Below are 900,000 nucleotides of genomic sequence, written 5' to 3' on the forward strand. Positions count from 1 at the left end.
TCCCACATGCATATGTGAACGCTGATTACACCGCACATGTGAGGTATCTCGATTGTGACACACAGAGAGCAATAATTCTAGCGTCAGACCTCCTGTGTAACTCTAAACTGGTAACCTGTAAAGGCTTTTAAAGGGTCACCTTTTTAGGGTTACTAAACTCACAACAGTAAAATCAGTCTGTACATACTCACTGTGGAATCTAAGGGGTTAATCATCTGCATTGTGTAAAATGGCTTTTTAATCCTGTCTTCTCTGATCCTCCCCTTCTTCCACTGTCCCCAATACATTTCCTCATAATACAGAGCCAGGGAACAAGCTGCGCATGCTCAGTTTGCTTTGCTAGGGAGTTGTTTTTTTTTTCTTGGGAGAGTGCATGTGATCAGCACAAGGCCAATCAGCACTGTCCAGACAGAGGGTCAGGGGTCCTGCTTTCTAATAGGACAGTCAGTGCAGAATGAAAACTCCTCCTACAAGCTTTAACCAGGTACTGATAGAAGTCACAAGACTGCTATATACTGCTGATGAGAAAAGGTATTTAGCAGTTTGAATTTACTAAAATAACTGCATTTCCATGTTCTGTGGGAGATCAGATATAGTGAATGCAGGTTCTGGGTTTAGTAACCCCTTAAGTACCGTAGTGTGCTAACATTCCACGGGCGTACGCAATTTTAAAGCATGACATGTTAGGTATCCATTTACTTGGCATGTGTTTTTGTGCATTAAAATGTATAAAGTGTATAGTTCTCCAAAACAATTGCGCTTGAAAAACCGTTGTGCAAATATCATGCAACATTTTTTTAAAAATGAATTTTTTTTTCTCCCAAGCCTCTGCTTTCAGAAAATATTCCATGTTGTTTGGGGGTACAAAGTAAACATCTAGTGAAAAAACAAAAATGCAGATTTTTACATGTATGTGAGAAGTGTGGAAATTGGGCAGCTGGTGGTAATTAGTTCTTCCTGTGAACAATTTATAAAAGCGGTACACACCGATTCATTATTGTTATCACACAGGGGCAGTGCACCGGATTCCAACACATTTACTCCATGTGCACCAAAATGTTGTTATATTTATTACAGTATTACCCCACTCTGGTAATGGTAAAGATTTTAAAACCGTTTTTAAATTAGAAAAATGTCGCAAGTGCTTCAATCTTTTGGCTCACCTGATTGGACACTTATAAAAACTGTCACATAGCACTTTTACCATGATTTGGGGCGACTTGTGTAAAACCAAGTAACAAAGCAATACCATTGGTAATCTGGCCTTTATGGAAGAGTGGCAAGAAGAAAGTCATTGTTGAAAGAAAGCCATAAAAAATCCCATTTGCAGTTTGAGAAGCCATGTGGGGGACACAGCAAACATGGAAGAAGGTGCTCTGTCTGGTCAGATGGGACCAAAACTGAACTTTTTGACCTAAAAGCAAAACGCAATGTGTGGCGGAAAGCTAACAGTGCACATCACCCTGAACACACCATCCCCACCGTGAAACATGGTGGTGGCAGCATCATGTTGTGGGGATGCTTTTCTTCAGCAGGGACAGGGAAGCTGGTCAGAGTTGATGGGAAGATGGATGGAGCCAAATACAGGGCAATCTTAGAAGAAAACCTGTTAGAGTCTGCAAAAGACTTGAGACTGGGGCAGAGGTTCACCTTCCAGCAGGACAACACTAAACATACAGCCAGAGCTACAATGGAATGGTTTAGATCAAAGCATATTCATGTGTTAGAATGGCCCAGTCAAAGTCCAGACCTAAATCCAGTTGAGAATCTGTGGCAAGACTTGAAAATCACTGTTTACTGCTTACAGACGCTCTCCATCCAATCTAACAGGGCTTGAGCTATTTTGCAAAGAAGAATGGGCAGAAATTTCACTCTCTAGATGTGCAAAGCTGGTGGAGACATCCCCAAAAAGACTTGCAGCTGTAATTGCAGTGAAAGGTGGTTCTACAAAGTATTGACTCGGGGGGGGGGGGGGGGCGAATACAAGTACACACCACACTTTTTCACATATATATTTGTAAAAAAATCGAGAAAACCATTTATCATTTTTCCTTCCACTTTTTGTGCACAATTATGTGCCACTTTGTGTTGGTCTATCACATACAATCCCAATAAAATACATTTATGTTTTTGGTTGTAACATGACAAAATGTGGAACATTTCAAGGGGTGTGAATACTTTTTCAAGGCAATGTATATGTGGTGGCTGCATTCGTTTTTTTTTTTTAGGCTTTTTCCTCTGTTTTCATCTGGTGATTTGGCCAGTAACACACCTCCTGTATTAGAGTGCCTCCACTCTGGATGAAGGAGCAACAGACACACCTTTGGACAGCAGCACTGTTCATCTGGGGGAGGGGAGTGTTAGATGTACTAGCAGATTTAGATACACTTACGCATTGCAGCCAAAATCCAGCTCATACTTTTTAAGCAGTAGCACAACATTTTTTTTTCCTTTTGGGTTAAAGGTTTTACATAAAAAAAAAATTGACCATTGTAAGCCCCCTGTCAGTGGTAAATGGTTTGTCTCCTTGGCCTTCTAACTGCTACATCTGTAGGACAGCTTGTTCTGTTGAAAAAAAAAAAAAACAGACTTTGAAAACTTGTGGAGCCCTTGGTCTGACTGGTACTCTAAGCACAAGACAGCTCCTTAACCACTTGCCGACTACCGCATGACTATTTACGGCGACAGTCAGCCCCTCACAGGCAAAGTGACGTAGGGGTACGTCACTAGCCTGTGAGGCTCTAGGGGGCGAGCGCGCGCCGCTGGAGGCACGCTCCCGCCCCCTCTCGTTCGCGGACCGCCCGCGCGTGTGACCGGCGGACCCGATGTCGCCGGCCACTCGCGATCCTCCGCTGTGAAGGGAGAAAGGCAGGCGGCTTATGTAAACAAAGCCGCCTGCCATTTTCCCCTGTGTAACAGCAGAGATCATATGGACCTGCTATGTAGGATAGTATTTCTCTGCTGTTACACAAACAGCCACATCCAATCACAGTTAGAAGCACGCCCCTAGGGACACACTTAACCCCTCCTTCTCCAAAAAAAGTTAACCCCTTCCCTGCCAGTGTAATTTTTACAGTAACAGTGCATATTTTTAGCACTGATTACTGTCGTAATGTCACTAGTAACACCAAAAGTGTCAAAAATGTCAGTTAAGGGGCCGATCTGTCCACCGCAATGTCGCAGTCCCGCAAAAAAAAAAAAAAAAAAATTGCAGATCGCCGCCATTACTCATTAAAAAAATAAAAATGACAAAAATCTTTCCCGTAGTTAGTAAACGCAATAACTTTTGCGCAAACCAATCAAAATATGCTTATTACGATTTTTTTTACCAAACATATGTAGCAGAAAACAAATTGGCCTAAAATGTTAAAAAAAATTTGATTTTTACATTTTTTTGGGGAATATCATATAAAAAAATGTGGAAAAAATGGATTTTTGTAAAATCTTACCGTAAAATCCTTTTCTCTTAAGCTCATTGACAGACGTAGTCCTCGTTGATTCAACACCCTCGGGTTATGCTGCCCTCTACAGGAGTAGGACTAGACAGGAAAGAAAACGTTCTGGCCACACCCTAGGGGCAGTCCCAGAGGGTATATCCTCTCACTTCCTGCTCTGGCAAATCAGTTATGTCACAAAACAGTGTTTAGAGAATTTAACCCAACCCAACTCAAAAACAGAGGGGCGGGTACTACGTCTGTCAATGAGCTAAGAGAAAAGGATTTTACGGTAAGATTTTACAAAAATCCATTTTTCTCTGTCGCTCATTGACAGACGTAGTCCTCGTTGATTCAACACACTCGGGACGTCCCAAAGCAGTACCACAAATGAGGGGTGGGAAAATGGAAAACAAATCCAATCTAGAAGGCCCAACCGGTGCCAACTAGAAGTTTCCAATGCTCATCAATTAAAGATGAGATTCAACAGAAAATTCCAACAGAAAACAACCCTCGATACAGACCACCGGTCTCCTCAAATTGCGGCCTGCAAACCTTGCGGCCAAATGAGGCATCCACCGATGCCATCACCTAAATCTTATAAAATTTTGTAAAGGTATGTACCGACGACCAGGTGGCCGCCTTACATACCTGGACCACTGATGCCTGATGGCGGAAAGCCCAGGAGTACTGAGCGCTCGAGTGAAGTGCGCCCTAACAGGGAACGGAGGATTCCGACCCTTACTAGAATAAGCCTGTACCACCGTCTGTCTAATCCATTTGGCAATGGTCGCGGCAGATGCAGGCAACCCCTTTCTGGGGCCATCCGTGATCACAAAAAGTGAATCCGTCTTACGGAATGATTCCGTAGCCTTCAGGTATACCCCGATTGCCCGAACCACATCCAAGGAATGCAACGCATGTTCCTGATGATGATTGGGCTGAGGACACAAGGAAGGTAGTACAATATCTTCATTCAGATGAAGCCTGAAACCACCTTTGGAAGAAAGGATGGCTTAGGATGAAGTACTACCTTATCCCTATGAATCACTAAATATGGGGACTGGCATGACAATGCAGCCAGTTCTGACACCCTGCGTGCAGAAGTAATAGCCACCAAGAAGGCCACCTTCTGGAATAAAGTAAACAAGGGAATCTCCCTGATGCTTTCAAAAGGAGGTTTCTTCAGAACCGACAACCAAATTAAAATCCCAGGGCGATAAGGGCGTATGGACTGGTGGAGCCAGGTGCCGCACCCCCTGGATGAAATTCCACACCAAGGACTTAATAGCCAAAGGCTTCTGAAAGAAGATTGCTAATGCTGAAACCTGACCCTTGATGGTGCTCAAGGCTAGTTTCTGCTCAACCCCCTTTCGCAGAAAGGCCAATATTCGGGTCACCGAATAGGTACGTGGAGGAATTTCTAAAGATTCGCACCACGCGATATACATCTTCCATGTGCGATAATAGACCTTGCTGGAAGTCGCTTTCCCTGCTTTAATTAGCGTAGGAATAACTGAAGCTGACAACCCTCTGTCCTTCAGTACCTGGGTCTCAATGGCCAGGCCATTAAACCCAGCGATTGTAAAGCACAATGGAAGATCGGTCCTCGAGACCGCAGACACTCCCTGAGAAGAAGTTCCCAAGGAACGTTCGCGACTAGCATGTCCAAGTCGGCCGGACCGGCTTGACGAGGCTAGCCTAGAATTTCCAGGACAACTGGAGTTCCCTCCATCTCCATCCTGCGGAGAAATCTCAGCAGCAATCTGAGATGAGGGAATCCCTTTAATAGCTGACACTGCCTTTACAGGCCGTTCAGCGCGTCTGCTGCGTCCACTGGAGCATCGTGGGCGCGCGTTACCAATCTCCGCGCCTTCGGGATGCTGTGAAGAATGCACAGATGGTGAAATCCTTGGCGAATGACTTACGTCATCACCCTGATATTGCCTGACTGGATCCGAACCAGGCTGCCCTAGAGCTATCTGGCCCTGGCAATCCGACAAAGTCTGATCGTTCTCTGTTCCCACACATTCTTTAGACACCTGATTCCTATCACGAGTGGTGATTTCTCCTGGTTAAACATTAGAGACCGAAGTCACCCGGCTAGAGGCTCCTTGGTCTGTCCGTTCAACCGGATCCGATTCTTGTGGGGAACTGATGCTAATCTTTGGAAAAGGTAAAGAAAATGATCTGTTCAGGGAACGGTAACTACCGCTCCCTGTAGTACTTACGCTGACCCAGCATTTTAACAAGAGCACACGTCTGAGGATTACCGCTGACCTAGATGCATGCCCTAATAGGGGGGTAGCATCCAAGGCTGCGTCACAGACAACCTGTAGTCCTTATATAATCTGTTCCATCAAAACAGATGTTGCCTGGGGGATACCTTTCCCCTTCAGGTCCTGGCGCAGCAATCTCGCCCATTCCGCAAATGTCTGAGAACTAGATCAAATGACAATAACTGGTCTAAAGGCTGATCCTATCAGGGAAAGATAGTGCGGGACTCCACTTCTACCTTCCGATCCACCGAATTCTTAAAGGACGAAGCGTCCTCCACTGAAAAAACTTTATTCAGTCTGGAAATAGGTGGATCCACCACTGGTGATACCGTCCATTTCTTAATGAGGGATTCCTCAAACGGATAGCGTCTAGTAATGCGCTTGGAACTAGTAAAGGTACGCTTAGAATGATCCCATACCTCTTTAATCTTTTTACCCAAACACTTGGGTAAAGAAAAAACCTTCACCGTCCTGGTGGGTCTGCTAGTACCAAAGGGAAATTCCTTTTTATTTGCCTCTGCCGGAAAAACCTCAAGTCTTAAGGTTTCCCGAACCGCACAACTAGTGCGTCCACCAATGCTTCTTCCTGAATTATGGCGGAAGCATGAACGTTCTCCTCACTGTCTGAGGGAACCTTACCTGAGATAACAGCCCCTGCAGAGGGGCCTGCAGCTGCAATGACCATCTCAGCATCTGAATCTGAAGTCTCAGACGATATAGGGGTAGGCGGGGGTCGCTTTCTTAACCCCCGTTCCTGACAGGCCATCTCCACCCGAGCCACCAAAGACTTCAAAACTGCTGTGAATGCATCCATACTCTGTGCACTGGCGGGTCCCGCGGCCCCCCCGAGGGAAACCGGTGGGGGTACCTGTGTGGCAGGGTCCATGATAATTCCAGATACTGCCCGGAAAAATCAATTTGCCAAAAAGAAATAAAACTTTTTTTTTCTTTTTTTTTTTTTCAGACCCCCAGCGCCACAAAGCCCCTCAGTGTTGCCTGCTTAGGGACCCCTATAGAGCGAGAGAGAGAGAGATAGACCCCAAAGCTCACCACTTACTGCTCAGAGTTTCAAAATGCAACTTGTTTCAGCATTGTCTAGAACAGACAGGAAGTCTTTTGGCTGGCTTCCCGGGAAGAAAGGAGGCGGCTCCGCCCCTCTGCACGCCTTCCGGCGCCTCCCCTAGCTCCACGAGGTGTTTGAGTCACCTCAAACATGGCCGCCCCCATGCTGGAGACACGAGGCTACGCCAAAATGGCGGCCTCGTGCGAACTACCAGACAATGGCGGCGGCCTGCACAGAATAGCGGCATGTCTGCAGAAGGATCTCGGCCTCACAACCCTTCACCCTCATGGTGGTCAGCCTGGTCGGCGGTACCGGACCCTGGCGGGCCGTATGTGGTCCGTGGCCGTCGGGAGGCATCTGCTTAGCTGGAGGAATGATCTGGAATGCAGTATACATATCTAGACATCGCCCTGTGGCTTCTGACAGGTAGGATACTTTATACTATCACAGTAAAGTTCTAGTACTGCCACTGACTTCATCATTTTAACATCTTTGCAATTAGATTGTCAGCTCCCAAACCAAGCCTCCTGGCTTTTTGTTCACAAAAATCACACTCAAACAGGGGGATCTGTGACATGTTATAGGATAGAGGGAAGACCCATCCTTACCATTACAGCGAGGGGCCCGCGTTCACCACAAGACCCGTCAGGGGGAAAGGGGGAACCTACTACTCACCATACCGGAACCAGGCGGGCGCCAACTCCTGACAGTACCCCTCTCCACCGAGGTGGGAAGGCTGTCGACCAGTCCGGACGCCGTGACTCATGGTCTTAGGCGTTTCGGCGAGACGTTTAACTCGCAGGGTCAGTCCCCGTCCAGTGGGACTATGTCGCGGCCAACCCAGCGTGGAGCTATGGCCTGCACGCGCTCGTAGGCTGAACTGGGGTGACCACTGGATCTCAACATCCAGCCCGTCGCCCAGTTCAGCTTTCTTGCTTGAAGATCTCACAGGAACACTGGAGAAAAAAAAAGCTGTCTAAAATATCTTTTCTAAGAAAAAAATCCTGCCAGGACCGAAGATCCCAGCAAGGTATCTAGGTCCTTACTCCTAACTAGACAGAAAAAAACTGATTTGCTAGAGCAGGAAGTGAGAGGATATACCCTCTGGGACTGCCCCGAGGGTGTGGCCAGAATGTTTTCTTTCCTGTCTAGTCCTACGCCTGTAGAGGGCAGCATAACCCGAGTGTGTTGAATCAACGAGGACTACGTCTGTCAATGAGCGACAGAGAAATATTATTTTTGCAAAATTGTCGCTCTTTTTTTGTTTATAGCGCGTGATCAGAAAAAAAAAAAAAAAAAACACACAGGTGATCAAATACCACCAAAAGAAAGCTCTGTTTGTGGGAAAAAAAAGACGTCAATTTCATTTGGGTACAGCGTCGCACGACCGCACAACTGTCCGTTAAAGACACACAGTGCCGAATCGCAAAATAGGCCCTGGTCAGGAAGGGGGTAAAATCTTCCGGGGCTTAAGTGGTTAAGATCTACACTTCTAGGCCCACTAATGCATGGCTGGTTATATCGCAATAACTCTCATATAGAACTTTTGTTTTTTTACCGCTAGTCTGTATTTTCTTGTTATACACAATCTAACTAACACGTTATAGACACCAAATCTATACAGGCGTTGCAACCCCCCCCGAGAGGCAGTTTTGACCCCATTGGGGCTTTTGGGGATGGGGGTCGGCGCTTCAAATTTCTATGCAAATGTGTTATCATATCCCCGGTTGGGATACCAGTGTCTATATCTGTCATTACGTTTCTCGTTATTATCTTTTGTAATGACTCATTATTGATGACTGTTTTGTTGCTGTTTCATTCATGCCTGTAAAAATCTTTTTTTATGGAAAACCCTAATAAAAACGATTGAAATTAAAAAACAACAGACTTACTGGCAGGATCACTTGGAGAAAATGAAAGACAGCCTAAAAAAAGAATACTAAAGCAGTCGTCACATTTAAGAATTGTAAGTTGCAATACAATAAAAATTTGCTATTGGGTCTAATATTGCTTTAATTGCCCACTATGTGTTTAGAAGCCCTTGTTCATACCGGCCATGAAGTTTATAGAAAGCTAATTGTAGAGCCAGCTGCACGAAGGTGTCCGGATGGAGCTTCTGCTTCTTCACTAGCGACTTCCCAAAGGAAGTAAAGGCATAGTTGGCAACCTGGAGATCTGAGGCCTTAGGACAGAAGAGACATTGTTAGCGCTGGTGAATGTATCGTGTGATGTACTAATAATGGAGGACATATCAATATACAATTTAGGATGTGGATCAGCACCAATCCACTTACTTTTAGGCCCCCTTCACACTAGTGCGACTTGTAATGCAATTTGGGACTGCAAAATCGCATGACAAGTCGTTCATTATTTCCAATGAGCCCCATTCATATCTGTGCGACTTGAAGTCGCACCGACTTCAAAGTAGTCCCTGCACTACTTTTGGCATGATTTTGATGCGTTTTGAGGAAAAGACATTATAAGCCCAGTCAAACTCGCGTCAAAATCGCAGCAGAAAGTCGCGTCAAAATCGCTGTGAAGTCGCACAAGTGTGAAAGGGGCCTTAATCAGTAATCTGGGAACACCTTTTGCTTACCGGTGTATAATACAAGAGAGGAATTCATAAACACGCCCCATACAGGAACCCAGATGGCTCTCACATACAGCGGCACAGTTGCCTTGCAGTTCTGGGTTTAAATCCCAACCACAACACTACCTGCATGGAGTTTGCATGTTCTCCCTGTGCCTGCGTGGGTCTCCTTTGGGTACTCCAGGTTCCTCCCACACTCCTAAAACATGCTGGCCGGTTAATTGGCTCCTTTCTAAATTGGCCCTAAGAATGTGTATGCATGTATTTGAGAAAGCGACCTTAGACTGCAAGCTCCTTGAGGGAACTGTATAAATTGGCAGCGCTATATAAATACTTATAATAATAATAATAATAATAATAATAATTGTATTACATCCACAAATCAGATTTAACCCTGCCTTGGAAAATTCATCTGATTGGCTTCTGAAAGCGGGACAGCCCATCCCACGAGGAGCTTTCTGGAATTTTTAGTGGACAGCTAAGTACAACAATAGCATATTATGATAGGATAGGAGAGATATATAGAGATATATACAGTAAACCCCCGTTATATCGCGGTTCAGTTTTTGCGGTCCCGGTATATTGCGTTTTTTTCTGTAATGCTATTTTACTAATTAAATCATTGTTAATTAAATATTTTTGTGTTTTGTCCACAGCTCTTGCTATGTCTCTCAGTATCATTTAGGTGTTTAAATGTGTTTCTATTGTTTTAAAAGTGTGTTTAAAAACCTTAAAATGCTTTGAAAAGTACAGTGACAGTTATAAAAACATGCCTAGAGTATATTTTAATAGGGTATTTCTATTTCGTGGATTTTCACTTTTCGCGGTGGGTCCGTAACGTAACCCCCGCTATGGAGGGAGGTTTACTGTAGTTTCAGATTTCGTTTATTCGTGTCTGTGACCCCATTGTGAAGATTTTCTCAAGTTTTTTTCCCTGTGACACCAGGAAAACAAATAGAGGACCCAGGTGTCACCAGGACAGGAAGTCACAGCCAAAAAGGAATAGCAATAGTTCTAGTAGGTCCTGTTAGATCGTCTTTCCTTGTGTTAAAAAGGTAATAAGGAAAAAACCTCCCCAATAGAGAGTCAGGTGGCAATAAAAATGTGGATGAGGCTCCAATCCTTTCCCTGTCTATCCAAACTTTAACTGGTTGTAAACCTCAGACATGAAATGTGAATAAAGCATATCCCTCTATAGTGTGTACTGGTCTCAATCCAGAGCACTAAGTGTCACGTCTGTCTGCTGCTGTTCCTCTGCACAAGTCATTTCTGACAAGTTTTCCTGACACCAAGAGGTAAAAAAAAAATGACAGGGGAGGGAGCTCCAGCAGATTGACAGCCACATCTCTGTGTTTGTGTGCTATGTGAGGGGGGAGAGGGGGGGGGTGTCCCCAATCAGCTCTCCTCACTGAGCTCTGCAAAGTGTAACTTCAGTTCCACATCCCCTACTTTCTTAAAGCTCAGATAAGCTGTATAAAATTCTGCACATTGAACAGCTGTAGAGAAGACAGCAGATAAAAAGGTACAACTTATGTAGGAGGATTTGTTTAATCTCTGGGTATCACCTGAGGTCAGTCACTTCACTGGGTATATGTAAGAGTTTACAACCACTTTAAGGGTGCAGTCACACCAGATGTGCTGGCATGCAATGACCAATGCAAGGTAGAGTATATACATTGTAAGAGCAATATGTAAAAGCTGATCTGCACGAGCCTAAGCTGAAAATAAAAGTAGAACTGGCCGCTACCGTTTTTTAGCACAACGTGGTGCAACACATGCAAGTGCACTGCTTCACAAATAAACATACGAGTCAAAAAAGTCAATTGAAGTTTCCTTTATAATTACAGTGCAACGCGGCGCACGTTTAACCACTTAAGCCCCAGAAGATTTTACCCCCTTCCTGACCAGGGGGTATTTTGCGATTCGGCACTGCGTGCTTTTAACGGACAATTACGCAGTCGTGCGACGCTGTACCTAAACGAATTCGACATCCTTTTTTTTCCCACAAACGGAGCTTTCTTTTGGTGGTATTTGATCACCTGTGCGATTTTTTGATCATGCGCTATAAACAAAAAAGAGCGTCAATTTTGCAAAAATAGCAATATTTTTCAAATTTTTTTTATATGAAATTCCCAAAAAAAAATATGTAAAAATCTAAATTTTTTAACATTTTCGGCCAATTTGTTTTATGCTACATATGTTTGGTTAAAAAAAAAAAAAAAAAAAAAAAAAAAAAAAAAATCGCAAAAAGCGTATTTTGTTTGGTTTGCGCAAAAGTTATCGCGTTTACTAACAAAGGGAAAGATTTCTGTCATTTTTGTTGTTTTTTTTTTTTTTTAACGCGTAATGGCGGCGATCTGTGATTTTTTTTTGCGGGACTGCGACATTGCGGCAGACAGATCGGACCCTTGACTGACATTTTTGACACTTTTGGGGTTACCAGTGACATTACTACAGTAATCAGTGCTATACATATGCACTGTTACTGTAAAATGACACTGGCAGTGAAGGGGTTAACTTTTTTTGAGAGGGAGGGGCTGTGTGTGTCCCTAGGGGCGTGATTCTAACTGTGATTGGCTGTGGCTTGGGCAGTAGGAACAATGATCAACGATCCTACATAGTAGAACCGTGTGATCACTGTTTCTACACAGGGGAGAATGACAGGCGGCTTGTTTACACTTGCCGCCTGAATTTCTCCCTCTGCAGTGGCGATCGAAGAGTGACTGGTGGACATCGGGTCCGCCGATCACACACGCGGGGGGGGGGGTCCGTGACCACGCGGGAACGGGCCTCCGGGGGCACGCGCTCGCTCCCTAGACCCTCACAGGCTAGCGACGTAGATCTACGTCACTTTGCCTTTGAGGGGCTGACTGCCGACGTAAATCGTCGTTAGGCAGTTGGCAAGTGGTTAATGCCAATGCACATGTGTTTACATGCACTCAGCACACACATTTTGGTGTGAATGGATTAAACTAAAGGTTTTGGGCTGGAGTTGGGCTTTAAGTACTTGTAATGTATGCTGCATGGTGCTTGTATGGATGGTCATGCTTATTCTCTATTTTGACTGCTTAGGAAGGCTCAAACTTGGAGCAGTTTTACAAGTTGGGAGTTTACTGACTCCAGAGTCTCCTCTCTGATTTATCCCAAAGGTGTTCGATCGGGTTGAGGTCAGGACTCTGTGCAGGCCAGTCAAGTTCCTCCACCCCAAGCTTGCTCATCCATGTCTTTATGGACCTTGCTTTGTGCACTGGTGCGCAGTCATGTTGGAACAGGAAGGGGCCATCCCCAAACTGTTCCCACAAAGTTCAGAGCATTAAATTGTCCAAAATATCTTGGTATGCTGATGCCTTAGGAGTTCCCTTCACTGGAACTAAGGGGCCAAGCCGAATCCCTGAAAAACAACCCCACACCATAATCCCCCTCCACCAAATGATTTAGACCAGTGCACAAAGCAAGGTTCATAAAGACATGGATGGGCAAGTTTGGGGTGGAGGAACTTGACTGGCCTGCACAGAGTCCTGACCTCAACCCGATAGAAAACTTCTGGGATGAATTAGAGCGCAGACTGCGAGCCAAACCTTCTCATCCAACATCAGTGCCTGATCTCAGAAATGCAGTTCTGGAAGAATGGTCAAACAATCCCATATACACACACATAAACGTTGTGGACAGCCTTCCCAGAAGAGTTCAAGCTGTTATAGCTGCAAAGGATGAGCCAACTCAATATTGAATGCTTCAGACTAAGACTGGGATGCCAGGCAGGCATCCCAATACTTTTGGTAATATAGTGCATATGGTACTAAATAAAATGTACCTGAGTATGATACTGTGCTTTGGCAAGAGCGATGTCATTTAGGATTTTCTGATCCACGGTGAAAACCAGTTCTGCGGGGTGCGCCAAGTCCCTGACCGACATAGGACCCTGCCAGGAAAAAGTGCGTGATAATACAAATATTAAAGTGGAACTTCATTCTCTCACTCAACAATAACTTTTTATTCCTTATGCTGCTAGCCTTAGTAAATAGATGGGAGGATATATTATAGATCAGGGGTCTTCAAACTATGGTCCTCCAGTTGTTCAGGAACTACAATACCCATCATACCTAGTCATGTCAGAGTTTTACAATGCTTCATGGGATGTGTAGTTCCACAACAGCTGGAGGGCCATAGTTTGAGGATCCCTGTAATAGATCCTTGTTTTAAACTTTTTTTTTTAATTTCTTCAGTTATTTTGTTTCTGGAGTCTTCATGGGCTTTTTTTTTTTTTCTTCTTTCACCTGGAGGAGGGGCTTTTTTCAGCTAAGCACAACCTCCTGCCTGTGTTCTGCCGAAAACTCCAACCACGTCACTTCCGGTGACTGTACTGCAGGAATACCTGGAGATTTAGACGAGTTGCTGTTTTCACAGACCACCGACAGCCAATACAGTACGGTACACACTATAATGACTGCACATGGTTTGTAACACCCGCTACTAACTAACATGGCAACCTCCAAGGCGGCGACCAATTTTTTTTCCTTAATAGGTGTTCTGTGTAAAGAGGCAACTGGTCGTGTACCGTACTGTATAGGCTGCCGGTGTTCCGTGAAACAGCAGCTCATCAAAATCTCCAATTACTGCTGTACAGTCACCAGAAGTGATGTGGTTGGAAATTTTGGCGAGTTGGTGTTTTCAGCAGTACACCTGCATGTCTGAGCTAAGGGCAGACAGATTCCAGGAAGTAAACTCTACATGAATCATCTGCCCTTACTTAAGATGGCTGTGGCTAGAAATGCTAGGGAGTGATGTCTCAACAAAAAGCATGATAACATGGATGGGGGGGGGGGGGGCGTTTCTTTGAATATAAAAAATGCATGGCATTGCATTTCAATCTGTAGTGCTCAGATACAGTTAAGTTCTGCTTAGGTATACCTAAATCAAATAGCAACACTTTTTACGATTTATCCTGACTCATGTGATGTGACCTACCTGCTCAGTGCATTTAAAGTGGAACTCCAGAAAAACCTTTACAGTGCAGACCCACTTTCTCTGGAGTTCTGCTATATTCTCCATCATTGTATTTATGGTATCTCACAAAAGTGAGTACACCCCTCATATTTTTGTAAATATTTTATTATATCTTTTCAAGTGACATCACTGAAGAAATGACACTTTGCTACAATGTAAAGTAGTGAGTGTACAGTTTGTATAACAATGTATATTTGTTGTCCCCTCAAAATAACTCAACACACAGCCAATAATATCTAAACTGCTGGCAACAAAAGTGAGTACACCCCTAAGTCAAAATGTCCAAATTGGGCCCAAAGTGTCAATATTTTGTGTGGCCACCATTATTTTCCAGCACTGCCTTAACCCTCTTGGGCATGGAGTTCACCAGAGCTTCACAGGAGTCCTCTTCCACTCCTCCATGACGACATCACGGAGCTGGTGGATGTTAGAGACCTTGCACTCCTCCACCACCACAGGATGCCCCACAGATGGTTAATAGGGTTTAGGTCTGGAGACATGCTTGGCTAGTCCATCACCTTTACCCTCAGCTTCTTTAGCAAAGCAGTGGTCATCTTTGAGGTGTGTTTTGGGTCATTATTATGTTGGAATACTGCAGTCTCCGAAGGGAGGGGATCATGCTCTGCTTCAGTATGTCACAGTACATGTTGGCATTCATGGTTCCCTCAATGAACTGTAGCTTCCCAGTGCCGGCAGCACTCATACAGCCCCAGACCAGGACACTCCCACCGCCATGCTTGACTGTAGGTAAGACACACTTTTCTTTGTACTCCTCACCTGGTTTGCAGCCACACGCTTGACACCATCTGAACCAAATAAGTTTATCTTGGTCTCATCAGACCACAGGACATGGTTCCAGTAATCCATGTCCTTAGTCTGCTTGTCTTCAGCAAACTGCTTGCGGGCTTTCTTGTGCAACATCTTTAGAAGAACCTTCCTTCTGGGATGACAGTCATGCAGACCAATTTGATGCAGTGTGCGGCGTATGGTCTTAGCACTGACAGGCTGACCCCCCACCCCTTCAACATCTGCAGCAATGCTGGCAGCACTCATACATCTATTTCCCAAAGACAACCTCTGGATATGACGCTGAGCACGTGCACTCAACTTCTTTGGTCGACCATGGTGAGGCCTGTTCTGAGTGGAACTTGTCCTGTTAAACCACTGTATGGTCTTGGCTGCAGCTTCGTTTCAGGGTTTTGGCAATCTTCTTTTAGCCTAGGCCATCCTTATGTAGAGCAACAATTCTTTTTTTCAGATCCTCAGAGTTCTTTACCATGAGGTGCCATGTTGAACTTCCAGCGACCAGTATGAGAGAGTGAGAGCGATAACACCAAATTTAACTAACCTGCTCCCCATTCACACCTGAGACCTTGTAACACTAACGAGTCACATGACACCGGGGAGGGAAATGGCTAATTGGGTGCAATTTGGACATTTTCACTTAGAGGTGTACACACTTTTGCTGCCAGCAGATTAGACATTAATGGCTGTGTGTTGAGTTATTTTGAGGGGGACCGCAATCTTACACTGTTATACAAGCTGTACACTCACTACTTTACATTGTAGCAAAGTGTCATACTAGTGGAATACGGTAGATTGTGCAGTTGATTGCTCACCTAGCCAAATTCCCAGAGCTGCCAATTTTAGCCTCATGCAGGAGTAGGAAAAGAAAGCTGATGAACACATTATCTATATTATTGCTTGGAAACAGTATTAAAAGCCCATTGTAAAATTCAGATTAAAACCAGATATTCGGCAAAGACACAAACACAGACAATAGATACTTATACATAAACTGTTTTACCAGCCAATTCTGACATGGGAAGGCCTCATGCACACAGGGCATCGGTTTAGCCCTCTGAACAGCTTTTCTCCTGGCAGTGCTAAAAAAGTGCATTTTGCACACAAATGTAGGTGCATCAAGCATTTGATTGTTAATGGTTTCCATTAGCCATAATATATTAACGTTCAAACACTAGGTGTCTAGAGTTTAAATGCGTTTACACGTGTTTAGGCATATCTAGCATTTGTTCTGCTCTTTAGCTCTTCTTCAGAATCTGCCTTTGTGAAGTTTTTTTTTCAGCCTTTAAAAGATCACCTTTTAATACGCCCGTAAACAGCTGTGTGCGCATGGACACATTTGCTTACATAGGAGGTGCTTTTACAGGCAGAAAAAAAAAAGCCAAATGCCTTTAAAAAAAAAAAAAAAAAAATAGATTTTTGACTTTTGACCCCTACAGGAGTAGGACACTAGGCAGAAAAAAAGTCTCGCTACAACAATGGGCAGTCCCAGGGGGTATACTCCCTCTCTCTGCTATAGGCAACTCAGTTTAGTTACAAGCAGTCAGAAGAATTACAACTCCACAGAGGGTGGGTGCTGGGTCCATCAAAGAACATCAGAGAAATGGATTTTACGGTAAGTCAAAAACACCATTTTCTCTTCCGTTCATCGACGGACACAGCTTCAGATCTTCATAACCGTTGGGACGTCCCAAATGAGGGGTGGGAACACCAAAACAATTCCCAAGGCTAAACAGTAGCCTACCATGCAACAGGAGCTCAGCCAAAACAGCTGGAGCCCACCTGAAGGAAAAAAACAATACACCCTCAAAGAAGATCAGGTCCTCTAAACAGCAGTCTGCAAAACCTTGCGGCCAAAAGAAGCATCCGCACATGCAAACACATCCACTTTATAAAACTTTGTGAAAGTGTGCACGACCGCCTTGCAAACCTGCATCACTGATGCCTGATGACGGAAGGCCCAGGAGGCACTCAGAGCCCTAGTGGAGTGCGACTTAACAGGGAAAGAAGGAACTTGACCCATGATGGAATAGGCCTGAATCACAGTCTGTTTGATCCATCTGGAAATGGTCACAGAGGAAGCGGACAACCCTTTACGAGGCACATTCGTGAGCACAAATAGTAAGTCTGACTTCCTGAAAGACTCCGCAGCTGCCAGGTACATTCTAATTGCCCGGACCACATCCAAGGCATGCAAGGCAATTTCCTTCGGATGTTTAGGTCTGAGACACAGGGAAGGAAACACAAGGTCTTCATTCAAATGAAAATCAGCGATAACCTTTTGAAGGAACTGCGGACAGGGGCAAAGCACCACCTTATCTCTCTGAATCACCAGGTGAGGTGAACGACAGGATAAAGCTGCCAGTTCCGACACCCTGTGCATAGAGGTGATAGCTACCAAAAAGGCCACCTTCTTGTACAACGTAAGCAGGGGTATCTCCAGAAGATTCTCAAAGGGAGGCTTCTGGAGGTCCGAAAGCACCAAATTGAGGTCCCAAGGTGGTAACGGAGACCGCATTGAAGGAACCAAATGTCAGAAACCCTGAAGAAAGGTACGCACCAGGGAGTGTGTGGCCAAAGGTCATTGGGAGAAGTAGGGATGCACCGATCCGGCTTTTTTGGAGCCGATACCGATATCTGGCGAGGTGAAATCGCCGATACCGATACGGAACCGATCCAGAGCTACACACAAAGCAAGCGGCTGCAAAGCCACTGCTTCATGTGTGTGGCTCCTCCATTCACAGGCGGAGTGCATCTGATATCACTCCGCCTGTGAGCCGGACCTATACAGGAAGTAGCGGCTCCCATCCCATACTAGTACTGCACCTAGTAAAGGGATGGCTGAGCCGTTACTCAGCAAAAACCGGATCGGCCCGTGGGACGGCTGAACTTTACCAATCTCCAATCCAGCTATTTTGTCTGGATCGGGGCCGATTTCCGATCCGAATATCGGATCGGTGCATCCCTAGGGAGAAGACCACCAAAGCCGACACCTGGCCCTTGATGGTACTCAAGGCTAATTTCTTTTCAACCCCCCCCCCCCCATTGAAGGAAGGCCAAAATCCGAGCCACCGAGAAAGAACGAGGATGAACCCTAAGAGACTCACACTACGCAATGTACGTCTTCCATGTACAATAGTAGATCTTTCTATAAGTAGAATTCCAAGCTTTTGACAGTGTAGGAAACCTCTATCCTTCAGCACCTGGCGTTCAACAGCCAAGCCACCAAAGCCAGCGACTGTAAAGCAAGATGGAAACTCAGTCCTTGGGACAGCAGATGCTCCCTAAGAGGAAGCTTCCAAGGAACGTCAGCGACCAGCCGCACCAGATCAGCGTACCAAGCCCGGAGAGGCCAGTCCGGAGTCACTAAGACCGGAATCCCTTCTGCCTCGATCCTGCGTAGAAATCTTGGCAGAAGCTTGAGAGGAGGGAAGGGGTAAATCAGGCGATACTGACCCCACGGGGCCACCAGCGTGTCTTTGGCGTCTGCCAGAGGATCCCTTGACTGAGCCACAAACCTCTGCACCTTTCTGTTGAGCCGAGAGGCCAACAGATCCACCTTGGGGGTGCCCCACCAGAGTCACAACTGATGAAACACCTCCGGATGAAGAGACCACTACCCTTGGTCCAACGCCTGCCAGACTAAGGTAATCCGTCTGCCAATTTTCCACCCTGGGAATGTGTACGGCGGAGGGGCCTGGTATGAACCATCAGGCCCAGCACCCGCATGCAAGTCCGGAGGGATGACCATCTGTTGGACAGCAAGAGACAAATTGCAGCCTGCAATTTTCGGAGTTTGTCCACCGGAAGGAGCACTCTGGCTAAGGTAAGGACTAGATAGTCCAGCTTTGTGGACAGAACCAGGGCAGACCTCTAAATATTCAGAATCCAGCTTAACTCCCGCAGAGTTCATATTGTAAGTTCCAGGTTTTCCACCAGAGCAGAAAGACTCAGCTCACAGAAGGAGATCGTCCAAGTAAACCAGTACCATGATCCCCCGTTGGCGTAGCAAAGCTAGCACCGGAGCTAACACTTTTGTGAAGCCCCAAGTAGAAGAGGCAAGCCCAAAGGGTAACGCCACAAACTGATAATGCTCCTCTCTCACAGCAAAGCGGAGGAAGCGCTGGTGACTGGCACATATTGGAATGTGAAGGTAAGCATCCTTTATGTCGATAGAAGCGAGGAAATCCCCCTGATGCAGGGATGCCACCACCGTGCGAGTGGACTCCATTCTGAACATCTGCACCCGCACAAAGCAGTTCAGCGCCTTGAGGTCCAGGATTGGAAGCACTTTGCCATCCTTCTTGGGAACTGTAAACAAGTTTGAGTGAAAACCCTGAAAATGTTCCGAACTCGGAACCACCCCTTGATGTAACAGGTCTTGGACCTCCCCAAACAGACCCTGTAAGTGGTCCGGGGGACAGGCGAAGGTTGAAAGGAAAGAACCTTGCTGGGGGACAAGAGCGAAACTGGATCCTGTAGTCAGACTGAATGACTTTGCGAACCCATTTGTCTTGCACCAGGGAAGTCTACAGGTCCAGAAACCAGTGAAGATGTCCCCCCACCCCCGTTACGGGTGAGGGCGCACCTTTATACTGATGGCGAAGCCCGTTCTTGGCTTGCCAGACCAGGTTCGTTTGGATCCTCCAGAGGAGGCCCTGAAAGGCTTCGAGCCCTTGTCAGTCAACCCTGAGGGACGAAAAAACTTCTTATGAGCCGAAAAGGAAGGCCAATGTATATGACGAGGTTCCTTGACCTCAGTAGTCTGCGGAAGAAAGGTACTCTTCCCTCCTGTGAGCCCTTTTATGATGTCATCTAGGGTAGCTACAAACAGGCGATCTCCTTGAAAGGGAAGATCAGTCAAGGCCTATTTAGAAGTCTGGTCTGCAGACCAGCATTTGAGCCAAAAGACACGCCGAAGGACGACTGCCAAAACAGAAAGCTGAGCCACTAGGGAAGCCGCATCCAAAGAGGCATCACAGATAAACTGCAGCCCCCAGATCAGCTGGTCCACCAGCTCAGCAAAGGCAGAGGGGAGCCTGTTCTCCATCCAGGTCACGGCGTAAAAGCTTAGCCCACTCAGTCAGAGTTTGCAACACCATGGCAATGATGAATACCGGCCTCAGTGTCGAACCAGCCAAAGTGTACATATTGCGGGCCATGGCCTCCGTCTTCCTGTCACATGGATCCTTAAAGGCTGGGAAATCTTCAACCGGAACCATGGTTGCCTTGTTCAATCTGGAAACCAGAGGGTCCACCACCGGTGGAACAGTCCACTTCTTAAGAAGGGACTACTCACAGGGTTAACGCCTAGTAAATCGCTTAGGGACCCCACGGGGACGCTTTCGTCGTCCCCACTCTTTAGTGACAATTCTGTCAAAATAGGCGGGAAAAGGAAACACCTTTGCCGCTCTGGATGACTTGTGAGTGGCAAAAGGGAACTTGCGCCTCCGTCGCAGCTGAATCCTCCATCTTCAATGTCTCACGCACAGATACAACTAGTGCTTCCACCAGCGCCTTTTTGTGCGCAGTTGCAATCATCCTATCAGAGGATTACAGGTGTACGGTTGCAGACCCAGCAGGGTGACCCACGTCCACAGCGGCAGAATCAAATTCAGGATTTGATGAGACAGATGAGGCAGGGAAAGGCAGGGGGGAGCTTTTTGCTAGCCCGTCGCCCGAAGACCACCTCCACCGGGACACAAAGTATTCCAGGACCGCCGTCAGTGTATCGATGGATGGTTGGGACCCGGAGGGGAGACGTGCTCCAAAGATTCCATGAGTCACCAGGGGGACCCAACAAAAAGTGTAAAACACTGCAAGGGACAACCCCCACCATGCTGGCAGCACCACCCAGTTGCCAGACACAAGCACCAAGCGATCCTCAGCAGAAAGGGAGAGAACCCCACCAGACTCACCACCCAGCAGAAACAGGCACCTGCAGTCACAAGGATAATCTGTACTCCAAGCGCAGTGATCAGCAAGTGAAAGGATCCAGGAGTCAGCACCAGGGGATGAGGAGGGGCTCCCACCGCCGAAATCGCTGCCCACAGGGCTCCACTGTCATGGCCGCCGCTATCTTCAATGGCACACCACCGCAAAATGGCCGCTAGACTAAACAAACATGGCCACCGTGTATAGAAACTCACAGGCTACAACAAAATGGCGTGGCACCACAAGGCTTACAGGGACCCAGGAGGGAACCCAGGGCACAAGGACAGACCCAGGCATGATGGGGGAGCCCTGGCAGGAGCCCCTACCAGGTACAACCCTCTCTCCCCCCACGCACAGTCGATCGTCCGGTCGCTGGCGGCGCACCCCCACCCTGGCCCCCATCACCAGCATAGCTCCCTGCCCCCACCCTAGGACGTGGATCAAACCACCCAAACAGCCCCAACATCCCAACATATGTAAGGGGGGGGGGGGGTAGGATAGGGGACAGATGACAAGGGGGGTAGGGGGGGTGCCTGACAGGAAGGAGGGGAACCCAGGGGTCCGAACATCCCAAGAATGGGCCCACGTCCACCTCAAAACTCTCCAGTGGGAGAGGGGGGACAGCTATTCATCATACCAGGAACCAGGCGGGCGCCGCTCCAGACAGAAGACCTCTCCATAAAAATGGAGGGCTGTCGGCCAGGAGGAACGCTGCGACTCGGGCCGAGACCTGGTCCTATGATATAGGGTCTGGGATTAAAAGTGCCATTTCTGTCTTTACAGATGACACCAAGCTTTGCAGAGCAGTGTTGGGGTAGTTACTCAAAAAATGTAACTAGTTACTTCTGTAAATTGTAATGAGATTACTTTACTAGTTACTGCATTTGAAAAGTAACTTCACTACTTATTACTTTACTTTCCTCTTTCATAATTGACCGTGTAGAAGAAGATACATGACACTCTTTCTGCATAGAGTTTATTGTATAAACACAGGCTTTGGGAAACATGAGAACAAAACCTGAAAAAACAGAATAAAACAAAGTGCAACAAAAAGTCATAAACTTCATCCCTCTCTATTCTTCGAAATAACGATTGTATCGCACGGCTTGGGTAACGCAGGAAAGCGCGTTCCTATAGCCTAGTAAAGTAGTGTAGTTACTTCTTATAGCCTAGTAAAGTAGTGTAGTTACCAATATTAGTATTGTAACTAGTTACTTTACTTAGTTACCAAAAAAAGTAATTTAGTTACTGTAATTAGTTACTTTGTAACTAGTTACCCCCAACACTGTTGCAGAGGAATATTTTCCTTACAGGATGTCTCCGACTTACAAGCTGACCTCAATGTTTCATTGGGCAACTATGTGGCAAATGAGGTTTAATGTCGATAAATGTAAAGTTATGCACTTGGGGGCTAAGAATATGCATGCATCATACATACTAGGCGGAGTAAACCTGGGGGAATCCATAGCGGAGAAGGATCTGGGTGTTCTAGTAGATCCTAAGCTTAAAAACAGCATGCAATGCCAAGCTGCAGTTTCCAAAGCAAGCAAAGTCCTTTCTTGGATTAACAGAGGCATGGACTCCAGAGAGAGAGATATCATTTTACCCCCATTTTACAAATCATTGGCAAGACCTTATCTGGAATATGCAGTTCAGTTTTGGGCACCAGTTCACAAAAAGAATATCGGGGAACTGGAGAAAGTGCAGAGAAGGCCAACCAAACTGATAAGAGGCATGGAGGAGCTCAGTTATGAGGAAAGATTAGAGGAACTGAATTTATTCTCTCTTGAGAAGAGGGGATTAAGGGGGGATATGATCAACGTGTATAAATACATAAGGGGTCCATATAGCGAACTTGGTGTTAAGTTATTCACTTTAAGGACATTTCAGAGGACAAGGGGGCACTCTTTATGTCTAGAGGAAAACAGATTTTGTCTCCAAATATGGAAAGGTTTCTTCACCGTAAGGGCTGTGAAAATGTGGAATAGACTCCCTCCAAAGGTGGTTCTGGCAGCTCACTAAATTGCTTTAAAAAAGGCCTGCATTCTTTCTTAGGCGTACATAATATAAATGGCTACTAATATTTATAGGTAAAGTTGATCCAGGGAATATCCGATTGCCTCTCGGGGGATCAGGAAGGAATTATTTTCCCTTGCTGTAGCAAATTGGCCAATGCTTTGCTGGGGGTTTTTTCACCTTCCTCTGGATCAACTGCGTGTATAGGATTGTGTATATGGGATTGTATGGTTGGGTTTTCTTTACGGTTTTTTGTTTTTTATTGGTTGAGCCAGATGGACTTGTGTCTTTTAAACCTGACTAACTATGTATGCGACCTTGCGAGACGTTTAACGACGTTTAACTCGCAGGCCAGCCCCCGTCCAGTGGGGCTATGTCAAGGCCGACCTAGCGCGGAGCTGAGGTCTGCGTGCGCTCGCTGGCCAGACTGGGATGACCACTGGATAGAGATTATCCAGCCAGTCGTCCAGTCCAGCAGTTAATTGTAGATTTTACAGGAAAAAAAACAGGAGAAAAAATTATATCTAAAAAGAAAAAATTGCCAGGACCAAAGATCCCAGCAAGGAACTAGGTCCTTACTCCTGACTAGGCAGAAGAAAACGGAGTGCCTATAGCAGAGAGAGGGAGTATACCCCCTGGGACTGCCCATGGGCTTAGCCAGACCTTTTTTCTGCCTACTGTCCTACTCTTGTAAGGGGCAGTATAACCCAATGGTTATAAAGATCTGAAGCGGTTTCCGTCAATGAACGAAAGAGAAAGTGGGATTTTTGAGCTACCGTAAAATCCAGTTCATTGATGGACACAGCTCTCCAGTATTCTAACCCATAGGGTTATATTGACCCCTACAGGAGGAGGACACTGGGCAGAAAAAAGACTTTGCTACACCTCTGTGCAGTCCTAGGTGGTATACTCCCCCCCTCTCTGCTATAGGCCTGCAGTTTAGTAGCAAGCAGTGCCAGAAGTATTGCAACTCCATAGAGAGGTGGGTGCTGTGTCCGTCAATGAACTCAGAGAACTGGATTTTTACGGCAAGTACAAAAATCCCATTTTCTTTTTCATTCATTGACGGACACATCACTCCATTATTCCGAACCATAGGGACGTCCCCAAGCAGTGCCAAACATGAGGGATGGGACAACAAAAAAATCCCCAAGGTTAGCCAACCTTAGCCAACCAGGTTAACAGGAGCTCAACAAAAAAAAAAAACTGGAGCCCAACCTGAACAATACACCCCAAAGAGGGAATGAGCCCTCTAAACAGCAGCCTGCAAAACTTTGCGGCCAAAGGAAGCATTTGCAGATGCCAACACATCCACTTTGTAAAATTCAGTGAAAGTGAGCACCGACGCGTAAGTGGCCATCTTGCAAACCTGTGTCACGGATGCCTGATGACGGAAAGCCCAAGAAACATTAAGAGCCAGAGTAAAAAGCGCTGTTACAGGGAAAGAAGGAACCTGACCCCTGATTGAATAGGCCGTTGCCTTCTGTCTGATCCATCTGGAAATGGTCGCAGAAGAAGCAGACAGCCCTTTTTCCTGGCCCATCCGTGATCACAGTGAGTCTGACCTCCGAAAAGACTAAGTGACTGCTAAATACACCCACCCAAACCACATCCAAGGCATGCAAAGCAAATTCCTTAGGATGTTTGGGCCCTGGAAATCAGACCACCTAAGGAAGGAACAACAGACATGGGCAAAGAACCATCTTATTTTTGTGGACCACCAAATAGGGGTTACAACAAGATAACGCCACCAGCTGACACCCTGCGAGCAGAGGCGATAGCCACCAAAAAGGCCACCTTCTGGGACAGCATAAGCAGGGGAATCTCCCAAATATTTTCAAAGGGATGCTTTTGGAGAACTGAAAGCACCAAGTTTAAATCCCAAGGTGGCAGAGGAGACCGCACCGGCGGAGTCAGATGTCAAACCCCTTGAATAAAAGTTTGCACTAGGGAGTGCGTGGCCAGGAGTTGCTGAAAGAAGACCGCCAAGGCCGACACCTGGCTCTTAATAGTACTCAAGGCAAGTTATTATTTACTATTTTTTCTATCTTGTTTCTACAGCTACTTCTTCTCTGCCAGCTGGCTGCCTGTCCACATTTGTGACATCTCTAGTGTTATATGGACATTTCTAATAATATATGGACTTTTTAACCTTGAGTGCCCCTTCTCTTCCTTAACTCCCCTCATTATTGCCCATGTGGTGTACACACCACCCCTCTTGTACCCAGACCCTGGCTCGTTATCTGTCTGCACTGTGTTCACCGAGCGCTCACCCTATCTCCATTGTTTAGCAGAGAAGAGGAGTATACCGCCTGGGACTGCCCAAAGGCGTAGTCAAGTCTTTTTTCTGTCTAGTGTCTTATTCCTGTAGGGGGGCAATATAACCCTATGGTTCAGAATACTGGAGAGCTGTGTCAGTCAATGAACACAAGAGAAAGGTGTTTTTTAAGTCCAGTGTTCATGAGGCCTTAAAGTGGCAAAAAGATAACCACACTAGTCTGCTGATTCGTCTTTCACTGTCCAGTGACAGGTTGGGGAGAGACAAGACCTGTAAATGCTACTTAAAGTGGTTCTAAAGGCTGAAGATTTTAGCATGAAGGTAAAAAACCTTCTCTGTGCAGCATCCCCTTCATACTCACCTGAGCACGATCCTGATTCAGCAATGTGCACATGAGCAGAATCTCTCCTGGGTCTCTGTCTCCACATTGGCTGAGACACAGCAGCGGGAGCCATTGGCTCAAACTGCTGCCAATTACTGTCACTGATAAGGGAGCGGGGGCAGGGCCAAGCCATGCTGTGCGTCTCTCATAGACACACAGAGGCTGCTCGGGAGCGAGCCCACAAGTGCCACTTTAACAAGCAGCTTGCTTTGAGGAGCCAGCAGTGCTGGCGGGGAACCCAAGGGGAGGAGGATCGAGCTGCTCCTGCTCTGTGCAAAACAAACTGCACAGAGCAGGTATGACATGTCTATTTTTTTTTTATTTTTTTTATTAAGCTGAACCCATATAAACCCTTTAAAGTGATATTAAATGTACAAAAAATAAAAATGAATAACAAACATGTTATACTTACCTGCTCTGTGCAATGGTTTTGCACAGAGCAGCCCCAATTCCCCTATTCTCAGGTCCACCCACTACATAAGACACACAGAATGTGGCTCGGCTCCACCTCCCAATGGCTCCTGCTGTAGTCTCTGAGCCAATGACGAGGCAGAAAGCTGGGAGAACAGCTGCTCTCATACACATTGCTGGATCAAGATCAGGCTTGGGTAAGTATTGGGGGCGGAGCTGCATAGTGAAGGTTTTTTACCTTCATGCATACCGTAGAATGCAAAAAGATATAAAAAAAAAACCTTCAGCCTCTATAAACACTTTAACTGCCCTTTCAGGGCTGTGCTGTGTGTCAGAGATGGTTAAATCTCAGAATAGGCAGAGATACAAATCATTTTCAAGATAAAATAGTGCCCATAGATGTATTTCATTATTTTGCCTGGATCCCAGCTTTAACGTGTTTGAATAAAAAAAAAAAACATGAAGAAAAAGAAAGTCCCTCCTGGGCAATGCACAGTGCATGTACCTTCCAACGTCCCTCGGAGGCCTTTAGGCTCTGATCGATAAAGTCACACATAGCCACCAACACCATAGCATCGTACGGAGCATGCTAGAACACAGAGAGAGAGACACGTCATAAGATCGCAGCACAGCCAGGAGACACAAATCACATCTCATTCTGCTGCAGAATAAATCTGACTTTTAATTGCTGAAGTTATACAAAGCAGCAACAACTTTAACCAAACAGTCAATACTGCTAAAATCGTCACACATTCAGCAACACTTTTACAGTTTGTACAAATATGGTTATCCTGTGTCTGGATTCGCTAAAGCTGGCCAAACCACTGAAGACTAAATGAAAAAAAAAAAAAAAATCATGATTAATGATCAAATTTGGGCTTAATTTATATTAGTACCATAAGCACTATTTACACAGATTGCATGGTATTAAAGAGGACGTAAACTCCTATGCATAATTGGTACCTATAGGTAAGCCTATAATAAGGCTTGCCTATAGGTACTGTAAATATCTCCTACGTACACCGTTCAGGAGATGTTTACATTATATGCAGCCGATGAAATCATTGGAGCATGCACTCTGTAGGAACGACCACCAGTGCCGTTCCTTCAGATGTACCATGAATGATGGCTCCCACGCGCAAGCGCAGGAGTGACGTCATCGTGGCTTTGGCCTGTCACACAGCCAGAGTCCGCAGACCCAGAAGGAAGACCGAGCGAAGATGGATGCTGCCTCCAGTGATTACATCGCATCACTCGAGGGCTTCGTTTTCAGGTAAACTTCACATAATGTGTTAGTATGTGATGCATACTAGCACATTATGCATTTACCTTGCAGGTTGTAAAAAAAAAAGAAAAAGAAAAAAAAACAACCAGCGGTTTACAACCTTCTTAATTATAGATGGTAATTTGGCGCCACCTTGTGTTCAATTTTAAGTACTACAAAGCGCCATTAAGGACACTTATAAGGGAAAACTGGGTTCTTTATAGTGAGGAAATATATTTGTGGAGAGTGTAATTTTGTTTTTTTATTATAGGAATTTTTTCATATTTGAGGTTCATATTGGTAAGATACATTTTAGTAATCCAAGTTATTGGGTAGCACATTTTTTGCTGTACGGTTTATATTTCTTTTGGGTCCATATAGCACAGGACATACTATTTATTTGAACTAAAAAATTGTTTCCTCCATTGATGCGAACAGCGTGGATGGAAAAATCCCCCCAATCCAGCTGTTGTATTTTGACAGCCAGCAGCGACAGCTGTTAAAATCCCCAAACAGAAGCTTTATCTGAATGGATGCAGCCACTGTTTGAACAACACTTTCCCAAAAAATTTTTAAGTGAAGGATTTGGACGGAAGGGGGCTGAGAGGGCCACCCACAAAGCAAATTTTGTCTGATCCTTCAGGAACGGGACAAAATCTGCACAATGTATACCAAGCTTTAAGCTTTGTTCAGACTTTTTTTTTCTAAAGGGTAATTTTTATTACATTTCAGAAACATACAACTGTATCACGACATAAAAAAAGAGAATTGCAGTCTCAGAGGTTCACAAATAATTGGATGTGTTTTAGACTACCGCTGGCCATGTTCCCTCAGCTCTCGGGTTGGACATCATATCTCTCAGCCACTTGATACCCTTATTACCATTCCAACTCTGAGCATATTTACCCTTGTCCTGCATCTACTCCCGAGGAAGTGCGTTTAACGCATGAAACACGTTGAGTGTCCATGATTCAGCTCTACCAATACCACATGATGTACTTTGTTGTTATTAATTATATGGTGCCATTTTTGGAATGATGTATTTATTCATCTGCTGTCATGTATTTATATACAACTGGCTTATATTTTTCCAACATGTACATTTTTTTGCTGTAAATGTTATGGTCTTCTTGTTTTTATCAGATCATCAAATAAACACTACTCTTATACTTTTTATCAGCTGCATACCATTGCCTCATTTAAAGTCCCAACCCCGTTTTCTCTTGGTCATCTGACTTCCAGGGATGGAGATACTTTATGGCTTAGACCAGGTATCTCATTTAAAGTCCCAAATCCCCCCCTTCTTCCTTTGAGATAATAGGTCTTTGGATGCAGTATACTGCTCTGTTCTAAATACCAAGGTCCTTTTATACACAGCGCGGATATCTCTCTCCTAACCTCCACGTGATAGCACTGAGTCTGAGCTCCGTTGGCAATCACCAATGGTGTTATGTTGGAGGAAGAGGATGGAGTTTTATCCCATAACCAGAAGTACTGGAGATCATTCACCACCCATGATGGTTGATCAGACAGATATGGGAGAAGAGGGAAGTGATACGAAGAAAACCTAATGCTTTATCCTGTGTGGACACCTCACCTGTATTCTATACTTACATCGCAGTTGGAGCCGAATACTCCATTACGCCACATGAGGAAGTTGTAAGATTTATCCCCCCAGCGCACAGTTGGGTCTCCAGCCAGAGCTTTACATGTAATCTATATCATAGGGAATAAAGCACACTGTCAGTAGGGATAAATACTTGCACCGCTCTTCTAAACGTTATAAAACACTGAGCAGAAGCTGCTCCTAAATAATTAAAGCGGAACTTCACCCAAAAGGAAAGTTCTGCTTGTTTGCATCCTCCTCCCCTCCACTGCCATATTTGGCACTTTTTTGAGGGGGGGGGGGAGCAGTTACCTGGTTTTGACAGCTACCCGCTCCCACTTCTAGTCAGATCCACCATTGCAATCTGAGCTAAAAGTCCGGCCTCCCTCCTTCCCCGGCAGCCTTCTGAGACACATCACAGGTCCCAGAAGACTGCAGGACCATTCACAAAGCACAGCACGACTTCCGCATGCGCAGTAGAAAAACGCCTGTGAAGCCGCAAGGCTTCACTGCTGGTTTCCCTTACTTAAGATGCCATCTCCTGCACCCGATTGAAGAGTCGGCTTGGGTGAGGACATTGCTGGATCCCAGGACAGGTAAGTGTCTTTATATATTATTTGTAGCTGCTGACAATTTTTTGGGGGGAGCCTAGAGATCCTCTTTAAAGCGGTTGTCTAGTCAATTGTTAAAAAATGTAAAGTCATCAGCTACAGTTTTTGTAGCTGCTGACTTTTTGTTTTTCTTTTAATGATAGGGTTTAATAATAACCTGTCCCAGGATCCAGTGATGTTCTCACCCGGCCGGTTTCTTCACCGGGCTTCACAGTGCTGGCGGACTGTGGGCAGCTGGCTGTGACTGCTTGCAGCTTCACAGCTGGCTGCTCACTGTGCATGCTTGAGCCGCTCTACGCTTTTTGATTGGTCCCGCAGCTTTCAGGGACCCGTGACATGTTCCAGAAAGCTGCAGGAGAAGGAGGGGGGGGGGGGGATTTCCACTGTGATTTGACCAGAAGTTGGGGGTTAATTAGGAGCGGTCAGTTTCCTGTTCTGCTGTGACAGACACAGCACAGAGAACAGGAGAGCTGGAGTTGCATGATTTTATGAAATAAATGTTAAAATGAAGAATGAATGAAGATAACAGGATTGTAACACTTATCTTATCAAAAGTTAACAAGAATGCAGGTGTGTACCATGTATGAACAAAGTCCACAGGGTATCTTACTTGGCTTTAATCAACCAATAAGGTTTATAAGACATTTAAGGTGAACCTAGGGCTGCACGATTCTGGATAAAATGAGAATCATGGATTTTTTTTGCTTAGAATAAAGATCATGATTCTCGGCGTAACATCTCTCACATTATACAAAAAAATTGGGCTAACTTTACTGTTTCGTTTTTTTTTTTTTTTTTAATTCATTAAAGTTTATTTTTTCCCAAAAAATTGCATTTGAAAGACCACTGTGCAAATACAGCGTGACATAAAATATTGCAATGACCGCCCTTTTATTCTCTAGGGTCTCTGCTAAAAAAATATATAAAATGTTTGGGGGTGCCAAGTAATTTTCTAGCAAAAAATGACTAACTTGTAAGCAACAAATGTCAGAAAAAGGCTTAGGCTTCATGTACACGGGACGTTGTAAATGGCCGTTTAGGAGCAGTTGGGCGTTTTTTTTTTAGAAGCCCCTGAACCCATCTACATTTTATCTTATCTGTCCATGTACACAGGATCGTTTACAGTCATTTGCAGGCAGTTGAGTTGAGGGACGTTTTTTGGAATGCAATTATTTGCGTTCGAACGTGTGTTTCCCGGCGTTTGAAACGCAGAAACGCGGCCGAACATGACCAAACGTGACTGAAGGTGATGAACATACCTTCAGCCATGTTATACGTTTTTTCTGCCTCCATTCAAAATCAATGGTTCCCTATGGGAGCCTATTGATTTGAATGGAAGTCACACCGCAAGTCGGATCAGGATGATCCGACTTGTGGCGTGACTTACGCTGTGAGAATCTTAGGGGGGAACTCCACGCCAAAAATGGGAAAAAAAACGGCATGGGGGTCCCCCCCAGGTTCCAAACCAGGCCCTTACGCTGTGAGAATCTTAGGGGGGAACTCCACGCCAAGAATGGGAAAAAAAACGGCATGGGGTCCCCCCCAAAAATCCATACCAGACCCTTATCCGACTGGACCATACCAGGCCACATGCCCTCAACATGTAGGAGGTGTTGATGCTTTGGGGCAGAGGGAGCTCTGCACCCCCCACCTCAAAGCACCTTGCCCCCATGTTGATGAGGACAAGGGCCTCATCCCCACAACCCTGGGCGGTGGTTGTGGGGGTCTGCGGGCAGGGGGCTCATCGGAATCTGGAAGCCCCCTTTAACAAGGGGCCCCCCAGATCCCGGATCCCCTCCCTATGTAAATTGGTATGGGGTACACTGTACCCCTACCCATTCACCCCATAAAAGGCAGTGTATGTAAATAACAACAGGAGACGTTTTGGAAAGTTTATTAAAAATCTTCATCCGGTCTTTTCCCTCTCCGGTCTTCTGGTCTTCTGCTCTTTTGCTGTTCGCTCTTCTGCTGTCCAATCTTCTGCTCTTTTGCCTCCTCTGGTCTTCTTCTTCTTCCTCCGGTCCTCCTCCGACGATGTCTCTGGTGATTATGCCAGTCTCCGGTCTCTGCAGCTTGTTATATAGCCATTGTGGGCGTGGCCTCCAGGTGACGTCACCAGGAGGCCCCGCCCCCTTATGTCACAGATGACGACATCTTGTGGCGCGACTTGCGTTGTGAGAATCTTAGGGGGTAACTCCATGCCAAAAATGGGAAAAAAATGGAGTTACCCCCTAAGATTCTCACAGCGCAAGTCGCGCCACAAGTCGGATCATCCTGATCCGACTAACGGTGCGACTTCCATTCAAATCAATAGGCTCCCATAGGGAACCATTGATTTTGAATGGAGGCAGAAAAAACGCTGCTAAAAGCAACGTGGCCAAACGTGCAATAACGCCAATGGAAAAAGCTACTGAAAGCATGTTTAACAGCTGCTTTTTCCCGGCGTCAGAACTGGCTTTGCAGCACGTTTTTTCTAACGTCCCGTGTACATGGAGCCTAAGTCTTTAAAGGAGTTGTAAAGTCAGGAAGGTTTTTTCTATGCATTAGGATCAAAAGCCTTCTGTGTGTAGCAGCCCCCCTAATACTTACCTGAGCCCCCTCTCTGTCCAGCGATGTCCACGAGTCCCTCGGCCATCCTGGGACTCTCCCTCCTGATTGGCTGAGATACAGTCACGGTGCCATTGGCTCCTGCTGCTGTCAATCAAAGTCAGTTAGCCAATCAGGAGAGAGATGGGACAGGGCTGAATGGACACACGGAGCTGCAGCTCGGCTCAGGTGCCCCCATAGCAAGCTGCTTGCTGTGGGGGCACTCGATAGGAGGGAGGGGCCAGGAGCAGGAATGAGGGACCCAAGAAGAGGAGGATCCGGGCTGCTCTGTGCAAAACCAACTACACAGAGGAGGTAAGTATAACATGTATGTTTTTTTTTTTTTTTAAACTAAGCTTTACAATCACTTAGGTCCCTTTTACACACGCGGACCGTTCAGATCCGCCTGTTCGTTTTTCAGGCAGATCTGAACAGATGCCCCATGCATCTCTATGGGGCATGGGATGTCAGCGGAGACATGTTCGCTGACATCCGATCCATCAAATCCGGACGAATGGGAACCCTATTGTCCATCCGTCTGGCGGATCGGATGAGAACGGATAGACGGTCCATTCTCATCCAATTCCCCCATAGAGAAGAGCGGGGACCTGACAGCTCTGTTTCCGCACACAGCGCAGGGACAGAGCTGCCATCTGCCTGCTCAGCGGATCGATCACCCGCTGAGAAAAACAGAGTCTGCTGATGGACTCCTATGTGTGAAAGGGGCCTTAAGGTGGTTAAACTGACCTCATTTACAGACCGAAGTTCATTCCTTTGATCGAAAAGAACCAAATGATACTTTGTTTATAGTCATCTCCCAGCAGTTGATTAACATTTGCCGGAGGGTCTTTTTTTTTTTTGACAGCTGTGAGTAAGCAGAGAATGGCTCTACACTGTATGAATCCTGGAAATGCTGCATTAAGATCGTGAGGGAGGTTGAATTGAGATTTTTTAACGATTAATTGTGCAGTTCTAGGTGGACCTGAACTCAAAAAGTGAATACTTGTTCTCTTGCAGAGAACATCTAAAGATATTAAAGGACAAGAGTGGGGTACTCAAAACAAAAAACAAAAAAAAAAAGAGCATTCTATGGCTGCAGCATGAGTCAGTTGCTGTAGCTGACTGTCCCCCGCTGCCTCTATACCCCAGAACTTATGGCACTTTTCCACTGCAAGTACCGGCTAGTACCGGCTCGGCTCTACTCGGCCCTGCTTGGCCTGGTTTGCTTTTCCACTGCTGGTACCGCATGGTATAGGGTCGGAACGGTTCGGTACGGTACGGTATAGGTTTGCTTTTCCACTAAAGCAGTACTAAAGTTAAGTGGGTGGGATAACAACGGGGTGGGTGGGATTCTCTGACCAATCAGTGGCTAGTAGTGACTGCATGCAAAGGATTGTGGGATATAGTACCAGTTTGGTACCTGTTGGAACCACAATCGAGTAGGTACTGTTTTTCAGGGCCGTACCGTACCGTACCGTTCGGTTCCATGCAGTGGAAAAGCAAACCTATACCGTACCGTACCGAACCGTTCCGACCCTATACCATGCGGTACCGCAGTGGAAAAGCACAAAAGGGTGCCGAACCGGTACGGTTCCATGCAGTGGAAAAGCGCCATTAGTGACCACTGATTTCTCAGTTCTTGGGTCGTTGCTGAACTCAATCACTGCTCCCTGCTCTCCCCGTCCAGCACTCACTGGAGTGCCAGGCAGGAGAGCGGGGGGTAGAAAGTGGCTGGGCTCAGGCACCCAGCAGCGTGGTGAGATGCTGAGCCAGCTGCCAGTCAGGAATCTGGGTGGATCCTGACAGAGTCTGGAGCAGCTTTGTGACGTCAGCTGACAGCGGACTTTTTCCCTCTGTCAGTTGATTTTGGGTCACAGAAGTGCACAATGAGAAGTACGACCAAACAAGCTTTGGCCATACTTTTCTTTTAATTGTACCTAAGCAGTAACCCAAAAATTAGCAGTACATTTTCTGTGTCTAGGTACCCATGTGCCTCTGCCTGAAATTCTCATTAGATCTGGAATGTCTATTCTGTGCTACTCACTGTTCTCCTTGCTGGAGAGGAAGCTGCACCTGAGGACCTGCAGTGCAAGAGTCTCCCTGCTACAGCTTCATTTATTCTGTAGAACAGTGCTTCCTCCACCTCGCCTGCTGCTTCTCCACCAGTCATCAGGGACAAAAGAGTGCAGAACAAGGCAATGTAGTAATGGGGAGAAGATCAGCTGGTAGAGGCAGGAGGTGGATGCAGCCAAAAGAAACCCAAAGAAGTGAACAGCAGTACAATTACAGGGGGTTCTTAAACAGTATAAAAACAGTGGTATTTACTGGAGTTTACGAAAAGGAGACAATACTTTCTTACCAGGGTGTAATCTTCAGGTGTTCCAAGTGGGCTGTCTTCATCAATAGACACAATGAACATGCTGCTTTGGATCCGCTCAAGATGAGAAAGATTCTTAGGGTCTAGACTAATGAGATGCTCACGAGACTAGAAAGAAATCACAGCGTTGGAGAAATGGTAAAACACCTACGCCTAGCAAAGTAACATGTAAGACATGCATTGTATGTTTACCAACCAGAGCCCAGCGGGTCCTCTCCTCTGTGGTCAGAGCGGAAAGCCCAATCCCATCACGCTGACTTTGGCATATGTTCTGAACATAAGAGAGCTGCCTAAAAAAGAACAACATGTGTGGGGCACAATGGAAGAAATTGGAGTGTATTTTATTCATAGCAACCAATTAGTACCCAGTTAAACATGTTTCACTGAAAATAGACATGTGTGTTATTACTTTGAGTAGGTACTACTGTATCTCTATGGCTATGTGTTCCACTCACTTACAAGTAAGTTCTACTCCAACTTACAAGCCGGCCTTCATGCATGGTTTAATTGGGCAGCTGTGTGGCAAATGAGGGGAACTGTTATGTTATGCATTTGGGGGCTAAGAATATGCATGCATCATACATACTAGGTGGAGTAGAACTGGGGGAATCCATAGCAGAAAATGATCTGGGTGTTCTGGTAGATCATAAGCTCAATAAGAACATGCAATATCAAGCTGCGTTTTCCAAAGTGAGCAAAGTCCTTTCTTCTATTAAGTATAGACTCCAGAGAGAGAGATATGATTTTCCCCTGTACAGTTCATTAGTAAGACCTCATCTGGAATATGGAGTTCAGTTTTGGGCACCAGTTCACAAAAAAGATATCGGGGAACTGGAGAAAGTGCAGAGAAGGGCAACCAAACTGATAAGAGGCATGGAGGAGTTCAGCTATGAGAAAAGATTAGAGGAACTGAATTTATTCTATCTTGTGAAGAGGAGATTAAGGGGGGATATGATCAACATGTATAAATACATAAGGGGTTCATATAGTGAACTTGGTGAAGAGGTATTCACTTTAATGTCATTACAGAGGAAAAGGGGGCACTCTTTATGTCTGGAGGAAAATCGATTTATTCTCCAAATATGTAAAGGTTTCTTCACAGTAAGAGCTGTGAAAATGTGGAATAGAGACCTTCAAGAGCTGGTTCTAGCCAATTCAGAAGATTGTTTTAAGAAAGGCCCTGGATTCTTTCCTAAATGTACATAATTTTACTGGATACTAATATGTATATTGTATTGTTTCATTATAGATATTCTGATTGTCTGTTTACACATAATGTGTGGATCCTGAGGAAGCTATTGTAGCGAAACGCGTCGATCAATGAGCGTTTTTATGTGATATACTTCAGACATATATTGTTTTATGGATATGATTGTTGAAGAAAATATACATGTATACATAATGCATTTGTAATTCTTAATAAATAAATTATATTTCTTTTTATTTCTTCTCTCATTCTGGGTTCTATTTTGTGAAATATAGGCACAATTAAATCCCAATTTCCAGGGTTGGTAGAATTATTCCCCTCTCATTCCCTCCCCCTCCCTCCCCTTCCCTAATAGTCGCCTACCAACCTGGACACATTTGCTTTCTTATATTTATTAGGTAAACTTGATCCAGGGAATATCCAAATGTCTCTTGGGGGATCAGGAAAGAATTTTTTCCCCCACTGGAGAAAATTGGAACATGCTTTAATGGGTTTTTTTGCCTTCTTCTGGAGCAACTGTGGGCATTGGATAGCGTATATGAAGGTTTTATATGTGAGTGTGTTGGTAGAACTGGATGGACTTGTTTCTTTTTTTTTTTAACCTGATTAACTATGTAACTAAAGTGTAATTCTGCAGCATTGGGAACATGTAGAAAAGTATCAGAATAGGACTGATACTTTTAACACCTAATGCTTACATTTAGTGCCGGTTCACACTAGGGCGACCTGTGTCGCCTCACAGGTCGCCTCCCATAGGGAAGCTGCGGACCAGTTCTAATAGTAGCGACACAAGTCGCTCCGACCTAGAAAAAGGGTCCGGAGCTTCTTTGGGGCGACCCGGAGGCGACCGCCATAGACTTCAATGTTATGAAGTCCGTGGCGGCCGCTCAGAGGTCGCGGCGCGCTGCTTGCACCGCGACCTCGGAGGTCGCGGTGCGAAGTAGCGTCGCTGCAATGTGAACCGGCGCTTAAGTAGAGTTACATTTCTATTATGAATTTAACTAGTTCATTTAGGCCAAGCTGGCCAAAACAAACAACAAACAATCTCTATTACACATTGATGCAACCGCTATGTGCACTGTACTATTTTGTAGTAGCATTAGCTACATACAGTAAGTGGTACAGTGTTGTGCAACAGTATGGGTACCTTCCTGTCTGCTGCTGGACCTAAACTGAGTTAGCCTGAAGGCTTCTCAGCCATTCAGAAAAAGCTTTGTATTTTTATCAATGAACATAATGCTTCCTCTTATTGGCCGAGGTGGTGAGGCAGGTGGGTGATGTCACGATTTCCACCTCGGCCAATCAGTGGAAGCCTTATGTTCATTGATAAAAATACAAAGCTTTTTCTGAATGGCTGAGAAGCCTTCATGCTGACTCAATTTAGCCAGGGTGGAAATTTAACCAATTGGCTGTAGTGGAAATTGAGAATCACCCACCTGCCTCTCCACCTCGACCAATCAGAGGAAGCTTTGTATTCACTGTCTAAAATTACAAGGCTTCATCCGAATGGCTGAGTAGCATCCAGGCTGACTTGACTTTCAGCAGCAGACAGGAAATGGCCCATACTGCGGGGGGAGGGGGGGGGTACACAGTAATGCTTATTGTAAGTAGCTAAGGCTATTGCCCTCTATTTCAGCTGCCTGCCTCAGGTATTAAAGTACAGCTCGTTTGGCTCGTTTTGCACTCCTGTGACCCATTTTCAGCAGACAGCGGGCTAAAACCCGCTGTCGACTGATGTCACAGAGCCGGTCCAGGTGCGAGAAAAATCACGACCAAATAGTTAGAATACGCCCACATGATTGGACAAGCACCCGGCTCAGCCCCATACTTCTCTTTTAATGGGAATCACAGCACTAAAACCTGGCCTGGACAGGAGGAGGGTGTAAGATGCTGATCCAAAAGTGGTAATGCTCAACTCCTGTCCATTTTCTTTTCAGTTTTGGATAGAGTGTGGGGAAGGGCTGGTTTTAAATGCGGTCTGTGTACCTGTTGAGATTTACCCTTAGGTAGGCCATACATTATGCAATTTTCTTTCCTTCCAACATGGGTTAAAGAAAAGAAAATAGCTCAATTCCCACATCACAGTCAGTGTTGATGAGGGAATCCCTCCCGCAGAGCTATTTTGTTCAGTCAGTGTTGATGAGGGAATCCCTCCCGCAGAACTATTTTGTTCAGTCAGTGTTGGTGAGGGAATCCCTCCCGCAGAGCTATTTTGTTCAGTCAGTGTTGGTGAGGCAATCCCTCCCGCAGAGCTATTTTGTTCAGTCAGTGTTGATGAGGGAATCCCTCCCGCAGAACTATTTTGTTCAGTCAGTGTTGTGAGGGAATCCCTCCCGTAGAGCTATTTTGTTCAGTCAGTGTTGATGAGGGAATCCCTCCCGCAGAACTATTTTGTTCAGTCAGTGTTGATGAGGGAATCGCTCCCGCAGAGCTATTTTGTTCAGTCAGTGTTGGTGAGGGAATCCCTCCACAGAGCTATTTTGTTCAGTCAGTGTTGATGAGGGAATCCCTCCCGCAGAGCTATTTTGTTCAGTCAGTGTTGATGAGGGAATCCCTCCCGCAGAACTATTTTGTTCAGTCAGTGTTGATGAGGGAATCCCTCCCGCAGAGCTATTTTGTTCATTAAGTGTTGATGAGGGAATCCCTCCCGCAGAACTATTTTGTTCAGTCAGTGTTGATGAGGGAATCCCTCCCGCAGAGCTATTTTGTTCAGTCAATGTTGTGATGGAATCCCTCCCGCAGAGCTATTTTGTTCAGTCAATGTTGTGATGGAATCCCTCCTGCAGAGCTATTTTGTTCAGTCAGTGTTGGTGAGGGAATCCCTCCCGCAGAGCTATTTTGTTCAGTCAGTGTTGGTGAGGGAATCCCTCCCGCAGAGCTATTTTGTTCAGGTGTGGGAAGCCTTTCCCACCGGCAGAATATAATGATCCTGGCTAACGACTATAGCTGCCGGCAGTGGTGGGGCGAAAAAAACATGACAGGCTGGTTGTACTAAAGTTGGTCAATGGATTGACTTCAGTACAACCAGCCTGCCCATAGATGGATCAAAATTCTGCTGGTACCGGCTGAATTTGGATCAGTCTATGGCTGGTATTACTTCTTGACCTGTGTGACTGTCAAACTTTTGTCCATATAATGCATATCCTCCAACTAAACTGTCCACTAGGCTGCAGTTGGGACTTGGATAGTGTTGGGAGTATGTCTGGAAAAAACAGGTAAAAAAAAAAAAATACCTTAAAATCTCTGGTGGGGAGAGAATCTGGCCGTCAATAACAGCTTCAAAGCTGAAGATTCGCCCACGGCACATGACAACCAGGTGGGTGGGGCAACCGCCTTCGCTCTCTGGAATAAAGCACAAATTCCAATATTTATATATGTCAGTAATGGAAGGCTAACAGCCAGGTGTATCAAAAGACTGGCTTCCCATAGCTCAAAAACCTAAAGTGATATTAAAGGTTCTTTTTTTTTTTTTTTACTTAAATAAAATAATAAACGTCATAATTCCCTGCTCTGTGTAATATAATGGACCCTGAACCTCTTCTTCTCGGGTCGCACACCAGTGCTCCTGGCTCCTCCTCTTCAGCGAGTGCCCCCATAGGAAGCTCCTGAGCTGCTTGTCTGCGTCCATTGACAAAGACAAGGAGGCACGGCTCCACCCTGTCACAGTATTTGATTGACAGCAGCAGGATCCATTGGCCCAGAGAGGAGGGACAGAGCCAGGAGAGCCTCGGCTCTCATGCACAGCGCTGAATCCTAAATGGGCTCAGGGGCGGGAGGTTACGGTTATACAGAAGGTTGTTTACCTTAACCACTTCAGCCCTGGAAGGTTTTACCTCCTTAATGGCAAGGCCATTGTTTGGAATTCGGCACTGGGTTACTTTAACGAAAATTTGCACGGTCGTGCGACGCTGTACCCAAATACAATTGATGTCCTTTTTTCCCACACATAGAGCTTTCTTTTGGTGGTATTTCATCACCTCTGGGGTTTTCAGATTTTGCGCTATAAACAAAAAAAGAGCAACAATTTTGAAAAAAAACGCCACTGGAAGAACACTGGTCACCACTGGGGCACATAGAAAACAACTGTTTACTACGCATGCTATTCTCACTGCAACGCAGCCCGGAGGTGTGGTGCAGTGAGCTGCAATAAAATGCGAGGCAGACATGCTGCCATTATATGGATTTGTAGCTGCTGACTTTTAATTTTTCTTTTTTTTTTTTTTTTTTTTACAGTGGACTTCATCTTCAGGGCACCTTTCACACTTGTGTGACTTGTCCTGCGACTTGGGACTGCAAAGTCGCATGACAAGTCATACTCCATAATTTCCAAGGAGTAGCGTTCATATATGTGCGACTTCAAGTTACGACGACTTCAAAGTAGTCCCTGCACTACTTTGGTCTGACTTTGATGCGTTTTGAGGTCCATAGACCTCAAGATAAAAACACAGGCATTGCTTCAAGTCCAGTGAAAATCACAGCAAATAATTGCGCAACTTTTAGGTCGCACAAGTGTGAAAGGGGCCTTACTTTGTATGGACACCCGCAGCAGACCACAAACACACTACGATTGCAATGCGGTGCAGGAAACGTGCAGGGATTGCTGCGCTTCTCACAATCACATATTTGTGAGCTTAAGGTAAACCAAGGTTGTAGCTGAAGCAGTACATAGGCTAGCTAGTTTCTTATCAAGGTCTTAGGAATGTGAGTACATGGCAAATGAATAAGACCCCTTTCACACGGGCTTTCCGATCAGGTCCCTGTCAGTTTTTCAGGCGGATCTGATCGGATCCTCCATGCACCCCTATGGGGCAGCGGATGTCAGCGGAGCACTGACACCTGCTGCTATCCGATCCGATCCTGTCTGTGAAATCCAGATGGATCGAAACCCTATTTTCTATCCGTCTGAAGGATCGGTTTTGATAAGATCGGATGAAAACAGACAGTAAGCCAATCAGAAGGGGGGGGGGGGGGCAAACCTCTGAATAGACACAATGGACACACAGAGCTGCAGCTCGGGAGCCCCCATAGCAAGCTGCTTTTTGTGGGGGCACTCAACAGGAGGGAGGGGCCAGGAGAAGCGAAAAGGGACCCGAGAAAAGGAGGTTCAGGGCTGCTCAGTGCAAAACAATTTCACAGATGAGGCGAGTAGAACATGTTTGGTATTTTAAAGGAAAAATAAGACTTTAGTATCACTTTAATTCTTAGTGGCATAGATTCAACAAGGTGTAGGAAACATTCCTCAGAGATTTTGGTCCATAGTGACATGATATCATCACACAGTTGCTGCAGATTTGTCAGCTGCACATCCATGATGTGAATCTCCCGTTCCACCACATCCCAAAGGTGCTCTATTAGATTGAGATCTGGTGACTGTGGAGGCCATTGGAGTACAGTGACCTCATTGTCATGTTGAAGAAACCAGTGGTGAGATGATTTGAGCTTTGTGACATGGTGCATTATCCTGCTGGAAGGATCCATCAGAAGATGGGGACACTGTAGTCATAAAGGGATGGACTTGGTCGGCTACCTCAGGTAGGCTGTGGTGTTTTAACAATGCTCAATTGGTACTAAGGGCCCAAAGTGTGCAAAGAAAATTTCCCTTTCACCCTTACACTACCAGCCTAAAAAGTTGATATAAGACAGGATGGATCCATGCTTTCATGTTGTTTACACTGACCCTATCATCTGAATGTCGCAGCTGAAATCGAGACTCATCAGACCAGGCAATGTTTTTGTAATGGTTAGCCTGTGAGAATTGTAGCCTCAGTTTCGTGTTCATAGCTGACAGGAGTGGCACCCAGTGTGGTCTTCTGCTGCCGTAGCCCATCTGCTTCAAGGTTTGATGTGTTGTGCATTCAGAGATGGTATTCTGCATACCTTGGGTGTAATGAGTGAGTATTTGAATTACTATCATCTGCAACCAGTCTGCCTATTCTCCTCTGACATTAACAAGGCATTTTCCTCCACACAACTGCCGCTCACTGGATATTTTCTCTTTTTTCAGACCATTCTCTGTAAACCCGAGAGATGGTTGTGTGTGAAAATCCCAGCAGATCGGCAGTTTTTGAAATACTCGGACCAGCCATCTGGCACCAACATCCATGTCACATTCAAAGTCACTTAAATCCCCTTTCTTCCCCATTCTGATGCTCGATTTGAACTTCAGCAAGTTGTCTTCACCAAGTCTAGATGCCTAAATGCCTTGAGTTGCTGCCATGTGATTGGAGTGTTAGCAATTTGTGTTACTAAGCAATTGAACTGGTGTACCTAATAAAGTGGCCGGTGTATATAATATGAGGTCAGACCTAAACACTTTCAATTTGTATGCAATCAGGCAGGGCCCTGGCACTACATAATTGAAGGTAAAGCTGAAGGAAATTGAATATTAAAAATTGTATAATGTATGGCCAGCTTTAGTATAATGCAAAGGTCATTGGCTGCGGCCGACAAAGCATACAAAATTAAATGCATGTATATATAAGGTTTAAAATTGTTCAAGGTGAAAATTTAGTGCCATAAAAACAATGACTATTATTATAAAACAAATAAGTGTACAAAAAGTCTCTTTCAACTACAACTGTACAGTATTTCCTTCTTGACAATAACATGTGCAACAAATGAAGATCCATAAAACTTGGATCACCCATCAAAGTGAAAACTCACCAGAATCAATGGCAGCTTAAACTACCCGCCGCAGCCTGTGTCCAGCTCCTCCACAATTTGGGCTCTGCCAAAGGTGCGTCAGATTGCTGCACAGACAAAGTTCACATACCAAAGCAACAAAAAGGGGGTCTATAGCGTAGTATGTCAATCAATAGTGAATACACTAATTACACACACTGCTAACCTAAGAAAATGTGGGTGTGACCAGAGGCGTACCTAGGGTCTCTAGCGCCCTTGGCAAGGAGCTGTATCGGTGCCCCCCCCCCCCCCCCCCCGGAAGAAAGAAAGGGGGGGTTTACAGAGAGAGGGCTTTGACAGAAAGAGAGGGGGGTGACGGAGAAACAGAGAGAGAGGGGGGGGGACAGAGAGAGGGGGGGTGACAGAGAGAGAGAGGTGACAGAAAGAGAGAGAGAGAGGTGACAGAAAGAGAGAGAGGGAGAGAGAGAGGGGGTGACAGAGAGAGAGAGGGGGGTTTTACAGAGAGAGAGAAAGAAAGAGAAAGGGGGTGACAAAGAGAGAAAGAGGGGTGAGAGAGAGAGGGGTGAGAGAGAGAGAGAGGGGGGGTGACAGAAAGAGAGGGGGGGTGACAGAAAGAGAGGGGGGGGTGACAGAAAGAGAGGGGGGGGTGACAGAAAGAGAGGGGGGGGTGACAGAAAGAGAGGGGGGGGTGACAGAAAGAGAGGGGGGGTGACAGAAAGAGAGGGGGGGTGACAGAAAGAGAGGGGGGGTGACAGAAAGAGAGGGGGGTGACAGAGAGAGGGTGACAGCGAGAGAGGGGGTGACAGAGAGAGAGAGGGGGTGACAGAGAGAGAGAGAGGGGGGGTGACAGAGAGAGAGAGAGGGGGGGTGACAGAGAGAGAGAGAGGGGGGGTGACAGAGAGAGAGAGAGAGGGGGGGTGACAGAGAGAGAGAGAGAGGGGGGGTGACAGAGAGAGAGAGAGAGGGGGGGTGACAGAGAGAGAGAGAGAGGGGGGGTGACAGAGAGAGAGAGAGAGGGGGGGTGACAGAGAGATGGGGTGACAGCGAGAGAGGGGGTGGCAGAGAGAAAAAGAGGGGGGTGACAGAGAGAGAGAGAGAGAGAGGGGGGGTGACAGAGAGAGAGAGAGGGGGGGTGACAGAGAGAGAGAGAGAGGGGGGGGTGACAGAGAGAGAGAGGGGGGGGTGACAGAGAGATGGGGTGACAGCGAGAGAGAGGGGGTGACAGGGAGGGAGAGGGAGAGAGAGGGGGGTGACAAAAAGAGAGAGAGGGGGGTGACAGAAAGAGAGGGGGATCCCCCAGTCAGCTTTGCCTGGGAGTGGAGAGGAGGTTGAAGGAGTCTCACCGTGCTGAGTGGCGGTATGGACTCCTCTGACAGCCCCAGTGCAGTCCCCATCCCCAGCCTGCCGCCGAGCTGGAGCCGATTGATGATGTCACGGTCATGTGACTGCTGACAGACCGCATGTGGTGGCGGACAGAGCTCCGGAGAGCCCGCACTGCCACCTGGAGTGGACACAGGGCTCCAGAATTGGAGCCGCACGCTGCCTTGGGGCGCCGGGGGTGCAGGCACCAATCTGGCCAACCCCTTGGTACGCCCCTGGGTGTGACCACAACCAAGACATATATCCATGAGCTCTTCCACCGTGATCAAAAGATATCCAGCCCAAAACTTTGTTCCACCAAGCACGAGACAGAACACCAGACAGGATACAAACTCACCAGAGATATTGCCGCCCAGTAATAAGCAACATATCATACCAGTTGAAAATATGTGATGTCCCATTTAAGGCAACTCCGGCTTCCTCACCTCCCCCGCCAGGGCCAAAATGGTGTCAGATAGCTGTACAAAATAAAGCTCACACAACAGAGCAATACAAAGGGACCATATAGTGAAAAAAGTTATTCCTTAAATAAATATTCTCCTCAGGGGTTAAAATTGTACTTACCAGTCTTAAAGTAGTTGACAATCGAGTCTCTGGTGACACCTGGGATCTTACAAGTGTTGAAGAGATTTCTAAATTGGTGCATATCCAACGGTCTATTACCAACCTTGTGCACTCCCAGCCTCTCCCTAGAAGAGACACAGACCTGTACATTAGTGTCAAATAACCCTCTGCACAAAAACTGCATTCTAAAGAGTTTAATGATGGTGACTGCAGCGCCCCCTAAAGTAGAACTATACGTAAAACTTTTTTTTTCCATTTTGGATAGAGCAAGGAAGGGTTATAACCCCGTCAGATTATTTTTCGCCATCTGTGTCCCATTGTGGAGATTTCCCTTCATTTCCTGTCCCATAGCCAAACAGGAAGTGAGAGGAAATTCCTGCAAATTAAGGGAATTTTTTGGGGACCCCCAGGTCACCAGAACTAGTGTCTCCATTGGCACTAACAATAAAAAGTGATGGGTTCTAATTGCGCTCTACTCCATCCAAAGCTAAAAAATTATGCTTTGCCGTTGGTTGTAATCTTATCCGACAAATATCAATGACCACATTTTTATTATTGGACAGGGCTACACAATCTGCAGTCCTCTTCAGTTTAAAAAAAAAAAACAAAAAAAAAAAAAAACAAAACAGACTACAAGACCCTGAAACCCCTAGCTCTGGGGTTTCTAAACAAAGGGCCAGTTTACGGTCACTTCAGACTTTAGGGGGGTCAACGAGAGGAATAGGGCCCCATCATTGGTGTACGTGGCAGATATTATGTCCCATTGTTGGCATCAGTGGCAGCAATTATTCCCCATTGTTTGTGTTAGTGGGAGGAACAGTGTCCTATTGCTGGAGTCAGTGGAAGGAAGAGTCTCCCATCATTGGCATTAGTGGGGGGAATAGTGCCCCATCATTGGTGTCAGTGGTAGAAATAATGTCCTGTTGTTGGTGTCAGTGGCAGGAATTATTCCCCATTGTTGGTGGCAGGAATTATTCCCCATTGTTGGCGTCGGTGGGAGGAATTATTCCTTATTGTTGGTGTCAGTGGCAGGAATTAATCCCCATTGTTGGTGTCGGTGGAGGGAATTATTCCACATTGTTAGTGTCGGTGGAGGGAATTATTCCACATTGTTAGTGTCGGTGGAGGGAATTATTCCACATTGTTAGTGTCGGTGGAGGGAATTATTCCACATTGTTAGTGTCGGTGGAGAGAATTATTCTACATTGTTAGTGTCGGTGGCAGGAATTATTCCCCATTGTTGGTGTTGGTGGCAAGAATTATTCCACATTGTTGGTGTCGGTGGCAGGAATTATTCCCCATTGTTGGTGTCGGTGGAAGGAATTATTCCCCATCATTGGTGTCGGTGGCAGGAATTATTCCACATTGTTGGTGTCGGTGGCAGGAATTATTCCACATTGTTGGTGTCGGCGGCAGGAATTATTCCCCATTGTTGGTGTCGGTGGCAGGAATTATTCCCCATCGTTGGTGTCGGCGGCAGGAATTATTCCCCATTGTTGGTGTCGGTGGCAGGAATTATTCCCCATCGTTGGTGGCGGTGGTAGGAATTATTCCACATTGTTGGTGTCGGTGGCAGGAATTATTCCTTATTGTTGGTGTCGGTGGCAGGAATTATTCCACATTGTTGGTGTCGGTGGCAGGAATTATTCCACATTGTTGGTGTCGGTGGCAGGAATTATTCCCCATTGTTGGTGTCGGTGGAAGGAATTATTCCCCATTGTTGGTGTCGGTGGCAGGAATTATTCCACATTGTTGGTGTAGGCGGCAGGAATTATTCCCCATTGTTGGTGTCGGTGGCAGGAATTATTCCCCATTGTTGGTGTCGGTGGAAGGAATTATTCCCCATTGTTGGTGTCGGTGGCAGGAATTATTCCACATTGTTGGTGTCGGTGGCAGGAATTATTCCCCATTGTTGGTGTCGGTGGCAGGAATTATTCCCCATTGTTGGTGTCGGTGGAAGGAATTGTTGGCGTTAGCAGGAGGAACATTTAGCATTTTAGTGGCTGCTTTACTACTGCATCATATAGTATACTACACTATGATACCCTGTTTTCTCTTTCTTACTGGGATCATGTTTTGGTGTAAGTGGCTGAGTGTCCCCAAAACCACCTGACTGTGAGGCCTGGAGTAAGAGGATATTGGAGGCATTGTTTGGATCCATCCACCCATCCCTGTTTAGCATAGTGGGCTTTATATTGCTTGGTGTCATACTCCTCTGGTGAGTTTACATTGCATGTGGGGAAGGCGAAGTGACGCACAGACAGATCTAATATTGTTTGCCAACATCATTCGTGACTCTCCTGACTATCCTATTTGAATATTTTCATCTATTTACGACACTATGATGTGCCGGATGTGGCAACGCTAAACACCATTAATGGATCCATATGAAGAATTGTATTTGCATTTTCTTGCAATGAGCATGTGGGCTGCACTCTTAGTTGAGACGGTATTTGTGTCTGGTCAATGGTCATTTCTTTAATTTCTATATATCTAAAGGAGCATTGTACTTTCACAAACTATCATTGTGGACTATATTGATATACCAGTTGGTCTCTCTTAGATTTACGGTTGTTCAACGAAGGACTATTGAACCTTTGTATTCTTGACTTTCTAGTCTGTAATATGGACTTTTTGTTTTAAGTATCCTAAAGCGCCACAATTTGTTTTAATGCCACAGTGGAGACCACTGCCGGTCATCCAAGATGTAGCTCTGCACTCTCGGGGCAAAGGTTTGTGTACACCTGACCATAACCTGACCATCACATCTTGCAAAACATACTGTATCTGCACATCCCTCCACATTACCGATTTCAGGTCTTTACAGTAAGAAGTGTTGTCAATTCTACAGCACACTATATAGGGATAATAGTGATCCTTACTGATATACATCATAGTATACATTAACCACTTGCCGACCGTTCACTGTGCTGGACTCCCTTGAGTCCAGCGACGTTGACCTACGTCGCTGGACTCCTAGCTGTATCAGCGGCACGCGCATGCCACCGGAGGCTCGCTCCCGCTGTGTTTAGACGCAGCAGGAGTCGGGCCGGAGGAGGAGAGGCGGTGATCACCGCCTCTCTTCCCTGATCGTTGGGGAAAGTGTGAGAAGATCCGCCCGCTTGTGTAAACAAAGCAGGCAGATCTTCTCTGTGACAGACAGGAGGAGATCACAGGATTCAGCACAGCTGAACCTGCGATCTCTGTCTGTGTCACAGAACCCCCTCCCCCCCCCCACACTCGTCAGTAAGCAGGAGGCATACATTTAACCCCTTGATCACCAACAGTGTTAACCCCTTCCCTGCCAGTGTCATTATTACAGTAACAGTGCATATTTATAGCACTGATTACATTTGGAAGGATTGGGAAACAGGGATTTCGGGCACAAGAGTTTTTTTTTTTTTTTTTTTTTAAAAAAGATTTCTTTTATTCAACACAAAAAAATATTTGTGTTGAATAAAAGAAATCTTTTTAAAAAAAAAAAAAAAAAAAAAAAAAAAAAAAAAAAACTCTTGTGCCCGAAATCCCTGTTTCCCAATCCTTCCAAATGTAATTAGTTAATTGAGGATAGGGGCACACCCTAAGTTGGATACGTCATGGCCAAGATGGCTGCTATCTGTGGACACATGACTTGTAAAATAGCACTGATTACTGTAGTAATGTCACTGGTCCCCCGAAAAGTGTAAAAAATGTAAGTTAGGGGTCCGATCTGTCCGCCGCAATATCACAGTCCCGCAAAAAATCGCAGATCGCCACCATTACTAGTAAAAAAAAAAAAAAAAAAAAGACATAAATCTTTCCCTTAGTAAACGCAATAACTTTTGCGCAAACCAATCAAAATACGCTTATTGCAATTTTTTTTGCCAAAAATATGTAGCAGAAAATGAATTGGCCTAAAATGTTAAAAAATTTAGATTTTTTAATTTTTTTTGGGAATGTTATATATCATAATGTGAAAAATATTGTTTTTTTTTTTTCAAAATTGTCGCTCTTTTTTCCAAAAATTAAAAAATCGCACAGGTGATCCCACCAAATGCCACCAAAAGAAAGCTCTATTTGTGGGGAAAAAAAGTATGTAAATTTCGTTTCGGTACAGCATTGCATGACTGCGCAATTGTCAGTTAAAGTCACGCAGTGCCAAGTTGAAAAAAAATGGCCTGGTTATTGAACAGCAAAATCTTCCGGGGCTAAAGTGGTTAATTAGGAATAAGATTAATATCAAATATGGTGTGTTCTCTCCATTTTGTTTAAACTATGTGAACAGGGCCGTTTCAGTTATGTGATAAACAACTCCTCTGACTTAACAACTTAGATGGGGGATTTTCCTTGCAGTTTGGGCACCCCAGTGTGTCATTTCTTGTTGTGTCATAAGAAACCATATATAAAAGAGGAAGGCTCTGAGCAATCTGTTATGCGTGTGCTTTCTCCATGATATATTGCGTAATAAAAAATATATAATTTGGAACTTTATCTCGTCTGTAACGACTTATACAGGTTTCCTGCAAATTAAGGAACTTGTGGTAACAATTTCCATTCAATACAAAGACATTTTAGAGAATTGTGAGCTTACAAACTTGTAACGGCTTGGGGAAGGCATTTCCCTGTTCCAGCATGACTACACCCCTGTGTACAAAGCCAACTCCACAAAGACATGGTATACAAAGGCCCTTTTCCACTGCAAGTACCGGCTCGGCTCTACTCGGCCCTGCTTGCTTTTCGACTGCTGGTACCACATGGTACGGTGTTGGAACGGTTCGGTACGGTACGGTATGGTTTGCTTTTCCACTAAAGTAGTACTAAAGTTAAGTGGGTGGGATAACAACGGGGTGGGTGTGATTCTCTGACCAATCAGTGGCTAGTAGTGACTGCATGCAAAAGATTGTGGGATATGGTACCGGGTATGGTACCTCTTGGAACCACAATCGAGTAGGTACGGTTTTTGAGAGCCGTACCATTCGGTTCCATGCAGTGGAAAAGCGCAGCCGTACCGTACCGAACCGTTCCTACACCGTACCATGCGGTACCAGCAGTGGAAAAGCACAAAAGCGAGCCGAACCGTTCTGTTCCATGCAGTAGAAAAGCGCCATAATACTGAGCCAAGCAGGGCTGAGTGGAGCCGAGCCGGTACTTGAAGTGGAAAAGTGCCAAAAGTCTGGTGTGGAGGAAAATGAGAAGACCTCAACCCTATTGTATAACTTTGGGATGAATTGGAATGCCAGTTACTAGCCAGGTCTTCCTGTCAAACAACAGTACCTGACATCACAAATGCCAGAGGCATTGGCTAGGACTGAAAAACACCAGGGGCATCCTTGGTTACCCAAGCAGAGTAGTGATGTAGTGGATGTATCGTGCCACAGTGAACAGTGGATGTGGCCTAAATAGTTAACAGTTGGCCTAAATTGGCATAGTCAACTTAAACACGATCTTTCTTGTACTCAGAAAATATACTTTGATTGCTGTGCCACAAGCAAGAGTATGGGTGAAACTTTTTACAGAAAGCAGAGGAAACAGAACAAGGGACAAATACTAATTGTTATATATATCTATATACACACACACACACACACACAATGAGAATATCGGACGAATGATCATCCATTTTTTTTCTGCATGCTGGTCTCCTATCCTAAGAGATTACTAAAGTTACAAAAATACTCGTACGACAGAATAGAGCTTTGGAAGTGTTGTAATATGTTGATTGTAATGTACGCTAGGGCTGCATGATATTGGAAAAAAAGTACATTGCGATATTTTTTTTTCCAACAATATATATTGCGATATTGAGAGAGCCATCAATCCAGGCTAAAATCAACAATTCCATCGGGAAGTAGTGCAGCAGCCTTCTTCTGATTGTACTACAGGGCCAGCCAGGGTTAATGTTACTGTAGTAGGATTTGGGAAGTAGTGCAGCAGCAGCCTTCTTCTGATTGTCATTGCAGTTGCACCATACAGGGCAGGCCAGGGTTAATGGTAATGTAGGGAACTGCAGGTTAATAAGACACTGACAGTGTGACTGTGCCATGGAAGGCAGAGCCTCATAGGACCCCTTTGCCCATCATAGTTGTCACAGTTGTCTCAGCCAGCTGAATGGTAGGGAGGTGGAGGAGAGGCAGGAACGTCCATTACCAAAGTCACTACTGTGCCAGTAGTGATTTCTTGCATATAATTCGTTATATGGTGATTCACCCAGGTTAATCGTGACTATTAGGGACTCACAGTGGTGGTAGAAGAATACAGCCCGACATCCGTCCCGCATGTTAAGTCTGCCCTGCAGCTCTCTTGACCGAGCGGTGACAGCAAACCAATCACGTCATGAGTAGCGGCACAGCGAACCAATCACGTCATGAGTAGCGGCACAGCAAACCAATCACGTCATGAGTAGCGGCACAGCGAATCAATCAGGTGTGCAGGCATGCGTGATTGGTTCCCTGTGCCGCTGCTCATAGCGCGCTGCTCACCGCTCAGTCAGGAGAGCGGCAGGGCAGACTTAACATGTGGGACGGATGTGGGGCTGTATTCTTCTACCTTCACTGTGAGTCCCCAATATCGCATGATCCGGCGATGCGACTATCGCCCACGCCAGCAGCACGATATTCGATGTTACATTGAATATCGTTCAGCCCTAATGTACGCTTTTGTTTCTGAGCATGCATATTCTTGCTCTTCCAATTTTTCCCTGGACCAATACTGTACTAATTAAAACGGAAATTGTACAGTCTGGTATCGTGTGAGAAAAATTTTCATGTTTGTCCCTTCAGAAAATTTCAGATGAACTGTTGTGATTGGCTCTCCAAAGCTGTGTACTAACATTCAGATTATCATAAGATAGATTAGAAAGCGGTATTTATCACACCACTTTTTGATCATGTGTACTAGGTTTAAAGCGGACTTCCACTTATACGCTTCCTCCCCCCCCCAACAGTGCCACATTTGGCACCTTTCGGGGGAGGGGGGGCAGGTACTTGTTTTTAACAGGTACCCTTCCCCACCTCCCAGAAGACAGCACCGCAGCACTGTCCCTCGGACGTTTGGCCCCCCTCCTCCTTCCTCCGCCGCCAGACCAATTGGAAAGCGCAGCTCGCTTCGCGCATGCGCAGTAGGGAACTTGCTGTGAAGCTGAAAGGCTTCACTGCCAGTTTGCCTTACCTTGCATGGCGGCGGCAGCACCTGAGAGCCAATCGTAAAATTGGCTTCAGGTGCCGAAATCTTGGGAACCCTGGACAGGTAAGTGTCCTAATATTAAAAGTCAGCAGCTACAGTATTTGTAGCTGCTGACTTATTTTTTTCATGGGGAGCGGAACTTCTCTTTAACAACTTTACAACCAGCCATGTAGACCTACGTCGCCTGACTTTGCGTGGTTATACCGGGGTGATGCCTCTAGCTAGAGGCATCATCCCGGTACTGTTTTTTAGAGCCAGCGGTCGGCTTTCCAGTGGTAACGACCGGTGCGGCTGGATGGAGTCCCGATCAAAGCTGAAAGCGGCTTCGATCGGGTCTCCGATGACCTAACCCGGAGGCGGCGTCCATGAAGTCACGTCCGGGTTACTCGGCTGCTAAAGGCGGCAGTTTCAAAAAGTGAATGTGTTCAAAAATGCCGTTTTCGGCATTTTGACTACAGGGAAGTGTAGTGGAGGGGTCTTTTAGACCCTCGATCCCTCCATAAAGAGTACCTGTCACTGCATATTGCTGTCACAAGGGATGTTTATATCGCTTGTGACAGCAATAAAAGTGATCAGATTTTTTTTTTTTTTTTTTTTTTTAAAACCGGTTAAAATTTTAAAGAAATAAATAAATAAATAGGAAAAAAAAAAAAATGTAGCCGCCTCCGTCAGCTCGCGCATGAAAAAAAAACGTATACTGAAGTCGTGCCTCAAATTAAATCGCTGTTCAAACCACACATGTGAGGTATCACCGCGATCGCCAGAGCATGAGCAATAATTTAAAAAAAAAAAAAAAAAGCTACACTCCAACTCTAAACTGGTAACCATTAAAAAATTTTAAAGCGTCGCCTATGGAGATTTTTATTGACCGAAGTTTGTCGCCATTCTGCGGGTGTGCGCAATTTTAAACCGTAACATGTTGGGTATCTATTTACTCGGCATGACATCATCTTTCACAATATACAAAAAAAAATGGGCTAACTTTACGGTTTATTTTTTTTTAAATGTAGTGAAATGTGATTTTTCGTAAATTTCCCAAAAAAATGGCGTTTGAAAGACCGCTGCACAAATACCGCGTGACAAAAAATATTGCAATGACCGCCATTTTATTCTCCAAAGTCTTTGCTAAAGAAATATATATATATAATGTTTGGGGGTTTTAAGTAGTTTTCTAGCAAAAAATACTGATTTTAACTTGTAAACAAAAAGTGTCAAAAATAGTCTTGGGGCCTAAGTGGTTAAGTATCTCCATTTTCAAAAGGGTGACAGTTATTTTCAGTTAAGTCCCAATGACTCGTGTTGACAGGCTTTAGTTTGCTTCAAGACGACAAGAAAAATCCCCCCTGTGCAAAAGTGTGATATTCCGGTAAAAGGTATTGAGAATGACTCCGCGACACCGAGATACAGCCTCAGGCCTTGCTGCTCTCTTGGACTCGGGATGTCCTGAAACCACTACAATGTACAAACAAAAGGGGGCGCAACAGCCTAGTGCATTATCCTACGTTGTGTTAACCACTTCAGCTCCAGAAGATTTACCCCCATTCATGACCAGGCCATTTTGTGTGATATGGCACTGCGTTATTTTAACTGACAATTGCGCGGTCATGCGACACTGTACCCAAATAAAATGTATGTCCTTTTTTTTCCCAGAAAAAGCGCTTTCTTTTGGTGGTATTTGATCACCTGTGCAATTTTTATTTTTTGCACTATAAACAAAAATGCCAACAAGCTTTTTTGTCCTGCTATATCCAATAAAAATAAAAAAAAATGTAAAAAATTCTATATTTTCTTCATCAATTTAAGCCAATATGTAATCTGCTAAATATTTTTGGTAAAAAAAAAAGAAAAATCCCAATAAGCGTATATTGATTGGTTTGTGCAAAAGTTATAGCGTCTACAAAACTATGGGATATATACTGTCATTTTTTTTTGCTGGTAATTGTAGCAATCAGCAACTTATAGCGGGACTGGGATATTGCGGCGGACAAATCGAGCACTAACTGACACTTCTGACACTTTATGGGAACCAGTGACACGAATACAGTGATCAGTGCTAAAATATGCACACTGTCTGTACTAATGACACTGGCTGCAAAGGGGTTAACATCAGTGGCAATCAAAGGGTTACATGTATGCCTAGCCAGTGTTTGTGCACTTTGTGAGAGTAGCTTTTACTAGGGGAAGACATAGATCCTTGGACACACAGGATCCATGCCTTCCCTACTAACAGAGTGGCAATTTGCCTTGTTTACATAGGAAGACAGCCGTTCTACCTCTGTACTGAGCGATCGGTGGGTGCTGGCTAACAGAGCAGGAGCGAGCCGCCAGCAGTGCGCATTGGCGTCTGCTACCCAGGAAGTGCAGGATCACATAGATATACACATGATCCTGCGCACAGCGGCTGCCCTGTAGCAATAAAACTGATATAGGGCAGTTGTGAAGTGATTAAGAAAGTCATCATAGATTATACTCACAAAACATATGAATTAAAATTGCTCATCGAGCTACTCATCTGTAGTCCTGAAGTTCCAGAAACTGCAAGGCCGCAGGCTTTGGAGAAGAAGGCGCTTCCTTCGAAACTCATAAGCTAGTGAGGTGCCCCTGTTTTCTGGAGTATGCTATTTCAGGAACCATAGGGCTAAGGATGAGCGATTTTAATTCATATGTTTGTGAATAAAATCTATGATGACTTTCTTATTAAAACAATGTGGGATAATGCACTAGGCTGGTGTGCCCTCCTTTGTTTGTTCTTTTTTTAGTTTGATTCAAGCAAGTTTTGCATTCTGATACAAGTCTATGGGAATGTGAAACCTGCTTGAAGCAGGCCAGAAGGAGGTCAACTGCAGGCCAGAAGGAGGTCAACTGCAGGCCAGAAGGAGCTCAACTGCAGGCCAGAAGGAGCTCAACTGCAGGCCAGAAGGAGCTCAACTGCAGGCCAGAAGGAGCTCAACTGCAGGCCAGAAGGAGGTCAACTGCAGGTCAGAAGGAGGTCAACTGCAGGCCAGAAGGAGCTCAACTGCAGGCCAGAAGGAGCTCAACTGCAGGCCAGAAGGAGGTCAACTGCAGGTCAGAAGGAGGTCAACTGCAGGCCAGAAGGAGCTCAACTGCAGGTCAGAAGGAGGTCAACTGCAGGCCAGAAGGAGGTAAACTGCAGGTCAGAAGGAGGTAAACTGCAGGTCAGAAGGAGGTAAACTGCAGGTCAAATGAACAAGTGAATTCTAAATGGTCACAGAAGCGTCTTCTTTGGATTTCAAACAAATGAAATTGAAAAAAACCCAAAGTTCGAAGAAACAGGTCCTTAGGCTGATGTTGAAGCTTTTAAACTTGGTTCTGTGTTCTAAATAAAAGAAAATACGCCTTGGCACGATTGGAATGCTCACCTTCTAATGAGGTCCCAGTATTTAAGTGTGTACCAAACAGCAATGCAGCCTCTCTCCAGTTGGGTGCCAGGCTTGGCAGGCCAGTAATGTTCTAGGTAAGGAGCGGGACCCCCAAAATTGACATTGAGTTGGGAAGGCATCCGAACATCGAGGTATGCAGCATTCAACCACCATTCTTCTAACTGTAAGAGAAAGCAAATATGTCTGCTATATTACCAAAAGTATTGGGACGCCTGCTTTTATACAAACATGAACTTTAATGACATCCCAGTCTTAGTCCATAGAGTTCAATATTAGGTTGGCCCACCCTTTGCAGTTATAACAGCTTCAACTCTTCTGGGAAGGCTGTCCTCAAGGTTTAGGAGTGTCTCATCGCTCATCCATGACTTTATGGACCTTGCTCTGTGCACTGGTCCAAATCATTTGGTGGAGGGGGGATTATGGTGAGGGGTTGTTTTTCAGGGATTCGGCTTGGCCCCTTAGTTCCAGTGAAGGGAACTTCTAAGGCGTCAGCATACCAAGACATTTTGGACAATTTCATGCTCCCAACTTTGTGGGAACAGTTTGGGGATGGCCCCTTCCTGTTCCATTATGACTGCGCACCAGTGCACAAAGCAAGGTCCATAAAGACATGGATGAGAGATCCATCTAAACTCAAAAACAAAAATGTATATATTGCAGCTTACCAATCCTTAGATGTGATGGCTGCATTAAAGAGGTTGTAAACCCCCAAAACATTTTTTTTTTTTTTTTTGAAACCTGCAAGAGAAACACATAATGAGCTAGTATGCGATGCATACTAGCTCATTATGAAATACTCACCTTAGAACGAGCCCCCGCCGTGCCGCTCACTCACCTGTATGGCGGGCGACATCTCCAGTCGCCCGTCTTCCGGGATCGCGGCATCCGGACATCTGATTGGCCGGAGCCGCGGTGACGTCACTCCCGCGCGGGAGCCGACAGTCACGGCACGGGTCTCTGAAGGAACGGCACGATCTGCCGTTCCTTCAGAGCGCATGCGCCAGTGACGTCACTGGCTGCATGTAAGGTAAATATCTCCTAAACGGTACATGTTTAGGAGATATTTATAGTACCTATAGGTAAGCCTTATCATAGGCTTACCTATAGGTAAAAGTGTCAGAGGAGGGTTTACTTCCTCTTTAAAGAGGAACCTCACTCTCTCAATCAAGATTTACTATTTCTGATCCTTATGCTGCTAGCATTAGTAAACAGATAGTAAGGTATATTATATTTACTTAAACTAGAAAAAAAAAAAAAATACAAAACTTTTTTTCATTTACTTCCCGATTTCCAGTTCTAAGCCATAATGTCATACATTTCTGGAGTTTAAAAGTGGGGAGGAGGGGTTTTCTCAGCTAAGAACACTCTCCTGTCTGCATGCCTGATCTAAGGGCAGATGGATTCCAGGAAGTAAATGTTATATTAATCATCTGCCCTTACTCAAGACAGAATTAGCTAGAAATGCTAGGGGATGTTATTCAATGGGATTTTTTAACAAAAAGCATGTAGACATTGATGAATGGGTGAGTTTGCTTTGAATATTAAAATAATTAAATAGTATTTTGGTTGCTCAGATGCAGTATAGTTCTGATTTAATTTTCTTTTTTCAGGGTATCTTTTCTTTATTTTTATCTGTTGATCCTGGCAGTACCGTATTTTCTGCTCCTTTGTACCTACGCTTTTTTATTTTCTTGTATCTAGGAGAGCAGCCATGGTTGTCACACAGGCTAGCCTTCACACGTCTGCCTTTGTTCATTTCCATTACATGGTGGATTGATGGGACTAGTAGTTAATGCAATAAAATTCTCTTTGTTTCTTTTTTTTTATTTTTTATTAGGCTTGCTAAAAGTGATAAGGGGACTACATTTTGGCAGGACCAACAAGTATTTTCTGTACTGGCTGAAAATGCTCTAAGCATGAAAAGTGAAAACAAATGGAACCGCCACATCTAGGGGCTGGTAATATATTCCATTTTTGTTTTGGTGTTTAGATATTTTAATTCAGGGACAGAGTCACTTTAAGAACAGGCTTACTTTAAGCAAAATAGAGCTCAACGGTTATAAATTCTTGAACCGATGCCTAAATAAATCCTATTATAAATAATATAAATAGGCAGCACAGCCAGTCTTTTGTTGTGTACATTCGATTTCAGGCTCCTGCCTTTCCATAGTAAGTAAATCTGCCTGTAAACCGGTTTAATACGTATAACCCTGTGTAAGCTGACACTGATCCCGGGACATGTTACTCATCTATATAAAGTCTGCATCAACACTGTATACATCCATTTACTAAAGTGGGGTACACACTATAAGAAAATCGGGCGAACAATTGTTTCACAGCAAAATCGGAACCGATGAACGAAAATTCTTAAGAAAATTTGTACGAAAATTCTCGTACGACAAAGGCTTTTATTTGTTGTTTACAAAAATCGTACGAAAACGGTACACACTATACGAAAATCGTACGAAAACGGTACACACTATACGAAAATCGTACGAAAACGGTACACACTATACGAAAATCGTACGAAAACGGTACACACTATACGAAAATCGTACGAAAATGTTCACCCGATTTTCTTATAGTGTGTACGAGCCTTGAAGTTGTGACTAAAGCTGGTCACACACTAGCCGAAATATCGGGCAAACTCATTTTCGAAAAATCGGCCGTGAGAGCAGACGATCGTGCCATCATGTAATGACCGAATTTCGAACGAAAAATCGTTCAATGGACCTAAATTAATCCCTTTTTCCTTCAGTTTGTCCCATATGCCTAGCGCAAACAGGTCGGCCGAGAAACACATTAACCTTTAAATTTATCGTTTGTTTATCGTTCGGGCTGCGGATTTTCAAAAAACTGTTCCTTCGATTTTTCGGCTCTAAAAAGTTAAAAACGATTTTCAATTTGTGCCTTTTAACTGGACGAAAAACGAACAATCGGCCCAAATGACAGATTTTCGAATGATCTTTCGGCTAATGTAAGGCCAGCATTACAGCTAACCTGCCTATATGACATAAGAGACATTTCTTAGCATGTTTCAAATCCTAAATCTAAACTGTAAATTAAAAGTTAAAAACACTAATAAGTGCAACTCTGTAATCATTACTACACCATCACATGATTTTTTAAATACAAGCAATGTGTGCATCTAAATTTGACCTGGTATGCCTTTTGCAATCCCCATACAGCAGGGCTGGAGGGTGAGAGAAAGAAGCAGTACAAGAAGCCAATTGGTAATGTGCTGACAAGAAGCATGCCGACAGGAGGGGAAAGCAGATGACACCGTTCTGCTTCTCCTTTCACAGACTTGGGGCAAGTCCAAGACAATCTGCACTCAGGGGAAAGTGTTTTTTTTTTTAGAGACATTGGTGCTTTATTGGACCTCTCATGCAGGCGCAAGTACAAACCAGAGGCGTATGGTGCAATACCTCAGCCCCCTCCCACTCCCCTTCTTCCTCTTGACCCCTATTCCAGGCTGAAGCTCTGCTCCAGGCACTCTCTTACTCACTGGCCGAATCCGGGTTCCCGACCTGGCCAGCAGGGGGAAGTTGGGGGAGCTGGGACAGCTCGGTTAGGGCTGCCTGGGGAAGGGGAGTCTCCAGTAGGGCATGGAAACAGCCTCTGCTCAGACACAATTTACACCATCCATGCTGGGGGGGTGGGGAGGCCTGCGCTCTGTCCTTGTCTTCATCCCGCACTCAGTAGGTCACTAGAGGGGACTTTTTACTTCTCTTCACCAGGAATTCTTTAGGCATGTCTGTGGCAGAACCGGTGAAGCCTTTTTGTAGGGCATCAGAGCGGCCTGGGGGGCAATTGCCCCCCTGCCCCCTAGCCCAGTCCTCCCCTGCTCTCATGTCACCTATGGACCCCACTAAAGCGGATTAGGCACAGAACGTGCTTGATCGGCTTCTTACCCTGCCACAGTAGCTATTAAATGACAGCTCTGAACCCAGAAGTGACATAATACACAATACTTACAGGTTCATTCACCATAAGGGAGATCAAGGTGTCCACTCTACCCGCTGACACCTGCTTTACTGGTCCTGAGCCCGCCTGCAGGAGGGACACCAGAGCCCAGGATATATCATAAAGTCAGGCAGGAGACAGTAGCTTCACAGCGGGGGTGACGATTGGATGAGATTTTGTGGCTTTACAGCTTGTTTTTATACACAAATGGCTTTTAGGCCTTTGCTACCAGTCACTGTTTCTGAAGGGCACTGTTATTCTAGCTACACACCAGTTGAGAAATTGTTTGAACACGTATTCTCCAAACAACTACACGGTTGTGAGAGCAAACGATCTTGCCATCATGTAAAGATTACATTTCAAACGGTAAATGCTGGTCCACATTGGTGCGATGCGGAAACCCTGCAAATCCACTGCAGGTTCCCGCATTGCACTAGACTCGCAGGCAGTTCACACTTCCATATGCGAATCGCTGGGAGTGTCAATACAAAGTTAACGAGACCCCCAGATTAGCTCGCATATCGCAGTGTGAACTGTCAGTTCGGACAGGATTCGGATCACATAGATGTGAACACCCATGCGATCCGATTCTGGTGCGGACCAAAAAAAGGGTCCTGTGTGACTTTGGTCTGAATGCGATGCAAATTCAGCCATGCAATCATTGCTCAGACATTGCATGTGATTTGCACAGCAGTGCGGTGCGAATCACATGCTATGTCTGACATTGCATATGTGTGAACTGCCACTTAAATCTTTCAATAGACATAAATTAATCCGTTTTTGGTTTGTTTTTTGCGTCTGGGGTCACATATGTGCAGTACCAACAGATAAACTTTTAACGAGTGAGAAACACATTAGCCTTTCAATTTATCATCTATTCAGCATTTTTCCAAACTTTTCCTTTAATTTTCTGGCTCAAAACGTCACTACTGATTATTGATTTGTGCCCAAAAACTGGAAGAAAAAGGAAAAAAAAAAAACTGTCCAAATGACAGATTTTGGAACGATTTTTTTGTCTTGTGCATGGACACCATTGGGCTTGCCAAATATTATACAACTTCTACTATGTAGTGCAATGGACTGCCTGACTGCATACAAATTGGAAGTGTTTAGGTTTGACCTCATATTATATGAAATATTATACGGTTTTGGTAAAATCTAAAGGAAAATTGTATAATGTATGGCAAGCCTTATGGTGCCCATACATTCGACGAAAAATTGTTCCAAAATCTTTGTTTTTCGTCCAATTAATGGGCACAAATCGAAAAAAACGGTTGAGCCAAAAAAATCAAAAGGGAAAACTTCTGCCAAATGAACCGTACATTGAAAGGTTATTGTGTTTCTCGCCTGTTAAAAATTGGATTGTTGGTACTGCGCATTTGTGACCAAGAAGCAAAAAACGGATTCATTTATGTCCATTGAACGATTTGTTGTTTGGAATTCGGTCATTACATGATGGCATTATGTTTTGCTCTCATGACTGTGTTCATTTTTCAAAAACGTGCTCAAAACGACTTTTCGGCTGGTGCATGGCTAACATTAGATAAGTGGTAAACCTACAAGGTAGCATGTGCTCATTGATATTACAACAAAAGTACTCACCCAGTTCTTCCTTGTTTTAGCCCTTTCTAATAATTTTTGGTGGAGTTCTTGGCCAATTCCCGTTTCAAATTTTTTTACAATTTTACAAGTCTTCTCATATTCTTCTTCATTTAAAAAAGGTTTAACTGCATGGAGAAAGGAGAGAATAATAATGAAACGGGAGCTGAGAACTGCGACTGTAAGCAGATTTTATAAAGGAAAATACTGTAGCATAATTAAAGTGGAACTTCAAGTGGTTGTAAAGGAAAACGTTTTTTTATCCTAATGCATGAAGAAAAAAAGCCTTCCGTTTGCAGCAGCCCCCCCCCGCCCAGCCCCCCCTCATACTTACCTGAGCCCCATCTAGATCCAGCGATGTGCACGAGAGACTCGGCTGTCCGGGACTCCCCTCCTCATTAGCTGAAACAGCAGCGAAGCACCATTGGCTGCTACTGCTGTCAGTCAAAGTCAGTGATCAAATGAAGAGATTAAGGGGGCAGGGCCGGGTCATGGCTCAGTGTCTGAATGGACACAGGGAGCTGTGACTTGGCTTGCATGCCCCCATAGCAAGCTGCTTGCTGTGGGGGCACTCTACAGGGACCATTTTGGTTCGAATGCGATGCTATTTCAATTCGCATCGCACAGACATCACATGTGATGTGCGCAGCAATGAGATGCGAATCAAATATTATATCTGGCATCGCATTAGTGTCAACCCAGCTTGAAACCCAAAATCAAAAATGTTATAGATTTTAGCTTACCAATCATTGGATGTGGTGGCTGTATTTGTTTTCTTATTTTAGACTTTTTTTCCCCCCTCCGTTTTCACCTGGTGATCTGACCAGTAACACACCTCCTGTATTAGACTGCCCCCACTTTGGTTGAAGGAGCACAGGAGGCACAGCAGAGCAGCATTGTCAGTCTGGGTGTAGGGGAATGTTACATGTACTAACAGTATTTAATACACTAACAAAATTGAGGCCAAACTCCAGCTAATACTTTGTAAGCAGTTACAGAAAACAGCTTTTTTTTTCCCTTTTAGGATAAAGGGCAATCATAAATAAAAGCTGATCATTGTAAGCTCCCCTGCTAGTGCTAAATGGTTTGTGTCATCGCTGTAACTGATACATTCTGCAGAAGAGCTTGTTCTGTTGAAATAGTGAAAAACAACAGACTTACTGGCCAAATCACTGAAAAAGCTGTGCTTTCAAAAAACAACAGACTTTCTGGCTGGATCACCAGATAAAAATAGAAGAAAGAATGACTAAAAAAAGAAAACTAATGCAGCCATCACACCTAAGAATTGGTAAGCTGCAATATAATAAAATGTTTACTTTTGGGTTTAATATTGCTTTAATATATAGTAAATTCTTTAGGACATACCCAGAAACAAGGAGTGCTTACCTGACTCACAATACTTGAACAAGGATTCTTGCAGAGAAGGAACAGGGAGGGGAGGCAGGGACTCCTGGTACTGGAAGGTTCTCTCCTCCACAGACTCAAACACATGATTCTCCATCATTAGACAGACCCAAACATCTATAGACAAAATTAGAGACAAAGAAAATGGTGAATCCTGTCCAGTACTGAACATTTATTATTGGAGGACTTCTGTTGGCCACTCCAGGGCTGGGATTAGTTAAATGCTGCTTCCTTGGTTCTTCCCATTGCAGGGAAACTACAGTTATTATTCGTGAGTATGTTTATTATTTTTAATGTTTATCCCAAAGAACAACCATTGAAAAAGAAGGGAGTTCAGCAACTCAGCACCACAATCCTGCTGTTGTACTGTGTGATCTGCATGGGGCGCTGTCCACCGCCATCAGTGTTACTTCTATAACTGGCTCTGTCCGCAAGCTGCTGGAAAGTTAGTGAGATCTCCCCCAGCCTGGCCACGATAGACGTGGCATTGACTGGTGGTGGTTGCATTCACTGCAGTTTCCTTAGGGAAATGGTAACCATCAATCACTGTACTTGGTAGAGGAGGAACTTCCATTAAAGTCCATTGTGATGCCATAACTCAACTTAGGCCAGAAGAGTAAAAGTTGTATTTACCACTTGTGGGGCCAATCACAGGGAATATAAAACATGGAAGCTTGTATTTGCCATGTATCCGACCCTACATGAATGAAGCATGCGAGCCAGTCCAAAGAAGACTTCCTCAATGTGTCTACAACTTGTACATGTCCTGAACTTCATTTTTGAAGAGCCATAAGGGTGGATGTAGACGTTATGACTAGGCTCGGTTCACACTAGTGGACTCCAAAGTTGCATGATTTTCAGTGCAACTTTGGAGTCTGACATTGATGTGTGACTGTGTGAGTAAGAGCCGGTTCACACTACTGCGACCAGAAAGTCGCCCCATGAAGGAGCGACTTTTTAGCTTGACTTTGAAGAGACTAATAAGAGACTTGTGAGAGACTTGTGAGAGACTTGTGAGAGACTTGAATGATAGGCGACTTTGTCTGTGGGGAATGCCTGGCTAATCTTTTTCTTCTTCTTGGAAAGTCTGATCACAGTCGCTTGAAAATAGATAAGGATCCGACTTCGAGGCGACTCCCATTGAAGTCTATGTGCACAAGTCATTTTTTATTTTTTGTTCTTTCACTGGTTCGGTTTGGTTTATATTCCCACCTTGGTATCTATTCATGTTAGCACATTATGCCACTAATTACACGGCTCTCAACAGAAGCCGTGTCAGCTGTGTTTGGGGTGGAGCTGTTCTCCTTATAGGCACCATTTCTTTCCATTCCAGTCCATACGGCTACAGGATACCTTGCTGTTTGGATTGCCAGGTAATCACCTACATTGGCTGTCATTATTCATTCTACCACAACTATCTAGCATTTTCCCTATGCTATTATGATTATCACTAGTTATTTATCGCACTGGTGTTTCTCATCTTTCTCACTCCCCTTGTCTGCACACTGTTATTTAGTTTATTTTATTTATTTCTTTTCTATTTTATTATTTATTTTTTAATTTAATTTTTATTTTTTATTTTTTTATTTTTTTTTTTTTTATTTTATTTTTTTTTTTTTTGATTTTTCACTGGTTCGGTTTGGTTCACATTCTCACCTTGGTATCTATTCACGCCAGCACATTATGCCATAAATTTATGGCGGTGTTGGTTGTCACTTGCATTTCCTTCATCTCCACTATTAATTTTCCCTCACTCTTTCTTCAAGTTGTAGATTCCCTACAACCACCATTTTCTCACCTTTCTCACTTCTAAATCACTCAACATAGCTCATCACACTTATGGTATATACATGTGTATGTACAGGTGTATTTTTATATATATACACATATGGTGTTCACTATGGTTCCCCATATTATCTTCCACATTATTTAGGTTCTTCCCTCACACTTTGGGTGTCACTCCTTGTTTATTTTTAATTAACATCCACCTTATATGGTAACCTTTGTTTTTCTTACACCCGATTAGGGATATTGGATTATATATCTTTGATTCCCCCCCCCTCCTACTTACCAGCATAGGCTCTTCCATTAGCCACCCCGTAGCCTTCTCATCTGGATGGATTATGGGATGTATACATACATACCTTTCGGTAAGATTGTTTCCCATACATACCCCCCTTTTTCTTTACCCACACTTATAATCTTCCATATACTTTGAGGATCAATATGAATATTCTATATATTCAATTTCTTCCTTATCCTACCTTGTTTTATAGTGAACAATAACGCCACCATCGTGACCCTTACTACCTAGCCTTGTTTAGGTTTGGACTGCTCCCATGTCCGCCTGGGGGGACATCTACCCTAATTGCGCTCCCTGGTCTGTCCTCTGGGTTTCAGGATTGGTCTGGTTGCAGGTGGGTGTTAAGGCCTCATGTGAGCCTCTCCTTTTGACCCCTACATCTCAAATGAATACTCATGTACTGCATGTATTATGTTTTGTGTGATATTTTGTTCCACTCATCATGTTCTTTTTCATTCTTCTGGTAGCATCTGTGATGTCCCTTTATCTGTGTATATGCCCCTGAAGAAGCGGTCACCCGCGAAACATGTTGGGCCAGTGTATGGGCATCAACGTTCATCACTACATCAAACCTATGTTACCCCTTGGGTTTCTGTGCATGCTACCTACAATATTTGCAATACAGTATCTATGTTTTTTAATACAGCAATCTCTTCTATATATGATGATGGTTTCTTCCAATAAAGATTGTTTTTTTACCCCATATGTACTTTGATTATTGGTCTAATGACGGTATCCCCTTTAAAAGTCCCCCTGCCCCTCCTTGTTCCTATTTTTTAATGAATTTTGGGACGTGGATACCTTTACTTCAATATCCATCTAGGATATATATTTCTGTTTTGGAGCTTGTCTGTCTTTTATTATATGTTTGGGTGGATAACACACCCGGGGCCTTTTCCATTTTTGACAGCTCTAGCAAACCTGCATAATAATAATCATTTATACATATATATATCAATTTATGTTTGATTACTTTATTTTTTGTGCAATTATGGATCTGCTGGGTTGAGTCTGGTAGACTCCATGGCCCATATTCTATTCCTCCCTCCCTCCCTTGTCCATCCTTCCATGCCCCCATCCCCTTCCCCCTTTCCCCTTTGATCCATTATTCACCTCAATTGGCTAGATCAAGACCCTTACCAGGGTAGTCTATCTAGCTATAGAATTTGGGACTTAATGTCCCAAATATACATCTATATAGTCATTATGATTTATTGGATGTCCTTTATTTATATAACCACCTAATATATATATATTTTCCATTTATTATTTATTTATTTTATATTTTATATTCTAGTGCAATGTCATATGTATATTTGTTATTTTGTAAATGTTTGTGGTCACTAGGGGGAGCCCCTTGGCAAACCCATTCCCCACCATGTCCATCCCAACCCCTATAGGACATGACCTTTTCCATCATGAACCTCCAATTGATTGGAGGTGGCAGGATCGTATTGGGTGCTCCCCATTGGCGGGCATGTGACGCCCCTCTGGGACTGCTTCCCCACAAGGGTTGTGTGTCCCTGAGTTGGATACCAACTCATCTCCCTCTGTTCGTGGACACATATGGCCGCAATCGGCCCTTTGCCCGCCCATTGGCTGACAATGTGTTGCTACCAACTATGCGCCTGCGCTTCTTTCCCGGCGCATGAGACATGCGTTGGGTACCACGCATGCGCATTCGGTGCGTCGGCCCCGGACACAGCACAATTACACGGCTCTCAATAGAAGCCGTGTCAGCTGTGTTTGGGGTGGAGCTGTTCTCCTTATAGGCACTATTTCTCTCATTCCAGTCCATATGGCCACGGGATACCTTGCTGCTTGGATTGCCAGGTATTCACCTACATTGGTCATCAATATTTATTCTACCACAACCATCTAGCATTTTCCCCATGCTATTATGATTATCCCTAATATTTATCGCACTGATGTTTATATACCTCTCTCACTCCCTCTGTCTGCACACTGTCATTTATTATTTTTTGTTCTTTCACTGGTTCGGTTTGGTTTATATTCCCACCTTGGTATCTATTCATGTTAGCACATTATGCCACTAATTACACGGCTCTCAACAGAAGCCGTGTCAGCTGTGTTTGGGGTGGAGCTGTTCTCCTTATAGGCACCATTTCTTTCCATTCCAGTCCATACGGCTACAGGATACCTTGCTGTTTGGATTGCCAGGTAATCACCTACATTGGCTGTCATTATTCATTCTACCACAACTATCTAGCATTTTCCCTATGCTATTATGATTATCACTAGTTATTTATCGCACTGGTGTTTCTCATCTTTCTCACTCCCCTTGTCTGCACACTGTTATTTAGTTTATTTTATTTATTTCTTTTCTATTTTATTATTTATTTTTTAATTTAATTTTTATTTTTTATTTTTTTTTTTTTTTTTTTTTTTATTTTATTTTTTTTTTTTTTTTTTTTTTTTTTGATTTTTCACTGGTTCGGTTTGGTTCACATTCTCACCTTGGTATCTATTCACGCCAGCACATTATGCCATAAATTTATGGCGGTGTTGGTTGTCACTTGCATTTCCTTCATCTCCACTATTAATTTTCCCTCACTCTTTCTTCAAGTTGTAGATTCCCTACAACCACCATTTTCTCACCTTTCTCACTTCTAAATCACTCAACATAGCTCATCACACTTATGGTATATACATGTGTATGTACAGGTGTATTTTTATATATATACACATATGGTGTTCACTATGGTTCCCCATATTATCTTCCACATTATTTAGGTTCTTCCCTCACACTTTGGGTGTCACTCCTTGTTTATTTTTAATTAACATCCACCTTATATGGTAACCTTTGTTTTTCTTACACCCGATTAGGGATATTGGATTATATATCTTTGATTCCCCCCCCCTCCTACTTACCAGCATAGGCTCTTCCATTAGCCACCCCGTAGCCTTCTCATCTGGATGGATTATGGGATGTATACATACATACCTTTCGGTAAGATTGTTTCCCATACATACCCCCCTTTTTCTTTACCCACACTTATAATCTTCCATATACTTTGAGGATCAATATGAATATTCTATATATTCAATTTCTTCCTTATCCTACCTTGTTTTATAGTGAACAATAACGCCACCATCGTGACCCTTACTACCTAGCCTTGTTTAGGTTTGGACTGCTCCCATGTCCGCCTGGGGGGACATCTACCCTAATTGCGCTCCCTGGTCTGTCCTCTGGGTTTCAGGATTGGTCTGGTTGCAGGTGGGTGTTAAGGCCTCATGTGAGCCTCTCCTTTTGACCCCTACATCTCAAATGAATACTCATGTACTGCATGTATTATGTTTTGTGTGATATTTTGTTCCACTCATCATGTTCTTTTTCATTCTTCTGGTAGCATCTGTGATGTCCCTTTATCTGTGTATATGCCCCTGAAGAAGCGGTCACCCGCGAAACATGTTGGGCCAGTGTATGGGCATCAACGTTCATCACTACATCAAACCTATGTTACCCCTTGGGTTTCTGTGCATGCTACCTACAATATTTGCAATACAGTATCTATGTTTTTTAATACAGCAATCTCTTCTATATATGATGATGGTTTCTTCCAATAAAGATTGTTTTTTTACCCCATATGTACTTTGATTATTGGTCTAATGACGGTATCCCCTTTAAAAGTCCCCCTGCCCCTCCTTGTTCCTATTTTTTAATGAATTTTGGGACGTGGATACCTTTACTTCAATATCCATCTAGGATATATATTTCTGTTTTGGAGCTTGTCTGTCTTTTATTATATGTGCACAAGTCGGATAGAAGTCGCCTTGAAGTAGTACAGGAACCTTTTCTGAAGTCGGAGCGACTTCAGTAGTGCATATTAAGACGGCTCTCATTCATTTACATTGAATTTGTAATGACAAGAGACTTGGGGCGACTTGAGGGCACACAAGTCGTGTCCCAAGTCGGAGTAGTGCGAACCGGCTCTAAACCTCCACATTTTTGTAAATATTTTATTATATCTTTTCATGTGACAACACTGAAGAAATGACACTTTGCTACAATGTAAAGTAGTGAGTGTACAGCTTGTATAACAGTGTAAATGTGCTGTCCCCTCAAAATAACTCAACACACAGCCATTAATGTCTAAACCGCTGGCAACAAAAGTGAGTACACCCCTAAGTGAAAATGTCCAAATTGGGCCCAATTAGCCATTTACCCTCCCCGATGTCATGTGATTCGTTAGTGTTACAAGGTCTCACATGTGAAAGGGGAGCAGATGTGTTACATTTGATGTTATCGCTCTCACTCTCTTCTACTGATCACTGGAGGTTCAACATGGCACCTCATGGCAAAGAACTCTCGGAGGATCTGAAAAAAAAAATGTGTTGCTCTACATGAAGATGGCCTAGGCTATAAGAAGATTGCCAAGACCCTGACACTGAGCTGCAGCACGGTGGCCAAGACCATACAGCAGTTTAAAAGGACAGGTCCCAGGTTCCACTCAGAACAGGCCTCGCCATGGTCGACCAAAGAAGTTGAGTGCACGTGGTCAGCGCCATATCCAGAGGTTGTCTTTGGGAAATAGACATATAAGTGCTGCCAGCATTGATGCAGAGGTTGAAGGGGTGGGGGGTCAGCCTGTCAGTGCTCAGACCATACACCGCACACTGCATCAAATTGGTCTGCATGCTTGTTTTCCCCGAAGGAAGCCTCTTCTAAAGATGTTGCACAAGAAAGCAAGCAAACAGTTTGCTGAAGACAAGCAGACTAAGGGCTCTTTCACGTGTCATCCGCTCCGTATGTGCGCATATCATCCCATCCGTTTGCGGATGATATACGGACATAATGTAAGTCTATGGGCATTGCGGATGTCAGCGGATGACACCGCTGACATCCGATTTTGCTTCCTTTCAGTTTTTTGAACGGAGGAAAAATAGGGTTCTGTTCCGTTCCAAAAAACGGAACAGAACTGAAAGGAAGAAAATCGGATGTCAGCGGATGGTATTCCGCTGAAATCCGCAAAGCCATTGACTTACATTATGTCCGTAAATCATCCGCAAAAAAATAGGATGATTTGCGGACATACGGAGCGCCCGTGTGAATATTCACACTTTGGGCCCAATTTGGACATTTTCACTTTGGGGTGTACTCACTTTTGTTGCCAGCGGTTTATACATTAATAGCTGTGTGTTGACTGCTGAGTTATTTTGAGGGGACAGCAAATGTACACTGTTATACAAGCTGTACACTCACTACTTTACATTGTAGCAAAGTGTAATTTTTTCAGTGTTGTCACATGAAAAGGTATAATAAAATATTTACAAAAATGTGAGGGGTGCACTCACTTTTGTGAGATACTGTAGATGGTGCAGCCTCCCCAGCCTCATCAATGGACAGACAGATGGCTGATTTAGAAGAAATATCATTAAGCCAAAGCACCTCCACACCACCCCGCCAATACAGTCAGTACCATATTCTGGGGACACTGTTAAATGCGAAATTCTCCACTTTCCTGCAACAGAAACTTTCTAAAGCAAGTGCCATCATAACCACTGACTTAAAAGGAGATTGGATTCTATTGAATCTAAAGTTGACAGTACTGTGAAGCGAGTGAACCAGAACTACAATCTGATCACTACATTACAGGATCAATCGGAACAAGCTCAGGCAAAGAGAGGATCTAGAGAATAGATCCCGCCATTATAACTTTAGGGTTCGAGGCTTGAAGCCAACACTACATGCCTTTATGAAGGATCTGATACCTGACATATCTCCCCATCCCTTGAAACTAGCCCGTTTTTATTGGGGCTTGACAGCTCCAAGATCGGATGGCCTGCCCCGAGAGATCATTGTTAAACCCCATTTTTACAGGATCAAAGAGAAGATTATGATGGTAGCTTGATCTAGACAGGACATCTCCCTATTGGGACACCCAATCCAAATATTCTCTGAGATCACCCAATTAACCATCCAAAAGCGGCAATCGCTGAAACCACCACTGACGCATTTGACGAATCGCCATATCAAATACTGATGGTCATTTCCAGTCCGGCTTTCCTTTACATATAAGGGAAAGACGCATTCCTTTACAAGTTTCCATGATGGAGAAGAAGTGCTGCTTGGTCTAGGTGTAATTTCCAGGGACTGTCCACCAACCAGAGGATTAGTGACACCTCCCAGACCGCTGTGGTCACAACCAATCTCCCACTGTTAACTGGGCCACACATAAGGCAATGATTCGGGGCAAACTAATTCAAATAGCTTCCAGAGCAAAACGGGAGAGGGAAATAGTCATCAATGATCATCAGTGATCTACTAAGGGAACAGAAGAAAAATCCCAATGTTGACAGTCATAAGATAGATGCAGCAAGGACAGCACTTAATCTTATGCCTCGTACACACGCACCGATTATCGGCCGACCGATCGTCTGACTTTTGTCCAAGTTGTGTTTTGTTGGTTGGAATGTGCCTAGACTGCACACAAATTTTCTCGGCCAACAAAATTCTACTTCAGAAGTGATGTCATGTGCTGGTTTGTTTTCTTTTTGTTTTTTCTTCTCTGAGCATACCCAGACTTGCTCATTAGATTTTTCCCTGTCGAAATCTGTACTGACTGCACGAAAATCGGCCGTTGTGTTGACGGCCAACAAAAATTTTATAGTCTGCACACCAGATTTTTTTCGGCCGAAAAGTCGGAGTTGGTTGTCGGAAGCATCATACGAACAAGCCGAAAATCGGCAGATCGGATGTTGGCCGAAAATTCCCTGCCAATTTTCGACGCGTGTGTACGGGGCTTTAGTCTAACCACAAAGGCTGAAAAAATGCATCTGATGGTCCAGGAACCGTTTGTCCCTAGGGGACATACTACACACTTTGTTAGCGCAAAAACTCTCCCCGCAACTTTATTTTCCAGCCCTCCCGAAGCTGCGGTTAAGTAACGGACATCAGTCGCAGAACCCCCAGTTGCTAGTGAGGGAGTTCTTCAACTTTTACTCTAAGCTATATGCTCAGCCTAACCCGCTACAAAAACCCCTGATCAACAGATTTTTCCAAAGTCTTCCCCTTCCTCGGGTTACAGAGGAACATGAAGATATTGGAGCAGGAATTCATGGAAGCAGAACTGACGGCAGCCATTAAAAGCCTTAATCCATCAAAGGCACCAGGTCCGGATGGCTTTTCCAGCCACTATTACATAAAGTTTTGAGAAATCCTGTCACCTCATCTATGTTCCTTTTTAAATGGCATCAGAAGGGGTACTCCACTGCCTAGATACGAAAATAATGCCTTCATTCATGTCATACCCAAACTAGGCAAAGATCACAGGGATTGTACAAACTACCGCCTGATATCGCTCATTAATGTTGATCTCAAAATTATGACTAAAATACTGGAAAACTAGGATGGATACATTCATCTGGATCAAGTGGGGTTAGTCCTGCACAGGCAGGCGCCTGATCAAAGTAGGCAACAGGTGGACATTCTCTCGTCACTCAAACCAAATTGGGATGGGACGGGCAAGAGGAAAGGCATACTACTATCCTTGGACCTACATAAAGCTTTCGATTCCCTGTCCTGGGAATATCTGTTCTATACATTGGAACGCTGTGGATTTGGTGAGAGCTTTCTCACAATCATTCACACATTATACAACGAACCCTTAGCTAGACTGTCGGTCAAGGGATACAGTTCGGATTACCTCACTATACATAGAGGTACCCGGTAGGGTTGCCTCCTGTGCGCCATCCTATTTATTTTAGAATTAGAACCCCAAGCCATGAAAATTCGTCACACAACACAGATATTCAGGGGATACCTTGCGGAGACTAGGTGCACAGATGCGCCCTGTTCGCCGATGACATCCTAATACTTATTTCGTCCCCGACTACCTCCATTCCTAATCTGTACCGGAAGTTAAAGCTATTTGCTATGATCTCTGGACTGAGAACAATACTAAGTCTCAACTTAGCTTTAGACAACAGTACAGTAAACTCTCTCCAACAAACTTTACCCTTCAAATGGCAGATGACTGCACTTCCTTACTTGGGCATACATCTCACCTCCTCTATAGATTCCTTATGCCATAAAAACTATCCCCCCTATTTGAGAAACCACAAGACGACCTCACCAGATGGATGTCTAACCCCCCCCCCCCTCGAGGTTTGGTAGGCTGAGCTCTGTAAAGATGAAAATTCTACCTAAAATTCTATACCTATTCCATACCTTACCAATAACGATTAATATGTCTGATTTGCGCATTTTTCAGCAGAAGGTTCTGAAATTCATTTGGGGGGACAAGAGACCAAGAGTGAACAGGTGCACGCTATTTACCCAGAAACTAAGGGGAGGTCTGGGGGTCCCTGGGGGGTGGCTAAATATTATTATGCGGCGCAATTGATCCGCTTCTATTCCAAGCAGGTTAACCCGTTATGGATAGAGTTGGAATCCTTCCACCTCCACTCCAATTAGTCACTTGATGTGACTGAAAGCCAGAGAGAGCCTGGGTATACTATGCCCGACCCTGTCTTTTTCCTTGGGACTATGGGACAGAATGGCCACTTTGTTGGGCAATCCAATGTTCCCTCCGGGTCTTAGCCCCTCCACGTTTGAGTGGTGGACGAACAAAGGTTTTCTCTGACTCGCCGATTAATGCGACCATAGAGGAATGCTATCTAGAAGCACATTACAGGAAAAATACCTCCTCCCCACAGGGGAACTATTTACTGTAGATATTCTCAAATTACGCATTTTCTGAACACTCTCAAATGCAAAAGCAACTTAACTTCCTCAACCCCAATGGAATATTTGTGTGGCACAGTGGATAAACACACTGGCCACATATCTATGATATACAATATACTATATGAAGGGTCCACTAAACTGCCTTACATGCTACGATGGAAACAGGACTTGGGGGATTAGATTTAGAATTGGGGAAATGGCCCAATCCAATTCCAAACCTTATATTAATACCTCCCTGATTGAGGCGAACTATAATGTTTTCTATAGATGGCATCTAGTTCCAGTCAGGTTGGCATCCGCTGTCCAGGGGACCTCCTCCAGGTGATTTTGTGGTAGCAGCCAGGAGGGAACGGTCCTCCATACCTGGGGGACGTGCAGCAAAGTAAGGCGGTTATGGATCTGCACATACAATTTTATCTATTTCCTCACTCAGGGGAATCTAACAAAATCTCCACAGCAGGCTCTCTTGTGGAGGCCGGTGGAGGGAATTCCTGGGATATGCGAGATGCCTAATTGCATTTATTTTCACGGCAGCTAGGACATCCATCCCCCAATCCTGGAGGTCACCCATGGTCCCTTTTGATCTCCTAAAGGCAAAATTTACATGGATCATGATTAATAAACATATGGTGGTTATCCTTCGGGACAAGCTGGCCTACTTTGAGAAAATATGGAATCCCTGGATGAAATACTTGTCAGAATCCACCTGATCCGGATGGAGAGACACCGTCCCCCTGTGTAGGAGAGCCACAGTATAAAGAACAAAAAGAGGGTGCACCGACCTTGTGCATTACCCAAATGGAGTTTATTAAAAAGGAATGAGAAGAAATATACTCACAAACATTGATATTGTTAAAAGCATATTGATCCGCAATATCCCTAAAGCAACCAGGTCATCAGGACAGTGTCTAGCACCCCGGAGAACCTTCCAATTGGCTGACGCGTGTCGAGAAGGGATTCCCTCTTCTTCAGGGCCAGTCTCAATTCTTTTTCCAATGCGTGTTTTAGTTTGTAAAATAAAAACACAGTTTCATCCTCACGGCAGTGCAAGTTAGAACTACTCGAAGTTCCATTGATTTACATGGCTCTTTGTTGTTCAAAATTATCAATGCTATTAGTAAAACCTTTCGCCAGAGACTCCCTCCTGAGTTGTCTCTACTCAATAGACAGAACTATGGAGAGGAACCATCCCACACTCTCTCCCAGCTGCTGGAGCCCCGCAAGAAACAAATGTGAACAAATAAACAAATTCTCCTGCACTCAACAGAGATGTGGCGGCGGTGGGTATCTAAGGCTCCGGGTAAAAGCATAGATTTTGCTGCCCTCCTGGGGTCAGGGGAAACCTGATAGGAACACTGTATAAAGAACAAAAAGAGGGTGCACCGACCTTGTGCATTACCCAAATGGAGTTTATTAAAAAGGAATGAGAAGAAATATACTCACAAACATAAAAATTGTTAAAAGCATATTGATCCGCAATGGACCAAAAGCAATCAGGTCTCCAGCACGCTGGAGAACCTTCCAATTGGTTGACGCGTTTCGAGGGGGGAATCCCCTCTTCTTCAGAGCAAGCCTGGTACTTAGACACTAATACTTTCTTCTTGTCTTTTCTCATCTCATTTTTTTTCTCCCTTTTTTTCTACCCCCCCCCCCCCCAGGCTGATTAACGTTAATTTTGCCTTTTTTTTTTTTTTATTGTCTGGTATGTACCTAGTTCTTTGTAGTACGATGGACCAAAGAATGGTTTCTTTACTGTACTACACTTTTATGTTGTTGAAAATTTAAAAAAAAAAAATTGGAAAGAAATATAATACATATGTTTTTCGGCCCATACAGGACTTTTTTGCACTTTAATACTTTATTTTTTTGTGACATTATACTGCACTTTAGAATTGATGTTCTTTAGATTTATGTTTATTTTTGCACTTTTTATAGATATGCGACTAATATGGTTGCGCGGATACGGGTATCGCGACTATACTAAGCATTTGTACTCGTGCAAATGCTCTGATAACTGAAATCAATACCTTTGCAGTGCAATTTGAGCAGCTTACCAATCAAATGTGGTGGCTGCATTAGTTTTCTTTTCTTTGGCTTCTCTCACTTGGTGATCTGACCAGTAACATACCTCCTGTATTCGTGAGACACAACTCTGGAGGAATGAGCACAGGAGTCACAGCAGACAGCAGCATTATAGGTCTGGGGGAAGATTACAAGTACTGGCAGTTTTAGATTCACTTAACCACTTAAGCCCCAGAAGATTTTACCCCCTTCCTGCCCAGGGGGTATTTTGCGATTCGGCACTGCGTGACTTTAACGGACAATTGCGCGGTCGTGCGACGCTGTACCTAAACGAATTTGACGTCCTTTTTTTCCCATAAACAGAGCTTTCTTTTGGTGGTATTTGATCACCTGTGCGATTTTTTGATCACGCGCTATAAACAAAAAAAGAGCGTCAATTTTGCAAAAATAACAATATTTTTTTTACATTTTTTTTATATGAAATTCCCCAAAAAAAAAAAAGTAAAAATCAAAATTTTTTAACATTTTCGGCCAATTTGTTTTATGCTACATATGTTTGGTAAAAAAAAAAAAAAAATATGCAAAAAGCGTATTTTGATTGGTTTGCGCAAAAGTTATTGCGTTTACTAACAAAGGGAAAGATTTTTGTCATTTTTGTTGTTTTTTTTTTAACGCGTAATGGCGGCGATCTGCGATTTTTTTTTGCAGTACTGCGACATTGCGGCGGACAGATCGGACCCTTGACTGATATTTTTGACACTTTTGGGGTTACCAGTGACATTTCTACAGTAATCAGTGCTATATATATATATATGCACTGTTACTGTAAAATTACACTGGCAGTGAAGGGGTTAACTTTATTTGAGAGGGAGGGGCTGTTTGTGTCCCTAGGGGCGTGATTCTAACTGTGATTGGCTGTGGCTTGAGGTGTAGTTACACTGATCAACGGTTCTACATAGTAGATCCGTATGATCACAGTGTCTCTACACTGGGAGAACTGACAGGCAGCTTGTTTACACAAGCTGCCTGCCTTTCTCCCTCTCCCCCGACGCGCGGGGGGGGGGCGCGTGACCACGCGGGAGCGCGGCGCCGGCGGCGCGCGCTCGCTCCCCAGACCCTCCCAGGCTAGTGACGTACCGATACCCAGACCCTCCCAGGCTAGTGACGTACCGATACGTCACTCTGCCTGTGAGGGGCTGACCGCCGCAGTATATAGTCGTGCGGCGGTCGGCAAGTGGTTAAGCTGGATACACACTATACAATTTTCTTTGGATTTTTTTCCTTTAGATTTACCAAAACCATATAATATGAAGTCAGACCTAAACACTTTTAATAAGTATGCAATCAGGCAGGCTTTGCAATATATAGCTGAAGGTAAATGTAAAGGAAATCGAACAAAACGTTGTATAGTGCGTATCCAGCTTAAAGCTGGCCATACATTATACCATTTTCTTGTATAATTTTCCTTTAGATATACCAAAACCAAATAATATGAGGTCAAACCTAAACATTTTCAATTAGTATGCAATCAGGCAGGCCCTTGCACTACATAGTTGAAGGTAAAACTAAAGGAAATTGAATAAGAAAATTATATAATGTATGACCAGCTTAACAAATTGAAGTCAAATCACATTTTAAAAGCATTTTATAAACAGCAAACCATGTTTCTTTTTGGGCTAAACCGCAGAGGTCTTCAAACTATGGCCCTCCAGTTGTTCAGGAACTACAATTCCCATCATGCCTAGTCATGTCTGTGAATGTCAGAGATTTACAATGCCTCATGGGATGTGTAGTTCTGCAACAGCTGGAGGGCCATAGTTTGAGAATCCCTGGGCTAAAGGTTTGGCATGAATAAATAAAAGCTGATCATTCTAAGTACCCCTGCCACTGTAAAGTGGTTTGTCTCATCCATGTAAACTCATACATACATTCTGCTGCAGAGCTTGTGTGTTTGAAAAACAACAGACTTGCTAACTGGATCACCAGATGAAAACAGAAGAAAGTCTAAAAAAAGAAAACAAATGCAGTCACCACATTTAAGGATTGGGAAGCTGCAATATAATAAATGTTTGTAATATTTATTGCTGCTTTAATAAAAAACGTGGATTGGAATGTGGAAAGAGCGGGGACAGAGGCTGCTGTGCTGCGGACGTTGCCTTGTGACCTAGATAGAACTCTTAATGAAACATTTACAGATTTCCAAGTTCTCTGGATCTAAGATTACCGTCAGCTGAACCCTGACACAGATAGTGGGAACAATGTTTATAGTATAGTTGGCACATCATACGCACTTCTGGGAGGGTTCAGAGGCTACAAAACAAAGTGAATGAAGACAGTTCTATCAGTGATGAAAAGCCGCCGATCGCATACAGAGGGCTCTGTACACATCCAACAATTGTCTGTAATAACTGGGCCATGGAGGGGTGAACTTCAAGTTAGGGATGCACCAATACTGATATCGGTGCGGATAGCGAGTTTTCACGAGTACTTGTGAAAATGCTTCCAACACCCAAAACTGATACTTTGCGGAGCGAATTGCATCCATACACAATGAATGGGCACAAATCGCACTGCAAATAATTGCATGCAATTTGAAGAAGATTCAGTGTGATTTCTGTCCAAATAACATGCGGTTTCCCGCACCGCTCTAGTGTGAATCCAGGTTTGCCATAGTGATTTAGAGTCGGAGTTCTCACAGGAGGGGTGCAGGAAACCTCCCTGCATGACGGGTTTCTCCGGCTCCCGATCAGACTGTGGACATTTGTGGTTGTGCCTTGGGCTCCTCCTGCCTCTCCCATGGCTTTATTCCCCACATTGCCAGCGGTTCTGTCACTCCAGCCATTCGAACCATCCACTGGACCCCTCCCCCCGTCCCATTGTACCAGATTGCCACAATCCCCGCTGTCAGACGCCAGAAGCAGCTTCACTGGTCCTGGGATTTGAAATCCCCGTGGCCCTCTCTCCTCTCCTTGCAGTGCTGATGGGCTAAACAGCGTCGGATTGGTCAGTGCCATCCATGTGACGGTGCTGACTAGCGCTGCACGATTCTGGATAAAATGAGAATCACAATTTTTTTTTTCGCTTAGAATAAAGATCCCAATTCTCGGCGTAACATCAACTTTTACATTATACAAAAAAAAAATTGAGATAACTTTACTGTTTCGTTTTTTTTAATTCATTAAAGTGCATTTGAAAGACTTTGACGAAAATACAGTGTGACATAAAAGATTGCAACGATCGCCATTTTATTCTCTAGGGTCTCTGCTAAAAAAAAATTATATATATATATATATATATATATACATATACACACACACACACACACACTGTATAATGTTTAGGGGTTCTAAGTAATTTTCTAGCAAAAAATATCGAGTTTGCAATTTTTTTTAACGATTAATCGTGCAGTTCTAGTGCTGACCAATTAGAATCCCTGTAGTCCTTCTGTCAGCACTGTGATAAGAGAGAGAGCCGCTGGGATATCAATTCCCTGATGTCCAGGCACCAGTATCTCTAATAAGGGAAACAGTCGGTTTCCTACTGCGCTGCACTTTGTGAATGGTCCCAAAGTCCTCTGGGATCTGTGTTACACATGAAGCCAAAATCCAGCTAACATCGGTTATTGCAACTTTTTTCCTTTTGGGATAAAGGTTTTACGTAAATAAATAAAAGATGATCATTGTAAGCACCACTGTCAGTTGTAAGTGGTTTGTCTCAAACCTATAACTGCTACATCTGCAGGGCAGCTTGTTCTGTTGAAAAATAACAGACTTAGGCCCTGTTCACATAGCAGCGACGCTACTTCGCACTGCGACCTCCGAGGTCGCGGTGCGAGCAGCGCGCCGCGACCTCGGAGCGGCCGCCACGGACTTCATAACATTGAAGTCTATGGCGGTCGCCTCCTGGTCGCCCCAAAGAAGCTCCGGACCCTTTTTCTAAGTCGGAGCGACTTGTGTCGCTCCTATTAGAACGGGTCCGCAGCTTCCCTATCGGAGGCGACCTACGGCGACCTGTGAGGCGACCAGGTAGCCTCACAGGTCGCCTTAGTGTGAACAGGGACTTACTAGCCAGCTCACCAGGTGATGGTAAAAAGGCACAAAAGAAAACCAACGCAGCCATCACATCTAAAAATTGGAAAGCTGCAACAAATAATAAGTCTTTATTTTTGGGTTTAATATCACTCCAAGCTGGAAAATGCCTGGACCCGCAGACCACTGCCCGCACCCCCTGACCACTGCCTGGACTCTGCCTGCACCCGCTGACCACTGCCTGGACTCTGCCTGCACCCGCTGACCACTGCCCGGACTCTGCCTGCACCCGCTGACCACTGCCCGGACTCTGCCTGCACCCGCTGACCACTGCCCGGACTCTGCCTGCACCCGCTGACCACTGCCCGCACCCCCTGACCACTGCCTGGACTCTGCCTGCACCCGCTGACCACTGCCTGGACTCTGCCTGCACCCGCTGACCACTGCCCGGACTCTGCCTGCACCCGCTGACCACTGCCCGGACTCTGCCTGCACCCGCTGACCACTGCCTGCACCCGCTGACCACTGCCCGGACTCTGCCTGCACCCGCTGGTCACTGCCCGGACTCTGCCTGCACCCGCTGGTCACTGCCCGGACTCTGCCTGCACCCGCTGGTCACTGCCCGGACTCTGCCTGCACCCGCTGGTCACTGCCCGGACTCTGCCTGCACCCGCTGGTCACAGCCCGGACTCTGCCTGCACCCGCTGGTCACAGCCCGGACTCTGCCTGCACCCGCTGGTCACTGCCCGGACTCTGCCTGCACCCGCTGGTCACTGCCCGGACTCTGCCTGCACCCGCTGGTCACTGCCCGGACTCTGCCTGCACCCGATGATCACTGCCCGGACTCTGCCTGCACCCGATGATCACTGCCCGGACTCTGCCTGCACCCGATGATCACTGCCCGGACTCTGCCTGCACCCGATGATCACTGCCCGGACTCTGCCTGCACCCGATGATCACTGCCCGGACTCTTCCTGCACCCGATGATCCCTGCCCGGACTCTGCCTGCACCCGATGATCCCTGCCCGGACTCTGCCTGCACCCGATGATCCCTGCCCGGACTCTGCCTGCACCCGATGATCCCTGCCCGGACTCTGCCTGCACCCGATGATCCCTGCCCGGACTCTGCCTGCACCCGATGATCCCTGCCCGGACTCTGCCTGCACCCGATGATCCCTGCCCGGACTCTGCCTGCACCCGATGATCCCTGCCCGGACTCTGCCTGCACCCGATGATCCCTGCCCGGACTCTGCCTGCACCCACTGATCCCTGCCTGCACTCTTCCTGCACCCACTGATCCCTGCCTGCACTCTTCCTGCACCCACTGATCCCTGCCTGCACCCACTGATCCCTGCCTGCACCCACTGATCCCTGCCTGCACCCACTGATCCCTGCCTGCACTCTTCCTGCACCCACTGATCCCTGCCTGCACTCTTCCTGCACCCACTGATCCCTGCCTGCACTCTTCCTGCACCCACTGATCCCTGCCTGCACTCTTCCTGCACCCACTGATCCCTGCCTGCACTCTTCCTGCACCCACTGATCCCTGCCTGCACCCACTGATCCCTGCCTGCACTCTTCCTGCACCCACTGATCCCTGCCTGCACTCTTCCTGCACCCACTGATCCCTGCCTGCACTCTTCCTGCACCCACTGATCCCTGCCTGCACTCTTCCTGCACCCACTGATCCCTGCCTGCACTCTTCCTGCACCCACTGATCCCTGCCTGCACTCTTCCTGCACCCACTGATCCCTGCCTGCACCCTTCCTGCACCCACTGATCCCTGCCTGCACTCTTCCTGCACCCACTGATCCCTGCCTGCACTCTTCCTGCACCCACTGATCCCTGCCTGCACTCTTCCTGCACCCACTGATCCCTGCCTGCACTCTTCCTGCACCCACTGATCCCTGCCTGCACTCTTCCTGCACCCACTGATCACTGCCTGCACTCTTCCTGCACCCACTGATCACTGCCTGCACCCTTCCTGCACCCACTGATCCCTGCCAGCACTCTTCCTGCACCCACTGATCCCTGCCAGCACTCTTCCTGCACCCACTGATCACTGGCTGGACTCTGCCTGCACCCACTGATCACTGCCTGCACTCTTCCTGCACCCACTGATCCCTGCCTGCACTCTTCCTGCACCCACTGATCCCTGCCAGCACTCTTCCTGCACCCACTGATCCCTGCCTGCACTCTTCCTGCACCCACTGATCACTGGTTGGACTCTTCCTGCACCCACTGATCACTGCCTGCACTCTCCCTGCACCCACTGATCCCTGCCTGCACCCTTCCTGCACCCACTGATTACTGCCTGCACCCACTGATCCCTGCCTGCACCCTTCCTGCACCCACTGATCACTGGCTGGACTCTTACTGCACCCACTGATCCCTGCCTGCACTCTTACTGCACCCACTGATCCCTGCCTGCACTCTTCCTGCACCCACTGATCCCAGCCTGCACTCTTCCTGCACCCACTGATCCCAGCCTGCACTCTTCCTGCACCCACTGATCCCAGCCTGCACTCTTCCTGCACCCACTGATTCCTGCCTGCACTCTTCCTGCACCCACTGATTCCTGTCTGCACTCTTCCTGCACCCACTGATCCCTGCCTGCACTATTCCTGCACCCACTGATCCCTGCCTGCACTATTCCTGCACCCACTGATCCCTGCCTGCACTATTCCTGCACCCACTGATCCCTGCCTGCACTCTTCCTGCACCCACTGATCCCTGCCTGCACTCTTCCTGCACCCACTTATCACTGCCTGCACTCTTCCTGCACCCACTGATCCCTGCCTGCACTCTTCCTGCACCCACTGATCCCTGCCTGCACCCACTGATCCCTGCCTGCACTCTTCCTGCACCCACTGATCCCTGCCTGCACTCTTCCTGCACCCACTGATCCCTGCCTGCACTATTCCTGCACCCACTGATCACTGCCTGCACTATTCCTGCACCCACTGATCCCTGCCTGCACTATTCCTGCACCCACTGATCCCTGCCTGCACTCTTCCTGCACCCACTGATCCCTGCCTGCACCCTTCCTGCACCCACTGATCCCTGCCTGCCCCCTTCCTGCACCCACTGATCCCTGCCTGCACCCTTCCTGCACCCACTGATCCCTGCCTGCACTCTTCCTGCACCCACTGATCCCTGCCTGCACTCTTCCTGCACCCACTGATCCCTGCCTGCACTCTTCCTGCACCCACTGATCACTGCCTGCACTCTTCCTGCACCCACTGATCCCTGCCTGCACTCTTCCTGCACCCACTGATCACTGCCTGCACTCTTCCTGCACCCACTGATCACTGCCTGCACCCTTCCTGCACCCACTGATCCCTGCCAGCACTCTTCCTGCACCCACTGATCCCTGCCAGCACTCTTCCTGCACCCACTGATCACTGGCTGGACTCTGCCTGCACCCACTGATCCCTGCCTGCACTCTTCCTGCACCCACTGATCCCTGCCAGCACTCTTCCTGCACCCACTGATCCCTGCCTGCACTCTTCCTGCACCCACTGATCACTGGCTGGACTCTGCCTGCACCCACTGATCACTGCCTGCACTCTTCCTGCACCCACTGATCCCTGCCTGCACTCTTCCTGCACCCACTGATCCCTGCCTGCACTCTTCCTGCACCCACTGATCCCTGCCAGCACTCTTCCTGCACCCACTGATCCCTGCCTGCACTCTTCCTGCACCCACTGATCACTGGTTGGACTCTTCCTGCACCCACTGATCCCAGCCTGCACCCATTGATCACTGCCTGCACTCTCCCTGCACCCACTGATCCCTGCCTGCACCCTTCCTGCACCCACTGATTACTGCCTGCACCCTTCCTGCACCCACTGATCCCTGCCTGCACTATTCCTGCACCCACTGATCCCTGCCTGCACCCACTGATCCCTGCCTGCACCCTTCCTGCACCCACTGATCCCTGCCTGCACCCTTCCTGCACCCACTGATCCCTGCCTGCACTCTTCCTGCACCCACTGATCCCTGCCTGCACTCTTCCTGCACCCACTGATCCCTGCCTGCACTCTTCCTGCACCCACTGATCCCTGCCTGCACTCTTCCTGCACCCACTGATCCCTGCCTGCACTTTTCCTGCACCCACTGATCCCTGCCTGCACTCTTCCTGCACCCACTGATCACTGCCTGCACTCTTCCTGCACCCACTGATCCCTGCCTGCACTCTTCCTGCACCCACTGATCACTGCCTGTACTCTTCCTGCACCCACTGATCACTGCCTGCACCCTTCCTGCACCCACTGATCCCTGCCAGCACTCTTCCTGCACCCACTGATCCCTGCCTGCACTCTTCCTGCACCCACTGATCCCTGCCAGCACTCTTCCTGCACCCACTGATCACTGGCTGGACTCTGCCTGCACCCACTGATCCCTGCCTGCACTCTTCCTGCACCCACTGATCCCTGCCAGCACTCTTCCTGCACCCACTGATCCCTGCCAGCACTCTTCCTGCACCCACTGATCCCTGGCTGGACTCTGCCTGCACCCACTGATCACTGCCTGCACTCTGCCTGCACCCACTGATCACTGCCTGCACTCTTCCTGCACCCACTGATCCCTGCCTGCACTCTTCCTGCACCCACTTATCACTGCCTGCACTCTTCCTGCACCCACTTATCACTGCCTGCACTCTTCCTGCACCCACTGATCCCTGCCTGCACTCTTCCTGCACCCACTGATTCCTGCCTGCACCCACTGATCCCTGCCTGCACCCTTCCTGCACCCACTGATCCCTGCCTGCACTCTTCCTGCACCCACTGATCCCTGCCTGCACTCTTCCTGCACCCACTGATCCCTGCCTGCACCCTTCCTGCACCCACTGATCCCTGCCTGCACCCTTCCTGCACCCACTGATCCCTGCCTGCACTCTTCCTGCACCCACTGATCCCTGCCTGCACTCTTCCTGCACCCACTGATCCCTGCCTGCACTCTTCCTGCACCCACTGATCACTGCCTGCACTCTTCCTGCACCCACTGATCCCTGCCTGCACTCTTCCTGCACCCACTGATCCCTGCCAGCACTCTTCCTGTACCCACTGATCCCTGCCTGCACTCTTCCTGCACCCACTGATCCCTGCCTGCACTCTTCCTGTACCCACTGATCCCTGCCTGCACTCTTCCTGCACCCACTGATCCCTGCCTGCACTCTTCCTGCACCCACTGATCCCTGCCTGCACCCTTCCTGCACCCACTGATCCCTGCCTGCACTCTTCCTGCACCCACTGATCCCTGCCTGCACTCTTCCTGCACCCACTGATCCCTGCCTGCACTCTTCCTGCACCCACTGATCCCTGCCTGCACTCTTCCTGCACCCACTGATCCCTGCCTGCACTCTTCCTGCACCCACTGATCCCTGCCTGCACTCTTCCTGTACCCACTGATCCCTGCCTGCACTCTTCCTGCACCCACTGATCCCTGCCTGCACTCTTCCTGCACCCACTGATCCCTGCCTGCACTCTTCCTGCACCCACTGATCCCTGCCAGCACTCTTCCTGTACCCACTGATCCCTGCCTGCACTCTTCCTGCACCCACTGATCCCTGCCTGCACTCTTCCTGCACCCACTGATCCCTGCCTGCACTCTTCCTGTACCCACTGATCCCTGCCTGCACTCTTCCTGCACCCACTGATCCCTGGCTGGACTCTGCCTGCACCCACTGATCACTGCCTGCACTCTGCCTGCACCCACTGATCACTGCCTGCACTCTTCCTGCACCCACTGATCCCTGCCTGCACTCTTCCTGCACCCACTGATCACTGCCTGTACTCTTCCTGCACCCACTGATCCCTGCCTGCACCCTTCCTGCACCCACTGATCACTGGCTGGACTCTTACTGCACCCACTGATCCCTGCCTGCACTCTTACTGCACCCACTGATCCCTGCCTGCACTCTTCCTGCACCCACTGATCCCAGCCTGCACTCTTCCTGCACCCACTGATCCCAGCCTGCACTCTTCCTGCACCCACTGATCCCAGCCTGCACTCTTCCTGCACCCACTGATTCCTGCCTGCACTCTTCCTGCACCCACTGATTCCTGTCTGCACTCTTCCTGCACCCACTGATCCCTGCCTGCACTATTCCTGCACCCACTGATCCCTGCCTGCACTATTCCTGCACCCACTGATCCCTGCCTGCACTATTCCTGCACCCACTGATCCCTGCCTGCACTATTCCTGCACCCACTGATCCCTGCCTGCACTCTTCCTGCACCCACTGATCCCTGCCTGCACTCTTCCTGCACCCACTGATCCCTGCCTGCACTCTTCCTGCACCCACTGATCCCTGCCTGCACCCACTGATCCCTGCCTGCACTCTTCCTGCACCCACTGATCCCTGCCTGCACTCTTCCTGCACCCACTGATCCCTGCCTGCACTATTCCTGCACCCACTGATCACTGCCTGCACTATTCCTGCACCCACTGATCCCTGCCTGCACTATTCCTGCACCCACTGATCCCTGCCTGCACTCTTCCTGCACCCACTGATCCCTGCCTGCACCCTTCCTGCACCCACTGATCCCTGCCTGCCCCCTTCCTGCACCCACTGATCCCTGCCTGCACCCTTCCTGCACCCACTGATCCCTGCCTGCACTCTTCCTGCACCCACTGATCCCTGCCTGCACTCTTCCTGCACCCACTGATCCCTGCCTGCACTCTTCCTGCACCCACTGATCACTGCCTGCACTCTTCCTGCACCCACTGATCCCTGCCTGCACTCTTCCTGCACCCACTGATCACTGCCTGCACTCTTCCTGCACCCACTGATCACTGCCTGCACCCTTCCTGCACCCACTGATCCCTGCCAGCACTCTTCCTGCACCCACTGATCCCTGCCAGCACTCTTCCTGCACCCACTGATCACTGGCTGGACTCTGCCTGCACCCACTGATCCCTGCCTGCACTCTTCCTGCACCCACTGATCCCTGCCAGCACTCTTCCTGCACCCACTGATCCCTGCCTGCACTCTTCCTGCACCCACTGATCACTGGCTGGACTCTGCCTGCACCCACTGATCACTGCCTGCACTCTTCCTGCACCCACTGATCCCTGCCTGCACTCTTCCTGCACCCACTGATCCCTGCCTGCACTCTTCCTGCACCCACTGATCCCTGCCAGCACTCTTCCTGCACCCACTGATCCCTGCCTGCACTCTTCCTGCACCCACTGATCACTGGTTGGACTCTTCCTGCACCCACTGATCCCAGCCTGCACCCATTGATCACTGCCTGCACTCTCCCTGCACCCACTGATCCCTGCCTGCACCCTTCCTGCACCCACTGATTACTGCCTGCACCCTTCCTGCACCCACTGATCCCTGCCTGCACTATTCCTGCACCCACTGATCCCTGCCTGCACCCACTGATCCCTGCCTGCACCCTTCCTGCACCCACTGATCCCTGCCTGCACCCTTCCTGCACCCACTGATCCCTGCCTGCACTCTTCCTGCACCCACTGATCCCTGCCTGCACTCTTCCTGCACCCACTGATCCCTGCCTGCACTCTTCCTGCACCCACTGATCCCTGCCTGCACTCTTCCTGCACCCACTGATCCCTGCCTGCACTTTTCCTGCACCCACTGATCCCTGCCTGCACTCTTCCTGCACCCACTGATCACTGCCTGCACTCTTCCTGCACCCACTGATCCCTGCCTGCACTCTTCCTGCACCCACTGATCACTGCCTGTACTCTTCCTGCACCCACTGATCACTGCCTGCACCCTTCCTGCACCCACTGATCCCTGCCAGCACTCTTCCTGCACCCACTGATCCCTGCCTGCACTCTTCCTGCACCCACTGATCCCTGCCAGCACTCTTCCTGCACCCACTGATCACTGGCTGGACTCTGCCTGCACCCACTGATCCCTGCCTGCACTCTTCCTGCACCCACTGATCCCTGCCAGCACTCTTCCTGCACCCACTGATCCCTGCCAGCACTCTTCCTGCACCCACTGATCCCTGGCTGGACTCTGCCTGCACCCACTGATCACTGCCTGCACTCTTCCTGCACCCACTGATCCCTGCCTGCACTCTTCCTGCACCCACTGATCCCTGCCTGCACTCTTCCTGCACCCACTTATCACTGCCTGCACTCTTCCTGCACCCACTTATCACTGCCTGCACTCTTCCTGCACCCACTGATCCCTGCCTGCACTCTTCCTGCACCCACTGATTCCTGCCTGCACCCACTGATCCCTGCCTGCACCCTTCCTGCACCCACTGATCCCTGCCTGCACTCTTCCTGCATCCACTGATCCCTGCCTGCACTCTTCCTGCACCCACTGATCCCTGCCTGCACCCTTCCTGCACCCACTGATCCCTGCCTGCACCCTTCCTGCACCCACTGATCCCTGCCTGCACTCTTCCTGCACCCACTGATCCCTGCCTGCACTCTTCCTGCACCCACTGATCCCTGCCTGCACTCTTCCTGCACCCACTGATCACTGCCTGCACTCTTCCTGCACCCACTGATCCCTGCCTGCACTCTTCCTGCACCCACTGATCCCTGCCAGCACTCTTCCTGTACCCACTGATCCCTGCCTGCACTCTTCCTGCACCCACTGATCCCTGCCTGCACTCTTCCTGTACCCACTGATCCCTGCCTGCACTCTTCCTGCACCCACTGATCCCTGCCTGCACTCTTCCTGCACCCACTGATCCCTGCCTGCACCCTTCCTGCACCCACTGATCCCTGCCTGCACTCTTCCTGCACCCACTGATCCCTGCCTGCACTCTTCCTGCACCCACTGATCCCTGCCTGCACTCTTCCTGCACCCACTGATCCCTGCCTGCACTCTTCCTGCACCCACTGATCCCTGCCTGCACTCTTCCTGCACCCACTGATCCCTGCCTGCACTCTTCCTGTACCCACTGATCCCTGCCTGCACTCTTCCTGCACCCACTGATCCCTGCCTGCACTCTTCCTGCACCCACTGATCCCTGCCTGCACTCTTCCTGCACCCACTGATCCCTGCCAGCACTCTTCCTGTACCCACTGATCCCTGCCTGCACTCTTCCTGCACCCACTGATCCCTGTCTGCACTCTTCCTGTACCCACTGATCCCTGCCTGCACTCTTCCTGCACCCACTGATCCCTGTCTGCACTCTTCCTGTACCCACTGATCCCTGCCTGCACTCTTCCTGCACCCACTGATCCCTGCCAGCACTCTTCCTGCACCCACTGATCCCTGCCTGCACTCTTCCTGCACCCACTGATCACTGGTTGGACTCTTCCTGCACCCACTGATCACTGGTTGGACTCTTCCTGCACCCACTGATCCCAGCCTGCACTCTCCCTGCACCCACTGATCACTGGCTGGACTCTGCCTGCACCCTCGGATGCACTGTAGAGATCACGTTGCATCTATCGCTGACACAGCCGGACTCACCCGCAGCCGTCCTCTCTCGGTGAGTACAGTATGTATACAGCGGTCACCTCTGCCCTACATTCTCCTATCACACTACAGCGGGCCGGAGGGACAAACTTCCTGCAAAACAAAGCCGCGTGTGGGCAACAACCTGTAACGAAGCGCCCCGCCTTCTGGGCGTATCCCTGCTCAGCTGTAGACCAACTCTTCCGCCCATCTGACTTTTCCTCAAACCAGGAAGGGTCCGTAGGCGGCCATGTTTGATGTGGGCAAGTTGCCATACAAGAATCAGTGCAGGCGACAGGCGTAGAGCACTATAAGAGGCCGATGTTCACCGGCCTGTCAGAGGAAATGAGACGGGTGTGAGAACGGGGAGAGGTGGGTAAAATTACTAAGCTGTCTTTATCCCTCTGCCATTATTCTAGTGGGGGGGTCTTACCCCCCCCTTCTGCTAACACCACGTGATCACAGTGTCCTGTCTATTGACAACTGATGGCTTCTGCACCATGTCTGTCACTTCTATAGATTACCATGTGGGAGTGTCATGCATGTACATGTATAGTGATCACTGATTGGGCAGAATTCTGCATACTCCGCATAGTGACATAGCTGTACGGTTTCTTGCACACGGGGTCCAAGAACGCAATGATTAAAGTGGTTGTACACTCACTCTTCTAACTTTTACCTATAGGTCAGCCTTTAATAAGGTACCTATAGATACTGTAATATCACTTGCACTGTTTAGGAGATATTTACTGTGCATGCAGCCAATTACCTCATCCGCGCATGCGCTCTGAAGGAACGGCTGTTTCTTCAGAGCCCTGTGCCATGACCGGCGGCTCCTGCGCGCATGCGCGGGAGTGACGTCACACGGCTCCGGCCAGTAACACAGCCAGCATCCGCAGACCCTGAAGGAAGACGGGTGAAGATGAATGTGGCCGCCAGTGGGGACAACGCGGGCTTCTTTTGCAGGTAAGTGTCACATATTGTGCTAGTATGCATTAACTTTGCAGGGAAGAAAAAAACAAAAAATGTCACAAAAGCAAACATTTACTGCTGCAGTTTACCAGTTCTTAGATGTGATGGCTGCATTCGTTTTCTATTTAGGCTTTCTTTTTCCTATTTTCATCTGGTGGTCCGGCCAGCAGGGCTGCTGATAGTCTGTATGGGGCCCCGCAATTTCTATCTGACAGAGACCCCCCCCCCCCCCCCCCACAAAGAAAATATTAAAGCTAAATTTTGATAAAAATACAATTAGAGTCGGTTCACTACTCCGACTTGGGACACGACTTGTGTGCCCTCAAGTTGCCCCAAGTCTCTTGTCATCACAAATTCAATGTAAATGAATGAGAGCTGTCTTAACCACTTGCCGACTGCCGCACGACTATTTACGTCAGCAGGTCTAGGGAGCGAGCGCGCGCCCCCGGAGGCACGCTCCAGCGCGGTCACGGACCCCCCCCCCCGCGCGTGTGACCGGCGGACCCAATGTCTGCCAGTCACTCGCCGATCATTGGTGGAGAGGGAGAAAGGCAGGCGGCTGATGTAAACAAGCCGCCTGTCATTCTCCCCTGTGTAGGAACAGTGATCATACGGTTCTACTATGTAGGACCGTTGATCACTGTTCCTACACCTCAAGCCACAGCCAATCACAGTTAGAATCACGCCCCTAGGGACACACATAACCCCTCCCTCTCAAAATAAAGTTAACCCCTTCACTGCCAGTGTAATTTTACAGTAACAGTGCATATGTATAGCACTGATTACTGTAGAAATGTCACTGGTAACCCCAAAAGCGTCAAAAATGTCAGTCAAGGGTCCGATCTGTCCGTCGCAAGGTCGCAGTACCGCAAAAAAAATCGCAGATCACCGCCATTACTCGTTAAAAAAAAAAACAACAAAAATCTTTCCCTTTGTTAGTAAACGCGATAACTTTTGCGCAAACCAATCACAATACACTTTTTGCGATTTTTTTTTTTTTTACCAAACATATGTAGCAGAAAACAAATTGGCCGAAAATGTTAAAAAATTTTGATTTTTACATTTTTTTTGGGGGGGAATTTCATATAAAAAAATTTGAAAAATATTGTTATTTTTTCAAAATTGACGCTCTTTTTTTTGTTTATAGCGCATGATCAAAAAATCGCACAGGTGATCAAATACCACCAAAAGAAAGCTCTGTTTGTGGAAAAAAAAAAGGACATCAATTTCATTTAGGTACAATGTCGCATGACCGCGCAATTGTCCGTTAAAGTCACGCAGTGCCAAATCGCTAAATAGGCCCTGATCAGGAAGGGGGTAAAATCTTCCGGGGCTTAAGTGGTTAAGTGAAAGATCAAAAAATGTTTTTGGATTTTTTTGTTTTTAAAGGTAAAAAAGAGATTTTGGGTCTTTTTGAACCCATATCTCTCCATAAAGAGGACTTGTCATCCTTATTTGTATTACAAGTAATGTTCACCATTTTATTAACTAGGATCTCTGCTAAAAAAAAATAATGTATTATGTTTGGGGGTTATAAGCAATTTTCTCGTAAAAAATACAGATTTAATCTTGTAAACAAAGAGTGCCAGAAAATGCCTGGTCGGCAAGTGGTTAAAGGCAGACTATTATACTAGGGGCATAACATTACAGTAAACATGGTCCCATTCTGCACCCCCCACCACCTCTCAATCCAACCTGCCACCCACTTACCGGGATCATGGGGTCCTGTTTTTTTTTTTTTTTTTTTGCAGTGCAGCTCAGGGCGTCATCACATTCTTGTTTTGTAATGACCGATATTCAGGTGTTCAGGGGAAGGTTGTGCTGGGACACATCATGTATGTTTTGCACACAGAGCACTGAGGTAATATTGATCATTAAATGTCAACAGATAAAATGTTTACTCATTCTTCCAACTAAATCCACCTTCAATTCCGTCTGCTGTCTGTCCTCTGGCAGTCTGTGAGAATGCACGTTCCGTCTGACAACGGGACTGAGGACTTTACACGCTGCTGGAAGGTAGGGATTCCGCAATAATGGTCTGAAAATTAGGAGTAAAAGTATACCTAAAGGCAAAACTTTCTCCTTTTTTTTTTTCTTTAGTTTTGGATAGTGTGGAGAGGGATTAGAGCCCCTGTCAGGTTTTACCCACTTTAACCCAGGCTTTTTCTGACATTTGTTGTTTTACAAGTAAAAATCAGTATTTTCTCTATCGTTCATTGACGGACGCAGTCCTCAGATTCCTATCAGTAGGGTAATACCGCCCCCTACAGGAGTAGGACACTAGGCGGAAAGAATTTCTGGCTACGCCTACGGGCAGTCCCGGAGGGTACACCCTCTCTCTTCCTGCATTGGATGTCAGTTTTAATCTGCCTAGTCAGGAGTAAGGACTTAGTTCCTTGCTGGGATCTCTGGTCCTGGCAGAGAAATATTTTTTTATGTCGATTTTTTTTTTTTAGCTAGTCTTTCTTCTTCCGGAACGTTATTCCTGTGAGATCTTCAAGCAATTATGCCAGGCTGGGCGACGGGCTGGATCCCTATATCCAGTGGTCACCCCAGTCTGGCCAGCGAGTGCATGCAGGCCTTAGCTCTGCACTGGGTGGGCGGCAACATAGTCCCACTGGACGGGGACTGGCCCCATGAGTTAAACGTCTCGCCAGGATGCACACGACAGGTTCTAGGCTTATGTCGCAGCGTTCCTATTTGGCCAACAGCCCCTCCACTCCGGTGGCGTGGGGTCCTGTCAGGAGATGGCACCCGCCTGTGTTCCCGGTATGGTGAGTTAATGTTCCTCCCCCCACTTCCCTGGCGGATTTTGGAGTGGACACGGGCCCTCTCCCTGGGATGGTCAGACCCTCACATTCCTGGGTTTCGCTCTGTCCTGTTGTGACCTCTCCCCCCCTCCCACATGGGGGACTGTTTAGTGTGCCGGCCGCATGGGGGGGACGCCGTTCGCGGCGCTCAGTCGATAGTGCGGGGGGGGGCCTCGGTCGGGTCCTCCAGGGCTGGATGGTGTAGCAGGGCTGGCGGGGGGGTCTCCCTGTGGGGTCCTATTGCCGCACTGGCCGCGTGGGGCCACCATTTTGTTGTAGCCTTGTCTGTATCTATGATGGTGGCCACCTTGGTACACCCGTTTTCGGACATTTTGCGGTGGATTTCTTGCAGGGAAGGCCAGTGAGTGTGCCTGGAGGCATTTTTTCTTGGGAAGGGCCCCTCTCTTCAGCCTGGGAAGTTTCCTGGCTCACTTTCTTTTCCCGAGCCGCCGCTGACACGTGCAGACTTCCCTGATCAGATTGCTGCATTCTAAGGACAGTGAGTCACAGGGGGCTTATTCTCTCTCTGCGGGGGTCCTTAGCGTGGGTCTGACCTCCGGGGGGGCGCTGTGGGGACGTTCCTTTTTCATACAAAAAAAAAACCCAAAAATGTTTTTTCTGTCATTTTTCTCAAAGTTTGCTGACGGGTTCTATTAGTGCAACATGGACCCCTCAGACCATGTGTCCCCACCTGACCCCCTCACGGAGGCCGCAGGGCCCTCCGGATCTCAACTGTCCGCCAATGCGATTACAGCAGTCCTGGAGGCATTTGTGTTCCGGGTGGAGGTGACCTTTAGGGGGCGGGGTGCACAGAAACGACCCCCACCTACCCCTTCCTCCTCTGATGTCTCAGACTCTGAGTCTGAACCAGCCACCGCAGACGTGGGTAACCCAACTGGGTCTGGTACCCCGCACCATGCCTCCTCTGATAGTGAGGATGAGCTCTCTGCCTCTTCTGCTGCGCAGGATAAGGCGCGGGTGGACGCACTGGTTGTTTCGGTGCGTGAAACTCTAAAATTGGAGGATGCGGCTGTCCTCACTCCTGGGGCGCAGGTTGCCTTCGGCATCCATAAGCCTTCAAGTGTGGAAACGTTTTTTCCCTTCCCCACTTATTTTGCTGGCCTACTTGCTAAAGAATGGGAGCAGCAGACACGTTCTCCCGGGGTGTTTAGGCGGTTTACTAGACGCTACCCATTTTGAAGAGTCTCTGATGAAGAAGTGGTCAGTGCCACCTAAGATGGAACCCCCCCCCGTCTCCAGACTTAACAAGGCTACCATTATTCCGGTAGAAGATTCCCCATCCTTTAAGGACCCAGAGGATAGAAGGGCAGAGGCTGTGTCCCGCGACATGTACGCTATGGTGGGTACTGCACTACGGCCTGCTTTTGCTGCGGCCCTTGTCACCCAAACGGTGACTGAATGGCCGAAGCTGCTACGCCGTGATGTGGAGGGCAAGCCTGTCCCTTCTGAATTTGGGGAACTGTTGGACCGGATGGTGCAGGGGCTGCAATTTGCTTGCGATGTTGTGCTGGACATTGCTTCCCTGTTGGGTCACCTGTCATTTTCGGCGGTGGTCTTGAGGCGTATGCTCTGGCTGAAGTGTTGGTTTGCAGATTAGGCTTCTAAGAAGGCCTTGTCGGAACTCCCCTTTCGGGGGGACCGTCTGTTTGGGGCTACCCTGGACGACATTATTAAAGGTGTTATGGATGGGTAAGAGTACCTTTCTCCCGCAGGTTTCCAAGGGTAGGGACTCTCGCCGTAGGCGTCCCTGGTTCCAAGCGTCCCTGGTCTGGAAAACAAAAGTCCGGTTCCGCCAGACCTGTGGACAAGGCCCCGTCAGTCTGACGATGCGCCCTCACCCGTGACTGTGGCTAGCCCAGATCCCAGACAAATGGGTCTGGGAGGTTGTGCAGTCCGGATACAAGATCGAATTTCGATCCGCTCCTCCAGTCAGGTTTTTCCCTTCCAATGTCCGCCTATCTCCGGATCGCTTGCGAGCACTCTATGGGCAGTGCAGGACTTGCTACAGCAAGGAGTGATAGTGTCTGTTCCGCAGGCGGAGCGCTTTTACAGGTTTTATTCCATCCTGTTCACAGTTCCCAAGAAGGAGAGCAAGGTGCGTCCGATCCTGGATCTAAAGGCACTGAATGTGTTCGTGCGCGACTGCACGCTCAAAAGTTCAAGATGGAAACTATTCGCACTATGGTGGCCTCCCTACATCAGGGGGACATCCTGGCCTCAATAGACATCAAGGATGCCTACCTTCACATTCCAATCTGTGCTGCTCACCTATGGTTTCTCTGTTTTTCCAAGTGAGAGGATCACTATCAGTTTGTGGCGTTACCCTTTGGTTTCGCCCCTGCTCCTCAGGTCTTTACAAAGGTGTTGGCCCCGGTCCTGGCGCTGTTACGACAGCGAAGGATATCAGTCCTGGGTTACCTGGACAATCTGATTCTCTGTGCGGAGTCCCCCAAGTTGCTGACGGAAAACTTGGGGGTCACCATGAGCACTCTGGAGGAGTTTGGTTGGACCGTGAACCTTCAAAAGTTGTCTCTGACCCCTTCCATGTGACTGGTCTATCTGGGCCTGACTTTAGACTCGTCCTCTGCCAGAGTGTTTCTTCCTCCAGAAAAACTCCAGAAGCTCCAGTCAGAGGTTCATTTGTTGATGTCCAAAGACCAGCCGTCGCTTCGGACCTGTATGAGAGTACTGGGACTGATGGTGTCCTCCTTGGAGGCGGTCACATTCGCTCAGTTCCACACGAGGGTTCTTCAAAGGGAAATTCTTCTCAAGCGGAACAAACACCCGAATTCTCTGGAGTCTCGGATTCGGTTAAGCCACAGGACCAGAGAGTCCCTGGTCTTGTGGCTTCGGTCCCCGTTGCTTCAGTCTGGGAAATCCTTTCTCCCTATATACTGGACAATTGTCACCACGGATGCGAGTCTGTCCGGGTGGGGGGGGGGGGGGGGGGAGTCCTCAATCAGGGAGTCTGGTCCCTGGAGGAATCTCGGTTGCTGATCAATGTCCTGGAGCTGAGAGCGATCCGGCTTTGCCTAACGCACTGGACCGACCGTCTGGAGGGTTGTCCAGTGCGCATTCAATCGGACAATGCCACGGCCGTGGCTTACGTCAATCACCAAGGGGGCACCAAGAGTGTCCTTGCGGCCCTGGAAGTGGCAGAAATTCTATATTGGGTGGAGCGCCATGTTCCAGCTCTCTCCGCGGTCCACATTCGGGGAGTGGAAAATTGGCAGACGGATTACCTCAGCCGCCAGGCCTTGGATGCAGGGGGGTGGTCCCTGCATCCGGAGGTGTTTCAGCAGTTGTGCCTTCGCTGGGGCACTCCGGACGTGGATCTGTTGGCTTCTCGAATCAACAGGAAGGTACAGAGGTTTGTGGCCCGCTCTTGGGACCCTCTGGCAGATGCCGCAGATGCACTGGTGGCCCCCTGGGGCTTGTACCGGCTAATGTATGCCTTTCCTCCTCTCAAGTTGCTGCCAAGACTTCTTCGCAGGATAGAGGCGGAAGGAATTGAGGTTAATCTTGTGCTTCCGGACTGGCCTCGTCACGCTTGGTACGCCGACCTGGTCAGGCTTGTCACAGATGCCTCGTCGAAACTTCCTCTCAGGGAGGATCTACTGTCTCAGGGGCCAATCTTCCATCCTGTTTAACAGTCACTGGCTTTGATGGCTTGGCTGTTGAAAGCCAGGTGCTTAAGGACAGGGGTTTGTCTGCTTCAGTGATTCCCTCTCTGCTTAAAGCGAGAAAGGCGACTTCCAGGAAGATTTATCATCGTAAGTGGAAGTCATATATTGCGTGGTGTGAGTCCGTTAGGACCCACCCTCGCTCCTATTTGGTAGCTCGGATCTTGGCTTTCCTTCAACAGGGAGTTGATCAGAAGTTGGCCTTGAATACTATCAAGGGTCAGGTCTCGGCCTTGGCTATTTTCTTCCAGAGGCCATTGGCCGCACATTCCCTGGTGCGTAGCCTTATCCAGGGGGTGTGACACTTGGTACCTCCGGTGCGACCAGAGGCCTCCCTTTGAGAATATTCGGGAGGTTCCTCTGCTTACCTTGTCTCAGAAGGTGGCTTTCTTGATGGCTATCACTTCTGCGCACAGGGTGTTGGAACTGGCGGCGCTGTCCTGTCGTTCTCCCTATCTGGTGGTTCAGAAGGACAAGGTGGTACTTTGGCCGGATCCATCGTTCCTGCCGAAGGTGGTTTCCAGTTTTCACTTGAATGAGGACATCGTGTTACCTTCTTTGTGCTCTAAGCCTAAACATCCTAAGGAATTTGCTCTGCATACCCTGGATGTTGTTCAGGCAATCAGGGTGTATTTTGCGTCTACCGAGTCTTTTAGCAAGTCTCTTTGTGCCCACACAGGCACATGGAGGACATGCAAACTCCAGGTAGGTAGTGCCGTGATTAGGATTAGAACCAACGACTCTAATGCTGCTAGAAGGACGTGCTAACCACTTAGCCACTGTGCTTTATATGGGCCCCTTGGTTTTCTAAAGCACAATGTATCAAAAACTATTTCCATGTTTATTCCCTAAAAGGATTCTTGTTTTCACCCCTTTTTTCTACCTTGTTACGTTTATAGTGCTACTGATCTCCTGCAGCCTCTTTGAAACCACTTCATGTCTATATGCACTTAGAGATGGCTGCATGGCATTTCACAAAGAGAACACAGAAGAGCGCCTCTAAGTGTAGCAATTGATTATACATAAAAAAGGCAATCCGCCAAGTAAAAACTCACACAATGTCAAAGGTAAAAAGTCTCATAAAATGAGGTGACAATTCAGCAACGAGATGGTATAGGCGTCCAAGACCAGAGTGTGCAGCCGTCATATGAGCCAGGATCCTGGCGGCGAGGAGGGTGCAATTACAGGTACAGGCTTGATGGAGAGCAGCGTGGACCGCAGCACCAGCTGGCGTGTGACGTCACCGAAGAGTTGTTCTCCCGTCACACGCCAGCTGGTGCTGCGGTCCATGCTGCTCTCCATCAAGCCTGTATCCGGAATTGCACCCTCCTCACCGGTGGGATTCCGGCTCAGACGACGGCTGCACCCTCTGGTCTGGGACGCCTATACCATCTCGCTGCTGGATTGTGACCTCATTTTACAAGCCTTTTTACCTTTGACATCATGTGAGTTTTTACTTGGCTGATTGCCTTTTTTTATGTATAATAAATTACTACACTTAGAGGCGCTCTTCTGTGTTCTCTTTTTGCCTTATCCAGAGTCGTCTTCACTCTTATATAGCTTTGCCCTAGTGTCTGACCAACCATCATCCATCTCAGCCTGTTTCATGGACATTATTATAGACTCTTTTTGCTTCTAAGGCCATATCTGTGGACACTGTGAGCGCTGGCATTTTACACTTGTTTTGCATGGCATTTCTCAGGGTGGGGTTTCTGATGGTGACAACAGGGGACGATGCCTGTGAAATTATTGTAGAAATGGCCACTAGGCCAGAAGCCCATATGACAATGAAGGGGCACAATTGGGGGCCCGGGACAGTTGTCACTCAAGGACCTTCATGACACCCCCTACTGAGGAAGTCGTGATACGAAAGCATAAGACGCCATGCGTATAGGGGACGGAGACCTGGACGGACGAGCGGCGACCCACCAGCTACTGTTTTTGGCGTGTACGGTCCGCACAAGCCTATTGTGCTGATTCATATGAGTGCAATTCTACTTTGAATGTGAATCAATTAAAGGATAATAGCAGTGTACACTTAGATGCCTCATTATCTTTATTCACATATCATGTCCATGGGATGGTGAGAGATCGATCCAGGAAGTGGCATTTTTATTGAGAATACAATGCTGGTTTAATGCTTCAGTGAGGTGAGAGGCCATCTGGTGGCTAAACGGTGGTGGTGTCACTTGCACTTTTATATGGAAACATCTATCAAGCACTTTATTGAATTTTAAACCACGGTTATATTTATATTTTAGTGGACTATTATGCACTTTACTTTGAATGCACTTTATGGACATTATATATTGCACCTAAGAGGAATATATATTGCACTGTAAGCGAGTTTATTGATTTATATGATGCACATTGTCACTTTATTTGATTTTATATAGCGCTGTATACATATTTGTCTATAGTTCATTTCTCCCGTTAGTGAAGGAGGTTCTATATAGCTGCTGTATTTTCTTTATGTGTCCCAAATTATTGGGTCTTAACACTATACCACTTTATATTTAATTGCGCTGATTTACCTTTTTGCACAATTTCTCAGGGTGGGGTTTCTGATGGTGACAACAGGGGTTGATGCCTGTGAAATTATTGTAGAAATGGCCACTAGGCCAGAAGCCCATAAGACAATGAAGGGGCACAATTGGGGGCCCGGGACAGTTGTCACCCAAGGACCTTCATGGCAGGTGACTTTTAAAATCACATTAACATAATAAATAATATGTAAACCCAACATTTCATACTCCTTATTTGTCTGCTGCACCATGTACTTGTATGAGAACGTATCCTGTTCTCTTTTTATTGCTTTCTTTATGTGAAATCCCTGGTGTTCCTGCCAGTTTCTCTGCATTCCTATTAAAAACTGACCACACTAGGCATGAGAGCACAGTATAGTTAGTTCTTTAGCTTTGCTGAGAACTCGGCCTGCTCTCATCCAATAATCAGACTTGTCCTAACCCCCCCTTACAGTCATTCACTGCTGTTTCTCCTACACCAGCTCCCTATGCTCCTTTATGCAGCTGAGATCAGAGGGAATGTGATCACTTAAAAAAACTGAAAAAAAATGTTATTTATAAAAAAAATTGTATATATACACAAATGGTTTGCCTTTCATTTCTATTTTAATGTATTTTAATTTGAATTGGTTGTTTTACACAGTAAAGGTTCACATATACTTTAAAGCTAATATGAGATTTTAGTGAATATGCCTACATATACGTATTTCTGAGGTAGGTTTTTAGCGATATAATTTAGAAAAAACAAAAGTATTTGCCATCATCCCTATTTGAATACAAGAAAATTGATTGGTTCCTCAAGTCAAAGAAAGGTGGGATTGTGTAGGCAAGTTTTAAAATAAAACACAAATTTATTGATGAAAATTAATAAGGTAAAACAAAAGCATATGCAATAGATAAGCAATTGGTAACATAGGTGCTATGCATAAATAGTACAGTCTATGTTGTATGCTGTTTTACTTATAAATTGGAGTCTTTATATGTGAAAAAGTGAAAAATTGCATAAATTAGTGACAATTGTGCTGAAATATTGATATAACATTCAACATGGTAATAACATCGTATTTTTCTGGTTGTGTACCTATGGTGCACCTCAAGTGTTTCCACATCGGGAGTCACTCACCACTATAATTTATAAGTAAAACAGCATACAACATAGACTGTACTATTTATGCATAGCACCTATGTTACCAATTGCTTATCTATTGCATATCCTTTTGTTTTACCTTATTATTTTCATCAATAAATTTGTGTTTTATTTTAAAACTTGCCTACACAATCCCACCTTTCCTTGACTTGAGAAACCAATCAATTTTCTTGTATACATATACGTATTTGAGGATGGATCATTGGTGGCTCCCAATCCATACATTTTTAAATAAGGACAAAAAAATTTTATCCATGAACTAAATAGTCCTGCTTTTATATTGCCATGTCGTGTGTGTAATATTGTCTTCCTTTTATTTTTTTAAAGAATGGACAAGCTTGTAAACTGCTTCCACAGACGGCCAGACGCCATCACCAGATTAATTTGTTTCCCCTGGGCTGGAGGAGGCTCATTGTTTAATGCTCAATGGGGTCGGCTGTTTGATGACACTGTGGAAGGTTTGTGTAGTTCTCGACTTATTGAATTAAATATTTTTCTGTACTTGAATGTGGATCCTAATGAGATAATTACAGGAAAGGGTTCATGATAAATAGAAGCCTTGGGGCTGTTTGTTAGTGGTGTAAAAAGGAATGTAGGGTGACTTTATATATGTTTTTAATTTATTATGGTCAGGATTAAAAATATAAAAATGGAAAAATGTTTTTATTTTTTAAGGTAATTTCACCCTCCCCAGCATCTCTGTAACTGACTTTTCTCTTTCGTTCATCGATGGACACAGCACCCACCCCTCTATGGAGTTCTGATACTTCTAATACTGCTTGCTACTAAACTGATTACTTAGAGCAGAGAGGGGGGTTATATACCAGCTGAGGACGGCCAATGGGCGTAGCCAGGTGTTTTTTGTTCTGCCTAGTCCTGCTCCTGGAGGAGGCAATATAACCCAGTAGTTATGATTTATTGAGTGCTGTCTCCGTCGATGAATTCAGAGTAATGGATTTTACGGTAAGTACAAAAATCCCATTTTCCTGTCTGTCACAGTGGTCATATGATCGGTAGCCAGTCCCGCTGGTACCAGTACAGAGCGAGAGCTGTCTCTGTGCTGGAAGTGCAGAGTAAACGCGCTCTCAGCACAGAGACCTCTGCCGCCCAATAATACACATGTGCAGTGTGTAGACATTAAATCTAACCTTTATCATGACACACATATGCGTTACATATGCGGCAAGAGGTTCAAGTATTCCTAAACCCATAACAGTAAAATCAGTCTGTATATGCAGTAAAGCATGCTTGTTATAGTCCCTGTGGAACCTAAGGTAATCCTCTACATTGTGTAAAAAGGCTGTTTGATCCTGTCTTCTCTGATTCTCCTCTTCCACTGACTCCAGAACATGTCCGGATAAGACAGAGTCTTTGGAGTCAGGCTGCACATGTTCAGTTTGTTGTGTATTGCTAGAGAGTTTTTTTTCTTGGGAGAGTGCATGTGACCAATCAGCACTGTCCAGACAGAGAGCCAGGGGTCCTGCAGCCTCATAGGACAGCCAGTGCAGTATGAAAGCTCCTCCTACAAGCTTAACCAGGAAATAATTGCATTTCCATGTTCTATTTACGGTGGGAGACCAGATAAAGTGAATACAAGCTCCTGGGTTTAGCAACACTCTACGTAAATGTTTAAAAGTACATAAATAGGCGGTATTCTCCTTTTCAGCCACAAGATTGAGCTCTCGGGTACTTTTCATGTGTTTGGTGGGACTATTTTGTTAAAGTGGTTGTAAATCTCAGACATGAAATGTGAGCAAAGCATATCCCTCTTTAGTGTGTACTGGTCTCAATCTAGAGCACAAAGTGTAATTTCTTTCTGCTGCTTCGTTCCTCTGCTATCTGCATGAATCACTTCTAACAAGTTTTCCTGACACCAAGAGAAAAAAGGTGACAGAAGAGGAATCTCCAGCTGATTGACAGCTTCAGCTCTCTTCCTGTGTGCTGTGTGAAGGGGGGTGTGTCTCTTCCTTCCAATCAGCTCTCAGAGCTCTCCTCGCTGAGTAACTTCAGCTCCCCACCCCCTGCTTTTTAGAGCTAAGAGATCCTGTGTAAATTCTGCACTTTGGATGAAGGTAGGGGAAAGACAGCTATAGATAAACAGGTACAACTTATGTATTAGGATTTGTTTCACCTCTGTGTATCACCTGAGGCCAGTCACTTCACTGGGTGTGTAAGGGCTGACAAGAGCTCAGTAGCTTAAAGCAAACCCTGAAGTCTGAGCAAGGTAAGTCCACATACAGTATTTAGCTTGCCATTCTTCCTCTTGCTAAAACACCACATTAGATTGTAAAATACAAAAACTCGGTTAGGGGAATGGGGTGGGGGAAGAGTTAGTCACTATATTTACCTTTTCCCCAGTTTCCTTGCTGCAGGGGGTGACATCACCATAATGCAGATAAGATCCTAAGATATGCTGAGTACCCCAAATCTTGCAAGAAGATGACACAGCACCAGTGGCGGCTGGTGCTCGGTAATTTGTGGGTGGGGGGCCCTAAACCAACGCCCCCCCCCCCCCCTCTTCTCCTGATGGATAGAAGGACAGCCGGCAGGCAAAACAACACACCATATTCCCCGCCCCCCCCCCCCCGAACAACCTTCCTCCTTACTCCCTTCTTCCTCCTGTCCGAGCCGGGGAGTGCTGGATGGCTGAGCCACTGTGCTTCTCCTCCAGCCGTGTGTCCCCTCCCTCTTCCTGGCCAGTGGCCAGTAAGATCGCTTCTGCTGTTGGCCAATTGGGAAAGGCGTCTCACAACCCTCTTCCTGACTGGCTGGGAGGAGAATCAGTGTGACAATCGCGAATATTTATTCGCTATTGCCATAGAACTGGTTGGGCTAAGGACACAGTTCTCTGTGCCCTGAGCCCACCCTTTTTTGAAGCCTATTAGAGCCTCTGGCTCTAATCACGTGCTTAAAAAAAAAAAAAAATCCCCTATTGGAATCCATGCATCCGGTGCCCTTTATGTAGATTAGGGGGGCGGATGCATTAATGGGGGGGCGGCGCCCCTGTGCCCCTAATGGACGGGCCGCCACTGCACAGCACAGTGCAAGATCCTCTTCCTGACACATTTGAACTACTCAACATTGCCCAGGAGCTCCTTTATATAGGATGACATCACTCTCATTTTGATGATGCAGGTGGAAGCCGGGGGAATGGTAGATATACTGTTTAACTTTTTTCCCCCACAAGTTATTTTGTGCAGTTTAATCCAGCTCCGGTCACTGATTTATTTCTCCGTTCACTGATTTATTGTTTTAATCATAAAAATTTTTTATTGTGCCAATATTCATCCAAAACACTGTACAATAGACAAGATATTTAAAAAGCCTAAGACATACATCAAATAGACATCTATGAGCAATTTAAACTAGTTGTATAAAAAAAAAAAAAAAAATGCAAGACACAGGCATAATGTGCCACTGGTGCGGTGTCATCTTCTTGCAAAATTTTGGGTACTCAGCATATCTCAGGATCTTACAGTATCTGCATTATGGTGATGTCACTCCCTGCAGCAAGAAAGCTGGGGAAAAGGGAATTATAGTGACTGATTCACCCCCACCCCACTCCCCCTCCCCCAACAGAGTTTTTGTATTTTACAGTTTAACGCAGTATTTTATCAAGAGGAAGAATGACAAACTAAATACTGTATGTGGACTTACCTTGCTCAGACTTCAGGGTCTGCTTTAAGCTACTGAGCTCTTGTTAGCCCAATTTTTCAGTTTTTTATTTGTTCAAAAAGTTTGAAATATCCAATAAATTTCGTTCCACTTCATGATTGTGTCCCACTTGTTGATTCTTCACAAAAAATTACAGTTTTATATCTTTATGTTTGAAGCCTGAAATGTGGCAAAAGGTCGCTAAGTTCAAGGGGGCCGAATACTTTCGCAAGGCACTGTAACGCAATGTGCAAAAAAAAAGCATGCAAATCATGTTATTGTCCATGCATTTTCAGTGTGTTGTAGTGCATTTGTATGTACAGTATAGCTTAAAAGGATCCATAAGGCCTCATGAAACTTTAACCACTTCAGCTCTGGAAGATTTTACCCCCTTCATGACCAGGAAATTTTTTGCTATACAGCACTGCGCTACTTTAACTGGCAATTACGCGGTCATGCAACGCTATATTTAACCACTTGCCGACTGCTCGCAGTAATCCTACTGCGGCAGTGCAGCTACCCTGGGTCCAGTGACGTAGACCTAGTGATTTTGGCGGCGCGCGCGCATCTCCGGAGGCGCGCTCCCGCTGTGTTTAGATACAGCAGGAGTCGGGCCGGGGGAGGAGAGGTGACGGTTGACGCCTCCCTTCCGCGATCATCGGGGAAACTATGAGAAGACCCGCCTGCTTATGTAAACAAAGCAGGCGGATCTTCTCAGTGACAGACAGGAGGAGATCACAGAATTCAGCATAGCTGAACATGCGATCTCTGTCTGTGTCACAGAACGCCCCCCCCCCCCCCACACACACACACACACGTCAGTAAGCATAAGGCATACATTTAACCCATTTATCACCCATGGGGTTAACCCCTTCCCTGCCAGTGTCATTATTACAGTAACAGTGCATATTTTTAGCACTGATTACTGTAGTAATGTCACTTGTACCCCCAACAGTGTAAAAAATGTCAGTTAGGGGTCCGATCTGTCTGGCGCAATGTCGCAGTCCCGCAAAAAATCGCAGATCGCCGACATTACTAGTAAAAAAAAATAATAAAAATGACATAAATCTTTCCCGTAGATAGTAGACGCGATAACTTTTGCGCAAATCAATCAAAATACGCTTATTGCGATTTTTTTTTTTACCAAAAATATGTAGCAGAAAACAAATTGGCCTAAAATGTTAAAACATTTTGATTTTTAATTTTTTTGGGGGGGAATGTTATATAGCAGAATATGAAAAATACTGTTTTTTTTTTTTTTAAATTGTCGCTTTTTTGTTTATAGCGCAAAAATTAAAAATTGCACAGGTGATCAAATACCACCAAAAGAAAGCTCTAGTTGTGGGAAAAAAAAGGATGTAAATTTTGTTTGGGTACAGCGTCACTTGACCCTTCAATTGTCCATTAAATAACGCAGTGCCGAATCGCAAAATAGGGCCTGGTCAGGAAGGGAGTAAAATCTTCTGGGGCTGAGGTGGTTAAACAAAATTTGTATAATTTTTTTTTTTTTTTGGTGGTATTTTTTGCTATATAAGTGAAAAAAGACCACATATTTTGGAAAAAAAAACGGATTTCTTAATAAATATTGGCGAATAGGTTTTCTGCTACGTGTTTAAGATAGAATAAAATCCCAATAAGTGTAGTGATTGGTTTTGCGTGAAAGTTATAGCACCTCCAAACTATGGTATGCATACTGGAATTTTATATATTTTTTTTTTATAGACTACTAATGGCGGCGAAGTAGGCAGCGATGTATGGGTACATCACTTTGGCTACTGCGGCCGCCCATCTGCAGTACATGGCAGGCGGGAAGCGGTTAAGGAGCATTTGACGGTTCCTTTTTTGCGTCTCAATGTCGGCCTGTGTGTCCATGTACACATAGGCATTTACAGGCATTTATAGGAATAAAAAAAACTCTCCACTGCCAGTGCTTTCAGGAATAAAAGCGTTTGGCAGAAAAAACACTTAAAAGTCCCTAAACGCGTCTAAAAACACGTTAAGGTTGGGCGCATTTAGTGCTTAAAGAGTATCTCCGCTTTTGTTGAGAAAAAAACACTTCCCTCTGGGTGATCAATGTACATTGCAAGGATTTTGAAAAAACTTTGTTGCAGATTCCTACCTTTTCTTATGCTGAAGAAATTCCTGTGTGTTTGTGTCCATGTGGGAAAGTTAATCTAATGGGAGTGATTTCATAATTATCAATCAGCTGCTGCACTTGCAGGGCTCTAATGAGGTAAGCTGCTGGGCCTGCATTCCTTTAGACGTTATTTCCTCCTATCGCAGCTTTGAATGGCAGCAAGGATGGGAAATGTCGTTCTAATGGGGGACTTCAATTATCCAGATATAGACTGGGCAGAAGGAACCGCGCATTCATCTAAGGCTCGCCATTTACTAAATGTTTTGCAGGACAATTTCATGGGTCAGATGGTGAACGCACCAACGAGAAACAATGCGTTACTAGACCTACTGATAACAAATAATACAGACCTGATTGCGGATGTAGAAATATGTGGAAACTTAGGAAACAGTGACCACAGGTTAATTCGTTTCAGTATATATCATAGACCTAGGAAACACGAGGGTAATATAAGGACACTGAATTTCAAAAGAGCCAACTTCCCTAAACTGTGCTCTATGCTAGACGCTATTAAATGGGATAAAATCCTAGGAACAAAGAACATGGAGCAAAAATGGGAGTGCTTTAAGAACATACTAAATAAAGGTATTGGCCAGTGCATTCCAACGGGGAATACGTTTAAAAGTGATAAAATAAAACCTAGGTGGCTAAACTCCAACGTAAAAATGCATATAAAAACTAAAGAAAAGGCCTTCAAAAAATACAAGGCTGAGGGGTCATTGGCAGCATTACAAAATTACAAAGAATGTAATAAGAAATGTAGGAGTAAAATAAAACACGAAAGGCACAAAGGGGAAGAGAGAAAAAAAACCCCAATAAATTCTTTAAGTATATAAATATTAAGAAAGTGAGGCCAGAACACATTGGCCCTATAAAGGACGGTGAAGGGAATCTGGCTACATAGGACAGAGCGCAGGCGAAGGTGCTAAATACATTTTTCTCCTTAGTCTTCACAAAAGAATTGGGGGGGCTACATTAACCCAGCTTGTAAAGTTAATAACATGTCACAGGGATGTAAGGTTCTGGCACTCTCAGTGCCTCCTATCACATTTATTCCGGGTGATTTCCATCTACCTAGACAGAAGAAACACATATAGGTGTGTTTCCCTTTAAGGCTGAAGCTGTCATCACCCAGCGCCGGACTAGATGGCTATTTAGGGCGTCGGTTCTCACTCACATGTGTTCGTTCAAACACCAGTACCTGGATACTAATCTTGCTTGAAGCTTCCATGCTTGCAAGCTCTCCTCGCTGACGAACCTCGCTGCGCTGATCCCTGCATCCTGCTACTGGATCATCCGCATCTCCTGCGTGATCCTTTGGCTATCGCTATTAGTGCTAAGTACCCCACAGGGGAAATCTCTATAGACTTGTACTAGGCTTACACTATTTAGCTCTGCATAGCAAGGACTGTCTTTTACATCTGCATAACTAGATTGCTAGCTCTTGAGGCTACTGCTACTATTTCCTGCACTGGGTTGATCTCTCCTGTATGCACCTGCTACTCTGTCATCTGTTATCATACATGATCGCTAACCCTTCCTGCATCCATCTGCACTGTCTCACCTCAAGTGTCTGTCACCTACCACTTCCACTCAAACCTATCCCTAAGACCTTTATCATTGTCTTACCACATGTATATAAAGTCACACTAGGAACCAGCTTAATTACTGTGTGTATTTACTGGCTGAAATAAGACCTTCCATACATGATGAGTCATTGAGGTTGGGATTGGTATCTCAGCATATCTCCTACATGACTACTGACGTGGAACTACTTCTGCAGCTGAAAATCCACACCTTATAAGAAACGCAAGGAACATTACAGATTGAACGAACCCAAAAAATGGATTCAGCAGAAGTAGCCACTCAGGTGACACAATTAAAACAGCAGGTATCTGCGTTAATACACGCACTTGCTGAATTGAAAAACGACAATCAGGCTCTGTTGCAGCAGGTAATTAGACTGACACAACTTACCTCTGCACAGTCTCCTGAACCCAAGATAAATCCCCCTTTGGTATTTACAGGCGATCGAAAAAAATTTCGCGAATTTAAAAACGCATGTGAGTTACTTTTTTTGCTAAAACCTCGTACCTACCTTACTGATCACATTAAGGTTTGTACTATTATTTCTTACCTATCAGGCGATCCTCGAGCCTGGGCAGATTCTCTTTTTGAAAAAAACGACCAGCTTCTCAACTCCTATGCCTTGTTCCTGGCAGAGCTCACTAGCCTATATGATGACCCCAATAGGCAGAGTACTGCCGATCTTCAGTTAAGATCCTTGAAACAAGGAAAAAGGCCTGTAGAAGACTTTGTCGCAGAATTCAAGAGATGGACCCTTGATTCAGGATGGAATGATGCATCTCTGAAAACCCAATTTAGGCTTGGCCTATCAGAAGCCGTCAAGGACGAGCTCGCCCGAGCAGAGATGCCAAAAACCCTGGATACATTGATACAACTCAGTCTTCCCTGAAAAACAGCCTGGAAATTATCAAGGCTGTTGCCAGCCCTGTCCCCGTTCTATATCAGAGAAGGACACCCAGAAATTAACAAATATTGGAATAGATATTCCTTCAACTCCAGTGAACTTTATACCACGTTCAAAAAACCCTCCTGTACCACCTCCTGAGGATACTCCTATTTTTGCAAGCACATTTCTGGCTTCCGATGAAAATACAGAGATTCTTGCACCTGACTGCGTACGTGCTTCTAATGGCACGGTGGTATGTAGGAAGGATCTGAGGATGTTTGAAGAAGCATTGGTTGCTAGGTCTACTAGGATTACTTCGGATGGTTATGCGTCCGATTCTAGTGAGGGGTCCATGTAGCAGACACCCTAACAACAAGTGATCCGATTCTCATCGGTTACCAACCTGATCCGATTTTCATATCGGCAACAAGGGATCCGATTCTCATCGGCTACCAACCTGATCCGATTTTCATATCGGCAACAAGGGATCCGATTCTCAGATCGGTTACCAACCTGATCCGATTCTCATATCGGCAACCATTTTTTTTTTTTCCGATTTTCATATCAGAGACAAGTCTTATCCGATTCTCGTATCGGCAACCAGTATTATCCGATTCTCATATCGGCAACCAGTCTTATCCGATTCTCGCATCGGAGACCAGTCTCATTCCGATTCTCATATCGGCGACAAAAAAAAAAAAAAAAGAGAAAATTTTTTTTTTTTCCTTCCGATTTTCGCATCGGCAACCAGTCTCATGTGATTCTTATATCAACAACCAGCCTTAGAGGCCTTCCGGAGCCGGCCTTACGGGGGGGGTAATGTAAGGTTCTGGCACTCTCAGTGCCTCCTATCACATTTATTCCGGGTGATTTCCATCTACCTAGACAGAAGAAACACATATAGGTGTGTTTCCCTTTAAGGCTGAAGCTGTCATCACCCAGCGCCGGACTAGATGGCTATTTAGGGCGTCGGTTCTCACTCACATGTATTCGTTCAAACACCAGTACCTGGATACTAATCTTGCTTGAAGCTTCCATGCTTGCAAGCTCTCCTCGCTGACGGAACCTCGCTGCGCTGATCCCTGCATCCTGCTACTGGATCATCCGCATTTCCTGAGCGATCCTTCGGCTATCGCTATTAGTGCTAAGTACCCCACAGGGGAAATCTCTATAGACTTGTACTAGGCTTACACTATTTAGCTCTGCATAGCAAGGACTGTCTTTTACATCTGCATAACTAGATTGCTAGCTCTTGAGGCTACTGCTACTATTTCCTGCACTGGGTTGATCTCTCCTGTATGCACCTGCTACTCTGTCATCTGTTATCATACATGATCGCTAACCCTTCCTGCATCCATCTGCACTGTCTCACCTCAAGTGTCTGTCACCTACCACTTCCACTCAAACCTATCCCTAAGACCTTTATCATTGTCTTACCACATGTATAGAAATTCACACTAGGAACCAGCTTATTTACTGTGTGTATTTACTGGCTGAAATAAGACCTTCCATACATGATGAGTCATTGAGGTTGGGATTGGTATCTCAGCATATCTCCTACATGACTACTGACGTGGAACTACTTCTGCAGCTGAAAATCCACACCTTCTAAGAAACGCAAGGAACATTACAAGGGAGCACCCTCATGGTTAACAGAAGACAGACTCAGAACTAGAGTTGAAAAACGTAACATAAATAAGTCACCGGGACCAGGTGGCTTACACCCGAGGGTCCTTAAAGAACTCAGCCAGGTGATAGCCAGACCGTTGTTCCTAATTTTTATGGACAGTCTATTGACGGGAATGGTACCAACTGATTGGAAAAAACCCAACGTGGTACTTAAAAAAGGGCCGAGATATATCCTGGGGAACTACAGGCCGGTTAGCCTAACATCAATAGTCTGTAAAATATTGGAGGCGATGATAAGGGATTATATACAAGGCTTTAGTAATGAAAACTGTATCATTAGTAGAAATCAGCATGGATTCATGGAAAATCGCTCTTGCCAGACCAATCTATTAGCCTTCTATGAAGAAGTGAGCTGCCATCTAGATAAAGGAAGGCCTGTGGATTTGGTGTATCTGGATTTTGCAAAGGCATTTGATACAGTTCCCTACAAATGCTTACTGTACAAACTAAGGTACGTAGGTATGGACCATAGCATGAGTACCTGGATTAAAAGCTGGCTGCAGGGGCGAGTCCAAAGGGTGGTGATTAATGGGGAGTATTTCGAACGGTCTGGTGTAAAAAGTGGGGTCCCCCAAGGATGTGTCCTTGGACCAATCCTGTTGAATTTATTCATAAACGACCTAGAGGATGGGATAAACAGCTCAATCTCCGTATTGGCGGACTATACTAAATTAAGCAGGGCAATAACTTCTACGAAGGATATGAAAATCTTACAAGATGACCTGAACAAAGTAATGGCATGGGACATCTACATAGCAAATGAGGTTTAATGTTGAAAAATGTAAGGTAATGCATTTGGGTGCCAGAAATACGAATGCAAGTTACTCCCTAGGGGGAGAGCCTTTAGGGAATTCTAAGATGGAAAAGGACCTGGGGGTCCTAGTAGACAACAAGCTCAGCAAAGGAATGCAATGTCAAGCTGCTGCAAGCAAAGCCAACAAAATATTGACATGTATTAAAAAGGGGATTCACTCCAGAGATAAAACAGTAATTCTTCCACTCTACAAGACTCTGGTCCGGCCGCATCTGGAGTATGCCGTCCAGTTCTGGGCACCGGTCCTCAGGAAGGATGTGCTGGAATTGGAGAGAGTCCAGAGAAGGGCAACAAAGCTAATAAAGGGACTGGAGGATCCAGGGGCTGACTGGCAACCTTCGGCCCAGGGGGCATCGCTCTCACTATCCCTCTTCCCAGCCTCCTCCTGACCCCCATTCCAGGCTGAAGCTCTGCTCCAGGTACTCTCTACTGACTGGGTTCCTGACCTGTCCAACAGGGGGCAGTTAGGAGGAGCTGGGAGCGCTCAATCAGAGTCTCCAGTGGGCCATGGAACTGGCCTCTGCTCAGACACAGTTTACACCATCCATGATGGGGAGGGGGGGAGGCCTGCGCTCTGTCCTGGTCTTTATCCCGCACCCAGTAGGTCAACTGTGGAGACTTTTTACTTTCCTTCACCAGGAATCCTTTAGGCATGTCTGTGGCAGAAGCGGTGCAGCCTTTTATAGGGCATCAGAGCAGCCCAGGGGGCAATTGCCCTCCTGCCCCCTGGCCCAGTCCTCTCCTGGGAGGATCTCAGCTATGAGGAAAGACTACAAGCATTGAACGTATTATTCTCTCTGGAGAAGAGAAGCTTGAGAAAGGATATGATATCAATGTACAAATACTGTACTGGTGACCCTAGCATAGGGAACAAACTATTCAGTGAAAGGGAATATAAAAGGACTCGTGGCCTTTCGCTAAAATTAGAAGAGAAGCGGTTTAACCTTAAAGCGGCTAGTGCATTTAAGCAATGATAGCCTCTGAACTGTCCCCTGTTTAGATTACCTGTAAGAAGAAATACTTACCTTGAAAATGTCTTGTCCAGCGCTGCCATCTCAGGTGTGGGCAGCTAAAGCCGGAGCGTCCCTCTTCGTGTCCTCTTCCGTGATGTCTGTATCCCAGAATGCCCTGCTCTTCACTTCCGGTGCAGGCATGTCATCCCACAGCGGGTTCTACGCATGCCCAGAAGCTGTTCTAATCCATCGGCAGAGAATGACGCTTCTGCACCGGAAGTGACAAGGGACACCGGTGCAGGCGCATTGACTCCTGGGATTGATGACACTCATCTCCCAGGAGTCAATGCAAAGGGAGAAGTGACGTCGTGGGCTGCGGCCACAGAGGGAGGAAGTGGAAGGAAGCTAAGTTAATTTTCAGAAAAAATCAGGTAAGTGAAAAAAATCAGGTAAGTGAAAAAAAAAAAAAATTCTAACTATCAAATTTTCTATCTTTTTCAGAATTGTTTAATCTAACAAAAGGCGCAAAGTGAAAAAATAGGGTGGAACTCCTCTTTAAACTCCGTAAAGGGTTCTTTACTGTCAGAGCGGTAAGGATGTGGAACTCTCTTCTAAAAGCAGTGGTATCAGCAGGGAGCATTGATTAGTTTCAAGAAAGTGTTATTTGTGCACCTAAATGACCACAACATACAGGGGTATTCGAGGTACTATTTACATAAACACACACACACATCATATGGACTGGTGTCTTTTTTTTTTTTCAACCTCACTATCTATGTAACTATGATTTCCTATTGGGAGTCTCGCCAAAAAATGCCTGAAATCTGACTTAAATCTTAGTGCAGACATTTGGGAAAATAAGTGAGCTAATCACACAAGCAAGGCATTCCATATATAGGGGGCATTCTGCGTACACAACACCAGGTTGCCATATTGCATTTTACAGAAAATGACAAAGTTGCAAATTGAAAAGGAAAGGTCATTTTTAATAACATTCAATTACGATATGACTTGTGACTTGTGTGGCAATTGTATACGCTGTATTATTTTTTCTTTATTTGCTATTTTCTTTTCCTACGAAAGTGGAGTTACCCTTTAAGCATTAATTCATTTTGAAATTAATTAACGCTGCTTTAGGGAAGTTTTTGAAGTTTTTTTTTCTCCTGCCAGGAGAAAGGTGTTCAGGAGAGCTTGACAAATGCCCAGTGTGCATTAGGCCTCATGGTTATGTTTAAAACAAACACATAAATTGACCTTTCATCATTTCGGTTTCTCTTCAAAACAGTAGATCATTGTGGTTCTCAGCATTTAGACACCTGCTAATCTGTAAATGGGTCAGGCGGACATATGAACAGGTTTTGCATGTAAAAATATTGACAGAGCAGTTTTGGCATTACCACTATGCAAACTGATATGCAACATGAGAAAAGACTAGCGGTATTCAAAACAGATGTAAAGGGCCCAATAACAACGGGATTTTGTTCTTTCTTAGTGAAGAGATAATAGAACATTAAAATTAAAGGGGTTGTAAAGCTTTAAAGCGGTTGTATACTCATGAAAAAAAAACCCTGCAGGGCAAAGACATCGCACACTAGCTCATTATGAAATACTTACCTTAGAACGAAGCCCTGACACGGTTGTCTGGACAACGCTGAGAGCGCTGACATGCTCACTCGGCGTCTCTTCCTGGTTCGGCCGGAGCCGCGATGACGTCACTCCCGCGCATGCGCGCGGAAGTTTCACTTTCCGGCAAAACCCGGCAAGGAGCTCTGAAGGTCCGCCGTACCTTCAGAGCGCATGCGCCACTGACATCAGCAGATGCATGCAGGTTTAATATCTCCTAAACCGTGCAGGTTTAGGAGAGATATTAATTGTACCTACTTATTATAGGCTTACCTGTAGGTAAAAGTCAAATAGCGGAGTATACTACCGCTTTAAGGTTTTTCACCTTAATGCATTCTATGCATTAAGGTAAAAAAAACTTCTGTGCTGCAGCTCCCCCCCAGACCCCCCCAGACCCCCCCTTTTTTTTATCCAAGCCCGATCCAATGCAGCGATGTGCACTAACGCAGCGGCTCCAGCCACTGCTGCTTTCCTCGTTGGTCAGATTGATAGCAGCACGAGCCATTGGCTCCCGCTGTTGTCAATCAAAAGCTGTGACACGGGATAGGGCGGGGGGCGAGTCCCACTGTCTGTGTCAATGGACGCAGCAGCGGGACTCAGGAGCAAGCCTGCACAGGTGCCCCCATGGAAAGCTGCTTTCTGTCTGAGCAGTCTCTAGTAAAGTTTCTTGTGGATGATACTAGCTTTGTATGACCTTTTATTTTCAACATTTGTCTCCCTTTTCAGACTTGCATCATCTGCTACAGGATTGTGAATGGCCTCCATGCCAGTCTGCACCTGCCCTTTACAGCTTAAGTCTTACATTATTACTAAAACCAGTAATATTCAAATGCAGCAGCACATTTTTATATGATCAAGAGTAGATACATGTGTATATAGTCCTACAAATACCACTGGCCCTTTGAGGGCAACCATAATGCTAATGAGGTTCGCAATTAAATTGAGCTTGACACCCCTTCTCTATAGTATTCCCCTTTACTTCTCCCCAGCAGCTAAGGAGGTGAAGGGCAGGGGAGCTGGTCCAGGACATGCAGCAGATACTCCAGGATGAGAATAGGATTTATACAGTAAGTGGCAGAAGGAGGTTGCAATGCTGGGTATTGACTCTTCCTGGAATAGTGAAATTCCTCACCAAGTTTGAAGGCACATTTATAACACTTGATTTTTTTTAGTGCTTTTACCTGCAATTTTGACAGGGTTTCTTTACCTCTCCAGGCTCCATTTAGAGCAGGGGTCTCCAAACTTTGTAAACAAAAGGGCATTTTACTGTTCTTCAGACTTTAGGGGGACCAGACTGCTGCCAGCGGGAGTAGAAAATGTCCTAGTGACACTGAAAGTAAAAAAATGTCTCCTCTTTGGTATTAAAGGGAGGAATAGTGCTCCATAGTTGGTGTCACTGGGAGGTGTGAAGGAACCGTCCAGCACCTAGCTTGGCTGCTTCCATGAAGATATAGCTTCCTCCAATCTGGAACTAGGAATCAGGTATTATAGCATCATATTGATCCCAAGATACTAGAGTCGGCACTAGCTTAGGTACAAACTAGAACTCTCTTTATTGAAAACTTACACAGAATTTATATACCACACAACTTCAGGTAGGGCCTGATCACATTACCCTAACAATACAAACTCTAAACAGGAATATAATTAACATAGCTAAGGAACAGCCAACATACACATAATGCTAATTCACCTCTAGCAACTAATAGCTGACAGTAATTTCATTACATGAGCTAATTAACTAGTCACTTAAACAAACCTAGGTGCCCAGAGCGTTCTTTGATTACTCAGGGATCCCACCTCTTCTCAGACTTTCCAACACCAGTCTACGAGACAAACCCATACAATGTTCTAAGAGTCTGAAAAGGCAAAGGTGAAATTAATTTATCTTTAATAATCCCTTGAGGGATATTGTTGATAAATATTTCTGTCCCAAGTGAAGAAGCCTCTCAAACCCAGTTTGCAGGAGGGCCACCATATTCCCTCTGACCGTTAATCGTTACAAGATTAATATTACACCTTTCCATCCACTCCAGAAGGGAAGCTTCATGGTCTTTAAGGAAAAAGGTTTGGGACATTAAATGAGGTGCGTGAGAACAACCGGCCCTTAGTAAAATATACTCGCCGATCAGTCTGCTTACAAACCAAATTGACCTGTCTAACAATATACGTTAAAAAAATGGGTTTAGTTAACACACATTTGCAAATGCATGTGTAAGCTGCAAGGCCCCTTCACGGCAACCTGTATTACTTGCAGTCCTAACACTACAAATTGTTAAGTGACTCCACAGTGGGAGCACATGCAAGCTAATGGATAGATGAGAGACAGGTGGGCCTGGAGGTAGCCCAAACCTCCGCTAAGTGGCCCCTGTCCCCATCTATAACTGGCCTTCAATGTATATTACAACATCACCTATAATTACAATCTAATAACTATGTAATAGCCATAGGGTCAAAACTAAAATGACCGACTGAGGAGCACTCACCTCCATCCCTAATTGTATGTGGAATAAGGGCAGTTTTGGGACTTTAAATGAGGCACAAGCCGGATAAGGCTCAGCGTCTCCATCCCTGTATATGGTTAATAAGGAAAAAGGTTTGGGGCTTTAAATGAGGTGCGTGAGAACAACCGGCCCTTAGTAAAATATACTCAACGACCAGTCTGCTTACAATACAGTCTGCTTCATAGTCCTTATTCAGAGAAATAATCCAAGCCTCACTCTAAGCGTCTATTAAATGGTTGTCCATCATTAGAGAATTACCTGCTCTCTCCATGGGCCATAATCAGTAGGTAGGAGGCTTGCCCCTAGTCCTCTCCAAAAGCCCCTGTCCCGGTTGGGGCTGTCACAGGAGGAATAGTGCCCCATCATTGGTATCAGTGGGAGGATTAGTGCCCCATTACTGGTGTCAGTGGGAGGAATATTGGTTCAATGTTGTGTCATTGGGAGGAATAGTGCCCCATCAGTGGCATCAGAGGGAGGAATAGTGCCTCATCATTGGCGTCAGTGGAAGGAGCAGTGCCCCATCATTGGCGTCAGTGGAAGGAACAGTGCCCCATCATTGGCGCCAGTGGGAGGAACAGTGCCCCATCATTGGCGCCAGTGGGAGGAACAGTGCCCCATCATTGGTGCCTGTGGGAGGAACAGTGCCCCATCATTGGTGCCAGTGGGAGGAACAGTGCCCCATCATTGGTGCCAGTGGGAGGAACAGTGCCCCATTATTGATGTCAGTGGGAGGAATAGTGTCCTGTTGTCTGTGTCAATGACAGGAACTATGCCCCACTGTTGCTGACAGTGGGGGGAATATTGCCCTAAGGGCTGGATAAAAGCAAGCAAAGGGCTGCATCCAGCTTCCGAGCCGCAGTTTGGAGACCACTGATCTAGAGGAACCTGCACATACCTTTTAAATGGCTTCCAGACCACCAACAGATCCCTAAAATCTGGGTGCTCTAAATTAAAAATATCAACTCCAGTTTGTGACATCGAGGTTGGGCATGTCCTTGCCTGCTTCCTGCACCTCACTATTGACCAGTAGTGCTTCCCATCGTAGTGATGGACTGTCCGATAATGTGGGACTAAGGAGCTGATTTCAACTTCACCAACTAAAGATGTAATTCTCATAGCAGAGTTGTCTGAGATTTGGGTTTTTCTTGGAGCTGTGGAAACCACCAAAACGTTTATGAAAGGCTCCCCACATTTATATCCTTCTGAATATTGGTACAGGTACACTTTATAGAAGGGCATAAACGTAATAGTTAAAAAACAGTCCACATAAAATATTTGGACAGGGGACAAAGGATTTTATCTCCTTGGTGAGGTCATTGTCCTACTGACTTTATATTAAGATCCAAACCTGACAAGTGTCCACAGAAAGTATTTGTGGGGGCTGAAAGGCTGGCGACACATTTCACAGCGCCTGCTGGTAGAAGAACAGGACGGCTCGAGCTCCAAGTCCCAACATTAGCATAGGGAACAATGGCAGAGCGTGGACCCAGCATTCTCAGATCCGCATTGAACTTCTGGTCACATCGCATATTTCTCCAGTAGAGAAGAAGGCCTCTGTTTCCCAGTGAAAGGCATCCACAATATATCCTGCTGCTTGTCACAATGCCTGCCTCTGTTGTGTTGCCATTTGCAGCTAATGGCAACAGGTTAAGGTATCCTGTGTATTCACAGTGAGGCAGAGTATGGGTCAGAAGACTTAAAGGCCAGCACTGACTCTATTTACTGCTGGTAAGTGAGAGCTTTCCACATCTCTAGAGGCTGTTCATTCCTGCAATTGATCAAATCAGACAGTTCTACATACGAGAAGTTAAAGCTGAACTCCAGGGAAGCAACTATATATGCATATAGGTGAACTACCTTACCTTCTTAAGGCTTTCAGCCAGTCTTGTGATCTAGGCACCCCTGCCAAACAGCACAGCTAGATGCAAGACATAACTTACAATTCAGGGAAATGGAAAGGAACTATGTTGCCTTGCACTGTAAAGGTTAAATTCTCCTTTATGTCTTGGGGACAGAGAACAGCAGTTTTACTTACGTGATCCTCCGTTCTCCTAGCAGGTGGCGCTCTCCATTAAATGTGGGGGCAGCCCCACTGCAAAGGAGGATTTTTCTATTTCCTGGAGTTTCTTCCGCTTTCGGTCTGGTCCAGGATCCACAATACAGGCATTCCAAATGGGGGCAGCTTCTCTGTACCTATTACATTTCTTCTCAATGTCAGTCGAAAAAAACTTGCCTAGAGCCCCATTCTTCCTGTTTCATCTCTGCACCTGGCCCCTGGTGTTTGAACATTGTTGGGCTTCTAAACTGGTCTAGTTCAAGTGGTTGTATACCCTTACATATACCCACTAAGGCAGGGGTCTTCAAACTATGACCCTCCAGTTGTTCAGAAACTACAATTCCCATCATGCCTAGTCATGTCTGTGAATGTCAGAGTTTTACAATGCTTAATGGGACGTGTAGTTCCGCAACAGCTGGAGGGCTGTAGTTTGAACATCCGTGCACTTAGGTAACTGGCCTCAGGTGATACACAGAGATAAAGCAAATCATCCTACATACGTTGTACCTGTTTATCTACAACCGTCTTTCCCCTACAGCCATTCAAAGTGCAGAATTTACACAGGATCTCTCAGCTCTGAAAATAAGGGGGCGGGGAACTGAAGTTACACCAGTGAGAAGAGCTCTGAAAGCTGATTGGAAGGGACACACCCCCTTCACACAGGAACAGAGCTGTGGCTGTCAATCAGCTGGAGCTCCCTCCCCTGTCACCATTTTTCTCTTGGTGTCAGGAAAACTTGATAGAAGTGACTCATGCTGATATCAGAGGAAGGAAGCAGCAGATATAAATTACACTTAGTGCTCTGGATTGAGACAAGTACACACTATAGAGGGATATGCTTTGGTCATATTTCATATCTGAGATTTACAACCACTTTAAGCAGCAGAAAAGGGGAAATTTGTCAAGTTTGGTGTGGACTGTCACTGTATGTGATGGGCATTTATCATGTAAAAGTAAATTAGTTTTGTTTGGATATTCTACTTAAGCTAGGACCATCCTGGCCTTCTTTCCTCCTTTCTTGGTGTGAGTAGAAAAAGACAATGGAAATGTGAAGGAAGAACCTCCGAGCCATCTCAGGTACAGTCTGTAATAATATTATCTTCACTTTTTATCCTCTAGTGTACTCCCTCAGACTTCCCGGAAGAGAGTCTCGTTGCCGAGAGCCATTTCCTCACAGCTTAGACCAGTTGGTGGATGAGATCACGGATGTGTTGTTGCCATTGCTGCGTGAGAAGCGGTTTGCATTTTTTGGCCACAGGTAAACTTGTGTTTGAGACAGTTTCGCTATCTAAGGCATTCATTCTCAACCAGGGTTCCATGGAACCCTATGGTTCCTCCAAAGATAGCTAGGGGTTCTCTGGACTGTGGCTAATTGACCTTCCATCTGATGGTGCTGGCATAGTATTGAGTCCAGCACCACTCCAGCGGCATAATATTGATGATCTTTCTGGCTGTCTGTAAGGATGACATTCTGATCACCACTGTAATGGGAGCATTCTACCCATCGACCACTAATGAAATAAAGCGTTTGTTACCCCAACACTTCATGTTCCTGATATGTGCCTGCTGTACCATGTACTTGTTTGAGGAAGTATCCTGTTCTCTTTGTATTGCTTCCTTTATGTGAAATCCCTTGTGATCCTGTCAGTCCCTCTCCTTTCTTAATAAAAACTGACCACACTAAGCAGGAGAGCACATCGTGGTCAGTTCTCTAGCTATGCTGGGAACTCGGTGTACTCTCCTCCAATGATCAGACTTGTCCTGACATGCCCCCGCTGCACAGCCATTTCCTGGTATGCTGCTGGTTCTCCTTCTCCAGCTCTTATGCAGCTGAGAACAAAGGAAATATGAAAAAAGGTATTTATAATGGTTTTTTTTATATTTATACAAAAATGTTTTGCTTTTCATTTCTATTTTAAACTGAATGGGTTGTTTTACAAGATAATAGTTTACAATCACTTTAATTTTAGTAGGGGTTCCCTAAAAATATTTTTTTAACGGGTTCGCCTAGGATAAAATGGTTGAGAAAGGCTGATCTGCCTCCCTCCATGAACAAAAAATGGATTTTTGTAAGAACTTACCGTAAAATCCTTTTCTCTTAAGCTCATTGACAGACGTAGTCTTCTTGATTCTCAAGAGCTGGGTTATGTTGTCTCCGCAGGAGTAGGACTAGGCAGAATGACAAAACGTTCTGGCTCCACCTTAGGGGCAGTCCCTGAGGGTATATCCTCCCTCTCTCTGCTACAGGGAATCAGTTCTGTTTAAAGCAGTACAGAGAATTTAACCCAACCCAACTCAATGATAGAGGGGCGGGTACTACGTCTGTCAATGAGCTTAAGAGAAAAGGATTTTACGGTAAGTTCTTACAAAAATCCATTTTTCTCTATCGCTCATTGACAGACGTAGTCTTCTTGATTCTCAAGAGCTGGGACATCCAGAAGCAGTGCCACAAATGAGGGGTGGGATTGACAAAATCAAATCCAATCTAGAAGGCCCAACCGGTGCCAAACTAGAAGTTTTAAAGGCTCATTATGAACAAAGAATGAGACTAAAGAAAAATTTTCCAACGGAAAAAAACCCTCGAGGTAGACCACTGGTCTCCTCAAATTGCGGCCTGCAAGACCTTGCGGCCAAATGAGGCATCAGACGATGCCATTACATCAACTTTATAATGTTTAGAAAAGGTATGCACCGACGACCAGGTAGCCGCCTTGCACACCTGGACCACTGACGCCTGATGGCGAAAGGCCCAAGACGCACTAAGTGCCCGAGTGGAGTGCGCCTTAACAGGGAACGGGGGCTCCCGACCCTTAATAGAATAAGCCTGCACTACCGTCTGTCTGATCCATCTGGAAATGGTCGCGGCAGATGCAGGCAACCCCTTTTTGGGTCCATCTGGGATCACAAAAAGTGAATCCGTCTTGCGAAACGAGTCTGTCGTTTTCAAGTATACCCTGATCGCCCGGACCACATCCAAGGAGTGTAAAGCAAACTCCCGAGGATGACTGGGCTTAGGACACAGGGAAGGTAATACAATTTCTTCATTCAGATGAAATTCTGAAACCACCTTTTGGTAGGAAGGATGGATTCGGACGAAGAACCACCTTATCTCTATGAACCACCAGATATGGTGAACGACAAGATAATGCGGCCAGTTCTGACACCCTGCGTGCAGAAGTAATAGCCACCAAGAAGGCCACCTTCTGGGACAACGTGGGTAGAGGAATCTCCCTAATATCTTCAAAGGGAGGTTTCTGAAGAACCGACAACACTAAATTAAGATCCCAGGGGGGTAACGGCGCGTGCACTGGCGGAGCCAGATGTCGCACCCCCTGGATGGAATTCCGCACCAAGGAATGAGTAGCCAAAGGCTTCTGAAAGAAGATGGCTAATGCTGAGACCTGACCCTTGATAGTACTCAAGGCCAGTTTCTGCTCAACCCCTTGTTGCAGAAAAGCCAATATTCGACTAATCGAATAAGACCGAGGACGGAACCCCAAAGGTTCACACCATGCAATGTAGGACTTCCATGTGCGATGATAAATCTTTCTGGAAGTCGCTTTCCTTGCTTCAACTAGAGTAGGAATAACTGAAGCTGACAAACCTTTGTCCTTCAGCACCTGGGTCTCAATAGCCAGGCCGTTAAAGCCAGCGATCGTAAAGCAGGATGGAAGATCGGTCCCTGAGACAGTAGATCCTCCCTGAGAGGAAGTCTCCACGGGACGTCCGCCACCAGTCTGACCATGTCGGCGTACCAAGCTCGACGAGGCCAGTCCGGAGCTACCAGGATTACTGGGATTCCTTCCTCCTCTATTCTGCGAAGAAGTCTTGGCAGTAACGCGAGAGGAGGGAAGGCATATATTAGCTGGTATTGCCCCCACGGGGCGATCAGTGCGTCTGCGGTTTCTGCTAGAGGATCGCGGGAGCGAGCCACGAATCTCTGAACTTTCCTGTTGAATCGTGATGCCAACAGATCCACATCCGGGGTGCCCCACCGTAGGCACAACTGGTGGAAAACGTCTGGATGGAGGGACCATTCCCCCTGATCCAGGGTCTGACGGCTGAGATAATCTGCCTGCCAATTCTCCACCCCCGGAATGAACACCGCAGAGATTGCTGGAACAAATCGTTCCGCCCAGCGAAGAATGCAAGCCACTTCTTTGGCCGCTCGGACACTCTTGGTGCCCCCCTGGTGATTGACATAAGCCACGGCCGTGGCATTGTCCGACTGGATCCGAACCGAGCTGCCCTGGAGCTGCTCGGTCCAGTGAATCAGACAAAGTCTGATCGCTCTCAGTTCCAATACATTTATCGGTAACCTGGATTCTTCCGGGGACCAAAGTCCCTGGACAGATAACTGACCGAGAATTCCTCCCCATCCGGATAGACTGGCATCCGTGGTCACTGTCGTCCAATATATTGGCAGAAATGACTTTCCCTGGCTGAGCATCGGAGACCGAAGCCACCATACCAGAGACTCTCTGGTCTGTTTGCTCAATCGGATCTGATTGTCCAGGGATTCCGGATTCCGATTCCATCTGAGAAGAATCTCTTGCTGAAGAATTCGGGTATGGGACTGGGCAAATGGGACTGCTTCGAACGAAGCCACCATCAACCCCAGAACCCTCATGCAAGTCCGAAGGGAAGACCAGCTGTTGGACAGTAACAACTGGACTGCAGATAGAATCTTTCGGAGTTTCCCTACCGGAAGAAAAACTCTTGTCCTGACTGTGTCTAGAATTAGACCCAGATATTCGAGCCTCTGGGTGGGAACCAGAAATGACTTTTGCTGGTTCACCAGCCACCCGAATTCCTGTAAAGAAATCATAGTAATTTCTATGTTTTGTAGCAAGGTCTGAGGAGACTCTGCATGAAGCAGAAGATCGTCTAGGTAACCTAGAATCGATATACCTCTTTGGCGCAGAAGTGCCAACATTGGGGCCAACACCTTTGTGAAGACCCGCGGAGCCGTGGCGAGACCGAAAGGTAACGCCACAAACTGATAGTGGTTCTCCTCTATGGAAAAGCGTAGAAAACGCTGATGTCCTGCGAAAATGGGAATGTGAAGATAGGCGTCCTTGATGTCTATGGACGCTAGGACATCCCCTGGATGCAGGCAGGCTGCTACCGTGCGAATGGACTCCATTCTGAATCTTCTTATGTTGACGAAAGAATTGAGTGCTCTTAAGTCCAGAATTGGACGCACTTTGCCCTCTTTCCTGGGTATTGTAAATTGTGACTTCGCAAACCCATTTGTCCGGGATTCTGGAAAGCCATGGATCCGGGAACCGGCGAAGACGTCCCCCCACCCCAGTTATGGGTGGGGGCGCACCTTCAGGCTTTGGATGGTTTATCTTCAGGTCTGGAGGGGGCGGGCTTTTGCTTGCCCGACCAACGACCCCTGACTCCTCCTGCAGGAGCTTTGGAGGACTTAGTTTTTTCACCCGCTGGACGAAAAAACCTCTTGTGAGCAGAAAAAGAAGGCCCTCGTCTTTGACGAGTTCCTCTACCTTTAAAATTTTGCGGTAAAAAGGTGCTTTTTCCACCGGTGAGATCCTTAATGATCTCATCTAAGTTGGCTCCAAATAGACGCTCTCCTGAAAAGGGGATATTAGCCAATGCTTCTTTGGAACCTTGGTCGGCTAACCAACCTTTTAGCCACAGTGTACGCCTGAGAACCACTGCTGAGACTGATGCTCGCGCCATTAATGGAGTGGCGTCTAACGCCGCATCACATACAAACTGTAACCCCTGTATCATTTGTTCCAACAAATCTGATACCGCCTGAGGGACTTCTTCTAAGTCCCGGCGTAACCACTTGGTCCATTCAGTTACAGCCTGCGAAACCAGACCAATAGCAATTATTGGTCTGAAAGCTGATCCAATCAAGGAAAACATGGTGCGAGACATAGCTTCTATCTTGCGATCCACTGGATCTTTAAAAGACGGAGCGTCTTCTAAAGGAATAACCGTGGCTTTATTCAATCTAGCAATAGGTGAATCCACCACAGGTGGTTCTGTCCATTTCTTAATAAGGGTTTCCTCAAACGGATAACGCCTGTCAATGCGTTTAGAAATATTAAAAGTGCGTTTTGGCAGACGCCATTCTTCTTCGATTGGATTGCCAAAACATTTGGGCAATGGAAAAACCTTCGCCACTTTGATGCGCTTTTTAGTCCCAAAGGGGATCTCAGTTTCAGCTATTTCTGATGGAATACCCTGTAACCTTAAAGTCTCTTGAACAGATATAATGAGTGCGTTTACCAACGCTTCCTCTCGGGCTATGGCGGATGCCGAAACATCCTCCTTACTGTCTGAAGAGACAGGACCCGAGACACCAATACCAGATGAAGTACCTGCAACTGCAGAAATAGGCTCAGAGTCTGAATCCGAGGTTTCAGATAATAAGGGGTTAGGCGGGGGTCGCTTTCTTGCGCCCTGTCCCTGACAAGCCACTTCCACCCGGGACACAAAAGTTTCCATAATAGCTGACAAAGATTCAATTGTCAATGGGGTGCTGGAGGATCCCGCAAACCCCTCGAGGGGATCCGGAGGAGATACATGAGTGGCAGGGTCCATGTTAATACAGGACACCTTTGCCAGCAAAACAAAAAAACTTTTTTTTTTTTTTTTTTTTTTTGTGTGTCTCCCCCTAGCGCAATAGCGCCCCTCAGAGTACCTGCTTCTCGATCCCAGAGAGAGAGAGAGGGACCCCCAAGGCTCACCAACCGATGCAGTGCAGTTTCCAACAAACTGCAGTCAGCGTCTGTCTTACACAGACTGGAAGGAGCTGTTTGCTTTTTCCCGGGCAGAAGGCGTGGCTCCGCCCCCTGTGTACGCCTTCCGGCGTTCCCAGCCCTCCACGAGGTAGCTGGGCTCACAAAACATGGCCGCCCCCATAGAAGAGACATAAGGCTCCAAAAACATGGCGGCCGGCGTGACCTGAGGACATACATGCATTCGGTCTACGGCAAAATGGCGGCGGACCGCCTATATCGTCTTCCCAGCACATCCACCTGCACTCTGCTAAGAGGTGACATATGGATCTACAGAGATACACTGCACATAAGGTAGGATTATACCTCCTATGTCTGCTGTAATGTTACAGTCTGCTGGGTAGAGTGTTAGCTCTTGAACCAAGTCCACTTCCCACAAACACATGCTGTATTACAAGGGGGACTTGTAAGTATCAGATATATACTGACCATATATGGAGGGGCCCATAATATATACTGCCTCATAATGAGGAAAAAAGGGAACGTTTACTCACCATACCGAACCGACAGGCACCCTCTCTTCACAATACCCTCTCCACCGGGGTGGGGGTTTGTGGACGCCTCGACTCTCTGGTACCTGGCGTCCAAGCGAGACTTTTAACTCGCAAAGTCAGTCCCTTTACTGGGACTCCGTCGCGGCCGACCCAGCGCACTGGTCTGCACGCGCTCGTAGGCAGAAACCGGGGTGACCACTGGATCTCAACATCCAGCCCGTCGCCCGGCCCCGCATACTTACTTGAATATGTCGCGGCCGACCAAGCGCAATGCCATGGTCTGCGCGCGCTCGTAGGCCGGCTGGGGTGACCACAAGTGTCGCCCAGTCCGGCATTTTTGCTTGAAGATCTCACAGGAAAAAAACACTGGAGAAAACTACCTAAAAAATGTCTTTTTCTTAAAGAAAAAAAGTCTTGCCAGGACCAAAAGATCCCAGCAAGGAACTTAGGTCCTTACTCCTGACTAGACAGAAAAAAACTGATTCCCTGTAGCAGAGAGAGGGAGGATATACCCTCAGGGACTGCCCCTAAGGTGGAGCCAGAACGTTTTGTCATTCTGCCTAGTCCTACTCCTGCGGAGACAACATAACCCAGCTCTTGAGAATCAAGAAGACTACGTCTGTCAATGAGCGATAGAGAAACATTGATTCACTGTAAACAGGTGTGGCTCTCAGTTTGTGCATTAAATCTATTCCAAACATGTAAAACACTTTAGGAGCCTATCTTGTGTGGACTTTGAAAGGCAATGAGCTGCTATCTTGGATGTGATGTCAATGCCACCAGCTGACTCAGAGCTGTCACTCAAGTCAAGTGATACAATAGTATAGTATTCCTCTTTGCTTTTCCCCTTGTAGCTACATAAAAATGTATACAGGTAAGGGAGGGGTGGTGGAGCTGGGCTAGCACAGAGGGTTATGAGACACTTCTAGAAGAGGAGTGCAAGATGGGAATTAAACATTGCAAGTGAATAATTAAAAAAATGTATGGAAAATAAATCGCTGCAGGTAAGTGAATTCCAGGCTAAATCTAACTATACTTAACCACTTAAGGACCGCCTGCCACAGATTTACTGTGGCAGGCTGGCCCTCCTGCGGGAACCGACATAGCTCTACGTCGGTCGCGCGCCTGCAGCTAGGGGGCAAGCGCGCCGCCGGCAGCACACTCCCACCCCCACTCAGCAGCAGAGACTCCGATGCACGGGGCCAAGAGCTCCGATTGCCGCCTGACACCCCCGATCATTCCCCACTGAGAGAGAAGGAAGGTCGGCTGTTGTAAACATAGCTGACTGTTCTTTTCTCTGGAATGATCACAGAGTGCCTGTGATCCTTCTATATAGGATCACAGGTCTCTATGGTCATTTCACAAGCCCCCCCCCCCCCCCCCAGTTAGAATTACTCCCCTAGGCTTACATTTAACCGGTTGATCAAACACTGTGTTAACCCCTTCCCTGCTAGTGTCATTTTCTCTATCGCTCATTGACAGACGTAGTCCTCGGTGATACAGCACCTTCGGGTTATGTTGCCTCCACAGGAGTAGGACTAGACAGGAAATGAAAAATGCTCTGGCCACACCCTAGGGGCAGTCCCAGAGGGTATATCCTCTCTCTCTCTCTGCCTCAGCAAATCAGTTTTTTTCTGTCTAGTTAGGAGTAAGGACCTAGATACCTTGCTGGGATCTTCGGTCCTGGCAGGATTTTTTTCTTAGAAAAGAATTTTTTAAGACAGCTTTTTTTCTCCAGTGTTCCTATGAGATCTTCAAGCAAGAAAGCTGAACTGGGCGACGGGCGGGATGTTGAGATCCAGTGGTCACCCCAGTTCAGCCTACGAGCGCGTGCAGGCCATAGCTCCGCGCTGGGTCGGCCGCGACATAGTCCCACTGGACGGGGACTGACCCTGCGAGTTAAACGTCTCGCTGAAACGCCAAAGACCATGAGTCACGGCGCCCGTATTGGTCGACAGCCCTCCTACCTCGGTGGAGAGGGGTACTGTCAGGAGTTGGCGCCCGCCTGGTTCCGGTATGGTGAGTAGTATGTTCCCCCTTTCCCCCTGACGGGTCTTGTGGTGAACGCGGGCCCCTCTCTGTAATGGTAAGGATGAGTTCCCCTCTATCCTATAACATGTCACAGATCCCCCTAATTGAGTGTGATTTTTGTGTACAAGAAGCCAGGAGGCTTGGTTTGGGAGCTGACAATCTAATTGTAAAAATGTGAAAATGATTGTAGTCAGTGGCAGTACTAGAACTTTACTGTGATAGTATAAGGTATCCTACCTGTCAGTAGCCACAGGGCGATGTCTATACATGTATACTGCATTCCAGATCATTCCTCCAGCTAAGCAGATGCCTCCCGACGGCCACGGACCGCATACGGCCCGCTAGGGTCCGGTACCTCCGACCACGCTGACCACCATGAGGGTGAAGGGTTGTGAGGCCGAGATCCTTCTGCAGACATGCCGCTATTCTGTGCAGGCCGCCGCCATTGTCTGGTAGATCACACGAGGCCGCCATTTTGGTGTAGCCTCGTGTCTCCAGCATGGGGGCGGCCATGTTTGAGGTGACTCAAACACCTCATGGAGCCAGGGGGAGGAGCCGGCAGGCGTGTTAAGGGGCGGAGCCGCCTCTTTTACCCAGGAAATAGGGCCAAAGACTTCCTGTCTGTAACAAGACAAGCACTGAGCAAGCTGATGAAAACTTCTGTGCATCAGGGATGAGCCTTGGGGTCTGTCTCTCTCTCTGTGGGGTCCAAAAAGGCAGGTAACACTGAGGGGCGCTGTTGCGACTGGGGGACACAAAAAAAAAAGTTTTTTACTTTGTCATTTTTTGTCGCTGGCAAGTGTCTTGTATAATCATTGACCCTGCCGCATAGGTATCCCCACCTGATCCCCTCAAGGTGGCCGCAGGACCCTCCAGTACCCCACTTGGTTTTAATGCATTATCGGCAGTTTTGGAGTCTTTGGTATCCCGGGTGGAGGTGGCCTGTCAGGGACGGGGGTCATAGTACCCCTATTGTTTATCAGATACTTCAGATACGGATTCGGAGCTGGTCAATGCAGTTGCAGGTCCCTCTTATGGGGCTGTTGTCTCAGGTAATGTCTCCTCAGCAGTGAGGAGAACGTTTCTGCCTCCGCCATAGCACAAGAGTGGTGGATGCACTAGTTGTGTCCGTCCGGGAAACCTTTAGTCTTGAGGTTACACCGGCAGAGGTAGCTGAGACTGAGATTCCTTTTTGGTACTTGTTAGCCTACCAAAAGGGCGAAGGATTTTCCTTTACCCAAATGGGGTCGTTTTGAAACGAACCCCTGTTATTTCCAAACGCATGGCTAGGTGCTATCCGTTTGAGGAATTCCTCTTTATAGGATAGACGGTACCACCTGCTGTCTTGCCACAGACTGTTAGGATAAAAAGACCTCGTAACTAACGAGGACCTTCCTTTTCTGCTCATATAGAGGAGTTCGTTCCGCGAGGGCGGGCGATAAGGCGATACCCTCCAAAGCCCCTTTAGAGGGGTTTCAAAGGGCGCTGGTCGGGTAAACAAAGAGTCCGGCTCAGCCAAGCCTGAAGAATATAGCCTGATGCACCCCTACCCATCTCTGGGGTGGGGGGGGGGGGATGTCTTCACCGGTTTCTGGAGGACACAGGATCGAGTTTCGATCACTTCCACCGGTGCGATTCTTCCCTTCTAACATTGAACGGTTTCAGGGGTTCTATTCGAACCTATTCACAATGCCCAGGAAAGAGGGCAAGGTGCGTCCAAATCTGGACTTGGGAAGAAATAGAGTCCATCCGTACAGTGGTGGCCTCCCTGCATCAAAGAGATTTCCTGGCGTCCATAGACATTTAGGATGCCTATATTTATATCCCCATCATCGCAGGACATCAGCGTTTTTTCGCTTTCCCAAAGATCATCCCTGGTTCCCACCAGGAGACTGAACTATCTGGGCCTAAGGTTGGATACATCCTGGGCAAGAGAGTTTCTCCTTGCTGGGAAACTCCAGAAGGTTCAGTCAACGATTCGGAAGTTTCTGTCCGTCAATTGGCTGGGACTGATGGTGGCCTTCTTAGAGGCAGTACCGTATACCCAGTCTCATACCCGAAATGAAGGAGATTCTTTTTTAATGGAATCAGAATTCCGATTCCCTGGACAATCGGATCCGGTTGAGCGAGCGGACCAGGAAGTCTCCGATGCTCAACCAGGGGAAGTCATTTCTTCCGATAGTATCCAGATTACCAATAAGGGTATCGGAACTGAGAGCGATCAGATTTTGTCTGATTTACTGGATCGAGCAGCTCTAGAGCAGCCCGATTCGGATCCAATCGCATATGGCCTCTTCATCCAGAGGTTTTTCCCTAGCTGTCCCTTCATTGGGACATCCCGGATGTGGATCTGTTGGCACCTTGGCCTAACAGGAAGGTGCGGAGGTTTGTAGCTCGCGCCACGATCCTCTAGCGGACGCAGCAGAAACGCTGATCGCCCCGTGGGGGCAGTATCAGCTACGGCATGCCTTCCATCCTCTCAAGTTGCTGCGGGAACTTCTTCGCAGGATAGAGGTGGAGGGAATTCCAGTTATTCTGGAAATTCCGGATTGACCTCGTCGAGCCTGGTAAGCCGACTTGGCGAGGCTAGTCGCGGACGCTCCTTGGAGACTTCCTCTCAGGGAGGATTTGCGGTCTCAGGGACCGATCTTCCATCTTGCTTTACAGTCGCTGGCTTAATGGCCTGGCCATTGAGACCCAGGTACTGAAGGACAAGGGAGTGTCAGCTTTAGTTATTCCTACCTCCCAGTTAAAGCAAGGAAAGCGACTTCCAGCACATGGAAGTCTTATATTGCATGGTGTGAATCTATTGGATTTCCCCCACATACCTATTCGGTGACCCGAATTTTGGTCTGTCTGCAACAAGGGGTTGAGCAGAAACTATCCTTGAGCACGATCAAAGGTCAGGTTTTCGGCGTTAGCAATCTTCTTTCAAGAAACCTTTGGCTAATCATTCCTTGGTGCGGAATTTCATCCAGGGGGTGCGACATCTGGCTCCGCCAGTGCGCGCACCCTTACCGCCTGGTATCTTAATTTAGTGTGGTCGGTTCTTCAGAAACTTCATTTTGAAGATATTAGGGAGATTCCCTTGCTTACATTCCCAGAAGGTGGCCTTCTTGGTGGCCATTACTTCTCTACGCAGGGTGTCAGAACTGGCCGCATTATCCTGTCGTTCCCCAGATCTGGTGGTTCATAGGGATAAGGTGGTTCTTCTTCCGAATCCATCCTTCCTTCCTAAAGTGGTTTTCGTAAGACGGACTCACTTTTTGTGATCACGGATAGCCCTTGAAGGGGGTTGCCTGTGTCTGCCGCGACCATATCTACATGGATCAGTCAGACGGTGGTACAGGCTGATTCTATTAAGGGTCGGAATCCTCCGTTCCCTGTTAGGGCGCACTTCACTCGAGCGCTCAGTACTTCCTGGGCCTTTCGCCATCAGGCGTCAGTGGTCCAGGTATGTAAAGCGGCCACCTGGTCGTCGGTACATACCTTTACAAAATTTTATAAAATTGATGTGATGGCATCGGCGGATGCCTCATTTGGCCGCAAGGTTTTGCAGGCCGCAATTTGAGGAGACCGGTGGTCTACCTCGAGGGTTTTTTTCTGTTTGAAAATTTCTTTTTGTTGAGTCTCATCATTAAGGATGAGCATTGTAAACTTCTAGTTGGCACCGGTTGGGCCTTCTAGATTTGGATTTGATTTCCATTTTCCCACCCCTCATTTGTGATACTGCTCTGGGACTTCCCGAAGGTGCTGTATCACCAAGGACTACGTCTGTCAATGAGCGATAGAGAAAAATGGATTTTTGTAAAATCTTACCGTAAAATCCTTTTCTCTTAGCTCATTGACAGACGTAGTACCCGCCCCTCTGTTTTTTTGAGTTGGGTTGGGTTAAATTCTCTAAAGACTGCTTTTATGACATAACTGATTTGCTGAGGCAGAGAGAGAGAGGATATACCCTCTGGGACTGCCCGTAGGGTGTGACCAGAGCATTTTTCATTTCCTGTCTAGTCCTACTCCTGTGGAGGCAACATAACCCGAAGGTGCTGTATCACCGAGGACTACGTCTGTCAATGAGCTAAGAGAAAAGGATTTTACGGTAAGATTTTACAAAAATCCATTTATTACAGCAACGGCGCATATTTAGCACTAATTACTGTAGTAATGTCACTGGTCCCCCCCCAAAATTGTCAAAAATGTCAGTTAGGGGTCCGATCTGTCCCCCGCAATGTCGCAGTCCCGCTAAAAATCGCAGATTGCCGCCATTACTAGTAAAAAAAAAACAATAAAAATGACATACATTTTTCCCGTAGTTAGTAGACGCGATAACTTTTGCGCAAACCAATCAAAATACAGTTATTGTGGTTTTTTTTTTGGTTTTTTTTTGTTTTTTTTATTGCGATTTGTTTTTTTTACCAAAAATATGTAGCAGGAAACAAATTGGCCTTAAATGTTCAAAAATGTTGATGTTTTCATTTTTTTTGGAGAATGTTATATAGCAGAATGTGAAAAATATTGTCTGTTTTTTTTCAGAATTGTCGCTCTTTTTTTGTTTATAGCACAAAAAAATAAAATCGCACAGGTGATCAAATACCACCAAAAGAAAGCTCTACTTGTGGGAAAAAAAGGACATCAATTTTTTTTGGGTACAGCGTCGCATGACCGCACAATTGTCCATTAAAATAATTGCAAAAAATGGCCTGGTCATTAAGGGGGCAAATCCTTCCCGTCTAGAAGTGGTTAAAACGACTTCTTCTCCATCCTAATTACTATTCTAACTACCCTACAGAAGGAAGCTGTATATGCTTACCTATTATTAGGGCACTCCAGTCCAGTCACGTGATTGGCTCCCAGCACCAGCTTCAGGGGAGAGATGGGACAGCCGACAACAGATTCCCCATAGTAAGCCTATGGATGACAATACCACCCAGGCATTCCAGCCATTGTCGGCGCTCCTCTCCTCTCCCTTAAAGATAGCTGCTGAACTGATCACATGACCAGACCAGAGCGCCCTGAGAATACTTAAGTATAAGCATCTTCCTTCTACAGGTTAGTTAAGTATAAGTTAGGCCCCTTTCACACTTGAGCAATCTAAAAGTCCTCTGATTTTTTGCCGCGATTTGGACTTGAAGCAATGCCTGTATAATTTTGAGGTCTCTGACCAAAGTCATACCAAAGTAGTGCAGGGACTACTTTAAAGTTGTTGCGACTTGAAGTCGCACAGATATGAATGGTACTCATTGGAAATCATGGAGTACGACTTGTCATGCGACTTTACAAGTCGCACAAGTGTTAAAGGGGCCTTAGCCATTCTAAGCTTAGTTATATCTAGCCTGAAATTTAATTTTAAAATACTTGATTTTTTTTGCGCTTTTACCTGCATTTTTTCAAGTTACTGACAGGGTCTCTTTAGCACAAACTGTAATTTGTTTGTACTGTGCAAAAAAATAGCTTTGCTGGACTGCAGGCACCTGAACATGCATTTTATTACTTTCCTTAGGCTTCCTTACACCCCAGTATGCCTTCTAATCATCCAGAATTCCCTGTAAAGATTGACTTTCTGTAGGAACCTGTACTGGACTCACCAAGTTCCCTCCTGCACCCATGTAATAACCTTCTGACATGGTGATTAGCTTCTCAAGCAATCAGCACAGTGGTATGGGCAGGCAGAAGGAGTATCCCTTAATTACTGAAACTTATAAGTATTGTTTTTTTTTTTCCAGGGTGGTGGTTTAGTATGGGAAAGGTAAGCACAGAGAGTTTTTATTGCTTCTTATAGAGGAAGTAAAGCGCCGCTTTTTTTTTTTTCTGACCTGCAAAAGTAAAGGCATAATGTGCTAGTATGCATTGCATACTGGCACATTACGTGAAACTTACCTTTTAAACAAACGAACTCTAGCTGTGCGCATGCGCGTGGGAGCCACCAGTCACGGCGCGAGTGGCCATTCCTTTAGACGCATGCACCAATGACGTCATCAGCTGCATATACAGTAAATATTTGCTAAGCATTGCACGTTTAGGAGATATTTTCAGTACCTTATTATAGGCTTACCTATAGGTACAAACAATAGATGGAAGTTTAATTCCACTTTAAAGCGGTTGTTCAGTCTGGGGAAAAAATACATTAAAAATCAGCAGCTACAAATACTGTTGCTGCTGACTTTTATTAAAAGGACACTTACCTGTCCAGGGATCTAGCGCCATCCTCACCCAGTCTAGTTCTTCACTAGCCTTCAGCTTCCCGCATCCTAACTGTGGGGAGGCTGGCTATGCTGTTTTCGGCTTCACAGCCGGCTGCCCACTGTGAAAGATTCCACAGTCTTCTGGGACCTGTGACATGTCCCAGAAGACTGTGGGGAAGGAGGAGAACTTCCACTAAGATCCCCTAGGCGATCCGAGCAGAAGTGTAATCAGGTACCTGTCAAAACCAGGTAACCACTGACCAACCCCCCCCCCCCCCCCCTTAAAAAAAAAAATGTGCCAAATGTTAGAGGAGCGAGGGAGGAGGCCCTAAAGTGGAACTTCCGCTTTTGGAGGGAGTTCCGCTTTAAAAAGTTAACCTGTCACTTTTCCAAGTATCACTGTTTGCGTCAGAAAAAGGTCAACTGCACCCATCAACAAATTCTGAATGATCTCAGAATGGCCTTAAACGAATGTCAAACTGATGCCATTGATGCAATCCCAAACAATACCTGGGAACATAGGCTGGTGTAAGCTCTTCACTGCTCCTTCTTTTATGTCACAGTTCCATAGCAATCGCTATGCAGCAGATGTGTGTGAAAAGGGACTTTATCATCAGAAGAGCTTACAACATCCTCCATGCACTGGTATTGTTAGATAGGGTAGAAGGAATGGTGTGTTTAACTTAAAAGGCAATTTCCAGCAACAAATAAATCCAGTCTGGGATCTGGTAATGCTTTCTGGGAAACTGAAAGAATGATCACTCCCATAGATCCAAACAATTATAGCAACCTAACTTGTATAACCGGTAACAAACTTAACATTGTCATATAGATGGGGAGTGAAAATTTACCGCAGGGAAATAGATAGCAATGAAAAGCTGATGGGGGTTCTAGTCTTCTACAACTCAGATTGTTTTTTTTTTTTTTTACACTGTCTGTGGCTGTCTTGGAGATTTACCATATTGTCCTCTGTGACAGAGTCTGCTTAAAAGAGATGTTTTTCAAGAATCATACTTACCTAGGTGGATGCAACATCGGTCCGATTCTGCATCTGCCCCCCGCCGGCTTAAACAAAGCGGATTGCTCGGTCTCAGAGCTCCCTGAGCAGAGAGATGGTTACTGTCAGTCACCGCTGTCTACTGTGCCATGCCTCTCACTGGAGCACTGGACTGTGGAGAGGATGGGAGCGGCTGGCTCAGGCTCTCAGCGACTCGCTGAGAGGCTGAGCCAGGTGCCGGTCCAGGGTTGTAGCAATATTTCCCCAGCCTGGACCACCTCTTTGACGTCAGCCGACAGCGGTCACAGGAATGAACTGCACTCCTGTGATCCACAGGAGAGGTACAGCTAAACGAGCTTTGGCTGTGCATCTCCTTTAGGCCCCTTTCACACATGCGGACCGTTCAGATCTGCCTGTCCATTTTTCAGGCAGATCTGAACAGATGCCTCATGCATCTCTATGGGGCAGCAGATGTTAGCGGAGACATGTCCGCTGACATCCAATCCGATTCTGTCCATCAAATCCGGACTGATGGGAACCTTATTTTCCATCCGTCTGGCAGATCGCATTGGATGAGAACGGACAGGCAGTCTCATCCAATTCCCCCATAGAGGACAGTGGGAATCTGACACCTCCGTCTCCTTACACAGAGCGGAGACAGAGCTGTCATCCGCCTGCTCAGCGGGGATCAATCCCCCGCTGAGCAGAAAATGGAACGGACATGCCATAGGCAGGTTTTTTTTTTTTTTTTTTTTCAGCCAGTGGGATGAATGAAAAACAGGAAGAGATTCCTTCATCCACACAAAGTAGATGGAAGAATCCCCCATACCAGGACATTGCATTCTCTTTTTTAAATTATTTTTTATTGCTTTCAAGTACACTGTTTTCTGACAGTGGAACCCACCACTCAGAATATACTGATCATTAGCTGCAGCTGCTGATCGACAACAGTTTTCCAACATGCCCCTTCGACAGAAGTCGATCAAACAATTGAATCAGTTTGAGACTCTTCTAGGATCATTCAGAATTCATTAACAGATGTATTTGGCCAACGGTTGATCTCTTTCTGATCATCTACATTTGACCGTTTCAGGTGGGTTTTGCCATACCATAGACCTAATCTTATCAATAATCTCTGCACACTGGAGGAAAAATTACTACTTAGTGACGCCAAATGAATTCATTGGCTCACTACTGCCATCTTAAGGAATCCCTTTGAGAAAGTAGCAAGGACGAAACGCATTGGAGCACATTTGCACGGCAACTGGAAATGACGCCAGACTTCAATCCTAAAGTGACACGCTGAAAGTGACGAAGCCAGGGGACCTGGGTGTTACGCTGATTACTTAGCTTGCATGTTCAATGTAGCAGGTCTGGCAGGAGAGCTTCCTTTATTGTGATTGGGAACTTTGATGAGCCTGTTTTTTTATTGATGCTCGTGAGTAGCATTTTGTAGCTGGATTTTAAAAAATGTATTTTTACGGTAATGCACTTTCAGAGTTTTCTTTATCTTCCATTATTTAATGCCTTTAAAGGTGAAGAAGTGGTGGAAGTAGGAGACCTGAGGGAATATGAGCACACGCCCCTATGAAAAGCCTTCTATGCCGATCATTACTATGGGAAGCATAGGAATATGGTGACCTTATCTAAACAAAGGGGAGCACTATATCAGGGATCAAGTGGTGATGCTATGAATACTATTGCCACAAATTTGGTGCTTTGATGATTGACAATGAAAATTGTGGGAATTGTGGGACACTGGGATCACTTTTTCTTTTATGAACACTGGGATCACTTTACTTTTGAGAACTTTATATTATGAAAGGTATTTATATGTGTGAACACATATGGTTTATGTAAACAGTTTTTGAATGAATGCAGATCATGGTACCACCTCAAATTTTGAATTGAATTTGAATTTAGCATATCATAGACCTATGTCTGACACAAACAAAAGCCCAACAACACAGGCCCTTAGACGGGTAAGCAGGAGGAATGCCATAGGCCACTTTAATCCAACTTCGGTAAAGTACTTTATGTTCCAGTAAAACATGTTTTATTTTATCCTTAGTTTTGGGGCATTGAGCAGTTTTGCCACAGCAGTGAGACTGAAGGAGAATTATGGACTGGAGCCCATCCATCTATTTGTGTCCGGAGCCTCTGCCCCTCACGTGAGTCAGCTATATAATATCCTGGAGGCTTCTATGGAAAAATATAGAGGTGCCCAACACAACCAGTCAGGTCACAGTTGTCATTTCTCTGGTGCAGCTTAGAAAATAAAGGCAGCTATCTAACTGCAATGAAATTGTACAGAGTAATTTCTTGGCGTACTCCCAGAATGTTTGAATTATAATGGCCTCAAAGGGGTCCAAATTTAGAGAATGACGATTCATTTGTGAATCTTCAATAGAAAATTTAGGTCTTGTAGTATAAGGGGGTATTTTTATATAGTGGGAAATGATCAGGTGGCTGATAAATTCCAGATTATTTGCCTTTCAGGCCTTGTCGGATCTGTCACCATATTTATAAAACATAGTGGGGTTGATTTACTAAAACTGGAGAAGGCAAAATCTAGTGCAACTCTGCATAGAAACAAATCAGCTTCCAGGTTTTATTGCTAAGGCTTAATTGAACAAGCTGAAGTTAAGCCCCGTACAAACGATCAGATTATCGAACGATCTGTCGCCCGTTTTTTGTTGCATGCTAGTCTCATGTCGAAAATGAAGAGGTTATTTTCATACGAAAATTCCCGTACGACAGAATTCAACTGCAGAAGTGATGTCATGTGTTGAATTGTTTTGTATGTGTTCTTTCATTTCTGAGCATGCCTAGTCTTGCTCTTAAGATTTTTTTCAGACGAAAACTGTACTAATTAAATGAAAATTGGATGTTGTGTTCACGTACGATAAAAATTTTAGAGCCTGCACATCCAGTTTTTGTCCACCGAAAATCCGTAATCGGCTGTTGAAAGCACTATACTAACAATCCAAAAATCGGCAGATCGTTCGTCGGACGAAATTTCCCTTCCAATTTTCGTATCGTGTGTACGGGCCTTTAGAAACTGATTGGCTACCATGCACAGCTGTACCAGATTCTGATCAGTTTTAGTAAATCAACCCCAGTGAGCCAGACAAACAGTTGTCAGTATAATAAATATTGGGTGCATGGAATCTTGCTTTTTTGGATGCTCCAAATCATAGTTCAGTTTGAAATGAAAAATGCAACTAGTGCTGTACCTGTAAAAAAAAAAAAAAAAATCCAAGTTCGACTTCTCCCAAAGAAAGTCTCACAATCTGTACCAAATGAATAATGGTACAAAAAATAACGTTGTCATCATTTTGCACAACAGAGGAGATGTAGTAGCAGGCTAATGGGATGATGAAACAAGATTTACATTCAGTTATGTGCCAATAGGATAATGAAACAGGACCGTTACACATTCTATTATGTGCTAAATATGTGCCACAATATAATAGTTTATTTGACATGCAATGTGCCAAAAAAAAGGCAAATGAAAAAAAACAGTGTAGCGCTTCTTAAAATTTTTGCATTTATCAACCAACACTAAATAAAACTGCCCAGATACAACACAATCTCCCTACAAATACTGAACTTTCTGGATCGGTATACAGTAATGTGCAAGGATGTCCTCCAAAGCCCCACCCTGACACATTATGTCACAGGGACATGTGACTTTAGGGGGATCCCTGAAGACTCCGATCCAGGAAGTGTGGCATTTGTATTGCTGGCAGAGATGTCAGTACATCTAATTTAACGCTGTTATATGTGGGTGCAATTTAAATGCACTGTTTAATTTAAAGAAAGCGTTATGTGAGCCAACACTATGGAGCATTTTTCTTCTCTTTGAGCCACATTGGTGAGGAGTGGAGGATAACAAGATGCCCAGAGAGCAGAAAGATCCTTCTTAAAGGGTCTGCACGTCACTTTTTGGAGCAGTGAAGGAGAGAGAGGCGTAGGAGGATAAAGAATCCCAGTTAAAGGGGCATACACTATTTAAGACTTTACATTATATGGGGGTCATAAACGTAAGGTGAGAGCACAACTGGTGTTTGTAGAGGAGTGAAATGAACACATTTGAATGCAAAAAGGAAAATCACGAAGGAAGACATGTATGTTGTGTTGAATCGTGAAATTTGAAAAAATTGAAATTTTATTTGGTGTTTTGGTTGATACATGGAAAGATTTGATTTACATTGACACTTTATATGCACGTAAGAAGCATTGTAGGATGTGAGCATCTGCGATTATTTATGTATAATTTTTTCCTAATTTTTTTATATTGGTTTATTTTTTGGTGCCAATATAAGGTGTTCTCTTTTCCCAACAAACACCATTGGTATATCTGGTCTGGTGTAATTACTGGTCCCAGTCATGTCTGTCAATTTTCTACACTTTAGCGAAAAAAACAGGCCTTATTAGGTTTCTGTATTTGTAATACTGTTTGTGCAATAGTTGCAGATTGGTCATTTTATTACGATCCATTATTGATTCATGCAGAGGTCCAGCCACCCCTGTGCCCATTTACCCAACACAGCACATATTTGCTGCACATTTAACACCCTACAAACTAAAGTCTTGCAAAAAGACAAAGGGCAGTGAATACAGTAGGGCAAATATGACTCGATTAACTGTGGTTGGATAGTGAAGGAGAAGCAGGCTGATCAGCTAATCTTTCTATAACTTTGCTCTTTTCTGCCTTCAGCATGTCCCTTGTTAACACATGAGCACTGCAGCACACCGGATTGGCTGCCTCCTGTATAGAGGATTGGAAGAGGTTGATTCCCAGTCAAATTCAGCTGACTTGCATGCTTTTAAAAATACACTTGATGAACTGTGACTTCCTCTTCTGCTGTACCGATGCCCAACCCTATGCAATGGTAACAAAGGCAACAGGCCCTATCCTTAAATTGATCTATCCCCTCGATACCAGACATCCTTGCAAACCCAACCAACCGTCTTTGAATCCCTGACTCTGCATAAAGATCCCCCAATCTACGTGACCGCTCAGTTATACTCTATTCTCATGGCTGCCGCACACCCAGTCGGAATGGCAAAAGTGCTTTTCCTTGACTCACATATTGTCTCTAGTCACAAAAACTCATGAAAAAGGCTTTAAACTTATAACTAGATAATATAGATGTCCCTTGATTCTCCCTCATTTTAACTACATGGTACCTGATGCCTGCTGGAGATACCACGCCTTGAAGGGCACCATGCTCCACGTCTGGCTGTTCTGGAAACAACTTTTTGACCTATATTGCAAACTTATGGCAACTTCAGTCCAGTCATCGCCCAGGATAACCCTCCTAGCTATGATCCCTTTTCAGACAAATGGAAATCGACCTCTGTACCCTCCCTTGAGTAATGGCCAACAGAATTAGACTCCATAAGGGACCTGGAACACTTGTTGGTGCAGGAAAAAGGAAAGGCGGAATTATTTTCTCACACCTGGACCACGTGGTCCATGTTCCGTTACTTCTCTGAATTCCTGGCCTAGGCTAAGAGAGACTGCCTCATTGCCTCTTCTCGACCATACTGGAGTGTCCCCGCCATCCTCCTTGCTTCTACCCTGGTTTCTACTCTTTATACCTGTAAATCAGCCTTCTCTTTCTTTCCTAGATGTTCTTCTATTGCTGATTTCTACTCTCTTCTCTGTGATAGTACATATTTGATACCCAAAGCGCAGATGTGTTTCCTAATGCTTTTATTGAATACATTATTGTTCGAAATATATTATCTCCCCTAACGCCTCTTGTTATTGGTATACTTATTAGCATATAAGCCTGAGGCTGTGTATTTAATATCGACTTATATTGAATATTGTACCTCAGGTCTACACAAATGTTTTTACACAGAGTTTCTCTGTTATTTAAACTTACAGTTCTTGCTATGTGTACCGACAATACTTTAAAACTTTATTAAAATAAGATTGTACAAAAAATAAATTTTTTCTTTTTTTTTAATATGCTAAGTTAAATTTTAATAAAGTCTTTTTTCACACTTCATTGTAGTCGCCTCTTCGTTACTCTCCTCAGAAGAGATCAGAGCTAAGTGATGAGGAGTTCTTGAAATGGATGGCTTCAACGCAGGGAACGCCCCCTGAGCTTCTGCAGAACAAGGAGGCCATGCAGCTCTTCTTGCCACCATTGAAAGCAGATCTGAAACTTGCGGAGAACTTTGTGTAAGTCTAAAGTTTTCTACGACCCCACACAAACCACAAAACCAGATCCTACAAAATGCACATCATCATTGTGGGATATCATGAAAGCTTTATTAAAGGTTACAATGAACCTGGAGAGGGGCTTACTTCTCTAAACTTGCACTGTCACAGAGGTCACCTCTAGGTGCAAAAGGTCTTTTTCCAGTGTAAGCACCATGCTTTTTAGAAAGCACAAATGCATCGAAATACATTTAATGGGTTGGGAACTTGTCTCTGCTCCTTTCCATCACCTAATAATTGCTACTGGCCAGTGAGGCTGTCTATCATAGTAATAGGCTAGTCATGAGGCTGGCAAGGTGTGGGCCATGCCTCTGATCCATTAGCCTAGGAACTAAATGTATTTTGGAGCACTTGGGCCTCCTGAACTGTGGGGGTACTTTTATAGAGGAAGCCCCTCGGAAAGGATTTTCTGTTATGGTTAATACCGTGTAACATCCATAATAAGATCTTTTGCTACAAAATCTTTTAAAAAAAGACACTTTGCCTAGGTTCACACTGAGGCCGGTTTAAAATCCTGCGAGTTCAGCTGAACGCACACTAATTCAAACTAGCTTTTTCAGTCCGACTTCTGGGGCGATTTCACAGACATCTGAGCGGGTTCCTGCATAGATGTCTATTGAAATCGCCCCCTGAAGTCACCAAAAGTTGTACAGAAACTACTTTTGGGAATTGGACAGTGCCATTGCCAGCAACTGGCTCCGGTTTGACATGTCAAATCGCATGTCAAATTAGACCAAATGTGAGCATGGGCTTAAGGGAAGATTTACTAAAACTGGAGAGTGCAAAATCTGGTGCAGCTCTGCACCAATCAGCTTCCAGCTTCAAAGCTTAATTGAACAAGCTAAAGTTAGAAGCTGATTGGCTACCATGCAGAGCTGCACCAGATTTTGCACTCTCCAGTTTTAGTAAATCAACCCCTTATTGTCATTGTAAAAGGACTCCGTTTTTTGTATATAACCCAGTTAAAATAAGTGTTTTTTTTTCTCCTTAGCTATGAGAAGCCACCTGCTCCTGTCCTTTCCTGTGGCCTGACATGTTTTGATGGAACCGAAGATGTTCCTCATGATTTAGCTGGTAAGCTTTGGGCTATTCCTATTAAATTATCACAATCAAAGCGCTTCACAACTATAAAATTATACTTGTTGTCATTCCCTCCAGCTGGGATACAGGGACTGCCATTTCTGGTCTCTAAAAAAATGCCTGTTGCTTGGTTGTGTTTGGCACAAATTTCTTTGAGTTACTGAAATGGAGCTAAAATGAACACCGTAAATAGAAGTGAGAAAAGTGTCTGACTTCTTGATCTCTATTCTTGTTTCAGGTCATTGACTCAAAGCATTCAAGGGTGCAGCCAGGCAACAAGAATTTCCATAAGGAATAGGCAGCAGTGTCAGAATCATGATAAAAAAACGATATATAATCAGCGCGCAATTAAAGAAATTCTGTGCAAAACATACTGTGCAAACTCATTATCAGCGGCCTTAAATAAAGGGCCATACACACTATAAGATTTTCTGAAGACTTTTTCCTTCAGATTTACCTTTTCTATGTAGTGCAAGGGCCTGCCAGATTGCATACAAATTGAAAGTGTTTAGGTTTGACCTCATATTATATGGTTTTGGTGAGTCTAAAGGAAAAAGTCTTCAGAAAATCTTAATAGTGTGTATAGCCCATAAGGCTGGTTGTGATTGCTGCCAACACCTATCAGAGTGTGTCCACATAAAACTCTTCAACGTAAATAAATCATAACATAACCAGTCTAGCGCAACCAATATAAAAGGCAATCAATAATATAATAAAAATAACAAGTCCCAATTTTGTGTAGAAATTCCACTGTTGTGAAACTCTAGGTGATCATTTCAAAATGATATATCAAAAACGTGAAGTTCATATAATCCAGGGACTTCAGTGACCACCACCTCCTAGTTGGAATACCTGCTCACCTCCAAATAATCACCCCACTACAGAGTCTTGATCGCCTGCTGAAGAAGCCCAACAGAGAGCGTAACGCGTACAGGTGGGAGGAGCTACTATTCAGGATGCTTTCATAGATGTTTCAGCCTGGAGAGATGATGACATGTTTTTGTATCACATAGTTATGCGACTATTTTTCATCCCTGGGTGTAGTTTTACAATAAATATTTTTAGCAGAGAGCACTATGGTTTCCTCTTACTATTTTATGACCACATACGTTTGATCTGAGATCCCAAGAGCATGGTAGTGTGGTCCAGGGACGTCCTGTGGAGAATATCCTCGTGGCTTCCTGAGAGACATACAGACGGGCATTCCAGCTAGAGGTGGTGGTCCCTGAAGTCAATGGATTACATGAACTTTTTGAAATTATCACCTAGAGTTGCACAACAGTGGAATTTCTACACAAAATTGGGACTTTTTATTTTGATTCTATTATTGATTGCATCTTATATTGGTTGCGCAACACTGGTTATGTTATATTAGCTCTCTTTAATTGTAACCTTTAACCTTTCTTACCTTTTTCCACAGCTTGGAAGGATCTGACAAGTGGCGATTTCAGTACTCACATGTTGCCCGGTGGCCATTTCTACCTGAAGGACTCTACAAATGAGAAGTCCCTTGTAAAATACATTTCCAGATATATGGAAGCAGCTGAGATTGACTATTTCTAAAGTATTTTTTCTCTGTTGGTATTCAGGTTCAGCTTCTCCATGGACAGTGCTCTTCTACCACTGATCGGGGAACAGCCATGTATATCAGTTAGCTGGCCGCTGTCTATAATCTGTATGACTCTACAAACTGTGAAGTTTTTCCTTCAGTCTCTAGGGCTAGGTTCACATCCATGCAGGTTGCGGTTGATTCGTTTTTCCGCTGTGTTCTGTGGTTCATTTTTGAACGCGCGGTTTTGAGTTTTGTGGGGGGGGGGGGGGTTTTGCCTAATAGGAAAGTGTGACAGTTCTGTTTATGGAATGCGACTCTGATGCAACTTTACATTCTCTCTGGCACTCAAGTAGAATCAAAGTCGAATTAAAGTAGTACAGGAACCTTTATGCGTCCTAAGCCACATGCTAGGGTTAGAATTAAGGGCTAGAGTTTGATGTAGGGCTAGCAATAATTGTTATGGTTAGCATTCTAACAATTGCCTCTGACCCTAAGATTTACCCCAGCCCTTAACCCTAACCCCAGCCCTTAACCATAACTCTTAACCCTAACCCCAGCCCTTAACCATAACTCTTAACCCTATCCCCAGCCCTTAACCATAACCCTTAACCCTAACTCTTAACCCTAACCTCAGCCCATAATCCTAACTCTTAACCTTAACCCCTAACCCCAGCCCAGAACCCCAACTCTTAACCCTAACCCTTTACCCTAACATGCCACTTTTGACACATAAAAGGTACTTGCAGTACTTTGATGTGCCTTTGATGCTACTTGAGTGCCAGAGAGTGTAAAGTCGCACTCCATGAACAGAACTTTCATATTTAAAGCAGAACTTCACCCAAAAGAAGAATTTCTGCTTGTTTGCATCCCCATCCCCCCTCCACTGCCACATTTGGCACTTTTTGGGGGCGGGGGGGGGGGGAGTGGGTACATGGTTTTTACAATTTACAAGGATCTTTTGAAAATAGAATGCATTTAGATAAAAAAAACCTTCCTGACTTTATAACTCCTTTAACCACTTAAGCCCCGGAAGATTTTACCCCCTTCCTGACCAGGGGGTATTTTGCGATTCGGCACTGCGTGACTTTAACGGACAATTGCGCGGTCGTGCGACACTGTACCTAAACGAATTTGACATCCTTTTTTTCCCACAAACAGAGCTTTCTTTTGGTGGTATTTGATCACCTGTGCGATTTTTTTGATCATGCGCTATAAACAAAAAAAGAGCGTCAATTTTGCAAACATAACAATAGTTTTCACATTTTTTCATAGTTTTCCCCCCAAAAAAAATGTAAAAATCAAAATGTTTTAACATTTTCGGCCAATTTGTTTTATGCTACATATGTTTGGTAAAAAAAAATCGCAAAAAGCGTATTTTGATTGGTTTGCGTAAAAGTTATCGCGTTTACTAACAAAGGGAAGAAGATTTTTGTCATTTTTGTTGTTTTATTTTTAAACGCCTAATGGCGGCGATCTGCAATTTTTTTTTTTGCGGTACTGCGACATTGCGGGGGACAGATCGGACCCTTGACTGACATTTTTGACACTTTTGGGGTTACCAGTGACATTATTGCTATACATATGCACTGTTACTGTAAAAATACACTGGTAGTGAAGGGGTTAACTTTATTTGAGAGGGAGGGGCTGTGTGTGTCCCTAGGGGCGTGATTCTAACTGTGATTGGCTGTGGCTTGAGCTGTAGGAACAATGATCAACGGTCCTACATAGTAGAACTGTATGATCAGTGTTTCTACACAGGGGAGAATGACAGGCAGCTTGTTTACACAAGCCGCCTGACTTTCTCCCTCTGCAGCGACGATCGCAGAGTGACCGGCGGACATCGGGTCCGCCGGTCACACGCGCGGGGGGGTCCGTGACCGTACGGGAGCGCGCCCGCTCACCCAGAGCCTCACAGGCTAGTGACGTTTATATACGTCACTTTACCTGTGAGGGCCTGACCGCCGCAGTATATCTACTTGCGGCGGTCGGCAAGTGGTTAAAGTGGTTGTAAGGCAGAAGGTTTTTTATCCTAATGCTTTCTATGCATTAAGATTAAAAGCCTTCTGTGTGCAGCAGCCCCCCCTCCCTAATATTTGCCTGAGCACTCTCTCAATCGAGCGATGTTGCATGAGAGACTCGGCTGCCTGGGACTCTCCCTCCCCATTGCGCCATTGACTCCCACTGCTGTCAAAGTCAGTGAGCCAATCAGGAGAGAGAGGGGCCAGGCCATGGCTCAGTGTCTGAATGGACACAAGGAGCTGCAGCCCAGCTCAGGTGCCCCCATAGCAAGCTGCTTGCTGTGGGGCACTCAACAGGTGGGAGGGGCCAGGAGAGCCGAAGCGGGACCCGAGAATAGGAGGATTTGGACTCCTGTGCAAATCCAACTGCACAGAGGAAGTAAGTATAATAGTTTTTTTTTTAACAAAAAAAAAAACAGACTTTAGCATCACTTTAAGAATGCCAATCTAAACAAAATATATAATTGTACTTCTAACAGCAGAGCCGTTTAGATTTCTAAATCACATATCCTACTTAAAAGATATGATGGGAATGGCTGCAGCTGGAGGGTGCATAAAATAAATTGGTTGTTGCTGGTGTGTAAGGCCTGGTTCACACCTATGCGTTTTGAGTTTTCCAGAACTTTAGCAACCTATTTTCAATATAAGATTAGCATGCAAAAAAAAAAAAAAAAAAAACGGACTAAAATTCGTCGGATATTCTCATCGTGTGTATTAGGCTTAATTAGCTTTCGTTTGGTAAAATCCATTCATCCTAAAAGCAAAACAATTTTTTTTTTTTTTTTTTTATGTTCTGAGAATTTTCATATAATTTTTCCAGACTTTTCCTAATTTTTGATTTGAAATTCTATGGCCAGCATTAGCTACAAAAGAAGAAGGGTGTGCTTTTTCTTCATAGCTCCAAGTATCAGAATGGAAAAATTAGTGCACGAAGTGTTCCAAGGTACTAAAGTTGAAAAAAAATCCTCTGCTGAGTTCTAAAAAGCTCAAGAGTGAGACCATTTTTAAAAAATTAGAGTATTGTCATTGACCCCTGAAGGTGTATCATGGCACACCATTGTGTTCAGAATGTAAATGTACTTGGAACACATTGGATTATTTGGCAGGTCAACAGGGATTTTAAGTACTTTGTTTAAAGTGGACTTCAAGTGTAACTATTAAAAGTGTTCATCCAAATTGTTTAGTCTATTCTCTGGTTATTCCATCATTTTTCAATAAGTCTAAAGCACTTTATGTAGCAAACTGTCATACACCTCCTTGGAGCAATCTTTATCACTTTATTTGGTGCAAGAAAAACATTCCTTACCTTGCAGTACCCATACCTAAACCCACATAATCTCAGTACCCATACCTAAACCCACATAATCTCAGTACCCATACCTAAACCCCCCATAATCTCAGTACCCATACCTAAACCCCCCATAATCTCAGTATCCATACCTAAACCCCCATAATCTTAGTACCCATACCTAAACCACCCATAATCTCAGTATCCATACCTAAACCCCCCATAATCTCAGTATCCATACCTAAACCACCCATAATCTCAGTATCCATACCTAAACCACCCATAATCTCAGTATCCATACCTAAACCCCCCATAATCTCAGTATGCATACCTAAACCCCCCATAATCTCAGTATGCATACCTAAACCACCCATAATCTCAGTATCCATACCTAAACCACCCATAATCTCAGTATCCATACCTAAACCACCCATAATCTCAGTACCCATACCTAAACCCCCATAATCTCAGTATCCATACCTAAACCCCCCATAATCTCAGTACCCATACCTAAACCCCCCATAATCTCAGTATGCATACCTAAACCACCCATAATCTCAGTATCCATACCTAAACCCCCCATAATCTCAGTACCCATACCTAAACCCCCCCATAATCTCAGTACCCATACCTAAACCCCCCATAATCTCAGTATGCATACCTAAACCACCCATAATCTCAGTATCCATACCTAAACCACCCATAATCTCAGTACCCATACCTAACCCCCCCATAATCTCAGTACCCATACCTAAACCCCCCCATAATCTCAGTTCCCATACCTAAACCCCCCTATAATCTCAGTACCCACACCTAAACCCCCCATAATCTATGGTTAACATTCCCCTACTTCTATGCTTCATAAAAATGTCTCTTACAAACATTTTAATAATCTCTTATAAGGGTGGAATATACCTAATAAAAATGGTAGGCTTTCCTAAATTTCTCTTTTTCTTACACCATGCAGGTTATGCCTCTCTTCCTTAACCACTTCATAAATACGCCAATTCTGGCATTTCTCACATTCAGTGTTCAAATCAGCATTTTTTTTTGCTAGAAAATTACTTTAACCACTTGCTGACTGCCAGCAGTACATATACTGCGGCAGGTCGGCTCTGTCCTACAAAACAACGTACTTGTATGTCACTTCGCAAAACCGCCAGCGGGGGGCCCGCACCCATTCGCCCCAGGGGCAGCCAATTCACTAGTCCGGTGGCCCCAATTGCCGTGGGGCACCTGCGATCGTTCTCTGTGGAGACAGAATTGCGGTCTGCCATTGTAAACATGGCAGACCGCTGTTCTGTCAGTTAAGAACACAGGGGTCTTGTGTTCTTCTTATATAGGACCACAGGTCTGTGTGTTCATGCAGCAAGCCCATCTCCCCCCCCCCCACAGTTAGAAAGCACCCACTAGGGACACATTTAACCCTTTGATTGCCCCTGGTGTTAACCCCATTCCCTGACAGTGTCATTATTACAGTAACAGTGCAGATTGTTAGCACTGATTACTGTAGTAATGTCACTGGTCCCCCCAAAAATCAGTTAGGTGTCCAATCTGTCTGCCGCAATGTTCCAGTCCCACCAAAAAAAAAAAAATCGCTGATATCACAAAAAATGGCCTGGTAATTAAGGGGGCAAATCTTTCCAGTCCAGAAGTGGTTAAACCCACAGACATTATAGATGTTTTGAAAGCAGAGACCCTGGAGAATAAAATGGTGGTGGTTGCAATTTTGTATGGCCCAGGATATATGCACAGCCATTTTTTTTTAAATTCTAATTTTAAGGAGAAAATATACTTTAAATTATTTTCCTGCATACAAACAATAAAATACCAAGTATAAAAGGATGATGTTATGCTGAGTAAACAGATATAGGGCCTTTAAAAAGTATTCATACCCTTTAGAATTTTCCACATTTTGTCATGTTACAACCAAACTGTAAACGGGACTTCTTATGGCTTTCTTTCAACAATGGCTTTCTTCTTGCTACTATAGCAGGTTTTCCAGGCCTGTGTCCTGATGTGGGTCTGCCATTGTTACCGGTTACCTCTCCAGCCCATGTGAGCTGCGACCCTGGGTGTGAGCACTGAGACATCGACAACTCCGGCATCTTTGTTTGTTGTTTTAGTTGATTTAAAGGGGATGGGAGAAGGGATTTGAGTGGGATACTCCTTTAGGCTTTAACTAGATACACATGGGACTTTCTTCAGAAAAATGTCTGTTAACGCTGTCCTGACGCTAGCCGATGCCATCCAACGCTCACTGACTCTCGGAACACACACCGTAACTGAATAGAAGTGCTGAATCCCCGACTTGGGTCCAAAAGATCCAGGACTGAATATTCTAGATTTACTGACACTGCTGCACTGCAAAGTCACAGAATGCTCTCTGAGGCCTTGCACTGGCTTGAGGTAGTATTGTGTAGATTCCTGTATGACTGCAACCCTCAACTGAACACACTGTACAATTCAGGGCCCAAACTGCAGGCGCCCCCTTTAACCTTGAACTCTTCAGGGTCCACTGACTATGTACCCCCTCTGTCACTTCAGGGTCCTCAACCTAGGTACCCCCTTTCAGCTAGCTGACACTGGATCCCAGAACCTCTTCCCGAGTGGTCCCTCTGACTCAGGCAGACCCCCAGGGGCAATCCGCAGTACTCACGACCTGTGTAGGCTTTCCTGGAACTGAACCCCTCTCTGCTCCGCAGGCTCTTTGCACACCGGATCCCCTCAGCTCAGCACTCTCTGGATTCTCAGGCGACACCCCGAGACATCCACTCCCTCTGACAAGAGAAGTGACAGCCGTACTCTTCCTCCTGGGACTCTGCTCCCGCCAAAGACGCTGAGTCATGCACTTCCCTCAGACTTATACCCACTCCCAGAATCCTTTGCGGCAGAATCTGCCTTCTGGGGTAGCTACAAGCCTGAATGTGTCCCTGATTGGGTTTCCTTCACTGCCCAATGAGAAGCCTCTCACATGACCAGTGAGGAGACTCCCCTCTCAGCAGACACACTTGGTAGGCATGACAAAAGAAAAGATGGTTCTGCTGTTAGGCAGACAAAGCCAGTGTTGGGGTAGTTACTCAAAAAATGTAACTAGTTACTTCTGTAAATTGTTACGAGTTTACTTTACTAGTTACTGCATTTGAAAAGTAACTTCACTACTTATTACTTTACTTTCCTCTTTCTTAATTGACCGTGTAGAAGAAGATACATGACACTCTTTCTGCATAGAGTTTATTGTATAAACACAGGCTTTGTGAAACATGAGAACAAAACCTGAAAAAACAGAATAAAACATAAAGTGCAACAAAAAGTCATAAACTTCATCCCTCTCTATTCTTCGAAATAACGATTGTATCGCACGGCTTGGGTAACGCAGGAAAGCGCGTTCCTATAGCCTAGTAAAGTAGTGTAGTTTCCTCCTATAGCCTAGTAAAGTAGTGTAGTTACCTCCTATAGCCTAGTAAAGTAGTGTAGTTACCAATATTAGTATTGTAACTAGTTACGTTACTTTGTTACCAAAAAAAGTAATGTAGTTACTGTAATCAGTTACTTTGTAACTAGTTACCCCCAACACTGGACAAAGCCCATTATATTTTACCTAGAAGCACCACAATTCCATAAAGGCCAGATTTGTGGAGTGCACGACTAATAGTTGTCCTGTGGACTGATTCTCCCACTTGAGCTGTGGATCTCTGCAGCTCCTCCAGAGTTACCATGTGCTGCTTCTCTGATTAATGCTCTCCTTGCTCAGCCTGTCAGTTTAGGTGGACAGCCATCTCTTGGTAGGTTTGCAGTTATGCCATGATGGAACGAACAGTGCTCCGTGAGATGCTTAAAGCTTGGAATTTATTTATTTATTTTTTTATATATAACCTAACCCTGCCTAAAACTTCTCCACAACTTTATCCCTGACCTGTCTGGTGTGTTTCTTGGCCTTCATGATGCTGTTTGTTCTCTAAAGTTCTCTAACAAACCTCCTGTGGGCTCCACAGAACAGCTGTATTTACACTGAGATTAAATGACACTATAATGGACTCTATTTACTAATTGGGTGACTTCTAAAGGCAGTTGGTTCCACTAGAATTTAGTTAGGGGTATCAGAATAAAAGGGGGCTGAATACAAATGCGTGCCACACTTTTCAGATATTTATTTGTAAAAAAATTTGAAAAACATTTATCGTTTTCCTTCTTCTTCACAATAATGTGCCACTTTGTGTTAGTTTATCAAATAAAATCCCAATAAAATACATTTACGTTTTGTGTTTGTAACAAAATGTGGTAAATTTCCAAGACATATAAATACTTTAAGGCGCTGTACCAAACTTGCTATGCCTTAAAATCATGCACACCCATGGAATGGCGATAAACTAGGGTACCTAAAAATCTCCATAGCTTTTACAGGTTACCAGTTTAGAATTAACAAGAAGTCTGGTGCTAAAATATTTGCTCCCCCCTCAGACATTCATTGTGATACTTCACATGTGTGGTGCAATCACTTTTTACATATGTATGTGCTTTTGCACAGGGGTACTTTTACTTTTTCTTTTTAATCATCTTTATTGCCATCACAAGGGATGAACAACATCCTTTATGACAGCATGGGCAGAGACAGGTACACTTTACTGAGAGATCTGGGGTCTATTAGACCTCAGATCTCTCCTCTGCCCTCAAAAGCATCTGATCACACTGAGATCTGTTTGTTTAGATGCTTTACAGATCCGTAATGGCTTGCGAATATCAAACCGAAAACGGAATTGACAAAATCCTTGTTGCTTCCATTTTCTTCTGTCGCAGAGGGGAGGTAGGTACAGATGTACCTTCCTCCCCTGTGTTCTCCAGGCCTCACAATGGTGGTGGCTCCCTTCCACACCCTGTAGAAGAGATCAGCAGCTGTAGAGCCGTTTGGATCTCTTCTACAGTAAAGCCCATTGCTGGCTGGAATATTTGGTACCAGGATTATAACTGCAGTCATTATCTCAGTACAACCACTTCAAATTGAGGACATACAGGTACATCCATAGGGCGTGAAGTGGTTAAACACTCTGACCTTAAGTAGGTCTACAAACTGTTCTGCGAAATCACCTGGGGCAGCAGGAGAGCAGCCATAGGCCTCTGTACTTTACAACAGCCTAACAGCAATGGAACCCTTAAAGCATAACTAAAGGCTACATTTTTTTTTAAATGAAAATGTTACACTTACCTGAAGCTCCGAACCTCCTCGTCTGAGGGCTGGCAGTGGCACTGTCCGCTCCTCCTGTGTCTGCCCACATAGCGAGCGCTTGCTATGGGGTCAGACATGTGGGCTTGCTCCCCAGCTTGGCTGTATGTGTGTCTATAGACACACATAGCGCAGTTGGAACCCACTCCCTCCTCACTGGATTTGATTGACAGCAGTAGTCAATTACTGCCGCTGCCAGTGATGAGAGAGAGAGCAGCAATGCTGCTTTTGGGTACAACGCTAGATTGAAATTGCGCTCAAGTATTTTAAGGGTAACTCCACTTTCGTAATGAAAAAAATAGCAAATAAATAAAAAATAAAGGGTATACAAATTGCGACACAAGTCATATTGTAATTGAAATGTATTAAAAATGACCTTTTCTTTTCAATCTGCAGCCGCTGTAATTTTCTGAAAATGCAATGCAATGCAATATGGCTACCTGGAGGTGTTCTGTACACAGAATGTATACTGACCACACCCCAGAAACATCATTTTCTGCTTGTGTGATTGGCTCACCTATTTTCCCAGAAATCTGCACTAAGATACAAGTCAGATTTCAGGCATCCATCCCCCTCTTGCTGACCTTTGCCCCCTGTGAGGCGGGACAGTACAGGAGTGGGTGGAGCAAACTCACCATTTAGCCCCCTACCAGCACTTTTTGGCTCTGAGGAAGAGGGTTCACCCTCGAAACGCGTCAGCCGCAGCAGATCCGTGCAGACATCTGCACACTATCCAGCACCGTGCAGTGCCTTGGCTACCTTGGAGATCTTTCATTTGATTATTATATGTGTGCTATCTACAATTGTTTTGTGAGTATAAATGTATATCATTTTAAAATTTTAATAAACCTTTTTAGTGGTAATGCACTAGGTCGGTGCGCCCTTCTTATTGTTTAGTATGGTTTGGATACCCTTGATCCTGAGGGGGGCAGCAAAACCACAAGTGAAACCAACAAAAGACCATTGAACATCTACTTTCCCCTCATCACACACACCACTTGAGCACAGGGTATTTTGTTTTTACTTTGGAGATTTCAGACATCCCCTGCAACAAAAATTAAATTTTTGGTGAGAAACTCCCAATAGGAACACGTCTAAGAGGATGCAGGCCCACTAGATTTCCTCAGAGCTCTGCAGGTGCCACAGCTGATAGATAAATATGAAACCACTCCCATTAGACCCACTCAGCCCAGAGGAACTAGCAGTGATTTTTTAAAATAACATCGGTAGGAATCTGCAACAAAGGTTGGTTTAATCCTTGTAATGTACATAGATCATCCAGAGGGGGATGTTTTATTCTCAACAAAAGTGGAGTTACGCTTTAAGGGGACTGTGGGGTGGGGAGGAACGAATCTTGGAAGGTTTTTATTGACCCATATTATTCCCTATGGAACTGGAACCTCAGAGTCCTCAGGACTACCTACTCTTAAGCAGTGGCAGTATGGAGGTCTTCACTATAGAACGCTTTGACAGATGTTGTCAAGCAACCATTTCCTTCCAATACAGCGCTAGAGAAATTTTATTTTTCAATCGTTTTTTTTTTATTGGTTTTTCCAACAGAAAGCGGTCAAAGAATTACAAAATAGAAAACCAACTATAGTATCAGTGTTGACATCCAGCACATTCTGAAATATTGTTAGAAGAACAGATATACCGTAAGTGAGGATATTCATCCAAAAAAAAAAAAAAAAAAGGGTACAGGCATAAAGCCATTCAAAATATAGTGAGACATTTTTATAACAGTTCATCTCTAGACCCAGCACTGTTTGTTAGTACAGTTTAAAGCGATTTTAAAGTCTTATTTTTTTCCCTATAAAAATAACCAACATGTTCTACTTACCTGCTCTGTTGCAGTGAATTTGCACAGAACAGCCCGGATCCTCCTCTTCTCAGGTCCCTCTTCTGTGATCCTGGCCCCTCCCTTCTGTTCAGTACCCCCACAGCAAGCAGATTGTTGTGGGGGCACCGGAGTCGAGTTACAGCTCCGTGTGTCCATTCAGACACGGAGCTTCGACCCGGCCCCACCCCCTCTCCTGATTGGATAGCTGACTGTGATGGACAGCAGTGGCAGCCAATGGCGCCACTGCTCTGTCTAAGCCAGTCAGGCGGGAGAATCTCAGACAGCTGAGACACTCGTGGACATCGCTGGACCAAAGTGTTGGGGGGGGGGGGGGGTGCTGCACATAGAAGGCTTTCTATTCTAATGCAAAGAATACATTAAAATAATAAAAAAAAAAAAAAAAAAAATTCTGCCTTTACAACTTCTTTTAACCACTACTGGGCACTTTTACCCCCTTCCTGCCCAGGCCAATTTTGAGCACTGTCACACTTTGAATGACACTTGTGCAGTCATGCAACACTGTACCCATATGACATTTTTATACATTTTTTTTTCCACACAAATAGAGCTTTCTTTTGGTGGTATTTAATCACCACTGGGTTTTTTATTTTTTGCCAAACAAAAAAAAAAAAAAATTCTCATATTCATGGTTACAGGTAATTTTTCTCCTTCACTGATTGGCACTGACAGGCTGCACTGGTGAGCACTGATGAGGCAGCACTGATGTCCCTTAAACCACTTTAAGACTGGGCCCATTTTTGACACTTGGTGTTTACAAACTAAAATCCTTCTTTGCTAAGAAAACTACTTAGAACCCCCAAACATTATATATCATTTTTTTTTTTTTAGCAGAGACCCTAGAGAATAAAATAGAGATTGTTGCAATATTTGTTATCACACCGTACTTACGCAGCGGTCTTCCAAACACAATTTTTTTGGAAAAAATTCACTTTTTTTAATTAAAAAAAAAAAAAAAAAAAATATAAGAAACCAGTAAAGTTAGCCTAATTTTTGTCCATAATGTGAAAGATAATGTTAGGCCGAGTAAATAGATACCCAACACTAAAAAAAGAGAACAAAAAAAAAGAAGAAGATCGGCCCTTTAAACTGATTGCTAGGCCATCTTGCCCTCACTCGACTTCCTGTCTCAGAGGATTAACTTCACTGTAAACGACCGACTTAAATATAGTCATCAGGCAGTCGGTAAGTGGTTAACAGAAGCCAGTTATCGGCTTTCTCCTCTCATCGGCTTTTGTTTACATCCTGTGATCAGCTGTCATTGGCTGACAGCTGATCATAATGGAAAGGATTGCTGTGATTGGAGTAATGGGCCAATCTGTGATCAGCTGAGTCCGAAGGACTCAATGATAATGGAGTGTGGCACATAGGCAACGCGATCACGGGAGGATGTCCATGTACACCCTCCCGGCAGAGTAAGCCTGTGCTGAAGAAATTAAACTGTACTGAACAAATGTTGCAGTCATCCTTATTATTAACCACATTCACCTCAGGCTTTTCCCCAGAGGACAGCTCACAGTGGAATTGTATGGTTATATTTACTTGATTTCTAATAAGGTATCCAGGAAACGGTTTTACCAACGGAGACCTGTGCCTGATAATTACAGCTCTGCTCGAGCAAAAAAACGAGAGATTTCTTTTTAAGATGCCAAAGTGACAACTAAGCAAAGTAAAAAAGTCCAAAATTCAGCAATAAATAGGGTGAAAAATAGCTACTTACCTACATTTGGATATGCCTTTTTTGCAGAAAAGCTTACAATTTTTATTAGATTCTGCCCTACTGTAAAAGAGGACCACAACAGTCATTGCAGAGTAGGCAAATGCACCTGAATTTAGTGAGGACTAACAAACTGCTAGGCGCTCAAGGTGACAGGTTTTAACCTTTGGGCCCATTCACACCACCACTATGTGGTAATGGGAGTTTGTAAGTTTTCGCTGTGCCTGCATGGGTTTCCTCTGGGCACTCCAAAGAAATGCTGGTAGGTTAATTGTTTTTTGTCTAAATTGGCCCTAGTATGGGTAATTATGAATAAGAGTTAGTAGCTTTAGATTGTAAGCTCCTTGTGGCAGGCACAGATGTGAATGTATAAGGATGTCAAATACAGCATATATGTAAAGCACTGCGTAAATTGACAGCTCTACAAGTTTCGATAATAAATACTACAATACTGAATTGCTGTACCATTTATTTTGAATGGCACCCCAGTGCACTAAGGCAACGCACAGTAACACGTTACTAAGAAAAGTAGGCTGGATGCATTGGCAAGCCCATTGTTTCAATAGAATATAAATGTGCATTCAAGATGAATAAATTAATTTTGAGGCGCTGTGTAATGGTGTAGTGATATGTGAATCACAAAGTGCTGGATGAAAATACTACAAATGGGTACAATGGTGCACAAAAATTAAAAAAAAACAAAAAAAAACTCATCAATAAAAAGTGTAAAATCAAATAAAAGTCCATATAAATATCCAAAATCACCAAACAAGTGCCAAGTGCTCAGTAATCTTCTTAAAATGCTTGGTTCTCCTCCACCCATTGATAAAATTGGCAACTCAACGGCTAAGGGCCTCCAGGACCCAACTCACTCATCTATATATTCAGTTGAGATATCCTTTGCAATGCCACCAGATCACTGGATTGCCCCCTTGGGCTGGTAATGGGAGGGTAAAGTACTTGTTCCACAACTGGTAGTATAGATGACAATAGTCCCCAATTGCGCAACGCCGTTTATTAGGTTTAAAATAAATAAAACTAAATGTACTCACATATACATGTGCCAACAAGCGGCGCCCACTAAAACAGCTGTGTGAATCCGGAACGCCGCTCAGTTCCGGCGTGCATTCCACCAAAAGCAGAAGTTGTGCCACTGAACTGACCTCAATGCATTTTAAAAATAGCCACAGCACTAACACACCTTTTCATTTGTTCCCACTGGTACAGACTTAGGCTGGGTTCCCACTTATGAATTGGATGTGGGTTTCACGGCATCCAATTTGCATGGCAGGAGACTGACCGGCTCTCAATGGAGCGGATCACACATCTCCGGAGCAGCAGCAAAGCACACTGCAGAATGCAGAAGGGTCCTGTGTGTCTTTGGCTCCATTTGAGGTCCGAATTCAGGCAAAAATTTGGACCTGAAACGGTGAACAGACACAAACCAGACCCCAGTGCTGCAAGCCGCTCCACAAATAGTGTGAACCCAGCCTCAAATGGAGTCTACATTCTGGATGATTGCTTTCAGGATTGCCTGGTCTTTCATATCTGTATTCTGTAACAAAGGCTTATGGGAAAAAATTGTTATATGGGAATGCCTTTCACTGGTATTGAACCTTTTTGGGTCAGACCAAGACTGATAACATGAATAAGAGTATATAACTAATGTACTCAGCATTACTGTGGAAACTATCAGGATTATCCAAGTGTGGGCTAGCGCCTCTGTGTGGATACTTGGAATCCGCAATTACATTTCTTATGTAACATTTGTATTTGCTGTGCTTTAATTCTTAATAAAAATCCATTGAAAGTAAGAGTATATAACTAAAATGAAAAAAATACAAGAGGATTTGCTGTGTGCTTGTTACAATTGTCTGTTGTATGGAATTTGCTTATCACATTCAAAGAGTTTCAAAAGGACTCGCCCATCATATTCATCACATTTAGGCCTCTTTTACACGGGCGGCAAACAAGTAGTTGAGCCGTGGTTCTACCGCCCCCTTCCCTGACCACCTATCTAAAAGGTAACACAGCCAGACATATTGACAGTTGGACATATACCATGGCAGTGATGTTTTTGTGTTGCAGCAAGTTTAATGTGGCCTGTCAACTTTGCTTATTCAAGTCGATAGGGTCACACTGCAGCTGCAAATCAATTTTGAATGTTAAGTGCTGCAGCGGCAAGCTAAACATTTGGCCCCGTGTTGCAGCATGTTAGGTTTTTCAAAATCACCATTGAGCAAAAGGAAGAAAAAAAAAAAAAGGCACTATGGATTGCTTTTCACAGTGTGCACATAGCCCTTCCAAAATTTACCCATCAGCAGAGCCAAACAAAATAGCGAGATTTGAATAAGATGAAAAGAATTTTGGTGGCCCAATAAGACCAGGCTATCAGACACCACATTACACATAGGTGAATCCTCTCCGAATCAGAAGTGGGTTTAATCTGGTTTACTGGAATCTCTTCATTTCCATGGATGGGTGAATCTTCTTTGAAAATGAGGAATAGAGTGAATTTCCTATAAAAATGGTGGTGATGAACCCTCTGATATTAACCAGTTCTGGACCAGATAGTTTACCCCCTTAATGACCAGGCCATTTTTTTTGATGTGTTACTTTAATGGACAATTTCACAGTCGTGCGACAATGTACCCAAATAAAATTGTCATTTCTTTTTGCCCACAAATAGAGCTTTTTGGTGGTATTTGATCACCTGTGCATTTTTTAAATTTTTTGCGCTATAAACAAAAGAGCGACAATTCTGAAGAAAAAAAAAATAAAAAATTATATGTATTTTTTTTCCCACATTCTGCTATTTAACATTCACCGAAAAAAAAAAAAAAAAAAAAAAGTTACCAAATTTTTTTTATCCTTTTAGGCCAGTTTGTATTCTGCTACATTTTTTTTTTTTTGTGAAAAAAAAAAAACCCTCAATAAATGGGTTTTGATTGGTTTGCGCAAACGTTATCGCGTCTACAAACTAGGGAAAAGATTTATGTAATTATTTTTATTCATTTATTTTTTACTAGTAATGGCAGCAATCTGCGATTTTTAGCGGGACTGCGACATTGCAGCATACAGATCAGACCCCTGACTGACATTTGACACTTTTGGGGGGGGGGGGGGGGACCAGTGACATTACTCCAATAATCAGTGCTAAATATGCACTGTTACAGTTATGACATAGGCAGGGAAGGTGTTAACCTAGTTGGTAATCAAGGGGTTAAATGCAAGCCTAGGGGCATGCTGGACTTGTGAAATGATCATAGAGACCTGTGATCCTATATAGAAGGATCACAGGAGCTCTGTGATCATTTCAGAGAGAAGAACGGTCACAAAAGCTGACCTTTGTTCTCTCTCAGCAGGGAGTGATTGCGGGTGGCCGGTGGCAATTGCGGCTGCCGGCCCCGTGCATCGGCATCCCCGATGTTGAGTGGGGGCTTTCTGTATTACTTCCTTTGTGTGAAATCCCTGGTGTTCCTGCCAGTTCCTCTGCTTTCCCATTAAAAAATGGCCACACTAGGCAGGAGAGCCAACTGTAGTCCGTTCTCTGGCTATGCTGGGAACTCGGTGTGCTCTCCTCCAATGATCAGATTTGTCCTGCTATGCCCCTGCTGCACAGCCATTCACTGGGAAGCTTAGTGTGCTGCTGCTTCTCCTCCCCTCCCCCAGTTCTTATACAGCTGAGAACAGAGAGAATGCGATTTAAAAAAAACAAAAAATTATAAATACCTTTTTTACATCTATACACACACACACACACACACACACACGTTTTGTATTTAATTTCCATTTTAAACTGAATAGTTTTGTTTTACAAGGTGATCGTTTACAATCACTTTAAGCTCCAGAAATTAATAATAAATATGCAAATAGGCAGAGCTGAGTTACATAAGCTTCTAAAAATGCAAGCACACCTGGAATTTTGTAAAAGAGTTTTAATAAGTCAGTGCAGAAAGAGTACAGACCAAAAGCAAGGTTTATCTGTGACTGGAGGATCCTAGGTTGTTAATTATACCTGAAACATCACGTGAGCCAAGAGCTGGTATAGAGTGTTATTTTAGTTTTCTCTCCGTATGTTACCGCTGTGTGGAGGCGCTAGGAGATCATGCGACCTTGTTACAGGCCATATTTTTCTATCAGCTCATGGGCTTTAGAAACATAAGCGCTCATCGCATCTTCCTTAGACAAGCCTGAAAAACAAAGGCAGAGAGTTGTCTACATAGGTAGAAGCTTTTGTTAAAATTAAATAATGGTCATTTTGTATCAATGTCTACACCCAATGGAGTTCCAACCTTCCCTCATTTTGCATTTCCATTGGAAATCCTTCACATAGGAAATTCCCATGTGAGGGACACACATGGTAATAGAAGTGTAAATGTTCCAACTCTTTTCAGCTCCACTTAAAGCAGGAGCTTTGGTTGGAGTTCCAATATAAAATTATGCAATTACTCCAGGGTATTGCAAAGTGACTTCCTCTGGTTACCAAAGAAACCTTTGGGTGTTTCAGGATCTGACCAGCTATTTTGTCACCATTAAGGCCAAGTTCACCTGAGCTCAAAAGAAAAAGAGAGACAATTTTTTATATATTTTTTTTGGTGAACAAAGGTGCATTTTGAATTTTTATCTGATGACCCTGCAGTGTATTGCACCCACAATCAGTGGATCGATCGTGGGTGCAATGTCAGGCTCCTGTAGATACCAGCTTTCCTGCCTATGCCTCCATACGGGCAGACAGTTACAAAGCTTAGAATAAACTAGAGGGTGCCCAGTGCCCTTGCAGTTCATTGAGAACCACAAGGCATTGGCCACAGTGGAAGATGGGATTTGTAGTTCATTCATTCACAGACATCTGTGAATGAATGGTGTGGATGTGTGGGTGGGGCAAAGCTGCACAGTTTTTGAAAACAAAGTGACAATGCGTGCAGGGATAAGATCCTAGGGGAGGGGGGTTAGACCTGGAGCATGTTATAGCCTATATGGGTGTAACACGCTCCAAAAAGTAAACCTTTCCTTTAAGAAAAATAAATAAAAAACCACCACACATGAGAATGTATTCACTTGACACATTACTGCTCTCCCAAGTATCATATTTGAATGCAGACATGTCGTCTCAAATTGTATGAATCCCATCTCTGCAGTTAATAGTGGGCCCACCCCCAAGGAGCTAAAAACAGAGAACTGCTTCAGTAGCTCCCATTTCCACACTTTATCATCCTTGACTATCTCTTTCCATGGAAAACTAACAGATGTTAAGGGAAAGGTATTAAGCACATAAGGCAAAAAAGCAAGAGCCATTGCATTTTTTAAATGTTGCAATCTCAATGATGTGCAACAGTGTCCTATATAAGAGACAAATGCCACAAATGAGAGCTTATGCATTAGCATGTTCCTACTATGAACTCAAAAATTTCCCCACAACCACCATTCATACTTGAAGGGCAGGTCTGATGTAGATTGGTGTCTGAGAAGCAACTCCAGTTCCTAAAACATGGATATTAGGCCCAAATACACAACACATTTCAAATCTTTATGGATTTTAGAGAAACCCTGCCTGGTTAGACGTTATTGCCCATAGGCAACCACCAAAAATGTTTGCAGGTGGCCAAAGAATATCAGCACTGGACAGATGAAGATTTCTACCAAAAGCAGAATCAGGACAAGGACAAAAAAAAAAAAAAAACAAACAAACACACACACACACACACGCCACCTGTAAGTTATGTCCCTTGTGCCGATTCCTCAGTTTTTAGCTTTAGCTAAACATCGGTTATTACATGAGGTCATTACAGAGTCTGTGCAATTAAGGCAGATCATGGCTAGAGGTAAGGACCGTCATGGTGCTGTACATAGCTTCCTGAAAAACATCCCAACACCCTGGCACAGTAATCCCCTCAAATGCTCTCAGCCCTGAAGCAAGCAGTGGAACATTTTTAGGCCATTTTTTAAAATATCTTGAAGGGTAGGTGTGAGTTTGGAGGAGAGAGCATTCCTAGACAGACTGCCCTATACAACTTCTGCATTATTAATATAATTCATATCCAATGAATGGAGGCCAAGGAGAGCCAGACCTGGGAGGGAACCGCTAAATCAGGGACATGACTAGGCATGGTGGGAATTGTAGCTCCTGAACAACTGGAGGGCCATAGTTTGGAGACCCTGCGCTAAATGATGCTGGATGTCCTCCAGCCTGGGATACTTCAGGAAATATTTCAAGCCCTTCCTTTGGGATATCATGTAAGCTGTAATGGTACTATAAAGATGAAGTACCGTTGTGTTGTTGGTATGCAGTTCTGGCTGAGTGTATACTGTGCAGGTGCAGGTGGTCATAGAATAGTAAGGAGTGGGAGATTAGTGAAAAGTCTTACCTTTCTTTAGGTTCCATGCATCCCACTTGGCCTTGCCCTTCAGATCTAGCATGCCAGGACACTCTATAAAAAAAAGACAGATGTTTTCACCTACAGTACACTATATAGGTACAATATATATCTGCAAAGCAGTTACCGTGGAACTTGTGTAGTATAGTGGTGTAGCACCCTCCTAGTGTAGGATGCTAGAGGTTTTGTCTCCTTCTGTAGTCAAATGAGCAGTAATTGTTTGCTTTGGTCCATTCAGGGTTTCACAGGTTGAGAGTTTTGAATGCTTACCTTCGATGATTCTGGAAGAAAATTCCGGAATAGGTGGCTGAGAGAGTCAATGATATGCCTGAATATTTATTATGCCACAGCTAATCCCTGGAGGGCAGGTCCAGAAGGTGGCTGGGGAGGGGATAAACAGTCTGGAGCTATTGTTCTTCCTCGGGAGAGAGTTCTGAAGCCTCTGGGGCTGCTGGCCCCTGGAGGCAGCCTGTGTAGCTTTAGCCTTTGGTCTTCACGAGACATTGGACTCATCATGGACGTTGCTCTATGAAATGGATATGCTGGAATATGTTGTATGTTTGGGAGTAGTTTACTTTTATCACTTTTTCAATAAAAGCCCACTGAGGATAATGCGCTAGGCTGGTGCGCCCTTTTCTTGGTTTACATTTTGCAGTGGCAGAGCTAGGAACTTCGCCTTAAGGGATGTGGTCAGGAAAAGGATGGTCTCCCTTACTAGACTGTCTGGAGGAACCGCGAAGGTGTGCAGCTGTCCTGGAGACTTACAAGTACTGACTGGTAATTGGGGATCCTTGGTGACTCTGCTTTTTAGATGCAAGTTCCAGCAGTAGCTAATGGACAGATGACTCTCACAGGGTCTCAGGGTACTGGCCATTCCCCAAAAGAGCCTGCGCTTGTGAGCCTAAATAAGAGTGTTCTCTGACTGCTGCTACGGTGCAAGTGTTTTGGGGCGGGGGCGTAACTACAGGGGTTGCAATTGCAACTGGGCCCCATGCTCCAGGGGGCCTGTGCGGCTCCCCAGTACACATGGATAGGAGGGGCGGTGGGGGCAGCATGTAGAGAAATCACTGTCCTCCTTTTTCCTCCTGTAGCTGCAGGAGGAAAATGGAGGAGATTGGTTCCTCTGTATGCTGCCCCCGTTACTCCTCCTATCCAGTTCACTTGTGTTTTGCTATCTCTGGGCCCCTGAGTGCTCCCCTGGTCCCCCCCCCCCACACTGTGCTGCTCCCTCCCCTCTCCTGCTGGCTGCTGTAGGGGGATGTGTCACAATAGAGAACCAGGAAGGGGGTCGGTAAATATGTCATTTACCAACTCCTTCCTTTTCTGATTGGACAGAGTCATAGTCAGTAACATTGCAAAAAATTTAAATAAAAAGGATAAAAAATACTACAATTAAAATACCAAAAAATAAAAACTACTGACACCAGTGGGTGAACTTCCAGGATCACAAAGGTCACACTTTCAACCAGGCCCTGGCATTCCACCACTGTGGGGAAGCCCTAAGATGGCAGGAAGAGGGCCCACTGCAGAACTTGTGAAAGGGTCCCACTGCGGGACCGTAATAAAGGGCCCCGCAATGAGAGTAAAGGACCCCAGGATCAGTGGGAAGAGCCCCAGGCTTGAAGGGAAGGGCCCCAGCCAGGGGTCCTGAGGGGCCCTTCATGGTTTCTTGCACCGGGGCCATAAAGCTTCTAGTTACGCCTCTGTTTTGGGGAGCATTGTACAGTGCAAGTGTTTTGGAGAGCATTGCATTCCATAACCCATCACCTGTTAAAAGTTCTTCAAGCAATAAATGTCAAAAGACATCTCCAAGACTGAGCTATTGACTAGGATGGATTGGTGCTCATGGTGGGGGGCAGCCTCTGTACTCTTCAGTAGGGGCGGAACTACTAGTCTTGTAAAGGTTGCACTTGCGGCAGGCCCCAGCGTTCCGCCACAGTCAGGAGGGCCCCAGCAACGTTGCTGGCCACAGGGACCTGAGCTGAGAGAGTCTCTCTCATACAGCCCAGACTGCAGTGACAGTTCCCCCTCACTCGCACAGATGGAAGAGGAGAGAACCGATCTGCTCCATCTCCTCCTGTGTGCACTGCGGGAAGTGTGAAGCAAAGCAGCTGAATGATCAAATGGTAGTTCCATTTCCCTTAATCAGGGTGATCTTTTCCACTCAGAATAAGTGCAGGTACTCCCCCTCTTCCAAGTCACCCCTAAGCACTGTCCCTTGGTTCCACCCCCTACCTCCCAGTACCACCCTATTCAGAGAATACAGAATCAAGTATAATTTTTTGGTGCCAAGTAATTTTTGTGCTTGGTAATGATAAAAAGAAAAGCAGTAAAATATATCCCCTCCAGCCTGCAACAATAGCCCCTCACAGCAAAATTCCCCCCCAGCAACAAGAGACCCCTGCCAGCAAAAACAGATCTCCCAGCATCAATAGAAACTCCAGCGCCCCTTGCCATTGCATTCGGGGCTGGAGGTGCCAGGAATGCATTCGCCCTGAAAAAAAGCCCTTATCTTTAAATATTTTAACTCACATTGATGAAGTAGTTCAGGAATTAAGAACCAACTGAGATATTTTGGATGGGATTTTTTTTAAGGTGCAAACTGTTCCTTTAGCACCTAAAAGATCCCACCCAAAATATCTGTTGGTTCTCTTTAAGGGGATGATGGTGCCATTCAACTTTTCTCTTCCCATCTCCAATACAGTCATTAAACTATAGTTAACTGGTTGCCGACCGCCGCACGACTATGTACTGCGGCGGTCAGCCCCGGCCAGGCAGAGTGACGTATCGATACGTCACTCGCCTGTCACTGACTTGCGAGCCTATTGCGGGCGGGCGCGCGCCCGCCCGCCACAGCTCGTTCACAGACAAGTCAGTGCGTGTGACCGGCGGACTCGATGTCCGCCAGTCACACTACGATCGCTCCTGTGAAGGGAGAAAGACAGAGCGGCTTGTGTAAACAAGCTGCCTGTCAGTTCTCCCTGTGTAAAAGTGAAGATCTGACCGTTCTACTATGTAGAACTGTTGATCTTTGCTTTTACACCAATAGCAATGTCCCTGCACAGTTAGAATCACGCCCCTAGGACACACTTAACCCCTCCCTGTCCAATAAAGTTAACCCCTTCCCTGCCAGTGTCATTTTTGCAGTAACAGTGCATATATATAGCACTGATTACTGCAGTAATGTCACTGGTACCCCCCAAAAGTGTAAAAAATGTCAGTCAAGGGTCCGATCTGTCCGCCGCAATACCGAAAAAAAAAAAAAAAAAAAAAAAAAAAAAAAAAAAAAAAAAAAAAAATCGCAAAAAAACCCCTGGTCCTTTAGCAGCCAAATCCTCCGGGGCTTAAGTGGTTAAGGAAGGGGTAAATTATAGTACTGTATATATAATAGGGGTGTGGCAATCAAGGTACCCAAACAGATGTTAAACAGTACCTATATTTATGTCCCCAACAGTGGACTGCTTGTAGAGTCCGTACAGTTCCTTCAGCTCATCGTCAGTTGGTTTTGTTTTCAATTTCTTTACATCCCCTGCTGCTTTGTCAAAATCTGCCTGTAGGAAATAGGAGACAGAAAAGCAATTGAAAAGAATATATTAATTGATCTAGGCCTTCATAGTCTGCTGCCTAAGGCCGGGTTCACATATGTGTGAATTGTATGAGATTTTCACCACATCCAATAAGCATGACGTATGCGTGTGTGATTGACTGTCAATGGTGATGGTTTTTACAAGGGTCCAAGGTGGCCGCGGTACAGATTCCAAAAGGGTCCTGTGCGCTTTTGGATCCAGTTTTTTTAGCTGCGAATTCAGTCAATTCAGCGCTGAATCGCATATGAACCGGTAAACAGAAATGCAATGGACCCCAGGCACGAACCTGCAGCTGCACATATGTGAACCCGGCCTGAAGAAAATTAAATTCCATTATAGTGGATCCAAACTTAAAATCTCATAAGTGTTACATTTAAGATTCAGTTTCAAAATTTTATTTATTTATTTATTTTTTTTTTTTTTTTTACAAAAAGGCTTCAGCTTTCATTAAGCGCCAGTTCACACTGCAGCGACGCTACTTCGCACCGCGACCTCCGAGATCGCGGTGCGAGCAGCGCGCCGCGACCTTGGAGCAGCCTCCACGGACTTCATAACATTGAAGTCTATGGCAGTCGCCTCCTGGTCGCCCCAAAGAAGCTCCGGACCCTTTTTCTAGGTCGGAGCGACTTGTGTCGCTCCTATTAGAACGGGTCCGCAGCTTCCCTATGGGAGGCGACCTGTGAGGCGACCAGGTCGCCTCACAGGTCGCCCTAGTGTGAACCGGCACTTAACCCCTGCTTGTAATTCAAGAAAAAAAAATAAATAAATAAAAATGGATGCTAATAAATTCAGGGTACATCAAAACAGAACATTTATTTTTTTTACTAATATTTTTGTTTTCAAAGACACTTGCAGAAGAAAAGCCCATCCATGGGGATTACTGCCAAGGCTGGCCATACACACAAGGGATGCCAACAAAAGAAAAAAAATAATAGAACAGATTCCATCCACGCTATACAGAATTGATGGAAAAATCTACTGTTGCAGTTGTTGGAATACCAAACAGCAGCTGGATCTGACAATTTAAGCACAAAAGAGGTTGGATGGGAGAGTCGGGGCCAACAGGGCCACCGCCTGAAGTGACTTTTGCCCAGCTGTTCATTTAGTGAAATTAAATCAGTGTATGGTCAGTTTAGTGGGTGCTGTGTGAGTAGTAGTCTCTGTACAGCTGTATATTACATCCCCTTCCTAGAGTGCTGCAATGCCCACACTCCTGTAGATTGCAGGAGGTGTTGGACTGCTGTAGAGATTGCAGCAGCCTTTAGCTGCTTTTGGATGGGCTTTGAAGATTATCAGATTAGGACAGATTAGATAAGATTAGATAGATAAGGCGTTGATAAAATAAGCGGCAAGCAACAGAATTTTCGAAGAAAACAACCAAAACAAACCAGCACTGCAAATGACAGAGGAGTGGCTATCACAATCTAATCCATGGAGCTCTGTTGTCATTTTGGCACTGGTGTGCTGTACTCCGTATCAGAGCAGTGTCAGCACTCCTGACAGATGACATCAGTTACAGATCTATGGTATTTACATTGAACAGCCACACTGTGCTCTACAGCGCTGGGCTGTTTGACAGCTCAGATCTTCTCAGCACCAGAGATGGCTGCATTGGCTCCTACACACTGCACAGTGCCCAAAGCAGGTGGACACTGTCTGGAAGAGAACACAAGCACCTACTTAGTGTAGCTTTGTAGAACTTTAATAAAAGTAAAAAATGGGGAATGTTACTCACAAAAAGGTAATAAAATACCAGGCACATGGATAATGTCACTGCATTGCTGATCCCCTGCGTCATCTGGGGATAGGGGAACACATCTCTAGATACAGGTGCACCGAACCAGGCTCGCAATGGTCTGTTAAAGCCGGTGGTTTCCGACACTCCTCATGATCCCTTGGAGCGCACAGCGGGCTAGTATGATTTCACCTCCTGGATATGATGCTCGGTTTTCTGGCGACGCGTTTTCTTCTTCAGGCCGGTGCATCTGCATCTATGGACATGTGTTCTACCATCCCCAGATGATGCCGAGAATTAGCAGTTCAGCGACATTACCCATGTGCCTGTTATTTTATTACCTTTGTGAGTAACTTTGCCCCTTTTTACTAATTAAGTTCTACAACAGTACACTTAGTAGGCACTTGTGTTCTCCAGAGCGGTCTTCTTGCTCCCACATATAGCCGCCGGGTTTGTGTGCTCCATATGGAACTTTATGGACTTTTAACAGACTTATTAAAAATGGACTAGTTGTCAAGTTTCCTTTACATTCATGATTGTTTACCCCCACCCTTCATCCCAGGACCCACACCCAGTGCCTACATTTGCACCAATCCAGTTTTCTCTCCTGCCTCAGCCCAGACCTGCTAGCTTCTACAACTAACATCTTATCGTCAAGGTCAGTCAACACTTGCTGCATCCACCAAAAGAGCTCCGCTGCCAAAGCTGTGTGTGCAGGTGAGCAAAACACACGGTTGCTGTGCCACATTGCCGACTCTTCAGCCAGGATTTCTGGACTGTCAGCTGGTACTTCTGGATATTCCCAGGCAAAGGGAGCCCAGCCCTGGTGCTTAGCAGAGTCTAGCAGCCGTCTGTAGGCAATCTCCAGCTCCCATTCCTATTGGCCAGAAACTCCATATCTTTCAGTGCACTTCCGAGATGTTCAGCATCTCTTCTCTATAAACCATAATTTCCTCCAACCACCACTCCAGATCGCTCCCAAAGTTAGGGTCCCCTGACAGCTTCCTGTACAACAGTCCCAGGCCACCGTAGCCAAAGCCTTTTATTGGGCTGTCACCCGCTATCCAAGGGCATGCTTGGGATACATGCCATCGGAGGGCTCTATAGCCCTCTTCAAACTGCATATCTGCCCAGACCAGCCTGCTTAACTCAGCTGTCTGCACCTTGTGGGGTTTTTCTCCCAAAAACAGCACCCGCAATCTATACTGCGACCAGTACCTTTCCTGGATGAAGGGGAGAATTTTTCTCTGATGTTGCTGCTCATGGGCTAGCGTTTCCTTTCATAGTTCCACAGTACATATATGGACAACTACCTAACGGTTACTGAGAATATGGTTTGGATTACTTAAAATGGGATAGTGGTATTTGTCAACAATGTCCTTCAAGAAATAAATGAAGATTTAATCTCACTTTACAATGTGAGACCTATTGCCTGTTGTAGACCATTGCCATGAAGTCTGTGACTCTTAAATAATCAAAGCATTGCTTAGATGTGGATTCCATGTACGTCAAAGTAAGAGACGGACAGTCTGCTACTGGGGTCTCCCGCTATTGTCTGTTTAATAAGGTGTTCTGGGTTTCTACGTAGGATAATGTACTTTGTTTTAGCCTTGTTGCAGTGCTGAGTTAATTAGCATGCTAATGTTAACATTGTCTAGGTCTGGATTCCAATTCACCTATTGTTTCCAGATGGCTAGTTAGTTAGCTCAGGTAATTCTGTTTCTGTATACAATTTCATCTGCATATGATAACATAATCAGGCTCACCTGACCTGGTGGGGTATGTATTAGACAAGCTATTCTCAGCTAGACTTGTATGTTGGTGGCCATAATATCTAATATCGATGTTCAAGACTGGAGGAAGTACACATGCAGATTGTGGGTCGGTTCCATTACATCAGGCTTCCTGTTCTGCCCTCCCTCCCACTATGCTATCCATTTTTTTTTATTTCCAATTGTTACGGTCACATTTTAAAATACCATGAAATATAAATAGTTCCTTACAGTAGACTTTTGTTCATCCTGCCTGTCATGTTCCTAGAATCATTACTTTTTACCTTTGGGTGCCCAAGAGTAGTGATGTAGGGACCAATGTACAAAACCACAAGGCACAACAGGAAATAGTGCATCCAACGTGTTGAATTAAAGCTTCTTCAGGCTGCCATAGCTCTTCCTGAGAGTAACGATCACAGAACGGGCAGCAGGATAGGGGAGTGTGACAGTGCTCACCATCACTGGGAGTGAAAGACAGATACTTAATTGTTTGGTTTGCTTCAAATGGGTTCTGTGTTTACTTATGATAATGTGTATTGAACTTCAATGTCAGAGACAGGCTCTCCCTATTGTTTGTGTATTAAGGCGAGACGTGTATTATGTGAAGCCTGTCTGTTCAATTGTTAAATGTTAATGAACTCACATATTGTTCTGTTCAGATAATTAGTTCAGGTTAATTCTATTTCTGTATACATTTGCATCTATATATGATAATGTAATCAGGCAACCCCTGACCCGTGTCGGGTAATCTGATCAGGAGGGGTATGTGCTCATGTGTGTAAAACTGTTCAATAAAAAGGAGAAGATTCCAGTACAAGCCAAGTTGTCAGCTAGCTTTGTATGGGGGTGGCTGTAAAATCTGATTTCTATGTTCACGACTGAGAGGAAGCCTTATACTGATGGAAGTCCACAAGTAGAGTGTGGGTTGCGGTTCCGTTACAGGGAGTATAAACAATGCTTTACTGTAGGAAACCTTTTTTTTTTTTTTTTTTTTTTTAAATAAAAAGAAGAGTCATTTTAACATAGATCTTACATTAAAATCCTTGTTTAACTTCCAATGCCTCTGGGAATCATGAGTGAGGTCCCCGCTGCCTCCCAGAAAAATCTGCACTCTGGCCCACTGCAAGACTTTCCTGGGTGATAGTGGTAGTGAGGAATGGCGATGTTACATGCGCCTCCTGAAAGTGCCGGAAGCTGGGCCATTTTTTTTTTTTTTACTTTGGTAAGTGGGGGGGGGGGGGGGTCAAAACTGTTACCTGGTCTAGGGCCCCATTTTGCCCAAATATCACTGTGTGTAAGAAGCTTTGCATCAAGGCAATGTATGTGCATCAATGTGCCCAGCAACATATCAGTAAAATGCATGGCTTGCTCTTTTACATCTGTATGCACTTATTTTGCACTGCTGTTCATTGAAGTGCTTTACAGCCCATCAAAACGCAACATGACCTGTTTTTTTCAGCATACAACAGTTGGTGATAACTAGACCACTAGGACAGAAGGCAACTTACCTTGTTCTTGCATTGGGACCAAGTTGGGAAACGCTACCTAATGCAACTGTTGTAAATAAACTCAAGACTTAAATTAAGACCCTGTATTATGCTAAAAAGTTTGGAGCCGTCACCAACTTAAACATCTTATAGGACAACAATCTTTCTTGGTCATGTAAAACCACTTGTAGGAATAGTTCTATCTTTAAAAAGCAAAGATTTGACAGGAAAGGGATAGAATATTTAAGGCTTGGTTCACACTACTGCAACATAAAAGTCGTGCAACTTTGCCAGGCAACATGAGTACTTTTTTGACAGCGACTTTTGGGAATGCCTGGGTAATCTTCCTGTAAAGTTGGATCCATATCCATGTAGTGCTGTAGCCCTTTAAGGAATTTTAGAAGGCTTTTAGCACAAGGGCCCAGAACCTTTAATTGAGGAACAAAGGCATTATTGTGCACTGTCCCCACTGCCAGTTCTCACCCAGCCTTCCTAAACCCTCACACAATACTGTTACAGAATGGTCCGTTACTGGAGCTGGTGGAAAGAGAATACGTTAATGAACCCATTCATTACAGAAGAAAATGGAAGAAGCTGAGGCACTCTACCTATTCATTTTAACTATTAGTGTCCCATCATCGCTTGTCCAAGCCATTATTGAAGGGGAAAAAAAAAAAAAAAAAAAAGTGGGTGGGGGGGGGCTCCATTTCCTTGAGAATAAAGTTTAGTTAATTTTTTCTCCCCTGGAGTATCGGTTCAGAAATATTGCTTATGATAAAGGAAATGTATCTCATGTCCTGCTGATTGCTCCATAAAGAGGTTGTAAACTCATTACATTTTTTTTTTCCAACCTGAAAAAAGAAACATAATGAGCTAGTATGCATCGCATACTAGCTCATTATGAAATACTTACCTTAGACTGAGCCCCCGCCGTGCCGCCCACTTACCTGTATGATGGGCGACATGTTCAGTCTTCCGGGATCGCAGCATCCGGCCATCTGATTGGCCAGCCTCGCGATTAAGTCACTTAATGCGCACGGGAGTCGACGGTCACGGCACGGGGCTCTGAAGGAACGGCACCAGTGGCCTTTACTTCAGAGCACATGCGCCAGTGATGTCACTGGCTGCATTTAAGGTAAATATCTCCTAAACGGTGCATGTTTAGGAGATATTTACAGTACCTATAGGTAAGCCTCATCATAGGTTTACCTATAGGTAAAAGTTGCAGATAAGAGTTTACTTCCTCTTTAATGTAAAAGTGGTCCTTGCAGCAATGACCAGTCTTCACATCTCTGAACTTCTGGGCTGTGGAAGGTTAACCTCCTCTGCTCCAATGGCTTGTTTACACTTGCAGTTCCCTCTGAAGTGCAATCTGTGGTGGAACACTTTTCAGAGAGGGTGTTTGATAGACAGTGAGGAGGCAATAAGTCACCTCCTCCACCACCCGTATTAATTTCTATAAAGTTGCACCATCACATGCTTGCGGCGTAGTCCCATTCAGTTGAATTTGGCATTTGAATTTAGTGCCTGGTGAAAGTGATTTAGCAGTGGGGGGAAAATTTTGCTGCAAAGCATTGTGGCCACAGCATGTGAATACTATCTGCTACCTCTGCAGCTTAAATTTGGATGTAAACCCTCACATATACCAAGTGAAGTGAACAGCTTCAGATGATACACAAAGATTAAAGAAATCTCCCTACATAAGATTTACATGTGTATCTGTCTTCAGATTGCTATATTCTTTAGAAAGTGAACATTGTGTTAGAATTTGTTCTTCCGGTTTCAGCTGTGGGAGTGGAGTCCTGGCATACACTGCGTGTTAGTTGATTGAAGGAAAAGGTATACCCCCCCTCCCCCTTCCACATAGAAAGGATGAAGATACTTGCAGAGCTGTACTGTGAATAGACCAGCTCTCTTCTAATCTATTTAGAGCACCCACCCCGACAAATTTTCAGCTGCTTTTTTCTCCAGTGTTGGAGAACTTGTCAGAAGTCGTCATGCTAATAACAGAAGAACAGAGCGGCAGAAAATCATGGGACTTAGTGCTTTGGAGAGAGATAAGAAAACACTACAGATATGTGCCCCCGTCAAATTTCATGAATTGGGTTTACATCCACTTTAGGGGGGGGGGGGGGGGGTTGTGCGCTCAACCATTTCTTTTACCAGCCCCCAGGAAGTCCCGGCAATCGCCCACCCCTTTCTGTCCTCTCCTCTATTCATAATAGTTCCTGTATTGTTTTCAAAGAAAGCAAAATTCTGTGAATGGGGGAGAGGTGGATGAATAAAAGGATCCCCTCTTCCACTCATAGAAAATGTTGCATTCCGTGAAGACAATGCAAAGACTTTTCAGAATGAAGGCGAGGACAGAAAGTGGTGGGTAGCCATCAGGGCTTCTGCAATGTCCTGCAATTTTAGAGCCAAGGAAGTTAATGCATGAAATGCTGGAAGTTCAGCGCTGTGAAAGGAGCACCCATTACTGAACATTTCTACACCAAGGAGCAATCAGAAGGACAGGAGATATTAGGAGCAGGGCTGGGACAAGGGTGGGTCGGAGGGGAAAACTGCCCTGGGCGCAATGGTTTACTGTAGGCACCTTTTTTGTTGCAAGGCTGACAGGAGTTTTGGCAGTGGCAATAATTTTGACAAACCAGTGACTGCTGGGTGTAGGATACCCTAAGCCTGCACATCATGAGCAGGGTAGAGTGGGCACACTTTCCCCTGGCACTGGATGACCTTGTCCCCGCACTGATTAATAGATAAGTAATGCTACTAAACTTATATCCCAGAAAAAATAAAATAAAAAACCCACACAAACTAAAAATTTCTGCTATAGTAAGAGCATAAAGATCAAAATTCCATTAGCAGAACATGGGAATTTTTGTGGTATACAAACTAGACAGTAACATATTAAAGCTTTTTTTCCATACAACAGGCTTTATGACGACATTTAGAGATTGGTTTGTTTAAAACCATGAAAGATGTATTAGAACACCATACCTCACAAAATCTTGCATGGGTCGATTTTCATCTAGCACATGTCTTAGACAGTCCACATTTTTTAGGCTAAGTTCACATGTGGGCGTAGCGGATCATGGGCAGAATCACCGCGATTCTGCCCGCGATCCGGAAATCATTGCAAATCGCGGACGCCTGTGCGATGCCCGTGATTTGCAATGGCACCCCAAACGCTGTGCGATGTTGCCGCGATTTCCGCCTGCCGAATCACGGTAACATCGCGCAAACAATCGTCGGACGCATGACGCACAAAAGAAGCTCTTGTACCTTTTTTGGGCATAATGCGTCCCGCGATTCTGTTTGCGCGATGTTCCCGCATGCGAGCGTAGCCTAAAGGAAACAAGTGCAGTTCAAATTAAAAATCTATCAGATTTTTTTTTTTTGGGCAGAAAAGGCCTCTCTCTAAAATGACATCCAAGCAATCAAGCAATTACCAAAATCAGGCACAAAGTTCTCAAATTCAAGTATTACTTTGCTGGAAACTTGTGCCAGATTTTGACATCGGTAAGTGTTTAAATACCATTCAGATGCATGCCCTATACATGGTCTTAAAAAAAAAAAAAAAATTATGAGGCCGATTTATTTATATTATACATTGCCTTTGTTGAGTTGGTAATTTGGGCATCCTATATAGCAGTAGTAATTGAGATGAAGGTTCACTTTGGTTATTCTATGCAATCACATGCAAGTAACAAAACCTACAGCATTTTTTGCTTGCACCTAATTGGATGGAAATCAGCATGGAAAAGCACACAGTTTATTTACCACCTCTATGCCTCCTTGGAGATACCATTCGAACGGTGCAGTCGTCAGCAACAGGCTCCGATTTGATCGCATGCCAAATCGGAGTCTATTGCTGGCAATGTCCGAATTGGCACGACGCCGACTTTGCTGTGCTACACCGATTCCCAAAAGTAGTTCCTACACTACTTTTGGTGACTTTGGGGCGATTTCAATAGACATCTGTGCATGAACGTGCACAGATGTCTCTCAAATCACCCTTGAATTTGGACTGAAATGCCGGTTTGAAATCGTGCGAGTTCAGCTGTACTTGCACAGTTTCAAACCCACCTTTAGGTGTCGGTTCACAGTGATCCGACTCAAAGTCACCCCCACTTCGGGTGACTAATGAAGTTGCCCGTGCAGCGCGACTTGCAACGACTTCTCATAATGCAAGTCAATGCAGGTCGCTCCAACTTTGCAAAAAAATAGTGCATGCAGGAACCTTTTTCTAAGTCGGAGCGACTTGAGTCACTCTGATTAGAACGGTTCCAATACACAGCATTGGAAGCTACTTGTCAGGCGACCAAGTTGCCTGACAAGTCGGATCAGTGTGAACCGGCACTTAAGGCCCGTACACACGTACCGATCGTCAGCGAACGATCGGCCGTCTTTTGTCCCTGGGCTGTCGGTGTCTGTTGAAAAGTGCAAAGACAGCACAAGAATTTTGTCCGCCGACTACAGCCGACTGCAGAAGTGATGTCATGTGATGGTTAACTTTCCCTGTGTTTTTTCTTTTCTGAGCATGCCCAGTCTTGCAAATCTGCAGTCTGTCGTCCGAATTCTGTACTGACTGGCGAACAATCGGCCGCTCTGGTGTCGGCATACAAAAATTTTAATGCTTGCAAGACAGACTCTTACTAACAAGCGTACAATCGGCAGAGCTTTCGTCCGCCGACGTTTGTATGCCGACGATCGGTACGTGTGTACGGGCCTTTAGTGTGAACGTGGGCTCAAGGTATAAGGACAGTGGGGTTGATTTACTGAAACTGGAGTGCAAAATCTGGTGCAGCTGTGCATGGTAGCCAATCAGCTTATAACTTCAGCTTGTTCAATTAAAAGTGGTTGTAAACCCTCTTCTATACCCAGTGAAGTGAACAGCCTCAGATGATACACAGAGATGAAACAAATCTTACTACATAAGCTTTACTTGTACATCTGCTGTCTTCCCCTTTCTACACTCTTTGAAAAGTGCAACTCGTGTTAGAAATCTTTCTTCCTCTTCTTTAAGCAGCACATAGGGTGTGGATACTGGATTTATACTGTGTGAGAGCACCCCCTCTCCACATAGGCAGAGGAACGAAGGAACATGCAGAGCTATATTCTGAATAGACAAGCTCTCTGCCTCTTAAGCTCCCTCCCGACAAATTTTCAGCTCATGTTATCTCATGTGGTGGAGAATTGTCAAAAGTGACTCATGCTGATAACAGGAACGGAGCACCAGAGAGAAACAAACAGAGCTTTGGAGAAATACAAGTAAACACTACAGATATACTGCATGTGCTTAGTTCATCTTTCATGAGTGGGGGTTTACAACCACTAAGCTTTGACAAAAAACCCTGGAAGCTGATTGGTTCCTTTGAATAGCCGCACCAGATTTTGCACTTTTTTGTTTCAGTAAATCATAGTTTCTGAAATGGTCTCATTTGTTGAAGCTTGCCCAATCTTAAAAGCTGAATTCCAGGCATGTATAAAAAAAAAAAAAAAAAAAAAAAATACAGGCGGTTCTTGATGATCTGGCCAAAACTCGTTTTGTGGGTGGCCCTGTTGGCCCCCATCCTGCCCAAAATCTTTTGATAATTTGATAACAAAAAAATTTAAATTGTCTGCCAAACAGTGGCTGCATCTAAAAATTTGCAACTGCCGTTTTGATAGCCACTGACAGCTGCTGTCGGAATACCAAAGTACAAATAGCCCAACGGGGGGGTATTCATCCACCCACGCAGTTAGGCCCCATTCACACTTGGGAATGGGGAAGTGTGCGATTACATGCAAGAACCCCAGTAATCAGCTGGCAGCCCAATTGAAAGCAATAAAAGGCTGACAGCTCCCACAGCTAGCTGCGGCTACTTGCATGCAATCACTCATGAAGCGATTACGTGCGCGTAATCTCTTGGACAATAGGGATAGGGCTGATATCCTAGGTTCCCATTCTCAGATAGCGAATGATCACCCATCTAATTTTTCACCCAAGTTCTTTTTAACTTCATATTCTATCCAACACTATGTGGTTAAAAATATATACTTAGGAAACATTGGGACTTCCCTTAAGAACGATAGGGCCTTGGGCCCAGCCCTGCCTGCAGCACCAGCTGTTGTATTTAGGGGAGTCCCCCCCCCCCCTTGGAGGCCTCTTGATTGCCCTCAATGTAACTGATCCCCCTAAAAAAAAAAAAAAAAAAAAACAACACACACACACAACAATGAAAGGGTTTATCCCTGTAGGAGGTATGCGGTCTGTCAGACTAGCTGCAAGACAGAAGGTACACCTCCTTTTAGTCCAATGCTACTTCCAAATCATATGAGATTAATTCTACTTTTAACATGTTAATCAAAAGATGTGGTGTATATGATTACCTGTCCGTGTGGATTACAATATGTTGGCTGTACTATTCTTTCTTTCGCACCTGGAAAGTGCGAACATGTTGCCATCATAAAAAAAGGCTTTCCTAAACATAGCCTATCAAAACATTTTGATTCTCACCATAATGGAAACCCTAAGGGTATTTCCTTTATGGCTATAGATCAATATCATCCCCATTGGAGAGGCAGCCATACTAGGAGGGAAATCGTCAAGCTGGAAACTGAATGGATTTTCTTGCTGAGATCGTATAGACCCCCATGGTTTAAATATCAAGTGGGACATCAATGCTTTTATAAAATTCTAATCAATTATCCTTGTATGTACTGGGGATAGGTTGAGTTTTTCATTATATTTTATTTTGATTACGGTAACTTTGTAGTTTTTGAAATATTTACATTTACATTTTATTAAACCCTTTTTGAATTAGGATATTGCATAGGTTTATGATGCTTGATATTGTACTTTAATGGCAATATATTTATATTAATTGCCATATGCGTTTAGTTAAAATTGTTTCCAAACATTAGAGGGCCTTACTAATGTTCCCCATTGATTGGTTTATGGCGACATCACATGATTTTTATTTCTGTTTATTTAATCGCTAGCTAGTTGGTCTTAAATACTAGCCAGCTTATTCTTTTATTTATATCACTTTATTTACTAATTGGACTTGATGTGAGATTCACCATTATTTTTCTTGACGATATGTAGCGGTTTGCCGGATGTGGTTAATATTTTCTTTATCCGGAACGCATCTGCGTCATATGGGTTAAGTGATGTGTCATGTCCTTCTGGAACACAGCCGCATTACTTCGGGTATACTCCTGTTGGTATTTTTCTTGTCCGGAATGCATCTTTGTCATTTCCGGTTAGGCGATGTGTCATGTCCGCCTTCCAGAATGCGGCTGCATCACCTCCAGTATACTCCTGTTGGTCTCCAATGGCGTTTGTTTGTTTCCATTTCCGGCCCCTACTATATAAATTAAGGGATATGCTCATGCGTGACCACGCCCCTGATGACGTCTGTGTATGACAAAACGAGTCGGTAGGAATCCGGTCACGTGATGTCGTCATGCTGGGTAGTCGGCCATACTTTTGGTTGGAAACATTACCAATACTCTGAGGATTTACATGCGGTTTTAATGCTTCTGTTTGTAAGTACTTTGGCTCTTTTTTAAATAAACTTTTCTTGAGTATTACTGCGCAATTTCCCTCCGAATTGTCCTTTTTGGTTGGATGTACAGAGATCAATGAAAACATAGCATTCAACTATTAAAAAACGCCTTCTTATTCTGCACTAAACCTTCATCCGAACTCAGAATTATCTGGTTTACCATTTTGAGCAGATGTCTACATCCAGGGTAGATCATTGGTGGGTAATTACTGTTTGAGTGATTACATGTGAACAGCCATAAAATAGCTGAGGGAGGGGGTCAAGCTCCCATTGTTTTCAATGGGATTTCTGCCCACATCTAATCACTAATGGCCCCAAGTGTCAATGGGCCCCAAATAAAAGAAATAGTGGGGGGAAAAAAAAAAAAAAATATGGACATGGATATATACAAATGAACTATTCTATATGGTCTGCATAAATGGGGGTCTGGCTGTGGTGTGTCCATCACCTCAAAACATTGTGCTAGAAGGTATTCCCCTTTCTCATTTTAGAAAGATAGGTGGTATGCATAGGAGTGATATTTTCAAGGCCAGGTTCACAACACATGTGGTGGGACTGCGTTAGGAGGCTATTCCACCACATGGACAAGGCAGGATTCCTTGTCTCCTATGTACCCGGTTCACACAACTGTTGTGATGGTGTGTGGGCAGGGTAGATTGCGGAAAAAATAAAATACATGCAGTTCTATTTTCAATGCAGGGCAATCTGCAGCCTCGCACCTTGTGGCTGGCAATTTAACTTTATGAGATGCATGTGTGACATCCCAAACAGTCACTGTGCTGACTTGTGCCCCAACGCACTGCACACCAATGTAGTGGATGGTGTGAACAAGACGTAAATGAATGGTAACGCACATCATCTTGTGCATTGGCTTTGTTAAACTACTCTTGCGTTTGCTGTGAAGCCGCACGACAATGGAAATTACATTATGGTCTATAGTGGCCAGACAAAAATGCAGCACAGCTGCAGGGTGTTTCTTGAAAAGGGGCAGGAGCTTCGTTTGATGCAGTGCAGCGTGTTTTTTGCCCCACAGACTTCAGTGGAAGTGCATGGAAACTGCATGCATATGCATTTTTTCCACCTTTTTATCCAGAGTTCTGTATAAAATCTAGCCTATCTCTTCAAAAAAATAAGTGTATGATACATATTACATGAGGTTTAACGTGGAGAAAAATGTAAGGTTTTACACTTGGGGACTAGAAACATAAAAGCACAATACACGTTAGGGGGGGAACCCTTGGGAGAATCAAAAATGGAGAAGGATCTGGGAGTCTTGGTTGATGATAGACTAGGCAACAGCATGCAATGTCAAGCGGCAGCTGCCAAGGCTAGCAGAATATTAGCATGCATAAAGAAAGGGATGTATTCCAGAGATAAGACTATAATCCTTCCACTTTATAAAACTCTGGTCCGACCTCATCTGGAGTATTCGGTCCAGTTCTGGTCACCAGTCCTCAGAAGGGATGTGTTGGAGCTGGAGAGAGTCCAGAGAAGGGCAACTAAACTAATTAGGGGATTGGAGGACCTTGATTATGAGGAGCGTCTGCAATCGCTTGATTTATTCTCCCTGGAGAAGAGACGCCTGAGGGGGGACATGATAGCAATTTTTAAATATCTAAATGGGGATCTAGGCTTAGAAAAAAAGCTGTTCAGTCGAAGGGATTGCATGAGAACTCGGGGACATACAATGCGATTAGAGGAGAAGCGTTTTAACCTCAGGCAACGTGGGGGGTTCTTTACTGTTAGGGCAACAAGATTGTGGAATTCTCTACCACAAGAGGTGGTTTCTGCGGGTAGTATGGTGGCTTTCAAAAGACTCTTAGATGTACATCTCAAGGATCAGAACATTCAGGGGTATGCAAGATGATTACAGCCACACACACCTACACAGGTTGAACTGGATGGACTTTTGTCTTTATTCAACCTCACCTACTATGTAACTATGTAACATTAATATGCGTGTAAAAACCCACGCAAAGTCACATTACAAAAAACGCACTGAATAAGGCATCCACATGCAGCAGCAGTGTACCTGGGCTTAATTGAGAAGTACTTCTGTGGATCACAGGAGTGCAGTTTGTTTTGCACTCCTGTGACCGGATTTCAGCTGGCTTCACAGAGGCGGTCCAGGCTTGGGCAAGATCGCAACAGTGAAGTCCTGGACCGCCAACCTGCTCAGCCTCTCAGCGAGTCGCTGAGAACCTTAACCGGTCGCTCCCACCCCCTAATGAGTGCTGGGGGGGGTTGGGCAGAGCAGAGAGCGGTGACTGACAAGTCACCGCTCTCTGCTCAGAGCACTGAGAACTGAGCGATAGGCGGTGCTGCATCAACCTAGTAAGTATGATTCTTTAAGAAAAAAAAAAAAAAAAAACACAACACCCATACTTCTCTTAAGCATTGCATTAAGTTACCACAACTCACTGAATGTTAACGAGCCATAAATTCCTCCACCCAGTGTCAGGACAAGGTCATCCAGCGCAAAGATGCCTAACTGTGCCCCTTCTGCTAGGGTTAGGGTCAGGGCACCCCATTCCCTGCAATAAACCATTGTGACCAGGGCAGCTTCCCCTCCTGCCCACCCCTTGTCCAGAGATGTATAGTAACTAAGTAGAACTACTTCACTACTGTAATTAAGTACCGAAAGGCGGTATCTGTACTTTCCTAGAGTAGAATTTTTTTCTCCTACTTCCACTTTTACTTTTGAATTTTTTCAATACTTCTACTCCGATATTTTTTTTTGTGCTGCATAGTTACTCGTTACTATTATAAAAATTACCACTGTCAGAACAGCAGATGGCAGGTTTCATGAAGCTCAAAACATGTGTATTATCAGCGCATACGAAAATAAAAGCTACTGCATGCATAAATAAAAGCTGCGTTTGAAATAATAAACCATATGATGTTCAAACTTTTGACTTCTTCCTTTAATAACTACATAAGACAGTACTTGTACTTTTACTTTCAGTACTTGAGTAGCAATTTTTTTTTTCAAAACTACTAGTACTTTTACTTTCAGTACTTGAGTAGCAAAATTTTTAAAAAACTACTTGCAATACTTAAGTACAAAAAATGTTGAATACTTTAGTACTTCTACTCAGTCACTTTTTGATTGAGCACTTCCACCTCTACTCAAGTCACTTTTTGATCGAGCACTTGTACTTTTACTCAAGTATGGGTTTCGAGTACTTTATACAACTCTGCCCTTGTCCCAACCCTGCCTCCACCTGCAAACATATTTCATTTTTGTTCTCCCATCTTCCAACTAGGGATGCACCGATCCGATATCGGCGCTGATATGGCCATTTTAGATGGATCGGGGGATTGGTAACATTGACCGATCCACTGGCCGATCCGGTTTTTGCTTGGTAATGGCTCAGCCATTCCTTACTAGGTGCAGTAGTAGTATGGGATGGGAGCCGCTACTTCCTATATAGGTCCGGCTCACAGGCAGAGTGATATCAGATGCACTCCGCCTGTGAATGGAGGAGCCGTACACATGAAGCAGCGGCTTTGCTCTGTACTGCAGCCGCTTGCCTTGTGTGTAGGGCCGGATCGGTTCCAGTATCCGCGATTTCACAACGCCAGATATCGGTATCGGGTCCAAAAAAAGTCGGATCGGTGCATCCCTACTTCCAACAACCTCATTTTCTTCCCCATTCTAAAATAACATTTTATTTTTGGGTACCAACTGGCCCCTTGACACAAGAACATGAAAATAAATGGGACACAGCCTTTAGGAAAACAATTATATTCAGAAAACTGAAGGTACCATCGACAGAAAAAAAAAAAAACACATCAATAAACTGGACCAGCTGTAGGCTGATTGGTTGCAATCATCCACGCCATCACTGTACTCTGTATAAATGAGTGTCTTGTGTGCTACAAAGATTCCCATAGGAACTCATTAATATTTCTTAACAGATGCAGATGGTAAAGGTGCTAAGTAAAATGTTGACACAAAAATAACTAAAATATAACATATTAGAACACAAACAAATTAAGTTTACTACCTAAATTCATTAAAGTACAAAATCCCAAATGTACAGTTGGGGCTCATTCGCACCACAAGGCATCGAATAATGCAATTGAGTTGCGTTTTTCATAATGTGCTTGCATGCATTTTACACGCGTTTGTTTTTGTTGCCTTGCAGTCCGTTGCATATAGGTGTGCATCTAAAACGTATTGCATTGAAAAAAAAAAAAAAAAAAAAAGTAATGAATGCCTTATTTTTTTTCCTTCAACGCTGGGCAAATGCCACACATTGGTGTCAATTACCTTCTTAAAGAACCATTACTTTTTAGTTGCCATGCATTTGGAATGCCCTCACAAAAGCACCCCGGTGCATCTGGTGTAAATCTAGAACCTAAATCATGGAGCAGAGGACCCCCACCCTTAGAGGTTAGGAAATTAGATATAGTGCATATCCATCAGAAGGTGCAATGGGATGACATTAGATATACAGAAAATTAAATGAAGTCCCCAATTAAAGGGATAGTCCACCCAATGAAATGTATCAGATATGCATACTTTGTACAAAGCCCACCAGAGCCTCCTGCTCCCCCTCAATCATCCATGCACTGGAGTTTCTCCATAAAGGAAATTACATAGCAGGGACAGACTGACAGCTGTATAATGGCTACAGCTGATGTGCTGGACCTAGAAAGCCCAATGCTGCACTGAGAGATGCAGGGAATCAAACATCTACTCATAGACAAGCCATAGGTCTTTCCAGGATACATCCTCATGGCACTCTGTATCATGTATTTGCATTTACCTGGGGTGACATGGTTGATGCAGCTCTCACAGGTCAGCAAAGGCAACAGCAGTTCTCTTACTATAATCTGCAGCTCAGCATGCTGTTATTTATATGGGTCAGCCTCCAAGGCCTGCGATTGGTCGCTTTTGTCTTGTGCAATGACATCATTCATTGTAGCTGAATGCAAAGGCTGGGATGGGGAGATCTTGCAGCTGTAACCCTTCCCTGCCTGCCAGGATCCCCTGCACTGTTCATCAATACCCCACAGAGGTGCAAATCTGCAATACAAGGAGAAAAAAGCATAATGGCATTTGATTTGTGGAAACTGAGAAATGTACAAATATAGAGAATCTATTCAGTTCAACAAGAATATAATTCTTCTTCAGTGCATACTGTCCCTAATCCACAGAGGGGTGCAGGCTGTCCCTAATCCACAGAGGGGTGCAGGCTGTCCCTAATCCACAGAGGGGTGCAGGCTGTCCCTAATCCACAGAAGGGTGCAGGCTGTCCCTAATCTACAGAGGGGTGCAGGCTGTCCCTTATCCACAGAGGGGTGCAGGCTGTCCCTTATCCACAGAGGGGTGCAGGCTGTCCCTAATCCACAGAGCGGAGCAGGCTGTCCCTAATCCACAGAGGGGTGCAGGCTGTCCCTAATCCACAGAGGGGTGCAGGCTGTCCCTAATCCACAGAAGGGTGCAGGCTGTCCCTAATCTACAGAGGGGTGCAGGCTGTCCCTTATCCACAGAGGGGTGCAGGCTGTCCCTTATCCACAGAGGGGTGCAGGCTGTCCCTTATCCACAGAGGGGTGCAGGCTGTTCCTAATCCACAGAGGGGTGCAGGCTGTCCCTAATCCACAGAGGGGTAGAGGCTGTCCCTAATCCACAGAGGGGTAGAGGCTGTCCCTAATCCACAGAGGGGTGCAGGCTGTCCCTAATCCACAGAGGGGTAGAGGCTGTCCCTAATCCACAGAGAGGTGCAGGCTGCCCCTAATCCACAGAGAGGTGCAGGCTGTCCCTAATCCACAGAGGGGTGCAGGCCGTCCCTAATCCACAGAGCGGAGCAGGCTGTCCCTAATCCACAGAAGGGTGCAGGCTGTCCCTAATCCACAGAGAGGTGCAGGCTGTCCCTAATCCACAGAGGGGTGCAGGCTGTCCCTAATCCCCAGAGGGGTGCAGGCTGTCCCTATTCCACAGAGGGGTGCAGGCTGTCCCTATTTCACTGAGGGGTGCAGGCTGTCCCTATTCCACAGAGGGGTGCAGGCTGTCCCTAATCCACAGAGGGGTGCAGGCTGTCCCTAATCCCCAGAGGGGTGCAGGCTGTCCCTAATCCCCAGAGGGGTGCAGGCTGTCCCTATTCCACAGAGGGGTGCAGGCTGTCCCTATTCCACAGAGGGGTGCAGGCTGTCCCTAATCCACAGAGGGGTGCAGGTTGTCCCTAATCCACAGAAGGGTGCAGGCTGTCCCTAATCCACAGATCGGTGCAGGCTGTCCCTAATCCACAGAGGGGTGCAGGCTGTCCCTATTTCACAGAGGGGTGCAGGGTGTCCCTAATCCACAGAGGGGTGCAGGCTGTCCCTAATCCACAGAGGGGTGCAGGCTGTCCCTAATCCACAGAGGGATGCAGGCTGTCCCTAATCCACAGAAGGGTGCAGTCTGTCCCTAATCCACAGAAGAGTGCAGGCTGTCCCTAATCCACAGAGGGGTGCAGGCTGTCCCTAATCCAAAGAGGAGTGCAGGCTGTCCCTAATCCACAGAGTGGGGCAGGCTGTCCCTAATCCACAGAGGGGTGCAAGCTGTCCCTAATCCACAGAAGGGTGCAGGCTGTCCCTAATCCACAGAAGGGTGCAGGCTGTCCCTAATCCACAGAAGGGTGCAGGCTGTCCCTAATCCCCAGAGGGATGCAGGCTGTCCCTAATCCACAGAAGGGTGCAGTCTGTCCCTAATCCACAGAGGAGTGCAGGCTGTCCCTAATCCACAGAGGGGTGCAGGCTGTCCCTAATCCAAAGAGGAGTGCAGGCTGTCCCTAATCCACAGAGTGGGGCAGGCTGTCCCTAATCCACAGAGGGGTGCAAGCTGTCCCTAATCCACAGAAGGGTGCAGCCTGTCCCTAATCCATAGAGCGGAGAAGGCTGTCCGTAATCCACAGAAGGGTGCAGTCTGTCCCTAATCCACAGAGAGGTGCAGGCTGTCCCTAATCCACAGAGGGGTGCAGGCTGTCCCTAATCCACAGAGGGGTGCAGGCTGTCCCTAATCTACAGAGGGGTGCAGGCTGTCCCTAATCCACAGAAGGGTGCAGGCTGTCCCTAATCCACAGAGGGGTGCAGGCTGTCCCTAATCCACAGAGGGGTGCAGGCTGTCCCTAATCCACAGAAGCAGGGGCGTAACTACAGGGGTTGCAATTGCAACCGGGCCCCATGCTCCAGGGGTCCTGTGGGGCTCCCCTGTACAGCTAGATAGGAGGGGCGGCAGGGGCAGCATGTAGAGAAATCACTGTTCCTCTGTATGCTGCCCCCGCCACTCCGCCTATCCAGTTCACTTGTGTTCTGCTGCCTCTGGGCCCCTGTGTGCTCCCCTGCCCCCCCCCCCCCCCCACTGTGCTCCCTCCCCTCTCCCACCGGCTGCTGCAGGTGATGTGTCACAATAGAGAACCAGGAAGGGGTCAGTAAATATGTAATTTACCAGCTCCTTCCTTTTTAAAGGGCCCCGCAAAGAGAGTAAAGGGCCCCAGGATCAGTTGGAAGAGCCCCAGGCTTGAAGGGAAAGTCCCCTTCATGGTTTCTTGCACTGGGGCCCTGGAGGTTCTAGTTAAGCCTCTGCACAGAAGGGTGCAGGCTGTAAAGCCCCGTACACACGTGCAGATTGTCGGCCGAAAAGATTCGGCCGACGACCGATCGGCCGATTTTCGGCTTGTTAGTATGATGCTTCCGACAGCCGACATCGCACTTTCGGCCGCACAGAATCTGTCGTGCAAGCATTAAAATTTTTGTATGCCGACACCAGAACGGACGATTGTTCGCCAGTCAGTACAGATTTCGGCCGACAGACAGCAGATTTGCAAGACTGGGCATGCTCAGAAAAGAAAAAATACAGGGAAAGTTAACCATCACATGACATCACTTCTGCAGTCGGCTGTTGTTGGCCGAGAAAATTCGTGTGCAGTCTTTTGTGCAGTCTTTTGCACTTTTCACGGCGGACACGGGACAAAAGACGGCCGATCGTTCGGCCGACGATTGGTACGTGTGTACAGGGCTTTACTAATCCACAGAGAGGTGCAGACTGTCCCTAATCCACAGAAGGCTACACAATGTTTACGGAGATGGCACTATTGACAGGAGTCACCAACAATAACACATTTCTCTTGTCAATGCTTTTTAGTGTTGCCAACCTACCAGATTGAAATTTACTGACATGGCAACCAAAATTTACTGGCACTCCCAAGTTTTTACTGGCATTTCCAAAAGTTACAAAATTACAGTTTTAAGTGCAAATTTCAGTATTTAGGCTACAAACGTACAATATGCAAGTAGCAATGTGATTTAAGGTAGATGTTAGGCAAAAAAACATATTTCTTATTGTATTTTCAATATAGTATGTAAGTAGCTCAGAGACAGGACTCCAGAGGGCAAGAAATTAGAATTGGCGGCGCACACACACATGAAATAACTATCACAGTGATACTGAAAGCAGTATGCAGCAGCACAGATCACCGACACGACACGTCCCCTCCTGAGTCACAGTCCCTCTCCATGCCAGGTGGTCCCTCCCATCCACTCCAGTCCAAATAGCACTCACAGTCTCGCTCCCGGCTTGCCTTGCACCAGTCCGGCAGACCCGCCCACGAGGCTCCAGCTGCTCCGCTTGGCTACCGTGCACCATGACATCACACGACACACTCAGACCCGCCCCATGCTGGCGCCGCCTGAACAGATTGTAGCAGGCACTCGGATGGTTTAGTCGGCTCCCGACCGGAACTGTATGTGCAGTTTCAAGCCGAGCGTCACAGCCATATTTTTTACTGGCAACCTTTTCCTGTGACTGGCATTTACTGGCAGGAGAAAATTGCCCCTTTTTTTACTGGCTGCCAGTAAAATTACTAACGGTTGGCAACACTGATGCTGTTATCTCCGTAAGGCAGGGGTCTCAAACTGGTGGCCCTCCAGCTGGTACAGAACTACAATTCCTATGAGGCATTGCAACACTGACAGTTACAAGCATGACTTCCATAGGAAGAAGCATGATGGGACTTGTAGTTCCGCAACAGCTGGAGGGCCGCCAATTTCAGACCCCTGCTGGTATCTGCCCACAAGACTGGATCAGCACCCGGCTTAGTCTCTCAGCGAGCGGCTAAGAGTCTGTGACGGCTGATCCCCCCCCCCCCCCCCCCACAGCCCAGTGCTCCAGTAAGTGCCGGGGGACAGAGCAGAGAGTGGTGACTGACAGTCGCCGCTCTGCTCAGGGAGCACTAAGAACTGAGCGATCCGCGGTGCTGCATCCACCTAGGTAAATATGATGCAATTGTATAATACAAGGAGAAAAAAAGCAAAATGGCATTTGCTTTGTGGAAACTGAGAAATGAACAAAGATTGAGAATCTAATCAGCTCAACGTGAATATAACTCTTCTTCTTTTTCATTGCAGGCAACTAATGGATTCCAAGCAGAAGCAACATGCTGTCACTGAGTTCTGGATGAAGGAAGGGTGCAGGCTGTCCCTAATCCACAGAAGACTACGGAATGTTTACAGAGATAATACCATTGACAGGAGTCACCAATGATAAAACATTTATCTTGTCAACCACTCCATTAGGGTGTCAGTGGACAGAAGGTCAGCGCACACAAATAGTGAGAAAGTGGGTGCCAGGTTAGATCCTGAAGAGGAACCTAAACGAGAGTACATATTCTTTATCTTCACTTAAGTGGCAAGGTGAAGCAGCGGCCTTGCCGCATTCTGCAGTCAGTTGTCTTCAGAGATTGTGCATAGTTCAAGTTGAAGTATCCCACTCATCCCTTCTCCCATCCAAGTTCCAATAAAAACACAAAAAAAAAAAACAAATCCCCTGGACTGTTCATTGTATGAGCCAAGAAGTTTTAATGCCGTGTATCTACTGTCTGTCAGTTGCTAATGGTAACCCAGGGAAACCCAAGAAGTGTAATTCTCAGCAGCTCCCTATATATATATATATATATATATAATATATATATATATATATATATATATATATATATATATATATATATGGACCTGATCGGACAGCCCGTGTGAAAGGGGCCTAAGAGTGATGTATGCATCCCGATATCACAATAGTTAAAACATATATATATAGATATTTATAAATAATAAAATATAAAAAATAGTGTGTGTATATACGCACACACTCTTGTTATACTGTATGTATAATATATACAGGCGGAGATTTACTAAAAGTGGTGCACACAGAATCTGGTGCAGCTGGGCATGGTAGCATGCCAAAATGCAGCCTATTGCCGGTAACGGCACTGTCCCAATCGGTGCGACGCCTACTTTGCGGCGCCACACCGATTTTTAAAAGTAGTTTCTGCACTACTTTTGGCGACTTCGGGGGGGGGGGGTCAATTTCAGTAGATATCTGTGCATGAACCCGCACAGATGTCTTTCAATTCGCCCCCGAACTCGCACTGACATGAGAGTTTGAAATCAATGTGAATGAGGGCTTATTGTCAATGCTTAATTGAGCAAGCTGAAGTTAGAAGCTGATTGGTTACTATGCACAGCTGCAGCAGATTCTGAGTGCTCCAGTGTCACTAAATCTCCCTTATGCCTCGTACACACGATCAGATAGTTGGACGACTTATCATTTGCATTTTGTTGCATGATACTAGTATCGAATTCAACAATGCGTACTATACATATGAATTTTTTTCGTACGATTCTGGAAAAACTTCCTGTGCAATAGCTACGTATCGGATAGTGCAAAACAAAAACAATGGCAGCCAGGCTTTTTCTGGATTATTTTCCTGTTCCTGATCATGCGTGGTCTTTGGCTATAGATTTTTAGCGGATGCATACTGTACTGATTAAACGATTGTTGTTCGCTAGGCTATCGTACAACAAAAGCTTTGGTGTTTGTCTCGGATTTTGTTGGACGAAATGTCGTGATTGGCTCTCGAAAGATCAGATCATATATATAATTTTTTTTCTTAAAGAGGAAGCAAAGTCTTCCGTTTTTTTTTTTTTTTCCCTGCAAAGTAAATGCATAATGTGCTAGTATGCATCGCATACCACTTTAACCACCTCCATACTGATGAGCGTCATATGACGTCCTGGGCTTTCAGTGGAGATATCTGCAGGCATCATTCAGATCTTTTTATTCTGCCGGCAATTCCCTGCACAGTAAAAACAATCATAGCGGCTGATCAGCTGCTTGACTGTTTTTACAGGTGGGGGGAGGGGTTGTTCCCCCTCCCACCATCCTCTGGTGTTTCTACCAGCTGGCCCGTGCGATCGGTGAGAAAAGGAATCCGCCGATGGTGGAAGAGCTGACCGAGGACCAGATGTTTCCTGGTCATCTGTATAACTCTTGGAGGCTGGGCGCTACATTATGACGTCAAGTCCGGCCCCTGCAGTTGTAAACACTGCTGTGTGTTCAGGCGGAAAGCCTGAAATCTTTTTTTTTTTTGTTTATCTCATGCTTTTCAGCCTAGAGGTGAGATCTGGGTACTTATAGACCCCGCATCTCTCCATAAAGAGGACCTGTCATTCCCTATTCCTATTACAACGGATGTTTACATTCCTTGTAATAGGAATAAAAGTGATCAAATAAAAAATAATTTAAAGGGACAGTGTAAAAAAAAAAAAAATACAGCGCCCCCATCCCCTAATGGAGAGCTCCTGCAAGCGGAAGCGAAGGCATATGTAGGTTGCTTCCGCCTATGAAAACTTCGTTCAAACCACACATGTGAGGTATCACCGCGAATGTTAGAGCGAGAGCAATAATTATAAGACAAGACCTCCTCTGTAACTCTAAACAGGTAACCTGTCAAAAAAAAGCAGATTTAGATATACAGTAATCCCCCGCTCCATCGCCCTTCAGTTTTTGTGGTCCCGGTAATTCGCGTTTTTTTTTGTAATGTTATTTTACTATATAAATCATTAAAAATTAAATATTTTTGTGTTTTCCATAGCTCTTGCTATGTCTCTTAGTATCTTTTATGTGTTTAAATGAGTTTCTATTGTTTTAAAAGTGTGTTTAAAGACCTTAAAATGCTTCTACACGTACAGTGACAGTAAAATAAACATGCCTACAATGCATTTTAATAGGGTTTTTCTATTTCGCGGAATTTCACTTTTCGCGGCTGGTTCCGGAACGTAACCCCCGCAATGGAGGGGGGTTTACTGTATAGAGATTTTTAAATACCAAAGTTTGGCGAAATTGGCGCCATTCCATGAGTGTGAAAAATTTTAAAGTGTGATATTTTAGGTATCTACTTACTCGACGTAACAATATCTTTCACAATAAAAAAAAATTGAGCTAACTTTACTGTTTTTTTTTTTTTTAATTCATTAAGGTTTTTTTTCCCATAAAAATTGTGTTTGAAAACTTTCTGTGCAAATACTGTGTGACATAAAAAATTGCAAAGACTGCTATTTTATTCCCTAGGGTCTCTTAAATAAATATATATATATACATATATATATATATATATATATATATATATATATATATATATATATATATATATATATATATATATATATATATATATCTATATAGAGATATATATATATATATATATAGATATATAGATATATATATATATAGATAGATATATATAATGTTTGGGGGTTCTGAGTAATGATTATTACATGCAGAAGAATGCCGGAATCCGCCTGGTATGGAAGCGTTTAATAATATTATTGGGATATGTGAATGCATACATCAGAATACATCTGAGTTGTGGCCATAATCACCAATAAGATTTTTTAGTTCTTTTCATTTCTATAAGATCTAACAACTTCTTTGCTCGCTCGGATCTGTGTCGCGCAGTGTCTCCTGGGAGTTGCAGTCTCAGCAGGCACCAACACACTGCATCTCCCACAATCCCCTGTAGCCTCCAACCGCTGTTCTATCTGTAATCTGATAGGACGCCGCTTTAGCTCTACAAAGTGAATGGGAACTGAGAGCTGCGATATTACCCAATCCGATGTCGTTGCGGGGCGTGCGTTCCACGCTGGCTCCAAGGGCTGATTGAGCGAAAGAGCTGGTCTCTGATTGGTTGGGAGTTTCGCGCGGACTTTCTTCGTGTATTTAGCTGAGAGTGGTGAGTAGGTGGTGGATCGGTGAGGAATTAAGGGGTGCGTTGACGCCCCCATAGAGTAGAAGACCAGAAATTGGGGGGGGGGGGTCACAAGAGATATAAAGCGAGCTGGTAGCCGGATTGTGTATAGTTAGAAGTGTGTGAATCCCCCCCCTTCGCCAGACCACCTCATACGTCGTGTGCCAGTGGGGCCTTCCTGACTCCTATTCTGGGGCAGTTGTTCCGTGAGAATTACCTACCCGTGAGAAAAACCTACCCCTCGTCACTTCCGGTTCACGGCACTGTATGGAATGCAGCGGTTACATTAAAACAGCGGGGCTGCAATACGAATCATCTCCGCTCCTGTGCCTGTCACTTCCCTGCTCTCGGCAAGTAAATATAAAAGCGGCGGCGGGTGTATGTAAACATAAATCACAGAGACGCCAGCCGCTTTTATATTTACTTGCCGTGAGCAGGGAAGTGACAGGCACAGGAGCGGAGATGATTCGTATTGCAGCCCCGCTGTTTTATTTAACCGGCGCGTGGGTAGGTTTTTTCCACGGTACACCGTGCTATTTGCATACTAGTGCGCATGCGCACTAGTCTGCTCCTCTGTTGTCCCTTTAGGTATCCGGCCCTGTGAGCATGCGCACTGCTGCGCTGCTCAGCTGTTCCTGGCCGGAAGTGACGAGGGGTAGGTAAAACTCACGGGGTAGGTAATTCTCACGGAACACAGGAAGTGAGGTGAGGGAACATCCATACTTTACCTTGCAGGAAATAATATAATCATAATGTATCACCTACTGACATCCAATAGAACTGATTACTAATACAGCAACATGAAGTGATGACACAAATTTTATACATTTATCACATATTCATGAAAGCGCTTGTAATGGTAATTTAAAAAAAAAAAATCATGTCTATACTTACCTGCTGTATGCAATGGGATTGGACATAGCAGCTGCGAACCTCCCCCTCCGTCCCCCATCGCTGATCCTGGCCCCTCCCCTCCGTGCCCCCATGGGAAGCCGCCGTTCTGTCAGAATACCGCTACTCATCAGAAAATGTGTCAAAGTATAACCGCGCTGATAACCAAAATAAAGCTGCAGCTTATAGTGGGATAACACCTAAAACCAAATAAATAAAAAAGAAGCTGCGCTGTATGTGACCAAATACAAATAAATGTATCATAAAACATGAAAGTATTCCGATGAAGAGGTGGTCTGTCCGGAGCGGTGCCCACCCTGTTTCCATGGTATGGTAAGTAGCTGTCCCCCATCTTCCCCTGGAGGTTTTCGGGGTGGACGTGGGACCCCTGGGTTCCCCTCCCAGCCCCTCTAAATTTCAGTGGTCACTGTGGGTCTGCTGCCCCCCCTGGGTAAGGTTATGAGCTGGCTTTTGCCAAATGCTCTCAGGGGGGGCTTGCTGGGGTTGCAACGGGGGTTTAAACAGGGTTGCCCGCCACCCTGGGGTGACTAGGGCAGGGATGTCTTCTGGGCTCCCTGCTGCAGTTGTTGGGATGGGGGAGTGGATGGTTTTGCGTCTGCACCAGGGGCGTAACTACAGGGGCTGCAATTGCAACCGGGCCCCATGCTCCAGGGGGCCTGTGCGGCTCCCCTGTACACCTGGATAGGAGGGGCGGTGGGGGGCAGCATGTAGAGAAATCACTGTCCTCCTTTTTCCTCCTGTAGCTGCAGGAGGAAAATGGAGGAGATTGGTTCCTCTGTATGCTGCCCCCGCCACTCCTCCTATCCAGTTAACTTGTGTACTGCTGTCTCTGGTGCCACGTGTGCTCCCCTGGTCCCCAAACCCCCCCTCCCCCACTGTGCTCCCTTCCCTCTCCTGCCGGCTGCTGCATGGGATGTGTCATAGAGAACCAGGAAGGGGTCGGTAAATATGTAATTTACCAGCTCCTTCCTTTTCTGAATGGACAGAGTCATAGTCAATGACATTGTAATAAAATAAAATGATAAAAAATAATACAATTGAAATACCAAAAAATAAAAACTACTGACACCAGTGGGTGAACTTCCAGGATCGCAAAGGTCACACTTGTAACCGGGCCCTGGCATTCCACCACCGTGGGGAGGCCCCAAGATGGCAGGAAGGGGGCCCACTGAAGAACTTGTGAAAGGGTCCCACTACGGGACCGTAATAAAGGGCCCCACAACCAGAGTAAAGGGCCCCAGGCTTGAAGGGAAGGGCCCGGCCAAGTGTCCGGGGGGGGCCCTTCATGGTTTCTTGCATCGGGGCCCTGAAGGTTCTAGTTACGCCTCTGGTCTGCACCTCACGCGACGGTTTGTGGCTTTTGCAGCCTATTGGTCGGGAGCTATGTGGGGCGGCCCCAGTGATGGTAAGGTGTCCCTTGGCAGTGTCTTTACACATATCTGTGGGTCCCCCTGGTGGATAGTAGTGGAGAATACTCAGTGCGGATGATTGCTGCACGTCTGCAACAGTGCAGGAAAAGGCACTGGTGGACGCACTGATTGTATTTGTGCGTGAGCCTCTAAAGATGGGGGATGCAGCTGCGAAAGGAGCACAGGTTTCCTTTGGCACTCACAAACCACCTAGAGTGGCAAAAGGTGTTCCCCTTTTTTCCGCCTAATTTGACAAATTGCTCCTTTGAAGAGTCCCTTTTCAAAAAGTGGTCTGTTCTACTGGTGGTGGACCCTCTGGTTTCCAGGTTAAACAAAGCAACCATGATTCCGGTTGAAGAGCCTCCAGCCTTTAAGGACCCGGCTGATGTGGCCCACAATATGTTCACCCTGACTGGCTCGGCATTGAGGCCGGTGTTCACCATTGCCCTGGTGTCGCAAACTCTGACTGAGTGGGCTAAGCTTTTACACCGTGACCTGGAAGGAGAACAACTCCCACTTGCCTTTGCTGAGCTGGCGGTCCAGGGGCTGCAGTTTATTTGTGCTGCGTCTTTGGATGCAGCTCACCTAGTGGCTCAGCTCTCTGTTTCAACAGTTATTCTTTGGCGTGTCCTTTGGCTAAAATTCTGGTCTGTGGACCAGACTTCTAACAGAAAAAAAAAAAAAAGCCCTCACTGTTTTTCCTTTTCAAGGAGACCGCCTGTTTGGAGCTACCCTGGATGACATCATTAAGGGTCTCACTGGGGAGGAGAGTACCTTTCGTCCACAGGCTACTAAGGGCAAAGACCCAAGGCCTCCTCTGATGGATCAAGGTGAACTTGGTCTGGCAAGTTGAGGGCGGGCTTCCCCAGACTCGCAGAAGGCGAAGGTGTGCCCTCGCCTGTATATAGGGGGGGGGGTGTCTTTGCTGGTTTCCGGACCCATGGACGTCCCTGGTACAAGACAAGTGGGTCCACAATGTCATAAGATCCGGATACAAGATCGGGTTTCGTGCTCGCCCTTTGGAAAGGTTCTTTCCTTCCAACGTGCGACTATCCCCAGTCCACTTACAGGCCCTGTTTGGGGCGGAGCAAGATCTCTTGCTTCAAGAGTGATTGTCCCGGTTCCGATTGCGGAATGATTTCAGGGGATTTACTAAATCTGTTTACAGCCCCCAGGAAGGAGGGCAAGGTGCGTCAAATCCTGGATCTCAGGGCGCTGAACTGCTTTGTGCAGGTGCAGAAGTTCAGGATGGAGTCCATTCGCACAGTGGTGGCTTCCCTCAATCAGGGATTTTCTTACCTCCAGAGACAGCAAAGATGCCTACCTTCACATTTCAATATGTGTTGGTCACCAACACTTCCCCCGCATTGCAGTGGGAGAGGAACATTATCAGTTTGAGGCGTTACATTTGGTCTCGCCTCCGCTCCCCAGGTCTTCACTAAAGTCTTGGCCCCCGGTACTGGCATTGTTACGCCAGCAGGGGATCGCGGTGTTGGGGCATTTATACGATCTCCTCTGCGAGTCTTCTGCTGGGCTGGCGTAAAACCTGGAAAACACCATACGAACTCTGAAGGAGTTCAGCTGGATTCTGAATCTTCGGAAGTCAGCCTTGATCCCTTCTATGAACCTAGACTATCTTGGGCTGACTCTGGACTCGGCCTTAGCCAGAGTATTTCTTCCTCAGGACAAACTTCAGACACTGCAGGTTGAAGTTTGTCTTCTGCTGACCAGCAGAAGGTTGTCCTTCCAGACTTGTATGTGGGTGCTGGGCCTGATGGTGTCAACCTTTTGAGGTGGTTCAGTTTGCGCAGTTCCATATGGGGTACCTGCAATGGGAGATTCTCATTATATTGGGACAAGACTCCACAGTCTCTGGACAACCAAATCCAGCTGAGCCGGGGTACGGGAGAGTCCCTGATTTGGTGGCTTCATTCTCGGGCAGGGCAAAACCCTTCCTACCCTTGTATTGGACAGTGGTCACCACGGATGCCAGCATGTCCGGGTGGGGAGGCGCCCTCGGCAGAAGTACTGCTCAGGGGGTCTGGACCTTGGAAGAATCCAGACTACCGATCAATGTCCTGAGTTACGAGCAATTAGGCTGTGCCTCGAACATTGGATGTATTGTCTACAAGGCTGTCCAGTGCGCATTCAATCTGACAATGCCACTGCCGTAGCTTATGTCGTGACGGCTCTGGAGGTAGCTGGCATTCTCAGGTGGGCAGAACGTTCCGTTCCAGCCCTCTCCGCCGTTCACCTACCCAGAGTGGAACATTGGCAGTCGGATTACCTCATTCGGCAGGCGTTAGACCAGGGGGAATGGTCTCTTTATCCGGATGTGTTTCATTAGTCTCCGGTGGGGCACCCCCAAGGTGGATCTGTTGGTGTCTCGACTCATCAGAAAGGTACATAGGTTCGTTGCTCTGTCACGAGATCCCTTGGCGGACGCCACAGATGCGCTGGTGGCCCCGTGGGGACAGTATTCTCTGAATTACGCTTTCCCTCCTCTCAAGCTTCTGCCAGGATTGAGGCAGAAGGGATTCCAGTCATTTTAATGGCCCCGGACTGGCCTCGCCGGGTCTGGTACGCTAACTTGGTACGGCTGGTTGCCGATGTTTCCTTGGAGGCTTCCCCTCAGGGAGGATCTGCTGTCCCAAGGGCCAATCTTACAGGCTGCTTTTATAATCGTTGGTTTTGAAGGCTTGGCTGTTGAAAGCCAGGTGCTGAAGGATAGGGGATTGTCTGAATCAGTGATTCCTTACGCTGTTAAAAGCTAGGAAATCTACATATTGGAAGATCTACCATCGTACATGAAAGATGTACCTTGCGTGGTGTAAATCCATTGGGATCCTCCATTTGTGCTCATGGTTGGACCTCGTAAAGGGTTGTCCGCTTCCTCTGCGACCATTTCTAGATGGATGGATGGTTCCTCCTCTACCTGTCAAGGCGCACCCTACCAGGGCACTAGGGCCTCCTGGGCCTTCTGTCATCAGGCGTCAGTAACGTAGGTTTGCAAGGCGGCCACCTGGTCGTCGGTGCACTTTTTTTTTTACAAAGTTCTATAAAGTGGATGTGTTGGCATCTGTGGATGCTTCCTTTTGGCCGCAAGGTTTTGCAGGCTGCTGTTTAAGAGGACCTGATCCTCTTTGAGGGTGTATAGTTTTTTTCAGGTGGGCTCCAGTTGTTTGGTTGAGCCCCTGTTGCCTGGTTGACTGTTTAGCCTTGGGGATTTTATTGCTGTTTCCCACCCCTCATGTTTAACACTGCTTTGGGAAGTCCCAATGTTTAAGAATACCAGAAGCTGTGTTGGTCAATGAACAAACAAGAAAATGGGATTTTTGACTTACCGTAAAATCGAATTTTCTGATGATCATTGACGGACACATCACCCACCCCTCTGTGGAGTTATACTTCTGACAAAACTGAGTCGAGGGAGAGGAGTATACCCCCTGGGACTGCCCATGGGTGTAACCAGAATTTTTTTCTGCCTAGTGTCCTACTCCTGTAAGGGGCAGTATAACCCAATGGCTAAGAATACCAGAAGCTGTGTCCGTCAATGAAAATCAGAGAAATGGATTTTACGGTAAGTCAAAAATCCAATTTTTTAATTTTCTGCTATAAAATATATATAAAAAAAAAATTAACAAATCAACTAATTTCTTGATGAATTTAGGCCAATATGTATTCAGCTACATGGTTTTGGCAAAAAAAAAATCATATTAAGCATATATTGGTTTGCACAAAAGTTATAGCGTCTACAAACTATGGGATAAATACTGGAATTTTTTGTTTATATTTTTTTTACTAGTAATGGCAGTGATCAGCAACTTCTAGCGGGACTGCGATATTACGGGGGACCTTCGAATACCTAAGACACTTTGTGAGAACCAGTGAGACTAATACAGTGATCAGTGCTAAAAATATGCACTGCCAATGTACAAAGGACACTGGCTGGGATAGGGTTGAACGTTGTGCGATCAAAGGGTTAAATGTGTGCCTAACCAGTGTTTTGGTGTACTATGTGAGGTTATTTTACTAAGGCAAGTAATGGATTTTATTCCCTGCTTTGCGGGGAAAGAAAATCAATTACTTCCCTGCTGACAGGACAGGGCTCTGCCTTGTTTACATAGGCAGGGCTCTGTCCTGTGTAAATTGCGGTCCATTGGCGTGTGCTGACAGTAATCTACTGTCCCACAACCACTGATCGACATCTGCTCTGTTTAATCACAGCACGGCCGGGTCACCAGCGGTGCGTGTGCACCCCCTACCCATAAGTGCCATATCACGTACCTAATAAGTGATCTGACACTGCAGAGGCACCTTGCTGCCATATATCTATGTTATATGGTCGGCAAGTGGTTAAAGCCCAACTGCCGGCAAAAAAAGAAAATTAAATTTCCCCATAAACTGGGGCTGTGCCAGCACTGCTAGGGTAAAATTTTATATATTTTTTTTTGTCTAGGGGACTGGAGAAGATAGATATATTTACTGAATCCTCCCAGCACAAAATCAGTCCCTGCATCTCCTCCCACCTGCAATTTTGCGCAGTGGACTGTTCCTGGTGTGATCAGGCCCATAGACTTGCTCAGGAACAGGCCACCGCTGGACCATTAGGGAGTTTCATTTGACATTTGAGCGAAGGATCTCTGGATAAAACCAACAGTTAACCCATGCAGTTTTTTCTGTGACCCGGAGTTAGACTTTAAGCAGATAATCACTCCCACTGTGCAGTATAGGATTAGAGTTATGCACTTTCATTGGACAGTGCACTACAGAGAAAACACAAAAAAAAAAAAAATATATATATATATATATATATATATATATATATATATACACATACAGTATCTCACAAAACTAAGTACACCCCTCACATTCCCACTCATACATCTATTTCCCAAAGACAACCTCTGGATATGACACTGAGCACGTGTACTCAACTTCTTTGGTCGACCATGTTGGGCATCCTCAAACAGTAGGCGGAGGAGTGCAAGGTCTCCAACATCCACCAGCTCCATGATGTCATCATGAAGGAGTGGAAGAGGACTCCAGTGGCAACCTGTGAAGCTCTGGTGAATTCCATGCCCAAGAGGGTTTAGGCAGTGCTGGAAAATAATGGTGGCCACACAAAGTATTACCACTTTGGGCCCAGTTTGGACATTTTCACTTAGGGGTGTACTCACTTTTGTTGCCATCGGTTTAGACATTAAAGTGGAGTTCCGCCCATTTTAATAAGTTCAGATGTATGTAATCCCCATAAAAAATACTTTTACCAATGGAAACTATTTTATTTTTTTTCTGCAAGGAAATACCTTTTTATCTTCTTTATTGATCCTCACTTCCGGGTCCGGCCGCTTATAGGCGATTACGTCATTCGGCGATTCGCAAGGGCTGCTGGCACTATTACACAGGTATTGCATTGAGTCCGTGCTCCGCCCCGCTTCCTCTCAGTGAGCTCTAGGGGATGTATTGCTTTGAGTCCGCGCCGCCTCCACCCTGCCTCCTCTCAGTGAGCGCGAACTGAAAGCATTACATCCCGTAGAGCTCACTGAGAGGAGGCGGGGCGGAGCATGGACTCAATGCAATACATCCGAGTACAGCTGGTGCCGGTGTAATAATGCGAGATTTCGTCACTAGGCGATTCGCAAGGGCTGCTGGGATGCAGCCCTTGCGAATCGCCGAATGACGTAATTGCCTATAGGCGGCCGGACCCGGAAGTGAGGATCAATAAAGAAGATAAAAAGGTATTTCCTTGCAGAAAAAAAATAAAATATTTTCCATTGGTAAAAGTATTTTTTATGGGGATTTCATACATCTGAACTTATTAAAATGGGTGAAACTCCACTTTAATGGCTGCGTGTTGAGTTATTTTGAGGAGACAGCACATTTACACTGTTATACACGCCGTACACTCACTACTTTACATTGTAGCAAAGTGTCATTTCTTCAGTGTTGTCACATGAAAAGATATAGTAAAATATTTAAAACAAATGTGAGGGGTGTACTGTGTGTGTGTGTGTGTGTGTGTGTGTGTATATATGTATATATATATATATATATATATATATATATATATATATATATATATATATAATGAAATATGCAGTTGTGCTCACATGTTTACATACCCTGGCAGATTTTATGATTTCCTGGACATTTTTCAGAAAATATGAATGATAACATAAAAACGTATCTTTCACTCATGGTCAGTGTTTGGCTGAAGCCATTTATTATCATGACTCCGAATCCAGAAACGTCACTGCAACACTGGATGAAAGATGCAAGGGTCTGTCAGAAATCCAGAAACTCATTGACCTTTTATACTCACAAATTACAAGCAAACAGATCACGGGTGAGGATGGTTACCTTTTATTAGCCATTCAAACCCCTTTGTGTCAACTTGTGTGCATGTTATCAGGCCAAAATCACCAGGGTATGTAAACTTTTGATCAGGGTCATTTGGGTGGTTCTCTTGTTGTTATGATTTAAAAAAAGTAAACACAGTTGATTGATAATAAATGGCTTCAGCCAAACACTATCCATGAGTGAAAGAAAATTTTTTGTTATTCATATTCTCCGAAAAATGGCCAAGAAATCATAAATTCTTCCAGGGGATGTAATCTTATGAGCACAACTGTATGTGTGTGTGTGTGTGTATGTACCGGTGTGTGTATGTGTGTGTATATATATATATATATATATATATATAATATAAATTATACACAAACTGGGTTCTTCAAAAAGTTTACGCACTTTGTTTCGCAGCCATCTTCACAGCGTGACAAACCTTATACTAAACTGCAAGGTCAGTCTGACAGTCTAGTCACATGACACTGTGATTTGATAAATAACCGTATTTATCGGCGTATAACACACACTTTAATTTAGGAGGGAAATTTTAGGAAAAAAAGGTTAAATTTGAAATAAACCGCATTGAACTCAGAATTTTTTTTTTTAATCAAATGCAGTCTTACTAGTGCCCGTGAATGCAGCCTCATCAGGGCGGGGTTCATGCAGCCTCATCAGCGCAGTGTTCATGCAGCCTCGCCAGCGCAGTGTTCATGCAGCCTCGCCAGCGCAGTGTTCATGCAGCCTCGCCAGCGCAGTGTTCATGCAGCCTCGCCAGCGCAGTGTTCATGCAGCCTCACCAGCGCAGTGTTCATGCAGTCTCGCCAGCGCAGTGTTCATGCAGCCTCGCCAGCGCAGTGTTCACCAATGCAAGGCAACAGCAACAGTAGCCTCGCCAGCGCCATTGCACAGAGCAGCGATATACCGGTATTTAAAAAAACAGGCTGAGAGGCGGGGGGGGGGGGGGACTAGACTGAGGAGAAGTGAGGAAGAGCAACGATATATATATACTGTATATTAAAAAAAAAAACAGGCTGGGAGGAGGGGGGCGGATCGGAGCGAGGAAGAGCCGCGATATACCGGTATTTAAAAAATAAACAGGCTGAGAGGCAGAGGGGGGCGGACCGGACCAAGGAGAAGCAAGGAAGAGCAGCCGCTGTATTCAGAAGTCCCAGCGCCTATGATAGACGTCACAGGTCCCGCGTCCCGCCATTGGACCACTGTGCTGTCTATCATAGGAGGCGGGACTTCCTATGACAGCAACCGCTCGTCCTTCCTTCTACTCGGCCCGGCCCGCCCCCCTTCCTCTGCCCTGTCAGCGCTGCCTAGACTGTTTTTTTTTAAATACATCGGCGTATAACACGCACTGGTGTTTTGCCCTCCATTTTTAGGAGAAAAAAGTGCGCGTTATATGCCGATAAATACGGTACTACTTCTGCCCTCAACGAAAATATAAAAGTGCGGTAACTTTTTGAAGACTGTTGTATATATGGTTCAGTATCCAAAATGCACGCTGCTCTGGTGCTATTAGTCCTGCTTGTGATGTCACTGGCTCTGCCCTATGTACCACAGCTCCTCACAGAGGTAAAGGGACAATCACAGCAGCCCATTATGTGATCGCTGTGTCCAATTACAGTGGATCGCTGGTGCTGGCTGTTACCGATTCTCCTTCCTCATTCAGACTGCGTGTGATAGGAGGGATAGTGATCTGTACCAGGATCTGTGAGTTTAGTAATTCTACTGTTATGTACTGCAATCTTTACTGTGACAACACACTGTTACATAGAGCCACATGTCATTGCTCTGATTTCAGCCAGTGTACCTGTCACACCAGTGCAGCCGTCATCAGTGCCGTGATCAGCCAGTCCACCTGTCAAACCTGTGCAGCTGTCATCAGTCCTGCGATCAGCAGTCTAGCTGTCATACCTGTGCAGCCATCATCAGTGCTGTGATCAGCCACACCAGTGCAGCCATTCACTGTGTCCCTAATTGCAGCCACACTTGTTCCAGTCTCACCAGAGCCAGCGCACACAATGTCCAAACAAATGTACACCAGCGAGGAGGCCTTCCAGGTACTGACAATAACAGATGAGAGCAGCGGGGAGCTTTCACCATCCGATTTTGATTCTGAGTATGAACCCGTAGAAAGCAGTGGGTCAGTAAGTGACTCGGAGGAGGAAAGGATTCCTAGAAAAAGGATGAGGAGTTCTGAAGAGGAAGCAACCACCAGCACCATTATTCATCATGCTAGTGAAAAGGCGATCACCAGCAGCACAATACCCCTGAAAGAAAAGCCCTATAATAGTAGTGGGATGTCACTTCAGCCACCAAGAATTAAGACCCATACAAGTTTCCCAGAAACACTTGCAAATCCGCAATGGCTTCCCTCCGACTCTGGATCAGCTAGTATCCCCCCTTTTACCGCACAGCCAGGCATTCAGGCCAACACCGAAAATTTTACACCGATTGATTTTTTTAATTTATTTTTCACCGACGATTTATTCCATTTATTTGTGGACCAGAGCAATCTTTTTGCCCAGCAATACATAATGAATAACCCAAATTTAAATTATGCCCCTACATTGGAATGGACTCCTGTTACAGTGGAAGAATTCAAAAAATTTTTGGGCCTCACTCTTAACATGGGACTTACACAAATGGAAAAAGTACAATCTTACTGGTCAACAGACCCCATTTATCACTATCCGCTGTATCCATCTGTGATGTCAAGAACACGCTATGAAATGATCATGCGGTTCCTCCATTTTTGTGACCAAACACTGTGCCCTCCCAGAAATCACCCTGGATATGATCAACTTTACAAAATTCGCCCGCTTATTAATTTTTTTTCCCAGAAATTTGCTCAGTTGTATATCCCTGAGAAGCATATTTGCATTAAAGAGTCTCTCATCCATTTTACCAGAAGGTTGGGACGCAAACAGTTCTTTCCCAATAAAAGGGATAGATATGGGGTGAAGCTTTACAAACTCTGTGAGAGGGCCACAGGGTATACCTATGCCTTCCGTGTTTATGAAGGGAAAGATAGTCCGCTGGAGCTCCCCAACTGCCCATCTTATATGGGGAATAGTGGAAAAATTGTTTTGGACCTTGCATTGCCACTATTTCAAAAGGGGTACCACCTCTACGTTGACAAATTTTACACAAGCCTTCCCCTTTTCCACCACCTTTACCACCAGAAAATTTTAGCCTGCGGTACAGTGCAAAAAAATCAGAAGGGCTTCCCACAAAGACTGGTGACCACAAGACTACAAAGGGGGGAGTCAATTAGTTTGAGGAATGATGAAGTTTTGGCCCTGAAATGGAGGGATAAGCGAGATGTGTATGTGCTGTCCTCCATCCACAACAACACCTCAGTGGAAGTCCACGGAAGGCATGGTCCAGTCCAAATGCCTGAGTGCATACATGATTATGATATATTCGTGAGAGGTGTGGATTTTAATGACAAAATGCTACAGCCCTTTATAGCAACCCAAATGTCCCGCCACTGGTACAAAAAAGTTTCCATTTACCTCTTCCAATTGGCTGTTTATAATTCCTATGTCATCTATCGCAAGTCTGTGGAAAGACCCGCCACCTTTCACAAATTTCAAGAGGATATAATCACAGCCCTTATCTACCAGGGTGGCCCTCCACCTGATATTCGAACTGATGCAGTAATCAGGCTGTATGAGAGACATTTTCCAGAGGATATCCCACCCACAGAAACAGGCCAAAAACGCCCAAAAAAATGTCAAGTATGCAGCGAGAATGGAGTAAGTTGTGACACCCCTGTTCACTGTCCCCAGTGTCCCTCCCAACCGGGCCTATGCATAGGAAGCTGCTTCAGACGTTACCACACTTTACTAAAATATTAGTGAAGGTATGGTGAACATCTTTCTGACTGCAATTTTCCCCATGTCCAATTTCCTTTGTGCTAACAATTTATTGCTGCTTTCATATTGACCATGCCTTTGCCTGCTGCCTAAACTGACCCTGGCCTGTTTATCTACCACTTTTCTGCTTTTCACTTGAACTAATCTCACCCTGTCAGTTGAAGAACATTGGGTTGGAAACAAGCCTTTACCCCTGTGTCCGGGTATTACAAGACTGAGGTCCTAAGCCTAATGTTACCGAATGCTGCCTGGATCCTTTGGCTATTAGCTGCCATGGCGCTGCCTGAACTGACACTTGCCGGTTTATTGACCATGTTCCTTCCTGCTACCTTGACCAATCTATTGACTGTGCAGACCATTGGCTGTTGCTGGCCATGTCTCTGCCTGGCACCAGTACTGACTCATCTGCATGTCCCACTGGCTATGTTTCTGTGAGACACCCCAGCCCTCCTCTGTGGACTACTACAATACTAAAACAACAGGTACTTTTTTGTTTACCTTTTTGTTCAGCATCCATTACTTCCTGGCCAGTGAACATAGATTTGTGCTATGAGGGCAATCATATACCAGTAAGTTATGTAATGGATGGGGAGGCATCACCTGAGTGTAGTATTAATGTAGGATTTTCTTGAGCATAGGATTAAAAACACTTACAAGAAGATAATAAATGTACTCATCATGAATTTCTTAGCCCTGAGATGTCCCGCCTTCCTGCAGGCTCCCCCTGTTGTAGTCCTTGTTCGCTGGAAGGAGTGGAATACAGGCACAAAATGCCACTGTGAGTCCCGAAAGTCTCACGCTGACCAGCGTGGAGCGCACTGGCAAAAATGACATCACTTGAAGGGGAGCAAGTCAGACTGCGGGACTTCTCAGGGCTGAGTACTTCAGTACTTTACATGTATTTTAGAGTTGGACTTGTTTTGATTAAATTTATTTTTGGGCATACACCCTCTGTGCGCCACATTCCTCCTATCTCACTTATACCAGTAAGTTAGGCCTGCTTGGCTTTTAGGAACAGGGACTGCTGTAGGTGAAGCTATACTATGCTATATTCACTGACCACTCGTACCGAGGTGACCATTATAGTGCATTGTTTTCTATATAGTGTTTGTTGATTTTGTGATACACAGGTTGCAATGTTGGGTACATAATCAGTCCAGACATGGAAAAGGTCCTACACATGTGGTATCCCCATACTCGGGAGGATTAGTAGAATGTATTTTGCAGTGTAATTCTAAAGATGTCTATGCTGTGTGTTAGAAAAATCTTTTAAATTGACAACTTTGTGTAAAAAAAAAAAAAAAAAAATACGCGTGCCAAAAAAATTACATGTTCAAAAGAATCAGTCTGTCTCTTAGAAAAAAAATTGTTGTGTTTGCTTTCCAAATGTGGTCATTTTGTGGTTTCCATTGTCCTGTTGCAACCAGGCCTTTGAAAATGTGATAGGTAGTTAGGAAATTAAATTATTACAGGTTCTTGTAAAGCACTGTCAATTTACAGCCGTGGTCTAAAGTTTTGAGAATGACACAAATAATCATTTTCACAAAGTCTGCTGCCTCAGTTTTTATGATGCAATTTGCATATACTCCAGAATGTTATGAAGAGTGATCGGATGAATTGCAATTAATTGCAATGTCCCTCTTTGGCATGAAAATGAACTTAATCCCATAAAAAACATTTCTACTGTATTTGTGAAGAAGGCTTTAGGGCGGCCAAGAAAGTACAGCAAGTGCCAGGATTGTCTCCTACAGTTTATTCAGCTGTGGGATCAGGGCACCACCAGTGCAGAGCTTGCTCAGGAATGGCAGCAGACAGGTGTGAGTTCACCTGCATGAACAGTGAGTGAAAGACTTTGAGGATGGCCTGGTGTCAAGGTCAGCAAAGAAGCCACTTCTCTCCAGGAAAAATATCAGGGACAGACTGATATTCTGCAAAAAGTACAGGGATTGGACCTCTGAGGACTGGGGTAAAGTCATTTTCTCAGATTAATCCCATCGGAGAAGAAAAGGTGAGTGCTACCATCAGTCTTGTGTCATGCCAACAATAAAGCATTCTGAGATAATTTGTGTGGGGTTGCTTCTCAGCCAGGGGAGTGGGCTCACTCACAATATTTGCCTAGGAACACAGCCATGAATAAAGAATGGTACAAAAACTTCCTCCAAGAGTAACTTCTCCCAACCATCCAAGAACAGTTTGACGAACAATGTCTTTTTCAGCATGATGGCGCACCTTGCCAAAAGGCAAAAAAAAAATAAGTGGCTTGGGGAATAAAACATGAAAATTTTGGGTCCATGGCCAGGAAACTCCCCAGACCTTAATCCCATTAAGAACTTGTGGTCAATACTCGAGGATGATGAACAAAAAACCCCCACAAATTCTGACAAACTCCAAGCATTAATTATGCTGGAATGGGCTGCCATCAGTCAGGATGTGGCCCAGAAGTTGACTGACAGCATGCCAGGGCAAATGGCAGAGGTCTTGAAAAAGAAGGATCAACACTGCAAATATTGACTCTTTGCATAAACTTAGTAAGTAGTTGTCAATAAAAGCCTTTGACACTTATGAAATGCTTGTAATTATACTTCAGTATATCAAAGTAACATTGGATTTTTGTCTAACCGTAAAATCCTTTTCTCTAAAGTTAATTGATGGACACAGCTCCAGAATCTTCTTAACCATTGGGTTATGCTGCCCCCTACAGGGGTAGGACATTAGGCAGGAAAAAGTTTTACCACGCCTATGGGGCAGTCAGGGGATATACTCCCACACTCTGCTCTAGGCATTCAGTTTTGGTGCAAGCAGTGTCAGAAGAAAACCCAACTCAATCCAGGGGTTGGTGCTGTGTCCATCAATTAACATCAGAGGAAAGATTTTTACGGTAAGACAAAAAAATCAAATTTTCTCTTTCGTTCATTGATGGACACAGATCCAGAATCTTCTTAATCATTGGGTCGTCCCAAAGCAGTGGTATACATGAGGGGTGGGAAAAACACAGAAGAAAATATTCTCAAAAGGCTAAACCTAGCCAACCAGGTAACATGGAGTTCAACCAGGAACAACTGGAGCTCACCTGAAAACAATACACCCTCAAAGAGGACCAGGTCCTCTCTAACAGCGGCCTGCAAAACCTTACGACCAAAAGCAGCATTTGCAGATGCCAGTACACCCACTTTATAAAATTTTGTGAGTGTGCACGGACGACCAGGTGTCCACCTTGCAAACCTGTATCACTGATGCCTAATGGTGGAAAGCCCAAGAGGCACTAATTGCCCACGTAGATAGCGCCTAAACAGGGAACGAAGGAACCTGACCCATGATGGAATAGGTTTGCACCACTGTCTGTCTTTTCCATCTGGATATGGTCGGGGCAGACGCGACCAACCCTTTTCGAGGTCCATCCATAAAGGCAAACAGGCTGATTTCCTAAATGACTCGGTTGCCGCAAGGTACACCCTGAGCTCCCGATCCACATCCAGAAAGTGCTAGGCAATCTCCCTAGGATGTTTAGACTTAGGACACAGGGAAGGCAACACAATGTGTTAATTCAGATGGAAACCAGAAACAACCTTAGGAAGGAAAGACTGACCAGGGCGAAGCACCACTTTATCTCTGTGAGCCACCAGGTAAGGTGAACGTAAAGAGAACTCCACCAACTCTGACAACCCACGTGCAGAAGTAATAGCCACCAAGAAGGCTACCTTCTGGGACAATGTAAGCAGAATATTTTTGAAAGGCGGTTACTGGAGAACCGACCGCACCAAATTTGAGACCCCATGGAGAACATACTGGGGGAGCCAAGTGGCGAACCCACTGAATAAAGGTGCAAACCAAAGAATGCATAGCCAAAGGATGGTAAAAGAATGCCAAGGCCAAAAACCTGGCCCTTGATGGTACCCAAGGCCACGCGCTGCTCAACACCTCATTGGAGGATTGACAAAATCCGAGCCACGAAAAGGGGATGACCCCCCAAGAGACTCACACCACCCAATGTACGTCTTCCAGGCGCGATGATAAATCTTCCTAGAGGTAGATTTTATAGCCTTTAACAGCATAGTAATCACCGATTCAGACAACCCCCTATCCTTCAGCACAAAGCCAAGCCGTTAAAGCCAGCGACTGTAAAGCAGGATGGAAGAGTGGCCCTTGGGTCAAAAGATCTTCTCTGAAAGGAAGTCTCCAAGGGGCATCGGCAACCGGCCGTACCAGATCGGCGTACGAAGACCGGCGAGGTCAGTCTGGAGCCACTAGGATGACCTGATCCCTTCTGCCTCGATCCTTCGCCAAAGACTCGGCAAAAGTTTTAGCAGTGGAAAAGAGTATATCTGATAACACTGGCCCCAAGGAGCCACCAGTGCGTCTGTGGCAATGGCCAGAGGATCCCGAGACCTTGCCTCAATTCTATGTACCTGTTGAGATGAGAGGCCAACAGGCCCACCTAGGAAGTTCCCCACTGGAGACACCGCTGAACCTTAGAATGCCGGCTACCTCTCAACCCGCCAGGACACTTCTTGTGCTCCCTTGGTGATTGACCTATAACAAAGATAAAAAAAATGGTCTGGTGCTACAAGTGATGCACCTCCATCCCGAATAGTCATACAAATAAAAATGAAAATTTGCCCCTGGGACTTTAAGTGCCGGTTCACACTAGGTTGCTCCGACTAAGGGGGCCCTGAAGTAGTACAGGACCCTTTTTCTAAGTCGGAGCGACTTGTGTCGCTCCTATTAGAACGGCTCCTGTACTACACAATGGGAGTGTGATGGACCGCGACTTGTCAGGCTGACAAGTCTCGGTCCAAGTCGTAGCAGTGTGAATGGCCTCTAAAGGTGTACCACTGAATACAAAATAAACATAATTGATACATTTATTGAAAGGTAGATACAATAGTCGTAATATTTTACATCCAATACAAATACAATTTCAAACCAATATAAAAGTTTCAGATATAAATACATAAAAATAGTGAACATATATGTGCATAAAATGCAAAATATATATAATGAACTCAGTCCATAAAAAAACTGCAAAAAAGTCCATATAAAATAATCAGTGCCAGTGTGAAAATGATCAATCCTCCTCGGAATTCAGAGATTAATACTCTTTATTTTTCAGGCTATGTCCCCCCCTGTTTTTTGATGGAAATTTGTTTGTGGTTTTTCATTTTGTGTCCCCGCTCAGCGGTGCATATATATTTTTGTCTTTAGTGTCATCGGAAATGATGTTCCGGCCGCCGCTTAGACTGTAGTAATACAAGGAAATGTAGATGGCGATGAAACTGGAAGTGACGTTCCGGCAGCCTCTCTATGATCCTCTTTTACATCTCTATATCCTCAAACAGGATATGACGTCATCCAAAATGGCGCCGGAACCGTGAATGACGCTTCAACGTTTGTTTCCAGCGTCCCCAATTGAGGAAAACACTGAAACAGGTGAGGATGCCATATAAAAGACACTCTGACATGTATGATAACTGCTCCCGATGAATCGTCTTCACGCAAAACGGCCGTAGAGCAGTATTGCATGCCAGAGGTCCTAGCCACCAGCTCTATTGTGGGTTCTGATGGCTTTTCATGTAAGTGATGTTCTGAAGCTTGGACCAATGTTTTTGGCTTTTTTCTTGATTTTAAGTTGCTTGCTAATTAATACTACACTATGGAAAGCATTTTCTCTCTTTTATACCTATTGATATAATTTCCTGCTGGTTGGAGCATTTGAAGGAATTACCTCCGGTGTATATCCTCTGTTCTGATTTGCTTTTGGAGACCTGACGTTACACTATAAAACGCATTAGCTGTCCTAATAAGACAGCAACATGGTCTAGTGAGTGCGCATTTCTGTTTTTGGGTGAAAGACCACTGGTGGAGGATTGATCATTTTCACACTGGCACTGATTATTTTATATGGACTTTTTTGCAGTTTTTTTTTATGGACTGAGTTCATTATATATATTTTGCATTTTATGCACATATATGTTCACAATTTTTATGTTTAAGCGCTGCAACCTACATTTTTCATATGTTTTTTATGTTTGTATATTCACATTGTTTGCAAGCTGCTAATTGAGTTATTTTAAGGCGCTGACTTCACTTTTATGTTTAGATATAAATACATGATTGAAAGAAAGGCATCCTTTAACCACTTAAGCCTCGGAAGATTTTACCCCCTTCCTGACCAGGGGGTATTTTGCGATTCGGCACTGCGTGACTTTAACGGACAATTGCGCGGTCATGCGACGCTGTACCTAAACGAATTTGACGTCCTTTTTTTCCCACAAACAGAGCTTTCTTTTGGTGGTATTTGATCACCTGTGCGATTTTTTGATCACGCGCTATAAACAAAAAAAGAGCGTCAATTTTGCAAAAATAACAATATTTTTCACATTTTTTTATATGAAATTCCCCCCAAAAAAAAAGTAAAACTCAAAATTTTTTAAAATTTTCGGCCAATTTGTTTTATGCTACATATGTTTGGTAAAAAAAATCGCAAAAAGCGTATTTTGATTGGTTTGTGCAAAAGTTATCGCGTTTACTAACAAAGGGAAAGATTTTTGTCATTTTTGTTGTTTTTTTTTTAACGCGTAATGGCGGCGATCTGCGATTTTTTTTTGCGGTACTGCGACATTGCGGCGGACAGATCGGACCCTTGACTGACATTTGTGACACTTTTGGGGTTACCAGTGACATTTCTACAGTAATCAGTGCTATACATATGCACTGTTACTGTAAAAATACACTGGTAGTGAAGGGGTTAACTTTATTTGGGAGGGAGGGGCTGTGTGTATCCCTAGGGGCGTGCTTTCTACTGTGATTGGCTGTGGCTTGAGCTGTAAGGACACTGATCAACGGATCTACATACTAGATCTGTGTGATCAGTGTCTTTACAGCAAGGAGAATGACAGGTGGCTTGTTTACACAAGCTGCCTGACATTCTCCCTCTCCCCCGCCGATCGCCGAGTGACCGGCGGACATCGGGTACGCTGGTCACACGCGCGGGGGGGGTCCGTGACCACGCGGGAGCGCTCCTCCGGGGGCGCGCGCTCGCTCCCTAGACCCTCACAAGCTAGTGACGTAGCCCTACGTCACTTTGCCTGTGAGGGGCTGACTGCCGATGTAGATCGGCGTTAGGCAGTCGGCAAGTGGTTAAACTCGCTGAGTTTCGTGAGCAACTTCTCACTTCCTCAGGAGTGGATGCACATTAAAACAGATCTATAAAATAGAAACCTCAGTTTGAGTCTATACCATATTAAAAATGGATATCTTTTTGATCAAAGGGGACACTATTTTAAGGGACCCCATACTTACAATCGGCTAGATTTTGATTGCCATGACAACATTCCTAGCTGTGGCGGTCGGGCATGTTTGGCCCGGGAGCTGTAGGAGCGGGACCTGGGTGAACCCCAAGGGGAAACAGATGGAAGGTAAGTGCAGCGTGTGTAAACTAGAAATTTGTCCATCCATAAATGTCATCCGAAATGATTGCCATAAAAAAATATGTAAAAGAAAGTAGAGCGCTATATGTGTTTAATTATTTGTTATGGCAAAGTACCGGGGTGACATAATATAGGAAGTGGAAAAAAAAAAAGTGTAGGGAATGCAAGAAATAACTGTGACTAGATTTGGAAGAGTTGAATAGAAGGATCCGTCTCCAAAAAGTGGTGAAAGAGAAAAAATATATAAGTGTGTCTCCATAATATAAGGGAAACGTGAACACAGTTTGAAAATGGGTAAAGGTGTATGCGTATAAGTGTGGATACCCACTATAATGTGTTGGAACTGACAAGCGAAATAGCGAATCCTTCATGTGAGATCAAAAAACAAGGAATGGGCACTCTCCCCCCTGCTATCCCTCCCATCTATACCCCAAAGGGGCGTAGCCAGTCAAACCCCTAACGCCATGAAGAGCCAGCCATAAAATAAGAGGCGCACGGCGGACCGGCAAATGCCACCTTGTGGGCGAATTGGCACCGAATCGCGGAAATCACTAGGCTGCTGGAAAGTGACCCAGAGCGCACCAAAGTGATGACACCGTGCACGTGCTGACGTCAAACAGATGTATTGACATGGTGCCAATGTTTAGCTGGCCCCGCCTATCATAGACAGGCGGGGACAGCAAGAGAGAAAAACCTCCCATTAACATCGCAGCTCCCGGGACAAAAAAGTTCCAACACAACCCGCCAACAAGGAATGCCATAGAGATGAATATATATTAACTAGACCAAAAACTATAGCATTGGTGTCTGGAGTGTCAATGTAATTGGAGTAGAACTTTGAGGTAGCAACAGACCATGGTGGGCAACAGGTGTCAAAATTGCATGTAATAAAGAAACAAAAATGGTCTGGTGCTAGCATTGATGCACCTCCATCCCTAATAGTCAAACAGAAATTAAAATTTGCCCCTGGGACTTTAATTGAGGTGTACCACTGAATACAAAATAAACATAATTGATATATTTGTTGAAAGGTAGAAAGAAACAATAGTCATCATATTACCGTATTTAAATCTAATGCAAATACAAAAATTCCAAGCCGATATAAGTTTCAGATATAAATACATGATTGAAAGCGAGGCATCCTTTAAACTTGATGCCTTTTGTGAGCATAATTATATTATTTGTCATGGCAAAATATCAAGGTGACATATGAAAAGTGGGGGGGGGGGGGAATTAAAAACCAGATTGAGTGTAGGGGAATGCAAGATCTGAAAGATATCAATTTTTACTATGGTATATACTCTAAAATGTTTCTATTTTATAGATATGTTTTAATGTGCATCCACTCCTGAGGAAGTGAGCAGTTCCTCACGAAACACGTTGATTTTAAAGGATGCCTTTCTTTCAATCATGTATTTATATCTGAAACTTTTATATCGGCTTGGAATTATTGTATTTGCATTGGATGTAGAATAATATGACTATTGTATCTGCCTTTCAACAAATGTATCAATTATGTTTATTTTGTATTCAGTGGTACACCTCTTTTAAAGTCTCGGGGGCAAATTTTCATTTTTAGTGGGTGATTGACCTACGCCCCAGCCATGGCATTCTCCAGTTGAATTCTTAATGAGCACCCCTAAAGGTAATGATACCTAATGAGACAGACCAATCTTATCGCCCAAAGTTCCAGTATATTGATCGGTAATCTTGACTCCACCACTCCACTCAGACCCCTTGAGCACATCCATGCCCAAAACGCCTCCCCACCCGGACAGGCTGCAAACGTGGAGACCACTGTCGAGTACAAGGGAAGGAAGGGTTTGCCCTATCGAAGCGCCGTAGAGCGAAGCCACCATATCAGGGACCCTCTCTTATCCCGGCTCAATAGGATCAGATTGTCTTGAGACTGTTTTCTTGTCCCACTTGGCAAGAATCTCTTTGCAGAGGTCTCGAGTGGAACTGTGCAAACGAAACCGCCTCGAAGGTAGACACCATCAGGCACAGCACCCGCATGCAAGTCCTGAAAGATGATCGACTGTTGGACAACAGGACCCAAATAGTAGCCTGCAGCTTTTGGAGTTTTTTTTCCCCTGGAAGAAACACCCTGGCTTAAGCCGAGTCCAGAGTCATACCCAGATAGTCCAACTTGGTGGACATAACCAGAGCAGATTTTTGTAAGTTCAATTTCCAACCGAACTCCTGCAGAGTCCATACAGTAATTTCCAAGTTGTCCTTTAGAGCAGTGGGAGACTCTGCTTGCAGAAGTAGAGCATCCAGGTACCCAGTACCGCAACCCCCGCTGCCGCTACAATGTCAACACCGGGGCCAACACTTTTGTGAATACCCGAGGAGCTGAGGCAAGACCAAAGGGTAATGCTATGAATTGATAATGCTCCTCGCTCAGGGAAAAGCAGAGGAAACGCTGATGCCCGACATATATATTGTAATATGAAGGTAAGCATCCTTTGTGGGGATGCCACTACCGCACGAACGTTCTGATTTTAGAACCGGAACTATCACCCCTTATAGTAGAAAGTCTTGCACCGCCCCGAAGAGACACCCCGCAGGCGGTCTGGGGACAAACGCAGGTTGGAAGGAAAGAACCTCACTGGAAGATAAGACCGAAACTCAATCTTGTAGCTGGACCAAATCAGCTCGTGGACACCCCTGTCTTGAATCAGAGATGTCCATGGGTCTGGAAAGAAGTGAAGGCGCCCCCCCCACCTCCGACACAGATGAGGGCGCCCCTTCAGGTAGAAGAGGGCTTGTCTGCAGGTCTGGAAGAACCCGCTCTTGCCTTACCAGACCAGGGCAGACTTAGATTCTCTCTCTTGAGATCCTGAGAGACAAAAATGCCGCATATGGGGGGAAAAAAAGGACCCATGTCTGCGACGAGACTCCTTGCCTCTGGCAGCCTGTGGCGGAGAGTACTCCCCCCCCCCCCCCCCCCCCCTGTGGGACCCTTAACGATATCCATATCATGCGCCGAAGGACCACTGCTGTCACGGAACAGCCCAGAAACTAAGGGAGCTGCATCACAGACAAACTGCAACCCCTGAACCAACTTTCTCACCAGCTCCGCTAGGGCAGGGGGAAGCTGCCCCCCCCCACCAGATCCTGGCGCTAAAGCTGTGCCCACTCCGTAGAAGTCGGGGATACAGTGCATTGCGAAAGTATTCGGCCCCCTTGAACTTTTCGACCTTTTGCCACATTTCAGGCTTCAAACATAAAGATATAAAACTGAAATTTTTAGTCAAGAATCAACAACAAGTGGGACACAATCATGAAGTGCAACGTAATTTATTGGATATTTAAAACTTTGTTAACAAATAAAAAACTGAAAAATTGGGCATGCAAAATTATTCGGCCCCTTTACTTTCAGTGCAGCAAACTCTCTCCAGAAGTTCAGTGAGGATCTCTGAATGATCCAATGTTGATCTAAATGACTAATGATAAATAGAATCCACCTGTGTGTAATCAAGTCTCCGTATAAATGCACCTGCACTGTTATAGTCTCAGAGGTCCGTTTCAAGCGCAGAGAGCATCATGAAGAACAAGGAACACACCAGGCAGGTCCGAGATACTGTTGTGGAGAATTTTAAAGCCGGATTTGGATACAAAAAGATGTAGACCAAGTAGGGTCGCTACATACTAAGCCTGCCCCCGAAACATAACAACCAGGTGAGACCGCCTACTGGGAACCCGCAAGGGGATGCTGGCCAAGGGTCCACAAATGGACCATCTATGAGACCCCACAAAAGACAGGGGGGTCACTTTAAGAGCCCACCATGGAGGACATAATAGAATATAACCCCCCTTAAAGAGGTTGTAAACCTCCGAATTTAAAAAAAAAAAAAAAAAAACACATAAAAGACAAACACATAATGAGCTAGTATGCATCACATACTAGCTCATTAAGAAATACTTACCTTAAAACGAAGCCCGAAGTGCTGACCGCTCACCTCTCTCATGGGTGACATGTTCTGTCGCCCTTCTTCCAGGTTTGCGGCATCCGGCCATCTGGCTGGAGCCGCAGGATTACATCACTCCCGCGCATGTGCGCGCGGGAGCCGATGGTCACGGCACCGGGCTCTGAAGGAACAACACCAGCGGCCGTTCCTTCAGAGCGCATGCGCCAGTGATGTCACTGGCTGCATTTAAGGTAAATATCTCCTAAACGGTACATGTTTAGAAGATATTTACAGTACCTATAGGTAAGTCTTATCATAGGCTTACCTATAGGTACAACTTGCAGAGGAGGGTTTACTTTCTCTTTAACCAATTGCCGACCGCTCACATGGATACTACCGCGGCAGTGCAGGTCTCCTGGGTCCAGCGATGTAGACCTATGTCGCTGGATTCCTTCCCCTCAGCGGCGCGCTCCCGCTGTATTCGGACACATCGGGCGTCGGGCCAGGGGAGGAGAGGCGTTGATCACCGCCGCTCTTCCCCGATCATCGGGGACAGAGTGAGGAAATCCACCCGCTTGTGTAAACAAAGCGGGCGGATCTCCTCTGTGACAGGCAATGACAGATTACAGGATTCAGCAGAGCTGAACCTGCGATCTGTGTCACACAATCCCCTCCCCCCACACACGTCAGTAAGCATGAGGCACACATTTAACCCCTTGATCACCAACAGTGTTAACCCCTTCCCTGCCAGTGTCATTATTACAGTAACTGCATATTTATAGCACTGATTTCTGTAGTAATGTCACTGATCCCCCCCCCCCCCCAAAAGTGTCAAAAATGTCAGGGGACCGATCTGTCCGCCGCAATGTCGCAGTCCCGCAAAAAAAAAATCGCAGATCGCCGCCATTACTAGTAAAAAAAATTAAACAATAAAAATGACAAATCTTTCCCTTAGTTAATAAACGCAATAACTTTTGCGCAAACCAATCAAAATACGCTTATTGTGATTTGTTTTTTACCAAAAATATGTAGCAGAAAACAAATTGGCCTAAAATGTTAAAAAATGTTGATTTATAAACTTTTTTTGGGGAATGTTATATATAAGAATGTGAAAAGTATTCTGTTTTTTTTTTTAAATTGTCGCTCTTTTTTTCAAATATTAAAAATCGCACAGGTGATCAAATACCACCAAAAGAAAGCTCTATTTGTGGGGGTAAAAAAGGACATAAATTTAATTTGGGTACAGTGTTGCACAACCGCGCAATTGTCCGTTAAAGTAACGCAGTGCCAAATCGCAAAATATAGCCTGGTCAGGAAAGGGGTAAAATCTTCCGGTCTTAAAGTGGTTTGAGAATTTTTTTGTCAAAGACATGTAGCTAAATACATTTTGGCCTAAATATATGACAAAAATTTAATATATTGGATATTTTTTAACTGTCAAACTAGAAAATGTGAATTTTTTCGCAAAATTTTCGCAGTTTTTTTATTAATATCGTAAAAAATGAAAAGTGCAGAGGTGATCAAATACCACCAAAAGAAAGCTCTGTTTGTGGGGTAAAAAAGGGCGTAAATTTAGTTTGGGTACGGCGTTGCATGACCGCGCAATTGTCAGTTAAATTTGCGCAGTTACAAGTTGCAAAAGGTGGCCTGGACGTTAAGCAGGAAAATCCTCTGGTCCTAAAGTGGTTAAAGATGGGCCACCCACCGTGACACGGACACGCAGGCAGGGTACCCCTGCTCACATAATAATGGCGGCAAGACTGTCACTAAAAATGAAGCGCCACTCGGTTCAAGGGAGATGCCAAGCTGACCATATGGCCCAGCAGGCTTCAAGCCACGACCTAAATTTTTGTGGGGGCCCAGCTGAAAATTGCGGATCCTCAGTCTGGCAGATGTCCAAGGGGGGAGTTGGGGGCTTTACCTTAGCTAGACCCACTTAGGCTGCCCCCGAACGGTGGCGGCCTGCTAGGCCATAGGCTGCGGCCTAAATTTTGTGGGCGCCAGGACTCGAGCCCCAGCGGATCCGACCACCCAGGGCAGCGGAGGGGAAGGTGGATGCCTACACAGGAGTCAGTGGCTTCAGCCATCTTTACAGGGGCCGCCTCACATAGGTTCTGCCTAGTAGGCCGCAAAGCTATAGCCTAACTTTTAGGGCAGATGTGGCCATGTGAGGCGCCCACCCCTGGATGGTAAAACATCCGTTCCCCCCAGCCCAACAACCGCCGCAGGGAGCCCCGAGGAACTAGGTGCTTACTCCTGATTAAGAAACTGAATGCCTAGAGCAGAATGTATAAGTATATCTCCTGGGACTGCCCCATAGACGTGGTAGAGCTTTTTTCTGCCTAGTGTCCTACTCCTGTAGGGGGGCAGCATAGCTCACTGGTTAAGAAGATTCTGGAGTTGTGTCAATCAATGAACAAAAGCAAAATTAATATTTGTGTAATTCTCAAAACTTTTGGCCACGGCTGTACACAGCGCTTTACATATTGTACATTCACATCAGTCCCTGCCCTAGAGCTTATAATCAAAGGTCCTTAACTCACATTCATACATACTAGGGCCAATTTTAGACCGAAGCAATTTAACCTGCCAACACATCTGGCTTGTTGGAGGAAACCAGAGTACTGGGAGTAAATCCACACAGGCACAGGGAGAACATGCAAGCTAAATGCGGGTAGTGCTGTGGTTGGGATTCAAACTGATGACTCTAGTGCTACTAGGCGGACGTGCTTCCCACTGTGCTGCCCTAATTAGCTCCATAATTTATGCTCCTTAAAAGGCCAAAGGTGCTTCTTGTGGTATCCCCATACTCAGGAAGTGTAGCAGAATGTGTTTTGTGGTGTTATTGCAAGTATGCCAATACCATGTGTGAGAAATAGCTTGTGGGGGGGGGGGGGGGGGGGAGAAATGTGCTAATTTTCCAGAGAATTGTGTGAAAAATGTACAACTTCAGAAAATTCACAATGCCCCTTACTAAATCCCTTGGAATGTCTACTTTCCAAAAAGGGTCATTTTTGGGTTTTTTTGTACTGTCCTCTGGCGTTCTAGGGTCTCAAGAAATGAGATCGTCATTACATCACACTTTCACACAGACTAAATTTACACTGGTTTAGGTTATTTCCCCAAAGAAATGTAGCAGAAAGACTACTTATTTGCAAACATTTAAACAGAAAAAGAAGAAAAACATGTTTTTGGAGTTTTTTTTTTCTCAACATTTTCAGTCTTTTTTCATTTGTATAGCAAAAAATAATATACCCAGTGGTGAATAAATACCACCAAAAGCTCTCAAAAAAAACAAAACAAAAAAATAAAATAAAGATAAAAATGTTATTTGGGTTCCAGTGATACATGACTGAATAATTGTCCATAAAGTGTGAAAGTGCTGAAATCTGAAAATTGACTTGGGCAGGGAAGGGGTGAAAGTGTGTGGTGGCATTGAGGTGGTTAAACTGCAAGTTCACCTTTTCACACAAAAGGTGAACTAACATCCTGCCCACCCTCTTGGTTTCTGCTGCACATACCTCCAAAGTTGATTAGCTTTCCTTGCCCATGCAGCCAGTGCAGGGGAGTCTATGGAATTGAAAGCTGTGGTCTTCTTCCGGGATGGAATCAGAATTGCTGCAGAGCAAATCCCCTGAATGGTCGTACTGATAAGCCCTCTCTGCAAAGCCATTCACGGTAAAGACCAGTGTGCTGCTGTTTCTTTCCCCCCCCCATCTGTTTGCAGTTGAAAACAGGGGAAATGTGATCCCTTAACCACTTGCCTACAGTGCACTTTCACCCCCTTCCTGCCCAGACTGATTTTCAGCTTTCAGCGCTCTCACACTTTGAATGACAATTACTCAGTCATGCAACACTGTACCCATAAAAAATTTGTGTCCTTTTTTTCACACAAATAGAGCTTTCTTTTGATGGTATTTAATCACTACTGGGTTTTTTATTTTTTGTGCTACAAATAAAAAAAGACTGAAAATATTGTGAAAAAACGCATTTTTCTTTGTTTCTGTCATAAAATTTAGCAAATGAGTAATTTTTCTTCACAAATTTTGGCCAAAATTTATACTGCTACTTATCTTTGGTAAAAATAACCCAAATAAGTGTATATTATTTGGTCTTTGTGAAAGTTATAGAGTCCACAAGTTATGGTGCCAATCATTGAAAATTGATCACACTTGACCACACCTGATGTACTGAAGGCCTATCTCATTTCTTGAGACACTAAAAAGTCAGGAAAGTACAAATACCCCCCAAATGACCCCTTTTTGGAAAGTAGACATTCTAAGGTATTTAATAAGGAGCATTGGTGAGTTTTTTGAAGTTGTCATTTTTTTTTCCCACAACTCTTTGCAAAATGAAGATTTTTTTTTTTTTTTTACAAATTGACGTATTAACAGGTTATTTCTCTCACACAGCATATGTATACTTGCAACTACAGCCCAAAACACATTCTACTACTCCTCCTGAGTATGGCGATACCACATGTGTGAGACTTTTTCACAGCCTGGCCACATACAGAGGCCTAACATCCAAGTAGCACCGTCCGGCATTCTAGGAGCACAAATTACACATATAATTTCCTGACAACCTATCGCACTTTTGAAGGCCCTGGAGCACCAGGACAATGGAAACCCCCATAAAATGACCCCATTTTGGAAAGCAAACAGCCCAACGTATAATTTTTGGGGCATAATGAGTCTTTTGAATATGTCATTTTTTTCCACAAGTTTTTGGAAAATGTGGAAAGAAAATGAAAACACATTTTTTTTACACAAAGCTGTCCATTTATGCAATATTTCTAACACATAGCATGTACATAGCAAAAATTGCACCCCAAAATACATTCTGTTATTCCTCCTGAGTATGGCGATACCACATGTGTAACACTTTTTCACAGCCTGGCCACATACATAGGCCTAACATCCAAGTAGCACTTTTCACAAAGTTGTCCATTTATCCACTTTAAGACTGGGCCTATTTTTGACACTTGGTGTTTACAAGCTAAAATCTTTTTTTTTGCTAGAAAACTACTTAGAACCCCCAAACATTATATATTTTTTTTTAGCAGAGACCCTAGAGAATAAAATGGAGATCGTTGCAATATTTTTTATCACACCATATTTGCGCAGCAGTCTTCCAAATGCAATTTTTTTGAAACAAAAACACTTTTTTGAAGTAAAAAATAATTTAGCCCAATTTTTTTCCATAATGTGAAAGATAATGTTACGCCGAGTAATTAGATACCCAACATGTCATGCTTCAAAATTGCGCATGCTCACAGAATGGTGCCAAACATTGGTACTTAAAAATCCCCATAGGCAACATTTTAAAAATTTCTGCAGGTTACCAGCTTAGAGTTACAGAGGAGATCTAGGGCTCAAATTATTGCTCTCGCTCTAACGATCGTGGAGATACCTCACATGTATGGTTTGAACACCGTTTACATATGTGGGCGGGACTTGCGTATGCGTTTGCTTCTGCGCGCGAGCTAACGGGGACAGGGCGCTTAAATTTTTTATTTTTTTTCCTATTTATTTTATTTATTATTTTTTTATTTTTACACAGTTTAAAAAAAAATGTTTTGATCATTTTTATTCCTATTACAATTGAAAAAAAAAAGCGGCCCTTTAAACCGGTTGCTAGGCAACATCTTTTGACGTAGCTCCGGTCCTCCAAGACCATAGAGTCGAGTGAGGGCCATCTTGCCCTCCCTCGACTTCCTGTCTCTGAGGATCCGGGACCGGATAGTTTTCCCCGCTGCCGGCGGGTCCGGTAAGCTACGAAAACGTCTGGGACGCGGCAGGAGGGGGGGGCACCTCCTCCCCTGCACCATAAGGGTAATTCCGCGGCGAATCCGCCACTGGGACCACCCTTATCTGAAAGCCGACCGCCTGCCGTTTCAAAAAATACCGGGGTTATGGCAGCTATGCTGCCATAACCCCAGTATTTAGCTTTTAATGGCCGACGCATATAGTCGTTAGGCGGTCGGTAAGTGATTGCATGTATATGGCAAACAGGTGACGATGACTGATGGGGTGACAGGTGACGATGACTGATGGGGTGACAGGTGACAATGACTGATGGGGTGACAGGTGACGATGATTGATGAGGTGACAGGTGACGATGATTGATGGGGTGACAGATGACAATCACTGACGGGGTGACAAGTGACGATGATTGATGGGGTGACAAGTGACAATCACTGATGGAGTGACAAGTGACGATGATTGATAGGGTGACCGATGACGATGACTGATGGGGTGACAGGTGACGGGCGATGCTCACTGATGGGTGACAGGTGACGGGCGATGGTGTATTAAAAATGGTGATGGTGCACGGCGGTACTGATGGCAGTCTCTGGTGACCGGTGAACTTTAGGCTATGTCGACATGTGAGCGTAGCGATCATTGGCAGAATCACCGCGATTCTGCCCGCGATCCAGAAATCATTGCAAATCGCGGGACGCCTGTGCGTTGCCCGTGATTTGCAATACCACCCCAAACGCTGTGCGATGTTGCTGCGATTTCCGCCTGCCCAATCGAGGTAACATCACGCAAACAACGCATGATGCCACAAAGAAGCTCTTGTACCTTTTTTGGGCGTCATGCGTTGTTTGCGCGATGTTACCGCGATTCGGCAGGTGGAAATCGCGGCAACATCGCACAGCGTTTGGGGTGCTATTGCAAATCACGGGCAACGCACAGGCGTCCCGCAATTTGCAATGATTTCCGGATTGCGGGCAGAATCGCGGTGATTCTGCCCGCGATCGCTACGCTCACATGTGAACGTAGCCTTATGGGTGTCGATTTCTGGGCACTGATGAGGTGACTTTTGGGTGGCAGGTGCAATTGGGGGGGGGCTGAGGAATGTGTGGGGACCTTTATTGCTGTGATTTTACATTTGACAAGGTGTACAGAGCAGTAACTCACTGTTTCTGGCTCTGCTCTCCTCACACTGAAAACTGTGTGAGGGGAGAAGAGCTAGTAACAGTGAGTTACTGCTCTTTGTTTACATTTTGTGATCGGCTGTGAATGGATTCACAGCCGATCACTTAGTAAACAGTCACTGTCAGTGACTTTTTACTACTGCCGGTGACAGCTGTGTTCCTACGGAACACAGCGCCACCGACATGACCGCGCTGCGCGCTCCCGATCGCGCATGCGCAGTCACCTTCCGGGCTCCTGTATTGTGATCGGCTGTATCATTGGAACACAGCCGATCACGTGGGAAACAGCCATGCCCATTGGCTGTTTCCCCCCTGCCGGTGACGGGGGTGTCCCGGGGATACACCGGCAGTGCAGGGCGGCGCGCACACGATCGCGCGCCTGCCCTGCTTTTCTGGGATCACGTCATATGACGTCTTCCCAGAACAATGGTCGCACCGCTCCGCCGTCAATTGACGGCGGGCGGGCGGCAAGTGGTTAAGAAAAGGTATTTGTTTTTTTTTTTAAACCATATACACAAATGTTTTATCTTCAAATAAATCAAAATGGTACTCAGTAGTTTGTATGCCCCCCACGTGCTTGTATGCATGCCTGACAATGTCGGGGCATGCTCCTAATTAGACGACAGATGGTGTCCTGGGGTGATGCCTCTCAAATCTGGACCTGGGTATCACTGAGCTCCTGAAAAGACTAAGGTACGAACTGGCAGCATCTGATGGACCGACACATAATGTTCCAGAGGTATTCTATTGGATTAAGGTCAAGCTAGAGTGGGGGCCATTCAATGGTATAAATTCCTTCATTCTCCAGCAACTGACTGCATACTCTCGCCACATGAGGCCCGGCTCGTACATCAGAAGGAACCCAGGACCCACTGCACCAGCGTAAGGTCTGACAATGGGTCCAAGGATTTTTATCCTGATACCTAATAGCAGTCAGGGTGCCATTGTCTAGCCTGTAGAGGTCTGTGCATCCCTCCATGGATATGCCTCCCCAGGCCATCACTGACCCACCACCAAACGGGTCATGCTGAACGATGTTACAGGCAGCATAATGTTCTCCACAGCTTCTCCATTCTCTTTCACGTCTTTCACATATGTTCAGGGCGAACCTGCTCTCGTGTGAAAAGCACAGGGCACCAGTGGTGGACCTGCCAATTCTGGTGTTCAATGGCATATGCCAATTGAGCTCAGCGGTGCCTGGCAGTGAGCACAGGGTAAAACAATATGTGTCAGCGCTGCTTTTGTGATGGAATCTTACCAATAAATATCACTATGAATATTGGTATACAACTTAAGTGCTACAGTGCCATACAGTGCAAAAAAAAAAGTGACTAAGTGCAATAATATTGATAAACAATATACATATTCAATGAATAGTGCACTTCTATAAAGTTCATAAAGTGCTCTTAGTGCTCCAATAATTCGATCCAGTCCAAAAGTGCTTCAAATGTGCTCATCAGTGGTGCTCCCCTTTTGTGTTCCCACTCACCGGAAGGCCTTTCAATTGAAGCCTGTATCTTTGTGCTATTGCTCCAATGTCCGTCCGGGTGCTGGATGGACACACTTTGGTATGTATTGAGCATTAATTCTCTGTGACCCACATAAAAAGAGGATTTTCCATAGTGAAGTACGTATACAGAAAAATCTTTATCGTAAAATTTCCACTTACATTAAAAACACGACTTTACTCTAATGCGCGGCTCAGTGGTTTCGGTTAGGTCCGGCGTGCGTTCCACCGGCTGGAACTGATGTACGTTCTGTATCATGTTAGACGCGTTTCACCCTCCCACAAGGCGTTGTCAACTCAGAGGACGTCCACTAGAGGACTTCAGACCCTCAGTCCACCCTCATGAAGTCTGTTTCAGATTGGTCAGAGACATTCACACAAGTGGCCTGCTTGGAGGTAATTTTGTAGGGCTCTGGCAGTGCTCATCCTGTTCCTCCTTGCACAAAAGAGCAGATACCGGCCCTGCTGATGGGTTAAGGGCCTTCTACGGCCCTGTCCAGCTCTCCTAGAGTAACTGCCTGTCTCCTGGAATCTCCTCCATGCTCTTGAGACATTGCTGGGAGACACAGCAAACCTTCTGGCATTGGCACCTATTGATGTGCCATCCTGGAGGAGTTGGACTACCTGTGTAACCTTTACAGGGTCCAGGTATTGCCTCATGCTACCAGTAGTGAAACTGACCCTAGCCAAATGCAAAACTACTGAAAAACAGTCAGAAAAAATGAGAGAAAAAAAATGACAGTGGCCTCCACTTGTGAAACCATTCCTGATTTGGAGGTCATCTCATTGTTGCCCATCTAGTGCACCTGTTTTTACTTTCATTAACACCAAAGCATCTGAAACTGATTAACAACCCCCTCTGCTACTTAACTGAGATCAATGTCCCAGGAGTTTAATTGACTTGATGCTATACTCTGATTAAAAAGTGTTCAATTTTTTTGAGCAGTGTACTTTAAGGATAAACATTTGCCTTAAGGCTCCGTTCACATCTAGGCGTTTTGGGGCGTTTTTGGGGCGTTTTTCTGCTCTAGGATCAGCTCTCAAAACGCCCAACAAGACAAATCCTATTCATTTCAATGGCCCCTGTTCACATCTGAGCGTTTTGACGCTGTATACAAAACGCCCAACGCTCAAAAAAGTACATGAGCTTCTTTTTGGGCAGATTACAGGCGTTTTCCATTGATCTCTATTCAATCTAAAAACGCCTGCACAAAAATCGCGGTAAAAAACGCCGCAAAAATTGCGGTAAAAAACGCGCGAAAAACGCTACGCTCAGGTGTGAATGTAGCCTTAATTAGCTTGATTGAGTTGCAGCCCGTTCAGTATTCCTTCACCATTGAATAATGGGCCTTCTCTGCAGGAGCAGGCTAGGTAGTGAAAAGGTTAACAAGCAAAGCTTTACAAGACACACCTCTTGGGGGCTGTCCCTCAGAGATTACCCATGAGCCACTTGGTGCTGCTCACCAGTTTCTTGCTGCCTAGCTCAGGAGTAGGACTAGGGTACCCTGCTGGGACGCCTTGTCTCAGTTTTTTTATTTTCTTTAAAAATGTTTTTATTTTATTTTTTTCACTGACTATCGCTAGTTAGTCAAGGGGATCCTCTGGAGAACTACAAGCGACAGCAGAGCTGGGCCTGGCACTGGATAATCTAGATCCTTATTGTGTCCCAGCCTGCCAGCTAGCGTGCGCAGGTTATTGGTACGCCCAGGCCTTGCCACGACGGTGCCCCTGTGGATGGGGACGAGCCTGTGGAGAGCTTCTCTTCGCCGGGGATGTCTCAACTCCGGAATGGCCTGTTTTGCAAGCGTCCCTTCTTGGCTGACGGCACCCCCACTCAGGGGGTATATGTGCATTCTATGCATTAAGGTAAAAATCCTTCTGGACGCAGCTTCCTCCCCAGTCCCCACTTATACTTACCTAAGCCTCATCTCGATCCAGTGATGTGCATGAAAGCAGCAGATCTTCAAGTTCTAGCTCTCTCTCGTTGGTTCACACAGCAGCTGAGCCATTAGCTCCTGCTGCTGTCAATCCCAGCCAATGAAAAGAGAGCCAGGGGTGGGGTCGAGCTATGGTCCATGTGTGAATGGACACGCACAGCTCAGGAGCTGCCCCCATTGCAAGATGCTTGCTAATGGGGGGCACTTGGAGGGGGGGGGAGCCAGGACCACCAGCAGGGGACCCAAAAAGAAGAGGATCAGAGCAGGTAAGTAAGCTATGTATGTATGTTTGTTTTTTTTTAGAATCCCTTTAATTAGTGCCTAGACCTACATAGAAATAACAGGTCTCACCACAAAACAATGTAAACCAAATAGAATATGAATATGACACCAACTTGTGGGAGGCTGCTTACTGACCATATTTTTCCCTTCTTTTTCTTTTCAGTGTCTTTTGGTAATTTTTTTTTTTTTAACATCTGATGGTATCGTCATGGCTGCTAAAGTTGCCAAGGGTTCCATACGCAAATCCAAACCAATTGTGGCTAAGACGTCTCTGAACAGCCCGTATGAGAAGGAGTGGACGCCTGTTGTTGGGGAGGACATGCAGTTCATATTAAAGACCTTAACTGAAAAGTTCACCCAGGTTGGACTGAAGAAAGTTGAAATCCATAAGAAATTTATTAAAAAGAATAAAAGATCAATAAAAGAAAACTCTGATGGAACAAACAATAATCCTGATTTAGGAGAGAGGTCTGAAAGGGAGAATGCTGAAGAGTCTGTAAAGTCAGGTTGGACATTAGGCGACGTCCGCAAACATCTTGCAATAGGCATCAATGAGGTAACTCGTGCTCTAGAGAAAAACGAAGTGCACCTGGTGATAGTCTGTAAATCTGCTAAGCCGAAAATGATCACCCAACACATATCTGAACTGAGTGCCAGTCGTGGAGTCACAGCTTGCCAGCTACCACGACTTAGCGAGAATCTGGCACCGTTGCTTGGCTTGAAGTCTTTACTAGCGTTGGGCTTCAAGAAAACCTCGGATATGTTTTTAGAGGAAGTGGGTGCTATCGTCCCACGGGTGCCACCCCTTAAAGTATCCTGGTTGACCGGAAAGTCTGGGAGAACCGAAGAGAATGCAGTGGATGACAAAGGCACTGGGATAAAAAATGAGAACAGTCCGACCTCCAGAAAGCGCAAAAGCCCAAAGGCTGAGGAGGATAGTAGAGAGGTTCAGTTACAGAGCCTGAAGGTTAAAAAGATTGTTCCCAACCCAAACAAAAAACGAAAAATTAAAGTAAAAAAGAATGCTAATAAAAAGCGACCATAGTCAGTTCTGTTATGTAACTTTTTTTAAAGAACTTTGTTCACAGTTGTCTAAACCTCATTTCCTGGGCAGTAGCAGGCAAGATATTAAAGTGAAATCTACCTAAAACTATTCTGTATGGAGCACGGAAGAGTGAACTGGTTTATTCTAACCAAATAAGGTCCGAGAGTGAGAACTAAGACATGGCAGGCTGGCCAGGAAACAGCCACATTTTTCTTTTCTAATTTTCACAATTCACCCATTAAAGCTATGTTTCAGTCCAAAAACAAAAAGGTAACCTGTTTTATTTCAATGAGCATATAAGACTTAATGTACTATTTACTATAAAGCTGAACTCCATCGAAACAAAACCTTTACCTTTTGCAGCGTACCACCGTCCCCACTTCAAGGGTTAACAGTTTGTTTTGCCTAGGCCCTAGGGGTTGATGAGTCAGATAAAATACTTGCTTTAATCCTTGCTTTCCCAGGCTTCCTCTTCCTTGTATGTATGATCCTATGCAGCCTCTTCCCTTCTCTGCTGGCTGTTTGCAGCTCTCTGACATAATCCTGTACAATGCAGAGCCAGCAGTGTGCATTGTACTGAAGCGCTCTCATGTTCCAGACCAGAGGACAGTGGGGGAGAGTACTGGCTCCCTTAGCAAATAAAACGGTTAACCCTTGCAGTGGGGAGGATGACACACTAAAAGGGTAAAGATTTTTATACTCCCAAGAGTTTAGTGTGGATGTGTACTCATGAGAGGAGAAGAAAGGCTAAAAGATTTAAACACTTTCCTGTGATTGCTGTGTTTGGTCTCTTATGACAAATCACAGTGACCCAAAGGTATGGAGCTGCTCAGATCGAACAGCTTGGTTCACAGGCATTAAAGGGAGGGAGGGGTGGTGTCTGCCTGCAGAGATCTGATCTCCGGAGTAAAGCCACACATAGCATCCTGTAGCTCTTAACCAGTTGCCGACCAGCTCCTGTATATTTACTGCGGCAGGCTGGCTCTTACTGCGGCAGGTTGGCTCGTACAGGCAAAACGACGTAGATCTAGGAGGAGCTAGGGGGCGAGCGAACACCGCCGATGGCGCGCTCCCGCCCCCAATTGTTAGCGGGAAAGCCGGTGTGTGTCAGGCGGCTCCGATTGCCGCCCGACACCTGCGATCGCTCCCCGTAGAGAGAGGACGGTAGGCTGTTGATAACACAGCCGAACGTCCTTATCCCTGAAATGATCACAGAGCTCATGTGATCCTGCTATATAGGATCACGTCTCTCATCTCAGAAGCCACCCCCCACCCCCCCCCCCCACAGTGAGAATCACTCCCCTAGGGTCACATTTAACACCTTGATCACCTTTACTGTTAACCCCTTCCCTGCCAGTGTCAATATTACAGTAACAGTGCATATCTATTTTTAGATTTTAGATAGTATTGTCAAGTGTCAAAAATGTCAGTTAGGGGTCCGATCTGTCTGCCGCAATGTCGCAGTCCCGCAAAAAATCGCAGATCGCCGCCATTACTAGTAATAAAAAAAAAACATTAAAAATGACATGTCTTCCTTAGTTAGTAGACGCGATAACTTTTGCGCAAACCAATCAAAATACGCTTATTGTGATTTTTTTTTTTTTACCAAAAATATGTAGCAGAAAACAAATTGGCCTAAAATGTAAAAAAATTTAGATTTTTAAACTTTTTTTTGAGGATGTCATATAGCAGAATGTGAAAAATATTGTTTTTTTTTTTTTCTTTCAAAATTGTCACTCTTTTTTTGTTTATAGCGCAAAAAATAAAAATTGCACAGGGGATCAAATACCACCTAAAGAAAGCTCTATTTGTGGGGAAAACAAGAATGTCAATTTTATTTGGGTACAGCGTCGCACGACCGCGCAACTGTCCGTTAAAGTAACGCAGCGCCGAATCGCAAAATAGGGCCTGGTCATTAAGGGGGCAAAACCTTCCGGTCTTAAAGTGGTTAAACAAAAGGCGGGGTAGCACAGACACATACTGTGCATAGACATGGCATCCTGTAGCTTCCATCTAGAAGGGTAGAGACCCACACTTGGACAAACCTGCTTCTGTGGTTAGAAGGATTAGAAGGAAATGGGGTTAAGGGGATGAGCAGGATCACCAGATTTGTAAACCTATTTTAATGATTTGGAAGACCTGGTCTCTAGCTGTGTATATAGTAAGAAACAAATCCCCAACTATGTAATTTAAGGGTCACGTACACTTTAGGCTACATTCACACTGGCGATTAAGATCGGTGCGAATTGTAACGGCAGGAATCCGATTCCTGCTGCGGCCGATCACCACGAAGGGTCCGATCAGGTCCGCCTGTCAGTTATTTGTGGTAGACCTGATCAGGTGGTCCATTCACCCCTATGGTCTGGCAGGTGTAAACAGACTTGGTCTGATCCAGCCTGCCTCCATCTAGGCGTGTCGCATCTGAAGGCAGATGGGTGTGAACGGACAGCACAGTTAATTTAGACTGCCCATAGAGCAGAGCGAGGTCTGTCCGTGTCTGCTCCGCATAAACTGAGCAGACAAGGATGGCTTATCTGCCTGCTCGGCTCTGATCAGCAGGGGATCGTAGAGACATACCCAAAAAGAATTGCAGCTGTAATTGGAGCGAAAGGTGGTTTTACAAAGTGTAGACTCAGGGGCTAAATACAAATACACGCCACACTTTTCACATGTTGATTTGTAAAAAATGTTGAAAACCGTTTATCATTTTTCTTTTACTTCACAATTATGTGCTACTTTGTGTTGGGTAGAATCCCAATAAAACACATTTACGTTTTTGGTTGTAACATGACAAAATGTTGAAAATTTCAAAGGGTATGAATACTTTTTCAAAGTAAATGGGAGTGCACAGGGCAGAGAACTGGTCTGGGGAGGCTGTTATGTTACACGATATTTTACCTGTGATTGCCACACCAATATACTGCAATCGCATACATTGCACACGGTTGTGGGTATTTGCGGCGCTTCCCTATTCACTTGAATGGGATGTGCTTGACGAGCAGTATGTCTGCCTTTGCAGTTAATGGGGGGTTTGCTTCAAACGTACGTTGCGGCATGTTTGATGCCCCCCAATCACTAGTCTAAACAAGCCCTTAGAGCAATCAGGTGAAGCCTGCTGGGGACATGCTGTAGTTTGCCTTACAGCCTCTACAAGAGCCATGTGGACCCCTGATATCAGCACTTTCCACTATCCAGTTTGTTCTCTATCACCATGGCAGTTGGATAAGTACAATACAATTCAGCTTACAACTATGACATACTGAACGTTGCCTATTGCTCTACATACATTCTCATGGGACAAGTGTTATATTGCTTGCCTAATATCTCTTTATCATTTCCAAGATTTATTTATTGAATGGGTTTATGCAAATTTTCACTGTCTACAGCAGTGGTTGTGACCAGATTTTATGTTCTAATCGCCTTAGATTGGATTACGCAAACTACAGCTGTGGATTCTGGCCATTTTCCCTGCAAAGGGATATTTGGTTCTTTTGCTCATTTTGTTGCCATTGTGAACTATCATTTATGCATTTTATCAGTACAAATACACATTAGGGATTGAGAACATAAACTCTACTTTATTGAATCCTTTTGTGTATAAATCCACCATAGGACCAGTCTACTTATCCACAGAAGGTCATTCAATGATTATTTGCACTGTATGAAGTGATGGTGGGATGCTCATATACTAAAGTGACAAACAATCATTGCTAGATACATGAATATCCTTTAGCATCAGATGCCCAAGTAGTGCAAGTGAGAATCTAATCAACAGTAGAGGATGCACATATTGAAAGTGTTAAAGTATTTGTACATTGTAAAGCGCTGCGTAAACTGTTGGCGTTATATAAATCCTACATAATAGAAACTTGTAAACGCAAGTACAAATATATATTGCAGCTTACTTAGCCCTTGGTGTGGTGGCTAAATTCGTTTTCTTTCATCAAGCTTATTTCTCTATCGCTAATCAACGGACACCGCTGATTTTCTTAACCATTGGGTTATACTGCCCCCTACAGGAGTAGGACATTAGGCAGAAATAAAGCTTGACTATGCCTATGGGCAGTCCCAGGGGGTATACTCCCACTATCAGCTATAGGCACTCAGTTTTTTTTTCTGCCTAGTCATAATTAAGGACCTAGTTCCTTGCTGAGATCTTTGGTCCTGATAATTTTTTCCTTTTTAATGGATTTTTCTATTTTTTCCTGTGAGAATGAATCTACAATCAACTGCTAGACTGGGCGACAGGCCGCATATTTTTTTAAATCCAGTGGTCACCCCAGTCTGGCCAGTGACTGCGCGCAGGCCTCAGCTCCGGGCTAGTTCGGCCGCCACATAGCCCCACTGGACAGGGGCTCCCCTGTGCGAGGTAAACATCTTGCAAGGTCGCATACGACCGGGCCTCGGCCTGACTAGCAGCGTTCCTCCTGGCCGACAGCCCCGGGGGTGGAAAATTGGCAGACAGATTACCTCAGTCGACAGGCGTTGGACCAGGGGGAATGGTCACTTCATCCGGAGGTGTTTCATCAGTTTTGTCTCCAGGTGGGATACTCCTGAGGTGGACCTGTTGGCCTCTTGTCTCAACAGGAAGGTGCAGAGGTTTGTGGCATGGTTTTAGGACCCTCTGGCTGACGCCACAGACGCGCAGGTGGCACCGTGGGGTCAGTATCGTTTTGATTTACGTCTTTCTCCCTCTCAAGCTTCTGCAAGACTTCTGCGCAGGATAGAGGCAGAAGAGATTGTGGTCATATTAGTGGCTCCAGACCGGCCTCGCTGATATGCCGATCTGGTGCGGCTGGTCGCTGATGTTCCTTGGAGCCTTCCTCTCAGGCAAGATCTGGTGTCCCAAGGGCCAATCTTCCATCCTGCCTTAGGCTCCCTGGCTTTACCTGCTTGGTTGTTGAAAGCCAGGTGCTGAAAGATAGAGGTTTGTCTGATTCAGTGATTCCTATACTGTTAAAAGCTAGAAAATCTACCTTTAGGAAGATCTGCTATCGTACATGGAAGTCGTACATTGCGTGGTGTGAGTCTCTTGGGGATCATTCTCGCTCCTTTTCTGTGGCTCGGATTTTGACCTACCTTCAACAGGGTGTTGAACAGCTCCTGGACTTGAGAACTATCAAGGGCCAGGTCTCAGCCTTGGCAGTCTTCTTTCAATGACCATTGGCCACACTTTCCTCTGTTCGTACTTTTATCCAGGGAGTTCGACTGTTGGCTCCTCCAGTGCGGTCTCCATTGCCGCCTTGAGACGTTAATTTGGTGCTTTCAGTCCTCCAGAAACCTAATTTTGAAAATTTTAGGGAGGTTCCCCTGCTTACATTATCCCAGAAGGTGGCCTTTTTGGTGGCAGTCACTTCTGCGCGCAGGGGTGTTTGGGCTGGCGGCGTCTTGTCGTTCACCTTACCTGGTGGTTCACAGAAGTTTTCTTTACCCCTGTCCGTCGTTCCTTCCAAAGGTTGTCTCTGATATTCATTTGAATAAAGACATTGTGCTGCCTTCCCTGTGTGCCAGGCCAAAACATCTTAAGGAAATTGCCTTGCATTCCTTGGGTGTGGTTTGGGCAATTAGGGTGTACCTGGCAGCTACAGTTTTTCAGGAAGTCATACTCGCTATTTGTGCTCACGAACGGAGCTTGGAAGGGGTTGTCCGCTTCTGCTGCGACCATTTCCAGATGGATCACACAGACGGAGTTTCAAGCCTATTTAAGTTAAGGGTACGGGTTCCTCCTTTCCTTGTTACTGGGCACTCTACTAGGGCACTTAGTGCCTCCTGGGCCTTCCGTCATCAGGCGTCAGTGATGCAGATTTGCAAGGCGGCTACCTGGTCTTCTTTGTACACCATTAAAAAGGGGATGTGTTGGCATCTGGAGATGCTTCCTTTGGCCTCATGGTTTTGCATGCTGCTGTTTAGAGGACCTTGTCCTCTTTGAGGGTGTATTCCTTTTTTTCAGGTGAGCTCCAGTTGTTCTTGGTTGAGCTCCATGTTACCTAGTTGGCTATGGTTTAGCCTTGGTGAATTTTTTTTCTGCTGTTCCCACCCCTCATGTTTAACACTGCTTTGGGATATCCCAATGGTTAAGAAGATCAGGAGCTGTGTCCATCAATGAACGATAGAGATAATGGGATTTTTGTCTTACCGTAAAATCCTTTTCTCTGATGTTCATTGACGGACACAGCATCCACCCCTCTGTGGCGTTGGATTTCTTCTGACACTGCTTGTAACAAAACTGAGTGCCTATAGCGGAGAATGGGAGTATACCCCCTGGGACTGCCCTTAGGTGTAGTCAAGCTTTTTTTCTGCCTAGTGTCCTACTCCTGTTGGGGACAGTATAACCCAATGGTTAAGAAGATCAGGAGCTGTGTCCAGTGTCAATGAAAATCAGAGAAATGGATTTTACGGTAAGATAAAAATCCCATTTCTCTTTCGTTCATTGATGGACACAGCTCCATATCTTCTTGACCCTTGGGTTTATGCTGCCCCTACAGGAGTAGGATACTAGGTGGAGAAAAGTTTGACTACGCCTATTGGGCAGTCCCATGGGGTATACACCCACTTCCTGCTATAGGCCTTCAGTTTTTTTCTCGTTCATTGACAGACGCAGTTCCATATCTTCGACCATTGGGCTTATGCTAATCCCATCAGGAATAGGACACTAGGCAGGAAAAAGCTTTACCATGTGTAGCAGAGTGTCCCAGAGAGAGCCAGGAAAAGTCCTGTTCGGGGTTTATACATCACCCAGGCATCTCTCGTATACCTTTAGGGATCTCTGAGCCATGATCCAGTTCGGATCTTGGCCCTATTCACCAGGCCAATTTAATCTCACCTGAGACAAACAGCAGTGCTCTCTCAGCCTGGGAATTTAGACAACGTTTGTCTAGGAGAGCAGAAGGTTGGTAACACTGTCAGTGTGTGTCTTTGGAAGCTGGCAAGCTGTAGGCTTGCTCAGTCTGTCTTAGTTAGGGACTGCATTGTGTGTAGTAAGCGCCGGGACACGGCTAGGTTTTTGGTTTATTATTATTATTCCTGCTTGTTTTCCTTAAAGCACTGTACAGCACCTGTTTATAAACTTGTATATAGCACCAATAAACACGCACTGTTTGTCACTATCTCAGTGGATTTGGTATCTGTGCCTGAAAGACAGCTCATCCCAGGGAGCTTTGCACCTGCTACCTGTTCCCCAGTTTACATATGGTGGATGCCTGCGGGCAGTGGTAGTAAGTTACTACTTAAAGGGCCAGTACCTGGAGTGACTAAACATGGAGGAAATCCTCAAACAGTTGGTGTTATCCAATGCTGCACAGCAGCAAGCAAACTCTTTGTTTAAACAACAGATTGGTGCTGTACAAGAACAAACGCAGCAAACAAACGCTTTGATTCAACAACAGATTGGTGCTGTACAAAATCAAACCCAGTTGATGTTTGAAAAACTGACAAGTGCTGCAGAAGCAGACAGAAAGTTGCAGGTTGAGGTGGTGCAGACACTTGCACAGGAGTCGGCTGTGAAAACAGAACCAGTTAGAGACCGCTCCTCAGCCATCCATGTTGGTCGCTTCCTGTCCAAGATGACTGCTGATGATGACCCAGAGGCCTTTCTGGTTACGTTTGAGAGAACCGCTGGCCCAAAACCCAGTGGGCGGATTGATCGCTCCCTTACTGACTGGGGAATCGCAGAAGGCCTATTATGATTTGGAGTCCGTGGATGCAGGAGAGTATGAAAAGGTCAAGCAGGAAATCCTGGCACGTCTCGGTGTCAACTTGGCCGTTCGAGCCCAGTGGGTCAACAGCTGGTCCTTCCGAGATGAGAGGCCCCCAAGATCACAGATGTTTGACCTAATCCACCTGGCGCGAAAATGGCTACAGCCGGAGTCCTTGTCTGGGCCATAAATAGTGGAGCGTGTAGTCATGGATCGGTTCCTGAGGTCATTACCAACTCCTTTGCAGAAGTGGGTGAGTCAAGGAGACCCCAAGTCGGCGGACAACCTTGTGGAGCTCGTTGAGAGGTACTATGCTGCAGAGAACCTGGTCACCACCCCTACAGCCGCACGGACTTTCCACCCAAACACACGGTCTCCCCAGACAACCGGTAAGACTGTTCCAGGGGAAGTGGGTGGTCAGCATGGCAAGGAGACAGGGGGGAGGATTTTTGGTGCCAGAGCTGAAGTTTGGCGTCCCAAACAAGGGAAGCCACTGCCTGTCAACAAACCTAACTGGGGTAACATCAGGTGTTTCCGTTGCCAGGAACTGGGACATGTTGCAGCAAACGGTCCATTGACAGATGAACCCATGCAGTGTGACGTGTCTCTTAGAAGGCAGTCTATGTTTGCTGCTGTTTCATGCGATGCTGCGCCAGGTGTAGGAAAACACATATGCCAAATGACTGTTAATAATAAGCCTGTTGCAGCCTTGCTGGACTCGGGAAGTCTAGTGACTTTGGTTAAAGCAGAAATGGTTGAAAATGTGAATTTAAATGCAAAAAAAGTTGCTGTGATCTGTGTACATGGTGATACTCGGGAGTATCCTATAGCGACTGTTCGCTTTGAAACTGATTTAGGTACTGTGACCCATCCGGTTGGACTTGTGCCCCACTTAGTGCATGAGGCCATCATTGGTAGAGACTTCCCTAAGTTTTGGGAACTGTGGGACGCTCCCGACTCGGTCACCGTAACTGACTCAGTGGTGGAGCCAGAACCCCTGGCTATCACCGACAATGTGGGTTTAAGGGATCCCTCTCATGGTTCCCCGGATTTTCCTTTCTCTGTTTTGGCAGGAGAACTGGAGGAGCCTGAGGAAGTCCCCACAGCCAGTCAAGGTGGACAACCTTCTGCTGACCCTGAGGGTACATTGGAGTTTGCTGATCTTAATGTGCACAAGGAAAACTTTGGTACCGAGCAGAAAAAAGACCCTACCCTTGCCAGGGCCTGGGAGAATGTAGCAATGTTTAATGATGTACCTGCTGAACCAGGGGACAGGCCCTGTTTTCCTTTTTTCAGCAGCAATGAAGATTTATTGTATCGGGTATATAAAAAGAACAATGAAATTGTTGAACAATTGGTGGTCCCTAAGCCTTACAGACGGGTGGTGCTGGAATTGGCTCATGGACACTTACTGGGAGGTCATTTAGGGGTTGAAAAAACCACTGAAAGGGTGTTAAGCAGGTTTTACTGGCCTGGGATACAGAAAGATATTGACAATGATTGTCAATCCTGTCCTGTGTGTCAGATGTCAGCCCCACTACCCCACTTCCGAAGTCCTTCAGTGCCCTTACCCATTATTGAAGTGCCCTTTGAGAGGATCGCCATGGACCTTGTAGGTCCACTCCCCAAGTCTGCCCGGGGTCATCAACACATTCTTGTAATCATGGATTATGCTACCCGTTACCCCGAGGCAGTTCCCTTACGCACTGCATCCGCTAAGAACATTGCTAAAGAGTTGTTCATGGTGTTCAGTCGCGTTGGGATCCCTAAGGAGGTCCTTCCGGACCAGGGCACTCCATTTATGTCACGAATAACTAAAGAGTTGTGCAAGTTATTTAAGGTGACCCAGTTGAGAACCTCCGTTTACCACCCTCAAACTGATGGCCTTGTAGAACGCTTCAATAAAACATTAAAGAGTATGTTAAAAAAGGTTGTGGACAAGGATGGAAAAAACTGGGACTTCTTGATTCCGTACTTGATGTTCACCATCAGGGAAGTACCCCAGTCCTCTACGGGATACTCTCCTTTTGAATTGCTTTATGGGAGACACCCTCGGGGACTCTTAGACTTAGCCAAGGAAACCTGGGAGGGGGAGCAGACACCCCACAAAAGTGTCATTGAGCACATCGCTCAAATGCAGGACAGGATTGCAGCAATCATGCCTATGGTCAAGGAACACTTACTGCAGGCCCAGGCAGCCCAACAGAGAATATACAACAGGGGAGCCCGACTCCGTGTCTTCTCACCTGGTGACAGGGTCCTGGTGTTAGTTCCCACTGTCGAGAGCAAGTTCCTAGCTAAGTGGCAGGGTCCCTTTAAAGTATTGGAAAGCGTTGGGGAGGTCAATTATAAAGTGCATCAACCAGGGAAAAGGAAGCCAGAGCAGATTTACCATATTAATCTGTTAAAGCCCTGGAAGGATAGGCTGACCTTAACTGCGAGGTCCGTCCCTGTAACATCTAGGGGTACTGAGTCCCCTCTGGTGCCTGAGGTCACGATTCCAGACACCCTGTCTTATTCCCAACAACAAGAAGCTAGAGAGTTCCTGATAAGGAATAGAGAGAAGTTTTCAGAGTTACCTCGTACGACTTCCACGGTTCAGCATGATATGGGTTACTGAACCTGGGGTCCGTGTCAAGCTAAAACCATACCGAATTCCCGAAGCTAGGAGAAAGGACATTAGTGATGAAGTAAAAAGGATGCTGGAGCTAGATGTCATTGAGGAATCCAATAGTGACTGGTCAAGCCCCATCGTTTTAGTCCCAAAACCGGATGGTACTTGGAGTTTCTGTAACGACTCCAGAAAACTCAATGCAGTGACAAAGTTTGACACATACCCAATGCCCAGAGTGGACGAACTTATAGACAGACTTGGCAAAGCCCGCTATCTAACTACTTTAGACTTGACCAAAGGATATTGTCAAATACCCCTGACTGGTAGCGCCAAAGAAAAGACTGCGTTTGTGACCCCAGAGGGTTCATTTCAGTATAAAAAAATGCCTTTTGGGTTGCAAAATGCCCCTGCGACATTTCAGAGGGCCATGGACAGGACCCTAAGACCTCACTGACAGTATGCAGCTGCCTATCTGGACGATATAGTGGTACATAGCACTGACTGGGACTCTCACTTGCCCCGTGTACAGGCAGTTCTGGATTCCCTCTTCAAGGAAGGTTTTACAGCAAACCCAAAAAAATGTGCCATTGGTTTAGAGCATGGGTGTCCAACCTTTTGGCTTCTCTGGGCCACATTTAGTGTAGAGAAATTTTCTCGGGCCGCATATAAAATATATACTAGAGTTAAGGTATATAATTAATAAAATGCCGCCGCGCACCCCCCGCACTAATTTAACACAACTAGAGGATGATCAAATTAAATGGAATCAGTATACGGAGGTTTACTTCTTCTGAGAGATATTAAAGGAACACTCTAACCACCATGACTACTTCAGTGATTTGAAGTGGTCATGGTGGTAGGAGTCAGAAACACTGCACATGCTCACATCCCCCTCCCATCCAAGGCAGCCTCTGCCTACGTTAGCTGGAAGCCGATGTGGCCATTCCCCTCAAACCGACTTCCTTCCTTTACAGCAAGAAAAAAATTGTCAGGGGGCAATGGGCCGCATTGCCTGGGGTTCCGGGCCGCATGTGGCCCCTGGGCCGCAGGTTGGACATGCCTGGTTTAGAAGAAGCCAGGTATTTGGGCTACACTATTGGTCGTGGAGTCATTAAACCTCAGTTAAACAAAGTAGAAGCCATCCAAGAATGGCCACGTCCTGCAAACAAGAAGCAGGTCAGAGCCTTTCTTGGAATTGCAGGGTACTATAGGAGGTTTATCCCGAATTTTGCAACTCTAGCTGCCCCACTGACCGACCTTACGAAAGGGAAAGAATCAGTAATGGTGAAATGGTCCCCAATAGCAGAGGAGTCTTTCCAAGTCTTAAAGAAGGCTCTTTGTGCACAGCCAGTGTTGTACTCCCCTGATTTCTCCAAGGATTTCTTGGTTCAGACGGATGCGTTTGATGTAGGTATTTTGGCCGTATTGTCACAGGTACACAATGGGGAAGAACACCCTGTGGTGTACCTGAGCAGAAAGCTTAATGAGCACGAGAGAAAGTATGCAGTCATTGAAAAGGAATGTTTAGCCATAAAGTGGGCCTTGGACGCACTAAGGTACTATCTATTAGGGCGCCAGTTTGATTTGATAACTGACCATGCTCCTCTGAAATGGATGGCCCAAAAGAAGGAGACTAAAGGCCCGTACACACACGCAGATCGTCGTCATACAAACGTCGGCGGACGAAAGATCTGCCGATTGTATGCGTGTTAGTATGGTGCCTCCGACAGATGTCTGCACACAATCTGCAGACAAGAGTCTTTCTTGCAAACATGAAAATTTTTGTCTGCAGACACCAGAACGGACAATTGTTTGCCTGTCAGTACAGAAATCAGCCGACAGACCGCAGATTTGCAAGACTGGGCATGCTCAGAAAATAAAAAACACAGGGAAAGTTAACCATTACATGACATCACTTCTGCAGTCAGCTGAAGTCTGCGGACAAAATTCTTGTGCTGTCTTTGCACTTTTCAACAGACACCGACATCCCGGGGAGAAAAGACGAACATTTGTATGATGACGATCTGCGTGTGTGTATGGGGCTTTATAGACGGGTGAACCGGTGGTTTTTGGCTCTACAAGATTACTCCTTCACTGTAAAACACAGGCCAGGTGTTCAGATGGGGAATGTAGATGCCCTGTCCCGTGTTCACTCCTGTTTGGCCACAGATGTTCCAACCCTGGGGTTGAAACAAGGGGGGAGATATGTAGCAGAGTGTCCCAGAGAGAGCCAGGAAAAGTCCTGTTCGGGGCTTGTACATCACCCAGGCATCTCTCGTATACCTTTAGGGATCTCTGAGCCACGATCCAGTTCGGATCTTGGCCCTATTCACCAGGCCAATTTAATCTCACCTGAGACAAACAGCAGTGCTCTCTCAGCCTGGGAATTTAGACAACGTTTGTCTAGGAGAGCAGAAGGTTGGTAACACTGTCAGTGTGTGTCTTTGGAAGCTGGCAAGCTGTAGGCTTGCTCAGTCTGTCTTAGTTAGGGACTGCATTGTGTGTAGTAAGCGCCGGGACACGGCTAGGTTTTTGGTTTATTATTATTATTCTTGCTTGTTTTCCTTAAAGCACTGTACAGCACCTGTTTATAAACTTGTATATAGCACCAATAAACACCGCACTGTTTGTCACTATCTCAGTGGATTTGGTATCTGTGCCTGAAAGACAGCTCATCCCAGGGAGCTTTGCACCTGCTACCTGTTCCCCACCTTACACATGTCTATGGGGCTGTCCCTGCAGGCATAACCCCACACACTCTGTCTGTACACACTTTTACAAAATTCTACAAAATTGATTTGATGGCATCCTTGGGTGCCTCCTTTGGCCGCAAAGTTTTGCAGGCTGCTGTTTGACAAAGAGACATGGTTTTCTCTTTTGGGGTGAATTTTTGTCTTGGGGTAAGCTCCTGTTGGTGTTAGTTGAACTTTTGTTGCCCTGTTGGCCACATTTTTAGCCTTGGAAATTCGTTAACATTTTTTGGTTGCGTTCTCCCCACTCCTCATGCCTACACTGCTTTGGGACGTCCCATTAGTGAAGAAGCATTGAGAGCTGCGTCTGTCAGAGGACATAAGAGAAAATTGGATTTCTATTACGTCCTCCGACAGTCGCCGCCCACTCATACAGTCTTCACCAATGGGTATTGACTTCCTCTCCACAGGCGTAGCTAGGCATAAGACTTGGTAAAAACAAAAGCATTTAACTGGTCAATACCCCCCTGCAGTAAGCCATCCCAACTCAGTTTGTCTTCTGCCTAGCGTTAGGAGTAGATAGGCTTCCCTGTGCTGGGGCTACAGTCTCAGCCTTCTAATCCTTTTTTTTTATAATTTTTATTTGCAAGAATGTCATTTTTTCTTTGCTTTACTAGCTGTTTATTTTTTCAGCTTTAGTTTAGTCAGATCTTCAGACGAAGATGGATTTTGCCCTGGCATTACAAACGACCCGTCCCTGTTCACAGGGATGCAGCCTGTGAGGTGGCTACCTCACTGGACACATCTGCGGTTTGTATCGTATGCTACAGTGTCCTGCGTTTTGGCTGATGGTATTCCCTGCCATCTGAGGGCAGCGGCTTTCCGTTTGATGAGAGGCACCCCACGCCATCCGGTACAGGTAAGTACTCTCTGTGTGGGGCCTCTGTCTGGGGCTGGCAGTCCTGTGTGCTGTGGTATCCCCTCATGTCTATGCGTTTGTGGGGCTCCCTGATGCGATCCCTGCGGGGGTCTTTTTTAATTGCACTGCTGGCGCTGTGTGTGTTTGGGGGCCCCTCTCCTGTGTCACTTCGGTGTTTGAAGGTGCAGACTGTGTGTGCGGAGGCCGCTGCAGGGTAAAGACCGTGCGGTCCGCCATTTTAAGTGTGGGCAGCATGTCTGGCTTCACTATGGGCTTTTTACACAGCTTCTATGTAGGGATTTTGGCGCCCTTCGGCGCTATCTTGTGGGTGGCATCAGATCGTTCTGTGCACATGTCAGCGGCCATCTTGCCGAAGCCTCCCATTACTTCCTATGGGCAGCCATTTTCCCTTAGCCTGCAGCATATAGTTCAGTCTCTGGCGACCTCACTTCCTTTTCCTCTGGAGCAGCGATCTGTGTGGTAACACTCTGTGGGGCTCTGCAAACTGTCCTTTCCATTTTCCTCTGTTTTATCTTTTCTGGCTCAGTTTTGTCCCTGCGGGGGGTCTGTGTACACAGTCTATTTAGAGGTGTCCTGCCTGGTCCGCGGCGCTCTTAAAGGGCCAGTACCTTGGAAAAATAGTTTTTCTGCAATGGAATCTCAGGACAGCAAATTCCCCCCAGCCTTGGTGGGGGCCCCCAGTTCTGCTGAACCCCCCCCCCCCTGACTAATTTGGCTTCTGTGGTGGCAACTTTAGTGTCCAACATGGAGGTGCTGATGACTGAACGGGCTGCTAGGAAAAGGCCTAGGATCTCTTTCTCTTCTGATTCAGAAGGTGATGTGGCTGCTGTGTGTGGCATGCCCCTTTCAGGGTCTCGCTCTTCTCAGGACCAGCTAGGGTCTGAGGGGGAGGCGGAGGTAGAGGGGGTAGATGATTCTCCCCCTGGGTCGCCTGAAGAACGCGCAGCTATGGATGCGTTAATTTCTTCTGTAAAAGAAACACTACATTTGGAGGATGAGCCCAATCCTCCGGCATTGTGTCCTCTTTTGGTACACATAGGACCCGCAAGTCGGGGGAGGTTTTTCCCTGCCCCGCTGAGTTTCATCACACGGTTAATGAACAATGGCGCAGCTTGAAACGCCCCTTCACGGTGCCAAAACGGTTTCAACTGCTTTACCCCTTTGCGTCTTCTACGGATTCGCGCTGGTGTGTGGCTCCCCAGGTGCATCACACTGTGGCCGTGTTAAACAAGGCTACCCTGGTTCCCACTGAAGATACCCCGGTGTTCCGGGATCCTACGGATAGGAGGTTGGAGTCTCTTGCCCGCCATGCTTACATGGTGGCAGGGTCCATGCTAAAACCTATTTTTGCCTCTGTCATGGTGGCTCAGGCGGTGGCGGATTGGACTAAGGTGCTTAGACGCACTCTCGTGACTGATTCTGCCCCCCCTGCTACGCTGGAGATGGTGGACCAAATTCATCAAGGGGTCATGTATTTGTGCGATGCGGCCTTAAATGAGGCCCCTTTAGCTGCGCGCCTGTCTAGTGTCGCGGTACTTAACCGTCGACTGATCTGGTTGAAGAGCTGGTCGGCTGACCAGACATCACGGAAAACGGTGGCTGATTTTCCTTATGCGGGGTCTCGCCTTTTGGTGAGGCCCTGGATACTTGGGTTAAAGGAGTCACTGGGGGCAAGAGCACTTTGTTGCCCCAGAATCCAAAGCGGTAAGCGGGGTCCCGCCTTTAAACCCAATCAGGGGTCCTTTCGAGCCTTCAAGGCACAGAACAAGGGAGAACTTTCAAGGGCCAAGGTGGCCAGAGAAAGAGCCCCTGGGCGGGCAAACAAAAGTCCGGCCACGCCCGTGCGGCGACTCAGTCCGCCTCTGCCTGAAGGGGCGCCCTCACCAGTTTCAGGGGTGGGGGGATGTTTGCGCGGTTTTCTCCAACCTTGGCTGCTCCGCATTCCGGACAGGTGGGTTCAGGAAATCATTCGATCAGGATACAAGATCGAATTCTTTTTGCGGCCGGCGGACAGATTCTTTCCCTCAACTCTTCATTTGACCCCAGAGCGTTTGCGAGACCTGCATCGGGCGGTTCAGGACCTCCTTGCCCAGGGGGTGGTTGTCCCGGTGCCTCATCGGGACAGATTTCGGGGGTTCTACTTGAGTGGTGCGTTCGATTCTGGACTTGAAGGCTCTGAATCGCTTTGTGCGAGTTCGAAAGTTCCGCATGGAATCTCTCCGCTCGGTGGTGGCCTCCCTGAGTCCAGGGGAATTCCTGGCCTCTATCGACCTGAAGGATGCATACCTGCACATCCCCATTTTCGAGGGTCATCAGAGGTACCTCCGATTCGCCATAGCGGAGGACCACTATCAGTTCGTAGCGTGACCTTTTGGTCTCGCTTCGGCTCCAAGGGTCTTTACCAAAGTGCTGGCGCCTGTTCTGGGCCTGTTGCAGGCACAGGGCATTGCGGTCTTGGGATATCTGGACGATCTCCTGTTAAGATCGAGTGCCAGTCAGAGCCTGTTGCGCCATCTCTCAACTACGGTACAAACGCTCCAGGAGTTCGGTTGGACCATCAACGTTCAGAAGTCGACTTTGTCTCCTTCGGTTCTTCTTCCCTATTTGGGAATGGTTCTAGACTCTGCTCAAGTGAAAGTGTTTCTGCCGGAGGACAAGTTCTCGTCAATCAGGACCTGCATGCGGTCCCTGGGGTTAATGGTGTCGGCCTTCGAGGCGATACCATTTGCTCAGTTTCACACGCGATCTCTACAAGCAGGGATCCTGGCCAGGTGGGACGGACTGCCTCAGTCCTTGGATCTGAGTGTCTCGTTGAGTCGCCAGACCAGAATGAATCTTCTGTGGTGGCTTCAGTCCCCGGCTGCGTCGGAAGGAAAATCCTTCCGGCCGTTTCTGTGGACAGTGATTACCACGGATGCCAGCTTGTCGGGCTGGGGTGGCGTCACCAAGGGGGCACCAGGAGTGCCCGGGCGGCCCGGGAGGTAACCAGCATTCTGTCTTGGGCCGAGTCTCATGTCCCGGCAATTTTGGCAGTTCACATTCCGGGTGTGGAGAATTGGCAGGCCGATTATCTGAGCCGCCAGTCCCTGGACAGGGGGAATGGTCCCTACACCCGGAGGTCTTCCAAATGTTGTGTGTGAAGTGGGGATCCCCGGATGTGGATCTGTTCACGTCTCGGCTAAACAACAATGTGGAAAGGTTCGTGGCAAGAACGCATGATCCTCTGGCTGACGCCTCGGATGCGCCGGTGGCCCCTTGGCATCAGTATCGTCTGATGTATGCCTTTCCTCCGATTCAGTTGTTATCCAGGTTCCTTCGCAGATTGGCTTCGGAACCGACGGTGATTCTGGTGGCGCCGGACTGGCCACGCCGATCCTGGTACGCGGACATCGTTCACCTAGCTGTCGAGCCCCCCTGGCGGCTCCCAATGCGGGAAGATCTTCTGTCTCAGGGACCGATCTTCCATCCTGCTTTACAGTCGCTGGCTTTAACGGCATGGCTGTTGAAAGTCAGGTCCTGAGAGACAGGGGTCTCTCTTCAGAGGTCATTCCTACTTTAATCAAGGCTAGGAAAGCCTTGTCTGGTAAGATTTATTACCGTACATGGAAAGCTTATTTTGCCTGGTGTGAGTCCAGGGGCTTCTCTCCTCGTTCCTACTCGGTGGCGAGAGTGTTGGCTTTCCTCCAGTCTGGTGTGGACCAGCGCCTTGCGCTGGCCACGATTAAGGGCCAGGTGTCGGCACTGGCGGTCCTTTTTCAATGCCCTGTGGCATCTCATTCCTTAATTCACACTTTCATTCAAGGTGTGCGTCACTTGGCGCCTCCCCGGAGGGCGCCTTTACCTCCATGGGACTTGAACTTGGTTCTGTCCGTGTTGCAGCGTCCTCCCTTTGAGAACATTAGGGAGATATCGTTGCCTCTGCTGTCAAAGAAGGTTGCCTTTCTGGTGGTGATCACTTTGGCTCGCAGAGTGTCGGAGTTGGCGGCCTTGTCTTGCTGCTCTCCTTACCTGGTGGTTCACAAGGATAAGGTGGTCTTGCGACCTAACCCGTCCTTTCTTCCTAAGGTGGTTTCTGATTTTCACCTTAATGAGGACATTGTTTTGCCTTCGCTCTGTGCGAAGCCTAAGCATCCTAAGGAGGTTGCGTTGCATTCCTTGGATGTTGTCAGGGCGATCAGGGTTTACCTGTCGTCCACTGAACCCTTTGGAAGATCGGATTCTCTCTCTTTGTCCTTCCTGAGGGACCTCGGAAGGGTATGGCTGTGTCTGCAGCGACCATTGCCAAATGGATCAGACAGACAATTGTTCAGGCCTATGCTTTGAAGGAACGGGTTCCACCCTTCCCTGTTAAGGCGCACTCTACCAGATCGAGGAGTACGTTCTGGGCTTACCGGCATCAGGCTTCGGTGGCCCAGGTGTGCAAGGCTGCGACTTGGTCGTCGGTGCACACCTTTTCCAAATTCTATAAGATTGATGTTCTGGCATCAGCTGATGCGTCCTTTGGCCGCAAGTTCTCTGTGCGGCAGTGCCATAGGGGACCTTGGTTTTTTTGTGGGTCCCTGGCTGTTGGGGTTGTTTATCCCCTAGGTTATTTGCTTTCCTGGGTTGTTGCTCCTGTTGAGCCTATTCTGTTGCCCAGAAGGTTCTCTTACTGTTCGTGTAAGGTTCCTTTCTCTGATGTGGGTACTGCGTTGCCTTTTATACGGTTGAGTCTCCCACCCCTCATGTCTACATTGCTTTGGGACATCCCATTGGTGAAGACTGTATGAGTGGGCGGCGACTGTCAGAGGACGTAAGAGAAAACTAAATTTTTGTAAAATCTTACCGTAAAATAACTTTCTCTGAGTCCTCCGACAGTCGCCGCCCCCGCCCCTCTTTTGGGGTTCTTGTACACTTACTGCTATGCTACCAAACTGAGTTGGGATGGCTTACTGCAGGGGGGTTATGACCAGTGGGACAGCCCCCATGGGTGTGTCTATGTTAAATGCTTTTGTTTTTAACAAGTCTTATGCCTAGCTACTCCTGTGGAGAGGAAGTCAACACCCACTGGTGAAGACTGTATGAGTGGGCGGCGACTGTCGGAGGACTCAGAGAAAGGAATTTTACGGTAAGATTTTACAAAAATTCAGTTTTTTGTAAGAACTTAATGTGAAATCCTTTTCTCTGAGTCCTCTGACAGACGCAGCTCCCGCTCCTCTATTTTGGGTTGGTTGTGTCTTTTTTCACTGCTTGCTACGAAACTGATTTTAGAGCACAGTGTGTCTGGGGTTATGTGTGAAGGATAGTCCCTATACGCGTGTCAAGTGAAAGCTTTTCACTGCCTAGTCTACTCCTGTAGATGTTGCATAAGCTGTTAGTGAAGAAGCATTGAGAGCTGCGTCTGTCAGAGGACTCAGAGAAAAGGATTTTACGGTAAGTTCTTACAAAAATCCAATTTTATTTCAGTAATTCAATTCAAAAAGTGAAGCCCATATATTGTATAGACTCATTGCACCCTGAGTGATATATTTCAAAAATTTGTTTTATCCAATTTTGATGATTATCGTTTATAGCTAGTGAAAACCCCCCCCAAAAAAAAAAAAAAAAAGGAATTTTAATATAGAAATGTTGGCTTACTGAAAAAAGTATATCTATGTGCAGAATAGTATGCACACAATACTTGGTTGGGGCTTTTTTTTTTTTGCTTGAATTACTGCATCAATTAGCCTGTGGCACTGCTGAGGTGTTATGGAAGCCCAGGTTGCTTTGATAGCAGCCTTCAGCTCATCTGTATTGTTGGGTCTGGTGTCTCTCATCTTACTCTTTTACAATACCTCACAGATTCTTTATGGGGTCGGGTGAGTTTGCTGGCCAGTCAAGCACAGTGACGCCATGATCATTAAACGAGGTATTGGTACTTTTGGCAGTGTGGGAAGGTGCCAAGTCCTGCTGGAAAATGAAATCAGCATTTCCATAAAGCTGGTCAGCAGAGGGAAGCATGAAGTGCTCCAGATTTTCCTGGTAGAGGGTTGAGCTGACTTTGGACTTGATAAACCACAGTGGACCAACACCAGAAGATGACATGGCTCCCCAAATTATCACTGACTGGAAACTTCACACTGTGCCAGTGCCATATCGCAAAATATGGCCTGGTTATGAAGGGGGATAAATCTTCCCGGAAGTCAAGTGGTTAAAGTAGTACTGTGGGACAGGATGAGATTTGCATAGATCCGGTGCGCCCTTTGTGTTTTACAAGATTTAGATGACTCCTATGTTCTCTAAGTTTGTGGGCAGTGTATTTTATCCTCTCTCTTTTCTTACAGGTTCTTGGACATTCTTCATTATCAGACTGATTTTCTGTGTTGCTGTGTTTGGTCACTAGATGGTGGTGTTGTACCACTGAAATCTACTGGTGGTGTCAAAGACTGTGAGAATTACTTTTGATTTCTGCCTTCACCCTTGCCGTACTCATTGATGTTACATAATCTTAAGTCAAGCATGTAACTATTCCTGTCACATAACTTTCTGCCAATGGCTTTACATCCTCAACACCTATACCAGTGCATCATGCCCCATTGCTCAGTTCAGGTTTGTATACCTTGTCAGTTGCTTTCAGTTTTTTTGAGCCGTTTACACTGGTTACTACATTTGGTAACCCTTGTGACAGTTCTCTCAAATATCCTATTCGATTAGTCAAAATGCATGATGGTATCTGCAGTCATACCCTCCTCTACATAATTTTCTTAGGGCCGTTCACACTGGAACACGTGTTCCCATGCAATCCTGTGCGGTGCGGTTTTGACAGCCCCTTAATTGAACCTTACCTTAGACTACTTTTTCATAACACGCCGCACCAAAGCACATGGTGATTCAGTACCATACAATTTGGTGGCCACAACCGTACTTACACGTTTGTGAGATGTGTTTGGAGTGCCATTAACGATTCATTGGCACGCGCATGCCTCCCACAAGGGGGTAGCACAATCGCCTGCACTGTGGGAAATGTGCACATTACGCACTTTTCCTGCACGGCATTTGGTGTGAACAGGACATCAAAGTTACATTCATTACATCAAATCCTAACTCCAGCTTTGCTGTCACTTTAAATGAGGGATCCTCAAACATTACGGCCCTCCAGCTGTTGCGGAACTACACATCCCATGATGAATTGTAAAACTCTGACATTCACAGACATGACTAGGCATGATGGGAATTGTAGTTCCTGAACAACTGGAGGGCCATAGTTTGAAGACCCCTGCTTTAAATAGTTTACAGATAAAACAAATGTGCGGCAAAAATAGTACCATACAATATAAAGTAAATATACTGTATATCAAAGATACGTGTTATGATCAAATACATCAATAAAGTTCATGTACCAAAATTGTGTCTTCCACCATAGTGTCAGATCTGTATCCAATTTACATGTGTATGTCTATATTACACCCTTAATTGAATACTCGCTCCCCAGAAAGATTTGCTGCAAGATCTGCAGCACAAAATGCTTAGGTAATCATAACCAGGATACAGATAAAAGAACTGTGCTGTGCATTAGTGCAATATAATGAAGCAATAATCAAAGTAAATATCTATTAAACATAAATGTGATGATTAAATAAATCAATTAAGTTCATGTGTTAAAATTGTGTCTTCCATTACCATGTCAGGTCGGTATCAAAGTTAAATTCATTACATCAAAATCCTAACTCCAGCTTTGCTATCATTTTAAATAATTTGCAGATAAAATAAATGTGTGGCAAAAATAATACAATATAATCAGACAATATAAAGTAAATATATATCAAACATAGGTGTAATGATCAAATAAATCAAAGTTTTTTTTTTTTTGTTTTTTTTTTTCTTTCTTCATGTATGTCCACAAAACACGGTGAAGTGAATGCTCACTCACAAGAAAAATGTGCTGCAAAATCTACAGCACAAAACACTCAGGTAAATCACATCCAGGATATCTGGTCATCCACAGGTGTGCTGTGACCAAGGCTCATCACCGAAACACGTTAGCCACCTTGTCTATTTTACTTTGAGGTGTGACAAAGAATTGGAAGATTTAGAGTTGACGGCTGTCCTTTTGCTTGACATTGTATTCCATGGTGTTTGGAGAGATCACCGCAGCCTGAGCACCTGATGGACCTTTCCATTTACCTGATGGTTCCATTGTTCAGAGTGATGTGGTTTTATCTGATGTCATCCACAGGCCCTGTCACTGATTACCACCCTGGTCCAGAGTAATTATTGGAGGCTTATGCATCGTACACACGCATCGATTATTGGCCGGGAATTTTCGGCCAACGTCCGATCGGCCGATTTTCGGCTTGTTAGTATGATGCTTTCGACAACCAACTCCGACTTTTCGGCCGAATAAAATCTGGTGTGCAGGCTATAAAATTTTTGTTGGCCGTCCACACAACGGCCGATTTTCCGTCAGTCAGTACAGATTTTGGCAGACAAAAATCTGATGAGCAAGACTGGGCATGCTCAGAGAAGAAATAACACACGGAAAGTAAACCAGCACATGAGTAGATTTTTGTTGGCCGAGAAAATTTGTGTGCAGTCTAGGCACATTCCAACCAACAAAACACAACTCTGGACAAAAGTCGGACGATCGGTCGGCCGATAATCGTTGCGTGTGTACGAGGCATAAGTCCTGATTCACGCTGAAGCCGTGCGGGATTCGCACCAATACCTGTGCATTTCCTGCACCTTATCACAGTTGCACTCCATGCGAATCACTGTGGGTGTCAATGTTAAGTTAATGACACCCCAAAAACAGTTCTCAAAACAGTGAGATTGGCTGAATTCGATTGCATTGGTTTTCACATCCATGCGATCTGATTCCAGTGCAGCAAAAAAAAAAAAGTGCATGTACCTTTTTTGTGCGTGTGCGGTGCGATTTGAACCATATACAATCAATAGTCTCAAATTGCACTGCCAAGAATTGCATGTGATTTAACCTGCTGGCGCCTGTGCTATAGCCGATAGACGGCTACAGCGCGGACCTAAATTGCCAAAAGGGGTTACATTGACATCCTCCCGTGCACGAGCGGCCTGCGCACTCCCTGCGGAGCGTGCCCGGCTCACTCTGTGATCAGCGAGTCCATGAGACTCGCCTGATCACAGGTAAGAGTAATGGGGGATCCCGCCCCCTTACCACGTGATCAGCTGTCAGCCAATGAGAGCTGATCATGTGAAGTAAACAGCAGCCGGCAATCAGCTGTTTGTGTGAGGAGAAAAAAAAAAAAACGATCGCTGGCTGCTGTCAGAGTGACATTGGTCCCGAAGATGAGAGAGCAAATTGTGCCCACCAGTGCCATCTGCCAGTGCCCACTACTGCCACCTACCAGTCTCCACCAGCACCACCTATCAGTGCTCACCAGTGCCACCCATCAGTGCCCCATCCTAAGTGTCACCTACCAGTGTCACCCATCAGTCCAACCTATTAGTGCCCATGAGTGCTGCCTATTAGTGCCCTTCAGCACCTCCTACCAGTGCCCATCAGTGCTGCCTTATCAATGCTCACCAGTGCAGCCTATCAGGGTCCATCAGTGCCACCTCATTAGCGCACATCAATGAAGGAGAAAAATCACCTGTTTGCAAAATGTTATAACAAACCCCAGTAGTGATTATATACCACCAAAACAAAGCTCTATTTGAAAAAAAAATGTCATTTGGGTACAGTTTTGCATGACCGCGCAATTGTCATTCAAAGTGCGACAGCGCTGAAATCTGAAAATTGGCTTGGGCAGGAGGGGGGTTTAAGTGCCCAGTAGGTAAGTGGTTAAACAGGTATTGGGGTGCTATTCCTGTCTGAATCACATGTGGTTCCCTGCACCGCATCAGTGTGAACTCGGACTTAAAGGCATATTATCCTTGGTGGTAATCGGTGAAGGTGGCGATTGCAGTGGATAACCAGATTTCCTGGATATGATTACCTGAGCATTTTGTGCTTTAGAGATCTTGCAGAAAATCTTTCTGGTGAGTGAGTATTCACTGAAGGGTGTGATGTAGACTAGTGATTCTCAACCTTTTTTCAGTCAAGATGCCCTTTAAAATTATGGACAATCTCATGGCACCCTCCAAAATTATTGTCTGCAGGCTAGACAATGGCACCCTGACTGCCAATAGTTATCAGGATGAAATCCTTGGACCCATTGTCAGACCCTACGCCAATGCAGTAGGTCCTGGGTTCCTTCTGGTGCACGACAATGCCCAGCCTCATGTGGCGAGAGTATGCAGCCTGTTCCTGGAGGATGAAGGAATTTATACCATTGAATGGCCCCCACGATCACCTGACCTAAATCCAATAGAATACCTCTGGGACAATATGTTTCAGTCCATCAGCCGCCACCTCAGTCTGTTCAGGAGCTCAGTGATGCCCTGGTCCAGATCTGTCAGGAAATACCCCAGGACACCATCCGTCGTCTCTTTATGTCAGGCATGCATACGAGCGCGTGGGGGCCATACAAACTACTGAGTACCATTCTGAGCTACCGCAATGAAATTTCAGCAAAATGGACTTGCCTGCTGAATAATTTTTTCACTTTGATTTTTTGGGGTGTCTGAATTTAGCCCTCTGTAGGTTGAGAATTTTCATTTCCATTAAACGATGTGGCATCCTTTTGTTCCTAACACATTACCCAGTCCATATCAATGTAGATATCCAGCTATTTTTCCCCATTGAGATCTGATGTGTTTTCAAAGTGTTCCTTTCATTTTAAAAAATATTGAAAATGTCAAGGGGTATGAATACTTTTTCAAGGCAGTGAATATATGCTAAATAGTAAATATTATTTTAACCAGTACAAGGACCTTAATGTTATTAAAGATCTAAAACACATCAGCCACATCCTATTCATGCTTGATAAAAAAAATTAAAAATGACGTAAAATCCCACTAAATGAAAACTAAAAAAGAAAACTGGTGGAAAAAATGAGGGGGGGGGGGAGGGGAGTTCAGGACTGCTGGTTTGCCTGGACAAGTTGTAGAAATGTAGGGTCTGCTCAGGAAAGCAAAGGAACATGTAAGCTGGAGGATACCGAGAGTGACCCCAACATGTGATGTTGCCAGGAGGTCAAAATGCTGTTGAATCGGTCTTGAGTGCCTTTATACGTAGCGATCCACTCTTCTGCCTCCATAATCCCAGTCACTTTCCTGGTCCACTCCCCACAACTAGGAACTATCGGGCTCCTCCAGTGTATAGGTATATGCAGTATTGGGGAGGTAAAGAAGGGCTTTATTGATTCATTTGATCATTACACTTACGTTTGATATACATTTACCTTAAATTGGCTGATTGTGTTGTACTATTTTTAGTCCTACATATTTGTTTTATCTATATTGCATGTTAGGTTTGGTGTATCACCCTATTTGGTTTCTAACTGCCTGGCCCCCATAAGCGCTGACTTTATTTTATTTTTTATTTTACTTTAGTTTGTTTGGGCCAAGACTATTTATTTTAATAATTGCTAGAGCCAATGTCAGCGCTGTATAATCTGTATGTAGCATCCGGCAGCGGTACAAGGACTTTCTATCTGAAGCCAGAACAAAATGGAATGCAATGCTTTTCCGGAATGGATGAATTGGAGATCGTGTCATTATCCACCTGCCCCTCCACCACAGCTATTCAGAGGAAGCCCAGTATTCATTGATAAAATACAAAGCCTCGGGTGAATGGCAGCACTCAATGATCAGCCTTTATTTATTTACAGTGCATCCTGAAAATATTCACAGCGCTTCACTTTTTCCTCATCTTGTTATATTATGCCTTTTCTCTATCGTTAATCGACAGACGCAGCTTCTCCATATTCATGACTACTAGGGTTATGCTCCTCCAATCAGGAATAGGCACTAGGCAGGAAAAAAAAGTAACCATGTCTATGGGTCTGTCTCTTGTGGGAATAACCCCTCGCACTGTGCTATTATCCTTAGTTTGTTCTGCCTAGTGTTAGGAATAGGACCTAACTCCCTGCTGAGACTTCGGTCTTCGCTGTAACAGGGAAAGTTTTTTTTTTGTGCTTTTTTTTTTTTTTTTTAACTAGTTAGTTCCTGAGGACTAGGATCCAGAGCAACTACAAGCAACAACTGGCTGCGGTATTCGCACTGGATAATCTAGATCCTTAAGGTCTCCCAGCCTGGCCATCAAGCGTGAGCAGGTTATAGTCCAGAACTAGGCCTCACACGACAGTGTCTCGAAGGATGGGGACGAGACTGCGAGTGACCGCCTTGCTGGGATGCAATGACCTGGAACGCCCTGAGTTGCAGCTTCCCTCTGGCTGACAGCAACCCCATCCCGGGTGGGAGGTGATCTGTTTCGGAGTGGCGCCCACCTTGTACCATGGTATGGTGAGTAAAATGTTCCCCCCAAACACCCTTGGAGGTCGTGGGCCCCTCCCTGGGATGGTTGGACCTTAGGGGCTCCCTCGGTTCCCTGGCACCTCGGAGGACAACCCTGGTGCACCCCTTGGCTGTTCCCTTCCGCTAGCAGGTTTTACCTTGGGGGGGTAATAATGCAGCCGTTCCGGCGCTTGAGGGGGTTGGACTGTCCTGGGTGGGTCCCTGTTCAGGAACCTTTAGATGCCTCTAGTTCTGGGACCCCTTTTGGGGGTCCTGGAGACCGCATGGCGCGCCATGGGGGCCGCCATTTAGCTGTGGTTTATGATGCTGTATTCCCATTATTTTGCATTGGCAGTCATTTTCTAGAATTCCCCATTGAGAATGTGTGGTCGACCATTTTCTTGAGGTCCGTGGGCTGGACAGGCATGTGGCATGGTGTTTCTGCAGATAGAGGCAAAGCTCTCTTCCTCTTCCTGCGTAACCTGTGATAGTTTTGTTTTTACACTGACAGTGCTGGCGGCTTTCTCCTTGTCTGGTAATGTTTTTTGTTTTTTTTTCCTGAGGGTCCCCTGGGTGTTTTCTTCCTTCACTCTTATTACTTAATAATCAGGTTATAAATCTGCAGTAATAGCAGTGGGACCACGTTTTTCGTGGTCTTAAGGGACAGTAACCAAAAAAAAATAAAAACATTTTTTTTTGTTTGTGCAATGGAGTCCCAGGATGAGATTTCACCTGCAGACCCTCTGGGAGGGACTACGGGCCCCTCCTGCTCACAGTCTCAGCCAGAATTAGCATTTCTTCTACAAAGCCTGATGTCAAAAGTGAATTTTGTGCTTTCTGGTGCTGCCAGCCGCAAACGCCCTCCGCCGTCTCTTTTATCAGCAGGGTCTTCGGATTCTGAGCCAGATATGGCCGCCGGAGACCACCCTGAGGGGTCGGTGTCTTCACATTCTGACAGTGAAGAGAACCTGTCCTCATCAGCTGCCGCACGGTAACGCGCTTTTGGTGGAAGCCCTGATAGTTTCAGTACGGGAAACCCTTAAATTGGCTGATGAACCCAAAGCGTCAGGGACGCAGATGTCTTTTAGCTCCCGCAAATCCCAAAAATCGAGCAAGGTGTCCCTTGTCCCGAATTCTTTCACTCTATTGTGGATGAACAATGGCGATGCATTAAGCACATGATGGTGCTTAAGCGTTTTGCACGCCGTTATCCTTTTGCAGGGACGGTGTTCACTAGGTGGACTTTTCTTCCGAAAATGGATTCTCCGGTGGCCAGGTTGAATAAAGCGACTCTGGTACCGGTGGAAGAGTCGCCAACTTTTCCGGATTCCATGGATAGACGGGTGGAATCCTTGTCCCGCCATTTACACGTGGTAGCAGGCCATGCGTTAAAATCTATATTTGTGAATGTTCTAGTAGCGCAGACTGCTACTGATTGGGTGAAGTTACTTAAAAGTAACTTGGAAACGGAATAGCTTCCCCTTGCGGTACTGGAACTACTTGACCAGTTGGCTCAAGCCTTGGTGTTCATGTGTGATACATCCCTGAGTGCTGTTGGTGTCCAGAACATCGGCAGTAGGGATTGCTGTTAGCCATGGTGTGGTTGAAGTGCTGGTCAGCTGACCAGGCTTCTAAAAAGGCCGTGACTGATCTTCCTTTTACAGGAGAGAGGTTTTTTGGTCCTTCTCTTGATGAGTTGATCAAGGGTATCACGGGGGGCAAGAGTACTAATCTACCTCAAACCTCTAAGGGCAAGGTGCCACGTCCTAGGCGGGGTCCTTCCTTTACTGCTCACAAACGTCTTTTTCGTGCCTCCGGGTCGCAAGAAAAAGGTAAACTTTTCAGGTCTTCTGGAGGTTCCAAGAAGCCATGGTCGGGAAAACCTAAGACCGGCCAATCTAGACCTGCAGACAAGTTCTCGTCTTCATGAATTGGCACCCTCACCCGAGTCTGGGGTGGGGGGAAAGCTGCGATTCTTTCAGGAACCTTGGACCTCTTTGATTCAGGACGAATGGGTTCACAAACTGATCCGTTCGGGGTACAAGATTGAATTCCGGTCTAGCCGTCGGACAAGTTCTTCCCATCCAATCTGCAACTATCCCTAGTCCGGTTAAAGGATGCAAGAGGCAGAATGTTTTCAAGGTTTTTATTCAAACCTATTCACAGTGCGCAGAAAGGAAGGCAAGGTGTGTTCCATCCTGGATCTCAAGGCTCTGAACCACTTTGTATGGGTTCAGAGGTTTCGGATGGAATCCATGCAAATGGTAGTGGCGTCTCTACATCAGGGAGAGTTTTTAGCCTCCATAGATATCAAGGACGCATATCTACACATCCCTATTTACCCTGGACACCAGCGGTTCCTCCGCTTTACGGTAGCAGAGGAGCATTATCAATTTGTGGTGTTACACTTTGGTCTCGCTTCTGCTCCCAGAGTGTTTACCAGGGTACTAGCACCAGTGACATACAAATAAAGGAGGTGTGGAGTCAAAGGAACCACAGTGGAGAGTTTCCAGAGGGGACCTAATTACATCTAAGGCTTTGTAATATAAATAGAAGAAAAATTTCCGCGCTAGATGTGACAGAAAACCAAATGATTAAGAACAATAGTGAGCAGCTGGCACAAAATCAACTAACAGTGATTCAAAAAATACAATAAAAACCAAAAAGTGCAGCGCTGAAATCAGTATACAATTATATAGCTGAAAAGCTCATATAAAGAAAACAAAAAAGGAGAGGGGATAATGTCCAAATGAATAGTCCCAATATTAAGTGCAGAGATGTGAATCCACGTGCAAAATAACTTTCTTCCAGTGACACCAGGGAAAAGTGTAGGAAGGGGACACCCTTGTGCTCAGGTATAACAAGCAGCTTACCGAAATTCCGTGGCTGCTCAATTTAAGCCCCAGAAGAAGTCTTTCTTATGACGAAACGTTGGCGATCCCAGACATAAACGTCCACACGCCCCCCAACGAAGCCGGCTGTTTATCCATATGCTGATCTGGAGACTTGCGGGACGCCGCGGTTAGATCCATGACCGGCACATACTACATGCCTGTTTTTGTCTTTTAAATTGTAAGTAGTTTTTTTAATAAATTTACCTATTGGTTTACGGGATTACGCTATGGGCCTCTGTTTCTTTCTACATATGGCTTTACGTTCAATGGAGTATATGAGAAGTTCCAAGTGTGCCACATATTAATGTGATCGGTTTAACAACACACCGGAAACGGCTTTCGGCTTTTGGAGTCTTTCGAAGCACCTGAGCTTGATATTGGTTGACCTACTGGTTTACTACTAGCTGGGAGAGGCTGTCTCATTAAATTGAGCAGCCACGGAATTTCGGTAAGCTGCTTGTTATACCTGAGCACAAGGGTGTCCCCTTCCTACACTTTTCCCTGGTGTCACTGGAAGAAAGTTATTTTGCACGTGGATTCACATCTCTACATCTAAGGCTTTGCAAACAATCTCCTGTTAGCCTTATGAAGTCAGAGAGCCACCGCAACCATGGAGCAAGTTTGGCAAAAATGGTAAAAAAGGAAACAGACAGGCGTAACCTTGGAGGTTTGCAAAAGAGGGATGTTCAAAACTGATTGATCTAAAAGTAAAAAACTTTATTATGAAAGTTTATCAAAATGACATCTGGTACACTATCCACCAAGATATGGGTAGTGATACCACCGAAAAGCCAGACATGGAAGACTCAAGACAAAGACAGCATAAAACCAAAACAAAGACACATGTGCCTCATTTCCCACCAGTCACACGGGGACCAAATTAACATGAAATTCAGTGTGGGGCAGTGTTCAGTCCAAACAGACCATATTCACTGCTTTGCTCACTGAATACATGTTGACATGCCTAGGTATGTCTGAATGACCATAGGTACCATACTTAAGAATGATGGAACATGGTTCCAAATATATTGAAGGTCATACTAATACTCTCAATGATAGTGATGCCATGATATAAATGTTTTGAAAATTGCCAGGTGTATAGTTCCTTTAAGTGATAAGCAGGTGCATAAAGGAAGTCTATAAATAGATTATGGGACACAAATGGTCACTGTAACACGTGGATACAGAAACTGCTTGTCACTTGGGCTTCAACACTTTAAACTTGGCAGTATTGGACCCATATAGGTAGGCTGATGGCAGGACATAGGAAGCTACCTGCTAATCCTGAGGGCCACAGGGACTGATCAGAGTGGAAGTGAAAGTTCTCCTATGAGGTCAAGCATGGTGCTTGATAGTCCACAGTAAGCGGTGGGGGAGGGGAGACCCAGCAGTGTAGGGACCTCTAAGGTAAGCTGCGTCTGAGAGTCCAGTACACTGCTATTGGGGAGAGACATTAGGCATCATCGGCAGGAACTCACAGTGAATGGACTCCTAAGATAAGTGTCCAGACTTCGGCCAGACAGTGGTGGTAAGTGTATCCTGACAGGTGAGTAAGTAACTCTCTTACCACTTTCTGCTGAGTTCAACCACTCAGACACCTCAATCCATAGCTTGTTCTCCATCCCCTGCAGGAAAACAAGACTTCTTCTCGCCGTAGCTTAATATTCCTTGGTCCGATATCAGGTGGTAGTTGGTCCGTTCCCGCGGTCTCTGGTTAGCTCCCCGTGGGTACCGGAAATCCGGTTCGTCACTTCCGCTAGAGGTGTTCAGTCACTGCGGCAGCCTAGGCATGACAGTCACTCCTTGCGAGAGGCGGGTAGAGGCGCGTAACGTCAACGAGTTTCGCATGCGTGACGCACGCTTCTTCAGGACGTCATTGCATACGCTGGGTTCCCTCTTTATAGATCATCAAGATTGGTAATCATTCACAGGAGGGACTGAAGTACAGATATCCCAGCAGACTTCTAACGGCGCGCCATCTTGTGGTTGTTTTATAGTATTAAAAGCAAAACAATATTGGTTACATCTAATACAGAGAAGCAACCAGGATTTACACACATATAGGTACTTGTAAAGTACTCTAAAGAATTTTATAAAATTTACTTCCCATAGCAGTTGGACATACATATATTGGCACTATGTTCAAGGACATAATAAATAAATTCTCTGATAGACAGATAATCATGTACATTTTAACGATGAGGAATCTACACACAGAGAGACAACTTGGTCTAAGGAGGAGGACAACTAGAGAAACAGAGCGAAGTAGAGCCCATCTCATTTATACTGGCTGTTATAGGTGGGGGATGAGTATTATCCAGCTTGGAAACAAGTGGAAGAGTATTTTTTATATTATTATTATTTTTAAATAGATTTTCCACAGGTGTATAGAATGAATTGTAAATAATAGATACCTATTTGATCCAATGGGTTTAGGGTCACATTCTAGAACCAGCTATGTTGACAGAAGTAAACAGTACTATAAAGATCATCTGTAAATACAGAGGACCCCACCAGCACTGGATCACTGTCTACTCATTAAAAGGGGGTATACTTGATATTATTCTTGATACCAGTCTTGTTGTATATGTAAACAAAAGGAGTGGCTATATGGATTGGAACCATTTGTCCAATGATTTCTGAAGACCACAGTATTACTCTGTATTAGTCATATCTGGATTATCAATGCTGTCACACAGAAACAGCATGACCATTCAATAATAATGACCCAACAGTGGGCCTCTATCATAAAGCTCCCCGATACATAGACTGACCCCCACGAATAACGAGCCGCCTGTTCATAAACCTAGACAAAGGACCTATGAAGTTGTGAGAGTTATATGGGGTTTCTTTTTAAACATAGTCACAGATCTCATCATTATTAGATGTTGCAGGAAACCAGGGGGTGAGCACTAATCATATGTGGGTCAGGGTTCAAGGAACACCTCAGCCAGGTCAAAGCGTGGCTGAGGTACATAGACGAAGTGTACACCGTCTCTTTCTCCCAGAAGCCCAGATGTAGGCACGCATAAGAGGGTGCCCACGGGGCTCCCATCACTGTACCCCTTACCTGTTGATAATAACTTCCCAAGAAATGGAAAAAATTATTATGGAGTGCGAGTTCAACGATCTCAATGAGAAACTCAACGGGAATTTTTTATCCTGGAAGTGGTACACCGCCAGGATGCCCCATTCGTGGGATATAGAGGTATAGAGCGACTCAACGTCTATACCGACAAGTAAAACTTTGTGTTGAAATTCCAAATCTTTTATCTTGTTTAAGATGTCCCCCGTATCTCTCACATATGAGGGAAGGTCCAAAACAAGATCTTTGATTAGTGAATCGAGGTATTTTCCTACCCTATCCAGGGGTCCACCGACGGCTGAGACTATGGGTCTCCCTGGTGGATCAACCTGGTTCTTATGGATCTTGGGGATAATGTAAAACGTGGGAACGTTATACTCTTTTACCTGCAGATATTTCCTTTCTTTTGCCGAGATGAGAGAGGCTTCATAGGCGAAACCAAGTTTTTCATTGGTTTTGGCGATGAGGTCCGGAAAAGGGTTCTCGTTAAGTTTTTTATATGTTTTCGTGTCGGAGAGGAGGCGGATAGCCTCATTCTCGTAATTATCATCTGACATTAAAACTACATTGCCCCCCTTATCGCTTTTCTTTATCACTATGCCTTCAGCTTTTTGTAGTTCTCAAAGTGCTTTTCTTTCCTTTCGTGAGAGATTATCAGAGGATGGGGAGCTCCAGTTAATTTGTTTCAAGTCTTCTTCAACTAAGGTAAGAAACATGTTAAGTCATTTGTAGGTACGAAATGTCAGCATTGCTGTAGACCGTATATTGATGGGACATTTTTCAATGGCATCTGTTCCATATGGGAGCTCCTCGTCCTCTGAGATCTCTCCAGCTTCTTCTAGGAGGGAGTTAAGGATGTCAAGGGTTCCCTGGTCTTCATCTGTTAGATGGTCAAGATGAGATGGTTTCATCTTTTCAGCATGTAGAAGTCTGTAGTAGACCTTCCTTAAATAGAGGCAGAGGTCCTTGTAGACCTCGAAGTGGTTCATGCCTTTCGTAGGGGAGAACGAAAGGCCCTTTTGAAGCAGTTTAGTGTGGTTTACATCAAGAGGAAATTTAGAAAGGTTAATGACCTTTTGGTCGTTCGACTCAGTCCTTCTAGAGGGTAGGTCCGGGATATTGGAGGTGGGGTTTAATTCATCACTATTCTTTTGAGAATCTCCTATTGACGACTTCTCGTTCTTGTCCTTTGTTCCCATGCACCCCCCTGTGACTTTTCTTTTTCTCTTTCTTTTCCTCTTCCCTTTCCCCTTTTGGGGTTTTCTTTAAGATACTTTTCGGTGTTGAGGGCGGGGTAGCATCCCCCGCAGAGTCTTCCCCTAAAAAAGTGACGGATCTATCCTCCTCGTCCCTTCCTGAGGGGATGGAGTCATTTCCTGAATGACTCCTATAGCTGCCGCCTCTCCTTCGTGACCTGCTTCTCCTGTTCCTGGATGTCAGGTCGAATATTTCACCCCTCGACCAGTCATCCAGGTCCCTTTGAAATTTATTGAAATGTTGAAAAAATGAGGTGCGCTGATAGGGGTAAAGCTGCTACCTGAACTTAAACCAAGTGAAATGAATGTTAAAAAATATAGGTGCGCTAAACAAGGTGTTAAAATGAATGACCAAAATAACACATATAAGTCACAATAAAATAATCGTGCAATCACATCAAGGTGCATATATTCAGTGAACCAAAAGTGAACGTGGTCCAGTGCAAAAATTTAATAAAATCAAACTCCTCGCTCACTCCTGCAAGTCAGTAAGCGCAGCAGACTTGCAGGAGTGAGCGAGGAGGATCCAGTTCCTTTGCCATCGGAGCCCTCATATACCACCTCGGGGAGTACCAAACCAGCAGGACACACATAGTTTGCGGAGGAGACCACGGATATCCGACCCAGGAGAGGGGAGATTCATTCAGGAGCATTTTCTCTGCGCTTTGATACACACCATCTGGTAAGAGGCACATTTGTGTCATCGCACAGAGTGGTCTTGCAGTGGAAGTTTTCCTCCTCCCCATTGGGCTAATAAATCTGGTTCTGCACCCACCTAATTTACTTTTGGTAAGGAGGAAATCATGTTGGTGGTGGGAATCACTATTTACATCACAGATACATCACTGGAAGTTGATTTTTAATATTTATACTACACAGTATGGTGAAGATTATACAATTTGGACTTTGTGGACTATTATTGGTTTTTGCACTTGTTTGATTTTATTCAATTTTTACACTGGACCACGTTCACTTTTGGTTCACTGAATATATGCACCTTTATGTGATTGCACGATTATTTTATTGTGACTTATATGTGTTATTTTGGTCATTCATTTTAACACCTTGTTTAGCGCACCTATATTTTTTAACCCTTTGAAATTTAGACTGCTTTGTGCTTTTGAGTCCCTTTTGTGTCCTTTCTATCTCCCTTTTCAGAAGTTCATTTTGTTTTTCAAATTCCTCAAGGTCTTTAAGGGGTTCTAGTTTCTCTATCATGAGTTTGGTCTCTTCCTGTAGTTCTTCTAGCTGAATCCTTTCTTCCTCAACTATAAGCCTCATAATTTCAATCCCATGTCCTATGCATGCCGCTTTCCATTTCTCAAGGAATCGCTCTGTATGTAGATACATGGCCGGGACCACACGTTCCCATAGGCCCCTAGAAATGATCCCCTGAGAGATGTAGGATTCCAACGACAGGACATCCCATTTACGGTTTAGGGACCTAATAAGTATACGTTTGTGTTCCTATACTATAAAACAACCACAAGATGGCGCGCCGTTAGAAGTCCGCTGGGATATCTGTACTTCAGTCCCTCCTTTGAATCATTACCAATCTTGATGATCTATAAAGAGGGAACCCAGCGTACGCAATGACGTCCTGAAGAAACGTGCGTCACGCACGCGAAACGCGTTGACGTCACGCGCCTCTACCCGCCTCTCGCCAGGAGTGACTCTCATGCCTAGGCTGCCGTAGTGACTGAACACCTCTAGCGGAAGTGACGAACCGGATTTCAGGTACCCACGGGGAGCTAACCAGAGAACACGGGAACGGACCAACTACCACCCGATATCGGACCAAGGAATATTAAGCTGCGGGGAGAAGAAGTCTCGTTTTCCTGCAGGGGATGGAGAACAAGCTGTGGATTGAGGTGTCTTTGAGCGGTTGAACTCAGCAGAAAGGGGTAAGAGAGTTACTCGCCTGTCAGGATACACTTACCACCACTGTCTGGCCGAAGTCTGAACACTTTTCTTAGGGGTCCATCCACTGTGAGTTCCCCCCGATGATGCCTAACGTCTCTCCCCAATTGCAGTGTACTGGACTCTCAGACGCAGCTTACCTTAGAGGTCCCAACACCGCTGGGTCTCCTCTCCCCCACCGCTTACTGTGGACTATCAAGCACCATGCTTGACCTCATAGGAGAACTTTCACTTCCAATCTGATCACTCCCTGTGGCCCTCAGGATCAGCAGGTAGCTTCCTATGTCCTGCCATCAGCCTACCTATATGGGTCCAATACCGCCAAGTTTAAAGTGTTGAAGCCCTAGTGACAAGCAGCTTCTGTATCCACGTGTTACAGTGACCATTTGTGTCCCATAATCTATTTATAGACTTCCTTTATGCACCTGCTTATCACTTAAAGGAACTATACACCTGGCAATTTTCAAAACATTTATATCATGGTATCACTAACATTGAGAGTATTAGTATGACCTTCAATATATTTGGAACCATGTTCCATCATTCTTAAGTATGGTACCTATGGTCATTCAGACATACCTAGGCATGTCAACATGTATTCAGTGAGCAAAGCAGTGAATATTGTCTATTTGGACTGAACCCTGCCCCACACTGAATTTCATGTTTGTTTGGTCCCCGTGTGACTGGTGGGAAATGAGGTGCGTGTGTCTTTGTTTTCGTTTTGGTTTTATGCTGTCTTTGTCTTGAGTCTTCCATGTCTGGCTTTTCGGTGGTATCACTACACATATCTTGGTGGATAGTGTACCAGATGTCATTTTGATACGCTTTCATAATAACGTTTTTTACTTTTAGATCAATCTGTTTTGAGCATCCCTCTTTTGCAACCCTCCAAGGTTACGCCTGTCTGTTTCCTTTTTTACTATTTTTGCCATACTAGCACCAGTGCTGGCACTGCTACGCCAGCGGGGGATTGCGGTACTGGGGTACCTGGACAATCTCCTGTTGAGAGCAGACTCTCATTCAGCCTTGTTGGGGGATCTCACGATCGCTGTCAGAACTCTGCAGGAGTTTGGTTGGACCATCAATTTCAAGAAATCCGCGCTAACTCCGGTTCTGAGACTGGATTACCTGGGCCTGACTCTGGATTCAGTCTTGACAAGGATTTTTCTTCCCCCGGACAAGCTGCACAAGCTGCATGGGGCGATTCAATTGTTGTTGGACAACAATCCGTCCTCTCTGAGTTTGACTGCGGGCCTTGGGTCTGATGGTGTCGACCTTTGAGGCGGTTCAGTTTGCCCAGTTCCATACAAGACCTTTGCATAGGGAGATTCTGGTGAAATGGAACAAGGACCTGAAGTCCTTGGATTTTCTGATCCGGTTGAGCCACAACACGAAGGTTGCTTTGTTGTGGTGGCTTCAGTCTACAGCACTGTGCCAGGGCAAATCTTTCCTTCCGTTGATTTGGACGGTGGTAACCACGGACACCAGCCTGTCCGGTTGGGGCGGGGTGCTGGGGAAGGTCTGTGCCCATGGTACCTGGATGCTGGAAGAGTTGAGACTTTCAATAAATATTTTGGAGCTCAGAGCAATAAAGCTTTGCCTGAGCCATTGGAAGACTCGTCTACAGGGTTGTCCAGTTTGGATTCAATCAGACAATGCCACGGCGGTGGCTTACATCAATCACCAGGGGGGCACCAAGAGTCTTGGCGGCAAGGGAGGTTGCCGAGGTTTTGGCCTGGGTGGAACAGTCTGTTCTGGCCCCCTCTGCTGTACACAACCACGTGTGGAGAATTGGCAGGCGGATTACTTGAGTCGTCAGGTGTTGGATCAAGGGGAGTGGTCCCTACACCTGGAGGTGTTCCATCTCCTGTGTGCTCGGTGGGGGAATCCCGAGGTCGATCTGTTTGCCTCTTGCTTCAACAAGAAGGTTCAGTGATTTGTAGCCAGGTCTCAAGACCTTCTGGCCGACGCCACAGACGCACTGGTGGCTCCGTGGGGTCAGTAGTATCGGCTGATCTATGTGTTCCCTCTGCTGAAACTCCTGCCGAGGCTTCTGCACAGGATAGAGGTGGAAAGCAATCCGGTCATTCTGGTGGCCCCAGACTGGCCTCGCCGGTCTTGGTATGCAGACCTAATAAGATTGGTCAACGATACTCCTTGGTGACTTCCTCTCAGGGAAGATCTGCTGTCTCAAGGCCCGATCTTCCATCCTGCTTTACAGTTGCTGGCTTTAATGGCATGGCTGTCGAAAGCCAGGTGTTGAGAGACAGAGGTCTTTCTGACTCTGTGATTCCTACGCTTTTAAAGGGTAGGAAGTCAACTTCCAGGAAGATCTACCAGAGTATGTGGAAATCGTACATTTCATGGTGCGGATTGCAGAAAGTGTACCCTGCTTATTTTCTATCGCTAGGGTTTTGGCCTTTCTGCAGAAAGGAGTTGTACAGCGGTTGGCTTTGGGTACTATCAAAGGCCAGGTTTCGGCTTTGTCTATATATTTTCAACACCCTTTAGCTAAGCATGTCCTAGTTCGGACTTTCATCCAGGGAGTGCACCATATGGCTCCTCCGAGGCGATCCCCGTTACCTCCCTGGGATCTAAATCTGGTGCTATCTGTTCTTCAAAAACCTTCTTTTGAAAGAATTCGGGAAATTTCTCTACTTTCATTGTCTCAGAAGGTTGCCTTCCTGGTGGCTATCACTTCTGCCAGCAGAGTAGCTGAATTGGCGGCGTTGTCTTGCCGTTCGCCTTATCTGGTGGTAGGTTCGACCTAATCAGTTTTTCCTTCCTTAGGTGGTTTCTGATTTTCATCTGAATGATTACATTGTGTTGCCTTCACTTTGCCCTAAACCTCGGCATCCTAAGGAGTATGCATTGCATTCCTTGGATGTGGTTCGGGCAATCAGGGTTTATTTGGGGACCACTGAGTCTTTTAGGAAATTTGACGCTCTTTTCGCCCTTACTGATGGACCTCGTAAGGGGTTGGCTGCGTCTGCTGCGGCCATTTCTAGGTGGATGAGGCAGACGGTGGTACAGGCCTATTCATTGTGGGGTCAGGTTCCTCCTTTCCCAATGAAGGCTCATTCTATGAGAGCGCTGAGTGCCTCTTGGGCTTTTCGCTATCAGGCGTCGGTGTTAGAAGTTGCTAGGCGGCAACTTGGTCGTCTGTGCATAAGTTCACAAAATTCTACAAGGTAGATGTCTTGGCATCCGCGGATGCTTCTTTTGGCTGCATGGTTTTGCAGGCTGCTGTTTAACCACTTCCGCACCAGCCGCCGCAGTTGTACAGCGGCAGGCTGGCGGTCCCAGGCGAGCGCCGTACATGTATGACGCTTTGCTAGGAGTGGAGCTAGGGGGCGATGGCACGCAGCCGGAGGCTCGCTCCCGCCCCCGCTCCTCAGCTAGGGAGCCAGCGCGTGTGCCCGGCGGCTCCGATGGCCGCCGGCCACTCGCAATCTCCCGCAGCTGAGGGAGAAAGACAGACGGCTGATGTAAACACAGCCGTCTGTAATTCTCACTGAAGTGATCATAGAGGCTATGTGATGCTGCTATATAGGATCGCATGTCTCTGTGATTACTTCACAAGCCACGCCGCCTGACAGTTATAATCACGCCCCTAGGGACACACTTAACCCACTGATCACCAGTTAACCCCTTCCCTGCCAGTGTAATTTTTACAGTAACAGTGCATATTTATAGCACTGATTACTGTAGTAATATCACTGGTACCCCCAAAAGTGTCAAAAATGTCAGTTAGGGGTCCGATCCGTCCTCCACAATGTCGCAGTCCCGCAAAATAAATCACAGATCGCCGCCATTGCTAGTAAAGAAAATCAATAAAAATGTCATAAATCTTTCCCGTAGTTAGTAAATGCAATAACTTTTTTTTTTTTTTTCCATTAAAGTTTTTATTTTCGTGAAAATTGAACAGTACAAGTTAAGCGTAATATAACACAATAAAAGAGAATTTTACAAAAAAAGAAAAATTCGGCAGTACAGGTTAACAAGAAACAGAAGAGAAATTGGGCACACCTGAAGTGTTATCACCAACTGTCACATCCCTGGAAGGTGGTAAGGAGACCAGAGCAAAAATTAAAGGAGGGCCAGACATAACAGAGGGCACATCAGGGTATCAGTTGTTGGGCCCAAGGATCCAATTCTAAATCAATCTTTTGCTTACATAGAGGAATAAACTGTTGGTCAAACTTAGTGCAAAAGTAGCTGAATCGTGGATACCATAAGTAGCAAAGTAAGGTATCAATATAGAGTAAAACATATCATAATATAGTCAACAGTTACAAAGCTTTCAGACAAGTGATGAGATTTGGCCAGTTTAGTTTGGATGGGGCAAGTTATGTGAATCAAAATGCAGAATATTGTTGGGATCCATCCTTTACAGGGACTCCTTCATTCAGACAAGGGAAGGGATTCAGGTGTGACAGCGGGAGCAGCATATGTAGGGAAAAAGAGAGAAAAGAAAGAGAGAAAGTAAGGGGGGTGATGGGGGGGGAAAAGCAGGGACCTCCCTCCCCCCGGGGTACAGCATCAGTAAAGATCCAGAAGAACGATTTGAATTTTTAAGTTACATCTTTTAGGAGGAGGACATAACCGAGTTATAGGACAGAGACTTTTTGAAGTTAGACCAGGCCTGCCATTTTGTGGCGAAACATGAGAAGGAGTCGTGAGCGACGCTAATCAATTCCTCCATTTGCTCAATATGATTCAGTCTATGAAACCATTCCTTGATGGAAGGAATCGTGGTCGATCTCCAGTGACATGGGACACACAACTTAGCTGCTGTAATCATATACATGGCCAGTGATTTCCTATAGTTGTGTCTATGTGAAGGTGTCCAATGCAGCAGATATTGCATTGGAGAGAAGTCCAAGTCAGACGAGGTAGCTTCTTTGATCAAGTCGTGGACTTTCGTCCAAAAGGGTCTGAGAGCTGAGCAGTCCCACCAGATATGTAGCATGGTTCCCTGTTCTTTATTGCATCTCCAGCAGACATTTGGGACAGTAGGACAGAACTTGTGAAGTCTATCCGGGGTTTGGTACCATCTGGTTAGGATTTTATATCCATTTTCTTGGATAGTAACGCTAATTGAGGCTTTTTGAATAGTCTGGCAAACAGCGGACCAGTCCATTTCTGTGAGAGCGAGATCCAGGTCTCTGGACCAAGCCTGGACGAAAGATGAGGAAGAGATTGGCGGAGGGGATAGTAAGATGCGATACAGGGCCGAGATTGTGTGTCTCCGTGGGCCAGGTTTCTCACAGAGGGCCTCAATCCCGGTCAGAGGCCTCGTCCAGTCAGATAGAGCTCGCCGGTGGGTCAGGAAATGGCGAATTTGGAAAAATATCCATAGCGGGATTGAGTGAGGTTGAATATTTTGATTGATCTCCTCCCAGGACAGGGGAGATCCCTTATGAAAGAAAAGTCTAGCTGGAATTCTTACGCTTGGCCAGATATCTTGGAGGAAAGAATCAGACATTCCCGATGGGAAAGCAGGGTTCCAGCGAAGGGATGTTAAGGGGCCAGCTGCCAGATTTATTTTCTTGGCCTTGCGCCACACGCTGTGCAACTTTAATGGGGGGGCTATGAGAGGATGGCCCCTCAGGTCCTCCTCTAGGACCGAAAATGGGAGCCAGGACAGAACCCGTAGAGGAACAGTCGAGAATGCATTTTCCAGCTTAATGACTGCTTTAGTGGATGAATGAACATTCCAATCTACCAGTCTAGTTAATATACAGGCCTTATAGTATGTTTGAAGGTCCGGAAGACCTAGGCCACCACTTTCTTTGGGAGACGTCAGTTGGACATATCTGATCCGAGGTCTTTTGTCGCCCCAGACAAATTTCTGGGAGCATGACTTGAAAGACGTAAAGAAAGAGTTTGGGAGTTGGATTGGGACTGTTTGGAATAGGTATAGGAATTTCGGTAATATTGACATTTTGAGAAGGGAGGCCCGTCCGAACCAGGATACCTGTATAGCCTTCCATGACTTAAGTGTGTCATTAGCAGAGTTGAGGATTGGTAGGTAGTTCAGTCTGTAAAGATCCGACAGATTTCTGGGAATCAAGATCCCGAGATATGGAATGGATTCAGCAACCCATTTGAATGGAAAATTTGAGGAGCATCGCGTGACTTCCGATTGGGGAAGGGATATATTTAGGGCAAAAGACTTGGTATAGTTGATTTGTAAATAGGAAAGAGATTTGAAGAATTCCAGATCGTGGAGCAGGTTTGGGAGCGAAGTATGGGGTTGAGATAGGAAGAGTAACATGTCGTCTGCAAACGCAGCGATTTTATGAGAAGAGCCCGCAATGTCAATACCCTTTATATTCGGATTGGCGCGTATCATATTCAGAAAGGGTTCAACTGAAAGGATAAACAAAATAGGTGAGAGGGGGCACCCCTGGCGGGTTCCATTGGATAGGTTGAAGGCGTCCGATAGGTGGCCATTGACCCTGACCCTGGCTGTCTGATTCGCATAAAGGGCTCGAATGTAGGAAAGCATCCGAGGCAAAATGCCAACAGACTCCAGGGTAGTCAGTAGATAATCCCAGGCCACTCTATCGAACGCCTTTTCGGCGTCCAGGGAGAGGAAGAACCCTGGAACACCACGAGTAGTAAGCCAGTGGTGTATGTTTAGGGCTCTCGTGGTATTGTCCCTAGCCTCCCTCCCGGGGACAAAACCCGCCTGATCAAGAGAAACCAGCGAAGGAATGTACGGCAGGAGGCGATTCGCGAGTATCTTGGCGAAAATCTTGATGTCGACATTCAAGAGAGAGATTGGGCGGTAGTTCCCAACCACTGCAGAGTCTTTGCCCTCCTTGGGAATCACCGTAATGTGGGCTTCCAGCAGAGTGGAGGAGTGGTGAGAGGTGTCAGCCAAGGTTCGGAACGCTCTAAGGAATTGTGTTTTAAGAAGATCTGAGAACATACGATAGTAAGATAGTGAGAATCCGTCCGGCCCAGGACATTTACCAGGTTTCATCTCTTTAATTGCCCTATCGAACTCCTCCTCTGTCAGGGGTGATTCCAAGACAGAGGCATCCGAGCGTGAAAGGGGGGGAGGGCAATGTTTCTCTAAGAAGGATTTCATCTTCTGTAGGCGGGTGGAGGGGGACAAAGGGCGATGAAGTGAGGGTTGTAGATTGTAAAGAGAGTGGTAAAAGGATTCAAACTGTTTAGCAATGGCTTCGTTTGAACAGTGAGTCATGCCCACGTTATCCTTTATGAGGTGAATGTTGGTCGTCGTTTTCTGTACCTGGACTGCTCTAGCCAGCAATCTACCACTTTTGTTACCTTGTTCGAAAAAAATCCTCCTACTCAACGCGAGTCTACGGTGACTCTGTATGTTGAGGATGTCTCTAATCTCTTGTCGGGTTTTTGTGAGCTCAGATAAGGTATCTTGGGCTAGAGAAAGTTTATGAGTTCTTTCAAGCGCACCCAGTTTGGTAAAGAGAGACTCTAGAGTGGCTTGCCTGACTCTCTTTTGGGCGGCTGCTAGTGAGAGAAGTTTCCCCCTGAGCACACATTTATGAGCCTCCCATTGGCCAATTGGGGATGAGTCAGGTGTATCGTTTTCTGTAAAAAATGTGGATATTGCTTCTTGAACTTCATCCTTTATCTTAGGGTCCCTCAAAAGGGAGGGGTTCAGACGCCAGGATTTACGCCTAGTGTCCGTGCTTGGGAATCGGATCGTCATTGATATGGGATTGTGGTCAGAGAGAACCCTGGGTTCGATAGAGGTGGAAGCTAGGAGGGGAATATCTGGTTGGGAAATGAAAAAATAATCAATTCTAGAGAATTTGTCATGGGGGGCGGAGTAAAAGGTGTAATCTCTACTGTCTGAGTTTAGAATTCTCCAGGAGTCATGGAGCCTGAGTTTTTGCAGTTGCAGAGTTATTTGACATAAAGCCCGGAAAGGGAGTACAGAGGAGCCAGTAGACGAGTCCAAATGGGGGTTCAGGGGGGCATTGAAGTCCCCTCCTAATATCAACATCCCCGAGGCAAAGTCTAGTAGCTCTTGACTCATTGAGCGGAAAAAGGGAACCTGTTTGGAGTTGGGGGCATAAATGTTCGCAATGGTTATCGGTCTTGAGTTCATTGTCCCCTTAACAAAGAGGAACCTGCCCTCAAGATCGCGTTTAACGTCAGTAACCTGGAAGTCTACCTGTCTTGAGAATAGTATGGAAACTCCTCTAGTTTTAGAGCCGACTGTAGGAGCGTGGAAAGAAGTCGGAAAATTTTTGTTCGTTAACTTGGGGACTTCACCTTCTTTAAAGTGTGTTTCCTGAATCATGAGTATATGGGCACGCATTCTGTGAGCCTCAGCTAATAGTTGTGACCTCTTCTCCGGTATATTCAGCCCTTGGGCATTGATTGAAATAAATTTGCATGATTGACCCCGGGGGGAAGGAGGAATGTTCTGCATGATTAAAGGAAAAAGGGGGGAGATTAAGAAGGGTTGAGGGGGATGGATAGAGTGATAGGGTGGGGGGAAAGGAAAGTAGAGGGGGCGGGTTGAAGTGGAGAGAGCTCAGCAGGGGCAAAAGTGAGCCAAATGTGTTAAACACTTATGCCTCGGGCCTCTCACAATAAGGGGGGGTTAGGCAGAAAATAGGGCTCAGGAAAAGCTGCGAAAAGGGGAGAGAGATAAGTGAAAAAATGGATACTAGGGTCAAGTGTAGGCAAGAGAGAGAGAGTATTTATAGGGTTGGAAAAGGAAACAAGTGGACCCCGCAGAGAAGGCAGGTTACAAGTGGTCCGCCTGAGATCTGTGCGGGGTAGAAACAATACAAATTGTATTACGGGTCAACAGTAACTGGGAGTCACCGTTGTGTTGGAGAGTGTGTATGACAGTCGGTCACTGACCAGACAGAGAACTGTGCATGAGGTGGGGGAGTGCTAAAGAAGCAAATTTTTGGTGTACAATGGAACAACAAACTGGCCAAAACTCACCATGTTCACACCGACGTGATCAGTTCGGCAATCTTCCAAAAGGATCTACTATAAAGGACAAGAAGACAAAGTGCGGTTGTCAATTATATATAAAGAAAAAAGGCAAAATTTCAATGATAACAGAGGGATTATAACGCTCCCCAGCGAGTGACTCCACCTGATTAACTATAAAAGTGAAAGAAATTTCGAAGTGTCAATATGGATAGGAAAAAGGAACAACCTCGAGACTTTAAGGAGAACTGGGTACCAGCTAATCTACCCACTGCTCGCCTCACCCATACCTGGTATCTATATTAGTCTGAACGTGGCAGGATGTTAAGCAAGTCCCCCCCCGGACAGAGCCCCCCAGCACCCCGCGGACCCATGAGGGATGGCGGGGTGCAGTACTAGAGAATATGTAATTCTGTACAGGTTGGGATTGGTGAGAATGTTGACAACAGGCAACAAGCCGGGTTTAGGTAAATGATGGGGTTAAATACGGAATATCAACATGGTTAGACACGCTGCTCGGAGGTACGACAGAGAGACCACTTGCACGGCTTGTGCATGTTACCGTTATGTAAGGTTATCACTTTCCGAGACCCCATCATCGTTATAGAAGCTAGAGTGTACAAGCAGTGCACCATCTATGCAGTGTCATTGCCGTGATTGTCATACAAGCGTGTCGGTTAGACTATATGGGTTCCCAAGTTTTTGCGCCCATCGCAAGAATCAAGTGTAATGAATAAGGCAAAAATCAATAGAAAATAAAACAAACGGTGTGGGGTCAATGCTCTGTACTTTTATAACCTTATGTCTATGTTACCGTGCCAATTATAAATTTCCTGAATGTGCCTGAGCACATGCCTGTGTACAACACATTCATTCTGCCCTGAACCACTCAAAGGAATCAAACAGGCACATTGAGCATCTCATGTTACTCATTTAACCAACGAGCAGACTGTATCAATTCACGCATGAGCCCATAGCCCATCTCACACATGCAAGTAAGGACTCCTGGCACTTAATCCCTACCCACATATATCAATTGGAGAATAGCATTAGTATAGTAAATGGGGTAACAATGCCTACTATCCCACCCCCTGACCACCCCCACGGAATCTGAAGGCGTAAACAAAAGAGAAAAAGATAAAGTAAAAAAGATAAAGTAAAAAAAAAAAAAAAGATGATCGTCTATATCCACCATTGTCCATGCAGGAGAACCAGGAGGGGGGGGGGCAGCGGGAAGAGGGGGATTCAATGGGCACGTCTCATCGGATCCCCAGATTCATTACAGTGTCCGGTTTGAGTGGACAGATGGGGAGGATGCAGGGAACGGGATGAAGTTCCAGGACTGGGCAGGATCAGTACATAATGCGTTTAGCAACCAGTTCTCAGTGTGTAGAGGTTCGGGTCCCCAGGGGGCAAGGAAGGGCTCAAGGGAGGGGGAAGGGGAAAGCAGGAAGGGAGCAACACTCCTTGTACTTACAGAGTTGGGTGGCAAAACATAAGGGAGCAGGTGGGAATCTCACGGGGGATGAACTGAGTCATTTACAGAGTAAGAGGGCATCAAATTTCCGGGTGGTCTCCTCTTTCATTCGGAGAGCGGCGCGGGGTGCCAGCCTTGTCCCCTCTGGGTCTGGGCGAATTGGTGCTGGATCGGTGGCGAGTGCGTCTATTCTTGCGGCTCTGCCTCTGGGATTTCGGTGTTCCGGTTGTGGATACCTGGACCCAGGGATCCGGAGGAAAAAAAGAGCAATACCACTCCGGGAGGTCCATTTCAGGAATATCAAAAGCTGCGCAGAAAGCGGTGAGGTCGTCCGGGGTGCGTAACGAAGCATTCCTGTTGCCGGAGGAAGCAAACAGACAGAAGGGGAAGCGCCATCTATACGTGATTCCCCGGGTTCGAAGAACTTCCAGCAGGGGGCGCAGCGCCCTTCTGTTTTGCAAAGTAATGGCTGACAGGTCCTGAAATAGTTTCACCTCCGAGCCATTAAAGCGGATTGAGTCCCTAGATCTGGCTTTCCTCAATATGGCTTCCTTGAGCGGGAAACTGACCAGGCAGGCTATAACGTCTCTTGGGGGGTCTAAGTCACCACCTCTGGGTCGAAGAGCCCTATGCACTCTCTCAAACTCAATTGGAGAGTCTTGCGGACGATCCATCAGGTCATTAAAAATGTTGGTAAGGGCCGATTCCAGATCCTGAGGCTCGACTCTTTCAGGGAGGCCACGGAGGCGAATATTGTGCCTTCTTCCCCGATTGTCGAGGTCCTCAATCTGGCGGTTGACTTCGATCATGTGAGCGATGTGTCCGTCTGAGGAGCGCTGCAGTTGCCGGATGGCGGAGCCCTGTGTGGCGGTAGCCTTCTCTGTGTCGTTCAGTCGAGCAGTGACCGATCTTAGTTCCGCTGTGAGCTCAGTTATGGCTGCCCCAAGTGTTTGCTTGATGTCCGAGGCGACATTATGCAAATCCAGAAGGCTAGGAAGCGGGGTCGCCATTGAAGATGTAGAGGCTGACTGGGGCTGCATGGTAGCCTGAAGGCCTAAGGCGGGAGCCGGGGAGGCCGCGCGCTGCTCCAGAGTCTGTGATCGGAGCACTAATGGGGTACTCCCAAAGCCCGTCGATGGATCCGATGACACCCGGTTGGCTGAGGTGCTTCGGCCGGATCGAAGCATGGCAATTGACCGCTGGGAAATATGCGATAAAGCCGGTTTTTGTCCCCCTATGCACAGAGCTGCTCTATCAAGCGGCCATCGAGGTCCGGTGCCAAACCACGCCCCCCAAATGCAATAACTTTTGCGCAAACCAATCAAAATATGCTTATTGTGATTTTTTTTTTTTACCAAAAATATGTAGTATTTTTTTTTTTGAGAATTTTATATAAAAAAATTTGAAAAATATTGTTATTTTTTCAAAATTGTCGCTCTTTGTTTATAGCCCAAAAAATAAAAATCGCACAGGTGATCAAATACCACCAAAAGAAAGCTCTGTTTGTGGGGAAAAAAAAGGACGTCAATTTCGTTTTGTACAGCGTCGCACGACCGCGCAATTGTCCATTAAAGTCACGCAGTGCCAAATCACGAAATAGGGCCTGGTCTTTGAGCAGCCAAATCCTCCGGTCTGAAAGTGGTTAAAAGAGAACTGTTTTTAATTTTCTTTTTGAGGGTGTAATCTTTTCTGGGTGAGCTCCAGTTGTTCCTGGTTGAGTTCTTTTGTTACCTGGTTGGCTATGTTTAGCCTTTGGGACTTGCATTAGTTTTTTTTTTGCATTATTTTCCCACCCCTCATGTGTATACTGCTTGGGGACATCCCTAGTAGTCATGAATATGGAAAAGCTGCGTCCGTCGATGAACAATAGAGAAAACTGGATTTTTGTAAGAACTTACCGTAAAATCCTTTTCTCTGAAGTTCATCGACAGACGCAGCACCCGCCCCTCTACTTTTGAATGTGTGGGGTTTTTTTTTGTATTCTAACACTGCTTGCAACCAAACTTAGGATAATAGCACAGTGTTATCACGCTCATGTTTTATCTCCTTAATGTGAGTACCTTTCTGTTGTAATACATTTTATTATGAAGCAATACTTCACTATGTGAGTAGTCTTTTTCCTACATATGGTCTGGAACTCCCCACATTTTTATTACCTGATGTCTTATTGATCGAATTGAGTATTACCCTGCCTTCTTGAGTGAGGATCCAACTGGATGACCAGAGCCGCTGGAACCAGTGCCCTTTATTTGATGGGATCTTACCCCTGATTTATACCACGCTCTTTACCCCTGTACAGGTAACTAGCTCCGGTGAGTGTGGGCATTATTGAGAGGGGAGCACTATTGTTTCCTCACCTGCACGGCCACTTTTGGATCACCTCAAGATTCCCCATTCCTTGGGATTTCATTGAATTATTCACCTGATGGACTACTAATAATCAAATATCTGTTCACCTCTGCACTAGTCACTTTGTTAATTATTTATGATATTTATCCAAGTCACTTTACTATTTACCATACTATAATTTGTCTGTTCTAATTTTTAAGATTAGAACTAAACTGTTTACATATATTTGGCTACATTTGCACTAGTCACCTTATTAATATTTTTATTTTTTTTACTACCTCACAATCTATCACTTTATTGCTCATTCACAGCAGATTGTAAATACTAACATTGTTCACAATATATTTTTCTTGAGTTTTTTGGGTAGTATACATTGCACTTTACACTCACCTTGCACTATTGGCACTTATTTTATATTCATGTATATATATTTATTTGTATGAGCTGCGATTATTTATTGATATATAACACCTTTTGATACATTTGAACGTTTTGAAATTATTTTATACCATTTACATTATCTTGTGGACATATTGAGATAGGCAGCGCCATTTACCTCACATCCCCCCATTATGAATATGGAGAAGCTGCATCTGTTGATGAACTTCAGAGAAAAGGATTTTACGGTAAGTTCTTACAAAAATCTAGTTATTCCAAAATGGATTATATTCATTATTTTCCTCAAAATTCTATAAACAATCCCCCGTAATGACAACATTAATGAGGTTTGTTTGAAATCTTTGCAAAATTTATTAAAAATAAAAAACTAAAAAAAAATCACATGTACATAAGTATTCACAGCCTTTGCAGTGACACTCAAGATTGAGCTCAGTTGCATCCTGTTTCCACGGATCATCCTTGAGATGTTTCTACATGATTTGAGTCCACCTGTGGTAAATTCAGTTGATTGGACATGATTTGGAAAGGCCCACACCTGTCTATTTAAGATCCCACAGTTAATAGTGCATGTATAAAAACAAGAGATGAGGGCCCAAGGGACTTTAACGAGACATACAAAAATTGTAAAATTATATTCATTTATTCTATAAAAATAGTAAGAAAAATACATAATATTACACAAGACAAAGATGATCATCAACAACAAATATTCCCATTACATACATATACTTGTTTGTCTGTTTGAACATCAACAATATCAATAGTCTGTGCTAGATGAATCTCGACGCATTTCGCGAAGACACTATTTCGATTCATCAGGAGAAAAGCACAGAAATCTATAAGCAAAAACATCATACATGAAGCAAAGACCAAAACAACAAAAAAGGAGGGGAGCGGAGAGGGGGAGGGAAAAAGGGGGGGAGAAAGAGTATACCTTCTCATGTAGCAGCATCCTGTAAATTCAAAAGTACTCAAGGTCCACTTGTATGTACCCTACTATTTTCCCATGTCCAGACTAGTAAGCAAGTAAAAGTGCATCAAAGCGGTAAAAAACGCTATACTCCTCACACAGGAGTTTGAGCTCTTCAGTCCCTCTGGGAGTTGGGGGGAGAGGGATACCGGGCCAGTGAGACACATAGAACAGGCAGCCCTCCAGATGGCAAGGCCAGAAGATGGAAAAGGCCTTAACCTGCAACAATATGTATATATACTTCTGTTGGAAATTTGACCTCACAACAGTGTTGCCAACCGCCCGTAGATTTACGGACAGCCCGTAAAATCAGGGCACTTTTCTCCTGCCCGTAAATGCCCGTAGCAGGAGAAAAGTGCCAGTAAATCTACGGCAGCGGCGGCAAGGTTGGAACTGCGCATGCGCGGCGTGCAGTTCCGGACTCGGAGATCCCCGAAGCGAGCCGAGTTCTCTTCTCTCGCAGAGACCGTGTGACGTCGGCCCCAGCTTCCCCCCTCCCTCTCTCGCACACCCAGCGCTGCGCGTCTCGGCCAATCACAGCCTCCCCTGACTCTCCGCACCTGACACATGCCCAATGGACGGAGCTGTGTCAGATGATCGTTGGACAAGAGACTAGTGCCACAGCCCGCCTGCGCCCGCCCCTGCCGTCATTTAAGTTTTCCCGCCGGGCCGGCCGCCAGGCGCCGGCTAGGGACAGTGTGGTGGAGTGCAGTGGAGTCTGATGAACTGTGCCTGGCCCTGTGGATACTAGATGCAGCTGGAGTCTGGACAGATGGTGGAGTGGACAGAGCAACAGACTGACAGCAGAGGCAGCCACCCACAGAGCACACAGAAGAGAAGAGGACTGGTGAGTGGGGCTCTGAGCCTCCGACAGCTAGCAGACAGAGCAGATTGGAGTAGAGAGATGAGTCAGGGGGCAGAGGACATCAGTGTCCTGCTCCTGTGCCCCCTTCACCTCTCCACAGGCAGTGTCACAGCTTCACTCTGCAGTAATGTCACTGATATGGCTATGGAGAGGTGAAAGGGACTTAGGAGGAGGACACTGATGTGCTAATATGAAGGGGGACGTAGGAAGAAACTACTGTGAGGGGTGAGGAGGGCACTTCCATGTCCGCAGTCTCTGACCACCTCCTGTTCCATGTCCGCAGTCTCTGACCACCCTCCTGTACCATGTCCGCAATCTCTGACCACCTCCTGTACCATGTCCGCAATCTCTGACCACCTCCTGTACCATGTCCGCAGTCTCTGACCACCTCCTGTTTCATGTCTGCAGTCTCTGACCACCCCCATGTACCATGTCCGCAATCTCTGACCACCTCCTGTACCATGTCCGCAGTCTCTGACCACCTCCTGTTCCATGTCCGCAGTCTCTGACCACCCCCCTGTACCATGTCTGCAATCTCTGACCACCTCCTGTACCATGTCCGCAGTCTCTGACCACCCCCCTGTACCATGTCCGCAATCTCTGACCACCTCCTGTACCATGTCCGCAGTCTCTGACCACCTACTGTTCCATGTCCGCAGTCTCTGACCACCCCCCTGTACCATGTCCGCAATCTCTGACCACCTCCTGTACCATGTCCGCAGTCTCTGACAACCTCCTGTACCATGTCCGCGATCTCTGACCACCTCCTGTACCATGTCCGCAGTCTCTGACCACCTCCTGTTCAATGTCCGCAGTCTCTGACCACCTCCTGTTCAATGTCCGCAGTCTCTAACCAGCTCTTTTCTTTTATCGTGTCTGCAGTCGAGTCTGGAGAGGAGTCAAGAGTGAGAGGCCGCCGGGATGGTGGTCACGGGAGAAGTTAGATGTGTGGGGCCCCGGCCTGCGGAGTGGAGACCAGAGCCGTTTGGCTGAGCCCTGCACAGTGCACCTGAGGGGAGGTCAGTGACAGCGCCGCCAGACCAGTCTGATGGGGGGGGGGGGGGGTCACTGATGTAAGGGGGAGAGAATACAATAATGTAAGTGGGCACTGACTTTTGTTTAACTTAAACTCATTGCTAATAGCACTATCTACATGTTTATAGTTTAATTATTCATATTTGCACGGTTTAGCACTGAAAACGGCTATTTTATGTACATTTTTGCAGTGCCAGTAAAAAATTGGTGCCATCCGTAAATTTTGGACGTTCTGCCAGTAAATTTCACTCCGGGGGGTTGGCAACACTGCCTCACAAAAATGGTAAAATCATGAAAAAATACAGGGTTGATATGTGCCAGGTGACCAGAATAAAGTCCCAGACCACCTTAGATGTGAAAAACATAAATGGAGGTAGAGTATCAGAGGGGACTGAATGCAGGTGAATAAACAAGTGTGACAAAATTAGTTTTTTGAGAAGTAGTGCAAAGAAAGAAAAATTCAAGTACAAATGAACCAAACCACCTTATACTGTGATAAAAAATAGTATAATCAGGATAAAAAGTGTAAAACAAAACGTGAACTGATGATGAGAAAAAAACAAGTGTTAAAATACATGGACCAGGAAAAAATAAGCACTGGGACATGAATAACAAAGGAAGCATTGCCAGTGTATATGGATGAATAAGAAGTGTCAGAGAAGGAATCAAGACCAAGATAGTAAATACAAACCCGATCCAAAAAAGTTGGGACACTGTACAAATTGTGAATAAAAACAGAAAGCAATGATGTGGAAGTTTCAAATTTCCATATTTTATTCAGAATACAACATAGATGACATATTAAATGTTTAAACTGAGAAAATGTATCATTTTAAAGGAAAAATAAGTTGATTTTAAATGTCAGGCCATGTTTACCACTGTGTGGCCTCCCCTCTTTTTATAACAGTCTGCAAACGTCTGGGGACTGAGGAGACAAGTGTCTCAAGTTTAGGAATAGGAATGTTGTCCCATTCTTGTCTAATACAGGCTTCTAGTTAGTCAACTGTCTTAGGTCTTCTTTGTTGTATCTTCCTCTTTATGATGGGCCAAATGTTTTCTATGGGTGAAAGATCTGGACTGCAGGCTGGCCATTTCAGTACCCGGATCCTTCTTCTACGCAGCCATGATGTTGTAATTGATGCAGTATGTGATCTGGCATTGTCATTTTGGAAAATGCTAGGTCTTTCCTGAAAGAGACGACGTCTGGATGGGAGCATATGTTGTTCTAGAACTTGGATATACCTTTCAGCATTGATGGTGCCTTTCCAGATGTGTAAGCTGCCCATGCCACACGCACTCATGCAACCCCATACCATCAGAGATGCAGGCTTCTGAACTGAGCGCTGATAACAACTTGGATTGTCCTTGTCCTCTTTAGTCCGGATGACATGGCGTCCCAGTTTTCCAAAAAAGAACTTCAAATTTTGATTCGTCTGACCACAGAACAGTTTTCCACTTTGCCACAGTCCATTTTAAATGAGCCTTGGCCCAGAGAGTACGCCTGCACTTCTGGATCATGTTTAGATATGGCTTCTTTTTTGGCCTATAGAGTTTTAGTCGGCAACGGCAAAAGGCACGGTGGATTGTGTTCACCGATAATGTTTTCTGGAAGTATTCCTGAGCCCATGTTGTGATTTCCATTACAGTAGCATTTCTGTATGTGATGCAGTGCCGTCTAAGGGCCCGAAGATAACGAGCATCCAGTATGGTTTTCTGGCCTTGACCCTTACGCACAGAGATTGTTCCAGATTCTCTGAATCTTTGGATGATATTATGCACTGTAGATGATGATAACTTCAAACTCTTTGCAATTTTTCTCTCCTTTCTGATATTGCTCCACTATATTTTGCCGCAGCAGTGGGGGAATTGGTGATCCTCTGCCCATCTTGACTTCTGAGAGACACTGCCACTCTGAGAGGCTCTTTTTATACCCAATCATGTTTCCAATTGAAAAAAAATTAATAAAATATCAACAGCATAAAATTGCATAATAATTACAGTAGTGCAAGGATGGTGGTAACCTCTCACCATCAGTCAATATGTAATAATGATTGCTCATAAAACAGACACAACTTGTCAATCAATGCAATCTAAATAGAGTCCATAAAATTCCACCAAGACAGCAGAAGTTGTTACAAAAGTCCACAGTTGCTACACACTCCTGGGATGATAGCTACATGTGCAGATGGAGTATTGGATCACCATAAGCGCCACCACCGTGCTCAAAAGGGGAGAGAGAATGCAAACTCACCAACTCAACTGGCCCAGCCACTCGTGACTAAGCAAACAAGCCCAATGTTAAACACATCCACTTAGGGATCAGGAATATCCACAGTTGCTTAGTCACGAGAGTGGCTGGGCCAGTTGAGTTGGTGAGTTTGCAATACTACATATTGACTGATGGTGAGAGGTTACCACCATCCTTGCGCTACTGGAATTATTATGCAATTTTATGCTGTTGATATTTTATTCAGTTTTTTCATGTTATTTGTTTAAGTAGCAGCACTTCACATTTATATTTATATTTCTAATATTATTCTCATTTAGCGCTTGGGGTTGCTTGCTTGGGGTGTCGCGTTTTTTGTAAGCACCATTCTTTATATGTTTCCAATCGACCTAATAAGTTGCAAATTGGTCCTCCAGCTGTTCCTTATACTGTATGTACATTTAACTTTTTCGGCCTCTTTTTGCTACCTGTCCCAACTATTTTGGAATGTGTAGCTCTCATGAAATCCAAAATGAGCCAATATTTGGCATGACATTTCAAAATGTCTCACTTTCAACATTTGATATGTTATCTATATTATATTGGGAATAAAATATAATGTTTATGAGATTTGTAAATTAGTCCATTCCTTTTTTATTCACAATTTGTACAGTGTCCCAACTTTTTTGGAATTGGGTTTGTACATACCTTCTCCTGTCTGGCAGCATCTGTGTCAGGCACCTGAGTTGTAGAAGGTCAGGGCAGACTAAGGAGAGCAGCCTGATATGCGGTGTCCCTCTCCCCCCAATTCCCAGAGAGACGGAATAGCAAAATCTTCGGTGTGAGGAGTTAAGCATTTTTTTTCCACTTTGATGCACTTTTACTTGATAGTCTGGACATGGGAAAACAGTAGGGTCCATACAAGTGGACCTTGAGTACTTTTGAATTTACAGGATGCTGCTACATTAGAAGGTATACTCCTCCCTCCCCCCCCCCTTTTTTTTGTTGTTGTTTGGGTCTTTGCTTCATGTATGATGTTTTTGCTTATAGATATCTGTGCTTTTCTCCTGATGAAGCAAAATAGTGTCTTCGCGAAACGCGTCGAGATTCATCTAGCACAGACTATTGATATTGTTGATGTTCAAACAGACTAACAAGTATATGTATGTAATGGGAATACTTTTTGTTGATGATCATCTTTGTCTTGTGTAATATTATGTATTTTTCTTACTATTTTTATATAATAAACTAATGTAATTTTACAATTTTTGTATGTCTCGTTAAAGTCCCTTGGGCCCTCATCTCTTGTTTTTATGCAATACATTTGGGACTGAGACACGCATCGTTTCCATAAATGTCAGCCCAGCTCCTTTCTTAATAGTGCATGTCAGAGCACAAACCAAGCCATAAAGTCCAAGGATACATCTGTAGTTCTCCAAGACAGAATTGTATCGAGGCACAGATCTAGGGAATGGCACAGAAACATTTCTTCAGCATTGAAGGTCCCAATGAGCACAGTGGCCTCCATCACCAGTAAATGGAAGAAGTTTGGAACCACCAGGACTCTTCCTAGAGCGGGCCACCTGGCCAAACTGAGTAATGGGAGGAGAAGGGCCCTAGTCAGAGAGGTGACCAAGAACCCCGATGGTCACTCTGACAGAGCTCCAGCGTTTCTCTGTGGAGAGAGTAGAACTTGCCAGAACAATCATCTCTGCAGCACTCCACCAGTCAGGCCTGTATTGTAGAGGGGCCAGTGTAACGCTCCTGCGTTTTTGTAGTAGGCTGGATTTGCAGCTGCAGAATCTCCACTCAGTAGTCATGTAGAGATGTGTTGAATAACCAGATCCAACTCTCCAGACTCATCACTGTGGGCCTGTCAGCTTCAGCATACAGATATACACACTCAATAAGATGTTCCTGGAGTGATAGGATGTATATGATAGTATGAAGATGATGTGCTGAAGGGACAGGTGTGAACAGTGACAGAGATGGTAAGCACTTGATAGAAATGTTCAGGAGAGTATTAGATGGTATTAGGTAGAATGCAGATAGGTTAGTAATCAAGTATGGTAACAGGTGGTAAGGACAGCAGATGACAAATACAGGATAGACTAACCCAGTGCAAGGATAGATGGTAGTAGACTCAAGAGCTAGCAATCTATGTAACAGTGCAGATGATAGAATTAGTATGCATAGATAGTAACAGTCCTTATGTGCAGAGGTAGATAGTGTAAGTAAGGTTATGGAGGATTCCCCTGTGGGGCACTTATCACTAGTAAGTTAGTAGTAGAAGGGTCCAGTAGTAAGGGAGTGATCCAGTAGCGAGATACAGGGATCGGTAGCGAGGTTGCGGTCTGTTCCAAGTAAAAGAAAGAAAGTAGCTGGAGGTTCCGGCAGCAAGACAAGCTTGTAAGCATGTGGACACACAGGCAGGTTGAACGAACAATGTGAGAGAGAATGCCGGCGGTTGAAATAGCCGCTCTGCGGCGCTCGGCGCTGACGTCATCCGTCTTAAAGGTGTATGCGTACCACCTAATTAGAAAGGTGGGACGCATATTTGAAAAGAAAATAGAAAATAAGGGTACAGAGGTACCAGAATCTTACAGTACCCCCCCCTTAAGGCCGGCTCCGGAAGGCCTATAGCACTGGTTTCTCCGGGTATTTCGAGTGAAATCTTCGTATAAGTCTAGGTGCGTGAACATCAGTGGTATCCAACCAGGTGTCGTCTTGGGGTCCATAGTTCTTCCATCTTATGAGATACTGGAGTCTTCCTCTGTGGATACGAGAATCCAAAATCTCCTTAATCTCATATTCTTCTCCGCCTTCAACTTGTACTGGAGGTGGAGGCAAGATGGTAGGCCTTATTCCTTGATTAGGAACATGGGGCTTCAGTAGCGACACATGGAAGATGGGATGGATCTTGAGATCTGCTGGTAAGGTGAGCTGTACTGCAGCTTTTCCAATAAGTTTCTTAATTGGGAAGGGTCCCAGAAATAAAGGTCCAAGCTTTTTGCTAGGGATCTTTAATCTTAAATTTCTTGTCGATAGCCAAACGAGGTCCCCAATAGCATACTGAGGAGAAGGTCTTCTACGTAGGTCGTAGTACCTTTTTTGTTGGCTGTGGGCGTGTGAGATAGTGGTATTAAGTAAACCCAGAGAGTCCTTTATTTGGGTAAGATAGTCTGAGGCTACTGGGTTACTTGATGGTAGGATGCGTGGTGGAAGAAGTGTGGGATGAAACCCATAGTTCAAGTAGAACGGACTTTGCTTAGTAGTACTGTGGGTTGCGTTGTTATAAGCAAATTCCGCCAGAGGGAGAAGGTCCACCCAATCATCCTGTAGGTATGATGTGTAGCAATGCAGATATTGTTCTATACACTGGTTGACTCTTTCAGTCTGTCCGTTGGTCTGAGGGTGGTAGGGAGAAGTGAGCTTTCGCTCAATCCGTAATATTTGACAAAGAGCTTGCCAAAATTTGGAGATGAACTGTGAACCACGGTCGGATAAAAGAGTCTTTGGTATTCCGTGTAACTTGAACACATGTTTCATCAGTAGTTCCGCTGTTTGTTTGGATGAAGGTAGTCTACGGATAGCGATGAAATGTGCCATCTTTGTCAGGTGGTCCACTGACACTAGAATGGTATTAAATCCTTTAGAAGGTGGTAGTTCTACTATAAAGTCTAAGGATACAACCTCCCATGGAACCTGGGGTATTGGTAGACTGCAGAGTAGGCCAGATGGTTTTGTAGTGTCAATTTTGGACCTTGCACAGATGTCACATGAAGATACAAATTTTTGTACAGACGTCTTCATATCAGGCCACCAAAACTGCCTAGTAAGCAAATTAAGGGTTTTCGTCATACCCATATGTCCTGCCATGGGCACATGATGTGATAACTCCAAGATCTTGGTGCACATAGTAGGGGGTATGTAAAGTTTGTCGTTGTAGTAGAGGAAGCCTTCTGCATCAGTACTTAGTTGTGGTGGAGGTGAATCCAATCCTATACTGTGCAAATTCTCTTCCTTCAGGGAACGAACAACCCCAATAATACCTTCATAGGGTATTATAGGAATAGAAGGGATTTCAGCGCAGTTATCTTCGGTTAATCGTGATAGCGCATCCGCTTTTTTTATTTTTGTCTGCAGGCGTGTAGGTCACTAAGAAGTTGAATCTTAGGAAGAATAATGACCATCGTACCTGCCGGTGGGAGAGAGTTTTGTTAGTCTGGAGGTATTGAAGGTTTTTATGATCTGTATATATGAGTATTGGTAACCGGGTACCCTCAAGTAGATGTCGCCAATTCTCCAGTGCCAGTTTTATGGCAAGCAACTCCTTTTCACCCACTGGGTAATTCACCTCTGGGCTGCTTAATGATTTTGAAAAGAAAGCAACTGGGTGGAGTGGTGAAGTATTTGTTGGTCGTTGGGAGAGAACTGCTCCTACTGCCATATTTGACGCATCTACCTCCAGAATATATTGGAGGGATGGGTCTGGATGGCGTAGTATGGGAGCAGAAGTAAAGCTTGATTTTAACAAGCAGAAAGCTCGATTTGTTTCTTCTGACCATTTGAATGGTTTCTTTATACTTGTCAGTTGTGTGAGAGGTCTCACAATGGCAGAAAAGTTCTTGATGAACTTCCTATAGAAGTTTGAAAATCCAAGGAATCGCTGTAATGCCTTACGAGTTGTTGGTATAGGCCAGTCCAGAATACAGGATATCTTGCTCATATCCATCTTAATTCCGGTTTTGGATATGATGAATCCTAGAAATAATATTTTTCTTTATGAAATAGGCATTTTTTTAATTTCACGTATAGAGTGTGTGCAAGTAATCTGGATAACACAAGTCTTACATGTTTTATATGTTCAGAGAGAGATCGTTAATAGATAAGTATATCGTCCAGATATACTACAACACAGACATCAAGTAAGTCTCTAAAGATGTCGTTTACGAACCTTTGGAAAGCTGCGGGAGCATTACACAACCCGAATGGCATCACAAGATATTAGAATAATCCGTATCTGGTTCTGAATGCTGTTTTCCACTCATCTCGCATCGGCGTCATGCGGTTTTGCCTTGTCCCGCGGCCACTATGTGGACCGCTGGACTGACTGGATATTCGTCATCTACGCCGCTGGGAGGGGTTAATGACCGGTTTCCGGCAATCTGCCGGATATAAGTCCGCCCCTTCCTCTGGCGCTTGTATGACGCTGGCGGAGACCCGCCGCGGTCCTCTGGGCTATGAACTCGACGAGCTGCTCCACACTCCTCCTATGGTTTTTGTTTGTACACCTCCTAATCCATATGCAGTGGTTACCTTTTCTATAATCACGGTAAGTCTTCCCTTTGTAGTGGGGTTTCTGCTTTCTCTCTTCACTGAGTTTACTTTTCTGATATTTTAAAATCCCCTGTACGGTACAGCTCTCCTACTCACCTTTTTTACATACTATATTGGTTGATATAATCACCTGTGGACATATCACTTTTACAACTTTTTCCCCCCCTATAATTGGCTTTATTGCACGTGTTTATTAATTATGACATTCATTCATTTATATAATATATATGTGTGTATATATATATATATATATATATATATTGTACTTGGTGAACAATTATAATACACAATATATTACCATATTATTTGAATTTATATTATTTAATCTAATTAATTCAATTATTCAATTAATTATTCTATTATATATATTGATTAATTTCTATTAACTAAACACGTGCCAAAATAAGGGCTCTAATCACTTATTCACTGATGATTTTTTCTTGACCAGCTCGTGTCTTCTTCTCCCTCTGGACTATGTGGCGGTTACCCGCCTCAGCCCCGGATCAGACATATACCCATTTGGTGCATCTTCACAGCGGACAATTCTCCGTGCCAAAATAATATATCCCAGAGTTTTCTTAGTAATCCTCTGGTTGATATTTATAATAATCCTTTTATTAGCTATGTAAGTACCTGACCTCATAATTGCCGCTAATATGTTTTAGGATAGTATCGGTACTAGTGCCAACTCTATGTGGGATTTATGACTAATTAGTCTCCATTCTTAGTTTATTTTATAAAGCTCCTGAAGAGTGGATGCGATTTCCACGAAACGCGTTGAGCTATGCAGTATTCATGTGGACCAGGACATGGATCAGGAACTATGTATTACGTGTATGATATGTAACTTATGTTATTGCAATGTATGTATTTATTGTTAATATATTATTATGAATTGTATCTATACATGAATCGCTATATATTTTGTCCTTCTGACCCATGTCTGCATCTATTTGATCTGGTTTTATCATGTAGCATAATAAACCCTTGTAGTTATATACCTCCTTCGTTATCCAATATGTGCAGCATCGACCTCACTCAAAGTCCCGCTTTCCTTTCCCTTTCTTTTTTTTGTGTCAATATAGTTACAGGGATGGAGGTCCTTGCTGCGATGCCACAGATCAACTTTTTATTTGTTTATTGTTCAATACAATTTTGGGTGGAAGACACCCGTTCCCCTCATGTCGATCTGTGTGCATCAATGTTTTCTGGCCCATGCACCGCTATGCTTCACAGGCAGTGACTTTTCTCTTTCTTTGATGTTTTGGTATTGTATCGCTGCCCCTATGTGGGATGGATGCACCGCTGGGCTTCTTGTTCCGGGGTTGCGATGTTGGATCTGCCACCCAACCCACTGCCCTCTGAGGGCGGTGGGCGGGGCTGTCACGTCCGGCATCGGCGTCATGCGGTTTTGCCTTGTCCCGCGGCCACTATGTGGACCGCTGGACTGACTGGATATTCGTCATCTACGCCGCTGGGAGGGGTTAATGACCGGTTTCCGGCAATCTGCCGGATATAAGTCCGCCCCTTCCTCTGGCGCTTGTATGACGCTGGCGGTGACCCGCCGCGGTCCTCTGGGCTATGAACTCGACGAGCTGCTCCACACTCCTCCTATGGTTTTTGTTTGTACACCTCCTAATCCATATGCAGTGGTTACCTTTTCTATAATCACGGTAAGTCTTCCCTTTGTAGTGGGGTTTCTGCTTTCTCTCTTCACTGAGTTTACTTTTCTGATATTTTAAAATCCCCTGTACGGTACAGCTCTCCTACTCACCTTTTTTACATACTATATTGGTTGATATAATCACCTGTGGACATATCACTTTTACAACTTTTTCCCCCCCTATAATTGGCTTTATTGCACGTGTTTATTAATTATGACATTCATTAATTTATATAATATATATGTGTGTATATATATATATATATATATATATATATATATATATATATATATATTGTACTTGGTGAACAATTATAATACACAATATATTACCATATTATTTGAATTTATATTATTTAATCTAATTAATTCAATTATTCAATTAATTATTCTATTATATATATTGATTAATTTCTATTAACTAAACACGTGCCAAAATAAGGGCTCTAATCACTTATTCACTGATGATTTTTTTCTTGACCAGCTCGTGTCTTCTTCTCCCTCTGGACTATGTGGCGGTTACCCGCCTCAGCCCCGGATCAGACATATACCCATTTGGTGCATCTTCACAGCGGACAATTCTCCGTGCCAAAATAATATATCCCAGAGTTTTCTTAGTAATCCTCTGGTTGATATTTATAATAATCCTTTTATTAGCTATGTAAGTACCTGACCTCATAATTGCCGCTAATATGTTTTAGGATAGTATCGGTACTAGTGCCAACTCTATGTGAGATTTATGACTAATTAGTCTCCATTCTTAGTTTATTTTATAAAGCTCCTGAAGAGTGGATGCGATTTCCACGAAACGCGTTGAGCTATGCAGTATTCATGTGGACCAGGACATGGATCAGGAACTATGTATTACGTGTATGATATGTAACTTATGTTATTGCAATGTATGTATTTATTGTTAATATATTATTATGAATTGTATCTATACATGAATCGCTATATATTTTGTCCTTCTGACCCATGTCTGCATCTATTTGATCTGGTTTTATCATGTAGCATAATAAACCCTTGTAGTTATATACCTCCTTCGTTATCCAATATGTGCAGCATCGACCTCACTCAAAGTCCCGCTTTCCTTTCCCTTTCTTTTTTTTTTTGTGTCAATATAGTTACAGGGATGGAGGTCCTTGCTGCGATGCCACAGATCAACTTTTTATTTGTTTATTGTTCCACTCATCTCCGTCACGGATTCGGATTAGGTTGTATGCCCCTTTCAGGTCTAATTTAGAGAAGTAAGTATCCCCACGCACTTGTTCAATGAGTTCAGGGATGAGCGGTAAAGGATAGCGATCCTTTATTGTAATCGTATTTAATTGCCTATAATCGATAATAGGCCTAAGACTTGAATCCTTATTGCGGACAAAGAAAAGTCCGGCAGCTGTGGAAGAAGTAGAGGGTCTGATGAAACCTTTTGTCAAATTCTCATCCAAGTATTCCTTGAGATGAGAAAGTTCATCCTGTGAAAGAGGATAAACATGACCGAAAGGCAATTTGCTGTTAGGGAGTAGATCGATAGTGCAATCATAATCCCTATGGGGAGGCAACACTTGAGCATTTTTTTCAAGGAAAACTTCGGACAGGTCCTGATAGCATAGTGGTGCAATCTCATCTGACACCACAGACAGGATCTTTCCAAAAGATGGGAGGTTACACGTAATCTCGCAATAGTGAGAAGGGAAAGACAAAGTCCGTCTTTTCCAATCTATGATTGGTTGATGTGTGTGTAACCAGGGGAGTCCCAAAATAATAGAAAAATGGGGTGAAGATAGTATATCAAAAGTGGTGGTCTCCATATGAGACTCGTTAGTAGTGACAAGGAGTGCTTGTGTCTGGTTGGTGATTGGACCAGAAGATAGTGGAATACCGTTAATGAAACTAACAGAAACAGGTTTAGGTTTTGAAATAATAGGTATTTTATTTAAGGTAACAAAACATGTATCAATATAGTTTCCACAAGATCCGGTGTCGATCATAGCCTTGGTAGTAATCCTAGTCTGGTCCCACTGCAATGTCAAATGAACAAAAAGATAGGGGTTAGAAAAGGAAGTCGTTAATCCAACTAGCAAGACATGTGAACACTCACCCTCTTTTTTGCGGACAAGGGGACAGACGCTTATCAAATGATCCGGGGATGCGCAGTACATGCAGAGGTTTCTGGATCTTCTTCTGGCTCGTTCAGTAGTTGATAAAGGTGGGCGTATGGTTTCTACCTCCATGGGAGTAGGGTCAACGGCCGAAATCCGAGAAGGGCTAGACAATGGCATTCCCATTTTTTCAGCCCTTCTTTCACGCAGTCGCCTGTCGATGTTGATACTGAGTTGTATTAAGGCATCCAAGGTGCCAGGTAAATCCGCTTGGGCGAGCTCGTCTTTAACAGCTTCTGACAACCCGAGTCTGAATTGAGTTCGCAGAGATGTGTCATTCCACCCTGAATCAAGGGTCCATCTTTTGAACTCAGCTACAAAGTCACAAAGTCTTCTACAGGTCTCCTTCCTTGTTTTAAAGCCCTCAATTGAATATCAGCAGTACTCTGCCTGTTGGAGTCATCATATAAATTAGCGAGTTCCGCTAGGAATAAAGAATAGGAGTTGAGAAGCTGATCATTTTTCTCAAAGAGAGACTCTGCCCAGGCCCGTGGATCACCCGTTAAGTATGAGATAACGGTACAGACTTTAATTTGATCAGTAGGGTATGTACGAGGTTTTAACAAAAAAAGCAATTGACATGCGTTTTTGAATTCACGAAATTTTTTCCGATCACCTGTAAACACTAGAGGAGGGTTTATTTTAGGTTCAGGGGGTTGAGCAGCAGTGAGCCGTGAAAGACGGGTTACCTGCTGTATCAGAGTCTGATTTTCTTCTTTTACTTCAGTAAGAGCAAGCATTAATGCATTTACTTGTTGTTTTAATTGTGTCACTTGAGTGGGTAATTCTGCTGAATCCATTTTTTAGGTTCGTTCAATCTGTAACGCTCCTGCGTTTTTGTAGTAGGCTGGATTTGCAGCTGCAGAATCTCCACTCAGTAGTCATGTAGAGATGTGTTGAATAACCAGATCCAACTCTCCAGACTCATCACTGTGGGCCTGTCAGCTTCAGCATACAGATATACACACTCAATAAGATGTTCCTGGAGTGACAGAGATGGTAAGCACTTGATAGAAATGTTCAGGAGAGTATTAGATGGTATTAGGTAGAATGCAGATAGGTTAGTAATCGAGTATGGTAACAGGTGGTAAGGACAGCAGATGACAAATACAGGATAGACTAACCCAGTGCAAGGATAGATGGTAGTAGACTCAAGAGCTAGCAATCTATGTAACAGTGCAGATGATAGAATTAGTATGCATAGATAGTAACAGTCCTTATGTGCAGAGGTAGATAGTGTAAGTAAGGTTATGGAGGATTCCCCTGTGGGGTACTTATCACTAGTAAGTTAGTAGTAGAAGGGTCCAGTAGTAAGGGAGTGATCCAGTAGCGAGATACAGGGATTGGTAGCAAGGTTCCGGTCTGTTCCAAGTAAAAGAAAGTAGCTGGAGGTTCCGTCAGCAAGACAAGCTTGTAAGCATGTGGACACACAGGCAGGTTGAACGAACAATGTGAGAGAGAACGCCGGCGGTTGAAATAGCCGCTCTGCGGCGCTTGGCGATGACATCATCCGTCTTAAAGGTGTATGCGTACCACCTAATTAGAAAGGTGGGGCGCATATTTGAAAAGAAAATAGAAAATAAGGGTACCAGAGGTACCAGAATCTTACAGCCAGACAGAAGCCACTCCTCAGTAAAAGGCACATGACAGCCTGCCTGGAGTTTGCCAAAAGGCACCTGAAGGACTCTCAGACCATGAGAAACAAATTTCTCTGCTCTGATGAAACAAAGATTGAACTCTTTGGCCTGAATAGCAAGCGTCAGGTCTGGAGGAAACCAGGCACTGCTCACCACTTGGCAAATACCATCCCTACAATGAAGCATGGTGGGGGCAGCATCATGCTATGGGGATGTTTTTCAACGGCAGAACTGGGAAACTAGTCAGGATTAAGGGAAAGATCAATGCAGCAATGTACAGAGACATCCTTGATAAAAACCTCCTCAAGAGCGCTCTGGACCTCAGACTGGGGGCTAAGGTTCATTTTCCAATAGGACAACAACCCTAAGCACACAGCCAAGATAACGAAGGAGTGGCTATTGGACAACTGGCTGTGCACCGAAGCTCCCCATCCAACCTGATGAAGCTGCCCAAAAATAGGTGTGCCAAGCTTGTAGCATCATACTAAAAAAGACTTGAGGGTGTAATTGGTGCCAAAGGTGCTTCAACAAAGTACTGAGCAAATGCTGTGAATACTTATGTACATGTAATTTTTTTTGTCTTTTATTTCTAATAAATTTGCAAAGATTTCAAACAAACGTCTTTCGTGTTGTCATTATGGGGTATTGTTTGTAGAATTTTGAGGAAAATAATTAATTTAATCCATTTTGTAATAAGGCTGTAACATAACAAAATGTGGAAAAAGTGAGGGGCTGTGAATACTTCCCGGATGCACTGTATTTATGGAAAACCTTTATCCCAAAAGGAAAAAAAAAATGTTTACTGTAACTGTTTAGAATTTACAGTATTAGCTGGAGTTCAGCTTCAATTTATTCATGTATTTATATCTGCTGGTACATCTATTACTCCCCTCCCCAAAACTGACAATGCTGCTGTCCAAATGCTCATTCATCCAGATTAGGGGCACAGGAGGTGTTACTGGCCAGTTCACCAGGTGAAAACAGAGGGGAAAAAAGCCTAAAAAAAGAAAACTAATACAAGTACGTACCATCTAATGATTGGTAACTTGCAGTATATTTTATTTTCGGTTTTAGATTTAATACTGCTTTAAGGAAATAGTTTGTTTGGAACAGCTTAGCCAAAACAAACTATTTAAATTTGCAGCGAATCTAGAGTTAAGCTTTAAATATTAATCAAGACAATTGATCATTGGCTCAAAATGCTGTAATAGCATTGTTGAAATATTTTGTCTTACTTTAAAAGTGTGTGCATATCCTTGTCCAGCCCTGTAGCTGCAGCGGCAGCTGCTGTTATATTTTAGTATCCCTCCTCTTATTAACAGCCAGTAGGAGGGGTGATAAATCAGCTTCCTGTTGATGGCAAAACTACATGTCCCATGATTCCTTGCAGTAATTCTAGTCACAATACTGCTGCTCAGTCTTAACAAAAGTGAAAAAACACATTCCTGGGCACCTTTTTAAATGTGCATGTTCTGATTGCTCCTTGTTTTTCTACCATTTATATTGGTTCGCTGTACAAGGTTGTTGTCCTTTACTCTATGTACTGTATCAAACAAAAATATTTTGTTAATTATCCTGCTTGATGAGTATTACACCACATTTAGCATCAGGTTGCACTTCAGCTACACTATGGGTATCATCTCGTCAATAACTTTGTATGTGAATGTTCTCTTTTTCTGTGATATATCTGATGACTCAAGCCTCGTACACACGCAACGATTGTTGGCCGTGAATTTTCGGCCAACGTCCGATCGGCCGATTGTCGGCTTGTTAGTATGATGATTCCGACAACCGACTGCGACTTTTCGGCCGAAAAAAATCTGGTGTGCATGCTATAAAATTTGTGTTGGCCGTCACCACAACGGCCGATTTTTCGTCAGTCAGTACAGATTTTTACTTTATGGATATGCAGTTGGAAAATGTCCGTTTTAACATCTGAAAATATTTGTATATTATCCCCTCATTTTTGGGGAGGTCTGGAGTTATAAAATGTTTATTTACCTTCTATTTTGAAAAATCAGTTAACATATTGAAATGTAAAATGTGCATGTCCTATGGAGGAAGCTGACCACTGAATTGTGTAGACTTTAGCAATGCTGTCTGCCAATCAGTAACTTGATGATGTTCCATCAGAACTGTTTCTGTAAACAGTAATGAAGCACCTAATCAGCACAGCAGAGCTAAAGTCTGCACCATCCCATGGCAAGCAGGGAGGAAAAGGCTTGTCAGGATATGTTCTTTCACTTGAGCTCAGCACTTGTTATCACTTACACGTGTAGACTCTGCTCTCAGTGCATCTAAATGAGTGGCTGCAAAGGGAAATATTGAGAGAGCAAAATTAATCGTAGACAAAGGCATAAAGAAAATGAATGCAGATGGGGATCTTTGGAATAATTTGAAGATATTCTTGGACAATAAATGTACAAAGAGTTTTAAAGAAACAGGACAAAACAATTGCACTTTAGTTACACTTTAATATGTATGATGACATCTGACCTACAATATGGGCATTTCTCCTGGAATGTCAGAGATCTAGGTACCCCTCTGAAAACAATGCACGTTTTCTCACAAATACACAATATTAGGGCTAAACGTATTTGTGCTACAATAGATGCATCTAGCGAAAGGAACTGTTAATATCTTGGTACATCTTGGCTGGCCATTCTCACCATACCACAGACTCAGGAGGGGTTTCTCTGCTGATGCCTAAATCAGTTACATGGGACTTAATAAGATCCAAAAGTGACCCTGAAAATATGTACATGTTTGTGTATGCAACTGTGCATTCAATACCATTCATTATTATGGATATAGATAATCAGCCTTTATGGCTCTGTATCCAGAGGCACATATTTCATGGGTGATATAGTTTAACATACAACATTATAAACTGAAAAAGGCCTCATGCCCTGATGGTATGTTACTGAAAGTATATAGGAGTGTAGCACCACCCCCGCAGGAGCTGCTGATTAGATTATTGGGTCTACGTCCTGCCTTCCAACCCCTGAAATTGGCTCGAACCCTCCCCAGGCACAACTGACACGAAATGGGACTATAATACCAAATGGCTACAGGAGAACACAGTTCAGGATATATCACCCCAATAAGTAATAATAACTTGTTACCTTTCTCCAGCCGCAGTCCCTCTGGGTGACACAAGGTGCAACACACAGACTTTTGCTTAACCAAAGTAGCTTTACTGAGAGTTAAAGTACAAGTTGACTTCAAAAGACATCACAAGAGTCAACTAAGAAAGATAAAGTTATTGACACAATAATAAACAATATAATTAAGATAGCTATTTTTGTATACTTATGCGACTAAAAGATAACTCATAGGCTTTCTTTTACCCAATTCAGGCTATACTTTACACACGTCTAGTCTCTTGTATCAGGTAGGCAGAACCTTTTTGAATCCCATACACAGTTCCTTCCTTTTGGTTTGGAATCTTCGCTAGCAATCGTTGGTGCACAAGCTATTTGTAATCCAAAAGTAAGGATATATAGTCAAAAGGGGTGAGAAAAAAAAGGTTACAATCACCCGCAATGTTACTGCGTAATTGGGCGTATTAATCTTCTTAGTGGTGCATATATAGGCCCCTGACACCTTATGTACTTGTGTTTAAATGCTTAGTCTCCTGGAAGGTGCACTAGGCCGCTGAGTGTACTGCGTACTATCTAAAGTGTAGTTAGCACCGGCTAAAGTTACTTTCTTCCAAGCGAGAAACAGATTTGGGCATGTGCCCTGCTCACCAAACGGCCTCTTTCTTCCCGAGCTCTCCACCTCCGATTTCTGTCACCAGCCGCGCTTGTGGTTAGATGTGGGCAACACCAGTCTCTGCAGAGCATCAATGGGTTCTCTGGGAAGGCTCCTTTACTGAAGATGAAATGCTTCCACTCCGTCACTTCAGGCTCAGGCTTCAGGCCTAGTCCGCAGCATCAGCCCACAGCACTTGCTTCCTTCTAGCTGTTGTGTCAGGAGACAAGAGAGAGAGCCTGGCTCCTCCCTTCCTTTATAAAGCTTCCCCCAAAAGGCTGTGCGGTGAAGCAATGCACCCTGGTGTTCCCACTGAATTGTGGGTATCGTAGTATCTGATGAACATCACCAAGCTGCAGTGTGGCAGTTTGGCCACTAGAAACTTCTGATGAAAACCACCAAGCTGCAGTGTGGCAGTTTGGCCACTAGATGGAGCCGAGTTCCTTCAAAATGTTATACAGTCTACTAATGAACAATTGTAAATGGGAGGATGCCCGCTACACACTCCCCCCACTTTAGAAACTTTGGTCCCCAAAGATAACGACAGCATGTATCCTGTCACATACGTTGGAAAAAAAACAATTAACTCATGCACAACGGTAAACCAGGTCCCTTATCAGAAGCAGAGTTCAAACCCAACAACTGCACATTAAAACACAGGGCCGACAGCGGAACCTCCCACCAATTGTTGGGGGAGAGAAGGTGGTTCTGTTCACAAACCCCCGACACTTGAGTGGCTTGTACAGATGTGCCTGGGGGTGAGCTAGGGTTGTCCTCCACTAAATCTGCAGTGGAAGAACTAGGCTGATCAAGAGTTCTCTTAGAAGTAAGGACAGCTTCTTCCGAGCATTTCCCCAATTGGTCGTAAGTTAGTCTTTTGGGTGGGTGAATGACTCTTCTTTCCCTCTGTTCTTTGGGAGTCACAATCTTAGAAGTGCTGGAACCAGCCGCTCTTGGGGATTCTTCAAGAGCTTCCTCCTCTAGTCCCAACGCATTGGACTCTGGGGTTTCAGAAGCAGTTAATTCTTCTTCAGAGAAAGGTGCAACCTCCTCCTCAGGATCTTCACCATCAGCTACTTCTTCTGTAAGCATGTGGAAAGGCACAAATTCAGGAGCTTCTGCCCGAAGGGTTCCTCTTTCAACCAGTTCGGATGAAGACAGGTACGCAGTCGTGGGTTCTGGTAACTGAGATGACCACATCCAATCAGGTACCTCCTCTTCATCTTCCAGATCTTCAATTGGAGAATCTCCATCCCTCACATCTGGAAATGCTGTTTGAGATCTGGTAACTGGCCTGTGCCCTTGAGACGTTGAAGGGACTTCATGTGAGACTAGGTCAGGAGGTAGGCAAACTGCTTCTGAGAGAGGTAATAGGTGGTTCCTATGCCAAGTCTTCAGTGGGCCCACTCTCCCTTCCGGCCTAATCTGATACACAGGAAGGTTTGGCAGCTGCTTACAGATGACATAGGGCTGGGATTTCCAACGGTCAGCCAACTTGTGTTTCCCAGGGATACCCAAGTTCCTCAACAACACTTTATCCCCTGGCTGCAAATCCTGGATCCTAACTTTCAGGTCAAAGTTTCTTTTATTTCTCAGCCCCCGTTGATCAGATGAGACTTGGGCTTTTTCGTAGGCCGTTTTTAGGCTCTTCCTCAACCGGTCCACATACCCCTTGTGAGATGCTGCTGAGGTGTGATCAGGTGATATGCCGAAAGCCAAGTCCACTGGCAGCCGAGCCTCCCGCCCGAACATTAATCGGTATGGGGAGTATCCTGTAACATCACTGACAGTACTATTGTAGGCATGTACGATGGCAGCTACATGTTTACTCCAGTGCTGTTTCTTTTCTGAGCTCAGGGTCCCCAACATGTTCAAAAGAGTCCGGTTAAACCGTTCAGGCTGAGCATCCCCTTGTGGGTGGTAGGGAGTAGTCCTAGTCTTTTGGATGCCTAACAAGTCTAGCAACTTCTTAATCAGCCGGCTTTCAAAGTCTCTTCCCTGATCTGAATGGAGGCGTTGCGGTAAACCATAGTGCACAAAGAACTTTTCCACTAATACTTTGGCCACTGTTGTGGCTTTCTGGTCTTTTGTTGGAAACGCCTGGGCGTATCTGGTGAAATGATCTGTTACCACAAGGACATTCCCTTGACCACTCAAGTCAGGCTCCAGGCAAAGGAAATCAATGCACACCAGTTCCATAGGCCCCTGACTTTGCAGATGGCCCATTGGGGCTGCTTAAAGTGGCAAAGTTTTCCTCTGGATGCAGCGAGCACAAGAACGACAGTATCCTTCAACTTCACCCCGCATACAGGGCCAGTAAAACCTGTCTCTCACAAGTTGGAAAGTCCTTTCAGGCCCCAGATGACCATGATTGTCATGGAGAGCAGCCAAGACTCCTTCCCTGAATTTAGCTGGTAGGAACAGTTGCCACTTCTCTTCCAGATCATCAGAGGGGCCCCTTCGGTAGACCACCCCTTGGCGTATCTGTAGCCGGTCCCATTCTTTATGCAACAATCGGGCTTCCCGAGGGGAGTCTGTTAGAAGCAGCTCAGGGCGCTGAGTCTCTATGGCCTTCAGCAAAAGTTTCCCCAAAGGGTCTTTTAACTGCTCCTTCCTCAAGTCCCCTTTCGATAGCCTAGGCAAACCTTCTTCTTCAACCTGGGTCACCCTGCAATAACACCTGGGTACTCCAGCAGCTGAGACCCCAATCTCTTCGGCTCTTGCTCCTCCACTGGATCGAAATTCCGTTCCCTGACATAGGGCGCGCACTCCCTCTGAGGTCAAGTGGGCCCATTCTTCAGTAGGATCGTTGGGGGCATGAGACCTTCTGGAGAGGGCGTCTGCATCCCTATTCCCAACACCTGGTCGGTATTTTAAACTGAACATAAAGCTAGAGAGAGCGGCTAACCACCTATGTCCTGTAGCGTCCAGTTTGGCAGTGGTCAGCAGGTAGGTAAGTGGATTATTATCCGTTTTGACTATGAATTCTGCTCCATATAAGTAATCTTTCAGTTTGTCTACTACAGCCCACTTCAAGGCCAGGAATTACAGCTTGTGTGTGGGGTAATTCCTCTCGGAAGGTATCAGACTTCTGCTCACATAAGCAACGGGCCGCAGGTGACCGTCATGCTCCTGGTACAACACCCCACCTAGCCCATCTCTGCTGGCATCGACATGTAGTTCGTAGGGTTTTGAGGGGTCTGCGTAGGCCAACACAGGGGCAGTGGTCAGGCTCTTCTTCAACTGAATGAAGGCTTCCTCACATTTCGAGGTCCACTGATCCTGAATAGATTCCTTGGGCTTTCTAGGCCCCATGGCGGGTTTCACTGGTTTGACTAGTTCTGGAACATCATCTTCCCCTTCGGTTCTGAGTAATTCATTGAGGGGTCGGGCAATTTTGGCAAACCCTTCCACAAATCTCCTGTAATAGGAGCAGAAACCCAGGAATGATCGGAGCTCAGTCACATTTGTGGGCCTCGGCCAGGAAGTAACAGCATCCAGCTTCTCTGGGTCGGTGGACACTCCTTCTGCAGACACAATGTGACCCAGGTAATGGACCGAGGACTGGTAAAACTGGCACTTCTCCGGAGAAAGTTTCAGGCCTTCTTCATATAACCTCTTTAGGACCTTTTCCAACCTCTCTTCATGCTCTTCTAGGGTTCTGCCGAACACAATAATATCATCCAAGTATACCAGTACCTCTATCAGGTTCATATCTCCAACAGTTCTCTCCATCAGTCTTTGGAAGGTGGCTGGGGCTCCTGACAACCCTTGAGGCATGCGGTTAAACTCAAAGAACCCCACGGGGGTGATGAAGGCTGTCTTCTCCCTATCCTCAGGGTTCATGGGGATCTGGTAGTATCCGCTCTTCAAGTCCATCACACTGAACCACTTGGCCCCTGACAAACTTTGTAAAGCGTCTTCAATCCGGGGGGTGGTATACTGGTCTGGAATAGTCCTTCTGTTCAGTGTTCGGTAGTCGATACAGAGCCTCAGGGACCCAGTTTTCTTCCGGACTACCACTATTGGAGAAGCGTACGGGCTCCTGGATTCTCGAATAATCCCTGTTCTCTTGAGTTCCCCCAACTGCTCCCGTAGATCTTCTAAGTCACCCAAGGGAACCCGTCGGACTCTCTCCCGAAAGGGTTTATCTTCATGTAGACGGATATTATGGGTGGCACTCTTTGCACACCCCACATCGAATTCATCTCTAGAGAATATTTCTTTCCATCGAATCAGTTGGGCCCTGGCTCTCTTCTTCCATTCCGGTGGGAGGGCCGTATTTCCAGAGCAGAGCTCCTCTATGGTGATTTCGCCCCCGTCTTCCCTCTTCAAATCTGATGGGGCAACTGGGGTGGCCGGGTTCACCTGGCCCAACAGCACCCTGGCCGGCACCTTCACCGGAGTAGTAGCAGTATTTCTGACACTCACCAAAACCTTCCCATGACTTTTCTGTAATGCCTTCAATGGGATCACTTCGGGGATCACTTCTATCCCTTTCTGTGCCTCCGATGGGCCTGATTCAAGAACCATGAAAGGGCCTGGCTGCTTCCAAGTGAGCTTGACAGGAAATTCTTTTGGAGTAGCCCTTCTGCCGGGCTCAGCTACCTGCACCCGTACTCCTTTCCTTTTTGAGTTTCTACCGGGCCTCATCTCCTCCTGGGCCTGGTGTGCATTGATTTCCCGCCTCTTATCGGCCCAAGTCGTGGAATGAGAGGCATTTAAAGAGGGCCTTACTCCCTGACTGTGGCTCTTAAATTTAAGGGATCTCTTGGAGTCCATTAAAACTGTTGGGCGCCCGGTTGACTCCTTCACCGGAGCCCTCTGAAGTTTTCCGCCGGCTTGCGGTGTTTGAAGGCAGCCTCCTCTGGACTGGGACATACTCCTCTGACATGCCCTACCCCTCCACAATTGAAACAGGTTATCGGCCTCCTAGGTTTCTGTTCTGTGTTTCTATTAGATAGAGCAGATGCTTGACTGTTCAGGATGGATACCATTTCTATTAGCTGTGACACCTGAGTCTTTAAGAGCTCAACTTGTGAGTCGCCTTCTTCCGCACTTATCACTCTAACTCGGGCGGTTGTTTCCCGTTCTTGGCTCTTCCTTTTGTTATCCAACATGACCTCTTCTTCCCGGACCATCCTGATCAGATCAGGGTACTCCAGGATGCCACCGTCCTGGCGAGTTCGCAACAGTATAGCAATAGGGTCCAGAGGTTGAGCTCCCCTCAGCACCTGTTGTGCTCAAGTCTCATCCACCTTCCGGGGATCCAACCCTTTTTTTAACAGAATCTCATGTATGATCCTATCCAGACGCCCGATGAATTCAGACAGTTTTTCTCCTTCCTTCTGGTAACAGTGCTCCAGTTGGTAAAGAAGTTCAGTAACCTTTTCTGTCCGGCCAAACACATCTTGTAGAATATCCAGATAGTCTTGTGCAGTACAATCCTTCTTGCTTAGCTTGAGGTTGCGTACGGCCTCCAATGCAGGCCCCTTCAAACTCTCTGTGATTCGCTGCTTCTTATGCTGTTCTGGTATCTCCCACTCCTCCAAGGCCTGAGTAGCGTTATCTAGCCACTCCTCGAATCCATCTTCCACTGAGGGTACAGGTTGCTTCCCAGAAAAAGTCCTGAGCTTCCTGTATCCAGCCATGAGATAGTTTGGAGGATCCTTGTTACATTTGGCTACTATTTCCCCCAGGACAGCGCATAGTTCTGAGCTAAGGGTAGTCAAAGGTGGTGCACTGAATCCCTCCTTTTTGGCACTTTGTTCTGTGCTCAGTCCCCCTGTAGTGGTGGGTATAGGGTCTTCCTCTTCACCTTCTGGATGTATCAGGAATAACTCTACTTGATCTATAGTTTTTATGCTGGTGCCCTTGAAGTGATCTGGGACCCCCTTCTTCCATTCACACAATGCGTAGGTGTGTTGATTGGTGGTATCTGTCCTCATGTCCATCACCCAAAGTTTCCTGTCCTTGGAATATGTTCTCAGAACTGAGAGTAGTTGTTCCTCTGTCCAGTTCTCTCCCTTGATTCCAATCACCAGACCATGGCCGATAAGGACATTTTCTTCTCTGCACCACCGGGCTGCAGCGGCAGGGTCCATTTCTGTGCGAACAGCGATTTTGTCACTGAGAGGGAACTGTTGCAGGACCGTAGATATCCCGGACGAGCCCCCACGTGTAGCACCACCCCCGCAGGAGCTGCTGATTAGATTATTGGGTCTACGTCCTGCCTTCCAACCCCTGAAATTGGCTCGAACCCTCCCCAGGCACAACTGACACGAAATGGGACTATAATACCAAATGGCTACAGGAGAACACAGTTCAGGATATATCACCCCAATAAGTAATAATAACTTGTTACCTTTCTCCAGCCGCAGTCCCTCTGGGTGACACAAGGTGCAACACACAGACTTTTGCTTAACCAAAGTAGCTTTACTGAGAGTTGAAGAAAGAGGTTTGGTGCCTCAAGTCAAGGTTTGTGGGACTTTAAAGGGGCTAATATACACAAAAGTATTCTAAGTATAAATATAATATTTATTTCAAAATAACATAAAAGAAATTATCATACATTTCTGGTTTAGCAGAACATATGTTACATGTGATGTATGGGCTAAGAACCCATAGGTGAGAGTGAAGGAGAATAGTATGAAAAAAGTGACATGGTGGAAATGTGACATTAGTCTCTCTCTTGTGGTCCGAACGTCTATGGTTGGCGTTGGATCTTTGTTGAGAGAGTATTTAGATTCCTACGCGTTTCGGCGGGGGGCCTTTATCAAGGAAAAATGTCAACCATCTCTGCAAGATATGTGAAATGGTAGTAAGGGTATTTAGTTTTTGGACCATCCTGAGACATTTGTTTCATGGTAGGTCATGTGATACATACTTAGATAAAGAAATGCCTGGGCCTGCTTGTGGTCCTCCGGTCCTCATATGAATCAACAGGATATAGCTACTGGGATATATAAGGTGGCGGTATTAGTATACGTTTGTATATTTATAGTACATGTGCCAGTGGTATTGGTTATGTACTTACTGGTTAAGTATATTCTCTAGACCAGTTGAGGGAAGAAGGTATTGGATCAACCCGTATTAGGTCAGGTCTGTATATGGAAGGGAGTATTTGGTTAAATATTTAAGAACAATATTTACTTTTATATGTTCCATATTGTTTTAGTACTTACTTTGCGACATAGAATTATATAAGCAATATTGGTTCCAGCATTTGTCCACTAGGTGGCGTGTTGTCCCAACTGGTCTTGTAATGCTATACAGTTCCAGTGGTCTCCACTGTGGGGTGCTGGTCCAACTGTTCCTGTTCTAAATATAGTGAACAGGAAAAGTCTTGTCAAGAGTGTATTCCAGTATAAAGATACCATCAGTGCATCTTTTGCACTATGGTATACTTACAGTTTTGTCCTTTGGTTAAGGGGGAAGAAGGGTGGAAGGTCCGAGTAGCGTGGTCCGAGCGTCCTCACCGTCCCTCAGCTCGAGGGAAGTGACGCCCTGTTTGAGATTCCCGGCCTTTTATATCGTTCGCGCATGCGCAATAGGCGCATGCTTATGTAACAGAAGATCCTTGCCGGATGACGCGTCGCGGGTGCGCGCGCATCCTGTCTTCAATCTGAACGGTACATTCAATGCGGCCGCCGACACAGGAGGCGGAGTTTGGGTCCCAATTCAGGGTCCTATTGGCAGAGGATGATAGAAGGTCTGCTTAACTCCTTGTTCCCCGGTCTTGATCACCGGGGTTACCTGTGCCGGATGAGGTTTATTTGGGGGAAAGAACAAGCAGGCTTTTAAATTTTCAGGCGATATATAACAAGTGAATTGATTTATTCTAAATAACGTGCCATTTGGAAGCCAGTTTTAGGCTTTTTTGAAAACATCCAAACGGGGGAGCGCCATTTAGGTTATGTATAATATAATAAAGATAAATATAAATAAAAATAAAAAATAGGTTATTTATTTTATTTGTTTTGAGCAGCAATTAGTATAGAGCTGTTCATGTGTGATATGGATGAAACATGAAGTTCTTGATTTTGGTCAGGGAATGTTCGATCCCAGCAGGGTGTTTTTAGATGTAATATCGGAAAGTTCCGAAAGGGGATAGTGTTTTTCAAGGTAGGTTGTCCTCCATGTGTGGAGGGGGTTTTTTTTGAAAAATAAATGTCTGACGTTAGGTCTTTTGTTACTGTGCCTCAATCTGTTTTCCCAGATACAAAGCCCTCCAAAAAGGGGCGGTAGCTGACATTTTCATTCAGGCCCGGTGGGTGGGCTGCATTTAGTTTCTTTATCCAGCGAAGTTCCATCTGGAGGAGCACTTTATTCCAATCCCCCCCTCTGGGGGGGATATGAATCCTGTCCAGTATGGAGAATTGGACTTTGGGCATATGGTTTTTGTGGTGATTGGCCACATGGCGGCCTAATGGTAAATAAAAGTTGCTTATGGACATACTATGTAAGTGCTGGTTAACTCTTATGCCGAACTCCTGTCGCGTTTTCCCTACGTAGAAGCTGCCACATTCGCACTCCATAAGGTAGACCACCCCTTTGGTCTTGCAGTTTGCAAAATGTTTTGGGGTGAACTGGTCTCCGTTTGGTAGTGTCTTATATGTGGATTTTTTGATAACTGAACATTGTGCGCATGATCCGCATGGGAAAGTGCCTTTAGTCTGGCAAGGATCCTTTTTGGTTTTAAACTCGCTGTGGACCAGTGTTTCTTGTAGTGAGGTTGTTTTCCGGTAGGTAACAAGGTTGATTTTACGATTTTCCAATGAACATAAACAATTAAAAAAAATACTACAAAAAAATTGGTCTATATTGACCGAAGACCCCAATATAAAAGAATTGGTAACAGAAAAACCACTTGTTACCTACCGGAAAACAACCTCACTACAAGAAACACTGGTCCACAGCGAGTTTAACCTAAATGGCGCTCCCCCGTTTGGATGTTTTCAAAAAAGCTGGCTTCCAAATGGCACGTTATTTAGAATAAATCAATTCACTTGTTATATATCGCCTGAAAATTTAAAAGCCTGCTTGTTCTTTCCCCCAAATAAACCTCATCCGGCACAGGTAACCCCGGTGATCAAGACCGGGGAACAAGGAGTTAAGCAGACCTTCTATCATCCTCTGCCAATAGGACCCTGAATTGGGACCCAAACTCCGCCTCCTGTGTCGGCGGCCGCATTGAATGTACCGTTCAGATTGAAGACAGGATGCGCGCGCACCCGCGACGCGTCATCCGGCAAGGATCTTCTGTTACATAAGCATGCGCCTATTGCGCATGCGCGAACGATATAAAAGGCCGGGAATCTCAAACAGGGCGTCACTTCCCTCGAGCTGAGGGACGGTGAGGACGCTCGGACCACGCTACTCGGACCTTCCACCCTTCTTCCCCCTTAACCAAAGGACAAAACTGTAAGTATACCATAGTGCAAAAGATGCACTGATGGTATCTTTATACTGGAATACACTCTTGACAAGACTTTTCCTGTTCACTATATTTAGAACAGGAACAGTTGGACCAGCACCCCACAGTGGAGACCACTGGAACTGTATAGCATTACAAGACCAGTTGGGACAACACGCCACCTAGTGGACAAATGCTGGAACCAATATTGCTTATATAATTCTATGTCGCAAAGTAAGTACTAAAACAATATGGAACATATAAAAGTAAATATTGTTCTTAAATATTTAACCAAATACTCCCTTCCATATACAGACCTGACCTAATACGGGTTGATCCAATACCTTCTTCCCTCAACTGGTCTAGAGAATATACTTAACCAGTAAGTACATAACCAATACCACTGGCACATGTACTATAAATATACAAACGTATACTAATACCGCCACCTTATATATCCCAGTAGCTATATCCTGTTGATTCATATGAGGACCGGAGGACCACAAGCAGGCCCAGGCATTTCTTTATCTAAGTATGTATCACATGACCTACCATGAAACAAATGTCTCAGGATGGTCCAAAAACTAAATACCCTTACTACCATTTCACATATCTTGCAGAGATGGTTGACATTTTTCCTTGATAAAGGCCCCCCGCCGAAACGCGTAGGAATCTAAATACTCTCTCAACAAAGATCCAACGCCAACCATAGACGTTCGGACCACAAGAGAGAGACTAATGTCACATTTCCACCATGTCACTTTTTTCATACTATTCTCCTTCACTCTCACCTATGGGTTCTTAGCCCATACATCACATGTAACATATGTTCTGCTAAACCAGAAATGTATGATAATTTCTTTTATGTTATTTTGAAATAAATATTATATTTATACTTAGAATACTTTTGTGTATATTAGCCCCTTTAAAGTCCCACAAACCTTGACTTGAGGCACCAAACCTCTTTCTTCAAAGATATTTAGGGATTATGGCTAAAACTGAACTATAAACTCCTTAAGGAATCGCATACCCAAAAATTCTGTCCCGGGTGGAAAACACACCCACTGCCTCACAGATTCCCCAAAGGAGAAAAAAAACGACTTTCTCCCCCCCTATGCTGACCAGCAAGGCATAGGAAAAACTAATATATTAAAGGGTACAAATAAAAACCCTTCCTCCAGTTCGGCATATAACTGTAACAGGAGTGACGAAGGGATTTGAACCCCAAATAATAACTACTATACAGGCCAAAAAATATTGACCTGGTAAGTACCTGTGCATGTGTGATGGAGACAAACATGGAGGAACTGATGGGCACGGAATGGGACTCCCTAATGCAGGGGATTCAGGATAAATTTCAAGAGAAAGAACAAATGGACTCAGACGTACTAGCATTATTTTCAAACCTCAGGAAACACCTGGTAAGAAAATCTGCACTATATTGGCATATCCAAAGCTTTAACAGATACATAAAGGAAAAAATAAACCCGGCTGGACTACGCATCCAAATTTTCCCAACTATGGACCACATAACTGAACAGATGAAGAAAGAATGGGAAAATACTTTAAATGAATGCTCCAAAAACCTCATGATATTACTACAGGAGGAATACCGGAGACAAATTAAAAACCTAGATGAGGAAATAAAATCAGTATATGAATTACTTACCCCCCTTAAAAACGCACCACTATATAGCGAACAGGAAACCAAACTTAAGACACACCTAGAGGAATATGGAAAAGAAATACTACAAAAAAAGGAAAGAAAATACTGGCGAGACAAAAACGCATTTACCCAAGGAAGAGCATATAGATGGTCAAATACATCAAGAGCAAACAGAAACAGGAACAAAACAACAAAAAACCCCAACTACTCTACAGATTCATCATCCTACAACTCTGGGACCGATACCAACAGAGGCAGAGGTAGGAACCAAACAACAAAAAATTATCAACAAAACCCGCAAAGGAATTATGATAGAAGAGAATGGGGAACACATAACGAACCAGGGGAATTTGATACCCAAGAACAAGAAATTATTGAAGTACCCACAACCAGCAGACCTACCAACTACCAGATCTTCACAAGATCCCAGAAAAACAGGGATGAAAATCCAAAACAACCCCAAAAGGGGCCTTTTTTAGCCCGAGAAAAAACCAAAACCAAAACCAAACCACCATTAACACAGGTACAACAGGAGCAACAACCAGAGGAACCGAGGGACTGAACGTGATCAACCTCTCCTCCTACAACCTAACACCGGAACAGAAAGAGGTACTATCACTAGGACTGTCTTTTTGCCCCAATAAAACTATGGATACTTTTGAGGCTATAAAGGATATTAACTTATTCGCACGAAATCTATTATTGAAATTCTTGCACCAGAAAAAACCAATAACTCAGGAACAACCCACACCACTGACGGCCGCGGAATTTCGAGCCATCCGAGACCTAAACTTGTTACTGGAAGAAGGAGGCCTGAGTGACTCTGAAGAAAATGATGAACCCACAGATAGTGAGGATGAAATAGAGGAAGCCGCAACAACTGACATTTTCCGGAAAAAGTCACACAAATTCCCACCACTAAGTACAAACCCTACCATCGCGCTATTTGTCAGGCAAATGTCAAAAGACGTCGAAAAAATACAAAAAAACACCCGAACAACCAACTTAAATCGCGCACAAAAGAGAGCATTACAAGAATTAAAAGAGATTGAAAATATCACTATCAAACCCTCAGACAAGGGAGGAAACGTCGTCGTGATGGACAACGACCACTATGAATATATGTGTATGCAAATATTGGAAAACAAAAAATGCTATAAAGCCATCTCACCTCTCATGATAGGGAACTACAAGGAGGAATTTTACCAACTAGTAGACAGCGCGTATAATGACAAGGCTATATCTCAACCCCTCTGGGAATTCATTAGAACAAAACATCCGAGAACCCCAACCTTCTACTCACTGCCAAAAATCCATAAGAATCCAACAGACCCACCCGGCAGACCCATAATCTCGGGGAACGGGAATATTACGGAGAAGGCAAGTCAAGTCATAGACAACTACCTAAGACCGCATGTGACCCAACTGACATCATACACAAAGGATACGGTACACCTGCTACAGATCCTGGAAGGCCTCACAGTTCCAAAAGACGCATTACTGGTTACCATAGATGTAGAGGCTTTATATAATAATATTCCTCACTCACACGGCTTAAAAACCGTAGAAAAAACTCTTAACCAACAGAGCAACCGCGACAGGAAGTTTAACCAATTTATCTTGAACATGCTAAAGTTTATATTGAACCACAACACATTCTCTTTCGGTGGAAACTATTACCTTCAGGTCTGCGGAGTTGCCATGGGCACAAGTTGTGCACCTGCCTATGCCAACATATACCTCGGTGACTGGGAAAACGAATTTTTGACAGCAGAAGAAAACTCAGAATACACAGAAAACATCCTCTTGTGGCAAAGATACCTGGATGACATCCTAGTAATCTGGAATGGACCTGAAGATCTCATGAAAAAATGCCTTGAAAAAATGAACAAAAACAACCATAACATGTTTTTTACCATGTCTTTTCATAAAACCAAAATTCCATTTTTAGACACATACATCTATAAGGACAACCAAGGGAACGTGATGTCAACACTTTATAGAAAAGAAACGGCAGGAAACACAATATTACATGCCACCAGTTTTCATCCGGAATCTCTAAAAAAATCAATCCCCTATAGTCAGTTCCTGAGACTAAAAAGGAACTGCACAAAAGAAATGGACTACAAAAAGGAAGCATATGACTTAAATTTGAGACTACAGGAACGAGGATATACTAAAACGTGCCTCAGAAAGGCATTTACCAAAGTCCAGGAAAAAAACAGACAGGACATCCTCTTCAAGAAACATGCCCCTAAGGCGAAAACGGAACAACCAACAAGGTTGATTTTACGATTTTCCAATGAACATAAACAATTAAAAAAAATACTACAAAAAAATTGGTCTATATTGACCGAAGACCCCAATATAAAAGAATTGGTAACAGAAAAACCACTTGTTACCTACCGGAAAACAACCTCACTACAAGAAACACTGGTCCACAGCGAGTTTAAAACCAAAAAGGATCCTTGCCAGACTAAAGGCACTTTCCCATGCGGATCATGCGCACAATGTTCAGTTATCAAAAAATCCACATATAAGACACTACCAAACGGAGACCAGTTCACCCCAAAACATTTTGCAAACTGCAAGACCAAAGGGGTGGTCTACCTTATGGAGTGCGAATGTGGCAGCTTCTACGTAGGGAAAACGCGACAGGAGTTCGGCATAAGAGTTAACCAGCACTTACAAAGTATGTCCATAAGCAACTTTTATTTACCATTAGGCCGCCATGTGGCCAATCACCACAAAAACCATATGCCCAAAGTCCAATTCTCCATACTGGACAGGATTCATATCCCCCCCAGAGGGGGGGATTGGAATAAAGTGCTCCTCCAGATGGAACTTCGCTGGATAAAGAAACTAAATGCAGCCCACCCACCGGGCCTGAATGAAAATGTCAGCTACCGCCCCTTTTTGGAGGGCTTTGTATCTGGGAAAACAGATTGAGGCACAGTAACAAAAGACCTAACGTCAGACATTTATTTTTCAAAAAAAACCCCCTCCACACATGGAGGACAACCTACCTTGAAAAACACTATCCCCTTTCGGAACTTTCCGATATTACATCTAAAAACACCCTGCTGGGATCGAACATTCCCTGACCAAAATCAAGAACTTCATGTTTCATCCATATCACACATGAACAGCTCTATACTAATTGCTGCTCAAAACAAATAAAATAAATAACCTATTTTTTATTTTTATTTATATTTATCTTTATTATATTATACATAACCTAAATGGCGCTCCCCCGTTTGGATGTTTTCAAAAAAGCCTAAAACTGGCTTCCAAATGGCACGTTATTTAGAATAAATCAATTCACTTGTTATATATCGCCTGAAAATTTAAAAGCCTGCTTGTTCTTTCCCCCAAATAAACCTCATCCGGCACAGGTAACCCCGGTGATCAAGACCGGGGAACAAGGAGTTAAGCAGACCTTCTATCATCCTCTGCCAATAGGACCCTGAATTGGGACCCAAACTCCGCCTCCTGTGTCGGCGGCCGCATTGAATGTACCGTTCAGATTGAAGACAGGATGCGCGCGCACCCGCGACGCGTCATCCGGCAAGGATCTTCTGTTACATAAGCATGCGCCTATTGCGCATGCGCGAACGATATAAAAGGCCGGGAATCTCAAACAGGGCGTCACTTCCCTCGAGCTGAGGGACGGTGAGGACGCTCGGACCACGCTACTCGGACCTTCCACCCTTCTTCCCCCTTAACCAAAGGACAAAACTGTAAGTATACCATAGTGCAAAAGATGCACTGATGGTATCTTTATACTGGAATACACTCTTGACAAGACTTTTCCTGTTCACTATATTTAGAACAGGAACAGTTGGACCAGCACCCCACAGTGGAGACCACTGGAACTGTATAGCATTACAAGACCAGTTGGGACAACACGCCACCTAGTGGACAAATGCTGGAACCAATATTGCTTATATAATTCTATGTCGCAAAGTAAGTACTAAAACAATATGGAACATATAAAAGTAAATATTGTTCTTAAATATTTAACCAAATACTCCCTTCCATATACAGACCTGACCTAATACGGGTTGATCCAATACCTTCTTCCCTCAACTGGTCTAGAGAATATACTTAACCAGTAAGTACATAACCAATACCACTGGCACATGTACTATAAATATACAAACGTATACTAATACCGCCACCTTATATATCCCAGTAGCTATATCCTGTTGATTCATATGAGGACCGGAGGACCACAAGCAGGCCCAGGCATTTCTTTATCTAAGTATGTATCACATGACCTACCATGAAACAAATGTCTCAGGATGGTCCAAAAACTAAATACCCTTACTACCATTTCACATATCTTGCAGAGATGGTTGACATTTTTCCTTGATAAAGGCCCCCCGCCGAAACGCGTAGGAATCTAAATACTCTCTCAACAAAGATCCAACGCCAACCATAGACGTTCGGACCACAAGAGAGAGACTAATGTCACATTTCCACCATGTCACTTTTTTCATACTATTCTCCTTCACTCTCACCTATGGGTTCTTAGCCCATACATCACATGTAACATATGTTCTGCTAAACCAGAAATGTATGATAATTTCTTTTATGTTATTTTGAAATAAATATTATATTTATACTTAGAATACTTTTGTGTATATTAGCCCCTTTAAAGTCCCACAAACCTTGACTTGAGGCACCAAACCTCTTTCTTCAAAGATATTTAGGGATTATGGCTAAAACTGAACTATAAACTCCTTAAGGAATCGCATACCCAAAAAAGCTTTACTGAGAGTTAAAGTACAAGTTGACTTCAAAAGACATCACAAGAGTCAACTAAGAAAGATAAAGTTATTGACACAATAATAAACAATATAATTAAGATAGCTATTTTTGTATACTTATGCGACTAAAAGATAACTCATAGGCTTTCTTTTACCCAATTCAGGCTATACTTTACACACGTCTAGTCTCTTGTATCAGGTAGGCAGAACCTATTTGAATCCCATACACAGTTCCTTCCTTTTGGTTTGGAATCTTCGCTAGCAATCGTTGGTGCACAAGCTATTTGTAATCCAAAAGTAAGGATATATAGTCAAAAGGGGTGAGAAAAAAAAGGTTACAATCACCCGCAATGTTACTGCGTAATTGGGCGTATTAATCTTCTTAGTGGTGCATATATAGGCCCCTGACACCTTATGTACTTGTGTTTAAATGCTTAGTCTCCTGGAAGGTGCACTAGGCCGCTGAGTGTACTGCGTACTATCTAAAGTGTAGTTAGCACCGGCTAAAGTTACTTTCTTCCAAGCGAGAAACAGATTTGGGCATGTGCCCTGCTCACCAAACGGCCTCTTTCTTCCCGAGCTCTCCACCTCCGATTTCTGTCACCAGCCGCGCTTGTGGTTAGATGTGGGCAACACCAGTCTCTGCAGAGCATCAATGGGTTCTCTGGGAAGGCTCCTTTACTGAAGATGAAATGCTTCCACTCCGTCACTTCAGGCTCAGGCTTCAGGCCTAGTCCGCAGCATCAGCCCACAGCACTTGCTTCCTTCTAGCTGTTGTGTCAGGAGACAAGAGAGAGAGCCTGGCTCCTCCCTTCCTTTATAAAGCTTCCCCCAAAAGGCTGTGCGGTGAAGCAATGCACCCTGGTGTTCCCACTGAATTGTGGGTATCGTAGTATCTGATGAACATCACCAAGCTGCAGTGTGGCAGTTTGGCCACTAGAAACTTCTGATGAAAACCACCAAGCTGCAGTGTGGCAGTTTGGCCACTAGATGGAGCCGAGTTCCTTCAAAATGTTATACAGTCTACTAATGAACAATTGTAAATGGGAGGATGCCCGCTACAGGAGATATCTTGACATGATTGGCTCAGTCTTGGTCAGTGTACAGGGAGGCCTTAACAGGGGGTTTAGTGCTGGAGTCTATATACGGTGCCGCTATTACTTTTATTAAACCCGACAAGGACCTAGTTGAAAATACATTTTTTTAGGCCTATATCTCTTTAAATCTAAAAAATTATTGAAAAAAATTGGTCCTTTGGTCAATCATTGCATGATGACCAAGAAGGCTTCATACCTTGAACGTCAACTATAATAAATATCTTTTTAGATACAGCCAAGGCATTTGGTTGGACAAGACAAGACAATGTGAATGGCCATTTTTATAATAATAATTCTAGATATGAATGCTTTTATATAGTTACATTGGTCCAACTTGGACCAAAGTAACTGGTCATTTACCATTGGGATACCTCTAGAAACTGTAAATCACTGAAGCAGACACTGCTACTCAAGTGATCTCCACTAGCTCCCAGGTCTCTCCACAAGAGGTTGGCCACTGGTCACAAGCACTATTCAGACGATGCTTTTCATTTTCTCAATGCAAAACATTCTCTGCTTGGACAAGGTGGAGAGCGTGATGTCACTGCCCTGCCTCGTCACCTAGTCCAGCCAGAGAATGCTTTGCATTAATTGAGAAAATGCAAAGTGAGCTCTGGACAGCACCCGTGCCGTGTGGCCGAACTCCTGTGTTCAGAATGCAGCAGGACAGCCACTCGGCACGAAACCCAGAAGCTAGTGGAGATCACTGTAGTAGCAGTGTTTACTACAGTGATTTCCAGCTTCTAGAACACGTGTCAAACACAAAGCCCACGGGCCGAATGCGGTTCCCCCAGCTCATTTCATGTGGCCCTCGCACCCAGGGCTTTTTTTCAGCTGGAATGTGCCAGAACTCCATTCTGCCACCTCCAACTCTCGCCCTCCGCTCCACACTGTCACTTGTAAGCACCGAAGCCTTCTGTGTTTACAAGGACAGCTTTCATCCCTACGACTCTCACAGATCCCTGCCTAACCTGCGCTCATGGCGGGGACAAGGGAGATGCAGATGAAAGTGCAGTGTGGGATGGGGCATTACATGGTAAGCTACACTGTGATCCCCATCTGTGCCTGGGTGCACAGATGCCAACCAGTGATCTCCCAGCAAGAGAGAGGGGCAGAGCCGCCTACACTGCTGTAAGGTACTGGAGCTGGGCTGGGTAGGTAAAAAGCGAGGTAACTTTTTTTTTTTGGGGGGGGGGGGTGGTAAGATGAGGGCTGTGGAGGGGGATTGTGTGCAGAGGTGGTGGATGGGGGAAAATGGTGCAGAGGTCAAAGTGGAGTGGAGGGGTGGAAGCGAGATGAGGACAGTCTGTGAAAGAGAGCTAAACCCTGCACACTGCATAGCACACCCCTAAACCCTGCACTCTGTATGTAGCGCTCTCCTCAAAAAGAAGACGCCCAGTGGGAGGGGCGAAACCCGTAAATCGGGGGACCAATTGCTGATGTTGTATCTGGTGTTTGGAACGCACGCCGCCGCGGCATCCATCACGAGCATTCATTGCCTGTCTTTGCTTTTAAATCTGCAAGTGTATTTGATTTTATGTTTTAAATAAATACAAGTTTTATGCTATGAGAATTATTTTCTCATTTCCACTAAACATGCTGCTAAGAGCCTAATAATGGAGGAAAGAGGGAGTGTTACCCTAATCGATTACCATATTATGCGAAACTGCATCATTTTCTTTACTGCACAATTGATCACAGGAACGAAAAGGAGAAGAAGGATTATCTCCACCATCTGCAGTGCTTATATTGCACTATATGCTGATTTTTATCATACTGTTGGTGAGTAGGGACTCAAGAGGGGAGCAAGGAGTGATTCACCTATATATATGTACCAAGCACTGGCACTTTTGAAAGCATGGAAAGGATTATTTATTCATGGATTTAAACACTGTCACTTTATAAGCACAAAGGACAATTTACACTTTGCACTTTATTTTTGATGAATTGATTGTAGATTTTTATGTATTGCACTTTAGGATATATTATTTAAGTATTGGTTTATTGAGATTTTCTCTAGAATAAGCAGCGCTGATACCGAATACCAAATCAACTATTTTGCGAGGCCCATACCTCTGTAATCAGCAGCAGCTATCTTAAATATCCACCTGTGTATTAATACTTATATTGAGAAGTTATACCTAAGTGCGGGTACACACATATTGTTCTCTCCTCAACCCTGCATTCTGTACACAGCGCAGCTCTGAAACCACTCAATACACAGGGCACCTCTGAACTCTGCGCTCTTTACATAGCACATCCCTGAGCTTTACACATAACACACTCTGGTATTCATCGGCCCTTTAAGATCCTCCCACTGTTGTGCAATTTGGCCACACCCACATTTTGATGCGCTTCAGAAGGGGGGGGGGGGGCATGGATGAGTTCCTGCACCTATTCTTTGAGAAAAATAAGCCCTGGATAAATTTATATAGTATTACAGATACAATTGGCCATTTTAGGGCAGCCATATTGCTCATTCGGACTGCAATGAAATTGAGTTTGATACCCTCTGTTCTAGAGGGACCAGTGTCACTATGTAAAAAATATCCATACATGCAATTCTTTAAAATGCTTTAGCATTGGCCAATAATTTTTTAAGTAGATCACTATTTAACCACTTACCGCCCGCCCGCCGTCATATGACGGCGGGACGGTGCGGCTATTATCCTGGGCGGACGTCATATGACGTGACCCAGGAAATGCACGGCAGGCGCGCGATCGCGGGCGCGCCGCCGTGCACTGCCGGTGTCGGGGTGTCCCCGGGACACCCCCCGTCACCGGCAGGGGGGAAACAGCCACTGGGCGTGGCTGTTTCCCACGTGATCGGCTGTGTTCCAATGACACAGCCGATCACAATGGAGGCGGCCGGGAGATGACCGCGCATGCGCGATCGGGAGCGCGCAGCGCGGTCATGTCGGTGGCACTGTGTTCCGTAGGAACACAGCTGTCACCGGCAGTAGTAAATAGTCACTGATAGTGACTGTTTACTATGTGATCGGCTGTGAATCCATTCACAGCCGATCAGAAAATGTAAACAAAGAGCAGTAACTCAGTGTTACTAGCTCTTCTCTCCTCATACAGTTTCCAGTATGAGGGGAGAAGAACTAGAAACAGTGAGTTACTGCTCTGTGTACCTGCAAAAGTAAAATCACACTAATAAAGGTCCCTACACAGTCCTCAGCCCCCCCCCAATGTCACCTGTCACCCAACAGTCACCTCATCAGTGCCCAGAAATTGATACCCATAACGTTCACATGTGAGCGCAGCGATCGCGGGCAGAATCACCGCGATTCTGCCCGCAATCCAGAAATCATTGCAAATTGCGGGACGCCTGTGCGTTGCCCGTGATTTGCAATAGCACCCCAAACACTGTGCAATGTTGCCGCCATTTCCGCCTGCCGAATCGCGGTAACATCGCGCAAACATCGCATGACGCCCAAAAAAGGTACAAGAGCTTCTTTGGGGCGTCATGCGTTGTTTGCGCGATGTTACCGCGATTCGGCAGGCGGAAATCGCAGCAACATCGCACAGCGTTTGGGGTGCTATTGCAAATCACGGGCAACGCACAGGCGTCCCGCAATTTGCAATGATTTCTGGATCACGGGCAGAATCGCAGTGATTCTGCCCGTGATCGCTACGCTCACATGTGAACGTAGCCTAAAGTTCACCGGTCACCAGAGACTGCCATCAGTACCGCCGTGCACCATCGCCCGTCACCTGTCACCCATCAGTGACCATCGCCTGTCACCTGTCACCCCATCAATCACCGTCACCTGTCACCCCATCAGTCATTGTCACCTGTCACCCCATCAGTCATCGTCATCTGTCACCCTATCAATCATCGTCACTTGACACCCCATCAGTGATCGTCACTTGTCACCCCATCAATCATCGTCACCTGTCACCCCGTCAGTGATTGTCATCTGTCACCCCATCAATCATCGTCACTTGTCACCTCATCAATCATCGTCACCTGTCACCTCATCAGTCATCATCACCTGTCACCCCATCAGTCATCGTCACCTGTCACCCCATCAGTCATCGTCACCTGTCACCCCATAAGTCATTGTCACCTGTCACCCCATCAGTCATTGTCACCTGTCACCCCATCAGTCATCGTCACCTGTCACCCCATCAGTCATCGTCACCTGTTTGCCATATGCATGCAATCACTTACTGACTGCCTAACGACTATATGCGTCGGCCATTAAAAGCTAAATACTGGGGTTATGGCAGCAGATAGCCCCCATAACCCCGGTATTTTTTGAAACGGCGGGCGGTCGGCTTTCAGATAAGGGTGGTCCCAGTGGCGGATTCGCCGCGGAATTACCCTTACGGTGCAGGGGAAGAGGTGCCCCCCCCCCTCCTGCCGCGTCCCAGACGTTTTCCCAGCTTACCGGACCCGCCGGCAGCGGGGAAAACTATCCGGTCCCGGATCCTCAGAGACAGGAAGTCGAGTGAGGGCAAGATGGCCCTCACTCAACTCTATGGTCTTGGAGGACCGGAGCTACGTCAAAAGACGTTGCCTAGCAACCGGTTTAAAGGGCCGCTTTTTTTTTTTCTTTTTTTTTTTTCCTCTTTCAACAATTTTTTTTTTTCTTTTCTTTTTTAGTGTAGTTGTGAGGTGTGAGGTCTTTTTGACCCCAGATCTCACAATAAAGAGGACCTGTCATGCCTATTTCTATTACAAGGGATGTTTACATTCCTTGTAATAGGAATAAAAATGATCAAAACATTTTTTTTTTTTAAACTGTGTAAAAATAAAAAAATAATAAAATAAATAGGAAAAAAAAAAAAATTAAAGCGCCCTGTCCCCGTTAGCTCGCGCGCAGAAGCAAACGCATACGCAAGTCCCGCCCACATATGTAAACGGTGTTCAAACCATACATGTGAGGTATCGCCGCGATCGTTAGAGCGAGAGCAATAATTTGAGCCCTAGACCTCCTCTGTAACTCTAAGCTAGTAACCTGCAGAAATTTTTAAAATGTTGCCTATGGGGATTTTTAATTACCAATGTTTGGCGCCATTCTGTGAGCATGCGCAATTTTGAAGCATGACATGTTGGGTATCTAATTACTCGGCGTAACATTATCTTTCACATTATGGAAAAAAATTGTGCTAAATTTACTGTTTTCTTATTTTTTAGTTCAAAAAAGTGAATTTTTTTCAAAAAAATCGCATCTGGAAGACTGCTGCGCAAATATGGTGTGATAAAAAATATTGCAACGATCTCCATTTTATTCTCTAGGGTCTCTGCTAAAAAAAAATATATAATGTTTGGGGGTTCCAAGTAATTTTCTAGCAAAAAAAATGATTTTAGCTTGTAAACACCAAGTGTCAAAAATAGGCCCAGTCTTAAAGTGGATAAATGGACAACTTTGTGTAAAGCGCTACTTGGATGTGAGGCCTATGTATGTGGCCAGGCTGTGAAAAAGTGTTACACATGTGGTATCGCCATACTCAGGAGGAATAGCAGAATGTATTTTGGGGTGCAAGTTTTGCTATGTACATGCTATGTGTTAGAAATATTGCATAAATGGACAGCTTTGTGTAAAAAAAAATGTGTTTTCATTTTCTTTCCACATTTTCCAAAAACTTGTGGAAAAAAATGACATATTCAAAAGACTCATTATGCCTCAAAAATTATACGTTGGGCTGTTTGCTTTCCAAAATGGGGTCATTTTATGGGGGTTTCCATTGTCCTGGTGCTCCAGGGCCTTCAAAAGTGCGATAGGTTGTCAGGAAATTATATGTGTAATTTGTGCTCCTAGAATGCCGGACGGGGCTACTTGAATGTTAGGCCTCTGTATGTGGCCAGGCTGTGAAAAAGTCTCACACATGTGGTATCGCCATACTCAGGAGGAATAGTAGAATGTGTTTTGGGGTGTAGTTGCAAGTATACATGTGCTGTGTGAGAGAAATAACCTGTTAATATGGCAATTTGTAAAAAAAAAAAAAATAAAATAAAAAAAAAATCTTCATTTTGCAAAGAGTTGTGGGAAAAAATGACAACTTCAAAAAACTCACCATGCCCCTTATTAAATACCTTGGAATGTCTTCTTTCCAAAAAGGGGTCATTTGGGGGGTATTTGTACTTTCCTGACTTTTTAGTGTCTCAAGAAATGAGATAGGCCTTCAGTACATCAGGTGTGATCAAGTGTGATCAATTTTCAATGATTCGCACCATAGCTTGTGGACTCTATAACTTTCACAAAGACCAAATAATATACACTTACTTAGGTTATTTTTACCAAAGATAAGTAGCAGTATAAATTTTGGCCAAAATTTGTGAAGAAAAAGGACTAATTTGCAAAATTTTATGACAGAAAAAAAGAAAAATGCGTTTTTTCACGATATTTTTAGTCTTTTTTTATTTATAGCACAAAAAATAAAAAACCCAGTATTGATCAAATACCATCAAAAGAAAGCTCTATTTGTGTGAAAAAAAGGACACAATTTTTGTATGGGTACAGTGTTGCATGACTGAGTAATTCTCAGTCAAAGTGTGAGAGCGCTGAAAGCTGAAAATCGGTCTGGGCAGGAAGGGGGTGAAAGTGCACTGTAGGCAAGTGGTTAATATGCACATCTACAATCCAACATAACTTGCATATTTACCAAATAACTATTCTTGGGGACACAGGACTGATCCTGTGGTCTTTATGCAGATGACCTCATCATTATATCTCCACAATATGTACCCATCCTATCCCTAAATTTGGATCTCAGGATTAAAAATTACTGGCAAAAACAGTTTTGGTAACTTTAGATTCCCAGCCAGTATTTGCAAAGCAATCTCCATAGTCCTTTTTAAATATCTGGGGATAGTATTTACAAGGGACCCTCAATGTGCCATCTCTGAAAACATGGACTAATTATTACAATGTATTAACCTCCTTAGCGGTATTCCTGAGTGTAGCTCGGGGTGGAATTTCAGTGCCATTAGCGGTAACCCCGAGCCACACTAGGGGTACCGCCAGGGAGCATCGCTGGATCCTGGTAGAGGGTTACTCACCTTGTCCCCGGGATCCCGCGATGTGTCACTGCAGCATATGGCGGCCTGATCTTCCGTCTGATGCTGTGAGCCCCCCACTTCCGTCTCCTGTAATGTGACGCTCGCAGGGGAGTGGAACCGGCGGCAAATTTGAAAAGTAAAACACACCAAACACACTGATATATTGTTGTAATCCTATTGGATTACATTACTAAATAAAATAAATTGACATTAGTTTGCCCCCCCAGTGCCCTATCCTGCAGTTTTACTGTACTTTATATATATATATATATATATATATATATATATATATATATATAATATGTATACGTGTGTGTGTATATACAGTGGGGATCGAAAGTTTGGGCACCCCAGGTAAAAATTTGTATTAATGTGCATAAAGAAGCCAAGGAAAGATGGAAAAATCTCCAAAAGGCATCAATTTACAGATTAGACATTCTTATAATAAGTCAACAAAAGTTAGATTTTATTTCCATCACTGACATTTCAAAATTACAGAAAACAAAAAATGGCATCTGCAAAAGTTTGGGCACCCTGCAGAATTTATAGCATGCACTGTCCCCTTTGCAAGGCTGAGACCTGCCAGTGTCATGGATTGTTCTCAATCATCGTCTGGAAAGACCAGGTGATGTCAATCTCAAAGGTTTTAAATGCCCAGACTCATCTGACCTTGCCCCAACAATCAGCACCATGGGATCTTCTAAGCAGTTGTCTACAAAACTGAAACTGAAAATAGTTGACGCTCACAAAGCTGGAGAAGGCTATAAGAAGATAGCAAAGCATTTTCAGATGTCAATATCCTCTGTTCGGAATGTAATTAAGAAATGGCAGTCATCAGGAACAGTGGAAGTTAAAGCAAGATCTGGAAGACCAAGAAAAATATCAGACAGAACAGCTCGTAGGATTGTGAGAAAAACAATTCAAAACCCACGTTTGACTGCATGATCCCTCCAGAAAGATCTGGCAGACACTGGAGTTGTAGTACACTATTCCATTATAAAGAGATACTTGTACAAATATGGTCTTCATGGAAGAGTCATCAGAAGAAAACCTCTTCTACGTCCTCACCACAATAATCAGCGTTTGAACTTTGCAAATGAACATATAGACAAGCCTGATGCATTTTGGAAACAAGTTCTGTGGACCGATGAGGTTAAAATTGAACTTTTTGGCCGGAATGAGCAAAGGTACGTTTGGAGAAGAAGGGGCACAGAATTTAATGAAAAGAACCTCTGTCCAACTGTTAAGCATGGGGGTGGATCAATCATGCTTTGGGGTTGTATTGCAGCCAGTGGCACAGGGAACATCTCATGAGTAGAAGGAAAAATGGATTCAATAAAATTTCAGCAAATTTTGGATGGTAACTTGATGCCATCTGTGAAAAAGCTGAAGTTAAAGAGAGGATGGCTTCTACAAATGGATAATGATCCTATACACACCTCGAAATCCATGGGGGATTACATCAAGAGGCGTAAACTGAAGGTTTTGCCATGGCCTTCACAATCTCCTGACCTCAACATAATTGAAAATCTATGGATAGACCCTAAAAGAGCAGTGCGTGACAGACAGCCCAGAAATCTCAAAGAACTGGAAGACTTTTGTAAGGAAGAATGGGCAAAGATACCTCAAACAAGAATTGAAAGACTCTTGGCTGGCTACAAAAAGCGTTTACAAGCTGTAATACTTGCCAAAGGGGGCAGTACAACATATTAACTCTGCAGGGTGCCCAAACTTTTGCAGACACCAATTTTTTTGTTTTCTGTTATTTTGAAAGTGTAAATGATGGAAATAAAATCTAACTTTTGTTGACATATTATAAGAATGTCTAATCTGTAATTTGATGCCTTTTGGAGATTTTTCCATCTTTCCTTGGCTTCTTTATGCACCTTAATACACATTTTTACCGGGGGTGCCCAAACTTTCGATCCCCACTGTATATGTATATATATATATATATATATATACATACATGTGTGTGTACATATATATGTGTGTGTATATATATATATATTATATATATATATATATATATATATATATATATATATACACTTTAACTTATTTATAGTTATTTATTATATTATAATTTTTGATTTTGTGTTTCAAACTTTATCATACCCGAGATGTTATAAAGAAGAACGCACAGTAAAAAAAAAAAATCATATGTAAATAGTTGGTTTGGGCTGCTCGTCCTTAAGAATTACTGGCAAAATAATTGTACCGCTTTCAGCACCTAAAATCTGAAACAATCATACCGCCAGGGAGGTTAAAGACACATTGCTTGTGTGGGCTAAATTACCTCTATTTGTCAAAAGCAGAATCAGTGTAATTAAAATTAAATTTGGCATATCCTCCTACATATAAGGCAGCTATTGAAATATCTAGAAGCCCACAAACGTTTCCTATCTAAACTCCAACTACCAATACTGAAACTAGTCATGTTTTGAGGTTGGAGGTGAAAAAAATGATCCTCCTACAATGACCTCCCAAACAAAAAGTCGATATAGGACAACCCTATCTCAGAACAACTTAAAGTGGCTCTTCAGTAATTTTCTTCAGTAAATCTATTAAATTCTCTGCCCTTGTTGTTTTAACTTTGGGTAGTAAAACATTTTTTTTCTGCCAGTAAATACCTTATACAGCCCACTTCCTCTTTCTTGTCTGGTAATAAGCCTAGGCTAATGACATCATGCACAGCTCTCTCTCTCTCACTCTTGTGAGAGTTTGCCAGCAAGGGAGGAGGGATGAGTCATAGGAGAGCCAATGAGAGCTACAGAGCTGGAGGGGCTGGATGAGGGTAGAGACAACAGGACACCGCAGAGATCAATGAGTATTCATCAAGAGAGGAGAAATGTGTAGATATATGTGTATATATACAGTATGTGTATATATATATATATATATATATATATATGTGTATGTGTCTGTGTAAATCCAGGACGTTAACAGTCAGCAGCTTCAGCTGCCCACAGAATAGCTGCAGCCAGACTTAGTGGAGGGAGATTTCTGCAGCATATTTGGCAAGTACAGAATCACAGTACATATAAAATAATATGTAAAGTGGTTGGAGGGAAGCTTCAGAATGGCAAAGATGATTTTATTACAAATGCTGTGAGCAAACTGCAGTTCCTCTTTAACTTTTTAAAATATCTTTCAGGAGGAAACAACTCATTTGCAGAACTCTAAAATATAAACTGCCATGCAATTTCTTCTAAACATATTTGCAATTATGTCTTGGGGTTCAATTTAGAGACGATGAGAGGTGTGTTTCTAATTACCCTTTGATAGGAATAATAAAATCGCAGGGATCCAAAGGGCTGATTTGCGCAGTTTATTCATCTCTGCCTACACTAAAATGGGCAAGGTTCCATCAAAGTGGCAGGTTTTTATGCCAAGACTGTAAGCTCCACGAGCAGGGCCTTCCTATTCCTACTGTATTGAACTGTATTGTAATTGTACTGTTCCCCTCTACATTGTAAAGCGCTGCTAAAACTGTCGGCGCTATATAAATCCAGTATGTTAATAATACTATGTCTCTAGAGCAGCATTTCTCAATCGGGGGTGCTGTGGCACCTGGGTGTACCACTGGGAGTTGTTAGGGGTGCCGTGCTGTATCCATGATTTTTGCAAAGCTTCATGTGTCTCCATGCTGCAAGCACTAGGTAAACGTAGGACCTTAATCCTGGGCAGATGCATTCAGGACAGCCCCAGCATTCAGAAAGGGACAGAAGTCCACCTCTATTCAGACCTACTCTGATTCCTGCCCAGACTGCCATGCTGCAGCAGCCTTGCTGTGGTGAAGATGGGAAGGTAGGACTCTTTTGTGAAGGGAATGGGGGGGGGGGGGGCAACTGAAGACTTTGATGTAAAAGGGGGGGTGGACTTTGATGTGAGAAGATGAGGGGTACTGGGGTCTCTCAAGGGGTATTGGCTGAAGTCTCTGATGTTGGAACAGGGGGAGGGGACTGAGGACCCTGATGTGAAAATATGAGAGGGGAACTGAGGACTCTGATGTGAAGGGGAGGAGGAAAGTGAGGTGGGGTTTCTGATGTAAAGGGAGAGGGGTAAGTGGGGTGAGGACTCAGACTTGAAAGGGGGAGGGGGACCAGAGGATACAGTATGAATGGGTGAGATTGAGGACTCTGATCTGACGGGACCCTATTTTAGACTAGGGTTTCTCATGAGTTTGCATACTTTCAAAAGGTGCTATGACTAAAAAAAGGTTGAGAAACACTGCACTTTCACCATCTGTTAATAACTGACTTATTCAGTTGTATATACAGTAAAACCCCCTCCATTGCGGGGGTTACGTTCCGGACCCAGCCGCGAAAAGTGAAATTCAGTGAAATAGAAAAACCCTATTAAAATGCATTGTAGGCATGATTTTTTTACTGTCACTGTACGTGTAAAAGCATTTTAAGGTCTTTAAACACACTTTTAAAACAATAGAAACTCATTTAAACACATAAAAGATACTAAGAGACATAGCAAGAGCTATGAAAAACACAAAAATATTTCATTTTTAATGATTTATATAGAAAAATAACATTACAAAAAAAAACGCGAATTACCGGGACCGCAAAAACTGAACCGCGATGGAGCGGGGGATGACTGTAATGCACAAAACCTATTTGCCCATTGTACATCTACACAATGGCTAGCAGATTTGAGTACACTAAACAATTTAAAGCCAAACTACAGCTCACACTTTATAAGCAGTTACAGCAACAATTTTGTTCCTTTTGGGATAAAGATTTTACATAAATATATGTAGCACCCTCCTAGGTAGGTGCTAGTTAAAAGCATCCTATGCTCCTTCTGCTTATCAGAGGAGCCTGATTTATTAGGGTGCCTGTTTCCAGGTGTGATTCACTGGGTCTGAGGGAGTGTCCCCACTGTACCCAATAAGGGAGCTTGTTGGACAGTGGAGGAAACCCAGCCAGCGACACATTGGCTTTTGTGGGAGTCTCAGTGGGTGGGCACTCTTGCAGTGCATCCTGGGATTACTCATAAAAGCCAGGGGGACATGTGACAGGGTGTCTTTGGCGGGAAGCAGAATCCCAGGAGGAGGTGGAAGGCTGTCTCTCCTGCTGCTGAATGAGGAAAGTGGTCATAGGCGGTCGGCCTAGTGAACCAGGTGTGGAGCTGAGCTGCAGAGGATCCAGTGTAGCTGACAGTGGAGCTGCTGCCAGAGTCTTCTGGGAAAAACAGTGTCCGTGAGTACTAGGGGACTTGCCAAAGGGTCTGCCCAGGAAGAGGGGCTACTCCAGTGAAGTCAGAGGATCAAGGGTCAGCTCATACAGAGTGTCAGAGTAAAGGGGATGCCGTGTAGAACCCTGAGGAATAAGGACAAAGGGGATGCCAAGTAGGACCCTGAAGAGTGATTCACAATACAGTGCAGTTCATTTAAATCTTCTTCACTATAGTGGCAAGGTGAAGCAGCGGCAGGGCCGGACTGGCCTACCTGGATACCGGGAAATATTCCCGGTGGGCCGCCGGCCCTGGGGCCGCTTTAAGATGGGGCCGCCCGTTACCGCTGCTTTAAGATGGGGTCGCCCGCTACCGCCGCTTTAAGATGGGGCCACCCGCTAGCGCCGCTTTAAGATGGGGCCGCTTGATACTGCCCGCTGCAGCCCACGGCCCCCGCTGTGCTCCGGCTCCAGCGATGGATCTTCTACTATGCCAGCCGACGTGAGCGTCATCACGTCACATCCGGCGGTCGGCGGCGGATCATCATCATCTGCTGCATCTCTGCGTGACGGCGCAGATCCCTCCCCCAGCAGCATCATCGCAACAGGAGGACAGGTCACAGTGAGAGGCTGAGCGGAGCAGAGCAGAGCAGAACCTGAGCTGCCACATGTATACAGCCAGGTAAGAGTAAAGCCTGGGGGGGGGGGGAATCAGCATATTAGGGCCCCTAATACAATGCTGATCTGCCACCCCCCCCCCCCCCCAAATTTAGGGGGAGGGGGAAACAGCATTGTATTAGGGGGAGGGGGGAACAGCATTGTATTAGGGGGAGGGGGGAAATCAGCATTGTATTAGGGGGAGGGGGCTTTGGGGGGGTGGTCAGCATTTTATTAGAGGGAGGGGGGCGGCCAGCATTTTATTAAGGGGAGGGGGGAAATCAGCATTGTATTGGGGGGAGGGGGCCTTGGGGGGGGGGTGGTCAGCATTTTAGTAGAGGGAGGGGGGCAGCATTGTATTAGGGGGTAGATCAGCATTGTATTAGGGGGATGGGGCCGGGGGATCAGCAGTGTATTAGATAGTGGGGAGGGGGGTCTGCAATGTATTAGATAGTGGGGAGGGGGGTCAGCAGTGTATTAGATAGCGTTGAGGGGGGTCAGCAGTGTATTAGATAGTGGGGAAGGGGGTCAACAGTGTATTAGATAGTGGGGAAGGGGGTCAACAGTGTATTATGGCACTTTTCCACTGCAAGTACCGGCTAGTACCGGCTCGGCTCTACTCGGCCCTGCTTGGCCCGGTTTGCTTTTCCACTGCGGTAACGCATGGTATAGTGTCGGAACGGTTCGGTACGGAACGGTATAGGTTTGCTTTTCCACTAAAGTAGTACTAAAGTTAAGTGGGTGGGATAACAACGGGGTGGGTGTGATTCTCTGACCAATCAGTGGCTAGTAGTGACTGCATGCAAAGGATTGTGGGATATGGTACCAGTTTGGTACCTGTTGGAACCACAATCGAGTAGGTACTGTTTTTTCAGAGCCGTACCGTACCGTTCGGTTCCATGCAGTGGAAAAGCAAACCTATACCGTACCGTACCGAACCGTTCCGACCCTATACCATGCGGTACCGCAGTGGAAAAGCACAAAAGCGTGCCGAACCGGTACGGTTCCATGCAGTGGAAAAGCGCCATTTGATAGTGGGGAAGGGGGTCAGCAGTGTATTAGATAGTGGGGAAGGGGGGTAAGCAGTGTATTAGATAGTGGGGAAGGGGGTCAGCAGTGTATTAGATAGTGGGGAAGGGGGTCAGCAGTGTATTAGATAGTGGGGAAGGGGGTTAGCAGTGTATTAGATAGTGGGGAAGGGGTCAGCAGTGTATTAGATAGTGGGGAAGGGGGTTAGCAGTGTATTAGATAGTGGGGAAGGGGGTCAGCAGTGTATTAGATAGTAGGGAAGGGGGTCAGCAGTGTATTAGATAGTGGGGAAGGGGGTCAGCAGTGTATTAGATAGTGGGGAAGGGGGTTAGCAGTGTATTAGATAGTGGGGAAGGGGTCAGCAGTGTATTAGATAGTGAGGAAGGGGGTTAGCAGTGTATTAGATAGTGGGGAAGGGGGTCAGCAGTGTATTAGATAGTGGGGAAGGGGGTCAGCAGTGTATTAGATAGTGGGGAAGGGGGGTAAGCAGTGTACTAGATAGTGGGGAAGGGGGTCAGCAGTGTATTAGATAGTGGGGAAGGGGGTTAGCAGTGTATTAGATAGTGGGGAAGGGGGTCAGCAGTGTATTAGATAGTGGGGAAGGGGGTCAGCAGTGTATTAGATAGTGGGGAAGGGGGTTAGCAGTGTATTAGATAGTGGGGAAGGGGTCAGCAGTGTATTAGATAGTGGGGAAGGGGGTTAGCAGTGTATTAGATAGTGGGGAAGGGGGTCAGCAGTGTATTAGATAGTGGGGAAGGGGGTCAGCCGTGTATTAGATAGTGGGGAAGGGGGTCAGGACTCAGCAGTGTATTAGATAGTGGGGAAGGGGGTAAGCAGTGTATTAGATAGTGGGGAAGGGGGCCAGCAGTGTATTAGATAGTGGGGAAGGGGGTCAGCAGTGTATTAGATAGTGGGGAAGGGGGTCAGCAGTGTATTAGATAGTGGGTAGGGGGACCATCAGCAGTGTATTAGATAGTGGGGAAGGGGCTGTTCCTAGAGCCTGTGGCCTCCCAGCTGGGCTGTCCTTAATTCTGTATGAGTGGTAGGGAGCCAGAGAGCACTAAATGTCCGTTGGTTAGGGGCACAAATTACTTGCTTTGCCTTGGGTGCTGACAGCCCATGCTACGTCACTGGGGCTGGTATAATAATGTTATGGGCCTGGTATGAAATTATTTCCAGGGCTGGTTTTTATTCCCAGTCCGGCCCTGCCGCATTCAGCTAATCAGAAAGTCCAGCAATTGTGCATAGGTATTCAGTTGGAGTATCCCACTCATCCCTTCTCCTATCCCAGTTCTCAAATAAAACAACAAAAAAATAAAACCCTGGACTGAGCCAAGCACTTGGAATATGCTATATTGTCAAGTTATTGCTATAGGTAACCCAGGGGAACCCGTAACCAGCAGCTCCCACAGGAGTAGTGCTACATATATAAAAAGCTGACCATTGTAGGCACTAACTGCTACATTTGCAGAAGAACTTGTTCTTTTGAAAAACAGACTTATTGGCAGGATCACCAGGTGAAAATAAAAGAAAGAAAGTCTAAACAAGAAGAAGAATGCAGCCATCCCATCTGAGAACTGGTAAGCTGCGGTATAATAAAAGTTTTTCTTTTGGGTTTATTGCCGCTTTAATCTGTGGAACGTATTAAAAATGCCCTCTTTTAGAAATATCAGCATAGTTTGGAACTAAAACTTCTAACATGGCACAAGCATAATTGCTAGATAAAAATGTTAACAGATTAAGCAGATTCTTTAGTAATGTAGTATTGCTAACAAAAGGAAATTTCATCCTGCAAACACTAAAGGAAAATTGTAAAACAAAGAGAAAAATTTGTCAGACTTGATGAGAATAAACATTAGACAGTAAAAAAAGTCTGCTGGCTTCCTGCACATTACATTGATTAAGTACCTAATGCAGCCCTCAATCAATGGCAAGGTAAGCTTAGCCATGCATCTTTCCAGCAGAGCTCCTACTTACTCAGCAACTCTGGGCCAAGCTGCACCATTTATGGATTGCATTTTGCATTTGTAAGTGGCCACAATCTGTGCTCAGGACTCCCCCGAGGCTTTGCTGCTAAAGGCTTTGACTCCAAGGTCCCAACACAACTCAGGAAATGTTTACATAGATGATATGTGATGCATATTAGACTCTGCTTACAAGCAAAGCTCATATTTAATATAATTCTAATACATACCAGTATTTATTTAAAAGTGAATTCCAGGTTTGCTTTCACTGTACATAGTTTTGTTTGGGTCAAGGTGGCCCAAATAAAATATTTCCATGCCAGAACGGTCTGGCCACTGGGTGTGCGGTAACAGACTGTAGTAGTATTCGCTGCATACAGTAAGTGGCACCATGTTCTGGCAGCAGTACAAGAGTGTGCCCGTCTGTTGCCGGATAGAAAGAGAGTTGGTCTTAGCACATCTCCACTAATTCAGGCGAAGCCTTGTATTTTTTTTTTTTTTTCAAATTCTTTATTTAAGAAACATCATACAGACAACAAGGCAACAGCCAACAGTAGAAACGCAATAACCAAATGCACGAAGAGTATAAAGCAGAATCAGTCATGTTGCTTAAGATACCCAATAAAACATAGTGAGTAAACATTAGCTGAAGTCTGAGTTCACATTTTAAAGGCAAAGGTTCTGGATCCCGTGTAAATAACGGGAGGCGGATCAACTGGTAGCAAGGGGAGGGGGGAGAATGGTGAATAGGGACACATTGTGGGGGGGGGGGAGGAGTAAAGGGGGGAAGGAGAAGCAAAAAGAAGAGGGAGATTAAAGAGAACAGAGAAGAAAAAAAAGGGGGGGTGAAAGGCATACCCAGGTATGGTATACCCCGGTCAGCCAGGGATCAGTCCGTTTATTCGCCTATTAAGGCTTTGCCCTCATCGGAGTATATAAAACATATCCCAAAATGCCCAGGTTTTCGTGTATTGTTCCCGTCTATTTTGGGAAGTTAGTACCAGGTCTTCCAGGGTATTGATCGATCTCACCTTCTTGAGCCACATGGCAATGGTGGGCAGGTTAGGGCTTTTCCAGCATAGGGAAATACAGGACTTTGCCAAGTTCAGCAAGTGACATAGAATGGATTTTTTTGTATTTCCTAAGAGACATTGGCGTACAAAGCCTTGTATTTTTATCAGTAAATGCAAGGCTTCCTCTATATTTTCCAACATGAAAAGTGTGAGACCATCCACTTGCCTCTATACTTCTGCTAATTAGAGAATGCCTTGTATCTTTAAAAAAAGAAAAGAAAAAAAGAGCTTAGTAACTCTTTATTTAGTGCACAGAGGGAAAGTAACTTGAGTACAATGTCCATAATACAAAAATGTGGCACTGCAACCCTTAGACCCAGTATGAAATGTAGGACTATAGAAAATGGAAAGAAAGAAGGCGCACCAGCCTAGTGTATTAAAGTACTCACAAGCATTAGAATATAAAATCGTTAAGCGAGCCACCTGTCCAAAGCTCAAAAGTCCTGGACCTGACTGACATTCTCTAGACGGGGGGGGGGGGGGGGGGCTCCACTAGGGACCCTGCTGGCTGACACGTTTTAAAGGATTATCCTCAGAGCCTCAAGCAAAAAAGTTGCATTTGAAAAACTGTTGTGCAAATATTATATAAGAATTGCAACAACCAACATTTTTATCTAGTAAAAAAAAAAACACTGATTTTTTTATGTATATGAGAAATGTCTGAATATGCTTGGGAGGCAAGTGGTCAAGCTTCTCTGAAAATCTCTAATAAACTCAGTAAAGGTATCCTTTGCTTGATAGAGAAAGAAAAGCCCAAGTTCATGCCACATTGTCAAACAGGGGACAACATAGACAAATCTTATACTTGGTTTGCTTGGCTAAAACAAGAAAATTACCGGCCTTTTTGTTATACTTGGACATAAAAAAGCCTTTGAAAGCCTTCCTTGACCTTACCTAATGTCCCCTTTGTACAAATGTGGGTTTGGTCCCCACTTTTCGAAACGGGCTCTGTGATGATCCAAGAGCCATCATACACTATATTGTCAAAAGTATTGTGACACTTTGCTTTGTGCACTGGTCCAAATCATTTGATGGAGGGAGGATTATGATGTAGGGCTGTTTTTCATGGGTTGGGCTTGGCTCCTTAGTTCCAGTAAAGGGCATTTTTAGGCATCAGCATACCAAGACATTTTGGACAATTTTATGCTCCAAACTTTGTGGGAACAGTTTGGGGATGGCCCCTTCCTGTTCCAAAATGAAAGCAAGGTCCATCAAGTGATTTCTCCACCTTATAAATCATGGAGACACGGTTGTATAGGTAAATATGCTTTGAATATTAAAAATGAATTATTTTTCCAGTTTGTGGTGCTCAGATACAGTTAAAGTGTAACTCCAATTTCATGGGAAAAATAACAAATAAAAAAATAATAATATAATCTATACAGCTTCACAAGTCATATTGTATTTAAATGTTTTTACAAATTGCCTTTCCTTTTAAATCTGCAGTGCTGTACTTTTCTGTAAAATTCAATGCAATATGGCATCCTGGAGGCATCTTGTATACCATTGGTGTATGAAACACCCCTAGAAATGTAATTTTCAGCTTGGATGATTGCGTTTTAGGCATCCTCCCTCTGCAACAAAAATGTAATTTCTCTTACGTCCTCTGACAGTCGCCGCCTCTTCATATTCGTCACATATGGGGTATTAGACTTTGCTCCGAAGGAGTAGCTAGGCAACAGAATATGTTAACATTAAAGCTTTTAACATATCCCACCCTCAAGGGGTGGTCCCCTCAGTCAATACCCTCCTACTTCCTGCAACCATATCTCAGTTTCAGTGGAATAGCAGTAGAGTATATAACCAAAACCCCAAAAGAGGGGCGGGGGCGGCGACTGTCGGAGGACTCAGAGAAAGGAATTTTACAGGTAAGATTTTACAAAAATTCCGTTTTCTCTTACGTCCTCCGACAGTCGCCGCCTCTTCATATTTGTCAAAAATGTCAGTTAGGGGTCCGATCTGTCCGCTGCAATGTCGCAGTCCCATAAAAAACAATAAAAATTACATAAATCTTTCCCGTAGTTAGTAAACGCAATAACTTTTGCACAAACCAATCAAAATTGTCGCTCTTTTTTTGTTTATAGTGAAAAAAATAAAAAACGCATTGGTGATTAAATACCACCAAAAGAAAGCTCTGTTTGTGGGAAAAAAGGACGTCAATTTCATTTGGGTACAGCGTCGCACGACCGTGCAATTGTCCGTTAAAGTCACGCAGTGCCGAATCGCAAAATAGGACCTGGTCATTGAGTAGCCAAATCCTCCGGTCTGAAAGTGGTTAAAGAGCACCTTCCTTCCCGTCCTTACACTATAAACCTGTATGCCTTATTAGGTGGAAATAAGCAATCATACCCATTTCCTGTGACTTTTTCTTCACATTTACCTTTTTTTGTTTTGCCTCTGTGCTGCCTGGGTTACCGTTCCTACGCCGCCATTTTAAAAAGTGTGTGCTACTGTGAATGTGCAAGATGACGTTATGTTCTTCATCTTGTGCATGTGCCAAAGGACACTACAGGCATCTGTTGGGGAAGAAAAACTATTGTGAGGTCTCAGGGAGAAGCTTTTTTCCCCAGCAAATGACTGTAATTTTGTACAGCGCATGCATGAAATGGAGCACATGACGTCATGAGCTTCATCTCGCGCATGCGCTGTATGACAATACTGCAAGATCTTGCAGTTTAGGTATAGAATTTCCCTGAAGGCAATGGTGACTTTGCCTTCCCAGGGGGGGCATCTGTGCAAACAGGGCTACCTCACCACTGCCCTCAGAAAAAATAGGAAAGGGAAGAGAAAAAAAGGTAATGCAGAAAAAAACATGCTGAGATGCATGCTGATGTAAAATTTAAGGAAAGGGAAAGGTTCACTTTAAATTATTTACACCAAAATTACTGCACCTATCAGCAGCCAAGATATTATGCTAAGGTTGCAAAAGCGTGAGTGAGCAATTATGTAAAGAGGAATTAATGGAATTATTGAGATTGGTTGTGATATTAGCAGACAATATTAGAAAAGGAGGTTTAGGCCAAGTTTGCTCCAGAGCTGGTACAACGCTGGTTTAGGGATGCTATATGATGAATCGTGGTAAAGAAGGAAGATCAAAAAAACCTAATTAGGTTTTAAATACATTAATATCATCAGTTTTTTTTAGACCCTGAACATCTAAAATTGAGGAAAATGAAGTAATATTCACATGAATTGCAAACCTGTTCAAGTGAGGATAAACAGAATTCTTACAGTTGCAAATGTGATTATTCCAGAAATAAAAACACCCCCGCGCTCAATAAAGATCAAAGAGGGAAGGAATCGTTTGGATTTAATATGCAGAACGGAAAAATATATGCTCCAAAATTGATTATGAACATAGAAAAGAAATGGTGGATCTTAAAAAGTGTTTTCTATGATTTAACAAACTTGATCTACAGATGAACCTTCTTTAGTAGTGTGAACTGGACATTTATCATCAGATATAAACGCTAAATGCATTCATGCTATGTGATGTGTAGCCTCCCACCTTATGACTTGTTCAAAGTTACAATGCTGTAGTCGATTCTGAATAGACTGAGGAAAACTCAGAAGCAGTATGCTGTATACCAGGGGTACCAGGGGTCTCCAAACATTCTAGTGAAAGGGCCAATATACCAGAGGTGGGGGACTCAAGTTACATGACTTGACTTTTTTTTGGTAATGTTGAAAATAAAACAAAACCTTTCCTGACCGCTGACTTCTAACTGATTTAAAGGTGAAAATTGGGGTAGATCAGTATTTTGACTTTTTTTGTGACTTGACCAAAATAAATGACTTGACTTGACTTGCTTGACTTCTAGCAGGGACTCGACTTGACTTGCTTGCTTTTCGCCACAGTAACTTGGGACTTGCTTGAGACTTGAAGGTTAAGACTTGAGACTTGCTTGTGACTTGCACATGTGTGACTTACTCCCATGTCTGCAATATACTGTTCTTCAGACTTTAGGGTGGGTGGACTGTGCCCAGTGGGAGTAAACAATGCCAAATCTTTGGTTTTGGGGGAGAAATAGTCAGTGTCACTGGGAGGGATAGTGCCCCATTTTTGTTGTTAGTGAAAGGAATTTTGCCCCATAGTTGGTGTCAGTGGCAGGAATAATGCCTCAAGTGCCAGATAAAGGCAAGCAAAGGGCCACATCTGGCCCCAGGGCCTTTTTTTAGACCACTGCTGTATACTATTATATAAAATATAAAGAAGCCTGTACTGTGTACACAGCTTTCTCAGTTTATTCTAAAATCGACAAAGACTCTTGTACAGCTAAGAGATAAGGTTAGATCGTGTGTCAATGGCCTGTAACAATACAGTTCTATGCCTAGCAAGGTCACAGCTTGTTATGCGCCTATAAATAATGCAAAGAAAACTTTAAGGGAGTTTCCTACGTTTATAATAAATAAAAAGATGGAGTCTCTGAGTCTAAAGCATAACTTTAAGCGAGTCTCACTTGCTCAGTACTCACTTATTTCCTCTATATTTTGAGGAGGTGACATAATTTGCATAAAAAATTTAGCTTTTACATAAACACTCAACAATATGTTGCAAATATGCATATTGTCCAAGCTTTGTTGTGCTGTCTATTATAGGATTGTCTATAGGATTTTCATTTTGAGGACACCTGGTGGTTGCCTGTTGCAATTGCAGTTCAGTTCCTCACAGGAAGAAACAGAAAGGATTGCCTTTGTTAATAAAGTTTCTTTTTGAACAACATAAAGTTTTCACCTTGGTTACGACATAACGATTTTACCTCAGATACAGAAGCCATTTCAGTTCTGATGCAGACAAGTGAAGATCTCCACATTTGCCCCTAGATACACAAATGCCTGTAAGTCTATTTATTATTTCCCAAAGTTCATTTTACACTTGGACTGCACTGTTGTGTGTTTGATATATCATTTTAATATAAGCTTTCTGCATTGTAATGTTTAACTGCTTGCCTACTAGGCCTATTTTTGACATTTGGTGTTTACAAGCTAAAATCTGTTGTTTTTGCTGGAAAACTGCTTAGAACCCCCAAACATTATATATTATTTTTTTTTGCAGAGACCCTAGAGAATAAAATGGAGATTATTGCAATATTTTTTATCACACCGTATTTGCGCAGCGGTCTTCCAAACGCAATTTTTTTGGAAAAAAATCACTTTTTTAAATTAAAAAATAAGAATCCAGTAAAGTTAGCCCAATTTTTTTCCATAATGTGAAAGATAATGTTACGCCGAGTAAATAGATACCCAACATGTCATGCTTCAAAATTGCGCACGCTCACAGAATGGCGACAAACTTTGGTACTTAAAAATCCCCATAGGCGACAATTTAAAAATTTATACAGGTTGCCATCTTAGAGTAACAGAGGAGGTCTAGGGCTCAAATTATTGCTCTCGCTCTAACGATCGCGGCGATACCTCACATGTGTGGTTTGAACACCTTCTACCTATGTGGGCGGGGTTTCCGTATGCGTTCGCTTCTGCGTGCGAGCTAACGGGGACAGGGCGCTTTCATTTTATTTTTTTTTAACTATTTATTTTATTTATTATTTTTTATTTTTACATCGTTTTTTCAAAAAAAAAAAAAATGTATCATTTTTATTTCTATTACAAGGAATGTAAACATTCCTTGTAATAGAAATAGGCACGACAGGACCTCTTTTTTGTGAGATCTGGGGTCAAAAAGTCCTCAGATCTCACAAGTACACTAATAAAGATAGAAAAAAAAAAAAGGGACCTTTAAGCCGGTTGCTAGGCAACAACGTTTGCCGTTGCTCCGGTCCTCCAAGACCATAGAGTCGAGTGAGGGCAAGCTTGACCGCAATTGGTTAAAAGAAATAAAAGACAAGATTTTTTCTCATGAAAGTAAGGGTGACACAGTTAAGAAGTCAGGGCTCTGTGCAGGCTACCTGAGATCCTCCACGCCAAACTCATCAAACCATGTCTTTATGTAGATGCCTTTGTACACAGGGGTACAGTCATTCTGGAACAGAAAAGGGCCTTCCCCCAACTGTTGCCACTAGGTTGGAAGTGTATTTTTCTGCTGCAACTTAAATGTTGCTCTTCAGTGGAAATACCCAAACTTAAAGGAAAACATACATATTCACTTCTATGCCACAGCATTGGTCTGATGATGTAGCTGTACCCCGCCAGCTTCAAGCCAGAGAACCAAGCAACTGCATGACCACTGAATGCTCGGCTTTTGATTTTCTCAGAGCTAAGAGTAATGACGGACTGGAGAGGGGCTTCCGCTCACTAAGAGCCAGAGCGAGCTGTCAATTGGGCAGCTGGGTGGATCCCAACAATATGGTCTGGATCCATCCAGAACATGGAGCAACTCTGTGACATCAGCCAACAGCAGGCTTTTGCCAGCTGTCAGGCGATCGTGGGTCACAAATGTGCAAAAGTTAGTGCCCTTCTGTAACCCAGAGGTGAAGTATGACCATAAAAAAGCTTTGGCCATACTTTTCTTTAAATATATATATGGGTAACAAGAAAATCCACCAAACTTTCTTATTTCCGTTCTATTCAAAATTTGTTAACAAAACTGATAGGTACAATTTGATGTACCAAATTTGTTATGTGATACTGTATTTTGACCTTGTATGACCTACAGTATCTCACAAAAGTGAGTACACCCCTCACATTTTTGTAAATATTTTATTACATCTTTTCATGTGACAACACTGAAGAAATGACACTTTGCTACAATGTAAAGTAGTGAGTGTACAGCTTGTATAAGTGCAGGTTCACACTGTTCCGACTTGACAGGCGACTTGGTCGCCTGACAAGTAGCGGACCGCACTGTGCAATTGGAACCGTTCTAATAGGAGCGACTCAAGTCGCTCCGACTTAGAAAAGCTTCCTGCACTACTTCAGGGTGACATCGGAGCGACTTGCATTGACTTCCATTATGTGAAGTCGTTGCAAGCCGCGCCGAAGTCGTGGTGCACGGGCGACGGCATAACTCACCCGAAGTCGTGTAGCCCTAATGTAAACCGACACTTACAGTGTAAATTTGCTGTGCCCTCAAAATAACTCAACACACAGCCATTATTGTCTAAACCGCTGGCAACAAAAGTGAGTATACCTCTAAAGCCCCGTACACACGCACAGATTGTTGGCCGTAAATTGTTGGCCAACGTCCGATCTGACGATTGTCGGCTTGTTAGTATGATGCTTCCGACAACCAACTGCGAATTTTCGGCCGAAAAAAATCTGGTGTGCATGCTATAAAATTTTTGTTGGCCAACAAGAAACGGCCGATTGTTCCTCAGTCAGTACAGATTTCGGCAGACAAAAATCAGATGAGCAAGACTGGGCATGCTCAGAGAAGAAAAAACACAGGGAAAGTCAACCATCACATGACATCACTTCTGAAGTTGGTTTTTGTTGGCCAACAAAAGTCCAGTGCAAGTCTAGAGCACATTTCAACCAACAAACAACACTGGACAAAAGTTGGCCGATCAGTTGGCCAACAATCTGTGCGTGTGTACGGGGCTTAAGTGAAACTGTCCAAATTGGGCCCAATTAGCCATTTTCCTCCCCGGTGTCATGTGTTTCTTTAGTGTTACAAGGTCTCAGTTTTGAATGGGGCGCAGGTGTGTTAAATTTGGTGTTATCGCTCTCACTCTCTCATACTTGTCACTGGAAGTTCAACATGGCACCTCATACCAAAAAACTCTGAGGACCTGATAAAAAGAATTGTTGCTCTACATAAAGATGACCTAGGCTATAAGAAGACTTCCAAGACCCTGAAACTGAGCTGCAGCACGGTGGTCAAGACCATACAGCGGTTTAACAGGATAGGTTCCACTCAGAATAGGCCTCGCCATGGTCGACCATAGAAGTTGAGTGCACGTGCTCAGCGTCATATCCAGAGGTTGTCTTTGGGAAATAGATGTATGAGTGCTGCCAGTATTGCTGCAGAGGTTGAAGGCGTGGGAGGTCAGCCTGTCAGTGCTCAGACCATACACTGCACACTGCATCAAATTGGTCTGCATGGCTGTCGTCCCAGAAGGAAGCCTTTTCTAAAGATGATGCACAGGAAAGCCTGCAAACAGTTTGCTGAAGACAAGCAGACTAAAGACATGGATTACTGGAACCATGTCCTGTGGTCTTATGAGACCGAGATAAATTTGGTCCATATGGTGTCAAGCGTGTGTAGCGGCAATCAGATGAGAAATACAAAGTCAAGTATGTCTTGCCTACAGTCAAGTATGGTTGTGAGGGTGTCATAGTCTAGTGCAGCATGAGTGCTGCGGACACTGGGGAGCTACAGTTCTTTGAGGGAACCATGAATGCCAACATGTACTGTTACATACTATAGCAGAGCATGATCCCCTCCCTTTGGAGACTGGGCCGCAGGGCAGTATTCCAACATAATAACGACCCCAAACACACCTCCAAGACGACCACTGCCTTGCTAAAGAAGCTCAGGGTAAAGGTGATTAACTGGCCAAGCATGTCTCCAGACCTAAACCCTATTGAGCATCTGTGGGGCATCCTCAAACGACTATTGGAGGAGCGTAAGGTCTTTAACATCAACCAGCTCCGAGATGTCGTCATGGAGGAGTGGAAGAGGACTCCAGTGGCAAACTGAGAAGCTCTGGTAAACTCCATGCCCAAGAGGAAAAAGGCAGTGCTGAAAAATAATGGTGGCCACACAAAATATTGACACTTTGGGCCAAATATGGACACTTAGAGCCGGTTCACATAGCAGCGACCCGACTTGCCGGGGCGACCTGTGAAGTCGCGGTGCGCAGCTAGCACCGCGACCTCGGAGCGGCTGGCACGGACTTCATATCATTGAAGACAATGCAGGTCGCTCCAGGTCGCCCCAAAGAAGCTCAGGACCCTTTTTCTAAGTCGGAGCGACTTGTGTCGCTCCTATTAGAACGGGTCCTGTGCTAATCTATGGCAAGCGACCCGCGGCGCCCAGTGTGAACCGGCTCTTAAACTTAGGGATGTACTCACTTTTGTTGCCAGCGGTTTAGACATTAATGGCTGTGTGTTGAGTTATTTTGAGGGGACAGCAAATTTACACTGCTATACAAGCTGTACACTCACTACTTTACATTGTAGCAAAGTGTCATTTCTTCAGTGTTGTCACATGAAAAGATATAATAAAATATTTACAAAAATGTGAGGGGTGTACTCACTTTTGTGAGATACTGTATATACTGTAAAGTTGTTAAAAGTAGAGGGGTGTTCACATACCTTTGGACATACTGTATGGTGTATGTAACGGTCAGGTGTCCACAAACTATTGGCTATATATTGTAATTTTCTAGGAATTTCCAGGGAAACTTTGTTGCTGAGAACGATAATCTAAGCCTTTCACACAAAAAATGTCTTAGAGGATCATAGCATAATGCACTTCCGTGAAGCGTTGATTACATTGGATTACAACAATCTTTTCTGCTTAATAAGTACCATGCTCCAATAAACAGTATCTAAAAATACCAGAAAACATCAATAGATAATAAGAGCTTACTCTAATGTGCAGAAAAAGAGAGATTTCTTGTTGAAAACCAAGGACAATCCAAACTGTAAAATAAAATCAGAGAAGTTTTGTTGTTAAAATGATTTACTTTGGTTTCTCAAACACTATATTGTCCCAGAATATCAAAACTTACTTTTTATCCAAGTCCTTAATGATAGCTAACATTTTAATTATTATTTTTTATGAATTTGTTATTTCCATATAAGACAAGGATGTAATTTTACAAACCTGGTAAGTACAGTTACATTTGTGGTAACAAGTAGGGATGATCGAACTTTTGAAAAGTTCGGTTCGACCAGAACACCCGAACTTCACGAAAGTTCGGTTCAGATTTCAGAACCCCATTGAAATCAATGGGACCCGAACTTCTGTAATCAAAAAACACCATTTTTAAGCCCTAAAACCCAATAAATGCCCCTAAAAAGTGCCTAGGGTTCTGGGTCATGCCCCAGGGACTATTAATCACACAAAAAAAAGTTCTTAAAAATTGTCGTTTTTGATAGATAGCCAATTATTGAAAAAATAAAAAAAAAAAAAAAAAAAGAGATTTCTTTGGATTTAGTGTCTGGGGGGTCTAAAAGTTGTACCTGTGAAGTTTCAGCTCTGTAGCATGTCCAGAACCAGAATTACAGCATACCAAACCTTCAAAAATGACTTTTTTGCTTAACCGCACCTTTCTTTTGCTCCTAATCAACGGCTCAGCCAATGTGTATGATGGGGACATAATGCAGTGCACTGGGAACAAGATTAGAGGTTTTTTTGGAAAAAGGTGCTGTCTCTTTAAATGTGCATATAATTAACGGGTGTATTTCCACAATGGGGCTTTTATTACCAAATGTTTCAAGAAGTCCAAAGATGTATGTAATTGCACTTTATTTCATGTAAAATGGTGTTTGGTGCACTTTAACTTGAAATCTCACAAGAAACAGACATATATGCACGGATACATTGAGGGTTAGGGGTAGGGGCCACAATGTAGTGCAGAGTGAACAAGATTAGAGATGTTTTGGATGAATACTGTTGTCTCTTGACTTTGAATAGAAGTAAAGGATGCTTAAAAATTGGGCATTTGGTGGTGCGGACGATGCCTTGACACCATATCCCTATGAAAGTGCTGGTAATGAAAGCAATAATTGCCTTTGTAAGGAAAAAAATTACAATGATATGCATCTGTGTGACAGGTGCGCAAAAATTGTTGTTTGGGTGTTGGCGGAGCCATACCACTGTAAGCCCAAAGAGCTGGTGTTGAAGAAGGCGTAAAAATTATGAAGGTGTGCACCTGTGGAACAGGTGCGCAAACATGGTAGTTTTGGTGTTGGCGGAGCCTCCCCACCATAACCCCAAAGAGCTGGCTTTGAAGGAGGCCCAAAAATTGTAAAGGTGTGCACCTGTGGAACAGGTTCGCAAACATGGTAGTTTTTGTTTAGCATAGCCTCCCCACCTTAACCCCAAAGAGCTGGTGTTGAAGGAGGCCCAAAAATTGTAAAGGTGTGCACCTGTGGAACAGGTTCGCAAACATGGTAGTTTTTGTTTAGCATAGCCTCCCCACCTTAACCCCAAAGAGCTGGTGTTGAAGGAGGCCCAAAAATTGTAAAGGTGTGCACCTGTGGAACAGGTGCGCAAACATTGTCGTTTTTGTTTTAGCATAGCCTCCCCACCTTAACCCCAAAGAGCTGGTGTTGAAGGAGGCCCAAAAATTGTAAAGGTGTGCACCTGTGGAACAGGTTCGCAAACATGGTAGTTTTTGTTTTAGCATAGCCTCCCCACCTTAACCCCAAAGAGCTGGTGTTGAAGGAGGCCCAAAAATTGTAAAGGTGTGCACCTGTGGAACAGGTTCGCAAACATGGTAGTTTTTGTTTAGCATAGCCTCCCCACCTTAACCCCAAAGAGCTGGTGTTGAAGGAGGCCCAAAAATTGTAAAGGTGTGCACCTGTGGAACAGGTTCGCAAACATGGTAGTTTTTGTTTAGCATAGCCTCCCCACCTTAACCCCAAAGAGCTGGTGTTGAAGGAGGCCCAAAAATTGTAAAGGTGTGCACCTGTGGAACAGGTTCGCAAACATGGTAGTTTTTGTTTAGCATAGCCTCCCCACCTTAACCCCAAAGAGCTGGTGTTGAAGGAGGCCCAAAAATTGTAAAGGTGTGCACCTGTGGAACAGGTTCGCAAACATGGTAGTTTTTGTTTAGCATAGCCTCCCCACCTTAACCCCAAAGAGCTGGTGTTGAAGGAGGCCCAAAAATTGTAAAGGTGTGCACCTGTGGAACAGGTGCGCAAACATTGTCGTTTTTGTTTTAGCATAGCCTCCCCACCTTAACCCCAAAGAGCTGGTGTTGAAGGAGGCCCAAAAATTGTAAAGGTGTGCACCTGTGGAACAGGTTCGCAAACATGGTAGTTTTTGTTTTAGCATAGCCTCCCCACCTTAACCCCAAAGAGCTGGTGTTGAAGGAGGCCCAAAAATTGTAAAGGTGTGCACCTGTGGAACAGGTTCACAAACATGGTAGTTTTTGTTTAGCATAGCCTCCCCACCTTAACCCCAAAGAGCTGGTGTTGAAGGAGGCCCAAAAATTGTAAAGGTGTGCACCTGTGGAACAGGTGCGCAAACATTGTCGTTTTTGTTTAGCATAGCCTCCCCACCTTAACCCCAAAGAGCTGGTGTTGAAGGAGGCCCAAAAATTGTAAAGGTGTGCACCTGTGGAACAGGTGCGCAAACATTGTCGTTTTTGTTTTAGCATAGCCTCCCCACCTTAACCCCAAAGAGCTGGCGTTGAAGGAGGCCCAAAAATTGTAAAGGTGTGCACCTGTGGAACAGGTGCGCAAACATTGTCGTTTTTGTTTTAGCATAGCCTCCCCACCTTAACCCCAAAGAGCTGGCGTTGAAGGAGGCCCAAAAATTGTAAAGGTGTGCACCTGTGGAACAGGTGCGCAAACATTGTCGTTTTTGTTTTACCATAGCCTCCCCACCTTAACCCCAAAGAGCTGGTGTTGAAGGAGGCCCAAAAATTGTAAAGGTGTGCACCTGTGGAACAGGTGCGCAAACATTGTCGTTTTTGTTTTAGCATAGCCTCCCCACCTTAACCCCAAAGAGCTGGTGTTGAAGGAGGCCCAAAAATTGTAAAGGTGTGCACCTGTGGAACAGGTGCGCAAACATTGTCGTTTTTGTTTTAGCATAGCCTCCCCACCTTAACCCCAAAGAGCTGGCGTTGAAGGAGGCCCAAAAATTGTAAAGGTGTGCACCTGTGGAACAGGTGCGCAAACATTGTCGTTTTTGTTTTAGCATAGCCTCCCCACCTTAACCCCAAAGAGCTGGCGTTGAAGGAGGCCCAAAAATTGTAAAGGTGTGCACCTGTGGAACAGGTGCGCAAACATTGTCGTTTTTGTTTTAGCATAGCCTCCCCACCTTAACCCCAAAGAGCTGGTGTTGAAGGAGGCCCAAAAATTGTAAAGGTGTGCACCTGTGGAACAGGTGCGCAAACATTGTCGTTTTTGTTTTAGCATAGCCTCCCCACCTTAACCCCAAAGAGCTGGTGTTGAAGGAGGCCCAAAAATTGTAAAGGTGTGCACCTGTGGAACAGGTGCGCAAACATTGTCGTTTTTGTTTTAGCATAGCCTCCCCACCTTAACCCCAAAGAGCTGGTGTTGAAGGAGGCCCAAAAATTGTAAAGGTGTGCACCTGTGGAACAGGTGCGCAAACATTGTCGTTTTTGTCATAACCAAAATGAGGTTCTGTGAACGTAAAGAGAATGAGAGGAGGGTTTGAGGGTGGCACCATGGTCCAGGCTTAAACTGAGGCTCAACTGCCACATCACAACGATAGCCTAGTCTACAAGGTCTGCATCAGGTGCATCAAAGCTTGATATCCACGACTGATTCATCTTAATGAATGTCAAACGGTCGACTGAGTCGGTGGAGAGTCTAGTTCGATGGTCTGTGACGAATCCTCCTGCTGCGCTGAATGCCCGTTCCGATAGGACACTGGAAGCAGGGCAGGCCAACAACTCCATGGCATACTGGGCCAGTTCTGGCCAGTGGTCTAATCTTAAGACCCAGTATGCCAGTGGATCGGATTCGTCACATGAAAAGCCCTCTGTGTCACTTTGTGCCCTCACGTAATCGTCCACCATGTGATGCAGACGCTGTCGATGCGATGTGGCAGCTGAGAGGCCTGGGCGGTGAGGACTAAAAAAAGACCGAAAGGCATCCGTCAACCGCACGCCTTCTCCAACGCTCCTCTCGTGACCACCAGTAGAATCCATGGTAGGTTGTCCCCGCCCCTGCACCCTACGGGAGTCGGGGAACATGTTCACCAGATTCCTCTTGAGACTGTCCTCAAGGGATTTGATCCTGTGGACTCTATGGGTGGATGGGAAAAGCTCCGAGACTTTACACTTGTACCGGGGGTCAAGTAGGGTGGCCAACCAATAGTGGTTAGTCTCTTTAATGGCCTTGATTCTGGGGTCCTTTCGCAGGCTCTGGAGCATGATGTTTCCCATGCGTCGCAAATTAGCGAAGGCCTGAGAAGCTGACTCCTCGGGGTCACTCATAACGACATTATCTTCAACGGGCTCCTCCTCCTCCCAGCCACGTACTACTCCAAAGTGTCCTGAGGGAGTCAAACTAGGCCTTGCAGATTGCCGCATGTCTTCCTCCTCCTCCTCCTCAAACCCTGCAAAAGTTCCCGCAGAATCGTCCTCCTCCTCCTCTTCCACCCCTGGATCCTGCTCGGGCCTCTGGGAGCTAGGCATAATGGGGTCAGGATTCTCAGGATAAAGGGGGCCTTGAGAGGCAAGGAAGTCCTCCTCTTCCTCCTGCTGCTCTGCCTCCAGTGCCCTGTCCATAATGCTACGCAGAGTGTGCTCCAACAAAAACAGTACCGGTAGGGTGTCACTGATGCATGCGCTGTCCCGGCTGACCATCCTTGTGGCCTCCTCAAATGGCGAGAGGACAGCGCATGCATCCTTAATCAAAAGCCACTGCCGTGGTGAAAAGAAGCCCAGGCGCGCAGAGCCAGTGCTGGTGCCGTACTCGCATAGGTATTCATTGAGGGCCCTCTGCTGCGTGTACAGGCGCTGCAGCATAGCCAAGGTGGAGTTCCAGCGGGTGGGCATGTCACAGATGAGGCGGTGTACCGGCAGGTGAAACTCGCGCTGCACTTCGGCCAAACGTGCAGTGGCACTGTACGACCGCCTGAAGTGACTGCACACCCTTCTTGCCATCCTTAGCACATCCTGCATTCCCGGGTACGAGTTCAAAAACCGCTGTACCACGAGATTCAGGACATGCGCCAGGCATGGCACATGGGTTAACTTTCCCTGACGAAGGGCGGCCAGGAGGTTTGACCCATTATCAGTAACCACCATCCCTGGCTGCAGCTGGCGTGGTGTCAACCACCTCTGGGCCTGTGCCTGCAGAGCCCCAAGAATCTGAGGGGCAGTGTGCTGCCTGTCCCCTAGACACACAAGCTGCAGCACTGCGTGACACCTTTTGGCCTGAGACATAGAATAGCCCTTTGAACGTTTACGTGGTATCTCATCATATTCAAAGGACCATTCTGCAGAGGAGGGCATGGAGGAGGTAGAGGAGGAGGAGCAGGAGGGGGTAGAAGTGATCGATCTACCCGGATCAGCGACACCACCAGCTGTTTGCAGACGTGGGGGCAACACTGGCTGCAGCACCGAGCCCTGGCTACAATCCCTTCCACTGGCAAGCAGTGTCACCCAGTGAGCAGTGACAGAAATGTACCGTCCCTGCCCATGTTTGCTTGACCAAGTGTCAGCCGTCAAGTGTATCTTACGGCTGACTGACTTGGCCAGGGATGACACTACATTGCCTTCCACATGTTGGTATAGGGATGGCAGGGCCTTACGGGAAAAGTAATGCCGACTTGGCACCTGCCACTGTGGAACTGCACATTTTGCGAAGTCACGGAAGGGAGCAGACTCTACCAGGTTAAATGGTAATAGTTGCAGAGCCAGTAGTTTAGCCAAACTACTGTTTAGACGCTGGGCATGTGGGTGGCGGGGAGTATACATTTTTTTTCGTTCCAGCATGTGTGGAATCGAAATTTGGCGTCTAGATGATACAGCTGGTGGTGTGCTGGAGGTAGATGCGACACTGCCTGCTATATCATCATCCCTGCCAGTGGAGGCTGCCAACAGGTGACGAGTGACTATAGCAGGGCCAGGAACAGACTGATGTGCAGGTGGAGCAGGTGGAGCAGATGGAGCATGAGGAGGAGCGCGAGGAGAACTAGGAGGCCGACTGACCAATCTTTGGCCCTTTTGTGGGTTCTTTAAATGCTCCTGCCAACGGGCCGAGTGGTGGGTTGTCAAATGCCTGTTTAGGCAGCTTGTACCCAGGTGGTTGACATTTTTGCCACGTTTTATACCCTTCTTACAAATCTTGCAGATCGCAACTGTTTTATCTGCATGGGATGTCTCAAAAAAGGCCCAGCAAGATGAGGTGTGTATAGTGGCCCGGGAGACAACAGGTGCGGCCTTAGATGGAGTAGGCCGTCTGCTCTCCCCTCTTGCTTGCTCTGCCTCCTCCTCAACCTCAGACCCAACATCTGACTCCATCAAAGACTGAGCATCAGGCCTGGCCTGGGAGACAACAGGTGCGGCCTTAGATGGAGCGGGCCGTCTGCTCTCCCCTCTTGTTTGCTCTGCCTCCTCCTCAACCTCAGACCCAACATCTGATTCTATCAAAGACTGAGCATCAGGCCTGGCCTGGGAGACAACAGGTGCGGCCTTAGATGGAGCGGGCCGTCTGCTCTCCCCTCTTGTTTGCTCTGCCTCCTCCTCAAACTCAGACCCAACATCAGACTCCATAAAGGACTGAGCATCAGGCTGGAGTAGATGGCCGACACTGTGGTCAAACAGCTCAGCTGACTCCTCTGCCATGTCTGAAATTGGGTCTAAGGGAGGACATGAGGTGGACATGGACTCATCTGTATTTGTTCTGACAACTGCAGAAGACTGACCACTTTTCTCTGCCTGGGTCACTGTAGTTGCAGATGATGCCGATGATGAGGGTTTGTTCATATAGTCCACCACCTCCTGTACATACTGTGGACGTATAGCTTGGCCACTGCCGGAGAACAATCCAAATGGTGGCCTGGCTGAGGACTGACCACCACGTCCACCCCTGCCTCTAGACACCCTAGAAGCTGTGCCCCTTTCCGCAGCAGGGCCACGTATGCCTTTTCTTGGTCTACCAGGCATATTTGTCACTGATGCGTTGGCAACTGTGTGCGGTGAAAAACGCACACTGCTATGCGACCCACAGTTGTCGCTGGATACAGCACAGCAGTTGCGGTTCACGCACAGTAGCAAAGCCTTTTGCACAGTGGACCTAACGCTTTGAACAACAGGCGTTAGGTTGTCACTGATGCGTTGGCAACTGTGTGCGGTGAAAAACGCACACTGCTATGCGACCCACAGTTGTCGCTGGATACAGCACAGCAGTTGCGTGTCACGCACAGTTGCAAAGGCTTTTGTACAGTGCACCTAACGCTTTGAACAACAGGCGTTAAGTTGTCACTGATGCGTTGGCAACTGTGTGCGGTGAAAAACGCACACTGCTATGCGACCCACAGTTGTCGCTGGATACAGCACAGCAGTTGCGGTTCACGCACAGTAGCAAAGCCTTTTGCACAGTGGACCTAACGCTTTGAACAACAGGCGTTAGGTTGTCACTGATGCGTTGGCAACTGTGTGCGGTGAAAAACGCACACTGCTATGCGACCCACAGTTGTCGCTGGATACAGCACAGCAGTTGCGTGTCACGCACAGTTGCAAAGGCTTTTGTACAGTGCACCTAACGCTTTGAACAACAGGCGTTAAGTTGTCACTGTATTTTGCTGCCTAGCAAGCACGTATACCTGCTGTGATACAGCAGCACTGTGCCACGTGCTCACTAAACAGAACCCTCACACTTTCCCTACAGAAACTAAATTTTCAAATCTAACTAATGTAGTACAAAGTTCCCTAACTACACTAGATATCCCTTTCCACTAAATAGAAAGCTCCATACAGCAGAAGACTGACACTGTCCCTTAAGTTTTTTTTTTTTTTTTTTTTTTTTTTTTTTTAACTCTAAGAACCAGCACAATCGCTGTATCTAACTACACTGGCTGTAAGCTAAATACAATTCTGCTATATGGAGCTTTAGAACCACTCGATATGTAGGAAATGTAGTGTAGCAAGCAGGAGTCAGACAGAACTGCTTCAACTCTCTTCAACAGGCTCTGGATAACTGTGCTAGGGGTTAGGCGGGGCCATCTTATATAGTGTGGGGCGTATTCACTCCTGATTGGCCTCTGGTCCCCGTAGTCACTCCAATCACGTTCCTAGGAGACTCCTGCCCCCTCATTGGCTTTTGCAGACGTTTCTGGGCCAATCACGGGCTTTTAAAGCCCAGTTCCTGTCCCAGTGCATTTTGGGCGGTTCTGGTGGCCGAATACCGAACTTTTGCCGCAAAAAGTTCGGTATTCGGCCGAATATCGAACATCCAATGTTCGGGTCGAACCGATGGTCGACCCGAACCGTTCGATCATCCCTAGTAACAAGCACAAATGTTTAGATCACATGAGATAAAAATGCTACCTTATTCTGTTGTATATATTTGTCTATTTCTGTTTATTGACATCTTCAAAACTTGTAGATATTTAAAAATTAGGGGATAAAGTCGCTAGGTGGGCATGTGAAGTTGGGGAGGATCAATAATTAAGATCCAAAGGGGGTGGATGAGGGGATGAAGCAGAAGATATGAGTTTGGGAGAAAAATTGAGAAGAAAAATTGGAGACTGTTGAAATGAGACAAGAAGGTAGTTGGAGGAAGAACAAAGAAAAAGTAAAGGGTGGAGAGATAGAGAGAAAAAAAATGGGATCAAGGCTAGGTAGATGGGAAAGAGGGGGAGGCTAAGAAGAATTGGGGACATGCTTCTTGAATGGCTCCTATAGAAGTAGAGTACATTGCTCTATCCCGTCCTCTGTATGTGGCCAAGGTCAGTGGGCAGCTAATTTCTATTTAGAATGCCTGGGGATACCCAAAATACCCAGCACTGTATTTTTTATTTATTAACTACCTTGACCTTTTTAGTCAATACCTAGACTACATCTCACAGACAAGATGGGAAGCTTCATTGGCTAATGGGAATATGCAGGAAAGGTGGGACTATTATCAACCAGGAAGCTGTGTTGATCATAATTTGCCCAATAAGACTGACTAATGTGTAATTGTAATACTCATATAGACATTTGTTACCTCTAAAATATATACCCCTGTACCTCACATGACAATGACTATTATGTCTTCCCAGAGGGCTGGGGCCATAGCAAGTATAAAAATTGATCCCACTCCCACAGATTGGTTCCTTTGCTATCTCTTATACCGTATTTATCGGCGTATAACACGCACCGGCGTATAACACGCACCTCAAATTTAGGAGGGAAATTTTAGGAAAAAAGTTTAAATTTGAAATAAACAGCATTGAACTCAGAACTTTTTTTTTAAATCAAATGCAGCCTTACCAGTGCCCGTGAATGCAGCCTCATCAGCGCAGTGTGCACCAATGCAGCCTCATCAGCGCAGTATCCACCAATGCAGCCTCGTCAGCGCAGTGTCCACCAATGCAGACTCACCAGCGCAGTGTCCCCAAAGCAGCCTTGTCAGCGCAGTATCCACCAATGCAGCCTCGCCAGCGCAGTGTCCATCAATGCAGCCTCGCCAGCGCAGTGTCCATCAATGCAGCCTCGCCAGCGCAGTGTCCACCAATGCAGCCTCGCCAGCGCCATTGCACAGAGCAGCGATATATTTTTTTAAAAAAAGGCCAGGCAGCGCTGAGAGGCAGAGGGGGCGAGCCTGGCCGAGGAGAAGGGAGGACGAGTGGCCGCTGTCATCTGAAGTCCCTGCGCCTATGATAGACGCCACAGGTCCCGCGTCCCGGCATTGGGCCACTGTGCTGTCTATCATAGGAGGCGGGACTTCCTATGACAGCAACTGCTCGTCCTTCCTTCTGCTCGGCCCGGCCTGCCTCCCTCTGCCTCTCAGCGCCGCCTGGCCTTTTTTTTTTTTTTTTTTTTTATATCGTATAACATGCACTGGTGTTTTGCCCTCCATTTTTAGGAGGAAAAAGTGTGTGTGATATGCCGATAAATACGGTCATTCTGTGACTTGCCAGTGTTAAAACCCATCACTGATAGTAACTGTGATCTCCAAAGCTCCCTAAAAGTCCCAAGCTATCCCTTTCATTGAACCTCTCTTTAACACTTAACCCTTTATTGTCTAAAGACTTAACCTCCCTTCAACCCTTAACACATAACCTATAACCTAAAATGCTAACACTGGACCTTACCTTAACACATAACTTTCACCCAAACACTTAACCTAACACTCCTATAGGGATGCCCTAACACTCATTCCCTAACACTTAAGCCCCCTAGTTCTTGACCCTTACCCAAGACAACCCTTGAAAAACACAAAACATACTCCTTAAAACATCTAACCCCCCCCCCCCCAAAAAAAAAAAAAAATGTTTTTATGGTAGCTTACACAGGGGTGGATTTACTAAAGGCAAGTAGACTGTGAACTTTGCAAAAGCTGTTGTACTCTGCAAGGGCATTTGCTCCAGAGCTTAGTAAATGAGGTAAAGCTTCACTTTGCAAAGAATACCCAATAACATGCAAGGAAAAAAAAAAACAACATCTTTGCTTGCATAAGATTGGATAATGGATGTCAGCAGAGCTTACCATCATTTACTAAGCTCTGGAACAGCCTTTTTCAACCAGGGAGCCAAGACGCCCTGGGGTGCCTTGAGGTTTCTTCAGGTGTGCATTGGCAAAATGCCTGCATAGCATCCTTGTTTGACCCTCCCTTGCTCGTTGCCATCAGTGTTGGGGTCACATTAGCTGAATGATGGAGAAAAACTGAGGGAGAAGAGAAACATTGTAATACTAGTCGGTACCAGTTTTTAAAAGTGTATTTGCTTTGGAAGAATAAATCACCTCTAATATGTGTGGATGTTGCTACATTATGTTATACTATTAGAATAATTTTTACATTTTAGAATGGGGTGCCTTGATACTGTCCAAAGTTTTTAAAGGATGCCTCAAGACTTTCCATAATGTTTAAAGGGTGCCTTGACTGTAAAAAGGCTAAAAAACACTGCTCTGGAGGACATTCACTTGGAAAGTCTGTACAGTCTTTTTGCCTTTAGTAAATCAACCCCTACCAGTCCTTAGATGTGGTGGCTGCATTTTTTTTTTTTATGAACATTTTTCAGCGAGTTCAAAACCTACTTGTCAGAAATGCAGTAATCTTGTCACTTTTTGTAAAATTAAATGACAGCAAAAAAATTGTTATCTTTTTTCTTTCATAAACTACCCATCAACTATCATGTAATGAAGATGAACAAAGGCAGACATATTTCAAGTCCAGCCTGTGTTACAACCATGGCTGCCCCCATAGATACAGTCGAGAAATCAGTGTAGCCATGAAAGGGGAGGAAATGTGTAAGTCAGATCACCAGGTGAAAGTAAAGGGGGGAAAAAAAAGATAAATAATGCAGCCATCAAGGACGGGTAAGCTGCAATATATTACATTTTTTATTTTTAGGTGTAGATACACGTAAAGTATACTAATTTCTACCTGCAGTTAGATAACTATACTAATCCACCATGGATCTTTTTTCAGAGCATTGGCTAGTGTGGCCACAGAGCTCCTAACTCTTCACTTATCTATCTTAAACAGGAGAAAAAGGCTGGAGTTCCTCTTTAAAACATGTTTGTTTTGTATGGCAGCAACCAAGTTTCTATAAGAAATAGGTGGAAGAAGAGACTTTCTTACTAAGGCACAGGTGTCAAACACAAGGCCCGGGGGCCGAATGCGGCCCCCCAGGCCATTTCATGTGGCCCTCGCACCTCTCCTGCAGCTGCAGAACCCCCTTGTCTGTGCACTCACCTTGTCCCAGTAGTCGGCAGCAGAGAGGACAGAACTCCTTTGCCAGATACTGTCCTTCTCTGTGCTGCTGCAGAAAGGCTCGTCTTTGCCCAACCCCCCCCCCCCTTTTTAGCAGTCTGCAGCAGAGAGGAGGGCAGAACTCCTCCTACAGATCCTGCACCTCTCTGTGCAGCCACAACATCACCTTGTCTCTGCCTCCCCTGGTCTCAGCATTCAGCAGACTCTGTCAGCTGACTCCAGCCCTCCTCTGGTCATACTCCAGACCTTGCAATTTCTTCTTCCCTGATCCACCGCATCTTCTTCCTGGCAGTAGCACAAGGTAAGGGGGTGCATTGTGATGTAAGGAAGGGTGGGGGGACTCTTGACTTCTGATGGTGGGGGGTCTTGACACCTCATGTAAGGGTGTAAGGGGGCGTGGGGTGCTCTGGACATCTAATCTTACAGATATAACCGGCCCTTTGAGGGAAACCATAATGCTGATGCAGCCCACGATGAAATTGAGTTTGACACCCCTGTACTAAGGGGTATGTTTTTTTAAAGCAGTGAATCTGACTTTCACCAAACATTCACTGCAGGTGAATCTTCCTGGTACATGTGTTTTAGGTCCCTTTCACACAGGCGGACCGTTCAGATCCGCCTGTCCGTTTTTTTGGCGGATCTGAACGGTCCCCCCCATGCATCTCTATGGGGCATCGGATGTCAGCTGAGACATGTCCGCTGACATCCGATCCGATCAGTCAATTCTGGACGGATGGAAACCCTATTTTCCATCCGTCCAGCGGATCGGATGAGAACGGACCGACGGTCCGTTCCCATCCGATTTCCCCCATAGAGATGCATGGGGAACTGACAGCTGTGTCTCCACACATAGCGCGGAGACACAGCTGTCCTCCTGCTGCTCAGTGGGGGATCAGCAGCTCGATCCCCCGCTGAGAAAAACGGAATCCGCCCGACAGACGGATAGTGTGAACAGGGGCCTTCAATAGCAGTGATTTATTCACCACCAGGGAATGTTTTGTAAAAGTCAAATTCACCTGTAGGCAGTGAACATTCTAATACATTTAAATTAAGTAGGATAAAAGTCCTGGATAATGGATTCATGAGAAACTGGCTTGCATACTTAAAGGGTAACCCCAAAATATATACAAAGCCTTGCGAACAACTATAAATATTAAATCTAGTGACAGCTGCTGACATCTAACACATTCCCATATTTATATATATATATATATATATATATATATATATGTGTGTGTTCAACACAATATTTCGATTTTTTTTTAACCACTTGACCTCCAGAAGATTAACCCCCCTTCCTGACCAGGCCATTTTTTGCGATACGGCACTGCATTACTTTAACTGACAATTGCGCGTTCATGCAACGCTGTATCCAAACATAATTTATGTCCCATTTTTCCCACAAAAACAGCTTTTTTTTTGTGGTATTTGATTTATTTTTTGCGCTAGAAACATGAAAAGGCCCACGATTCTGAAAAAATTATATTTTTTACTTTCTGCTATAAAACGTATCCAATGAAAACATTTAGTTTAGGGGTCAATATGTATTCTGATACATATTTTTTGGGGGAAAAAATCCCAATAAGCATATATTGATTGCACAAATGTTATAGCATCTACTGTACAAACTATAGGATATTTTTATTTTATTTTTTTTACTAGTAACTTACAGCAACTTATAGCGGGACTACGATACTACGGCGGACATTCTGACACTAACTGACACTTTTGACACTTTTTGGGGACCAGTGACACAAATACAGTGATCAGTGCTAAAAAATCTGCACTGTTACTGCACTAATGACACTTGCTGGGAAGGGGTTAACATCAGGGGCGATCAAAGGTTTAACTGTGTTCCTATCTGGTGTTTCTGAGTACTTTGGGAGATGCTTTTACTAGGGGAAGACATGGATCCATTTCACTGCTTTGCAGGAACACAGATCCATGCCTTCCCTTCTAACAGAATGGCAATTTGCCTTGTTTACATAGGCAGACTGCTGTTCTGCCTGTGTAACAAACTGCGGGAGCGAGGCGCCGGCAGCGCACATGTGCGACCCCTACCCGGAAAAGCTGGATCACGCATATATACGTTATCCAGCACACAGCTGCTGCCCTGTAGCAGTAAAACTGCTATGCTGTGGACAGCAAGTGGTTAAAGGGTAACTATACTTTTGTGGGAAAAAATATTGCAAATAAAAAGACATAATATTGTTTTTATAAAAGCCCACTACTACGATGCTCAGTAAAGTAATACTGTGTAAGGTACAGTAGATTGTTGGAAAATGAATAAACTCATAAAATAGTAAATCTAAAGAACAAAACTATTCCATCTCCATATTTTTCCACTTTCAGGCACTTTATGCACAAATATGTGTAGGAGAGTGATATAAGGCTGGAAATGGAATGTCTTCAAATGGAAGTTTTAACAAGAAGTGTAGGAGGATGAAATAAAAGGATGGAAATGGAAAGTCTTCAAATGGAATTGTGTCACAAGATGTGTAGGAGGATGATAAGAAAAGGAAGTGGAACGTCTTCACATGAAAGTGTGCTGCAGGACATGGAAGAGAATGATGAAAAACCGGAATTGGAATGTTTTTACTTAAAGAGGAAGTAAACCCTCCTCTGACACTTTTACCTATAGGTAAGCCTATGATAAGGCTTACCTATAGGTACTGTATAATATTATATATAATAATATAATATTTCCTAAGCATGTACCGTTTAGGAGATATTTACCTTACATGCAGCCAGTGACGTCACTGGCGCATGCGCTCTGAAGGAATGGCCGCTGGTGCCGTTCCTTCAAAGCCCCGTGCTGTGACCGTCGGCTCCCGCGCGCGGGAGTGACGTCACCGCGGCTCCGGCCAATCAGATGGCCGGATGCCGCGAACCCGGAAGACGGGCGACTGGACATGTCGCCCGTCATACAGGTAAGCGGGCGGCACGGCGGGGGGCTCGTTCTAAGGTAAGTATTTCCTAATGAGCTAGTATACGATGCATACTAGCTCATTATGTCTTTCTCTTTCAGCTTGTAAAAAAAAAAAAATGTAACTGAGTTTACAACCTCTTTAAATGTGTTTAAAGCGTAACTCCGCTATTGTTGAGAAAAAACATTCCCCTCTGGGAGATCTATGTACATTACTAGGATTGTAACAAACTTTGTTGCAGAGTCCTACTTTTTGTTAATCAGGAGAAATAGATATTTGTTTCTGTATCCATGTGCTGACTGAGTTTGTATGGGAGTCTGTGCTGTATCTTGGCCTAGGCCAACAAGGCCCAGGCCTAGGGCGGCACTTTGCAGGGGGGGGGCAGCAAAAAAGCTGCACCCTGCACAAAAAAAACAGCCTCCTCCCGGTTCACGCACGAAAAGGGTCTCCCCCGGCTTGCGCTACACTTTTAATATAGTGCCAGTCTTATGGGGTGAATTGGGCCAGAGGGCAGAGTCCAGGAGGCAAATCGGTCTGGCACCCCCATAAAGCGGTCAGTGATGAGGCTGCACTGATGGGCAGTAATGAGGCGGCACTGATAAGGCTGCACAGATGGGCACTGATGAGGCTGAACGTGTGGGAACTGATGAGGCTACGCTGATGGGCACTGATAGACTTGTGGTCTGTGGTTCACAGATGACAGGGCGGGTCGTAAACAGTAAAGGGCGTGGCCTTTACAGGAAGGGGTGGGTCATATGTAAATTAGGGGTGCACAAGTTTAGTCAGGCCTAGGGCAGCACAAAACCTAAATACACCACTGATGGGAGTGGTTTTGTAATTATCAGTCTGCTGCTGCACCTGCAGGACTTTAATGAGGAAACTTGCAGGGTCTGCATCCCTCTAGACGTGATTTCCTTTGGGAGTATCTCACTAAAAATGCCATTTTTGTTGCAGGGGATGCACAAAATCAAGTTTGTATCTTAGTGCAGACTTCTGGGAAAATCAGTGAGCCAATCACACAAGCAGGAAATTACGTATTTGAGGGGGGGGGGGCTCTGTACACCATCTGTGGACAGAACACCTCCAGGTAGCCATATTGCATTGTATTTTACAGAAAATTACAGAGCTGCAGATTAAAATTGAAAGGTAATTTTTAAATACATTCAATCACATTATGACTTGTGTTGCAATTGTATATGCTATATTGTTTTTTTTGTTTTTATTTGCTAATTTTTTCCCCACAAAAGTGGAGTTACCCTTTAACAAAATGCACACAAAATGTATTAACTGCTATAGATCATATAAATAAATTGTACTAAAACATCATTAGTCTAGCTACTAAGATTGACCTGCTATAAAACGAATGGCACACTGTCCAATGATGTTTTAACTTTTTGACTTCTAAGAATGCATTGTGCCAATTTAAAGAATGTCTATAAACACAACACACACAGAACTCACAAATACGTCCCATAGGGGGAGATTTACTAAAACTGGAGAGCACAGAATCTGGTGCAGCTCTGCATAGAAAACTAATCAGCTTCCAGGTTTTACTTCCAAAAATTAAAGTGTAACTCCACTTTTGTTGAGAAAAAACATTCCCCTCTGGGTGATCTCTGTACATTACAAGGATTTTAACAAACTTTGTTGCAGATTCCTATCTTTTGTTATTCTGAAGAAATCATTGTTTGTTCCTCTGTGCTGAGTGGGTCAAATGGGAGTGGTTTCATAATTATCTATCAGCTATGGAAGCTGCAGGGCTCTAATGAGAAAAGCTGCTGGACCTGCATCCCTTTAGACCTGTTCCTATTGGGAGTATCTCACAAAAAATGAAATTTTTGTTGCGGGGGATGCCAGAAATCTGACTTGTATTTTAGGCAGACTTCTGGGAAAATTGGTGAGCCAATCACACAAGCAGGAAATGGTGTTTCTGGGGTGTGGTCAGTATACATTCTGTGTACAGAACACCTCCAGGTAGCCATATTGCATTGCATTTTCAGAAAATTACAGCGGCTGCAGATTGAAAAGGAAAGGTCATTTTTAATAACATTCAATTACAATATGATTTGTGTCCCAATTGTATACGCTATATTGTTTTTTCTTTATTTGCTATTTTTTCCCCCATGAAAGTGCAGATACCCTTTAAATGAACAAGCTGAAGTTAGAAGCTGATTGGCTATCACAAATGCACCAGATTTGTGCTTTCATTTTAGTAAATCCCCCCATTTTACAAACTACGACCATTAAAGTTGGCCATACACTGTTATTTTTTTCAACCAGCTAGCAGGCCTCCTCCACCCACACAAACAAGGTGGACGGGGGAATCTCAACTTTTCCCAATCCCAGTGGGACATTGTATTTTGACAGCTGCACCCACCGTAGATCAATGACTGACACCCCCCCCCCCCCCCCTTGGCAATAGAGGAATTACACACGACGGCTGTCTCATTCCCAACCTGCAAGGCCCCTGGTGATGATGGCATGCCCATGGAGGTTTATACCAGCTATGGGGAGGCCATCCTCTCTAACCTGCTTCAGGTATTTAATACAGCATTTGATGCTAAATGTAGTGTATATAGCCACAAGGAGAGGGGCAACCTATAGCGCTTGCTATGATTGAGCAATAATAATGGTGCTAATTAAAGTGCTACCAGTGCATCAAAATATAACTGTAAATGCAGAAAGAAATGGTATCAAGTGGTATAGGTAAACCTGGAATGTTAGATTAGGAATTCTGAAAGTGCAATCAGTGATTGATGAACACACCTAAAGTGCTTACTGTGCTAACAGTGTATCAAAATAAATTGCAGAGAAAGAAGGTGTCAAATGGGATGGTTACACCTGAAATTGCTGGATATGAATTCTAAAAGTGCTAATAATGCATAAACAATAAATGATAAATACAAAAATGATGAACACACCTATGGTGCTTACTGAGGTATATAGGAATTTTATACTTGATAAAGGTGCTGATATGACATAAAAAAACAAATAAATACAGTAAAATGATACTAGATTATATACCAGTGCACTAATAATTGATAATTATAATGTCCAATATGTGCTCAAAGTTCATAAAAATCCTCATAGAAAATCAAAAACAAGGTTCATTGGTGACTTGTAGTGCGAATCATTCAAGTAATTCCTGGGTGCAATAAAGTGCAGGTGCTCTGTGCTCAGCTTCCAAACGGTCAAGTGATGGTACGTGTTTCCACCGTGGGAATAGTAGAAAAACACACTCACCAGAAAGAATGGGTCTTATTTACCGTATAGTATTTAGACCGGGCAGCGCATGTTTGTAATGTTCCGGTACCTTTGGTACCCTAAATTACACTTTCCACAAGTGTATGCGCCCTACCATTTACTTTTGGAAAGGTGCGCATACACCTTTAAGACTGGAGCTGTCATCACTCAGCGCCGGACTAGATGGCTATTTAAGGCGTCGGTTCTCACTCACATGTGTTCGTTCAAACACCCTTACTTGGATGCTAACCTTGCTTGAAGCTTCCATGCTTGCAAGCTTACTTCGCTGACGGAACCTCGCTGCGCTGATCCCTTTATCCCGCTACTGGATCATCCGCCTCTCCTGAACCACCCTTCGGCTGTATCGCTAATAGTGCTAAGTACCCCGCAGGGGAATTCTCTATAAACTTATACTAAGCTTACACTATCTAGCTCTGCATAGTAAAGACTGTTTATTACATCTGCATAAACTAGATTGCTAGCTCTTGAGACTACTGCTACTTTTCTGCACTGGGTTGATCTCTTTTGTATGTCCACCTGCTATTCTATCATCTGCTATCATACAACATTGCTAAACCTTCCTGCATCCATCTGCTACTGTCTCACCTTCAATTGTCTATCACCTATCACCTCCACTCAACCTATCCCTCAAACCTTCATCATTGTGTTACCACATACATAAAGTCATTCTAGGAACCAGCTTGCTAATTGTGTGTATTTACTGGCTGAAATATGACCTTCCACACATGATGAGTCATTGAGGTTGGGAATGGTATCTCAGCATATCTCTTACATGACTACTGACGTGGATCTATTTCTGCAGCTGAAAATCCACACCATATAAGAAACGCAGGAGAGTTACAATGTTTGGCCACCTGGGCCAGGATAGGTCCCGCTGGGGGATTTTATGCCTTAATCCTCAGGACTGTCAGCTCCTAATTCACCTCCATCCACGTGTCTGGGCAGGTTATGGAATGAAAAAAAAAAAGGGCTCCAAATGGTGTAGTAACGTTTTTAAAAGTCTTTATTTGATTTCCACAATATAAAATGAGGAAAGAAAACAGTAAAAAACGCCAGCAGAGTGGAGCCCAGGAGTGGAGAGCGATAATCACCATGCTGCATTCCACCCGGCTCCCGTGACGTATGCAGCGTGCGTTCCACCTTACACGCATTTCGTCATAATGTTGATGTCTTAAGAGTAAACTGCTACATCATGCCCCCAGGGCGGCCATTGAATGCGTAGACAGGACTTCACAAAATTTGCTCTGGGATGTGGAACGAGGCAGGGGGGTCCCCCATGCCCATTGCTGTTCGCAATAGCCCATGATCCGTATTAATCCAGAGATCACTGGGTTCCGGTATGGAGACTTGCACAAAAAGATCATGCTGTATGTAGATGACATGCTACGATTTCTAGGGGATACTACTCTATCCTTGGAAGCTGTCATCCATGTGATCTCCACATTTGGGCATTTCTTCAGCCTTACAATCAATTGGACGAAATCTGCAATACTATTGTTGGATAATAGATCTAGGCAACCAGTATCAATAGCCTGTCCTAAACCCACTGGTAATTCCTTTAAATATCCGGGAATCCATTTCATCCCTAATGTATTGAAATACTGCTGCCTTAACATTCACGCCCTGTTGGTGCGGTTGAGAGAAAAAAGTCAATACATGGAGTAAACTGAAACTGTCAGGGGTCAGGTAGGATTAAAATTAATTAAAAGGATTCTTATGTACCAATTATTATACCCTTTCCATAATTCCCCAGTAGTTATCCCCCTTAAAATAAATAACAAATAGTTCAGTCTATTTTTATGTCTCTTATCTGAAACAATCGCCCGCCTTGAATTAAATTGGAGCAGCTACAAAAACCCAAAGATGCCCATGATTATATTATATTGCAGTTCAGCTGTAACATCTTGCTGGGACATTCCATTCTACCTCAAGCACACCTGCTTGTTCCCCATCATCAGCCACTATTATTATGCTACGATTTACTAGAGCGAACTCTGTCCCACAGGGATTGGAGGCAGGGATTTGTGCTAAACCCCATAAACATTGGGTGGTTGTGGCCGGCATGTGAGACAGATTGGTCGCATGTTGCTTGAGCTCCGATCCTGGCAATACTCTTTCAGCCCTTTCCGCTTACTCTACCTATTTCCAGAGATTGGGTGTGTTGTGCTCCTTGCCCAAGGAGTCAGCTGCTCCCTTTAAAGGCTTTCATGGCCCCGTCAAAGCCTTGTTCTTGTCAGTGCCAGCCCGTCACTCCCCACCCTCCTTCTTCAGTGGCGGCCATATTGGCCACGAGCTCACCAGCCCGCATGATGTCTGCCAGCACACAGTCTCCTGCTGTGGATGGCGCTGCCTCATTTCCATCCACAGCGGATCTCATGACCACGATTACAGCATGAAGGGTACTTTGACTACAAAAAGACTTCCTGGCCAGGAATGTCAGCCTAATCCACCATGACTTAGACAAATTCCGCTCCAGGGTGTCAGAGGTGGAAGGCAAGGTCTCTGGGCCTGAAGATTCAGTGCAATCCGATCCTAGGGATCTCAGTGTTTTACTGCTGCAGGTCAAGGCCCTTCAAGAGAAAGCCATCGATACTGAAAACAAGCTCTGCAGAAATAACATCCACATTCTCGACCTCCCCGAAAAGGCAGAGGGGTACAGGCCAGCCGAATCTGCAGAGCAGCTGCTCATTAAGGTTTTCAACTTAGAGGATATGTCACCTACCTTCGTGGTTTAACAGGCCCATAACCTGACCCTGTCATTGCCAGGAGCACCTCCGCGTCCATTTCTTCTGTGGCTCCTTAATTACCACGCTTTCTAACAGAGGCTCACACTAAAAAGAAGATCCTGTATTAAAACAACAAACTTCTTTTTTCCCCCCACTATTCTCCTGAAGTTCAACAACGTCACAGATCCTACACTGAAGTTAGGAAACGTCTTCATGAAAAAGGCATCCGATTCAGTCTCCTCTATCCAAGCGGGCTCTGAGTTGTGGATGGTGACTGCATCCAGTTCCTTGACTCTTCTGAAGCAGTGTCGGACTGGCTGGACTCTCGCTGATCACCACTTGTCATCAGGCCTTTCAATGACCCACCATCTGTTTACAGCAAGTATAACAGCATTTTGATCAAACAATTCTTTTCATGCTTACCTAACAATATTTTGTTAGTTTGCTTTTTTTACTATCTTTTTACTAGAAACGATGTTCCCTTGTTTTCCTTTGGGCCCATGTTTAGGGACTCCAGTACCGCCCTTTTTATGCTACTTGCTACTACCCCTACTTCTGGCATTGCCGCAGCCAAGGCCCCCCTACAGTTGTGCTGCGTGGCACATTCACTTAACGGTGGATTTATCACTGGACTTTGTGTGATCTCCCTCCCACCACGCGTGAGGCAATGTTTCTACTCCCACTGGACATAGCTTTTAGACTATCGCCAGTTCTCGGTTTCAGTTTTTGAGTATAGGCCCTAGCCAGTTCTCCCTCTGTGTTTTTGTTTTTTTTATGAGGGCCTGGCTTTGGCAGGGTCTGCACCAAGGTGCAAGGGACTTGTTTTTCTTCTTTTTTAGGTTCCTTATTGTTGTCATGTTTCTTATATATGCTCATGTACTCGTGTGTATGGTGTTGGTTGTCCATTGCTTTGCTGCTCCTGAGATGGTCTCGTCCCACAGTTTTCCATCCTGCAGGTATCTTCTCCAACTAACTTTCCTATGGTGCCCTCTCCTCTGGAATTTTTAAAATAATCTCCTGGAATGTCAGTGGCCTTAATTCCAAATTTAAGCATGCCTTGCTCTTTTAATATTTGAAGCTCCACAACCCTCAGATATTATTTTTACAGGAATCCCATCTCACGGGCAGCAAACTTTTATCATTCAAAAAGCCCTGGATTCAAAAGGCTTGCCATGCGTCTTATTCCTCTTTTGCCCAGGAGGTCTCTATACTTATCGGGAAGTCGCTTGCTTGTGTTGTTGATGTGATCCATACAGACCCCCAGGGAAAATTTGTCATGGTAGTTCTTACACTTTGGGGCCTACGTTATGTTATTGTTGCAGTGTATGTTCCCCCACCTTTTTCTCCCGAGGTACTTGGTATTATTCTGGAGAGGATTGGCACTTACTGCCCAGCCAAATTACTAATCATGGGCGATTTTAATGCCATCCTGTCGCCAGACCTGGATAGACCAACACAGCCCAAACACAGCTCCGGTGACTATCAGGCTTGGGCCAGAGGTCTGGCGGTGGAAACACCCTACCTCCTGCTCATACTCTACGACCTTTAAAACCTCTTCACGACAATCCCTCTCTGTTGTCAGATCTAAAAGAGGCCACGTATTTACCTAGTGGGTTATCTGATCATGCACCCTTGGAGCTGCTCATACGCACCTCTGCCTCTTGCACCGCGTCCCTTTGGCGCTTGGCTCCATATTGGATCTCCCATCCAGAGAAAGACAATATGCCCCCAAAATTCTCTGAACACTGGGAGATCAATCAGGGGTCTTCCACTCCAGTAACCACATGGGATGACTTTAAGGCTTTCACTAGAGGCCAATATTTACCTTCTATCTCTGCAATCCATAGGGATCCTAAGGCAACCATGCAATCCCTTCACAAATCGGTGGCAGATCAGTTGGAAGTCTACAATGACTATCAAGATTCTGACAATTTTCATCCATCTACAAGCAGCCCTGAGAGAGCTGAATTTGCCCTTAGCCGAACTGACCCGCCTAGAGCAGTACAGGAACAAACAATCCTTTTTTGAACAGGTCGCTAAGAATGGTCGCCTGCTAGCCCTACTGGCTCAACATGACAAGTCCCTTACCTCTATTTTCGAGATCCAACTTCCTTGAGGGAACAGGGTCTCTTCACGTGAGGACAACTTAGAGGCCTATGCCCACTATTACAATACCCTATATACCTCTACCCTCCTGCAGGATTTCACCTCCCAGTCAACAGCTCCTTTGTTAGACCAGGTTGCCCTGGGGTGGCTGTCTGATGAGGAAAGGGAGGCTCTAGTATGCCCCATTACCCCAGATGAGATAGCTGTGACCATCCAGTCATTCCCTGCAGGGTCCTGATGGGCTCCCTATAGATTTTTTCAAGACCCACTGCGATTTTTTTGCCCCTATTTAAGCTGAACTATTTACCCATTGCTTGGCCAAAGGGGCTCTTCCTCCCCCTATGAGCCATGCGCATGTAATCCTCATACATAAACTACCTAAAGACCCTAGCTTATGTGCCTCCTACAGGCCAATTACTTTGTTAAATAACGATTTTAAAATCTTAACCACACTCTTGACCTTGAGGCTCTAAACGATGTTAACTACAGTAATACACCCAGAGCAAACAGGTTTCATGGCTCATAAAGCCACGGACATTACTCTTCGTAGGTTGCATACCAACATACACGCACAGCATTTAAATGGTGGCCTCCTTGGACATTGAGAAGGCCTTTGATACTATCGATTCGCCTTTCCTATGAGAAATACTTTGGCGTATGGACTTTCTGTTATTCTTTATACAATGGCTCTAAATCTTTTATAATAGTCCTACAACCTCAGTCAAGATGAGTGGGGGGTTGTCAGTCACTTTCTGGCTCCATAGGGGTACCCGCCAGGGGTGCCTTCTTTCTCCAGCCCCTTTGGCCATAACAATAGAACCAAAGGCAGAGGTGCTTTCCACCTCCTCTGCTATTAAAGGGTTACAAATTAACTGGCTACAGAAGAGGGTTGCCCTATTGGGGGATGACCTTCTATTACTCCTCAACGATTCCGGCCCTTCCCGCCAGGGTGCACTACAACTTTTGAATACCTACTCTGAAGTCACCGGTCTCAGAGTCAATTGGACTGTCCCTACTGTTTCTGGTTGACTCCGGGGCCTGCAGTTTGGCCCCTTCCGAATCTACCACTCCAAAGGATAGAAAAATTAAAATATTTGGGGGTTCAGATTTCCCGTAATGCCTCAGGTTACCTCTCCTTTAAATGAAACAAACAAAGATAAAATTCCCAGTTCAATTTGCCAACCAGTCTGCTTACCAACCAAATTGGCCTGTCTAACAGTTTGCGTCAATACAGGGGTTTAGTTAGCACACATTTGCAAACGCATGTGAAAGCTGCAGGGCCACGTCAAGGCTCCCTGTTACCTGCAGTCCTAACTCTAATGAATTTTAAAGAGTCTCCACAGTGGGAGCACATGCAAGCTAATGGATAGATAGGGGGCAGGTGAGCCTGGAGGTGGCCCATCCCTCCTGAAAGGTAATTGGGGGCATAATGGAAGCCCAGCTGATAGTATTACAGCAAAGGCACCCAGTATGTCCACTCACCTCTCCTTTAACCTCACCCCAGTATTACAGGAAACCAAACGAAGGCTAAAGGCCTGGGAGTCACTGCTGTGGTCGCTTTTGGGCCGTATAAACCTAATCAAAATTAAAATTCTCCCCAAATTCATATATCTATTCCGCCACTTACCCTCTTGGATCTCGAAGTCTTTTTTAAAATCGAATCAATCAGATTTTTTCCTCCTTTCTTTGGAGTTCTAGTTCTCCACATTTCAAACTGTCCACCTTGACGCGCCCAACAAACCAAGAAGGCTTGACCTTCCCAGATTGCCATAAATATTTTCTGGCCACCCAGCTGGTGACGGTAGCTTGGTGGTTCTCCCCTGACTGTTCTATATCTATATCTCCACTATATCTATATCTCCGCTATGCTGGAGGCTGCAGTGGTCTCTTCCCTCGAGGCATTGCAGCTTCTTCTATTTAGAGGCCCTAAAGCTCCGTATCCACTTGCCCCCTCGATGCTCACTACCATCAGAGCCTGGAAATCGTGCTCAACCGATCCATCCTTCATTTCTATGGGTTACCCGATCCGTGTGCCTGGGCCAAAATTACTAATGTCATTACCCTGGTCAAAATTATTGTTGGATTTCAATCTTCCTCCTCAATATTTGTTTTGTTATCTACAGCTCTCCCATGCCTTTTCCATTAAATTTCCACATGCCTACCTAGTTTTGGCTCAACCAGCCCTTGAGCAAGTGCTTCAGTTAGATTGTACAGAGAAACCCACATCTCACCTATATGCCCACCTACTTTGGTTATCTCTTCCCACCCTGTCTGGCCTTAGAGCTAAATGGCAGCATGATATCCAGCACCTGGACGATGACGATTGGGACACCATCAACCCTTCTCTAGCACCCCTGCGTGGGTAGTGCACGTTTCTCTTTTTTTTGGGTTTTGTTTAGTTTTTGAGGGTTTTTTTCTGTAAAGCAAAAGCTTCAATAAATATATTTTTAAGAAAAAAAAAAAACATAAACATTATCCCATTTACAAGCTACAACAAAAAATTTGGAATAAAACACGACAGCTGCAGAAAGTAGAGGGGTTTACATTGTACAGCCCAATATGGGGCAACCAGACATAGGATCAATGATTGGCTGCATCTGCTGATCAAGACAATATTTTCAAAATGTCCTTTCAACAGAAGTTGATCAAACAGTTGACTTGTTGAGCAGTGACAGCCACATACTGATCAATATTTGGTTGGTCCCTGCTGAACTAGCTACATTTTGATCAGTGTATGGCCAGCTTAAAGGGTAACTCAACTTTTGAAAAATGAGAAATATAGCAAATAAAAAAAAGTAATAATATAGAATATACAATTCCTACACAAGCTATATTGTAGAAAAGGGGGGGAGGGGAATAGAAAAAGGGATAAAATGGATAGTATCAGCTGGCAAATATAATATATAGGTACGGTCATACAGATCCAAATGTAATATCGCTATAGCCAGTTGAAAATTATAGATACAGGGTAACATAAGATAAAGAGGGGGAAATATGGGACTTTGAATGAGGTGTGTGAACATGGTAGGTGGTTTAGCAAGATAATAGAGGCGGGTCTCACATGATATAAAAGATGATTTAATACAAATTATAGTACACAGTTACATATAAAAGTATGGAATGACATCGTGGCAAGTTGGTAAATGGTACATCAAATACATACTAAAGGAGCATAAATAGATAAAACATCAAAAGCAAAAGCTAATAGGGGAGTCCCCAATTAGACATTCACAAGACCAACAAAATATAATATCAACAAAATAATAGGGTAATAAATTGTAATCAATATAATCAAGCTATATTGTAGTTTAATCCCTTCCGCCCGCACTGTAGCACTTACTTTGCCGGGAGAACATCGCGGTGGGCAGGCGGCAAGCTCTGTGATCGCTGAGTCCTTCAGACTCAGCTGATCACAGATCAGGGTAAAGGGTCAATCACAGTGGCCATTTACAACGTGAGCAGCTGTGTCTAATTGACATCAGATCATGGATGTCAACACAAGCTGGTTATTGGCTTTTCTTTCCTCCTGCTGACAGCTGATAACCGGCTTAACCGGTGTTAAAGGGACATCGACAGTTAAAATCAGGGCACTGATTACCAGTGTCCTGATTATCAGTGCATTCCCAACAGTGCCCACCAATGCGGCCAATCAGTACTTATCAGTGCTGCCCATCAATGCTTCCTCATCAGTGTCACCTATCAGTGCTGCCTATCAGTGCCTTTCAGTGCTGTCTACCAGTGCCTATCAGTGCCCATGAGTGCCACCTTTTAGAGCCCATCAGTGCCTCCTCATCAGTGGCCACCAGTGCCGGCTTATCAGTGCCCATCAGTGCAGCCTATCAGTACCAATCAGTGCACATCAGTGAAGGAGAAAAATTACCTGTTTGCAAAATTTTATAACAAACTATGAAAATTTTTTTTTTTCTTTTTCTTTTTTAAGTCAGTCTTTTTTTGTTTATTTAGCAAAAAAATAAAAAACCCCAGTGGTGATTAAATACCACCAAAAGAAAGTTCTATTTGTGTGAAAGAAATGATAAACATTTCATTTGGGTACAGTGTTTGGGCAGCAAGGTGGTGAAAGTGCCCAGTAGGCAAGTGGTCAATATTACCAAAAATGACCTTTCTTTTTTAAACTGTTTTTGTGAAGAACTAAAAAAGCCAACAAAAAAACAAGATATATCTGTGTTCAACTCCCAATAGCTTGTACATGTATATAATCTATCAGGTGCTAAATGGGAGTGACCACATATTAACACTAGAAATTCTGAATAAGCCCTCTGCACACTGCCTACAGGGTTTTTAACTTCTAAAGGGATGCAGACGCTGCAGCTTTTCTCATCAGAACCCTGAAAGTGCATCAGCTGATTAAAATGAATTAGTCACTCCCATTCCAAATCAATATCCAAAGACATAAAGTGAACAAACAGCATTATCTTCAGAGCAGAAACAGGTAAAAAAATGTTGTTAAAATTCCTGCAATGTACATTGATCACCCAGAGGAGATTGTTTATTTCTCTACAAAAGTGGAGTTAGAGGTTGAATGCTAAATTTAGGAGCATCATTTTAGTATACTATTTAATAAAATAAGTAATATAGGTTTGCATAGAGAAGTGCCACTGGCTGGTACTTTAGTGATGTTCGGTTATTCAATCAAATTGCACACAATTTGTATTTCATATGCAAAAATAATGACTTTTAATTATTTAATAATTAGGATATCAACCATAACCCCGGTATTGTTTTAGCCGGTGGGTGGCTTTCTCTTAAAAGTGTTCCACTTCAATGCTTTCAGAAGGCACCACCACCCCCCCCCCCCCCCCCTCCTGCCGCTGATCAGTGTTTCTCAGGCTTACCGTTTCTGCCGGCTCGTCAACAGATCCGACCGTGCTGCCAGATGGTCACAAAGGCGATCAAAGCGTGGATCTGCTTTAATCGCTTCTATGGCCTTGGAGAACTGGAAAGACGTAATGATGTCACTTTCAAACCAGGGTGGAAGTAAACAAGTTTTTTTTTCGTTTTTTTTTTTAAGCAAGAGTTAAATTTTTCTTTTTTTTTTTTATCCTTTGCTTTTAAAGGTAAAGAGGTTTAGGGACTGTTTGACCCTAGATATTTTCATAAAGAGGACCTGACATTACTATTACAATTACAAGGGATGCTTACATTCCCTGTAATAGAAATAAAGGTGATTGCAAAAAAAAAAAAAAAATTAAAGAGACAGTGTAAAAATAATAAAAAAATGTAAAGTGCCCCATACTTCTCTGCTCGTGCGCAGAACCGAATGCATGCATAAGTCGCGCACGCATATGTAAACAGTGTTCGCACCACACATGCAAGGTATCACCGCGAACGTTAGAGCGAGAGCAATAATTCTAGTGCTAGAACTCCCCCATAAAGGCATTTAAAACGTCGCCAACAGAGATTTTTAAGTACTGTAGTTTGTCACCATTCCATAAGCGTGTCCAAAGCATGTTCAAAGCATGACATGTTAGGTATCTATTTACTCAGCTTTAAGCGGAGTTCCGGGCACAAAATCGATCTTTTTTTTTTGTGCCCGTCCGCTTGTTCTCCTTTACCTGAAACAGAATTGGGTAGTTAGGTTTTTTTTTTTTGTACTCACCTTGTAATTGTAGATCAAATATACTCACCTATTCTTCACTTCCTCCCTCTGCGCCACGGCTCTGCCGTCACTTCCTGGCTTGCACTGATTCCTGGGAGCTGAACGTCATCGTTCCCAGAAATCAATGCGACGGCACCGGCCCCGCTCGTCACTTCCGGGGTGACGCCGCATTCCCTGCTAAACAGCTTCTGGGCATGCCCAGAAGCTGTGGAGGAATGCGGAGCCGCACCGGAAGTGACGAGAGGGGCCGGTGCAGGCGCATTCTGGGAGAAGAAGACACGGAAGAGGATCGCGCCGGCTTCAGCTGCCCACAAGAGAGATGGCAACGCTGTGGAAGAAATTTTATAAGTGAGTATTTCTTCTTGCAGGTAAGTGCGAACCGGGACTGATCAGAGGCTAGCCATTGTGGAATGTACTAGCCCTGACTGTCCCGGGGGTATGTTTACTGAAAAATGTTTTCTGTGCCTGGAACTCCGCTTTAACATCATATTTCATATCATACAAATAAATGGGGGCATATATTGTGTTTTTGTTTAATTCATTAAAGTGTATTTTTTCCAAACAAATAGTGTTTTAAAAACCACTACACAAATACTATATGACATCAAGAATTGCAACGATCGCTATTTTATTTCCAAGGGTCTCTGCTAAAAAAATGTAAATGTTTGTGGGCAATAAGTAATTTTCTAGAAAAAAAATACTGATTTAAACTTTTAAACAAAAAGTGCCAGAAAAAGCCTGCTGTAGGGAGACCGGAGCAACCACTCACCTTCTGCTTCCCACCATTGAGGCTTTCAGGGGAGAAACCAAGGGATCTCCTCCCTACTGAGAGAGGTCACTGCAGCATCACGAGGAATGGTCAGAGGGCTATTCTCCCATTGCCGATACTGCTAGCAGGGACTGAGCCACTGAGAACAGGTCACCAAGTGTACCCAAATTTATACTGCACCCTATACTGCTCTTATTCCAACTCCCCTCGCTGTCACCATAATCTACTTTGTGGTGTGGGGTCTTCGCTTGTCTTCCACCTATTCACAGCTCACTGTACACTGTTAAGTCAATTGCAGGGAAGCAGGTAAGAAGACTTTATTACTGAAGAGACACGGGGGTTGATTTACTAAAGGAAAATAGACTGTGCTCTTTGCAAAGTGCAGTAGCTCCAGAGCTTGGTAAATGAGGTAAAGCTTGCAAAGAATATCCAATCACATGCCAGGAAAATAAAAATGACTGCATTTTTGCTCACACGTGATTGGATGATGAAAGTCTGCAGAGCTTCTGCTCTTTTACTAAGCACCAGAGCAACTGCTAATGCAGAATGCAACTGCACTTTTCAAAGTGCACAGTCTGTTTCCCTTTAGTAAAGTAACACCAGTATATCTCTTCTGTAATAAAAAACAACTTTACAGCTTTCAATTTTTTTTTTTGTCTTAAAGTCACAGTACCACTGTAAAGTATATGTAAGCTTAGTCACTAAAATCTTATATTGGCTTAAACATGATATTGTCACTTTAAAACATTTTTTCAATATTTTTAAATTTGAATGTTTTCAATAAACGTATACCTTGTGATTCTGCCATTATCGTCCTTATTCAGGTTCTTTCTGTTATAGGGTGACAATCTTCTGCCCCTGTCTACCAATTGTGCTCCTGTATTGTTATTCTTCTTTCCTGTGGAGACTACATCCACTGTTGTCACCATCAGAAAAAACATCTTATGGAATGCCATGCAGCAATCACTGGAGGCAGCGGTTAATTAATTTTACTTGGGTCCATGGTATGTTTTCAGTTCATGGGATCATTTATAAAATTAGTGTAAATAGGCATTTGTTGTTTGACTCTGACATGCATTTCTGAAGGAATGCAATGTTTGAATTTTACTGGGGGGGCTTGCAATTTTTTGATATATGTTGGACAATTGGGGAAGACGTGTTCTTTTTATTATCTCATTGTATTTTCTTTGTTATTGTGAAATACTTTAACCTCCCTGGCAGTATGATTATTTCAGATTTTAGGTGCTGAAAGCGGCACAATTATTTTATTATTTAATTTTTATTTCAGGTACTTATATAGTGCTGTCAATTTACGCAGCGCTTTACATATATATTGTACATTCACATCAGTCCCTGCCCTCAAGGAGCGCACAATCTAAGGTCCCTAACTCACATACATACACAGTAGGGCCAATTTTTTTTTTTATACAGGATCCAATTAACCTACCAGCATGTCTTTGGAGTGTGGCAGGAAAACGGAGTCCCCGGAGGAAACCCACGCAGGCACAGGGAGAGCATGCAAACTCCAGGCAGATAGTGTCATGGTTGGGATTCGAACCAGCGACCCTTTTGCTGCTAGGTGAAAGTGCTAGCCACTACACCACTGTGCCGCCCATTATTTTGCATGTAATTCATAAGAACGAGCAGCCCAAACCAACTATTTACATATGATTTTTTTTTCTGTGAGTTCTTCTTTATAAAACATCTCGGGTATGATAAAGTTTGAAACACAAAATCATAAATTACAATATAATAAATAACTATAAATAAGTTAAAGTGTATATATATATATATATATATCTATATATATATAAAGTACAGTAAAACTGCAGGCAAGGGCACTGGAGAAAGCACTGGGGAGCAAACTAAGGTCAATTTATTTTATTTGGTAATGTAATCCCATAGGATTACAATGTATCAGTGTGTTTGTGTGTTTTACTTTTTGAATTTGCCAGTGGTTCCACCCCCTGTGACGCGACGCTTGCAGGAAACGGAAGCTGGGACACACAGCATCAGGCGGAGGATCCGGCCGCCATACACTGCCGGAATACATCACGGGATCCCGGGGACAAGGTAAGTAACCTCTTCCAGGATCCAGCGATTCTCCCTGGCGGTACCCCAAGTATGGCTCGGGGTTACCGCTAATGGTACTGAAATTCCACCCTGAGCCACACTTGGGAATACTGCCAGGGAGGTTAATAAAAACACTGAAACAGAAGTAAACTCTTGAAATGATCCTTTTAGGTACAGAAGGTATACATGTATACCGTGCATGATTGTCTCAACCACCACAATACAAGCATGTTACACCTCCTTCTTGTCCAGGCCATTTTTCAGTTTTCAGAACTGTGATAATTTGACTGACAATAACTGCCTTATTCAACAATGTACCCAAATTAATTTTACATCATTTCTTTGGTTAAAAAAAAAAAAAAAGAAAACAGAATAAGAGCATATTATTTAGTTTATTGAAAGGTATAGAGTATACATACTATGGTATATGGATTTGAAATTTTTGAACCCTGATGTTCTGACTGCCTTCTGCATTTCTTGAGGATTTAAATTGTCAGGACAGTACAAACACTCCAAAAATGACCATGCTTTTTGCCAAGCAGACACCTCAAGGTATCTATTGATTGAATGATGATTATTTTATTTCAAATGCAATTTTTTATTAAAAAGTTTTCAATGGGTACAATACAGTAAGGCTTTTGTACTACAGTCTTTATTATTGAGAATAGGCAAGCAAAGGGTCAGATATTCAACAATCTCAATAAAAATCAAGTAGTCACCCTAGATAAAGCCAAAAGTAACAAGACTGACAGTGGGTAAGGAAAAGAATAGTTACCTGGCAACCAGGTAACTATTTGGTTAACTATTCATTTGAAGAAGTCATCTCTGAAATCTCCAGTTAGGGTATAATAAAAACATGTAGCTACATATATATAGCTTACTGGACAAAAGCCTATAATTCTACTCTCCCATTGCCTCATACACATGATCAGATAATCGGGAGAAAAAAATAGTTTTTGAATTGATCGCATGATAATCTGATCGCTAGTACACAGCTTTCGACAGCCGATCATGACAATTCATCCAACAATATCCGAAGGAACAAACATGAAAACTTTTCTCTAACGATAGCCTAGCGAATGACAACCGTTTAATCAGTACAGTATGCGTTCGCTAAAAATTGATAGACAAAGACCACGCATGATGCGAATGCTTTGTACACATGATCAGATAATCACACGTATAAGACATCACATCCGATACGTAGCTATACAAACAGGAAGCTTTTCCAGAATCGTACAAAAAAAAAATCACACGTTTAGTACGCATTGTTGAATTCAATATTAGTATCATGCAACAAAATGTGATTATCTGATCGCGTGTACGAGGCATAACCGGTTCCAAGTTGTATAATAGTTCAATGCAAACAAAAGATGAGATAAGATTAAAAGAAGGAGTAGAAAAAAGGAGGGGAAAAAGGAGAAGAGGGGGTGTGGTCTGGGTAAGAGAAGAAAGGGGGAAATAATGAAGTAGGGGACATGGAAAGGAACAGGACAATGGTCATGAGATATCTTAAATTGGAGCCTCAAGGCCTGTCCAGGGGTCAAATTTATGCCACTTTTTTTTAAAACAAAAGTGTCCTTATAATAATATATCTCTCATAAACAGCAATGGGCATACTTAGAATTACTTAGAATTACACCTCAAAACACATTCTGCTAAACTTCTAGACCAGTGGTCTCCAAACTGTGGTCTGGGGGCTGGATGTGGCACTGTTTTATTTATTGACATCAATGAAGGGCACAATTGCTCCCAATGACACCAATAATGGGGCACAATTCCCCCCAATGACACCAATAATAAGGCACAATTCCTCCCAATGATACCAACAATGGGGTCTAATGGCACCAATGATGGGGCACAATTCCTCACAATAACACTAATAATGGGGCACATATCCTCACAATGACACCAATAATGGGGCACATATCCTCCCAATGACACCAATAATGGGGCACAATCCCTCCCACTGACACCAATAATGGGGCACAATCCCTCCCATGACACCAATGAAGGGCATAATTCCTCCCAATGACACCAACAATGGGGCACAATTCCTCCAAATGACGCCGATTATGAGGCACAATTCCTCCCAATGACACCAATGATTAGGGATAGTTTACTGCCACTGATGCTAGGACATTTTGTACCCCCAATTGCCACAGTCCGGCCCCCCTAAAGTCTGAAGGACAGTAGACTGGCTTTTTCATTTACAAAGTTTGGAAACCCGTGTTCTAGACTATGGGGATACCACATATGTGAGGCTATTTTGCTGCCTAACTATATAGATAAGCCCAAAATCTAAGAAGTACCTTCAGGATTTTAAGGAGCATAAATGGCACATCTGATTTCCTGACTACATATTACATTTTTGGACACCCTGAAGTGCCAGGACAGTAGAAACACCCACTAAATGACAACATGACAATGGTACAGAGATCAGTCCAACTGGTGCAGGAGGAAGGCTTCTGACTCTGCTTGTGCAAGGTAATCACTGCAGATTTCTGTTATGTTAGTCATGTTGCTAGCAAGTGGAGAGGCTTTAACATGGGGTGACTTCAACATGTCTGACATTAACTGGAATTTTCAAACTGCTTACAAGCATGAGCAGAGATATAATGGAGACACTGAATAGTGTTTCTTAGTAACAGTTAGTAAAAAGCCCAACCCAAGTAGATCATATTCTGGACCTAGTGCTGACAATGAGGATTGATGTTGAGGTGGGAGAAAAGTTGGGTTCTAGTGATCACCAATTTCTTTAGTTTGATAATAGGAACTGAAAAATCATATACAAAAACAAAAGTTCCCTTATTTTAAATGGACACATTTTGTTGAAATGGGTGAATTTCTAAAAAAAAACAGGGTATGTAATCAGTTGGCATTATTGAAGCCTACGATCCTGGAGGCAACTAGATTATATGCTAGGCAAATTAGTAAGAGTAAACAGAACAAACAAAAATGAGCGACTCATTCAGTTTCCAGGCCCTTTCTCTGGATGCTGCTGTTAATAAATCTAACTGGGCCATCACTGGGGCATGATCAGAGAGTGCGTGTAATAGGCTTAATGGTTGCTTCCTCGAGGGAAGTTAACAGTTGATGCTCTAAAAAATATACATTCAATCCTTGGGTAGGATCCATGTACTGAGAAATAACAAGTATAATCTCTTAGTTTTAGGTGTCTGACCCTCCAAGCATCAACCAGCTGACATTCCCCCAGTAAACTTTTAATTTCCTTTTGCTGTTGTAGTGGGAGACAAGAAAGCTCTTTCGATGAGTCCACACATGGGTCCAACCCCATGTTGAAGTCTCCCAATACAATGAGCCTCCCTTCTTTAAATATCATCAACCTTTTCAAAAGTACACTCCATATCAAATATCCCCTTAATAAACAGAAACCTCCCCTCAGGATCTGCCAGCTGCTCCTTTAGTGTGAATATGGTGCTTCTATCAAATCTAATCGCCACTCCTCGTGAGTGACACGAAACCGAGGCACCATAAAACCACATAGGAAAAAGACGAGATGATAATTTAATCCCTGAGGCTTGTGTAATATGTGTTTCTTGTAAGCAGGCCACTCCCGCCCCATAATGATGCAGTTCTTTAGTTACCTTATGCCTTTTACTAGGTGTATTCAAGCCCCTAAAATTATATTCCAGAGAGAGGTCCTGTATGGAGAAGAAGAGAGAGAAAGGAAGAAGAGAAAAAAAATTCTCCCAGATCTTCTGGGAATCTCAAAACCACTGTGTGGCCATCTTTTTTCACTTTGAGGCAGGCGGGAAAACCCCAACAATAGGAGATATTAGAAGCCCGCAGCAGATCTATCAGGGGTTTAAGAAGTCTCCTTCTTGCCAAAGTCTCGGCCGGCAGATCGGCATATAGCTGTAGGTTCTCTCCTTCAAGAGTAATCCCATAAGAATTCCGGGCATTTTCCATAACTCTTGTCTTTTCTTCTACATAGGGAAACCTCACAATCATATCTCTTGGGGCGCCCCCACCCTGTGCACTCTGTTGATTTCTAAGGTTTCTGGGGGGCTCCTTTCCCAGCATAGGGTTGAAGAGACCCCGCACTACTGTTATCAGGTCTTCCTCCCCCTGTTTCTCTGGTAAGCCCTTAATTCGCGCATTTTTCCAATGTCCAATGTCTGCCCGGACTGCTGCTATATCCGATTTCAAGGATGTTTCCACTTTAGCCAGTAGTCCCGCTAATGCTTCCTTAATAAGAGGTAGGCTTGCTTGGGGGTCCTCTAGGCCGCCATTTCCTTCTGCTAAGACTGAACTCTCCCCTTTAGGGCCTCCACTTTGTGCCTTAGGTCCCCCTTGAGTGGCCCCTCCAGTACTTTTTGGTCTAGTTGCTCCTAGGCCACGGATCCTCCCTGCTGAAAGCTCTTCCGTTATAGTTCTTTGCTTTCCCATCCCAATCCGCCCTAGGGCCCCTTGTCTAGGGCTATCAAGCCCTTCTTCCACCATACTGGTCTCTGCTGACATATATCGCTGGAGGTCTCCTGGGCCTGGGGCGGGCTGGATTACATTGGTGGCTTTTGATTTGCCTTTCATCCTTGGTCCCAAATGGTCTTGACTGTAAAATTAGGAGAGGGAACAAGAAAAAATAAAAGGATGTCTAGGCAGCAAAGAAAATAATTACCACCAGAAAAAAAGTTGTAAAGCAGGGATAATGGACAGTTTAATATCCACAGCCTGCAGAGGTCAAATAAATTCAGTCCCTTTAAGTCAAGAAGTAGAGCTTCCACTAAGCACATAGGTGAAATTCTTATAGAGTATACAGCAGCCAGTCAGAGTATGCAGTAGCCAATTAGAGTATACAGCAACAGGGGGTCCTCTGCTAATTGTCATAATTGTAAGAGTATATCTCTCTCTGGAGCAGTCCTTTCCCCTCAGCTGGTTCAGGAGTCTTCGCCCCGGCATCTCCCCTCAAAATGTTCTCTCATATAGCTTTACATGTATCCCCCTTAGAGCAGGCCTACCACTTCCAATCCTGCATTTTAAGGCAGCCAGGTCTCCACTTCATCTATATCTTCCAGCAGTGGGGGGGGGGGGGGGGGGGTCCAGTAACCCATGCAATTGTGAGGAAGTCAGGCAGGCCAGGGCCCTTTGGCAACAGTGGCGGCAGAGGAGGACCATAGACTCGGTATCCATCAGCATTCCAGGTGCCATCTCGCTCCGGCGTGGACCATGGAGTGCATCGGGCAGTGGGTGGTGGCGGGGTTCGGTAATTGGCTTGTTTACTCCGATGCAGGCATGCGCGTCATCATGCCAGAGCTCCTCCCCCTACTCCACACCTGAGACCTTTGTCTATAAGCTTTTTCAATGTGGCGTGCAACAGTTGCCAGTTTCCTGCGGATGTTGTCAATAAAAAGGAGCCAGAGCTGTCAGTATGTCTATCTGGAAAAGTAGTTCTCAATGTGGAATACAGAGAAAGCCTTGACAACTTGAATATTGGTCTGGCGGTCTGTGCACAGCCCTTTGAGGTTCTCTGATATTGGGGGTGACTTACCTGGTGACAAATTTGGGTGACATCTGTCTTAAAGTTGTATTGTAGTATATATAGTGATATCATATCCCCGAGGAAGATAATAAATAGTGTTGGATACCATTTGGCTGAAAAAACCCTACAGTCAGAGTAACATGATTGTGGGGGTTTGGAAATCATCAACTGAGAATACCACTATCATGTTACTCTGACTGCAGGTTTTTTTCAAACAAAGGGTATCCAACACTTTTAATTTTCTTCCTCAGGGATATGATATCACTGACGGTGTGGTTGCCATCATTCCTATTTATACATAATACACACATTTATACCTTTGGGGTGGGACTTTTAAGGCAATCATATAAATGAATGAAAGGTTTAAAATATAACTTTTTTTTTCTTCTTTTTAAAAAAGTTCAAAAAGATTTCTTTAGATAAAAGGGTATCCGGATATAATCCAAGACATACAAAAACAATAAAAGCAATGTACATAAGTGAGTTTACACAATTACATAATAGTGAATATCCATTGAACATAGTGGTATTCCCAGTTACTGATTTTATTGGTCTAAAAAAAAATTAGAAAAATGTAATTTGGGTACAGTATTGCATGACCGCGCAATTGCCTTTCAAAGTAGGACAGCGCTAAAAATTGGCTTGGGTGGGAAGGGGGTGAATATAACCAAGAGGCAAAAAAGTAAAAAAAAAAAACTGGCTCCTAACTTTTTTAGTTGGCTCCTAGATTCAAATTTGTCAAGCCCTGGTCTTGGATTATATCCTGATACCATTTTATCTAAAGAAATCTTTTTGAACTTTTTTTTTAAAAAGAAGAAATAATAAAGTTGTATTTGAAACCTTTAACCACTTGCCGACCAGTCACGTTGACTGTACTGCGGCAAAGTGGCTCGTTCCCGTCCAGCGACGTAGCCCAATGTCGCTGGACTCCTCCCCTTGTGGGCGGCGCGCGCGCGCCGCCGGAGGCTCGCTCCCGCTGTATTCAGTCACAGCGGGAGTCGGGCCAGGGGAGGAGCGGCGGTGATCACCGCCGCACTTCCCCGATCGTCGGGGGAATCGAGTCTGGAGATCCGCCCGCTTGTGTAAACAAAGCGGGCGGATCTCCTAAGTGACAGACAGGGTCAGATTGCAGGGTTCAGCATAGCTGAACCTGCGATCTGTCCCTGTGTCACTCAGTCACCTCCCCCCACACACGTTAGTAAGCACCAGGCATACATTATTAACCCCTCCCTCTCCAATAAAATTAACCCCTTCCCTGCCAGTGTCATTTTTACAGTAACAGTGCATATGTATAGCACTGATTGCTGTAGTAATGTCACTGGTACCCCCAAAAGTGTCAAAAATGTCAGTCAAGGGTCCGATCTGTCTGCCGCAATGTCGCAGTCCCGCAAAAAAAAAAACGCAGATCGCCGCCATTACTCGTTAAAAAAAAACACACCAAAAATGACAGAAATCTTTCCCTTAGTTAGTAAACGCAATAACTTTTGCGCAAACCAATCAAAATACGCTTATTGTGATTTTTTTTACCAAACATAGGTAGCAGAAAACAAATTTGCCAAAAATGTGAAAAAATTTTGATTTTTACATTTTGGGGGGGGGGGGGGGGAATTTCATATAAAAAATTTGAAAAATATTGTTATTTTTTCAAAATTTATACAATTTTTTAGTTTATAGCGCAAAAAGTAAAAATCGCACAGGTGATCAAATACCACCAAAAGAAAGCTCTGTTTGTGGGGAAAAAAAAAAGGTTGTAAATTTAGTTTGGGTACCGCGTTGCATGACCGCGCAATTGTCAGGTAAATTTGCACAGTGCAGAATCGCAAAAAGTGGCCCGGACGTAAGACAGCAAAATCCTCCGGTGGTAAAGTGGTTAAATCATTTATATGGTCGCTTTGAAAGTCCCACCCCAGAGGTATAAATTTGTGTATTATGTATAATTAGGGATGATGGCAACCACGCCCTCAGTCACACAGACTTCTACCAAGAACACGAGGACATGTCCGCAGATTGGCAGGAGGAAAATTCATAAATCTTAGAAAGATTAGACTCCCACCAGAGGTAGTGAGTCACTCGATGGTAAGTGGATTCAAACATGTTTGGGACAAACATAGATCTATACTAAGACAAAAAAAAAAACAAAATTTTTTAAAAAAAATCTAAAAAGCATAAAAAAATGGAGCTGATTGGAAGGACCACTTGGTCTTTGTTGGCTGTCATTCTTCTATGTTTCTATATCCGACCTAGTGGGGATCTGTGGCAGTTTTGTATATTAAAAACTGCTGCAATCCCTTTGTTGGGTGCAGATCCTGGTGCTGGTGGTCTATAAGCTTTATTAATGTGGCGTACAACACTTGTTCCAATTTACTGCACCACTATAATGTTGCAGCAAATTTAGTTAATTTCCCAGATTTTACCTATACCAGTGAATGCCCAGAGCAACATTGGAGTCTCTGTTCCCATGTATCACTGCATTATAATTGTATACATATAAAAAGGTGGGGAGCGCTGTGCTATAAAAGGAGATTGCACCTCATACATTAGGGAAGGTGTCAGTACAATAAATCTATATATAAACATAAAGAAGGAAAACTATAGAAAAGGACACCACTATCTGTATATCTCCAACAGTAAGCTTTATTACAAAAATGTACTGATTACATACATATACATCTACACCCACCCCTATACAATGGATAGCGTTGTCAGGAAAATCATACCAGTGTTAACCCCTCCTATCACCTGCTCAATCTAAGCAGCTAATACAGTGAACCAATATAAAGTAAATCAGTTCAAACAAAATATGCATATCCAACAATGCACACAACAGAGGGAAACATTTTTATTTAACCTCTTCTGGACCGCCCCACGCATACATACTGTGGCAGGGCGGCCCTCCTGTGCGAAATCACGTACCTTTACATAATTATGCGCAATGGGTCTGGGGTGCTCGTGCAGCCGGTGACCCGCTACTGCTGTGATTGGACACAGCAAGAGCCAGTCAACGGATCCAGCAGACCCAATATTAGCTGACACCTCATGATTGTTTGGGAGAGAGGCAGAACGGCAGTCTGCCCTGGTTACATAGCTCTGTGTAATAATAGTTCTGTTGTAATAAAGCTTACTGATGGAGATCTTGTGTTTCTGCTAAGCAGGAACATGGATTCCTGTCTTCCCCCAGTCAAAGCATCCCACCCCCCCACAGTTAGCAAGCACTCCCAGGGAACAAATTTAACCCTTTGATCGCCCCTGAACTTAACCCCATCACTGCCATTTTTTAATTTATTTTTTTATCCAATGTTTTTATTGACATTTTTGAAAAAACATACAGAAAATAGACAAACGTCATTAAAGTGGAGTGAATATCAAAAAAAAAATCCATACAGCATAGGTAGTAACGGTATGAGAGATTATCAAACTGAAAACAATAATGAGAACATCAATGAGAACGTTGGCCTGGAAAAAAAAATGCTACCCTTGTGGGACAGTGAGGAGGCGGGGGGACCAACTCCCATCCCGGGCACCCCAACTGGGATCTATGTGTGCCAGAAAAGGTGACAGCCCCGCCCATCCCCACTTCCCTGCCAATTTCATTAGTATAGTGACAGGCAAAAAATTTGGGGGAGCATACCCATGTATTTCCAAAGCTGCTGCAGCTATGAACCAAAAGACATGTATATTAAAAAAGAATAGCGCGCAAATGCAAAAGAAATTACTACCAAATCTGAAGAGAGTCCATAAATAAAAATGGGGGTTTGGTCCCACCATATGGCCATATCGTGCTCAAGCCCACTACTGCGTCAAAGTACCCCATTATCAGTGGGTCCTACACTATCCATGAAAAAGAGATGAATCCAGCCTTTCTAACCCTTGGAGATAACACTCCTTGCTGGGAGAGATGTGCAAATGCACTACAGGGGACTCCTCCTATATCCACTTGATGGTGGACACTGATTGAGTACAGGTGTGTGTGGGGGGTGGGGAGGGCTGCTCAACCTCGATAGTCTGGTCAGACCGAATACATAATAAACAGGCAAAAAATTTGGGGGAGCATACCCATGTATTTCTAAAGCTGCTACAGCTAGTGGACAGTAGTGGGCTTGAGCACGATATGGCCATATGGTGGGACCAAACCCCCATTTTTATTTATGGACTCTCTTCAGATTTGGTAGTAATTTCTTTTGCATTTGCGCGCTATTCTTTTTTAATATACATGTCTTTTGGTTCATAGCTGCAGCAGCTTTGGAAATATATGGGTATGCTCCCCCAAATTTTTTGCCTGTTTATTATGTATTCGGTCTGACCAGACTATCGAGGTTGAGCAGCCCTCCCCACCCCCCACACACACCTGTACTCAATCAGTGTCCACCATCAAGTGGATATAGGAGGAGTCCCCTGTAGTGCATTTGCACATCTCTCCCAGCAAGGAGTGTTATCTCCAAGGGTTAGAAAGGCTGGATTCATCTCTTTTTCATGGATAGTGTAGGACCCACTGATAATGGGGTACTTTGACGCAGTAGTGGGCTTGAGCACGATATGGCCATATGGTGGGACCAAACCCCCATTTTTATTTATGGACTCTCTTAAGATTTGGTAGTAATTTCTTTTGCATTTGCGCGCTATTCTTTTTTAAAGTATAGTGACAGTGCATTTTTTTTTAGCACTGATCACTGTATTGGTGTCACTGGTCCCCAAAAAAAGTGTCAAATTAGTGTCTGATTTGTCCGCCGCAATGTCGCAGTCCCCACTAAAAATTGCTGATCGAAGCCATTACTAGTAAAAAATAAATAAATAGATGAAAATTCCCTACAAATATCCCATAGTTTGTAGAGGCTATAATCAATTAATATACGCTTACAGGGATTTTTTTTTTTTTTTTACTAAAAATATATAGCAGAATAAATATTGGCCTAACTTAGTGAAGAAATTAGATTTTTTAAATTTTTTTTATTGGGTATGTTTTATAGTATATTGTAAAAAATTGTCTAAACAGTGCACAATTAGGAGATATTTACTGTACCTACAGGTGAGCCTTATTATAGGCTTGCCTGGTGGTATAAATGAAAAAGACGCCTTTACTACCACTTTAAGTGCAGATTCACACCAGAACAAGGTGCAAGAAAACTGTGTTCCGTGTGCTTTTCCTGCACTGTGTTTAAAACACACAGATGCGATCTGCAACAGGGGTCAATATTAATCACTTCTGGACCGGAAGGTTTTCCCCCTTAATGACCAGGCCATATTTTATGATTCGGCACTGCGTTACTTTACGGACAATTGCACGATTTTTCCCCACAAATAGAGCTTTCTTTTGGTGGTATTTGATCACCTGTGTGATTTTTATTTTTTGCGCTATAAACAAAAAAAGAGCGACAATTCTGAAAAAGAAAACCAATATTTTTCACATTCTGCTACATAACATTCCCAAAAAAAGGTTAAAAATCAAAATTTTTAACATTTTAGGCCAATTTTGTTTTCTGCTACATATTTTTGGTAAAAAAAACCCGCAATAAGCGTATTTTGATTGGTTTGCGCAAAAGTTATCGTGTCTACTAACTTCGGGAAAGATTTATGTCATTTTTATTGTTTTTTTTACTAGTAATGGCGGTGATCTGCGTTTTTTTGCGGTACTGCGACATTGCGGCGGACAGATCGGACCCCTGACTGACATTTTTGACACTTTTGGGGGCACCAGTGACATTACTACAGTAATCAGTGCTAAAAATATGCACTGTTACTGTAATAATGACATTGGCAGGGAAGGGGTTAACAATGTGGGTGATCAAGAAGTTAAATGTAAGCCTAGGGGAGTGTTTCTAACTGTGGGGGGCGTGGCTTGTGAAATGACCATAGAGACATGTGTTCCTATATAGAAGGATCACAGGCACTCCGTGATCATTCCAGGGAGAAGAACGGTCGGCTGTGTTTACAACAGCTGACAATTCTTCTCTCTCAGCGGGGAACGATCGCGGGTGTCAGGCGGCAATCGGAGCCACCGGCCCCGCGCATCAGCTTCCCCACTGACGAGCGGGGGTGGAAAAACCCCTACGTCGGTTTGCATTGGAGAGCCACACTGTCGCAGTGTGTGGTCGGCAACCGGTTAAGTTAATGACACCCCAAATGCAGGTTACAAACACAAAGTGTTTGCCCGTAACCAGATCGTATGGTACAAAAGTACCATGCAATGTGGTTGCAGTGAGTTTCCATGCATTATGTCAGAACTGCATGTGCATGTGAATCGCACAGCGCATTTTTGTGTAATTCCATTGTAAACTGGCCCGAAAGGCATCTCAAACATGTTAAAATAGGGGATTTCTGTTGCAAAATCACAATGTCCAAAAACGCACCAATATCGGCTCCAAAAAAAAAAATGGTACAGGAGCTACTTTGGCACGTTTTTGGAGTGGAAGGCAGCCCTTTCAGGTGGATGGTGTCGCTCCAAAAACACACCATAAAAAGCCTGAAAAATGCAGGATGTGAATGCAGGCTAAGGGTATGTTCACACCTGTGCCACGTGGGAATGCATGAAAAATTGTGCTCTTTCCCGCAACGCACAAAAGCAAGTGGCCTTTGCAGATGTGAGCCAGTGCTGTTAATTCTTAATAGCAACTCCATGCATCTTGCTATAGTGCACTTCAAAAACGCATGGCAACAAAGTACCATGCGCTTTAGTGCAGCGCAATTTTAAAAAGGGTCAGGCACTTCTTTTGTGTATTTCTGCCCTAAATGTGACATGCAGGAACATACAAAAGCACATACATGCTCCGTTGCACCTGCATTGCTTAAAAGTGTTGCTAAATCCACAAAAGTAAAATCATTCTGTGCAGTATATGCAATAAAGCATGCTTGTTATACTCACTGTGGAACCTAAGGCGCATTGTGTAAAAGGCTGGGTGATCCTGTCTTCTGTGATCCTCCCCTTCTTCCACTGTCCCCAATCTATCTTGTAATAAGACAGAGCATTTGGAGTCACTCTGCACATGATCAGTTTGGTGTGTATTCCTAGAGAGTTTTCTTTTTCTTGGAAGGGTGCATGTGATCAGCACAGGGCCAATCAGCACTGACCAGACAGAGGGTCAGGGGCCCTGCTGCCTCATAGTACAGTCAGAGGAGAATGAAAATTTCTACAAGCTTTAACCAGACACTGTAAGTCACATAACTGCTATATACTCCTGATAAGAAAAGGTATTTAACTGTTTATATTTACTAAAATGATTGCATTTCCATGTTCTGCGGGAGAGCAGATATAGTGAATGCAGGCTCCTGGGTTTAGTAGTAGAACTAGTGAGGTGGATTCTTTCATATTTGCATTTGAACATCCTTGGAATTGCTCTCCCTAAAGCCCCATTCACATCTGCACGTTCCGGGAAAATGCACAGAAACGCGTAAAAAGTGCAAGAAAAACACGTCACATTTGCGGTGACATTAATTTTTAATGACATCTCAGAAGCGGTTAGCAAAAGTGCAACAAAAAATGTATAGATGCTGGAGCTTCTTTTGGTGCGTTTGTTGCAGCCCATTCATTCATTCATTTGTTGCAGCCCATTCATTCCCCTTCGCTGCTGCATGAAAATGTGCAAAAAAACGAGCAAACAACAGCTTTTATTTGCACGATTGTGAAACGTGAAGTGTGAATGGTGTCTTAGGCTCCATTCACATCTAAAAACCGAGTGTTCCACTTGCAGTGGCACCCAAAAGACGACCAGAAGACATCCGTATTGGTGAGTGACAAACACGTCAAAATATGTGCTAAAAAAAGCATGAAGCTCAATGCCCAAAAAGGTACAGGAGCGTTATTGACGCATTTGTTGTGCGTCTATTCAATTGAATGAGCTGCCCTATGCGTGTTGGACAAAAAAAGAGTAAAAAAATCTGCAATCACACTACGCCTACCTTGGCGTTTCCCTCAACGCGCAAAATACACGTGACATTAATTGGTAATGGCACCCAAAACGCGGCAAACAGAGGTACTCTTCAAGCGCAGTTTGTTGCGTGTATGGCAGTCCATTGAGAGGAATAGACGACCGTTTACCTGCAGCAACACAGAGCAAAACAGAGAAAGAAATGCGCATTTATGAAACCTTAGAGATAGAATTGTGCTCGCAATTTCTCCACCTCCCAGTTTCAGGAGGAGCACTGGCTTTGTGGGCATTTAACATCTGCATTGTCATTACTTTATTAGTCCTTTCTGGGGAAGCAAATATCTACTGTATGCTGCAGGGTTTACATTAAAGTGTTCCTAAACCCAGGAACCTGCATTCTCTATATCTGGTCTCCCACAGGACACAGAACATGGAGGTGCAATTATTTTAGTAAATATAAACTGCTAAATATCTTTTATCATCAGCAGTATATAGCAGTCTTGTGACTTCTATCAGTGTCTGGATAAAGCTTGTAGGTGCAATTTTCATTCTCCTCTGACTATCCTATGAGGCTTCAGGAGCCCTTACACTCTGTCTGGACAGTGCTGATTGGCCCTGTGCTGATCACATGCACTCTCCCAAGAAAATAAATAAAAAAAAAACCTCTCTACCAATACACACCAAACTGAGCATGTGCAGAGTGACTCCAAGGCTCTGTTCTATCAGGAGATGGATTGGGGACAGTGGAAGAAGGGGAGGATCAGAGAAGACTGGATCAAAAAACCTTTTTACACAATGCAGAGGATTAACCCCTTTGGTTCCATAGTGAGTATAACAAGCATGCTTTATTGCATATACAGACTGATTTTAGTGTTGTGGGTTTAGTAACACATTAAGAGTGGAGCATTATAACTTTTCTACACTCAGGTGAAAGGGGGAGTATTGTAAATACATCAAGGGGGTGAATAAGGATCAGGAGGGCAGTTTTTTCAATTTGAAGCCAAAATTAGGAACACGAGGACATGACCTCAAACTAACTGGAAGAAAGTTCAAAACAAATTCTAGAAAGTATTATTTTACTGAAAGGGTAGTTGATGCTTGGAATACACTTCCAGCAGAGGTAGTGAGACAGTCAACAGTAAATGGCTTCAAACTTTAGTGCTGGTTCACATGTTTGCGATGCGGTAATCCTGCGAATCCACTGCGGGTTCCCGCATCGCATTCAAATCACAGGCAGTTCACACTGCCATATGCAAATTTCTGGGGGTGTCAATACAAAGTTAAGGACACCCCCAGATCAGTTTGCATATCGCAGTGCGAACTGTCAGTTCGGACATGAATCGGATCGCATTGGTGTGAACCACCATGCGATTCGGTTCTGACGCGGACCTAAAAAAGGGTCCTGTGTGAGTTGTGTCTCAATGCGATGTGAATTCAGCCATACAATCTGTATGGCTGAATTTGCATCGCACAGACATCGCATGTGATTTCAGAGCAGTGCACTCCGAATCACATGTGATGTCTGTTATCGCACACAGGGCCGGACTGGCCTACCGGGATACCAGGAAGTTTCCCGGCAGGCCGCCGACCCTGGGGCCGCTTTCAGATAACGGACACGGATACTGGTGTCTGTGACCGTGAGAGGTCCTTGCAGGGTCCGCCGCGGCAGCGCAGTTACAGGAAACATCCACTGATTCACCGCCCCCGCCGCTGCCCGCTGGTTGGTAGGACCGCTGGCCGGGCGTCCTATCAACCAATCAAGTGCTCACTGCTTGTGTTGCCCCACCCCCAGGCCCTGACCATCAGAGGAGGAGAACAGAGCTTCCTGCTGTAACCTGCCAGTGACTGCCAGTGTCAGTGTGCAGCATGCCCCGGGCCCCAGCTTCTTTGTTGCTGTGAGTGGTGTCTGTCAGTCTGTGTCCTATTTCTAAGCTCCACGCTACTAAGAATCGGATCATAACGGATCTATGGGGCCCCTGCTGGCCTGCTCTAAAAAGGGATCTATGGGGACCCTGCTCTAAAGGGGGATCTTTGCCATAGATCCCCCTTTAGAGCAGGGTCCCCATAGATCCTCCTTTAGAGCAGGATCCCTATATATTCCCCTTTAGAGCAGGCCAGGGTCCCCATAGATCCCCCTTTATAGCAGGGTTCCTCATAGATCCCCCTTTAGAGCAGGCCAGGGTGCCCATGGATCCTCCTTTAGAGCAGGGTCCCAATCGATCCCCATATAATCTATGGGGACCCTCCTCTAAAGGGGGATCTATGGGGACCCTGGCCTGCTCTAAAGGGGGATGTATGGGTACCCTGTGCTAAAGGGGTCTTTGGGGGACCCTGCTCTAAAGGGGGTTCTATGGGGGGACCCTGCTCTAAAGGGGGATCTATGGGGACCATGGCCTGCTCTAAACGGGGGATCTATGGGGGACCCTGCTCTAAAGGGGATCTATGGGGGGACCCTGCTCTAAAGGGGGATCTATGGGGACCCTGCTCTAAAGGGGGAACCTATGGGGGACCCTGCTCTAAAGGGGGATCAATGGGGACCCTGGTCTGCTCTAAAGGGGATCTATAGGTGAACCTGCTCTAAAGGGGGATCTATGGGGACTTTAGAGTAGGGTCCTCATAGATCCCCCATTAGAGCAAGCAGGGGCCCCATGGATCCCTCTTTAAGGCAGGGTACCCATAGATCTTCCTTCAGATAAGGGTCCCCATAGATCCCCCCTTAGAGAAGAGCCTTAACCCTAGTAGAGAGTGTTTTTTGATGTTTTGTATTTTGAAATGTACCTTGGTGTCCTTCACTAAGGTCTGTACTTTGAAAAATGTCTGCCACAGTCTTGGTCCGTGCTTATCCCTGGGCCAGGGGAAACAGCATTGTGTTAGGGGGAGGGGGCCGGGGGGGGAACAGCATTGTATTAGGGGGAGGGGCCCGGGGGGGGGGGGGACAGCACTGTGTTAGGAGGAGGGGGCCGGGGAGGGGGGTCAGCAGTGTATTAGATAGCGGGGAGGGGGGTCAGTAGTGTATTAGATAGCGGGGAGGGGGGTCAGTAGTGTATTAGATAGCGGGGAGGGGGGTCAGCAGTGTATTCGATAGTGGGGAGGGGGGTCAGTAGTGTATTCGATAGTGGGGAGGGGGGTCAGTAGTGTATTAGATAGCGGGGAGGGGGGTCTGCAGTGTATTAGATAGCGGGGAGGGGGGTCAGTAGTGTATTAGATAGCGGGGAGGGGGGTCAGCAGTGTATTCGATAGCGGGGAGGGGGGTCAGCAGTGTATTCGATAGTGGGGAGGGGGGTCAGCAGTGTATTCGATAGTGGGGAGAGGGGTCAGTAGTGTATTAGATAGCGGGGAGGGGGGTCAGCAGTGTATTCGATAGCGGGGAGGGGGGTCAGTAGTGTATTAGATAGCGGGGAGGGGGGTCTGCAGTGTATTAGATAGCGGGGAGGGGGGTCAGTAGTGTATTAGATAGCGGGGAGGGGGGGTCAGCAGTGTATTAGATAGCGGGAAGGGGGGTCAGTAGTGTATTAGATAGCGGGGAGGGGGGGTCAGTAGTGTATTAGATAGCGGGGAGGGGGGTCAGTAGTGTATTAGATAGCGGGGAGGGGGGTCAGTAGTGTATTAGATAGCGGGGAGGGGGGTCAGCAGTGTATTCGATAGTGGGGAGGGGGTCAGTAGTGTATTAGATAGCGGGGAGGGGGGTCAGTAGTGTATTAGATAGCGGGGAGGGGGGTCTGCAGTGTATTCGATAGTGGGGAGGGGGGTCAGTAGTGTATTAGATAGCGGGGACGGGGGTCAGCAGTGTATTCGATAGTGGGGAGGGGGGTCAGTAGTGTATTAGATAGCGGGGAGGGGGGTCAGCAGTGTATTCGATAGTGGGGAGGGGGGTCAGTAGTGTATTAGATAGTGGGGAGGGGGGTCAGTAGTGTATTCGATAGTGGGGAGGGGGGTCAGTAGTGTATTAGATAGCGGGGAGGGGGGTCTGCAGTGTATTAGATAGCGGGGAGGGGGGGTCAGTAGTGTATTAGATAGCAGGGAGGGGGGTCTGCAGTGTATTAAAAAGCGAGGAGGGGGTCAGCAGTGTATTAGATAGCGGGGAGGGGGGTCAGTAGTGTATTAGATAGCGGGGAGGGGGGGTCAGCAGTGTATTAGATAGCGGGAAGGGGGGTCAGTAGTGTATTAGATAGCGGGGAGGGGGGGTCAGTAGTGTATTAGATAGCGGGGAGGGGGGGGGCAGTAGTGTATTAGATAGCGGGGAGGGGGGTCAGCTATGCCACTGGGGCTGGTATGAAATTATTTCCAGGGCTGGTTTTTATTCCCATACCGGCCCTGATCGCACATATGTGAACCGGCGCTCAATGGCTTCAAACTTCAAGATTGAGACAAATATAGATCTCTACTCACACAAAAAAGAAAACGAAAAACAAAAAACAAAACAAAACAAAAAAAAAAATACAAAGCGAAAAACAAAAACAAAAAATAAAAACAAAAAAAAAAAAAAACAAAGCAAAAAAGAAAAACAAAACAAAATAAAACCGGGCAGACTCAATGGACTACTCTTTTTTCTGCTGTCACTTTTCTATGTTTCTATTGCATTGTCATTATTCAACCCCTGAATTCCAATATCTATGCAATTTTTTCAGTTAAGATTGGAGCTCTTTGGTCTGTTCTGAACATTGAAGTTATTGCACTGTTAGCAGTCTAGTATTCACCCTTGACCCTTGACCTTCTGAGCTGGCAAACATCTATGTGCTTTGAAAGAAATCGTTTCCCTGCATTGGTGGATTTGTATGTTTTGTTTGCACTGATTCATTCCTTATTGGTTGAATTATTAGCTGCCTAGCTTGAGTGGCTGATAGGAGGAGTGGATTGTTTCAACAAGGTTGTAATTGAAACATTGTATATAGTAAAGATTACAATTTGGAGATATGCAGATGGTGATGTCCTTGTTTTATGGTCCATCTCCTTTCCATCAGTACAATAAACCTGGCCATTCTATAGAGCAGCCCTGTGAGTTGCCATGGGTGGATGGATGGATGGATGTGTGGATGGATGGATGGTGGTGTGACAACCTGAGCTGCAGAAAGGCCAGCAGCATCAGTAAGAATAGACTACATTTCCCAGGGTGCTGTGAGCTCCCTGGAAGGAGGCAGGCTATGCAGGGCTTCTTCTGATGTATCTTAGGATGTGGCTGTGCATGTGGATGAGGAGACCTGGGAGGTGCTAGAGCACTCACATCCCCATCTAACCACCCAATGCAGTAAAAGCACAAGCACACACACTAATGGAAGCCAGGAGAACACAATGCAGCACTCTGTGTGACTGGCAGCAGGGGGACCCCAGCAGCACCATGAGGACTTCGCTCTGATTGCTGCCAGACACATGCCCAGATAACAGGCAACCATGCAGTCTGCAGCCTGCTGGGCTCCATGGATCTGCTGTGTGATTGGATGCGTCTATGTGGTCCATGCCAGCATCCAGCCAGGTAAGCCGACAGTGCCTGCTAGAAGCCTTTGCGGCTGGATGCGCCATCTCATCCCATGTAAGGGGGATAGCTGCCTTCTCCTCCTCTCATTTCCCTGCAGAGATAGATACTGCTATCAAACGGCATCTCATCACTGACCTGCAGGCAGTATCCTTGTCATTGCAGATAGTCAGAAGGATGATCAGAGGCATAGATAGACAGGGGGTGATCGGAGGTGTAAATGGTTACAGGGATGGCCAAAGGTGTAGATGGTCCGGGGGATCTTCAGAGATGTACATGGTCAGGGGGATGATTAGGGGTATAGATGGTCAGGGGGATGATTAGGGGTATAGATGGTCAGGGGGATGATTAGGGGTGTAGATGGTCAGGGGGATGATTAGGGGTGTAGATGGTCAAGGGGATGATAATAGATGTAAAATGGTCAGGGAGATAACCAGAGTTGTAGATGATTAGAGGGATAATAAAAGGTGTAGATGGTCAGGGAGATCTTTGGAGCTGTAGATGGTCAGGGAGATGTCCAGAGGTGTAGATTGTCATGGGGATGATCATAGCTGCAGATGCTCAGGGAGATGATCAGAGGTGTAGATGGTAAGGAGGGTTATTATAGGTGTAGATGATCAGGGAGATGGTCAGAGGGGTGATCAGAGGTGTAGATGGTCAGGGGGTGATCAGAGGTGTAGATGGTCAGAGGGGGATCAGAGGTGTAGATGGTCATGGTCATGACTAGAGGTGTAGATGGTCAGGGGGGGGGGTGATCAGAGGTGTAGATGGTCAGGGGCTGATCAGAGATCTAGATGGTCAGGGGGTGATCAGGGGTGTAGATGGTCAGGGGGTGATCAGAGGTGTAGATGGTCAGGGGCTGATCAGATATGTAGATGGTCAGGGGGGTGATCAGAGATGTAGATGGTCAGGTGGGTGATCAGAGATGTAGATGGTCAGGTGGGTGATCAGAGGTGTAGATGGTCAGGGGGTGATCAGGGGTGTAGATGGTCAGGGGGTGATCAGAGGTGTAGATGGTCAGGGGCTGATCAGAGATCTAGATGGTCAGGGGGTGATCAGGGGTGTAGATGGTCAGGGGGTGATCAGAGGTGTAGATGGTCAGGGGGTGATCATATATGTAGATGGTCAGGGGGGTGATCAGAGGTGAAGATGGTCAGGGGTGTGATCAGAGGTGCAGTTCAAGGGACCCACTTTTTTCAAGCTCTCTCCCCCCCCCCCCCCCAATCAAAGCCAGGACTGGGGTATCTCTGGCTAGGGTCATCATGCAGCACCCTATCACAAGGCTGGTGCCCAGCTGCTGCCTACATGAACAGTGTGTTTAAATGATCCATTAACCCTTTCAGTACTGGGGGATAGAGATGAGAAAAAAATTAGCTACTGAATTACCTAAAGGGTTGCATTTTTTTAGTAGTTTGTGATAATTAACAAATGCATGATATAGCAAACACATGTAAAAGTAAGTGTAAACCCTATTGGATGACATTTAGCCATTGCATATCACAAATGATTGCCTATTTTAAAATCAATATACTGTACTTGTTTTCACCTATTCATCCTTTTCTGTTTCTGATTTCCCTGGACTCTTCACAAACAATTTTTCTTTTCTTTTCTTCTTTTTTTTAATCATAATACTTGTTTTCGCCTATTTTTACCCAATTCTGCTTCTGATCTCCATAGCCTCTTCAGAGCTACTTTCTGATTGCACACTCTCCAGACAGCATGGTATTTCATAGGGCGGGTTTCCTAATGGTGACAACAGCGGATTATGCGTAATGTGTGTAGAAATGACCATGTGACAGGGTGAAAATGCAGGAGCACGGTTGGGAGACAGGAACAGAGTGTTGTCACCTTATAACAGGAAGTGCCTGAACAAGGTCCATTACGGAGGGATCACTAGGTGTTATTTTGATGAAAGCTGCTGATTTACAAATGATTGTACATTACTTTTTGAAATGACATAAAATGTTAATAGCCAACTCCCAAGAAAAATAAAAGTCCTTCCTTGTGGTGGGACTGCACCTGCACTGCAAGGGTTAACAGCTTGGGAACAGGAAAAGCCTTTTTTCTAAAGCCCCGTACACACGTACCGATGGTCGGCTTACAAATGTTCCTCTTTTCTCCCCGGGATGTCGGTGTCTGCTGAAAAGTGCAAAGACAGCACAAGGACAGCACAAGAATTTTGTCCGCCGACTGCAGAAGTGATGTCATGTAATGGTTAACTTTCCCTGTGTTTTCTATTTTCTGAGCATGCCCAGTCTTGCAAATCTGCGGTCTGTCGGCCGAATTGTGTACTGACAGGTCGAACAATCGTCCGTTCTGGTGTCGGCATACAAAAATTTTCATGTTTGCAAGAAAGACTTTTGTCCGCGGATTGTGCGCAGACATCTGTCGGAGGCACCATACTAACACGCGTACAATCGGCAGATCCTTCGTCCACCGACGTTTGTATGCCGACGATCGGTACGTGTGTACGGGCCTTTACTCTATCCCCCATTACAGCTCTTCCCCAGGTTCTGGCTCTCAGCGTCCTCACATCCAGTGCAGGGCAATGGGCTCTGCATCAATCTTGATGATGTCAGAGGACCTTAGACCACCAGGACATAGGGAAGAAGAAGCTGTGGGGGCCAGTCTTGTAGCTCTGTGGAAGCAGAGGATTGGGCAAGAGTGCTGTTCAAATTCCAGACGGAAATTAACATTTAACCCTTGCAGTGCGGCTGCAACCCAGCTGGAGCATTTTTACTTTTCCTGGAATTCAGCTTTAGGCTCCTTTCACACATGCGGACCATTCAGATCCACTTGTCAGTTTTTCAGACAGATCTGAACGGATGCCCCATGCTATGGGGCAGCGGATGTCAGCGGAGACATGTCCGCTGACACCCGCTGCCATCCGATCCGATCCTGTTCGTCAAATCCGGACGGATGGAAACCCTTTTTTCCATCTGTCCAGTGGATGGGATCGGATGAGAATGGACAGGCGGTCCATTCTCATCCGATTCCCCCATAGAGGAGAGCTGGGATCTGACACCTCCGTCTCTGCACACAGAGTGGAGACAGAGTTGTCATCCGCCTGCTCAGCGGGGATCGGCGGATCGATCCCCGCTGAGCAGCACGGCTCCGTCGACGGAACGGAGCCGTGTGAAAGGGGCCTTAAAGATTATGTAAGCAATGTCGTTTATATCTGCTTTAAAGTGGTAGTAAACTCTCTAGGGTTATTTTTACCTACAGGTAACCTCAATTAAAGCTTACCTGTAAGTAAAATCAAAATCTCCTAAACATGCACCGTTCACGACATATTCTAATGAGTAGCAGCCGGTGACGTTACCGGCACATGTGCTCTGAAGGAACGTCATACCCATGCCGTTCTTTAAAAGCTCTGTGCCGTGGCATAACTCCTGCATGCGAGTGAGTGACATCATTGTGCCTCGGCCACTCAAGCGGTCACAGCAGCAAACCTGGAAGGAAGACCGGGTGAAGATGGAAGCCTTTGCAGCAGTTAAAGCAGGCTGCTGGAGGGCTTCCTTTTAAGGTAAGTCTTTAACCACTTGCCGACCGCCCGCTGTTTTACTGCGGCAGGCTGGCTCGGCTGCGCGAAAGGACGTAGCCCTACGTCGGTCGCGCGCGTAGTGCTGAGGGGCGAGCATGCGTCGTCGGCGGCATGCTCCCGCCCCCCACTAGGCAGCCAGGAATGCCGCCGGGTACCCGCAATCGCCCCCCGCTGAGAGAGAAGGACGGTCAGCTGTTGGAAACACAGCTACTTACCGTTCTTCTCTCTGGAATAATCACAGAGCACCTGTGATCCTTCTATATAGGATCACATGTCTCTGTGGTCATTTCACAAGCCCATCATCCCACAGTTAGAAAACACTCCCCACGCTTAACCTTTTGATCACCACTGAGTTAACCCCTCCCCTGCCAATGTCATTATTACAGTAATAGTGCATATTTTTAGCACTGATTACTGTAGTAATGTCACTGGTCCCACCAAAAGTGTCAAAAATGTCAGTTAGGGGTCCAATCTATCCGCTGCAATGTCGCGGTCCTGCTAAAAATCGCTGATCCCCACCATTACTAGTAAAAAAATTAAATAAAAATGACATAAATCTTTCCCCTAGTTTGTAGACGCAATAACTTTTGCGCAAACCAATCAAAATACACTTTTTGCATTTTTTTTTTACCAAAAATATGTAGCAGAATACAAGTTGGCCTAAAATGTTGAAAAAATTAGATTTAACTTTTTTTTTTTGGGGGGGGGATTTTTTTAAAGCACAATGTAAAAAATATTGATTTTTTTTTCAGAATTGTCACTCTTTTTTTGTTTATAGCGCGAAAAATAAAAGTCAGAGGTGATCAAATACCACCAAAAGAAAGCTCTATTTGTGGGAAATAAAGGAAATCAATTTATTCCGGTACAGCGTTGCACGACCGCACAATTTTCTGTTAAAATAACGCAGTGCCGAATCGCAAAAACGGCCTGGTCATTACGGGGGCAAATCCTTCCGTTCCAGAACTGGTTAATAATGTGCTCCTGTGCGATGCATGCTAGCACATTATGCCTTTACCTTGCAGGGAGAGTTTTTTTTTTTGCCATTATTTAAAACAAAAGCATATCCTATAGTAAGCAATGTATGAAAAGGCATGTGTGTTACTCAAAACGCATCAGATGCAGATGATGATCTTTGTCCAACACATTCTCCATACAATTCACTTACAAGTGTTTACAAAGAGAAAAAAAAACCTTAGGCTCCCAGCATGCAGTTTGATTTCCCACAAGGCATTTGTTAAAGGCATCACAGGCCAATTTGCTTTTATTTTGGACACATTTGGAATGCGGTTCCATGGCGTTTTCTTAGGAACGGTATCATGTGCAACGACCACATAAGAATTACCGTTAAAAGAAACAACTAAATAAAATATTTCCTGCCACAGGAATTTGCTGCTGGCTGTAATCACAGCTGTTCAGTATATGTGGCCGTACAAAAACTTCAAAAAATAGAAGGACTGAAAAATGTACCTTTCATGGAGAAAATGCTGCTCCATGCTCCCTCCAGCACTGCTCAAATACCTAGACACTTACCTCCAATATATGATCTATGTTGTAGCAGGTGATCAGAACACAGGTATCTTTTACCTTGAGCAGGGGGTCATACGACAAAGTACTAAGGGTTTTGGTCATGTGACCATGACAGGAAGGAAGCCTTTTATTAAAAAAATGAGCTATATGTAAAGTCCCATGCATGGGCGTCCGCAAGGGGGAAGGGGGGGCAGTGCCCCCCCCTCCCTGGAAATTTCCTGGCCTGCTCTAAGAGGGGAATCTATGGGGACCCTGGCCTGGCCTGCTCTAAAGGGGGATCTATGGGGACCCTGCTTTAAAGGGGATCTATGGGGGACCCTGGCCTGACCTGCTCTAAAGAGGGATCTATGGGGGACATTTTGCAGACAGCAACTTAACCCGTTGCTTACCATACTACAGGGACCCTGGCCTAACCTGCTCTAAAGGGGGATCTATGAGGACCCTGGCCTGCTCTAAAGGGGATTATTGGGGACCCTGGCCTGCTCTAAAGGGGATCTATGGAGATCCTGGCCTGCTCTAAAGGGGGGTTATATTGGCTAAATACGGTATATAAAAAAATCTTTGCAGGGAGTGCCTGGAGTACCTGGTGGTGCAGGAAAACCTGATAGCACGGGGAGTATAGGTGAAAAGGTAGGACTAAAGAGGGATCTATGGGGACCGTGGCCTGCTCTAAAGGGGGATCTATGGGAGACCCTGGCCTGCTCTAAAGGGGGATCTATGGGGACCCTGCTCTAAAGGGGATCTATGGGGGACCCTGGCCTGACTTACTCTAAAGGGGGATCTATCGGGACCTTGGCCTGCTCTAAAGGGGATCTATGGGGACCGTGGCCTGCTCTAAAGGGGGATCTATGGGGGACATTGACCTGGCCTGCTCTAAAGGGGGATCTATGGGGACCCTGCTCTAAAGGGGATCTATGGGGGACCCTGGCCTGACCTGCTCTAAAGGGGGATCTATGGGGATACAAAGCAAAGAAAAGGGCGCACCAGCCTAGCGCATTATCCTCAGCGAGTTTATTAAATGAAAAATTAAAATCAGCTACTCACAAACAATCGTGAAATTCAGGCACATCAATTCCATAAATCTGCCTCATGCCAGAGGATCAACGTCTTTACTGGAAGCAGAGGGCTGACGCGTTTCGAGGCTGTGCCTCTTCCTCAGAGCCTCCAGGCTCTGAGGAAGAGGCACAGCCTCGAAACGCGTCAGCCCTCTGCTTCCAGTAAAGACGTTGATCCTCTGGCATGAGGCAGATTTATGGAATTGATGTGCCTGAATTTCACGATTGTTTGTGAGTAGCTGATTTTAATTTTTCATTTAAAAAACTCGCTGAGGATAATGCGCTAGGCTGGTGCGCCCTTTTCTTTGCTTTGTATTTTCAGTGTTTGGTCGACCGCCCTGGTCGTAAGGGGCAGCAAAGCCTAGCCATCATGGATGCCTATTATCAGCACGAGTCCCGGGATTGAGGCAGCCTGAGGACCAGGTTCCGAGCGCAGGAAAGGGGGTGCTGTATAGCACTTATCTTTTTTGGATCTATGGGGACCCTGGCCTGCTCTAAAGGGGATCTATGGGGATCCTGGCCTGCTCTAAAGGGGGTTTTATTGGCTAAATATATATACATTTTTTGCAGGGAGTGCTTGGAGTACCTGGTGGTGCAGGAAAACCTGATAGCACGGGGAATATAAGTGAAAAGGCAGGACTAAAGAGGGATTTATGGGGACCCTGGCCTGCTCTAAAGGGGGATCTATGGGGACCCTGGCCTGGCCTGCTCTAAAGGGGATCTATGGGGATCCTGCTCTAAAGGGGATCTATGGGGATCCTGCTCTAAAGGGGATCTATGGGGGCAAAAAGGGGCGGAGCATGTGTGACCTTAAAATTATGCCCCCCCCCCTGAAAAAAGTTCTGCGGACACCCATGGTCCCATGTATGATTCTTACCTATAGATAAGCCTATAATAAGACTTACGTACAGGTACTGTAAATATCTCCTAAATGTGCACCAATTTAGGAGATATTTACTTTAGATGCAGCGGGTGATGCCACCAGCGCATGCAGTTTGAAGGAATGGCATACCTGTATTGTTTCTTTAGAGCCGCGCCGTAAACAGCGATTCCTGGGTGTATGTGTGGGAGTGACATCATCACCGGCTCGGTCAATATTAAAGCGGATCATATGAATTCTACCTCTCTAATCTCCAGAAACGTCTTCTAGAGGCAGGGGGAAGCAATCAACCTCCCAGCTTGTGAAGGCCTGAACAGGTCAGACCAAACATATATTTCTCCCCTGATTAACCACTTCTGGACCAGAAGGATTTGCCCCCTTAATGACCAGGCCATTTTTTGCAATTCAGCACTGCGTTATTATAATGGAAAATTGCGCGGTCGTGCGACACTGTACCAAAATGAAATTGATGTCCTTTTTTCCCCACAAATAGAGCTTTCTTTTGGTGGTATTTGATCACCTCTGCAATTTTTATTTTTTTTGAGCTATAAATAAAATTCGGAAACAAAAAAAAAAAAAATATTTTTCACATTCTGCTATATAACATTCCCAAAAAAAAATGTAAAAATCAAAAATGTTCATCCTTTTAGGCCAATTTGTTTTCTGCTACATAATTTTGTTAAAAGAAAATCGCAATAAGCGTATTTTGATTGGTTTGTGCAAAAGTTATTGTGTCTACAAACTAGGGGAAAGATTTTTGTCATTTGTATTTATTTATTTTTTTCTAGTAATGGCGGCGATCTGCAATTTTTAGCGGGACTGCGACATTGGGGCGGACAGATCAGACCCCCAACTGACACTTTTGGGGGGGACCAGGGACATTACTACAGTAATCAGTGCTAAAAATATGCCCTGTTACTGTAATAATGACACTGGCAGGGAAGGGGTTAACCTAGGGGTGATCAAAGGGTTAATTGTGAGCCTAGGGGAGTGTTTTCTAACTGTGGGGGAGGGACTTGTGAAATGACCATAGAGACTGTGATCCTATATAGAAGGATCACTGGCGCTCTGTGATTATTCCAGGGGAGAAGAACGGTCAGCTGTGTTTACAACAGCTTGCCTGGCAGCCGATCCTGTGCATCAGCATCCTCGCTGCCTAGTGGGTGCAGGAGTGCGCCGGCGGCAGTGCATGCTCACCCCCCCCCCCCCCCCCCAGCACCACTCACAGGACCGACGTAGGACTACATTGTTTCGCGCAGCCAAGCCAGCCTGCCGCAGTTGTGGTATATATACAGTATATTTAAATATATTTATATATATAAATGAAGATGATAGCTGCAGCCAGAAAAAATTATGAAATTAGAACTTGAGCTAAACATATGACTATCTGATTGAAAAGTGTAGATGAGAGTCGTTTTAGGGTCCATTCACACTAGCGCGACTTGGTCGCCTGACAAGTCGCGGTCGCTCTCTCGCCATTGAATAGTACAGGACCCATTCTAATAGGAGCGACACAAGTCGATCCGACTTAGAAAAAGGGTCCTGTACTACTTTGGGGCGACCTGGAGGTGACTTGCATTGACTTCAATTATATGAAGTCCCTGCAAGTCGCGCCGAGGTCGCGGTGCACGCTGTGCACTGCGACTTCACAGTTCGCCCCAGCAAGTCGTGTCGGGCCAGTCTGAATGGCCGCTTACCCTGCCTGTATGCAGTGATACTTTTTTGGTATGCTGTTTACTTTTCAAACTTTACTTTCAGGTTTTTAATGTTTCTAACTCTAGAACAGCCCCCTCTGTTCTCTCTGCTCTCTCCCTTCCCATTGGCTCAGAAACAGCAGCGCAAGCCATTGGCATTGTTAGCCACAGCCAGTAAACAGACAGTGGGGGGTGGGGCCGAGCCATGCTGCGTGTGCAAATGGCTTGCTATGGGCCATTCAGCAGGGGGGAGGAGTCCAGAGGGTCAGCGGGGGACCTCAGAAGCAGAGGATCAGCGCTGCTCTGCAAAACCATTGCACAGTGCAGGTAAGTATAATTATTAAAAAAAAAAATAAGATTACTTTTAAAGCAGAATGTTTGCAAGTGCGTATAGAAGAATATACATTTCTTTTTTTTGTGTCTGTCTTTGCATAGCAATGCCAAAATTATTATACACTCCATACAGCACCCCTTTATCTGGTCAGTTTTGTTTGTGCTGATGTAATAATAAGAATTAATAACCGGTTACACACAAATCTGCAATTAAAACCAATTGGTAAAGGCTTCCCTAAAGTGGTCCTTCACCCCCAAAAAACAAATTATTTGCATCTGGCTCCAGCCCCCTCCCTCTCACACAATTGGATTTTTTTTTAAGTGGTTCTGACTTTTTTGCACTGCGGGGCAGCGCTTGTTTCTTTCTTGCCTAGGTGGAAATGACCTGCGGTTGATTACACGCATGCGCAGATGGCTTTCAGGACCCAGCAGAGTCCCTTGGCACATCTACGCATGCATGGTTTTCCCAAATCCCCTCTTTATCTGTCTTGGTAATTATTCTGACCAGACAGAAAATCACAGTAAATTTTACAGCTATCACCAGAACAGGAATAGAGGGACACCAGTTCCGGTGACAACAGTCTAAGTAGGGATTTTCTCCTTTTTTGGAGAGATTCCCTACCACTTCCTAACGTGTCTCCAGGAAAGGCCTTTCCAGCAAAAACATCTCTGCCGGGTCTTTGAAGACTGCAGCTTACTCAAAGAATGAATGGGGCCACAACACACATGCACATTAAGAAGACAGGGCCACATATTGAAGATTGTTGGATCAACGAGGAAGGTAACTATTTGACCAGGAGGGCAGATTTTAGGGCAGGGCCATCTTACCGAATGGGCACGCTGGGCAGTTTCCCGGGGGCCCCACTTGCCCAGGGGGCCCCACCTGCCCAGCCACCCAGGCCCAGCCAATTATTAGTCCCGATTTCCGCGTGCATACCGCCGCTGAACTTAGCAGGTGGCCCATCTGTCATTAGCCTGGCACTGCTGTACCAAATAATATCGCCTTATCGATAATTTGCATTTTTGTTCTTGTGGGTGATTGTGTAGGCAGGACCCCAGTGCACTTCATTGCCTGGGGTCCTTTACTGCTCTTAAGATAGCACTGTTTTAGTGGTCTGGGGGAAAATGACTTAAGGACAATTGTGCTAAATCCTTAAGGCTCGGAGCACACTAGTGCGACCCGTGCGTTCCGGTTGCGGTAATCGCATCGACTCCCGAACCCCCAATCACCCACAGCCAAATCGCACTGCTCTTGCGAGATGGACAGGGCTGCCATTTATTTTGAATGGCACTCCCAATCATATCAGCCCGCAGCGCAATCACAGGTGCGGAAACCACAGGGAAACCACATGATAAAAAATACCCTGTGGCCGTGTTTTTAAAAAGGTGCATGCACCTTTTATGTGTGTTTTACACAGCACAACAGCCTGTTCAGATGAATAGGCAGCCATGCCTGAGCAAATGCAGGACGCATGACCCGCACGAGTGTGATCCGAGCCTTAGGCCTGGTTCACACATATGCGTTTATTCTGCTTTATGCAGAATCGCACTACAGTCCATTTAACATGCTTTCCTATGGGACACGTTCACATCTATGCTTTTTTCAGCCGCTGCGTTTTTTGGTTCAATAGACTTTAATGGAGATGCTGCAGAAACGCATGTTGTGCATTTTTTACACGTTTTTGATGCATTTTTGACATGTTTTGCATTTTCTAATCTGCCCAACAACAAAGTGGACCCCAAAAAAAAGCATAAAAAAAAAGCAAAATGCATTAAAAACATGTGTGTAAAAACGCTAACTATACGCCAAAAAGCACTGCAGAACTAGCACTATCAAAAGCAAACTGCATAGGTGTGAACCAGGCCTATCGAAAATTGCATGTCAAAACATTAGTAGATCCAGAGATACAGACAGCTGAACTTTCATACAACTTTGACTTTTCCAACCCCCCCCTCAATTCTGCCTCCCAGACCCCCTGCTGAGGCTTCCTATAAAATTAAAAAAACAATACACAGGGCTTTATTTCTGCGGGAGCACAGTCCTGGCACCTCCAGCACTAAATGGTGGGCTGGGATGTTCTGGAGGGTCTATTCATGCTTGGTGCAGGGGGATCTACTGTGGGTGGGGAGATCTATTGTTGCTGGGAGGTCTATTGCTGTTGGGGGATTTCTTAGGTCTTTTCTTAGGGGCTCGATTGTTGCTGGAAAGGATCTACTGTTGAGGGAGGAGTCTATTGCTGCTGGGGGTCTATTGTTCCCGGAGAGATCTGTTGTTGCTGGGGGGGGGGGGGTCTATTGTTGCTGGCTGCAGGGGATTCTGCTCATTGGTGGGTAAGGGGAAGAGACAAGGGGTGATTCAAAGTGTGTGTGGGGGGGACCTGCACCTATTCTCTGAGAAAAAAAAAACCCTGCCAATACACATACTTAAGCTGGCCTTACCCCTGTAAATTGTCGTTTTCAGAATGTTTGACTTTCTAAGAGTTGAAGGGGGGGATTCAACAATCGGTTTCAAAGAAAGTTTTATGCGCATGTCCTTGCCAAAGTTAATCCGAAATTAGAGCTTCGGTTCTACCAAAATCGAGACATTGACATGGTAGTCGAATGAAAAGGTCAAAATTAGTTGAGTCCATGAAGGCACCATAGAATGGTCAGTCGAGCGAATTTTATACTTTCTTGTCCAAAGTCAGATGAAATTCTACAGGTGTAAGATTAGTCATAGGTTTGGTGGGCCGAACCCAACTTTCACAAGAGGTCCTAGAGGACTAAGAAAATGAAAACATGAACATGACAGTTGTGCGGTGCAACAGTTTAAAATCACATGACAAGTCGCACCTTATTGTCCGCATTGGAAGCGGTCAAAATCGGTGGGACTCCGACTCAGTTTGAGTCGCACCGATTTTGATTGTAGTTCCTGCACTACTTTTTATAAGTTCAGGTGCAACTTGCTTAGACATCTGTGCATGAAATCAGATGTCTTCAAAAGTTGCACCTGAAGTAACACTAAAATGCTACTTTGAAATCTTGCTACTTCAAGTGAAGTAGCACGATTTCAATGTCATGATTGGTGTGGCCGGGATGTCAACCACCTCCTTTTCCCCTTATTGTAAAAAAAAACAGCATATGGGTGGACCTCTCCTTCCGGCCTGCTGTTTATAAATATAAATTCAGAAATATCCTTCAGTGGCCGTGAATCGACACAGACACAATGTACAGAGCTGATATGAGTGGCTCTATACCGTGTGATTGCTGGGATGGCTAACCACAGCAATCTCAAAATATAAACAGTTCAACTGTTTACATCTAAGGGCCCGCCCCTTTCTCTTACAATAGGGGAAGGAGGAGGAACTAATGAATGAAATTTCAATCCTTAGTCTCACAGCACCAGAAGCAGCGGATTAAGGGTAGGAGGGGGGGGAGGGGGTGCTTGTTGAAGTGTTTTTAACCCTTTCACCTTCCCCTCCACCCCTGTACATTTGATCGCCATCCTGTCTCTAGTGACCTTTATATTAAACCTTATCCTGCACTTCTTAACATTTACCCCTTCATCTCCATCTTCCCACTGTATATAACCTGTACATTAACCCCTTCACCTCCTCCTCTTACCTCTGTGTATAACCTATAATGCTTCTGTATCTAGAGCAGTGATGGCGAACATTGGCACCCTAGATTGATGCTCAACTACACTGCAGAGTGCATGAGAATCATGGGAAACAGTTCCAAAACATCTGGGGTGCCAAGGTTCACCATCACTGCTATAGAGTATCATTACCCAGCTGCATGTTTTAACTGCTTCAATCCAAAGTTTTCAGTATGAAAGCAACACTGTATATTTTACAAAATTCACAGGCCGAAACAATCATTTTTATAAATTAACAAATAAAATGTAAATTAACGAATATGTTCTACTTTGAGTTCTTTAGAAGAAGGGAAAAATTTCAGTAAAGCAAAGTAAAGACATTTAACCTCCCTGGCGGTATGATTGTTTCTGATTCTAGGTGCTGAAAGCGGTACAATTATTTTGCATGTAATTCTTAAGGACGAGCAGCCCAAACCAACTATTTACATATGATTTTTTTTTACTGTGCGTTCTTCTTTATAACATCTCGGGTATGATAAAGTTTGAAACACAAAATCACAAATTATATTATAATAGATAACTATAAATAAGTTAAAGTATATATATATATGTGTGTGTGTGTGTGTATACATATACGTGTATGTATATATATATATATATATAGATATACTGTGTATATATATATAAATATATATACCGTATTTTCCGGCGTATAAGACGACTGGGCGTATAAGACGACCCCCCTAATATTCATCTACCGGTAATACTTATACTTAGGTTACCTTGGAGATATTATACTCGGCGTATAAGACGACCCCCCCATTTTTGGGGGATTTTTTTGAGGTTCAAAAGTAGTCTTATACACCAGAAAATACAGTATATATATAGATATCTATATATATATAAAGTACAGCAAAACTGCAGGAAAGGGCACTGTGGGACGAACTAATGTCAATTTATTTTATTTTGTAATGTAATCCAATAGGATTTCAATATATCAGTGTGTTTGGTGTGTTTTACTTTTCAAATTTGCCGCCGGTTCCACCCCCCTGCGAGCGTCACGTCGCAGGAGACAGAAACCGGGGCTCACAGCATCGGGCGAAAGATCCGGCCGCCCTATGCTGCAGGGACACATCGCTGGATCCCGGGGACAAGGTAAGTATCCTCTACCAGGATCCAGCGATGCTCCCTGGCGGTACCCCGAGTGTGGCTCGGGGTTACCGCTAATGGCACTGAAATCCCACCCCGAGCCACACTCTGGAATACCGCCAAGGAGGTTAAAATAACCTTGAGCCCATTAGAGTCCCCCATCACATCAGGGTCCCAATCAGAGTCCCCTCTTACATCAGAGTCCCCATTAAAATCTTCCCTACATTAGAGTCCTCCTTACATCAGCCCTCCCCCCCTCCCCCTTTACGTGAGATTCCCCACATACATCAGAGTTACCATGAGATCCCCTTTATATCAGAGTCCCCATCAAAGTCCTTCTTGCATTAGCGTTCCCTCTTGAATGAGAGTCCCTATCAGAGTCTCTCTTACATGAGAGTCCACACTTACATCACAGTCCCTGTCAGAGTCCCTCTTACATCAGAGGACTGGATAGGATCTTGCAGCAGGCCAGATTTTGAGACCCCTGCTTTGAATAGTAAAAAATAACCCTGTGGTTATTAAATACCACCATAGGACAGCTCCATCTGTCTCAAAAAAATATATAAAATTAATTTGGGTACAGATATGCATGACTGAGTAATTGTAAGTCAAACAAAAAACAGACAGGCTAAAAAATAAAAGGCTAGAACCATTTTCTACTCTATCCAAAACTTAAAAAAAAAAAGTTTTGGCTTTGATTTAAGTGCTTTGTCCTCCACTAGTTAGGCCACATAAAGCTAAAACTAGAGTAGTTCTTGTGGAATTGCTGATAATGAATTGAACCTTTTTATATGAAAAAAAGAATTAGAGCCAATAAAATCTCATAACATATTTATGTCATTGTCAATCTGATTTGCTGTTATGGGGACAGAGGATGCTGCTACTGTATCTAAGTGCTTTTCTATCAGTTCATTGAATTTGACCAGGTGGAATGCTTCAGGCCTTCCAGAGCTCTTCTAACGTTTCCGACATTAGGAAATCAGACTTTTGTGTGAATATGCTTTATCTGATATTATTGTTCTTTCTTTTATTATTTTATGGCAGATACCTGGGTGACGGAGATGCACAGGAAGAAAGAAAACAGATTCTCGGGGAGGGAAGACATTGTCCCCCTGCGTCTGATCTTCAACAGTGAGCAGGACAACCAGACCGGGCAGAGTGCGCTCAGCACCCGGGTGAGGACGGACGGCTCCCAGGACAAGGTATGTATGAGCTCGGCCGTTGCACAACTGTTGTTACCTTGGAGATTTGCATTAGTTTAAGATGGATGTGCTGTATACAATGAAAATAGAATCAGGGCCAGGGTATGTAGGCTGCATTAATAAGCTATGTCCCTGTTTCCAGGCATCAACACGTCTCATATATCAAATATGTCTGAAGGTAAAACTGTCTGTGTTGCCTCACTCAGATAGGCTAAGTTTAGATGTACAGCAGATTTTGCTCCCTTTTAAAAAGCAATCCACGAGGATTGGTTTCGAAGACGTCTGACACATATGTTGCCTTCTCACTGCCTGTTTTAACCACTGTATATTCCGCACTACAGCGCTGCAACCAGGGGTGTAACTACAGGGAATGCAATTGCAACCGGGCCCCATGCTCCAGGGGGCCTGTGTGGCTCCCCTGTACATCTGGATAGGAGGGGTGGCGGGGGCAGCATGTAGAGAAATCACTGTCCTCCTTTTTCCCCCTGTAGCTGCAGGAGGAAAATGGAGGAGATTGTTTCCTCTGTATGCTGCCCCCGCCACTCCTCCTTTCCAGTTCACTTGTGTTCTGCTGTCTCTGGGCCCCTGTGAGCACCCCTGGTGCCCCCCCCCCCCACTTTGCTTCCGGCTTCCTCCCTCCCCTCTCCTGCTGGCTGCTGCAGGGGATGTGTCACAATAGAGAACCAGGAAGGGGTCGGTAAATATGTAATTTACCAGCTCCTTCCTTTTCTGAATGGACAGAGTCATAGTCAGTGAGATTGTCAAAAAAAGGCCCCAAGATGGCAGGCAGGGGGCCCACTGCAGAACTTGTGAAAGGGTCCCGCTGCAGGACTGTAATAAAGGGCCACGCAATGAGAGTAAAGGGCCCCAGGATTAGTGGGAAGAGCCCCAGGCTTGAAGGGAAGGGCCCCGGCCAGGGGTCGAGGGGGCCCTTCATGGTTTCTTGCACTGGGGCCTTGAAGGTTCTAGTTACGTCTCTGGTTGCAACCATGTGCATTACATGTGGTTGCAGGGTGGTGCAGCACAGCCCCATTCAGTTTAATGAGCCATGTTCGGCAGTGGTACTGCCCGCTGTGCCTGACGGGATACATTTCTTCCGTGGCATGTGTTTACCCCTGGCCGCCTGTGTTTGCAAGCATAAACAAGCCCATGTTCTCTCTTTTAAAGCAATAAACGCTACACTCCAGGCAAGCAGGTGAATACACAATTGAAGTACAACTCTCCTACATGGCAAAAGATTTGTAATTCTGTTCAGATTGTTATCCAGGTACCTCTGACAGATACCATAGTCAGTTTGTGGACCTTCAGTGCAGTTAAAGCAGAACTGAAGTTTGCAAAACTTACCTAGGCCTAAATGGTCTGACAATTGCAAGGTCCCTCATCAGGGTCATCACCTTCTCCTCGGCTTTTCTTGGGTCCTGGGCTTTGGGCCATCTTGATTGGCCTGTGTTGGATAACGTAACACCTTTGCATGTGCGGGAGTTGATTTATTCCAGCACACAGGAACCATGGTGGGAATGTAAATTGAGTTTCCCATGCACAGCAATGTGTTCATGCTACAAAAGTCTGTGAGCAGGCATGTAAGTTTTTTTTATTGCAGAACAGACATTGCATGCAATAAAGAGCCTGTCTGCTCATACATTTTGTTTTTGTTGGCTTTTGCTTTAAGCTGTACAGTTTGTTCAAGTACCCTCATCAACCTGCTGATTGGATAATGAAGGAGCAGAAGCACAATGATGAGGACATACCTATACTCTGCACTTGTGCAGACATGGATCAGACTGACAGCATTGTTCAAAGCAATAAAGTCTTCATTAATGTGGTTCTAAAGCCTAAACCTTTTTTTACCTTAACCACTTAAGCCCTGGAAGATTTTACCCCCTTCCTGACCAGGGGGTATTTTGCGATTCGGCACTGCGTGACTTTAACGGACAATTGAGCGGTCCTGCGACGCTGTACCTAAACAAATTTGACGTCCTTTTTTCCCCACAAACAGAGCTTTCTTTTGGTTGTATTTGATCACCTGTGCAATTTTTTGATCATGCGCTATAAACAAAAAAAGAGCGTCAATTTTGCAAAAATAACAATATTTTTCACATTTTTTTATATGAAATTCCCCAAAAAAAATGTAAAAATCAAAATTTTTTAACATTTTCGGCCGATTTGTTTTATGCTACATATGTTTTGTAAAAAAAATTGCAAAAAGCGTATTTTGATTGGTTTGCGCAAAAGTTATCGCGTTTACTAACAAAGGGAAAGATTTTTGTTATTTTTGTTGTTTTTTTTATTAACGAGGAATGGCTGCGATCTGCGATTTTTTTTGCGGGACTGCGACATTGCGGCGGACAGATCGGACCCTTGACTGACATTTTTGACACTTTTGGGGTTACCAGTGACATTACTACAGTAATCAGTGCTATACATATGCACTGTTACTGTAAAATGACACTGGTAGTGAAGGGGTTAACTTTATTTGAGAGGGAGGGGCTATGTGTGTCCCTAGGGGCGTGATTCTTACTGTGATTGGCTGTGGCTTGAAGTGTAGGAACAGTGATCAATGGTCCTACTTAGTAGAACCGTATGATCACTGTTCATACACAGGGGAAAATGACAGGCGGCTTGTTTACATCAGCCGCCTGCCTTTCTCCCGCTGTCATGGACGATCGCGAGTGCCCGTCGGACATCGGGTCCGCCGGGCACACGCGGGGGGGGTCGCTCCCCAGAGCCTCACAAGCTAGTGACGTCCCCATACGTCACTTTGCTTGTGAGGGGCTGACCGCCGCAAAATATGTACTTGCGGCGGTTGGCAAGTGGTTAAAGGGTAACTCCACTTTCATGAGGAAAAAAAATCAGAAAATAGAGAAAAAACAATATAGCATATACAATTGCGACACAAATCATATTGCAATTGAATGTTATTAAAAATGACCTTTCCTTTTTAATCTGCAGCTGTTGTAATATTCTGAAAATGCAATGCAATATGGCTACCTGGAGCTGTTCTGTACACAGAATGTATACTGACCACACCCCAAAAACATAATTTCCTGCTTGTATGATTGACTCACCAATTTTACCAGAAGTCTGCACTAAGATACAAGTCAGATTTCTGGCATCTTCTGCAACAAAAATTTCATTTTTGGTGAGATACTCCCAATAGGAACACATCTAAAGGGTAGCAGGCCAAGCAGATTTCCTAATTAAAGCTTTGCAGGTGCACAGCGGTTTGATAATTATGAAACCACTCCCATTAGACCCACTCAGCACAGGGGCACAGAGGAACAAACAATGATTTCTTCAGAATACCAAAAGGTAGAAATCTGCAACAAAGTTTGTTAAAATCCTTGTAATGTACAGAGATCACCCCGAGGGGAATTTTTTTTTCTCAAAAAAAGTGGAGTTGCGCTTTAATGCATTGCTTGCATTAAGGTAAAGAAATGTTTAGGCATCAGCATCCCCCCTTTTACTTACCTGAGCCCTCATTCAATCCAACGCTGTACATGTCTGCAGCTCTTCTCTCCCCTCACTTCTGTGTCTCGCTGCCTTTGCTGGGGCACTGAGAGTCATTGGCTCCCAGTGCTGTCAATCAAAGCCAGCGATGAGAGAGGGGGGCCAAGTCCCTCTGTTTGTTTCAATGGATGCAGAAGCGGGGCTCAGGAGCGAGCACACACGAATGCCCCCATGGGAAGTGGCTTCCTATGGGGGTACTGAACAGAGGGGAGGGGCCAGAAAACCCGAGAAGAGGCAGCTGTTCTGTGCATTTCCATTGCACATAACAGGTAAGTATTTTTCCTAATTTACCTTTACAATCGCTTTAGGTTTGCTGGCCCGCCTTGACTTGGGATTTACAGAAACGAATACAGAAAACAGAATTTAGATACCGCCTTGAGGCCAGAAGTCATGGCTGCCTTGATGCTCACACCAATATTAGCAGCATCAGTATGTGTTAATTCATTTGACAATAACTATGGCTAATACGCTTAATTACTAAAAACGTTCCGATTTTTTTGTTCATGACATATAGCTTTTATCTGATACATGGCTGTAATAAATACCCATGTAAAGGGTATTAATATAAGTGCATTTAATTGTGTCTATTATATTTGCCTGAAGTTCAGCTGTAATATGCAAGGCCAGCTGTGGCCATGTATATAAACTGGTGCAGGGCTGTCGCAACTAATCAGGAGCCCTAAAGCGATATGAGATGCAGGAGTGTGAATGTGATGTTTATTGCTCTGTATGTTACCAGCGTCTGGTCTCAGTCAAAAGAATAACGCCAGCTCCTCATCTTTTATGATGCTAACCTCTTTTGCTGAGATGACATAGTGACAGCTTTGGTTCAGGGATGACTCTGATATCAGTAAATACATAACAGCAGCCTCTGGTGTCTATAAATGTACAATGGCAAATCATTCCAAAAACATACCGCCACCAATTATTAAATGTATATCCATAGAGCCTGGAAAAATTTGATACATATCTCTAATAATAATGTGTTTTTTTTTTTTTTGTGGCCTTGCTTGTTTTGAGGCCCAAGGCTGCTGTCAGACAGCAGATTCTACCACTAGAGACAAATTACCAGTCGCAGAATCACAAAGAGGCGGCCTGTCTGTCCCTATGGAATCAGTCCCTCTGTAGCCAAACGCAATGCAGTGTTGCACTGTTGCTGGCCCAAACGATACTGAATCTCCTTCGCTAGTGATGGGAGTGTCAGCTTGCTGCCTCAGCTACATCGGGAGCCATTCCATAGCCATTCCATTAGGACAAACAGGCAGCCTCTTGGCGATCCTGGCACTGACGATTCTAGTGCCAGGATTGCTAGCGCAGAGTTGCCTATCTGACATCAGCCTAAGTTTATCACTTTAAAGTAGACCGTTCAGCAACTTTACATGTCTGCATGAATTTGTTACTGACATGTCACAATATACAGGCAAAGTTCAACTAGCGATCGACCGATATCGTTTTTTTATTGCCGATACCGATATTTTGGTCATCGCATATCGATATTGGCCGATATTTTCGTACATTAAAAAAAATGTATTTTATTTTTTTTAAAGGTACTTTTGTGGAGGGATCTGGGGGTCTAAAAGACCCCAAACCCCTCCTCTGTACTTAAAAGCAATTAAAACGCAAAGTTTGGCTGTTTTGAATGCTGCCATGTTTTTTAAATTTGGCGCGAGTACCCGGAAGTGATGTCATGACATCACTTCCAGGTTTTTACATGGAGACCCGATCAGAGCCAGATGCGGCTTTGATCGGGTCTTCTCTTTGGCGGCCGTGCAGGATGGTTGCCCAGGTCTCCCGGTGGGACTGGAGACCCGAGCGAGCCGTGGAAGGTGGCGGGAGGGGGGGCGTCCCCTCCCGCTCCTTGTAATGACAGCTGAGCAGCTTCTCAGCCTCATTGGTTGTCATTACAAGACAGCTGACCGTCGGCTTTGGACAACGGCATCACTCCGGTACATGCACTTTCCAGAAATATTGGCAATATCGGCAACCCCAGGGGCCGATTCCAATATATCGGGAAAAGTGCATATCGGCCCTTGATATATCGGCTTTGCCGATAATCGGTCGATCCCTAGTCTCAATCTTTTATCATTAAAAAGTAGTTTTTGAACTGCAGCCAAATGACTTTGCCTAGGTTGTGATGATGTCATCAGTCTGCTGCAGACAAGAGGAAGTGTTTTCTCAGTCTCTTCTTCCCCAGTGATCAGACTGCACTATTGTAACTTTGTAGTAAGCTAATCCACTGTTCCCTGGACAGGCTTGGTCAGAGAATGTTGGTCAGGACCATGGACAAGCCTACAAACTTATTCTAAAATCTGTACACATCCTAACAGTTTGTTTATGCTTCTGGTGGCATTTACTGCCCAGGGTCGGGACAAGGGGTAGGAAGGAGGAGTGGCTGCCCTGGGTGTAATGATTTATAACAGGGATGTGGGCACCCTGACCCTGAGGCAGGGGGGGGGGGCACAGTTTGGCATCTTTGCCCTGGGCCTGGATAACCTTGTCCCGGTACTGTTACTGCCTCTCTGAATATCGATCCGTAGTGGATTACTTTTCAGAGGCATTTGACTGACAGATCAGAGGCAAAATGTTGCCTTCTCCGTGCCCCTGTTAAACATTATAGGGTTAAAGCACTATTCTACAACTGCTTGCATTTAAAGCGGTGGCAGAGCAGTTGCAAATCCTCCCATGCATTTAAATGGGTCATGTTTGGCGGCCATTCATCTTCAAATACAAAAGGTGGTATAATTTTTACACAATTGTGGTAATACTAGCATGGCCATTGGCTCGGCAGTCGGAGGGCTGTACAAATCAACCGCCTGTTTTTACCACCCCTAGGCCGCCTGTGTACATGAGACCCTAGTTTCATAAAGTTATGTAGAGAGAGCAGATCATAAAGTGATCAGGAGGGAACCTGTGAGTGTGGTAAATGGTCAACAAGTGTGGCTTAATCATAAGAGACATAATGGTAAATTATATTTAAAAGAATAACAAAGGTTTCTGTGTTTACAAGTGGCAGTGGTGAGTGAGGAGCAAAGGGCTAGAGCCAGAGGTTGCAGTGGAGGTGATGGAGTTCCACCACATTCCGGCTGAAAAAATCCCTGAGCGTCAGGCCCATATAAAATGGCCTGGAGGGCCAGATTTGACCCTCCAACGCATGTGACCTAGTACATTACAAATTTCCCAATAATTACAAACTAAGCCACAAATTGTGGGATGCTTTCAAAGCTGAACTCCAGATATGGGTTTTATATTAGATCAGAGAATCACTGTAGTAATCACTGCTGACTTCCAGGTCCTGTGCTGAGCGCACATGTGGTCGCTTGTGTAGCAACCTCTTAGGTAGGCTGCTAGGTGGTAGGTAAATTTAGTTTTCCACTTTTGGTCTCACTTTAATGGGGGGAGGAATATTTATTGAGCTTCAGCTAATCCCTGGGAGAGGGTGGCCCAGTAGGTGGCTGGAGTAGTTGATTGTGTGTGAACTCCAGAATAGCAGGGGGATTCCATCAGTCTTGGAGTCAGGAATACTAGGAGCAGGCATCCAGCAACAGGGATGGCCAGATGTAGCTACACGTAGGAAACTGAGACCAGACTATACTATATATGATTTAAACAAATGTATTAACAGTGAAACCAAACACCAGCAAACAGGATACACAGCAAACATTAAGATACAAGTGAACCATAACCAAATGACATAATATCTAACAAGCAATCTAAGTAACAGAAAGCCTAACTTGCAAGCTAACTATATACAATACATCCAAAATGGGAAACGCAGAAAAACAGGGTAATACTGAAGATGCGAAGAACATCCAAACCAGGACTGTGATCAGGAACAAGGGGAACAGATACAAGGTAGCAGAGCACAGGATGCAAGGCAAGAGCAAGATCAGGAGCAGGGTCAGGCTAAATTAGCAGTCAGTATCTAGCTAGCAGGGCAAAACACTGAAGCACAAGGGAAATGTAGAGGAAGTAGGAAATACCCTCCCAGCAGCCAGCATCAGAAAGAGACTGGTTGCTGGGATCTAATGGTTGCCAGGAAACAACCTTTCTGATCCAGGAACTATAGTGTCTCCAGCATGTGATCCAGTTCCTGACACTTGGGGTGGCTATCTCCCTCCCTTGTTATGAGATACTGCTGAGACAAGTTGCAGCTTGTCAAGGTCCCTGCTGTTGCAGAGCATGGGGGCCTACTCTTAAAGTTGTCTGCAACACCATGAGATTTCACCTGATGGATCTAGTCTGCATGCCTCACTAGAAGCCATCTCGAGGAAGCTAAATGTGTGCAGCTGTTCCCTGGCCTCGTGAGTACTGACTTTTCTACAAGATCCTGGTGACCGAGTACTAATGGAATACCTGAGCTAAGTAGTTCTTCTTTTATGGGGTCCCTACCTCTGGCCTTCCTATAATCCAGAGGTCTTCAAACTATGGCCCTTCAGTTGTTCAGGAACTAAAATTCCCATCATGCCTAGTCTTGTCTGTAAATATCAGAGTTTTACAATGCTTCATGGAATGTGTAATTCTGCAGCAGCTGGAGGGCCGTAGTTTGAGGATCCCTGCCTTAATCTCTTGCGGGGAACTGTATTCCAAAGTTTAACAGAAAAATTGTATCTCCGAGGAGTGTAGTACAGAAGAGAGAGAGTCCTCTAATTGGATTACACAGTTCCCATACCCTGCACCCTACCCAACTGTTCAAATTGGAGGAATAAATCATAAATAGTAATTCCCCTAGACTGCTTTTTTGTGTCAGTGTGCTTTGGTGGGCTGGCAGCATCTGTACGAGTAGGGGATAACTCAGGTCACTATATATCCAGTAGGCCCTTTCTGGGTGTTCCGCTACATGTGGGGGCTTGGTCCGAGATCCCCTCTGGTGTATAATGCCTGAATTGTGGCCACTGACTAAATAATTGGGGAGTAGGGTGCTTGTGGACTGTCCAGTTGTGTACATCAGGAGAGAGACAATATGGTGCTGCTGTGGAGGAGTGCTGGGTATGGGGGAGTTAATGTTGGGAGCTGGACTCTGCAGGCCAAAGAGAGAGTTTGCTGCAGTGGTTGCCGAACGGAGGAGGTGTTTGTTCACCAGGAGAGTGCCAGAAGTGGAGCATTTCCAACTGGGCAATGAGGGGTTAAAGTGGTGCAAGGAAAGCAAGGTTGCCGGCTGTGCACAGAGCCATTGGAAGAGAGACGTAGTTGCCACAGAAGCGATAAGCAATCGGGAAAAAAAAAGGTGGAGTCGTTATATCATTTCCGGGTCCAGCAGTATGAGGCGTACATGCAAAGAGTACTAAGACGGCGGCAGGTCGCAGGCCAGTGAATCAGGGAGGCCTAGCACCAAGAGCCACTCAGTTAAAACGACGGAGCTTTGTAATGGAGACGCAAGAATCATTGACAGATATTGGGGTGAGATTGCTGCATCCCCCACTGTCGGGGGAGCAGAACACTTGTGTGCTGTTTTTGGAAATTGCTGGAGGCCAATCGCGGTTTTAAAGGCCTGGCACACCTGTGGACATTGTGGTGAAATTTTGTTTGAACTGTTACCAAATATCAACCCCACCAAAAAGTATTGGGTGAATTGGGGCACAAGACTATGCACAGAGATAGTCATCATGACCAACCTGTTTTCTTAATGGTAGGGTACGTGTGCTCTAGAATGGCTAAGCATGACCCAAAGTCGTCTCATGTGTTGAATCAGTTGAATTAGCCCTTGATCATGCCCAAGGAAAAGTTAAGTGGATGTAAACCCCATTCATGAAATCTGACCTGGGCACATATATCTGTAGTGTTTACTTATCTCTCTCCAAAACCCTTAAGTCCCGTGTCTTTCTGCTGCTCCGTTACTCTACTATCAGCATTATAACTTACTTCTGACAAGTTCTCTGACACAGGAGATAAAAGCAGCTGGAAATTTGTGTCGGGGAGGTAGCTTAGAGACAGATAAGCAGAGAGATTGTCTTTTCACAGCACAGCTCTGCAAGTTTCTTTGTTCCTCTGCCTATGTGGAGGGGGGGGGGGAGCCTTTCCTACAATCAGCTCACACACAGTCTATGCCCAGACCCCCCCCCCCCCCCCACTGCTGAAACAGGAAGAAAAATTTCTAACACGATGTGCACTTTTTAAAGACTATAGAAAGCTGAAGGCAGCAGATATACAAGTAAAACCTAAGTAGGGAGATTTGTTTCATCTCTGTGTATCATCTGAGGCTGCTCACTTCACTGGGTATATGTGAGGGTTTACATCCACTTTAAGACCTCAAATGTCTGTATCAGCTACTGCACATATGTCAAACACAAAGCCCATGGGCCAAATCTGGCCCTCCAGGCCATTTCATGTGGTCCTCGCACCTCTCTTGCAGCTGCAGCAATTCTCTTATATCTGCCCCACCTTGTCTCAGCCATTGACGGCAGAACTCCTCCTCCAGATCCTGCGCTTCTTTGTGCAGGTGCGTAGAAGCTTGTCTCTGCCCCCCTCCCCATCTTAGCAGTCGGCAGCAGAGAGGAGGACAAAACTCTTGCTATAGATCCTCCATCTCTCAGTACAGCTGCAGTACCCCCTTGATCTCCATCTTCCCTGGTCTTAGCATTCAGATACCAGCAGCTAACTCTAGTCACTGTGGTCCTCCTCCAGACCCTGTAATTAATGCTTCCTAGCTCCAACCCTAGCTTCTTCCTGACAGCAGTACAAGATAAGGGGGGTGCACTGTGATGTAAGGGAGGGTGGGGGACTCTTGACTTCTGATGTAATGGGAAGGGTGGGGGGGTGCTCTTGACATCTATTTTTACAGATACAACGGGCCTTTGAGGGCAATCATAATGCTGATGCGGCCCGCAATGAAATTGACTTTGACACCCCTGAGCTACTGCTTCAGAATCGCTGACAGGCATCACACCTATCAGTTAATAGAGAGAGGGGGTCTTGACCTCTGAATTGGGGAGGAATTAACCTCCTGGGAGGTGGAAGATGTGGACACCAACCTAGGGTCACCTTTATTCTGAGAGGAGAGCATCACCGGTGATACTGAAGGTGATGAGTGGGGTGACGAAGAGGCATCTTCATTTGAGTGGTCTTGGGGAGACCAAGGGAGAGGATCAGATGCCGAGGATTGGGAAAAGGGTAGCCCGGGAGCGCCAGGAAAGCAACCAGAGAAACAGGCCCTAAAGAGCATCGGAGAGCTGATGTGGGAGTTGCTTGTCCGAGAGTATAGACTGGAGTATCCATACCTTACCAAATAAATCCTAGAGGAGGTAGAGAACAGAAGACAAGGCTGGCATGAAGAAGAGATCTGGGAGTAATCTGGTGGAAGTCTAGCTGTCCTCCCATACTGGAAAAAATTCAGCCAGAAAACTTGAGTTTGGGGTGCTTCATCCTAAAAGAAAGAGTAGTCATAAAAAGTTATCAACAAACAGAGGCGCCTCTAAGTGTAGACTTTATGCAACATGTTTAATGAATAAAATTATACACTCACGTTAGTAAGCATATATTCATGCCCATAAAACAAGGTTCCAGTGTGGAGAAGTGTACATCATCCGGTCATGGATATCCGTCCTGCTGGAGCCGAAATCCTTTCGCCATGGCCGGCTTGTACGGCAAGGTTAGAACCAGGAAGTAGGCTCGGTGTATTTGCTTGACAGCGAGGCTTGGTGGATAGTCGAACCTGGATGATGTCATCTGCATGCGACGCGTTTCCGAGTGTGCTTGCTGCCTGGGGGATACTTGCCCTGAAGAAGGAGCGCGGCTGCCCTCCCCCAGGCAGCAAGCACGCTCTGAAACGCGTCGCATGCAGGTGATACCTACAAAGCAGGGAAATAATTTCCATCTCCTCCCCTAGTAAAAGCGCCTCACACAGTATACACTGGCTAGGCACACAGTTAACCCTTTGATCGCCCCTGATGTTAACCCCTTCCCAGCCAGTGTCATTAGTACAGTAACAGTGCATATTTAATAGCACTGATCACTGTATTAGTGTCCCTGGTCCCCAAAAAGTGTCAGTTAGTGTCAAAATGTCTGCCGCAATATCACAGTCCCACTATAAGTCGCGGATGGCCACCATTGCTAGAAAAAATAAAAAAATAAAAATATCCCACAGTTTGCAGACGCTATAAGTTTTGTGCAAACCAATCAGTATACGCTTATTGGGATTTGTTTTACCAAAAAGATGTAGCAGAATACATATTGGCCTACATTTTTGAAGACATTCGATTTTTTCAATTTTTTTATTGGATATGTTTTATAGCAGAAACAGTGGTGATCAAACACCACCAAAAGAAAGCTCTATTTGTGGGAAAAAGGGACATACATTTAAAGAGTAACTCCACTTTTGTTGAGAAAAAAACATTCCCCTCCCAGTGATCTCTGTACATTACAAGGATTTTAACAAATTTTGTTGCAGATTCCTACCTTTTGTTATTCTGAAGAAATCATTGTTTGTTCCTCTGTACTGAGTGGGTCAAATGGGAGTGGTTTCATAATTATCTGTCAGCTGTGGCAGTTGCAGAGGAAAGCTGGTGGGCCTGCATCCCTTTAGACGTTTTCCTATTTTCCTTTCCCCTTATATTTATATTTATATGACCAGGGATGGAGGCATCTAGCCCCATGGGCAGAGCCTTATATAAAGTTCCACCTTCTGAACTTTTTGTTCAACCTTTTAGTTTTCCTATTGGATTCCTAATGGGAGTATCTCACCAAAAATGAAATTTTTGTTGCAGGGGATGCCAGAAATCTGACTTGTATCTTAGGCAGACTTCTGGGAATATTGGTGGGCCAATCACACAAGCAGGAAATTAAGTTTCTGGGGGTGTGGTCAGTATACATTCTGTGTACAGAACAGCTCCAGGCGGCCATATTGCATTGCATTTTCAGGAAATAAAACAGCTGCAGGTTGAAAAGGAAAGGTGATTTTTAATAACCTTCAATTACAATATGATTTGTGTCACGATTGTATACGCTATATTGTTTTTTCTTCATTTGCTATTTTTTTTCCCCCACGAAAGTGGAGTTACCCTTTCATTTGGGTGCATCGTTACACAACTGCGCAATTGTAAGTTAAAGTAACGCAGTGCCATATTGCAAAAAATGGCCTGGCCATGAATTGGGGTAAATTTTCTGGAGATCAAGTGGTTAAGCACTAAAGCTCATTGCTTTGGATTGATATTGCTTTGGGGTGATATGTTTGGCAACTTTTTTTGTATTATTTTGATGTTTAGCCCTGTATTGAATAAGGGTTAACCTTCTGCATATTAGTATTAGGGGTTTTGTATTACACCTGCTATTTTTTAGTATAGATATTGTATAGATTTTACTAGCTTGAGGTTTCACCATTAAGCATGCAGTGGGGATATACTTGAGTACAGTATATTACTATGGACAGTTCCTTTAACTCCCTCCTATGAGAACAAATCCTTATGTAATGTAATAGTAGCAGATCCCAGAATTGTCAGATTGCTCATAACTTTGACTCTTATGTAGAAATAATCCTTATTTGCCGTTAATGTAGCAGATCCCAGTAACATTATGTTGCTCACAGTCATAGCTAACGACTGGAAATCCGGGGTGATCTGATATCATTTACAGGCGGCAGCAGCCAATGAGTAGGAAATTTGGCCCAGTATTCCTTCAAGGTTAAGACTTGACTGAGCATTCTCCCATCATGCATTTCATGGGAGCGTGCTGCATAATGGAAGGAACATGGTATAAATATTGATTAAAATCACATCACTATGACAAAGACTCCTTGTTCTCCTCTTCTGTCTCCATCCCCCCTTTCCTTTCCTATTTTTTCTCCTTTTTGTATACAGTAGCATTGCTCTGGCTTTCACCTGGATTTAGGTAATTTCTCCAAAATATCTATGACAGTGAAAACATTCTTTTTTTTTTTTTTTATTGTAAAAAAACATACAAGGTTACAAAACATATAAAGTTACAAAATCAGTAAAGTTTAACAAAATCACAAAGTAAAGTAATTGAGTAAACGCAAGAGTCTAAGCCCCCGTTCACACTGGGGCGACCTGTCAGGCGACCTGGTCGCCTGACAGGTCGCCGTAGGTCATCTTCCATAGAGAAGCTGTGGACCCGTTCTAATAGGAGTGACACAAGTCACTCCTATTTATTCCTGCATTTATTCAATAGTATTATAAGTGTCAGATAATCTTGTATTTAGGTCCTGTGTTAAATGTCTTTATTTAGTTAGGACATAACCGACAAAATCTCATCACTGATAGCCCAAAAAAAAAAAAACCTGACAGCGGTTTTAACCCTTCCTCACGCTATCAAAAACTTAAAAAAAAAATACTTTTGGTTGTACATAAACTTTTAGGCTTCATGCACATGGGTGTAGAGGGGCCATTCAGCGTGCAGAGCCTATTGACATTTCCTGGACGCCCCGTGTACAGCTGCCCATTGAAATTCATTAGATGAAACGGCTGTACGTGGTTGGTTGAAAAGGGTTGCGTAAAGCACCCGCATGTGTTCTGACCTTTACACCGAAAGTATTCATTCAGAGCATATGCCAGTGTGCATATGGGTGCCTAATTCATACAGCCACCTGTTCTAATGTATCTCAATGAGCAGCTGTACATGGTGGAAGCGGGTGCCAGGAATGCCAATAAGCAGCCTCTGCATGCTGTAGAGCCCTTGTGTGGCTGTGTGCATGAAGCCTATATAGGGATCCTGTCATTAAAGTTTTAAATACAGTAAACACAGTACTTTAACCACTTTAGCCCCGGAAGGATTTGCCCCCTTAATGACCAGGCCCTATTTTGTGATACTGCACTGCGATACTTTAATGGACAATTGCACGGTCGTGCAACGCTGTACCCAAACAAAATTGATGTCCTTTTTTCCCCCCAAATAGAGCTTTCTTTTGGTGGCATTTGATCACCTGTGTGATTTTTATTTTTTGCGCTATAAACAAAAAAAGAGCGACAATTGTGAAAAAAAAAAACAATATTTTTCACATTCTGCTATAGGACATTCCCAAAAAAAAAATTAAAAATCAAAATTTTTTTAACATTTTAGGCCAATTTGTCTTCTGCTACATATTTTTGGTAAAAAAAATTGCAATAAGTGTATTTTGATTGGTTTGCGCAAAAGTTATCGCATCTACTAACTACGGAAATGATTTATGTCATTTTTATTGTTTTTTTTTTACTAGTAATGGCCGCGATCTGCGATTTTTAGCGGGACTGCGACATTGCGGCAGACAGATTGGAATCCTAACTGACATTTATGACACTTTTGGAGGTACCAGTGACATTACTACAGTAATCAGTGATAAAAATATGCACTGTTACTGTAATAATGCCATTGGCAGGGAAGGGGGTTAACCCTAGGGGTGATCAAAGGGGTAATGTATGCCTGTATGCTTACTAACTGTGTATGGGGGGGGGGGGGGGGGGGGGGTTCTCTGACAGGCACAGACAGATTGCAGTTTCAGCTTAGCTGAAACTTCAGATCTGTCCCTGACTGTCTCACAGAAGATCCGCCTGCTTTGTTTACATAAGCAGCCGGGTCTTCTCTCGGTAATGTATGCCTGTATGCTTACTAACTGTGTATGGGGGGGGGGGTTCTCTGACAGGTACAGACAGATTGCAGTTTCAGCTTAGCTGAAACTTCAGATCTGTCCCTGACTGTCTCACAGAAGATCCGCCTGCTTTGTTTACATAAGCAGCCGGGTCTTCTCTCGGTTTACCGGACGATCGGGAGAGGAAGGCGGCAATCACCGCCTCTTCTCCCGTGTCTAAACACAATGGGAGCGCGCCTCCATGGGCGCGCATGCGCTGCCGAAACCCCTTTCCCCTCCATCCAGTCAAGTCAGTCTTTACACAGGAAAAGGAGGGGTACACTGACCACGACTATATGGCTAGTAGTAATACACAGGTCTAGCCGCTATGGCTAACAGAGGGTGAAATCAGGGAAAGGCTGGATAAAATTAACACAAACAAATCACCAGGCCCGGTTGGCATACATCCGAGAGTACTCAAAGAACTCAGTAAGATTATATCTAGACCACTGTTCCTGATCTTTGCTGACAGTATTATGACAGGAAATGTACCAGGGGATTGGAGGAAAGCTAATAATTAGAGGCCGGTCAGTCTGACATCGATAGTATGTAAACTTCTGGAGGGGATGATAAGGGACTATATCGTAGAGTTTTCTAAAGACAACAACATCATCAGCAGTAATCAGCACGGGTTTACAAATGGGCATTCTTGTCAAACCAATCTCTTAACATTCTACGAGGAGGTGAGCTGTGAGCTAGATAGGGGCAGACCAGTGGATGTGGTGTACCTGGATTTCGCTAAGGCATTTGATACAGTTCCCCACAAGCGCTTCATTTATAAAATAAGGTCTGCAGGTATCGACCGCAGGGTTTGCTCTTGGATACGGAACTGGCTATAAGGACTTGTGACTGTCCAAAGGGTGGTAATAAACCTCGCATACTCAGACTGGTCTGAGGTGGTAAGCGGGGTCCCATAAGGCTCAGGCCTGGGATCAACCTTGTTCAATTTATTCATAAACAGCATTGAGGACGGGATCATTAGTTCTATATCAGTTTTTGCAGATGACACAAAATTGGGCAGGGCAATAACTGCACAGCATGAAGCAGATATCCTACAGAATGACCTGGACAAAATAACAGAGTGGGCAACGACATGGCAAATGAGGTTTAATGTGGAGAAGTGTAAGGTTTTGCACTTAGGGACTAAAAACATAAAAGCACAATACACGTTAGGGGGGGAACCCTTGGGGGAATCAAAAATGGAGAAAGATCTGGGAGTCTTGGTAGATGATAGACTAGGCAATAGCATGCAGTGTAAAGCGGGAGTTGCCAAAGCCAGCAGAATATTAGCATGCATAAAGAAAGGGATGTATTCCAGAGATAAGACTATAATCCTTCCACTTTATAAAACTCTGGTCCGACCACATCTGGAGTATTCTGTCCAGTGCTAGTCGCCAGTCCTCAGGAGGGATGTGTTGGAGCTGGAGAGAGTCCAGAGAAGGGCAACTAAACTAATTAGGGGATTGGAGGACCTTAATTATGAAGAGTGTCTGCAATCGCTTGATTTATTCTCCTTGGAGAAGAGACGCCTGAGAGGGGACATGATAGCAATTTATAAATATCTCAATGGTGATCTCAGCATAGAAAAACAGCTGTTCATTCGAAGGGATTGCATGAGGACTCGAGGGCATACAATGCGATTAGAGGAGAAACATTTTAACCTCAGTCAACATGGGGCGTTCTTTACTGTTAGGGCTACAAGATTGTGGAATTCTCTACCACAAGAGGTGGTTTCTGCGGGAAGTATGGTGGCTTTCAAAAGACTCTTAGATGTACATCTCAAGGATCAGAACATTCAGGGGTATGTGAGATGATTACGGCCACACACACCTACACAGGTTGAACTGGATGGACTATTGTCTTTATTCAACCTCACCTACTATGTAACTATGTAAGTAGTACAACGTGACTGGACCCAGGGGAGCCGCACTGCCGCAGTAATATTACTGTGGGCGGTCGGCAAGCGGTTAAAGAGGTTGTAAACCTCCCCAAAAAAATGAAAAAAAAAATGTGTAAGACAAAGGCACAATGAGCTAGTATGCTAGTCTGTATAATAGCTGGGAAGTGTATGCCATTACACACAGCTGGGAAGTACATTCCCTGGCTGTGCGTGCTGTAGGTTTAACAGCCAGGCTTCTGCTGGGAGCTGCTGCCAAACAACACAGCAGAGCTGGGTGGGTAATATAGCTGCAAACCTGACTATGGGAAATATCCTGTAACTCCTAGAGGCGATCCCAGGGATGCTAACTGAGCACATCAGCACAGATCTGCATTCATGCTTGGCATGGTCAGTTTAAAACAGGAACCCGGAGGAACTGACAGAACTGGCACTTTTTTAGCAGCAACATACAAAGAAAAACATTACATTACAAGAAATATATGGATAACTGAACTTATAAAGGGAATCCTAATTTTTTAGGTACCTTGCACTTTAAGGTCTCACTCCAAGAGGTATTGAAAATATGCGTTTGGGTTGTATTTTTACAGTTTTCTGATCGCCTTTTATCTCCACCCACACCAGGGAGCAGATGGAGGTGTACACAATGCAGCATCATGTTGCATTCTGGCAAGTTAAACATACCATTACCTGCAGAGTATTTTGGCCAATGCATATCGGTATCAGCCGATATTGGCTGATATTTTTGTACATTTAGAGCCGGTTCACACTGGGGCGACTTGTCAGGCGACTTGGTCACCTGACAAGTCGTCGTGGGTCGCCTGCCATAGATTAGCACAGGACCCATTCTAATAGGAGCGACACAAGTCGCTCCGACTTAGAAAAAGGGTCCTGTACTACTTTGGGGCGACCTGGAGCGACCTGCATTGACTTCAATGATATGAAGTCCGTGCATGTCGCTCCGAGGTCGCGGTGCGCGCTGTGCACCGCGACTTCACAGGTCGCCCCGGCAAGTCGGGTCGCCTGTATGTGAACCGGCTATTAAAAATTTATTTATTTATTTTATTTATTTATTTATTTATTTTTTTTGACAGGTACTTTTGTGGAGGGATCTGGGGGGTCTAAAAGACCCCAAACCCCTCCTCTGGACTTAAAAGCATTCAAAACGCCAACTTTGGCTGCTTTGAATGCTGTCAGTTTTTTTAATCTGGCGCCAGACAGTCCACGGAAGTGATGTCACTCATGACATCACTTCCGGGTTTTTGCATGGAGACCCGATCAGAGCCGAATGCGGCTTTCATCGGGTCTTCGGCAGCCGTGCAGGATGGTTGCCCGGGTCTCCTGGTGGGATGAGAGACCCGGGCGAGCTGTGGAAGGCGCCGGGGGGGGGGGGGGGCACGTCCCCTAACGCTCCTTGTAATGACAGCCGAGCGGCTTCTCAGCTGCATTGGTTGTCATTACAAGACAGCCGACTGTCGGCTATGGATGCCGGTACCGGGTTGATGCCTCTAGCTGCAGGCATCACTCTGGTACAGCACTTTCCCGAAATATCGGCAATATCGGTAACCTCAGGGGCCGATTCCGATATATTGGGGAAAGTGCATATCGGGCCTTGATATATAGGCTTTGCCAATAATCGGTCGATCCCTAATTTATACAAATATTAAAACATAGCTCCCAACTGTTCCTGATTTCGAGGGACTGTCCCTGATTTGGCACAAAGTCCCTCTGTCCCTCTTTCCTCCTCATTGTCTCTCATTTTGGTCTGGTCTATATAGTTGTATATAAAATGCATTTTATAGCTTTTCAAATTGTATTTCCCAGTGCTAAACCTTTCATCCAATTTCTAAATTTGCTGCATTTGTAAATGTCAAAAGCCAATATAAAGGAATAGTAGTGGCAAAAAAACACTTGTGGATTTACCTAACCATTTTTTTGCATAATTCTCCTTTAACCACTTGCCCACCGGCCACTGTGCTGCTACTGCGGCACAGTGGCTCGTTCCCGTCCAGCGACGTAGACCTACTTCGCTGGACTCCTCCCCCTGTAGGCGGCGCTCGCGCGCCGCCGGAGGCGCGCTCCTGCTGTTTTCATTCACAGCGGGAGTCGGGCCAGGGGAGGAGCAGCGGCGATCTTCGCCCGACGACCGATCTGCCGATTTTCGGCTTGTTAGTACGATGCTTCCGACAACCGACTCCGACTTTTCGGCCGAAAAAAATCCTGATGTGCAGGCTATAAAATTTTTGTCCTCCGTCAAAACACGTCCGATTTTCGTGCAGTCATTACAGATTTCGACAGGGAAAAATCTTATGAGCAAGACTGGGAATTCTCAGAGAAGAAAGAACACAAAGAAAGCAAACCAGCACATGACATCACTTCTAAAGTAGAATTTTGTCGGGCGGGAAAATTTGTGTGCAGTCTAGGCACATTCCAACCAACAAAACACCACTCTGGACAAAAGATGGACGACCGGTCGGCGGAAATTCGTTGCATGTGTACTAGGCAGAGATGTATAGTAACTAAGTAGAACTACTTCACTACTGTACTTAAGTACCGAAAGGCGGTATCTGTACTTTCCTAGAGTAGAAGTTTTTTCTCCTACTTCCACTTTTACTTCACTACATTTTTTCGATGATTTCAATACTTCTATTCCAATATTTTTTTTTTTGTGCTGCATAGTTACTCGTTACAATTATAAAAATTACCACTGCCAGAACAGTAGATGGCAGGTTTCATGAAGCTCAAAACGTGTGTATTATCAGCGTATACGAAAATAAATGCTACTGTATGTATAAATAAAAGCTGCATTTGAAATAATAAAAAACAATATGATGTTCAAACTTTTGACTTCTTTCTTTAATAACTACATAACACAGTACTTGTACTTTTACTTTCAGTACTTGAGTAGCAAAATTTTTAAAAAAAAACTACTTGCAATACTTAAAGCGGAGTTCCACCCATTTTAAATAGGTTGGAATACATAGCTGTATGTAATCCCCTTTAAAACGGCTTTTACCAATGGAAACTTTTTTTTTTCTTTTTGCTAGTAAGTACCTTAATTTCGGCATTATTGCTCCTCTCCTCACTTCCTGGTCCGATCGGCGATGACGTCATTCGGCGATCCGCAGTGTCTGCTGGGATGTATTCAATTCCAGAAATCTCGGAGTAGCTGTATCTGTACTGAGCCGTGCCTTCCCCGCCTTCGCCCCGCCTCCGCCCCGCCTCCTCTCATTGAGTTGCATTGTATGAATGTATTAAGGCCGTTCTCTGCCCCGCCTCCGCCCCGCCTCCTCTTACAAATCAATGAGAGGAGGCGGGGCAGAGGCGGGGCAGAGAACAGCCTTAATACATTCATACAATGCAATTCAATGAGAGGAGGCGGGGCGGAGGCGGGGCAGAGAACAGCCTTAATACATTCATACAATGAAACTCAATTAGAGGAGGCGGGGCGGAGGCGGGGCGGAGGCGGGGCAGGCACGGCTCAGTACAGATACAGCTACTGCGAGATTTCTGGAATAGAATACATCCCAGCAGACACTGCGGATCGCCGAATGACGTCATCGCCGATCGCACCAGGAAGTGAGGAGAGGAGGAATAAAGCCGAAATTAAGGTATTTACTAGCAAAAAAAAAAAGTTTCCATTGGTAAAAGCCATTTTAAAGGGGATTACATAGATCTAAAGTTCCGAAAATGGGTGGAACTCCACTTTAAGTACAAAAAATGTTGAATACTTTAGTACTTCTACTCAAGTCACTTTTTGATCGAGCACTTCCACTTCTACTCAAGTCACTTTTTGTTCGAGCACTTCCACTTCTACTCAAGTCACTTTTTGATCGAGCACTTGTACTTTTACTCAAGTATGGGTTTCGAGTACTTTATACAACTCTGGTACTAGGCTTAAGTAACACCCATATGCATTCCGCCCAACTTTTTGAGATGGGAATGAGGGACACCTATTAGCAAAAGTATGAAGGCATAGGACACACACCCTGCCACGCCCCCTTAAGGAGACTTAAACAAAAAACAAAAAAGATTAGTTAAAGAGGTTGTAAAAAAAAACACCTGAAAGACAAACACATAATGAGGGACAAAGAAACTTTCTTCCAAATCAGGGACAGTCCCTTGAAATCTGGGACAGTGGGGAGCTATGCCATATGTGATGCTAAACCTCTATGGTTTAAAAAACTGACATCCAGTGAATGAAAGTGGTGGGCTGAGGACAGTTACACTAGGGAGGAAAGAGCTAGATGATGTTGGACATCCTCCAGCCAGAAAATGAGGTGTGCTCTGTCTGACTTACAGCAGCTTCTGATGCACGCTATGAGAAGCGCACAGTGTGGAGTGAAATCAGAGTAAACATTTTCAGTACAGGAGAGGAGTCTGCACAACTGTGCAAGAATGCTGGAATTCAGCTTTAAGATTATGGCTGGAATGACCATCTGCATTGTGACTCCGCCGCTGTTTTCCTGTCTTTTTTCATTTCCTATGTTTTCTGTTTCTCCAACTTCTGGCATTTCTCATCTCTCATTATTGATTCCCATATGTGTTTATAGAGCATCACCTGGTTCATATTTTGTACATAAAGAACTGCAAAGACCAACATCTAAGTATTGAGGTCATCTTGGTTGTCTTCATACTTTACTACCCCCCTTCTTGTACTGTGGTCCATTCATCTGTATATCTAAAATTTGGAATAAAATATTTTGTACAAGAAAATAAAGATAGAAAAAGGTTCTTTGCCTATAGGAACGTGTTAAAAAGTGGGAAATTTAAAAGCAGATGGGAAGCTCAACTAGCATAGGGGCTCTAACACATGAGTTGGCTGAGCCCATTTGGCGTATCTGCCAATGTATTTCCTCTGCCCGGGCATTTTATATATTTTTTTGATAAACCCCTATTGACGATAGCAACAACGAGTACATCAGTGAACAGCCATTCATGTCAATGACAGGCCGTACTCTACACCCGCGCTGCCGGGGCATAGGAAATATGCCAATGGTCATACTGAATGGGCTCAGCTGGCCTGTGTGCAAGAGCCCTAAGAAAGCAACATTCAGCAGCCCTAACCTCTGTTAGACTCGGTTCACACTGCCACAACTTGGGATCCGACTTGTAAGACCCCAAGTCGCATGACATGTGAAATCCCATTTTATTTATTGTAGCTGGCTTAACCACTTTAAGACCGGAGGATTTTGCTGCTCAATGACCAGGCCCTATTTTGCGATTTGGCACTGCGTTACTTTAACGGACCATTGCGCGGTCGTGCCACGCTGTACCCAAACTAAATTGATGTCCTTTTTTTTCCCCCACAAATAGAGCTTTTGGTGGTATTTGATCACCTCTGCGATTTTTATTTTGTGCACTATAAACAAAAAAAGAGGGACAATTTTGAAAAAAAATTATATTTTTCACATTCTTTTATATGAAATTCTCAAAAAAAATGTAAAAATCAAAATTTTTTAACATTTTAGGCTAATTTATTTTCTGCTATATATATTTTTGGTAAAAAAAATCGCAATAAGCATATTTTGATTGGTTTGCACAAAAGTTTTTGCGTTTACTAACTACTACTAACTCTTGTTTTTTTTCTTTTACTAGTAATGGTGGCGATCTGCATTGTTTTGCGGGACTGCGACATTGTGGCGGACAGATCGGACCCCTAACTCACATTTTTGACACTTTTGGGGGGACCAGTGACATTACTACAGTAATCAGTGTTAAAAATATGCACTGTTAGGCACCTTGCACACGATACTCCTGTTAGAGCATCTACGTTTTCTGGCATAATTGTAATGCTCGCATTTTCGCGCATTTTTGCGCTTACGCGCTCGCGCGAATTCGCGTATATGCACGCAATTGCGCATACATTTATTCTAGCGTTCTGGATATTCAATTGACATTTTAGGCCTCTTACACACGATACTCCTGTTTGAGCATCTACTTTTTCCAGACCTTTTTTCTTGTATGTATTTGCGAGTATTTGCGTGTATTCGCGTGTATTCGCGAGTATTGAGGCTTAAATTACTGACCAAAAATGCAGATTTTTCTATTTTGTTCTTACTGAAGAATACACAGCGCTTGTTTACGCGCCTGTGTGCATAGGCACATTACAATTAATGGGCTGTATTTTAGCTCAAAAAGCTGTACTGAGCATTTTTAAGCCGCAAGATGCCCAAACAGGAGTATCGTGTGCAAGAGGCCTTAGGGTCATTTGCGCGCATTCGCACGTATTTGCGCGTATTTGCGCGTTTTTGCACACTTCAGGCGTAAATTACTGACCAAAAATGCAGATTTTTCTATTTTGTTCTTACTGAAGAATAAGCGGCGCTCAATTACGCGGCTGTGTGCATAGGCACATAAGAATGAATGGGCTCTATTTTGGCACAGAAAAAAAAAAATGCTGTACTGAGCATTTTTAAGCTGCAGTGTGCAAGAGGCCTTACTGTAATAATGACACTGGCAGGGAAGGGGTTAACTGTACTGGTGATCAAGGGGTTAAAGGTGTCCCTAGGGGCGTGATTCTAACTGTAGAGGGGTGTGGCTTGTGAGATCATCAGAAACATACGATCCTACATAGCAGGGTCACATGGCCTCTGTGATCATCTAAGGGATAATGACATTCAGCTGTGTTTTAATCAGCCGTTTGTACTTCTCTGTCAGTGGGGGAAGATCACGGGTGGCTGGCGGCCATCGGAGCTGCCGGTTACACGCACTGGCTCCCCAGCTGACGAGCGGGTGCGCCCCCCTAGAGTCTCCTGTGCTTTGCCCAGGAGCGGCTGCCTGCTGCAGTAAAACTTCGGTGGGCGGTCGCTAAGTGGTTAATTAGCACTACTGAAGTCGCTCAGACTTTAGAAAAGGTTCCTGTACTACTTCAAGGCGACTTCTATCCAACTTGTGCCCATAGAATTTAATGGAAACAGCCTCCAAGTGGGATCCTCATCCTAATGGATGTGATTTGGATCGGATATTACAGGAAGATTACCCAGACATACCCTGAAGTTGCTTCAAAGTCGCTTCAAGTTACATTAAGTCACACTGGATTTGCCTGGCAAAGTAGCATTGTAAGTCGTGCGACTTTCAGGTCGGGGCAGTGTGAACCGAGCCTAAAGGGTAATGAGACTCGATCAGATTTATTTCAAATGGGAGGCGCCAGGGGTGCCCACTCTCCCCACTATTCTTTATCTTAATGCAGCACTACTCCCTGGGGAGCTGCTTGAAGTGGGTTCCCTCGGGTTACCCATAGCAACAACTTATCAATTCTTAGTACTTTAAGTATTTGGTTCAGTCAGGAAACAGTCCAGAGGATTTGGTTTTTGTTGTTTTTGTTTTAGAACTTGGGATGGGAGAAGGGATGAGTGGGATACTCCAACTGGATGAACTATGCACAACTTGAGGTCTTCTAGCTATGTTGAGTGCGGCAAGGCCGCTGCTTAACCTTGCCACTGAAGTGAAGTATTTGATAGGCGAACTATGTAGTGAATTACTCTTCAGGGCCCCTGCTTGGCAGCCCCTTTACCCTTACTCTTCAGGGTTATACTTGGCACCCACTTTACTCTTGCTAACTGTGTGAGCTGACTATCTGTCCTCTGACCTAACTGGAGTGGTCCCCCTTCCTGGGCAGACCCCCTGGTACTCACGGACACTGTTTTTCCCAGGTGACCCTGCCAGCAGCTCCACCGTTAGCCTTCCAGGACCCTTCAGGCTCAGCTCCACACCTGGCTCACTAGGCCGACTGCCTGTGACCACCTTCCTCAGACTGCAGAAGGAGAGACAGCCATCTCCCTCCTCCTGGGACTGGCTTTTATGGTCAATCCCAGGATGCACTGCAGTGGTGCCTCCCACTGGGACTGCCACAAAAGCCTGTGTGTCACTGGCCAGGTTTCCTCCACTGTCCAACAGGCTCCCCTATTGGATACAGTGGGGACACTCCCTCAGACCAAGTGACTCACACCTGGACACATGTAACAGGCATAACTATTGATCAGGCTCCCCTGATAAGCAGATGGAGCATAACACTTCTTTTAACCTAGCACCTATCTAGAAGGGTGCTACATTAACATTAGAACCTTTTTTTATGTACAATTCTTGCAAACCATAACGTAGCTGGATACAGCAAGCCCTCTGGTATATATAAGGTTGCGGCATTCGCTGAGGATTTGATCTTATTCTCATTGACCCACTTACCTCCTTACTAAATCTATTGCAGGCTCTCCACAATTACGGTATCCTGTTGTACTTTAACCACTTGCCGACCAGCTGCCGGCAGGTCGGCTCTGTCCCGCGAAACAACGTACCTGTAAGTCACTTTGCGGTACCGCTAGCAGGGACGTGCGTGCACATGCCCATTCACCACAGGGGAAGCTAATCAGCAGGTCCGGTCACCTGCGATCGCTCCCCGTGGAGAGAGAACTGCGGTCTGCCATTATAAACCTGGCAGACTGCTGTTCTGTCTGTAATCAACACAGGATTCCTGTGTTCCTACTATTTAGGAACACAGGTCCCCGTGTTCATGCAGCAAGCCCATCCCCCCCCCCCCCCTCGCAGTGTTAACCCCTTCCCTGCCAGTGTCATTAGTACAGTAACAGTGCATATTTTTAGCACTAATCGCTGTTGTAATGTCACTGGTCCCCCCCAAAAGTGTCAAAAATGTCAGTTAGGTGTCCGATCTGTCTGCCGCAATGTTGCAGTCCCGTTAAAAGTCGTTGATCACCGCCATTACTAGTTAAAAATAAATAAATAAATAAATAAATATGACATAAATCTTTTCCCTAGTTTGTAGATGCGATAACTTTTGCGCAAACCATTTAATATACACTTATCGTGGATTTTTTTTACCAAAAATATGTAGCAGAATATAAATTGGTCTAAAATGATGAAAAGTTTTTATTTTTTATTGGGAATATTATATTATATAGCAGAAAGTAAAAAATATTGTTTTTTTTTTTTGTTTTTTTTCAGAATTGTCACTCTTTTTTGTTTATAGCGCAAAAAATAAAAATCGCACATGTGATCAAATACCACCAAATGAAAACTGTATTTGTGGGAAAAAAAGGATATCAATTTTATTAGAGTACAGTGTCGCAAGACCGCGCAATTGTCAGTTAAAGTGATGTAGTGCCATTTTACAAAAAAAATGGCCTGGTCATTAAGGGGTAAATCCTTCCGGTCGAGAAGTTGTTAAAGAGTAAAGGCCCGTGCACATGTGCAGATTTTCGGCCGAAAAGATTCGGCCGACGACCGATCGGCCGATTTTCGGCTTGTTAGTATGATGCTTCCGACAGCCGACAGCGCACTTTCGGCCGAACAGAATCTGTCGTGCAAGCATTAAAATTTTTGTATGCCGACACCAGAACGGCCGATTGTTCGCCAATCAGTACAGAATTCGGCCGACAGACAGCAGATTTGCAAGACTGGGCATGCTCAGAAAAGAAAAAACACAGGGAAAGTTAACCATCACATGACATCACTTCTGCAGTCGGCGGACAAAATTCGTGTGCAGTCTTTTGCACTTTTCAGCGGACACGACAGCCTGGGGACAAAAGACGGCCGATCGGTCGGCCGACGATCAGTACGTGTGTACGGGGCTTTGCTCCACTTTTTGTTGAGAAAAAAAAACACTCCCCTCTGGGTGATCAATGTACATTACAAGACATTTAACAAACTTTGTTGCAGATTTCTACCTTTTGTTATTCTGAAGAAAACACTATGTGGTTGTCTGTGTCTGTGTGGAATGTGAATCTCTTTGGGAGTGGTTTTATAATTATCAATCAGCTGCTGCACTTGCAGGGCTCTGAGGAAAAAATTGCACGGTCTGCATCCCTTTAGACGTGATTTCCTGTTGGGAGTATCTCACCAAAAAATTACATTTTTGTTGCAGGCGATGCCTGGAATCTGACTTGCATCTTAGTGCAGACTTCTGGGAAAATTATTGAACTAATCCCACAAGCAGGAAATTATATTTCTGGTGGGGGACACTCTGTATACATTCTGTGTACAGAACAGCTCCAGGTAGCCATATTGCATTGCATTTTACAGATTACAGAGCTGCACATTGAAAAGGAAAGGTAATTTTTAATAACATTCAATTACCATATGAATTGAGTTGCAATTGTATATGCTATATTATTATTATTTTGTATTTGCTTTTTTTTACCTCTTGAATGTGGAGTTACCCTTTAAAATCAATCTAGCAAAATGTTTGGCTTTAAATGTCTCTTCCGACTCTAGTGTAATTCGATGTCTTCACCACTTCTTCCCCTTCAGATGGGCACTTTAGTCAATTCTGTATCTGGGTACAAACATCACATCAGATCATTCGCAAAATTTGCACGGTTGTTTCTCAAAATTAAGGCCGATCTGCTTTACTGGCATGGATTCATGCTAACGTTGTTCGGATGCTGTAATGTTTTAAAAACTACGGTCCTTCTCCGAATTCCTTATCTACTACATATTAAATGCCTATGCATCTCTTCAAGAGAGTCAGCGCCATGTTCCTTTGGTCCTACAGAAAGCCTCACCAGGCCTTGCATGTTCTGTTTCTACCTAAGATCCTTGGTGGGGGGGGCTGCCGGATATCCACTCCTATTATCAAGCTGCCCACCTTACACGTTTGACTGGCAATGTCACAGTGAGGCGAAACACTGGGTTGCTATGGAAATGGAAGATTTAGGGCATGGACTTGAGCTGGCCCTGGCTAGTCCACCCTTTGCCCCGAGATCTTGGTGCAAACCCCACTCATGGAAGTACCTTAGAAACCGTTCGGGAACCTTTTTACAGCACATTCATTTTACCCGCCCCTTCACCTTTGGTTCCTATTTTGGGCAACTGCAACTTTGCCCGGGACTTCACAACCAGCGATTCCTCCACCTAAAAACTAGTGGGTTATCTGACGGACTTCCTGTCTTCTGATGAGGCTCTGTTCACTACTGATGGTTGGCGGACCCCCCCCCCCCCTGGACTTCTAGGGAGGCTTTCAGCTTTACCTTAGCTCACTCTTGCGCTCGTCAGGCAATACTCGCCCGTTGACCACCCTTGAAGCCCTATTCCAGTTCGCCAGTCTCTCTACAATCTATTCATCTTTTATCCATCCAGAAGTGGATTTTTCCCCCCCTTTCCTTTCCAAATGTGAGTCTGAATTAGGGGTATCCTTTTCAGCCCCACAGAAGTTGAAAATCACTTCACCTAAAAATCTTCCAGGGCCACCAGGGTCCAAGAGACCATTTATAAATTGCTCCCCCGCTGGAATCAGGTCCCTCCTAAGCTCCACCACATCTCGCCCCAGCTTTCTGATGTTTGTTGGTGCTGTGACGTTGATAGTGGCACCTTTCTTCACATTTTCTGGTAGTGCCCAAAGCTCCAATCATACTGGTGAGGAGTAACTGGCATCAGTAAACAACTCACTGCCGAGGACTTGCATAACGACCCTGCGGCCTGCCTGTTGCACTTGTGAGGAAGTGAATGCAGGCGATTAAGGCTTGCATCTCACTCCGCTGGAAGGAAGTTAACCTCCACTCTTTCTTTCTGGTTTTTCAAAGTAAACAAGCTTAGGGACATGGAGGACATCACAGCCACTTTGCGCAACAAAGAAGAGACCTTCCATGACACTTGGCGTCCATGGCAACATTTTGGCTTTACAGATTATTTGACTGAACTCACTCCCCCTCAAGTGAGGTTTACTGTTTTTGGCACTTTTTATGCTCCCGGGAGAGGATGCATGATTTTTTGCTTATTATTCTGCTCACTACCCTATTCTTCCTTTAGTTTGTCCTTTTTTACCTATTCCCCTGCCCCCCTCCCCCATTAAAAGAAAGCAACATTCAAGCAGTATTAAACCCAAAAGCAAACATTTATTATATTGCATCTTACCAATTCTTAGATGTGATGGCTTTTAGACTTTCTCTCCTCAATTTTCATCTGGTGATCTGGCCGGTAAGTCTGTTGTTTATTAAAAGAACAAGCTCTCCAACAAACCTATCAGTTAGGAGGGTTGAGACAAACCATTTACCACTGACAGAGGTGCTTGCAATGATCAACATTTACAGTGCCTTGCGAAAGTATTCAGCCCCCTTGAACTTTGCGACCTTTTGCCACATTTCAGGCTTCAAACATAAAGATATAAAACTGTAATTTTTTGTGAAGAATGAACAACAAGTGGAACACAATCATGAAGTGGAATGAAATTTATTGGATATTTCAAACTTTGTTAACAAATAAAAAACTGAAAAATTGGGCGTGCAAAATTATTCAGCCCCTTTACTTTCAGTGCAGCAAACTCTCTCCAGAAGTTCAGTGAGGATCTCTGAATGATCCAATGTTGACCTAAATGACTAATGATGATAAATAGAATCCAGTCCACCTGTGTGTAATCAAGTCTCCGTATAAATGCACCTGCACTGTGATAGTCTCAGAGGTCCGTTTAAAGCGCAGAGAGCATCATGAAGAACAAGGAACACACCAGACAGGTCCGAGATACTGTTGTGGAGAAGTTTAAAGCTGGATTTGGATACAAAAAGATTTCCCAAGCTTTAAACATCCCAAGGAGCACTGTGCAAGCGATAATATTGAAATGGAAGGAGTATCAGACCACTGCAAATCTACGAAGACCTGGCCGTCCCTCTAAACTTTCAGCTCATACAAGGAGAAGACTGATCAGAGATGCAGCCAAGAGGCCCATGATCACTCTGGATGAACTGCAGAGATCTACAGCTGAGGTGGGAGACTCTGTCCATAGGACAACAATCAGTCGTATACTGCACAAATCTGGCCTTTATGGAAGAGTGGCGAGAAGAAAGACATTTCTTAAAGATATCCATAAAAAGTGTTGTTTAAAGTTTGCCACAAGCCACCTGGGAGACACACCAAACATGTGGAAGAAGGTGCTCTGGTCAGATGAAACCAAAAACAAACTTTTTGGCAACAATGCAAAACGTTATGTTTGGCATAAAAGCAACACAGCTCATCACCCTGGACACACCACCCCCACCGTCAAACATGGTGGTGGCAGCATCATGGTTTGGGCCTGCTTTTCTTCAGCAGGGACAGGGAAGATGGTTAAAATTGATGGGAAATTGGATGGAGCCAAATACAGGACCAATCTGGAAGAAAGCCTGATGGAGTCTGCAAAAGACCTGAGACTGGGACAGAGATTTGTCTTCCAACAAGACAATGATCCAAAACATAAAGCAAAATCTACAATGGAATGGTTCACAAATAAACATATCCAGGTGTTAGAATGGCCAAGACAAAGTCCAGACCTGAATCCAATCGAGAATCTGTGGAAAGAACTGAAAACTGCTGTTCACAAACGCTCTCCATCCAACCTCACTGAGCTCGAGCTGTTTTGCAAGGAGGAATGGGCAAAAATTTCAGTCTCTCGATGTGCAAAACTGATAGAGACATACCCCAAGCGACTTACAGCTGTAATCACAGCAAAAGGTGGCGCTACAAAGTATTAACTTAAGGGGGCTGAATAATTTTGCACTCCCAATTTTTCAGTTTTTTATTTGTTAAAAAAAGTTTGAAATATCCAATAAATTTCATTCCACTTCATGATTGTGTCCCACTTGTTGTTGATTCTTCACAAAAAAATACAGTTTTATATCTTTATGTTTGAAGCCTGAAATGTGGCAAAAGGTCGCAAAGTTCAAGGGGGCCGAATACTTTCGCAAGGCACTGTATTTATTTATCTAAAACCTTTATCCCAAAGGGAAAAAAACTGTTGCTATAACTGCTTATAAAGTGTAATCTGGAGTTTGGCTACAATTTGTTTTGTGTATCCAAATCTTCTAGTGCATCTAACACTCCCCTCCCCCAACAATACCTCCCAACCGTCCCTGATTCACCGGGACCATGCAGGAATGTAATCCATGTCCCAGAGTCCTGGCGAATCAGGGCTGGGGGGGGGAGATTTGTGCTTGAGGGGGGAGCGAATTTTTGTTGGGAGAAGAAAATATGGAGGGATTTGTTGTGCTGGGAAGGGGGATGGGGGGAGGGAGATTTGTGCTGTGAGGGTGAACTGAGGGGTGTGGGGATAAGTGCGAGAATAGGGAAGAAGGGGGAATTGTGCGTGGGCTGGGTATTTGGGGAGTGTGGAGGAGGGAAGATTTGCATGGAAGGATTTGTTCTGGGAGGGGGAGAGAGGATTTGTGCTGAGGGGGTTAGTGTGCAAATTAGTACTTTTTTTTTTTTTTTGATGGGAGGGAGTATGATTTTTATGCTAAAATGGTAAAATGGGAGGAGCATTGCTTAAAGGTGGAATTTTGCCCTTTCCTTACACCATAGACTGTGTGCTACACGCCCCTGATTCCTGCACCCTTTATTTTGTACTCCTGACTCTTACTAAGCATTACATACTTCTGTCCCCTGCACATTACACACTCCTGTCCCCTGCACATTACACACTCCTGTCCCTGGCACTCTGCGTTATGTATCCTAAACCCTACACTGACTGCAGCACTCCCCCCACCCCTGTGCTCTGCTTCACACACTCTTGCACTATATACACAATACTGTACATTATATACTTCTCACCAAAGTCCTCATTGTCTCAACAGTTGCTGATTGCTATGCAGTCCCTGACTATTTTAATGAAATTCTTCTTGGGGTAGGCTCAGACAAAGCAATTAAAGCATATTCTATACGTCCAAGGAGGCCTGGGTTTTGTTTAACCATATTTCTTAAGCCCCCCCCCCCTCCCACTGCTGCCTGCTTGGCCACACCCACATTTTACAACACACCGCAGGTCCCTCCATCAGTGTCCCTCATTCTGAAGTTCAAAAGTTGGGAGGTATGCCCCAAACTGACAATGCTATGGTCCTAATCTGCCCCCTGTTCTCCTTCATCCAGAGTGGGGGCACTCTAATACAGGAAGTGTGTTACTGGTCAGATCACCAGGTGAAAATAGAGGGGAAAAACCTTAAAAAAAGGAAAAGTATTGCAGCAACCACATCAAATAATTTGTAAGCAGGCCCAAACTCAGTGATCCCTCCCTGTTGCATTCTCTGCACCAATGGGACTCAAATATAGTGGCAACCTTCTCTCCCCCCACTTGCCCCTTTTGGGCTTTCTGGATACCCCTCACTTTTCCCAAGCCTACGATAACCATGGGGCTTTCCCTTGGTGGCGTGTGAGAGGGACCAGATACAACTGTGATCTCCTGGCCCTTGACAGTGTTAAGTCCTTCCAATACTTCCAGCAACATTGGCAATAACCGGCTGACGAGCCTTTTTGGCACACTCAAATAAGTCACCATATTTGTGGCCTCCTCCGGTGCGTCACTTTGCCTACCAAACGCCTTACGGCATTCGAAAACTGATGTTGAAGGGATCTACATCTGAAGGTATTTGTTTCAGACCTTTACTCTTCCCTTCTTAAATTCACTACTCTTTGCAAACTTCCTTATGTAGAGAAATGGGGAAAGGATCTTACTGCCCCACCAGACCAAGGTGCTTGGAACAACATTTTTCTCTCTACTTCCAAATGCAGTATTCTAGCCCAAGAAAACGGCTTTAAAAAACCCAATTGTGTTTCTAAATGGGTCCCTGCCATCTCCTCAATGTGCTTTCAGGGCTGTAGGGAACATGGCACCCTTCTCCATATCTGTTTGTCATGTCCTAGGGCCTAAAATGACCCGATTCTGGACGTGTGTATGCACGATGATCAGGTCGGTTCTGAACATCTACCTCGCCCGAAACCCCAAAACCCCTGACTTGCTGAACTACATAAACCAATCCCGACCTTGACTAACAATCAGGGGAAGCTGGTGGGGATTGTGTTCCTGGCAGTCTGGCAGACGTTGGCCAAAGCCTAAGGTTCAGCAAAGGCTCATGGGGACCATGGTCCACGAGAAGCTCACTTTTATACTCAGACTCTACCGCCAAATTCCAAATGGTCTGAGATTCTTAGATAACCTACAACGCCCACCTGAATATCGATTGCTCCCTTGGTATGACACCATTTACAGAAGATCAATTGTATGCTTGGCTGCTGGCCCACCCAGGAAAACCCCCCCTATCCTCCCAATTCTCTCCCCCTCCCCCCTCCCCCCAGGCAAGCGCCCCTCTCCCATCTTTTTACTTAAATCTGGTCCTTTTTGTTCTCCTTCTCTGTAGTCTATGCTTCTCTATGATCTTCCTTCTTGTCTTAGGCTCCGTCCACATATTGGCATCTCGGATCATGGACCGAATCGCTGCGATTCTGCCCGAATCATTGCAATTCGTGGGACACCCGTGCAATTCCCATAACTTGCAATGGCACCCCAAATTCAGTGCGGTCTTACCACGATTTTTGCCCAACGAATCGCAGTAAAATCACGCAAACAGAATCGCGGGATGCCGGTCACCCAAAATGATTTCTTGTGCAGAGATTCGGGATCGTGGGTGATTCTGCCCACGATCCGAGACACCAATATGTGAATGGAGGTTTAGTGATTTCTGGACAGGTGACTGGCGCTCCTCCTTTCCCTGGCCTTTTTCGTAACTGGTGTTGTGTATACACACACACATATATATATATATATATATATATATATACTGTATATCAGCCTTCCTGGCTATATTCTGTTAACTACATAGCCTCTCCTCCCTATTTTAAGTAAATGAAAAGGAGGTGTTCTTAAGTTCTCATTTCCTGTCCTAGGGTGACAACGCTGCTTCCTCATTGATACAATACAATTAATAGGCGTTGTCAAACCAGGACTGGTGGTGTTGCTTGCAGGATCACAAGATAAAAATAAGGGAAAAAAACCCTGAAAAAAAAAAAGAAAACTAATAGAGACACCACATCTATGGACTGGTAAGCTGCAATAAATAAAAAAATTAGTTTTTTGGGTTTAGATATATTTGCATTTTGTAATTACCTTTAAAATACAGATGAGTGCGTATTTTCATTTTTACATCATTTGTAATGCATCAACCAGAAGTGAGACAGAACTAGAATGAATAAATAATACATCAGCATCACAGTATTAATAATTAATTTTGGTTTGTGGTCATTTGTAAACATAATTTATTTGAATTCATTTTTTTTTTTTTTTTTACATAAAATTGGACAAAAAGTTGACTATGTTATACACTGTAATATTATTTGTAATATTTTAAAATGAATGATGAAGCAGAGGAAAAAGACATGATATAAGAATTACATATTATTAATGACCAATGTATAGAAAAGCATATGAAGAAATAATACTACACTCTAGAACAGTCTTTCTGAACCTTTTTAAAAGATACGTTCGCTTTTAAAAAAAAATTAAATTAAATAAATGCACTTTTTGCAGGTAAAAAAAATGGGCATTTATTTTATAATTTTTTTTTTTTTTTTTTGGAGCCTGTAGAGCATCACACTCACGATCAGCAGATTGCAGGGGCAGTGCCAGGCTCAGTGTAGCTATTTGCCTGTACCTCGTACGAACAGGCAGTTTCTGAATTGCAGGAAGAATCAATGAACTACTATAGAGCTCACCGACACCCTCATAGTTCATTAAGAATTACGAGCCGTCAGGCACAATGGTTGACAGTAGTTGTAGTTCAATCATTCACAGAACTCTGTTTTTAAATTGTGACAGCGGTCATGGGGGGAGAGGTTCCCCGCCTGTTGTCACAACGGGGCTCGGGGCTGATTTAGTAGCATGTTACACCCTGCACACGAGTACAACATTTAACATGTAATGAAAAGTAAACTTTTCTTTTAGTGTCGGTTCACGCTAGTGCGACACGACTATCCCGTCGCCCGTGCACCGCGACTTCGGCGTGGCTTGCAACGACTTCACATAATGGAAGTCAATGCAAGTCGCTCCGATGTCGCCCCGAAGTAGTGCAGGAACCTTTTTCTAAGTCGGAGTAACTTGAGTCGCTCCTATTAGAACGGGTCCAATTGCACAGCACGGCCCGCTACTTGTCAGGCGACCAAGTCGCCTGACAAGTCGGAACAGTTTGAACCGCCACTTAACGGAGAGAAGCTCTTGAGATACATTTTACGTCTCAGGGAACTGCAGCTAAAAATTACTTTATTTACAGCTCTGCCCGTGATTCAGAATCATGGTAAAACGTGCAACACATTTGCAATGCCATTATTTCTCAATGGCACCCTAAACCGTGTGATTTTGTGCTCCATTGCTGCATTCACAACTGCGTGTTTTGAATCGGGGGCGAAATTGGTGTGATTCTGCCCGTGATTCAGAATTGTGGCAAAATGCGCAACGCATCTGTGATGCCATTATTTCCCAATGGCACCCTAAAAGTGGTTTGATTTTGCTGCGATTTTTGCAAAACAAATCGTGCCAAAATCACGCAAACAAAATCGCGGGACACGTGTCTTATTTTACTCACTGAACTGCAACTCAATTTATAACATTTGTATCATTTGTTTTGTCTGGATTTTTGGTTGATATTCTGTCTCTATCATTTAAAATACACCTATGATAAAAATTATAGACCCTTCATTTCTTTGTAAGTGGGCAGACTTACAAAATCCGCAGGGGATCAAATAATGTTTTTTCCCCAGTGTAAGCAGAGGGTTATTCATAAAACAGTTTTTTTTTTTTTGCCCCTGAATATTTGTAACATATACAATGTGCCTCTTATATTGAAAAGTTTGGAAACTGCTTTAGCTGACATAAGTCTTTATCTGCAGATGAAATTAAAAAACAATATGGATCCCCTTATTTGTGAAAATAGTTTCATATTTTCACATTGTAAGAATTGGCAAGGCTCTGTAGCCAGAAGCTGGATGCTTAGCCTGCAGCAAGGGCAGATCATCCGTTCTGGAGCTGGAGATGGGCTGCCATCTGAACAAAGCTGAGCTTGGAGCTGACATTCTGCAGCTGCTGATTTCTGGATGGTGTATGTTGTAGTATGTATATAATGTCATGTGTTCAGCTTCTACAGCCAAGTTCCAGTTTCTTGTTTATAATGTGGATTTGGCTCTTCTCCTGCTTTGTATGAGTGATCTCTCGTAGCTGCCAGCTCTGGAAAATATCTTTGACAGGTTTATAGAAAAGTTGACTGCAGGCATTTTACTGAGACATAATTTTTGCATTATCAACATACATAAAGGGATCACTGCAGACACCTAAAGGACAGGGTAACTTAAGGGAAGGTTTTGCGGTCATGTACCATATGTAGACTGTGAAGTCTGACACCAACAAAAGGATTCTGGGAGCGGAAACAAAAAGCACCCTAGTCCACTGATTGGCATATTAATCTGTTTTAGGACAAACATGTTTGAAAATTGGATTGGTTTAATTTGAGGGCCTTCATTGCCAAAAATTTGGTCTCATGTTTTTTTTACTGCTTCTATCCTTTTTATTAAACACTTATCACAGTCACACAAATAATGTAAAATGCCTGAAAAATATATATATATTTTTTTTTTATCCCTCAACCTCAGACTGACCCTAAACTTAACTGTTAGCCCTTAACGTAACCAGTAAATATAACACTTAAAGCGGAATTATACTTGAAGTTTAAATTTTCAGTACTTGTGATGTGAACTAGATCTTCAGATTGGTCAGAGCAGAAGATGTTGATTGAACTTGAAGAATAGACCTTGACTTCTCTGCCCCAACAGAAAAAGGGGTGTGGGGGGGCTCTCAAGGAATGGCCATCTCCCAAAGTGAGAAATCCAAATTAAATCAAGAAAACAAAGTGTCAGGTGGTCTTCCTAAGTGTTCGTATTCATTTTTTGCGGGTTAAAACGTGACAACAGAATGATAACCCCCAAAAAAACTTTGACTACCTTTTATGTTTCTGTTGTCCATTTTAACTGGCAGTAAATGAATATGGACTTCTAAAACGACCACTTACCCCAGTGTTATGGGTGTATGACATTCCACCACGTGGACTGGCTTGTGGTATCCTTTTCCCTCACCAATCACCACCACCCCACTGCAAACTTGGGCAGCTGAACTGAGGAATACATTAGAAGCATTACAGTTCACAGTAAGCCCATTCTGTATAGGTGCATTTGTTGGGAATGATTCTGGACATATCAACCAAGGAGCAGAGAAATATGCTGGGACTTATTTCATCCATTTCATCAATGCTAGGTGTGCTTCAGCTTATTAAGATATCTACCTTGTTGTTACAAACCTGTAAGCAGAGCCTGAGATGACAAGGGAAGCCTTTTGCACAGTTCCTATCCGAACACCCCTGAATGTTGAGATATGGACTTCAGGGGTAAAGGAAAGGTACACGTGCCAAGGTGTGGACACTTTGAGCAGGAACTGCTGGTAATGGGCTTTGAAGAAGCCAAATCCAGTTGATGGTGGAGTCAGGCCCTACACCTGGTTAAGTGAAAGTCAAGTGTATGGACACGAGGACAACAAGGTACAGACTCACTAGGCAGAAGCCTGGTCAGTAGTCCAGGCAGGGGTCAGTAGCAGAGGCTGACAGCAAACATGAGCAGGCAGGGGGTAATCTGGGAGCAAGGTCAGAGAGGAGGCCAGGTCAGTAACAGAATCAAGGATGCGTATCAGGAACTGGAATACAAGAACAAGACTGAGGACCATACAGCAAGGAGCTAGTGCAGAGTTCAGGTTTAAATAAACCGCTTGGCGGAAGTGGAGTGTCCTCAATGTTGAGAATTACAGGAAGATACGAATCCATCATGCTATACCGTCAGAGAGGCGTGTGATTTGTCCCAAATGTATTCTGCAGCAGGACAATGGCCCAAAACATACGTACAATAGCATTAAAAACTATCCTAAGCATAAAGAAAAACAGTCCTGGAAGTGATGGTTTAGCCTCCACAGAGTCCTGATCTCAACATCATGGAGTCTGTCTGGGATTACATGAAGAGACAGAAGGATTTGAGGCAGCCTTGATCCACAGAAGATCTGTGGTTAGTTCTCTAAGATGTTTGGAACAACCTACCTGCCGAGTTCCTTCAAAAACTGTGTGTAAGTGTACCTAGAAGAATTGATGCTGTTTTGAAGGCAAAGGGTGTTCACACCAAATATTGATTTGATTTGGATTTCTCTTCTGTTCATTTACTTTCCATTTTGTTCATTGTTAAAAATAAACTAAGAAAAAGAACAAGGGCGCCAAGTCATAAAGGTAGATGAACAGCTATAAAATTTAATGTAGTAACTTACATGTTAAAAACAGGTATTCCAATAAGACAGCATGCATCGTGCAAAAGGACAGTCCCCACAGTGAATCCGATGGAAAATGCAAGATGAAGGATAATCGCATCTGGGTCCTGTATAATGGTGAAGGCAGTCCTGGATACCGGCAATACCGGGTGATGCCTGATGAAGGAGGAGGTCCTCCGAAACGACGTTGCAGCCCGCCCTCCACTCTTGATTCAGTGTTCGTTCCTGTCGGCTTCCGTGGAGGAACCGACAGACTTGTCCTTTCTACTTCCGCTTTCCGGGTCATTACCTCCCTGCTGCACGGCGGATTGTGGTGAGGCTGCCCAGCCAGGGAGCCCACGCCATTTGCGGCATCACCCGGTATTGCCGGTATCCAGGACTGCCTTCACCATTATACAGGACCCAGATGCGATTATCCTTCATCTTGCATCTTCCATCGGATCCACTGTGGGGACTGTCCTTTTGCACCATGCATGCTGTCTTATTGGAATACCTGTTTTTAACATGTAAGTTACTACATTAAATTTTATAGCTGTTCATCTACCTTTATGACTTGGCGCCCTTGTTCTTTTTCTTTGTTACATATTTGGAGGGTATCCTTACCTCTTGAGGAGCTGCCTGTCTAATCTTCACCCCAGTACTCTGATTTGGACTTTTTGTACTCTTTCATCAGCAAGGATCCATCCACTCGGGATCATCGCATGATTGAATAGGACTTCTATACATTTGAGGTTCTGGTATCTTGTTTGCCCTGTAATATTTCCATTGTCACTTAATTCAATTTATATATATATTTTTTATTTTTTTATTTATTTTTTTTATTTATTTAAATTTATTCATTTATCCATTTAATGTTATTTACATTTATTTGTGATTTCATCTGTGGCACCACTGGTCATGTGGTCCCCTCCAGAGTGGTCCAGTGAGCGCTGATTCACTGACTTAGGTCAGTGTGTGTCTTTTTATTCGTTAAAAATAAACTATTAACACTTATATCTCTGCAACGTAACCCTTGCAATGTGGGAGGGAGGGGGAATGAAATAGCAATTTTTTTCCCTTTCTTGATTGGGGCTTTAACTGCATTGTATAAAAGTGAGGTCAGGTACAGTGCTTTGCGAAAGTATTCGGCCCCCTTGAACTTTGCGACCTTTTGCCACATTTTAGGCTTCAAACATAAAGATATAAAACTGTATTTTTTTGTGAAGAATAAACAACAAGTGGGACACAATCATGAAGTGGAACGAAATTTATTGGATATTTCAAACTTTTTTAACAAATAAAAAACTGAAAAATTGGGCGTACAAAATTATTCAGCCCCCTTAAGTTAATACTTTGTAGCGCCACCTTTTGCTGCGATTACAGCTGTAAGTCGCTTGGGGTATTTCTCTATCAGTTTTGCACATCGAGAGACTGAAATTTTTGCCCATTCATCCTTGCAAAACAGCTCGAGCTCAATGAGGTTGGATGGAGAGCGTTTGTGAACAGCAGTTTTCAGTTCTTTCCACAGATTCTCGATTGGATTCAGGTCTGGACTTTGACTTGGCCATTCTAACACCTGGATATGTTTATTTGTGAACCATTCCATTGTAGATTTTGCTTTATGTTTTGGATCATTGTCTTGTTGGAAGACAAATCTCCGTCCCAGTCTCAGGTCTTTTGCAGACTCCATCAGGTTTTCTTCCAGAATGGTCCTGTATTTGTCTCCATCCATCTTCCCATCAATTTTAACCATCTTCCCTGTCCCTGCTGAAGAAAAGCAGGTCCAAACCATGATGCTGCCACCACCATGTTTGACAGTGGGGATGGTGTGTTCAGGGTGATGAGCTGTGTTGCTTTTACGCCAAACATAAAGTTTTGCATTGTTGCCAAAAAGTTTGATTTTGGTTTCATCTGACCAGAGCACATTCTTCCACATGTTTGCTGTGTCTCCCAGGTGGCTTGTGGCAAACTTTAACCACTTGCCGTCTGAGTACCGTAGTACTACTGCGGCAAAGTGGCTCGTTATCGTCTGACGACATAGACCTACGTCGTCAGACACTCCCCTTCCTCAGCGCCGCCGGAGACTCACTCCCGCTGTATTCAGTCACAGCGGGAGTCGGGCCAGGGGAGGAGCAGCGGCGATCGCCGCCGCTCTTCCCCGATCGTCGGGGATCTAGTGTGGAGATCCGCCTGCTTGTGTAAACACAAGCGGGCGGATTTCCCAAGTGACAGGCAGGGTCAGATTGCAGGGTTCAGCATAGCTGAACCCTGCATCTGTCCTTGTGTCACTCAGTCACCTCCCCCCACACACGTTAGTAAGCACCAGGCATACATTAACCCCTCCCTCTCCAATAAAATTAACCCCTTCCCTGCCAGTGTCATTTTTACAGTAACAGTGCATATATATAGCACTGATTACTGCAGTAATGTCACTGGTACCCCCAAAAGTGTCAAAAATGTCAGTCAAGGGTCCGATCTGTCCACCGCAATGTCGCAGTCCCGCAAAAAAAATCGCAGATCGCCGCCATTACGCGTTAAAAAAAAACACCAAAAATGACAGAAATCTTTCCCTTTGTTAGTAAACGCAATAACTTTTGCGCAAACCATTCAAAATACGCTTATTGTGAGTTTTTTTTACCAAACATAGGTAGCAGAAAACAAATTGGCCAAAAATTTAAAAAAATTTTGATTTTTACATTTTTTGGGGGGGAATTTCATATAAAAAAATGTGAAAAATATTGTTGTTTTTTCAAAATAAACGCTCTTTTTTTGTTTATAGCGCAAAAAATAAAAATCGCACAGGTGATCAAATACCACCAAAAGAAAGCTCTGTTTGTGAGAAAAAAAGGACATAAATATCGTTTGGGTATGGCGTCGCACGACCGCGCAATTGTCAGTTAAAGTCGCACAGCGCCGAATCGCAAAAAGTGGCCCAGACGTAAGACAGCAAAATACTCTAGTGGTAAAGTGGTTAAACGACACTTTTTATGGATATCTTTAAGAAACGGCTTTCTTCTTGCCACTCTTCCATAATGGCCAGATTTGTGCAGTATACGACTGATTGCTGTCCTATGGACAGAGTCTCCCACCTCAGCTGTAGATCTCTGCAGTTCATCTAGAGTGATCATGGGCCTCTTGGCTGCATCTCTGATCAGTCTTCTCCTTGTATGAGCTGAAAGTTTAGAGGGACGGCCAGGTCTTCGTAGATTTGCAGTGGTCTGATACTCCTTCCATTTCAATATTATCGCTTGCACAGTGCTCCTTGGGATGTTTAAAGCTTGGGAAATATTTTTGTATCCAAATCCGGCTTTAAACTTCTCCACAACAGTATCTCGGACCTGTCTGGTGTGTTCCTTGTTCTTCATGATGTTCTCTGCGCTTTAAACGGACCTCTGAGACTATCACAGTGCAGGTGCATTTATACGGAGACTTGATTACACACAGGTGGATTCTATTTATCATCATTAGTGTAGCACCACCCCCGCAGGAGCTGCTGATTATATTATTGGGTCTACACCCTGCCTAACAACCCAATCAAATTGGCTCGATCCCTCCTCAGGCACAACTGACCCAGAATAGGACTGGACTATCAAATAGATACACAGGTTGGAATACAATACTTCACTATGCAACAATACCTTGTTACCTTCTTGAATAGTAGTCCTTCTGGGTGACACAATGGAACAACGCACAAGATTGTAATTAACCAAACTTAGTTTACTATATATCAAATTGAATAGGGGAGATACAATACAATACAATACAAGTCCATAAAAGGTTATTTAAAACAGCTTTAAAAAGGTAAAAGAATACCCCCACACTCCTCCTGCATTAAGGCTAGACACAGTACCAGGTAGGTGGGCCTATCTGAGTCCCTCCCCCAGAGTTCTCTTCTTTCTTGTTGATCTTCGCTAGCAAGGTTATTGAATAGAGCTCATTTGTAATCCAGATTAGGAATAAAGATCAAGAGAGAGAAAACAACGAGCTGTTAGTTGTCACCGCAGGGTGTCTGCGTAACTAAGCAATAACTTCTGCGAGAGAGATAAGCCTCTGGCGACTCCTTTACAGACCGTATTGTTTGTCTATGAGTCTCCTGAGAGAGTATGGTGATAAACCCCGGGGTTTTATCACCTCCTGCTGCGCTACCGCTATCTGTAGATAAAACTGTCTCTTCAGCAGATAAAGTCAGTTATTGGGCATGTGCCCTCTCACCAACAGAAGTTTCTCCTTCGCGCGCTTCCACTGCGGTCTCAGTCCTTTGGCTATATGCCAGCCGCGCGGGGTCCTTCTGGCGGATGACTTCCGGTCTCGGCAAACAGCAGTATGACCTCCAGGAATGTGCCTCGTGCTTGAGATGGGACGGTTCCACGTCGTCCCTCCAGGCTAAAAGGCTCTGGCCCAATATCCAGTGTCAGTCCTTCACTCTTGCTCGCTGGTTCCTCAGAGTCCAGCGCAGAAAGGCCCCCCCCCTTCGCGCGCTTCTCTCTCCTTTAAATAACCTCCCCCATAGTGCCGTGCGGTGCAGCCGTGCACCCTGGATCTTGCAAAGCAGCCTGGGAGATGTAGTTTCTTCATCTTGTGAAAAGGAAGTCACAGCCCGGGAAATTCCATGCAGCTACCACTAGAGGGAGCCTAGTTCCTGGATCTTGCAAAGCAGCCTGGGAGATGTAGTTTCTTCATCTTGTGAAAAGGAAGTCACAGCCCGGGAAATTCCATGCAGCTACCACTAGAGGGAGCCTAGTTCCTGCCCACATATCAAACAGTGTCTTTAGGCATGTTTAACCCCGCTACACACTCCCCCCACTTGAGAAACTTTGGTCCCCAAAGAGGTCAACAGTATGTACCCTAGTGCATAGGTTGGCATTATACAACAAAAACATTAATATTTTGCTGAAATAAGTCAATCTGAATACATCCAATTTGGTATTCTAATAGCAGTGCAACAGTAAAACAATAAAGTGCAATTAATAAGCAAATAAGTGATTTCTACAGTGTTAATATAGTGCTGATTTCTAGTGCTTTTATATAGTGCTCCTTTAAAAAGCACATGTGCCTTTGCAATTTCTTAAACACTTACATCTTAAAGTTTGTGTTGAAAAAAAAACATCAAAAGGTGAGAAAGAGAAAAAAACATATAGTGAGGTCAGAGCAACAAAATGTGCGCAAACATTAACTCACAAAGTAAACCAAATTGTGAACATCAAAAACTGTGCTTATTATAATGGCCAAACCCAATATCCTTATGTACAAACTTAAATGCAAACGTTTTCTACTTCAATACTTTGTTCTCATGATCTCTCACAGACCCCCCAAAACTTGGGGGGCTTGTACAGTTGTGCCTGGGGGTGAGCTAGGGTTGTCCCCCACCAAATCTACAGTGGAGGAACTAGGCTGGTCAGGAGATCTTTTGGAGGTAAAAACAGCTTCTTCCGAACATTCACCCAATTGATCATAGGTCAGTCTCTTAGGTGGGTGAATGACTCTCCTTTCCCTCTGTTCCCGTGGAGGCATGCTCTCAGAGGTGCTAGGATCAGGCACTTCTGAGGATTCTTCAATGTCCCCCTCCTCATGTTCCAACACAGAGGAACCTGATGGTTCAAGAGAGGTCAGTTCTTCTTCAGAGAAGGGTGCAACCTCCTCCTCAGGATCTTCATCCTCAGCTGCTTCTTCTGGAAGCATATGAAAGGGTATGAATTCAGGGGCTTCTGCCCGAAGGGCTCCTCTATCAGCCAAGTCAGATGAAGACAGGGAGGCAGGTGTGGGTTCTGGCAACTGAGATGACCACAACCAGTCGGGTACCTCCTCTTCATCTTCCAAATCTTCAGATGGAGAACTTCCCTCTCCCTCATCTGGGAGCGTCGTCTGAGATCTGGTAACTGGTCTGGACCGGCGAGAAGTCGAAGGGGCCTCTGACAAGTCTTCCACAGGGGGCATACGAACCGCTTCAGAGAGAGGCAGCAAATGGTTCCGATGCCAAGCCTTCAATGGACCCACACTTCCTTCAGGCCGAATTTGGTACACAGGAAGGTTTGGCAGTTGCTTGCAGATAACATAAGGTTGGGACTTCCAGCGGTCTGCCAACTTGTGTTTTCCCGGGACACCCAAGTTTCTCAACAAAACCCTGTCCCCTGGTTGCAGGTCATGGATCCGAACTTTTAGGTCGAAATTTTTTTTATTCCGCAGTCCACGTTGATCAGATGTGGCCTGAGCCTTGTCATAGGCCGCTTTCAGACTCTTCCGCAGTCGGTCCACATATCCTCTATGCGATGCTGAAGAGGTATGATCAGGCGAAATGCCAAAGGCCAAATCCACTGGCAACCGAGCCTCCCTTCCAAACATCAGCCGATAAGGGGAATATCCAGTAGCATCACTGACAGTGCTGTTGTAGGCATGCACAATGGCAGCTACGTGCTTGCCCCAATGCTGTTTCTTCTCTGAGCTCAAAGTCCCCAACATATCCAAAAGAGTCCTGTTAAATCGTTCAGGCTGGGCATCCCCCTGTGGATGGTAGGGAGTGGTTCTAGTCTTTTGAATGCCTAACATATCTAACAGTCTCTTGATCAGTCTGCTTTCAAAGTCCCTTCCCTGATCAGAATGGAGGCATTGTGGTAACCCATAATGTACAAAGAACTTCTCTACAAGAACTTTGGCTACCGTTGAGGCCTTCTGATCCCTTGTTGGGAATGCTTGAGCATATCTGGTAAAATGGTCTGTTACCACAAGGACATTCCCCTGGCCACTCAGATCAGGCTCTAAGCAAAGGAAATCAATGCACACCAGCTCCATGGGTCCCTGACTTTGTAGATGGCCCATTGGGGCTGCTTGACGTGGCAGAGTCTTCCTCTGTATACACCGGACACAAGAATGACAGTATCCTTCAACTTCGGCCCTCATACAAGGCCAGTAGAACCTGTCCCTGACAAGCTGAAAGGTTCTTTCGGGCCCCAGATGGCCATGATTATCATGAAGAGCGGCCAGAACTCCCTCTCTGTATTTAGCTGGTAAGAACAGTTGCCACTTCTCCTCCAGATCTTCAGATGGACCTCTCCGGTAGGCCACTCCTTCTCTGATCTGTAACCGGGTCCACTCTCTATGCAACAGACGGGCCCCCTGAGGGGAGTCAGTTAGAAGCAACTCAGGGCTCTGGATCTCCAGAGCTTCCAAGAGAAGTTTTCCCAAAGGGTCTTCCAACTGCTCCTTCCGCAAGTCCCTTTTGGACAGCCGGGGCAAACCCTCCCCTTCAACTTGGGTCACCTGGCAGTAGCATTTGGGTACTCCGATAGCCGAAACCCCAATCTCTTCTGCTCTTGACCCTCCTCGGGATCGAAATTCAGTTCCCTGATATAGGGCACGCACCCCTTCTGGAGCCAAATGAGTCCATTCTTCCGCAGGTTCCTGTGGAACATGCAACCTTCTGGATAGGGCATCTGCATCCCTATTTCCGATTCCTGGCCGATACTTCAGGCTAAAATTGAAGCTAGAGAGGGCAGCCAACCATCGATGTCCTGTTGCATCCAGCTTGGCCGTAGTCAACAGATAGGTGAGGGGATTATTATCTGTCTTGACAATGAATTCAGCTCCGTACAGGTAGTCTTTCAATTTGTCAACCACTGCCCACTTCAAGGCCAAGAATTCAAGTTTGTGAGTAGGATAATTCCTTTCAGCAGGCAGTAGGCTTCTGCTCACATAGGCAACAGGTCGCAGATGACCCTCATGCTCCTGATAAAGTACCCCCCCCAGCCCATCTCGGCTGGCATCAACATGCAGTTCATATGGTTTTGTGGGGTCCGCATAGGCCAACACAGGGGCAGTGGTTAGGGTTTCCTTCAGCTGGACAAAGGCCCCTTCGCATTCCGGGGTCCACTGATCCTGGATGGATTCCTTAGCCTTCCGGGGGCCTATGGTGGACTTCGCCGGCTTTACCAACTCAGGGACATCATCTTCTTCATTCTTCAGGAGCTCATTTAGGGGTCGGGCAATCTGGGCGAACCCCTCCACAAACCTCCTGTAATAGGAGCAAAAACCCAAGAATGACCGGAGTTCGGTCACATTTGTGGGTCTCGGCCAGGAAGCAACAGCATCCAGCTTGTCCGGGTCAGTGGCCACCCCTTCTTCAGACACGATATGGCCCAGGTAATGGACCGAGGACTGATAGAATTGGCACTTCTCAGGAGAAAGTTTCAGACCTTCTTCATGTAGCCTCTTCAAGACCTTTTCCAACCTCTCCTCATGTTCTTCTAAAGTTCTGCCAAACACGATAACATCATCCAAGTATACCAGTACCTCTATCAAATTCATATCTCCAACGGTCCTCTCCATCAGCCTTTGGAAGGTAGCAGGGGCCCCGGACAACCCCTGAGGCATGCGATTGAACTCAAAGAACCCCACAGGGGTGATGAAGGCTGTTTTCTCCCGATCTTCAGGGTGCATGGGGATCTGATAATACCCACTCTTTAAGTCCATCACACTGAACCACTTCGCCCCTGACAGACTCTGTAGGGCATCTTCGATTCGAGGAGTGGTATACTGGTCTGGGATGGTTCTTCTGTTCAGCGTTCGGTAGTCGATACAAAGCCTCAAAGATCCATTTTTCTTCCGGACTACCACTATCGGGGAAGCATACGGGCTCCTGGATTCTCGGATAATCCCGATCTTTTTGAGCTCTGCCAGCTGTTGACGTAGATCTTCTAAGTCACCTAAGGGGACTCGCCGGACTCTCTCCCTGAAAGGCTTGTCCTCACTCAGGCGGATCTTATGAGTAGCGCTCCTGGCACATCCCACGTCAAACTCGTCCTTAGAGAATATTTCCCTACATCGAGCAAGTTGTGCCTTGGCCCTCTTCACCCATTCCGGCGGGAGGGCAGCGTTTCCAGAGCAAAGCTCCTCTATAACCGCTTCACCCTGTTCCTTTTCTTTGAAATCAATGGGGGCAACTGGGGTAGCCGGGTTGACTTGGCCCAGGAGCACTCTGGCCGGTACCTTCACTGGTGTAATAGAGGTGTTTCTGACACTCACTAAAACCCTTCCACGGTTTTCCTGTAACACCTTCAAAGGGATCACCTCAGGGATCACTTCTATCCCTCTCTGTCTCTCCTTTTGACCTGATTCAAAGATAATGAAGGGACCCGGCTGTTGCCATGTGAGTTTAACAGAAGCCTTAAAACAGGCCACCTCTCCTGGCTGTAAGACCTTTTCTGCTCTATCCAGCTTCCAGAGTCGTCCAACTCCTTCTGCGGGGGTCTCTTGCTCCAACACTAATCGTTGGTAGGCCTGCCGTAGCATGGGATGGATCCTTGGCGCCTGAGCATCTTGTCCCTGGACCAGTTGTATCAGAAGGCGCCTTACCAGGTCAGTGTTTGTTCCTACGATGAGAGAGCTTTTGTTGGCCCCTGGTGGACGAGGACAGACCACCGCTAAGGTGTCAAAGGTTTCCGCTTCACCAGCCACTGATGGATCAAAGGTCAACTTGATTGGCAGATACCCGTCATAGGGAAAACTTTGGGTCCCAATACCCCATATCTCCAGATCTTCCAACTTCTGCAAAGGTAGATGGGTAAGATATTTATCATAGAAGTCTCTATACAAAAGAGTCACCTGGGCCCCTGTGTCAAGGAGGGCTCTTGTGTAAATTCCTTCCACCTGAACCGAGACCACTGGGGAGGGCCCGACCAAGTTAGTTGGGAATTCTCTTGATGTAGCCTGGTTGTCTGATTCAGTTCTCTGTACCCTGGCCCTCTTCTCCTTTTTCTTCCTTGATCTGGGCCCCCGCTGAACCCGGTGTGCATTGACTTTCCTTCCCTCAGTAACCCGGAGTCTAGAACTGGGGGTATTATATTTGGGTCTGACCCCCTGACTCAGTTTCCCTGATCCTGCACCACTTCTGGAGTCCCTTAAGACTGGCGGACACCCGGTTGACTCCTTCACCGGTGTCCTCTGAAGTTTCCCGCTGGCTCGCGAGGTTTCGCGGCAGCATTTCCTGAGCTGGGACATACCCTTCTAACATGCCCAACTCCCCCGCAGTTGAAACAAGTTAACAATCTTGCAGGCCGTGGCTCTGGATCTGTGCTGAGACTAACAGGTTCATCTGGCCTCTCCGATATACTCCCCTTGGGTAGAGTGGATACCTGACCAGTCAGGATGGACACCATTTCTATCAACTGAGACACTTGGGTCTTTAGGAGTTCAACTTGAGAGTCACCCTCTTCCACACTTATCACTCCAACCCGGGCAGTTGAGTCAAACTGCCGACTTTTCTTCTTGTTGTCCAACATAACCTCTTCCTCTCTGACCATTCGAATCAGATCGGGATATTCTAGAATGCCGCCATCTCGACGAGTTCGTAACAGTATGGCAATGGGATCTAAAGGTTGAGCCCCTTTCAGAACCTGTCGTGCACGAGTCTCATCTATTTTCCGGTGGTCTATTCCTTTCTTTAACAGAATCTGGTGGATAATCCTATCCAGACGTTTAATGAATTCGGACAACTTCTCCCCCTCTTCTTGATAACAGTGGTCCAACTGGTAGAGAAGTTCAGCCGCGTTCTCCGTCCGACCAAACACATCTTGCAGAATGTCCAAATAATCCTGTGCAGTGCAGTTCTTCTTGCTAAGCTTTAGATTACGTACAGCCTCTAATGCAGGTCCCCTTAAACTCTCTGTGATTCTCTGCTTCTTGTGCTGTTCTGGTACCTCCCATTCCTCCAAAGCCTGAGTGGCGGTATCTAACCACTCTTCGAACCCATCTTCTGCTGAAGGCACAGGCTGTTTCCCAGAGAATGTCCGGAGCTTCCTATATCCAGTCATCAAATAGCTCGAGGAGTCCCTACTACATTTTGCCACAATCTCCCCAAGAACAGCACACAGTTCTGAGCTAAAAGTCGACAAAGGTGATGACTCAGGATGCCCTTCTTGGACACCTTTTTCTTGGCTGGATACCCCAGGGGTGGTGGATGAGGGACCCGCAATAGGAACTCCTGGATGTATCAGGAAAAGTTCTGTTTGGTCAGTAGTTTTTACACTGTTTCCATTGAAATAATCAGGGACCCCTTTCCTCCACTCACACAGTGCATACGTGTGTGGGGCAGTGGTGTCAGTTTTTATGTCAATCACCCAGAATTTCCTGTCTGTGGATAGTGCCCTTAAAACAGGGAGGAGCTTTTCTTCAGTCCAGGCTTCTCCCTTGATTTCAACCACCAGGCCATTTTCCACTATGACATTCTCTTCCTTGCACCACTCAGCAGCAGCGACAGGATCCATTTCTGCGTGGGAGGGGATTCTGGGGCTGAGAGGGTTGTGTTGCAGGACTGTAGAAATCCCGGACGAGCCCCCACGTGTAGCACCACCCCCGCAGGAGCTGCTGATTATATTATTGGGTCTACACCCTGCCTAACAACCCAATCAAATTGGCTCGATCCCTCCTCAGGCACAACTGACCCAGAATAGGACTGGACTATCAAATAGATACACAGGTTGGAATACAATACTTCACTATGCAACAATACCTTGTTACCTTCTTGAATAGTAGTCCTTCTGGGTGACACAATGGAACAACGCACAAGATTGTAATTAACCAAACTTAGTTTACTATATATCAAATTGAATAGGGGAGATACAATACAATACAATACAAGTCCATAAAAGGTTATTTAAAACAGCTTTAAAAAGGTAAAAGAATACCCCCACACTCCTCCTGCATTAAGGCTAGACACAGTACCAGGTAGGTGGGCCTATCTGAGTCCCTCCCCCAGAGTTCTCTTCTTTCTTGTTGATCTTCGCTAGCAAGGTTATTGAATAGAGCTCATTTGTAATCCAGATTAGGAATAAAGATCAAGAGAGAGAAAACAACGAGCTGTTAGTTGTCACCGCAGGGTGTCTGCGTAACTAAGCAATAACTTCTGCGAGAGAGATAAGCCTCTGGCGACTCCTTTACAGACCGTATTGTTTGTCTATGAGTCTCCTGAGAGAGTATGGTGATAAACCCCGGGGTTTTATCACCTCCTGCTGCGCTACCGCTATCTGTAGATAAAACTGTCTCTTCAGCAGATAAAGTCAGTTATTGGGCATGTGCCCTCTCACCAACAGAAGTTTCTCCTTCGCGCGCTTCCACTGCGGTCTCAGTCCTTTGGCTATATGCCAGCCGCGCGGGGTCCTTCTGGCGGATGACTTCCGGTCTCGGCAAACAGCAGTATGACCTCCAGGAATGTGCCTCGTGCTTGAGATGGGACGGTTCCACGTCGTCCCTCCAGGCTAAAAGGCTCTGGCCCAATATCCAGTGTCAGTCCTTCACTCTTGCTCGCTGGTTCCTCAGAGTCCAGCGCAGAAAGGCCCCCCCCCTTCGCGCGCTTCTCTCTCCTTTAAATAACCTCCCCCATAGTGCCGTGCGGTGCAGCCGTGCACCCTGGATCTTGCAAAGCAGCCTGGGAGATGTAGTTTCTTCATCTTGTGAAAAGGAAGTCACAGCCCGGGAAATTCCATGCAGCTACCACTAGAGGGAGCCTAGTTCCTGGATCTTGCAAAGCAGCCTGGGAGATGTAGTTTCTTCATCTTGTGAAAAGGAAGTCACAGCCCGGGAAATTCCATGCAGCTACCACTAGAGGGAGCCTAGTTCCTGCCCACATATCAAACAGTGTCTTTAGGCATGTTTAACCCCGCTACATTAGTCATTTAGGTCAACATTGGATCATTCAGAGATCCTCACTGAACTTCTGGAGAGAGTTTGCTGCACTGAAAGTAAAGGGGCTGAATAATTTTGCACGCCCAATTTTTCAGTTTTTTATTTGTTAACAAAGTTTGAAATATCCAATAAATTTCGTTCCACTTCATGAGTGTGTCCCACTTGTTGTTGATTCTTCATAAAAAATTACAGTTTTATATTGTTATGTTTGAAGCCTGAAATGTGGCAAAAGGTAGCAAAGTTCAAGGGGGTCGAATACTTTCGCAAGGCACTGTATGTGACTATTTTGTGTGTTTAAATGAATCGTAAGAGTGATTGAGCATAATTACAAATCCTTTAGCAGGTAAAGCAGATCACAAATACACTATATTTCCAAAAGTATTGGGACGCCTGCCTTTACACGCACATGAACTTTAATGGCATCCCAGTCTTAGTCTGTAGGGTTCAATGTTGCGTTGGCTCACCCTTTGCAGCTATAACAGCTTCAACTCTTCTGGGAAGGCTGTCCATGAGGTTTAGGAGTGTGTCTATGAGAATTTTTGACCATTCTTCAAGAAGTGCATTTGTGATGTCAGGCACTGATGTTGGACAAGAAGGCCTGGCTCACAATCTCTGCTCTAATTCATCCCAAAGGTGTTCTATTGAGTTGTGGCCAGTCAAGTCCTTCCACTCCAAATGCACTTATTCATGTCTTTATGGACCTTGCTTTGTGCACTGGTGCGCAGTCAGGTTGGAACAGGAAAGGGCCATCCCCAAACTGTTCCCACAAAGTTGGGAGCATGAAAGTGTCCAAAATGTCTTTCTATGCTGACGCTTCAAGAGTTTCCTTCAAGAGTTTCCTTCACTGGAACTAAGGGGCCAAGCCCGGTGACATACCTAGAGCATTTGGCATCCGGGGCGGATCCTATATCTGGCACACCCCCTCACCAACTTTATAAAGTAAAAACACCCGCAAAAATGTGTAATGTTTCCAAGAATATTTCTTGCAGAAATTTCACAGCCCCCCTATCACAGTGCCCTTTGCAGTCTGCCCCTTTTGCACTCTTTGCCTCCCCTGCAAAGTCCTACCTTTGGCATAAACAGATAGCTAATACTATTATCAATGTGTTTAAGTTTAAGGAAGAGATTGGCGACATGCTAAAGGAGATGATCAGAGACTGTGGACATGGTACAGGAGATAGTCAGAGACTGAGGACATGATACAAGAGATGGTCAGAGACTGAGGACATGATACAAGAGATGGTCAGAGACTACGGACCTAATACAAGAGAAATCAGAGACTGAGGACATGATACAAGAGATGGTCAGAGACTACGGACGGGATACTAGAGATGGTCAGAGACTGCAGACAACATACAGGAGATGGTCAGAGACTGAGGACATGATACAGGAGATGGTCAGAGACTGAGGGCATGGTACAGGAGATGGTCAGAGACTGAGGACATGATACAAGAGAAGGTCAGAGACTGCAGACATGATACAGTAGATGGTCAGACACTGCAGACGTGATACAAGAGATGATCAGAGACTGCGGACATGATGCAGTAGATGGTCAGACACTGCATACGTGATACAAGAGATGGTCAGAGACTGCAGACGTGATACAAGAGATGGTCAGAGACTGCGGACATGATACAAGAGATGATCCGAGACTGAGGACATGATACAAGGGATGGTAAGAGACTATGGACCTAATACAAGAGAAATCAGAGACTGAGGACATGATATAAGAGATGGTCAGAGACTATGGACGTGATACTTGAGATGGTCAGAGACTGCAGACAAGATACAGGAGATGGTCAGAGACTGAGGACATGATCCAAGAGATGGTCAGAGACTGAGGGCATGATACAAAAGAAAGTCAGAGACTGCAGACATGATAGAAGAGCACTAGGGGAGCCGGAAAGCACAGGGCAAGCAGAGAGCACTGGAGGAGCTGAAGGGCGTGGGGGGGGGGGATTAAGAGGGGTTTGAAAAGCATTGCAGGGGGGTTGAAAGGCACGGGGGGGTGGAGAGCACTGGGGGGTACAGGGAAAACCAGGGGGATGGAGAGCACGGGGGAGGGGGGAACTGGAAATCACTGAGGGGGGAGCAAGGGAGCACAAGGGGGTGGAGAGCACTGGGGGAGCCAGACAGCATGTGGGGAGATGAAAAGCACTGTGGGGAGTTGAAGAGCACCGGGGTGGGCTAAAGAACACAGGGGGGAGGGGCTAAAGAGCACTGGGGGGCTAAAGAGCAAAGGGGGCTAAAAAGCACTGGGGGGGGGGGTTAAGAGCAGGGGGGTGTTAAGAGCACTGGGGGGTGTTAAGAGCACTGGGGGGGGGGCTGGAGAGCACTTGGAGGCCAGCAAAAGAAGTTGTATAGAAGAAGGGGTGGGACAGCTGCATATAGATGAATTGATCTTTCAATATTCCTCCTGCTGCCGCTGAATGCCTGCAGGAGGGAGAGGAGAATCAGCCATTTAGCGGCTGCAGGAGGAATACGGAAAGATGAATTCCTCTATATGCAGCTGTCCCATCCCCTCTCCTATCCAGTCACACACACGAGGCTGCTCACCTTCTTCCCGCCGGCCGCCGCCCCCCCCCCCCCCCCTGAGCAGCACGGACTGAAGGAGCTGCCACTGCAGCTGCCTTCACACTGAGATGCGGGCCGCCCCCCGTTGGTACGCCACTGGCCAAGCCCAACCCCTGAAAAACAACCCCACACCATAATCCCCCCTCTACCAAATGATTTGGACCAGTGCACAAGCAAGGTGCATAAGGAAATAGATGAGCGAGTTTGGGGTGGAGGAACCTGACTGGCTTGCACCTCAACCCAACAGGTTACTTTTCTTATTTCCCCTTTTTTCTGTTTAATTTTTCCATCACTGGTGGTTTCACACTTCCACTACTTATGCTTTTCTATATTTTCCCTTGTGATGGTTTCACACACCCATTCTGCACACTTTTTCCATTTTTCCTGACTCACTGTCACATCCATTTGCCCTATTCACTCCTTCTATTTATACCCATGTCAGTATCATTATGAATTCCTAATAAGTATACATATACTCATTCCACAATTTTATTTTTCCACTGGGGCTTTACATACCTATCCCTTATTGTTTTCATTCTACTCTGATTTACTGCCATTCTTACTTCACCTTTCCAATCCTCCTATTTATACCCATGCTAGTACTATTATGTACCTTACTAAATATATACATACTCATTATACAATTATTTTATCTATTATAGATACTCTTTCATGTTGCTACTAGTTTTACGCATTCTTACCCACGCTCCTTCCTGTGTGTGGCGCAACCTACCTAGTCCGCCTGCCTTGTGCGCCCTCAGCTCCCGTGGGAGACACCCAGGGTCGGGCTTTGCCTCCAGTGCCAGTTGCAGCCAAAGCTGACATGTATGTTGGGAATTTGGGGTCTATGCCTCCCCTTCCCTTCCCCCCCCCCTCCAGTTTCGTTTAACCATCATTGTCGCTATTTTTTATACTTATATATTTTTTATAGACCCATGTCATACATACTATATACTCCTGAGGAAGTGGCAATATTAGTCCACAAAAAGTGTCGAGTCTGATGTCATGATTCTACTCAATCAACTCTTTACTGTGTTATACTTCACCATGTTGGTTTTATATGAACCTGGACCTGGAGACCTCTTACGAGCTTTGTTACTACATCGATTTTTACATTATTTATTTATATGATATGTCTCAATACTTTATGTATCAATAAATGTGATATTATTGTCCTGCCAGTTGTGTCATGTCTCTCATCTAAAGTTCCAACCTTCCTTTTATTTCTACTCGAATAGGAATGGAGGTACACGACACTCCCATCGTGCGCCTCATTCAAAGTCCCACACCTCCCCCCATTTGCAACAGGTCACTTTTGGGATGAATTTGAGCGTAGACTGTGAGCCAGGCCTTCTCCTCCACATCAGTGCCTGACCTCACAAATGCGCTTCTGGAAAAATGGTCAAACATTCCCATAGACACACTCCTAAACCTTGTGGACAACCTTCCCAGAAGAGTTGAAGCTGGTATAGCTGCAATGGGTGGGCCGACTCAATATTGACTAAGGCTGGGATGCCATTAAAGTTCATGTGCGTGTAAAGGCAGGTGTCCCAATACTTTTGGTAATATAGTGTATGTGTTTATGCTGCCTGTCTATAATTCTGCTGTAATGATCATAAGGGGAATTCACATTTCTGTTATAGTACTATGATGTGCTGATGAAAGATGCTGTTTATTGGTCTGAGGAGTGGATATATTACTGCCGCTAAATACTAATTTATCTTTGACTAATGTCCTTGACTTGGAGCGCTGATTTATACCTAGCGGAGGTGAGCGCCAGGACAGTGCACACCCCCAACACTAACCTTATATTGAAGAAAAAAAATAATAAGCAATCCAATTCTGTTGTTGCACCTTCACCCCAAAAATATTGATGCATTTGCTGTATTTCTTTTTGGATTGCTCTATCGTTTCACCATAGAGTGACTTTCAGAATAATCATTGAGTGTGAGTATTGATTGTAGAGCGGTTGCCTTACTATGGGGAATTTTCTCGTTCAGCGCCATCTGTGACCGTGTTCACATTTGACTTTTGCTTGACCCTTTCCTTCTCTGCTTCTCCAGACATACTGTATGTGATTTGCTGGGTGGCCTCTCCTGGGTTTTGCCGGTTGTCACCGTTCCCTCCTGTTTGGTTTAGCTGTGTTTGATTATTTGTATCTTTATTGTCTCTTCTGGAGCTCCATATTCCTCTTCTCCTTTTCTTAGTCATCATTTGTTTAGTAAATGTTAACTTTCGGTATTGTTGTTTTATTTGCTGTAGAAGGCAATGAAAAGGTCATTAGTAACGTGTATTATCTCTTTTGTCAGCTTTGTGCTGTGGAATCATATAGAAGGTTTTGTGTACATTAAGGGGTTGTGGCAATGTACACTTTATAGTGTTATTTTTTATAACAATGAATGTTTGTATAATCCTAGAACTGAATAGAGGGCACACCGGAGAGAAGCAGATTTTTTTTTTTTTTTTACTGTTTTTTTCATGTGCTGCAGATTGCTGGGAAGAATGGGAGAGAACAAAGAGCTTGTGTGGATGGGCAAACACAGTGTGCGTTCAGGTGGATTTACCACTTGCCTACTGGGCACTTTCACCCCCTCCCTGCCCAGGCCAATTTTCGCATTTCAGAGCTGTTACACTTTGAATGACAATTGCGCAGTCATGCAACACTGTACCCAAATAAAATCTTTTTTTTTTTTTCTTTTTTCACACAAATAGAGCTTTCTTTTGGTGGCATTTAACCTCCTAGGCGGTAATCCCGAGCGTGACTCGGGGTTGAATTTTCATATCAAGAAGTCACGCTCGGGGTAGAGTTGCAGAGTGCCAGCGGAGCCTCCCTTGGCTCCCAGAAGCATTCCACTTACCTTGTCCCGGCGATCCAGCGATGTCCTTCGCTCCGATCGCCGGGTGACCGGCATCTGACTTCCTGGTTCCGTTCCCTGCGAGCAGAGGCGGCGCACGGGAGCGGAACTGGGCGGGAATTTTGAAAAGTGAAACTAAATAAAAGAGGTGATACACTGTAATCTGATAGGATTACACTGTATCACCACAGATCACCTCAGATCTGATATTACAGTGCCCCTCTCTTCAGTAAACGTGATTTGTGCCCAAAAAAAAAAAAATATATTATGGCATCAAAAAAGCGCCAGTCTAAACCGCTTTTGGACCAGCTGAGTGACAGCGGCAGCGACAGCGACCCAGAGGTGCTCGCGGAAGTGAGCGATAGCGAGTCATGCGGTGATTTGTCGTCCGACACTGACACTGACACGGATCTGGCAAGTGAGAACGGCGATGACCCTGACCTCAGCGATGTGCGCACTTGGTGCGCTATTGATTGCGATGCGGACCAGGTAGCGCCCCCAAGATTCCCCTTCACCGGATCACCTGGGATGAAGGTAGATGTCGAGCGTGACAATCCTCTGGCCTACCTTCAATTATTTCTCACTGAGGAGGTAATTGAATTAATTGTCGCCGAGACGAATCGCTACCAACAGCAGCAATCCGCAACGCTGCATGCCAGGCTTTCCCGAAGCAGAAGGTGGGAACCGGTAACGAAAGAGGACATGTGGCTGTTTATGGGACTCCTCTTTCTTCAGGGGTTGGTGGGGAAACCGTTCCAAAAATGGTACTGGACCACCAACAGGTTACTGGCCACACCGTTCTTTGGGACCGTGATGTCTGAGTATCGCTTCTCCCTGATTATGAAGTATTTGCACTTCACAAACAATGAGGAATTTGTTGAGGCCACGCATCCTGCGCCCAAACTGAAAAAGATCTGGGAGGTATGGCAACTTATTGTGGGAAATTTCCAGCGGACCTACGTGCCAGAAAGGGACATCAGCGCGGATGAGAGTTTGATGGCCTACAAAGGTCGCCTATGTTGGATTCAGTACATCGCATCAAAAAGAGCACGGTTTGGCATCAAATCATATATGCTCTGCGAGTCATCCACGGGGTACATATGGAATTCCGTAATTTACACCTGCAAAGGCACTAAATTCAACCCGAGGTACAGCGACTATGGGATTGCCACATCATCCGTCCTGACACTTCTTGACCCCTTGCTGAACCAGGGATATTGTTTGACGACGGACAACTTCTATACCTCCCCGGAACTATATGATGTTTTGCTACAAAATAGAACCGACTCATATGGTACCGTTCGGCCTAACCGTCGAGACATGCCATCTTTTTTTGCCAAAAAAAAACTAAAAACCGGAGAAATGGTTGCCTGGCAGAAGGGAAAGGTGATGGCAATGAGATGGAGAGACAAGAAGGATGTGTGTCTTATGAGCACTGTTCACACTACCTCCACTGCCACGGTCCATACAAAACGTGGGACTGATGTGCTGAAACCACAGGTCGTAATTGACTATAACAAAACAATGGGAGGTGTGGACAGAGCCGATCAGGCCATGACCTTCTATCCCGCTGTACGAAAACAGCAAAAAAAATATTATAAAAAAATATTTAGACATCTTCTGGAACAATGTCTATGGAACGCTTACATCCTGCACAAAGCCAACAGTGAAAACCCTCTTGCTCATTCCGAGTTTGTCTGGAAGGTGGCTGAGCAGATTTTTGCAAAGTACCAGACACCATCAGGAGTTGAAAATAGACCTGGATGTCGCGCTGTTGACGTGGTCAACCCAGAGCGTCTGACCGGCCGTCACTTTGGAGACTATATTCCGCCAACTGCAAAAAAGGCAGCACCAACCAGGATGTGTGTTGTCTGCTGCTCGAAACGCGATAGAAATGGAAAGAAAGTCCGAAAGGAAACTAGGTTCCTATGTCCTGACTGTGACGTTGGACTTTCTGTAGTTCCTTGTTTCAAGATTTATCACACGCAGCATTTGTATTGAATTTTCTTTCTTTGACAAATTTCCTTATTTACTGCATTATTGAATAAAATTACATTATTTATGAGATTATAATTCATGCGTTTGTGTTTCAAAATTTATCACATCTGGGATGTCTACTAGAGTCTTGTTTTGCTCAGGTTTAAGTCAGTAATTACTAAGAATTGTAGGCCTATAATACATAACGCCAAATTTCCATGAAAATAATTGTACCGCTTTTGGTATGAACTTCCAGACATAATCATACCGCCAGGGAGGTTAATTACTCCTGAGTTTTTAATTTTTTACTAAACAAACAAAAAAAAGGCCGAACATTTTGAAAAAACTAAACAAAACATTTTTCATAGTTTGTTGTAATATTTTGCAAACAGGTAATTTTTCTCCTTTACTGATGTGCGCTGAATAGGCTGCACTGATGAGGTGGCATTGATAGGCACTGATGAGGTGGCACTGATAGGTGGTACTCTTGGGTGGCACTGATGGGCTCTGATAGACGGCACTGATCAGTTGCACTGATAGTCAGCACTGATGGGCGGCACTGATAGGCACTGGGTAGGCAGTACTGATAGCTGACACTGATTGGCAGCACTGATGGGCACTGATAGGCCGCACTGGTGGGCACTGATTGGCAGCCCTGGTGGGCACTGATTGGCAGCCCTGGTGGGCACTGATTGGCAGACTTGGTGGGCACTTATTAGCAGCCTTGGTGGGCACTGATTTGCAGCACTGGTGGGCATTGTTGGGACTGATAACAGAAACCAGTTATTAGCTTTCTTCTCTCCTCACGGACAGCGCACTGATGAGCACTGATAGGTGACACCGATAAGGAGGCACTGATTGGCAGCACTGATGGGCACTGCTTGGGAGCACTGGTGGGCATTAATTGGCAGCACTGGTGGGCACACATTGATAGAACTGGTGGGCACACATTGGCAGCACTGGAGGGCACACATTGATAGAACTGGTGGGCACCCATTGGCAGCACTGGTGGGCACGTTTGGACTGAACTGATGATCAGGCTTCTATTTACATCCGTGATCAGCTATGATTGGACACAGATGATCATATGGTATAGAGAGGTTGATTGGCTCTTTACCTCATTCTGTGATCAGCAGTGTCCTCTGGGCACTGTGTTTACAGAGCGCGCTGCCCTCGCTTTACATCGGGAGCGCGGCAGGCGCGATCACGGGAGTGCGTTATATGACTGCCTCCCAGAACTAGCTGTCTGTGCTGTAGCTGTTATTTAGCTACAGCTTGGTCGGCAAGTGGATAAAGTACAACTAAAGGCTCCTGTACAATGGTCTAAAAAAGTACCAAGTCCATGTATGTTCGCTATAAACATAAATAAACTTAAATCACAAAAATAAAACAATGATTAAATGTCTAAAATCTTTCCTTAACGAACAACATATTAATAGTGGTCAGTATTAGAGTGCGTGATTTTGCATGCAGTGCTACTTCATTATAACCAAACAAAAAACTTTTGTAACAAAGCGCCTTGAGTCGTTGTGTAATGTAGACCTCCTCTTCCATGACTGCATCACCAACATTGCTGTCATACTGCAGCAACCGTATATAGAGAAGCTGTCAGACTGACTCCAGCTGGTCCACTGACATAAGGAAAGGTGTTCATGCAAAGCTGATCAGTCCTCCAGGTGGAGGACTCTGACATCTTATTGCACGTATTTGCTGTGCTGCCGGTGAGCGCGCACTGCACTAAGGCCCCTTTCACACTTGTGCAACTTGTCATGCAACTTTGGACATCAGAGCTGCACGACATGTTGTTGCCCATGTTTTCCAATGATACCCATTCATATATGTGCAACTTAAAGTTGCAGCAACTTCAAAGTAGTTCATGCACTGCTTTGATCCAACTTTCATGCAACTTCAGGGCCATAGACTTCAATGTTAACCCTCAGAAGTTGCATGAAAGTCATACCAGAATGTTTTACAATGCAACTTGTGTGCAACAGTGGTCCATTAAAACTGGTCAAAGTCGTATCCAAGTTGCACCCATCCAAAGTTGCACCAAAGTTGCATTTTAAAGTTGGCGCAACTTTGAAGTTGTACAAGTGTGAAAGGGGCCTTAAGGTGGAAGTGTTTGGCACAACAGCACCTTATCTGTATAAGAAAAGAAGAGGTGCTTTGTTACAACGTTGATTCGCACAGCTGAGCCAGCCTGTCGAAGTATATATGCGACGGCGGTCAGCAGGTGGTTAATATTTGTTCGTTAAGGAAAGATTTTAGACATTTGATCATTGTTTTGGTATTTTTGTGATTAAAGTTTATTTATGTTTATAGCGAACACACATGAATAGCGCACACCCTCCATTCACATACTGCTGATCATTTCAAGTTTTTGAGTACTTGAACGCGGTGGGATCAGCAATTCACGTCAACTAATTATCAATTTTGTTGTTCTACCACAGCAGCACACCTTTGTCATTCATTCACAAGCACCAAATCCAGTTACAATGAATAGAGTTCACCCCTGCAGTGACTGCTGATTTTGCCCCAGGTTCTTCTCCCAGATATGTGCAACAGCAGCCAGGCACACAACGACATCCACTGTTTTGGCTCAATAAATAGTCAAGGGTTTGTTCATTTAAAGTTTATTGCTGGATAAGTTGGATAGGGCGTGCGATGACGTTCAGCTCCCAGGAGTCAACGCAAACAGGAAGAGACGGCGGCTGCAGAGGGAGGAAGTAGAAGGAAGGTGAGTATATTTTCTTAAAAAACAAGGTAAGTAAAGAAAAAAAAAATTTGGGAGCATCCATTTGTTTTTCAGGGCATTCACAGCAAGAGGATGGGCCAAAGTTGTTTTTGAGCCCGAAACTCCGCTTTAAGGCCAAAGTAGCAGAGTTGGAATAATTCTCCCATTCAGCTGCACTACTTCTGCCTAAAGTTTAAAATTCTCATCACAATTCCCTGCAATTCTAAAGTGTGAAATGTGCTCAGGTGTGACCATACGAAAAATGTAATATGTAAATATAAATAAAGTGCAAGCTGTAAATAAGTACGATAAAACCTAATTATACTATCTGGTATAATTCAATTTTATCGTACTTATTTACAGCTTGCACTTTATTTATATTTACATTTTTTGTATGGTCACACCTGAGCACATTTCACACTTTATTCACATGTCATGTTACCGGATATTTTGGCACATAAGATTGTGGCTTTCATCCTACCTACCTTCATGTCTGTGAATGTGTCCTCACTCTCCAGGGGTCCTTCTCTCCTGTGGCGGCCGGCACCGGTGAGGCGCTGCTGAGAACGAGTGCCTTTGATTTAAAAATGACACCAGGCAGCACCATCACATAACTGCGCATGCGCCCACCTTGCCGAGCGAGTACAAGATTTCCCAAGCCTGGCAGGCTTCGGAACGGCGCATGCGCCGTTACGATGTTGGCCCGCAACCATTTTTTTACGGGCACCGGCTGCCCGTAACAGCCATTTACAGGCAGCCCAATTAATGGGCGCTTGCCGGGACAATGTAAATTACCCGGGACAGGCTTCTATTTGCCAGGACTGTCCCGACAAAAACGGGACAGTTGGCAAGTATGCTCTTCTCTCTGCAGCTACTTCATAGAACAGCCCCTTCAGCCATAGCTTAGGTTATGGACAGCACTGGGACACCATAAATAGTGTTCTAGGCCAGGAAAGCCTTAAGCCTCGTACACACGATCAGATTATCGAACGATCTGTTGTCCATTTTTTGTTGCATGCTAGTCTCATATGGAAAGTGAAGAGGTTACTTTCATATGAAAATTCCCGTACGACAGAATTCAACTTCAGAAGTGATGTCATGTGTTGAATTGTTTTGTATGTGTTCTTTCGTTTCTGAGCATGCCTAGTCTTGCTCTTACGATGTTCTTCGGACGAAAACTGTACTAATTAAACGAAAATCGGACGTTGTGTTGACGTACGATAAAAGTTTTATAGCCTGCACATCCAGTTTTTGTCGTCCGAAAATTTGTAACCGGCCGTGGAAAGCACTACACTAACAATCCGAAAATCGGCAGATCGTTAGTCGGATAAAATTTTACTTCCGATTTTCATATCGTGTGTACGGGCCGTTAGTAAAGGCAAAACTTTTTTTACTTTTGGATAAAGTGTAGGAGGTTTAGACCCCCTGTCAGTTTTTATTGCTGTCCGTACCCCCGTTAAGGAGATTCACTCTCTCTATTTGTCCCGTTTACCATTATCATTGAAAGTAAAATAAAATGTTAAATTTTGGGTTGTCCCCAGAAAAGTAATGGAGGGGAAATCTTCCAATGGGGACACTAGTTCTGATGAGCTGGGAGTCCCCAAGGGATTCCCTTAATTTGCAGAGATTTCCTTTCACTTCCTGTTTGGCTATGGGACGGGAAGTAAATGGAAATCTTGGAAATGGGACACAGATTGTGAACAAAATCTGACAGGGGTTACAATCCTCCCTTACACTTTTCAAAATGAAAAAAAAAAAAAAGTTTTGCCTATAGTTCTACATTAAAAGCAGCAACAGTCACCCAGATCCTGCACTTAGGTCTGTAGTAACAAGTTCTTGGGTAATGCCTCCCTCAGAGTCAGGTAGACATTTCCTTAGTGGACTCTCCAGACTGGATCCTAGGTGAAATCCCCCCTTTTCGTTTGCTTCAAAGTCTTTCAGCAAGTAGGCCCCCCAGTTTAAGCATAGCTGGAACCTCAATGAGCTCCTGGTAAGTATCAGCTGGACTGCCTGGGAGGGCAGTAGTGGTGTCACTATGGGGGTGAAGGGAGTGCGGACTGTACCCAGGTGACACTCACAAGGGGGATGACACCATCAAGTAGGAAGGGGGGGATGGGTGACATCATTTTTCACTGCGGAGGGTGCGTGACACCATTTTTTACCCTGGATGGGGGGTGACACCAGGTGACACCTACCCTAGTAATGCCACTGGGGGGCAGCAGCGCTCTGGGATTGGAACTTCTTCTCCTGAACAAGAACAGGGCTGCCTCTGACCGCAGACCATTTATGCACTCTCCAGCCCCCCATTGTCCTCTGACTGTCCTATGAGGCTGCATAAACCTTGATCCTCTGTCTTGACAGTGCTGATTGGCCCTGTGCTGATCACGTGCACCCTCCCAAAAAAAAAAAAAAAAAAAAAAACTCTCTAGCAAAACACACCAAACTGAGCATTTCAGAGTGCCCCCAGGGCTCTTTACTATCAGCAGATGGATTGGGGACAGTAAAATAGGGGGAAGGATCAGAGAAGACAGGATCAAACAGCCTTTTTATACAATGCACAGAGGATTAACTCCCTTAGGTTCCACAGTGACTATAACAAGCATGGTTTACTGCAAATACAGACTGATTTTACTGTTGTGGGTTTAGTAACACTTTAGGTAAAACAAAATATAATTATTGGTCTGTAATGTGTCCTCAATAGTGTGTCTGTTCTGAAGCCATTGCCTTCATGGTGAGATGATTTTTGCACCATTTTAGTTCAGTGTTTCCTTTTCTTGAAAGCCATAATATGAAGTCATCCAAGCCCGTACATACAACGGTACGCATCACACGGCTCTTGATATATGTCAGGAGTGTGCCAGGATTTGATGTAACAGCATCCTGACTTTGTGTTCAAAGGAGAGACAAGGAGAGCCGCGGCTGCTTGTGCTGCTGTAAGCTGAACGGATTCGGCGATGGACTTTTTGCATTATTCATAGAGGGAGAAAGGTGGATCAAGGACGTGGAAGTGCAAACTATCTGTCTCAATAAAAAGTCACAATGCAAAGCCACAGTTCGCTATTTGGTGAAAACTCCAGTAATGGCGATTAAATCCCTGTAGAATAAACACTGGATTCCAAAATATTCACCAAATATGCGATAAATTATACAAATATTTTCCTGCGCAATCAAACTCTATATCTCAGTCTATATCTCTATATTTGTATATTTATTGATTTGTTTTTTTCCACACAGTTCATTGCAGCAATCATGGAGGTATTTGGAATTAAAAAAAAAACAGAGAAATGAATTTAGATGCGTTCAGCAAACATAATAAATGCACCAAATGTGCGATGATTTCATTTTGGAGCAGAGATTTCAGTACAGCTTGTTTGGAATTGACATTTCAAATTTTTTTAAATATATGAATAAATTATTAATTAATGATTAGATTTGGTGGATGGGTTCAGGTTAAGGGTCACAACTAGTTGTGTGCATTGTGGTTCACTGTGCTCCATCAGGTGCTGAGATGCATTAAAGTGACCTTAAACCCTCACCATGTACAATACCCTATTTAGTTTAAAATATAAATAAAAGCAAAACGTTTGTGTATAGATATAAAAAAAATTATAAATACCTTTTTTCACCTTTTTTTTTTTTTTTTTTATAAATGATCACATATCCTCTGTTGTCAGCTGCATAAGAGCTGGGGGAGAAGAAACAGCACTACACTGATCTTCCACGTGAAAGGCTTTGCAGGAGGGGGCGTGTCAGGAAAAATCTGATCATTGGAGGACAGCAGGCTGAGTTTGAAACACAGCTAGAGAACTGACTACAGTGTGTTCTCCTGCTTAGTATGGTCAGTTTTTAACAGGAAAGCAGAGGGACTGGCAGGAACACCAGTGATTTCACACAAAGGAAGCAATACAAAGAGAACAGGATATGTTTTTATACAAGTACATGGTATAGCAGTCACATATGTGGATGTGGTGTATCTGGACTTTGCAAAGGCCTTTGACACCGTTCCCCACAAACGCTTACTGTACAAACTAAGGAAGGTAGGTATGGACCATAAGGTGAGTACCTGGATAGAGAACTGGCTTCAGGGGAGAGTCCAGAGGGTGATGATTAATGGGGAGTACTCGGATTGGGCGGGTGTGGAAAGTGGGGTCCCCCAGGGTTCTGTCCTGGGACCAATCCTGTTTAATTTATTCATAAATGATCTAGAGGAGGGGATATCTAGTACAATCTCAGTATTTGCAGATGATACTAAACTAAGCATGCCAATATCTTCTATGCAGGATGTGGAAACCTTACAAGTGGTCCTGAACAAAATAACGGGGTGGGCAACTACATGGCAGATGAGGTTTAATGTTGAAAAATGTAAAGTAATGCACCTGGGTGCCAGAAACCAGAAAGCAAGCTACTCACTAGGGGGGGGGGGGGAACCTCTGGGTGAGTCTAAGATGGAAAAAGACTTGGGGGTACTGGTAGACAACAGGCTTGGCAGTGGCATGCAATACCAAGCCGCTGCAAGCAAAGCCAACAGAATACTGGGATGTATAAAAAAGGGGATTCACTCCAGAAATAAAGAGATTATTTTCCCGCTCTACAAGACTCTGGTCCGGCCACATCTGGAGTATGCTGTCCAGTTCTGGGCACCGGTCCTCAGGAAGGATGTGCTGGAATTGGAAAGAGTCCAGAGAAGGGCAACAAAAATAATTAGGGGAATGGAGGGCATCGGCTATGAGGAAAGACTACAAGCATTGAACTTATTCTCTCTGGAGAAGAGACGATTGAGGGGGGATATGATATCAATGTACAAATACTGTACTGGTGACCCGAGCATAAGGAACAAACTATTCTGAGAAAGGAGATACAATAAGACACGTGGCCACTCACTAAAACTAGAGGAAAGGCGGTTTAACCTTAAAATGCGTAAGGGGTTCTTCACTGTAAGAGCGGTAAGGATGTGGAATCCTCTTCCACAAGCAGTCGTATCAGCAGGGAGCATTGATAGTTTCAAAAAACTATTAGATGGGCACCTTAGAGACCACAACATACAGGGGTATACAATGTACGGTTAAAAGCAAACACACACTCACATCAAAGGTTGAACTGGATGGACTGATGTCTTTTTTCAACCTCACTAACTATGTAACTATGTAACTATATGAGGAATATGAAATGCTGCGTTTACATATTCAGAACATTTTGTTTGCGGATATTCTGGTACCAAGCATCGTAGGCTAAATGCAACCAAGTCCGTTGTCAAAAATCTAAAGATTGTACTGCTTGAAGCAGGACTAAACCACTGAATGAATGCCTCTCCCCATCCATCTTCAGCGCTGCCATCGTTAAAACTCCAGAGCATGCGCATATGCACCACCCGTATCTAGGACCAGGTGGAGACCGGCAGCACATATGTACATGCGCCCAGGAATTTCTGTGTAACACCCTCCTACATAGGCTGCAAATTTCGTTTGGGCTTCCGCTGTAGCTACAGAAGCTGGGATTATTTAGTTTGATCTGCTCGAGGCTCCGCAGACTGGAAGTTTGATTGCCTCTCCGTGACTCTAGGAGAAACTTCTGGAAATTAGGGTGAAAGGATTCAAATACTTGGCCTGAATATTTAGTAAGGCCTTTCCATTCCCTGGGGAGGTGTTCCCACATTGTTGAGTTCCTGTTAACCACTTCAGCTCCGGAAGGTTTTACCCCCTTAATGACCAGGCCATTTTTTGCGATTCGGCACTGTGTTACTTTAACTAACAATTGCGTGGTCGTACGACGCTGTACCCAAATAGAATTGATGTCCTTTTTTTCCCCACAAATAGAGCTTTTGGTGGTATTTGATCACCTCTGCGGTTTTTAGATTTTGTGCTATTAACAAAAAAAATAGCGACAATTTTGAAGAAAACAATATTTTTTACATTCTGCTATAAAACATTCCCAATAAAAAAAAAATGAAAAAATCTATTTTTTTTTATAAGTTTAGGCTAATTTGTATTTTGCTACATATTTTTGGTGAAAAAATTATTGTTTTTTTATTATTATATTAAAAGTTATAGCTTTGACAAACTATGGGATAGATTTTTGGACTTTTAATTTTTTTTATTAGTAATGGCGGCTATTAGCAATTTTTAGCAGGACTGCGACATTGCAGTGGACAGATCGGACCCCTAACTGACATTTTTTACACTTTTGGGGATACCAGTGACATTACTACAGTAATCAGTGCTAAATAATATGCACTGTTACTGTATAAATGACAATAGCAGGGAAGGGGTTATTACTGGGGGTGATCAAGTGGTTAAATGTATGCCTGAATGTGCTTGCTAAATGTGAAGGGGGGGGGGGAGGGCTCTGTGACAGGCACACAGAGATCGGTGTTTCAGCTTAGCTGAGACACACGATCTCTGTGTGCCTGTCTGACAGAAGAACCACCTGCTTTGTTTACATAGACAGGCGGCTCGCCTGTCAGTTTTTCTGAAGATTGCGTGAGGCCGGCGGCGATCGAGCCCGCTCCTCCCACACTCTGGCTCCCACTGTGCCTAATTAGAGACCGCGTGCATATAATCATGCGCAGCCGAGCCTCCCTGCTGCAGTAAATTTGCATGGGGCAGTCGGCAAGTGGTTAAATAGGCTGGAGCCCAGAGGAGAGGGGCTTCTCCTGAATGGGCATAGATCTGTGAGTTCCAGGGGTTGTTTGTCCTGGGGCTTTCCTGGACTGAATGCTGGACTACTTTTTTGGGGCCGCATCCATGGACTGTGGACATTCCAGGACCACATGAGTAGAGCATTTACACTTGCACTGAAGCTTCATGGTCCCCAGCCATGAAGCATGGACTACTTCAGTTTCCTATTACCTGCTCTACACTTTGCTGCATGGTCCCAAGCTTTGCGCAGATAGTCTGCCCTGGCTTGCTACTACTACTTATGTAACTTCTACTACTGTTGCTAAGATAGAAGTGTTCTCCATTAGCAACCTGTTTCATTTGGAATATCCCGCATCACTCCCTGAACCCCCCAAAAGTTCTACTAGCAATGAAGTTACATTGAAAAGGGCACCTCAAGACTGTTTATTGAAATTGAATGGATGAAATGTTTCTGAGTGCCTGGCTGCCCTGCACTGATCAGAGAGAACCTGTGTACTTCTACAGCGGGTCCTACAGGTGTAATGCTACATCTATGCGCACAAGCACTGCCAGCATACCATCCAGTGGCGTTTGTGCATGTGGGCAGAAATCTATCATGCATGTGCACTAACCCCACACAGTTGCGTCTTGGTTAAATGCCGCCTCCTGGGATAGCTGTGACGTAGCTATCCCAGGAGGCAGCAGGGTCTGGCCTAGCCTGGAAACCCAGAAATGCTTCTCTGCTGCACAAAAAGATATGAAAAGGTAGAAACAGATGTAGCAGTGTCCCACGTAGGGCTTGCTGTATGATGACTTGTTGGGCCTCCTCTGATTACCAGCACACAGTCACTAAGACCGCATTCACACTGGTACGACTTGGACCGGGACTTGTCAGCCTGACAAGTCACGGTCCTCACGCTCCCATTGTGTAGTACAGGAGCCGTTCTAATAGGAGCGACACAAGTCGCTCCGACTTAGAAAAAGGGTCCTGTACTACTTTGGGGCGACCTGGAGGCGACTTGCATTGACTTCCATTATGTGAAGTCTGTGCAAGTCGCGCCGAAGTCGCGCTGCACGCGACTTCACAGGTCGCCCCCTAAGTCGGAGTGACCTAATGTGAAAGGAGGCTTAGGGTACAGTTCACACATCCCTCCTTACTCCTGATGGCTCGTCACACAAAAAACAGTCCAGGGGTATTGGTTTTTAGTGTTTATTTTGGAACTTGGATGGGAGAAGGGAATAGTGGGACACTCCAACTGTAACTATTTACAATGGACAAGGACATCTCTCACTTGGCCTCACCAGGTTGCCTGTGGAAGCAGCTGCACTGCTTAATCCATACTGCAGCATGTATGGAAAGGGTTAAGTCTCCTTGCTCTTTTCTCTCCAGCAATAAGCTTGGTGAACTACATTTTCAGGACACTCAGTAGCATCCCCTTTAGTGACACCTGTCCACTGACTCTTCTAGCTGCAGGGGTGCCCCCCCCCCCCTCAGGTCAGGCCCCTTGACACAGATCTGTACTCTCTGTACTGCAGAATCATATCCTTCCAGTGTCTCCCCTTTCAGTCAGCTTCACAGGAACTCTGGGTTCAGTTCCTCTCTATCTCTCTCTAGGCCCTCAGGTCGATTACCTGAGGCCGCATGGCACCTCTACAGAGGAGGAGGCAGCCGCTATCCAGCTGAAAGCCCCCGAGCACATGTGCTCCTGGCATTTATATAGCATCCCAGCATGCAACAAGGCACTTTCCTCTGCCAAATCACCAGGGCTGTATCAAAAACCTTTGCACTCATTTGTCAGGTTTCCTCCCACTGTCCAACATGCCTCCCTATTGGACCAGTGTAAAACACTCTGCAGACTGACTGAGTTGCACCCGAGTACAATGAGCAGCCCTCACTAGCAGATCTTACTCTCTGGTGGGCAGAAAACAATATAGATTCACCTTCAATCCCTCTGGTAAGAAGACAGGATTCAAAACTATACTCACTCTCTACCACCTACCTAGGAGGGTGCTACATAGAATACATTGTCTTCGCATTACTGTAATGAGAGGAAATCCCTCCAAAGTGAGGCAATCCCTGGTTGTCCCCAGAGTCATCAGTAGTGGCTCTTTCACTTTCACTCTTGGTGATAACCATAAAGAGGACAATAAGAGATTTATACTTTAATGCCAGCTTGTGTATGTTCTAGATGTAGTAAGAATGCAAATAATTTCGCTAATGCCTGGTCACATTTGCTAATTGCTCAAACAACGAGGAAAACTGTCTTGTGTTAAAATTTTAAATTAATGGAACTTGCAAAGTTGTAATTGTCATTTACAAACCACAAAATAGCAAGTTTATTATAATTGAATCCAATGATGAAAAAGTGAAATTCTTAAGGGAGCATTGCTTTGATTTTAATTCAGACAATTATTTCTGGGTGTCAGTGGCCTGCCTCCTAAATATACTGTAACAAAGACTGAACTGTCAATGCTGCCAAACTCACCCCCCCCCCCCTTTCCTAGTGTCTCTAGTGCCTAAAGCTCACCATAGATGGGTTGTTTTTTATCATTCAGCCAGCAGTGGTGGATGGAGGACAAAGGAAGTGGATGGAGAAAATGCCTCTCCCCTTCCTTTTCCCTGCCAGGACATTGTATTCTGACAACAGGACTTGCTGCTGGTGGGCTGCAGCTGCTGATCGACAAAAGTTTTCCAGTATGTCCCTTTAACAGAGGTTGATTAACCACTTCCCGCCTACCCACCGTCAAATGATGGCGGAGCGGTGTGGCTATTGTTCTGGGTTGCCGTCATATGACGGTGCACCAGAACAGTCTCTCTCGTGCACCCACGGGGGAGCGCAGTGCGGCGACCGTGGCCGCACCGCGTTGCTAGGAAACAGTGCGACCCCAATCTTGGTAAAGAGCCAATGACTTGGCTCTTTACCCATGTGACCGGCTGTGTCCAATCACAGCCGGTCACATGTAAATGAGGAAGTGCTGTTTATCGACTCTCCTCGCCTCACACTGTCAGAGTGTGTGGCGAGGAGAGCCGATCAGTGGCTCCTCCTCAAAGGGGAACATAGAAAAGGTAATCAGGGCACTGATTACATAAAACCTCAAACAGTGCCCACAATCAGTGCCCACAATCAGTGCCCATAGTGTTGCCAGTCAGTGCTTGCTCATCTGTGCTGCCCATCAGTGTCCATCAGTGCTGCCTGTCAGTGCCACCTGTCAGTGCCCACAATCATTGCCCATAGTGTTGCCAGTCAGTGCTTGCTCATCTGTGCTGCCCATCAGTGTCCATCAGTGCTGCCTGTCAGTGCTCATCAGTGCCCATCAGTGCCAACTCTCAGTGCCGCCTATCAGTGCCCATCAGTGCGGCATATTAGTACCTCCTCATCAGTGCCACCTCATCAGTTCCCTTAAGTGCCACCTCATCAGTGCAGCCTATCAGTGCCCATCAGTGCCGCCTCATCAGTGCACATCAGTGAAGGAGAAAAATTACTTATTTTAAAAATTTACTGACAGAAAATAAGAAAAACTTTTTTTTTCCAAATTTTCTGTCTTTTTTCTTTTTTTTTTGTAGCAAGAAATAAAAAACCCAGCAGTGATTAAATATCACCAAAAGAAAGCTCTATTTGTGTGAAAAAAACGATAAATATTTCATTTGGGTACAGTGTAGCATGACCGCGCAATTGTCATTTAAAGTATGACAGTGCTGAAAGCTGAAAATTGGCCTGGGCAGGAAGGGGGTGAAAGTGCCCTGTATTGAAGTAGTTAAACAGTTGACTTCTGTTGAACAGCGATGGTCCCACATGGATCAAAATTTGGCTGGTCCCTGCTGAACCCATCTATCTATGGCCAGCTTAAAGCGGACCTTTACTCCAAAACAGTGCTTTAAGTGGCCCAAAAGAGGTGTCGGTACTCTATTATAGCCTATAAATTCCCCCCCACCCCACATCAGGGTCCCCACAGAGCACCCCCCCTGGCCTGGGCTGGGACTCTGGAGCAGGGGGACTCACTGGTGGTGACTGGTCTGGCTCTGGAGTGGGAAATATTATTGGGGGGGCAATTGAGGGCGCAGATGTCCAAAATGAGTGTACTGGTACGCTAAGGCGCACGGAGAGGTGGCGGTATGCTCAAGAGCCATATTTGGAAGTGGCGGTACTGGGTACCAGTGCATACCGGCCCACTTAAAGCACTGCTCCAAAAGACAAAATGACTGTACCTTGCTCCAGCCCTTTCCCTCTACCACAATTGATTTTTTTTTTTTTTTATGTGCTTTCCTATTAGGCGAGAATGACATTGCATACACATCTGCAGATGTGCTGATGGTCTCTGCCAGGCTTTGGGAGACCTTCTACACTGCGCACAGATGGACGGCGCAGTGAAGGAGTCCTGGGACCTCTTTTCCTGCACAGATGTGCACCAAGTCCTGAAGCCCTTGACTATTTAAAAAATGTCAGACCCACAAAACTCACTGGCAGGTGCATCTATGTGTAAATATAGCCACTGTAGCCAATCAGACAGCTCATACACACCAATTAATTTATGATATATGTAACTTTTACTACCTGTTCAAAATGTAAAATCTATTGTGGAAGTACTTCTAGACATCATAAATAAATAAAACCTTCCACGCTAATCAGCCACAATAACACCCCTGATACACACACCACAAATATATATATATATATTAAATACAAGTAAATTAAACAGAAGCTGCCAACATCAGAAATGCACTCACCAATCTGTGCTAAATGCAATATAAATATATAAACCAAACATGATGTAGTGCTACCCAATAATACAGTAAATAATTCCATTCAGTGAAATTGTGAATCTAAATACATAAACTAAAAATTATGCTATAATGTTCATAATTAATGGTACAAACGCATACAGTATCTCACAAAAGTGAGTACACCCCTCACATTTTTGTAAATATTTTATTATATCTTTTCATGTGACAACACTGAAGAAATTACACTTTGCTACAATGTAAAGTAGCGAGTGTACAGCTTGTATAAGAGACGGTTCACACTACTCCGACTTGTCAGGCGACTTGATCGCCTGACAAGTAGCTCCCAATGCTGTGCAATGGAACCGTTCTAATCAGAGCGACTCAAGTCGCTCTGACTTAGAAAAAGGTTCCTGCACTATTTTTTGGCAAAGTCGGAAAGACTTGCATTGACCTCTATTAGTCGTTTGCAAGCCGCGATGAAGTCGCGCTTCATGGGCGACTTCAAAGTCGCCCAAAGTCGGGGCGACTTTGAGTTGGATTAGTGTGAACCGGCTCTAACAGTGTAAATTTGCTGTCCCCTCAAAATAACTCAACACAGCCATTAATTTCTAAACTGCTGGCAACAAAAGTGAGTACACCCCTAAGTGGGGGTGTCCAAATTGGGCCCAAAGTGTCAATATTTTGCGTGTGGTCACCATTATTTTCCAGCACTGCCTTAACCCTCTTAGAGATGAAGTTCACCAGAGCTTCACAAGTTACCACTGTAGTCCTCTTCTACTTCTCCATGACAACATAACAGAGCTGGTGGATGTTAGTGACCTTGCGCTTCTCTGGCTTCCATTTGAGGATGCCCTACAGATGCTCGATAGGGTTTAGGTCTGGAGACATGCCTGGCCAGTCCATCACCTTTACCCTCAGGTTCTATAGCAAGGCAATGGTCATCTTGGAGGTGTGTTTGGAGTCATGGTGTTATATACGTCTCTCATATTTTCAACAGTGGCTCTCTGTTATCATTCCCGGAGCTTCGTGCTCAATTTTCCCTACCTTTGAATGCACATTATCAATACCTTCAGCTGCACCATGCAATCAAATCTCAGGGAGTTATGTGTGAATGGAGGATGTCCCCCACTCCTGTCTTTAATTTTATGCGATCGTGTAACACTTCCAAAGGATTTATATCCCGGTGTTTCTCTATGCTGATATCGTCCTATCTGGAGGGGTTCCCTTCTGGTGCATTGGGGAAGTGGGAAAATAATGTTGGTACCCTGTCAGGGAATGAGTGGGACACCGCACTCCAAACCATTCCACTGGTCTTATTTAACCACCCACAATGACTGACGCAATTGTATATATTGTTATAGGCACATTATACACCATCTAGGCTCCTTAAAATGGGTATTCTCTCAGAACCCACAGGTAGAAAGTACCAAAGGGAACAAAGGGATCTCATACATCTCTGCACTGCGCCCTGAGCCCACCCAGTTGTGTGACAATAGCGAATGAATATTCGCTATTGTCACACTGATCTTCCTCCTGGCCAATCAGGAAGCGGGTCCTGAGACCCGTTTCCCGATTGGCTGGAAGGAGAAGCCATGCCATTGGCCAAGGAGGAGGAGGGAGAAGACGCAGGAGACTGAGGGGGAAGCTGCCGCCACTGCTGCTGCTGCCTGCCCTCCACATGTCCAGGGTGAGTGAGCTGGCGACCGGGGGGGGGGGGGGTGTATGGCGTGCGGGCTTGTGTGGTCCGGGGGAGGGGCGTTTGGTGTGGTCCGTCTGCCGCCCCTGGTTCCATATTCTGAAGCACTGCCACTGGTTCCATATTCTGTACAAAAATGTGGCTATAGCTATACTTTAGTGTTTGCAAATGTGTTTTACAATACCGGTGCATTCTATATGTTTGCTGTTTTTAAGAATTCTAGTAGCAAATTCTAATAAGGAGACCTGAGATGATCTGCCTTAATTGGCTGTTTTGATTTGTTTAATGCCAAGATTGGGAAATGCTACAAAAAGAGAAAACAGGAAGCTTTCTTAATTTGGTATATATTAATTGAGCCCTGCTTGTCCTCAGTGGGCGAATTGTAGAAATTGCTGACTTTCAACATTTGCTAAGTATTTATTAGTCAGTGGAAGCAGCTGCTGAGTGCTGTGCATGTTGCGAAGTGGGTGACTAGCATGGGATAATTATACCATGACCATATGGTCTGTGTAGTCATTACATTGCATGGTGCACGTACACAAGGCCCAATTTAGGGCATACTGTAAAGTGAAGCTCCAAAACCACCACTCATTTTATAATCAATCTACAAAAATAAATAAAATGGACCAAAACCACAATGGTTTCATAGTCTTTTTAGAGTGTGTAAGAGCTAAAATTTTTCTCAGGTTCTGTACTTCTCCATGTCATGTTCTGTTATAAATTCATCCAGCACCAGACCCATGTTTCCTTCTTTAAGTGGAACTTCACTCTCTCAATCAGCATGGGCTATTTCTAATCTTTATGCTGCTAGCATTAGTAAATTGATAGGAAAGTATATCATATTTACTTGTTTTACACTTTTTTTTGCATTTCTTAAGTTACTTCCTGGTTCCCATGCCTAGGCAAAATGATGTCATATATCCCAGGAGTCTTGAGGAGGGGAGGGTTCTTGGCTCAGCCAATGCCTGAGACGGATTCCAGGAAGTAAATGATACATGAATCGTCTGCCCTTACCCAAGATGGCCATGGCCAGAAATGCCAGGGAGCATTTTATAAAATTATTTCTCAGAAAAATAAAGCATGGAGGCATGGATGGATGGGGGAATTTGTTTTAAATACTAAAAATGAATGAAATAGTGTTTTTGATTTGTGTTGCCCAGATGCAGTGCAGTTCCTCTTTACTTGAGAGTGCATGGCCCATAGTGACAACCATTTGATAAGATGCCAGCACTTAGCCAATACATCTCGCAGCTGTCTCTGTCACCTTGAGATAGAGGTCCTTCCAGGCCCTAAAACATCATTATTGACTTTGCTTTTTTATATATGACCTCTGAAACTTAAAGTGATTGTAAACAATCACCGTACTAAAAGCAAAACATTTTTGCATAGATATAAAAAAAAATTATAAATACCTTTTTTCCCTGATCACATTCCCTCTGTTCTCAGCTGCAAAAGAGCTGGGGAGAGAAGCAGCAGCACACTGAGCTCCCCAGTAAATGGCTGTGCAGAGATGGGGTGTGTCAGAACAAGTCTTATCATTGGAGGAGAGCAGGCTGAGTTCCCAGCACAGCTAGAGAACTGACCACGGTGTGCTCAATGTGGTCAGTTTTTAATAGGAAAGTAAGGGAACTAGCAGGAACACCAGGGATTTCACATAAAGGAAGCAATACAAAGAGAACAGGAGGCATTCTCATAAAAGTACATGGTAAAGCAGGCACATATTAGGATTATGAAGTGTTGGGGTAACAAATGTTTTAACTTCTAAAGTTAAAATTGTGCAGTGTATTGGCCGAGTGTCTTTATCAAAAGGTTCTTACTTTTGTCTTTGACTCCACTGAGGAGATTTTTACTCTTTCTTGTCCCTTTGACACCTGTACCAAAAAGTGGAGGTGAGGTCGTGTCAGGGAAGAACTTGATAAAGAATGGCAAAGATGCCAATTTCCAAAATGGCCGCACGGGACTGTCAGGGAATGGCAGATATGCCAATTTCCAAAATGGCCGCACAGGACTGTCAGGAAATGACATATATGCTAATTTCCAAAATGGCCATGTGGGACGTCCTAATTAGTGCCAATTATCAACACCCACTTCCTATATAAACTCAGTACTGGCTGCCATTCATTGCTGGATTATCTTCAGCTAGTACCTGATTTCCTTGTGCCTTGAAACTCCTGCTTGATTGTTTACCCGTTACCGAACCAGCTATCCTTGACCTGCTCTGGCTTTCTCCTGCTCTGAACCCGGCTTGCCTTACAGACTTCTCCCTGCTTGCTCCTGGTTGACTACCCGTGTTTGACCCCTTGATTTGCACTAACCTGCCTGCACTTCCAGTGATCCAAGTGACTGTCTTTCCTACTGCGGATCCGATTCCTGACACAGCTAAACCTGCAGGCAACCCGTGCACCTTTGGGCACAGCACCCTGTGTCACCATCTCCAGGGGTGCTCTGCACTCAGCGGCAAGGGGATCCCTCTCGTCACCTCAGCCTCCAACCAGGTTTGTGACAGGTCGTCAGCAGTAAAAACAGTTCTTACTCATCCTCATTATACTAAAAATGTGTTCTAATCCTGAGCGTTTCCCTAAGTCCTCAATCTGTACCAAACCTCAAGAGAAAAATTTTCAAATTTTAACCAGAACAGTACAGGGCCACCATCATCCTCCATATATTTTATCCTAATGTCATTGAGCGTTGTTTGCATTACTTTACGGATTAGGGTACCATTCTCCACATGTTCTGGTCTTGTCCAAAACATAAAATCTTCTAACAGGGCATCAATCTCAGAAAAGTTCACAGATCCCCTGATCCCGGAGGACCCCTCTTTTTCCTTTTCTACACAATTCTAGCATCCCTGCGAAGGCCTGTCATAGATCTACCCTCCAACACCTCCTCAGTGCCTCTAAAGTGTGTATATCCGTGAAGTGGAAGACCCCCTCTCCCTCTTCAATAGCTGTATGGTTGCATATGGTGGAGAAGATTAGGGTGATGGAAGATCGTATGTTCTCCTCTCAAAACATCACAAAACGTGTCTTTACTGGATCAACTTCACTTTCTCAAATGAGGGTAAGGATTCCCCCCTCAGGCCCTTTCGTTCCTTTTCCTATGCTTGCCCTTCTTCCCTCTGGTGCTGCCTTTATTTCCCTTACTTCCCTTCCCTTCCCCTTTTTTCCCTACTATCCCTCCAGACCCTGTTTACCTCGACCCCTGTCCCTCCCTCTGACCCCTCTACCCCATATGTCTGACCTGACGTTCTCCAACAACCCCACCCCTAATCCTACTCGGAGTTAATGTAGTCTTAAAGTCGAGCTAAAGGCAAAATATTTTTCCCAGTTTCATTTAATTTGAAGTAAGGGAGAGTTATAAAACCTGTCAGTTTTTTTTTTGCTTGCCATCTGTGTCCCACTTAGGTGTTCCTTAATGTGGAAATTTAGTCATAACATTAGGTCCTGTAAAACATTAAAAATAAGTGTCTATACTGTTAAACATCCAGTAATACACGGTCTCACCCTGCTCTGCACATGCTTAGTTCCTCTCCATTTTTAGGCACTGCTGAGCTTTTAGAGGCCAATCTGCTGACAGCCTTAAAGCGGCATTAAACCTTCCTATCCTTTACAGCGAAGGAAGCTACTTCTGTTTGATCTGCAACTGCCATGGTACGCAAAGGAAGCTACTTCTGTTTGATCTGCAACTGCCATGGTACTGCACATGTCAACAGTTAGGACACCAGTCATTTGATGGTTTGACGGTTTGGTTGAGGACACAAACAAATCAAACAGTTTTTTTTAAACTGGTAAATCAATGGATTTAGTTCCCCTTTATGATTTACAGTTGGGGCTCTGGGCTTCAGCAAAATGGCAGCCTCTAGCAAGAAGAAACAGGAGCAATACTAGAGGCAATTTACAGTACACACTCATTTGGGTAGCATTAATAATAATGCAGAATATATGTTCCTTGCTAAAGAACATTATTTTTTATCAAGTTGTTGTGGGTAAAGTTCCGCTTTAAGGCGTTTGTAAACCTTATTTTCTTAATTAAAATAATAAGAATGTTATACTTACCTGCTCTGTGCAATGGTATTGCACAGAGCAGTCCCTCACCTCCTCTTCTGATATCCCATCCTCCTTTTCTCTGAGTGCCCCTGCAGCAAGCCATGTGTTATGGGGGCACCTGTGCAGGGGTACTCCTGAGCCAGGCAGTGTGCATCCATAGATACACACAGCGTGGGTCAGCCACCACCTCTGCTACCTCCTCACATGATTTGACTGACAGCAACAGGAGTCTATAGCCTATGGCCTAGGAGCTGCTCTCATTGTGTCCTGTGAGAAGAGGAAGATAGAGCACATGGGACAGCGTTGGGTCGAGTGAGGACTCAGGTAAGTGTTTAGGGATGGGGATGAAGGTAAATAGGCTTCAGAAGGTTTTTTACCATAATGTTAAAAAAAAAAAAACTTTTTGCGTTTAGACCCACTTTAACGTCCTGTCCTATAGCCAAAACAGGAAATGAGAGGGAGTCCCTGGTTGTCACCAGAATTAGTGTCCCCATTGGAATATTTCCCCTCTATTCCTGATCTGGTGACAACCCAAAATTTGGGATTTTCTTTTACTTTCACTTTTGATGATAACAATAAACAGAACAAATTGAAATTGTACAAACAGCAATAACAAGCTGACAGGTGTTGGGTCCCTCTCAACTCTATCCAAAACCTAAAATAAAAGTTTTGCCATTTGTTATGGTTTAAGCTTTAACCTTCCCACCATACAGATAAATCCTCATGGCTTCTTTTTTTGTTATGCATCTCTTACCTGGACCTTTCTTTCAGAATACCAGTGGTGACATAACCCATGAGACAACTAAAGATTCAGAATAATATTCCATTATATATTATTTACTTTATTGGACTGTTACATGTATGCCAGTTTTTTATAGCTTAACCGCTTCCCATCCGCGCTACAGCCTATATACGGCTGCAGCGCGGACTTGAATTTTCGGGAGGCCGTTTTTAAACGGCCTCCCAGAAAGACTCTCCCCGTGCGCTCCCGCGAGCGCGCATCGGGGAGAATCTGTGTCGCCCGTGTCCCTTGGACACGGCCGATCACAGATCGTGGTGAATGGCCAATCACAGCGGCCATTCACCACGTGATCAAGCCGTCCAATGAGAGATGATCTCATATGTAAACATATGAGATCATCTCTCATCGCCGGCGCTCCTTCCTCACACAGACACTGCAGTGTGAGGAAGGAGGGGGAGCCGACAGCCGCTGGGGACACAGAGAAATGTAATCAGGGCACTGATCACCAGTGCCCTGATTACTAAAGGTAAAAAAACCACACACATTGCCCCCCCATCAGTGCCCACAGTGCCCGCCATCAGTGCCCCCATCAATGCCCACAATCAGTGCCCATAGTGCTGCCAGTCAGTGCCCATCAGTGCCTGCTCATCTAGGCACTGATGAGCACTGACTGGCAGCACTATGGGCACTGAGTGTGGGCACTGATGGTGCTGCCCATCAGTGCTCATCAGTGCCGCCCGTCAGTGTCCATCAGTGCCACCCGTCAGTGTCCATCAGTGCCATCCGCCAGTGCCCATCAGTGCCGCCTATCAGTGCCCATCAGTGCCGCCCATCAGTGCCGCCTCTCAGTGCCCAGCAGTGCCACCTCTCAATGCCCAGCAGTGCCGCCTATCAGTGCTCATCAGTGCCGCCTATCAGTGCCGCCTATCAATGCCGCCTATCAGTGCTCATCATATTAGTGCCACCTCATCAGTGCCCATAAGTGCCACCTCATCAGTGCCCATCAGTGCAGCCTATCAGTGCCCATCAGTGCCGCCTCATCAGCGCACATCAGTGAGGGAGAAAATTTTATTTTCAAAATTTACTCGCAGAAAATAAGAAAAACTTTTTTTTTTTTCAAAAATTTCTGTCTTTTTTCTTTTTTTTTTGTAAAAAATAAAAAACCCAGAGGTGATTACATACCACCAAAAGAAAGCTCTATTTGTGTGAAAAAAATGATAAAAAATTTCATATGGGTACAGTGTAGCATGACCGCGCAATTGTCATTCAAAGTGTGCGAGCGCTGAAAGCTGAAAATTGGCCTGGATGGGAAGGGTGTTTAAGTGCACAGTAGGCAAGTGGTTAACCTGGTGATCTATGACAGGAGTCTCCAAACTGCAGCTTGGGGGCCACATCTGGCCCACTACAAGATTTTCTCCTGCCCACAGCTAGGGTCAGTGCCGTATCCTTAATGTGTACAGATTGAGGAACAGCAGAGGCTACCTATGGTCTCCAATTCAACCCCCTTCTTTGATATACGGGGAACTGATGGACCTCAAAATAACCCTAATGTTAGGGGGGCTCTGATGTTAGGGGGGGACACCAATGTAGGGGTACTCTGATGGGGTCCTTGATGTAAGGAAGAATATGATGGGGACCCTGTTTTAGCGGAGGACTCTGATGAGGATGTTTTTTCGGCCCGCAATTTTTAAAATCTACAATAGGGCACTCTTGCTGAAAAGCTTGGAGAGCCCTGGTCTATGACCTCACCATGCGTTTTATGCACTACTTGGCTCTGGGTTTGCATAAAGAAAAATGTTTTTTTGGTTTTGTCTGTCGCCACACTGGGGAGATTTTTCAGATGTTTGAGAATTTCTCTCCTGCTTTAAAAGAAAGGGTTTTCAGATTACCAACCAAAGGAACTAGGGTGAAATGGTTAAGTGGCTGGTAAAAAAAAATGGAGGTTTCCATTTAAATTTTGTCGAAATTGTACCTTCATAGTGGTTGAGTCTGTATATCTTGTCTCAGTGCAAGGCTAGTTAGTAAGCAATTCATTGGAAGTAGAAAGATATATGGAAAATAATCTGTTTATCTGATTATCTGAATGGGTTTAAATCTAAATTATTTCATCACAGCACTCATTCATCAAGGATGCTGAATGCGTTGTCTGGCTTGTGAACTTGAGAAAAGGCAGGGATGCCTGAAACAATTGTTCAATGTTTTGTAAAAATGAAAAAGAGCATATTTGTGGCATCTTGTCTCAGCTTCTGAAATAAATTGTACAAGTGGGGTTGGGAAGTCCGCTGGAAAATTGTGCACACAATTCAAAGAAGGAAGAAGACGTGCCGCTCACGAATAGCTTATATATACACTCAGTACAGTGACCTCATTGTCATGTTCAAGAAACCAGTGGTGAGATGATTTGAGCTTTGTGACATGGTGCATTATCTTTTTGGAAGGAGCCAGCAGAAGATGGGTACACTGTCATCATAAAGGGATGGACATGGTCAGCAACAATACTCAGGTAGGCTGTGGCGTTTCAACGATGCTCAATCGGTACTAAGGGGCCCAAAGTGTGTGAAGAAAATATCCCCCACACCATTACGCTACCAGCGTGAACTGTTGATACAAGGCAGGATGGATCCATGCTTTCATGTTGTTTACGCCAATTTCTGACCCTACCATCTGAATTTCGCAGCTAAAATTGAGACTCATCAGACCAGGCAACGTTTATGCAATCTTCTGTTGTCCAATTTTGGTGAGCCTGTGCAAACTGTAGCCTTAGTTTCCTGTTTTTAGCTGACAGGAGTGTCAGGTTTGATGTGTTGTGCATTCAGAGATGGTATTCTGTATACCTTGGTTGTAACGAGTGGTTATTTGAGTTACTGTTGCCTTTCTATCATCTCAAACCAGTCTGCCCATTCTCCTCTGACCTCTGACATCAACAAGGCATTTTTGTCCGCACAACTGCCGCACGCTAGATATTTTCTCTTTTTTGGACCATTCTCTGTAAACCCAAGAGATGGTTGTGAATGAAAACGCCAGTAGATCAGCAGTTTTTAAAATACCCAGATCAGCCAGTGTATATATTCAGGCAGAATTCAGAAGCCAAACTGTCCTTATTTTGAGGACAGCCCATCTTTACATTTTGGACCCAAATTTCTTTCACTCTCCTTCCTTCCTATGGTGGCACCAAAAATAGGAAATGGTTAGAACCTGTCAGGTTATTATTACTGTCCAATTTGAATGGGCTGCCATCACACTTACTTTGTGGCAAAACCGACAATTGACAACTTTTTCGGGAACGCATTGTGCTCAGTGGCGCACTACAGCACAGGTTACATTAATGCATTCATTCAAAATGTATGAAGCACTGACAAACATTACATGTTATCCCATCCTATGTCCCAGCACCAGATGCTGGAATGCTTATTCTAGCAAGGGGCGCTTGTAAAGAGCCAAATGTCCGGGCAGCATAGTGTGCTTTTCTTCACCCTCCTTGGGTGGGCATGGCCAGGCTCCAACTGCCAGCGGCTAGAGGCAGGCTGTACCACTTCCTCTTCACAGAGGTTATTTGTGTCAGTTTTGGTGGCCGGTCTGCTTCCACCACGACTGCCAGGTATAGGTCAGCCGCAGACCTATGACTTGACATTATCTGCAGCTGGATAAGGCTGGGCTTACACCTTGTATGTGTTGGGAATGATCACAAAATCACTTACTTTTCTGACACACACAGAAACATGTTACCCTAGCAGATGTGAAGTGGTGCGATTAATTGTTAATGGCTTCTCAATGCATCTGCTAACATGCCGAAATGCACCATGTGGATCAGTGTGGCACATTTTGTCAAAGGGCCAGGGACTTCTTTTCTGCATTACTCATGTGTAGGGACAGGGCCGGCCTTTGGGGTGTGGGAGCTGTGTGGCCACACAGGGCTCCATGGGCAACAGCAACGCACTGCGGCTATCACAGCTCGCAATCAGTTACTCACAGGACAAGACTCATCCAACGGGTCACAGCAGGCGCTTCCAGATCAAGTACCCCTGCCCTGGGGCTGGCTAAAGATCTACACAGCATCGCGGCACCAACACCTGAAAAAAATGGCCGCGGCCAGCCCAACAGGTACACTGCGCATGCGCCGCCGCCGCTCAGGAAAGCCTGTACACGCTCGGCTATTCTCGGGCAGACGGCGCATGCGTGGTGATGTGTTGGCCCCGGGCGGCGCTATTTTTAAATGCAAAGCCAAGGCGCCTCACCAAATGGTAAGTGAGACCCCTCCACAGCCCCTGCATCTCCTCAGGAGATGCAGTGCTGCGGAATCTCCTGTACCATGCCCGCAGCACTGCATCTCCTGTACTATGCCCATTAAAATAAATGTATGGTAGGGAAATATAAAGTAGGGAAGCCCATTAAAATAAATGGACTGCTGAGAAAGCGCGCTCACTCCCTTGCATTATGGTGTGAACCTAATGAAAAAAACACAGAGGAAGGTGCAAACGCCTAGTACATTACCACCATTAAATCTTATTGAATAAAAATATAATATATTAGTGTATTCACAAAAGTTGTAAGGAACAAGAACATCATAAGTAGTGTTGAGCGAACACGGACTGTATTATTCGTGTTCGTACCGAATAATTGGATTTTTTGTACCCGAACACGGACACGGACACTTTACTGTATGTTCGGGTAAAAATCCGTGTTCGGTCGTTTTATTTCCGGGTTTTGCATGCTTTGGCGCTCTTTTCATGGCGGGCTTTCAACAGCCAATCAACAATCGTTTAACTGGTGTGCCTTAAGCCATCCCAGCCATGCCTGCAAATGTCTCAGTAGCTGTGATTGGCCGTCTGAAGCATGTGACCAAGTCTTTATAAGTTCGAGGCAGCCGCAGCGGCGTCATTATGCTGCTTAGATTCAGGGACAGAGCACACATCAACGTGCTGGCTGCTGATTAGGGAAAGATAGGCAGGAAAAAACCATTTGTGTCCGGATAGAATTGAGGGACAGGTCGGAGTGTTTAGGCAGGGCGAGTTGTAGGCATTTTAGGGATAGAGTCTGCTGAATTATATAGGGTCAGTGTCTTCTACAAACTACAATCGATATTGCTGTGTGGGGGGTGGGGTGAATCTGCACTCAATCCTGATCTACGATCTCTTCTCAATCCTGTTAGGGACAGAGTCTGCTGAATTTTAGGGAAACTGTGTTCTACAAACTACAATCGATATTGCTGTGTGGGGGGTGGGGTGAATCTGCACTCAATCCTGATCTACGATCTCTTCTCAATCCTGTTAGGGACAGAGTCTGCTGAATTTTAGGGAAACTGTGTTCTACAAACTACAATCAATATTGCTGTGTGGTGTGGGATTGGAGATAGGCAGGTGTCAGTGATCCACATCCATTTTTCTGTGTGTGAGCTGCAGTGAACACAATCTTTTTGGGCTGCAGTGAACACAATCTTTTTGGGCTGCAGTGAACACAATCTTTTTGGGCTGCAGTGAACACAATCTTTTTGGGGTGCAGTGAACAAAATCTTTTTGGGGTGCAGTGAACACAATCCTTTTTGGTGTGCAGTGAACACAATCTTTGTGGGGTGCAGTGAACAAAATCCTTTGTGGGGTGCAGTGAACACAATCTTTTTGGGGTGCAGTGAACAAAATCCTTTTTGGGGTGCAGTGAACAACATCCTTTTTGGGGTGCAGTGAACACAATCTTTTTGGGGTGCAGTGAACAAAATCCTTTGTGGGGTGCAGTGAACACAATCTTTTTGGGGTGCAGTGAACACAATCTTTTTGGGGTGGAGTGAACAACATCCTTTTTGGGGTGCAGTGAACAAAATCCTTTTTGGGGTGCAGTGAACAAAATCATTTTTGGGGTGCAGTGAACACAATCTTTTTGGGGTGCAGTGAACACAATCTTTGTGGGGTGCAGTGAACACAATCTTTTTGGGGTGGAGTGAACAACATCCTTTTTGGGGTGCAGTGAACAAAATCCTTTTTGGGGTGCAGTGAACAACATCCTTTTTGGGGTGCAGTGAACACAATCTTTTTGGGGTGCAGTGAACACAATCTTTGTGGGGTACAGTGAACAGAATCTTTGTGGGGTGCAGTGAACACAATCTTTGGGGGGTACAGTGAACACAATCTTTGTGAGGTGCAGTGAACACAATCTTTGTGGGGTGCAGTGAACACAATCATTGTGGGGTGCAGTGAACTCAATCTTTGTGGGGTACAGTGAACACAATCTCATACTGAAGGTTTGAGGGTGCTGCCTGTTCCATACTCCCCCTACTCCTCATCTAGCCTTTTAGGGGTACAAACAATAGTAATTGGGGCCTAGTGTGGTTGTGTACGTGTGATATACATACACTTTTTTGGGATCATATTTTCTATTCCGCTATTTAATCAAAAACCTTTGGGGATCAGTTAAATTGGGGGATAGTCTGTGTTGGTACGTGTGAGAGAGATCCACCTTTCCAAGTTGTTGGGGTTCATCTCATACTTCTGAAGGTTTGAGGGTGCTGCCTGTTCCATACTCCCCCCTACTCCTAGCCTTTTAGGGGTACAAACAATAGTAATTGGGGCCTAGTGTGGTTGTGTACGTGTGATATACATACACTTTTTTGGGATCATATTTTCTATTCCGCTATTTAATCAAAAACCTCTGGGGATCAGTTAAATTGGGGGATAGTCTGTGTTGGTACGTGTGAGAGAGATCCACCTTTCCAAGTTGTTGGGGTTCATCTCATACTTCTGAAGGTTTGAGGGTGCTGCCTGTTCCATACTCCCCCTACTCCTAGCCTTTTAGGGGTACAAACAATAGTAATTGGGGCCTAGTGTGGTTGTGTACGTGTGATATACATACACTTTTTTGGGATCATATTTTCTATTCCGCTATTTAATCAAAAACCTCTGGGGATCAGTTAAATTGGGGGATAGTCTGTGTTGGTACGTGTGAGAGAGATCCACCTTTCCAAGTTGTTGGGGTTCATCTCATACTTCTGAAGGTTTGAGGGTGCTGCCTGTTCCATACTCCCCCCTACTCCTAGCCTTTTAGGGGTACAAACAATAGTAATTGGGGCCTAGTGTGGTTGTGTACGTGTGATATACATACACTTTTTTGGGATCATATTTTCTATTCCGCTATTTAATCAAAAACCTCTGGGGATCAGTTAAATTGGGGGATAGTCTGTGTTGGTACGTGTGAGAGAGATCCACCTTTCCAAGTTGTTGGGGTTCATCTCATACTTCTGAAGGTTTGAGGGTGCTGCCTGTTCCATACTCCCCCCTACTCCTAGCCTTTTAGGGGTACAAACAATAGTAATTGGGGCCTAGTGTGGTTGTGTACGTGTGATATACATACACTTTTTTGGGATCATATTTTCTATTCCGCTATTTAATCAAAAACCTCTGGGGATCAGTTAAATTGGGGGATAGTCTGTGTTGGTACGTGTGAGAGAGATCCACCTTTCCAAGTTGTTGGGGTTCATCTCATACTTCTGAAGGTTTGAGGGTGCTGCCTGTTCCATACTCCCCCTACTCCTAGCCTTTTAGGGGTACAAACAATAGTAATTGGGGCCTAGTGTGGTTGTGTACGTGTGATATACATACACTTTTTTGGGATCATATTTTCTATTCCGCTATTTAATCAAAAACCTCTGGGGATCAGTTAAATTGGGGGATAGTCTGTGTTGGTACGTGTGAGAGAGATCCACCTTTCCAAGTTGTTGGGGTTCATCTCATACTTCTGAAGGTTTGAGGGTGCTGCCTGTTCCATACTCCCCCTACTCCTAGCCTTTTAGGGGTACAAACAATAGTAATTGGGGCCTAGTGTGGTTGTGTACGTGTGATATACATACACTTTTTTGGGATCATATTTTCTATTCCGCTATTTAATCAAAAACCTTTGGGGATCAGTTAAATTGGGGGATAGTCTGTGTTGGTACGTGTGAGAGAGATCCACCTTTCCAAGTTGTTGGGGTTCATCTCATACTTCTGAAGGTTTGAGGGTGCTGCCTGTTCCATACTCCCCCTACTCCTAGCCTTTTAGGGGTACAAACAATAGTAATTGGGGCCTAGTGTGGTTGTGTACGTGTGATATACATACACTTTTTTGGGATCATATTTTCTATTCCGCTATTTAATCAAAAACCTTTGGGGATCAGTTAAATTGGGGGATAGTCTGTGTTGGTACGTGTGAGAGAGATCCACCTTTCCAAGTTGTTGGGGTTCATCTCATACTTCTGAAGGTTTGAGGGTGCTGCCTGTTCCATACTCCCCCTACTCCTAGCCTTTTAGGGGTACAAACAATAGTAATTGGGGCCTAGTGTGGTTGTGTACGTGTGATATACATACACTTTTTTGGGATCATATTTTCTATTCCGCTATTTAATCAAAAACCTTTGGGGATCAGTTAAATTGGGGGATAGTCTGTGTTGGTACGTGTGAGAGAGATCCACCTTTCCAAGTTGTTGGGGTTCATCTCATACTTCTGAAGGTTTGAGGGTGCTGCCTGTTCCATACTCCCCCTACTCCTAGCCTTTTAGGGGTACAAACAATAGTAATTGGGGCCTAGTGTGGTTGTGTACGTGTGATATACATACACTTTTTTGGGATCATATTTTCTATTCCGCTATTTAATCAAAAACCTCTGGGGATCAGTTAAATTGGGGGATAGTCTGTGTTGGTACGTGTGAGAGAGATCCACCTTTCCAAGTTGTTGGGGTTCATCTCATACTTCTGAAGGTTTGAGGGTGCTGCCTGTTCCATACTCCCCCCTACTCCTAGCCTTTTAGGGGTACAAACAATAGTAATTGGGGCCTAGTGTGGTTGTGTACGTGTGATATACATACACTTTTTTGGGATCATATTTTCTATTCCGCTATTTAATCAAAAACCTCTGGGGATCAGTTAAATTGGGGGATAGTCTGTGTTGGTACGTGTGAGAGAGATCCACCTTTCCAAGTTGTTGGGGTTCATCTCATACTTCTGAAGGTTTGAGGGTGCTGCCTGTTCCATACTCCCCCCTACTCCTAGCCTTTTAGGGGTACAAACAATAGTAATTGGGGCCTAGTGTGGTTGTGTACGTGTGATATACATACACTTTTTTGGGATCATATTTTCTATTCCGCTATTTAATCAAAAACCTCTGGGGATCAGTTAAATTGGGGGATAGTCTGTGTTGGTACGTGTGAGAGAGATCCACCTTTCCAAGTTTTTGGGGTTCATCTCATACTTCTGAAGGTTTGAGGGTGCTGCCTGTTCCATACTCCCCCCTACTCCTAGCCTTTTAGGGGTACAAACAATAGTAATTGGGGCCTAGTGTGGTTGTGTACGTGTGATATACATACACTTTTTTGGGATCATATTTTCTATTCCGCTATTTAATCAAAAACCTCTGGGGATCAGTTAAATTGGGGGATAGTCTGTGTTGGTACGTGTGAGAGAGATCCACCTTTCCAAGTTGTTGGGGTTCATCTCATACTTCTGAAGGTTTGAGGGTGCTGCCTGTTCCATACTCCCCCCTACTCCTAGCCTTTTAGGGGTACAAACAATAGTAATTGGGGCCTAGTGTGGTTGTGTACGTGTGATATACATACACTTTTTTGGGATCATATTTTCTATTCCGCTATTTAATCAAAAACCTCTGGGGATCAGTTAAATTGGGGGATAGTCTGTGTTGGTACGTGTGAGAGAGATCCACCTTTCCAAGTTGTTGGGGTTCATCTCATACTTCTGAAGGTTTGAGGGTGCTGCCTGTTCCATACTCCCCCTACTCCTAGCCTTTTAGGGGTACAAACAATAGTAATTGGGGCCTAGTGTGGTTGTGTACGTGTGATATACATACACTTTTTTGGGATCATATTTTCTATTCCGCTATTTAATCAAAAACCTCTGGGGATCAGTTAAATTGGGGGATAGTCTGTGTTGGTACGTGTGAGAGAGATCCACCTTTCCAAGTTGTTGGGGTTCATCTCATACTTCTGAAGGTTTGAGGGTGCTGCCTGTTCCATACTCCCCCTACTCCTAGCCTTTTAGGGGTACAAACAATAGTAATTGGGGCCTAGTGTGGTTGTGTACGTGTGATATACATACACTTTTTTGGGATCATATTTTCTATTCCGCTATTTAATCAAAAACCTCTGGGGATCAGTTAAATTGGGGGATAGTCTGTGTTGGTACGTGTGAGAGAGATCCACCTTTCCAAGTTGTTGGGGTTCATCTCATACTTCTGAAGGTTTGAGGGTGCTGCCTGTTCCATACTCCCCCTACTCCTAGCCTTTTAGGGGTACAAACAATAGTAATTGGGGCCTAGTGTGGTTGTGTACGTGTGATATACATACACTTTTTTGGGATCATATTTTCTATTCCGCTATTTAATCAAAAACCTCTGGGGATCAGTTAAATTGGGGGATAGTCTGTGTTGGTACGTGTGAGAGAGATCCACCTTTCCAAGTTGTTGGGGTTCATCTCATACTTCTGAAGGTTTGAGGGTGCTGCCTGTTCCATACTCCCCCTACTCCTAGCCTTTTAGGGGTACAAACAATAGTAATTGGGGCCTAGTGTGGTTGTGTACGTGTGATATACATACACTTTTTTGGGATCATATTTTCTATTCCGCTATTTAATCAAAAACCTTTGGGGATCAGTTAAATTGGGGGATAGTCTGTGTTGGTACGTGTGAGAGAGATCCACCTTTCCAAGTTGTTGGGGTTCATCTCATACTTCTGAAGGTTTGAGGGTGCTGCCTGTTCCATACTCCCCCTACTCCTAGCCTTTTAGGGGTACAAACAATAGTAATTGGGGCCTAGTGTGGTTGTGTACGTGTGATATACATACACTTTTTTGGGATCATATTTTCTATTCCGCTATTTAATCAAAAACCTCTGGGGATCAGTTAAATTGGGGGATAGTCTGTGTTGGTACGTGTGAGAGAGATCCACCTTTCCAAGTTGTTGGGGTTCATCTCATACTTCTGAAGGTTTGAGGGTGCTGCCTGTTCCATACCCCCCCTACTCCTCATCTAGCCTTTTAGGGGTACAAACAATAGTAATTGGGGCCTAGTGTGGTTGTGTACGTGCGAGATACATACACTTTTTTTGATCATATTTCCTATTCCGCTATTCAATAAAAACCTTTGAGGATCAATTGAATTGCGGGATAGTCTGTGTCGGTACGTGTGAGAGAGATCCACCTTTCCAAGTTGTTGGGGTTCATCTCATACTTCTGAAGGTTTGAGGGTGCTGCCTGTTCCATACCCCCCCTACTCCTCATCTAGCCTTTTAGGGGTACAAACAATAGTAATTGGGGCCTAGTGTGGTTGTGTACGTGCGAGATACATACACTTTTTTTGATCATATTTCCTATTCCGCTATTCAATAAAAACCTTTGGGGATCAATTAAATTGCGGGATAGTCTGTGTCGGTACGTGTGAGATCCACCTTTCCAAGTTTTTGGGGTTCATCTCATACTTCTGAAGCTTTGAGGGTGCTGCCTGTTCCATACTCCTCCTCCTCCTCATCCATCCTTTTAGGTGTACAAACAATAGTAATTGGGGCCTAGTGTGCTTCTGTACGTGTGAGATACATACACATTTTTTGATCATATTTCCTATTCCGCTATTCAATAAAAACCTTTGGGGATCAATTAAATTGCGGGATAGTCTGTGTCGGTACGTGTGAGATCCACCTTTCCAAGTTTTTGGGGTTCATCTCATACTTCTGAAGCTTTGAGGGTGCTGCCTGTTCCATACTCCTCCTCCTCCTCATCCATCCTTTTAGGTGTACAAACAATAGTAATTGGGGCCTAGTGTGCTTCTGTACGTGTGAGATACATACACATTTTTTGATCATATTTCCTATTCCGCTATTCAATAAAAACCTTTGGGGATCAATTAAATTGCGGAATAGTCTGTGTCGGTACGTGTGAGATCCACCTTTCCAAGTTTTTGGGGTTCATCTCATACTTCTGAAGCTTTGAGGGTGCTGCCTGTTCCATACTCCTCCTCCTCCTCATCCATCCTTTTAGGTGTACAAACAATAGTAATTGGGGCCTAGTGTGTTTCTGTACGTGTGAGATACATACACTTTTTTTGATCATATTTCCTATTCCGCTATTCAATAAAAACCTTTGGGGATCAATTAAATTGCGGGATAGTCTGTGTCGGTACGTGTGAGATCCACCTTTCCAAGTTTTTGGGGTTCATCTCATACTTCTGAAGCTTTGAGGGTGCTGCCTGTTCCATACTCCTCCTCCTCCTCATCCATCCTTTTAGGTGTACAAACAATAGTAATTGGGGCCTAGTGTGCTTCTGTACGTGTGAGATACATACACATTTTTTGATCATATTTCCTATTCCGCTATTCAATAAAAACCTTTGGGGATCAATTAAATTGCGGGATAGTCTGTGTCGGTACGTGTGAGATCCACCTTTCCAAGTTTTTGGGGTTCATCTCATACTTCTGAAGCTTTGAGGGTGCTGCCTGTTCCATACTCCTCCTCCTCCTCATCCATCCTTTTAGGTGTACAAACAATAGTAATTGGGGCCTAGTGTGGTTGTGTACGTGCGAGATACATACACTTTTTTTGATCATATTTCCTATTCCGCTATTCAATAAAAACCTTTGAGGATCAATTGAATTGCGGGATAGTCTGTGTCGGTACGTGTGAGAGAGATCCACCTTTCCAAGTTGTTGGGGTTCATCTCATACTTCTGAAGGTTTGAGGGTGCTGCCTGTTCCATACTCCCCCTACTCCTCATCTAGCCTTTTAGGGGTACAAACAATAGTAATTGGGGCCTAGTGTGGTTGTGTACGTGTGATATACATACACTTTTTTTGGATCATATTTTCTATTCCGCTATTTAATCAAAAACCTTTGGGGATCAGTTAAATTGGGGGATAGTCTGTGTTGGTACGTGTGAGAGAGATCCACCTTTCCAAGTTGTTGGGGTTCATCTCATACTTCTGAAGGTTTGAGGGTGCTGCCTGTTCCATACTCCCCCTACTCCTCATCTAGCCTTTTAGGGGTACAAACAATAGTAATTGGGGCCCAGTGTGGTTGTGTACGTGTGATATACATACACTTTTTTTGGATCATATTTTCTATTCCGCTATTTAATTTAACTGGGCCTCCATGCGAGACCTGTGTGCCTTGTTGCGCTGTTTTGAGTACTCCACCAACATGGCCAGTGGCAATGACGCCGTTCTCAGCTTAACTATCCCACTTCTATGCCTCCTTGAAAAAACAATTCGGGCGATGATGGAAGAGGATGTGGCACAGGATGAGGAGGAGGAGGAGGATGAAGAGGTAACATTTCCAAGGCTTTCAGGGCAGTCATTCGCAAGGGGCTCCGAGGGTGGGTTCCTGCACACGCAAACGCCAGGGACGCAATTGTCCAGCAGGGGCACAGTTCTGGAGGATGAGGAGGATGAGGAGGAGGAGGAGCTGGAGGAGGAGATGGAACCATGTTCACAGCAGGGTGGCACCCAGGCCAGCTCATGGCCATCACTGGTGCGTGGCTGGGGGGATACAGAGGACACGGACCATACACCTCCCACAGAGGACAGCCTTTCGTCGCCTCTGGGCAGCCTGGCACACATGAGCGATTACATGCTGCAGTGTCTCCACAACGACCGCCGAGTTGCCCACATTCTAACTTGTGCTGATTACTGGGTGGCCACGCTGCTGGATCCCCGTTACAAGGACAACGTACCGTCCTTAATTCACTCACTGGAGCGCGATCGCAAGATGCGCGAGTACAAGCGCACGCTGGTAGACGCCATGCTGCTGGCATTCCCATCTGACAGCGGGGCCACAGTGGAAGCACAAGGCAGAGGAGGAGGAGGAGGAGGTCGCCAACGCAACCAGGGCACCGCCAGCACCTCAGAAGGCAGGGTTAGCATGGCCGAAATGTGGAAAAGCTTTGTCAGCACGCCACAACAAACAGCAGCACCAGCAGCTCAGATGGAACGTCTTAGCAGGAGGCAGCATTTTACCAACATGGTGGAGCAGTATGTGTGCACACGCCTACATGTAGTGAATGACGGGTCTGCCCCCTTCAACTTCTGGGTCTCCAAATTGGGCACATGGCCTGAGCTTGCCCTTTACGCCTTGGAGGTGCTGGCGTGCCCTGCAGCCAGTGTATTATCTGAACGGGTATTTAGCACGGCTGGGGGCGTTATAACAGACAAGCGCAGCCGCCTGTCCAGAGACAATGTGGACAAGCTCACGTTCATTAAAATGAACCAGGCATGGATCCCACGGGACTTTTCCGTACCTTATGCAGAATAGCAATGGATACCGACCTTACCCACCCATTGTTCCATTTTTGCTCTTTCTCACTCTTTTGGGGTGTACCCTCATTTAAAATTTGTGAAAAGAAGCAGTGTTGGCTACCTCGTCCTCCTCCTCAGGGCCAGATTAATGTAGGGTCTATTGGAGCTGCAGCTCCAGGCCCCTACCTTTTATATAGGCCCCGGGTTGGCCATATTCACTGTTACCGCTCTTCTGTCACTTGTAAACACAGAAGTCTGGCTTCTATGCTCGCTTCCCCAGGCAGCACCCTCAGAACCTCCCCACACAGCGTGAAGGCCGGACAAGGAGGGACAGTTGGCGATGCATGGATGTGTTTATGGGCTTCAGAGACAGCATCCCATGTTGAATTAGGCATGCATGGCTGCACCCTTCCTCCTCTGGGTGCATGGCAAGGCACGGCCCTAAGGCCCTTCAAAATCCTCAGCACCAAGCCCATGATGCTGTTAATCCGGCCCTGGTCCTCCTCCACCGCCGCTTCCACCTACACCGCCCATAGGTGTGCGCAGCCTATTGCATTAAGGTGTGCACCCCAAAGTTGAAATACACATGCATGTGTTTGCCAGCAGGGAGAGTAATGTATCGGGGCCATGTACCTGTAGGCAAGGAGAAATAGAGCAGAGCAGGTCCCAGGGAGATCTTTCCCATCTCCTCACTGGCAATGCTATGTGCCCTAGGTGATTAGGGTGTGCCCAGGCACACCCAGCACACCCTGTGCGCACGCCTATGTCACCGCCACATCCACCACCACCTCAACCTCCCTCCTACTCCATATGGGCCTCGTCCTTCAGAGATGAAGAAGAACATTGTTTTATTTTTCTGTTTTTTTTTGTTGTTTTAAGTTATTTCCCTATCCACATTTGTTTGCAGAGCACTTGCCATGCTCTTAATTACGTTTTGCTGCCATTTGCAGCACTCTAGCCCTTTCCTTTGGTGTTTTAGAGCCATTTTAGTGCCTTAAAGTTCGGGTCCCCATTGACTTCAATGGGGTTCGGTGTCCGGGAAAAGTTCGGTAAAAGTCCGGGACACGGACCCGGACTTTTTTTTAAAGTTCGGCCGAACCCGTCGAACACGGACATCTAGGTGTCCGCTCAACCCTAATCATAAGACATCTCCAGCCACAAGGCACAAGTGCCTATCCAAACATGGCACAGTTGAAAAGCGAATGCGCTTCGGGGGTCGTAACCCCTTCCTCAGAGCTAATAATGATTTGAACCTCGTCTTAAAATTGCTTGTGATAAAAGAACTATACAAGCTTAATCATACTCTAAGCTCAGAGGCAATGCTTCCCTAGGAGGGAGGAATATGTCACGGGTGGACAGGATTTTAACTTTTTTCTGAGCAGAAATTGGACAGAATAGCTGCAAGTGAGATGGCAAAATACAGTATCAGGTAATTACAAAGCTGCAACAGGAGATAAGCTTCAGCATACATGATAGTATGATAGCTCTGTTCAGTTATTACATTGTATATCCCATGGGGCTCCTAAGAGCCTGGGGCATGCTGCTCCTCTTGTGTCCCAGGATTTTGTCCAACTTCTGTTAGTAGCTTTATTACTTGTCCCAAATTTCTAGGGGAAATATAGCACACCACAATGCTTTTGTTTTTAAAATTAATATTTTTTTTTCATTGATACTTGCCCTTTGGACTTATAACTTTTAGTAAACATGAAGTCAGCTTTATGTAGAAAATGTCTTGGCAGGACCAGAATCGTGCGCTATAAACAAAAAAAGAGCGACAATTTTGCAAAAATAACAATATTTTTCACATTTTTTTATATGAAATTCCCCCCAAAAAAAAATGTAAAAATCAAAATTTTTTAACATTTTAGGCCAATTTGTTTTATGCTACCTATGTTTGGTAAAAAGAATCGCAAAAAGCGTATTTTGATTTGTTTGCGTAAAAGTTATTGCGTTTACTAACTAAGGGAAAGATTTTTGTCATTTTTGTTGTTTTTTTTTTAACGAGTAATAGCGGCGATCTGCGATTTTTTTGCGGGACTGCGACATTGCGGCAGACAGATCGGACCCTTGACTGACATTTTTGACACTTTTGGGGTTACCAGTGACATTACTGCAGTAATCAGTGCTATACATATGCACTGTTACTGTAAAAATGACACTGGCAGTGAAGGAGTTAACTTTATTGGAGAGGGAGGGGTTAAGTGTGTCCCTAGGGGCGTTTTTCTAGCTGTGATTGGCTGTGGCTACTAGTGTAAGAACAGAGATCAACGGTCCTACATAGCAGAACCGTTTGATCTCCATTCTTACACAGGGAAGAATGACAGGTGGCTTTGTTTATATAAGCCACCTGCCTTTCTTCCGGTGTAATGGAAGATCGCGAGTGTCCGCCGGTCACACGCGCGGGGGGGGGGGGGGTCCGTGACCGCGCGGGAGCGCGCCTCAGGCGGCGCGCGCTCGCTCCCTAGAGCCTCACATGCTAGCGATTTAGACCTACGTCGCTTTGCCTGTGAGGGGCTGACTGCCGACGTAAATCGTTGTGCGGCGGTCAGCAAGCTGTTAATAACCCTAAAGCAGTCCTTCACTAAAAAGAGAAGTATGGGTTTGCAAAAAAAAAAAAAACCTAGGTGGATGCAGCATTAATCCAATGCTACATCTGTCCCCTGCTGCCTCTGCACTGAAAACTGAGCTATCAAACACTGCTGATTATTCAGTTCTCCCATCTGCTCTTAACAGAGAGCACTGTCAGTCACTGGCTCTCTGCTCTACTCCTCCAGCGCTGGCTGGAGCGCCAGCCTAGGAAGGGAGGGAGCCTCTGGCTGGCTCAGTCTCCTAGCGGCACAGCTGAGAGGCTGAGCCAGCTCCTGGTCCAGACATCTGGGTGGATCCTGGCTGTAATGGTAAGATCTTTCCTGAGCCATGACTGGCTGGTTGATGTCAGCTCACAATGGGTGCAGAACGTACTGAATTCCTGTGACAACCAGGAGAAGTATAGGCAAAAAAGCTTTGGCCCTTTTTCTCTTTTAAAAATGAAAGTTCAACTTATCCTCCTTCTCCCTCCTAGTGTAACAAATTGGGTGTTTCTTTTTCTCTGGGAATGGGTACCTTTTCTGACAGGTTCCCCTTTCCCCTTCCACAGTTCTCACCAAGGCAAAAAATACATAAGTTTGGCTCGCTCCCTGCCCCCCACAATGTCCTGAGACACATCAAGCCCCAGGAGGCTGCGGGACCAGTCTAAAAGTGCTGTGCGATCTCACGCATGCGCAGTAGACATCAGAAAGTCATACCTGGCTTCCACATCCAAGATGGCAGTGCACATGTACATCAAAAATGAAGAAGCATATTTCTTTTGGTACTGGCACCACCAAACATGTCCTATTTAGGTCTATGGGACGGCCCTGCAAATCTGCGTGCAATGCATTTTTTTTTTCTAATTCAATAGTTTTTATTTGTTTTGCATATAAGCATGAAAGTACACAAGTTGTGGATGCAGCCGCTAAATACAATGCAAAATGTATGAAGTAAGATCTCTTTTGAACAATTAAACACATAGATAGAAAGAGAGAAAGATGTATTTAGGCAACTATAGTATACATATGACATGTTGCAAGGTACTTATTAAGGTAACAACAACAACAACCTCAGCAGTATTATGGCTACTAAAACAAAGAGGTAAGAAGAGAGGAAAACCTAGACCATGGATACCCTGGGTCCTAAAATGGATACCAGGAGGCCCACGGTTCCCAAATAATGTTGTTGGGTAACGTTCACAACCTCTCGATTAGGAGCCAAGTTTTCCTTCCAGTGTCTCGTGGGGATTAGTTTGGCTGAAAGTAGTATATTGGCGATTACACTCTGGAATTGAGATGGAAATTGGTCAATGCCAATATTAAGTTGGGCTATGGCAGAGTTTGCGAGAGTAAAAATGACAGTAACTTCCGAGATCAATTGAAATGTTTTCCGCCGGAAGCTGCAAATGTTTTTACAATGGTAACTAGGTTACCTGGAGTACCACAGCCATGCCAGCATAATGGAGAACACGTTTTATATATATTTGCCGGTCTATAGGGGGAAAGATACCACCAGTGGAAGATTTGAAGCGCTAGCTCCCAGTGATTCACACAGTGTGTGTTAGGGTATATGTGTTTTTTTTTTTTTTTTACTCTTGTCCACTGGTTGTTAGAGAAGGAAGAGTTTAATTCGGTCTCCAATTTTGTCATTGATTTGGTCTTGTGGAAAGTCAGCTTGTCCTGCAGTAATTTGTATTTAAGGGAAGTACCTCTTACGGATTTGAGAATGTTCCCATAGTATTGCCATAGTTTGGGATGCACTGTAATTGGTGGTGGAGGAAATGATGATAGGAAACTGTATATGCAGCATAGAAAGAAGTATGAGAAGTTAGATAATTTAAATTTAGCAGTGGCATTATCCGGCAGAGTAGGAGCTTCCTTTGTTTGTAGGTCGGCTATCAAGTGTAGAACAATTTGGTCCTAACCTCTTATATCCAAGTCCAGGATAAGGTGTGTAAGGGTGGTAATTGGTATGTCTACTTTGTGGTGTTGGGAGGATTGTGGTGCGTTCTGTACTACCATTCTCCAAGCTAGTAGGGATGTTTTAGCGGAGGGTGGAAAAAGGGTTAGGTTTAGCGGTTTCCACATGTCAGCATAGAGTACAGAGCAAAGATTGGAGGTATTGTTAAAACCTTTCTCAATGTTCAGTCAAAGTGGTTTGGCTATTGGGGTAAACCAATGTTTTAGGTGATCCGCATGGACCGCTGTGTGGTAGTCCTGTAGGTCTACCATAACAATGCCTCCAACTGATCTGTGTTTTGTTAAGAATGAGTGGGAGCAGCAGGCCCTCTTCCCCTGCCAGATGAAGGTTCTCATTAGTGAAGTTAAAACTTTCAAGTATGTTTGTTTCAAGGGGACGTGTAAATTTTAAAATAAAGCATTTGGGGGAGTATAAGCATCTTGTATGCAGCCAGTCTACCCACCCAGGATATCTCAAATTTGGCTAAGTTTTTATAATTTCCTTATCTAGTTTGCCTAATATTGGTTTGTAGTTTGCATCTGCTAGTGATGCACTAGATGGTGTTATTATAATACCAAGGTAGGTTATGCTTTTTTCGGCCAAGTGTACGGTAACCTGTCCTTTAAGCTTGATACACATTGACTAGAGATGCCCAAATCCAAAATAATGATTTAGAGTGGTTGACCTTATAATACAACAATTGACTAAATTCTGATAGAATTTAGTGAGCCCTAGGGAGAGGGATGTGAGGGTTCATTAACATCAGAATGATATAATCCGCAAATTTATGACATGAGGTTTGTCTCAAAATAGGAACCCGGAGAGCTCTGGATCAGAGCGGATTTTTTCTGCTAAAGGTTCAATCACTAGCTTAAATATTGTTGACAAAAGTGGACATCCCTGCCTTGTACCATGTGATATATTGAACGGCTTAGACAACATGTTCTCCGTAAAAACCTGGGCCGATGGGGAAGAATACAATGGTAATATTGCTGAGAATATAGAATTTTGAAAGCCAAATTTGTGAAGAACTTTTGACATGTAGTTCCAGTGTACTTGATTGAACGCCTTCTCTGCATCAATGGAAAGTAGCAAAGAAGGCATTCTTCATCGCTGAGCAGAGTACACGCCTAGTAGCATCTGATGTCTGCCTACCAGGTACAAATCCCATTTGGTCTGGTTGTATTAATTTGAGGATTACCTCTTTCAGCCTTTGTGCTGAAGGCTTAGAAGTTTGGTGTATATCTTAACATCTACGTATGCCTAGAGATTTCCCACTAGGCATAGTTTGGATAATTCTGAGTATCTCAGGTTTAGAGAAGGGACGATTTAGTTTGTCAAGGTTCGAGGGAGTCACCGAGGGTAGTTTTAATTTGTCCAGGAATGAAGAACTCAAGTCAGCCGTAGCTTGTGGAGTAGCTAAATCATCCTTCAGGTTGTAGAGTGATCCATAATAATCCACAAAGGCGTCAGCTGTTTGTTTGAGATTGGTCAATTTTTGTTTGGTGTGTGGATGGTACAGGAAGGGGATTTTGTCTTTAACTCTCCTGGCTTTAAGCCTGGATGCTAGGAATTTCCCAGCTCTGTTTTGTGGGAAGCATAGCATTTCACTTTAAGCTGTCTAAGCATACAATCATGATTTTCCAGGAGCAGGGAACAGAGGTCCATGCGTAGCATAGTCAGTTTAGAGGCTTTTAAAGGGTCTGATTTGTCCTTTTTTTGACGTTCTAGATCACTAAGTTCTGACATTACCCTTTGTAGTTTAGCAGAGTGGATATGTTTAGCACGTGCACCCAACTGTATCAGAATCCCTGTAATATATGCTTTATGAGCATTCCACATTGTAAATATGTTAATGTCAGGTTTGTCATTGGAAGTAAAGTACTCGTCAAGGTGGCAGTTAAGCAGATCCCTAGTGGTGGGATTGTCTAATAATTTATGGTAACAATGCCACAACAGGGTGGGACCGCAGGAGGCCTGCTCCGATATCGTAATGGAGATAGCCGCATGGTCAGACCACGTGATGTCAGTTATGTCCTAGTGGGATACCTGCTGTAGCAGCCACTTATCCACCAAAAAAGGTAAATTCTAGAGTATGAATTAAATCTAGATGAGTAATACCCAGATGAGCATCTCCGTACATCTTAAATATCTTCTCTTAGCAAGAGATTGGCTAAGGAGAATGATTCAGGTCTCCTATTGGAGGTGGCATCTAATTTGGGATCAACAACTGAATTCATATCTCCACAGATAATCAGGTTACCTTGTTTGTGCTTGGCAATGCATTTAAATAATTTGCTGAAAAACAAACCACGTCTTCAATTGGAAACACACACCCCCAGAATTGTGTACAATTTCTCATTCATGTTGCATACCCACACGACAAATCAACCTTCTGAGTCAATAACAGAGGAGTATAACTTAAAGACTCAGCTCTTGATGGCTTTGAGAACTCCCCTTTTTTTTGTTTAGAGTTCTGCTGAAAAGATGAATGGGAAGTCTTTGTGCTGATAGTGATGCAACACATTTTAATGGGCCCGTAAGTACAGCTTTGAAAGTGTTAAATCAGGCGGCGAGGAGGCAGCATACAGTATTGCCTCCTTACCACCTGTCAAACAGCTCTGAAAAGTGATTTGGGCACGGATCACTCTTCAGAGGGGGGGGGGGGGGAGACCTTGTTGTATGTCTGAAAGAGTAAGGCAGCTCCAAAGCACATGCGTTGCCATGCACCACCACCATGCATTGTGGTGCACTGCCACAAATTGTGCATGTCCATGTTTTCGGGGGCTTTGGTGCTTTGCCAGTCTGTTCATTTTGATGGGCTACCTTAACATAATGCATGCTAACACACAAAAAACTTCATCACACTGGGAACACGTGACCCAGCTTAAGGTTTTCTTTTGAGGAAAGTGGAAAGATAGCGCTGGACCCGTAGGTTTATTTTACTGGTATTTTTATCTTAAGGTATGAATGCTTTTGTAAATGATCTGGTTCCTGGGCAGGCGGCTTCTGTACCCCAGAGGATCTCCACAGTCTCCTTGGCTTGTAGTATAATGTAAGAAGGGTTGATATTAAAGTGCCACACCACTGCTAAGAGGTCCAGCTGCAACTTTATTCTATTGAAGGTCAGGGGTACAATTCAAGAAATAGCCAAAGTGTTTTGAGGGTCTAAGTGCCCCCTTCATCAGGGCTTGACTGGCAACAAAGTGAACAAACCAGCAGTGAACTTGACCTGAAATGTTTTTTTATTCCAGGGTGAGTTGAAAGCACAGGCCTAATTAGCAGCTTGTTTGGCAGCAAGTTTTCTTTTGTCCAGGGTAAACAGTGCATGGCTCAGCTCTGTTCAGAGAGCCAAAAGGTAAATAGCTTATTAGTGCTCTGGGAATCCTATATCAAGGGTGTGCTCTGAACAAAATGGGATTTTGTATAATAGGAACAAAAAATGAAACTAGTAGTTAGAAACATGTGAACCAAATTTGATCCCAAACCATTCTAGGTTCTCTTTAAGATATAATTCTATATTAATCGCAGTCTTCTCTTGTCTCTGCAGTCCACCCATGTCGCACAGGCCAGCTTTCAAATTGATGCCTTTGGAACGTCCTTCATCTTGGATGTTGAACTGAACCAGTAAGTACAACATTCTAACCAGAGAAATGATAATACTGTGCGTTGATCACCGCCACCCCCCCCTTTTTTTTTTGTGAGAACTTTACTGAAATGTCACAAAGTGCATTGTACCATGCTGCACTGAAAAAAAAGTACTACATGCCATAACCTTTTCTCACCTCAGCATGGCAGTGTGAACTGGCAGGATAAGGAGTAAGGCTGTGTGCATTGTCTTTCAATAGACTATGAAAATAGTCCTTACACAGTTACTTCTGTCATTTAAAAAACTGCCTCTCAGCATTCATTTGAAACAGACTTTAACTCTGCTTTAAGTGATGGATCCAATTAAATTCAGTTAACAGAAGGGTGAGCTTATTATTTTACAGCAGCACCAAAGTGATATTGTGTTCCAGGAAACCAATATGTATAGTTCTATGCTGTGTAATGTTCATATCCAAATGAGAAATTTGAAAATAAGCAGGGAGTCCTTTGAGACCTGAAATTTGTATGTGGTCGAACAGGAATTATATAATTAATATTTTACAAATGTTTGCTAGCTTGAATAATGCTTTCGACTTTGGTTGCTCATAGTAATTAGTGCCTTCATAGCTAACTGCCATGCAATTATCACCATAGGGGTTGATTTACTAAAGGCAAACTGTGCACTTGGCAAAGTGCAGTTGCTCCAGAGCTTAGTAAATGAGGAGGAATCTGACTACGATCACCCAATCACGTGCAAGCAAAAATGCTTTTTTTTTTAAATTTCCCTTGCATGTGATTAGGTATTCTTTGCAAAGTTTAGCTTTACCTCATTTACTAAGCTCTGGAGCAACTGCACTTTGCAAAGTGCAGTCTATTAGCCTTTAGTAAACCAACTCCTAAGTGTCTGTTCCTCATCCTCATGTAACATCAATATACTGAATAGTACGCATTATCATTAATGTATTTCCTTCCAAATATGCCCTAACCATCAATGATTTATAGATAGAAAAGGTAAGTAAAACGCACATATTCTTTTAGTAGATGTGAACCCAATACCATAATCTAAAAAAAAGCTAAACACAGAGGCGTAACTAGAACCTTCAGGGCCCCGGTGCAAGAAACCATGAAGGGCCCCTGGACCCCTGGCCGCCCCTCCTATCCAGGTGTACAGGGGAGCCGCACAGGCCCTCTGGAGCATGGGGCCCGGTTGCAATTGCAACCCCTGCAACGCCTGTAGTTATGCCCCTGGCTAAACATAAAAAAGTAATTTTAATCTTTCTGCAGCTTTGATTAAAATAATGACTGGTGATCCTGCCATGAGGATCCTTGTTCAGACACCTCCTGTAAAATTGTGACATTGTTCTTTCCCTGTCTTCCAGTTGTGCTCCTGCATTGTCACCCTGTCACACTGGCTTCTGATAAAGACTACATGTGGTTTCAGTGCACATTTCCTATGCATGGTCCACTGTTGTCACCATCAGGAAACCTTCTCTGAGTAATTCCTTGCAGCTATCACTATAGTGCGTGTAGACAGGAAGTGGCTTCAAAGAAGCCGCAGAAAACAAGCAGCACTAATAGGTAACAAAGGATGAAAAAAAGGGGGGAAATAGCTATGGTTTATGATACACAGTGCTTTAACAAACTAATTTAGGGTTAGGATTTACATATACTTGGATGGAGATCCTCTGGCCAGGCTCCTGTAAAGGATGGGGGTGGGTCGAGATCATCCAGCCAGACCCCTGGAGAGGATGGGGGTGGGTGGAGATCCTCCAGCCAGGCCTCTGAAAAAGATGGGCGTAGGTGGAGATCCACCAGCCAGGCTCCTGTAAAGGATGGGGGTGGGTGGAGATCATCCAGCCAGACCCCTGGAGAGGATGGGGGTGGGTGGAGATCCTCCAGCCAGGCCTCTGAAAAAGATGGGCGTAGGTGGAGATCCACCAGCCAGGCTCCTGGAAAGGATGGGAGTGGGTGGAGATCCTTCAGCCAGACTCCTGGAAAAGATGGAGGTGGGTGGAGATCTTTCAACCAGGCTCCTGGAGAGGATGGGGGTGGGTGGAGATCCTCCAGTCAGGCTCCTGGAAATGATGGGGTTGGGTGGAGATCCTCCAGCTAGGCTCATGGAAAAGATGTGGGTGGGTTGGGATCCTCCAGCCAGGCTCCTGTAAGGATGGGGGTGGGTGGAGATCCTTCTGCCAGGCTCTTGGAAAAGATGGGGGGGGGGGGTAGGTAGAGATGCTTCAGCCAGGCTCCTGGAAAGGATGAGGGTGGGTGGAGATTCTCCAGCCAGGCTCCTGGAAAAGAATGGGGGTGGGTGGAGATCCTTCAGCCAGGCTCCTTGAAAGGTTTATGGTGGTCAAGATCCCCCAGCCAGGCTCCTGGAAAGGATGGGGGTGGGTTGATATCCTTTAGCCATGCTCCTGGAAAAGATGGGGGTGGGTGGACATCCTTCAGCCAGGCTCCTGGACAGGATGGGGGTGAAAGGAGATCGTCCAACCAGGGCCATGGACAGAATGGGGGAAGGAGAAAATCCCTCAGTCAAGGTCATGGATAGCATGGGAGCTGGTGCAACATCCCCAAGCCAGGTTCATGGAGAAAATGGAAATGTTAGGAGATCCCCTAGCCAGGCTCTTGAATAGGATGTTGGTGGAGATCCCAAAGCAGGATTACAGATAGGATTGGGGGTGGGAGAAGATCCCAGAATAATTGATAGGATAGGGGGTTCATGGACATATAACAGTCAGGTTCATGGACAGGATGAGCATGGGAGGAAATCCCCACCCAGGGTAATGGACAGGGTTGGAGTGGGAGGAAATTTCTCAACCAGGTTAATGAACAGGAAGGGGATAAAGGGACATATAGCAGCCAAGCTTACAGACAAGATGGTGTTGAAAGGAGATCCCCAGCCATGCTCACGAACAGAAGAAAGTTAATGGATGGAATGGGGATAAAAGGACATATAGCAGCCACACTCATGGGCAGAAGAATGCGGTGAGGGACAAAATCACTTCTCACTCTATCAAAAACTTGAAATGAAATTGAATAGAGCATTGCTGTGAACGGCATGCATTGCTTCAGTGCAGGCTCTGGGTATCCCAGCCATTTATGACTGTTAACCTTCCTATAAGCACTGCATTAAGGTTGTATCTTACATATTGAAAGAGATAATTACTGATAAGTGTCCATCCATTATTAATGTGCTGCTGCCGAAGTGCCAGTGCAGATAGATGCTTTTTGTTGATTCTACACACACCAAGGGGAAATGCAACTTGGAACTGGCATCTCTTTTCTGGCAAAACTTAAATGACCTTCTGGCTTTAATAAAGATTTGGCACAGATAAACTCTAATACTACATTCCTCATTTTGCATTGCAACATTGCAAAAACTCTGTATGATTTCAGACAAAACTACATTCTTTCATAGATTATCAGGAAAAGCCTGGTAGATGTAGACCAGGGGACTTCAAAAAACGATTACAGCAGATTCCAAACTAACAGGATTTTTAGATTATTTTAGAAGTCCCTTTCGGCACACTTAACACAGAGGGGTTGATTTACCAAAGGGAAAAAGACTGTGCACTCTGCAAGTGCAGTTACTCCAGAACCTAGTAATTGAGGAGAAACTCTGCTGACTCCCATCATCCAATCATGTGCAAGCAAAAATGTACTTTTTTTTTATTTTCCTTGATTGGGTATTCTTTGCAAAGTGAAGCCTTACCTCACTTACTAAGCTCTGGAGCAACTGCACTTGTAGAGGGCAACTGCACTTTGTAAAGTGCACACTCTATTTGCCTTTAGTAAATCAACCCCAGAGTGTAAAATTTACGTAACCACTTGCTGACTGCGCACAGTATATTTACTGCGGCAGTCAGCCCCAGCGAGGCAGAGTGACGTAGGTCTACGTCGCTCGCCTGTCACCGGGTTTTGAGCCAATAGCGGGCGAGCGCGCGCCCGCTGAGGCGCGCGCCCGCTGAGGCGCGCGCCCGCCTCGGCTCATTCACAGAGGAGTGCGGGCGTGTGACCGGCGGACCTGATGTCCGCCGGTCACACTATGATCGCAGGTACAGTGGGAGAAAGGCGGGCGGCTTATGTAAACAAGCTGCCTGTCATTCTCCCCTGTGTAAAAATGGAGATCAGACGGTTCTACTATGTAGAACCGTTGATCTCTGTTTTTACAATAGTAGACCTGTCCCACTACAGTTAGAAACACGCCCCTAGGACACACTTAACCCCTCCCTCTCCAATATAGTTAACCCATTCCCTGCCAGTGTCATTTTTGCAGTAACAGTGCATATGTATAGCACTGATTACTGCAGTAATGTCACTGGTACCCCCAAAAGTGTCAAAAATGTCAGTCAAGGGTCCGATCTGTCCACCGCAATGTCGCAGTACCGCAAAAAAAAAACGCAGATCGCCGCCATTACTCGTTAAAAAAAAACCACCAAAAATGACAAAAATCTTTCCCTTTGTTAGTAAACGCGATAACTTTTGCGCAAACCAATCAAAATACGCTTTTTGCGATTTTTTTTTACCAAACATATGTAGCATAAAACAAATTGGCTGAAAATGTTAAAAAATTTTGATTTTTACATTTTTTTGGGGGGGAATTTCATATAAAAAAAGTAAAAAATATTGTTATTTTTGCAAAATTTATGCTCTTTTTTGTTTATAGCGCATGATCAAAAAATCGCACAGGTGATCAAATACCACCAAAAGAAAGCTCTGTTTATGGGAAAAAAGGACATGAAATTCGTTTAGGTACAGCGTCGCACGACCGCGCAATTTTCCGTTAAAGTCACGCAGTAAAAAATCGCAAAAAAAACCCTGGTCAGGAAGGGGGTAAAATCTTCCGGGGCTTAAGTGGTTAAGGAGTAGAGTATGTTCACTCTGAAAATTTTTGAATGTAGTAAAACAAAATACTTTACAAAGAATACCCAATCACGTGCAAGAAAAAAAAAAAAAAACAGGATTATTAGTTGTGTCTGATTGGATAATAGAAGTCAATACAGCTTCACTTTAATCACTAAGCTTAGTAAAAATTCAAGATAAACATGCTCTATCTCTATCTAAATCATGTGCAAGAAAAAATGCTAAATCTCTACTGCTTCACCTGTCTATTTTTCTGTATGCTACAAAATCCAATCTTTTCTCTTTTCATTCTAATATTTGTTTAAAAAATATTTGTATGGAAAAAAAAAAAAAAACGCATCTAGTGTTTTTACAGACAAAACTTTTTGTTTTAGTTTTAGGTTAAGTTTTGAATTGTTTGCACTTGACATGAGAAATGTAGACGTGTGATTGGTTGGGTTTACAAAATGTTCATATACAGATCTCTGAAACGCAATACTAACGAAAATTTCAACAAACCTTAAATACATTATAATGAAACAATGAAATGAATTTGTTTCATTCGTGCCATTTGGATGTTTAAAGCATCCAAAATAACATATCGACATAACGAATTATCTGAATTGACTCGGATCAAGTTTGTTTTCATTTGCAATAACATTTTTTATTGTTATAAAAAATGCACTACATACAGTATGAAATGGAAACATATTGCAATAAATACAGTAAGGTATAAAAGTGAAATAAGTTGATGATTTCTACCTATTGTGTTTGGGTTGGATGGAGGTGGTGTGGCAGATCCATCCCTGAATCATAACATTACTTGATTAATCCAAATGAATCCAAATTAATCTTAATTGAAAAAATAACTTGTGTTCCATTCACACTTTCAGATTTATTTTTTTTTATTTTGCATATACATTTTTAATTATTATAAAAAATACACTACTAATGAAATGGAAACATGTTGCAATAAATACAGTAAGGTATTAAAATGAAATAAGATGATAAAGACTACATTGTATTTGGGTTGATCATAGAGGTGGATCCATCAAGATTCTCAGAATTATAACATAATAAATGAATCCGAAATTAACTTTATTCTATTCATTCTTTCGGATCTATTTACTTTTTATTTTGCATTAACATTTTTCATTATTATAATCAGCTCATTCCATTTCTCTTTGTGGGTTGGACTAACAGGGATGTCTGCATAAGTAATCTCCTGAAATAACAAATGAACATATTAAAACTATAATAGCCAATCTCCTGAAATATACTAAACAAATCCGAATATACAAAATGGATCTAAATATGCAAAACGAATTCCGAAAATGAATCATTCTAACATAATGAATATGACGAAACGAAATGATGAATGTAACGAAACGAAACAAATTTTTCCATGGTGCACATGACAACTCTAGTGACATGTCAATATCACAGGACATCAAGAGAAAATCTCCAAATCTCTGTTGGGCATTTTCCCTTTTCCTCTTGTCTGAATGACAACATTGTCAGGTGGATAGGAAATAAGGGGAAAATTTGCTTGACCAAGGCCCGAATTAAAGGGGAGCGCCAGTCTCACTCCAAAAAAATGAAGTCAGCAGCTACAAATACTACCCTATGGACCCTTTCGCTACCAGGTCCGTACATTGTTTGCCCCTGACAGTAGGGGTTTCACACACAATTCGGTGCAGCCACCGGAATTGTGTGTAAAACTGACAGGCAGGTTCCTGCCTGTCAGGTGGATGCATTTGGGCGGCTGCCGCCCAATTTCCTTCACACACCCCGGTACCAGCACCCCTGCCATGTATTCTGGGCTATGCTTGCCCACCTTCAGGCTCAGGACCGACATTGGGGGTGGAGGGGAAGTAGAAGAGCAGACACACGCTGTGACCTGGAAGGCGACGTGTATGATGTCAGTTCCGAGTCAGGCTCCCAGTGTCCCTGGCTAACGTTGCAGTCTGCATTGCAATGCATTCAGTTGACCCCAGAGAAGACATGCAAGGTCTAAAAGTCCTGTTAAAGAGAACCTGTCACCTAAAAATCATCAAATAGGGTAAAAACTTTGATTGAAATACACTTGTTGGATTTTCCTGCGCGCGCCTGAGTGAGAGCAATAATTCTACCACAAGACCTCCTCCATAACACTAAACAGATGACCTATATGGCACTTTTGAAGTGTTGGCTAAAGAAAATATAGGGTACTGAAGTTTGTCGCCATTTCACGGACGCACACAAATTTAAGGTTTGACATGTTGGGTATCTATTTACTCTGTGCAACCTAATCTTTTATATTTCACAAAAAAGTTAGGTAGGTTATTGTGTTTTTTTACCCCTATAATTCACTTTAGTGCGTTTTTTACAAAAATTTTGAGTTTCCTAGAATTTTGCAGTAATATCAAGCTACATAAAAAATCTTTAGCCGTCTTTGGGTCCAGGCGCTGGCATTTTAACATGGGGAAACTTGTGGCTTCACTGCTGGTTTTCCACTGCGCATACATGAGCCACGCAATCTTCTGGGACCTGTGATGTGTCCTATAAGGCTGCGGGGGAAAGAGGGGGGGCCAAAGTGGGAGTGGGTACCTGTCAAAACCAGGTACCGGAGGGGGGAGGATGCAACCTTTTGGGTGAAGTTCCACTTTAACTACTGAGAGAGGCTTTTCCTTCCCTACTCTCTAGAACAGGGATTCCCAAACTACGACCCTCCAGTTGTTCAGGAACTACAATTCCCATCATGCCTAGTCATGTATGTGAATGAGTTTTACAATGCCCCATGGGATGTGTAGTTCTGTAGCAGCTGCAGGGCCATAGTTTGGGAATCCCTGTTCTAGAACAAAAACATTGTTGGCTGGGTAACACTGAAGTGTAAATACATATAAAATAATTAGGGTATATACTTGTTACATTTTTTAAATACAGGTAATATAAGTACACAACATATTTCTTTGTATTAGCTTTCTAGAGTCCTCTACACAGCAGAAATCAGACTGGCGGGGTGGGGGGGATACCAATGTAAGGTATTGATTTACGCTGTGCTTTCAGTTTAACTCTACCATGCTTACAAGGGGGAGCAGACACAGACTAGTTCATCATCAGATTCCCATTGCTTTTCCATTTTCCATCCAGAAGAGTGGAGGTTAGGGAAGTGACCTTGATGTATTCCGTCATTTGAAAAGTAAAATGTATACATTGCATAGATTTTAGCAAATAGTATTTTAGATTTTTTTTTCTCTGGGAAGATATGTGTGTAATGTATGTAAAACTTGCTCTGTTTTTTCTCAATCTGATTGCTAAGTGGGAGGTCCTGTCATTTTTTAACCACTTCCTTACCGCTGGACGTCAAATGACATCCTGGGCTTTGGGTGGGGATATCTGAATGATGGCAGCAGCTACAGACATCATTCAGATATATATATTTTTTTAGCTGGCGATTCCCTGCACCGTAAGAACAATCATTGCGGCTGTTCAGCCGCTTGATCATTCTTACAGGTGGCGGGAGGGGAGGGGACCCCCCTGTCCTCCCGCTGCCCTCCCGTGCTTCTACCTGCTCGCCCGTGCGATCAGCGATCCGGAGAAGGAATCCGCCGGCAGCGGAAGTACACTATAGAGACTGCCGAGGACCAGATGGTCCCTGTGACTTTTTCTATGACTCTCGGAGGCCTGGGAGTGACGTTGTGACGTCACACCCGGCCTGGCAGTTGTCAATACTGTTGTGATCTCAGCTGGATAGCCGAGATCTTCTTTTTTTTTTTTTTTTTTTATTTTAGGCTGTTCAGCCCATAGGAAAGATCTGAGGTCTTATTGACCCCAGATCTCTCCAAAAAGAGGACCTATCATGCCATATTCCTATTACAAGAGATGTTTACATTCCTTGTAATAGGAATAAAAGTAATTAAAAAAATTAAAAGGAAAGAGTAAAAATAAAAAATAAAGATAAAATAAACAATAATTAAAAAAAAATGTTTAAACTGTCCTCATCCCCGCGTGCTCGCATGCAGAAGCGAACACATACTTACCTCGCAGCAACATATGTAAACGGCGTTCAATCCATGCATGTGTAGTATTGCTACGAATGTTAGAGAGCGAGCAACAATTCTAGTCCAGGAACTCCTCTGTAACTCTAAATTGGTAACCTGTAAAAAATTTTAAAGCATTGCCTATGAAGATTTTTAAGTACCGAAGTTTGGCGTCATTCCACGAGTGTGGGTAATTTTAAAGCGTGACATGCTAGGTATCTATTTACTCAGGGTACCATCATCTTTCACATTATGCAAAAAAAATGGGCTAACTTAAGTGTTTTGTTTTTTTTTAATTCATAAAACAGTTTTTTTCAAAAAAAAAAACACGTTTGAAAAATTGCTGCGCAAATACCATGTGACATAAAAAGTTGCAATAACCACCATTCTATTCCCTAGGGTCTCTGCTAAAACAAATATATAATATTTGGGGGTTTAGAGCAATCTTCTAGCAAAAAAATGATCATTTTTACATGTAGGAGCGGAGTGCCAGAAATGGCTTGGTATGGAAGTGGTTAATAGCATATAAGCGGTCTCCTGGTTGTAATTAGAAAAGCAGAAGAAGTCATCCAACCATACTAAGAGAAAATAAGATTTCCAAACAGTGTACAAAATAAAACCCAGGTCTCTGTACTGCACTTGAGTTTTTAATTCATTTTTAAATTTTTACTTTTAAAGGACGAGGGCGCCTATCTTTTTTGTCCACCTTTTCTGACCTAATCTATTCCACATTACCATTCCCCAGATGAATCTACCATCCTTGACATGAGTTGCAGCCTCCAGTGCCTATTTTGAAAGTTATTTTGTGCTGACTGTTGTTCCTGTGCACTGTTTCCCATAGAATTCTACAAGGATATCTTCTCTGTCCTCAGGACAACATGGGTGGGCTAATTTAAAGATTGGCAAACACGGCTAAAACTTTGCCCAATTTATCCTGAATCAGCCAAAATTCGAGCTGTGGCGTCTCCCTTCTGCACCACCCGGCCTAAAAAATGAGACTTTGTCAAAGGAGCCAGGTGGAAGAGTGGCGGTCAAACAGTGCATGCATCCAATCAGGATTGATTTTGATGGCCACTATTGCTGTCTGTAAAAATACAATAGCAGACGGGAGATTCCTCCATCCATGCTGTTTAGTGAAGTGTGGAATCTATCAGATTTCTTTTGTTCAGTCCACACATCTGTATTCATATGACTATACACTTGTAGAATTTTGGTAAAAGTTTAGAAGGAATTTTGAAAAATTGATCGTCAGAGCGTTTAAACAAACAAAGAAGATTCTAGCTGTGGATGTGTTTTTCGTTCAAAGGGGAAGTCCACCCTTACACTAAAATCTCTACATCTACAGGCATCCACAATCTAAGACTATCTATCCTGTAAAGAAATAAAAGCTATAAATACCTCTTCTGAAGCCGCTCCGGTCTGTTCTCCAGCGGCAGCAGCTCTGCAGAGGAGACAGCCGGCTGGGAAATGAATGGGAAGTGACGTCACCCATAGACTTACTATAGGGCTTCTTTTGTTGGCTGCCTCCACAGCAAAGCGGCCATTGACAGCTCAGCGTGGGACCGGACCGAATCGGCTTCAGAAAAGGTATGTATAGTGGTTTCTTCTTTACAGGATAGATAGTCTTAAGATAACATGTAGGTGGGTTCAGGGGCTTCTGAAAAAAACGCCCAACTGCTCCTAAACGGCCATTTACAACGTCCCCTGTACATGGAGCCTTAGATTTGCGGATGCCTGTAGATGTAGAGATTTTAGTGTAATGATAGATTTCCCCCCTGAACGAAAAACACATCCACAGCTAGAATCTTGTTTGTTTGTTTGAGAAAACATTTTTACCCCGCTCCTTCAAATTTTTATCACCCCACTAACCAATGGAAAAATCGAAGGAACGTTCTGAAAAGTAAAATTTTCTAACAAAATTCTAATAGTGTATTGCCAGCTTAAAGCTTTACCGCTCCAGCAACTGTCCATTCCCAGCTGTGAAAGGAGGCAGGGTGGTGCACAATTCAGCGCATCACATTGTTCCCCTTTTTTTCTGTTTGTACAAAGTTAAAGTGGAGCTCCACCCAAAAGGGAAGCTCTGCTTGTTCGTGCCCTCCACTTCTCCACTGCCACATTTGGCAATTTTTGGTCAAAACCAGATACCCGCTCCCACTTCCGAGTAAGATCGCCACAGCGATCTATGAGCATTTCCGGCCCCTCCCCTCCCCACCCCCGCTGCCTTCTGGGACACACAAACGTCCCAGCAGACGATGGGACCATTCAGAAAGTGCAGAACGACTTGCATGTCGGTTTCCCTAACTTACAATTTTTGGGGCGAGCAGGTACCCAGAAGTTCACTCCCTTCTCCCGCAGCCAGCCCATTCACAAAGCGCAGAAACCTTTGCGCATGTGCAATAGGAAACTGGCTGTGAAGCCGCAAATTCTTCACTGCTGGTTTCCCTTAGTCAAGATAGCAGTGCCAGCACTCGAAGCTGATTGGCGAATCAGCTCGGAGTGCTGACATCACAGGATCCCTGGACAGGGATCCTGTGATTATATTAAAAGTCAGCAGCTAAAGTATTTGTGGATAAAGTAATCAGTGGATAGGTGATTACCTATAGCGCTTGCTACAAATTAATAAACCATCTAATAAAAATTCATGATATGACAATATGAGTAATCTAATAAAGAGTATATATATATATATATATATACATGGTGACAATAGAAGTGCTTAATAAATAGAAAATATATAATATGCAAAAAAATTAAAAAATAAATATATTCACTCTCAGAAAAAAATCTTAAAGTTCATGTGCACAAACAATTGTAAGTGAACAGTCCATTAGATGATGCAAGAAAACAATAGTGACTTCTTGATGAAAAAATGTCCAAAAAATATATGTATTTAAAGTGCGGGTGCTTTCACTCTTGCCCTGGTATCCCTTCACCGTGAGAGATAAATAAATGTCACACTCACCAGAACTCGTGGGTCCTATATGCCTTATGACACTAGGACCAATCGTGCTTAAATGACCCTCTCCAGGTCGGGGTGCGTTCCGTCCTGGCGAAACTATCCCTCTGCAGTACCACTCTTACTGCTGATAGCCTCCAAATCGGGTGCCTTTCCTCCAAACAGACCTGCTCCTTCTTGCAGTAGCAATCCTCCTGTTAATCACCTCCAATCAAGGGGGGTGTATAGAAGAAAAAAATCCAGATAGTGCAGTACCGTTTAAGTGGTTTATTTAATGCACACAGCCCTGGTCAATCCAAAAAATACATTTCCAATGGGGTGATAAGAACAGGTGTAAAAACAGAAAAGTTCAATTAAATCCAGTAAAATCCAATAAATTCGGTGAGAAAACAGTGAGAAACAATGTAAAAAACCGAAAGAACGCCGTCATACATGTGAGCTGCGAGTGGAGAGCGGTAGTTCCAGCTTGCGTTCCACTAAGCTCGTATGATGTCACGACGTGCGTTCCACCTAACGCGTTTCGTCATTGGCTAGACGTCTTCAGAGCTACAGTATTTGTGGCTGCTGACTTTCATTTTTCTTTTTTTTCCAGACTGGAGCTGCTCTTTAAGAATGATATGTTTTGGGGTTTTCTTTTTTTTTTTGGTGGGGGGTATATTGATTGGAAGGAAAATGTGGAAAATGCAGAAATCTGTCAATGGGGGGCACTAGTTTTGGTGATACTAATGACAACAAGGGATTCCCTCACTTTGGAGGGATTGCCTCACATTTTTCTGGGACACAGATGGCAAAAGAAAAAAAAAACTGACAGGGTTTATAAACCCCCTTTACTCCAAAATGAAAAAAAATAAAGTGTTGCCTATAGTTCTACTTTAAACTTTTAGTTTACTCTTTGGCTTTCATATTGTTTTTCAATGGTTTTTATTGAGAATTGTCAGTAGAAAAAGTAAAACTCAACAGGTACATAGACTGCAAATAAGGTAAATTAGTTGTGCATGAAAATACAAAAAGATTTTTAACATAAAAAAAGAACATCATATGGTCAATACTGTATGTATTACACTATGCAGAGAAATTATGAAGGTCCGGCCTGGTACACAATGATAATGTACTCTCTCCTGCCTAATCGTAGTTAATCTCTCCCCCCAACAGCTTATTGCAGGGGGGAAGAGATGGGGATGATGCTTTGATGTACTGACAAATAATCAGCCCCTCTACTAGGGCCCTACAAATGGGGGACCAGTGGGGATGAACATCGTTCCTGTCATCCTCATCCCGCAGCATATCCCCAGTGTACAGAAATGGGCACATAGTGTATCGTGTAAACAAAGACAGGAGTGCACTCAAGCCATCAGTAATGTAAACATCTTGATTTCATATTGAATAGCATTGGTTATAATTTAGTGAACTGAGCTGCATATTCTTCAGCAGTTGTAGAATTTGATACACAATCTTTCATAGAGAGATTAAAAAGTTTCTTCGTTACAATCTAAACATAAAATATCATTTAAATTGGTGTACCTTTTTTTAGTTCATTTTATAAATGTAAGAATCTAGGTAAACCATAATAGTTCATTATTAGTACAAATTAAAAGTAACTTGAAATTAACACAGAATTCCAATATCAATTTGGGTGTCTTTGTTCTTGCTTTGTTTTACTGCTTGTTAGACAGGTTCCTAACTTCATAAATAATAGACTTTGAAAATGCAATAATGAGCATGTCACATCATTCTAAGAAGAAAAATCACAAGAGAAAATTAATAATTAAAATGGCTTTAAATTATGTGCAAATCCTAAGAACCCGTCTCTAGCAAATCAACGTGAAAGCCTTTGTTTGCACTGGAGAAGTGACCATGTTGAGAAACAAGCCAGGATATGTGTGAGAAGGCATCTTGTTGCAGTACAAGGAGCTTGTTAACACCACTGGGGGCTTATGTATGAGCCTTCGAGGGAAAGAGAAGTCAAAGTGTTTACTGTCCAGAGGATTACTTCATTTTAATCTGCTGTCGAAACATAGAAGCTGATTTCTTGACATGAACACACCCCCCCAACCATCCCAGACTCTGCAAAACTGTCCAGGGATCTTAGCATGATCCCAATATCCCACAAATCCATCCTGTGTGTGCTATAGCCAAGCCTTCGAACATTCATTCCAGCCCCTGACTTCATCTCCTTGCATAGCTTTATGGCAGAGCGATCCCCTGCCGACACATAGGTGCATAGTCCCTGTAGTAGGAGGACCCGGATCAGCAGAGTGAGGCACTCACTACAGTGCAGAGTAAGTGCTTTACCCACTGACCATTAATGTCTTCCTTCCCACCCACATTCAGCAGGAATCAGCCCTAATTTGAGGTGTGGGTGCCCCTTTAGACATGTGCATGATTGAAAAATTAGTTTTGTTTCATTTATATTCGTTAATCTAGGTATTTTATTTCCTTAAATTTGGTTGATTCCTTTTCGGAATTCATATTCGGAACTTGTTTTAAGTCTTTTTCAAATTTTCTTTGGTGTTACCAATTTTTTCGACCAATCGGTAAAATCGAAAATGTTAAATTTATATTCCATTTCGAATGCGGCAAAGTGAACAAACAAAAGAAAAATCTTAATCAAATGATTACAATGACTCTTTAAATCATCTTTGGCTTAACAAAAGCAGCATTATCTACAAATAGTACTCTAATAACACGTCATTGATTTCAGAAATATGTTTTACAGCTCGAATTGGAATTTAATTTAAAATTCAATTTGAATTTTGGAAATTCAGACGAATTTCCTTTCGTTATTCGGAGCATTTGGTAAACTTTGTTTATACTGTAATTCGGGTATTCAGGCATATCTGAATCTTCGAATAATGAAAAATTTGTCTGAATATTTATTTGGAAGGAGACGAACTGCATATGTCTAGTGCCCCTGTTATCACCACTGGACTTGACAAAAGTTGGTTAAACAATTGACTTTTGTCAAAGGAGCTTAATGGAAAATTGTTGGCTTAACAGCATCTGGATCCAGGTACTGTTCAGGTATTCTGACAGCTGCTGGAGCTGGCTGTCACAGTAAAACAGTTTGCAGAGGAGATATGCCCTTCCTCGCTGTATAGCGTGCAGTGGGGGAATCTGTTAGATTTATTTTATTCAGCTTTACTTGGACATCCTATTGCAAAGCCATGAGCATTACTTACCTGGCTTCTCTTTTGATCCAGCGCTGTGCCTGAGATCAGCATTGCTGCTCTCTCTCTCCTAACAGGCACAGAGGCAGCAGCGGGAGCCATTGGCTTCTGCTGCTGTCAATCAAATATTGTGGATTGGGAGTGGGAGGCTGGTGTCCAGCCTGGCTGTGTGTGTCTATGGAAGCACAAAACTATTACCAAAAAGTTCTGGCGCTACTCCAAGATGATGAAGTCCTGGAATGTCCCTTCACAGAGAATACACAAAAACCTGTAAAGTTCATGTGTTGAAGATGTATGGGAATAGCAACACTGTTCGCCCAATTCCTGATGTAAGACAGCATAGAACATGTAATGGAAATTAGATATAGGAGATGGCGCTCAGTGTGCATATAGTAACAAACCCCAATATGGACTTGGATGGATAGTCTCATAAACACTTTATTATGATGATCCAAGGGTAAAGTATATTGTGAATAAAACAAGGTCAGTCCTACCGCCCCTTGTAGCCTCTGGACATTCACACCGATGGTAATGGAATCCTGTAGGAGACCGGTGGATAATGTTAAGAGCCGGTTGTCAGATGGGGTCGCAGGCAGGAGAGCTCAGTTGGTCTGATGTGCGGCCGCTTCCTCAGACCGGAGCTTCTGTGTCACACTCCCTCGGCACCCGACAAGAGCCTCGGGAGTCGCGCTTTGATGACGTCACTGCACGGGACCGAAGATCCACAGCCAGCCGGCTTAGAGGAATACTAGGATGTCAGCACGGATGGGGGACTGGTTGAATTTGCTTCTGAAGAGCCTCCCGATCGCCACAACGACATGTTTCGCTACAATAGTAGCTTTATCAAGTTGTGGCAAGAGGCGATCGGGGGCTCTATAAAGCCAAAAAATGGGCGGGGTTAGGCACAATGGCCAATAAACTGACCCCAAACAGCTGAATCAGAAAAAGCATTAAGAGATCAATGAATAAATAAAAAAATGGAAAAAGGGGGGAATAAAGGTGTAAAAAAATCGGGAAAAAGGTGAAAAAATTGAAAAAATAAATAATAATTAAAAAACAATGAGCATGTAATAAATAAAAAGTATATATATAAAAGAACATATATAACGGTATATTGAAGGTCCAGAATGCTACAGGGGGCTAACAAGAATTAGTATATCACAACTAAATGTATACGGTTATAATACCTTTGTTGATATACATGGAACGATCTAAAAATTGATAAGATAATAAATATGTGTAAATCAATAAAAATATATATCTATATATATATCTATATGATATTTATATATATATCTATATGATATTTATCTATAAAAAATATATATATATATATATATATATATTAAAATTAACCCGTAAGCACCTGAATCTCCATAGGTCGGCAGGCTTAAAATTAGGACATCATTATACCAGAATAAATATTACTTTAAAACATTTAAATTCTAAAATGCATCAGATAAGGTGATTTAATTCTAATTCCTCGTTGAGGCCTTGAGGCGCTAGACAATTAAATTTATAAATCCAGTATGTTTCTCTCTTGCATAGCAGAGAGAAACGTTCGTTCTCCGTCAGTGTTCCTTTCGGGATGCTTTCTATCGCCATAACTTCAAGTTTCTTGAAGTCTTTATTGTGATATTTTGAAAAGTGACGTGGGACGCTGTGCTTGTCACATCCCTTATGGATGAACCGGCGGTGTTCCCCTATTCTTTTTCGTAATGTCCGCATGGTGCGTCCCACATAGATCAACTTGCATGGACATCTAAGCACATATATGACGAATTCAGTCGAACATGTGATAAATTGTTTTATGTGGATCTTCGGTCCCGTGCAGTGACGTCATCAAAGCGCGACTCCCGAGGCTCTTGTCGGGTGCCGAGGGAGTGTGACACAGAAGCTCCGGTCTGAGGAAGCGGCCGCACATCAGACCAACTGAGCTCTCCTGCCTGCGACCCCATCTGACAACCGGCTCTTAACATTATCCACCGGTCTCCTACAGGATTCCATTACCATCGGTGTGAATGTCCAGAGGCTACAAGGGGCGGTAGGACTGACCTTGTTTTATTCACAATATACTTTACCCTTGGATCATCATAATAAAGTGTTTATGAGACTATCCATCCAAGTCCATATTGGGGTTTGTTACTATATGCACACTGAGCGCCATCTCCTATATCTAATTTCTATGGAAGCACAAAGCCTGCCTTAGGAGTGAGCCCATGCTTGCAAGGGCTTGCTATGGGGACAGACACAGAAGAGGAGGAACCGAGATTCCTGGTCGGGGACCCCAGAAGAGGAGGTTATGCTCTGTGCAATACCATTGCAAAGAGCAGGTGAGTATAACGTTTATTATATTAATTTAAAAAAATGCCTTTATTAATGCTTTACCCTTCACCGGAAACACCTGTACTCAGTAATTTTGAGAGTTTTCCACAAATATCTAGTATTTAAATACCCGTTAGTATTGGAAAAAAGATTATAAAATAGAGATTGTTAACCACTTAAGCCCCGGAAGATTTTACCCCCTTCCTGACCAGGGGGTATTTTGCGATTCGGCACTGCGTGACTTTAACGGACAATTGCGCAGTCGTGCGACGCTGTATCTAAACGGATTTGGCGTCCTTTTTTTCCCACAAACAGAGCTTTCTTTTGGTGGTATTTGATCACCTGTGCGATTTTTTGATCACGCGCTATAAACAAAAAAAGAGCGTCAATTTTTCAAAAATGGCAATATTTTTCACATTTTTTATATGAAATTCCCCCCAAAAAAAATGTAAAAATCAAAATTTTTTAACATTTTCGGCCAATTTGTTTTATGCTACCTATGTTTGGTAAAAAAAAATCGCAAAAAGCGTATTTTGATTGGTTTGCGCAAAAGTTATCGCGTTTACTAACTAAGGGAAACATTTTTGTCATTTTTGTTGTTTTTTTTTTTAACGCGTAATGGCGGCGATCTGCGATTTTTTTTGCGGTACTGCGACATTGCGGCGGACAGATCGGACCCTTGACTGTCATTTTTGACACTTTTGGGGTTACCAGTGACATTACTACAGTAATCAGTGCTATACATATGCACTGTTACTGTAAAAATACACTGGTAGTGAAGGGGTTAACTTTATTTGAGAGAAAGGGGCTGTGTGTGTCCCTAGGGGCGTGCTTTCTACTGTGATTGGCTGTGGCTTCAGATGTATGAAGAGTGATCAACGGTTCTACATAGTAGAACTGTATGATCATCCTTCATACACCGGGGAGAATGGCAGGCAGCTTGTTTACACAAGAGCCTGACTTTCTCCCTCTCCCCCGACGATTGCATAGTGACCGGCGGACATCGGGTCCGCCGGTCACAGGCGCGGGGGGGTGCGTGACCACGCGGGAGCGTGCCTCCAGGGGCGCGCGCTCGCTCCCTAGACCCTCACAAGCTAGCGACGTAGACCTACGTCGATTTGCCTGTGAGGGGCTGACTGCCGACGTAGATCTGCGTTAGGCAGTCGGCAAGTGGTTAATACAATGTGTATCTGTCTGCATATCTACAATAAGTGAATAAAAAACAAAAGTGAAAACCGAGCTATTGTGAATGTACAAAAAAAGCAGCTAGCACTACAGATGACAACCTGTATGTATAATAGAAATATATAAAGTGCAGCGCTAAAACATGATCAAAAATAAAGTGCATATATAGTGCAAAAATGAAAGTTATCTATGTGGCAATTGATACAAAACACACATATAATAAAGTCAAAGGTTAATAGTGGCTAATTGTAACAAACAGATAAAGAAAAGTCCAGAGTGAATCCAAAATGTGAAGTTAAAAACAAAAATCTTCAAACATTATTCCACGTGAAAGATTCAAACTCGTGCAAAGGAACCACCAACATCAGAGGGGGCTTACCGGATGAAATGGACTCATATAAGCTTACGCCTAGTCGGTCTAAATCATGGGCGATGGGCAGACACCCCAGATGATGTCTATTCAGATGAAACGCGTCGGATCTGCTGCCATGTCACCACTGCATCTCATCTGATCCTAGGATGTTTTATGTTAAAGCACTTTTATTTATCTAATATTGTAAGTGTTCTGGGTTTTAATAAATTAGTTGCTTTTTGTATGGTTTTACACTGTGTGGAGTTTTCTATTCCATTGAGTCTGTGTGGAGAAGAGATTGGGACTCTTGTTCTATCTGGACTTTCTGTTGTGGGAGTTGTCTGTATCCAAGTGATTGATCGGTTGATGCTGCTATTACGATTGAAGTCCACCTGGATGACTTTTGGTTCTATCCATCTATATATGCTAATTTAGACAAATATAACAAAAAACTATCAGCGCAAAACCAAATATGTGATATAACACTCAAAATAGGTAAAAACACTTTGCGTGAATAATGTACTGAAAAAGTGCTTGAATATCACTGTGCATAAAACATATATAGCCGGCAGCATACACCAATCGTGTTCACATCCCACAATAAATCAAAATAAATACAAAAACTGTGCTGCGCCAGACGTGCACCAATAAACATAAATGATGTTAATATAATCAATATCTGAAGTCCATACAAGCTGTGATTGTGCTCAAAATCCAATAAATGTGCATTAGTGTCCAAGTGTCCAAATCAGAAATGCAATCTGGTGAAAAGTGCACACCAATCTGTGAAATCCCTCCACCTGCTAGATTGGCCTCTCACCTCCAAAAAGGACCCAGACGGGCCAGCAAAAGCATATACTGAGGATATCAGACTCCTGGAAAGACACTCCAGCCTCTCACCTCCGGAGGTCTCAAGACACGGGACATGCGATGCAAAATATAAAAGGGAAAATATAGTGCTCTCCGTTTCAACAATCAGGCTTTATTGAGGAAAATAGAAGTTTACTCACATGTACAGGGCACTTCACCGTGCCTGCTGTTATGGCAATAATAGCGTGTGTCACTCGAGAGATGTTCGGCGTTGGTCACGCAAGCTCCGCCCCCCTATACGCGTTACGACGAGCGTATGGCTCCAACGTCTTCCTCGGTAGGGGTTTAGACCCACTAGGCGTAAGCTTATGTGAGTCCATTTCATCCGGTAAGCCCCCTCTGATGTTGGTGGTTCCTGTGCACGAGTTTGAATCTTTCACGTGGAATAAGGTTTGAAGTTTTTTGTTTTTAACTTCACATTTTGAACTCACTCTGGACTTTTCTTTATCTGTTTGTTACAATTAGCCACTATTATCATTGTATCATTTGGCTTTATTATATGTGTGTTTTGTATCAATTGCCACATAGATAGCTTTCATTTTTGCACTATATATGCACTTTATTTTTGATCATATTTTAGTGCTGCACTTTACACATATCTACAATAAGGCCATAAGTACTTGGCTGAGATGTAGAGCCCCATTGGCACTCTGGATAGTAGGGATGCAAGCATTAGAAAAAAGTTATCCACTCTGATATTGGACTGTTCTGTATATATTTTTCTTTTTTTATTTCTCTTTGTATCTCTCTGGATGACCTGTTACATGCCTTTATGTTCCACTCAATAAAAGAATTTATAAAAAAGAAAAAAGTTATCCAGTAAACAATTAACATTTAACCGTGAAACTGCCGCTCACCATAGCCAGTCCTAGTGTGGATGGGAAAGCCTCAGTCAATGTCACTCCTTAGGCCATGCCGCCTGACATGTTTTGCCCCACCCACCAGGACTTAATCTTAGGGGTCTCCATATCTATTTCTGCAAATCAGGCAGGCATGTCAATCTAATCGTTTTCTTGGAACATCCAGCAGGCTCATGACTAGCCTCAGATGCGCAGTAGAGAGGGTGGGATAGATGGCATGTTTTTGGTCTGTTATTTTTGTTTGTATATTCTTGCTTTGCATTGTAGGTAATACTGTATATTCTTAGAAATATAGAGATATCTTAGAACAAATAAGTAGATGCAAGCTTGTTTTGAAGCTGCAGCTCTGCTGCCTTCTGTGACATTTTCAGGTTGATGTCAGCAGTAGGTAATCCTCTCTTATGCCCTTACTTATGACCTTCTACTTGTATTTTGATGGATGAGCCTTTTAAATAAACAGCCATATTTCTTAGATATCTTCTAAAATCTAGATGAAGTGACAACATTTTAATTGAATAAAAGGTGGAAGTTCTCTCCACAGATGTCTCTTCACAGTTTCTCTGTAGGCCGTGTTTGTGAGTGATTTAGGGAAAAAGAATTTTGCTGCAAAGTTACCAATTTTGAGGTCGGCCAAAGTGGAAATTCAATTTCACGAATTTACCTATTTAAATGAAATTTGCTTGGGAAATAAAATCTTTTGATGCTTTTTGTGTAGTTGATTGTTATTTGTGTACTGTTACTTTATTTAGTTTACTTCTTTTTCACCTTTTGTCTATTTTCCTTTCTGTAGCAAAAAAAAAAAAGAAAATAACAAAGCTAATGAAAAGTGCATTGTTGACACAAGAAAAGGTACAGGATAGGTAAAAGGATTTCCTGTAACCTTCAGGAGCCAATTAAAGCACACGAACCCCTAAAACACACCAAACACACTTTAAAAGAGAAGTGCGGGAATACAAAAAAAAATAAAAATAATAATAATACTCACCTAGATGATTACAGCACCAATCCCAGCTGCAGCTGTCCCCCGCCAGCTCTACCCGAGAACTGAGTGATCAAACACTGGTTAACGCTCAGTTCTCCCTCTCCGCTCAGATCAGAGAGCCACAACTGTCAGTCAGCCCCTCTGCCCCTCCAGCACTCACTGGAGTGCTGGGCCGTGGAAGGGCTGAAGCTGCTGGCTCAGGCTCTCATCGGTATGCTGAGATGCTAAGCCAGCTGCTGGTCCAGGCATCTGGGTGGCATCTGGGTGAATCATGGATTTAGCCCACTTTCGGCTGAAAGCGGGTCACAGCAGTGCAGAATGAACTTGCACTCCTGTGATCCATAGAAAAAGTAAAGCCAAAACAGCTTTAACTATACTTCTTTTTTAATTTCACCATCCCCGTTAACTTTAATTAATTTTGCCAAAATAGCAAACTTTCATAAACATTTTCCTAAAAGTTTTGAGAAACTGCAATTATTCTCTGTGACATTTTTCCAACTCTTAAATTTACTCATCTTTACAGAGCAATCTCCAGTTTGTGCATTGTTTCTACTTTTTAAAGCCCCTATACTGGTGTCATTTCGGCTAAGTGGGTGTGGTGTGCTCATACAGACTGAGGGAAAAGGTGTGTGTGTATATGTACACAAATTCTAAAGAAAAAAAAAAAACAACTTTAAAAACGGAATGACATTTAGATCAAAAACCATTAGTGGGGGAAATCTCCTCTTAGAGAGTGGTCAACAGAACAGGTGTCTACTCTTCACTAGAAGATTTTCTCTCACCTCCTCTTCTGGCAACAACTGTAAAAATTTGTGTTTCCCTTTGCTTTCTGTCCTGGTGTCACTAAAGTATACATCTTCACAGTGGGGAGCAAGACAAACCTGACAGAAGTTTTAACCCTTTAAAAAAAAATGGGGCCATAAATACACTTCCAACTGCCCTGAATCAACTCCAGCTTGGACACCATATTGATCTCCTGCATAGATATACAGTCTACAGATATACAGTGTCACCCTAAATGTTAGCGAGTTGTTTAATAAAAGTTCCTCCACCCTCATGACTGGCAGCTATCAACTAAAATACTTACCAATAGCTTCCCTCCCAGATTCTTCATTGGATGACCCTTTCTGGTGCCAAATAGCCTTTTCATATAGAAGTCCATGCCATGTCCAGCTTATATTGCCCATGTGCACCCCTCACACCATTCATTCTTATGGCTGGAGCCATACACCTCTGGATAGCTTGAGGCTGCCATGAGTATGGACCTCAACTATATACCCTATATACCATGAGCTGGAGTTTTTCTTCAGTCCTCATGCACACTTTACAGGTGTTTGACTTTTTTTTTTTTCTTTCTGGTTCTAAATGCCCCTCTATTAGTCTATGGGGTCGATTTACTAAAGGCAAATACTCTGTGCACATTGCAAAGTGCAGTTGCACTCTGCAAGAGCAGTTGCTCCAGAGCTTAGTAAATGAGCAGAAGCTCTGCTGACTTCTATCATCCAATCATTTGCAAGAAAAAATGCAGTTTTTTTTTCCTTGCATGTGATTGGGTACTTTTTGCAAAGTGAAACTTTACCTCATTTACTAAGCTCTGGAGCAACTGCACTTTGCAAAGTACACAGTCCATTTCCCTTTAGTAAATCAACCCCTGTGTGTCCATGCACACATAGATGTTTCTCAAGAGCTCTCCTCAAGAGAGGAGGGTTTTGGCTGAAAAAAATACCAAAACGCGCTTAAACAGGTGTAATGCGTATAAACATGCCTAAGTGCTTGAATCATTTATCGCTTGAACGTTTATTCATTTCAGTGACCACAATAAATGAATATTCTGGCCAATGAAATGAATGAATGCCCAAGCACTTGACGCGCCTAAACGTGTTTGCAAAAATGTGGCCTCGGCGCGTTTTTGAAGCTTCTTTTCTTATGCCAGGAGAAAAGCATTTAGGAGAGCCTCAGTGTGCATGGGGGCCTAAAGTGAACATGTGCTTTGCCCATACAGGGAGTGCTGTAAACAATCCCAGTTTATGTAATTTCACTACTGGTTTAGGTGCAGACAGTGAAGACGGGGGGGGGGGGGGATGTAGCAGGAAGAGAGCGACATTTCATTTATGCATGGGAAGACAAATGCTGCCGTAGGAGAGCCCACATGTAGTGCGCTAGGATATGTCATTCACATGTCTGTGAGGGGAGGAGCCTGGAGTAAATAAAGAGCGTAATGGAAGGTCCAACACTTTCATTGATGAGACTAAGAATGAAATGTCAGCCCAATCTATGGAGCAGAGAAGCATTTAACCATCTTAGATGCTGAGGTATCACTTTCTTTTCACTCTGATTGTCCTTTTTACTCCACCGGGCTTAGCACTCTGTCTTATCGATTTGCTGGAGCTGAATATATTTCTTGGGAATCTAATAAAACCTTCTTCACGTAAACTGAACCGCTGGCTACGTGTGATAGTGGCTTTCACTGCCGATAAAAATAACATTGACCCGGAGTGATCCTTCCAATAAATCAAGATTGGAGTACCAGTGAAGAAACTGTGTGGCACAGAGACATCCCAGCAGGGGCGTGCTGGGATTTTTGCTTCCCTACTGCAACTAGTGTTTTCAGAAGGAAAGCCTATCCGTGGCAGCCCACATATTTCTCCCAGCACTGATGCATTAATACAGTTTTTCTTTAAATAATACATGTGTTTTTAACGCTCCCACATATTGATGCTACCTGTCAGCATATTTGGGGGTTTAATTTCACTTTAAAACCGTGCTATACAGCAACGACTTAGGAATCACATTTGATCAGTGAGACATAATGGCATTATTTGCATGGCTCTGTCCGAAAATGAAGAATTCAGTTCTTGCTTTTATAGATTTGGGAGAGATGTGACCAGTGGCAGAGCTGCTTTCCAAGGTGCCCCGGGCAATCTTTTTATCTTACTGGTCATTTTCCTTTCCCAAAAGAGTGCTAAAGTCTTTTCAAGTAAAGTATTACCATGCTTACAAGGATAAAGTGACAGGTTCCCTTGAAAGGTCACCCAGTGATGTTCACTCGGTTTACCTGCAGGAGTGCTGGGTTTAACAACTTGCTGTCCAGGGCAATTTTAAATGTTTCACACGCATATTAAAATCAGCATTATTTTTTTCTAGAAGATTTTTCTAGAAGATTACATAGAACCCACAAACATTATATATTTTCAGAATTTGGAGAATAAAATGGTGGTTGTTGGATTTATTTTTTATGTCGCATGATATTTGTATAGCCGTGTATCAAATGCAAATTTTCATGAAAAAATACACTTAAATTAATATAAGTACACTCAAACACCATATAATACCCACGTTTTGGGTAAAATATAAAAGATGATGTTATATTGAGTGAATAGATATCAAATCTGTCAAGATTTCACAGGTGCACACCTGTGAAATGGTGACAAACTACAGTAACTAAAATTATCCACAGGTGATGTTTGAATTAGTAATCAAATATGCTTACATCAAAGGACTACGACATTAACAGCACTAGTGGTTACAATTCAAAAATGACCCAACAGAATTCAAACTCTATTAAAAAAAATAACATGTGTAAGGCCCATAAAAAGTCCACAACACTAGGTGAGAAAATAATAATTAGCCAATGGGAAGGTAGATATGGCTCAAAGACTTGCAAGAAGACCGTCACCACACCTCGTGGAATCCCACTCCCTTTGGTAGAAAACTCACTGCAAATCAGAAAGAATGGGCGATAAAATCAAATGTCCATTCACTGTTGTGGAATTGCAATCATCCGACCATTAACTAGACTCCTCGCTCCGAATCTCATTCACATATATGCAGTGGAGCCTTTTGGCTTCAAACCAGCATCCTGCAAACTTACACCTGCACATAGTCAGGGATTTTGTAGTGCCTTAAAATGATTGCTCTCACTCTGACATTCGTGGCGATACCTCATGTGTGTGGTGCCATCACTGTTTACATTTGCATGCTGGACCTATGTGCGCGTTTACATTTGTACATGAGCATGGGGGTTAGGAGTGCTTTTATTTATTTCTTACATTTACTTTTTTATACTTAAAAAAAATTAATTAATTAATGTAACTTTATTGCTATCATAAGGGGATAATCAAGCCCCCTTGTGATAGCTTTGGGTAGTGATGGGTACTCTTTATGGAGGCATCAGGGGTCTATTTGACTCCTGATGTCTCCTCGGCCTTCCAAGGCAGCTGCTCAAACACAGACCGTGCTAGATCAGCTGCTTCCCTGGCTGTAACAGCCAGGGAATGACAACACTCACTCCAGAACTGACAAAATCCTCATTGCTTCCAGCTGCATTTGTCACAGAAATGGGGGAACAGATCTCCTCTGAGGGCAGCTGGTCTAAACACTTACTGCGGGAGATTATGGGAGGGGGGAAACCCTACCCAGCGCTGTAAAGTGACCTGGCAGCTCTAAAGCCACTCAGATAGAGGGGGTGTGACCAAGATGGCAACCATGCCGGATGTCTAGTTAAGGAGCTCTGCAGCCACTGAGGGGGGAATCTTCCTGTTTTACTGCCCTTTTTGCACCTTGCCCTAACTGTGGACCCTCCTGACACTCTTCTGCCGGGGATGACACAGGGCCAACAGCAATCCAAATCTCTATGCCACAGGGGAAACTCATAATAGCTCTGGAGGAGCGGGAGCCCCTGTGGCAGAGGCAGCCAATTTGGCGATGCAGGCAGAGGGCTTCGAACTGGCTCTTACAGAACAGGCACATTTTTGGCCCTGAAGCAAGCAATCACAGGTTCTCAAACTGCCCTCAATACCAAGATCGATTCCCTGCAGGAAACGTCAATTTCAGCTTCCTTCCTGGATGTACTTCAGGTTTCTACAGCTTAGGCATGTCATTCGCAGTTTTCGGGTTCCCATAACCTTTACGTCTCACGCGGTTGAAAAACCCTAATGTAGATAGAACTTTATTGTCCACTTATCTTTAACTTACCTGTACAGGCGCTCATAACACAAGGACATTCCAAGCTTGGCAGCGCGATGTGTCAAATCTAACTGATAAAGATTTGAGTGAAAGTCTCCAACAGTACATCCCACTTATGATTTCAGCTAGGGACTGTTTTGTTTAATTGAAATTTCTTCATAGGGTATATTTCATGCCCCAGAGACTGTCGGCCATCTATCATACTAATGTCGATATCTGTCCTAAGTGTCGTGGTAGAGGTAGGGAAATGTATCCATATGATTTGGTCCTGTCCGCAGATTCAAAACTTTTTACGGGCGATGGTTGCTGACATCAATGTGATTAGCAGAGTCACTATTACTGCGGATCTCCTGATTCTTTTACTAGGTATAAACGATAACCTACCTACACTCACACTAAATTGTTTATTTTTTATTCTGCCTACTATGCAAGAAAAACTATTTGGAGGACACCAGACCCCCCCCCCCCCCACAGTCTCCACATGGAAATTTATAACTAATACCACCCTACCCCTATATAAGTTGACCTCCATGGGGCCCAATTTCCCCAAGAAATTCCATAAAATATGGTCCTCTTGGGTAGAAGCTAGGAACCTTACGATCTAATACTGTGGATATAGATAATTTATCTGTTGTTGACTTTTTCCTTCCCTTTCTGCACCACCCCTCTGAGAGGTGTGTAGCAGCTGGTCCCTCTTTACCTGTTTCATGTGCTTTGTTTTCTGTGCCTCACTTTTGTCTCTCTCACTCACAAGAAACCAGATCACTGGCTCCAAAACCACTTGCTGTCCAGGACGTTTATATATTTACACTAGGCAGCAGGTGGTTAAACCCTGTAAATGCTCCATGGCGGTTCGTATTGGAGCTTACACAGGTTTTTGAGCTTCTCCATTACTCCACAAGAGATCTTTGAGCCTAGCTATTGGCTGCAGGCATGAGCACTGCATCCTAAAAGGAACAGAAGAGGATGTTATACTTCCCCATGCCAACAAATGCCAGGTATTTCTCGCAGGGAAGATAGCAGGCTGGCACAGAACCCTTTTAAAATATTGCAGATCACATGACCAAGAGGTGTCGGGAAATGTCCCCATGCTCTGGGCCAGTCATGTTACTTCCACGTGCTACTCTGCAGGATCACCTGGCAGTGAATGCTGCAATCCCTGTTCCTTCAGCAGAGCACGTAATGACCTTCTGTTATAGGAAGACAATACTCTACCGATCAAAACACATTAGAGGATGCAGTGTTTATATTTATTTTCATTTGTCTTACAAGGTTGCCTTTTGCAAATTGTTCATGTATTTGTGGATGCAATGCTGATGTCCGGTTTGGCTCAGTCTACATGAATGCAATGACTTGTCCAAGGTCAGGAGCAGCAGAGCTGTATCTCAGTCTTGTTTTGTAGACATGCGGCTAAACCAGCTTCTCCTATGAATTTCTTTTAAAGGTGATGTTTATTTCATTTTAAAGGTGACCCTCATTTATATAACGGGATAAGACATAGAAACAGTTAGAATTTTATTTTACTGAATACTTTACTACTACTTTAACTAATTAAAAGCTGGAAGGGAATGGTTGCTGTGGACAAAAAAAGAAACAACATTTTAAAGTGAACATATATATATACTGTATATACAGGTGTTGGACAAAAATATGGAAACACCAGGTAAAAGAATGAAATTGTTACCTAATATGGCTTTGGTATCCAAGACGGCTTGAATTCTCCTGTGAATTGACAAATATAAGTGTTGGATGGTGGACAATGGAATCTGATACCACTCTTCATTCAAAAATCGATCCAGTTCTCGTGGAGATGCTGGAAGCAGAAAACGAGTCCGCACCTTGTTCTCCAAATTGACCATAGTGGCTCTATGATATTGATGTCCACCGACTGCGGCGACCAGGAATGGTGCATGACTTCATCTGCATGCTCGTCAAACCACAATTTGACAACACCAGCTGTGTAAATCAGAGCATTATCATCTTGGAAAATGGGGCTGTCTTAGGGAATTAATGTCTGCACCATGAGGTGCACATGGTCAGCCAAAATGTGTAGTACATAGTCGCTGGCAGTGACTCTACCTTTCAAGGTGATGATGGGGCCTGCAGAATACAAAGATATGGCTGCCCAAACCGTAATTGCGCCACCACCATGCTTTACTGTTAGCACACGACAGTCCTGGTTGTAAGCTTGAGACGGTGTTCACCACACGTAAGCATATCCGGTGGTTAGGAACAGTGCGAAGCTCGATTCATCAGACCATATTACAATCTTCCATTGATTGATAGTCCATGACTTTGTCCAACCCCTGTATAAACAGTATATATAATCATTATATGCAATATTTGAATGTCTATGGACACAAGTTTTTTTTTATACTATTAGCATAACTTTTTGTTTTCATTTCTATTACATTTTCTGATTTGTGTCTGTTTTGATGAAGAGGGAGCTTTGTTGCCCCTGAAATTCATTGGCTTTTTTTATGTGACGGTAATATGAACAATTAAAGACACTTTTGGACTCCATCACTATGTGGTTTGCTGCCAATTTGCATAGTTTGAGACAATTTTTCAAGGATGCCCATATATAGGTAGATTAGGTACCTGTGGCCTCCAAAGAACTATATAGCCAAAATGATGTGGACAGCCCTCAAAACCAGGGCTGCTGTTAGAAATCACAGGGGCTCCATACAGCCTACCTGAAAGCCCCCCCCCCCCCCTTTACTATAAAATACACTTATATCATTATTAGCAGACACAAACATAACATAACTTACAAAATTCCTACTAAATCGAATTACATATTTCTGACTCCTGCACTCTGTAGCTAGTGCCAAGTTTGAACCCCCTCCCACTGTTAGCACAATTTTGCCACACTATTCAACAGCCCGGCCCACCACTCCATCCCCTTATTGGTCCTTGTTCTAACGAGCTTTTGAATTTGAAAATATCAGGTCTGTTAATGCATAAAGGGTATATTGGTATATTGGTATATACAGGCTGTGATTGAAGTGGTTACCCGCTTGCTGACCAGCCACCATAGTTTTTCTGCGGCAGGTCGGCTCTGTTCCGCGAAACGACGTACTGCCCACGCCCAATTGCCACAGGGGAAGCTAATTTAGCGGGTCCAGCAGCCGCGATTGCCACGGGGCACCCGCAATCACTCCCTGTGGGGATAGAACGGGGTTCTCCACGGTGTAAACACAGCAGGCTGTTCTATCAGTTATGAACAACGGGATCATGTGTTCCTTTTTTTTTTTAGGTCTCTGTGTTCATGCAGCAAGCCCCCCCCCCCCACAGTTAGGAAGCACCCTCTAAGGACAAATTTACTCCTTTGATCTCTCATGCTGTTAACCCCTTCCCTGTCCTTAGTACAGTAACAGTGCATATTTTTAGCACTAATTACTGTAGTAATGTCACTGGTCCCCCCAAAAGTGTCAAAAATGTCAGTTAGGTGTCCAATCTGTCCACCACAATGTTGCAGTCCCGCTAAAAATCGCTGATTGCCAGCATTACTAGTAAAAAAATAAAATAAATAAAAATTACATAATTTTTTCCCCTAGTTTGTAGACACAATAACTTTTGCAAAAAACAATCAATAAACATTTATTGAGATTTTTTTTTACCAAGAATATGTAGCAGAATACAAATTGGCCTAAAATGATGAAAAAAAAAATGTTTTTTTTTTTTTATTGGGAATATTATATATACAGAAAGTAAAAAAATATTGTTTTTTTTTCTTTTTTCAAAATTTGTCGCTCTTTTTTTGTTTATAGCGCAAAAAATTTATTAGGGTACAGCGATGAACAACCGCGCAATTGTGTATGTAATGCAGTGCCGTATCGCTAAAAATGGCCTGGTCATTATCCTTCCTGTCCAGAAGAGGGGCAATTCTTCCAAATCCCAGCTGTCCTCTAGGCCCCCCCTGTATCCTCCTGTCCTGACCTCTATCCCTTTTAACTACCTAGAAGGTAGAGCAGAGTCATGATCCTGCCACACACAGAGAGTCAGAGACAGGAGAGCTCTATATTGTGCAGAAATAAAGTTCGGAATTCAGCAAAAGAGAAATGGTGTGTGGAAAAGTTCTAAATACTTACAAGTGGGGAGGTTATGCTAAACCATGTGAATAGTATGCAAACCAGAGATGAGGCTGTAGAAGATATGCTTGTCTTACCATGCACTTTTGTCCTGGTGTCGATGGTCGCACACACAGAGAGCCAAACCTTTGTCCATCTAGGTGGTTGGTTTTTGGAATGGCTGCACATATTATAAAGGTGTGTGCAAAAATCCCAAACAGCTTATGCAGCAGAGGTGACCAAAAAAAGTGTATTTCACAGAGAGCTGGAAAAAAGTTTTGGGGTACCTCTGTTCAAAAAGCAAAAGTTTATTTACTGAGAAAAATGTTAAGACACCAAAATAATACATTTTGTGGCAAATGACCAGTTCCATTGGGTGTCACAAACACTGAGCTCAACTGAAGCTACAGGCTGTCTTTGGCATTGGATTTTCAAAGAATTATGGATTTTACAAAGCGCACAGCAGATGCTGTTTGCCTTCAGACTTTCTTTGTCTTTCACTTTGATCAGAGCAGCCAGGGGGAGGAAAGAGTTAATCCTTTCAGGTGTGTGTGTGTGTGTGTGTGTGGGTGTGTGTGTGGGTGTGTGTATTGGAACTTCAGCTATTGAACTTTGTTAACTAAAGGCTTTTTGTAAGCAGAGCAGCTAAGAATAGACTGATAAAAATGTCAAAAGATGCTACGAGCACCCGCTGTCTTAAATATATATAAACAACAATTCATATAAAAGTATTGTTTAATGGTGTTTTTAGCACTGACCATGATTTAAAAAAAAAGGGAAGGAAGTCAACTGCAGGTCAAATGTACCTATTAATGAATTCCTAATGAGCCCAGCAGCGTCCCAAATTGATGTCAACCTGAAGCCATAGACACAAGCCCAAAGCTCAAGGTCCTTAGGATTTCATTTTCTTTTTTTTTTTTTATAAGGCAGTACACATAACATTGGGGATGTACAAAGTGCAGTAAACCTTAGCAACCAATCAGATCCGAGCATGTATGAAGGATTAGTTTGAGGTAGATTCTGATGGCTATGAATTACTGCACTTTACACACTTTTTTGCTATTTTTATTTCTGTAGTGAGGTTGCCAGTATATTGTGAACCTTTCGCTGTTCCTGTACAGAATGACAGGTACCCGTATCATCCCTTTCCCGTACATTCATTGATTTGTCTGTTCTTCAGAACATGTCTATCTTTGCCTTCTAAAGAATCAACATGACTCAAATAATCTAATGATCTGCTGACAGCTGTCATTACAAGGAAATGCTTCTACGGTATACTATATCCAAGAGGCGCCGGCATCACTCATATTCATCGTAATTCAGACTTTTTCAACCACAGACGTATTGTCTGAAAGTCCACTTAGGTCCAGAAATTCCACTGCCATCCAGAGAGTGTATATTTCCAGATTCTGTCCAGTACACAAAATTAAAGGGTACACTGCAGTCAAGAATGATAATGTAAAATTTAAAAAGAAGCATGTGCTAACCGTGTAATGCCCTGAATTCTAACCCTGGTTTTAAACCCCCTCCTTGGTTTGCTGTTAACCCAGATTTCCGTTTTTTTTTTAATCTTTATTTATTGGTATGCGTCCAATTAACACAACATAAGACAATATGAATGGGTACAAATAGGCCTTGAACAGTCATCAACAAAACAAAGAAACAAGAGTGTACAGAAGGCTGCACCGCAATAAAAATTAGTCACTAGCACACTTAAAGCGGAGATCCGGCCTCAAAAACAACTTTGGCCCATCCGCTTGCTGAAAATCACCTAAAAAAGAATTGGATAATCCCGTTTTTTTTTTTTTTTTTCATTTACATACCTTGATTTTGAAGAAAATATACTTACCTTCCTTTCACTTCCTGCCTCTGTGGCCATGCCCCGCGCCGTCTCTTCCTGCTTGACATAGTCAATGCGCCTGCACTGGCCCCGCTCGTCACTTCCGGTGCAGGCGCGTCATTCCCTGCTAAACAGCTTCTGGGCATGCCCCGGAAGTGACGAGCGGGGCCGGTGCAGGGCATTCTGGGACTGAAGAGGACACCGAAACGGAGGCCCTGGCTTCAGCTGCCCACACCTGAGATGGCAGCGCTGGACAAGAAATTTTCAAGATAAGTATTTCTTCTAAAAGGTAAGTGAAACCTGGGACAGTTCAGAGGCTATCATTGCTGCAATGCACTAGCCCTGACTGTCCCGGGGGTATTTTTATCTAAAAAAATGTTTGAGGCCGGAACTCCACTTTAACCTAAACTACCATTAAGATGAAAAGTGCTAGACCTCATTAAATCCCATATACATACACCTCAATATAGTGGCTAGTAAAAAGAGTTCAGGTGGAGTACAAGATTCAGAACCTGTACACATGGTCTCCGAGCAGTCAAACCCATGGTATCAATGCACACCAGAAAACATTTTGAAAAATTTTTAATGGGAAGAGTGACACCCTAGGGTGTCTGAGGGGGGGGGGGGTGAGATGTTAAAAAGAGAGGAGAGAGATGAAAAAAAGGAGGGGTAGAGGAGGAAGCAGAATAAGTGGGCGATTGGAAGGGGCAGCAATTCATGACTGGGGCAATGGATCCTCAAATGGAATCCAATCCAGAAAATGTTTGCAGGTTAGGTAAGCAATAAGTAGTCATCTGAATAGTAAAGTCGCAGTAAAGCCATCGCGTGTTGTGTTCCTCTATTTTGTCTCTAAGGGCAGCATTCAAAAGCTGTGTTGGATGTCCTTCACCCTGGTGAACCATTTTAGATGGTAGATGAAAATAGTTTTTTCCACATACTAGGGATACAGGCCCTGGCAGCATTTAGTGCATGCTTTAGTAGTGACTTACCGCATCTCTTACTGGACATAGGGGTTTCGTTAAGTGGAACTCCTTTTTTGAAAGTGTTAGAGCCTAACTGGATGACATTCATTTGCTAAAGCGCTTGGTCACTTGATAAGGCGCAGGCACGCAAAACATTTCTTCATGGTGACAGGACCTTTCTGGAATTGGCTTGCCTTCCACCGACTGACTCACTCTTGAGACTTAAGGGCCGTACACACTTGACGAAAATCGGACAAAATATTCTCAGATTTTTCTCTGTCTTCTCAGCGTTCATTACCGTTTTTGGTTGTCAGTGCATAAATGTTCACAAAATTTTTCGTCCGATTTTTCTTTTTTTTGGCACATTTGCTCCTAGACTTCCGGGTTGTCAGCAACTTCAGATCATGCGCGGCCTTTCGTATCCGGTTTTGCACGGACGTACTGCATACACATTAAACGAAAATCGGTCGTCTGGGGACGGATGAAAAAAATTTTGGTGTTTGTCCCTCCGTTTGTTTTAGTTGAAAATGTCGGCATCGGCTGCTGAAAGTTGTGTACACACTAGGCGAAAATCGGACGATTTTACCTCGGATGGGAATTTTCGGCAGATTTTCTACTAGTGTGTACCCCACTTTAGGCCTGTCTTCTGGGCGTGGTGAGTGACGTCATCACTGGTCACCTCCACACAGTCAGGTTGTCATCTATTGCCTCTGGACGCCATGACTTCTCTCCCACCAGCCTTTTCATCTGCGGGTTTGATACCTGCATTCCCAGGGAGTTCCAGCTGCTTGTTGTACAGAGCCATTGCTCTACCAGTGGCCTGATTACCTCCCCTTGGAAACCTTTATCTGTCGGGCAAGTAAACAGGTGCAGCCCTTGTTGCTGTCTTTCCATCCAGTTGTTGTGACAGGTTATAAGCCCTGTTTTAAAGTTTTCATTGGTTTTATATGTCTATTCGTGGCTAATAAAAGACTTCATTTTTTTACCAAATATTTGGTGTGAAGTGTACCAGTCTCATATTGATCCTTGGGACATTGATCTTCCAATTTTATCCTTCGCAAGCCTGACCCTAAGCTCTCTCTGTTCTTGATGCTGACTTTGGTGGTTCTCCGCCCCAGGAGATTTGTATGAGCAGCTATGGATTTCAGGGCCTAATATTCCACTAGTCCCTCTCAACCAGGCGCCTGATCATTTTTGTGGATTATCTTATTCTCTGGATTCTTGTCTATACTGCTTAGTATGAAGGTAGTATGAAGCTTTTTAGTGAAGATGACTGCTAGTCATAGAGTGACACCCATGGAGTCAATCTGTCCAGCTATCTTCTACTCTGGCTGCTGCCTTCAGGCGATCCCTGAAAACTCATATCTTCAGGGAAGCCTATCATGTCTCAAATTAATCTTTTATCACTTCCATCAGCTCATTCCCCAAAGTTACAACCTTTTGTACCATTTGCCCCACCCTGTTAGATTGTAAGGTATTTTGAGGGGCACTGTATTAACCCTCTTGTATTTTATTGTATTGTAACTGTACTGTCCCCCTTTATATTGTAAAGCGCTGCTTAAACTGTTGGTGCTATATAAATCCTGTATAATAATAATGGAGTCCAGTGTGGTGTCAAGAAGGACAAACGTGTTTGAGTCAGGAGACTGGCCTATACTGGTAGGGAGGAGAAGGGTGATAGAGGATCACCCATGAGATCCTTGGGACTGGGGAGGCTAAGCAGATTCCTGCACTGAAGGTCTAAAAGACTATTTTACCGCACTCTGGTGGACCTATGCACTGTAAATAAAGGAGGAGGGTAGAGCAGAGTGAACATGATTGTACCCCAAGTAGTTGAAGTCGCCCCTCTATAGTATTACCACACAGTATGCCAAGTGGAGTGGTGCCAGCAGCACACTTTAAAGCAAAGCTGCAAAGTAAATGCTTCTCTTTGCAACTACCTGCAATTCCAGCTCTTTTCCTATGAAGTACACTATATGACCAAACATTTGTGGACACCTGACCATCAGACCTATATGAGCTTGTCGAAAAACCCATTGCAAAACCATGGACATTAGCTCCTTCATGACAAAGGTAAAATAAATCTTAACACCTGAAGACAGTTTTGCAACTTTGACATGTGTTAGGCTCCATTCACACTTGTATGACTCTTGGAGTGCAACTTTGATACGACTTTGGATGGGTGCAACATGGATACAACTTTGGATTTGGCCAGAGATAATTGACAACTGTTGCACAACTGTCGCATTGTATAACATTTAAGTATGACTTTCATGCAACTTTTGAGGGTTAACGTTGAAGTCTATGGCCTGCAAGTTGCATGCAAAGTCGGGCCAAAGTAGTGCATGAACAACTTTAATTCGCACATATATGAATGGTTAACATTGGAAAACATGGGGAACGACTTGTCATGTGACTTTGATGTCCAAAGTTGCATGGCAAGTCACAGAAGTGTGGATGGAGCCTTAGTAAAACTCATCACAATTACTGTACCTAGTGTATCCAGGTAAATTATACCTTTTTTTAGGATTGGGTTTTTTTATTTCGTGGTAAATAGTAATAGAAATGGAAAGCTCCTAATTATTGTTTTCAATATTGAAGAAATACTAGTCAAAAAATAGTTTATTTTTTTAATTTAGCTGTATTTTTAATGCTACCACCATAACCTACCTCCAAAGAACAACACAAAATAAATAATTTTCCTCCTGACAATTGCAGCAATGCCACATACAGGTACTATATGTGTATGTTATTTTTTATATCCGTAGTACAGCCCAGAAACAATGGTGCACATTTTGCTTTTTTTTATCCTACTTAAGGGTCCTTTCACACGAACGATCCGATCAGATCCGCCTGACAGTTTTTTAGGCAGACCTGATCGGATCCTCCATGCAACCCTATGGGGCAGTGGATGTCAGCTGAGACATCTCCGCTGACACCCGCTGCTTTCCGATTCCGATCCTGTCCGTGAAATCCGGACGGATGGAAACCCTATTTTCCATCTGTCCAGCGGATCGGATCGGATAAGAACGGACAGGCGGTCCATTCTCATCCGATTCCCCCATAGGGGACAGCGGGGATCTGACAACTCCCTCTCCACACACAGAGCTGAGACGGAGCTGTCATCCACCTGCACAGCGTGGATCGGCGGATCGATCCCCCGCTAAGCAGCAAGGAGTCCGCTGGTGGAGGAAGGGAAGGGAGCCTAAAGCACACTGGCAGTAACTGACACTAATTTAAAAAATGTTTTTTTCAAATCCTACCTAAAATATATTAACTCTAAAGCTGCCACTAACCTAGATCAAACCTTGATATAGCCTTCCTAACCTTCCTTCCTCACACATTTTTGTTTATTTACATTTTTCTCCTCTGGCAAGGAGAGAAAGATACCATGAATATTTTGCTCCATTCAGAGAAGAAAACACACAAAGGGGCGGGCTTTACAGTAATTAATCATTGTGATAGCCAATCAGAAGCAATCACAGCGATCAGGTGATCAGAGACCATGCTTCCCAAACATTAGTACAGGACCTGGGGCTGTCAATGAGAGCCTGGTCCCTGTGCTTAGAGTGCGTTGTGCAGCACGTTACCAGCACAAACACAGGTACACATATGTGCAGGCTCATGGAAGAAGGCTCCCTTCAGTGAGGCTGCATGTATGCATACACTCAATGGCGTCAAGGGGTTAGAGTGGAATTGGAAGAAGTATCGGCCACACTTCCCCTTTGCAGCTATAACAGCCTCCACTCTTTCGGGAAGGCTTTCTACAAGATCATGGACAGTGTTTGTGGAAATTTGTGCCCAAAGATAATTTGTAAGGTCCGGTACTGATGGAGAACGCCCAGCTCACAATCTACATTCCAATTAATTCCATAGGTGTTTCATAGGGTTGAGGTCAGAGCTCTGTGCAGACCACTTGAGTTCCTCCACACCAAACTCATCAAACCATCTCTTTATGGAGCTTGCTTTGTACACAGGAGCACAGCCATGCTGGGACAGAAAAGTTTTCCCTAAACTGTTACTGCAAGGATAGAAGCACTCTATTGTCTAAAATGGCTTTGTATGCCATAGTATTAACAGTTTATTTTGGCCACATCACTGTGTATTTTCATAGCATGTTTAGTGTATTTATTCTTTATTTTTATGTTTTTGTTACGCTTTAACCTCCTTTCAATTACAGATTTAGGTGGAATATTTTATCTCAAGCCCCTTCCACGCTTGTACGACCTGAAAGTCACGTGACTTTGCCGTGACTTTTATGCCACTTCGACGAGACTTAAGGCTCGGTTCACACTATTGCGATGCGGGAAGGCTGCGAATTCGCAGCCTGTTCCCGCATCGCACACGCACCCCCGGCAGTTCACACTGCCATATGCGATACGCTGGGGGTGTCAATGTAATCTTAACGACACCCCCAGTTTGATCGCATATCGCAGTGCGATCGTGCAGTTCGCACAGGATCGGATCGCACAAGTGTGAACCGCTGTGCGATCCGATCCTGATGCGGCAGCAAAAATGCCTCCTGTGCGTCTTTGCTGCGGGTGCGATGCGAATTTAGCCATACAAACTGTATGGCTAAACTCGCACCGCACAGCTGATCGCATGTAATGTCGGAGCAGTGCGCTCCGACATGACATGCGAACCCGGCACACGCAGAAGTGTGAACCGGCTCTCAAGCAATGCCTGTGTAATCTTGAGGTCTACATACCTCAAGTCGCATCAAAGTCAGAATAAAGAGTAGTGCAGGGTCTACTTTGAAGTCGCACATATATTAACTGTACTCATCGGAAATCATGGGGTACAACTTGTCATGCGACTTTGCAGTCCCAAGTCGCAGGACAAGTCGCAAAAGTGTGAAAGGGGCCTTAGTCACACGAGCCCTTTATGTTCTCATTCCCATCTATAATTTGAGAGTTATTCTGAATACAGGTTGTCCCCGGGTTACAAACAACTTACTTACAAACGACTCCTACTTTGAAATGGAGAGAGACAACAGGAAGTGAGAGGAAATCTACATCTAGGAAGGGAAATTCACTCCAGTAAGAGTTATCATGGGAAAAAGGTGTCTCCACTGAAGCTTTATCACCAATCCATGTCCCCACAACAACCCAAAATTTTCAACAACGATTTATCACAGGGACAGAAAGTGAGGTGAAATCTTCTAAACAGGGGTACAGACAGCAAAACAAATGTTACAGGGTGTTAACCCTTCCCTATGCTATCCAAAAAACGTAAAAATTATTTTTTGGGCTGGAGCTACACTTAAAAAATATACCTGTTCCAACTCACCAAAAATTTGGACTTAAGAACAAACCTACAGTCCTGATCTTGTTTGTAACCCGGGGACCGCCTGGTATTGTTCTATTGCTTTGTTCAACTTCCTCATTGACAAAATCGTGGGACAACGGCTTATATATTTATATGTAAACCCTTTTTTGGATTCTTCTCACAATCTATCGATCTACAATCTATTACATGTGCATTGAATGCTCTTGGTAAAAGTTTAACCACTTCACTACAGTGCACTTTCACCCCCTCCTGCCCAGGCCAATTTTCAGCTGTCAGTGCTGTCACATTTTGAATGACAATTGCACGGTCATGCTACACTGTACCCATATGAAATTTCTATCATTTCTTTCACACAAATAGAGCTTTTTTTTGGTGGTATTTAATCACCGCTGTTTTTTTTATTTCCTACTAAAAAAAAAAGAAAAAAATAGAAAGTTTTGAAAAAAAAAGTTATTCTTATTTTCTGTCAGTAAATTTTGAAAATAAGTAATTTTTCTCCTTCACTGATGTGCGCTGATGAGGCTGCACTGATGGGCACTGATAGGCTGCACTGATGGGCACTGATAGGCTGCACTGATGGGCACTGATGAGGTGCCACTTATGGGCACTGATGAGGTGGCACTTATGAGGAGGTACTAATATGCCACACTGATGGGCACTGATAGACGGCACTGATGAGCACTGATAGGCGGCACTGATGGGCACTGAAAGGTGGCACAGATGGGCACTAATAGGTGGCACTGATGAGCACTGATAGGCGGCACTGATGGGCACTGAGAGGTGGCACTGATGGGCACTGAGAGGCAGCACTGGCTCGCACTGACAGGAGGCACTGACGGCAGCACTGATGGGCACTGACAGGCAACACTGATGGGCACTGACGGCCAGGACTGATGGACACTGATGGGCAGCACAGATGAGCAGGCACTGATGGGCACTGACTGGCAGCACTATAGGCACTGATTGTGAGCACTGTGGGCACTGATTGTGGGCGCTGATGGGCACAGTTTTTTTTACATTACTGTAATCAGGGCACTGGTGATGAGTGCCCTGATTACCTGTCCTAGACTCTCCTTTGAGGAGGAGCCACTGATCGGCTCTCCTCGCCACACACTCTGACAGTGTGAGGCAAAGGTAGCCGATAAACGGCACTTCCTCATTTACATGTGACTGGCTGTGATTGGACACAGCCGATCACATGGATAAAGAGCCAAGTTATTGGCTCTTTACCAAGATCGGGGTCGCGCTGTGTCCTAGGAACACGGCGCAGCCACGATCGCCGCACTGTGTGTCCCCGCGGGCGCGCAAGAGCGGGCGTTCTGGGGCTCCGTCATATGACGTAGTCCCAGAATGAGAGTCGCACCACTCTGCCATCATTTGACTGTGGGTGGACGGCAAGTGGTAAAGTGATTGTAAAGGCTAAAGGTTTTTTTTACTGTCATGCATTGAATGCATTATATGCTCGATAATACTACTGAGTTCTGTAGTGACGTAGTTGTAGGTGGAAGGAAGCACAAAGTGCAAGGCAAACCATACACCTGGCACACCCTGAAATGTTGGATGCTGGATTCTTTAGAGCAGGGATCTTCAAACTGCGGCCCTCCAGCTGTTGCGGAACTAAACGTCCCATGAGACATTGTAAAACTCTGACATTTAGAGACATGAATATGGCATGATGGGAATTGTAATTCCTGAACAACTGGAGGGCCATAGTTTGGAGACCCCTGCTTTAGGCAGTAGTATCTTTTGAACGCAGAGGAGAACAGTGGCATGGGCTGCAGCATATGTAAATGGTAAAAATGCTTTTTCCTATGTAGCTTTTTAGCAATTGTTAGGAGAAGAAAGGTTCTCTTTAAAGGCAACCTGTCAGAATCATATCATTGGGACTTGCTGGACAATTTGTAAAAATAAAGTTCATTTGTGAGAGGGACCCTTTAATATCCTGATCTGTGCCTTGTATCTGCATTTCTTTAACATCAGTTTAACTAATTTTATAGAAAAACAATTAAGCATGATTTCATTTCTCATCTCCTAAATCAGAGGCAGGTACTTTCATTGCTGTTAAGTCAAGGGGCACAACATTGTCTTCAAATTACTATTCTAATGTAACCTCTTCCCGTAATTTCCTGTTTCTTGTATAAATTATATTTCCATCTTTCTCCGAATCCTCTTGTTGTAGAGATTTGAGTTCAAAGATGGGATTGTTCTTAAAATTAAATTCTGGTAATCCTATCTGAAAGATATCCCATAAATTGCTGGTGTTAGATGTTTCCACAATAATGTTGGCAGAATGTGAGCGAGCTGGGAGAAAAACGAATCAGACAATATAAAGCGCACTGTACGGTATCGCTGTGCTCCCCTTTGCAGTGATCTCATTCCATTTACCTTTCCAAATACTGCAGAAAGATATTTAAAGGGAAATTATAGTTTATATTTTATATTTGTGTGTCTGCAGAAGTAGACTGTCCAGACTTGCCTCTCTAGTTCGGATGCAGAGTGTCAAGGAACATCCTCACATCCTACACTTCTTCTAAAACAGGCATGTCCAACCTGCGGCCCGCGGGCGGCATGGGGCCCTGAACCGCAGGCAATGCGGGCCAACGGCCGCGGAACTCCAGACAGTCTCCCCCCTTTGGCCGGTGGCTCACGGACACCTGCAAGTGCCGTGCGATCTCTCAGCTGTCGCGAGAGACTTAGGATGTTTGCAGTCAGTGACAGAGCCGCTGCTTCCTGTATAGTTCTGAAATGCACTCCGCCTGTGACAGGAGCCATACAGGAAGCAGCGGCTCTGCTCTCTACTGCAGCCGCTGCTTCCTCCAGCAGTACCCGACATCATGACTAGCAGTACCCGCATGACCAGCATTACCCGTCAGCAGTGCCCACCAGCATTACCCACCAGCAGTAACCGCCAGCATTACCCACCAGCATTACCCACCAGCAGTAACCGCCAGCAGTGACTGCCAGCATTACCCACCAGCAGTAACCACCAGCAGTAACTGCCAGCAGTACCCACCAGCACTACCTGCCAGCAGTACCCACCAGCACTACCTGACAGCATTATCCTCCTGCAGTAACTGCCAGCAGTAATCGCCAGCATTACCCACTAGCAGTAACCGCCAGCAGTAACCGCACCAGCAGTAACCATCAGCAGTCTGCAAAATAAGTAGAAAAGGTATGTGCATTAGCGTGTGTAAATTGTTTCAATATGTTTTTTACCCACTTCAATACAGGGCAGTTACACCCCCTTCCTGCCCAGGCCAATTTTCAGCTTTTAGCGCTGTTGCATTTTGAATGACAATTGCGCGGTCATGCAACACTGTACCTAAACCAAATTTATGTCATTTTTTTCCCCACAAATAGATCTTTCTTTTGGTGGTATTTGATCACCGCAAGGTTTTTTCTTTTTTGCTACACAAATAAAAAAAGACCGAAAAGTTTGAAAAAAAAATATTTTTTTGTTTGTTATAAAATTTTGTAAATAGATACGTTTTTTCCTGCACTGATGAGGCCGCACTGACAGGCACTGGTGAGGAGGCACTGATGGTGTGGCACTAATATGCGGCACTGATGGGCGGCACTGATATACAGCACTGATGGGCACTGATATGTGGCAATGATAGGTAGCACTGATAGGCGGCACTGATAGGTGGCACTGATGGGCACTGATAGGAGGCACTGATGGGCACTGATAGGTGGCACTGATGGGCACTGATAGGCGGCACTGATGGGCACTGATAGGCGGTACTGGTGGGCAGTAATGGGCACTGTTGGGCAGCACTGATAGATGGCAATGATGGGCACTGGTGGGCAGCACTGATAAGTGGCAATGGTGGGCAGTACTGATGGAGAGGGCACCACTGGCAGACTCCCTGAGTCCTGATTGCCATCCCTGGTTGCCATGGTGGGCATACCTGGAGGTCATGGGTGGGCATCCCTGGTGGCCATGGGTGGGCATCCCTGGTGGCTCTAGTGGCACCCCCCCAAGGGTCTGCACTGGTAATCAATGCTCTGATTACAATGCCATTACACACTCTTGATCCTTGCACTCGGTAGGTTACATACTCCTGACCACTGCACTCAGTATGTTACATACTCCTGACCACTGCACTCGGTAGGTTACATACTCCTCACCCCTGCACTCAGTATGTTACATACTCCTGACCAATGCATTCAGTATGTTACATACTCCTGACCACTACACTCAGTATGTTACATACTCCTGACCACTGCACTCAGTATGTTACATACTCCTGACCCCTGCACTCAGTATGTTACATACTCCTGACCACTGCACTCAGTATGTTACATATTCCTGACCACTGCACTCAGTATGTTACATACTCCTGACCACTGCACTCAGTATGTTACATACTTTTGACCCCTGCACTCAGTATGTTACATACTCCTGACCACTGCACTCAGTATGTTACATATTCCTGACCCCTGCACTCAGTATGTTACATACTCCTGACCACTGCACGCGGTAAGTTACATACTCCTGACTACTGCACTCAGTATGTTACATACTTCTGACCCCTGCGCTCAGTATGTTACATACTCCTGACCACTGCACTCAGTATGTTACATATTCCTGACCACTGCACTCAATATGTTACATACTTCTGACCACTGCACTCAGTATGTTACATACTCCTGACAACTGCACTCAGTAAGTTACATACTCCTGACTACTGCACTCAGTATGTTACATACTCCTGACCACTGCATTTAGTATTGTACATACTCCTGACCACTGCACTCACTACGTTACATACTCCTGAGCACTGCACTCAGTATGTTACATACTCCTGACCCCTGCACTCAGTATGTTACATACTCCTGACCCCTGCACTCAGTATGTTACATACTGAGTTACAACAGGGAGTCACTGGAAAGTGGGGGTTTTTAACATGCCCAAAAGTCAAACACTATGTATCATGACAAAAACCAATATCTTTTTATTGTTACATACAACATTTAAAATAGCAAAACAATGTGTTTTACATAAAAATATATCATGTTATGCATATCACCATACAGTACAGGGTTCTAAGTATTGGATAATCCCATAAAGGTTCTGATCGACATGTTTCGCCTGACGTATGGGCTTCTTCAGTATACGGTTTTTAATATGTGTAAACATTTATCATCCACAAAAAAAATGTGTACAATAAGATGTAATATCCACATGTATCCTAGAGGATATGGAAGTTCCGGATCTAAGATCAAACATCAGTCTATGGTATTGAATCTGAATATTGAGATTGAAGATGAAGTGGTCATCAAAAAAGAAGATATCAAGTCAAAAAAGTGCACACCATGACAATAAGTTGAAAGAAGTCTCACAATCAGACCCTAAAGGAGCATCCAGAGTCAGACATATAGACCAAAGACATTTATCCGTAGTGATACACATCAGCCATATTCCAGAAGTGCAAAGAAACACCCTTATTCCAGGACGAACAAGATTCCAATCCCTACTCTGTACATTATACACTCCTGATCCTTGCACTCGGTAGGTTACATACTCCTGACCACTGCACTCAGTATGTTACATACTCCTGACCACTGCACTCAGTAGGTTACATACTCCTCACCCCTGCACTCAGTATGTTACATACTCCTGACCACTGCACTCATTATGTTACATACTCATGACCACTGCACTCAGTATGTTACATACTCCTGACCACTGCACTCAGTATGTTACATACTCCTGACCACTGCACTCAGTATGTTACATACTCATGACCACTGCACTCAGTATGTTACATATTCCTGACCACTGTACTCAGCACGCTGCAATATCGCAGTGCTGCAATAAGTCGCTTATCGTTGCCATTACTAGTATAAAATAAATGCCAGTATATATCCCATTGTTTGTAGACGCTATAACCTTTGCCCAAACCAATCAATATACACTTATTGGGATTTTGTTTACCAAAAATATTTAGCAGAACACATATTGGCCTAAATTTACGAAGAAACGTGATTTTTAAAAAGTATATACATTTTATTTATGTACAGCGAAGCATGACCGCGCAATTGTCAGTTAGCGCAGTACTGTACTGCAAGAAATGGCCTGATCATGAAGGGGTAAAACCTTCACGGAGGTCAAGTGGATAAATAGATCTTTATTGCTGTCTGTGTGCCCCCAGGAAGATTCACCCTCTCTATTGTGTCTGCAGTACAGGATATTGTAAATGGAAATTTCACAGTTGTTGAACAGATGCTAGATAATAAAAACCTGACAGGGGTTTTAACTTTTCCCTATTAACTCCAAAATGAAAAGTTTTGGCTTTAGATATACCATAACATTTGATGTAGCAGACGTACAGTTCTAGATCAGCTCTTACTGGCAGACTGCCCCCTACATGTTTATGACACTTATCTCAGAAACCTTCCTATTATTATTATACCTAAAACATGAATTTATTATTGAAATCAGTCATGGGAAAAATGTAAAGGCAATTTATACCTTTTGTAAAAATTCGATAACACGCTCACATTTTTTTAGCATTTTTTAAGCAACTAAAAGCTATTATTAGCATTTTTTTTTTTTGCTCCTAAGGGCTCTTTCAGACGGCCGCTCCGCTGCTTTAGTCCACTGCGGGACTTTTTTTTTTTTTTTTCACGGAGAGGATGACATTTGTGTCATCCGCTTCGTATGCCCACATATCATCCCATCCGTTTGCGGATGATATGTGGACATAATGTAAGTCTATGGCATTGCGGATGTCAGCGGATGTCCGCTGACATCCGATTTTCCTTCCTTTTCGTTTTTTGAACGGATGAAAAAATAGGGTTCTGTTCCGTTCCAAAAAACGGAACAGAACTGAAAGGAAGAAAATCGGATGTCAGCGGATGGTATTCCGCTGACATCCGCAGTGCCATTCACTTACATTATGTCCACAAATCATCCGCAAAAAAATAGGATGATTTGCGGACAAGCGGAGCGCCCGTGTGAAAGAGCCCTAAAAGCTAAATCATGTTATCCTTCGTGTCCATGCACATTACTTTAGGCTATTAGCGCTTTTTGAGCTTCAGCTTCGAGGAGCAGAAAAAAAATAGTTTTTGTAGATTTTCTGTGGAGCATTTTTCCCTTAAAAAATGCTTCTAAACGCTGCTAGACGCTCCTAAACACTACTAATATTGTTGTTGAGCTTTTTTTCCCCCTTTTTTTATTATAATAGAACTGCAAAAATGCATTTAGCGAACACTCCTAAACTCTCTTAAACGCTCTTAAAGCGCTGCTACAAAAATCTATTAACATCGTTTTTTTATTCAGCATTTTTCCAGCGTTTTTTAAGTTAAAAAAATGGCTAGTGTGCATGGAGCCCAATAAAAAAAATTGTTAGATTTTTGCATTGGTGCCTGCAGAACATTTCCACTGCTATCCCTGGATTGTGGGTCTCATACACAGGCTGCTGCAGACTATTCCTCCAGTTCCAGGTGTGTTAGTGTCCTGAGGCATGGACCTTCAGTTATGGGGCTGGAGGAAGTAGCTGTGTACTATAGGTGTGGTTGCTGCGGTGGCAGATGTGATTTGTAATCTTCCATTCGCAGATCTCTGTGATTGGATGATGCAGCTTTGTGTCTGAGACGCACCCTGTGAGCCACATAAATTAGGGGGGGCTTGGAAATGTTTCATGCTTCATGTTACATGGGTATAATATGAAGCAAGGTCTCAAAGTTGGAATTTTCCTTTAAAGGGTAATTCCACTTTCCTAGGGAAAAATATAGCAAATAAAAAAAATAAAATAATATACAATTATGGCACAAGTCAAATTGTAATTGAATGTTATCAAAAATGACCTTTTCTTTTCAAGCTGCAGCCGCTGTAATTTTCTGTAAAATCCAATATGGCTACCTCTAGGCATTCTATTATACACAGATGGTGTACCCCCACCCCGGAAATTACATTTCCTGCTTTTGTGATTTTCCCAGAAGTCTGCACTGAGATACAAGTCAGATTTTTGGCATCCCTTGCAACAAAAATGTCATTTTTGGTGAAATACTCCCAAAAGGAAATGACGTCTGATGGGATGCAGACCCTGCCACAATCCTCATTAGAGCCCTGCAGATTCAGCAGCTGATTGATAATTATAAAATCACTCCCCTACAGATTCACTCAGAACATGGACATAGACTAACAATTATTAATTCAGAATAATAAAAGGTAGGATTCTGCAACAAAGTTTGCTAAAATCCATGCAATGTACAGAGAATACACAGAGGGGAAAGTTTTTTCTCAACAAAAGTAGAGTTAGGGTCCTTTCACTCAGGCTTTCCGCCCGGCGGACTCCGTTTTGCTCAGCGGGGATTGATCCACTGATTCCCTGCTGAGCAGGCAGATGACAGGTCCCTCCCTGCTTACTTTGCGAAGACAGACCTGTCAGATCCCAGCTCTCCTCTATGGGAGATCGGATGAAAACGGACCGCCTGTCCATTTTGATCCGATCCGATCCTCCAGGTGGATGGAAAATAGGGTTTCCACCCGTCTGGATTTCACGGATCACATCGGATCGGATAACAGCGGGTGTCAGTGGACATACAGTATCACCGCTCACATCCACCTCTCCGTAGAGGTACACGGAGAGTCCGATCAGGTCCGCCTGAAAAACTGACAGGCGAATTGGAAAGCCCGTGTGAAAGGGGCCTAAAGGCCCGTACACACGATAAGAAAATCTGACGGGAAATTTCGTCCGACGACCAATCTGTCGATTTTCAGATTGTTAGTATGGTGCTTTCGACAGGCGACTCCGACTTTTCGGCTGACAAAATCCTGATGTGCAGGCTATAAAATTTTTGTTGCCCGTAATACAACATCCGATTTTCGTCTCATTAGTACAGATTTTGACGAAAAAAAAATCTTAAGAGCAAGACTAGGCATGCTCAGAGACGAAAGAACACATGCAAAGCAATCCAACACATGACATCACTTCTAAAGTAGAATTCTGTCCTACGGGAAAATTCGTATGAAAAAAACCTCTTCACTTTCCACATCAGACTAGCATGCCGCAAATAACGGATGACAGATCTTTTGATAATCTTATCGTGTGTACGGGGCTTAACTCTTCAAATAAAAATGCTGGTGACAAGTTTTTATAGCGCTATAACCCAATCAAAGAACTTCATCTTGTAGCAGGATTAGATGTGTTTTGGAAGATTTTTCAGATCTTTTAGAGCTAGAAGATATATATGATGTGTTTTAGTTGTTGATTTAAATTACACTGCTCAAAAAAAATGAAAGGAACACTTTTTAATCAAAGTATAGCATCAAGTCAATTCAACTCCTGGGATATTGATCTGGTAAGTTAAAGGGGAACTCCAGACAAAAATGAAATTTTTCCTATTATTAGTATGTTAAATATATTTATATTTGATATTATTCATTTTCTGCCTAGCTGCTTGTGTAGCTTAGAAAGTCTTATCTAAACTAGACAATCAGCTTCTTCCTGTTCTTCACCGACAACGCTATTTCCTGTTATCTGAATTTGCTAATCTGCATTTCACATCCTGAAAAGGTTGTCGGTCTGCTTAGACCTGCCCAGCCCCGCCACACCCATGCCTGCCCCCATCCCGCCCCCATCCCGCCCCCATCCCGCCCCCATTCCTCCTATCCTTCACAGAACATGATCTACATCTACACAGCCTTCATAGATCTACATAGTCTTCATAGCCTCGTGTAGGCTAGCAGCTTTTCCTGAGAGAGAGGGGGGGTCACATGACCGGCACAATCTATGAAAGAAATAAGGTACAAAGGAACATTTTTGAAAGTTTAGAAGGATACAGATCCATTTCTATTGCTCATTACATGTGGGGAATGAGTTTTAGGTTCCATTTCCACTAATGCAACTTGTCATGCGACTTTGGACACATAAAGTCGCATGACAAGTCACAGCCCATTGATTTCAATGGCACCAGTTCCCATCTATGCCACTTTGAAAATCAGCGACTTTGAAAAGGTGCCTGCACTACTTTTATGCGACTTTGATACAGAGAGCGTAAAGTTGGATCAAAGTTGCTCTCAAAGTTGCACTCTAAATCGCCCAACTTAAGATTTGCACTAGAGGAAACATAGCCACTAGGCTAGAATGCAACTTTGGAGTGCGAATTTGAGTGATCAAACTTTACACTCTCTGGATCAAAGTCACATCAAAAGTTGCATCAAAGTAGTGCAGGTACCTTTTCAAAGTTGCTGATTTTCAAAGTCGCATAGATGGGAACGGGTGCCATTGAAATAAATAGGCCGTGACTTGCCATGCGACTTTGTGTGTCCAAAATTGCATGACAGATCACACTAGTGGAAACAGAGCATTATTATACGTTTCCACCATTGCGATTTAGAGTGCGACTTCGATGCAACTTTGATCCAACTTTACACTCTTTGGCTCAAAGTCGCATCAAAAGTTGCATTGAAATAGTGCAGGTACCTTTTCAAAGTCGTCTATTTTCAAAGTTGCATTGATGGGAACAGGTGCCATTGAAATCAATCGGCTGTGACTTGTCATGCCACTTTGTATGTCCAAAGTCACATGACAAGTTGCACTAGTGGAAACGGAGCTTTAATCTACGTTTCCATTATTGCGATTTAGAGTGCAACTTTGATGGGACTTTGATCCATCTTTACACTCTCCGGATCAAAGTTGCATCAAAGTAGTGCAGGTACCTTTTCAAAGTCACATAGATGGGAACGGGTGCCATTGAAATCAATGAGCTGTGACTTATCATGCAACTTTATGTGTCCAAAGTCACATGACAAGTTGCACTAGTGGAAACTGAGCTTTAGTCTACGATTTATTGTGCGACTTTGATCCAACTTTACACTCTCTGAATCAAGGTCGCATCAAAAGTTGTATCAAAGTAGTGCAGATACCTTTTCAAAGTCACTGATTCTCAAAGTCGCATAGATTGCAACGGGTGCCATTGAAATCAATGGGCTGTGACTTGTCATGCGACTTTGTAGACTTAGTGTGGTTGCCTGTACTATGATCATTGTAGACTGTGAGCTGAGACCCCCGAGTGCATCCTTACTGATGAGAGAACACTGGGTGGGAACCTATGATCAGCTCCTCCCATTCTGTATACGCCCACTGGCTACACAGGAACAGTGCCCCTCCCTGGAAGTGATGTCGCTGGCTTTCAGTAACCACACCCCCTTCCTGCTCTTGGACTCAGCAGGAAGAGGAATTGAAGTCATGTGACAGCACTGAATACTACAGAATAAAGGGAGAAAACTGGGATTTTTTTCATTTTGACACATAAGGCTGAACTCCGCTCACATTAATGATTGCAGGGGAGAATTTTAGGTATTAGGTTGTACTTCTGCTTTAAGTAGCAGAGGGAGTTGTTAATCAGTTTCAGCTGCTTCAGTGTTAATGAAATTAACAGGTGCACTAGATGGGCAACAATGAGATGACCTCCAAAACAGGGATTGTTTTACAGGTGGAGGCCACTAAAATATTTTTCCCCTACTCATCTTTTCTGACTGTTTTTCACTAGTTTTGCATTTGGCTAGGCTCAGTATCACTACTGATAGCATGAGGCGATACCTGGACCCTATAGAGGTTACACAAGCAGTCCAACTCCTCCAGGAGGGCACATCAATATGTTACATAGTTACATACATAGTAGGTGAGGTTGAATAAAGACAATAGTCCATCTAGTTCAACCTGTGTAGGTATGTGTGGCTGTAATCATCTCCCATACCCCTGAATGTTCTGATCCTTGAGATGTAAGTCTAAGAGTCTTTTGAAAGCCACCATACTACCCGCAGAAACCACCTCTTGTGGTAGAGAATTCCACAATCTTGTTGCCCTAACAGTAAAGAACCCCCCGCGTTGCCTGAGGTTAAAACGCTTCTCCTCTAATCGCATTGTATGCCCTCGAGTCCTCATGCAATCCCTTCGAATGAACAGCTTTTTTTCTAAGCTGGGATCCCCATTAAGATATTTATAAATTGCTATCATGTCCCCCCTCAGACGTCTCTTCTCCAGGGAGAATAAATCGAGCGATTGTAGACGCTCTTCATAGTCAAGGTCCTCCAATCCCCTAATTAGTTTAGTTGCCCTTCTCTGGACTCTCTCCAGCTCCAACACATCCCTCCTGAGGACTGGCGACCAGAACTGGACGGAATACTCCAGATGCGGTCGGACCAGAGTTTTATAAAGTGGAAGGATTATGTGCCATTGCAAGAGGGTTTCTGCGTCTCCCAGCACAGTCTCGAGCATGGAGGAGATTCCAGGAGACAGGCAATTACTCTAGGAGAGTTGGACAGGGCTGTAGAAGGTTCTTAATCCATCAGCAGGAGTGGTATTTGTTCCTTTGTGCATGGAGGAACAGGATGAGCACTGCCAGAGCCCTACAAAATGACCTCCAGCAGGCCACTGGTGTGAATGTCTGTGACCAAACAATCAGAAACAGACTTCATGAGGGTGGCCTCAGGACCCCACGCCCTCTAGTGGGTCCTATGTTCACTGCCCGGCATGGTGGAGCTTGATTGGCATTTTCTATTTAACACCAGAATTGGCAGGTTCACCCTGAGCACATGCGACAAGCGTGAAAGGATATGGAGAAGTCGTGGAGAACGTTAGGCTGCCTGTAATATTGTTCTGTATGACCGGTTTGGTGGTGGGTCAGTGATGGTCTGGGGAGGCAAATCCATGGAGGGATGCACAGCCCTCTACAGGATAGACAACAGCATCCTGACTGCCATTAGGCATCGGGTTCCATGAGGCTAAAGGAATTGCTACCATTGAATGCCCCCACGCTCATCTGACCTAAATCCAATAGAACACCTCTGGTACATTATGTTTCGGTCCATCCGATGCCGCCCGGTTGCACCTCAGTCTGTTCAGGAGCTCAGTGATGCCCTAGTCCAGATCTGGGAGGAAATTTCCCAGGACACCATCCATTGTCAGGCATGCATACAAGAACGTGGGGGGGCCATACAAACTGCTGAGGACCATTTTGAGTTGCTGCAATGAACTTTCAGCAAAATGGACTAGCCTGCTGCATCATTTTTTTTTCACTTTTTTTTAGGGAGTGTCTTTGAATTCAGCCCTCTGTAGGGTGATCATTTTAATTTCCATGATGATGTGGCATTCTTTCATTACTAACACATTACCCAGTCCATATCAGTATAGATATCCAGCATGAGATTTTTCCCCATTGAGATTTGATGTGTTTTTAAAGTGTTTCTTTAGTATTTTGAGCAGTGTACATCCTAACCATCAACTCCTCCTATGTGATTCCTTTTGGTCTGTTAAATATACTAATACAAATGCAATAAAATACTTGATCCTGCCAGAAATCTAGTGACCTGACAACTTTCTGTGCACCTGTGCTGCACTCTAATAGTTTATTTTGTTATTAATATAGTTGAGTCGCTTAGCTTTGTTTCCACATCCTATGGCTGTAAAACGTAGGAAGTGGGGTGCAGAAAAATGGCACTAATGAGTCAAAATGTGAAATATTTGGCTATAGCAGGAGGCAGTTTGTTGGTGAAGGGCTGGAGAGTGGTATAATATTGAGTGTCTTCAGGCAACATTGAAGCATGGTGGAGGTTCCTTGAAGGTTTGGGGCTGCATTTCTGTAAAAGGTGTTGGAGATTTGGTCAGGATAAATGGTGTCCCCGATGCTGAGAAATACAGGCAGATATTTATCCATCATGCCATACCATCCGAGAGGAGTGTGATTGGCCCCAAATTTACTCTGCAGCAGGACAACAACCCCAAACATACAGCCAATGTTATTAAGAACTATCTTTAGTGTAAAGAAGAAGGAGTCCTGGAAGTGATGGTTTGGCCCCCACAAAGCTCTGATCTCAACATCATGGAGTCTGTCAAGGATTTGAGGAGACAGAAGGATTTGAGGCAGCCTACACAGAAGATCTGTGGTTAGTTCTCCAACATGTTTGGAACAACCTACCTGCCAAGTTCCTTTAAAAACTGTGTGCAAGTGTACCTAGAAGAATTGATGCTGTTTTGAAGGCAAAGGGTGGTCACTCCAAATATTGATTTGATTTGGATTTCTCTTCTGTACATTTATTTTCCATTTTTTAGTTAATAAAAAATAAACTATTGACACTTCTATTTCTGAAAGCATTCTTAATCGCTTGCCAACCACCCTATAGCAGCTGCACTGTGCATAATTGCATATATACAGCTGCAAGAAAAAGTATGTGAACCCCTAGACTAATGACATCTCCAAGAGCTAATTGGAGTGAGATGTCAGCCAACTGGAGTCCAATAAATGAGATGAGATTGGAGGTGTTGGTTACAGCAGCCCTGCCCTATAAAAAACACACACCAGTTCTGGGTTTGCTTTTCACAAGAAGCATTGCCTGATGTGAATGATACCTCGCACAAAAGAGCTCTCAGAAGACCTAGGATTAAGAATTGTTGACTTTCATAAAGCTGGAAAGGGTTATAAAAGTATCTCCAAAAGCCTTGCTGTTCATCAGTCCATGGTAAAACAAATAGTCTATGAATGGAGAAAGTTCAGCACTGCTGCTACTCTCCCTAGGAGTGGCCATCCTGTAAAGATGACTGCAAGAGCACAGTGCAGACTGTTCAATGAGGTGAAGAAGAATCCTAGAGTGTCAGCTAAAGACTTACAGATGTCACTGGCAAATGCTAACATCCCTGTTAGCGATTCTACAATACGTAAAACACTAAACAAGAATGGATTTCATGGGAGGATACCACAGTGGAAGCCACTGCTGTCCAAACAAAACATTGCTGCATGATTACAGTTTGCACAAGAGCACCTGGATGTTCCACAGCAGTACTGGCAAAATATTCTGTGGACAGATGAAACAAAAGTTGAGTTGTTTGGAAGAAACACACAACACTATGTGTGGCGAAAAAGAGGCACATCACACCAACATCAAAACCTCATCCCAACTGTGAAGTATGGTGGTGGGGGCATTATGGTTTGGGGCTGCTTTGCTGCGTCAGGGCCTGGACGGATTGCTATCATCAAAAGAAAAATGAATTGCCAAGTTTATCAAGACATTTTGTAGGAGAACTTAAGGCCATCTGTCTACCAGCTTAAGCTCAACAGAAGATGGGTGTTGCAACAGGACAATGACCCAAAGCATAGAAGTAAATCAACAACAGAATGGCTTAAACAGAAGAAAATATGCCTTCTGAAGTGGCCTGACCTTAACCCGATTGAGATGCTGTGGCATGACCTCAAGAAAGCGATTCACACCAGACATCCCAAGAATATTGCTGAACTGAAACAGATCTGTAAAGAGGAATGATCAAGAATTACTCCTGACCGTTGTGCATGTCTGATCTGCAACTACAGGAAACGTTTGGTTGAAGTTATTGCTTGCCAAAGGAGGTTCAACCAGTTATTAAATCCAAGGGTTCACATACTTTTTCCACCTGCATTGTGAATGTTTACATGGTGTGTTCAATAAAAACATGGCAACATTTCATTCTTTGTGTGTTATTAATTTAAGCAGACTGTGATTGTCTATTGTTGTGACTTAGATGATGATCAGATTACATTTTATGACCAATTTGTGCAGAAATCCATATCATTCTAAAGGGTTCACATACTTTTTCTTGCAGCTGTATATACCTGATTCTGCACTTCCGGGAAGTTGTCACAGCGAGTGTCATTAGTACAGTGAGAGTGCATTTAGCATTGATTCCCACAAAGTGTCAGTTAGTGTCCGATTTTCTGCCGCAATATCGCAGTCCCGCTATAAGTCGCTGATCCCTGCCATTACTAGTATAAAGAAAAAATGAATAAAAATTCCAGCACATATCCCATAGTTTATAAGCGCTATAACTTTTGTGCAAACCAATCAATATACACTTATTGGGATTTTTTTTTAACAAAAATATGTAGCAGAATACAAATTGGTCTAAATTTATGAAGACATTTCATTTTTTTTCCGTTGGATATGTTTTTTTTAGCAGAAAGTAATTTAGCAGAAAGTAACAAATATTGTTTTTTTTTTTTTTTTTCCCACAATTGTTGGTCTTTTTTTGTTTATAGAGCAAAAAATAAAAAAAACAGAGGTGATCAAATACCAGCAAAAGAAAGCTTTATTTTTGAGGAAAAAAGGACAATTTTAGTTATGTACAGCATTGCATGAGTGTGCAATTGTCAATTAAAGTAACGCAGTGCCGTATTGTAAAAAATCGCCTGGTCATGAAGGGGGGGGGGGGGTAAATCTTCCAGAAGTGGTTAAATTACAGCATTTTTTCACACCTGTGTAAAACCTTTGTGTGTGTGTGTGTGTGTGTAATACAGTCATTGCTTATTAATCATATTGTGTATTTATGTACTGCGTATTTATTTAGACATATTACACAGTGCTCCTCAGCCATTCCATTCTTCATATAGATCCCCATACTTCATTATTCTTGTGTACTGTCCTCATAAACCTTCTTTACTGGCATCCGCTGTGCATTATCTCATCATTAAATATGCAAGACCTGCATCATGAGTATCTGAGCCATTTGTGATGCACAGCGAGCTTTCAGAAATCAGCATTTTTCTTTATGGTCGAAGACAGAACGTGTAATCGTGAGACCTAACCAATCTTTTTTTTTTTTTTTATATATAAATTTTTTAAAGGGGTTTTCAGGTTTTAACCACTTCTGGACCGGAAGTTTTTACCCCCTTAATGACCAGGCCATTTTTTGTGATTCGCCACTGCGTTACTTTAACAATTGTGCGGTCGTGTGACGCGGTACCCAAATAAAATTGATGTAATTTTTTTCCCACAAATAGCGCTTTCTTTTGGTTGGTATTTGATCACCTCTGCGATTTTTATTTTCTGCACTATAAACAAAAAAAGAGTGACAATTCTGAAAAAAAACACAATATTTTTTGCATTCTGCTATATAACATTCCCAATAAAAAAAATTAAAAAAATCGAATTTCTTCATCATTTTAGGCCAATTTGTATTCTGCTGCATATTTCTGGTAAAAAAAAAATCCCAATAAGCGTATTTTGATTGGTTTGCGCAAAAGTTATCGCATCTACGAACTAGGGGAAAGATTTATGTAATTTTTATTTATTTATTTATTTTTACTAGTAATGGCGGTGATCTGCGATTTTTAGTGGGGCTGTGACATTGCGGCAGACAGATCGGACCCCTAATTGACATTTTTGACACTTTTGGGGGGACCAGTGACATTACTACAGTAATCAGTGCTAAAACTATGCCCTGTTACTGTACTAATGACACTGACAGGGAAGGGGTTAACTCAGGGGCGATCGAAGGGTTAAATGTGAGTCTATGGGGTATTTACTAACTGTGCGGTGGGGTGGGCTTGTTGAATCAACACAGAGATCTGTGTTCCTAAATTGGAGGATCACAGGCGCTGTGCGTTCATTCCAGAGAGAACAATGGTCTGCTGTGTTTACAACAGAAGACCGTCGTTCTCTCTCCACCGGGAGCGATCGCGGGTGCCCGGTGGCAATCGCAGCCACTGGCTCCGTGGATCGGCTTCCCCGCTTCCTAATGGGGGCGCGCCCGCACCTCCGGCGAGGCGCACACGCCCCCAGGTGCGCTTCCGTAAACCGATTTACCGATACATCAGTTTGCGCAGCCAAGCAGCGGCGGGCGGTCGGCAAGTGGGTAAGTGATATGTCTCCTCTGAAGTCTCTTGATAGTTAGATATAAGACCCTTTCCCATGTTGCAGGATATAGCTTTTCATTACCATACTGTACTTCAGAACTTTTGTAATTATGCAGCACTTTCTGAGATTTGGGGAACAATGCTGAATTAGAGGCATGGCAAAAATATGGGGATGTTTAGGGGAACGGATTAATAGTGACAGGTCTGCCAGGAAGGGGATGGCAGGGGGTGTGTCTTTTGATAAAACAATGTTGGCTCCTAAAAGGTTCTTTCACACAGGTGTTGAAAATAGGCAGCTGGGTCGCATTTTTAATATATGAATACCTATTAATGCCAATTGTTAAGGTAGGGGGTGGATGGAGATGTACACGCTGCAGCGCTAGTGTTGTCCTGCATCGCAGCCACTTTGCACACATTGCAACTGCCTACATTATCCATCCGATTGAAATGCACCCCAAGTGCAACGCCAACACACATGTGGCGTTAACAGTGCGTTTAACCACTTGCAGACCGCCCGCCCGCCCACAATGTAATGTGGATGGGCAGCTCGCACAGGCAAAGTGATGTATCCGTACATTCCTGGAAGCTTCCCTGTTTCGGGCGCGCACATGCACGCCTCCCACCAACACCCACTGTAGGAGCTAGAGCTGCACGATTAATCGTTAAAAATTAAGGATTCACCCCCCCATGATCTTAATTCAGCATTTCCTCAATTCATACAGAGCAGAGCTGTTCTCTGCTCACTCACCGATGTAAAAAAAAAAAAAAAGAGCCCAATGTTTATCAACATTGCTAAGCGCTGGGAGATAACTATTAACACATTTTACAATGTATCATTTGGTTCTTTTAGAGCAGGTTCACGCTACCACGACCAGAAAGTCGCCCCGTGACTTGAAGAGACTTGTTTAGAGACTTGGAAGAGACTTGGAAGAGACTTGTGCACTACTTTGAAGAGACTTAAATGATAGGCGACTTTGTCTGTGGGGAATGCCTGGCTAATCTTTTTCTTCTTCCTGGAAAGTCTGATAACAAGTCGCTTCAATTAAGATAAGGAGGCAACTCCCATTGAAGTATATGGGACAGTCGGATCACAGGTCGCCTCAAAGTAGTACAGGACCCTTTTCTGAAGTCGGAGCAACTTCAGTAGTGCCAATTAAGACGGCACTGATTGATTAACATTGCTTTTGTTATGTCAAGCTACCTGGGGCTACACAAGTCGCCTCACAAGTCGTGCTAGTGTGAATGGGCTCTTAGATGAAAGGAATGAACTTCGGTCTGTAAATAAAGACAGTTTAATCACTTAGAGCCCATTCACACTAGCACGACTTGTGAGGCGACTTGTGTAGCCCCAGGTCGCTTGACATAACAAAAGCAATGTTAATCAATCAGTGCCATCTTAATTGGCACTACTGAAGTCGCTCCGACTTCAGAAAAGGGTCCTGTACTACTTTGAGGCGACCTGTGATCCGACTGTCCCATATACTTCAATGGGAGTCGCCTCCTTATCTTAATTGACACGACTTGTTATCAGACTTTCCAGGAAGAAGAAAGAGATTAGCCAGGCATTCCCCACAGACAAAGTCGCCTGTCTCTTCAAAGTAGTGCACAAGTCTCTTCCAAGTCTCTAAACAAGTCTCTAAACAAGTCTCTTCAAGTCACGGGGCGACTTTCTGGGTCGTGGTAGTGTGAACCGGCTCTAATGCCCCGTACACACGTGCAGATTATCTGCAGACTTTTGTCTGCAGACTTACCTTTTCTATGTAGTGCAAGGGCCTGCCGGATTGCATACAAATTGAAAGTGTTTAGGTTTGACCTCAAATTATATGGTTTTGGTAAAGGCCCGTACACACGTACCGATCGTCGGCATACAAACGTCGGTGGACGAAGGATCTGCCGATTGTACGCGTGTTAGTATGGTGCCTCCGACAGATGTCTGCGCACAATCCGCGGACAAAAGTCTTTCTTGCAAACATGAAAATTTTTGTATGCCGACACCAGAACGGACGATTGTTCGCCTGTCAGTACACAATTCGGCCGACAGACCGCAGATTTGCAAGACTGGGCATGCTCAGAAAATTAAAAACACAGGGAAAGTTAACCATCACATGACATCACTTCTGCAGTCAGCTGAAGTCTGCAGACAAAATTCTTGTGCTGTCCTTTTGCTGTCTTTGCACTTTTCAACAGACACCGACATCCCGGGGAGAAAAGAGGAACATTTGTATGCCGACCATCGGTACGTGTGTACGGGGCTTTAGTCTGCAGACAAAAGTCTTCAGATAATCTGCACGTGTGTATGGGGCATAAAGGCCCGTACACACGTACCGATCGTCGGCATACAAACGTCGGTGGACGAAGGATCTGCCGATTGTACGCGTGTTAGTATGGTGCCTCCGACAGATGTCTGCGCACAATCCGCGGACAAAAGTCTTTTGTGCAAACATGAAAATATTTGTATGCCGACACCAGAACGGACGATTGTTCGCCTGTCAGTACACAATTCGGCCGACAGACCGCAGATTTGCAAGACTGGGCATGCTCAGAAAATAGAAAACACAGGGAAAGTTAACCATTACATGACATCACTTCTGCAGTCGGCGGACAAAATTCTTGTGCTGTCCTTGTGCTGTCTTTGCACTTTTCAGCAGACACCGACATCCCGGGGAGAAAAGAGGAACATTTGTAAGCCGACCATCGGTACGTGTGTACGGGGCTTAAGTCTACATGTACACTGGACATTTGCAAACCTCCTTTGAACGCTGGAACTTAACAGCTATGTAAACGACGTTTAAAACATCCGTTGTGTTGCGTTTGCATGCCGCTTTAGCAGCGTTAGCGCTCAGATCCGTTTTTAGAGGTAAAAAATCCTTCCCCCTTTAAACAGTAAAAAACGCAAGCGCTAAACGTGGGTAGCCGTGTTTAGCCGTGCTTGGCATTCGAAACACCAGTAAACACACATTCTTAACATCCTGAACACAAATAATTGCTTTCCAAAAAACGACACTAAACTCAACTGCTTCTAAATGACTGTAATCGACTAAGTGTACATGGACAGATAAGATAACATAGAGGAGGGTTCAGGGGCAACGTCAAACTGCTCCTAAACATCCATTTACAAGTAGCAGTGTACATGAGGCCTTAAAGTGGAACTTTACTCTCCCAATCAACATTGATTATTTTTAATCCTCACACTGCTAGCATTAGTAAATAGATAGGAAATTATTTTATATTTACTTGTTTTAAACTTTTTTTTTTTTTTACATTTCTTCAGTTACTTCCTGGTTTCCATGCCTAGGCAAATGATGTCATACATCCCAGGAGTCTTCAGGAGGGGAGGAGAGGAGGAAGGAATTTCTCAGCTAAGCACACTCTCCAGCATGCATACTTAAATGAAGGGCAGAAAGTAAATGCTACATGATGAATCATTTGCCCTTACTTAAGATGGCCACGGCCAGAAATCCTAGGGGTAGTTTTTCAAAGAGATTACTCACCAAAGTAAAGCATTGAGACATAGATGGATGGGGGAGTTTGCTTTGAATATTAAAAATTAATTAAATAGCTTTTTTGGTTTGTGGTGCTCAGATGCAGTTAAGATCTGCTTTAAAGACTAAGCCTTTTTCTGACATTTGTTGCTTACAAGTTAAAATCAGAATTTTTTGCTATAAAATTACTTAGAACCCCCAGACATTATATATATATATTTTTTAGCAGAGACTCTAGAGAATAAAATGGCGGTGGTTGCAATATTTTATGTCACACTGTATTTGCGCAACTGTCTTTCAAAAGCAATTTTTGGAAAATAAATACACTTTAATGAATTAAAAGAGAAAAAAACTAAACCGTAAAGTTAGCCCAATTTTTTAATGGGAAAGATGATGTTACTCCAAGAATCATGATCTTTATTCTAAGCAAAAAAAAAATCATTATTCTCATTTTATCCAAATGGTGCGGCTCTAGTGGGAGCCTGTCAGCAGATCCCAGCCAGGACATTTAATAGCAGCACAGAGCTCTGTGTTGACAATCAGCACAGAGCTCTGTACAGAGTGAATAATATCTCTGTTTCTCAGGGATGAGAAACTTAGAGATCTATTAGTAAAAGCAGCACACTTTACACACATTACACATAGTTAGGCACACATTTAACCCCTTTATCACCCTGGATGTTAAACCCTTCCCAGCCAGTGTCATTAGTACAGTGACAGTGTATATAGACCCTAATTACTATATATCCATTTACAACGAGCCCCTATACCTTGTTAGTGATGTATAGGGTCTTGAGGTACTTTTTTCTCCAATCCATCATGCACAATTTTCTTCTTTTGTCCCCCCCCCCCCCTCTTTTTTTAGTTTCAATAGAACCCACCATAGATGTTGCACATATGGTTCTATAAATATATACGGGTGTGTATATATATTATTTTTGATATACGCCTATGCCTGGGGCCTCAGGGGTATGATCAATTCTGATATTCTTTTTAAAGGTTCACAAAAAAAATTCAATTTTATATAATATAATGCTATTAAGATTGATTTTATATGTTTTATGGCTTGTGTTTTTATATATATATATATATATATATATATATACATATATATATGCACGTATCTCCATAGACACATATATAGGTTGTCTAGCATATATATATATATATATATATATATATATACACACACACACACACACATGTTCCTAATATTCTTTTCCTTTTGTGGTATTCCAGCTGGACCATTAGATATAATGTAATTGTTGATATGACTGTTCAATATGTTCCAGCAGGAATAGAAGGTTCCCCTAGGTGCGGGACTTTTTAGGCAAAGGACCATCAAGATAGTAATAAGAGTATGTGCAAAATTTGTAAAAAATGAATAGTATAAATGTATTCAAGTATAAAGAAAAAATTATGTTAAATAACATACAGTGTGAGTAAAAAACAATACAATATACATGCGGTGATGCTACATCATATCGAAAAACTGAAGAGCGAAGGCGTGAAAGATCTCCCAAGATGAGACCTTGACGCATTTCAGGTAGCAGCCCTTTGTCTGAAAGGTCAGTTGGGGTACATTTCACATGTCAGGGTTCCAGGAGTTCGTAACCGCATATGTATAGGGATGCTGCGGTTTAAAGAAGCCGCAGCACTAAAAAGGAGCGCGCCAGTAAGGGGAGGGGCTAGAGCAAAAAAGTCCCCACGTCCTTATAATGGGGAAGGGGAAAGATGTAATCGGCAATAGTAAATCCAAGTCGAAATTAGAATGCTTGATTGGATAGTATTGTGTTGAAGCCCTCCGTGACCTATCCCGCAAGGTTCCCACAGGGCAGGTGGCCAAAAAATGCACAGGTATCTGGGATTCGCATAATATTCTTTTTTGTAGTATTGAAGATATAGGGAAAAATAATAATGGAAGAGATTCTCCGTCCACGAACTATGCGAACCTGAAATAAATCAATGGCCACAGAAGGTAGAAGAAGGCTGTCTCGCGGTAAAGTACTGTGCAGACTTCCCCCGGCGCGGAATATGTTCCAGCACGGTACCAGTGTGTCCTCACTGTGTGGAGTCTGCACTGTGTCCGCAACACAACTGATTGCCAAAACTTCCAATTATTCACATAATCCTGCCCCTTTGGGTGTATTTCTTGAAACTCTCCTCCCAATGGCAATACATAAAGAAGTTTGGTCCGTCCCGTCGCTTAGCTTGACAAGGCGCAGGAGCGCGAAACATGTTGCTATTGCGACTGGACCAACCTCAGACACTCTCCTCCCCTCCACCTTCTCCTCTTGTGCTTCCGAGATCCGGCGCGGTGAGTGACGTCATCACCCGGTCCCGCATCTGCCTCGCAGTGACCGGAGCATTCCACAGCCGACACTTGGCTCACTGGCCGGATCGTTTCTCTCCTACTGAGCTGACGCCCCAGACAGAGAACGGAGCGAAGTTTCAATTTTAAGGTATCTACCTTTCCTGTATACAGCATCATTTTTTTATTGCAATGTGCATCTGACTTGGCATTGGTTTACATTTTTATCCTTTAATAAACTTGGTTGTTTTTTATATAAGAAGTTTCTTCAAGTCTTTTCTGGCCAGGATCCCTAGTGGATGACTGTATTCGTTTAGCCTGTTCCTGTCAGTGCTTGAATTCATCTTTCTGTGGATTTTTACAAAAAACCTGCGCCTCATGTTATGAAGCTCAGGAAGAGGCTGTCCTAATACACTTTTTGCCATAGTTGCCAACATTTGAAAACAATTTCCAGGGACACTTTGCAGCACGGCTGTCAATTACTTACTTGAAAATGTACCAAACCCACTTCCCTGAAGCTCAGCCCACTCTGCATAATTATTCTCTGCTTACTTATCATCAGATTATAGGGTCTACCAGGGGTCAAGTCCTGGGAAAAAAAGTGTGGGAACTCACCCAAGAGTACCACCCCCCCCCCACCTCAAAAATTAAAAAAAAGCGTGTGTCCGTCTATACATATACTGTAAGGTTACGTATACTTTGAGTTGCAAATTTCCCTTTCTATTTCTCCTCTGTCTCTTGCCCCTCTCTATTCTTTCTTTCTTCTCTCACTTGTTCTTTTCTCCCCCCCCCCCCATCCCTCTCTCTCATTCCATCTATCTCTTTATATCGCTCTATTTCCATCTCTCTCTCATTATATATATATATATATATATATATATATATATATATTCTCATCTCTTCCTCTCTTCCTACCTCTCTTTCCTTCCTCTTTCTCTCTCTTTCTCATCTCTCTCCTTCTACCCAGGGACAGACTGGCAACTTTTAGCCCAGGGGGCAAGTGCAACTCAGAGGCCCATGGTGCAGCGAATTGGCCCCCCTCCCACTCTCCCTATTCCGTACCTCCTCCTGACCCCCATCCCAGGCTAAAGCTCAGCTCCAGGTACTCTCTGTTCACTGGCTGTGTCGGGCTGGACATAGCCTGCTGCACTGACTCTGAGGTCCCAAACTAGCCAGCAGGGGCTGCCAGGGGAAGTCGGGGTGGCTATGTAGGGGCTGGGCTGTGCTCTGTCCTTGTCCTCATCCCACACTTGATAGGACGCTGGTGGGGACTTTTTACTCAGCTTCACCAGGAAGCCTTTAGTTTAGGCATGCCTGCGGTGCAGCCAAGGCTGGATTAAGAGCATCATGGGCCTGGTGCTGGTGGCAGTGGAGCAGATTTGGGAGTGGCAGGGATATGACGATATGACGTAGGTAAGGTCATATCCCAGCCTTCCTACTTACTGGACACCCTCCTGCATTTCCAAGAGCCTGTGTTGTGTGCGTCCAAACTTAAAATGGCGCAATGGACAGGATGCCTGGCATTTGATTTTTCAGGCTTCTGTAAGGGCTGCGGGTCGACAAGTGCCCTGAGGTGAAAGGGTACAGCCACAAAGTCTCAATACTTCACAAGCTTGAGGCCTCCCGTAGGAGCCCTGCACCAGAGTTCGCAGCGTGCCCTGGGGTGAGGTGGAAGGGCGCAGAGCAGCCGTGCATGCCTAACTCTACAAAAGCAAACTACTGGGCTTCCATTAGGAATGCCCGCCCAACACCCATTATTAATCCCACCACCCAGCCCATGTGTAAAGTTACCACCTTTTTTTCAAGCCAAACTCTAACACTTTAGTGGCTTATGGGAACTTGTTTTGTAGTAAGCACTATGAGAACAGTAGGTGTGGCCAAATTGTGTTAACAGTGGGAGGGGCTTAAGGGTGTGTGGTTAAATAAAACAAAAGCATTATTGTTTCCATAAAATATGCTTAGACTAAAGGAGTGTTGGGGGTATGACAGTGAGCACTACGTACAAAAGATGAGTGCGGAGGGTATGACAGTGGGCAATACATACAGAAGGTGAGTGCGGAGGGTATGACAGTGGGCACTACATACAGAAAATGAGTGTGGAGGGTATGACAGTGGGCACTACATACAGAAGATGAGTGCGGAGGGTATGACAGTGGGCACTACATACAGAAGATGAGTGCGGAGGGTATGACAGTGGGCACTACATACAGAAGATGAGTGCGGAGGGTATGACAGTGGGCACTACATACAGAAGATGAGTGTGGAGGGTATGACAGTGGGCACTACGTAGAGAATATGAGTGTGGAGGGTATGACAGTGGGTACTACATACAGAAGATGAGTTTTGAGGGTATGACAGTGGGCACTACATACAGAAGATGAGTGCGGAGGGTATGACAGTGGGCACTACATACAGAAGATGAGTGTGGAGGGTATGACAGTGGGCACTACGTAGAGAATATGAGTGTGGAGGGTATGACAGTGGGCACTACATACAGAAGATGAGTTTGGAGGGTATGACAGTGGGCACTACATACAGAAGATGAGTGTGGAGGGTATGACAGTGGGCACTACATACAGAAGATGAGTGCGGAGGGTATGACAGTGGGCACCACATACAGAAGATGAGTGCGGAGGGTATGACAGTGGGCACTACATACAGAAGATGAGTGCGGAGGGTATGACAGTGGGCACTACATACAGAAGATGAGTGTGGAGGGTATGACAGTGGGCACTACATACAGAAGATGAGTGTGGAGGGTATGACAGTGGGCACTACATACAGAAGATGAGTGCGGAGGGTATGACAGTGGGCACTACATACAGAAGATGAGTGTGGAGGGTATGACAGTGGGCACTACATACAGAAGATGAGTGTGGAGGGTATGACAGTGGGCACTACATACAGGAGTTTGAAGGATATTATAGTGGGCACTGCAGTATGTACGGGACAGGAGTGTGAAGGGTATACCGGTAATTGAGGGGAAGTGAAACCCTGTAGCTGAGCTGCACTTTTACCACCCCCAACCCCTCCCCCTTTAGCTGCAGAGGCAGTGGCTGGGTGTGTATACATATCGCAGCCGCAAAGGTCTGCTTTGCTTTCAGGTGAATAGGGACACTCTGTAACTGTGCTAGTGTGGGGTTAAATCAGGCAATGAGAAGACAATAAAGTGCTTCCTCACAGTCTTTTAAATGCTTTCAAAAACAGATCACTTTTCAGAGAGCACTGCTAGTGTGAAAGCGCCTCAGAGGGTAATAAGCACTGCCATCTGTATTAAAGGACTCATTCACACTAATGCTGGTGTCTGAAGGGCAATCTGTGTTTGGATCTCTCTTTCTAGGGCATTTTATTGCCTCTACACTGCCTGCTTTATCCCCTTGATCCCTATGGTTGCAGGGCAGCATTCATTTGAACAGCTCAGATTTGTCAGGCGCTAAACCTGCTAAAAAGTTGCAGGGGCTATAATTCTTACCATGCGGTGACAGCAAGCGTACACCCTTGGATGTTCCCTCTGAAAAAGTGGTTGGAGGCAGGGTTGGTAAATTTTTAATCAAACATAAAGTTTTACTGCCCCCCTCCCCCAACCACTAGTGTAAATGAGCCCCAATTCACTGCAGGGGCCACTGGACAGTGACATGCACAGAGCAACTGCATCAGCACTAGTTTAACAGCCACCTGTATATTATCCCCTCACAAAAATGAATCCTGCTCTCAATTCCCCACCAGAGTCTGAGCCACAATAACACCCCATGTTGAGTCCCTGGCACACACACAAATAACAACTTACCATGATACAATGCTGTTCCTTGCACAGATCAACACAGAAGCCGGTAACATGGAGCTCCTGCCCCCATCTCCATGTCCCTCATGCAGCCAATAAGGACAACAGCAAGATGAAGGCTCCGCCTCCATGTCCCTTCTGCACCCAGTCAGAGCTGTCTGCAATATGGAGGCGGAGCCTTCATGTCCTGTCTGAAGCACACAAGACTGATACACAGTGCTGAGGTGAGATAGGGAAGGGAGAACCATGTAGCATAATTCAAGCAGCCATGCAGTGATTATCAGGAGGAAAGACACTGTACATTGTAGCTGTCACTGTGGCCCCGATCACGGCCGTGGTGAGACAGCGTAGGCACAGTGATCCACTGCACAGACTGAATATTGTGTCGGCACCAGGTGCTGAGATTAGTGTCGGGGGGGGACGCGGCTGCTAATGGGAACGGCGTTCCTGCTGTAGAAATAGTACAGGAACGTAGTTCCCATGCGTTCCCGCAGGACTCGAGCCCTGGGGTCTACTCAATAAAGAGAGAATTACAGAAAATTGAAAAGGGAATTTCAAACTTAAGACCAAAGTAGCAGAGTTGGAATAATTCTCCCATTCAGCTGCACTACTTCTGCCTAAAGTTTAAAATTCTCATCGCAATTCCCTGCAATTCTCTCTTTATTGAGTAGGCCTTTATAACACCAAGTTCCCACCAACAGTACCATCATAAAACGTGTGTGTAAAGGCACTAAATAATAATTCAAAATTAAAAAAATCATACTATTTTGTATTATCTATTTGAGCCAACAGGTGTAGCTTTAGGCTCCTTTTCACATTCAAAGGCTTTCAGTTTGTTTTGTTGATGAAAGAAACCCATTGTTCACATAGCTCAGTTAACGCGTTTCTTTTGGGATAGTTAAGTCTGAAGTTTCATTCAAGGAACATGTATCTCAAAGCGAGCAGCTCTGCTGTACTGTCTCCATAATCAACCCGAAGTTCAGGCAAAGCAAGATGTTCTTTTTTAACCCATCAATCCCCAGCCACTTCCTTCAGCTGCCCTGAGGAGAAGAAGCCCCCTTGCAAATAACTTAAATATAGTAGGCGGAGGAATGTCCATGTGCGGCACATTGTAACAAATCCATAGTAAAAGCATGAATGGCAGCCTCAGTGTGGGCTCTGGCGGGGCCTGGCTGGAGCTCAGGCTGAGGCTGCCATTCATCCTCTTACTATGGGTTTGTTACAATGTGCGGCACATGGACATCCTCCTGCTATATTGAAGCTTACAGCCGATACGAGCTCCGTTCCTGGCCAGCACTCACAGTGGTCAGCTATTGATTCCTACCTCTAGCCTGACTGAAACCCACACTTTTACAGTTGGGAACTGCAACAAAACTTAGCTTACACAGAGCCATGGACACTCCTGTAGCGCCCTCCTATGTAGGTGCTAGGAAAAAGCATCTATTACTCCTTCTGCTTATCAGGGGAGCCTGATCTGTTAGGTTGTCTGTTGCATGTCTCCAGGTGTAATTCACTGGATCTGAGGGAGTGTCCCCACTGCATCCAATGAGGGAACTTATTGGACAGTGGAGGAAACCTAGCCAGTGACACATCATGTTTTATGGCAGTCCCAGTGGGAGGGCATTCCTGCAATGCATACTGGGATTGCCCATAAATACGGAGGGGACATGTGACAGGGCGTCTTTGGGCGGGAAGCCAAATCCCAGGAGGAGGTAGATGGCTGTCTCTCCTCCTGCAGGTGTAAGGAAAGTGGTTCAGGCGGTCGGCCTAGTTAACCAGGTGTGGAGCTGAGCTACAGAGGATCCAGAGTGCTGATAGTGGAGTTGCTGGCGGAGTCTCTCTGGAAAAACGGTGTCCGTGAGTACCAGGAGATCTGCCTAAGGGTCTGCCCAGAAAGGGGGGCCACTCCAATGAAGTCAGGGGATCAAGGAGCTAGCTCACACAGGGAGTGATACATTAAAGGGGGTGCTGTGTAGTTAACCCTGAAAAAATAGGAACAAAGGGGGTGCCAGGAAGGGCCCTGAAAAGTGTTCTGCAGTACAGTCAAGTTTACCTCAATAGTTCATTAACTACTTCTTCACCACTACTGACAAGGTGGAGCAGCGGCCTTGCCACACTCAGCAATATTCAGTCATTCTAGCAGATTGTGCATAGTTATATAAGTTGGAGTATCCCACTCATTCCCTTCTCCTACCCAAGTTCTCAAAAAAAAACACAAAAACCAAAGCTACTGGACTGTTTTCTGACTGAGCTAAAACACTTGGGAAAATGTTGGACTGTCATGCTGTTGCTAATGGTAACCCAGGGGAACCCGTAACCAGCAGCTCCCAAGGAAGTAGTGCTACACTCCTTATGTGACAGAGCTGGTGCTGGGTGAGTGGTCTATTCCAGACGCTATTGTACTGGGTATTGTTTTTCTCCCAGTATCGGGAGGAGCATTGGAGGAGAATGTTGAGTGTGTGCTGTGCGGAGAAAAAAAAGGCGTGTAGCACCCTCCTTGGTAGGTGCTAGGTTAAAGCATTGTTTGCTTCATCCGATTATCAGGGGAGCCTGATCAGTAGTTTTGCCTGTTGCATGTGTCTAGGGTGTGATTCATCTGGGCTGAAGGAGTGTCCCCACTGTATCCAATGGGAGAGCCTGTTGGACAGTGGAGGAAACCCAGTCAGTGACATACTGGCTTTTGTGACTGTCTTAGTGGGTGGGCACAACAGTGGTGCATTCTGGGATAGGTAATAAAAGCCGGGGGCACATGTGACTGGGCATCTTTGGGTGGGAAGCCAGGTCCCAGCAGGAGGGTGACAGATGTCTCTCCTCCTGTCAGCAAGGAAGGTGGTCACAGCCGGCCTGGTGAGCCAAAGTGTGGTGCTGAGCCAGGAGGTCCAGAGGAGACTGACGGTGGAGCAAGTGGCAGAGCAACCTGAGGTAAAACAGTGTCCGTGAGTACCAGGGAACTTGCCAGGGGTCTGCCCAGGAAGGGGACCACTCCAGTGAGAGTCAGTGGATAGGGGCTAGCACACACAGCAGCTGAGAAAGGGGGTTCCAAATTGAGACCCCGAAGAGTAACTTTTAAAGGAGCATATTCAGCTATCTTCACTTCTGTGGCAAGGTAAAGCAGCGGCCTTGCCGCATACACTACAGCTAGTTGTCCTCAATATTGTGCATGGTTCAAGTTGGAGTATCCCACTCATCCCTTCTCCCATCCAAGTTCTAAAATAAAACACAAAAAAAACAATCCCCTGGACTGTTCATTGTCTGAGCGAAGTCTTAAAGTGATAGGTGTTACAGACTGTTGCAATCTGCAACCCAGGGGAATCAAATCTCAGCAGCTCCCTAGGGGTCAGTGCTACAGGGGGAAATTAAAGCAAACCTATTTCTTTAAGTTAACCAAACACAACTCAAATGTCCCTGCTGACAGGCCCAGGCTTAACAAACCTAAATTGAGAAAGCAAAGGAGGCGAGCTAAAAAAAAGTCAGCCAAGGAGTGACTGCAGCCAATCTGCTGCAGTCACTGTTTGGGTATTCTGACAGCCACCAGTGACAACTGTCAGAACACAATAGCGAGCAGTGGGAGATGCATCCACTCACACTTAGCAATGATGGGGGAATTTATGCATTTTTCTCATTCAGCTCGGTGTGTATGCATGGCCAGCCTTACTATACAAAGAAACAATTCAGTTTTTATGATAACCACAGATCTGGCTGAATCAATTCAGTGACTTACAGCTATAGCAGCCAATTATTTACATGAAATTGCTGGATGATAACTGATATTGTGTAGGTAGTTATACAGGGATGAGACGTTTCACTTAACTATTTAAAATTCCATAAAAAAAAAAAAAAAAAAAATTCCATCAAGTTAAACCTGTGATTATCCATCTGAAGAAAATGAAAGCAGGTAGCATGAGAAATTCCTTGCTACACACCAAACCAAGCATGGAACATGTACAGACCTGCAGTGTCCAATAAGGACAAGGAGGATTCACATACAAAAAATCTTCTTAAAAAAAACTATTTCTATCAGTGCTCCTTTTTTTCATTTTTCACCTTGGTCACGGTCTTTGCTCGGTACTAAGAAATTGTTTGAAATGAATATCTGAACAGACTAAACAAGGCAAATGGAATGTGCAGAGCTGAAAAAAAAAATGAATTGGTGCAGCACCTCCAACCCAGCTCTGTACCCCGCCCCCCAACACACAAAAAGTTAATCAGAGCACCCCATGGCCACTGACCTGCAACTGTGGTGCTGGCAGCATCATGATCTCCCCCTGTACCTTGCTGTCAGCTCATAATTGAGAGGGGGGCAGGTGGCAGCTCTGTGGTGCCCACGTGGGATCTCCCTCGGCATCATAGACACCCTTAGGCAAAAACATAGCTGCCAACACTCCAGTTTTTCCCAGGACAGTCCCGGTTTTCAGACCCTTGTCCTGGTCTGTCCGTGTCGCGGCGCTTCGTCCCGGTGTTCTCTGGCCAGGCAACCTATCAGGTCACCGATAGCCAAAGTTTCTGGCTATGAAAACATAGCCGTGGGATCTCCCTCCGGCTAACAGGTCACTTCCTTGTGTGCAGTGGAGAGGGGAGGGCCCTCCGGCCCGGGCAGCTAATCGGCTCTGGCTAGCAGGTCAATTCCTTGTGTACAGTGGAGGGGCCTCTGACCCAGGCAGCTAATCGGCTCCGGCTAGCAGGTCACTTTCTTGTGTACGGTGGAGAGGGGAGGGGCCTCTGACCTGGGCAGCTAATCGGCTCCGGCTAGCAGGTCACTTCCTTGTGTACAGTGGAGAGGGGAGGGGCCTCTGACCTGGGCAGCTAATTGGCTCCAGTGTACAAGTGAATTGCTTTGCTTGTACACTGAAGAGAAAAGCTGATTAGCTGCTCAGGTCGGAGGCCCCTCCCCTCTCCACTGCACACAAGGAAGTGACCTGCTAGCCGGAGGGAGATCCCACGGCTATGTTTTCATAGCCAGAAACTTTGGCTATCGGTGATCTGATAGGTTGCCCGGCCAGAGAACACCGGGACGAAGCCCCGGGACACGGACAGACCAGGACAAGGGTCTGAAAACCGGGACTGTCCTGGGAAAAACTGGACTGTTGGCAGCTATGTTTTTGCCTAAGGGTGTCTATGATGCTTTTCCGTACATACAGTACAATGAATGAGCTTTGTTACCCTAGGACAGGAAGTATGTTACTGGCAGAATCAACAGATTAAAACAAAGGAAAAAAGAAAACTAATACAGCCACCATATCTTAGGGCTGGTAAACTACAATATATTATATTTTTATATACATTTTTACTTCCGCCTTCTTCAGGCATGCATACTCACTTTCCTTTCACGCTCCTGCCACTCCATTAAAACCCAAATGATACTTTTGTTTAAATTTGCTAAATACTGTATGTTCTAGGGCAGTGGTTCTTAACCTGGGTTCGATCGAACCCCATGGGTTCAGTGAGTCACTCTCCGTGGTTCGGCGGGGGGGACAAAGGGGAAATTGCTCCCCCCGAGAAAATATTACTGATTGTGAGGCCGAGCGCACCCCGGGAAATCAGAGCTGCAGTCGGGACAACTCACAGCCATTACACATAGACACTTGACACTCCGCCCCCTGTACCTCCCCCAGCAGGTTTCCAGCCTATCTCCTGCAGGCTGCTTGCTGCGTGAGTGGGCGGGATGGGGATGTACCTGACCACGGAGATCGCGCCCGCCTGGAAGAGGGAAGTGTGAGCAGATGAGCAGAGGGAGCCGAGTGAATGTTCCTGGAGGTAGGCTCAACTAGCTGTACATGGTGGATTCGTTTACAAGGACCTCTATGCTACGTCTGCTGAGTTACTGCAGCTTAGCATAGAGGTGCTGTTAGCTGACAGATGGAAATGCATGTCCTTTTCATTTAGCTCAATAAAGCATTGTGAATACCCCCTGGTGTGTGCCCTCCTGATACCCCATGGAATGCTCTCCCAACACCTCCCCCCAATGTGTGCCCTCCTAACACCCCATGGTATGCCCTCCAAACACCTCCCCAAAGTGTGTTCCCTCTTGACACCCCATGCTATGTCCTCCCAACCCCCCCAGTGTGTGCCCTCCTGATACCCCATGGTATGTCCTCCTGATACCCCATGGAATGCCCTCCCAACACCACCCCCCAGTGTGTTCCCTCCTGACACCCCATGGTATGTCTTCCCAGCCCCCCCCAGTGTGTGCCCTCCTGATACCCCATGGTATGCCCTCCCAACCCCCCACCCCAGTGTGTGCCCTCCTGACACCCCATGTTTTAATGGTTTTGTTCTTTGTTCTTAATGGTTTTGTTTTTTGAGATACAGTCGCCAACACTTGCAGGGAGGCCCCAGCGAGATTTGAACTCGCGACCCCTGGTTTACAAGACCAGTGCTCTAACCCCTGAGCTATGGAGCCTTTTTTTTTTTTTTTTTTTTTTTATGGTTTTGTTTTTTAATGGTTTTGTTCATTTTGTGCACCTATGTATAAATATATACCTAAATATATTCCTATGTTTTGAATTTGAAAAAATCATATTTTATTTTTTCAATTAAGAAGGGTTCGGTGAATGCGCATATGAAACTGGTGGGGTTCAGTACCTCCAACAAGGTTAAGAACCACTGTTCTAGGGGCATCATTACAAAAAGGCGTTCAGTGTATTGCAGTTTGAAAAACAGCCACAGCCTGTCAGCTGTGGGGCCCTTGCTTTCTGCATGGAAGCAATGATCTCTCTGCAGAGGTCCAACATGCCCCCTGCTGAGTCTGAGCTATAACACAGCAATCAAAACAGCTCATGCTCTCTGCTATTGCTTTAGCTCTGACTCTTCAGGTAACAAGCTGGACCTCTGCACAGAGACCGCAGCTTCACCATGTAGGGCAAGGGACCTTTCCTGCAGCATGCTGGCAGGGCACAGGCTTTTCTAGTCAGGCTGTGGCTGATGTTTAAAGATACCAACCTGTCTGGCTTTACACACCCTTTGTTTTTATGCCTCTGGTTCGTACTGAGCTGATTTAAAATTAAAGTTTGCTGTGGCTTTAGGGTCAGGGGTCAAAGTGAGCCTGTGGTATGCCTATAGAGAGCAATTAAATCTGTCAGCAGATAAGAAATATACTCATTTGTGTAGTAGAGATTGATCGCTAAACAGAAGAATAATATGTAATGCTACAGCTGTCCATTTGGTTGTTCAGAACAGACAAAAAAATCTGACAAGCACAATGGCAGTGCGTTGATGTGCGCTGTGGTGCACTGCAATGCATATGTTTTGGAAGTGCGCTGGGTCAATGTGCTGAGGTACAATTGACAATGAATAGCACTGCAACACACTAATGCATGTAACATGTGATAACATATATTGCAGTAACGCACAATAGTGTGATTCAGTGCTTAAGCATGGCAGTTCACAGAACAATACAATACATAGAATTCATCAGAACACTTATCAGCCAGTCAGCAAAACAAAAAAACAAAAACAAATCTAAATTATTTCAACAGTTTGTGTTTGGGTTACGTTGGATACATTTGCAAATATACGTGAAGCCGCACTGCCACGTCAAGGCCCCTCTGCAAAGTGCGGTCCCTAACTGTACTCTAACATTGTTTCTAAATAGAGACATACAAAGCAAGAAATACATTGAAAGTCTAAACTAGTTTAACAAATTCATTAAAAAAACAGAGGTTTTGGTTGCATATATTTGCAATCATAAGTGAAATCACCTTTTATTATAGCAAAAAAAGGTCCCAAAACATGCTTGAAAAAAACTGCTGGCATTCTCCTTAATCTGGACCTGAAAATTGTCATCAAAATCCTTTACCAACCAGCTTTAACCACACATCACAAATATCATACACCTGGACCAAGTAGGATTTCACCCACTAGGGAGGCCAGGGACAATGTCATCAAAGTCCTCCACCTCATCCTCTTTGCCTCCTCCACAAAGACTCCATGCCTCTTTCTATCAACCGATGCTGAAAAGGCTTTGGATCGGGTAATATGGCAATTCATCATATGCCGCATTAAGACATATAAGCCTAGGCTCCTGTTTCCTCCAATGGACCTGCACAATTTATTCTACCCCCTCTGCAGGGGTCACTGGTATTCTGTTTTACCCATTCCCTATCACAAATGGGACTAGATAGGGTTTCCCTTTGTCTCCACTTCTCTAATCTTGGACTTGGATCTCTATGGAGACCTCACATCCTTTAAAATGAATGTACAAATATCTGTGACTGTAGCCATGGCCCTTACTCATTTGCGGGCCATCCAAACAAGCCTTAAGTTAAACTGGGCAACTAAAGCTCTGAAATATAAGTAAAGGTGAACCTGTGCGCTACCAAATAGAGAGAAGGAGACGGATAAACAAGAGGTGATGCTATTAGAAAAATGGAGCACCAGAGACCTACAGCTAATTATGTAGTGTCACCACATACAACAGATGCAAGAGTAAAAAAGTAAAAATCAGCGCAGGCACTCTATACTTAGTGAACCATACATATCTAAAAGTAAGATAATCACTCAATAATGTTTAAAAACATCAATATTCAACATCCATAAAGTGTTTGAAGTGCCAAAGTGAAAATGAGTAAATATATAAAAATCAAGGTAAAAAACAACGTGAAATATTCTCAAATTCATAAACCCAAGATCGTGGGTAATAAGAGATAGAAAAATACAGTGATATATTTAGAAATGCTGGATGATAAAAATATTAAAATTATCAAATAATGATAATAATGTGTGGAAAATGTAGATATCCCAAAGAAAAGGTACTCAGGTGATCTAGAAGGTGATCAACAAATAGCTGGTGATCAACATTTTTACTAAAGCTCTGAAATACCTTGGTACCCCCATTCCAGTGGATCTAAAACACACTTTTGAGCTCAACTTCCCTCCTCTCCTTTACAGGATCTACAAAAATGGAACAATGGCCCCTTTTCCTGGTTTAGGTTTATGACCCTCCCAATCTGCATCCCTCCCTCCTTAAATCAGTGAACTCTCTTTTTTCTAAATTCATGTGGGCCCAGAAATACCCCAAATCTAAATCAAGCACCCTGGCCCTCCTCAAAGCTATGGAGGCCTGGCTTTCCCTGACCTCTACAAATATCAAGCCACAGCATGCTTTACATGACTATTGGAATGGCACAAACACAGAGACCTGAAAGAGTGGGTCTCTCTGGAACAATCCACAACTAGTTCACTTCTGAGCTGCCTACCCTGGTGCTTCCCTCATATTCTTCCTCCCTCGCATCCTTGAAAGCCCATCCTCTAGCCCCACAATCTATTGTTCTGCCAGGGACCTCCAGAAATGCAAACTCTCCCTGCCCTGGTCCCATCCCCTCTGTACCGAACTTTAGGTAACCAATTTTTTTCCCCAGGTACAAACCTTCAGGCCTGGATTTTTTTCAGACCTCCTAATTTCTGGAAGCCCTCTTCTTACAGACTGAACCCTAATTAAACTTTTGAAGTGCTTCACAGATCCATTATTTTCTTCTCATGCTCCCTGCCTCATCAGACAGTCCCTCACCCAGTTCAAACACTCCTTGGCCTCCTACTGGCCTCCAACCTCCCCTTATAGCTGGTCTAACACCTGCCTGAGAAAAAGAACCGGCCTCCATCCTCCCCTTATAATCAGTCCAACACACGCCTGCACAAAAAGGCTTCTGGCCTCTACCCTCCTCTTACAGCCAGTCCAACACACGCCTGCAGAAAAGAGAAAAGTCTACCAGCCTCCAACCTCCCCTCACAGCCAGTCCACGCGCCTGCAGAAAAAAGAAACGTCTACTGGCCTCCAACCTCCCCTTACAGGCAGTCCAGCATACGCCTGCAGAAAAAAGAAAAGTCTACTGGCCTCCAACCTCCCCTCACAGCCAGTCCAGCACATGCCTGCAGAAATAAGAAAAGTCTTCTGGCCTCCAGCCTCCCCTCACAGCCAGTCCAGCACGCGCCTAAAGAAAAAAGAAAAGTCTACTGGCCTTCAACCTTCCTTCACAGCCAGTCCAACACATGCCTGCATAAAAATGAAAATTCTACTGGTGCAACACACACCTACAGGAAAGAAAAAAGTCAACCAGCCTTCAACCTTCCTTACAGCCAGTTCAATGCACATCTGTAAGAAAAGTCTACCGGCCTCCAATCTCCCCTAATTACTGGCCCAACACATGCCTGCAAAAAGGACTACTGGCCTCCAACCTCCCCTCCCAGCCAGTCCAGCACGCACCTGCAGAAAAAAGAAAAGTCTACTGGCCCCCATCTTCCCTTACAGCCAGTCCAACACATGCCTGCAGAAAAAAGAAAAGTCTACTGGCCTCCAACCTCCCCTCACAGCCAGTCCAGCACATGCCTGCAGAAAAAAGAAAAGTCTACTGGCCTCCAACCTCCCCTTACAGCCAGTCCAGCACGCGCCTGCAGAAAAAAAGAAAAGTCTACTGGCCTCCAACCTCCCCTCACAGCCAGTCCAGCACACGCCTGCAGAAAAAAGAAAAGTCTACTGGCCTCCAACCTCCCCTCAAGCCAGTCCAGCACACGCCTGCAGAAAAAAGAAAAGTCTACTGGCCTCCAACCTCCCCTTACAGCCAGTCCAGCACGCGCCTGCAGAAAAAAAGAAAAGTCTACTGGCCTCCAACCTCCCCTGACAGCCAGTCCAGCACACGCCTGCAGAAAAAAGAAAAGTCTACTGGCCTCCAACCTCCCCTCACAGCCAGTCCAGCACACGCCTGCAGAAAAAAGAAAAGTCTACTGGCCTTCAACCTCCCCTCACAGCCAGTCCAGCATGCACCTGCAGAAAAAAGAAAAGTCTACTGGCCTCCAACCTCCCCTCACAGCCAGTCCAGCACGCGCCTTCAGAAAAAAGGAAAGTCTACTGGCCTCCAACCTCCTTTCACAGCCGGTCCAACATGGCTGGAGAATAAAGAAAAGTCTACTGGCCTCCAACCTCCCCTTACAGCTGGTCCAAAGCATACTTGCAAAAAAGTGTGAGGATTCTCCTGACTCCTGTGGTCACCATTAAGAGTGCTATTTCTTGTTGATGAAGAGAGCTGGTGGCATTGCTCTCTTGGAGACATGTACCCACCCGAGCTATCTTTTATTATTTTTTCTATTGTTTTTTGTTGTTCTGTTTCTTTTGTCTGGTTTTGTGGTGACTGAGGGTTCTTCTACAGGGGGGTCTGGACTCTTAGTACGACCACGACATTTCCGTGGCGTCTTAGTGTCAACGGCACTTTCTGGAGGAAGCATAAAGCGAACACGACGTTTTGGCTTAATATGAACATCACTTTCTGCTGGGTTCTCAATGTGAAGGTCTGCAGGGGGGTCTGGAATCCTAGAACGGCGAAGACGACGACATTTTCGTGGCGTGTTAGTGTCATCGTCACCTCCTGGAAGAAGCATAAAGCGAACATGACGTTTTGGCTTAATGTGAACATCACTTTTTGCCGGGTTCTCAATGTGAAGGTCTGCAGGGGGGTCTGGAATCTTAGAACGACCACGACATTTTCGTGGCGTCTTAGTGTCAACGTCCCTTCCTGGAGAAAGCATAAAGCGAACACAACGTTTTGGCTTAATGTGAACATCACTTTTTGCCGGGTTCTCAATGTGAAGGTCACATTCTGGTGGGGTGTCAATATGAAGGTAACACTCTGGTGAAGTCTCAATTTGATGGTCACAATCTGGTGGGGTCCCCATGTGAAGGTCACACTCTTGCAGGGTCTCAATGTGAACAACACTTTCTGGTGGAGCCTGAATGGGAAGTTCACAAACTGGTGGAGTCTCCATGTGAAGGTCACACTCTGCTGGAGTCTTCTTGTGAAGGCCACTCTCTGCTGGAGGCTCCATGTGAAGGTCACACTCTGGTGGAATCTTAATGTCAATGTCACACTCTGATGGAGTCTCCTTGTGAAGGTCACACTCTGGTGGGGTCTCCTTGTTAAAGTCACATTCTGGTGGGGTCTCAATGTTAATGTCACTTTCTAGTGAAGCCTGAAAGTGAAGGCCGCAATCTGGTAGAATCTCAATGTGAAGGTCACACTCAGGTGGAGCATTGCACACTGATGGAGTCTCCATTTGAAGGCCACACTCTGGTGGAGTCTCCATGTGAACATCACACTCTGGTGCAGTCTCAATGTTAATGTCACTTTCTGGTGAAGCCTGAGTGTGAAAGCTGCAATCTGGTAGAATCTCAATGTGAAGGTCACACTCTAGTGGAGCCTTAAACTCAACATTTCTTCTTTTAGGACGCACACCGCGTTTGCGATGTTTTCGTGGATTGTTACAACGTTTTGGTGGAGTGTCTATGTGACCGTCTCTTTCTGTGGGAGTTTCAATGTGAATGTCACTTTCTGGTAGAACCTGAAAATGAAGGTCCCGCTTTGGTAGAGTCTCCATGTGAAGGTTACACTCTGTTGGTGTCTCAATGTCACACTCTGGTGGAGTCTCTGTGTGGAGGTCACACTCTGCTGGAGTCTCCATGTGAACGTCACACTCTGCTGGAGTCTCCGTGTGAACATCACACTCTGGTGAAATCTTAATGTCAATGTCACACTCTGATGGAGTCTCCTTGTGAAGGTCACACTCTGGTGGGGTCTCCTTGTGAAGGTCATACTCTGGTGGGGTCTCCTTGTGAAGGTCACATTCTGGTGGGGTCTCCTTGTGAAGTCCACACTCTGGTGGGGTCTCCTTGTGAAGGTCACACTCTGGTGGAGTCTCCATGTGAAGGTCACACTCTGGTAGAGTCTCTTTGTGAAGGTCACACTCTGGTAGAGTCTCCATGTGAAGATCATATTCTTGTGGAGTCTCGATGTCAATGTCACACTCTGGTTGGGTCTCCTTGTGAAGGTCACACTCTGGTGGTATCTCCATGTAAAGGTCACATTCTTGTGGAGTCTTAATGTAAATGTCACACTCTGGTGGAGCAACGCACTCTGGTGAAGTCTCCATGTGAAGTTCACACTCTGGTGGTGTCACCATTTGAACGTCACTTTTTGGCGGCATCTCAATGTGAAGGGCACATTTTGCCGGAATCTCAATGTGAATGTCACATTCAGTCTCGCTCACTGGGGCAGGCCTGCCGTGTGAGCCTTGTCTGCAGTAAATATCACGTAAGTCTGCAAAAAGAAAAGAGAGGAAAATAGATTTAGCACCATTTACCTACATTTCATATATTTTTCTTTTAAATTATAGAGAGAAATTATAATTAAATTCAATTAAATAATTAAAATCAAATTTTAGAGAGAAAAGTTCAAAACTGCTATGCCAGGGACAAAAAATAAAATTAACATGACAGGGACATGTTTATGACTATTATTGGCCTTCAAATAAAAATGCTGGTTGCTTGCCACTCATCCCGACCCACTGGCTGTCAATAATCGCATGAAAATTGCAAAAGACTGCTTGTACCCAAGTTGATGGATCGATCAACTTGGGTGCAATCAGCCTGCCCATACACGGTTAGATTCAAACCGCCTATTGTTGGCTTTAATCTCAAAGTTTAGGAATACAGACACTTTAAATGACAGGACTTTAGTTTAAATGGATATCAAAATGCTCATGGATAACGAATTAGCGCTGTTTTATTTAAATTCATTTTGTCTGTCTGTATGGCCTTGTTTACAAGGGTGATGACGCCCATATAGCATGAATGGGCCATTTTTGTAGCACTTGTGACTTTTAGGTGCTGTATGCAGGCAGTCTGATTAGAACGCACAGCTGCATGGATGCAGCCACTCCTCCTAATATGACGGTGTACTTGTGAGCAGCCCTGAATGTGCACTGTCAAATTCAGGGCCATTAGCGCACACCCAGGGACACTGTTAGAAATCATGGGGCCCCCATACAGCTTACATGACTGGTCCCCCTCCACCTAAAGGAGCCAGGGCTTGAGCCTTCCCCCCAGCTCACAGCCAGCCGGCAGAGAAAGGAGGTGGTGTGCACTGTGATAAAATTAGGGTGTGGCAACATTTTCATTGTTTTCTTCGGGGCACTGCTAAGTAATCTGGTTTTCAGCAAATACAAAAAACTTCCGCAGACCCTCTTTGCTCAGCTGGGGCCGGGGACGGAATCAGACTATTTGTTTTTTTTTTGGGCACAGGCAGCATAATCCTTTAGTGCCGGTTCACATTTGTGTGATCACAGAGATCGCATGTAATTCGGAGCGCACTGCTCCTAAAATTACATGCGATCTCTGTGCGGTGCAAATTCAGCCATACAGTTTGTATGGCTAAATTCGCACCGCAATTGCACCTAACTTTTTTGGTCTGCAGCAGAATCTAATCTCATGGTGGTTCACACTAGTGAGATCCGATTCTGTGTGAACTTGCAGATCGCACTGTGATATGCGATCTGATCTGGGGGTGTCATTAACTTTTAACTGACACCCCCAGCGTATCGCATATGGCAGTGTGAACTGCCAGGGGTGCAGATGCGATGCAGGAACACGCTGCATATTCGCAGCGTTCCCACATCTCACAAATGTGAACCGGCACGTAACCACTTCAGCCCCGAAAGGTTTCACCCCCTTCCTGATCAGAGCATTTTTGCAATTTGGCAATGTGCTACTTTAACTGGTAATTGCACATTCATGCAACACTGCAACCAAACAAAATTTATGTCCATTTTTTACCCACAAATAGAGATTTTTTTTTTTTTTGGTGGTATTTAATCACCTCTGCGGTTTTTATTTTTTGCGCTATAAACAAAGAGCAACTGACAATTTTTAAAAATAAACAATATTTTTTACCTTTTGCTATAAAACATATCCAATAAAAAAAATGTAAAAAATCAAATTTCTTCATCAATTTATGCTAAAATGTATTCTGCTACATGTTTTTGGTAAAAAAAAATTAATCCCAATAAGTGTATATTGTTTGGTTTGCCCAAAAGATATCACATCCACAAACTATAGGATATTTTATGGCATTTTTTTTTTTTACTAGTAATGGTGGCAATCAGCAACTTATAGCAGGACTGCGACATTGCGGCAGCCAAACGGACACTAACTGGCACTTTTGACGTTTTTTTTGGGGACCAGTGACAGTGATCAGTGCTAAAAAGTATGTACTGTCATTGTACTAATGACACTGGCAGGGAAGGAGTTAACATCAGGGGCAATCAAAGGGTTAAATGTGTTCCCTGGGAGTACTTTCTAACTGTGTGGGGGATGCTTTGACTGAGGGAAGACAGATATCTGTGTTCCTGTCTAGCAGGAACACAATATCTCCATCTTCCCCTCTGACAGAATGGTGGTCTGCCTCTCTCTGGAGAGATCGCCGGGTGTTGGTGAACATCAGGTCCACTGAACCCACTGATTGGCTCCTGCTGTGTCCCATCACAGTAGGAGCTTGTGGTTGGAGGCACGCGTGTGTGCCCCGGACCCAGAAAAAGCCGTGACGTTCCTGTATGTGATTTAGCACAGTAAAAGTACGTGGGAAGGTCCAGAAGTGGTTAAATGATTAATTTAAATTAAATTTAAATTACATTCAAATTTAAATTGTTAAGTTAACCACTTTAAGACCGGAAGAATTTGCCCCCTTAATGACCAGGCCTTATTTTGCGATTCGGCACTGCGTTACTTTAACGGACAATTGCGCGGTCGTGCGACGCTGTACAAAAATAAAATTGACGTCCTTTTTTTCCCACAAATAGAGCTTTCTTTTGGTGGATAATTTTGAAAACGAAAACAATATTTTTCACATTCTGCTATATGACACTCTCAAAAAAAAAAAAAAAATGTAACAATCAAAATTTTTTAACATTTTAGGCCAATTTGTATTCTGCTACATGTTATTGGTAAAAAAAAAAACGCAATAGGCGTATTTTGATTGGTTTGCGCAAAAGTTATCGCATCTACTAACTACGGTAAAGATTTATGTAATTTTTAATGTTTTGTTTTGTTTTTTTTTACTAGTAATGGCGGCGATCTGCAATTTTTCACGGGACTGCGAATCAGATCATACTCCTGACTGACATTTTTGACACTTTTGGGGATACCAGTGACATTACTACAGTAATCAGTGCTATAAATATGCACTGTAACTGTAATAATGCCATTGGTAGGGAAGGGGTTAACAGTATAGGTGATCAAGGGGTTAAATGTGACCCTAGCAGTGGCGCCGGACGCATGGAGCTTAATAGGGTTTTTTTTTTTTACATCACCTGATTAGAGCCAGAGGCTCTAATAGGGCGATTCAAAGGGTGGGCACGGGGCGCAGAGCAGTGCGTCCCAAGCCCACCCATTGTGGGACAATAGCGAATGAAAATTCGCTATTGCCACACCGATCCTCCTCCTGGCCAATCATGAAGCCCGTCCGATACGCGCTTCCTGATTGGCTTCAAGGCAAACCCGATGCCATTGGCCGAGGAGGAGGCGGGAGCGGGAGGACTACAGGAGACGCGCCAGGGGACAGAGTGAGGAGAAGCCGCCAGGACTGAATAGAACTTGAAGCCGCCGCCAGGTAAGTGCATTGGTCTCGGGGGGGGGGGGGGGGAGCCCACACTGCATTGAAGGGGGCACGCACGCTGGTCTCTGCATTGATGGGGGCATGCTGTGGCGCTCTGCATTGATGGGGGCATGCTGTGGCACTCTGCATTGATGGGGGCATGCTGTGGCACTCTGCATTGATTGGGGGGCATACTCTGACACTCTGCATTGATTGGGGGCATGCTGTGGCACTCTGCATTGATTGGGGGCATGCTGTGGCACTCTGCATTGATTGGGGGCAATGCTGTGGCACTCTGCATTGATAGAGGGGCAATGCTGTGGCACTCTGCATTGATTGGGGGGCATGCTGTGGCACTCTGCATTGATTGGGGGCATGCTGTGGCACTCTGCATTGATGGGGGCATGCTGTGGCACTCTGCATTGATTGGGGGGCATGCTGTGACACTCTGCATTGATTGGGAGCACGCTGTGGCACCCTGCATTGATTGGGGGCACGCTGTGGCACTCTGCATTGATTGGGGGGCACGCTGTGGCACTCTGCATTGATTGGGGGCATGCTGTGGCACTCTGCATTGATTGGGGGGCACGCTGGGGCACTCTGCATTGATTGGGGGCACGCTGTGGCATTCTGCATTGATTGGGGGGCACGCTGTGGCACTCTGCATTGATTAGGGGCACGCTGGTCACTCATTTTTCTGTTTGCGCCCCCCCAAAAATTTTGAGCACCAGCCGCCACTGGACCCTAGGGGAGTGATTATAACTGTATAGAGGGGTAGGACTTGTGAAATGATCACAGAGACATGCGATCATATATAGCAGGATCACATGAGCTCTGTGATCATTGCAGGGAGAAGGACGGTCGGCCATGTTTACAACAGCCGACCGTCCTTCTCTCTCAGCGGGGAGCGATCGCAGGTGTCAGGCAGAAATCGTAGCGGCCTGACACACGCATAGGCTTTCCCGCTGACGATCGGGAGCGGGAGCACGCCGTCGGCAGCGCGCGCTTGCCCCCTAGCTCCTTTCAGACGAGTGACGTATCCCTACGTTGCTTTGCCTGTACGAGCCAGCTTGCCACCATAAATATAACGTAAGCGGTCGGCAACTGGTTAAAAACAGGTTTTTTTTGCTATAAAATTACTTAGAACCCCCAAACATTATATATATATATATATATATATATATATATTTTTTTTAGCAGAGAGAATGACCCTAGAGAATATAATTGAGTTTGTTGCAATATTTTTTATCACACCATATTTGCGCAGCGGTCTCACAAACGTAATTTTTTTGGGAAAAAAATTCACTTTCTTGAATTAAAAAATAAGAAAACAGTAAAGTTAGCCCAATTTTTTTCTCTAATGTGAAAGATAATGTTACGCTGAGTAAACAGATACCCAACATGTCATGCTTCAAATTTGCGCACGCTCGCGTAATGGCGACAAACATTGGTACCTAAAAAACCCCATAGGCGACACTTTAAAATTCCACAGGTTACCAGTTTAGAGTTACAGAGAAGGTCTAGGGCTCAAACTATTGCACTTGATCTAACGATCGTGCAAATACCTCACATGTGTGGTTTGAACAGCGTTTACATATGTGGGCGTAACTTGCGTATGCGTTCACTTCTGCGCGCGAGCTAACAGGGACGGGGCGCTTTAATTTTTTTTCCTATTTATTTTATCATTTATCTATTATTTTTATACTGTTTTTTTTTTTTTTTTTAATTTTGAGCACTTTCATTCCTATTACAAGGAATGTAAACATCCCTTGTAATAGAAATAAGCATGACAGGACCTCTTTAATGTGAGATCTGGGGTCAAAAAGACCTCACATCCCACATATACACTAAAAAAAGTTTTTTTCATCTTCCGCCGCCCATAAGGACCACCCTTATTTTAAAGCGGACTGCCCGCAGTTTCAAGAAATACCGGGGTTATGTTAGCTATCTGCTGCCATATCCCCGATATTTAATGTCAAAGTACCCATGTAAAACTGCAGCCTGAAGTGGTTAAATGTATTTGAATAATTTAAATTAACCACTTAAGCCCCGGAAGATTTTACCCCCTTCCTGACCAGGGGTTTTTTTTGCGATTTTTTACTGCGTGACTTTAACGGACAATTGCGCGGTTGTGCGACGCTGTACCTAAACGAATTAGACATCCTTTTTTTCCCACAAACAGAGCCTTCTTTTGGTGGTATTTGATCACCTGTGCGATTTTTTGATCATGCGCTATAAACAAAAAAAGCGTAAATTTTGCAAAAATAACAATATTTTTCACATTTTTATATATGAAATTCCCCCCAAAAAAATGTAAAAATCAAATTTTTTTAACATTTTCGGCCAATTTGTTTTCTGCTACATATGTTTGGTAAAAAAAATCGCAAAAAGCATATTTTGATTGGTTTGCGCAAAAGTTATCGCGTCTACTAACAAAGGGAAAGATTTTTGTCATTTTTGTTGTTTTTTTTTTTAACGAGTAATGGCGGCAATCTGCGATTTTTTTTCTGGTACTGCGACATTGCGGCGGACAGATCGGACCCTTGACTGACATTTTTGACACTTTTGGGGTTACCAGTGACATTACTGCAGTAATCAGTGCTATACATATGCACTGTTACTGTAAAAATGACACTGGCAGGGAAGGGGTTAACTGGATTGGAGAGGGAGGGGTTAAGTGTGTCCTAGGGGTGTGCTTCTAACTGTGATGGGACATGGCTACTACTGTAAAAACAGAGATCAACGGTCCTACATAGTAGAATCGGCTGATCTCCATTTTTACACAGGGGAGAATGACAGGCGGCTTGTTTACATTAGCCGCCTGCCTTTCTCCCTCTCTACCGACGATCGCAGTGTGACCAGCGGACATTGGGTCCACCGGTCACACGCACGGACTTGTCAGAATATTTAATAATAAATATCTTGCGCTCGTACTTATATCAGAATATTTATACTGCTCTGAATATAGCAGTGTATTTATTTATGGTTAATAAGCAAAGATCTGTGAAAAAGGAGAGTCTTCACCTATTGCCATAAATCAATGTCGTGAATTCTTTTTAATTGATTAATTTCTTTTTAAAAGCATATACCAATCTTAGTGAGTACAGTCTACAGTGTGGAATATATATAAAAATATTTATTCTCAAGACATGCAAACACAATATATGATCAAACAAGAAGTGACACAAAAAGATAACTCTACAACAAAAATACTAACTTCAAATAATCAATGCAATGTGATGTTTAGCTCAATAATGAAAGTGAAAGTAAAACAAAGTGAAACTAAAACCAAAACAAAATGAAAGCAAGATTACCATTTCTTCCCAGGTATAGTATAAGCCATAAATTAATGTTCTATATAAACAGACTACAATGGTCTGCGAATCACAGGGCCCAAAGTCATTCCACTGCAGAAGGAATGAGAATAAGCCGTGCAAAACGGAAGACTTAAAATTGCAAATAATGCACTTAATCTGATATTAATAAAAATGTATAAAAACAAAAATCAGCTTTTTAGAGAAAAATATACCATGGTTTATACGGCTGGGATTGTAATCTCATTATCCTTAACTATGCAATATAAAACATATAAGGAAAGAATAAACAATTGTTGAATAAAATCAAATAACATAGCAAGGCATAATTACCACACTTAAGCTTCAGATGGTCATAACCAGAGTCCTAAGATGGATGCCAATGAGGGAGGAGTTTCCTCCAAGTTTCAGATGAATGATGTGGATCAGGGAGTATGTCTGGATGAGTCTATTGAAAAATGTAATAACGTGTGTGGTGTAAGTGTGAGGTGTGTTGTCAGTAGTGTAATGTAATGTGTCCTCTCTCATCTGGGTTGGTCTTTTATATGGTAAGAACAAAGAGCTATAAAAATTACCATAAGTAAAACCCAGAGGGATGAAACATTATCCCAATTGGTTGGGATATTCTATACCTAAACTGGTGAGATCATAGACACCTCTTTTGATAATTAACCCCATACTTGGATAATAAAGTTAAATGATGATTTCTCTATATGTAAGATTAATCATAAAACACAACATAAAACTTTATCCAGATTCCCAGTACATACATAAATGTCCACCTGTATTTCCATTATTCATCTTGGCAAGTAATGCCATTTCAATAATTATATTATTTAACACAATATAATATTTTTATATTGGAATATCTCAAATTATCCCAAGACTGCACCTGGTATTTTGTCTCCAGAGGGCAGTGTCGTACCGTTCATTAGATTTTGTATTTAACACTTTTACCACCATGTCCTTATCTGATGACCTCTCTGACCTCTGGCTAGTGAATAGCCATTACTTATTTGGATTCTGACATAACTGTCAGGCATCTAGTCTAGGTTTGGAATATTTAAGACACAAACTTCTCTGAAATGAGGTAATTAGTGGCGAGATACATCTGTCCTACACTTAAACATAATGTATTCTAAGAAAGATTACTATTGTAAGAATATAAACCCAAAATGTGATATAACATTCCTAAATATATATGTATATGCCTTACATAATATAATGACATAATTATGGCTAATATCTTCTCACATATGATAATGTATCTATAAAAACTTATATGGTTCATCTTTAAATGTCTGCTAGAATATACTGGGGTATTGTCCATTGTTATATACTTATAGACAGACTGACACTACCATCCCCTTAACATCTGTTATCTGATAGAGATGTCAATGTATAAGCTTATTTATGACAAAAGAAAATATAAATGTCTGCTGAAAGTAAAGGACCCTATTGTAAGCCTGTAAGAGACATTTTGTTTAACAAGTATATATATGAACTTTGTTTCACCTTAAAAACAAGATGGACGCCATCCTGTTCAGAATCTCTTATGCATAATATGAATACATGGCTTTTAAAATCACTTTTCTTTTTACCTATTATTATTTTAATCAACCCCCAATAACCCCGACAGACTCCTTAATGAACGAGCCGGGGCGGGCGCGCGCTTCAGTGGGCGCGCGCTCGCCCGCTATTGGCTCACAAGCCGGTGACAGGCTAGTGACGTATATATACGTCACTTTGCCTGGCCGGGGCTGACCGCCGCAGTATATGTACTTGCGGCGGTCGGCAAGCGGTTAATACATTATTATGATTCAATCTATTATATTTTTTTTATCTTATGTGTCATGTTTCTGGCAGCTGGTTGGCGCTGCCATCTTATTGGTTGGCACTAAGGTCATCAGTCCAGCTTGTAATAAGGGGAAGGCAAAGCTTGTTGAAAAAAAAAAGTCGGTTGGCAGTTGGAGAGAGAGAAATGGATCTGTGAGAGATCAGACTGCAGTGTTGTGTTTTATAAGATTTCCTATTTGCTTCTCCCCCCTGCCAGTCATGTATGGACATCCCTATACATATGTACCTATGGCAACGTGACCCATCATTAATGGGAAAATAGGATCAAATGAAAGGGTTTCAGTTATCTTGTATCTATCAATATAATACTTACCATTCAGGTATTCTGTCTTCCCGTGTTGGCCATTGACTTTAGAGCCAAAGAATCCAACAACGGCTCTGAAGCAGCCGCTTACAAAAGTCAGAGTACTCTCCATTCTTCTGGTATCTGCAGGATGGTCACTGATACCTCCTTCCATAGGTGGTCTTCCAATGGTGGGTTTCTCTTTGGTGTTATTTTGAGAAACAATCTTTCTAAGGTTAAATCTGTTCATTATGAAGGATAATGAAACACGCTTTAAATAAGTGAGAATTAAATTGCAATGAAATCCAATGAAATCGGATGAAATTACAAGAAAAAACTCGCCAGGCAAAGAAGCAATGTTAACCGTTCAGAGTCAACACAGCAACTGCCAAAGAGCCTGCTGGGAGCTCTTTATATAGGGGCAGCTGATGACATCATAGGTCATGTGACCTTTTTTTTTTTTTTTTTTAACTGACAAATTTTCTTAAAGGAGCCTCCTTCTTCTGTTTTTGAAATTCAGGCAGTAGGCTTAGTATACAAATCTAATAAACAAGGATGTGGGTCATTTTAAAAAACATGTTTTTATTGAAGTGCCATTATTTTGGTTGAGATTTAACTCTTACAGTCCCATGGCTTGAATAAAGATCTGTATTCCTATGATAACACTGGAAATTCAGCTTTATCACTGCATATAAAATGTTCCTGCAGATGAAATATTTCCATTTCTTTTTTCTTATCTTTGTTTTCATCATTATTTCCTAAAATAATAAAAAAAATTCTGTTCCTTCCAGTATTGGTCATGTGACTTTTTTGCTTTCAAATCTCCTTGTTTTGAAATTCAGCCAGTAGGTTTAGTATACGGTTCAAATACACCAGGATATGGATCCTTTATAAAAAATGTGCCATTATCTTGATTGAGAATTAACCCTTACAGTCCCATGGCTTACATAAAGATCTGTATTCCTATGATAACACTGGGAATTCAGCTTTATCACTTCATATAAAATGTTCCTGCAGATTAAATATTTTCATTTCTGTCTCACTTTTATTTTTTAAAATATCATTTATTTAACCATTATTACCCAAAATAATCAACTTTTTTATATTTTTTTCTGATCCTTCCAGTATTTGGGAACTGAGCTTTATTACTTCATATAAAATGTTCCTGCAGATTAAATATTTTCATTTCTGCATTCTTATCTTTTTCTTCATCATTATTACCCAAAATAATCAACTTTTAAAAAAAAATGTTTTAATGATCCTTCCAGTATTTGTTTAACCACTTGCCGACCACCGCACGACTATTTACGTCGGCGGTCAGCCCCTCACAGGCAGAGTGACGTAGGGCTACGTCGCTAGCCTGTGAGGGTCTAGGGAGGGAGCGCGCGCCGCCTGAGGCGCGCTCCCGCGTGGTCACGGACCCCCCCCCCCATGTCCGCCGGTCACTCGCGATCGTCGGGTGGAGAGGGAGAAAGGCAGGCGGCTAATGTAAACAAGCCGCCTGTCATTCTTCCCTGTGTAGGAATGGTGATCATACGGTTCTACTATGTAGGACCGTTGATCACTGTTCCTACACCTCAAGCCACAGCCAATCACAGTTAGAATCACGCCCCTAGGGACACACATAACCCCTCCCTCTAAAAAAGGTTAACCCCTTCACTGCCAGTGTAATTTTACAGTAACAGTGCATATGTATAGCACTGATTACTGTAGAAATGTCACTGGTAACCCCAAAAGTGTCAAAAATGTCAGTCAAGGGTCCGATCTGTCCGCCGCAATGTCGCAGTCCCCCAAGAAAAATCGCAGATCACTGCCATTACGCCATTACCAAAAAAAAACAACAAAAATGACAAAAATCGTTCCCTTTGTTAGTAAACCCAATAACTTTTGCGCAAACCAAACAAAATACGCTTTTTGCGATTTTTTTTTACCAAACATATAGTAAAAAATAAAATTGGCCCAAAATGTTAAAAAATTTAGATTTTTACTTTTTTTTGGGGGGGAATTTCATATGAAAAAATTTGAAAAATATTGTTATTTTTATTATCTCTCTCATAAATGGGAAGAAGAGGATCCAGAAATAGTGTAATACGTTCTTTTATTTTGGGTTTAACCACTTTACCCCCACTCACTGTGCCTCTACTGCAGCACGGTGGCTCGTTCCCGTCCAGCGACGTGGACCTACGTCGCTGGTCTCCTCCCCTTGTGGTGGGAGACTCTGTCCATAGGACAACAATCAGTCGTATACTGCACAAATCTGGCCTTTATAGAAGAGTGGCAAGAAGAAAGCCATTTCTTAAAGATATCCATAAAAAGTGTTGTTTAAAGTTTGCTACAAGCCACCTGGGAGACACACCAAACATGTGGAAGAAGGTGCTCTGGTCAGATGAAACCAAAATCAAACTTTTTGGCAACAATGCAAAACATTATGTTTGGCGTAAAAGCAACACAGCTCATCACCCTGAACACACCATCCCCACTGTCAAACATGGTGGTGGCAGCATCATGGTTTGGGCCTGCTTTTCTTCAGCAGGGACAGGGAAGATGGTTAAAATTGATGGGAAGATGGATGGAGCCAAATACAGGACCATTCTGGAAGAAAACCTGATGGAGTCTGCAAAAGACCTGAGACTGGGACGGAGATTTGTCTTTCAACAAGACAATGATCCAAAACATAAAGCAAAATCTACAATGGAATGGTTCACAAATAAACATATCCAGGTGTTAGAATGGCCAAGTCAACGTCCAGACCTGAATCCAATCGAGAATCTGTGGAAAGAACTGAAAACTGCTGTTCACAAAAGCTCTCCATCCAACCTCACTGAGCTTGAGCTGTTTTGCAAGGAGGAATGGGCAAAAATTTCAGTCTCTTGATGTGCAAAACTGATAGAGACATACCCCAAGCGACTTACAGCTGTAATCGCAGCAAAAGGTGGCGCTACAAAGTATTAACTTAAGGGGTCTGAATAATTTTGCACGCCCAATTTTTCAGTTTTTTATTTGTTAAAAAGGTTTGAAATATCCAATAAATTTCGTTCCACTTCATGATTGTGTCCCACTTTTTGTTGATTCTTCACAAAAAATTACAGTTTTATATCTTTATGTTTGAAGCCTGAAATGTGCCAAAAGATCGCAAAGTTCAAGGGGGCTGAATACTTTCGCAAGGCACTGTAAAGGTCCATAAAGACATGGATAAGCGAGTTTGGGGTGGAGGAAATTGACTCGCCTGCACAGAGTCCTGACCTCAACTCGAAAGAACACCTTTGGGATGAATTAGAGCAGAGACTGCATTCCAGGCCTTCACATCCAACATCAGTGCCTGACCTCACAAATGCACTTATGGAAGAATCGTCAAACATTCCCATAGACACACTCCTAAACCTTGTGGACAGCCTTCCCAGAAGAGTTGAAGCTGTTATAGCTGCAAAGGATGAGCCAACTCAATATTAAACAGTATGGACTAAGACTGGGATGCCATTAAAGTTCATGTGTGTATAGTATTAGCACTGATCACTATATAAACAACTTCAGCCCCGGAAGGATTTACCCCCCTAATACCAGGCCATTTTTTGCGATACGGCACTGCATTATTTTAACTGACAATTGCGCAGTCGTGCGGTGCTGTACCCAAAAAAAATGTATGTCCTCCCCCCCCCCCCCCCACAAATAGAGCTTTCTTTTGGTGGTATTTGATCACCACTGCAGTTTTTATTTTTTGTGCTATAAACAAAATAATAGCGACACATATAAAAAACAAAACAATACTTTTTAGCCCCCGTTCACACTAAGGCGACCTGTGAGGCGACCTGGTCGCCTCACAGGTCGCCTCCCATAGGGAAGCTGCGGACCCGTTCTAATAGGAGCGACACAAGTCGCTCCGACTTAGAAAAAGGGTCCGGCGCTTCTTTGGGGCGACCAGGAGGCGACCGCCATAGACTTCAATGTTATGAAGTCCGTGGCGGCCGCTCCGAGGTCGCGGCGCGCTGCTCGCACCACGATCTCGGAGGTCGCCCCGGGAAGTAGCGTCGCGGTAGTGTGAACCGGCGCTTACTTTCTGCTATAAAACACATCCAATAAAAACATTTAATCTATTATGTAGTATTCTGCTACATATTTTAGGTAAAAAAAAATCCCAATAAGTGTATATTGATTGGTTTGCGCAAAAGTTATCATGTCTACAACCAATGGGATATTTTTATGGCATTTTTATTTATTTATGTGTTTATCTTTTTTACTAGTAATGGTGGCGATCAGCGATTTTCAGCGGGACTGCGACCTTGTGCCAGACAAATCTGACACCTGACACTTTTTACACTTTTTTGGGGGACCAATGACATTATTACAGTGATCAGTGATAAAAAATATGCACTGTCACTGCAATAATGACACTGGCAGGGAAGAGGTTAACATCAGGGGCGATTAAAGTGTTAAATGTGTCCCTAAGGGGTGCTTGCTAAGTGGGTGGGGGATGGTCTAACTGGGGAAGACCTATTTGGCATGAACACAAGATCTCTATCTTCTCCCCTGACAGAACGGCGATCTGCCTTGTTTACATAGGAAGATTGCTGTTCTGCCTCTCTCAGAAAAGATCGGCGGGTCCTGGCGGACATCGCGTCCGCCGGACCCGCTGATTGGCTCTCGCTGTGTCCAATCACAGCGGGAGCAGGGCGCTGGTGGGGCACGAACACGCTTTAGACCAGGAAGAAGATGTGACATCAGGTACGTCGTTTCGCGCAGCCGAGCCGCCCTGTCGCAGTAAATGTGTGGTGGGCGATCTGGAAGCAGTTAATGTCACTGGTAATGTCTGTGGCAGTTAGTCAGTTCCCCCAAGCATCAGTCTCAGATTGCCTGCTGCACTATCACAGTCTCATTTTAAGTCACTGATGACCCCCTTTAAAATAATCACATTTTGTTACTTTGCAGCCTATAATCAAGACAGACACAGTTTTTGTTTTATCCAGCTATACTTTACTAGTGCAATTTATAATATCTAAGTTGCAATATTTGCCCACTCTTTTTTGCAGAACTGCTCAAGTTCAGTTAAATTTGATGGTGACCAATTGTGGACTGCAGTCTTCAAGTCATTCCACAGATTTTCAATGGGGTTTAATGCTCCGTACACACGCATCGATAGTTGGCCGTGAATTTTCGGCCAACGTCCGATTGGCCAATTGTCGGCTTGTTAGTATGATGCTTCCGACAACCGACTCCGACTTTTTGGCCGAAAAAAATCTGGTGTGCATGCTATAAAATTTTTGTTGGCCGTCAACAGAACGGCCGATTTTCCGTCAGTCAGTACAGATTTCGGCAGACAAAAATCTGATGAGCAAGACTGGGCATACTCAGAGAAGAAAAAACACACGGAAAGTAAACCATCACATGACATCACTTCTGAAGTTGATTTTTGTTGGCCGAGAAAATTAGTGTGCAGTCTAGAGCACATTCCAACCAACAAAACAACACTGGACAAAAGACGGCCGATCGGTCGGCCAATAATCGTTGCGTGTGTACGAGGCTTAAGTCTGGGCTCTTGCTAGGCCATGCAAGGACATTCACCTTCAACCACTGTGTGCTCATTTTTGCTGTGTGCTTTGGGTCCTTGCCATGTTGGAAGGTAAACCTTCTTCCCATTGACAACTTTCTGGCAGAAGGAGGCAGATTTTCCTCAAGAATTTGATGGTATTTTACCCCATTCAATTTCGATCTCTACCGACAAGTGCTTCAGTCCATGCTGCAGAGAAACACCCCCATACCAGGATATTACCACCTCCATGTTTTACTGTAGGAATGGTGTAATTTGGATGGTGAGCTGTATTGGATTTCCGCCAGACATATAGTTTGGTGTTGAGGCCAAATAATTCAATTGTAGTTTGATCTGACCGCCTTGAATGCACCTTGAAGATTCTCAGGCTGCATGGAAAAAGGTGTTATGGTCAGATGAGACTACAATTGAGACTTTTGAGACTATTGTTTCTTCGTTGCCTGAAAAAAAGTTGTGTCTTTTTTCAACCAGACTAATGCTGGCCATACACTATACGAAAAATCGTCCGAAATTCGGTCATTTGGACAGTTCTTTCGTTTTTCGGCCAGGTAATGGACATGTATTGGTAATTGGTTGTGACATTTGTTGGTTGTGAAGTTTGGAAATTTTCCGCCGAACGAACGATAATTTGAACGGTTAATGTGATTCTCGTCCAAACTGTTTGCACTCGGTGTATGTGAACAAACGAACAAAAAACATAAATTTATGTCCATTGAACGATTTATCGGTCATTACATGATGGCACGATTGTTTGCTCTCACGGCCATGTGTTCGTTTTTCGAAAATTATAGTGTATGGCCAACATAACTATATAACTATGTCTGATGTGGTAACCTAGTTGTATTACTAAATAATACTGGTTATATTTTGCCTTACCTTGTTTCCGCATTCACCAGCATGCTAAAATAAAAATGTTTAAATAAAATCTTTCTGTTTTCATTCCTACTCTTTTTTAAGACCCATTGACATTATCACTGGATCCCTTTGCATTACTATGAATTGCAGGCAGATTATGACTGGTGGGAGGGGCAACCAGGGTGCTCTACATATCTTGCTGAAAACATCTCGGCACCCTGCCTCCATACACCTATCAGGAGCCCTCAATCCATGATGTATGCAGTGGGCTGACTCTTGGGAGGAGTTAAGGAAACATCAAAATGGTAATGGGTGGATGTCCGTGTGGACACTCCTATGCAGACTATATTTGCATGCAGACCACCCTAGGTAACACCCACATGTGATGCTGAACCTCCATGATTGGACCTGAAATCCAATTTATTCAAGGGACTTTCTCTTTGTAGGTATTCCTCTTTTCCATCACCTGTAATTCTAATGCGCACCTCTGTATACAACACAGGTGTCAAACACAAGGCCCGTGGGCTGAATGCAGCCCCCCAGGCCATTTCATGTGGCCCTCGCACCTCTCCTGCAGCTGCGGCACCCCCCTTGTCTCTGCCCCCACCTTGTCCTAGTAGTCAGCAGCAGAGAGGACAGAACTCCTTTGCCAGATCCTGAACTCCTCTGTGCAGCTTCAGAAAGGCTTGTCTTTTCCCCCCTCCTTCCCAGCAGTCCACAGCAGAGTGGAGGGCAGAACTCCTCCTACAGATCCTGCACCTCTCTGTGCAGCTGCAACACCACCTTGCCTCTCCCTCCCCTGGTCTCAGCATTCAGCAGACTCTGAAAGCTGACTCCAGCCCTCCTCTGGTTCTCCTCCAGACCCTACATTTTCTTCTTCCCAGATCCACCCGCATCTTCTTCCTGGCAGCAGCACAAGGTAAGGGGCTGCATTGTGATGTAAGGAAGGGTGGGTGACTCTTGACTTCTGATGGTGGGGGGGGGGGCTCTTGTAAGGGTGTAAGGGGGTGTGCGGTGCTCTGGACATTTAATCTTACAGCTATAATCATTATGTAAAGCGCTGCGCAAACTGCTGGCGCTATATAAATCCTGTATAATAATAACCGGCCCTTTGAGGGCAACCATAATGCTGATGTGGGCCCATGATGAAATTGAGTTTGACACCCATGGTATACAGCATGCACCAAGTCTATGAAGGCTTCATCAGTGAGCAGTATGTTGCTGCGGGGGGAGTTTTATGACGGGAGACTTTGCACTTTATTTTAGCCGGCGGTTTGCTGTTCACTTACACAGTGGAGAACACAGAGCTGCAATCAGAGTATAATCCTTGAAATGCATTAATGTTAATGGACCGGCAATCGACTGCATATTATAAATGCTTAATAAGTATATTGAGCTTCAGGAATGAATTATTTTACATACCGACAAATTAGGAGACATCAACACTGAATGCACTTTGATTTTCCTGCAGATTAGCTATCACAGTGCTTGTAACATTAAGGAGGCTAATCGAGTAATACAATGTTTCAATATACAGGGAGTAATAAATGATATATGAACTGGCTTAATTCAATCTGAATGGTTGAGATATATATAAAAACTGCAGCTATAAAGTTTCCCAAAGGAACCAGATTCCTTGACTTGTTCTTACATTGAACAAAGTAGCACCACTGTCAAATATGTTCCATTTTGCTGTATTCATTCATATGGAATTGTTGTATACACTATGTTTGCTATTCAATAAAAACTTTTGTAAAAAAAAAAAAAAGTTGCACCACTGTCTGTACAGCCAGTCAAATTGAAATTTTCACGGGAAAAAGACATCTTTGAAAGACGCGACCCTTGCCCTCTGAATGGAAGCAGTGGTCTCCCTAAAGAGGTCCAACCGTCGCCCCCCCCCCCCAGTCCTGTTTAGACATGGGAAGTCCTGTAAGAAAGGAAAAATAGTGAAAAAAACTTTTTTTTCATTTTTTTAACCACTTCTGGACCGGAAGGATTTGCTCCTTTAATGACCAGCACTGCCTTACTTTAACAGACAATTGCGACGCTGTACCCAAATAGAAAAAATTTCCCACAAATAGAGCTTTCTTTTGGTGGTATTTGTTCATCTCTGCAATTTTTTTTGTGCTATAAACAAAAAAAGAGTGACAATTCTCAAAAAAAAAAACAATATTTTTCACATTCTGCACTGTTGCTGTACTAATGACACTGGCAGGGAAGGGGTTAACTAAGGGGCAATCAAAGAGTTAAGAGTGAGCCTAGGGGAGTGTTTTCTAACTGTATGGGGGAGGGACTTGAGGAACCTGTGATCCTAAATAGGAGGATCACAGGCACTCTGTGATCATTTCAGAGAGAACAACGGTCTGCTGTGTTTACAATAGAAGACCGTCGTTCTCTCTTAGCAGGGAGCGATCGCGAGTGTCCGGCGGCAATCGCGGCCGCCGGCCCCGTGGATCAGCTTCCCTGCTGCCTAATAGGGGTGGGCACGCGCCTCAGAGTGCGCTCCCCCGAACCGCCGTATCTGCGGAGGGCGGTCAGGAAGTGGGTAAAGAATTTTTTTCCCGGAATAATAGAAAAGTGTTGAATATGTTCTTTTACAAAGAAAAACAGTATATCTATGACACAGTATTCAAACTATATAACATGAAGACCTTTTTGAAAGACTCCTGAAACTTTATTAAGGCTCAAATTATTGTAAATTCTCTCAGCTAAAGACAAGCAAATCCTGGAATGCAGTTTAATACTTTACTTCTCAATGCAGTCTTTAAAGTGAATTTAAACCCTCACATATATCCAGTGAAGTGAACAGCCTCAGATGGTACACAGAGATGAAACAAATCTTCAGCTTGCTACATTCTTTAGAAAATGCACATCGTGTTAAAGATTTTTTCTTCCTGTTCAGCACTGGGTGTGGATTCTTGGCAAACACTGTGTGACAGCTGATTGGAGGAAAGGCACACCCCCTCCATATAGGCGAAGGAAGGAATGTGCAGAGATGTGCTGTGAATAGACCAGCTCTCTGCTAATGTATTTGTAGCACCCACCCCAACACAAAATTTTAGGCTGGTTTTATCTCGGTTGTCAGAGAACTTGTCAGAAGTTATCATGCTGATAACAAAAGAACGGAGCAGCAGAAAGACATGGGACTTAAGGCTTTGGAGAGAGATAAGAAAACACTACCGATATCTGTGCTTAGGTCAAATTTCATGACTCAGGTTTACATCCACTTTAAATAGGAAAATATCAATTTCTGCCACTAGGGGGCACTACAAGAGAAAGGCTCCAGTTTAGTTTGCCTACAGTTGGGCAAACTGTACCTCCAACAGTCGGGGGATTGTTGGGATATAGTAGATGATTTCTGTCTGCTCAGGTCCTAATTGACAGATAAGGATACAGGTGTCTTTATAACCTTCAAATGATTGCTATTGGTGTTCTCCGCCATAATGTTTACCTTCACAGTAGTCTGCTCAGTAATTTCACTTTTCTTTTCCTCCTTTCAGTAAAATGATGAGACCAACATCTAGATTTTGGAAATATTTCCACAGTTCAATTTCTGCTGAGAGCAAAGCTGCAATTTGCAAATGTGAGAAGAAATATTCTTTTCCAAATGCTACAAGGATGACAAAACACATCCTGGCATGCCAGAGGTGCCCTAAAGACATTAACAAATACTTTATGGAATGAAATGATGAGGACCAAATAAAAGTGCGAGGAGCTTTTCCCTCCAGAGTTCTCATTCCAGAAACACTCTTTCTGCTGCTTCTGGATCATCACAAAGTGTTTCTTCACCAGCAGCATCTTCAAGTAAGGAAATGTTACAAACCACAGCCTGCAGACAGTCCCATTGATGCCAATTGGAATGCAGTGGCTGCACAGACAGATGCTGCTCCCAAATTGAAATCTGTGCGGGTGCAGATGCACGGCCCTAAACACAGATATTGTGCATTCAGGTCCGTGCACATGCACAGATTTCAAATGGGGAGCAGTGGCTGTGTCAGGGCAGCTGCTTCTTCCCAATTGACATCAATGGGACTGCCTGCACGGGGATGCACGTAACATCCTTGTGTGGGTAAACACAGCCCCCGCGCTGGTGTACGCTGTAGTACGCCCTGTGTAAACTAGGCCATTGAATTTCAATAATGGGGACATATATACCATAACAATTAAAACCTGACAAAGGGTCTACCCTTCAACTCTCTATTAATAAAAAAATGGCTTTAGATACACATTTACTGTTCACAGTCCTATAAATGCAATGGAATGTTAATGTAGAAATGTTTTGTTTGTTACAGTGACTTGCTGTCTTCAAGCTACGTGGAAAGACACATAACAAATGAGGGGGACACAGTAGAAGTCAAAGTAAGTATTTTTTTCACTTTTGACTAATTATGTATATGAAAAATCTCATCATTCATACTGAAGAATCAAAATGTTGGTTTTTGCCGCTTACCCTGTATGAATGCCATTCACTAAGAAGTTGTTTTCCTTTTAAAAAGAGTCTTATTTGCAGACATCTTCCAAGGAACACTGCTTATAATTTAAAGCAGCACTCCAGAACTCCAAAAAGAATAAAAAAATACATAGCCTAATAACCACTTCAGCCCCAGCAAGGTTCAAACCCCCCCCCCCCTTCATGACCAGGCCATTTTTTGCGATACGGCACTGCGTTATTTTAGCTGACAATTGCACGGTCGTGCGACGCTGTACACAAATAAAGTTGATGTCCTTTTTTCCCCCCACAAATAGAACTTTTTTTTTGTGGTATTTGATCACCTGTGCGATTTTTATTTTTTGCTCTATAAACATAAAAAGACCGACCGTTTTGAAAAAATAAACCATTTTTTTTACTTTCTGCTATAAAACTTATCCAATAAAAAAATAATTTATTCATCAATTTAGCCCAGTATGTATTCTGCTACATATTTTTGGTAAAAAAAAAAAATCCAATAGGCGTATATATATTGGTTTGCCCAAACATTATAGGGGATATTTTCATGGAATTTTTATTTACTTTTTTTTTACTAGTAATGGCGGTAATCAGCAACCTATAGCGGCACTGCGACATTGCAGGGAACATTCTGACATTCTATAGTGACACACAACAAAAATGATGAATGAAGTATAAGGACAGACCTTGTCCCAATAGGTTGATCCACCTATTGGGACAAGGTCTGTCCTTATACTTCATTCATCATTTTTGTTGTGTGTCACTATATGATTACATATTTGACAACATTATTTGATAGTTTAGCGCACCTGATACACATTTCCCTACATTATTATTTTTCTAAGGTTGCAGCTTTTCTATTTTCCAGTGCACTTTTTTTACATATAACATTCTGACATTAACTGACACTTTTTGGGGACCAGTGACACTGATACAGCGATCAGTGCTAAAAAATATGCACTATTACTGTACTAATTAAACTGTTAACATCAGAGGCAATTAAAGGGTTAAATGTGTCCCTAGGGAGTGCTTGCTAACTGTGTGGGAGGTGCTTAACCTGTGGGATGACAGAGATACGTGTTCCTGCTTAACAGAAACACAGGATCTCAGTCTACCTTTGTTACAGAATGGCGATCTGCCTTGTTTACATAGGCAGATTGCCGTTCTGCCTCTCTTGGAAACGGCAGGTCCCGGTTGACATGGAGTCCGCTGGACCCACTGACTGGACACAGTGGGAGTTGATCGCTGGCGGCGTGCATGCGCACCACAGACCTGGAAGAGCAAAAAGGAGAGCCACCATCCCCGCAGCATATGTACGTAGGGCGGTCAGCAAGTGGTTAATAGTGTAGCCCTATCTCCGAATGGGCCGCTGCAAATTCGCAGGTTCTTTCCCAGCGCAATGAAAAAAAAGAGGGGAAGAAAAGAAAGAATGGAAGGATTTGTTCCCTTTCCCCCCCCCCATATCCCCTCAAAAAATGGGCCTTGAAATGGTAACCCCCAAATGGTATATAAGACCAATACAACAATATTGATTAAAAGGTACAAACATATATATTTTAGCCCCCCGTTCACACTTAGGCGACCTGTGAGGCGACCTGGTCGCCTCACAGGTCGCCGCAGGTCGCCTTCCATAGAGAAGCTGTGGACCCGTTCTAATAGGAGCGACACAAGTCGCTCCGACTTAGAAAAAGGGTCCGGAGCTTCTTTGGGGCGACCAGGAGGCGACCGCCATAGACTTCAATGTTATGAAGTCCGTGGCGGCCGCTCCGAGGTCGTGGCGCGCTGCTCGCACCGCGACCTTGGAGGTCGCCCCTGGAAGTAGCGTCGCCTGCATGTGAACGGGGACTTAATCATCATACAAAAGCATATACATGACCTAATCCAAAGCAGAGTCACACTTTCCTAACACAGTGCAGAGGCAGCCAGGCACCGAGGCACCCAGGCACACAGCAACAGCCCATATACTCTGGCTCATTAAACAGTCTAGGGCAGGGGTATTAAAATTATTAACAGTCTAGGGCATTAGGTATTCATTCATTAGGTATTCATTAGGTATTAGGTATTAATCTAGGTATTAACGGCAGGGGTAGTAAAATTCATGGAGGTCCGATCAGTAAAATTTTCCTCCAACCGAGTTCTGAATTGCATGTTTGTGTGATCAGATCCTTCACATCACAGCCCCCTTCCTCTTAAATCACAATCCCATTCTTTAATCAGATCTTCTGTCCCCCCCGGCTTATCACAATTCCCCTTTCACATCATAGTTGCCCATTCCATTCACAGCAGTGTCCTCAGCCCCCACAATACTAACCCTCAATCCAGAGTTGTCCCCGTAGTACTACTTTTTTGGTCACATGAAGTCCTCGATCTTCCTGGTTGAATGACAGCTGCCATCATTGAACCCGCCCCTTTTCTGTAACTAGCTAAAGAGGGAGAAGCAACACAATGATAGTACCAAGTCTCATTCACGTGCTTCTTTTTCTTGCATTAAAAAATACAATTAATGACGTATTAATGAATACAGAACTGTATTAAATTGTACAGTGGTGGCTGGTGCTCAAAATTTCTTGGGGGGGGGGGGGGGAGGTGTAAACAGAAAAATGTAATAGGCATTGCTTTGCGGCAAAAAACGCTGTAAATAATTGCGTGACTTTGAGGTCATAAAAGTGTGAAAGGGGCCTTCAGTAATCAAGGTTTATTGTGCCCCCTTTCAATGCAGAGAGACCAGCGTGCCCCCCTTTTAATGCAGAGAGACCAGCGTGCCCCTCTTTCAATGCAGAGAGACCAGCGTGCCCCCTTTCAATGCAGAGAGACCAGCGTGCCCCCTTTCAATGCAGAGTGACCAGCGTGCCCCCATTCAATGCAGAGTGACCAGCGTGCCCCTCTTTCAATGCAGAGTGACCAGCGTGCCCCCATTCAATGCAGAAAGACCAGCGTGCCCCCATTCAATGCAGAGTGACCAGCGTGCCCCCATACAATGCAGAGTGACCAGCGTGCCCCCTTTCAATGCAGAGTGACCAGCGTGCCCCCATTCAATGCAGAGAGATCAGTGTGCCCAATTGTATCTTTTATAGCTGCGTTGAGTTCAGCTTTAATTCTTTTTTGATCAAATACTGTTTTTTACTGTACATTGCGCCAAGACTCGAAATGAAAATGACAGTTGGCATATGTGTAACAATGCCCTAGTTTTATTCTTCAAAGCATGACCCAGTTTTCTACTATTAGATTTCTGTTTTGCATATAATGTATTACTTATTTTGGACCACTTACCAGTCTTGTGATGTGAGCTAAAATTACCAGGGAGAAAAGTCTTGCTGTTGTAATTCTATTCTGTTACATAATTTAGCATTGCTAGAGAAAAAAAGGATTTTTCTTGAAATCTGCACTGAAACATAAAAATGTATTTTAGACTCTTTGGATTGCTCATACAGTAAGTGATCCTTAACAGTTTAAACATACCTGGTGAGAGGCAGCCCCTGATGAGGCTGGATAGGTGTCTATAAGGTTTGATATAATGAGTTCTGAGGATGATTATTATCACACACAGATAATGTCCAATGTGTTGGAAATATTCATGTGACAAGGGCGCCCTTCACTCCAATTACAATGTAGTCACGTCCCAATGCTCACTGTCTGCCTCTCATCTTGCCATCTGCCTGTCTGACGCTGTCGTTGACCCTTTTGTTGCCAGAGCCGTTTTTCTTTTTTTTGCATACATGTTTAAAAAAATCATTTGGGCCTGAAGATAAGTTAAAACCCCCACGCACTATGTATTTTGTGAAAGCAGTATCGAAAATGTGAACTGCACTGTGCCAAAAAGAATAATTTTAGATGAAAAAAGCAAAGCTGCAAACACACCTTGAGTTACTAACATATTCATACAAGAAGAAAAAAAAAACATGCTGCGTTATTTCCAATACTGATAACCAATATGATTTAGTTAAAATCAAATGAACCCACACAAATATGCCTGATTTTCATATACAAATTAACCACTTGCCTACTGGGCACTTTCACCCCCTTCCTGCTCAGGCCAATTTTCAGCTTTCAGCGCTCTCACACTTTGAATGACAATTGCGCGGTCATGCTACACTGTACCCATATGAAAGTTTTATAATTTTTTTTACACAAATAGAGCTTTCTTTTGGTGGTATTTAATCACCTCTGGGTTTTTTATTTCTTACAAAAAAAAAAAGAAAAAAGACAGAATTTTTTTTTTCTGTGAGTAAATTTTGAAAATAAAAAATGTTTCTCCTTCACTGATGTGCGCTGATGAGGCGGCACTGATGGGCACTGATAGGCGGCACTGATGAGGTGGCACTGATGAAGAGGTACTAATATGCCGCACTGATAGTTGCCACTGATGAGCACTGATAGACGGCACTGATGGGCACTAAGAGGTGGCACTGATGGGCACTGAGAGGTGGCACTGATGGGCACTGACGGGCGGCACTGATGGGCACTGTCAGGTGGCACTGATGGACACTGACAGGTGGCACTGATGGGCACTGACAAGTTGCACTGATGAGCACTCATGTACACTGATGGGAAGCACCATCAGTGCCCACAATAGGTGCCCATAGTGCTGCCAGTCAGTGCCCATCAGTGCCTAGATGAGCAGGCACTGACTGTCAGCACTATGGGCACTGATTGTGGGCACTGATGGCAGGCACTGTGGGCACTGATGGTGGGCAGTAATTGGCACTTTATTTACATTTTGTATAATCAGGGCACTGATGATCAGTGTCCTGATTACTTGTACTTGTCTCCCCTATGAGGAAGAGCCGCTGATCGGCTCTCCTCGCCTCACACTCTTCCTCATTTACATGTGACTGGCTGTGATTGGACACTGCCAATCACACGGGTAAAGAAGAGGAAGATGATCCGCACACCTATAGTTGCTCTTAAAAAATCGTCATCTTTATTCAGGAACCACCACAGAACACAACTGCTGATAAGATCAGTTGACGTGTTTCAGCCTAAAAAGGCCTTCGTTATGGTTCCTGAACAAAGATGAAGATTTTTTAGGAACAACTATCGGTGTGCGGATCATCTTTCTACATATGTACTCAGTTAAACGGCTGTGGATCGGGCACCCGGGAGCTCGTTTGTTGGTGAGCTGTATGGGTAGTAGCACTGTTCCTTCTGTTTGCAATTTCACAATCATTCATCCATCCATGTGTTTGCATGCCAAAGATATAAGAAGAAAACTCGACATAGCGTATACCAGTAAAAAAAATCTCTTTATTGTAAGTAGAAAATAAACTCACATTTAAAAGATGCTAAAAGTGCTTGTAAACAGTCTCCAGTTGATAAACAAAATGGCTTCCCGCGGACTTCCGGTTGCACGATGATGTCACAGCAGACTCCACCCTATGTGTTTCGTCACACCTGAGGTCTACCCGGGAACAGACAGGAACCTTTGGTTTTGTGAAAGCAGACACCCTTGAGAATAAAATGGTTGTATTTCAATTTTTTTATGTCACGCAATATTTGCGCAACAGTTTAAAAAGTTCACATTTTCAGTAAACTAATTTCAGGGCACACAAACGCAATATTTTTACCCAATTTTATGGGTATATATAAAAGATCATGTTGCGTGTGTAAATAGATTTCCAAAATGCTTTAAATTGCAAACACCATAAAACAATCATGATGTACCTTTTATCTCCATTGACTTTAACCACTTCTGGACCAGAAGGATTTACCCCCTTAATGACCAGGCCATTTTTTGCGATTCGGCACTGTGACTTTTTAACGAACAATTGTATAACGCTGTACCCAAAAAAATAAATTGATGTTCTTTTTTTTCCCCCCACAAATAGAGCTTACATTTAGTGGTATTTGATCAACGGTGCGATTTTATTTTTTGCACTATAAACAAAAAAATAGTGACATTTCTGAAAAAAAAAAAAACAATATTTTTCACTTTCTGCTTGATAACATTCCCAGTAAAAATCTAATTTTTTCATCATTTTAGGCCAATTTGTATTTCTGATACAAAAAATCCCAACAAGCGTTTTGATTGGTTTGCGCAAAAGTTATCGTGTCTACAAACTAGGGGAAAGATTTATGTCATTTTTATTTATTTATTTTTTACTAGTAATGGCGGCATTCTGCGATTTTTAGCAGCACTGCGACATTGCGGCAGACAGATTGGACCCCTAACTGACATTTTTGGGGGTACCAGTGACGATACTACAGTAATCAGTGCTAAAAAATATGCACTATTACTATATTAATGACACTGGCAGGAAAGGGGGTTAAATGTATGCCTAGGGGGTGTTTTCCAACTGTGAGGGGGATGGGCTTGGGGAATCAACACAGAGACCTGTGATCCTAAATATGAGGAACACAGGAGCTCTGTAATGATTCCAGAGAGAACCACGGTCTGCTGTATTTACAACAGCAGACCGCCGTTCTCTCTCCACGGGGATCGATCGCGGGTGCCCGGCGGAAATCACGGCCGCTGGCCCCGTGAATCAGTTTCCCCGCTGGCGAGTGGGGGCACGCGCACACTTCCAGAATCGCTCCCGTGGATCACCATACAGTTATGGTGATTTGCGCAGCCAAGCCAGCCTACCGCAGCATATGTGCAGAGGGTGGTCAACAAGCGGTAAAAGCCCCTACAGGTCATCACTTCAGAGTTAGCTGTGAATATTGGAGCTAGAACTATTGCTCTTTCTGCCCCTGACTGGTGTGCTTTCAGTCAGATGTGTATGTACATAGGGGCTGGGCGGGTGCAATTTTTTTTTTTTCTTAGGTGGTTGGGTGTAACCTTGAGTTTTTGAAACTTTTTTTCTTCACTATAAAGGGTCACTTTAAAGGTTTAGTTCACCTTTACTAAAATCTGCCTCTGCAGGTTAGGGGTATCTGTGGATAAAAACAAATTGTGCAACTTTGGCTAAAGTTGAATAATGCCTTTGTTATAGGTGTAGGCCATTTACTTACCTCCTAAAGCCTGACCAAATGAGATGGCATAATCCCATCCTGCCACGTTGCTAGAACGTTACTAAGATACTCCCAACCATTACTGCTACCCACACAACCTCAGAAGTGAGCTCTCAAACCCTTGTGGTCCACTGTCTCCTTCATCACAGTATTTCTGAGCTCAGAGCTACTGGTGTCAGGGGCAGTGCTGTATTTTGGCCTTGGCCAACAAGGCCCAGGCCTAGGGCAGCACTTTGCAGGGGGGCAGCAAAATAGCAGCTTCCACCTCCATCTGAGACTCTATTGGCCACTGGTTGCTAGAGCCGCCTGACCTCTAGCAACCAGTGGCATCACGGCCATGACTGTCTGTCCCTGCCCATAATTCAAAGTGGAGGAGGATTTAACTTCCTCTTCCTCAGCGCCCATAGCTCCCCCCACCCCCCCTCCCTCTCTCCCTTCTTCCTCTCTCTCCTACTCCCTTCTTCCTCTCTCCCCCACCTCCACCCTCTCTCTCTCTCTCCCCCACCCTCTCTTGCACTCTCTCTCTCCTACTCTCCCTCTCTCCATTCCCCCCCTCTCTCTCTCTTAATTCCCCCCCTCTCTCTCTCCAACCATGCGCTCTCTCTCTCTCTCCCATCACCCCCCTCTCTCATCTCCCACTCACCCTCCCTTACCACCCCCCTCTCTCTCTCTCCCATCCCCTCTACCCCCCCCCCTCATGAGATCTCAGGGGTCCTTGCTGGGACTTGGAGTCCTTCAATTTTGGAGGGAGTCACATCCGTTAAACAGGAAGGGGTGGGTCAAATTTACATAGGAGGAGGGGGGCGCCCAATTTTAGTCTTGCCTAGGGCAGCACAAAACCAAAATACACCACTGGTTAGGGGAGGGAGAGCACATGCAATGGAATTAGCTGGGAGTGTCTTAGCAACATCCTAGCAACAAGGCAGGATGGATTGATGCCATCTCTGGGTTTTTGGCCAGGCTTTGGGAGGTATGTAAATGGCTACACCTATAGCAAGGACATTATTTTTTAGGTTTTCTGTATTTTTTTAGGTTTTTTGTTTGCATAATTCAGAAATAAAAAAACATTGGAAAGATCAACCAAAGTTGATCTTAGCACACCAGGCAGTATCAATTGTTCAGTGAAATACAGTACAGCAAGCATGCAGACATTATTTAAGTCAAAGTGGCAGAGTTTGTTTTTATCTACAGACGCCTCTTACCCGCTTAGGTAGTTTTTTGGTAAAGGCGAAGTAACCCTTTATGGCAGTCCTCTCATTTATCCAATAAATTAAACAAAAAGTGCCCTGCATAAGAACACACCGCCTGGCAGAAAGGTAAGTATTGAGTTTCCTCTTTTACAGGTGTACTTTCTGTTTTATTTTGTCAGGTTAGCAACAAGGTTGTTTTATACCCAGTCACTATAAACCTCGTACAGGTTTGCTCCAGTCAGCATTATTTCAGCTTTGTTTAAATGCTTATGGGTAAAATCACTCACTGTCTTTTGCTCAGACATTTCCACCATGAGACCCATCCATTCATCAAAGCAATACTGGGACAGGTTTGACAAGCCTCCAGGTCATTGATGTGAAACTGTGCCCCCTACCTCACTGCTAATGCATGACATAGATTGGGTGTACCACCCTGTGCCCATTCACTGCCCCCTTTTCTCTGGCTGCCTATGGTTGACATGGGTAATCAACCTGTGGCCCTCCAGCTGTTGCGAAACTACAATCCCATGAGGCATTGCAAGGTTGTCAGTTAAAGCGGATTTCCGCCACCCCCTCCAAAAATTAAAACATACTGTAGCTGCTGACTTTTAATATTAGGACACTTACCTGTCCTGGAGTCCAGCGATGTCGGCACCGCAGCCGATGTTTCCATCGGCTGTCGGGTGCTGCCGCTGCCATTGCCGGTAAGGGAACCCGGCAGTGAAGCCTTACGGCATCACTGGTGGGTCCATACTGCGCATGTGCGAAGCGAGCTGTGCATTCCTATTGGCTTGGCATCGGAGGAAGGAGGAGGGGGCCAAACTTCCAAGGGATGGCGCCGCGGAAGTGGGGAAGGGTACCTGTCAAAAACAGGTACCCATTCCCTCCTCCCCCCTGAAAGGTGCCAAATGGGGCACCAGAGGGGGGGAGGAAGCAAAAAAGCGGAAGTTCCACTTTTGGGTGGAACTCTGCTTTAAACAAGCATTAATCCAAAAAATCAGAGGCATAAGGAGGCTTTTATTTCAGCAACAGCTGGAGGGCCACAGGTTGAGCACCCATGACACAGTATGCACTGCACATGAGTGGCCCATTTTTGCTTTCTAACAGTTAGAAGGTAGTTGCGCATGTGCGGTGTGTTTTTTGTGTCGGCTGTGGGTGAAGGAGGTGAAGAGTGGGCTTGTTGGAGCTCGGTGTGACCGCAGATTTGAAGCATGTGGTGAGGGGGGCACCCCCCTCTACTACTACACCCTGGGCAGCTGCCCTCTTGCCCTCCACTTGTCCCGGCCCTGCATCAGAGTCTTCAGCTCTTACTGCCTCCTGCTGCCATCGGGAAGAAGTTTCACTCTGCACATGAAGAGGGGTGAGACTCCATTATGTTGGGGTATGGTGGGCAGAGATAGGAAGACTTTAATTCTGGTGTTATCAAAACCTTATAGAAGCCAGGAGGTGACTGAACCCGCCACTGTCCACTCATACCTGAAAGGTCACTTTTAGGCCTTAGGCAGCACAATTTATTGAGGTGACCTGCCATACAGCTCTTATTCTGATTATCTCATACACCCCCTGCCAATGCATCTATTTAGATTTAAATGACTGTTATTAATATCACCGTGAGAGCTGAGGACGTCTCATGTTTGCAATCCTATTTCTAAAGCGGTGTAAAGGCTCAGGCCTAATCTCTGGCTCTTGCCTATTCATGCCAATGAGAAGCTGCCAGTCTAATCTGTGTAGAATCCTATTAATTCTCTGGAATTCCTCTTCCACTGGGCAGAGGGGACGTGAGCTGACTGGTAGTGAATCTCTCATTGAAGGCCGGGGAACAAACAGACCTAGCAGGAAGGCCTGAGACTGGAGGAATGAATAGGTGACCAGGCACTCTACCACCGGGAACACTGATGTCATTCTGGCCTGGGAAACAAAAGCCATTCATTAAGCAATTTATGTCGGCATGATGCTAAGATAAAAATAACTTTAATTAAATTAACATAACAATTATTTAAAGGGATACTCCAGTCAAACCCTTAAATTGCGTAAGTCCACATAAAGAAAACCATCATTCTACTTCACATAGTAAAATGATGTCTCCCCTGCTAACCTGTCTTTCCTAGCTGCCATGTAAGAGAACTATTACCTTCTACTAATTTCAGCAGCATGCTCTTCCTGGATTGCTGTGAATACTTCTAGCTATTTTGTTGTCATGACATCCCATGCGCTCCCTCAGTGTGCCTTAGCAACGTCCTAGCAACAAGGCAGGATGGGATGATGCCATCTCTGGGAGTTTTCTTTACATGCTTCAGGAGGTACTGTACGTAAATGACCAACACCTATAGCCGGGGCTGCTGTTAGAAATCACAGCACAGCCTACAGTCTAAAAATACACTAAAATTATTATTACCAGGTACAAATGCAACATAACTTGTATTTGACTTAAAGGGCCCCTTCACATGGGGCAGAATCCTCCAAGCGTATCCGCCTACTCAGCGGGGAGGGGGGGGATCTCTCTGCTGATGACAGGTCCGTGTCCGCTGGACTATGCAGAGCCGACACAGACACAGCCAGCTGTTCTCTATGGGGTGGTCAGATGGTAAAGGACTGTATGTCCTTTTTCATCCGATTGTCATCCAATCTGCCCCATCCGTCTGTTTTTAGCTGATCATATCAGATCGGATCCCTGTGGGTGTCAACAGACATGTCTGCTGACATCCGCCGCTCCTTAGAGAACAATGGGTGTCCACCTTAAAAACAGGGGGAGGACCCTATCGGTCCGCTGGTGTGAAAGGTGCCAAACTGTTACTAAAGTCCAATTTATTTATTTTTTATTAAAATCGAAAAAACATGTTATACTCACCTGCTCTCTGCAGTGGTATTGCACAGAGTGGTCCCGATCCTCCTCTTCTTGGGTCCCCCGACAGTGATTCTGGCTCCTTCTCTTCTTTGTGTGTCCCCATAGCAAGCCGCTTGCTATAGAGGCATGCAGGGTCTGCTTGCTCCCGAGCTTTGTGTCTATGGAGCCGTGCTCCATAGACTTACACAGCCGGACTTACCTCCCCCCTCCCCAACTTCCTCCTCACTGCATTTGATTGACAGCAGCAGGAGCCAATGGCTTCTGCTGCTGCTCGAGTGCTGTGTAAAGAGGAAGAGAGAGGGGAGAATAGATGCAGCTGCGCACAGCACTGGATCTATTCTCCCCACTCTTCCCCTTCACAGGGGAAAGGGGAGGGGGGGGGCAGAGAAATAGAAAACTTTTTTACCTTAATGAAAGGAATACATTAAGGTAAAAACAGTTTTTAGCTTTAGTATCATTTTAATAACTAAAGCTCTGCGTGTGAATGAGGCTTTGGGGCTTATTCACTTTGGCGCTGTGGTCTTAACAGTGTGAAAATGTTTTTGTTTTTTTTGTGGATAGAGTTTTGTGCAGGCAGCCTTTGCTAAACTATGGAGATGCAATGGCTGTACGAACACAGCCACAAGTCCTAATTTGACAGGCTTATTGGTAAATTTGTACGCCCCCGAACACAGAGCATGTGCATTCAGCCCCCGTTCACATTGTCACATGCCAAATCGCAGCCTATTGCTGGCAACAGCACTGTCCCAATCTGTGCCCTGCTGACTTTGCGGCGCCGCACAAATTACCAAAAGAAGTTCCTACACTACTTTTGGCGACTTTGGGAGCAAATTTAATAAGACATCTGTGCATGAACCCACACAGATGTCATTTAGCTGAACTTGCACAATTTCAAACCTGTGTTTAGTGTGAACGTACCCCCAGGGCCACTCACCTGCACCTCAACACATGTCGAATTAGCAGCAGCAGCTGTGTTCGCACACAGAGTAAAAGGCAGCTCCAGCTGCACAAACTGCTCATTCACACTGTATGGGCCAGAGAACCCGCATGAATAAGCCCTTCATTTTTTAAAAATTATTTTTTACAATATTTTTTTTTTTTTTTAATTCTTTTATTTGTTTTTTTTTTAAAAGAACATACAGGTGGTGTAATCTCAAAAGGTTACAAAGCCAACAGTACAAGAATAACTTGTACATAGCTTTCTAGTACACCCCATGACATCATCAACTCCAATCATATTGTCGTGATAAACCTGATGGCGTACCGAGAGAAGTTCAGCTATAGAATATGTTAGATGGAAGACAAAAAAGGAACAGATTACCATAAAGCACTCATTTAGAAGACCCGCGAAATTAAAGGAGACCACCCCTAATGTAATAAGGAAAATCTTGGGAGGAGTTTTTCCCAAAACGGGCTATCCCCAACAGAAACAAAAATGCAGGGGAGGGTTAAAAAAAAAAAAAAAAAGAAAATACAACAACAAAATAGGAAGAAAGAAGAGATACACAGGGAGAGAGGATAGCAAGAGACAACATAGAAGAAAGAAATTAACTGTGTGATATCTGAGCGACCGTGTGGTAGAGATCTAATCTTGAATGCACTCAGTGGACCAGTGGGTTAAGTTAAAGCAGAAGGGACAGGGGGCTTAGGAGCCCACAAGGTCTCTATACTCGGAGGAACACGTAAACTCCATCCAGTAGAACCATGTTTTTTTGCAGCATACTTTCCTATTAGTGGCTGAGGCCATCAGAATCTCCATTTGGTGAGTCTCGTTAACCCTGGTGAACCACAAACGAATTGGCGGAGCCGTGGGCTGCTTCCAACACAAAGGGATGCAAGCCTTCACTGAATTTAACAAATGCAATAACAGGGAGTGTTGTTAGCGCTTCAGGGACTTTGGGGTTAGATGAAATAGGAACGCTGTTACTTCCATTGGAATCTGGACGTCCGCTAATTTAAAAATACAGTGGTGAACCTTGGCCCAAAAGGTTGAAAATCTGGGGCAGGATCAGAAGGTATGAACTTGAAGTATGGTGCCCCCTCTTCCTGACATTGCCAGCACAGTGGTGAAGTCTGTGGGAACAACCTGTGTAAGGTTTATGGGACACAATACCATCTAGTGAGGATTTTATAACCCATCTCTTGAGTTTTGCAGGAGATTGAGGCTTTGTGTGTCATCTGAATAATTCTTTCTCATTGCTGGTCGGTAAAAGTTGTGTCTACATCCTGTTCCCACCTAGCCATGTAGGATGGAGGCGGGAGGCAGAGACTTTCAAAATATGTAGGAGTGGCAAGGGATCTCACCTTACCCTAGTTATGAGTTAAAAAATGTCTCACCTGTGTTGTTTTCCACAAGGGGAGTGGAGGATCAAACTTGCTTTGGATGGCCGAAAGAGACTGCCAGTGGCTTCCTAACCAAAAGCGGTGTGCCCAGAATTGCTTCTCTCTAAGGGATGTAAGAAAAGACTTAATTCCTGGATCGAATGACAGGTGGGATATGATTGGAGTAATATGTGACGGACTTAAGAACATCAAGATTGAGCCAGCAAGGGACTTAGTGGCCCCGATTGTTGGATGGGAGAAGAAAGCAAGAGGAATATCAGGAAATGCCCATGGCAAACCTCCTAGTACACATGTCAAAAAAATTGTTTGAGTGTGATCCATCTTTTACCTGAGTCAGGTTGGCACTGATTTATTATATGTGCCAAATGAGTGCCCTGAAAAATTTGCTGCCATCTGGCAATCCAATGTGGCCTAATGCGTTAGGCCTTCTCAGTAATTATTGGGTAAGTAAATGGATTTTCCCAGCCCACAAGAATTTTCCAAATTCACTTCTAAGTTGCTTAAGGAATGTCTCAAGGACACGGATCGGGGAAGTCTGGAATAGGTAAAGTAGACGGGGGAGTACTGTCATTTTTAGGGCACTACACCGTCCAAACCAAGACTGCAGCTTGGAGGACAAGTTAGCAAGGTTGAATCTGACACGGGAAAGGAAAGGCAGAACGTTTTCAGGGCTTGAAAAAGACACCCAAGTATTTATGGCAGCGTGTAGCTCATTTAAATAGCAACTGTTAACCTAAAAGGTCAACAGTTGACCTGGGTAGGGTGACATTTAAAGCCTCTGACTTTAAAAAATGTACTTACTCTTACCTATTTTACTATTAAAGACATTATTATTTTTTACAGTTTTTTATCTCACAATTCTGTTGGGGGGAGGGGCTTTTGTGAACTATCAGGGGCCTATGCCCTGCAGCAGCCAGCTGAAGGGAGAGTGGGGGAAGCTGGCAGTGCTGCGGGGGGGAAGAAGGGCAACAATGGGGGTCCCTGCAGGAGAAGGAGGGGGATCCTGGAAAGGAGGGAGTAATCGTGCAGGGGGGGGGGGAATTAGTGGAACAGGTCCCCTGTAGTTCCCCCCTGCAGCAACTGAAAGCTGTCTTTCAGCTGCTACAGGGGGGAACTACAGGGAATCAGTTCTAGTAAATCCAACCCCCCTCCTGCTGTACCAATTACCCCCTCCTGTCCAGGATCCCTTTCCCTCTGTTGCCCAGGACCCCCTGTTGAAATGATAGCGCCCAGGCCCTGTACAGGAGGGCTGCGGCACCCCCTTCTTAGCTGCCCTGCCTATAGCAATGACTGTACTTATCTTTGGTCAAAGCTGCACAGTTTATTTTTATTTATCGGCAGCCCTCACCTGTATAGGTGGTTTTTTCATAATGGTGAACTAACCCTTTTTTTCTTTTTCTTTTTTTTTTTTATTAGAATGTTAGCAACATTAAATTGTAACAGAGTGTTTCATATCTTGTTGATTCCATCCAAAAAAATGCAAATATACTCTATAAAAAGATGAGAAATTTTAACTTATTTAACTTACAAAAATGGTGATCTCTAAAAACATCAACAAATTTTGCTGCAGCTGAGTCTCCCTCTCTTTCTCTTTATTTCCATTTTACAACTGTTTGTTTCTACATGTTTGTTTAAAGCCCTGAAACCACCGTGACCAGATTACTCTGGCCTGATAAAGCACATTATATTAATGAGGCTTGGAAGACATTACTTCTGTATTCAAGTGCACTCTGCGGCTGGCTGTAAAAACAGACAAGTCAGTAGAATACAACTGACAGATTTTGTTGTATACCAGGAATGAGTCACAGTTCTACCTAAATGGGTAAGAGTGCTTTCTTGGCTTACTCATATCAGAATATAATGGATCTGGCTTTTTTTCCCTTTCGTCGGACAATCTTTAATACCCCCTTTACCAGATTGTGGAAATCCTCATCATAATCAGCTCTATTAGGGTACCAGTATAACTTCAAAAGATGTCAATAACTTGGTTTTACTTTACATGTGCTTAGATAGGAACAAAACAACTTAAAAAAATGATGTTATATTTATCACAAACACACACGTTAGCTACAAACAGTAAGATTTTTGCCATCGTTTTTGTGAAATCAAGGAATTACTGAAAATGTTACTTGCATGTCATTTGGCATATCAAGTCTATTTCTCCATTTTGATTTCAAGAGTAATAATGTTGAGAATTTCATTATCTTTAGTTGTGGAAAAGGCACTCACTTGTCACAAAAGCAAAGGTTTATATAAGGGCAGGATGGAGGGAGGAATCTATCTCAGACCACTCCAGTATATCTGGTAGAAGACTACCATTTTGAGCAATCTGTTTATAGATCTATTATGGCATTGCCCCTGAATACATATTGACGACAGTGATAGGGAATAATCTAATTATTAGGGTATTTGATATTTTGATTTTATTCTACAAACATTTATTTTTGGATTGTGCAGTGATCCAGCCTTGTAAGCCCCAAATTTGGTTCCAATACCACCAAGGAGTAGGCATATACTAGCTAAAACCCCTGGCGTGAAATAGGGTAACTGTTGCCCTGGTGCTCTTTGCAACATCAACATGATTGTATCTGTAGTGTACTAGCTGGATCCTTGGTGCAATATGGCTCCAGTATGGGTCCTCATTTTATTCTGGTTTTGGTGGAACCCTAAGGACTCGGGTGATCTTACTAAGGAGAGACAGCACAACCTGCTTGTTATTACCCCTCTTGTCCAGAAAGAAAGATCTCACAGTCTGAGATTACTTTCAGGTCGGTATTGGTGACTCTACTTCTTGACTTGGGGCCTAAACTCTAACCACCCACTGGCTCTCTGTCCAATGAGAATATGTTTTGAACAACCGTGGCTGGCAGGTGAGTGGGCTTATTGCCATGACTAAGTGGAGCTTAAGCCTGGTACATACTAACATTTTTTTTTTTTTGTTCAACCCAACGGGCTGAATGGAAAAAAAACTGAAGAGCCCAGGAAGAGCCACTGTACTAAATATCCAATTTTAATATAGTGATCTCCTCTGCTGAGCTATTGTGTTCTGACAGGGGGATGGACCCCCACCAAAACACACAAGTCAGCACTCTTAGCCATTGGCTGAGAGCGCTGACCGGGTGCTGATCGGCAGACCTTTTTTGGTCATGCCCCTTCGGCCGATTTCTGTCGGACCAGCTGCTGAACACATAGGCCAAATGTCGGCTGGTTTCTATTGAACTGGCTGATGCTGCTGAACATTCGGCCCGTGTGTGTGGCCCTTTAGGTGGATTGATGTGTCTACTCTTGGGCAGCACTTTTAATTTCGGAGTAGAAGAATTACTTTTAATGTGCCACCTTTTTACTTCTGATACCACTCTCTACTCTTCTTATTCTGGCATTACCACTATTTTCACTACTTTGGATTTAGAGTCCATTCACACTGACAACTAGCCCATCCTGTGAATTCCAGTGGCAAGAATATGCAGATTCCTACATTTCTTGAGGAATCCATAGATGTTTGCAACTGTAATTAGCAGGGTGTGATAACTGCCCATGTGAAAGGCCAATAAATTCAAAGTAGTGAGAAAATAGTCCCTAAGATCTACAGAACATAGAAATATTGTTGGACATATAAATATCAGAACATCTTTTTTGTCTTGCTAAAGAAGCTGAGGGTAAAGGTGATGGGCTGACCAAGCATATCTCCAGACCTAAACCCTTTTGAGCATCTGTGGGGCATCCTTCTTAAAACGGAAGGTGGAGGAGCGCAAGGTCTCTAACATCCACCAGCTTCAGTAGTCATGGAGGAGGGGAAGAGGACTCCAGTGGCAACCTGTAAAGCTCTGTTAAACTCCATACCCAAGAAGGTTAAGGCAGTGCTGGAAAATAATGGTGGCCACACAAAATATGGACAATTTGGGCCCAATTTGGACATTTTAACTTAGGGGTGTACTCACCGTTGTTGCCAGGTTTAGATATTAATGGCTGTGTGTTGAGTTATATTGAGGGGACAGCAAATTTACACTGTTATACAAGCTGTACACTCACTACTTTACATTGTAGCAAAGTGTAATTTCTTCAGTGTTGTCACATGAAAAGATAAAATATTTACAAAAATGTGAGGGGTGTACTCACTTTTGGGAGATACTGTATATGTTCTGACATGTTCTGTAAACCATACCATGCATTACATTTTTGGGAATCCTTTCTTTCATGATCATAGTGGATCTCTGGGCCAACTAAAGGAAAGCCTCTCAAAATACAAAGTTAATTTTGACATCAAATTTCAATTTAGTTTTAGTTATAGTCTTTTGACTAAAATGCCATTTTAGTTTTAGTCGTATTTTAGTCATCTGAATTGTTTTGTTTTAGTCGTATTTTAGTTGATCTCCTAAATTTTAGTCAACTAAAATCATTTTAGCAAACTAAAATCGAATGGGTTGAGTTAAATTGTAATGGATTATTTAAAGCGGAGTTCCGGCCACAAAATCTTTACTTCAGATTTTATGGCATCCGCTTCCTTATTGTCCCCCGAGATTTTGCGCTGGATTCACCGGCCTCCTCCCACCAGAAGCAGGAAGCAGGGCAGACATTTCCCCACTGCGGACTCGTGTAAACCGGACAAAGATGGCGGCGCTCTGCAAAAATTATATAAAGTAAGATTTTAGGATTGCCTAACTGTTATTTAACGGTATAAACCAGGATTAGCTGATATATAAAGGTCGGTGGGTCACTGTTTGGGAGGTATTAAAAAAAAAAACGATTCTGTGGCTCGAACTCCGCTTTAAGCATTTCTCTAGAATTCCCAAACTCCTGGAGTAAACACCTAATAGCATATTATTATTGATGGTTTTAAACTTTTGGTACAATTACTACAGACACAGATTCAGCTTTTGTGATATATAACGTCTTTATAAATAAAACCAAGTTTGGTTACAAGAATATTCCTTTTTTTGACATGTTTACACACGTTTAAAAAATCATATTAGGCCTAAAGATTAGGTAAAAACCAGAACACTATACACTTTTTGAAGCAGAGACCTCAGAACATAAAATAGTGGTAGTTTCATCTTTTTATGAAACACAATAATTGCACATTGGTTTATCAAACACAACATTTCAGTAACAAATACATAAAAGCCATTGTCTGAGGCCCGCTGCCAGTAGGGGGACCCATGAGAGATTCATTGCAGGATCTAGGGGGGTGCTGCAGATCTCAGTTGCTACCCCACAAAAGCCATCTCTTACCCCGCTCTCTCTCTCTCTCTCTTATCCTTCTCTTTCTCTCTCACCCCCCCCCCTCACCCCCCACCCCCTCTCTAACCCCCCCTCCCTCTCTTACCCCCCTCTCTCTCCCTCACCGACACCATGTTTTACCGCACCAGGTGACACCAACCCTAGTGATGCCACTGTTTTCACTAAAACTTTATTCATATCACATAGGGGACCAGTGTGTTGGGGGTGCATGGCAGCAATTGGGCAGCTGTACAGTCGCCCAAACACTTTTACCTGACAGCCAACAGTTTTCTTGTCAGATTTACTCACTGACAGCAGCCAGGGTTGTGTGTAAAAACCCCCTGCTGCAGCCAATGTATGACATATATCAATGGCAGTGAAAGGGTTGAGCCAAGTTGCTGTAACACTTTAACCACTTTACGACCACCCACTGCACATATACTGCGGCAGGGTGGCCGCTCTTCCCCCGGATGGATCACTTACCTAGTATGTGATCTGTGCGCGGGGTAGAGAGTGCCCCCGCCACCCCGGCTGTGCTGCGATTGGCTGCAGCACCAACCAATCAGCAGGTGCTGACCACTGATTGGTCCCCGGCACCCGAAAATTGGCTCCGGACATTACTAAGGAGAGAGCCCTGTGTAGGTAAACAAACACAGGGCTCTCTTCTGACAGCAGCAATGCAAAGCAGGAAGTAAAAAACAGCACATTGCTTTGTAAAAACAGCACACAGTACACGGTAATACATGTTGGCCACACATTTAACCCCTTGATCACCCTAGATGTTAACCCCTTTCCTGCTAGTGTCATTAGTACAGTGACAGTGCATATTTGTAGCACTGATCACTGTATTGGTGTCACTGGTTTCCAAAAAAGTGCCAAAAGTGTCAGTTAGGTGCCCGATTTGTCCGCCGCAATATCGCAGTCCCACTAGAAGTCGCTGATCACTGCTATTACTAGTAAAAAATAAATACAAATTCCTTAAATATATCCCATAGTTTGTAGACGCTATAACTTTTGCGCAATATATGCTTATTGGGATTTTTTTTACCAAAAATATGTAGCAGAATACATTTTGGCCTAAATTGATGAAGAAATTAGATTTTTATTTTTTTAATTTTTATATTTTTATTAAGGTATCATATATATTCTCACGTCTCATTTTTCACAAAAATCTATTAATATAGACATTCAGGTCAAACAATATACACAGAAAATATCCTCTCCCTTTCTTCTCAGATAAACATTACAGTATATTGAAATGATACTAAGAAATTTGTTTTTTTACATTTTTTTAATGGATGTGTTTTAACCACTTCCCGACCGCCCGCCGCAGTTATAATGAGGTAGGTATACATCGGTTGTGCGCCTGCAGCTAAGGGGCGAGCGCGCCCCGCCGGCGGCGCGCTCCCGCCCTCGCTCGTCAGTGGTGAATCCGATGCATGGGGCAGGCGGCTCCGATTGCCGCCTGACACCCGCGATCGCTCCCCGCTGAGAGAGAAGAACGGTCAACTGTTGTAAACACAGCTGACTTTTCTTCTTCCTAGAATGATCACAGAGCGCCTGTGATCCTTCTATATAGGATCACAGGTCTTTGTGATCATTTCACAAGCTCCGCCCCCATACAGTTAGAAACACGCCCCTAGGTACACATTTAACCCCTCGATCACCCACAGTGTTAGCCCCTTCCCTGCCAGTGTCATTATTACAGTAATAGTGCATATTTTTTAGCACTGATTACTGTAGTAATGTCACTGGTCCCCCCAAAAGTGTCAAAAATGTCAGTCAGGGGTCCGATCTGTCCGCCGCAAGTTCGCAATCCCGCAAAAAATTGCAGATCACTGCCATTACTACTAAAAAAATGACATAAATCTTTCCCGTAGTTAGTAGACGCGTTAACTTTTGCGCAAACCAATCAAAATATGCTTATTGCAATTTCTTTTTACCAAAAATATGTAGCAGAAAACAAATTGGCCTAAAATGTAAAAAATTTAGATTTTAATTCTTTTTTATGGGAATGTTATATAGCAGAATGTGAAAAATATTTTTTTCTGTTTTCAGAATTGTCGCTATTTTTATGTTTATAGCGCAAAAAATAAAAATCCCACAGGTGATCAAATACCACCAAAAGAAAGCTCTATTTGTGGGGAAAAAAAGGACAACATTGTTATTTAGGTACAGCGTCGCACGACCGCGCAATTGTCAGTTAAAATAACGCAGTGCCGAATTGCAAAATATGGCCTGGTCATTAAGAGGGCAAATTCTTAAATTCTTTATCCAGAAGTGGTTAAAGCAGAAAGTAAAAAATATTGTTTTTTTTTTTTTTTAGTGCAAAAAATAAAAAACGCAGAGGTGATCAAATTCCACCAAAAGAAAGCTCTATTTGTGGAAAAAAAGGACATATATTTTATTTGGGTACACTTGTCACAGGACCACGCAGTTGCCAGATAAAGTAACGCAGTGCCACATCGCAAAAAATGGTCTTGTCATAAGTAAATCTTTCGGAGCTGAAGTGGTTAAGGAGAAAAAATGTCTTCATTTCTAAATGTATTTTGCTTATTGTGCCATTTTAATGTGTGCACCTGGAACTTTAGACTGAATTTTCTTTGTTTCTTTTCTTGCTGGTAGCTTTTGAATGCCATCAAATTTGTACACTACAGGCCTGTGCATGCAATGAAAACAGAGAAGCTTCTTTCATAATTATCATTATAGTTTCTCTTCAACATAAAACAGAACATGTCTCTCTTCTGTCCTGGTCTTTTGTCATTCTCTTGCCCAGTATTGGCAAACCAGCTACATGGCTAATCCAAACACCTATAAAGCAAACAGCTGCTAAGGTATTTGCAAGAACCAAAGTCATGACAAAAGCAGGGCAAAACCTTTCTCTGGTTTTAATATTTACATCATAAATGAAATATCTGCATACTGGGAGAATGTGGTCTCCAAAAAGTTTATTTACAAAATCTGAAGACTGTACATCAGAACAAACTGTGAATGCTTTATGCACAAAATCTCTCACTACAATGTTGGTTTCTGATCCAGATTTTGCAAGTTTGGAGTTGTAGTTTTGGTGTGTGCGGCAAGTGGTTATTGCAAAGATAAGCTGTAGTGGTGCACTGAAATTTCGTCAACCGAAATTTGCAGCCGAAAATGGGCCTATCCCATTTCGGCCGAAAATGGGTCAAAGGTGACGAAATGAATGGCCGCCACGAGGAGGGGGGGGGGGGGGGGGCGCAGCGCAGGTTTCAAAAATTCCGCCTCTGGCCGGCGGCCCGCCTCTCATTGATGTCACTACTATGACTACGTGTATGAACTAACACACCGGGCGGGCGAGTGGCCGCTAATAGCTATAACTAAGTGAGCCCTTCAATTCCCTTTCTGCCAGTACATCGCTGCCTGTTTCAGGCGTATGCCCCTGTTCTACCTATTTTAAAATCATTTGGGGGAAAACAGTCATTTTCGGTTTTCGGCCAAGGGCATCCTGAATTTTCAGTTTCGGCTCAGAATTTTAATTTCGGTGCATCCCTAATCAGCTGTCATGTACCTGCATGAGGAGCTCAAGATGATGAGGGTGGCCTCTTGTACAGTTCCCGTCCAAGCCCACTAAAAGCTGAGACAGGGACTGCTGGGACAATGCAAGGGCGGAGGTGCCAGGAAGCTGGAACTGCAGACATGAACTTGGGAGCACTGGTGTCAGCAGTGCCGGTGCAAGGATTTTTGCCGCCCTAGGCAAAATAAAAATTGCCACCACACTAGAAAACATATTAGTTTTCCTGGCACAGCAGGACCCTGTAATGCCCCTCTCCCTCCCACCCCCCATCCCAAGTTGCTGAAGGGGTTAAAACCCCTTAAGTGACTTACCTCGGTGCTGGGTCAGGCTCTGCCTACTCTCCTCCCTCGCCAACGTCAGACTATGGGGAGACCTAATGGGCAGCAATGGCCACGGGCACGCATTAGACCTCCCTAATGGAAAGCATTATTCAATGCTTTCCTATGGGGATTTTGGCGACACTGGAGGTCCTCATCCTGATTCCGGGTGCAGGATGCCGGCGCCCCCTGCTAAATTGCACCCTAGGCGGCTGACTAGGTCGCCTTACAGGTAGCGCCGGCCCTGGGTGTCAGGTAAGCAGCAGCACAGTAACGGGGACACCCTGATTTCACCCAGACCAGTAGAGAGCCAGATGAAAAACTAAGTTCAGTAACAGACGAGCAGGTAGGTACCAATCACAAGCAGGATCAAGGTCATAGATGAGCAGAGGTTGGCAATGTGTAAATAACGAGGTACAAAATCGATACGTATTAGTCAAAAGTCCAGGTTGAGGTTGGTAACATAGGTACAACTCTAATTCCAAAAAAGTCTGTGTAAAATCTACATAAAAACAGAAAGCAGTGATTTTCAAAGGACGCAACAAATTGAAAATATTTGACCCATCATGAAACGAAAAATACGACAAAGAAGACCCAGGACTGATGAGCCATTATCAGGCAAGAATGGGACAATATTCCTCTGGCAAAACTCCAGCTGTTTACAGAGTGTTGTTAAAAGAAGAGGATGCTATACCGTTTATTCTGTTTTTATTGTAGATTTTTCACAGCATGCCAGCTTTTTTGGAATTGGGTTGTAGACAGCAGGCATAAACAGGCAGGGGTAATCCAGAGGCAGGTTGGATGAAAGCTTGGTCAGTAACAGAGTCAAGTGGATTCAGGATCAAGGATAATAGAAGTACAAGCTGAAAGATCATCCAGCCATGGTCCCATGCAGAGCCCAAGTTTAAATAGGCCACTAGTTGCCAGTATCTGTGGTAGATATGCCCGTGTGTCTACATGGACAACGTTGTATGTGCATTCCCATGTCCAAAAACGTGTGCACATTTACAGTATATGCATGAACATGGGCACGTGCCTTACAGCTGGCACAATCTCTCTGACGGCTTGCATGATGTTCCTGACATCAGCCGTGATTCTTCATCAACTCCCAGTCATTACTCAGCACTACAGCTCGGGTCTCTGCAGCGCACACCTGCTCAAATGAAGAAAACTTAAATAAACTGCTAGACAATTAGCCTGTGTCTAATCACTAGGTTCATTGGTCTGCTCATACCCTAGGTAGAGGTCGGTCTGACTCCGATTTCTGTCTGGTGGTTTATGACCTGGATTGTTGACCCCTAGTCACAATGTGGCCCAAGATCTATGACAGTTGCTAATTACTTATTCCTTTTTAAAGGAAATTATTTCATTTTACAAGACACTGTTGATGGTTGTTTTTTTTTTTTTTTTTTCTTTATGTATGATTGGCTGTATGGGGCTTGTTTAGTAAAGGCAAAAGATAGTAAGCTGTAGCAACCAATCAAAATTCTCAATCTAGTTAAGCTGACTCCATTAAACTGACATTTGATTGGTTGCTATGGTTTATGGCATATCATCACTGCTTTTGTGCCGTATTATAATATATAGTCAAAATATGTGTTTAAACCCATTAATAACAAAACATTTAATTACAAAGCAGTATAACGGTAAAACGGAGGTAAGCAGAAAATAAAATGTGTTGCTGAAACAAATGGCAAATGGCTTTTATTTTGGGCAAATCAATTATGCACTTACTGTAAATGCAGTGGAAACATATCATTGACACCAGCTGTTTTATTTCTGTGAGTTGCACTTTATAAAGGGACTGCCGGCTTATAACATGATATTTATAGGCATTAGTGCATAGCTTGTTAACCAAAATGAAGCTGTAAGGAGATAGAAGAGGAGTTACACACCAGAGACCCAATTGTTATTATCTGTAGCCTTGAAGCTATCTGCTTCCAACCCTCGGCATGCGATATTCTAAAGTTGTGACTATCATCTTGTAAACAGTATTATCCTAAAGCTGATATTTATGAAATAATATCATGACCAGTAAAAGATTTGTGCTGAATAAAAGGAACCTGCATTTCCTAAAGCTGGATACACATAATCAGGAACTGAGGAGCTCGCTGAGCTATTGTGTTCTGACAGGAGGACGCCCCCCCCCCCTGCCAAAGCACACCGGTCAGCGCTCTCAGCCATGGGCTAAGAGTGCTGATCGGCGTATGTTTTTCGGTTATGCCCCTTCGACAGAAGCCATATGTGCGGCCGACTTCTCTCAAACAGGCTGCCGTATGCGCGGGTTAAATGTAGGTCGGTTCAACAGAATATTCGGCCCGTGTGTACGGGGCTTAAGAGCAGGGCCCTCTTTAGTATTGATTGGACCCTGGGCAAATATTTTCTTGTGCCCTACCAAATGCACTTATCAACTATTTGTGGGCAGTGCAGGCTCAAGGGGCAGCTGCTCTGGGCCCCACAACAATGGCTGGGCCCAGGGCTGCTGCCCCTTTTGCCCTGTGTTAAAGACAGCCCTGCTTAAGAGTGGACACCACTGGATGCTGCTGCTATTTTATTACCCAGAAAACCTTCTGGCCTCTCTAATTTAGTTGCTTTTTGTTACTGGGACCTGCCTACCTGATGTTTATGGCTAAACCGTGTCAATTGCCATTTTTACAATAAGTCTGCCAGTTAGCCCACTATCATTAATAAGTTGGATGCCAGTTAATGGAGTTTAACCATTAAGGCTGGCCATACATTATACAATTCTCTTGTACAGCTTTTCTTTAGATTTACCAAAATCATATAATATGAAGTCAAACTTAAACACGTTCAATTTGTATGCAATCATGCAACTATGTAGATTTACCTACATAGTTGCAGGTAAATCTAAAGAAAATTGAATAAGAAAATTGTATAATGTATGGGCAAGTCAAGAAAAGTCAGTTCACTTTAACGCTTTGGGGAAAATACAAAAGCTTTGTTGCGGTAAATGAGCTGTCTGTCTGATAACATGCAGGAAGACTGTAATTACTGAGGGGATTTTCATATGGCCATTTTATGTTCTAATAGGCTCTAAAGAGGGTTAGTATAGCTAAAGTAAAAATTCCCTTTAAATTAAATTGTATGTCAAGCCAAAAACATTTTTTCTAGTTTTGAATGCAGTGGGGAAGGGTTAGAGCCCCTGTCAGGTTTTACTGCTTTCTGGGACTTTGTTGGAGAGACTAAAGGCCCGTACACACGTGCAGATTGTTGGCCGTAAGTTTTCGGCCAACGTCCGATCGGCCGATTATCGGCTTGTTAGTATGATGCTTCCGACAACTGACTGCGACTTTTCGGCCGAACAAAATCTGGTGTGCAGGCTATAAAATTTTTGTTGGCCAACAACAGAACGGCCGATTGTTGGTCAGTCAGTACAGATTTCGGCCGACAAAAATGTGATGATCAAGACTGGGCATGCTCAATGAAGAAAAAACACACGGAAAGTTAACCAGCACATGACATCACTTCTGCAGTTGGTTGTTGTTGGCCGACAAAATTCGTGTGCAGTCTAGAGCACATTTCAACCAACACAACAACACTGGACAAAAGACGGCCGATCGGTCGGCCAACAATCGGTGCGTGTGTATGGGGCTTTACCCTCACTTCCCGTCCTGCTAATAATGGTTTAAGATAGGAAGTGGAGGAAAATCTGCAGCAGGGACACAGGCAAAAATAAAAACCTGAGAGGGGTTCTAGCCATCCCTTAACCTACTGACAAAAGCAATGTTATTTCTCTATAAAAACCCGACAAGGGTTCAATTCTTTATTTCTTCTTTATACAAACAAGTGCAGCACAATCTATTCTACTGTGCATAAAAATCAATTCTTAGTGACGCTTAATTGGTGCTTACATAAAACATAACTCCATGAATAAAACTGATAATATTTAATCGTCCTTATACTTGTAGCACACCCCCTAAGGAGCCGCAAGTAAACTGGGATCCCCCACCCTGTACAGCCGGGCACACTGAATCTTCACAGGAACACTTAAGTCAGAGAATAGTCTGTGACTTTATTTTATTTTTTTTTATTGAGGGTTATAACTTGGATAGGGATGGGAGGTTATGGGATGCCCACTTGACTTTAGCAACAACTTCAGGGACAAGTCTCTATATACAGCTCCTCTTCTTCACTCCAGCACATGCTTGCAGCTGGAACACTGAAAGTACCTTGCAGTCAGGTGAAGCAATGGCCCTTTACAGGCAGGAACCCAAGGCCCCTTAGTTGTGTAGCAGAATTTCAGTGTCCAGCTTGCATCACTCCTGTGACTACTGATCCCAGCACCATCTTTTCTGCAAACCCACCTGGCTGCAGCTGTCCCTTTCATTAGCTTCACTACTAGAAGAGGAATTAGGGTATATATGATGTAGTCATTGTGGTGTAAAATAAATTCTGTGCACTATTTTAAATTGGATCAGCCGGTCTTTAGTCTATATTAGTGCTTGAAATGGGCTGTCCCAGAGATCTTCCCAGTCTTCATTGTCCAAGTCCTGCTCCTCTAAATGCTACGCAGTTATCAGGGCATCTAGTCCCACATGAACGGAGGGAAGTAGTGAGTTGTAGATCACAGAAAGTGTTTTTTTGAGAGCCTCATCCTGGAGGAGAACCTCCAAATTGTCCTGCTCCTAACTAAACAAGGAGGACCTAAATTGCGCTGTATAGGCGTGTCGAAGTTGCAGGAATCGGAAGAACGCATTAGGCAGTGTAAATTTATCTTTCAACCTATCAAACGTAAATAGTCCACTCCCATCACAAATATCTGAAAGGTATCGGATTCCTTTGTGCACTCCCATCACAAATATCTGAAAGGTATCGGATTTCTTTAGCAGCCCAAACACTGGGGTCTGAAATTCTGTTAGCATGGGATTGAACCAAAGCAAGGTTGATGGGAACCTTTTACCCCTCACTGTATTGGGTTTAGTAATGAAAGCATACCAGGCCTTAATAACTGCCCTCATAGCGGCTGTAAGGGGCCGATGAGAGACTCTCAGACCCCTTTAGAGGAGATTACTGAGGATCTCATAGGATCCTGAATTCGCAGCTTCTAATACTACTGAGGCATTTGTGTCATCAGAGATAAGCCAGTTATGAGCGTGGGCAAGCATGGTCGCCAAATAGTAGGTATGAAAGTCTGGGGAAGCCAAGCCCCTTTGCATCCAAGGTCTGCATAAAACTTTCCTGCTAAATCTAGATGGTCGGGATTGCCATAAGAAGGAGCCTATAAGTGAATCTAATTGCTTAAAAAAGGATTTCGGTAGCCACTCTGGGGCGTGCCTAAGGCTGTATAATAGAACTGGAAGGATTTTCATTTTAATTAAAATAATTCTCCTGCTAAGGGATAAAGGAGATGTGACCAGGCTTTCAATCTCTGTTTACATCACTGAAGAGCTGGGGACAAATTAAGATGTCTAAAATCCTTAGTGTTGGGAGAAATATTGATCCCTAAATAGTTAATAGCCTTTGCCCATTGTAAAGGAGAATTGGGCTCAGCCATACTTTTAGCCCCTTGATCAATCGGATTTACCCCAATTTGTATGTAGACCCAAAAGGGCCGCAAAGCGGTCCAGGATCCGTAGTGTTTCTGAAAGTGAAGGGTCAGGGTTCCCGTAGAAAGAGAATTAAATCATCTGCATAGAATGCTACCATGTCTACAACATAGTGGGCTTTTAAGTACAGCTTATTTTTCTTTGTTGAGAAACGCTCTAGGTGTTCTATGGGATCCTCTTCTGTTTCTCCCTTTTATTAACCTTAGAATTAAAATTTAAGGTGCCAGGTAAAAGTGTACAAGCAACAGTCCATGTAGCCAAATTACCATACACTCGCCGGCAACTTTATTAGGTACACCTTGCTAGTATCTGATTAGACCCCCTTTTGCCTTTAGAACTGCCTTAAAGCGGAGTTCCGGGCACAAAATCTATATTTTTCTTTTGTGCCCGTCCGCTTCTTCACCTTCACCTGAAAAGGAATTGGATAGTTAGGTTTTTTTTTTTTTTTTAAAACTCACCTTGTAATTGAAGATCGAAAATACTCACCTCAATGTACTTCCTCCCTCTGTGCCGCGGCTCCTCCGTCACTTCCTCCTTCGCGATGATTCCTGGGAGCTAAACGTCATCGCTCCCAGGAATCAATGCGACGGCACCGGCCCCGCTCGTCACTTCCGGGGCGCCGCCGCATTCCCTGCTAAACAGCTTCTGGGCATGCCCAGAAGCTGTGGAGGAATGCAGCGCCGCGCCGGAAGTGACGAGAGGGGCCGGTGCAAGCACATTCTGGGAGGACGCGGAAGAAGACGCGGAAGAGGATCGCGCCGGCTTCAGCTGCCCACAAGAGAGATGGAAACGCTGTGGAAGAAATTTTATAAGTGAGTATTTCTTCTTGCAGGTAAGTGCGAACCGGGACAGATCAGAGGCTAGCCATTGTGGAATGTGCTAGCCCTGACTGTCCCGGTGGTATGTTTATTGAAAAATGCTTTCTGTGCCCGGAACTCTGCTTTAATTCTTCCTGGCATAGATTCAACAAGGTGTTGGGAACATTCCTCAGAGCTTTTGGTAAATATTGACATGATAACATCACCTCATCCAAAAGGTGCTCTATTAGATTGAGATGTGCTGACTGTGAAAGCCATTGGAGTTTAGGGACCTCATTGTCATGTTGAAGAAACCAGTGGTGAGATGATTTGAGCTTTGTGACATGGTGCATTATCCTGCTGGAAGGAACCATCAGAAGATGGGTACACTGTAGTCATAAAGGGATGGACATGGTCAGCAACAATACTCAGGTAGGCCGTGGCGTTTAAACGATGCTCAGTTGGTACTAAGGGGCCCAAAGTGTGCCAAGAAAATATCCCCCACACCATTACACCACCGGCCTGAACCGTTAATAAAAGGCAGGATGGATCCATGCTTTTGTGTTGTTACGCCAAATTCTGACCCTACCATCTGAATGTCGCAGCTGAAGTCAAGGCTCATCAGACCAGGCAATGTTTTTCCAATCTTCTAATGTCCAATTTCGGTGAGCCTGTGCGAATTATAGTCTCTGTTTCCTGTTCTTAGCTGACAGGAGTGGCACCCGGTGTGGTCTTCTACTGCTGTGGGCTTCAAGGTTCAATATGTTGTTTGTTCAGATATGGTATTCTGCATATCTTGGTTGTAACAAGTGGTTATTTGAGTTACTGTTGCCTTTTTACCATCTCAAACCAGTCTGCTCATTCTCCTCTGACATCAACAAGGCATTTTCATCCACACAACTGCCACTCACTGGATATTTTCTCTTTTTATGACCATTCTGTTTAAACCCTAGAGATGGTTGTGCGTGAAAATCCCAGTAGATCAGCAGTTTTTGAAATACTCAGACCAACCAGTCTGGCACCAACGACCATGCCACGTTCAAAGTCACTTAAATTCTCTTTCTTCCCCATTCTGATGCTCGGTTTTAACTTCAGCAAGTCGTCTTCACCACGTCTAGATGCCTAAATGCACTGAGTTGCTGCCATGTGATTGGCTGATTAGCAATTTGTGTTACCAAGCCATTGAACAGGTGTAACTAATAAAGTGGCTGGTGAGTGTAGATATATTGAAGAGTCAAATGCAGATTACAGAGTGTGAATCCTCTGATATGTGGCTGTAGTCTTTCAGTTTACAGTCCCATGTGATGAGCAGCGGGCTGTGGCTGAGATTGTGATCCATAGCAGTGGTTCTCAACTCCGGTCCTCGGGACCCACCAACAGGCCAGGTTTGCAAGATAACTAAATTACATCACAGGTGATCTCATTTGCTGCTCAGTGATTGCAGTATTCTAGTCTGCATCCCCCAAGGTAATACTTAAAATCTGGCCTGTTAGTGGGTCCCGAGGACCGGAATTGAGAACCACTGATCCATAGGACAGGATTTCCGCTTCAGACAAAAGCCGCACACATTATAGCAGGCTGGACTTACCAACACAGTTAACCAGTCAGCGGATGAGGACTAGGGCATACTATCTTTGACTCGTTTAACAGAAACAACCCAAATAGTGTCCCCTTTATGTCAAAATTGATTGAAAGGATGCAGAGACAAACAATCTCCTGAGCGATCGTTTGGACAGAAAGGTAACTAAGGTTAGTCTGGGCGTTTTTTTGAACCTGTCCGTGTGCTGGCTCTGCTTCCTATTCTGTTGCTTCGGAGATATGAAAGTAGACAGAAGAAGGCTTTTATGGATTGTGGTCTACAGGAAGTGCATCCTTCTGCTGCACCCTGGGAAGAAAGCCAAAAGTCAGCTTAGCCTTCTACAAACCTGAAAAAAAAAAAAAAAAAATCGATTGTACCTCTCCAGCTCTCAAAGTCGATCTAAAATATCTCATTTATTTTATTAGAACCTGCCATGGAGGAAAATCTATACTCTCTGCAGGAAGACGTCCTTTCTTGTTATATGTATCTCAGAGGTTTAAAGTGCGCCTCTCACTTCCACAAAGCTTTGGTTATCCAATGGCACTCATGATGACCTATTCAAATCTGTGCTTATAGTGACACTATTAACAATATCCTTATTTTGCAAAAATAATCCATAGGCCTCCACTGCTTAATAACCCTGTAAACATATTTTCATGAAATAATTTCTTGTGTTTTTCTACCTTCTTGTAACATCCTCCGTGAGCTCCTAAACCTCTACTTTTCTCCCCTCACTTCTGTTTGTTTGGAATGAACAGTGCATATTAGTTGTGGTCATGTGCACAGCTCTTTGCACACTACAAATCCGATAATTCATAGACCACCTCGTATGTAGCACTGCCCCCTTGAGGACTGCTGAAATGTGAAATGTGTACCTCTGGATCCCCCTGGGTTACCGTTAACAACTGCAGAATGCACAATTCAACTCTTTTCTTCCTGGCTCAGTCAATAAACAGTCTAGGGGATGTAGTTGTTTTTGTGTTTTTATTTTAAATAGGGATAGGAGAAGGGAAGAGTGGGATACTCTAGAATTGAGCTATTCACAAAAGATGAGGACTCCTGTCTGTAGATGCAGCCAGGCTGCTAATACACCTTGCCATTAGATGAACTTTAGGATTAAGTCTCTGAGTAGATGACTTGATTGAGTAACTATCTTCAGGGTACTTGCTTAGCACCCCCTTTCACTCAACCAGCTGACACCCATCCTCTGACTATTCTATTTCGGGGTGGCCCTCCTCAGGTCAGGCCCTTGGACACGATCTCCTGTACTCACAATACTGTTTTTCCAGGGTCTCCAGTGCCTCAACCCCTCCAGTCAGCTCTCCTGGACCTCTGGGTTTAGCTCCTTCCTTCTGGTCCACCAGGCCGACTGCCTGCGACCACACACCAACTGCTGCAGAGGAGGAGGCAGCCATCACCCTCCCTCTGGGACTCTGCTCACCAGCCAAAGACCCCGAGCACATGTGCTCCTGGCTTTTATACCACACCCCAGAATGCACCGAGACAACAAGTCTGTGCCAATTACTTAGGCCCTATCAAAACCTGTGTACCCATTGGCCTGGTTTCCTCCACTGTCCAATATGCCTCCCTATTGGACCAGTGTGAAACACTCCCTAGACCAGATGAATCACACACTGAGCACCATGAGCAGACCTAACTCACAAATCCTGCTCTCTGTTAAGCAGAGAGCAATATAGAATTTACCTGCTGCTCCTCTGATAGGCAGACAGAGCCAAACTATACTCACTCTCTAGCACCTACCTAGGAGGGTGTTACACTTACATACAGTGGGAGCATAGAGAAGGAATATAGCCAACCTCTACAGTTACATCACAGCAACAAAAAAAAAAAAAGCAATTTGGAGACTTGGAGGAAATCGGCTTTGAAATCGCAGGACTGCAACGCGATTTTAAAGTTGTAGATCACATCAATTTGGATCTCCGATTTTATTAAACAGAAGTCAATGCAAGCCGCAATGATATCGCAGAAAAGTAGTGCAAGGGATCTTTTTCAAAGTTGCTGCGATTTAAGTCGCCACAATTTGAACAGTTCCATTGCCAAAAATAGGGTGCAACTTGTACTAGTAATGGTGGCGATTATTGACTTCTGGTGGGACTGTGATATTGAGGTGGACAAATCATATACCCAAATGAATAAATATTAATACATTTGTTAACAAAGGTGTTGTAGAATATTTGATCAGAAAAAACAAACTATAACACTAGCAGCGCTAAATAAGAGGTCCATTGAATAAACAAGTGTCCTTAATGACTCATACAAAATATATATATATAGTACAGTCCATGCAGTAAGCACAATTCACCAGGATAGGGGAGTGAAGGGTCTTGACTGTTCCTCCAAAAATGACACCACACTCTAGTGCTCCCCCCCTTTAGATGAAACACTCACCAGAAACTGGTGAATATAGAGCCTTAAATCCACCAATCAACGGGTGTGCTAATCACTGCTGGGCTGCTCCAAAATCCTCCTTCCTCCAGAGTTCTTCCACTCAAGGTTCATGCAATTGAACAAAGTGGGGGCGACAATAGTGTAATTCTGCAAACTTTTATTAAAACTACACACAGTAAAACCCCTCTCCCCTCAAGATATCTACTCACAGGAGGGTAATGGAGTGAAGGCATAAAGGATCAAAATATGCACACTGGATGACCGATTCGAAACTCTCATGCAATCCCATAGGAATCACGAATGGTGTCCTGTGCGAAATGTTCAGCGACCGCGCACATCAGCTCTGACGTTTCGTCCTCACGACTTCATCTGAGAGCCCATGTGCGCGGCGCGGTCGAAATGCTTAAATAATGACGCCAGCGCATGCGCGCCTGCGTCCACCTGAGACGTCACCCGGAAGTACACCTCTTATTAGCTACACAGCTAACATCGGTGCTCTGATATACTGCCATGTCATTCCGGCCATGCGTGATGACGCACTTCCGCCGGCGACCTCCAGCCCAATAGCTGATGACAACATCCGGTTATGACACCGGATGTGCGTCACCGTCGGGATGTTCCGATACCTCTTCTGCGGACACCCCATTGCGTAGAGACATGGAACCACATACAATCCGAAGAGCGCCATCTACGTAAATGGGGTGTCCGCAGAAGAGGTATCGGAACATCCCGACGGTGACGCACATCCGGTGTCATAACCGGATGTTGTCATCAGCTATTGGGCTGGAGGTCGCCGGCGGAAGTGCGTCATCACGCATGGCCGGAATGACATGGCAGTATATCAGAGCACCGATGTTAGCTGTGTAGCTAATAAGAGGTGTACTTCCGGGTGACGTCTCAGGTGGACGCAGGCGCGCATGCGCTGGCGTCATTATTTAAGCATTTCGACCGCGCCGCGCACATGGGCTCTCAGATGAAGTCGTGAGGACGAAACGTCAGAGCTGATGTGCGCGGTCGCTGAACATTTCGCACAGGACACCATTCGTGATTCCTATGGGATTGCATGAGAGTTTCGAATCGGTCATCCAGTGTGCATATTTTGATCCTTTATGCCTTCACTCCATTACCCTCCTGTGAGTAGATATCTTGAGGGGAGAGGGGTTTTACTGTGTGTAGTTTTAATAAAAGTTTGCAGAATTACACTATTGTCGCCCCCACTTTGTTCAATTGCATGAACCTTGAGTGGAAGAACTCTGGAGGAAGGAGGATTTTGGAGCAGCCCAGCAGTGATTAGCACACCCGTTGATTGGTGGATTTAAGGCTCTATATTCACCAGTTTCTGGTGAGTGTTTCATCTAAAGGGGGGGAGCACTAGAGTGTGGTGTCATTTTTGGAGGAACAGTCAAGACCCTTCACTCCCCTATCCTGGTGAATTGTGCTTACTGCATGGACTGTACTATATATATATATTTTGTATGAGTCATTAAGGACACTTGTTTATTCAATGGACCTCTTATTTAGCGCTGCTAGTGTTATAGTTTGTTTTTTCTGATCAAATATTCTACAACACCTTTGTTAACAGTTCTTTTTGTATAGTAGCTGCTTTGAGACTTTACGTCTTCATAATTCCGTGTTGTTATCTACTGTGTTCTTTTGTGCGCGGGGTGAGCCACTTTATGAGACCTGTTTTTGGTCACCCATATTTTGACTCCTTTGTCTGCATTAATACATTTGTGCCCAGCCTGTGCTTGCTCACTGTGTCGGAGGTGGTTTGACTAGGGGAAAGCAAAGATCTGTGTTCCTGCTTTGCAGAAACACAGGATCCATGCCTTCCCTTCTGGCAGAGCGGTGATCTGCCTTGTTTACATAGGGAGATTGTCCTTCTGCCTGTGTACTGTGTAATCAGCAGGTGCCAGTTGACATCTAGTCTGCGGTACCCGGCGCTGGGTTCCCGCTGTGTGTGTGATTACACACACAGCAGAAGCAGGTTGCCGGGGGCACGCGCCCCAGACCTGGAAGTGTCAGATCACGTACTAGGTACGGCCGCCCTGCCACAGTAAATGTATGGTGGGTGGTCCGCAAGTGATTAATTACAAGTATAGCCGGTGTTTTATGCATTCTTTAGAAACTGATTACTAATTAGTCAATAAGGAATAAGAAGGACAGCAAAGTATCCAGTAGTCTGGCAAACATTCAATTTATGATGAGTTTACAAATGGCATTTGTTTCACCAAGCAGACCCTGTGAAGACAATAGGAAAATGTAGATTGTACACTCACTGTATACAGTATACACTCCAAACACCTGCCTTAAAGTGGAAGTAAACTTCCATTGATTTTTTGTACGTATAGATAACAGGGCCAGCCCTACTATGGGTCCTGCTGGGTCCATTGGCAGCACTTTGAGAGGGGTGGCAGAGGCAGCTCTTCAATTAGGCAAATTACGTGGTTGCTCTAGGCCTCACGCTCACAGGAGCCTCCCGGCTGCCTAATTTGCCTAATTGAAGAGCCCCCTATGGGCACCAGAGGTTGACCACCTCACTCACCAACCCGGCCAGCACCTCTCCCTCCTCCCAGCCAGGCGAGGGATCACTGCCTGCACAGGCCGGCTACAGACAGGCTCCAAGGAGGGCAGACGAGGGAAGGAGGCGGAGCCACAACAGCACCGTGACCAGAACTTAGCCATTACCTCACCCGCCACCCACTGGGCACACTGCTGGAGTGGACAGACAACAGGGACACCCGTGCCGCTACCATGTTATAAGAGCCAGCCAACCCGGCCCGACTGTCTGCAGGTCACAGGTGAGTCCTGGGCCGGACACCCCGTCCTCTCCTCCTTCCCGGGGGGATACTGCATGTGGCCATGGAGATCGCTGGCCTGTATGGGGGATTGATTGTAAATTGTAAAGTCGACTGGCCCTTAACCCAGATTCACACTTCTGCGTTTAGTGCAAAATCTGACTTCCTGATAAATTTAACTTTAGTTTTATTTATCATGATATAAAATAATAGATGTGGGGGCCTTGTGGTGGGCGTGATTTTGGGGGGGGGGGGGCAGCATTTCATTCTTGGACCCAGGCAGCACAATGTCTTAGGCCAGCCCTGATAGGTAAGCCTATGCGTGCACTGTTTAGGAAATATTTACTGTATATGCAGCCGATGACGTCATCTGCGCATGCACTCTAAAGGAACGGCCACCTGTGCTGTTTGTTCAGAGCCCTGTGCCGGGACCAGTGGCTACCGCGCATACGCGTCACGCGGCTCTGGCCAGTCACACAGCCAGAGTCTCCAGATCTGGAAGGAAGACGAGTGAAGATGGATTTGGCCTCCAGTGGTGAGATTGAGGGCTTCGTTTGCAGGTAAGTTTCACATAATGTGCTAGTATGCGATGTATACTAGTACATTACGCCTTTACTTTTGCAGGTCAGAAAAAAAGCGCTTTACTTCCTCTTTAAGGCCCGTGCACACCATGATAATATTGGACGAATTATCATGCATTTTTTTTTTTTTTTGCATGCTAGTCTCATATTGAAAATAAGGAGGTTACTCAATTTACGAAAATTCTCGTACGACAGAATACGACTTTGGAAGCGATGTAATGTGTTGTACTGTATCATATTGTATAGTAATGTATTCTTTTGTTTCTTCAGATTTTCTTTTTTTTTTGACAAAAACTGTACTGAAATAACGAAAATTGTACTTTCTGATTTCGAACAAGAAAATTTTTCATGTTTGTCCCTTCGGATAATTTTGGACAAGCTGTTGTGATCGGCTCTCGAAACCTGTGTACCATCGATCAGATTATCGTACAATCGCTTAGAAAGCGTTTTTTTTCGTCCGATTTTCTGATTGTGTGTACTAGGCTTAAAGCTGCCCATAGATGGGTAAAATTTCAAACATTTAAAAGAAAAGTCTTAGGAAAATTTGTTTGAAAATTTTCAGAAAATTTCTTTTGTTGTTTTGTTTACTTTGAACATTTGATTTTGGAATGAATGGACTTTACTGATTGAAAACCACATACACTTAGAAATTTGGTAATTGAAGAAACATTTTCAGTCTTGCTCCTTCTAATTTTCTCATCACTGCAGTTGAATACGAACATCGATTTGACCCACTAATGATTAGAAAAACAAACAAACTTTCTTAGAAACCCCTTTTCCAAAGAAATTTTGTTCAAAATTCTACCCATCTATGGACAGCTTAACCAGTTCAGGTCCACCCTATAGTTTTACTGCTATAGGGCGTCACCCGTGCGCCAGATCACGTATGTATACTTGCGAGCAGGTAGCGCGAATGCGCGCCGCCGGCAGCTGGCTCCCACTGTGTGTAATCACTGCTGATCAGCGGGTACCACGGACTCGATGTCTGCCAGCACCCACCAATTGGGCTGCAGAGAGACAGAACTGCGATCTGCCTATGTAAACAAGGAGATCACCCCGTTCTGACAAAGGGAAGGGATGGGGTTTGTGTCCCTGCAAAGCAAGAAATAAATTCAATTTTTCATATTTTTAGCACTGATCACTGTATTAGTGTCACTGGTTCCCAAAAAGTGTCAGTCAGTGTCAGAATGTCCCCCCCCCTCCAATACCGCAGTCCCGCTATAAGTCACTGATCACTTCCATTACTAGTAAAAAAAAAAAAAAAAGTAAAGTAAATAAAAATATCTCATAGTTTGTAGACACTATAACTTTTACCAATATACACCAATATACTACCAATATACATTTCTTGGGATTTTGGTTTACCAAAAATATGTAGCAGAATACATATTGGCCTAAATTTTCTGAAGAAATTAGATTTTTTTCCCCATTTTTATTGGATATGTTTTATAGCAGAAAGTAAAAAAATTGTTTTTCATTTTTTTTTTTTTTTTCAAAATTGTTGGTCTTTTTTTGTTTATAGAGCAAAAAATAAAAAAATGCAGAGGTGATTAAATACCACCAGAAGAAAGCTCTATTTGTGGGAAAAAAACAACATTAATTTTGTTTTGGGTGCAATGTCGCACGACCACGCAGTTGTCAGTTAAAATAATGCAGTGACGTATCGCAAAAAATGGCCTGGTCATAAAGGGAGGTAAATCTTCCGGAGGTCAAGTGGTTAAGACAAACACATAGCTTCGCTTTTTCCTAATATTTTAACCACTTAAGCCCCAGAGGATTTGGCTGCTCAAAGACCAGGGCCTATTTTGCGATTCGGCACTGCGTGACTTTGACAGACAATTGCGCGGTCGTGCGATGCTGTACTCAAATGAAATTGATGTCCTTTTTTTCCCACAAACAGAGCTTTCTTTTGGTGGTATTTGATCACCTGTGCGATTTTTACTTTTTGTGCTATAAACAAAAAAAGAGCGACAATTTTGAAAAAATAACAATATTTTTCACATATTTTTATATGAAATTCCCCCCAAAAAAATGTAAAAATCTAAATTTTTTAACATTTTAGGCCAATTTGTTTTCTGCTACATATTTTTGGTAAAAAAATCGCAATAAGCGTATTTTGATTGGTTTGCGCAAAAGTTATTGCGTTTACTAACTACGGGAAAGATTTATGTCATTTTTTTTTTTTTGTCTTTTAACGAGTAATGGTGGCGATCTGCAATTTTTTTTTTGCGGGACTGCGACATTGCGGCGGACAGATCGGACACCTGACTGAAATTTTTGACACTTTTAGGGGTACCAGTGACATTACTACAGTAATCAGTGTTATAAATATGCACTGTTACTGTAAAAATTACACTGGCAGGGAAGGGGTTAACTTTATTAGAGAGCAAGGGGATAAATGTATCCCTAGGGGCGTGGCTTGTGATGTAACCACAGAGACATACGATCCTACATAGCAGGATCATATAGTCTCTGCTGTTACACCAGGGAGAATGACAGACGGCTGTGTTTACATCAGCCGCCTGCCTTTCTCCCTCTCCAGCGGGATCGCGAGTGGCCAGCGGACATCGGAGCCACCGGTCACTAGCGCGGGGATGTCAGGGAACGAGCGGGGGCGGGAGTACGCCTCCGGCGGCAAGCGCTCGCCCCCTAGAGACTCGTGGGCGAGTGACGTACCGGTATGTCACTTTGCACGACTATATACTGCGGCGGTCGGCAAGTGGTTAAAGAAAATATTAAATCTGCCTGAATTTTGATCCATGTATTGGCACCCTGGTTGTACAGAAGTCAATCTATCAATTGACTTCTGTACAACCACCCTGTTGGGTTTTTCCCCAACAATCGGTGTCGCTGGCTACAGCCAACAACACTGATCATTGTGTTGTCACAGCAGAGATGGCTCTCCAGCGTGAGAACACAATAGCACAGCAGGAGTGATTCCACCATTCACCTCGAATGTATGGATGGGGGAATCGGCATGTTTTTTTTTTTCTCAACAAAAAAGTATAATGTATGGCCTTCCTTATTCATTCTTTTTGTTATAGTGAAAGTTTCCTCTAGTGAGGTCTAAAGAAAATGGGTGGCAGTGGCAGTCAGAGTCACAACACAGCCCCTGTGCTCATTTTGGGCCCTGGTATCCAAATACAGCCCAAGTCAACCACTTAAGGACCACCCACCGCAGTTATATAGTTTGCGCAGCCCCTCCTGCACAAAACGACATAGGTATACGTCGGTTGCGCGCCTGCAGCTAGGGGGCGGCACGCTCCCGGACCCACTCGGCAGTGGGGACTCCGATGCACGGGGCAGGCGGCTCCGATTTCCGCCTGATGCCCGCGATCGTTCCCCGCTGAGAGAGGAGGACGGTCGGCTGTTGTAAACACAGCTGACTGTTCTTCTCTCTGAAGTGATCACAGAGTGCCTGTGATCCTTCTATATAGGAACACAGGTCTCTGTGATCATTTCATAAGCCCCTCCCCCATACAGTTAGAATCACACCCCTAGGCTCACATTTAACCTCTTGATCACCCTCAGTGTTAACCCCTTCCCTGCCAGTGTCATTATTACAGTAACAGTGCATATTTTTAGCATTGATTACTGTAGTAATGTCACTGGTACCCCCAAAAGTGTCAAAAATTACAGTTAGGGGTCCGATCTGTGCAATGTCACAATCCTACAAAAAATCACAAAAAAAAACCAATAGAAAATGGCATAAATATTTCCCGTAGTTATTAGACACGATAACGTTTGCGCAAACCAATCAAAATACGCTTATTGCGAAAATAAAAATTGTACAGGTGATCAAATACCACCAAAAGAAAGCTCCATTTGTGGGAAAAAAGGACGTCAATTTTATTTAGGTACAGTGTCGCACGACCACGCAATTGTCCATTAAATTAACGCAGTGCCGAATAGCAAAAAATGGCCTGGACATTAAGGGGGCAAATCCTTCCGGTCCAGAAGTGGTTACAGCACCTTTTTCCTGTGTATCGATTGACAGCTGAAAAGAAGTGGGTTTAGTTCTGTGTGACAGTGAGAATGGTATCAGCACCACTTTGACCCCGTCTTTTATAAATGAGCCCCACGGTCCGGTCACATGACTCGCGGGTGACGTCAGAGGGAGAGCTCGGCTCCTCCTGCTGTAGCCCTGGATTGTAGTATCACAGCGGCCTGGAGTCACGTGACAGACCTAAAGACACTTCTCAAAAAGGTATTTAGAGGCATCGTTTTTTACAAGCAGTTATACAATGCAGGATAGGAGCTTAACAGAGAGGGGCTGGCAGGGACATTTGACTGGTTATTATTATCGGGGGGGGGGGGGACAGAGACACAGACATACGGTGCTGACAGGCAGGGAGGGGGGAGAGCAGAGAGGAGAGCTACAGGTGACAGAGGCACGCAGGCTGACCACGGTGGTCAGGGCTCATTAGCCATGATTATCGTGGTCAGCACAGAGAGGGGGACACAGGAGGTGGCAGGATCAGCCAGGTTTTTTTTACAGTTTCCAGAGGAGCAGGTTAGATAGCACAAGCTGTTTAACCTATTTTAAAGAAACACAACCTCTATTTTTTTTTTAGGGTAACAAACACTTTAAGCTGGCCATACACTAGTAGAAAATCATGCATATTTTTTTGATTTTAGAACCGTTAGTGAGGCAAACACAATGTTAATTTTTTGAAGAGAGAGGAAAGATCCGGATAGAAATTTTTTCTCAAACAAATGAGCCTGTGTGGTTTATGTTTGGGAAAGTCCAATTAGTGCCGGTTCACATTTGTGCAATCACAGAGATCGCATGTAATTCGGAGCGCACTGCTCCTAAAATTACATGCGATCTCTGTGTGGTGTAAATTCATCCATACAGTTTGCATGGCTGAATTCGCACCGCAATCGCACCCAACTCGCACAGGACCCTTTTTTTTGGTCCGCAGCAGAATCGGATCGCATGGTGGTTTACACTAGTGCGATCCGATTCTGTGCGAACTTGCAGATCGCACTGCGATATGCGATCTGATCTGGGTGTGTCGTTAACTTTTAATTGACACCCCCAGCGTATCGCATATGACAGTGTGACCTGCCAGGGGTGTAGATGTGATGCGGGAAAACGCCGTATATTTGCAGCGTTCCCGCATCGCACAAATGTGAACCGGCACTTACAGGCGGTCCACAAACAAGAAAGGATCTTGTGCAATGCGGGAACGCTGCGAATATACAGCGTGTTCCCGCATCGCATCTGCACCCCTTCCAGTTCACACTGCCATATGCGATATGCTGGGGGTGTCAATTAAAAGTTAATGACACCCCCAGATCAGATCGTATATCGCAGTGCGATCTGCAAGTGCGCACAGAATCGGATCGCACTAGTGTGAACCACCATGCGATCCAATTCTGCTGCGGACCAAAAAAAAGGGTCCTGTGCGTCTTTTAGTGCGATTGCGGTGCGAATTCAGCCATACAAACTGTATGGCTAAATTTGCACCGCACAGAGATCGCATGTAATTTTAGGAGCAGTGCACTTTGAATTACATGCAATCTCTTTGATCGCACAAATGTGAACCGGCACTAAGTCGAATTTGTTTGTAAATCGGAACAGGTACATGATTTAGGTGTAGTTCCAGTCAAATGAAAACATTTTACATTTTTTGGATAGCATAGGGAAGGGTTAAAACCCCTGTACCATTTGTTTTGCTGTCTGTACCCCTGTTCAGAAGATTTCACCTCACTTTTTGTCCCTGTGACAACTGGATTTTGAAAATGTTGTGGAAACAAGGATTGGTGATAAAGCTCAAGTGGAGACACCTTTTCCCATGATAACACTTCCAGGAGAGAATGTCCCTTCCTAGGGGGAGATTTCCTCTCACTTCCTGTTCTCTCCCTCCATTTGTAAGTAGGAGTCATGTGTAAATCGGATGTTTGTAACCTGGGGACCGCCTGTATTCCAAAATCAAATGTTAAAAGCAAATTCAATTTTGAGGTACTTTCAAACAACATTGAAGGCACTGAGAATGTTCGTACCAACATTCGTCTGAAGATTTACAGGTGTCTGGCCAGCCTAAGGCCTACTGTGAGGTATGACAAAGGACTTATAGGTAACCAAGATTACCCAGAAGTCCTTGCTTTAGTTTTAGCGCATTATTTTTATGCCATCCCTAGAGAATGCCGCTTGGAAAGCTCCTTAATTGTCCTTCTTTAACGAGGCAGTAAATATTGAATGCATCTTGTTGTTTTAGCATTTATAGATAGGAATCTATTTAAATTCTTGTTATCACAGGTATTACAGCGCGTCCATCCGCTGCTGCTAATTGCCAGTCAGCACATTCCGGATAATAAGAAGGAACTGCTTTTAGTCAGGCTCAGCCTAGGCTGCATTTCCTGGCCAGATGGCACAGCAAGCTGCCATACACGATATGCCGTTTTAATAACCGTACATCAGTCTTTCTTCTGTGCGCATTCCTTATACACATACACCTCTTCACTTGTAGACAGATTGCAGTCATTCTGTAGTAAACACCACGCTAAACAGGGCCTGTGGCGGAGGCCATTTTGTTTACTAAAGTGCGAGGCTTGGCGGATAAAACTGTATGGAAATGGAGACATTGCCTGTATCAGTCCCTCAGCGACTTTCTCTTATTTCTTTCTTTCTAATATGACGGAAAAGCACAGGTGACAGTCACTGATTGTAATCTTTGTTTTCTCTCTCAGGGCGGGGAGCATTGCTACTACCAGGGACACGTCCGAGGAAAACCCAGGTCATTTGTGGCCCTGTCAACATGTCACGGACTTCAGTAAGTTAAATCCTACCCCTGTTTTTATTTAGAAAAGTGCAGTAACCAATCACAGTAGAGTGGAATGCCATCCTAGCATGTTACACCTCTCAGGGACCAGGCCAGGGGGTCACAGATCCCCCATTCTGTCCACTGGCCATGGAGTTTACACAGGTATATTATGGTATCTCTATCTCCCGATAGATCCTCCAAATTTTAGAATAAGCTAATTCATTACTAAGTCCAGCTGCCAAACACTGACACCTTCATCCTATCCATATGAGTGGCTGATGGAGACACAGGCTGTAAATCACTCCACTATATAGACCAGTGTTGGTGAACCTTGGCACCCCAGATGTTTTGGAACTACATTTCCCATGATGCTCATGAACTCTACAGTGTAGTAGAGCATCATGGGAAATGTAGTTCCAAAACATCTGGGATACCAAGGTTCACCATCACTGAAATAAACAGTGGGTAGGCTGGCGCTCAGGATGGTTACTGGAGATCAGTGTGACCAGCATATGGTAAATTGTCATAGCTCTAGATGATAGTGGTGCAACTATGTATAAAACATACTGTGAGAATATGGGAGTCCATTGAGGAAGAAGAGGCAGTCCGCAGCAGAGGGCAAGCTTCGCAACACAGGAAAAGTCTGGGCTCTGTAAAAGGGATGAGAGAAAAGAAACACGGAGCGCCTCTAAGTGCAGTCTGCTTTAATCAACGATTACACATACAATGTAACAACTCACATGAGGTACAGGTGTTATAGGCTCAAACAATGGTGGAGGCAGATGGTAGTAAGTCCAGTGTCCGAAGGTGGAATACGGGTGGAAGCCAAGGGATACAGCGGAGAGACAGACTGAGCCGGCTGTTGTCATCCGGGATCCAGTACTTTCCGCGTGCCGGGCTGGAACGCAGCGCAGAGCCGCGTGACGTCACCAAAGTCAATAGGAAGAACACAACGCGTTTCAGAGCATGCGCCAAGCTCACAACGTGTCACTATCGTATCACTATTGTGTCACTATATTCACACTTGAAAAAAGAGCGCGCATGCTCGCTGTGAGCTTGGCGCATGCTCTGAAATGTGTAATTGTTGATTAAAGCAGACTGCACTTAGAGGCGCTCCGTGCTTCTTTTCTCTCACCATCACTGAAATAGACTAAGAAACCCCAATACAGGGCTGCTGTTAGAAACTACGGGGCCCCATATAGCCAATGCCTCAGGTATGAATGAACACAGTGAGTGATCATTACCAATCACTCACTGTGTTCATTCAGGAAAGGAAGGAGCTGGTAAATATGACATATTTACCGGACCCTTCCCCAACACTCCAACTTGAAGGATCCTGTTGTGTGCTTGTAGCTACCGGTGGGAAGGAGAGTACGTAAGCCTGGCAGCACTGTGGGGGTAGGGGGGCAGCAGGGGGAAATGTATGGTGCACAGGGAGGGTGATCAGTGTGGCAGGGGAGCAGTTACTGGAATTGATCCTGCGTCTGCAATCGCTTGATTTATTCTCCCTGGAGAAGAGACGCCTGAGGGGGACATGATAGCAATTTTTAAATATCTCAATGGGGATCTCAGCTTAGAAAAAAAGCTGTTCAGTCGAAGGGATTGCATGAGGACTCGGAGGCATACAATGCGATTAGAGGAGAAGCGTTTTAACCTCAGGCAACGTGGGGGGTTCTTTACTGTTAGGGCTACAAGATTGTGGAATTCTCTACCACAAGAGGTGGTTTCTGCGGGTAGTATGGTGGCTTTCAAAAGACTATTGGACGTGCATCTCAAGGATCAGAACATTCAGGGGTATGAGAGATGATTACAGCCACACACACCTACACAGGTTGAACTGGATGGACTTTTGTCTTTATTCAACCTCACCTACTATGTAACTATATGGCTCTCTCTGCTACAGCTGAAAGCCAACGGGAGGGAGAGGAGAAGAATCCAGCTTTTAGCTGCTACAGAGAGAGCCATACAGGGGATTGGTTCCAGTAATTGCCTACCCCCCCCCCCCCCGTCACGACAGTCACCCACCATACCCCTGCAGTGCATTATCACATGTACTTGTGCCATACAATAAAATGTGTTGCGTTAAAGCAGTCCATTCATTTGACTGTAGATACATATTCGCCAGCACACCAAGGATCTTGCAAAAGCAGTCCAAAAACGTTATTCCAGATAAGATCACATCAGAAAAAAATAGTGCAACGTTTCGGAGCCGCACAGGACCCCTTCGTCAGGCATGTGATCCAGTTGCCAACTGGTGATCGCTTCAGCACCCAGCACACACGAGCCTACAAACCAGGAAGGTGTGCGATAGGAATTTGAACTATACCATTCATTTGACTGGGCTGCCAAATGCACCACAAGACACCAAAGCAGGTGCAGGTACCCGTTTTGACAGTGCTCTGGAAGGCACACAATTTAGCTGCAATGCATGTTCATCTGCAAGGTGCATCGGGTGCTTTTCAGAATGAATGACACCACATCACACCAACGCATGGTCATACAATGCGTGTTGCAGTAACGCTCAAATTATTGTAAATTGGCTTTTAAAGGGCATCTAACAATTTTTTTCTACTTGTAGCTGCTGAGAGCCAAATTTCTGATTAGATGCCATAGTAAATGTATCAAATACCAAGAACCACAAAAGGGTTCAGCTGATTGTGTAATATAACAATTCCAAACTGTCATGATGTGTAACAATTCTATACAGTTCACTAAACCACTGCTTCTTTGTTATGCTAATACTGCCATCTAGTGGTGATTAATGTTTGGTGCAGCCAAAACCAATATTTGGGTAAGATGCTGGAAAGTAGAATCCCCCTGACCTATATGTTGGAGGCTATAGAGCCCCAGGGCTCAGCCTGGGGCTCTTTATGGCTCTTTTTCCTTTAATGCGCAGCCCTCAGGCCTCTTGCTCAAGCCAGTGATAGAAAATATTCTTTAGTTTAGACTGTTAGTAAATGGTTTGGTTTATTTCTCTCAAACAGTCTTATGTTTTTCTGTGCTGTCCATCTCTTTTCTTGTTTTATGTTTTACTCTTTATTTCTCTTCTGATCGTTTATAATAGATTTTGAAGCGAGAAATATCAAATGTGTGTGTCACAAGGCATTTTTAAAAGCGGTCGTAGGAAGCACAAATGTGGTAGCACTGATTTGGGAAATGAGGTGAAATAGGATTCACTTAGACCTTATATAATATAATGTGAAATTAAGTAACCATAGACCTTAATTGTGAAGTGATTGGAGATAAGCCTAGGCCTTATTAACTACACATAGTTTACACTTTTGGAAGTATGTAATGAACAATATGGTGCAGGAGTCAATAATGCAGAGGGTTCAGTGGTCAGGGGTCAGGGGTGTGCACTGACTGCCAGGTTTAGAAGTAAATGATGCACAGAGATGTGTAAAGCACCATGTGCAAGGTTCTGTAGTTTATATTGCAACATGTGCAGGGGTCAGTAGTGTTTAGTGTGGGAGTTCAAGAGTCAGGTATGTGTCACGCACAGAGTGCAGAAGTTATGAGGGAAAAATGTAAAAACATGGGGTCAAAGAATGCACAGAGTACAGGAATGTTCAGGGGTCTGAAGTATGTAATGCACAAAGTGCAGGGGTAAGGAGTACGTAACACATTGAATGCAGGGGGCAGGAGAATGTAATGCATAGAGTGTAGCCATCAGGAGTATGTAATGCATAGAGTTCAGGGGGCAGGCGTATGTAATGCATAGAGTTCAGGGGGCAGGAGTATGTAATGCAAAGAGTACAGGGGGCAGGAGAATGTAATGCACAGAGTGCAGGTGTCAGGAGTATGTAATACATAGAGTTCAGGGGTAAGGAGTATGTAATGCATAGAGTGCAGGGGTAAGGAGTGTGTAATGCACAGAGTGCAGGTGTCAGGAGTATGTAATGCATAGAGTACAGGGGTCAGAAGAATGTCATGCATAGAGTGCAGGGGTCAGGAGTATGTAATGCAAAGACTGTAGGGGTAAAGGGTCTGTAATGCCCAGACCAATTTTCAGCTTTCAGCACTCTCACACTTTGAATGACAATTGCTCAGTCATGCTACACTGTAACCAAACAAAATTTTTATCATTTTTTTCACACAAATAAAGCTTTCTTTTGGTGGTATTTGATCACAACTGGGGTTTTTTTTTTTTCGTGATATAAGCAAAAAAAGAGCAAACATTTTGCAAAAAAAAACACTTTTTTTTAGTTTCTATTATAAAATTTTGCAAAAAATTAATTTTTCTTCATACATTTGGGCCAAAATTTATACTGCTACATATCTCTGGTAAAATTAACCCAAATTAGTGTATATTATTTAGTTATGTGTAAGTTATTGAGTCTAGAAGCTATGGTACAAATTACTGAAAATTGATCACACCAGATGTACTGATGGCCTATCTCCTTTCTTGAGGCCCTGAAATGTCAGGACAGTACAAATACCCCCCAAATGACCCCTTTTTGTAAAGTAGACAGTCCAAGGTATTTAGTAAGAGGCATGGTGAGTTTTTTGAAGTTATAATTTTTTCTTTTTTTTCCCAAAACATTGTAAATTTATAAGCTATTTCTAACACATAGCATGTACACAGCAAAAATGACACCCCAAAATTCATTCTGCTACTCCTTCTGATTATGGTGATACCACATGTGTGAGACTTTTACACAGCCTGGCCACAAAAAGAGACTCCACGTCCAAGTAGCACCATAAGGCATTTTAGGAGCATAAATACACATAAAACTTTCTTACTACCTATCACACTTTTCAAGGCCCTAGAGCACCAATACAATGGAAAAGTCCACAAAATGACCCCATTTTGGAAAGCAAACACTCCAACGTATATTCTATGAGGCATTATGGGTCCTTTGAACATGTCATTTTTTTCCACAAGTTTTTGGAAAATGTGGGAAAAAAATAAAAACTTTTTTTTTTTTACACAAAGTTGTCAATTTATAGGATATTCCTAACACATAGCATGTACATAGCAAAAATGACACCCCAAAATACATTCTGCCACTCCTCCTGAGTATGGCAATACCACATGTGTGAGACTTTTTCACAGCCTAGCCATATAGAGGGGCCCAACATCCAAGGAGCATCATCATTCATCCTAGCCACTTGCCTAGGCCTATTTTTGACATTTGGTGTTTACAAGCTAAAATCAGTTGTTTTTGCTAGAAAACTACTTAGAACCCCAAAACATTATATATTTTTTTTTAGCAGAGACCCTAGAGAATAAAATGGAGATTATTGCAATATTTTTTATCACACCGTATTTGCGCAGCGGTCTTCCAAACGCAATTTTTTGGGAAAAAATTCACTTTTTTGAATTAAAAAATATGAAACCAGTAAAGTTAGCCCAATTGTTTTCCATAATGTGAAAGATAATGTTACGCCGAGTAAATAGATACCCAACATGTCATGCTTCAAAATTGCGCACGCTCACAGAATGGTGACAAACTTTGGTACTTAAAAATCCCCATAGACGACACTTTAAAAATTTCTACAGGTTGCTATCTTAGAGTTACAGAGGAGGTCTAGGGCTCAAATTATTGCTCTTGCTCTAACGATCGCGACGATACCTCACATGTGTAGTTTGAACACTGTTTACATATGTGGGCGGGGTTTCCGTATGCGTTCGCTTCTGTGCGCGAGCTCGCGGGGACAGGGCGCTTCAATTTTTTTTTTTTTTACTATTTATTTTATTTATTATTTTTTATTTTTACACTGTTTTTTTAAAAAAAAAAAAATTGATCATTTTTATTTCTATTACAAGAAATGTAAACATTACTTGTAATAGAAAAAGACACGACAGGACCTCTTTTTTGTGAGATCTGGGGTCAAAAAGTCCTCAGATCTAACAAGTACACTAAAAGATAGAAAAAAAAAAAAATAAATAAATAAATTAAATAAAATGAAAAAAAAAAAGGGACCTTTAAACTGGTTGCTAGGCAACGACGTTTTCCGTAGCTCCGGTCCTCCAAGACCATAAAGTCGAGTGAGGGCAAGCTTGCCCTCACTCGACATCCTGTCTGTGAGGATCTGGGACCGGATCGTTTTCCCCGCTGCCGGCGGGTCCGGTAAGCGGGGAAAAGGACCAGAATGCGGCGGGAGGGGGGGGGGCACCTCTTCCTCCGCCACCCCGGAAGGGTGATCCCGCAGCGAATACAGGTACTCGGGTACTTTTCTGGGCAGGTGACAGGTACTCTGGTACTGATGAGCAAGTGGCAGGTACTCGAGTACTCCGATAGGCAGGTGACAGGTACTCGGGTACTCTTATGGGCAGGTGACAGGCAGGTGATAGGTACTGATGAGTAGTACTGATACTGATAGGTGATACTGATACTGTACTGATGGGTACGGATGATCAGTACTGATGGTGATAGGTACTGATGGGTACTGATGAGTACTGATGAGTAGTGATGGGTACTGATGAGCAGGTGGCAAGTACTCGGGTACTTCAGGTGTCAGGTACTCTGATGAGCAGGTGGAAGGTACTCGGGTACTCTGATGGGTAGGTGACAGGTACTCAGGTACTCCGATGACGGGTACTCAAAGTACCCGAGTACCTGTCATCAGAGTACCCGAGTACCTGTCTTCAGAGTACCCGAGTACCTGTCTTCAGAGTACCCGAGTACCTGTCATCAGAGTACCTGAGTACCCGTCATCAGAGTACCCGAGTACCCGTCATCAGAGGACCCGAGTACCCGAGTACCTGTCATCAGAGTACCCGAGTACCCGTCATCAGAGGACCCGAGTACCCGAGTACCTGTCATTAGAGTACCCGAGTACCTGTCATCAGAGTACCCAAGTACCTGTCATCAGAGTACCCGAGTACCTGTCATCAGAGTACCTGAGTACCCATCATCAGAGTACCCGAGTACCTGTCACCAGCCCATCAGAGTACCTGTCATCAGCCCATCAGAGTACCCGAGTACCTGTCATCAGAGTACCTGATGGGCTGGTGACAGGTACTCGGGTACTTTGATGGGCTAGTGACAGGTGCTTTTTATTGGGGGGGGGCAATCAGTGTGGTTGGGGTGCACTGTACTTGGTAACTAGCTGTTACCACACTCTCTTCCTCACACAGGATTAGTGTGTGAGGAGGAGAACACGGTGACAGCTAGTTACCGTGTTCTCTGATGACATTTGTGACCGGCTGTGATTGGACACAGCCGGTCACGTGGTAAAGAGCCAATTTCATTGGCTCTTTACCTAGATCGGGGATGGGCTCTGTCCGAGGGACGAGCGTCGTCCCCGATCGGCGCGCATTAAGAAAGGAACGAGCGGCTCGCGCTGGAGCCGCTCATGTGATCGGCTGTGATTGACACAGCCGATCACGTGGTAAACAGCCAATTTCATTGGCTGTTTACCTTGATCGGGGTTGGGCTCAGTCCGAGGGACGAGCCTCACCCCCGATCGCCGCGCTGCGCGCCCCCGGGGGCGCGCAGTAGCGGGGAGATCCGGGCGCCGTCATATGACGTCCGCCCGGATCGCTAAAGCCATGTTGCCGACGTCATTTTATAATGACTCGGTATTGAAGTGGTTAAGCAGTGCTGAAGCCTGCTAGCAGCTTGTTTAAAGTTACAGCTAGAACTCCCATTAACATCTGTGTTCAACATTTGCAAACTGGAGCTGTATGGTACTTTAAAAGCTTGCGGAAAGCTCTGTAAATGCTTTGTAAAAGCTTGCCATTCACACTGCTCTTATACAAGCTGAAACCCGTGTGAAGCAGGACTTGCCTTGCTGTGGGATGAGAACATACAGTACAAAACTTTTTGTGGTTGTAAAGCCCCTACCTATCATCAGCCAAAACATTTTTTTTTTAAAAGGAGTGGTAAAGCGTTTGTTTTTTATAGCTGTCTTTGTTCCCTCTGCAGAGATTTCCGCTCACTTCTTGAACTGATGGCAGGGTGTCATAAGGACAGGAAATGATGGGAAGTCTCTCCAATGGGTACACAATGAGGATTAGGACCTCTGTGGAGGTTTTATTGCAATCTGTGTCTTCCTGTCCTGGTGATACCTCTACCCCTTCATTCTCTATCCTAGTGTCACCGGAACAGGAAGTAAGGAATATTTTCTTGTGGTCACTTCCTCTGACCCAGATCCCAGCCTCCAGATGCTCTTTTTATTGTTTAATAGAGACAATAAACAAATGGTAAAAAGGTGACTCAATAGGTCACGTGACCGCGCCTAGGAAAACAGTGCAAGTAAATAAATAAAATTATACTTATTTATGAACTGCTAGTCCAAAAACAACATGTGTTTAGTGGATATTAAACAGAAAAAGGGGGACAGCGCTCAAATATTAATAACCAATAATCAAAATTCTGTGAATATAAGGATATCAAATAATTTTAAAATTCAGATAAAGTGACAGTGCACAGTGCAAATTGCAATACAAACAAAATGACAATGCATGAATTCTGTGTATATCACATTCAAATAAAGTGACAGTGCACAGTGCAAAAACGCAATGCAAACAAGTGACAATGCATTGATTCTGTATAAAATAAAGTAATTTGTAGACAAAAATAACAGTCCTTATGTGCAAAAATTTTTTATCTGAATTTGATATTATTTGATATCCTTATATTCACAGAGTTTTGATTATTGGTTATTAATATTTGAGCGCTGTCCCCCTTTTTCTGTTTAATAATAAACAAATGGTGAAATACAAGAGGTAAGAAGGGTTGGGTGAGTTCTAGTGACCATGGAAGTTGGTCTACGTCAGTGTAGCACCCTCCTACCGGTAGGTAGGTGCTAGAGAGAGAGTATAGTTTTTGACTCTGTCTGCCTATCAGAGGAGCAGCAGGCAAATCTATATTGCTTTCTGTCTAGCAGAGAGCAGGATCTGTGAGTTAGGTCTGCTCAGTGTGTGATTCATTGGGTCTAGAGAGTGTTTCACACTGGTCCAATAGGGAGGCATGTTGGACAGTGGGAGGAAACCTGACCAATGGATACATAGGCTTTAATACAGTCCTTGTGATTGGTAGAGACAGGCTGTCTCGTGCATTCTGGAATACTGTATAAAAGCCAGTAACACATGTGCTGCGGGGTCTTTGGCTAGTGAGTCCTGGAGGGAGGGTGGCGGCTGCCTCCTCCTCTGTAGCAGTGGCATGTGGTATCAGGAGGTCGTCCTGAGGGCCAGAGGAATGCAGGGGTAAGGAGTGTGGAGTGTGAGCTGAACCCAGAGGTCCAGGAAAACTGACTGAGGGAGAGACACTGGAGACCCTGGAAAAAACAGTATCGTGAGTACAGGGGATCATGTCAAGGGGCCTGACCTGATGGGGGCCACCCCAGAGTAGGATATTGAGTGGACAGGTGTCAGTGGTCAAGAAAGAGGATACTAGGAGAGTGTCCTGAAGATAACAGTAGTTCATCAAGTCACCTGGAAAGAGACTAAACCCTAAATCCCTAAAGTGGCAAGGTGGATCTACAGATAGATGTCCTCCAAATGTTGTGCATAGTTAATAAGGAGTATCCCACTATTCCCTTCTCCCATCCCTAATTCTTAAAATAAAACACAAAACAACTACATACCCCTGAACTAATTATTGACTGAGCCAAGAAGTAAAGTAATAGACTGTGAATGTCAAAGTTGCTAACCGTAACCCAGGGGAACCTGAAAGTGTGAAAATCCAGGAGTCCTTAAGGGGGCAGTGCTACATCAGCATGGGTTTCTGAAGTAGATCCAGACCTAGATCAGACACCTAGAGGATCCTAATTGAAGTGTTAAAGAGGTTGTAAACCCATGAAACTTTTTTTTTTGGAACCTGAAAGACCAACACATAATGAGCTAGTATGCATCGCATACTAGCTCATTATGAAATACTTACCTTAGAACGAGCCCCCGCCGTGTCGCCCGCTTACCTGTATGACGGGCGACATGTCCAGTCGCCCGTCTTCCGGGATAGCGGCATCCGGCCATCTGGTTGGCCAGAGCCGCGGTGACGTCACTCCCGCGCACGCGCACAGGAGCCGACGGTCACGGCACGGGACTCTGAAGAAACGGCACCAGCGGCCGTTCCTTCAGAGCGCATGCACCAGTGACGTCACTGGCTGCATGTAAGGTAAATATCTCCTAAACGGTACATGTTTAGGAGATATTTACAGTACCTATAGGTAAGCCTTAATATAGGCTTACCTATAGGTACAAGTTGTAGAGGAGGGTTTACTTCCTCTTTAAACAGATTTGCTTCAATATGGGAAAAATGCACATTTTTATTTCATTGCTACAGCAAATAACTGGGGACACAATTATACTGTACCAGGCCCTGCACATTAATAGGTGATGCAATGCTGCCCTCTGCTGGTGCTTTATTTGAATGCAATTGTAATCTTAGAAACATAAAGAGTGATATATGAACACACTTGTGCTCCATTTCTTAAAAAGTCGCACCATGCGAATGTCTGAAAATCATTTAGGTGGCTGGGTGTTTACCAATGCCAGGCCACTTCTTGTTTTGAAATATCTGCGAATGTCTGCCCATTTGCACACATTTGTCGAAAGTGTTATGAACTAGATTGCTGCAGAATTCATGCAACAATCTATTGCTTGAATAGAAAGTGACGTGGACCATTTTTTAAACAAGCATAATTATCTGAAAATTACTTCCTAAATGCTTTTCTGAGAGCTGTTTTTTTTTTTTTTTTTTGTCAAATTGTGACTAATTGGCAAATCTGCCTTTTGCATAATACGACAGGTTGGCAAATCTTCCACACTTTCCGATCTGGGAAAACAAAGAGTGCAAAGTGATTTGACACATTCATCACATGAAGTGCAACATTAGGATAAATCTGCTTCATTTGTGCGACAGATTAGCAAACTACAGCATAATAACTGAAGCAAGAGCTATGATTTAATTGATGTCCCCCATAGTTTTTACTGCCAGTTTCGAATGCCAAAAAAAGGTGAACAAGGAGAAAAAAAATTAAAAAGGGGAAAATACCAATGGATCAAATGTGGTAGAGAGACTTTAAGGGCCCAAACTAAGTAGCATTATTACCTGTATAGGCCCCAGGAGGTACTGTATTTGCTATAATGTGCAAGTACGCTCAGCATCATTGCACATTACGGCATGCTTACATAGCAAAGCCAGGGGCGTAACTACAGGGGTTGCAATTGCAACTGGGCCCCATGCTCCAGGGGGCCTGTGCAGCTCCCCTGTACACCTGGATAGGAAGGACGTTGGGGGCAGCAAGTAGAGAAATCACTCACCTCCTTTTTCCTCCTGTAGCTGCAGGAGAAAAATGGAGGAGATTGGTTCCTCTGTATGCTGCTCCCCCCACTCCTCCTATCCAGTTCACTTGTGTTCTGCTGTCTCTGGGCCCCTGTGTGCTCCCCTGGTTCCCCCCCCCTTACTGTGCTGCCCCCCCCCTCTCCCCCCACTGTGCTCCCTCCCCTCTCCTTCCAGCTGCTGCAGGGGATGTGTCACAATAGAGAACCGGGAAGGGGTCTGTAAATATGTAATTTACCAGCTCCTTCCTTTTCTGAATGGACAGAGTCATAGTCATTGACATTGTAAAAAAATTAAATAAAATGATAAAAAATAATACAATTAAAATGCCAAAAAAAAACTACTGACACCAGTGGGTGAACTTCCAGGATCGCAAAGGTCACACTTGGGACCGGGCCCTGGCATTCCACCACCGTGGGGAGGCCCCAAGATGGCATGAAGGGTCCCACTGCAGGACCGTAATAAAGGGCCCCGCAACGAGAGTAAAGGGCCCCAGGATCAGTGGGAAGAGCCCCAGGTTTGAAGGGGAGGGTCCCGGCCAGGGATCCAGGGGGCCCTTTATGGTTTCTTGCAGAGGGGCCCTGAAGGTTCTAGTTATGCCTCTGAGCAAAGCAGTCCCCCCAAGAGCTGCAGACCCTTAAAATGATACAAAATGGCACCAGATAGGAAGAACCCAAACAGATGCTACTGCAGTATATAGTGCATTATCAACAATTGTAACATAGGAAATTAAAATGAAATAAAAGTCTAAAATGTCATTACATGATCTTAATAAACTCTATAGTCATCCAGAAACACTAGAGGCAGCTCCCCAATGAGATTGTAGTGATCTCTTTGAAATTTATAGAGGAACAACAGGGGGCGCCAACTAATTGCAGTGTGTACAATATCTCCTATTTAAAAAATACAAATGGCAACTCACTTGTATAAAACTAATATAAAGCACATCTCTCCAACATGTCGTTTGGTTGTGAATCCCGTGGTGTGTACATTTGGGATGGGCTGCTTGTGCAGCCTCCGGCCTGGTAGATAGATGTTGGAACAAAGAACCCCGAATTTCCAAAACCACCTTGGAGTGCATGGAGAGACAGGCCTGGAAGTGAGGTGACACCTGGGAGGAACAGCAGCGGAGGGGTGTGGCTACACTTTTTGGAGCATTCCAGCTTCTTTCTTAAGCCCCTTCAGAGCTGTGATGTCAGCGCTCCCCTCCATCACCAGTGGACATGTGCAGAATGAAAATATTTGTTTCTATTCGTTATTTAAATAATTTTGTTAAGTTAAATTTATTTTTGGAATTCATTTCATATGAATTTTCCAAATTTGGTTGAATTGAATTCAATTCGACCCAATTCAGGAAAATTAGACTCGGCATTCAAATTTATTATACTAGAAATTTGAATTTTGGAAGACAGTTATATTCTATTCTATTGTTTTTATTTTATTCTGTTCTATTCTATTCGAATGAATTCTATTCAGAATTCTAATTTTAGGATTTGATTATATTCTTTATTCTGTTCTATTGTTTTTTTCTATTATATTCTTTTATATTCTATGCAAATTCTATTCAAAATTCAAATTTCTGAAGATGGTTATATTCTATTTTATTCGTTGCTATTGTTTTTTCTATTTTATTATTTTCTACTCTAATTTATTCTATTCAAATGTATTCCATTAGAAATTGGAATTTTGGAAGACGGTTATATTTTTTCCATTTTATTCTATTCTATACTTTTCTAGTCTATTCTTTGATTTTCTATTCTGTTCTATTCTTTAATTTTCTATTCAGTTCTATTTTACTCTATTCTAATCTTTTCTATTCTTTTTTTCAAATTTGATTTTAAATTTTAAATTTGATTTTAGTTTTCAAATTCGATTTGAATTTTGTTTCTTTATTCCAGATTCATTTAAATTCATTACTATTTTAATTTTGAAATTTGGATACATCTGAATTTCCGAATAACAAAAAATTTGTCTGAATTTCGGTTCAGAACGCAACAAACCAGAAACACACGTCAAGTCACATGTGCTTCTATCTACTCCTGGTCTTCATCCAGGTTCAGGTTCCCTAACCTCTTGATTGGCCCGGCCTGGATGACGTAAATCCTGCACATGTGCACAAGAGTTACTTCCTCCGGGCACAGAATTGTACTGAGAGTCTGTACATCTATAGATAAAAAGAGAATTACGCAGGGTTCTGTTTTAGAGGCCGCTTTATGCATTGACATATCTTCTTATACTCAGTCTGTCCAGACAGTATGCTCACCTGCTGACTTGGCACCATCCACAGGCAGCCTAACCCTTCAATAGGACACAGAATCTGAATGCAATTTTACTTCAGCTAGTTGCAGAGGATGTTTTTCCAGTCTTTTGAAGTGTAAGACAATTACTTTTCTTGGTCTCTGTGAATAACTAACACTGACTGACAGTGGCGGCCCCTACATTAGGGGCGCAGCTCCCCCATATTCATGCGTCCAGCCGCCTAATCTACATGCAGGGTGCCGGATGCATGGATTCCAATGAGGGTTTTTTTTTCTGAAGCACGTGGTTAGAGCCAGAGGCTCTAATAGGCTTCAAAAAAGGGTGGGCTCAGGGCACAGAGCACTATGGCCTGGGCCCACCCAGTTGTGTGACAATAGCGAATTAATATTTGCTATTGCCACACTGATTCTCCTTCCGGCCAATCAGGAAGCGGGTCCTGAGACCTATTTGCCAATTGGCCAAAGGAGAAGGCATCCTATTGGCGGAGGAGGAAGGAGGAGACGGCCATTAAGAGAGGACATGGAGGAGACTGAGGGGGAAGCCGTCGCCGCCTGTCAGCCCGGAGGAACAAGGTAAGTGAACTGGCACCCGGGGGGGGGATATGGTGTGGACTGGACCCTGGAGTGACTGGGAGGGGGGTCCGTGGCCAGGTCCGTCTGCTCCCCCCCCCCCCCCCCCAACCGATGGAGCACTGCTGACTGAGGGAACATGGAAGATTTGGGGAGGGTCTGACTAGGACTAAATTATATAGCACTAAACAGGAGTTTCTGTTTCACAAAATCACCACTAGATGTCAGCCTACTACAATAAAACTATAACCTTATGCCGTTCAATACAATACATGGAAATGGAGCAGAACACACAGTCTCTCCTGCCATACAGAAATAAATACTTTCCAGCTTTTGCAAAAAAAATAAATAAATTAACCCATATTGAATAATAAAAAAAATATGTGCATTTGTTATTTTTTGTATCATGGCAAAGCTTTAAAGGAGCAGTCCAGCCTAACACTTAAATGGCTACATCTATAGACATCCACAATCTAACACTAACCTATCTAACCCTGTAAAGAAGAAATTAGTATACATACCTCTTCTGAAGCCGATTTGACCCAATTCCATGCTGAACTGTCAGCCGCGGCTTCTCTGTGGAGGCTGATGCAGAGGACACTGCCGACAGCGGAAGCCCCATAGTAACTCTATGGGTGATGTCACTTCCCATTCATTTCACAGCCGTTACCGGCCGTGTCCTCTACAGAGCTTCCGCCGCTGGAGACCAGACCGGACCGGCTTCAAAAAAGGTATGTATACTGATTTCTACTTTACAGGTTTAGATAGGTTAGTGTTAGATTGTGGATGTCTATAGATGTAGCCATTTAAGTGTTAGGCTGGACTTCTCCTTTAACTTTGCTCAGTGGATCACAGGCACAATCAGCTCCGGTTCCTGCATACTACTCCTTTAGCCACAGATCTGTAACAAAGTACAGACCTTATGTTATGGGGCTGGGCTAGAGGAAGGAGCTATATCAGTGAAGTCTGATAGAACTACTTGGTGGCAGATAAAGAAAAAATGGCAGGAGCCAGCAGGAGGATCATCCGGATTCTTGGAGGGGCGTGGTTTGAGGGTGGTGGGTTGCGCACTGTGACCGCGTTTTCCTGGCTCCTCCTCCCTGCCGAGTGCCTCCAATAGCAACCCTTTTGCTATGGGGGCATTCAAGCAGGCTTGCTCCTGAGCCACGCTCTGTGTGTCCATTCACACACGCTCTCTCCTCATTGGCTCAATGGCTGTAATTGACAGCAGCCGATGGCTTCCACTGCTGTGTGAGCCAATGAGGAGAGCCACTACTCTCGTGTACATTGCTGGATCGAGATGAGGATTCAGGTAAGTATAAGGGGCAGCTGCACCCAGAAGTTTTTTTTTATTTTAATGTAACTATGTAAGGTAAAAAAACATTGAGCCTTAAGAACCACTTTAACCACTTCCGGACTGCCCGCCGCAGTTTTATGTTAGTACTTTGGCAGATAGCTGACATAACACCGGTATTTTCTTACAGGGCGTGCGGTCATCTTTCACATAAAAGTGGTCCCAGTGGCAGATTCGCTGCGGGCTCACTTTTATGTGTGGTGGGAGAGGTGCCCCCTCCCTCCTGCCACTTCCCGGACGTTTTCCCCGCTTACCGGAGCCGTCGGTAGTAGGGAAAACAATCCGGTCTGTCCATGTCCCAGGCAGGAAGTTGAGTGAGGGCAAGATGGTTCCCACTCTACTCTATGGCCTTGGAGGACCGGAGTGACGTCATACGTCGCTTCCTCCCAATGGCCTTAAAGGGCCCACTTTGTTGTTTTTCTTTTAAGGGTAGATGTGAGATCTGAGGTCTTTTTAAAGCGGAGTTCCACCCAAAATTGGAACTTCCGCTTTAGGGAGTCCTGACCCCCTGACATGCCACATTTGGTATGTCATTTTTTTGGGGGGGGAGCGGGTACCTAGTTTTGACAGGTACCCGCTCCCACTTCCGCTCGGAGCGCCGCGGCGCCCTGAACGGAAGTTCTCCTCTCCCCATCCCTCACTGCAATCTTCTGGGACACGTCAGAGGTCCCAGAAGATTGCCGGCCAATCAAGACGCGCAGCGCGACTCGCGCATGCGCAGTGGGTACCCGGCTGTGAAGCCGCAAACTGTCACAGCCGGGTGCCCACAGCAGTGATGCCGGTGCCGAGGGAGAGGATCGAGGCTTCGGGCGGCCGAATCGCTGGACCGTTGGACAGGTGAGTGAATGGCTGGAACACCGCTTTAACCCCAGATCTCACATTACAGAGGGCCTGTCCTGCTTATTCCTATTACAAGGGATGTTTACATTACTTGTAATAGGAATAAAAGTGATCAATTTTTTTTTTTTTTAAAGGGACAGTGTAAAAATAAAAAAATAAAAGGTAAAATAAATAAGAAAAAAAAATGTAAACAATTGGGCTAACTTTACTGTTTTCTTATTTTTTAATTAAAAAAGTATATTTTTTCCCAAAAAATTGCGTTTGTAAGACCGCTGCGCAAATACAGTGTGACAAAGTATTGCAACAATCTCTATTTTTTTCTCTAGGGTCTCTGCTAAAAAATAAAAAATTATGTCATTTGTGGTTCTATGTAATTTTCTAGCAAAAAATACAGATTTTTAACTTGTAAACAACAAGTGTCAATAAATAGGAAATAGGCCTGGTACTTAAGTGGTTAAGGATAGCATGTATGATTTGAAGAAAAATTTAAGTTATTGTAAAGTCTCTTTTTTTTTTTTTTAAATAACAAACATGTTATACTCACCTCCTCTATACAGTTGGTTTTGCACAGGGCCGCCTGGATCCTCCTCTTCTTGGGTCCCTCTTCTGTGCTCCTAGCCCCTCCCTCCTGTTTGGTGCCCCCACAGCAAGCAGCTTGCTATGGGGGCACCTGAGTCGAGCTGCAGCTCTGTGTGTCTATTCAGACACTGAGCTGCGGTTCTTCCCCACCCTCTCTTACTCCTGATTGGCTGATGTTAATTGACAGCCGCGGGAGCCAATGGCGCCCTGGCTGTGTCTCAGCCATTCAGAAAGCAGAGTCCCGGATGGCCGAGGGACTCGTGGGTAAGGTAAGTATTAGGGGGTGCTAGGGAGGCTGCTACACAAAGGTTTTTATCTTAATGCATAGAAAGCTTTTAGATAAAAAACCTTCTGGCTTTACAACTCCTTTAAAGGCTGTATCGCACAGCCGCTGGCATGAGTAAACAGTGCTGATGCCCAATCAGTACAAATAGCCATAAAAATTTGACAGTCCAACCCCTACCCATGCCATCCAAAACTGAAAAAAAAGTTTTGTCTATGTAGCACTACTCCCTTGGGAGCTGCTGGTTACAGGTTCCCCTGGGTTCCCCATAGCAACATTACGAAAGTTTAGCATCTTTAAAGTGCTTTGCTCAGTCAAGAAACAGTCTAGGTGTTTTGTTTTTTTTTGTGTTTTATTTGAAAACTTGGATAGGAGAAGGGATGAGTGGGATACTCTAACTTGAATGAACTATGCACAGTTGGCTGGGACGTCTAGATATTGGTGAGTGCGGCAAGACCACTGCTTCACCTTGTCACTATCAGTGAAGAAGAATTTCATGAACTTGTATTATAATATAAAATATTGTATACCCGCGCTCTATAAACAACTGTGTAAATAAATAAAATGTAAATATAAATGAGTATATGGTGCAGCTGCTGTGGCACTAGGTAAAAACCTAGACAATGTATATAACCTAAATATTAAACAGCGCTAGCGTAAAACAAATATACACTGACAATAAATATTATAAAAAATAATGTGCAATGTGATAGAAAATTAATAACCACATCAATTTAAAATAAATACAATAAATGTGATAAAATAAATCCAATCATAAAATTATCCAATAAAGTGCAAAGTGCTCCAGTGCAGACGTAGACATTAACTGCTTGCCGACCGCCGCAAGTAGATTTACTGCGGCGGTCAGCCCCTGCCAGGCAGAGTGACGTTAATTAACGTCACTAGCCTGGGAGGGTCTGGGGAGCGAGCGCGCGCCCGCGGAGGCGCGCTCCCGCTCCCGCGCGGTCACGCACCCCCCCGCGCGTGTGACCAGCGGACCCGATGTCCGCCGGCCACTCGGCGATCGTCGGGGGAAGAGGGAGAATGTCAGGCAGCTTGTGTAAACAAGCCACCTGTCATTCTCCTCGCTGTAAAGACACTGATTACATGGATCTAGTATGTAGATCCGTTGATCAGTGTCCTTACAGCTAGAGCCACAGCCAATCACAGTAAGAATCACGCCCCTAGGGACACACACAGCCCCTCCCTCCCAAATAAAGTTAACCCCTTCACTGCCAGTGTATTTTTACAGTAACAGTGCATATGTATAGCACTGATTACTGTAGTAATGTCACTGGTAACCCCAAAAGTGTCAAAAATGTCAGTCAAGGGTCCGATCTGTCCGCCGCAATGTCGCAGTACCGCAAAAAAAATCGCAGATCGCCGCCATTACGCGTTAAAAAAAAAAACAACAAAAATGACAAAAATCTTTCCCTTTGTTAGTAAACGCGATAACTTTTGCGCAAACCAATCAAAATACGCTTTTTGCGATTTTTTTTTACCAAACATAGGTAGGATAAAACAAATTGGCCAAAAATGTTTAAAAATTTTGATTTTTACATTTTTGGGGGAATTTCATATAAAAAAATGTGAAAAATATTGTTATTTTTGCAAAATTGTCGCTCTTTTTTTGTTTATAGCGCGTGATCAAAAAATCGCACAGGTGATCAAATACCACCAAAAGAAAGCTCTGTTTGTGGGAAAAAAAGGACGTCAAATTCGTTTAGGTACAGCGTCGCATGACCGCGCAATTGTCCGTTAAAGTCACGCAGTGCCGAATCGCAAAATACCCCCTGGTCTTTTAGCAGGAAAATCCTCCGGGGCTTAAGTGGTTAAGGTGCTCCAAGTGATGTGTGACCCCTCCAGGTTCCCCACTCACCAGAAAAACGGATCAATAAAGTCTGTAACTACTGGGATAGGACACTGCACTAGGACTTCTGAGTATTGCCAGATTAATCCAAATATTCTTGCTCAAATGTGATCAATGGTTAATCAGTGGGGCCAATAACGGAGATAAAAGACCATATATAGTGAAGTACGTTTTTGCAAAGTTTATTTCTTCAATTAATTTTTTATCACATTGCACATTATTTTTTATAATATTTATTGTCAGTGTATATTTGTTTTACATGAACTTGTATTGCTCTGTGAAACACTCTTCAGGGCCCAACTAGGCACCCCCTTTGTCCCTCATCTTCAGGGTTCTACACGGCACCCCCTTTACTGTAGCACTCTTTGCGTGAGCTAGCTCCTTGATCCTCTGACTTCACTGGAGTGGTCCCCCTTCTTGGGCCGACCCTTTGGCAAGTCCCTTAGTACTCTGTTTTTCCAGAGAGACTCTGCCAGCAGCTCCACTGTCAGCTACACAGGATCCTCTGCAGCTCAGCTCCACACCTGGTTCACTAGGGCGACTGCCTAAGACCCCTTTCCTCACACACTGCAGGAGGAGAGACAGCCATCAGCCTCCTCCTGGGACTCTGCTTCCCGCCAAAGACGCCCTGTCACATATCCCCTCCGTATTTATGAGCAATCCCAGGATGCATTGCAAGAATGCCCTCCCACTGGGACTCCCATAAAAGCTAATGTGTCACTGGCTGGATTTCCTCCACTGTCCAACAAGCTCCCCCATTGGATGCAGTGGGGACACTCCCTCAGACCCAGTGAATTACACCTGGAAGCATGTAACAAGCAACCTAATAGATCAGGCTCCCCTGATAAGCAGAAGGAGCAATCAATGCATTTACCTAGCACCTACCTTCCTAGGAGGGTGCAACATCTAGAAATGCCATTTACAGGATAACTATACTTACTATACAACCTAAGTCTAAGGTTTGAGGACCTTAAAAATAGCATACCATCAGCCATTACTCATGCACTCATACTACTTCTTGAAATCGCCATTGCCACAGTGAGCTTCCAAGGTTTGCCACCTCTCTCTTCCATCTGGTGGTATGCCAAGCCACTGACACAAGTTGCGCTCAGGGGATGCATTGCTCAACGAAAACTGGTACTGAGAAAATTCATAGACTGTCATTGTTGAACGCTGAGAAGGCTAAGTTGTCTGGCTGCCACATTGCTGCAGTCGTTCAAGTATTTTTTCAATCGTTGATATGCAACAAAATGAGAAAAGTCAGGAATTCCTATCTGTTTACTTGTTTTAGGTCAGTGCTCAAGACAGTAATGAAGCCAAAGATACAGTAGATAAATATCCACACATATGAGGGCCAATTATTCCACCAGCAAATTATCCAAGGTTGAGGGCTGCTCTCCAAGGTCTGTAAGGGAATATTGGCTTTGATGAACACAGAACAGAAATGGGAATTCTTCAAAAAGATGGTATGTGAACTCACTGCAAAATATACAGGTCCCTCTCAAAAAATTAGCATATTGTGATAAAGTTCATTATTTTCTGTAATGTACTGATAAACATTAGACTTTCATATATTTTAGATTCATTACACACAACTGAAGTAGTGCAAGCCTTTTATTGTTTTAATATTGACGATTTTGACATACAGCTCACGAAAAACCAAAATTCCTATCTCAAAAAATTAGCATATCATGAAAAGGTTCTCTAAACGAGCTATTAACCTAATCATCTGAATCAACTAATTAACTCTAAACACCTGCAAAAGATTCCTGAGGCTTTTAAAAACTCCCAGCCTGGTTCATTACTCAAAACCGCAATCATGGGTAAGGCTGGCCATACACTATACAATTTTCTTATTCAATTTCCTTTAGATTTACCTTAAACTATGTAGTGCAAGGGCCTGCCTGACTGCATACAAATTGAAAGTGTTTAGGTTTGACCCTATATTACAGGGTTTTGGTAAATCCAAAGGAAAGTTGAACAAGAAAATTGTATAGTGTATGGCCAGCCTAAGACTGCCGACCTGACTGCTGTCCAGAAGGCCATCATTGACACCCTCAAGCAAGAGGGTAAGACACAGAAAGAAATTTCTGAACGAATAGGCTGTTCCCAGAGTGCTGTATCAAGGCACCTCAGTGGGAAGTCTGTGGGAAGGAAAAAGTGTGGCAGAAAACGCTGCACAACGAGAAGAGGTGACCGGACCCTGAGGAAGACTGGGGAGAGGGAAATGCCAAAATGCCTGAAGTACAGAGTCAAGTACCCACAGTCAGTGATGGTCTGGGGTGCCATGTCAGCTGCTGGTGTTGGTCCACTGTGTTTTATCAAGGGCAGGAACAATGCAGCTAGCTATCAGGAGATTTTGGAGCACTTCATGCTTCCATCTGCTGAAAAGCTTTATGGAGAAGATTTCATTTTTCAGCACGACCTGGCACCTGCTCTCAGTGCCAAAACCACTGGTAAATGGTTTACTGACCATGGTATCACTGTGCTCAATTGGACTGCCAACTCTCCTGACCTGAACCCCATAGAGAATCTGTGGGATGTTGTGAAGAGAAAGTTGAGAGACGCAAGACCCAACACTCTGGATGAGCTCAAGGCCGCTATCGAAGCATCCTGGGCCTCCATAACACCTCAGCAGTGCCACAGGCTGATCGCCTCCATGCCACGCCGCATTGAAGCAGTCATTTCTGCAAAAGGATTCCCGACCAAGTATTGAGTGCATAACTGAACATAATTATTTGAAGGTTGACTTTTTTTGTATTAAAAACACTTTTCTTTTATTGGTCGGATGAAATATGCTAATTTTTTTAGATAGGAATTTTGGTTTTTCATGAGCTGTATGCCAAAATCATCCATATTAAAACAATAAACGGCTTGCACTACTTCAGTTGTGTGTAATGAATCTAAAATATATGAAAGTCTAATGTTTATCAGTACATTAAAGAAAATAATGAACTTTATCACAATATACAAATTTTTTGAGAGGGACCTGTATTTCCATGGGCAAGAAGTTTAACCACTTGCTGACCACCCTACGCAGATTTACTGCGGCAGGGCGGCTCGGCTGTGCATAATCACGTAGATCTACGTGATTATGTGCGTGCGGACTCTGCGGCGTGCGCACGCCACTGAGACTGCGCTCTTGCTGTGATTGAACACAGTGGGAGTCAGACCGCGGGAGGAGCAGCGGCGAACGCCACTGGCCTCTTGCAATCGTCAAAGAAACTGACAGAAGACCCGCCTGCTTATGTAAACAGAGCAGGCGAGTCTTCTGTCACACAGGCAGGGAGAGATCAGGAGTTTCAGCTAAGCTGAAACCTCTATCTCTCTGTGCCTGTCACAGAACCCCCCCCCCACACACACACACACACAGTGAATAAGTATTATTAAGCATACATTAACCTCTTTGATCACCACCAGTGTTAACCCCTTCCCTGCCAGCGTCATTTATACAGCAACAGTGCATAATATTTAGCACTGATTACTGTATTAATGCCACTGGTCCCCAAAAAGGGTAAAAAATGTCAGTTAGGGGTCCGATCTGTCCGCCGCAATGTCGCAGTCCTGCTAAAAATCCCTGATCGCCGCCATTACTAATAAAAGAAAAGTCCAAAAATCTATCACGTAGTTTGTAAACGCTATAACTTTTGCACAAACCAATTAAAATACGCTTTTTGTGATTTTTTTGTTTTACCATAATAAATATGTAGCAGAATACAAATTGGACCAAACTGATAAAAAAATTTGTTTTGTTACATTTTTTTATTGGGAATGTTTTATAGCAGAAAGCAAAATCTAAAAACCGCAGAGGTGATCAAATACCACCAAAAGAAAGCTCTATTTGTGGGGAAAAAAGGACATCAATTGAATTAGGTTACAGCGTCGCACGACTGGGCAATTTTTTGTTAAAGTAACGCAGTGCCGAATCGCATAAAATGGCCTGGTCATTAGGGGGTAAAACCTTCCAGAGCTGAAGTGGTTAAAAGGCTAAAAATAAAACCTATGTGGCTCAAGGGAAAAGTTAAAAAAGCTATAAATGATAAGAAAAGAGCATTTAAAAAAATATAAAAATGAAGGAACACGATCATTTAAATGTTACAAAGAATATAACAAAATATAAGGAAATCAAGGCCGCAAAATATCAAAACTAACAACAGATTGCAAAAGATAGTAGGAAAAACCCAAATAAATTCTTCAAATATATTAACCGGTTGCCGACCGCCGCAAGTACATATACTGCGGCGGTCAGCCCCGGCCAGGCAAAGTGACGTATAGGTACGTCACTCGCCTGTCACTTGCATGTGAGCCAATAGCGGGCAAGCGCGCACCCGCCCCTGCTCGTTCGTGGGGAAGTCCGGGGATGTCCGCCGGTCACTCGCGATCGTCCGCCGTGAAGGGAGAAAGGCAGGCGGCTAATGTAAACAAGCCGCCTGTCATTCTTCCCTGTGTAGGAATGGTGATCATACGGTTCTGCTATGTAGGACCGTTGATCACTGTTCCTACACCAGTAGCCATGTCCAATCACAGTTAGAAGCACGCCCTAGGGACACACTTAACCCCTCCTTCCCCAATAAAGTTAACCCCTTCCCTGCCAGTGTCATTTTGCAGTAACAGTGCATATATATAGCACTGATTACTGTAGTAATGTCACTGGTAACCCCAAAAGTGTCAAAAATGTCAGTCAAGGGTCCGATCTGTCCGCTGCAATGTTGCAGTACCGCAAAAAAATAAAAAACGCAGATCACCGCCATTACGCGTTAAAAAAAAACACCAAAAATGACAGAAATCTTTCCCTTAGTTAGTAAACGCAATAACTTTTGCGCAAACCAATCAAAATACGCTTTTTTTAATTTTTTTTACCAAACATATGTAGCATAAAACAAATTGGCCTAAAATGTTAAAAAATTTTGATTTTTACATTTTTTTTGAGGAATTTCATATAAAAAAATTTGAAAAATATTGTTATTTTTGCAAAATTGACGCTCTTTTTTTGTTTATAGCGCAAAAAGTAAAAATCGCACAGGTGATCAAATACCACCAAAAGAAAGCTCTTTTTGTGAGGAAAAAAGGACGTCAAATTCGTTTAGGTACAGCGTTGCACGACTGCGCAATTGTCCATTAAAATCACGCAGTGCCGAATCGCAAAAAAAACCCTGGTCGGAATGGGGGTAAAATCTTCCGGGGCTTAAGTGGTTAATAGTAAAAATGTCATGCTTGAGCATGTTGGCCCTTTACAAAATAATCTGGAGTGGGTGACTGAGGACAAAGTTAAGGCAAATTTAATAAATACTTTCTTTAGCTCTGTTTATACAAAGGAACATGGGGGAGCTCATGTCCATAATGAGGATGGCATTGACACAGCCCCAAATGATCCTCAATGAAGTGATTTTAAAGTCTCGATTTTTGTTTTTTTAAAAATAACAAACATGTTATACTTACCTCCTCTGTGCAGTTGGTTTCGCACAGAGCAGCCCGTATCCTCTTCTCGGGTCCCTCGTTCCTGCTCCTGGCCCCTCTCTTCTGTTGAGTACCCCCACAGCAAGCAGCTTGTTATGGGGGCACCCGAGCCGAGACACAGCTCCGTGTGTCCATTCAGACACAGAGCTGCCGTTCCGCCCCACCCCCTCTCTCTCCTGACTGGCTAAACTGACTTTGATTGACAGCCGCGGGAGCCAATGGTGCCGTGGCTGTGTCCCAGCCAATCAGTAAGGAGAGTCCCAGACAGCTGAGAGACTCGTGGACATCGCTGGACAAAGAAGGACCTTGGGTAATTGTATTAGGGGGTGCTAGGGAGGCTACTACACCCAAAAGGTTTATTATTTTAATGCAAAGAATGCATTAAGATAAAAAAAACCTTCTGACTTTACAACTCCTTAAAAAATTATATGATCCAGAAATATTTAGACAGAATAAAGGTGAATAAAGCACCTGGACCAGATGGCATACACCCATGGATCCTAAAAGTATTGATCTCTGGGATACAGTCCCCCACAGGGGACTATGTTACGGACCCAAAGGGCATCCTAAGGGAATTCCATTAATTCTACAATATGCTGTTTTAAGATTCCCCTCTGGACCCAAATAGGTCGCTGCTGGATTTCCTGGTAGACGTAGGATTGCCGCTTTTGTCTGCTGAGGATAGGGAGGTACTTGACAAACCCCTCTCACTCTTGGAAATTGAGACTGCTATCCAATCCTTCCCCAATCATAAATCCCCAGGGCCAGATGGTCTGCCGGGAGAGTGGTACAAAGCCCATATGGCCCTATTTTTTTTTTTTTCAACCAGATCAGGTTATGTAACTTTGTCTTTGGATGGTATACCAATAAACATTCTGTTTTTTGTTTTTTTTTTCCCCACAGCGGGATGTTCTGTGATGGGAATCACACGTATCTCATCGAGCCTGGAGAGAACTACAACCCAAACGTAAGTCCTAAGAAACTTCTTTTTTTACATATAGATGGGCTTCACACTTCATTACTGGTTAAATCCACACCGTTCAGCTCTAAGGTTGCTTCAGGCGGGAGGAAAGCCTTTCTTCCCAGTATGCCTTTTAGCGCCATCACTGTGAACCACATAAAAGCAGAAATAAACTGCCCTGGTATGTTGGGGTCGCCAGGAGCTTTTGCCATAATGTGCAAGGACGATGAGCTTTTTCTTATGGCACACTTGCCTTGTGAATTCCCTCCTCCAGCAATGTAACAGCCATGGACCCCCTGGTCACCGGGGCTGTCATCTTCTTCTGGCAATCTTCAGGGTTCAGAGTCTTTGACCTCCTGATTGGCTTGGATGATGTAACTCCTGTACACATACATGGCAGTTACTTTATTCTGGCACAGAATTGTGCTGAGCATGCATGGCTCACTGTATGTACACTCAGGAAAAAAATTAAAATGACAGGTGAAAAGCAAGGCTTTGCATTTGTTCTCCAATAGTGTTGCAGTGCACCACGAGGTCAGGGTATTTGTTTTTGGCCATGTATATGTTTGGTTTGCTTTTGAAAGTTAAGGTAATGTGGACTCAAAAAAGATGGACCTGACCAGTGTGGTGATCTTCATAGTACATTGAGCAGGTGAGGGAGTGACACAGCATAGGAGCGTCATCCTGTATTTAACTGTATCTTTGGCATTTGGCTTTAAATTGAAAGTATGACATGGTGCACACATATTGTATATTATTATGGCATGGTTTACCTTAAGACAATTTTTTGTGTCATTTTTACATTGCTGCGCTTTCATTTTTGTTTTGTATTAAATACAGAAATGTGTAGATTATCCACTAGATGGAGTGCTTTGTTTTCAGTGAGCTGGCTATCTTTGGGCTCTTCACGCCACACAACGTGTGTTTAAAAGCAGTGTATTGACGGATTGATGCATGCTGCATCATATTTTCTGTGCACAGAGCTACAAAAAAAAAAAAAAATGCAGGATGTCTTTTTCCCAGCACACACACAATGCTTTGCTGTGAACTGGGCACATAAATAGTGATAGCAGATAGAACAAAGCCCCGACACGGTCCCCTGGACACCGCTGCGGGAGCTGACATGATCCCTCGGCGTCTCTTCCGGGTTCGGCGGCTCCGGCGCTGTGATTGGCCGGAGCCGCGATGACGTCACTCCCGGAGATATTAATTGTACCTACAGGTAAGCCTTATTGTAGGCTTACCTGTAGTTAAAAGTGGAAAAAAGCGGTATACTACCGCTTTAATGGCTAACAATCTATATGGGCTCTACTTCACTGACCCCCCCAAGGTAAGGGGGCACTTCACTGAACACTAGGGGTGGGCGAATAGTTCAGCCCGAGCATGATTTCGGGTTGGCTGTTCGCCGAACACAGTGCATTCTGTGCCCTGATTGGGCTAAGCTTTGCCTAATCAGGGCGCATTGTAAGCTGGTTTTTGAGGAACGGGGCCAGGAAGCTGGCCATGGCATCCTTATCAAATGACCCATCAACTGTAAGTGGGGTTCCCCACTGACAGTGGAACCAAAAAAAAGAAACAGCGCAGGGTCCCTTCCCAGTCCATACCAGGGCCTTCCCGACGTGGAGGACAAGCGAGAGCCCACCCCCCCTTCTGAACCATATCCAGGCCACATGCCCTCAACAAGTACCTTGTCCCCATGTTGATGGGGACAAGGGCCTCTTCCCAACAACCCAGGGCTGTGGTTGTCTGGGTCTGCGGGTGGGGAGGCTTATCAGAATCTGGAAGCCCCCTTTAACAAGGGGGCCCCCAGATCCTGCCAACCCCCCCCCAATGTGAATGGGTATCCGGTACATAGTACATGACATCACAAGGGGCAGTGCCACTGTGTAATGTAGGCAGGTGGCTCTGCCCTTTGTTTATTTAAGAAATGTCAAAGCGCAGAGCGGGCACACAGCGGGAAGCCTCCCATGAGGGGGGGGGAGTGTTTTTTTATTTATTTTTTTACTAAATTTATGAAGAAATTTGATTTTTTAACATTTTTTTATTGGATGTTTTAAGGCAGCAAGAAAAAATAGTTTTTTGTTTTTTTTTCCAAAATTGGCGGTTTTTTGTTCATAGCACAAAAAATAAAAACCGCAGAGGTGATCAAATAGCACCAAAAGAAAGCTCTATTTCCAGACAGACTCCATGGCAGCATACGTATCAGGTTTAGTCCCGCCTCCAACCTAACCTATAGGACATCCACTCCCATAAATATTTGCACCTTTTCAGCACACGTGTTCCTTTTTTGTCCTCCTACGGATTACCTGTATCCTACTTGGTGGATTCCAGGAGATGGATGACTCTGCCAACCTGGTATTGAGTGTTTCTCCAAAAAGCCCTAGCTGTTGCGGGGTATGGAGTGGGGCTAATTCTCTATGTGTGCAGCCTTTGGCCGGAGAACCCAGCTGCTGCGGGTGGCCTATTCCCCAATACAAAGTCCAGTGTATGTATCCCATCCATCCCTGGTGGCTAATGGCTCGTTGGGGTCAGTGAGTACTCTTTTATATTACAAACCCGATTCCAAAAAAGTTGGGACACTGTACAAATTGTGAATAAAAACAGAATGCAATGATGTGGAAGTTTCAAATTTCAATATTTTATTCAGAATGCAACATAGATGACATATTAAATGTTTAAACTGAGAAAATGTATAATTTTAAAAGGGAAAAATAAATTGATTTTAAATTTTATGGCATCAACGCATCTCAAAAAAGTTGGGACAAGGCCATGTTTACCACTGTGTGGCATCCCCTCTTCAATTATAACAGTCTGCAAACGTCTGGGGACTGAGGAGACAAGTTGCCCAAGTTTAGGAATAGGAATGTTGTCCCATTCTTGTCTAATACAGGTTTTTAGTTGCTCAACTGTCTTAGGTCTTCTTTGTTGCATCTTCCTCTTTATGATGCGCCAAATTTTTCTATGGGTGAAAGATCTGGACTGCAGCCTGGCCATTTCAGTACCCGGATCCTTCTTCTACACAGCCATGATGTTGTAATTGATGCAGTATGTGGTCTGGCATTGTCAAGTTGGAAAATGCAAGGTCTTCCCTGAAAGAGACAACATCTGGATGGGAGCATATGTTATTCTATAACTTGGATATACCTTTCAGCATTGATGGTGCCTTTCCAGATGTGTAAGCTGCCCATGCCACACGCACTCATGCAACCCCATACCATCAGAGATGCAGGCTTCTAAACTGAGCGCTGAGAACAACTTGGGTTGTCCTTGTCCTCTTTAGTCCGGATGACATGGCGTCCCAGTTTTCCAAAAAGAACTTCATATTTTGATTCGTCTGACCACAGAACAGTTTTCCACTTTGCCACAGTCCATTTTAAATGAGCCTTGGCCCAGAAAAAACGCCTGTGCTTCTGGATCATGTTTAGATATGGCTTCTTTTTTGGCCTATAGCGTTTTAGCCGGCAACGGCGAATGGAACGGTGGATTGTGTTCACCGACAATGTTTTCTGGAAGTATTCCTGAGCCCCTGTTGTGATTTCCATTACAGTAGCATTCCTGTATGTGATGCAGTGCCATCTAAGGGACCGAAGATCACGGGCATCCAGTATGGTTTTCTGGCCTTGACCCTTACGCACAGAGATTGTCCCAGATACTCTGAATCTTTGGATGATATTATGCACTGTAGATGATGATAACTTCAAACTCTTTGCAAATTTTCTCTGAGAAACTTGTTTCTGATATTGCTCCACTATTTTTCGCCATAGCATTGGAGGAATTGGTGATCCTCTGCCCATCTTGACTTCTGAGAGACACTGCCACTCTGAGAGGCTCTTTTTATACCCAATCATGTTGCCAATAAGTTGCAAATTGGTCCTCAAGCTCTTCCTTATACGTACATTTAACTTTTCCGGCCTCTTATTACTACCCGTCCCAACTTTTTTGAAATGTGTAGCTCTTATGAAACAAAACGTGCCAATATTTGGCATGACATTTCAAAATGTCTCACTTTCAACATTTGATATGTTATCTATATTATATTGTGACTAAAATATAAGTTTATGAGATTTGTAAATTAGTCCATTCCTTTTTTACTCACAATTTGTACAGTGTCCCAACTTTTTTAGAATTGGGTTTGTATTCACTCCATGGCAGCTATTTGTATATTTCAGGGCCTGTTTTTATGCATTTTACCTTTTTTCCTCTTCATCCCTTCCAAGTGCTCACTTCCTGACCGGCCGCCGGTCTCTGGCTTGGCTTCGCGCATGCGCGGTAGCAGTACGGCGCATGCGCAGTGGGGGTTTTCGACGCCGCTGAGTGACGGCAGCAGGCACCATATTCAAAAGGGAGCTGAATGTCAGCTGAGTGTGTAGGAAACACACTCTGCTGCAGGAAGACATTTTTCAGCGTAGTCTGCATTTCTGATCATCCAGAGGTCTGGTCTCCTGCCCCTACTGTCGTTCTGCACTATATTCAGGTTTTCGGTGAGTACACTGGGCCCCAGGGTTATGGGAGTCCCCCCCCCCTCTCTTCTTCCTCTTTCTGATCCAGTTGTCTGGCTCATCCCTGCAGGTCAGTGCCAGAATGGAAGCCTCTCCGCCCTCCTGTGATCACCCTGCCCTTAGCAGGTACTCAGGGCTTAGGGGGTTGGGGTGCTTAGAGAGGGGGGGATTGGGGCGTTAGTTATGTCCCTGGCTCCCTGTCTGTGTCTGCTTTGTTCCTACATCACCGGCACTCTTCCACAAGATCTGCTCGGAGATCTCCGTCAGGCTCCCAGGATCATGGGAAGGCGCCTGCGTCGGCCGGCCCCTCGCGACACCCAGACAGAGCGGGTTGTTGGGGTTGTGGCACCCGAGTCCCTGAAGGCAAGTCAATGTGTGACAAATGTTTCTCCCAGGCTGCGGGAGAGAGGGACAGCTCCCACCACTGATTGGAGGCTCTAGTGAAAAGGGTCATCAAGGTCTCCCTGGCAGAATTAGGAGTCGGTCAGACTCAGAGCCCAGAGGTGATCCCTCCAAGTCCTCCCCCTGGAAGAGTACAGACTCGGGAAGAATTTGAATCCTCTCAACCCAGTCACCCGTCAGCATTCCTTTCGGACAGTGACTCAGAGGTGGAGGACCCCTGCTTGGGATTTGAGTTTGCCCTCATCCCTTCCCTTGTGAAAGCAGTGAGAGAGACTCTGAATTGGGAAGATCCGGCTGTATCTCCTCCAAAACAGAAAACGTTTTTCAAGCAGCTCAGCAAGGAGCATCTCAACTTCCCCTTTCTGGGTGAATTGGGGGGAGATAATTACAGATGAATGGAGTAAGGTGGAAAGGAAGAACTCAATGCTTTCCAAAATGTCCAGGCTGTATCCTTACAAGGAAGAGGAAGTGAAACACCTAGAATCTCCTCCCTTGGTTGACGCTGCGGTGATGAGGTTGGTCAAACATGTGACCCTCCCGCTAGAGGACACAGTCTCCTTTAAGCATCCTCTGGCTAGAAGGATGGACTCTGACCTTAAGAGGATCTACCTGACAGCAGGAATGGCTTGCAAGCCGGCCCTGGCCGCAATGTCCAAGGCCATGGAACCATGGTCCGACTCAGATGATGAGTCCTTTCCGAGTGTGTCTGAGGAGGTTGCCAGAAGTTCCCAGATTCAGGAACTTAGGATGGCCTCATCTTTTCTGGGGGAGGCTTCTATTGACCTTATCCATCTTCTGGCCAGGGTTATGTTGTCCTTAGTGAGAGCCAAACAGGTCTGGTGCCGTATTCCCTTTGAGGGCTCCTCCCTCTTCGGGAATAAGCTGGATGATGCTATAACCCAGGCTATGGGCAGCAAGCCTGGTTTTCCCCCTCAGGATCGACGCCTTCTCAATCCGAAGAAGGGGCAGCCCAGGAGGTATGTTTCAGATCGTGTCAGAGTAGCGCTCACCTACAGGCCTGGCAGAGAGTTTGGCTGCAAGTAGAGGTCAAGACAATCCTCCTCTCGAAAGCCATTGAAGAGTGTCCCTTCTGGAGACTGTGAAGCTACCAAGTCCTTTTCAGATTGGGCCCGCTCAGGCATGTCAGGTGAGGGCTCGGTTGCTACATTTCCGACATGTCTGGGCGGCCTCAATCCGGGACCCCTGGACTGTAAGGACAGTTTCATCCGGGCACAAGTGTGCTTTCGACGAAGCACCAAGATTCCTTCCTACCTCCCTGCCACCCTTAGGAGAGAAGCGCCAGGTATTACTTTCCTAGGTAGAGTCTCTGGTGTCTCAAGGGGCTGTCCTTTTCCTTGCCAGAGCCCAAGCGCGGCCAGGGAATTTACTCCCCTCTTTTTCTGGTCCAGAAGAAAAACGGCTCATGGAGACCTGTCATCGATCTGACCTTTCTAAATCAATATATCAGAAGGGAAAGATTCAAGATGGAGACACTTCTATCTATTCAACAGGCAGTCCAACCAGCAGACTGGATGGTGTCCATAGATCTAAAGGACGCATATTTTCATGTCCCTGTTGCAGAGGATTTTCAGAAATATCTCCGATTTGCCGTCAGTCACTTGCACCTGCAATTCACTTGTCTCCCCTTCAGCTTTCCACATCTCCACAGACCTTTTCAAAAGTCTTGTTGGCTGTGGTAGCTCTGTTGAGGACAAGAGGCATCCGTCTTCATCATTATTTAGACGCCCTTCTCCTCTTATCTCAGGACAGAGATCAGTTGTTGGAGCACCAGGATCAAGTTGTATCCACCCTTCAGAAATTCGGATGGCTGTTGAATTTGGAGAAGAGCCATTTAATTCCCACCAAGTCCCTCATCTATCTCGGGGCCTTGTTCAATACAGCAAGAGCGACAGTATCTCTTCCGGAAGAGAAAGATTCAGTGATCCTGAATTCTCCATGCCCTCTCTCCGTTTCTCACCTCCGAGATAGTAAATGCCTGAGGATTATTGGGACCATGGTCACTGTGGCTCCCATGGTGAAGTGGGCATTATGGAGAATGAGACCCTTCCAGAAGGGCTTCCTTCAACAATGGGACACTTGGCATCTGGATCAGTCCATCTCCTTGACCCCGGCCATGAAGGCGAGTCTTCCATGGTGGCTGCATCGGGAACATCTTCTGAGATGCCAATCTCTCGTGCCAACCTCATGGATTTTGGTGACCTCAAATGCCAGCAGCACAGGATGGGGTGCTCATTGCCTCTCGGAGGTGGCTCAGGGCAGGTGGAACTTTTCCTCTCGGGGAATAGTTTCCAACGTTCTGGAGCTACGGGCAGCTCTTCAAGCTTTGCAAGCATTCCACCACTTGACAGAAGGGCTTCCGGTGATGCTCAGGCTGGACAACACCTCGGCGGTCACTTACATAAGGAAGCAAGGAGGAACACGCAGTTGGTCCTTGCTGCGAGAGGTGGAACCGATCATGGCCTGGGCACAGAAGAACTTGTCTGACCTGTTAGCAGTATATGTTCCAGGAGTCCAAAATGTCCAAGCCGATTTTCTATTCCCGTGTGCAGTTGGACAACGAGTGGTCTCTCCACGGAGAAGTCTTCAGGTGGATCCTGAGAGTCTCCCCAGAGGTTAACCTCTTTGCCTCCCCTTGCAACCGCAAGTTGCAGAGGTACTATGCGAGGTTCAAGGACCCCCAGGCTCTCGGGGTGGACGCCCTCACGGATCAATGGAGATTCCGCAGAGCCTATGCCTTCTCTCCAGTCCCGATAATCCTGCAGTTTCTCCGGAGACTCAGAACAGAGGCAGTGGAAGTAGTGGCGGTGATATTATTCTGGCCCAACAGACCTTGGTTCCCTCTCTTAACGCTCCTCAGTGTTCAGGATCCGATCCCGCTGCCCCTCAGGCCAGATCTGTTGTCTCAAGGCTCCATACTTCATCCTTGTCCAGCTCGGCTACATCTGAAGGCTTGGTTATTGAGAGGGGAAGGTTACAGGTCTTAGGGTGCCCTGAAGAAGCTATTTCTACACTTCTGAGTGCCAGGCAGAGTTCAACCAACAGGGTGTATGAAAGGATCTGGTCAAGATTTTCCTCACATCTGGCTGCTAGGTCCAATCCTTGTTCTTCCATCAAAATTTAAGATGTGTTGAGTTTTCTGCAGTCTGGTCTAGACCCTCCGCTCTCAGATAGTTTGCTTAGTGTCCAGGTATCGGCTATTTCAGCCTTTACTGGCATCTCTTGGGCTAACCATACCATGGTACGACAGTTCTTCAAAGGAGCAGTAAGACTTAGGCCCCAGAAAAAGCCAAGATTCCCCAAATGGGATCTCCCTTTAGTCCTGGAGTTTGTCACAACGCATCCGTGATACAGCTGAGTTGACGTTGGTGACCGCTTTCCTGGTGGCCATTACCTCTGCAAAGAGAGTCTCTGAGATCGGGGCCTTAGGGCCACAAGAGCCCTTCCTAACATTCCTTCCGTATAGGGTAGTCTTAATCCCTATGTTGGAAGCAAGACCAAAAGGTTACCTCTGTCTTTCACGAGAACTCGGAAATAGTTTTGCCTACCTTTAGCCAGGATGAGGGCTCATCTATCCATCCGTTGGATGTGGGAAATTGCCTCAAACAATATCTAGAAGCTACGGTTCCCTTCCGGCAGTCAGAATAGCTGTTCATCACCTTCAGTGGGAAGAACAAGGGATTACCGGCTTCCTCAAGGTCTATTTCTTAATGGATCATGCAGGCTATTCAATGGGCTTACAGGGCTAAGGGCTTGACTCCTCCAGTGGTAGTTACGGCTCACTCGACTCAAAGTGTTTCCACTCCCTGTGCAGTCTCCAGCCATGTCGCTCCTGAAGGGAATTGTAGAGCAGCATCCTGGTCTTCCATAAATACCTTTTTGTCTCATTATTGTGTTGAGCCGGCGGCTCTTCTGTTAATTTTGGTTTACAAGTCCTGTCGGTTGACAGAGTTAATTAAACTTTTGTTTAGCACCTGCCCACCCTGTTTGTGTACGGCGAGTTATTTCCCCATACGTATGCTGCCATGGAGTCTGTCAGGAAAACGGAAAATTGATATCAAATAAATACTTACCATAATTTTCCTTTCCTGAAGGACTTCGAAGCAGCAAGAGTTCCCTCCCAGTTTCTAAGGAGGCTAGTTACAGAACACGTGTGCTGAACAGGTGCAAAGATTTATGGGAGTGAATGTCCTATAGGGTAGGTTGGAGGCGGGACTAAACCCGATACGTATTGCTACCATGGAGTCCATCAGGAAAATTACGGTACGTATTCAATATCAATTTTCCGTTTTATGGGGGGGGGGGGTGGGGGAGGGACATACATTTTACTTGGGTGCTGTGTCACACAATCGCCAGTTAAAAACACCACAATAAAATGGTCTGGTCATGAAAGTGGAGGGGGGGGGGGGGGGATACATCTTCCAGACGTCAATTGGTAACCTGGTTTCCTATGGGAAACGTTCACATATATGCATGCTTGGAAAGAGTCAGGGACTTTTTTTTTTCCCGCAGCAAGTGTGACGTTTTTGCATTTTTTTTCCTAGCAAACAGTGAATAACCAGTTAAGGAGCAGACAGCTGCCACGTCTAACATTATCGGGTGGTCCCGTTCCTTAGCTATTTAGGAACTGTCGAGACGGTGGGAGCTTGCATCGAGTGCAGGCCTCTTTTTTCTGAAAGGGGGCAGAGGGGGTGTGTGGCCTTCGTAACTGACGCTGGATTTACTTCAAGGGACATTATTAAAGAAAACTGAAAGCAAAGGAATTGTCAAAAAACTGTTATTTAAGTTCGTTCAGGAGAAAAAAAAATGCAAAACGCATCGAACACATGTTCAAAAACGCAAAATGCGGCAGAAAACCACATCAACCACATAGATGTTAACCTAGTCTTAATTCACTTTCAACTAATGCACAAGGGCTAACAATTGCTTTATTTGGTGCGGTTTCATCTCTGTGCAATGTGTTGATGCACAGTCTTTGTTTCGATGCATCAGTGCACATTATAAGGCCCGTTAATGGCAATGGAAGCACATAAAAATGCATGATTGTAGGTAACCAGTAAAAACGCATTAAAACATGCAAAACACTGCAAGCAGTTCACATAAATGTTCAATCATGATTAATAATAATAAAAAAGGAGAGTCTCAGGTCAGTTCAAAATTTTTTATTTTTTTTATTTCACCTATTCATAAAAATACATCAAAACTCCACATGACCGGCATGTAAACATCAACAGAAAGTACCAAAATTAAGCGCACTAATAGTGAGAATACCAAACCATCACTTAGAAAATAATATTCAGTAAATATATCTATAGGAGGCATTGAAAGTTCAAGGAGAAGATTTTTCTTTTTTTCCTCAAATCCAAGCGCTTTTAGGAAAATATGATGTGCTTTAATGTATCTACAATATTTTATACCTTTTAGGCCCAATTTTCAAATAGAACCCACTGGATAAAGATCCTTAAAAAAAAAAAAAAAGTTGACTTTTTAAATTACACATTGCTAAAACAAAGATACTTACTCTTGTGTCAAAGCTTTCTGAACTGAGCCCTATTAGGTTTTCAGTACATATATTAAAGAAATAGTCCAACTTATTCACACTTAAAGCAGAACTTCACCCTAAAGTGGAATTTCTGCTTTGTATCCTTCACCCCCCCTTTTTTTTTGGAAGGGACGGGGCCCCAGGTAACCTCTCCCATTTCCAGTCGGAACACCTAGGTGATTCCACCAGAAGTTTGGCACCCCCCTCCCCCCACAGCCTTCTAGGAAACGCCACTGGTCCCAGAAAGCTGTGGACCACTCATGCAGCATGGCTCATGCATGTGCAGTGGGAAGCTGGCTAGGACACCTTGCGGCTTCACAGCCCACACTAAACATGCTGCCCCCCCTAGATCCGAAGACTGGTGAAGAACCAGCCTGGGTGACTACAGTGCTATTCATTGTAAATTGTATTCTAACGCATTGTACAGTTGAGTACAACAGCTTGTCACAACTCTTATACTATGCATTGTGTTGCACTGCATTTTGGAACAAGTAGGGTGGTGAGCACTGGCAGCCCATTCAGTAATAAAAAGTATGGGATTTTTTTTTCAGAATTGTACTTGCCAAGGTGGATGCAGCATTGGTCCGATGCTGCATCTGTGCCCCGCCAGGTCTAAGACTAAGAACCAAGCGATCAAACACCGCTGATCGCTCGGTTCTCAGTGTCTCCAGAGCAGAGAATCGTTGACTTTCAGTCACCGCTGTCTGCTCTGCTCCCCGCACTCACTAGTCCGCTAGTCTGTGGAGGGGAGGGGGCGGGGGCGACCAGCTCAGGCTCTCTGCGGCTCGCTGAGAGGCTAACTCGGGTGCCGGTCCAGCCATTGGGGTGGATCCTGACTCCATTGCGATCTTGCCAGAGCCTGGACCGGCTCTGTGATGTCAGCAGACAGCGGGCTTCAGCCTGCTGTCTTGTGAAAATGGGTCACAGGAGTGTAGAATGAACTACACTCCCGTAATCCCCAGAAGTACAGCTAAATGAACTTTGGCTGTACTTCTCCTTTAAAGAGGTTGTAAACTCGGTAAAAATTTTTTTTTTTTTTTACAACCTGAAAGAGAAATACATAATGAGCTAGTATGCATCGCATACTAGCTCATTATGAAATACTTACCTTAGAACGAGCCCCCGCCGTGCCGTCCGCTCACCTCTATGAAGGGCGACATGTCTAATCGGCCGTCTTCCGGGATCGCGGCATCCGGCCATCTGATTGGCCCGGAGCCGCGGTGACGTCACTCCCGCGCACGCACGCACGCGAGAGCCGACAGTCACGGCACGGGGCTCTGAAGGAACGGCACGAGCGGCCGTTCCTTCATAGCGCATGCGCCAGTGACGTCACTGGATGCATGTAAGGTAAATATCTCCTAAACGGTACAAGTTTAGGAGATATTTACAGTACCTATAGGTAAGCCTTATCATAGACTTACCTATAGGTACAACTTGCAGAGGAGGGTTTACTTCCTCTTTAATGTTCTCATCTGTTATAATGCATAGGTGTGAATTGGCCCATAATCCAAATCCCTGAAATGTTGAGGCAGAGGATGTGCAACCCCCAAATTACTTATTTCACGGAGCATACAAAGAAAACATTTCAAATCAATTCATTTGTAGTAGTCAATTTTAATGACGCTTGGCGCTTTCCTTTGAATTTTTGTGTCAATGGGGGCGCTTCTTTAGGCACATATTAAAAATACTCCTATCTGTGCTGGATCCTTCTGCTAGGATCTGGCAAAGAAAACCAGCGTACAAATGCTCCTTGTGGTGCAAAATTACTCTCATTTACAGACGTATGGCTCTTAGAAGCGTATGCAGGTAAACTCACCATTGGCTAGAATATTCATTTATTCTGGCCACTGGATTAGTTTACACACACACAAACATGTATGTGAATAAATTATGCCAATAAGCATTTCTCTGAACACAGGTTTGGGGCAATTTTTTTTTTTTATAATGCCTCTGAACACTGCTCTAAAATTTGAGCCCAGTTCAGAGGCATAAGAAAGAAAATAATGCCTCTAAAAGCGTCATTGCTTTCGACCTGTGTGCATGAGACTTAAAAAGGATACGTTCACTTTAAAACAAAGTGCACTTATCCCTCCCCCCCCCCCCTTTACCCTGACTTAGCCCACCCTTCTCCTCCACAGATGTGCACTTACCTCTGACAGCAGTGGCCTGCAGTGATTGTTTTACATCCTGGCTGCACTTGCACATAACTGCCCAACAGACCTCTCTACAGGGCCATCTCCTACCTCCAAACTTTCTATACTCGGACTTAAGTGGGCCGGATGTTCACTATTGGGAGTAGAAAAGGTCCCTTGGTGTCAGTGGGAGGAATTGTGCCCCATCCTTGGTGTCAGTGGGAGGATTTGTGCCCCATCCTTGGTGTCAGTCGGAGGAATTTTCCCCCATCCTTGGTTCATTTGGGAGGAATTGAGCTCCATTCTTGGTGTCAGTGGGAGGATTTGTGCCCCATCCTTGGTGTCAGTGGGAGGAATTGTGCTCCATCCTTGGTGTCAGTGGGAGGAATTGTGCCCCACCCTTGGTGTCAGTGTGAGGAATTTTCCCCCATCCTTGGTTCATTTGGGAGGAATTGAGCTCCATTCTTGGTGTCAGTGGGAGGAAAAGTTCCCCCATTCATTGGGCTCATTTGTTGGTGTCATTGGGAGGAATTGTGCCCCAACCTTGGTGTCATTGAAAGGAAAAGTTCCTCCATCATTGATGTCATTTGGAGGAATTGTGCCCCATCGTTGGGGGTCATTGGGCCCAACTATGCCCTACTGTTGGTTTTATTGAATGAAATAGTGCCCCAAGGGCCAGATAAAGCAAAGCAAGCAAAGACGACATCTGGCCCCCCCAGCCATAGTTTGGAGACCACTGTCCTACCATCTCCAGCCACATATAGAAGTCATTGAAGCTGTAATGTGCAGGTGCGGCCAGGATAGAAGAAAGAAAAAACAAATACCAGAGGCCGTGCCTGTCAGACTAAGGCATGTACACATTTGTGGAGGAAGAGGGGGTGGGTTAGGTTAGCTCAGGGTAAAGGAAGCAAAAAAGAAAAAATGCACTTAGTGTTAAAAGCGTGCTTATCTAACGACATACACTTTTTATACTTTATTTTGTATGTAATTTACAATATGCTAAACGCTCAGGATAAGTAACACTTGCAATCCTGATGCTGGCAAGAGCACTAAATGGTGCAGTAAAATCTCACCTGCTTGTATGCATCGCTCTCCCACTGGTTTGAGGAGCGAAGCATCGCTGCGGAAACACTGCGGAATGTAAGTCACCGGAGAGAACGAGCGACGCTTTTCCAGCCAGCGAGGGAGTGACGCATGTAAATAGGTGGGAGTAATGACCCGTACACAGTATAAGAAAATTGCATGAAAATTTCCGTACGAGGACCGATCGGCTGATTATCTGTTCGTTAGTATAGTGCTTTGACAGCCGATTACGATCATTCGGACAAAAAAGAAAAAAAAAGGTGCAAGCTAGAAATTGTTTTTATCGTAAGCGAACAGACCGTCTGATTTTTCATTCAACGTGTACAGCAATCCTACGGAAATAATCAAGTAGAAAATACTGTGCATGATCAGAAGCAAAGAACGATCTGGAAGGCGCTAGTATGTAGTTGTGTTTGCCTACATTTCATTTGTCATCCGAGAATTTTCGTGCAAGACAATATCATTTTCGGTTACATCAAGATACGCACATTGTGGAAAATCAGACAATCATTCGGCGGATTTTCTCATAGTGTGTACTAGGCTTTACATTTCCCCGCATAGCAATTCTGCTGAGGAGGAGATTTCTCCCGCAACAGGACACCTAGTCTGACAAGTCTTAGGCCCCTTTCACACAGGCAATCGGATCTAGTCCATCTGTCCATTTTATTTACATCCATGCATTCCTATGGACAGGCAGGTATAAACAGACTTGTGTCCGTTTACACCAACCTACCTCTGGGTCCATTAAAAAAAAAAAAAAAAAAAAACACCTGGAAGGGGATCCATCCTCTTCTGTTTAGGTGGATCAGATTGGAGGGTAGTCGGATGTTATACAGGCAGTAGAGTCCGCTTACTCCCAGCTGACAATTGAGTAGAATGTGCTCTGTCCAGGTCTGCTCTGCAGAAACTGAGCAGACACGGATGTGTCATGCGCCCACTCTGCAAGGGATTTGTGTGCTGGTCGGAATGGAATCCTCCCCGTGTGAAAGGGGCCTTATGATTAATTTAGAAGGGACCCTCTGATAAGTGTACACATCACTCTGAGCCAATCACAACTTAACTCTACTGAAAGCATGCTTACAGGAGGGGAGAGCAGAGGAACGAGGGCTTGTTCACACCAGCCTGCACGCTAAAGTGCCACTAGCTTGTGTTCATTACGAAAGGGCTGTGTGATGCATTGATACAATGCAACTTTTTTTTTTACATTTCTGACACTTCAAGTTTTTTTTTTTTTTTCACCACAATGTGATGCTGCAAGTTGCACTGCAGCACACAGCCCCTATCTGCAGCATTGTGGTGTGAATGGGCTGCATAGAAAACAATAGATGTTTATGTATCCGAACGCTGAGCCCGTGTTGACCTGTGCAGATCAACAAAGGTGGTGTGAACGGGCCCTGACCTTATAAATCGGCTTCTGTATCTACACTGTCCAGTCGGCAAGTAGAGAGAAGGAGATGGTTTTTTTGACCATGCTAACCCAATAGATGGGTAGCTTTAATTTAGGGAGGGTGGGCTAAAGGGTTTTATACTCTGTACAGGTTGGTTATTAGCATTTTTAAGCATAAAAGGTAAGTGGTAAATATAAGTGAGATTATTGCTTTTTCTTGGGAGTTCTTCTATAAAGATGAATTCCAGGTACGGATATTTTTTTTTTATTTTTTGTTCTAAGTACATTGGTCCAGCTTGGAGCAATGTAACCTATGAATACACCTTACCTGGCTGATGACCCTGGAAGCTGGAAATCACAGAAGTAGACACCCCTACTCCAATGATCTCCACTTGCCTCTGTGCCCTGTGCTGAGCGGCTGCATTCTGAACACAGCGCCATTCACAGAATGCATCTCCAGAATGAATGCAAAGCATTCTCAGATTGGAAAAGGTAGAAAGCATGACGTCACTGCCCACCTCTCCACCTCATCCAATCAGAGAACAATTTGCATTCATTTAGATTGGTGCCCAAGCTGAGCGGCTGACTGCCTGCATTCAGTAGGCAGAAGTGAAGCCACCCAGCATGGGACCTGGGGGCAAATAGGGATCACTGGAGTAATGGTGCCACCGACAGTGATTTCCGGCTTCCAGGGGCATCAGCCAGGTATGGCATATACATATTTACATTGGTCCAAGCTGGAGCAATGTAACTTTGCATGAAATATCCATCCTAGTTTTCACAAACACATACTCCCTGATTTTCTGCTGCATTCTAAATTGCTTGTAATGGATTTAAATGAGGTCACAGTCTAATTTACTGTCACTCATGTTTTAGGGATATGTTGACATATCGCACAACGCAGATCCCATTTAGTGTTTTATTTTATATTTTCTTCACATTGTCGGAATCATATGATGTACAGCAACATTTATGTTGTATATGCTCTTCAACATTTCTTAGAAGGGATTGCAGTAGCATATATATAAATCTATATTTCTATGTATGTCAAAATCACTGGCCGCTAAAGAGATACTGATATACAGTAAACAGCAGGGAACCCAGGACTTGAAATTCCCTCAGCAGTTCTGGTCTAGTCATGTCTGATATACTTCTAGTTTAGGGGTAGGCAAACTTTATCCCTCTAGCTGTTGGGAAACTACAAGTCCCATCATGCCTATGGAAGTCATACTAGAAGCGGTCTTGCATCTTGGGACTTGTAGTTCTGCAACAGCTGGAGGATTAAAGTTTGCCTACCCTTGCTCTAGATTGTATTCAACAAGGCACAGAGCAATAACCAGAGTTCAATAACTTATAGAAACCAGATTTCATCAATCACTGATTACAGTAAAATCTTTTGGAATGGCCTAACTGCGGCAGTTTTTTTTCAAAAGGATTGTTAAAGCGATCAATTCATTACATGTATGGCCACCACTAAGCCTAGAAAAGTGCAGCTCCAAGGCTACATCAGCCCAGAGCATGGCCACTTGTGGTAGGATGCAGCTCTGGTCATGTCTTTCAAATCAACAGTAGATTCTCACTAATCAAAGGGGGAAAAAAAAACTTTAATGAGGTATTAAAAGTATATTTATAGCCAAAGCTTTTTTTCCCCTCCATTTATTTTCAGTTGTGAAGAGATTAGGAGAGATTTCCCTTGTATTTCCTGTCTTGGAGACACACCAGGAAGTGGGAGAAAATCCTTTCTTAGACAGCTGTCCCCAGCTGAAGTGCTTCTTGTCGATTCCTGTTCTAATGACAAACTGTAAAATGTTAGCCATATTTTTTTTCAGTCTTGGTCACAATGATAACCTTGACCGGGGGGGGGGGGGGGGGGGGGGGTCTCCAAACTTTCTAAACAAAGGGCCAGTTTAATGTCCCATAGACTTTAGGTGGGCTGGACTGTTGCCAGTAGTAGAAAATGCCCACTTGCCAATGGGAGTAAACAATGCCTCAGGCTTGGTGGTCAGGGAGAAAATTCCATCATGCCTGAGGTCAGTAGGATGAGGTGTAGCACTCCATCGTTGACATTAGTATGAGGAATTATGCCCCATTGTTGGCGTCAGTGGAAGGAATGGTGCCTCACGGGTGGCGTCAGTGGAAGGAATGGTGCCTCACGGTTGGCGTCAGTGGAAGGAATGGGGCCTCACTGTTGGCGTCAGTGGAAGGAATGGTGCCTCATTGTTGGCGTCAGTGGAAGGAATGGTGCCTCATTGTTGGCGTCAGTGGAAGGAATGGTGCCTCATTGTTGGCGTCAGTGGAAGGAATGGTGCCTCATGGTTGGCGTCAGTGGAAGGAATGGTGCCTCATGGTTGGCGTCAGTGGAAGGAATGGTGCCTCATGGTTGGCGTCAGTGGAAGGAATGGTGCCTCATGGTTGGCGTCAGTGGAAGGAATGGTGCCTCATGGTTGGCGTCAGTGGAAGGAATGGTGCCTCATGGTTGGCGTCAGTGGAAGGAATGGTGCCTCATGGTTGGCGTCCGTGGAAGGAATGGTGCCTCATGGTTGGCGTCCGTGGAAGGAATGGTGCCTCATGGTTGGCGTCCGTGGAAGGAATGGTGCCTCATGGTTGGCATTGGTGGGAAAAAAATAAAAAATAGTGCCCCAAGGGTCAAATAAAGTCAAGCAAAGGGCCGCAGTTTGGAGACTACTGACCTGGACAAATAATGAAGCTCCCTAGCAGGGACAAAGCAATAAAAAAAAAAAAAAAAAAAAAAAAAAAAAAAAAAAACACTTTCTAACCTCTCTGTTCTATCCAAAACCAAAAAAAGTTTGAGCTTTAGATTAACACATAAATAAAAACAATGGAAGTGATTGTTTTAGAAAACATTTAAAAGGCAACACAAATACCCAATACAAAAAAGTACAATGCCAAAAATATACTTCCTAATCACGATTATAGATATTAGTTAAAAAGAACAAAATGTATCAGTTATTTCAGCTTTAGGCTGGTACCAGGATGACCTATAATCTGTTTATTTTTCTCTCTCGGGAACTCCAGTGGTGGGACAGACCATCTACTCTCTGATTTAATGTAACTTAAAAAAACAAAAACACATACCACACAGAGAACCTGAGACCTCCTCAGAATGGCATTGGAACAGACCAGGGAACGTGAGGGCTCATATCTCACTACAAGAGATCCCAAGAGATGAGGAGATTGTGAACAATTCAACAAATTTAACGAAAACCAGAAATATTGTTTCGGGTTGGATAACCCTTTAAATCACCACTGTACAACTACTTAGATGGGAGATAAAAGTTCAGAATTAAAATAGCACATCCAATCTATGTAGTGTGAGTAACCACAGGAATGTCTATCTCTATGGCTGACATACGGGACCGTGCCGAGTACGATGGCTGAACGTAGCTGTGCATGCTGGGTACATGGGAATACAGCGGCTGCCAAAATGGCGATGGCAAGGACTTGCAGGCACAATACCACAAAAACAGTAACAGGGCAGTGATGAACATCCCACCAGAGCTGCCTATGGCAACAAACACTGCAATGTCATAGGTGAATAGAGACCCGTATTTCCGGTTTAATACGTTGGTGTAAAATATGGACCAGATGGATGGAGTCAGGCTAATAACACCAGCTAGGACATACAGCAAGCCTGCCACAAGGTGGCAACCAGCGCTGTTGATGAGACACTTGACAATTTTTAGGTTCGGCACGGTGGAGGTAAAGGTGGTGTTGCATATTCCGGTTAGGCACAGGATGAGGGCAGAGCCAGCTGTCAGGATGCTAAAGGGAAGAGCAAACTGTAGAACGCGGATGTCCAGCTGATCCACACTGGCGTACCACTCGGTGTCATACATCATGCATTCCCTGCTCCACTCCTGTCGTGTGCACTTCACCCAGAGTCCGATGCTGACTGTCAAGTTCTTCTCATTGCGATTATAAGTGTACAGTCTCATCTGCCGCCACTGGGGTAGCAGGGTGGCAGCGAACAGGCCTGAGATGGAGGCCGTGCCACAGACAAAGGCCAGCAGGGTCACGGCATGCACTTCCTGGCAGCCCATTATGTTCTTTCGTGGAACCTGGTAGAAAATATAATACAGAACAAGGTTAACATGAGAGCAAAAGTATGTGTAGCCAAAGCTTTTTTGTTTTTAGTTTTAATTTCAGCATGTGAAAGGGTTAGAACCCCTATAAAAAAATGTTGAAGTCCATTTCTCCTCTGGGAAGATTCAACCCCTTTATTTGTCCTGGTAAAACTAAGTGATGGGACACCCAAAATGTTTGAGCTGGGGAAATCTTCCAAATAGGTACACTTGTTTTTGCAAGAACTGTCTAAGAAGGAATGTCCCCTTGTAAAGAACTCCATTAAAAACCAAACAGGGGTCCCAACCATTTCCTTCTTCTTTCAGAACATAGAAAGCCAAAACTTTTTTTGTATATTTAAAACAGACAGACATCCATTATTAGGGTTTAAGTACAGTTAAAGCCCAATTGTCAGCAAGATATAGGGAAGGAACCTTGCTCTGTATGGAAGCAATGGACTTTTTGTAAAAGTCCAACACACCCCCTGCAGAGTCAAAGCTAGGGCTCCCCAATCAGCAAAGGCCTTACTCCTTATTTATTAGAGAGCTCCAGCTCTGATTCAGCATGGGCGTCAAACTTCAGAGAGACTACAGAGTCCATACAGAGAGAATGACTCCTTCTCTACAGCATGCTGGCAGGGGACAGACCTTTCTACTCAGATGTGGCAGCTTCTGAAGAAAACAAATTTATAAGGCTGGGGTCACGCATGCTGCGGCTGCGCTTCACAGCAGGGGGTCCGGTGCATCTCTGTTCACAGATTCAGCATGAATTTTTGCTTGAATTTGCACCTGAATCAGAACCAAAAACACACAGGACCCTTTCTAATTGCGGACCGCAGCCGTCCCGGAGATGTGTGAACCCTGTGTCACACTCTGTCATTCGACTTGGATGTGAGGAAACCCACATCTAATTCACAGAAGTGTGATCCCAGCCTAAGACTTTATACACCTTTTGTCTTGATGTTCTCTGAATGGATTTAGCAAATTTGAACTAAAAAGTTCAGTTGCGCTTTGAGTATTTAGTCATACAGTAAAATCAATTAGAAAAAAAAAAAAAAACTTGTATTATTCTCTAGATGTCACATAACTGAGCAAACTGGTACTTCACACTTCCAAAAACAGGTCAGCCATTTTCCATGACAAAATAATTGTAATTCAGTCCAGCAGGTATCGCGCTTCTCTGATCCCAAAAACCCTGCACGGCCAGGAAGGTAAAACCTTGATTTTCTGCCCATTTCACCTCCCTCGCTGACATTCCGAGTGTATATATCACAAGAATGTTCTGATTACAAACCAGGTGCATATCAGTCCATGGAGTTAAACACCATCTTCCCACAGCCGTATCTTACTGCTGGCAGGTGCCTGGTGCTGCCGTCTTGGATTTGGGAGCTGGCTGTGATTTTCGGAGAAGTCACAGCCAGCTCCCTGCTTGCACAAGATTGCACTGTGCAGGGAGACCTGTCCTGCAGCCTCCTTGGACGTGTGATGTCATTCTTGCCTAGGCAAGAATTGAGGAAGCGGGAGGAGGTACTTACTGACAAAAAAAAAAAAAAAAGGACACCAGGACAAAATTTAAGTAGAACTATAGGCAAACCCCCCCCCCCCCATTTTGGACAGAACAAGGGGGAAGGTAAAAAATTTTTTTACCATCTGTATCCCATTACGGAGATATTCCCTTTAGGCCCCTTTTACACTGTCCGTCCGTTGGACGGACTCTTTATCTCAGTGGGGGATCGATCCGCCAATCCCCCGCTGAGCAGGAGGATGACAGCTGTTCGCACACAGTGCATGCAGAGGAGGCACAGCGGTCAGTTTCCCATACATTTCTATGGGGGAATCGGATGGGAACGGACAGTCAGTCCGTTCTCATCCGATTCCATCCGCTAGATTTGTCCGGTTTATCATTACCAGTAAAAGTAAAAATCCCAAATTTTGGGTTGTCCCCAGAAAAGTATTAAAGGGGAAATCTTCCAATGGGGACACTAGTTCTAGTGACCAGGGGGTCCCCAAAGAATTCCCTTGATTTGCAGATATTTCACCTCCCTTCCTGATTGGTTATTGGGAAAGTAAGGGCTCTTTCACACAGGCGGACCGTTCAGATCCGCCTGTCCGTTTTTTTGGCGGATCTGGACGGTCCCCCCATACATCCCTATGGGGCATCGGATTTCAGCGTAGACATGTCTGCTGACATCCGATCCGTCAAATCTGGACGGATGGAAACCCTATTTTCCATCCGTCGAGAGGGTAAATCTCCTTACTGGGGGCAAAGACAGCAATAAACACCGACAGGTGTTCTAATCCTTCTCCACTCCATCCAAAACTACAATTAAAGTTTTACTTTAATGTATAGACAGAACACAGAAAGCAATACAACTTGGAGGTTCCACTCCTTCCTGGCTCGAAAAAAAAAAGTTTTGGCTACACATACACAGTAACCAAATGACGAATCTCTTAGTAGGTGAAACATTACTTGTATAATTATCCCAATTGTGCATTTTGTCAGGCCAGAGATTTTTATATCACTAGCAGATAGTCTAGCACTACATTTTGTGCCAGACTAACGCTCTGCAGCTGTCGGTGTATTGGGAAAGCCTGAGCTGCGGGTGTGATCGCATAGTCGCACCTTGTTCTCACCCACACATTTCTTCTCATGTAAGGTTTTATATTGGATTTTTACGGTGTGCTAAAGTCACAAAAAAGGTCAACGTAAAATATAAATTCAATTATAGGCAGAAAACCTTAGTCATAGCATCCAGAAGAAAAAAAATAATTTAAAAATCTAATTTAAAAAATTATATTAAAATGTTTTTACAGCTATGAAAATACCGTATCAGAGCCCATTCACAGTTTGGCATTTCATGTAAATATGTAAATCTACCTATAGACACAATTCCATTGCCAGATCATACACAGACTGTCTGCCCGTCAATCTACTGGGGAGAGATTGTCTCATAAAACAAACACAATTGGAGTATGTCGGACGTAGGTTTGGGTCTATGAATAGGGGACAAGGATGGCTTAGCAAACATCTCCGTCCCCTCTACTGACCCGCCTCCGTCCCCTCTACTGACCCGCCTCCGTCCCCTCTACTGACCCGCCTCCGTCCCCTCTACTGACCCGCCTCCGTCCCCTCTACTGACCCACCTCCGTCCCCTCTACTGACCCACCTCCGTCCCCTCTACTGACCCACCTCCGTCCCCTCTACTGACCCACCTCCGTCCCCTCTACTGACCCACCTCCGTCCCCTCTACTGACCCACCTCCGTCCCCTCTACTGACCCACCTCCGTCCCCTCTACTGACCCACCTCCGTCCCCTCTACTGACCCACCTCCGTCCCCTCTACTGACCCACCTCCGTCCCCTCTACTGACCCACCTCCGTCCTCTCTACTGACCCACCTCCGTCCTCTCTACTGACCCACCTCCGTCCCTCTCACTGACCCACCTCCGTCCCTCTACTGACCCACCTCCGTCCCCTCTACTGACCCACCTCCGTCCCCTCTACTGACCCACCTCCGTCCCCTCTACTGACCCACCTCCGTCCCCTCTACTGACCCACCTCCGTCCCCTCTACTGACCCACCTCCGTCCCTCTACTGACCCACCTCCGTCCCCTCTACTGACCCACCTCCGTCCCCTCTACTGACCCAACCTCCGTCCCCTCTACTGACCCACCTCCGTCCCCTCTACTGACCCACCTCCGTCCCCTCTACTGACCCACCTCGTCCCCTCTACTGACCCACCTCGTCCCTCTACTGACCCACCTCGTCCCCTCTACTGACCCACCTCCGTCCCCTCTACTGACCACCTCCGTCCCCACTACTGACCCACCTCCGTCCCCTCTACTGACCCACCTCCGTCCCTCTCTACTGACCCACCTCCGTCCTCCTCTACTGACCCACCTCCGCCTCTCTACTGACCCACCTCCGTCCTCTCTACTGACCCACCTCCGTCCCTCTCTACTGACCCACCTCCGTCCTCTCTACTGACCACCTCCGTCCTCTCTACTGACCAACCTCCGTCCTCCTCTCGACCAACCTCCGTCCTCTCTACTGACCACCTCCGTCCCCTCTACTGACCCACCTCCGTCCCTCTACTGACCCACCTCCGTCCTCTCCTACTGACCCACCTCCGTCCTCTCTACTGACCCACCTCCGTCCTCTCTACTGACCACCTCCGTCCTCTCTACTGACCACCTCCGTCCTCTCTACTGACAGGGCCGCAATGTCCTAGATAGGAAGGTTCTCTAAAGTCAATCCAACACTAAAATTTGTTTTAATCATTTGATTTGGAACAGGGAATTATTAAAACCCATCGCTTTTTTTTTTTTTACCATGTCTTCCCAAATAGAAAGGCACTCCATGATTTTGTTGGGGGGGGGGGGGGTTTAGGTATTTTTCAGAGAGCAGTTTCACAATTCATGCCTAGTAGAGAATGACCCCCCCATCCCCCTGGAAGCCTGAGCCTAGGAAGCTCTGGATCAAGTTGTGCTGCACTGGGAAGGCATCTCAAGGCAGGGAGGCAGCTCAAAGAACCCATCCCCCCCCCCACAAAATAAGGGTGGGGGGACTGCAGGCCTCCTGATGGACATCAGAAGAGAAGATGCTGGTGTGGGACCCGGAGTGACACTTCAAACTAAACAATGCTAGATTTATACTTAAAAACAAACAAAAAAAAAAAAAAAACAATGCTGGGCTGGTGAGTACGCTTTTTAGTGCCGGTTCACACTAGGGCGACCTGTGAGGCGACCTGGTCGCCTCACAGGTCGCCTCCCATAGGGAAGCTGCGGACCCGTTCTAATAGGAGCGACACAAGTCGCTCCGACCTAAAAAAAGGGTCCGGAGCTTCTTTGGGGCGACCCGGAGGCGACCGCCATAGACTTCAATGTTATGAAGTCCGTGGCGGCCGCTCCGAGGTAGTGGCGCGCTGCTCGCACCGCGACCTCTGAGGTCGCGGTGCGAGGTAGCGTCGCTGCAATGTGAACCGGCGCTTAAGGGCAACTCAGGTGTAAAAGGAGCAAAAAATAAATAAAAAATAATAATAATTATAAATACCATTTGTTTCAAAGCCTTTAAATCTAAAATAATTGCAGACTCCTAGACGAAAAAGTATATATTTTTTTTTTTTCTTGCAACAAAAAGAAAAACGGGAACATGTTTATTAGGATAGTCTTTTTTTTTTTTTTTTTTTACCATCACTTGCCAACCAGCCGCCATACTTTTACTGCGGCAGGTCGGTTCGGTCCCATGAAATGACGTACCTGTACGTCGCTTCCTGAAACAGCTAGTGGGGGTGTGTGCCGATTGGCAACAGGGGGAGCTCAGCACCCATGATGGCTCCCCATGGAGACAGAATGGCGGTCTGCCGCTGTAAACACTGCAGACCGCTGTTTGTCAGTAATGAACACAGGAATCCTGTGTTCCTTATATTTAGGAACACAGATCTTATTTATCAGGATTTACGAAAGATTTAAATTATTGCAGAATATACAGCCTCATGCTACATAACTAAGCTCCATTTCGTGCTGAATAAACTATTTAAATTAATAATGTATCATCTTAAATATTCTATCTTTAGATAGATTTTTACTCCAAAAGCATTTTATTAAAATGTGATAAAAAAAAAAAAAAAAATCGATTTTGATCCACTCTGGTTCTGTGCAGAAAAAAATACAACACGTTCTACTTTTTTTTTCTGCTCCGGAAACTGACTCCACTAGTGTGAACTAGGCTTATTGGAATACATGGAAAACATGCATTTTTGATGCATAAAATAAATAAAAAATGCACAGCACTGCATCTGGTGTGAACTAGCCCCAAGTTTGGCTTCACACGGCCCTGCTGCACTTTGGGTAAAGCTTAGCTAAAGGTTAGCTGCACTTTCCCATAGACTTCTATGATCCACAGTTTTGTTGCACTTCCAGAGAAAAGTACCAAAACGGTGGGACATAATTGAAGTCTATGGGAAAGCGCAGCTAATGCAAATACTGTGGGTTAGCTACGCCTTGCCCAAAGACAATAGCCATGTCACCAGGACAAAGAGAGAATTTTACCAGTGGGGAAACTGACAGCTAAAAACAAAAAGCAGGCAGATCTTCTGAACCAGCAGTTGTCAACTTTCGTGATATAAAGAGCCTTCAAGCACTATTATACCCAAAAGCACACATTCATTATATTGCAGCTTACCAGTGCTCATATGTGATGGCTGTACTAGTTTTCCTTTTTTAGGATTTTTTTTTCCATTTTCCAACTGGTGATCTGGCCAGTAATTTTTTTTTTTCTCTTTTCAAAAGAACAAGCTATTTTTCAGATGTATTATTGAGAGGGATCAGATGAACCATTTACCACTGGCAGGGGTAGTTACAAATTTAAATGTAAAATCTTTTATCGCAAAAGGAAAAAAAAGAAAAAGGTTTGCTGTAACCAATTATAAAGGGCCCTTTCACATGGGCTGTCCAATCAGGTCCATCTGTCAGTTTTTCAGACGGATGATCGGACCTTAAAGTCTGCCCTATGGAGCAACGGATGTCAGCGCTGCCATCTGATCTTGCCCACAAAAACCAGATGGATTGTGTTCCTATTTTCTGTCTGACAGATTGGATGATAAACGGACAGGCAGTCCATTTCCATCTGATTACCCCATAGGAGAGCGGGGCTGTGTCCGTGTCCGTTCTACACAGCGGAGCAGACACGACCTGTCATCCGCCTGCTTAGTGGAGATCAGAGGAGCGATCATTCACTGAGCAAGTAGACTCCATAAAGCAGAGGCACCCGTGTTAAAGTGTTAACTGAAGTTTGGCTTCAATTTGTTAGTGTATTTAAATCTGCTAGTACATCCAACACTCCCCTCCCCGAGACGGACAATGCTGCTGTCCAAAGGTTCCCCTGTGCTCCTTCATCCAGAGAGGTGCCTTACTAATACAGATGGTACTGGCCAGATCACCTGGTGAAAACAGAGGGGGAAAATAAAAAAGCCTAAAAAAAGAAAACAAATGCAGTCACCACAGCAAATGATTGGTAAGCTGCAATAGATTAAATTTTTGGTTTTGGGTTCAACACCGCTTAAAATGCAGCCCCCGAGATCACCAATGGGTGAAATAAAATCTGCATTAAATCAGGGCTTGACAAATTTACTTGGAATCTAGGAGCCAGCTGAAAAAGTTTAGGAGCCAGTTTTCTTTTCCAGCATGCCGAATGGCTCGGCTTCTGTCGGACCGTCTGCCATTAACACGGGCCGACTGATGGACAGTTTTTATTGGACCGGCTGAAGTTGCCCAGCATTCGGCCCGTGTGTACTTGGCTTAATGGTGTGATGGCCAGTGGCTCACTAGGGAAGGACAGTGCAGCAAGGTGGAGGAGATAAGTGATCCAGTAACTCATGCCACCTTAGGGCCCTTTCACACGGGCACCTCTACCAAGCGGAATCTTCTTGCTCAGCGGGGATTTCTCTGCAGGCAGATGACAGGTCCTGTCTGCTCCACTATGCAGAGCGAACACTAACAGTCCCGCTCTCCTCTATGGGGCAAATGGATGAAAACGGACCGCCTGCCCATTTCCATTCAATGCCCTGAACAGATGGAAAATAGGATCACCATCCATCTCTTTCGGCGGACAGGTTCGGATAACGGCGGGTGTCCAAATGTCTGCTGATATCCGCCGCTCCATAGAGGAGACTGGGGGGTCCGATCAGGTCCGCCAACACCTTCAACCTCTTCTCTTCTTAGGAAGGAGATGGGCAGGCAGTGAGAACAGGCAGGGGAAACTCTGTGTAGTCAGTGACTGCTTGTCACAGCCCTGGCCACCACAAGAGGGCAGCAGATTCCCGACGCAAGCATCTAGCTCCAGCAGGCTGCAAAGCCGCAGCATCCTAGTCGGCGCACTCGCGGGCCCCATGGGGACAAGACACCCGCTGCAATGTAGCCCAGGCCGCTAATTCCAGTCGCCAATGTGACCTGGTGCCTGGGTTTTGTCAAGCCCTGCATTATACATAATGCAAGTATCTAGCTCCAGCAGGCTGAAAAGCCGCGGCATCCTAGTCCGCACACCCGCTGGCCGCATAGGGACAAGACACCAGCTGCGATGTAGCCCAGGCGCCAGGCTGCTAATTCCACTCACCAGGCATCTAATTCCAGTCACCAATGCAACCTGGCACCTGGGGTTTGCCAAGCCCTGCATTATATGTAATGCAAGCATCTAGCTTCAGCAGGCTGCAAAGCCGTAGCATCTTAGTCTGCGCACCCACTGGCCCCATGGGGACAAGACACCTGCTGCAATGTAGCCCAGGCGCCAGGCTGCTAATTCCAGTCGCCAATGCAACCTTGATTTTGTCGAGCCCTGCATATATAATGCAACAGAAGACTGTTGTAGACTCCCTATAAAAAAAGGTCAGAGACTGAAGCATGATGTAGGAGACAGTCAGAGGCTGGGGACAGGTTATGAGACTGCTGGAGATCACCTACAGACCTTACCAAAGATTCCACACTACTGACTGGTGGGGCCCTCGGGCTGCGCTGCCAACACCAAACTTCCCCTTGTAGCCCACAAGCTGTGGGATGGGCACCACCAGGCTTCTATACCTGATGCATTCTATCTAAACTAAAAAATAAAATTCCATCTGGAGTTGGGCTTTAAAAATCGGCGTTCTGCCAAGCCTGTGGGGTCATGTCTGGCTGGTTTGCTCCTTCCCCCTCATCATTTTCTCATTGTGATGAATGAATAGAGCTGTGATCGGTACAGTATACCCGACGGATCAGCGGGGGGACCTGGCATTCTGCAAGGTGAAAACATTCACCAATTACACGGCACTTACATCCAGCGAGAACACTGTGTGGGTGGCTTGTGCCGCTATTGTGCTATTTTCGAGCCTTGACAGACAATACAGTCCTCCACAATTTGCTTTTCTGCCGGAAACACTGAAGGCAAGCAGACCTTTTAGAATGAATTTATTTTTAAACTGATTTAGATTCTAGACCGCTCCAACAACGTACAACTATTCCCTTTGAAGTAAACCTGTCCCTGGATTCAAGGCTCATTCACACTGCATTACAAATGCAGCCACCATGCACCTGAACTACATGCGGTGCCATTCATTGTATAGCAGAGCCCAACATACCGCAACATCCATTCAATGCGATGTGGGGGGGGGGAGGGGGTACGTGTTTTTTTTTTTTTTTTTTCACCTGTTGTGGTGCAATCATAATGATTGAGCTGCTTTAATGCAACGCGCATTAACCACTTCAGCTCCGGAAGGTTTTTACCCCCTTAATGACCAGGCTATTTTTTGCAATTTAGCACTGCGTTGCTTTAACTGACAATTGCGCAGACGTGCGACGCTGTACCCAAATGCAATTGATGTCCTTTTTTTCCCACAAATAGAGCTTTCTTTTGGTGCTATTTGATCACCTCTGCGGTTTTTAGATTTTACGCTATAAACAAAAAAGAGCAACAATTTTGGAACAAAAACACAATATTTTTTACTTTCTGCTATAAAACATTCCCAATAAAAACATTTTTTTAAAAATATATATTTTTTTTTATCATTTTAAGCCAATTTGTATTCTGCTACATATTTTTGGTGAAAAAAAAAAAAAGTGTATATTAAAATTGGTTTGTGCAAAAGTTATAGCGTTTACAAACTACGGGATAGATTTATGGACTTTTTTTTTTATTAGCAATGGCGGCAATAAGCGATTTTTATCGGGACTGCGACATTACGGACACCTGACATTTTTTGGGGGTACCAGTGACATTAATACAGTAATCAGTGCTAAAATATGCACTGTTACTGTAAAAATGACACTGGCAGGGAAGGGGTTAACACTGGGGGTGATCAAGGGGTTAAATGTGTTCCCTTTAGTGCTTACTGAGTGGGGGGATGGGTTGGACAGAGGCAGAGAGAGATCGGTGATTCAGCTTAGCTGAATCACATGACCTTTCCCTGCCTCTGACAGGAGAGCCGCCTGCTTTGTTTACATAGGCAGGCAGCTCTTCTGTCATTCTAGCTGTAGAATCGCCGCCGGCCTCCTGCAATCGAGCCCGCTCCTCCCGCAGTCTGACTCCCGCTGTGTTTAATCACAGCTGAAGCGTGGCTCCGGCAGCGTGTGCGGGCCGCCGATTCCACGTGCACATAACCATGTAGATCTACGTGATTATGCGCAGCCGAGCCGCCCTGACGCAGTAAATCTGCGTGGGGCGGTCGGCAAGTGGTTAACACGTGCCATAATACACTACAATGCTGTGTGAATGGAGTCTAAAGCAAACCTGGTTGGCTGTTGGTAATGTCTTCTGAATAGGTAAGATACCTGGCTTCACAGACTTCAATACTTTTTGGCTGGAGCTAGGCTTGAAAGAGTTACTAAACCCACAACAGTAAAATCAGTCTGTATGTGCAGTAAAGCATGCTCGTTATACTTACTATGGAACCTAAGGGGTTAATCCTCTACATACGATCCTCCCCTTCTTCCAGGGTTCATAATTAATCTCCGGATAGTAGACGGTAGGGGACAAGCTGCACATGCTCAGTTTGGTGTGTATGGCTAGTTTTTTTTTTTTTTTTTACTGGGAGAGTGCATGTGATCAGCACAGGGCCAATCAGCACTGTCCAGACAGAGGGTCAGGGGTCCGGCATCCTCATAGGACAGCCATGTATAAAAACCCCTCCTACAAGCTTTAACCAGACACTGATAGAAGTCACAAGACTTTTATATACTACAATTGAGGTAGGGCCCATTTCACACGGTCTCACCGATCAGGCCCGCCTGTCAGTTTTTCAGGTGGACCTGATCGGACCCTCCAAAAAAAAAAACATTAGAGATATGGATGGATATGGGGGGGGGGGGGTAAGTTTGCTTTGAATATTAAAATTTAATTAATTAAAAATAGTGTTTTTGGTGCTCCGATCCACTTTAAAAGACCCTACTTCTGAGCCAATATTAAAGAGGAGCGTCAGCCTCCCCCCCCCCCCCCCCCAAAGAAATAAATAAAAGTCCGTAGCTACAAATACTGTAGATCCTGACTTTTAATATTAGGACACTTACCTGTCCAGGGATCGCGCCATGTCCTCACCTGAGCCGATTCTTCATTTGTTTTCAGGTAAAGGCCCCAGCATCAAGTAAGTGGGGCAGACAGTGGAGCCATGCGGCTTCACAGCCGGCTTCCTACTGCACATGTGCAAGCCGCACTACACTTTGTGAATGGTCTTGTAGTCTTCTAGGACCTGTGAGGTGTCTCAGAAGGTTGTGGGGTGGGGGGATGGGAGCAAACTTCTGGCTCAGATCGGACAGGAATTGGGAGCGGGTACCTATCCATACCAGGTACACCCCTGCCCAATTTTGCCAAATGTGGCGGGGGGGGGGGTGGTTGAAGCAAACAAGAGCAGCTTCCCCTTTTAGGTGAAGTTCCGCTTTAAGCGCCACCATAAATACTTGACTGTACGGAGAGAGGGCGAATGTGCGCTTCAAAGGCAGTTTCTCACGGTAATCTTGGCGTGTTAATTAGAATTTTACATGGCATGGTGTAATGAGAGCTCGGTTCTATCTGGCAGCAGGTCAATCAATCAGCATCATACGTTGGCGGTAATAAGACTGAGTCAAAGATGAATACATCACATCAGTATTACTGCCACATGCTGGATCCTGCACTGAAATAATTAATATGGAGTGTTAAAGGCAGGGTGGCATTTCCCCAGAAATCTCTAGAAAGGCCATAATAAATGGGAGGCCGTTTAAAAAAAATTATATCTTCGCTATAGAACACATCTAAAACCAAAGTGGGTGACATTTATCTTGCAAATACATGCATCGTGCATCCTAAACGATTGTCATTTTTTTTTTTTTTTAAATAAAATACCGTTTCCTCTTTGTTGTATCTCATTGCTGCCGATCTCCTCCAGCCTCCTTCACCCATTTGTTTTACATGCAGTCGCTCAGCGTCAGCTCTGGTCCGGCTTCCTAATGCCCTGTTCACACCTGAGCGTATATCAGCTTGGAAAACGCTCATATCTGAAATCTCAAAACGCCCAACAAGCAAACTCCCATTCATTTCAATGGCCCCTGTTCACATATGAGCGTTTGGTTGCCTGAAGCTCAAAAAAGTACACGAGCTTCTTTTTTGGCAGATTACCAGTGTTTTTGTTAGATGTCAAGACCTGGCTCCAAACACCTGCAAAAAAAGCCCAAGACAAAATGCCTAAAAAAAAAAAAAAAACGCATGAAAATGATACGCTCAGATGTGAATGGAGCCTAAGGCCCTGTTCACACCTGAGCGTATTTCAGCTCATAAAATGCTCATTTCCAAACGCCTGAAAAAAAACCCAATAAATGCCTGAAACCCCCCCCCCCCCCAAAAAAAAAAAAAAAACACCTGAAAAAAAGCCCAAAAAAAACCCCAAAAAGCTAAAAAAAAAAAAACACCTGGAAAAAAAGCTAAAAAACGCCTGAAAAAAAGCCCCAAAAACACTGGAAAAGGAAACGCTCAGGTGTGAATGCAGCCTTATAGTGACAACAGCAGACCATGCCTGAGCAATGTGTGTCAGAACAGCTACTTGTGGTCTCCACTAGGGGACAATGCAGGGGCACAACAGTTGTCACCCCTCTAACTGTCTGAACAAGACCTTCATGGCAGGATAGTATTGTAATGAAAGCTGCAGATTTTAAAAGACTGCAATGTTTTAGAACTATGTAACAGCAATAAAGCCGATGAGATTTTATTCATTTGGTTTACACCTATATTTTCCATGACTTCATACCCTCCTGGTAGCTGAGGGCACATTTGGTTTACCTTCATCTTTTATACCCTGCAGAAGAATGAGAGACCAAAGGGTCAGTAGGAGAGCACCTGAACCCGGCATTATGCAACATCTGAGTATATTCCATCATCAGCAGATGTGTTCCAGGATCACCAGTCTACAGACAAGAGAGGAATGGTCTAGCACAGAGCAGCAATGTCTGAACATTTAGGGCCCTTTCACACCGAACACAGTTGGCTACGTTTTGAACTGGACTCTAACTGCATAGACAGACCAAAATCCAGGTAATCCTATGGGCACAGTTCACATCATTGCAGTGCAGTTAATAAAAAGTGGAGCATGCTGAATTTTTCTGCTCCACAAATTCAGGGAACACGCTTCAAACACAACGCACCCCTTTAAGCCAAGAAAGCCAAGCCCAAAAACGTATAGAAAAATGCACTGCATAAGCAGTGCAAAACGCGTTTAAGCGTGTTAACATGTAGTCACAGAAGTTATGTGCAGTTTCTGGTGTGAATGGCCCTTAGGCTGTAATCACATTGATCACATCCATGCTTTGTGGTTCGCTGAATCCCATGTGTGTTGAGCTGCACTGGCATGGTGCACCGGGGTCTCGCTCACTAAATCCCACGTGTGCTGAGCTGCACTGGCATGGTGCACCTGGGTCTCTCGCTCACTAAATCCCATGTGTGTTGAGCTGAACTGGCATGGTGCACCGGGGTCTCGCTCACTGAAACCCATGTGTGCTGAGCTGCACTGGCATGGTGCACTGGGGTCTCGCTCACTGAAACCCATGTGTGTTGAGCTGCACTAGCATGGTGCACCGGGGTCTCTCTCACTGAAACCCATGTGTGTTGAGCTGCACTGGCATGGTGCACCGGGGTCTCTCTCACTGAAACCCATGTGTGTTGAGCTGAACTGGCATGGTGCACCGGGGTCTCGCTCACTGAAACCCATGTGTGCTGAGCTGCACTGGCATGGTGCACTGGGGTCTCGCTCACTGAAACCCATGTGTGTTGAGCTGCACTAGCATGGTGCACCGGGGTCTCTCTCACTGAAACCCATGTGTGTTGAGCTGCACTGGCATGGTGCACCGGGGTCTCTCTCACTGAAACCCATGTGTGTTGAGCTGCACTGGCATGGTGCACTGGGGTCTCTCTCTCACTGAATCCCATGTGTGCTGAGCTGTACTGGCATGGTGCACCGGGGTCTCTCTCACTGAAACCCATGTGTGTTGAGCTGCACCGGGGTCTCTCTCACTGAAACCCATGTGTGTTGAGCTGCACCGGGGTCTCGCTCACTGAAACCCATGTGTGTTGAGCTGCACTGGCATGGTGCACCGGGGTCTCTCTCACTGAAACCCATGTGTGTTGAGATGCACTGGCATGGTGCACCGGGGTGTCTCACTCGCTATCAGCAGCGACTAGCTGAAAACGCACTGGAATTGTGTTCACTTAGGACAGATCAGCGTTTTAGATGCAGTTTCCATTCAACTCTATGCACCTTAAAATCCACTACAATGCACAAAACTTACACAGGACCCTTTTTCAAATCAGAACGAATTCACACATGTGAATGACCTCTACTGAAAGTCATGTTAGATCACCAGTCATGGGAGTTCATACGTCTGAAACGCATCAGTGTGAACCAGGGCTAAATGTTGATGGAATTCTTTCTGCAGATCTCTGCACTGTATAGAGTTATATTGGAACATGTCATGCTGGTATTGAAGAAGCGAGCGGCTCGTTCTCTGGCAGCGGGGGCTTTCTTTCTTGCCTAGGAAGCTGTCAGAGCGGAAATCTGGAAGTGGCAGCTCAGTGCGCTCAGTCCTGGCACAGTATGTGACAGATCTTCATCTGTGCACACTGACAATCCTGCCACTTATTCAGTGAAGTAGAAGAGGCCTGTGTAGTGTGTACCCGTTTTATCAAATCTACAGAAAAAAAATAAAATCACGTCTAAATAAAGGGAACCTGTGGCTACCTATAGGAGTCTTGGATAAAGCGTCGGAGGCTGCTGGTATCCAATCCACAAGACCGGCACTGGTCCTGGTGTATTGGGCTACCATGCCACACACTGATCAATGGTGCTGGACACCCTCGTAAACTACATGTATGCACTGCCCCTTTTACTGTACTGACATCACTGGTTATTTATAATATACCGTATACAGTCTTCTGCAGTCTGCTCAACTACAATGTGCAGATCAGGAGACATGGCAACATACAGCAGCTTCCTAGCAGTTAGAGACAAGGTAACATCTAAAACCAAATTAAAGTAGAACTAAGGCCCAGTTCACACTGGATGTGGTTTGGGAACCGCATGCGATCTGAACAGGAATCACACTGCATTTCTGTTCACATTACATGCGATTCAGCAGCAGCACGATTTGAGCCCTTCATTCTATATAGCTCAAATCTCACCGCATCTACACCAAAATCGTGCAGGACCCTTATCTTGGCCACACCAGAATTAGATGTGAATACCCAGCAATCCAATTCTGCAAATCGCACTGCATTAAGTGGACAGATTTTGGGGTGCCGTTAACATACACACCTGCCGTGGTTCGCATGAGCGGGGTGCGATTTTAATGCGGTAAGGAACCCGCACAGATTTTGCTGCAAATTCTGCACCGCATCAGCATGAACCAGGCCTTAGTGCCGGTTGACATACATGCGATGTCAGACATTGTATGCGATTGGGAGCGCACTGCTCTGCAAATCACATGCAATGTCTGTGCGTTGCGAATTCAGCCATACAGGACCCTTTTTTTGGTCCACACCAGAATTGATTGCATGGATGTTCACACATATGCGATCCGATTCATGTCCAAATTGACAGTTTGCACTGCGATATGCAAACTGAGCGGGGGATGTTGTTAACTTTGTATTGACACCCCCAGAATTTCGCATATGGCAGTGTGAACTGCCTGCGAGTCGAGTATGATGCAGAAAACCGCAGTGGATTCGCAGGGTTCCCGCCCCACATCGCATGTGTGAACCGGCACCTAAAGTGATTGTAAAGTCTAGTTTTTTAGTTAACAAATAACAAACATGTTATACTACCCTCCTCTGTGCAGTTGGTTTTGCACAGAGCAGCCCGGATCCTCCTCTTCTCGGGTCCCTCTTTGACGCTCCTGGCTCCTCCCTCCTTTTGAGTGCCAGCAAGCAGCTTGCTATGGGGGCACACTGAGCCGAACCACAGCTTCTTGTGTCCATTCAGACATGGAGCCGCGGCCCCGGCACCTTTCTCTGCTCATTGGCTGACTGACCGCAATGGGAGCCAATGGCCCCATGCTGCTGTCTGAGCCAATGTGGAGGGGAGTCCTGGGCAGCCGAGACACTCCTATAACATCGCTGGATCTAGATGGGGCTCAGGTAAGTATTAGGGGGGCTGCTACACAGAGGCTCTTTTGATCTTAATGTATAGAATGCATTAGGATAAAAAAAAAAAAAAAAAAAAGAAAACACCTTCTGCCTTTACAATCTTTTCTAAGTCAGACCCCCCCTCCCCTCCTTTTAGGGTAGAGTAAGGGAGAGTTATAACCTCTGTCAGTTTCTTTTAGGGCCATTTGTGTCGCACTGGGGCGGCTGTTCTGGCAACAACCCAAAATTTGGAATTTTCTTTTACTTTAATAAATAATGGTAAATAGGACAAATAGAGAGGACGCATTTCTCTAACTGTTCTAATTCCTCTCAACGCAGTCCTAAAAAAAAAAAAAAATGTTTTGCCTTTAGTTATACTAAAGGAACCAATTCGAACCTTTGTTTCTTTTTTTTCAGTAAATGAAAGATGAAACTTGATTGGTTGTTGTGGGCAAACATGCCACTCTTCTCCAGGTTTCAGTTTGTATACATCAGACCTATAGCACTTTATTAAAGGCATAGGCCACCTTTCAGGCAATGTTTCAGCCATATTTAGGGTAGAAAATAAAAAAAGTTGCATCCCCAAACCCCCCCCACTCAAACTGCCCTCCACCTTACCAAAATCGCAGATCGCTTCTCCATGCAACATCCTACAATTTTCTTTTAATTTAACGTAGCTGTGCCCGAAATCCATTCACAGATCCTGTAAATGGGAAGACTACAAGTCCCATTGGTTACAGAAGCAGAGGGATTTGTGTCGGCACAGTGCAGTGATGTCACTGAACTTACAGTCCATTATTTACTTCCTCTAGCCCCATATTAGTACCACTATAAGGACCTGCCCGGGGTGGGGCTAAGGGGCGGGGCTGAGTCCCGCTGTCTGTCAATGGACTTGGGAGTGTGCCCGCACAGGCCCATGGAAATCAACTCTCCGTGGGGGCACCTGATAAAGGGGAGGAGCCATTCACACTTTGTGTAGCGATTTTGTGCAGGCAATTTTCATGTGATTCCACGTGTCACGGATAGGGGAGCCCATTCATTTCAGTGGGCTTCTATATGTGCGTTTGTCGCCCAAAAAAAGCTCTTGCTCCTTTTTGGGCGACAAGCTTCAGGTGATTTTTTTTTTTTTTTTTTTTTTTTCAAGGTGCATTTTGCTGCAATAGGATTTTGTCAAGCGGCAAAATTGCAGTGTTTGGGGTAAGTTCAAAATGAAAAGGCACCCAAATGTGAGTTGTGCGGGGACTGCCACACACAATTTGGCATCTCAGGCTGAACCGTGCCAATTCTGCCTGTGATTCCAAATCCCAAGTGTGAATGGGGCCTAAAGGTTTTTCCTCTGAAAGGGTTGTAAATTTCCATCCTATTGATTGGTCTGTCATACGGCAGTTACAGATCGCGTTTCTATAAAGGGTCACCTCAACCAAAAGTGAGATTTCAGCTTTAGGTGAAGAACGTCAGGCTGCATCATTATGGAGACAGAACTAGGAATTCCAGAGGGGAGATATTGTCCTGAGAAAATGGTCAGGCGGTGGTTGACGGTCTATACAGGGGGTTTAGAACATGAGGGGTTAGAGCCCTGACAGTTTTTAAATGCCTGGTGTTCCTCTTAGGGGAGGGGGGAAATTCATTCTATTTGTCCTTGCAACCACAGAAAGTGAGGGAAAATCCAAAATGTTGTCAACATAGCAGTAATAAAAGCGATGGGGACACTGGTTGTGGTGGCATTAATTACTCTTAATTTCCTGACATTGGAGAGATTTCCTCTATAGTACAGGGAAATCTCCCCAAAGATGAGCGAGATGACAGGAGCTTGAGCAATTCCATACTATTTTCAAAATTAGTCCCCATTCACACTAGCGCGACTTGTCAGGCGACTTGGTCGCCTGACAAGTCATGGTGGGTCGCCTGCCATTGATTAGCACAGGACCTGTTCTAACAGGAGCGACACAAGTCGCTCTGACTTAGAAAAAGGGTCCTGTACTACTTTGGGGCGACCTGGAGGCGACTTGCATTGACTTCAATGATATGAAGTCCGTGCATGTCGCGCCGAGGTCGCGCTGCACCGCGACTTCACAGGTCGCCCCGGCAAGTCGTGTCGCCCCTGTGTGAATGGGCTCTTAAAGTGATTGTAAAGTCTTTATTTAAAAAAAAAAAAAAAAAAAAAAACATAATATATTACACTTACCACCTCTGTGCAGTTGGTTTTTCACAGGGCAGTCCTGATCCTCCCCTTCTCAGGTCCCCCCTTCCTATCCAGTGTCCCCGACAGCAAGTAGTTTGCTATGGGGACACCCAAGCCGAGCTGCATCTCTGTGTGTCCATTCAGACACGGAGCTGCCGTTCGGCCCCACCCCCTCTCTCTCCTGATAGGCCGATCAATCAAAGTCAGTGAGCCAATCAGGAGGGAGAGTCCAAGCCTGGCTCCTGCTGGACAGAGGGGGCTCAGGTAGGTATTAGGGGGTGCTGCTACACCCAGAAGGCTTTTAATCTTAATTCAAAGAATAGAGAAACCTTCCTAACTTTACAACTCCTTTAAAGAGGTTTGGATTTTTACTGAAATGCCCGTTTTGGATGAACTGATGATTTAAAACTGGAACAGAAATGAAAAGTAGACCAGCCTAAAAACATGCCTTGTAGGTTCCCCATCAGATTGTCAGCTCTGCAGCCTATGCAAGGCTGAGAAGAACCTTCCATCTCCCAGCAGCTGATGGTTGTAGACTGGCCGGTAGGAATCCCTGCTTGGAGAGAACATAATGCGATTCTCCCACGCAGGCCACAATCTAACCGAATCAACTGATGGTGAGGGAACAGTCCTTACATTCTGAGGCATTCTAATGAGGCGCCAAAAAGGACATTTTTAGTGTGACAGGATTATCACTGATACTAATCCTGAGATAACATATTACTGTGATACTGGAAATCTCAGGGGAAATTTATACTCAATATTAGGTCTAAGGTAAAGAGACCCTTTCACCAAAAAAAAAAAAAAGTCAGTAAAAGCGTAGACAAATGAAAAATGTACACGGGTATTTTCTGTGTTTTTCTTTTTATTCACTTGCAATATATGTGAACTTTCTAGGGAATATGACTCCAGGAGGCATCAATTTCCTAGCCCTACCCCCTCTCTGCTTTCATTTCATAGCGCTCTCCTCTTCTGGGAGTTCCTAATTACTGTGTGTGCTGGCCCAGCTCCTCCACCTGCCTACATAACTTTATGTAGTTGCTAGGGAAGGAGCAAAAGGAAATACTATTGTGCGTGACTTGAGTGACAGCTCCAGGGCTACTGACATTACATCCAAGATGGTGGCACCCAACTGCAGTCTCGGGGCTTTTGGATGTCTTCACCACCTTTTTTTTTTTTTTTTTTTACGATCGCAAAAATATGTACAACCTTAGGGCACCCCCATTCTAAAAACATAAGAACTTACATTTTACTTATCAATGGGAAACCTAAGCCTGAGACAATGCAAACAACCACCTTGATTAAATTAAAGTGGTTGTAAAGGCTCAAGGTTTTTTACTTTCATGCATGTGTGTGGGAGCCTCCCCCAGCCCTCCTAATACTTACCTGAGCCCCATTGTGATGCAGAGATGTGCACAAGAGCCTCGGCTCCCTGGGGACTCTCCCTCTGCATTGTCTGAGTCAATCAAAGCTAGTGAGCCAATGCTTAAAGGGGGTGGAGCTGAGCCGCAGCTTTATGAGTGGACACACAGAGCAGCCGCTCGGGAGCGAGCCAGCTTGGGTGCCCCTATAGCAGGCTGCTTGCTCTGCAGGTACTTGGTAGGAAGGAGGGCCCAGGAGCACCTGCGGGGATCCGAGAAGAGGAGGATTGGGGCTGCTCTGTGCAAAACCATTACACAGAACAGCCAAGTATGACATGTTTGTTATAAAAACAAAAAAAAATAAATAAAAACACAAACTCACATCTTGCCTTTAGTATCACTAAGGCTCCTTTCCCATTAGCAGACCGATTGAGTCTGCCTGTCCGTTTTTCAGACGGACCTGATTAGACCCTCTATTGTGCTCTATGAAGCCCCGGCTGACACCTGCCGGCTTCCGATCCATTTCAGTCCGCTAAAAACCAAATGGAACCTATACCGTACCGTACCGAACCGTTCCGACACTATACCATGCGGTACCAGCAGTGGAAAAGCAAACCAGGCCAAGCAGGGCCGAGTAGAGCCGAGCTGGTACAAGCCGGTACTTGCAGTGGAAAAGTGCCATTACTCTCCCAACTGGTGCCACCAAATATCCTTATAGGCACACATTGCAGTAAGGCCCTTTTTGTTTTTTAATAGTAGACAAAAAGAGGAATCCCAATGTAAGCTCCAAATCAGGTCATGGGAGGGAGTCCCATGCTCCCCATACCCAGAAGTATCAGGTATTTCTATTCATTATTGGGGCGGGGGAGGGGAGGAGAGTGTGGATATTGGGAAGGCGGTAGTTGAGCAGTCCCTGTTGCTTTCCTCTGCATGAGTAGAACACAGACTCACAATATGCACAGCCTTAAATCCAAGTTTTAATATTTATTCTTTAAGAAAAGAACGCAATAAAAACCCAACAGAATATCTTCTAATAAATAACACGGCATTTTCTTCTGCATTCTATTCCCTGTGCACCTTTTTACATCTAGAATATTGAAGCTCTACATCCGCCTCTATTTTATTAAAACAAATGAATAACCAAACAGATGGAGCTACGGAACACTACAAAGGTTTATTGGAATAGGAAAAGTGATGTGCAGTCTGGCTTCTACTCTAAAGAATGCCGTTTTCCTTTTTTATATCATTTTCTGTTGAATTGTTCTGTAGTCATCATTGCACACTTCTAATAATGAAAGCACAATATACATCTCATAGTTCTAATGCAACTTACTAAATCTGGAGCAGATGTGTATGGCAACCAATCAGCTCCTAGCTTCAGCTTGTTCAGTTAAGCTTTGGAAATGAATGCTAGAAGATGATTGGTTGCCATGCACTGCTGCTCAAGTATTTGTCATTCTATAAAACATTAGTGGGGTAATTGGGAAAGTAAAAACATTTCAATGTCTAGTCCATTTATTAACCTGCTTTGCTCAATCAAAACCTTGTGCTAGAGTTCCAGATAGGAAAATAGCAAAAAAATGACAAGTCAATGGAAGGGGTGATGGGCACCAGGATCTGACATAGTGAAGATGTTAAATATTAACATTTTGTTTGGAGGAAATCTGTCTGAAGTCTATAGGACATAGAGAACAACTGGAAATAAATAGGGATTGTGTAAAAGTCCCCAATCAGTCTCTTTCATCATCAGATTTTAATGGCCTGAGGTTGCCTTTTGTTTGTGCATATATTTCCCTATTGTACAGCATTATGGCAGATGTTGGTGCTATACAATAATATTTTTATTAGGAAGGAGAATAGCAAGAAGACAGATCCTACACATCCATTAGAAAGACAGAACACATCTGGAGAATATACCCAGAGCAGTGGCTGTGAACTTGCAAGATGTAGGGGCTCCCAATTGCAGCCCCTGACAGCTCCAAAAGAGCTACATGTTTATATTCAGGATAAGAAGACTATCAGACTGCAGGGCGCAACAGAGGAGGGAGGCAGCCCACAGACTGCAGGGCGCGACGGAGGCAGCCAGAGACTGCAGGGCGCGACGGAGGCAGCCAGAGACTGCAGGGCGCGACGGAGGCAGCCAGAGACTGCAGGGCGCGACGGAGGCAGCCAGAGACTGCAGGGCGCGACGGAGGCAGCCAGAGACTGCAGGGCGCGACGGAGGCAGCCAGAGACTGCAGGGCGCGACGGAGGCAGCCAGAGACTGCAGGGCGCGACGGAGGCAGCCAGAGACTGCAGGGCGCGACGGAGGCAGCCAGAGACTGCAGGGCACGACGGAGGCAGCCAGAGACTGCAGGGCACGACGGAGGCAGCCAGAGACTGCAGGGCACGACGGAGGCAGCCAGAGACTGCAGGGCGCGACGGAGGCAGCCAGAGACTGCAGGGCGCGACGGAGGCAGCCAGAGACTGCAGGGCGCGACGGAGGCAGCCAGAGACTGCAGGGCACGACGGAGGCAGCCAGAGACTGCAGGGCGCGACGGAGGCAGCCAGAGACTGCAGGGCGCGACGGAGGCAGCCAGAGACTGCAGGGCGCGACGGAGGCAGCCAGAGACTGCAGGGCGCGACGGAGGCAGCCAGAGACTGCAGGGCACGATGGAGGCAGCCAGAGACTGCAGGGCACGACGGAGGCAGCAGGGCACGACGAAGGAGGAGGCAGCCAGAGACTGCAGGGCGCGACGGGAGGAGGAGGCAGCCCACAGACAGCAGGGCACGACGGAGGAGGAGGCAGCCAGAGACAGCAGGGCACGACGGAGGAGGAGGCAGCCAGAGACAGCAGGGCACGACGGAGGAGGAGGCAGCCAGAGACTGCAGGGCACGACGGAGGCAGCCAGAGACTGCAGGGCACGACGGAGGCAGCCAGAGACTGCAGGGCACGACGGAGGCAGCCAGAGACTGCAGGGCACGACGGAGGCAGCCAGAGACTGCAGGGCACGATGGAGGCAGCCAGAGACTGCAGGGCACGACGGAGGCAGCAGGGCACGACGAAGGAGGAGGCAGCCAGAGACTGCAGGGCGCGACGGGAGGAGGAGGCAGCCCACAGACAGCAGGGCACGACGGAGGAGGAGGCAGCCAGAGACTGCAGGGCACGACGGAGGAGGAGGCAGCCAGAGACTGCAGGGCACGACGGAGGCAGCCAGAGACTGCAGGGCACGATGGAGGCAGCCAGAGACTGCAGGGCACGATGGAGGCAGCCAGAGACTGCAGGGCACGACGGAGGCAGCAGGGCACGACGAAGGAGGAGGCAGCCAGAGACTGCAGGGCGCGACGGGAGGAGGAGGCAGCCCACAGACAGCAGGGCACGACGGAGGAGGAGGCAGCCAGAGACTGCAGGGCACGACGGAGGAGGAGGCAGCCAGAGACTGCAGGGCACGACGGAGGCAGCCAGAGACTGCAGGGCACGACGGAGGCAGCCAGAGACTGCAGGGCACGACGGAGGCAGCCAGAGACTGCAGGGCACGACGGAGGCAGCCAGAGACTGCAGGGCACGATGGAGGCAGCCAGAGACTGCAGGGCACGATGGAGGCAGCCAGAGACTGCAGGGCACGACGGAGGCAGCAGGGCACGACGAAGGAGGAGGCAGCCAGAGACTGCAGGGCGCGACGGGAGGAGGAGGCAGCCCACAGACAGCAGGGCACGACGGAGGAGGAGGCAGCCAGAGACTGCAGGGCACGACGGAGGAGGAGGCAGCCAGAGACTGCAGGGCACGACAGGGATGGTTGGAGACTGAGGACACAATGTAGGAGATAGAGGCTTTGGATATGTCACATAAGATTGCTAGAAATCACTTTCATTAGAATATCCTTATTTTAGTAAATGCTTCCACTACTGATTGCTAGGGTCTGCAAAGGATCACCCAGCAAGCACCAAAGGGCATCATGTGGCCGAGGACCACAGGTTGGGCACCAGGGTTCTAGAGAGTCAGAGATTCTTCACCCCATCTGGCCAGTAACATTTGTTTATCTGTAGGCACTTACCATGGCAGACTTCCCCTGACCATTGGCTGGTCGCTTTCACTTACCCCTGGGAGCTGCTAAACACCCCCCCTCTCCCTTGTGACCAGTATTGGTAATCCTCCAGTAACGTGTATTGACACTAAACTGGTCAGGATTCTCTTTTTACGTTTCTTATACTGGAGAAGTAAAACTACATATAAAGGGCTGGTCTCCAGTGGCAGAAAATGGTGCAGTTGGGGTTTGGAGTGTTTATTTTCCTTGAAACACCCAAAAACCATTTTGTACAACTGCGATAATGCTGTCGAGTAACACAGAACAGACAGCAGTGTTGCGGCACTTAAAAAAAAAAAAAAAAAAAAGGGAAAAAAAGCAAACCTAAGGATGATCACACACACAAGTGTAAAATGCATTTTCAAAGCATCTGCAAGCGTTTAATACGTGCCAGCACTGGTTACAAGCCCTTAAAATGGCCATAACTGGGACCATTGTCTTTTATAGAAATCCACTAGTTGCTTATGCGATCCCCTAACTGATGGGAGAAAATCCGGGTGCTATCATTTACCCCCCTCACTCACCACTCAGGAGGATCCCAGTCCAGTCCTTGGGTGATTTAGATGATCATAGTCTGTGTGTATCTTAAGAACTACAAGTGCCAGCAAGCATTAGTAAAACTGGTGTTCCCTATTCACACCTATAGCTGATCAATAATCATCCAATGATACTTACTACAGGACATTTCTCCCTATGGTCTATGTGATCAATAACTGTCTGATGATCCATACCATAGGACTTTCCTCCCTACAATCTATAAGGTGATCAGTACTATAGGCCATTTCTCACTATTAACTTTACAAGTAATTGTCAAATTATTAATATGATAGAACATTCCCCTCTATGATCTATATACGTGATCAATACCATAGGACATTTCTCCCTATTCTCTATATAGGTAATCAATCTATCTACATTATAGGACATTCCTGCCTATGATCTCTTTAGGTGATCAATACTATAAGTCCTAGATTGTAAGCTCCAACGAGCAGTGCCCCCAGATTCCGCCTGTATTGTAACTGTAATGTCTGCCCTCATGTTCTAAAGCTCTACACAAAATGTTGGCACTACAGTATATAAATCCTGTATACTAGGCCATTTCACCCTATCCTTAAATATATAAAGGATCCATAATTGTCAAATGATTGATTCTATAGGACATTCCTCTCGAAGATCTAAATAATCAATCAATACCAGAGGACATTCCTCACTATGACCTATACAGATGATAAATAATCAATACTATAGGACTTTTCTTCCTATGATCTATATAGATTAGTAGCATAGGACATTCCTCCCTATGATCTATATAGGTGATCAATAATTGATTAAAACTATAGGACATTTCTCCCTATGATCTGTTCAGGTGATCAATAAACATTCCTTCCTATGATCTATATAGGTAATCAATACTATTGGACATTTCTCCCTAAGATCTATATAGATGATTAATAATAATCATTCAATAGTATTGTACATTCCTCCATATGATCTGTTTAGGTGATCAATACACATTCCTCCCTATGATCTATAAAGGTGATCAATAATTGATTAACAGGATAAGACATTCTACCCTATGATCTTTTTAGGTGATCTATAAACATTCCTTCCTTTGATCTATATAGGTGATCAATAATCAATCAATAATATAGGACCTTCCTCCCTATGATCTATATAGGTGATCAATAATCAATACTATAGGACCTTCCTCCCCATGGTCTATATAGGTGATCAATACTCAATACTATAGGACCTTCCTCCCTATGATCTCTTTAGGTGATCTATAAACATTCCTTCCTTTATTCTACATAGGTGATCAATACTATAGGACATCACTCCCTATGTATGATCTATATAGGTGATCAATAATAGATCAGTACTATAGGATATTCCCCCCCAATGACAGTATGATGGTCAGTGGAGGGGGGGGGTCTATCATAATATACAGAACATTCAGTGATCTCTGTATATATATACACACACATATACACACACAGGGAGTGCAGAGATCTCTCTATACACATGGAGTGGATCTCTCTCTATATACACATGGAGTGGATCTCTCTCTATATACACATGGAGTGGATCTCTCTCTATACACACATGGAGTGGATCTCTCTCTATACACACATGGAGTGGATCTCTCTCTATACACACATGGAGTGGATCTCTCTCTATACACACATGGAGTGGATCTCTCTCTATATACACATGGAGTGGATCTCTCTCTATATACACATGGAGTGGATCTCTCTCTATATACACATGGAGTGGATCTCTCTCTATATACACATGGAGTGGATCTCTCTCTCTATACACATGGAGTGGATCTCTCTCTATATACACATGGAGTGGATCTCTCTCTATATACACATGGAGTGGATCTCTCTTTATATACACATGGAGTGGATCTCTCTCTATACACACATGGAGTGGATCTCTCTATATAGTATACATGGAGTAGATCTCTCTATATAGTATACATGGAGTAGATCTCTGTATATAGTATACATGGAGTGGATCTCTCTCTACACATGGAGTGGATCTCTCTCTATACACATGGAGTGGATCTCTCTCTATACACATGGAGTGGATCTCTCTCTATATACATGGAGTGGATCTCTCTCTATATACATGGAGTGGATCTCTCTCTACACATGGAGTGGATCTCTCTATATACATGGAGTAGATCTCTGTATATAGTATACATGGAGTAGATCTCTGTATATAGTATACATGGAGTAGATCTCTGTATATAGTATACATGGAGTAGATCTCTCTATATAGTATACATGGAGTAGATCTCTCTATATAGTATACATGGAGTAGATCTCTGTATATAGTATACATGGAGTAGATCTCTGTATATAGTATACATGGAGTAGATCTCTGTATATAGTATACATGGAGTAGATCTCTGTATATAGTATACATGGAGTAGATCTCTGTATATAGTATACATGGAGTAGATCTCTGTATATAGTATACATGGAGTAGATCTCTGTATATAGTATACATGGAGTAGATCTCTGTATATAGTATACATGGAGTAGATCTCTCTATATAGTATACATGGAGTAGATCTCTGTATATAGTATACATGGAGTAGATCTCTGTATATAGTATACATGGAGTAGATCTCTCTATATAGTATACATGGAGTAGATCTCTGTATATAGTATACATGGAGTAGATCTCTGTATATAGTATACATGGAGTAGATCTCTGTATATAGTATACATGGAGTAGATCTCTGTATATAGTATACATGGAGTAGATCTCTGTATATAGTATACATGGAGTAGATCTCTGTATATAGTATACATGGAGTAGATCTCTGTATATAGTATACATGGAGTAGATCTCTGTATATAGTATACATGGAGTGGATCTCTGTATATAGTATACATGGAGTAGATCTCTCTATATAGTATACATGGAGTAGATCTCTCTATATAGTATACATGGAGTAGATCTCTCTATATAGTATACATGGAGTAGATCTCTGTATATAGTATACATGGAGTGGATCTCTGTATATAGTATACATGGAGTAGATCTCTGTATATAGTATACATGGAGTAGATCTCTCTATATAGTATACATGGAGTAGATCTCTCTATATAGTATACATGGAGTAGATCTCTCTATATAGTATACATGGAGTAGATCTCTGTATATAGTATACATGGAGTAGATCTCTGTATATAGTATACATGGAGTAGATCTCTCTATATAGTATACATGGAATAGATCTCTGTATATAGTATACATGGAATAGATCTCTGTATATAGTATACATGGAGTAGATCTCTCTATATAGTATACATGGAGTAGATCTCTGTATATAGTATACATGGAGTAGATCTCTGTATATAGTATACATGGAGTAGATCTCTCTATATAGTATACATGGAATAGATCTCTGTATATAGTATACATGGAGTAGATCTCTGTATATAGTATACATGGAGTAGATCTCTGTATATAGTATACATGGAGTAGATCTCTGTATATAGTATACATGGAGTAGATCTCTGTATATAGTATACATGGAGTAGATCTCTGTATATAGTATACATGGAGTAGATCTCTCTATATAGTATACATGGAGTAGATCTCTCTATATAGTATACATGGAGTAGATCTCTCTCTCTATATAATACATATAATATACATACATACAGGGATTGCGGCAGAGAGGTCTCCCCTCCCCCGGCACTCATACACCCCCCCCCCCCCCTCTAAGCGATCATGAGTCACCTCTGCTGTCTGATCAGACCGGAGAACACACACAGCCCGATCTTCTATCACAACCTGTAGCTCCTCCAGCCAATCATGGATCCGCTCTCCCAGCACAGCAGAGATCAGGACAGGCGGGAAGTTCCTCCCCCGGTGGAGGTGAGGCGGTAGAACGCGGACACAGAATGTAAGAATGATCGGAGGAGAAACATTCCATACAGACCTTCCAGCCGTACGAGCTCCGGATCACAGCAGCGCTGGGAACTGGACTCCCACACACCGCACCGAGCATGCGCAGTACTGCCGGCGGGGGGGCTTCGGGGACTGTAGTCCGCAGGAGCGCCATGCGGCTTACTGTCTATGTATAGATGGACTACATTTCCCACAATCCTCCGGGGGAGGGGTGCTGCAGGCGAGGTAGAAGTTTGTGTTGTTGTCGGTGTGAGTGCAGGTGGTGGGGACAGGGAGGATTTCCTCCTCCGTGGGATAGTAACACCTTGTGGAGAGGAGAGGAGAGGAGAGGAGCTGCTCACTGAGTTCAGGGCTGTGCTGTGACTGCACACAATGATAGAAGACTCTTCCATCCTTCATATTTTATTATAACATTTATTAGTATAACATATGAGAGTGCGGAGTAAGGAAGGTGAACTTCTTAACCACTTAAGCCCCGGAAGATTTTACCCCCTTCCTGACCAGGGGGTATTTTGTGATTCGGCACTGCATGACTTTAACGGACAATTGCGCGGTCGTGCGACGCTGTAACTAAACAAATTTGACGTCCTTTTTTCCCCACAAACAGAGCTTTCTTTTGGTGGTATTTGATCACCTGTGCGATTTTTTTTGATCATGCGCTATAAACAAAAAAAGAGCGTCAATTTTGAAAAAATAACAATATTTTTCACATTTTTTTTATGAAATTCCCCAAAAAAAAATGTAAAAATCAAAATTTTTTAACATTTTAGGCCAATTTGTTTTCTGCTACATATGTTTGGTAAAAAAAATCGCAAAAAGCGTATTTTGATTGGCTTGCACAAAAGTTATTGCGTTTACTAACAAAGGGAAAGATTTTTGTCATTTTTATTGTTTTTTTTTTTAAACGAGTAATGGCGGCGATCTGCGATTTTTTTTTTTTTTTTTTTTTTTTTTTGCGGGACTGCGACATTGCGGCGGACAGATCGGACCCTTGACTGACATTTTTGACACTTTTGGGGTTACCAGTGACATTTCTACAGTAATCAGTGCTATATATATATGCACTGTTACTGTAAAAATGACACTGGCAGGGAAGGGGTTAACTTTATTTGAGAGGGAGGGGTTAAAGAGGAAGTAAACCCTCCTCTACAACTTGTACCTATAGGTAAGCCTATGATAAGGCTTACCTATAGGTACTGTAAATATCTCCTAAACATGTACCGTTTAGGAGATATTTACCTTACATGTCGCCAGTGACGTCACTGGCGCATGCGCTCTGAAGGAACGGCCGATCGTGCCATTCCTTCAGAGCCCCGTGCCGTGACTGTCGGCTCCCGCGCGCGTGCGCGGGAGTGACGTCACCGCGGCTCCGGCCAATCAGATGGCCGGATGCCGCGATCCCGGAAGACGGGCGACTAGACATGTCACCCGTCATAGAGGTGAGTGAGCGGCACGGCGGGGGCTCGTTCTGAGGTAAGTATTGCATAATGAGCTAGTATGCGATGCATACTAGCTCATTATGTCTTTCTTTTGCATGGTGTAAAAAAAAAAAAAAAAATTTATACGAGTTTACAACTTCTTTAAGTGTGTCCCTAGGGGCGTGATTCTAACTGTGATTGGATGTGGCTTTACATGTAACAGCAGAGATCTACGGTCCTACATAGCAGGACCGTATGATCTGTGCTGTTACACAGGGGAGAATGACAGGCGGCTTTGTTTACATTAGCCGCCTGCCTTTTTCCCGCTGTATCCGACGATCGCGAGTGACCGGCGGACATTGGGTCCGCCGGTCACTCACGCAAGGGGGTCCGTGAGCGAGCGGGAGCACGCCTCCAGCGGCGCACGCTCGCTCCCTAGACTGTCACAGGCTAGCGATGTAGACCTACGTCACTTTGCCTGTGAGGGGCTGACCGCCGACGTAAATTGTCGTTAGGCAGTCGGCAAGTGGTTATTAAAGTGAAATTAACCGCTTATCTACCTGGGTCATTTTTACATTTTTCCGCACTCATGCCTAAGTGGCGGTTCACACATATACAATGTCAGACATCACATGTGATTCGCACCGCACGCAAAGTTCTGCAAATCACATGCAATGTCTGTGCAATGCGAATTCTGCATGGCTGAATTTGCATCGTATTCAGACCAAAGTCGCGCAGGACCCTTTTTTTGGTCTGCACCAGAATCTGATCGCATGGGCGTTCACACTTATGCGTTCCGATTCATGTCCGAAACTGACAGTTCGAACTGCGATATGCAAACTGATCTGGGGGTGTCGTTAACTTTGTATTGACACCCCCAGCGATTCGCATATGGCAGTGTGAACTGCCTGCGATGCGGGAACCCGCAGTGCATCACACCAATGTGAACCGGCACTAAATCAGATTTTTTTTTTTTTTTTGCTTGAAAATTACTATAAACGCCCAAACGAGTATATTATTATCTGAAGGAAGAGAGCCTGGAGAATAAAATAGTGGCAGTTGCATTTATTTATTTATTTTTTTGCATATTTGCACAATTATTTATTAAACACAAATCAATTGTTAACAAACACAACACATCAACCAATTGTGGTGAAGTATAAGGCTGGGTTCACGCTTGATTCCCAGCAGGGGTGCATCCCTGTTCTCTGTCTCAGGGACCAATCAGGCGCAAATGTTTGCCTGAATTCAGACCTCAAACTGAGCCAACGACACACAATTCACTTCGCAGGTTGCCCCAGAGATGTGTGAACCAACTTCATTAGGAGCCGGTCACACTCTCCAATTGTCATAAGTGTGAACCTGGCCTAAAAGATGGGGTGGAGTAAACAGATAGGAAATTGTAGAACATCCAGATATGCAAGTGAGGCAAAGGAAAAAGGGAGACTGGAAGATTAGGGAAACAAGCATATCTGGACAAAAGGGGATTTAATTGTGCCATATAAACATTAAGAGTCCATTCAGACTAGCAAGACTTGTCAGGCGACTTGGTCCCGTTCTAATAGGAGTGACACAAGCCGCTCCGACTTAGAAAAAGGGTCCTGTGCTACTTTGGGGCGACCTGGAGGCGACTTGCATTGACTTCAATTATATGAAGTCCGTGCAAGTCGCGCCGAGGTCGCGGTGCACGCTGTGCACCGCGACTTCACAGGTCGCCCCGCAAAGTCGTGTCGCGCCAGTCTGAATGGGCTGTAAATGAGTCAACAAATATATAAAAAAAGTATCAAAATGTATTTAAACATTTGAATTGTAACATTTGATTCTAAAAACTGGGATAATCATTCTAGTTATACATATTCTGATACATATCTCCAGATAGGAGGTGTGTACAAAGGTTCACTGATGGATCGACGCGTTTCACTGTAGTAGCTTCATCAGGATCCAGCAAATATACTTCAGAATGGCAAACATAGCATAAAGTTTATCTAAGACAAATAACAATACATATATTAGGAAAAACAGCAATACACTAGACTAGAGTGCTTATACAAAACATTGAGATATTTTTAACAAATATGGAGCATATCCAGCTAAACTTAACGAAATTGAGAAAAATCTCCAGAATGGACTGTTTCATAAACATATGAAATTCATAAGTACAGATAAGGGGCAGGAGAGGAAAGAGAGAAAAAAAAGGGGGGGATGGGGGGGGGGGAGGTGAGATTGTCGAAGTGCAGTGAACCAAAGGGGGGGAGGACTTCAAACCAAGTTGAAGAGTGGGAGAAGAGGGAGGAGAAGAGGGGAACCCGGCAAAAATTCTAAATAACACAGAGATTATAAAGGCGCCAGAGTTCCCCTTCATATAAAAGCAAGCCAGACAGTCTTATGGTGTCAGATCATCCTATGAGTCTGTTAGGCTGGGTCATTTATCCAGAAGTCTGACACCTGTATGTTAGATAGTCGTGGAAAAAGGGACTTGAGAGATGTTGTGTAGGGAATAACAAAAATTAGGATAAAAATGAAGGGGGAGTGGCAAAATACAATGTGGGATACGTAAAACCTGTGAATCTGAGAAAAATGCATTAAAAGATACCAAAATCGTGAGGGTATTCTAAAAAGGTGCTTAGTTGATAAAGGGTGTGTAGAGATCCCCAGAATAGAATAAACAGGGGAAATGAGAGGGGCAAAATATTTTGGGGAAAATTCCTTGGTTCCACCCCCTATCCACCAAGTATTGCTCATCTTAGAGAATACAAAACTAAAGCCCCGTACACACGTACTGATCGTCGGCCGAACGATCGGCCGTCTTTTGTCCAGGGCTGTCGTGTCTGTTGAAAACTGCAAAAGACTGCACATGAATTTTGTCGGCCAACAACAGCCGACTGCAGAAGTGATGTCATGTGATGGTTAACTTTCCTTGTCTTTTTTATTTTCTGAGCATGCCCAGTCTTGCAAATCTGCTGTCTGTCGGCCGAATTCTGTACTGACTGGCGAACAATCGGCCGTTCTGGTGACGGCCAAAAAATATTTTAAAGTCTGCACGACAGATTCTGTTTGGCCAAAAATGTGCTGTTGGCTGTCGGAAGCATCATACTTAACAAGCCTACAATCGGCCGATCGGTCGGCGGCCGAATATTTACGGCCGACAATCGGTATGTGTGTACGGGGCTTAATGCCTCGTACACACACAACAATTGTTGGCCGTGAATTTTCGGCCAACGTCCGATCGGCCGATTGTCGGCTTGTTAGTATGATGCTTCCGACAACCGACTCCGACTTTTCGGCCGAACAAAATCTGGTGTGCATGCTATAAAATTTTTGTTGGCCGTCAACAGAACGGCCGATTGTTCGTCAGTCAGTACAGATTTCGGCAGACAAAAATCAGATGAGCAAGACTGGGCATGCTCAGAGAAGAAAAAACACACGGAATGTAAACCAGCACATGACATCACTTCTGAAGTTTGTTTTTGTTGGCCGAGAAAATTCGTGTGCAGTCTAGAGCACATTTCAACCAACACAACAACACTGGACAAAAGTCGGCCGATCGGTTGGCCGATAATCGTTGCGAGTGTACGAGGCTTAAGTATCATTGTCATATTTGTCTGCAGCACAATGGCTAAGTGGTTAGCACTTCCACCTGGTAGCACTGGGGTCGTCGGTTTGAATCCGAACCACAGCACTACATGCCTGGAGTTTGCAGGTTCCCTCCCACACTCCAAAGACATGCTGGTAGGCAAATTGACTTCTGTCTAAATTGTACCTACTAAGTACCTGTAATAAAAATAGAATGAATACATTTGTGGTGCTAAGTAATTTGTGAATGATAAAAATCCATAAATTAGATCACTTGCAGCCAGCAACAATAGACCTCCCCTAGCAATAATACACCCCTGGCAACAATAGATCTCCTAATAGCCAGCATCAATTGATCCTTCCCTCAAAAGTAGATTCCCTCAGCAACAATAGACCCTGCCAGCAACATTAGATCTCCTAGCAGCCAGCATCAATAGACCCTTCCTTCAACAATAAATCCCCCACCAGCAACAATAGACCTCAACAATGGATCTGCCCCTGCAACAGAAGACCCCCAGCACCCCCCCCCCCCCCCAACATACATTCAATGCTGGAGGTACCAGAACTGATTTCCCCTGCGTTCCAGCTGAAAAAATACGTCTATGTATATAAATATACACACAGTATGTATATATCTTTTATTCTCAGTTGTCAGGATTGTCATATGTTAATGCTTTTATTTATTGGGTACGTCTTGATTTCCCCAGATGGGCCTGTAATCTGTCGATGTTGTGCTATAATGTATTCTCCCTTTGATGCAAAGTATATTTGCAATTATGGGCTCAGTTCCAGAAAGCACAAAGCTACTTTCATGTGTACCCGAAGAGAATAAAAATGAATGGAGGGAAGAGCACAAAGCTTCATTGCCCATCACTGGTGCCTGCGTCACTACAAGAACAAAGACAACTAAATTTGTTCACCCAAATAAAAGAAACATACTGAGAAAAAAATGGAGGCTGTCTGTGTCCCATTGGGAGGTTCCCCTTCACTTCCTACCCTAGAGACACAACAGGAAGTGAGAGGAAATTGTTACAATATGAAGGGAATTCTCCTCTTAAGCCAGTCTAGATTCGAACTATGAATGGGCGTGCTGAATGTACCTTATGGCTCGTTTCCACTGAGCTTTCTGGTACGGTACGGTACGGTACGCTATTTATGCCATTTCCATTGTGAATGGTACCCTAATTCCAAACCGTACCGTACCACTTTTTGGGACCCTTTCGTTGGGGTACCAAGCACATTAGTACCGTACTAACAGGGTGGAGCTACACTCTGCAGAACTTTGATTGGTTGACAGAGAATCGTCTATCACAGCTTTCCTGCTACACCACGCCTATCATGAAAGGGTACTATTGGCAGTGGAAACGCAATGTGTACCGTTCCGAACTGTACCATACTGAAAAGAACCGTACCGTACCACTCAGTGGAAACGAGGCACAAGTTGACTGACTGCCAGATTCCCTTGTGATTATCACTAGTGACCGTTATAGTTTATAAGTTATATATTACAGTGCAGCCCAATTCCTTCATTTAATATAATTCATAATTATCAAAGCACAAGTGAAAAAACGAATATTAACCGCTTGCCGCCGCCCGCCGTCATATGACGGCGGAGCGGTGTGACCATTATCCTGGGCCGCCGTCATATGACGGCGGCACTTTAAGCAGGGCAGGCGCGCGATCGCGTGCGCGCCACCCTGCACTGCCGGTGTCGGGGTGTCCCCGGGACACCCCCCGTCACCGGCAGGGGGGAAACAGCCAATGGGCGTGGCTGTTTCCCACGTGATCGGCTGTGTTCCAATGACACAGCCGATCACATTGAAGGCGCCCACAAGATGACTGCGCATGCGCGATCGGGAGCGCGCAGCGCGGTCATGTCGGTGGCACTGTGTTCCGTAGGAACACAGCTGTCACCGGCGGTAGTAAACAGTCACTGACAGTGACTGTTTACTATGTGATCGGCTGTGAATCCATTCACAGCCGATCACAAAATGTAAACAAAGAACAGTAACTCAGTGTTACTAGCTCTTCTCTCCTCATACAGTTTCCAGTATGAGGGGAGAAGAGCTAGAAATAGTGAGTTACTGCTCTGTACACATGTTACAAAGTAAAAATCACACTAATAAAGGTCCCCACACAGTCCTCAGCCCCCCCAATGTCACCTGTCACCCAACAGTCACCTCATCAGTGCCCAGAAATTGACACCCATAACGTTCACATGTGAGCGTAGCGATCGCAGGCAGAATCACTGCGATTCTGCCCGCGATCCGGAAATCATTGCAAATCGCGGGACGCCTGTGCGTTGCCCCTGATTTGCAATAGCACCCCAAACGCTGTGCGATGTTGCCGCCATTTCCGCCTGCCGAATCGCGGTAACATCGCGCAAACATCGCATGACGCCCAAAAAAGGTACAAGAGTTTCTTTGGATCGTCATGCGTTGTTTGCGCGATGTTACCGCGATTCGGCAGGCGGAAATCGCAGCAACATCGCACAGCGTTTGGGGTGCTATTGCAAATCACGGGCAACGCACAGGCGCCCCGCAATTTGCAATGATTTCTGGATCACGGGCAGAATCGCAGTGATTCTGCCCGTGATCGCTACGCTCACATGTGAACATAGCCTAAAGTTCACCGGTCACCAGAGACTGCCATCAGTACCGCCGTGCACCATCGCCCGTCACCTGTCACCCATCAGTGACCATCGCCCGTCACCTGTCACCCCATCAATCACTGTCACCCCATCAGTCATCGTCACCTGTCACCCCATCAGTCATCGTCACTTGACACCCCATCAGTGATCGTCACTTGTCACCCCATCAATCATCGTCACATGTCACCCCATCAGTGATTGTCATCTGTCACCCCATCAATTATCGTCACCTGTCACCCCATCAATCATCGTCACCTGTCACCTCATCAATCATCGTCACCTGTCACCTCATCAATCATCGTCACCTGTCACCCCATCAGTCATCGTCACCTGTCACCCCATCAGTCATCGTCACCTGTCACCCCATCAGTCATCGTCACCTGTCACCCCGTCAGTCATCGTCACCTGTTTGCCATATACATGCAATCACTTACTGACCGCCTAACGACTATATGCGTCGGCCATTAAAAGCTAAATACTGGGGTTATGGCAGCAGATAGCCCCCCTAACCCCGGTATTTTTTGAAACGGCGGGCGGTCGGCTTTCAGATAAGGGTGGTCCCAGTGGCGGATTCGCCGCGGAATTACCCTTACGGTGCAGGGGAAGATGTGCCCCCCCCCCCTCCTGCCGCGTCCCAGATGTTTTCCCAGCTTACCGGACCAGCCGGCAGCGGGGAAAACTATCCGATCCCGGATCCTCAGAGACAGGAAGTCGAGTGAGGGCAAGATGGCCCTCATTCAACTCTATGGTCTTGGAAGACCGGAGCTACGTCAAAAGACGTTGCCTAGCAACCGGTTTAAAGGGCCGCTTTTTTTTTTTGCTTTTTTTTTTTGCTTTTTTTTTTTTCCTCTTTCAACAATTTTTTTTTTTTTTTCTTTTTTAGTGTAGTTGTGAGGTGTGAGGTCTTTTTGACCCCAGATCTCACAATAAAGAGGACCTGTCATGCCTATTTCTATTACAAGGGATGTTTATATTCCTTGTAATAGGAATAAAAATGATCAAAACATTTTTTTTTTTTAACTGTGTAAAAATAAAAAATAATAAATAAAATAAATAGGAAAAAAAAAAAAAAAAATTAAAGCGCCCTGTCCCCGTTAGCTCGCGCGCAGAAGCAAACGCATACGCAAGTCCCGCCCACATATGTAAACGGTGTTCAAACCATACATGTGAGGTATCGCCGCGATCGTTAGAGCGAGTGCAATAATTTGAGCCCTAGACCTCCTCTGTAACTCTAAGCTAGTAACCTGCAGAAATTTTGAAAATGTTGCCTATGGGGATTTTTAAGTACCAATGTTTGGCGCCATTCTGTGAGCATGCGCAATTTTGAAGCATGACATGTTGGGTATCTAATTACTCGGCGTAACATTATCTTTCACATTATGGAAAAAAATTGGGCTAAATTTACTGTTTTCTTATTTTTTAGTTCAAAAAAGTGAATTTTTTTCAAAAAAATCGCATTTGGAAGACTGCTGCGCAAATATGGTGTGATAAAAAATATTGCAACGATCTCCATTTTATTCTCTAGGGTCTCTGCTAAAAAAAAATATATAATGTTTGGGGGTTCAAAGTAGTTTTCTAGCAAAAAAAATGATTTTAGCTTGTAAACACCAAGTGTCAAAAATAGTCTTAAAGTGGATAAATGGACAACTTTGTGTAAAGCGCTACTTGGATGTGAGGCCTATGTATGTGGCCAGGCTGTGAAAAAGTGTTACACATGTGGTATCGCCATACTCAGGAGGAATAGCAGAATGTATTTTGGGGTGCAAGTTTTGCTATGTACATGCGATGTGTTAGAAATATTGCATAAATGGACAGCTTTGTGTAAAAAAAAATGTGTTTCCATTTTCTTTCCACATTTTCCAAAAACTTGTGGAAAAAAATGACATATTCAAAAGACTCATTATGCCTCAAAAATTATACGTTGGGCTGTTTGCTTTCCAAAATGGGGTCATTTTATGGGGGTTTCCATTGTCCTGGTGCTCCAGGGCCTTCAAAAGTGCGATAGGTTGTCAGGAAATGATATGTGTAATTTGTGCTCCTAGAATGCCGGACGGGGCTACTTGAATGTTAGGCCTCTGTATGTGGCCAGGCTGTGAAAAAGTCTCACACATGTGGTATCGCCATACTCAGGAGGAGTAGTAGAATGTGTTTTGGGGTGTAGTTGCAAGTATACATGTGCTGTGTGAGAGAAATAACCTGTTAATATGGCAATTTGTAAAAAAAAAAAAATAAAAATAAAAAAATCTTCATTTTGCAAAGCATTGTGGGAAAAAATTACAACTTCAAAAAACTCATCATGCCCCTTATTAAATACCTTGGAATGTCTACTTTCCAAAAAGGGGTAATTTGGGGGGTATTTGTACTTTCCTGACCTTTTAGTGTCTCAAGAAATGAGATAGGCCTTCAGTACATCAGGTGTGATCAAGTGTGATCAATTTTCAATGATTCGCACCATAACTTGTGGACTCTATAACTTTCACAAAGACTAAATAATATACACTTATTTGGGTTTTTTTTACCAAAGATAAGTAGCAGTATAAATTTTGGCCAAAATTTGTGAAGAAAAATGACTAATTTGCAAAATTTTATGACCGAAACAAAGAAAAATGCGTTTTTTCACGATATTTTCAGTCTTTTTTTATTTATAGCACAAAAAATAAAAAACCCAGTAGTGATTAAATACCATCAAAAGAAAGCTCTATTTGTGTGAAAAAAAGGACACAATTTTTGTATGGGTACAGTGTTGCATGACTGAGTAATTCTCAGTCAAAGTGTGAGAGCGCTGAAAGCTGAAAATCGGTCTGGGCAGGAAGGGGGTGAAAGTGCACTGTAGGCAAGTGGTTAAACAAATAGAAAAAATAACTAAAATGTCTCTAACAGTCTCCCTGTATGTGCATAGGATATCTTCCCAACTCACACCACTGTGTTCAAAAAACGTGACAAAATAGTCTTCACAAATGTGTCCTGTGAAGCACCACCTCTATACAAAGTGCCCGCTCACCTCCAGAATCACACCCCACTACAGAGTCTCATTCGCCTTTTACACTCCTCCTCTGAGTATCCCTGTATTATGGTATGGAACCGCCCCTCCAATGTGGCTCAACACTCGCCCTCAAAATATTTCCACTCGACGAATGCGAGCAGCGGAGTGGAAATTTTGAGGACTGATTGTATTATATTTGACTTCTCAATTAACATCATGAATTTAGCCACTTAACGCCCACCTGCCGGCCACAGTTTTAGTGCGGCAGGCTGGCTCGGCTGCACAAACCGATGTAGTACTACATCGGTTGCACACATGGTGCTGGGGGGGCGAGGGCACGCCGCCGATGTAGTACTACATCGATTGCGCACGTGGTGCTGGGGGGGCGAGGGCACGCCTCCGCCGGCACGCTACCACCCCCACTAGGCAGCAGGGAAGCCACCGGGCACCCATGATGGCTCCCCACTGAGAGAGAGGAACGGTCAGTTGTTGTAAACACAGCCGACCGTTCTTCTCTCTGAAATGATCACAGAGTGCCTGTGATCCTTCTATATAGGATCACAGATCTCTATGGTTATTTCACAAGCCCCTCCCCCCACAGTTAGAGAATACTCCCCTAGGCTTACAGTTAACCCTTGGATCAACCCTAGGTTAACCCCTTCCTTCCCTGCCAATGTCATTATTACAGTAACTGTGCATATTTTTTAGCACTGATTACTGTAGTAATGTCACTGGTCCCCCCAAAAGTGTCAAAAAGGTCAGTTAGGGGTCCGATCTGTCCGCCGCAATGTCGCAGTCCCGCTAAAAATCGCAGATCGCCTCCATTACTAGTAAAAATAAATAAATAAAAATGACATAAATCTTTCCCGTAGTTAGTAGACATGATAACTTTTGCGCAAAATACGCTTATTGCGATTTTTTTTTTACCAAAGATATGTAGCAAAATACAAATTGGCCTAAAAGGATGAAAAAATTTGATTTTTAATTTTTTTTTTTTTGATAATGTTATATAGCAGAAAGTGAAAAATATTGTTGTCGCTCTTTTTTTGTTTATAGCGCAAAAAAAAAAAAAAAAAATCGCACAGGTGATCAAATACCACCAAAAGAAAGCTCTATTTGTTGGAAAAAAAAGGACATCAATTTTATTAGGGTACAGCGTCGCCCAACCGCAAAATTTTCCATTAAAATAACGCAGTGCCGAATCGCAAAATATGGCCTAGTCATTAAGGGGGCAAATCATTCCAGTCCAGAACTGGTTAAATGAATATAAATTTATTGTTGGCCATTATCGGCACCTTTAGCGCAAGAAAAACTGAAGAAAAATGTATCCCCTAAAATTCTATGTATGTCTTCCCACTGGTTCGTTGCACTTCTGTTGTGGTGTTAAAAATCCTGGAAAAGCAAAAATTTTCAGCGCTATTTTTGCTTTTCCATTGTCTTCATAAATTGTCATTCGTTGTTGCTGGCTGCTGTATATTTAGGGATGGCGCAGTAAACAGTACAACCGTGTTAACCTTCTTAGCGGTATTCCCGAGTGTGGCTCCGGGCTACATTTCACTGTCGAAAGCGGTAACCCCGAGCCACACTCGGGGTACCGCCAGAAGCATCGCTGGATCCTTGTAGAGGGGTTACTTACCTTGTCACCGGGATCCAGCGATGTATGCGGGCGGTGTGCGGGAACGGATCTTCCGCCCAATGCTCTCCGTGCCCCAGCTTCCGTCTCCTGCGACGTGGCATTCGCAGGGGGGTGGAACCGGCGGCAAATTCAAATGTAAAACACACCAAACACACTGATACATAGCAAAATAAAATAAATTCACATTAGATTGCCCCCCAGTGCCCTTTCCTGCAGTTTTACTGTACTTTTTATGTATATATATAAATATATATATATATATATATATATATATATATACAGTATATAAATATATATAAATATATATACGTATATATATATGTATATATATATATATATATATATATATATATATACAGTATATAAATATATATAAATATATATACGTATATATATATATATATGTATATATACATATATATATACATATATATATATATATATATATATATATATATATATATAATATATGTATATATATATATATATATATATATATATATATATAATATATGTATACATTATGTATATATATATATATATATATATATATATATATATATATATATATACAGTGGGTACGGAAAGTATTCAGACCCCCTTAAATTTTTCAATCTTTGTTATATTGCAGCCATTTGCTAAAATCATTTAGGTTCATTCTTCTTCCTCATGAATGTACACATAGCACCCCATACTGACAGAAAAACACAGAATTGTTGACATTGTTGCAGATTTATTAAAAAAGAAAAACTGAAATATCACATGGTCCTAAGTATTCAGACCCTTTGCTCAGTATTTAGTAGAAGCCCCCTTTTGATCTAATACAGCCAGGAGTCTTTTTGGGAAAGATGCAACAAGTCTTTCACACCTGGATTTGGGGATCCTCTGCCATTCCACCTTGCAGATCCTCTCCAGTTCTGTCAGGTTGGATGGTAAACGTTGGTGGACAGCCATTTTTAGGTCTCTCCAGAGATGCTCAATTGGGTTTAAGTCAGGGCTCTGGCTGGGCCATTCAAGAACAGTCACGGAGTTGTTGTGAAGCCACTCCTTCGTTATTTTAGCTGTGTGCTTAGGGTCATTGTCTTGTTGGAAGGTAAACCTTCGGCCCAGTCTGAGGTCCAGAGCACTCTGGAGAAGGTTTTTGTCCAGGATATCCCTGTACTTGGCCGCATTCATCTTTCCCTCGATTGCAACCAGTCGTCCTGTCCCTGCAGCTGAAAAACACCCCCACAGCATGATGCTGCCACCACCATGCTTCACTGTTGGGACTGTATTGGACAGGTGATGAGCAGTGCCTGGTTTTCTCCACACATACCGCTTAGAATTAAGGCCAAAAAGTTCTATTTTGGTCTCATCAGACCAGAGAATCTTATTTCTCACCATCTTGGAGTCCTTCAGGTGTTTTTTAGCAAACTCCATGCAGGCTTTCATGTGTCTTACACTGAGGAGAGGCTTCCGTCGGGCCACTCTGCCATAAAGCCCCGACTGGTGGAGGGCTGCAGTGATGGTTGACTTTCTACAACTTTCTCCCATCTCCTGACTGCATCTCTGGAGCTCAGCCACAGTGATCTTTGGGTTCTTCTTTACCTCTCTCACCAAGGCTCTTCTCCCCCGATAGTTCAGTTTGGCCGGACGGCCAGCTCTAGGAAGGGTTCTGGTCGTCCCAAACGTCTTCCATTTGAGGATTATGGAGGCCACTGTGCTCTTAGGAACCTTAAGTGCAGCAGAAATCTTTTTGTAACCTTGGCCAAATCTGTGCCTTGCCACAATTCTGTCTCTGAGCTCTTCAGGCAGTTCCTTTGACCTCATGATTCTCATTTGCTCTGACATGCATTGTGATCTGGAAGGTCTTATATAGACAGGTGTGTGGCTTTCCTAATCAAGTCCAATCAGTATAATCAAACACAGCTGGACTCAAATGAAGGTGTAGAACCATCTCAAGGATGATCCGAAGAAATGGAAAGCACCTGAGTTAAATATATGAGTGTCACAGTAAAGGGTCTGAATACTTAGGACCATGTGATATTTCAGTTTTTCTTTTTTAATAAATCTGCAACAATGTCAACAATTCTGTGTTTTTCTGTCAGTATGGGGTGCTATGTGTACATTCATGAGGAAGAAGAATGAACTTAAATGATTTTAGCAAATGGCTGCAATATAACAAAGAGTGAAAAATTTAAAGGGGTCTGAATACTTTCCGTACCCACTGTATATATATATATATATATATATATATATATATATGACATACATACATACTTTAACTTATTTATAAAGTCATTTATTATATTATAATTTTTAATTTTGTGTTTCAAACTTTATCATACCCGAGATGTTATAAAGAAGAACGCACAGTAAAAAAAAAAATCATATGTAAATAGTTGGTTTGGGCTGCTCATTCTTAAGAATTACATGCAAAATAATGGTACCGCTTTCAGCACCTAAAATCGGAAAGAATCATACCGCCAGGGAGGTTAAAAATCCTGCTTGCTGCATTTTGGGTAAGTTAAAAAAAACGCACCAAAAACGCACCTCCCTGTTGAAATGCATTGAGAACGCAGCAAGAGCGGATCAATACCGCACCTGTGTTACGTTCTTGATGTGGTTTTTGAGCCAGATGACCTATGAAAAACACACCATAAGCACAGTAAAATTGCTGCAAAATCATGTGTGTTTTCGGCATCGTTATCCGCTCCTATTTCATTTATCGGCAAAATGCCAGTAGCACCATTTTTGGCCAATATGTTTCCACCACCGAAATTCCAGTGCATCTCCACTGGGGACAACTCTAAGGCTGGGTTCACGTATTTGCGGTTGTGTTTTGCAGTCCGGTGTCCTGTGTGTTTCGGTTCACTTATTCAGGTGCACATTTTTTCCTGAAATCTGACCCAAAAATGCACAGGACCCTTTCCTAAACCGCTAAGCAGCCCCCCCCCCGGACATGTGTGAAGCAGCTCCATTGAAAGCCGGTCACACTCACATGTTATGTGAATAAGATGCGGTTACAAACGCATTCAATCTGTATATACAGTATGTGAACTGAGCCTAAAATGTAGGATTTCCCATCAGTGACAATAGCCACCTGGACAAATAAAGAGGGTGAATCTTCCAGGAAGGGGCACAAATGGCAATAAAAACTTGACAAGGGTTCTAACCCATTTCTACTCTTTTCAAAACTAAAAATAAATAAATAAATAGCGTCTCTACATACATTTTAGTTACTGATTGATGTATAAATAAAGATTATAATATAATAAAATATAATAATATATATATTATATAAATATATATATATATATATATATATATATAATATATTATATAATATATATAATATATATATAATATATATATATATATATATATATATATATATATATAAAAAAAATATATATATATATATATAATATATATTTATATAATATATAATATATATATATAAAATATAATATAATAAAATATCATTAAAATAATGATGTATAAAATAAAGATTTTATGGAAGAAAACATTTCCTTTCTTTTTTATTTCAGGAGGAATACCATTTACACTCTGTTTACAAATCAAAAATACTTGAATTTCCCCTTGATGAACTTCCTTCAGGTAAGTTTTGCTTGGGAATACAGTCTAGACAGATACGGCCTGACCTAAAAACACATTTCTGTGTGCTCTCTCCTGGGACATAGAATGAGAGATGGAACACAGAAAAGAACTTATATTTTATTTATTTCCTCTGTTCCAGGATCTCATTCTGTTATAGCCTTCAATCGGCTTTGTTTTCTCTGTCCTAACTTCACTCTAAAGATTTTTGTCGACATAAAATGATCATTCTTGACTATATTTTGGCTACATCAGACATCATTATGTCTAAAATCACAAACTACATCAGACATCATTATATCTGACATCATAAACTACATCATTAAATAAAATACACCTATTGGGATTTGTTTTTTACCAAAGACATGTAACAGAATAAATTTTGGCCAACATTTATATAAAAAAATTATTTTTATTGGATATGTTTTATAACAAAATGTAGAAAATATTGTTTTTTTTTTTTTTTTTTTTTTGTATTTTTTCATTTATATCGCTAGAAAAAAAAAAAAAACAGATGCATTTCTTAAAGTTGATCCATCTAATAGGAAAATAATTTGATTGTATTACATTTTCTGGGCTAAAGGCAGTTATTAATAAATACAATGCAGCGCCACTCAATAAATATTCATATAAAATTATAAGGTGCAAACAGTGAATAAGTGCATAAAAAATACTCTGTAATCAATAGAATGTATCAATTAAAATTATATATATATATATATATATATATATATATAAATTAATCCAATTTTCAGTGCTAAATAAAGTGCTAGTGCAGGTGACCATTCCACATTCCAAAAAATGAAACCAGTAATTTTTTGGAATGTGGAATGGTCACCTGCACTAGCACTTTATTTAGCACTGAAAATTGGATTAATTTATTTTTATATATAATTTTGATTGATACATTCTATTGATTACAGAGTATTTTTGATGCACTTATTCACTGTTTGCACCTTATAATTTTATATGAATATTTGTTGAGTGGCGCTGCATTGTATTTTATTAGTATTATTTTGGTGTAGTGGAAGCACTTAATGTAAGCAGCCTTCAGTTATTACTATTAGTATTTAATTTGGGATTGCGCTGATTATTTCCTGGTTTTCTATATTCTGATAGCAGTTATTTCCTCAAGAATAAGTCATGTCACGTCTGCATTCGCCCCATATATAAATCTTCGTCCTTAGACGATAGCAGCGTGCATGTACATATGATTCTGCCTAAACAATCAGGCTACGTTCACATGTAGGCGTAGCGGATCGCGGGCAGAATCACAGAGATTCTGCCCGCGATCCGGAAATCATTGCAAATCGCGGGACGCCTGTGCGATGCCCGTGATTTGCAATGGCACCCCAAACGCTGTGCGATGTTGCCGCGATTTCCGGCTGCCGAATCGTGGTAACATCGCGCAAACAGAATCGCGGGACGCATGACGCCCAAAAAAGGTACAAGAGCTTCTTTTGTGCGTCATGCGTCCCGTGATTCTGTTTGCGCGATGTTAGCGCGATTCGGCAGCATATAAATATAATATACAGTATATTTTATATATATACTATAAATATATATACAGTATATCTATAGTGTTTACTTGTCTCTGACCAAAGCTCTAAGTGTGGTTTCTCTCTGGTGCTTCGATACTCTGTTATCAGCATGAGTCACTTCTGAGATGTTTTTCCGGCATATGAGATAAAATCTGGGATGGGGGAGGGAGCTCAGCATACAGCTGGTCTATTCAGAATACAGCATTGCATGTTCCTTTGCTCCTCTGCAGTGTGTGGAGGGGGTGTCCCTTTCCTCCAATCAGCTCTCACACAGTGTACAAGAGAGCTGTAACTGCAGCTCTCTGACCCCTCCTCTCTGCTCCTGACAGATGCAGAAGGATTTTTATCACAATTGTGCACTTTATGGCTGCAGATAAACAAGTACAACTTATAGAGGAGGATTTATTTAATCTCTGTGTATCACCTGAGGCTATTCACTTCACTGGGTATATGAGAGGGTTTACAACCACCTTAACGGAATGACATTTTGTTTGCTAAAACACTATGAGGGATATTTACTAAAACTGGAGCACACAGAATCTGGTGCAGTTTTGCACAGTAACCAATCAGCTTTTAAATTCAGCTTGTCCATTTAAAGTGTTATTCAATCCTAAAGCAAACATTTATTTTATTGCAGATTACCAGTTCTTAGATGTGGTGGCAGCATTTGTTTTCTTTTTTAGACTTTCTTTCCTTTATTTTTACCTGGTGATCTGGCCAGTAAGTCTGTTGTTTTTAAACAGAACAAGCTCTCCTGCAAATGTAGCAGTTAGAGTTTTGAGACAAACCATTTACCACTGATAGGGGTGTTTACAAAAATCAGCTGTTGATTTAAAATTTGCGTTAAATAATAGGGTTTTTTTTTAGCACACATTTACAAATACATGCGTAAGCTGCGGCGGCCATGGCAAGGCACCCCATTTTTATCCACAGTCCTAGCTCTATACATTTTTGAGAGCCTCCATATTAGAAGCACATGCATTATAATGGATAGGCAGAGGACAGGTGAGCCTGGAGGGAGCCCACCCCTCCTTAAAGGCACAGGGGCGCACTGGACACCCAGCACATGGAAGAGCAATGCGTGTAAAACCAAAGAAAATTCCCAGCTCAACTCACCAGACAGCCTGCTATTGTTAGACAGGGTAATTCGGTTGGTAGCAGGCTGGCTGGTGATGTTGAGCTGGGAATTTTGTTGTGATGTGTGTTGCCCTTCCATGTGCTCCTCGCTGTGAAGGCCAGTTATAGGTGGAGGTAGTTGCCATTTGTACGGTTGGAATATTGGTGAGGGAATGCACTGGACACCTTTGCTGCCATAGTGCTATGTGCTGGGTCTCCAGTGCGCCTCTGTGTCTTTAAGGAGGGGTGGGCTCCCTCCAGACTCACCTGCGCTCTGCCTATCCATTATAATGCATGTGCCTCTACTATGGAGGCTCTCAAAAATGTGAAGAGTTAGGACCGCGGATTTTACTGGGGTGCCGTGTCACGGCCTCTGCAGCTTACGCATGTATTTGTAAATGGGTACTAACTAAACCCCTGTTTTTACGGAAATTATTAGACTGGTTAATTTGGTTGGTAACAGGCTGGCTGGTGAGTTGAGCTGGGAATTTCCTTTGGTTTTGTTTTATCTAAATCTGCTAGTACATCTAACACCCCACTCTCCCCAGACTGACAATGCTGCTTTCCAAAGGTGCCCCCTGTGCTCCTTCATCCAGAGTGGCTCTATTACAGGAGGTGTGTTATTGGCGAGATCACCAGGGGGGAAAAGCTTAAAAAGAAAACAAATGCAGCCACCACATCTAATGAGTGGTAAGCTGCAATATATTAAATTTTTTTTTTTATTAATTATTACCGCTTTAAGCTTTGCCAATAAAACCTGGAAGCTGGCTGGTTACTATGCACAGCTGCACCAGACTCTGTGTTCACCAGTTTTAGTAAACCTCCCCCTATGTATCATTAACCATTGTCCTGTTTTTTTTTTAGTTTATAATAAAATGTTTGCTTGTTTTTTTTCATCCTTTATTCCATCTCAGTGCTTCTGTTTCATTGCAGTATTTTTGCAGCTGCTTCCTGTCTGCATGCAGTCCTGTAATAGCTGCATGTCATTTCCCAGGCCAGGTTTCCTAATGGTGACAACAGTGGACTATACCTGTGTAATGTGTGTTGAAATGACCACTTGTAGTCAGCAATGGAAGCCCGTATGACAGGGTGGCTTATGCAGGAGTGCAACTAAAAAACAGGAAGTGCCTGATCAAGGACTGTCATGGCAGGTCTGTCAGGTATTATTTAAGTTAACCACTTGCCGACCACTCGCCGCATATATACTGCGGCAGGCTGGCTCGGCTGCACGAATTGCCGTACCTATGCAGCGATCCGCAAGAGCGATCGGGGCTGGCGGCATGCTCCTGCCCCCCAATAGGCAGCGGGGATGCCGATCCATAGGACCAGTGGCACCGATTGCCGCTGGGCACCCGCGATCGCATCCCACTGAGAGAGAAGGACGGTCAGCTGTTGTTAACACAGCTGACCGTTCTTCTCTCTGAAATGATCACAGAGTGCCTGTGATCCTTCTATATAGGATCACAGGTATCTATGGTTATTTCACAAGTCCTTCCCCCATACAGTTAGGAAACACTCCCCTAGGTTCACACTTAACCCTTTGATCACCCCTAGGTTAACCCCTTCCCTGCCAGTGTCATTATTATAGTAACAGTGCATATTTTTTAGCACTGATTACTGTAGTAATGTCACTGGTCCCCCCAAAAGTGTCAAAAATGTCAGTTAGGGGTCCGATCTGTCCGCCGCAATGTTGCAGTCCCGCTAAAAAACGTTGATCGCCGCCATTACTAGTAAAAAAAAAAAAAAATATATATATATATATATATATATATATATATATATATATATATATATATACAGTCAGGTCCATAAATATTGGGACATCGACACAATTCTAATCTTTTTGGCTCTATACACCACCACAATGGATTTGAATTGAAACAAACAAGATGTGCTTTAACTGCAGACTTTCAGCTTTAATTTGAGGGTATTTACATCCAAATCAGGTGAAAACATATATATTCTTTTCATAATTGTCGTTCTTTTTTTTGTTTATAGCGCAAAAAGAATAAAATTCGCAGAGGTGATCAAATACCCCCAAAATAAAGCTCTATTTGTGGGAAAGGAAGGACATCGATTTTATTTAGGTCCAGCATCACACGACCACGCAATTGTCTGTTAAAGTAACCCTGTGCCGAATCATAAAAAATGGCCTGCTCATTAACGGGGAAAATCCTTCCGGTCCAGAAGTGATTAGAGAGGAGATCCAGCCTCCTTCGAAAAAATTTAAAGTCAGGAGCTACAAATACTGTCTCTGCAAACACCATTCTCTGACCCCCTTTTACTCATCTAAGGGAGCTGCATGGGATCACAGGTTGGGTGAGTATAAGGGGGTCAGGGAATGCCCTTTGCAGGGACACTGACACTTTTCCTTGGGCAAGGTGACAGTGTCTCAGTAGCCCTTTAGGACCTCCCCATAGCAAAATGACTGCTACAGGGTGACCCTCCTGTGCAGAATTACATATACTGTATATACGTGATTCTGCATGTCCAACTAGGGGGCACACGTGCGCCGCCGGCAGGTTGCTTCTGCTGTGATTGCTCACCGCCGGCACCCGACGATCATCAGGCAGAGACATAGAATGGACCTCTGCCTATGTAAGCCAGGCAGAGCTCCATTCTAACAGGGGGGAAGTGATGGATTTTGTGTTCCTGCAAAGCAGGGAATAAAATCCATCTTTTCCCTTAGTAAAAGCAGCACACAGTTTACACAAAAACACTGGCTAGGCACACATTTAACCCTTTGATTGCCATAGATCTTTAATCCCTTCCCAGCCAGTGTGTGCTGGTGACGCTCAGCGGCTTATTGCCGAACTATGACAATTCGGACACTAACTGACACTTTTTTGTGGGACCCAGTGACACTAATACAGTGATCGGTGCTAAATATATCACTGTAATATATTTTTAGCACTGATCACTGTATTAGTGTCACTGGGTCCCACAAAAAAGTGTCAGTTAGTGTCCAATTGTCATAGTTCCGCTATAAGCCGCTGATCGTCACCATTACTAGTATAAAAAAAAAGAAATTCCAGTATACACCATATGTTGTAGAAGCTATCAATTTTGCACAAACCAATCAATATACACTTATTGGAATCTTTTTTCCAAAAATATGTAGCATAATACATCTTGGCCTAAATTTATGAAGAAATTTGATTTTTTAATTTATTTTTTATTGGATATGATTTATAACAAAAAGTAGAATTTTTTTTTTTCAAAATTGTAGTATTTTTTTGTTTATAGCACAAAAAATAACAAGCAGAGGTGATCAAATACCACCCAAAAAAAGCTCTGTTTGTGGGAAAAAAAGTGACAACTTTTATTTGGGTAGAGAGTTCCACAACCGTGCAATTGCCAGTTAAAGTAACGCAGTACCATATCGCAAAAAATAGCCTGATCACGAAGGAGGGTAAATATTCCGGAGGGCAAGTGTTTAAAAGTATTGAAAACTACTTATGAAGTATTCTTTACAGCCAAGGAAGCTGCCATCTTATCCTCTGTTTGGTTATCATTTGCCATGCACATTAATCAGTTATGACCCCAGACATTTTTAATGGTTTGATTGAAGGCACAAGAAACTGTGACAGTTAGCATTCACAGCATACCAATCAACAAAAAAAGTGATGCGTGCTACAACCCAACTATCATTAAGCATGTGAAAGAGCCACACGTGTTGTCAGACTTCAGTCTTTCCAACTGACATCCAAACAAGAAAGTCGGCATCACAGTGTGTGAGCCTTAAAATCTTCTTTATTGTGATCCACAGGAGATGTAAGATCCACACACAAAGAGTGTTGTTGTATTTCAGCCCGGGTGGGCCTTAGTCATAACTAAATGACGGTTATGACTAATGCCCACCTGGGCTGAAACCCGTCAACACTCACAGTAAGGAAGATTTTAGAGCTCATACACGGTGATGCTGACATTCTTATTTGGAGCAATCACAGCATGCATTAAATGTTAAGTGCGAAACCATTAAATTGATGGGTTTAGCTCCGCTTTAACTTGCATTTTCATTGTGCTTGCATTGTAGAACTTTTAACTAATTTTAAGTACTTTTTAATTAAAGTAAATAATATTGGTGGACAGGCAGGGTTTTGAATGCAGAAGAGGCATGCTTTGTCTCTTCTGCATTAGAGCTACTTACCTGCCTGTCTGCCCCTGTACAGTGAGTCACGCACGCGCAGCCAGGGCCTCTGATGGGGGGGGGGGGCACCAGTCCTTCTGTAGGGGCCCGGGCACACAGGGGGGCCCCAACAGTACGGGGAATCGGTGCAGTTGGGCAGGGGGGCAATTACAGAAGGTAGCTCTGTGTGCCTCTCTGCAACAGCTGAAAGCCAGTTTCTCCCCCTCCTGCCAGCTTTCAGCTGCTGCGGGGAGATACACAGACACAAGGCATCATTCCTGTTATTGCCCCCCCCCCCCCACACACACAGAGCTGCAGGCTTCCCTGTCCCGTAAAAAAATAACAAATTGTAAAAATATAATAATTAAACATTGTTATTAAAAATGTAAAAGAAATTGTAAAATAAAATAATTGTAAATATTTTTAACATTTAAAAAAAAATTATAATCTTTTTTCTTTTAAATGTAAAAAAATAAAAATGGCTAATTCACGCGGGTTCTCTGTTATGTTTGTGTCCGCTAATAATGATTTTAGTGTATTTTTAGTGATAATATTGTCTTAATATATTCGGGGGGGGGGGGGGGGGTTGGGGGCCGTGCCAGGTAGGCTGTACTGGGCCCCGTGATTTCTAACAGCAGCTCTGTGCACAGCTCACTGTACAAATTCAGCAATCGCCAATCTGACTGAAATCCCATCCCTGCCTGGCCAATGACAGCGGCCGGCTATCGAGACCCGGAAGCCGGCCGCCAGAAGATGTCAGCGGCCGGGCGAGGAGCTCAGGGGAGCCACATTGCTGGAGCTGAGGTGAGAATTTTTCTGCTTTAAAAGAAAATACATTTTCATATGTGGGCAGCATAAAGCTGACCAAATAGTTTGATTGAATAATCTACCAATAATTATGTCGTGCAATGGCCTGCCTACTTGGATACAGATTGAATAGATTGTAAATGTAATTCCTTACAAATCTTAAGAGATTGCACAAGGAGATTGTATTGTGTATGGACATGTTACCCACTTGCTTTAAAATGCTTGTTTGTGTGTAGCAGGTGGAAAAAGCAGTTTTACTTACCCGATCCTCTGCTCTCCTGGCAGACAGTGCTCCTTATGCCCTGCCAGTGGACTATTCCTCAGCATCCTCACTTCCAGTGCAAGTCTACGGGCCCTGCATCAGTCTTGATGATGTCACAGGGCATTTGACCACCAATGTACAGTGCAGAAGAGGCTGTGGGGGAGCATTCTTGCAGTGCAGAAGTGAAGAACCGGAAAAGTAACACTGCTTTTTCCGGTCCCCTTGACATAAAGGAGGATTTAACCCTTCAGTATGGCAGTAGTTAAAATGTTACTAAACCCAGGACCCTGCATTCACTATATCTGGTCTCCCACAGTACACAGAACATGGAAATTAGGGATCAACCGATTATCGGCAAAGCCGATATATAGGGGGCCGATATGCACTTTCCCCGATATATTGGAGTCGCCCCTGAGGTTACCGATATTACCGATATTTCGGGAAGTGCTTGTATAGGAGTGATTCCTGCAGCTAGAGGCATCAGCCCGGTACCGGCGTCCATAGCCGACAGTCGGCTGTCTTGTAATGACAACCGATGCGGCTGAGAAGCCACTCGGCTGTCATTACAAGGAGCGGGAGGGAACGCCCCCCCCCCCCGTCCTGCCGCCTTCCGCGGCTCGCCCGGGTCTCCCGTCCCACCGGGAGACCTGAACCGGTTTCCCCAGGCACTCAAATAAAGTAGTGTAGTCTTTTATAAACATACCATAGATTACACAGAGCGGAGGGAGCATGGCAGGAGCTGGAGTGCAGAAGGCCGGAGGGGCGGAATTCAGTTCAGCTGGTGAGGCAGAGCTGGGTGGAGCTGGATTGCAGACGGCTAGAGACTGAGGCGGAGTTCCAATCAGAGCCGAGTGCCTGGTTTCGGCACAACACCGGACAACCAGCCCTCACAGCCGCTGTCCTCGGCAGGACACCGCCGAAGACCCGATCAAAGCTGCATTCGGCTCTGATCGGGTCTCCATGTAAAAACCCGGAAGTGATGTCATGACATCACTTCCAGGTACTGTCTGGAGCCAGATTTAAAAAAATGACAGCATGAAAAACAGCCAAACTAGGGCTGTTTTAAATGCTTTTAAGTGCAGGGGAGGGGTTTGGGGTCTTTTAGACCCCCAGATCCCTCCACAACAGTACTTGTCAAGTGCTAAAAATAAAGAAAATTAGAATTTTTAAATGTACGAAAATATCGGCCTATACCAATATTCAATGGCCAAAATATCGGTATCGGCAACGAAAATTTGATATCGGTCAACCACTAATGGAAATGCAGTTATTTTAGTAAATATAAACTGCTAATTACCTTTTCACTTCAGCAGTATATAGCAGTCTTGTGACTTCTATCAGTGTCTGGTAAAGCTTGTAGGGGGAGTTTTCATTCTCTCCTGACTGTACTATGAGGCTGCATGACCCCTGACCCTCTGTCTGGACAGTGCAGTTTGGCCCTGTGCTGATCACATGCACTCTCCCAAGAAAAAAAGAAAATCGCTCTAGCAATACACACCAATCTGAGCATGAACCTTTCCTTAAGCCTCGGTTCTGTCAGTAGATGGATTGGGGACTGTGGAAGAAGGGAAGGATCAGAGAAGACAGCCCTTTTACACAATGCGCATGATTCTCCCCTTAGGTTCCACAGTGAGTATAACAAGCAGGCTTTACTGCATATACAGACTGATATTACTGTTGTGGGTTTAGTAACACTTTAAGTAGAAGTATCATCCTATTCCATCATTTGTCTTCTGACCATGTTGTAGAAGAACACTTCCCAAAACTTGCTGTAAAGTACAGATTGCTGATCAGTGCATAGCTGTGGCAGAGGATGCAGTGAGGTTTTCAATCACGACTATGAAAAGCTTTTTTCTTATATAGAATTCTGGTCTTTGAATGAGACAATTGTAAAGCTTCCACAGACAAGAAGATCTCGCAGGAAGAAGAGACAAGTGAGTACAACACTTTCTGCTTTCAGAGTGGAATTACTGTTTAAAATTACCATTAAATTATACAGTGAATATGAAAAAAATATTGCTGCTGTATATACAGTGATAGCTGAATGCCATGCGAACACCTAAATGCACCGATTGAAAACGTAAATGGGAGCAGGTTGACCTGCCAAAGGATTTTATTTCTGTCTATCCAGTCCTGAGATTTACACAGTCCTATCACAAAGCATAGCCAGGTGAATGACACCGCATTCATTGTTACAGTTAGACAGTGGTTTTCTTTCTCCCCCCTCCGTCCCAGTTCACATATATGCGATGCGGGAACCCTGCGAAACCACTGCGGATTCCCATATCACATTCAACTCGAAGGCAGTTCACACTGCCATATGCAAATCACTGGGGGTGTCAATACAAAGTTAACGACACCCCCAGATCAATTTGCATATCGCTGTGCGAACTGTCATGAATTGGATCACATAGGTGTGAACCACCATGCAATCCGATTCTGCTGCGGACCCAAATATAGGGTCCTGTGCGAGTTGTGTCAGAATGCGATGCGAATTCAACCATAAAATCTGCATGGCTGAATTTGCATTGCACAGACATCGTATGTGATTTGCAGAGCAGTGCGCTCCGAATCACATGCAACGTCTGTCATCGCAGATATGTGAACCGGCACTCAACCTGCTGACTGGGCAGTGAAGGATCTGTGGCAGACTGATGAGATTGTCTTTCTGCTCACTCTACTCTCACCTCCTATCAGCTTTCTCCTTATCAGTACCTTCCCATCCAACTCAACTGTTTGGCTCTCAGTGTGCACTCAACCCCCCCCGTCCCCGTTTCGGCCAGCAGTACAGTGTATAACTAGAGAGTAATACCAAGTCAAATTTTAGTCTTTGCAATAGCTGCAATGAAGCATACACCTAAAGACTTAAGAAAAAAAAAAATCAGCAGAAGGGTTGTACCTTACAGTCAGTAGGATGTGTCCCTTGTGCTTATTCCTCTTATGTTACTGAAAATCTTCCACTGTCCTGCCCCCCCCCCCCCCCCACCACTGTAGTCTTCTGGTGCAGCAGGGCTTAATTCAACCAATGGGCTGTCAAAAGTAATACAGCTTCTGTAGCAGCCGGGTGGAAAGGGTGGGTAATAGTCGGGTCTCTTGATGATAGCCTGTGTGACAGTAGAGAAGAGGAATCAGCATAAGGGAAGCAGTACCGGGACAAGGCCATCCAGCGCCCAGGGCAAGGATGCCAAACTGCGCCCCCCCGCCCTTCCCTTAGGGTTAGGGTCAAGGCGCCCCCCCCCATCCCTGCAATAAACCATTGTGCCCAGGGAAACCATCTCTCCTGCCCACCCCTTGTCCTGGCCCTGAAGGGAAGCATTCTACTGGCTGTAAGTTATAGCCTTTGTGCAGATTTTTCTGTCTGAAAATTTGACTGCTCTTAGTCTTTACTAATTTATTCAATAATACAGCGTTGAATGCATTTGTGTCTTTTACATCCTAGCAGCAGAGCCTTAGGGGGATCTTGTAGCTGGAAAAATGTAAGCAACGCAGCAGGGTTTTTATCATTTTTTAGGCCAGAGAGAGGCTTGGGAGAGGGGGAATACCTGACCTAATATGTGTAAGGGTTAATGAAGGTCAGCTTTAAATTGGCCCTTAAAAGTAAAAGGTTCTATGCCAGTAGCATACATCCACTAGATCCTTGGTCCTCAACCCTGGTCCTCAGGGCACACTAACAGGCCAGGTTTGCAAGATAACTGAAATCCATCCCAGGTGATATAATTTGCTGCTCAGTGATTGCAGTACTCTAGTCTGCATCTCCCCAAGGTAATACCTAAAATATGGCCTGTTAGTGGGCCCTGAGGACCGGAGTTGAGGACCACTGCACTAGATGACCACTCTTGGTGAAGAGATTAAATGGACAGGTTTCCCCAAACATAACCAATGATGGGCACTGTCTACCAGTTTCTCCTTCCCCTCCTATTGGATAAATTAGGCTCTAAGTATTTAGGTGATTGCCACCTAATAACATGCCTGGGGGGTCAGATTGCAGCATTAAGATGTACCGCCATGACATGACATGTGGCCAGGCTTTACCAGTGTTTACTTTTGCTCGTTCTATTTCCTCTGATCCTTATAAAAACAGATCTATTTTTCTGTTATGGCGAATAGTCCTTTACATTCTGCAATATGGAACCTTTACAACCTGAGGAATATATTTCTGACTGCATTGTCACCAATCATTTTTACTTTTAGATTGAACAGTTATCTGGCAGTATCATGGATGAGACAAAATACGTTGAGCTGATGATTGTTAATGATCATCTGATGGTATGATATATTCCGTTATTAATAAAGAATATATGGAAATGGAGTAAAATAATTGTATTTACATCTATCTATCTATCTATCTATCTATCTATCTATCTATCTATCTATCTATCTATCTATCTATCTATCTATCTATCTATCTATCTATCTATCTATCTATCTATCTATCTATCTATCTATCTATCTATCTATCTATCTATCTATCTATCTATCTATCTATCTATCTTTCCATCTTTCCATCTTTCCATATTTCCATATTTCTATCCATTAGTGGTGCACCAAAATAAAAATTCTGGTACCGAAACTGAAAATTCAGGACGCACTTGGCCGAAACCGAAATTGACGGTTTTTAAAAATAATATATATTTTTATTAATAATTGTATCATATTTAACTTTTTAATTAAATTAAATAAACATAAATAAAAAACACCCAGTGCTGATCTGTGTGTTAAAAGTTTGTGAAAGCTATAGATCAGGGATATGCAAACTGTGGCCCTCCAGCTGTTGCAAAACTACAAGTCCCATCATGCCTCTGGCTCTGAGTGTCATGCTTGTGGCTGTCAGAGTCTTGTTAAGTCTCATGGGACTTGTAGTTGTGCAACAGCTGGAGGGCCACAGTTTGCATATCCCTGCTATAGATGTTTGTATTTGTGTGCTTTCCGTCCTTGCTCCAAGTCTCCACTTCACGTGTAGTAGTTGATCCCGCTCCCAATAGAAGGCACACTGACCAACTATTGTTGTCTTCCATTCTCATCATCGGCAGACCCGCTTGTATATAAAACAACTCCAGGGCAGATAACTCAGCCATTGCTCACCACATCATAATAGATCAATTGTCATGTGAGAAAACAAAAGAGGAAACTTTCAATGGTACAATAATCTACCAGGAGCAAATAAAAGGGCTGCTCACATTCTTAAAATAAACATAAGCATTTCACAAGGTTACTTCGAAAACGTGTCCTTATCTCACCACCATTTGATGCCAGCTGCACCTCCTTAGGTCGCCATGTAACCACGCCCCAACACGTTTCGTCACTTCCGACTTTGTGACGAGTGGTGCGGGAGGGTCCATCCATTATCTATCTATCTATCTATCTATCTATCTATCTATCTATCTATCTATCTATCTATCTATCTATCTATCTATCTATCTATCTATCTATCTATCTATCTATCTATCTATCTATCTATCTATCTATCTATCTATCTATCTACGTATTTCACAAATCCTTTACTCTTCTTGCAGTATAAAAAGCACCGTTTATCTGTTGGCCAGACAAACAATTACGCAAAGTCTGTTGTGAATTTTGCAGATATGGTAAGTGCCATCAAAAAAAGCCTTGAATTTATTTAAAACCTGTTTGCAGAAGACTTCTTTTTGTTGTGTCATAGACCAGTTTATGCTTCTGTTGGGCTACCTGTGGATGTGATCTCTGATCTGACCAATCGCCGTCCAGTCATAAAACCGCTGTATGTCAGTGGGGATTACTGGCTCAGTAATCTTAGAGTAAAGAAATCCATAGTCCAAAATTAGTTTCTCATTCAGCGGCTTTAGTTCCTCGGAAGATAAAGGCCAGTGCCAGCGGTTTCTGATTGATGCAAGCGCACTCACTCAGCAGACACAGCCATGGGTGTTTGTGCCGCAGTCATTCGAAAAGAAAAACCCCATGGTGTTGGATTTTCTAATCTTACATCTATAACAAGCCCTGCATTGATTTGCTGTGTTTGCTTTGATTTGATTTAAACTGATTTGCTTTGATGTTTTCTTTTTAAAATCTCCAAAATAAGCGATGGAAAATTCTGCAATTAGAGGGTGGAAAAGGGTATGGGAGAAAACTTAGGATTTTTTAGCCTGATGTGTAATCTTTAATAAAGCAAGAACAACCAAAACTCCTGTTGGACTGGCTGGCTTACACACGGGCCGAATATCAGCCAGTTTTTATTGAACCGTCTGATGTAGACGGGCATTTGGCTTTAGGCAGAACAGGAGAGTTAAGTATTTACAGTCTTCTTTACAGGAACTTCTATATAAGTGACAGTTACTTTACCTGTTCCAACATTTTAGGTTCAAAATAAAGGTTTCATATAGCTAAGGTCAGTTATTCCTCAGGATGGATTGGTATGTTTACAGTGTGCTCTTAGCGTGAAGGATTGCTTATACTTTCTTATACTATGCAGAGTTGTATAAAGTACTCAACCCATACTTGAGTAAAAGTACAAGTGCTCGATCAAAAAGTGACTTGAGTAGAATTGGAAGTGCTCGATCAAAAAGTGACTTGAGTAGAAGTGGAAGCGCTCGATCAAAAAGTGACTTGAGTAGAAGTACTAAAGTATTCAACATTTTGTACTTAAGTATTGCAAGTAGTTTTTTTTTTTTAAATTTTGCTACTCAAGTACTGAAAGTAAAAGTACCAGTAGTTTTAAAAAAAAATTGCTACTCAAGTACTGAAAGTAAAAGTACAAGTACTGTGTTATGTAGTTCTTAAAGAAAGAAGTCAAAAGTTTATTAAAGTTAAAGTTATTAAAGTTAAAGTTATTAAAGAAAGAAGTCAAAAGAAGTCAAAAGTACACATGACATTATACACATTTTTTTGAGCTTCATGAAACCTGCCATCTACTGTTCTGGCAGTGGTAATTTTTATAATTGTAACGAGTAACTATGCAGCACAAAAAAAAAAAATATCATAGTAGAAGTAATGAAATCATCGAAAAAATGTAGTGAAGTAAAAGTGGAAGTAGGAGAAAAAAATTCTACTCCAGGAAAGTACAGATACCGACTTTCGGTACTTAAGTACAGTAGTGAAGTAGTTCTACTTCGTTACTATACATCTCTGATACTATGGTTTGTTTATTAGTCGTATATTTGTTATTCCTCACCACAATAATGGTTATTAAAAGTAAGAATTGATTCCTCGACATTAATTATTCGCCTGATAGTAAAGATATTTTTGTAGTAAGGTAGGGAAGGGTTAGAACCTCTGTTTTTCTTTTATAGATGTCTGTGTCCCATTTGGAAAATTACAATTTTCCTTTTTTTTCCTCGTGACAATTGGTTACCAGGACAGGAACTGAGAGGAAATTACCACATTGAGTTCTGCCAATTCTTCCATTCTTCCTATTCTTCCTGTTGTGTCAAACGGGAAAAAAAAAAAAAAAGTTTTGGCAGGAATTTTATTTTAGTGAAGTTTAGTTATGGGTTTAGAGGTTATCGATTTAGGTTAAGATTAGAGTCATATGCTCGTTTAGATAAGAGGTTACATTTTTAGGACTTGGTTAAAGTTACATCAAGGAGAAGGTTTTACCTGGGCCCCAATAAATTTGTGAATGGAACAGTTAGCAATTGCATGTGGGGGTTCCTGGTGATTAGCTGTGGAAGGCAACCCCATATAAAGCAATAGGAGGCTGACAGCTTCAACAGCTAATTGTGGCTGCTCCATGTAATTCCTCATGAAACAATCCAGGGCTAATCGTACGCAGGCAATCCCTTCATGTGTGATTACACACCAGTGCCCGCATTTAGCTGCAGGAGCTGTTAGCCTCCCATTGCTTTTAAAGGGGCTGCCGCTCCTTGAAGCTCCGGTCTGTGGGTGGCCCCTCTGTGTCATCATATACAATGCAGGGCCAATAACCCTGTATTGTACGTGGAGGAGAGCATGCGTCTGCGGATGAGAGCCACTTAGGCTGCATTCACATGTCAGCGTATGATCGCGGGCAGAACCGCCGCGGTTCCGCCCGCGATTCGGAGATTAATTGCAAATCGCGGGACGCCTAGCGTTGCCCGTTGATTTGCAATAGCCCCCCCAAACGCCGAGCGATGTTGCCGCGATTTACGCCCGCCGAATCGCGGCAACATCGCGCAAACAAAATCGCGGGACGCAATACGCTCCAAAGAAGCTCTTGTACTTTTTTGGAGCGTATTGCGTCCCGCGATTTTGTTTGCGCGATGTTGCCGCGATTCGGCGGGCGTAAATCGCGGCAACATCGCTCGGCGTTTGGGGGGCTATTGCAAATCAACGGGCAACGCTAGGCGTCCCGCGATTTGCAATTAATCTCCGAATCGCGGGCGGAACCGCGGCGGTTCTGCCCGCGATCATACGCTGACATGTGAATGCAGCCTTAGAGAGGAGACTGGAGAGACCAGTCAAATTGTTGGAGTGAAAAAAAGGGTATTAATACAGTCTCTTCTGCAACCTTTTGGACTTAACAAGTATTTAACTCTTGCAGTCTTGGAGGGGCCCACTCCAAGGGTATATTTTGTTGAGACCACTTAGGGACCGCCCTATAGCAGATATCCTGTGCAGAATCATGTATATATAGGTGATTCTGCACCTTTGCCTAGGGGGCCCAGGCGCCGCTTCTGTTGTGATTACTCACAGCAGAAGCCGATCTATGGGTGCTAGGCAATGGATTTCCACTGGCACCCGCTGATCGTTGGGCAGAGACACAGAACGGAGCTATGCCAATGTAAACAAGGCCAAGCTGATGGGTGAAGTGATGGATTTTGAATTTGAATAAAATCTATCACTTCCCTTAGTAAAAGCAGCACACAGCTTACACAAAAACACTGGCTAGGCACACATTTAACCGTTTGATCGCCATAGATGTTTAACCCCTTCCCAGCCAGTGTCATCAGTACAGTAACCGTGCATATTTTTAGCACTGATCACTGTATTAGTGTCACTGGTTCCCACAAAGCGTCAAAAGTGTCAGTTAGTGTCTGATTCTCCACTGCAATATTCCAGTCCCGTTTTAAGTCGCTGATTGTCCCCATTACTAGTATAGAAAATCAATAAATAAATAAATGAAAATTCCAGTATATATCCCATAGTTTGTAGACGCTATAACTTTTGAGCACACCAATCAATATACACTTATTGGGTTTTTGTTTTTTTACCAAAAATATGTAGCAGAATACACATTGGCCTACATTTATAAAGAAATTCGATTTTTAAATTATTTATTATTGAATATATTTTTTTAGTAGAAATTAAAAAATATTGTTTTTTTTTTGTTTTCAAAATTGTTGGTCTTTTTTTTGTTTATAGCACAAAAAATAAAATAAACCCACTAGCGATCAAATACCTCCAAAAGAAAGCTCTATTTGTGGGAAAATGTACATAAATTTTATATGGGTACAGCATTGCATGACCGCACCACAGTTAAAGTAACACAGTGCTGTATCACAAAATATGGCATAAAGTGGGGTAAATCTTCCGGAGGGCAAGTGGTTAAGCTATTCCCTTCAAATTTCTTTAAAATATCTATAATTATATGCAAACAGTGATATTGTCACAGTTGATGAAGTGACCCTATGAGATATGAGAGCAGCAATTTAAAGCGCCAGGCTCTGATGACTCTCTTCTTGACTTCTGTAACTAGTGAGTCATTGATCTGAAACAAGCATGCACCCAGTAAAGTCTATACGTTTGAACTCTTGTTCTGCATGCTTGCTCCAGGTTACTAGATATAGCCATGGCCAAAATGACAGCCCCAAAGCCGGCATCTTTATAAAACAAGCCAATAATGGCAGCCCCCCCCCCATGCTGCTCTCCTCGCAGGTTCACTTTAAGCAACTGAGCAGTCTCGTGTTCTCTGCGCAGTAATTTGGATTTGTACTGAAGTGACGTCTTTTGCAGCAGCCCTGACAAAGCGCTCTTTCTCTCTCTCTCTCTCCCGTTTATGTACTAGCTATATAAGGAGCAGCTAAACACGCGGATTGTGCTGGTCGCCATGGAAACCTGGGCTGATAACAGTAGAATTAGCATTGATGGAAATCCTCTCAAGACGCTGAAAGAGTTTATGAAATACAGAAGGGATTTTATCAAAGACAAAAGTGATGCTATACATCTCTTCTCGTACGTAATGTTTATTCTGTGCCTTTTATGCTTACTTTTCCTTACTATATTGATTATGAATAAAGTTCGGCCCGGGCATTGCCTGTTCGGCAAACACACAAATTTGCGGGGCACTTGGTGGGCTAGCATCCGGCGGCCTGCCAGGCTGCATGCTTGGATAAGGGTCTTGTATAGATTTTGTGGGGGACAACACCATTTTTTTTGGCGCGGGGTTCCCCTTAAAATCCATACCAAACCCAAAGGGCCTGGAATGGATTGGGGTATTTTAACATTTGTTCTATTACCAGCAATGGTACTGTATTGCAATTTTGAATTTAAATGTACTTTTTTTTTTTTTTTCTTTATAAATTTCAATTTTGCTGCAGCAGGTTCTATACATGGTACAGATGTGCCACTTTGCAGGCAGACTAAGGGGACACCCCAGGCACTATATTAAAAATAATTTTTCATTTTATTTGTTTCACCTAAAGCATCAAATAAATCACTGCTCCTTTCAAAACAATCTTTTTTAACCACTTCCATACTGGGCCAATTCAGGCACTCCTCTCCTATATGTAAAAATCATAATTTTTTGCTAGAAAATTACTCAGAACCCCCAAATATTATACATGTTTTTTTTTAGCAGTGACCCTAGGGAATAAAATGGCGGTTATTGCAACTTTTTATGTCACATGGTATTTGGAGCAGAAATTTTTTAAACGCATTTTTTTTTGGGAAAAAAAAACTGTTTAATGAATTAAAAAAAAAACAAAAAAACACTGAAGTTAGCCCAAATTTTTTCTATAATGTAAAAGAGTTTGTTACGCTGAGTAAGCGCCGGTCCACATACACGCGACGCTACTTCCCGGGGCGACCTCCGAGATCGCGGTGCGAGCAGCGCGCCGCGACCTCGGAGCGGCCGCCACGGACTTCATAACATTGAAATCTATGGCGGTCGCCTCCTGGTCGCCCCAAAGAAGCTCCAGGCCCTTTTTCGAAGTCGGAGCGACTTGTGTCGCTCCTATTAGAACGGGTCCGCATCTTCCCTATGGAAGGCGACCTGCGGCGACCTGTGAGGCGACCAGGTCGCCTCACACGTCGCCTCTATGTGAACGGGGGCTAACAAGATACCTGACATGTCACGCTTTAAAATTGTGCACATTTGTGGAATGGCATCAAACTTTGGTACTTGAAAATCTCCATAGACAATGCTATAAAATGTTTACAGGTTACCTGTTTAGAGTTACAGAGAAGGTCTTGGGCTAAAATTGTTGTTCTCCCTCTAAAGTTTGCAGCGATACCTCACATGTGTGGTTTGAATGGCGTTTACATATGTGGGCGTGAGACACTTATGCTTTTGCTTCTGCGTGCAAACACGTGGGGACGGGGCCCCTTAAACTACTTTCCGCCCGCCCACCATCAAATGACGGCGGAGCTGTGTGGCTCTCATTCTGGGGTGCCGTCATATGACAGCGCACCAGAACAGCCTCTCTCTCATTAACCCGCTATGGCCATCAGTGTTGCTAGGACACAGCGTGACCCCCCCGATCTTGGTAAAGAGCCAATGACATGGCTCTTTACCCATGTGACCGGCTGTGTCCAATCCCAGCCTGTCACATGTAAATGATGAAGTGCCATTTATCGGCTCTCCTCGCCTCACACTGTCAGAGTGAGTGGTGAGGAGAGCCGATCAGCGGCTAGGGGAGCCTAGGAAAGATAATCAGGGCACTGATCATCAGTGCCCTGATTACTGTAAAGTAAAAAAACAGTGCTCATAAGTCCCCCCAAGCAATGCCCATCAGTTCTCACGATGCCCACCATCAGTGCCCATAGTGTTGCCAGTCAGTGCCTGTTTATCTGTGCTGTCCATCAGTGTCGCCTATCAGTGCCCATCAGTGCCCCCTCTTAGTGCACATCAGTGAAGGAGAAAAATTACTTATTTTTAAAATTTACTGACAGAAAATAAGAAACTTTTTTTTTCAGAATTTTCTGTCTTTTATTTTTTTGTAAGAAATAAAAAACCCAGTGGTGATTACATACCACCAAAAGAAATTTTATTTGTGTGAAAAAAAAAAAATGATAAAAATGTCATATGGGTGCAGTGTAGCATTACTGCGCAATTGTCATTCAAAGTGTGAGAGCGCTGAAAGCTGAAAATTGGCCTGGGCAGGAAGGGGGTGAAAGTGCCCTGTACTGAAGTGGTTAAGCTTTTTTTTTTTTTTTTTTTTTAATGTTTATTTTTATTTTTACACTTTCCCTTAAATTTTTTTTTTCAAAAAACATCCCTTGTAATAGGAATCGGCATGACAGGTCCTCTTTACAGAAAGATGTGGGGTCTATAACATGTCATAACGTCCCGCCCAGCCCCTGAAGGTCATAGAGACTGCCGCTATTATTGTTTTTGCAGTTCAGGAAATCCTGGGCAGAAAAAAAGATATCTGAATGATGCCTACAGCTGCAGGCATCATTTGGATATCCCAACTCAAAGTCCAGGACATCATATGATGTCCAGCGGGTGGGAAGTGGTTAAAAAATGTTTTTGATTGGTACATGTCCCCCAGGGCAGTACGCGGGCCCCTATACCCTTTTTATGGTCAATACCTTGCATATAAGCTTTTAAAATAGAGACTTTTTATTTTTTATGTTCGTTTCCCATAGACTTTACCCTCTTCAGGACCTCCCCACTAACATTTACTGTGGCAGGGCGGTCCTTAAGCGCAAAATCAGGTACGTGATTTTGTTGAAGGCCTCTAGGGGGCACATTGTTTAGACACATTGGAAGCCAATCAGCGGGTCTGGCGGCCGTGATGGACCTTGGCCATCCACGATTGTTCAGGAGAATGACAGACCGCCGTTCTGTCAGACAGGAAGAGAGAGATCGTGTGTTCCTAATAATCAGGAACACGGATCTCTCTCTTCCTGCAGTCAGTCCATCCCCTACACAGTTAGAAAGCACTCCCTAGGAGCACACTTAATCCCTTGATCGCCTCTGATGTTAACCCCTTCCCTGCCAGAGTCATTTATACAGTAACAGTGCATATTATTTAGCACTAAACACTGTATTGATGTTAATAAAATATATATAAACTTAGACACCCAATGTCAAGAGGAATATATCTTTGCGCTTGAGGAGGAGTCAATATCTTGACTGTTATAATGAACAAATAATGCTGCTACTTGAACAAATAATGGAAAATATTTGCGAATAAGTAAATGGAACAAGAGTAGCGCACGAGATCACTTTTATATGACTCAAGAAGATGTAAGCAAGCTATCAAAGATACTGCTGGACAAACATTTCAGAAAAAATAATATTCAGGAAAGAAATAATGTCCCTTCAGTCCATGAAATCCAAGGGTAAGTGAGATGAATTACTGGATCACCGTCCACCACCAGGTGTCACACCAAGAAACAGTAGGATTGGTAACTCACCAGAACTCAATGCTCAGGTGTTCTCACACAAGAGCAAACTGCGCAGAAATGCTAGGCGGATATGGAACCAGAGCCTGTTCAACACTGCTTCAAAACAAATCCTTGCACACACTCCCTCGATATACCGATATCATGAAGAGAAAGAATGGCCCCACATAGTGAAATACCGTAACCACAATTGCTTTATTTAAAAGTAAAATGTTGCACTCACATGTACAAGCTCATCAATAGGCATATAATGTTTGGTAGAAGGAAACCTAGCTCGTCCAGTCCCCGGGCTCACTCCACGCCAGCCCTTTACCTTCCGGGTAGGTCCCCCACCGTCACGTGATGTCGGATGTGTTGTCTGGTCACGCCCCGACCGGTTTCGTCATGTCCGACTTCAACTGGAGGCGTGACCAGAACAACAACATCCGGCATCTAAGTAGCCCTGCTGGAACGCTCTACGTCCAATCGGCAACGAGGCGAAAGCCGGAAGTTAACCAGCTCACCACGCCGCGGAACTTCCAACATCAACATAAACAAACACAAACTAAAAAGTCGTCCCTTGCAGGAATCCAGTTTAATTTGGCACTATAACTAATGCAAAACATTAAACAATAATGATATTGATCTTAACCAAATAATATGGGCCAAAAATAAAGAGAGATAAAAAGGAATGGCTATAATGCAATGCCGCTCCTTGCCGATATGAACCTGTAGAGCATCGCCAGTAACAATCTGCATATACACTGGGAAATCTGCACATATCGTAAAAAATGCAATACACTATTGGTGTCACAATGCATAGTGAAATACATATAAAATGCATATCTGAACAAGCTAAAATGTCATAAAATAATAAAAATCATTATTAAAAAGTTGCAATTGATAAAAATGCAATAATTCATAAAACCTCATAGCAGAAAGCAAATAATCAAGCCTCATCGGATAGATTGCAATGATAGCAAGGAAGGGAAAGTTAAGAATCGCTGATATAGCAATTTAAGTCCAGTTCAATGTTTAACCCCGTCGGTGCGAGGGCCTGGGTGAGGAAGATCCATTTGGTCTCACATTTGGATAATTCCCTCACCCAATTCGACCCCCGCCACGACGGGGTAACACGCTCGATCCCCCAGAAGTGAAGACTCTTAGGGTCCCTCTGGTGGAACTGGCGAAAATGTGCGGGCACGTTGTGTTCGCGCTTTCCCTTTAAGATGTTGGTGATATGCTCACCCACTCTTACTTTTAAGGCCCATTTAGTGCGGCCAATATAAACTAAATTACAGGGACACATTAGTCTGTAGACCACATGTGTGGTGTCACACGTAATTAAGTTTTTGATTTTGAAAGTTTTGTTTATAGCCCGAACTGTGAAGGAGTCCCTCCTCCTGAAATTGGTAGGCGTAAACGAACAGGCTCTACACCTACCACAGGTGAAGGACCCCCCATGTCCGGGAAGAAGGAGACATTAGGGGGATCCAGTACTTTTTGACGATTTGGTCGCCAAAGTTAGGAGCTCGTCTATAGATAAATGATGGCTTAGCAGGTAGAACTGAGCCTAACGTTTTGTCCATTTGTAATATAGACCAATGTTGTCTGAAAATTTCCTCAACCTTTTTATAATCGTTGGAAAAGTCTGACAGAAAACTCCATTGTTTGGGGTCATCATCACTCCTAACCGGTTTAACTGCAGGTCTCAATGGTCTAGGAGCATTTCTAATGTTGGCAATTTCTCTATTCAGATTACTCTCATCATAACCTTTGGCGGCAAACCTATCCCTCAACACTGCTGCTTGCTCAGTGTAGTCATCCTCAGAGGTACAGTTCCGTCTCACGCGGATAAACTGACCCCTGGGGATATTCCTGAGCCAGTTAGGGTGGTGCCCACTTTGTATCGCCAAATAACTATTCCTGTCTGTCATTTTAAAGAATACTTTCGTAGTCAGTCTATTGTTTGCTCTTTTAATAGTGACATCCAGGAAATTAATTTCCTCAGGGCTATGATGGAACTCAAGCTTTATATTGTTGTTGTTAGTATTAAGGTGTTCCATGTAGGCTACCAGATCTTCTTCTGCCCCTTGCCAGATGAAGATAATGTCATCAATGAAGCGTTTGTACAGTCTAAGTTCATGTCGTACCTGGTTGAAGACAAACTTGTCTTCCCACTCCGACATCCGCAAATTTGTTCATGCCGGAGTGGGAAGACAAGTTTGTCTTCAACCAGGTACGACATGAACTTAGACTGTACAAACGCTTCATTGATGACATTATCTTCATCTGGCAAGGGGCAGAAGAAGATCTGGTAGCCTTCATGGAACACCTTAATACTAACAACAACAATATAAAGCTTGAGTTCCATCATAGCCCTGAGGAAATTAATTTCCTGGATGTCACTATTAAAAGAGCAAACAATAGACTGACTACGAAAGTATTCTTTAAAATGACAGACAGGAATAGTTATTTGGCGATACAAAGTGGGCACCACCCTAACTGGCTCAGGAATATCCCCAGGGGTCAGTTTATCCGCGTTAGACGGAACTGTACCTCTGAGGATGACTACACTGAGCAAGCAGCAGTGTTGAGGGATAGGTTTGCCGCCAAAGGTTATGATGAGAGTAATCTGAATAGAGAAATTGCCAACATTAGAAATGCTCCTAGACCATTGAGACCTGCAGTTAAACCGGTTAGGAGAGATGATGACCCCAAACAATGGAGTTTTCTGTCAGACTTTTCCAACGATTATAAAAAGGTTGAGGAAATTTTCAGACAACATTGGTCTATATTACAAATGGACAAAACGTTAGGCTCAGTTCTACCTGCTAAGCCATCATTTATCTATAGACGAGCTCCTAACTTTGGCGACCAAATCGTCAAAAAAGTACTGGATCCCCCTAATGTCTCCTTCTTCCCGGACATGAGGGGGTCCTTGGGGGTAGGTGTAGAGCCTGTTCGTTTACGCCTACCAATTTCAGGAGGAGGGACTCCTTCACAGTTCGGGCTATAAACAAAACTTTCAAAATCAAAAACTTAATTACATGTGACACCACACATGTGGTCTACGGACTAATGTGTCCCTGTAATTTAGTTTATATTGGCCGCACTAAACTGGCCTTAAAAGTAAGAGTGGGTGAGCATATCACCAACATCTTAAAGGGAAAGCGCGAACACAACGTGCCCGCACATTTTCGCCAGTTCCACCAGAGGGACCCTAGGAGTCTTCACTTCTGGGGGATCGAGCGTGTTACCCCGTCGTGGCGGGGGTCGAATTGGGTGAGGGAATTATCCAAATGTGAGACCAAATGGATCTTCCTCACCCAGGCCCTCGCACCGACGGGGTTAAACATTGAACTGGACTTAAATTGCTATATCAGCGATTCTTAACTTTCCCTTCCTTGCTATCATTGCAGCAGTTTGTTTTGAAGCAGTGTTGAACAGGCTCTGGTTCCATATCCGCCTAACATTTCTGCGCAGTTTGCTCTTGTGTGCAGTGTTAATTTCGTCGACTAAAACTGACTAAAACGTTTTCGTCGACTAACACAATTCAGATGACTAAAATACGACTAAAACTAAAATGGCATTTTAGTCTTAAGACTAAAATATGACTAAAACTAAAATGGCATTTTAGTCAAAAGACTATAACTAAAACTAAATCGAAATTTGCTGCCAAAAATTAACACTGGTGCATGCTCAAAGCATAAATAATAACATATTAGATTTTTCACTCCAGGACCAGCAGTAGTATATAATGAGTTTGGAAATTGTAGAGAAATGCTTAAATAATGCATTACAAATTACAATTGAACTACACCCATTTGATTATAGATGACTAAAATGAGTTTTAGTCGACTAAAATGTAGGGCGTTTTAGTTGACTAAAATATACTGGAGTTTTAGTCGACTAAATACGACTAAAACTAAAACACTTGCAGAAGACTAAAATGGGACTAAAACTAAAATGCCATTTTAGTCCTAAGACTAAGACTAAAACTAAATTGAAATTTGCTGCCAAAATTGACACTGCTTGTGTGAGAACACCTGAGCATTGAGTTCTGGTGAGTTACCAATCCTACTGTTTCTTGGTGTGACACCTGGTGGTGGACGGTGATCCAGTAATTCATCTCACTTACCCTTGGATTTCATGGACTGAAGGGACATTATTTCTTTCCTGAATATTATTTTTTCTGAAATGTTTGTCTAGCAGTATCTTTGATAGCTTGCTTACATCTTCTTGAGTCATATAAAAGTGATCTCGTGCGCTACTCTTGTTCCATTTACTGCATTGGTGTTGCTGGTGCCCAAAAAGTGTCACTTGATGTCAGATTTGTCTGCCGCAATGTCACAGTCCCGCTAAAAATGGCTGATCACCACAATTAATAAAAAAAAAAAAAAAATTATAAATAAAAAGTCCATAAATCTATCCCATAGTTTGTAAACACTATAACTTTTGCGCAAACTAATTAATATATGCTTTTTGAGATTTTTTTACCCAAAATATGGAGCAGAATACATATTGGCCTAAATTGATAAAGAAATTCAGTTTTTACATTTTTTTTTTATTGGGAATGTTTTATAGCAGGAAGTAAAAAAAAATGTTTTTTTTTTTCAAAATTGTCGGTCGGTTTTTTTGTTTATAGCGTAAAAAAAAATAACGCAGAGGTGATCAAATACCACCAAAAGAAAGCTCTATTTGTGGGGAAAAAAGGACATCAATTTTATTTGAGTACAGTGTCGCACGACCGCGCAATTGTCTGTTAAAATAACGCAGTGCCGAATCACAAAAAAATATCCTGGTCATTAGGGTGGTAAAACCTTCCGGGGGTGAAGTGGTTAATAGGGTTTGTGATTCGGGTCTGAACATTTGTAGTGTTTGAGAATTCTGGCATGAACCGAACCGGGAGGTAGTTCAGCCCAACTCTAGCTTAGAAGAAAGTGAGCACAACCCGTGAAATGGGACCATCAGCAGCGTCCAAGAATCTAATTTTGTTTTTGTTTTTTTAGATATTGCTCACTTTCTATCAGGATTTATTAGAATTCCAGAACCAATAAAGTATATGCCTGGGCAAAATGAATGAATAAATACATTCAAAAATAAAAACATTTTTAGCACCTCTTCACAATACATGCGCAGTTCCTTGTGTTTTATCCCTTTAAGAAACCGCAAGTGTGCTTCAAACTTCCTGTTTTTTTCAACATGTTTTAATTATTTTGTTCAAGTAAATGCGATGCTACTATTTAAACCTAAATGTGTATACTCAATACTGTGTTTCTAATAAATGCTAAACAAAAATCAATTCATAAAATGCCTAATATCTGTAACAACCCATGTAATTCATATATCAAAGTCCATGAATGCAAAGGTGTTCTGTGCTTATCAATAAATCAATTACAACACAAATATCTCAAGAGTGTTGTATGGTAAAGTCCATAAACATAAAAAGTCTGTGATGTATTAAAGCAGAGCTTCACCCAAAAGGGGAAGCTCATCTTGTTTGCACCCTCTCCTCCCTCCACTGCCACATTCGGCACTTTTTGAGGGGGAGGGGGAAGCTGGTACCTAATTTTGACAGGTACACAATTTTCCTGGTAAAATTGCTGCACTACTATCTATGTCATGTCTGGCCCCTCCTCCTTTCCCCACTGCCTTCTGGGACACAAAGCGGTCCCAGAAGACGGCGGGACCATTCAGAAAGCACATGCGCAGTAGGAAACAGGCTGCACTTCCTCTTTCCCTTATTACAGATGCTGGCGCCTGCACCCAAAGCCGATTGACGAATCAGCTTGGGGTGCTGTTCTGGCAGGATCCCTGGACAGGTAAGTGTCTTTATATTCAAAGTTAGCAGCTACAGTATTTGTAGCTGCTGACTTTGATTTTTTTTTTTTCTTACAGACTGGAACTCCGCTTTAAAGGTTTTTTTTTTAAAGTGCTCAGTGCTTCAAATTTCATAATATTCAGTGATCTGTGTGAAAACAATCCGAGCTCCCCTCCTATATTTCAACACTCACCAGAACATGATACAAGCGTTTGTATGCAAAACCAGTGATCTTTCTTGTACTGTCCCCACTGTCATCTTTTGGAATGAATGGGATGGATCCTCCTCTCTGTTACTCCATCATGCTTGTATGTAGCAGTCCTCCATAGCGTGATACCATTTATTTAAAATATGTTAAAATCATAAAAAACGACATTATAAAAGCAGCGATTGCATACAATGGTGTCTCCAGCATATGGCAATCATCTGCGTTCCATTGACAGGAAGTACATAAGCGGAAGTGACTCCAACAAACTCCTCCCAACGTGTTTTGTCACAACTACGTCATCAGGAGCGGCCTCTTGTTGTAATTGATTTATTGATAAGCACAGAGCACTTTTGCATTCATGGACATTGATATATGAATTTCATGGGTTGTCACAGATCTTAAGCACTTTTATTGTGAATTGATTTTTTGTTTAGCATGTATAAAACAGTATTGAGTATACACATTTAGGTTTAAATAGAAGCATCACCTTTACTTGAAGGTGATTTAGGTTACCCCCACAGGGGTTAACCTTTTTTGCAGGCAGCTACACGTGCAAAACATTCTCTAAACATTAGTGGAGTTTACACTGTATTTTACCTATTAATTGTAAGGGGAAGTTCACTACAACATACAGGGTACATAAGGCATAAAGCAGAGACAATAGAAGTTTAAAATAGTGATCGACCGTTTATCGGCAAAGCCGATATATCGAGGGCCGATAAGCACTTTGCCCGATATATCGGAATCGGCCTTTTGATTTACCGATATTTTGGGAAAGTGCTTGTACCGGGGCGATGCCTGCAGCTAGAGGCATCACCCCGATACCGGTGTCCATAGCCGACGGTCGGCTGTCTTGTAATGACAACTGATGCGGCTGAGAAGCCGCTCGGCTGTCATTCCAAGGAGCGGGAGGGGACGTCCCCCCCTCCCGCCGCCTTCCGCGGCTCGCCTGGGTCTCCTATCCCCCCGCCGCCGTCTGACCAGGTCTCCATCTGCACCACTGCCGTCTGACCAGGACTCCATTTCTTTTAATTCGGCGCCTCCGAGTACTGACATCACTTCCGGGTACTGACGGCGCCGAATTCAAAAAACGTACAGCATTCAAAACAGACAAACTTTTGAATGTTTTTAAGTGCAGAGGAGGGGGTTGGGGTCTTTTAGACCCCCAGATCCCTCCACCACAGTACCTGTAGACATAAAAAAAAAATAGTAATTTTTTTTAATGCCTGAAAATATCGGCCAATACCGGCCGATACCGATATCCGATGACCAAAATATCGGTATCAGCGGTAAAAAAACGATAGAAGTCGATCAATAGTTTAAAAGCATTCAATTTCAACGAAATGCGTACGTAAGCAATTTACATGTATACGAATATGGGTCACATGTACAGTGTGGCAACAACAGCATGTAAGCCCCTGTAGGGATAGAGAATAGTCAGTAATACGTTTCCCGGTAACTCCTCCTAAGTTTATTGAACCTCTTGCTGCCCAGCTACATTACATTTACTGCCGCAGGGTGGCACGGGCAGGTTGGATCACATACAAAGATCAGCGATCTCACTGTTTCTTCTCCCTGCAAAATAGGGAGAAAAAAACAGGCAGATCTGTTGGCAAATGCAGGACATATAACATACATTACATTTTTTAGGCACAGAAATAACCCCTTGATTGCCCCTAGATGTTAACCCCTTCCCAGCCAGTGTCATTAGTACAGTGTCAGTGTACAGTATTATATCTGATCACTGTGTTAGGGCCGGTTCACATTCCTGCGAGTGCGCCGATCGCATGTAATTCCGAGCGCACTGCTCCTTCATTACATGCGATCGGAGGTGCGGATGCAAATTCAGCCATACACTTTGTATGGCTGAATTCGCAATGTATCCACACCAAACACACACGACCCTTTTTTCCAGCCGCATCAGGATCGGATCACACAGTGGTTCACACTTGTGCGATCCGATCCTGTGCGAACTGTCAGATCGCACTGCGATATGCGATCAAACTGGGGGGGTCGTTAACATTTCATTGACACCCCCAGCGTATCGCATATGGCAGTGTGAACTGCCATGGGTGCGTTTGCGATGCGGGAACAGGCTGCGAATTCGCAGCCTTCCCGCTTTGCACAAGTGTGAACCGGGACTTAAGCCTGGTACACAATATGTGTTTTATTTCATGGGTTGAACAAAAAAAAAAACGTCAGCTCTGTTTATCAGCAGCAGTGTACATGAGGCCTAAATGTGAGTTGTTTTGAAGTGCATATAATAACTAACAATGAACTTTGCTCATTGATTCTTTTTTGGTGAGCTAAAGAGGAGTCCATCTCCCCCCCCAAAAAATAAATAAAAGTCAGCAGCTACAAACATTGTCGCTGGTGACTTTACTATTAGGGTACTTGCCTGTCCAGGCATCCAGCGGTGTTCTCACCCAAGTTGATTCTTGAATCGGCTCTCGGGTGCTAGCGCCGCCATCTTGGCTAAGGGAAACTTCTACTGTGCGAATCGGGGGGGGGGGGGGAGGAAGGGGGGGGTGAACTTCCAGCTCAATACCAGGTACCCGCTCCCTCCCCGCCCCCGAAAGGTGCCTAAGGTGCCAAATACCCTTTTGGGTGCAGCTTCGCTTTAAATATACCATTGAGATAAATCTGTGCAATAACGGTAAACAAAATACGTGTTGATCTTGCCAGATATTCAGAGCTGTCCCCTGTCCTGTTCCTGCGTTATCTCAAGGAGCCTGTTTTGCTCTCCTACTTAAGATCAGATCCATTAGTGTCTATGGTGCGTAAATGAAAATTAGGACCCTTTCGCACGGGCGGTTGTTGTGCCGTTTGTAAAAGCATGTTTTGTTATTTTGAAACTCCAACACTCCTGACAAAAAGGTTATTCACATTTGTACGTTGCGATTATGCGCGATTATGTGCGTTTGCATGCGGCTGCGTTTAGCTGCGGTAGTAAATTCTTGCCTTTTGTATAGCGACTGTTTACTTAGTTTTCTTTGTACTGTGATTACCTGCGTTTATATACAGATAGCTGCGGTACTTCGCTCCTGGACGCCATCAACTTTATTTTTCCTAAATGCACAAAACCGTATGTTATGAAAACGTTGCTAAACGCAGTGTGTGAACGGGGCCATAGGGATGCATTGTCTGCATTTAGCTGCGGTAAATAAGTTCCTCTTTCCGCAGCTAAAAGCTGAAATCTAACCGTTCGTATGAAAGGGGCCTAAGGGTGTAAATCAGTAGTTTAGCAGAAAAAAAACTGGGCAGTCCACATACATGGTGTGTGTTGTCAGCCCACAGCAGGAATTGGGAGCTGAGTGCATATCTGACAGATCAATGGGTATTTCTCTGTACTTGCATGGTCTTTATAGTGATAAAACAAAGGAAAAGGTTTGAGTATTGTAGAGATGTTCAGCATATGTGTTTCTTTATTTTGTCTTCACATATGCATTACGTTTTGAGGAAGGAGTAGGGAATGGATAGAACTTTTTTTAGGCCTTTAAAGTTGCGGTCTGTGGAAGTTTTCCCCTCTATTAAACGTAGCAAAATCTTTGGTACAGAAACAGACATTTACCATCATAAGATAATCTATATGTTAGTAAATCATGGTGAAAGTGTCAGCAAATAATGAAGCGCCTAAAACTTGTGAATGATGCTTTTGGAAATGTATGATAAATTTTGGGTGAATCTGACTTTCTACTCCTTATAAATAAACCTTCAGCTGATAGACTGATGTGTTTGATAAGTGTAACCTAACATATTGATTAATCATTGGACGAAGCTGTAGGGCTAGCGTGTTTTGCAATTACATTACAAACCACCCTGACCATCATACATGCAAATGGCAGGAGAACACACCTTACATTCTCCATGCATTGGCAATGTGCATTGTTTTTTTTTTTTCTTTTTTAAACTAACTTTACCAAGGAAAGTTTTGCACCATGCATGGCTATCCACCTGTGTGCTCCACGTTTTGTTATGAGCATGCCCTTCATAGCAATGGACCTGGAGGCTGTGCAATAAGCTTGACACATGCCAGCATATAGCCAACCAGTAGTCTGCGCATCCCAGGGTGACAACGCTGCATCTGCAGAAGAAGGGGCTCTGTCAAAGTTTTCATCCTAGGTCAGTGTGTGTCAGGATCATCTAGTCAAATTATAACTTCTGTTTAAAGGAGAAGTATGGCCAGAGCTCTTTTGACCATACTTCTACTGTGGGTTACAAGAGTACACTTAGTTCTTTACTCCTGTGACCCAGATTCAGCTGACAGCAGGCTAAAGTACGCTGCCTGCTGATGTTACAGAGCCAGCCCAGGCTCTGCAGGGATCCTAACAAATTGTTGGGATCTGCTCAGATGCTTGACCAGCAGTTGGTCTCTCGGCACACGGCTGGAAGCCTGAGTCAGTCGCTCCTGCCTCCTCCACAGTGTGGCACTCCAGTGAGCACTGGAGGGGCAGAGCAGAGAGCCGAATAACAGTGGATAAGCTACAAGATATTATTTTTTTTTTAATTCCCATCCACTTTTTTCAGGGGGAGTCAATTTGAAAGCAGCAGAAGTGGAGCAGCATATATTGGTGGAGTATGTTCACTTCTAAAAGGAGGCGGTGTGAACGAGGTAAGAGGTACAGCGGCAAACATTACTGCTTTGGTATAGTTTCCATTACTCTGTACTGTACTGAAAAATATTAAAGTGGTTCTAAAGTCAATAATTTTTTTTTCACTTTAATGCATTCTATGCATTAGGGTAAAAAAAAAATTTAGTTGCTGTTCATCCCCCTTCCCCCTTCCCTAAAAGCCTACCTATTTAAATCCAGTTTCAGTCTTTTTTAAATCTAGCGTTCTGCCGATCTGCAGGCCTTCTCTCCCTGTCTTTCTGGTCTCTCAGGCTTGGCCGGGAGCAGCGGGAGCCATTGGCTGCTGCTGTCAATCAAACCCTGTAAGGAGGGGGGGGGGCGGCACCAAGCCACGCTATGTGTGTCTATAGATGCACAAAGCCCGGCTTGGGAACAAGCTCGCACGTGTGCCACCAGGAAGCGGCTCCCTATTATGGCACAGGAAGAAGAGGAGAAGCCTAGCGCACCTGGGGAGGACCCCAGAACAAAGCTAGTTCGGGGCCACAATATGTAATACCAATGCACAGAGCAGGTAAGCACATGTTTATTAAGTTATTTAAAAATTTATTTTTCACTTTTTTTTTTTCACTTTTTTTTTTTTTTTTGTCAAATTGTCAGCTTAACTGATGCATGCAGAATGTGCTATATTTGGTCTGGGCATCTAGGCTTCAATAAAATCTGAACATAAAGAGTTAACATTCCATAAGGAAAAATAAAAGATGGCATCAGCCTTCCTGTTTTATGCTGTATCCCTGAAATGTGTTTATCGCATCAGTAATATTCCTCTCTATTTTGCTTCTTGTTTCAGTTTGGAAGAGTGGATGTCCTGGCAATCACAATGGTACAATCCCTGGCTCATAATTTGGGCATTTTTTCTGATAAGGAGAAGATGAAGAGAGGTATGTAACTGATTTGTTTCATGATGTACAGCATTGTATCCTCTGATTGGGATAAAATATAGTAGTTGGTTTTTTCTTTTAATATTTACTATATTACTAAAACTTTTTAGCAGTATTTTGCAGAGAACACTGACATCAATCCCTGTGCTTTTAGAATTTTTTCTATATGTTACCAAACCTATCTGTAGAATCAGGCACAGTCCTCAAGTAGTACTGAATTTTGATATTGATAGTTATTTTTATACAGTAAAGAAAATAAGACTTCATTATACATGTGTTGTGACCTTAGATCAGTGGGGTCTCCAGACTGTGGCCAACGGGCTGGATGTGGCTCTTTACTTGCCTTTATCTGGCCCTCAAGGCACTAATCCTCACTCTGATACAAGGCACTATTCTGACTACTGACACCAGTGATGGAACACAAATTCTTCCACTTACACCAGCAGTGGGACACTATTCCTCCTACTTACACCAATTATGGGACGCCATTCCTTCCACTGACACCAACAGTGGGACACTATTCCTCCCACTTACACCAATTATGGGACGCCATTACTTCCACTGACACCAACAGTGGGATACTATTCCTCCTACTTACACCAATTATGGGACGCCATTCCTTCCACTGACACCAACAGTAGGATACTATTCCACCTACTTACACCAATTATGGGACACCATTGCTTCCACTGATACCAACAGTAGGATACTATTCCTCCTACTTACACCAATTATGGGACACCATTCCTTCCACTGATACCAACAGTAGGATACTATTCCTCCTACTTACACCAATTATGGGACACCATTCCTTCCACTGATACCAACAGTAGGATACTATTCCTCCTACTTACACCAATTATGGGACACCATTCCTTCCACTGATACCAACAGTGGGACACTATTGCTCCCACTGACACTAACCCAAAGATGGGGCACTATTCCTCCTCCTACTGACCATAGTTGCTATGTAATTTATTTACCCCTGCTAAAACCTTGTCTACTCCCACTGATGCTGGGGTATTAACTACTCCCAGTGGTCACAATCTGGCCCACCTAAAGTCTGAAGGACAGTAAACTGGCCCTTTGCTTAGAAAGATTAGAGACCCCTGCTTTAGTTGAATAAAGCAGCAGGTCTAATGTCTCAGCAATATGCATGCCTCTCCATAACCTTTGCTTTTGGTCAGATATCTGCCTGTGTATGTTTACTCTAAAGCAAACTATACATGTTACAATCTAACTGTACAATCTCCTTTAGCATTGCCTTTTTTTTTTTTTTTTTTTTTTTTACTTTTGGAGGCTTAGGCTTTGTGAAAAAAAAAAAAAACAGCGAGATCTATTATCCAACGATTATACAATCAGAATATAATGTGTGGTCACCTTGAGTCATATAGTGTAAATATTTATTGTCAGTTTTACAATTTGGTTTTTCTGTTAATGTATCTGGATTGTATTTTCAGGGGAATGTACCTGTGAAGACAGGTGGCATGGATGTATCATGGAAGACATTGGGTAAGACCTAAAGCAATCTATTTTGCTGTAAACCGATCTTCTCCTTGCTGGATGATAAACAGTCACAGTGTGGGCAATAAATGTTGAGCCTTATGTCGGAAATAAGTTAATTCTGTTACTCACAAGAACCAACAGGCGTCTCCATTTCATGTTTCTTAACACTGGTTCACACTGACATCTGCAAAACTGCTGGGGGTGTCAATTTAAAGGTAATGACATCCCCATATTAGTTCGCAGATCTCAGTGCGAACTGTCAAATGGTGCAGGAATCGGATTGCATAGGTGTGAACACTCATGCGACCCGATTCCAGTGTGGACCGAAAAAAGGGTCCTGCACCATTTTGATGCGAATGCGAAGGGGATTTTAGCCAAATAGTTTGTATGGCTAAATTCACATCGGAAAGACATTGCATGTAAATTGCACAACAATGCAGTGTGAATGACGTGCAATGTCTCTGATCGCACAAGTGTGAACCCAGCCTTAATCTGAAACAGACTATAAAGTTAAGTCATCCATAGACGGTGCGAATCTCGGCGGTTCAGCATGGATCGGCCGAGATTCGAACCATGTATAGGCAGGCTGATTGTACCCAAGTTGATCGATCAATCAACTTGGGTACAACCAGTCTGTCAGATTTTTATTTGCGATTATTTTTAGCGGCTGTAGCGGCTAGCAATAATCACTGTGACAGTGTTGATGAGGGAATCAAGCTATTTTGTTTCGGGTTGCAGGAAAGAAAATCGCACCATCTATGGCCGGCTTTAGGTCCACGTTAATAGATTATCCAGACAATAAGGAGTCAGTTTAGGACAGTAAAGTCATCAAGCATTTTAAACTCAGGACATAAATAATAATTGCCCCTCACCAAGCTGATTTGGAGTGTAATGTTTGTTTTACTCGAAGATAATCTAAAACAGAGGAATGCTTATTGCTTACCTCTAATCCACGGTCCCACAGTCTTCCTCATCACAATTGCTGGTTGTGACAGCTGGTTCCCCAAAACCAGTGTTCTTGCTGGTCTCCAAATGGTCTTGTCTCCACCCTACTGTCCATGTTTTTATGTGTTGAGAAGTGCTACGTTAAGGCAGCCAGTTTATTTTGCACGGGATCTCAACAAGCCTCAGGGCCCAAAAAAACAACCTGCACTATTTTTGTATATTTGTATGAATATTCACATCTGTGCATTGTTCTGCAGTTCCTTGCAGAGAACTCAGATCCTTCCATCAGTCCCTGCCTTTCATAGGAGCTCATGTTCGAATGTCCATAGCATATTCATACATGTATGTTTTGGGATTTTGGGTCAGTTTAAAGTTAAGTGTGATACAATTTATTGGAGTACTGATTCTAATGCATGCTCGAAGAAGACACCAGAGAGCATTGAAAGCTTCTACTAGAACCTTCTTAGTTACCCAATAAATGGAATCACCCTAAATCCAAACTTCTACTTTTGCCAATGGTTACAATGGCACGGAACTGCAGCTACTACCATGGATTTTGGAGTTAATTCGGAAGTCTGGGAATTAAAAAAAAAAAAAAAACAGAGCATGCCAGTTTCATGCAAGTCAAACCCAAGCCCTAGTGCTGCCCAGCAAATACTAAGCCCCTATATTACTTCTCCTCCACGTGGGGCAGGTATCCGACAACCCTAAAAGTGTCAGTTATCAGCTCTGGCCATAACTCAAAAGAAATCAAAGATGTACCACGCTGCACAAATTGAAAGGTAAGTATTTATCTTGCTAGTTTACAGTAGGATGGAAAATTAGCGACAAGGTTGAGGTAATCAGTGGAGTAATTTCCTTGCTCTGCTACAGTACTGCTATGTTTCTTAGCACACACTTGAAGCCTGCACCATTTATAATTATACTCATGATTACTAACTGTTTTGAAATGCTGAGTGATCTTCCAGTGTACTCTACACAGTCATTATACTCATAGTAATGGATATGTGGCTGCTTCGCACCTCAATGAGTGCTCATTGATGAAATATTCAGAGAAGCTCTGTTCATCATGATTGGGGATTGTGAGGATGTTCCAAGCAGGAAAGAGGTTTATATTATGTCCCAGGCTGGGTTTTTACTGTTTATACTGTTATATGGTCTTTCAGTTTCAGGTCATGTTCAGAGGATGGTGATATGTTTTTGCAAAGTGTAGGCAGTAAGGAAGCTTTTGTATCATCTTTAGGTTTGCTTTACAACAGGGGTGCTCAACCCTCCCTGTCCCATTCTGTTTTACACTTGAACAGGAGGGGCAGCAGGGGTGGCTGGATATACAGAAACTGATCTTTTCCATTTTTTCTGCTGCAACCGCTTAAATAGACTTAGGGTCCTTTCACACAGGCTGCCCAGCAGGAGATCGATCCACTGATTTCCGCTGAACAGGCGGATGACTGGTCCGTGGGAGATCGTATGAAAACACACCGCCTGTCCTTTTTCATCCAATCCCATCCTCCAGACAGAATAGGCTTACCATCCGTCTGGATTTCACGGACAGATCGGATAGCAGTGGGTGTCACCGCTGAAATCTGCTACCCCATAGGGGTGCATGGAGCATCCAATCAGGACCGCCTGAAAAACTGACAGGCGAACCGGATCGGAAAGCCCGTGGGAAATGGGCAATAGGGGTTGATTTACTAAAACTGGAGAGTTAAAACCTGGTGCAGCTGTGCAAGATAACCAATCAGCTTCTAACTTTAAGTTGTTTGGTTTCTAAGCAGAGCTGCTCCAGATTTTGCACTCTCCAGTTTAAAGCTAAATACACATTTTAAAACTTCTGTTGTTCAGTTTCCTTTAGATGTACCTTCAACTATGTAGTGCAAAAGCCTGCCTGATTGTATACAAATTGAAAGTGTTTAGGTTTGACCTTATATTATATGGTTTTGGTAAATCTAAAGGAAGGTTGTACAAGAAAACTGTATAAAAGTTGTATAGCGTTTAGCCAGCTTTAGTAAACCAACCCCATAGTGTCCTTGTAAATGTAAACAGTCAGTGTTCACGCTGGTGTCAGTCACTTTTTCTGATTGTGATTAAACAGTGGGTAAACATCCAATGGGAATTGGCCCCACAGAAAAATGATGATGATGATTGTTGTATAAAATCTTCATTATGTTATTCAAAATAAAAAAAAAAAATTTTTTAAACCATTTCATTGTGACTCGTGACCGGTTGCCAAATAACTTAAGTGGCTCTTGCTTTTCAAAAAGTTGAGAAACCCTGCTCCACAGATTTATGTCCACACACCTGTCTGAGATTTTAGATTGCTGATCTATATTTTTAGGTTCCCACATGGTACCATAACAGCCATCGTGCCCTGTATGGAGCAGCAATGTTGCTTGGGTTCTAAGAGATATAGGGCACACCTGAGCACCTAAAATAAAATGCTGTGGTGCTTGTAGCAAGCCATGATGGGTTGATTTACTAAAACTGGAGAGTGAAAAAAATCTGGTGCAGGTCTGCATATAAACCAATCAGCTTCCAGTTTTTTTTTTGTCAAAGCCTAATTGAACAAGCTGAAGTTAGAAGCTGATTGGCTACCATGCACAGCTGCACCAGATTTTTCACTCTCCAGTTTTAGTAAATCAACCCCAAAGTGTCTGTATCTCTTTCTCTCTATCATCCTTTTCTCTTTTTTTACATTTCTGTTCTCATTCTGTTTGATTTCTTCACCCCTTTTCCTGCTGTACTATTTTAGGACTGAACATTAGTGCTCTGGCTCTTTACAGACAGGGGTTACAAACCAGAATAGAAGAGTATTTTGAAAGGACACCCACAGTATTTACAATGTAATACCTTTCACAACACCTTATATCGTGGTTCCAAATAGTATTAAAATGGTTATAAAGGCAAAAGGGTTTTTTACCTTAAAGTGGATGTAAACCCTCTCCTATACCCAGTGAAGTGAACAGCCTCAGATGATACACAGAGATGAAACAAATCTCCCTATATAAGTTTAATATGTATATATGCTGTCTTCAGCTTTATATATTGTTTAGAATGTATACATTGTATTCAATGTTTTTTCTTCCTGTTTCAGCTGTGGGAGTGTAATCTTGGCATACACTGTGTGACAGCTGATTGGAGGAAAGGCACACATCCCCACTCCACATAGGCAGAGGAAGGAAGGAATGTTTAGAGCTGTGCTTTGAATAGACCAGCTCTCTGCTAATCTATTTATAGCACCCTCCCGACATATATTTCCAGCTGCTTTTATCTCCCATCTCTGAGAATTTGTCGGAAGTTATCATGCTGATAAAAGAATAATGGAGCAGAAAATAGACACGGAACTTAGGGCTTTGAAGAGAGATAAGTAAACACTACAGATATATTTGCCCAGGTCAAATTTCATGAATCAGGTTTACATCCACTTTAATGCAGTCTCTGCATTACGGTAAAAAAAACCTTTTAAAGCTGCTCCCCCCAGCCCCTCCTTAAACACTTAACTGAGCCCGATCTCTATTCAGCGCTGTGCCTATCTGCATCTCCTCCTCTCTCTTTCTCTTCTTATATAGTCACCTGGCCTCTACCTCACTAACACTTACATTTTGAGAAAGTCATGTGTTAGTGACGCAACGCGTCAGTAGGAGCCAGGGCACGTCCTTCCGGTTATGGCCAAAACTGGAAGTACGGATTTAACAGCGTCCAGCTGATGTGTGACCCCTTGGTCATAACCACTACTCGCTAAGCAACTATTTTATCTGTAAGTCCGCACATTGTTTTTAATAAATGCATCTTAATACTACACTATGAGGAACTATTTTCCTTATTTCATGTGCGATGATCTGTGACGGAATACACCATATGGAGATCGCTCCAGCAGTTTGATACTTATTATCTTTGGACTGGAGGTGAGCGGCCATTGCACATGGTGGTGTAGTGTATCGGTGTCTCTGGATCTAGCACTGGATTGTGATCGCTGACACTGGGATTTCTTTTGTAAAGTACTTATTATCCCACTAATGGCAAATGGGTCACTGTTACCAAAAATGGGACACTGCTGCCACTGACGCCAGGGCAATTTCTACTCCCAGTGGCTACAGTCTGGCCCCCCTAAAGTCTGAAGGATAGTAAACTAAAGTAAAGATATTTTGAAGACCCCTGGTATATACTAAACCATGCAAAACATTTTAGATACTTTTGCACTTTTTGCAACAGTGGCAACAACTTTTGGAAGGCCCTTTTCTATTCCAGCATGACTGTGCCCCTATGCACAGAACCACCTCCATAAAGACATGGTTTGATGAGTTTAGTGTGGAGGAACCTTGAGTGGTCAGCGCAGAGCTCTGACCTTAACTCTACAGAACAACCTTTGGGATGACTTGGATTTCAGGTTTCCTCATTCAACATCAGTACTTGGGCTCACAAAATGCTCTTTTAGTTAATTATTCACACTCCAAAATCTTGTGAAAAGCCTTCCCAAAAAAATGGAGCTGCAAAAGGGGTGGGTAGAAACTCCATATTAATGCGATTGGCTTTGGAATGGGATGTCCAGCAAGCTCATATGTGTACTGAAGAAAGGAAAACGCTGCTCCAGGGAACACTTGTAGAAAAAGAAATAGCCGCACATCCAGGGATTCCAATAAGTTTCAAATACCTTTAATTCCAAAATGTTGCAAGTGATGACACCAAAGACAACAACATGAAGTCTCGTAGACGCGTTTCACACATTACGCATTTCACTCATTACACTCATTTCACTCATTACGATTAAGCACAAGATGTATGTGTGAAACGCGTCTACGAGACTTCATGTTGGTGTCTTTGGTGTCATCACTTGCAACATTTTGGAATTAAAGGTATTTGAAACTTATTGGAATCCCTGGATGTGTGGCTATTTCTTTATCTACAAGCTCATATGTGTGATGGTCCGGTATGCACAAACTTTTAGACCTGAAGTGAATCTCCTTATTTCGTTGTTGACCGAACAACAAATAACTATCTTTTATGATAGCAATTTACTGTTTTTTCCCCCCAAAGCAATTATTTTTTTATAAAGGCTGAATCATTCTCTGTCCTAACCCCAATGTCCTCCATCACTCAGATTCCTCTCCTTGATGTCTAATGAAGTGCCCTGTTCCACATTACTTATCAAAGCAGTTTTTTTTTTCTTGCTTTTAACATTGCATCCTTCTACTGAGCTGCCACTTCTATTGATCACACTAATTCTGCAAGCAAATGTTTGTTCAGCGCTAACATAGCAGACATAAATTGAACAAAATGATGAAAGACCTGAAGAAGAATAGCCTGATTCATCAGCATCTAATAATGTCTTTAGCTAATGAGGGAATATTAGTTTGTTGCCATTTCCAATTGTTTTCTTTGTTCTTTAAACGTTACACGTGTTCAGTGAAACTTCATCATGTTGTACACTTGCAGATAATGAAGGCAGTAATTGTGGTTTATTACTACTAGCTAATTGTGTGTCCTTCTCTTTTATTAACAAATACCTGATTCATGATCATACATTGTTGTCATAGTATTTTGGGCTTTAAAAGCATATATATATACTGTTTTTTAAAATGTCGTTTACTGGTACAGTTAATAGGGAGTGAGTGGCCTGGTTAAATAGGAAATAAAGCTTCTTAAAGCTGAACTTTTAAAGCTAAACTCCAGACAAAACATCTAGAATGAAGTTATTTGTTAAAAGTAATTTAACCTCTCCCCTAATGCATATGTGTGACTGCAGGGCAGGTAGGCTTTAAAGGCCCGTACACACGCAGCGATTGTCGGCTGTGAATATTCGGCCGCCGAACGATCGGCCGATTGTCGGCTTGTTAGTATGATGCTTCCGACAACCGACTGCGACTTTTCGGCCGAACAGAATCTGGTGTGCAGCCTTTAAAATTTTTGTTGGCCAACACCAGAACGGCCGATTGTTCCTCAGTCAGTACAGAATTCGGCCAACAAACAGCAGATGAGCAAGACTGGGCATGCTCAGAGAAGAAAAAACACACGGAAAGTTAAGCATCACATGACATCACTTCTGCCGTTGGCTGTTGTTGGCCGACAAAATTCGTGTGCAGTCTTTAGCACTTTTCAACCGACAGGACAGCAACGGACAAAAGACGGCCGATCGTTCGGCCGACAATCAGTGCATGTGTACGGGGCTTTACATACCACAATACAACAATACTGACTAAGCTGTCACCTGCAGCTCCCAGCACCCTACATGTTTGGGAAGAGGTACCCCTTAGCACCAACAGAATGCAAATATGCGGCTTTGGCTTCAGGGGGTTGTACCGGGGTGATGCCTGCAGCTAGAGGCACTTGTAAAGACAACTGATGCAGCTGAGCAGCCGCACAGCTGTTGTTACAAGGAGCGGGAGGGGACTCTCCCCCCCCCCCCCCCCTGCAGCTCGCCCGGGTCTCCCGTCCCACAGAACCACCCACAAAGCTGATTTTGGCTCTGATCGGGTCTCCGATGTAAAAACCCCGAAGTGATGTCTTAACATCGCTTCCAGGTACTGAAGTCTTAAAAGCATCAGATTTAAAAAAAAAAATGACAGCATTCATAACAGCCAAACCCCAGATCCCTCCATAGAGATCACCTGTCACTGCCTATTACTGTCACAAGGGATGTTTACATTCCTTGTGACAGCAATAAAAGTGATCAAATTTTTTTTTTTTTTAATGAATAGTGTAAAATAAAAAAAATAAAATAATTAAGAAAAAAAAATTAACGCGCCCTGTCCCTCTGTGCTTGCGCGCAGAAGCGATCGCATATTCAGGTCGCGCCTGCATATGTAAACAGTGTTCAAACCACACATGTGAGGTATCGCTGCAATCCTTAGAGTGAGAGCAATAATTCCAGACCCCCTCTGTAACTCTAAACTGGTAACAGTTAACATTTTTTAAAGCGTCACTTATGGAGATTTTTAAGTACCGTAGTTTGTCGCCATTCCACCAGTATGTGCAATTTTAAATCATAACATATTAGGTATCTATTTACTCAGCGTAGCATCATCTTTCACATTATACAAAAAAATTGGGCTAACTTTACTTTTTTTGTTATGTTTTTTAATTCATGAAAGTATATTTCTTCCCAAAAATTTACATTTAAAAAACCACTACGCAAACACCGTGTAACAGTATTGCAACCAATGCCTTTTTGTTCTCTAGGGTCTCTGTAAAAAATATTTATATAATGTTTGGGGGTTCTAAGTAAATATCTAGCAAAAAATACTGATTTTAACTTGTAAGCAACATATGTCAGAAAAAGGCTTAGGCTCCAAGGGGTAAAGAAGGCAGTGAGAAGGCAATACATACCTCCTCACCACCTGTCAAATGCTCTCTGAAGAGCAATCCAAACGCAGACCACTCTTCAGAGAGTGAAGTTATTGTGACCGATCCCATAATTACGTTTTTTTTTTTTTTTTTCATTTAATTGCTGTATTTTTTACAATTTTATTTTATTTATTTTTTACATCTTTGTACCAGCCCTGTTTCGGGGCTTTGGTGAAAAATCAGTGGTCCCAAGAGACCTCTAATGTCTCACTTTTGAGACTGAGAAAGTGATTAAGGATAACGAGTACTCAATCCCTTTATCTGCAGCCTCAGCTGCACTGCAGATGAATGAACAGAAAGTGCTCTGTATAGAGACTTCCTGTATATTCACAAACTGAAGCATAATAAGCACAGTTTACTATGCTTCAGTTAAAAATAAACACAGGAGTGATTAGTACCAATCACTCACTCTGTTCGCCACTCTGATGCTGAACTGATAGAGCCCTGTACTCCGTACAGGAGATCATTTTGTTAACATTTTCGATAAAGAATATATATATATTCTTAAATAAAGCAATTCATATTATACAATATAATCCCTTTTCACAGATACTATCTTCCCAGCAAGTTTTCCAACTGTGACATAGAGGAATACAATCAGTTTCTGAATAGCGGTGGAGGAGCCTGCTTGTTTAATAAGCCCTCAAAGGTGTGTACTTCCTTTTTATTGTACTTTTCATCTTCTATTAATTGAAGGGGGAAAAATACAGTAAACCCCAGCTCCATCGCGGTTCAGTTTTTGTGGTCCTGGTATATTGGGTTTTTTTTTTTGTAATGTTATTTTACTATATAAATCATTAAAAATGAAATATTTTTGTGTTTTCCATAGCTCTTGCTATGTCTCTCAGTATCTTTTATGTGTTTAAATGAGTTTCTTTTGTTTTAAAAGTGTGTTTAATGACCTTAAAATGCTTCTACACGTACAGTGACAGTAAAAAAAACATGCCTACAATGCATTTTTATAGGGTTTTTCTATTTCGTTGATTTTCACTTTTCGCGGCTGGTTCCAGAACGTAACCCCCGCAATGGAGGGGGGTTTACTGTATAGCAAATTTAAAAAAAAGTATAACTAAGGGCAAAACCTTTCTTTGTTTTTTTTTTCATTTTAGATAGGGTAAGGGAGAGAGAGGAGGGTTATAACCAACTGTCAGGTTTTATTCTGATCTGTATCTCATTGGGGAGATTTCTCATCACTTCTGGTTATAGCCAAGATTTGGGATTTTCTGTTACTTTCACTTTTGATGATAATGGTAAACAGGACAAATAGAGAGGGCGAGACTCCAGAACAGGGGCACAGACAGCACTGAAAACCTATGTGTAAGAAAGTGGGCCAGGATTCACAGATAAAATGCCCGATCCAGTCCCCAAATATGCTAGTCAAAAGACAAAAGGAATATGCCCATGAGACTTTTAAAGGATCTAGCCAGACACAATACCAGACAATTGTATAAAAATATAGAACAACTTTATTATTCACAAACAAATATATAAAAACCAAACATAGTGAAGACATGTTTTTAAAAAATGCATCAACATATATTACAGTACAGAATCAGAAAGCCCATGTGAAATGGGTCTAAGGGCAAAACTTTTTTTTTTAGTGTTGGATATAGTGGAGTGAGATTAGAACACCTGCCAGGTTTCTATTGCTAGTCAAAACACAAAAGGAAAATGTCCTTTTAACTGACTTTTAAAGGATCTAGCCAGACACAATACCAGACAAGTGTATAAAAATATAGAACTTTATTATTCATATACAAATATATAAAAAGCCCACATAGTGAAGACGTGTTTTAAAAAAAAAAATGCATCAACATCTATTACAGTACATAGCACTAAAAAGTGCTGTGATCAAGACGTCTAGCCGAAACACGTGGGCCTCTGTGTATTTTACTCACTATCATGCTACAATAAAGTTTTTGTAAGGATTATCTGGAGTTTCCGTCTTCCCAGTGTTAGTTCATTGATGTTTGAGAGAACATCTGAGCCTGAGCACCCATCAGTGGACTCCACCACAAATCTGCACTGTGGGTCCTGTACGCTGCACCTGTTTATTTCCACTAAAAAGAGACTGCCAACGAACCTATATGGAATGCAGATAAAATTGCTTCTAAATGCTTTTCGTGAGACAAAGTTCACTTCATCAGGAGATAAATACATTTTTCGGTTAATAACCCAAATCTGCAAACAGACCATGTCATTAGAGCACAAAAAAATAAAAAAAAAGGTGAAGAAGAAGGGAAGGGGGAGGGGGAAGACAGGATAAAAAATAAATTTTTCGGTTAATAACCCAAATCTGCAAACAGACCATGTCATTAAGAGCACAAAAAAAAAAAAAGGTGAAGAAGGGGGGGGGGGGAGAGAGAATAAAAATAAGGGTAATAAAATAGTCATACTTATACGACAGAAGTGATGTATAATGACTTCTGTCGTATAAGTATGACTATTTTATTACCCTTATTTTTACTCTCTCTTCCCCCTTCTTCACTTTTTTTTTTTTTTTTGTGCTCTTAATGACATGGTCTGTTTGCAGATTTGGGTTATTAACCGAAAAATTGATTTGTGTATTGTGTCTGCCTAGATCCTTTAAAAGTCAGTTAAAAGGGCATTTTCCTTTTGTGTTTTGACTAGCAATAGAAACCTGGCAGGTGTTCTAATCTCACTCCACTATATCCAACACTAAAAAAAAAGTTTTGCCCTTAGGCTCCTTTCACACAGGCTTTCCGATTTGATCCGCCTGTCAGTATTTCAGACGGACCTGATCAGATGCTCCGTGCACCTCTATGGGCCAGCGGATGTCAGCGGAGACATGTCCACTGACACCCGCTGCTATCCCATCCGATCCTGTCCGTGAAATCCGGACGTCTAGAAACCCTATTTTCCATCCCTCTGGAGGATCGGATCGAAGGGATTGGATGAAAACGGACAGGCGGTCCGTTTTCATTCGATCTCCCTAAGAAGAGAGCAGGGATCTGACAGCTCTCTCTCTGCAAAGTAAGCGGAGACGGAGCTGTCATCCGCCTGCTTAACGGGGATCGGCGGATCGATCACCCCACTGAGAAAAATGGAGTCCGTCGAGTGCACCGCTCGTGTGAAAGGACCCTTAGTTATACCTTAATATAACATATACAATCACTACACAAGCTATATTGTAATCTAAAGCTATTAAAAAATTCTGTATTTTCTGTAAAAATTCAATGCCATATGGCAACCTGAAGGTATGTTGGAGAAAAGATCGCCCCCAAGAAATGCTATTTCCCACTTGTGTGATTGGCTCACTGATTTCACCACTAAGATACCAGTCAGATTTTAGGCATCCTCTGCAATGTTATTTTTTTGTGAGATGCTCACCAAAGGTTAATCACTTCTACAAGGATGCCAACACTGCAACTATTCTCATCGGAACCCTGAACACATACCAGCTGAATAAAATGAATTAGCCACTTCCATTCAGAATCAGTATCCAAAGACACAAAGTGGAACAAACATCTTTTTCTTCAGAGCAGAAATAGGAAGTAGCCAGCAAAAAAGTTTGTTAAAATCCCTGCAATGTGCATAGATCACCCAGAGGGGATTGTTTGTCTTCTTCACAATAACAGAGTTACTCTAATCCATTTACAAAGCTCATCAATGTTAGGAATATTTTAAAGCAGCTGCCAATATCAGCATTGCATACATTTTGACAAATTATAAATTTGGAGTATATAGATAGCAATGAACAAATATCAAATATAACTAGTAGTCATGCATCTCTCATGTCCCATCCCAGTGTACCTTTCAGGGAGTCTGTGCTGCAATAACATAATAAAACCAGAGATTGCAAGGGAGATGGGAGTCATGTAAGTGAACCAACATGACTAATAACATGCTGTTTGCATGTACAACCCCCACCCCTTCTATAAATCAAGGACCAATGTCAACCGGTGTCCACAAGGTCTCAAATACAGGGTGCTTACCAGCTGGCCAGTAAGTGAAAGTACGGCAAGAAGTAAGACCCCCACCCCTTCTATAAATCAAGGACCAATGTCAATCTGTGTCTACAAGGTCCCAAATACAGGGTGCTCACCAGCTGGCCAGAAAGTGAAAGTATGGCAAGAAGTAAGACCCCCACCAGGCAGGTGAGCTTTGTGCTGTTGTTTAAAAGGTTTATGATGGATGTGTTGCCAGCCAATTTATTATAATTGTGTTTTACTGATGCAGCTTTTGGATCCTCCGGAGTGTGGTAACAGCGTTGTTGAATCTGGTGAAGAATGTGACTGTGGAACTGTTGAGGTATATGAATGATCCCCAAGTGTTCTAAGTCTTGAAATAGATCCATCATTAATATATGTAACTGGTTGTATTATTATGATTTATTCTTACTTGTTCATTTTAATTTGGTAGGAATGTGCGAAAGAGGGGGAAGAATGCTGCAAGCACTGTAAGTTAACAGAAGGCTCAGAGTGCAGCGATGGCCTGTGTTGTACCAAGTGCAAGGTAACACAAACTTTATTTAATATATAAAGCATGCGAGGCAGGATGGCATAGAACTGCAGCATAAATCCATCACCAATATACAAATTAAAGGATAAGTGGCTTTTTAAAATGCATTAAAAGAGGTATTAAACCCAAAGACAATAGAAGATTAAAACATTGCAGCTCATCAGTGGTTGCTGCATTCGTTCCCTTTTTTAAAGCTATTTCCTTTATTTTTACCTGGTGTTCCAGCAAGTAACACGCTTGCAGTGTTAGGGCTCTTTCACACAGCCCATCCGTCAGACGGACTCCATTTATCTCAGCGGGGGGATCGATCCGCCATTCCCCCGCTGAGCAGGAGGATGACAGCTTTTCTCCGTACTGTGCGGAGAACAGCTGTCAGTTCCCCATACATCTCTATGGGGGAATCAGATGGGAACGGATCGTCGGTTCATTCTCATCCGATCCCATCCGATCCGATTCGCTGGACGGATGGAATATAGGGTTTCCATCCATCCAGATTTGACTGATCGGATCGGATGTCAGCTAACATGTCTCCGCTGACATCCGATGCCCCATAGGGATGCATGGGGGGACCGTTCAGATCCGCCCAAAAAAACGGACAGGCGGATCTGAACAGTCCGCCTGTGAAAGGGGCCCTAGGGTGTTTCCATTGTGGATGGAGGAGCAAAGACACCCTTGGGCAGCAGCATTGTTAATCTGGGGAGAGGATAGTGTGAGATGGACTAGCAGATTTAGTTGGAATTGACTAACAAATTAAAGCTGAACTCCAGCTCACACTTTTTTTTAGCAGTTACAGCAACAGTTTTTTCCTTTTGAGATAAAGATTTTACATAAATATATGAAAGTTGACCCTTGTAAGCACCTATGTCAGTATTAAATGGTTTTTCTCATCTCACTAACTGACACATTTGCTGGACAGCTTGATATCTTGAGAAAAATTGTAAAAAAAAAAACTGGCAGGATTGTAAAAAACACTGTCTTACTGGCAGGATTGCCAGGTGAAAAATAAAGGTAATAAAAGCCTAAAAATTAAAACCTTCACATTTAATAATTGAATTAAAAGCCACCACGTAATTCAATAAATTGAATTAAAAGCCACCACATTTAGTAATTGGTAAGCTGCAATATAATACATTTTAATACTTCTTAAAGTCTCCCTTTTTATACTTAGATAAGGTTTCCAAATTTGATATTTTCTGTTAATTTTCCTCTCGTATGCAAGTTCTCATTAGAACAGCTAGTTCAGATCTCCAAATAAACATTTTTTTTTTTTTTAAAGAAACAGGATATATCTGTACAGAATTATTTTAAACAAGACAGTACAGAATGCCTTTAAATGTACATTGTTATTGCATGATGCTAAAAACGAACCCACTAAGTTGCCTGGACAATGTCACATGGATTTAAAAATTAACCAAAAGCAACATTTTATTATTATAACAAAGGTGCATTTATCATTTAAAAAGATAATGGGGGGGGATTCAATAAAGCTGCTGGCATTAATTCCCTCATGTTAATGTATTGCTCCGAATTTATAAAGCATTTGTGACACTTTTGGTTCTGACAGCGACTTGTGCATCGAATTCAGATAGTTCTAAAATGCACCTCTTTACATTGTGATTCATTAAATGCACCAAAGTGGAGCTAATAAAGACAAACTCTCATTTGGCATACAGAGAGAAAAACTAGCTCAGACAGATTTTGCCAAAGTGTCTCATATGCATTCTAAAAGTGGTGCAGCATGAGCCAAATTCATAAACAAGTTCTAGACGGGTACATGAATTTGGCGCATTTTTCAGCACTTTTAGAATTCATGAGAGACACTTTCGCAAAATCTGCCTGCGCCAGACTTAATGAATTCCAGGGAATGTCTTAATATGGTGGTCAGTGATGGGTCCTATTATTACTATCACTCAGTATTTATATGTCACCAACAGTTTGGACAACCCTTTATAAAGTAAAGGGAGATGGTCCAGTTACAATACATATCAATACATGAGGGTTAGGGGCCCTTCTCATGAGAGGGGCAAGTGAAGCAAAAAGCAGTAACTGTGAGGGGTGAGCTAATGTAGAAAAAAGAGGTAGAGTATTAGGTGGAGGCAGGACAAGCTTTCCTAAAAAGAATACATTTTATGGATCATGTAAAAGCGGACAGAGAAGGAGATAGCTGGACACATTAATGTGGAGAGTTCCAGATCATGGGAGAGGCTCCGGGGAAGTCCTAGAGGCAAACATGGGAGGAGGTGATGAGGGGGCTAGACAGCATGAAGTCTTGATAGGAAAGTGGATGGTTTGGGTGATATTTTCAGATGAAGTCGGTGATGTAACTACGGGTAAATTTGCTGATGGCTGTTTCCTCAGACCTGTCTTTTACAGTATATGCTTAGTATTTGTCAGAGAGTTTCGAGCCTTTGCTGCCAACTGACTGCCATCAGGCAGGTGTGGACGGGCTTTAGAAGTAAGTCAAGAATAACATTCTTTCAGGGAACAATAGTTTGAATTTTGAGATACGTCTGAGTTGCTTCTGGGTTGCTAATTTGCATTTACTTGGTAAATCCAGCTTTTGGTGAAAGGGATTGTATAGGGAACGGGTTCTTCCCCAGGGGTATCCATATCCCTTTGGGGTATGAGAACTGAATGGTTTGGCTATGGGACCCGATCTCAAATGTATTTTTTTTTTTTTTAAAAGGGTTTTCTAAATCTGAAATCAAAGTGCACAAATTGACTTGATATATCAGATGACATGCTAGTAATATAATCGGTAACTGGGCCTCCAATCCATGTTTTAAAAACACAAATCAGCAGGTTGTAGCTAGCTTATGCATCAATACATTCTAACTTCCTATCATCAGCATTTTTACTTGTTTCCTAGAGTTGCTGCTTAGCATTTCAATACTGCGTTGAGGGTGGGGAGGGCGCTGGCAATAGAGATGTGCTTGTTTTAAGAGCTTCGTCAGTAGAAGTCTAGAAAGAAGGGGATGGGGGGGACGTGACTCAGCTCACTCAATTGTACTTTATTTCTTATGAAAGATTACCTGTCATGCCTAGTTTAATGTCTAGAATTATATTTTAGGAATCACTGCCAATTTAATCACTAGCACTATATTTAGGCATGGTATATTTGCCGGTATTTGCTGCTAGTAAATTATCGGGCCAAATATTAATTTCATCTTTGCAGTGGCAACTTTCATTTGTATTAGTGACTGAAACAATTTAATGAGCCATGTTTTTCTTGTACCTTTTTATTATCTAACCCAATTTCTCTTGAAGCTCAATCCTAAAGGAATGTTATGCCGGGAAGCAGTGAATGACTGCGATATCCCAGAAATGTGTACAGGAAATTCCAGCCAGGTAAAAAGAATAGTTTGGCTTTCTTTAAAATAAATATGTTTAGCTTTATTTCCAGCACACTTGGGTTAGTAAATAATTTCTCCTGCTCTTGGATAACAACACTATATAAACCAAATATTTGTGGCATCTATCCATCACACCTACGCTATATGGCTAAAAGTATGTGGATACCCCTCCAAATTATTATGCTGAGGTGTTTCTGTATTATTAGTGTGACAATATACAAAGTCATATTAGAAAATTAAGCGTTACCAACTTTGTTTCCAACAGTTTTAGGAAAGTCTGCTCCATATAGACATGGTTTAATGCAGGGATCTTCAAACTATGGCCCTCTAGCTGTTGTAGAACTACATGTCCCATGAGGCATTGTAAAACTCTGACATTCATAGACCTAACTAGGCATGATGGGAATTGTAGTTCCTGAACAACTGGAGGGCCATAGTTTGGAGACCCAGTGGTATTTTAATGAGTTTGGTGTAGTTTAACTTAAATGGCCTGCACAAAGCCCTGGCCTCAACCCTAATGAATAGCTTTGGGATAAATTGGAGTGCTGATTGCGGGCCAGGCCTTCTGGCCCAGTGCCTCAGCACCTGACATCACAAATGGTATTTTGACTAAGGCTGGCCATACACTATACAATTTTCTTGTTCAACTTTCCTTTAGATTTACCAAAACCATGTAATATAAGGTCAAGCCCTAATACTTTCAATTTGTATGCAATCAGGCAGGCCCTTGCACTACATAGTTTAAGGTAAATCTAAAGGAAATTGAATAAGAAAATTGTATAGTGTATGGCCAGCCTAAATGGAAACAAATTCTTAGAGACACGCTCCAAAATGTTATGGAAAGCTTTTTTGGAAGAGTAGAGGCAGTTCTATCTGAAAGGGGGTCAAAGCCAAATGAATGCCCATGGTTTTGGAATTGGATGTCCACCAAGCCTACAGTATATAAGTGTGACGTTCAGGTGTCTAAAACCTTTTCCCATTATATATTGTGTAGGCTTACCCTTTCATTCTAAAAATGCCACTGGATCAGTTGTCATGCTAATTTAGTGGCTTCAGTACATGGAGTCACTGACTTGGAATATTTATGTAGATCCGTATTTCGCATATCACTTTGTTGCATAGTAGTAGTAGTGACTTAAAAAAAGAAAATATTGAATCCAGAGATCTAAGCAGCTAGCAATTTCAAACTGGGGCCAACTATGGCAGCCACTCCACTGCAATATCTTTCAGCACAAGTAAAATGTTAAATGATATGAATAATGAACCTCTCTTATTTGCTCCGCTTTGATCGGTTAACTATACAATTGAAAAAGTCGTGTTATTTCTGTTCCATAAGTGAAAACAAATACCTGTTCAACCTGTTCGAAATCCAGTCCACCCTGCACTGGTATCTTAAATATTATCATTACTGCTTTAGTTTTCCTGTACAGAACACCCACCCCTCCTATGTTATGGGCATATGGAGAGGAGCATGTGTTCTGTTATGGGGATATGGAGAGGAGCATGTGTTCTGTTATGGGGATATGGAGAGGAACATGTGTTCTGTTATGGGGATATGGAGAGGAGCATGTGTTCTGTTATGGGGATATGGAGAGGAGCATGTGTTCTGTTATGGGGATATGGAGAGGAGCATGTGTTCTGTTATGGGGATATGGAGAGGAGCATGCGTTCTGTTATGGGGATATGGAGAGGAACATGTGTTCTGTTATGGGGATATGGAAAGGAGTATGTGTTCTGTAGTCTTAACACACATATCTCGTCTTAGGGTGACAATGCTGCTTCTCTATACACACAGTACATGAGTGAGTGGTATCACCCTAGGACAGGAAGTATGTTATTGGCAGGATCATTAGGTGAAAATAAAGAAGAAAGAGTCTGTAAAAAAAAAAACAAATGCAGCCATCACATCTGAAGACTGATGAGATCCAATACATTACATGTTTTTTCCTTAGGTTTAGATGCAGTTTAAGGTTACTTGCACACAGTACTGATGTTTGAACATCAGTATTCCTGGCCAAAATTTGTTGCATTTATTTTGTTCTTTTTTGCAACATTTTTGTATATTTGCATGCATTTTTGCATGTACATGAGTAAAATAAAATCTAGTTCCCAAAATGTAGTTTTACCCTCTTCAAATTAACATTTTACACAAGCATGCGTGTATTTGCACTCATATGCACATAAGGCTACGTTCACATCTTGGCGTTGCTATTTACAGGTGTTTTTTAGGCGTTTTTTCAGGCGTTTTTATGGGCGTTTTTTCCAGGCGTTTTACAGGCTTTTTTACAGGCGTTTTTAGGTTGACAAGTGACAAATGGGAAAAAATAAAAACACCTGTAATCTGCCCAAAAAGAAGCTCATGTACTTTTTTGAGCGTTGGGCGTTTTGCTTAAAACATCAAAGCGCTCAGATGTGAACAGGGGCCATTGAAATGAATAGGATTTGTCTTGTTGGGCGTTTTTGAGCTAATCCCAGAGCAGAAAAACTCCCCAAAACACCTACATGTGAACGGAGCCTTAGTGTAAAGAATACTAACTAGAAACTCAGATTTCTGTATTTATTTATTTTTACTCCTCTATACACAGTGCATGTTTACACACCTATGTGTACAGACACATTAAGAACAATGGGCTGCATTTAGATCCGGTTAAAAAAAATGTCTGTATGCCTAAAAATGCTGAGTTTTTAGGCAGCAGTACAAGAGGACTTAGACCCGGTTCACACTTCTGCGTGTGCCGGGTTCGCATGTCATGTCGGAGCGCACTGCTCCGACATGACATGCGATCAGCTGTGCGGTGCGAGTTTAGCCATACAGTTTGTATGGCTAAATTCGAACCGCACCCGCAGCAAAGACGCACAGGAGGCATTTTTGCTGCCGCATCAGGATCGGATCGCACAGCGGTTCACACTTGTGCGATCCGATCCTGTGGGAACTGCACGATCGCACTGCGATATGCGATCAAACTGGGGGTGTCGTTAAGATTACATTGACACCCCCAGCGGATCGCATATGGCAGTGTGAACTGCCGGGGGTGCGTGTGCGATGCGGGAACAGGCTGCGAATTCGCAGCCTTCCCGCATCGCAATAGTGTGAACCGAGCCTAAAAAAAAAATTCTTGTTTTTTTTTTCCTAAACATTGTTATGTATAATTGCTAAACAAGTGTCAGTCTGAAGCAAGCTAGAGTTTAATGTAAAAAGAAAACTTACATTTATCTGCATTGCAGCTATGACAACAGTCTCCTGGTTATAGACAGGATTTCCCAGGACACCTCTGCCTTGCACTTGGCTTGCTGCATGTTCCAGAAGCCTGTACAGAGCTTGAGGTCAAATTACAAGCAACATGTAGAAAGGAATATGGTAATGCCCTTTAGGATTTTAGGGATGCCAGGGGTGCAGCGTTTCTTAATACACCTCCAAGACTGACCGTGTGATTATGACAGAGCCTTCTGCTTATTTTAAAAGGTTTCGACAAGTGCATTGAAATGCCATAGGCAAATTTCTTAATATGGGGAATGTACTTTGCTTCTGGCACTGTTCACTGAATAAGACCCACGGTGGGCCTCAGTTACACGTCTTCTGATAGAACAATATGTATTGCCCACAGCAAATAATGGCTTCCTTTTTATATTTCTAGTTGGAAAACAAAATTGTATGGGCAATACAGGCCATCCTTCTTTATAGTTGAATTGAATATGAATTCCATTGTCTAGCTATAGAGACTACGTTATTGATAAAGGCTTGTTTTATATTTCTTTTAGTGTCCTCCAAATATACATAAACTGGATGGGTATCCATGTGAAGATAAGGAGGTAATGTATACATGAAAAAACACTTTACAACACATCTGTTAGCTTGATGTTTAATAAAGCTATGTCTCTCCTCTTCCCATCCTTCTTCTTCCTCTTTCTCATCTCTCCTCTACTATGTCTTCTTCATCTTCTTTCCCTCGTACTTTCCTCTATCCTCCTTTCTCTTTCCCTTTTCGCTCCCTCTTCCATCCTTCCCTTCTCTCTTCATCTGTCCTATTCTTTCCTCTCCCACCCTCTTCTCTTCTTTCTGCTCCCTTCCCTTCACCACTCTCCCCTTTATTCTTTCTGCTCCTTTCCCCCTTCTTCCCTTTACCACTGCCCCCCTCTTTTTTCTCTTTCCTTCCCCCTCCCTTCCTTCAGCACTGCCCACGTCTCCTTTCTCCTCCCTTCCCCCTCCTTCCCTTCACCACTCTCCCCCTCTTGTTTCTGCTTCCTTCCCCCTCCTTCCCTTCACCACTCTCCCCCCTCTTCTTTCTGCTCCCTTCCCCCTCCTTTCTTTCACTACTGCCCCCCTCTTTTTTCTTTTTCCTTCCCCCTCCCTTCCTTCACCACTGCCCACGTCTCCTTTCTGTTTCCTTCCCCCTCCTTTCCTTCATCCCTCTCCCCCTCTTCTTTCTGCTCCCTTCCCCCTCCTTCCCTTCACCACTCTCCCCCTCTTCTTTCTGCTCCCTTCCCCCTCCTTCCCTTCACCACTCTCCCCCTCTTCTTTCTGTTTCCTTCCCCCTCCTTTCCTTCATCCCTCTCCCCTTCTTCTTTCTGCTTCCTTCCCCCTCCTTCCCTTCACCACTCTCCCCCCCTTCTTTCTGCTCCCTTCCCCCTCCTTTCCTTCACCACTCTCCCCCTCTACTTTCTGCTCCATTCCCTCTCATTCCCTTCACCACTGTCCCTCTCTTTTTTCTGCTCCCTTCCCCCTCCTTTCCTTCACCACTCTCCCCCTCTACTTTCTGCTACCTTCCCCCTCCTTTCCTTCACCACTCTCCCCCTCTACTTTCTGCTCCCTTCCCCCTCCTTTCCTTCACCAGTGTCTCCCTCCTTTTTTCTGCTCCCTTTCCCCTCCTTCCCTTCACCACTCCCCCCTCTTTTTTCTGCTGCCTTCCCCCTCCTTCCCTTCATCACTCCTCCCCCCCCCTCTTCTTTTCTTCTCTCACTTCCCATTCCTTCTGCACTCCTCTCCTCTTTCTCTCCTCCCTCTTTTGTCTGCCCTCTTCTTTCCTTTCTTACCTCCTCTTTCCTACCTATTCCCCTGTTTCCTTCTTTTTTTTGCTCTGCGTTTCCCCTCCCCTACTTTGTATTTTCATTTCCCCCCTGTTCCATTTCCATTACCTACCCTTTGCTTCTGTGTGCTTTCTCTGTCTTTTACCTGATCTTACTAACTTACTCTCTGCCCCCCGCTCTCATCTCTTACCATTCTAGGGCCTTTGCTTTGGAGGAAGGTGTAAAACTAGAGACAGACAGTGCAAGTATATCTGGGGTGACAGTAAGTATATAGAAAAATGTTGTTAGTCATTAACCACTTAGCAAGCGCCATATAGCAGCTTTATTGCTACAGGGTGGCAGCTGTGTGCCAGATCAGGTGTATATATATATATGTGATTCCGGGCTTCCGTCTGCAGGGGGCGCACATTCGCCACCAGTGGGCCGCTTATGCTGTGAAAATTCACCGCAAAAACCGATCTGCGGGTCCCGGGGACTCTACTCTGGCACCCGCCGATCCTGTGTTAAAAACCCAGAACCGGGATCTGCCTATGTAAACAAGGCAGATCCCGGTTCTGACTGGAGGGGATGGCATGGCTCCTGTGTCTCTGCAAAGCAGGGACTAGAATCCATGTCTTCCCTTAGTAAAAGCAGCACACATAGTAAACACAAACACTGGTTAGGCACACATTAACCCTTTGATTCCCCCTAGATGTTAAAAATAAATATCCCATAGTTTGTAGACGCTCTAACATTCATGTAAACCAATCAATAGACGCTTTTGGGGATTTTATTTACCAAAAATATGTAGCAGAATACAGTACCTATTGGCCAAAATTTATGAAGAAATTTAATTTTATAATTTTTTTATTGGATATGTTTTATAACAGAAAGAAAAACATTTTTTTTTTAATTTGTCAGTCTTTTTTTGTTTATAGCACAAAAAATGAAAACACAGAGGTGATCAAATACCACCAAAAGAGAGCTCTATTTGTGCAAAAAAAAAAAAAAAATGACATACATTTTTTTGAGTACAGTGTCGCACAACCATGTTTCAGTTAAAGTAACGCAGTGCCGTATCATAAAAAATGGCCCGGTCATTAACCACTTTAAGACCGGAAGGATTTGCCCCCTTTCTGACCAGGCCCTATTTTGCAATTCGGCACTGCGTTATTTTAATGGACAATTGCGCGGTCATGCGACACTGTTCCCAAATAAAATTGATGTCCTTTTTTCTCACAAATAGAGTTTCTTTTGGTGGTATTTGATCACCTGTGCGATTTTTATTTTTCGCGCTATAAACAAAAAAAGAGAGACAATTTTGAAAAAAAGAACAATATTTTTCACATTCTGCTATATGACATTCTCAAAAAAAAATGTAAAAATCAAAATTTTTTAACATTTTAGGCCAATTTGTTTTCTGCTACATATTTTTGGTAAAAAAAAAAAAAATCGCAATAAGCGTAGTTTGATTGGTTTGCGCAAAAGTTATTGCGTCTACTAACTACGGGAAAGATTTATGTCATTTTTATTGTTTTTCTTTTTTTTTTTTACTAGATAATGGCGGCGATTAGCGATTTTTTTGCGGGACTGCGACATTGCAGCGGACAGATCAGACCCCTAACTGACATTTTTGACACTTTTGGGGGGATCAGTGATATTACTACAGTAATCAGTGCTAAAAATATGAACTGTTACTATAATAATGCCAATGGCAGGGAAGGGGTTAACCCTGTGGGTGATCAAGGGGTTAAATGTGAGCCTAGGGGAGTGATTCTAACTATGGGGGGGGGGGCGTGGCTTCTGAAATCACCATAGAGACATGTGATCCTATATAGAAGGATCACATGGGCTCTATGATCATTTCAGGGAGAATAACAGTCGGCTGTGTTTACAACAGCTGCCAGTCCTTCTCTCTCAGTGAAGAACGATCGCGGGTGTCAGGCAGTATTCGGAGTTGCCTGACACGTGCATCAGCTTGCCCCCGGCGGCGTGCGTCACCCCCTAGCTTCCCACACGCGACGTAGGTCTGCGTTGGCTTGCGCAGGAGAGCCACCCTGCCAAAGTAAAAAGGCAGCGGGTGGTCGGGAAGTGCTTAAGGGGGGGGGGTAAATCTTCAGGAGGTCAAATGGTTAAATATTACTCTTGACGACATAATAGTAATAATGAAATAAGTAGATTAGAGATTTAACTTAATGTGGATGTAAACCCTCACATATACCCAGTGAAGTGAACAGCTTCAGATGATACACAGAGATGAAACAAATCTCCCTATATAAGTTTTATTTGCATGTCTGCTGTCTTCAGCTTTATATGCTGTTTAGAAAGTATACATCGTGTTTGATTTTTTTCTTCCTGTTTCAGCTGTGGGAGTGGCGTCTTGGCATACACTGTGTGACAGCTGATTGGAGGAAAGGCACACACTCTCCCTCCACATAGGCAGAGCAAGGAAGGAATGTGCAGAGCTGTGCTGTGAATAGACCAGCTCTCTGTTAATCTATTTATAGCACCCTCCCCGACACAAATTTACAGCTGCTTTTATTTCCTGTCTCGGCGAACTTGTCAGAAGTTTTCATGCTGATAACAGAGCAACGGAGCAGCATATAAACACTGGACTTAGGGCTTTGGAGAGAGGTCAAATTTAATGAATCGGGTTTACATCCACTTTAAAGCCTCATGCACACTGGTTTATTGTAAAACGCTGTTTCTCCTGCCAGGAGAAAATCAGCATTAGAAACTCACCATGCTGTGTTTTTTTCAAACCAGGTTAGGTTAGTTTAGCAGTGTTTGGCGTTTGGGCATTTATTAATTTCATTGGCCAGAATTTTAATTAATTCTAGCCATTGAAATAATTAAAAGCTCAATTGCTAAACATTACTAGCGCTTTGGCGCGTTTAGCATTTTTTATGCCCAACGGCTCCTCTCCTGAATGTTATTTGCGGTCAGGAGAAGGAGCTTTGCCTCTAAACTCTGCAGCTCCTAAACTCCTCTAAAAGCCTTACTGTGCATGAGCTTTTTATGAGGCATGTTCAGGGGCTTAGGCAAAACAAGCCAAAAGCCCCAAAAACATCAGTTTAGGAGCAGCAATGTGCATGAGGCCTTAGGGCTCTTTCACGCGGACGTTCCGTATGTCCGTAAATCACCCCATCCGTTTGCGGGTGATATACGGACATAATGCTTGTCTATGGGATTGTGGATGTCAGTGGATGACCATCCGCTGACATCCAATTTGTGTCTTTTCAGTTCTGTTCCATTTTTTGAAACGGAACAGAACCCTATTTTTCTTCCGTTTAAAAAAACGGAACTGATGCAAAATCGGATGTCAGCGGTGTCATCCGCTGACATCCGCAATCCCCATAGACATACATTATGTCTGTATATCATCCGCAAACGGATGGGATGATATGTGGACATATTGAGCGGATGACACAAGTGTCACCCGTGTCCGTGAAAAAAAAAAGTGCCGCAGCGGAGATAAAAAACTGAGCGGCCGTGTGAAAGAGCCCTTAGGAGAATCTTTATTTTCCCTTATTTATACTTTTGTCCTTTGTATCAAAAAAGTGAAACATACCTGTAAATATAATTTGTAGCTTCCTTTACATATTATTTAGTTTCTACTTTTTCTTTATCTTCTTTGCATTAAAATGTTCTTGACTGCTGATAAAAATAAAAGATTAATCCTGTCTTGTTACTATAGGTAGCAGCTCTACAGTATTCTTTGCACTAGTTTTTAAAACCTGTCTCTAGTTCTTGTTTAATTTGTGTATAAGATACATCACTTTACTGTATCTAGTAGCTGTTGGCAGCCATTTGTTTCTATTATATCTTCCAGAAGTGGCAGCTGCAGACAGGTATTGCTATGAGAAACTGAACATCGAAGGCACTGAAAAAGGCAATTGTGGGAAAAATAAAGAAACCTACATACAGTGCAGCAAACAGTAAGTAGGGTTTCCTGTGACTTTGCTCTACTTTAATTAATCTTATGTGACCGAGTGTCAAGAGTCAGCAGCAAAGATGACCAGATCTGGGTGGCTACACTCAGGACCAGACTATAAATGGCTTAACACTTTTTATCCGGGCCAATTCTGACACTTCACTCCTACATGTAAAAATCTACTCTTTTTTGTGCTAGAAAATTACTTTGAACCCCCCAAACGCTTTTCATATATATATATATATATATATATATATATATATATATATATATATATAATTTTTTTTTAGCAGAGACCCTAGAGAATAAAATAGTGATTGTTGCAGTGTATGTCTGTATTTGCACAGCGGTTTTTTAAAAGCTATTTTTTTTGGAAAAAATACACGTACATTAATTTTAAAAAAATTAACCACAAAAGTAAACCCAATTGTTTTGTATAATGTGAAAGATGATGTTACGCTGAGTAAATAGATACCTAACGTGTCTTGCTTTAAAATTGCATCTGCCCTTGGAATGGTGGAAAACGGTGCTTAAAATTCTCCATAGGCATGGTTTTAATCGCCTTTACAGGTTACCAGTTTAGAGGTATGCAGGAGTTCTGGTGCTAGAATTGTTGCTCTTGCTCTAATGTTTGTGACGATACACCGTTGCAATCACCGTTTACATACATGTGCGGGAGTAATGTTTGCGTTCGAATTTGAGCATAAGCACGGGGGGATGGGGGTGCTTTATTTTTTATATTATTATTATTATTATTATTAATAATTTTATACAAAACTATTTTTTATACTTTTTTTGGGAATAACTTTATTACTATCACAAGGGATGAACAACATCCCTTGTGACAGCATTGGCCGTGACAGGTCCTCTTTATGGAGAGATCTGGGGGTCTATCAGGCCCCAGATCTCTCCTCTGGTCTCCTTTGCAGCTGATCAAACACAGATTGGTCTGATCGGCCAGGTAAACAAAGAGGCGGAACGGGAAGTGGCAACATACTCATCGCTTTCTGTTTCCGGGGTCACAGAGAGAGAAGAGAGAGAAAAATAACATCTGTTCCGCTCTTTTTGTTCCATGCAGCAGATGCCACTGGTCGCATCGCTCATGACCTCTGCGATCGGACGGTAGAGCCTGGGAGTGGCAGCGGCGAGAGGGAGGTGGGACCCCCTTTCTCCACCCGCAGAAGTGATCGAGTTGCTATTCCACTCTAATTATTTCTGTTACAAAGGGTATCGCTGGCTAAAAAATTCAATATCAAATACCTAACTATAATACAATATATACAAAATGAGGAACACAGAAAGGCAGGGAAAACTGAAGGTGCATGGAGCAAATGGGATAGAGGAACCGAAACTGAGGTCAGACACAAGGGGACCAGGAAATAGGTAACAGGGTACAGGATTCAGGACAGGATCAGATCTATGGCAAACAGAGTCAGGCAGCAGCAAATCACTAGAGCAAGAGACACCAATATGGGGAGGACCTAAATACCCTCCCAACAGCCAGCATCAGGTGGAAACTGATTACTGGGGTCTGCTGGCTGCTGGGATACACCCACTGGTGAACACCAGAACTACAACTCTCTGTCCAGGGTACCAAAGTGCCACCAGCAGGTGATCCAGGTTCTGACACAGTGGGGGAGATTTACTAAAACTGGTGCACACAGAATCTGGTGCATCTGTGCATTATAGCAAATCAGCTTCTAACTTCAGCTTGTTCAATTAAGCTTTGACAATAAAACCTGGAAGCTGATTGGCTACTATGCACAGCTACACCAGTTTTAGTAAATCTCCCCATGTGTTTAAGCTTAAAGTGAGTCTATACTGACAAGTTACCTTCAACTATGATTTTTGTTTAGTTTTTAGATACAGTGTGTAAGGGTTATCAGGTTTTTATCGTTGTCTGTTGGGTAGATACTGTCTCACTTTCCTTTTGACTGACTGCTCAGAAAATGATAAGAAATTCCTCATGAAACACAGAGCGACACATCACTGTGCCGTACATAGCCTGTGCAGAAAATATTCCAGTATAATATAAATTTTAGACACTATAACTTTCACACAAATTAAATAATATACACTTACTGGGATTTTTGTTTTTACCATAGACACTTAGCAGAATACATTTTGGCGAAAATTTATTAGGAGATTTGATTTTTTTAACTTTTTATGGGAAATGTTTTGTAGCAGAAAGCAAAAAAAAATTGGATTTTTGACTTACCGTAAAATCCATTTCTCTGATGTTCATTGATGGAAACAGCTCCTGATATTCTTAACCATTGGGTTATACTGCCCCCTACAGGAGTAGGACACTTGGCAGAAAAAATGTCTGGCTATGCCTATGGGCAGTCCCATGGGATATACTCCCTCTCTCTTCTATTGGTACTTAGTTTTGTTACAAGCAGTGTCAGAGAAAATACAACTCCACAGAGGGGTGGGTGCTGTGTCTGTCAATGAACATCAGAGAAATGGATTTTACAGTAAGTCAAAAATCCCATTTTCTCTTTCAGTCATTGACGGACACAGCTCCTGATCTTCTTGACCCTTGGGTTTATGCTGCCCCCTACAGGAGTAGGATACTAGGCAGAAAAAAGTCTGACTACGCCTATAGGGCAGTCCCAGGGGGTATACTCCCTCTCTCTGCTATAGGTATTCAGTTTTTTTCTGCCTAGTCAGGAGTAAGGACCTAGTTCCCTGCTGGGATCTCTGATCCTAGCATTTTTTCCTCTGCTTACTTTGTCACAGAAGGTAGCTTTCTTGGTGGCTATTACTTCTGTGCGCAGAGTGTCAGAGTTGGCTGCATTGTTTTGTCATTCACCTTACCTGGTGGTTCAAAGAGATGAAGTGGTGCTTCGTCCCTGCCAGTCGTTCCTTCATAAGGTCATGAATGGTTTCCATTTACATAAAGACATTGTGTTGCCTTCTTTGTATCCTAAGCCTAAGCAAAATTGTCAGTCTTTTTTTATTTATTTAATAATAAAAAAATAAAAATGAGATCATCAAATACCACCAAAAGAAAGCTCTATTTGTGTGGAATAAATTTTGTTTGGGTACAGTATTGCATGACTGCGCAATTGTCAGTTAAAGTAGCACAGTGCTGCGTAGCAAAAAATGGCATGGTCATGAAGGGGTTAAAACCTTCCAGAGCTGAAGTAGTTAAACTTATTTAAGTGGTGTGGCACCTGTGAACTACTGTGGTAAATGCTAAAATGACACTACTCTTGTTTTTACTATAGGCCCATAGTAAAAAATTAGTGATCGACCGATATCGTTTTTTTAATGCCGATACCGATATTTTGGTAATCGGATATTGGTATCGCCCAATATCGGCGATATTTTCGGGCATGTAAAATAATAATAATTTTTTTTTTTTTTCATGCAGGTACTCTTGAGGAGGGATCCGGGGGTCTAAAAGACCTTTAAACCCCTCCACGGCACTGAAAAGCATTCAAAACGCCAAGTTTGACTGTTTTGAATGCTGTCAGTTTTTTTAATATGGCGCCAAGTACCCGAAAGTGATGTCATGACATCACTTCCGGGTTGTTTGCATGGAGACCCGATCAGAACCAAATGTGGCTTTGATCGGTTCTTCGGCGGCCGTGCAGGTAGGATGCCCGGGTGAGCCGCGGAATCCGGCGGGAGGGGAGGGCGTCCCCTCCCGCTCCTTGTAATGACAGCCGAGCGGCTTCTCAGCCGCATCGGTTGTCATTACAAGACAGCCGACCGTCGGCTATGGACATCACTCCGGTAAAAAGCACTTTCCGAAATATCGGCAATATCGGTAACCTCAGGGGCCAATTCCGATATATCGGGGAAAGTGCATATCGGCCCCCGATATATCGGTGGTGCCGATAATCGGTCGATCCCTTGTAAAAATACATCATTACTTTGCCATTAAATACTGGTGTTATGGCTGCCAGTATCATTTTTTACTATGGGCAATTCTGCATCGGATAACAGTGATCCCGCAGGCGAATTCACAGCAGAATCACTTTTAGAGGTGGAGGGAGAGGTGCCCCCCCCCCTCCCGCCACTTTGCTTCCCGGTTGTTTCCAGGCTTACCAGAGCCACTGGTAAAGCTCAGAAACGATCTGATGCGGCCGTTTGCTGGGCAGGAAGTCGAATAAGGACAAGATGGCCCCCACTCGGCACTATGCCCTTGGAGGAACGGAGAGAACTCTGACAACACTTCCAGTTCTCTGGCCAATACAAATCAATTTTTTTTTTTTTTTTTAAAGTCAGAATGCCAAAAAGTGTTTTTTTTTTTTTTTTTGCTTTTGCTTTTAAAGGTAAATGAAAGATCTGGGGTATATGACCCCAAATCTCTAAATAAAGAGGACTTTTCATGCTTATTTCTATTACAGGGGATGTTTACATTCCTTGTAATAGAAATTAAGTGATCGAAAAAAAAAATTAAGGGAACGTGTAAAAATAAAAAGTACATTAAATAAGAAATAATGAAAATGTTAAGCGCTCCATCCCTCTTTGCTCGCATGCAGAAGCGAAACTCATACATAAGTCGCACCCGCATATGTAAACGGTGTTCAAATCACACATGGGTGATATCACCACGATTGTTAGTGTGAGAGCAATAATTCCAGCACAAGTAACCTTTAAAATTTTTGAAGTGTCGCTTATGGAGATTTTTAAGTACCATCGTTTTTTGCTGTTCCACGAGTGGGCGCAATTTTAACCGCCCGCCGCATATATACTGGGAGCGATCCCGGAGTTCGTAAACACAGAAGACCGTTGACTTTTCTCTCGAATCAATACAGAGCGCCTGTAATCCTTCTATTTAGGAATACAGGTCTCTGTGTTGATTCCACAAGCCCATCCCCCTCACAGTTAGAAAACACCCCCTAGGCATACATTTAACCCTTTGATCGCCCCTGGGTTAACCCCCTTCCCTGCCAGTGTCATTGTTACAGTAACAGTGCATATTGTTAGCACTGATTACGTTAGTAATGTCACTGGTCCCCCCAAAAATGTCAGTTAGGGGTCTGATCTGTCCGCCGCAATCTTGCAGTCCCGCTAAAAATCGCTGATCACCACCAATACTAGTAAAAAATAAATAAATAAATAAAACTTGCATAAATCTTTCCCCTAGTTTGTAGACGCGATAACTTTTGCGCAAACTAATAAAAATACGCCGCTTATTTGGAGTTTTATTTTACCAAAAATATGTAGCAGAATACAAATTGACCTAAAATGATGAAAAAATTTGATTTTTAAATTTTTTTATTGGGAATGTTATATAGCAGAAAGTAAAAAATATTGTTTTATTTTTTTTTCAGAATTGTCGCTCTTTTTTTGTTTATAGCGCAAAAACAAAAAATTGCACAGGTGATCAAATACCACCAAAAGAAGCTCTATTTAAAGGAAAATAAGGACATACATCTTATTTGGGTACAGCATCGCACGCCCGCGCAATTGTCTGTTAAAATAACGCAGTGCCGATTAGCAAAAAATGGCCTGATCATTAAGGGGGAAAATCTTCCGGTCCAGAAGTGGTTAAAGCATGACATGTTAGGTGTCTATTTACTCTGTGTAACATCATCTTTTACATTATATAAAAAATTGGGGTGATTATTGTGTTTTCTTTTTTTTTTTAATTCATTAAAGTTTATTTTTTCCAAAAAAAAAATTGTGTTTGAAAGACCGCTGCGCAAATACAGTCTAACATAAAATATTGCAAAGATCGCCATTTTATTCTCTAGGGTCTTTGCTAAAAAATATTTAGGGGTTATAAGTCATTTTCTAGCAAAAAATACTAATTTAAACTTGTAAACAAAAAGCTTCAGAAAAGGCCTGGTCAGGTTAAATACAGTTCGTTTATTACAAATACCCACCTAATAATGCAGGCTACTCTAACCTTTCTATTGTATTTCATAGCTGCATGCATAAAGGCAGCCTGGAAATGATACTGACTTATGAGCAAAGGGCAAGCAATCAGTCCTCATTATGCAAGTGTCTGTTTTTGAACCTTGCATTTGAACTGTGATTTTACAATCTTCATTATGGATGTTGGGTTTATTATGGATGCGGAAACCTTACGAGCGGACCTGAACAAAATAATGGGGTGGGCAACTACATGGCAGATGAGGTTTAATGTTGAAAAATGTAAAGTAATGCACTTGGGCGTCAGAAAAACGAAAGCAAGCTACTCACTATGGGGGGAACCTCTGGGTGAGTCTAGGATGGAAAAGGACCTGGGGGTCCTAGTGGACAACAGGCTTGGCAGTGGCATGCAATGCCAAGCTGCTGCAAGCAAAGCGAACAGAATACTGGGATGTATAAGAAAGGGGATTCACTCCAGAAATAAAGAGATTATTCTCCCAATCTACAAGACTCTGGTCCGGCCACATCTGGAGTATGCTGTCCAGTTCTGGGCACCGGTCCTCAGGAAGGATGTGCTGGAATTGGAAAGAGTCCAGAGAAGGGCAACAAAAATAATTAGGGGAATGGAGGACATCAGCTATGAGGAAAGACTACAAGCATTGAAATTATTCTCTCTGGAGAAGAGACGTTCGAGAGGGGATATGATATCAATGTACAAATACTGTACTGGTGATGACCCTAGCATAGGGAACAAACTATTCAGAGAAAGGGAATACAGTAAGACACGGGGCCACTTACTAAAACTAGAGGAAAAAAGGTTTAACCTTAAAATACGTAAGGGGTTCTTTACTGTCAGAGCAGTAAGGATGTGGAATTCTCTTCCACAAGCAGTCGTATCAGCAGGGAGCATCGATAGTTTCAAAAAACTATTAGATGGGCACCTTAAAGACCACAACATACAGGGGTATACAATGTACGGTTAACAGCAAACACACACATCATAGGTTGAACTGGATGGACTGATGTCTTTTTTCAACCTCACAAACTATGTAACTATGTAATAAAGTGAATACCATAATCTATCTCTAACCTCTATACATGTCTTTACAGGGATGTCCTATGTGGTTATCTGTTATGTACTGACACTTCGAATGTGCCAAGGCTGGGTGAGCTGGAATCTCTTACATCAGCCTCTCTCTTGCATCAAGGAAGACTTTTAAACTGCAGGTGAATGGTCGTTATATTTTGTGTCACCCCACATTCTCTAACCTGGCCATACTCAGAGCAAATTTCAGCTGGTTCCTAATGAGTTGGCTGAAATTCATGTCATGGGTTGCCCTGTTGTCACCTCCCAACATTCTATGATCTGAAAATTGAAAGAACTGGCCAGAAAATTGTTGTCCAAATAGTGGTTTCATCCAGTCAGATGCAGGCACTGTTTGGGTGTTCTGACAGCAATGGGTGCTGACTGTTAGAATACAGTAGTAGGTAGGAAAGATGTCTAAATCCAAGCTGTATAGTGTGCATGTGGATATTGTAAAGTGTCATAGGTGTGCACAGCCTATTGCATTAGGGTGTGCACCTCAAAGCTCAAACACATATGTGTGTGTCCATGTGTTTATATACTGACATTGTCAGTAGAGCTGTGGACGATGTCAGTAGGGCAGAGTTTGGTGTCAGTAAGGCAGTGGATGGTGCCAGTAGTTTTTATCTTTATTATTTTGCTTTTTTTGATACTTTTACAATTTCATTTTTTGAAATTATTTTTAACAAATTGTTTAGGAGCCCCGTTAGGGGGCTTTGGTGAAATATCAGAGGTTTAAACAGGGGAAATCTGCGCCCAGGCACACCTGGCACACCCTGTGCGCACACCTATGTAAAGTGTATGCCCATCAAATAATAAAATGCACTCGCAAAATATAGACACCGCTTATCTGTGGCCCCCGACACTCCTCCTTGCGAAGTCCAGAAGCCTCTGGTTTTGGCCAGTGACAGGGGTTAGCACCTTGTGCACCGTAAGAGGTTCCCAGACTTCACACAGAGGACAGCTTCTTGGCCACAGATACCTGAAGTCCAGGAACCTTCTACTGTACTTGAGATGCTAACTCCTGCCACTGTCCACGGCTGGAGGTTCCTGGACTTCACACAGAGGATTTTCTGATTCTGGGTCACAGACGTAGGGTTTCCACCTCATCCCTTTAACTCCCTGGCGGTATGATTCTTTCGGATTTTAGGTGCTGAAAGCGGTACCATTATTTTGCATGTAATTCTTGAGAATGAGCAGCCCAAACCAACTATTTACATTTTTTTTTTACTGTGCGTCCTTCTTTATAACATCTTGGGTATGATAAAGTTTGAAACACAAAATCATAAATTTTAATATAATAAAAAACTATAAATAAGTTAAGTATGTATGTATGTATATATATTTATATATATATATATATATATATATACATAAAAAGTACAGTAAAACTGCAGGAAAGGGCACTGGGGGGCAATGTAATGTGAATTTATTTTATTTTGAATGGTATCAGTGTGTTTGGTGTGTTTTACATTTGAATTTGCCGCCGGTTCCACCCCCCTGCGAATGTCACGTTGCAGGAGACGGAAGCCGGGGCACGGAGAGGATCAGGAGGAAGATCCGCCGCCGCATACCGCTCGCATACATCGCTGGATCCCGGTGACAAGGTAAGTAACCTCTTTTACAGGATCCAGCGATGCTTCTGGCAGTACCCCGAGTGTGGCTCGGGGTTACCGCTTTTGGCTCTGAAATGTAACACCGAGCCACGCTCGGGAATACCGCTAAGGGGGTTAAACCAGGACACACATTAAGTACACAGGTTCTGTGGCTGATTAAGGTGGTAATTAAACTCACTTAGTGCCTTATGTGCATTATATCAGCCTCAGAACCGGTGTAATTATTATGTGTCCTGGTTTAAAGGGATGAGGTGGCAACCAGACAAGCGATCTCTGTGTTTTGCTTTTGTTAGTGTATATGCGATGAAGGGTCTTAGGGCTGGGCAATAAAGTAAACCTTTCCAGAATTGCTGGTTTTACTAACCTTGGGGTTATATCTGTATGCTATATGAGTTATTTCAACTGTCATAATTATTTATCTAATGATAATCTCTTTTACACACAAAATACACAACATTATAGCATGCATGAAGTAAATTCAACTGATTCACATGGTAAAACCTTAAGGGCCGGGTCACACTAGTGGGATGGCAGACATCGCATGTGACTCGCACTTCAGTGCTGTTCAGATCACATGCGATGTCTGTGCGATTTGAATTCAGACATATAAACTGTATGGCTGAATTTGCATCGCATTTGGACCCATTTTTTTGTCCGCACCAGAATCAGATCGCATGGCTGTTCACACCCATGTGACCTGATTCTGCAAATTGCGCTGCGTTTTGCAAACTAATTGCGAGGTGTCATTAACTTAACATACACTTCGCAATTAGTTTGCATGAACAGGTTGCAATTTTGATGCAGTGCGAATTTGCAGCAAATTCGCTGTGAATTTGCACCGCATCTAGTGTGAACCAGGCCTCAGGGAATTGCAAACAAAATTAGAAACAATAAGAGTATATAACGGGACTTTAAATATGTACCTCAGGTTTTGTTGCTTTTAGGTAAGAATGTGTGGGCACATGACTTTCTGGATGTGGTGGTTCTTTTTTTTTTCCTCTCCTCTCTTCTATCACTTGGCTGTGGTGAACAGTCAGATTGATCAATATGTTCTCTGTTTAATGCGTAACTTGTATATAGATATACAGAAAACCCCCTCCATTGCGGGGGTTACGTTCCAGACCCAGCCGCGAAAAGTGAAAATCCGCAAAATAGAAAAACCCTATTAAAATGCATTGTAGGCATGTTTTTTTTACTGTCACTGTACGTGTAAAAGCATTTAACGTCTTTAAACACACTTTTAAAACAATAGAAACTCATTTAAACACATAAAAGATACTGAGAGACATAGCAAGAGCTATGGAAAACACAAAAATATTTCATTTTTAATGATTTATATAGTAAAATAACATTAAAGACGGCCCTGGTTATATGAGAATAAGTCTCAGGCCTTCAGCAGGCAAATAAGATAGTGGTGGGGTGGGGAAGTCGCAGAGAATGTAAATATAATTCGGAAGGAAAAGTGGGCTAGCAAAAGAACCAGTTAATTTTCTATGAATAGTCGAAGTGTTGAATTCACTTTAGGAAGCCTTAACAGAATGAAACAAGAGCTGTAATAAAGGCAATTTACTGATTTTAAATATTGGTTTATTGTGCATTATCTTTTCAGTGGTGGCTATGTGAAATTGGATGAGGAAACTGATCTGGGATACGTGGAAGATGGCACTCCATGTGGAGAGGGAATGATGTGTCTGGATCACAGATGTCTTCCTATTGATCCTTTCAATTTCAGCTCATGCATGGGCAGCACAAACAAGATTTGTTCTGGAAATGGGGTAGGTGAAGTTCATGTCTCTTGTACTGCCGCTAAGCATAGACCCATGTCACACGCCCAGTAAAAATACACAGAGTCTGTGGTAAAACCTTGAGCAATAAACAGTTTTCTAAGAGTCATAAACCTTTAACCATTAATTGCACAGACAGCAAAGTCACCAGGTAGTCGTACAAAGCCCAATCCGTACTAGGGATAAATCTAAACTATTTTGTCTGGTAGAAAATTAGGCAGTGTAGAGATGAACAGCAGAGTAATGATGTTCTTCTTGTTTAGGTATACCTGCACCACGCTGGCAGAAAAATGAACAAAATATAATAAATCCTAATCAACAATCCAAAATGTGTATATGATGGAATGATAAGGTGCGCTAATGGTGAAAAAAGCTGCTACCAAAGATCCAATTAGTCAATTGGAAAAATGAATGTGTATAAATGATCTTGTGCACTAATTAAAAACAAATAAATGTGTGTTCATAAAAATAAACACAATGAGACCCCGTTCACACTGGGGCGACCTGTCAGGCGACCTGGTCGCCTGACAGGTCGCTGTAGGTCGCTTGCCATAGAGAAGCTGTGGACCCGTTCTAATAGGAGCGACACAAGTCGCTCCGACTTAGAAAAAGGGTCCGGAGCTTCTTTGGGGCGACCTGGAGCGACCTGCATTGACTTCAATGGTATGAAGTCCGTGCCGGCCGCTCCGAGGTCGCGGTGTGACACACTATGGCGACAGGACTTGGGGGCGACTTAATGAAGTCGCCGTGCACCGCGACTTCGGCACGGCTTGCACAGACTTCACATAATAGAAGTCAATGCAAGTCGCTCCGACTTCGTCCAAAAGTAGTGCAGGAACCTTTTTCTAAGTCGGAGCGACTTGAGTCGCTCCTATTAGAACGGTTCCAATTGCACAGAATGGAGCACGACTTGTCAGAAGACCAAGTCGCCTGACAAGTCGGAACAGTGTGAACCGGCACTGAAAGAATTCATGAAAAACTCCCAAAGTCCATGAAAAACACATTTTCAAATCAACGGTGAATCTTGTGTTTCAAAAACAAACGGTGAAAGTTCATAAATCCAGATGATAGTGTATAAATTCCTCCACCTTACAAGCTGTTCTCTTACCAGACGGAGATGGTAAGAGTGCAAAACAAAACTTTTCCCAATTCACTCCTGTGCAATATAAGTAGGTGCTCCAATATCCACTGTGTGCACACCCAGTAAATAAAGCCTCTTACCAGACAGCAACAGTAATGGGCATGGAGCATCAGCTTGCAGAGAGCCGCGGCCCCCTGCAGAGCGGACCGCGGACATAATGTGTGGCGGCACGGCGCCTCCTCTATGACGCGTTTCCTTCAAAAGAACTTCAACAGAAACAGGAGGCTCTCTACAAGCTGATGCAGACTGCTTTGAATTATTATCTGGACTGTAAGTGCATTTCTTTTTATTAATAAAGTTTATCTGAGGTAATGCACTATTGTTTGCTCATTTTATTTTTCATGGGTATTATTCTGAGGATGCTGTCCCAAGGGAGTGTATGAGGTAGCAGGACTCCCCTTTGAGTTCACCTGAATTTACCTTATTTACGCTGAGAGAGGGACACCCTCCAGGAGACGTATCCATGCCCATTACTGTTGCTGTCTGGTATGAGGCTTTATTTACTGGGTATGCACACGGTGGATATTGGAGCACCTACTTATATTGCACAGAAGTGAATTGGGAAAAGTTTTGATTTGCACTCTTACCATCTCCGTGGAGGAGGGATTTATACACTATCATCTGGATTTATGAACGTTCACCGTTTGTTTTTGAAACACAAGATTCACTGTTGATTTGAAAATGTGTTTTTCATGGACTTTGGGAGTTTTTCATGAATTCTTTTAGTCACATATGTTATTGTGTTATTATAATTTATCACTCCATCACCTAATGTGTTTATTTTTATGAACACACATTTATTTGTTTTTAGTTTTTAATTAGCGCACCAGATCATTTATACAAATCCAAAATGTGTGTTCAGGTTGCTGCTGTGCGAATGGTTATAAAACCTGCAATACTAATCAGGGAAATTACAGCGCTGCCACTAAACACCTGTTCTGTGCATACAAAACCTCCTGTCTGATCATAACATGTATAAATTCTTCAACCTTTAGGATAACACATAAACATGGTTGTGCATAAAAAACATGCTTGTGCATAAAAATTAATACATCAAAAAAAGATTAAAAAAATAAAAATAAATAAAAAAATAAATAAAAATAAATGGTGTTATTTGCAATTCATAGTGCATGAAAAATGTTTAAATACAAAAAAAATATAAATATATACAAATATAAATAAATAAAGTGCACCGTGCAATATAAATGATAGTTCTTAATTCAGTGATAAATCTTAGTGGCGTGCTCCCCTCCTACGGTCCCCGCACTCACCGACAGCAAGAGTCAAACAAGCATGACAAGTTTGTAAATCTGTGTTCTCTCCTGCACTCCACTCTCTCACTATAATCTCCAGGCAACAATAGATGACTCGCTGAGTCAGAGAAACATGGCAGGTGTGTGGATTGATGGTCTCTCTTATATTCCTTCTCCTTTCTCTCAGTATATCTCTTGGCTCAATGCAGCATTTCCATGACATAGGAAAGGATGATAGAGATCCCCATAGTGTAGTATTGTTAAACTTCATTGAAAAAGTTTAAAAAGCAATTGCACGTACATTAACAATGATCATAAAAGCATTGGTAAACATCAGATTGCTGCCTCAGCGTGTGGATCAGCTGAAATTCACTCATCACTGACTATCCTCGCTTAACCGTTTCGCACCTCGCCACAGAGCCGAGGAGGAGTTTCAGGTCGGTGCTACACAGATCTGAAACGCGGCAGTCGGGGATAGAAGTTGCCTCTCGAATCCCCCATTATAAATCCCCCTCATAAATTTTTTTTTCAATTTTAACAAGTAGCTAACATGCTATTGTTAAACCCACACAGGGGTCTATCATTGACAGTGGTAACAAAAGATGGCCTACAAAGGTAGACAAAATGAAGCAGTATGAAAACGAGAACTGATATAACAGCAGGAGATAGGCCTTTTCATAAAGTCATGAGGGTCAAGGGGTCCTGGGGAGGCTCCATATTCCCTGGGTCCACCAATTTCCATGTAATGGTGATATTTACAGCCTATACAGATTAAAAAAAAAAAAAAAAAAAAAAAAAAAAAAACATGAGGAAGGTAGGCAGAAAGGTGGCACTAAAGAAAGCGAGAATGTGCACCTGACGAGTGCTAGAAGCTGGAGAAGAAGGGGAGCCAGGGGATTAGAAACCAAGAGGGGAGGAGAGGCAGGGGCTCAGGAGCATTTAGGCCATCCATCATAGGCAGCCCAAGCTGGCTGGGGGAAGAGTAGGAAAGGCATGTGACAGTTATGGAACTTAAGAGCATAAGAGTTCTTATGGATGTTAGACATCTGTTCATTAAGCATCAGTGTGGTCATGCGATCTCTCACCCCCTGGAAGGGGATAGATGTTTTTTTCCAAGGATAATTGTTTTTTACAAAAATAGATAGGAAACGAGCTTCCGCTGATAGGCGAACAGGGCTGGAATTGGGCAATTTAATAGGGAAAACTTGGCTTCCTAATGTATGGGGAGGTGGAATAAAGTGAAAAGGAGGCCAAAAACACGTGACCAGAAACAAATTAGTCTAGGGCACGTCCACTATGTGTGAACCACATCACCTCGACAGCCCCGGGTAAAGTGGTCACTGTAGCATGGATTGGCATTGGCAATGTGGGCAGGGACACAATACCACCGAGGTGGCTGTATTCAATGAGCATTTGGCCACAGAAGACCAGGCTCCGGTCCGTTGGTCATGTTTTTCATTCCTCATCCATGTCGCTTCCCCAGTTCTAAGAAGAATTTTCAGGAACATAACCTAGCATTTATAGCCACACTGGTAACAGTCACCTTATTACCTTAGATTTGAGTTTTAATTGAGTTGCTTGGCTTTAACTCAAATAACTTGTGACTTGCTGTCAATTTGCAAGGTAAAAAATTTGAAAAAGGCATCATATGCGGGTGACAGGTGGTGTGTAAAAAAATACTTCAGACACTTTCATGGTCTGTTTGTTGTTTTATTTATTCAATGTGTAATGATAGGTGTTGTTAAAGTGTACCACTAGCCACAACCGGAACAGAAAGTGATGGGAAATCCAAAATGTTGCACTTGTCTGTGCAGCAGAAATATGGCTCGTTTCCACTGAGCTTTCTGGTATGGTTCGGTTCGGTATGGTACGCTATTTATGCCATTTCCATTATGAATGGTATCCTAATTCCGAACCGTACTGTACCACTTTTTGGTACCCTTTCGTTGGCGTACCAAGCACATTAGTACCGTACCAACAGGGGGGAGCTACACACTGCAGAACTTTGATTGGTTGACAGAGAATCGTCTATCACAGCTTTCCTGCTACACCACGCCTATCATGAAAGAGTACTATTGACAGTGGAAATGCAATGTGTACCGTTTCGAACCGTACCGTACTGAACCGAACTGTATCACAGCATTAGAGAGGATATCTTCTAACAAACAGCTCTATCTTTGGAAAATGCCACTTCCTCTTGTGTCGGTACAGCAGGAAGTGAAGGGAAATCTCCACAAAGATACAGCAAAACCGAAAACTAATTGGGGTTTTAACCATTTCTTACTTCATCCATACAAAAAAAAAATAAAAGTTTTAGCTAGATATACGCTTTAATTAAGATATTTTTTAGACCTGATAATTTGCATTGTGACGTGACGAATGTAGTTTTCCTGCAGGTCATACATTTTTAGCTGCATTTTGCACATGAACACAATTGCAACACGTTGATATTAAAAACACTTCTGTTGTCATTTGCAGATCTGTACCAGTGAAGTGAAGTGTGTCTGTGACAAGTACTATATTGGGGAGGACTGCAGCACATTTTTCCCATATAAAAGCACATCCAAGCCAGATGTAATTGATGATGGTCAGTATGCCCATTCCAAGCCTCTGCTGCTGGGTACATCTCTGTTTCCTAGTTGAACCTTGCAAGCATTTAATTTTACAGTATCCTTTTCATTATTTCTTTGTTTCCCTTTTGTAATTGTTGCTTTTTAATTCTATTTATAAATAATACTATACTATATAACTTTTAATATACTGAATATTGTAGCACCCTCTAATGTGCTATCAGTGTCAGAGTAGATAAAACATATTCTAACTCATGTCTAAACTCTGCGAGTCTTAATCTGGGTCAGGGTTATTAGAGTTCAGGGCAGAAGGACTCATACAGACAGCTCTCTGATGCCTCCTCCTGGTTCTAGAAAGTTAGAGAACCTTCTGGAAACTACTGGGCATAGGCTAAGAGGGTTGTTTTGCATATTTAAGGGTGCTTAGCTAATCCCCAGGAGGTGGGCCTGGCAGGGGACTAAGTGAGCCCTTAAATAGGAATGAGTCATACTGGGAAGGGAGTCGGTAAAAGATGGAGATGCTGAGGAGGCTGTCGATGGCCCTTGAGGTGAACCTCCTAGTCTGGGGATAGGGGGGTGCTCTGCCTCAGGCCAGGGGTCTGGTGCTAGCCTGGAAGGATTCTGACAACAGGAGGAGCTTGAAGGCAGTCTTTTCTGAGAGGCAGCGGGTGCAAGAAGGGACAGTGTGAGTACTACATCACGGTGGAGGGACTTACCCTCCTTACTTACCCTTATTGCCACATGTAGCAGGTCTCTCTTAAACACAGCGGTGTGCTTAAGTCTTTGGTAATCTTGCCGTGGGAGATCTCCAGAGAGTCAGTCAGTTAGACTGGTGAAGAGAAGCAGCCTGGTGGGCTAGCATTTGCTGCAGTGGTAGAGCTGAGATCAGTGTCTTCAGGGGAGTCTACATAATGCGATTGACAACACATTGTGCTACTTTTCAAAGGGACTAAGAGTTCCTAGCCTGTAAGGGGCTATTGCTGATCTAACAGAAACTGTTAGCTACTAAAAGAGGGATACAGAAGATCAAGTGGAGTTGTACAGGACGATCAAGTGGAGCTGTATATAGGTAGGAAGTTGTCCCTGGTTTTGTTACTGTCAAGTTGGGCATCCCATAATTCCTATCCCCATCCAAGTTATTACCCCCTTATAAAACACAAAAACAAAGCTCAAGAACTCTTCGCTGTGTACATGAACGCTGAGACTGTGATGTGCCTGGCTGTTCAGCAGTGGGGAACCCTGTCATTTGCAGCCCCTACGGGAGTATTGCTACAATATTTTAAAACATTAGTCTAAAAAGGGAAAGATTCTGTGGAGTGGATGAGGTCATCAATCCAGTAGCAGTTGTAAAATGTATAATAATAATGCCATAGGGGAGATTTTTCACAATTGGAGCACTCAATATCTGTTGCAGCTGTGCATGGTAGGCAATCAGCTTCTTACTTCATCTTGTTCAATTAAGCTTTGACAATAAAACCTGGAAGCTGGCTTGGTTTTTATGCAGAGCTGCACCAGATTTTTCACTCTCCAGTAAATCTTCTCCTCATATGTTATCTTTCAACCTTTAGCTCACATAAAGTGAACCTGTGCTTTGTCCATGCCCATGCACTTCCTTTGGGTTACCCAGATACTCCATTCAGCTGCCTGGTGTATACCTAATGCTCAGTACTTCCAGACGGCATGTTCCCTTACCTCCAAAGATGCAACTCTGAGTGTTTGAGCAGCCAATCACCAGTCTGCAGCAATTTCAATGAAAACTGGGAGAGATTCTTTAGCTGTGTCTATGCTTTGACCAAAACAACCAGGCAAGCAAATTGGTTGGGTTGCAAAAGGAAGATGAATATAAGTAGCTGAGAAGTTGGAATTTAGGTGAATGTCTGTTGCAGAATAAAATAATTATACTACATATAGATTAACGTTTTATTGTACCTAAAAATTGTGTCCAATGTAATCGAAAATTTTCAGTCAGTCAGTGTAGCAAATGCCTTACCTGTTTGTATCCCTAATTGCTGTCTTGGTTGGAGGTTGGATAGTTCTCCTGGCACTTAAGATGCAGTCAGAGTTTCTAGCCTGGAAACAAGCACTTTTTTCACCAGACATGAAATTGGTTTCAGAGCAGCATAGAAACAACCCCCCCCCCCCCCAAAAAAAAATTAGGTTTATCTGTAGCCAAAACATGGATTTTTGGTTTCAGATAGAGTCGGGAACTGCAAGAACCCCTGTCAAGTTTTTATTTTGGTGTCTGTGTCTCTGCTAAGGAAGTTCACCTTCTCTGTTTGGCCTGAAGACTACTGTCACTGAGATAGACAGTTTTGGGAAATCTAAAACATTAGCATTGTCACCAGAACGAAAGGTGAGGGTAAATCATTCAATGAAGACCAGTGACAACTGTCTATGATGAATTCATATTACTTTGGAGAGCTTTCTTGCAGTTTCTCTTGCGTCTTCAGGACAAATAAAGGGAAATCTCTCCTAAAGGACACAGACAGCAAAAATAAACCAAGTTTATGTGTTTATAATTGCTGATTTAATCACTTTCTATTTGATTTTAGGAGTATTTCTCATCTAAAATTTGTAAATTCAATGGAAGCATTTTTAGAAGGAAAACAAAGAATTAAAGACAATTCACTTAGCTACTGAGGAATTGATTGCAGTCTGTTGAGATGCAAAATAATTAGCTTTAATGTAAAAAAAAGTAAAAGTTTGTTGCTAGCCTTGTTAAAAGGTTTCATGCGGTAAAATGCCAAGTGAGCAGCAACATGGTGGGGGATGGTGGATAGATTTCCCTGCCTCAAAGTGGAAAACATCATGTAATCTTCTTATACTGTATTGTGTTATTACCAACCCTGTATGCATGTAAGATAACACTAATAATGACTAACTGACTTGTATGCTTTTTTCAGGTGTGGTTAGCACAAACATAATCATAGGCGCAATTGCTGGTACCATGCTAGTGTTGGTGTTGGTTTTAGGAATTACAGCTTGGGGTTACAAGTAAGTGACAACACAGCATGTATTCTGATTTCAACTCTTTCATTATATCCATGTAGTTAGTGGAGACTAATAGCCCCATGAGCGCATAGATTGATGAGATGCAGGGAAAATTGCTTTCCTAGACAGATACATAAAGTGCAGTAATCTATCATAAAACAATACAATTACCTATTTTGCTCATTTATGACTAGTGCCAACAAGATTTCCTTATTAAAGAACTCAATCCCATCAGTTCACGATTCAAGGTGCTTGGTGTCCAATGTACACACAAGCAGGATGTAGGGACAATTTAGGTGAATTTAAACCTTAAGTGTGTTTTAGGAGAGAAACCCACTAAACATGTGTAGAGCATACAATCTTCAGGCAGAAGCAAACCAGTGGTTTGACATTTTTTTTCACAAAGTGACTTAAAGCAGACCTATATTCTAAAATGTATGTACCCAAAAAAGACAAGCAGAGAGCAAAGGACTAGCCACCAGTATTGCCCATAGGCTTCCTTCAGCTGATCATTTCCTCAGTACATAATTACTGTGCGCCTTGTTCCACAACTGTGTCTCTGTGGGGAGATGGCCATCTAAGGCTCCTTTCACACAGGCGGTGCGCACGACGGAGTCTGTTCTGCTCAGCAGGGGATCGATCCCCGATCCCAGCTGAGCAGGCGGATGACAGCTCCGTCTACGCTCTGTGTGCGGAGACGGAGCTGTCAGATCCCCACTCTCCTCTATGGGGAGATTGTATGAGAATGGACCGCATGCCTGTTCTCATCCAATCCCATCCGATCCGATCCTCCAGACGGATGGAATATAGGGTTTCCACCTGTCAGGATTTCACGGACAGGATCAGATGGGATAGCAGCGGGTGTCAACGGAGATGTCTCCACTGACATCCGCCGCTCCATAGGGCTGCATGGAGCACCCGATCTGGTCCGTCTGAAGAACTGACAGGCGGACTGGATCGGAAAGCCCTTGTGAAAGGGGCCATAGTGGAAGAGAAAGCTTTGCTTTGCCATGTCAGATCTGCCTCCCTGCTGATTGGTGATCTGATGATTGATTGGGGATTTTTAAGAAGCAACAGGAGCAGTGGAGGATGCACAGAATTAAAGTGATTGTAAAGCTTTGATTTTATTTTGTCTTACTTACCTGCATTATGCAATGGTTTTCCACATAGCAGCCCCAAACCTCCTTTTCTGGGGTCCCCCTCCAGCGCTCCTGGCTCCTCCTGCTTTCCAAGAACCCCCATAGCAAGCTGCTCGCTATGAGGACACTTCTGTGGGCTTGATCCAGAGCCAGCCACACTGTGTGTGCATCCGTTGCCACACACAGTGCTGCCTGGCCCCGCTCACCCACAGGATTTGATTGACAGCATCGCTGCTGCATCCTGAGTCCTGTGAAGAGGGAGAGAGAGAGAGCAGCTCTGTTCTCAGGGACAGTGCTATATTAAGATTGGGCTCAGGTAAGTATTTATGGGGGGGGGGGGGGGGACGGTTCTGATAGAAGAAGGTTTTTTTTACCTTTATTCAGAGAACACATTAAGGTAAAATAATCTTCTGCCTTTACAACCACTTTAATGAAGCAGAAGCAGGGCAAAAAACTCTCCAGCAATGAGAACAGTGAGTAGCACTGTAGTGATATTGCTGAATCCTACTCCAGCTTCTGAGACTAGCATTCATGGGCAGCAGTGCCTTAAATGATCTCAATGCAGTTATGACAAACTGGAAGTGCACTGCTATTTTCAGAAGGACTTCAAGACAAAAGATAACCTTACAGAGTACAATTTCCATTTCTTTATGTTCCCTTTAACATAATATCTTCGCTTTGTTTCCAGTCCATTTTAAATAGAAAGTTCTGTTTGTTTGCTATGGCTTATTGCTCTTTGCATTTGCATTTTCACCTTTAATGTTGCACTAAGCTTTGAAAAACTTTTGCATTGAAGGGGAATTCAGTTAAAGAATGGATAAAATCTTATGATATTACCACAATATTTTTTTATAAGTGGAATTTTTTATTGTTTGTCCTGAAATATTTCTACCAAACTATTTTTTATTCTGGTACCCTGCTTTTTACATTAAAACTTGAAGGGACAAAATGACACCTCCAAGCAGTTTCTAAAGTAACATTTATTTAGTGATCCTATGATTCTCTATTACCATTAGACTTGGATCACAGGAGTGCAGAACTAAGTGCAGTCCTGTGACCCACAGCTTTAGCCATACTTCTACTTCACATCACAGTTTATGCCAAGTTAATTGCAATGAGATTAATTCAAATATTACCTACACTAATTTAATCTAAAAATGTAGGCTTCAGGGGCTTAAAATAAGCCAGTGCAGTTGCTGGGAAAATAATATGTTCAACCCTTTATTTCTTTCAGAAGAAATCAGGCTTTTATCACCAATTTATTCTAAAAATATACTCTTGTTAATTCAGCAAGGATGATTTAATAATCGAGTGAGTATGTTCACTTTGCAAAGTGAATAAGCTGAGGCTTACACTAAAATTTCAGGCAGCTTTGGATAGATTTTTGAAATACACAAATATGCACATTATTCGGAGACATTCCACACTGTCCTTCATTGAGGTATAATTTAAAACACTAAAACAATATTTTTCAGTATCTTCATATAAATCGTTAAAGGGTTTTATTTTTCACTTTGCAGTTTTATTGGTGATTTTATTCTAGCAGTCTAAAATATGGTTATTTGATAGAATTACCAACCTTATATCTTAATAAGAATTGCTTTAGGGTGCTCTTGCACATCTAAGATTTTTAAGCCTGTTCTCTTGTTCTGACTTTGAGGGTCATCAGTGGCTGTTTGCTGTCCTATCTTCATCACAGCGAAAAACAGAGGTCACCATAGGGAATGATTCATCCCAGTGCCGGTCTACATGCAAGCAGAGCAAAATGACCTTATTGTAATGAAACTACATTCATTTACACTATTGACCAAACGGTTCTGGACACCTAACTGTCTCATCCACACTATATGGCCAAAAGTTTGTGAAGTTCAGGTGTTTACTGTGAAGAGTACTGTTAATGCTACAACATCCAAATACATTTTGGAGAATTGCGCACTTTTAACGTTGAGACAACAGTTTGGGGAATGCCTGTTTCTGTTCTAGCATGACTATGCTATGCGGTATGGGAGAACTCAAGTGACCTGCACAGAGCTCTGACCTCAACCCTACTGAACACATTTGGGATCAGGTTATTTGCAAGCCAGATCTTCTCACCCAACATCCTTATCTAACCTTACACTCTTTTTGCTAAATGAGCACACATTCCAACACAAACACTTTAAAGCATTGACAGTGCAGTATAAATGTCTATGGTTTTGAAATGGGGTGTCAAACAAACTCATATAGGTGTTATGGTCAGGTGTCCTCAAATGTTTGGCCATATAGTGTACAATATATTATTGTTCTCTTTTATTTAAATTCTTGACAATTTTGTTCTACTAAAATTCTTATTAAATTATACCTGTTAAAAAAAATCACAAAACATAAATAAAAAAAAAATAAGAAATTATATTTTAGTAATTTTTATTTGTTCTCTTCTTTAACATGAAAAGAAACTATCGGAGAGAGAGGTAAGTACCTTTTCATTTAGCTGCATTTCATCACTTTCATGTGTGGTTACCTGTCTTTCATAGTTTACATTTGTATGTTCCATGCTGTTTTCACTGCTGGGTAGTCCTGATGTTAGCTCTGCTTTAGAGAAAATAAAAATGTCATGAAAAATATGTGGGCTGATAATAAGTTTATTTAAGATTTGAAGTGTAATTTACATTATGCTGTGCTGTACTGAATAGGAAAAGTGAGGTATGTAATGGTAAATTGTAGACTATTATTTTACAATACCAGTTCGGGCTTTTATGTCGCCCAAGCAGCATGCTACCCTCACACATATATCCTTGTCAGATAACAATGCAAGGCCATATTTTCTGCCATGTCATCATGTTCAGGTTCATCCTTCGTGGTTTAATCTCATAACAACTGAGCAGGATTAAAACACAGTCTAATTTTATTTGTTTTAATGTTTGTCTGCAGGATTTAAAATATATTGTCATAGAAAATGTTAGAAGTTGTCTCTGTGCTTTGTGTCCTAACATGGGTAAAAAACAAAAGATAAACATAACTATACTGTAGTATCACTTTACTTTGGTCCTACTGAAGGAAAATTGTCAACAAGGTACAATTGTTATTTTATGTATTTCCATTTATTTAATTTTCTTTAATATGTTGTATAATATAATAAATACAATACATGCCATACTGGATTTTTAGTGACTGCATGTTTTTCTTATTGTAACATCTATGCCATTTTTTTTTCAAGTTTTTACATGCTTGATCTACCATATTTCCATTACTTCTCTTCATATGCAATTTGTAGATTCAGATTGTCTTTTTACATGTAAAGGGCTTAAGCTAGTACATGACCTTTTTTAACAGTTAAAAAAGTTAGACAAATCATGCTTGTCCCATAACCTTTTTAAACAGTTATAAAAGTTAGACAAAGCATGCTTGTCCTGGGTTATTATTGGAAGACCATTGTTCTTAGTGGACTGTAGAGGTTGCTCAAAAAAAGCAAAATTGTGGTTGTTTCAAGCATCCTTATTAACACTTAGGCCAAGTCACAGGGTAGCACACGCATCCTTTCTAGAAGACATAAATGAAACTGACCATAGACATGCAAGGAGTAGCTGTTTTTGATCTCTTGTCTATAGGGGGCAGGTATCCAGCCTACTGGCCAAACACGTTGAAAATCATAAATTGGGCAGGCTAGAAAACCTCAGAATATGGGGAACCTGGTGCACTCCATACAGTGTGTAGTTCTTTAAAAATGTAGTGTCTTCCTATTGAATGATGCAGTTGTCAACATATCTAAAAAGAAGCAAGTGCACCATATTGCTCAGTGAGATCTTTTATTGTTACAGGAACACATGCATTTCTGTGATTAATAAAACGACTACAGAACAGTTTGGTATGCTGGTGACACTTAGCCTCCCACTGAAAATAAAAAACACTTTCGGTTTTCTCTTAGTCCCCCTGCAAAGACCTGTTGACCCTGCCAGTGAATTTCACCTAATTCAGCTTCCTGTGATGGTGTGGGGATGATGCTGCATGGCTCCTAAGTTCAGAGCAGAGTTGCAACTCTTGTGAAGTCTGTCTCTTCTTGCACTACATTGGAATGCGCAGATTTTGCAAGGGGTGTGGCTATCAGCTTTGCATTACTGCTTGTCATTCAACACCGGGCCACACCTAGTCCTGCCCACTGCTGTCTGGAGATAGCTGCAGTGTCTGGGACTGGGAGTGCGTGAGACACAAATAAAGAAGGATTTGGCTCTGTCAGGGAAGGCAAAGGAAGTATCCTAATTGTACAGTACAGAACTAAGGGCTGGTATTTATGGACGATGAGTTACATGCTGCCTTCAGCTGATTAGACACTAACAATAGCTTTATAACCCCACCCACTCCAGTTGTTTTTGCTAATGTCCTTATGCGATGAGCCTGTTCTCCTCTAAAGAAGTCTTTTTATCTTTTTAAGCACTGAAGTTTTTTCATCTGAATCTTCCACAGTTTCCACATGATTTACCCTCAGTATGTACCTCAGGGACCATACCTGGACCATGCTGCATAGGTCCAGCCTGTAATATTTGCTTCAAGCACTGGATCCTGCATTAGGCGCTCACTTTGGCACAAAGTGCAATATGTGACATTAGCTGCAGAGTTCTTTACAGGTCCAGCACTGTGGTCTATTTCTATGGTTTCCAGATCCTGAAGACCCTTCAAGTGTATGCCTACCATGATGATACAGAAGTGCATAAAAGCATGTATTCTGCAGACAGCCTACACGTTTGCTTTTTACCATTCATTCTGCCAGCTTCAGACCAAAGAAAGACAGATTTGATAACTGCCTTGCACCATCTTCAGGTACAAGTAGTAGCTGTACAATTTTCTTCAGAAAAACAGTTTCAGGGTTATACTTAATCCTATTCACACCCCCAAAACCAAATGGGGGCATCCGCCCAATACTGGACTTCAAATTTTTAAACATATTAATTTGTGTACAAAAATTATTGATGTAATTTACAAGATTTTTCATTGCTTTCCTTTCAAAAATTTCTCGCATCAGTAGATACCTATATCAATATTTTCCATTCTTCCATCACACCAATGTTTCCTACATTTTGCTGTGGGAGACCCGCACTTTCAGCTTGTGGCACTGCTATTTGGATTCTCTTCTGCACTGTGAGTGTTCACAAAAGTGCTTGCCCCATGTCTGACTTTTATGTGAACCCAGGGAACTCATATCACAGGTTACTTAGATGACCTCCTACTTCCAAGACTCCTCAGCCAATTGCCTTCCAATGCCCAAAGTAATATCCAGTTTCTTCAAACATTTTGCTGGATAATCAACTTTCCAACATCTGTCCCCCAGCCCTCACACCATCTGGAGTACTTGGATCTAATCTTGGACACAGCTTAAGTAAGAGTCATCCTTCCTCAGTAGAGGATTTCCTCTGTAAGTGCCAGCTCTCAGACCCTGAGGTCACCATGTCACCCAGTAATTCACTTCTGCATGAGGGTTCTGAGCCTCATAGTGGCCTTCTTCAAGACAGTCTCATTGCCCACTTTCACTCCAGACCCCTTCAGTCCAACCTTCTTAAGACATGGAACAAGCAGACCCACTCCTTGGATTACCCAATGCTCCTGTCAAGTCAAGCAAAGATCTCCCTGACATGGTGGATCCTCAATCCTGCCATGGATCTAGAAAAGTAATTCCTTCACACGTCTTGAAACGTGACAATGACAGAGACTGTAGGTGAAGTACAGTCATCAGCATTCTGGAACTGATAGCCAAAAAACTTTCTCTACATTATTGGCACTCCTTTCTATTGGGTCACCCAGTCAGGGTACAGTGGGCCAGTGCCACAGTAGTGGCCGATATAAGTCATTACGGGGCACCAAAAACCTAGCAGCTCTGAAAGAAACAAGTCTAATACTCTCATGGGCTAACATTTACATTCCAGCTCTCTTGGTTGTCCACATTCTGGGAGTAGACATTGGCAGGTGTCATTTCTAAGCTGTCAATGCCTAGACCAAGAGGAGTGGTCTCTACACCCAGAGATCTTTCAAAATCACTGTAAAAGTTGGGAAGACCAGATGTGGACATCTTGGTCTTCCCTGTTCAACATCAAGCTAAAAAAAATTGTGGCCAAGGCCAAGGACTCTACAGCCTTCACAATTAATGCTCAGGTGATCTTTTGACTCAAGCCCAACTGGTTTACGCCTTCCCTCTGATGAAGATCATCCCTTGAATGCTGTGCAAGGTAGAAGAGGAAAGTGCCCCGGTGATTCTTATTCCACCAAATTGGCTCAGAAGAAAGTGGTACACAGACATATTCAGACTTCTGGTGAACAAGCCCTGACCTTTTTCAAACAGACCATACTTACTGGTTTAAGGCTTCCTGTTCCATCCTGCTCCTCAGTCGCTGCCTGAGAATAAGGGCTTCACTGATTTGATTATTCCCATCCTACGCTGAGCAAGGACATCCAGCTCCTGCAATATATACTATTACAGAATACATAACCCCAGGGAATATTCTATAACTCTTATTTTTGCCTTTTTCCAGTCTGGTCTTAATAAGTGTCTGGTACAGGACAAGAGTACTGTCAATGGAGAGATTTCTGCTTTATACATCCTTTTCCAGAAACCCCTTGCCTTGCAATGCTTTATTGAGACATCTCTACAGGGAGATTGTCATACCATTAACCTATTTTAACCTCTTATGTCACCTAGGGATCTCAAACAGGTGCTCTCTTTTCTTCAGACACCTCAACCCCCCCCCCCCCCCCCACTGAACCAATTAGAGACATTCAACTTTTAAGGTTATTCTCTTGGTTGCCATCACGTCTCTTAGGTGTGTTTCTGAGTTAGCAGCTCTCTCTTTTGTAAAGAACCTTTTCTTGCTTTGCACAAGGACAAGATGGTTTTCAGACCAAAACCTTCCTTTTTAACTAAGATGGTCTCCTCTTTCCACCCCAATAAGGAAATTGTCTTCCCTTCCCTCTGTCCCAACCCAAAACATGACAAGGAAAATGCTGAAAGTAGTTAGGGTCTACTTGTATGCTACAGCCTCAATTCACGGGGCCCTCATAAAGCACACAATTTTTTCCTGTTCCACCATTGCCGGGTGGATTAGACAACTAACTTCCAACACCTTTAAGGAAAAAGTTCCTCCTTTTTCCATCAGAGTTCGTGTCACCACAAAAGTTGGTGTCTCCTGAGCTTTTCGACATCAAGCATCTGTATCCCAGATTTGCAGACACCTAGCCTCTGTTTACATATTTTCCAAATTCTACCAGGTGGAAGTTCAAATCTCATCTGATGTGAGCTTGTCTTCAAGCTGTTATCTGAGTATTTAGTTCTGGTTCCTTAAACCTTTCTGTTTCTAGTCGCCTTTTGGCAGTTCTAAGTTGCTATGTTATTGCCCAACTTTAATGCTTGAATATGTCCCATGGTCTATGAATACCAGTCCTGTAGTGTACAATTAAGAAAATAGGAATTTTAAGGTAACCAGTAAATTCCTTATCTTGGAGTACAGTACAGGACACAGGTCCCTCCCCTCTGTTTCATAATAATTCTTTATTGCTTGATAAAAACTAGTGCCTCACAGAGTGGGTAGGGCTTTGTAGATACACACTAGAGGCAATCCTAGGAAAAGTTATTACCAATGTACAATCACCTGAAAGTAGCAGCATATAACCTATTGTCTATACCAGTTCCATGTCCTGTTCTGTTCTCCAAGAGAAGAAATTTACAGGTAAGTTAAACAATCCTATTTTCTGTTTACTTTATGGGGATTGTGCATTACATAGTAACTGGATTTGATACTTGTAATAACTGTCATAAAGAAGCCTTTATAAATTGTACATTGATGACAATTTTCCTTAAACAAAGTTATGCTATTAGAATCATAAACAAAATTAACTTTTTTTCCAATATGCTTTTGCTGTGGGAAAAAACATTTTCTGTGCAAATTAAATTAAATATTTTGTACCTAGCATTAGCACTCAATGTGTGTTGCTGATCTCTTTAACCTGCCATAAAAGCATTTATCTGCGTAACATTGGCTATAGGTGAATTACAAGGTTCATGTAATTTTGACCCATTTAAAGAAAAAAAAAATAATACATCAGGACTTTTAAAACAGACCTATTCTTAAATTGTTTGGTATATTTGTTGCATTTAAATAAGATTGTCAATCCAACAAGAAACAAAGCAATGGAAGTGTTTTACACACAATAATTCTTTTGGGATTTTTTTAAATTATTATTATTATACAGGATTTATTTAGTGCCAACAGTTTACGCAGCACTTTACAATATTTATAAAGGGGGACAGTACAACTGCAATACTGTTCAATACAGAAGGAATAGGAGAACCCAGCTAATGGAGCTTACAATCTAAAGGGAGGGGGAGGTGGTACAAAAGGTTATGGCTGCAGGGGATGATCTGATGGAGGTGACTCAAGTATAGTTCTTAGGTGGAGGTGGGGTAGGCTTCCCTGAATAAATGGGTTTTTAAGAATTGCCTCAAGACGAACAGCTCAGCTCGACCGGACATACTGGGGCAGGGATTTCCAAAGAATGAGAGAGGCTCTGGAGAAGTACTGGAGGCAAGCGTCGGAGGAGGTAAGAAGATAGCTAGAGAGCAGAAGGTCCTTGGAGGAGCAGAGAAGAGGATTTGGGCAATATCTGGTGATGAGGTTGGTGATGTAGCTGGGAGCGGTGTTGTGGTTAGTATTTTGAATTTTATAGGATAGGTTAGGGGGAGCCAGTAAAGAGATTGGCAGAAAGAGGCAGCAGTCACAAATTAGATAGCAAGGTGTATTGGTTTTCATGTAAACATAGCCTTTTATGACCGCCCACAGTAGGCAAACACAGCACAATCGTGCCACAATTTTGCCACGTTTTGCGGCTGGTGGTCGAAACGAGAGAGGCTGAGGGAGGTTAAACTTCCCCTAATCGCAGCAGCTCCTAAACGATCCTAAAAGCCTATATGTACATGGACACATAGGCTTTTATGATGTTGAGTTTAGGAGCTTTGGCAAGAAAATGCCAAAAGCTCCTAAACTCAACTAACATATTATACAATTTTTGTTGTATAATTTCCTTTAGATTTACCTTCACCTATGTAGTGCATGGGCCTGCCTGTTTGCATACAATTTGAAAGTGCTTAGGTTTGACCTCATATTATATGGTTTTGGTAAATCTAAAGAAAAGTTGTACAAGAACATTGAATAGTGTGTAGCCAGCTTTAGTCCAGCAGCAGCATTCATAATAGACTGAAGGGGGGGTAGCCTATGTAAAGGTAGGCTAGTGAGGATGGAGTTGCAGTAGTCAAGGCGGGAAATAACCAAGGAGTGAATAGGTTGTTTTGTGGCGTCGTTAGTCAGGAAAGGCTGAATTCTGGAAATGTTGCAGAGGTTAAGGCGGCAAGATTTATCCAGTGATTGGATTTGGGGGTTGAAGGAGAGGTCAGAGTCTAGGATTACACAGAGCACCCTGGCATGTGTGGAGGAAACAGTGGTTGTGCTATTGATCTCAATGTTAACGTCAAGGGGGGGGGGGGGATATTACAAGCTCAGTTTTCGAAAGATTGAGTTTAAGGAAGTGGTGTGACATCCATACCGATATGTCGCTCAGTAAATGTGTGATATGTGAGGAGATTGAGGGAGTGAGTTCAGGAGTCGAGAGATAGATCTGGGTGTTGTCAGCAAAGAGGTGGTATTGAAGGCCATGGGAGGTTATAAACTGGCCCAGGGAAGAGGTATAAAAGGAGAATAGGAGGGGTCCAAGGGCAGAGCCTTGGGGTACCTCAACAGAAAGAGGAAGAGGAGCTGAAGAGATGGTGTTGTATGTGACACTGAAAGTGGGCTAAGATAGGTAGGAGGAGAACCAGGAAAGAGCAAAGTCGCGGAGGCCAAAGGAGTGGAGTTTATTGAGGAGGAACATGTGGTCAACTGTGTCAAAGACAGCGAAAAGATCTAACAGTATGAGTATGGAGTACTGGCCATTGGCTTTAGCATTTAGTAGGTCATTGGGGAGTTTTAGTAGGACAGTTTCAGTGGAATGTTGTGGGCGGAAGCCAGAATGTAGGGTATCGAGAAGGTTGTTGTCAGTGAGGTAGCAGCTCATACGGTTGTGGACAAGGCGTTCAAGATGCTTGGAGGAAAACGGGAGCAGGGAGATAGGTCTTAAGTTATTCAAACAGGTTGGGTCCTGTAAAGGTTTTTTCAGTACGGGGGTAACCAGTGCATGTTTGAGCGGGGAGGGAAAGGTGCCAGAGAAAAGGGAGAGGTTGAAAATGTGGGTTAGAAAGTTTAGGATAGAGCAAGAAGGAGGCCGTAGTAATTGTGAGGGGACAGGGGACAGGTGGTGAGGTGGGCCACGGGAAGGAGTTTGGCAACTTTCTCAGTTTTAACAGGGTTTGGTGCAGAATATATGTAAAATTACTCAGTGACCCTAAATGTCCCTGATGTGAACCTCTGCTTGTTAACCTAACCTTAATACTTAACCACCTTGCTTTCTGAACCCTAATAATTAACCCTGTTTTAATTAAGGCCCTGTTCACATATCACATAACAGGAACACAGGTTCCTGTTGCGATTTTAAAAGCACTATTCATATGCGTTTTTGCATGCCATGCATAGGGCAGCACATTCACTTGACTGAGCTACCCTATGGGCATTTGTCACACCAAAAAATTCAGGAACCAAATTATAGCCCTGAGCCAGACGCAGTTATACATGCACTTTTTGCATCTGGGGTACCATTCAGAACATACATCATGCGTTTGCCCAATTGTGAACAGGGCCTAACAGTTCTAACACTTCTCCTGTTCTCAAATTGATCAAACCTGATTTTAGTGCACACTGTGAGTTTCTTAAAGTGTACATTAGGCCCCTTTCACACTTGTATGACTTGAAAAACGTGCAACTTTGGTGCCACTTTGCCTTGCGACTTTGCCTCAATTTTGACACAACTTGAAGGACACCTGTGTAATATTGTGGTCTATAGACCTCTAGTCACATCAAAGTCAGACCAAAGTATTGCAGGGCTCCACTGAAGTCGCTGCGACTTGAAGTTTCACAGATATGAATGGTACTCATTGGAAATCATGGGGTACGACTTGTCATGCGATTTTGTAGTCCCAAGTCACAGGACAAGTCGCACAAGTGTGAAAGGGGCCTTAGAAGCTGCAACAAGTCAGATAGAGCCCTCCTCATTTCATGGTTGTAGGACGATTAACATCATCTAGCCCTTTTATCCCCAGCCATACTGTCCCTGGCCTGCCTCTTTCATTAATTTTATTTTAGTTCTAGCTCACCTTAAAAGATTACTGAGGCAGGTGCTGTAATATTTTTAGGTAGCTATATACAGTATTTCACAAAAGTGAGTACACCCCTCACATTTTTGTAAACATTTTATTATCTTTTCATGTGACAACACTGAAGGAATGCCACTTTGCTACAATGTAAAGTAGTAAGTGTACATTTGGTGTAAATTTGGTGCCCCCTCAAAATAACTCAACACACAGCCATTAATGTCTAAACCGCTGGCAACAAAAGTGAGTACACCCCTAAGTGAAAATGTCCAAATTGGGCCCAATTAGCCATGTTCCCTCCCCTGTGTCATGTGACTCATTAGTTTTACAAGGTCTCAGGTGTGAATGGGAGCAGGTGGGTTAAATTTGGTGTTATCGCTCTCACTCTCTCATACTGGTCACTGGAAGTTCAACCATGGCACCTCATGGCAAAGAACTCTGAGGATCTGAAAAAAAGAATTGTTGCTCTACATAAAGATGGCCTAGGCTACAAGAAGATTGCCAAGACCCTGAAACTGAGCACAGTGGCCAAGCCCATACAGCGGTCTAACAGGACAGGTTCCACTCAGAACAGGCCTTGCCATGGTCGAGCAAAGAAATTGAGTTTGAGTGCTCAGCGTCATATCTAGAGGATGTCTTTGGGAAATAGATGTATGAGTGCTGCCAGCATTGCTGCAGAGGTTGAAGGGGTGGGGGTCAGCCTGTCAGTGCTTAGACCATATGCCGCACACTGCATCAAATTGGCCTGTATGGCTGTCATCCCAGAAGGAAGCCTCTTCTAAAAAATGATGCACAAGAAAGCCCGCAAACAGTTTGCTGAAGACAAGCAGACTAAGAACATGGATTACTGGAACTATGTCCTGTGGTCTGATGAGACCGAGATAAACTTATTTGGTTCAGATGGTGTCAAGCGTGTGTGGCGGCAACCAGGTGAGGAGTAAAAAGACAAGCGTGTCTTGCCTACAGTCAAGCATGGGGGTGGGCATGTTATGATCTGGGGCTGCATGAGTGTTGCCGGCACTGGGGAGCTACAGTTCATTGAGGGAATAATGAATGCCAACATGTACTGTGATATACTGAAGTAGAGCATGATCCCCTCCCTGGGCCGCAGGGCAGTATTTTAAAATGATTCTGACCCCAAACACACCTCCAAGACATTCTCTTCCTTGCTAAAGAATCTGAGAGTAAAGGTGATGGACTGGCCAATGATTGTCTCCAGACCTAAACCCTACTGAGCATCTGTGGGGCATCCTCAAATGGAAGGTGGAGGAGTGCAAGGTCTCTAACATCCACCAGCTCCGTGATGTCATCATGGAGGAGTGGAAGAGGACTCGAGTGGCAACCTGTGAAGCTCTGGTGAACTCCATGCCCAAGAGGGTTAAGGCAGTGCTGGAAAAAATGGCGGCCACACAAAATATTGACACTTTGGGCCGAATTTGGATATTTTCACTTAGAGATGTACTCACATTTGTTGCCAGCAGTTTAGACAATAATGGCTGTATGTTGAGTTATTTTGAGGGGACAGCAAATTTACACTGTTATACAAGCTGTACACTCACTACTTTACATTGTAGCAAAGTGTAATTTCTTCAGTGTTGTCACATGAAAAGATATAATAAAATATTTACAAAAATGTGAGAGGTGTACTCACTTTTGTGAGATACTGTATAGCATCCTCATGCATTGCATAGAGACCCAGTAATGACGAGGAAAGCAAAATATAAGCAGATTAAATACTTAACTATTTAAACTGAAACATAACACCCCTTGTCTTGAACATTAAACGTATACACTAACATTTGACCTTAGCATTATTTTAACCCTTAACCCAATGCCTAAAACGAAATTAACCTCCACAGGGGCATGCTTAACTGATTTTTTGACACTGACTGTAATAGTCCTACTTGGAGATCTACAAATTGTACATACATACGCATATGCCAATAAGCATTTTGGTGTATAGTTGATGTCGTACCATAAAAGGCAATGGGGTTGATTTACTGAAACTGGAGAGTGCATAATCGGGTACAGCTGTGCATGGTAGCCAATCAGCTTCTAATCTCCGCTTGTTCAATTGAGGTTCGACAATAAAACATGGAAGTTGATTGGTTTCTATTCAGAGCTGCACCAGATTTTGCACTCTCCAGTTTTAGTAAATCAAACCAAACATGTACATAGTGGTCGGGACATTGGAAGTAATAAAGTGTTACTAAACCTAGAACCTGCATTCACTATATACGGTCTCCCACAGTAGACAGAACATGGAAATGCAATTATTTTAGTAAATATAAACTGCTAAATACCTTTTCTTATCACCAGTATATAACAGCCTTGTGACTTGTATCAGTTCCTATTAAAGCTTGTAGGAGTTTTCATTCTCCCCTGATCCTCTGTCTGGACATGTCTGGACAGAACCGATTGGCCTTGTGCTGATCGCATGCACTCCCCCCAAGGAAAACAAAAAACTCTCTAGCAATATACACCAAACTGAGCATGTGAAGCCCGTCCCCTGGCTCTGTAAATATCAAGTTATTTTCTTGGAGACAGTGAAAGAAGAGGAGGACCAGGGAGACAGGATCAAACAGCCTTTATACACAATGCAAAGGATTAACCCCTTAGGTTCCACAGTGAATATACCAAGCATGCTTTACTGCATATACACACAGATTTTACTGTTGTGGGTTTAGTAACACTTTACCTTCTGGTGTGCTGTCCATCATCCACATTTCTACCCGTTCTGGATCTCAGTTTCAAAAAATGACTAATCTTTCAAAACTTACCTTGTATGAAGAACTTGATGGGGAAAAATAGACCGAAAATTTACCCACAATGGGTACGTTTTTAACATTTTCCTTAGTCCTTTGATTGATGGATTGATAATCTTGATTAAAACTCTGTCATAGTCATATATTATCAATAGGTCTGCTTTATTAAAGCACAATTTCAGATTTAAATAACAAGTAAAGTAACAAAAGGGACATTTGTAATGCCCAGGAAAAGCAGAAAGCCCTGTGTTGTCACTGGTGCATGGTGTAAAGTTAGCCAAGGCAGCTGCCTGGGGGCTAAGAGGACAGTAGTGTAAATCCATCACTGATTGTACCGATAATCAATTTAATCAAGTACAATTTAATTACTAAAACAGACAATCTCCTTTATTAACTAATGAACAACATTCCATAAAAAATCTAATGATATTTAATATCACAATATACTTGGTTATATCTGCCAAAGGGGAATCAGCATAAGGCTTAATCAGTAGGGGTATAAGTAGGGTATAAAGTGTTAAAATAGACTTCTACTTAAAAGTTTACAAACTTGTGATTTACCCAAGATTCACCAATGGGATCTTAAAGAGAAATACTAATACCATAATTATAAAGCATTTAATTGTTTTTTTAACATTCGCCCCTCTAAATTGTGCAAATCTAAGCATATGCTAAGGACTACCTTCAGGGAGACCCACCACTTGTTTGTCTCAGTCTACATGATTTATACCAGTGTTTCTCAACCTTTTTTCAGTCAAGGCACCCTTTAAGATTATGGACAGTCTCAAGGCACCCCATTCTAAAATGTAAAAAACTATTCTAATAATTTTACTTAATGCAAAAGCATCAACACACATAGGACACCCAATGTTAAAGGTGTTTTATTCTTTGAAAGCAAATACACTTTTGCACACTAGTACTGACTAGTATTCCAGTGTTTCTCCTCTCCCTCGATTTCTCTCCCTCAGTTGGTTAATGTGACCCCAGTGTTGAATGAGAGGAGCCGGGGGTCAAACAAGGAAGCTGTGCAGGCGATCAACACCCTTCTTATCAACACTGATGAAATCCCTGGTTGTTAGGAGGCCGGTAGCTGGAAGGTTATAATAGTGCACAATTAAAACCTGTGGCTTTGTGTAACTAAGAGGCAGGCTTGATCCACCTGCTGGCTTGTATACATTTTTAGGCAATTTTTAGGTATTTTGCCAAGGCACCCCTGAAGAAACCTTAAGACACGCCAGTGTGCCTGGGCACCCTGGTTAGAAAAGGCTGATCTATACAATTGACACACATTCACCTGTACAGTCCCGGGAAGATTTTTTTGTTTGCATTCTGTGCAACATTTGCTGGGCTGGTAGCCTATATAAATCCAACAAATGTTGTGTACACCCCCCCCCCCCCCTTCAGGGTTAGTGTACCAATGCAAGCTGCCTAAGCATGGAATCTTATGTCAACAGAGACCATGTGATTAGTGTCTTTGCATTGGTCAAGTGACTGGTGGCTGAAAGGAGCCCCCTCCTTCCTATGATGTTGTAGCCCTCTCCTCTTTTGTGAATGTCTAATTACTCTCTGTTCTGGCTCTGCTCTTCCACCCCTCCCCATACCTTTCTACATAACCTTTTATGTAGCAGCCAGGGAAGTCTTTCACATCCTCATTGCTCTTTCCTCTTCTGTGACTGTCTAATTACTCTCTGTGCTGGCCAAGCACCTCTGCCCCTCACCTCCCTACATAACCTTTGTTTAGTAGTCAAGGGGAATAATATTGAGTGTCACTGGATTGACAGCTCTGAGTCTACTGGGGCTGCTAACATTACAACCAAGATGGCGGCACCCAGGGCACGGCAGTATCAGGGCTTTTTAGATTTCTTTGCATGAGGGGCTTTTACAGGTAAAGAACATGTATAAAATACAATAAATTCACACATAATCTAATAAGAAGATTTTTGTTGAACTTAATGGTCTGGCGACAGGGTCTCTTCATTGTCAGAGTTCTTTCCTGAGCTTTATTAATGTCCCCCAATTCATTACAACTGAAACATTGACTAGGATGATTATACAGAATGCTGGTGGGAATCCACAAATTGTCAACTTGTGTTCTACAAAGTGAACGCTACATGTACCATCTTCCCTCTCTGTCTTTTCCCTCTGAACTAATATTGCCTTTTTGTCTGTGTCGTTTTCTGTGTGTGTTTGTCTTGTTTTCTGACTTTACGATATCTATTGTGCTTTAGACAAATACCCCAGGGAGATTATGTAAAAAAGGCTGGAGATGTCGACTCTTTTTATAGCGACTTGCCTCCTGGAGTCAGCTCCAACTCAGCATCTAGTTCTAAGAAGAGGTCTGCTATTCTGTCGCATTTTCAGATATCTGCCTGTTCCATCCCACATTATTCCATTAGTCAGAACATTTCATTGTTTTGCCGAAGGTTTGATAACTTTTTTTATTTCCTACTTTGTGGAGTATTGAATAAGGGACTTTCCCTAAATCTTTGACTAGAAAGTGGCAATATCTAGGGTACCTTATATGTATTAAAAGCACCATTGTTGCTTTGTAGTCAACAGTACACTACAATTTTAAAATAGAATTAAACAATGCCCCATCATTGGTATCAGTGGTAAAATCGTGTATTGAGGTTTGAGTGCCTCACACTGAGATCAAAAAACCCCCCTTTCATATCAGTGGTAAAATTGTGCCCCGTAGTTCATTTCTGTGGGAGAAATAGTGCCCCTTGGTTAGTAGCAATGGGAGGAAAAGTGCCATATTGTTGGCATCAGTAGGAGGAATAGTTCCCCATTGTTGGTGTCAGTGGGAGGATGAGTATCCCATAATTGGTGTCAGTATGAGCAATAGTGCCTTGTGTGTCAGTATAAGCAATAGAACAGTTGGAGATTTTGTGCTCCAAGGGCCCGGATAAAGGCAAGCTAAGGGCCGCCTGTGGGGTGCAGTTTGGAGACCACTGCTCTAGACTATATGAGCTCCCAACCTGGGACCGTTACTGTATACTGTATACAGCAATAAATACATTAATAGCAGGTATGTTTTTGACAATATGTCTAGACTTGTGCATGGCAGCTAAAGACCTCCATTGTGTGCCTGTACTAAATCCAAGGCAATCCATAGAACAACAAAACAAGCCTAATTTGTCCTGTTATGCCCAGCTTATGCAGCCTACTATGCTAGCATTGGCATAAAAGGCCTACCAAATGGAATAGTCTTGGGCTTTTACATGATGCTAAGTGCACTTGTAAATGCTCCCTCCGCATTTCCAAACTACACTGAAATGTTCATCATTGGATGAATTGAGCACAGAATCTACCTCTACTACCCTAGTTCCTTCAGTGTTATGATGGCTACAAAATGACTGGGTGCGCTTGTGTTGCATGCACACAGTGTTGGCAGCTATTTTTTTACACTGATATTTTGCCACAGTCACTAGAAGCTTGGGATGTGTCTCTAGCTTCTCTTAGGTTGATGCACTGCATTGTCTAAAGCAATAAACTAGCTGGCCAAAGGTGTGCTACTGCTGTGTATATGTGACAATGTTTAAAGAAATTTTAAATGGTCATTTAAAGTATTTATTCATTTTCCAAAACATTAAGTCATCCATTGGAGTATTTGCAATTGTAAATCTGTTGTAAATTGTATGTTGTTATTGGACAGACAGGACACACCACTGCTGATTTCCGGATGCTGGTTATATAGCTTATGTCATTTATTTTATTTATTATCAAACTGCTACTTTATAGTCAAAGAGAAAATTGATGTCATACTATGCAATAACTCTGATAATGTTTATAGTGGCTGTTGCATTAGAAAATAGTGATTTAGCCAAAAAAATTCAGTACAGTACTGAGATCTAGAACAGTTTTACGTTAATTTAGACCGTTAAAGTAAATCCAAAGTCGTTTTTTTTTTAATTTGGAAAGGAATGGTTAAAACCCCTGTTTCTTTCTCTTTTTTTTGTTTGGTTTTTTTTTTTGTTATTATTTTAGTCTTTGTCCCATATGGGGATTTCCATTCACTTCTTGTCCATTGGGCAAAACAGGAAGTGTGAGGAAATCACTCCAAAGTGAAGGAAATTTCCTCTCAGACAGTTTTCACTTCAATAAGGGTCCCCTTTGGAATGTTTAACCTGTATTCTTGCTCCATTGGCAACAAAACATTTTTATTTTCCCTCATTTTTAGTCCTGTAACAATGGTCATCAGGACAAACAGAAAGGGCGAATCTTCTCAGTAGGGGTGCAGACAGCCATAACATATTTGCATGCTGGGCACCATTATGTTTCACATCAGACAAGCATGCTTTTAGGTTCTCTAAGCTATCAATTACTGTTCATTGAACTAATAAGGCTTTATTGTAAAATCTTTGGGCCAGACCAGAAGGATAGTCATTCTATAGAATAGGATAATCTATTGTGTCTTTGAGGTTACGAATGATGCCACTTGGTCTCTGTGTTATGTGTACACTTAGAAAATCAAAGCTAGTCTTGTTATCCTTCAATAAATCATCAAGGTAGATTATCTGTGAGTGAACAAGTGCTGCATTTAACAAAGGGGGACTTTTTAAGTACTTTAGATCATAATATAGATAATAAGTGTATCCACTATATGCCCACTGTGCAAGCAATCATGATATAGAACGAGAGTTTAACATGGAACTAGTGACAAATAGTGAATTTAATAAGACAGTATCCATACATAGGGAAAAGAGCATTCATTAAAGCTGGACTCCGAGCAAACAGCTAAATATACAGGTAAAATATAAACCCCCTGGTCAAAGCATAATCTGGAGTTGGGTAAATCTTTGACTTATTCTGCCGTAAAAGCGACATATGCGACAAAGAAAGTCTAAAACCTTTTTGGACTTTGAGCGACGTGTGTTTTTTCAGCTTTTGCGTTTTGGTGCATTTGCTAACTACATTTGGGGTGCCATTAACAATTAATGGCATTGCAAGCACGATATGTATTTGCGTCGTGTTTTTTCATGTGTTTCTAAAATGACATGTTTTTTCATGCGTTGTCTCATGTTCAGGAAATGCCAAGCATGAATGCAACTTAAATCATGGAAAGAAATTATCTTTCCTTTCAATTATTTTTATAGAGTTTTTGACAAAAAGAATGAAACAATACACGTTTTGATAACATAAATTTCCATGGGTCCATGGCAATACAAATGTCGTATTACAGGTGGGGTATTCCTCTGTCATCCATACTATGTCACTATAACTGAGAAATTATCTTGAAAAACTATACTTTCCCACCATATGCAAAGGTAAAAGAAGACACTTTTGGATGAGCTTTACTTCAGAGCTAAACAATAGTCTGTATACAGCTGCTGCCCTAATGCAAAGCATCAGTGTCTTAAGGCCCGTACACACGTACCGATTGTCGGCCAAAAATGTTCGGCCGCCGAACGATCGGCCGATTTTCGGCTTGTTAGTATGATGCTTCCGACAGCCGACAGCGCACTTTCGGCCGAAAAGAATCTGTCTTGCAAGCATGAAAATTTTTGTATGCCGACACCAGAACGGCCGATTGTTCGCCAGTCAGTACAGAATTCGGCCGACAGACAGCAGATTTGCAAGACTGGGCATGCTCAGAAAAGAAAAAACACAGGGAAAGTTAACCATTACATGACATCACTTCTGCAGTCGGCTGTAGTCGGCGGACAAAATTCTTGTGCAGTCTTTTGCACTTTTCAACAGACACCGACAGCCCTGGACAAAAGACGGCCGATCGTTCGGCCGACGATCGGTACGTGTGTACGGGGCTTTAGGTTCTTGCCTTTACTTTTGGACTTCAGCACTCTGGGAGCCCCTTATCCCAGGGTGTTTCAATATGCAAATTTCAAGCTTTTCTGAGAAAGTTGAGAATGTCTCACACTCCTTCATGAACTCCTTATTGGACAATGAGGAACAGTAAATCGTGATTTGCAGGAAGGGGTAGATAAGATCTCTGCTTCCTCAACAAAAAATTAGATTTGCACATTTAAACTTCCTTAAGGTGCTACCAAGGAGCTGAAGATGTTGGACAATGGTACATGCATATATCAGTGGGCATCTGCATTCCATTCAGGCAAATACTGTATAGTGTTTGGACAGAGGACATTTTTGCTTTAGGCCAGTTTGCTGAAGTTAAAGATGTCACTTTAACCCACCCAAAACTATTTTTTTTCAGTGAGCTGTCTTTCTTTTAAGACTTCTCAGAGACTCAAATAGTGAGATACCCTCAGGACTTACCCAGTTGTGTCCTTCCTACCCTCCCCACCCCACCCCACATACACACCAATTTATACACCTCATGTTGCATTCCTATAACATGCAATTAATAAAAACCCAACAAGTAGACAAGATCCTCCTCATATTGGAATTAGGGAATTGTTAGAATTGGGAATTTCAGAACATAGATCTTAAAAAAAGAGTCCCTGAAACATAGGAAGCCTCTTAGGGTGCATTCACACTAAGCATGGTCTGACTGAACTATATCCAAGTTCCACTGTCCTCCTCCACACTTCCACACTGGTCTGCACACACTGGGTTATAAGCAAGTATTCCTAAGCACACTTACATCATATCTTTTGCCAACCAGACCACAGTGTTCCCTGCTTCTGTGTTCAGTCATCAATTTGCACCCACACTGAAGCAAATCATATTGTTTTGTCATGGTCACATGATAGTTAACGTTTTTGGGGTTGTATGTGCAAAGAGAGATCACACAAATACTTATAAGTATAGGATTTAATAAAAGTAATGACAGATACAGATCATGTTTTATTTTCTAATATTAATACTTCACTAAAGATGTTGTTTTGCCATGCAGTCCTGCCCACTTTTCATACGGCGTGATTACAGGTGATCACAGACGCATGCATAATTGCAAGCTGAGACTGACTGTTCCAAGTTTTAACTCTAGTATTTAAGATTTGTGTGTAAGGAATGGCCAACACCAGCCAACTCCCATTAGAGTAAGATGACCTTTTAACCGCTTAAGCCCCGGAAGATTTTACCCCCTTCCTGACCAGGGCCTATTTTGCGATTCGGCACTGCGTGACTTTAACGGACAATTGCGCGGTCGTGCGACGCTGTACCTAAACTAATTTGATGTCCTTTTTTTTCCCACAAACAGAGCTTTCTTTTGGTGGTATTTGATCACCTGTGCGATTTTTACTTTTTGCGCTATTAACAAAAAAAGAGCGTCAATTTGTTTATATGAAATTCCCCAAAAAAATGTAAAAATCTAAATTTTTTAACATTTTAGGCCAATTTGTTTTATGCTACATATGTTTGGTAAAAAAAAAAAAAAATTTCAAAAAGCGTATTTTGATTGGTTTGCGCAAAAGTTATTGCGTTTACTAACTAATGAAAGATTTCTGTAATTTTTGGTGTTTTTTTTTAACGCGTAATGGCGGCGATCTGCGATTTATTTTGCGGTACTGCGACATTGCGGTGGACAGATCGGACCCTTGACCGACATTTTTGACACTTTTGGGGTTACCAGTGACATTACTACAGTAATCAGTGCTATATATATATGCACTGTTACTGCAAAATGACACTGGCAGGGAAGGGGTTAACTTTATTGGGGAAGGAGGGGTTAAGTGTGACCCTAGGACATGGCTACTGGTGTAGGAACAGTGATCAACGGTCCTACATAGTAGAACCGTATGATCACTATTCATACACAGGGGAGAATGACAGGCGGATTGTTTACATTAGCCGCCTGCATTCTCCCTTCACGGCGGACGATCGCGAGTGACCGGCGGACATCGGGTCCGCCGGTCACACGCACGGACTTCCCAGGGAACGAGCCGGGGTGGGCGCGCGCCTCCGCGGGCGCCCGCCTGCCCGCTATTGGCTCACAAGCAAGTGACAGGCTAGTGACGTACCCATACGTCACTTTGCCTGGCCGGGGCTGACCGCCGTAGTATATGTACTTGCGGCGGTCGGCAACCGGTTAAGGATCTGGTCAGTTTACAGTGACATTCCTTTGGTATGAATCAGCTACAGTAACCAGACTTTGCCCTGTATGGCCCCTTAACCAAGTTTTGGAGGCTTAGAATCCATTAGTGAGCCACAATATTAATAAGGAAATATGTAATATGCATTTTCTCTATCAACCACAAGTGAACTGTGCATGGGATCATCTCTTCCAAGTGGTCCCAGGCTTGGGAAACATAACCATTCCTGGGGATGGATCTGAGCACTCACACTATACAAACAAAGTGTGTCGAGGCAGTGACCAGTACAGTTTGCTTCAGTGTGAGTCCAAACCGTGCCTGAGCACAGAAATCTCTATAGATGACTAAGCACAGAAGCAGGAATCACTGTGGTCTGGGTGGCAGAGGTGATGACATAAGTGTGCCTGGAAACATTTGCTTATGGCCCAGCGTGAGTTCAGACCAGTGGGGGAGTGGGAAGGGGGGATAACTTTGGCATGGTTCAGTTCAACAGTGCCCAGTGTGAGTATACAGTTAGGGACTCAATTGACCTACATCATATATGAGTTTTAGCTTAATTCTGTGACATTACTAGCATTTAGATGTATAGTATTAAGCCCAAACAGACATTAGTTTGCCTGATAAGGGAGATTAACAAGGCTGACATTACTAAGAATGATTTCCTTGATTGCTTGAGAATTAATTGGCCATATTTTGGTAATATTTTAAAAGGAAACGGAATAGCTACCGTTCCTACTTACATAGTGGTTGTCTGGTCAGTAAGAGAACAAATGTTAGATAATAGATAGCAGATGTCTATGTAATCTTGTCTAGTTTTTTTTTTTAATTGTTTTTTAATATGTTCTTGTTACCATGTGTTGTTTTTGTTATGGTTTTTTAGTGTAATAATCACAGGCATCGTTGTGATCACCGCATATGGAAGGATTCAGTGGTATCTGTTCTCTTTTCAGATCAAATGGTCTGTCTCATTCATGGAGCGAGAGGATACCCGACACCAAACATGTCTCTGATGTCTGTGAAAATGGACGACCGAGAAGCAATTCCTGGCAAGGTGAATTCTAAGACTTCAAATTGGGATACAAATCACATTTTATAGATTTTTTTAAAAAGAGAAGATGGGAAAAATTCTTACACTGATCTAAACTGAGACATTCTTTGACCAAGAAATAAATTCACCTACTTGGCCTATGAATAGGGTGACACCAATTTTTGAAGTACCACGACTATACTAGCCAGTATATCAGCAGTTAGGCAAAATTAAAGTGTAGGTCTTTGCAAAAAACATCATATGCAGTTTACCTCTGCAATACATGCACATTTATCCATGGTCTGTCTAGGTGTCCCTTTTGTCTCTGTAATCCAGGAGAAAGGGAACTCAGACAAGGCTGATGCTGCTGCTTGGGATTTCAGTGCAGCAGAGGCAGCGTTGTCAGTACTACAGGTGCAAGTTAGAAGCTCATTGGTTTTCCAGCAAGATCAGCAGGTATGTTTTATTCCCTTGCAGCATTTTTAAAGAGACAAAGCAAGGGGAAATGTGATCGTATTGCAGAAAAGCACTGAATATGTTTTTTTTCCCTAGATATACACATGAAAAGGTATGGTTGTCTCTGAGGGGCACAAAGTCTCAGGATAATATAACTGACCTTATACATTGAATCAGCCTATAAGGAGATCAATTAGTTGTCAGGATATACAAAACAAAAACATATATACAGTAGTTCTCAAATCTAAGACAGATGTAAAACATGGGGGCCTCTGGAATTTTTGTTACACTGTATTTTGCCAGGTTCAGGTATCAGTGAAATTAATTATACCCAGGTGTTGTTTCGGTAGGCATATAATAGCAAGCTTTGATACTTGAGACCATAAATGGTGAGCCTCTGACATTAGTAAGAGTCAGGGCTGTCTTTAACACAGGATAAAAGGGGCAGCTGCCCCGGGCCCAGTCGTTATTGTGAGGCCCAAAGCAGCTGCCCCTAGAGCACACACTGCCCGCAAATAGTTAATAAGTGGATTTGGGAGGATCCAAAAAATGTTTTGCCCATGGTCCAATCAATATTAAAGACGGCCCTGGTAAGAGTGTAATACTAAAAAGTGTGAGGGGATTAGCTCAGTGGCGGGTGTGGATGACCCCTTGGGGGGGGTTCGTTACACAGGGAGATAGCCGAGAAGTGGTTGTAAACAACAGTTTGGTTTATTCTTCCAATTTTCTTCACACAAGTGCAAGCATCAAAAACCATCAAAAATAAAATAAAAGACAAAATAAATCCTTGCCACTGTGGGCGGCTACCTTCTCACACACAGGAACCTACCTAAGGAGTCTGTTCACAACCTACTGTTGGGCAGACTTTGCTGATACTACAGCAGACCATCAATAGTCCATTTATTTTCTCTTCACACAGCAAATGTTCATTGGATTTTCCTTTCACATAGAAAACATCCATCCGTTTTTCTCTTCACATAGAAAACAATTTATTTTCTCTTCACACAACAAATGTTCATTGGATTTTCCCTTCACATAGAAAACATCCAGTGGTTTTTCTATTCACATAGAAAACAATCCAAGACCTCACCTTGAGAAGTCTTCACTCTTTTTACCCTCCTCAGCGCACATCGCTTCAGGAGGCATTCCTTCTCCCATGCTCACACAGCTTCAGGAGGCACACATCTGACTGTCCTCCTCTACCCACACAGCGTCAGGAGGCAGCAATCAATAGACTTCCTCTGGACAAATTATAGAGGCCTTAATTTCCTCATTCTGAATAGCTGAAGGTTTTTCAACTTCCTGCACCTTCCTGCTGGCTACCTTTGCAGCCGACACCCTATAGTAATTGGTGAATTGTCTAAACCAAGCAGAAGTGTATCTCCCATCTGTGACACCACTCACAGATTTACCTGACTTCCTGTCACACAAGGTATTAATTTTGGAGCCAATAGTAAATTAAACACATTTAGAGCAAATTGGCAACGTTTAAAAGAATCCAAACAGCTTATTCCCTTTATGTTATAAAACAAAAAGAAATACACTGGTTCTAAACTTCACTTCAAAAACGAAATGGTAATTCCACATTAGTAAAATATAATTAGGTGTCTGGCAGCCTGCCCAGTATAAGTTTATTACCCATAATAAAAATTTGTTCAGAATATTCTTTCTTCAGAAAGGATTCAGTCCCATAATCTAATTTATTAGATAAAATGTAGACATCTTTTAACAGTCTACATCTAACTGAGCAGTGAAAATAGAAAATCTCAGCAAAATGATACCACTGTGCCAATAAAAGAGTACATCTAGCAAGCATCCATGGAGAAGTTATCCAGATAAAACAACCTGTACCTGAACTTCATCAATTGCAAACAGGCAATCAGTTGGAAGGATCCCCACTTCCCTATTGAAAAGTTGATTGTTGAAATGCAGCCATATGGAATGCTGTAGCTGTATCAACTTAAAAAAACATGCATAGAATGTCTTCATCCTGTAATGCCAACTAAGCATGCGCCAAAGGAAGTCAGGCAACCAATGCATATTGAGAGACCTGACTCTCTTTTTTGAGATTACACCATGCTAACATAGAGAGGCATTTATATTTTTCCTTGCGCTTTTTGATGTGAGCACTAAAACCAGTTTATTTTTCCAACACCAGTATGCGGTATTAGCATAACTTGCCAGCCTACAAAACATTGCTGTAACGCCCGATGTTAAAGCACCTTTGTCAGTAAACATTGACCAGGGGCATTGCTAGGCCCAGGCACTCTTTCCAAGTCTCCAACCAAATTCCTAATGGGCTCATTCCTACTGTTACAACCTCTCACTCAGGACAGAGTGCTAACTGCTTGGGTCTAGTGGGGCCTGAATGTAAAAAGAAAAACTGTTATTCACAGACTTCCTTTTATGCTCTTTCTTCTCTAGTGTTGGACAGAAAGTATTTCTGAAGCTTTCTCTCAGGTACTATAGGTCAAACAGTAGGTCTATCTACCTAGAGACTAGCCATGGTCAAGGGATGGGGAAAGGAGAAGAGATAGGGAGCATAATAAGGGCTCATGTTGATGGACATTGTTGTCCTGCATTTGACATGCAAATCAGGTCAAACACAGTCTTTTTTTTAACGCAGTTGTATATGTTCAAATGGAAAATGAAGCATTTGACTAGAACGCTTGTGGATATAAACCCTAAAAAACATGAGGGACTCAGTTCACAGAGGCATAACCAAATATTTCCCCATAAATAGGGTGCTTGGGGTCCTAGATGCTAGAAACACCATTGGCAGGGATTTCTTGGCTTTCCAATCTTAAACTGAACCTGTTATGAGAGAAGTGCAGGAGCTATGTCTACTAGCATGGTTGTTTTTAACAGATCCAGAGTCACAGATCCAAAACAACATGGTGCTTGATACATACTACAAGAGAGAGTAAGAAGTGTTTTCTGAATTCTACATCTCTGTACTTGTTTCAGGTCAGCTATTCGGACCTGGAGCCGAACCATCAGGTGGGCAACCAGACAACCAGCATTCTCAAAAGGAGTGGTCAACAATGACCATCTCCAATATTCTTTTATGATACATTTCCTTTAATCTTCTTACGCTAAAAGCAAACTAGTATTCAATAGTAGTGGTGGGTAGTAGTTAAATGGGTGCTTTGAAGGAGGACAGAAGTTCTTACATCAGACACTTTGAGAAATTAGAATCATTACATTTTCGGCTGTATACGGCAGGTCTCAAACCAAGTTTGTTCATTTTGTCATGTCTTCCAGGAAACATAAGCAGCAGCAGGAAAAAGCTTCGAGGAAAGCGATTCAGACCCCGCTCCAACTCCACTGAGTAAGAACCTACATTCTGAATAAGTCATGCTATGTATAACCCAGCAGGCTAGCCTTTGTTTCAAATGTAGGCTATTCGTGGCTTGCTAATTGTTGTAGAACTACAAATCCCAGCAAGACCAGAAAACTTGCTAGAACTTGTAGCTGTGCATCATCTAGTGCTGCAGGATGCCTAATTGTCATTTGAATTAAAGCTTGCTTTATGCACACACAGCTTAAGACAAATGGTCACAATATGTTCCATCTGTCATCTACTTCAGCGCATGCAGTTCACGCTAACCAGTTCTATTTATTGACATTCAGTCTGAGATAGGTTATAGGTCTTTTTCTTCATGTATGTTAAGGTTCTGCATAGGTAAGTCCTGTCACTCAGTGACTTTGTGACAGGTTAGGACCAGTAAACCGAAAACAGTGACTGACGTTTTGTGGAAGAGAAAAGATGTGATAAAAGTTAATAATAAAAAAAAAAAAAAAAAGGTAATTAAGAACAAAACTGGAAAGCTACAACATAACTGGCAAACTACACCATTAGCAAAGTAGAGCAAAATCAGCAAAGTAAACATTATCAGCAAACGAGCAAAATGAACTGCATCATAGCTGATGAATAAGGACAAACCTGGCACATTTCTTTACAATTGTTGAATAGGGAAAAAAACAAACTACAATATAACTGGCGAACCAGAACAAAACAAGAAACAAAACAAGATAACAGAACAAAATCAGCAAAATACACAGTAACTAGAAAACTTGAAAAAAACCAACAAACTACAATATAATTGGTGAATCAGAACAAAACAGGCAAACTATAATATGAGTGTTGAAGATGGAAACAATTGGCAGATAACAACAAACAAGGAAAAATCCAACAAACTACAAAATGACTAGTAAAATAGAAAGAACCTAGCAAACTACACCATGGGGTTGATTTACTAAAAGTGGAGAGTGCAATATTTGGTGCAGCTGTGCATGGTAGCCAATCAGCTTCTAACTTCAGCTTGTTCAATTAAAGGAGTTGTAAAGTCAGAAGTTTTTTTTTTTATCCTAATGTATTCTTTGCATTAGGATAAAAAGCATTCTGTGTATAGCAGCCTCTGTAGCACTCTCAATACTTACCTGAAGTCCCTCTCTCTTCAGTGATGTCCATGAGTCCCTTGGCCGTTCGGGACTCCTGCAGCGCCATCGGCTCCCACAGCTGTCAATCAAAGTCAGTTAGCAAGTCAGGAGTGAGAGGGGGCGGGGCCGAATGGCAGCTCCCTGTCTGAATGGATACATGGAGCTGCAGCTCAGCTCGTGTGCCCCCATAGCAAGCTGCTTGTATTGGGGGTACTCGACAGAATGGAGGGGCCAGGAGCAGCAACGAGAGACCCGAGAAGAGGAGGATCCGGGCTGCTCTGTGCAAAACCAACTGCACAGAGGAGGTAAGTATAATATGTTTGTTATTTAAAGCAAAGTTCCACTGATTTTGTGTTTATTAAAAGTCAGCAGCTACAAAAAGTGTAGCTGTTGATTTTTAATAAACACATACGCACCTGTCTCACGGTCCAGCGATGCGGCCGGCAGGAGCCCCAGTTCTCTCCCCGCAGTGCCAGGATCACTACTGTGGGAACCCGGCTGTGATAGCTTGCAGCTTCACAGCCGAGTGTGCACTGCGCATGCGTGAGTCACGCTGCTTGTCCTGAGTGAACGGGCAGTCTTCTGGAATCTCTGACGTGTCCCAGAAGATTGCAGGGAGGGAGTGGGAGAGGAGAACTTCCGCTCAAGCCATCTAGGTGGCCCGAGCAGAAGTTGGAGCGGTTACCTGTCAAATCCAGGTACCCGCTCCCCCCCCACCAAAAAAATGGCATGCCAAATGTGGCATGTCAGGGGGTCAGGAGGCCTTAAAGCAGAAGTTCCACTTTTGAGTGGAACTCCGCTTGAAAAAAAATAAGAATAAGACCTTACAATCACTTTAAGCTGTGACAAAAAACCTGGAAGCCAATTGGTTTCTATGCAGAGCTGCACCAGATTTTACACTCTCCAATTCTAGTAAATCCCCATACCTGCCATACTAGAAAAAAACAACAAACTACAATATAACTGGTGATGGAGAAGAAAACAAGGAAACCAAACCATAACTAGCGATCTAGAACAAAACCAGCAAACCTCACCGTGAGTAGCAGACTTGAATAACAAAAACAAAGTACAATATAACTGTGAACCAGATCAAAATAGGCAAACTAGAACATAGCTATTAAACTAATTAAACAAAACTTACAAACTACACCATCACTACTGAACTAGAGTAACACAGGCAAACTACATAAGAACTAGATAGTATTCGAAATGGCACCACCTATGGTTGCATATCGTAATACAGCTGCCTTCAATTTCGGTGAAACCAAAAATGAATATATAAGTTGTTTTTTGATTTTTGATTTTTTGAGTTGTTTTTATATACATAAGAACTAGCAAACTATCTTAAAGCTAATTATCACAGTAGAATTTTGTGAGGTACAATAACGTTTGTGAGGTAGAGCAAGACTATCAAACAATTACAAAGATGGCGAACCTGGACAAGAGCACTAAAACATAACCGAAGAAGGGAGAAACTTTGACTGGAATCATAGAATATGATATAGGAATGATGTGCTCAGATGTTTAGTATGAATAGTGCAATGAAAAAAAATAACTATTTCGTATCTAAGTAAACATCCCCGCACCTGTACAGAACACGCACTATTTGACATTTATATGTTCTGTTATGCTGCCTATTCTATGTTAGGTGCCATTTTAGGCTACAGTAGACTCAAGGTGATGGTTGGTATTTTTTAGGGTGGGGGTCAGCAACCCATAGATCGCAATCTACCCAGTAGATCGCAACCAGGTGACTGGTAGATCGCGGTCTGGGCTTGCTGACCCGCCATACCACAGCTCAAACAGAGTGCAATGCAGAGGGACTACTTGTGATTTTGGAGCTGTAGTAGGAACAAGAGCCGCATAAGCTGATGCCTATTCTTTAGTGCTGGCTCCTGTCCCGTGAGGAGTGATACCAACTGCACTCCACCTCATATCCCAGATAGCAGTCTCTGGAGTGGTGCCAGCAGCAGGAAAGAAGAGATCTTTAGGTCAGTGTGAAGCAATACACTGGGCATAATAATATAAGGCTGCTTTCACACTGATGTGCTGCGGTTTACCCACACCTCAGGTGCAGTGCAATATACCTGCGGGTTTGCTGCGCTTAGCCATAGACTTCTATACTCCTGAATGCAGAATTTTGATGCGCTTTCAGAAAGTGCATCACACTTACAGAATGTAATAGAAGTTTATGGCAAAGCGCAGCCAACCCAGCAAAGTCGCAAATTCACTGTGCTGCACCCGCTGTACAGGTAAACCGCAGCACATTAGTGTGAAAGCAGCCTTAAAGGGGGCTCAGAACAGTAAAGGTTAATTTACATTTGCAGTTTTAGGGGTGGTAAAACACCATAATTAAGAAGTGTATAACCCCTACCCCAACTGCACCCCCTTTAGCTGCATTGGCCAGAGGTGTACACATGTCACAGCCACTGAGCCACAGCAGGAGTTAAATGCCCTGTCATGGATGGTGGGTGTAGCACCTACCAAGCATTACCCATTCAAGTGAATGAGGCTGCTCTGCAAGTGACCTGCAATCTTGTGCAGTACAGCAAACAAGGGGTTAAAGCAGGCAGCTTTCTGTTGCTTTTTCACTACCTGCTTTAACCCATTGGACCCCACAGAAGCATGCAGTTGCGGGGCACTTGCAGAGTGGCCCTATTTACTTGAATGGATCACGATTGACAAGCAGTAGCACCCACCAAAAGTTGTGACATGTATACATCTTTTGGCTGCTGCCTCAGCAGTAAAAGGGGGGTAAGGATTGGTAGCAGTAAAACTGCAACTCAACCACAGGGTTTTACCACCCCCAACCTTTACCCCCAAGTAAGGGTGCAGCTGCCAAATGCAACTAAGGGCTCATTCACAAGTGCAGCAGGCACTGCTGCTCCTCTGAAAAGCAATCCAAGTGTGTTTGACAGGTGGTGAGGAGGTGATCTGTTGCCTCCTCACCACCTGATTTAAACCCATGATTGCCATGCAATGGATGCATCCATAAATAAGCTGCATTCAGATAACCCTTCAACACCATCTTCTTTTGAAATAGATTTTATACTAGTGTCTATGCTGGTTCCCATTTATCCTTGTCATGATATAGCTAGCTGTAATTAGTCACATTCAACTGGACTTGCTCAGTAATGTTAAGCCCCGTACACACGTACCGAATGTCGGCCGAACGATCGGCCGTCTTTTGTCCGGTGCTGTCCTGTCGGTTGAAAAGTGCTAAAGACTGCACACGAATTTTGTCGGCCAACAACAACCGACTGCAGAAGTGATGTCATGTGATGGTTAACTTTCCGTGTGTTTTTTCTTCTCTGAGCATGCCCAGTCTTGCTCATCTGCTGTTTGTCGGCCGAATTCTGTACTGACTGAGGAACAATCGGCCGTTCTGGTGTTGGCCAACAAAAATTTTAAAGCCTGCACACCCGATTCTGTTCGGCCGAAAAGTCGCAGTCGGTTGTCGGAAACATCATACTAACAAGCCGACAATCGGCCGATCGGTCAGTGGCCGAATATTTACGGCCGACAATCGCTACATGTGTACGGGCCTTTAAGGCGTTTTTCTATCCACATGGGTTACCCAATCACCTTAATCCAAACAGCATGGAGTGTGCCGAAAATATCCACAAGCAAAGTAACATGATATATAAATTGAAGTTTAGTGAGGAATGCAAAGATCTGTACAATAGGGAGACAAATTAACCTCTCAAAAAAAATGGATGGCCTAAAATACAAGGGGGAAATCTGCACCATTTAGCCAATAAAGTACATATTGACTTAAATAAATAAATCAGCCTCCTCAGTGTGGTATGACCCATTCTACTCTCTGAGACTAGCAGGTGTTAGCAGCCAAAATGAGATTTTTACTATCTAGACAGCAAAGGAGAACACAATCATCGCAGGAGGTAAGTATTGACTATAGTGGGGGAAATATACTGCTGTGTGTAATGAGGGGGCTAAGGAGGGGGCGAGGGAATATGTTGTTTTTTAAAACCTAATAAATACAGTGATATTACTAAGGTATTACATCTACACCCAATACATACTACTTTATTTTTAATTCATTAAAAAATGCCCAAACATTTCTAGACCTCCTGACCACCATGCCTATATGAGCTTTTTGAACATCCCATTCCAAAGCCATGGGCATTAACATGGAATTTCTTCCATCATTTGTGGCTAAAACAGCCTCCACTTTTTGGGAAGCCTTCCCACAAAATGTTGGAGTGTGTTTGCGGGAATTTCCACCCATCAGCCATAAACACATTTTGAGGTCAGGTGCTGATGTGGGATGAGAAGACCTGGCTTGCTAATGGCACTTCAGTCCCAAAGGTTTTCAGTAGGGTTGAGGTCGAGATCATGTTGAGGCATTTGTCTCTGGGTCAGCACAGGGTGACAGTTTTATTCACTTATGCCTAATAACTAAAATTGACATTTTTAGTACCTATTATATAGTCTGAGTTTATAACAAGTATAACAACCCTACCCAATCAAATTGAATCTTTTTATAACTTTTGATATTTATTTTACATAAAACTGAGAATCCGTTTAATTTCACAAGCACAGTATGGGTTTGAATTTGTGACCATCCAATATATAGAGTTATTATTCCCACAAAATCTGGAGAGCCACACCTTGTCTATTGGTGTCAATTTATTTTTTGATTGCTTATGTATCCTAGCATGCGTTTGCATTTTCTTTGATCCATCTCCGGGCAAGAAAAAGTTTTCCCACGCACTGCACGGTTTATCGTTTTTGCCTAGGGAAAAGGAAAAAGGAGATTTAATTAACTCATGCTCAATTCCTCCCAGCACAAGGCTAGTCATGCACCCCCACATTCCAACGGTCTTGAGTTGTGGACTGTTCCTGACATCATCAAGCAGGCTCCATAGACCAGGAACAGTCCACCGCTGGATTGTGGGGGAGCGCTGTTTTCAGATGGAAAGAAGGACCGGGTGAGTATAAGCTTTTGCCTCACCCCTAGATAAAACAAGCAGTCACAGCCCTACTGCATGTGAAAACCTTTTTTCTGCCTGGAGTTGGGCTTTAAGGTATTATTTTTTTATCGTCAGTCAGATGTAGGCTACTATTGCATCTAGCATTTCTCCTTGTCAGCTACAATTTATTTCATCATCCAAATTCCAAAACTGCTCTCTTTAGTCTTCTTTAGTTTGTTGTTACAAACAGGAGGTCTAAAGCTGAATTCAGAAATGTGAAAAAATACCCCTGCAGTGGGACAACCTCCCCTCCCCCCCCCCCTTTCACTTTGAGAGGTAAGTGGTAATGTTTGCAATAGGGTACCAGTAAAACCCTCTTTTACTTACCATATCCCTTGCTTCTATGGCAGTCAGCACTCTTCTCTTTTCTCAGATGCTCAGAGTAATGGGTGGGCCTTTGCCATCCTCATTTAAAATGCAGGACTCATGGCACTATGGCATCATGGCTGTGACCAGTGTTAAGAGGCTTCAAAGGACCAGCTTCATGGAAGCAGGAGCCTGTGGGAGCAAGAGATAAGATAATTATGCTTTCTACTAGTACTCTAGGCAAAAACAAGCATGTAACCAGTGCAGTGTGTGGGAGCCCCATTGCAAAGATAGTTTTTTCATACTTTCAGAGTTTCATCTTTAAAAAACAACAACCACAAAAGAGTAGACAGCCAAAGCCATGAGATGATTATTGTTCTGGTTAGAAAACTTTATTCCAACTTATTACATAGCTATTATTTACCCTATGAAAACCTGGCGCCTGAGGCATTTGCATGCTTCTTCTTACTCCCCGCTGATGACCTGAGCACCTTTGTTTATGCCTGAAGCTGAACTGAAAGACTTCTTCAGATAGTTCAATCGTTCCTGCATGCTTGACCACTCTATGATGTCTATACCAGCTCAAAGCGAAAATTGTATATTCAGGACAAAGTGACAGTGCCTGCTGATAGGCAACTCCTCTGTCCAGCAAGGTATACTCACCAACCCATTATCTCTTACCACCTACCTGCTGCAGGAGCACACCCTTGGTAAGATGTATTAACATATTTCAGGCCTGATAATTGGCAGCTCAGGCCTAAATTCTGTTACATTGGAAGGGGCATTGGGGAGGCCACATGCCTATGCATACCCAAAAGCTCTGCTCCTGTAGAGCAATAGAGCAAGGGTTACGACTGCGCAGAGAGGCAGCAAAGTGCAAATTGGTGAGTTTAAATTGCAAGGGGAAATAGGCTATCATCCATTATTTTTTAATATACTGTAGAGTAGGAAAGGGATAGAGCCCCTCTCATGTTTTCCAATGCCGTCTGTGTCTGTCTCTGGGGACATTCAACCTCTCTGTTTGTCCTGTTGACCACTGTCACTGTGATTAAAAGTGAGGGAAAAATCCAAAATACTGCTTTTTCATTTGAACAGTAGAGGGAAATCTTCAATTGGGTGCAATTGTTCTTCTGACAGATGTCTAAGAGGGCATATACTTTATTTTTGAGACATTTTGTTTCACTTGCTGTTGTGTCTCAGAGACACAAAAAAGGGAAAGGAATAGCTTTCAAGATGTTTCAAGAACGGAATAGCCAACCAAATCGTACAGTGCCACATTCCAGAACAACTATCCAAGACACATTCAGGAACCAAGTGGTGGACGGATTCCACCCATAGGACACTTTAAAGGCTCCATACTAAAGGCTGTATTATCACAATTAAGAAGTATAAAATACAAATTTTATTAATTACAATCTATTAATAAAATAACAACTAGTTGTATAGGTATGCTGCTGCAATTTTTGCAAATATCACAAAAAATAATGCAACATTCCTCGCTAAAACTACTTATACACAATCCATATATTGATTTTTTTTTTTTGCGCATTCTTCAAATTCCAATTCCAAATGCGACAATATCATATTTCAGCATGCATTATTATCATTCTACTTTATGTATTAAGCTGGTTGCAAAAATTGCGGAAGCATATCAATACAACTCCAAAAGTAATACAAATACGTGAGCACCTGTAGGTCACAGCAGCTAGCATGCAGCGTGACTCCACAAACCCTGTATATATCTAACAATCAATTAAAGTGCAGCGCTTCTAGTAAAAACAGTCAATATGTTATATGTATCAAAACATAATGTCCATAAAATTCAGTCCAATCCACCAGTAGGGCTTCTCCTCAGGAGAGCTAATTGGATCACTGTTGAAATACACCCTTATGTGATATAGGTGAATGAAAGCATGTAAATAAATGTAGATATCCACCACATGAAGACAAATGACTACTCCACCACCATCTATGCACTCACCAGAGGTACATGATGATCATGTCCATCTTTATTCTCCCAGAATGGTTTGGTTTCTCAGGTCACCACACCATCTATTCCAATGTGTCACAGTACCGTTTAAAACACTGCAATAAATAAGCTCACCACATGGAGCCAAAGGAGCCATATATAGTGTAGTATTTATTATATCCACAAAGATAATTTACATTAAAAAAAGCTTCCCAGGCAGAACCCCTGAGGATGTGCTTGCACACGAAACGCGTTGGGTGGGGCCTATGTGCTGACGTCTTGCTGCTGTTTCCAGGTCTTGGTTCAACGGCCGCTTTAGTAAGTTTTGGCTATTGTTTTGTTCATATGTATGCTGCAACTTTTTAATGTAAATTATCTGCATGGTTGTAATAAATACTATACTATATATGGCTCCTATTGGCTCCGTGTGGTGAGCTGGTTTATTGCATTGCTTTAAATGGTACATTGACACATTGGAATGGATAGTGTGGAGACCTGGGAAACCAAACCATTCTGGGAGAATTAAGCTGGACATGATCATCATGTACCTCTGGTGAGTGCTTAGATGGTGGCGGAGTCACAGGAATAGTCATTTGTCTTCATGTGGTGGATATCCACACTTATTGTATTTTCTGGTGTATAAGACTACTTTTGAACCTCAAAAAAATCCCCCAAAAATGGGGGGTCGTCTTATACGCCGAGTATAATATCTCCAAGGTAACCTAAGTATAAGTATTACCGTTAGATGTAATTTCTCAAGACGCTGGCTATGTGGGAATCCTGTACCGGTATACCGTATGTACCGTAGCTTCAGCTACATACAGTGTACCGCGCTGAGCCAATCAGGGAGAGCGATGTATTCTATTATTGAATGCAAAGCCTGCTTGGATTGGCGGAGTAACATCAGCCCGCCTCTCTGACTCTGCCAATCCGAGCAGGCTTTGCATTCAATAATAGAATACATCGCTCACTGTGATTGGCTTAGCGCGGTATACTGTATGTAGCTGAAGCTACGGTACATACGGTATAGAGGTACAGGATTTCCGCACAGCCAGCGTCTTGAGATTACATCTACTGGTAATACTTAGGGTACCTTGGAGATAGTATAAGAGATTACATGTATTACAGTACTTGGGTAACTTGGAGATCTATGAGAAATCTGATGTTTTTCAATGGTGTTGCCTTGCTTCGGAAGGGGGGTAGTCTTATACGGCGAGTATAGCCCAAAACCTATGTTTTAACTTGAAAATTAGGAGGTCGTCTTATACGCCCAGTCGTCTTATACCCCGGAAAATACGGTAAATCACAGAAGGGTGTACTTCAACCATAATCTAATTATCTCTCCTGAGGAGAATTACTGGTGGATTGGACTGAATTTTATGGACATTATGCTTTGATATATATAATGTATATTTTTTTTTACTGTTTTCACTAGAAGCCCTGCACTTTTTTTATTGTTAGATATATACCAATACAACTAGTTGTTATTTCAATAACAGATTTTAATGAATAAAATATTTTCACTTCCTAATTGTGCTAATGCTGCCTCTAGTACAGAGCCTTCAGGCTGGGTTCACACTGCCGCATGGGACGCTCACAGCAGGGGTCCAGTGCATCCCTGTTCACCGTTTCAGGTCTGATTTCAGTCCGAATTGTTGGCTGAATTCGGACCTGAAACGGACCAGAAGATGCACAGGACTCCTGTGCAATTCACACCTGAGCCACTCCGGAGATATGTGAACCGACTCCTTAGAGAGCCATTTACAATCTCCTGACATGCGAATTGGAAACCTGCATCCAATTCGCAATAGTGTGAACCCAGCCTTAAAGTCCTTGGCAAGCCTTAAAGTCCTTTATGAGAGGAATCAGTTTATTCCTGAATGCCTCTTTCAAGATGTTTATAATTAAAAACTTGACAGGGCTTTTAACCATTATCTACTCTGTCCAAAAACGAAAAAGTCTTGGCTTTAGATATACTTGAAAGGAAAACAGGAGCTTCATTTCATAGTTGCATCATAAGTTGGGTGCCAAGGGAGAACCTACACTTCTTTCCAGAGACAACTTAGTTGGAAACTAGATATATATACAGCTGCAGCAGAGCCCCTTTAGTCACCTGTACAACGTTTCCTAATATTGATCCACCGTACATTACCCAACACTCTTCTCTCCTGAATGCTGCTTTGCTTGCTTGTTTTATTTTTATTGTGTTCATTCTCTCTTTATAACCATTTTCATTTCCCTTTCTTTCTGATCCAAGCCTGTGTTGTATTATTAGACTGTATACCCTGCTTTCTCTGTTCTTCTGTCCCTCCTGTCGCTTTCTGCAGGTATTTTAACCCCTCCTACAAAAGAGAAAAGTATGTAGCTATATGGGTAGAAGATGTGAATAAAAACACAGATGGACCATACATTAGGTATTATGTAATGTGACGCTTGAGACATGTCGCCATAAAGTGTTATGGTGGAGCTTGAGATATATACATGACAAGGTGGATATATACAAATAGTCTACGTGTATATATCCTAGGTTCTGTGTTAATGTATATATCTGTTAGTGTGAGAGTGTCAACTTTATCTTAAAGGAGAAACTAATCCCCAAAAATGTGTATTTTTAATATTATCTAATACATTTTTAGTTTTAGAATGCAGCCAGGAAATGCCACTAACATTAGGTGTATATAAACCCAAGCTGGCTGTATTAGTTTTCTTTTTTTTCAGTTTTTTTGCCTTTATTTTCACCTGGTAAACCTGCCATTAACACATGCCCTGTCTTAGGGTGACAACTCTTACTGACTAGACAGTATCTATGGAAGAGCAAACATGTCAACCCAGGGTGCTCACTTCTGAATTGGGTTACAGAACACCTTCCCCCTCTCCCCACTTGTCTCATGTGACAGAGGAGAACCATGAAATGTAAATAACACTGCTTGACATTTCAGTGCAGCAGAGGCAGGGTGGCCAGTAAGGTTATGAACTCACTGTATTTGTGGGTAGCTATTTTATCACATATAACATTCACTATATTGTCAAAAATATTGGGATGCCTGCCTTTACATGCACATGGCATCCCATAGTCCTAGTCCGTAGGGTTCAATATTGCGTTGGCCCACCCTTTGAAGCTATAACAGCTTCAACTCTTCTAGGAAGGCTGTCCACAAGGTTTAGAAGGGTGTCTATGGAAATGTTTGACCATTCTTCCAGAAGCAGATTTGTGAGGTCAGGCATTGATGTTGTAGGGAAGGCTTGGCTCGCAGTCTCTGCTCTAATTCATTCCAAAGGTATTCTATCAGGCTGAGGTCAGTACTCTGGGTAGGCCTCACAAAATCGCTCTACCATGCATGTCTTTATGGACCTTGTTTGGGCAATAGTGTGCAGTCATGTTGGAACAGGAAGGGGCCATTCCCAAAACGTTCCCACAAAGTTGGGAACATGAAATTGTCCAAAATGTCTTGGTGTGCTGATGCCTTAAAAGTGACCTTAAGAGTTCCCTTCACTGGAACTAAGGGGCCAAGCCCAACACCTGAAAAGCAACCCCACACCATAATCCCCCCTCCACCAAATGATTTGGACCAGTGCACAAAGAAAGGTTCATAAAGACATTGATGAGCACATTTGGGGTGGAAGAACTTGACTTTCCAGCTATTATAGCTGCAAAGGGTGGGCCAACTCAGTATTGAACCCTTCACACTGAAACTGGGATGCCATTACAGTTCATGTGCGTGTAAAGGCAGGTATCCCAATACTTTTGACAATATAGTGTATATAACAAAATGCTTTCAGTTGTATATTTAGCAACTCAAAAGTGGGGAATAATAAATTTATTGTTGGGCCTCAATCATATGGGCATACTACAGTGTACACCCATGCGAGAGCCATGTTTGCCCTCATGGAGATACACTCGTGTTCCGTGCATCCCTGTACTGGCAGTCCTATTCATGACAGTTGGGATACCATGGCTGCATGGCCACAGCCGCTGTTCCCAATTTGACAGCCATGCAGGTGTGTGGCCTGAACACATGATGTCTGCCTTCAGGGCCATGTACCTGAATGGTTGTCAAATTGGGAGCAGCAGTTGTGTCTGTGCAGCCACAGTGTCCCAATGGACATGAATAGGACTGTTTGCATGGGGATACACAGGATACCTGTGTATACCTGTGCGGGCAAACACGGCCTTCACAAGGTTGTATGCTGTAGTGCACCCATATAAACACACACTTTTATATGAGTTTTTTTTTTCTAATAGCAGTATCTGTGCTTAAAAGTCACAATCCAGTACTCTAAAGGTGTCTAGAATGGACATTGGGCAGGGGCTGCTGATGTAACTGCATTGTCTGTAATGGCTAGTTTGTTGTCAGCTACACAAAGATATACAATAGGATGTAGTCACACAGGAATATTTTGCTACAGAGATAAAAAATGGAAATTCCTACTTTTCTACTAACCTGGAATCTTTCTGTGAAATAGATTGATCCTCACAGTATCCTAGTGAGGAACAGATTTAAAACTGTCTTTTGGGGATACATTTTTCTTTTGATAGATAGCATTCTTTTTGGACTTTTCTTGCTTCTTGTGGTTTGGGTTCCTATGTAAACATAGTTATGATGCTGTTACAGTGGAACTCCAGCCAAAAGTTATTGTAGTTTAGATACAGTGGGGAAGGAGTAAAACCTCTGTCCCTGGGGAGATTACTCCTCACTTCCTGTGCCAGTGACTGTTGTCTTTTGCACAGGAAGTATGAGGAAATCTCCCCAAAGGGGATAAACACAGCAGTATAATATGAGAGAGGTTTTAGGCCTTCCTTATTTAAAGAGTGTCGCTTTAAATTGGGGTGTCTGCATGCTGCCTCTCACTACTGATAGCTGCCATTGTCTGTGCATACATACTACCCATTGCATGCCTTCTCTAAAAACACATTATTTATATAGTCACCATCCATCTGCAATGTTTACTTCACTCATGCAGACGCATGGGCATGAGTTGTCTGGTCTACAAACCATATGTAAGCTTAAATTCCCAAATTATACAGCACAATGATTCTCAATCTCCCCTAAGATTGGTCAGGCATGACCAATAACATCACTGAGAGTGGACCCCTCCTCATGCCATCACTTCTGGCGACCATCATGGGTTTTAGTGCATAATGTCAACCAGCAAGGATGTCACCAGAAGACTTCCCTTGCATTCCATAAGACTTATTGAAATACAGATGGTGGGCAAAATGATGTAACCCAGGGAAATCATGCAGCTTTTACACTGGCCATATTGGCTATAAAATTAGTAGTTTTGTTGCTATCAGCATTTAACCCTGAATTCTCCCAGTTTCAAAGGACTGAATGATAACAATTGTAGACGAAATCAATAAAAAATATATTTCTCTGTCGCTCATTGACAGACGCATGACTCATATCTTGATATCAGTAGGGTTTTACTGCTCCCTACAGGAGTAGGACACTAGGCAGAAAAAAGATTCTGGCTACACCTATGGGCAGTCCCAGGGGGTATACCCTCTCTCTTCCTGCTATAGGATGTCAGTTTTTCTCTGCCTAGTCAGGAGGAAGGACCTAAGTTCCTTGCTGGGATCTCTGGTCCTGGCAAGCTTTTTAGATAATTCTTTTTTTTTTTAGCTAGCTTTTTTCTCTGGATTGTTCCTGTGAGATCTACAAGCAATTATGCCGGATCTGGACGACGGGCTGGATGTTGAGATCCAGTGGTCACCCCAGCCGGCCTACGAGCACATGCAGGCCCTAGCTCCGCGCTGGGTCGGCCGTGACATAGTCCCACTGGACGGGGACTGGCCTGCAAGTCAAACGTCTCGCCAGGTCGCATACGACCGGTCTGCGGCCGAGTCGCAGCGTTCCTATTGGCCGACATCCCCCCCACGACGGCGGCAAGGGGTTCTGTCAGGAGTTGGCGCCCGCCTGTTCCGGTATGGTGAGTAAATGTTCCCCCTTTTCCTCCTGTCGGGTTCTGGGGTGGACGTGGGCCCCCCCCAGGGCCGGTCGGACCCTCACTTCCTGGGTTCCCCTCTGTTCCATTGTGCACCCCCACCTATTTGCCCTGCCCCCCCTCCCCCCTCCTGGGGGGTCTCTGTCTCCATGTGCTCTGCATGGTGGCGGCCATCTTGGTACACCCGCCTCGTTTCTTTCTTCAGAGCTGGAACACTGTGGGAGTTCCTGAAGGCTTGTAAGGGAGTGGAGCTCCTCCCTAGACCCGGGCACACCGCTCTGCAGGCCTTCCTTTTGAGAGGACGATCACTGCAGAGAAGACATCCTGAGCTTTCTGGTGCATCTGTGGGTGGTGAGCCTTGGGGGCGCTCTCTCTTCTCTCTGCGGGGGGTCTCTAGGCACGCTGCCTGGCCACTGGGAGGCGCTGTAGCACTGGGAGACATTTTCTAGCAAAAAAAAAAATTCAGATTTGTCAAATTTTGCTCACAGGTTCCTCTGGTGTACCATGGACCCTGCTGAACATGTGTCCCCACCTGATCCCCTCGAGGTGACCGCAGGGCCCTCTGGTTCCGCTCACTGTAGATGCAGTTTCGGCAGTCATGGAGTCGTTTCTGTCCCGGGAGGAGGTGGCTTTTCAGGGGCGGGGTGCTAGAAAATGCCCGCCTGCCTCGTCTGATGCCTCATATTCGGAATCTGAACCAGTCCCTGCTGACACAGGTCTCCCCTCCGGGTCTACTGCCTCGCGCCCTGTCTCCTCTGATAGTGAGGAGGACCTTTCTGCCTCTGCTGTCACGCAAGACAAGGCACTGGTTGGCGCACTGATTGTGTCTGTCCGTGAAACCCTAAAGCTGGAGGACGCAGCTACGGCTGCGACTGATACGCAGGTTGCCTTCGGCACTCGCAAGCCCTCCGGGGTGACAAGGGTTTTTCCTTTTTCCGCATGCTTTGACAATCTCATTAAGAAAGAATGGGACCGCCTGAAACGCCCCCCTCGGATGCCTAAGCGGATTGCTAGGCGCTACCTGTTTGAGGAGTCCCTCGTTAAAAAGTGGACGGTGGCACCTACTGTGGATCCACCGGTCTCCAGGCTGAATAAGGCTACTGTGATCCCGGTGGAGGATTCCCCGTCCTTTAGGGATCCGGTTGATCGTAGGGCGGAGTCTGTGTCCCGCACTATGTTTTCCCTGGCAGGGTCTGCCTTAAGACCAGTGTTTACTATTGCCCTGGTTTCGCAAACATTGACGGAATGGACTAAGTTACTATGCCGTGACCTAGAGGGGAGAAACCTCCCCCCTGCCGTGTCAGAGTTGCTGGACCAGATGGTGCAGGGACTGCAATTTGTTTGCGACGCCGCACTGGATACTGCTCCAATGCTGGGGCGTTTGTCATTTTCGGCGGTGGTCCTCCGGCGCATGCTGTGGCTGAAGTGTTGGTCCGCGGATCAGGATTCTAAGAAAGCCTTGACTGATCTCCCTTTTCAGGGGGATCACCTGTTTGGTGCTACCTTGGATGATATTATCAAAGGTCTCACTGGGGGCAAGAGCACCTTTCTCCCACAGGCTGCCAAGGGTAAGGACCCTCGTCGCAGACGGGGACCCTCATTTTCAGCAAACAAGAAGTTTTTTCGTCCCTCTGGATCAGTCGACAAGGTGAAGCCCTTCAAGTCCCCCTCCGGGGGTTCCAAGCGGCCCTGGTCTGGTAAACAGAAATCGGGTTCCTCCAGACCTGAGGACAAGGCCGCTTCGGCCTGAAGGTTTGCCCCCACCCATGTCAGGGGTGGGGGGATGTCTTTGCAAGTTCCCGGATCCGTGGCTCTCCAGGATTCAAGACAAATGGGTTCACGAGGTCATACGGTCGGGGTACAAGATCGAGTTTCGATCAGTTCCACCGGTAAGGTTCTTCCCTTCCAATGTGAGGCTGTCCCCAGATCGCTTAAGGGCTCTGTTGGGGGGCAGTACAGGACTTGGTACAACAGGGAGTAATAGTTCCGGTTCCGTGTGGGGAACGTTTTTGGGACTTTTACTCAAATCTGTTCACAGTGCACAGAAAGGAGGGCAAGGTGCATCCAATCCTAGACTTAAAGGCGCTGAATTGTTTTGTCCGGGTGCAAAAATTCAAGATGGAGTCCATTCGCACGGTGGTGGCCTCCCTGCATCAGGGAGACTTTTTGGCCTCCATAGACATCAAAGATGTCTACCTTCACATTCCCATTTACGCAGGACACCAACATTTTCTGCACTTTGCAGTGGGAGAGGACCATTATCAGTTTGTGGTGATACCCTTTGGTCTCGCCTCTGCTCCCCGGGTCTTCACAAAGGTTTTGGTTCCGTTTCTGGCGCTGTTGCGGCAATGGGGGATATCGGTCCTGAGCTACCTTGATGACCTCCTCCTCCGTGCAGAGTCTCCGCAGGCTCTGATGGCGAATTTGGAGATCACCATGACCTCTCTGGAAGAGTTCGGGTGGCTTGTGAACCTGCAGAAGTTGTCCCTGGTCCCCTCCAGGAGACTGGACTATCTGGGCCTGACTTTGGATGCGTCCTTGGCCAAGGAGTTTCTCCCTGCGGACAAACTTCAGAAAATCCAAACAGCGACTCAGCTGTTGCTGTCCACCAAATGGTCATCCCTTTGGATCTGCATGAGAGTTCTGGGACTGATGGTGGCGTCTTTCGAGGCGGTACCTTCTGCTCAATTTCATACGAGGACCCTCCAAAAGGAGATCCTTCTCAAATGGAACAGGAATCCCGATTCTCTGGACAATCAGATCCGGCTGAGCGAGCGGACCAGGGAGTCCCTGGTATGGTGGCTTCGGTCTCCGATGCTCAGTCAAGGAAGATCCTTTCTTCCCATCTATTGGACGATTGTCACCACGGATGCCAGTCTATACGGGGGGGAGGGGTTCTCGGCAGGTTTTCTGCTCAGGGAATCTGGCCCCTGGAAGAATCCACTTTGCCGATAAATGTATTGGAACTGAGAGCGATCAGGCTTTGCCTGGTTCACTGGACCAAGCATCTTCTGGGCTGTCCAGTGCGGATTCAGTCGGACAATGCCACGGCCGTGGCTTTTGTCAATCACCAAGGGGGCACCAAGAGTGTCCTTGCGGCCTTGGAAGTGACCGGCATCCTCCGTTGGGTGGAACACTTTGTTCCAGCTCTCTCCGCTGTTCACATTCCAGGCGTGGAAAATTGGCAGGCGGATTTTCTCAGCCGACAGACCTTAGATCAAGGGGAATGGTCTCTTCATCCGGAGGTGTTTTCACCAGTTGTGCCTTAGTTGGGGCACCCAGAATGTGGATCTGTTGGCGTCCCGGATCAACAGGAAACTGCAGAGGTTTGTAGCCCGATCCCGAGATCCTCTGGCAGATGCCACAGACGCGCTGGTGGCCCCCCTGGGGGCAGTATCAGCTGCTGTATGCCTTTCCTCTCAAGTTGCTGCCGAGATTTCTTCGCAGGATAGAAGCGGAAGGGATTCCGGTCATTCTTGTGGCTCCGGACTGGCCTCGTCGCGCCTGGTATGCCGACTTGGTCAGGCTGGTCGCAGACACTCCATGGAGGCTTCCTCTCAGGGAGGATCTGCTGTCTCAGGGGCCAATCTTCCATCCCGCTTTACGGTCGCTGGCTTTGACAGCTTGGCTGCTGAGAGCCAGGTTCTGAAGGACAAGGGATTGTCTGCTTCAGTTATTCCTACTCTGCTTAAAGTGAGGAAAGCGACTTCTATGAAAATTTATCATTGGGCGTGTAAGTCTTATATTGCGTGGTTTGAGCCCCTCTGGGTTTCTCCACGTTCTTACTCGGTGGCTCGAGTCTTGGCCTTCCTTCAACAGGGGGGTTGAGCACAAGCTGGCTTTGAGTACTATTAAGGGTCAGGTCTCGGCCTTGGCAATTTTCTTCCAGAGGCCACTGGCCACTCATTCCCTGGTTACGAAAGTTCATCCAGGGGTTGCGGCACCTGGTTCCTACGGTGGGTTCTCCATTACCATCCTGGGACCTTCATTTGGTGCTGTCGGTTCTCCAGAAACTTCCCTTTGAACATATTCGGGAGATTCCCCTGCTTACCTTATCCCAGAAGGTGGCCTTTTTGGTGGCTATTACTTCTGCGCGCAGGGTGTCAGAACTAGCTGCGTTGTCCTGTCGTTCCCCCTATCTGGTGGTTCATAGGGATAAAGTGGTTCTTCATCCGGATCCGTCCTTCCTTTCTAAGGTGGTCTCCAGTTTTCACTTAAATGAAGATATTGTGTTGCCTTCCTTGTGTCCTAAGCTGAGTCATGCTAAGGAATTTGCACTGCACACTTTAGATGTGGTTCGGGCAATCAGAGTGTACCTGGCAAATACTGACTCCTTTCGTAAGTCATATTCGCTCTTTGTGATCACGGATGGCCCTAGAAAAGGGTTGCCTGCATCTGCTGCGACTATTTTGAGATGGATCAGGCAGACGGTGGTGCAGGCTTATTTGATTAAGGGTCAGGTTCCTCCTTTCCCTGTTAAGGGGCACTCTACACGGGCACTTAATGCTTCCTGGGCTTTTCGCCATCAGGCGTCTGTACTTCAGGTTTGCAAGGCGGCTACCTGGTCGTTTGTTCATACCTTTACAAAGTTTTAAAAGGTTGATGTGCTGGCATCTGCGGATGCCTTTTTTGGCCTCAAGGTTTTGCAGGCTGCTGTTTGAGGGGACCCTTGGTCTACCTTGGGGGTTCTGTTTGGTTTGCAGGTGGGTCTCATCTTCTTGTTCCGATGAGTCCTATGTTTCCTTGTTGGCTATGTTTTTGGCCTTGTGGAATATTTTCTTCTGCTATCCCACCCCTCAATTATGGCACTGCTTTGGGACGTCCCTACTGATATCAAGATATGAGTCCTGCGTCTGTCAATGAGTGACAGAGAAAACTGGATTTGTGACTTACCGTAAAATCCTTTTCTCTAATGCTCATTGACAGACGCAGCACTATATTGGAGTTGGGTTGGTGTGGTTTCTCTGACTCTGCTTTGTTACCTAACTGACATCCTATAGCAGGAAGAGAGAGGGTATACCCCCTGGGACTGCCCATAGGTGTAGCCAGAATCTTTTCTCTGCCTAGTGTCCTCCTGTAGGGGGCAGTAATACCCTACTGATATCAAGATATGAGTCCTGCGTCTGTCAATGAGCATAAGAGAAAAGGATTTTACGGTAAGTCAAACATCCAGTTTTTTGAGTGACATTCAGGTGGTTTTTGATCTTCTTCCATTCCATTTTTGTTAATTTAATCCTTCCTTTCTCAACCTTTTCAATGTGTAGGAACACTTAAAATAATTTTCCAGGGTCAGGGTAAATTAATGTCATGATCACTGGGAGAATGTTCCTTATAGTGGTGGTCATTGGAACGAGTCCCACCCAAACACAGAGCTAAAAGATTATTGGTGTCAGTGGTCGTTCTTCAGAAGTTGTTCATTGCTCAAGGAACCCCTAGCAACCTTTGGAGGAACCATAGGGTACAATGGAATCCTTGTTGAGAAAGGCTAATTTAGTCAATGTAAACATAGAAACAAATATAGTTTACAGTTTTTTGAAAGTCAGCCACCAAACTGCAATGAATCGACCTGGTGTATGGGGTGAACACATTGATCAAATGAAAGATTTATGCAACACGTCTTCGCTTGCTTCATATTTGTAAGCATATCAAATATAATCTCTTTACTCTTGCTATCCATTGAGAACCTTGCTGGGACCACCAAGGATCCTTGCTTGAAGAAGCCAAAGTTCAAAATTAATTTTTTTAATGATTAAAGTGTCTGCAGACATAGGGCTCTCTGCATTTAGGGATATTGAAAAGGTATCTTTGGAATCCCTATGCTTCACACGTATGGCTAGATGGAATGATCAGGGTGTCTCTAAAGTGATTCTAGGGGTATCTACTTTCATGTGATACTAGAAATAATTTCCCGGTTCATTTATCCTCCCCGTACCGTCAGCACATTTCCTTTAGTATTTGATTCTAGACACTCCAAAATACAGCATGTTCTGCCTAGAAATGATGATTAGGTCTTCCGGCATTGGATTACTTCCTATGAGGAACAACAGAACAGGTAATTTGTATTCTTAGTATAAATATTGCACTTATTAAGAAATATAATTGCATTGGTTGCTGAGTTACTGCACTAGGCACATTATTCATAATCTTTGCATTCTCCTTTGAACAGACCTACTTTGTGCTTTAAAGTGGTGTTAAGACCAAAAACAAGAATGTAATATATTGCAGATTACCAAACCATAAGTGTGGCAGCTGCATTTGTTTTAATATTTTTGGGCATTTTTTCCCTTTATTTTCATCTGGTGATCTGGTCATTAACACACGTCCTATCCTAGGTTGTCTCCACTCACGATAGAGGAGTAATGGAGATACTGTATTGGACTATTAAGTTATTTTTTTAAATAAGCCTCCTTTGTCACAATAAGGACGTTACATAGTGCTACTAATGTGTGTCTTTCCAATTGTTATTTTGATTGTAATTGAGTAAGATAAAACTTGGGATTTTGGTAGATACCTTTTAAAAGCAGCATTGGCAACCTGGGAAGAGAATATTGTTAAATGCACAAGCGGTTTTAGATGGACTTGACTAACACATTATAGCTGAACTCCAGATAACACTCTGTAAGCAGTTACAGCAGCCGCTTTTTTTTTTCCCCTTTTGGGATAAGTATTTTATACAAATTAATAAGTGCTGACCATTGTAAGCTCCCCTGTCAGTGTTATATGATTTGTCTCAACCCTCTAACTGGCGCTTTTGCTGGTCAGCTTGGTCTTTTAAAGAAAGCTGAAAAAGAACAGACTTACTGGCAGATCACCAGGTGAAAATAAGAGAAAAAAAAAGCTGCAGTATAATAAATTTTTGCTTTTGGGTGAATACCACTTTTGGGTTTCCACAGTGTGTTCCCAGCACAGTCAACAAAAGTAGAGCATTTTTATTGTATGGAACACATACAGAAAGTGGCAAAATGCATCAAAAACACACCGGAACACCCATGCCCTGACTTGGGATGAAGAAAAAAAGAGGGGGAAAAAAACACGGCAACAAACAAAGGCGCGCATGCAGAAATTGTGATGTGAACCGGCCCTTAACCGCTTTACGACCGCCTGACGCAGTTATACTGTGGCAGGCAGCTGCTCCTGGGCAAACCGTTGTAGATATATGTCGGTCACAAGCGGAAAGGCTAGGGGGCGAGCGAGCACCGCCAGCGGCGCACTCCCGCCCCCGCTCGTCAGTGGTGAAGCCGATGCAGCGGGCAGGCAGCTCTGATTGCCGCCTGACACCCGCAATCGATCCCCACTGAGAGAGAAGGACGGTCAGCTGTTGTAAACACAGCTGACCGTTCTTCTCCTTGGAATGATCATAGAGCCCATGTGATCCTTCTTTATAGGATCACATGCCTCTATGGTCATTTCAGAAGCCCCCCCCCCACAGTTCGAATCACTCCCCTAGGCTCACATTTAACCCCTTGGTCATCCACAGGGTAACCCCTTCCCTACCAATGGCATTATTACAGTAACAGTGCATATTTTTAGCACTGATCACTGTAGTAATGTCACTGGTACCCCCAAAAGGGTCATAAATGTCAGTTAGGGGTCCAATCTGTCCTCCGCAATGTCGCAGTCCTGCAAAAAATCACTGATCGCCACCATTACTAGTAAAAAAATATATATAAACAATAAAAATGACATAAATCTTTCCCGTAGTTAGTAGACGCAATAACTTTTGTGAAAACCAATCAAAATATGCTTATTGCGATTTTTTTTACCAAAAATATGTAGCAGAAAACAAATTGGCCTAAAATGTTAAAAACTTTTGATTTTTAAATTATTTTTCTTGGGAAAGTTATATAGCAGAATGTGAAAAATATTGTTTGTTTGTTTTTTTCAAAATTGTCGCTCTTTTTTTGTTTATAGTGCAAAAAATAAAAATCGCACAGGTGATCAAATACCACCAAAAGAAAGCTCTATTTGTGGGAAATAAAGGTCGTCAATTTTATTTAGGTACACTTCGCACAACCGCGCAATTGTCCATTAAAGTAACGCAGTGCCGAATCACAAAATATGACCTGGTCATTAAGGGGGAAAATCCTTCCGGTCTTAAAGTGGTTAAAGTGTATTTCTACCTTTGCAGGCAAATTACTTTATTTGCATGTGTTCCCTTTCACACAGCATAGCTTTAAAACAGTGGTTCTTAACCTTGTTGGAGGTACTGAACCCCACCAGTTTTATATGCGCATTCACCGAACCCTTCTTAATTGGAAAAATAAAATATGATTTTTTCAAATTCAAAACATAGGTATATATTATTTTAGGTATATATATTTATACATAGGTGCACAAAATGAACAAAACCATTAAGAACAAAGAACAAAACCATTAAAACATGATTTTCACACAAAAACAAAAACATAATAATGAATATTTACTGCAAATTAGTGTGACTTCTGCTGTTGTCTTTCAGAGACCAGTTCAGAAATGCGCGGCTTTATCTTGGCAAGTGCCACTCTCATGTCATTATCATGTCTTATGTCACCTCACCCTGGCCTGCTGTAAGGGGGGATCTATATGGGGGAATGGGACCTCACCTCACCTTGGCCTGCTGTAAGGGGGGAGATCTATATGGGGGACGGGACCTCACCTCACCCTGGCCTGCTGTAAGGGGGGATCCATATGGGGGACCTTACAGCAGGCCAGGGTGAGGCCCCCCATAAAGATCCCAGGCCAGGTTCCCCATAAAAAAGATCCCCTTGACATAGTCTTCTCAGTGTTCTCACACAGACAGTCAATCAGTTACTAGACTAGTACAGCCAGTACTACTCCAGTCCTACCTTTTTTTCACCTGTGTCCCGACTCCCGATCACAGGCTAGGTTTTCCTCCTGCAGGCTGCAGCACCACTGTCACCACTGGCTCTCTGGCCTCTCACCTGCCGGCTTCTTCTGCTGCTGCGGCTCTCTCCAGGCCAGGCAACCCGTGACCGCCCAGCGCAGCACGGGTTAGTCCCTCCCCCAGACAGTCCCTCTCCGCAACGCACGCCTGGCCTGTCTCCGTCCCCCCCCCCCCCCCACCACCACTCCACAGTGGGCGACGCCGGCTCCGGCTGGATCGGATTCGGCCGGGAGCCGAGCTGCACAGCCCGCAGTAAGAGTGAGCCAGGGGCAGAGAGAGCTGCGAGTGCGAGCAGACTCAGCGGGCGGCGGTGAGCCTATCATGACAGAGTGAGTGACATGACACTGCGGAGCGGATGCGCCCCCCCAGATGTTGCAGCCGGCCCCCCCTGCACCCCCCACGCTATGCCACTGGATGTTATGTATTTCCATGATGACGGAGCGGGAGCGGAAGGACATACCCGAAACTGGAGAAATAGTCCCTGACAGCGAAGTGGTACTAGAGGAGGGTGTGCCGAACCCTCGAGACTGACCCACCGAACCCCTGGGGTTCGATCGAACCAAGGTTAAGAACCACTGCTTTAAAATATATGTAAAAAATGCTGCTCTTTTCTGAAAACTCCAAACCCTGAGGAGTGTGTATAATTCTGCTCCCAGGAAACAACTAGAAAAGTAAGAAATGATTTTTAGGCATGCTGTGAGAATGGGTACACATAACAAACTCATAGTGGTGGTCTTTCAAAATTGACTGCAAAAGTGGAAATCATATTTAAAGCAGAACTAAACTCTCCTATCCTTTCACAGTTGAAGTCAGGACCATCTTAACCCCTATTTAGATCTCCAATTGCCTTAAGCCCCGTACACATGCGTCGAAAATTGGCAGGGAATTTTCGTCCGACTACCGATCTGCCGATTTTAGGCTTGTTAGTATGATGCGTCCGACAACCGACTTCGACTTTTTCGGCCGAAAAAAATCTGGTGTGCAGACTATAAAATTTTTGTTGGCGTCAACACAACGGCCCATTTTCGTGTAGTCAGTACAGATTTCGACAGGGAAAAATCTGATGAGCAAGTCTGGGCATGCTCAGAGAAGAAAGAACACAAAGAAAGCAAACCAACCCATGACATCACTTCTGAAGTAGAATTTTGTTGGGCGAGAAAATTCATGTGCAGTCTAGGCACATTCCAACCAACAAAACACAACTCTGGACAAAAGACGGACGATCGGTCGGCCGATAATCGCTGCGTGTGTACGGGGCTTTAAGCTGGATACACACTATCCAACTTTTGTGGTTAGATTTCCTTCAGATTTACCTTTTCTATGTAGTGCAGGGGCCTGCCAGATTGCATACAAATTGAAAGTGTTTAGGTTTGACCTCATATTATATGGTTTTGGTAAGTCTAAAGTCCCGTACACACGCAATGATTATCGGCCGACCGATCGTCCGACTTTTGTCCAAGTTGTGTTTTGTTGGTTGGAATGTGCCTAGACTGCACACGAATTTTCTCGGCCAACAAAATTCTACTTCAGAAGTGATGTCATGTGTTGGTTTGTTTTCTTTGTGTTTTTTCTTCACTGAGCATGCCCAGACTTGCTCAGCAGATTTTTCCCTGTCGAAATCTGTACTGACTGCACGAAAATTGGCCGTTATGTTGACGGCCAACAAAAATTTTATAGTCTGCACATCAGATTTTTTTTGGCCGAAAAGTTGGAGTTGGTTGTCGGAAACATCATACTAACAAGCCGAAAATCGGTAGATCGGTAGATCGGACGTTGGCCGAAAATTCCCTGCCAATTTTCGACGCGTGTGTACGGGGCTTAAAGGAAAAAGTCTTCAGAAAATCTTATAGTGTGTATGGCCCATTAGTGTTGCACATGTGATGAGCTATTACACCAATCAAGTGAATGCTAATTAATGACCAGCCCTCAGTGTTTTACTGTGCAGGTTGATGTCCATTGTGTACAAGTGTGGTGAGTGGGTGCATCACACTGTTTCATTGTGCTGCTTTTAGTAAATCTCCCCCAGATTGTCTCCTGTGGATACCTTTTATTTATTTCAGCATATCTGGGACAATTATATTTTTATTTAATTGCAAAATCTGGAGTTGAACTTTAATGCAACTGACATTTCTAGCTTTAGAGGTTCTCAGTAAGTTGTCTGGCGCAGCTCTAATCAGGTCAGCTGCCCAAGCTGCGGCTAAGAATAACTAATGGTTGCTGATGTGTAAATAATTTTGCATCTTTTTTATGCTTACTTTAGTACACAAGATCTACGCACATCGGCCACTTTATTAGGTACACCTTGCTAGTACCAGGTTGGACTCCCTTTTGCCTTCATAACTGCCTTAATTCTTTGTCGCATAGATTCAACAAGGTGTTGGAAACATTCCTCAGTTTACATGATAGCATCATGCAGTTTCTGTAGATTTGTTGGCTGCACATCCATGTGAATCTCCCATTCCAAAACATCCCAAAGGGGCTCCATTGGATTTAGATCCGGTGACTGTGGAGGCCATTGGAGTGCAGTGATCTCATTGTCATGTTCAAGAAACCAGTGGTGAGATTATTTGAGCTTTGTGACATGGTGCTTTATCCTACTGGAAGGAGCCATAAGGAGATGGGTACACTGTAGTCATAAAGGGATGGACATGGTTAGCAACAATACTCAGGTAGGCCGTGGTGTTTAAATGATGCTCAGTTGGTAGTAAGGGGCCCAAAGTGTGCCAAGAAAATATCCCCACACCATTACAGCACCACCACCAGCTTGGACTGTTGATACAAGGCATGATGGATCCATGTTTTCATCTTGTTTATGCTAAATTTTGACCCTACCATCTGAACGTTGCAGCCTGAATTCAAGACTCTTTAGACCAGACAACGTTTTTCCAATCTTCTATTGTCCAGTTTTTGTGAGCCTGTGCAAATTGTAATCTCAGGTTCTTGTTCTTAGCTGACAGTAGTGGCACCCGGCGTGGTCTTCTGCTGCTGTAGCCCCTCTTGTTCAAGGTTCCATGTGTTTTGCGTTCAGAGATGGTAATCTGCATACCTTGGTTGTAACGTGTGCTTGCCTTTCTATCATCTTGAACCAGTCTGCCCATTCTCCTCTGATATCAACAAAGCATTTTCATCCACACAACTGCCGCTCACTGGATATTTTCTCTTTTTCGGACCATTCTCTGTAAACCCTAGAGATGGTTGTGTGTGAAAACCCCAGTAGATCAGCAGTTTTTTAAATATCTGGCTCCAACAACCATACCACATTCAAAGCCACTTAAATGCCCTTTCTTCCCCATTCTGAATTTGAACTTCAGAAAGTCGTTCTTCACCACTTCTACATGCCTAGATGCATTGAGTTGCAGCCATGCGATTGGCTGATTAGCAATTTGTGTTACCAAGCAATTGAACAGGTGTGCCTAATAAAGTGGCCGGAGTGTATATAACAATGTGATAGTTTTGACTCATTTCTGTTTTTTAAAAACAACATAGTATAAGCTGATACTGTAGACCAGTAGTGTCAGCCATTTTTTACTCCAAGCTCTTCTGTGACTGGAAATAACTAGCTTGTTTTTATTGTAAACATACACAAATGAACGCCAAACCATAAAGTGAAAGAGTCCAACAAGATTTTCATATATCACAATTTGACCATAAAAGATAACGCATTTCAGAAGCAACAACACTCCCCTTCATCGGGGCTAAAAAATAGATATAAAACATGAAAAAAAGATAAGCTCTTCTGTCCTTATGTACATATAAAATGTAAAAATAAATAAAAAACATATTATGAAAATAAAATAAAAGTGAAAATAAATAAAAAACATATTATGAAAATAAAAGTAAAAATAAATTAAAAAACATATTATGAAATTATTATTATAATGAACAATAAAAGACAACAATGAATTAACAAACAAAATTGTAAGATAAAATGAAATTCCATAACTTAGATCATGAAACTACTCCTATTTAATGCCATCATGAGCAAACCTGTATTTATATCACGGCCTTGCGAATAATTTTGTTTAAATTTAACACCAACATAATAGTAACATAACGTAGCTTGCTTATATGTCATGTTTCTGATGAAAGGGTGCAAAATATTCCATCAAAGTTTACTTTTTAAACAAAGCTGCCATGGACAGTCAGGGTAAGATGTTTTCGTTTTGAAGAGGATGCTGCCTTTTTTTTTCTTTAATTAGAGAAACGAGACAGTTAGTGTCAGCACACACTTTGCACAGTTTATTTTTTAGGATTCTGTTAGGTTTTGGTGTGTTCTTCGCTTACCCACAGTTAAGGCAGTCTATTTGTGTGCTGGATCCAAACTTAACTTGTCCGTTTGCTAGAACTGGTGACATCACAAAGGCACAGAGACTGCCAAAACACAGCAAATCAGGAAACAACGTGCTCCATCCTTTTCCTCTAGTCTGGATGGTCCAGCAAGAAAGGGTCGTGTTGTCCATAGCAGCCAATCAGATCCTGACTACTCTTTCAGCAATGGCAACTTGGGAGAACAATTTATAAGGTGATAAACCATTAAAGCGGTGTGAGGTACATGGAATGAAGATGTTGAGCAGATGTTGGAAGTTGTAAAGCGCATATAGCCAATAAAAACAGATGGCAAGATTCGCTTCTAGGACATGAGAAGTGGTATAATTCACTAGGCATGCAGACATAGTAACCATACCTGAGAACTTTAAGAAGTGGCTGGGCCCGGTATTACCAGGGAGGGGAAGGGAGTCAAACACTGTGGCCATATACTATGTCTACAACCTTAGTGACACTTTGTTTGGGTTTACATCCCCCTGGCCTGGGTGTAATTCTCAGTAATTTGTTATTATCATACTTTGAATCTTGCTGGATTTGGCAAGGCAAAGCAAGATTTTTATGTAAATGTTGTAAACCTTTTTTAGGAACATTAACTTAAACTACATTTTACAGATATTTATTTAATACAGGTACTTAAAAATAGCACCGTAAATTTATGCAGGGCTTTACACATACACTATATTGTCAAAAGTATTGTGACGCCTGCCTTTACATGCACATTCAATATTGAGTTCTTTGCAGCTATAACAGCTTCAACTCTTCTGGGAAATCTCTCCACAAGGTTTAGGAGTGTGACTATAGAAATGTTTGACCATTCTTCCAGAAGCGCATTTGTGATATTGGATGAGAAGACCTGGCTCGCAGTCTTTGCTCTAATTCATCCCAAATGTGTTCTATCGGGTTAAGGTAGGGATTCTGTGCAGGCCAGACAAGTATCTCCACCCCAAACTCGCTGATCCATGACTTTATGGACCTTGCTTTGTGCACTGGTATAAATCATTTGATGGTGGGGGGAGGGGGGATTATGGTGTGGGGTTGTTTTTCAGGGGTTGGGTTTGGCCCCTTAGTTCCAGTGAAGGGAACTCTTAAGGTGTCAGCATACAAAGACATTTTGGACAATTTAATGCTTCCAACGTTGTGGGAACAGTTTGGGGATGACCCTTTCTGTTCCAACATGACTGCAGACTAGTGCACAAAGCAAGGTCCATAAAGACATGGATGAGGGAGTTTGGGGTGAAGGAACTTGACTGGCCTGTACAGAGTCCTGACCTCAACCCAATAGAACACCTTGGGGATGATTTAGAGCAGACACTGCAAGCAAAGCCCTCTCGTCCAATATCACAAATGTGCTTCTGGGGGAATGGTCAAACAGTCCCATAGACACACTCCTAAACCTTGTGGACAGCCTTCCCAGGAGAGTTGAAGCTGTTATAGCTACAAAGGGTGGGCCAAATAAATATTAAATCCTACAGACTAAGACTGGGATGCCATTAAAGTTCATGTGCATGTAAAGGCAAGCATCCCAATACTTTTGACAAAATAGTGTATATAGTATGCTTTCACATCTGTCCCTGCCCTCAAGGATCTTACAGTCTAAGGTTCCTAATTCACATTTACATACTAGTGTCAATTTAATTACCTGCATGTCTTTGGAGTATGGGAGGAAACCAACACAGGCACAGGGAGTACATGCAAATTTCAGGCAGGTAGTGCCATGGTTTGGATTTGAACTGTGACTCTGGTGTTGTTAGTTAGAAATGCTAACCATTTAGCCACTGTGCTGCCCATATATTATTTAACTAGACTAGTTGCCTAGAGCAGTGGTCTCCAAACTGTGGCCCACGGGCCAGATGTGTCCCTTTTCTTGCTTTTATTTGGCCCTTAGGGCACTGTTCCTCCCACTGGTGCGAGGCTCTATTCCTTCCACTGTTACCAATGACGGGGCAATATTCCTACTACTGACACCATCAATGGGGCCCTATTCCTTCTACTGACACCAACAATGGGTGACTACTCCTTCCATTGACACCAACAATGGGGCAGTATATCTTCCACTGACACCAATAACTGAGCTGCACTTGCAAGTATGTGCCAGGATGATTGACTCCTGCGCATATGCAGGAGTGATGTCATCTCGCGCTGGCCAATGAATATGACTGAAGACTGCCATCCAGGAGATGTCAGTGAGGGATGGGGATCATTGAAGGAAAAGTAAGTTTAGCTCTGATGTAAGTAGAGCAAGTTAGCAGTTAGAAGGTTTTATTTCTGTCTGTGTCTCCATTGAGAAAATTTCCACTACCGTGTCTGGTTGACAATGATGTCATTTGGACAGGAAGTGAGGGGAAGAAACGAGCAATAAACACCTAGTGGAGGGTCTAGCTTTACCTCACTGTGTTAAAATACAATTTTTTTTTTCCTGGTTCGAATTAGCTGCACCTTTTAGATTTTCCTGGAGACAGTGTCCCCAGCAGGGCTGCAGACATTGGGGGGAAGTGTTTCCCTACTTTATCCAAAGTACATGATTGGTTGCTACAGACATTACTTCCCTTTCCAATCCGAGTGATGTCAGAAGTTATTAGTGAACTGATGAGCCTGTAATTGTGAGAACTGGATTAGCCTCAAAATGCTTAACTGTGCCGAAGCGACAGGTGCACTTTAAACACATAATGTATATGTGGAATGCCAGCAATTGGAATATCATTTTGCATTTTCTGCACGTTCTCTCACATAGAAATGCACTGTGTTGCTCTGATGGCAGCCAAGAAGCATGGGTGAAATGCATCACACATGTTCTGCTTATTGCTCTGCTTTGATTATTTGCAATGTATACACTTTTCAAGGATAAGTCCACCTTTGCAGCCCTTTAAAGTAAATATCAGGGACCAAGAATGTACAAAATACATTGATTGAATAAATTCACTGAATTTAGAGTTTATGTTATTAGTCCTGATCCTGTTACTCAATTCTGTCCACGTGTCTGAAGGAAGGCAGTCTGTATTGCTTCATAACATCCAGTCATATTCAAACACTCCACCTGGGTCATGTCCTGTACAGAACAAATCAAGGAAGGATTAAAAGCCCCAGTCTGGGCACCAGAACAAAAAATACCCCTGAACTGGAGCCAACCTACAAACACTGAAAGGATTAAATGCTTGTTAGGTCTAGTGATAAAGAAATAAACTGTACTCACCTTATTCCCCGCTCTGGCAAGCTTCTGTGTGACTGGTCCCCTGAAGCCTCTTGTCTTTGAAGCTCCAACCAGCAGTTGGAGTGCAGGACCAATAGTTATGATGACATTCTGGAGCATCAGAAGCCTTTCAGAAAGAGAAATAAGGAAGGTATTACAGTGTAATCCTCTACCCCTAGACCTAACCAACATATAAACCCTTGCAGTGCAGGATAGGGGCACATCAAGAATATTCTGTGGGAATGCAAAACCCAATTAAAGCCTTGTACAATCTACTAATTTCTTTTTTTCTTTTTTCGTTCAGCCCATCTGCCATACACACAGGCCGAATGTCGGCCAGTTTCTGTTGAACGGGCCACTGCCGCCCGACATTCGGCCTGTATGTACTAGGCTTAAAACAGTTCAAATACAGGCCATAAGGAGGTCGAATGCATTGATTACCGGAATTCTGAATTATCTCAGAAGGTTCTCAACCTGGTGTAAAACTGATGTCATCCACACAAGGCCAAAGCTTTTTGACACAGGCCCGGAAAAAAGACTCCATGTTTTACATTGATAAATAAGGCTAAACTTTGGGTCTGAGATCAGTGGTAAGAACTGTGTGTATTTCCTCACAGCCACCAATCACATCCAAGTATTTTCAAGAGAATGAACTTTGAATCTGGTCGGTGGAGGTGGAACCCTACAGGCTGCTGTCAGTCAGTTCACTAATGTCTTCTCTGTCATTTCAGACTAAGGACATTATTCGGCAGGCACAAAGGAGGACTTATGCTTTAAAAATATTCACAACTACAATGAATGTGCTTCACATTGTCTGCAAACAAAAATGCATGATGAAATGATACGAAATTCAGGATTACACTGTTAATAAATTGCCCCCTACAGTTCATCATTTTATATAGTGAGGGTCATACAGGAATTTGTTTCAGCTGGGATTTAATGCTGAAGTCCTGTCAAGAGCTTTTAAAATGGTTTCATTACCTCCTATTATTTCCTTTCTGGTACATCTTCATGGCTTATGTGTGTGTTGCCCTGGAGGAACCAGTAAACTTATTTTATTTCCTGTCCCACTGTCACCAGAACAGGAAGGAAGGGTAAATCTTCCCAGAAGGTGATTGGACCAGAACAATTCATCACATTTATAGCTTCTGTTCTGTTATTTCCAGCTGGACATAAAACATGGAAAGCAAGTGTTCTCGACAGACAATGTTTCAAGACCATTGTAATGTGATGACATCTGCCCAAGTTGGAAATGGCACCATCTATGGTTCGGACAACCATGCCATGTTCCTGTCCACCATCGTTTATAACCAACCCTGGGAGGATTGTATTTTTTTACCACCTACTATGTCATGTTTTTTTGTGTGTTTGTTATTACAGAACGTTGTCTCCTGCCAAGTCTCCGTCATCATCTACTGGTTCCATTGCTTCAAGCCGGAAATACCCGTATCCCATGCCACCACTTCCTGACGAGGAGAAAAAGCCCAGCAAACAGAGCGCACGGGTAGGGACTGTGGGAAGTTGACAAAGGGCTGTATTAGACATTTATTTATGAAATATCTTAGATCATATAATCTTACCTGTCGATACTAAAACAGCGGTAAGAAATACTTTAGCTGCAAAATAGTCCATATCACTTACCTGGATCAAGCATCCTACAAGTTAGGTCAGAGCTAAGTCAGAAAGCCTGATTTGCATTACTGTACTGGGTCAGTAACTCTCAAAGCCTTTGGATTACTAAGACAGCTAGCATCCTCATACAAAGGCAGCAATGACAGTCTCCAGATTCTGCCAGTACAGGTTTCCTGTATCTCTGTATTGCTTGACAATAAAATATTGAATGTTCTGTGCAGTATGTGCGGTACCCTGGGAGTTTACATGCCTGTGATATGCAGGCAAAGTGTATCTAAACCAAAGATAAAATGTAATATAGTGCAGAATACCAGCCTTGTGATGTGGTGACTGCATTCGTTTATTTTTTTCAGGCTTTTTTCCCTTTATTTTTTTATAGTGATCCAGCCAGTAACACACTTTCTGTCTTAGAGTGACAATGCTCATTTGTTATACTATATTTGAGAAGAAGCAACACTGTCTTCCTAGGACAGAAAGTGCATTAGGAATACAGAAGGCCTCTACTTCCTCCACTAGAGGAAGTTATTAGCTTACTGGATTTCTAGAAGATATTTCTTAAATTAATTAAATAGATATAGTTGTGCTCAAAAGTTTGCATACCCTGGCAGAAATCATGAAATTCTGGCTTTGATATTGAAAACACGGCTGATCATGCCAAAAAACTGTCTCATATTTAAGGATAGTGATCATATGAAGCTACAAACATTATTACATTGTTGTTTTGGCTCCTTTATACATCATAATAACAGAAATCACTCAAATGGCCCTAATCAAAAGTTTACATACCCTGGAATGTTTGGCCTTGGTACAGCTACACAAGGTAACACACACACACACACAGGTAAAATGGCAATTAAAGGTTATTTTGCCACATCTGTGGCTTTTTAAACTGTGATTAGTGTCTGTGTATAAATAGTCAGTGAGTTTTTTTAGCTCTTGTGTGGATACACTGAACAGGCTAGATAAAGAGCCATGGGGAGCAGAAAAGAACTGTCAAAAAAACCTGTGTAAAAAGGTAATGGAACTGTAAAAAAATGGAAAAAGATAACCTTGAATATGCTGTTCAATCACTTATTAACCACTTCCATACAGAGCAGTTAGACACCCTTCCTGCCCAGACCAATTTTCAGCTTTCAGCACTCTCACACTTTGAATGACAATTGCTCAGTCATGCTACACTGTAACCAAACAAAATTTTTATCATTTTTTTCACACAAATAGAGCTTTCTTTTGGTGGTATTTGATCACAACTGGGTTTTTTTTTTTTCGTGATATATGCAAAAAAAGAGCAAAAATTTTGAAAAAAAAACACTTTTTTTAGTTTCAATTATAAAATTTTGCAAAAAATTAATTTTTCTTCATACATGTGGGCCAAAATGTATACTGCTACATGTCTCTGGTAAAATTAACCCAAATTAGTGTATATTATTTAGTCTGTGTGAAAGTTATTGAGTCTAGAAGCTATGGTACCAATTACTGAAAATTGATCACACCAGATGTACTGACGGCCTATCTCCATTCTTGAGGCCCTGAAATGTCATGACAGTACAAATACCGCCCAAATGACCCCTTTTTGTAAAGTAGACAGTCCAAGGTATTTAGTAAGAGGCATGGTGGGTTTTTTGAAGTTGTAATTTTTTCCCACAATTCTTGGGAAAATTAAGAAAAAAAAATTTTTTTCTTTTTCTTCCCACAAAGTTGTCAATTTATAAGCTATTTCTAACACATAGCATGTACACAGCAAAAATTACACCCAAAAATACATTCTGCTACTCCTTCCGAGTATGGCGATACCACATGTGTGAGACTTTTACACAGCCTGGCCACAAAAAGAGACTCCACGTCCAAGAAGCACCTTCAGGCGTTCTAGGAGCATAAATACACATAAAACTTTCTTACTACCTATCACACTTTTCAAGGCCCTAGAGCACCAATACAATGGAAAAGTCCACAAAATGACCCCATTTTGGAAAGAAAACACTCCAACGTATATTCTATGAGGCATTATGGGTCGTTTGAACATATCATTTTTTTCCACAGGTTTTTGGAAAATGTGGGAAAAAAATGAAAACTTTTTTTTTTTACACAAAGTTGTCAATTTATAGGATATTCCTAACACATAGCATGTACACAGCAAAAATTACACCCCAAAATACATTCTGCCACTCCTCCTGAGTATGGCAATACCACATGTGTGAGACTTTTTCACAGCCTAGCCATATAGAGGGGCCTAACATCCAAGGCGCACCATCATGCATCCTAGCCACTTGCCTAGGCCTATTTTTGACATTTGGTGTTTACAAGCTAAAATCAGTTGTTTTGCTAGAAAACTGCTTAGAACCCCCAAACATTATATATTTTTTTTTAGCAGAGACCCTAGAGAATAAAATGGAGATTATTGCAATATTTTTTATCACACCGTATTTGCGCAGCGGTCTTCCAAACGCAATTTTTTTGGAAAAAATTCACTTTTTTTAATTTAAAAATAAGAAACCAGTAAAGTTAGCCCAATTTTTTTCCATAATGTGAAAGATAATGTTACGCCGAGTAAATAGATACCCAACATGTCATGTTTCAAAATTGCGCACGCTCACGGAATGGCGACAAACTTTGGTACTTAAAAATCCCCATAGGCGACAATTTAAACATTTCTACAGGTTGCCATCTTTGAGTTACAGAGGAGGTCTAGGGCTCAAATTATTCCCCTTGCTCTAACAATCGCGGCGATACCTCACATGTGTGGTTTGAACACCGTTTACATATGTGGGCGGGGTTTCTGTATGTGTTCGCTTCTGCGCGCGAGCTCACGGGGACAGGGCACTTTAATTTTTTTTTTTTTTTTTTTTTTTACTATTTATTTTATTTATTATTTTTTATTTTTACACCGTTTAAAAAAAAAAAAAAATTGATCATTTTTATTTCTATTAAAAGGAATGTAAACATTCCTCGTAATAGAAATAGGCATGACAGGACCTCTTTTTTGTGAGATCTGGGGTCAAAAAGTCCTCAGATCTCACAAGTACACTAAAAGATAGAAAAAAAAAAAAAAATTATTATATAAAATGAAAAAAAAAAAAAGGACCTTTAAACCGGTTGCTAGGCAACAACATTTTCCGTAGCTCCGGTCCTCCAAGACCATAGAGTCAAGTGAGGGCAAGCTTGCCCTCACTCGACATCCTGTCTGTGAGGATCTGGGACCGGACCGTTTTCCCCGCTGCCGGCGGGTCCGGTAAGCGGGGAAAAGGACCGGAACGTGGCGGGAGGGGGGGGGCGCCTCTTCCGCCATCCCGAATCCGCCGCTGGGACCACCCTTATCGGAAAGCCAACTGTCCACCGTTTAAAAAAATACCAGGGTTATGGCAGCTATCTGCTGCCATAACACCGGTATTTAGGTTTAAACGGAGGACGTATATAAACCTTTTTGGACTTGGACATGGTGGCTGTATGAAGGGTGATAGGTACTCGGGTACTTTGTTGGGCAGGTGACAGGTACTCTGGTACTGATAAGCAAGTGGCAGGTACTCGAGTACTCCGATAGGCAGGTGACAGGTACTCGGGTACTCTGATGGGCAGGTGACAGGCAGGTGATAAGTACTGATGAGTAGTACTGATACTGATAGGTGATACTGTACTGATGGGTACTGATGATCAGTACTGATACGTGATAGGTACTGATGAGTACTGATGAGTAGTGATGGGTACTGATGAGCAGGTGGCAAGTACTCGGGTACTTCAGGCATCAGGTACTCTGATGAGCAGGTGGAAGGTACTCGGGAACTCTGATGGGTAGGTGACAGGTACTCAGGTACTCTGATGACGGGTACTCCATTGACAGGTACTCAAAGTACCCGAGTACCTGTCATCAGAGTACCCGAGTACCTGTCAGAGTACCCGAGTACCCGTCATCAGAGTACCCGAGTACCTGTCATCAGAGTACCCGAGTACCCGTCATCAGAGTACCCGAGTACCTGTCATCAGAGTACCCGAGTACCTGTCATCAGAGTACCCGAGTACCCGTCATCAGAGTACCGAAGTACCTGTCATCAGAGTACCCGAGTACCTGTCATCAGAGTACCCGAGTACCCGTCATCAGAGTACCCGAGTACCCGTCATCAGAGTACCCGAGTACCCGTCATCAGAGTACCCGAGTACCCGTCATCAGAGTACCCGAGTACCCGTCATGTTTTCGGGGTGTGTGATCTCTAAAGGCATGGGGAATCTTGTGAAAATGGATGGCAAGTTGAATGCAGCATGTTATCAGAAAATACTGGCAGACAATTTGCATTCTTCTGCACAAAAGCTGCACATGGGATGCTCTTGGACTTTCCAGCACAACAATGACCCTAAGCATAAAGGCCAATTTGACCCTCCAGTGGTTACAGCAGAAGAAAAGGTGAAGATTCAGGAGTGGCCATCACAGTCTCCTGACCCTAATATTATCAAGCCACTCTGGGGAGATCTGAAATATCTGGTTCATTCAAGACGACCAAAGACTTTGAATGACCTGGAGGCATTTTGCTAAGACAAATGTACAGCTATAACACCTGCAAGAATTCATGGCCTCTAAGGCAGTGGTTCTCAACTCCAGTCCTCAGGAACCACTCACAGGCCAGATTTTAAGTATTACCTTGGGGAGATGCAGACTAGAGTACTGCAATCACTGAGCAGCAAATTATATTATATATTTCAGTTATCTTGCAAACCTGGCCTGTTAGTGGGTCCTGAGGACCGGAGTTGAGAACCACTGCTCTAAGGCAACTGTTACAAACACTGCACACTGTCATTGATGCTAAAGGGGGCAATACACAGTATTAGGAACTAAGGGTATGCAGACTTTTGAACGGGGATTATTTCATTTGTTTACTTGTTGCCATGTTTTGTTTTATGATTGTGCTATTCTGTTATGGCCTACAGTTACAGAATATGAATCCCAAAAGAAATAAAAGAAATATGTTTTGTGTGCTCACTTAATAACCAAAGGGGGGAATATTAAAATATTTGTTAGGCATCATTCACACAGGGTGTACTACAGTGTACGCCTGTGCAGGGCCATGTTTACCTGCATAGGGATGCACAGGTGTTCTGTGCTTCCCAGTGCAGGCAGACCTATTGATGTCCCATTGTAGACATGAATTAGTCTACAATCAGTCCTTTTGAAGACTGTAACTAACCAGCCCTTACTCTTACCAATGGGTGTAGGGGCGGACAAACCTGTGAAGCTGCATAAGGGCTCTCTTGGACCAAGGACTGGATGTGGGTTAGGTGGGTGCTGGGACTCTCCTTTGCTGTCACGTAGACGCTGCACTCTACTGGGGCAAATGAGAAGCAGGAGGCATTCCCCATTATACCCTAACCATGCTCCTGTTTTGCACTGAGACAGGCTGAATGCTTCTTCCTTACCCCTTGAAACCATTGTGAATAGGGGCCATTGATTTGATTTCAGGTGCAAATTATTAAACCTGTGAGTTTTTATAGTATTACAACAAGGCTACCTACCTATCTCTACACAGTGAATAGGTGCTTTTGAATGGGGGGGGGGGGGGTAAATACTACCCAGAGCTTCTTTGGTGGCTCTGTCTTCAACTGATTTGGTGGCCAGATGCCTAAACAGTCTCTGCTCATCTAGTGCAAAAAAACACATTCTTTTACCAGCCCTCCCCCATCCTTTACCATGCTCCACTGTTGTTCCATCAATCTGCTATTGCCCTGGGCCTAATCTCTGTATAAGCTGTTTAATGATCTGTGTCTGAGCTTACACAGGCTTAATGACCTCCCCCCAATCCAAAGTGACAAGTGTTTGAAACTGGCGATTGGACACCCAGGCCTGACCATTACATCTGCCATACCCAGAAGTACTAAGTATTTCCAAGGCCTCCATCAGATAAATGGAGCAGCAGGGGAGTGAGGTTTTAATGGGTGGTGGAGTGAGTATCAATGGGTGGGGGGTTGGTTTAGCAAAAGAATCTGTCACTTTGCCTTTGTCTTTAACTCTCTTTCTTTTTGTTTTCAACATATTTATATCGCATTTGAATAAACTGTGACCTCACTTTTTTTATTTGACAGCTCTGGGAAACCTCAATCTAGGTAAAGCATCAATCTTCATCATGGGAAATCGGCTTCAGATTGCTGGACTGAGAGTCAATGTTCACCCATCATCCAGTAATAAAGGACCAGGAATCATTGCTGTTTACAGAGACCTCCGCCTTTACAAAGAGGCTCCTGACACTTATTTACATTTACACCCCTTCCCGAGGACTAAAGGAAGCCCCAAAATTTTAAGTTTGTAAAAATCAACCTCAACGGACTCTGCAAAGAGAGAAGTCTTATGCATGACCGAATTTTTAACGTCAGGTATAAAATCACTTACTCTGTAGACTGGAAGTCTAAATTTATGACATTAAGCAGCTGTTGTATAGCAGGAGGTCCAGGAGGCCATGTTGTTTTCCATGCACAAGGCCACTGAGGTCAGTTGTGTTGGATGCATGCACATAAATCACCACTTGCGAATAGATACATTGTATTGTAACGAAGCATGGAACCATATTTTATTTTCTAAAAAGCCAAATTTCAAAATCTATTATTTTGCCTAAATTAGATCCTTTAAAGAGGTACACACATATTTTGTACATATGTACATTTTAAACTGTAAAAAGAAATATAAGTATAGTACATTATTTTGTCAAATGCTTAATGAAACGTGAGCACACTGTAAGTTTTACACCTGATTGGCCTAGAGAAGTATAATGCAATTAAAGAGACAGAGCACCAGTAATGTAGAGAAGGCTCAGGCAACCTATAGACCTAGCACAGGACAGCGGTCCCTAACAAGTTGTTTGGAAGCCACATGTAGTTTTCACTTACCTATGATGGTGGGGGCTTAGTATTGTATGTGTTCAGTATGCTTGAAAGAAGAGAATGCCTCAATTATATAAACTCCACTTTTGTTGAAAAAAAATGCAGAGCCCCACAAATGAAATATCTATCAATTCTTCAAGGATTTTAGCAAAGTTTAATGTAGATTCTTACATGTCTTTTTTTTTTTTTAAATGAAAACAAGCACTTTCTAAAACTAAATGCTATGTACAGTATGATCACGCTCAGTATAGTAGTAAGAAAGGTCACACTCACCGAAAAATGGAGTTTCCCTTTATTATTTGTTTTGAGAGTATGTAAATGGACTTTAGGGTACATTCACATGTGGGTTCCTGCAATTAGCTGCTAGAGGCAGCCCATTTGCAACCTAAAGGAGGCTGCCAGCTAATTGCACCCACGTCTGCATCCAGAACTGATCACTCACATACAATCACTGCATGAGAGATTACATGCAAGTGCGCACGATTAGCTGCAATAGCCGATAGCCTTCCATTGCGTTCAATGGGGCTGCCTTTTTCTGCTAATTGCAGGATCTCATGCTGGGGTTCTCGCATTTAATTAGAGACAGGGTGCATTCCCAGGTGTGAATGAACCCTAAATGTTAAAGCAGCTGAATACAAGACAACACAATATTGCACAGAAGCATGTACTGCTCCAGCTCTAGAGTGCTTTGGTCAGACATGAGATCCCTTTGTATTGCTTTAGTTCAGACATGCCTGAAAAGCTTGTAGTACTTAAAAGCTAAAGCAGGTGTGTGTTTTTGTCTTTGCATTGCTGTGCACTGCTTGGAGCTTCTTTAGCATTTGAAGGCTGTGCACAATACCTGCTATCTGTACCATTAACTGCTAAATGCACTTCCATTTTGGCATCCCTCCTACCTTGCTGCATGCTTTGTTGTATACAACCAAGAAACCAGCAGGGAAAGCCACCTTCCTTCATAGTGCCTGAAGCATGTGGGTGAAGCGGAGAACTCAAGTCTAGAGTTTCACAGAGGTATGGACAATATTTGGATGGAATGACCCTTTAAAATGCTAGAACTTCTTATTTGTGTGGCTCTCTGTCACTTGTCTATTGGCTCACAAGCTAACTGATGTTGGAGACCCATGGTCTAGCTGTTTCTCCATGATAGGACGGCTAGTTCCTGCTACACTTCATGATAATAAATGCGGTTATGCGGCCATTACTCAATGCATTCCCTATAAAGTGATCAGCAAGCAGCACTCAATATTTTTAAACAAAAAGGCAGTATGTCACCATATATTAGTATACTTTATGGATCTTCTGCCAATTTGGATAGCTCTGTCTACTTAGAGATCTGAGATAGCAGTAAGTAAATACTAATAGAGTATAATCATTCAACTGAGAAATGTGAAACATGCACAATTGCTTTGGCTGAACATGTTTATGTGATACCCATTTAGTCCCTAGAACCTTATTGTAGTGGTCATCTCAAACAAAATCCACTTTGGGTGGCTGATTTCGTCCTTCCAAGACCAGGGCAGGAGACACATAGACATATGATCATTTCCTCATCCAACTGTTACTGACCATATCATCATATCATGTTTGTGGGAAACCACTGACCGGCCAGTATCAAATGCAGGTCAGACAAAGGGCCTGGGGCAAAATAATAAATATACCTGAGGTCTGTTAGAAGACTTCCGGTAGAGCAAGCAGGAGCCTGTAAGCCCAGATGGAACTGATTTAACTTGAATCCAATAGATCAGGGCATCAGACATTAACCAGGTCTAGTTAGTATCCTGGTCTTCCTTCCGGGTTCGCGGGCAGCCACCATTTGACTGGCCGAGCTGCGATGGCATCACTCCCACGCATGCATGTGGGAGACACGACTTTACTGCCAAAGCGGTAAGGGTTCTTTACTGCCAAAGCGGTAAGGATGTGGAACTCTTTTTCACAGTTGGTGGTGTCAGCGGGGAGTTGCATCAAATCAAAAATGGTAGTGACATAAACACTTACACAGGTTGAACTGGATGGACTGGTGTCTTTATTGAACCTTACAAACTATGTAACTACAATGGGCATCAGTTGTATATAAAAGAAGACATTTATGGGCCTGTGCCCAGACCAGCAGGTAAGAGTGGGTCACACCAAGCCTCTAATGTACTAATTGTGGTTTTCATATTTTAACTATTTTAAACATAAGAACTGTAGAGGGAATTGATTGCAGGGGATGATTACAGGAGTCAGAAGACTCCTTATTGTTCAAGAAACATGAATCCATCTGTCCTTTCTCATGTTTTCGTGGCCTTTAGAGCTAAAAAATAGCTGTGTATATTAAGCAGAAGGGGTGCTGCCCTCAGTAGCAGATTCTATTATTAACCCCTTGGCTCTGACCGCACACATATATGCGGCCTCACGGAAGTGGGTTTTTTTCCGTGGGGCCGCATATATGTGGGCACAGCGCTCTTCCAGTACAGGGGCAGGGACGGTGCTCTAACATACACATATGTGGTATCTTTGCAATCATCAGAAGCAGGAGAATTTAATTTGGGGTTTTCTTTGGTGTTAAATTATGACAATAGCAAGAAATATACAGCTAAACTAAAAAAAAAAAGGATTTTTTTTTTTCCTATTTTGCGCCAGTTTTCCTTTAATAGTAAAAAAAAAAAATCAGAAGATATCATAACAATAACCACAAAAAAAATACCCAATTTGTCCTGAAAAAAACAACGTATAATCCCCCTGGATACACTAAGTAGTTTTGACAATATGTACAGTTTTACTAACACGCGTCAAAGTTGCAAATTTGTGCTTAGGTATTTAGATTTGTTTTACCCTTAGCTGTAAAGGGGTTAATGTTCCAAAATTAATCTCACAACAGGACAAAGCGTGTTCAAATTTGTAGTTCCACTCCTGATGGAACACTGCACAGTACCACCTAGTGCCAATTTCTGATGGTTGAGAACCAGACCTGAGAAGAGGGTAGAGGTCAACTTCTATCACTGCCTGCCAATGTTTAGCACCAAAGGGTTTCAGGCCTGCAAGAGTACATGTGACCAGGTCAGCTACTGTCAGTCCACAGTAGCCAGCACAGGGCCCATTATTTCTGTATTTAGTGAACTTCTGATGGCCTCCCATTGAGTTAGGGGTGTTCAGTAGGCTCTTGATCTGCATAAGCCACAGCAGGGGCACGCTATGAACATGCATCTGGTTGTGACCATATAACCGCACTGCTACAGGAACACATGCAGCTCACGGAGCACAATCATGATGTACAAAGCACTGTAAACCAACAGCAAACAATCAGATTTTATTTTACCCTCGCCTGATTAATGAAATATAAAATCTGACTGGTTAACTATTGCCCTTGACCTTTTTTTATAAGCCCAAGATAAGCTAGAGATCTATAGGTTTGCCTGCCTGTGCTGTAGGAGAATATACAAAACACAGAATGATTATGTAGATTTTGAAATGTAGATATAATAGAGTTTTCTTATGTAAGTGAAGAGAATGGCATCAAATCTTGAATGCTCTTGCCATATATATTTTGCAGGAAAAAAACAGTAAATTCTAAATAGAGAAAATGCAAGTATAGTTCTGCAAGATTTTAATCTCTTTCCAGAGTATCACGGGAATGTATGATCTTACATGGAACTTACAATAGTTTTGTAGACTTTATGGGGATTTTTGGCATCCATGTAGAACAGAGCAAGAGATGAAACCACAAGAATGACTGTCAGTATCATACCCTCCATTAGATGCAGAATGACACATTGTTGACTCACTGATTAATTTTTTTGTATCTGTCGTTATATACAATGAAGGATGTCCAGTTTTGGTCCTCCAGGGGTGACCGCGACAAGCGGGGAGCCAGTGATGGACATCCATACTTCAACCTATGCTGTGCCTTTCTGATGCATTGATTCTAATAAAGCCTGAGATGAGCACTGTGGGACTTATTTAACTCAGACCTGTACCCAAACTTCAACTCTGCCTAGCCTGACAATCTTACTTTTATCTATATAAAAATTGTTCAAGAGGTTATTCTCCTTCCTGCAAAGTTCCTGCACTCGGCTCCCTACGGTAGCCCATCACATGGTCTAACACCTTGGTTCCCAGGGGAGTTATGTTCAGCAGTTCTGCATGAAAAATTATTCCCTGTTATGCAATTAATCCAGGGGATTGTGGAGTGATTTTGCCGTCTGCTAGATTTTATTGAAGCAGAAACTCTCAATTATTTAGAGGGTGTTTTTGAAAGGTATATTTAGAATAGTTTAGTTTAATTCATTCGTGCTTTTCATATTTCTGTTTTTTTATCTTTATGTTATGTATTTTATCCACTTCCCGCTGGCCATATGTATATATGCGGCCTCTCGGCGGGTGGGCTTTAACACTGTGCGGCCGCATATATGCAGCCTTGTGTAAACAAGTTATCATGCTGAGAGCGAACTCCCAGCACAGTAACCATTGGGTACTGGAAAATTCCCGATGCATACTTGCAATTGGGAGTTTTCCAATCATGTGACCCCTGTAACAGCCAATCACAGTGGTCACATGAACCAAATGTCTGCCTCCGCCACCTGGCACTTTGAGACTCTTAAAGGGCTGGGAAGCGGTGGCAGGAAGGCATTAACATTATTTATTTCTGTGACTTTACACTTTTTAGTTTACCTTTTTGTGTTTGTTTTCCTGTGAAATAGCATAGGGGGCCATATTTGTGGTGGAACAGGTCCAGGATAGTTGAAAGGAGTTCTGTAATCCTCAGGACCTGTTTAAAACTATTGACACCCTTCAAAACCAACATAATCCACCTTGAAGTGTTTTTTAGAGTTTTGTAAAGAGTGAGGAAGGGTCTGAGTCTATATTTGGTTTTTATGGCTGTTTGTGTCCCCATTATGGAGATTCACTCCTCTATTTTTTATGTGGAGTCCTTTATCATCAAGACAGAAAGTAGTGGGAAATCTAAAATTTTAGAGTTGTCACCACAGCCAGTGAGAGTAAGGGTCTATCATTCAATGGGTACAAATATTTGGGGTACATCTGTCTAAAGCTGGCTATATTTTAGTAGAATTAAAATTCTTTTTTTTAAGAAAATTTAATTTGATTTTTTAATCATTATTCTGGTCAAATTAGCATTTCAACCACATTAATGAGAAAACTTGAGGGAGCTCAGAATTCTTCTCAAACTAATGATATTCTAACAGCGTATGTGGTTTTTGTTCTGGAAATTACATTCATTCCAAAATTCAATGTTAAAAGCAAATACAAATTTGAAGCACTGTTGAACAACATTTGTCCAGTCAATGAATATACAAAGAATAAGTGTACAATTATATAAAAACTTTTGTATGAAAATTTGCTAATGTATAACCAGCTTAAAGAGGAAGTAAACCCTCCTCAGGAAGTTGTACCTATAGGTAAGCCTATGTTAAGGCTTACCTATAGGTACTGTAAATATCTCCTAAACATGTACCGTTTAGGAGATATTTACATTTGATGCAGCCAGTGACGTCACTGGCGCATGCACTCTGAAGGAACGGCAGATCGTGCCGTTCCTTCAGAGCCCTGTGCCGTGACCGTTGGCTCCCGCGCGCGTGCGCGGGAGTGACGTCACCGCGGCTCCGGCCAATCAGATGGCCGGATGCCGCGATCCCGGAAGACGGGCGACTGTACATGTCGCCCGTCATAGAGGTAAGAGAGCGGCGCGGCGAGGGCTCGTTCTAAGGTAAGTATTTGATAATGAGCTAGTATGCGATGCATACTAGCTCATTATGTCTTTATCTTTCAGGATGTAAAGAAAAGAAAAAAAAAATTATCGGTTTACAACCTCTTTAAGATGTAATTTCCTCACACTATGGGAACATTTCCTCTTATTTCCTGTTGCTTTTCTATGAGAGGAAGGATCATCCCCAGTGGGACACAATCAGTAAAATCACCAAATATGTGTTTTAACCCTTCCTTAGTCTATCCACAATTAAAAAAAAAAAAAAAAAAGTCTTGTACATACGCTTCAATTTTGCTTGGTCAATGGCTCCAGTACATTTTGCAGAAATTTGGAAATTTTGCCAAAATCCCGTGTTTTTCACTAAAAGTTTTGAGAAATAAAAATTCTCACTTTCACTCACCCTAATAATTACCTCACTTTCACTCACCCTAATAATTACATGATGAATAGCTTGGCAGTGGTCACATGACTATCCACCAAGAGCATTGGTTTCTGCTGGTGGGTCATTTCACAGCCTCTGAATGCCCACTGGCTTTTAAAGGAGCAGGATTGTCAGGAAAGTTGGGGGTTGGCACTTGTGTATAGGTCCACTTAAAAGCCCAACATCGTCTTTCCTAAAATTTGATATTGGAACACAGAAGAGTTAATTTGTAAATTGTAATTAACACCCATGTGGTCCTCTTATGTGTACACATAAACATGAAGCAACAAAGACAAACTTTTTTACGTTGTTGCTGTAAGTGAATTTTATCAGCATTTCTGAAAACTAGAACCAAAATAAAGCCGCCACCTAGAGCAACCAATCAGCTTTCAGGTTTAATAAATTTGGTAAATAAAATTCGGATTCAGCTCTGTTTTCACTCCTGTTTTCATAATCTAGGTAAGGTCTATGAGAAGATAAGCTGATAGCTCTGGTTGATAGTACACACCCATTTAGATGCCTTCCTTAGAAGAACATTTCCTGTAGACATGCTGTGTCTACAGCGCCTTGGTTTAGAGTTTTTCAACGGGGCCACAACTGATAACAATGAAAATGATTTACAAAATTAATGACATATCACATTTCTAGGGAAATAGGATGTTGGGATTTTTGTACAAAATGAAAGCAGTCATTTTGTTGTGTTCTAATAGCCTCATTGACTATGTGATGGCCATTTAATTGCAAAATGACTGGCTTCTCCTTTGATGGTAATGAACACTATATCAGTATGTGAACCAACAGCCGCCAATTGACTTCAGGTTTCAGTAGTTCTGGACAACAGTGAGCTGCTGAATCCTGATATCTGATTGGGTCAGGCTAAGGCTCCCCCAGCTGTTGAGGGAAATACAAGTCTAAAAGTCAAGTTACCCCAAAAATGATATGCTGGGACTTATAGTCCCCCCAGCAGCTGGGTGTGCCATCTGCTATGAGATGTATTTGTTTTGCAAAGGAATTTTTTCTGTATCTCTTAAGAAGTCCAGCATTAAATCTTTCTATATGGCAGACAATGTGGAATGTAACAATTTTTCTTTTTGTAAAGCTTTCTTTTCAGCTGTGTTGTAACTTTTTAGCGTGACGGTGTTGTGTATGCCTTTTAGTGGTTGGTTTCCAAAAACAAAAGAAAAACCTTACCATTATTCTGTAACTAGTGAACTTCTAGATTTTACGGAAAAAATAAATAATGACTTTTATGCATATGGTCAGATGTGGAGTTTAACAGAACACAGTGAAGATGGAAAACCAACATTTACTTCCATGATACAGGAGTTGTATTTAAAAATGGACCTGTCAGAATATTTATACTGCTCTGAATATAACAGTGTCTCCATTTATGTAAATAAGCAAAGATCTGTAAGGTAGGAGAATCTCAACTTATTTCCACAAATCAATATGTAACAAATTCTTTTTAATCGATTAATTTCTTTTTAAACGCATATACCAATCTTACAGTCTACAGTAGGGAATATATAAGAATATTTATCCACAAGACATGTATTCACAATAAATGATTAGACTTGAGGTGACACAAATAGATAACTCTGACATAAAATACAAACTTAAAACGATAAGTGCAATGTGATATGTAGCTCAATGATGAAAGTAAAAATAAAGCAAGATTACGTTTTTCCCAGGTATCGTATAAACCATATATAAGTGTTCTATATAATCAGACCACAATTGTCTGCGAATTGTGCAGCCAACAGTCACTCCGCTGCAGTTGAAGTGAGAATAGGCTATGCAAAACGGGAGACTAATCGCTAATATTGCGCTAAATCTGATATTAATAAAAACATATAAAAACAAAAAAATCAGTTTTAAAGAAAAATCTACTATGGTTCACTCGGCTGGGACTGTAATCTCGTTACCCTTTAAAGTGGAGTTCCACCCTGTTTCACAACTTTGCAGTTTTAGTTCGGGCTGTGCATTCTCAAGATCAATTGGGCATTTTTTTTTTTTTTTTTTTAGTTTCCTACCTTATTTTTACTTCATTATAAAGTTCACTTCCTCCTTCTTCTTGCTTCCTCCCCCCCTCCTCGGCCGCGGCCGATGTCGTCATTTCCTGATTCGCATTGCTTCATGGGAGCTGTGTGTAATAACTCCCAGAAGGCAATCTGCCTCTCCTCATCTCGCGTTTTTTAAAACAGGAAATGACGCCTCGAGGGCCGTTGTCATGGCAGTGGGTTGATGCTGTTCCTAGTCTGCCTTCACTCACAGCAGCCCCACTCTTTTTTATTTATTATAGTACCGCAGCGGCACAGCCCCACATCTCACGGGGTGTCAGAGACCAGTGACCCGACCTGAACTCGGCTCAGCTTATCCCGGCGGTGTTTGCAGCATGGGAGGTGGAGGGGGCACTGTAAGGAGTGTTTCTGTGACACTGATTACACTGACAGGAGAGAGCGGGATGTGCTCCCTCTCTCTCTTCTTGCCAGGCTTCACACTCCTATCACTGTAGCGGCGTCCTTCGGCTTCTCCTTACCTTATGTCAGAGCGGAGGAGGAGCAGTGGAGGAGAAGCCGATTCCTAAAGCTTTGCACAGACAGCTGCCGAGGGAGAGATACGGCTGCAGAAGCAGAAGGGGAGAAGATTGCGGCTCAGGAATGACACTGGATGTCAGATCGGGACTATACAGAGTTTGTTACCCGCCCCCTTTCCACATTGTTTGCTGGGAGGAGAGGGGATAACAAACTCTGTATAGTCCCAAAGATCTGACATCCAGTGTCATTCCTGAGCTGCAATCTTCTCCCCTTCTGCAGCCCTATCTCTCCCTCGGCAGCTGTCTGTGCAAAGCCAAAAGTTCAGTAATCGGCTTCTCTCTTAGGTTCCTCCTCTGCTCCTCCTCCGCTCTGACATATGAAGAGGAGAATGACAGAGGGATGTGCCGCGCTGTATCTGAGGTCTGCCTGCGATGCTTGAAGAAAGGGAGAACTGCACTCGGGGGCACAAATCTTATCCTGTCACGAATCCCACCATGAAGTAATCATCTTCTCCCCACCCTGCTAGTACAAATTCTCTTATTCCCCCCCCCCAGGACAATCCGACATGGGGGGGGGGGGTGCTGGGATGGGGAATTTGAGAGGTGACAGGATAAGATTTCTTCTAGCAGGGGAATTGGGGGGGGGGGGTACTAGGAGGGTGATTTGGGGGGTTGTGCTGGGGGACCCAGTGCTGACCCCATAACAGCGTGCCATGCATCCATCCGTCCATGCATGCAAAGTGCTGACCCATAACAGCGTGCCATGCATCCATCCGTCCATCCATCCATGCATGCAAAGTGCTGACCCCATAACAGCGTGCCATGCATCCATCCGTCCATGCATGCAAAGTGCTGACCCATAACAGCGTGCCATGCATCCATCCGTCCATCCATCCATGCATGCAAAGTGCTGACCCCATAACAGCGTGCCATGCATCCATCCGTCCATGCATGCAAAGTGCTGACCCCATAACAGCGTGCCATGCATCCATCGGTCCATCCGTGCAAAGTGCTGACCCCATAACAGCGTGCCATGCATCCATCGGTCCATCCGTGCAAAGTGCTGACCCCATAACAGCGTGCCATGCATCCATCGGTCCATCCGTGCAAAGTGCTGATCCCATAACAGCGTGCCATTTTCGTCAAACTGGCGGCCCTCCAGCTGTTGCAGAACTATAAGTCCCATGAGGCATTGCAAGGCTGACAGTTACAAGCATGACTCCTACAGGCAGAGGCATAATGGGACTTGTAGTTCTGCAACAGCTGGAGGGTAAAGTTCCCCATCAGCCAGACAAGAGTTTTCTAGGTACTAGTTGGCAGTATGTTTCTCTCTGTCTCTCTCTCTCTCTCTCTCTCTCATGTGTCTTCCTGGAGGCGGGGAAGGGATATAGAGGGTGGCAACTTCCTCCTGAGCCAACGTTTCTATAGCAACCTGTACTATGCCTAAAGCATAGTACTGCCCATGTGCGGGATTTCCTGCTGCATTCTGGGTAGCCAGAATGAACAGCAATCAGGAAGAAGGTCAGGAAGTCTTACACTGCTGTTTCAGACGCCCTTAGTAAAGATGACAATGCACAGGCAGCAGGTTTAAAAGTAAGATTTTCACTAAACAAATACACTGTTCAACTCATAAATATGCAAATAGCGGTTTTGTGAAGCGAGATGTATTAATATTAATGTGCTATTTTTGTTAAAAAAATTATTCTGAGGGTGGAACTCCGCTTTAACATGAAATATCAAACATATAAGAAAGGAAATAAACAATATCAAATAAGAATCAAATAAACAGCAAGGTATATTTACCACACTTAAGATGGCTGCTAGCTTAAAATGGACGTTACCAGAGTCCTTAAAAGGGCTGCCTTCCCAAAATGGTGGCCAGTTAGGGAGGAGTGTCGTTTGGCATCCTTCAAAGTTTCAGATAAATGATGGAGCAAAATGGAGTATGTATAGATGAGTATATGTATGGATGTGAGTAGCGTGTGTGTTGTAAGTGTAGTGAATGTTGTCGTAATGTGTGTCTCTCTCACATCTGGGGTTCCCTTTTTATATTGTGTTAAACAAAAGGCCAGTAAAATTACCATAAGCTGAACCCAGAAGGAGGAACTTTATCCCCATTGGTTGGGATTACTTATCCATTAACTGGTGAGGTCATTGGGCAACACCTCTAGTCATCCAGTATATTGGCTATTAGAATTATATGATGATTTCTCCATTTAAGAATATCATAAAAACAACATAAAAATCTATCCATACTCTCATCTAATATATACATGTCCATCTAATATCTCCATCATGTATCTAGGTAAGGATTGAATCTGGTAACACCATTTTAATAAGGATATATTATTAATATACAAAAAAAACACAATATACCGGGACCACAAAAACTGAACCGCGATGGAGCGGGGGTTTACTGTATATATATTGGAAATTACTTTTTAACAAAAGACTTCACTTAGTATCAGTCCCCAAAGGGGGCAGTATTGTATTGCTCTTAGATTCAGTATATAGCAATATAACAGTATTATTTACCTATAAATAAACTTCAAACCTCATGTTGATAAAAAGCTTATAATCCCAGACCTTCTAGACTATTTGGCAAGGCCAGAAAAGTTTTATGACCACTTTACCACTTACAAAGGTTTACTGAAGTCTTTCTTGACATGAAGTGATGAGTCATCAAAACTAGAATTTAGCAAGCACATGAAACAAAAATGAGTATAGAAAGTGTTCCTAAATATCTATGTATGTTATTCATATATATATATATATATATATATATATATATATATATATACACACTTCTTGTTAATATTCTCTTACATAGGATTATAATGTATCTGTAAATCTTATTTTAAAATGGGTCTAAACACAGAAAATACTAAACTATTGTTTATGGTCACCCACACAGATAAGATTATCTTGGTACAGCATCAGCTAGACTTTATCTAAAGAAAGTCAATAGACTATTTATTTATTACTTTAGGTCAACACCAGCATGCTTGTTGAAACTTTTTAAAATCTCCTGAATAGACATATTGCTTAGAAGGAGATCTGAACTTTCAGTAACCTTTTAACAAAAATGGATGCCACTGCTCAAAATCTCTATATAAAACATAACATGACATATTTCTATTTTTCTTTTATTTCATCTCCCCAATAATCCTAACAGACCTGTTGGCATTCACAGTCTTGTGTGCTGTATTGTTCATAGGGTATTACAGCAGAACAAATTGTTTACCTGTAGAATGCTGAACACAAACCACTAGAGGTTCGCTATCTGTAGATAAACTGTCCCAGGCATGGGTCCTGTGTCCACATTAGACAGCATGCTTCTAGCAGATCAACTGCAATTTTACTGACAGTTACAATCCCAACTAATGATCAGGAACCAATCAGCATGTTTGTTTAAAGTGGTTGTGAACTGCATATCCCTCTATAGCAGTGTTTCTTAATCTTTTTACTTGGAGGAACCCTTGGCAAAAAGTTTAAGATCTCGGGAAACCCCTGTAAAAAAATTTCATGGAACATTGGATCTGATCACTGAGGTGTAGATCTAACAACTAACAAACAAATGCAGAGCAGCACAGGGAAGCTGTTGTTGTAACATGCCTTTTCCCCTTGATCCTCACTAGCTCTCCTCTCGTCCATCCCAGGTGATATCACATATAAGAGCTTGGGACAGACAGAAGAGGAGGACCTGTAGGGAACAGTGCAGTAAATAACAGTATGCTTCCCTGCATCATTCTGCATTCCATAACACAGGGTTCCTCAAATGGGTTTCCACCAAAAATTAATATTCTGGCAGATGTATATATGCCCAATGTTGATTTCATAATGCACTGACAGTGTGTATATAATACCCAATGCCTCCTCTGTAGTTGTGGTTCCTGTGAACTCAGAGGGCGGCATTGTCACATACCTGGTCGGAGGCAGAAGTGCTGAGAGCTTCCCTTGTGGCTAAGTGCAGAGCTCCCCTTAAGGTGGTAACATGATGGAGTGCTATGCTCAGAGAAGCAGGGGTTGCCAGCTGTGACAGGCTGAGCTGATGCAGAGATGACCACTGGATTGCGGCTGACAAGCAGGATGCACTGCTGGGCAGGAGTTCCTCAGGAGTACCGGGTAAACTTGGCAGCAGGGAGAGCCAGGAGCAAAGTCAGGAGCCAGGCCAGAAGTCATGTGTGGAAGGTCAGCCAGGAATAAGCAGCAAGCAGGGTCAGGAGTCAGCCAGGGTTAAACACTGGTAATCAGGCAGTAGCAGAGTCAGAAGAGCAAGCTAGGGGTCAAGCACGGAGCAGCAGGCAGAAGCAGGGTCACTGGAACAAGCCAAGGGTCAAAGCCCGGAATGGAGACAAGACAGGTCAAAGGCAAGCCGGATCGATAACAGGAAATCCAATAATATCAAGCACAGGAACACACAGGGGGGGAGCTGAAGATTATCCAGCTACTAGTGGCTCAAGCTGCTGGCTTTAAATAGGCCACTGGGCACCAGCATCTGTCACACATTGCGTGCGCTTTGCATAGATCTTCGCGGCCATTCTTGCCCGTGCTAGCATTTCTAAGTGCCAATCTTCAGTTTTGCTGGGCATTTGCAGATGAGCCAATCTTTCTACACACCATTCTCTGACAGGCATCGAGAGGAGTGCAGAGAGTGGGAACACGTGGCTGGATCAGGAAGTGCTATTTTGGGTATGGCAGTGGTGAATTCAGACTGTGGAGGGGGGAAGCAGAGAGTGGGAGCGCGTGGATGAATGTAGCAGGGGGTCACATCAAGTGCATAAAAACAAATACATGAAAGCGCTCAGGTATATCAAACAAAAAATCTCTAGGTATATAAAAAAATTAAAAATGTATCAGTTCAAAATTAAAAAAATAATAAGCTAGGAAGTCTGTGTAATTTAAAGTCCAGTGATGTGATGGGCAATATCACCTACACAGAGCAGCTCTTCTCAGAAGTGAGGAAAACTCTGGAAAGAATACAAAAAAACAGAAAAGCGCTCTAAGTGTAGACTGATTTTAATGAAGCAATTTGGAGTAATAGTAATAACTCACAAAAGCCAATGATAATCAAGCTTTATACAAGGCTCAAAACTATACTCCTTCTGGTGATGCGGTCCGTCCACTCAAGGTATGCGACCGAGGATGCTACAGTCTGTCACGGAGAAAAGAAGTCGGCTATCTCCTGTGAACTCCTGGGCAAGACAGTGATGAAAGGTGGAGTGATGCGTGTGGCGTCTCCGTGGAGCTTGTTACAACACTACGCGTTTCTGAGCATGCGCGAAGTCCCGAATGGTTATGCGCGCTCTTTTATCAAGTGTATGTAAGTGATGATACTTCAGAGTCTTATGTAGAGATGGTTGTTACTATGTAAAAAAGAAGGGGAGGAGATACATTTTTTTTTTTTAAGTTTTGGATAGAGTGGAGAGGAATTCGAATGCTTGTCTCTTTCTATTGCTGTCTGTGCCCCCGTTAGGGAGATTCATCCTCTCTATTTGTCTCTATTTAAAGTTAAAGAAAAACCCAAATTTTGGGTTGTCCCTAGAAAAGTAGTAGAGGGAAAATCTTCCTCCAATGAGGACACTAGTTCTGGTGACCTGGGGGTCCCCAAGGAATTCCCTTAATTTGCAGGGATTTCCTCTCACTTCCTGTTTGGCTATGGGACAGGAAGTAAAGGGAAATCTCTGCAATGGGAGACAAATGGCGGGGAAAAAAAACCCCTGACAGGGGTTATAATACTCCCTTAATCTATCCAAAATCGAGAAAAATAAATAAATGTTTGCTTATAGTTCTACTTTAACTAGTAATGTGGTGCTTTTCAGTCACTAATTTCCTAGTTATTCCAAACACAGAAAGCCTCAATGTAACCATTCAATTAATATTTTGCACTATCTACTTAATAATGTTCTTGTACTGCAGCTAACTATTAAAGTGAAACAGCAGTTCTTTATCTTATATCATACAGTGCCTTGCAAAAGTATTTAGCCCCCTTGACCTTTTGCCACATTTCAGGCTTCAAACATAAAGATATAAAACTGTAATTTTTTGTGAAGAATTAACAAGTGGGACACAATCATGAAGTGGAACGAAAATTATTGGATATTTCAAACTTTTTTAACAAATAAAAAACTGAAAAATTGGGCGTGCAAAATTATTCAGCCCCCTTAAGTTACTACTTTGTAGCGCCACCTTTTGCTGCAATTACAGCTGTAAGTCGCTTGGGGTAGGTCTCTATCAGTTTTGCACATCGAGAGACTGAAATGTTTGCCTATTCCTCCTTGCAAAACAGCTTGAGCTCAGTGAGGTTGGATGGAGAGCGTTTGTGAACAGCAGTTTTTAGTTCTTTCCACAGATTCTCGATTGGATTCAGGTCTGGACTTTGAATTGGCCATTCTAACACCTGGATATCTTTATTTGTGAACCATTAAATTGTAGATTTTGCTTTATGTTTTGGATCATTGTCTTTTTGGAAGACAAATCTCCGTCCCAGTCTCAGGTGTTTTGCAGACTCCATCAGGTTTTCTTCCAGAATGGTCCTGTATTTGGCTCCATCCATCTTCCCTGTCCCTGCTGAAGAAAAGCAGGCCCAAACCATGATGCTGCCACCACGATGTTTGAGAGTGGGGATGGTGTGTTCAGGGTGATGAGCTGTGTTGCTTTTACGCCAAACCTAACGTTTTGCATTGTTGCCAAAAAGTTTGATTTTGGTTTCATCTGACCAGAGCACCTTCTACCACATGTTTGGTGTGTCTCCCAGGTGGCTTGTGGCAAACTTTAAAGGACACTTTAATGGATATCTTTAAGAAATGGCTTTCTTCTTGCCACTCTTCCATTAAGGTCAGATTTGTGCAGTATACGACTGATTGTTGTTCTATGGACAGAGTCTCTCACCTCAGCTGTAGATCTCTGCAGTTCATCCAGAGTGATCATGGGCCTCTTGGCTGCATCTCTGATCAGTCTTCTCCTTGTGTGAGCTGAAAGTTTAGAGGGACGGCCAGGTCTTCGTAGATTTGCAGTGGTCTGATACTCCTTCCATTTCAATATTATCGCTTGCACAGTGCTCCTTGGGATGTTTAAAGCTTGGGAAATCTTTTTGTATCCAAATCCGGCTTTAAACTTCTCCACAACAGTATCTCGAACCTGCCTGGTGTGTTCCTTGTTCTTCATGATGCTCTCTGCGCTTTAAACGGACCTCTAAGACTATCACAGTGCAGGTGCATTTATACGGAGACTTGATTACACACAGGTGGATTCCATTTATTATCAGTCATTTAGGTCAACATTGGATCATTCAGAGATCCTCTTCTGGAGAGAGTTTGCTGCACTGAAAGTAAAGGGGCTGAATAATTTTGCACGCCCAATTTTTCAAATTTTTATTTGTTAACAACGTTTGAAATATCCAATAAATTTCGTTCCACTTCATGATTGTGTCCCACTTGTTGTTGATTCCTCACAAAAAATTACAGTTTTATATCTTTATATCTCACAAAAGGGAGTACACCCCCCACATTGTAGTAAATATTTTATTATATCTTTTCATGTGACAACACTGAAGAAATTACACTTTGCTACAATGTAAAGTAGTGAGTGTACAGCTTGTATAACAGTGTAAATTTGCTGTCCCCTCAAAATAACTCAACACACAGCCATTAATGTCTAAATCGTACACCCCTAAGACAAAAATGTCCAAATTGGGCCCAATTAACCCTTTTCCCTCCCTGGTGTCATGTGACTCAGCAGTGTTACAAGGTCTCAGGTGTGAATGGGGAGCAGGTGAGTTAAATTTGGTGTTATCGCTCTCACTCTCTCATACTGGTCACTGAAAGTTCAACATGGCACCTTATGGCAAAGAACTCTCTGAGGATCTGAAAAAAATAATTATTGCTCTACATAAAGATGGCCTAGGCTATAAGAAGCTTGCCAAGACCCTGAAACTGAGCTGCAGCACGGTGGCCAAGACCATACAGCGGTTTAACAGGACAGGTTCCCCCGGGGAGGGAAAATGGCTAATTGGCCCATTTTGGACAATGTCGCTTGGGGGTGTACTCACTTTTGTTGCCAGCGGTTTAGACATTAATGGCTGTGTGTTGAGTTGTTTTGAGGGGACAGCAAATTTACACTGTTATACAAGCTGTACACTCACTACTTTACATTGTAGCAAAGTAATTTCTTCAGTGTTGTCACATGAAAGGATATAATAAAATATTTACAAAAATGTGGGGGGTGTACTCACTTTTGAGATACTGTATATATAAAATAGTTTATATGAAGCAGAAAGAGTAACTTGCGCCGCATGGGCTTCAGGAAGCAGGAGGCATGTGAAGAAAAGTATGAAATCTGCCACAGACTGCAAAGAAGTCATAGTAATGGCTGAGTGGACCTGGATCCTGGGACCAGGCTGTACATTGGGCCCGAGTTTAAGATTAAGCACCTAATCTTCTGTCCTTTGATCATGTTAAGCACCACCACCAGTGTAATATGGTTTGTTCCAGCCCCTTCAACTTCCACTCTTGCAGGACAGCTTGTCTGTCATGGACCTTTCACACCAGCATATTGTGCTATTGTGGTAAATGATGTGTTCTTATGCAATGTGCCATGCATGCACTGAGGTGTTGTGGTGCGATTAATTTTAAATTGCACCCACAATGTAATGTAACATTATCGTGAGTGGTGATGCACTTTGTTACCACAAATGTTTCAGGTGTAATTTACAGTATATTGCTGTGTGTTGGCACCCCTTTTGAACAAATTGGTTACCTTAAATCACAAAATATCAAGTGAGTGTTAAACGCACTACATTGAACCTGATAGGAGCAAGCAGTAATAGGCTATGTTACAGGGGAGACTAAAAGAAAAGAAAAAAAAAAAAACACTGTATTAGAGCTTATCTAAACCCATAAATGTAATATTATGCAGCTTACCATTCCTTAGATGTGGTGGCTGAGCTAGTTTTCTTTTTTCAGGCTAAGAACAGTTTCAGCAAATACAGTGGGGAAAATAATTATTTGATCCCCTGCAGATTTTATAAGTTTGCCCACTTACAAAGAAATGAAGGTCTATAATTTTTATCATAGGTGTATTTTAAATGATTGAGACAAAATATCAACTCAAAAAATCATTATTACATTAGCGTAAGAGGGGCAAAACTGGCTCCCTTGGCGCACTGCGAAGGGAGCCAGTTTTGCTCCCTCTTACACTAATGTAATAATAGGTTTTTGTGAGGATCGTTCTATCTGGAGCCACAACCCCTTTGCTACGTACATTGTATTTTTGATTTGAAGATAGAACTGATCTTGGAACACAAAATAGTTCAAGCAAAACTTGATGGCATCTATCAAGAACTGCGCTTGTCTGTGGTTTATGTTGGCATCTGTAAAAAAAAAAGTGCTGGAAGCCCAACCACATGCTGGATGGAGGTATACAAGGAACAAACATCCAAAGAAGCCCACTTGTAATCATCCCCCCATCTGTAGTGCTTTAAAATGTCAATGACATGGCCAGAGTCCTTGATAAAAGAAGGTAGTTGTGTGACTTTGGGGTTGATTTACTAAAGGCAAATCCACTGTGGACTACAAGTGCACTTGGAAGAACAGTCACTGTAGATCTGAGGGGAAGATCTGATGATTTCTATCATTCAATCATGTGCAAGCAAAATTGCTGTTTTTTTTATTTTTCCTTGCATGTCCCCCTCAGATCTACAGCGACTGCACTTCCAAGTGCACTTGCAGTGCACAGCGGATTTGCCTTTAGAAAATAAACCCCAATGGGTTCTAAGAAAAAGTCCACATAGACAGAATGACTTGATGTGAAGCAGTCAGCACTGGTCACAATGGGTCTCCTTGGGGGATTATCGACCGATTTATGGATCTATAGTAAGTGGTAGAAGTATGGGGTGCTACACACTGATAGTCATAAAAATCATTTTTCTTTTTTGTCTAGCACCCCATCTGAAAAAGCTTCTTCCACCAAAAATGTTAGTAAGGACTGGTGAGTAAGGGATCATTTGCAATGGTTTTGTATGTATTAACAGACAATAATTGGTGGGCCTCATTCAGATAATCAACCCTGTTTTGAATGACTAAAGCGCCCCTCTTGTCCGCTTGTTTTACTACTATTCTTTTGTTGCAAGTCGTTTAATGCTGACCTCTCTGTACTGGTTAAATTGTTAGTGTATTTATGTTGGCATTGCATAATGCTAAAGATTCGGGTAGGTAGCTTGGCAATAGGTCCCCTCATATGGGCCTTTGGAGGAAGTGGGAAAGAAGGTAGATTTAGGTTGGAAACCTGTATGAACTATATCAGGGATGGAAAAATTTTCACTGGGAGTGCTCATGGGCTCTCCATTGTACCCTAATTCCATAAGAATGGACATGGCATAATCTTACGAAGAAGGGCTGTTCAAGGGGATCCGGGACACTAGACTCGGGGCTGCCTGCCTCTTCTACAGGCTCACTGTTGGCATCCTTGGCATAAAATCTCCTGTTAGGTTGGGGGTAAACCTGTTGAGATTTTTTTATGATTATTATTGTTTGCCTTGTTGTTAGATGGTAGTTTGTACAAAAGATATGGTGCTTGGTGCTACAGGAGCCAAAGGGATGTTCTGTGTCTCAAAGACCTAATTCCCATGCCCCTGTGACTCCTATTAAACGTTCCAGGGTGTCTAAGTCACATGATTTGATAAAAGGCCATGGCCAAAATGTGATGTCATGACTACAGCCTTCCATCTGCTTTACCACAGCATCTACATTCCATCCCAAGCCTCGTTGTGGCGAGTCGGTGACATCAAATCCAGTGCACTGCCCGACTACACCAGCTGGACCATCCAGCGGTTTGGAGTCCTCCGCCCGGTCCCATTGGGGGCCTCTCCACATTACTGACCCTTATAGGTTCAACCAGTGGTCTGTCATGCCTTCCATTGGGTGGATGCCCATGTGATATCTGGCGCCTACACATCTTTTGGCCATCTTTCACACCGGTCCTAATATGCCTTTGTCAGAGAATCTGTGGGGTATTGTCAAGAGGAAGATGAGAGACACCAGACCCAACAATGCAGACGAGCTGAAGGCCGCTATCAAAGAAACCTGGGCTTCCAGAACACCTCAGCATAGCCACAGGCTGATCACCTCCATGCCACGCCGCATTGATGCAGCAATTCTTGCAAAAGGAGCCCCAACTAATTATTGAGTGCTTACTATACTGTACATGGACATAGTTTTCAGCAAGTCAACATTTCTGTATTAAAAAAATGGATTTTTGTAAAATCTTACCGTAAAATCCTTTTCTCTTAAGCTCATTGACAGACGTAGTCCTCGTTGATTAATAACAACTCGGGTTATACTGCCCTCTACAGGAGTAGGACTAGACAGGAAAGAAAACGTTCTGGCCACACCCTAGGGGCAGTCCCAGAGGGTATATCCTCTCACTTCCTGCTACAGCAAATCAGTTATGTCACAAAGCAGTGTTTAGAGAATTTAACCCAACCCAACTCAAAAACAGAGGGGCGGGTACTACGTCTGTCAATGAGCTTAAGAGAAAAGGATTTTACGGTAAGATTTTACAAAAACCCATTTTTCTCTGTCGCTCATTGACAGACGTAGTCCTCGTTGATTAATAACAACTCGGGACGTCCCAAAGCAGTACCACAAATGAGGGGTGGGATAGCAGAAATCAAAATCCAGAAGGCCCAACCGGAGCCAACCAGAAGCATCAAGGACTCATCGAGCAAAAACATGAGACCTAAGTGAAAAAACCCAACAAACCCTTGAGGTAGACCAACAGTCTCCTCAGATTGCGGCCTGCAGAACCTTGCAGCCAAAAGAGGCATCCGACGATGCCATCACATCAACTTTATAAAATGATGTAAAGGTATGAACCGACGATCAATTCATCGCCTTGAAAACCTGGATCGCTGACGCCTGATGGCGGAAGACCCAGGAAACACTAGGCGCCCGAGTAGAGTGCGCCTTAACAGGGAACGGAGGATTCTGACCCTTAATAGAATAAGCCTGTACCAACGTCTGACTGGTCCATCTAGATATGGTCGCGGCAGACACAGGCAACCCCCTTCTAGGGCTATCCGTGATCACAAAAAGTGAGTCCGTCTTACGAAACAAGTTCGTAGTAGTCAAGTGTACCCTGATTGTCTGAACCCCATCCAAGGAGTGTAATGCAAACTCCCAAGGATGGCTAGTCTTAGGACACGGGGAAGGTAACACAATATTTTTATTCAGATGAAAACTCTGAAAACCACTTTAGGAAGGAAGGATGGATTCGGAAGAAGAACCACCTTATTCCTATGAACCACCAGATATGGGGAACGACAAGATAATGCGGCCAGTTCTGACACCCTGCGTGCAGAAGTAATGGCCACCAAGAAGGCCACCTTCTGGGATAATGTAAGCAAGGGAATCTCCCTAATATCTTCAAAGAGAAGTTTCTGAAGAACCGACCACACTAAATTAAGATCCCAGGCGGTAAGGGTGCACGCACTGGCGGAGCCAAATGTCGCACCCCCTGGATGAAATTCCGCACCAAGGAATGATTAGCCAAAAGGTTTCTGAAATAAGATTGCCAACGCTGAAACCTGACCCTTGATCGTGCTCAAGG

General features: G+C 44.1%; 7 protein-coding genes across 13 annotated transcripts in view; 4 read left to right on the plus strand and 3 right to left on the minus strand.

The window, feature by feature from the left end:
- CROT (carnitine O-octanoyltransferase) overlaps window positions 1–62,079 on the minus strand; it is an 80,391-nt gene extending 18,312 nt beyond the window's left edge. Inside the window, exons 1-11 of the mRNA XM_082257974.1 lie at window positions 61,949–62,079; window positions 60,566–60,690; window positions 54,977–55,158; window positions 44,436–44,560; window positions 39,083–39,191; window positions 34,839–34,932; window positions 34,625–34,750; window positions 29,077–29,178; window positions 26,704–26,787; window positions 13,181–13,288; window positions 8,828–8,958 (exon numbers count right to left, since the gene is read on the minus strand). Coding sequence (XP_082114100.1) covers window positions 8,828–8,958; window positions 13,181–13,288; window positions 26,704–26,787; window positions 29,077–29,178; window positions 34,625–34,750; window positions 34,839–34,932; window positions 39,083–39,191; window positions 44,436–44,560; window positions 54,977–55,158; window positions 60,566–60,690; window positions 61,949–62,066 — 1,304 coding nt within the window. The 5' untranslated portion in view covers window positions 62,067–62,079. The remainder of the gene's footprint in view (window positions 1–8,827; window positions 8,959–13,180; window positions 13,289–26,703; window positions 26,788–29,076; window positions 29,179–34,624; window positions 34,751–34,838; window positions 34,933–39,082; window positions 39,192–44,435; window positions 44,561–54,976; window positions 55,159–60,565; window positions 60,691–61,948) is intronic.
- Window positions 62,080–91,108: 29,029 nt separating this feature from the next.
- Window positions 91,109–142,841, plus strand: OLAH (oleoyl-ACP hydrolase). The gene is made up of 7 exons (XM_082259095.1): window positions 91,109–91,200; window positions 99,698–99,828; window positions 118,393–118,531; window positions 135,825–135,924; window positions 139,786–139,955; window positions 140,986–141,068; window positions 142,495–142,841. The coding sequence occupies exons 2-7, from the start codon at window positions 99,699–99,701 to the stop codon at window positions 142,635–142,637; spliced, it is 765 nt and encodes a 254-aa protein (XP_082115221.1). The 5' UTR covers window positions 91,109–91,200; window position 99,698; the 3' UTR covers window positions 142,638–142,841.
- A 15,808-nt stretch (window positions 142,842–158,649) lies between these two features.
- ACBD7 (acyl-CoA binding domain containing 7) lies at window positions 158,650–182,163 on the minus strand. Its single transcript, XM_082258738.1, has 4 exons — window positions 182,015–182,163; window positions 164,539–164,656; window positions 161,097–161,159; window positions 158,650–158,921 (listed from the first exon to the last, which is right to left on the minus strand). The coding sequence occupies exons 1-4, from the start codon at window positions 182,024–182,026 to the stop codon at window positions 158,848–158,850; spliced, it is 267 nt and encodes an 88-aa protein (XP_082114864.1). The 5' UTR covers window positions 182,027–182,163; the 3' UTR covers window positions 158,650–158,847.
- An 8,038-nt stretch (window positions 182,164–190,201) lies between these two features.
- Window positions 190,202–202,954, plus strand: LOC309555721 (piggyBac transposable element-derived protein 4-like). 2 transcript variants are annotated; one of them, XM_082257787.1, is made up of 2 exons: window positions 190,202–190,291; window positions 200,786–202,954. In XM_082257787.1, exon 2 carries the CDS (start codon window positions 201,006–201,008, stop codon window positions 202,845–202,847), a length of 1,842 nt encoding a protein of 613 aa, XP_082113913.1. In that variant the 5' UTR covers window positions 190,202–190,291; window positions 200,786–201,005; the 3' UTR covers window positions 202,848–202,954. The 2 variants fall into 2 exon arrangements, with proteins under 2 accessions (XP_082113913.1, XP_082113914.1); XM_082257788.1 differs by lacking the exon at window positions 190,202–190,291 and having other exon boundaries at window positions 200,792–200,836; window positions 200,885–202,954.
- A 22,099-nt stretch (window positions 202,955–225,053) lies between these two features.
- On the plus strand, window positions 225,054–226,190 carry RPP38 (ribonuclease P/MRP subunit p38). The gene has a single exon (XM_082257975.1). The coding sequence runs from the start codon at window positions 225,084–225,086 to the stop codon at window positions 225,918–225,920; it is 837 nt and encodes a 278-aa protein (XP_082114101.1). The 5' UTR covers window positions 225,054–225,083; the 3' UTR covers window positions 225,921–226,190.
- Window positions 226,191–387,548: 161,358 nt separating this feature from the next.
- ADAM22 (ADAM metallopeptidase domain 22) lies at window positions 387,549–878,552 on the plus strand. Of its 6 annotated transcripts, none has more exons than XM_082259181.1 (32): window positions 387,549–387,822; window positions 402,626–402,783; window positions 503,770–503,846; window positions 602,243–602,309; window positions 645,235–645,317; window positions 670,657–670,720; window positions 733,797–733,866; window positions 743,582–743,652; window positions 745,910–745,984; window positions 747,232–747,303; window positions 751,674–751,840; window positions 765,778–765,862; window positions 766,669–766,759; window positions 768,220–768,271; window positions 777,098–777,197; window positions 780,749–780,820; window positions 780,932–781,024; window positions 784,298–784,378; window positions 788,143–788,193; window positions 789,607–789,670; window positions 793,220–793,325; window positions 800,267–800,383; window positions 803,466–803,631; window positions 808,513–808,621; window positions 811,508–811,598; window positions 815,167–815,184; window positions 828,982–829,176; window positions 835,659–835,759; window positions 839,456–839,522; window positions 850,231–850,317; window positions 871,627–871,750; window positions 877,942–878,552. In XM_082259181.1, the coding sequence occupies exons 1-32, from the start codon at window positions 387,741–387,743 to the stop codon at window positions 877,960–877,962; spliced, it is 2,877 nt and encodes a 958-aa protein (XP_082115307.1). In that variant the 5' UTR covers window positions 387,549–387,740; the 3' UTR covers window positions 877,963–878,552. The 6 variants fall into 6 exon arrangements, with proteins under 6 accessions (XP_082115307.1, XP_082115309.1, XP_082115311.1 ...); XM_082259183.1 differs by having other exon boundaries at window positions 387,550–387,822; window positions 828,982–829,089; XM_082259185.1 differs by lacking the exon at window positions 828,982–829,176 and having other exon boundaries at window positions 387,550–387,822.
- On the minus strand, window positions 688,616–718,109 carry CLDN12 (claudin 12). The gene is made up of 2 exons (XM_082259191.1): window positions 718,038–718,109; window positions 688,616–689,856 (listed from the first exon to the last, which is right to left on the minus strand). The coding sequence occupies exons 1-2, from the start codon at window positions 718,104–718,106 to the stop codon at window positions 689,101–689,103; spliced, it is 825 nt and encodes a 274-aa protein (XP_082115317.1). The 5' UTR covers window positions 718,107–718,109; the 3' UTR covers window positions 688,616–689,100.
- Window positions 878,553–900,000: the final 21,448 nt, after the last annotated feature.

The sequence above is a fragment of the Pelophylax lessonae genome, assembly GCF_965119305.1.
Source record: "Pelophylax lessonae genome assembly, chromosome: 5".
Classification (NCBI taxonomy): Eukaryota; Metazoa; Chordata; class Amphibia; order Anura; family Ranidae; genus Pelophylax; species Pelophylax lessonae.

What these genes read in the sequence shown, in the direction of transcription:
- CLDN12 (XM_082259191.1), bottom strand. Translation starts at nt 718,106, where the DNA reads ATGCTCGGTGCGGTGTGTGGGAGTCCAGTTCCCAGCGCTGCTGTGATC. An exon ending in GGAGCTCGTACGGCTGGAAG is followed by an intron (nt 689,857 to 718,037) that starts GTCTGTATGGAA and finishes ATTTTCTACCAG; the next exon opens with GTTCCACGAAAGAACATAAT.
- OLAH (XM_082259095.1), top strand. Translation starts at nt 99,699, where the DNA reads ATGGACAAGCTTGTAAACTGCTTCCACAGACGGCCAGACGCCATCACC. An exon ending in GTTTGATGACACTGTGGAAG is followed by an intron (nt 99,829 to 118,392) that starts GTTTGTGTAGTT and finishes TTTATCCTCTAG; the next exon opens with TGTACTCCCTCAGACTTCCC. An exon ending in CCGGAGCCTCTGCCCCTCAC is followed by an intron (nt 135,925 to 139,785) that starts GTGAGTCAGCTA and finishes ACTTCATTGTAG; the next exon opens with TCGCCTCTTCGTTACTCTCC.
- RPP38 (XM_082257975.1), top strand. Translation starts at nt 225,084, where the DNA reads ATGGCTGCTAAAGTTGCCAAGGGTTCCATACGCAAATCCAAACCAATT.
- ACBD7 (XM_082258738.1), bottom strand. An exon ending in TGTTGGGGACATAAATATAG is followed by an intron (nt 161,160 to 164,538) that starts GTACTGTTTAAC and finishes TTTTTTTTATAG; the next exon opens with AGTGTCCTGGCATGCTAGAT. An exon ending in TGCATGGAACCTAAAGAAAG is followed by an intron (nt 158,922 to 161,096) that starts GTAAGACTTTTC and finishes TTTGTTTTTCAG; the next exon opens with GCTTGTCTAAGGAAGATGCG.
- LOC309555721 (XM_082257787.1), top strand. Translation starts at nt 201,006, where the DNA reads ATGTCCAAACAAATGTACACCAGCGAGGAGGCCTTCCAGGTACTGACA.
- ADAM22 (XM_082259181.1), top strand. Translation starts at nt 387,741, where the DNA reads ATGCAGTCTGCAGCCTGCTGGGCTCCATGGATCTGCTGTGTGATTGGA. An exon ending in GATGCTATACATCTCTTCTC is followed by an intron (nt 751,841 to 765,777) that starts GTACGTAATGTT and finishes CACTTTTTTCAG; the next exon opens with GGGGAGTCAATTTGAAAGCA. An exon ending in ATTTCATTGTTTTGCCGAAG is followed by an intron (nt 829,177 to 835,658) that starts GTTTGATAACTT and finishes TTCTCTTTTCAG; the next exon opens with ATCAAATGGTCTGTCTCATT.